This window comes from Schistocerca cancellata, chromosome 8 (assembly GCF_023864275.1).
Source record: "Schistocerca cancellata isolate TAMUIC-IGC-003103 chromosome 8, iqSchCanc2.1, whole genome shotgun sequence".
NCBI lineage: Eukaryota > Metazoa > Arthropoda > Insecta > Orthoptera > Acrididae > Schistocerca > Schistocerca cancellata.
Window position 1 is genome coordinate 155,038,720 of NC_064633.1, and position 975,175 is coordinate 156,013,894.

Consider the following 975,175-nt stretch of genomic DNA (forward strand, 5'->3'; position numbering starts at 1 on the left):
AGGAAGGAATTTGTTCTTCAAAATATTTTCGTAGGATGCACGTGTTACCGTAGTGCCCTTTGGAACGCAATGGGTAAGGATTACGCCCTCGCTGTCCCAGAACATGGACACCATCATTTTTTCAGCACTGGCGGTTACCCGAAATTTTTTTGGTGGCGGTGAATCTGTGTGCATCCATTGAGCTGACTGGCGCTTGGTTTCTGGATTGAAAAATGACATCCACGTCTCATCCATTACCACAAACGACGAAAAGAAAGTCCCTTCATGCTGTCGTTGCGCGTCAACATTGCTTGGCAACATGCCACACGGGCAGCCATGTGGTCGTCCGTCAGCATTCGTGGCACCCACCTGGATGACACTTTTCGCATTTTCAGGTCGTCATGCAGGACTGTGTGCACAGAACCCACAGAAATACCAACTCTGGAGGCGATCTGTTCAACAGTCATTCGGCGATCCCTCAAAACAATTCGCTCCACTTTCTCGATCATGTCGTCAGACCAGCTTGTGCAAGCCCGAGGTTGTTTCGCTTTGTTGTCACACAATGTTCTGCCTTCATTAAACTGTCGCACCCACGAATGCACTTTCGACACATCCATAACTCCATCACCTCATGTCTCTTTCAACTGTCGATGAATTTCAATTGGTTTCACACCACGCAAATTCAGAAAACGAATGATTGCTCGCTGCTCAAGTAAGGAAAACGTCGCCATTTTAAGTATTTAAAACAGTTCTCATTCTCGCCACTGGCGGTAAAATTCCATCTGCCGTACGGCGCTGCCATCTCTGGGACGTATTGACAATGAACGCGGCCTCATTTTAAAATAATGCACATGTTTCTATCTCTTTCCAGTCCGGAGAAAAACCTTCGGGGGCCTTAGAACTTGAATGCACCTCGTACAATAACAGCGACGAATCAAGAGTCGGCAAACACAAGCGATCGCCGGCCAAATACACATCGTCCGGCAAGACGAGCGACAGACGACCAACCAAAGTCGTCCCCACTCCAATCGTGTGTGTCGGCAACCGTAGGACCAGTCGTGACGGTAAGGACCTCACTGCTGCCGCGTCCCAGCTGAACTTGTGCCGCGAGCCAACTCAAACACTACCAGGTCCCAACTAACTGCTGGCACATTAAAACTGGTTCCTTGACACAAGACGACCGGGAAGTAATAGCAGTCCAGTAAAGATAATAGTGCAGGGCCTATATCGATAACCGCTGCTGCTGCCGCTCATGGCCAGGCAAGGCAGCAACTCTGTGGCAGCAGTAAGTGACAATTAAGAAAACGAGGTGGCAGTACGGTAAAAACAAGATGTAAAATAAGAAATGGGACGAACATGAACCGCGCATGGCTCAGCTACTACACACCACAAAGCGCTGTAGAGGTACACTTTCATTACATGAAACCACCTTGTGGAACAGTTTCACAAGACCTAGTAGATAGTGTAGGAAGTTCCATGCGGCTTTTCGCGGATTATGCTGTAGTATACAGAGAAGTTGCAGCATTAGAAAACTGTAGCGAAATGCAGGAAGATCTGCAGCGGATAGACACTTGGTGCAGGGATTGGCAACTGTCCCTTAACATAGACAAATGTAATGTATTGCGAATACATAGAAAAAAGGATCCTTTACTGTATGATTATATGATAGCGGAACAAACATTGGTAGCAGTTACTTCTGTACAATATCTGGGAGTATGCGTGCGGAACGATTTGAAGTGGAATGATCATATAAAATTGGTAAGGCGGGTACCAGGTTGAGATTCATTGGGAGAGTGCTTAGAAAATGTAGTCCATCAGCAAAGGAGGTGGCTTACAAAACACTCGTTCGACCTATACTTGAGTATTGCTCATCAGTGTGGGATCCGTACCAGATAGGGTTGACGGAGGAGATAGAGAAGATCCAAAGAAGAGCGACGCGTTTCGTCACAGGGTTATTTGGTGACCGTGACAGCGTTACGGAGATGTTTAGCAAACTGAAGTGGCAGACTCTGCAAGAGAGGCGCTCTGCATCGCGGTGTAGCTTGCTCGCCAGGTTTCAAGAGAGTGCGTTTCTGGATGAGATATCGAATATATTGCTTCCCGCTTCTTATACCTCCCGAGGAGATCACGAATGTAAAATTAGAGAGATTAGAGCGCGCACGGTGGCTTTCCGGCAATCGTTCTTCCCGCGAACCATACGCGACTGGAACAGAAAAGGGAGGTAATGACAGTGGCACGTAAAGTGCCCTCCGCCACACACCGTTGGGTGGCTTGCGGAGTATAAATGTAGATGTAGATGTAGACAAGGCCCTTGTCGTGTGTGATTTCGACCATTAATCTTCACGTCACGTTAGCAGTCGGGAAGACGAATTCTCTGCTTCGTTTTATTAAGATAATTTTGAGAAAATGTAACTCGTCTATAAAGGAGACGGTGAACAGCAGGTTTGTGCGACCCATTCTTGAACAGTGCTCGAGTGTTTGGGAACCCCACCAGATCGGGTTAAAGGAAGACATCGAAGAATTTCACGGGCGTGCTGTCACCGGCACCTTCAATCAGCACACAGGTGTTAGGGAAATACTTGTGAAGTCAAATGGATATTCCTTGAGGGAAGACGACGTTCTTTTCGCAAGGTATGAGTGCGGAAATTTAGAGAATCGACATTTCGGGCTGACTGCAAATCTATTCTACTGCCGCCAACTTCAATTTCGCCTAAGGACCATCAAAATTAGAGCTGATACGAAGGATGTAGATGAAGATGAAATGGGAGATACGATACTGCGTGAAGAGTCTGACAGAGCACTGAAAGACCTGAATCGAAACAAGGCCCCGGGAGTAGACTACATTCCATTGGAACTACTGACGGCCTTGGGATAGCCAGTCCTGACAAAACTCTACCATCTGGTGAGCAAGATGTATGAGACAGGCGAAATACCCTCAGACTTCAAGAAGAATATAATAATTCCAATCCCAAAGAAAGCAGGTGTTGACAGATGTGAAAATTACCGAACTATCAGTGTAATAAGTCACGGCTAAAAAATACTAACACGAATTCTTTACAGACGAATGGAAAAACTGGTAGAAGCCGACCTCGGCGAAAATCAGTTCGGATTCCGCAGAAATGTTGCAACACGTGAGGCAATACTAACCCTACGACTTATCTTAGAAAATAGATTAAGGAAAGGCAAACCTAAGTTTCTAGCATTTGTGGTCTCAGAGATAGCTTTTGCCAATGTTGACTGGAATACTCTCTTTCAAATTCTGAATGTGGCAGTGGTAAAATACAGGGGGCGAAAGGCTATTTACAAATTCTACAGAAAACAGATGGCAGTTATAAGAGTCGAGGGGCGTGAAAGGGAAGCAGTGGTTGGGAAGGGAGTGAGACAGGGTTGTAGCCTATCCCCGATGTTATTCAATCTGTACATTGAGCAAGTAGTACAGGAAACAAAAGAAAAATTCGGAGTAGGTATTAAAATCCAGGGAGAAGAAATAAAAACTTTGAGGTTCGTCGATGACATCGTAATTCTGTCAGAGACAGCAAAGGACTTGGAAGAGCAGTTGAACGGAATGGACAGTGCCTTGAAAGGAGGATATAAGATGAACAGCCACAAAAGCAAAACGAGGATAATGGAATGTAGTCGAATTAAGTCGGGTGATGGTGATGGAATTAGATTAGGAAATGAGACACTTAAAGTAGTAAAGGAGTTTTGCTATTTGTGGAGCAAAATAACTGATGATGGTCGAAGTAGAGAGGATATAAAATGCAGACTGGCAATGGCAAGGAGAGCGTTTCTGAAGAAGAGAAATTTGTTAACATCGAGTATAGATTTAAGTGTCAGGAAGTCGTTTCTGAAAGTATTTGTATGGAGTGCAGCCATGTATGGAAGTGAAACATGGACGATAAATAGTTTGGACAAGAAGAGAATAGAAGCTTTCGAAATCTGCTGCTACAGAAGAATGCTGAAGATTAAATGTGTAGATCACGTAACTAATGAGGAGATATTGAATTGGATTGGGGAGAAGAGGAGTTTGTGGCACAACTTGACAAGGACAAGGGACCGGTTGATAGGACATGTTCTGAGGCATCAAGGGATCACAAATTTAGCATTGGAGGGCAGCGTGGAGAGAAAAAATAGTAGAGGGAGAAAAGGGGTGAATACACGAAGCAGATTCAGAAGGATGTAGGTTGCAGTAAGTACTGGGAGATGAAGAAGCTTGCACAGGATAGAGTAGCATGGAGACCTGCATCAAACCAGTCTCAGGACTGATAACAACAACAACAACAACAACTGAGACTTATAGACAATCGATTTTGTCTTGCTATATTTGCGAATGGAACTTGAAAGGAAATGACTAGTAGTCGTACATGGTACCCTCAGCCATGCATCGTATGGTGGCACGCGGAGTATGTGTGTAGTTATAGATGTAGATGTAGAAACAGCCCATTACAATCGGCGGAAGGGATGCTAGGAAGGAAATCAGCGTGATACTTCTAAACTTTGAGATCAATAATGATAACTGCACAGGGGTCATATGGATGTGAATGGCTGAAGGAGAAAGAAAAAACCGCAGTCACTATTTCGCGAATTCTACATATATGAAGAGTTATACTATTTCCAGAATGAATCTGTCCTTTTTTGTAGTCGATTAAAACTATGAATCGTAAGTGAAACGTTGGTTTGCACGGGGAAAGTTCGAACATGAACCTCCGATAATATTTTGTAATACTTCACAAAACAGAATTATTTTTCATTATTATCACAGTTTTGCCATTCGTGCACCCAGGGTTCGTCGTTGAGTACACCATCGCAGGCGCTCCTGTCTGTGATGCAGCGTCATGGGTAACCGCAGCCATGGTCTCCAAGCTGATAGTCCATGCTGATACAAACGTCGTCGAACTGTTCATGCAGATGTTTGTTGTCTTGCAAACGTCCCCATCTGTTGACTCAGGGATCGAGACGTGGATGCACGATCCGTTCGTTACAGCCATGCGGATAAGATGACTGTCATCTCGACTGCTAGTGATACGAGACCGTTGGGATCCAGCACGGCGTTCCGTATTACCCTCCTGAATCCACTGATTCCCTATTCTGCTAACAGTCATTGGATCTCGACCAACGCGAGCAACAATGTCGCGATACGATAAACCGCAATCGCGATAAGCTACCATCCGACCTTTATTATAGTCGAAAATGTGGTGGTACGCATTTCTCTTACACGAGGCATCAGAGCAACGTTTCACCAAGCAACGCCGGTCAACTGCTGTTTGCGTATGAGAAATCGGTTGGAAACTTTCCTCATGTCAGCACGTTGTAGGTGTCGCCACCGTCGCCAACCTTGTGTGAATGCTCTGAAAAACCAATCATTTTCATATCACAGCATCATCCTCCTGTTAGTTAAATTTGGCGTCTGTAGCACGTCATCTTCGCGGTGTAGCAATTTTAATACCAGTAGTGTAGTAAAAAAAAAAAATTGTGTGAGGTTCTCCGAGACTCGCCTATGAACTGACGGTGCTTTCATAAGCCCCTTAAGGCCTGTCGTAGACCACATCAAATCCAAAAGAACCAACCGCATTTCTCCATTTGCCTTAACAGGAGGAAGTTTGTGACATTCATACTTTGGCCCTGTACTGTAGGATAGTCACACTAAGACTATCCTTCTGTTGAGTACACAAATGCTCCCTGGTCGTAGGGCTGTCCAAAACACTTGACTCTACCATTTTATCACCAGTAGAACCTGAGGAACGAGCACCGGAAAATCCCTTTTTTATACCTTGAATTTTGGAACGTATGAGGTACGTGTGCTGTCGCATGCACACCACTGCGCCATGGCGGGTTTGTTCTGTAGCAGCCACCACGAACGAGACATACGTTGCGTGATGTATTGCCCGTGGCTACGGTAACAATGGTCACTGACCGGGCAGGCGGCTACGAGACCTAGCCAGGTGGTGGTGCGACATATTGCTTGCACAAACATATTACTCCAAGTAGATTTCTTTCGGTACGGCTTCCACCGTTACATTACACACAGCATACGACTCTCTTCCCTCAACATTGTCATTAAAACTGTCAAAGTGGATCTCATCAAAAGAGCGCCATTTGCATTGTTGCACGTAATTTGGCAGCATGGAAGTTGTGAAATAAGACCGGTAAAGAATTAAAGTGTCATTCAAATAATCTTTTCGTACACGACAGAATAATTTTTTCTTTCTGAATAATATTTAATCGTTCGCTAGCTCAAAGATACCACACGTGTTGCCAGTAGCATATGCTGCCAAATTTGTATTATCTTTCCAGAAAATCATGGTCGATCAACTCACGTGAAACAGTGTTTGAAAATAAAACATGAATGCTACGATTTCCGTTCATAATCATAACTTTTATTCGAAAGTATTTCGTCTCGTGCAAGAAAACTGTTCTACTGCGCCACTGAGTGTGAATGCGTGAAGTATTATGTATTTAACAAATAATATTTTTTACTGCGCCACTGCGTGTGAATGCGTGAAATATTATGTATTTAACAAATAATATTTTTTACTGCGCCACTGAGTGTGAATGCGTGAAATATTATGTATTTAACACATAATATTTTTAATTCCACTCTTTCTTTCTCCATTTTCAATACGGCAGATTACTATTTGGTGTTACATGTAGAACGTAACTCAAATCTGGACGTATTTACCACATAAGAACAGTATCTCTCATTTCTGCTGCTAGGATTTACGGTATCCTCGTACCTACAATTGTTATGTAAGAAAAAAAAATTCTACATGTAGCTGCATCTATACTCTGCAAACCATTGTCGAAGCTTGGCAGGAGAATATTTCTCATATCTGCCTTACACTAACTTAACGTCCGCTGCTTCACTGGTGTTGATCGTAGGATCTACACATTTCTTTTGTTTTTATTTTATCGCATATTTATGTTATTACGCCTATTCATCACGTAAAACCACATTATGCAAAACAGTATACAACGAAATTCTAATTTTCGTACTTCTAGCTTCAAAATTCCCTTCATAGCGACACATTTTTAAAAGACCGTTTATTTCAATCTGTTAGGGGTGGAATTTCGAAGAATCCCTTCTCAGGCGATGCCTACGGTACAGGATCAACACTCTCTACAAATTTTGTATCCTTATCGGTTTGGGCTCGACGCTGATGAGTCAGTGAATCAGTGAAGCCATATTTCACTCCATTATTGGTTGAATTTCCGAAACACCGAAACACGTATTTTTTTTTATTTCTAATCCAGATACCAAATGCAAATTTTCATACATTTTACTTTAAAAACACTTTCAGTGAGGAAATATTTTCGTAAGACTTTTCAGCCCCTATTTCACGCCCATATGGGTGGTATTTCAAACAATCGCTTCTTAAACGGTTACGGTATAAGATCAACACTCTGTCAAAGTGTCAAGTTTTATCCTTAGTGGTTGGGCTGGGAGGTGATAAATTAGTCAGGACACTGCCTTTTATATACATTGATTACAAACGTCAAGAAAGTGGGTCAGCATTGTAATGTTTAACTGTTACTGTTAACCCTTTCTGGTAAATTTTTACTTCATTTTATTCGTTGGTGTATTGGTACAAAACATTTGAAGTTTCCGTTCCCGCTTTGGCGATTAGGATACATTTTGTTGCTCCTATGGCACGAGTTAATGTGAGAAACTGAAAATCCTTTGCTGGAAAAGGACGAGGTGCAAGAAGTACTCCAGAACTCTGGTGGGAGGTCTGGAAATGAGTCTGGAAATTATTCGCACGCCATAGATGAGAAAAGTTTCCGCATTTTACATCACAGCTCGGCAGCTATTCTTCTCCGCGGGCGTCACCGACAAGCAAAAACTTCTCGTTCAAATAAAGTCTGAGCTGAGTTCTTGAAACAAGGATATTTATTTTACGCACACTGTTTAATTATTGCTGTGTGTAACAGTGCAGCTCTTCATTATTCGACTGGGACATAACTGATTTTGTATAAAAAAAAAAATAAAGCAGTTACCGTTGCAGGGTTATTACTACTCGCTACTAGCGCTCTGTTATGCTTCCTTTGTGTTAGCGCGGTTATGTGCGGCCATCCGCCGATTAGTAATTCAGGTGTCGCTGCCGGTTAGACTGCTCAGCCGTTTGGCGTCTAGGTATAAATGTTGTCGTAGTTCTACGCTATGCTCTGCTTGCTGCTGTAACAGTTCAATGGTTCCCACAGTTCCGTTCAGTTATTCTGACGAACAGATTTTCATCTAGTCGGTCTTACGTGTACGTGGCTGACGTAGAGCTTATGTAGCCGGCACAGTGAACTTCATTCGACAGTTTTACGTAATCTGATGATGCCTAACTAAGGTGGAACGCGTTATTTTTAAATAAAAATGACTTTGCAATCGTGACTGTTCTATTTCTGATGTAACCACGAAAACCGGTTGCTGTATCAATCAGCCATCGATGTAATGGAATGAATACTATAACAGGTATTAGGCTACTGCAGTAACGTAAGTTCCTGTGTCTGGTGAAATCTCCGAATTAAGTCCACACTATGTTTCAACATTTCGTCGTCAACTAACTTTTGTATGTGAAATTAATAAACAAAGCCTGGGTGGAATACTTAAATTAAGAAGAGATACGTTCTTATGATCAGTAGTGTTACATCATTTGCCGACAGCGTAATGAATTAGACCAATCTTAAGCTTGCCATAAGTAGAAGCGCAAAAGGAATGAACAGTAGAGTGTTTCCAACATTACGAAATTTTCAAAAATGGAATAATTAAGCATAAATACATAGAAACAAAATATTATTTGTTTTATTTTTATCTAAAAACACTGATGAGCCAGAATACTTATTATGACCACCTGCTGTCCGCCCATGGGAACTGAGTGGTCAGCGCGACGCAATGTCATATCTAACGGCCCGGGTTCGATTCCCGGCTGGGTCGGAGATTTTCTCCGCTCAGGGACTGGGTGTTGTGTTGTCCTTATCATCATCATTTCATCCCTATCGACACGCAAGTCGCCGAAGTGGCGTCAACTCGAAAGATTACCATTAGGCGAACGGTCTACCCGACGAGGGGCCCTAGCCACACGGAATTTTCATTTTTACCACCTTCTTAACAGCTTGTCTGGGCGTCTTTGTAACGAAATACATCACTGACACTGCGTATCACGGATCCGAAAATTTATTGGTAAACTTGTGAAGGTATTATATATATATGGTAGTGTAGCACCGTTACTCGCAAGCGACTTCTGATCAACTGGCGTGCTTATAGAGTATCGCCGCTGGATTCGTTATTTCCTGTCAGAAAAGTCACAGTTCTTAGTAACTGACGGAAAGTCATCAAGTAAAAGCAATACTGACGTTCACCAAGAAAGTGTTATAGGCCCTCTGCTGTTGCTGATCTACATAAACGATTTAGGATACAATCTGAGCCCTCTTAGATTGCGTGGAGACGATGTTGTCATTTACTGTCTAGTAAAGTCTTCAGATGATCAACACCGATTACAAAATAATTTAGACAAACTATCCGTATGAACTCATCTACCATCTCCCCACTGTGCACGCCCCCCCCCCCTCCTAGTGAAAATACTCTGAACAAACGTCGCACCGTAACCCACTACTCCATAAACCCACGACAAAGCCCACATTTCTCACTCTTGGTAAAATATTAACAGTTACTGTAAAAACTAAAAGTCCATGTTACCTAAGATCAATTACAAAAGTAGAACTGTTTGAAGACCTAACAATAACGATCTCGAATTTCGCTCTCCACTAGGAAAACAACTACTTTTATTAGTACTACTAAATCGGAACTAACATCAATATCACAAAAACTTCACTCAATTTCTTATCTAAAACCAAAATGTAAAGCGACCACTGGAAAACTCAACGAAATTAAACACAGTGAACGAAAGTTTTACTGAAATATTACACTACAAATAATAAGAAACGTTAGCTTAAAGATACCGTACTAAACTTAATAAATGACTTCAATGCACAAACAGCTCTATAAGACCCAGTGGGTGAAAGTTTATTAGCCATCCGGAGTGGCTGTGCGGTTCTAGGCGCTACAGTCTGGAGCCGGGCGACCGCTACGGTCGCAGGTTCGAATCCTGCCTCGGGCATGGATGTGTGTGATGTCCTTAGGTTAGTTAGGTTTAATTAGTTCTGAGTTCTAGGCGACTGATGACCTCAGAAGTTAAGTCGCATAGTGCTCAGAGCCAAAGTTTATTAAACCGTTATTTCACCAGGAACAGCACGAGACACAGTAGAAAACTATTAAATTTAATAACCGAATAACAGTACACAAACAACTTTATCAGGACGTAGCTCTAGAACCGCTACAGATGTAACTGCACGCCGCGGAATGTACTCGTAAACACACCGTTGAGACTTCGTTGAACGACGTAAGCACAATCAGGAATAAGACCACTCAATCAATTACACGAAAGAAACATTGAGATGAATGAAAATTTTCTGCACTTGAACAGGAATGTACACTGATGAGCCGAAACATTGTGACCACTTCTCACCGCGACGTTTGATGCCCAGTGAGGCTACGGGCTCGTGAAGCGGTGAGAAAAGTATGGAAAAGTGTGTAAGCGGAGCAGACATGGACGAGGGATTCCCGAGCGAAGATATGGGTTACATATGGGCAAATCCATTGAGATAAGCGGCTTGACAGAGGGCACATTAATATTTCGCACAGCCTGTGGACGACTGTCTCGTAAACGGTGCAGCAGGTCGAATGTTCACGTGCCAGTGTCGTGAGTATGTACGGAAACAGGTAGGACAATGAATCTACCATTAGGCGATAAATGGTTGGACATCAGTGACTCTTCACAGAACGTGGAGTTCGAAGGCGTGCCTGCTCTTTAAAGTAGCATAGATGATCTGTGGCATCTCTACCGGAAGAGCACAATGCTGTGGACGAGTGTCTCGTAAACGGTGCAGCTGGTCGAATGTTCACGTGCTAGTGTCGTGAGTATGTACGGAAAGAGGTAGGACAATGAATGTACCATTAGGCGATAAATGGTTGGACATCAGTGACTCTTCACAGAACGTGGAGTTCGGAGGCGTGCCTGCTCTTTAAAGTAGGACAGATGATCTGTGGCATCTCTACCGGAAGACCACAATGCTGGTGTATGCACAAGTGTTTCGGAGCACACAGTTCATCGTACACTGTTGAACATGGAGCTCCGCCGAAGACGACCTGTACGTGTTCACATGTTGACCCAACGACATCGTCAGTAACATTTTCAGTGGCCACTGGACCATCGGGATTCGACAGTCGATCACTGGAAACGTCGGCTCTTCGGATGATGATGATCTTAACACAGTCCAATTTTTTACACAATCCAATATAGCCACTGTCACGAATGATGATGATGAAGATGGAATGATGGGGACAACACCAATACCCAGTCCCCAGGCAGAGAAAACCCCCAACCCTGCAGGGAATCGAACCCAGGACCCCGCGATCCAGAGGCAGCAACTAACCACTAGACCACGAGCTGCGGACAGCTCTTCGGATGAATCACATTTTTGCTACACGATCTAGTGTCGAAATTAGAATTATAGATTAATGCCTTCAGCTGCTGACGGGCGTTAATACATATCAACGGGGACCGGTGAAAATGTGTGCCCCGACCGGGACTCGAACCCAGAATCTCCGGGTTCGAGTTTCGGTCGGGGCACACATTTTCACCTGTCCCCGTTGATATATATCAACGCCCGTCAGCAGCTGAAGGTATTAATAAATAATTCTAATTTCATTCTATACGGCTGCAGGTCAACAATAGTGTCTGTTCTTTCGGAAATGTCCGAAAGAACAGACACCATATCCGTAAAGTATGTAGATCGATGGTCGTCTCCACAGACACCGTCATCGAGGTCAACGGCGACTCTAAACGTGCAGCGCGCCACGGACGCAGGGTGGTGGGAGCAGTTTTAAGATATGGGAGAAGTTCTCCTGCCCTTGCATTGGACCTGTGTAAGTAATCGAAGACCAGCTTACAGCTGCGAACCATTTGCATTCTTTCATGCTTGATGTCTTCCCCGAAGACGATGTCTTCTTTCAGCAGTATAATTGTGCGTGCCTCTGAGCCAGAACAGTGCTACAGTGGTTTGAGAAGCATTATACAGAAGTCATGTTGAGTCTTGGTGACCAAATTCTACTCCTGTGAATCCTATGGAACCCACTATCGGGTGCCATCACCGTGTATGCAAATCAGCGACCCTTCATTTAAGAGAATTATGTGACTTCTCCGTAGACATATAGCAATGACCGACTATATGTGGTTTTACACTTCTCAACAAACTGTGTTTCATGACATTGTCAGACAGGGACTCAGAAATCAGAAACTGTATTGTGGGGCGTACCCAAAAGGAGATACGGATTCAGATCACAAGTTAGTAATGATCAAGAGTAGACTGAAGTTTAAGATAATCGTCCGGAGATATCATTGTCGAAGGAAGTGGGATAATGCAGTACCGAGGAATGATGAACGCGTTTGACGTTCGCTAAAGATGTGGGTACTGCGCTAATGATTATCGCAGCAGGCAGTTCAGTTCAAGGGAATGTGGTCATCTCTAAAAAGATAACTCACAGATGTTGGACGGATAAACGTAGTTACAAGGAAGGTAACAGAGATAAAATATTGGCTAACAGGAGAAATACCTCAACCAATCGACAAAACATGGAAGTACAAAAATGTTGAGGGAAAGTCTGGAATACAGCAATATGATTATAAATGAAAAAACTAGGACATGCAGGGAAGCCAAGGCGAAGAGACTGCAGGAAAAGTGCGAAGAAATCTAAAAATAAACGATCGTCGAAAAGACTGACTCAACATGAATAAAAGTCAAAATAGTCTTCGATGAAATGAAAAGCAAGGGTGGAAACATCAATAATGCAATGGGGGAATTTCACTGTTAAACGCAGAGAAGAAAGCGGAGAGGTGGAAAGAGTTCACTGAAGGCGAGGGGGATGACTTTTCTGATGACATAGAAGATGAAATTGGAGTCGCTATGAAAAATATAGGGGATCCAGTTCTAGAATCAGAGTTTAAAAGTGCTTTGGAAGATCTGAGATTAAACAAGAAAGAAGGAATAGATAACATCCCATCTCTGTTTCTAAACCCAAACGGCTATTCAAGCTGGCGTGTGGAACCTATGAGACTGACGATATACCATAAGACTTCCACACAATTAGGAAGGTAGCAAGAGCGGAGAAGTGCAAGGAGTAGCGGACAATCAGCTTATCCGCTCATGCACCCAATTTGCTGACAAGAATAAGATACAGGAGAATGGAAAAGAAAATTGAGTGTCTGTTATATGTCGATCAGCTTGGCTTTAGGACAGGTAAGGGCACGAGAGAGGCAGCTCTGACGTGACGGTTAGTAGGGTGAGCGAGACTGAAGGAAAATCGAGACACCCTTATAGGACCTGTCGACCTAAAAAAGCGGTGGAAATAGTTAAAAACTTCAAGATTTTCGAAATTCTGAGAAAAACAGCTTACGCTGTAGGGAAAGACGAAAAATGTACAGTATGCACAAGAATCAATAGTGAACAATCAGTCTGGAAGACCAAGCACGAAGTGCTCAGATTAAAAAGGTTTTTTTTTTACAGTGATGCAGTTTTTACCCCTACTGTTCGATTTCTGCATCGAAGAATTAATGACGAAAATGAAATGAAGTTTTCAAGATTGGGTTTAAAATTCAGGGTGAAAGGATATAAATTGTAATACTGGCTGATATCAGTGCTACGCTCAGTGAAGGTGAAGGAGATTTACAGTATCTGTTGAACGAAAAGATCAGTCGAATGATTAAAGAGTATGGACTGAGGATAAACCGAAGAAAGACGAAAGTAGTGAGAAATGGGAATAGTGAGAAGTTTAACATCAGCTTTTTCAATAACAAAGCAGCCGAAGTTAAGAAATTCTTCCATCTTGGAAGCAAAATAACTCATGGTTGACGAAGGAAGGAGGACATAAAAATCAGACTATCAGAGTCAAAGAAGGCGTGCCTGCGCAAAAGAGGTATACTACTAACAAAGAAGAAGAAGTTTTTGAGAACGTTCGTTTGGTGCACAGCAGTTTATGGTAGTGAATCATGGACGGTCGGTCCGCCCCGATAGCTGAGTGGTCAGTGTGACGGATTGCCGTCGTACGGGCCCGGGTTCGATTCCCGGCTGGGTCGGCGATTTTCTCCGCTCAGGGACTGGGTGTTGTGTTGTCTTTATCAGCATTTCGTGCCCATCCGGTGCGCAGGTCGCTCAATGTGGTGGCGTCGAATGTAATAAGACCTGCACCAAGGCGGTCGGACCTGCCCCGTAAGGAGCCTACCGGCCAATGACGCCAAACGCTCATTTCGATGGACTGTCGAAAAATTTGAACAGAACTGAAGCGTTTGAGATGTGCGGCTACAGAACAATGTTGAAAATCTGGTAGTAAGCACTGAGGAAGTTCTCAACAGAATCGGCGTAGAAAGGAACATACGGAAACCACTGACGAGAAGAAAGGAGTGTATGACAGGGCTGAGCCGTTCGTGCATTGGTATGAACACCTGCCATTCATTAGACTACACTGTATTTCGTCCCATAGTGACGGGATCGCCGGTATCACAATAGGTAGTGTCGTCATTCCTGAAAGGAATGGATGATAGGACCGCTGGGTTGGTCACCATGGACGAAGGCTCGTCATGTTACGGATGGTGATTTGTAATTCGAAGAATTAACGCTTCCCGTTGCCTCGATTTCGTGGGAGCTTAATAGCCAGAATTTAGTATACAGCCTACTGCCGGGGCAGAAAGAAAACGGTGGGCACCTTCTGGCACGTGTGACTAAAGTACTGGTTGTGAATCGTGAAACCCCCTTTTCCATGAACGAGGCCTTGCTAGAGAAATTTAATTCGGGTTCCTGCGTTTAAAGTTGTCTAGCTTTGCATTGTAACTGTTATGTTTGTCTTTGTCCTCATTGTGAAACTGCATTCCGAGTTACCACGCACGAGTTATCTCTAAAGCCACTAGTAGAAAAAAAATACCTTGCCAAACGAAAACAGTTTTGCTATTTGGTGCAACCATGGTTGTTTACAAAAGCAATTAATCGTTTTTAAACTGTATATTGGCTTTCTAGAGGTCCACGTGCAGACTGTCACGAAAGATTAATCTTTTTTAGTTGTTTGTTTCCTTTTAAACGCTCATATGTTAAACTGCCTCACTGATTTTAAAAATAATTCAAGATTACGGACCCGAAACATCAAAACTTATATCGTTCACAATTAAGGCCTTAATGGGCCATGTGGAATTATTCAGCCTACGATTCGTAAATTATTTCAGTTGTTGTGACGTTGTGACTGTGTTGTTTTAATTTTTAACCTGTGTGTGTGTTTTAGAGTATCTAATGTGGGCTGTATAAAGGAACAGAGCAATGGCTGCGCCAAGCTGAAACTGGTCACTTTATGTCAACGCCTAGTTATTAACCAGACGCATTTGTTTTCAGCTGTCTGAATTGATTTTTTTATACTGTTAATGCTTTTATTGTTTATATATGAATTGAGCATTTTAATAACTCAACTACTGAATGATGGGAAATAACTGTGAAACTGGTAAATTGTGGGGATACTGATTCTGCCAATATTTATGGAATTTAAAGCTCATACATGCTAAATTTTAAAATTTTCCTCAAATATTAAGAAGAATAATTTGGAGTATTTGAATTACGTGAACCAGTAACAGCTTTATGGTGGCTCTTATAAAACCTGCATTCGAAGAATGCCTCAAGATTCAGTTGTTGATTATTGCCAATATACTTTGAATACCGCTGTGGCGAATAAATGTTTTAAAAAATCTTTCTTTGGATTTTTTTTTAAGTTAAGCACCTTCCCACTCCCACTTCCGTGTACCTCCCCCGTCGAGAACGTGTGTTGAGACATCAGAGGAATAGTTTGGATTCCTTGTTATTGGAGGAAGTTGGAGAGGATAAAGACTGCAAAGGAAGACAGGAATTGGTATAAATCCAACAAGCAGTGGAAGACATGGTGTGAAAGTGCTAGTCTGAGAACAAGGGGTTAGCACAAAACAATTCGTCGCGTGGCGTATCAAACCATACATGAAAGACAGCCACCTACGTTCCCATCAGAATATTCTGAGATATGCCTGCCACAGATTTGCTTATAGAATGCCTCAGAAATGAGCTACTATTTAGTAGGCATTTTAAAATGTCGTCACATGCCTTCTACGAATCTTCTCTAGCACATACTGTGATAACGCAACACAACCACTGTCTCCCCAACTACGAACTTGTGCTCCCTCTTTAAGGACTCGTCTGCGGCTGGACATAAACTCTAATTTTCGGTCCTTCCTTTGAATGCCGAATCGTTACTCACAAGTAAACTGTGACACCAGGTCGGAATGCTTGTCGTATTGAGAATTTTTGCCGAACACGTAACTCTTTAACCTTTGAGTGTAGCAGGTCTCCCATTCTCAGGTCTCGTCATGTACTTTTTATTCATTTATTTTATTGTGGCTGCTTTGATATGGCTATCCTCTATCCCTTCTTGCCGCAACCCGTAGATATATTCCAGTCTTTGTCTTCCCCTGTAAATTTTACTCTCTGCAGATCCGTCTAGTACCACGTAACTTATTATCTTATGTCTTAACAAATGTCCTATCGCCCTGTCCATTCTTCTTGTCAGTGGTTTCCATATATTTCATTCTTCCCGTGAATCTCTCCCATCTTCTTGTCGGTGTTTTCCACATATTACTTTCTTCTGCGATATCTGCGTCGAAGCTCCTCATTCTTAACTTATCAGTCAACCTATTTTTCAGCATTCTTCACTAGCGACACATCTGATTTGTTTCGATTCTACATTTTTTTCTGTTCCCCCCTAGGCCATGATTCGCTTACTTACTGTGATATGGCCCAAAAGTGTTTTCTCAGAAATTTCTTTCTCAAATCCAGGCCATTATTTGATATTATTAGAGTTGTTTTGATCTGTAATGTCCTGTTTGCCTGGGATAATTTGCTTTTTTATGTCGTCCTTGTATCGTCCCCCATTTGTTATTTTGCTTCCATTGTGAGGAGGAGGCCGTTAGAGACGGTTTTGGGTAGAATGGAGAACGAAATCAGCCGTACCCTTTCGAAGGAACCATCCCGGCACATGCCTTAAGCTATTTAGGGAAATCACAGTAAAACTACATCAGAATGGCCGGACGCGGGCTTCGACAGTCGTCCTCCCGAATGCGAGCCCTGTCTGCTACCCAATGTGCGACCCCGCCTTGCTTGCAAAGTAGCATCATTCCTTAACTTCTTCTGCTTTGTGGTCACGATTTTTGATTTTACGTTTATCCCTGATCTCACTTCTGCTAACTCTCGCTACTAACATGTTTCTTCGGTTCATTCTCAGACAGTATTTTGTGCCCGTTAGACTGCTATTTCCATTCAACAGGTCTTGCAAGTTTTCCTCAGTTTCGCCGCAGTTAGTAATGTCATCAGCAAATGTTATCATTGATGTTCTTTCACTTTGAATTTTAATCGTACTTCCGAACTTGGCTTTTATTTTCTTTATTACTTTTTGTATATACTGATTAAACAGTTTATCCGTGTCCTACACCAATTTTAATCTGAACAATTCCTTCTTGGTGCTTCTAAAATAACTAAAGATGTAAAATTCGAGGATTTCGGCAACCAAGCGTATGATCCGGTCTTTGTAGGAATTTTTTTTTTTCCTCAATGTTTCGCCCAGATGGTCCCGCTTGGGAACTATCATGCCAAAGTGTTGAAACAACACTTATTCAAGAATTATGGCATACTAAATGCCGCATTAGCTTCGTTTATGACTGAATGCCAAGTAGAGATCGAATTCGAGTGGCAGCTGGTAAATGAGACCAGTTGATCATACAGGTTTTTAAAAAAGTTTCACTAGATTTTACAATACCAGATTTAATACATTAATGCAGTTGCAAATTTAGGACGAATTTTAATTTACGCATCGAATCTTCCGCCAGCTGGTAGTTCTGGTCACGTGGTTGCCGAGTGTTGCCTTCGTGATGCAGCCAGGTCGCACACTCGATCGTCCATCTGGCTTTTTCCACAACTGCCAAAACATACCGAAAATTTCGTTTTTTGACGTGTCGAACCATTTAAACCTAAAAGCATTTCTTAACAATGAGCTGCATCAACGATGTGTCGGCACAAGGGACGTACGGATCTCGTATTGCACTTTCAGCCTTATAAGTCGCCTAAACCAATATTATGTGATTTTTATTTGAAGGTTAAAAAATAACTACTTCTGTGTGCTTGGGATAGCTAAGGGTGAATCACTCGTACATCGTCGAATGGCAATAGCAATGAATTCAGTAACTGCAGACATGCTGTATGGGACGAGTTTGACTATCGTCTTGACGACTGTCGTAGCTAAGTGAACAATTGTGAAAGACAAACGAAAGCTTTGTATTGAACGTAATTGTGAAAATACTCTCATGTTATATACGCTTGTATGTACAAGAAGTACTGATTCTGAAATCGGACGATCCCTTTAAAAATAAAAACTTTTCAATCGTGTATATAATTTAAAATCGACTCCAAGTTTTATCATCATTCTTTTGAAAGATATAGTTTTCTGAAATTAAATAAAAATGTTGAAATACCGAGTATTATGTAATAATGTGTCCATTATATTTATGGTAGCATAAACAAAAATAACCCCTAGAAGTAATTGAAGCGCGTTCATCAAGGCTGAGTCTGATTCGTCCTTGCTGCTAAGCTTAATCACGTTCCCTTACATGTTGGATCATATTTTCATGATACGGCGCTGCTTGGGAAAGCGGTACCTCATTAGAAACTTCTGATCAATTTACCGAGACGCTGCTATTACTCTCATCACAATTGCTTACTATCGCCAAGTCGCAAGAATAAAAATTCACTGAGCCAGAGAATAACCCAGGTGCTCAGCTGCGAGCATGTTAGGGAACCGATAAATTGATAATCGAAAGAACTGTAACAGATACATATCCATGGTACAAATGAAACACCACGCGATAGCCATGTAATTACGTGCTTATGTACGGACAGAACCTGACTGACAGCTTTTATTATGTGAAGGAGAGAAAGTGAACATGGCTCGTCCGCCATATGTACGCCATTACATTACTGCAGAGATTGCTACTGGCGTACCGCTGCTGTGAGCAATCGATCTTTGACTTCTAAAATGAGCGGAGAATTCAACAGAGTCCAACATGTTAGTACGGTTTATCGTACAACACGTTAGCTTGCGAGAAAGGAAAATGAGCCCGAAGTAGCAATAGTGTCGGCATGTGGAATGCACACCAGACGAAAGGATGAACTTGATAACGTCAGTTTTACGAATATTAATTCTTGAAATATATTGGTAGTTGCTAATAGGAAGGCCGCGAGGTGTAGCCCTATGGTCTGCGGCGCCTTGGCACGGTTCGCACGGCCCCCCCCCCCCCCCCCCCCCGTCGGAGGTTCGAGTCCTCCCTTGCGCATGTGTGTATGTTGTCCTTAGCGTAAGTTAGTTTAAGTTAGATTAGGTAATGTGTAAGCCTAGAAATCGATTACCTCAGCAGTCTGGTCCCATAGGAGGCTAGCGCCGCTAGTACGAACTATCAGCTGTATGAAGGAATGGCAACGCCAACCAGAATTTCCTGCTTTATGGAAGAAGTCGCCTTAACCGCTTTGGCTATACGTCATCCCACAGCCAAATATTAACTTCCATATGTTGTCGTTCCTGCGTCGCAGCCTGTACTCCTGCACACATTATGTAATTCTCGCACACGGGCCGCGTGGGCTAGCCGTGCGGTCTCGGGCGCCTTGGCACGGTTCTTACGGTCCCCCCGTCGGAGGTTCGAGTCTTCCTTTGGGCATGTGTGTGTGTGTGTTGTCCTTAGCGTAAGTTACTTTAAGTTAGATGGATTGGTGTGTAGGCCTAGGGACCGATGACCTCAGAAGTTTGGTCCCATAGAACTTACCACAGATTTCCATATTTTTTTTCGGACAGGGGAGAACATTTTAATTGGAAGTCGCAGTCCCAGCATAAATACGATAGTACAGTGCCTATGTTGTTAAGAACAAGAATACAGTGTTCCTTCGGAAAGGCATTGAAATTGGACGAAGCATTGCTTCGCTCTTTTTAACAACGCTGGCTCTGCAATACCACATATGAAAGCATACTTATACACCGCGTGGCCGTCATTTGATCCAGATATTTGCTTCAGGAGTCTATGATTCAAGACACACACCACTTTTCTGGTTTAAAAATCAGATGCCCTCAGTCGACTGCTTGATTGGTTCAAATAGTTAAAATGTCTCTGAGCACTATGGGACTTAACTTCTGAGGTCATCAGTCGCCTAGAACTTAGAACTAATTAAACCTAACTAACCTAAGGACATCACACACATCCATGCCCGAGGCAGGATTCGAATCTGCGACAGTAGCGGTCGCCTGGTTCCAGACTGTAGCACCTAGAACCGCTCGCCACTCCGGCCGGCGACTGCTTGATATTTTTATGGTTAGGACGTAATTGCATGTCCCAAGAACCAGGCACTGCAGTGTCGTATTTATCCGCCGATACCAAGCAGCAGCTTTCAGTTAAAATGTCCTACCGTATAAGAGAATTACATTACGAGTGTACGAGTACAGGTTGCGTCATAGGAACGACGTGCCTGGTCGTGGTCCTGCACGGAGAACAAAGCGGTTTAGGCAACCGCTCACGTAAAGTGGGAAATCTGAATTCGATCCCCAATTGGACACAAATTTTCATCCTCGTCGTTCCCTTACACAGCTAATGATTGTTCGTATTCGCAGCTGCGAATATATGTCATGTGTTTCATAACGGCTGTTCCTTGGAACCCGCGTGCATGCCGGAAGGAACGTTGCATAGTGCTTCTGTCGCTATATTTTAGTACAGACTGTACCCGTATTTTACTACTGAGTGACAAGACGGTTTTTGTCTCGTTTGAAGAAGCAGTAAAAATATTCTCATGAAATCTGGTATCTGAAGACGATCATATTTTCTAAATCTGAAGGTAACAAACAATTACTTTTCAGTAACTCCTGGCGTTATCGAAAGATATCTCGTTTCAAATACTTACGAGCTGTGGTGTGGTACATCGGCCAGCCTCTGGATTTTAGGCTGTATTCCAAAGTGGTCTACGCGTCTATAATAATAATTCTCAGACTCCATCTCAGGAACAGAATTTAAACACGAAAATATAGAGAAAATTTACGTTTCAGATGCAGGCTGGAGATACGACTTCAGCTTCTGGCAGGGCTTAGGGGTACAGGGTTAAATAAACACGAATGGCAAATTGTGGATGGACGAATGGCTTCGATAGATGGTAGCAAGACCGAAGGGAGAGAAGATGTACGTTCTTCATGTAATTTAATGTCCGCAGCCCGTGGCCGTGCGGTAGCGTTCTCGCTTCCCGCGCCCGGGTTCCCGGGTTCGATTCCCGGCGGGGTCAGGGATTTTCTCTGCCTCGTGATGACTGGGTGTTGTGTGATGTCCTTAGGTTAGTTAGGTTTAAGTAGTTCTAAGTTCTAGGGGACTGATGACCAAAGATGTTAAGTCCCATAGTGCTCAGAGCCATTTTTGTAATTTAATATTTTCAAAATATAAGGAGGGTTCAAATGAAAAAGTGCGAAACATCGTAACAACTAAAAAGAAACGAACACCACCCAAACAGTCCTTGAAGACCGAATAGTACCGACCTACCGCCGTGTCATCCCTCAGCCCCTACGAGTCACCGAATGTGAACACGGTGGGGAATGTCGTCAGCACGTGCCTCTTCCAGCTGTTGTCAGTTTTCGCGACCGGTGTCGCTAATTCTCGATCAAGCAGCTCATCGGTTGACCTCACAAGGGCTGTGTGCTCCCCGCTAGTCACCAGCTCTCTGCAGACGTGGGCGGTGACCCATCCAAGTGCTAGCCGAGCCCGACAGCGCTTAAATTCTGTGACCTGACGAGAACCGGTCTTACTACTGCATAACAACTAAACCTATTTCAATTTGAAACCTTCCTCGCAGATTGAAACTGTGTGCCGGACCGACACTCGAACTCGGGAACTTTGCCTTTGGCGGACAAGTGCTCTACCAACTTAGCTACCCAAACACGACTCACGACCCGTCCTCACAGCTTCAATTCTGCCAGTACCTCGTCTCCTACCTGGGGGATGTTTCCAGATTTAAATTTGCTTATGCCGCTATAGGATGACATAGTGAGAGATATAGAGACGACAATTTAGTGTCCGGCATGGCTGAGCACTCACAACCTCCTCCAAAAAAATTCAAAGATGTGGCCGTAGCAGAAAAGGTAATTCTCGCCGCCCCTTTCGGCGTCCGAGGTCCGACACACTTCAAATCGAATTCCTAGAGCACGAAAAATTTGTTAACAGTGACGTGTACAGCGAAACACTCCGTAGCCTACGCAACTGCAGGAGCAAAAGGCCTGGGCTGCTCACAGAGTGAGGAGTTTCATCGACGATAACGCGTGTCCAGACATCTCCAATGTTACACGAAATGAAATGGCTAAGTTGAGGTGGGAGCAGCCGGAGCATCCGTTCTACAGCACGGACATATCGCCCTTCAGTGTGTTTGGTTCGCTAAAAAAAGACATCTCAAAGGGAAGCTCAACTCGGACGGCGTACGGGAGAAGTGGAGGACTGGTCCCTGTCACAGCTAAGACAATTCCGGGGACAATTAAACCTTCGGCTTGTGAAACAGTGGCAGCTTTGTTTTCAGGTCTCTGACGATTACTTTTAAATAAAGACTGCTCTTTCGTTCTTTCGTACCTTTTCTTTTCAATATACGACATACAGGGTGTTACAAAAAGGTATGGCCAAACTTTTTCAGGAAACAATCCTCACACACAAAAGAAAGAAAATATGTTATGTGGACATGTGTCCGGAAATGCTTACTTTCCATGTTAGAGCTCATTTTATTACTTCTCTTCAAATCACATTAATCATGGAATGGAAACACACAGCAACAGAACGTACCAGCGTGACTTCAAACACTTTGTTACAGGAAATGATCAAAATGTCCTCCGTTAGCGAGGATACATGCATCCACCCTCCGTCGCATGGAATCCCTGATGCGCTGATGCAGCCCTGCAGAATGGCGTATCGTATCACAGCCGTCCACAATACGAGCACGAAGAGTCTTTACATTTGTTACCGGGGTTGCGTAGAAAAGAGCTTTCAAATGCCCCCATAAATGAAAGTCAAGACGGTTGAGGTCAGGAGAGCGTGAAGGCCATGGAATTGGTCTGCCTCTACCAATCCATCGGTCGCAGAATCTATTGTTGAGAAGCGTACGAACACTTCGACTGAAATGTGCAGGAGCTCTATCGTGCATGAACCACATGTTGTGTCGTACTTGTAAAGGCACGTGTTCTAGCAGCACAGGTAGAGTATCCCGTATGAAATCATGGCGGTGAATCGAGAAACTACAGCACATACTGACGAAACTAAAATGAGTACTAATATGGAAATTAAGCGTTTCCGGACACATGTCCACATAACATCTTTTCTTTATTTGTGTGTGAGGAATGTATCCTGAAAGTTTGGCCGTACCTTTTTGTAACACCCTGTATAAAACATGAGGTGAGAATATGTTAAGTTACGGCAAACAGCAACAACATAGCGTGTGGCAAGCCGTATTGAGATTACAGTAGATCGTGACCTAGATGTTCGGATATTGGACTAGAGTGGGCGTCAACAAAGCGCTTATGGCCGCGGCAGTTGCTGCCAGTCCAATTTATCGCTGCGTTCAATGGTCCATTAAACAGTCAATACTAGTGTAGATGAGTAGAATGCCTCCCCGTAAGCAAACACACATCGCGTACCACTCGACATTCCGTTCACATTTCAGTTAATACTGCGATATCAACTGATACGTGCGCCGTGCATTCATTAGAGCTGTGTGTGGAATTCACGGCGCATCCCATTATTAGTTTTCGGTATGCAGTAGCGCCCATCGGGAAGTCAATATTCAGTTGTTACCCTCCTGAAAAATGAACCATCATTCCAGAATCAATGTTCTTAACGAATATTGCAGTGAAAAGTACCCCGGCATGGAGGAAAAAAATCCAAACTTAGCAAAATTGATATATTATTATGTAAGTCGAGCAAAAGATTAAAATAATAGCGTTGGTATCATTGAAATTTTTGCTGTGGTGTATGTTGTACGTAACATAAATCAAGTGTCATCGTGATATGCGGAATAATTCTTATGGCACAGTTTTATAAGTAGTTGCGCTGTGTGTATTTAGTTCTACACTGCCCGAAAAAAATTAGTACACTCATCTAGAGGTTTTTCATTTCACTCAAGATTTATTGTAGCAACATTGCATGTTTGTTTGATGTTGTGGTCTTCAGTCCTGAGACTGGTTTGATGCAAGTCTCCATGCTACTCTATCCTGTGCAAGCTTCTTCATCTCCCAGTACTTACTGCAACCTAAATCCTTCTGAATCTGCTTAGTGTATTAATCTCTTGGTCTCCCTCTACGATTTTTACCCTCCACGCTGCTATCCAATGCTAAATTTGTGATCCCCTGATGCCTCAGAACATCTTCTACCAACCTGTTCCTTCTTCTTGTCAAGTTGTGCCACAAACTCCTCTTCTCCCCAATCCTATTCAATACCTCCTCATTAGTTATGTGATCTACCCAACTAATCTTCAGCATTCTTTTGTAGCACCATATTTCAAAAGCTTCTATTCTCTTCTTGTCCAAACTATTTATCGTCCATGTTTCACTTCCATACATGGCTACACTCCATACAAATACTTTCAGAAACGACTTCCTGACACTTAAATCTATACTCGATGTTAACAAAATTCTCTTCTTCAGAAACGCTTTCCTTGTCATTGCCAGTCTGCATTTTATATCCCCTCTACTTGGACCATTATCAGTTATTTTGCTCCACAAATAGCAAAACTCCTTTACTACTTTAAGTGTCTCATTTCCTATTCTAATTCCCTCAGCATCACCCACCTTAATTCGACTACATTCCATTATCCTCGTTTTGCTTTTGTTGATGTTCATCTTATATCCTCCTTTCAAGACACTGTCCATTCCGTTCAACAGCTCTTCCAAGTCCTTTGCTGTCTCTGACAGAATTACGATGTCATCGACGAACCTCAAAGTTTTTATTTCTACTCCCTGGATTTTAATACCTACTCCGAATTTTTCTTTTGTTTCCTTTACTGCTTGCGCAATATACAGATTGATTAACATCGGGGAGAGGCTACATCCCTGTCTCACTCCCTTCCCAACCACTGCTTACCTTTCATACCCCTCGACTCGTGTGACTGCCATCTGTTTTCTGTACAAATTGTAAATAGCCTTTCGCTCCCTGTATTTTACCACTGCCACCTTTAGAATTTGAAAGAGAGTATTCCAGTCAACATTTTCAAAAGCTTTCTCTGAGTCTACAAATGCTAGAAACGTAGGTTTGCCTTTCCTTAATCTTTCTTCTATGATAAGTCGTAAGGTCAGTATTGCCTCAAGTGTTGCAACATTTCTGCGGAATCCAAACTGATCTTTTTCGAGGTCAGCTTCCACCAGTTTTTCCATTCGTCTGTAAAGAATTCGCGTTAGTATTTTGCAGCTGTGACTTATTGAATTGATAGTTCGGTAATTTTCACTTCTGTCAACACCTGTTTTCTTTGGGATTGGAATTATTATATTATTGTTGAAGTCTGAGGGTATTTCGCCTGTCTCATACATCTTGCTCACGGGATGGTAGAATTTTGTCAGGACTGCCTCTCCCAAGGCCGTCAGTAGTTCTAATGGAATGTTGTCTACTCCCAGGGCCTTGTTTGTGCATATGGAGTACATAAAATGATTACATTTACTGATCAATAGCACAAGCGGCTCTGATGTAACCATGCTGAAAGAACGATGCTGGTACTTAGTGTAGCCGCCACGGGCAGCAATGCAGGCATTGACTCTGGCATGAAGTTGTTGTTACAAATGGTGGACACTGTCCTGAGATACGTTCTTCCATGCCTTTTCGACCTGTTCACGTAGTTCTGCAACAGCTGTTGGTTGACTAGTCTCGCAAATAACTTCCCGTCTCGTTATCTCCCTCACGTGCTCGATTGCAGACAAGTCCGTAGACTCTGCTGCACGCCTTGCAGAGCACGTTGAGTTTCACCGGCAGTGTGTGGGCGAGCATTATATACACTCCTGGAAATTGAAATAAGAACACCGTGAATTCATTGTCCCAGGAAGGGGAAACTTTATTGACACATTCCTGGGGTCAGATACATCACATGATCACACTGACAGAACCACAGGCACATAGACACAGGCAACAGAGCATGCACAATGTCGGCACTAGTACAGTGTATATCCACCTTTCGCAGCAATGCAGGCTGCTATTCTCCCATGGAGACGATCGTAGAGATGCTGGATGTAGTCCTGTGGAACGGCTTGCCATGCCATTTCCACCTGGCGCCTCAGTTGGACCAGCGTTCGTGCTGGACGTGCAGACCGCGTGAGACGACGCTTCATCCAGTCCCAAACATGCTCAATGGGGGACAGATCCGGAGATCTTGCTGGCCAGGGTAGTTGACTTACACCTTCTAGAGCACGTTGGGTGGCACGGGATACATGCGGACGTGCATTGTTCTGTTGGAACAGCAAGTTCCCTTGCCGGTCTCGGAATGGTAGAACGATGGGTTCGATGACGGTTTGGATGTACCGTGCACTATTCAGTGTCCCCTCGACGATCACCAGTGGTGTACGGCCAGTGTAGGAGATCGCTCCCCACACCATGATGCCAGGTGTTGGCCCTGTGTGCCTCGGTCGTATGCAGTCCTGATTGTGGCGCTCACCTGCACGGCGCCAAACACGCATACGACCATCATTGACACCAAGGTAGAAGCGACTCTCATCGCTGAAGACGACACGTCTCCATTCGTCCCTCCATTCACGCCTGTCGCGACACCACTGGAGGCGGGCTGCACGATGTTGGGGCGTGAGCGGAAGACGGCCTAACGGTGTGTGGGACCGTAACCCAGCTTCATGGAGACGGTTGCGAATGGTCCTCGCCGATACCCCAGGAGCAACAGTGTCCCTAATTTGCTGGGAAGTGGCGGTGCGGTCCCCTACGGCACTGCGTAGGATCCTACGGTCTTGGCGTGCATCCGTGCGTCGCTGCGGTCCGGTCCCAGGTCGACGGGCACGTGCACCTTCCGCCGACCACTGGCGACAACATCGATGTACTGTGGAGACCTCACGTCCCTCGTGTTGAGCAATTCGGCGGTACGTCCACCCGGCCTCCCGCATGCCCACTATACGCCCTCGCTCAAAGTCCGTCAACTGCACATACGGTTCACGTCCACGCTGTCGCGGCATGCTACCAGTGTTAAAGACTGCGATGGAGCTCCGTATGCCACGGCAAACTGGCTGACACTGACGGCGGCGGTGCACAAATGCTGCGCAGCTAGCGCCATTCGACGGCCAACACCGCGGTTCCTGGTGTGTCCGCTGTGCCGTGCGTGTGATCATAGCTTGTACAGCCCTCTCGCAGTGTCCGGAGCAAGTATGGTGTGTCTGACACACCGGTGTCAATGTGTACTTTTTTCCATTTCCAGGAGTGTATTTGGAACAGATTAGATTAGATTAGTACTTGTTACACAGATCATGAATACGACACTTCGTAATGATGTGGAACGTGTCAGGTTAATAAAAGGTGTCTATACAAGATATTACATTAGACAAAATATTATATGACACTCAACATTTTTTTGGGGTGTGTGTGGGGGGGGGGGAGGGAGGGGGAGCTTGGGAAATTACCCACTTACTATATACAAAATTTCATCTAATGAGTAGAAGGAGTTGCCATTAAGAAATTCTTTTAATTTCCTTTTAAATGCTATATGGCTTTCTGTCAGACTTTTGATGCTATTAGGTAAGTGACCAAAGACTTTTGTGGCAGCATAATTTACCCACTTCTGAGCCTAAGTTAGATTTAACCTTGAGTAGTGATGATCATCCTTTCTCCTAGTGTTGTAGCCATGTACACTGCTATTACTTTTGAATTCGTTTGGATTGTTAATAACAGATTTCATAAGTGAATATATATATTGTGAGAATAGAGTAAAGATTTGTAGCTCTTTAAATAAGTGTCTGCAGGATGATTTTGGATGAGCTCCAGCAATTATTCTGATTACACGCTTTTGTGCAATGAACACTCTTTTACTCAATGATGAGTTACCCCAGAATATGATGCCATACGAAAGCAGAGAATGAAATTAGGCGTGGTAAGCTAATTTACTCAGATGTATATCGCCAAAATTTGCAATGACTCTAATAGCATAAGTAGCTGAACTCAAACGTTTCAGCAGACCCTAAGTGTGTATTTTCCAGTTCAACCCCTTATCAATGCACATCACCATCCTGCAACAAGAACGACAGAAGAACGGATCTAACAACATTTTGCACGTACCGAATGCGGATTAGCGTCCCCTCCTGAAACAACAAAGGTGAACGAGATTTGTAGCTTGCCATACCACAGACCATAACGCCTTGGGTGGGGCCAGTGTGTGTTGGTTGGATTGTTTGGGGGAAGAGACCAAACGGGGGGGGGGGGGGGCAGTGATTCTTGGGCGGATGCACGTACAAAGGACCATCACTCACGTGCGGGCATAATCTACTTTCGTTGCTGAAGTCCATGCCGCGCCATTCCACATTGCAAGTGGTCCTCGACGGCATCAGTCGAGCTATGCAAATCTTGCTGCAGCGCTAGAGGAAGTCGGGCTATTGCCTATAATCCCATTGCTAATAACCCAACACTTCTGGGAACACAAGCCCTTTTATCGGTGCTGTGGTAGCTGCACTATCTGCCACTGCTGCCCTTACAGCACGACAATCCTGGCGGTCGTCTGTGCTATGTGGACTTCCAGGACATCGTCTATGGGTGTGAGAATGTTCACATGACGCAGCACCTCCAACTTGTGTGTTAATTCTCCGAAAGGACCATCCCGACACACGCAAGACCTGAATTTGACCCCTTTGACTTCTGCTTTCGTAACATGTCTGCACCACACTGAGCTTTTTGGCTGTGAGCATTCCCTGTTAAAGGGTAGACACAGATGGAACTTTGGTGGCTACGCCAGTACTCTCTCTGTTGCCGGACGATGTTGCAACACTTATGAGAACAAATGATAACTAACTGAAACCCTCAGCTGCCGATAGGTTTGGTTAATATACAGGGTGATTCAAAAAGAATACCACAACTTTAAAAATGTGTATTTAATGAAAGAAACATAATATAACCTTCTGTTATACATCATTACAAAGAGTATTTAAAAAGGTTTTTTTTCACTCGAAAACAAGTTCAGAGATATGGCCCCCTCCAGACACTCGAGCAATATCAACCCGATACTCCAACTCGTTCCACACTCTCTGTAGCATATCAGGCATAACAGTTTGGATAGCTGCTGTTATTTCTCGTTTCAAATCATCAATGGTGGCTGGGAGAGGTGGCCGAAACACCATATCCTTAACATACCCCCATAAGAAAAAATCGCAGGGGGTAAGATCAGGGCATCTTGGAGGCCAGTGATGAAGTGCTCTGTCACGGGCTGCCTGGCGGCCGATCCATCGCCTCGGGTAGTTGACGTTCAGGTAGTTACGGACAGATAAGTGCCAATGTGGTGGCGCCCCATACTGCTGAAATATGAATTGTTGTGCTTCTTGTTCGAGCTGAGGGAACAGCCAATTCTCTAACATCTCCAGATACTGTCGGCCGTCCAGAACTTTTCCCTTTGCACAAACACCCATTCTCTGTAAACTGTTTATACCAACGTTTAATACACCACCTATCAGGAGGTTTAACACCATACTTCGTTCGAAATACACGCTGAACAACTGTCGTCGATTCACTTCTGCCGTACTCAATAACACAAAAAGCTTTCTGTTGAGCGGTCGCCATCTTAGTATCAACTGATGCTGACGCCTAGTCAGCAGCGCCTCAAGCGAACAAATGTACAACTAAATGAAACTTTATAGCTCCCTTAATTCGCCGACAGATAGTGCTTAGCTCTGCCTTTTGTCGTTGCGGAGTTTTAAATTCCTAAAGTTGTGGTATTCTTTTTGAATCACCCTGTACTTCGATGGGGACAGCTGAAAATGTGTGCCCCGGCCGGGACTCGAACCCGGGATCTCCCGCTTACATGGGAAACGCTCTATCCATCTGAGCCACAGAGGACACAGATGAATAGCACGGCTGCAGGGACTTATCCCTTGCACGCTCCCCGTGAAACCAACATTCTCAATTGTCCACAATCTACGTACGTAATGTATCTAATAGATATTTGCCCATCCACTCATTACTCGTGCCCACTAAGGTGACGATTCCCGTAAGAGTAGGGCCAGCCTGTGCGCATTCGCACAGACGAAGGTCAATGGCCGGGTAGCCTTTAACTATATATGTAAATAGAACAGATACCATTGATGACCGCGCACCTTCTCTAGAATAAATGATAACTAACTGAAGCCCTCAGCTGCCGACAGGTGTTGTTGATATACCTCGATGGGGACAGCTGACATGGGGACATTTTCAGCTGTCCCCATCGAGGTATATCAACAACACCTGTCGGCAGCTGAGGGTTTCAATTAGTTATCATTTATTCTAGAGAACCTGCACGGTCATCAATGGTATCTTTTCTTTCGAGAACAGTTACTATTTCCATACATTATGAGAACACCTGCCACCCCTTGGCGGCAAATGCTGTCATCAGGCCTAAGTCGACGTCATCTTTCCTGGTGTACAATTTTCTTTTTCTTTTCCCGACAGTGTAGACCTAAGTTGAATACCACGACGTCTGCAATTTTCCTGCTTTGTTCGATTCATCCCCATGAAAAATGATCGCGAACTGGAGAAAAATTATAGGGAAGGAAGATTAGCATTTCTGTGCCACCGACGAGAAGGTCACTAGAAACGGAGTACAAGTTCAGGCTCGAGAAGTGACTGACCGTGGCCTTTCAAGGAAACCGCCACGGAATTTAGTGAAACCTTGGAAGATGTACATTTGGATGGCGGGTGGAGGATTTCTGCAGCCACCCTCCTGGAAACGACGATAAGAGTATTTCATCACTACACCACCACAGCCGGTAAGTTTTGTAAGAACCGTGTTCCTTCATTTTCCGCAGTAAACTATGTGACGCTGAATTCAACGTGGTGGTACTTTTATTGAAGATGACCAGCTTGAAGGACGTTCAAAGAGCCACAGACGATTGCATTGAGAAGAAAACTGTATGTTAATGTATTACAGGGAAGTTAGAGCCTGTAGGGGCCGTGGGACATATAACGAGTAAAATGGGTAGTTGAGAATATGCGAGTGTACATCGCTCTTGAATTCTCATGACCCTTACGTTCGAGCGTGTTGGTATTCACAGTGGGCCTTCTTGCTGACACATACGAGGTGCATTCCAGTTCTAAGGCCTCCGGTTTTTTTTTTTTCTAATTAACTACTCACCCGAAATCGATGAAACTGGCATTACTTCTGGACGTAATCGCCCTGCAGACGTACACATTTTTCACAACGCTGACGCCATGATTCCATGGCAGCGGCGAAGGCTTCTTTAGGAGTCTGTTTTGACCACTGGAAAATTGCTGAGGCAATAGCAGCATGGCTGGTGAATGTGCGGCCACGGAGAGTGTTTTCATTGTTGGAAAAAGCCAACAGTCACTAGGAGCCAGGTCAGGTGAGTAGGGAGCATGATGAATCACTTCAAAGTTGTTATCACGAAGAAACTGTTGCGTAACGTTAGCTCGATGTGCGGGTGCGTTGTCTTGGTGAAACAGCACACGCGCAGCTCTTCCCGGACGTATTTGTTGCAGTGCAGGAAGGAATTGGTTCTTCAAAATATTTTCGTAGGATGCACCTGTTAGCGTAGTGCCATTTGGAACGCAATGGGTAAGGATTACGCCCTCGCTGTCCCAGAACATGGACACCATCATTTTTTCAGCACTGGCGGTTACCCGAAATTTTTTTGGTGGCGGTGAATCTGTGTGCTTCCATTGAGCTGACTGGCGCTTTGTTTCTGGATTGAAAAATGGCATCCACGTCTCATTCATTGTCACAACCGACGAAAAAAAGTCCCATTCATGCTGTCGTTGCGCGTCAACATTGCTTGGCAACATGCCACACGGGCAGCCATGTGGTCGTCCGTCAGCATTCGTGGCACCCACCTGGATGACACTTTTCGCATTTTCAGGACGTCATGCAGGATTGTGTGCACGGAACCCACAGAAATGCCACCTCTGGAGGCGATCTGTTCGACAGTCATTCGACGATCCCCCAAAACAATTCTCTCCACTTTCTCGATCATGTCGTCAGACCGGCTTGTGCGAGCCCAAGGTTGTTTCAGTTTGTTGTCACACGATGTTCTGCCTTCATTAAACTGTCTCACCCACGAACACACTTTCGACACATCCATAACTCCATCACCACATGTCTCCTTCAAGTGTCGATGAATTTCAATTGGTTTCACACCACGCAAATTCAGAAAACGAATGATTGCACGCTGTTCAAGTAAGGAAAACGTCGCCATTTTAAGTATTTAAAACAGTTCTCATTCTCGCCGCTGGCGGTAAAATTCCATCTGCCATACGGTGCTACCATCTCTGGGACGTGTTGACAATGAACGCGGCCTCATTTTAAAACAATGCGCATGTTTCTATCTCTTTCCAGTCCGGAGAAAAAAAATTGGAGGCCTTAGAATTTGAATGCACCTTGTAGACCTACAAACAGCCTTATCAACATTCGTAGTGATGGGAGCTGTAATATACAGTATTTGCAAGCGGACCATCTCATTTTGTAATATTTGTGTAGAGAGTTCCTTTTTTGGCTACATTACAATCCCATAGAGGAAGTAACGTAATAGTCTTTATATATTTATTTGCTAGCTTAGCGCCCGCTGCTTCCATCGCGTAGGCTGTATGGCGTGCACAGACTTTTTTGTTTTTATTTCATCGAATTTTTATGTTCTACGTAAACTGCAACACCTTCTAAGCTTTTCAGGCAATTTAAGACCTTATAAGCTTGGCCTTTTCCGAATTTACTTGTTACCACAAAGTGATTCTTCTAACTGGACTCCAAAGTTTCCGTTAATCATGCTTTTTCGCTCTTGTGGAGATATTTGCATAGCAACTTCCATCTCCTAACAAATATTCCCTTATATCTAACAGTGAATTTAAACACCACTTTTCATAAATTTAGCTTCAAAGTGTTTTTAATGTAACGAAATATTTTCTTAAAAATCTTTATCCCGTGTTGCACCCCTTAGGGGTTGAATCTTCAGAAACACTAAAACATGTATTTTTTTATTCCTAGTACCAGTTGTCATAGATGTAGCCTTAAAAATTCTTAAGTAGTTCTTTAGTGACTATTTATTTTCAATAAAACTTTCACCCACTATTTTATCCCCTTATTGGTTGAATTTCCAGAAATGCTGAAACACGAATTTTTTATTTTCTGGGTGAGAACCCAACTACTTGTTTTCGTAGTTCTAGCTTCAAAATTTCCTTAATAGCGACCTACTTTCTAAACACCTTTCATCCCCTATTTAACCACCTTAGGAATGGAATTTCGGACAATGTCTTCTTACACGATGTCTACAGTATAAGATCCACAACCCCTCCAAACTTTAAGTTCCTATCCTAAGAAATTTGAGCTGGGCAATGATGAGTCATTGAATCAATCTGAGCGTACTTCATCTCCTTGGGGGTTGAATTTCCAGAAACGTTTAAAGACCTATTTTTTTTATCTCTGAACGAGATGCCGAACACCTAGTTTCCAAGATTTAACTGTAAAAATGCTTTCGCAATGAAATATTTTCATAAAACTTTTCACCCCCATATTTTTTTTATTTCTGAGAAACTAAATTTATATTTCCATAGATTTAGCTTTCAGAATAAAATATTTTCATAAAAATATTATCTCCTTTTTCACCCTCTTAGGGTTTCAGTTTCCAAAAGTACTTAAACAGGTATTTTTTGTTTGAACCAGAGAAGTCAGGTACTAATGTTCTCAGATATGGGTTTAAAAATGCATTGGTAGTTATTAAATACCGATATATTTTCAGAAACTATTTCACCCTCATAGGATTAAAGCTGCAAAATTGCTGAAACGCGTATTTCTTTATTTCTGGCCGAGATACCAAATATCAGTTTTCGTAAGTATAGTTTCAAAATTGCCTTATCAGCGACATTTTAAAAAAATACCTTCATCCCCTCTTCCACTCCTTTAGGGCTGGAATTTCGAAAAACCTCTTAACAAACGACGCCTGCAGTACAAGATGCACACCTCCTCCAAATTTCAAGTTTCTATCCTTAGTGGTTCGGGCTGGGTGATTGTGAGTCAGTCAGTCAGTTAGGACATTGCCATTTATATACAGAGATTCCATTCTGGAAATCTAGCCTCTAGAGCACACGAAAAGGAGGTTGTACAATACATTCAGAAGACAGAAAATTCCCTACAAAATACCATTATTTTTAATTCAGAAATTTAATTATGCAATAATAAAAATATTAACTCAGAGAGTATATCTTAACCCTAAGTATGGGCTATGTTTTAAAATCAAAATTATTTAGAAAAAATATGAAATGAAAAGGGATAAAACAAAAATAAAAAAGTGAATTATGACGTTGCTTACAACGTTAATATCTCTTGCTGCCTTCAGGTTAGTGGCTACGTCAGTATATCTTAGAGTTTCGCCTGGCCTAAGTGGGAAAATAATCAACCATTTGTGAATTTCCTGCAAATACCATCCGCATACAGGCTATAGGGCCTATGTTTTCCATGATGTGAGGTACTTTTTAAGCAAGCATTACGCCATATAGGCTTAAAATCATTTAATTCCATTTTCAAACTAAGTATTTAATATCGTTATGATCCCGGATTGTAGAGTTATTGAGCGGCAAGACAGAACATCGAAAATGGCTCTGAGAACTATGGGACTTAACATCTGAGGTCATCAGTCCCCTAGAACTTAGAACTACTTAAACCTAACTAACCTAAGGACATCACACACATCCATGTCCGAGGCAGGATTCGAACCAGCGACCGTAGCGGTTGCGCGGTTCCAGAGTGTAGCGCCTATAACCGCTCGGCCACCACGGCCGGCCAGAACATCGAGTCTTACAATTCCTTGTAGTATAACGTATTATCCAGCTGCTTGTAAGGGGGAGTCAAATGAAAATTAGACCGATGGAAAAAAGTAAGTAAGCTATTTATTATTTCAAAAGTAATCACCATAACTGTTAATACATTTATCTCACTGTGAGACAAGACGGTCAGTGCCTTCATAGAAAAATGTTTGCTGTTGCCTACGCAAACAATATTGTATGCAGAAGTGAAACTCTTCATCCAAAACAAATCGATCGACACGAATGTCTTTCTTCAAGGCTCCATAAACATGATAATCGTATGGGGAGAGATCGGGACTGTGTGCAGGATGTCTGAGGAACTCCCAGCGAAACGTCTGCTGCGTACTGGAAACAACTTTGGTAACATGTAGCCGGGCATTATCCTGTAACAGAACAAGGCTGCCCGTCAACATCCCTGGGCGCTTGAAGCTGACGGCGAGCTTCAGTTTTTGTGAAGTTTGATGGACCGTTGTTCGTTAGTTGTGGCGCCGTGTCCCAGGAAGTGAACAGTTGATTCTTGCAGTCAGGGACAAAGATACATTACTTTCCCGAAGCTGGCGTCCATGACTTCGGATTTTTAAGATAGGGGGTGAATTCATGTGCTTTCATAGTTGGATCTGACTCTTGCTCTTCGGCTCAACATAATGACACCATGTTTCATCTCCCGACACGCTACGGAAGAGGAAACGAGAATCTTCATACTTCGTAAAAACTGACGCCACCAGGTCCAGACACCCAGGAATCAGGAATGTTGACGAACAGCATCATTCTGTTGCAAGATGTTGCCAAGGTTGTTTCGACTACGCAGCATAATATTCGCTGGGAAGCCCTTACATATCCTCCGTACAATTTCCATCTCTCCCCATGCGATTTCCATATTTTTGGAACCCTGAAGAAAGACATTCTCGCCCATCAATTTGCATTGGACGACGAGGTTCGCGCCTGGATACATCTCTCATATCTATGTTTCAGTCCATAATCTATAAACGGAACTATTTAATTTCAGGCCTGAATACAAAGGCGTGATGAAATTAATGCCTCCGAATTTCTGATGTGAAAACTATTAAAGCTTTTTAAATAAACATGATGTGAAGGACACTCAAACAATTTAAAATCAGATATGGTAAAATAGACCATATTAAAACTGAGTGAAAGTCCACATGCACAATACCTGTTTATCATGTTTTCACTGTATGACAACCGGCATCATACCTTGGAGACGTATCTTCAGATCATTTAAAACTAGTTCATATCCCACGAATTCCAAGGTACAAGTGCTCGTAAAATACATTTCACTTCTCGGTAAAACCTAGGATGCAAAGGCAGACGGGCATCCGATCCGAACTATTCATGAACACTCATACATCTCCAAACACAGTCAAAAGAGGAGCTCGGGAAGACCATGACAATCCGCGTATCATAGGATAAAACGTTCGTCAAAATCCACAGGAGAAACAAGAATTAAAAGACACGCAATCCTTGGGAGTCGCCAGTCTACTAAAATATGATGGAATGAGCGAAACAGAGCTAAACGTTACAGCACTAGCTACACCCCGGATATAAGGTTATTTTTAAACAAAACAAAGGTTATTAACACTCTACGTCTTTATTACTCAGGACTACGTAATTGTAGCTCTCTGCCGCTAGAGAGCTTAGAATTGTAGCGCGTTACATGGTATGTTACATAAATACACTACTGGCCATTAAAATTGCTACACCACGAAGATGCCGTGCTACAGACGCGAAATTTAACCACCAGAAAGAAGATGCAGTGATATGCAAATGATTAGCTTTTCAGAACATTCACACAAGGTTGGCGCCGGTGGCGACACCTACAACGTGCTGACACGAAAGTTTCCAACCGATTTCTCATACACAAACAGCAGTTGACCGGCGTTGCCTGGTGAAACGTTGTTGTGATACCTCGTGTAAGGAGGAGCAATGCGTACCATCACGTTTCCGACTTTGAAAAAAGGTCGGATTGTAGCCTATCGCGATAGCGGTTTATCGTATCGCGACATTGCTGCTCGCGTTGGTCGATATCCAGTGACTGTTAGCAGAATACGGAATCGGTGGGTTCAGGAAGGTAATTCGGAACGCCGGGCTGGATCCCAACGGCCTCGTATTACTAGCAGTCGAGATGACAGGCATCTTATCCGCATGGCTGTAAACGGATCGTGCAGACACATCTCGATCCCTGAGTCAACAGATGGGGACGTTTGCAAGACAACAACCATCTGCACGAACAGTTCGACGACGTTTGCAGCAGCATGGACTATCAACTCGGAGACCGTGGCTGCGGTTACCCTTGACGCTGCAGACAGGTGTACTCAACGACGAACCTGGGTGCACGAATAGCAAAACGTCATTCTTTCAGATTAATCCAGATTCTGTTTACAGCATCATGATGTTCGCATCCGTGTTTGGCGACATCGCGGTGAATGCATATTGGAAGCGTGTATTCGTCATCGCCATACTGGCGTATTATCCGGCGTGATGGTATGGGATGCCATTTGTTACACGTCTAGGTCACCTCTTGTTCGCATTGACGGCACTTTGAACAGTGTGCGTTACATTTCAGATGTTTTACGACCCGTGGCTCTACCCTTCATTCGATCTCTGTGAAACCCTGCATTTCAGCAGGATAATGCACGACCGCATGTTGCTGGTCCTGTACGGGCCTTTCTGGATACAGAAAATGTTCGACTGCTGCCCTGGACAGCACATTCTCCAGATCTCTTACCAACTGAAAACGTCTGGTCAATTGTGGCCGAGCAACTGGCTCGTCATAATACGCCAGTCACTGCTCTTGATGAACTGTTGTATGGTGTTGAAACTGCATGGACCGCTGTGTCTGTACACGCCATCCAAGCTCTGTTTGACTCAATGCCCAGGCATATCAAGGCCGTTGTTACGGCCAGATGTGTTTGTACTGGGTACTGATTTATCAGGATCTATCTACCCAATTGCGTGAAAACGCAATCACATGTCAGTTCTAGTTAATATATTTGTCCAATGAATACCCGTTTATCATCTGCATTTCTTCTTGGTGTAGCAATTGCAATGGCCAGTAGTGTATGTTGGCACGTGAGAAATAGCGCGCTCTATCGAGTTTAGAATTCGAAGACTTCGCCCATACATGGAGCACCCTCTCCTACAGCATGACAATTCCGGATCACAAACGACGGATACGACATCCACCTTGGGCTCACTTTGATATTGATGAAGCGGTGCAAGCGGAGCTGAAGATGTGGCTCCGTCAACAAAGTCAAACATTCTACAATGACGTTATCATCAAGCTGGTCTCTCATTGGTAGAAATGTGTTAGTCATCATGGTGACTATGTTGAGGAATAAATATGTAGACATGAGGAATAAAGATGTATAATCTTAATAACGTTTGTTTCATTTGAGCGGCTTTAAGAGTTTTCACATAAGTAATTCCGTAGCAATACTTTTCAGCACTCCCTCGTACGTTGTTTGCTAGAAGGTTCATTGACGTAAATGTATCCGTATCCGTAATTAACAGCTGCGTTTGGCCTGAGGGGTAATCTATGCTTCCACTTGGAGGGGGCATGCGAACACCATATACTGAAAAGATTCGAAGCTGCTACAGTCACACGATTTTTATGGTCTCTTTCCTATTCTGCGTTAAGTATTGCAGGCATAGGCAGTGTCCTTATTGGAGTTAAGTACCGTATCTTTATCACTGCATGGTTGCGGATGGTTTGGTTCCACAATAAACAGCTGCCACTACGCCGCCTTCCTCCAGATATCTGCAGCGTCAGTTTCAGTCACTTAGCGATCTCTGAACCCTCTGACATTCACCCACGGTAATGGTAGGCAAGTCTTTCAGCAGTTTTTGATAGTTACGAAGATACAGAACAGTTTTGTAACGTTACATTCTCCAGAAAGATTATGCTGACGAAGTTGAGATTTATAGGTATACACGATGTTGCCTTGATGGACACGTAATTTTGCACCCCATGCTTGTTCGATGTTATCGAAGAAGCAATGAAGGAAATACAAAAAAAATTTCAAATGTGGGACTGAAATTCAGGGTGAAACGACACTCATGATACGATTTCCTGACGACATTTCAAAGGTCAGTGAAAATGAGAAAGAATTGAAGGACCTGTTAAATGGAATGAACAATATAATAAACATGCAACGGATGCAGATGTAATCTAAGTAAGAGGAAATTTATGAGAAGTAGCAGACATGAGAGTAGGGATAAAACTAACATAAAAATTGTGGATCTTGAAGTAAAATTGTAAGTAGGCTGTTTAGGTTTTCTTATTGGTAACGCCACGCAGTGCTCTGTATGAAAATCACTGGCTGCGCTGTGCGCAGTCTGTGGCTAGTTTGCATTGTTGTCTGCCATTGTAGTGTTGGGCAGTTGGCTGTTAACAGTGCGTAGCGTTGCGCAGTTGGAGTTGAGCCGCCAGCTGTGGTGGATGTGGGGAGAGAAATGGCGGAGATTTGAAATTTGTAAGACTGGATGGCATATATATTATGATTATTAAGGTAAATACACTGTTTGTTCTCTATTAAAATCTTTCATTTGCTAACTATGCCTATCAGTAGTGAGTGCCTTCAGTAGTTTGAATCTTTTATTTAGCTGGCAGTAGTGGCGCTCGCTGTATTGCAGTAGTTCGAGTAACGAAGATTTTTGGTGAGGTAAATGATTTGTGAAACGTATAGGTTAATGTTAATCAGGGCCATTCCTTTGTAGGGATTTTTGAAAGTTGAAAGTCAGATTGCGTTGCGCTAAAAATATTGTGTGTCAGTTTAAGCACAGCAGCAGAGTAGGTGATGCAAAAAGGACATTACTTGGTAAAAGAAGTCTACTCGTATCAAACATCGGTCCTAACGTGAGGAATACATTACTGAGAATGTGCTTTTGGAGCACACCATTGTATGGAAGTTAATGTTGGGCTGTGGGTAAAACAGAAAAGAGGAGGCTCGTAGTTTCTGAGATATCTAGCTATAGAATGCTGCTGAAAATTAAATGGATTGATCAGAAATGAGAAAATTCTCTGCAGAATCAGCGAGGAGATGAACATTTGGCAAACACTGACATGGAAGAGGAGAGGAAGACAGGAAATGCGTTAAGAAATCAGAGCATAAGCTCCGCGTGGTACTAGGGGGGGGGGGGGGGGGGGCAAACTGTACAGAGAAGAAACCGCAGAGGAAGACAGACATTGGAACACATGCAACAAATCACTGAGGACGCTGAGTGTAATTGCTACTCAGATGAAGAGGTTGGCACAGGAGAGTAATTCGTGGCGGAAGATATTTCGGTAAAAACAGATTCTCGGAGCATCCTCCAATTATAACAGCAGTCTAGGAACTAGGAAAGAAATTGTAATTTTTTGGTGATCAGTAACAATTTTCCTAGCGTGTCGAACAACAAAAAATAGTGTAATTTCTGTGGATGAAAGGGCATTCCGAAATGACAGACGAGGAAAAATTTGATAAAGTGACAAATCACTATCATATAAATCATGTCTTTTTATGCATGAAAACCTGATATTGACTTCGTAGCTACTGTGACGAAACGGGCATTTGATGAACGGTAGTAATTCCTTCTCTGATGACGAAAGGAAAAAACTTTGCCAGAATTCAAACATTAATTTCTAAAGGAACGTAGTATTCAGAGTTCAAAGATAGAAATTAATTAAACGAAACGAAGGTGTGTGTTACGTTGCACACCTCAACTGCTTACGCTGTAAGCTGATAAACAGGTGTGGCTAATGAGCGCGGATTAACAGACATGCGGTGCGGCGTGAGTATGGATATAGGTGGGCGTAGTTCGCTAGCAGGTAGCGCCTTGGAGCTTGGAGTTTACAGCAGACGACATCTGAGCCTCTTACACAGGCGGGATGTACCGAGTAAACAGCCGTTATCCGAGAAGCAGCAGGTAAACTGGAACTTCGTAGACAAGGGAAGCGGGTTACGTCGAATGCTCAGGAACCGAGGACAATGTGCTTATCAATATACACCAGTCGCCCCATGAACAGTGATATGTGCCATTCGCACACGAAACTGCACTTTTCATGGAGAAAGACAGTTGAATGAGCGCTTATTCTAGGTGTACAACAGGAACTATAGTATCACGAAGAAATAAAATATCGATATAAAAGGACCAGAAACACGTCGAACACAACATAATATTACCAGTCTCCTGATTTGTGTAGATATTGTGAGTTGTACATGAGAAGGGTAGTCGATTTTGTAAGATTGGTTTGTTGGTTGTTTTGGGGAAGCAGACCAGACAGCGTGGTCATCGGTCTCATCGGATTAGGAAAGGATGGGGAAGGAAGTCGGCCGTGCCCTTTCAGAGGAACCATCCCAGCATTTGCCTGGAGTGATTTAGGGAAATCACGGAAAACCTAAATCAGGATGGCCGGACGCGGGATTGAACCGTCGTCCTCCCGAATGCGAGTCCAGTGTCGATTTTGTAAGACTACACTGTCAAAATCCACAAGTAAAGTTACACGTTTACCCTTACATGTTCAGACTTCACTATGTGATGTATATTTAAATGGTATATTCGAACTGAAGAGCCAAGTTTTTTAATCAGTTTGTGCTGAAAAGGTCCAGTTTTTAGGGCTTTTTGATTTTGATCTGTCTGCATGTTTGCAGCCAGGAAATACGATCTTTGGTCTGCGTATTTGTTCAAGCACATTAGAGATGAATGTCCCTTGCGTTCATGTTCAAATGTTCGAATGTGTGTGTATTCCTAAAGGACCAAACTGCTTAGGTCATCGGTCCCTAGAATTACACACTACTTAAACTAACTTATACTAACTTATTCTAAGAACAACACACACACACACACACACACACACACACACACACACACACACACACACATGCCCGAGGGAGGACTCGAACCTCCGGCGGGAGAGGTCGCGCAATCCGTGACATGGCGCCTCAAACCGCGTGGCCACTTCAGCTCTTATATGGATTAGGAACTTATATATTGACATTTAGTTATTTTTTTGCGTAGTTTTATATTTTCGTATTATTGTTATATACACATAATGATGTTATATACCTGTATTCTCAAACTGCATGTGAGACATACGAATAAATAAATAAACTCTGTGATACTGAGTATATTTTCTGCATCGACCTCCAAGCCTATTTACAATATGCTTGGCAGAAAGCAGGTGGTGACAATGACATAACAATATCTTCGTCTGAAAATGTAACAGTGTCCTATGATATCTGATTCCCTAAGTGCAGAATTGATACTGAACGTAAAAAAGTGCCTTAGAAGCGCATATTGATCTGTTACACTTCGCTTTAACCACAGCACTGAAATTCCACACCTACACATCGAAGATTGAATAGTTGTACAACACGAACAGGTCAGAAGCAAAGGTTTGCTGTTCAAATAGCGTAATTATCTTAAGTAGAGAGAAACACGTTTGTTGTCAATCCTATTATATTGGTATGTTTCTTCGGGTTTCCAAAGCTCGTCTCTTAGGCCATGAATAGGTGATCATTCATATGTCACTTACGGTAAGGCGCACAGTCCAGCATGTGAATGGTTCATACCACTGCTTCTGGGATAAGGTTTAATATTTTAAGCACATTTTAGTGCTGTTCTTAACGTTCGAGGTCACGCAGTTTGTTTGTGAGTGTGGTTTTGTCTGGGCGATTGGGTGTTGTAAGGCTGTGTAAATTTAAAGGGCGCATATTATTTCACAGCCGCTGTATGAGTAAGCTAAAAAATGGTTCAAATGGCTCTGAGCACTATGGGACTCAACTGCTGAGGTCATTAGTCCCCTAGAACTTAGAACTAGCCAAACCTAACTAACGCAAGGACATCACAAACATCCATGCCCGAGGCAGGATTCGAACCTGCGACCGTAGCGGTCTTGCGGTTCCAGACTGCAGCGCCTTTAACCGCACGGCCACTTCGGCCGGCTATGAGTAAGCCCTGTAGTAACAAAGTTACGCAATAGGCAGTGGAACACGATGGAAAAGAAAAACGAGGCGAGTAAGCACGTTTACAAACTCGCTCTGTCTGCGGAATAGTACCTTGGGAAGAGACAATGAATGATAAATATGTATCTTTTATTAATGAGAATTAATAACTCCAGAAAATGTTAGCCAAATATAGCGCCAGTGCACGCGTTTGAAGAGCACTGTCGGAAATCTGTATCAGAATATTTTTATTTAAGTAACAATTTGAATAATGTGCCATAACGTTGATTCTGATGATTATTAAACGTATTTAAATGTAAAATAATTTGGGAAACTATAAATATATCGGTAATATGGACTGATAAATCGAAATAACTGTATGTAGAAGTACAATTCTATTCAGTTTTAAATTGTTAGTGGTGAATAATGCTAATTTTGGGAAATTCGTCCCAATAAGATGCAAATAGGTAGAAAGTCTAAGTGCTACAGCAAAAAACCAACGTCAGCACGTAAAGGCTGTTGAAAGTAGGCCCCATTGTGCAACTTGTGGTAGTAATAAACATAATGTACTTTGTACTCGTTTAAAAGTCTGCGCTGAGAAACACGATGCAAAATATACACTCCTGGAAATGGAAAAAAGAACACATTGACACCGGTGTGTCAGACCCACCATACTTGCTCCGGACATTGCGAGAGGGCTGTACAAGCAATGATCACACGCACGGCACAACGGACACACCAGGAACCGCGGTGTTGGCCGTCGAATGGCGCTAGCTGCGCAGCATTTGTGCACCGCCGCCGTCAGTGTCAGCCAGTTTGCCGTGGCATACGGAGCTCCATCGCAGTCTTTAACACTGGTAGCATGCCGCGACAGCGTGGACGTGAACCGTATGTGCAGTTGACGGACTTTGAGCGAGGGCGTATAGTGGGCATGCGGGAGGCCGGGTGGACGTACCGCCGAATTGCTCAACACGTGGGGCGTGAGGTCTCCACAGTACATCGATGTTGTCGCCAGTGGTCGGCGGAAGGTGCACGTGCCCGTCGACCTGGGACCGGACCGCAGCGACGCACGGATGCACGCCAAGACCGTAGGATCCTACGCAGTGCCGTACGGGACCGCACCGCCACTTCCCAGCAAATTAGGGACACTGTTGCTCCTGGGGTATCGGCGAGGACCATTCGCAACCGTCTCCATGAAGCTGGGCTACGGTCCCGCACACCGTTAGGCCGTCTTCCGCTCACGCCCCAACATCGTGCAGCCCGCCTCCAGTGGTGTCGCGACAGGCGTGAATGGAGGGACGAATGGAGACGTGTCGTCTTCAGCGATGAGAGCCGCTTCTGCCTTGGTGCCAATGATGGTCGTATGCGTGTTTGGCGCCGTGCAGGTGAGCGCCACAATCAGGACTGCATACGACCGAGGCACACAGGGCCAACACCCGGCATCATGGTGTGGGGAGCGATCTCCTACACTGGCCGTACACCACTGGTGATCGTCGAGGGGACACCGAATAGTGCACGGTACATCCAAACCGTCATCGAACCCATCGTTCTACCATTCCTAGACTGGCAAGGGAACTTGCTGTTCCAACAGGACAATGCACGTCCGCATGTATCCCGTGCCACCCAACGTGCTCTAGAAGGTGTAAGTCAACTACCCTGGCCAGCAAGATCTCCGGATCTGTCCCCCATTGAGCATGTTTGGGACTGGATGAAGCGTCGTCTTACGCGGCCTGCACGTCCAGCACGAACGCTGGTCCAACTGAGGCGCCAGGTGGAAATGGCATGGCAAGCCGTTCCACAGGACTACATCCAGCATCTCTACGATCGTCTCCATGGGAGAATAGCAGCCTGCATTGCTGCGAAAGGTGGATATACACTGTACTAGTGCCGACATTGTGCATGCTCTGTTGCCTGTGTCTATGTGCCTGTGGTTCTGTCAGTGTGATCATGTGATGTATCTGACCCCAGGAATGTGTCAATAAAGTTTCCCCTTCCTGGGACAATGAATTCACGGTGTTCTTATTTCAATTTCCAGGAGTGTATGTATAGAAACCAGACAAGTGCGAATAGGACCCGCGATCTAAGGGTCCTATACAAATTTGGTTGCGTGTATTACACCCGCAAACTAAGTTGACACTGTGGCCGATGGGTGCCACTGTGAAGGGGAAATGCCATTAAGTTCGCTTCCATCAGCCATCACGCCGAGTGTCAACTTAGTTTGCACGTGTAGTACGCACTGCGAAACAGAGTAAACAGTCACATTTTTGACACCCCGAATTTGTTTCCCGTTGCGAGAAGAAAGTTTCAGATTGGGCTCAAAGGTGCCTAGAACGTTCGTCTATAATCGTGCAAAAGCGTGGCGTCCTGTAGTATCACCTCGCCGATACTTGAAACAGAAGGATGTCGCCACAGGAAAAGGGCTACAGCTCAGAAATCCATCTCATGTTGGTTAATGGCGTCACACTGGTCCAAATTTAGCCACAAATCTGCTTAATGCCACCGTGCACGTGTCGCAATGAGAAGGTCGTCACCTCCCCCTTACCCCCTCCCCCAAAGTCGCCGCTATCCACATCTCATCCACTCTTTTCATGCCGCAACGACGATGAGAACTGCAACACTCTCAGCTGAGATCACGTGGTTTTCTTATGGGTGGCCGAGGCAAACATTTCGGATACATTGTCGCCAGCATCGACACGAAAAGGCCGTAGGGGGTTGCATAAAGTGCGTTGCGGTCGAAAACGACACTTGGCCATGCGATGAGCAACAGGACTAGTTCTAGATGACGTTCGACATTGCTGACACCCTATGGACGATTCATACCTTCTCCAAGGACGTCGTATGGCTGCAGCACCATTGTACGTGGCGTGACCCCTTTGGAGTGCAGCAAAACCGCAGTTTTTATTCTCGAGTACTGTATGGACCACTAGGGAGCCATCTTGTTTCATGCCCTCCTGTGGGGTGATGACAGGGGTGGAACATTGACACGTGTGTGAATAAAACGATAGACAGTCCCTCTAAGAACCGCCACCTTCACTCCCACTTTCACCCAGTCCGGCAGCACACTTGGTGCCACTAACACACCTCTGACGAGCGCCCTGAAAATGTACCTGTGCAGAGACTTCGACACCCATTCACTTGTGTCGCACTGCAACTGCGCTAGCGCCTGAGGGCAGGCAACACTTTTGATTCCACATGCCCGGCCACATGCCCTCACAATTCCCCATACAGTCCCAATCTCTAACCATTCAATTTCCATATTTTTGGAGCCTTGCGAAAGACATTCGTGGCCATCAATTTGCTTCAGATGAAGGGATGCACGTCTGGGTGCTATCAAAGTTCTGTAGGCAGCTGAAAACAGTGAAGGCAATGATCGTCTTGTCTGACAGTGAGACAGATGTACTAGCAGTTATAGCGACTACTTTTGAAATAATACCTACATTTCTTCCATTTGTCTCTATTTCATTTCACTGTCCCTTATACATCTAAATAAATGAAGGCTTATTAATACAGGGTTATTACAAATGATTGAAGCGATTTCACAGCTCTACAATAACTTAATTATTTGAGATATTTTTCACAATGCCTTGCACACACATACAAAAACTCAAAAAGTTTTTTTTAGGCATTCACAAATGTTCGATATGTGCCCCTTTAGTGATTCGGCAGACATCAAGCCGATAATCAATTCCCCCCACACTCGGCGCAGCATGTCCCCATCAATGAGTTCGAAAGCATCGTTGATGCGAGCTCGCAGTTCTGGCACGTTTCTTGGTAGAGGAGGTTTAAACACTGAATCTTTCACATGTTGTTGTTGTTGTGGTCTTCAGTCCTGAGACTGGTTTGATGCAGCTCTCCATGCTACTCTATCCTGTGCAAGCTTCTTCATCTCCCAGTACCTACTGCAACCTACATCCTTCTGAATCTGCTTAGTGTATTCATCTCTTGGTCTCCCCCTACGATTTTTACCCTCCACGCTGCCTTCCAATACTAAATTGGTGATCCCTTGATGCCTCAGAACATGTCCTACCAACCGATCCCTTCTTCTGGTCAAATTGTGCCACAAACTTCTCTTCTCCCCAATCCTATTCAATACTTCCTCATTAGTTATGTGCTCTATCCATCTAATCTTCAGCATTCTTCTGTAGCACCACGTTTCGAAAGCTTCTATTCTCTTCTTGTCCAAACTATTCACCGTCCATGTTTCACTTCCATACATGGCTCCACTCCATACAAATACTTTCAGAAATGACTTCCTAACACTTAAATCTATACTCGATGTTAACAAATTTCTCTTCTTCAGAAACGCTTTCCTTGCCATTGCCAGTCTACATTTTATATCCTCTCTACTTCGACCGTCATCAGTTATTTTGCTCCCCAAATAGCTAAACTCCTTTACTACTTTAAGTGTCTCATTTCCTAATCTAATACCCTCAACATCACCCGACTTAATTCGACTACATTCCATTATCCTCGTTTTGCCTTTGTTGATGTTCATCTTATATCCTCCCTTCAAGACACTGTCCATTCCGTTCAACTGCTCTTCCAAGTCCTCTGCTGTCTCTGACAGAATTACAATGTCATCGGCGAACCTCAAAGTTTTTATTTCTTCTCCATGGATTTTAAGACCTACTCCGAATTTTTCTTTTGTTTCCTTTACTGCTTGCTCAATATACAGATTGAATAACATCGGGGAGAGGCTACAACCCTGTCTTACTCCCTTCCCAACCACTGCTTCCCTTTCATGTCCCTCGACTCTTATAACTGCCATCTGGTTTCTGTACAAATTGTAAATAGCCTTTCGCTCCCTGTATTTTACCCCTGACACCTTCAGAATTTGAAAGAGAGTATTCCAGTCAACATTGTCAAAAGCTTTCTCTAAGTCTACAAATGCTAGAAACGTAGGTTTGCCTTTCCTTAATCTTTCTTCTAAGATAAGTCGTAAGGTCAGTATTGCCTCACGTGTTCCAGTATTTCTACGGAATCCAAACTGATCTTCCCCGAGGTCGGCTTCTACTAGTTTTTCCATTCGTCTGTAAAGAATTCGTGTTAGTATTTTGCAGCTGTGGCTTATTAAACTGATTGTTCGGTAATTTTCACATTTGTCAACACCTGCTTTCTTTGGGATTGGAATTATTATATTCTTCTTGAAGTCTGAGGGTATTTCGCCTGTCTCATACATCTTGCTCACCAGATGGTAGAGTTTTGTCAGGACTGGCTCTCCCAAGGCCGTCAGTAGTTCCAATGGAATGTTGTCTACTCCGGGGGCCTTGTTTCGACTCAGGTCTTTCAGTGCTCTGTCAAACTCTTCACGCAGTATCGTATCTCTCATTTCATCTTCATCTACATCCTCTTCCATTTCCATAATATTGTCTTCAAGTGCATCGCCCTTGTATAGACCCTCTATATACTCCTTCCACCTTTCTGCTTTCCCTTCTTTGCTTAGAACTGGGTTTCCATCTGAGCTCTTTATGTCCATACAAGTGGTTCTCTTATCTCCAAAGGTCTCTTTAATTTCCTGTAGGCAGTATCTATCTTACCCCTCATGAGATAAGCCTCTACATCCTTACATTTGTCCTCTAGCCATCCCTGCTTAGCCATTTTGCACTTCCTGTCGATCTCATTTTTGAGACGTTTGTATTCCTTTTTGGCTGCTTCATTTACTGCATTTTTATATTTTCTCCTTTCATCAATTAAATTCAATATTTCTTCTGTTACCCAAGGATTTCTACTAGCCCTCGTCTTTTTACCTACTTGATCCTCTGCTGCCTTCACTACTTCATCCCTCAAAGCTACCCATTCTTCTTCTACTGTATTTCTTTCCCCCATTCCTGTCAATTGTTCCCTTATGCTCTCCCTGAAACTCTGTACAACCTCTGGTTCTTTCAGTTTATCCAGGTCCCATCTCCGTAAATTCCCACCTTTTTGCAGTTTCTTCAGTTTTAATCTACAGGTCATAACCAATAGATTGTGGTCAGAGTCCACATCTGCCCCTGGAAATGTCTTACAATTTAAAACCTGGTTCCTAAATCTCTGTCTTACCATTATATAATCTATCTGATACCTTTTAGTATCTCCAGGGTTCTTCCATGTATACAACCTTCTATCATGATTCTTAAACCAAGTGTTAGCTATGATTAAGTTATGCTCTGTGCAAAATTCTACCAGGCGACTTCCTCTTTCATTTCTTAGCCCCAATCCATATTCACCTACTATGTTTCCTTCTCTCCCTTTTCCTACACTCGAATTCTAGTCACCCATGATTATTAAATTTTCGTCTCCCTTCACAATCTGAATAATTTCTTTTATTTCATCATACGTTTCTTCAATTTCTTCGTCATCTGCAAAGCTAGTTGGCATATAAACTTGTACTACTGTAGTAGATGTGGGCTTCGTATCTATCTTGGCCACAATAATGCGTTCACTATTCTGTTTGTAGTAGCTTACCCGCATTCCTATTTTCCTATTCATTATTAAACCTACTCCTGCATTACCGCTATTTGACTTTGTGTTTATAACCCTGTAGTCACCTGACCAGAAGTCTTGTTCCTTCTGCCACCGAACTTCACTAATTCCCACTATATCTAACTTTAACCTATCCATTTCCCTTTTTAAATTTTCTAACCTACCTGCCCGATTAAGGGATCTGACATTCCACGCTCCGATCCGTAGAACGCCAGTTTTCTTTCTCCTGATAACGACCTCCTCTTGAGTAGTCCCCGCCCGGAGATCCGAATGGGGGACTATTTTACCTCCGGAATATTTTACCCAAGAGGACGCCATCATCATTTAATCATACAGTAAAGCTGCATGACCTCGGGAAAAAAATTACTGCCGTAGTTTCCCCTTGCTTTCAGCCGTTCGCAGTGCCAGCACAGCAAGGCCGTTTTGGTTATTGTTACAAGGCCAGATCAGTCAATCATCCAGACTGTTGCCCTTGCAACTACTGAAAAGGCTGCTGCCCCTCTTCAGGAACCACACGTTTGTCTGGCCTCTCAACAGATACCCCTCCGTTGTGGTTGTACCTACGGTGCGGCTATCTGTATCGCTGAGGCAAGCAAGCCTCCCCACCAACGGCAAGGTCCATGGTTCATGGGGGGGGGGGGGGGAGAAAGAAATCGCGTGGGGTTAAGTCGGGAGAGCGTGGAGGCCATGACATGAATTGCTGATCATGATCTCCACCACGACCGATCCATCGGTTTTCCAATCTCCTGTTTAAGAAATGCCGAACATCATGATGGAAGTGCGGTGGAGCACCATCCTGTTGAAAGATTAAGTCAGTGCTGTCGGTCTCCAGTTGTGGCATGAGCCAATTTTCCAGCATGTCCAGATACACGTGTCCTGTAACGTTTTTTTCGCAGAAGAAAAAAGGGCCGTAAACTTTAAACCGTGAGATTGCACAAAACACGTTAACTTTTGGTGAATTGCGAATTTGCTGCACGAATGCGTGAGGATTCTCTACCGCCCAGATTCGCACATTGTGTCTGTTCACTTCACCATTAAGAAAAAATGTTGCTTCATCACTGAAAACAAGTTTCGCACTGAACGCATCCTCTTCCATGAGCTGTTGCAACCGCGCCGAAAATTCAAAGTGTTTGACTTTGTCATCGGGTGTCAGGGCTTGTAGCAATTGTAAACGGTAAGGCTTCTGCTTTAGCCTTTTCCGTAAGATTTTCCAAACCGTCGGCTGTGGTACGTTTAGCTCCCTGCTTGCTTTATTCGTCGACTTCTGCGGGCTACGCGTGAAACTTGCCCGCACGCGTTCAACCGTTTCTTCGCTCACTGCAAGCCGACCCGTTGATTTCCCCTTACAGTGGCATCCAGAAGCTTTAAACTGCGCATACCATCGCCGAATGGAGTTAGCAGTTGGTGGATCTTTGTTGAACTTCGTCCTGAAGTGTCGTTGCACTGTTATGACTGACTGATGTGAATGCATTTCAAGCACGACATACGCTTTCTCGGCTCCTGTCGCCAGTTTATCTCACTGCGCTCTCGAGCGCTCTGGCGGCAGAAACCTGAAGTGCGGCTTCAGCCGATCAAAACTTTATGAGTTTTTCTACGAATCTGTAGTGTGTCGTGACCATATGTCAATGAATGGAGCTACAGTGAATTTATGAAATCGCTTCAATCATTTGTAATAGCCCTGTACATGTTTGGCATCGTAACAGCACAACAGTGGAACTAAATATTCAAATATATTATGAAGTGCCGGGAGCTGGCGTCATGGAATTAATGAAAACACAGCTGGAAGCTGCGTTGGATATCGACGAAAAGCTTCTAGGTAATGCTAAAAGTTGCTGTGACGCCGGGGCGTCAATGACGAGACCTGAGACCCCTTTGGTGCCACTGGAAACCCCTGGTGACCCGGACGTCGCTGCGACTTCTGATTTGTAACGTCTGACCGGTCCGTCCTCGTTCCATAGTGGATGGCAGTCTGTGGTGGCTTCCCGTGTCAATGGGTGGAAGGCGAAAAAGGAAGCAGGCCATGCAGCTGGCTCCCTACGTCTTAGCAACGGGTACGAGATGTTACCCAATGTTGATGATAACTCTGAGTCAGCACGGGATGCCTCTCCTGTTCGGCCAGCGGTTGATTTTTCTGCCCAGTCCGGACATGAACAGAGGGTGGGTGTGGTTGTCATTTGGATCTCAATGTTAGGCAGATGATGGAGCCCCTCAGGGAGATAGTAGGCAAAGCTGCGTCATGTTTGCTGGAAGGTCTCATCCATGATGTCGAGGAGGCCCAGCCGGCGGCTATCGAGAGCACTGGATGCAACCGGCTGCATATAGTGGCACATGTCGGCACGAATGACGCCTGCCGCTTGAGTTCTGAAGCCATCCTCGGCTCCTTTCGGCGGCTGGCTGATTTGGTGAAGGCAGCTGCACGTGGGTGCAGTCTAAGCTGTAGCATCCTACCTGGGGTTGATCGCGGTCCTCTGGTTTGGTGCAGAGTAGGAGGTCTATACCACACGCTCCGACGACCTTGAGACGCTATCAGATGTGAATTTCTCATCCTCCACTGTCGGGTGCAGAATTGTAGGGATCCACTTAGTATGTCAGGCTTCCAATACATGCAGGAAGCGGCTACTAGGGTAGCGGAGTACGTGAGGCTTTTTGAACTTAGAGGACCCCTCCCTTGCGATCAAAGACGATTTGCCTGTTTAACCAGCCACAGTGACCTCAGAGAATCTTGGTCCTCGCAGATCAGAGACAGAAAAGGTTAACATGATTTTAGTTAACTGTAGGAACATTGACACGTCCAAGGGAAGGTCCCAGAATTAGTATCGCTTACTGAAGGTTGTAATGCACGGATAGTATTGGGAACAGAAAGCTGGTTCAAACCAGACGTCAACGACAACGAAATCCTAATTTCAGATTGGAATGTTCATTGTAGGTATAGGTTAGTCGCAAATGATGGCGGCGTGTTTATTACAGTAACAAATTCGATAAAATGTAACGAGTTTATCACGGATTCCGAATGTGAACTAATATGGGTGAAAATGAGTATCAAAGAACGATCAAAAATGGTGATCGGATGCTTTTATAGATCACCCGGGTCAGGACATGTATTTTAGAGCGCTTCAGACAGAACTTGCAGAATAACATTAGTAGTATTCCGTTGCAATAAGGGGTGACTTCCAGGTAGATATTGGGAGTGTTAAGCCATCAAAACAGGTGCCAGAGACAGGGATTCATGTGTCATTGTTCTGGAAGTCTTGTCCGAAAATTACCTTCAGCAGGTAGTTAGAGAACCAACACTTGAAGGTAACGTCTTAGACCTTCTGGCTACAAACAGACCAAACTTACGGAATCAGTTAACGCAGAGGAGGGTATTAGCGATCATGTAGCTGTGACAGCATCCCTGACGACGGGTATTACAAGAAATATTAAGAAAGAAGTATGAAATATTTGCTCAGCAAGGGAGATAGGATACAAATGTCAGAATATCTCGGCAGTCAGCATCAAATATTTAGTGATGAGGACGAAAATGTAGAGAACAAACAGAATAAATTCAAAGGCATCATTCAATATGCCATAGACAAGTATGTGGCGAATAAGGTTTTAAGGGATGGGAAAGATCCACCGTGCCTTAATAGTCATGTTAGAAAAGCGCTACGTGAACAAAGAGTACTTCATCTCAGATTCAAGAGAAGTTAAAACCTGGCTGACAAAAGCTGAAAGAATCGAAAATGAGCGTAGGGAGAGCAATTAGAGAAGCATTCGGTGATTTTGAAAATAAGTCTTTGTCAACCGACCTGATTCAAAACCGTAAGATATTTTGGTCGTATGTAAAATCAGTAAGTGAGTCAAAATCATCTATTCATTCTCTTAGCGACCACACCGGCAACGAAACGGAACAGAGAGAAGGCCAAAATATTAGAATTGTTTCACCGCGGAAGATCGTAACACTGCCCTCCTATCAATTGTCGTACGAACGTCGAAATACCAGATATTGGTATAACCGAAAGCAGAATTGAAAAGCTGCTACAATCGCTTAGTAGTAGAAAGGCGTCAGGACCAGATGAGATACCTATAAAATTCTGTGAAGGTTATGCGATAGAACTTGCACCCCTTCTAGCAGTAATTTATCGTAGATCGGTTGAGCAACGAAGGTACCTAACGATTGGAAAAAAACACAAGTCATTCCCATCTTCTCTATAAAAGACAACATGACTTTCGCATTGATCCTGCGAAACTTAGCTCTCTCTGTTCCTCCATGAAATCCACAGCGCAGCTGACAACGGCAATCAGGTTGATGCCGTGTTCTTTCGTGTCAGTGAAGCATTTGCCACCGTCACGCATTAGCGTTTAATGAAAAAAATGCGAGCTTAGGAGTATAGGAGCAGAGCTGCGATTGGATTCAAGACTTTCTTCCAGATAGAGCTCAACACGTCGCCCTTAACGGAACTAAATCTACAGATGTAAAGGTAATATCCGGAGTACCACAGGGAAGTGTGAAAAGACTGTTGCTGTTTACAATATATACAGGGTAGTCCATTGATCGTGACCGGGCCAAATATCTCACGAAATAAGCATCAAACGAAAAAACTACAAAGAACGAAACTTGTCTAGCTTGAAGGGGGAAACCAGATGGCGCTATGGTTGGCCCGCTAGATGGCGCTTCCATAGGTCAAACGGATATCAACTGCGTTTTTGAAATAGGAACCCCCATTTTTTTTTACATATTCGTGTAGCACGTAAAGAAATATGAATGTTTTAATTGGACCACGTTTTTCGCTTTTTGATAGAAGGCGCTGTAATAGTCACAAACATATGGCTCACAATTTTAGACGAACAGTTGGTAACAAGAAGGTTTCTTAAATTAAAATACAGAACGTAGGTATGTTAGAACATTTTATTTCGGTTGTTCCAATGTGATACATGTACCTTTGTGAACTTATCATATCTGAGAACGCATGCTGTTACAGCGTGATTACCTGTAAATTCCACAGTAATGCAATAAATGCCCAAAATGATGTCAGTCAATCTCAGTGCATTTGGCAATACGTGTAACGACATTCCTCTCAACAGCGAGTAGTTCGCCTTCCGTAGTGTTCGCACGTGCATATACAATGCGCTGACGCAGTCTTGTCAGGCGTTGTCGGTGGATCACGATAGCAAATATCCTTCAACTTTCTCCACTGAAAGATATCCGGGGACGTCAGATCCGGTGAACGTGTTCAATACCGCTACAACCGCACACGAGCTATGAGCCGGATATCCATCATGTTGGAAGTACATCGCCATTCTGTTACGCAGTGAAACATCTTGTAGTAACATTAGTAGAACATTACGTAGGAAATCAGCATACATTGCACCATTTAGATTGCCATCGATAAAATGGGGGCCAATTAACCGTTCTCCCATAATGCCGCACCATACATTAAACCGCCAAGGTCGCTGATGTTCCACTTGTGGCAGCCATCGTGGATTTTCCGTTGCCCAATAGTGCATATTATGCCGGTTTCACGTTACCGCTGTTGGTAAGTGACGCTTCGTCACTAAATAGAACGCGTGCAAAAAATCTGTCATCGTCCCGTAATTTATCATGTGCCCAGTGGCAGGACTGTACACGACGTCCAAAGTCGTCGCCATACAATTTCTGATGCATAGAAATATGGTACGGGTTTAGTCGATATTGATGTACTATTCTCAATACCGACGTTTTTGAGATCCCCGATTCTCGCGCAATTTGTCTGCTACTGAATTGCGGATTAGCCGCGCCTGCAGCTAAAACACCTACTTGGGCATCATCATTTGTTGCAGGTCGTGGTTGACTTTCCACATGTGGCTGAACACTTCATTTTTCTTTAAATAACGTAACTATCCGGCAAACGGTCAGGACACTTGGATGATGTCGTCCAGGATGCGGAACACCAAACATAGTACACGGCCGTCGGGCATTTTGATCACAATAGCCATACATCAACACGTTATCGACGTTTTCCGCAATTGATAAACGGTCCATTTTAACACGGGTAATGTATCACGAAGCAAATGCCGTCCGCACTGGCGGAATGTTACGTGATACCACGTACTTATACGTTTGTGACTATTACAGCGCCATCTGTCAGAAAGCGAAAAAAGTGGTCCAACTAAAACATTCATATTTCTTTACGTACTACACGAATATGTAATAAAAATGGGGGTTCCTACTCTAAAAAACTCAGTTGATATCCGTTTGACCTATGGCAGCGCCAACTAGCTGGCCAACCATAGTGCCATCTGGTTTCCCCCTTCAAGCTAGACGAGTTTCGTTCTTTGTAGTTTTTTCGTTTGATGCTTATTTCTATCACTATCAATGGACCACCCTGTATAACTGATCTAGTAGGTTGCATCGGATGCTCTTTAAGGCTATTCGCAGATGATGCAGTTGTCTATAACAAAGTAGCAACCACAGAAGATAGTTATAATTTGCAGAACGACCTGTAGAGAATTGATGAGTGGTGCAGGCTCTGGCAGTTGAGTCTGAACGTAAATAAATGTAGCATATTACGCATACATAGGAAAAGAAATCCACTACTTTACAGCTACACTCTTGATGACAAACAGCTGGAGACAGCGTCTGACGTAAAGTATCTAGGCGTAACTATCCAGAGCGACATTAAGTGGAATGACCACATCAAACACTTAGTAGAAAAAACAGATACCAGACTCAGATTTATCGGAACAATCTTAAGGAAATGTAACTCATCCACGAAATAAATGGCTCTTAAGGCCCTTGTTCTCCCGTTTCCTGAGTATTGTTCATCTATCTGGCTGCATATCAGGCAGGACAGATAGAGGAGATACAGCAGCTCCAACGAAGAGCGGCGCCTTTCGTCACAGGATCGTTTAGCTGGCGAGAGAGTGTTACGGAGATGCTAAATAAACTCCACTGGCAGACGTAACAAGAGAGGCGTTATGCTTCATAGAGAGATTTACTGTTGTAATTTCGGACATCACTTTTCAGGAGGAGTCGGACAACACATATGACTACCCCGTCCCCCCCTCTCCCTCCCCCTCCCCACATACATCTCACCTATTGACCACGAGGTGAAAATTCGAGAAATTAGAGCCAAAATAGAGGCTTGCCCACAATCGTTCTTCCCTCTCACTATTCGCGAGTGGAACAGGGCTGGAGGGGTCGGATAGTGACGCTGAAAGTTCTCTTCGCCACACACCATTAGGTGGCTTGCGGCGTATGATGTAGATGTAGATGTTATGTAAGTGGGAACGTTAGTCATCTGATTTTGAAAATCCATGCCTGAAACCGGTTATGGCTCTGAAACAAAACATTTTAAAAGTTTTTATGTGTGGTTCTTATTCATCTACAGTATATGACATTACTTGTACTTTAAGCATATCATCATTTTCAAACGTGCTGCGTCGATGCTCTGAAAATGATCACAAATGGAAACTGGCCAGTACTGTCATGTATATACATGGTGCAGTAAAGTAATCGTCTATAATAGAACGGACGCCGCTCGGGTTTAGCCGAGCGGCCTATGGCGCTGCAGTCATGGACTGTGCGGCTGATCCCGGCGGAGGTTAGAGTCCTCCGTCGGGGAAGGGTGTGTGTGTTTGTCCTTAGGATTATTTAGGTTAAGTAGTGTGTAAGTTTAGGGACTGATGACCTTAGCAGTTAAGTCCCATAAGATTTCACACACATTTGAAGAATAGAACTGACAACCAACGGTGTCTTCTCATATATTTATTTATTGTTTCATCATTCAGAAGTTACACTGAAACTGTGGACCCACACATTCGGAAATTAATATACAAGAATTACGAAGGTCTACTTTACCAACTTCACAGCTAGGCACGTGATCTATCTCATCTGAGAACAGGTCTCGTCACCGTCCAGTCAGTAGCCATTAGCAGCGAAGATAATACCTGCAGTTATCCCCAGCGGCGACTGACGTCGCATTCCCTTACCAGTTTTACCTAAAAAAAAAAAAAGGCAGCCCACTCCTGTCATGAATCCAAAGACTTTCCTGTTTAAGGTATATTTACAGTGTTAGAGTACCTTTGGTTCAGTAAACGTCTGCTGAAGGTCGATGCAGTATTGGCAGCGTGATGAAAGTTAATGTTATAAGTTTTTATGCCCGTGTACAAGCTGTTTAAAACAAGTGTTACATACTCCTACAGGAGATATTATTGATCAAAATAGAACAAAAGATCAGGTAATGACATGTCTGGAGACGAATACTTGTTGAAATATGGGCAGTTTCACTTGTCACACGTAACGTGTAGCATTTTCAGATGAAGCAGGATTCTCAGGAGACGTCGCAGTAAATTAGTACAAAATACGCACGTGTGAAAAGATGTAAATCGTCGAGAAATTACGTAGATGAGACATAAAGACTACTTCAGTATCACTGTTCGGCCAGGAGGTCTGGATGACAGCCTCCTATGGTACACTTTACCAAACAAATTAACAGTTGCCTTGTAACACTGATGAATTAACAGCACCAATAAAGATCCTTTCCCTTGCAGAGAAGGAACGGCCTGTGAAGCAGTATCTCATAGCAACGTTTCATGGCCAATGGATTGTTCGCGCAGGTCTGGGAGCGTAGCGTTCCTGCTCACCGGATCTGACCCCGAAGGTTTTCTGGCTGTAGAGACGATTAAAGAGAATAGTGTACGCCCAACCCATCGACATTATGCATAATTTATGAGATCGCGTGACCATTAAATGTGACGCTATCCGAATGGAGGCAGGCGTATTTGAAAGGCTGAGTGATTCAATGCGAAGAACGAATGAAAGATGTGTAAGGATGCGTGTTAACTACATACAGCACTACCTATGGTGTCTACTTGTACGTAACAGACAGATCGGAATGAGAGACATACTCCTATCGGAAAAGGTACTGATTTCCAGACATAACACTACAGTTGCTTTCTTCTAGTTTTGACCAATAGTACCTTCTGTGCGAATATATAAAACTTTTCTTCAAACTCCCTATGTATGGCAACTCTCGAAGTTGGTTATGAATAGAAAGTGCAGATCTATATTATATTCGTAGAACTTTTCCATCACTTGTCCTATCACAAATATTTGATCAGTTGTTCCTCTGTCTGGTCGAAAGCCACACTGATATTCCCCTAGTATGCCTTCTGCACACATCTGTATTTTCGATTAGTATAAATATGAATTATTATTCCAGTTTCCAATTATGTGGCAGAGTTTCTGTTTTCCATATATCTGATATTAATGTGTCCAATTCCTTTATCTCAGACTCCACCAGTTTATATTAATTCAGCGATTACGCTGTCTTCCCCAGGGGCTCGAATTTTCTTTTTTGACTTGTGCTCAGCCTGGGAGCTCTTGTAGTGTAGAATTTCTTGTCTTATTGGTATTATTGTCTAATTCCAGCTCCACTCTTTTCTCCTGTGGAGCTGTCTCTTCATCTTCTAGACTGGTGTTTAGCGTATCTTTGAAATACTCTGCCCATCTTCCCACTATCTGTTCTTCCTCCCTGACCATTTTCGCATCTTTATTGAAATAGGCCATTGTTTTTGGCACGAATGTATTCTTCATTTTGCATACAGCATGATAGAACTTTCTTATTTCACCCTGTTCCTTTAACTCTTCTAGTTCTTGAAATTTCTTCTTAGTCCACTCTCTTTTCTCTCTCTTGCGCAGTCTGTTAGCTCTTCTCCTTAATTCTCTATATTGTTCCACATTATTTCTGGATTCTCTGTGTAGCACTTTTGTTCTTGCCCTGTTCTTTTCCTCTGCTGCTGACCTGGAATGTTCATCAAACCATTCCTGGGTTCTTCTGTTCCTTCTTATGCCTATTATTTCCTCTGTAGCATCTTTAATCGTTTTTTCAGTCCTGTTCCACCTTTCATCTACTCATACTGCTGTCTCTTCATTGCTCAACTTTCTGCTTACTGTTACTTCGTATTTTTTACTTCATCACGTGATAAAGAAGTATAATATGAGGAAATTTTATAGCTTAGCGTCGTTTGAAGTTAGAATAAGACACTCAGTAAACAAAGTGAATGAGATATTTCTTATGCACAACTGGATGAACCGAGTTGTGGTTTCTTGAATCACTCGTACATAAAACCAAGAGCTCTGGTGAACTCCCGGTATGTGAGCAGAGTTTGACCTGAGGATGCGCACCAGAATCGAAACGCTGCGCCTCGCAGCACGTGATGAGGCGGCGGCAGCTTCGACGTTATCTCGGCTTGCAGGGTGACGCCGCCGGCGTCGTAAGTAATGGGGCAGGCGCTCAGCAGAGTTGAGCTCACGCGTCCTGATCACGCTCGCCAATCGACCCCGAACGTGGAGACGCTTCCAGAGACCTAGGGCTGGAAATATGTTTCACGTATACCGGCTCTCCGCTTCAGATCTCCAAACTCTAGCACTACTCCTAATCTCTTACAGCTTACTAAACTCACGTTGAACTCATTCGGTAATCTCACTTAATTTCTAATTTACTACAGAGTTAATGGCTTAGTATGAACACACTTAAAATATACACAAGGTTGTACCAAAATTAATAATAAAAACGTCCAAACAAAAACGCGTCAGCAGCACCTATCTATTTCTGAATAACACGAATAAATAAAAAAGTTATTTCAAGATAATTGTGAATGCAAGTTTACTACCCCCCCCCCCCCCCCCCACTGAGGTCTGTATGATGTCCGTTGTTATAAATGAATTTTAATTGTGAACTCTGCGATTAAGTCTCCATATAATTGGGTAGGAATACGCGAGGCAATACTGACCCTACGATTTATCTTAGAACAGGGCTTAAAACTGGCCGGTTTTGAGCGCGAGTACTTGCTCGCGAGCAGGTGCAAGGTCGCGGAATATGGAGGGAGGGGAGGGAGGGGAAATGCGCACGCACGTTTGAATGTGATCTCGCGTTCGTAGCAGATTTAACTAGCTATATGAATGCTTTGAACATTTTACTACAAGGTAAAGATCTGCTAATTACTCATTTCATAGATCGAATACGAGCTTTTAAAATGAAATTGACACTTTGGGTGAGTCAGCTGGAAACAGGAAACCTAGCTCATTTTCCTAAATTATCATCCATGCAAGATGTTCACAAAGACTGTGAACGTTATTCACATAGTTTAGTTGATCAGCGCTTTCAAGATCTGACAGCACTAGACAGTGATTTTGATCTGTTCTCTCCGTATTCAGCGAATATTTAAGAGATTCGTCCTGAGCTGCAGCAAGAAATTATTGACCTGCAGTGTGACAGAGAATACAGAGACAACTTTCAGAACAAGAAAAACATTTTGGAATTCTACAGACACTTCCCTCAGGATAGATTTCCTCGTTTGTGACAGCCTCGTTTGGCGGCTACAATAATATCAGTGTTCGGTTCCACGTATGTTTGTGAATAACTGTTCTCTGCAATGAAATGTAACAAGACGCGCCTGAGAAACGCACTGTCTGATCGAAATTTAAACTGCACGCTGCGCCTAAAATGCACAAGAACAATTACTCCGAACATAGACGCAATTGTAAAGGGCAAAAAGTACAAGATAACCGAGAATCCCACACTTCAGTGACACCTTTTATTGTGTAACAGTTCACATATTAATGCGAATGTAGAGGCATACACTAAGCTAATAAAATTATGTGGCATGTGTACATTCTCCTTTATTTGTTTCATTTGTCGCAGTAATAATTCGTGAGTGATATCCCTGCAGGTGGCCGCGGATTTACATTGACTGGCGGCAGCTGTTGTGTGCCCCACGGGACTCTCCCCACTCTCCGCTCTGGTCCGGTAGTGGGGGTAGCCAGCTTGCTCCGCGAGCACGTATGTTGTGAAGCCCTGTCTTAGAAGACAGGTTAAGGAAAGGAAAGCCTACATTTATAGCATTTGTGAACTTAGAGAAAGCTTTTGACAATGTTGACTGGAATACTCTCCTTGAAACTCTGAATGTAGCAGGGTAAAATACAGGGAGCGAAACACTGTTTACAACTTCTTAGGAAACCACACAAAGTTTCAACAGTCTAGGGGCAAGAAAGAAATGCAGTGGTTGAGATGCGAGTGGGACAGCTTTGTAGCGTATCCTTGATACTTCTCAGTTTGTTCCTTGAACAAGCAGTAAAGCAAACCAAGAAAAATTTTTACAAATAGTTATAGTTCAGGGAGAAGAAATAAAAACTTTGAGGTTTGCCAACGACATTGTAATTCTGTCAGGTACAGCTAAGGACTTGGAAGAGCAATTGAACGGAATGGACAATGTATCGACATGAGGATATAAGATGAACATCAACAAAAGCAAAACAAGGATAGTGGAATGTAGTCTAATTAAATCAGGTGATGCTAAGGGAATAAGATTAAGAAATGAGACATCTAATGTTATAAATGAGTTCTTCTATTTGGGCAGCGAAGTAACTGATGACGGCCGAGGTAGAGAGGATATAAAATGTAGACTGGCAATAGCAAGAAAAGCATTTCTGAAGAAGAGAAATCTGTTAACATTGAATATAGGTTTAAGTGTTAGGAAGCCTTTTCTGAAGGCATTTGTATGGTGTGTGCCCTCGTATGAAAATGAAACATGAGCAGTAGACAGTTTAGATAAAGAGAGAATAGAAGGTTTCGAAATGTGGTGCTACAGAAGAGTGCTGAAGATTAAAAGGGTCGATCACGTAACGATTGAGGATGTACTGAACAGAATTGGGAATACAAGGAATTTGTGGCCAAACTTGACCAAACGAAGGGATCGGTTGATAGGACACATTCTGAGTCATCAAGGGATCACGAATTTAGTATTGGAGGAACGTGTGGGTGGTAGAAATCATAGAGGGACACCAAGAGGTGAATACAGTAAGCAGATTCAGGAAGATGTATGTTGCAGTAGTTACTCGGAGACGAAAAGGCTGACAGAAGATAGAGTAGCATGGAGAGCTGCATCAAACCAGCTGTCGCACTGAAGACCACAAAAACAGCAACATAACTGGGTTCATGTTTTGCCTATGGCATAACATAAAAGAAATATATTGTTACCTTTCTAGTGGGTCCGCAGTATGTTCGAGGTCTAAAAAAATCTTTTACTTATTGCACAGGTTTCTAATGCATTATTGCTTTATTTACTCGTAATAGTTACAAAATTACACGACGAGCTTGTCTCCTACCAGTGCAAATGTTGTAATAGGTAAAATGGTATATTAGTTGCTATGTCTACGTATGGCACAATATTCTTTAGTCTTACATGGTATGACGTGGTTCGTATTGCATCTTGGTGCATAGGTTACCGCTGTCTTCCTCTTATGTTATGGACACGTTATTTCTATGTATTTTTACTGTCTGATCAAGGTAAACTTATTTTCGACAGTTTCGGATCCAGCGATGCTGTAGGTTTACAACGGAAATTATATTTTGCGGGAAGTCAGTGGTTCCGTTCCATGTTCAGAGATAGCATTTTGTGGTTTTACGTAAATAACAAAAAGTTCTATAGTATTTGCTTGTTGCGATAATTTACAAACCTTTTCTATCCTTTTTTTTGTACAACGTCAATAAAATTTTCTTCGTATTTTTTATGTTTAAAATCTATTTGTTCATAAGGATTCCCTCTCGGTATTTATCTGAATGAGTGTAAATTTCATTTTCTCCGAAATGTTCATTGCATTACTTTCAGGTATATTGTGTAGAATTTTTATGGCCTTTTCAGTATTTGACGTCTTACATTTTTGGCTTCTTAAATTCAAGCAAAGCGAAAATCTATCCACTTTGCCACTTACACGTGTCTGAGCCACTTGAGTGATTTTCTTTTAACTCACTGCACAATTCTCTGTGCTCTGCAAGCCATAGAACGGTGCGTGTAGAAGAAACATAGTGTTGCGCTATCACATCTCCGTCATCTTACATTCGCATAGGAAAAAATAAAAATGTAAACAGTGCATACTCGGAGATTACGGCTATGTCCGACATGTTAAGGGCAGCGTTCGGTTATGAACTCTTTATGTACTTTTTTCAAAAGTAATTTGTTAATAATAAATGCATTTATACCCTCATAAATCTTCCAGCTCATCCATGTGTTTCGAGACTAGTATGACACCGGTAAGAACATAATTCACTTATCAGAGTAGGAAATATTCTAGTAGCCATTTATTGTAGGTACGTTACAAATGCGATGAAAGTGGTCGAAGCATTAAGACATAAAAAGAATGCTGTTGGTGTTATTGTGATCTTCAGTCCGAAGATTAGTTTCAGACAGCTATCCACGCTCCTCTGTGCTATCCAGGCCTCTTCATTTCTACATAACGTTTGAATCTGCTTGCTGTTTCCATCCCTTGCTCTGCTTCAACAATTCCTCCCTCCCCCACCCCCCCCCAGCCCCCAAACACACACACACACACACACACACACACACACACACACACACACACCCTTCTCACTTTTACCAACTTGGCAATTCCTTCATACCTCAGGATGTATCCTATGGATCGACCCCTTCTTTCAAACAAGTTTTAGTGCCACAAACATCTCTTTTCACAATTTAGAGTCTATACCTCTTCGTAAGATACTTCATCTGTCAGTCTAATGATCTGAATTCTTCTGTATCACAATTTTCAAAAGTTTCACTCTCCTAGTGTTTATCATTAACATTTCGTTACGAGACAAACACCATCGAAAAAGGCTTCCTAACACATAAATTTGTATCACACGTTAACAAATTTCTCATTTTCAGAATTCTTTTTCTCGCTGTAGCTAGTCTAGATTTTATATCTCTTCTACTTCAGCCATTAACTGGTATTTTTCCGCCCAAATACAGAGGTTTACCTAATACTTCTTGTGTATCATTTCCTAATCTAATTCCCTGAGCATCAAATATTTTAATTCGCGTTCCATCCGTTACCTTTGCTTTATTTTTGTTGATGTTTGTCTTGTACCTGTTCTCAAGACACTATTAATTCCGTTCAACTTCCAAGTTCTTTGCTGTATCTGACAGAATTATGTCGCCGGCAAACCATTAGTGTTTCTATTTATTTTGGCTGAAGTTGAGTTCCCTTTGTAGACTTCTCCTTCACTTTCTCTACTGCTCTCTGAGTGAAAGGATTAATATCAGGGACACTCTACAAACTTGTCTCATTCTCTTTTCGACCTCTACTTCTCTCTCACGCCCTTCGACTAATAATTGCAGACAGGTTATTGCACAAGTTGTAAATGACCTTCGGCATCATGGTCGACTTGTAAACGTTTTTCCATTCTTCTCCTAACAATCTGTGCCAGTATTTTTCAACATCCTCACAGGGGATACCGTCTTATAGTAGGCACCTTCAGTGCCGGGCGGGAGGGTTTGCGTACATCGTTGAAGTCGAGACCTGTGCCGGCGGTAGCATATCTACTGGCAGGGTCGCCCAAACAGGATTGGTCTCGACTGATTAGCCAGACGAAGTGCGTCCCAGAAAAAGAGGCGTAGTGAAGCCAGCTACTCTAGAGGAGTAAACCTAATACATATTCTAGTCCTCCAGGTTGGGTGTTGGTCACGGGTTAGTAACCAAATACAGTAAAAAAAATACCGAAATTCAACAGAAGCCCTAGAAACTGTATGGAAACCTGTATCACGATCCCAGCAAAGAAAACTGACAAAGTATCTGACAGTAGCATCATGGACTGTGTGAACAATGCTTCATTCTGCAAAAGTTGAAAAAAGTAGCCAATGAAATTTTAAAATTTAAATATGTTGTCGTTGGGCTACAGGAAATAAGATTGCAAAGGACTGGGCAGATAGATACACCTCAGTACTCTGTGGCACATAGTGGATCACAAAAAGGACAGGCCAACTTGGAACAGGGTTTTTAATAACTAGGGAAGTATGGGAACGCCTACCAGAATTTCAAACCATTAATGAAAGGATGTGCAGACTAAGACTAAGAGGGAATTTAGGAATATATCCGTAGTGAATGCACATGCACCAACAGAGTGAGAATAGTATATAATTACAGAACAGTTCTACGAAGACTCGGGAAAACTACGCTGCGCAGTACCTAAATATGAGCTGATGCTAGTAATAGGAGATTTTAATTCAAAAATAGGGAGGAATGAACATCCACATGGAGTTTCTGGAAAATATTTACTACGTGAAGAAAACAACGACAATGGGAACTTACGATGCCAAATCGCAGCAAGGAATGATATGATTATTAAAATTATCTGCTTCCCACACAAAAGGATCCATCTGGGTACTTGGAGGTTTGCATTCAATGGAGTAGTCAATCAGATTTACCGTCTTTTTGTGATTGCACGACAATCCACGTGTGCACCATATACGTAGCTGCAGAGGACCAAACTGTGATTTAGACCACTTTGTGATAAAATCAGTCTTGAGAGAGAAACGGTCACTAACAAGTGGCAGCAGAATAGGGAAGATGGTGAAACGGAATACAGACAAACTGAAAATCCCTGATGAAGTAAAAAATACGAAGTAACACTAAGCAGAAAGTTGAGCAATGAAGAGACAGCAGTATGAGTAGATGAAAGGTGGAACAGGACTGAAAAAGCGATTAAAGATGCTGCGAAGGAAATAATAGGCATAAGAAAGAACAGAAGAAGCCAGGAATGGTTTGATAAACATTCCAGGTCAGCAGCAGAGGAAAACAACAGGGCAAGAACAAAAGTGCTACACAGAGAATCCAGAAATAATGTGGAACAATATAGAGAATTAAGGAGAAGAGCTAACAGACTGCGCAAGAGAGAGAAAAGAGAGTGGACTAAGAATAAATTTCAAGAACTAGAAGAGTTAAAGGAACAGGGTGAAATAAGAAAGTTCTATCATGCTGTATGCAAAATGAAGAATACATTCGTGCCAAAAACAATAGCCTATTTCAATAAAGATGCGAAAGTGGTCAGGGAGGAAGAACAGATAGTGGGAAGATGGGCAGAGTATTTCAAAGATACGCTAAACACCAGTCTAGAAGATGAAGAGAGAGTTCCACAGGAGAAAAGAGTGGAGCTGGAATTAGACAATAATACCAATAAGACAAGAAAGCCAACACTACAAGAGATCTCCCAGGCTGAGCACAAGTCAAAAAAAAAAAAAATAAATAAATAAAATTGAGGCCCTGGGGAAGACAGCGTAATCGCTGAATTAATATAAACTGATGGAGTCTGAGATAAAGGAATTGCACACATGAATATCAGATATATGGGAAACAGAAACTCTGCCAGATAATTGGAAAACTGGAATAATAATTCATATTTATACTAAGCGAAGAATACAGATGTGTGCAGAAGGCATACTAGGGGAATATCAGTGTGGCTTTCGACCAGACAGAGGAACAACTGATCAAATATTTGTGATAAGACAATTGATGAGTTCTATGAATATAATATAGATCTGCACTTTCTATTCATCGACTTCTAACAAGCCTTTGATAGCACAAACCGGCGAGAACTATACAGAGTACTGGAAGAAGCTGGTGTATGTGCTAAACTAATAAGACTAATCAGAATGACAGTGACAGAGACAAGAGCAAAAGTAAAGATCCTTAGGAGAACAAATGAAACCTTTGACTTTAATATAGGCATGAATCAAGGTCATAGTGTCTCCAATGTCTTATTCAACATAGCCCTGAATAGTGTAGTAAATAAAATCAACAAAAGAAGCACCATATTTATGAAAACTAACCAAGTATGTGCATACGCAGATGACATTGCTATAGTAGGAAGAAATAGCAATACACACCAAGAAACATACCGAGCAATGCAAATAGAAGTCTTAAAAATTAGCCTCTTAGTAAATTAAAAGAAAACAAAATATATTGTCAGAATCAGAGGCCAGAAGAGCCCCAAAAATCCTAAACATCAATCGGAAATGCTTCAAAGGAGCGTCCTCTTTTAATTACTTGGAAGCCCTAATAATAAAACAGTATTGGAAAGGCTGTAAGGGAAAGAATACAAACAGGAAACAGAGCGTACTTTGCAAATATGCAACTTTTCAGAAATAGCCTTATTACAAGAAAAGCGCCGGCCGGTGTGGTCGAGCGGTTCTAGGCGCTACGGTCTGGAACCGCGCGACCGCTACAATCGCAGGTTCGAATCCTGCCTCGGGCATGGATGTGTGTGATGTCCTTAGGTTAGTTAGGTTTAAGTAGTTCTAAGTTGTAGGGGACTGATGACCTCAGCAGTTAAGTCCCACAGTGTTCAGACCCATTTTATTACAAGAAAAACAAAACTACAAGTATATAATTTCCCTATTCCGCACAGGCACCACATACGGGTCACAGGTATGGACGTTAACAGAACGTGATGAAAATGCACTAAGAACCTTTGAACGCAAAATACTACGCAAAATATATGGGCCAGTAAGGTAGGAAGAAGACTAGAGAATACGCTACAATGCCAAATTACAAGAGTTAATACAATGTAGGGACATAGTAAAATTTGTGAAATCACAGGGAATACGATGGCTAGGACACTTGGAGAGAATGGTAGAGGATAGAATTCCAAAGAAAATGATGAAAGGTGTGATCTATTCAGCTAGGCGAAAAGGGAGACCTAGAAGAAAATGGAGGAAGATCGTTGAAGAAGCGAAGGCTTACCATGGGCTGTAGCGCTAGTAAAGAAGAAGAACAACAAGAAGAATAAGAAGTATTTTTCAACAGTGGCTTATTAAATTTATAGTTCGGTAATATGACACCTGTCGCACATACCTTCTTTGGAATTGGGATTATTACATACTTCTTCAAGTCTGAGGGGCGTTTCGTCCGTGAGATACGTCTTGCACGTGAGGAAGGCTAGTTTTATCTTGGCTGCCTCTCCCAAATGCTTCAAATGGCTCTGAGCACTATTGGACTTAACATCTGAGGTCATCAGTCCCATAGAACTTAGAACTACTTAAACCTAACTAACCTAAGGGCATCATACACATCCATGCCCGAGGCAGGATTCGAAGCTGCGACCGTAGCCATCATGCGGTTCCAGATTGAAGCGCCTAGAACAATTCGACCACAGCTGCCGTCCCTCTCCCAAAGACCACAGTAATTATGACGAATGTTGTCTACTCCGTGGGTACTGTTTCAGTTTATGCCATTCAATAGGCTGGCCAATTCTTCTTGTAGTATCATATCTCCCATACCATCGTCATCTATTTCCTCTTGCCTTTTCATATTGTTGTCTTCATTTCCATTGTGTAGCGCTTCTACATTTTCCTTCCACATTTCAGGTCTCCCCTCTTTAAACAGTACCAGATTGACGACTGAGCTCTTGATGTTCAGCTTATCGTTTCTGCCAAAGTTTTCTGTAGGTGGCACCCTTCTATAGCCTTATATTCGTCTTGTAGCGAATCCTCTTATTCATTTCGCACATTCTGTCAATCGCATCTTCTATACGTGCGTATTGGCGTTTACATGCTTCGTTTGCTGCTATTTTACATTTTATCCTTTCATCGACTAAATTTACTATCTACATTTACATCTACATCGTTACTACGCAAGCCATCTTACGGTGCGTGGCAGAGGGTACCTTGTATCACTATTAATTTCCTTTATTGGTGTACTAGCAGACAGAGCGAGGGAAAGTGATTGTCTGTATGTCTTCGTATGCGCCCTAATTTCTCGTACCGTATCTTCGTGGTCCTTACCCCATATCCATATTTAATTGTTAGAAATGCGTCATTACGATTCTTAAAACCAAAAAGATTGTTCCAGAACTAACATCAGTTGGAAAACTCATCCGCCAGAAGAAATGAGTAGTGACACAAAGAGGGGTATCGTATGGAGAAACAAAATGGCGCGAGGGGTCCGCATTGACTTACACAAAATATTCAAACCAGAGTTGGAATATCTTCAAACGCGGTAGGTTTGGATGTTAACGGATATCTTCTTCGCGCTATGTAGCCCCAGTCATCCCCAAGTTAGACATTCATGTTGTGTCTCGTTGTTCGCTGAAGCAGCTTCATGAAAAACACGACCGCATAAACATTAGTGACTCTGATTAAATGTTGAAAAGAACGCAACGAGGGAAGTAAATTACCTTTGCGAACAATGCTTACGACTCCACACCACTTTTTGGTCTATCGTATTAAGCTATTCGTAACAAACAAGACGTCAGAAGACGAATGATAAAAACCAGCAATATGTTTTATACAGAGTTTAACAATGAATACATTCATTCTGTAATGATAAGTATTTCAACAGAGCTGCAGAAAATACACAGAATAAATGCTTTCTACATTCTGGATATAAGGAAAGATAACACAGCGGTATTCTCGCCCATTTGAAAGTTACATGTTTGTGGGAAGACAGTATTATGCTCCGTATAGGAAGAACAAACGTATACCAGCACATGTTGAATTTGACGCCAGCAGGGTCATGGCCTATCCAGACTGCGCTCTATCATTTTGCAAATCTGCTGTTCGCGGCGCTCGGTATCACACGGCTGTCAAGTGAATTTGAAATCGATGGTTTCATGAGGGTCATACTTTCCATCATACAAGACATGGTCGACCATATGCGACTAGTGCCTGAGAGTGAATGCATAGCCTGAGGTGACAAAAGACATGGGATAGTGATAAGCACTATACAAAAGGCATAAAAGGGCAGTGCATTGGCGAAGCTGTCATTTGTTTTCAGGTGATTCGTGTGAAAAGGTTTCCGACGTGATTATGGCCGCATGACGCGAATTAACGGACATCGTATGGTAGCTGGAGCTAAACGCATGGGGCAATCCGTTTCAGATGTCGTTAGGAAATTCAATATTCTCGGATCCAGAGTGGACAAAGTGTACCGATAATACGAAATGTCAGTCATTACGTCTCAGCACGGACAACACAGCGGCGGACGGGTTTCACTTAACGACCAAGAGCAGCGGCGTTTGTGTAGAGTTGTCCGTGCTCACAGACAACCAACACTGCGTGAAATAACCGCTGCAATTAATGTGGTACGTAAGACGAACTTATCCGTTAGCACAGTGCGCCAAAATTGCTAACAGCACGACATCGCCTGCAGCGTTCTCCTATGCTCATGATCATACCGATTGGACCCTAGCCGACTGTGAAATCGTGGCCTGGTCAGATGAGTCCCGATTTCAGTTGGTAAGAGCTGACCCACGAAGCCATGGACCCAGACTGTCAACAAGGCACTGTGCAAGCCGTTGGTGCCAAACACTGGTATGGGCTGGGTGTGAACTTCATCTTCCCAAACAATGATATCATGTCATCGGGTCACAATTGTTAGCGACTCGTCTGAAGAACAACCCGGACAGTTTGAGCGAATGATGTGTCCACCCATATCGCCCGACACGAGGACAGCTCGTGCACAAAATCCTGCACCGGCAGCACTTTCGCAATTATGGACGGCTGTAGATGCGTTACGGCTCAATGTTTCCGTACGGGCCTTCCAACGAGGTTTTGAGTCCATGCCATGTCGAGCTACTGCACTCCACTGGCAAGGTACCCCATGACAGTTTTTACCTCAGTGTAAATATCACTAGGTCGTGTAGGATGGCACCTCCAAGTCAAATACCTTGATTCAGGTAACGGGCTTGTTTGCAGCAAAAATAAGTATCCAAACTGACAATGAGAAGACATCTAAATACACTGGTCTGTCACCACCTTTCCTTGACGAATAAGCAGTGAGAGGTGCTCCGACAGTGATACGCCCAAGGACAAGAATGAACACTGTAATCCCATGACGTCTTTTTACACATACAGCATCATTATGCCGCGTATCGAGGCTCCGAGGCGAACGAATGTTGACAGAGTTCGCAAGCGAAAATCGTAGGGGCCACCAAGTGCCATAGTGGTACGTGATGTCATTGATCCCACAATAGGAATACCTCTGATACCAGCAGACTGTGACTTCGGCAACAGTCGTTGCATTTCTGGCACCATGAGGTCTGTGGTCGTGCCCTGTCTTTGATGTCCTCACGGTGTTATCTACCAAAAACTATGGCAAGATCAGGTGTTTTCCGTGCAGTCCTGATCTACCTCGATACAGAAGTTGTTGGACTGTTGTCCTGCGCATTCTCCAGATCTCTCATCCACTGAAAATATCAGGTGAGACTGCCACGACACAACTCGCCAGCCACTACGGTTAGTGAACCCTGTCATAGAGTTGTAGCATCTGCATCTGTCATTCAGGCTCAGGGTGACTAAATACCCAGACAAGTAGGAGCCATTGCTGCAGTGAGAGGGGTAGAAGCTCTGTGTACTGATTTTCGGGCTCTGCATAGTCTCAAATAATTTACAAATACACTGCCAAATATAAAAAATTAGCATCCGAAAGGAGGGGAGGTAACGAAATGAATTGGGTTAGAAGAATGCTTGTTATTGTAAACTAAACCAAGTTTACAATGTACTTGGATGTAAGAACCCACCTATCAGTATGAAGTAGCAGTCCTTCTGGGCTGGATGAATGCACTGATTCGGTTGGAAAGAGTGTCACAAAGCCTACCAACACCTACACATACTCAGATGAACTGAAAGCCACAGTACGGTGCTCGGCGGAGGGTACACTGTACCACCACTAGTCATTTCCTTTTCTGCCCCACTCGCAAATAGAGTAAGGCAAAAAGGGCTGTCTATAAGCTTCCGCATAAGCCTTAATTTCTCGTAAATCTTCGTGGTCCTTACGCGCAATGTATGTTGGCGGTAGTAAAATCGTTCTGTAGTCAGATTCAAATGCCGTTCTCTAAATTTTCTCAACAGTGTTCCTCGAAAAGAATGACGCCATCCCTTCAGGGATTCTCTTTTGAGTTCCCAAACCACGTCGGTAACACTTATGTGCTGTTCGAACCTACCGGTAACAATTCTAGCAGCCGGCCTCTGAATTGTTTCGATGTCTTCCTTCAATCCAACGAACCCCAAACAGTCGAGTCGTACTCAAGAACAGGGCGCACTAGCTTCCATACTGCGATGTCTTTTACGGATGAACCATACTTTTCTAAAATTCTCTCAATAAACCGGACCCATTCGCCTTCCCTACCACAGTCCTCACATGCTCCTTCCATTTCATATGGCCTTGGAACGTTACGCCCAGGTATTTAAACGACACGACCATGTCAAGCAGGACACTGTATCCGAAAATTACGGATTTTTTTCCTGCTCATCCGCATTAAATTACATTTTGCGCATTTGGATGTAGCTGCCATTCATCACTCCAACTATAAATTTTGTGCATCTCATCTTGTATCCTCCTACAGCCACTCAGCTTTGACACCTTTCCGTACACCAGAGCATCATCAGCAAACAACCACAGATTATACAATGTAAGCTTTCACGGCCGGTATTGTCTTCACTTAAAACTTCCGGGCTGATAGTATAAAACTCTCCCCTGACGTTTCGTCTCCGACTGCGGGAGACATCCTCGGAGGTAAAGCCGCTTTACCTCCGAGGATGTCTCCCGCAGTCGGAGACGAAACGTCAGGGGAGAGTTTTATACTATCAGCCCGGAAGTTTTAAGTGAAAACCACAGATTGCTGCCTATCCCGTCCGCCAAATCATTTATGTATATAGAAAATAACGGCGGTCCAATCACTTTTCCCTGCGGCACCCCTGACGAAACCCTTGCCTCTGATGAACACTCGCCGTCGAGGACAACATACTGGATTCCACAACTAAAAAAATCTCCGAATCACTCACATATATATGAACCTCTTCCATATGCTCGTCAGCAGCCTGTACCGTGTCAAACGCTTTCCGGAAAACTAGAAATATTGAATCTGACTGTTGCCCTTCATCCATAGTTCGCAGTACGTGTATCATATGAGAAAATGGCAAGCTGAGTTCCGCACGTACAATACTTTCTAAAATCGTACTGATTCGTGGCCATAAGCTTCTAGGTCTGAAGAAAATTTATTTTATACTATAACCTCCCAGCAAAAATTTAGTAAATAATAATAATAAATGTAAATGGTAATGGAGCCAAGTGTAACCTCCCCTCAGAAATAAAAGAAATGTCTATGATAATGAAAACGTGCCAAATGTTAGCTCCCCACAAAATATCGTTAAGGAATGAAGATTGATCATTAACCCACAATAATATTAATTAAATAATGAATCATGAATCGTATGTAACATCTGAACAGAAATAATTAAACCTGATAAATCTTATAAGGGCAGCAGCGCTGACCTTCGGTCCTGTATTCAGAATAAAAAAAGCAAAAGAATTGTTACCTCAATAAAAAAACTGCATCTATATCTGCTCTCAATTGTAGATACTTCTACACAGCTTCGTGCAATGCTGGCTTATATTTAATTTTGATTCTTGGAGGAAATGCATAGGAAATATTCTTTAAATTGAAATGAATGTTTTCTTTAAAAAAGTTACTTTATAAAAAAATTATTATTGGGGCATTTTTTTGAAAAAATTAATTACAATTAACATACATTATTAGATTTGCGCAATGCTGCTTCATTACCTTCTATAACAATATACATCGTCCCGAACCGTGACCAGAGTCGCGAGAAGAGCACGCCGCCGACGCATGCCGACGCCCGCTCAGTACAATCGTCCACTCGCTACTACTGTCGACTGACTACTACCTCTCCCGACTCGCTACATACAACAACTGTTCCTGCCGACTCGCTACGTGCTACTGTTCCAGCCGACTCACTACACGCTACTACTGTCGTCTCGCACGGTCAAGCGCAGACTAGCAACGATAAATAACTCTCTGGTCAGAGATTCTGTCATGCCTCGCCATCGCTGGTAATGAATACATACGCGTTTCAATAGGAACTGTCCGCAGCTCGTGGTCGTGCGGTAGCGCTCTCGCTTCCCGCGCCCGGGTTCCCGAGTTCGATTCCCGGAGGGGTCAGGTATTTTCTCTGCCTCGTGATGACTGGGTGTTGTGTGATGTCCTTAGGTTAGTTAGGTTTAAGTAGTTCTAAGTTCTAGGGGACTGATGACCATAGATGTTAAGTCCCATAGTGCTCAGAGCCATTTGAACCATTTTATACGAACTGATAATACATTCAAGGATTCTGCAACCAATCGGAATTAGGGATATTGGTCTGTAATTTTGCTGGTTCCTTATTTTACCCTTCTTGTATACAGGGGTGACTTGCGCTTTTACCGAGCGAGGTGGCGCAGTGGTTAGCACGCTGGACTCGCATTCGGGACGACGACGGTTCAATCCCACGTCCGGCCATCCTGATTTAGATTTTGTGTGATTTCCCTAAATCGCTTCAGGCAAATGCTGGGATGGTTCCTTTGAAAGGGCACGGCCGACTTCCTTCCCCATCCTTCCCTAATCCAATGAGATCGATGATCTCGTTGTTTGGTCCCTTCCACGAAATCTACCCAACCCAACCCTGCGCTTTTTCCAGTCGCTTGGGAATATTCGCTGGGCGAGAGATTCGCGATAAATGCTAGTTAGGTATGGGGCCGATGCCGTAGAGTACTCTTTGACAAACCGAACTGGGATTCTATATGGACCTGGTGACTTATTTGCTTTCAAATCTTTCATTTGTCTCTCTACGCCAGGGATGATTATTATTACGTCGTCCTCTCGTGCGACGAAATGGCCAACAACTGAGGTAACTGATGTCTGATGTCCTTTTTTTTTTGTGTGTGTGTGTGTGTGTGTGTGTAGTGTGGACTGAAGACATCATCCTTGATGACTTATTCTTCTAGGATGGGATGTAAGGATAAAAGGAAAACACTTTATTTATTACGCATTCAGTTAGGCTTGGGCACGCAATGGGTCCTTTAGCCTGCTGTCTTTGGTGGTGTCTATCTCCTGTGGAGGGTAAATGTGTCAAGGCTGTTATGTGTGAATGCTTCCTCGTGTTATGACAGATTGCCTATGGGGGGTGAAACGTTATTGACTTCGGTACGCGATACTTGTGCCATCTTGCAGGGTTTACCGTTCCTACCGACTGTAATTGTCGAACTTCGTCCCTAAGGGCATCGATCTTGTCAAAAACTCGTAGAGCCTTGTCACGGACCTTCTCTTGTATGGTGGTCTCGTGGAGTGCGGTGCGGATGTCGACGTTTCTTGTCCACCATGGAGCTCCTGTGATCCATCGATAGCAAATGTTTTGCAGCGCTTGGAGTTTGTTGTAGTTGGAGACGCACGTAGTTCCCCACGAGGTGGAGCCATACAACATTGTGGGTTCCACCATTGCCTTATACAATTGGAGTTTTGTCTTAGGGTTGAGATCCTTACTCTTCAGGAACGGAATCAACGACCTGGCCATCTTCTGGGCTGCCGTCTTCTTGTCGTCAATATGCTGCGTAAAGAGTAATTTTTTGTCGAGGTAGACACCGAGATACTTCACTCCCGGCGACCATGGGATAAAATGGTGAGCTATTTGGAGTCTGTCGTTGAGAACTGGTTTCCTCCGTGTGAACAGAACGGCTGCCGTCTTCGTCGGGTTGATCGTTATCTTATTGTGCAGCGCCCAGCGTTCCATTACAGCAAGTTGCTGTTGCATCCTAGCGATGAGCTGGTCCAAGTGTCGTCCAGTTGTCAGAAAGGCCGTATCGTCCGCATAAAAACTCGCCGTAACAAGGGGGACTGTTGGGATGTCATTTATATACAAGTTGAAAAGTAGAGGCGAAATGACGGAGCCCTGCGGAATTCCTGCGGAGATCAGTTTCATTTCGGAGTTTTTATCGTCGACTCGGACATACAGTTTCCTGTCCTGCAGAAAGCTGTCTATGAGTCTAATGTAACAATCCGCAATAGGGGTAGTGCGATGCAGTTCGACGATAAGGTTGGGCCGCCACACCTTATCGTAAGCTTTTTCGATGTCAAGGAAGACACCAATCGTGAAGTGCTGCTTGTTGTATCCTTCTTGTATCCGTTCGGTGATCCGTAGAAGTTGAAGTTCGGCAGATAACTTGTCCTTGAAACCGAATTGTTCGGGTCGTATAACATCATGAGCTGTAAGCGTGTCATGGAGCCTCTTCAACAGCACTCTCTCGAGCACCTTGCCAAGGGTCGGCAAGAGGCTAATTGGCCGGTAACTGTTGGGTTCTGCTGGGTCTTTACCTGGCTTGGGTATTGGAACTACTCGAGCCGTCTTCCATGCCGTAGGAAAATATCCCTGCAGAAGGCAGCTGTTGAGAATCCGGGTAAGGAGCACAGTTGGCTTCCTGGGCAACTGTTTCAAATCGCTGTTGCTTATGGAGTCGTTGCCCGGCGCATTATTCCGAGTCTTCCGAATAATTTTACGGATCTCTGCTGGTGTGGTGAGTTGTGGGCGGCTCTGCACAGGCGCAGCACGAAGAGCAGTCCATTCTGCTGTAACGACGGCTTCCTGTTCCTGCAGGCGGACGTCGTTCACGGGGGTCGCTGGTGTAGACATCTGGTCTTGGTAAGTCGTAGCATACAGCTCCGCCTGGGCGAGTTCGCCATAGAGGAGGCCATCTGGTCCTCTGATGGCTCGTTTAGGTGGCCGCTGGTGTCGTATGTGCTTGACTACCTGCCATTCGTTCTTGGTTCGAAGTAAGAATTCATCCATCTTATCTTCCCAAACCTGCTGTCGCCACTCGGCCACTCTCCTGTGCAGTTCTCGTGTTAAGACGTGTGTTTCTCGTCGATCGATCGGGTTTCTATAGCGGAGCCAACGTCGCCTGCTCCTGTTTCTCTGTGTCTTCAGTTCTTGGAGTAGAGGCGGGAACTCGTCGAAAGCTACTACAGGGTAGACCGTGTGAGTAGTTGCCCTCCGTTTGGCTGCCTTTATCTTCTGCGTCAAAGTTTGTACCGCGATGTCGATGGCTTCCGTTGTTGAAACGTCCTGCGTCGGGCAGATATTGCTGTCAAGATATGTCCGAAATTGACCCCAGTTCAGAGTTTGTGAGGTTGGGGGCGGAAGGTGGGCCGTTGCGTTTTCCACTATACTGATAACAAGTCGGTGGTCAGACGAAAGATCGTCGACGGTGCGGAGCTGGAGGTTCGTCTCAATATTTTTGATGACAGCAATATCTAGGACGTCTGCTTCTTGCCGATCGACGTAAGGAATCCGTGTGGGCTCTCGTGGGTCATGGACTGTGATGCCCAGTTCTTCTTCCATGGCAATCAAAGTTCGTCCACGAGGGTTCGTACGCCGGGAATTCCACGCGACGTGCTTGCTGTTAAGGTCTGATGTCCTGTGGGTGCACTGGGACACAGACGGCTCATACTGTCGCAAGATGTCGTTGATGTTCTGTTACGTCGTCACAGTTCCGTCAGTCACTACCAGCCGTGATGTGAAGTCGTATCTCGAGGCTTCCCACACCGTGGCGCGAGCAGTAACACAGCTGTGCCGTTCCAAAACAGTACCCATCGATGGTCGCCCGTCCGCCAAATCATCCTTCCCTACCACAGTCCTCACACGCTCCTTCCATTTCATATCGCCTTGGAACGATACGCCCAGGTATTTAAACGACACGACTATGTCAAGCAGGACACTATGTATGCTGTATCCGAAAATTGTGGATATTTTTCCTGCTCATCCGCATTAAGTTCCATTTTGCGCATTTAGATGTACCTGCCATTCATCACTCCAACTATAAATTTTGTCCATCTCATCTTGTATCCTCCTACAGTCACTCAACTTTGACACGTTTCTGTACACCAGAGCATCATCAGCAAACAACCACAGAATGCTGCCTATCCCGTCCGCCAAATCATTTATGTATATCACTGTCTCAGCAGAATGCCCTACAATTCTGGATACTGTACGATTCGACCATTCGGCTACATGGAGATCCACAATGAAAGCCCTTTCAAACCCTGCCTTGTGCTGACAACTCTGCCTCATACGAGTACGCAGTGTGTGCGTGTCCTTCACGGTGGTCACTCACCATCTGAACGCTGTTAGATTTCTTTATACAACGTGAACCAAAACTCCACCGACAAAATTTTGGAGCTTGTTCAGAGATATATTCTGATTATTTTGGTATAAGGAACCAATAATCTCAGTCGGCTCCTTACAGAATAATAATCTAATTATGATTTCACCGTTTATCTTCAATTACCGTTGTGAAAGTACCTTTACAAGACAGAAGAAGGCTGTTATATACAATCACCGAAGCATACAATATTAAACACACAGTAATGTACAGATGTACATGGGGTGCGATGGGGTTGCCATAGCTGAGGAATCACCTCAGCGTAGCGACATTCTGTTCGTCTTCCGCTGCAATGTGTGAATAGTAAACTACGTGTAAACTGCCAGCTTTTCGTCAGCGAGCCCACCTATCGTACAATGCCTCACTGTTAACGTACAGCTGATATTGCAGCAAATACAAATCCGAGAGAGAACCGAGCCGTACTGAATACCAGCTTCAGGGAGAAGAGTAAAATGTTGTCAACAGGAAGTACCTTGAGTGAATGGCACAAGTTTGTTTCTAAACAAGATGCACATCGCATACCGTCGATATATTTTCAGAGCAGTAGATATACAAAGAAAAACGGAAATGAGAAATCAGACAATATGCAGTTACGCTTCAGTGGCCCACTGGACTCCACCAGTCCCTTATACCGAATTGCTCAGAATATATCTCTGAACAACCTCCGAGAAACCGTACTGCTCACAATATATCCCCGAAAAAGCTCCCAAAGTTTGTCGTTGGAGTTGTGGTTCGCTCTGTATATCCTATCAGGCTTGATAAGAAGCTAACCACGGACAACGCTAACGCAATTTGGTGCACGTTCTGCCTGTCACAGGGAATTACGACGCGAGACATTTACATACACGCTCAAGTGTACGTCCATGAAGTTACAATGTCATCCGACCACGCCTTCTAGGCGTTTCACTTTTTTGGAGGGCAGTATATGTATTCGTGGTATTGTTCTGTTTATGTGGAGCATTTTCAAAAGGTACCAACTCCAAAAAATTAAAAAAAAAGCTTATAGATGGCAGCCTTTAGCTAGTAGCATGCTGGATCTAACAAATTAATATTTTCTTGCAAAGATATCAAATTTCTTACACAGAGATAATCAAATCCAGGAGCTTACGCCAAAACATACCAAATCCTTTTTAACTTTTATGGCAAGAATACCAAATCTTCTTGCACTAACCTGACAGAATGCTGTGACGTTACGAACGCATCCAGCCACCTCCAGTTTGTTATTGTGTCATTTCAATATTGTTGTGTTTACCGTAATGTTTGTTCATGGTGAAAACTTAAAATGAATTCTGATATGTCCGATTAACATGCCGATGTGCCTGAAATCACAGAAAAGCCGGGCCAACTATAAAATTAGGCAGTGATTGTCGGGTAGCCCCACATCCAAAATTGCTGTATACGCAGTCACAGACGGTGCAGTATGGCACAGAGAAGATGCCTACTAGACTCTCTGCAGTGAAGGGCCGTGGAAAGAAAGGAAGCAGTGTAGTGGAAAGCTGATGAGACCCAATGGCTTAGTTTGAATCGTTGTGTTGTTTTTCGGATGTGGCGACAGTTTAATGAGACCGAAACTGAATCCCAAAGACCAGGACAGGGCCGCCCACGAGTAACTTCCGAAGAGAGGACCGTTATTTGACCGCAAGGGCACGACGATACCACCTTCGTATTGCATAGCATTTGATATGTGAGCTCGGAGCATCCACTTGTAAGTAGGCTGTTTATGTTTTCTTATTGGCAACGTTACGTAGCGCTCTGTATGAAAATCACTGGCTGTGCTGTGTGCAGTCTGTGGCTAGTTTGCATTGTTGTCTGCCATTGTAGTGTTGGGCAGCTGGATGTTAACAGCGCGTAGCGTTGCGCAGTTGGAGGTGAGCCGCCATCAGTGGTGGATGTGGGGAGAGAGATGGCGGAGTTTTGAAATTTGTAAGACTGGATGTCATGAACTCCATATGAAACGTCCCCTTAGAAAAATTATACATGACTGTATTTAAATTGACACACAATATTTTTAGCGCAACGCAATCTTACTTTCAAAAGTCCCTACAAAAGAATGGCCCTGACTAACATTAACTTATACCTTTCACAAATCACTTACCTCACCAAAACTCTTCGTTACTCGAACTACTGCAATACAGCGAGTGCCACTACTGCCAGCTAAATAAAAGATTCAAACTGCTGAAGGCACTAACTACTAATAGGCATAGTTAGCAAATGAAAGATTTTGATACAGAACAAACAATGTATTTGCCTTACTAGTGTTCAAAAGTCATAATATATATAGCAGTTCATGACATCCAGTCTTACAAATTTCAAAACTCCGCCATCTCTCTCCCCACATCCACCACTGCTGGCGGCTCACCTCCAACTGCGCAACGCTACGCGCTGTTAACATCCAGCTGCCGCTGCCCAACACTACAACGGCAGACAACAATGCAAACTAGCCACAGACTGCACACAGCACAGCCAGTGATTTTCATACAGAGCGCTACGTAACGTTGCCAATAAGAAAACATAAACAGCCTACTTACACACTGTACGTGTTTATCGAGGCAAACGGTGTACAGAAGACTTCAGCATAGAGGCTTTTATTGTTGAAGACATGCTGTATGTCTACCTCTGACGGGTCTTCACAGAAGGGAACGACTACAGTGGAGTCATCAACGAGCCACCTGGACGGTCGAACTGTGGGCCAATGTTGGTTTCACAGATGGGTTGTGATTTAGTCCGGAGAGTGATTCTCGAAGGATTTGCATCTGGAGGGAACGTGGAAAACGATTTCGGCACCCAAACAGTGTGGAAAGAGACTGAGATCGAGGAGGATCCCTGATGGTGTGGGCAGGAAATATAATTCACGGGAGATAAGCAATGGAGATAAGGAAAGGACAAACTTTATTGTCCATAATGCAACATACAGTCACCGTTGATCTTTATTTTACAATTGCCATTACCGACTTTAGCACATATAAAAAGGTACTCATCGGCATTAAACTTCTTCTTCTTTCTCATACTCAAAACAAATGGCATACTTGGAACAAGAGTACCATAAGGCTGTTTAGCCAAGAGTCCTGTAGTCTCAGCTATGCCGGCCGGTGTGGCCGTGCGGTTCTAGGCGCTTCAGTCTGGAACCGCGTGACCGATACGGTCGCAGGTTCGAATCCTGCCTCGGGCATGGATATGTGTGTGAAGTCCTTAGGTTAGTTAGATTCTAGGGGACTGATGACCATAGATGTTAAGTCCCATAGTGCTCAGAGCCATTTGAACCAAGTCTCAGCTATACTCCACGTCTTCCAAGCCAATATGTTAGCATCTGGAAATGCTTCAAGGCCACCATAATCTGCATGATTGTCCCTTACAACAGCCAGTGTCAGCCAGATACTACCTCCAAACACTGCTTCCACATCACAGGTGAAGTTCAAATGCAGTCCACGAAAAACATTTGGACCGCCAATCAATTGCTGCTTATTAAACTGGTCAGCCAGGTCAATATCAATAGCCTTCAAACTGCGATACACAGAAACGCTGCGCTGCCAGCGACGACGCCATGCACACCCGACCCCCTCCTCATGAAATTTTACGGGTGAATCGGCAAGGTTTAACTTCTGTTTGGTATCGTGACGAGATCTTGGGACCTCATTTTCGTACTGATGGACAATAACGCTTGACCTCATAGAGCACGGGTAGTTGGTGTTTGCTGGATACCGAATATATTGCACGCGTCGCGTCACCTGCTCGCTGTCCCGGTTTGAATCCGATAGAGCATGTCTGGGGTGCACTAGGGAGACGGCCTGCATTACGTCAGCATCCACCGACCACTCTCCAAGGCTGTGAGCAGCTCTGCAGGAAGAATGGGCGCTATTACCTCAGCGTGAGACCGATGACATAGTTCACAGCACGCCCGTCGTTGTCAAGCCTGTATTGCTGCCAGAGGTGGTCACACCCCAAACTGAGCACATTAAACAATTGTCGGAATGTGTGTGGCAATCCGTTAACTTGAAAAGAAACGAAGAATATTTTTGTCTACCGTTAAGCATCTCGCAGTTATTTTCGTCCTGTATTCTTTACACTGTTTATACACTCCTGGAAATGGAAAAAAGAACACATTGACACCGGTGTGTCAGACCCACCATACTTTCTCCGGACACTGCGAGAGGGCTGTACAAGCAATGATCACACGCACGGCACAGCGGACACACCAGGAACCGCGGTGTTGGCCGTCGAATGGCGCTAGCTGCGCAGCATTTGTGCACCGCCGCCGTCAGTGTCAGCCAGTTTGCCGTGGCTTACGGAGCTCCATCGCAGTCTTTAACACTGGTAGCATGCCGCGACAGCGTGGACGTGAACCGTATGTGCAGTTGACGGACTTTGAGCGAGGGCGTATAGTGGGCATGCGGGAGGCCGGGTGGACGTACCGCCGAATTGCTCAACACGTGGGGCGTGAGGTCTCCACAGTACATCGATGTTGTCGCCAGTGGTCGGCGGAAGGTGCACGTGCCCGTCGACCTGGGACCGGACCGCAGCGACGCACGGATGCACGCCAAGACCGTAGGATCCTACGTAGTGCCGTAGGGGACCGCACCGCCACTTCCCAGCAAATTAGGGACACTGTTGCTCCTGGGGTATCGGCGAGGACCATTCGCAACCGTCTCCATGAAGCTGGGCTACGGTCCCGCACACCGTTAGGCCGTCTTCTGCTCACGCCCCAACATCGTGCAGCCCGCCTCCAGTGGTGTCGCGACAGGCGTGAATGGAGGGACGAATGGAGACGTGTCGTCTTCAGCGATGAGAGTCGCTTCTGCCTTGGTGCCAGTGATGGTCGTATGCGTGTTTGGCGCCGTGCAGGTGAGCGCCACAATCAGGACTGCATACGACCGAGGCACACAGGGCCAACACCCGGCATCATGGTGTGGGGAGCGATCTCCTACACTGGCCGTACACCACTGGTGATCGTCGAGGGGACACTGAATAGTGCACGGTACATCCAAACCGTCATCGAACCCATCGTTCTACCATTCCTAGACCGGCAAGGGAACTTGCTGTTCCAACAGGACAATGCACGTCCGCATGTATCCCGTGCCACCCAACGTGCTCTAGAAGGTGTAAGTCAACTACCCTGGCCAGCAAGAGCTCCGGATCTGTCCCCCATTGAGCATGTGTGGGACTGGATGAAGCGTCGTCTCACGCGGTCTGCACGTCCAGCACGAACGCTGGTCCAACTGAGGCGCCAGGTGGAAATGGCATGGCAAGCCGTTCCACAGGACTACATCCAGCATCTCTACGATCGTCTCCATGGGAGAATAGCAGCCTGCATTGCTGCGAAAGGTGGATATACACTGTACTAGTGCCGACATTGTGCATGCTCTGTTGCCTGTGTCTATGTGCCTGTGGTTCTGTCAGTGTGATCATGTGATGTATCTGACCCCAGGAATGTGTCAATAAAGTTTCCCCTTCCTGGGACAATGAATTCACGGTGTTCTTATTTCAATTTCCAGGAGTGTACTTTAATATCGCATGTTTATTCTGTTTTGTCGCAAAATGAACTCAACGCTGCAAAATTTCCTGTGGTTGCTTTAATTTTGGACAGGAATGTCCGTGGAAAAGGAGTGTTCTGAAACACGAGACACACAGGTTTCGTGCCAGTCCAAAACATCATCACGTGGATACATAATGACAATTCTTTCAAAGGATTGTGTGTATCATAAGATGACATGATACGTGAAAATAACATAGTGGAGCGCTACAGAAAAACTTATTATTGATTTGAACTGTCCTAAAAGAAGTAGGCCTGATCAAGCTAGGAAAGAAATCTATGAGCTGCAGGACACTAACTGCTCTTCAGGTGAACTTCCCTTTTGTAGCATGCAGCTGATGAAAACACGAATAGTGGGTTCAAAAATGGTTCAAATGGCTCTAAGCACTATGGGACTTAACATCTAAGGTCATCAGTCCCCCATACTTAGAAACTACTCAAACGTAACTAACCTAAAGAAAGCACACACATCCATGACCAAGGTTGGATTCGAACCTGCGACCGTAGCAGCAGCGCGGTTCCGGACTGAAGCGCCTAAACCGCTCGGCCACGGCGGCCGGTCAGGAATAGTGGTGCAGCGGTTCTGTAACAAGAGTCGGTGGAGGACTTGGCGATAATATCCAGAAACTGAAATTATGGCTCACATAACAAGTTTTAAGTGCAGAGTACAGAAATGGGGAAAAAACCACAGTTAATGAAGTACTTGCTTCAGAATTAACTGTATGTAGGACGTGGAATTTATTTTTGGAGGAGGGTGTTATTTGTCCATGAAGTATAATCTGCACACCTTTAAAGGAATTTTTGACAACAGAAAGTATCAAATCGACAATTAAATTCCTAAGAACTGTACTATAACAATGAGGGATACTTTAATTTTTTTCTAAAAGGCGTATCAGTCAGTCCCATTTGTTGTTGTGGTCTTCAGTCCCGAGACTGGTTTGATGCAGCTCTCCATGCTACTCTATCCTGTGCAAGCTTCTTCATCTCCCAGTACCTACTCAACCTACATCCTGCTGAATCTGCTTAGTGTATTCATCTCTTGGTCTCCCCCTACGATTTTTACCCTCCATGCTGCCCTCCAATACTAAATTGGTGATCCCTCAGAACATCTCCTACCAACCGATCCCTTCTTCTGGTCAAGTTGTGCCACAAACTTCTCTTCTCCCTAATCCTATTCAATACTTCCTCATTAGTTATGTGATCTACATAATTTTATATCCTCTCTACTTCAGTCCCACGCAAATAGTATATCAACTATGGTTCGCGTACGAGAACTATTGTGGCTACAGGGTATTTTCCTGCTCTGCTCAAGAATATGGATTTGGTACGTTTTGGAACCAAGATCCACATATGGGCAATAAGTAAATTGTCGTTGTTTGCTGTCCTTACTCACGCTGTAATGTTAATATTCAGCACTGTAATTTGTTACGATAATATTTCAGCGGCGTAAAGTTACTTCACTGATTGTGTGCGTAAGACGTGGCTGCCGGAGCCGCTGCCCTGACACGTCTCGCCGAGTAGCTCGGCCGTCAGTGCTTGACCGCTTAGCTCGTTGACCAGTCCAGAGGCGGTAGAGAGCGACCGGACCGTCTGTAGCGAACAGCGGCATCCGGCAGCAGACGAGTGCAGAGTAATGATAGCGCCCGCCGGCGTAATGAGGTCCAGAGGGCGGCTGCGGCGAGAATGGCCCACGGATAGCTGCGGCGAGCGGCCGGCTCCGAGGCGTAATCTGGAGGAGCCCCGCGTCGCAGCCCACAATTAACTCAATCTGCTAAGTTTCGCGGCAAGTCGGGCCGGAGGGAGGGCCGCGAAGGAGGAGGAGGGAAGCAGGGGCGGGGGAGGTGGCTGACCCGGCAATCTGCATTGCAGAGGGCGGCGGCGCGCCTCGCCCTTTGATACCTGCCAGCAATTACGTGCGCAGATGCGATGCTCCGGCCAGAGCGCTGCTCGCGAGGTAATACCTGCCTAGCCACGCCGGCCGCCGATGCCCGGCTAATAGCGTTTACGGGACAGCGTGGACGCGCACTCGCCCGCATGCAGCGGCGGCCCGACTCACCGGCGGCTGCTGTTGCGGAGCTTCCGTCAAATAACTGCTGTGCGCCGAGCGGCCTGGCCTGACTACAAAGCTGTCACGTGCTGCCGGTGAACGGGCGGTGCCTGCCCCCTCTGTGTGTATTACGTTGCTCATACTTCCAGCTCATCGCGTGCCTCTGCACCGAACCGAATTTAACTTCCCCGTCGACAGGATGGTCATCCGGAGTAGTTTCGTTCCTATCTGGTAAAGGCGTCGCCTACATCTACATCTATCCAGTAAAGGCATCCCCTACATCTACAACTTCGTATACACTCTAACATAACACAACAACTAACCACGAGGGAACTATCCGAATGGGACGGAAAACGATACATGCGGTGTACATGTACAGACAAACAAATGAGTGCCGTTTCAGAAGACCTGGATGATTTAGTCAAGAGAAAGAACTTCCCAAATTTAACAAGTCAATAACTCGTTGGTGCACCTGTGGCCCTTATACAGGCAATTATTCGCCTTGGAACTGATTGAGAGAATTACTGGATGTCCTCTAGAGGAACATTGCGCTAAATTCTGGTAACTCGTGCATTAAATCGTCAAGATCCGGAGATGGTTGGACGGCTCCGCCCAGAATGCTCCAAACGTTCTCAATTGGGTTGAGATCCGAAGACATTGCTGGCCAAGTTCGGGTTTGCCAAGCATGAAGACAAGCAAGGCAGGCATTATCTTGGTGAAATGTAAGCCCAGGCTTGCTTGCCACGAAGCACACCACAAAAGGGGCGTAGAATAGTGTCGACGTACAGCTGTGCTGTCAGGGTGCCACGGAAGCAACCAAAGGAATCCTGCTACGAAAAGAAATGGCGACCCAGGCCATCACATTTCGTTGCCGGCCCGCATGGTGGGCAAGTCAGGCTGGTATCCAACCTCTATTCGGCTCGTCTCAAGATACGTCAGTTGTCATCTGCGGCACCCTTATAGTACAGCAATAGGTCGGGGACATTATACGTTCCATTTTATTGAAGCTCATAGCAAGCCATCCTGGGATTATATTTCAGCAAGATAATGGCCGACCGCCACGGCAAGAGACTCTATTGCTGGCCAGCAAGGTCAACGGATCTCTCCCCAAAGGAGAACATTTCGAGCATTATGAGCAGCATCCTCCAACCATCTCCGGATTTTGACCATCTAACACGCCAGTTGGACAGAATTTGGTCCAATATTCCTAAGGAGCACATCAAACAACTGAATCAGTCAGTGTCAAGACGAATAACTGCTTGCGCAAGTGCCAGAGGTGGACCAATAAGTTACGGACTTGCTCAATTTACGACTCTCGTTTCCTTGAAGGTATGATCAAATAGAACCCAGTAAGTTGTCCTCGATGGTGACTGTTCATCGGAGGTGACGGTATCATCTGGAGTGCCCCACGGAAGTGTGGTAGGTCCGCTGTTGTTTTCTGTCTACATAAATGATCTTTTGGATAGGGTGGATAGCAATGTGCGGCTGTTTGCTGATGATGCTGTGGTGTACGGGAAGGTGTCATCGTTGAGTGACTGTAGGAGGATACAAGATGACTTGGACAAGATTTGTGATTGGTGTAAAGAATGGCACCTAACTCTAAATACAGATAAATCTAAATTAATGCAGATGAATAAGAAAAAGAATCCTGTAATGTTTGAATACTCCATTAGTAGCCTAGCGCTTGACACAGTCACGTCGATTAAATATTTGGGCGTAACATTGCAGAGCGATATGAAGTGGGACAAGCATGTAATGCTAGTTGTGGGGAAGGCGGATAGTCGTCTTCGGTTCATTGGTGGAATTTTGGGAAGATGTGGTTCATCTGTAAAGGAGACCATTTATAAAACACTAATACGACCTATTCTTGAGAACTGCTCGAGCGTTTGGGATCCCTATCAGGTCGGATTGAGGGAGGACATAGAAGCAATTCAGAGGTGGGCTGCTAGATCTGTTACTGGTAGGTATGATCATCACGCGAGTGTTACGGAAATGCTTCAGGAACTCGGGTGGGAGTCTGTAGAGGAAAGGAGGCGTTCTTTTCGTGAATCGCTACTGAGGAAATTTAGAGAACCATCATTTGAGGCTGGCTGCAGTACAATTTTACTGCCGCCAACTTACATTTCGCGGAAAGACCATAAAGATAAGATAAGAGACATTAGGGCTCGTACAGAGGCATAGAGGCAGTCATTTTTCCCTCGTTCTGTTTGGGAGTGGAACAGGAAGAGAAGATGCTAGTTGTGGTACGAGGTACCATCCGCCACGCACCGTTTGGTGGATTGCGGAGTATGTATGTAGATGTAGATATTTCTGTCATTGTAATCATTTGTTTGTCTTTACATGTGCATTATATTTACCAATTTCCGTCCCATTCGGATAATTCCTTCGTGGTTCGTCGTTTTCTTTCTTTCTCTCTTTCTTTTCCTTTCTTTTTATTTTATCATACAGTGTGTACACCACGTAGCGGAAGGCGTGTTGCACCATTATTATTTCCTTTCCTGTACCATTCGCTTATTGATGAGGCTTTTGGAAAGGTAAGGGCACCAGGGAGCCGGACGTGTCGTAGCTATTGATAACGGAAGAAAGGCTTAATAAAAAATCAGAACATGATCATAGAATTCGTCGAGCTGAAAAAGCGTTCGACAAAGTAAAATATGCAAGATGTTCGAAATTCTGAGAAAAATAAGAGTACTCTGTAGGGAGAAACGAGTAGTACAACTATGTACAAGAACCAACAGGTAACAATAATAGTGAATGATAATGAACGATTTGCTCCTATTAAATAGGGTGTAGCACACTGTTGGAGTCTTTCGCATTTGCTGTTAAATCTCTACATTGAAGAAGGAATGACAGAAACAAAAGGGAGGTTAAAGATTGTGCTTAAAATTCAGGATGGGAGGATATCAATGATGAAATTCGCTGGTAACATTGCTATCCTCAGCAAAAGTGAAGAAGAATTGCTGGACGTGTTGAATGGAACGAACAGTCTTTGAGTGCAGAATGTGGATTGAGAATAAACCGAATGGAGACGAAAATAAAGAGGAGTAGTGTAATGGAGAATAGCGGTAAACTTAACATCAGTATTGAGGACCTCGAAGTCGAAAAAGTTAAGAAGTTCTGCAACCATGGAGTCAAAGTAACACATGACATATGAAGCAAGAAGGACACGAAAAGCAGGCTGCCTGAGGAAAAGAAGGCCTTCCTGGTCAGTAAAAGCATCGAACATCTTTCTTAGAATGTACGTTTGGAGTACGAGGGGCTTCAATAAGTAATGCAAAATTTTTTTTGAATAAACGCGTTGGATTCACTCAGGATTCCAATACACCATATTATTCCCCATTCTTTTGGCCATAAATCCATATTTTTCAAAATCATCTCCGTTCAATGCGGCCGTCTTCCGCCACCTTCCATAAAGGGTCTGTATGCCTGCATGGTACCACTCTACTGGTCGATGTCGGAGCCAACGTCTTGCTTCCTCAGTAACCTCCTCACCATCCATGTACTGCTTGCCGAGGAGTCCATATGGGCCACACAAATGGAAGGTGCAAGATCCGTGCTGTAGAGCGCATGAGGAAGAACAGCCCAATGAAATTTTGTGATGATGACAGATGCCTCGCTCAAGACTCACCCTGCTTTTGGTCGATGCCAAGTATCTGTAGAAACGCCTATCTGTGACGCTCTTGCTTTTACCAGTTTGTGTCGAACCTCCGCCGCAGACGACATTTTGAAGGTTACGTATAGTGCCACCACCTACTTCATGAGACTGTAGGGGCTGAAGCAGGATATTCCACGATGACCCATTTTTTTTCTTTATGGTTATTTTAATACCTTTACAATAAAGGGAGGCCGGCAGCGGCCTATCTACGCTGCTCTTCGGCCACAGTGAACACATACAGGAATCAAGAAGACAGAAAAACAAACAAACATGGTGGATAAAAGCGGGAGACAGACATAGTAAAATAAATGAAGCTGTTCACGGGCGCACTGTTTTGATAAAAACGTTCATCACTGTACAGAAACGGGTCAGACAGAGTTTACACACGGAAACGGAGGAGCAAGAATGGAGAGACACTGAAGCACTGACGCGAAGACACACACGATCACTGGCGACGATCTCTGGCGCACGAAGATGCACTGTTCACACACAAAGCCAGGTACCTGCCAGAGGGACGAGGTGCGGGTATGAGAGAGAGGGGGAGGGTGTTGATGCCAGTGGGAGAGGAGAAGGGAGGGGGAGGGGAGAGAGTAGGGGTGTGTGTGGAAGCCCGGGGCAGGGGGAAGGGCAGGGAGGGAGGAAGAGAGGAGCGACAGATGGGAAAGACGGTGCCCTGGAGGAAAAAACACAGGGGGAGGAAGGGTAGGGTCAGAGTTGGTAGGAGGGGTAGATGGAGGGGATGAGGGCATCATCAGGGAGGGGAGTTGGTGGAAGCCACGTAGAGCAAGGGTACAGAGTGTGGGGAGATGGAGAGTGGGGGGGGGGGGGATTGTGGGAGTACACGCACAGCAGCGGACAGGGGAGGAAAAGGATGGGAGAGACAAGTGGGTGAGGGGGATCAAGTCTACAGGAGGTGTAAAGGATCTGTTTCCGTTCGAGGAATAGGAGGAGGTGTGGGAACGGAATTAAGTCAGAGAGGATCAGCGTGGGGGAGGGGAAGCAGATGCGATAGGCGAGGCAGAGCACATGGTGTTCCAGAATTTGAAGGGATTTGTAGAAGGTTGGATGATGATGATGATGATGATGTTTGGTTTGTGGGGCGCTCAACTGCGTGGTTATCAGCGCCCGTACAATTACCCAATCTTTGCTCAGTCCAATTTCGCCACTTTCCTGGATGATGATGAAATGATGAGGACAACACAAACACCCAGTCATCTCGAGGCAGGTGAAAATCCCTGACCCCGCCGGGAATCGAACCCGGGACCCCGTGCTCGGGAAGCGAGAACGCTACCGCGAGACCACGAGCGGCGGACTAGAAGGTTGGAGGGGCGCCGATCCAGGCGGGATGGGCATAACAGACGATAGGGCAGATGAGGGATTTATTGGTGCAGAGGACGGTGGGGGTGTCCAGACCCCATGTGCGGCCAGATGACCGAAAAAAAAACTTCGAGTTTATTCAGCTGAAAATGGCCGAGAAAAGAAATGTGTTGCATTACTCATTGAATGCTCCCCATATGTAGTGAATGATGGACTGTAGCGAAACCACAAAAGAAGAGTATCGAAGCGTTTGAGATGTAATGTTATAAGGGATGTTGAACACTAAGCATGTGCCGTTTGGTGATTCATTAGGTTTGTCATGTGGATCTCTGGCTCCATGCGGTGGGGCCACCTGTAAGCGTTAGCTGTGAAGAGTGTCAGGAGCGGCCGAGGTGGGGTCTTTTGTGAGTCCAGCACAAGGGAGATAGCGCCCGTGTTTGTGAACTGTCGGCTGACGTTGGTGGGTGTATCTACGGGAAGCGGCAGTGTTGTGACCCTCGGCCACGTTTTCGGGAGCACGTTGTTGGCTTGCGTTTGTATTAGAATCCGGATTTGCAGCCTGCACTGTATGAATTGACATTATCTGCGATAGTCTGGAATATTACATGAGTACAGCTGAACTTCCAGGTCGAAAAAACATTTTTTGAATACATACGTGACATTCGAAGGAATAGTAAATAGAAGCGGTAGTGTCTTCTGTTACCTATAACAGCTTTCTTAACTTAGCCTGTGTCTGAGTGCATTCTCTCTCCGAAGTTGTGGATTTCGTACTGTCTGTTTTGAGCTTTCGCTTCCGACCTCGCGCGGTGCGGCTTAAACATGGAAGTTTGATCAAAGCTCGCAGGCGGCGCCTCTGTCTAGTAGAGGTTCTTAAAGGCATAAATAACTACGCAATGGGGCATGTGTATATGAACTTGTTACTTCTGTGGGTGATGGACGTTAATTTTGTACGGCTCAATATAAGAATCGGTATCTTGGTTTAGGCTCAACCTGGTGCTTGTTGTATTAAGCTGATTCAGTACTCTGGACTATAGTAGAGCCACGGAGTGTGATGTAAAAACCTTTGTATTATATTTTAAGAAGATGAAAGACGTCCGTTTATTTGACTACATCTTTTATTTGGTGTAGCCTTTAAATTATATACAGTATTTTACCATTTTCATATCCCATCTTTAGCATTTTCTACTCGGACTAACGCCTATCAGAAGTGATCTGTGGGGTATGACTTTTACGTTAATCCTGTGTTTCCCTTTACGATCAGCAGCTTTTATTTTAAAAACACTGCCTGTCTAGAATTAGATCCATTCTGTTAGTACGGCTATGGGCTAAAGCGAATTTTCTGCTCTCTCCAAGCTTAGAAACTGAGGTCTGAATAGTTGGAATAAACTGGACAATAACGGGGGAGGGGGATGGGGGGTTTAAATCGAAAAACAGGGAGAGAGGTGGTGCCAGAGGACGTCTTGGCGCACGTGACGTGGGACACACATGTGGAACGACTAGTCCCGCCGATTTCATGCGCGTGCGTTTCCATTGGTTGCTGGAAGTTAGCGATGGAAAGTTCGAGATCATTCGACAGAGTCTCTCCGTTAAAACAAGCGAACAACGAATCCGTAGGCGCGCGTTTGTCGCAGGTTGATTGACCCATCGTGTTGCTCCTGGAATCTGGAGCTTTAACGGGTCAGAAGGTGGATGTACTCGAGTGAATGAGGCAGTTGAAGATAGGAGGAACTTTAAGCTGGATGCGTTGGCTATGCTGTTGGTTTTTGGTGACACATTGTGCAACTGTACCACGAGGCGTATGGTGAGACGTAATGCAAGTGCTCGCTGGCGCTGCGTTAGGCAGTATGCGATCAGAGGTGACTAGTAGTACCAGTTATATGAACCAAATTCCTTTAGAATTCCTGAAGGCTTTGGCACATGCATTGTAAGGTAAATTCTTTACACCGCCCTGTTTTAGGTTGAGCAATGTGATCAAAGGTTCAAATGGCTCTGAGCACTGTGGGACTTAACATCTTAGGTCATCAGTCCACTAGAACTTAGAACCACTTAAACCTAACTAACCTAAGGACGTCACACACATCCATGCCCGAGGCAGGATTCGAACCTGCGACTGTAGCAGTCGCGCGGTTCCGGACTGAAGCGCCTAGAACCGCTTGGCCACCACGTCCGGCAGCAATGTGTTTGTTCTCTTGTTTCAATGACTGTATTAGTATCCGTTTCTCCTCTCGCCCTGCGCTTGTTACGCGCAAATCAGTTAGTGAAGTTTTGAGTTTATCAGCACCAAGAATTTCTGTGATGCATAATAACAACTTTCTCTCATGTTCTTTGCGCTCATAAATGCTTATCTCGGTTGCATCATGTTGGATCACACATAAGCTGATAAAATCCGTCCCTTGTTCCCATAGAGGCTCCCTCCCCACCCCCCCTCCCTCCCACATTGTGTCTGCTAAGTTGTTGTCAAGTTGCAGCAATTAAGAACATTCTTTGTTAAGCGGTTAAACTTTCTGCATGTATAAGGTAACTGTGATAAATCCAAAGGTTTAAATTCAGTTTCAGATGCATCAGGCAATGGGAGATACCGCTACACTTCGATTCATGTCATTGAGACCATACTGTGCTGCTTTTTTCCGTTGCGGCAGAGTAGAGAACCGGTTTTACTTGTTTTCACAGCTGAAATTGCTCCCACCTTAATTTACCATAATATGGCCATGACACTTACGTGGTATGACACCTTCATCAGTGGATGTGATAAAAAGACAATAGGGATTAATAGTCAAACGTAATGAAGTCGCATTTTTGCCTAATTTTGGCCGAGCGGCTCTAGGCCCTTCAGCCCAGAACCGCGCTGCTGCTACGGTCGTATGTTCGAATACTGCTTCTGGCATGGATGTGTGTGATGTCCTTAGGTCAGTTAGGTTTAAGTAGTTCTAAGTCTAGGGGACTGATGACCTCAGATGTTAAGTCCAACAGTGCTTTGAGCCATTTGAACTTGGTCTGTCAGTACAGGGACAGTCAATGCTGTTTGTGGATGACGCTGGGATCCGACGAGGTCTCATGAGTGCTCGAGTTAAGACAGTCCCGGAAACCGAGCAGGGCATGGCAACATATCGACACTCTGTGGATCACCTTGTGTTACAACAGCGATGTGTGCGGACGTTATCCTCTTCACCCACTGGAACGCTGATGAAATGGTTCAAATGGCTCTGAGCACTATGGAACTTAACATCTGAGGTCATCAGTCCCGTAGAACTTAGAACTACTTAAACCCAACTAACCTAAGGACATCACACACATCCATGCCCGAGGCAGGATTCGAACCTGCGACTGTAGCGGTCGCGCGGTTCCAGACTGAAGCGCCTAGAACAGCTCGGCCACAGCGGCCGGCTGGAAAGCAGTTCATGACTGGCAGCACAGCAGGTTGAATCACTAGACTGACGTCCAATTTTGCAGTCCGGTTGTGTTGAGTGCTCCTGCTGTCATACGAAATCGCTCACCACACCATTAACTCCAGGTGTAGATCCTGTGCACGCAGACAGGTTGATTGCAGGCCCTCAACTGGCATCATTCTAACTAACACACGGCCATCACTGACACAGGCAGAATCAGCTTTCATTAGGAAACACAACAGACCTCCTCCCTGCCCTTCAATGACCTCTCGCTTGTCACCGCTGAAGTCGCAGATGACAGCTGAAGTCGCAGATGGCCGCGGTTTGGATGAGTGGAAAGAAGGCTACAGGGTGTCAGTCTTGGAGGTGTCCTTGAAGCAACCGATTTATAACACTTAGTTCTATCACTGTGGTACCAAACTCTGCTGAAATTGCTGCTGCAGATGCAGTAAGATGGGCCCGAGTCATACACCAAACATGATGGTCTTCGCTCTCAGTAGTGCCACGTTACCGTTTGGCGCCGGGTTTTCTTGCGATTACATTCTCGTGACTACCACTGCCAGCAGTCATGTAAAGTGGCAACATTCCTGCCGAGCCTTCCTCCAGTGTCGCAAAAGGAACATCCAACTTCCCATAGCACAATTACAGGACCTCGTTGCCGGCCGGAATGGCCGAGCGGTTCTAGGCGCTACAGTCTGGAACCGCGTGACCGCTACGGTCGCAGGTTCGAATCCTGCCTCGAACATGGATGTGTGTGATGTCCTTAGGTTAGTTAGGTTTAAGTAGCTCTAAGTTCTAGGGGACTGATGACCTCAGAAGTTAAGTCCCATAGCGCTCAGAGCCATTTGAACCATTTGAACGACCTCGTTCAAACTCAGCAAGGTGCTGTCAATGGCGTCTTTGTCGCCTTAAAGGCATTCTTGAGTAACATCAGCTCACAACACTCAATCTCAAAGCTATCTCTCTCATGACCTTTACAACGGGTATTTAGGGGAAACGTGATTTGCATTCTCTTAGTTTCGCCACTAGCGACACTCTTAACGTGACTGGTGTGAAATGGGAAGAGACATCATCTTTCAGATGAAGCAACATGCCTACCAACTTTCTTTTATGTCGCACAACTCCTTCTTGGGGCTGAGATTTTTGACTCGTAGTGTGCTATATCTTCACTACGTTCACACAAGCTTTCACAGTAACGTAGACGTAAACATTACTTACGGATTAGGCGGTTTGCCTATTACGACTAGCCGACTGCTGTCCACAAGGCAGTTCGAGGAGCAATCTGTGATCGTGGTACATGTGATCAGAAAGTCACCAACCCGTCCAGCCATTACTACAGTAGATGAATGCTAATGATGCCGTTTTAGCTCCTCATTTGGTCTCACAAGGGCTGAGTGGATCCCGTATTAAATCTCCGCACTCGAGAAAAAAATGTGACGAGAAACCGGGAATCGAACGCGGATCTTTCCGCACTGCCGACTGCGACGCTAACCTTGTTTTCACCACCCGGCTACGGAAGCGCTCGGGTTTCGAAGTAAAATGCGGAAAAATCACTCAGGAGTCACTCCACTGTACTTGCATAGCAGTCTGTTCAGAGCGCATAGCAATGCTGCTTTCCTCACAGAAAATTGTGAAGTCTCCGAGGAGACGCAAAATGGACCGTAAAAAATTTGAGTTAATGCAGGCACCAGTTCACAGGCTGCGGCAATTTCGATTAAACAATGGTATTAATCAGCTTTATATTGAATCACATATAATTGGCCCCGGCGTGGCCAGCCCACGCAATTGTTAAAATGTTCAGAATAAGCTTATTGAGCAAATCAGCAGTGCGGATTGAAACAATATATAAGCACTACCGGCTTTGTAAACAGAATTTTTAATATATAAGCATATTCGGGTAAACACACGTATGCACAAATTAGTGTGTTTGTGTGTGCGTGTGTGTGTGTGTGTGTGTGTGTGTGTGTGTGTGCACATGCGCGGCCAACAGAACATTCCTATATGAATCTCTGCTAAAACAGCACAAGCTGGCTGCGTCGTTTCGCGGACCACTGGTTTGTTAATACTAAACAGAGTGCTACTTTACGTTTCTTTCTTTACTAGTTTACAGTCAATTTGAGAAATAAGTTGACTACTTCTTTTCGACAGCTACTTTAAGAGCAGTCGCTCCACCCCGCAGAATGTACACGTATACTCATACTTACTGAGGAGGGAATGTTTAGGTATTCAGACGTTTGTGTTATGATAAGTTGTTCTATACAGATGAAGCAGAAATTACGAAAACGAACACGCCAGGGAAGAACTTTATGAAAACCTTTACCATAAGGAGGGATAGATGGTGATCCATCCCGAAGAAGCTAACTTTAAACAAGAAGGTGGATTTGATGAGCAATATTATTAGCAGTTGGAAATACTAGAATTTCTAAAACACATTATATAGAGTGTTACCTGTATCAACTATACAGAGTTGAGAAGATTGATACTAAATGGATGGCATAAACTTGTCGAATGATAGATAGTTAAAAGAAGGCACTACATTGAATTTGCAAAAAAATTTAACACAACTTATGAATTCAATTTTAAAAAGTACCCTAAGCATGTCCTTGCATGTGTTAAAAGATAAACCCTTATAAGATTTGATCATTATTTTGAAAATATAAAGTTTGTAGTCCTGTTGTAAGTAGGCTGTTTATGTTTTCTTATTGGCAACGTTACGTAGCGCTCTGTACGAAAATCACTGGCTGTGCTGTGTGCAGTCTGTGGCTAGTTTGCATTGTTGTCTGCCATTGTAGAGGGGCAGCTGGATGTTAACAGCACGTAGCGTTGCGCAGTTGGAGGTGAGCCGCCAGCAGTGGTGGATGTGGGGAGAGAGATGGCGGAGTTTTGTAATTTGTCATGAACTGCTATATATATTATGACTATTAAGGTAAATACATTGTTTGTTCTCTATTAATATCTTTCATTTGCTAACTATCCCTATCAGTAGTTAGTGCCTTCTGTAGTTTGAATCTTTTCTTTAGCTGGCAATAGTGGCGCTCGCTGTATTGCAGTAGTTCGAGTAAGGAAGATTTTTGGTGAGGTAAGTGATTTGTGAAACGTATAGTTTAATGTTTGTCTGGGCCATTCTTTTGTAGGGATTTTTGATAGTCAGATTGCGTTGCGCTAAAATTATTGTGTGTCAGTTTAAGCACAGTCTCGTATACAATTGTTTTAAGGTGACGTTTCATATGTCGACCCTTAGCCTAGGATACCTCACTGGAATCTTCTGATTTTTTCTTGTAGTTTGTGTAATTAGTGTAGATTTTGTTTATTGCTAGCGCGTAATTGTAGAGAGAATCTCCTTTGTAGTTGCAGCCTTTCATTGTTGTACAGTAAAACAGTTGTGGCATGCATGTAGGTTTGCACCAAGTATTTCGCAGCTACGCTTGCAATTAACTAGATATCATTTTCAGTGCTATGCTAATGTGTTCTCCTATTTTTGCTCTTCAAATTGTGTTTTTCTGTGTTGTCGTGTGAAATATAGTGACAATAATGGCGTGTGAAAAACGTAACACTAGGCTCCAAAGTAAACTGAGAAATAATAGTGACGACGAGCGTAGCTTATCAGCACCACTGGGTAGTGAATTAACAGACATTCGAAGTAGTAATTTGGTAATTGTGCATAGGGAAATGGAGCGGGCGGCAAATAATGGTGTAGACAGTCAAACAGGTAGTGAACAGGGAAGCATTATCGATCGATCGGTCGGCAACAGCTCGCCTCAGGAATCCGAAATGACAGAACACAATATTGCAAATACTGTAGACTTTGGTTTTGGGTCCTCACCGTTTTCTCAAATGAGTCAAGACACATTTTCTGCTTGTCAAAATGTGAATGTTGCCGGTGATAATGCACTGCCAAAAATCATAGAGAAACAGATTCCAGACACTAATACATTATTATTGCAATTAATGCAAAAAATGGAACAAAATCAAAAACAAACACAGCAACAGTTAGACACAACGGAACAAAATCTTCAAAAGTTAGACACAATGGAACAACATCAGAGACAAACACAGCAAAAGCTTCAAAAGTTAGACACAATGGAACAAAATCAGAGACAAACACAGCAAAAGCTTCAAAAGTTAGACACAATGGAACAACACCAGAGACAAACACAGCAACAGTTAGACGCAATGGAACAAAATCTTCACACCACACTTGAACAAACACGTGAGGATTTAACTAATGAGTTACATAACATTGAATCGAAATGTCAAAAAGTCTGTAATGACGTAAAAACACAAATTTGTGAGCATTTTCAACCTATTTTTTCGCGGCATGAAAATGCATTACAGAATCACGAAGTAGCCATAAAAGAACTGCAAACCATTGTTCATGAAAATCATGAGACCTTGCAAGCTAAAATGGACTCAGTTCCATCTACCGATTCGGTTACGCAACTTGCAAAAACTCACGAAAACTTAAAGGACACAGTAGAAAGACACACTGAGGAAATGTGTTCACTATCGGAGAAAGTAGCCGAACTTTCGGATCAGGGCACTAACTTATCTACAAAGGTAGATGATGATCTGAATGACACAAGACCTGTAGCCATCACTGACACAGAAGAGTGCGAACAAATTAGGAAATTCAAACAAAATCAGAATCAAATTAATACGCAACACCAAAGAGAAATCCGGGAAGTACAAGATCAGCGGACACAGGTAATACAAGAATTACGTATTTCAGAGACCACTCGTGCTCCAATACGGGAAGAGGGACATAGAAATACAGAACAGCCACAAAATAATAACACAGGGCATTTTGGAAGTTATGAAAGAAATTGGCAATGTGCACCGAATTTTGAGATGGAACCGCCGACACGACGTAACAATGACCGACATGCGACTCGCCGACATGATGATTTTGACTATAAGCTGTTCATTACTACAAGTAAATTCAAAACGTTTAAGAATTCTGCCAACGACATTCATCCGCAAGCGTGGCTCCATCAATTCTCTCATTGTTTCCCTCCCAACTGGTCATTGGAGCACAGGTTAGAATTTATGTGTGGCTACTTGGAGAATGAACCAGCTGTAAGAATGCGATCGGTCATTCACGATTGTCACAGTGAAGGAGAATTTTACCTTGCGTTCCTCTCAGCATATTGGTCTCAAGCCACACAAGACCGAGTAAAACATGGCATCATAATGATGAAACATTTCGAACAATCTGAATTTTCCAGTCTTGTGAAATATTTTGAAGACATGGTGCACAAGAATCAGTACCTGTCAAACCCATATAGCCCCTCAGAACTCATCCGCATTTGCTTAATCAAACTGCCTGAACATTTACGACATATAATTTTAGCAGGACGTTGCAAAGACGACACTGAAGCTTTTCAGGGACTCTTACAAGAATTAGAAATTGACACAGACAGTCGCGGGATGCGAAAACAGGAAAAAAATCACTACAGGTCACATCCGTCACAATTCCGTGACGACAGAAACAATAACTGGACATGACAAGCCTATTCTTACAACGTAAATCGTGACCAAAACAGACACCACCCGTATGACAACCACTGGCAGAGTAATAGTTACAGAGAAAGATCGCATTTCCGTAGTAATGAATATGACAGAGACACTCATAGAAACAGTCAATTTGGTAACCAGAACAATTATTATCACGGGAGACAGAATAACTTCAGACGCAACGGTCCAGCGCGCAGTTACGATTCAGGGAGAAATTCTCCACCACGTGACCGACAGGAATGAAACTATGGAATCTACAGACATGACGACAGACGATATGATCGTAACGACAGACCTGAACTGCATCAGAACTGGCGGGATTTAAACAGAGAAGAGCCCTCTCGGCAAGGCGAATTTGTAGAAGTTAGGTCTCCTAAACCCAATAACGACGCGCGCCAACAAAGAAACAGACAATGGCTTGTACCGCAGGCAGCCACTTGCGCCTGCTGGCTCAGGGAAAAATAACATTGACGCTAACCTTGAGCAAAATTCCAGTACTCTTTACGGACGAATACCGCATGATAATTGCATTCAAGTTGAAACTCTGCGTACTAAGAAGAGCTAAGGTTTACACCACATTTCACATGTGAAACCATTTATTGAAAGATAATCTGCTTTTTAACTTTGTCTTTGCCATAAAACGTTTCACTTCACATTTCTAGTATGCATTGTCACACTTAGAAACTGTTATCATGCAACTATGTTTTGAAGTTAAATATCCAGTCAAGAACCAGGAGAACTTATTTAAATAGAAATTACGAATGCATTGTTATTGTGAACAGACGTCACAGTGTTATTGTGTGTGTGCATTCATGCTTGTTAGTTGTACGATTACATAATGACTATAAGGCTCACATACTTAGAACATATACTAGTACTGCTAATGAGATTCTAATGCAACATTTTGGTTTACTTGAAAATACATTCTGGATTTAAAGTACTTTCTGTGAAATACCAGATGACACAGTGGTTAGTTTATGTGACAGCTACACGATTTTATCATGACGCTACTAATGAGTGACAATTTACAATGTTGCTTTTGCAGTGTTTCTGTTTTATATCTGCACAGTTTTTCTGTATTATTCTGGAAAGTAAAACATGTTTTAGTAGTAACTTTTGTGGTATAGCTACAAGGAGACAGTCTTTTCCGTAGCACAACAATACGTTACAGCACAGTACTTTCTTCATCACGGCAATAAGCGTAATAAGTATGATATCTATATGCAAAGCATTTCACTTTTGTTTATCATGAGGTAAGTACATTGGCTTCTGCAGAACTTAGCTTTCGGAGGACGATAACTACGACACTTCCACAGAGATTATCTTACAACAAGACGCACAGTTTAGCGCTACAGGACACGTATTTGAGTGATTAATTTTGTACTTAAATCATTTATTTTTAAAGATATTTGAAGTACAATGATACAAAGGTTTTCCGTAATACATTTCATTCCATTCTTGTAATCTGTAACACCTGAGGGTATAATTACAATAATCTTCAGGGGGGTGCACGCCTGCTTTGTGTACCATGTGTTTGGCAAGCACAAGGAGCCCTAGCTAATATGGTATTTGCTTATACAACTTTACACATCGGTACCATATTTCTCTAATACATAAATTACACACCTATCTGATCATTTAACTGAGAGATAAACATTTTTTTACTACATCAGTGACACATGTTTACGTTTACGTTTACGTTTTTGAGATTTGACTGAGGTGTTTTGATGTTATTATTACGACGACGATGTGTATTATGCTGTTGAGGTATGTTTATGATCAATAAGATGATGCTACCGTATATGAGAAATTTGATTAGGCTACGTATTTCTTATGATGAAATATTGAAGAAGTGTCGACGAATATGAATATGTATAAAAAGGTAAGGAATAAGGAGTAGTGGTTAGGGACTCTGATTTATGAAAAGGATGTTGGAAACCAAGAAACGTACTTTAAGAGTTATGAAATGTATGTAAATGCGTGAATGTATCACAATGCCGACTAACATTTTTTGGGCACTGTCATATCAATAGGATTTTGTTTCTACAGATTTGTAACCCAAATTCTTGACCTGTGAAATATTTTTATATGAGACTGTCACTGTAGCAAACTGGTGTCGTAAATATTTCGGTAAGAAAGCCAAGCGACCTTGACGTAATGCGTCTTGAGCGGCCAGCTGTGCGTCGCCTGGAAAAAAGCCATTAGTGCCTTTCGGAAGCACAGGTAGAAAAAAAAAAGGGAGGCTATTCTCCTCGCTATTGACATTTCCTTGTTGATAGCATACTGTGGAGCTCGTAATTTATGATATTTACTGAAATGCCTAATGAAACGATGAGAAACATTTCACGGCTATTGTCTTGCTAGTTGAGAAAATTGCCATATGGCTTGCTTTATGTATTTATTTACACATTTTGTTTAATATCAAGTTTCTAGCTGCACTGCAGCATTGGTTAAAATAAAATTTAATATATGTACTAATATAGTTATTTTATGCCTACAGATCCAGTCAATAAGGAATTTGTGATCTACTTCCAAGAAAATGAGGGCACATAAATAGATATTTCCCTTCACAGGAATTGCATAAATAATTTCTTTACGATTTGGTAACTTATCTGCTAGTGTAAGTTCTCGAGATGCATCACTCTAGTGTTAAGATGTCACATAGGTATTAGACATGGCCATTTTAGTGTAATATTTTTTCTGCTTGAGCTATGTCATGTTTAGGTATAAGTTGCTGCTGCTGTTTGCCAGGCATAGTGTTACTGAATTTGACTTAGTATTACGCTGTTAAGCAAGTTTACCACTGATTTATGTTTCTTGTTTGCTGCACAGTGCCGTATATTAGTTGTAGTACTGCAATTGCTTTGCCTATTTAAAATTTTTGTCCTTGATGTTGGTGTTATTTGTTTTATGCTGCTGCATTGCCTCGTCCGTTAGTTTAGCATCTGAGCTCAGTAGATTTAAGTTAGCTTAAGAGGGGGTAGACTATAAGAGAATGAGTTGCGATGAATTGGGAGAAATGCACTGAGAGGTTATACGAGAAAAATACAGAAGGCATGCTTGAATAGGATTTTTTTGGTGGAAGCAAAGGTTGAAATAAGATGAACGATCTATGGAATGAAGTTTTGGGTTGGACTGCAGTACCAAATGTTACACTGATAACGAACCCTGTCCTTTCCTTTTGTGTTATGCCACTATGTGTTTGTGTACCCTTGTGTATTTGTTTTCTTCCTGTCTCTGTGTAATTTCATAGAATTTTTTCTTCTTCTAATACTAAGCTACATTCACTATGATGAGGAATACTACTATCCTCAAATATACTTTGCATTAATAATGTGTTATTTACCTTGTAAATATGCTTAGACATTATTTATTCTGTTTTGTTTTAATGCTCATGTGTAAAGTTGATGTTTCAAAAGTTATTCAGATCGTTTATGTATCTACTTATCTCATAATTCCTGTAACTTTGATGTATATGTTTAGTTCTATTCTGTTGTAAAGCCTGTACTACAAATGTTATCTGCATTGTTATGTTCTTTAATGATGTATTTTGTACCCTTGTAATTGTATTCTCATGTCATAATATTGTAATTGACACCAGTTCATCAAATTAAGTAACTTGTAAGCATTCATTTCACTGCACACATTTCTGTTGGTCATAGTAATGCACAATATGTGAGAAGTTGGGACTGTTAGTGTTTGCACGTGTGTTGATAATTCAGCAAGGGACTGGATAACAGCATTGCTGGTTCTAAGGACAATTCCAAAAAATTTCATGAGTGGATGAGTGGTGGTTTATGGACTTGCTATATTGTCTGCAAGACTTCTCAGGACAATTCCAAAAACTTTGTGAGTGCATAAGTGGTGATTACGGTCTTGCTATATTAACTGCAAGACTCTTCAATGGTGATTGTGCACCCGCACAGTCACAACGGATGGCTGCTGGCCATCTCTACAAGGACTACAGTGGGTATACACCTTTGATGACCCACCAATACCATTATCTCTACAAGGACTACAGTGGGTCTACACCTTTGCTGACTCACCAATACCATTATTTCTACAAGGACTGCAGTGGGTCTGCACCTCTGGTGGCCCACCAATACCGTAATCTCTACCAGGACTACAGTGGGTCTACTCTCTGATGACCTACCTACCAATATTATTCAAAACTTCGACTGACTCTGCTGTGGGTTTCCTCTGTTGTGGCCCATTACCTGTCTGCATGTCAAGAGTCAGCACTGTCTTTCTGTTGGAAGGAGAACACTACTTCTTCAAGACTGCATGGAAATCCACTACTTCTGTGTGCAATTTCTTTTACTAATGAGACTTTGTGAAAAACAAAAACTGTAATTACTATTATGATGAATGATCAGGACTGTCTTTATGGACTGTGAGAAAATTTTAGCTTTTGACCAACATTGTATCAATAAGTGTGTGCATTGGATATCTTTGTTAGTGTAATTATGAAAAATTTTATCAAATCATTATTGGCCACTGGCCAAAACAATTTGTAAAATTTTTTGTGGGGAGCATGGGGGCTATGTAAGTAGGCTGTTTATGTTTTCTTATTGGAAACGTTACGTAGCGCTCTGTACGAAGATCACTGGCTGTGCTGTGTGCAGTCTGTGGCTAGTTTGCATTGTTGTCTGCCATTGTAGAGGGGCAGCTGGATGTTAACAGCGCGTAGCGTTGCGCAGTTGGAGGTGAGCCGCCAGCAGTGGTGGATGTGGGGAGAGAGATGGCGGAGTTTTGCAATTTGTCATGAACTGCTATATATATTATGACTATTAAGGTAAATACATTGTTTGTTCTCTATTAATATCTTTCATTTGCTAACTATCCCTATCAGTAGTTAGTGCCTTCTGTAGTTTGAATCTTTTATTTAGCTGGCAATAGTGGCGCTCGCTGTATTGCAGTAGTTCGAGTAAGGAAGATTTTTGGTGAGGTAAGTGATTTGTGAAACGTATAGTTTAATGTTTGTCTGGGCCATTCTTTTGTAGGGATTTTTGATAGTCAGATTGCGTTGCGCTAAAATTATTGTGTGTCAGTTTAAGCACAGTTTCGTATACAATTGTTCTAAGGGGACGTTTCACTGTGCATAATTTAAAATTGACCCCTAGTGTGATTCTAGCCTTCCTTTCCAGCTTTACAGGGGTAGCATTAGTGTCAACGACTGGACGACTTATCTGGAAAGGAGGTAATAAATCATACACACAAACATTGATGGTGAATCAGTCTGTCTTTCAGTGGAAACCATACCAAAATTCCTAGAGCAATTTCTGAGATTAGCCTCCACAAACAGACAGTAAAATTTGGCCGGAGGATTTTAATTTAGTGATACATGTATATAAACTTGGGAAACTGGATGAATTTTTTTGAAACACTCCGTCGACATTGTGTATCCTATCCTGGTGAAGTAAGTCCAACAAAAATATCCATTTTTTACCGGTTTCGGCCATCAACCAATTTCTTTTTCGTTTTTGAGCCAAGTTATTTTACAACGAAACTACCTTAGAGCTTGTTGCTTCGCTAGCGTAGACTATATGACTTGCAGAGATTTTTTGATTTTATTTAATCGAATTTTTATGTTGTTCACAAGTTGCAACACCTTCTAAGCTTTTGATGCTAATGAAGGCCACATATTCATGATCTTTTCCGAATTTACGTCTGACCGAAAAGCGATTCTAGTAACTGGTGTCCTAGGGTTGTGCTAAACATTCCTTTTGCGTTTTTGTGGAGATATTTCCACACCAACTTTCATCCCACAACAAATACTTCTTTATATCTAACTGAGAAGTCAAACTCCAATTCTCATAAACTTAGCTTGAAATTTTTTAATGTAACGAAATATTTTCTTAAAAATTTCCATTCCCTATTCCAAATTCTAAAGGTACAGGGGTAAAATACAGAGAGCGAAAGGCTATTTACAATTTCCGCAGAAACCAAATGGCATTTATAAGAGTCGATCGGCACGAAAGGAAAGCAGCGGTTGAGAAGTAGGTGAGACAGGATTGTAGCCTATCTCCGGTGTTATTCCAGCTGTATATTGAGCAAGCAGTAGAGGAATCAAAAGAAAAAATTGGAGTAGGAATTAAAGTAGAGGCAGAAGAAATAAAAAAATAGGTTTGCTGATGACATTGTAGTTCTGTCAGAGACAGTAAAGGACTTGCAAGAGCAGTTGAATGGAATGGACAGTGTCTTGAAAGGAGGATACAAGATGAACATAAACAACAGCAAAACGAGGCTAATGGAATATAGTAGAATTAAATCGGGTGATACTGAGGGAATTAGATCAGGAAATGAGACACTTAAAGCAGTAGATGAGTTATGCTATTTGGGAAACAAAATAACTTATGGTGATTGAAGTAGGAAGGATATAAAATGTAGAGTGGCAATTGTAAGGAAAACATTCCCGAAGAAGAGATTTTTGTTAACATAGCATATAGATTTAAGTGTCAGGAAGTCCTTTCTGAAAGTATTTGTATGGATTGTAGCCATGTAGGGAAGTTAGACGATACACAGTTTAGACAAGAAAGGAATAGAAGATTTAGAAATGTGGTGCTGCAAAAGAATGCTGAAGATAAGATTGGTAGATTGTATGAGGAGGTACTGAATAGAATTGGGGAGAAGAGAACTTTATGGTACAACCTGACTAAAAGAAGGAAATGGTTGGTAGGACACATTCTGATACATAAGCGATCACGAATTTATTACTGGGGAGAAGTGTGGATGGTAAAGATCGTAGGGGAAGGTCAAGAGATGAATACAGTAAGCAGATTCAGAAGGATGTACGTTGCAGTAATTACTCAGAGATGAAGAGGCTTGCACTGGGTAGAGTAGCATGGGGAGTTGAATGAAACCACTCTTTTGACTCAAGACCACAGCAACAACAACAGCAGTATTGCACTCCCTTAGGGGTTGAATTCCCAGAAACACTGAAATATTTTTAAAAAAATTGTAACTGAAAAGTCATACACCAATTGTCATAAACGCGGCCTTGAAAATCCTTTAGTAGTTCCTTAGAAATAATTTAATTTCCAAAAAACTATCATCCAATGTTTTACTTCCTTAGTGGTTGAAGTTCCAAAAATGATGAACAAATATTTTTTTAATTTCTGACTGAGAAACCAAATATCAGTTGCCATAGTTTTGGCTTCAAAAGTCCATTAATGGCGACATACTTTCAAAAAAATTTTCTTCCCCTATTTCAGCCTCTTTGGGGTGGTATTTCGGACAATTCCTTTTTAGACGATGGCTACAGTATAAGATCCACAGCCTCTCTATTGTTGGTGGTTTGAGCTGGGCGATGATGTGTCAGTGACCCTATGAGTCTGGCCCTATTTCATCCCCTTACGGGTTGAATTTCCAAAAACAGTGGAACACTTATTATTTCCTCCATTACCGAGAAACTAAACAACAATTTTCAAAGATGTAGCTTTTACAGTGGAATATTTCCATAAAAATATTTCATCCCCAGTTTCACCCCCATAGCGGTTGAATTTCCAAAAACAGTGAAACACGGAATTTTCCATCTTCAACCGAGAAGCAAAAGACACATTTTCATCGATTTAGCTTCAAAAATGCACGCACAGTTAAATATTTTGATAACAACTTTCATTCGCCGTTTCACCCCCATAGGCGTTGAATTTCAAAAAATATTGAAACACGTATATTTTTATTTCTAATTGTGAAGCCAAATTAAAATTTTCATAGATTTAGTTTTAAAAAGGCTTTCATAATAAAATAGTTTCGTAAAAAATCTCATCCTTGTTTCATCGCCTTAGGGACTCAGTTTCCATAAACACTGCAACACGTATTTTTTACTTTTAACCGAGAAGTCAAATACCAGTGTTCATAGATGTAACTTTAGAAATACTTTAGTAGTTCTTTCACCCACTATTTCACTCCCTTAGGAATAAATTTGAAAAAAAAAATGTTGAAACACGTGTTTCTTCATTTCTGACCAAGAAATCAAATACCAATTGTCGTTGTCCTAGCTTCAAAACTGCCTTAATAGCGACTTCATCCACTATCTCATCTCCTTAGGGTTAGAATTTCAAAAAAAAATATTTTTAAACGACGGCTACCGTATAAGATCCACACCTCCTCCAAATTTCAAGTTTCTGTCCTTAGCGGTTTGGGCTGGACGATGATAAACTCAGTCAGTATATTGCCATTTATTATTATTGGTGTTTTGCCCTTAAAGAGCGCATTTGGACTAAACTACATGGCCTGTTCCTTTTGCTGCCTTCCTTGCTGCCCAAACTTCCCTCTTTCGCTCGCTGTGTTTCTGTTTCCGATCCTCTGTCCATGCTTCTTGTCGGCTCTGTGTCTTCGGCTTCATCTTGATTGCCTTTTTGGTTGCCCATATTTCTTTCATCTTCTGGCTGTGATCTTGCTTGCGTTCTCCGGTCCATTTTATGCCTGTTCGTTTGTCACATTGTATCTCATGTAGTTTACTTTTCTTAATGATGTTTATGAACTTTATTCTGTCGTTTATTTTGTCTGCTGTTATGTTGAGTTGGTTCAGGTCGTTTTCTACCTCTGCCACCCATTTGTTGTTTCTAGTGGTTACCCAGTCAAAGATCTGTTTGGTCAGCCTGTGTGATGGCATTCTGTATAGGTGTCCATAGAATTGTAGTCTGCGTTTTCTAATCTTTTCTGTGATTGTCTCCGTATGTTTGTACAGTTCCTCTGTAGGTTTCTTGATCCATATTCCATTGTTGTTAGTTGCGCCAAATATTTTCCTAAGTATTTTCCGTTCTACTCTTTCTAATTGTCTGATACGTTTATGCCCTAGGATTAGTGTGGTCTCTGCTGCTTATAGTGCCTCAGGGAGCACCACCGTGTCGTAATGGCGTAATTTGGCTTTTTGTGAGATAGACTTCTTGTTGTAATGATTCCACACTACTTTGTATGCCTTGTCCAGTTTATTCTTTCTTTCTTCGTTTGAGTCTCTGTTATGTCCACTCATTTGTAGTGTTCCACCGAGGTATTTGAAGTTTGCCGTTTTGTAAATCGTGCCATACTTTGTGTTCAGAGATGAGAGTTTCTTTATGCTCATAAACTGTGTCTTTTCGTAAGAGATCTGTAGTCCAGTTTTGGAAGCGATTTCGTGCAGTTTTTCAATAGCGTCTTTTGTTTCCTTTATACCTTTCGTGACAATCGCCAAATCGTCTGCAAAAGCCAGGCATTTAATCTGTAGGTTTTCTAAGGTTATCCCCTGTTGTGATGTTTCCCATTCTTTTATGACCTTATCTAACACCAGATTGAACAGGAGAGGTGAGAGGCCATCGCCTTGTCGGACACCTGTGCGAATTTCAAAGGGCTCTGATACTTCCCCACAGAACTTTACTTTGGAAGTCGTGTTGGTTAAAGTTTGCTCTATGATAGCCCGTGTTTTGTTGTCTACTTTGTATTCTGCTAGAATTTTGAAGAGAGTTTTCCGGTCGATAGAGTCGTAAGCCTTTTTGAAGTCAACAAAGGTAATGATCAGGTTCTGTTTGTGTTGTAAAATCATTTTCAGGTTCCAAATTTGTTCCGCACAAGACCGTCCTTTACGGAAGCCTGCTTGGTATTCCCCAATCAAGTGGTCGGTCTGGCATTCTAGTTTGTTCAGTAAAGCTTTAGAGAGGATCTTGTATGTGACTGGTAGTAGGGATATTCCTCTGTAGTTGTTCGGGTCAGTCTTGTCACCTTTTTTGTGTAGTGGGTGTATCAGGGCAGTTTTCCAGTCGTCAGGAATTTTCATGGTCTTCCAGATGTCTTCCAAGATCCTGTGGATGTCTTTGGTGAGTTCTGGGTCTTGTAACTTCCACCTTTCCGCGATGATGCCATCTTCTCCTGGTTCTCTACGATTCTTGAGTGACTTTATTATTTCTTTAACTTCTTCTAGAGTTGGAGGTTCACTATCTGGATTGTATGTGCTCGTTTCTGTCATCATTTCTTCCATGGGGGGTCCATGTTGAGCAGTTTTTCAAAGTACTTTGCCAGAATGTCACAATTGTTTTGGTATTGGTTTCTAGGGTACCATCCGGTCTTCTGAAGCACAAGTTAGGTGGTTGATATCCAGTCATATTTTCTCTGAACGTTCTGTAGAAGTTTCTTGTATTGTTCTTCATGAAGTCCGATTCGATCTCTGTCAGTCGCCATTGCCATTTATATATATTGCCATTTATATATAGAGATTGGTCCGGCTTCGAGTTAAGATCCAACACGAAAATGATGTTCATCGAAATGAAAACTATTTAAAAAAATCACAATATTTATGAAGTTGAGTGAAATGGTTATTTGTCTGTCTTAAAGGATAGTGTTCTACCATGTGAAACTGTAAAGCGTCAAGACTAAACTTACTCCAGTAAGTCATGATAGCCTATTTGTTGTTGATGAATATAGGGGCCACCCCACTCTTCACATTCGAGCTCCCATTCAGCACCGTTTCGTTCTGTCGAGGGTTTGCTTTTCTGCATTGTTAGTTACACGTTAACAGGCTTATACAGCAGTGCGGATAGTCCCACTGATGGAATTGTCGCATGTCACTGTTAACGTATAATTAACACTGCCAGAAAAATAAATCCTAGACAGAACTGACCAGTACTGAATGAGTGCTTGAGAGCAGACGGTACAGGGGGCGTTACTACTATCTGCAGCAAACACCATGAGTGAAGGGAACAAATCTATTTCTAGGCGAGATAAACAGTCCATACAGCCAAAATCTGCATTGCTTAGTATGTGTTTCCAGTGCAGTAGAGACACAAAGATAAATAGGAGTGATAAACTATACGAAATATATCGAGACTTCGTGCACCGCGGGGCCCTCGTAGCGAAGTATTCAGAAAACATCCGTGAACGCATCCGAAATTTTGTCAGAGGAGTTCTGGTTCACCCCATATACTGGTGACAGTTACGCAGCGTGTAATGAACAATAGACCTAATAACCATCGATGGTAATCAGAACGAAAACATGATACAAGTGGGAAATAAACAAAATTTCCTTTCTGTATCAGTATTTGAGACAAGCTTGTATTCATTCTGAAGGTGCCCGTAAGAAGACTGAATTACTTGATATTTTTATTACCTTATCTTAACAGCTAGCGGACGCTCCGTCACGCTGGAAACAAACATACTTTCTGTGTGGTTCTGCCACGAGTGGGTGACAACTTCTCACTTGCACTTTTCCGTCTCGGTTGGTTACTCGTGGTAGTACACCCCCAAGATTTTCTGGTGTCCGCGTAAGACATAAAAATGAAGGATAATGGTGATTATGTGAAAATGAAGTAAGTCATATTATCGACACTGGGAAAAAAGAAACGTAAATATATAGTAACCCTTGCAACGTGACACGTCCTCGTGAGAGTACACGAGAGCATTGAAACGGCTGGTGAATTTCTTGAAACTATATTGTCAGTTATTTGCTATCGTTTACGAATTGTCGTAGATTAAGTTATAGACTGGTGACATGTACTGTGAATAATTTGTAAATTTTTTGTGAGCTGTTTAAACTGCAGTGTCAGCTGTTTTAAATTCATAATCTGAAAAACAAAATAGTAGTATGAAATTTAAAACACGCATTAAAAGCACTTGATAATGATTACAGATACGTACTATCATTTATTTCAAGAACATTTTCGAAATATGTCCATGAAAATGTCAGTAGGGAATGATATTTTACCATGGTACACTTAAAAGACGATCACTTTGAGCCAGCCCTGTAATTAAAGTTTAATATATTTTATTACTCAATTTTAAGTGGTGGTATTCACTTTTCATATGCTGCAGTCTTTTTCTGAAATTTCAAAATTTACTCATGAAAATCAAGGTTTTACCACATGTGAAAATCTGTTCTAAGGTATAACACTATCTTTTACCTAGGAATAAATATTATACTGTAAATTTAAAAACGTTACAATAGAGAAAATTGTAAGTGGGCTGTTTATGTTTTCTTTATGTAAGTAGGCTGTACTAACATTAACCTGTATCTTTCACAAATCACTTACCTCACCAAAAATCTTCGTTACTCGAACTACTGCAATACAGCGAGCGCCACTACTGCCAGCTAAATAACAGATTCAGACTACGGAAGGCACTAACTACTGATGGGCATAGTTAGCAAATGAAAGATTTTAATAGAGAACAAACAATGTATTTACCTCAATAGTGTTGAAAAACCATAATATACATGTTCATGACATCCATTTTTACAAATTTCCAAACTCCACCATCTCTCTCCCCACATCCACCACTGCTGGCGGTAGTGTTTATGTTTTCTTTATGTAAGTAGGCTGTTTATGTTTTCTTATTTGCAACGTTACGTAGCGCTCTGTATGAAAATCACTGGCTGTGCTGTGTGCAGTCTGTGTCCAGTTTGCATTGTTGGGCAGCTGGATGTGAACAGCGCGTAGCGTTGCGCAGTTGGAGGTGAGCCGCCAGCAGTGGTGGATGTGGGGAGAGAGATGGCGGAGTTTGGAAATTTGTAAAAATGGATGTCATGAACATGTATATTGTGTTTTTGCAACACTATTGAGGTAAATACATTGTTTGTTCTCTATTAAAATCTTTCATTTGCTAACTATGCCCATCAGTAGTTAGTGCCTTCCGTAGTTTGAATCTGTTATTTAGCTGGCAGTAGTGGCGCTCGCTGTATTGCAGTAGTTCGAGTAACGAAGATTTTTGTGAGGTAAGTGATTTGTGAAAGGTACAGGTTAATGTTAGTCAGGGCCATTCCTTTGTAGGGATATCTGAAAGTCAGATTGCGTTGCGCTAAAAAAATATTGTGTGTCAGTTTAAGCACAGTCATGAATAATTGTTGAAAGTGGAAGTTTCAAAATTTTGCCAATATTTTGTTTAATCATCTATTTGTTTCATTATTACTCTATTACATATCAATAATTAATCACCAATGAACTGAAATAAAGCACAAGTATTATCATAAACCTGTTACAATATGCAGCATCCTGCCCACTCGTCTACTGTAGGGTGCCTAGGAAGCTGTTTTCTCGGATCGCTAGACAACAATTCAAGCAAATCGTATTAATGGAGATTATCACAGTAAGTTAAATTGACAATAATTATCTTCGCGTATTCACAAAGATGTGTCGCAAGCAAATGGCAACTTGCAAAAAATTACTGTCCTTCGGCATATACAAATTCAATGCAAGCAAAACAATTCTATTCATAAGTCACTGCTGTAGCATTTTCAGGACGGCTTGTCTTCTACTCCGCGCGGCCTGTCGGAGCGGCGCTTTAATTCTCTTGGCCTGGATGCTGTCCCTGCCTTCGTGTCGTCTTAGCGTACTGTTGGCTGACGTAGTCTCACAGTCATCTCTGCTCTTCCGTTCTTCACCGTCGTGGCTGCGCTTGTCGTTACGCCGGAACAAAACACATTTTGAAAGTGAAGCCATTGGAAACTAACACAAATTTCCATTTTAGAGACAGGTTATTAAGAAACGATAGAATGTACGTATCACGTGTTCCATGGTAAAAGAACTTCTGTTACAAGCTGTCTCACGGACGACGAAGTATGGCTTCACTGTCCACAGGTGTTCGAAAATTCCTTTCACAAACTACAAGGACCTGTAGAAGAGCGTGAGTAAATAATATTTTGAAGAGGAGCACACGTCCGGAAACGCACCGTTTCTGTTCTAAGACGGTTTCAGTTCAGATGTGTAAAGCGTCCAATTCTTCTGAGGGAAAGAGAAACGATTCAGAGTTGCTTGCCTTGGTATGCAGTAGGGGAGACAGGATGACGTTTACTACTTCTTTTGCGGTCGTACGCAAAGTTTAATTTCGAGACTTCTGTAGACACAGGAGTAGATATTCTCTCACGCGTTCCGGTCGCTCTACTAGAACCTGAAGAGACACCAGATGGAATGGAGAGTATGTACCAGAACAAACTTCGTAGTTACAGAGTCTGTAATGACATTGGTAGCTGCCACAGCGAGCCGCTGTTGTAATGCATCAGATCTGTTCTGTATGTACAGTATACTGGGTTATTTTTTGTTTAGGAATAATATAAACATGTAATATTTAAGTATTAATACAAACGTCTGCAGCTCGTGGTCGTGCGGTAGCGTTTTCGCTTCCCACGCCCGGGTTCCCGCGTTTGAATCCCGGCGGGGTCAGGGATTTTCTCTGCCTCGTGATGACTGGGTGTTGTGTGCTGTCCTTAGGTTAGTTAGGTTTAAGTGGTTCTAAGTTCTAGGGGACTGATGACCATAGATGTTAAGTCCCATAGTGCTCAGAGCCATTTGAACCATTTTTTATTAATACAAACAAACCCGCTTAAGTGATAAATGTATGTTTCGTCATTTTTTTCCTTCCGAATTGTTGCCTAATAATGGTGTTGCGTCACGCCTACTCCTATTCCTGAACTGAAACTGTTGTCCTCTGCCAGTCCTAGAATCTTTTAACGGGAATTTCCGAACACCTTGTATAAACGGGTATAAAACATTTAGCATTTTACTCGCCACAGAATTCTGTACCTTAAGATTTAACAATACATATATTCCAAACAGCTTCAATATATTATACAGACCGCAATTGTATAGAACGCGAAGTATTTAAATATGCTGTTCAGAACAAAACCTTATGTGTAACAACAACAAAGACTGTAGAAAAAGAAATTGCTTACGGCAGTCTCTAATGTGCATATCTTCTTGTGACTCTTGAAGTCAGCCTCTGGACTGAAGTATCTACCAAAAAACGTCATGCGTTCCTTGGTATGTTATCCTTAAGGTAAAACACTCTCTCTTACACAAAACAAAAACCACTGCAGTGTTAAATCTGTCAAAGTTAGTTAGTGAATTAAAAAAAAAAAGAAAACTGTAAATGGGTGCACAAAAATACACTGATCAGCGAGAACATTGATATCACCGATCTACTATCGATATAAATCCGCCCAGGCTATAGCGGCGTCACCTGGCGAGGAATGACTGCTAGTCGCACAAACACACACGGTGCATGTAGAATCAGTGAGCGTGCTGTTCGTATGTAGAGTGGGAAAGCATGCGATCTGTCTGAGTTTGACCGTTGCATGGTCTGATGAATCCCGATACCTTCTTCACCATGCCGATAGGAGAGGGTGAATCCGTCGTCTTCCACCTTGACACCTGTACAGAGACAAACTGGCGGTGGTTCCATTATGCTCCAAGGAACATTCACGTGGGCATCCATGGGTTCAGCAGATCTCTTACGCTCCTACCAGACCACGTACACCCCTTCGTGACGATCCTGTTTCCCGACCGCAGTGGCATTTTTCAACAGGATAATGCGCAATGTCACAAGGTCAGGAGAATGATGGAGTGGTTCGAGGAACACAGCGGCGAGCTCCAGTTGATGTGCGGGTCCCCAGCTCACCAGATTTGCACAGGGTAGAACACATTTGGATATGATTGAACGTGTCGACAGAGTTCATCCCCTTCCCCCCCCCCCCCCCACCCAACTCTCCGGAATTTACGAGAATTACATGATTTCTGTGTGGAGACGTAGTGCCATCTCTGTCTAGCGACCTATGAAGTCTTCAGTGCTTCCATGCCACGACGCGTCGCCGCTGACATCGGTGCCAAAGGTGGACAACCGGCTGTTAGATCAGTCCGTGTTGGATGAAAACGAAGCTTCAAATAAGATTACATAATAAGGTATAAAAAGGTACCAAGTAATTTGGAAAGAGCAAGTCTTATCTTGATCTTGGGTAGAACTTCACTCACGGTTTGACAAAATAAGAAAAGTCGTAGAGGAAGAAGGAACAGATGGAACGTACGTCTACACAAATTTTTTGCTTGAAATAAGCACCCCTTTCACCACCAGGAACATTTATCTTTCCTTTTGAGGGACCGAGTATATGCGATAAAATCAAGTAGTTACAGTGAAATGAACCCCCTTAGCTGCTTACAGGCGTGGACATACGTCAACGGGGACAGATGAAAATGTGTGCGCCGACCAAGACTAGAACCCGGGATCTCCTGTTTATATGGCAGACGCTCTATCCATCTTTTGTTTTTGTTTTTAATCTCATTTTGTTCGCTTTTGTTCGTTGCATCTGCTCGAGGCGGACGTCGTAAGACATCTGTTTAAGATCGTTGTTGATCGATTAACTCAGTTTTTTTTTATTACAGAGGGCTGCTAACCCTCTGACCGAACACGCTGAGTTGCCGTGCCGGCGTCCATCTGAGCCACCGAGGACACAGAGGATAGCGCGACTGCAGGGATTTATCTCTGGCACGCCTCCCGCGAAACCCACATTCTCAACGTATTGTCCCGCATTACATTCGTAGTGTCCCCGACCATTATACTCATTACTAGCGGCGCGTTGCCGATTCCCGTAAGAGTTCGGGCACTGTTTGTGCATTCGCACAGAAGAAGAAGATAGTCAAGTGGCCGAAAGAACAGATACCATCTTAGTATATATATAAAATCAAGTAGTACATGAACAATTACGCCCCTTTGAGTGTAAAGGCTTTTTACTGTTTCTTATGTCCATTTTTTTTTTGTAACGGTGGTAATAAGTTTAATGTTTTTTGTGTGTCTATATCGTTGTATGTTGAAAGAACTTAAACACTTTTTCTGAAACGTAAAAGTTTTATTGTGTATTTTCATGCATGGATGCACAGCACTAATGAAGTTACTAATGTACTTCATCAGACGTTATAATGTTTTAACTGTATTCTGATGACTTTCTAGAACTCACTTAAGAATGTTTTCAACGTTTGATGAACTCTATGTACGATTAGATGAAATACCATGATTGACCGTAGACTCACATTGCACTTCGATAGCACTTCCTTAAAATAATTCCAAAGATTTCCTTAGGACTTCTTTCTCACTTCCTTTAGTATTGTACAAAAAGGTGTCCACTATTCAGTAGGTTTCATTTCCAACAGGCTTCCAACAGAACTGCCACTACTGAATACCACAAGGAAAACATCCAACTTCGATTGGTTTTCCTTGGGCATATAACTCATTATTTTCAATTCTGTTGAAATTTTATTGAAAATAAACATGATGAACAGCGCTCACGTTTCTGAAGGAAGTGCTGGCCAAGTGTAATACGCGTCTACGATTCAGTAAGTTGTTTTACATGATTGTACATAGAATGAGTCAAATGTTCAAAACTCGACATACCTGAGTTCCACAAAACTATCCAAATATTTACCCTTCCCCCTTTCCACAACGTGCTTATTCACTGTATGAGTATTTCCAAGGGTACATACCTGTAAATTGTTCCTGCAGCCAGTTTAATGTAACCTAAGTTGTACGATTGGCTTAACAATGTAATTACTACCTGGAACAATATCTCTTCCTCTTTCTTTTCTTCTCCTTCTTCTTCTTGTACACTTCACACATTAATTGTTGAGCTTGTTTAATCTTCATTGTCTGTCTCTTCTAAGATCCTCCAAGGTCATTTTTTGTATGTGTTTGTACCAGGAGTTGCGGTATTAGGTTATTCTGCTTCAGTTGCCTCTGCTTATGGTTCTTAGCGCACTGTTACGTTTTTTTATGTTGTCTGGTCTTGAGCATCCTTTTGTCCTTCTTAGGAACTTCATTTCTGCACTTTATATTTTACCAGTTGTTCTTCCTGTAGGTGCCCAGTTCTTATTCCCATCAAATCGTGGAAGGGGCATATTACTATAAAATTTTACTTTCGTTTATATAGATGTTGTTGTTGTTGTGGTCTTCAGTCCTGAGACTGGTTTGATGCATCTCTCCATGCTACTCTATCCTGTGCAAGCTGCTTCATCTCCCAGGGCCTACTGCAACCTACATCCTTCTGAATCTGCTTAGTGTACTCATCTCTTGATCTCCCTCTACGGTTTTTACCCTCCACGCTGCCCTCAAATACTAAATTGGTGATCCCTTGATGCCTCAGAACATGTCCTACCAACCGATCCATTCTTCTAGTTAAGTTGTGCCACAAACTCCTCTTCTCCCCTATTCTATTCAATACCACCTCATTAGTTATGTGATCTATCCATCTAATCTTCAGCATTCTTCTGTAGCACCACATTTCGAAAGCTTCTATTCTCTTCTTTTCCAAACTACTTATCGTCCATGTTTCACTTCCATACATGGCTACGCTCCATACAAATACTTTCTGAAACGACTTCCTGACGCTTAAATCTATACTCGATGTTAACAAATTTCCGAAAACCTTTTCTGCAGTATTCAACAATTATTCCGCAAACAACAACGGTGTGAAACCTAACCTGCTCTGTTTCTTCGCGAGACGCAGGTGGTATGTACTGGCACCTACGCTATTAACGTAGTCCTTGGCTTACGTACGGAATTCGATAAAGTTCTGCTGCTGTGTCACCAAATGAACAGATCCTTGCAAATTGAACACGGTGTTTCGTTCTTCACACAGAGAAATTTTCGGTTAAAAGACTTCGGGTGTACCCAAAAGAAGTATGTTACGGCCAGTACTGTTTACAATATCTATAAATGACTTAGTAGATAGAACCAGAATCTTGACAGGGCTGTTCGAGAATCATGGTGTTGTACGTAAAGAAATCAAGGGGGTAGAAAATTGTAGATAAATGTAGGAAAATATGATGAGGGTCGACACTTGTTGCATGGCCTTTGATTCTCAATACAATCAAGTCTACATCTATTTTTCGGAAGACATCTTGCGGTATGTGGTGGAGGGTACTTCTCGTCTCATAATCTTTGCCCATATTCCCTGATGCAACAATGAATGGTGCGTGGAAAAGGCTATCGTCCATGAAGCTCTGTAATTTCTCGACGTGATTACACCTTGAAATGTATATGATAAAAAAAAATATATTCAAAGACTCTTCTTGGACGCGAGCTCTAGAAATTTCAACAGTAGATCCCCCCTCCCCCCGTGATTCACATTTTCCTATTGTAACGTATTGCGCATAAAAAGGCGGACAGACTCATTATTAGAGAATTGTACGTTTGCCGAATAGCTACTGGAAGCGGCCACATTCATGAAACACGCGGTAACGTTCGTACGTAGCGATATCAAGTGGAATGACCAGATTCCATTTAAACTAATGGTAGCAAACAGGAGTTGCATGACAGTGATTGACTGTAAGCATCCTTAGTCCACCCACGAAGGATGATACAAAACCGTCGTTCGTCTGAATATAAGTATTTATAGCCCGAGAACCTTATCAGGCAGCAATGATAGAGGAAAGAATGGTCCAAAGAAGACAGTGCGTTTGTCATAGATTAGTTTACTAAGCACGAAAGCGGTATAGAGTTGTTCACTCAAAGCTTCAACAGAGGCGTAGTGAATCACGCTGTGCTTTACTGTTAAAATAATCCGCCACCGTAGCTGTGTCACGGGGTTAGCAGCTGCCTTCTGTAATAAAAAACTGAGTGAGTGAATCAACGACAAACTTGAAGAGGTGTCACGGGACGTCCGCCCTGGACAAATGCAACAAACGTTAACGAACAAAATGAGGTCAGAAAAAAACGTGGACAATTCTCCGGCTTGTCTATTCGCGGGTTGGTTGGAGATTTTCTCCGCTCAGGGACTGGGTGTTTGTGTCGTCTTCATCATCATCATTTCCTCCTCATCGACGCGCAACAATTCGCCGGAGTGGCGTCACTTCAAAAGACTTGCATCAGGCGGTCAGGTCTACCCGCCGGGAGGCCCTCGACAAACTGCATTTCATTTCAGTGTCAAAATTCCGAAAGCGTACTTTATAGAAAAGTCAGATAGGCTATTACTTTTTGTTACGTATATTTCCTAAAAAGACGATGAAGGTAAGCTTATAGAAATTCCAGTTATTAAGGAAGCTTACCAAGAATTGTTCTTTCTGGGCCTTACTCTCGATTGGAAAAGGAATTGATGTTGGGACGTAAAGTAAACTCCACCACACATCATAAAGTAGCTTGTGGAGTATAAATGAAGCATCAGGTTGTACGGTGAGTAGTTTTTGAAAAGTTTCTTTCACAACTGTCGTTGTTTGGAGTCATTTTCTTCTTGTAACTGTGTGGATCAAGAATGTGGGCGACATAGGACGCAAAATTACATGTACGAGTATAATGCGTGGGCGGTCGGGTAAATATGGTAAAAATACAAGAGCTAGGAGATTGTTTCGTAGACAACAGACCTTAATTCTCTTCAGTCTCCTTTGAGGGATACACACTTCGAACAGCGATCCTTCAGTTGTTTCATGCCATCAGAAAAATAGGTTCTGTCAAACTCTACTAAATACTCGTCGACTACAAGTTTCACCTTCTCATCTGATGAGAATTTTATCCCATTAAGGCAAAGTTTCAAGTTATGTCACAGGAAAAAGTCACGTGGGACTAAGCGTGGTGAGTAGAGTCAATGAGGAACTAAAAGTGCCGGCCGGGGTGGCCGAGCGGTTCTAGGCGCTACAGTCTGGAACCGCGAGACCGCTACGGTCGCAGGTTCGAATCCTGCCTCAGGCATGGATGTGTGTGATGTCCTTAAGTTAGTTAAGTTTAAGTTGTTCTAAGTTCTAGGGGACTGACGACCTCAGAAGTTAAGTCCCATAGTGCTCAGAGCCATTTGAAGAATTTTTTTAACCAAAAGTAATTCTTCTTCAATGATTGTACAGAGTCGGCATGAAGTTCATCAACAACTGTTTTGATTTGTGTGGCAGTTCAATTCTTCGAATGAAAGTGTGTAATAACAGCAGGAAACTCATTTTCTTCCATTTTCAATAGCAGTTGACACGCCAATCAATTCAGACGGCTGTCAAAAGGGTCGAAATTCTAGATATCATCCTTGGAATAATTAAGCTTAACAGCCATGAAGCCGTAACAGGAATGTTTCATTCTTTCAGTTATCAGCCTTATCAAGCAAGCCTAATGCATGCCCAAAAAAACAAAGATTAGGGAAGATCCTAACGCTTACTCCTGAGTCTAAGGAACAGAATATATAAAGGAGACGTTGGAAGTGTTTGATGTTTCAATATTATGCCAGCCATTCATGTTACCGTATTTAGAATTTAAAGAAAAGAGAAAAAATAGGCAGCTGAATATTGTGCCTCAGTAACTGGAGCGTAATATCGCGAATGACAGGTGTAATTCACTGGCATTTACGATCAAATGAGAACTGCGCAGCAGTCCCTAAATGGGACGGGCATTTCAGTTTTTCCATCGCTGTCCTTCGATCACTTTGGGCCCCGGGGGAGCTCTGCAGGGCCGGCGTCCCTTGGAGGAGGATAATCGGGGATTACTCAGGCTGAGCCTGCGTTGATCTGAATGAAATGGTTTTCTGTCACGAGATCAATGCGGGCCCGATGTGAGCCATCCGCGAAATCCCCCATCACAGGCCGCTCTCTGCCAGAAATTTGTAGGACGCCAAAATTCAGTAGCGGTGTACGCAACTACAGTTCGCTTTTCAGGATATATTACTCTGACAAATATGTCTCTGAATTTTTTTTTCGTAAATACCGCCCCGGTAAAACAGATGGTCGCAGCAACGAACACGGTTTGACTTAGGAAAAAGAGAACGAGGAGATCAGTAAATCTTAAGTTTTCTTTGGAAATGTACTCAACACTTTTCGCGTTTCATTAATTCTGTCGTTAAATTACTAATTTGGGAGAACATTAACTTAAAGAAAACTCTTAGTCTATAGCTAACAATTAAGTTATACATTTAAGCATTTTACTCGTTAACCACCCCAGAGATACCACCACTTGTTCTCTGTTCAATATCTAGTCCAAGTGAACCCCTCTCCGTAAAGTGTAATATAACAGTGTTCCTCGTTACATATGCTATTCCTTAGTGCACACGGTTTGCATGGCTATCCCTGCTGTTTCCATCCTTTCTTGGTGGGAGGACGACTCTCAGATAATAAAGGCATTAGTATGTGAGCAGTGCATAGGCTTATTTTATGCCTATATAGTGCACCCTATCATTTGGGGTGGCTAATGTGTTGCAAAAATACCATCAAGCACTCCGTCTTCAGGCCACAAGTGGCCCATCGGGACCATCCGACCGCTGTGTCATCCTCAGTTGAGGATGCGGATAGGACGGGCATGGGGTCAGCACACCGCTCTCCCGGTCGTGATGATGGTTTTCTTTGACCGGAGCCGCTACTATTCGGTCGAGTAGCTCCTCAATTGGCATCACGAGGCTGAGTGCACCGCGAAAAATGGCAACAGCGCATGGCGGCCTGGACGGTCACCCATCTAAGTGCCGGCCACGCCCGTCACCGCTTGACTTCGGTGATCTCACGGGAAACGGTGTATCCACTGCGGCAAGGCCGTTGACAAAAATGCCATACGTCAATAAGAAATCAGAATGCTATACCTGTATCTTGGTGATTAATGTAACGGAGAATAATGTTGTCTTTTATTTCATGAGACCTTGGTCACTATTCGTTCAGATGAAAACAGTTTTCAAATACTAGTTAATAGCAGATAGTTATTTGAGGGGAAATAATTATCACCTCATTCTCTGTGTTCAAATAACATGATTTGGTGCTGAACATATATCCTTCTAATTACAAATGTCTATTAGCTACAGACACCCACCATTCACATCCATGGAGACCATCATATCATTGGTTATGAAGGGATGCAACTCGTATCATCATTCAGCAAGATCAAGGGGAATGAACGCAAATAAATTTAACCAACTCTGGTTTTCTTCTGATTAGACACCAGTAAGGTCGTATGGCGATACATACTGCCGCGTGATGCGCTGAAATGGCTCTGAGCACTATGGGACTCAACATTTGAGGTCATCAGTCCCCTAGAACTTAGAACTACTTAAACCTAACTAACCTAAGGACATCACACACATCCATGCGCGAGGCAGGATTCTAAACTGCGACCGTAGCAGTCGCGCGATTCCGGACAGAAGCGCCTAGAACTGCTCGGCCACCGAGATCGGCCGATCAAATTCCATCTTAGTTATATTTGTTGGGGTATCTGAAAGATCTTGTCTATCAGGGATGTATCTGGACTCTTCTTGATCATAAGGATAGCATCTGACAACATTTCGCTCTGATTACAGCAGATATGGTGCGAGCAACTGTCGGTGGTGCGGTCTTATGTATGCAGCATGATACTGAGTATGGAAACACTACTGAACACTTGCTGTAACTCGTGAAGATAGCCTCATAACCGTGCCAGAATCACAATAATCATATGTCTGATCTTTCCTCCCCTTTCCTTGCAGGCATATTATATTCTGACTGCTTACAGAACCATATTTTCACTTGATACCAGAAAGTGGAACTATATTTTTTTCAGCATATACCGCTAGTGCATCGATTAATGGCCATACCTTCGACGTTTCTGCACCATGTGAGGTACACAGACCACTCTGTAACCCTCAGAACATTGTCAGTTTAATTATAACCATCTGGTATATGACTGTGGACTGTCAATGCAACTACAGAAAATGTGCTACTCACACACGTGTGATGCGACTTATAAAGAGAGGTCTTAAATGGAGAGAGGCCGACACGTACCTGAGATGAGTGTTACGTCTTGTTCACGACAATCCGTTTCGACTTAGAGAGCGCAGCACCTTCATTACCAGCTCCGAACGCGGATGGATCTGCACTGAATGGACACCAGGAATCGGATACCTCAGAAATTGGAATTGTACCCGGCGCCACATGAAACTGCATGCATGCAATGAGACAAAAACAGAAATTGCGCAGTAGCAGACTAGAGGCCTGTGGTCCTACAAGTAGCAGTATTCTGTCTTTTCAAATTAATCGAGGGACAGAGAATATCGACGGCCCAATGATGCCAGCAGTACTCCAAGACTTCAGACCATCTATTCAGATTACCGTTAAAATAACTCAAGAAGGTTTTTTCAGTATATTCGGTGATTAAGCGTTGGCCTTTCTCTTGCACTTTCTTAATGAGTACTCTCTGTACACGCCAAAAATAACGACTTACACATACACAGCACTGCACACATACAATACTCGCCATTAAAATTGCCACACCACGAAGATGACTTGCTTTTGACGCGAAATTTAACCGACACGAAGAAGATGCTGTGATATGCAAATTATTAGCTTTTCAGATCATTCACACAAGGTTGGCGCCGGTGGCGGCACCTACAATGTGCTGACATGTGGAAAGATTCCAACCGATTTCTCATACACAAACAGCAGCTGACCGGTCTTGCCTGGTGAAACGTTGTTGTGATGCCTCGTGTAAGGAGGAGGAATGCGTACCATCACGTTTCCGACTTCGATAAAGGTCGGCTTTGTAGCCTATCGCAATTGCGGTTTACCGTATCGCGATATTCCTGCTCGCGTTGGTCGAGATACAATGACTGTTAGCAGAATATGGAATCAGTGGATTCAGGAGGTTAATACGGAATGCCGTGCTGGATCCCAACGGCCTCGTATCACTAGCTGTCGAGATGACAGACATCTTATCTGCATGGCTGTAACGTACGGATCGTGCAGCCACGTCTCGATCCCTGAGTCAACAGATGGGGACGTTTGCAAGACAACAAACATCTGCACGAACAGTTCGGCGACGTTTGCAGCAGCATGGACTATCAGCTCGGAGACCTTGGCTGCGGTTTCCCTTGACGTTGCATCACAGAGCGCCTGCAATGGTGTAGTCAACGACGAACTTGGGTGCACGAATGGCAAAACGTCATTTTTCGGTTGAATCCAGGGTCTGTTTACAGCATCATGATGCTCACATCCGTGTTTTTCGACATCGCGGTGAACGCACATTGGAAGCGTGTATTAGTCATCGCCATACTGGCGTATGACCCTGCGTGATGGTATTGAGTGCCATTGGTTACACGTCTCGGTCACCTCTTGTTAGCATTAACGGCACTTTGAACAGTGGACGTTCCATTTCAGATGTGTTACGACCCGTGGCTCTACCCTTCATTCGATCCCTGCGAAACCCTACATTTCAGCAGGATAATTCACGACCGCATGTTGCAGGTCGTGTACGGGTCTTTCTGGATACAGAAAATGTTCGACTGCTGACCTGGCTAGCACATTCTCCAGATCTCTCACCAATTGAAAACATCTGGTCAATGGTGGCCGACCAACTGGCTCGTCACAGGAAGCCAGTCACCACTCCTCATGAACAGTGGTATGGTGTTCAAGCTGCATGGGCAACTGTACCTGTACATGCCATCCAAGCTCTGTTTGACTCAATGCACAGGCGTATCAAGGCCGTTATTACGGTTTGAGGTGGTTGTTCTCGCTTCCCACGCCCGGGTTCCCGGGTTCGATTCCCGGCGGGGTCAGGGATTTTCTCTGCCTCGTGACTGCTGGGTGTTGTGTGCTGTCCTTAGGTTAGTTAGGTTTAAGTAGTTCTAAGTTCTATGGGGATGATTACCATAGATGTTAAGTCCCTTAGTGCTCAGTGCTATTTGAACCATTTTGTGGTTGTTCTGGGTACTGATTTCTCTGTATCTATGCGCGAGCCGCGATTCGCCGTCGAGGCCCGCGGCCCGTCGGGTAGCCGGCTCAGCCCTGGCGTCAACAGACATCGGTGCAACCGGGAAACAGGCAGCGCTCTGAAGTCGGGATTGACTGGCCACATTCGTATGGAATTGCTTCCTGAATCGTTTGCACACCTTCGAGAATCGTGAAGGTTTGATATGCTTGGAACAGGGCGTTCTTGATCCTTTACAAATAAAAATAACGCGTAATGCAAAATGATGGATGTAACAGAAAAGTACTTTCTGTAACATGGAAGTAATTTAATTCAAAGCAAATGGTTTAAGAGCCCTAATGCTTCTATAATCCTTTATTACAGCAGAGCTAAATTACTTTCTTCTCTCTCATTCCTAGTACCAAGCCCATATTCCCCTACCATCGCGTTCCAGTCCAACGTGACTATTTTTATCTCCCTTTACGTACTGAATTACCTGTTCAATATTCTCTTATACTATCTCTCTCTCTCTGTTCATCGTCAGCTTGCGACTTCGACCTGTATACCTGAGCTATTTTTGTCGGTGTTGGTTTGCTGTCGATTCTAATGAGAACAACGCTGACCTGTTCACAGTAACATTCGTTACGACTCCTACTCCAGTTACACCGCTTTTTTCTGCTGTTTATATTACCTCATACTCATCTGACCAGACATCTTTGTTTTCTTTCCATTTCACTTCACTGACCACCACTGTATCTAGATTGAGCCTCTTCAGAACTTTTAGTTTCACTACCACGTTGAAGCTTCTTACATTCCACGGCCCAACTTGTAGAACGCTATCCCCTCCCAGAAATCCGAATGGGGGACTTTTATGGAATCTTTTGCCAGTGGAGACATCATCATGACACGTTTTCAGTTACTGGCCACATGTCCTGTGGGTAGACGGTAGGTGTATTTAATGCAGTGGTTACCATTGGCTTCTGCATCCTCATGTCGTAGGTCACTGCTGATTTTTCCACCTTTAGGGCAGTTTCCCGCCCCAAGGGTAAGAGAGTGTGCTTAACCTCTGTCTGCTTGGCACCCTCTTTGACAAGGCCGTTCGCATAATTAGGGTGACTGCTTATGCCAGATGACTTTGGCCACCAAAGCAGACTATTATTCAAACTTTGAGCAGTGGCTAGTTTCGCACTTGGGACCCCTGACATTTTTGATTACTAATCAAAGATACTAGACCATTGGAGCATTGGTTATAAGGGACAGGAATTAGAAGGACACAATTTAAAGTTGCATAATTTACAGGGACACATTTCCAGTGATAAACAGTAGTTATTCAATGCAGGATTCAAGCCAAGAAGACGATCTTAACACTTCCAGTGTCAGGTTATATGTCCAGTGTCAGGATACACAATTGGTGGACTTGTGTTCAGGCAGCAACACCACTTGAATGAAACACCACAGCTGATACCAGCAAATTCCATTCTCAACTTAAGACATTGCTCTAGGTTTGTGTAGTGCAGAAGATATAGCTGCTTATTTGCCAGAGTTGTCAACAACTCCACTAGGCACTCTAGACAAAGTGGAACGTTGCTGTGCTTGTCATGCTAATAGGTGGGATATGCCAATTCTACCACCAGGACACATCCCTCGCCGATATTTACAACCACATCAATGAAAATTTTCCTTGAATCTGGCTACTTCACATTTTGAAATTCATCGGAAGGCCCCAAATTGGAGACTTCATTGCATAACTGTAGAGGCTGTTTATATGCAGTTAAAGGATGTAACTTAAATCCTCTTTAGTGGGTTATTCACCTTGGCCTACCTGTGCATGCACTGGCAAAGTCTCTCGCAAAAGCCGCCTTCAGCGAAGAGCAGCACGTCACTATCGATCAACATTTCAATGCTGAAATGTATTCGTCTCAACATTGCACACAGCAATAGTACTCGTGTGCTGAAATATAGGGGAGGATCCAGGTAGTGTATCCCTATCTACAGACTACGGCATTTCTCGAAAGTATCCACGAGTTGGTGCACATCTCTGTTTAATATAGAACCTAGCACATTCTCCTAAGCCACATATGCCGAGCTCCTGCCAAACATTCACGACATGCTCACAGTCTGGAACTATTATGGCACAGTATGTTAGTCTGCTGGAAATTTGGTTGTTGGGCAATGTGGCTTCGAGGTTTCTCTCCAATGAATCCAGGTATTCATGTGGCAAGACTTACCAATTTGTCACACGCTGAAACTTTGCATCATTAGGGTATGTGGCTCTTCTCACATGTATATCCTTCTGAAGCATTGTATCAGCAATTTTGTAAAGAGAGCCAGCCGCGGCGGCCGTGCGGTTCTAGGCGCTGCAGTCCGGAACCGCGGGACTGCTACGGTCACAGGTTCGAATCCTGCCTCGGGCATGGATGTGTGTGATGTCCTTAGGTTAGTTAGGTTTAAGTAGTTCTAAGTTCTAGGGGACTGATGACCTAAGATGTTAAGTCCCATAGTGCTCAGAGCCATTTGAACCATTTTTTTTTGTAATGAGAAGCATATAGAAAACAAAACAAATCGAGGAATTAGGACTACATTTTAGGCGTGATTCTTTTGAGATAAGAGACATACTTGTCAACAATATCAGGAAAGATACTGACCTTATAACTTTACCGACCGAAATTAGTCAACTGCTGAACAGGAAAGTGAGCATCATACCCTCTCAAACTCCGAAACAAGAAAAATATATGCCACAGAAGTTAGTACTTCAAGTCGCATGTTTTGCGAGCTATGCCATGCAACTTCCCCATAAGATGACAGCAGTCTTGACATAAAATTTGCCTTCTCTGTGCAATGGCAGCCAACAAATATGACAATCAACAACCTGCTCATACAAGGCATCTTTCTTCTATGAGTTGATAATTGAGATGTTTTTCTGATAAATCCCATGAACTTCCCACATATGTATTTAGAGCTCAGTGAGCAATGATCTTACAGGATTATCTCCAATGTGTGTTTCAAAATTGTTGTGGCTGGAGTTATATGAACAAACCACATGATATGCTGCTGCATACAATACATGCGTTCTGTAAAGGTAGTGCGAGAGGCACTGGGGTAATCTTCTCACTGTGCCACAGGAACTAGGGGACACTTAAAGTTGCCATATGTCATGAAGATATGTCACTCCTAGCCGTAGGCATTCTTTAACTTTAAGAAACCCTCGCTAGGTACAACCACATGTACTGGTTCATTGCTCAAGCGGTCAATGTTGTACCTTTCTAGAACCCCTCTCTTAGTAAAAGTGTAGAAAAATCTACATAAAAAATTTCTTGTACAGTACCTTCTACTCAGCTGGGAGGACATGTTTCTGATCTCACTCACATTGTTGCTTCTTGCACATGGAGAATGGTAACAAACCTATGTGTTTGGGGAACTGACCAGCTAATTTTGAAAAGAGATGGGTCCAACAAATTTGTGACTGACTTCTTTGTTCTGAACAATGTGCTCATGGTAATCTTCTGACTTGCTATTGTCAACATCCTGGGCGCATACATGAAATGAATAATCTGGGCGCTGCCTGTCGAATTTTTGTAGGCCTTGGAGTTTTATGGGGAATGAGATGCCTCGGAAATTTTGACGGCCATGGACATTAGATGTAAGTACTCGGAAGTATTGCATTTGTAGTGTAATTTCTAGATAGAAGTGACCATGCAAATCAATAACTCTCTGTATTATTCTGGAGATTAATGCATGTTATTTTAGCAAGAATATCTTTCGTAAGAGGGATAAAACTGGAACCTCCCCATCTCTTCATCTCATAGGAAATAAAAGAGAAAAATTGATAAGTATCGTGTATAAATAAAAAGTGATATATACAATTGTCTATAGCAGCTCTACTCATGTTCTAAATTAGCAGCTTCTGAATATGTCCATGAGACCCTACCCACATCATTATTGCAGCGATGGTTTTTGTAGCATGGTGGCCTGTCTATCCATCACAATATTATCATCAAGTGCCTCTATAAATGAAAGCCCTTTATGATTGTGAGATATTCCAGGTCATGGCTCCATTGGTAAACGAGCTGGCAATAAGGGATGAACCATAATTCCCGTTATAGCGTTTCACCTCTGCTGACTCCGTCGGTGGTGTTGATGTTGCCAATAGGTAATCTGCAACTGGAATGGCTCCTCACACTGAAAAGACACACTTATAGCTGAAAACCACATTGCTTTGCATATTTCAACCAAAAGGAAAGCAATATTCTTATCTCTAGACATGTAGTTCTAGGCAAGATGGTGCCAGCTCGTGGCTTTGCGTAGGCGACACAATCTTACACTGCTTCTGGTATAAGATTTTATTCCAGTGCAGTTGTGGGTGTTGGTCTATCATATGGATGGAGCATTCGTTGTTGACAGAAAAGAATAATTTACTGATACTACAAGACTTGCAGTGTTCTGTGGATGGTATCTGCAGGTTACTACCCAAACATGAGACGTCCCTGTCGACTTTGTTCAAAGAACAGTTAAATAAAGCGTGTTTTGCAGGTGTTCGCTAGCACAGAAACCATCGATGTAACCATCAGGTGTTGCTCGGAGTCCAGTCGCTATCGCGCTACAGACCACAGCCATTATAATAGTAATACTACTACTAATAATAATAATAATAGTAACTAAAGGTACTGAGAATAACTTGTACCACGCCAGCAAGAGCTCACATGTGTCTTGAAGATTCGTAGGGTCAATATTTTCTCTCGTGTTCCTACATTACTCCGGAATCGAAACTGTGTTTCCCCGAGGTCTGCTTCTACGAGTTTTTCCATTTGCTGTGAGGAATTCGAGTTAGTATTCTGCAACAATGAATTATTAAACTGATTGTTTGGTAATTTTTACACCTGTCAGCAACTGCTTTCTTTGGAACTGGATTACGACATTCTTCTTAATGTCCTAGTGTATTTCACCTGTCTCATACATCTTGCATCAGATGGAAGAGTGTTGCCATGGTTTGCTCTCCCAAGGCTACCAATAGTTCTGACGGAATATCGTCTACTCCCAGGATTTTGTTTCGACTAGGATCTTTCAAAGCTTTGTCAAATGTTTCTCGCAAAATCATATCCCCCATCTCATCTTCATATACGTCCACATTCCTTTCTATAATTTTGCTTTTAAGCTCATCTCCCTTGTGTAGACCATCTATGAACTCCTTCCATCTTGCAGTTTTTCTTTCTTTGCTTATGACTGGTTTTGCATCTGAGATGTTCATATTCATACAGCTGCGTCTCTTTTCCCTAAAGGCCTCTTTAATTTTCCTGTTGGAGGTATCTGTCTTTCTCCTAGTGGAATATGCTTCTAAATCCTTACATTAGTCCTCTAGCCATTCCTGCTTAGCAGTTTCGCACTTCCTGTCAATCCTATTTTTTTAAACGTTTGTACTGCATTTCGTCTGCTTCGTTTGCTGCATTTCTAAATTTTCACCTTTTATTAATTATATCAATATCTCTTGTGCTATCCTAGGATTCCTACTAGGTTTTGTCTTTTTACCTGTTTGATACTCTGCTGCCTTCACTATTTCTTCTCTTAAAGCTACCCATTCGTCTTGTACTCTATTTCTTTCCTTTTTTCTAGGTAACCGTTGTATAATTCTCCCTCCGAAGTTCTCACAAACCTCTAGTTCTTTCAACTTATCCAGGTCCTATCTCCTTAATTTCCTACCTTTCTCCTATTTCTTCAATTTTAATCCATAGTTCATAAACAATAAATTGTACTCAGAGTCCACATATGCCCCTGGTAATGTCCCACAATTTAAAATCTGATATCTAAATCACTATTTAAACATTATATAATCAATCAGAATTTTAGTGTCTCCAGGTCTCTTCCACGAATACTACATTGTTTTATGTTTCTTAAACCAAGTGTTAGCGATGATTAAATTATATTCTGCTCAAAATTCTACCAGACAGCTTCCTCTTTCATTCCTTTCCACCTGTGCGTATTCACATACTATTTTGCTTTCTCTTCCTTTTCGTACTGTCGAATTCCACTCTCCAAGCACGATTAAATTTTAGTCCTCTTTCACTAACTGAATAATTTCTTTTAGATTATCATACATTTCTTCAATCTCCTCATCATCTGCGGAGCTAACTGGCATGTAAATTTGTACTACTGTGTTAGGCACGTGCTTGCGGTCTATCTTGGCTACGATAATGCGTCACTAAGCTGCTCACAATAGATTAACTACATTCCTATTTTCTTATTCATTACCCCTATTTGATTTTGTATTTATAACGTCCTTTTCGCCTGACGAGAAGTCCTGTTCCTTCTACCACCGGATTTCACTAATTCCCACTATATCTAACTTCAGTCTATCAATTTTCCTTTTCAGATTATGTAAACTATCTGCCCAATGAAAGAGAGCTAACATTCCACGCTCCGTACCGTAGAATGCCAGTTTTGTTTCTTCTGATGACGACATCCTCCTCAGTAGTCCCAACCTGGAGATCCGAGTAGGGGACTATTTTATCTCTGGAATATTTTACCCAAGAGGACGTCATTATCATTTAACCATACAGTAGAGCTGCAAGTTCTGGGGAAAAATTACGGCTGTAGTTTCCACTTGCTTTCAGCCGTTCGCACTACCAGCGCAGCAAACACGAAAGCCACCCCACCGATCTCTAGGTCCATGTTTAATGGGACGGAGAGTGGACTCATATTCTTTCAAATGTAGTCGCAAGAAGACCCGTGGTCTTTGATTACTAATCGTAATGTCCTTGGTCCACGGTTGGAAACCCGCCACCTCTTAAATTTTGATTAATAATTAGCATTAGCGACCGAGGACTCACGGCATAAAAAGTCACGCTCATTCTGCCAACGGACTTGTCAAAGAGGGCGGGGAAGAGGACAGTGGTTCAGGGTAGTTTTTTGTACTTGAGTTGGAAAACTGCCCCTAAAGGTGGGAGAATATGCAGTGAATAACCGCATGAGGATGCAGGAGGCAACAGAAACCACTGAATGAAAGAAACATGACGAGTATCTACAGGAAATGTGACCTGTAACTGAAACAGTGTCGTGATGATCTCTCCCTTAGCAACAGATTCCGGAATAGTCCAACATTCGGGTCTCCAGGAGGGGACGGCCAAGGGCGAAGTGACCACGAGAAAAAGTTGAATAGGCAAAGAAATGATAACGTTCTACGAGTAGGGTTGTGCAATGTCAGTAGCTTGAATGTGATAGAGAAGCTAGAAAATCTGAGAAGGGAAATGCGAAAGCTCAATCAGTATATAGTAAGGGTCAGAGAAGTGAAATGGAAAGAATAAAGAATTTCTGGTCAGATGAGTATAACGTAATATCAACAGCGGCAGAAAATGATGTCACGGGAGAAGAATTTGTTATGAATAGGAAGGGAGGGCAGAGAGTTAGTTACCTAAACAGTTCATTGATAGGGCTACTGCTATCAGATTCGACAGAAAACCAACACCGACAACGATCTGGTGTATATGCCGACGTTACGTGCTAAAGATGAGGAAATAGAGAAAATATATGAGCTTATTGAAAGGGTAATACAGAACGTAAAGGGAGATAAAAATCTCATGAGGGACTGGAATGCAGTTGTAGGGGAAGGAGAAGAAGAAATGGTTAGAGGAGAATATGGTCTTCGGACAAAGAATGAGAGAGGAGAAACACTAATTGAGTTATGTAACACATTTGAGCTAGTTATAGCGAACTGTCTTCAAGAATCACAAGAGAAGGAGGTAACTTGGAAAAGGCCGGGTAATACGGGAAGATTCCAGTTCGATTATGGCATGGTCAGACAGCGATTCCGAAATGAGATACTGGATTGTAAGGTGTACCCACGAATAGAAATAAACTCAGATCACAATTCAGTAGTGATGGAGAGTAGGCTGAAGTTTAACAGATTAGTCAGGAAGTGTCACGACGCAAAGAAGTGGAACACAGACGATCTAAGGAATGAAGAAATATGCTTGAAGTTTTCTAAGGCTATATACACAGGAGCTAGGAACAGCTCAGTAGTCATTACAGTTCAAGAGGTATGGACATGTCTAAAAAGAGCCATCACAGAAATTGGAAAGGGAAACATAGGTACGAAGAAGGCAACTGTGAAGAGACCATGCATAACAGAAGAAATACTTCAGTTGACCGATGAAAGGAGTAAGCATAAAAATGTTCAGGGAAATTCATAAATACAGATATACAAGCCGCTGAGAAATGAAGTAAATAGGAATTGCAGGGACGATAAGAAGAAATGACTGCGTGAAAAATGTGAAGAAATCGAAATGTAATGATTTTCGAACGACTGACTCAGCATACAGAAATGCAAAACAACCTTCGGTGAAATTAAAAGCAAGGGTGATAAAATTAAGAGTGCAACGGGAATTTCACTGTTCAATGCAGACGGGAGAGCTGATAGGTGGAAAGAGTACACGAAAGCCCTTTATGGGGGGGGGGGGGGGGATCCATTTTTAGAATCTGAATTTAAGACAGTTTTGGAGGACTTTAGACTAAATAAGGCACAAGGGATATATAACATAACATCATAATTTCTAAAATCATTAGGAGAAGTGGCAACAAAACGACATTCACGTTGGTGTGTAGAATGTATGAATCTGTCTCTATACCTCTTGACTTCTAGACAAATCTCATCCACACAATTCCGAAGACTGCATGAGCTGAAAAGTGTGAGAATTATGGCACAATCAGCTTAACAGCTAATGCGTCCAAGTTGCTAACAAGAATAATATACAGAAGATTAGAAAATAAAATTTAGGGTGTATTAGATGACGATAAACTTGGCTTCAGGGATTGTAAAGGGCAATTATGACGTTGCAGTTGAAAATGGAAGCAAGTCTAAAGAAAAAACAAGATACGTTCGAAATTCTGAGGAAAATAGGCGTAAGCTATAGTGAGAGGCGGGTAATATAAAACAAGTACAAGAGCCAAGACTGAAAAATAACGCTGGACGACAAAGGACGATGTGCTCGAATTAACATGGGTGGAAGACAGAAATGTATTCTTTCGCTCATACTGTTCAATCTGTACATCCAGTAAGCAATGATAGAAATAAAACAAAAGTTGAGGAGTGGAACTAAAATTCGAGGTGAAAGGATATCAATATCAGGATTCGCCGATATTGCTATCTTGAATGAAAGTGAAGAAGAATTACATGATCTATTGAACAGAGTGAACAGTCTAATGAGTAAAAAATAATAACTGAGAGTAATCAAAGAAAGACGGAAGTATTGAGAAGTGGCAGAAAAGAGACAGTGAGAAACTTAACATCAGGATTGATGGTAATGAAGTGGATGAAGTTAAGGAATTCTACTACCTAGGCAGCAAAGTAACCAATGACAGGCAGAGCAAGGTGCACATCAAATGCAGACTAGCACTGGAAAAAGGGAATTCTTGGCCAACAGAAATCTACTAGTATCAAACATAGGCCTTGATTTGAGGAAGAAATTTCTGACAATGTACGTTTGGAGCACAGCATTGTCTGGCTGTGAAACATAGACTTAGTGGTAACTTGAACAGAACAGAATAGAAGCATATGAGATGCGGTGCTACAGACGAATGTTGAAAATTTTGTGGACTGATAAAGTAAGGAATGAGGAGGCTCTGCGTAGAATCGGAGAGGAAAGAAATATTTGAAAAACACTGACAAGGAGAAGGGCCACGATAATAATATATCTGCTGAGTCATCAGGGAATGTCTTCCATGGCACCAGAGAGAACTGTAGAGAGCAAAATCCGTGGAGGAAGACTGCGATTGGAATGCGTTCAGCAAATAATTGAAGATGTAGGTTGCAGGTGTTACTGTAAGATGAAGAGGTTGATACAGGAGAGGATTTCGTGGTGGGCTGCATCAAACAAGTCAGAAAAGGACTAAAAAATGATAATAATTTGCACAGGAATATCAGTTGCAACTTCAATCAGTAAACACTGTTGGTTGTTGACTTGAAAGCCCCAGTGGCTATACAAATGTTCTGCACTGTCTAGTGTCAAGACTTTGGAACGTGCTGTCAGATGTTGATATGTAGCACAGGTGTCTGCAGTTGACTTGTATCCTTCGTAGTGACTGGTGAAATGTCATAGCCGTCCGCCGATCAGAACCTCACCATACTCCAGTCTTGGCTCTGATAAGCAGGCTTATTCACATTTAGTAATGATATGTCTGATCAGAGGAGCACATCTTACTTTCTCATCGATAATCGTCCTAAGATACTGAGCTGTTTACCCAACTGGAGAAGTATGTTGTCCGAGTTGCATTGTTTGTGAAAGTAGAATCCTATGAAGAGTAAAGATCATGAGAGTAGTCCTGGTATGAGAGATTGGGAAGCCACCTTCCGTTCACCTTTCATGTAGACGTTTGAGGTCATGTGCATTTTCCGACGACAGGACTGAAGACTACTGTCTCTGAAAATGTGCATACACCGTCCTTGTATTGTAATATGTGGATGTCACTGGCAAAGTGGTCATGAAAGTCTATAGTATAGAGACTGAATAATAAGGCAGCCAAGACTGATTTCTGCGAGAATTCTCTGTTATTTTCTCTGCGTGTCTGTGTTGTACTGTGTTGCAAAATATTGTCTTCCTGTTGCTCATAAAGCTTACAGTGTTACACATGAGTGCTTATGGAATCTGTTTCTCCAATTTTTCCCCTAAGGTTAACAAGACAACATGATCGTATGCTTTACTCAATGCACTATTATCAAGTAATTATTCCGAGAGAAATTTTGCTATATGTCAGTAACTAACGGTAAAATGATTTCAGTCGTCCCTTTTCCTTTTCGAAACCCAAGTTGTTTTCCAGTACTTTGTTTTTATACCACAATTCAATTCCCCATCTAACAATCGTTTCCACTACTTTCGCCGAACACTGGAGTAAGGCGATAAGTCGATACGACTCGACTTTATCACATCGTTTCCCCAATTTGTCGATGGGAACAGCACAATATGTATGATTTTTATCTTTTGTGTACATGTACTATGTAAATCTTGAGAAACACAGTTTCTCTTTGTGTGAGATGTGTCGTAGCATTGGGTAGTCAGTATAATCTGGGCCAGGTGCAGTACTCTTCCCTTGGGTGATCCCAGTCTGGAGTCCCTCCAGAGAAAAGGGCTGTGTTATTACAGTGTCGTCCCCCGCATATTCCGCCTCGTCTTCCTTGTCCATTACGTCAGGTGGAGCTATCACATCACTCAAAAACGAATCTAAAAGTCCTTTGGATGGTGGAGGTGTATGATTGTCCATTGTCAGGCCATTTTCTAAGTTCCTTATCACGTTCAAAATCCCAGTTATTTATGTTTCTTTGCAGAATCCACTGCAAAAATTTTGCCACGACTTTCGTAATTGAATATTTCCTTGCTGTAACTTGTGCTTTCTTAAGAGCAAGATCATGTCAGTAGAGGAACTCTTGTATTTTCTGAATGCCTACCATCGTTCCTAGACCACTGTGTCACATTATGAATCCCATCAACAGGTCGGTGGCTGATGAGTAATCCCATTATGACTTTTTTTGAAGTTGAGTTTCTCGCTGCTTCACTGCAGTAGCGCGTTCAGCAATAAAGAAGATAATTTACTGAGCAAGCCCACCCAGCCACGTAAATAATTTATAATAAATATATCAAACATTTTTTCAAACAATGAACTCCAGATTGTAAAATTCGTTATCATCATTTTTAATTCTCCTCATTCCTTTATACTTTAGCTTAATATTACTATTTGCAAAAAACTGGAACTCCCAGTTAGTTGTTATTTTATTAAACCTGTCTAGCAAAATAATTTTAAGTTTATTATCAAGCTCCATAAAAATTTTCTCTCCATATCTAGTTTTTAAATATTCATATCCCATACTGTAATACAATTCATTTACTTCTAGCCAACTATTCTGTTTAAACAAATTAGAATTGATACCATTATTAAGCTTTTCAGTAGAGTATCAATTTATATAGAATAACATTTAATAATTTTAAAAATTTTCACTCAATATAATATGACTAAAGTGTGGGATAAATTTAAATTTGACATTTTTGTTGACAGAAATAAGAAACCAAGAGAGAACCAAGTTCATTGTAATATCTGAAAGAATATTCTAAACCATCCATAATTATAGAACATCTGAGAAATGAGGACCATACTGAAAGTATTAGTGTACTAAAGCAAATTTATGAAGAAGAATACAAAATGAAATTTAATAGTTATGATGAAACTGTATGATGGGAAATAGCAAACTCAGATTCTTTCTTTTTTATAACTGTAAAAAAGCAGTGAATTATAATTTACCAATAAATAATTCATCAAAAATACACAAATATATTAAATCCTATTCATTATTCTTAGTAGTGTCTCACTCAATATTTAGAGATTTGGAAGGTAGAGAATACAATAAAATTCAACTAATATATTTATATCATCGATACAACAAATGTAGTACAAATTTTATTCTAACATTAGAAGATATGGAAGTATTATTTTAAAATTTATTAAATAATAAATAATCTAATATCCATAAAGCTCTGCATCATAATTTTCTAGAACTACTCTTTTATCCTACTTAAATGAGAATTCTTTTTTAGTCTGTTTATTAGCTAGTTTTTTAGTGTCAACATCTCTAGTTATCTGACTATATTCTAATTGTATCTTTTCCTTCACTTCAGTCTCAATTAATCTGATCATAGATTTGCCATGCTGCTTTTGAACTTTCAGTTCTGTTTTTTATTATTTTTTGCAAAATAGTAACTTTCTGGGCCAGTTGAACCCCAATCTGTAATCCAGTTATTTCGTAATTCATCAGTCCATTTTTCTTACACACAACTTCTTTTCACAGTATTTACACCATTATCAATATAAACTATACTATCTGTTATTCTCCTAGTTTATCTAACATATCATACAATCTAAGTCTTGCATAGTGAATGCAACTATAAAAATATTTGTACCTGTATTATTTTCCACATAATAATCCTTGGAATTGAACTTCATCTGAACCATGTTGTCATTAAGAAACTTTTATATGAATATTATCTAATTGATCATCCCATAGAATCTTTTAAATTCACTGTAAATTTGTTACATATTCTATTTGACTCATATTTTGCTGTTCCAAAATTTTACCTATGATGAATTAAGACATATCTTACCAATAGCTCGGTTTCCCAGATTTCGCTTCAGTCTATAAGGATCTAAAACAATACCTAACTTTTATTTAACTATTTAGATAGACTCTTTATCGGTTACAAAACTATGTGGACTGGTTTACAATTTTATTTTCAGGAAATATTTCACAAACTTTTCACACAACATGTTGCTTTTGTTTCTAAAATCCCATTATTTGTAGGTATCTAAAATTTATGTCTTTTTTCTACAGCTTTCTTCACTACATCAGTCGTACAAGTTCCAATAAAATTTCTTTTGCCATAATTGTGATTGCATTATCTATTTTTTCTTGAGTACATGTGACACACAAAGGAAACAAAAGGTTTTCATTTATTCTTACTGGTAAAACAGGATGGTACAATACTTCACCTGGCACTGCCTAACATTTTATTAAACCATACCAATTTTTAGGATAATATCTTGGTCTATATATTTTTCTCTGATGTTGTTCAGGATAAAAGTCATAAAATTGCACAGTAGAATAAAGAATACATACATCAATATATTTAAGTTTTGTGTGTCAACACAATAATGTCGATTATCTGGAATTGGTCGTGTGCAATTTTCATTTTCTCGTGTATTGAACAAATGTGGCAAATATACCTTCCTCAACTCTTTGAAATCAAAGGTTTTTGGAAAACTCCTAAGACACCCTTCTGCAAAATTACTGTTATCAACAATTTTTAGATCTATATGCTTTATCCAATAACATCAGTTTAGTTCCTGTGTAGATGGTATTTGGCTTCATTGTATTTTCAGCACAGTACTTCGAAATGAATTGTAAATCATAACTTTTAGCATAACGAGCTATGGATGTATAATTCCTGTTTTTATCAGATATCAACCAACCACAGTATTCTTCACTTGTCTTAAATTTATAAATAGTTCTCCTCTAAAATTGTGAACTATTATGAGATTCAGAAGTTTATACCAGTTTATTGTTGAGCTTCATAATCAAACTCCATAGATCTTTCTGTATAGGTACCATACACACTCTTAGGGAACCCATCTTCACAACACTCAATACTGTTCACCAGCAGCTATTTTATGGAATATGAAGCATTGCTAAATATAAAAATTTTGAGTTCTCCATTAATACTCATATAACAACCATCTTTTTACAACTTGGCCAACCCTGGACTATATAAGCCTTCACAAATTTTCTTTCACAGGTACCACATTTTTATAATTTGTATTGTATGTAAAATATATGTTTTCAAGTTTTCAGTACTTGTTTAAAATTGCTGGAAAATTCAAAGCCCGATTTATGTTCTTTAGATCTCACATAAATCTTTTTACATCCTTTACATTTATAAGCTGTATTAAAAACTTCTTGGTGATTTTTCAAGCATTCTTCATTATAACAGTATCTACTGAAATTGTCACAGTATGTCTTGTTTTCCACAGTTAAGAGTTCTGGACCTTCGCATAGTGTACAGATTTTTCTCTGTATTTTGCAGTTATGTTTATATTTGTTGTTATATGGTTTGTTACATTTATCACAGGAAGATGATAATCCTAAAAAAAGCTGTCATATTGTTAATTACATCAAAATGGTCATGATCTTTATACAGAAATACTTTTATTTCTTCCTCAGGGTCTAAAGTAAAGCTGTCCTCTTTGGATTCACCCAACTGATTGCATAATGTTAGTTAACTCTTTTTCTAATTTTTGTTTATCTTCTACAATTTTCTTAATCCAATTTGTGTAGTACATTAATGCAACTGTTATTGCTCTAGGAGAACACAGGTTATCATTATTATTAATTCTTGTGATACATTTTTTAGTCTTTTGTCTTCAGCTAAATTTAGTATTTTTTACCTCCACCTGTAACTCAAAGAATTGCTATAATTTGAATATTAAGTGCAATATCTGCTATATCAATAGGCTCATCAGGTGTTAATATCTATTCCATTTTACTGCTCAAAACGTGAACAGATTCTTGAGCATTATCTGATGCTTTATATCCTGCAAGAAATTGGAAAAATATTCTTGGATTCTTGGATGTTGTTTTTAGCTTATCTCCTCTTCTAAAATTAGTTATTTTCTTTGCTACTTCAGCCATAGAATTGTGTGCTTTCGTGATATGATCTGTTTTCTCAATAATGTTATCGAGTTTAGCAATATTAGCATCAGATAATAAATTTTTATAGTCAACAGACCAAGCTCGAAATTTTCCAGTAAATCTCAGTTTCATTTCTTTATTCTGAAATAAATGCTTTTTACATGGCTCAGCATCTTTTTCTTGCTCAAGTTGTGTGCTACTAATGGATAAATTTCATCCAGTCTCACTCCTTTTCCTTGTCTTAGTGGTCGAGTTTTTCAATAATATCATCATCAAACCCGTAAAAATAATTTATATTAGATACACGATTTGGTCTTTTGAAATAATTCTAGATGAAATTGAAACTCCTGTAACCCAATAGTATTATCTAACTCTTATTTCTTTAATTTACAGTATCCTCTAATACAGAGATTTTTAGCTCTATCTTTGAGTTGCTTTACTTTCAATTTGTTGAAAGTTCTTTTAGGAGGAGGTGAATTAATTATATCGCCTTTTGTAAACCTGTTACATACTCTTAAACTATTCCTTTTGCAATAATCATGGAGTTGAGCAACTGTAAACTCTCTCAGTGAAGCTTCCATTTATGTAGAATAAAGAAGATTAGGTTTGCAAAAAATTAGATGAAAAAGTTAAGAAGTTGTTTTTTATGTTTGTTTGACTGTAAATGTCTTTTGAGATCACTTATAATTAATTCTTTCCAACATTTTCCCACCATTTATCTGTCTAGCTTAATTTATAGTTGGCAAATATATTATTTACTTGAGAGATTCTTCCTAGATGAACTGTTAAAGTAAAAACAACTAAAATCTTTAATTTCTTCACAGCCTACACAGTTTTTGTTGAATTATTGCAACCATCGTTTTTCATGGATAACAATATTTTCAAATGCTCCTCTATGAAATTTGTTATAGATATTCCTGATGGCACTCAAAAGAAATATATTTTCCACACACACAAATAACTTAAAAACACTTATCTTTGTGATACTTTTTATCACATTGTTTACAGGTGTATGAATGCTTATCCTTCGTGTACATGTGTGAATAAAAATAATCAACTGGCTTTTCTTCTTCACATTTTTTACACTTCTTCAGACAATTTTTCATTAGGTAAATTAACATTATTCCTTAATAGGTGAACCTCGTTCATGTTGTCATGACATATAGTTGTATATAGGAAGTATTTACACTCTTAATTTTTTTTCCTGTCACTAGCATTTTTACTCTGTATTTTTTATCAGTTATGAGTTTGAGTACACATTTCATAAAAAAGGAATTAGGATCTATAATGAAACCGGGCTAAAATTTTTATCTAATATATTTTTAGTCTATATAAATGTAGTCAATTACGAGCACATCTAGTGCAGTTCTCACTAGTTCAGAAACACATCTGATGAATTTATTTGAATTTGTTAATCAAAAAATATATCAACTGAATATAGGTACTTGGTTTAAGGATATTTGTGTTCCATTATTTGGAGAGAAGAATGTGTTGGTTACAAAAGATACTTTAACTTTGCTATATGGAATACCAGATGGGAAAAATTTCCTACCTGCGAAAGACAATATTAAACACATTATGTTCAGTTTCTTAATGATAACGAAATGCTACACAAGGAATTACAACACATAAATCCACTTGCTTTAGAGTACAAATATATTCGAAATGAAATGAAAACATTAAAACTGAATAGTCTTGTTTGGAATAAATACGCTTTATTAACTGTTGATAATTTTAAAAATTCAGTAATAATCAATACAAAAGAATGTAAACAAGAAGAAAATATTACATTATTTTATAAAAAATACTACTTGGTTATCTGAAGTACATGGCAATTGTCGAAAAGATAAATATCAAGAAAACATTGAACAAAAAGTGAAAGAACTACAAGCAAAAGACCAAGAATGTCTACAACTAAGAAATATAATTTGTAATGTGGAGGAGATGAAGAAAGAACAAATTACTTACATTGCCACAGCTAAACAATACGCAAAGAAAAATTATTTCAAAGTTGGTGGTACATTGTACAAAACTAATGTTTCAGGAAGATCATGCAGTTACAATAGTGGAAGGCCTAAACAAGACAAAACACTTTGTCAGACAATATGAATTATATTTTGTAGAACATATGCCTTCACACACAGTAGATAAAAGTAAAGAAATGTACAATTCTCACTTTAACATACTTCTTCCATTGAGTAATTATATGACCTGTCTAATGATATTGTCGATGAAATAAATGAGAAGAGAAAGTATTTAAATGTGCTAATTATAAAATTTTAATTTATCGAATAGATTTTTATTATATATAATCAGAGTCGATCACAGACTTTGTTAATAACACACTTGCATCTGTGATTAGAATGAAATTTTCACTCTACAGCAGAGTGTGCACTGATATGAAACTTCCTGGCAGTTTAAAACTGTGTGCCAGGCTGAGGCTCGAACTCGGGACCTTTGCGTTTCGCGGGCAAGTGTTCTACCACTGAGCTACCCAAGCACGACTCACGCCCCATCCTCACAGCTTTACTTCTGCCAGCAAAAGGCAAAGGTCCTGAGTTTGAGTCTCAGTCTGGCACACAGTTTTAATCTTCCAGGAAGTTTCTAACATCTGTGATTATTGATGCAAATAGTAATTCGTAGTTTCAACCAAAAGATGTTTCTGAAATATTAGAAAATAAGGACACTTACCATGCAGTAAGACAATATGTTGAAAATAACATAAAATTATATTTGAAAATTTAAACCTTGAGGTCACCTTGGGGTTAATAGGCGATGAAAATAATCAATATTTATCGATGAATCAGGCTTATGTTCTTTAATTTTTAAATGAGAAAGCAAGAAGCAAAATCATTCGGAATATGAGTTACACGTGAAGTATTACTAGCAAATTGTGAGCATGGAGAATATAAGATATGAAAAGAAATGATAGATTACTATAGAAATGAAACAGAATACAGAAATTATTGTGCAGAACTACTGGAGAATATAAATACATTGGATGAAAAACCAGTGGAACATTTGTGAGAAAATTTTGATGTGGCTTTTGATTTCTTCCGACGCTATCCGAATCAATGGTTACTCTCTCCTAAGGGCAGATCGTGAAACACGACGCGGAGGTGGTGTGGGTGCCTATGTTCGCTCTGATCTCAGACCTACTGTACTATGCACATCGGATGCAAAGGGCGAAGGAGAAGCAGAGTTCTTGTTTTTCGAAATAAACACATCAAATCAGAAACTGCTAATTGGAGTAATCTATAAACCTCCAAACGTCGGTGCTATGTCCTCCTTTCAGTCTGCCCTGTCCTCGCTCGTGACACTGTATGAACACATAATCATTATGGGCGACACAAACATCGACTTACAGTTAAAATCTCCCTCTGCAGAAAAACTAAGGAGACTGTTCCACTCCAATGATATGAGTTTAACACCGCTGGACCCAACTCATCACACGCCACACAGCCATACACTCATAGATATAATAGCAACAAAGCGACCAGATAAAATAATTCGCGCCAATCAGACATCCGCTCCAGGACTCTCTGCTCACGACGTGATATTCTTAAATTACTCAGTGCATACTACCAAAGAAAAATCTCTCCTGGTAACCTACAGAAACCTAAAAAATGTTAACCATGACGCTCTTCAAAAGGATTGCTCAGACATCCCTTGGCATGATATAAGCAATGAACCGACTTTAGACGGAAAAATTTGGGAATTATGTCGCAAAATTATTACACTGTATGATAAACATGCTCCTCAACGCACTGTCAAGGTAAAGAGAGCTCCCGCTCCGTGGCTCACCACTGCATTACGCCAGTTAATGAATAAACGTGATGCTGCACATAGGGCCTTCAAGCGTAACCCAACTCCCGAGGCATACGAAGCTTATAGGAAACTCCGAAATAGAACCAAGCAAAGCGTGAGGAATGCCAAAATCAGACATGCCCGCTCTGTCGTATGCGGTATAACAAAACCTGCTGCACTGTGGAAAAAGCTGCGCAGTTTCGGTATAGGGAAGCGAAGATCTGACGCTGTTTATCAAGCGTCTGCAGAAGAATTCAATGATTTCTTCTCAACAGCTATAAACTGCCACGCAGCGACAAATCACCAGCCCCAAGATATCAATCTCTCGAGAGACAAGTTTTTCCGAAAACATGTAACTACTGGCACAGTACACAAGGCAATTATGAGGATCTCTTCCGAGGCAGTAGGAAATGATGGAGTGAGCATTGGCATGATTAAGAACGTCGTAGACACTATTACTCCAGTTATCACAGACATCTTCAACCTGTCTCTTGTCAGTAGTACATATCCTACTGAGTGGAAGCAAAGTTTAATTCAACCTATACCCAAGACTGACAACCCTAAGTCGCCAGGTGACTACAGGCCGATCAGCATACTACCTGCAATATCTAAAGCCTTAGAATACATCGTCCATGAACAGCTGACGGATTACCTCAAAACTCATAACATCCACAACAAATATCATTCAGGCTTTCGAAAGCACCATAGTACAGCAACTGCATTAATCAAAGTAACTGATGACATTAAACATGCTATGGACAGACGTGAAGCTACCATCCTAACACTGCAACACTGCTTGACTTTAGCAAGGCTTTTGATACAGTTGACTTTGATATATTACTAATTAAAATGAAACAGCTGAATTTCTCAAACAGCGCTATACACTGGTTCGACAGCTACCTCAAAAACAGAAGTCAACAAGTCATTTGCGGGTCGGAAAAGTCATCATGGAAAAACGTGCGCTCTGGAGTTCCCCAAGGCTCCGTCCTTGGTCCATTACTCTTCTCACTGTACATTAATGATATTTCTTCAGTGATTCACTCCTGCAACTACCATCTATATGCCGACGACATCCAACTGTACATAAGTGCAAGCCCCAAGAACATTGCTGACGCAGTAGCGAGTATGAACGCAGATCTTTGCTCTGTTTCTCGATGGGCACAGAACCTAGGTCTGAAACTAAACCCTAAGAAATCCCAGGTCATACTTACATCTCATCCAAAGTTAATCAGTCGGTACTTTCGCGAAACAGTCCCTCAAATACTCCTCAATGGTACCCAACTACCATACCAAAAAACAGTAAAAGACCTTGGAATAATCTTGGATGAACACCTAAACTGGGAAGAACAAACAGTCACAGCTTGCCGGAAATCGCTCTCCTCCCTACACGCAATTCAAAAATTTAGAAAAATATTTCCAACCCATGTTAAACAAAAATTAGTCCAAACACTAGTCTTGCCTAATCTTTACTACTGTGATGTAGTTCAACACGGCACAAATAGTGAAAATTCGAGATGCCTCGAGCTAGTGATGAATGCTTGCGTTAGATACGTATGCAATATACGGTTGTATGATCATATCAGTCCTTCATACTCCCAGCTAGGTTGGATACGCCCACATAAGGCACGCGATCTCCATACGATGTGCTTACTTCAACGATTTCGTAGCCACTGGTGCCCCCAATACTTATCTTCTCACATTAAACACCTATCATCATTCCACAACCGCAATACCAGATCGGATACATCTAGCATCTTGGCTGTACCTTTACATAACACAAAATCTTTCTCTGTGTCATTGTCCATCTCAGCCATACGACTATGGAACGCGCTCCCCTGTGATCTGCGTCTTATCCAGAACCACTTAACATTCAAGAGGGAACTCAAGACTTACATATTAGGGAAGGTATAGCCACCATTGTCGAGCCCCTCTCATCTTTTTCTTTCTCCTCTCCATCATAGCTTCGAATTTTACCATTCTATTTCTCCTCCTCTAACTTATCTACCTTTTCTATATCTCTTTCACCCCATTCTATCGTCTTATGTCTCTGCTTGATGAGAATAACTCACAAGCTGCAAGAATATAACGAGAAAATTCCCAACTAGCGATAGGACTGACATTCATAAAAGAAAAAATGTGTTCACTTTCCTATACATAGTCATTACTATTATTATTATTCTTGATTATTATAATTATTTTTTGATTGTTATAATTATCATTGTAGTACTTTTATAATCTCTAATTTTTTCTGTAACATTAATACTGTATAACATGTTATATGTCCTTAATGTTCTGTAGAAACTGAAATTTGTTGAATCTGAGTATGCCTGGTTAGGTGTAAGAGAGGGCCTGAAGGCCCTAATCTTGCCAGGTAAAATAAATGCATAAATAAATAAATAAATAAATAAATAAATAATAAACTAAAGAAATGAAGAAATGAATACATTATTACGACATGTTTTTCCTCAATTAAATGATGACAATTTATGAATAACATCTGTTATTTTAAGATCATATGAATTTAATTATGAGTATTATGTTATTCATGCACAGTTTATAATTGTGCAAAATCAAATAGATATAATCAGAAATAGGGATATAAATTGTTAAGTATCAGTTATTTGCCAAAATCGGTAAATTTATATCACTGAATGAAAGTAAAATTTGAGAATTACTTGTCATCGAAATTATTTCAATAAACCTGGCTATTCATGGACCTTCATGAAAATTCAACACAAAGAATGTCAGTGGTCAGAAAAATCAGTCACTGAGAAGAACCATAATAAAATAAAAATTAATGAAAATTACTTGCAAAAAATGGTGACAGGTGACACAGTCTCAAACACATCTATGATGAACTTATTTGAATTTATTCAGAATAACGACAGGAAATATTTATAATAATAAAGACACTACATGATAATTGATAAAGAGAATAATAAAGGGTATAAAGGAATTAAAAATTCAAAATTGCTATCTCCAAATATACATAGAAACACTACTTTTTTTAATGAATCAGGAATTTATTCTCTTATTGTAACACAAAAACTTCCAGCTGCAAAAGAATTAAAAAAAGGAAGTAATACATGAAGTTTTAGCATTGCTTAGAAAAAGTGGTGAATATAAAGTACCATCAACAATTGACAATTTACAAGAACAAATTGAAGAGTTACAAATTAATAAAAAAATAAATTTGCACAAACAGTTATAGGAAATTATAGATAGACATCCAAAATAATAAGAAATGTTGAGACTTGATAACTACCTTAACTCAATAAATTTTTACCCTAGATAGAAAGAAAATTTGAGGATTGTTTGTGGAGACATTTATTTTAAAATTTTGGAATTGATTAATGATATAATGGACCTTCATCAGACATAATTAATGTAATTTTAGGAAGTAGTAATCTGTTTTTTAAAGTATTTGTAAACAACACAAATTTCGTCTCATTTGAGATTGAACAAGTAGTTCACCCTTTCACCAGTTAATTGATTTATGAATGTAGGGGTCTCTTCATTTGGATATGATACAGCTAGAAAAAAGGAAAGTGCAAATTTTTCATTCTTAATGTAGCCATTTATATAGAAAGATTTTTATTAAAATTTTTATAAAATTTGATTAATTTTATTGACTAACTGTTACATTAATTATCAAAGACAACCACTTAACATAATCTTTATTAACTTACTTACTTAAAATAATCTGAACAAAATATACATCTTTAGTTTAGAAAATTTCTGTCGACCAGTTGACACTATATCCTCTTTCAAAAAATCGTTTAAGTTTACTAATTCTAGCTTTTCACTTTTTTCAAATTTCACTTTCTCGACACAATAGTAGTGGGTTTCTAATTTTTTGTTTAAATTCTGATGGTTTCATTTATATAGATGAATATTTTGAGTTATTATATTTGACAAATAATTTCGAAACTAGTTCAACCCATTTATAGCTCCTTTGGAGAGAAAGTTTTTTCCACATATTTTCTTTAAGTGTTCTGTTAAATCATTCAACAACAGATGATTTTATTTTACTAAAAGTTGAATAATGGTTAATGTCACTTTTGTTCAGTCAGTCTAGAAATTCGTTATTATTATTGCCACTATCTGCTAGTAATTTTTGCATTGCGGCCTTCTCTAGATATTATTTCGTGCCCTGCTTTTCCATTGCTTCCTTATATCTTTTCTGTTCATCCAATTATGCATCAGCTTTTTTCTTGTTTATTAGTGCACATGCGATTACTGCAGAACCACCAGCAAGTGAACCAATTGTTTCTATAAATGGTAATGCAGCTAACGATAATGGAAAAAATCTGCCTTCATGTTGTGTTAGTTCATTTCCTTTTTTCTTTTTGTAAGATATTCAATAATCTTTTTCAGAACAGGAATACCTGGTGTAATAAGTAAATTTCTATGGGTTTGTTTATCGCTCGTTCTTTATTGTGCAGTTCAAAATAAGTCAATACTATGTGACTGTTCATTGTTTAATTTAATTTTAATTGATTTTGCTTTTCCCACTTGGTAACAAAGAATAAGCAATCGAAAAGTTATTCATATATACAGATTCCAAATTTATGAGAATTAATATTTTGTACACTTCAACACCATTGTCATCCACACCTAGTCCCATACCTAATTTTCTCTTTCCATACATTACTCAACTAACTGCAGCTGCTGTTAATTTTTCTCTTAATGAAGCTACATTTGGAAGCATTCTTTCTTTTGCAGCTAATTGAAGTTTTTTTATCTGTTTCATGTCTTTTTTCTAAATATTTCTTATCTCTATAGGATAAATCGTGTTTCTTACAGTCGTAATCTAACTTATTTATTCCTGGATCGCCACATGCTATACATTTTTCAAGCTTAGTAAATGGCCCAAAGTAATTAAATCCTGGTAGATCCCTCTCTGGCATTAGCAAAATATTTAAAACCCAAATTAGCTATGCTGCAGATCGCATTGGTACTGTCTGTTGGAGGCCAGAAGGTATCGTTTAGTTGGCATGGTTGTGGTTGTTTGTTTTCTTCTCGTGTTGACTGGCGCCACTCCGTTTTGCAAGTGTTGCCTGTCCGCTAGTGGCAGCAGTGGTGGTTATCGATATATAGTAATTGTTACCCTATCTTTGGCGCGACGTCGTTGTTTTTCCAGGTCGTGTGAGTGGGCAAGTTCGGTTGGGGGCTCAGGAGGAGCCAGGTCCGTTCAGTGCCAGAACACGCCAGGACCGCTGAATGGAAGGACTGTGGTCAGGAGGGTGTATGACATCGTCGAAAACCGGATCCAGCAAGCTTTAAGATGGGTGCATTTCAATCCATGTAGAGAAGCCTCCACCATTGTGATATCTCGCGATTCTCCAGTGACATGGGTTCGTGTTGCTGCTTGTAGTGTCGCCCAGGCGAAGAGCAGAGAGTGGAGTGCCTGCGAACGGTGGTTCGGATTAGCTTTCCTCGCCTTACTGTTACTATTCACTGCGTTCAACTCGTTACAATTTGTTAAGTTCAACCAGCGGTAGTTTTTCTTGCCTGGTGGCCGCTAATGCCCCAGTTACTTGCCCTGGGGGTTAGTGTATGTAATGGCAGTGTACGCTTCCTCGCCTTTCCGCTGCTGTTCGGTAAGGCGTGTGGTTTTGACAACTTTCTTGATTGTAGGCCAGTTGGGGAGTCTTCTACTCTGGTGGTAGTGATTCTTTTCTCATTCTGTACAGAATGCTGGATCCAGCTTTGGCGTATTGTTCCATCGTTGCATTTGATTTATCGGACGTCAGGTAGCTTCAGCAAGATTATCATCAGTCATTCGTTAGACTGCCACTAGTCTGAGTTACCATCTTGTGAAGTGAATGCAACTCTTGGCTGCCTATCTCATCATTCATGAAAGAATTTGTTGCCAGATCTTCTCAGAGGTCGATTCCTGGGGCACCATCTGTGGCCCCTTGGTCCTTGTATGATGTGTGTTCTAAAAGGAGGTCTGTTGGTCATTACTTCAGTGTAATGCTCCTTCAGTCCATGCCTTCTGTGGGTATAGTCTGCTTCAGTACCCTTAAGGAACTTATGTACTGGTCCTTGTGTTTTCCTATTGTGTTATTAATTACAATAAATTGTAATGCCTACATTAAAGGTTATATATGTATAGTTAGTAATTCTGGTCGCCTTCTGGAATAAATCTAGCAGTCTAGTGTTCACTGGATGTGGATGTGTTACAAATTTTACCATGAGCTTATTTCACCATTAGTTGCTTGTTGTTTAATTAACCATTGCTATTGTATTTGCTGTTTTACAGCAAGTTTCTAAATATTTTATATTAGTGCTGTTCCTGGCCTGTAATAAGGCTATCGGCAGTAATTGTGGTCATGTGCCTTAAAATTCTAATTTGGTATTTGTATTTTACCGGTAAGCCTTAAAACCCTACTTTCTGCCATTCCTGACATCTGATGTCTTCTGCTGTGTTTGTGGTCACTTACCTTTAATATTGCAATACCTGTAATTTTTAAGTTGAAGCGAGTTTTAAACAGTTCTTAATTTGTTGCCATTCTTGGCGTGTAAGGCCTTCTGTTCAGATCACAGTGGCTTGCATTTAAAACATTACCTGCTGTATCTGTATTTAATGGTGATTTGCTAAATTGTAACTCACTGAAAATACTATTATTTACTCAGTTGTTTATTCTTTCATTAATAACATAAGGTATTTTCATTTACTGTTGAGTCTGGAATTACTGGTTTAAAATAAATTGTGTGTAACTGTAAAAGGCAACCAATAGTAACTGATTAGAGTCCCATCCACAACTGTAACCGAACCCTGCCTTCACTTGACTACAAGGTTTCACCAATTGACTAATCTTTTACTATGTATCACACTTTACCAAAATGTGTGATGAAGATTACTCAAAATTCTTATCAAATTCGGAATTCCTTTTTGACTGATGATGAAATCGTTAAATTTATTTGTCAACATTTGCATTATTCTCACTATTTCACTGTGATAATTTTCATTTCCTGCTAATTCTTCACCATGAATTACAGCTAATGTATCAACTAACAGATAGATGGCATCCATCCAGAAATATTCTATTGTTTTTCCTATAAATTAGTTTACTAAACCTTCACCAACATTTTCTTCATCACTTTGCAATGAATCACCTAATTTTTTGTCTAATACTGGGAAAAAGTCATCAGTAATTTCTTTTATCAAATTTATTATTTATTTCCTCTACACAATTTTATTTTATTTGGATTATAATCAGAATATAATGCTCGCAACTGGTATAATACACCTGCATAATTTGATAAATCAGATCTTATAGTTATTTGTTTTTTAGTTAAAATATTCATTAATCCATCTGTACCTTCATATGTCATATCACCAACAGTAAATAGATCTCCATCAAAATTTTACTGGTAATTTACCAACAAATGTAAATGAGCCAGCAGGTCATAATCCAAAAACTTTATCTTCCCTGTGATTAATATATTTTAACATTATTTCACTTACATTTAATTTTTAACATTTATGTCCTTCTTTCTCTCTTCTCCTTAGTTACTTAATATATCTTGTAATTCTGATTCAACTCAAGTGTAGTCACACAGTGGAGTTTCATGTTGTTTAATTAATGGTATATCATTAAATTCTTCTAGCTTATAATGAGCACAAGGAGCCACTTGTTTCTCAACTTCTCTATTTTCTTTAATTACTTTTAATACATTATCACCTGATCCTTCGATCACTTGTTTAGCTTTTTCATTAGCATTAATAGCTCGTTGATCTTTGTATTTTTCATTTTCTATTCAATGTTGATTTTTCATTTTTTAAATTCTTCTTTTAACTGTTGTTTTACTCTTCTATTTCACCTAGCTTTTTTTACAACTTCTGGATAATTTTTTGCTAACATTTATTAGATATGACGAATGTAACCTAAACATTTTTTAACATTTATGTTTTTATGAAATTCTGTATTTTATTGCTGAACTTACCTTCATTCGGTTTTCTAGTCATGTCTACATAAAAAAATCCAATTTGATCATTCCAGCTTTTACTGTACATTTCCTTAAAATCATCAAACTTTAAATCACCACCAACAAACTCATACAAATGTGATTTAAATTTGTATCAGCTTATCTAAAAAATATTTTAAAAGTTAAGATTATCTCTGACTAATTATTTTGGGATTTTTGAATAAGTTTCACTTAAATAAATAAACCCTCTAGTAAAATATTCTCCAATTATATCTTGATTTTCAAGAATACAGTCATCAAATACTGCTACAGAAGTATCTAGATATTGATCTAATGGAACAATTCATTCATTATTTTCAGTGAAAGTAGTAATTTTTTGGTACACTTATCTTCAATTATTTCACACTTTTATAAATTCTCGCTACATGGGGTAGCAGTGTGGTCTTTGGCGTCTTGTTGTTAGAGTTCACATGGCTCCCCCCCCCCTCCCCCCATCGGTGTGACCTTACTGTAAGTTAGTTTCAGTTAGATTAAGTAGTGCATAAGCCTAGGGACTGATGACCTCAGCAGTAGTTTGGCCCCATATTACTTCCCATAAGTTTCCAAGTTTTATAAATTCGTGCACGATATTTCGGTTAAATCCATACATACATAACCCCCCGATGAACCATGGACCTTGCTGTTGGTGGGGAGGCTTGCATGACTCAATGACGTAGATAGCCATACCGTAGGTGCAACCACAACGGAGGGGTATCTGATGTATGGGCAGACCAAAATGTGGTTCCTGAAGAGGGGCAGCAGGTTTTCTGTAGTTGCAGGGGTAACAGTCTCAATGACTGGTTGATCTGGCCTTGTAACACTAACCAAAACAGCCTTGCTGTGCCTGTACTGTGAATGGCTGAAGGCAAGAGGAATCTACAGCCGTAATTTTTGCCGAGGGCATGCAGCTTTACTGTATGGTTAAATGGTGATGCCGTCCTCTTGGGTAAAATATTCCAGACGTAAAATAGTCGCTCATTCGGATCTCCGGGCAGGATCTACTCAGGAGGACGACGTTATCAGGAGAAAGAAAACTGGTGTTCTATGGGTCGAAGTGTGGAATGTCAGATCCCTTAATCTGGCAGGTAGGTTAGAAAATTTAAAAAGGGAAATGGATAGATTAAAGTTAGATGTAGTGGGAATTAGTGAAGTTCAGTGGCAGGAGGAACAAAACTTCTGGTCAGGTGAAATGGCTCTGAGCACTATGGGACTTAACATCTATGGTCATCAGTCCCCTAGAACTTAGAACTACTTAAACCTAACTAACGTAAGAACATCACACAACACCCAGTCATCACGAGGCAGAGAAAATCCATGACCCCGCCGGGAATCGAACCCGGGAACCCGGGCGTGGGAAGCGAGAACGCTACCGCACTGGTCAGGTGAATACAGGGTTATAAATACAAAGTCAAATAGAGGTAATGCAGGAGTAGGTTTAATAATGAATAAGAAAAAGGAATGTGGGTACGCTACTACAAACAGCATAGTGAACCCACTATTGTGGCCAAGATAGATACGAAGCCCATGCCTACCACAGTACTACAAGTTTATATGCCAACAAGCTCCGCAGATGACGAAGAGATTGAGGAAATGTATGATGAGATAAAAGAAGTTATTCAGATAAGGGAGACGAAAATTTAATAGTAATGGGCGACTGGATTTCGATAGTAGGAAAAGGAAGAGAGGGAAACGTAGTAGGTGAATATGGAATGGGGGTAAGGAATGAAAGAGGAAGCCACCTGGTAGAATTTTGCACAGAGCATAACTTAATCATAGCTAACACTTGGTTCAAGAATCATGAAAGAAGGTTGAATACATGGAAGAAGGCTGAAAGTACTGGAAGGTTTCAGATAGATTATATAATGGTAAGATAGAGATTTAGGAACCAGGTTTTAAATTGTAAGAGATTTCCAGTCGCAGATGTGGACTCTGACCACAATCTATTGGTTATGAACGGTAGATTAAAACTGAAGAAACTGCAAAAAGGTGAGAATTTAAGGAGGTGGGACCTGGATAAACTGACAGAACAATAGGCTGTAGAGAGTTTCAGTGAGAGCATTAGGGAACGATTGACAATAATGGGGAAAGAAATACAGTAGAAGGAGAATGGGTAGCTTTGAGAGATGAAATAGTGAAAGCAGCAGAGGATCAAGTAAGTAAAAAGACGAGGGTTAACAGAAATCCTTGGGTAACAGAAGAGGTATTGAATTTAATTTATGAAAAGAGAAAATACAAATATGCAGTAAATGAAACAGGCAAAAAGTAATACAAACGTCTCAAAAATGAGATCGACAGGAAGTGCAAAATAGCTAAGCAGGGATGGCTATAGAAAAAATGTAAGGATGCAAAGGCGCATATCACTGGGGGTAAGATAGATACTGTCTACATGAAAATTAAAGAGGCTTTTGGAGAACAAGGAACCACTTACATGAATGTCAAGAGTTCAGATGGAAACCCAGTTCTAAGCAAAGAAGGGAAAGCAGAAATGTGAAAGGAGTATATAGAGGGTCTATACAAGGGCGATGTTCTTAAGGACATTATTATGACAATAGAAGAGGATATAGATGAAGATGAAATGGGTGATATGATACTGCGTGAAGAGTTTGACAGAGCACTGAAAGACATAATTTCTCACAAGGCCCCAGGAGTAGACAACATTTCATTAGAACTTGGGAGAGTCTGCCCTGACAAAACTCTACCGTCTGCTGAGGAAGATGCATGATACAGGCGAAACACCCTCAGACTTCAAGAAGAATATAATAATTGCAATCCCAAAGAAAGCAGGTGCTGACAGATGTGAAAATTACCCAACTATCAGTTTAATAAGCCACAGGTGCAAAATACTAAGACGAATTCTTTACAGACGAATGGAAAAACTGGTAGAAGCCGAAATCGAGAAAGATCAGTTAGGATTCCGTAGAAATGTTAGAACAAGTGAGGCAATACTGACACTGTGACTTATCTTAGAAAATAGATTACGGAAAGGTAAACCTACGTTTTTAGCATTTGTAGACTTAGAGAAACCTTTTGACAATGTTGACTGGAATACTCTCTTTCAAATTCTGGCAGGGGTCAAATACAGGGAGAGAAAGGTTACTTACAATTTGTACAGAAACCAGATGGCAATTATAAGAGTCGAGTGGCATGAATGGAAAGCTGTGGTTGGTAAGGGAGTGAGCCTATCACCCATTTTATTCAATCTGTATATTGCCGATCACCACCTAGTGCAGCGCGTTATATTACCAAGCTCATAGAGAGGGAACTCTACAGAACATCACAAGTAGTACGATCGTCTGATAAAAATATTAACAATGGCTCTTAGCATGTTAATCTGACATAAGTTCCTTGTTTCAGGAACATCTGGATTTTACTGAATTCTTAGTATTCGTTCAACCCCAGCAGGTCAAATTTGTCAAGAACTCGTTCGATATAAACCCATGTAAAAAGTAGATGTACAGCTCTATACAAAACATGATTTATTCAAAAGAAGCTTCAGAAATTGAGCAAGTCAACAACGCTGTGGTCCATGCAAGCAGTTATTCGGCTTGGCATTGATTGACTGCGCTGTTGGATGTCTTCCTGACGGATATCGTGCCAAATTCTGTCCAATTGGCGCCTTAGGTCGTCAAAATCCCAAGGTGGTTGGGCGGCCCTGCTCGTAATGCTCCAAAAATTCTCAGTTGGGGAGATATCCGGCACCTTGCTGGTCAATTTGGCAAGCACGAAGGAAAGCAGTAGGAACTGTCGAAGTGTGCAGGGGGCATTATGATGCTGAAATGTAAGCTCAGGATGGCTTCTCATGAATGTCGTCGACCAACCGCAGTGCAGTAAGGGTGCCGCGGATGACAACCAAAGGAGTCCTGCTACGAAAAAAGTGTCACTCCAGACAGTGGCTCATAGTTGTCGGGCCTTATGGCCAGCGACAGACAGGTTGGTATGTCACCAGCGTCCACGGAGTCTCCAGAAAAGCCAGCGGCCTGGAAGGTCACTGAATTGTAGAGATATGTTTCACAAGCAGTGCGAGGTCGAAAGTTCAATATTTTGTAGCGGTCACTTGAAACTGTTAACAGTTATGACAGGAGGAATAGTAGCTGCTAATGACTCACCATGTGGATCAGGAGGGTGACGAAAATTGAGTGTACGGGATATGCAGATATCGGATTTCTTTGGGATGTATGTATTTCACTTCGCAAAATGGATATTGTCGACATTTAAGAAATGTTCAAAGCAAACCATTAATTTGCACTATGAACACTGAATGAAAAACGGCTCTCTAGATTCATCATGAAGGTTCGCATCATCAAGATCGAATGACAACTTCTTGGGAGTTGCAAACCGTGCAGGACCTTCAGATATGTATGCACTCTTGAAGAATGCATATAGAATCATACAGGTGTAACAGGATAGTGAAAACTAATGGAATCTGTCGGCATGGAATCGAATGCCAAACAGTCTGTCGTAGAGCTTATTGTGGTACTGGCTATCCTTTAAGGCGTAGCTGCAGGTAGTGCGATAGAATGTTTTATAGGCGTGGATAAATCAAACATCCAGATGTAGAATTTGTCGAGTAACTCCACGTGGAATGAACTGCACTGTGACACACTTTGCAGGAGGGCTAGTTTGCTCTAAAGTAGTAGGATTATTATTCGTAGACCAGGAATCAAACAAAAGCAAGTTATTCTGACCAGCTATCGGCCAAAAGCAGTGCTCATACCATACTTGCAGTGCTCTTACGCCCATTTTCCCTCTCTTGCTCACTGTGACGTAAGTTTTCCCTGGTGGCCTTGCAAGATCACGCACACGGGTAAGAACGTAGGGGAAGAACAGCTATAACTTCTCGCAGCATAATAAATAGCTTTGCAGCCAATTTACCACCCAGATTGAAAAAACAAATGGTTCAAATGGCCTTGAGCACTATGGGACTCAACATCTTAGGTCATAAGTCCCCTAGAACTTAGAACTACTTAAACATAACTAACCTAAGGATATCACACACACCCATGCCCGAGGCAGGATTCGAAACTGCGACCGTAGCCCCAGATTGACAGTTGACATAATTGTATGCGAATGAGTCAGGTCACTGATGTTAGTTGATCTTGATACAGCTGTTTTGGTACCACTAATATCCAGGGTTCGTTTCATATGCGATTCCTCTTCAAGTCCCGATTGGTCGGAGTTGAAAACAAATTCCATACTGAACTATGGGGTTACTTTGTTTATCTTATCTACAAATTGTCACATCGATTCCGCAGATTCCTGTGCATAGTCGAGTTGACACTTTCTTTGAAATTTCTTTATCTTACGTCTTCCAATCTTGTAGCAGTGTTTGATGTTATGCAGACATCCACTGCGTCCCTTGAAATCGCTGTAATGTCACGCGCAATTTGATGTGTATAACGTATTAGGTGACTATCGTGCACATCCTGTAAATTGTAGCGATCATACTTGAAAGCACAAAAACTACTTTTTGTAAGAGGAGCCTTGTTCTCCCTTGAATATCCGTAGTTTTCTTACGCACTAGATTTTCACATTGCTGCGAAATTATTGGAAACCTGTTCATAATTGTTTTTCTACTATACTGCGGATGATCTTCCATGTACATAATTATGTGTAGTATCTGCACCTTGGACAACGATTGATATTTACTAGGATTCACTGGACGTGGATTTGTGACAACCTGTCCGATAAGGATAATGAGCTGCATGGTTCGTCACCTGTTTCAGTATCACTTTCAGCTGTCAAGAACTTGTCGCCCTCATTGTTCTCCACATGTGCATTGTGCGCACAATCGAGCCTATACGACACCACACATTCCACTGAAATATCTCGCAGAAACGCTAATATTTCATCTGCACTTCTTTCTTCCTCTGCGAAATTCCTTGGGTTCCTTTCTGACGAAATGTCGGATTTAGCAACTGGTGTCGCAGGTATAATGCAATGGCTGCTTTGTGTGTGCTTGCCATTGCTAGTAGTGTAGCACTGTTATGAGTTACTCGTCGACTAAGCATTTCAATTACGCTCTGTAGCTTCATACTGTGCTCACCATTGGAGACCTCCCCCCCCCCCCCCCTTAGCAGCCAATGTGGAGAGTCGAATGCCATAAACACCTTGGCCCTTTTGCGTTATCACACTCAAGCGGTTGCTTGTTACCGATGACTCCCGATTCTAACTGAGCCGCGGTGACTTCGTAAATGAGGCTAGCTTAAACATGTGTAGCTGTGGTCTTACATTCGCTTTAAACACGCCATCGAGTCTTGTAGCATCATCTCCGAACTCGCCATCTCAGTGTGCCCGTAGACTCGGTGAGTCTTCGCCGCTGCCCACCCGTCACCTGAGTCTGTTGTCGGTTACAGGTGGACTCGACACACTCAGAAAGCAGAGTGATTACTAAAGTCGGTAAGTACAGCCGTAGACTCGCGCCATTACCGTTACTTCTGTAATCATCTTGAAAGAAATTTTCACCTCTGTAAATTACTGTACATTTATCTCAAGCAGTCGTGATTTCGGTTTATAGCCATTCTCGAGTTCAAGTAGAAATGTCACAAAATGTCCGACCTTCCTAAAGGACAAAATCAATCATCAAACATGCCGGTTGTCATAAATAAAAGAAAGATATATGATATTATTTTGTTTATATATACATCTGTAGAGGTAATACATTTCAGGAGACTTCTGTAAATTTATTTTAATATTTAATACCTATTCAGAGAATGTCTAGCAATTACGTTGACCTCTGCACACTGGTCGAGGCGTTGTCTAGTCTCTAACGGCAGTACTAGAGAACATGTCACGAGGATGAAGTGGAATTTCTAAGAGGTCGCTAATTATTAAAATAAATTACAGAATTGAATGATAAGTCGAACGATAAGCTACCCAACTTGCTTTTAGCCATAAAAGGAAGTTGCCAAAGGTAAATGACTCCAGAAATAACGCCCTTTGTCGTCACAGAATTGTGATTTTGCCCTGTGCCCAGTTTTCGTTTCATGCAGCTCTTACGTTATTGTGGAGATGGATGAATCGCGAATAGAAGCATTTTCTTTGCATTTTTTTGTTAATCTCTGAAATGTGGACTATAGCATGAAACTTATTCCAGGTATAAGTCCTCCTCTAATGGAAAACGTTTGAAAATGAGTCTTACACCCTCCACAGTCTCACAAATCACTGCTCCGTTAAAGGCCTTCTGATTCCGTCAACCGATCATTTCGCCTTGTCAGTTTTACTTTACAGCAGCAAGATCGTGCACTCATCTTTTGTACAAGCAGTAAATCAAGAGTAGCCCTACAGTCGAGCACGGTTCAGTAAGAGAGAACTAGCCGACGAGTATGAAGCAAAAGCTGCGCCATAGTTCTCACGCTCGTCATACTCGCGGAACTACAGTGGGAACGAAGAAAGCCTGTTAGCATCGATGTAACAGAAGCACCTTGATTTTTGGAGTGTGCAGCCCACAGCACTAGACTCATACTCCCCTTTTTCTTGAACTCTATGAGGTACCCACTGTTGATGTAGACTTATCTGTTATCCAAGCTGAATCTTGGAATTGGCCTTTCTGCTCATTTTAGGGCAAAGGAAGGTGAAACGGTTCACTTTCTAGTACCGATTGGGAAATTTGTTTTATTAACTGGCATCTCAAGTCCTACCTTAACTAGTCAAATATGTTGGGGAAAGAGAAATTAATTGAAAATGGAGTTTTGTTTTACAAATCACGTTCCGTTGTATTTTAGACATGAGTAATACAAAGAAAATACTCTTACAAAATTCGAAGGCGAATACTTGACACTAAAACAGAAATCTCTGTAATAATAAATGAACGAGAAATCTAAATTTTTATTAACAAAGTTAAGCACGCAGCAGATAACCACACCTAGAATCACACCTAGTTTTGCTCCTAAACCTAAGGATAGAGGAGAGTACTGGAAGTGTCGACTGTAATAAACAGTAGAGTCTAAAGTAAATTATTAAAGTTGGGCATCGATCTCAGAAAGCATTTCAGGAATACCAAACACTACTTAACTGTGGTTAGTAAAACGCTTTTGAAGTGTACGTTGGGAGTGGAATATATGTTCAGTGACCTTAAGCAACGATGTAGCAGACATTCGACGAACGCTTGTCTATCATCCGGGAGGAACACGAACAAATTCCATGTCTGGCCACCCAGATACAGATTTTCTGCTTTTTCTCAAATCTGCAAAAGATGAATGGCAGAATGGTTGCTTTAGAAAGAATATAGCGGATGTTGATGATCTAGTCATTGGCGGGAGGCCAAACCATTACTTTTCTTCAAGATTTCCGGCAAATCATTTTGACGTCACAGTTTTGGACTTCGGCGGGAATAGTGAAATGTTTGCTTCAGCGAGATTAATGTAGGGTATGTTTTGGTCCCAACGATGTCTTTGTCACAATAAATGAGTCTCGGCGAAAAGAGTTCATCCCAATATGAAATTGTTGCCTCACCTCTCTGTCATTTTTTCGGTGGTCAGCACATTTTGTGAAGATTCCTCTTGGTGACTCTGTGCCACATTTCTCAGCACATTCTGGTGTGTTATGTCGTGCTCCAATGATTTTCTTTGGGAAACCCAATATTTTGTCCCAGTTGTGGGTACATCTACAAAGTGTATTGTAGGTTCTATGAAGGTTCGAAGTACACTGCTCATCACTAGCGAGCTAGAGTTTGTATGGGTGGGGACGAAACAATCTTCCAGGAAATTCATTCCAGGACGGCATAATAGCTCGTAATATTTTAATAAATGTGTCAGTTAAGTCGTGAAAATTTATGTTGTAGAATATTCTTTGTGCCTAATGACGTCATGACGCTAAGCCAGATAAAAAGTATGAGACTTTTTGTTGTGGCCCTCATCAGGTTAAAAGAACGTTCTAAGCTCTCTTTTTTAATGTCGTCACAGAAAAAAATTCTCGCAGTTATTATTCAGAAAAGTTCTCATTCAACATATTTTTATTTTCTTCAGTAGGCTGCTACTGTAATCTCATTTGGGATCAGATCAACATATTAAAATACACAGATCAGCATTTTTAAACTTGTGACAAAGCGAGATACATAATTTCAGAAGTAAGACATAAAGTTACTTTATACATAAGCTAAAAGTACAATGACCACGTTTTAGCGTTAAATAAGGCACATTTCCACTGCACTCTCATGAGTTCTCTCGAAATCCGATAAATATCTCAAATGCGCCGGAGTCTCTATCACAGCGTACTCAAAGGCTTCCGGAAAAACCAATAATTCATTATCGCTGTGAAATTAGTACCATTCGGCTTAATGAAATTCATTTCCCTTTTGTTGTTGGCATATATGTGTTCTGAACTGCTCGTTTCTCTGCGTACCTTGTTTCATTTAGCAGTCGGAATAAGCAGTTAATCAAACTACATTGTTCTTTATTTTCCGAGCCCGCAGATACTGTGAGCAAAGAGAGAGTTTGCTCTTCCTTTTCGCTTATTGTGCTACGTAATACACCGACACACAAACGTAACAAATTTGAAACCGATATAGAGATATAAAAGATATACTCCAGAGATTTTTGCAGTACTTCCAGATTTTAGTTATGCAAAAGTAATTAAACCACTTTCCGAACTTAGAAAGAAGACAAAGGACAAATCATCGGATGGGAAAATTTGGCGGGCTGTTTTCTAATAGAATGTACATAACGGCTGAAATTTAACATTCGATTGCTAGCAAGAAATAATTCTCTGTATCTTACACAAGTAAATCCAACATGAACAAACGGTTACATATCACTTGAAGTCCACGAAAAACTCCAAAAGCCACCAAATATGCAATAAATTATTTTATTCCGTTGTCGTGAATGCACACTTATTCTTACAGTATATTCGAACAATTATTTTCTTTTGTACACAGACGAAATCCCTGTGTCTAAATAGTAATTGCGTCAATAAATATTTAGTATACTGCGTGAATAAATTTAAACTAGTGAACTGAACATCCAAGAGTTAAAGGACATGAAGAGGACGGAGAAATTGTAGGGGTGGTAGGGTTCTCTCCCAAGGCATTTAATTTCTCCACAGAGCAAGCAGAAAGTTGGAAACTGAACTACAGTTCTGAGAGAAGAAACAAATGCATTGGAGCTCGCCGGTGGCATTGTCATTGTGTCAGAGGCGGGACAACAAACTTCAAGGTCGCTTAAAAGGAGTGCATGTTATCTCGAAAATGATTTTAAGATGGGAATAAAAGTACAGAATAAATTATAAGTCAGGTAATGCTGACGGAATATTATTACGAGATAACATTTTGTAAGTAGCAGACGAGATTTACCACGCATGGTAACTTACGTAAGACCTAACACCCCTTTTATTTCATGAACGGTTACACGTATTCAAACGCTCTTTCCGCCAAATGTTAGAGCGTCGAGGGGCACATGTGTTTCTTTGGTTAATGTTTTTAGCGCTGGAATCAAGTAGGTATTTTTAAATGGAACCGTACACATTTTATAACTGCATTCGATAGCTCTTAACAAGACATTACAGTGATATAGCGTTTGTTAATGTTGACGTTGAAACTCTCGTAAAAAAATCAAGTAATGTCCTAGAATGTGAGAGGACGGTGGCCGGAAATAAAGTACTCGCCAAGTAGGCATCTCGTACGAGGATGCTAAGTTTTATACTATAGGGTAGGCCTGAGATACGAGAACAAACCTTTATTACCCGTTGAACGAACTTACGACCAAGATGCAAGCTCACCCACGAATGTTGTATGTTGAAATACGACGTAGGATAGAGTCTAGCGCATCACAAAGGGCTTAGGAAAACTATTTCACATCTGTGGGTCCTCACAGAGAGACGTGAACTGAAATAGAGATATCAACGGTTCATTCTTCAAAAATAAAGAGGTCTTATACGCTCCAGAAACTAACTACGTAAATATCTAAACGGTAGAAGGAAGATTTGACCTATCTTTTCCTGTACTTGATTGTGTGCTTCTTACAGTTGAAATACATACTACCGGACAACTGTCTCCACCCGCACTGCTCTAAGTCACGTCATATGGGATACATTCGTTGAACTGAACATTTTGTAAAAAATACTTTGATGACAGCCCGTACACCGCAAAATAAATGTTCGTCTTAACGAATGGTCGTTACATGCTGAACATAATCGCATAACAACAGTGTTATCAGCTACGTGCACAACACGCTGTCGACATACACTCCTGGAAATGGAAAAAAGAACAAATTGACACCGGTGTGTCAGACCCACCATACTTGCTCCGGACACTGCGAGAGGGCTGTACAAGCAATGATCACACGCACGGCACAGCGGACACACCAGGAACCGCGGTGTTGGCCGTCGAATGGCGCTAGCTGCGCAGCATTTGTGCACCGGCGCCGTCAGTGTCAGCCCGTTTGCCGTGGCATACGGAGCTCCATCGCAGTCTTTAACACTGGTAGCATGCCGCGACAGCGTGGACGTGAACCGTATGTGCAGTTGACGGACTTTGAGCGAGGGCGTATAGTGGGCATGCGGGAGGCCGGGTGGACGTACCGCCGAATTGCTCAACACGTGGGGCGTGAGGTCTCCACAGTACATCGATGTTGTCGCCAGTGATCGGCGGAAGGTGCACGTGCCCGTCGACCTGGGACCGGACCGCAGCGACGCACGGATGCACGCCAAGACCGTAGGATCCTACGCAGTGCCGTAGGGGACCGCACCGCCACTTCCCAGCAAATTAGGGACACTGTTGCTCCTGGGGTATCGGCGAGGACCATTCGCAACCGTCTCCATGAAGCTGGGCTACGGTCCCCACACCGTTAGGCCGTCTTCCGCTCACGCCCCAACATCGTGCAGCCCGCCTCCAGTGGTGTCGCGACAGGCGTGAATGGAGGGACGAATGGAGACGTGTCACTTCAGCGATGAGAGTCGCTTCTGCCTTGGTGCCAATGATGGTCGTATGCGAGTTTGGCGCCGTGCAGGTGAGCGCCACAATCAGGACTGCATACGACCGAGGCACACAGGGCCAACACCCGGCATCATGGTGTGGGGAGCGATCTCCTACACTGGCCGTACACCACTGGTGATCGTCGAGGGGACACTGAATAGTGCACGGTACATCCAAACCGTCATCGAACCCATCGTTCTACCATTCCTAGACCGGCAAGGGAACTTGCTGTTCCAACAGGACAATGCACGTCCGCATGTATCCTGTGCCACCCAACGTGCTCTAGAAGGTGTAAGTCAACTACCCTGGCCAGCAAGATCTCCGGATCTGTCCCCCATTGAGCATGTTTGGGACTGGATGAAGCGTCGTCTCACGCGGTCTGCACGTCCAGCACGAACGCTGGTCCAACTGAGGCGCCAGGTGGAAATGGCATGGCAAGCCGTTCCACAGGACTACATCCAACATCTCTACGATCGTCTCCATGGGAGAATAGCAGCCTGCATTGCTGCGAAAGGTGGATATACACTGTACTAGTGCCGACATTGTGCATGGTCTGTTGCCTGTGTCTATGTGCCTGTGGTTCTGTCAGTGTGATCATGTGATGTATCTGACCCCAGGAATGTGTCAATAAAGTTTCCCCTTCCTTGGACAATGAATTCACGGTGTTCTTATTTCAATTTCCAGGAGTGTATTTGACACTGAAGTGCAATTTCGTACACAAGTAAATGAAATAAACAATTTGCCAACAATGATTTGGTAAACATCCAAATCACATAAAATAAATTTTGTCTTACAAAAAAATAACTTTACCCTTTACTTGAGCATGTTTTCAAATTGTTGATCATGGACTCAAAGGCACATTTGCAATTGCCGTTGGAAAGGACGATGAAACAATATAATTACAGTAGATGATATGGTAGAGAATGCACTGACGATTCGACAAAATACATCGCCTGGCGTAGTTGGTGCTTCGTCATAGACTGCATCTCTGAGTGCCTCCCAAAGAAATAAATCATGAGGAGTCAAATCAGGGGATCTCGCAGGACATTTGACAACAGAATTTCGTCCTACCCAGCGTCCAGGAAAGTTCTCATTCAATATTTGCACTGCAACATGGGGCGTGTACAATTTTACAAATGTACATTTAGAACATATCCCTTTAGAGATACTAATTTTTACAGTTGCTGTCACGGCGATTCTTAAGCCTAGTTTGATACAGCTCTCCACGTTAGTCAGTCTTGTGCGGGTATTTCCGTATCTGCATAATTCACCCATATAAACCTCAGTACTGTATATAAACCTACTTATCTTATGACAGTTTCTATCCCAGACACCTGCATTTGTTGTCAAATTAAATGTGTTGTGTTGTCCTCATCATCTCATCACCATTCATGAAAGTGGCACGATTGGACTGAGCAAAGGTTTGGAATTTCTACGGCCGCTGATAACCGCGCAGCTGAGCGCCCCACAAACCAAACATCATCATCATCATCATCATCATCATCATCATCACCATCACCATCGTTGTCTAAGTCATATCATATGGGATACATTCGTTGAACTAAATATTTTGGTGAGCACCCGAACACATAAATATTCTTCTTAACGAAAGATCGTTTCATGCTGAACGTAATGACGTAATGACAGTCTTATCAGCTAAGTGCAATACTCATGTACAAATACAAATGTTCATTTAGAACGCCTGAGATGCAGTTAGGTCCCACAATGTAATTTTCTATAATGCCGGACCATATATTTCGCTCCCCTGTCATTGGTGATGCACCAAACCAACATAGTGTGGATTTGCGGCTGCATAGTAGTGCATGTTATGCAAATTTACATTAGCGTCGTTACTAAACGCTGCTTTTTGGTAAAGCTCGTCTCTCAGTTGGTGAAGGGAAAACAGCAAAATTCTGTACGACGTTCAGAATCACGGTCGTCGTGTACCTGATATAACGACACATGATAGGGATGGAAATTCTGTCTATGCAGGGTGTGAAAGATACTCGTCTGGCTGATTCCACATTCCTGAAGAGCTTCTCCGAGTACTCTGTCGGTTGCAGTATTCTTTCTTGTCCTCTTTTTGCCGCTCAAGCAGTCTGTCAGCACTAGCGTCTTAATAATTCGTGCAACTGCCTGGCGTGTCGAACATTGAAGGTCCGGATAGATAGCCCTGTACAGCCGTACACTTTTTGCTGCACTTTGCGTACATTCACCACGTACTCGTAAAAGCGGTATATCCAACTTCTCCTCAGTGGTGTACATATTTACACACGATGAATCTTGACGCAGATTATGAGCGGCCCGCAATGCAGACAGGTAAACAGGCAAATGTGCTGACATTCTGACACGCGAAGCAGGAGAGCTTTACAGACCGGTGTTTGTACCGCTTTTGCCGATTCCGACCACAGTGATCTAACATTCTAGGACATTTCTCGAAATATTTTACGACAGGTTTCAACGTCAGCATTAACAAACTCTATATCACTGTAATTGTCATCTTAAGAGCTATCGGATGCAGTTATAAAAAAGTATACGGTTCCATTAAAAAACGTACTTGTCTTAATATCTCCGTTGATACCAGTGTTAAAACACCAGCCCACCAAAAAAATACATGCCCCTCGACGTTCTCACATTTGCCGACAACTGCGCGACGATACGTGTAACCGATTACGAAATAAAAGTTGTCTTACGTATTTTACTGAGTGAAACCTTGAATGGCGGTGTAATATGGACGATAAACAGTGGTGACGCGTGGTGGTAAAAAATAAGGCAGAACATAGCATGGGTCGTAGTACATCAAGGAGTAGTTAATTTGACAACAAATGGACGTGTCTGGATAGAAATTGTCGTGATGTAAGTAGGTTTGTGTATAGCATGGAGGTTGATATGGGCGTAGCGTGAATTAATTGTGCCGGCCGCGGTGGTCTAGCGGTTCTGGCGCTGCAGTCCGGAACCGCGGGACTGCTACGGTCGCAGGTTCGAATCCTGCCTCGGGCATGGGTGTGTGTGATGTCCTTAGGTTAGTTAGGTTTAAGTAGTTCTAAGTTCTAGGGGACTTCTAAGATGTTGAGTCCCATAGTGCTCAGAGCCATTTGAACCATTTTTTTGAATTAATTATGCAGATCGAAAATACCTGCACAAGACTGACTAAGGTGGAGAGCTGTATCAAACCAGGCTTAAGAATCGCCGTGACAACAACAGTAAAGATAAAAAATAGGTATCTCTAAAGTGATATCAGAAGCTATCGAGACAGAAAAGTGGCCAGGTAATTCTAAAATCTGCGACTGTTACGAACTCTTTCCATCTTTGTTCCAAGTGATTGCAAGTTAAACATCCGTAGTAATAAATTAGTGCTCCCTCACTGTTGATGATTTTGTCATTCACACTTACGTGAAAAGGAGTGACTACTGGAAGGATAGGTGCCAGTAGCACACACATAGCTACAATGACATGTAACAAAGAGTCACCCAGATGGAGGCTGCCGTTTTTTGGTAGTTTTCCTATATGATGCCATCTGATAATCCGAAGAATTTTGTTCTAATTTATGTCCTTGTTGGTAAGTAATATACTTTAAATAGTACATACTCTTAATATTAACCAATGTTCTGCAATTTACTCAGGCTAATACGAAAAAGGAAATATTCTTACAATTTATAAATCATCTTCAGCCTTACGACAGAAATAAAATATTTGTAAGCCCCAGATACCAGTTATAAGCACTCATCCAAACATGTACGTCTAATTTCTTCCTATGAAAGACATAGGGAAGTTGTACAAAAGTGCTTACCTTCTCATAGATACTCTATAATGCAACAATCTGGGTAGATCTATCCCCGTACTGCACTTCTTAATTGTGGGGCCACTTGCGAATTAAATGTTGTTAACGACACAAATACTTGATTTAACAGGAAGGGTAGGATAATTTACGTATATCAGACTGATTAGCTATAAGGTAGAGCAGTGACATGAAGTACTGACACGAATCTCTACTCGAACTGAAAATGAAAATGAAGGACGTAAATGTGGGCATAACGGTATATTTTTTTTTTTTTTGTTTCCTTTCCTTCCTTATGAGAACATGCAAAGTCTCTTGATATGTGATGGCCATCTACTTACTACTTCATAGACTTTTCTCAAGACACGTCAGTTTTCATGCTGTCTTGTAATGAATACCGTAAGGTGTCAGGCAAATAACACACCTTACATTGAATTCCTGAAACAATTCCGGTGAAATCAATATGTCACATGACATACTTACGTGAAAATGTACGAATTTTACTGATGTGCAAAACAAGCCGACATTTCATGAATATAAATCATTAACACTCACACTAGTAATTGCACACATGTAATTTCCCAGACCTGGACTACGAGAAGCAATTCTGAGGAAAGGAGACTTTTATGACGGCAAAGGCTGTCCCATGTTCGGCCGAAACCTTCACAGTGCTACATTCAGTGGACACAATGTGATACCAGAGCCACAGTACAGGCAGTCGGCAAAAGATGCTCTTATCCCTGCTTTTAACGACGACACTTTGGAAAGCTTTTCTGCAGGAACATGGTTGGAGATGGCAGATAAACGCGCAGAGAAACTCAACTCAAAACATTGGTGACTCACTGTATCCACCTGTGTTAAAACCCACGTTGAAAAACGCAGTTTGTCTCAATATTGCGTAGCAGAAGTTAAACTTTGCCCTGCGAAATAAACGAATCCTGCAATAGGCTGCAGAAACTCTAGTGGGTGGAGTTATAACAAGTACAAATACCCTAATTGGCCAGAAAGAAAAACCTTCGCCACCAGCTTTGATATAGGCAAATGCAAACAGAAAAATTTTCTTTTCTCTTGCAGAAAATCATCAAGTGTTTGGGCAAGGCGACTCGCGCCGCAACACTTGTTACTGGCTCTTCATAACTGTGAAGGAGCTAAACTGCAAAGTCTCCTTGTACAGAGAATTGCACTGAGCACGGACAGTTAACGCATGTGAGCGAATTGAGGAGTACCGGCTTCGTGGAAGACGTAGCAAGTGTATCAGACTGGTGTTTCACAGTCAAGAGAGACTTAGAATAGATTCTCCCGTTCACAGCTCGCGCTGACAGCAGCCACTGCCACCGCAGACGAAAGTTAAACACGCGCGATCGCGCTACACTAGCAAGTGATATTCAATTAACTTTCAGAACTGCCGTCGTCTACATCTCTCCAAAGTTTTTTGTACATTCAGCCATGGATTGTACGTAAACATATTCACGATTGTTGGGCTTAGTTGAAACAGAAACGTGAGATATCCGATCTGAAGAAAAGAATTGACCAGCCACTGCAGAGTACTTTATACTTTGAAGTTACTGAACTGCTTTAATTGTGTAGTTATATTTACAGTGATATTTAAGTTCCCTATAAAGACCTCATTCAATTTTGGGTATTTTCAGTGTGCATTTTTACCCTAATTGTTACCTTTGGCCCCAATTGTATTTAATTTGCTTGTATTTTATCGACCATCAGACATGGTCATCAACCATCTTACTATTAAAAAGCCTTAGAATAGATAGGAATTTCGCTTCACAGTTATGAACACCAAATATGAATATTCTACAACCCTGTATGTATGATAATTATGATCTCTGAGTAAAAATAAACATTAATAACGGAAATCTAATATTTTCATTTTTTGCTAAATATTATTATGCCATGCACTTGTATACTAATTTCTCTTAGCAATAACGTTTCCATTACAGGGAGTGTAGTGAAACTGACATTGAGATCATTGTGTGATTAAATCACTGTCCATACTGCTGCACTCTTCTGAACTCTCCATGATGAGCTCGTACCTTCCTACGTTGCAGGATCCAGGTTCAACACAAATTCCTAAAACACTCATACAGTAAGGATATGTCAAGTGAGACGAGTTTCCAATTTTAACACAAATTTAGCTTAAATTTCTTGCGGTCGAAAGTAAGTGTTAAGAAAAATAGCTATACTTTCTAAACTATTTACAGAAGACTTATGTATTAACTTTATAAATAATGTTCTTTTTTGGCAATATTTGTATTTCCTGGGGTACATTTCTGTATGTTTCACACAAATTTAATGACTGTTAATGAAAGTGAGCATTATGATCGAGAATGAATTGTAAGAATTTATATATTATCAGTGTGTGTGTGTGTGTGTGTGTGTGTGTGTGTGTGTGTGTGTGTGTGAAAACCACTAACGTTATTTAGTTGATAATATCTGGCATTTATACAAATCAGTGTTCTTTTTGTTAGGTTCATTCGCAACTTTCATTTGAAAAATAGGACCATCATCAAAATTTAATTGAAGTCATAAGATTGTAATTTGGTTTTATGAGAAATTTTGTAAGTTAATCTGGTCATAAAGTATTAGCCACACCCACTTACGTGGTCTAATATGTTAAGCAAAACAGAATGTGAATCACAGTTCCATATTTTGATACAGTGCATGTTTATTCACTTCACTTTACGCCCAATGGACAGTTAGATTGAAACAGTGTTTGAAACGACTCTCGGTGAAATGTTCAACATTGCTAATAGTACTGGAAACGACTAAGCATACAAGAACAGCCAGTATTTCGGAACTGATTGAAACTTGATACAGAGGACCAGGACGTTCGCTTACAGAATGAAATTTCTATGCGTCCTGTCAACCATCTCTGTGAAGCAACACACTCATTCGGCCTCTCCATCTTACAGCTACCCACAGTTCCTCATGACCATTATCACTACTGTTAGAACAGTGTATTTTATTACAATTTTACTCCAAAATGTTTCTTTGGCAGCCACCAGCATACCTAGATGGTAGTTTCATAATTCATTACTTTTTCATGGCTGTCTTTAGCGTAAAAATACTTTTCAAATATTCATTTTGCGAACCCACTCCCTTCCAAATCACAGTTCACGCGGCAGTAGGGGCATGTGTCTTAAACAGACATTGTTATGAACGTCCTCCATACTAGTTAGTGTACCTAGCAATCCTCATATTTCCACCTTCACTGAATACACAGCTTCGCACTCCTTTTTCTTAACTCAGTGGCTGCAATGGTCTTCTGAATATCGATTCAATTATTATCATTATTACACTTGTGTCAGTAACACCTTATACAAAGTAAAGTGACATTAACTGGGACACACAAGTTTTTGATCAAATGTTTGTCACTCTCACAATGCGGGATTTCTTCCAAAGCGTTTGTCTTCAATAAAAAAAATAACTGGGTATAGGGTATTCATTTTCTTTCTTTCTACCAAAGCGTTTGTCTTCAATAAAAAAAATAACTGGGTATAGGGTAAAGATTAACAAGTGCTTCACCATCTGTCTTATCCGAATTATAATTCTGATTTCTCTTCAGAGATATACACTCCTGGAAATTGAAATAAGAACACCGTGAATTCATTGTCCCAGGAAGGGGAAACTTTATTGACACATTCCTGGGGTCAGATACATCACATGATCACACTGACAGAACCACAGGCACATAGACACAGGCAACAGAGCATGCACAATGTCGGCACTAGTACAGTGTATATCCACCTTTCGCAGCAATGCAGGCTGCTATTCTCCCATGGAGACGATCGTAGGGATGCTGGATGTAGTCCTGTGGAACGGCTTGCCATGCCATTTCCACCTGGCGCCTCAGTTGGACCAGCGTTCGTGCTGGACGTGCAGACCGCGTGAGACGACGCTTCATCCAGTCCCAAACATGCTCAATGGGGGACAGATCCGGAGATCTTGCTGGCCAGGGTAGTTGACTTACACCTTCTAGAGCACGTTGGGTGGCACGGGATACATGCGGACGTGCATTGTCCTGTTGGAACAGCAAGTTCCCTTGCCGGTCTAGGAATGGTAGAACGATGGGTTCGATGACGGTTTGGATGTACCGTGCACTATTCAGTGTCCCCTCGACGATCACCAGTGGTGTACGGCCAGTGTAGGAGATCGCTCCCCACACCATGATGCCGGGTGTTGGCCCTGTGTGCCTCGGTCGTATGCAGTCCTGATTGTGGCGCTCACCTGCACGGCGCCAAACACGCATACGACCATCATTGGCACCAAGGCAGAAGCGACTCTCATCACTGAAGACGACACGTCACCATTCGTCCCTCCATTCACGCCTGTCGCGACACCACTGGAGGCGGGCTGCACGATGTTGGGGCGTGAGCGGAAGACGGCCTAACGGTGTGCGGGACCGTAGCCCAGCTTCATGGAGACGGTTGCGAATGGTCGTCGCCGATACCCCAGGAGCAACAGTGTCCCTAATTTGCTGGGAAGTGGCGGTGCGGTCCCCTACGGCACTGCGTAGGATCCTACGGTCTTGGCGTGCATCCGTGCGTCGCTGCGGTCCGGTCCCAGGTCGACGGGCACGTGCACCTTCCGCCGACCACTGGCGACAACATCGATGTACTGTGGAGACCTCACGCCCCACGTGTTGAGCAATTCGGCGGTACGTCCACCCGGCCGCCCGCATGCCCACTATACGCCCTCGCTCAAAGTCCGTCAACTGCACATACGGTTCACGTCCACGCTGTCGCGGCATGCTACCAGTGCTAAAGACTGCGATGGAGCTCCGTATGCCACGGCAAACTGGCTGACACTGACGGCGGCGGTGCACAAATGCTGCGCAGCTAGCGCCATTCGACGGCCAACACCGCGGTTCCTGGTGTGTCCGCTGTGCCGTGCGTGTGATCATTGCTTGTACAGCCCTCTCGCAGTGTCCGGAGCAAGTATGGTGGGTCTGACACACCGGTGTCAATGTGTTCTTTTTTTCCATTTCCAGGAGTGTATTTCAAATTGACTATCGGCTATATTCAGTATGTTCATGAATTTTCATACCACCTGGTCTACGTTATATCTAGGTAGAAAACATTTGGATACAGTCACCTGTTCAAGAACGGATTCAGTTTGTGTGTTTAGTTTTGTATTTTCGTCCTGCCCAGTTAATATCTGTGTTGTTACTTCGCACTCTTTCTTCTGTCTAGATGCATTTATGAAAGCTATACTTATAGCTTTAAGCTAATTATGAAAAATATTCTTACTACTGAGTTAGAATTACTTACTTTTTAGTGACCACGTACCTTCAGTATCACTGTCTGTACAAATCTGTTACATATTTCAGTAGTTTAATCCCGCTAGAAAGTCCAATCATTTTCACTCGCGCCGCAACCTTTGTTGCTTATCCTACCTCAGAATAATAACTATTCTGAGCAGCTGGCTTTTAATTTGTTGCGTCATTGACAAGCGTATCCTAAAATGATATTTTTTGCTTATAAAACATGACTGTACTTACTAGTCCTTGTGAAATATTAGAACAATCATCACTTACGCGACATGAAGTGTGGAAACTGCAATCTCAATTATTAGACCGATCTCTTAACACAGAACAACATGTAGGACTTCGCACGAGCATCCATCGCCGATGTGCAATGACAGCACACATTTATCAATCCACATGAAACGCCTACCATTTCACTAGTATCACAAATCTTACGGCATCAGTATTCCAACACAATATCATGAATTTTAGAGGCAGTGTTTTTCAGAACAAATCTCCATGCGGAATGTGTAAACGGTAAAAATTACAGTTCTCACACCAATACTCCAAAGTCATTTATGTACTAATCGGCATTATTAACTGGTGAAGAAGTCCACACGAGCTTGGTACTCAGTTTGCCTCTGCAACGCAGTCAAGTCTACTTTAATAACTCGATTGCAATTCTATCAAAATTTTAGGCAACGGGTGGAGCGCGAGAAACTGCTCCAAGTTGTCCCACTTTTTAAATCATGTGTTAAACGGTTTCACGAATCACACATTCTTACTTAAAGTATTCCGATTAAAATATTTTTTGTCGTTTCACGGAAATTTAACAGAGTTCGCAATTCACATTAGTGCGTTGGGTGGACACTTAGAAACGTCCCCTTTGAAAAATTATGAATGACTGTGCTGGTAAATTTCTACGTTATTTGATTTTCAAACAGCTGAACAAAACTCAACGTACTCAAACAGTTTTCTCTTTACTTATTCTGATCATCACTAAACTGACACACAATATTTTTAGCGCAACGCAATCTGACTTTCAGTGGTCCCTACAAAAGAATGGCCCTTACTAACAATAACCTATATCTTTCATGAATCACTTACTTCACAAAAATCATTTTTTTCGAACTACTGCAATACAGCGAGCGTCAATATTGTCAGCTAAATAAAAGATTCTAACTACTGAAGGCACTAACTACTGATAGTCATAGTTAGCAAACGAAAGATTGTGATAGAGAACAAACAATGCATTTACCTTAATAGCATTCGAAAGTCATTATATATATATACAATTTTGTGACATCCAATTAAACAAATTTCCTTTATCTGACGGGCACGTCCAGATCGTCCGCTCAAAACACTGGCCTCTCTCTCCCCACATCCACCACTGCTGACTTCTCACCTCCAACTGCCCAACGCTACCCGCTGTTCATATCCAACTGCCCAACACTACAATTGCGAATATTCCAACAATGCCAACCAGCCACAGACTGCACACAGCACAGTCAGTGATTTTCATACAGAGCGCTACGGGGCGATACCAACATAAAAATCTACACAGCCTACTTGCAACTTTATCATTAAGTATATCGCTACACTTGTTTGCAACCAGTTTCCTTCTGAATCTGGACTTACTAATGACATGGTTAGTGCTTGATTTTTCGTGGTCCATTTCCTAGACCAAGTTAGTATCCTCAACCTCTCTCCTCGATACCAACAATTTTTATTAAAGGATTTGCTTTTTCGTGTAGCAATTTTTAATACTGTTGGCACACAAGGAGAATTTGTTTTGTTCGAAGTTACTGCACACAGCGGGCAGAGATTCTGAAGAAGCACTACACGAGTGACGAGTAACAAGCAATGTAACCCTTGGTAAGGAACTACGCTCTTTGGCTTTTATAAGTCCGTTAATTATACTCGTAACTGAATGCAGAGGTGCATTCGTCGATATTCAGCGCTATGAAGGTATTTTTCTAACAGAGCGGGGCTAAAAAGTGCAAAACTGGTTCAAACGGCTCTGAGCACTATGAGACTTAACATCTGAGGTCAACAGTCCCCTAAAACTCAGAACTGCTTAAACCAAACTAACCTAAGGACATCACACACATCCATGCCCAAGGCAGGATTCGAACCTACGACCGTAGCGGTCGCGCTGTTCCAGACTGAAGCGCCTAGAACCGCTCGCCCACATCGGCCGACGGTTAAAGCTACTCTGGTATTTGTTAACATATTTCGAAAATGTTCTCCGTTCACTTACACACGGTGAGATATGTGTTGTGGTATGTAAGAGACAGTATACTAGGAGCTAGGTATTTTTCTGTACAGTTAATAGACTGTTCAACAATAGTTTGGATTACTGTCTACGATACTGGAGGTTTCATTGACTTAGGCACTTCATGCAGTATCCAGTTAAGAGCCCTTACTGCTGGTATGCATTGTGGGCGTTCCCCAGTCAAGTAAACGGCTCTGAGTACTATGAGACTTAACATCTGAGGTCATCAGTCCCCTAAAACTCAGCGGCACACCGCGAGCAGTCCAATATCAACAACAGCCTCATTCGATTAGCGTTCAGCGCTGCAGTAACATGCAACGTAGGAGCATAAAACACTTTGATACAATCGGGAAAGTTGCTTTAGTTTCAACAGGTGTTACACAGCGATAGACCTCATAGTGGTCATACTCGTATGACAACACCAATGCAGGATCGTTTCCTCCAACTGGTGGCTCGCTGACGCCCAACATCAACTGCCAGAAATATAGGAAATGGCTTCTCCCGGCCAAAAAGGATTTGTATCTCAGGCCAAACAGTACTCACAAGATTGCATCAGGGTGTTCTTCATACTAGAAGACCAATGAGAATCTTTACAGTGAACCAATTGAACCGACGCACCCGAAGGATCTGGGCTCTTGCACATCAACATTGGATCATTGCAAAATGGAGTAACGTAAAGTTTGCTGACGAGTCCAGGATTGGTTTGCGACCGGATACTAGACATGTTAGGGTTTGGAGGAGCGCTAGACGACACCAGGAACGCCGGTAGTTTCAGGAAGTATATCCGTTTGCAGGTGAAAGCGTCATACTTTCGCATCTACGGTCATTTGACTGGTCCCCGATACCTCCAAGAGGTCCTATAAACGATTGTAAGGTCAGTTGTCAAGTCGGTGACAATGCAAGACCGCACCGTACTCCAGCAGTGTCTCGGTATCTTCACAGATGCAACATCAACCAAATGCATTGGCCAGCACAGTCCCCAGATGTGAATGCAACTAAGCATGCATGAGCCCTATTGAAGGTGGCCATTGCACAGCGTTCAAATCGCCATGGAAATCTTCAGGACCTCACTGAAGCTACCATTGACGTGTGGGACCTCATACCCCAAGGTAAACTTGATGGTCTCGTCCAGAGCATGTCACACAGAGGGGAAGACATAGTCACTACAAAAGACCGATAATCATTACCGTGAGATAAAGATTTTCACTGTTTTTGTTCTCAAGATGTACACTTAGAAGAGAGCCTGCTTTGTTTTGTAATGATTTTTTTGTAACTAACCATACTCGTTCTGTATTCAGAACGACTTATTTTTTGTTTTGTTAATAAGGTACTGTACAAATCACTGTCGGTGTTCTATAAGAAACCATTGCAGTAAACTCTGTGACAATCCAAGCTTTTTTGAGATGTGCTCTTGTAGTTGATTTTATTTACATAGATACTGAAGTCAGTGTAGGTACTGTTGGAACTTTAATGTCCAATTCACTATTATTAATGATATACATATTAATCACATCCCGATACATAGCTACTTTTCATTATACATATTAATCACATCCCGATACATAGCTACTTTTCATGTTAGAACTAAGAACACACATATTTTACCAGCTCGATCTATTTATAAAGTATTATGGGGTTCAATTTACTAAAATTGCAGTTTAGTAAAATCTTTGTCGTCACGGTATCTCAGAGACACGTACTAATGTTCTGTACTTTTCTTTACGAAAGAGAGAATCAACGGAATGGAACCGATCGGAAAAAGACCGTTGCTAACTGAAAAGAGAGAACGTTGTGTCGATAAGCAATTTGCAGCCAATGTGAGGCACGTAAACATCTGCATAGCAGCGCTATCCCCTTCAATTCGCCATCGCAGTTAAAGTGAACACAGATCGGAATATGGCCGTGCAGAATCGTAAGGGGCTTCTTCACAGAACATTTGGTGATCGAGTTTAATGCGCCACATCAAAGCTGCACGGCCGGCCCTGGGAGTTAACTGCCAGTAAAGGGTCAGAACAAAGCGCGGCCGGGCGCACTTGCTAGCACCCGTAAACCCGTTTGAGGGCCGTGTAAAAACGGTACGGAAACACGTCCCGCGAGCCATCACCGTAAATCGGAAAGTGTTGACATTTTATTCATTCTTAACTTACATAAAAGCGCCCTTATTGGAAAGTAACGACGACGCAACTTTGCCCTCATGCTGGCTAATTCAGTCTATCAGCAATTGTCTCCTTCGGAAATGGAAAAGAACGTTAAGCTCTAAGGGCTTGCAAAAAGGTCAGAAAGTGATTTTGTTTAGTAGAAAGATAAATTACAAAAACAAATAAAAAGAGAGAAGGCTGTCAACAACCGTAGCTTCATATCTGCGTATAAAGTAGGTCGATCGCCGCCTTGTAATGATGATTTTTATTTATACACAGTTTTATTGCGGTTATACCAAACTGAGATAGGAATGCTTGACCATCCATAACTTGTTTCATAGCTTCCTCTCTGATCCAGAAAAAGCGGTTCATGAAATAATTTCGGATGTCAGTACAACTGTTATTCACATCTTTAACTGACACTTTGAAGACCTATACAGAGTAAAAAAACATGCATGAAAGCAAATACTTTCGTAGCTGGAAATTAAGAAACTTACAGTCCTTCCTCTCTGGAGGTTCTCACCACACTGAATCTACAATGGAATATGCAACGTCATAAGGTTCACTGTGATGATACTTGTACTCAGTGGTGATAACGGCGGAAGAAATACGCTTACGTCCTATGCCAACAAGCTCTAGACTCTTCTGCCTTACGAAATTTATATGGTTCAAATGGCTCTGAGCACTATGGGACTTAACATCTCAGGTCATCAGTCCCATAGAACTTAGAACTACTTACACCTAACTAACCTAAGGACATCACACACATCCATGCTCGAGACAGGATTCAAACCTGCGGCCTTAACAGTCGCGCGGTTCCGGACTGAAGAGCCTAGAACCTCTCGGCCACCGCGGCCGGCTATGAAATTTAAAGATTAACTGTAGTTTGATATAAAAACGAAAATGTAACCAAACAAAACGCAGTCTGTTCAAAAGCACACATTTCTCTCTCTCTCTCTCTCCCTCTCTCTGTCTCTTATTCAGGATTTGCACCTCTTCCCTTCTGTGGTGGTGATTAAGCATAACTGCCGTTTTTCCAGGATATTCCTTAGGTCGCATTTCTTATGACATTTCGTGCAAAACTCAGTTTGCCCTTTTCTCAAATGACATGCTACAAACCTTGGATAGAGAGCAACAAGAGATTCAACTGCAGGCTGTTCACGATGGTCCGAGCATACGGATTAGGTTTGTATATGTGTGAATGGCTCGAAGACTTCTTAAGTAATATAACTCAATATTTGGTCTTCACCGGCGATTGTTCATCAGAAACAAGGGTATCGTTAGGAGTGGTCAGAGAAGTGTGGTAGGAACGCCCTTATTCTCTATATAGGTAAATGATCAGACTGGCAGAGCGAGCAGCAATCTATGGGGGTTTACTGATGACACTATGGTGTACTGGAAGATATCGTTGAGTGACTGTAGGGAGACACAGGATAACTTAGGCAGAATTTCTAGGTGGTATGATGAATGGCAGCTTGTTCTACATGTAGAAAAATGTGAGTTAATGCCGATGAGCTAAGAAAACCATACCTCTGACTTTCGAACACAGCATCTACATCTACTTCTGCATCTACGTGATTACTCTGCTGTTCACAATAAAGTGCCTGGCAGAGGGTTCAATGAACCACCTTCATGTTGTCTCTCTAGCGTCCCACTCTCGAGCGGCACGCGGGAAATCAAGCACTTACATTTTTCTGTGCGAGCCCTGATTTCTCTTATTTCATCGTGACGATCATTTCTCCCTATGTAGGTGGGTGCCAACAGAAGGTTTTCACTATCGGAGGAGGAAACAGGTGATTGAAATTTCGTGATAAGATCCCGTCGCAACGAAAAACGCCTTTGTTTTAATGATTGTCACTCCAATTCACGTATCATGTCTGTGACACTATCTCCCCTATTTCGCGATAATATCATGTCTGTGACACTATCTCCCCTATTTCGCGATAATACAAAACGCGTTATCCTTCTTTGTACTGTTTCGATGTCATCCGTCAGTCACACCTGACGCGGAACTCACACCGCACAGCAATACTCAAGAATAGGGTAGACAAGCGTAGTGTAAGCAGTCTCTTTGGTAGACCTGTTGCACCATCTAAGTGTTCTGCCAATGAATCGCAGTCTCTGGTTTGCTCTACCCACAATATAATCCATGTGAGCGTTCCAGTTTATGTTATTTGTAATTGTAATCCCTGAGTATTTAGTTGAATTTACAGCCTTCAGATGTATGTGACTTATCGCCTAATCGAAATTTAGCTGATTTCTTTTAGTACTCATGTGAATAACTTCAGACTTTTCTTTATTCAGGGTCAACTGCCACTTTTCGCTGCATATAGATATCTTATCTAAATCATTTTGCAAGTTGTTTTGATCATCTGATGACTTTACAAGACGGTAAATAACAGCATCATGTGCAAACAATCTAAGACGGCTACTCAGATTGTCTCCTATCTCGTTAGTACACATCAGGAACAATAGAGGGCCTATAACACTTCCCTGGGGAACGCCGGGTATTACTTCTGTTTTACTTGATGACTTCCGCGTATTACTACGAACTGTGACCTTTCTGAGAGGAAATCACGAATCCAGTCGCACAACTGAGGCGATACTCCGTAGGCACGCAGTTTGGTTAGAAGACGCTTGTGAGGAACGGTGTCGAAAGCCTTCTGGAAATCTAAAAATATGGAATCAATTTGAGATCCCCTGTCGATAGTTCTTATTACTTCATGCGTATAAAGAGCTAGTTACCTTATTATAGTACCTTATTACAGCTGGTTTGGAGCATTCATTTCCATAGTGCCTCAGATTTTTGCAATTTCTTCAGTTTTAAACTCACCAGTAATTTGTAGTCAGAGACCACATGTGCCCCTGCAAATATCTTACAGTTTAAAATTTCGTACCTGCATCTCTGTCTTTGCAGGAAGAATCTGAAACCTTCCGGTGTCACCAGGTCTCTTCAGATTACACAACGTTCTTTCATGATTGTTATATCAAGTCTTAGCGATAATTAAATTAAATTCTACCGGGCGGCTTCCTCTTTCATTCCTTTCCCCCAAGTCCATATGGAATTTCATCAATCTCTTTATCATCTGCAGAACGGGTTGGTGTATGTGCTTGTACTAATGTGGTACGTGTTTGCTTCCTGCCTATCTTGTCTCTGACAATGCGTTCATTATGCTCTTCACAGTATATTATCTGCATTCCTATTTTCTTATTCATTTTTATACCCACTCCTGCTCTACCCCATGTGACTCTGTACTTATAGCCCTGTATTCACCTGACCAGAAGTCCTGTTCCTTCTGCCACCGATGTTTGCTAATCTTCACTACATCTAATTTCACCCTGTTCATTCCGCTTTTTTTAAATTTTCTAATCTATCTGCCCGACTGTGGGATCTAACATTCCACGCTCCGATACATATATAACCTAAAAGAACTGAAAGTAAAACAAAATCGATATATTATGACTCATGGCACTCACTGTTCATTAGCTTCTGCCCGGTTTACAATAAAGAACAGATATTATTTGGTCATTATAAATTATTAGTTCTGCATAAAGTATTAATTAGAAACAAAAGAGTCTATAATTAGGTGTTTATCAGCAGTGACGCAGTCGACAAGCTGGCTAAATTTGACGGTCTGCTTTCACCGATACTTGATCTAGGATAGCTTCTTAATTGGCTAAAAGGTGTGTTTACAAGACGCTGCACTTACAGCAACCAAAACTTGGTAGGAGGAAAAGTACTGGCCGGAGGGCCAAGCCAATTACATATTACACAGGATTCGAACCTGTCACCATAGCAGCAGCGCGGTTCCGGACTGAAGCGCCTAGAACCACTCGGCTTCATCGGCCGGCTTTTTTAGGGATACAGGAACGAGGAACAGACGCTGTTCATGAACAAAGAATCAGATATTTATTTTACATCTAATATCAAATAGTAAATATAATGCATAATTTTGTCGTTGCAGTAGCAGTGTCAGTTTCTAACTGCAGTTTTGAATGTTGAAACAAATACTCATACAAAAGATTTGTAAATGTGTCACTCTTCAATACAATGTGTCTTCAGAAGATGTCGAGCCATGGTCACTATGGAAGTCTGTCAGTCGTATACAACTGGCAAACGCACAAAATGGGACCAGTGTATGAATGTTCCAACTTAAGTTCACCCACCGCTGGAGTTCCGCAGAGGGGATGCTTGCATCTCATTGGCAGCGGCGTAATTGTTCGTGGTAGTGCTGTCGTGCCGCAGTAGCAGCTGTAGAAAGCGCAGCATCGTAACTGGCGGCGCGTGTATTTGATAGCGCGGCCGACCGGATAACGGCTGATATCGTACACGTCACCTTAATTAATTAATGTAGTTTAAAGCATTAAAATATTTAACGAGAAAAGGAGCTAGGCAAACTCATCTGACACACTTAAAAACTAATAAACTGCATCCTAATTTCTTGATGCACAATACTCTTTAAATTTAAGATCTTTCTCTCGGGTCAGTGGAACTACTCGTAAATCTATGTCTGGTAAGGAGTATAGCTAATTTCACACAGGTTTGCTTTAGTAAAACGTTTTACAGCATGACAAGTGCTTACCAATGTGAAACTTACACTGCGTTCTTCGTCGTCAGTGCTGGAATATCTTTTCATGTACATTAGCCATACTATAACACCAATGTAAAGATGAGCGCACTGCTGCACACAACGGGACCAACAACTCGTTACACAAGCTATCACCGGGACAGAGTCTTCAACAGGAACTGAGGCAAGTTAACACAAGCCGCTTGCAGACACTGCGACACTATCTACTCCATTGAGCTTCGTATGACCCATCCGGTGCATACAACCGCCCGTCTACGCAGGAAAATGCAGGAAATGCGAAATGCAGGAAGATCTGCAGCGGATAGGCACTTGGTGCAGGGAGTGGCAACTGACCCTTAACATAGACAAATGTAATGTATTGCGAATACATAGAAAGAAGGATCCTTTATTGTATGAATATATGATAGCGGAACAAACACTGGAAACAGTTACTTCTGTAAAATATCTGGGAGTATGCGTGCGGAACGATTTGAAGTGGAATGATCATATAAAATTAATTGTTGGTAAGGCGGGTACCAGGTTGAGATTCATTGGGAGAGTCCTTAGAAAATGTAGTCCATCAACAAAGGAGGTGGCTTACAAAACACTCGTTCAACCTATACTTGAGTATTGCTCATCAGTGTGGGATCCGTACCAGACGGAGGAGATAGAGAAGATCCAAAGAAGAGCGGCGCGTATCGTCACAGGGTTATTTGGTATCCGTGATAGCGTTACAGAGATGTTTAACAAACTCAAGTGGCAGACTCTGCAAGAGAGGCGCTCTGCATCGCGGTGTAGCTTGCTCGCCAGGTTTCGAGAGGGTGCGTTTCTGGATGAGGTATCGAATATATTACTTCCCCCTACTTATACCTCCCGAGGAGATCACGAATGTAAAATTAGAGAGATTAGTGCGCGCACGGAGGCTTTCAGACAGTCGTTTTTCCCGCGAACCATACGCGACTGGAACAGGAAAGGGAGGTAATGACAGTGGCACGGAAAGTTCCCACCGCCACACACCGTTGGGTGGCTTGCGGAGTATAAATGTAGATGTAGATGTAGATGTAGAAAACACACACAGCGGCCCTGGGTACGACTAGTTGCACTGTGGTTCCACCTCTCATCTACGCGTGGCAGCACTCACTCCGCGATCGCTCTGTCTGTCTGTCTCTGTCTCTCTCTCTCTGTCTCTCTCTCACTCTCTGTCTGTCTTCTTCCTTTGTCTGAATGTCAGTCTGTATGTCTGCTCACCAGCGCCACCGTGTGTGCCTTTTTAAGACTACCCGCACCAGAGTTCATCTAATACCCGATCTCCGATTTAACACGATATATCGAATCATATAATGCTGCAGTAAAGGATACAAAAGAAAAATTCGGAGTAGGTATTAAAATCCATGGAGAAGAAATAAAAACGCTGAGGTTCGCCGATGACATTGTAATTCTGTCAGAGACAGCAAAGGACTTGGAAGAGCAGTTGAATGGAACGGACAGTGTCTTGGAAGGAGGATATAAGATGAACATCAACAAAAGCAAAACGAGGATAATGGAATGTAGTCGAATTAAGTCGGGTGATGCTGAGGGAATTAGATTAGGAAATGAGACACTTAAAGTAGTAAAGGAGTTTTTCTATTTGGGGAGCAAAATAACTGATGATGGTCGAAGTAGAGAGGATATAAAATGTAGACTGGCAATGGCAAGGAAAGCGTTTCTGAAGAAGAGAAACTTGTTAACATCGAGTATAGATTTAAGTGTCAGGAAGTCGTTTCTGAAAGTATTTGTATGGAGTGTAGCCATGTATGGAAGTGAAACATGGACGATAAATAGTTTGGACAAGAAGAGAATAGAAGCTTTCGAAATGTGGTGCTACAGAAGAATGCTGAAGATTAGATGGGTAGATCACATAACTAATGAGGAAGTATTGAATAGGATTGGGGAGAAGAGAAGTTTGCGGCACAACTTGAGCAGAAGAAGGGATCGTTTGGTAGGACATGTTCTGAGGCATCAAGGGATCACCAATTTAGTATTGGAGGGCAGCGTGGAGGATAAAAATCGTAGAGGGAGACCAAGAGATGAATACACGAAGCAGATTCAGAAGGATGTAGGTTGCAGTTGGTACTGGGAGATGAAGCAGCTTGCACAGGATAGAGTAGCATGGAGAGCTGCATCAAATTAGTCTCAGGACTGAAGACCACAACAACGACAACAGCATAATGCTGGGGCAAGTTCGACCGCACCACGGCTCAGTTCACGGCACCGACTTAACATATGAATGATCCACACTGGTATTGAACTAGTGGAACTGCACTTTACAAACGTGCACTGCTACGTAGCCGCCACCACGTTTTTTTTTTTTTTTTTTACAATGATCGTCAAGCGTGAGGAAAACCCTCAGTCATCGGTGAAACGAACCCAACTCCATTGATGCTGGGTTGAGGTTCTGTGGAGAAGGAGACCAGACAGTGAGGTCATCGGTCTCATCACATTAGGGAAGGACGGGGAATGAAGTCGGCCGTGCCCTTTCAAAGGAACCATCCCGGCATTTGCCTGGAGCGATTTATGGAAATCACGGCAAACCTAAATCAGGATGGCCGAACGCGGGATTCAACCGTCATCCTCCCAAATGCTAGCCCAGTGTCTAACCACTGCGCCACCTCACTCGGTATTGATGCTGGTTTCACCTAGGGTGTTCTCTAGTCTACCATCTTACCGCCACATGGCGTCGGGCACTTTTTGTACATTTTTTACAGCAGACTTTATAATCCTGCTTCCCTCTCTACTCATATGCTGGATGTATCCAAATACGTCTTTAGAAACATGTCCTGGAGAAAATTCCTTTTCTACATAAAATTTAGGTACAAGAAATGTTTTGTAAAGCAATCTGTATTCCAGGAAGTAAAGAAAGAAATATTGAATGTTTATACTGAAAAAAGAAAATTTCAATGAATTTTATGATCATCTTCACCTGTAAAAAGTTCATAAACTGATTTGAAGAGCGTGTATAAAACCCACTTTACGGACGAGTTATTTCAGTGAGCATACGTGGCTCAGTCTATTAACCTAATAGTTATCGGTAAGGACCTGAAATCCAAAGACTCATATCAGTCACACTGAACGTAATAGGATATGTGGCCTCTGGAGTCACCACGCTGTTATTTTGCTTGTGAATTATTATGTATGCAAAGACATACAAAAGTGTTGTGCTGACTGCAGCTCTTAAAATGTGTATACTGATTGTACTAGTATCTCACTTTCATCTCCCTCTATATCACTACTGTGCAATTTACACTAAACTGCTTCGCAGAGGGTACATCTACATCTACATCCATACTCCGCATACTCGAAGCCTATTCCTCCGTCATTCCGTTCTCGAATGAGGCGCGGGAAAACAAACGCTTCAGTTCTTCCTTGCAAGCTCTGACTTCTCTTCTTTTATTACAGTTATCGTTTCTGCATATTCTCGCGGACGCCAAAAGAATATTTTTGTATTCAGAGAGGAAAGTCGGTGACTGAAATTTCGTGAAAAGATCTCGCCGCAACGAGAAACGCCTCTGCTTTGACGGCTGCCACCCCATCTCGCTTATCATATCCGTGACACTCTCTCGCCCTATTTCGCGTTAATATAAAACGACCTGCCCTTCTCTGAATTTTTTCGATGTCCACTATCAGTGATATCTGGTAAGGATCCCACACCGCACGAAGGTACTCCAGAAGAGGGCATGTAATCATAGTGTGGCCATCCTCTATACTAGAATTGTTGCATCTACTACGACCTTTGTCTTCTGCCAAGAAAACGCAGTCTTTGACGAGCCTTTGCTTTGTAACCTCCCCGCAAAATTTAATTGAATTGAAATTAAAAATAATTATTATGTATAGCGATTCTAATTTTTGTGTGACCTCAGAACAAAACTGGTTCCCATTTAATGTACCCACAAAATTCTTTTCTCATTTAATGTAAGCACGAAACAGAAAAATTCCTAAGCCTCATAATAAAAAAATAAATTCACTAAAATTTGGACGACAGCAGTGCTGCGTCGTGGCCCTGTAAGATCATTCTGAATAAAAAGCAAAAATTCTTACCTCAATAAAAACGGCGAATATATCTGCTCTTACTTAACATTTTTCCGGCACAGCTCCGTGCAATGCTGGCGTATACATTTGTGATTTGTGAAAGGAAGCAACTGATATTTTTTTAAATGTATGCTTTTTTAAAAAAAATTACTTTATATTACTAAAATTATTATTAGGACATTTTTAAAACATTTGGATGATAGTTCAGATACATTACTAGATATGCGCGACGCTGCTTCTTTACCTTATACAATAATACTCCATCTCCAGATTCCCGACCAGAGCAGACTGCAGACAAGCGCAGACAACCTCAGACAAGCGACTAGCAACAACTAACTGCTACAGTTACACAGTTCGTACTGCAGTCAACACTGCTCTCTGGTCAGCGATTCTCATATCGCAGACAGCGCATACCTCTTACAGCTTCAACATTTTCTTCCTGATAGTTCCTGTTTAAGTTGTTCGTAACTGTAATCGCAAAGTATTCAGCTGAATTTACACTGTTTAGGTTTGTGTAATTTGCCATGTAATCTAAATTTGACGGATTCCTTTTGGTACTCTCGTGGATGAGCACACACTTGTTTTTGTTCAGAGTCAATTGCTTGTTTTCGCACCGAACGTATAACGTCTCTAAATCATTTAGAAATTGGATTTCATCTACTAATGACTTTACTAGACGGCAGACGACAGCAACAAAAAGTCAAAGAGGGCCGCCCATATTGTCATCTAAATCGTTTATGTAGATTTGGAACACCAGAGGAGCTGTAGCTTTGACTGGTATTCCTGTGACAGCAAGTAGCATCTGAAGGTCCGTGCTGTAGTTACATACTGGTTGCAACGTGCACACAATACAACGAACGTACAAGGACTCCTAAACATGACTTTATCAGTGCACAGGAATATGAATGAATCTCATAAGCTTCAGAATTACGAAAAAGTAAAGTTGGTACTCACCATATAGCGAAGATGCTGAGTCGCAGATAGCCTCAACAAAAAGACTGTCACAAATAAAGCTTTCGGCCAGTAAGGCCTTCGTCAAAACATAGACCACACACACTCACAGACACACACGCACACACACACACACACACACGCGCGCGCGCACTCACACCCACATGTTTGCAGTCTCAGGCAACTGCAGCCATATTGTTCTGTTGCCTGAGATCTCAGTCATGTGTGTTTGTGTGTGTGTGTGTGTGTGTGTGTGTGTGTGTGTCTGTGTGTGTGTGTCACCTTAATTTTTTAGCGAAGACCTTACTGGCCGAAAGCTTTATCTCCACTATACGGTAAGTAGTTCTGCCCTTTTCATAATATTGTCCCATTAATTACGGTTCATTTGACAATTATTTGATCTAAAGAGGAAATACAATCGTCTGCGAGCGAAAAGCGTAGCATATTAAAACACCGCAAAAGAAGGTTCAACAACAGGAATTAAGTACCCATGGGAAAATACGGGAAATATTTAATTGTCGCTGGGTGTGATGAGTTTAGTAAGCCTATTATTTGGATGGACTAATGAAATCTTGCCCCTCTTCCAGGTGCTTCAGAAACTAACTACCTCATTGATGCAAACAATTTCTCTACACATTTGTAGTCCGTGGCCTCTGAATGACTAACAGAAAGCAACTTCAAACCAAGTTGGTGCATTATCCTTCCATTGCACAGACGCAGCACCAGGAACAGCAGACAGGAAAACTCAGCCAGGACTAGACGCTCTGTGGATTCAAAAGGCCTGTACGCAGAGAAACGAGCAGCTCCCATTGGCTACAACTACCACTCGCCAAAGAGTCTCACTTCAGAAAACACTCCTAAGCTCGTCAATGAGTGTGGTAGCATCGGTAACTCATTGCTTAACAAAGAAAAGTATTTGCAGTATGCTTCCGGTTCTGAACAAGTGGAAGGCAGTGTAGCTCTCAAAGGTGTCATCGTGACAACCAACTTTCATCTTCTAGGTGGCTTGCTGATTGACGGGGATACATCTGACTAGTGTCTGTATCGAGACAGTCGACTCGCCATTACGGGGACGACGGTTGAAACCCGCTTCTGGTAACTTGAATTGGATTTTCTCTGATTTACCCAAATCACTCCATGCAAATGGCTGGATGTTTTCTTTGAAAGGGCATGGCCGATTTCCTTCCCCATCCTTGACACAATCCAAGCTTGTGCTCCGTCTCTAACGACTTTGATGTCGACTGGATGTTAAACCCCCTGCAAGACACCAATGCGACACAAATCTTCAGTGTTCTGTGTTTCACAATAATGACTGGATGTTGAATGAAATGTTGAATGACATCAACAAATTGGAGGGTAATGCCGTACACATGCCCTGTAATCTGCTTTACGACTGGAGGCACAACTATCTCCTCTGAACTGCGCTGAGAATGCCCATTTGCGTCTCTCTCCATTACACGGGTGAATGTACATAGCTATTTTCTCTGCTCAAAATAGAAATCCACATCCATACATAGATTCCACAACCCACTGTACGATACATGGTGGAGTGTACCACTAATAAAGATTTCTTTTGCTCCTCCATTCACAAACAGAGCGAGGGAAAGGTTATCTTTTGTAATCTTCAGCACAAGCCTTAATTTCTCTCATCTTCGTGGTCCATACGAAAAACGTACGTTGGTGGCAATAGAATCGTTCTGCCGTCAGCCTTAAACGCCAGTTCTTTAAATTGCCTCAACAGTGCCTCATGAAAGGAACGTCCCAAATTAGTCCACGAAGCAACTCAATAATACTCCCCTGCTGATAGGACCTAGCAGTAACAAACGTTGGAGCGTGTCACTGGATTTCTTCGGCGTTTCCCCCAAATCTGATTTTGCGTGGATCCCAGATACTCGAGCAGTACTCAAGAATGGATGACACCAGTGTTCTATATGCCATCATCTTTAGAAATGATCTACATTCCCTAAAATTCTCGCAACAAAACGAAGTCGACCATTCGGCTTTCCTACTAGCAACATGAAATGCTTGTTCCATTCCATATCGTTTTGCAACGTTACGCCTACAAAGTTAATACAGGGTTATTACAAATGACTGAAGCGATTTCACAGCTCTACAATAACTTTATTATTTGAGATATTTTCACAATGCTTTGCACACACATACAAAAACTCAAAAAGTTTTTTTAGGCATTCATAAATGTTCGATATGTGCCCCTTTAGTGATTCGGCAGACATCAAGCCGATAATCAAGTTCCTCCCACACTCGGCGCAGCATGTCCCCATCAATGAGTTCGAAAGCATCGTTGATGCGAGCTCGCAGTTCTGGCACGTTTCTTGGTAGTGGATGTTTAAACACTGAATCTTTCACATAACCCCACAGAAAGAAATCGCATGGGGTTAAGTCGGGAGAACGAGGAGGCCATGACATGAATTGCTGATCATGATCTCCACCACGACCGATCCATCGGTTTTCCAATCTCCTGTTTAAGAAATGCCGAATATCATGATGGAAGTGCGGTGGAGCACCATCCTGTGTTGAAAGATGAAGTCGGCGCTGTCGGTCTCCAGTTGTGGCATGAGCCAATTTTCCAGAATGTCCAGATACACGTGTCCTGTAACGTTTTTTTCGCCGAAGAGAAAGGGGCCGTAAACTTTAAACCGCGAGATTGCACAAAACACGTTAACTTTTGGTGAATTGCGAATTTGCTGCACGAATGCGTGAGGATTCTCTACCGCCCAGATTCGCACATTGTGTCTGTTCACTTCATCATTAAGAAAAAATGTTGCTTCATCACTGAAAATAAGTTTCGCACTGAACGCATCCTCTTCCATGAGCTGTTGCAACCGCGCCGAAAATTCAAAGCGTTTGACTTTGTCATCGGGTGTCAGGACTTGTAGCAATTGTAAACGGTAAGGCTTCTGCTTTAGCCTTTTCCGTAAGATTTTCCAAACCGTCGGCTGTGGTACGTTTAGCTCCCTGCTTGCTTTATTCGTCGACTTCTGCGGGTTACGCGTGAAACTTGCCCGCACGCGTTCAACCGTTTCTTCGCTCACTGCAGGCCGACCCGTTGATTTCCCCTTACAGAGGCATCCAGAAGCTTTAAACTGCGCATACCATCGCCGAATGGAGTTAGCAGTTGGTGGATCTTTGTTGAACTTCGTCCTGAAGTGTCGTTGCTCTGTTATGACTGACTGATGTGAGTGCATTTCAAGCACGACATACGCTTTCTCGGCTCCTGTCGCCATTTTGTCTCACTGCGCTCTCGAGCGCTCTGGCGGTAGAAACCTGAAGTGCGGCTTCAGCCGAACCAAACTTTATGAGTTTTTCTACGTATCTGTAATGTGTCGTGACCATATGTCAATGAATGGAGCTACAGTGAATTTATGAAATCGCTTCAATCATTTGTAATAGCCCTGAACATGTGATTGTGTCAAGCAGCACACTGCTAATGTTGTATTCGAACCTTACATGTTTTGTTATCTCACTCTCCGCATTAACTAACATTTTTTCTACTTTTAGAGTGAGCTGCCATACGTCACAAGAATTATAAATCCTGTGTAATTCACCCTGCGTCCTCCCAAAGTCACTCAACGACGACGCCACTGCATCATCAGCAAACAGCTAGTCACCCAATCCGTTAAGTCGTTTATGTACACGGAGAATAAGAGCTGTCTTATCACATTTTACTGGGTAACTGCTGACGGTACCCTTGTTACCGACGAACACTCGCCGGCGTGGACAACATACGGGTTCTATTACTTAAGAAGTCTTCGAACCACACGCAAAGCAGGGAATCTAATCCTTATGCTCAGACCTCCGTCAACAATCTGTAGTGGAGCACCGTGTCAAATGCTTTCCGGAAAGCATAACTACAGTTTTTTAAATACTGAGAATTTTTGTTTCTTCATTGCATTTTATATACGGATGTCACTATAGTTAACTGGTATTAGGGTTTGTTTAACCACATTGAAGTATTCACCATTACAAGACAACATTAAATTGTGACATACATACATGTTAGCTATTGCACCATTGCCTTGTACATGAAGCATGTTCACAATGCACAGATAGGATTATTCAGAAGTTTCACTAGTCACAAAAAACGTGTTCTGGAACTGTATCTTTCTGTAAATTTATGACACCATGCTTCTTGCCAAACTGTTTGTACAAAATCTCAATATGTATCGCGGATTAACCAAATAAACTAATCGTCAAATTGGGTAGACACATTTGTACACTGTTGTTAAGTTTATTAGCTAACTTTTAATTTAAAAACATTACTCTCTATATTCTGAAATGAAGTTATAGATAAATTTTATGCGTAAGACCTTCTGTAGAATTATGTATAAGCAAAAAGATTTACATGGACAAATAAATAAACAGATGTCTTTCTGAATGAAATTTTTACTCTGCAACGGAATGTATATTAATATGAAACGTTCTGACAGATTTACAGTGTGTGCTGGACCGAGACTCGAACTCGGGGCCTTTGCTTTTCGCGGGCAAGTGAAATATCCAAGCACGACTCACGCCCACTTCCCACAGCTTTACTTCTGCAGTACCTCGTCTCCTACCTTCGCAACTTCAAAGCAGCTCTCCTGCCAACCTTGAGCACTTGCCCGCAAAAGTCAAAGGTCCCGAGTTCGGCACACAAGTTTTAATCTGCTAGGAAGTTTTAGATGTCGTCCTCTCTCACGCTAAATGAAATTAAAATTTGCAGAAGAGGAAACAGAAAGAGAGAGGGCAAAAGAACACAGCAAGAAAGTGTATGCAACTTCTGTTGAGAAAAGGATTCCGACAGAAAATGAAACACAAGCCATTCACCTAATACAGATAAGGTACAACTATTTTGAACTGTTCATCTCTAAGATATTGTATCAATATTTTCCAGATAATTAAGTAATAATACGTTAAGTAACTTTGAACTACTGCTTCCCACACATCTTTAATCGGTAATTGAAACAAGCTTCATCTACATCTACGCTCAGACTCCGCAAACCATCATACGGTGGAGGGTACCTTCGGTAACTTGTATCATTACTGGTCATACCCTTTCCTGCTCCTCCTGCACACGGACCAAGGGAAATCGACTCTCTATATATCTCCTTACGACCCTAATATCTCTTATATTCTCTTCGCGATTCTTTCGCGAGATGTGCGTTTGTTGCAGTAGAACCGCTCTGCTGTCAGCTGAAATGTCGGTCTTCTAAATTTTGTAAATAGCATACGTTGATTTTTGCAGAGGAGATAATACCAGCTAACCACTTTTTGTAACGCTATTTGTGAATACAAATAGCGCCGTTACCGTTTCCGAACTGACAGGTTCACCGTCAGACGGCTTGTTCATTTTATGATACATTTTTCTTGTAGTTTACGTTAGTCTGGGCGTCCTAAAACCAAAACTTGATGTGAGAAAATTTCTGTTTAACTGTAACTGTGTCACGCAACGATTTTAAACGATGTAAACAAATTATTAAAGTGAATACGTTTTGGTTCCTTACGTCCAAAATTCCGCGCCATTAAGTTCCAATGCTGACTGCTTGTGTTCACGCAGCAGCGAAGACCATGTGAAGCACTTTCTTCATACATATGTACACACATGCTCAAAAGCATCAATCACCCACCAAGAAATTTCGCCACATGAAAATATGTATACAAATATGGTGATATCACAACCATAACAATGTCGAACCTTTTTTTTTCTCTCAAGGCTGTTTCAATGTATACAATAATGTGACAGTAGAAATTTACAAACTAAAAACGTTCTATTACTTACAATATATTCTAAATGAGAACTGATTAAAATCAACACAAACAAATAAAGCTTCGAATTTGTCATAAAGATTTACTGTAATGGTATTATATAAACATTTTCTCATACATCGTCGAGATGCGATGGTTTAAAGTCGAGCTACATTTGGAATTTACGTAAAAAAACGTTTTGTTAGCTTTTATTTCGCGCGCCACTTCTACGTTTAATGTTTCAGACTTATGCAAATCAGATCAAGTTTGTAAGAGGGTAAAAAAAAATTCGTGTAATTAATGGTCGTCCTGTTGTTTTGTGAAAGCTTTATTCGTTGCCACAATATACAGGTCCTAAGTAGCTCATAAAATGCACGCAAAATCCGGTTTTACGCATATAGCACACGCTAGAACGGTTGTAAGTGATACAGACGATACTAAAAAATATATTTTTATGGCATGTAGAAACGCTGGTAAAAATCTTTCATCTTTCAGGTTTTATGTGCGAAAATTCACGCCCTTGCACATGAAACTGCGTTACGTAGAAATGCGCTGTATTTTAAGCGCTACGTTTGGATATAATTAAAAAGAACTGGTTATTACAGTGGACTATCGTTTCGACTTTATCATTTAAACATTTTATATCAGTGGCTTAATAAAATCATCAAAAAATCATTGGCCGTGCAAAACAATGCATGTATCGTATGAAATTCACACCTAGCCCTGCACAAAATGATATACAGACTGATCGTTCAATTAAAGTTCTATCAGTAACCTTGCAGAAAAGGAAAGTAAGCCGAAAATTGCGATACAAATAACTGTCAGAAAAATTTCACCTTATTTCTAACCAGTAGAACATGTTCCGCTACGTTTTCTTCAAAAATAACGACGCTGCTTTGTAGAAAATTTATTTTCGGGCGAAACAAGCTTATGTTCGGCAGTTATCGTACAGAATTGAAAATTTGATAGTAAGTTGTCTTGCGCACATTATTTCCAGTTGTTCTGCTTGTTTCAGCGAATCATAGTCATACTTACTTCGTATTGGTTGTTGCATAATTTTACACCAAAATTATTCACGTGTGAATTTTTCTAGCAGCGGTTTCTTAATTTTTCAATTTTTATTATTGCGTACTTTAAATAAGCAACTAAATGCCTTTTAAGACAAGAGAAGAAAAAAAGGTGATGGCTTTTCAGTAGTTTGTTTGATTCGTGAAATGTGCAGCTAGCAACATAGTAAGCTGGGAAATAAGTTTATCTATCTAATACGGTAACCAATCGCATATTTATCTGCATAATATTAACTATTTACATACATTATTATCATAAACTTCACACAGTATTTAATATTTTGTTCGCTATCGTATTTATAATACATATTATGTTTCGCATTGCAATAAATATTTAGGGTTTTTTTCATACCTTTGCCTATAAAGTCTCATGGATATATGAATAAAATGTGTGAAACACTAAAACAAAAAACTAAAAAACAATAAGAAAATTTAGACATTAAACAATATATTCTAAAACAAAGTAACAGACTAATAAAAATAATTAAAAAATGTGAAAAATAAATAGAAAATAAAACAAAAACTTGCCGCAGACGCTGTGCTGAGGGCGGCTACACTGAATAGGTTCAACCATCCTAGGCGGGTAAATGCAGAGGAGCCAGATTAACGATCCCAACATAAGCAACATGATTCTAAAGAGAATAAAAAACCTTATACAATTTCAGTCATCGCCCGAGTCAACAGAAATCTACATCGGTGTTATGGTATGGCGGTTTTATGTCAAAATAATGCAAGATTAAAAGTTAGGAACCAGAATGAAAACCGCTCTTATGATAGCACAGAAATGACGAACTTCTTAAGTAATAGAACCCAGTACGTTGTCCCCGATCGTGAGTGCTCATCGGTGGTGAGGGTATAATCTGGAGTGCCCCAGGGAAGTGTGGTAGGTCCGCTGTTGTTTTCTATCTGTATGAGTGATCATTTCGATAGGGTGGATAGCAATGTGCGGCTGATGATACTGTGGTGTACGGGAAGGTGTCGTCGTTGAGTGACTGTAGGAGGATACAAGATGACTTGGACAGGATTTGTGATTGGTGTAAGGATTGGCAGCTAACTCTAAATATAGATAAATGTAAATTAATGCAGATGAATAGGAAGAAGAATCCCGTAATGTTTGAATACTCCATTAGTGGTGTACCGCTTGACACGGTCATGTCGATTAAATATTTCGGCGTAACATTGCAGAGCGATATGGAGTGGGACAAGCATGTAATGGCAGTTGTGAGGAAGGCGGATAGTCGTCATCAGTTCATTGGTAGAATTTTGGGAAGATGTGGATCATCTGTAAAGGAGACCGCTTATAAAACACTAATACGACCTATTCTTGAGTACTGCTCGAACATTTGGGACTCCTATCAGGTCGGATTGAGGGAGGACATAGAAGCAATTCAGAGGCGGGCTGCTAGATTTGTTGCTGGTAGGTTTGATTATCACGCGAGTGTTACGGATATGCTTCAGGAACTCGGGTGGGAGTCTCTAGAGGAAAGGAGGCGTTCTTTTCGTGAATCGCTACTGAGGAAATTTAGAGAACCAACATTTGAGGCTGACTGCAGTACACTTTTACTGCCGCCAACTTACATCTTTCGGAAGGACCACAAAAATAAGATAACTGAGATTAGGGCTCGTACAGAGGCATAGAGGCAGTCATTTTTCCCTCGTTCTGTTTGTGAGTGGAACAGGGAGAGAAGATGCTAGTTGTGGTACGAGGTACCCTCCGCCACGCATCGTATGGTGGAATGCAGAGTATGTATGTAGATGGAGAACATGTCTTATGTGCTGCTAGGGATGTAAAATAAGGTAAATAGCATTTTAACGTATCTGTCAGCTTCGGAAATATTGAAATCAAAAAATCAAAACGTTTTGCTATATTTGCGCATTTTTACGAATTAACTATACTTTCTCAGCGCTGTGGGCTCTATTACCTGTAAGGTGTTGACAGCCGTGCATTTTGCAAACTATAGGCTAAAGTCCCTAATCCTGTGTCCAATATTCAGAAACTTTGCCACCCATAGTAAACCTTATATAATATCGTGTGGCAGAAGGCCATACTTGTAAGAGCTAAAAACGTTTTTCTGGGAGTATGAAATTTCTGATCTTGGATTTGTTCATGTAGGGACTCTAAATCAGTTTTTTCGTTTCTAGGTGAGGTGGGTTGATTTTTTTCCCCGAAGGGACCGTTCTCTCACAAACCCATCCCCTTTTGTATGAGTGGTGAGCGGTGGAAGAAAAAACAGGCAAAAATTTATTTGGTTCTAGATAGTGGGATGCATCTACAACAGGAAGTATCCGATGGAGGGGGTGCATGTATAATTTTAAGTAAGGGAAAGTGGGGATGTATGAATCCTAAACTTCAATGACACTTGTGTTTTACTACACGAGATATCAAATGCCATGCTGGACGACACGATGGCATGTGTCACGTTATGCGTCATGACATCATGTACCATATTACATTATTGACACGGTGCATTACATCACTTAAGGTGAGTACTAATACTGACAAACAGAAAGGCGCAAATAAGCCAACGTATTTTGATTTAAATATCTTTATATCAGTCGAAAAACTAGTTCTCACCTTTTACATCATATTCGCCTTTTTTGTGCCATGATAGGTAAGTGTGAACTTAATAACAAACATGGGAACTTGTAATATTATTGGGCGTATGAAAGCTTTGAGTACCCTTGGAAAGGGTATCAAATGATCAACTTACGAGATGAGACCTATTCTTTGAAAGACATTTGTTTTATATAATTTACGTAACTGTAAAGATGCGCATCTAGCGCCAACGCTAATGCATCGACTGCACAGTCAAAGAAACACTTTAACAGAAACTGAACTGAGCGTTCCGCTTCGATCTAAATAAAAAATATGACGGTAAAAACCTTTGTAGATCTTCAGATTTTATCGTACTTCTTCTAATGTGAAAGTGTAACGAAGGTTGTCTTTTAGCCATAAAAGTGAGCGGTCTTGCCAGCGTGCAGACAACAGTTATTAATTAATAAAATTCAAGCAATTTATGTTCGATACTGTAAATCGGCAAGTTATTGTTATGAAGGTGTTGAACGGTGCAAGAATTGTCTCGAAGGAAGGACAAAAGTAATGGCTGTAATTTGTGACAAAAATGTGAACACAGGACGGGCTGATCTGATCGCACCATACAGTCAGAAAATTACTTATGTAAGTTAAACTGTTTATTGAGAATCCCTAATTGCTTGTGAGAATTATTAGAATATATTTAGTGTTTACCAGATGTCTTATTCTAACCTTTTTCTTTATTTTTTTACCTCCATGTCATACTATTTTTATAAATGTCAAACAGCCTTTACTGCAGCAGAGAACACTGCGGCATCCTGTTCGTAGACAGAAGGCCTCTCCTTGTTTTCTATATGACCCATAGCCGCCTCATTTATTAATGATTTTATTTGTAAATTCACCTTTTTTATTGTTCATTGTTAAAGGCCCCTTAGCTAATTGCAAAATTTATACTGATTACGTAAAGGAATCCGGGTTGTTGTTTTCCAAATAATAGAAGCCTTTGCGTAATCAGTGAAACGTCCCCTTAGGAAAATTATACATGACTGTGCTTAAACTGACACACAATATTTTTTAGCCATAAAAGTGAGCGGTCTTGCCTGACTTTCAAAAATCCCTACAAAAGAATGGCCCTGACTAACATTAACCTGTACCTTTCACAAATCACTTACCTCACCAAAAATCTTCGTTACTCGAACTACTGCAATACAGCGAGCGCCACTACTGCCAGCTAAATAAAAGATTCAAACTACTGAAGGCACTAACTAATGATAGGGATAGTTAGCAAATGAAAGATTTTAATAGAGAACAAACAATGTATTTACCTTAATAGTCAAAATATATGATATCCAGTATTACAAACTTCGAAACTCCGCCATCTCTCTCCCCACATCCACCACTGCTGGCGGCTCACCTCCAACTGCGCAACGCTACGCGCTGTTCACATCCAGCTGCCGCTGCCCAACACTACAATGGCAGACAACAATGCAAACTAGCCACAGACTGCACACAGCACAGCCAGTGATTTTCATACAGAGAGCGCTACGTGGTGGCGGCGTTACCAATATAAGAACCTAAACAGCCTACTTACATCAGAAACTAGCCTCCTTCTGACAACGATCAGGAGCCGACCAGAAGACGGACGTCTTTGACCGCTTTCGTATTTCCTGTGGCAAAGCTATGCCAAACTGGGAACACGACATTCTAGTACGAAACACAACACATATATAATTATCAGATTAAAACTGAAAAAATTGAAATACATTTAACTTCATTTTTTTTTTCTTTTACAGTACTAGAAACTCCCGATTAGAATAACAAGAAATAAAGCGCACTTACGCGAAGAAACCAAAACCAGTGGGTATGGGCAGATCGCTGAAAATGGGTAGAATAATAAACCAGTGGAAACAGAATCTAAAGATCTGTTCATAGATCAAATTTCATATGAACAAAAGGCAGAAGTGATAAAAGTATCAGTCAAGCGTCATAACGTGTTTTCAAAACGGCCAGCTATGGTAAGAGATTATTATTACTTCCACTTATACGCAAAACCTGGCAATTTTTTCTTTTTTTCAAAAACCGTGTCCAGCACCTTTCACTTGACAAGAAACTGTTAAGAAAGTAATTCAATGAATTTTAGGTAGGATAGGCAATAAGTATATTTAAAAACCCCATGGTGGTAGTATTAAATGTGATGGAAGCATAAAGTTGGCTATGAATACACGCAGGTAAAAAGAAAGTGAAACGTGGGAATGGGACCGTTCGCAATATATAGACGAGCTATTGCAGAAGGAGCTACTTTTCTCACATCAATGGACATTTCTTCTTGGTAGTGGAGTTTGCCATTGGCAAAAGAGTCAAGAAAGTAAACGGCCTTTTTATATAAGAGAGTCTGTTATCAGTAGAGAGTGGTTTCCTTTAGCTTGAATGCCACTGTAAGAGCTAAAACTCACATGCTAGAGAAGGAACTATTAGAGAATGACAGACTATGTAAACAATATCCTGTTGGCAACCCCACATGGCAAGAATATATTAGACTATTGGAGAAAGTATTACACGCATTAGAAAAAGAGGTATGAAACAGAAATTAGGAAAAAACTGAAACGCGTTGGGAACCAACTGAGTTTTTCAGCCATGTTCTTTGCGGGAAAGGTATATTATCAAAACCATCCAAGATCTTAATTACTGTGCAGTTTGAATCTACAGATAATAAGAAACAACCTAATGCCATGTTTGGTCTACCCAGACATCAGCAGCGAGTTCTTGGGGATCAATCATTCACTATTCGTTACGTGCATCATTTGCTAAAGAGATACCTTTTATGATATGGACTGTAGAATGTCAGGCCGCATTTTAAAAACTGAAAAACTTCTACTTAAACAGATCACAACTATTGCATCGCCCAGACCTCCAGAAAACTTTTTGTTAATTTGAGGACTCGAGAGGATTAGGAATCATAGCGATGCTGTTTCAGATAGAAAAGAAGGGATTACGGATGTTCATAAGTCTATCGCGTTTCCTAGCCAATCATTGAAAAATTCGCGGCTTAAGTATGAGATTTTAAAGCTAGAGGCACTGGACATCGTACCGCAAACTGATGGGCTGGGAAGTAAGCTTATCTATATAATATTTATACCCCGCCTTGTATAAAATGATTTACAGATTGATCGCTCAATTAAAGTTTTATCAGTGACCATGCAGCAAATTAAAGTAAGCCAAAAACAGCTATACAAATAACTGCCAGAAAAAGGTCACCTTATTTCTAATCAATAGAACGTGATTTGCTGAATTTCTGTGTACTTTGGTGTACCTCTTGTTATGGCAATGTATGAGCCATTTCCAAATCCCACCATAACAAATTCATCTCTAGTTTAATCAGCCAAGTTTTCTTTTAGGCAGAAAGACAAGCAGTCTCTCGTCTGATGTGCAGACGTTGACCCTGCACTGTTCAATCATGAGATTAAAGATGTACAAGGGAAGCATAATTTAGTATCTAACGTAAGTGCTGAGTAATGTAAGAAATCTGGAATTCCTTTAACATAAAAGTGTGAGTCGTATAGTATTGCCATAAATGAAATGGAGGTAAATTTATTGAACAAAATGTGTAAGAATTTGCAAAGAATTTCCTTTTATGGCTGACTCGTTTAGTTAAATATTAAGTTTGTCATCTTTTAATATTAATGTCGCCAGTTGATTCAGTCTGAGAACAAAAATATATCAGAGGTAACAGAAACAATTATGATCTTATCAGCCCATTTCTGTGTACTTTGGTGTACCTCTTGTTATGGCAGTGTATGAGCCATTTCTAAACCCGCCAACTAGCGAGTGGAGGAACATAAATTAATCTGTGGTTCAATCAGCCAAGTTTCCTTTAGACAAAAAGACAGGCAGTCTCTTCTCTGATGTGCAGACGTTGACACTGTTCTGCTCTAATACCCTACATGACCGTTAGGACCTTCGCCTGCTGGCGTAGGAGCTGAACTCCGGCGGAGAAAGAAATCTCTTGATTTTTGCTCGGTACGGTCCAGACCAATATTTCCTGCTTCGCTTCAGATAATAGCTTGTGTTAAGACGAGTAGGATGTCCGTGCACTTATGTATCGGGAGATTTCTCTTCGGTTTTATTTCACTATTTAGTATTTTGGGCTTTTATTTTGGTAATTCGTAAACTCATTTTTCATCTCATGCTCGATGTGCCTCTGTGTGCTTACATCCACATGATTGGGTGGACTTGGGAATCTGTTGGTTTCAGGAAAGTGATTGGAGTGTTTCACATTCTAAGTTTTTTCTTGTTGAGGTGATGATTGCTTCATACTTTCGTTTAATGCGCAGTCAAAATTTTTGCTCGAGCTCTAGTTTTTCATTGTGTTTTGTGTGCCATCGTGTGAGATACGGTCTGACAAAGTTACACGCTAGCTCAACTATCCGAAGTCGGTTTTCTCTTGCTTAAATTCTTTGCCGCAGTGTGCCGAACTCCCTCACGTAATTTGTTTGATGAAGTTTTTAAATCAATACTGTTTTTCTTTGTGAGACGTGGTGAACATGTCACTGAAAACGGTTTGCTGTCACTCGCGATGCTACATAACCTTCCCCACCGATTATTAGTATTAAAGTAATTACTGTTCTAAAACAATTCCTTTCTTGACACTTTTGGCCATTTATTTTATGTATTTCTATGAATTTCCTTTGAACTTCCGATACTCGTCGGGCAAGACACACAATGAATCGAATAGCATTAAGGTACTGAGGCGGTTATACGCAAGTTCTTTTCTGAATTCTTTCTGCGATTTGAAGGACTACTCACGCGTGTTCAAAGGAGATTCCAACGTGTCATTGCATGCTAGTATCCTGTTGTGTGACCACTGACGTCGACAGGACGGAGGTTTTTTCTCGTGATCCTGCCATTAACCCCATTTACATGTGTTTTCGAAATGCACATGGCCAGCGCAGTTATTTCTATAATTTAAGAACGCGACAATAAGATAATTAATCAACCTTCCTATTCGTTCCATTGTGTCCTCTGGTCCACCTACGGTCGCTCTGCATTTTTATTCTTTGTAAGCTAAATATTCTAGGCCCTATACTCTTTACTTCATGGAAATGTTAGTGTTCATCTTTGTCAGGAAAAGGGGAATCAGTAGGGCTCCTTTTGTTATTCAACTTCGTAATTCGTAAACCTTTCCTCCTGATCACTGACTGATTATTTACTTGTCCGCACCTGTTACTTACATGAAATGGCAAATAAAAGAAAATGCATTGGAAATTGAATTTTAATTGCATATTTATCTCCGTTGCCGACCGGTGATCGCTGCAGGTTGCCTTGGGGAGGACCCATGTTCGGTTCCCGGTACTGCCACAGATTTATCGTTGGTGGGAGGACTGGAACGGGGTGTACTCCGGTTGTGATACCAACTGAGGAGCTACTTGACCCGGTAGTAGCGCCTCCAGCTTTTGAAACTTGACAGCAGCCGGTAGAGCGGTGAGCTGGCCACACGCCACTCCGTACTGCAGCCAGTGCCGACATTGTCGGAGGATGACACGGTGGTCGGTCGGTAGCTATGGGCCCGCCACGACCTGTGAACCTAAGTTCCCTCTACATGAATAACAGGGAACGCTCTGGATACCAACGGATCAATCAGCAACAGTCTTACTACTACGAGTCTTGCAACATGTTTAGGAAAATGTGTTCACAAGTACTTCACGAGAATACATTTCACATAAATTTTCTCAGCATGTTTTAGTCTTAGGTGGAGATTTCAATTTACCAGATATAGACTGGGACACTCAGATGTTTAGGACGGGTGGTAGGGACAGAGCATCGAGTGACATTATACTGAGTGCACTATCCGAAAATTACCTCGAGCAATTAAACAGAGAACCGACTCGTGGAGATAACATCTTGGACCTACTGATAACAGACCCGAACTTTTCGACTCTGTATGTGCAGAACAGTGAATCAGTGATCATAAGGCCGTTGCAGCATCCCTGAATATGGAAGTTAATAGGAATATAAAAAAAGGGAGGAAGGTTTATCTGCTTAGCAAGAGTAATAGAAGGCAGATTTCAGACTACCTAACAGATCAAAACGAAAATTTCTGTTCCGACACTGACAATGTTGAGTGTTTATGGAAAAAGTTCAAGGCAATCCTAAAATGCGTTTTAGACAGGTACGTGCCGAGTAAAACTGTGAGGGACGGGAAAACCCACCGTGGTACAACAACAAAGTTAGGAAACTACTGCGAAAGCAAAGAGAGCTTCACTCCAAGTTTAAACGCAGCCAAAACCTCTCAGACAAACAGAAGCTAAACGATGTCAAAGTTAGCGTAAGGAGGGCTATGCGTGAAGCGTTCAGTGAATTCGAAGGTAAAATTCTATGTACCGACTTGACAGAAAATCCTAGGAAGTTCTGGTCTTACGTTAAATCAGTAAGTGGCTCGAAACAGCATATCCAGCCACTCCGGGATAATGAAGGCATTGAAACAGAGGATGACACGCGTAAAGCTGAAATACTAAACACCTTTTTCCAAAGATGTTTCACAGAGGAAGACCGCACTGCAATTCCTTCTCTAAATCCTCGCACAAACGAAAAAATGGCTGACATCGAAATAAGTGTCCAAGGAATAGAAAAGCAACTGGAATCACTCAACAGAGGAAAGTCCACTGGACCTGACGGGATACCAATTCGATTCTACACAGAGTACGCGAATGAACTTGCCCCCCTTCTAACAGCCGTGTACCGCAAGTCTCTAGAGGAACGGAAGGCCAAATGATTGGAAAAGAGCACAGGTAGTCCCAGGCTTCAAGAAGGGTCGTCGAGCAGATGCGCAAAACTATAGACCTATATCTCTGACGTCGATCTGTTGTAGAATTTTAGAACATGTTTTTTGCTCCAGTATCATGTCGTTTTCGGAAACCCAAAATCTACTATGTAGGAATCAACATGGATTCCGGAAACAGCGGTCCTGTGCGACCCAACTCGCTTTATTTGTTCATGAGACCCAGAAAACATTAGATACGGGCTCCCAGGTAGATGCTATTTTTCTTGACTTCCGGAAGGCGTTCGATACAGTTCCGCACTGTCGCCTGATAAACAGAGTAAGAGCCTACGGAATATCAGACCAGCTATGTGGCTGGATTGAAGAGTTTTTAGCAAACAGAACAAAGCATGTTGATATCAATGGAGAGACGTCTAGAGACGTTAAAGTAACCTCTGGCGTGCCACAGGGGAGTGTTATGGGACCATTGCTTTTCACAATATGTATAAATGACCTAGTAGATAGTGTCGGAAGTTCCATGCGGCTTTTCGCGGATGATGCTGTAGTATACAGAGAAGTTGCAGCATTAGAAAATTGTAGCGAAGTGCAGGAAGATCTGCAGCGAATAGGCAGTTGGTGCAGGGAGTGGAAACTGACCCTTAACATAGACAAATGTAATGGACTGCGAATACATAGAAAGAAGGATCCTTTATTGTATGATTATATGATAGCGGAACAAACACTGGTAGCAGTTACTTCTGTAAAGTATCTGGGAGTATGCGTGCGGAACGATTTGAAGTGGAATGATCATATAAAATTAATTGTTGGTAAGGCGGGTACCAGGTTGAGATTCATTGGGAGAGTCCTTAGAAAATGTAGTCCATCAACGAAGGAGGAGGCTTACAAAACACTCGTTCGACCTATACTTGAGTATTGCTCATCAGTGTGGGATCCGTACCAGATCGGGTTGACGGAGGAGATAGAGAAGATCCAAAGAAGAGCGGCGCGTTTCGTCACAGGGTTATTTGGTAACCGTGATAGTGTTACGGAGATGTTTAACAAACTCATGTGGCAGACTCTGCAAGAGAGGCGCTCTGCATCGCGGTGTAGCTGGCTCGCCAGATTTCGAGAGGGTGCGTTTCTGGATGAGGTATCGAATATATTGCTTCCCCTACTTATACCTCCCGAGGAGATCACGAATGTAAAATTAGAGAGATTAGAGGGCGCACGGAGGCTTTCTGACAGTCGTTCTTCCCGCGAACCATACGCGACTGCAACAGGAAAGGGAGGTAATGACAGTGGCACGTAAAGTGCCCTCCGCCACACACCGTTGGGTGGCTTGCGGAGTATAAATGTAGATGTAGATGTAGACTGTCTGTCCATACCACCCGCAATTAAACCATAGACGTCGCAGTGTATACTAAGTGTGTTAAAGTTGGCTCCTACTAATATTGCATGATTGGAGTGCCTCTCCGCTACTAAGGTTACACTTTCTTTGAATGATTCTACTGTTAGGGCACAATCGGATGGCTGGTACAAATATTCGATGATTGAGTTCACTTTGGCCACTTACTTGCGCCCAGACTGTATTTTGACCTCGATATATTAATATTTTCTTCCACTGCAACAAGCTCTTACTCTCCTAGGGCATCTAACCTTTCTTTTTAGATACATCTTCCGTGCCTTGTTAAGTATTTCTGAGCTTTGTGCTTTGGGTATAATTCAGCTCCACAGTGAGGTGAAAAAAGTCGCGGGATATCTCCTAATATCGTGTTGGTCCTTCTTTCCCCGGTGTACTGCAGCAGCTCTACGTGACATGGACTCAATAGGTCGTTGGAAGTCCGCTGAAGAAATATTGAGCCATGCAGCCTCTATAGCCTCCCATTATTGCGAAAGTGTTGGCACTGCAGGATTTTATGCACGAACTAAACTGTCGATTTTGTCGCATAAATGTTCTATGAGTTTCATGGTGGGCGGTCTGGACGGCCAAATCATTTGTTCGAAATACCCAGAATGTTCTTCAAACCAATGGCAAATTATTGTGGCCTGGTGACATGCCACACTGTCATCCAAAAAAATTCCGTGGTGGTTTGGAACATGAAATCCATGAATGGCTGCAAATGGTCTCCAAGTATCTGAACGTAAACATTTCCAGTCAATGATAGCCGAACGGTTCTAGGCACTACAGTCTGGAACCGCGCGATCGCTACGGCCGCAGATTCGAATCCTGCCTCGGGCATGGCTGTGTGTGTTGTCCCTAGGTTAGTTAGGTTTAAGTAGTTCTAAGTTCTAGGGGACTGATGACCTCAGAAGTTTAGTCCCATAGTGCTCAGAGCCATTTGAACCAGTCAGTGATCGGTATCATTGGACCAAAGGACCCAGTACATTCCACGTGAAAGCCCGCACCATTATGAAGCCACCATCAACTTGCACAGTACCTTGTTGACAACTTGGGTCCATGAGTTCGTGGGATCTGCACCAGACTCGAAACCTGCCGTCAGCTCTTACCGTCTGAAATTGGGGCTGATCTGACGACACCATGGTTTTCCAGTCGTCTAGGGTACAACCGATATGGGCACGATCCCAGGAGAGGCGCTGCAGGCGATTTCGTGCCGTTTGCAAACACACTCACGTCGCTCGTCTGCAGCTATAGCCATGAATTCCAGATTTCACCGCACTATCCTAACGGATACGTTCGTCGTATTTGTCTCACGCAGTGTTGCTTGTCTGTGGGCCTTTAAATGAAGGCTGTCGGCCATTGTGTTGTCCGTGGTGAGAGGTGATCGATGAAGTTTGATATTCTCGGCACTGTCGTGACACTGTGGATCTCGGAATATTGAATTCCCTTACGAATGCCGAAATGGTGTAGTCCATGCGCCTAGCTCCAAATACCATTCCGCAATCAAAGTCTATTAAATCAACATCTACATCCATACTCCGCAAGCCACTTGACGGTGTGTGGCGGAGGGTACCTTGAGTATCTCTATCGGTTCTCCCTTCTATTCCAGTCTCGTATTGTTCGTGGGAAGGAAGATTTTCGGTAGGCCTCTGTGTGGGGTCTAATCTCTCTGATTTTATCCTCATGGTCTCTTCGCGAGGAGGCAGCAATATACTGCTTGACTCCTCGGTGAAGGTATGTTCTGGAAACTTCAACAAAAGCCCGTACCGAACTACTGAGCGTCTCTCTTGCAGAGTCTTCCACTGGAGTTTATCTGTCATCTCCGTAACGCTTTCGCGATTACTAAATGATCCTGTTTTGCAGCAATAATCATGTGGAACACCTTTTCACATGAATCACCAGAGTAAAAGTGACAGCCTCGCCAATGCACTGCTCTTTAAAACGTCGTGTACGCGATACTACCATCGTCTGTATATGTACATATCGCTATCCCATGACTTTCATCCCCTAGTGTAGGTTCCTAGCATAATTTGAGGGCAACAGCTTTCCTGGACCGCGATCGAACTCAAGGACTTTATTTGAATGCCTCGACAGTTGGCCGTTAAAAATTTGATATTCAAGGTACGGTTACTTTGTACGCGATCTGATTTCGCTCTCTGCGTGTCAACTGATCAGAATCTCAAAGCATTACCTAGCCTTTATAATGTATTAATGTAAGAAGAATAGATGCTGAATGAATGCATGCATGCAGCTTGCCGCTAACTTTGTGTAATGTCTTGTCTGTATAGACGTGTATCTGTTGCCTTTTAAGATCCCTTCACTTTCACACACAAATCTATACAGTAAAGTAAGGGCCTCCCGTTTTGTCTTTAGGCTGATCCGTGGTAAGACAGGCGAAAAATTAGACTAATGGAGGATTATTAGTATTTTCTCTAATTTTCATTCGCTCTCTCTCTCTCTCTCTCTCTCTCTCTCCTTTATCTATGTACAGTTTTTGATATAATATTTCATTACGTGAAATCAGCCAAATAGAATCTCTGGTGGAGCCCTTCATCTTAGTATTCAGCGGCTGGCTTGCTGTAAGAGATCTTTACATTTATTATTATTGTTAAGCGCTGCATTCAGTTGGGAAAATCAATCGTTTGAACAATTCGTTCCTTTTACGAAAGATTTCGAATTCCAGATGTGTACGAAGCCTTTTTGGACGATTTAACAAAGACTCGGTGATTGCAGGCTCTCTTCGACACAGCTGAAACTTCCCCACTAATTACAGGGCCAACGCGATCATCAATGATTCAGACAAAGAACTCATTCGTTCATTCACTCCAGAAAAAAAGGGGTCACAAACCTTATTTATGAAGGAAATTGTATATTCAATCCATCTCCATTACATGTCCAGATTTCTGTTGGTTCCAAGTCTTAATTATTTTACGTTACAATTTCTTTCTCTTCAAATAACCCGCTAGTGGCACAAATGTTAATAGCTCACCTTAACGAGAAGAAAAGCAAATATGTCTCTTTTAGAAACTCGTCAATCTTTCAACAGATACTTCCCAAGCTGTCCTGGATACCAGTCTCACAACCATGGAGAATACATACATGTATCTCTGTTATTCCAAAGAATAAACGTACTAGAGAATACTTTGGCATCGACGAGCTGTCGGCGCATATATTACTAGAAAATCAGATCAGATACTTTTCCAAAAGTGAATAAATGTTGATGGTTTGATTGGCAATGATTAACTAGTGCGTGGTAGAGGGTATTTTCTGTGGGGACATTACACCTTACAAAAAAGTAGTGCACTCCACAAGTACTCTGTTACCCATAAAGAAACATAATGTATTAACTACTCGGTGGAAATGGATGAAAGTGGACCATGTTGCCTGAGGTCTTCCAGTTGTGCACTCAAAGCAAGATGTCACATGGTGTGAGATCAGTGTGACAGTAGTGCCAAATTGCCTCGTAATACAAGGAGTTGAAGGCACTAGAAAAGATAGTATGTGCCAATCAGCGAGCAGTTAGGGTGCACTGTGGTGATGTTCTTCATGGCCTGGAGACAACATGTGGATGACTTCACACGTGGAAGAATGTTCGCGTAACTGGAAAAAGGATGAAGTCTGACGAGAGTAGCCCAGGAGTGTAGTCGTGCTCAGAGCACTGTTTCACTTGCGTGCTCCATGCTTCCTACCTCGGGCGCTGCTGCCTGAAGGAGAGCCGCAGGTCGACCACGGTCAGCACAGCAGCAGGTGTCGCCACGCTGTGCAACAGACGAGAAGGAACTCACATCAGACGGCGGGTGCAGCTACACCCACATTTTACCAGAACTGCAAGACACGCAATCTGACGCTCCACAGTGGCACGGGGACTACGTCGGGGTGGTATATTTGTCCGAAGACCAGTATGTTGCGCTCCGTTGACACCTGCTCAACGGTGACGACTTTTACGATGTTGCCAAGAGCTTAGCAACTACAGCTACGAAAAGTCGGGTCGTGAGTTCGTTTCAGATAAGAGTAGATTCAGCCTGAGAGGTGATTCTCGATGCACTCTCATATGGTGAGAGGTGGGAACACGTAATACACTACGGAACATTATCGAACGTGATCGTTTTGGTCATACAGGTGTCATAGTGTGGAAAGGAAAAATGTTGCATGCGCGTGCTAAGCTCCAAATCTTTGAACAAGGCACACTTACTGGTCATCATTAATGTGACACTGTACTCCGTCCCGACGGTCGTATTCTCAGGGGCGAACTCGGCCCTGACTTTGCTCTTATGGATGACAAAGCGCGACTGCGTCGAACTGTGCAGATGAAGGACGTCTTGGGACGAGAAACTATTCAGCGAATTGATAGTCCCGCACGTTTCTATGACTGGGGACATGTATTTCAGCTAATTTACATGCGTCTCCCACCATTGAGCAGTCGTCAACCGTGATGATGAAGGAATGGAACGCCGTACCTTAACAACTCCTTACCAACGAGGTGGTCCGCAAGCGAGCGTGTTGCAGACCAGAAAGTGTTGTCTGCGGTGATCACACTCCCCACTAAGAAGCGTATCCCACCTTTTCTAACGTCTACGGAACATCGTAAATCGATGACTTCAGTGTAATCCTAATGTCTTAGAATAGAAGTGTCGTTTCTGTTCCTCTCATTCTGTGTTTCGTTCAGTTACCTTCTGGACTATATTGCAGCAGTTTCTTCTACGTATGTTATTTGTTAGTGACACAAGACGCCAAAGCTACCTGCGCAGTTACATTTTCCACACCTGTGTATATTATTGTACTTCGTGTTATTATAAAGCAATTCAAATGAAATTAAAGTGAAAGTTCGGTGGATTTAAAAGCTATATGTGCTACTATATCTTGAGGTAAATAAGCGTTTCATGCTTATAAAATCTGTAGATTACGGTAGATTAAAATCATTGGCATGCTTATGGTTTAAAGGAAATTAATTCTGGCATTTTCGAAATGTCGTATTTTAAGTTTTACCAGTAAGAAGCTAATAATAGTTTTTAGATTTAATAGACATACAGTGCAAAGTAATTACCACTGACGTGAGTACCAGAAAGTCAAAACACTGGGGCGCTAGATGTAACGTGGACTGAAAACAAGAGCATGTTTACTAACATCTAGAAGTAGATACAAATACGCAGCGAATCTTTAAAGGAAGCTGTCAATAACGGACGATATATGTCAAAGAAACTGGTGTTTTTTTTAGTGACTACTGCTCATCGACATTTAATTTCCAAGATTTTTTGCATTAATAATTACAGTTTCCTATCCACTTAAAAGTGGTTTGAATGTGAAAGCCAAAACCGATCGTGGACTTCAGTACAGTATATATCAGAATCTAAAAAGGACTTTCACTAACTAAGTTCTGGGTACCCCTCTGCAGATTGTAAGCTCTGCTTCCATTGGTGTTTTTTTTTTTTTTAGTGACTACTGCTCATTGAGTTTCTCTTTCCTACATTTTCACATTAATAATTCCAGTTTCAAATCCACTTGAAAGCAGCCCTCACCAATTCCAGCAGCCTCCTGTAAGAACTGACAACGGCCTCAGAACCCAGGAGACAGGCGTCATCAGCGCCGACATGTTCCACAACTTGCAGATGTCTTCACACTGAATAGCCGTTGATAGCCGCAGGCGGGGCCTCCTCCCCATCTATGATTCAGATCAGGCCCCCTGGATAACACACGCTCATTGAAGTTTAAGAGCCCTGGATGCTATTTTCCTAAGGGGCTATATAACACGTCTAAGCATCCTCTTATTAATTGTTCGTCCATCTCGTACAGTCTTGTCATTTCTTACAGCCTCCTGCGTTCATTACCAACACTTATTATAGTAACATTTTAGGTCGGCCATTTACCACAATCACTGTACTAACAGCCTTTCAGAAATAAGACATTGGTTTATGTGTTTTACTGTAGAATTTATATTTTAGTGCTAAAGCTTTTAATAAAGATCATAATTATAATTACTGTCGAAACTTCAGGAATGAAAGACGACAGACAAGGTGATTCCATACCTCCTAAGTTTTTTTTGTTTTTTTGTCATTTGGGAAAGACAAGGTGATTCCATACTTCCTAAGTTTTTTTTGTTTTTTCGTCATATGGGAAGTTTTCAATTTCTTAAAATGGGAAAAAGAAGAAATAATAAGCCGTAATGAAAGCCTTCTGAATAATCTTTGGCTGTCGATTATATTGCACTGTTTACCATTAGTACAGTCGAATTTCAACTGTGAGTGAATAACTTAATAGTAAAAGGAGGCCTGGAAATCACATGTGATACTCCCAGAATAATATCCCATCTGAAATAAAATAGTGCAATTTGTCAAAGAAGTCATGAAATCACTTTGTAACACTTTGTATTTAGTGTAACTGAATACTGTTAATTGGTGGATAAGAAAATTAATAAACAGTACAGAGGATGAGACGGTACCTCCCGAATGCCTACGAAGCACTAACAACAGACGCAGCAGTGCGCACACGTTCTGTCGTAACACCGGCAGATGTATTGAAATTTTTATTTATTTTGAAGCATGTGTGGAGATCAAGAGTCGAACTTAAGTCGAAGCAGCAACTAATAACTTCACAATTAGCCATTTACTCTTTCCTTAAGCAAGAAGAACAGAACAGTTTGAAACAAATATTTTCTCTCCCACGAATATTACCACAAATAATGTCCCATAATGTTGAGCATCTCCGAGATCATACAAAAATATTTCACCACTAATATAACCCCTTCAACGTCGCAATGTGCTTGTAGGAAACTATACAGGTTTCTCAGATCCAAGCTACTGATGTCCATGAAAAGGAAAATTCACAATCGCTGAGTACCATTATTTTAATTACTTCTGTAAAATATTGTCACTTGTACTGCAATCATGAAGCAGCTGAGACACTGAGGCATTTTGGCAATTAATGGGTCGGATAGGAAGTGAAAACACTTGATAGAGGGACACACCGGAGTGCAACTCCCATTCACGGCTATGATAACAATTAATGCAGAAACGCGGTACAGGTAGATGTGCAATTGGTTGGCTCGTGTGCCAAAGGAGAAGTAAGACCGACACGAAGACTTAATGGAAAGTGGGAAGACGGCTTTAGAAGACATGTAGGAGCTACGAGGACTCTTAACTGAGAATGCAATGCACGGAAAGGAGTAGGTGGATAAAAATTGGTTGTTGGCTCTCCATGGTAGAGTCAACTGTAAGTTTTGCACTAACAGGCTATATTACGTTGAAGCTGTGAGGACAAGTTCCCGAACCCTCCAGTCGACTGTAATCACACAAACATACACACACACGCGCGCGCGCGCGCGCGCGCGATCATAAAGAATGCATGCATCTCCCACCCTCCCAGTTCTTCACACGGTCGTACTGAATCGGAAATTATCCGTAAACATGATGTTGGGAAGCGTGACTGTGTGAAAAGGGAACTCAAACCGATCTCGGGTTATGTCCGTCGCGGGGACGGCTGCAAGCTGCACGGTACGAAATCCAATAACAGTTCTGCCAAACAGGTTATGACAGTCGTAATGGAATTTGCTTCGTGGAGGCCAGCACCCTTCTGCGGTTGGCGCGGTGGCAGGTGGGGGAAGCCACGTCTGGACGGGGGCGTAGTTGTCCGTCTCGCTCCCACCAACAGTCCCGCCGTCAACTGATTCTTCTCTCTCTCTCTCTTTGTGTGTGTGTGTGTGTGTGTGTGTGTGTGTGTGTGTGTGTGTCTGTGTTTCCACACAGCGCAGTTGTGTCACTACTGACATCTGACATCGAAAAACTCGAAAATGGACCAAGGGATTATACAATCATGCACACCCGTCCAGACACACGCTATTATCTCTACATCCCTGCCTCTCCGATCTACACACACACACACACACACACACACACACACACACACATAAAGACACACAGATACACGTCTGGCGACAATATACAGCCTTCGAGCAACGAAGCGGCACAACCAGAAGCTGAATGTAGGCCTTGCCAACGACACATTTCGGTTCTCTTTACACTGAAGTTACAGACTAAAAGTGATTGTTAATGGCGACGTCAGAATCTCATCGTAGTTTAGCACTCGCTTTTATCGCCGCACTCTTTTGTTATTCATTTGGGCAATCAGACACCTTGGAGTAGGACTGCGAGTTTGAGTGACGTGGAGGAAGGTAATAATACTGCTTTGCTATTGAGGCGAATAGCCGCCGATTCTTAAAAACAGTGCATTTGTCTCTGAAATAGGTGTCCTCACCGTAACAGGAAAGAGCTGTAGTTGCTTTCAAATGTTAAATTTCCAGAAAAAAATGGCTCTGAGCACTATGGGACTTAACAGCTGTGGTCATCAGTCCCCTAGAACTTAGAACTACTTAAACCTAACTTACCTAAGGACATCACACACATCCATGCGCGAGGCAGGATTCGAACCTGCGACCGTAGCAGTCGCGAAATTTCCAGAAAAACTACTGAAACTGGTAGTACATATCCTTCAGAAAAATTAATAAATAATGTCTTGCCACAGAAACGACCACAGGGTGCAATTTAAGATTAATTTTTTTTGACCATATTCTGGAGAGTCGAACTATCCACCGTGTCGTGAAAGCAGATTCCTGATAGCTAACCGCACTACGTCACTGCTCCAGGCTAATTGAAAGATATGGCTGCCCGATACTGCAAGTACGCTGAGACATCCGCATGGAAACGGAAAAATGTATCTCGTTAGATGGTTGTTAGTGGCAGGTGAGAAAACCTGCTACACTTTGACCATCAAGGATCTTCTCTTGTTAAACATAGTCCATAAATAAAAGTCTATACTCAAATGGGTACATTGGAATTTTTTTGGCAACAAGGTATTTGTCTATTGTTTACTTGCTCTTCGTTACATTTCTGGCAAGCTTTTGCTATTTTAGTCATCAGGCTTCTAGATTCATTTCATTCTTCTAATTAATAATGAGGGACTAATTTGCTACAGCGACCGGTCCCGTGTTTTACCTAACTGCTCTAACAGTTTAATATTTATACAGAACTGAGATGTCATTTGACGCATCTTATCCGAGAGTAGTGCTGTTCACTCTGTTCTCGTATTTGGGAGGAGCGCAGTTCCAAACGCTGTCCACTTATTGAGATTTAAATTTCCTGTGCTTCCTTTAACCAATTCAGGTAAATGTCGAAATGGTACCATTGAAAAATACGTGTCACAATTTTTGTCTGTCCTTGTCCCAACCGACTTGACCTCTGTCCCTAATGACCTAACCGTCGACGGCCGTTAAAGCCTAATGCCCCTTCCTCTCCCTGATGTCTGGCTGTAACTTCTTGTGCAGTCATTTGCATACATTTGCACAATTGTTAATTCAGTTGCTCACGAAAACGTAGAAAAGTATCTCGTTACATGGATGGCCATGTTAGGTGCGGACATCTGTTGGTGGACATTAATATGAGAAGTGTCCACCCTTCGCCTTTATGACGGCTTTCATTCTGCTGGGAACACTTTCAATGAGGTGTCTGTATGTCGGTGCAAGAACGGCCTCAAGAACCGAAACCAGACAAGCTAGTGATATTGGACTCTTGGTCTAGAGAGAAGTCGACGTTCTAACAGATCCCAAAGGTGAGCAACTGCGTTCAGGTCGTGGCTCCAGGCAGGCCAGTCCATTTCATGAAACTATTGTCCAGCATCCACTGTTCCACAGATGCTGCCTCATAACAGGGTTGCACTGTCACGCTGACGTAATCATCGTCTCCATGCTGTTCCTCTGCTATATGGAGTAAACGATAAAATGTGTTCACCACAGTACTTCACTGTCGGCGCCGGCCGGAGTGGCCGTGCGGTTCTAGGCGCTACAGTCTGGAGCCGAGAGACCGCTACGGTCGCAGGTTCGAATCCTGCCTCGGGCATGGATGTGTGTGATGTCCTTAGGATAGTTAGGTTTAATTAGTTCTAAGTTCTAGGTGACTGTTGACCTCAGAAGTTAAGTCGCATAGTGCTCAGAGCCATTCACTGTCGGCACTGCAACTGATGGTACTTAACGTCCTCCAGGCATTCGCCAAACCTAAATCCTTCCATCGGATTGCCACACGGTATAGCGGGATTCGTCACTGCAAATCACTCGTTTCCTGCCATTCACAGAACAGTGGTCCCGCTGTTTACACGCCCCTCCCAGTGTTGCTCAGCAGTAACTACTGAAATGTGTGGCTTGTGAGGAACTGCTCGTCTACTCTGAGACGCCCTGCTAAACCCGCAGGACAGGACAGGTGGAAATGTACTTTAAGTTGTCGAAAGGGGTCAGAAAAAGCGGCTGTCAGTTACACTCGAACATACAACGTATTATTTGATCAAACATTACAAGAGCCAAGAAAAATATAAAAAAACACAGCTTTAGTTTTGGAACTTAATTAGCGGCTGAATGCGCCGTACAATCTGATGCCTTAAGGGCAAGACCACTTTAATTTAAAAACGGCTGAAAACCAATAATTTGAATCTCAACCAAAATCAGAAATGGAAAAGGCAAAATCTGATGTTGAAACAATTACTTAATTAGTTTCAAGGCCCAAAGAATCTGACACTTTAAGTGCAAATAGCTTAAATTCAAAATCGGCTGATGTTCCAACACTTAAGACTCAATAGCATTAATTTTAAAAATGCCAAAGGCTTTACATAAAACAGTTCTTAAATTAGGCTGAAGGACCAAGCCATCTGACGTCTTAAGAGCAAAACAACATTAATCTAAAAATCGGCTGGAAGCCATACAAGTACAAACAACAAGAAAAGGCAGTACACCCAAGGGCGACAAATGTTCCGAGGGTGGATCTAGAATTCAAACACTAACTCTCGTTTAGGTGAGATGGGCAGTCGGCCCAACCATTGTCGATCTGACGACAACCCAACCAACAGACAGTCCACGGAGCCACCGACAAGACAACCTCCGCTTCACTCGACCAGCCCACAACAGGGAGTTCGACGGAACAACGTAGAAGGTATTGGCGCCCACAACTAGTTATACATTGAGCTGTCAAACTGCACACCGTGCCTGACAGCGACAACACAATGAGGAAAATGCGCTGCCTGAATTTACATCAATGGCCATGGCAGGTAACTGGAACGTTAGCGGTCAGAAGGCAGAAGATTCCGCTGGTACACTTCAATTCAAATAACCAAGTACAGTTAAACTCCACTGGAGGGTGGCTAAAATTTGCCAACTTGAAAACACACGTTGTTGCTCGTGGGAATATCCCAACAGCCGACAACGAACTCCAAAGGACACAATGTGAACAGTCGTGACTTGCTAGTAGATTAAGTCAAAACTCAATTTTCATGTTCAGGACCGGTGAGCCACGAACCTCGTAGCACTGCGAACAGCACCACACACTCCGACACTGCACAGAGGCCGCCTGTGGGCCCAACCACACCACGCGCCACGGAGATTTCCTCGCTGCTCCATGCCAACCGACCAACTGCCCGCACACAGCCCTGCCGGAAACTATAAGTGCCAAGCCAAAGATAGTCCAAGGTGCGAATATCGATACACACTGCAGCTGCCACCTGCGGAAAGAGAGGATAACAGCTTAATGCTGATAACTGCAGGAGACTAAACACAGAATAGCAACCAAGGCTTAATCCAACGCATAGCATGAGCCAGCCACGACTCACACGCAACCCCGTTCTGTGTAACTCCATACACAGACTCATTGTGATAGCTGGACAGCTTGTACCACTTTGTAACTCAGAAGTAATTCCTTCCTCTGATTTCATGCCATTTTTTGCAACCGCCCTTCCTAATGCTCCAGGGTTCCTCCAATCTGCCAGTACATGAGGTCTGCCTGGCCTTGGTTTAGGTGTTCTGACGCGTTTCCACTTCACAGCCCTATGACCTGCCGTCGACTTAGGCAGCTTCAAATGGATTCTCACACAGATGACTAGTCCATAGCGAAAGTGTGAGTTCCCCTGAGTCGCTTTTTCTGCTGCCACCGCTTCTCTACTTACAACACAACACTCCCAGCCTCCTTTTATACTGGCTTGTCTCCGTCTCGTGACACCCAATGCTCAGTCCCGCTTTACACAGGGGTGTCTGGATCCTCTCCATCAGTTACTGTACACAAACAACAGGCATCACGTTCCGAAATGTTTCTGCCGTCCCAGGGTTAAGGAAGTAATGAAGTAGATCAAGACAAGAAAGCGAAGCACTGGTGTCGACGCGCTATTTTTGCACTTGTTACACCTTTTGATGGATGGACAAATACTTAAGTACTATAGAAACCATGGGCATTGCAGCTTTAGTCGGTCCACCACAAGATGCGGAAACTGCGGCACTTGACAAATAAGAAAAGGGCAGTGTAACCGGCAGCATAGCAGACGGAAGTCTGCTATCTTTGAGCAGCTTGCTCAAGTGGATCATCACCAGCTTCACTAGTCCACCATCCTCTCAACGACACTGCTGCTGGATTCTGGATACAACACCCCTCTGTACTACTCGTCGTCTCGCTGTGTTGTACCGCCATGTGACTCCATGTGACGTAGCCTGTGTCAGCAGTGCTCAGCTACAGGCGACTGATATGGGAACAATTCCTCTGGATATGTGCTAACGTGGCCTACGTCGTGGGGAGCAATCTGAACTTTCTCACGTTATTGGCTGATATAATGACATATCCTGCAACAGACAGGTACTACCGTCAGGAAAATTGAATAGACCTTTGGAGAGAAGTGAACCACTTGTATGAATATCGAGAGCTCAGATGGAAATCCATTTCTAAGCATAGAAGGGAAAGCAGAAAGGTTGAAGGAGTATATATAGATGGTCTGAACAATGGCGATGTACTTGAGGACAATATTATGGAATGGAAGAAGATGTAGATGTAGATGAAATGGGAGATATAATACTGCGTGAAGAGTTTGACAGAGCACCTGAGTCGAAACAAGGCCCCCGGAGTATCCAACATTCCATTAGAGCTACTGACAGCCTTGGAAGAGCCAGTCCTCACAAACCTCTAGCATCTGGTGTGCAAGATATATGAGAAAGGCGAAATACCCTCAGACTTCTAGAAGAATATAATAATTCCTATCCCAAAGAAAGCAGCTGTTGACAGATGTGAAAATTACCGAACTATCAGTTTAATAAGTCACATCTGCAAAATACTAACGCGAATTCTTTACAGACGAATGGAAAAACTGGTAGAAGCGGACCTCGAGGAAGATCAGTTTGGATTCCGTAGAAATGTTGGAACACTTGAGGCAATACTGACCCTACGACTTATCTTAGAAGAAAGATTAAGGAAAGGGCAACCTACCTTTCTAGCATTTGTAGACTTAGAGAAAGCTTTTGACAATGTTGACTGGAATACTCTCTTTCAAATTCTAAAGGTGGCAGGGGTAAAATACATGGAGTGAAAGGCTATTTACAATTTGTACAGGAACCGGATGATAGTTATAAAAGTCGAGGGGCACGAAAGGGAAGCAGTGGTTGGGAAGGGAGTGAGACAGGGTTGTAGCCTCTTCCCGATGTTATTCAATCTGTATATTGAGCAACAGTAAAGGAAACAAAAGAAAAACTCGGAGTAGGTATTAAAATCCGTGGAGAAGAAATAAAGAACTTTGAGGTTCGCCGATGACATCATAATTCTGTCAGAGACAGCAAAGGACTTGGAAGAGCAGTTGAACCGAATGGATAGTGTCTTGAAAGGAGGATATAAGATGAAAATCAACAAAAGCAAAATGAGGATAATGGAATGTAGTCGAATTAAGTCGGGTGATGCTGAGGGAGTTAGATTAGGAAATGAGAGACTTAAAGTAGTAAAGGAGTTATGCTATTTGTGGAGCAAAATAACTGATGATGGTCGAAGTAGAGAGGATATAAAATGTAGACTGGCAATGGCAGGGAAAGCGTTTCTGAAGAAGAGAAATTTGTTAACATCGAGTATTGATTAAAGTGTCAGGAAGTCGTTTCTGAAAGTATTTGTATGGATTGTAGCCATGTATGGTAGTGAAACATGGACGATAAATAGTTTGGACAAGAAGATAATAGAAACTTTTGAAATGTGGTGTTACAGAAGAGTGCTGAAGACTAGATGGGTAGATCACATAACTAATGAGGAGGTATTGAATATAATTGGGGAGAATATGAGTTTGTGGCTCAACTTGACTAGAGGAAGAAATCGGTTGGTAGGACATATTCTGAGGCATCAAGGGATCACCAATTTAGTATTGGAGGGCAGTGTGGAGGGTAAAAATCGTAGAGGGAGACCAAGAGATAAATACGCTAACCAGATTCAGAGGGATGTAGGTTGCAGTAGGTACTGTGAGATGAATAAGCTCTCACAGGATAGAGTAGCATGGAGTGCTCCATCAAACCAGTCTGTGGACTGAAGACCACAACAACAACAACAACAACATCCTGCAACGGATGCTAAACCTCTGGGAGGGTCGGTTCTTTCTAACTCATTTATTTTCCTTGTGTACTGTAATTTTCCGAAGATATAGCAATCCGGCAATTTTAGTTGAATTGATTGTTAGTGACCAGTAGGTACTGAAAATGTAAAAGTGGTTATTTATTTATTACAGCAGCGCTGTGAATGATTTAGTTAACTCGTGGTTTTAACCAAAGCAAAAATAAGCTAGCTCGAAACTCTCATCCATATGGTTCCTCAATCAGGAATTCAGACTTCTGCTGAATTTTACTATAAAGAAACTAAACTAAACTCCGTCCGATCAGGTCTCGGAGACCCTAACAGTACTGGCCGACCGCCGTGTCATCCTCAGAATATAGGCGTCACTGGATGCGGATATGGAGGGGCATTTGGTCAGCACACCGCTCTCCCGGCCTTAGTCAGTTTTCGTGACCGGAGCCGCTACTTCTCACTTCTCAATTGGCCTCACAAGGTCTGAGTGCATCCCGCTTGCCAACAGCGCTTGGCAGAACGAACGGTCACCCATCCAAGTGCTAGCCAATCCCGACAGCGCTTAACTTCTCTGATCCCACTGGGGCAAAGCCGTTGGCCGAGCTTTACCATACCAACTCGAATTTCATCTTTCCACGTTGTCTGGAGCCGCCCCTGTCTTTAGCAATCAGCATTTCATCTTGCCAGTGATACAAAAGATAACACGTCGTAAGGAGAAAATTGTAAACGCACATGACTTTTCCTGTTTCGATGTTAGCCATTCTATGCAGTGCAGCTGTGTGTTGTGCATCAGATGCGACTGTCACTGGTGGCGTCGTTGATTTATTCACTGGTCGCCGAAGTGAAAGATCAGCTGGTCGTCACGAAGACTCTAGTGCCGTGTACTCCACTGAGACAGAGGTGTGGTTGCATTACGAAGGGAGAAATGGCGATGATAAACTTTGGTGTGTGCTGCAGGCATGACCTGCGAGAGTCATTGCCAGTATATAACTTGATGTCACATTAAGTTCATCTGTTTCCACAGTGGAGGTCAAAGATGTAGACCATTGTCCAGAAGTGTACTATCTGGAGTTACAGAGCCAGGGAAAATGTATTCTTCCAGTTTCACAGGACATCCAGTACCATCATTAGCCACGTGCAAGTAACTTTCGAACTGTGTAATGACCCATTCAGATCAACTGCGATTATTTCACTGTTATTTCATCAGTGACTATTTTGAAGAAATTGGCGTTCTTACTTCTTTAGTAGCAAACTCAGGAAGAGGGCACTCAAGTAGTGGGAATTTCAATGAAAAGTCTTCTGGCTGTATGAAACATTTATAATGCACCCTCATAAAGAGAAAAACCTGTAGCAATTTTTAGATATGAATTCAGTTCACCTTGATATTCTGTAATATTTATGCCAAATAATAGGTACCTACTATTTCGTAATGTTGTGCAATATGGTGCCAGAGTACTGTAAGAGAGAGAGGGATGATGGCGTTGGGTGATGTGGCACCTCTAGTGTGGCATCTGGGTGACCTGTCTTGTTGTCAGCCACATAAAGGTATACTATTGGCTGAGATAGGCAGCAATATATACATAAGTGGAATGACTAAAAATAGTTGTTACTCATGACAACACTTTCATTCACATCTCTGATTCGAGGTTTACCTTTAACAGTTCCCGTATTCATCCATTAGTCTTTATAACTACGATTTATCAGCAGAAAACAAACTAACTTTCTGTCAAACCATGGTCATTCAATAATGAACAGAACTTTGAAAATTATCTCAAAATAGCCCTAACATTTGTAGACTACTGAGTGTTATATATAGGCATCAACCCATCCACAGTTCTTGCAGTTACGGAATAGTTTCATTGACTCTGCTTTCCATGCTCGTTCACACACATTTCCTCCTTCTTGATCTGTATAAAAATAAATGCACAGCAACATCCAAATACCTATCGTTTTAAATATCCTGGACGACACCACTACATTATTACAACCGTCCCCTCTATTACTGTAGAAAATCATTATCAAGTGCACTTTTGGAGCTATACCAACGATAGTATAGTGCCAGCACCTTAAGTGAGAAAGAAGTTTGAATAATATATATCAATTTACTCACCTGTTACTAATAGCTCATTGTCGATAATGTGGCTCGCTGTCAAACACGGCTCGATGTAAGACTAAATTTCGTATAACAAGCACTACTATGTTTGTTACTTTAGATAATGATACTGCATGTCTCGGTTTCGACCATCCGATGTTTTATTATTTCTTTCACTTTTTATATTTTTATATTTCCTCATAATAACACAAAACAATCTCCATTCCGTTACAGACAACTCACTCCAACAGATAACAATCACAAATTCCGTACTAGTACTGACACATGCCGCGAGTTGTTAACTCAAGAAGAACAAAGATTATAAACAGCTCACAACACAGTTTTCTCACCAAATACCGATTTTACATCCAGGTGATACACATACTGTTAATTATTTCTTTTACAGATTATGGCTGAGATGAAATTACGGAAACAACAATAATGTCAATAATTATCATTAATTTCAAACGTCTCTTAAAATTTAGAAAGGAGTTTTTTAGTATAATTGGTATTTTAGTTAAGAATAAGTAAGTACAATTTTTTATCACTGAATAACGCTAACATATTACTTTACCATTGGTTCATTTAAAGTAAAGTTTGTGTGATCTATGAATTTTTTTTGTTTTTCGAGTATTCTAATTCTTTGATGGTATCGAATACTACAGCGTATTATAATACCGGTCCACTGACCAGTTCCACTACAGTCGGCAACACTATGGATGACTGACTGATCTGGCCTTGGAATCAGCAGCCAACGTAGCCTCACTGTTCTGTTACAGTGAACAGCTGAAAGCAAGGGGAAACTGCAGCAATTACATATATTGAGGACGTGCAGCTCTATTGTGTGGTTAAATCAATATGACATCCTCTTGGGTAAAATGTTCAGGTAAAATAGTATCCCAGTTCCGATCACTGTGTGGGAAATACTTAGGGGGATGTAGTCATGAGAAAAAACAAATCTGGCGCTCTACGGATTGGAGTGTGGATTGTTAGTCCCTCTGTCAGGTAGGTTAACTAGAAAATTTAAAACAGGAAATGAACAGGTTGAATTAGGTATAGTGAAGATTAGTGAAGTTCAGCGGCAAGCTGTGCAGCATTTCTGGTCTGATGAGTACAGGGTTATAGTTATAAAACAAATCGTGTTAACGCAGGAGTAGGTCTAATAATGAATAGGTGCATAGGAATGTCGGTAAGATAGTATGAACAGCATTCTGAACGAAATATCATACGTAAGTGGGAAAAAATCCACAGTATTTCAGTTTCGTATCCCAACTAGCTCTGCAGCTAATGAAGGGCACACATGATGAGATATATAACATATCATTCAGATAGTTTAGGGAGAGGAAAATTTAATTGTGATGTATGGCTGGAATTCAGTGGTAGGAGGAACAAGAGAAAGAAAACTGGTACGAGCATATGGAACTGGAGCAGATAAATGCAGCATGATTTAATCATCACCAATAATTGGCTTATGAATAATGAAAGAAGGTTGTTTATTTGGAAGAGACATGTAGGCACTGGAAGTTTTCAGACATTATATAAGCGCAAGACAGATTTTTAACTATAAGACTTTTCCAGAGGATTATGTGGACTATGAAGATTATTTATTGGTTATGAACTGTAAATAACAACTGAATGATTTGGAAACCAGTAGGAAATAAAGATGATGGAACATGGGTAAGTCGCCGGCCGGGTGGCCGTGCAGTTCTAGGCGCTACAGTCTGGAACCGCGTGACCGCTACGGTTGCAGGTTCGAATCCTGCTTCGGGCATGGATGTGTGTGATGTCCTTAGGTTAGTTAGGTTTAAGTAGTTCTAAGTTCTAGGGGACGGATGGCCTCAGAAGTGCTCAGAGCCATTTCAACCATTTTGAACCTGGGTAAGTCGGAGGAATCAGAGGTTGTTGAGAGATTCAAAGGGAGCATTAGCAACTATTGACTTAAAAATGAGAAAGGAATGCAGTAGAAGGAGAATGGGTAGCTTCGTGATTTTAAATAGTGGAGGCAGTAGAGTGCCAAACAGGTAAAAAGACAAGGCCTAGTAACACTATTTTGATACCGCAGGCGACATTGAATGTAGCTAATAAATGGGGAAAATATAAAAATACAGAAATTAAAGCAGGCAAAAGAGAATATAAAGGTCTAAGAAATGAGATCTACAGGAAGCACAAAATAGGTAAGCAGGTATGGCTAGAGGACAACTGTAAGTCCATACAAGCGTCTGTAACTGGGCGAAACACAGTTACAACCTAAGTGAAAATTAAAGGCGCCTTCAAACAAAACAGAAGCAGCTGTATCGTTATCAAGAGCTCACATAGAGAAACGGTACTAAGCATAGGAACGAAATCTGAAGGTGGAGGGAATATACAGAGCTGCTGGACGAGGTAAATGAATTGAGGGAAATATTATAGAAACGTAAGAGGAAGTACGAGAAGATGAGACAGTGTGGTGTCACCGCCAGACACCACACTTGCTAGGTGGTAGCCTTTAAATCGGCCGCGGTCCGTTAGTATACGTCGGACCCACGTGTTGCCACTATCAGTGACAGCAGACCGAGCGCCGCCACACGGCAGGTCTAGAGAGACTTCCTAGCATTCGCCCCAGTTGTACAACCGACTTTGCTAGCGATGGTTCACTGACAAAATACGCTCTCATTTGCCGAGACGATAGTTAGCATAGCCTTCAGCTACGTCATTTGCTACGACCTAGCAAGGCGCCATTACCAGTTACTATTGATACTGATTCATGTACCGTCAAGAGCGACGTTCACCACTAATGGATTAAAGTTAAGTATTGTACCAGCTACGTCCGTTTTTTCTATATTCTAATTTCCTTGTCCTGTTCCAGACTTCACGCCAGCCTGCGCGAGCTAAAACGCGTGCCTTTCGGCTTCCTCTAGTAACACGGTGTTGGCTCTCCTGCCAACCACAACAGATAGTATATAAAATACTGCGAGAAGAATTTTACCGAGCACAGCAAGACCTAATATGAAATAAGGCGCTGGTGTGGACGACATTTTCTCAGAACCTATTCTACTTGGTGTGCAAGTTATATAAGACAACAGCAGTACTTTTAGACTGCAAGAGGAGTGTGATAATTCTAATGCCAGGCGATCTTATTACAGAACTACAAGTTTAATACGTCATATTGACACGAATTATTCACAAAGAATGGACTTACTGGGATAATCTGACCTCGGGGAAGATCAGTTTGGGTTCCAAAGAAACGTTGGGAGATGTGAGGCATTACTGACCCCACTACACACCTTGGATGAAAGGTTAAAGAAAGGCAAACCTAAGTTCATCGCTTTTGCAAACTTACAGAAACAGTTTGACAGTGTTGACGGGAATACTCTCTTTTAAATTCTGAAGATGTTGTTGTTGTTGTTGTTGTTGTGGTCTTCAGGCCTGAGATGGTTTGATGCAGCTCTCCATGCTACTCTATCCTGTGCAAGCTTCTTCATCTCCCAGTACCTACTGCAACATACATCCTTCTGAATCTGCTTAGTGTATTCATCTCTTGGTCTCCCCCTACGATTTTTACCCTCCACGCTGCTCTCTAATATTAAATTGGTGATCCCTTGATGCCTCAGAACATGTCCTACCAACCGATCCCTTCTTCTGGTCAAGTTGTGCCACAAACTTCTCTTCTCCCCAATCCTATTCAATACTTCCTCATTAGTTATGTGATCTACCCATCTAATCTTCAGCATTCTTCTGTAGCACCACATTTCGAAAGCTTCTATTCTCTTCTTGTCCAAACTATTTACCGTCCATGTTTCACTTCCATACATGGCTACACTCCATACAAATACTTTCAGAAATGACTTCCTGACACTTAAATCTATACTCGATGTTAACAAATATCTCTTCTTCAGAAACGCTTTCCTTGCCATTGCTAGTCTACATTTTATATCCTCTCTACTTCGACCATCATCAGTTATTTTGCTCCCCAAATAGCAAAACTCCTTTACTACTTGAAGTGTCTCATTTCCTAATCTAATTCCCTCAGCATCACCCGACTTAATTCGACTACATTCCATTATCCTCGTTTTGCTTTTGTTGATGTTCATCTTATATCCTCCTTTCAAGACACTGTCCATTCCGTTCAACTGCTCTTCCAGGTCCTTTGCTGTCTCTGACAGAATTACAATGTCATCGGCAAACCTCAAGGTTTTTATTTCTTCTCCATGGATTTTAATACCTACTCCGAATTTTTCTTTTGTTTCCTTTACTGCTTGCTCAATATACAGATTGAATAACATCGGGGAGAGGCTACAACCCTGTCTCACTCCCTTCCCAACCACTGCTTCCCTTTCATGTCCCTCGACTCTTATAACTGCCATCTGGTTTCTATACAAATTGTAAATAGCCTTTCGCTCCCTGAATTTGAAAGAGAGTATTCCAGTCAACATTGTCAAAAGCTTTCTCTAAGTCTACAAATGCTAGAAACGTAGGTTTGCCTTTCCTTAATCTTTCTTCTAAGATAAGTCGTAAAGTCAGTATTGCCTCACGTGTTCCAGTATTTCTACGGAATCCAAACTGATCTTCCAGGAGGTCGGCTTCTACTAGTTTTTCCATTCGTCTGTAAAGAATTCGTGTTTGTATTTTGCAGCTGTGGCTTATTAAACTGATAGTTCGGTAATTTTCACATCTGTCAACACCTGCTTTCTTTGGGAGTGGAATTATTATATTCTTCTTGAAGTCTGAGGGTATTTCGCCTGTTTCATACATCTTGCTCACCAGATGGTAGAGTTTTGTCAGGACTGGCTCTCCCAAGGCCGTCAGTAGTTCCAATGGAATGTTGTCTACTCCGGGGGCCTTGTTTCGACTCAGGTCTTTCAGTGCTCTGTCAAACTCTTCACGCAGTATCGTATCTCCCATTTCATCTTCATCTACATCCTCTTCCATTTCCATAATATTGTCCTCAAGTACATCGCCCTCTGTATACTCCTTCCACCTTTCTGCTTTCCCTTCTTTGCTTAGAACTGGGTTTCCACCTGAGCTCTTGATGTTCATACAAGTGGTTCTCTTATCTCCAAAGGTATCTTTAATTTTCCTGTAGGCAGTATCTATCTTACCCCTAGTGAGATAAGCCTCTACATCCTTACATTTGTCCTCTAGCCATCCCTGCTTAGCCATTTTGCACTTCCTGTCGATCTCATTTTTGAGACGTTTGTATTCCTTCTTGCCTGCTTCATTAACTGCATTTTTATTTTTTCTTCTTTCATCAATTAAATTCAATATTTCTTCTGTTACCCAAGGATTTCTAAGAGCCCTGGTCTTTTTACCTACTTGATCCTCTGCTGCCTTCACTACTTCATCCCTCAAAGCTACCCATTCTTCTTTTACTGTATTTCTTTCCCCCATTCCTGTCAATTGTTCCCTTATGCTCTCCCTAAAACACTGTACAACCTCTGGTTCTTTCAGTTTATCCAGGTCCCATCTCCTTAAATTCCCATCTTTTTGCAGTTTCTTCAGTTTTAATCTACAGCTCATAACCAATAGATTGTGGTCAGAGTCCGCATCTGCCCCTGGAAATGTCTTACAATTTAAAACCTGGTTCCTAAACCTCTGTCTTACAATTATATAATCTATGATACCTTTTAGTATCTCCAGGGTTCTTCCATGTATACAACCTTCTATCATGATTCTTAAACCAAGTATTAGCTATAATTAAGTTGTGCTCTGTGCAAAATTCTACCAGGCAGCTTCCTCTTTCATTTCTTAGTCCCAATCCATATTCACCTAATACGTTTCCTTCTCTCCCTTTTCCTACTCTCGAATTCCAGTCACCCATGACTATTAAATTTTCGTCTCCCTTCACTATCTGAATAATTTCTTTTATATTATCATACATTTTTTCAATTTCTTCGTCATCTGCAGAGCTAGTTGGCATATAAACTTGTACTACTGTAGTAGGCGTGGGCTTCGTGTCTATCTTGGCTACAATAATGCGTTCACTATGCTGTTTGTAGTAGCTTACCAGCATTCCTATTTTCCTATTCATTGTTAAACCTACTCCTGCAATACCCCTATTTGACTTTGTGTTTATAACCCTGTAATCACCTGACCAGAAGTATTGTTCCTCCTGGCACCGAACTTCACTAATTCCCACTATATCTATCTTTAATCTATCCATTTCCCTTTTTAAATTTTCTAACCTACCTGCCCGATTAAGGGAGCTGACATTCCACGCTCCGATCCGTAGGACGCCAGTTTTTTTTCTTCTGATAACGACATCCTCTTGAGTAGTCCCCGCCCGGAGATCCGAATGGGGGACAACTTTACCTCCGGAATATTTTACCCAAGAGGACGCCATCATCATTTAATCATACTGTAAAGCTGCATGCCCCCGGGAAAAATTACGGCCGTAGTTTCCCCTTGCTTTCAGCCGTTCGCAGTACCAGCACAGCAATGCCGTTTTGGTTATCGTTACAAGGCCAGATCAGTCAATCATCCAGACTGTTGCCCTTGCAACTACTGAAAAGGCTGCTGCCCCTCTTCAGGAACCACACGTTTGTCTGGCCTCTCAACAGATACCCCTCCGTTGTGGTTGTACCTACGGTACAGCCATCTGTATCGCTGAGGCACGCAAGCCTCCCCACCAACGGCAAGGTCCATGGTTCATGGGAGGGGGGGGGGGGGGGAAGCTCTATAGTACGATATATTCCACATATCCACCATGCGTAGCAATAATATGGCGTAGTCTCTGAATGAAATTACCCGAAACCTTTGACAACGTGTCTGGCGGAATGGCTTCACATGCAGATGAGATGTACTGCTTCAGCTGTTCAATTGTTTCTGGATTCTGGCGGTACACCTGGTCTTTCACGTGTCATGTCTGGCGAATAGGGAGGCCAATCCACGCCGCCTCCTGTATGTTTCGGATAGCCCAAAGCAATCACACGATCATCGAAATATTCATTCAGGAAATTAAAGACGTCGGCCTTGCGATGTGGCCGGGCACCATCTTGCATAAACCACGAGGTGTTCGCAGTGTCGTCTAAGGCAGTTTGTACCACCACAAATTCACGAAGAATGTCCAGATAGCGTGATGCAGTAATCGTTTCGGATCTGAAAAATGGGCCAATGATTCCTTTGGAAGAAATGGCGGCCCAGACCAGTACTTTTTGAGGATGCAGGGCGATGGGACTGCAACATGGGGCTTTTCGGTTCCCCATATGCGCCAGTTCTGTTTATTGACGAAGTCGTCCAGGTAAAAATAAGCTTCGTCAGTAAACCAAATGCTGCCCACATGCATATCGCCGTCATCAATCCTGTGCACTATATCGTTAGCGAATGTCTCTCGTGCAGCAATGGTAGCGGCGCTGAGGGGTTGCTGCGTTTGAATTTTGTATGGATAGAGGTGTAAACTCTGGCGCATGAGACGATACGTGGACGTTGGCGTCATTTGGACCGCAGCTGCAACACGGCGAACGGAAACCCGAGGCCGCTGTCGGATCACCTGCTGCACTAGCTGCGCGTTGCCCTCTGTGGTTGCCGTACGCGGTCGCCCTACCTTTCCAGCTCGTTCATCCGTCATGTTCCCAGCCCGTTGAAATTTTTCATACAGATCCTTTATTGTATCGCTTTTCGGTCCCTTGGTTACATTAAACCTCCGTTGAAAACTTCGTCTTGTTGCAACAACACTGTGTTCTAGGCGGTGGAATTCCAACACCAGAAAAATCCTTTGTTCTAAGGAACAAACCATGTTGTCTACAGCACACTTGCACGTTGTGAACAGCACACGCTTACAGCAGAAAGATGACGTACAGAATGGCGCACCCACAGACTGCGTTGTCTTCTATATCTTTCACATCACTTGCAGCGCCATCTGTTGTTGAAAATTGTAACTACTGTAATTTCGAAAGTTTGTCCGCCTGAAAATGTACTGTTGTCCCAAGCATATTGCAACAAACGGTGTATTTCTATCGCTGCTCGTTTAGTTTTTATTGCCGTTTCAAATATACCGGTCATTTTTGAAACACCCTGTATGTTCCGTGTTATTATATTTGCTTACAATGTGCTTGTGTGACCCTTGACTGCACTGTGATTTGCTAGTCAGTTAGTGTGTGACAGTTGAAGCAGCAGGATGTGAGTGGACGATGGGATTTACCATTGCAGAAGACGCCGTCATGCTGATGGAGTATGGAGAGTGTAGAAAGAATACAGTTCGTTCTTGCACAATAAATGAGGCAAGATATCCCAATGGACTTCAACCATCTATTCAATTATTTATCCACTTCTCCAATCAGTTACTAGAATAAGGAAGTGTAAAACGTACACAACGTAACAGAAGGAAACAAGTGACGACAGAGGAGGGAGTAACTAAGGTTCTTGCTGCTGTTGCAGTTGATCCGCACGTTAGCTCCCTTGCAATAGCTCGTGACCGTGGCGTGAGGCAGGCAAATGTCCTACGCATTCGCCATCGACATGATTCCATCCCTATCACATCTCTCTCCATCAAGAGCTGCATGGAAACGATTATGAGAATAGTGTGAAATTGTACACAGGCTTTACGAAAGGATACTTCAGATGTATCATGTATCTTTCTTATCCATGAAGCCACATTTACCAATCATGGCCACGTAAATCGCTGAAACACGCACAATTAGTCTGTTAGCAATTCCCGTTAGTTTTCATAGTCGGAATGTCTGCGTCCATGGAATATGAAACTTTCCGTTTGTATGTAAAGAATGGCAGTGCTGGAAAAACTCTTACGTTATTTGATTTTCAAACAGATGAGCAAAACTGAACGTATTCAGACAGTTCTCTCTTTACTTATTCTGATCATCACTAAAGTGACACACAATATTTTTAGCGCAACGCAGTCTGACTTTCAATAATTCCTACTAAAGAATGGCCCTGACTAACAATAACCTATACCTTTCATGAATCTCTTACCTCACAAAAAATTCGTTACTCGAACTACTGCAATACAGCGAGCGCCAATACTGCCAGCTAAATAAAAGCCTCTAACTACTAAAGGCACTAACTACTGATAGGCTTAGTCAGCAAATGAAAGATTTTGATAGAGAACAAACAATGTATTTACCTTAATAGTGTTCACAAGTCCAGATCGTCCGCCCATAGTAACCTCTCAAAACTCTGCCATCTCTCTCCCAACATCCACTACTGCTGGCGGCTCACCTCCAACTGCAGCCCTGGCTCTGAGCACTATGGGACTCAACTGCTGAGGTCATTAGTCCCCTAGAACTTAGAACTAGTTAAACCTAACTAACCTAAGGACATCACAAACATCCATGCCCGAGGCAGGATTCGAACCTGCGACCGTAGCGGTCTCGCGGTTCCAGACTGTAGCGCCAGAACCGCGCGGCCACTTCGGCCGGCTGCAGCCCTGGAGAATGGCGTATTGTATCACAGCCGTCCACAATACGAGCACGAAGAGTCTCTACATTTGGTACCGGGGTTGCGTAGACAAGAGCTTTCAAATGCCCTCATAAATGAAAGTCAAGAGGGTTGAGGTCAGGAGACCGTGGAGGCCATGGAATTGGTCCACCTCTACCAATCCATCGGTCACCGAATTTGTTGTTGAGAAGCGTACGAACACTTCGAGTGAAATGTGCAGGAGCTCCATCGTGCATGAATCACATGTTGTGTCGTACTTGTAAAGGCACATGTTCTAGCAGCACAGGTAGAGTATCCCGTATGAAATCATAATAACGTGCTCCATTGAGCGTAGGTGGAAGAACATGGGGCCCAATCAAGACATCACCAACAATGTCTGCCCAAACTTTCATCTGTGTTGATGACGTGATTGCACAATTGCGTGCGGATTCTCGTCAGCCCACACATGTTGATTGTGAGAATTTACAATTTGATCACGTTGGAATGATGCCTCATCCGTAAAGAGACCATTTGCACTGAAATGAGGATTGACACATTGTTGGATGAACCATTCGCAGAAGTGTACCCGTGGAGGCCAATCAGCTGATGATAGTGCTTGCACACGCTGTACATGGTACGGAATCAACTGGTTCTCCTGTAGCACTCTCCATACAGTGACGTGGTCAACGTTACCTTGTACAGCAGCAACTTCTCTGACGCTGACATTAGGGTTATCGTCAACTGCACGAAGAATTGCCTCGTCCATTGCAGGTGTCCTCGTCGTTCTAGGTCTTCCCCAGTCGCGAGTCATAGGATGGAATGTTCCGTGCTCCCTAAGACGCCGATCAATTGCTTCGAACGTCTTCCTGTCGGGACACCTTCGTTCTGGAAATCTGTCTCGATACAAACGTACCGCGCCACGGCTATTGCCCCGTGCTAATCCATGCATCAAATGGGCATCTGCCAACTCCGCATTTGTAAACATTGCACTGACTGCAAAACCACGTTCGTGATGAACACTAACCTGTTGATGCTACTGTACATACTGATGTGCTTGATGCTAGTACTGTACAGCAATGAGTCGCATGTCAACACAAGCACCGAAGACAACATTACCTCCCTTCAATTGGGCCAACTGGCGGTGAATCGAGGAAGTACAACACATACTGACGAAACTAAAATGATCTCTAACATGGAAATTAACTGTTTCCGGACACATGTCCACATAACATCGTTTCTTTATTTGTGTGTGAGGAATGTTTCCTGGAAGTTGGCAGTACCTTTTTGTAATACCCTGTATAGGTATCATGTATGAACTTTGTTCTTGCTGCTGATGACAAGTTATGTTTCTTTTTATTAAATATTGGTACTACTAACTAACAAATCTCTGTCAAAGATGATTTGCTATAGAAGAACGTAACAGTGAAACTTCCTGGCAGATTAAAACTGTGTGCCCGACCGAGACTCGAACTCGGGACCTTTGCCTTTCGCGGGCAAGTGCTCTACCATCTGAGCTACCGAAGCACGACTCACGCCCGGTACTCACAGCTGTACTTCTGCCAGTATCTCGTCCCCTACCTTCCAAACTTTACAGAAGCTCTCCTGCGAACCTTGCAGAACTAGCACTCCTGAAAGAAAGGATATAGCGGAGACATGGCTTAGCCACAGCCTGGGGGATGTTTCCAGAATGAGATTTTCACTCTGCAGCGGAGTGTGTGCTGATATGAAACTTCCTGGCAGATTAAAACTGTGTGCCCGACCGAGACTCGAACTCGGGACCTTTGCCTTTCGCGGGCAAGTGCTCTACCATCTGAGCTACCGAAAGCTGTGCGTACCGGGCGTGAGTCGTGCTTCGGTAGCTCAGATGGTAGAGCACTTGCCCGCGAAAGGCAAAGGTCCCGAGTTCGAGTCTCGGTGGGGCACACAGTTTTAATCTGCCAGGAAGTTTCATATCAGCGCACACTCCACTGCAGAGTGAAAATCTCATTCTGGAAACGTAACAGTGGTGGTTTTTTCAGCACATACATTCTGGTTTTTCGTAATGCCTGACACTGTCGAAATGTGAAAAGCGCTCTTTATGTAATTTATTAAAGTTTAAAATTTTTTTAAAATGTTTTAATGCCTATACTGTGTTTATGTAAAACTAAAAGGCTTTTGTAGATAATATTAATAAATGTTGTCTTTTATGGATGGGAATATTTTTTCCTTAAGTGTTTAGCCTAATGAAGAAAATATACAGCAGATTATGAAGCTTTCTTGTTGTACACTAAAATCGAAAATATAGTATGTACACTGTTAAACACATTTTACTGTTAATTTTATATGAACCATTAACTGAAAAACTGTCTGTGTGGAAATAGGTATTTGTAATTAAACTCTTTGTTTTTGTCCTTTCTTTTTATATCTGTCCACTTGCACGTTCTTGCAACCGTGCTCTGAATTTATCTTCTAAGGAATTGCAGTCTGAAGGATTTCAAGCAGACTTAAGCTCATAATTCATTATCTTGAACTTCATAATCAGCAATTCATTATCTTGAACTTCATAATCAGCAATGATCGAAAACTGAGTTAACTTGCTGCCGTCATCCACTCTGCCTATAGTAATCCATAATGCACGTAGACTGATCAAAAATACCGCAGCACTAAAAAATAAGCTATGAAAAGTAATGACGTTTCGGGAATACGTATGCCTAGGTAACATATTAAAGCGATTAACATTGCAAGACAACAGGTTACGCCATTGCATATGTAAAATACTGGCAACCACCAGAATATTGAATATGAGTAAGCAGATCTTCCTGCTTCGCGTTGTACAGGTCCCGGATGTCAGTTTGTGTCAGTGTGTGTTGCACTTGATCCGTCAATAAAGGGACGGTTAATGCTGTTTGGGAGTGACACTGGAGTTGTCGTCCGATACGTGCTCGATTGGAGACAGATCTGGTGATCGAGCAGGACAAGGCAACATGTTGACACTCCATAGAGCACGTTAGATTACAACAGCGCTATGTCGGCGAGCGTTATCCAGTTGGAAAACGACCCTGGAATGCTGCTCGCGAATAGCAGCACATCTGGACGAAACACCAGATAGACGTAGCAATTGGTGACCACCGTGAATGGGATTACCACGAGAGCACTCCTGCTGTCATACGAAATTGCGCCCCAGACCGAAACTTCTGGTGTAGGGCCAATGTGTATAGCACGCAAACAGGCCGGATGCAGGACCTCAACTGGCCTCCTTCTAACCAGTGCATGGTCACCACTAACACCGAGACAAAACCAGCTTATCAGAGGACACAACAGATCTCCACTCTGCCGTCCAATGACCTCTCGCTTGATACTATTGAAGTCGCACATGGCACTGGTTTGAGGTCAGTGGAATGCACACTGAAGGGCATCTGACTCAGAGCTCTCCCTCAAGCGAACGATTCGTAACAGTTCTTTGTTTCACTCTAGTGCCAACCGACGCCCAAATTGCTACTGCAAATGCTGTGCGATGCACCACAGCCATAGGCCGAACACAATGGTCTTCCTTCTCTTCCTTCTCTTGCGACCGTACATTCAAGTGACCACCAGTGTCAGCAAATATGCGCAGTGTTGCAAAATTCCTGCCAAGTCATTCAGGAATATCGCAAAAGCAATATCCAGGTTCTCATTGCGCTCTCACACGAATTCGTTCAAACAGGCGTTGAGGCGTTGACAATTGTGTCTTTGTCGCTTTAAAGACATTCTTGACTAACATCAGTTCACTAAGTCCTATCTCAAAGGTAACTAGCGCTCACGGCCGTTGCATAGTGTATTTATAGCAAATCTTATTTGCATCCTCACATTGGCGCTACTGACGCCACTCTTAAGCGACTGGTGTGAAATATGAATATACATCATCTTTCAGATGTCGAAACATGCATACCAAGTTTCGTTAATGTTGCACAACTCCTTCTTGGTGTCGCGATTTTTTCCCGTCAGTATTTGATTTTGCACCTAGAGTGGCTTGGTGTCGGCAGCAACTCTGTATCACAGATGCACATAGGTGCAGCAAAAGAAGACACCTCATGGATAGCAGAAGTCTTCACTACCATCCATCTATATATGTTGATCTTTGATGTTACTAATATTGATTCCTGGCGAGTGTGGTTAATACACTGACGTGTAATCTAGTGTGTTGAACTCCCAACCGTGATCTGTGGGTGGTAGGATAGGCAATTCTCCATTGCTGGTACTACTGTGTCTCACAAGGGTAGTCTTACATTATCGTCCCATAACTGAATGGCCAGGCATTAGCTGCTGTCATGGAGAATATGGCGGGCTGCGTCCCATACAAGTGCTGTAGCACGAAGGCAGCAGCGTCATTAGAACGGCATTGAGCGGCACAGGCTGGAAATCATAATTCCGCTCAGTCATTCGACGACGACAACAGGCTGGTCCCAGGGGGTTTCAGTACAGCTGTCCAGGGCTGACAATATGAAACACGTACCGTTTCTATGTCATGCAGAAGGGATTCCGACAGCAGCCAGTAACATCAGCCTAATTGCGGTTGCACAGTAGTGTCCCAAATCCGGATATTGCGTCGTGGAAGTTTGGCGCGGAAATTTCTCGTTACTGCTGTGGTTTCTGAGGCAGGCAAGTTGTTAACTGTAACTGCTGGTCAAGAATGTGCACTGGTTACGCCTCTGGACTACGGCTGTGTTCTATGCTGGTACACTTCTTTCTCTTTAACAAAATCCAGCTTTCTGTATTCCTGTTGTAAGCTAGCTGTAGCATGAGCACTCATACATTTCAGTTATGCAAAGTTATTTCCCTTACTTCGAACTCAGTCTAAATTGGCCCTATACACTTCCTTTACAGTTTCAATAGCACTTGGGACCCACACTGACCTTTTAATTCATGGTTGGATTTGTCCTGCGTCAGTCAATTTTTAGCTGGTAACGATATTACTGATGTGGAGCAATATGTAGTACATTGCTAGGAATCGAATTTCGGGAACACTAGCCTTGAAATGACAGTAAGCTAAATCCATTATGGATAAAATTATGCAGGCAGAATATGTTGTGGTTTTATGGCTACAAATAGGCAATGATGTTTTGTATTATACTTTTACACGGGATCTACTTGATGCTCCATTAATATGCAGCCTTTCTGCGCAGCTAACATTTCATCTAGGGAGGTGAGCAGAGTCGAGTCTTAAGTATTGTTTAAGTATATCAAGTTCTGTGCATGTAGGATCAGAGGGTAGGATGGTTAGACAAATAAATGTCTGGATTATACTTAGTGTGGTATGCCCATTGATGATGGTGGATAGCTGGATGACTGATCCAGTAAAATCACAATAAAAATGCCAGTCATCAATAATCATTGTCTCTGTATTTTTATATGTACCGTGCTCTACTATAATATCACTGCTTGTAGTAAGTAAAAATAATGAACATTGTGTTTGCCATAGATTTCAACCAATGTGATCCTATTCTTTGGAAGGACCCTATTTTATCTGAAATTACTTCTTCAGGACATTCCATAGTGGATTTCTGACAGTAGAACAGGGACAACTTCTATAACCTGAACGGAGTGTGTACCTCTTGTGTAGAGTAGATGGAGCCTGGCCTGATCCGGAAGCACAATAATTCATGCAAAGAGAGTAAATACCTAAAATTTGTATACACAATGTGCCCTCTCTTATTCTGCAATTCTCTTCATGACATTGAGACATATGGGTGGGTCGGAAAAACCGGTGGAGATCACTATTTGTTTTTCCTGGTCTTACCATTCTCTTCCTTTTTCCCATGCATCCCACTCCACCCTTATGAAGTTGTTGCTCGAAATGGGTCCCCGGATCTAGAGCACAGCCTTTGTACACTACTGCTGTGATGTGTGTTAATTTAATATTACCAGCTGACATCATGTCAGCTACTTGATAGGTTCGTTGTCAATGTGTAACAGACTTTTTAGTGTTTCCCTTCGTCACATAAGGGCTGATCAGAAATCGCTCATTCTCTAGCATAACATCTTGGTAATGCTGCTTTTTAATTATTTGTATCTTCTTGTTGTCCCAAGCTCTTAGTGTTCATTTCTGTAACTAGTCACCAAGCGTTTCTTATCCTTAAAAAATATTGAAGCTGATGATATATCTTTACCTGACGGCACTTTCATAACTCAAAAGGAGTCTGCAGCTTCTGATTGAAAACGACCACATGCAATATATACTCAAGATTTTTGTGTTATATACGACTACTGCATAAGGGAGCAGGGCATCTTAAGGTCTGTGATGGCTGTTAAAACGGTAACTCCACATTTCTCGTATTGCCAATAGACTTTCTCATTTCGTCTGTTTGCCTGCTGGTGTAAAGCAATATTCTTGAGTTTCTTAGTGCGTAATAATCGATGCAACTGTTTTAACCAATCTGAAATGAAATGTATTCCTAGGTTCACATTGTCTCAGATGTTTCAAACTTTAATATCTACTGATTAATCATCGCTTGCGCCACTGTTTCTGCCAACTGATTAAATATGGCTATAATGTACAATAAACATGAAGATTGATGAATTATCATTAGCGCGTGATGGTTCCCTGCTAGTGTAGGATCAAATTAGTCCAAGTTTGTCTATGACATTTACTGGAAGTGTTTTATCGGCTTCTGGTAATCTCTGTAATGTAATTTCTTGACGACAAAGCTCCACCATTGCGTGCATGGAACATAATTTTTTCAAATAACACTCGACATCTTGTTTGTGTGACTTCCACCAGTCGCTGTGTGCAACTGTGCAATACGTGACTCGATAGCGACTGTTTTCTGCTAGAACTGTGTCATGAGCCTGCCTCATTATCTCATTTCATAGATCTATAGGCCAACTACGTCATGTTTTTGTATGCATCTGCCGGTCTTCTGCTCTGAACTGTGGTTCCTTCGTGAACTGCTAACATTATGGATCAGCACCCTGATTGTCCTGCCATTAATTCTGCATTCTCTGGTACATATTTTGCAAGTGTTTCAGCATTCTCATGTGATTCACTTGCTCAATTTATTACCTCACATTCGAATTCACTTAGTCCTAATTCTTCTTGGGTCTCAGTAGACATATCAATGCTGTGTGATCAGGTATTATCGTGAAGCATCAACTGTACAAATAACAGCAGAAATGTTACTGCTAGCATTTCCTTTTTAGTAAACAAATAACTTTCCTCTGTCTTCTGTCTTTTTGAGTTCCCCTACCTCATTTGCTATTGGATGTTCTCGTCCGTCTACAACCTGGCGTAAAATGCAACCCAAGGCCAATCGTTTGCTGGAATCACATGGCAGTTGTCCTTGGTAATCTGGAATAGCAAGAACTGGATTAGTGTTCAATACGTCTTTGAAGTTTACAATCCAGAGACCATTTAAAGTTTGTTCTATTTTTTAATAAGTGTGTAAAGGTTCTCACAATTTCAGCGAATTTTGTAATAACTTTTCTATATAAATTAACCAATCCCAGATATGACTACAATTAACTTTCTGTAGGAGGTGTCAGGCAGTTTATCAGGGTATCAACAAGTCAAAGGTCAGTGCATAAACCATCCATACCGCCAATATGACCCAAGCAACGGTTCCAGTTATGCAAAATTGCTCTTTTCCAGGCTGAGTGTTAGTCATACCGCACCCAACTATCATATTTTTCATGTAAATACACTATATGCCCTTGGATATCGTTGGAGAACACAATGATGTCAAGTAATTAGACCACACATTACTTTGTTTAAATTACTATGACACCCATCTAAAACATGTACGAAAGTTGTTATCATGTTTATCAGTCCTAGTGACATAAAACAATGCTGATAATTATCACATTGAACTGAATATGGTTTTCGGTCCAGTGCTATTTCTAATTGATGAGCGACCAAGTGCACATGCATGGAACTCCATCCCACAAACTGGTATTCAGCACTTCTACTACGAAATACACACAAGTTTGCATGCTTGCATTCAACATTCTGGTGGTTACACCAGCTACTAATGTAGCAATATTTCACATTCGCAGTGGCTTATCTCGTACTTACTGAGCCGTGGTAAAAAAATTGCTGTTTTGAAGAGCGCAGCGCAGCGCGTTGTGTGAAGCAGTCGCCCTCCGTTTCTGGCGGTGGCGCCGCTGTGGCAATCGCAGCTTTGGTGTCTCCCTCTGGTGGGAAAGCGGAAAGGTTGCCTGTTCACGTCCATTTAAGGGGCGCTATCAGCTCGGCAGTTGAACCGCCTCCGACTCCTCAAACTCCTCTCTGACCGGACGTGGGGGTTGCACCCCTCTACCATCCTCCACACCTACAAATCCTTAATCCGTCCCATCCTCTGTTATGCCAGTCCTGCCTGGATATTCCCCCCCCCCCAAATTCTATAAGTCCCTCCAAATCCTTGAACGTCATGCACTCAACCTCGCCTTCCGTATACGCCTCCCGTCCCCCACGCGGATCCTCTATGATCTCATTCCTTTCCCCCATCTGCTCCTATTCCTCGAACATATCCGCATCCTCTACACCTCCCGCCGTCTTGAACCCCCTCACCCCCTGGTTGCTCCTCTCCTCTCCCATCCCCGCCCCCTGCCACGTCTTCACCGTTGTGTCCCCCCTACCCTCCATCTCTACACCCTACATCTCCTTTCCCAAGGTGGCTTCCATCAGCTCCCCCTCCCGGATGATGCCCTCTCTCCCTCAATTTATCCTTCCTATCAACTCTGATCCTCAACCCCCCCTCCTTTCCTCCGTCCTTTCCCTGGGCTCCCTCTTCCTCCCCCCTTCCATCCTGTGTTTTCTCCCCGTCTATCATCTCCTTTCTCTCCCCACCCCACCCCCTGAGTCCTTTTGTACTCCCCTCCTCTGCCTTCCCCAATCCCTGGCCCATCTGCTCAGCACCCCCCACCCCTCTTATGGATCCTCCTCTTCTATTGGCTCCTTTCCCCCCTCCCCCTTCACTTTTCCTCTCCTTCCCCCCCCCCTTTTTCCCGTCATCTGACCAGTTTCCCCCCACCTGCTCTTGGGTGTGGTATGTCGTATTTGTGTCAACTTTTAGCGCAGTGTTTAAGTGAGTGTTCGGTGTTGTGCGTCCTTCCACAGTGTTGCGAACAGAAATCATGCTGTCGCTGGGTGTGCTTTTTATTTCTCTTGCGAACAGAACCCAGACTGTCGCCATGTTTTTTTTTTAATTGTCTGTCTATTGCTTTTCTGCTTCCTGTGTGTTTTCTTAGCTTCATCGACCCAGTGTTTTATGTTTTACGCTCCAGAATTTTGTGCCATTTTTACCTTTAAGTCACCGATTTTATCGCCAACTGTTATTATTTTTTATTATCTTCATCTTTTTAAAACAAATTCTGTAGGCTGAAGAGCGGCGTAATAAGCTGCTGCCAGCCCGCCCCCTTTAGGGGGAATCGAAACCCAATAAAGGAAAAAAAAAAACTCGGCAGTTGGTTAGTCGAGGTGAGGCTAGGTCAGTCTCGCGTCACCAGTTGCTGGTCTGTCTCTCGTTCGCATTTGCGCGGCAATTAGTGTCTGTCTGTCGTCGGAGTGCGAGTATGTCTGTCGTTTGGATCAAACTTTAAGCCAGAAAATGAGAGTCATGCCACTCCGCCAGTAACAGAACTCAGCTAGTGGTCGCCCGGTCGGGGCTGAGTCTTGCATATGAGTCTGCGCGTTAGGCCGACAGTCTGCTCGAGTTGCACGGATAACGGTCGTTGGCGGTTGGATCGGTCGGTTGGTCGGTCGCGCACTGAGACACAAGATGACTTGTCCGCCTTGAGCGTCGGCGCATGTGAGATCCCCACGTGAGTCCAGTGGGGCGCGCCGTATAGAAAGGGGAGTGGCTTCGCTGTTGACACGAGAGCAACAGGAGTGAAACCACGACATCGGGCTGGCCGGGGCGACCTGCGGCGCTGTGAGACGGGAGATCGGTGCGCCTTCTTGCGTCCGTTGAAGCGGCTGGCAGCGGACGGATCGGGAGAGCGTTGGGGGTGCTGCGCCAGGTCTTCGCCAGAAATCGCAGTTTATTAGAAGTTAAGTGATTGGAGATACGTTGTTTCATTTACTTGTTAAATTCTACTTGTTTTCCTGGTGAGGTCACCAGCCGCTTTGTTTTGGGTTCATCCGTTTGCCAACCCGCGGGAAGGTGGTTATTTGTGAATTGGGTGGTCCGTTTTTCCCTTGTGGAGTTGGGGAGGGTTAGGGCAATCTGCGGTTCGGGTTGTTCAGTAATCCCCCTGTCAATCTGCCATACGTTAATAGCTGCCTCTGCCATGTTTGTCGGATTTGGTGTTAACGAATTTATAGAATTAAGGTATGAAGGCCGAATTCCTGATATATGTTTTCATCTTGCCTATCATCTTGCGAGGCGGTATATGTATAATGTAGAGCATGTTGTACATTTTATGTATGTCTGAATTTCATGGGTTTTATTTAAATAGCCATTTTTATAAAGTTGCCACCCTTCCAGCGTAAGAGCCCTTATAAAAACAAATTGCACTTTCGGTGGCAAATAATTACTTAGTGCGAGTGTTTGTACCATTTCCAACCCTCTTACGGGGTGCATAGTTAATGTATTTCGTGTGTTATTAAAATTTTTGGTTTAAAGTAATCTGGTGTGTTGCAGATTTGCACCGTGTAATCTTTCAGAGGTTGTTGTGAGCGGTCGTGACTGCGGCCGTGTTGAAAGCGAGGGGAAAGCTTCTCAGACCGAAGGCCCATACTGTCAATATTGTTCTTTCCGTCTCTAAATTGTAACTTGATATTTCGAGGGTGCTTTTCTGCTTATAAATTTTAAATCTGTTTTTGAAAAAGCTTTTATGAATAAAATTCCCATTTGTTAAAAGTAATTTCATTTTCATCAGTCACTACTTCCACGCTCACCTAGTGTGATTAAATGTGTTAATGTTCTTGATGAATCGCTAGTGAATAAAGTAAATTCTTTAAGAAAAGATTTTGAAAGTAAATTCACGGTCCACTTAAATTAACTTCTTAGCTTGTAACGTTAATCTCTTACATATATTACCTCAACAAGTCTATTCCTGAGATTTCTTTTCTCTACATTAATTTTTTTTTGTGTTGAATTTTTTTTCATCTGTGTAATGGCTAGAATGACCCCAATGCAGAACAACGGAACAGGCTGCTTCCCTCCATTCGTTGTTCATTTTCATCTTCATTAATTCTTCTGACACAGTGTGCCTAGAATGATTTGGTGTGGGTGGTGACTCTCTATCAGAGACGGATGGAGTTGCAGCACAAGAACACAGCTCATGGATGCAAAAAAGTATTACTGTTTATTTACAATCACCAGTATATGATGCTGCTGGTGTTGATCTTTGGCCAGCTAACACACTGACAAAGTGTCTGCCATCGTGCTGACGCCCCAGCCTGTCCCTGTCGGTGGTACCCCAGGCTGTGCCCTTTTGCTCCTGCTGCTGTTGCTGTGTCAAGTTAAGGGTGGTGGCCCATAGCTGTCTGTACTGCCTGACATTGACTTCTTCCACTGACAATATGACGGTTATCCCGTCCCAGCCTGATTTACCTCCTGTATCATGTGGGTAAGACATGTTGCAGTGTAACTGTTTGGATAAATAAATAACAAAATCGTAGCCATCCCTTCTACAGCATCATTGTTTTAAAAAAATACCTACTTCTTGAAACCCAGGTGGAAAAGATTAAGTGGACATGATGTCATGCTATCCATACTCCCACCACAACCAAAACCTCATTCATTATTGCAATAACCCAAGTTCACTATTTTAACAAAGTAAATATGATTACAAGGATAGTCCTGCATGCTGAAGTGCAGTTGCAGCATAAATGGGCTAGGCCTGCCTTCTTCGATTGAGGGAGTGAGAGGCTAGGGCGGAGGTGTAAGGAACATTGATGACCTTGGCATTGACCTTGACTTTGGAGGGGGATGGATGATCTTAATTTGCGCCAGTAATCTTATTCATTCACTACTAGCATACCCCCTGGAACAACAATTTGTTATTTTCTATTATTCCTAGTGTTCCATTTTTAATTATCAATAATGTGCACTTGGAAATCAGCAGTTTCTTAGAGAAAGCTTCAAAGATCAGATTTTCATATTTCAAAAGCATGTGATTTCATCATCATTTCATTTCCAAAAAGTGACACCTGACCATGAAACTTCTATCAAAAGTTTTTTTCCAGTTCCGTTGTCCTTTAGTATTTTAACATCTTAATGATGATGTGATTTCATCACGGTACTCTTATTTTAGTGATGGCTTTAGCAATCTGACAACAAAATAGTATGCAATGAGTTATTTTATTATTTTCCTTCATGTAAAGTGCTGTTTAGTCATTAGTTCCGCTCACCTCTTGCATTATTACCATTATCATAGCACTCGCCTCCCTTTGGAGACAGTTTCATTATTTATCTAAGTATCGATTGGAATTTGTCTGGCACCAACTACAGAGATAGTGTGCGACACACGCCACTGTTGACAAATGTCAGAGCTGTTAATTTTTCTCCACTCGAACATTTCTTACATAATCCATCTAGACTAGAATATCCTGTCCTCCCTAATGCCTTAAAAAGATGAAAACAGCCATAAATAAGATTATTCAAGGGAACAACAGAAGACAAGTATAAATCGACGCAGCATTTCGCTTCGATTGTACTTATTTGGTAAACGCATTACTAAACAGGAAATAACGATTTGCATTCATCCTCTTACAGGTCTGTTCCGAAGTAACACTTTTATCAGAGCGCAGTTGTGCTTCTTACCGCCATGCAGACGGAAGAATATAATGTACCAGAACATATTCCTATGTGCAGAAGTGCGTGGAGAAAGGAAAAACCAGACAGATTACGAGAGTTTCATCAACGTTTCAGCCTGCTACTGTGGCGAGCATTTGGCCTTATCCCCCTACGCTGCAGACATCGCCAGAAAAGAGCTTCTAGGTTTTTTCTGTCTTTCGTGTGGCTCATAGCCTTCTGTTGTGGAAATATTTTCTCCATGAATGACATTCTTAACTGTTATTCAACATCTCCTCTTCATAAACTAATTGCCTGTTTGGATATGGGAATGACGCAACTGACGTCAGTATTCTTACTATGTAAGAGCATACGCACAGGATGCGGAATTACAAAAAATGCTTGCTCATTTTCCAAAATGAGAGCCGGACCCAGATCTGGCACTTCGTGCACGAAACATGGCGCTAGCTGTTTTGCATTGGCCGTTTTGCTATTTACTGTTTGGACCTTAGCTGTCAGCGTACCCTGGGCCCTCACGCAAGCAGCATGCATACAGGGATACAGCATTTTGGAAGTGTTTCTTGAAGTCCACACAGTAGTCTGGTTGTACCAGTTCGTGTCCTTGGTCGACGACGTGAAGCGGGGCAGCGACACACTGAAGAATCAGATACCGAATCGGTTACGTCCACAGAGATTTTCTACAGTGTTGTTTCTTCAGAAAGGTAAGTAGCAATCGTTTTTAAGTCGTATAACTGGTTACGGGTCATCTTCATCGCCTTTTGTATAATGCTAGTCCTTTTACGGTTACACTGCAGCTACATGCAGCATCCACAACAATAATAAAGAACATTACAGTACACATAGCTAGAAATATTTACAAGACATAACCAAAATTATAGAATTGAGCCACGAGTACTGTCAGCCACCTTGTCTACAATTAATAACTTTGAGAAAACTTCTGACACAGTTTCAAAAAATCAGTACGACAGTCTTTCAGAAACACATTCTTCCTATATAATAATAATGATGAATGTCACGTAATTTTTTTTGCAGCAACTTCTGTTATAAAACATCAGGATAGTGAGAATTTCAGAATTAAAACAGAACTTAGACAACGAGGGCCGTTGTACGTACAACTGTTTTCAACAGATCTAATTGATGTTTTCAGGTCCAAGGAAGGAAGAAATATATTTACCTGAACTGTCCTCGATTTGTTGCTATTAATGCAATAAAAACGATTTCCATTAATGTAGATGAACTCCAAAAACTTCAAAATAAAAAATATTATACAAAAATGCTTCTAAAAAGGAAATGCTATAAATAAAAAAGCTTTCATAGATCCTGATAATGAATTTTTGTGTTGATTGCTGTACAAGACAGTAATTAGACAGAGAGAAAAAAAAGAGACTGCAAAAATAATAATAGTATGAAGTGCTTTTTGTATACTAATTGCATTTTCAAAGGTGAAAATGCTTCAAATGGCTCTGAGCACTATGCGACTTAACTTCTGAGGTCATCAGTCGCCTAGAACTTAGAACTAATTAAACCTAACTAACCTAAGAACATCACACACATCCATGCCCGAGGCAGGATTCGAACCTGCGAAAGTAGCGGTCACTCGGTTAAAGACTGTAGCGCCTAGAACCGCACGGCAACTCCGGCCGGCTTTCAAAGGTGAACCTCATTAGTTTGTGTAACGAAAAGCATTTTCACTTACGGCACTGATCAAGTACGAAAAGCATTCAAAAACTGAGAGCTTCAATCATGCCTCGATCATGGATGTGTGTGATGTCCTTAGGTTAGTTAAGTTTAAGTAGTTCTACGTTCTAGGGGACTGATGACCTATAATGTTAAGTCCCATAGTGCTCAGAGCCATTTGACTCAAATGACTGGTGTGGGTACATAATTATGACTATAATAAAATTGAATGAGCAAAATACCTGCGAAGGCAAAAGCTCCGTAGGTGGATGAAAACTATGGACCTCCCTTTACACATTGAGTAGGAGCGTAAGTTCGTAACGTTCTTCCGTAAGTTTAATAAACACAACACATACACATAACGGAGAGTGTAGTCATCAATAATATATTCTCTTCCACTATTTGGATGTCTGCTGATGCTGGGATAACTTTTCAATACTGCGACTATAGAAATCACATGGATGCGAGCCATGTTCTGAGGGCATACTCACCGAGGAAGGAAATTCCTTGGTTTGTTCGATAGACAGCGAAAAAAGGTGAAAATCTGATGCCGCAGATTGTGCTTTTTGTCAATCTAGCAGAATGGGGGCGGGCGCAGTTATGTAGCATCATCACTTCACGTAATCTTCCTGGTCGTTGTTCTTGGACTTCGTCTACAAGACGTCTCACTTGCTGACAGTATACGTCAGCAGTGATAGCTGCATCTCGGGGAAGCAATTCGTAGTAAACCGTACCGCGCTGCTCCACCAGATGAATAACATTACATTTCGTGGACGCGCCCAGGTACGGGCAGTTGCTGATTTGTTTGTGCTCAACGATTCCTTTCTTTTCCTTCTGTTAGCACAACGACACCGTTTCTCGTCACAAGTAACAATACAAATAGGAATAGTTGGTGTTCCCAGAATGAAATTTTCACTCTGCAGCGGAGTGTGCGCTGATATGAAACTTCCTGGCAGATTAAAACTGTGTGCCGGACCGAGACTCGAACTCGGGACCTTTGCCTTTCGTGGTGAAGTGCTCTACCAACTGAGCTACCCAAGCACGACTCCCGGCCCGTCCTCACAGCTTTACTTCTGCCAGTACATCGCCTCCTACCTTCCAAACTTTACAGAAGCTCTCCTGCTTCTGGAAAGTTCGCAGGAGAGCTTCTGTAAAGTTTGGAAGGTAGAAGGCGAGGTACTGGCAGAAGTAAAGCTGTGAGAACGGGGCGTGAGTCGTGCTAGGGTAGCTCAGTTGGTAGAGCTCTTGACTGCGAAAGGCAAAGGTCCCGAGTTCGAGTCTCGGTCCGGAACACAGTTTTAATCTGCCAGGAAGTTTCAATAGTTGGTGCTGCTCATGAGCCCGTTGATGACGGCAAGCAGAAATGCAAATGTGGCTTCCTGTTGATTTTTGTGATTTTGGCCTAGAACAAGCCGTACCATTACATCTGATTTTCGAACCTACCCCACTGCAAGCAAACATCGCTCGACAGTGGGATGATCGCAGTTCACTGGAGCGAATCATTTTGGAATGATGCGTTTAAACGATCTTCATAAAACCCTGAAGGTCTTTGATGTCACCTTTGCACCCAGGGCGAAAAGACGGAAGTACTATAGAGCTGGTAACCTAGGATAAAAGGTCTTGGACTGAAAGTCATTGGAATCTGAGAACAACCATTTATTATCAAACGAAGTTACAAACAATTTGTCACTGAGCACCAGTTAGTTTAAAAAGTTTCCCAAAATTGTAATTTATGTTGACTACTCCCCTGCAGCAATTACTTTGTTAAAATTAAAATATACTGAATAATAATAAACTTATGGGCTCTAGCCCACCAACTATAGAACTACGGTGACTACCCCACTGTAGCAAATACTCTTTGTTAAACAACAAACACTGAATACTAAACACTTAAAAATATTAACTCTTTCCTGAAGATGCAATTTACGGGTACTGGCTCACACCATTAATTACTCTTTCTTGAAAAGAATGTATTGAACTTCCAATGATTTTACAGGCAGCAAGTCACTGGAACAGTTGCCTTCAAAAAATGAACTGCTGTACACATCCCGTGGAAACTGTTCGACCATTAACGAAGTATAACATACTTCGACAAGAAGCAAAATTCAACACCATTTACGGGAGCAAAGTAGAACGGATAGTAGCACGTATTCTCTAACTAGAGATACATATTCAGATGCGATTACCGGTGATAACACCCAGCGACAACTACTGCCAAATAGAAACGGCTTATGCTAGCCGTTCTAATAAACGTTTCCGCCATTAACACACTGTGACAGTTATGCTTTAACTCGAAACAAATGTTCAGATGCATTGACTTGCGCTAACGCACTATGGCAATTAGTCTCAGAACAGACCCAGTTTTATACTGTGCTAATCAGATGACATTTTCGGCCACTAGTACATTGCAACATCTAATCTTTAACTTGGAAGAAATGTTTAAATATATTTACCTACGCTAACACACTATGGCAGTTACTCTAAAAACACATTCAGTCTTATTCTGGCCATTCAGATGAAATATTCTGCCAGTAACACACTGTGACATCTATTCTTTAATTCGCCAAAATGTTCAAATATACAGGGTCCATCAAAAAGAATCATCCGATTCTTTTTTTACCTTTTCAGAGGTGTTCAGTATGCCCCCCTTGAGATGCACGGCAACTGTCAACGCGGTATTGAAATTGTGCCCACAATGCAGTGAGCATGTCTTGAATTACAGTTTCCACAGCTGCTGTTATGCAATGTCTCAGTTCATTCATTCTAATTGGTAATGGAGGCACATAAACATTTTATAAAACCCCACAAGAAATAATCACATACAGTCAGGTCCAGCGACCTTGAAGTAAGTAAGGTAAGGCTGAATCATCTGGTCCATTGCGACCGATCTGTCGTTCAGTAATCCTTTGATTTAAAAATTCCTGTACTTCCAGATGCCAGTGTGGTGGTGCTCCCCAGTTGGTAAATAAAGTCGTTCGAATCAGTCACCAACTGTGGAAAAAGAAAGTTCTCAAACGTATCGAGATGATGTGCTTACTGTAACAGTATTCTAGGCAAAGAAAAATCGATCATACCCCTTATTCCGTGAAACTGCACAAAATACATTAAAGCTTGGAGAATTCCTAACATATTATACAACCTCATGTGGTTTTTCGGTCTCAATTTACGACAGTTCATCTTTCCATTTAAATGGAATGTTGCCTCGTCACTAATCACTAAGTGTGGAAGAAAAGTGTCATCCTCCATGTTGCCTAGAACGAAATTACGTAAGTCCACAAGTTGTTGTTTTTCACCTTCACGAAGAGCTTGCAGTAGCTGAATTTTGTATGGTTTCATGTGTAAACGTCGACGCAACACAACCCAGACGGACGTCGGGGGCATGTTGAGCTGTCGAGCTGCACGGCGAACGGATTTCTGCGGATACGTCCGACATCCGTGTCAGACACTCAGGGACGGCCCAGCGATTTCTCTTTACACAAACAACCTGTTCCTCGAAACTTCTCATGCCATCGTGTAATGCTCTGTGCTGAAGGAGGATCCACACCGTACTTAGTACGAAACTCACTCTGAACAGCTATTACTGACCAGCAATGCGCGTAACGCTTTCTGTTGTCCCGAGACCACTTTTAGTAGAACTGAAGTGGGTACACACTGCTGCTACCTAGCGGGAACCATGTAAAACTCGAGAGTCTGCTCTTTCCAACAGTACGTTGTTCACGCACATGTCTCAAATAACATATTAGTTTTTTTTTTTTTTCAATCGGATGACTCTTCTTGACGCCACCTGTATTTAAATGCTATTTACAAGCGCTAATACAATATTGTAGTTACTTTCAAACCGATACCGTTTTGTACTGCCTGTTGAAATAGCATGTTTGGACACTCAACACTAAAACAGTTACTAAACCGTAATGAAGGAGTTAAATAAACGAAGAACCATGGAAAGCCTCTGAACCTTGTAACCAGCTTTCAACTGGACAGTGAAAGATACGTAATTTAGTATATCATCCTCTGTCCTCGGCTCGTAGGAGGTTGTGCCACGGTTCTGCCGCATCAGCCAAACTGCACTTCGTGACTGCCACCGAGGCTACCTCTTCACACGCCAGACCACAAACGACATCGTGTTCAGATCGGCGGGTCCATGAGATCGTCACCCACAGAAGCGACTGCTTCCACTGCCCATCGCCAGCTGACTAACGTCCGCACCTCTCACAGGTGTTATCATCAATGCCAGGCGTGGGCAAAACCTCTCTGATGCGCATCAATACCAACGACTTATCGCCAGTCTTCCTGAATGTGGGGATTCACTAAGGTCAAAATGATTCTCCTTAAAACGAGAAAACCGTATTCTTGCCTTACCTTATCCAGTGGTACGAGGGCAGTTCAATAAGTAATGCAACACATTTTTTTTCTCGGCCAATTTTGGTTGAAAAACCGGAAATTTCTTGTGGAATACTTCCAAACATTCCCGCTTCGTCTCGTATAGTTTCATTGACTTCCGACAGGTGGCAGCGCTGTACGGAGCTGTTAAAATGGCGTCTGTAACGGATGTGCGTTGCAAACAACGGGCAGTGATCGAGTTTCTTTTGGCGGAAAACCAGGGCATCTCAGATATTCATAGGCGCTTGCAGAATGTCTACGGTGATCTGGCAGTGGACAAAAGCATGGTGAGTGGTTGGGCAAAGCGTGTGTCATCATCGCCGCAAGGTCAAGCAAGACTGTCTGATCTCCCGCGTGCGGGCCGGCCGTGCACAGCTGTGACTCCTGCAATGGCGGAGCGTGCGAACACACTCGTTCGAGATGATCGACGGATCACCATCCAACAACTCAGTGCTCAACTTGACATCTCTGTTGGTAGTGCTGTCACAATTGTTCACAAAAATCTGAAAGAACTTCTCCTTCTTCATGACAACGCAAGACCTCACACATGTCTTCGCACCCGAGAGGAGCTCAGAAAACTTCAGTGGACTGTTCTTCCTCATGCACCCTACAGCCCCGATCTCACACCGTCGGATTTCCATATGTTTGGCCCAATGAAGGACGCAATCCGTGGGAGGCACTACGCGGATGATGAAGAAGTTATTGATGCAGTACGACGTTGGCTCCGACATCTCCCAGTGGAATGGTACCGTGCAGGCATACAGGCCCTCATTTCAAGGTGGTGTAAGGCCGTAGCATTGAATGGAGATTACGAGGAAAAATAGTGTTGTGTAGCTAAAAGATAGGGGAATAACCTGGTGTATTTCAATGCTGAATAAAACAACCCCTGTTTCAGAAAAAAAATGTGTTGCATTACTTATTGAACTGCCCTCGTATTATCCTCATACAAGGTGCAAATGTTTCTGGCTTGCCTCCGCTGCTGTCGCCACTATGCTGAACTCAAACATAAGAAAACCTCGGAAATGTTCCCATATCTCTGTTTGACACTCCATTTTCTAGTGCCACAGCTCCACTCACATCTATAAATGACAAAATAACAATACCTATACTCAAATAGGAACTGTGAAACGAAAAAATGACAGTCGATAAATAAACCAATAGCAATCGCAATACCAACATGCAAAACAAGAACGCTACTAACTGAAGCACCAATCTATAAGGGGTGTTGCCGGGCGCTGTGGCCGAGAGGTTCTAGATGCTTCAGTCCGGAACCGCGCTGCTGCTACGGTCGCAGGTTCGAATCCTGCTTCAGGCATCGATGTGTGTCCTTAGGTTAGTTATGTTTAAGTAGTTCTAAGTCTACGGGACTGATGACCTCAGATGTAAGGTCCCATAGTATTTAGAGCCATTTTATAAGGGGCGTTCAAAAAGAAACGAGTCGGAGTCTGGAATGCGCACACTGGTGACAGGATGGTAATATCGTGGCGTGTGTAACGTGCTAAGGTTCCTACCACAGCGTGGAAGTTCACAGCTCGTCGCTAGAGGGCACGCGTGCACGTCATGTGACTATACATAGCTAGCAGCAGCATGCATCAATCGTCCAACGCTGCCAGTCGCATTGCTATCGGTGACATGGAGGTGTCAAAAGAAGAGCAGAGAGGTGTTGTTCGTTTTCTGACAGCGGAAGGTCACAAGTTTACGGCGATCACTGCATGTCCCTAGCATGGGGTCAAGGCGTGGCACAGGCGCTTCAGATAATGACGGGTGTCGTTAGCCGATGATGCACTGTCTGGAGAACCACACTGCATTACCGATGACATCGTCCAGCTGGTGGATGCACTCCTTACCCAGGACCTCCGAGTGACAGTGATAGTGATAGTTATGGTCGGAATGAGCGTCAGAAGTGTTCACACTATCATGAAGGAACGACTCCACATGCGCAAAGTGTGTGCACAATGGGTGCCCCACAGACTCAACCACACCAGGAAGCATGTGGAATGGCCCACTGTCTTGCTCACCTGCAGCGCTATGCCTGGGAAGGGAACGCGTTCCTGGCAGGAGTGGTGGCTGGATATGAGTCTTAGTGTCATCATTTCTAACCAGAATCAAAACGACAAAGTCTCCCGTGGAAGCATCCTGGGACACCACCATCAAAAAAGCCAAGGTCATCTACACGAGTGCAGGGAATGTTATGCTTTGACCAAGATGGCCCCCTTCTGATTCACTTCCGGCAGCACGAGAAAACAGTGATTGCGCAACGTTACTGGCAAACCTTGGCCACCCGTCGCCAAGCCATCAAATCAAAGCGACCAGGCAAACTTACCTCTGAAGTAATTCTGCTCGACAAGAATGCAAAGTCTGATACAGCTAACACAGTCACGGCACTCCTGCAGAAATTCAAATTGGGGGTTCAAGGCCACCTCCATGCAGTCCGGATCTCTCTCCCTGTGATTAGGTCATTTTTGGTCCCCTTAAAAAGGCTCTCAGGGGCAGATGATTCACCGCGGACGTCGACGTCCAGCTGTACGTGCGGAAATGGTTAACATAGCAGCCCCGGGAATTTTATGAGACAGTCATTCACCGGCTTGTCTCACAGTGGGACAAGTGTCTCAGCAGCTAGGGTCAATACTTCTAACATACAGGTACTGATTTCTGTAATTATGCCTCCGGCTCATTACTTTTTGAACACCACTTATAATACAATACTGTTAAGCATCACGAATGGGTCGACGCCCTCCATTTCTTGCCCGATGATTTTGTGTTTTTGCAGGCCTCAAAACAAACCATTAACTTTCTTACAGACATGGAAGCTGCGCGGGAGACTTTAACGCCCACCTCGAACCTGCGCACGCAGTATATGGCGATGGTGAGGGAAGTGCGGCAACTGCAGGAACACTTTGGGCTCTCCATCGCCTGCGATGTGGCTGCCAACATCACCACCCTGTTGTACAGCATCGACCTTTCCCTTAGCTTTGCTCCAGTGGGGTACCAGATGCGCGTCTTCACAATAAGTACGATTTTCACATGTTACTCCCTGTTGCGCCTCTTGGTGGTCGCGGAGGCCTGCGCCGCAGCATCCAGCGGCGCTGATGAGGTCCGCAGTCTGTTCGCCGAGTGTTCGCTGGAGGTTTCGCCATTGCGCTTCTCCGCTGCCGGGTTCTTCTATGTTGACAGGTCGCTGCTCGTCTCAGTCATCAGCATTACCGTCACGTACGTCATAGTGCTGTACCAGTTCCATTCCGTATAGCGCATGTAGCCTGTGTACCATCACCGAAGACATGAATACAAATCTATAAGCCATCGCACCGTCGATTACTAACTTTAATAGAATATATAGCTAAGACACTGTAACTATCATATGATGAGAACTACTGCACGACTCAACCCTAATCTGTAGTTCAGGTAATTTGAATGAAATCTGGTTTCTACTGTGTTTGTAAAAACGATTGTAATTAACCCCATTAGCAGGCCTGTCTGCACAACGCTCGACTATCACTGTGGTACATTTGTAACTTGTATCATGTACACAGCTATGACTCACAAATTAATGGGGCTTTTCTCACTGTCTGTTAACAGTCTCGAATTATTAATCGCACTTTTGCTACTGGTTCTTCAAAATACAAGGGATGGAACTTTAATAGTGGCAACTACTTATTTGCAGCTCGTACAAAATAGATACGTATTTCAAAGTTTTACTGACCTTGAAAGTAGTCACCAGCACTATGTATAACTCGTTGACAACGATGAGGAAGTCCTAGGGTACTCCTAGCAGTGCCAGTTGTGTTGACAGTTCGAGCGGTGCGGTCTATTTCCCGACGAATTTGTAGCAGTTCTGAAACGAATGCCGTGAGGTGTTTCCTTCAGTTTAGAAATTGAGTTGAACTCACGAGGGTTTAAGTCAGAGGAGTGCAGTAGGTGGTATAGCACTTATCAGCCCCATCAGTCAAACAAATCAGTAACAGGTTGCACTGTACGTGCCTAAGCTGGTCGTAGTTTGTGTTTCAAAAATGAACAGCATAGAGACAGAAGTGATGACACTTTCTGCAGGACCTGACCATCATTTTGCCTGACAGTGCATTACTCAGTGTACTGTACGATCTACATGCACACAGAGATAACCGGACAGAAACTGTAATATGCATTGGATATTGTAAGGATACTGTTACTGTGTACGTTTTTGTGTATGTCAAGCCCTATTTTTGTAGATATTGGCACAATGTCGCACTCTCATTAATCACCAACACGAGGTTGAATTATAAAGTGATACTGGAAATAACGAAACTGTATTTATGTCTCTTTTTCAAAATGAATTATAAACTGATACTGGACATAATGAAACTGAATTTTTCTTTCTCTTCCAGGACAACTGAATTCCTTTACTGGAGTTAAAGGATAATGCGAAATACTCGACTGCAAGTGAATGTCTGTGTTTGATTGTGGAATTGAATCCGAAGAGTTTTGTTATTTTCTACGAATAACTGACGCTAATTCAACATCTTCTGCTGATATCTACATAAATGCTACTGTGAATTGTTCAGTTGCTTTGTAAACATTCACAGACTTGTTGATAAGATGACTACCCAAAGATGTATTAATGCTACTCTCACGTGAGTTGTAACTGCTGCGGCAGGCGACAGTCACGGGTCATGTAATGTGGTCGGTGTTCCTTTACGTCGCAGAAAACTGTAAAGATAGCAATGAATCCTCAACTCCAACGTTGCAAATTATAAGAAAATTTTCTTCTTCCAAATAACTACTACAAAAATTGATCTGAGAACATAAAAGCATGAAACATTTTGAGTGAGGTATGGCGACGTGACTTCTATGGGTTGATTAACATATAGACACAGTTCTAAGAACAACAGCGGACGACCATATAAAAACTGAATTACGTACCGTAGCGTCTGTTTATCAACATTTGATTTCTGACTAATAACTGCTTCGGTCCTCTCATTCACGATTTTGCAACAGTTAATTCTTTCACTGTGCGCTTTCTCAAACATAGAAAATTAATAAACTGTCAGCTTCATAATAATTTTCACACTTCAGCTCCACGGTCTCCCCATTTCTTAATTAAGATAATGTCTCCATCTCCTTCACACTCAGTCTCTCTTCATGCGTAGTATACTCGTGTTTTGTGAGGGAATTTCCCACGATTCTCTTCTTTTCGATGTTTGATAACCTTTGACTTCGGGTCTTCTGTTTAGATCTGCTAGCTGAATCTTCATTTTTCGAGTTTTGTCTCTTGCGTGGATGTATCTTCTCTTTTGTGTTGAATAATATGAAAATCTCTTGGTATCCTTTTAAAATTTGATAATTCTTTGCAACAGTGATGCGTGATAAGTTTATGCCAACTTCTTTGTTTTACTCATATGTGGACGTGAAAAGCTGCTTCCACTGTTTCAATATTTTATCTCCCCTCTGCACATTGCTTTATCCACCAATTACCATAACGAAAATTACTTCTTTTTCTAAAAAACCAGTGGCATTGCCAATAATAGACTCCATAAACTACTCAGTTTCAACTGTCCTTAAATCTCAATGACATTTACAAAGATTAAATTTCCCCTACTGGACCAAAATACTCTTTACCTTTATGACGATAATACTAACACATAAAAATAATCTGTGTGTATTGTTGTGGTCTCCAGCCCGAGATCTCCATACTGTTCTATCCTGTGGTAGCCTCTTCATCTCTGAATATCTATTGATAGCTATTGCAAAGTAATTTCATTTGTACCTTCTTACTCTATTCATTTCTTGGCCTCCCTACCATCCATACTTCCATCTAGTACTGAGCTGACCAAGCCTTGATCTCTCAGAACGTGTCCCATCCAGTGATACCATCCCCTAGTCAAACTACGCCACAAATTTCTTGTCTCCTCAGTTCTGTTCAGTAGTTGCTCCTTAGTTACGCTAACTATCCAACTTATCTTCAGAATTCTTTTGTTACACTACATTTAAATGGCTTCAGTTCTCTTCTTGTCTAAACTGTTTATTATCTACGTTTCACTTCTGTAAAAGACTGCACTCCAGACAAAACCTTCAAAAAAGACTTTCTAACACAAAAATTTATATTCGATATTAATAAATTTCTCTTATTCAAAAACACTTTTCTTTCTATCGCCAGTCTACATTTTATATCCTCTATACTTCTGCCTCATCAGTTATTTACTGCCCAAATAGAAAAACTCATCTGCTACTTTTATTGTTTGGTATCCCAATCTATTTATTCAATTGCATTCTATTACCCCCGTAATGTTGTTTTTGACGATGATCATCTGATGTTTTCCTTTTATCACACTGTCCATTCCGTTCATTGGCTCTTTCAAGTCCTTTGCATATAATTTACACTGCAAACCGTTGCACCAATTAATCATAAATATATGTCTGAGTGGAGCTATTAATGAAACACTACAATAAAATAAAAACAGTGAATAGTACAGGGTGTATGAGAGTGAACAGTGGCTTACTTCAGTTAACAAAATAATTACCAGTTTTATTAAACCTTTAGTAACTACAATGAGCTGATAAATTTTCCACAGAAGTGACAAAACAAATCAGATAAGGAATGTTGTTTGATAAGTGAAGCAAACATTTAGGTGGAAACTACACTAATGGCCATTAAAAATGCTACTCCACGAACATGACGTGCTACAGACGCGAAATTTAACCGACAGGGAGACGATGCTGTGATATGCAAATGATCAGCTTTTCAGAGCATTCACACAAGGTTTGCGCCGGTGGCGACACCTACAACGTGCTGACATGAGGAAAGTTTCCAACCGATTTCTCACCCACAAACAGCAGTTGACCGGCGTTGCCTGGTGAAACGTTGTTTTGATGCCTCGTGTAAGGAGGAGGAATGCGTACCATCACGTTTCCGACTTTGATAAAGGTCGGATTGTAGCCTATCGCGATTGTGGTTTATCGTATGGCGACATTGCTGCTCACGTTGGTCGAGATCCAATGACTGTTAGCAGAATATGGAATCGGTGGGTTCATGAGGGCAATACGGAACGCCGTGCTGGATCCCAACGGCCTCGTATCACTAGCAGTCGAGAAGACAGGCATCTTATCCGTGTGGCTATAACAGACCATGCAGCCACGTCTCGATCCCTGAGTCAACAGATGGGGATGTTTACAAGACAACAATCATCTGCACGAACAGTTCGACGACGTTTGGAGAAGCATGGACTATCAGCTCGGAGACCGTGGTTGAGGTTATCCTTGACACTGCATCACAGACAGGAGCGCCTGCGATGGTGTACTCGACGATGAACCTGGGTGCACGAATGGCAAAAAGTCATTTTTTTGGATGAATCCAGGTTCTGTTTACATCATCACGATGGTCACATACGTGTTTAGCGACATCGTGGTGAATGCACATTGGAAGCGTGTATTCGTCATCGCCATACTGGCGTATCACCCGAAGTGATGGTATGGAGTGTCATCGGTTACACGTCTCGGTCACTTCTTGTTCGCATTGACGGCACTTTGAACAGTGGACATTACATTTCAGATGTGTTACGACACGTGGCTCTACCTTGCATTCGATCCCCGCGAAACCCTACATTTCAACAGGATCATGCACGAGCGCATGTTGCAGGTCCTGTATGGCCTTTCTGGATACAGAAAATGTTCGACTACTGCTCTGTCTAGCACATTCTCCAGATCTCTCACTAATTGAAAACGTCTGGTCAATGGTGGCCGAGCAACTGGCTCGTCACAATACCCCAGTCACTGCTCCTGATGAACTGTGGTATCGTGTTGATGCTGCATGGGCAGCTGTACCTGTACACGCTATCCAAGCTTTGTTTGACTCAATGCCCAGGCGTATCAAGGCCGTTATTAAAGCCGGAGGTGGTTGTTCTGGGTACTGATTTCTCAGGATCAGTTACCCAAATTGCGTGAAAATTCCATCACATGTCAGTTCTAGTATAATATATTTGTCCAATGAATACCCGTTTCTCATCTGCATATCTTCTTGGTGTAGCAATTTTAATGGCCAGAAGTGTACACAAATTTTCCCCTAACTAAATCCTTGTACAACGCAACCAGATTTTGTTTATATGAATCCACTGGAATGTCTCATTCTATTCAAACAGAATTAAACGTACCACAAACTAAGGTTCACCTGAGAACAGGGAGCTGTGAATATCATGTAACAACCCTACGACGGTGAAGCAATACTTCACAATTTCACCTTGATTGAGGCAGAAGCAGAAAACGCCGCGCTGTAGGCGAGGAGCAATCGCTGGGGCAGCTGTAATGTTCTGCCACGTCCCTAGAAAATATGTACCCTACGCGGTATGGATTTCCGAATATCACAAAACGCGGAGAACTTCCCCATGAGAGTTCTGAAATCCTGGCAGACTTCAGTGTGAGGTGTACCTGTTTGCTGGTCTGCCCAAATCAATTTGACTCACAGGGACGACGGTGTGTGTTGGAATTATAAACCCAGATGGCCGAGTCAGTACGAATAAGTTTACCTTCATGACACTGATATGTCCGAGACGATATGCAGTTCCATTGTCGGTAGAGCTGGAAACTGCCACAGGCTCTTAGTCAACCACAAGATACGGAGCACAAGGCTCACCCACTACTGGAAGATTTGAAATTCTCCACCTGCGACCTGGGGAGGACCAGGAGACGAAAATCCCTAAATAGTTGCAACCACTCTCCACGAAGCGTCGGTGAGGAAGCCGAATTAGCTAAACTAAACCGCCCCCACATTGCACAAACTAATCGATCTATCCGTTACTCATTGAAGGTACCATCTTGATTGTTCTGTTGGTGTGGTAGCTAATCCAGACACAGCGCTACCGTTTTCACGTTGAGGGAGCAAGCCTCGACATTGTATATCCTGAGAGGAGCCAATCAGCGACTCCAAATCTCTCTTGTCCGAAAGAATACGATTTTAGACCAGCGAAGCATCATTCGGTCATTTGCAAGGTAAGTATGGCCATGTTCAGGAAAAAATATCTATGTAGACAGGACCACTCTCCCTCATATATGGAGTGATCTAATCTTTCTGGGCAGACCATTTGCAATTTTTGTAAAGGCTGTTACGCTTCACAGACAGTCATTTCCATGAAGAATATGTTTTTGCCGCTCACTAAGAGAACCAGGCGACTTCCTGGCGTCAGCGAAAGTTCAAGTCCTACCCCCACTAGGCTCATATCACAGCTGCCGTCTGTGTCGTCCCAGCTTCTAACATAAGAATTCATAGAGTTTTATGACCTTCCCACCGTTTGGAAGAACCTCAGTTTACAGCATTGTCTCTTAAATGCTTGCTACTCCCACTTGCACCCATCTGGCCGTGCTCCGTGACCGACAGGCGCCTGGCCCAGGTAAAATGTTTTGTGAACCAGCACCCTTCTATCCGAACCCACAGTGAAAGGAGATCTTCAGCCAGAAGTCCCTCTGCAGGTAATAATACTGAACACTGTGTCCCAGAATCACTACCATGACCAGGTTATTGCACTGAGCATTTATTGCACCCAGCTCATCTCATTTCCAGTTATCGATCGCCTCCGCTATGGTCCCTGGGCACAAGCTCTCTGCAGGTTACACTTGCAGTTACAAGAACATTCTGCCCACAAAATCCTCATGTTTAAAAAGTCATTAACCACACATAACAAATGTAGTACTGGGCAACACTAACATCGTGTACTAAAATGTGGATGTTAATATGACTGACAATGGTGTTAAAATGAAAGAGTGTTGTGCCACCTGTCAACATTAACTCTGCGCAACATTCTCAACTACTACTAAAAGACACTGTGTTCATTATCCATGAAGAAAATCTCCATCACATGCCCCTCTGGATATTCTAATCAGTAAACATCACTCTTGTTAGCATTTCTGACAGTTTCTGACATTTAGATTTTGCTGTATGCGTTTTACTGTTGACATTCGTAAGTAATGCGATAGGTGTAACCATCTGAAGGAGGGCATAAATTTCTTTTATGCAACTGGTTGCTTATTATTTCGTCATATACAATTATAGTTGCTGAGGATGGATAAAATACTGTAGTTAAATGAACCTATCACTAATCAGATTTACATATCTGAAAGAGTTAATAGGCTGGATTATGTCCATAACGTCCATTCTCGCTCCCCCCCCCCCCCACCCCCGTCACTCACACTCTCTCTCTCTCTCTCTCTCTCTCTCTCTCTCACACACACACACACACACACACACACATACACACACACACACACACACACAATCATACTCTCTCACATATGCACACAAACACGTGAGGCTAGCACCGCATATACATTCAGTTCATTGAGCACTTCAGTGCTTATTAATAGTTCGTGAAAAAATCCCACTTCATAATTCGTACCTGTGTTTGCTAGCATGTGACTCAGAAACAGCTCACTGCTGCAGTTAGCATTCTGTCCGAGCAGATAAATCACACCTTCCATTCCCAACACTGTCGTATGGCGCTCTCAACAAACGTCAGCATGCTGTGTCACACCGAGTGTTGTAATTACTGTGCAGTCATCAATCTTAAAAGATTCCTCTCACTTTTTACACTTAAACATTGCTACAAAGAAACATTGGAAGCACATACTGACAAAACTAATAAGACAATACTGCAAACATGCCTTAACGCCTAGTATTTTCTTCAATGATATTTCTGTAGTTCGGTATTGTTTTTTGTCCCATGTCTCTCGTCTATCTCCAGATCAGCTGATTCGTACAGATTTTCCACCTATCTGTTTCAGTTTCTAAATGGTCTCCATACCAACCACAAAAACATTTAGATTTCGCTACATAATTTCCTATGACCTGTCGCTAGAACGAAGTCTCTAATTCTCTACACTTTCCGCTTTATTTTTCCGTGATGTCTCCATTTCCTCAATGATGCCTCGCTTTTAAATTTTCCTATGATTCTCACTCTTAGATTCTCAAATAAAACTGCTGTGAGAATTTCATGGTTCCTCCTTATCAAATCGGATGTTAGATCTCCTTTCGTCAGTATATATGGTGTCTGGCATATACTTTTGTGTACAGTTGATGAAATTTTCAAATAGGTTAACATATTTTCCCCGAGCAGTGTGTCTGTCTGGACAGTAGGTCTTGTCCAGTCACAATATTTCCTTCACACAATGTTCTGATTCGTTACTCACTGGATGGTAAGGTGTCAGTAAGATTTTTATGCCCAGGGACACTCATTTTTAATTCCACTCCCTGGTACAAACTGTGAACCATAGTTTCGTACTATGGGTTTCAGTACAGCCATTATATAAACGCTTTCACATTACAGGAAGACCATGACTCAGATGGGTGTAGTCAGTTAATTTGTCTAGCAGTTTTTCTGATCAATAGATGTGCTCAGTTAATTTGTCTATCGGCTTCTCAGGTCAAAAATTTTCCATTCAGAGTTTTCATATTTTCTTTATGCAAATAGTATTTGTTTTTGAATATGGTAATATTTTTGCGGTGTATTACCATCTTAATAAACTGAATCTCGTATTAGTTTCAAATGTAGGCTTGCCTCTTGTCGCTGGTGTAGCTTTTCACTTATTTTCTTAATCTCAACTTCCCATGGAATATCTTTGTTATGTATAATTTTGTACAATGCAGCTTCTCTACTTTTACTTTCCTGTCTGTGTGACTATGCAGTGTAACACTGAGCTCATCAGTAGATGTTTGTAACATTAGTTGCATTTCAAATGCCACTTCTGATTTAGAGTACCTGTACCTATATGCATAATTATGTAGATTACATGTCATTTTTATGAACATTATGCATCTGATCTGATACTTGTGATTGTTATGTTACTGTAAAAACCTTATGTGTAATTTCGGTATTTCAGTTCTTAAAATAAGATACTCACACAACCATTAAACCATGTGGAAAACCAGTTATCTCAGTACTAAATATAATCTGAATGCACAATCACTGTTCCCTATGTGCACTTAATAATGTTTAATTCTAACCTTAATAATTAGATGGCCTGCATGCACAAGAAACGATAGCTGAGCAATGATATGCAATTGCATTTATCTGCAACATGCTGAAATAAATCATAATTATTTTACCATAAGTTAAATTGAACCAGCAATGTAGAATCCCAAGTGTATTAAGTGTCAGCAGATCGTAAGTAAATAGTCAGGCCTTGTGAGCTGTAATATTAGTTTAAAATCCTATGCTTTAAAACTTTTAAATTGCAAGTGAGATGTGGATGTTCAAAGTCAAGTAATTTGAGACGTGAATGAACTTTACTCTTGTATTCATTATCCAGATTGGAGAATGTGAATAAGCATACATTACTTATCTTTGTTGTAAACAATCATAACTTTGAATACTGAAGAACAATTTTATGATGTTAAAATTTGTAAGTAAAACCTTTTTTACAGTGACTACTTCAAAGGAATGAGAGGAGAAGAGTGATGCGTTTCTTTCCTGAGTTTGTGCATTTATGAGATATGTGAAACAACAGTACTGTAATACTCAAACAATGGTAGTTATAAAATTCACAAAGCAAAACCGAAAATACTACCTACCTCTGACATACATCTTTCTGCAATGCTGTTGCTTGCCAGATATTACGTGCTTTAATAAATACCAAGCTACAGCAGCTATGCTCCAAAAGCATGCCTGCACCATCAAACAACTGCTTCAGCCAATGCTTAACGTAGAAGAGCCTGCCCACACACGCAGATTAGTTCGCAGTGATATAAAATTTGGAATCCAGAGAGCCTCCTTTATACATGTACTCTGAAAATACGTCTACTGAGATAAATAACTCAAACAAAACAGCAACTTCTAATAATTTAACAACCTTTCATCACCCCTCACACTGCCAAACAAATCGTTTGCAGTATTTTATTCCTAAGATAAGTAGCAATTAGCATTTAAGAAATTCTTTCACAGTCTTACACAAAAGTAATAGGCGTATTGACAAGTAACTATGAGAAAAAGAAGACAAAATGAATAAAGCTATACATCCAACAATTACAAAACAGAGCAAACAACAATGTGTATTGAAGGAGTAAACAGAAGAAAATAATGAACATTTGATGTAGTAATGTAATGTGAAAGCTAGAATTTTACACTTTCACTAATACTTGTTAAAAGCTAAGAATATTATATTTGTCATCAGTTCGACAGAACAGAATAATATTACACAAATTGTGTAGTGTGTACATTATCATAAGTGCAAAATAACAACATAATATGTGAAATAATTGTAAGAGACTGTAAATGTTGAACGAGGAAATAGGTTGAGTATCTGGTGAATACGGACACTAAAGGTAAATGTAAAAATCTGTAATGTTTCAAATGTCTACAAATTTTTAATTGTCTTTCTGAAATGAAGGAGTAAATACACATGGGAAAATGTCGTGCTTGGAGAGGATGGAAAAGGTCATACACAGCACTTATTTTTTGTAGAAGATACACTCTATTAGTTGTTTCATGTAGACACACTTGAATGGAAAGGAGCACACCTGCGGATTAGGGGACAGTCTCGGGGAGCACAGAAAAGTTCGATCAGTTTCCCACTGACAAGCCAAACAAGCCAAAGATCTGGGTGACGTAAAAGTAGTTTTGATAAGGACAAACTCAGAGAGGACAAAAGAGTTAAGTTAGTTCCTCCACCGACAAGCCAACGAGTCATTGCCGACAGAATAACAGCACTGTTGTCTCTTTCATCATCTGTCATCACTTCTACTTTATCTTTTCAATGTCAGTAACTTCACCAACAGCCATATATTTTATTTTATTCTGAAAGCAACCAATTTCAGCAATTCATTTGGCCATCTTCCAGCCTCATACGCTTTTATCCAAATTATCGAACTTATCGTATAGCGCCACAAAACCAATGGATATCGTGAATTCCAGTATTTATGCAAATGCTGCATACGAAGACGTGACAGCAACTGAGTTCACCTACCTGCCCCAGCAAAGTGTCTGTGAACTTCCATAGGTAGAGCAGAAATAGACATGAAGCTTAAGTATTAATACTGACCAAATAACAGTCTGTCTCAAGGGAATGTGAGTGTGCACACCTTTATGGCACTGAGTACCCCACATTTTTGTCCAGAATACATGAAACAAAAACCAAAGGAAACCAGACACTACGTTTAACACACATGTTTCCCAAGCTGGAATATAATACTGATTGAACAGGAATATACTATCTGATATGTAAATACTGCAGAACATAGAACATGTAAGCTTAAGATACATCTAAATATCTTATAAGTGAGATCCCAAGATTTGTACATATTGCGTTATGAAGGTATGCAGTGACATGAACATTGTATCTATGGATAATAAAATACGTGCTATTTAGTTGTTCGTGTCCATTTAACATATTTCGTTTCATTTTCAGCTGTTATGATTAACCACAAAGACAATTATTGTATTATATTTCATTTTAGGGCATCCTTCTACTACCCACATTTAACTACTCAGATATACTGAACTACGACAGATACAAACCGTTCAAGCTTATGGAAAAGGGAATAGGAAGAAAGATCGAACAAGTAACGGAGTTTGTAATGTCAGAAGTTTGAACGTGACAGGGAAGCTAGAAAGACATCAAAAGGAGAACTATAAGGCTCAATCTCGATATTGTGAGATGAAATGGAAGGAAGATTTCTGGTTAGATGAATATAGGGCAACATCAACAACAGAAAATGGTATAATGTGGGTCGGATTCGTTTTGAAGAGGATGTTAGGGAAGAGAGTGAGTTACTGTTAGCAGTTCGTTGATAGAGTTCTCATCAGAATCGACAACAAACTAATACCGACAACTATAGTTCAGTTATACGTGTCGACGTCACAAGCAATTGACGAAGAGGTAGAGAAAGAAATTCAGTGTACAAAGAGACATGGAAGTCCAATGGAGGACTGGACTTGGTATTAGGAATGAAAGAGTAGAAAGACTAACTGACTTCTGCAATAAATTTCAGATATTAATAGCGAATACTCTGTTGAAGTAGAGGAGGTATATTGGAAAAAGGCCGGGAGGGAACGGGAAGATTTCAGTTTGATTACATTATGGTCCGGCAGAGAGCCCGCAACCAGATACTGTATCGTAAGGCATACACACAAGCAGATGTAGACTCAGACCACAATTTACTAGTGGTGAAAGGGGAGGCTGTAGGTTAAGGTACTAGTCAGGAAGAATCAATGTGGGACGAAGTGTGATATGGAAGTAGTAAGAAATGGAGAGATAAGCTTCAAGTTATCCAAGGCTGTAAATACTGTCATAGGAAATAGTTCAGTAGGCAGTTCGGTTGAAGAAGAATAGATAAGTCTAAAATGGGAAATCATGGAAGCTGGAGAGAAAGACATAGGTTTCAGAATGATAACTGCGAAGAAATCATTGGTAACAAGAGAAATACTGCAGTTGTTCGATAAAAGAAGAAAGTACAAAAATGTTGAGGGGAATTCAGGAAGACAGACATACAAGTCACTTAGGAATGAACTAAATAGCAAGAGCAGCGAAGCTAAGGCGAAATGGCTGCATAAAATATGTTAACAAATCAGAAAAGTGATCACTATCGGAGGGACTGACCCAGCCTGTAGAGATGCCAAAACAACTTCCAGTGAAATGAGAAGCAAGAGTGCAATGGGAATTCCACCGCTAAATGTAGAGGAGAGAGCTGATAGGTGGAAAGATACACTGAAGGCCTGTTTGAGGTGAAGGCTTGTTCGATAACGTAATAGAAGAAGGGACAGCGATCGATGTAGAAGAGATAGGGGATCGAGTTTTAGAATCAGAGTTTAAAAGAACTTTGGACAAGTGAAAATCAAATAAGGCAGAAGAGATAGATAACATTGCATCATAATCTCTAAAATCATTAGGAGAAGTAGCAAGAAAACAACTCTTCGCCTTGGTGTGTAGAATATAAGTCTGGCGATATACCATTCGGGACAACATCTTCCACACAATGTCAAAAATTCCAAGAGCTGAGCCATGAAGTGCGAAAATTATCGCACAACCAGCTTAACATTCATACATCAAAGTTACTGCCAAGGTTAATATGCATCCCAGTTACTGACAGGAATAATATCCAGAAGAATGGAAGAAAGATTGAAGATATGTTAGATGACGATCAGTTTGGCTTTAGGTAACGTAAATGCACTAGAGACAGTTTTGACGTTGCGGCTGGTAATGGAAGCAGGAATAAAAAATGTCAAGTCATATTCTTTGGAACTGTCGATCTGGGAAACGTTGTCCAAGAGCCAAGAGCCAAGATCAAGAACGAAGTGCTCTGATTAAAAAGAGTCTATGAAAGGGATATGGTCTGTCGCCTCTTGTGTCAAATCCATACTTCGAAGAAACAATGACGGAACTAAAAGAAAGGTTCAAGTGTGGGATTAAAATTTCAAGGTGAAAGGACTTCAGTGATAACATTACTATCCCAGTGAAATTGAAGAAGAGTTAGTGGATCTGCTGAATGGAAAGGAAAACAGTGTCACGAGTACAGAATATAGATCGTTAGTAAATCGTACAAAAAGAAATGAGAAGTAACAGAAATGAGAACAGCGAGAAAGTTAAAGTCATGGTTTGTGATCACGAAGTAGATGAAGATAAGTAGTTCTGCTACCTTGGGAGCAAAATAACCCATTATAGGTGAAGGAGAACACAAAAAGCAGAACAGCGTTGGCACACAGGGCATTCCTGGCCAAGAGAAGTTTACTAGTATCAAACACAGACCTTAATTTGAGAAAGATAATTCTGAGAATGTACGTTTGGAGCACAGCATTGTATGGTAGTGGAACATGGACTATGGGAAAATCAGAAAAGAAGAGAATCGAAGGCTGTGAAAAGTGGTGCTACAGAAGAGCGTCGAAAATTGGATGGACTGATAAGGTAAGAAACCAGAAGGTCTTCGAAGAATCGGCAAGAAAAGGAATATGTGGAAAACATGGACTCGAAGAAGGTATAGGATGGCTGGCAATATGTTAAGGCACCAGGGAATAACTTAACATGGTATTAGAGGGAGCTGAAATGGTAAAAATTGTACAGGGAGATAGAGATTGAAATACATCCAGCGAATAATTGGGAACATACGTTGCATTCGCTAATTTGAGACGAGGAGATTGGATTAGGGGATTGCTAAAAAAAATTAAATAATGTCATCAATGCAGAGAAACGTCAGTCACATATATGTTCTTGATCCTAACCTAATACTGTCTTAGTGCTTAAATTTAATACCTGTATTAACAGTAAAAGAAAATCAATTTAAACCAGGTATACCTTAATGACAGAACTATTGATAGAAATCGTGTGACAACTAGTGTGACCTTAGACTGTTCTTCCCAATAAAATCAATGGCAGACTATATTTTATCGTCTCTGAAGGTTGATGCTAAATACTTCCTACGAGAACATTAATAACAACAATTTCATTTTTAAATAGTTTCTCAAATTGTCTGTGAACATCCAGTGTCAAGTCTCTATTTTTTCATGTGTCTATAGCTTCACAGGAGTATAGAGAAGAAATTAACATATGGTTCAAATGGCTCTGAGCGCTATGGGACTTATCATCTGAGGTCAACAGTCCCCTAGAACTTAGAACTACTTAAACGTAACTAACCTAAGGACATCACACACATCCATGCCCGAGGCTGGATTCGAACCTGCGACCGTAGCAGTCGCGCGGTTCAGGCTGAAGATCCTAGAACCGCTCGGCCACCGAGGCCGTCAAAAACTAACTCCTCAAGATTATAAACAAAGGATATCTTCATTAAAGCTCATTCATATGTCTACCAAATATTTCACAACAGATACCAAAACAAATTACTCTCACTGTACCTGAAGTAAACACTCCACATCAATTTCTCACCTAAGGTTCCACAGCGGTATCTTATCAATGAGCAACACCTCTCTCCAAGTTTTATTAACTCTTACTCTGCACTCCCCGTCTTTATCACTATACTGCCGCACAAAATAACAAAAATCGACTGTTATCTTACAAGTCATCGACATATACTTTCATTTGTCTTCCTCAAGTAGAATATACGCTTGATAAAATTCTTATTTTTATCCCTGTGGTAAAAAAATTATGTATGATTGTCTTCGACAGATACTTCCTTCTTTCCCTTCATAAATGTAGATACACAATATAATACTTACCGTTTTACACCTCTGCTGAAAAACTCTTTTGACATCCAACTATCTTTAGCATAATTCATCTCTTGTGAAGCTCTCATATTTCCTCACAAATCCTTCACACTTAATCGTAGCAGCATTCCTTCACTGCTTCTCAGAGACAACCAAACATAGCAAAGTTCGCAACAACATGACGATAGGCTGGAAGATCTAAAACTTCAGCATACGATCATAGACACGTAGATTGTTCCTCGTTTCAGAGTATACGTAATGTATATAGACACCTCCTCTTCTGATATAGTATTTAACGATTTAATACAAATGCCTAATTCAAATTTCATCTGTTACAGGTCAGAAAATTTAAACAAATTCATGCTGTCACACGGAATTAATACAGCATGTAGCAATTAAAGATGTTCTACATGTATAGGAAATAATCTGACGAAAAAGACTATTACAGCAAGAACACAATTCAGCAACATTGACAAAAGAATATGCGGAAAATAATCATCAGTCGAAATACTTATCATCATCACACCTCTCTGTACTAAATGTATTTTATTTCTACACTGAATGACATTAATAGCTGTCAATCTGTACACCAAATATGTTCTTTAACTCAGTACAACCTTCTTTAAGAAGTCCTAATCACTTTTGTATTCATGAACTATTAAACATTTTGTAGAAGCTCATTATATATTTTATTGTCACTATAGAAGTTTCTCAGTGAACAGTTCTATGGGATACCACTACAGTCTCCTTTCCTGCAAAAGAAGAAGAGGCAAGGAGTGCAATCAGAAATGGGAAGTAAAATTCTACTCAGCTGGTATCGTCCCAGTCGTTAGTTGGTGTTCCTTGAAAAGAGCTGACGGATCACTATGCCAGCACTATGCTGTCATTATGTACATAGATTTATCAAGACGTCCATGACGTATGATATTTTTATTCTTTTTTTAACCCATTCTTTTCCAGTAGTCTCCACGTTTTCATACAAACTGTTCACACAAGCAGTTTATACAGTTGAACACAATTATCTACCATCATTACCGTATGCCAAAGTCTACTCTCAAACTTACTGTAAAACAGTGACAGAGATTTTCAACATTTCGAAAAAAATTTAAATATGCTGTATATGAATTTTCTCTACCACCATAGCTAGTATCCCAACTCCCTGTCTTTGTGAAGCATTATGTTGGAGAGTCAGTTCGCCCACATGCCGCGAGTTTCCTTGTTCATCAGAATTTCCTGTGTGAGAACTATTAAGCTCACTATCTTCCGCTCCCCCCCCCCCCCCCCAACCCAACTGAATTTCTTTTTGATACGAGAAATATAGTCCTATCATTCCTTAACCTCTCGTTTATGCTGTTCGTTAACAATAATTGCTATTTCTTCAGACATTGGAAGGATTGACTTTTGCTGGATCTGCAAACGGGAGTAATTGAAAGTCATCAGAATTTTTATCACAATTAGTGAATAATTCTGCCGTATTTGTAGCCTGTTTCCCATCCTGCTTTTTAATTGTGTTCAAATGTTCACTAGTTTTTAGTGACTGAACTTCCTTCTAATTATAGTATGAACTCTTCTAATCTTGTAGCCACAAGATGTGATGATTCCCTTGTTCTTTTAGCTGCAAAATTGCAACACTTCTTGTATACTAAAGCCTGGAATCTGTTTTATTTATCCCAGACTTGATATCTTCATACACGTTATTACTAATCTGCTTTGACATCCTGTTGAAATTGGCTCAAATGGCTCTGAGCACTATGGGACTTAACAACTGTGGTCATCAGTCCCCTAGAACTTAGAACTACTTAAACCTAACTAACCTAAGGGCATCACACACATCCATGCCCGAGATAGGATTCGAACCTGCGACCGTAGCGGTCGCGCGGTAGCGGACTGAGCGCCTAGAACCGCTAGACCACCGCGGCCGGCCCTGTTGAAATTAACCAAAAGTTCATCCCTAGTCGTTTTGTTTTCCTATACCTGACTCCTAGGCTTACTCACTTCTTTTTTTAATATATTATTTTTGTCTATTATTATTTAGGTAAATTTCTATGAACGTTGCTTGTTAAACTCCAAAAGGATTCTTGCCCATCAGGTTCGGCACTACTACTGAAAGAAGGAGAGACTGTGTCAGTTTTCATTGAAGTTATAGATGCATGTCCTGGATCTTCAAACATTTAACTGGAGTATTACTACACATCATATCCCGCACAATTATTTTAAAATACTGACTCTCCTATTGTGGGAAAGCAAGCTGGCTCTAGTGAAGCACGTAATGTATTGATTTCTCCCAGCTGCTCAAGGAAGGTCAGTCCAGCAGAGCTCCCGATGTACGCTTCGAGCCGCTAACGAAGATATTTTACCATATAGCTACATAAAATTATATGTTTAAATTATGTTTCAAACTTTGCTCACATAAGGTAAGACTTTGAAAGGAACAGATGGTGTAAATCTCTATATGGTTCACCGATTGGTTACTTCGAAAACCCACTTTTTGTAAAATTGTAAGACATGCAGTATTAAAGCTAGAAAGTTCTACTTTTGGAATTAAATACAGTTTGTATGGAAAGACATGGTAAAATTTTTGATTTTTGAATTATTCCATTAGTAGAAATGTTTGAGGTTAATAATATTACGGTTACGAAGTTCTGCTTTCGGAATTAGATTCAGCTTATCATAAAAATCTGCGTTAGAAGTTTCTATAAAAATGGCTCATCTGCTTTTAGAATTATTAAGGGAAAAGCATTTTCCGTACCTATATTTTGTAAAAGGAGTTAGATTCACTAATATTTGTTATTAAGCTAACGAGTCAACAAGACAGCACTACATTATATGTAGTAATGAAGCTGTACCAAGTTTCGAGGTAATACTGTAGATTTTTAAAGGTACGGAATTAACACTGAAACAGTTCAGAGGCCACAATCTACCTTCGGTTTCGTTTGGAAAATTGTGCTTTCAATATTTAGGAGTTATCGGGCTAAGGATTTTGTATAACATAAATAAAGTACATAGACGCTTACAGAGAAATTGGGATCAATGTTAAGCTTCACTTAACAACCATATAAATAATTTTGGAACCAAACATGGTGCTGGATTGGCATTCTCGCCTCAGCTGGAAGCAGTTTTGGAATATGTTTTCCTTTCGCCAAGCACGTAAGTAACGAGATGTATGCAATTGAGAGGTTATTCGATCGATGTCGGTGATACGAATGTGCTACGTTCTGATGTTCGCGTCCGCTTAAGCCTCATATGGCGTTAATAATTGTTGGTGAACTATGCATCACGTATAACTAGTGAAGCTGTGTAAAAGTGAACTTACTTGGATTAAAATTTTATCAGCAAAGCCCGTATTTCCTTCTCAGCGTTTTGCTTTGTGTGCCGCCTGCTACATCATGCAAAACACTGTGGCCAGTGTTCTGAACTGTATACACTTTAAAGGTGAGCAATTACCTCTTCGTAAATGGGAATAAAGAATAGAAGTCGTCTCTGTACAGAGTGACTCATATCTTCCGAATATTCTTGACATCGTCTTTCTAATTTAAAAAGCCAATAATTTTTGCAATCTCTTGCACTGAGGTGTGCTGGATCGTCTGTTATCCCACTTATTCTTAAAACATTTTAGCAGTTTCTGTGGGTAGGGAAGAAAGACTACAAAGTTTTAGCAGTCCTGTTGGCATTGATGTGGTGTGTTGTCATTTGCGTGAACTCTACTGTTACGTTTACAAGGAAATGCACCTTTTGTTCCAACATAAAAATAACCTTTCCTAGAAGAAAAAAAGGTTACTTAAGAAGTTTAATATAAAATTTGCATTGCCAGGTACTATTCGATTGCACAGGGTGGGAACTTTGATATCGTGGAGGCTGCAGCACAATAAATGAGACAAACGAAAGTTCGTTTCTTCTTCTTTTTTCGCCAAAAATGTATCTAAGTAAATAAATAAATAAAATTTTTAATTTATTGGAAGTGTATTTCACACACTATTAGATATTCTGCTTATGTTCTTTTCATATGAACATGTGTTTAAAAATTTCCCAATATAAACATGTTTTTTCAAATGGTTCAAATGACTCTGAGCACTATGGGACTCAACTGCTGAGGTCATTAGTCCCCTAGAACTTAGAACTAGTTAAACCTAACTAACCTAAGGACATTACAAACATCCACGCCCGAGGCAGGATGCGAACCTGCGATCGTAGCGGTCTTGCGGCTCCAGACTGCAGCGCCTTTAACCGCACGGCCACTTTGGCCGGCAAACATGTTTTGTCAAATGAGTGTCATTAAAGCAAAGCTCAGATATGAAAGACCACAGAGCTTTCACATTAATTACGTTAAAGGAGGGTTCACTTGATACATACCCCTAATTTCAACAATAAATTTAAGTAGAGCTGGGTTTCACATACTGAGGCCCACACATGTTACAGTACTTAAGAAATTGCTGATTAGTTTATCACCTCTTTCCAGGGGTCCCAGTATTTTCATGGCGAAAGTATGGTAGGATTAAGGAGAATCGACAACGTTCTCAGAGTAATAACGTTTCAAACATTGTGTTGTAGATTTCTGTCCTGGCAACTTCATTCAGAATATTTTGAACAATCATGAAGATGATACCACTCAGAAACCCAATGTAAAATTTCCATTCAGTCACCAATTAAACTACATATTTCCAATCTTGTATTGCCATATTTCGTTCTTAAAGCTTATTTAAACCAGCAAGTTGTTTAACAATATTTGAAATTTTTACCGTGTTTAATCGCAGTTATTTTAAAACGTAAAAGGTTAAAATGAGTACAGAGCAAAACATGCCGCACCCCTTAAGGTGCTACTCCTAGGCCTGTGCCTTGTGGGCTATGTAAATCCGCCACTGACTGTGGTGTCCAAAAATCGCACAAGATTACTAATTAGGAAACTGCCAATATTAATTTTACCTGCAGCCACACACTTTTACAACATCTCCTGTTTGTCTCTAAGTACAAAATGGCGACTGGTCTTGTCCTCTCTGTCATCATTCCCAACCCACTTGAACCTCCAATCCGAAAAATCCTCTCTTCATTCTTCTTTTATATGTCTAACAATTCTTTAGAAGCAGCTTAACCTATGGCAGCCAACAAATGAAAATCACAAACATTTAACTCTGTCGGTTAATAATAAACATACCAAAAAAGATATTGAAAACATACCTAACTCCACAACAAGTCTGAGAATCGACAAAGCACAGAAATATGCTAGCAACGCTTCTGTCTCAATACATTCCTTTTCAAGAAAAAAAAAACAAATGAATTTTCCTGTATGTACACCAGAAGAGAGAAATACCTGCACTGCAGTAACACAAGAGCGAATATTCATCATCAACATCCACCATAAATTAGTGCCTAACTATACAACAGCAGAAGCCAAAACTGGTATTCAATGAAAGGAAGATCTTCTCCCAAAAGTAAAAAAAAAATTGCGTTAGGAAGAAAAAACATTAACTACTAAAATCAGTTACTTACTCTACATAAGTACAGAATGTAAGGTAATTCATCAAGTGAAGAAAAACTTTTCCCCAGCAGATGCCGATCCTACACACTGCATGTCACTTTGGAATATTACACAATAGAGACGCCTCTATCTCAGAAACAGTCACATAAAAATAACCATTTCACTATAGCAGTGTTGCCTACTATGTGTCTAGAAGAAGCACAAAAATGCTTTCAAATTTTGTTGACATGTGCTAGAGTATTACTCTTCATAAACACTGTATTATATATCCCAACCAACAATGGAGACACAATATGTTATGCGGCTTACATGCCCAACAGTGGATAGTTGGACAATGTTATGCAATTGCATTTACCAGCAACACACTGAAATAAATCATGCTTCTTTTAGCATTACTTAAAATTAAACATACAGTGTGCAGCTCAGCTGTGCTAAGCACCAGTAGATCATAAGCAAAAAGTCAGGCCTTGTGAGCTGCAGTGAGAGTCTGAATTACTGTGCTTTAAAAAATTCTAATTAGCCACCGGAATGTGGAGCTCAAGGTTGAATAATGTGAAAATTAATTGAAATTTACTCTTGTATACATTAATTGGGTCAGAGAATGTGAGCAAGAATCTATTGTTTATCTTTGTTGCAAACCATCTTAATAACTTTGAAAACTGAAGATAAATTTTATGACGTCTACATTTTTAAGTAATACTTTTTTACAATAAATTGGAACTATATGGTTCCAGATACTTTTTCAAGTCTCAAACAACTATGTTTACTTTAAAAGAAACAGAAGATAAGAGCGATGTGATTCTCCCCTGAGGGCATGCATAATGAGATATTTCAAACAACAATATCGTAATAATGAAACAACGCAAATTACGGAATTTACAGAGAAAAACTGAAAATGATCTTTAGATGTGACATATCACTTTCTGCAAAATCAGTGCTCACAGATGCTTAGCCACATATTACATTATTTAATGTACATCAACTCCACGAGCCCCATTCCAGCACACATCTACTTCAACCAACACTCGACACAGAAGAGCTTGCCCACAGATAAAGATTAGTTGACAACAATATAAACTATGAAATTCAGAGAGTCTTCTATATTCATGAGCACAGGAAAAGTGTTTACTGTGGCAAATAGAAAACTGGTACTTCTCGTAATGGAACATTCTTTTACTTTTTTTTTTAGTCTCATTAGTTGTCACCCTAATTGGTGTCACTGATCATTCAATAATGAGTGTCTGGTATCAATTCTGATCTCCTTTCACATATTTTATCTCGGTATCAAACAGTTGTGACAACAACGACTGCCACATCACTGCGCCACGTAGTAGTATGCAGTCCTTCTGATATATTGAACTTTTGTGGTCTGTAGTGATTACTGTCAGATGCTGTCAGTTCTGGAGCCGGTCTTCGGTTACAGGACCCCATGTTCGAGCCGATCGGCAGCTGTAATAATCATTGATCCTAACTTGATTCTTTTACTGGGTGTTGGATAGGACGGACTGGCTCACACAGTTACCGCCACTGTCTTTTGAATCTACATGCATTAAATCTGTCAGAGTCCTGTATACACATAAAATGTTACAAATTTATATCAGATGCGTGTGCCAAATTACCTCTGAAATTTATCAGTCACTTAATTTAAATATTCTCAGTACATCCATAACCGAAATGGCCTCATCCCAGTATCGCATCTTGTTCAGGTATTGCTGAAAGTATTTTTATAACTGCCTTGCTTGCTGTTGTACTGCTCAGGCTAAAAGGCCTCTTTAAAAAGTGACTAGAATTTCGCCATGAAAGCTCTTTCGAATTACTCATATGTTTTGCAGTACTCGGTGGGTTCCACCACCCAAACTGCTATGTCTCATTGGATGTATGCTGTAGTAAACTGAATCTTTTGTCGTTCTGTCCATGTTTTCGGAAATACATCTTCAAAGCTTTTTATAAATACAACGATGTACGGTGACTTCTTTTACGGGGAACAGATCAGTAATTTACAGTGTTTAACAAGTATTACTCAAAACTATTGCTAATAGAGTGGGTTTCACCTTCATATTAGAAGTTGAGTGATTAGTTGGCGGGAGAAACTAACCTCTATTGTCTACACGTCATGAAAACTAGGGTGATAATGCACAATTTATTTTAGGCTCATCATTTCACTGTGTCTTCAGATCTCTTCACTACATAAAAGTCTATTGTGTTTCCGTCTAATCAGTATCCTTACCTTCCTACCTTACCGGGTAGAGAAGCGAATTTTACAGAGTGATTGCATGGTTGATACATACAGACTATACGTATGGATAGTCGTGATACATTGGTTGTCGACATCGTGATACATTGGTTGTCGACAGACTATGCTTACTCTCCGCGAACCGCAAATTCAGTTAAGGTTTTTTATGTGTAATTGCACGACAGAGAACACCAAGCTTCCCAATTTCCTTTATGGAAACTTGAACATGAACTGTTCATCACGTAAACGAAGCCACAACGGCTACGTCTTCAAACTAACGCCGTAAATAACAGAGAGAAAATAAAAGAGCTGAACTTGAGAAAAGAGCAATTATTCTAAAAAGAAAAGAATAACAAAATTTCGAACAAGGTGTAAACCTAAAGTGCCTTGGAAGCACAAACTATGAATAAGAGACACGTTTTTTCCTCAGGCCTTGTAGTCACAGAGATCATTTTTCCTTCGTAAATAACTTTTAGACATAATATGTATACCGAATGTTAACAGTACTTTGTAATAATAATGTAGTCATCAATTAATGGACACGTATCTGCTGCTACGTGTGAACCGACTATAGACAAGCAATTAACCGACACGTATAAAAGTGCAGCGTGTGAACTTTAACATGACGACCAAATACATGTGGACACGAAATAATAATAACTGGTGAACTGAAAGGGTGATACCTTTATGGACACGTGTGAAATTCCGCGTGTGAAGTAATGTTATAAGTACATGTACCATGAAACGACGATGTAGAAAACCGAATTGTGCAAGTGAATAAGTGTTGTACATACCTCAGTCGGTACTGTACGCCTTTCCTCGGACAGCTAGTAGACACCAAACGTTCTGCCTCTCGCTGAACACTGCTGCTAGCATTGTGAAGCCGTCAAGTTACTATCACGTGACTTAACCCAGAGTACGCTACGCGCTCAACAATCCAGTTTATTTTGCCCAGCGAGCGCGGGCTCCAAATGTGTTTGAAATACTTCCAATATAAAATCTGATTAAAATCATGAGGTAAGCACTTATGTACCTTATAAAATTACCAAGACACTAATCTGAAAAGTCTTAAACTCGACTTTGACAATTGCTACCTAATTTATAGACCAAGCCAAGTAATGACGAAAACGTGTCGACCCAAATAAAACCAGAAAGATAAATAAATACGATAACTGAGCATTCCTAAGAGAATGAGACCTTATGTACATAAACAATTGTTATCCTTGCCAATTTTCTTTTAGACTAAGTTATTAGTAAGTAAGCACATTCTAATAGAGATTTTCTCTGTATTTTTCATGTACGAGAACATGAATGGAAGCTCGAACATGTGTCAAGTGAAATAGGGACCGCCACCAAACGGCTCAACACGTTTCAGAACCAGTCTTCCAATTCCTGATCCATGACGCATTTCCAACGCACCATCACATCCAGACAACCACTTCAACCTCCACAGTGAAAGTGATGCCCTACTTTTCCTCCACTGTGAAAGTGCAGTCAGTTTCCCTCACTCAAGTGCAGTGCTACCATTTATACCCGAAGTTCTACCACTCGCAGTGCTAGCCGTACCTACCCAAGTGTAGCGAAACTTTTTTTTTCTTTCTTTTTCAGCTCATGAAAGCCACAAATCAGTAAAGTGCTACGTGTTTAATACAAGAAATCCTCGTCACCACAACGAAATATTCCTGGTAATGTCACTGTAGCACAACAATGTCAGTTCTTTGTAATATATTTTTCCAAGAGTGCACACTGCACCAAGACTTCCTGTGAAGTCAAATAATTTATTTCTTTGTTACTTTTAATATTTATTATGCCATGTATAATGTATCTATGTATGTGTATCTTTACAATAATTTCATTGTCTCTTACATTGAAATGAAAATTAGTTATCGTTGTATAATACATTAGAACGAGTACGGCTCAGTTGTCATGCAATCACCCCATGAACAAGTTACCATCAATCTCAGTCGTACGAATATACTTACCTGTTATTCTTTATGACAACCACTTTGTCTAAAGCCATATATGAAATCTATTGTAATGTAATATTATTGGATTTCACATACTTTGCTTATGAGACATTTGTCATAAAAGAAAAGGACAGCCAACGAGCTGTATTTCGTAAAGATGCTAAGCATCACAGCACGAGAGTAATGAGACGAAATATTTTTATAATGTGCGCCTGTACCAAGACGCGCGTCCAGTGTTTAAATACTCTAAATAAACACTATGACCCGCTGGGCGCAGATATTTAAAATCATTGCCGCAGCGCTTGACAGAAAGAAGCTGCGAAACAGAAGAAAGAACGATATATGTTTTGTTAAGAAATATTCTAGAGACTTTATTATCCTTCTACTTTTGGTCGCCGACATGTTATGACGTACTACATAGCATTGCTACAAGTTGTATTTCATATTTTGCGTTAAACTATGTGAAACGACGAACAAACGTTTCGTTAACTTGGGTGCAGATATATATGTACTTACACGCACGCAAGGACATTTAATTTTAAGTAGGAACGGACTGATAAAACAGCCATGTACAAAAGAAATATCAGATGTAAGTCATGTATTTATTGTGTATTTGTCAATGTCTAGAAGTTTAAAGCCAATTTGTTCAAAATATTTTAATACTTCATAATGCAGTTATTTTCTTATTATTATTTTCTTTCACTAATCAAAAATGATGTTCAAATTGTATATGAACTTTGTTACAGGTTCGCTCTTTATCGCGATGTCTCGATTGTGTTTGGGAGACCACTAATGTGTTCGACTTCCGATCTGTTAATCTTTCCCTTACGAAATTCCAATAATTTGCTTTCATTTACATTTTTATCTTCAAATAGGTTCCTTGGGCATTTTCATCGAAGATTCTGGTTGCGTGAAGGCAATCCGGGTCAAAAGGTCAATTAAGAAAACCCCTTACCGTAATAAATCCGTACGTCTCCTGAACACAATCGAGAACCAACGCATCGGGGATCAATTAATAATCTCTCTATGTAGTACTAAAAAACGGCCACACAGGATAGCCGTAAGTACGCAATCTAGTGTTAGGTTGAATTTTGCTAGTAAATATTACCAACCAACAGAGACAGCATGACTGTTATTATTTACTACTATATCTCATACAGAATAAGCACGTTCCTAACGCCAGAAAGTGAAGACACAGCGAGCGAGAGATAGCGAAAGTAAAAGCACATGGAGACTTCCCATACATTGCCTACTTAATCCGCTGATTTTGAACCTGATCCTTACTCCCATCCTAACGTTCATCGTCGCACTGAGATTCCTCTCCTGTTCCACGTTAAATAGACGAATACTTATGGGCTAGTGCTTGGGAATGAAGCTCTCGACTGGGCATCATAATTCCCTGCCTAGCATCTGCCTCCTGACGCCATGATATCACTGCTACGGCTACAATACCACATGGTCAACAGTCAACGTGGAGACCATTCCTGAGCCTCGCCCTAAATCCATGGACCACTATAGATGACCAACTCGCCCCCGTATAGCTCTGAGGTGGCACATCGTCTGAACCCAGCATCTGCAGCTCACGTCATCACATGACAGATGACTCTGAAGAATGGTTGTATGATTTATTCCTCCCTCTTTCCCCTTAATAACTGAGTTGTGTCCAGTCCAGTCAAACTGACCTGAGATTTGTGATTTTATGTAGAAAAGGTACAGAAATAAAACCAAAAACTCATTTTTTACCGCTCTAATTAATCTATTCCATCAGCTTATTAGTCCCTTAATATCATAACCTTTTTCTCTTTGATTTCACAGTGTGCGGTGATCTCATTAGTAATCTGCTTATTTCGCGCCAGACATAAGATGTTTGAGTTTAGCACAGTGTATTATATATGCAATAAACTTCAACACAGTCCATTCTGCACCTGTATTTCACTATGTGCGTAATCAGATGAACTACTTGTTGAAAAGTATGAAATTCTGCAGAACTGTCCACACATTATACTTTCAATGGGTATTAACAGCAGCTGTTGAACAGCATTTTATATAGATATTAGGAATCATATATGAATTTTTTTCTTACTGGTGATCTCAAGATATGTTTGTTTTTCTTTTCACTAAAATGTAGGTACTACTAAGTGAAATGTCTCTCTCAAACATGATTTTCTATGGAATAATGTGACAGTGGTGGTTTTTTCATCACATACATTCTGGTTTTTCGCAATGTCTGACATTGTCACAAATGGAGAAAGCGGTCTTCGTGTAATTTATGAATATTTAAATTTTTTCAAAAATCTTTTAATGCCTATACTGTGTTTGTGTAAAGCTAAAAGGCTTTTGTATAAAATATTAATAGATTCTGAAACTTCCTGGTGGATTAAAACTGTGTGCCGGATCGAGACTCGAACTGGGGACCTCTGCCTCCCGCTGAAGTAAAGCTGTGAGGACGGGACGTGAGTCGTGCTTGGGTAGCTCAGTTGGTAGAGCACTTGTCCGCGAAAGGCAAAGGTCCGGAGTTCGAGTCTCGGTCCGGCACACAGTTTAATCTGCCAGGAAGTTTCATATCAGTGGACACTCCTCTGCAGAGTGAAAGTCTCATTCTGGATTAATAAATTCTTGTCTTCTTTTATGAGTGGGAATATTTTTCCTTAAGTGTTCAGCGTAATGAAGAAAACATGCAGCAAATACAAGGCTTTCTTTATGTCTACCGAAATCGAAAATATAGTGTGTGTACTGTTAAACACTTTTTACTGTTACTTTTGTCGAAATATATGAATCCTTAAGTGAAAAATCGCATCTATTGTTAGTTGAAGCTTAACACAAGTTATTAAACTCTTTATCTATGTTCTTTATTTTTACACCCACCCATTTGCACCTTCTTGCAACTGTGCTCTGAATTCATCTTGTAAGGAATTTCAGTGTGAAAGATTTCAAGGAGACTTAGATTCATGATTCATCATCCTGAACTTCATAATACACTATAATCGAAAGCTGAGTTAACTTGCTGCCATCATCCACTTTCTCTGTAATAATCCATAATGTATGTAGACTGATGGAAAAAATCACAGCACCAAAAAAAATTATGTAGTGACATTTCGGGATTAGGTAAAATATTTACGCGATTAACATTGCAAGATAACACGTTGATGTAGGTGTGAGATAAGCCACTGGAAGTGTGAAATGCTGGTACATTAAAAACCTGGGTAACCGCCAGAATATCGAATATAAGCATGCAAATCTGCCTGCTTCGTGCTCTACAGGTGCCGAATGTCAGTTTGTGCTGTGGAGTTCCATACCTGTTGAACTTGGTCCGTCAGCACAGTGACGATTAATGCAGTTTGAGAGTGACACTGGAGTTATTGTCAGATCATGTCCGATACGTGATCCATTGGAGACAGATCTGGTGATCGAGCAAGAGAAGACGCCATATCGACACTCCAGGGAGCACGTTAGGTTACAACAGCGCTATGATGGCGAGCGTTATCCAGTTGGAAAACGACTCCTGGAATGTTGTTCATGAATAGCAGCACAGCTGGACGAATCACCAGATAGTCGTAGAAATTTGCGATTCGGAAGCATGGGATAAATGCGAGAGTATTCCTGCTGTCATACGAAATTGCGCCCCAGACCATAACTTCAGGCGTAGGTTCAGTGTGTCTAGCACGCACATAGGCTCGATGCCAGGCGCTATACTGGCGTCCTAACCAACGCATGGTCATGACTAACACCGAGGCGGAACCAGGTTTCCTCAGAGAACACAACACATCTCCACTCTGCCGTCCAATGACCTCTTGCTTGACACCACTGAAGTCGCACATGGCACTGGTTTGTGGTCAGTGGAATGCACACTGAAGAGCATCTGACTCGGACCTCTCCCTCAAGTAAACGAACACGATGGTCTTCCTCCTCTTGCCAGCAGTCATGCATAGTGTTGCTAAACTCCTGTCAAGTATTTCAAGAATACCGCAGAAGGAATATCCAGCTTCTCGTAGTGCTCTTACACGTATTCGTTCAAACTGAGTGAGGTGACGATAGTTGTGTCTTTGCCGCTTTAAAGAGATCCTTGACTAACATCAGCTCACTAAGTCCAATCTGAAAGGTAACTAGCGTTCACGGCCGTTGCAGATTTGCTGCCTCAAAGTGGTGGTACTGGAGCCACTTTTAAGCGACTAGCGTGAAATATGAATAGACGTCATCTTTCAGATAACGGAACATGCCTACCAAGTTTCGTATATGGTGCACAACTCGTTCTTGGTGTTACGATTTTTTCCCGTCACTTTTTAATTTTCCACTTAGCGTGGCTTATTGTCGGCAACATTTCTCTACCACAGATGGAAATGGGTGCAGCAGAAGATGACATGGATAGCAGTAGTCTTTACTACCGTCTATCTACATATGTTGATCTCCGATGTTGCTAATATTGATTCCTGGCGAGTGTGGTAATTATACTGACATGGAGTCTAGTGTGTTCAACACCCAACCGAGACCTGTCATTGGCAGGACAGGTATATCTCTATTGTATCAAGGGAAGTCTCTCATAAATATACATTAATTACCTTTTGGTGTTGCGATTTTTTCTCATCAGTGTAACTGGCTAGAATGACTCCAATGCAGAATAATGGTACACACTGATGTCTTCCATTCATAGCGCGTTTTCACCTTGATTAGTTCTTCTGACACCACATGCAACAGTGTGTCTAGAATGGCTCTGTGTGTGTGGTGATTCTCTATTAGAGAAGAATATAGATGCAGCAGAAGGACACAGCTCATGGATGCAAGAAACTATTACTTTTTATTTACATTCATCAGTCTCGAGCACAGATAATACACTGACATAGTGTCTCCCAGCCTGGCCCTGTCAGTTGTAGCCCAGGCTGTACACTTTTGCTCCGGCAGCTGGTGCTGTGTCAAACTAGGTATGGTGACCTGTAGCAGTATTGCCTTATTGACTTCTTTCACTGAGAATATGTCAGAGTTTATCTCGTCCCAGTCTGTTTTAGCTCTTGTGTCATGTGGGTAATACATGATGCAGTGTAACTGTTTATATAAATAAATAGTAAAATTGTTGCCATCCCTGCTAAAACATAAGAAAATACCTCATTCTTGAAGCGGAGGTGGAAGAGAATGAATGGAAATGATACCATGCTACCACTACTCCCACCACTACCAAACCACAGTTCATTGTTGCAATAACCAAACTGCACTATTTTAACGAAATAAATATGCTTAAAAGGATGGTGCTACATGCTCCGTGCAATTGTAGCATAACTGGGCTATGCCTACCTTCTTTGATTGAGGGAGTGAGAAGGAAGGACAGAGGTGGAAGGAGGATGAATGACCTTGGCATCGAACTTGACCTTAGAGGGGGAGGGGAGTGGGTGATTTTAATTTGCGCCAATACTCTTATTCATTCGCTACTAGCATACCCACTGGAGGAACAATTTGTTGTTCTTCCTAGTGTTCCAGTGTTAATGACCAACAGTCTTCACTTAGAAATCAGCAATTCCGTTAAGAATACTTCATAGATCAGATGTTCTAATTTCATAATCCTGCAGTTTTACCATTGTTTCATTCCAGCAAGTGACATCTGACCATGAGCCTTCTATCAAAACAGTTTTTTCCAGTTGTTTTATCCTTTAGTATTTTAACATCTTAATGATGAGCTAGATCTTCACCTACATTTTCAACATCACAGCGCTGTCTTTTCATCGTGGTATTCACATTTTAGTGGTGGCATTAGCAATTTATTTATTAAAGTATCGATTGGAACTTCTCTGATACCAGCTACAGAAGTAGTGTCCGATACAATCCACTGTTGATAAATGTCGAAGCTGTTCACTTTTCTTAACTGCAAACACTATTTCTTACATAATGGATCTCGACCAGAATACTCTGTCCTCCCTCGTGCCGTAAAAAGATGGAAACTGCAATAAATATGATCGTTCAAGGGAAAAACAACGGACAAGTATAAATTGACCTATTTCGCTTCGATTGTGCTTATTGCGTAAACGTATTACGGAACATGAAATATCGACTTGTATTCATCCTTTTACAGGTCTACTCCGAAGTTGTTCTTTCATCAGAGCGCAGTTGTGTTTCTTACCGACATGCAGACGGAGGCGTATAAGTTGCCAGAAGATATACCTGTATGCAGACGTGCGTGGAGAAAGAAAACATCAGACAGATTACGAGAGTTTCATCAACGTTGGAGCCTGCTACTGTGGAGAGCATTTTGCCTTATCCCTCAGCGCTGCAGACATCGCCAGAAAAGAGCTTCTAGGTTTTTTCTATCTTTCGTGTGGCTCATAGCCTTTTGTTGTGGAAATATGTCCTCCGTGAATGACATTGTCACCTGTTATTCAACATCTCCTCTTTATAAACTAATTGCCTGTTTGGATATGGAAATGATGCAATTGACGTCAGTATTCTTACTATGTAAGAGCATCCGCACAGGATGCGGAAGAACAAAAAATGCTGGCTCATTTCCCAAAATGAGAGCCACACCCATATCTGCCACTTTGTGCACGAAACATGGCGCTAGCTGTTTTGCATTGGCAGTTTTGCTATTTACTGTTTGGACCGTAGCTGTCAGCGTGCCTTGGGCCGTCACGCAGACAGCATACATCATTTTGGACGTGTTTCCTGTTGTTCACACAGTAGCCTGTCTCCTGCAGGGAGAGACCGCAGTTCTGGGTGTCGTTGCTTAGGCAGATGATCTCGTAATTCTAGTGGAAGGGGGCACTCGCAATGTGATAGAAGAGCGATCACGACTGGCTATTGGACTGTTAACAACCTGGTATGAGAAGACTAAAATGTCTATTGCACCACAAAAATCGCTATATATGCTCTTAAAAGGCAAGTTCAGTAGGGACCCAACAGTTAGAATTAATGGCCAGGCAGTGTCGCGACAGAGATATGCCCGTTACCTAGGGGTATATCTAGATGAGAATAGGAGTTTCATTCTGCATATTGAGCAAGTAACGACAAAGTCCTTAGATCTGTTCAATAAGATAATATCAATTGGACAAAGAAGATTTCATCTGCCGTCAAAGGCAATAAATATCTACCACAACAGTATATTGGCACCAATAGTAGGGCACGCATCCAGTGTGTGGGCCAACAGGCTAGCTCTCGTGCGGCCTGCCGCTGCTGTCAGGCGAATACAGAGGAACGTTCTGTTGAGATGCATTGGAGCATTCAACACAAGTCCAACAGATGCACTGTTGGTAATTATTGGTCTATGTCCACTAGACCTGATAATAAGGCAGCACGCAGCCTTCTTCTGGCTGCGCAAACAGAACATCGACATGTTGCAAAATATAATGGGCACTCCTCTGGTAAGCGTCAAATCCATCCGAGAAAAAATGCTCGACATTTGGCAGGACGAATGGGATGGGTCCAGTACAGGCCGTAGAGTCCATGGGATTCTACCCACAGTAAGGGAAAGACTAAAGAACAAGGTAATGAAGCCCTCACAGGGCCTAGTTCACTTCGTTACAGGCCACGGTCACTATCCCACGTACCTGCATAAAATAGGGAAAAGGCCAACACCGGAGTGTGACTGTGGTGCCCACGCAGGACCACCAGAACACACAGTGTTTGAGTGTCCCATATACGAACAGGCTGTCTCAGTTGAGAGACAGCTTCTGCAGACAAGGGATATAAATGATATATTAACAAATGGTGAATTGTTTAGCAATTTCGCAAAATTAGTGAATAAAATCTCAAGGGAGGCCCAGAGAGCCTACCTTGGGAGAGGGTAAATGCGCTTCTGATCTAATGCGCAATTGTAAATATGTAAATACCACGTTTGTTTAAGTCTTTGAATTGTAGTAGCTAGTAGTTGCAGTTAGATCAGTATGGTGGTGGGGGGAATAAAAGAGAAGTATAAATGGAGTGGTTTCTTCTAGTAGTAGCAGCCCGCCTCCACGTGGCTAGGTACGAGCAATTCTCTGGCAAGATTCCAGAGAGCCTAAGAGGCCGATCATTCGTATATAGCACAACGTTGTGTAATAAATAGATAGTGTGCATGCATTAATAAACCACTTCTGTAGTACTAATAGCAGAGATAGTTAGTCTTAATACACCCACTCAAAAGTGTCAGAAAGTGGGTTATGAATGTTTCACAAATTGGGAAAAAAAATTGTAGCAGTTCGTGTCCTTGACGACGTGAAGCGGATCATCGACACACTGAAGAATCAGATACTGAATCGGTTACGTCCTCAGAGATTTTCCTCAGTATTGTTTCCGCAGAAGGGTAGGTATCAATCGTTTTTAAGTCATATAACTGGTTACAGGTCATCTTCATCACCTTTTGTATAATGATAATCCTTTTACGGTTACACGACAGATACATGCATCATCCAAAAAAAATAATAGGGAATATTACAGTACACATAGCTAGAAATATTTACAAGACATAAACAAAATCATAGAATAGAGCAATGTGCACTAACAGCCACCTTGTCTACGATCAGTAACTCTGAGAAAACGTCTGACACAGTTTCAACAGATCTGTACGACAGTCTTTCAGATCGAAGCATGATTATTCTCCCTATGTAAGAATAATGGTGAATGTCATATAATTTTTTTTTGCAGTAACTTCTGTTATAAAACATTACGATAGTGAGAAATTCAGAATTAAAAGAGAACTTAGACAACGAGGGTCCTTGTACGCGAAAGTGTTTTCAGCGGATCTAATTGATATTTTCAGATAGTCAGAAGGGAGAAATATATTTACTGGAACCATCCTCGATTCGCTGCTGTTTATATACGATTGGTCATTAATGTAGATGAACGCCTACAATCTTCAATGTAAGACTAAAATATTTTACCAACAACGCTTCTAAAAAATACTAAAAATCAAAAAAGCTTTCCTGATGATGAATTTTGTATTGATTGCAGTTCAAGACAGTAATGAGACAGAGAGGAAAAACTAGACTACAAAAGTAAAAACAATTTGAAGTGCTTTATGTATACTAATTATATTTTCGAAGGTAAACGTCAGTTGTTTGTATAACGAAAAGTATTTTCACTTATGGCACAGATCAAGTACAAAAAGCATTCAGGAACTGCGAGCTTCTCATCTAGCAGTGTACGCAATACATAATGAGAATCATTATGGAAGACAGAAAAATAAATGGTTCAGCGATCTAACGGGAGTTGGATACATAATTATGACTATAACGAAATTGAGTTTCATGTGAGCGAGATACATACGAAGGCATAAGCTTGGTAGACGGCTGAAAGCTATGGACCTCCCTGTAGACACTGAGTTGGAGGATAAGTTCGTAGCGTTCTTCCATAAGTTTAATAAAAACAACACCTACACATAACGCCAGATGCTTAGCATTACCTTTTGTGGACGCGCGCAGATACGGACAGTTGCTGCTTTTTCTGGGCTCAACCAATCCTTTCTTTTCCTTGTGTTTGCACAAGGACACTATTTGTCGTCACCAGTATCCATACAGGGTAGGAATGGTTTGTGTTGCTCACGAACCAATTGATGACGAGCAAGCAAATATGCACATACGGCCCCCTGCTGAGTTTTGTGATTTTGGCTTAGAGCATGCAGTACCTTTACACCTCATTTTAGAACCTGCACCACTGCATGCAAACACCGCTCGAAAGTGGAATGATCATAGTTCACGGACGTGAATCATTTTGGACGAGTGCGCTGAAACGAACTTCATGAAATTCTGAAGGTATTTTATACCACCTTTGCACTCAGGGTGAAAACACGGAAGTACCTTAGAGCTGGTAAGCTAGGATAAAAGGTCGTTGAGTGAAAGCCATTGGACTTTTAGAACAAAAATTTATTAACAAACGAAGTTACAAACAATTTGTCACTTAGTAACAGTTATTTTAAAAAGTTTCCCAAAAGTGAAATGTATGTGGACTAATCCACTGCAGCAGTTACTTTGATAAAATTAATACACACTGAATAATGATAAACTTACTGTCACTAGCCCACCAACTATATAACTACGGGGACTACATGACTGCAGCAAATACACTTTTTTAAACAACATACGCTGACCATTAAACACTTTAAAATTTAACAATTTTCTCAAGAAGCAATTTACAGGTAGTAGCCCACAGCAGTAACGTATTGAACTTCCAATGATCTTACAGGCAGCAGGTCACTAGAACAGTTGCTCGGCGATTTGCCTTTACACAAACAACCTGTTTCTCGGAATTATTCATGCCATCGTGTGCTGTAGGAGGATCCACACCATACTTAATACGAAAATCACGCTGAACATTTATTACTGAACCGCAATGCGCAAAACATGGAACACAAAAAGCTTTCTGTCGTCCCGACACCATTTTTAGTAGAACTGAAGTGGATACACACTGCTGCTAGCTATTGGGAAACATGTAAGAGTCGAGAGTTAGCTCTTTCCAACAGTACGTTGTTCTTGCACATATCTAAAATATCACATTAGTTATGATTTTTTTCAGTCGGACGATTCTTCTTGATGTACCCTGCAATTAGACGCGGTAACATAATGTCGTAGTTAATCTCAAACCGATACTGATTTGTAAGGCTTGTTGAAATAAAATTTTTGGACACTCAATGCTGTGACAGTTACTAAACCGTATTGAAGTAGATAAGCCAACGAGGAACCACGGGAAGCCTCTGAACCTCGTAACCAGCTTTCAACTGGACAGTGAAAGATACATAACTTAGTATATCATCCGCTGTCCTCGGCTCGTAGGAGGTTGTGCCAAGGGTTCTGCCGCATCAACCAAATTGCACTTCGTGACTGCCACCGAGGCTTCCTCTTCACACGGCAGACCACATTCGACATCGTGTTGAACTTCAGATCGGTGGGTCCATGAGGTTGTCACCCACAGAAGCGACTGCTTCCACTGCCCGTCGCCACTCACAGGTGTTATCATCATTGACAGACGCGGGCAAGCCTCTCTGATGCGCATCGATACTAACGACTGATCGCCAGTCTTCCTCAATGTGGAGAGTCACTAAGGTCAAAATGATCTTCCTTAAAACGAGACAACCGTATTATTGCCTTGCCTTGTCTAGTGGCATTATCCCCATACGATGCGAAAATGTTTCTGGCTGCCTCCGGTGCTGTCGCCACTATGCTGAACTCAAACAGAAGAATATCTCGGAAATGTTCCCATATTTCTGTTTGACACTCCATTTTCTACCGTCCACAGCTCCACTCACCATCTCTAAATGACAAAATAACAGTATATACACTCTAATAGGAACTGTGAACTAAAACTAAAAAATAACAGTTCATAAATAAACCAATAGCAACCGGAATACCAACATGCAAAACAAAAACGTTATAAGCATCCATCTAATACAATACTGTTAACCATCACGAACGGGTCGACGCCCACCATTTCTTGCTCGATGATTTTGTATTTTTGCTGGCCTCAAAACAAACCATTAACTTTCTTACATACATGGAAGCTGCACGTGAGACTTTAACGCCCACCTCGAACCTGCGCACGCAGTACATGGCGGTGCTGAGGGAAGTGCGGCAACTGCAGGACCACTTTGGGCTCTCCGTCGCCTGCGATGTGGCTGCCAACATCATCACCCTGCTGTACAGCATCGACATTTTCCTTAGCTTTGCTACAGTGGGCTACCAGATGTGCATCGTCACAATAAGTACGATTTTCATGTGCTATTCCCTGTTGCGTCTCTTGATGGTCGCGGAGACCTGCGCCGCAGCATCCAGCGGCGCTGATGAGGTCCGCAGTCTGTTCGCCGAGTGTTCGCTGGAGGTTCCGCCACTACACTTCTCCGCTGCCGGGTTCTTCTATGTTGACAGGTCGCTGCTCGTCTCAGTCATCAGTATTACCGTCACGTACGTCATCGTGCTGTACCAGTTCCACTCCGTATAGCCTGTGTAGCATCACCAAACGCTAGAATACATATCTATAAGCCATCGTATCGTCAATTACTAACTTTAAAAGAATATAGCAGAGACATTCTTACTATCACATAATGAGAACTAATGCATGACTCCACCTTAACCTGTAGTTTAAGTAATCTGAATGAACTCTGGTTTCTAGTGTGTGTGCTAAAACGGTTGTAATTAACCCCATCAGCATGCCAGTATGAACAACGCTCGACTATCAGTGTGGTACATTTGTAACTTGTATCGCCTACAGAGCCATGACTGACAGGCTAATGGGCTGCTTTCACACACCAACACATGAGACTAGCACCCCATATCCCTTCAGTTCAATTAGCACTTCAGTGCTTATTAAGACTTCGTGAAGTAGTCCCACTTCAAACATTCGCATCTGTGCTTGCTAGCATGTTGCTCAGAAGCAAATTTTTTTTTTTTTTTTATACTGCTCACTGCTGCAGTTAGCATTCTCTCCGAGCAGACAAATCACACCCCAAGTGTTGCAATTGCAGTGCAGGCACCAAACTTAAAGGACTCCTCTCACTTTTCACACATAAGCATTTCTACAATCAAACATTGGCAACACATACGGAAAAACTAACAAAATAATGCTGCAAACAAGGCTTACGCCTACTACCTCCTTCAATATTATTTTTGTAGTCCGGTATTATTTTTTGTCCCATGTCTCTCGTTTATCTCCAGATCAGCTAATTCGTACACATTTTCAGCCTGTCTGTTTCAGTTTATAAATAGTCTCCGTACCAATCACAAAAACATTATATATCTCTACATCATTTTCTATGACTTGTCGCTAGAACTAAGTCTCCAATTCTGTACTCTTTACGCTTTATTTTTGCATAACGTCTGCTTTTCCTTAATGCTGCCTCGCTTTCAAATTTTCCTCTGATTCATACTCTTGGATTCTGAATTAAAATTGCTTTTTGCTTTGACACTTTCATGGTTCCTCTTAATCAAATCGGATGTTAGATCTTTCGTCAGTATATATGGTGTTTGACATATACTTTTATGTACAGTTGATGACATTTTCAAATAGGCGAACACATTTTCCTCGAGCAGTGAGTTGGTCTGTACAGTAGGTCTTGTCCAGTCACAGTATTTCCCTCCCGCAGTGTTCTGATTGGTTACATACTCGATGGTAAGGTTTCATGTAAGATTTTTATGTCACTTGTAATTCCACTCCCTGGTACAAACTGTGAACCATAGTCTCATAGGGTCGGTTTCAGTACAGCCATTTTATAAACACTTTCACATTCCAGAAAGACCCTGACTCAAACGTGTGTAGTGAGTTAATTTGTCAATCAGCTTCACAGATCAATAGATTTGTCTATCACCTTCTCAGGTGTACGATTTTTTATTCGGAGTTTTCATATTTTCTTTACGCAAATAGTATTTGTTTTTGAATATTGCAATATTTTTGCGGTGTATTACCACATTAATAAATTGAATTTGTATTAGTTTCAAATGTAGGCTTACTTCTTGACACTTCTGTAGTTTTTCACTTATTTTCTTAATCTCATCTTCCTATGGAATATCATTGTTATATATAATTTTCTACAATGCAGCTTTTATACTTTTACTTTCCTATCTGTGTGACTATGCAGTGTAACACGGCGCTCATCAGTAACTGTTTGTAACAATAGTTGCATTTCAAATGACATTTCTGTTTTAGAGTACTTATAAACATAGTTATGTAGATTACATGTAATTCTTATGAACATTATGCATCTGGTCTGATACTTGTGATTATTGTGTTACTGTAGAAAGTTCATACGTAATTTCGGTACTTCAGTTCTTAAAATAAAATACTCACACAACCATTACAGCACATAATAATAGAATATTTGGAAAACCAGTTATCTCACTACTAAATAAAATCTGAATGGACAATCACTATTCCGTGTGTGCACTTAACAATGCTTAATTCTAACCTTAATAATTACATGGTTTACATGCACAACAAACGATAGCTGAACAGTGATATGCAATTGCATTTATCTGCAACATGCTGAAATAAATCCTGATTCTTTTACCATCATTTAAATTGAACTTGCAATCTGCAATCCCAAGTGTATTACGTGCCAGCATATCATAAGTAAATAGTCAGCCATCGTTAGCTGCAATGTTTGTCTGAAATCCTATACTTTAAAAACTTTTAAACAGCAAGTGAGATGTGGAGGTTCAAAGTCAAATAATTGGAAACGTGACTGAAATTTGCTCTTGTATGCATTATTAAGACTGGAGAATGTGAATAAGCATACATTGCTTATATTTTTGGAAACAATCATAACTTTGAATACTGAAGAAAAATTTTATGATGTTAAAACTTTTAAGTAAGACCTTTTTACACTGACTACTTCAAGAGAATGAGAGGAGAAGAGTGATGTGATTCTGTTCTGAGTTTGTGCATTTATGAGATATGTGAAACAACAGTATTGTAATACTCAAACAATGTGAGTCACAAAATTCACAAAGCAAAAGCGAAAATATTACCTACCTGTGACATATGACTTTCTGCAATGCTGTTGCTTGCTAATCTATAGACAGATATTATGTTATTTAATACATACCAAGCTGCAGCAGCTGTATTCCAAAAGCATGCCCCACACCAGCAAACACATGCTTCAGCCAATGCTTAACATACAACAGCTTGCCCACACACACAGATTAGTTGGCCACAATATAAAATTTAGAATCCAGAGAGTCTCCTTTATACAAGTACCCAGAAAATATATATACTATGATAAATATCACAAACAAAACAGCAACTTCTAATAATTTTACAACCTTTTATCACTCCTCACACTACCAAACAAACATTTGCATCCTTAGATAAATACGAATTAATATTTAAGAAGTAATAGGAGTATTGTTATGTAAATGTGCGAAAAAGAAGACGAAATGAATAAAATTATATGTCCAACAAGTACAAAGCAAAGCAAAAAACAAACAGTACTGAAGCAGTTAACACAGGAAAATAATAAACAAAAAATGTGATAATTTAATGTGAAAGCTTGATATCTACACTAACACTAATACTCGGCAAAGATTAAGAATATTATATTTGACATCAGTTCGACAGAAAACACACCAAAACATAATAATATAAATTTTTGCAGTGTGTACATTATCATAAGAGCAAAATAACAACATAATAAATGGAATAATTGTAAGAGTGGGTAAATGCTGAATGAGGAATTATGCTGAGTAAATGGTGAATACTGACAATATGTTAACAGTAAAAATCTCAAATGTTTCAAATGTCTGAATAATTGTAATTGTCTTTCTGAAATGAAGGAGTAAATACATATGGGACAATGTCATGCTACGATAGGTAAAGAATTGTTTAACTAAGGGGCAAAATGTCATACACAGCACATTTTTTAGAGGATACACTCTATTAGTTGTTACATGTAGTCACACTTCAATAGAAAGGAGCATACCTGCGGATTAATGTTGGACGAAGTGGGATATGGATGCGTAAATAAATGAAGAGACACGCTTGAAGCTCCCCAAGGCTGTAAATACTGTCATAGGAAATAGCTCAGTAGACAGTTCAGTTAAAGAAAAATAGGTATGTCTAAAATGGGCAATAACAGAAGCTGGAGAGAGAGACATAGGTTTAAAGATGGTAACTGGGAAGAAATCTTAGGTACAAAAACGTTCAGGGGAATTCAGGAATAAAGACATACAAGTCACTTAGGAATGAAATAAATAGCAAGAGCAGGGAAGCTAAGGCGAAATGGGTGCATAAAAATACATTAAGAAATCGGAAAAGTGAAGATTGTTGGAAGGACTGACTCAGCCTGTATAGATGGCAGAACAACCTCTGGTGAAATCAGAAGCAAGGTTGGCAACATCAGAGCACAGAATATAGATGATGAGTAAATAGCAGAAAAATGAAAGTAATGAGAAGTAACAGAAATGAGAACAGTGAGAAAGTTAAAATTATGGTTGGTGATCACGAAGATAAGACTTTCTGCTACGTTTTGAGCAAAATAACCCATGACAGCGAAGGAGGACACAAAAAGTGGAATAGCATTGGAACACATGGCATTCCTGGCCAAGAGAAGTTTACTAGTATCAAACATAGACCTTAATTTGAGAAAGAAAATTCTAAGAATGTACGTTTGGAGCACAGCATTGTATGGTAGTGGAACATGGACTATGGGAAAATCAGAAAAGAAGAGAATCGAAGGCTGTAAAACGTGGTGCTACAGAAGAATGTCGAAAATTGGATGGACTGATAAGATAAGAAACCAGAAGGTCTTCGAAGAATCGTCAAGGAAAGGAATATGTGGAAAACATGGACTCGAAGAAGGTATATGATGGCAGGAAATATGTTAAGGCACCAGGAAATAACTTACATGGTGTTAGAGGGAGCTGAAAAGGTAAACATTGTAGAGGGAGATAGAGACTGCATACATCCACGGAATAATTGAGACATAGGCAGCATTTGCTACTCTGAGACGAAGAAGTAGGGGACTGCTCAAAAAAAAAAAAAAAACTTTGGTAGCGTCTGAATGGATATACCATTAGTAAAAATGTCAAATGTCATCATTGCAGAGGAAAGTCAGTCACATGTCAGTCACATATATGTTCTTTATCCTAAGCTAATACTATCTTACTGCTTAAATGTAATACCTGTTGTAACAGCAAAAGAAAATACATTTAAACCACCTATGCCCTTAATGACAGAACTATTGGTAGAAATCGTGTGACAACTAGAGTGACCTTCTACTATTCTTCCCAATAAAATCAATGGCAGAATAGATTTTACCTTCTCTGAAGTTTAATGTTAAATACAGCCCACGAGAATATTAATAACATTTTCATTTTCAATAGTTTGTCAAATTGTCTATGGGCATCCAGTATCAAGTCTCTATATTATCCTGTGTCAATAACTTCGCAGGAGTATAGAAAAGAACTGAACAGTTCAAAATTATGAACAAAGGATATCTGTCGTCAAAACTGATTCATAAATCTACCAAATGTTTGACAATAGATTCCATTACAATTGTCAGAACAACCCTTCTAGTAATTACACTCACTGTACCTGAAATAAACACTCCACATAAATTTCTCACGTAAGTTTCCACAGAGGTTTCTTTACCAATGGGCAACTCTTACTCTATGCTGCCACACAAAATAACAACAATTTTACAAGTCATCAACATATACTTTCATTTGTCTTTCCCAATTACAAAATACGCCTGATAAAATTCTAATGTTTATACCTGTGCTCAAAAAAGTATGTATCATTGTCTTCAACAGATACTTCCATATTTCCTTTCATAAATGTCAGTAGATACATAATATGATACTTACCGTTTTACATCTCTGCTTAAAAACTCCTTTGGCATCCAATTATACTTAGCATCACACATCTCACATTAAGTTCGCGTATTTTCTCACAAAGTCGTCACACTTAATCGTAGCAGCACTCCTTCACTATTTCTCAGGGACAACCAAAACCAGCAATGTTCTCAACAACATGACAATAGGCTAGAAGATCAAAAACTTCAGCATATGACCACAGACACGCAGATTATTCCTCATTTCACAGTGTATGTAATGTATATAGACAGCTTCCTCTTCTGAGACAGTATATAACGATTTAGCCTATTGTCTACTCAAATTCCGTCCATAACAGGTCAGAAAATTTTAATCTTGTACATGCTGCCACACAGAATTAATGCAGCCTGTAGCAATTAAAGATGTTCTACTTGTACAGCAAATAATCCTATGAAAAATAGTATTACAGCAAGAACACACTGTAGCAACATTGACAAAAGAAGAAGTAGAAATTAATCAACAGCTACAATACTCACCATCATCACACTTCTCTGAATCAAACATATTTTATTTGTACACTGACTGACATTTGTAGCTGTCAGTCTGTACACCATATATATTCTTAAACATAGTGTAACCTTCTTTAAGAAGTCCTAATCACTTGTGTACTCATGAACTATCATACTTTTTGTAGAACCTAATTATGAATTTTATTATCACTCTTCAAGTTTCTCTGTGAACAGTTTTATAGGATACCACTACAATCTCCTTTCCTGCAAAAGAAGAAGAGACAAAGAATGCAATCTGAAATAATAAGTAAAATAACACTCAGCTGAATCATCCTAGTCATCAGTTGGTGTTTCTGCAAAACAGCTGTCAGATCCCTATGCTAGTAGTGTGTTGTCATTATTTACTTATGCTTATCAAGACTTCCATGTCCCAAGAAATTTTTATTCTTTTTTTTAACCCACACTTTCCCAGTAGTCTCTAATTTGTTCATACAAGCTGTTCATACAAGCAGTTGAACACAATTATCTACCATCATTTCCCTACACCAGAGTCTACTCTTAAACTTACTGTAAGTAAGTAACAGAGTTTTTCCACACTTAGAAAGAAATTTAAATATGCTATATGTGAATTCTATCACCATGGGTAGCATCCCAAATCTCTGTCTTTCAAAAGCATTATGTTTGAGAGTCAGTTCCCCGACATGCCCCGAGTCTACTAGTTTATCAGAATTTCCAGTGTGAGAACTATTACGCACATCATCTTCCCTACCACCCTCCTCTCCAACCTGACTGAATTTCTTTTTGATACGAGAAATGTGGTCCTATCAATCCTTAACCTCTCGTTTATGCTGTTTATTAATAGGCATTGCCCTTCCTTCAAACACTAGAAGGACTTTATTTTTCAGAATCGGCAAACGGCAGTAACTGAGCCATCTGAATTTTTATCGCAATTAGTGAATAATAGTTCTATATTTGTAACTTGTTTCTCCACCTGCTTTTTAATTGTGTTCAAATATTCACTAATTTTTAGTGACTGAACGTCCTTCTAATTATAGTCTGAACTCTTCTAATCTTGTAGCCACAAGATGTGTTGATTCTCTTGTTTTTTTAGCTTAAAAATTTCAACAGTTCCTGTATACTAAAGCCTGGACTCTGTTTCATTTATCCCAGACATGATATCTTCATGCACATTATTACTAATCTGCTTTGACAACCCGCTGACCAAAAGTTCATCCCTAAACGCTTTGCTTTTCTATACTTGACTTCTAGCATTACTCACGCCTTTTTTCTAAATATATTTTTTATCTATTATCATTTAACTTAATCTATATGAACGCTGCTTGTTAAACTTGAAAAGGATTCTTGCCCCCATATTCGGCACTAATACTGGAAGAGGGAGAGACTGTGTCAGTTTTCATTGAAGTTATAGATGCAAGGCCTGGATCATTAAACAGTAAACTAGAGTATTGCTACACATCATATCCTGCACAATTATTTTCAAATACTGAATCCACTACAATGGGGAAGCAAGCTGGCTCTAGTGAGGCACATAATGTATTGATTTTTCCCAGCTGCTCAGTGAAGGTCAGTCCAGCAGAGCTCTCGATGTACGCTCCGAGCCGCCAATGACGATATTGTAAATTATTGTTACACAAAATTAGATGTTTAAATACTGTTTCAAGCTTTGGTCACATAACACAAGACTTTGAAAGGGTGAAATACTGTGAATTTCTATGTAGTTCACTAATTGGTTGCTTCAAAAACCCACTTTTAGTAAAACTGTAAGAGCATGCTGTACTAAAGCTAGAAAGTTCTACTTCCGGAATGAAATGCAGTTTGTATGGAAACACATAGTAGAAATTTTGCTTTTTGAATAATTCGACTATTTTTCGGAATGTTTGAGGTGCATTATCTTATAGTTACAAAGTTCTGCTTTCGTAATTAGGTTCAGCTTATCATAAAAACCTACATTAGAAGTTTCTAAGAAGATAGCTCATCTACTTTTCGTATTATTATGGGATAACCAATTACTGTACCTAAATTTTGTGAAAGGTGTTAGATTTACTAATCCGTGTTATTAAGCCACAAAGTCAAGAAGACAGCACTATATTCATTAAATGCAATAATGAAGCTGTGAGATGTTTCAAGATAATATTGTAAATTTTAAAAGGTACTGAATTAAAACTGAAACAATTCAGAGGCCACCGTCTACCTTCGGTTCCGTTTGGAAAATTCTGGAGTTCAAAATTTAGGAGTTATTGGGCTAAGGATTTTGTAGAACATAAATAAAGTATATAGATACTTCCAGAGAAATTGGGATTGTTGTTAAGCTTCACCTAACAACCACATAAATAATTTTGTAACCAAACATGGTTATGCCCTGAGCTACAGGCAGTTTTGGATTAAGTTTTCCTTTCGCCGAGCACGTAAGTAATGAGGTGTCTGCAACTTGGAGGTTATTCGATCGAGAATGTGCTACGCTCTAATGTCTGCATCCGCTTAAGCCTCGTATGGCGTTAATAGTGGCTATCGTAATATATATCACGTATAACTAATGAAACTGCGCAAAAGTGAACTTACTTGAATTAAAATTTTACCTGGAGAGCCCGTGTTTCCTTCTAAGTGTTTTGATTTAGTGTTTCCTGCTACATCATAGAAAACACCGTGGCAAGTATTCTAAATTATCTCCACTTTCAAAGCGAGCAATTACCTTTTCCTTAATGGGAATAGAGAATAGAAGGCGTCTCTGAACTGTTTAGATTGACGCGAAATATGTTCTGAAAATTCTTGACACTGTCTTTCTAATTTAAAAATCAAATAATTTTTGCAGTTTCTTGCAGTGAGGTGTGCTGGATCGACTCTTATCCCACTTACTCTTTAGCGGTTTCTATGAGCAGAGAAGACAGACTTCAAAGTTTAAGTAGTCTTGTTGGCAGTTGATGGGGTGTGTTGACTTTTGTGTGAACACTGCTGTTATGTCTACACACAAATGTACCTTCTGTTCGAACATAAAAATTACCTTTCATCGAAGAAGAAAAGCTTAGTTAAGAAGTTCAATATGAAATTTGCAATGCTACGTACTATTAGATTGGACAGAGTGGGAAATTCGATATTGCGCAGGCTGCAGCACAATAAATGAGACAAACGAAAGTTGGTTTCTTCTTCTTTTTACTCCAAGAAACTAAGTAAATAAATAAATAAAAATTTTAAATTGTTGCGAAGTGTATTTTACACATTATTAGAGATTCTACTTCCGTTCTTTACATATAAATATGTGTTTAAAAATGTAAAACATTCCCAATATAAACATGTTTTGTTAAGTGTGTGACATTAAATCAAGCTCATATATCAAAGACCACAGAGATTTTACATTAATTACATTTTATGTATTGAGGCCCACGCATGTTACACTGTTTAAAAAACTGCAGATTAGTTTATCACAGCTTTTCAGGGGTCCCTGTATTTTCACGGGGAAAGTACGGTTGGGTTAAGTAGAAGCCGACAACGTTCTCAGAATAATAACGTTTCGAACATTGTATTGTAGACTGCCGTCCTGACAGCTTAGTTCAAAATATTTTGAACAATCATGAAGATGATACCAGACATAAACCCAATGTAAAATTTCTGTTCAGTCAACAAGTTAACTATGCATATTTCCAAACTTGTGTTGCTGAATTTAGTTCTTAAGGCTTATTTAAGCTAGCAGGTTGTTTAACAATATGTAAAAATTTTTTCGTTTGTAAGCGGAGTTATTTTAAAACGTAAAAGGTTAAAATGAGTAAAGAGCAAAAAATGCCGCACCCACCCTAAGATGCCGCCCCTAGGCTCGTGCCTAGTGGTCCTATATGTAAATCCGCCCATGGGTGTGGTGTCTAAAAATCGCGCAAGACTACTAAACATTTCAACCTAAAAAATAAGGAAACACAATATTAATCTTACTAATTTAGAGCCAGAGTTTTTGACTAGTTAACCCAAATACGGAATCGAACAAACGAAAATCACCAATATCTAAGTTGGTAAGTTGATAATTAATATACAGAACGTTGTATAAAACATACCCTACTTCGCAACAAGTCCGAGAATCGACAAGGCACAGAAATATGGTAGCAACACTTATGTCTCAAAACATTCATTTTCAAGAAACAACCAAATGAATTTTCCTGTATGTATACCAAAAGAGAAAAATAGCTGCACTGCAGTAACACAAGAGCGTATATTCATCACGAACAGCCACCATAAATCTGTGCTTAACTATACAACAGCACAAGCCAAAAGTGGTGTTCAATGAAAAGAAAGTCTTATTACAAAAGTAAAGAAAAAAATGGCAGTAGGAAGGAAAAACGTTATCCAATAATATCAGTTACTCACTCTGGATAAGTACAGAAGGAAAGGTATTGCATCAAGTGAAGAAAAACTTTTTCCAATCAGATGCCGATCCTACACACTGCTTGTCACTTTGGAATATTACACAATATAAATGCCTCTATCTTACAAACAATCAAATAAAAATAACTATTACACTAGCAGTGTTGCTTACTATGTGTCTAGAAGAAGCATAAAAATGCTTCCAAATCTTGCTAATGTGTGCTACAGTATCATTCTTCATAAACAATATATTATATATCCCAACCAACAATGGAGACACAATGCGTCATATGGTCTACATGCACAACAATGGATAGTTGGGCAGTGTTATGCAATTGGACTTACCAGCAATGTGCTGAAATAAATCATGCTTCTTTTACCATTACTTTAATTTAAACTTACAATGTGCAGCCCAGCTGTGCTAGGCACCAGTAGATCATAAGCAAATAGTCAGGCCTTGCGAGCTGCTATGGGAGTCTGAATTACTATGCTTTAAAAATTCTACTTAGCAACTGGGATGTGGAGCTCAAGGTTGTATAGTTCGAAAATTAATTGAAATTTACTCTTGTATACATTTATTGGGTCAGAGAATGTGAGCAAGAATCCATTATTTATCTTTGTTGCAAACCATCGTAATAACTTTGAAAGTTGACGATGAATTTTATGATGTCAACATTTTTAAGTAAAACTTTTTTATAATAATGTGGAACTATGTGATTCCAGATACTTTTTCAAGTCTCAAACAACTATGATTACTTTAAAAGAAATAGGAGATTACAATGATGTGATTCTCTCCTAAGGGAATGCCTAATGAGATATTTCAAACAACAATATCGTAATAATCAAACAATGCAAATTACGAAAATTTTCAGAGCAAAACTGAAAATGATCTCTAAACGTGACATATCACTTTCTGCAGAACTAGTGCTCACAGATGCTTAGGCAGATATTACCTTATTTAATGTACATCAACTCCAGCATCAGCATTCCGAAAACGAGCCTCCACTCCAGCACATATCTACTTTAGCCAACACTTGACACACATGAGCTTGCCCACAGATAAAGATTAGTTGACAACAACATAAACTATCAAATCCGGAGAGTCTCCTATAAAGATGTGCACAGGAAAAGTGTTTACTGTGGGAAATAGAAAACTGCTACTTCTCAAAATGAAACAATCTTATTTTATTGAGTCTGATAAGTTGTCACCCTGATTGATGTCACTGATATTTCAGTAACGTGTGTCTGGTATCACATGCTGTTCTCCTTTCACATATTTTATCCCTATATCAAACAGATGAGTGAGCAATGACTGCAACATCACTGCGCCACGTAGCAGTATGCAGTCTTTCAGATATATTGAACCTTTATGATCTGTAGTGATTTTTGTGGGATGTGCTCAGTTCTGGGGCCGACTTTCTGTTGCAGGACCGCATGGCAAAGCCGATTTGCAGCTGTAATAATCATTGATCCTGGCTTGATTGTTTTACTGGGTGCTGGACAGATCGGATTGTCTCACACAGTTACCGCCACTGCTTTCGAATCCTCATGTATTAAATCTGTCGAGTCCAGTATACACATAAAATGCTTCAAATTTGTATCGGATGCATGTACCAATCTCTCTCTAAAATTTATCGGTCACTTAATTTGCAATATTCTCATTACCACCATAGGCGAAATGGGCTCATCCCAATATTGCATCTTGTTCAGGTGACGCTCAAAGTCTTTATACAAACTGCCTTGCTTGCTCTTACATTGCTTAGGGTAAGAAACCTCTTTACAAAGTGGACTAAAATTTCGGAAGGAAAGCTCTTTCGAACTGCTCATACGTTTTGAATTTCTCCGTGGGTTCCATCACCCAGAGTGCTATGTCTCATTGGATGCATACTGTAATAAACTGAATCTTTTGCTGCTCTGTACAAGTTTTCGGAAACACACCTTATAGCTTTTTATAAATACAGCCGTGTATGGTGGCTTCTTTTCGGAAGAAAAGACCAGAAATCTCTTGTGTTTCAGCAAGTGTTGCTCAAAATTATTGCTGATAGGATGGGTACCACTCTCATATCATAAATTGAGAGATTAGTCGGCGGGCGAAACTAACCTGCATTGTCTCAGTATGGTCTGTCGTATTGACCTTGCCAAGTAATAAGTGGTGGTCCGCTCTGAACTTTATTTTCAACCATGACAAGCCTCTGTGTGAGTTGTTCATCTGAGAGCTACATTTTATGGCCACTCAGGGATGTCCTGCGTTAAAACTGTCCTTCACCTTGTACCTCAAAATGCTTTTGTAACATTACTTCTAGCTCAGGGGTGATACTACCAACGTTTACTGAAAATTGTTGAACGGTCTTTCCTGTTATATTCTGTCATCTGCAGAGATTGCACATCAGCTGAAAATCTTGTAACAGCTCCTGCTATACCTTTATAGACTTCTTTCGATCCCGATATCTCGGTTGAAATATTCGTCAAACTATTGCTTATTCGAGTAGCATATTCCGTATTATCAGCCTCAATTTGTGTAACTAAATCCTTATCACACTCGTTCATTTTCGCGGATAATATTTTATTCTGTTCATTCATTCTCGTATCCGAGTCTTTACTGCGTGCATTTAGTAAAACTGCAAATTTTGGATATAGTCCCATAAAAGCATCAGATTGTTTCAGTTGTTTGCGAAATTTTTTCTTTGGTCACCAAGCGTCTTTCTGCTTGATTTTCTACTGAGGTGAAACATTTATTATTCTCAATTGCCAGATCTCCTATATGACTGCTGTCGACATATGATTCCACCTCACTCTTATCTACAGGATACATTTTTATGTGCTTTCCAAATTTTATCATAACACAGGCAATAAATAAAATTTATTTTAAAACAAAACTTCACTTTTCTTATACTTGTGCAACAACAATATAGCCCACAATAATAATAATTCAAGAAATGAAATTAAAAAATGGAAACTGTGACATCACAAAAGAAACTAAAAACAGTTCATGATGTTATTGTTGTGCTGTGCAAGGTCAGCCATATTGTGAATTTACTCCTAGTAACAAGTTCACCATTTTAAAGCGTACTTACTCCTTATATTTTACTGTGATCTTAGAATTGAACTCTAAAGTACGTGACATCAAAGAATAAAAAGTTATCCTATCTATAAGTCGTCACTTCGAGTAATCACATTGCAAAAGCCATTGAATTGAAAATTGATGCCAGTGTGTAAAAGTTACTTTAAAATGACCTCTTTAAAAAAGGTCCCATAGCAGGCCATTATTTGAATCAGGTCAATGTGCTATGTTTGCCCCGTCATTATTCAGTGGCATTTGACTACATATGTTACTGAAACTCTCAAGCAATGAAATTATATTTGAAACATAATTGGACTTCGCTTTGTATGAAAGCAGTTTCTTTGTGAAAAATAATAAAATGTTTTACGATATTTTGCGACTGGCGCATGATCATACTAACCACTAATGAACATGGTCTAAAATGTTTGTAAGATAGATAAATTATAAATACATCGATTGAATATCTTTAATGTATTAAGGAATATGAGTTTTTAAATGAATTCCTTTAAACAAATTTGAATGAAAATCCTATTATTATTAACATATAATTCGTTACACGACACTTACATCTGAACAGCCAAGCTCCTAGGGAAAGACGGAGACAGATACATTATTGAAACAAAAGTTGTATGCTCAACAAAAGTCAAATGGTTTGATCTAAGATGACATACTGAGTAGTTTCTTCGTTTGTAATTTTATGGCACAAAGTCTTTGCCATACACAGGCTTGTTTGTACATGTTTTTTGATTATACACTATATTATATGTATTATTTGTGTTTGATGGAGACAATAAAAAAAATGAACCACTATATCTTCTTCCTTATCCTCCTTCTCCTCTTCATCCTCCTTATTAAAACCTAGTCCTTCACTGTCTTCACCCTCTTTCTTCTATCTTCACCCTTCTTTCTTCTTCTGATGGATATGTCTCGGTTTCTTGTTCTTCTTCCTCCTACAAAATGTTACCGCCTTCTTCTCACTTATTCAACTGCCTCGGTATCATTATCTTCACTCTTTTTTGACATGATTCATTCTTTCCCCTTTCTGTTTCCTCATCACCAAATCATACTCTCACATTTCCTTTGTGACTTGCCAACAATCGTATTAATTCCCTCCGTCTCTCTTTCTTCATTATATCTTTCGGTACTGTATGCTTCTTGTTATGATTACTTTTTTATGTCTTATATCATCCTCTACTTCTGATTTTTCCAAAGCTTCGGTTTCCTGCCTCCCATTGGTCACAGCTTTTGTTGTCATATCCACCGAATTCCAAATGCTCCACTTTCAGCACTTAGTTGTCGTCACTGACGTCACATAGTCAGTGCTAGATCCAGTTCTGGCTGTTTCACTTGTCTTGTGATGGCACATGATGTCACATCCGTTGGTGTCGCTGTCCTCCCTGCATGCTGTACTCCACCCTCTCTCTGACTACTAATGACGTTCCCCAAGGGGCCGATGGTGAGCTTCGACTTGGTTAGTCTATTTATTGCCTGACCCCATCTGGACTCTCTGGAAATCAAAGTTCTCCCCATGGGTTCAGATACGCAATGACAAATTGTACTCAATGGATAATGCACAAATGATCCTTATGGCCGAACCATATGTGCCGGTTCTGCAGACTTATTACATGATAATGACAGGGATTTTTTAACTACTGAAAAGATTATAAAAGCCCAGATTTTGTCTGAGTTTATATTTGTAATGATAACAAAAGTGGGGTAAGAAATCCACACAGTACTTACATATCGGAAAGGAAACCACAACATTGACAAACATCCTTAAAAAAATCACTTCGCTTATGTATTGTACACTTGTGGGTGGACCCCAGGGAAAACTATCTGAACAAAATGAAAGACTTCATCCTTAAAACCTACGTGGCCCGATCAAACGAAAACAATTGCCTTCATCATATTACACAAGGTGGAGGTTAATTAGACATGCAAAAGGTCAACTGCAGCCTCTCGATATTGGATGAGCATTATTTCGGAAATGTGTGGAGACGATTCAATTTCCTGTGGTCTACTCGAGAATTAAATAAGACCACTTGATGAAATTATTGGGATAGTGCTCAATAAAACACACGTCTCCGTGAAGTTCCATCAGGATTCGCAATTCCTGTTTGTACACGACACTCTATGCAGTACTACCAAGGGAAAAGCCCTTATCAAGGGTGACGGCATCGTCTCCGTTCGTCGGAATCTGCTCTCAGTCTCGAAGTCTGTACCCAGTGTAGTGGGAAACCAGTGATAAAAACCACTGAATCTTTCCCCAGTCGGCCATAGAGTAGATGTGTACTCCTCAGGACCTAAAATCAGAGTGTCTTCCACTGTTCGCCTTTATACCGTTCTTCACAGTCGTAGGGGAAAACGCAACTAATCATGCCTCAGCCAGTCAAACTCGTGTAACTGTTAGTCCACCAAACGGACGAGAAGATATCGACGTCTCGAATCCTCTCTTGGTGAACTTTTTAGAGTACCGATTCTGTGTTGCAACACATAAAATTGATAGTTGATTTTGACTGTGACTGTGTGACATCAGTTTGTCGTGACAATTTCTATATTTATAAAACTTTGGAATTCGATCCCCCCAGACACAACGGCAACATTAGCTGCGATGCTGCAGACGGTGAGGTGTCAGGAGGACGAAATGTGATATGGCTTGGCAAAGGACAGCTGCCTTTGGCCAGAATGATGCCTGTGTTTCTCACTCAATGCAGAAGCCTGTTTAGGGAACTAGGGATACTAACTACTGCTTCCCAATATATTTACTCCTTAATGAAATTTGTCATTTAAAATATATCACTTTTTCAAACCAACAGCTCAATTAATGGAATCAATACTAGAAATAAGAATAATCTTCACAAGGATTTAAAGTCACTTAGTCTTGTACAAAAAGGTGTGCATTATTCAGGAACACACATTTTAAATAACTTGCCAGCAGCCATAAAAAGCTTAACAACCAATGAAATTCAGTTTAAGAGAAGCCTAAAGGATTTATTGGTGGACAACTCCTTCTACTCCATTGATGAATTTCTCAGTAAAACCAACTGATTTGTGTATATACATATAAGTACAATATAACTTCTGCACAATTTCAGTGAGGTAATGTGTTCATTTTAAATGTGTGTGTGTGTGTGTGTGTGTGTGTGTGTGTGTGTGTGTGTGTGTAAGTAATATCTAACTTCTGAACCATTTCAGTGCAGTTATGTGTTCATTGTAAATAAATATTATAGTAGTCGTATTACATGTTTATTACCTTATAATTTAAAAAAACTTTTTTATTTTAAATTCAATGCATTAGTATTTGTAAAATGACTTTGATACAGTGTCCATTAAAAAATGATGATCATTCCACTTGGGACCTGTGGAATGGTATATTAGCTTATTTGTTTTAGTTGTGAATATTTGTCATGTATTGTTGTTTTTCTGACATGTTCCACATACTGGAGTACCTCCTCACTATGGATCAATTGGAATGAAAGTAAATCTAATCTAATCTAATCTAACTCCCCATTATTCAGTGCGTGACCAAACGGCTGTCTCCACAAAAGTGGATAAATCTCGTTAGTTATCACCACTGCGGCTCTGGCGATTTTCAACGTGGTATTACGCAAACAACTCTTAAATCTGTATTAGACACGTCCCCAAGGACATAGAAATGGCAAGCTCTGACAAGATTCCATCACGCCACCCAAGATGCTAGGGAGCGCTCGGTTTCTAAAGGACCTCAACTCCTAAAGCCTTGAAGGTGTAATTGATCTTTTGTGAAAGGATAACAAAAGGGCCCCCCAATGTTTCCAAGTGTGATGCGACATGCCGCAAAAAGTCTCCACATACCTGGGTTACGCTCATCCTAAAAATTTAAGTACAGTGCGAAAACTAATTTATTTCAGTAAATATTGTGATAGTTCGTCTACTGCCTCACATGGTGATGGATCTCTACCTGCAATAACTCCTTTTGTTTAGGAGCTCCATGCTTATTCTTTTTCTGACGGAATGCCAGAAACTAGCGAGACTTGAAACTAGAAAGCTAGGCTATTGACAGACGCATTTCAAAGTCACCCCATGCGTCTATATTCTCACTGAATTTCAATCTCCTCTTGTTGTTCTGTGTTGCAGTGACTGTTTCTAAACAGATTCCTGTTTGGTTTCAATAGTTGTTGTGCCCACATCAGTCTCTTGAGCTGCAATACTGGCAATGATGTCCTTGCTGCCTACGCCAAAGTGTTGGTCCCGGCTGCACTCTAACATGTGTGCAGACTTTCACATACTCACTATTTACTTTTCCTGACGATTTATGTTTCGATTTATTGCCCCATCTTTCTCTACTTCTACTCGTCATTTGCCCCTGAGTTGTTAGTCCTTCCTCAGTTGCCTCTGTCACATAATCCACGTCCGCTGCGTTATTGTTTCACAATGAGCAATTGATATAGTTCATGCATGGTTCAGATGACATATTTGCTATAAAAACTTGCAACCACTAACTGCAACCTCCTAAGACAAATGTCTGCATCCTTACATAGCTCTCCACCAACCACTCCTTGTATCGCTCTTGGCAGTTTCCATCATAATGCTGTAATCTTTAATTCTCCAATAGCCCACTTATCAGTGTTGAAAAACTTATTAAGTAGGCTGAAAAACTTACACTGCTGTATCCTGGACGCTGCAAAAGTAGAATATCTGCAACAGCTCTGCATCAAGGTATTTGCATTTATGACACGTGACCCAAGTCTGTGACCAATGTATGATGTCACAACAGCCAACCCTCCTTATCTATCACATGAGTAGGCACGTCATCCTGATCTGTCACATGACACACCATAATAGGCCCCTCCCTCTTTCCCATTCCCCTCCCTCCATAACTCCATACTCTCATTTCCAGCAGATATCAGTGTAGTATCAAAACGAAACAGTCAGTCACAGCGAAACATCATTAAAGCCCCTTAAAACCCATATTGACCATGCTCAAAATGTCTCCAAGGTCTGAATTTTTGCACTATTTACCAATGTAATTTTACAAACAATAACATGAAGGAAGTGTCTTGTACATTCAAGTGTGATCTATGTCGGCACACACGTCATGAACTTACTGGCAGGCAGCACTCATGAAAGTGCAAAATTTTATCTATGTACCGTATGTGCTGCAAGACACGTCGTGCTGCAAGGCACGTCAGGTCATCGAAGAAAATTTTTTACAAAATGTGAATTGTTATATCATGCAACAGTTTACATTTTGAAAAACGTTTCTTATCAAGTACTAAAAGTACACATCCGAAATATTTAAAGTGTGCTATTTCCTTTCAATGTGTCGGCTGGGGTGGCCGAGCAGTTCTAGGCGCTACAGTCTGGAACTGCGCGACCACTAGAGTCACAGGTTCGAATCCTGCATCGGGCATGGATGTGTGTGATGTCCTTAGGTTAGTTAAGTTTAAGTATTTCTAAGTTCTAGGGGACTGATGACCTCAGAAGTTAAGTCTCATAGTGCTCAGAGCCATTTGAACCATTTGAACCTTTCAATGTGAGAATATGTTATTGCTGATTCATCGAACAAACTGACATTACAAATCATTTTACAAGTTTTTCAGTAATGCTTCACCTTAACAAGTACTGTTGAAGGGGGATAAATATAATATATCATGTTATATACTAGAAAATGTAACCATTTGGGAACTACATCTTTTTATTACTGATGACTGGTCCCAGTCAAGGTTACGTGCAATAACATTTTTAAAGGAAAGCTGCAATATTTACGAATCAGAACTATGGTGTCAAGGCTCTCTAAAACTGCACCATAATCAGTTACTAAAAAACACCACCATCTAATAAAATATGTAGTGTGTGAACACACACTCTCACATAGCGTAGCCAAATGACAAAAAATGGAGGAAACTCTGTTTTAGGTAGGAAGGAAGACGGAAGATTTTTTTAAGAAATTGTATTATTACAATATAGCATCTGCTATATTGTAATAAATATTTTCGTAATACATAACAAGAACTTTTGCAGTACTTACATGCAGATCATAATGAGCAAAGATTGTGATCAAGCAACCCAGAGATGAATTATTAGTCTTTTATCGAGTAAAAAATGTGCAGGTTATTTATTGTACTATGTAAATGTAATAAAAAAATCTCTGATTAAGAATCAAATTCTGCATCAAAATGAAATCTATTATTTCTCAAATTATGTAAGGCCATAACGCACTTTGCATCTACAGTGGACATTAAAATTAAATATTTTCACTTCTAAATTGGCTGTAGTACTATTTAAAACATACATGGCTTTCTTAATGGCGCTACTGAAATAAATTATATGTTAGTAGAGTAGCACAGTTCGATCTTTGATCCATGCGTCAATACCACATGTTAAGTTCATCAAAATGCATAAAAATTGGTTCTATAACATCACTAAAACTACATGAGCACTACTGCAGATCTAAGTTACTACTTAAAGTGCACTTGATGGTGGTTAAAGAGGTAAACAATTTTGTTCCCATGACGTTGGCACTGACAACATCTTATGCGTGACAAAAGCTGTAAAGCTGCTTCATCTAGTTCACCATTCAACCATGCAACATACCATGCTTGAATACATCTAAGAGATGAATTATTAGTCTTTTATCGAGTAAAAAATGTGCAGGTTATTTATTGTACTATGTAAATGTAATAAAAAAATCTCTGATTAAGAATCAAATTCTGCATCAAAATGAAATCTATTATTTCTCAAATTATGTAAGGCCATAACGCACTTTGCATCTACAGTGGACATTAAAATTAAATATTTTCACTTCTAAATTGGCTGTAGTACTATTTAAAACATACATGGCTTTCTTAATGGCGCTACTGAAATAAATTATATGTTAGTAGAGTAGCACAGTTCGATCTTTGATCCATGCGTCAATACCACATGTTAAGTTCATCAAAATGCATAAAAATTGGTTCTATAACATCACTAAAACTACATGAGCACTACTGCAGATCTAAGTTACTACTTAAAGTGCACTTGATGGTGGTTAAAGAGGTAAACAATTTTGTTCCCATGACGTTGGCACTGACAACATCTTATGCGTGACAAAAGCTGTAAAGCTGCTTCATCTAGTTCACCATTCAACCATGCAACATACCATGCTTGAATACATCTAACTTAGAGGTATCATAAGAGTGCCAAAAATCTGAAATGCTTGTTGTTGGTGATATGTCAAACTACGATCGCCCAACAGAAATCTTTGGGAAAGTGGAGCTATTGAAACCTGTTTCTCTTTAGTGTCATCATACATTACCTAGTCTTCATTCATTCAACAACTCAGGAAGCATCCAGATCAATGAAGTAACTTTCTCAATATTTGTCTGAGAACCTCATTTCTGTAAGTATGAGTTAATATTCTCGTATGCTGCTCACCATTCCACTTTATTTTCCAGAGCCATTGTAAATCTCTAGCAGTTATCGAAGGTTCTCGCAAGTTCTCATTTAATTATCATGTGATAATGCCTGCCCTGCCAGTTCTGAAGCTAGCAAGGGAACCAATTGGTGTGTCAGTCGATTCAAGTTATTTGGTCAATATATACTACAGATTTGTTGGAGACTGTCAGCCAATCATGGACATTGTCTTCCTCATCATATTCATTCCCTCTTTATTCGTCATCGTGATTAAGTTCCTAAATGTAATCATCCTCTTCTTCTTCTCCAAAATCTCCACCTTCAGCTTCCATAAATAGTTAGTTTTCTTTGTCTTTAACATCTTTGTTTTTCCTCCTTGTTCTTCATCTTTTTCTTCTTCCTCCTGATATTTCTTCTTCCTTTTCATCTCCTTCTCCTCCTCCTCCTCCTTTTGGAATAGCTGTCCCAATCATTGTGATGTCTGAGACGTGGACTTAACTGTCTTTCCAGCAGAGATTCTGTTTGAGCTTACCTTTTCTGCAGCAATGGCAGTGTCTTGTGGATAGTCGATCTATATTTCATCAGAACCTGGCGAGATATTTTGTATCCGATATTACGCACTGCTGGATTAAGATCTGAAATAGAGATTAACGTTACATCTCCAATATTAGGATATTACATTAATTCTGTTTTCAATGATTCTTCACATGTTGATGGATGGTGTCTGCTGCGGATCACAACAACAGATTTTAAAATTAATTAACATTAAAATGTTGACTGAATTATTATTAAAAATATTTCCTCATTGTATTAGGCTGTAGAACGACGCGTGAACTTAAATATTATTACCAGTATAATCAGTTTTAATTTTACAGCTGAATCACTGCACCTTCATGAGATCTGTTCTATTATTTGTTAGACTTGTACCTCAGTAAAGAGACAGCTATTACGTCTTTTGTCACTTCACGATACGTTTCTTTCGATTTTTCCGCTCTCTTTATTTTGTTTCTCTAACTTCTCTTGTTGCCTTCAGAAGGAACATAAGGTTATTGCACCACAAGAAATGACATCAAATAGTAACGAACTACCTTCACCATTTTTGTGTTCAGTTATAGACAATAATTGTTCAATTCATTTCCATCGTTGCACTGTTTCGGTATAACTGCAACAAACTGCCCTCCATGTGAGAATGTGGGTTTCGCAGGAGGCGTGCCAGAGATAAATCCCTGCAGTCGCGCTCTCCTCTGTGTCCTCGATGGCTCAGATGGATACAGCGTCTGCCATGTAAGCAGGAGATCCCGGTTTCGAGTCGGAGCACACATTTTCATCTGTCCCCGTTGACGTATGTCAATGCCTGTAAGCAGCTAAGGGTGTTCATTTCATCGTAATTTCATTCTAACGAGCTGCATGGTCACCGATGGTATCTGTTGGACATGTTCGAAAGAATAGATACCATTTAGTATACATATGTATAAATATATTCATGTTGGTTTGCAGAATGTTTAAGTCTGGTGACATACCATCTGAATTTCGTAACAATATCATCCACACAATTCCGAAAACTGTAAAAGCTAACAAGTGCGAGAATTATCAGACAATCAGCTTAACAGCTCACGCATCCAAGTTGCTGACAAGAATAATATATAGAAGAATGGAATACAAAATTAAGGGTGTGTTCGATGACGATCAGTTAGGCTTTATGAAAGGTAAAGGCAACAGAGGGATTATTCGGACATTGTGATTGATAATGGAAGCAAGGCTAGTATTTGTCGACCTGGAAAAAGCGTTCGACATTGTAAAATGGTGAAAGATGTTCGAAATTCTGAGAACAATAGGGGTAAGCTATGTGGAGATACGTGTAATGTACAATGTATACAAGGGCCAAGAGAGAATAATAAGAGTGGACCGCCAAGAACGAAATGCTCGGATTAAAAAGAGTGTAAGACAGGGATGTAGTCTTTCGCCCTTACTGTTCAATCTGTGCATCGAAGAAGCAATGATGGAAATAAAAGGAAGGCTCAAGAGTGGGATTAAAATTCAAGGATGATAGCATTCGCTAGTAAGATTGCTATCCTGAGTGAAAGTGAAGAAGATTTACGTAATCTGCTGAATGGAATGAAGAGTCTAGTGAATACAGAATATGGATTGAGAGAAATTGAAGAAATGCGAAATTAACGAGAGTAGTAGAAATAAGAACAGCGAGAAACTTAACATGAAGATTGATGGTCACGAAGTAGATGAAGTTAAGCAACTCTGCCACATAGGCAGCAAAGTAAAAAAATGACGGACGGAGCAAGGAGGATATCAAAATCAGACAGGCAGTGGCACTCCTGACAAAGAGAAGTCTACTACTATCAAACATAGGTCTTAATCTGAGGAAGATTTTCCTGAGAATGTGCGTTTGGAGCACAGCATTGTGTTGTAGTAAAACATGAGCTGTGTGGAAACCGGAACAGAAGAGAATCGAAATATGTGAGACGTGGAACTACGTATGAATGTTGAAAATCAGATGAACCGTTAAGGTAAGGAATGAGGAGGTTCCGTCCAGAATCGGAAAGGAATATGTGGATAACACTGACAAGGAGAAGGTTTAGGATGATAAGATATCTGTTGAAACATCACCGATGATTTCCATGGTACTAGAGGGAGCTTTAGAGGGCAAAAATTGTAGAGGAAAACAGAGATTGGACTACATCCAGCAAATAACTGAGAATGTAGGTTGCAAGTGCTACTCTGAGACGAAGAGGTTGGCACAGGCAGGCCGCATAAAAAAAAAATCTACTCATCACATTTATGTTGACTTCAACTATGTTGCGTAGACTTTCAATGACGCATCTGAACGTCTACTGAAAGACGGCAGCTCAGTTCTTCAACAGCCGAAGCCAGGCAAGATAACGATATTGGACGCTGGGGGTTGGAGCTAAGTCGACGATCTGACTCGTCCTGACTGTGTTCCACCAATTTCAGGTCCAGGCCCTTCCGAACCCAGTCTGTTTCAGGACGTTATTGGCCACGAAACATTGCTGAATGCACATGTATAGACGCCAGAAAGTCTCATCGTTACCTCAACCAAGCAAGGTCATACTTGTTCTAGCAAGCTGCGAATTCTTCCAACATTAGCACCATGTTACAAAGATACTGTAACAGCTTCCCGTCAAAACTGTACTACATGTCGCTTTGAAAGCGTAACAACTTGCCCCACAACTGTAACAAGCAGTACTGCAACTGTAGCAAGTTGCTCAGCAACTGTATGTTGCCCCACAGGTCTGTAACAACATTCCCCACTACTATAAAAACTTGTAACTGTGGCGCCTCTTATTGCTGCCTACTGGCACTTCCATGATCGGTGAAAGTGCTACGTCCTTTTTCTATGCCCAGCCACTATTCATCCCGTTCTCGAGATACGTGGAAGCGGGGCAACACAACGCTGTCTGTTGCTGCAGTCAATATTTGTTGATTATGTCCGCTCTTTTCAATACTTTGAATCAGACTGTTTCATCAATAAGTTTAGATTCAAATTATTACTATCGGCTAGCTGCATTGTTTAGCAGTTGCCGCCAAAGATACTCAGTTAACAGTCACACTCAAGCGCCAAAGAAGCTGGTACAAGCACGCATATTCAAAAACAGGGATATGAAAACAGGCAGAAGACGGCGCTGCGGTAGGCAACGCCTATATAAGACAACAAGTGTCTGGCGCAGTTGTTGGATCGGTTACTGGTGCTACAATGGCATGTTACCAAGATTTAAGTGGGTTTGAACGTGCTACTGTAGTCGGTGCACGAGTGGTAGGATACAGCGCCTCCGAGCTAGCGATGAAGTGTTGATTTTCCGTGACTACCATTTCACGAGTGTACCGTGAATATGAGGAATACGGTAAAACATCAAATGTCCGACATCGCTGCGGCCGGAAGAAGATCCTGCGAGAACGGGACCGACGATGACTGAAGAGAACCGTTCAGCGTGACAAAAGTGCAAATTGATGAAGATTTCAGTGCTGTGTCATCGACAAGTGTCAGCGTGCAAAACATTCAACGAAACATCATCGAAATGGGCTTTTGGAGCCGAAGCCCCTCTCGTGTACTGCACTACACAAAGCTTTACCCCTCGCCTGCGCCCGTCAACACCGATATTGAACTGTTGATGATTGGAAAAATGTTGCCTGGTCGACCGAGTCTCGTTTCAGATTTTACAGAGCGGCTGGGCGTGTACGGGTATGGACACAACCTCATGAATCCATGGACCCTGCATGTAAGCAGAAGACTGTTCAAGCTTGTGGAGACTCTGTAATGGTGTGGGACGTGTGCAGTTGTAGTGATATGCGACCCCTGAAACGCCTAGATACAAGTCTAACAGGTGACATGTACGTAAGAATCCTGTCTGATCACTTGCATTAATTCATATCCATTTTGCATTCCGTCTGACTTGGGCAATTTCAGCTGGACAATGCGACACCCCACACGTCCAGAATTGCTACAGAGTGGCTCAACAACACTCTTCTGAGTTTAAACACTTCCGCCGGCCACCAAACTCTCCAGATATATACATTATTGAGCGTATCTGGGATGCCTTGCAACGTGCAGTTCAGAATAGATCTCCACGCCTCTTACTCTTACGTATTCATGGAGAGCCCTGCAGGATTCATGGTGCCAGTTTCCTCCAACACTACTTCAGACATTAGTCGAGTCCTACCCGGGACCCTACACGATTTTAGACGGGTGTATCAGTTTTTCGGCTTTTCAGTGTACTAGGCTGTCGATGCGCTTTTCAAAATGAATTGATATCTTTGATATATATAGCACATGTACACCGAATTATTCTTTCAACAAAACACGATGTTTTGTGCGTGGAAAATTATTCCCTTTAATATTATTGTGGAATAAATTATTATTCTTATTATTGTCCACAGATAATCCAACAGACAGTTCACTTCTCATGATACTCTGTTCGAAATCGTAGGACACTATAGTTTACCCTTAACTCGGTTTTTTAGTAACACTGTTTCTTTGATTTGATTCCCTGCTCACTTTATCCCGACAATAAATCTCCAAACGGGGTCTGTGATCGAAAGTCAAGTTGCGACGCAATTCTGAATACTAGCTTCGGCAACAACTCATTTTCTTAAATTGGAATTAATTATCCCGATCTTTTATCGACTAAGACGTTCGCAGGCTCTTAGTATCTCTGTTCTGTTAGTTTTCTTACTTTCGATAGTAAATTAAACGAACAAAAATTTACTTTTAATTAGTCCAGCTCCCAATTAAGTTAACTATTTTACTCAGTGGCGCCTGAACATAAGAGACGGTAACACTCAGGACTCAAACGCTGAAAGCTCGGACACTGAAATCTCGAACACAAAGACTCCCAGATACTGGAAAATCCCAAACGCTAAAGACTCCCAGACGCTAAAGACGTTAGCAATACGTGCCTTGGGTTTATATAGTAGTTGTGAAACGTAAGAGACGTTCATTAGACGCTCTTTCAATAGAGCCCCTTGCTACTTTGCAGACACTACTCTATCCCATTGGCTCTTATTATTCTTTTATTTAATTTTCTGTACCTTAAAACGTGAATTCGTGATTTTATATGAAATGCGGGAATTGTTCATAGCCAGTTCGAGTAAATTTTAGTTTCAAAAAAGAACAGATATGTAACGAGTGTTAACATGCTGTAACAACATAAGATATTATCAACGCCAATGTTATTGGTATAGAATTCTTTATTTCGTTAATTCTCATCGGCAAGTCCACTGTAAACCGTAAGTTAGATGAACGGCATTGCTCACATGCGTTTTGCAATGTTACACAACCAATATTTATGTAACTTGATGAATTTAAGATCGAACAATGTTCATCTACTAAACCACAATTTATTGGGTAGTGTCAATAAGGAAGCCATATGTACAGTCGTGGACAAAACGAGCGAGACCCCTCGCCTTTTAGTTATGCTGTTCCGCACAGCTTTAAAGTTTGCTACACAGCACAACAGGCAAGGAAGGCGACGAAGTGCTACAAACATACTATGCACAGGCGGAAAATTGACAAACTATCCGAACTTTGTTAGACTGTTTTCAATCATGTGTATGACTATATTAATGCTGATTAGTGTGTTAAACACAGCACGTAAATATAAGATGTAAATGAAAGAAGAAACGCTGATTAGTATGAACTGTACTAATAAAAAGTAAGTTCCGTTTGTATTTCTATCCGTAGCAGCGCTGCGATCGCAGTTTCGAGCATGTGCAGCAGTTACTCTGACTCTAGGAGAAGACATGTACGCCATTTTGAGATCGCTGCTGCCGACGTGTGCTTGGTTGGTTTGTAGGGGGTTAAAGGGACCAGACTACAAAGACGTGTGCTTTATATAGTGCTCCTTTATAATGTCAGCCGTAATTGAAAATGCCGCCGCGTGTAAAATCAGATCTGTGATTCGCTATCTAATGGCAAAGAAAGTTAAACCAAAGGAAATTCATCGGCAAATCTGAGAGGTTTACGGACAAAATGCTATGAGTGATTCAGTGGTTAGAAGATGGGTTAGACTGTTCAATGAAGGACGTGATCAAGTGCACGATGAAGAAGGAAGTCGACGCCCGTCCGAGGTTAATGATAAACTGGTTCACACAGCTGAAGAGAAGATTAAGTACAACCGTAAGTTTACACTATGTGCCCTTGCTGTGGAAGTTCCGCAACTCTCACGATCACTAATTCATGAAATTGTTACTGAAATTTCGAAAAATTTGCTCACATTGGGTACTCAAAATTCTTACTAAACAACACAAAAAACAACGGATGGGCAGTGCACTACAGATTTTGACACGCTACAGTGAAGAAGGCGATGGTTTTCTTTCTCGGATAGTCGCGGGGATGAAACTTGTGTATCGTACGACATCCCTGAAACAAAACGGCAATCAATGGAACGGAACGAAGGTTAAGCCTAAGCAAATCTTGACTCCTCGAAAGGTCATGTGCACCGTTTTTTGAGACAGAAAAGGCCTTTTGCTGATTTTGTGCCTTGCAATACAGAACAAGCGCCGAAGATTAATGTCAAAAGGTGTTGCTTTTTTCCACGATAATACCCGACCTTACACGGCGAATGTGGCCAAACAACTCTCACGGGAATTTCACTCGGACGCGTTTGACCATCCTCCGTACAGCCCAGAGCTCGCTCCTAGCGACTTTCATCTCTTCTTATACCTAAAATCTGTCCTTGGTGGTGAACTTTAACAGCTTCCCGTCAAAACAGTACTACCTGTCCCTTTGAAAGCGTATCAATTTGTCCCACAACTGTAACAAGCAGTATTGCAACTGTAGCAACATGCTCAGTAGCTGTATGTTGCCCCGCAGGTCTATAACAACCTGCCCCACTACTATAAAAACTTGTATCTGTGGCGCCTCTTATTGCTGCCTACTGGCGCTTCCATGATCGGTGAAAGTGCTACGTCCTTTTTCTATGTCCAGCCAGTATTCTTCCTGTTGTCGGAGTACGTGGAAGCGGGGCAACACAACGCTGTCTGTTATTGCAGTCAATATTAGTTGATTATGTCCGCTCTTTGCAATAGTTTGAGTCAGACTATTTCCTCAATAAGTTTAGATTCAAATTATTACTATCGGCTAGCTGCATTGTTTAGCGGTTGCCCCCAATGATGCTCAGTTAACAGTTACACTCAAGCGACAAAGAAACTGGTACAGGCATGCATATTTAAAAACAGAGGTGTGTAAACAGACAAAAGACGGCGCTGCGGTAGGCAACGCTTATATAAGACAAGTGTCTGGCGCAGTTGTTGGATCGGTTACTGGCGCTACAATGGCATGTTATCAAGATTTAAGTGGGTTTGAACGTGCTATTGTGGTCGGCGCTCGAGTGGTAGGATACAGCGCCTCCGAGCTAGCGATGAAGTGGAGATTTTCCGGGACTACCATTTCACGAGTGTACAGTGAATATGAGGAATACGGTAAAACATCAAATGTCCGACATCGCTGCGGCCGGAAGAAGATCCTGCGAGAACGGGACCGACGATGACTGAAGAGAACCGTTCAGCGTGACAAAAGTGCAATCCCTCCGCTGTGCCATCGACAAGTGTCAGCGTGCAAAACATTCAACGAAACATCATCGAAATGGGCGTTTGGAGCCGAAGCACCTCTCGTGTACGATGATAACGAGCTGAAAGAACATGTTACCACATAGCTGAATACACAGGCGGTAACATTCTATGAAGAAGGCATACAAAAACTTGTGCCACGCTATGACAAGTGCCTACAAAATTTCGGAAACTATGTAGAAAAGTAGTTTCAAACGGAACTTACTTCGTGGACATACCTCGTTTGTCGGTGTTGTTAGTAGCTGATTATGGTGACTGCAGTTTTAGATAGCCTGAGGCGACAAAAGTCATAGCATACCTATTCACAACGTGTCGCACGTTCTTTTGCGAGTACAGAAACTCGACACTGCGTGGACTCAAAAGCTCGTTGGAAGTCCCCTACAGCAATACTGAGCCTTGATGGCCCTATAGCCGTCCATAATTGCGAAAGGTGTTACCGGTGCAGTACTGTGTGCACGAATGATCTCTCGATTATGGCCCACAAATGTTCGATGGGATTAGTGTCGGGCGGTCTGGGTGGCCAAATCATTCGCTCTAATTGTTCTGAATGTTCTTCAAACCAGTAGTGAACAATTGTGGCCCGGTGACATGGCGCACTGTCATCCATAAAAATTCCATCGAAGTTTGGAAAAATGAAGTCTATCAATAGTTGAAAATTATCTCCAAGCAGCCTAAAATAACCATTTCCAGGCAATGGATCGGTTCATTTGGACCTGTGGTCCCAGTCCATTCCACGAAAACACAGCCCACACCGTTATGGAGCCGCCACCAGACCGTACAGTGCCTTGTTCACAACTTGGGTCCATGCCTTCGTGTCGTCTACGCCACACTCGAACCCTACTATCACTTCTTACCAACTGGAAACTGCGACTCATTTCATCAGCCCACAGTTTTCCAGTTCTCAAGGATCCAACCGAAGTGGCTGCGAGCCCAAGAGAAGAACTGTAGACGATATCGTGCTGTTAGCAAACGCACTAGCGTCGTTCGTCTGCCGCCATAGCCCATTAACACCAAATTTCACAGCACTGTCCTAATGAATACGTTAGTCGTGCGTCCCACTTGGATTTCATAGGTTGTTGGACGCAATGTTGCTTCTCCGTTGCCGGCCGGTGTGGCCGTGCGGTTAAAGGCGCTTCAGTCTGGAACCGCGTGACCGCTACGGTCGCAGGTTCGAGTTCTGCCTCGGGCATGGATGTGTGTGATGTCCTTAGGTTAGTTAGGTTTAAGTAGTTCTAAGTTCTAGGGGACTGATGGCCACAGATGTTAAGTCCCATAGTGCTCAGAGCCAGAGAGCTTCTCCGTTAGCTACGCAAACGTCACAGCTCTTCATAGTATGAAGGCTTTCACGACCGGATGACATATCTTCTGGTAAACCTTCCGGGATGTAAGGTCGTGGTCCATGAAACTCTTCAGCTCCTAACGTTACCATCTCACTGGTATCGGTATGTAGACGATACATTTGTGGTCTGGCCACATGGTAGAGAAGCTTTAGACGAATTTTTTGATTACCTTAATAATATAAATCCAAGAATCCATTTTACCATGGAGAGAGAAAATGACAACAAAATACAGTTTTTGGATGTTTTAGTTATGAGACAGACAGATGGAAGATTGAAACAACAGATTTTTAGAAAAATAACGCACACAGACAGATACTTACATAAAAACTCTAACCACCATCCACAACAAAAGAGAGGTGTGATTAAAAGTCTCGTTGACAGAGCCAGACGGATTTGCACACCGGAGTATCTAGACGCCGAATTAAAACATCTGAAGCACGCTTTTGGGAAAAATGGCTACTCAAAGAAAGAAGTAAGCAGAATTCTGCACCCAAACAACAAAAAGCCTAAGGACAAGCCCGAAAAGCGATGGAAGAATACAGTCTCTCTCCCTTTTATAAAGAAAGTAACGGATCAGATTGGAAAGATTTTAAGTAAATATGATATTAGACCTGTTTTTAGACCAACGAAGAAAATTTGTCATGTTCTCCGGTCTGTAAAAGATAAACGCGCTCCTCTATCAGCCAGTGGCGTATATAAAATTCCGTATACATGTGGTAAAGTTTATATTGGAACAACAAAAAGAAGCATAAATACACGGTTAAAAGAACACAGAAGTCTTTGCCGATTAGGGAAAACAGATAAATCGGCTGTAGCAGAACACGCTTTTCAGTCAGGAAATCATCGTGTGAAGTTTTCCAAAACAAAAATTTTATCTACGACGACGAACTATTACCCACGGCTTTGTAGAGAAGCAATCGAAATATATAAACATAGGGATAATTTTAATCGGAAAAAAGAGACTATGAAACTTAGTGATATTTGGACAGTAGCATTACAGAATTGCTAGACAGTTTTTATCCATGACGAGATTACGATCGATAGTTAAGTTTTATCTCTGACAAAGATTATCTCTGCATATCACGTGTAACTCTGGCCACGCCCACTTTCTACGATATATAAGTCGCTCTCAGACGTCCGACCCATCAGTCGGCAAGACTCATCGGTGGAGAAACACCCCTCTGAAGATGCCCAGCGCAGCTCTGGACGAAACGTTAGGAGCTGAAGAGTTTCATGGACCACGACCTTACATCCCGGAAGGTTTACCAGAAGATACGTCACAGCTCTTGATCGTCCGTGGTGAAAGGTAATGCCTGAAGTTTGGTATTCGCGGCGATCTGATGGCGCTGTGGATATCGAAACAATGAATTCTCTAACGATTTCCGAAATGGAACGTCCCATGCATCTGATTCTAGCTCCCACTCCACATTCAAAGTCTGTTAGTTCCCGTTGTACGGCCATAATGACGTCGGACAACTTTTCACATGATACACCTGGGTACACAGCTCCGCCAGTGCACTGTACCTTTATGCCTGGTGTACCCGACAGTATCACATTTTGTATATTTGCATATCGCTATCCCAAGACCTTTGTCCACTCATTGTTGTTCTTATTGGAGCTACTGCAGCACTTCTCAAAATTTGTTATTGTACATGACGTTGAATAGGTCTTATCATTTAATAAAAGCAATGTGTGCCGATCAATATCAGTAATCCTCATTTATAGTGTACAACATGACAAATTATCTTCAGCCTCTTTAAAACTGTACTTACTAAGGTGAAGCAATACCGAAAAACTTAGAAAAATGATGCATGGTGTTAGTTGGATAAATCACTAACAAGATGTCCTGAGTTTCAAACACTCTACACGTAGTTTAGTTGTAGAATTACCATTGTAACACTTGACAGATATGAAAAATGAAATGTCGTGTGACGAGGGCCTCCCGTCGGATAGACCGTTCGCCTGGTGCAAGTCTTTCGATTTGACGCCACTTCGGCGACTTGCGCGTCGATGGGGATGAAATGATGATGATTAGGACAACACAACACCCAGTCCCTGAGCAGAGAAAAATCTCCGACCCAGCCGGGAATCGAACCCGGGCCCTTAGGATTGACAGTCTGTCGCGCTGACCACACAGCTACCGGGGGCGGACTTAACAGATGTTAAAGAACAACTTAGATCTGGAAATAATTTGAGTGTGGCGATAAAAATGGAAATAATTTCATTCTTCTAGTAGCTGGAAGACTACCTATTTGTTTGTGAGCTTGTAGTACGTTAGACAACATGGGTTTTTGGGAATTATAGGCTCGGTCAGTTTAGGCTCCTCTTGAAATATCTGTTGTCGGTTAACACATTCTTTTTAGCTAGATATGGTATGAATATAGCGTTGAGGCACTTGCTTTGAGGGTACATACTGATGTTTTAGAAATGAGTTTGATGGATACGTATTTGGGTGGAGGGTAAGAGTCTTCTACTTCACAAAAACATTACATTTTTTGTAATGCTGACGTACTGCCGCAGATATTTCAGACGTGAAGAACACATTGTGACACTGGACAAACATCATATAACAATTTACACTTGCAAAATATTATATTTGATAATACGTTGTGCCTTGCAGCGAGAGATCAATCTTAGCTCTTTCATTAGTGCTTCCTACCCGTAAGTTCAAGGTATAAACATAGAATGTGTGTGTTGTAGTTGTTGATGTATTTTACATGCGTAAATCCTACAAGATACACGATTTACGTAAATTTCTGGCTACATAGTTTGGAAAATAGCGAAAAAATTCAGACTGCTTAGATACTTTTGAGCATAGTCAAACTGACTGCTCTGGAACTATATTGTTATTATATTTTTAATGCCCGCTAGAAAGCTGTGCTGTGACTGTTTCTTTCTACTATTATGCTGAAATTGTCTGGAGGTGGGATGTGGGAGGATGGAGGAATGGGAGAAGAGATACGTGGCATTTCCAGTTGATAACGAGGAGGGTGCATCTTGCCATGTGATACGTAAGGTTAAAAGGTTAAAATGGCTCTGAGCACTAAGGCACTTTGAAACACGTATATTGTGTGGCGGGGATGGTGAGGCATTGTACAATCTCTGACCAGAGAGCATGTAGTCAGCTCTGTTGCGAGAGAGTAATAGCGCGCGAGAGTTTCAGTTTGTTGCGAGATGCAGTAGTAGTGAGTAGCGAGCCGCGAGAGGAGGCAGTCGGTTGCGAGTTAATTGTTGTGTGTGACGAGTCGACGGACGCGGACATGGCTCTGGTCTTGATTCAGGACGAGGTATATTTTTTAATAAGGTAATGAGCTAATAATGTATTCTAATGGATCTTAAGTGTAATTAATTTGTTCAAGAATCGCCCCAATAATAATTTTGTTTTCAAACTAAGCATTTTTTAACAAACAATCCTCTTTTGCAATAATATTTCCCTTGCATTTCCTTAAAGAAAAGTTTTTACTTAAGTTCAAAGAATTTTTACGAAGCATTTCCTCCAAGCTATGGAAAAAACATAAGAGCAGATCCAGTTTTACTGAGGTAAGAATTTGAGTTTAATCAGGGCCTAAAGATCGACAATTCGGTCTATTTGCGTTTTCATTGTCATTGAGATTTCATTCATTTCTTATTAAATTGACTTTCATTTTTTTGAAGAGGTTACACTTAGCACGATTATAATTATCATTTCAAATTATTGTCATTTTTAAGAAAATTTCTCTGGGAGGTTACACTATTGTCTTTCTTCTCTTACATTATTGTGGGAGGTTACATTTGGCTCCATTTATATTAAATAATTGTCATACGAAATTTTGTGGGAAGGTTACAACTTAACATCTGAGGTCGTCAGTCCCCTTGAACTTAGAACGACTTAAATCCAACTAACCTAAGGACATCACACAAGTCCATGCCCTAGGCAGGATTGGAACCTGCGACCGTAGTGGTCGCGCGGTTATAGACTGAAGCGCTTAGAACCGTACGGCCACACCGGCCGGCGATAGGTAAAGGGGTGTGGCTTGTGCCACGTAAGACTGTGACATCATAGGCAGGGTGATGACATTGGTCACATGAAAAAAATGGTTCTGAGCACTATGGGACTCAACATCTTAGGTCATAAGTCCCCTAGAACTTAGAACTACTTAAACCTAACTAACCTAAGGACATCACACACACCCATGCCCGAGGCAGGATTCGAACCTGCGACCGTAGCAGTCCCGCGGTTCCGGACTGCAGCGCCTGAACCGCTAGACCACCGCGGCCGGCCCTGGTCACATGACTTCACAAATGCGAACAAATGAGACTGAGTCGCTATTGATATACGACACACACAAAATGTCTAACTACTTAGTCTTGTTAGTCAGGTGGCAAAAATTTCAGTAAATTTGTGAATTAATCTCACAGACTTTTGGCATTGGCTATATATTTCAGACGCCCAATATAGGGTACTTTCTTCCATCGAACTGCAGGCTGCATCTTTTTTTCTTCTCCTCGATTCAGTATGCTGATATATTTCGCCTTAGCAACGCCATTCACATACGGAAAATCGCGGACGTGCAAAACCCAAAGCGCCGTGTGTGTTTGCACGGTGCATCGGTCAATTCGGCTTAATTCGCCCCAACTCGGCTTGCGTGATGATGCCACCTGGTATCCTTCCGAGTACGTCGATATACACCTTATTCAACACTGAAATACATAAACGGATAAGTGCAAGTCATTTACTAAAGTAAACGAATAACTTGCTCCCAAAAAAACAAAGATTTCCGAAAGTCTGGCCGGCCGGGGTGGCCGAGCGTTTCTAGGCGCTTCGGTCTGGAACCGCGCGCCGGTACGGTTGCAGGTTCGAATCCTGCCTCGGGCATGGATGTGTGTGATGTCCTTAGGTTAGTTAGGTTTAGGTAGTTCTAAGTTCTAGGGGACTGATGACCACAGTAGTTAAGTCCCATTGTGCTCAGAGCCATTTGAACCATTTTTGAACCGAAAGTCTGTTTAAACCGGGGAGGGAACTTTCTCATCTTTTGTTAACTCTGACGATAGAGCCAAATGAGTGTAATTACGAGTGTAACAAAGTCGTGTGTTGGAAGACACTACAGCAATCGGCAGTCAGAAAACTACAGATAAATCGTAGGGGAGGCCAGAGAGGAAGGGTTAAAGAAGTTGCAACCTCTTTCAGAAAAGAAATCCGTATCCACAAATGATGTTTGTACTAGTACTTAAGCAAGTTTATTTCTGTTAAAGCTCCAGCGAAACGAACTGAAGTTTGTTTACATTCCTGTCAAATGTGTATTCATTTTCGCTTGTATTATTTGTAACACCATCTTTTTAGTTTGATTTAGGGCGATGAAGGAGAAAGGTGCTTCTGAAGACTTTCGGAGCTACTTATAAAGTTACTTTACGTTTAGAACAAGCTGGGAAGCCGTTTATGGAAGGTCCATTAATAAATAATATTTTACTGGCTGTAGTAGAGAGAATGATTCCCACATTAGCTCTCGTATATAGCAGAATAGCACTTTTAAGTAAGAAAATCTCTTGGCGAATCAGTGAAATTGGCAGGAATTTGCATGAAACATTAACACCTAAACTTGAAAATTTCCAACAGCACTCCAAAGCACTTGGTGAGTCCACAGACATCAGCGACGCCTCTCAGTTCTCCATTTTTTGCGTGGCATAGACGACGAACTGAATGTAACGGGAGAGCTCCAAGATCTCATTTCTATGAATGGCACTGCTACAAGGGCGTGTATTTCAGAAGCGGTCGAAATGGCATCGGAAGGAATAGGACTCACCTGATAAAAGATGTTTTCTGTAACAACAAACGGGACTCCAGCAACGTGCGGTTAAGTAAAAGGGTTTATTGGCCTATTGCGAAAAAATCTTAACATGCCGAATTCTCCTTCCGTTCACTGTTTTGCACGCCAAGACTCTCTTTGTGCAAAAGTAATCGGTCTTCAAGACGTGATGAAAGTAGGTTGCGTATTGTGATGTAATGAGTTGATATACGTCCATACGCATCAGTTTTCGTTCTTAATTGTTATACTCCCTGTATACAGAAATATTAATTTTCTGATCAAAAAGAATAAAACGTTTCTTCCTATAATTTTACCAAACTTATGAACCAGTTACGTACAATCCCGCATTCTTTGACAAACATATTTCGTAACACCCAAAAAAGTTTATTCGTCTAGCTACAAAAAGACATATATGATAAGCAACAGCACTTTATTCCGCAATATTTTCGTTCATTCACCTTTCTGTTGTAGTTCTGATGGGCTCAGATTTTACGAGCCATTGTCTTCTACCGTACAGCATGTCGGTCCGCCAAAGCCATTCCCACAAAGTAAATTAGATTTTTTTCCCATTTTACGACGAGAGAAAGAAGTAAATTGCATTTTACATTTAACAAAAGTGCACGGTGCAGCCATATATGCCGCTATTAATGTATTTGCTCGGACGTCATGAAACACGGTTTACGATCCTGATTTATTTTCCATTTCTGGACGCAGAGATGAGGCGGACCTACCGTCAAGGAGATTTAATTAAGATGCAGCACAGACTATGGAAGAGCTCCGGCGCGCACGGATCCGTCGCGTTGCAGGTTCCGCGGCTGGCCGCCAGTTGGCGCGAGCGTCGCGCACCCTCCCTCACAGAAAGCGGTGGCCGGGCGATCTTCCGCAAATGAAACCCGTTAGTCGGTAACAAGGTTCCCTAAACGAGTTCTATCTGCCCTCGTCCACGTCCGATCCCTTACCCTTCGGGTCTAAATAAAAATAAATAACAATAGCCACACGTAGGTAATTGAATTGGGATTTCCAATAGCGGTCCAGCGCCTGACGGGAATTCGAGGGGGTCACTTACGGAGACGCACATCCTCCGGGTCCCAGTGTCCACCGCGCGGCAGTAGTGGGGGTCCGCTGTAGTGCGTTCAGGTCTTCAATACATTCCCAGGAATTGTCACAGCAGGTAATGGCTACTGTATATTATACTAGAGAACGGCAGAGCCAGCAGCATTGAAGCAGGTGTAGTGAGTGATTTATGAGCGTAAAAGAAACTTAAATTATGGAAAGGGGAAGGGAGGCGCTCGGTACTTATTGTTAAAAACGGAAGCAAGTCTCACAATAATTTATCGTTCGACTTAATGGGCACAAACTGTTGTGCTAGAAAGACGGTCGAAACAAGAAGATTAAAAAGCAATAAAGTAAAAAAAAAATCTATGTAATTGTCGTAATTCGAGTGGCATTCTATAACGGAAACTGTCAAAAGCCTCGAGTTGCTGTACTGTTTTACGTGGCTGGAGAGAAATGTAAGGAATATTAATTGTCTGAAGACACCGACCTAGTGGCTGCATTTTGAAAGAGAGGGGGGAGGGGGGGGGGGGGGAGAAAATTTGGCTGTGTGCCATGACTGGCGCATTAAGGGTTCCATACAAATTAAATTAGTTCATCCATTCTGCCAGTCGAGAATCTCGACCATTTTAGTTGTTATCGACATTGATACTGGCAAGGCGAGTTTCGAGCTTGTTTTGATTTCTATAATCCAAATGTGAGGACGGCGGCCATTATTATAATGACCAGAAGTTCTGCATTGAGGCTGTCTGGGTCACAATGGTAAAAGTCAAACATCAGGAAACGAATGACTTTATTGCTCATATGACATGTTTCGGAATCTATCTATGATCAGGTATCCAGGAGCAATTTCTGCACGTAGATATGGCGTTTCAAGTTTTACGTGAAAGAAACATCCGTGGACAGGCCATATCTACGTGTAGCAATCGTTCCTTGATATACCGATAATATAGTCATTCCCCGCCTGATGTTTGACTTTTACAGTTGTGACCCACAAACACCGAATGCAGAACTACTGATTGTTTTAATTTCAAGTTTCACGTCGGATAAAAACGTCAAAAGAAATCATTCCTCATGTAATATAATTACAAACTTACAAATTTAAGAATTTTTCCTTTACTTGCTGTCAAAGCTCACTTCTTGCCAAATTTCACGATTCTAGATAAACTGAAAGTACCCTCGTAGACTTTGATGAGTGGTTTTGCGAGTATCAAAATACGTGACATAAATGGTCGTATCCTTTGGTTTCATTTACTTATAAGCATACATGTATTACGCCGCCAAGGGCTTATAGGCCTTAGTATGTGACATAACTGTCCGCCTGATACGTTCACCCGTTACTAAGAAAAAGGTGTCTTTACCAGACGAACGAACACACAGAGAATCAGATCACAAAAGGTAAAAAAAAATTTTTTTTTCGTGTGACATAGTTGAAAACTTACAGTTTTCGGATTGTTTCCCTTTGTTGTACCGTGAAACCTTGCTTCTTGCGAAATTTCATATTTCTAGGCCAAAGGAAAGTTCCCTCTAGGTTTTGATGAGTGAGTTTGCGAGTATCAAATATGTAACGTAAATGGCTGTACCTTTCGGCAGCACTGACTTTGAGGCTTCAATTTTTTACTCCGACAAGGGACATGGGCCTTATTATATGAAATAAATTTCAACTTGGTACGCCTACCCGTTCCGTAGAAAAACAGTTTTTAACAGCCGAACGGACAGATGCAGAAAAAAAGTGATCCTTTAAGGATTCAGTTTTTACCGATTGAGATACGGAACCATAAAAACAGTTATCTTATAACGTGTATAGCGTAGTGCTCATAGTAGGTGAGACGAATGACTGGTATTGTGAGTTCACGCGGCCAGGTGAAAATGTCAACTCACGTTGCTTACGTCATCCCCTGCCCTGCCGCCATCATTAGCGTATTTTAGGGTCAAGAAGAAAGTAATGCGACAACATTTATGTTGTCTTCGTATCTCTCAATTTATTTACAGTTACTAGTTATAATCTGAGAACACAAAAAACTGAAGTATGTCTTCAGTATTTGGTAGGCTGAAATACACTTATTTCTTATACTTCACAATACAAAAGAAAACTAGTTCTACAGATAACTTTGATGTTACCAATGTTTCGTCATCTTCTTTCATCATTTTTGTTGCAGTTAATCAGAATCAGTATCTCTCTAGTTGACCAGGGGAAATATAATTTTTCTTCGATTTTTTATTGCTCTTCATACTACGAGCTCGGGCTGTAACCCTCAGCTTCTTCTGTATCTAAAAGAAACTCTTTCTTCAGTCGAATTGCATATTTACTCATTGAGTTTCTTGCTCACGGCACATGTATTATCATGTCATTGGCGTGAGAATATTATCCACTAAATGCAGCTTAATATTTAGTTAGTGGTTAGTTCTTGAAAACGGGAGACATCGCTGGTGAATTTGATTTAACTGCGCTCAAGATTTAACTTGTCACATGTTGCTCACTTTCCACACCAAACACTAACATTAAGAATGTTAAAACTGTCAAGATGGTTTATGTACCAGTATTTTTTCGCTCTAATGTCACCTATAGCGTAATATTACTTGTAAATACAATTTCTATAAATTGAAACTCTTATCTGGAGTTGTATGAGGGGGCGATCAAAATGTTTCCGTTTGAGGGCGTTGCTGCAGCTATACGAAAAGTAACGCGACCACGAAGCGAGTATATATAAGCACCGACATTCAGACAAAGGATTGGTGGGGCATTTGTACCTTTCCGACGTGCATGCGGTAAATGCGAAAACGGACCAACGTGCTGTTATTCTTTTCTTGGATGCCAAAGGACAAACACCTATAGATATCCATCAGAGAATGCGTATGGGGCAGCATGTCTGTAGAAAAGTCCCTGCTGCTGTCCCATGATAACGCACATCCCCATATCGCAAATGTAACAAAGAAGCTAGGCCAACTCTTGTGGGAGACACCCACCCTAGAGTTATGATGTCTCTCACGGAATTATCACGCCTTCTCTCGTTTAAAACAGTTCTTGAAGCGTCGACGATTCCTGTCGGACGAGGATGGGCAGCAGGCGGTTACGGATTCTTCACGCAGCAGGACGCAGTATTTTACCAAATGGGTATCTTCAACCTGGGGCGTCGGTTGGATGATATGTTTAATGTTCACGGCAATTTTGATTGATTGGCATACCGATTCTGGATTGTATGAGCTTCTAAAGGAAACTTTTTGATCGCCCTGTATAGATTTATAATTGATTTCCAAACACAGTTCAAGCTCACAATAACCTCAAAACAGTGTAATTATTCTGTTACAATAACCCAAGAAATCTCTTTATCTAACATCCACTTTGTATATATCGCGGAAAAAGTAAAAACTTCGGTTCACTGCAAATTACACTGGTAAATCGTCACCTACAAATTACCACATCTGAGGCTCAACTGGCGTAAAGCATGCACGCAAAACTTCAGTTATTATTGTTTTTGTTTTTTTCGTGAGGGATGTGTAGCGTGCCCAGGATCTTGGCCGATCTAATGGAGTTAGTGTGTGTGTGTTTTGGTTTAGCAATCTCTTCATTAAACATTTTCCCTACAGGGTTGGAATGGGCCCACTAGAGTAGCTACCAGCCTTCTGGTCCTCCGTCCTGCGGATGAAACAAAGGAAAATAAAAGATAGGATAGTTTTCAAATGGACGTAAAAACAGTTTGGCCTTTGATTGTTTCCACTATCAGACTTAATGTAGCTTACATCTACATCTACATCTACAGCCATTCTGCGCAAGCCACCTGACGGTGTGTGCCGGTAGGTACCTTGAGCATCTCTGTCGGTTCTCGCTTCTATTCCAGTCTCGTATTGTTCGTGGAAAGAAGGACTGTCGGTATGCCTCTGTGTGGGCTCTAATCTCTCTGATTTTATCCTCATGGTCTCTTCGCGAAATATACGTAGGAGGGAGCAATATACTCCTTGACTCTTCGGTGAATGTATGTTCTCGAAACTTCAACAAAAGCCCTTACCGAGCTGCTGAGCGTCTCTCCTGCAGAGTCTTCCACTGGAGTTTATCTATCATCTCCGTAACGCTTTCGTGATTACTAAATGATCCCGTAACAAAGCGCGCTGCTCTCCGTTGGATCTTCTCTATCCCTTCTATGAACCCTATCTGGTACGGATCCCACACTGCTGAGCAGTGTTCAAGCAGTGGGCGAACAAGCGTACTGTAACCTACTTCCTTTGTTTTCGGATTGCATTTCCTTAGTATTCTTCCAATGAATCTCAGTCTGCCATCTGCTTTACCAACGATCAACTTTATATGATCATTCCATTTTAAATCACTCCTAATGCGTGCTCCCAGATAATTTATGGTATTAACTGCTTCCAGTTGCTGACCTGCTATATTGTAGCTAAATGAAAAGGGATCTTTCTTTCTATGTATTCGCAGCACATTACACTTGTCTACATTGCGATTCAATTGCAATTCCCTGCACCAAGCGTCAATTCGCTGCAGATCCTCCTGCATTGCAGTACAATTTCCCATTGTTACAACCTCTCGATGTACCACAGAATCATCCGCAAAAAGCCTCAGTGAACTTCCGATGTTATCCACAAGGTCATTTATGTATATTGTGAATAGCAACGGTCCTACGACACTTCCCTGCGGCACACCTGAAATCACTCTTACTTAGGAAGACTTCTCTCAATTGAGAATGACATGCTGCGTTCTGTTATCTAGGAACTCTTCAATCCAATCACACAATTGGTCTGATAGTCCATATGATCTTACTTTGTTCATTAAACGACTGTGGGGAACTGTATCGAACGCCTTGCGGAAGTCAAGAAACACGGCATCTACCTGTGAACCCGTGTCTATGGCCCTCTGAGTCTCATGGACGAATAGCGCGAACTGGGTTTCACACGACCGTCTTTTTCGAAACCCATGCTGATTCCTACAGAGTACATTTCTAGCCTCCAGAAAATTCATTACACTCCAACATAATATGTGTTCCAAAATTCTACAACTAATAGACGTTTGAGATATAGGTCTATAGTTCTGCACATCTGTTCAACGTCCCTTATATTTTTGTTCTTATGTTGATCACTGTATTTACTTAGCTGTGAAAGTTGATTGTACAGGGTAATTCCGTGATGATGTTACAAACTTCCGTGGATGACAGAGATGCTCTGAAACGACCGTGTCGAAAGTTATAAGCGAAAGTCGTTCAGTGGAAGACATGTACCAGTACTGTTGTTGCTACGTTTTAAAGAGGGCAGCCTTCAGAAAGGGTGCTAAATATGTTCTCTAAAACGTATCTTAAGAGCTACTCATCTTCGCTACTATTAAACACATCGCTCCCACTGAAAAAATTCCTATAGCTCTTAAGGTATAGTTTTTAGAGCCCATATTAAGTGGAAACTGTTTGCTGTTTTGGTCCATACTGCCTAATCCAAAAATATGCAGACCAAAGAGTTTGATAGAAGAGATGTGTTTCACAGTATCTAAGACGAACAAGTAGTCGCAGCTATTAACGTAAGAATTTTAGCGCCCTTGTTTATTGGATTTTTTTTTTTGTTTTGGACGAGTCTATCTCCTCTACACGTTGTCTGCCTTATATATCTTTGCAGAAACAGTATCGATAGATCAGAGGTACAGAAAAATTTTCACTGATTACTTTCAGCTAGGTCGTTTCCGATTCAGTGTCCCTTATTCAGATTGAAACATGTACCCTTCTGTCATCCGACACTCGCAGAAGACGCTTCAGTCCAGAGAGGGACTTTTGTTCTGGTCCCTGAGGAAGTGCTTTCTTCTGTGCAAGCCGGATGATATAGAATTTTGAGATACCATAGATACAACACGCAGGCGCCGGTAATGTTAAGTTTCGTGACCCACTGCAGCGTTCCCAAACAAAGTGACAGAATGTACACGAAGTTTTCAGATTGACATTAGGGCTTTTACGTTTCTAATTCAAGTCCAATCTTGCACTCATCATGTGCTCAGTCAAGATAGTGGGTGCAAGCATGAGTCTTTTCTGTAACTCTTTCTTTCCATCTCTAATTCACGTTTGGGAATCACTGTGCAACTTCCACAAGTTTAATCGTCCCCTCACATATTATACTGACTTTCAAACTTTCACCTCAGCCTTATTACCTGACCGGTACTAATGTGCAGTTATTTTAATAATGCTGTAACTTCTAGTGATACTCAATTGAAGCTAATGATTTCATGTCGTTGTGTACTTGTGTTTAACCTGAATTCAATTGCAAATTGTTATAAATTGGATTTTATAGTGAACATTGTTTCATGTAGCAATTTGATGAGCCTGTTTTATAACCTTATGAGCTACAGCACCCATGTTTCATGTATGCTAGGACACACTGTTTAATAAATTAAATTCATTAAGTTATTCACTATGAGACACTTGTAATTTACTAAATTCACGTGATTCTTTGGGGAGAGAGGTGATTACCAGTAAAGTCCCATGGTACAATACTGATATCCACAGGGGTATTTCGATGGCTCAGCAGTAGCCTCATGTAGAAAACTGACGGCACCTTCCATGATTTCTGTTACTTCTGATCTCTTGGTTTAGCAGTCAGAACCCTTACTTTCAGAACAAATTTCGCCTTTTTCTTAACAGTCAGCGCTGTGCAGAAAGAACCATAATTGAAAAATTAATAATCACTGAACTTACGAAGTTAAAGTATCATTAAGTTGCTGGCGCTTAGCTAGCTCACGTACCTTCTTTCAGCAAGCAGAGGTGGTTCGTGTCAGCCAATCGTTGTCCAATTGACGATCGTCGGTAAACCTTTGAAGACGTGTATTTTTGGAGAGTTTTGTTGTGTTGTGTACGTAGGTTACTCGAGTTTGGTCGAATCTTGTAGATTGTGTTGAAGTGTTACTGATATTTAGGGTTAATTTCATGAGAGTATGCTGAGAGGAAAACTAGCGAAAAGTTAAGGAAGGCTTAGCGACGTTTGAGCGGAACTGTCTAGTAATTTAGAAACAGAGATAGTAGGCATAAAGGGAGATTCAAAAGGAAAATATTCAGCTGGTTCATTTTAACGAACCTCAGAGAGAACACTCACAGTGAAGAACAGGTGTAGAAGAACGTTAACATGCAGAATAGCGGGAGTATTTTAGGAACAGAATCCATGGGAGAGGATAATGTGAGAGTATCGCAGTGGATGGAAGCATCCCAAACCAAATCATAAATCGTGTATCGAGTCCGCAGGTCCAGCAGCATTTGATTTAAAAACATTTGTAATGTATCAGTTCACAAAAGAGTGAAGAACAGTTCCAAGAACAATCAAAGAAAGCAGATTAGCGTGCAGAACGAACGAGCGACAGTTAAAAAGAACAGAACAAAGAGAATATATAACTATTGAAATATTCAGATGCAATATCGCAGAAGAATCAGAGTAATGATGAACGAAATAAGAATATCGAAGTGGAAGTCAAACTGCTGTGGGATACGTAGATGCAGAAGATTGACGAACATTCACGTGGTTTTGACAACATATTAGAGTCGCTGGTAGAAAACACTAATGAAACTACTGATGAGTTAAGGAATGATGTTGATATTAACGTGAAGAGTATTAAATCAATCAGCTCATGGAATGGAGAAATCACAGAAGAGATAAAGGTTGTTAAGGAAATTATCAAGTCGCAGAAAGACATAATAAAGATAATAAATGAGTGAATCGAAGTTTTGACCACAGTCATTAGAGGGTTGTGTCTGCATAATGATTCGTCGTGTGACTGGACCATTTCGACAAATTTTCTCTATCACGAGGTGACCAAAGGCTTATTGCAGTTAAGCGAAAAGCGGATCCACATCAATCGGTGAAAAAATCGGAGGAGCAACTCTGAAAGCAGCGGAAAAGATAACGATACGAGCATATGCAAAGCATAAAAGAGGGGAGAAGAAGGCCGAGCGGTTCTAGGCGCTACAGTCTGGAACTGCGCGACCACTACGGTCGCAGGTTCGAATCCTGCCTCGGGCTTGGATGTGTGTGATGTCCTTAGGTTAGTTAGGTTTAAGTAGTTCTAAGTTCTAGGGGACTGATGACCTGAGCAGTTAAGTCCCATAGTGCTCAGAGCCATTTTTTGGGGAGAAGAAAAGGAATTGCGAATCCTAACAGACAGACTTTGCTTTATTACAGGCATACCCGCCCATTCATTTTCAGCCGAAGATTCAGCTACTACGTTATGTGCAGTAGGTCAAAATGATGACTAACATGAAATTGAAAATACGTAGTTTCTGTGCAAAAATATTCTTAGTGTCAGGATCTTTCCCATAGTTAACACCCCAGAACTGTTTCAGTAGACATTGGTGACGTCACATCCAAACACTTTAAAAATTAATTTATTTTGAGCAATTTTCGCACAGAAACACCTGCACGAATACGAGTAATCGCAGGAGATCATAAAACGACCGATGATCTTAAGTACGCATTCTTGAACGATTACTGGTAAAAGGCTAAACAAGAGCAAGTGAAGTTAGGAATTCTCATGATGGAAACATACGCAGATTTCAATGGCCATATCCATGTTGGGTTAGCCACATCCAGTTTCTAGACGCACCTTATGAAGTCACAATGTTTGTTAGGATTTGTTTGTCGAAGTTGCCTTATCACCTACAAAGGAAGATTATGATAGCAGGCAGAGATATACACGACGTGAGAGCATTCCAGCACTTACTTCAGGAACTTGGATATGACCATGGTGCAGGAGCGAAGGAGTCGGTAGGCTTTGTACAGACTCGCTTACAACCAGAAAGAACAAGACAGTCAGAATTGGAGAATTATACATCCAACTCTTAAAAAATGGGAGCCTGTCGAATCGTCAGAACCAGCATCAACAACAGGAACCACAATATAGCACTAGATGAACGAAGGAATGACGGTGGCAGAGACGACCAACACAATCAGGAAGCCTAAATAGTAGACATTCGCAGTCCAGACTCATGTAGAAATCAGCAGAATGTGGACCAAAGAGGTGTCATGGAATCTGACTAGCGGCTGAAGTTAGGACTTCATTTTTAGAAAGCATAAGTCTACTATAAGCCTCGTTTGTGAATTGTTACTAGATAAAAAGAAACTTAGTCACAAGGAGTAAACAAGAAAGAGGATAATATTTGCGGCAGTATCTACTCTAAGACAAAAGGTACGACGCACCACAAAGGAATTATCCGAATGGGATATATTTTTTCCACGTGGAATAAAGTTTCATTGTCTTACAATCACTCATTTGTCATGAGGTCTCTCTCAAATAGTGAAAGTTTAATTATCAACACCCTGTACATCATAGACTACAAAATAATATGGGAAGGGGCTATTATTCTCATTGTACATTACTATCCATGGTAATTTATGTGTTATTCAGTGTTTGGTTACTATAGCATGGAATATTCCTCGTGACAGCATCATCATGTGCCATTAACAAAATGGAGTGGTATGATTTGTAAATGAAGTATGTTAAACCACTGTTTATGTATTTTTCAATTCAGACATGTTTACCACTCATTGCACCAATATTGTTCAGAAGATACCATAACTGTTTTTGTGTTATTCACAGTGATGCATTCAGTTATTTGTTTACATTATAATTATTTTTTTCTTGTTAGTTTGTAGGCATGAGTTCATATTTTTGCCTGGACCTAAGGAAAAGTGGAAACACTTGTGAACTGTCTTTGTGTGGAACAGTAAAGTTGTATTTATTTACTGTACGCATAAATTAAATCAGCATTTCCTTACCTCAGAGTGACTCTCAGTTCCTCTGCTGTAATGTGTACTCTGTATTACACTGGGTTATAAGTGGATACATAAACTGTACTAAATCACTGCAACTGTTTAGATATTTATAGAAAGTTATGCATTTTGAAACTCTGTTGCAGCTCTTTATCTGCCTGCAGCTTACTTTTTCCTGGACATATGGGTGAACCCAAAGTTTTATTAGTGTTTTTTATGTGCTTTTAATAATAATACAGTATCACATCTTCTTTTGATGTTAAATTTTTACTCAAACAAGTAGAGTGTAACAAAAAGATAGTAAAGTGTAGTAACACTTTATTGTATGATTATGTGATAGCGGAACAAACTCTGGTAGAATTTACTTCTGTAAAATATCTGGGAGTATGCGTGCGGAACGATTTGAAGTGGAATGATCATATAAAATTAATTGTTGGTAAGGCGGGTACCAGGTTGAGATTCATTGGGAGAGTCCGTAGAAAATGTAGTTCATCAACAAAGGAGGTGGCTTACAAAACACTCGTTCGACCTATACTTGAGTATTGCTCATCATTGTGGGATCCGTACCAGATCGGGTTGACGGAGGAGATAGAGAAGATCCAAAGAAGAGCGGCGCGTTTCGTCACAGGGTTATTTGGTAACCGTGATAGCGTTACGGAGATGTTTAAAGAACTCAAGTGGCAGACTCTGCAAGAGAGGCGCTCTGCATCGCGGTGTAGCTTGCTCGCCAGGTTTCGAGAGGGTGCGTTTCTGGATGAGGTATAGAATATATTGCTTCCCCCTACTTATACCTCCCGAGGAGATCACGAATGTAAAATTAGAGAGATTAGAGCGCGCACGGAGGCTTTCAGACAATCATTCTTCCTGCGAACCATACGCGACTGGAACAGGAAAGGGAGGTAATGACAGTGGCACGTAAAGTGCCCTCCGCCACACACCGTTGGGTGGCTTGCGGAGTGTAAATGTAAATGTAAATGTAAATGAAATCATTAGATGTGATGCATATGTACAAAAAAAATATTGTAATTTCAGAAAAAAATGGATGACTTAATCCAGAGCAAGAGCTTCACAAATTTAGCAAGTTAATAACCTCTTTGTCCACCTATTGCCCTTATGCAAGCAGCTATTCCGCTTGTCACTGACTGACGGAATTGATGGATATCCTCCTGAGGAATATCGTCCCAAGTTCTGTCCTACTGGTGGATTAGATAGTCAAAACCAGATCTTATTGCGGGCTCACCATAATGCTTCCAATGTTCTCAATTGAGGAGACATCCAGCATCTTTCTGGCCAAGGTAGCAAGAGGACAAGCAGTATATACGTATATGCTGCAAGTTAGCGCTAAGTATAACGTCCTCACAACTAACGTTACTCTTTGGGAGGAATTCTGAAATTTGGTAGTGTGTTTACGTAATGGACAGAGAGTATCGAACATGAATTTCGTGACTATGGTAGTTAATAGAAAGCTGAAAGACCTTAATTTTGTAAGTAATGAAAGTAGCAAAGTTCACGTAAATGAAATACTAACGGTCGCCAGCCTAATTAGGCGTAATATTTGAAACATTAAATTTAAAGAAAAATGAACAGGGATTGCTGAAGGGACTTCCATTAATTCACCTTTTAAACAGTGCAATGGATACACACAACAACGAACGAACTACATAGTGGTTTGCCGTAGACAGCTTTTTACACAAACCAGCCAACATAGAGAACTGAATAATACTTCACTCCTAGTAGTAAAAGTTACTATTGCAGTCATTAATTAATGCAATGCTAATTTAACATCAAGATGTTACTGAAGACACACTGGACTGAAATTGGGCATGGAAAGAGTTCTGATTTCAGCTAACACATACATATCTCAAATTAAAATAAATAATCCTTCATTATTAGCAATGTCACAGATGTCCTTTAATAGCAAAAAAAAAAATCTTTAGTTTCTCACAGTGAAAAGAATAAAGTGGGGGTCCATTAATGTCATATACTCTATAGGTAAATTCTGTAACTATTTCAGAGACAATTGCATTACAATAATGTGGATTTCTAAACCCCTTGAATTTGTTTATAAATTTACACTATATAGCAGTTTACTCAATTAATATTTTCAAATAAAACTACAGAATTTAGTTCCTGGTAATAATCACAACAAAGTTAAGTTTCATGAAAGTTCAAATTATGTGCCTCTTTCATTACCCGTGAAGCAGGTCGTTTAACTAGCATCATTTATACACTTTAGCACTGAAACTTTGGCACATTCAAAGTAGAAACAAATCACTGATTACTCGGAAACAGGATACTCGATCTTTAACACGTTTAGGATAGGACTGTGCATAGGTTTCATGATCAGGGTAATTTCAATGTTCAAACATATTTTTATCACTGAAATTATTATTGAAAAAACGCACACAAATGTGTTTGTCCTTACTAAAATACATATCTGTCTTCCTTTAGTTAGCGGAGCAGTGGCGCAGTAGTGGTGGCAAGCACGTGGCAGCTATCTGGTCTCACCTCTTGCAGTTTAAGGCTCTTTTCGAATTTCTTCTTGGCGACGTAGTCATCATTTCAGAGCCATTCCATAATACAAGAGCACCATATTACAGACGAAACCACATCCGAGGCAATTTCAACATAAATCGGCTTCCGAATGCGTCACTTGGCACTTACGGGGTTCACTGTACAACTGTTGGCCACTGACTGATTAATGTGTTCTCTCTCTTGCCGCCCAGATTGACCGCCAAACCCACATTTTATCGTGCGCCAAGCACATGCCGTAATTGAGGGGGTTCCCTATACCTTTTCCTTTATATAAGTCAACTTCCCTAAGTATGAACCAGTACTCAAAGTACTATTTCTCTTTTACGAGCATACTTATTTATAAAGTTACATTATTTTTAAACATTGCTAAGTTTTTATACTATATACTTCACAAATTTCCACTTCCCTCAGACAACTGAAAGATCTTAATCAGTACAGAACAATCACTTCAAAGTTACGTACACATAATTACATAGCATGACCTACTTACTACTGATAATGGTGTTACACATGCCTCATGTTTCACTGAGTTTTCCAAACAGGGATACCTCAGCGAAACATCAATAATACCTAAGCGGTGTCGAGCAGTAAAAAAAAAAAGAAAAAAAAATGGTTTCAAAGAAAAAGAGAAAGAATATACTGAAGCACACTTAATTTTCTATACATCAGCATCAAACAAGACATGAGCATCCGTATTCAATTCCATATACATATGACAATCCATTCTCATTTTATGAAACAAAACGTTAAACAGTACACAAGATTGCCTACACCAATAAGAAAATTCTGTAAGCATTCGAGGAAAATGTAGGTATACATATATAAGTATATACATAACAATGGCACAAGACAATTTACACTGTACACTTCATATATCCTATAGTATAGTTATGAAGTTATTTATCAAGAAAATTTTCAATGCTGCTCTTAATAATAGCAGTCCAAATTTACACTTCCCTCTGACAATTCAAATATCTTAACTAGTAGAGAACAATCAAAGTTACATACACATAATTACATAGCATGACCTACTTACTATCGATAATGCTGTTACAAGTAGAACATCTCGCCGTGGGTGGGAGAACATTATCTTGCTGAAATGTAAACCCAGAACGGCTTGTCATGAAGGTCAACAAATTGGGGCGTAGAATATCGTCGACGTATGGCAGATCCATAAAGATGCCGCTGATGACCACGAAAAGAGTCCTGCTATGAAAAAAAGTGTACACCAGAAAATCAGTCCTGGTTATCAGGCTGTATGATGGGCGTCAGGGAGGTTGGTATCCACCACTGCCCGGGGCGTCTCGAGACACATCTTCGGCCTGGAGTCTCAGTGACTGGAGTAGAACTGTCTTCGGAGATGAGTTCCACTTGAAATAGAGTCCTGATGACCATCGAAGACGTGTCTGGAGACACCGTGGTCGGTGGTGCGATATCAAACTGACCCCGACATGCCATATAGCCCTACAACGAGAAGCTACGGTCTTTGGTGCCATTTCTTTTCAACCGTGGCACGCTTCACAGCACAGCAGTACATCGACGATAATTTACACCCCGTTTTGTTGCCCTTCATGGCAAGCCATCCCGGGCTTACATTTCGGCAGGATAAGGCCCGCCTACTCATGTCGAGTGGCACTACTGCTTGTCTTCGTGGTTGCCAAGCCCTACCTTGGCCAGAAAGATCGCCAGGTCTGTCTCCAGTTGAGAACCTCTGAGCATTAAGGGCTGGGCAATAGAGTCAGCTCAGGATTTTGATGATATAATGTGCGAATTGGAGAGAATTTGGCACGATATCCCTCAAGAGAACATCCAACAACTCTGTCAATGAATGCTAAGCCGAACAACTGCTTGCATAAGTGTCAAAGGTGGACCTTAGCGTTATTGACTTGCACAGTTGCGAAGTACTTTCTCTTGAAAAAAAATTATCCTATTTTTTCTGAAATTGTAATCATTTGTTTGACTCTACACGTACATCACATCTGCCAATTTCTGTTCCGCTTGGATAATTCCTTCCTAATGGGTCGTTTGTTTTTCTAAGAAATGGTTCAAATGGCTCTGAGCACTATGGGACTTAACTGCTGAGGTCATCAGTCCCCTAGAACTTAGAACTACTTAAACCTAACTAACCTAAGGACATCACACACATCCATGCCCGAGGCAGGATTCGAACCTGCGACCGTAGCGGTCGCGCAGTTCCAGACTGTAGCGCCTAGAACCGCTCGGCCACTCAGGCCGGCCGTTTTTCTCTGTGTGTAGATTTAAATTTGAATGGTAACACAGCACTATGTCTGTTAGACTTGGGGAAACATGTGTTGGTGACAGATAATGACGACATGGATACTCTGCAATTCACATTTAAGTGCCTGGCAGAGGGTTCATCGAACCACCTTCACAATTCTCTATTATTCCAATCTCGTATAGCGCGCAGAGAGAATGAGCACCTATATCTTTCCGTCCGAGCTCTGAATTCCCTTATTTTATCGTGGTGATCGTTCCTCCCTATGTAGGTCGGTGTCAACAAATTTTTTCGCATTCGGAGTAGAAAGTTGCTGGTTGGAATTTCTTGAGAAGATTCCGTAGCAACGAAAAACGCCTTTCTTTTAATGATTTCCTCTCCCATATTTCGTGATAATACAAAACGTGCTGCCCTTCTTTGAACACTTTCGATGTACTCCGTCAGTCCTATCTGGTAAGGATCCCACACCGTGCAGCAGCATTCTAAAAGAGGACGGACAAGCGTCTACTTCGTAGGTATGTTACATTTTCTAAGTCTCCTACCAATAAAACGCATTCTTTGGTTAGCCTTCCCAACAACGTTTTCTGTGTGTTCCTACGAATTTAAGTTGTTCGTAATTGTAATATCTACGTATTTAGTTGAATTTACGGCTTTTAGATTAGACTTATTTATCATGTCCTACCAACCGATCCCTTCTTATAGTCAAGTTGTGCCACAAACTCCTCTTCTCCTCAATTCTATTCAATACCTCCTCATTAGTTATGTGATCTACCCATCTAATCTTCAGCATTCTTCTGTAGCACCACATTTCGAAAGCTTCTATTTTCTTCCTGTCTAAACTATTTATCGTCCACGTTTCACTTCCTGACACTTAAATCTATACTCGATGTTAACAAATTTCTGTTGTTCAGAAACGCTTTCCTTGCCATTGCTAGCCTGCGTTTTATATCGTCTCTACTTCGAACATCATCAGTTATTTTGCTCACCAAACAGCAAAACTCCTTTACCACTTTTAGTGTCTCATTTCCTAATCTAATTCCCACAGCATCGCCCAACTTAATTCGACTACATTCCTTTATCCTCGTTATGCTTTTGTTGATGTTCATCTTATACCTTCCTTTCAAGACAGTTTCCATTCCGTTCAACTGCTCTTCCAAGTCCTTTGCTGTCTCTGACAGAATTACAATGTCATCGGCGAACCTCAATGTTTTTATTTCTTCTCTATGTATTTTAATACCTACTCCGAGCTTTTCTTTTGTTTCCTTTAATGCTTGCTCAATGTACAGATTGAATTGCGTCAGGGAGAGGCTACAACCCTGTCTCACTCCCTTCCCAACCACTGCTTCCCTTTCATGCCCCTCGACTTTTATAACTGCCGTCTGCTTTCTGTACAAATTGTAAATAGCCTTTCGCTCCCTGTATTTTACCCCTGCCACCTTCAGAATTTGAAAAAGCGTGTTCCAGTCAACATTTTCAAAAGCTTTCTCTAAGTCTACAAATGCTAGAAACGTAGGTTTGCCTTTCATTAATCTTTCTTCTAAGATAAGTCGTACGTTCAGTACTGCCTCACGTGTTCCAACATTTCTGCGGAATCCAAACTGATCTTCCCCGAGGTCGGCTTCTACCAGTTTTTCCATTCGTCTGTAATAAATTCGCGTTAGTATTTTGCAGCTGTGACTTATTAAACTGATAGTTCGGTAATTTTCACATCTGTCAACAACTGCTTTCTTTGGGATTGGAATTATTATATTCTTCTTGAAGTATGATGGTATTTCGCCTGTCACATACATCTTGCTCACCAGATGGTAGAGTTTTGTCAGGACTGGCTCTCCCAAGGCTGCCAGTAGTTCTAATGGAATGTTGTCTACTCCCGGGGCCTTGTTTCGACTCAGGTCTTTCAGTGCTCTGTCAAACTCTACAAGCAGTATCATATCTCCCATTTCATCTTCATCTTCATCCTATTCCATTTCCATAAAATTGTCCGCAAGTACATCGCCCTTTGATAGACCCTCTATATACTCCTTCCACCTTTCTGCTTTCCCTTCTTTGCTTAGAACTGGGTTTCCATCTGAGCTATTGATATTCATAGAAGTGGTTCTCTTTTCTCCAAAGGTCTCTTTAATTTTCCTGTAGGCAGTATCTATCTTACCCCTAGTGAGATAAGCCTCTACATCCTTACATTTGTCCTCTAGTCATCCCTGCTTAGCCATTATGAACTTCCTGTCGTTCTCATTTTTGAGACGTTTGTATTCCTTTTTGCTTGCTTCATTTACTGCATTTTTGTATTTCCTCTTTTCATCAATTAAATGCAATATTTCTTCTGTTACCCCAGGATTTCTACTAGCTGTCATCTTTTTACCTACTTGATCCTCTGCTGCCTTCACTATTGCATCCATCAAAGTTACTCATTCTTTTTCTACTGTATTTATTTCCCCCATTCCTGTCAATTGTTCCCTTATGCTCTCTCCGAAATTCTGTACAACCTCTGGTTCTTTCAGTTTATCCAGGTCCCATCTCCTTAAATTCCCACCTTTTTGCAGTTTCTTCAGTTTTAATCTACAATTCATAAACAATAGATTGTGGTCAGAGTCCACATCTGCTCCTGCAAATGTCTTACAATTTAAAACCTGGTTCCTAAATCTCTGTCTTATCATCATATAATCTATCTGAAACCTTCTAGTATCTCCAGGGTTCTTCCATGTACACAACTGAAACGTCCCCTTAAAACAATTATACATGACTGTGCTTAAACTGACACACAATATTTTTGGCGCAACGCAATCTGACTTTCAAAAATCCCTACAAAAGAATGGCCCTGACTAACATTAACCTATACGTTTCACAAATCACTTACCTCACAAAAATCTTCGTTCCTCGAACAACTGCAATACAGCGAGCGCCACTACTGCCAGCTAAGTAAAAGATTCAGACTACTAAATGCACTAACTACTGATAGGCATAGTTAGCAAATGAAAGATTTTGATAGAGAACAAACAATGTATTTACCTTAATAGTGTTCAGAGGTCATAATATATATAGCAGTTCATGACATCCAGTCTTACAATTTTCAAAACTCCGCCATTTCTCTCGCCACATCCACCACTGCTGGCGGCTCACCTCCAACTGCGCAACGCTACGCGCTGTTAACATCCAGCTGCCCAACACTACAATGGCAGACAACAATGCAAACTAGCCACAGACTGCACACAGCACAGCCAGTGATTTTCATACAGAGCGCTACGAGGCGTTACCAATAAGAAAACCTAAACAGCCTACTTACACAAACTTCTTTCATGATTTTTGGACCAATTGTTAGCTATGATTAAGTTATGCTCTGTGCAAAATTCTACCAGGCAGCTTCCTCTTTCATTTCTTAGCCCCAATGCATATTCACCTACTATGTTTCATTCTCCCCCTTTCCCCACTATCGAATTCCAGTCATCCATGACTATCAAATTTTCGTCTCCCTGCACTACCTGAATAATTTCTTTTATCTCACCATACATTTCATCAATTTCTTCATTACCTGCAAAGCTAGTTGGCATATAAACTTGTAGGCGTGGGCTTCGTGTCTTTCTTGGCCTCAATAATGCGTTCACTATGCTGTTTGTAGTAGCTTACCCCCACTCCTTTTTTTATTCATTATTAAACCTACTCCTACATTACTCCTATTTGATTTTGTATTTGTAACCCTGTATTCACCTGACCAATAATCTTGTACCTCCTGCCACCAAACTTCCCTAATTCCTACAATATATCTAACTTTAACCTAGCCATTTCCCTTTTTAGATTTTCTAACCTACCTGCCCGATTAAGGGATCTGACATTCCACGCTCCGATCCGTAGAACGCCAGTTTTCTTTCTCCTGATAACGACGTCCTCTAGAGTAGTCCCCGCCCGTAGATCCGAATGGGGGACTATTTTACCTCCGGAATATTTTACCCAAGAGGACGCCATCATCATTTAACCATACAGTAAAGCTGCATGCCCTCGGGAAAAAAATACGGCTGTAGTTTCCCCTTGCTTTCAGCCAATCACAGCACCAGAACAGCCAGGCCGTTTTGGTTAGTGTTACAAGGCTAAATCAGTCAATAATCCAGACTGTGGCCCCTGCAACTACTGAAAAGGCTGCTGCCCCTCTTCAGGAACCACACGTTTGTCTGGCCTCTCAACAGATACCCCTCCATTGTGGTTGCACCTACGGTACGGCTATCTGTATCGTTGAGGCACGCAAGCCTCCCCATCAACGGCAATATCATTCAGATATTTTTTCTAAATCGTTTTGCAGTTTATTTTGATCTTCTGATGACTTTATTAGTCGATAAACGACAGCGTCATCTGCATACAACTGAAGACGAGTGATCAGATTGTCTCCCAAATCGTTTATACAGATAAGGAACATCAAAGAGCCTTGTGTAACACTACCTTGTGGAACGCCCGAAATCGGTTCTGTTTTAATCGATAACTTTCCGTCAATTACTACGAACTGTGACCTCTCTGACAGTAAATCACAAATCTAGTCACATAACTGAGACAATACGAGATGTGAAAAAATGTAGCTTTCCGTTTCAGTCAAGTTTAGAGTTCTCTCATACAAAGTAGTTCCCTTCCCATTGTACACCCTTTTTCCAGCGCTTCTGCCACTGATGGAACATTTCTGGAACTCATCTACTGTAATATTCTCCAAGACCCTCCTCACAGCTATTTGGACATCCTGTGTTGTTTGAAAATGGTGTCCCTTGACCGCCGTTTTGACTCTTGAAAATTGACAAGTCGCACAGAGAGATATCTAGTGAATAAGGTGGCTGTGATAGTACTGAAATTTGTTTTAGGTTAAAATGTCTTGCTAAATAAGACTCCAAGTCAGATTTTTTATTTTTTTTATTTTTAGACCTGGAAAACTTAGCACTTGGTTCTTTTACAATAGTGCTGCATGATCACTTCCATTTCCATCAGTCCCTTTGCTAATACACCATATTTCGAGTATACACTTACTGTACCTTGATTTTGTCTCGTTTATTCGTTTATAGTTTAGGCTTAGAGTGTTTGTGAGAAATCTGGGAAAGTGCGGTAGTCGCGCGGGATTAGCCGAGCGGTCTCAGGCGCTGCAGTCATGGACTGTACGGCTGATCCCGGCGGAGGTTCGAGTCCTCCTTCGGGCATGGGTGTGTGTGTTTGTCCTTAGTATAACTTAGGTTAAGTAGTGTGTAAGCTTAGGGACTGATAACCTTAGCAGTTAAGTCCCATAAGATTTTACACACATTTGAACAAAGTGCAAAGAAACCGCGTACTCGACAAAGCACTGTTTCTCCGTTTGGAGTCCTTACCAGTACGTATGACAGCAGACGTCGAACGAATACAGATACGAACTGTAAAGATCACAGTGCATCAGTATAGCCCAAACAAAACTGTAAAAGTGAAACTCACAGAATGTATGTTGGTAAGTTAAATTCTGGTAAGCTTTGTTGAGAGGTAGTAGATACAGCTGCCTAAGAATGGAGACACGAAATTCCTCACGCGAGCGAACAGACCAACTGTTGCTCAAAGTAGTCTGGGAGACTTAGGGTAGTGAGAAGATGGGTTCATTTTCCTGCATTCCTGCATTCTCGCTGTTCGCCGTGATTGCTTACCCTACAGTTGTTCACGTCCCTGTTTTCGCGAGTAGCTAAGGGATAAACGCTGCTAACTGTCATGCTGAGGACCGCTTGTTCGACTCCTGGTATTGGAGGCATTTTTCCGTGGTGGGAGGACTGAAACGGGCAATTAGGCCTCGTGAAGCCGACTGAGGAGCTGCTTGACCGCGTAGAAGAAGAACTGTTCCATCGTTTGGAACCCTTACCAGTACGTATGACAGCAAATGTCAAACGAATGCAGACACGAACTGTAAAGAACATATTGTATAATATAGCCGGGGAGAACAGTGTTCTGACCCCCCACGTCCCTCCATACTGCATCCCATGACGCCATGAGACACAGAACGACTCTGTTGCTCTGTACCTAAAGGCCCGCGAGGGTCTGTGGACGGAGTTGACGGTTATGCGTTCACTAGTTTTGTGGATTACTTGCAGTAATGTGAAGCGAACACCATAATGCCAATACTGGCAAGGAGAAGGAAGAAAAGCTACAGACGGAACACTTTTTGTGCAGTACTTTCGAACTATGGATACTTCCTCGAGCCACCAGCTCAAACATCGTCCAGTGCGGTTTTTCAGACAACTGCGAATGCCACGACAAACATTCCTTGAATTTTATAATTTTGCGAGAGCTGAAGCGCGACCTGTTTAATTGATAAAAATCATTCAGAAACCAAGTTGGCACAAGATATTTTTTTAAAATTTAAGACAACCGGTTTCAATAGACTATGCTATCATCTACAGTTCTTCAAATCTTTAATTGTGAAACATGTTCGTTTTGCGCTGACCTCACGCACAAGATGTCAAGTGGCTAAAAATAGCACATTATAAAATGTTAGTCATTGCTAAAATATTTAAAAACATAAATCACTTCGTGCAACAGGACATATCACCTTACAAGTCGCTTTCGTTCACGTTTCGCTAATCTACCCGAAATAAGTATATGCCCAGCACTAATCGCCACAACCTCCTCGGGCGACATTTCTACAAGCACTGTCTAGTGTGGCCTGCAAGATGTTCCGTGACATTGTACTAGGAACATTTTATACCCTAACACCCAGACTTGTATAACTGGAGTCCCATGTACACGTAGGATCAACCTTCGTTTCCAAGTGGCTACACTTTCCTGCTGAATTTCCTGCTGTACACAATAAACTCTGCTTTCCGAGCCTAAACTCTCTTTTAAGTTACCAAAATTTCTCGGAATATTTTCTTTATCCGTTTCCCAAATTCCTTATTAAATTATAAGCATTCAGTAGTTAGTTCAAATGGCTATGAGCACCATGGGACTTAACATCTGAGGTCATCACTCCCCCAGAACTTAGAACTATTTAAGCCTAACTAACCGAAGGACATCACACACATCCATGCCCGAGGCAGGATTCCAACCTGCGACCGTATCTGTCGCGCGGTTCCAGGCTGAAGCGCCTAGAACCGCTCGGCCACTCCGGCCGGCACACAAAAATTTAGTATTTCTCGGTAGTTGTGCCGTAGTTTGGCTTGGCAGGAGACGTATCTGTAGTCATATAAGTCTGTAATCAACAGATACACACTACTAAAAAATTATCTCGGTTTTCTGTTTGCGCTAGTGTTGCACGATATTGTTCGAAAATATTTCTATTTGTTTCTGAGAAAGAAGTGGCTGCTAATCCATAATCTCTGTTCTGGATAACGGTGTTGTTGCACAATCAATCCCAACGGCTTTCTCGATGTCAGAACCCAGGTAGTTAGATATGTGGGATACGAGGTTTGTCTCGTTAAACGTAAGTTACTCTTTCTGGCGAGGCTGTGCTCCGGAAAGGCTGATTTGTCGTAATCTGGCTATTTAACGTGACATCGATGTTCTGCACAGTTTTCTGAGACTTTACTAACCAGTGTAACAGCCTCTGCACGCGCAAGTGATGTAGAAAGACTCAAACCTCTAAGTCAAAAACTGTAAAGTTCATTGGCCTGAATTAACGTACGTCTTTACCAGCTCCGTTTTTATATGTTAGCTATGTAAGATATACAATATTACTGACATATTTAAAATTTTGAGAACTTATTCAAGAAACTTGAATTATCTTTAATATTTACCATAATCTTTTCAAAGATGTAGGAAACCATATTATTTTTTGCATTACTTTTGGTAAGATCGTCTTTCCTTGTAGCCATCGCAAATTCTACAGACAATGACAAACAATTACAGTTTCCTTACAGATTTGTCGGATTAAGAGTTTTATTTCCCTTTTCTTAAGTACTTCGCATATACACACACAGTTAAAACGATAGGAGAGACTCGCTTTGGACTCTTATCACTTTTATGTAGTTTATTTTGTTTTATAGCCCTTATATATACCAATTATTGTGTTGTACAGCCTTTTTCAAAGTTTACATCACATGCTTAGGTATTTCACTGTCTACCATTATCTTCGACAGTCAATTTCTGACTAATCTATATGAACTGCTTTTCAGTATCTGTTCGAAACGAAATACTCTTTTGTGGCGGACATAAAATGAAAGTTATTTAATACAATATCTCGTGTATCTAATGAGTGCGAAAAATGTTACACAGCAAGTCAAATCGTTCTCGCACTGTTTCACTTTACGAAATGGGTTTCTTGATATCTTGACCCACTGCTTTCTAAGAACACGTGGTAAATAATTTCTACAGACAAATGTTGGACTGATCGCAGTGAATGTGTACCCGTTACTGCTACAAATATTTCCTCCTTTGAATTTTTGCCTCCTCCATGAGGTACTCCTCGGATGGTGCCGTCCCAGCTACGTGCAGAAGAGCGTACAGATTTCCACGCACTCATTCTCTGCTACCACCTTAACAGCTTACACCGTACTCTCTTCGGCCTTAACTCTCTTCTCTGAGTAACACAGCAGAAACACTTGTTCCCATAAGAGGAAAAATGCTTTCCGATCTACGCCAACACTAAGCCACATTCTCGAAACCAATTTTTAGTAACAGGAATTCCACTTTGTAATGTTCTCCCCAGTTATATCAGAGAACTGAAAACGTCTCTAGCTTCAAAAGACACTTAACGACATATCTTCTAATGCTACAAAATGTCTAGTTTTGTTCTTTTGGGCGCTCGCTACACTATTACAACCAAGGTTCCTTCTTTTTAACCGCAGCTTCCTCATTTAGCAAAGCTGTCAGCTGGTGCATTCTACCTTAATTTTCCTCCCTTTAAACCTACAAGGCGCATTTAATAAGTAATGCAACTCTTTTTTTTCTAAAGATAGGTTGGTTTTACTCGGTATTTCAATACGCCGTGTCGTTTCTTACTCTTTTTGCTATAAAATCCCATTTTTTAATATAATGTCCGTTCAATGCGACGGCCTTACTCCATCTTACTGGGAGAGTCTGCACGTCCGCGTGGTACCACTCTATTGGCCGATGTCGGAGCCAATGTCTTCCTGCATCAGTGACCTACCCATCATTCAGGTACTGCTTCCAGCGTAGTAAATCCTTCACTGGGCCAACCAGATGCGAAAGGTGCGACAACCGGGCTGTGGATGAGGAGGAACAATGAAGTTTTGTGAGCTCCTATTGGGTGCCCACACTTGTATGAGGTTTTGCGTTGTCATGAAGGAGAAGTTGCCCGCGAAAGGCAAAGGTCATAAGTTCGTGTCTCGGTCCGGCACACAGGAAGTTTCATATCGGTGTACACGCCGCTGCAGAGTGTAAGACGTCGTGGTCTCCTGACTTTCATTGCTTACATATTCCGCCCTCACAGTCATATTCCGCACATCAAGACGCTTCATTCGAACCCAAACTCTATAAGATAAAGTCAATGTTGTATGAATTCATGTAAACGATATGCAAATAACTAATAATTCGGAATTGCGCACGGTGGTTGAAATACTCGAGGCTGGCGTACACACACACATTCAAGACACGACGGCCACAAAATCTTTTACTTCGGGAGAGCAACCGCATGCCAGGAGGCGGGTCCGAAGCTATCTATGTCAGCCAGTGACCGCCGTAGAGCAGACAGCGTTTGCCCGAGTGAAAGGACGACCTCGTGTTCGGCTTAAAAGCAAATTCCGCTACAATGTGTTGGAGTGGCCAGCCTACGTATTCTTTACAATCATAGCACACAGTTTCAGAGGTTTTCACAGGGACACAGCAAACGCCAAACGCCGATACTACAGATTTCCGGATTGGTCGCCTTAAACGAAACGTCATTCTCCCGTTTTAGAGGAGCAATGCTGATTGGCAGACGATATTTCTGATGCCTTGAGCTGAAGGAGTAATGGAAGACACAGAAAGATATACCTCTTCATGCTGGCGTGGAGAGGGGCCGTTCCGTTGTCTTGGAGCTAGAACATGTAACGAGAGCGTGCGCGCTCGTACGTGTACTCAAAGAGCGAGGGACAAGTCTCTCCTCAGTACTTCACTGGGAGAGCACCTCTGCCGAGAGCGAATCCAAGTGCGACTCTATATTGAGTCCTTGCGATTAAGAGTTGTTCACTGTGTAGGCCGCCACACTTACTGTGTGGTGTGAACGGACATAGTTATAGTTGAACGCCTGCGAGCGAATTTTTGAGTGGCATCCTGGTGGACAGTTTATCTGACTGGTGTTTCACGCCAATAGTTAGACTAGGGGCGAATAGGAGTCCTTGACTTCATCAAGACATAGGGAGAGTTTGATTGGCGAAGGTCAATCCAGATAGAATGAGAGTTATCTTCCCAGAATGAGATTTTCACTCTGCAGCGGAGTGTGTGCTCATATGAAACTTCCTGGCAGATTAAAACTGTGTGCCCGACCGAGACTCGAACTCGGGACCTTTCCCTTTCGCGGGCAAGTGCTCTACCAAGAGTGAAAATCTCATTCTGGAAACATCTCCCAGGCTGTGGCTAAGCCATGTCTCCACAGTATCCTTTCTTTCAGGAGTGCTAGTTCTGCAAGGTTCGCAGGAGAGCCTCTGTAAAGTTTGGAAGGTAGGAGACGAGGTACTGGGAGAAGTGAAGCTGTGAGGACCGGGTGTGAGTCGTGCTTCAGTAGATGAGATGGTAGAGCACTTGCCCACAAAAGGCAAAGGTCCCGAGTTCGAGTCTCGGTCGGGCACACAGTTTTAATCTGCCAGGAAGTTTCGAGAGTTATCTTATTTGTCAGCAGTGAGCGGCGCAGACAGCAGTCATCGCAGCTTAGTGTATTGTGCGCTACAGCTCTTGCGAGCCCCATATTTCCTCCACAACCGTACACTTCACTGCATTTCACACACGACAGCCTCGACCGTACCTAGCAACATTCTAACGGATAATTATTCAAGTTGACTAGGCGTGGCTCTCAGCCATTCTGCAAAGTCAATAACAACCTTAAACTTTGTACAGAAATTTCATTAGCGAATCCTATCCTTAAGAAGTAACTTCACATTCCGAGAAGAACCCGGAAATAACGTGTTTAGTTCAAAACTAAAAGTGCCATTGTGATTTCTCAGAATTTTTGCAAAATAAATAATAATTTTCGTTAGTTTCATTTTTTTCTTACACTAACTAGCACTACTGCAGTACCCAAGTATCCCACTAGTTCCGTAAGAAATTTTGTAAATTTTTGTGTCATTTCCTTACATCAGACGTCTCCAGAAGATACACTCCTGGAAATGGAAAAAAGAACACATTGACACCGGTGTGTCAGACCAACCATACTTGCTCCGGACACTGCGAGAGGGCTGTACAAGCAATGATCACACGCACGGCACAGCGGACACACCAGGAACCGCGGTGTTGGCCGTCGAATGGCGCTAGCTGCGCAGCATTTGTGCACCGCCGCCGTCAGTGTCAGCCAGTTTGCCATGGCATACGGAGCTCCATCGCAGTCTTTAACACTGGTAGCATGCCGCGACAGCGTGGACGTGAACCGTATGTGCAGTTGACGGACTGAGCGAGGGCGTATAGTGGGCATGCGGGAGGCCGGGTGGACGTACCGCCGAATTGCTCAACACGTGGGGCGTGAGGTCTCCACAGTATATCGATGTTGTCGCCAGTGGTCGGCGGAAGGTGCACGTGCCCGTCGACCTGGGACCAGACCGCAGCGATGCACGGATGCACGCCAAGACCGTAGGATCCTACGCAGTGCCGTAGGGGACCGCACCGCCACTTCCCAGCAAATTAGGGACACTGTTGCTCCTGGGGTATCGGCGAGGACCATTCGCAACCGTCTCCATGAAGCTGGGCTACGGTCCCGCACACCGTTAGGCCGTCTTCCGCTCACGCCCCAACATCGTGCAGCCCGCCTCCAGTGGTGTCGCGACAGGCGTGAATGGAGGGACGAATGGAGACGTGTCGTCTTCAGCGATGAGAGTCGCTTCTGCCTTGGTGCCAATGATGGTCGTATGCGTGTTTGGCGCCGTGCAGGTGAGCGCCACAATCAGGACTGCATACGACCGAGGCACACAGGGCCAACACCCGGCATCATGGTGTGGGGAGCGATCTCCTACACTGGCCGTACACCACTGGTGATCGTCGAGGGGACACTGAATAGTGCACGGTACATCCAAACCGTCATCGAACCCATCGTTCTACCATTCCTAGACCGGCAAGGGAACTTGCTGTTCCAACAGGACAATGCACGTCCGCATGTATCCCGTGCCACCCAACGTGCTCTAGAAGGTGTAAGTCAACTACCCTGGCCAGCAAGATCTCCGGATATGTCCCCCATTGAGCATGTTTGGGACTGGATGAAGCGTCGTCTCACGCGGTCTGCACGTCCAGCACGAACGCTGGTCCAACTGAGGCGCCAGGTGGAAATGGCATGGCAAGCCGTTCCACAGGACTACATCCAGCATCTCTACGATCGTCTCCATGGGAGAATAGCAGCCTGCATTGCTGCGAAAGGTGGATATACACTGTACTAGTGCCGACATTGTGCATGCTCTGTTGCCTGTGTCTATGTGCCTGTGGTTCTGTCAGTGTGATCATGTGATGTATCTGACCCCAGGAATGTGTCAATAAAGTTTCCCCTTCCTGGGACAATGAATTCACGGTGTTCTTATTTCAATTTCCGGGAGTGTATTTATTGCTTAAAGATTTCAGGCATTTCTCTTTAGAACGTTAGGAGCGTCCGTCTCACTTCTGTAGTAGTGTGGGGGTGGAAATTGCATCTTGCAGGAGTCACAGGGTAAAGGGTACATCTGAGATTAATCCGTTGCGCAGAATAACGGAATAGCAGCACCCACACGCTTACAAGAGTGAAAATTTCATTCTGGCAGGAGAAATTCGTTTGTATATTTGTAGCGGCGGACACACTGAACGCGTTTCCTTCAGCTTCCTGAGAGTAGCATAGTACACTCCATAGTGGATCGTTGCACCATGAGGGAACACACCAAACAGAACAACCCCTTTCCGTGGGCCGGAAGGTCGTCGTCATGAGTTTACTGCGATAGGATGAGACTTCCAATTCTTCTTCGGAGAACTGTGTGGCGCTTTCTTTCCAGCTCGAAGTCACAATTAGCCTCCTAACCCAAGCATTTCAGCACAGGTAGTCCTTCGTTGGTCTTTATGGTCTTTTGTCAGGTTGCGAGGAACCCAACTTCCACACACCTTTGAGTACCCCAACTCGTGAACTAGTGTGTCAGCACTAACAACAGACACGTACAGTTGAGCACTGAGGTGTTTGATTGTGATCCGTCTGTCCCATAGTACGGAAGTATCCGCACCTTCTAGCACTGCAGGAGTCACAGCTGCGCGCGACCGGCCGGCACGCGGGAAACCGGACAGTTCTGTGTTACCTTGCGATGATCACAGACGCCTCGCCCAACGACTCGCTGTGTTTTCGTTCACAGCCAGGTCTCCGTAGACAATACGCGGAGTTGGAAAGCCGGTAGTATCGATAGACCTCTGTTTGAAGTAAGTGATAAAGGAAGACATATGTACAAATGTAAACATGCTAGCGAGAGAGCAAAAATTATGTAGAAATATTTTACACGGTACGAAATCTTAAAACTGTTATAGAAGACACCACAAGTAGACGAAAAATTTGAGAAGTTCGGTAAATAATGTTTGAAACAATTTGCGATATGTGTGTTTGAGTAAACACAGAATACATACCTACAGACTGGAAAATCACAATTATGCGCCCCATATTTAGGAAAAATTTTATCCATGTGTACGATAATTACAAAGGAATTGCTTGACTGGTGCCACATTTCAAATCGTTTCGGTTTATCCAACAAACAGTTTGCTACACATAATTGAAGAATTAATTGGCGACTTCCTGTAAGCAGATCCACAGTAGATTATTTACTCACTCTAAGACAGATAATTGAGAAGGCGTGGGAATTTATTATATATGGCCAGATACTGCTTCCAGATTTCAAGGAAGCGTATGAGCGCATACACCAACAGAAAATCCTAAGTATAATGAAGGAATCTGAAATACCATCAAAGTAAAGGAGATTAGTTAAAATGTGTATGGACGAAATTTTCTGTCGTACAAAGGTTTACATTGGAATAACACAAGGGGAGGTGATTTCACCTACTTTATGTAACCTCATTTGGAGAAGGTTAATAGGCAATTTACTAAAAACTTATCCACAAGATACACAAGGGGGTGTACATTAATAGACTTCCTTAATGCTGATGATGTAGCATTAATAAGCGGTTCAAAAACATAATTAGTCCTAATGACGCAAGGTTATTACAAAAACGCTGAGAAAACACCATTATATTGGAAGCAAGGAAATCCGAAGCAGTGCATCTCATTTTAGTTGGACAAACTTCATGTGCTTGGTGAGTCTTTTGAGTAAAGACAACAGAATCTGTATAGAAGTAGACGTCACAACTGCGAATAAAACGCTATTTAGTTGCATCAGTATCTTAAGGAAAAGATCACTTTCACTAACTTCAAAACTCGCTTGTATCAATCAGCTGTTGTACTGGTAACATTATACGGATGTGAAGCAATAATATTTAGCTGTAAAGATAAGGATAAACTTCATATTCGAAGGAAAAATATCAAGGAATATTTTTGGACTTTTAACTGATTACAACAGAATGGAATTAAGGGAAAAAATAAAGTACTGGGGACTTGTACAAATACCGTAACAACGAAGAGCTAAAGAAAAAGAGATGAGGTTTTACAAATCGCTTACTTAAAGGACAACTCCGAGCCGAACGCTATGTAGTGTGAATTCTACTGACCCTAAACCACAGCCGTTTCCGACTTCAGAGGTGTCAAGAGTGAACTCATTGGAGGGTGGGATGGAGGTCAGTTGTGTCTTCTGATGAAAGATGGTGCTGCCTCGGTGCCACAGATGGTCATGTGTTGGTTAGGAGCAGGCCAGCTGAGGGCCTAAAACCAACCTGTCTGTATGCTACACACGTTAGACTTACAATTGGAGTTATCATGTGGGATGCGATCTCGTACGACAGCGACAACACCCACTGCAAGTCTGTACGTCAACTGGTGATTCGATCTGTTGTGCTGCCACTAATGAACAACATTCCAGGCGATGTTTTCCAACAGGATAACGCTCGCCAACATACCGCTGTTGTAACCCATCATGGTCTACAGAATGTCGACATGTTGTCTTGGTCTGCTCGATCACGGGTCGCGCACATATTGGACATCGCCGGTCGACAACCAACATTAACCGTTCCTGTAATGACCGACCACGTGCAACAGATATGAAACTCCATATCACAAATTAACTCCACCACCAGTACAACACAATGCATTCACGTGTGGATGCTTGCATTCAACATCATTGAGGTCACATCGGTTATTAATGTACCACCATTTCACATTTGCAATGGCTTATCTCGCGCTTACATTAACCTGTAATCTTGCAGTGTTAATCACTTGCATATGTTATCTAGAGAAACGTGTTCCTGAAATTTCATTACTCTAAATTAATAAATCTTTTGGTGCTGCGATTTTTTCTCCCAGTGTGTCTAGGAAGGGTAAAAGGACGGACATTACAGTCCAGTATCCTTAGCATCAGTTTGCTGAAGAAATCTCGAACATTTTCCCAGTGCTAATAGAAAATTAATTTAAGACGGAAACTATCTTGTCCACAAATGTACACAGATCTAGAAGCGCCGCTAGACCGAAACTCAGCTTGCCCTTTTCCCACATGATATCCTACTAACTGTGGGTGAAGGGTAACAAGCAGAGTCCACACTCCTAGATCTCCGGAAAAAGTGTAGCGCAGTGTCCCACAGGTGACTGTTAGCTACGGAACGTGATTACTGTATTGGTTCCCCGATATGTCAGTGGTTCCAATACTTCTTAAATAACACAACCCAGTACGTGAGTGTAGCACGCTAGACTCGAATTCGGGAGGACGACGGTTTAAACCCACGTCCGGCCATCTCGTCTGTAATTTCCGTGATTCGCCTAAATCGCTCCATGCATATGCGGGTATGGTTCCTCTGAAACAGCACGGCCGATTACCTTCCCCAGAAGAGTTTGTGCTCAGTCTCAGTCTCTGATGACCTCGATGTCGACGGAATGTTAAAGCCAATCTTCCTTCCTTCCTTTCTTCCTGTCTGCGGCTCTTAACTGATGACGCTGTGGTGTACGTGAAAGAGTCGTCGTTGATTGACTGTAGGTGAATATGAGATGATTTCGACACAATTTCTAATTAGTGTGATGAATGACAGCTTGCTCACAACGTAGAGAAATGTAAGTTAATGCAAATGATTACGGAAAACGAACCCGTAACTTCTGAATACAGTATTAGAAGTGTGCTGCTTCACACAACCACATCGGTTAAATGATTAGGCGGAACGTTATAAAACATTATGAAATGGAACGAGCATGTAACGACGGCAAGTCCTTGGGAGAACATTGGGACAATATATAAGGAACGCTGGTGCGACCCATTCTTGACTATCACTCGGGTTTTGGGATCGCCAACAGGTCGAGTTAAAGGAAGACATCGAAGCAGTCTTAACCGCTCTTTTAATTGTGAACTATATTATCAGGCTTACTTTCTTTTAGGGGAGAGGTGATCGATAATAATTAACAGCACTGGAAAAATTTTCATTAAAACTATCGATATATAATCTCTCATCAGAATAACCGGGCAGCAAAGTAGTGCTTCAGAGATATCAAAGAGGGTTTAACGCGCCTACTTTTGTTCCTCAATTCTACTACACTACTGGCCATTAAAATTGCTACACCACGAAGATGACGTGCTACAGACGCGAAATTTAACCGACAGGAAGAAGATGCTGTGATATGCAAATGATTAGCTTTTCAGAGCATTCACATAAGGTTGGTGCCGGTGGCGACACCTACAACGTGCTGACATGAGGAAAGTTCTCATACACAAACAGCAGTTGAGCGGCGTTGTCTGGTGAAATATTGTTGTGATGCCTCGTGTAAGGAGGAGAAATGCGTACCATCACGTTTCCGACTTTGATAATGGACGGATTGTAGCCTAACGCAATTGCGGTTTGTCGTATCGCGACATTGCTGCTCGCCATGGTCGGGATCCAATGAATGTTAGCAGACTAGGTGGGTTCAGGAGAGTAATACGGAACGCCGTGCTGGATCCCAACGGCCTCGTATCACTAGCAGTCGAGATGACAGGCATCTTATCCGCATGGCTGTAACGGATCGTGCAGCCTCGTCTCGATCCCTGAGTCAACAGATGGGGACGTTTGCAAGACAACAACCATCTGGAGGAACAGTTCGACGACGTTTGCAGCCGCTCGGAGACCCTTGACGCTGCATCACAGACAGGAGTGCCTGCTATGGTGTACTCAACGACGAACCTGGGTGCACGAATGGCAAAACGTAATTTTTTCCGATGAATCCATGTTCTCTTTACAGCATAATGATAGTCGCATCCGCGTTTGGAGACATCGCGGTGAACGCACATTGGAAGTGTGTATTCGTCATCGCTATACTGGCGGATCACCCGGCGTAATGGTATGGGGTGCCATTAGTTACACGTCTCGGTCACCTCTTGTTCGCATTGACGGCACTTCGAAGCGCTGCAGTCATGGGCTGTGCGGATGGTCCCGGCGGAGGTTCGAATCCTCCCTCGGGCATGGGTGTGTCTGTTTGTCCTTAGTATAATTTAGGTTAAGTAGTGTGTAAGCTTAGGGATTGATGACCTTAGCAGTTAAGTCCCATAAAATTTCACACACATTTGAACATTTTGGCACTTCGAACAGTGGATGTTACGTTTGAGATGTGTTACGACCCGTGGCTCTACTCTTCATTCGATCCCTGCGAAATCCTACATTTCAGCAGGATAATGCACGACCGCATGTTGCAGGTCCTGTACGGGCCTTTCTGGATACAGCAAATGTTCGACTGCTGCTCTGGCCAGCACATCACAATACGCCCGTCAGTACTCTTGATGAACTGTGGTATCGTGTTGAAGCTTCATGGGCAGCTGTACCTGTACACGCCATCCGAGCTCTGTTTGACTCAATGCCCAGGCGTATCAAGGCCGCTATTACAGCCAGAGGTGGTTGTTCTGGGTACTGATTTCTCATGATCTATGCACCCACGTCGCATGAAAATGGAATCACATGTCAGTTCTAGTATAATATATTTGTCTAATGAATACCCGTTTATCATCTGCATTTCTTCTAGGTGTAGCAATTTTAATAGCGAGTAATGTATATAAACCACGCGCAGGTATTGTTGGTTCTCTTGTCTTCTGTGCTCTGAAAAAGTCTACGTAGCTGCAGCGTGCGATATAGCGGGCATTTCCGTGTGATAGGCTAAGGAAGGGATCAGGGAACTTTCGTTAAACTGCAAAAAAATTGACTATGGTTAATCTATACGGGAAAGACTTTTGCCATCAAGTCACGGACTAAGAATTTCTGAGGAGTTGTGTGCGCGAGAAGAAGTAGCGCTCAGTATTAATTTCTAGTACATGCCGAATATGTGATAACTGGGTCTGTGGACTATACGAAGGGACGGTAAATTGAATATAAGAACGGGGCTGGACACTTATCTTCCTGAAAATAAAAGCGTACGCAGTTTGAATGACTGTAACGAAGTATCTTAATGGACCATAGTCCTTGCTCTAATGTCTTTGAGTGACGAACTATAAAAATCACAGACATTTTAGTTGTCGTAATTGCTGAAAGTGTAGGATCAACCCTCCTTTTCCCTCTATATAAAACGCAATCATTCATGATCATTTAATTATTATTGAATGTTGTTAATAAAAAACTCAAGTTATTTCCTTAATTACGTGTTATTAAAGTGCACGTCATTTACGACGGCGGCCGAGTTTAGGTTCGTTCTGCGCATCTGACGTAACAAAACACAGTTAGCTAATGAACAGAGAACGACGTTGCCAGAGCTCTTCAATCATAAATAAAGTAATTTAACAAAAGCAATGTCTTGATAGCAGACTTTCTTTTATAGAAAATTTGGAAAAAGCATTCTTTATACCAGTTGCTTCATATTATATTAATTAATTAAACCAAACAAGCAATAAGCCTCCTAATTCAGGCGATGGCAAGGAAAGGTGTTTGTATCTATCTCATTAACCGCTTTTTCACATATGAAGAACAGCGGTAATAGTTTATTTGCTATTGTACTTCGACGAAACGTGAGTAATTCATAGTCATACCAACAGTGTTTGTCGGTATTTTGTGTGATATGTTGAAGACCTCCACGAGTTCCGTTGAACGACGAGCTGTGTTAGTGTAATGGTTTAGGTGTATGCCGGCACGGTAGCACGGTAGCGTATTCAAAAATGGTTGAAATGGCTCTGAGCACTATGGGACTCAACTTCTGAGGTCATTAGTCCCCTAGAACTTAGAAGTAGTTAAACCTAACTAACCTAAGGACATCACACACATCCATGCCCGAGGCAGGATTCGAACCTGCGACCGTAGCGGTCTCGCGGTTCCAGACTGCAGTGCCCACAACCGCAGGGCCACTTCGGCTGGCCTCAGCGTCTTCGGTCAGAGGTTTAGCTGCCCTATGTAATAAAAAAAACTGAGTGACTGGATCAATAATGAACTTCAACGGGCGTCAGGGGATGTCCACCACGAACAATTACAGCGAATTATAAAGCACAAAATGAGATTAAAAAAAGATAGTGTATGGTTGCTAAGCAAATGATTCTGAGTTAAAACCTTATTCGGTGCTTAATATTTTCTTTATTTAAAAACAACATCGAAGTGTCTTACTTCACGAATTTTATTCGTTTGAATGTCATTTTTTGAAATTTCTAGTGGCAACTAAAATCGACCGTACGGAAAGTTTACGCAAACTCTGCAAACTCTTCAAAATTTCGTGCAATGGTTTACTACATTTAATGCTGCACAATAACTGCGTTGAACATCGAAACAAAATTGTCATTTATGGGGGGAAGGTACCAGTCAGGAAGATGTGTAAGAATGAAATTCTTGGGCCAAATAGTTTTTGTGAAATCGTATGATAAGTGTGTCAAAGCAGTCGGAACACCATGTATCTGCACAGGCGACCAGTGCAGTGATGACAAAATGGCGCACAGCGCGGAATGCGGGGAGCACGTCTCTGTAGCAGCGAAAGGGTTAATGCGGCCGTGGTGGCTTTGCTTCATAAACTGCGCGCTCCCCCCTAAACGTAAGTTTGCTAACTATACTATACTACGGCGGTGCTTCTATTGGCGCGTGCAACTGGCAACGCAGCAATTTCCCGCGTCTGGGCGGGCATGCGCGAGCCGCCAATATAAAAGAATTGAACTATAATAACTAATAAGTAAGATCCAAAGTCGTTCTTAACCATCGTGTCTTCAATAACGCAGCAGCAAATGAAGGATGATCGACTGAACAAAAAGATAAAATTAATTACCACGAAAATCCGAAATTTAGTCGCCGTTACAGTAAAGATGTTTGTGGCTGCTCCAGATATAACGAACAGTGAGACATATACAGTAGACAAAACATAAATGTTGTACGTCAGAAAAGTCGACGACAGCAGATCGACGGAGGGCGACTGCAAGGTTCGGAGGGGCGCTGCTTGATGTCACAGGTGGAATCGTCCGACATGCAAATAGTACGGGCACGCTTCTTAAACTAAAATGGGGATTGCTGGAGGAAAGATTACGTTCTTTTCGCGAAACACTATTGAGAATATCTAGAGAACCGGCACTTGAAGCTGACTGTAGGACAATGCTACTTAAGGAACACGAGGATAAGGGAAATTAGTGTTCGTATGGAGGCATCTAGACAGTCGCTTACCCTCGCTCTATTTCTGAGTGGAAGAGGAAAATAAACGACTTGTAGTGGTGGAAGGGACCCTCCGCAACGCACCATGTCGTGGCTTGCGCAGTACGTATTTACATGTAGATACTGAACATCGCTTCCATACGAGAAACAATCCAGCCAACAGGAGGAAATGGAAGAGGTTCGTACAGCACATTGTGGTATCGATAGCAACGATGCCACGGCTTAGGTGCAAGTTATTAAGTTGGCACTATGACAGGCACCGACGACAGCGCCCTCTAGCCGGTGCTGTGGGGGGGTCTACGAGCTCCGCTACAGATTCTGCCCATTTCATCAAGAGCAGACGGCCGAGACACTTCGCACCTCATTGCAAAGTTATGTAACCATTTATTAACTTGTTTTTGCCTATAGTAAACATCTACAAGTTTATACGCAGTACCGACGTGTTTTACCGTTTCCTGCTCCTACTCACTTCCTGCATTCGGCCAGCCTTTCAGTTTCCAGGAGCAGACGCACGCGCCGCCTTACAGGCGGGATACAAAACAGATAGTCTTTGTAAGGTACAGTGAAGTAAGTGGCTGAGAAGACGCTAACCTTTTCAGGTTAAATAACTGAGTTAACGTAAATTAAGTAGAAAGAATAGTTGTTAGAACTGATTGAAAGAGAATGTCTGGAACAAACCCTCAGAGTGCTGTAAGGCTTCACAAAACATCGGGGGCCAGAGGTTCCAGCTACGAGATCTCGCAGGCATGGATAGACGGCTCAGTAAATGACATGGGACCAATTTCCAAAAGATTACGCCCCAGCTGTCGCCGTCACGTACGAAACACGTGGTGCATATAAAACTCACTTTTCGAATTAGAATTCCTGTCGGATACTTGCCCTATAAGGGAGTGAGAAGTACTCTAGTACATAAACGAATTCCCACAAGGTGCAGAAACAATTCGCAACTTAAAGAAGGTGACAAGTTACCTTGAAAAGTCCCCATAGAAACATTATACATGACTGTGTTTAAACTGACACAATATTTTTAGCGCAACGCAATCTGACTTTCAAAAATACCTACAAAAGAATGGCCCTGACTAACATTAATCTATACCTTTCACAAATCACTTACCTCACAAAAATCTTGCTTACTCGAACTACTGCAATACAGCGAGCTCCACTACTGCCAGCTAAATAAAAGATTCAAACTACGGAAGGCACTAACTACTGATAGGCATAGTTAGCAAATGAAAGATTTAAATAGAGAACAAACAATGTATTTACCTTAATAGTGTTGAAAAATCATAATAAACATAGCAGTTCATGACATCCAGTCTTACAAATTTCAAAACTCCGCCATATCTCTCCCCACATCGACCACTGCTGGCGGCTCACGCGCTGTTAACATCCAGCTGCCCAACACTACAATGGCCGCCAACAATGCAAACTAGCCACAGACTGCACACAGCACAGCCACTGATTTACATACAGAGCGCTACGTGGCGTTACCTATATAAAAACCTGAACTGCCTACTTACGTAGCCCCCATGCTCACCACAAAAAATTTTACAAATTGTTTTGGGCAGTGGCCAATACAGATTTGAAAAAAATTTTCATAATAACAATAACAAAGAAATCAAATGCACACTTATTGATACAATGTTGGTCAAAAGCTAAAATTTTCTCACAGTCCATAAAGACAGTCCTGATCGTTCATCACAGGAAAATTGCATTGTTTTTCTCAAAGTCTGAGCAGTAAAAGAAAATGCACACGGAAGTAGTGGATTTCCATGCCATCTTGAAGAAGTAGTGTTGTCCTTCCAACAGAAAGACAATGCTGACTCTTGACATGCAGACAGGTAATGGGCCACAACAGAGCAAACCCACAGCAGTGTCAGTCGAAGTTTTGAAGAATATTGGTATGTAGGTCATCACAGAGGAAGTGATGTAGTCCTGGTAGAGAGTATGGTATGGTATTGGTGGGCCACCAGAGGTGCAGACCCACTGCAGTTCTTGTAGAGATAATGGTATTGGTGGGCCATCAAACATGCAGATCCACTGTACTCCTTGTAGAAATAATGGAATTGGTGGGGCATCAAAGATGCAGACCCACTGTAGTCCTTGTAGAGATGGCCAGCAGCCATCTATTTGACTGTCCAGGTGCACAATCACCATTGAAGAGTCTTGCAGATAATATAGCAAGTCCATGAACCACCACTTGTGCACTCACAAAATTATTTTTGAAATGTCCTTCGAACCAGCAATGCTGTTATCCAGTCCCTTGCTGAATTATTAACACACGTGCAAACACTATCAGTCCCTACTTCTCACATATTGTCCATATACTATGACCAACAGAAACGTGTGCAGTGAAATGCAACTTACAAGTTACTTAATTTGATGAACTGGTGTCAATTACAATTTTATAACATAAGAAAACGATAACAAAGGTACAAAATACATCATTAAAGAACATAACAATACAGATAACATTTGTAGTAATACAGGCTTTACAAAAGAATAGAAATATACATATACATCAGTGTTACACGGATTATGACATGAGTACATACATAAACGATCAGAATAACTTTTGAAACATCAAGTTTACACATGAGCATTAAAACAGAACAGAATAAATCATGTCAAAACATCTTTACAAAGAAAATAACATATTATCAGAAAAATTCTACAATGTAACTCTCATCAGATAAACACATAAAGACAGGAAGAACACAAATACCCAAGGGTGCACAAACACATAGTGGGATAACACAAGGAAAGGACAGGGTTTGTTTTACTGCAGTATTTTGGAAACAAGATTTTCTTTACTTCTCGGAGATCTCCCTTCATTCTTCATTATTTTCAAAAAGTCCTATCTATACCTGCTTTCTGTACTTTCTTTGTATAACTTCTCAATGCATTTCTTCCAATTCATCGCAACTCATTCTCTTGTATAGTCTACCCCCTCTTAAGCTAACTTAAATCTACTGAGCTCAGATGCTAAACTAAAGGACGAGGCAATGCAGCAGCACATAACAAATTAACACAAACAGCAAGGACAAAAAAATGCAAATTGGCAAAGCAAGCAGCAGTATTACAACTAATATAAGGCAATGAGCAGCAAACAAGAAAAACAAATCAGTAGTAAAACTGGCTTAACTGAGTAATGCAAAGTGAAATTTAGTAGCACTATGCCTGGCAAACAGCAGCAGCAAATGCAATAACTTATATCTAAACATGACAAAGCTCAAGCAGAAAAAATAATACAGTAAAAATGGCCATGTTTAATACCTATTTCAGATCTTAACACTAGGGTGATGCATCACCTTAACTTACACTACTAAATAAGTTACACAGTCATTGACAAAATTTATGTATGCAATTCCTGTGAAGGGAAATGTCTTTTTGTGCTCCCTCGTTTTTTTGAAGTGCAGCTAGAAACTAGGTATCAAACAAAATGAGCAATCTCTCAACTAGAAAGACAATATATGTAAGATGTTTCTCATAATTTCATTAGGCATTTTAGTAAATATCATAAATTAAGAGCTCCACAGTGTAATCATATATTTTCAAGTTTGAGCGTGTCGTATCTAGGATGCTTTCTACAAAGAAATCTCAATAGCGAGGATAATGGCCTCCTTTTTTCTCCACCTGTGCCTCTGAAAGGCACACACTAATGGCTTTTTTCCAGGCGACTGTCGCACAGCTGCCCACGTAATGCGTCGTGCCCACAACGCATTACGTGAAGGTCACTTAACTTTCTTACCGAAATATTTACAGCACCAGTTTGCACTACCGTGGCAGTCTCATACACAGAATTTCACGGGTCGAGAATTTGCGTTGCAAATATGTAGAAACAAAATCTTATGAATATAACAGTGTCCAAAAAATTTTCACCGGCATTGTGATACATTCACGCATTTGCACACATTTCATAACTCTTAAAGTACGATTCTTGGTTTCCAACATCCTTTTCCACAAGTCAGGGTCCCTAACCACTATTCATTACTCCTTACCTTATTACACATATACATATTCGTCGACACGTCAATCTTGCGACGACACTTCAATATTTCATCATAATAAATACATAGCATAATCAAATTCCTCATATAGCATCAGCTTATTGATCATAAACATACCTCAACAGCATAATACACATTGTCATCGTAATAATAACAACATAACACCTCAGTCAAATCTCAAAATCGTCATAGCTTTCTGCAATAATTTCAAAACCTAAAAAAATTCTCTGCTCATTTCAATAGTGTCATCTACCTCAAACGTACTTTAAATATCATGATCTCATACCAAATACATCATTCAAAGCTCTCATAGTATCACAATGGTTCTGAAAAAATATGAACAGTTCACAAAGTACAGACAAAATAAAGTTTCATAAGTGTGAAGTTATCCAACTGTGTAATTATGTAAACATCTGTCACTGATGTAGTAAAAAAAATGTTTGTCTCTCAGTTAAATGATCAGATAGCTGTGTAATTTGTATGTTAGAGAAATATGGTACCGATGTGTAAAGTTGTATAAGCAAATAGCATATTAGCTAGGCCTCCTTGTGCTTGCCAAACACATGGTACACAAAGTAAGCGTATACCCCCCTGAGGATTAATGTAATTATACCCTCCGGTGTTACAGATTACAGCAATCGAATGAAATGTATCACCAAAAACTTTCATTGTATCTTTGTGATTCAAAAATCTCTAAAAATAAAAGTTTTAAGTATAAAATTAATCACTCTAATACTTGTACTGTAGCGCTAAACTGTGCGTCTTCTTGTAAGATAATCTCTGTGGAAGTGTCGTAGTTATCGTCCTCCGAAAGTTAAGTTCTGCAGAAGTCAAAGTACTTACCTCATGATAAACAAAAGTGAAATGCTTTGCGTAAAGATATCGTAGTTACTACGTACCTCACCGTGATCAAGAATGTACTATAATGTAACGTATTGTTGTGCTACAGAAAAGGCTGTCTCCTTGTAGCTAAACCACAAAAGTTACTACTAAAACATGTTTTACTTTCCAGAAGAATTCAGAAAAACTGTGCAGATATAAAACAGAAACACTGCAAAAGCAACATTGTAAATTGTCACTCATTAGTAGCGTCGTGATAAAATCGTGTAGCTGTCACATAAACTAACCACTGTGTCATCTGGTATCTCACTGAAAGTACTTTAAATCCTGAATGTATTTTCAAGTAAACCAAAATGTTGCATTAAAATCTCATTAGCAGTACCAGTATATGTTCTAAGTATGTAAGCCTCATAGTCGTTAGGTAATCATGCAACTAACAAGCAAGAATGTACACACACAACAACACTGTGATGTCTGTTCACAATAACAATGCATTCGTAATTTCTGTTTAAATAAGTTCTCTTGGTTCTTGATTGGATATTTAACTTCAAACATTGTTGCACGTTAACAGTTTCTAAGTCTGACAAAGCATACTAGTATTGTAAAGTGAAAAATTTTGTAGCAAAAATTAAGTTAAAAAACAGATTATCTCTCAATAAACAGTTTTACATTTACATATACATACACATCAGTGTTACAGGAATTATGACATGAGTACATACATAAAAGATCAGAATAACTTTTGAAACATCAACTTTACACATGAACATTAAAACAGAACAGAATAAATAATGTCTAAACAATCCTTTACCCTTCCTAGTACGCAGAGTTTCAACTTGAACGCAATTATCATGCGGTATACGTCGGTAAGGAATACTAAAATGTTTCTCAAGGTTAGCGTCTATGTTATTTTTCACTGAGCCAGCCGGCGCACGTGGCTGCTTGCGGTGCGGGTCCTTGTCTGTCTCTTTGTTGGCGCGCATCGTTAGGATTAGGAGACCTAGTTTCTACAAATTCACCTTGTTGAGAGTGCCCTGCTCTGTTTGAATCCCGCCAGTTCTGTCAGCATGTCGGTAGATTCCATAATTTCTTTCTTGTCAGTCACGTGGTGGAGAATTTCTCCCTGAATCGTAACTGCACGATGAACTGTTGCGTCTGATGTTATTCTGTCTCCCTTGATAATAATTGTTTTGGTTCCCATATTGTCTGTTTCTATGTTTATCTCTGTCATATTCGTTACTACGGAAATGCGATCTTTCTCTGTAACTACTATTCCGCCAACGATTGGCATAGGGGTGGTGTCTGTTTTGGTCACGATTTGCGTTGTAAGAATAGCCTTGTCGTGTCCAGTTATTATTTCTTTCTTCGCGGAATTGCGATGGATGTTACCTATAATTGTTGTGTTCCTGTTTTCGCGTTCCGCGATTGTCAGTGTCAATTTCTGATTCTTGCAAGAGTCCCTGAAAAGCTTCAATGTCGTCTTTGCAACGTCCTGCCAAAATAATATGTCGTAAATGTTCAGGTAATTTGATTAAGCAAATGCGGATGAGTTCTGAGGGGCTGTATGGGTTTGACAAGTACTGATTCTTGTGCAACATGTCTTCAAAATATTTCACAAGACTTGAAAATTCAGATTGTTCGAAATGTTTCATCATTATGATGCTATGTTTTACTCGGTCTTGTGTAGCTTGAGACCAATATGCTGAGAGGAAGGCATGGTAAAATTCTCCTTCAGTGTGACAATCGTGAATGATCGATTGCATTCTTACAGCTGGTTCATTCTCTAAATAGCCACACATAAATTCTAATCTGTGCTCTAATGACCAGTTGGGAGGAAAACAATGAGAGAATTGATGGGGCCATGCTTGTGGATGAATGTCGTTGCCAGAATTCTTAAATGTTTTAAATTTACGTGTAGTAATGAACAGCTTATAGTCAAAATCATCATGTCGGCGAGTCGCATATCGGTCATTGTTACGTCGTTTCGGCGGTTCCATTTCAAAATTCAATGCGCCTTGCCAATTTCTTTCACAATTTCCGAAATGTCCTGTGTTATTACTTTGTGGTTCTTCCGTATTTCTATGTCCCTCTTCCCGTACTGGAGCGCGAGTGTCCTCTGAAATATGTAATTCTTGTATTACTTGTGCCAACTGATCTTGTACTTCACGGATTTCTCTTTTGTACTGTGTATTGATTTGATTTTTATTTTGTTTGAATTTTCTAATTTGTTCATACTCTTCAGTGTCCGTGAAGGCTACAGGTCTTGTGTCACTCAGATCATCATCTACCTTTGTAGATAAGTTAGTGAACTGATCTGAAAGTTCGGCTACTTTATACGATAGTGAAATTACTTCCTCTGTGTGGTTTTCTGAACCAAGTTTGAGTGTCCATTTGTGTTGAAATCGTATCTACTGTGTCCTTTAAGTTTTCCTGAGTTTTTGCAAGTTGCGTAACTGAATCAGTAGAAGCAACAGTCAATTTTAGCTTGCAAGATGTCGTGATTTTCATGAACAATAGTTTGGAGTTCTTTTATGGCTGCTTCGTGATTCTGTAATGCATTTTCATGACGCGAAAAAATAGATTGGAAATGCTCACAAATTTGTGTTTTTACGTCATTACAAACTTTTTGACATTTCGATTCAATGTTATGTAACTCAGTAGTTAAATCTTCACGTGTTTGTTCAAGTGTGGTGTCTAACTTCCGACGATTTTGTTCCATTGTGTCTAACTGTTGCTGTGTTTGTCTCTGGTGTTGTTCCATTGTGTCTAACTTTTGAAGATTTTGTTCCATTGTGTCTAACTTTTGAAGCTTTTGCTGTGTTTCTCCCATTTGTTGTATTAATTGTAATAACAATGCACTGGTGTCTGAAACATGTTCCTCTGTGCTTTTAGGCAGTGAATTTGCACCGGCAACATTCACATTTTGACAAGCAGAAAATGTGTCTTGACTTATTTGAGAAAACGGTGAGGACCCAAAACCTGAATCTACAGTATTTGCAAGATTGTGTCCTGTCATTTCGGAATCCTGAGGCGAGCTGTTTCCTACCGATCGATCGATAATGCTTCCCTGTTCACTAATTGTTTCACTAATCAAAATATCCACGGGTATGCTGCCGGTCTATAGTGTCCAACGGGCACAATATTTCGGCGATCAAACATGTCGCCATCATCAGGTGAACTGACGGACTGAGCTCCTGTGAACGTGCCGGCCCGGAGATCCGTACGCTATGGCTTCTCAGAGGGAACTGGGTTTGGTCGCGGCGGCGGCCGAATTAAATACCCTCCGCCCGCGGCGCGCTCCCTCCGCCGTCCGCGCCCAGCGCCACGGTCGCGCGGTGGAACAGATTGCGACGGCTCTGAGGTGACGTCGGTGTGATGGCTCTGTCCGCCGTGGTCGTCACAACTATACGTCTGCTCGATTTACTCTTGATTAACCCGATCGCTGGTTCCCAAGCCTTGCTAAGATTATAGCCACAGTCCCGGTTTATGAGGTCGTCATTGGTGCGAATTTCGATGGCCTCTCTAACAACGCTGTCCCAGTATCTCGACGTCTGTACCAGAATCCTCGTGCGGTCATACTCCATGGCGTGATTTTCCGACAAACAATGTTCAGCGACCGCCGACTTGCTCGGATACATCAGTCGAGTGTGCCTCTGGTGTTCACGGCATCGATCCTCGACGGTACGCATCGTCTGACCAATATACGACTTGCCACATTGACACGGAATCTGGTACACGCCGGCCTTCCTCAAACCGAGGTCATCTTTGGCGCTCCCCACCAGTGCACGAGTTTTATTTGGAGGACAAAACACAGTTCCGACCCGGTGTTTCTTCAGAATGCGGGCGATTTTCCCCGAGAGTGCGCCTGTGTATGGAATAAATGCAATGCCTACCTCCTCCCTCGTGACTTCATCCATCTCAACAGGTTGTGCTGCAGTGGGTGGGCGGAGAGCACGTTGAATCTGCCACTCTGAGTACCCATTTTTTCGAAATACAGTTCTCAGATGTTCCAATTCCTGGGGTAGACTCTCTGCGTCAGAGATAGTGCGCGCCCTGTGTACTAGAGTTTTAAGTACCCCATTCCTCTGTGAAGGGTGGTGGCAGCTGTCTGCATGCAAATACATATCAGTGTGCGTAGCCTTCCGATACACCCCATGACCTAGGGTGCCGTCAGCCCTTCTCTTGACCACGGCGGACAGAGCCATCACACCGACGTCATCTCAGACGCCGTCGCAATCTGTTCCACCGCGCGACCGTGGCGCTGGGCTTGGACGGCGGAGGGAGCGCGCCGCGGGCGGAGGGTATTTAAATCGGCCGCCGCCGCGACCAAACCCAGTTCCCTCTGAGCAGCCATAGCGTACGGATCTCCGTGCCGGCACGTTCACAGGAGCTCAGTCCGTCAGTTCACCTGATGATGGCGACATGTTTGATCGCCGAAATATTGTGCCCGTTGGACACTATAGACCGGCAGCATACCCGTGGATATTTTGATTATCAAATACGCCGGGAGAAACTCAAGAATCACAATTGTTTCACTGTCTACGCCATTATTTGCCGCCCGCTCCATTTCCCTATGCACAATTACCAAATCACTAGTTTGAACATTAGTTAATTCATTGCACGGTGGCGCTAACACACTGCTTTCATCTTCACTGTTATTTCTCAGTTTACTTTATAGCCTAGTATTACGTTTTTCACACGCCATTCTTGTCACAATATTTCACACGACAACACAGAAAAGCACAATTTGAAGAGCAAAATAAGAAAACACATTAACATAGAACTGAAAATAATATCTAGTTAATTGCAAGCGCAGCTGCGAAATACTTGGTGCAAATCTACATGCATGCCACAACAACAATGAAAGACTGAAACTACAAAGGAGATTCTCTCTACAATTACACGCTAGCAATAAACAATAGCTACACTAATTACACAAACTACAAGAAAAAAACAGAAGATTCCAGTGAGGTATCCTTGGCTAAGGGTCAACATATGAAAATTCCCCTTAGAAAAATTATACATGACTGTGTTTAAACTGACACAATATTTTTAGCGCAACGCAATCTGACTTTCAAAAATCCCTACAAAAGAATGGCCCTGACTAACATTAACCTATACCTTTCACAAATCACTTACGTCACAAAAATCTTGGTTACTCGAATTACTGCAAGCTAAATAAAAGATTCAAACTACGGAAGGCACTAACTACTGATAGGCATAGTTAGCAAATGAAAGATTTTAATAGAGAACAAACAATGTATTTACCTTAATAGTGTTGAAAAATCATAATAAACATAGCAGTTCATGACATCCAGTCTTACAAATTTCAAAACTCCGCCATATCTCTCTCCAGATCGACCACTGCTGGCGGCTCATGCGCTGTTAACATCAAGCTGCCCAACACTACAATGGCCGCCAACAATGCAAACTATCCACAGACTGCACACAGCACAGCCAGTGATTTACATACAGAGCGCTACGTGGCGTTACCTATATAAAAACCTAAACAGCCTACTTACAACCTATGGGACTGACGTGGCTACTGTGGGTAGTGAACTGGGAGAAACATGCAATGGAAACCATTTGTGGAGTTGAGATTGTTAGCCATCTGTGTAACTCAGCAGCGGCTGGGGCTTAAACGCACGGCACAACGAACTCTAGCGTCCAGCGCAGTAACTGCTGCCTCCTTATGACTCACCTCCGCATGCTCACAGGTATGCAGTAAAGTCGCCGACGGGCTTCGGTTTGCTACTGGGCATCTCGGTTGTCTTGTCCGATGATGTCGTTAAAACTTTGCAACATTTGAAATTAGACCCCGAATGAAGTAACATGGACAGTGACCACGACAGAGCGCTATATCGTCATCTAGTGAGCAGCAGGCCATGAAGTCGCGCAGTCGATCTACCGACAGTTGCTCGAAAACTGAAATGAATCGAAACGCGTAGCTTCACATTGTTCTGATGACCGATCTATTTTTAGTCCCATTCGTTTCTATTTTTTCGCTGTTTCCTTATTGCAATTTTTTAAAAGTCTAAATTAATTAAAAAAGCGAATTTCATAACATGAGTCCAATGGAAACTTCTCGTTACAAGAACTACATTACACTGGCGTGACAAAATTCATGGGATTCTTCCTCATATCGGGTCCCACCTCCTTTTGCCATGCGTTGTGCCTCAATTCGACGCGATACGGACTCAAAAAATCTTTGGAAGTTCCCTGTAGGAACATCGAGCCATGCTTTCTCAATAGACGTGCATAACTGCGAAGCTGTTGTCGGTGCAGGATATTTTACACGAACTCACTTCCTGATTATGTAGCACAAATGTTCAGTGGACATGTCCGGCGACGCTCGAACTGTCCTGAGTGTTCTTCAAAACAGTCGCGAACAACTGTGACCCAGTGACATGGCTCATTGTCATCGATAAAAATTCCATCGTTGTTTGGGAACCTGCAAGCCCATGTATGGCTGAAGATGGTCTCCAAGAGATTCGGGTTTACCAAAGGAACCAATTCATTCCATGTAAATAGTCCATACCGTTATGGAGCCATCACCAGGTTGCACACTGCCTTGTTAACAACTTGGACCCATGGCTTCGTGGGATCTGCGCCCCACTCGAACGCTACCACAGCTCTTAGCAACGGAAATCGGGACTCATCTCAGAAGGCCACTGTTTTCCTGTCATCTATGGTCCAACAGATATGATCACGAGTCCTGGAGAGGGGGTGTAAGCGATATCGTGCTGTTAGTGCAGGTGTTTGCGTCGGTCGTCTGCTGCTATAGACCATCAACGCCAAATTTCGCGGCGCTGTCCTGACAGACGTGTTCGACGCACATTCCACATTGATTTCTGCGGTTTTTTCACGCAGTATTGCTTGTCTGTTATGCACAGGCAACAGTACACTAACGCCACTGCTCTCGGTCGTTAAGTGAAGGCCGTCATCCGCTGCATTGTCGGTGGTGAGAAGTAGGCGAAGGGTGGGCAAAGTCGCCGTCACAAGGAATATAAATAAGAAATAAACTGTATATTAACATACGATATCCTACATATTTAGCTACCATACCAAATGGCCACTTTGCCCTTCAGGGTGGGGCAAAATATATATAAAATGAAACTGAATTTGTATACAAAATGACAGTGTATTTTCAAAATAAAAACATTACCATCGTAGAAAAAGAATGTTTCACACTGAGTTTATTTATAAACGTCACAAATAAAGTCATTGTCTCCTTCTACACACCCGGCACTAGCCTCATGTGCCCATCATAAACAGACAGAACACCTTATTCGTCCTTCATCTTCCCTTGAGTTGGAAAATGTCCCCGCAGAAAAAGCAATCAGTATCACTCAAGTCACTATCCAAGTCATTAAACAAAGCACGCTTCGCTGATTTTGATTTCGTTTTCTGCTTTCCTTTAACTTTTTCTTTGCTTCCTTCATTCCTCTTCTTACTCTGTTTTTCTTATTTCAGTTCCAGCTTTATTTTCTTATGTCTTTCCTTTTCTTCTTTTTCTGCTTTTGCGGCTACTGGTTCCATATTGAAAGGGCTTGAGGTTAAAACTGCAGCTGTTCCTTTTTTTCGTTTATTTTCTCGTTTGATAATATTTGCTTTAGGGATTGGAACAATATCCCGTGGGCTTACAGCAAACGTATAGGGCCTATCGGGCCTGGAGATGCTGATTAAATCATGAAGTACTGCAATGAGGCAGTGGGCTGGGTTGGCGGTCTGAAACCCCCAATAGTTTTGTAAACAACATACAATACTATTATTTTTTCAATGAAAACATATTTGACCTTATGTCGGGCAAAGTGGCCACAGTCGGGCATAGTGGCCACAGACTTTGCCTTTTTTTTTCCTTTATTGATTTTCAATTCCCCCCGAAGGGGGCGGGCTGGCAGCAGCTTAGTACGCTGCTCTACAGCTTACAGACTTTTATTTTAAAAAACGGAAGAAGAAAAGAAACAAGAAAGACAGGCGATGAAACGGTGACGTCAAGTGAAAAATGGCGGAAAAATGCGGAAAGTTAAAACAGAAAGCAAAAGGGGTTGGCAACGTTAATAAAAGACACAGGAATCAGACAAGTAACATAGAATACACACAATTAAAAAAACACGGCGACAGTCTGGTTTCTGTTCGCAAGAGATAAAAGGCACACCCAGAGACAGTATGATGGCCGTTCGCAACACTTCCCAAAAAACACAACACGGAACACTCACTGTAAAACACTCACTGTAGAACACTCACTGTAGAACACTGCACGAAAGTGGCGGCACAAAGGACTTTGCCGTCTTCGCTGTCATTACATAAATGCCACACTACCGCCTAAAGGAATCGAGCAACGTTTTACACACACACATCATTTTTAGCCCAAATACAACTCTTCTAAAATGTTACTATCAGTTGCCTGTATTATGAATGAAAGTTTGGTTATAATAGTTAATTAAATACACTTAACTTACATCAGGACATAGAAAAACACGAAAATATAAAAGTGACAGGACAGCTTCCACCTTTAGCACATTTGAGATGGCGTACCAGTGGAATAGCTGACACGCCCGCCGCTGTGTTGCAGCACCGTACAGTGCAGTGCAGTAACAGCCAGTGGCCACTACGCCCGCACTGGCCGCTATGCTCACCATTCCCCTAATGCCTGAAATTTGGTATCTCGACACATTCCTGACACTGTGGATCTCGGAATACTGAATTCGCTAATCATTTCCGAAATGGAATGTCCCACGCGTCTAGCTACAACTACCATTCCGCATTCACAGTCTGTTATTTCCCATTGCGCGGCCCTGCCCACGTCGCGAACCTTTTCAAAAAAATGGTTCAAATGGCTCTGAGCACTATGGGACTTAACTTCTAAGGTCATCAGTCCCCTAGAACTTAGAACTACTTAAACCTAACTAACCTAATGACATCACACACATCCATGCCCGAGGCAGGATTCGAACCTGCGACCGTAGCGGCCGCGCGGTTCCAGACTGTAGCGCCTTTAACCGCTTGGCCACCACGGCCGGCGAACCTTTTCACATGACTCACCTGAGTAAAAATGACAGCTCCACCAATACTCTTTCCTTTTATACCTCGTGTACTCGATAATACCACCATCTGTATATGAACGTATCGCTATTCCATGATTTTTCACCTCAGTGTGCAATAAAGAACTAGTATACAGAGGTAATGAAATAGTATTTTACAAATTCAATTATTTAGGTAAATATCAGACATGCTCTCAGTTCAGTGCAAGAGTTTTCACACAAATTAAAATATATTATCGTGAGAAATAATTAAGAGCACTTTAAAGGGAAGTTGGTAAAACAAGTTCATCACCCTTCCGTCGTTCTGACTGTGTACCCTTATCCACGATTCAATCATACAACTGCACATATATCATTTTGCTTATTTTGAACCTGTTTTCTTGTTTAAACGTGGATCAAGCGATGTTACGTTCTCAGCAGTATAAGTCATATTAATTACTCCTCGCCAGCTTCTATCGTCTTGTCGGGCACTGCAACTACCACCAGGGGCAACACTTTCGTGTTTTTAAATGTACGTTCGGTAAAGTGAGAATTTGCTCAACTCTTATCTCTATAGTTATTTCATAACAAATGGGTTTAAATGGCTCTAAGCACTATGGGACTTAACATTTCAGGCCACCAGTCGCGTAGAATTAGAACTACTTAAACCTAACTAACCTAAGGACATCGCACACATCCATGCCCGAGGCAGGATTCGAACCTGCGACACTAGCAGCAGCACGGTTCGGGACTGAAGCGCCTAGAACCACTCAGGCACAGTTGACCACTCACCTGGCGTCAATTTATTTTCGTCGCTTCTGAGAACGGCTCAAGTGGAAAATATGAGTTCTTCGTACCAAAAACGTGGGCGAATTCCAACAAGTCGTGAATTCTTGATTTAATTTTAATATTGGCCAACTTATTCGGGTCTGCGTTTCTTTCATTTTATTCAGTGCAAAAGAATTCCGAACGAGAGATTTAATATTTTTCTCGACTACATATTCAACTGAGTTTATACCTGATTGGCAGATGGATCGGGCAGAGCAAAGTATGTGCGTCTGCTTACAAGTTTCGTTAACATTAACAATGTTCGCAGCATTGTCAGGTTGTTGTTGTGGTCTTCAATCCTGAGACTGGTGTGATGCAGCTCTCCATGCTACTCTATACTGTGCAAGCTTCTTCATATCCCAGTACCTACAGCATGCTACACCCTTCTGAATCTGCTTAGTGTATTCATCTCTTGGTCACCCTCTACGATTTTTACCCTCCACGCTGCCCTCCAGTACTAAATTGGTGATCACTTGATGCCTCAGAACATGTCCCACCAACCGATCCCTCTTTCCAGTCAAGTTGTGCCACAAACTCCTCTTCTCCCCAATTCTATTCAATACCTCATCATTAATTATATGATATACCCATCTAATCTTCAGCATTCTTCTGTAGCACCACATTTCGAAAGCTTCTATTTTCTTCTTGTCCAAACTATTTATCGTCCTTGTTTCACTTCCATACATGGCTACACTCCATACAAATACTTTCAGAAATGACTTCCTGACACTTAAATCTATACTCGATGTTAACAAATTTCTCTTCTTCAGAAACGCTTTCCTTGCCATTGCCAGTCTACATTTTATATCGTCTCTACTTCGACCATCATCAGTTATTTTGCTCCCCAAAGAGCAAAACTCCTTTACTACTTTAAGTGTCTCATTTCCTAATCTAATTCCCTCAGTATCACCCGACTTAATTCGACTACAGTCCATTATCCTCGTTTTGCTTTTGTTGATGTTCATCTTATACCCTCCTTTCAAGACAGTGTCCATTCCGTTCAACTGCTCTTCCAAGTCCTTTGCTGTCTCTGACAGAATTACAATGTCATCGGAGAACCTCAAAGTTTTTATTTCTTCTCCATGGATTTTAATACCTACTCCGAATTTTTCTTTTGTTTTCTTCACTGCTTGCTCAATATACAGATTGAATAACATCGGGGAAAGGCTACAACCCTGTCTCACTCCCTTCCCAACCACTGCTACCCTTTCGTGCCCCTCGACTCGTATAACGGCCATCTGGTTTCTGTACAAATTGTAAAGGTACAACTAGTTAAAAGTACCACTATTTAGTCACGTGTTACCTAACTATAACGTTTTAGCGAGTCAGCTACATAGTCGGCAGCTACGTTCCGTGTGGAAAATTCCGGACAGCAGGCAATCAAATACACTCGAATGAAGCTTCATGTTCCGATCAAGACAGTGCGAATTAACAGGAACAAAATTAGAGAAGTGCGCCCATCAGCCGTTGAAGCGACCGTTGTCGTAGAGTTCAGTTAGGTTGCAAATTGTTGCAGAACTGATTGGATAGTTGCAATAACAACCTGGTTGAAAGCGTTTATCCAGTTGTAGCAGAGCCAGAAAACAAAATATCTGAATTCCATACCTTCCGCAATGCTATGGGGATGGCATGTTACACGAATGATTTTCAATGACTGAAAATCGATTCCTTTGTTTTTAGAAATTGGAAAGAGCTTAATAATCAAAATTTTTCAGTGAGGACTGTACTACTCCTATAGAAGCGGGTCTAAAGGAGTCAGTTGCAGGTGAGCTACCCATCGAATTCCTCATCATTTATTTATTTAGCGTGTGGGTAGTACATACGTATCAGTGATTACATATACATATATACATACATATATTTACATACGAGAAACTTGTGCTTCACAAGTGGATATCCAGTCCTTCAATACAGCACACAGCGCATGGAGTTTCCAACGGGATGGCCTCTTTATCACCGTGACAGGATCGAATGGTTCAAAAATGACTCTGAGCACTATGGGACTTAACATCTGCGGTTATCAGTCCCCTAGAACGTAGAACTACTTAAACCTAACTAACCTAAGGACATCATACACATCCATGCCCGAGGCAGGATTCGAACCTGCGACCGTAACGGTCTCGCGGTTCCAGACTGAAGCGCCTACAATCGCACGACCACACCGGCCAGCCAGGATCGAATCTTGTAGTCACTGACAATGTGATGGAAAGTTTGGTGTGGAGCTACATAGTAACAGTCTGGATTAGGCAGCTTTTTTCATTTGTTCAGAGCGTCTCTGCACCAGCCATGACCCATTCCAGATCTTCCGTGCTAGGTGGGACCTACTTGGAAGTCTAGCACCTGTAAAGATATAATGCAGGAGCACTTCTGTTGCTGCTTCCCAGCAACCTTTCCATTCATCAAGAAGTTTACAATCCTTTGCATCAATGTCAGCAGTATCACCCAGGGCTGGGTCGCGTGATTTTTCTTTTAAGAATCAAATTCCTCAGTGATTCCACGAAAGATTCGGTATTTTCGCTTCCGTTAGCTGAGGCAAATGAGACGACCGTAGAAGCAGCAAGGGTGGATCGCTGAGAAGTTTGATTTCGAGTACTGAGCTCGTTCCTGCATATCTCGATTATTGAAGAGGAGGCCAAAGTCGAGAACGCGTCCTCTCCAGCGGCTCTGTGATATCTCTCTTTATGAGATTCCTTTTTAAGTTACCCACGGAGCCTCCAGTTTTGCTGATGATTACTTTACAGTATTGGCATTAACCATGGACCTGCCCCTTTTTGTTGTAACGGTACCACAATGTAGGCTACTGATGATACTCTTGGAATTCATTGAAACATTAGATTGTATTACAAATGTCTTTGTAAGTCCCCTATAACAGTTTTAAAGGATGTTTAGTACACATTTTGTACTATTACAAATAAACATGGACACTGACAACAGCAAATTATCAAAAAGGATTTGAATTATGTAGGATGGTGATGACCAGCTAAGTATCAAATTTATCCTTGTAAAAATGCGACAATAGTGCCGTATTTGTAGAGGTATCGACATATAACTAAGATATGCTTAAAAATTATTAGTTAAATATGAAGCGTAAGTGATCTGTGAACAGAAGAAAACTACTTGATTAGTCCTAAGTCTTAGTTTTACAGCTGATTTAAAACGACTACAAGAGAAGCACATTTCTCTTTTCTTTGCCTGAAAAGGTGAATATATTACGTATAAGCTACCTTTTAAGTAAGTTGTGTAGAGGGTACCTCCAGAACGTACGAGTTGTCAATTGTTTAAAATCTGGAAAGGCGATATATGTACGAAAAATTTAGAAACTCACAGATTTACATCGTTTGGGGCGGCGGGTTAATAATAATAATATTTCATAAGTCATAGGAAATAACCGAATATTGTTCGCCGTCTTTTACGAGAGACTGGAAACTATTTCTGTGGTCAGCCAGAAAGCGATGGAGAACATACTGACCATAGTTCCCGGTCTGCAAGTCCACATTCTTGTCCGGTCCACTGAAAGAAATGTTTCTTTTCTCTGTTTACTCAGGGATCAGGAACTGTGATTATAAATGAAGATTTTGAGTTCTAATTAATAGATATATCTGACAAATTTTCACAAGCACAACATCATAATATTCGTGATGTTAATGCTAACAGTAATTCTCTCTATCCTAAACAGCACTATGTGCAATTCAGAGGCGACCTCTATGGAAAGTTACCATTAAATGGTCTTTCGCCCTGTCCTCTGATAATCAAAATAAAATCACTACTTGCCACACGAATTTGTTAACATTACGGGCGGCACACTAACTGTTACTTTCGCGAAATCCAAGCGATCCAGGACGGTGTACATTCCTCGCAATATATGTTTTGTTGCGGTCGGGCTGTGCCGTCATACGAGGCAGCGCGTACTCCGGCGTTTGACTGACGCGGACCGTACGGTAGCTGGCGGTGAAGTGAAGTCAAGCCTTGCCTCTCGGGCCGTATTTATATACAGGGGAATACCTGCTGCCATCCACTCTATGGTCCCGGTAGTAACCTCTAAACGGCCGCTTTCTCAGACATATAATATTTTATAACAATGCCATGAATAAATTTAGAACCTCCGTAATTTTTCTACGAGGGTAGTTCAGTTGGTTAAAATCACAGAAAAAAATTAGGTCACCTAAATATAAATTTTTCTGTCTAGAAATTTTAGAACGGAACTGAATGTAGAACATGACCTCTGAACTACAACTTTCAGAGTCCTTTTATTTGTTATTGTTTACATCCAGGCCTTGTAACCTGTTATAACTCTATTATTTAAAAGGTTTCGCCTCGAGCTGTGATCAAAACTGTCTAGTATTAATTTAACAGATACTTAATCTACTAGAAATAAGGATGTTTCTGTTCCAAATTTAGTCTTCAGTAAATTACTCGAAAACTACTAGAGGTAGCTCATTGAGGTCACGTAGTCACTATTTTTATGTTGAACTGAAGTTTCATAAAAATTTTAATATTTGTAATATTTAGCGCCTTCAATTTTTCTTAAAAACGTGGATTCTGACCAAAATATCGCTTTAATCGCATTGAGACCGGTTAATTTTGACATACATCTGCGCATTATGACCAATTTTTCGTTTCCTAGCTTTATTATTTAGCGTCATTTATTTTTTTCTTAAAACCATGCATGTAGGAAAAGACATTCATCCGATCAATCTGAGATTTGACAAGTTGAATCTTAATATTCTAGAGCACAAGCTGACAAAGTTTAGAAAAGGAACTAACTTTCAATTTCATTCTTAAACTGTGGTGCAATCAGTACTTGTGTACTACGCACAGACGCGTTATGGTGACGCGGCGCTACCAACAGTGAGCTGGGGTAAGTCCCTGCACACTCGCTCACCTCTGTATCTCTCAAATGGTACGGCGCTCGTTTCGCCACAATCGGACGATATTTTTTTGACGTAGTCGTGTAAGGTCTCAATGCACTTTGTGAACCGGGTGATGAGCTTTATGATACCTTTTCCCAGTGCTTGATTTATGACACCATACCCTACACCCCTCGGTCTCTTTTAAAGCCCCCATTTCTCTAAGGGCAGTGGACAGTCAACGCCTGCACGTGATCGTTCTATCGTTTCATCGGTGTGTGCCCATTCCCTCTAGCTGTGAGTCTTGGCCCTCTTGCATGGAGCACATCTTATTCTGAAGAAAGTGGCACATACAATCCCTACAGCGGTTTTAATTTTAGAGGCTCCGGCTCGTTTAGTTTTGAATGAATCTGGTACCTTAAGCATTTCTTTACATTTTGTTCATTCCTTATGAGGTACATGTACAGCTCGATAGGCCGTTTCTCACATCGTTTTTTGCTGTAGGACACCACCACCCCAATGAACTTCCACCACAAGGAGGAATAAAGAGCCTAAACTAGTGTAAACAACAGCAAAAATTGTATCTATACGTGAACAGCAATCTGAAAATGAACCTGTCCGTTAGAAACTATAAGAGCACTACACATGTAAATAAATACAATTAATAGCAGTGACTGAATGCTGTTTTCTTCTTTACAAGAATCGTCTTGCAGTAAGAGTTTCGGTTTGATGGTAGCGGCCGTGCCTTTACTGTTGTTCGGACAAGAGCGTAAAAATCGAGATGGGTTTCGAGGCACTCTATATGTTGAGAAAATGGTAAAGGAAACAGAGTGTATGGAACACGCGAGATTGTATGCACGTAGCTAGGATAACTGTCCTTATGACGGTGACATCTGATCAAAATGTCAAATGTCACAGTTGTTCATACGCAGGAGTTGGTCGTCACCTCCAAGCTCCATGAACTTGCCAGAGAACCATATTGTATGATAATATCTCTGTAATATGCAAGTGAAAGCACAAATTTCCTTTTTAGACCAAAAGAAAGGAGCTGCTCACATTTTTGTAGAGAGTGGGAAGATTCTGGTGCCTTGACGTTAATTGCATCTCTCCGTTCAGTCCAGTTTAGGTTTCCAACTGTATCTTAGGAGTAAACAGAAAAGATGTTGATTTATTCATCTAGAGGAGTATTGTGCCAGCGTGCACACATCGTATCGGTATTAATGCTTCTCTAGTAGTATTTCGTTTATATTTAATGCAGCGGATTAGTGTCCTTGTGGCACCACATCTGTCCTGATCTCTCTTAGCTACGTTACACATCCAATAAAGGGGAGGAGAATTGATAAACATGCTACCTATGCTAAAGGATCTCTAAATTAATCACCAAAGATCCACAAAAATAACAATAAACGCTTAAATTCCTTAGCTCATCTGATACACATTCGTTGCGCTATAAAGGCCTGTTAAGATGCTTATGGCGTTTCTGTGTATTCCTGCAACGTGTCCAGTGAGACTGACTTGATAATAAACAGTGAATCACTTTCTTCGTAACTAAATGTTAGGCTATATTCGATTTCCTTCCTGAGTCTCTAAACGCTTCCATGATTCTTGCAAGCCGGCCGAGGTGGCCGATTGGTTCAAGGCGCTGCAGTCTGGAACCGCACGACCGCTACGATCGCAGGTTCGAATCCTGCCTCGGGCATGGATGTTTGTGTTGTCATTAGGTTAGTTAGGTTTAAGTAGTTCTAAGTTCTAGGGGACTGATGACCTTAGAAGTTAAGTCCCATAGTGCTCAGAGCCATTTGAACAATTTGATTCTTGCAATAAATCTCTTTTCAATTATTTTACTCTTTACTGAGTTCACGCGACAGGGATTCTAAATATTACAATTATGACTTTAATTGGCGGGACACACTATAGAAATACGTTCACTCACCTTTCATATCGCTTCCCAGTGTCACCAATCTCTGTTTCATGCGTCGCTGTCTTGCATTTATCCAGATTTAAAGACGTTTGCCACACGTCTACATTTATGAGCCCCACACCAGAGGTGAATGGCATTGGTGTGGTACATCCCGCCCCGTCATATGTTAGTATTTCTTTCCGTTCCATTCGCTGCAACAAAGCCCTGTGGAAGGTGTACTTAGTCCAGTCTTGTCCTCGCGGTCCGTACCCGAGTGATAATTTTGGATTTGTTGTATATTCCCAAACAGGCTTCAGCAGTATTACTTGTGTATACCTTCAAGAGTGTACCAATAAAGTTTTTACATCATTTTCGTGCCGCTCTTCCAAGTAACAACAAAACTGTGAATATTGGTGCTGCCGTCGTTGTGTACGTTGAATATCCCTTGTTAGTCATATTTTGTAAGATTCGCACACACTTGAGTCGCACTGTAGGACTAGCTATGGACCCGTGGGTCACGACGGAATTTAAAAGATAACCTTTGTATACGGCTATACCGCTGCTTTTTGTGGTTTTGTAGTTCAGTCAGTAAAAACGGTACCCTCATGGGATCACTTTCTCAATAAATTCGCTTTTACTTGCCGAGAATTCAAATACACTCCTGGAAATTGAAATAAGAACACCGTGAATTCACTGTCCCAGGAAGGGGAAACTTTATTGACACATTCCTGGGGTCAGATACATCACATGATCACACTGACAGAACCACAGGCACATAGACACAGGCAACAGAGCATGCACAATGTCGGCACTAGTACAGTGTATATCCACCTTTCGCAGCAATGCAGGCTGCTATTCTCCCATGGAGACGATCGTACAGATGCTGGATGTAGTCCTGTGGAACGGCTTGCCATGCCATTTCCACCTGGCGCCTTAGTTGGACCAGCGTTCGTGCTGGACGTGCAGACTGCGTGAGACGACGCTTCATCCAGTCCCAAACATGCTCAATGGGGGACAGATCCGGAGATCTTGCTGGCCAGGGTAGTTGACTTACACCTTCTAGAGCACGTTGGGTGGCACGGGATACATGCGGACGTGCATTGTCCTGTTGGAACAGCAAGTTCCCTTGCCGGTCTAGGAATGGTAGAACGATGGGTTCGATGACGGTTTGGATGTACCGTGCACTATTCAGTGTCCCCTCGACGATCACCAGTGGTGTACGGCCAGTGTAGGAGATCGCTCCCCACACCATGATGCCGGGTGTTGGCCCTGTGTGCCTCGGTCGTATGCAGTCCTGATTATGGCGCTCACCTGCGCGGCGCCAAACACGCATACGACCATCATTGGCACCAAGGCAGAAGCGACTCTCATCGCTGAAGACGACACGTCTCCATTCGTCCCTCCATTCACGCCTGTCGCGACACCACTGGAGGCGGGCTGCACGATGTTGGGGCGTGAGCGGAAGACGGCCTAACGGTGTGCGGGACCGTAGCCCAGCTTCATGGAGACGGTTGCGAATGGTCCTCGCCGATACCCCAGGAGCAACAGTGTCCCTAATTTGCTGGGAAGTGGAGGTGCGGTCCCCTACGGCACTGCGTAGGATCCTACGGTCTTGACGTGCATCCGTGCGTCGCCGCGGTCCGGTCCCAGGTCGACGGGCACGTGCACCTTCCGCCGACCACTGGCGACAACATCGATGTACTGTGGAGACCTCACGCCCCACGTGTTGAGCAATTCGGCGGTACGTCCACCCGGCCTCCCGCATGCCCACTATACGCCCTCGCTCAAAGTCCGTCAACTGCACATACGGTTCACGTCCACGCTGTCGCGGCATGCTACCAGTGTTAAAGACTGCGATGGAGCTCCGTATGCCACGGCAAACTGGCTGACACTGACGGCGGCGGTGCACAAATGCTGCGCAGCTAGCACCATTCGACGGCCAACACCGCGGTTCCTGGTGTGTCCGCTGTGCCGTGCGTGTGATCATTGCTTGTACAGCCCTCTCGCAGTGTCCGGAGCAAGTATGGTGGGTCTGACACACCGGTGTCAATGTGTTCTTTTTTCCATTTCCAGGAGTGTATATATGAAATCTGTCGCGAAAGCAAAGCAGTTTCGTTAAAGTTTTAATACAGAGAGCGAAATCAATAAATCCGTATCTCACAGACAAGTAAATTCACGGTAAGTTTTTATTGGTGAAGATAAAATTGCGGTATTAGTTCCGCAACAGCCATAAATTTCCGAAAACGCTCGTCACAGAGGTAAAACAACGAATAAAGCCCTTTTTCGATTCTTCGGTGTTGAGCCGTGCGTGGCTCATGTTCGTGCCATCTATTATGTAACATCTTGTTTTTACCGTGTCGCCGCCTCGTCATTTTAATTTCAATAACTGGTGCACTAAATGGCTGCCTTGCATGCCCGTGAGCGGCAGCAGCGGTGCGTATCGATAAGTGCACTGTCGTACTATCTCTGCGCAACCGACAGTATTTCCGGGTCGTCGTGTGTCTGGGAGTCAGTTGGAGTGGAACGCGGCAAAACTGCAGTCGGGGACGGAGCCCCAGTGAGGTCGGCACTGCTAGTACCAGCGGGGACGACCGTTGGTAGGTCATTCGGTCGGTCGTCTCATCAACGACGTGTATTTGGGCCGGTTCCTTCCTGTGCAGAGACGTCGGTTGTGTTACCTCTGCATTGTTGGGTCGGAGCCAGTGTCTCTGGGACTTCGTCCGTCCGAAGGAAGTCAGTCAGTTGGAGTTCGGACTTGGAACGTGGCAGAAGTCAGTTGGAGACGCAACAGCAATGCAGTCGCGACGGAGAAGCAGTCGCGGAAGGACCAGCAGTCCAGTCGGTTGGTTGGCTTGGAGCAGCAAGCAAGCCCCCGTCGCGCAGTGTCGGGCTTGAGCCGCTGGCGGCGTGCACACGCGGTTGTAGTGTGAGGTACTGCTTGCGAGTGCTATGAAGTTCGACGGCTGTGGGTACCAATGTTCTGTCTGACGTTGTATTGAAATCTTGTGGCCGTTTTACTGGTTGCGTCGAGCAGAACTGATTTGGTTGATTGGACAGTCAGGTGTCTGCCGGTTGAGTTGCCTTCCGATTAAGACATTGTTGGTCAGGCTGCCTGTCTCGTCTAAACGGCCGACCCTTGGAACCTCTGATCGCCATTCCGTGTTTCTTACATAGTAGCTTCCCTGTTTGCGTTTGAGTTATTTGGTTGATGTGTGGCCGTCAGCCGAGTTTTTATATACCCTCAATTAATGTTCTTGTCTTGCCCTTAAGGCATACGATTGTGATGTTCTGTATGGGGCCTTCAGCCGAATTTGCTTCAATTGTTTTAAGATACGGCCTTCTACCGTTGGATTGAAACGCTTCTTATTACTTAATATGCGGCTTCTAGCCGGGTTCCATTAAAATTAAAGTGCTAAGGCCGTCAGCCTGTTTGGATTGAAAATTTAGAAAATATCCTTGGGTGTAACCTCCAGAAGAATTTTGTATTTCATTTATGCTTAGGCCTGGTGTCTTGGATTTTCAGTGTGGCCTTTAGCCGATCTAAAGTTAATCAAACGAGGTCGATTAAAGTTTTTGTAATATTGTGGGTTCATAAATAAAGTTTGTATGTGAGTGCAACTGACAGGAACTCATTTTTGCCGGCCCGCATCTCGTGGTCGTGCGGTAGCGTTCTCGCTTCCCACGCCCGGGTTCCCGGGTTCGATTCCCGGCGGGGTCAGGGATTTTCTCTGCCTCGTGATGGCTGGGTGTTGTGTGCTGTCCTTAGGTTAGTTAGGTTTAAGTAGTTCTAAGTTCTAGGGGACTGATGACCATAGATGTTAAGTCCCATAGTGCTCAGAGCCATTTGAACCAACTCATTTTTGCCCCTTTCCACAACCTAATCCGCTCTGTCCTGATAGCCCAGGCATTTCAGGCACACTACACCATCACTCAGCTGAAAACCTGAGGTAAAAAGCTGCAGACTCCTAAAAATAAAGATACATTTTTCTTTGTTATTTAAATTTTGCTGAAATAAAGCCTGAACTTTGCCCATGCTACGCTCAAGTTACCTGGGACAACCCCATGAAAATTTGTCTATTAGACTTCGATATTAGGGTGTACAAATAGACAGACAGACACGACGGTCTTACAGTTTTATCATTATTCTTGGGTAAGTCGTACGAATGTTTTGTAAGCAAACTCATTTAGTAGCCTGTTTGCATTTGGCTGAACCATTATGATCATTTCATTTCATAGCCCCAGAAATTGGTACGTTCTGTATTCGTAAGAGCTGACTCCTTCACATTGTAAGTCACTGATATTGTATTCATAAGACATACTATTCCTTCTTTTTTTGAAGTGCAGCGTTTTACATTTCTGAATATTTCAGTCATGTTGCCAGTCTCTGTACCACTGTGAAATCTTATCAGGATCTGCATATCTGGATAGCTCTTTACAAAGAGAAGAGTAAAGGTAAATGAATCAACTGAAAAAGTTTCTGGTTACTATTATTATTGACTACCAAGACATTAATATACAACACGTACACCGGCCGCGGTGGTCTAGCGGTTCTAGGCGCTCAGTCCGGAGCGGCGCGACTGCTACGGTCGCAGGTTCGAATTCTGCCTCGGGCATGAATGTGTGTGCCGTCCTTAGGTTAGTTAGGTTTAAGTAGTTCTAAGTTCTAGGGGACTGATGACCATAGATGTTAAGCCCCATAGTGCTCAGAGCCATTTGAACCATTTTTGAACAACACGTACAATAACAGCCCCAAAACACGTCTCTGCATAAAAAGCATAGGACACTTCTACGTATGTGGACGACTCTGCATTCAAGATGACACGGTACGTCAATCCAATAACAATTTTTTTATATTCCAAATGAACCTGCTTTTGTTAATAAGCGTTGGGTGATAAAGCGGTGATGAGTCAAATATTTTTTGGGAGTCAAGAAATATTCTCCACCTAACTGCCTTTATCCACGACTTTCATGTTAAGAGTAAATATTGTATCATTCTTTCAGCATTTCCTTACCATTATATAGGAATATTACATTACTTGAAACAGAAGCTTCACCAGGAAACAATATGAGAGAGGTGCAAACATAACCCAGTGATAATGTATTCGATTAGACGGTCAGTGAGAGAGCACCTACAGTTCCTGCTGCTAATAAGGTGAGTACACCGTTCGTTTGTTATTTATTTTTAGGATCTTCAAACAGGAGTGACTTATTTTCAGTGTTCTGTATAGTTACCAGTTTATTTTTGTAATTTATTGCGTGTTTGATTGCTTACTAGGCACAACATTTTATTTTAATAACAGGGTCGCGTACAGTACCTCCGTTATTATCGACTTTACTATCGACCCTCTTGTCGCACGAGCTTTTGGTTGTTTTGTTATTGTAGCTCAGTATCAGTTAGACCATCAGTGAGGTAGCACCTCGAGTTCCTGTTGCTAATAAGACGAGTATACCGTTCGTTTGTTACATATCTTTACGAGCTTCAAAAAGGAGCGAATACAGTAATGGATAGTAACTGTGATAACTGTGTACAGATGCGAGCTGAGTTCGTGAACCTTCACTCTCATCTCCAGGCAGTGTTGTCTTACGTCAAACAGCTTGAGGCTGCTGCCATGGGGCATGACTGTGAGGGGTCGCACGTGGGGATGCGAGGGACGTCGATCACGTCCCACGTGCCCATCGCTCGGTCCACTGCTGTGGCCGCACCGAGTACTGCATGCACTGAGGTTGACCCCTCACCTGTGGTCGAATGGGAGATCATTCCAAAGTCAGGCAGGCAGCATAAGACTTTCCTAGGGGCCAGTCCTAGAACCTCCACAGTTCGTTTGACATACAGGTTTCGGGCGTTATCTGTGGCTGACGAAGTCTCTAAGCCGGATGCAGTCGTTCACCCTCTTGCAGTGGACCGAGTGGAGTGACCGCATGGTTAGAGGCGCCATGTCACAGATTCCGCAGTCCCTCCCGCCAGAGGTTCGAGTCCTTCCTCGGGCATGGGTGTTTGTGTTGTTCTTAGCATAAGTTAGTTTAAGTAGTGTGTAAGTCCAGGGACCGATGAACTCAGCAATTTGGTCCCATAGGAATTGTATCTACCCGTGGTCTAGGGCTAGCGTCCCGGGTTCGATCCCCGCCACTGCCTAAATTTTGATAATCAGCATTGGTGGCCGAAGACTTCCGGCACAAGAAGTAAGCCTCATTCTGCCAACGGCCTTGTCAAAGAGGGCGGAGGAGCGGATAGAGGTTCAGGGCACTCTCTTGTCCTAGGGGTGGGAAATTGCCCATAAAGGCGGAAGAATCAGCAATTATCAACGACATGAGGATGCAGAAGACAATGGAAACCACTGAATTAAAGACACGTAACGTGTATCCACAGGACATGTGGCCTGTAATTGAAGAAGTGTCATGATCTCTCCATTGGCAAAAGATTCCGGAATAGTCCCACATTCGGATCTCCGGGAGGGGACTGCCAAGGGGGAGGTTACCATGAGAAAAAGATTGAATAATCAACGAAAGGATAACGTTCTACGAGTCGGGGTGTGGAATGTCAGAAGCTTGAACGAGGTAGGGAAACTAGAAAATCTGAAAAGGGAAATGCAAAGGTTCAATCTAGATATAGTAGGGGTCAGTGAAGTGAAGTGGAAGGAAGGCAAAGATTTCTGGTCAGATGAGAATCGGGTAATATCAACAGCAGCAGAAAATGGTATAACAGGTGTAGAATTCGTTATGAATAGGAAGGTAGGGCAGAGGGTGTGTTACTGCGAACAGTTCAGTGACCGGGTTGTTCTAATCAGAATCGACAGCAGACCAACACCGACAACGATAGTTCAGGTATACATGCCGACGTCGCAAGCTGAAGATGAACAGATAGAGAAAGTGTATGAGGATATTGAAAGGGTAATGCAGTATGTAAAGGGGGACGAAAATCTAATAGTCATGGGCGACTGGAATGCAGTTGTAGGGGAAGGAGTAGAAGAAAAGGTTACAGGAGAATATGGGCTTGGGACAAGGAATGAAAGAGGAGAAAGACTAATTGAGTTCTGTAACAAGTTTCAGCTAGTAATAGCGAATACCCTGTTCAAGAATCACAAGAGGAGGAGGTATACTTGGAAAAGGCCGGGAGATACGGGAAGATTTCAATTAGATTACATCATGGTCAGACAGGGATTCCGAAATCAGATACTGGTTTGTAAGGCGTACCCAGGAGCAGATATAGACTCAGATCACAATATAGTAGTGATGAAGAGTAGGCTGAAGTTCAAGACATTAGTCAGGAAGAATCAATACGCAAAGAAGTGGGATACGGAAGTACTAAGGAATGACGAGATACGTTTGAAGTTCTCTAACGCTATAGATACAGCAATAAGGAATAGCACAGTAGGCAGTACAGTTGAAGAGGAATGGACATCTCTAAAAAGGGCCATCACAGAAGTTGGAAAGGAAAACATAGGTACAAAGAAGGTAGCTGCGAAGAAACCATGGGTAACAGACGAAATACTTCAGTTGATTGATGAAAGGAGGAAGTACAAACATGTACCGGGAAAATCAGGAATACAGAAATACAAGTCGATGAGGAATGAAATAAATAGGAAGTGCAGGGAAATAAGTCGAAATGGCTGTAGGAAAAATGTCAAGACATCGAAAAACATATGATTGTCGGAAGGACAGACTCAGCATACAGGAAAGTCAAAACAACCTTTGGTGACATTAAAAGCAACGGTGGTAACATTAAGAGTGCAACGGGAAATCCACTGTTAAATGCAGAGGAGAGAGCAGATAGGTGGAAAGAATACATTGAAAGCCTCTGTGAGGGTGAAGATTTGTCTGATGTGATAGAAGATGAAACAGGAGTCGATTTAGAAGAGATAGGGAATCCAGTATTAGAATCGGAATTTAAAAGAGCTTTGGAGGACTTACGGTCAAATAAGGCAGAAGGGATAGATAACATTCCATCAGAATTTCTAAAATCATTGGGGGAAGTGGCAACAAAACGACTATTCACGTTGGTGTGTAGAATATATGAGTCTGGCGATATACCATCTGACTTTCGGAAACGCATCATCCACACAATTCCGAAGACGGCAAGAGCTGACAAGTGCGAGAATTATCGTACAATCAGCTTAACAGCTCATGCATCGAAGCTGCTTACAAGAATAATATACAGAAGAATGGAAAAGAAAATTGAGAATGCGCTAGGTGACGATCAGTTTGGCTTTAGGAAAAGTAAAGGGACGAGAGAGGCAATTCTGACGTTACGGCTAATAATGGAAGCAAGGCTAAAGAAAAATCAAGACACTTTCACAGGATTTGTCGACCTGGAAAAAGCGTTCGACAATATAAAATGGTGCAAGCTGTTCGAGATTCTGAAAAAAGTAGGGGTAAGCTATAGGGAGAGACGGGTCATATACAATATGTACAACAACCAAGAGGGAATAATAAGAAAGGACGATCAAGAACGAAGTGCTCGTATTAAGAAGGGTGTAAGACAAGGCTGTAGCCTTTCGCCCCTACTCTTCAATCTGTACATCGAGGAAGCAGTGATGGAAATAAAAGAAAGGTTCAGGAGTGGAATTAAAATACAAGGTGAAAGGATATCAATGATACGATTCGCTGATGACATTGCTATCCTGAGTGAAAGTGAAGAAGAATTAAATGATTTGCTGAACGGAATGAACAGTATAATGAGTACACAGTATGGCTTGAGAGTAAATCGGAGAAAGACGAAGGTAATGAGAAGTAGTAGAAATGAGAACAGCGAGAAACTTAACATCAGGAATGTGTGGTCACGAAGTCAAAGAAGTTAAAGAATTCTGCTACCTAGGCAGTAAAATAACAAATGACGGACGGAGCAAGGAGGACATCAAAAGCAGACTCGCTATGGCAAAAAAGGCATTTCTGGCCAAGAGAAGTCTACTAATATCAAATACCGGCCTTAATTTGAGGAAGAAATTTCTGAGGATGTACGTCTGGAGTACAGCATTGTACGGTAGTGAAAACCGGAACAGAAGAGAATCGAAGCATTTGAGATGTGGTGCTATAGACGAATGTTGAAAATTAGGTGGATTGATAAGGTAAGGAATGAGGAGGTTCTACGCAGAATCGGAGAGGAAAGGAATGTGTGGAAAACACTGATAAGGAGAAGGGACAGGATGATAGGACATCTGCTAAGACATGAGGGAATGACTTCCATGGTACTGGAGAGAGCTGTAGAGGGCAAAAACTGTAGGGGAAGACAGAGATTGGAATACGTTAAGCAAATAATTGAGGACGTAGGTTGCAAGTGCTACTCTGAGATGAAGAGGTTAGCACAGGAAAGGAATTCGTGACGGGCTGGATGAAACCAGTCAGTAGAGTGATGACCAAAAAAAAAAAAAAAAAAAAAAAACGAATGCACACACATTTTTTTCTCGCAGAAGAAGCTTCTCGGCCTGCAAGATCCAGCTGGTAGTTGGGAGCTCCAAAGTTAGGCGCGTAATGGGGCCCCTTAGGTACATGACTACCAAGGAAGGGAAAGAAGCCAGTGTGCCTCAGTATGCATAACGGGAGGAGTCATTCCGGACGTGGAAAGGGTGCTTCCGGATGCCATGAAGAGTACAGGGTGCAGGCAACTGCATGTCGGTACCAATGACGTGTGTCGCTTTGGATCGAAGAAGATTCTCTCTGTTTTCGGGCAACTAGCGGAAATGGTTAAGACTGCCAGTCTTGCTTTCGAGATTAAGGCGGAGCTCACCATATGCAGCATCGTCGATAGATAGGTGCAGACCCTAGTGGAGGGTCTGAATCAGAGGCTCAGACGGTTCTGTGACCATGTAGGCTGCTGATTCCTTGACTTGCGGCATCGGGTGGTGGGTTTCCGGGTTCTAGTTAACAGGTCAGCAGCCCACTACACACAGGTATTGTAGTTGTAAATTATCGTAGCAGTGTTGGAAAAGAACCAGACCTCCAAGCCCTAATAGAAAGCACTGAAGCTCAAATAATTATAGGCACGGAAAGCTGGCTTTAGCCGGAAGTAAGTTCAGCCGAAATTGTTTGGAACGACCTTCAGTGGTCAGAAAGGATAGATTAAATATAGTTGGTTGTGTATTTATTGCTGAAGAAGTAATTTACCTTGTAGTGAAACTGAAGTAGACAGTCATTGCGAAGTAGAATGGATAGAGATTGTCCTTGAAAATAGGATGGTTTTACCGACCCCCCGACTCAGAAGATATAGTTGCTGAACAGTTCAATGGAAATTTGAGTCTCATTTCAAATAGGTACCCACACATACAATTATAATTGGTGGTGACTTCAATCTACCCTCGATATTCTGGAAAAATTATACATTTAAAGCCGGTAGCAAGCACAAAACGTCATCCGAAATTGTACTGAACACTTCCTCAGAAAATTATTATGAACAATTAGTTCATGAGCCCACCCGAAGCGGAAATGTTTGCCAAAGCATACTTGACCTATTAGCAACAAATAATCCTGGAAAAATACGGAGTATCATGACGGTTGAAGGGATTAGCGACCACATGGCAGTTTCTGCTAGGCTGTATACCGTAACAACCACAACCATCAAAAAGAAACGCAAAGTATATCTAATTTAAAAAGCTGTTAAAATGCTGTTAACGCCTTTTTAAGAGACAGTCTTCAGTTCTTCCGATCTGATCATGTAAGCGCAGAAAAGATGTGGAATGATTTCAGAGAGATAGTGTCGACGGCAATTGAGAGAAATATGCCACATAAATTAATAAGTGATGGTACTGATCCCCCATGGTACACAAAACGAGTCAGATTGCTGTTGCAGAAGCAACGAAAAGTGCATGCCAAATTTAGAAAAACGCAAAATCCCTAAGATGGGAAAGTTTTCCAGAAGTTCGAAATATAACGCGTGCTTCAATGCGAGATGCTTTTAATAATTTCCACAACGAATCTCTGTCTCGGAGTCTGGCAGAAAACCCAAAGAGATTCTCGTCATATGTAAAGCACACCAGTGGCAAAACGCAGTCAATACCTTCACTGCACGATAACAACAGTGAAGTCACTGATGACAATGCCACTAAAGCAGAGTCACCAAAGAAGACGAAGTAAATATTCATGAATTCCAATCAAGAACAATTGCCAAGATGGGAAACAGAGGAAGGTTTCCTCGGTGTAGCAAAGCAGCTTAAATCACTTAATAAAGGCAAGGCCTAACGTCGATTTGCTGTAGGGTTTGGAGCATACGCTTTGTTGGAACATTATCAACTACCTCGAATAAGACGATTTATTGACATATAGTCAGCACGGGTTCAGAAAATACCGTTCTTGTGAAACGCAACTAGCTCTTTATACTAATGAAGTAATGAGTGCTATCGACAGGGGATGTCAAATTGATTCCATATTTTTACCTTTCGAGAAGGCTTTCGACACCGTTCCTCACAAGCGTCAAATGGTTCAAATGGCTCTGAGCACTATGGGACTTAACATCTATGGTCATCAGTCCCCTAGAACTTAGAACTACTTAAACCTAACTAACCTAAGGACAGCACACAACACCCAGCCATCACGAGGCAGAGAAAATCCCTGACCCCGCCGGGAATCGAACCCGGGAACCCGGGCGTGGGAAGCGAGAACGCTACCGCACGACCACGAGATGCGGGCTCACAAGCGTCTTCTAACTAAACTGCGTGCCTACGGAGTATCGCCTCAGTTGCGCGACTGGATTCGTGATCTACTGTCGGAAAGGTCTCATTTCGTAGTAATAGGCAGAAAGTCATCGAGCGAAACAGAAGTAATATCCGGAGTTCCCGAAGGAAGTTTTATAGGCCCTCTATTGTTCCTGATCTATATTATCGACATAGGAGACCAGTAGCTCTCTTAGATTTATTGCAGATGATGATGTCATTTTCCGTCTTTTAAAGTATTCAGATGACCAAAATGAATTGCAAATTTATTTAGATGAAATATCTGCATGGCATTAAAAGTGGCAATTTACCTTGAATAAAGAAAATTGTGAAGTTATTCACAAGAGTATTAAAAGAAATCACCTAAATTTCGATTACGCGATAAGTCACACAAATCTGAAGTCTGTAAATGCAACTAAATACTTAGGGATAGCAATCACAAATAACTTAAAATGGTACGATCACATAGAGAATGTTGTGGGTAGAGTAAACCAAAGACTGCAATTCACTGGCAGAACACTTACAAGGTGCAACAGGTTTGCTAAAGAGACTGCTTTCGCCACGCTTGTCCGCCATATTCTTGTGTATCACTGTGCGGTGTGGGGTACACATCAAGTGGGACTGAAGGATAACATCGAAAAAGTTCAAAGAAGGGCAGCTTGTTTTGTATTATCGCGGAATAGGGGAGATAGTGAAGCATACATTATACATGAATTGAAGTGGAAATCATTAAAACAAAGGCGTTTTTCGATGTAACGGGATCTTCTCATGAAATTTCAATCACTAGTTTTCTCTTCAGATTGCGAAAACATTCTGTTGGAACGCACCTACATAGGGAGAAATGATCATCATGTTAAAATAAGAGTAATCATCGATTGCACAGAAAAATTTAAGTGCTCGTTTTTTCTGCGCGCCATTTGAGTGGAATGGTAGACAGACAGCTTGAAGGTGGTTCATTGAAATCTCCGTCAGGCAATTTATTGTGAATAGCAGAGTAATAACGCAGATTTAGATGTAGATGATTATTAGTCTACTTCGTGCCACAAAGAGGAATATCTTCAAAAATCTAGATGCAGTCTACAATTTGCGAAATATGGTGTGTAAAATAACAAAATAAATACCGTTTCATATGAGTGGAGTAGCCTAAATCTGTAGTGTTACTTTGAGAGAAAATGCGTTTTTTCCCAGATGATAGTATATTTGAGGCAAGAAAGTAGTTCGGGTATGCCCTCGTGTTATTAAGATTTTAAGAGTCTATGACCGATCTGTCTGTTCACATTCAGAAACATCCTGCAAGTCGAGACGTTGTGTTCAAAATACTGCCAACTCTTAGAGCAATTTCCTTACGTTTTTGGCTTATAGATTCCCTCGAAAATTTTCTTGAATCTTTCGGATATATATTGTTTTAAGTAATCGCCCATCTCCCTTTGGAGGTCTTACTGCCTCATCAATTCTGTGGGTGTATATGAGACTACGAATATCTCTGCACGACTATTTCAGTAGGATAGCGCAAGAGATCAACTGTGTGATCCAGACTCGTCCAACGAAGGCTTGGGAGGATAGGTGGAGGGCAACTGCGGACGTGGGATGGCAAGAACTGGCTGCGTCTAGTCAAGGAATTGTCCAATATCGGGTTGAATTTGTTAAGGGAAGTATGATGACGCTTTGTCAAAATATGCAGATAGCAAAAGTGTTGCTCTACATCAGTTTTCTTTGTTTGCGTTTGAAAGTCTCCCAGGGAAGTTTCTAAACTATTAAATTTTCCTGAGTTTATTGTTTACGATTTCATGTCCTCTGTGAAGTACTTACGGACCTTAGAATTGCAAGTACATGCCAGTTTATACACTCCTGGAAATGGAAAAAAGAACACATTGACACCGGTGTGTCAGACCCACCATACTTGCTCCGGACACTGCGAGAGGCCTGTACAAGCAATGATCACACGCACGGCACAGCGGACACACCAGGAACCGCGGTGTTGGCCGTCGAATGGCGCTAGCTGCGCAGCATTTGTGCACCGCCGCCGTCAGTGTCAGCCAGTTTGCCGTGGCATACGGAGCTCCATCGCAGTCTTTAACACTGGTAGCATGCCGCGACAGCGTGGACGTGAACCGTATGTGCAGTTGACGGACTTTGAGCGAGGGCGTATAGTGGGCATGCGGGAGGCTGGGTGGACGTACCGCCGAATTGCTCAACACGTGGGGCGTGAGGTCTCCACAGTACATCGATGTTGTCGCCAGTGGTCGGCGGAAGGTGCACGTGCCCGTCGACCTGGGACCGGACCGCAGCGACGCACGGATCCACGCCAAGACCGTAGGATCCTACGCAGTGCCGTAGGGGACCGCGCCGCCACTTCCCAGCAAATTAGGGACACTGTTGCTCCTGGGGTATCGGCGAGGACCATTCGCAACCGTCTCCATGAAGCTGGGCTACGGTCCCGCACACCGTTAGGCCGTCTTCCGCTCACGCCCCAACATCGTGCAGCCCGCCTCCAGTGGTGTCGCGACAGGCGTGAATGGAGGGACGAATGGAGACGTGTCGTCTTCAGCGATGAGAGTCGCTTCTGCCTTGGTGCCAATGATGGTCGTATGCGTGTTTGGCGCCGTGCAGGTGAGCGCCACAATCGGGACTGCATACGACCGAGGCACACAGGGCCAACACCCGGCATCATGGTGTGGGGAGCGATCTCCTACACTGGCCGTACACCACTGGTGATCGTCGAGGGGACGCTGAATAGTGCACGGTACATCCAAACCGTCATCGAACCCATCGTTCTACCATTCCTAGACCGGCAAGGGAACTTGCTGTTCCAACAGGACAATGCACGTCCGCATGTATCCCGTGCCACCCAACGTGCTCTAGAAGGTGTAAGTCAACTACCCTGCCCAGCAAGATCTCCGGATCTGTCCCCCATTGAGCATGTTTGGGACTGGATGAAGCGTCGTCTCACGCGGTCTGCACGTCCAGCACGAACGCTGGTCCAACTGAGGCGCCAGGTGGAAATGGCATGGCAAGCCGTTCCACAGGACTACATCCAGCATCTCTACGATCGTCTCCATGGGAGAATAGCAGCCTGCATTGCTGCGAAAGGTGGATATACACTGTACTAGTGCCGACATTGTGCATGCTCTGTTGCCTGTGTCTATGTGCCTGTGGTTCTGTCAGTGTGATCATGTGATGTATCTGACCCCAGGAATGTGTCAATAAAGTTTCCCCTTCCTGGGACAATGAATTCACGGTGTTCTTATTTCAATTTCCAGGAGTGTAGTTGCTCAAATAAAAATAAAACTGTTTCGATAAACAAAAAGCAAAATCCCGGTTTGAGCAGCGGATTTTTAAAGTCTCAGAAACGTACATTACCATACAATATTTATACGCTAGTAATTGATATCAGCTGGGTGAGGTAGCAGCTTTAATGCTATTCGTAGTTAAGTTGTACATATTATTCCGACATGTAACCCTGACCTGTATCATTGTGTACAGATATACTCTGCAAAGCACTGGCAGGTGCTTGTCAGACGGTATTTAACATTTTCGCAGGTGTTACGGTTGCTTCCCTTTCAAATCACGTATGGAGCGGGAAAGAATGACGGCATAATCTGTCTGAGAGTGCGGTAATTAGCCTACACTTGTATTTGCGTTCCTTGCAACAACGTTAATTACGGGACTGAAGAACATTACTAGGTTTCTACTTAATAGGCATTTAGCTTCTTGTTATCTACGAAGCATCCTCGGAGCTGCTTTTTTTTAGGTCTTACTATTACACACGTATCTTCCTGTAATTGCAAAAATGGTTCAAATGGCTGCAAGCACTAGGGGACTTAACATCTGAGGTCATCAGACCCCTAGATTTAGAACTACTTAAACCTAACTAATCTAAGGACATCACATACAGCCATGACCGAGGCAGGATTCGAACCTGCGACCGTAGGAGTAGCGTGGTTTCGGACTGAAGCGCCGAGAACCGCTCGGTCACAGCGGCCGACTCGTGGAATTGCACCTTGTTGTCGTACATAGACCAGGATGCCCGACTTTCGAAGTGTGCGAAATCATTTTACTTAATTACTTAACTGTCACTTTTTTCTCACCAAATAACGTGTGTTAGTGGTGTCAGTAGCAAAAGCTGTCGATGATGTACATTTTCTTATGACAATACACGTGTGCAAGGTATGGAGCCAAATTTGCTGGTCGACTGTAAACTGCTCAACATTCAGAGCAGAATACAGGGGCTGGACAAAAGTAGGGAAATACCAAAAGCACATTACTGAGCCAAATATGACGTACGAAAACTGTTGGCACTCAGACAGCTTCCAATTTTCTCTCTCTCTCTCTATTCGTTTAGTAGGTTCCGACTCTTCGTGACCCCATGAACCAAGTCACGCCACTTTTTCCTGTCTTGCACTTTCTCCCGTAGACCTTCCAGGTTGGAACACATTGCTTCTGTGATGCCATCGATCCATCTCATCCTCTGACGTCCTCTTCTTCTAGTTCCTTCAATCTTCCCCAGCATTAATGTTTTTTTCCAGCGAGGCATGCCTTCGCATTGTGTGTCCAACGAAGGTCAGCTTTCGTTTTAACATTAGACCTTCCAGGGAGAATTGTTCCAATACCTGTTGGTTCTCTTTGCAGTCCATGTAACTCTAATAAGTTTCCTCCAACACCACAATTCAAAGGAGTCAATTCTTCGCCGTTCAGCCTTTCTAATGGTCCAGGTCTCACATCCATACATCACAACTGGAAAGACCGTAGCCCTCACAATACAGGTCTTTGTTGCTAGTGTTATATCTCTGGACCTTATAACCTTGTCAAGGTTTGACATCGCCTGTCTACCGAGCAACCGGCGTCTCCGGATTTCATGGCTGCATTCGCCATCAGCAGAGATCTGGAAACCGAGATAACTGAATGTGGTCACTACCTCCATGGTTTCTCCTGCTATATCCCACGAATTGGTAGGTGTAGTTGCCATAATTTTCGTTTTCTTCAGGTGTATAAATGTAGGTCCTGAACAGTTCCCAATAGAATCTTTTACCATCCCTCGTGCTAAACAGTGTCAAGTTCCGGCGACCTAATGGAGGTGGACAGCTATCACGCGTCTTGTCTCCAAAGTAGACCATATAGGATCCATAATATTGAGATCGAAGGACTGTGGTGGCTACCCTAGCGGTAATTCATCCACGTGCTCACAAAACCAGTCCTGGACGATGCAACCTTTGTGGACAGAGACCCCGTCGTCTTGGAGGACTGCATCAACATTGGGGAAACTAACATCGTACTATGGGATGGACCTGATCAGCCAAAATACTCACATAATCCTTGGCAGTAATGTGACTGATCATAGTATCCAGGGGTGAAGGAATACCTCGGTATGGCCGCCCAAGTAGTCACCGAATCGCCGCCGTGTTTCTTGGGACGTAAACTCGACCAGTAGTTGGACACAGTGTGAAACAAGACTCGTACGGCAAAATGACTTCCTTCCGTTGCTCCAGGTTTTATGACTTCGGCACCACATTTTCCTCTTACAGGCATTTGCAACACGCTTGAGTAGTTTTATAATTTCAGCCCTCCCTGCAATTCCGTGCATCTGGAGCTCCCTTTGTGTTGTCTTGGTGCTGACATGGTCAGCGAGTGTGACATGCAGTTCTGCAGTGACTTTTGCAGCTGTCGTCTTCTTAACTTTTGTCACAATACTCTTCAAAGACGATCTGTCACGACCACTCGACACACATGTTCGTCCGACTTGTAACATAGGGGATTACGTTTTCACCACTTCCAAGTATGCGGTAAAAATCTTTGATACGGTACTTCTCGTGTCACCGGACATTTCGGTTCCAGTGGTTACGGAAGCGCCCACCATACGACCAACAACAGTTTGCCCACTTTCCACTTCACTTAGCTCCGACATAATGTACTCAGTACTACACAGAACACTGTCTGACCACGACTGGCACGAGTGATTTATTGAGTACAAAAAAAAAAAGTGTGTGAAATCTTATGGGACTTAACTGCTAAGGTCGTCAGTCCCTAAGCTTACACACTACTTAACCTAAATTATCCTAAGTGCAAACACACACACCCATGCCCGAGGGAGGACTCGAACCTCCGCCGGGACCAGCCGTGCACTCCACGACTGCAGCGCCTTAGACCTGTATTGAGTACATTGCACAGCTGCCGCACGTTGTCAAATATAACAGCCACAACCTAGATGCTTGACTAGCATCTGCATTTATGTTCCAGCATGCATCTCTCGCTGTGTTTGTGCGTCACCCTGGCCGGCCGGAGTGGCCGAGCGGTTCTAGGCGCTACAGTCTGGAACCGCGCGACCGCTACGGTCGCAGGTTCGAATCCTGCCTCGGGCATGGATGTGTGTGATGTCCTTAGGTTAGTTAGGTTTAATTAGTTCTAAGTTCTAGGGGACTGATGACCTCAGAAGTTAAGTACCATAGTGCTCAGAACCATTTGAACCATTTTTCGTCACCCTGAATGGAAAGACACTGTCAGATACCACCGAAATTTCGGGCGCGTCTCAGGGTATCTAATAGCACCATTAGATGTTGATGATCCAGCTACATATTAGTGAGTGTTAGTTGACAAACAAATGTATTTACCTTCTTTCAGTCTGGAGGAAGGATCAGTGTAGTTGAAAAACTGCTAAGAAGGGGTCTTGATATACACAGACCACATCATTACCCGCTGTCCCCCAGATACTGATGATCGTTTTCTATGCTTGGTTGATACTGCTTGTGGTGTTCCAGAGTTATCCTTAACCTTATCCCTTTTCCCGTTGGACCAGATACCGTGATTGAATTCCGCTTACAGTGTAATGGAAATGAGTAAATAAAAAAGAAGACAGCCAGTTCACTGTCAGGTGCTGTGGTTGCATTGAAAATCGGCATGAGCGCAGATTACAATGGAATGTGCGCCGTCGCTTTCGGCGGGAGTTTGAGAGACAGAATAGCCCTTTGTGAAACGGTGGGTTGGAGTGCGACACGGCTGATCCCAGACTAAAAAGCCGTTGACCACCAGCGATGCATAAAGCAACGGTTCATTCAGCACTGTAAGCCTTAAAAATAAAAAGAGGAGTCCGAAAAGTAGTCAGTGAATCTCAGCCCTGTATTTAAACTATGTATGTCCTATTTACTATAAAAATAAACTGATATATTCGAAACGTATAGGCAAAGGGGGTCTGCCTCCCATAAGCCGTTTGGGAAGCTTACTTACATTTTCTGAGCTGCAGTTACTACAAAACGATACTAAAGTAACGCAGAGGAAAGTACAGGCTGATAACTGACTGGCGCAATCACTCGTTGTTCGAGCGTCTTCCTGGGCTCTCGCGAGCGATGGTCGCACAAACCTAATTCATTGACACTCGTGAGCTGATGGATGGTTAAGTATAGTATTTCTGACGTGCCAAAATTTATGTGGCTGGTGTCATGAGGAATATCGTCGTCCAGTTTCACTTGCATGACAACTGTAAATGGCTAACCGTGTACGTAATTCAGTACTATTTCTCGTGTGACGCATTTTTGGTTTCTTTAACGTAAAAATTTGTACCATACGTGCTTTACATGAATGAAAATAAATTTACAAACACAAAGCAGAGAGTTGTGCACTTCTCCGACACTCTTCTGCCACAATATACTAACTGTTTAAGGATACTATTAGCACTTTCCGTTTGTCGATTTTTAATTGTTCCTGAGATTTGGTATGACCATAAGGGCATTTGCGTAATAGAAGTGTACAAAGTAAGAGTTGTAGCGAAATTGGTCCAGTGTTGACCATATGATTGGCTACGAGATGTGTAAGTCGGCTTTAGGGTGAGGCTTAAAGTCGACGGTAAAAGTTATGCTGTTTAGTTGGTAGTATGTACTTTTGTTACGTTCACAAAGGGCTAGATAAAGTGAATTTGACGTTTGTGACTGTTTAATGTGCCTATACAGGCAAGAAAAATTAGGTTGAGAAAACCGCGAATGGTCATACATTGATAATTTTATCCGGATCAAGTCAGCTTTAATTAACAATGCCACCTGTAATATGTTCGGGGTCGGAGAGAGCTCCGTTTGCTTCCCAATGAGAAGTAGTTCAAAATGGTTCAAATGGCTCTAAGCACAATGGGACTTGACATCTGAGTTCATCAGTCCCCTAGACTTAGAACTACTTAAACCTAACGAACCTAAGTACATCACACATACATGCCCGAGGCAGGATTCGGACCAGCGACAGTAGTAGCAGCGGACTGAAGCGCCTAGAACCGCTCGTCCACAGCGGCCGGCTGAGAGTCTGTTCATAACTACATCTATTCAGAATGACTTATGTTATTTGTTGGGGTAAGGATAAAGTAACTCCAGCGGCCTTCTTCTGGGTCTCCAGAAGAAGTCCGCTTCAACCGTGGGCGAAACGTTGATTTTCTCCAGCAGTGGTTTTATACAATATCACGCGGTACCACGCCCAGAAAACTTTTTTGTCGAAATATCGGTTGGTTTCAAAATGCGTATCCGCTTACGATGCCCAAAACCAAAAGAATCACATTCTACAATCATCACAATCACTACCGTCACGGCAGAACAGCAGTACCATGGGAGAAAAATTGATTTGACTCTTCTATCGATAAGAGATGAAAATACACAGTAAAGTTCGTTGAGATGGCGATTTTGGTTCCGTTGTTTCTATTGTTTAGCGATTATTTTGCCATCAGCAAATTTACGCCACTCCCTACAGATACGAGTGTCTTCACGGCAGGTGATGTGTGATGTTTACGTCACTCTCGACGAAGAGTAAATTATACTTCCAGTAGCGCTACATTCAACGACCACAAGAACACCACAGATATTCGCTTTGCTTTGTAGTTTCTTTAGATCTACAAAGAAGCTATATCATTAAATTTTTCTCGTGCAGCCCCCGGGAAGAGCCGAGCGTTCTCAGGCGCTGCAGTCATGGACTATGCGGCTGGTCCCGGCGGAGGTTCGAGTCCTCCCTCGGGCATGGGTCTGTGTGTGTGTTTGTGCTTAGGATAATTTAGGTTAAGTAGTGTGTAAGCTTAGGGACTGATGACCTTATCAGTTAAGTTCCATAATATTTCACACACATTTCTTTTTCTTCTTGTGCAAATCCGCTGTACTGACGCAAAAAACCGTAATCTCATTAAAAAAAATTTTGTCCGATGTGTCATTTAGGATATATCATTGCGCTTCGGAAGAGTAAGCAAAAAGGGTTTTTGTAAGGAAATAATCTCTGTCTAGGTGATTACGCCTGAACACTTGTTCATCAAATGCCGTCCAAAGCATCTAAAGCCGGCCGGTGTGGCCAAGCGGTTAAAGGCGCTACAGTCTGGAACCGCGTGACCGCTACGGTCGCAGGTTCGAATCCTACCTCGGGCATGGATGTGTGTGATGTCCTTAGATTAGTTAGGTTTAAGTAGTTCTAAGTTCTAGGGGACTGATGACCTTAGAAGTTAAGTCCCATAGTGCTCAGAGCCATTTGAACCAAAGCATCTAAAGATGGACCTTGAACGCCGAAATAGGTTATGATTCTATCACAGAAAAGTGATTGTGTCAAAAACAAACAAAAAATACCTTATAATATGTCAATCAACGTCTCCGCAAACGGAATGTCGTTTTCCGTTTTCTGATGATATCAAACATAATTAACGCAGATGCGATTTTAAGTGAGAAACCCTACAATACACGAACAAAAATGTAAATGTAGTAGCCATAGTCTAGATGGTTAATGAAGACTGCAGCCAGTCATATTACACAAATATTAAGGTGTAGCTCTGTGTGGAAAGTGAGAAGTGATGCAATCAATTATTTTTAGCTGTAGTCGAAGAAAATGGGAAGCTTCGATTCTTAGGTAAAATACTGCTAAAAAGAAGTTTGCCTATGGGAGGGATTACTTACAAAACGCTTGTTCGATTTATACGAGAACAGTCCTCTAATAAGTAGGTTCTAAATCCAATCGATTAACATGGTACGTCGAGCATATATACATTTGTCTCGAGAGTATGCCTAATGCAGGTCACCTGCTAAATAGAAAAACTGACAAGAAAATGCGGCGAGGTTTACGGAGATTGCTAGAGACCTAATATGGCCTGAAAATGCCAAGGCTTGTCTGTTCTTAGCATAGTTACTTGTCAGTTTGCCTTGAGTCGCCTATCTATTAGCAGTGAGCAGTCACACCGCATGATAAGCACAGTTCCTTATTCACTGAGCGACGAATTGTTTGTTTCGCTGTGAGTGTTACAATGTATTAACAAAAGAGCAAGAAACAACAATTCTGTTGACATCTCTACAAATACGTCTATATTCAGCGAGTCATTGTGAAATGCGTGGTAAAGAACGCTAATTGCTTATACGTTTGAGTATTACAGGTACAAAGGAAAGGGGGGAGTAGAGGACAATGAAATAAGCGAATGATCCTGACAAACACGGGTCTGGAAACCAGTGGTTTTCCCGATGTGACGTATGCACAAGTGCAATAATCCCAGTGTTAGAACACTGTTAATGGCTAAGGCAGCGTTTATTTCGAAACGACATAAGTAAAACGTAAACTAGAATGTGATAAACTGCCGTCGTTTGATTTTATCATCTTACAGTATACCTAAGTACTGGTAAATATGGTTTCGACAACAAATGGATCGCCGTGGCTAGCCAGCACCATAGCCTCCCACGTTTCCCGACATGAACCCGGTCATTTTTTGTATCTAGATATTTAAATGCTGTGGTGTATTCCAGCCCTGTTGATAGCATAGAACTCCGGGAACGCATAGTGGATGGTCGTCAATGCATCCGGAGCACGCCTCAAATTTTTGAACGTGTAGGCCTACGGGCACCGACGAGAAGCCGTGCTGAAGCCTTCCTCTGTATGAAAGGTCGCCTTGTGGACCACTTGCTGTAATGAGTTTGTCCTCAAGTGCGTCTGTGCAGTTTGTATTAAATGGTTCAAATGGCTCTCAGCACTATGCGACTTAACTTCTGAGATCATCAGTCGCCTAGAGCTTAGAACTAATTAAACCCAGCTAACCTAAGGACATTACACACATCCATGCCCGAGGCAGGATTCGAACCTGCGACCGTAGCGGCCGCTCGGCTCTAGACTGTAGCGCCTCCGGCCGGCGCAGTTTGTATCCTCGAGAACTCTGCTATAAGGTGTTTACGCACTCAGTCCTAATCCGTCGTTTCAGGGTACATGCTGGTTTACGACCGTCTGTTTATTAGGATTATTTGCTCGTGTAATTGTCCTTCAGTCGCCTCTTTCGTTTCTACCTATAATAGTCAAACGACCTGTGTTAAGAGACCTCTCTGTTCTACATGTCTAGGAGTAGGACGACGGATACGTAGTTTATGTCCTGAAAGACGCCTCTTCAAGTTTTCTAATTAAGTTCGAGTTTTCGCCAGTTAAGGCTTTGCAACATCCCTGTTTCTCTCCAATCATTCGAGAAAGCTTGTGATCAATCATCCTCCTTTGCATACATTTAATGTTCCCCATTAGTTCGACAGTAATTTCCGAGTACCTATCAAATCGTAAGTTTCTGTACGTAAAGCTATGTCTACGTTGGTATTCGACTTATAGCTCTACACGCTGTTACCTCCTAATATTTACATAACACGACTGGTTTTAGCTGTATCTTATTAATTCTGTAATCAAACGAAAGCAGTCTTCCACCTGCCGTGACTGTAAAATTACAAGATAATTAATAAAAACCTCTCAGTCAGTATCTTCTTTGTATACATTATAGGCTGACATGCCAATCTTTGCTCCACGCTAGGGCTATTGCAGCTCATTTTAAGATTTAAAGACTGTTAGAAAGCTATTACGACGAGATGCAGATTCCTTATTCCTATATTTCAGAAATGGATTTGAGACACTGCCGCACTACACTCAATTAGCAAATGTAGGAGCGTACGGAATAGGTTCCCAAATATGTAAATGGCTCGAAGACTTCTTACGCTGCGGAGCCAGCCCGTTCTTCTCGATGTCGGTTGTTCATCACAAACAAGTATATCGTCAGGAGTATCTGGGGAAGTATGATGTTCTCTTTATACGTGAATGACCTGATAGACAGCGAAAGCAGTGATCTGCGGCTCTTTGCAGATGACGCTGTGTGCACGTGAAAATGTCGTCGTTCAGTGAATGTAAGAGCATACAACATGTCAAACAAAATTTCCAGCTGATGTGATAAATGTCATCTAGCTGTAAACGTAGAGAAAAGTAAGTTAATGGAGATGAGTAGGAAAAACAATTTCATAATATTCGAATGTAGTATTAGTGGTGTGCTGTTTGACATAGTCACAATCACTTATGAAATGGAAGGAACATGGAAGTACTGCGTAAGGATGGCGAATGCTCGGCTTTGTTTTATTGGGAGAATTTTGGAAAAGTACAGCTCATCTACAAAGGAGATTACAACGAGCGGTTCTAGGCGCTTCACTCTCGAACCGCGCTGCTGCTACGGTCGCAGGTTCGAATCCTGCCTCGGGCATGGATGTGTGTGATGTTCTTAGGTTGGTTAGGTTTAAGTAGTTCTAAGTTCTAGGGGACTGATGACCTCAGTTGTTAAGTCCCATAGTGCTCAGAGCCATTTGAACCAACTCGGATTAAGGGAAGACATTGGAGCAACTCAGAGGCGTGCCTCTAGATTTATTACCGGCACGTTCGATGAGCACTCGAATGTTACGGAGACGATTCATGAACTCAAATGGGAATTCTTAGAAGGAAGACTATCTTCTGTTCACGAAACGCTATTGAGAAAATTTAAAGAATAGGCTTTTTCAACTGACTGTAGAACGATTGCTTGTCCTTCTCCCAACGCACATTTAGTATTCGGATAGTGGAGACAAGGCTAGTGAAATTAGGACCACTATTACCTAACTGTATTTGCGAATGGAACAGAAAAGGAAATAAATGTAGCTCCAGCCTATGACCGGAGTGCGGGACTTCGGCTGGTCGATTTCCAAAAATAAAATACCAACAGCCGTAATTTTTCTTTTATTTGTTAGGCAACTCAGCTGTCCAAGGAGCTCACGTGCCGGTGGGACAAAATCTTCACTATACCAGTTGACAGTGCTGCATTGGTTTCTAACACGAGGGTCACTCGATATATGCAGGCCTGAAGATAGCATAATGTAATGCCGAAACTGGTTGCCTAACAAATAAAACCAAAACAACTGCTGTTGGTATCTTATTATTAGAAATGATAATGGCTAGTAGTAGTATAAGGTACCTTCCGCCAGGCACCACACTGTGGGTTCCGAAGTATGTATGTAGACGTAGAGGCAGGTGTACGTGCAGACCCTCTGGTTTTATTCAAACCATTTATCATACGTCGCAAAAACAGTAGCGAACTGAATTTATACTGTTCTGATTCAGTCTCTAGTAGCTGAGTGCTGTGTGAACTTCTTTGTTATTGATAGCTGCGTGGATTTCAGCCCCCCCCCCCCCCCCCATGAACCATGGACGTTGCCGTTGGTGGGAGGCATGCGTGCCTCAGCGATACAGATGGCCGTACCGTAGGTGCAACCACAACGGAGGGGTATCTGTTGAGAGGCCAGACAAACGTGTGGTTCCTGAAAAGGAGCAGCAGCCTTTTCAGTAGTTGCAGGAGCAACAGTCTGGTTGATTGACTGATCTGGCCTTGTAGCACTAACCAAAACGGCCTTGCTGTGCTGGTACTGCGAACGGCTGAAACCAAGGGGAAACTAAAGCCGCAACTTTTCCCGAGGGCATGCAGCTTTACTGTATGGTTAAATGATGATGGCGTCCTCTTGGGTAAAATATTCTGGAGGTAATTCGGATCTCCGGGCGGGGACTACTCAAGAGGACGTCATTATCAGGAGAACGAAAACTGGCGTTCTGCTGATCGAGGCGTGGAATGTCAGATCCCTTAATCGGGCAAGTAGGTTAGAAAATTTAAAAAGGGAAATGGATAGGTTAAAGTTAGATATAGTGGGAATTAGTCAAGTTCGGTGGCAGGAGGAACAAGACTTTTGGTCAGGTGAGTACAGGGTTGGAAATACAAAATCAAATAGGGGTAATGCATGAGTAGGTTTAATAATGAATAAAAAAAATAGGAGTGCGGGTAAGCTACTACAAACTGCATAGTGAACGCATTATTGTAGCCAAGATAGACACGAAGCCCACACCTACTATAGTAGTACAAGTTTATATGCCAACTAGCTCTGCAGATGATGAAGAAATTGAAGAAATGTATGATGAGATAAAAGATATTATTCAGGTAGTGAAGGGAGACGAAAATTTAATAGTCATGGGTGACTGGACTCCGAGTGTAGGGAAAGGGAGAGAAGGAAACATAGTAGGTGAATATGGATTGGGGAAAAGAAATGAAAGAGGAAGCCGTCTGGTAGAAGTTTGCACAGAGCATAACTTAATCATAACTAACACTTGGTTCAAGAATCATAAAAGAAGGCTGTACACATGGAAGAACCCTGGAGATACTAGAAGGTTTCAGATACATTATATAATGGTAAGACAGAGATTTAGGAACCAGGTATGAAATTGTAAGGCATTTCCAGGGACAGATGTGGACTCTGACCACTGTCTATTGGATATGAACTGTAGATTAAAACTGAAGAAACTGCAAAAAGGTAGGAATTTAAGGAGGTGGGACCTGGATAAACTGACTAAGCCAGAGGATGTACAGAGTTTCAGGATGAGCATAAGGGAACAATTGTCACAAGTGGGGGAAAGAAATACAGTAGAAGAAGAATGGGTAGGTCTGAGGGATGAAGTAGTGAAGGCAGCAGAGGATCAAATAGCTAAAAAGACGAGGGCTAATAGAAATCCCTGGGTGGCAGAAGAAATATTGAATTTGACGAAAGGAGAAAAAATAAAAATGCAGTAAATGAAGCAGGCAAAAAGGAATACAAACTTCTCAAAAATGAGATCGACAAAGTGCAAAATGGCTAAGCAGGGATGGCTAGAGGATAAATGTAAGGATGTAGAGGCTTATCTCACTAGGGGTAAGATAGATACTGTCTACATGAAAATTAAAGAGACCTTTGGAGAGAAGAGAACCACTTATATGAATATCAAGAGCTCAGATGGAAACCCAGTTCTAAGCAAAGAAGGGAAAGCAGAAAGGTGGAAGTAGTATATAGAGGGTCTATACAAGGGCGATGTACTTGAGGTCAATATTCTGGAAATGGAAGAGAATGTAGATGAAGACGAAATGGAAGATACGATACTGCTTGAAGAGTTTGACAGAACACTGAAAGACCTAAGTCGAAAAAAGGCCCCGGGAGTAGACAACATTCCATTAGAACTACTGACGGCCTTGGGAGAGCCAGTGCTGACAAAACTCTACCATCTGGTGAGCAAGATGTATGAGACAGGCGAAATACCCTCAGACTTCAAGAAGAATATAATAATTCCAATCCCAAAGAAAGCAAGTGTTGAGAGATGTGAAAATTACCGAACGCTAATTTTAATAAGTCACAGCAGCAAAATACTAACACAAAATCTTTACAGAAGAATGGAGAAACTGGTAGAGGCCGACCTCGGGGAAGATCAGTTTGGATTCCGCAGAAATATTGGAACACGTGAGGCAATACTGACCTTACGACTTAACTTAGAAGAAAGATTAAGGAAAGGCAAACCTACGATTCTAACAGTTGTAGACTTAGAGAAAGCTTTTGACAATGTTGACTGGAATGCTCTCTTTTAAATTCTAAAGGTGGCAGGGGTAAAATACAGGGAGCGAAAGGCTATTTACAATTTGTACAGAAACAAGATGGCAGATATGAGTCGAGGGACATGAAAGGGAAGCAGTGGTTGGGAAGGGAGTGAGACAGGTTGGGAGTGGTTGGGAAGGGAGTGGTTGGGAAGGGAGTGAGACAGGGTTGTATCCTCTCCCCGATGTTATTCAATGTGTATATTGAGCAAGCAGTAAAGGAAACAAAAGAAAAGTTCGGAGTAGGTATTGAAATCCATAGAGAAGAAATAAAAACTTTGAGGTTCGCCGTTGACATTGTAATTCTGTCAGAGACAGCAAAGGACTTGGAAGAGCAGTTCAACGGAATGGACAGTGTCTTGAAAGGAAGATATAAGATGAACACCAACAAAAGCAAAACGAGGATAATGGAGTGTAGTGGAATTAAGTCGGGTGATGCTGAGGGAATTAGATTAGGAAATGAGACACTTAAAGTAGTAAAGGAGTTTTGCTATTTGGGGAGCAAAATAACTGATGATGGTCGAAGTAGAGAGGATATAAAATGTAGACTGGCAATGGCAAGGAAAGCGTTTCTGAAGAAGAGAAATTTGTTAACATCGAGTATAGATTTAAGTGTCAAGAAGTCGTTTCTGAAAGTATTTGTATGGAGTGTAGCCGTGTATGGAAGTGAAACATGGACGATAAATAGTTTGGACAATAAGAGAATAGAAGTTTTCGAAATGTGGTGCTACAGAAGAGTGCTGAAGATTAGATGGGTAGATCACATAACTAATGAGGAGATATTGAACAGAATTGGGGAGAAGAGGAGTTTGTGGCACAACTTGACAAGAAGAAGGGACCGGTTGGTTGGACATGTTCTGAGGCATCAAGGGATCACAAATTTAGCATTGGAGGGCAGCGTGGAGGGTAAAAATCGTAGAGGGAGACCAAGAGATGAACACACTACGCAGATTCAGAATGATGTAGGCTGCAGTAAGTATTGGGAGATGAAAAAGCTTGCACAGGATAGAGTAGCATGGAGAGCTGCATCAAACCAGTCTAAGGACTGAAGACCACAACATCAACAACGTGGATTTCAGACAGTTGAAAATTATTTTCTTTGCCATTTAGTATTCTTTGGAGGTTACCGACGCCCAGAGTGCCGGAACATTATTAACGGCAATCAGATGCGTTTTCCAGGACACCAGTCATGATTTGTATACTGTTAAACTAATATTTCCATGTGATTTTTATTTTACGCTCCTTATAACGGTGGCTCACCCAAAACAAGACAACAAAAACGTGAACAATAGAGCTCAGGATTCAGTTTGTTTATTTTTTCTATAATAATGTGATACCATAGCAGATAGCGACCAATCTGTGCAACCTGACTGATATTTTTTCTCGATACTAACTCAGTTATCCGGCATTGCCCGCGTATTATTTATTCCAGTCTTCTATTGATACATCTCTCTGTCCCTCCCCTCTTTGTCCCTCTCCTCCCTCCATCTCTAATCCCTCCTCTCCTCCCTCTCTCTCTCCATCACCTCCTCTTCATTCTCTCTGCCCATCTTTTCTTTCCCGCTCTCTCTGCCCATGTCTATCCAGGTCCTCCTTGTCTCTTTATCCATCATCTCCTTCCCCCTCTCTATATCCACACCTGTTGTGTCCAAAAATATCCTCCACGAGTCCCTCTCCCTGGCCACCTCCTCCTCCTCCACTATCTCTTCATCATCCCATTATCACCCTCTCCTCTAACGAGAGGTTTGGTGATTTTTACCCACACAGTATTTATTTACAGAGACAAAATAATTTGTGTACCAACTTCGGAAGCTTAGAAAGAGAAGTTGGACATATATATGCCTATGTTGCGCGCGCACACACACACACACACACACACACACACACACACACATATATATATATATATATATACGAGAATGCAAGCGACACAAGATGAACAAGCCAGGCTTCACTCTCGCCCTGCACCCTGTAACAGGCTTTTTCTTTTCTTTCTGTGGTCGATACCTTGTTTCTAGGATAAACGTTTCGTGTCTGTATGACGGATACTTGCATGTGCTTTAAGCTTGGGGAAGGGGTGTCGCTCTTTATACCCTATGTTATCAAAAGTATCCGGACACCTGGATGAAGATGACTAACAAGTTCGTGGCGCACTCCATCGGTAATGCTGGAAGTCAGTATGGTGTAGGCCCACCATTAGCCTTGATGACAGCTTCCACTCTCGCAAGCATACGTTCAATCAGTTACTGGAAGGTTTTTTGGGGAACGGCAGTCCATTCTTCACGGAGTGCTGCACTGGGGACAGGTATCGATATCGTTCGGTGGGGCCTGGCACGATGTCGGCGTTTCGAAACATCTCAGATGTGTTCTATGGGATTCAGACTAGGACTCTGTGCAGGCCAGTCCATTACAGGGTTGTTATTGTCTTGTAACCACTCCACCATAGGTCGTGCATTATGAACAGGCGCTCTATCGTATTGAAAGATGCAATCACCATCCCCGATCTGTTCTTCAACAGTGGGAAGCAAGAATGTGCTTCAAACGTCAACGTAGGGCTGTGCTATGATAGTGCCACGAAAAACAACAAAGGGTGTAAGCCCCCTCCATGAAAAACACGACCACACCATAACACCACCGCCTCCGAATTTTACTGTTGGTGTAAGTGGGCTGTTTGTGTTTTCTTTATGTAAGTAGGCTGTTTAGGTTCTTATATTGGTAACGCCGTCGCCACGTAGCGCTCTGTATGAAAATCACTGACTGTGCTGTGTGCAGTCTGTGGCTGGTTTGCATTGTTGTCTCCCATTGTAGTGTTGGGCAGCTGGATGTGAACAGCGCGTGGCGTTGCGCAGTTGGAGGTGAGCCGCCAGCAGTGGTGGATGTGAGGAGAGAAATGGCGGAGTTTTGATATTTGTAAGAATGGATGTTATGAACTGCTATATATATTATGACTATTAAGGTAAATACATTGTTTGTTCTCTATTAAAATCTTTCATTTGCTAACTATGCCTATCAGTAGTTAGTGCCTTCAGTAGTTTGAATCTTTTATTTAGCTGGCAGTAGTTTAGACTGGCTGAATCGCGCTACGTTTTAAGTAGACATAGCTTTTCACGTGTGTCTATGATTATCACATCAATCTTTTGAGCTATGAGTAGTACATTTGTATGATTTGTAGGGACATTCAGAGGTATATACAGGGCTACTACAAATGATTGAAGCGATTTCACAGCTCAACAATAACTTTATTATTTGAGATATTTTCACAACGTTTTGCACACACATACAAAAACTCAAAAAGTTTTTTTAGGCATTAAAAAATGTTCGATATGTGCCCCTTTAGTGATTTGGCAGACATCAAGCCGATAATCAAGTTCCTCCCACACTCGGCGCAGCATGTCCCCATCTCTGAGTTCGAAAGCATCGTTGATGCGAGCTCGCAGCTGTGGCACGTTTCTTGATAGAGGAGGTTTAAACACTGAATCTTTCACATAACCCCACAGAAAGTTAAGTCGGGAGAGCGTGGATGCCATGACATGAATTGTTGATCATGATCTCCACCACGACCGATCCATCGGTTTTCCAACCTCCTGTTTAAGAAATGCTTCTGCTTTAGCCTTTTCCGTAAGATTTTCCAAACCGTCGGCTGTGGTACGTTTAGCTCCCTGCTTGCTTTATTCGTCGACTTCCGCGGGCTACGCGTGAAACTTGCCCGCACGCGTTCAACTGTTTCTTCGCTCACTGCAGGCCGACCCGTTGATTTCCCCTTACAGAGGCATCCAGAAGCTTTAAACTGCGCATACCATCGCCGAATGGAGTTAGCAGTTGGTGGATCTTTGTTGAACTTCGTCCTGAAGTGTCGTAGTACTGTTATGACTGACTGATGTGAGTGCATTTCAAGCACGACATACGCTTTCTCGGCTCCTGTCGCCATTTTGTCTCACTGTGCTCTCGAGCGCTCTGGCGGCAGAAACCTGAAGTGCGGCTTCAGCCGAACAAAACTTCATGAGTTTTTCTACGTATCTGTAGTGTGTCGTGACCATATGTCAATGATTGGAGCTACAGTGAATTTATGAAATCGCTTCAATCATTTGTAATAGCCCTGTATAGATATTGTATAAGAAATTTGTTGCAAATACAGTTAGTAGTAAAGAGGTAATACACAGTAAATATTTTTGTGTCAGGCTGTGTCGCTAGGTTTGCCCAAAGAAGACAAACAGATTTCAAACTTTCTGGCAGATTAAAACTGTGTGCCCGAACGAGACTCGAACTCGGGACCTTTGCTTTTCGCGGGCAAGTGCTCTACCGTCTGAGCTACCGCAGCACGTCTCACGCCCGGTACTCACAGCTTTACTTCTGCCAGTATCTCGTCTCCTACCTTCCAAACTTAACAGAAGCTCTCCTACGAACCTAGCAGAGCTAGCACTCCTGAAAGAAAGGATACTGCGGAGACATGGCTTAGCCACAGCCTGGGGGATGTTTCCAAGATGAGATTTTCACTCTGCAGCGGAGTGTGCGCTGATATGAAACTTCCTGGCAGATTAACACTGTGAGTAACGGACGTGAGTCGTGCTTCGGTAGCTCAGATGGTAAGAGCACTTGCCCGCGAAAGGCAAAGGTCCCAAGTTCGAGTCTCGGTCGGGCACACAGTTTTAATCTGCCAGAAAGTTTCATATCAGCGCACACTCCGCTGCAGAGTGAACATCTCATTCTGGAAACTGATTTCAATTCTGCTGATCGCTGTCCAAAAACCGTATGCCCGCGTGTCCAGCTCTGTTGCGTGGAGATCGCGAACGTACTGGCGTACTAATTTAAAAAGATACGTCGGCCGTCTTCGGCCTATGTCGGTCGTTGGCGGAGTCCTCCGATGTCGATGCCATTGCCACTGTGACCACAGCCTTTTAGTCGTGTGTGGTCTGCTCATACCGGTACGGGTCGAATGAAAAACCACTCACCACAAAGGAATTGTCCGAACGGTACGTCAGTGGGTAGATGTGTTGACAAGTACAGACAAACAAATGATTAATGTTTCAGAAAAACTAAATGATTTATTCAAGAGACAGGGCTTCACAAACTAAGCAAGTCAATAACGCGTTGGTCCATCTCTGGCCCTTACGGAAGCCGTTACTCGGCTTAGCATTGACTGATAGAGTTGGTGGATGATTTGCTGAGGGACATCGCGACAATTTCTGTCCTGTTCGTTGGATAGATCAAAATCCAGAGCTGACTGGAGAACCCTGGCGATAATGTTCCAAACGTTCTCAGCTGAGAAGGGATGGGGCGACCTTGGTGTCTCAAATAGGATTTGGCAAGCAAGAAGACAAGCAGCGGATACTCTCGCCGTTTGTTGATATGTAAGTCCAGGATGCTTTGGTATAAAGGGCTACAGAACGGGGCGTAAAATATCACGGACTACCACTGCTGTAACGATCCCCGCATGAAAACCAAAAGACTCTTACTATGAAATGAAATGGCACGCAGACTCCTGCTTGTCAGGGCCACATGTTGCGCGACAGTCAGATTGGCATACCACCGGTGCCCAGGGCGTCTCCAGACATGTCTTCAGCCTGGAATATCATTGACCAGATTAAAATTGTTTTCAGTGATTAGTCCCGCTTCAAACGGAGCAGCGATGACCAGTTTCTTGAGGCGCCTTGGGCAGCCGTGCAATACCGAACAGTCTGTCGCCAGACATACGACCCGACCGCCGGGACTGATGGTGTCGGGAGCCTTTTCTTTTCATAGTGGGACCCCTTTAGTTCTCATCGGCGGAATTCTTACAGCACAGCGGTTCCTCGATGATATTCTACGCCCGTTTTGTCACCCTTCATGACAAGCCATCGTGGGACTACATTTCAGCAAGATAGTGCCCGTCCGCACACGTGATGCTTTCTACTCATTGTCTTCGTGCTTGCCGAGCCCCACCAGTCCTACAGAATTTGGCACGATATCCGTCAGGAGGACATCCAACAATTCCAACAATCAAGGCTTAACGGAATAACTGCTTGCATACGTGCAAGAGGTGGACCAACACGCTATCGACTTGCCCAATTTGTGAAGCTCTTTCTTTTGAATAAATCATCCAGTTTTTCTGAAATTTTAATCTTTGTTCGTCTGCACATGTACATCACATCTACCAATTTTCGTTCCATTAGTATAATTACTTCGTGGTAACCCGCCAGGTTTGCCAAGAGCACTAATGCGCTGCTTCCTGGACTCGTGTAGGTGCGCCGGCCCCATATCGAATCGGCCCGGCGGCTTAACGACGGAGGCCGGTGTGCCGGCCAGCCAGGATGTGGTTTTTAGGCTGTTTTCCATATCCCACTAGGCGAATACCGAGCTGGTTCCCACGTCCCGCCTCAGTTACATGGCTCACACACATCTGCACACATTTGCAATATTCCACAGATTACTCTAGACACAGACAGTTGGGGTACACTCATTCCATCCCAGGGGGTATGGGGTGGCGGCAGGAAGGGCATCCAGTGATCCCTTAACTTAACATTGCCAAATCCGATTAACCATGCAGACCCTGCGTCATTGTGAGAAAAAGGCACAAGCTAAAGAAAGAAAGAAAGAAAGAAAGTACAATTACTTTGTGGTATATCTTTTTCTTTTTTGTCTTGAGTGTAAATTAAAACGTCAAACGTGATTCGTCAGTTTTATTGCATGAATAGCCCAAATGTAGTAACCAATAAACTTTTTGGTTTCATCATTTTCGTGTTAGGGAGAAAAAGTTTCATAAATGTTTTAAGACACGTTTAACGTTTGTCGCAAGTCGCTAACAACTCTCATTCTCAAACACTGGATGTATTCAATCTTGGATTGGCGCACGATGGGTTACGCTTCTTTTTCACCGCCACCCCCACCCCTTTGAGAGTTAAGCGATTCTTAGTTCCACCGTGCTTGTTTTTGGATAGGAACTGGTATGTGTACCAAATTTTGCTGAAATCGACCTGATTGTCTAGGAGGAGTTGATGAACATTCGTGCGAACATCCGTTTATATGATATGTAGAAATTACTAGACAATACCGCAGTTTTTACTGGGTAGAACTTCCTTGTACACTCCTGGAAATGGAAAAAAGAACACATTGACACCGCTGTGTCAGACCCACCATACTTTCTCCGGACACTGCGAGAGGGCTGTGCAAGCAATGATCACACGCACGGCACAGCAGACACACCAGGAACCGCGGTGTTGGCCGTCGAATGGCGCTAGCTGCGCAGCATTTGTGCACCGCCGCCGTCAGTGTCAGCCAGTTTGCCGTGGCATACGGAGCTCCATCGCAGTCTTTAACACTGGTAGCATGCCGCGACAGCGTGGACGTGAACCGTATGTGCAGTTGACGGACTTTGAGCGAAGGCGTATAGTGGGCATGCGGGAGGCCGGGTGGACGTACCGCCGAATTGCTCAACACGTGGGGCGTGGGGTCTCCACAGTACATCGATGTTGTCGCCAGTGGTCGGCGGAAGGTGCACGTGCCCGTCGACCTGGGACCGGACCGCAGCGATGCACGGATGCACGCCAAGACCGTAGGATCCTACGCAGTGCCGTAGGGGACCGCACCGCCACTTCCCAGCAAATTAGGGACACTGTTGCTCCTGGGGTATCGGCGAGGACCATTCGCAACCGTCTCCATGAAGCTGGGCTACGGTCCCGCACACCGTTAGGCCGTCTTCCGCTCACGCCCCAACATCGTGCAGCCCGCCTCCAGTGGTGTCGCGACAGGCGTGAATGGAGGGACGAATGGAGACGTGTCGTCTTCAGCGATGAGAGTCGCTTCTGCCTTGGTGCCAATGATGGTCGTATGCGTGTTTGGCGCCGTGCAGGTGAGCGCCACAATCAGGACTGCATACGACCGATGCACACAGGGCCAACACCCGGCATCATGGTGTGGGGAGCGATCTCCTACACTGGCCGTACACCACTGGTGATCGTCGAGGGGACACTGAATAGTGCACGGTACATCCAAACCGTCATCGAACCCATCGTTCTACCATTCCTAGACCGGCAAGGGAACTTGCTGTTCCAACAGGACAATGCACGTCCGCATGTATCCCGTGCCACCCAGCGTGCTCTAGAAGGTGTAAGTCAACTACCCTGGCCAGCAAGATCTCCGGATCTGTCCCCCATTGAGCATGTTTGGGACTGGATGAAGCGTCGTCTCACGCGGTCTGCAAGTCCAGCACGAACGCTGGTCCAACTGAGGCGCCAGGTGGAAATGGCATGGCAAGCCGTTCCACAGGACTACATCCAGCATCTCTACGATCGTCTCCATGGGAGAATAGCAGCCTGCATTGCTGCGAAAGGTGGATATACACTGTACTAGTGCCGACATTGTGCATGCTCTGTTGCCTGTGTCTATGTGCCTGTGGTTCTGTCAGTGTGATCATGTGATGTATCTGACCCCAGGAATGTGTCAATAAATTTTCCCTTCCTGGGACAATGAATTCACGGTGTTCTTATTTCAATTTCCAGGAGTGTAATTAGCTGCTTCATCTACGAAAAGTATGAGATATTAGTGAATAGTATCCAATGTCATTAATATTCAGTATGGACAGCATTGGTTTAATTGTGCCTTGTTGCGGCATACCACATAGCAATTTTGTGCGTGTAGATGACAGTTTATCTAAGACAACGTACAGCGTCCTGTCGGTGAGGGTATATTCGATCCATAAGCAAACCGAGTTACATATTTCATAAGAACACATTTTCTTCAGCAGTCATTGATGTACTAGTCAATTAAAATGTTTTTCAGGGACTAGAAACTCTGATTCAACCCACTTTCCTTTTCCCACGGTACTGGGGATGTCACGTGTGAAGAGCACCATCTGTGTGAGCATTACGAGATCGATGCATTTCGAACGAATGCTGATTTACATGGAGACCATTATTTTATTCCAGGTAGTTCATAATGTTTAATTCTATATAAGTTAACGATAGTTTACTGCAAGGAAAAGTGACCGAGATATAGGACGGTAGTTCCGTGTCTCTGGTATTTACAAGGGAAGTTCTAAAGTCACGGACGCGTATTCAATGAACAACTTCCAGTGATAGAAACGGCTTCCAAACTTACCTGCGCATAGACAGAGGTAGCTACATGCAGCTATAGGCAAAAGTTCTGGTTTCTGCACAGGAAAAAAATACGAAGTTCTTTTCAGTCCTATGATTAGCTGCAAGAGACTTCAAATATTGACTTCTCATTTCAAATCCAGTTTTCAATTGGATAATACGTGCTGCAGGAACACTGACCGCAAGGGTAGGAATTTGCTAACTTGTCAAACTGACAGGCAGCCAGTAATAACTTATTGTAAGACAAACTGGGAACAATTAGTTGAAAACCGAAATCAGTTACACGTAGAAATATTCTGATCAGACCCAAAATCATCACAAACCGTAGTCTAAATAGATGTGTATACAATAAAGTAAAAAAAAAGACATTATCATAAAACGTTATCGTAATTTGTTGCGTCGTCTGAAGGCTTTGTAACCGTTACTGAATATGCTTTGACATCCATACTGTCGAGAATTTCTCACTAATTGCCGTGGTACAGAAGGTATAAAACTGAAACATAATGTTTATTTCGAATGTAACCACAACTTTGCTCTACGAAAATTTTAAAATAAGGAAAAGGAAAATAGACAATTGCAGTTTGTAGACGTAAGCAAGGAACGATGTGCACTGAAATATTCCTAAGGTATTTATAATTTTATTTTTTCAGCAACAGAGAGTGAGCTAAAGAAACATAAAAACCCACTTTTGTATGTAGCATTCAGCACGTCTGTGAGAGAGAATTGTGTTTTGTGCATAGCAAAAATTCGGCATTCCCACTTGCAGGTTCTGCATTCCTTTCGCCACCAGTTGGTTCCGATATCTGCCGCTGAGCGCTAGCATGCAGGAGTAGCCGCCGACGCGATGTTCATTTCGTCTCACAGATGGCTCTGCGTATTGGACGAGCGCCTTCACCACTGCCACTGTAGTATCACTTCCCATCTTTCTCTCTCTCTCTCTCTCTCTCTCTCTCTTCTGTAGATACGCACCACTTTCTCTCACCAACCTGTCAGTTTCTCGTAATCTTACTTACTAATGTATTTTCTCTGTGTTCCGGAAACCGTTGTATTGATGTTTGACAGTTGTTTCTCAAGATTGCGTAATTAAAATTTAATAAATGAATAAAGACAGCTGTTAAGTAATAAATCAATACTACACTATAGAAATTGAAGTGAAACGTCATATAGAAAGGTCAGGTGGATGGAAATTAACCTACAGCTTATCTATTTTCCATAGCAAGTACATTATATAATATATACGCCATAACAATGAAACCGACTATTTTCTCTAGCAATATTCGGTCGTCTGATCTATCACATACTTGCGACATCTGCTAGATCAGACTGACTTTTTAAAAGAAAAATATAAGGATGTGGTATTTAGATTTTGATAGCACGTTCTTTCGAAATATCTCAAAACGCAATACGTGAAAAATTTGCGTGTTGGGTCACCAACAGTGTAAAAATATCCCACAGAAAAATAGAGGAGAAACAGGAAACCAGTCAAGTAAGGGTGACGTACATATGAGAAATTACTCGAGTTACCTTTAAACGTTGAATATAAACAATACTAAGTTTGAACGGCAACTCTCATGAACAGGACAGAGATGTATTCTGAAACAAGGTGGCTAACACAAGGATTATAAGCACACATTACAAAGACCTTGTAGCAGTTACTTATAGTTCCACTTTATAAAATACACAGAAAAATTGGTCCTGATATATATAGAGACCGTTTCTTTATATCGTCGTCGACGGGTATAAAAACAAATACTGAAACATCATACCGAAAAAAACAATGACATATAAAAGTGATACCGAAAAGATTTTAATGCAGCTTATAGTAGAGGTACTTGACAACGTAAAACAACATCTTTTATTTTGTTCTTTAAGAGATTACGAAATACCAAACGTGCCTAGTAGATACACATTTGTGGGGAGACATGTTTTCCATTTTAGCCCAAGTAGTCACATTTGAGGATCGGCTTACGTTCGACCTTACAGCTAATAGTTACAACCTATATAAATATAATATTTGTAGGACAGAAATTTGTTCACAACTAATAATGTAATCCATTATCGTTTACTCTGTACTAGTATCCATTAGAATGACAGAACAAGAAACAGTCTTGTAACAGTAACAAATATAGTTCTCTTTAAGTGAGCTGCCAAATTTGTGCCTGTCACGTTTAATTACGTAAGCTGATACTACCCACGATTTCTCATAATGTTTGGCTAATAGAACCTAGCACGAGGTACCTGACGGAAAAGGTTAAACAGAAACGACGGTAATATCATGTAATGGACAAGAAATGTAATTGGGCCATTGCTGTCCCTAGTACAAATAAATGAATTACAAGGTACAATCAACGGCACTCCTTACTGTTAGCTGATGATGGTGTTGTTTAGAGGAGAGTGCCACCGCTGAATGGCCGTTTGGATCGACAGTACTCCACTCAGAAGAATAGTGCTAAAATTTTACGGATGTTTCCTCGTTTAAATGTGTAGGATTATACTACAAACACCTATGAAATGGAGCGATCATGACATATCAGTATGTAACGACCCCTGATTTGATGAAAAATGTGCGCTGGAGAACCATTCAAACTTTCTTAGCCACTGGAACCGTACAATTTTTTTTTTTAAATTTAGTAGCTCTATTGTTACTTACACGGTTGTCTAGTAATATTTTTAGAACTAATTCTCCTTAGTATGTAGTGATTACTTGGAATCTATGCCTGCTTTATCACAATAGCCAACAAGCTACCTACTGAAATATTTGCATTGTGTCTGAACTGTGACCTATTTTCATCTCGTAAATTATCAATAAAGCAATCAGTATCATAAGATACAATGACAGGCTGAACTATAGTTGTTAATTTATTGTATCACTTCCTACCTGCTTAGCATCCTGCACAAAAACGAACAGTTTGCAGCAGTTTAGTACATACAGACTAACAAGGGAAACTTCCCATCACTCACATTTAGTGGTAACAGGGCTCAGTGGACAGACCGTCAAAAACTGAACACAGATCAAGCATCAAAACATCATGAGGTGCACTAGATTGTGGAAAAAAAAACATAGTAGCAACATAAACGATTCAAAGATAGGAAATACATTCTAGAGCAACCGAGAAGGGAAATGGTATCGTGGTTAAGTTGTTATTGGTTTGGACTGCAAGGCAGGCGAGCCCTATTCCACGTCCCATAAGCAATTTTTTTTCTGTTCACTTTATACAAATTTGTGTATGTGTCGTGGAGTAACGTCCGTCTGCAACAACGAGGTGTGAGGTAGAGACCTACAATGACAGTTATTCTGCACAACTACTCAATTAGCACCCAAAAGTGGCTTTCGAATGGGAATCGCAGACGTTTGATGACAAGGCGACAAGTCAACCGAATCCTGCACCGGAAAACACGTCTGGTATGTCATACACGGCAGCACGTGTGTCATATGCTAGGAATCTCTTATCGATGCACCTAATTTGCACGACTGGTGAGTGAGACATGCCACCTTGACTATGAATGTGATCACTCCCGAAAAAATGATGGGAACATAACAGTTTGTCATACAAGCCGCTACAAATGAACGCAAATGCAGTTTCTCTGAGCTCTGTCAAAACATACGTTTTTAACGTTTTTGAAGTCGCGTTCCGTCCTGGAAGTCCTGACGCTTGATTTCCTTTGTTGTAACATAGTTCACACCCGTCTATTTGTTCTTTTCATTTATGTGAGACGTCTATGTGGTACCTCGCCTGCACCCACTATTGATCATATTTGCTTGTGACGATAACGTATTCTTACCACATGACTGATATTCTTTCTTTCTTTTGCTTGTGCCTTGTCCCGCAATGATGCAGGGTCGGCATGGTTAATCGGATTTGGCAAGGTTAATTGAAGGGGTGGCCGGATGGCCTTCCTACCGCCACCCTGTACTCCCCCTGGATGGAATTAGTGTACCCGAAATGTCTGTGTCTATTGTAAACCATGGAATAGTGCGAATGTGTTCAGATGTCTGCGAGCCGTCAAACTGAGGTGGGACGTGAGGGCCAGCCCGGTATTCACCTAGTGGGATGTGAAAAACCACCTAAAAACCACATCCACGCTATCGTTCGTTACATACAGTAAGCCAGAAACCAGTGCAGATATAGGGAAAGTAAAGTCTTGGACTGATTTGGAGACGCTATGTAAGGTTAAGAACAAAATTTTTCAGGGCGTTAATCCATTTTATATTGGTGTACGAATTGCTGGAGATGAACCTGCTAAGGATGATGTTGTACAGAGCGAAGTGAAATATGTAACTTATGTTGTAAGGAATAGAGCATACATGACACTTTGTAAAAGAAAGGGTCCGTCGTTAAGCCGCCGGGCGGATTCGATCCGGGACCGGCGCGCCTAACCGAGTCCAGGCAGCAGCGCATTAGCGCTTTTTTTTTTATTTTTTTTTTAATCTCATTTTGTTCGCTTTCGTTCGTTGTATCTGCTCGGGGCGGACGTCGTAAGACATCCGATGAAGTTCGTTGATGATCGATTAACTCAGTTTTTTTATTACAGAGGGTACATAACCCTCTGCCCGAACACGCTGAGCTACCGTGCCGGCATTACATACAGTAAGCCAGAAACCAGTGCAGATATAGGGAAAGTAAAGTCTTGGACTGATTTGGAGACGCTATGTAAGGTTAAGAACAAAATTTTTCAGGGCGTTAATCCATTTTATATTGGTGTACGAATTGCTGGAGATGAACCTGCTAAGGATGATGTTGTACAGAGCGAAGTGAAATATGTAACTTATGTTGTAAGGAATAGAGCATACATGACACTTTGTAAAAGAAAGGGTCCGTCGTTAAGCCGCCGGGCGGATTCGATCCGGGACCGGCGCGCCTAACCGAGTCCAGGCAGCAGCGCATTAGCGCTCTTTTTTTTATTTTTTTTTAATCTCATTTTGTTCGCTTTCGTTCGTTGTATCTGCTCGGGGCGGACGTCGTAAGACATCCGATGAAGTTCGTTGATGATCGATTAACTCAGTTTTTTTATTACAGAGGGTACATAACCCTCTGCCCGAACACGCTGAGCTACCGTGCCGGCATTACATACAGTAAGCCAGAAACCAGTGCAGATATAGGGAAAGTAAAGTCTTGGACTGATTTGGAGACGCTATGTAAGGTTAAGAACAAAATTTTTCAGGGCGTTAATCCATTTTATATTGGTGTACAAATTGCTGGAGATGAACCTGGTAAGGATGATGTTGTAGAGAGCGAAGTGAAATATGTAACTTATGTTGTAAGGTATAGAGTATACATGACATTTTGTAAAAGAAAGGGTCCGTCGTTAAGCCGCCGGGCGGATTCGATCCGGGACCGGCGCGCCTAGCAGCGCATTAGCGCTCTCGGCTAACCTGGCCGGTATGACTGATATTCTATAATCAGTGTATAGCATAACAACTGCCAAGACTACAGAAAGAGAACAAACATTTCAAACATTTCAGTGACCATACGGACAGTTCATAATATTGTAAAAAAAAAAAGCACGACGGAGTTCTCACCTGTGTTGGCAGTCCAATACCATGACCACTCACCCACGACTACGCTGCTAGTTCCAGTAGCTCGTTATTACACTTCTTGTTATTGGGCCGTTCACTGTTTCTGTTTTGCTTTTTCTTTCACGGTTCAGTACACCTTCTAGTTTTCACACTTGATCTGTGTTCAATTTTTGACAGACTATCCAGTGCGCCATCTTACCACTAAATATGTGGGGGATGCGATGGGCAGCTTGCCTTGCAAGGCAGAAGCTAGTACTTACCATTAGACATTCCACCAAAAGTTTTATATTTTTGAAAATTTTCTAAAACTCTGCACTGGAAAGTTAGATTTTCTTCGACCTGAATACCGTCTATTTCATTAGATTTCAGAAAGCAGAAACACTAAATTTATTTGAAAAGTTAAAACAGTTTTATAAAGAATAATGTCTCTATGAATAAACGTTAAAAATAAACAGAAACAATTCATTTACTTGAAGAGTTGTAATGCTCTTTTCAGTGAACTAGGTGAAAGCAAGAATTAACTAGCAATTGGACGTTTCTGCTTACGGGGGGGAGGGGGAGGGGTGGAGAATTACTTTCTACCAATGCTCTGGAGGACGGAATTACTTATTTCAGTATCCCTTACTTTAAGCTTTAACTTTCCTCTCCCTTTAAATATCCTTTAATCTTAACCTTTTAGATCCTAATCATTACTTGCATCTGATACTCATCTAAAGAAGCGAGCAATGGATAACTATCTTCCATACTTAGCATATTAATTAAAGGAAGAGAATAGGAGACCTAATTTCATCAGTGAATTCTTCAACTTAGTCTTCTCACAGATACACTAGGGAATGGGAATGTAACTGCAGTCTTGAAACAAAGGAATATTTTGGCATATTCAACAATTTGATTGTTTGTGGATCAAGTCCAGACAAGACAATAGTATTCAAATATCAGTAAGCTGTTGGATCCTCAATATTAAACAAACGTTTAAAGAATAATTTTAATGCATTAATCTAAACACTGTTGTTGGGTGTTTAGGATGGTCAGAGAACATAGGAAACCGGGAAACGAATGTAACATTGTTACACCCGCCCATTACAGAACAATACGAATAAATACCGGACTACTACTTATAGAACTACGACAAAATCCAACGACATACTACAGAGAGTATCTTCGATAATTGTTAGAGATAAAACTTTAACAGAGCGCCAAGTGGTCACGTAAGGCACAATGCGTCCAAGGAAAGCTCCAGTTGTAGCGTCGACAAAATTTGCAGAAATATATTAAGCACAGATCCACAAATGCCGAAGGCGAGGGAATTTATCGAAAAAACATTCATGAGAGGACCGTCTAAAATTTAGACTCTAAATGGAACTGCGATATCGGCCGTCATCCGGTCGGCCACATTTTCGAATATTCGCGCCGCCAGTTTCGCCGCTGCGTTTCCTGCAACCGCCACTGGGGCACGAGGGCGCTGGCTGCCACGAACGTTTACCCGGCAGCCAATGAGATGCAAGCATAGCCTCTCCAGAGCTGCAGCGGTGTGTGTAAGCTGCAACACTAAGCAATGAGCTCATTTTGTGTATTTGCAGTTGGATGACATTTAGAGACTTTGATAGTGGCCAGTGACCTACTAAATGATTACTTTATTGAAGACCGACTGCTTTGTGAACTTGCGGCATCCGTGTATGTTTCAACATTCAAAGCTAGTGTTAGCAACTGACGCTGAAACTACAGCAACAATGTATTACTTTTACAATTTCATATTAGGATGGGAAACAATTAATATCGGAATTCTTCGTTCACGAATAGCATCTGTTCCTCGATCCAGTATCATTTAAAGGACAATGAGGCGTGCAAGGAAGTTCCAACATGAACCAGTACCACAAACAGCGAAAATATCTTAAAGCAGTGTATTGCCTAAGCATCCAATAATTTAACTAAGCAAATATATGGGGTGAACATTAGTAAAACCTCAAACCGCAGGGACGGATTTCTGACTGGAAATGAAGAAAAAAAGGTCCTATGAACATATACCCGGAAAAGCACCGTTGCCACAGTGGACGGCACTCACGAATGAAAAAAGTTCCTCTGACTGCGTGCATGTCGCATGTGTGTTGCAGACTGAGTGATTCAGGAAACAGAATGGTCCGGTATTCATGTAGGGGACAAGCCGAGATGGAAGCGAATGGAAATGGTCGAGAGGACAGTCGGCTAGCCGGCCGCCGTGGCAGAGCGGTTCTAGGCGCTTTAGTCCGGAACCGCGCGACTGCTACGGTCGCAGGTTCGAATCCTGCTTCGGGCATGGATATGTGTGATGTCCTTAGGTTAGTTAGGTTTAAGTAGTTCTACGTTCTCCGGGACTGATGACCTCTGATGTTAAGTTCAATAGTGCTCACAGCCATTTCAACCGTTTTGAAAGTTGGCTACACCAAAACAAGTGTCGTAACTAACACCAACCACATCACACAACATCTCAAGCCCTTTTTGGGTGTTTGTGTATCATGGGTCCTTTCAGACAGACGAATGCGGAGGGAGGTGGCGGACTGTACGTATACCACATTTGGATGACCATCTTTTACAGGATACTGAGACGGACTCTAGTACAAGCTCTAGCTGTTTGAAAATAAAGTAACGTAAGCGGTTTACCAGCATTGTCATTCAATAGTTTTTCTAAGGGGAGATTTCAACATGTTTATAGGACCTTTTTACTCCATTCCCAGTCAGGAATCCGGCCCTGCAGTCCTGCAGTTTATTGGTTCTATTAATGTTTACCCTGTATATTCCATGTTAAAAATTGATTTAATAATGCAGTACACTTTACATTGTTCACAAATGGTTGAGAAACTTTGAGTCTTACACTGAGAAGGTGTTTATTTACAGCGGGAAGCTCAATATCGTTAAAAAAATGTTTTTCATAAATTCTCGTGCACTGAAGATGTACTCATTTACTATGCGTTACCAAGGAATGGAGGTTCGATTCCACCATCAACCACGTGGCAGCTGGGCTGTACAAATTCACTAACTTTCAAGTTCCCAAACTCCCAAATGAATTAAAATTCGAATTCGCGAATCTCGCAATATCGCCTAATCAGTATTTTATATAATTTTAGAAGGAATCTACTACCACACCAGTCTGGCAAAGCAAGCCTCTTTTGTTTTATTTCACACGTGGAGCCCAGTTCAGTAATACACAAAATATTCTTATCAAAACTCACGCTTTCGCTATTCCGTTTAATAAAATTACTCTGTATATTTATATTTATTCACTATATATGAAGGTAGTATCTGTTACCGAAAGAACCGATACCATTGATGACCGTGCAGCTCCTCTAGAATGAAATGATAACTAAATCATCGCCCTAACTGCAAACAGGCGTTAATATACATCATTGGGGACACGTTGGAAATGTGTGCCCCGACCGGGAATCGAAACCAGGATCTTGTGTTTACATGGCAGGCGCTTCTATCCATCTGAGCCACCGAGGGTACAAAGGATATTGCGCCTGCAGGGACTTATCCATTGCACGCTCACCGTGAGATCCACATTCCCAACATGTCCACACCACTCCATTTGTAGTGCGTCTAATAGATGTTTGCCCATCACACGGTCATCAGTGGTATCTGTTCTTTCGGGAACAGATACTACCTTCATGTATAGTTAAAATGTGGCTACCCGGCCATTGACCTCCTTCAGAGAACGCACACGCTATGCTCCAACTCGTATGGGACTTGGTAGATTAATCTGCCACGAGTAACGATTACGATGGGCAAACATCTGTTAGGCGCACTACGAATGTACTGACGTGGACAGGTGTGGAATGTGGGTCTCACGTGGAGCGTGGAAGGCATAAATTCCTGCAGGCGCACTATCCCCTGTGCCCTCGGTGGCTCAGATGGATAGAGCATCTGCCATGTAAGCAGCAGATCCTGGGGTCGAGTCGCAGTCGGGGCACACATTTTCGACCTGTCCCCCAACGATGCAGCTAGGGTGTCGATTTAATTATCGTTTCATTATATTGAATGCGCTACGTTTCTGGTCTTTGAAACCAATTCTCGTTTGTTCTCACAACTGAGCCCAGCTCACTCTTACCATAAATTCGAGAATGATATTAAAACTACACTCGAAATTATTACCGTGCTAACTAATATGTTCATCAATGCCTACTTGGAGAAACTCCAATGAAATAATTGGAAATTCACACCTTAAATTTTTCAAATTCCACTTTCAATGGGCTACCCGCAGATCAGTCCCTAATATTAAGCCCCGGCTCGATGGAGCCCCCTTTTTTGAATCCAGTCTAACCGCTTCAGCCACCACTGTACTGAAAATAAAGGAGGGGGGGGGGGGGCAAACATGGAAAAGAAGGAAAAAGCGGTCGAGCACAGTGGCTTCCAAAATATGTAAAGAAGAGGCAGCACCAATTTTCTTTGCAAGCGGGGAATGAAGTTGAAAGAAACTTTTTTGTACATATACACTTCGCAGTTCTCTGTCATTTTGCACTTTCTTACCCTGCAGTAGCGTCATTTGCACTTCACTTTATTTTTGGAAACAGAAATTCAGTTGTATATGTTCGCACTGAGCTTAGTATTACATTGTTTATGTTATTTCATTCGTTTTTCGTGTAGGTTGTGAGCGTTGCCAACCTGAGAACTTTTTTAAATAATATAATTCATGTGCGCGCGAGTGTGTGGTATGTGCGTGTGCGTGTGTGTGTGTGTGTGTGTGTGTGTGTGTGTGTGTCTAGGCGGAGGGGGGAGAGAAAGGAAGATTAGACTGTGGCGATGGGAGGGACCACAGGAGAAGTGTGTGTGTGTGTTTCAGTGAGTGTAGATGGATGGGTGGGGGTGAGCTTTGTTGTATGTTTAGGAGAAATGCGAGTGGTTGGTGTTGGGGGGGGGGGGGGGGTTGAGCTATTGTACGAATTTTGGGGCTATAGTGATTATAGGAATGAAACTTTGAGGATATGGCAGTGGTGAACGGGGTCTGGTAATGTGTATATATTTAATAATAACTGGTCAGTTAGTTCAAAGAGTGCGTAGTTTGTCAGATTAGTCTGATCATTTAAGTGTTGTTTCTTTTCTTTTAGGTTTTCTGGATATGGTAGTATTTTTGTAAAGGGAGGAGGTATTTTTTCTTTTAATTGTTGTTATGATTTTAATGTCCGTGTCCATGGTAGTAATTTTATGTTGGTGTTGGTGTAAGCGATGTGAAAAGTTGAATGATTTGTCCTTTATTTCCATGTTCTTCCTATCTTGACGTACTTATCTTCCACCATGTTTCAAAGAAACAAGGCGTAAAAGTAGACCACCAAACAAACAATTCAATTCAAGAGTACTTTCCAAAACCAATAGGAAAATCCGACCTATATCAGAAATCGGAAATATGCCATCTGAGATACAATATATGTGATGGAGCCATGGATCCTCAACCGATAAACCTAGCGCAGATAACCACGTCACTGGAGTCGACATGGATCCACATCCCTGTTGGTACCTTCCAGAACCTAACTGAATCTCTTCCTGCTCAACTCCGTACCAAAGATTGTTATTCACATTTGTGAAAAGTCTTCACAGTAATTTGACTGGACAGTGTAATACTCCTATATTTTTGTCAAGGAATTTTCACACAAGGCAACATGTTGTACAAAACATTAGTACAAATGAACAGTATCCTATGTACAGTTCTATCAGCCAAGCAAAAAGCATTCATAGTTTCCTTGTTAACAGCTCACACACGTATATCTCGAATACAGTGTGATTGATACAAAAATGATATACTGATCACTGTGTTATGTTCTCACGTAATCTCAAAATTATACAACTAACATTAGTAGATTCCACAATTGAATCTAGTATTTTCGTTTGAAAATTCTTGGCCAGCACAGAGTCAGATGTAAAAATCGAATATTTAAAAAGTTGACTGTCCTGTTCCAGGTACATTTGCATGTCTTTTAAACTTTTCTTATCTTCTTTTATTTCTTTTTTTTTTTGTCTAATTGTGATTTAAACCCAAATGAACAAATAAAGAAGCATGCAGTTGTCGTCAAGAACATTACGTATGAAACAAAATAACACAGCTAGTTTTACTTAATCTCTGCTTTCGTGTTTCAGTTATCTGCAGGTACATAAGGCTCATGAATACGTCAAGAGTTTAGCGCTCACCAATCTACAGCAACTTTAATTTAAAATTCTTCAGCTCTTTCTTACGTGATATGATCGTTGGCGAATCTTAAATCATAAGATGATTTATATTACAGTATGAAAATTTCTTATTGCAACATCTTTCCGTTAATCAGGAATCCTAAAAGTTTCCCTCATTGGTCGACTGGAAAGCGGCTGGCGAAAGTAAGCCATTGTAGCATTAATTCACTCGAAACTCCCGAAACCAAAGAACACAATCTATGTGCGTGGCGACAGAAAAATGTAGGGAGAGATATCTGAATTGCGACTTCCATGGATAAGTAATAAACTTAAAACGTTAAAGTCGATTTGTATCATTACATATGTTACTCACGTAACAATATGGTCGAAGGTGCCGCAAGATGCGATTTTAGCCAATTAAGAAGTGTACAGTCGTGGAAAAAACGAGCGAGACCCCTCGCCTTTTCGTTATGCTGATCCGCACAGCTTTAAAGTCTGCTACAGAGTATAACAGGCAAGGCGACGAAGTGCTATCAACATACTATGCACACGCGTAAAATTGACAAAGTATCCAAACTTTGTCAGACTGTTTTCAATCATATGTAAGACTATACGGGGGTTGGAACTTAAATAGTGGCAAATATTTATTCACAACCAATACAAAAGAGTTACATGTTTGCACCTGTTACTGTCCTTCAAAGTAGTCACCAGCGTTGTGTAGAACCCGTTGCCGTTACTCGCTAATAGCAGTATTTTGTTACTTCGATAAACATCTCGAATGATTGTCCCATAAGCGGTGACGTAAAGGTAGAAAATTCATGTTTTAGAGTCTAGAAAGCTGTATGCAACAGAAACTGCAGATCATTTTTCCATTTTCATTGCGAAATTGCTGGCTTATTCATGTCTGTGGTAATAACAGAGGGCTTTTTGCCTGGGTTGTCTTCTTGCGTAGTCAAAGGTGTCTGCTACTGCAAGGGAGGTCTGGTTTGTTTTCGGTTCTAATATCGATGGAGGCAGATAGACTATCAGTAAAGCAATTTTAAGAAATTGTCACGCCCCCAATACGTTTTATTTTTACCTTTATTCTGTACTGGCGCCCTTTGGATGTTAATATGAAACTCTTGTAGAATTTCATACTTGTTACTGTCTTCCTTTTTCCGCTTCTGTCCATAAATGAAGTGACTTACGTGTGACACTGAATGATTTTTAACTGAATTTCGTTATGAATGTTCACGCATTGCTAAAATTGCACACTTTCATGGTAGGTCAGCAACGGTAATCCACAATGACTAGTCTGAAAGTTGACATAAACCGTTTCGCTTCCGAATGCGCATAATATTTTGCTAATTCGTAACGATCTGGGGCACTTTGTCTTACTAGAACAGTTGTGTTATCTCGATAAGCTGAAATTCATTTTTAATAGTACAGTTCATACTAATTAGCGTTTCTTCTTTCATTTATATCTTATATTTACGTGTTGTGTTTAACACACTAATCAGTATTAATATGGTCTTACACATGATTGAAAACAGTCTGACAAAGTTCGGATAGTTTGTCAGTTTCACGCCTGTGCATAGTATGTTCGTAGCAATTCGTCACCTTGCCTGTTATGCTGTGTAGCAGACTTTAAAGCGGTGCGAATCAGCGTAACGAAAAGGCGAGGGGTCTCTCTCGTTTTGTCCACTGCTGCACAGGGCGACAAGCGAAAGGATTATGATGATGATGATGATGATGATGATGATGATGATGATGATGATGGTGATGGTGATGATGTTTGGTTTGTGGGGCGCTCAACTACACAGTTATCAGAGCCCGTACCAGTTCCCAAGTTTTACACAGTCCAGTCTCATTACTTTCACAAATGACGATGAAATTATGCGGACAACGCAAACGCCAAGTCCCCGGGCGGAGAAAATCCCCAACCCGGCCGGGAATCGAACCCTGGACCCAGTGATCCAGACTCAGCAACGCAAGTGGAAGGGAAAGATAGCTATCCATTCCCTATGCAGAGCTCTAACGGCACCTGTAGAGTGGTCAGTCCTCTTGTACGTCTTTACGAGAATGCTCGTATGTACAATTAGGCAGTGTTGCTAAGAAAAATATAGTCACCTGGCGTATGTTACAAAACATGGATTATGTAAGTGGCATCAAACCAGTACTTCTAGTTTTCTACTTGAAAATAGAGTAAAGTGGTTGGTTGGTTGATTTGGGGTAGACGACCAAACAGAGAGGTGAAAAGTCCCATCGGATAAGGGAAGGATGGGGAAGGAAGTTGGCCGTGCCCTTTCAAACGTGATTTAGGGAAATCACAGGAAACCTAAATCAGGATGGCCAGACGCAGGTTTGAACCGTTGTCCTCCCGAATGCGAGTCCAGTGTGATAGTCACTGCGCCACCTCTCTCGGTAAAGTGAACATCAGTCTTATAGGGCTCCACAGTTGAGTGTGGGAGGAAATTAAACAGTCCGCCTTGCTGAACGTATGTAAACAACGAACAGAAGAAACATGGAAAGACTAACCACATATTATGATGCCCTGCAAATAACAAGGACCGAACAGAGAGTTTGTAGTTTCACACAGCTGATTGGAAAAAAATGGGACCCTGACCGTTCGGTCAATAGTCGACTGTATTATCATTGACCACTCTCTATCTGTAATAGGCTATCTAAACGCGCCTATTCATTGCACTATTATACTGGGACAATTTCTCTATGCGCGCTGTACGGAATGAATGTAGCTTTTTTATCTTAAAAAAGTCACCGTTGCACTACAGAGTGCAATGTAAGTTAAACACGATTCTTTCTCTCTCTCTCTCTCTCTCTCTCTCTCGCTTGCTATTGCTGTTAGAGGTGAAAGAGTATTGCGTTGTACATTAGCAATGTACTAATTAATTGCCCTGCAAATATCGAGCGTTTTCGTCATATATATCCTGTTGTCACCAAAAATTAATAGTACGGTGTTAATTAAATACAGAGTTGAGATTTGCAGTCGTATAAATTATTTAATGAAGTGATGCTTATAATTATTTATGTAATTTGATGGAAAAGAATTTTTTAATGAGTCTGAGATAAAACTTTGATTCGGTGGTGGTTAAGACTACATAATTTCTACAGATGGTCATCAATTTGATTATTTAATGATTTCGGTCACTTACGTTTTTGTTTAAGTAGATAGTAAATCATTTATTTCCATATCAACTAGATCTTATGTCCTCACTCTTTGTACTCGAAAACTGTAAACTGCAGATCAGCTAATGTTATGACTGAATTTTAGTTTTAAGGCGAGCATTCTGTTTAAGAAGGTTGTATCTGTAGAGTTACGATTTTAAACAGGATAATTGTGGTACTAATTCGTGAGTTAGGAACAGTATTATTCGTTTCTTAATCACTCTGGACATTCTCGGCCAATTAATGGATTTTAGTTCATAGTAGTATGCTGGGGCTGCTATTCGGTAATTATCGTAATGAGAAAGATAACGTTAATTTTTTTATATTGACGTGAGTGAACAGTCTGGCAGTTTGAGACCTCGTTTGCTTTTCAGTGCCACTGAAAATTTGTGTTGTTGATTCTGAATGGGTATTGCTCACACTGCTACTAATTAAGTAGTTGATTTACGCATAAACACAGAGGATATTTAGAGGAGAAAGATTAAGTAGCCGCAGATACTGTGAAATTTGTTTCAAGAGTTTTGTTTCTTGCTTTCAGAACGGTTAATAATGCGGTATCTCATTATTTACTGCACAAATTGATACGAACTTGCGGAACTTACACCATATATGTCATATCTTGGGACATTAGTTATAATTTCTAGTATCGTTGCGGCTGTCATCATGTTCTGGAATATTTACTGTTCAATTTGCATAGACCACGCAATTGGAGAAGTTTGGAAAACATGATAATATTAATATTAAGTGTTCACTGGTAACTGTTACAGTCATGTTTCATTTTGATGTGTACATGAGTTGTATAGACATATCTATTAATGAAGCTCTGCAGGCTACCAAGGTGAATGATTGAGGTCATCGGAGGATCTGAATAGGACAACAAAGAATCAATGAGGAACTACATATTTTGCTAGTGAACCTCCATCAACGTGATTCATATCTGCAAAGGGTCAATAGTGAATGCCAGGGAAGTGTGAAGAACAAGTTGGCAGTTAAACTTGTTGCTGACACCTTCAGTGTACGTCGTGCAATCACCAGATTCATAAATAACTTACATACTCCTTGCTAAATGTGACGCGATAGCATTTTGTGTCAAATGGCGCCCTGATCTATCACTGGTCACTACAGAATCGCCTGACAGGTATGCAGCCATTATTGTAAAATGGCTTGAAGCAGGATCCATCTAGAAACGGTGCTGCTACAGCTAGGGTAGTCATTGTAAGAAGCCACCACATAACATTTAAAATACTGAATCTTTCTTTCTTTCTTTCGCGTACGCCATAGTCTCGCAGCGATCGTAGGGTCGGCGTGGTTATAACGGATTTGGCAATGTATTTTAAATACTGAATAGCAGGCTTAAATTAAGTGGCTTTGAGTAGATGTCCCATTTTACATTGGAATTATGATCTAGTATTGAAGCAATTGGTGGGTCAGCATTTTCCGCGTGTAGCATTTTCTGCGTGCAGAAGAACTGAACACATCGATTCTGAAAACATTCTCTTAATGCTACATGTACTTTAGATAACGTATTCAGTTCCTAAGAAAAACTGACCGTTGGTTGGCCCTGTGTTGTACATGGGAACAGAGTCGTGAAATAAAAGTTTAAATTTAATGAAATGCAAAATTTGAAATAAAGAGAGTTAATCTAATTAAATGCGCAAAACAAACTAATTGTGTGCTAAATGAAAACTGTATAATTAAAACTCAGTACTGAAGCACATTATGAACATTGCGTAATATGTACTAGAACGTTAGAGTTGGGAAATCCACAAAAATAAATTACTTCTGTACGTTGAAGAAAATAACTGAAATTACTGATTCTGTTCACACAAAATTAATGTACTAGCTAATACGATACCTGACAATCCTGACTACACACAAGAATGCAAGGTGAGATCTTTTCTGAAATAAAAGATACTTAGGGCTTGCTAAGCATGTTGCTCTTGTGCGTAGAGTGTTGATGTTGTCGAAAGCAAATAAAAATAAGCAGTTGCCACAGCTAAAGATAAGTAATCTACTCCACATTCTTTTTGTCAGAAACAATCTGTTGCTGTGAATGGTGTAAGGTGCAATGTTTTACTTTAAAGAAAACCGTTTTTGGGAAATAAAACTGTTATTATAAAGACTGCATAAGTATAAGAAGACTCTAACAATTACAAAATTCTCTCAATACAAAGAAACCACAAAGTCTTTAACAATCCTCCAAAATCTTCCCTGTCAATAATAAGAGCAACAAAGCATTACATGTCACTTTTAAACTCCATAATAGTATTCTACATGGATGGTCCCGGATTCACAGAAAACAAATCTCTTTCTCTGAGAAACTCAGCTGCTTGCTACTATACCTCTAATAAGAATGTCTCAGCGCTACACAACTGACTGACTAAGAAGTCAACATCAGATAAAACTTAACACAGAGTCAAGGGTCTTATTCACTACTACTGCAGTGCACTCATTCATCTTTGTCCCAGTAAGTAAAGGTGAAACTGTTTGCAATAGCAGAAAACAGATGAAAACCTTACATTATCGTCTGCCCTCCGGAAAAAAATTCATACGGGGTGTGTTAGCTGTGTTACGGCAAGGAAATTATTTTTTTTTTTTTTGAAAAAATGTTTCAAGGAACTGTGTACAATAAGTTAGAAGCATAAATAACATTATAAGTGTGAGGAATCCAGTTACAAAATGTACAAAAAATGCTCTGATTGTTGTTGGCATATGAAGATTGTCTTTGCATAGGGATAAAACATACAAACTATTTGCTGGGTTCTATATATTGTAGGTAACTGTTGTATAACTCACAACAATAGAAGTTTTTCTTTAAAGTCTCATATCACTAATCTTTAGGCTAGTATATGAATACAATTTAAGATAAAATGTTACGTTACTCGGCACCAGTAAAGATACTTTTACTGTTCTTTGAGATTGGTCTGGTGGCCAAGAAAAGGAAGGCAACTAGCACAATATTGTCACATTTCTTGATTTATGGCCACTGATCAGGACGTTGACCCTTTAGCGCTGATCCTACAGATCCAACAGGTCAACAAAGCAGAAGAATTTGAAAATTTTTTCAGGCTTAGGAGCATCATGTATAATTTTGTCATCTGATTCGATTGTGAGCAAGCAGCGATGTTGTAAAGCTGTATCGTAGAAATTGTCTCTGATGTGTGCGAGGGCGCAGTGCAGCAGACTGTGTTTAGCTGTATTAGAGCGAGGAAGCAGACAATGTTAAGCAGTGTTACTGTGAGGAAGCAATGGCAATACTGCGTTTCACATTTAAAGACTCAACTCATCAATTTGTTCAAACAACATCATTATAAAATTGTAACAGAAACTGATTTGTGAAGGAAGAAGATTAACACAGTATCAGAGGTAAAATTTATAATGATGTTACATTTTTTCACTATTGTTGCGTCATCGAACTAACGTACTGAGAGTTACTAGATTTGAGAGATAGGAAAGTGTATTGTTTGGATGTTAAGAAGTTTACTAAATTTAAAATATGCCTTGAGCACTTTTTCACAGTTTACAAAAAAACTTAGTGTTGCCATTTATGCACATATTTCATTTTTTTACCAACCTTTCTCACAATTTTTAATAGATCATAGAACCAAGTGTGTTCGAGAAACAGTTCGATTTGCAATTAACAGAGAACTCATTGCACCTCTCGAGTGTGATTTGCAGCTTTAGCATAACGGCGTGCAAAACATAGCAGTACTGTAACACGTTATCCAGATTTGCGCAGAATAGAGGTAAAGACTAAATATTTTGATTTTTTTCTTAATTATTCAGGACCGAATTAAGTCATTCAGAGACCGTGTTTGTGATAAGGTTTGCAAAACCAATTAATGTGAGTTTTATTTCAAAGTTCATTATTCAGTCAGTTTATACTGATCAAAATTCTTGCCGATAGCTAACTTTTACAGTTTTAAGGAATTCCATTTTCGTTACGAGAATTAATTATTATTACAGTGCAGCTTTACTTTCACATTACGACAGTAGAAGTTTAATTGTGACGGTTCATTTATTATTACAGAACAGAACATACGAACTGAAAAAGTACTTAAGCTATATTTGTAATTACTTTAAAGAGAACTTTCACTATGTATTATTCTTTATTTTATTTAAAACATAACTTTCTCTTGGAGATGCCCTTGTATAGTACAGGCGACGTAGAAATATTTTGAGGAACAGAAATTGTGTACTGCTCTGTCTTATTTATTATTACAATTTTGGCGCAACGCGAATTCCTAAACTAACATTGTACATCTCTTTTCAAATTAGACATTTATTGTTTTCGACGTTGTTTACTACGTCTGTAATTTGTTTATATATTTTTCTATTATCATGCTGCCTTGTACGTTTATCAGCAAATCAGGCAATACGATGAAATCTCAAAAATATGATTCGCAAAATGCAACTGACAGGAATAATACCTTTGCTGATTATTCTGTTGCTACTTACATTAACCATATTTCTGACGTAATAATGGAAGAAGCTGTGTCTTTACAATTGGGTAGTCAATGCACGTACATTGTACACACTCTTGATTCTGACGTAACTCAACATTCCGATATTAATATTTGTCGTAATACTGATCTTTTATTTTCTGAGCATAGTAATATGGATGATTCACTCCCTTTGACAAAATCCGACCTCCAGCCTCGACAAAACGTTTTTCTGACAACCAACAATTTACGTTCTTTTTCTCAATCAGATTTTGTATGCCTGTTGCAAGCTATTAAGATATTATGTGACGAAAATAATAAACGTTTTAAGAAACAATCCATTTGTTTTTTCTGATAATTTTGAAGAAAAGGCACTTACGAAACGTTTTGATAAACAGTCCACTCGTTTTGACGAACTTAAAAACAGTATCGAGTCCCTTACAAAGCAATTTCTAGAACTTAATGATAAATGTACTAAAAATTATGAATCTCTTACAGAATGTTTTTATGCACAGGCTACTCATTTGGAAGAGTTTAATGAGAAATTCGAACAGCATATAAATCTTTAGATGCTCTCCGTCGGAAGCAGAAAGCACTCTCTGCCGAACTAAAAGACAGCCACAAAACTTTAACAGACCGTATAAACGATGTTTTAACTGAGGTTATCAATGTCACATCTCGTTTGAGCGAACTAACTACAGCTCATGACAGCCTTAGTCAACGTGTGTCAGACAGAGAAGTAGCCATTGATGAACAACTTAATACCGTTTCTGAAGATCAGCGGCAAGACAAAGCCCTACTTATTGCTAAAATTGGACAGTCGGTACCATGTGAAATTGTTGCTACGCTGCAAAAGGAAACGTGTAGCCATGCTGTACAGTTACAGTCACTTAAGGATGATACTACCAACATTCTCGATCAATACGACAATCGGAAAGCCGAATATTATGAACTCGCCGACACAGGAGCACAATTAAAATTGAATCATGACAATCACTCTCAAGGTACACAACTGGTATGCTTCACTGACACTGAAGAATTTCAACCACTTGAAAACTTTGGACAGGGACAGCTGCAAATTAATTGTCAAATCAAACAGGAACTTAATAAACTTAATGCTCGCTTGTCTGACAATAGGAACTATACCATTTCTCAGGACGGCTCACATAACATTGCCACGCATTGTATTGATCTGAATATAGAACATTCTCCGCAACCTCAGCTTGTTAAACCGGTTAGAGAAAGAAACTTTTTGCAATCCCTCCACAACTCTGTCTCCTTTTTCAGCCTACAGCATTCTTTTGATAATTTTGGAATCGATGTATTTGACTACAAGCATTTTTTATCTGTCAGGAAATTCAAAGTATTTCGTAATGGTCCTAATTGTCTACATCCCTTGGACTAGATTCAGTAATTTACTTTTTCTTTGCCGCCAAGCTGGCCTGTCTCTCATAAATTAGACTTTATTTGTAGCTGTTTTGGAAGGGGTACCGTAGACGAGAATGCGATCCATTGCACGTCAATGATTTTCATTTGAAGAATTCCCAAAGTGCTTTCATCGCAGCGTACTGGTCTGAGACGACACAATGTGCTGTAAGAGACAAATTGGTAAATTTACAGAATTTCAACAACTCGGATTTTGAAACGTTAACACAATACTTCGAGTATATGGTACAACAAAACCACCATTTACTTGAGCCATGCAGCTCGTCAGGTTTGAACCACCTCTGTATTTCAAAACTTCCAGGAAATTTGATATGTGCGTTAAGAGTAGGTCAACAAACATCTAACGTACATGCTTTTCCTGACGTTATACTATTAATTGAAATGGACCGCTCGTTTTCTCAGCAGAATAATAATAATAACAGTCGCAATTTTCACTACAAACACAACCGTGGTTGTTCTGGTACGTTTTTCGATCACAATAAGAGCGACAATTTTGGGAATGAAAGACGTAACAGAAATTTTGACAACAACAACCAGAATTTTAATGGTAATCAGCAACGGCATTTTCACCAGAACCAAAGTCTTCGTAATAACTACCAACAGCAGAATCACAATTTTCAGTAGTCTAGTCAGCAATATGTTAATTCCGGACAACACAGAAATCAGTATTGGCCGCAACAGCTGTCACAGCAGCAATCATTCTCGCAAAATGATTCTGGTAAAATTCTGTACACAGGAACGTTTTCCGTAAATGCAGATATCAACCGTACCAGCAAAACTCTGTTTGGCATTATCCAACATTTTGAAGGTCACAATGGGAATAAGTCGGGGAAATTTTGATTATATTAAAACAAATAAGCCCTCGGTCACAAATATTAAGTCAACCCTTGTTCACTTAAGTACGAGCAGCCCTTAGTGGCTCGCCATCTTACTTACAACTATTCATGACGTCGCCTTTCCGGCTTAGATCTTTTTTAATATGTGACTTGTAAGTACTGCACCTTTTTCCAGTCAGTACAAATTTTATTAATGTATTATATGCCTAATGTGTTTTAGAACAGTTAGTCTAATTCTGAAGACAGCGCTCATAGTAGCGTCGAAACCTGGTCAATTTTGACTTAATATTTGTGACCGAAGGCTTATTTGTTCTAATATAATTCTGACACGGTCACTGAACCTTAGCAGCTATGTTCAAAGAAATTTTGATCATAATTGCAAGAATAAAGGGCATTTTAATAACAACCGGTCTTTATGCTTAAATTAACCAGACTTACACTTTCACCAGCGACAAGGTAATCAAAATCATTCAAAACCCCAGCGCACTGTTCGAATCATTAAAGTCGCATCTGCCAGCGCACTTAATGGTACAGACCCCACGCAACTATGATTAGCGGACCAGGCGTCAGATAAGGCCGACGCCGCGCCAACATAGGGTACATCGCATTCTGCGGATGTACAGAATTTTTCCTATTTGTGATTCGAATGCTTTGGAAGTGGAAAGTTTGAGAACCAGACGTAGTATGGGTGTACACCATGTTACGAGTGCCAAAGAATTTCACGAATAGGAAACACTCACACAGCTTTACAGACGAAGTGCTTACACTGAGAAGTTGTTGACTATCGGACTGGTATGACCACAACCTACATTGTCGTATCTTGTTTTATAATTTTCGGTTTTCCCAGATTTTGTGACTTATCAAGGAGTTCTGTGAGTAGGACACACACACACAGCTTTACAGGCAACACACTTACACTGTGATCTGGATTACAACCGGACTGATATCACTGTAGTCTATTTGTCTTATAACTTTGGTCTTGCACTTATATTTGGAATTACTTTTCTGTTTCTCAGGAGAGTTTTCTACCATTTGTCTGATGCTTTCTACAGCCTGTTGGCTTCATACATTTTTGTCTACTGTCAGAAGGAATATTTGCTCAGAGCTACACTTTCTTCTTCTCATGATCTCTTGTCATTGCAAGTGTTGTGTGCACAGTATTGGGTGTTTCATACTTATGGCTATTAGGTGTTTTTCGTGTGGGAGACTATGGATATAGACAGATCAGGGAATTTTATTTTGGTGTATTTCACATGAGTTGTAGTACGAAGTTCAAAAATGGTTCAAATGGCTCTAAGCACTATGGGACTTGACATCTGAGGTCATCAGTCCCTTAGAACTGAGAACTACTTAAAACTAACTAACCTAAGGATATCACACACATTCATGCCCGAGGTAGGATTCGAACCTCCGACCATAGCGGTCGCGCGGTTCCATAATGAAGCGAATAGAGCCGCTCGGCCACAACGGCCAACTATTATGAAGTTTATTGCATATTTGTGTATTTGATGATAATGATTTCTGATGATATTTAATGACGCATATGATTATGATTGATGTGGCTTATGTATATGATGTGTTATGTGAATTTACTAATGAGATGATGATAATGAATAATATTGAGGTAATGGTTCGGGTTTAATGACGCTGTTTTCGTTGTCGATTTTATTTCACATGATGATATTTCTCTTTTATAAACATAAAAGATGAGTTTGTATCAGTCATGGCAGGTTGACAATGGTAACTGTTTTACAGCTGTTTTCTGCTACACTTAGTTTCTTTTGTGTGATATGCAGTTGTCACTTTCTTAAAATTTTCATGCAACCCTCGATATACTTAGTAATTTTTTTTCTCTATGAGAGTAACGCAACAGGCTACAGCCATGCTACATCTTACAGCAGTTTACATTTCTGGTCTAATTACTAATATATACAATGACTTTTTGCCCTTGCCTAATAATAACCTACTGCTTTATCTTGACTTTTTTTCTTGTGGAAGCTATGATTTTTCTCATATGTACTTAATAAATTAGGAAGCACATACACAGCTTGACAGACAACATACTCACACAACTGGAACTATTACACCTAATTTGTGTCTTATCATTTTCCATACTCATGCTCTGTCTTTTCAAGAATATCGTATGCAGGTCATACTATGCTTTATTTGTCTTATACTTTATACACCTTGTAGATTGGTTTGCTTTATTACCTATAGGCAGCTACATTATATACTATGACATATATTTTTTTGATGTTTACAGTGAACCTTAGACTTGCAATTTTTTTGCCACTGTAATTTTTTAATCCTATGTACTTAACTATTACAGACCCACCTTACGCTTGAAAGTGTTTCCTTTTTCCATCTTCTTACCCTAATTCTGTTAACGAGTAAGAGATTTATATTATTCAGCAGCGTAGTACAGTCAGCTTGGTACATACAGAAGTAAATCGTCAGCAATCAGGTAATGGTCATGTGGCTGACGCCTTGGCAGACCATGAATCATTGTCTTGCGCCTGATCAGTTTTCAAAATTTGTACCAATCCATTTTTAATGGGTCTAACTGGATTAAGAATAGGTCATGCTCTGCCTTTGTTGGCAAATGGTAAGGCGTTCATGAAACTCTGCACGTATTTCTAGTATTACAATGAACCTTTATGATGTATTTCTTTTGAAGCTATTATATTAAGAAGAGACTTTGTGTGAATGATGATATTTTCTTGGGATTTCATGATGATATTTTTTCCTGGTATCGATGGTGTGAGATTAGGGTTACTTTATAAGTGATTTGCTGCTTTGCTAGACTTGACTTCTTTTTCTCTATGGTGATTTGTGGTTGGATACATAAATTCTTGTTGCCTGGTGATTCCTCTTTTTCTGCTATGTTATGGTAATTATCTTCTCAAGTCTGAAATATATTCATTATTTTGGACAAATTGTTCTTGTTGCTATATTGACTGTTGCATGCCGAATGACTTTAAATTACTTCTTTCCACAGGTACAATAGGCCTAGTGCCCTATGCAAACCTTCCTTTTTCTCCTCGTGTCCTGTTTGTTCCCATAATTAGTGGAGCACCTATTTTTCTCTTGTGTGTGTTTACTCTGCACAGATATTCTAAATATTAATATAAATATTTTTTCATGTTAACGTGGAGACGTTCGTGCGATCATATGGGAATTATATTGTCATAAGGCAACTATGTTTGCACAATTCTCTGAATATATACAACAACTGTTTCAAGGAACTGTGTTACTCGTATTACCAAATGTGACATACTTTTCTCTTGATAACTATTTTTCACATGTCACCCCTATAACTTTGTATGTGTGTATCAGGTCATACTGCAACTAAGTTTGCACATTACACTGAATGTAACGGGGTGTTCCCATGCCATTCGTATGTACTATGACATATTGGACTTTAAGCATACTCTGTTCTTGCTGATATTGCTACCTTGATTATTAGCATAGTTTTAAGCCACTTTTTTAGTGTTAAGATGTTCTGTATTCTGATATTTTTCCTCTTTAAAGTCAAAAATTCTTTTCACACCTCACCTAAGCTTGCGCGTTACTCTGAAATGTGGCCTTTGTTAATACTTTTCAAAAACTGATTATTTGCTTACTTTTAGCCATTTCATCAGTGTTAAAACGTACTGTATTCTGTTTTTCTATCTTTAAGATAATACCTTTCTCATCTTGTTACTCGATTTAATAAGTATACTAGTTCACCATTGTATTTCATTGCCTGGACATACCCCCTTGTTTTATGTGTAGCATTTGTACTTTATTTGCACTCTGCACAGATAATGAAATATTTTCACTGGGAGCCACTGTTAGGTCTCATATTTTATTTGATCAGAGGCTGTAGACTCTTATACCCTGGCTTGTGATTGGCTAGTACTGCACTTGAAATTGTACATACTGTCGATGTCAAGTGGAGACATGTTTGTAATGAGTGGTTAGGTTCTTGCTACAGTGTGGATGGACTATTTTTTTAACACATTCATATCTTGCAACATCCTCATTACTGCTAACGTCCAATGTTGGAGCCAGCAGGACTGCAAGATTGTTCTGCACTGATCAGTTCTACCAAATACTTATAATGACAGTGCCAGTGGGTCTGCAAGCTTGTCTCACTGTGCTTTTCAAATAATATTCTTACTGTCATTGTCTGTGGGAGTACAAGATTTTCCCTCAGTGTGTCATATAGTTTGCCTACACGCTTATGATTGGCAGTTATTTACAACTTTTATTGTTCTGAGGACACTTTTCATGCCACATCCAGGGTGGTCAGAAACAATTTCTTTGTACTTAGAACGTTAGTATGTGCAGTGCATGTATGTATTCCATCAGCTCTCTGTACTAACAGTCTACACATGTAATACAGTCTGAACAACTGTGAGTCTACCCTAATATTTAGCAAATACTATACTGGTAACCATATATTTATGTTCAGCAATGATTTGTACCTATTTCGAATTATGCAATTGTTTATGTCCAGCAATGATTTGGAGCTATTTTCAGTTATACAACTGTTTAAGTCCAGCACTTATTTGTACTTACTTTCGGTCATGCAACTGTTCATGTGGTTCAATACTTTGTATTTATTTTCTGTCATGTATAGTTTTATTATTACCTGTGTACTCGTATTGTATCTTCAAACTTCTGTACTCACCTTTCTACATCTTCCCATCAGAATATTGTTTTCAGAAAGTGAAATTTCCCAGTCTCAGCAATCACACTGACATCAGCTTGCCTGTGAAATTTTGGCCTACCGGACTAAAGGGTAATAACAGGTGTCATGTATAATTTTGGTTGCTGAATCTATTATGAGCGAGCAGCGATGTTGTAAAGCTATATCGCAGAAATTAAGTTATTATCTCTGATGTGGGGGAAGGTGCAGTGCAACAGACTATGTTTAGCTGTATTTGAGTGAGCAAGCAGACAATGTTAAGCTGTGTTAGTGTGAGGAAGCAGTTGCAATATTACGTTTAAAATTTAACATCTCAATTTATCAATTTGTTCAAACAACATTATTATATCAAGATTGTAACAGAAACTGCTTTGTATAGGAAGAAGTGTAATGGAGTATCAGAGCTAAATATTGTAGTGATGTTACATTTTTTCACTATTGCTGTGTCACCAGACTAACTTTGATATTGTACTGAGAGTTGCTAGATTTGAGAGATCGAAAAGTTTATTGTCTGGATGTTAAGAAGTTCACTAAATTTAAAATTTGCCTTGAGCACTTTTTCACGGTATACAAAAAAACTTTGTGTTGACATTTATGTGCATATTTCATTTTTTTACCAACCGTCCCCTTACAATTTAAAATGGATCATGGAACCAAGTGTGTTCGAAAAACAGTTCGATTTTCAATTAACAGAGAGCTCATTGCACTTCTCGAGTGTCTTTGTGTAGATACAGTAAATTGCAGCTTTAGCACAGTGGCGTACAAGACAGAGCAGTACTGCAACACATTATTCAGGTTTGTGCAGAATTGATGTAAGGACTAAGTATTTTGATTTTTTTTCTTTATTCATTCAGGAACAACTTAAATCATGCAGGGACAGTTTTTTTGATCAGTTTTGCAAAACCAATTACTGTAGGTTGTATGTCAAAGTTCATTATTCAGGCAGTATATACTGTTCAAAATTCTTACAGTCAGATTGCTAACTTTTACAGTACAAAAGACTTCTGTTTCCATTACGACAATTAATTATTATTATAGTGCAGCTTTACTTTCACATTATGACAGTACAAGTTTCATTATGACAGTTCATTTATTATTACAGCTCAATCAGAAACATTACTTCAGTCATATTTTAATTACATAAAAAGAACGTTCACTATATATTATTTTTAATTATTTAAAAGAGAGCTTTCATCATAAGGTAATTAAATGTCGATTGCTGACAACACTCGGAAGATGTGCTGTAAACGTACAGACAGATATGATCAGACTCAGAGAGGCAGTGTTACATTGACAATAGAAAAATTGATAACCCATATGTCCACCATATGTCTGGAAGATAAACTAAGTTCTGCTATTTCATTTAAGTATGTGCAAGACTTATTCAAATCCCTGGAAACTTGACTGAACTTGTGATTAGCGTTACAAATAAGCTACGTGAACTGCACATAGAGTATGGTCTCTCTAGCAAATTATCTTATTCCTAGCAAATATCTGAAATAGTACAATAGCATTGCCTGGAAATGTAAGATGAAAGTTACATAGAAAACATGAATATTTGCAGATTACAATAGTCTGTGCGATCAGAAAACTTCTAGATACAGAAAGAATTATGCAATAGTGTGTACCTGATAGAAAGTAAAGTTAACAATAGGAGGAACTGAAAAAACATGATTACCTTCTAATAGTTAGAAATGGCCATGAAAATGTACAAGAAAACGTAGTGTGCACTCAGTAACAGATCTAATGTTAGATAAGACATATAATTACTCAGAACTAACAACTAACATGCAAAACGCAGTAACAATGCTAATAAAAACACTTACATAAAAAACATACACACACACACACACAGTATAACATGAAGGCAGTTAATAGACAGGAAATAAAGGACAAACAAACAAATGAATCATGGTCCATGCAAAGGATAAGTGGACAGAATTAAGTGCTCTTAAAAGTCTCAGTGTGGTACTTTATCCTAGTGTCATGTACTTTTCTGATGTACTGATCATCTTTCTGACTTCTGTACTGTATGCATGCTTTCTCTGAATCGTTATACTTTTCTCATAATACCATTAACTCAGTTTATCTGCTAAAAACATTATGCTCATATAATAATACATTTCATGCCAGTTTATTCATTTCGTTGTCACTTCATCACAGCCTTATAATATAATAATCATTCAACCTACCTAAATTCATTTATTTTTCCTTATATCAATTAACATTATCTTCCTTCCACCACAGCATGTATAAAATTTTATTTGACCTTCCTACTCACACATCTTACTAGATTTTGTTTTTTGTCACATCTCTCTCATCCTAAGTGCAGCTGCTATATTTTCAACTTTCCCTCTTCCTATACCCATTTTTCGAAATTATATCGTATCATAACATTTACCTTATTTATAGCCTCTAACAGAAAATGCTTATCCTAAGTAAGCTCTCATAAAATTGTAGGCGTCATGTTATACACATACGCACATTAATAGTTCATCAGGAAACCAATACACCCAAATTCATTAAGCCAAATTCATTATCATACATATATAAAAATGACAAATAGTTTATCACAAAGAAAAATATCTGATCCGACACATATGCAACAAAATATCACTATGGTAAGCCACTAAACAAAATGAAGAACACATTCTTAGACTAAGACAAATCATACACAAAAGTTTCATCATAAAAGTAATGCAACAGTTAAAGACAAGTATGTCATAACAAAATTGCAAGCTGTCTGTGTCATCACAAAATACAAATAAGACAACAGTGTCAAAAGTTTGTTTGTGCAGCAATGATTGTGTAATGGATAAATACAAAAGAGGCAAAGCTATGTTAAGGAATAGTAATATTATGCAGCCCACCTGGTTAGCCGTGCGGTGTAACAGATAGCTTTCCAGAGTGGGAGGATGTACCTGGTCCCCGGTACGAATCCACATTGCAGACTCGTGTTGAGGTCCAGTGAACTGGCCAGTCAGTCTGTGGATGGTTTTTTGGTGGTTTTCCATCTGCCTTGGCGCATTCAGGCTGGTTCCCCTTATTCTGCCTCAGGTACAGTATGTCGACGATTGCTGCACAAACATCTCCACGTACACATATATCACCATTACTCTACCATGCAAACATAGGGGCTATACCCGTCTGGTGTGAGATCTTCCCTGTTGGGGTTCACTGGAGGCAAAACTGCACAATAACCCTGGAAGAGTGATTCGGTGTGGGATGGTGGAGGGGTGAAGTGGACTGCAGTGGTCGTCATGGGATTGTGGACCACTGCAACTGCAGCGGGGACGGAGCCTCTCCATCGTTTCTAGGCCCCCGGTTAACATACAGTAAAATACAATATTATGCAACAAGATTATAAACATTTGCTAACGTTGGCCAGGGCAATAAAATTAATTAATAAACGCAACAATGGAAAAAGGAAGAAAATATGGATTAGCAGCAAATAGTTCTTGGAAACAACTATTTTACCAGAAAATACGTCTCTGCCTGGTACCTTAATAAAAACTAGTTTCAACAACACATCCTATCTGAAATTGTATCTCATAAACCTGGAATATATGAATAGTTAGCCAAATTCATTTTCATATATATCTATGAGACCAAGTCTGTTGACTAATGACCTCAGCAGTTGAGTCCCATAGTGCTCAGAGCCAACCAAGTCTGTCAAAATCTGACCTGAAAACATAAGAGGTGTGTAGATAGTTACAAAAAGGAAGTAGACACTTCAATGGGATGATGTTCTGATACGCTATAAGCAGCCAATCAAAAAAAGTCACAAGACATAATATATACCTAAGACAGAAATGTATGACATACCAGTTCTACCTGCTTACACAAATAAGTTCACATAAAAACAACTGTATCGCCATTTATCATATTGGTGTTACTTACAATTTCAGACCTTCTTTTTTGCTACATGCAAGTTAGTGAAACATATATGTGCAAAGGAAAAGCAGTATCAACAAAAACAGGGTTTCTAACTCGCACCCTAACCCTAAGCTACTCATTCCTCATCATACATCATGATTCCTAACGACTGGGTTTTCCTGACATATTATCGTCACTATCCTGTTATCCATCATCATCAATAGTCACTAATATCTTCAACATTTTTGTCTCTACTTTATCATCATCATCATCATGTCAGATCACATAATGTCCTCATATCTCGTAACTAATCAATAGTAAATACTGCTAGCTCTGTTTTATTATATCAGTCCATACATGAGAAGTATTCCACAGTCACAACTGATAAATAACCCTACTGAGATAACATACCTTCATTAGTGCACATCTGAACATGAAAAGACAATCTTCACAAAAATCCATATCCCCTCATATACTGATAATTTCGTCCAGACAACAAAATCTTATCTTTAACGAGCTAAAATTATTCCCTGAACTGGTAGAAAATCCTTCATATACTACTAATTCACCAATCCCATTACTTTTTAAAAAACGTATTGTCACTTTGCATAGCACAACTATATTCTCAATAATCTGTATTGTTATCAGAACTGGTACTAAATCTTCATTTTATAACTCATGACTGCAACTGCCGTAATTTTTTTTTTTCATTTTTTGCAGTTTAAGGGGAGCTAGAACGATGAAAATGACAAAATTAAGGTTTTGTGATTTTTCGTTATAAAATTATTTGGAGTTTTCTGAATAAAACAAATCAAGTTTAACCCTTCTAAGTGAATTCTAAGTGTACTTTTTATCGCTGCAAAGTTGACACGCCGCGTAAACGGTTGTAGTGACTTGGTGTGTCCCCTCTGACAGAGCCGCTTTGCGGAATTAGACAGTGTTTCGTTTTCCAACGTTGTATGGCTTTATCTCTGTGACAAGTGACTGTTCATATCGGTAAACATAAACGCTATGCCATGTGTGTTGACTTGCATATTTGACGAATTTTGCTCGTACCTGTTTTACGTATTTGGTTTGTGGATATCAATATGACCCGTTTCAGTAATCGAGTGCTTAATGAAAGGCGCAACGAGTGGAAGAAGAAATCTTTTGTTGTTTCGAAGGGAGATGCTGCTCAGATTTCTTCACCGACTACTCCAAATGAACGTGATAGAGCTTCTTCCAGCAAGAAACTTTGTGACAGCAAAGAAAAATTAGAAAACTATGAAAGTGACAGTAATGATCTAAATGAAATAATTAACATGTCCGTGCTCTCTAATAATTTGAACCATAACGTATTATGCCAAGTTTGCAAAGAAAGAGGACTGGGATTGAAAATACCTTCACACATTGGTTTGGCATGTGAAATGTTATTGAAGTGTAACAGATGTGCTGCAGAAGCTTCGTTCTGTAATTCTAACAGTATTCCTCGTAGTGGTAATAGTGGAAAGAAGGAGTGTGATATAACTGTTAGGCTAGTGTATGGCTTGCGTTGCACTCGCAAGGGCAGTGCTGCAGAGACAATGTTATGTGGAATTATGATCTTGCCAAAACCACCAACCACGTTTGGATTTGTTAATGAATTGGTGGATCTTCTGCTGAAGATATTGCTCAAGCAACATTGAAGTAAGCAGTTGAAGAAGCTGTGACAGATAATGGGAATTGTAGAGATTTAACTGTTGCTTTAGATGGATCATGGCAACGTAGAGGTCATAAATCTCTAAAGGGCAATACCAAGGACGAACATAGTGAAAGAGGTGAAGCAAATTTACACGGCACGAGTGAAATGATGGAAGTAGAGGGACTGAAAGAATTTTTTTCCAGACCACAGGAGAAGTATAATGTATGATACACTAACCATCTAGGAGACGGTGATTCTAAGGGATATAAAGCTGTAGAGGAGCTCAAACCTTATGGCAATGAAATTGACATTAAAAAACAGGAGTGCATTGGACATGTGCAGAAGTGCATGGGGTCTCTTTTGTGCAAACTAAAGCAAAATACAAGAAGCATTGAGCATATGAGGAGAGCAGTATGGGCTCTATGTTTTCATACTGCATCAACAAATGAGCACCCACAACATGCACTTTGTTCCACAGGTGGTGACGCATGGTGTAAGTACCAATCAGGAAAGCAATATGCCCATAAAACAGTTTGCCAAGTGCTGTAATTGATGTAATTATGCCCATATTCAGAGATTTATCACAGGCACGTTTATTGGAAAGGTGTTTACATGGGAAACAAAATCCAAATGAAAGTGTAAATAATATAATTTGGATCAGGATTCCCAAAAGAGTGTTTGTACAGATAAAAACATTGCATTTTGGAGTGTATGATACAGTGGCAACATATAATGAAGGAAAATATTATCAAATGTGATTTGCTGAAACGTTTAGGTTTCCAACCAGTACACAACACCATTTCCACAATGCGCCTAATTGATGTAGAAAGACTGAGAGGTGCAGGAAAAAGAGACAAAAGCCCACAACATGCAGCAAAAGGGAACAAAAGGCCAGTGAAAAGGAATCTAACACTGGAAATAGAAGAGGATGCTGATAATCCATCATATGGGGCAGGTATGTGTTAAAAAACTTTGGAAGCCATTTCCCGTAACTTTAAAAGCTTCATTTTTAAGGGACATTTTCTCAAAAACTGCTAACAATATATCAATGAAATTTATGCAAAATATTGTTTCCCTCTTGTCCTTCATTTTTATAACAAATTGTAAAGAAAATTGTATAATTCAAGAGTTATAGAAGAAAAAGTGCAAAATTCTAGAGAAAAAATAAGCATCTGGTTAAACAATTGTAAAACAAAACCCAATAAATATTTCTTAACATAGCATTATACATTTGTAGAGAAATATTCACTGAACATGTAGTCCAAATTTCAGAGCAAAATGTTTAATGGTTTTAGAAAAAATGTTCCTTCTATTTGCTAAAATTAACTTGGAGCTGATGGATCGTTCCGGCTCACCTTGACGTCGTGCCTGGGACGACCATAAAGAAATTTTTAACCGAAAAAAATCCTTTCAGAGTCACTAAATGTGTGTAATTGGAATTTTCAGTGTTGTCAGAATCAGAATCTACTTTGTGGGCAATATGACAGATTTGTAATCATACCTTACAAATCACTAAAATTACTATCAACATGTTTATATAACGGTAGAGAAAAAATTCGTCGTACTTATCGACTATAACAGGTATTGAGAGAAAAAGAGTTACCAAGAAACCGAAAAACAATAACACTCACCTTGGGGAGGCAATGCCGCCACTCGATGTATACAAAAAATGTATAATGAATGCCCTACCTACATTATTTTTAATGTAGGGAAATAAATGGGATTCAGATTGTTTCTTCATCTCGTAATTATTTTGCTGAAGTGAGTAGAACAGCTTGCTGTTCACTGCCTTATGTGTAAGTGTATTTTTCTATACGAGAATAATCACCTAAGTTCACTGTATGAATATATTTGCGATCTTTCGTGGCAAAAAAACTTCTTTGATATGCCGCCGAGACTGTTCACTGTTGCGACTGCGAATGAAACTGTTCTCGCAAAAGGTCACACATGTGCCATGAATATACAGGATGTTACAAAAAAGTACGGCCAAACCTTCAAGAAACATTCCTCACACAAAAAGAAAGAAACTATGTTATGTGGACATGTGTCCGGAAACGCTTACTTTCCATGTTAGAGCTCATTTTATTACTTCTCTTCAAATCACATAAATCATGGAATATGAAACACACAGCAACGCAACGTACCAGCGTGACTTTAAACACTTTGTTACAGGAAATGTTCAAAATGTCCTCAGTTAGCGAGGATACATGCATCCACCCTCCCTCGCATGGATTCCCTGATGCGCTGATGCAGCCCTGGAGAATGGTGTATTGTATCACAGCCGTCCACAATACAAGCACGAAGAGTCTCTACATTTGGTACCGTGGTTGCGTAGACAAGAGCTTCCAAATGCCCCCATAAATGAAAGTCAAGAGGGTTGAGGTCAGGAGAGCGTAGAGGCCATGGAATTGGCCCTCCTCTACCAATCCATCGGTCACCGGATCTGTTGTTGAGAAGCGTACGAACACTTCGACTGAAATGTGCAGGAGCTCCATCGTGCATGAACCACATGTTGTGTCGTACTTGTAAAGGCACATATTCTAGCGAGGTCAGGAGAGCGTGGAGGCCATGGAATCGGTCCGCCTCTACCAATCCATCGGTCACCGAATCAGTTGTTGAGAAGCGTACGAACACTTCGACTGAAATGTGCAGGAGCTCCATCGTGCATGAACCACATGTTGTGTCGTACTTGTAAAGGCACATGTTCTAGCAGCACAGGTAGAGTATCCCGTATGAAATCATGATAGTGCTCCATTGAGCGTAGGCGGAAGAACATGGGGCCCAATCAAGACATCACCAACAATGCCTGCCCAAACGTTCACAGAAAATCTGTGTTGATGACGTGATTGCACAATTGCATGCGGATTCTCGTCAGCCCACACATGTTGATTGTGAAAATTTACAATTTGATCACGTTGGAATGAAGCCTCATCTGTAAAGAGAACATTTGCACTGAAATGAGGATTGACACATTTTTGGATGAACCATTCGCCGAAGTGTACCCGTGGAGGCCAATTAGCTGCTGATAGTGCCTGCACACGCTGTACATGGTACGGAAACAACTGGTTCTCCCGTAGCACTCTCCATACAGTGACGTGGTCAACGTTACCTTGTACAGCTGCAACTTCTCTGATGCTGACATTAGGGTTATCGCCAACTGCACGAAGAATTGCCTCGTCCTTTGCAGGTGTCCTCGTCGTTCTAGGTCTTCCCCAGTTGCGAGTCATAGGCTAGAATGTTCCGTGCTCCCTAAGACGCCGATCAATTGCTTCGAACGTCTTCCTGTCGGGTCACCTTCGTTCTGGAAATCTGTCTCGATACAAACGTACCGCGCCACGGCTATTGCCCCGTGATAATCCATGCATCAAATGGGCATCTTCCAACTCCGCATTTGTAAACATTGCACTGACTGTAAAACCACGTTCGTGATGAACACTAACCTGTTGATGCTACGTACTGATGTGCTTGATGCAAGTACTGTAGAGCAATGAGTCGCATGTCAACACAAGCACCGAAGTCAACATTACCTTCCTTCAATTGGGCCAACTGGCGGTGAATCGAGGAAGTACACCACATACTGACGAAACTAAAATGAGCTCTAACATGGAAATGAAGCGTGTCCGGACACACGTCCACATAACATATTGTCTTTATTTGGGTGTGAGGAATGTTTCCTGAAAGTTTGACCGTACCTTTTTGTATCACCGTGTATACAAAGACGGAAAACGCCAAAATGTAGAGCCGGCCGAAGTGGCCGTGCGTTTCTAGGCGCTGCAGTCTGGAACCGCGAGAGCGCTACGGTCGCAGGTTCGAATCCTGCCTCGGGCATGGATGCGTGTGATGTCCTTAGGTTAGTTAGGTTTAACTAGTTCTAAGTTCTAGGGGGCTAATGACCTCAGAAGTTGAGTCCCATAGTGCTCAGAGCCATTTGAACCAAAATGTAGATAAGAATAAGCGAAATCATCGCATTAACATCTATGTGCAAGCTATTGTTTAGTCATTCTTAGATGTTCGTCTAGGTGATGTTTCAGAGTTTGACTTTCTCAGTTCGTGAAAAACAAGCTAGAAAAACGTTATTCGAGTTTCTGCTTATCTAGACCGTACTGATCGCCGTTTTTTCGTGTTCTTCATGGGCAGGGATAGCACGAGGTCCGAATTGTTGCTCTCCATGAGCTGTAAAGCTACAGGGCATTACTTGTGTATTGATTTCTTTAGATGGTTGTTCTACTTTGCCCTTGCGCGGATTTGTTTCACTGTTTAGACTCCTGTCAGTTAATTACGAGTTAGCATTTGGACCCCGCGCTGGATACGGTGGCCAACGTGTAGTGACCAGTTTTCGTCCAAAGCTCTGGACGAGTTCATTCGTCTGTTCGGAAGGGGTGGCGGACAAGTGTTTTCTATATTTCGACGATGACAGATTCAAGGCGCACGCGCAGCAATATTTCTCAAATGATTTACAGAAAGTATTCGGTAAAACGATTTCAGTTTTGCTTTACTTTTAGCTTTATGCGTCAGACTCATGATGACATGCCCGTCATTTCATCAATGGTCATAGTTATTGTGGTATTTATGTGCAAGTAAACCGTGCGCGAAATTCGAAAAATTTTGCCTTCAGAAGTATGGGTGTTTATGATTTTGAGTATTAAGTGTAAATAGTGTATTGCTGCATATGAAATTTACTTTACATATTGAATTTTTCTTTAGACTTAGGTACAGGTGTGTATCTGTCACCAGTCTGGAGAAAATTGATCTAACGTAACATATTCATTTGCGAGCGCCCTATTCCAGCGGTAAGGCCAGTGTGAAATAGCCATAACATCCTTTATATTTCACAAACGGTTACAGATATCGAAATGAGATTTTCGCAAATGATAACACACATAGAGGAAAGTATTTTGCCATGTCATTATTATGCAAAACTTCAATATTTAGCATTTATTCCACTAACTATAGACCTTGACGATGAAAGAATTCAACTTTTAAGGGCCATTGACAGCTGGTGAAACGAAAAATGTTATGGGTTTTGGAAAAACATAACTCAAGACATTCGTACTGAGGATTTGCTTTTCTGTAAGCTACTGAACTTGCTATTCCTCAGTTCCTCCCTTAATATACTTAATAAACGATTGTTCCAAAATTCTCTCGCAGTTGTGTTTGTACATCATATTATTGAAGTTAGGCTGTGTAAACGAGAAAAGACACTTCCCCTCTAGCGCTTTGCATTTCAATCTGGAACCACTTCAGCAGGCGAAAATTAAGCGCTTCTTTTTCGGAGAAACTCGTTTAAGATACTAACCAAAGCAGCGGTGATAGTCGTTTCGAATGGTCACCATGTACGTGTGATCGTGGAGGAGCGCTACTTAATATTTAGTTAAAATGTGATAGTAGTCTTCAGTATAAGAAGACACTTCCCCTCTAGCGCTTTGCATTTGCTCTACAACGGCTGCCCATAACACATGCTTTCCATCTGTGCATCCATGACCATCGTTTTCTGTGTCAACTCTACTTCGCGTTTCTGTTGAGTAGTTTTTAAATTGTTTTGTTCAGTTCCAAGGCTGCATAGCGAGGCCTTAAGCCTCGTAAGTGATTTTGGTTAATGTTATATATAGTGTTTTGTGTAATTGCTGAGACTGTTTTGTATTTGTTCAAGTGCTTTACTTGCGTCTTCCCAGGTTTAACTCATGGTTCGCAGCAACACTAACAAAGTGGAATTATTAATTTCCGCATTCACGTTTACTGGATTTGCAACGATTGAGTGTAAATTGTCGGTAATACATGATGGCTCATGTACCGTTTGATTAAAAAAAACTGGAAGTAAAACCAGAATCGGCTGTCTCAGTAAATGGTTGTAGCGAAATTTCGCATAGCTGAGGCGAATTGTTACATGCGTATTGGTCCTCTGAAATTTCTTGTTCACTTGTTTAGCCTTTGTTGGGTACCACTTTTACATTACCTCTGAACAAAGTGCTAAGAAGACGATTTGTGCCCGACTCGTTAAAGTTGGCATAATTGTGTTGATTCCTAGAATTTTTGGTTAGGCACCATCCGATAATTTCACACAGTTAACTTACTAAATTTTGATACTGTCGGGGACGATTAATAGCCTGCTGTTTGTGTTGCTGGAAAAAGTTGTTGGTGACCATCAAATTTGTATTTCTGGTCGTACTTTTGAGACCCTGGTTTACAGAATGTCATGACGTCATATCGATGGCTGCTTTTTCTTCTGTTCCTGGTGCTTTGGATTTTTATGGATTTTGACAGGGCATTCGGCGGTGCCAGCCTAGGCTTCATGTTGCATGGTCTGGAAGCCATTGTGTTCAACACTGACGTGCGCTGAGTATTTTCTAATTTGTTTACGGGTATTTAAGCTTCGGTGGCTGTCAATGGCCAACTGACAACACGATCAGTATCCGTAGGAATTTTCCTCAATGAAGTCCGCTTTGTTATTTATTCTGTCACTTGAGCCCCTGCTTCGAAGGATCGTCGCTAAGTTACAAGCATGAACACTCAGGCGAGACGATATCGATGTGCGCATACACAGACAGTGTGATGGTGTTAGTCTATTCTCCTGCTGAGATTCCGTTGCTGAAGCCTTCGTTGGATTCCCACATAAATGAAGGTAAATCTTGGTTGAAGAATTTCGATGTTTTGATAGTGCTGCCATTTCGTGAGCGGTGGTGGTCGATTTACATAAATCTTTAACAGTCGTAATTGATCGTTATACACTCCAAATGGCTACACTTAATTAGAATACGGTTACAGAAAAGAGACGAGGTGCAATCCCGGGAAGTGAACAGCATTCCCTTAACCTGCTTCAAAAAGTTCTGATCCTGAATTCCTATGCCTTGCGCAAGTTATATTACGTCGCACTTATGTTGTCCCTTCCCATCTACATCTACGTGATTACTCTGCTATTCACTGCAAAGTGCCTAGCAGACGGTCCAATGAACCACCTTCAAACTGTCTCTCTAGCGTTCCACTCTCGAACAGCGCGCGGGAAAAACGCGCACTTAAAGTTTTCTGTGCGACCCTCGATTTCTCTTATTTTATCTTATGATCATTTGTCACTATGTAGTTGGGTGCCAACAGAATGTTTTCACAATCGGAGGAAAAAACTAGTGATTGAAATTTCATGAGAAGATTTCGTCGCAACGAAACAGGCCTTTGGTTTAATGATTGCCAGTCCAATTCACGTATCATGTCTGAGGCACTATCTCCCCTATTTCGCGATAATACAAAACATGCTGCCCTTCTTGGAACTTAGTGTCATTCGTCAGTCTACCTGATGTGGATCCCACACCGCACAACAATACTCCAAAATAAGGTGGACAAGGGTAATTTAAGCAGTCCCTTTAGTAGACCTGTTGCACCTTCTAAGTGTTCTGCCAATGAATAGCACTCATAGCACTCTTTGGTTTGACAGAACAATTTCTACGTGATCATTCCCTTTTAGTTTATTAGTAGTTGTAATCCAGAACTCTTTAGTTGAATCTACAGCCTTCAGATTTGTGTGCCCTATCGCGTAATCGAAATTTAGCGGATTTCCTTAGAAACATCTCCTTAGAAAAATTACAAATTACTGTGCTGGTAAACCTCTACGTTATTTGATTTTCAAACAGCTGAGAAAACCTGAACGTACTCAGACATTTCTCTCTTTACTTATCTGATCAACACTAAACTGACACACAATTCCTTTTTTTTTTTTTTTTTTTTTTTTTTTTTTTGCGCAATGCAGTCTGTCGTTCAGTAATCCCTACAAAAGAATGGCCCTGACTAACAATAACCTATACCTTTCATGAATCACTTACCTCACAAATATCTTCGTTACTCAAACTACTGCAGTACAGTGAGCGCCAATACTGCCAGCTAAATAAAAGATTGTAACTACGGTAGGCATTAACTACTGATAGGCGTAGTTAGCAAATTGGAAGATTTTGATGGAGAACAAACAATGTATTTACCTATAGTGTTCAAAAGTCATTATATATATATATATATATATATATATATATATATATATATATATATATATATATATATATAATCAGTTCATGACATCCAGTCTTACAAATTTCCTTTTTCTGACGGACACACTTCCAGGTCGTCTGCTCTCAAAACTCTACCATCTCCCTCCCCATCTCCACCACTGCTGGCGACTCACCTCCAACTGCGCGAAGCTACGCACTGTTCACATCCAGCTGCCCAACACTACAATAGTGAATATTCCAACAATGCCAACCAGCCACAGACTGCACACAGCACAGTCTGTGATTTTCATACAGAGTGCTACGTGGCGTTACCAACATAAAAACCTAAACAGCCTACATACACTTTTAGTTCCAAAAGATGGTTCAGATGGCTCTAAGCACTATGGGATTTAACATCTGAGGTCATCAGTCCCCTAGACTTAGAACTACTTAAAGCGTTACGGAGATGATAGATAAACTCCAGTGGAAGACTCTGCAGGAGAGACGCTCAGTAGCTCGGTACGGGCTTTTGTCAAAGTTTCGAGAACATACCTTCACCGAAGAGTCAAGCAGTATATTGCTCCCTCCTACGTATATCTCGCGAAGAGACCATGAGGATAAAATCAGAGAGATTAGAGCCCACACAGAGGCCAACCGACAATTCTTCTTTCCACGAACAATACGAGACTGGAATAGAAGAGAGAACCGATAGAGGTACTCAAGGTACCCTCCGCCACACACCGTCAGGTGGCTTGCGGAGTATGGATGTAGATGTAGAACCTAACTAACCTAAGGACATCACAAACTTCCATGTCCGAGGCAGGATTCGAACCTGCGACCGTAACAGCAGCGCGGTTCCGGACTGAAGCGCCTAGAACCACTCCGCCATAGCGGCCGGTTTTCATTTAGTACTCATGAGAATAACTTCACATTTTTATTTCTTCAGGGCTACTTGGATTGTCTCCTATGTCGTTAATATAGATCAGGAACAATAGAGGGCCTGTAACACTCCATTCGGGAACGACGGATATTACTTCCGTTTTTCTCGATGACTTTCCGCCTATTACTACGAATTGTGATCTTTCTGACAGGAAATCACGAATCCAGTCGTACAACTGAGGCGATATTCCATAGACACGTTGTTAGATAAGAAGTCACTTGTGAGGAACCGTGTCAAAAGCCTTCTGGAATCTGAAAATGGGTATTAAATATGACATCCTGTCAACAGCACTCATTACTTCATTTGTATAAAGATCTAGTTGTGTGAACGATATTTTCTGAATCCCTGCTGACTATGTGTCAATAAATTGTTTTCTTCGAGGTAATTCATAATTTTCGTACACGGAATATGCTCCAAAACCCTACCGCAAATTCTCCGTTAGTGATATGAGCCTGTAATTCAGCGGATTACTCTCACTTCCCTTTTTGGTTATTGCTGTGACTTAAGCAATTTTGCAGTTTTTAGGTACGGATCTGTTTGTGAGCGAGTGGTTGTATATCATTGCTAAACATGGACCTATTGTACCAACATACTCAGAAAGGAACGTGACTGGTATACAGTCTGTCTCGGAGGCCTTGCTTTTATTAAGTGATTTAAGCTTCTTTGCTACACCAAGGAATCTAATTCTATGTTTCTCATATTGGCAGTTGTTTTTGGTTGGAACTCAGGAATATTTACTTCGTCTACTTTAGTGGCACTGTCATCAGTGACTTCATCGTTGCTCTCGCGCAGTGAAGATATTGATTGCGTCTTGCCACTGGTGTGATTTATGAATGACCAGAATCTCTTTGGGTTTTCCGCCAGATTCCGAGACAGAGTTTTGTTGTGGAAGTTATTAAAAGCATCTCTCATTGAAGTACGTTCTATACTTCGAATAGCTATAAAACTTTGCCAATCTTGGGGATTTTGCGTTCTTTTAAATTTTGAATGCTTTTTTCGTTGCTTCTGCAACAGCGATCTGACCCGTTTTGTGTACTATGGGGGATCAGCACCATCACTTATTAATTTATGTGATATATATCTCTCAATTGACGTCGATACTAATTCTCTGAAATCATTCCACATCTTTTCTATTTTTACAAGATCAGATCGGAAGGAGTGAAGACTGTCTCATAAAAAGGCGTTAAGAGCATTTTTATCGGCTTTTTAAATAGATATACTTTGCGTTTCTTTTTGATGGTTGTAGGTATTACGGTATTCAGTTTAGCAGCAACTTGTGGTCGCTAATCCCTGTATTCATCACGATATTCCCTATTTGTCCAGGATTATTTGTTTCTAAGAGGTCAAGTATGCTTTCGCAGGCATTTACCCTTCGAGTTTTCTCATGAACTAATTGTTCGAAATAATTTTCTGAGAAAACATTCAGTACAATTTTGGATGTCGTTTTATGCCTGCCGCTGCCTTTGAACGTATAATTTTTCCAGCGTTTCTAGAGTAGATTGAAGTCACCACCGACTATAATACTTATCTGAAATGAGACTTAAGTTTTCTTTGAACTGTTCAGCAACTATATCTTCGGTAAAATGATCCAATTAACAAATGGTTCAAATGGCTCTGAGCACTATGGGACTTAAATACTGAGGTCATCAGTCCCCTAGAACTTAGAACTACTTTTAAATCTAACTAACCTAAGGACATCACACACATCCATGCCCGAGACAGGATTCGAACCTGCGACCGTAGCGGTCACGAAGTTCCAAACTGAAGCGCTTAGAACCGCACGGCCACACCGGCCGGCTTCCAATTAACAGATTAGTCCGATTGTCATGAATAACCTCTACCCATAGTATTTCGCAGCAACTATCTACTTCAATTTCGCTACTAGGCAAACTACTTCTGACAGCAATAGACACTTCGCCACCAACTGTATTTAATCTATTCTTTATGAACACTTTAAGATAGTTGGAAAAAATTTCTGCTGAACTTATTTCCGGCTTTAGCCAGCTTTCTGTACCTATAACTATTTGAGCATAAGTGCTTTCTATTAGATCTTGAAGTTCTGGTTTTTTCCCAACACAGCTACTACAATTTACAACTACAATACCGATAGTTTCTACAACTACCTTAGTATGTTTTACCTACCCTCTTTTCTGTGGTTTCCTGAGACCCTCTAACCTAAAAAAACCGCACAGTCGCTTCCAAACAGCCCCCGCTACCCATGTAGCCGCTTCCTGCGTGTAGCGGGCTCCTGACCTATTAATCGGAACCCGGAAAGCCACCACCCGATGGCGCAAGTCAAGGAATCTGCAGCCTACACAGTCACAGAACCGCCTGAGCCTCTCAAACCCTCCACTCGGCTCTGCACCAGAGGACCACAGTCGGTTCTATCGACGATGCTGCAGATGGTGAGCTCCGCCTTAATCTCACTAGCAAGACTGGCAGTCTTCACCATTTCCACTAGCCGTCCGAAACCAGAGAGAATCTCCTCCGATCCAAAGCGACACACGTCATTGGTACCGACATGAGCCACCACCAGCAGTTGCCTGCATCTGTACTCTTCATAGCATCCGGAAGCATCCTTTCCATATACGGAATTACTCCCTCCGGTATGCACGCGAAGTGCACACTGGTTTCATTCCCCTCTTTGGCAGCCATGTTCCTAAGAGGCCCCATTAAGCACTCAACGCTGGAGCTCCCAACTACCAGCAAACCCACCCTCTGTGAATGCTCAGACCTTTTGGGCCGAGAAGCTTCCTCTGGAGCCCCTGCATCCGGCTCAGAGACATCGTCAGCCACAGATAACGCCCGAAACCTGTTCGTCAAACGATCCGGGGAGGCCCTACGATCGGTCCCTCGAAAAGTTGTTAGATCGGTTACTGCTGCTACAATGGCAGGTTATCAAGATGAGATTGAACGTGGTGTTACAGTCGGGGCACTAGTGATGGGGCACAGCATCTCCGAGGTAGCGATGAAGTGAGGATTTTCCCCTACGACTGTTTCACGAGTGTACCGTGAACATCAGGAGTCCGGTAAAACATCGCTGGGGCCGGAAAAAGGTGATGATGATGTTGGTTTGTGGGGCTCTCAACATCGAGGTCATCAGCGCCCGTACAAGTTCCGAATCTTTCCAGTTCCAATTCACCACTTCTCGAATGATGATGAGATGGTGAGGAATACACAAACACCCTTGTCTCCGGGCCGGAAAGAGATCCTGCAAAAAATGAGCCAAGACGACTGAAGAGAACCGGTGAGAATAACAGAAGTGCAACCATTCTGAAAACTGCTGCAGATTTCAATGCAGGTCCATTAACAACTGTCAGCGTTCGAACCATTCAACGAGACATCTTTGATATGGGCTTTCGGACGGGAAGTCCTACTCGTGTACCCCAGTACGACACAAAGCTTTCCGCCTCACCGCAGCCCGTCAACACCGACATTGGACTGTTGATGACTGGAACCATGTTACCTGGTCGGACGTGTCTCGTTTCAGATTGTATCGGGCGGATGGACATGTACGGGTTGGAGACACCTTCATGAATGCATGGTCGCAGAGGACATTTCAAGCTGGTGGAGGCTCTGCAATGGTGCGGGGCGTACGCATTTGGAGTGATATGGGATCCCTGATACGTCTAGATAGGGCTCTGACACGTAACACGTACGTAAGCTTCTATTCTGATCACGTGCATCCATTCATATCCATTGTGCATTCAGACGGACTTCGGCAATTACAGCAGGTCAATGCGACATCCCACACGTCCAGAATTGCTAAAGAGTTGCTTCAGGAGCACTCTTCTGAGTTTAAACACGTCTGCTGACACCTCAGACATGAACATTATTGAGCATATCTGTGATGCCTTGCAACGTGCTTTGGCAAGTGTTCTCCACCCCGTCGTACTCCTACGGATTTATGGACAGCCCTGCACGACTCATGGTGTCAGTTCCCTCCAGTACTACTTCAGACATTAGTAGAGCCCATGCCACGTCGTGTTGGTACCTCCACGAGCACTTCTGCGAGCTCGCGAGGGCCCTACAGGAGATTATGCAGGTGTACCGTTTTTCGCTCTTCAGTGTAATATGGTTACTCCATGTATTAATTCTATTTAGGGAAAAACATCGGCAGTAGAGCAAGGTAACTGGCAGATAACGTCTAACCAGCGTTATACATCACTATGCTCAAACCTGACCGCCTACAAACGAGTGTCGTTGCAGAAGTCTTACGCGTCTGCCCTCACGAAGCTCCAAGAGTATGTGAAATTAACATGTGGTGTCGTCTCCAGGTGCTCGCACGAGTGTTCGTGCCAGCCAATCAAGTGCCAATACCTCCCTCAACGCTCTTTTAGGTTTTAATATCAATTTAGAATAACTGTGGCTGGTAAAATTACTTGTCGTCCAACATGACTTTGTGGAAGCCAGAGCCTCTATGCCTATATGTCTTTTATCGTTCCTTATATGAAACAGGACGTAAACAATTTAAATACAGGGCTATGATTCATTACCTATTAGGCACAGATTTCAGGACAAACCATTACTGTTTGTGGCACCACAGGAGTCCTGGCACTCCAGTTACGTAGATCAGAATGTTTACGCTGTTGACAAACTGAGACTGTGTTTTATATGTTGCTATATCGCTGGATGCTAACAAGGTTTGGAAGATGCTTGGCAGCTGGTGACCAAGAGCTCAAAGATTACTTTCAAATGAGATTTAGATCTTCTTCCTCTCCGCAAAGACATCCAGGGGTGGCGCTTTAGGTGAGCAAATATAATTTTTAATTGAACTTACAGTGATTAAATTTCATTCATGCTGTAACCGTCGTGAAGATCCTCGATGTTTGTGTCTTATTGTGCAATGGTTCTCCTGGAGTCGTGGGATAAATCACTGGGGAGTGACTGCTTTTGATTTCAGATGTCCTCAACCAATCTTCTCGCCAGTCTGATGACAATTGATTTCTGAGTACGGATATCATATCTGTGAGAGAGCGTTAATCAGATCTAATACCTCCATGTAGGGATGTTTGCATTGCTTGTTCATTTCCAGTTATTCCGGAATGGCCTTTCATCCATAAGATCACGATGTTGCAATAATGTCTCTGCACCTGAAACACAACGTCGACATTTGCTGCAACTGTGGGGTTGGTACAACGATTATGGTGGTTTCTAATCAGTTGTAGGGCTGACGAACTGTCACATATTATGACTTATGACTATTGTGTCTGCTGTGGTCGTCTGTACGAATAACAGGGCTTCCAAAATGGCAATCATCTCGGCTGTTATAATAGTGGAGTGTGGATACAGCTTGTATACACTTTGTCGTTTGCTTCCGGTACCTAATTGGCACAACCTGCCATATCAGTAGATTTGATCCCATCAGTATACAGCATGCACGCATTACGATAGTCACACAGCAATTGCATTGCCATTGCGTTACTTGGGTCCTTGGTGTGATATGTTAAACTGGTCCTAGCATCAAACTGCAGAGTCGATCTTTCGTATGGTCTCCTGTAGTGCGATGGAACAGGACTTTTCACACGTTGTGCCTTAATGCCTCTGTCTCCATTCCTTCAGCCGCGACGGTTGAAAGTTTGTTATTTAGCCAGTATCTTTCGCACACATTGTAGGACGTTAATTCTCGGATTTTTGTCATCAGAGGGCCAATATATGTCGAAACAGATCCGCAGGAGGAACTTTTTACAGAAGAATAGTAATGAAGGCATTGGTTGACGTTGACATGAGCTATAAACAAGGATATCCCATGCTTAATGGCGGGTCTTGGAATGTGCTGGTTGATACTGATGTACAGCACGTGTCCTTAGGAAGGGGTATAAAGTTATTGCTGCTCCAGTCAGAGCCCCACCATACTCCGCTTGTACAGTCGTAGTTCTGATGAGATTCCGTGCTTTTTCACATCCAGTAATTATTTGATGGATATGATGAGCCCATCTTAGTTTAACATCAATAATCGTTCCAAGATTCTATTTTTTATTTTAATTTTTTATTTATTTATTTTTGTGGCCCGAAAATTAAGTTGTCGCAGTTGCATTGTTTGGAGAAATGGAATCCTATGGGAGTAAAACTCATTGGAGTGGATTTGCTGTCAGTGATTTCGAAGCCACTTTCTGTACACCACTTAAGCGGACGTATAAGGACAGGAATACACAATACTGTCTCGGGAATATATGCATACCCCGTCTGCGTATTGCAGTATTTGGATGTCACTGGAAAACTCAAACTTTCTCGTAGACTTGAGCAATATTCTAGTACGGGTGGCACTATTGTTTTCATAAGCACTTGTTGTAGATTGAGTACGTTTTCCCAGATGCCCATGAGCGACTGAGCATATGCCGTCAATCTATTTCATATCCATAAGGATTATTACAAGTCATGACTCAATGATAATGAAGTCGTATGCGACTACAGTTTTGCGGTTTTATGAAGTGCACAGTTTTATACGTCTTCAACATGAGAATATCATTGCCAGTCTTTGCATCACTTTGAACTATTATAAAGATATGTCTGGATATTTGTGCAGTTGTGGTGTGGCGAGAGCCTCCCGGCAGGTCGACCTGATCGCCTGGTGCAATTCTTTTGAGGTGACTCCACTTTGGCGACTTTTGCGTCGATAAGGATGAAATGATGGTGATGAAGACTGTTGTGGGTTGGCAAGAGAGCCAACCAGGTACTGGTACATGTTCTACAGTATCAATAGTAATTGGTAATGGCGCCTTGCTAGGTCGTAGCAAATGACGTAGCTGAAGGCTATGCTAACTATCGTCTCGGCAAATGAGAGCGTATTTTGTCAGTGAACCATCGCTAGCAAAGTCAGTTGAACAACTGGGGCGAGTGCTAGGAAGTCTCTCTAGACCTGCCGTGTGGCGGCGCTCGGTTTGCAATCACTGATAGTGGCGACACGCGGGTCCGACGTATACTAACGGACCGCGGCCGATTTAAAGGCTGCCACCTAGCAAGTGTGGTGTCTGGCGGTGACACCACAAAGACGACACGAACAGTCCCTGAGCAGAGAAAAATCTCCAACCCAGCCGTGAATCGAACCGGGGCTCCCCAGCATGACAAGCCGGTGCGCTCTTCACTCAGTTAAGATTTCAATATAGAACGACGCATTACCATCAAATAATCTGAGGTTGTTATTGTTAGTTTCTGTGAGGTCATTATCGTACAACATGAACAACAATAGTCCAAACTTCCCTGGAGCACTCCTGAAGTCGATGCATCGCCATGCAAATTAACGTATCTCATCCTACCTACCAACAAATGCTCAATTGAGTTACAAATTTTGTCGAATATCAAGTACAATAGTTATTTTATTAATATATGCTCATGTGGTAATGAGTTAAATGCATTTTATTGATTGCCTTGATCAATTGCTTTCAGGATGTTTGGTGAGAAACGTGCGTATTGAGTTAAATGGCGAACTTTTTAGTAATCCATGCTGGTTTGCGTGGAGAATATTGTTCTTTCTGAAATACTTCACAGTTTTCGAGTTCAGAATACGGACTAAGGTTCTAAAACAGATGAGCGTCGATTATAGTGGAGGGTAGTTTTGTGGATCCCTTTTGTTACCCATATTGTAGACTGTAAGAGTTCGTTGTTCGAGGGATCTGCAGAATGTTATAATGAAAGTGGAAACTTAACGCAGCTGCAGATTTCATATCCAGTCCGACAAAGATTTCATCGGCCCTGTAGCCTTGTTTAATTACAACGATGTCAGCTGTTTCTTAAACGCTGCAGACATTATTTTTACAGACTGTAAAATAGCAAGTATACATAATTGTAGAATTATTAGACGAGATAGAAGAAAAATAATTTTGTTATACGACACAAATACCACTAACATCGTTTCCTCACTACGGTTCTTCAAGACTTTATGCCAGGTTTTCCACAGACTAACAATCACAGTTGTTTGGGCTTCTTAATGTTCATGACGTCGATATTGGAATTTGATTTGCTGCACAATTACATCTCATTTAGTTACTGCTAGCAGTGTCCAAGCACCTGGATAAACATTTATGTTTCCAGAATGAGATTTACACTCTGCAGCGTAACATCCCCCAGGCTGTGGCTAAGCCATGTCTCCGCAATATCCTTTCTTTCAGGAGTGCTATTTCTGCAAGGTTTGCAGGAGAGCTTCTGTAAAGTTTGGAAGGTAGGAGACGAGATACTGGCAGAAGTGAAGCTGTGAGACCGGGCGTGAGTCGTGCTTCGGTAGCTCAGATGGTAGAGCACTTGCCCGCGAAAGGCAAAGGTCCCGAGTTCGAGTCTCGGTCGGGCACACAGTTTTAATCTGCCAGGAAGTTTCAACATTTATGTTATTTGCGACAATGAAAGAGCTAAAGAAATGAATTAAAATTTGTATCAGAGCCAGGTCTGATTGCTTGTTAAACAGGAATGCTAATCATTACACCAAATCAGGATTGTCGATTAATTCCGCAAGCTCAAGATATGAATTGATGTTTGTGTTGGGGAGGGCATCCAACTTGGGTAGCCTGTGCAGCCGTGCCGGCATAGTGTTGCGGTGGTGTAATGGTTAGCATCCGTGCCTCATAAGCAAGAAGCTTTGCGTAGAGTCGTGACCATTGCACAAATTTTAAATCACACCGGTAATTCATTAGCATATACTTGTATAAAAATGAGTCTCAAATGTCTCAAGGAAAATTATACTTAATTATAACATTTATGTTACTGTTGTTCATGTTATGTACACATAATTATTTCTACTTATGTGTACAGTCTCTCGAGGGCTAATACACTCTGACAGAGTTAGCTGACAGTGCATCATTTATGCGGAGGCATGATGCAACTGTCTAGAAGCAGCGTGCCTGTACGTAGTACGATTTCCAGGGAAGAGGTCAACAAGTCACGTCATCTTTCTAAGAGACGAGGGCCGTCTTTGTGAACCGGATGTCTTAGAACAGACCGACGGTAGACTGGTAGATCTCGCATTGTCGAACTGTTCAATTTAAGTCAGATGTTTTACAGTGATACATGTGGTGTCCGGCCTTCCGAACATGTCTGAAAGAAAAGACACCACATACATAATTAGGGTGATGACGGCCAATGATTCTTTCAGTGCAGATGCACACCACTCTCGAATTCTACAACAGTAGTGTGTCGCAAAAGTTGAGAATTTTGATCTGACGGGAGGCATGCTAGAGAAGTGCATGCGGCTGTGCTGATCACTGTGTCCTGATGGCTTAGTGGTCAGAGCACCTGCCTAGTAAGTAGGAGACACGGTTCCGAATCCCGGTCTTATCAAATTTACAAGTTACCCCGCTGGTAAAAATTAATCCCCACTGACAGTTAGTATCTTTACTTCCCTCGTGTTTTTGTTACGGTGGACTGAAGATAACCCAACACCAGGACACGATACATAGCCAAAGACAAATACCTGCAAAGCCTAAATGTAGAGCGTTCCGCACAAGACAGGCATGCATCCATCCTGGTATCAGAAGGTACAAGGCCTTTCAGCTGATAATTTCCCCCAGCAGTTCGAATTCTGCCAATGGCATCTACACCAAACGGTAAAAATCTCTGGCACTCTTACTTGCTTTTAGCTTACTACAGACTGCATCACATTGGAAGGAATATTCAGCGTTCACTAAGCCACATCTGGGAGTTGGAAAATTTAAAGGTAGCACATGTGTTGCCCCCTCGGCAGAGATTTACAATAAATAGGCTCGTACTGTCCACAACCATCTGATTGGGCTGTAACTTCTGCCTAACAGGCTCGATGGAAGACATTACCGAATCTTTCTGTGTGAAGTAATACCGTAAAAGCTGGAAAATGACACACACGCAGTAAGGCAACGATTATGGTTCCATCATGACTGAGCCCGACCTGACTTTAGTGTTCCTGCGAGAGAACATTAAAGACTGTTTTCTCCACTTATTGGATCGGGAGCGGTCTGCCAGTACCGTGGCCACAACGTTCTTCCGAAATCTACGTTTTACATTTACATATTCCACAAGCCACCGTATGGTGAATGGCAGAGAGTATCTAGCATCACTACTAGTCATTTCCTTTCCTGTTCCACTGTCTTAAATTCGTGGTCTTTACGCTAAATTTACGTTGGCGGCAGTAGACTCGTTCGGCAGTCAACTTGAAACGCCAGTTCTGTAAATCTTCCCGATACTGCTTCCCGGAAAGATCGTCTGTTTCCCTCCAAGGTTTCCCATTACACTTCATGAAGCATCTCCATAATAGTCGCGTCCTGATTAAACCAAGCAGTAACAAAGATAGGAGGCCTCCACCGGATTGCTTCGATGTCGTCCCGTAATCCGATTTGGTGGGGATCCCAAACACTCGAACAGAACACTACTATTTTACATGTGCTCTCATTTACAGGAGAATCACACGTTCGTCTTCCCCGCCACCGTCCAAACGCGTCCGTTCCTGTGGATATCGCTATACGTCGTTACCCCCAAAATATTTAACAGACGTGACTGTATCAAGCAGCACACAGTTAATGCTATATTCGAACATTACGGAATTCTTTTTCCTACTCAACTGCAGCAACTTACATTTTTTTTCCATATTTAGAGCAATCTGCAACTTATCATAAATACTAGAAATTCTGCGTATGTCAATCTCCTTCCCGTACACCACAGTGTCATCAGCTAACACATGCGGATTGCTGCCCACCCTGTGCGTCACATCAAACATGTATATAGAAAACAATAGCGGTCCTATTACACGTCTCTGTGGCACTACTGACGATACCCTTGTCTGTAAAGAACACTCGCCGTTGAGGGTAAGGTACTGGATTCTATTACTTAAGCAGATTTCGACCATCCATATAATTATCTGAGAAGGTGTTCCGTGTTCTTGTATTTTCATTAACAGTCTGCTGTGGGGCATTGACTCAAGTTCTCCGGAAATGTATGAGTATATAATCTGCCTGTTGGCCTCCATCCATGTTTCGCAGGATCATCATCAGTTTTCTGCTATATTATCAAGTCTTTTGCCTCTCCATTTTCTGCGATTCATTGCTTCCTTCTTAAGGCTACTGTATGTTGTACCGTCCATAACGTCATCCAGTGTCTGAAACCTCTTCCTTCTTCGCTTCCTTTTCTCCTCTACATAACTTTCTAAAACTCTTTTTATCAGTCCGTCATTCTTTCTTAATACACTCCTGGAAATTGAAATAAGAACACCGTGAATTCATTGTCCCAGGAAGGGGAAACTTTATTGACACATTCCTGGGGTCAGATACATCACATGATCACACTGACAGAACCACAGGCACATAGACACAGGCAACAGAGCATGCACAATGTCGGCACTAGTACGGTGTATATCCACCTTTCGCAGCAATGCAGGCTGCTATTCTCCCATGGAGACGATCGTAGAGATGCTGGATGTAGTCCTGTGGAACGGCTTCCCATGCCATTTCCACCTGGCGCCTCAGTTGGACCAGCGTTCGTGCTGGACGTGCAGACCGCGTGAGACGACGCTTCATCCAGTCCCAAACATGCTCAATGAGGGACAGATCCGGAGATCTTGCTGGCCAGGGTAGTTGACTTACACCTTCTAGAGCACGTTGGGTGGCACGGAATACATGCGGACGTGCATTGTCCTGTTGGAACAGCAAGTTCCCTTGCCGGTCTAGGAATGGTAGAACGATGGGTTCGATGACGGTTTGGATGTACCGTGCACTATTCAGTGTCCCCTCGACGATCACCAGTGGTGTACGGCCAGTGTAGGAGATCGCTCCCCACACCATGATGCCGGGTGTTGGCCCTGTGTGCCTCGGTCGTATGCAGTCCTGATTGTGGCGCTCACCTGCACGGCGCCAAACACGCATACGACCATCATTGGCACCAAGGCAGAAACGACTCTCATCGCTGAAGACGACACGTCTCCATTCGTCCCTCCATTCACGCCTGTCGCGACACCACTGGAGGCGGGCTGCACGATGTTGGGGCGTGAGCGGAAGACGGCCTAACGGTGTGCGGGACCGTAGCCCAGCTTCATGGAGACGGTTGCGAATGGTCCTCGCCGATACCCCAGGAGCAACAGTGTCCCTAATTTGCTGGGAAGTGGCGGTGCGGTCCCCTACGGCACTGCGTAGGATCCTACGGTCTTGGCGTGCATCCGTGCGTCGCTGCGGTCCGGTCCCAGGTCGACGGGCACGTGCACCTTCCGCCGACCACTGGCGACAACATCGATGTACTGTGGAGACCTCACGCCCCACGTGTTGAGCTATTCGGCGGTACGTCCACCCGGCCTCCCGCATGCCCACTATACGCCCTCCCTCAAAGTCCGTCAACTGCACATACGGTTCACGTCCACGCTGTCGCGGCATGCTACCAGTGTTAAAGACTGCGATGGAGCTCCGTATGCCACGGCAAACTGGCTGACACTGACGGCGGCGGTGCACAAATGCTGCGCAGCTAGCGCCATTCGACGGCCAACACCGCGGTTCCTGGTGTGTCCGCTGTGCCGTGCGTGTGATCATTGCTTGTACAGCCCTCTCGCAGTGTCCGGAGCAAGTATGGTGGGTCTGACACACCGGTGTCAATGTGTTCTTTTTTCCATTTCCAGGAGTGTATATGCCCAATTCAATTTTTTTTTCTTATTTTTATTACATCTAGTAAATGTCTTTCCCATTCTTCTCAGTACCTCTTCATTTTTTACTCTGTTCATCCAACTTATTCTTTCCACCCTCCGCCATGTCCACATCTCAAAAGCCTCCAGCCTTTCTCTGTCTTTCTTCCTCAAAGTCCATGTTTCAGCGCCATACAGAAGAACACTCCATACAAGACATTTTATGAGTCTCTTCCTGAGTTCTCTGTCCTGACCGCTGCAGAAAAATTCTCCTTTTCTTATAAAATGACTGTTTCGCCATTGCTATCCTTGTTTTAATTTCTGTGGTGCACTTCCAGTAGGTGTCTATCCTGCTTCCAAGATACTTAAAATTTTGCACCTGTTCTAATATTTCTCGATTCAGCATAATTTTTATTTCTTTATTTCCTTCTAGGTGCCCATACTTGTGTTTTCTTTGTAATAATTTACATTCCATATTTTTTTCCGTTAGCTTCAATGGCGTCCACCAAATCCTGTAATTCTTTTTCCCCTGTGAGTAGAAGGACAACGTCATCAACAAACCTCAAACAACACCTACTCTTCTTCCTCCAATTTCACCTCTGTCATCTAATGAGCATTGGTCAATCATATTTTCCAAGTAGAGGTTGATCCAGTTTATACTTTCTCCTGTCTCTTTAACTGATGCTTTTTGATTAAGATAAAATGAGTTTACAAGTCTTTTGGTTTTCCAGTCTACTCTTTTTTCCGTCATCATAGTCGCCACCTTGTCGCAAACCACACTGTAAAATGCCTTTTCTAGATCGATGAAGCACATACATAGATCTTTTCCTTTTTCAATAAACATTTCTCCCAAGATTCGTAGGAGCCCTCTTGCATCTCTGGTGCCCGTATTCCGTCTAAAACCAAACTACTCCTCGCCAAGATTAGCAGGATATTGTGCGATAAAAGAGCAAGTTGAGTTTCACAAGAGTGTTGCATCCTAATTCCAAGCGGACTTGTGGACAGAAGCTTTTCCGTCTCAAGCACATTTATTGTACCAATCCTACAGATTTTCTCTTTTGTGGGGAAGGAAAATGAAGCGTTCGGCATACGAGGAACAACGGACAGAAAGGAAGTGCTGGTTGCAGACCTGGCAGAGGCTGCAGTCGTAGTGAAACGTGTGGTTCTTTAGGGGGTATTAAACAATCATTAACACGTAGATGCCGTTTATGCGTATCATAAGCAGACGACATTTTAACAACATCCGTGAAAGAATACTCTTAAGATAGTAGTGGGGTTACTTTCTCTGAAAAGCCCTCGTGCCAAGACCTTCATGGATCCTGTGGTATCGTCCGCCGTCTGGCCGGCCGCACTTTGAAATACCCGCACCGCCAGCTAACGCCTCGCGTTTCCCGCAGCCGCCACCGCGGCACGACGGCGCTGCCACCAACGGTTAAGTCACTGCGAATGAGACGCGAGCATCCCCTCTCCGGAGCTCCGGCGGCGGGTGTACTTAAGTTCGAACATCCATGCATTGATCATCCGGCTTAATAACAGTTACAGGCTTTCATGCAGGGATCGACTTCTTCTGAATAGAGATTACATCGAAGAGTGACAGATTTATAACTCTTTTGTACCCCTCTCAAGAGGGGTAAGATAGATACTGCCTACAGGAAAATTAAAGAGACCTCTGGAGAAAAGATAACCACTTGCATGAATATCAAGAGCTCAGATGGAAACCCAGTTCTAAGCAAAGAAGGGAAAGCAGAAAGGTGGAAGGAGTATATAGAGGGTCTATACAGGGGCGATGTTCTTGAGGACAATATTATGGAAATGGAAGAGGAGGTAGATGAAGATGAAATGGGAGATATGATACTGCGTGAAGAGTTTGACAGAGCACTGAAGGACCCAAGTCGAACAAGGCCCCGGGAGTAGACAAATTCCATTAGAACTACTGACAGCCTTGGGAGAGCCAGGCCTAACAAAACTCTACCATCGGGCAAGTAAGATGTATGAGACAGGCGAAATTCTCTCAGACTTCAAGAAGAATGTAGTAATTCCAATCCCAAAGAAAGCAGGTGTTGAGAGACGTGAAAATTACTGAACTATCAGTTTAATAAGTCGCAGCTGCAAAATAATAACCCGAATTCTTTACAGACGAATGGAAAAACTGGTAGAAGGTGGCCTCGGGGAAGATCAGTTTGGATTCCGTAGAAATGATGGAACACGTGAGGCAATACTGACCCTACGACTTATCTTAGAAGAAAGATTAAGGAAAGGCAAACCTACGTTTCTAGCATTTGTAGACTTAGAGAAAGCTTTTGACAATGTTGACTGGAATACTCTCTTTCAAATTCTGAAAGCGGCAGGGATAAAATACAGGGAGCGAAAGGCTATTTACAATTTGTACAGAAACCAGATGGCAGTTATGAATCGAGGGACATGAAAGGGAAGCAGTGGTTGAGAAGGGAGTGAGCCAGGGTTGTAGCCTCTCCCCGATGGTATTCAATCTGTATATTGAGGAAGCAGTAAAGGAAACAAAAGAAAAGTTCGGAGTAGATATTAAAATCCATGGAGAAGAAATAAAAACTTTGAGGTTCGCCGATGTCATTGTAATTCTGTCAGAGACAGCAAAGGACTTGGAAGAGCAGTTGAACGGAATGGACAGTATCTTGAAAGGAGGGTATAAGATGAACATCAACAAAAGCAAAATGAGGATAATGGAATGTAGTCGAATTAAATCGGGTGATGCTGAGGGAATTAGATTAGGAAATGAGACACTTAAAGTAGTACAGGAGTTTTGCTATTTGGGGGGCAAAATAACTGATGATGGTCGAAGTAGAGAGGATATAAAATGTAGACTGGCAATGGCAAGGAAAGCGTTTCTGAAGAAGAGAAATTTGTTAACGTCGAGTATTGATTTAAGTGTCAGGAAGTCGTTTCTGAAAGTATTTTTATGGAGTGTAGCCATGTATCGAAGTGAAGCATGGACGATAAATAGTTTGGACAAGAAGAGAAATGAAGCTTTCGAAATGTGGTGCTATAGAATAATGCTGAAGATTAGATGGGTAGATCACATAACTAATGAGGAGGTATTGAATAGAATTGGGGAGAAGAGGAGCTTGTGGCACAACTTGACTAGAAGAAGGGATCGGTTGGTAGGACATGTTCTGAGGCATCAAGGGATCACCAATTTAGTACTGGAGGGCTGCGTGGAGGGTAAAAATCGTAGAGGGAGACCAAGAGATGAATACACTAAGCAGATTCAGAAAGATGTAGGCTGCAGTAGGTACTGGGAGATGAAGAAACTTGCACAGTATAGAATAGCATGGAGAGCTGCATCAAACCAGTCTCAGGACTGAAGACCACAACAACAACAACCTCTATGTATTTCTACATCTAAAGTGTACTATTACGAACTGCGCTTGTTAATACGGCAACAAAGTTAAGCACTATTTTTTTCTGTTAGATATTATACGTAGAGTAAATAAATATCTCAATTCTCTGTTCGTGAGCAGCATCTGTTTCCTCTAAAGAACCACACAGCTTACAAAGGAACACACAAGAGATACCTAACGCAGATACAGTGCACCAGTAACAATTTTATCACATACAAAAAGTATTTCTTTTTATTTCCTTTAGACACAATACAATTTTAATTTTGAATATCTAGGTGTCTTACACTCTGTATAATTCATCTTTGTAGTAGCGTGAGAATAAAACTGGGACAGTACCTCTTTATCTTCGTATATAAATGAATATTTGGAAATGGACTATAGCATATCTTCTTTTGCGTTACTATTTTCAATTTAGTTTCCTGTGTCACCCATTAGCGTTATCATACTAACTTTGCAGATGACCAGAATTTCTTTTGGGTTTTGTGAGACACCTTTCAATAACAGTCTACTACAGAAGTCACTGAAGACTTCACACATCGTTATTTTGACTGCTAAACAAATTTTAGTGAACGTATCTCTGTCGAGCTTTAGTCTCTGTTTTATACTCATCATGCAGTAGTTACAGTTTCTATGGAACTTTCTTTACAAAAGTGGAATCCTCACTTCATGAACTCTTTATAATATCCACAAAATGCTTTCTATTAAAATTACTGACTATCTCGAGAGAAAAGAAAATGGCGCACGAGCAGGGTCACATAATGCCGCTAACATAGTAATACAGGTATACTCAGAGCTAAGATGCATTAGAAGGTATCGCGTTGTTTGAAAAAGCCAGATACTTGGAGATGAGTTTCAAACCCTTACACTGTTTTAATCTATTCATATTTTACTTCGCGTCCGTTTATTAAGTTAATAACTGAACCTCCTTTATTCTATATTTATTCCTTAACTAGTTTCATACGGCAGAAAGCAATAGTTGCATCGAAACTGGTTGTGTAGCACATAGGACGCCGTGTCAGGATCAGCCACCAGTCTCTGATGCAACAATTGTGCGAGCTGGCAGTCTTACATTCGCAGTCCGGGTAAATCAACGGGACGTGCCAGCTTAGAACAGAATATTTCTAAAGTTACAGTGTGGGAGGCACTACGGAAACGGTTGCCACTGAAGCCGTAGAAATTGGAACTGTTGAGAGCTTAAAAAGAAAGTGATAAGGAAAAATGTGTGTATTAATGTTTAACAATATGCAGACTGAATAAGATTTTCTTAATGAAACTGTGTTCAGTGGCAAAGCCACTTTCCATTCTGAAGTGGATTGGCATAATGTTCTAATATGTGGTGAGTAGAAACCACGTCACAAAACCGAACACGTACGAGACTCGCCTAAGGTAAATATTCTTTCTCCTGTAAGCAATAACACGAATCATTCTCACTTTTTTTATCGAGTCAGCTGTCACAGGCATATCGTAACTGGACATCACTTAGTATTATCTAATGCCTCAATTACATCAGGATTTGGGCACAGAATTTATTTTCCAACAACGTGGCGCTCCAGCACGTTATCATCGAAAAGTTGTCTCTCATCTCCGTAGCAGTGTGCCGCCTTGGATTGACGTGGTGGAACAATATCTCGGCCTCCACAATCATCTGATTCAACTTCAAAGGACTTTCATATGTGGGGTCACATTAAATACACAGTGTTTGTTCCTCCGTTCCCGGGAAACACTGACGAGCTACGACAGCGGATAACAGAAGCACTTGCCGTCACACATCAAATTTGATTCACAGGGTTTGATAGGAAACAGATTACTCAGGGAACATTTGTAGTGTTTGGAAAGGTAGTCAGACTGAACATCTGTAACTGAAACTTAAATATACAGTGCATTCAGTGCTGTATCAAACATTTCTATAAGTTCTTTACCTTTTTCACAATAAACGTTACTTTTGTGTAACTAACTTATGAACACTCTGTATACTCCCCACTGCACTAACATAGGTAGAAAAAGTGGATCATCTGCAGTATTCCCTATGGTGGCAACGAAAGATGTACTACACCAGTTGAAAAACGAATCCAACGAAGATAGCTTCGCGTTTCATTAGGCTAGATTTTTTTAGTTCCTTGGGAGAGCCAGTTATGAAAAAAATATTCCATCCAGTGTACAACATATACGACATATGTAAAATACCCCCAGACTTCAACAAAAGCTTTAATTACAAACAAGTCACGTTCTGATAGATGAGAATACTACCGAATAATAAGTTTATTAAATCAAGGATGCAAAATACTGACACGAACTATTTACAGAAGAAAGGAAAAACAGATAGAAACCGGCCTAGGAGGTCTGTTTAGCTTCCGGAGAAATGCAGGACCACACGAGACGGTACTGACCGTACGAATTACCTGAGAACATAAGCTGAAAAAAGACGAATTACGTTTCTAGCGTTTGGGAATTTAGAGAAAACTTTTGACGCTATGGATTGGGCTACACTCTTTGAAATTGTGAAGGTGGCAGGCATAAAATACAGCGAGCAAAAAGTTATTTACAACTTGTACAGAAACGGGACAGATGTTACAAGACTAGGCGCACGTGAAAGGGAAGCCATAATTGAGAAGGGGGTGGGACACGGTTGTAGCCTATCTCCAACATTACTCTATCCTCAGACACTGAGCAAGCTGTAAATAAAACCAAGATGAAATTTATAAAGGGTAGTAACGTTCAGGGAGAAGAAATAAATGCTTTGTGGTTTGCCTGTGACTTTGTAATTCAGACAGGGACAGATACGGACCTAGAAGAGCAGTTATAAAAAATAGACAGTGGCTTAAAAGAGATAGTGAGATGATCATTAGTAAAACTAAAGCAAGGGCAATAGAATGTAGTCGAATTAAATTCGGCGATGCTGAGAAAATTAGATTAAGGAATAAGGCACTAAAAGCAGGAACTAAGTTTTTTTGTTTGGGTTGCAATAGAAGTAATGAAGACCGAAGTAAGGAAGCTACAAAATTAAGACTAGCAATAGCAAAAAAAGCATTTCTGAAAAAGAGGACTTTGTTAACATCTAATATCAATTTAAGTGTTAAGAAGTCTTGTCGGAAGGTAATTGTCTGGAGTGCAGAATTGTGTGGCAGTGAAACTTGTAAGATACGTAGTTCAGACAAGGGTGGTATAGAGGAACGCTGAAAATTAGATGGGTTGACCAAATGACGTATGATGAGGTTGTATGTTGTATGTTAACCGGAAACCGAGAAACTATGGAGAGGCTCCGTCCCCGCCGCAGCCGCAGTGGTTCACAACCCCACGACGACTACCGCAGTCCACTTCACCCCTCCGCCGCCGCACACCGAACCCAGGGCTATTGTACGGTTCGCCCCCCCCCCCCCCCCCCCCCCACCTCCACAGAGAACGTCTCACACTGGACGAGTGTAACCCCTATGTTTGCGTGGTAGAGAAATGGTGGTGTACGCGTACGTGAAGAACTTGTTTGCGCAGCCCCAAATGGGGTATCTGGGGCGGAATAAGGGGAAACAGCCTGCATTCGCCGAGGCAGATGGAAAACCGCCTAAAAACCAGCCACAGACCGGCCGGCTCACCGGACCTCGACACAAGTCCGCCGGGCGGATTCGTACCGCGGACCAGGCCCTCCTTCCCGCTCCGGAAATTCGTGCTTTAGAGCGCTCGGCGAACTGGGCGGGCTGTGATGAGGTACTTAACCTGATTTGGAAAAAAAGAAATTTATGGCACAATTAGACGAAAAGATGGTATCGAATGATACGCCGTATCCTGAAACATGTAGGAATTTTAAAAGATGATAAGAATTATGGGGACTAAAGTTATAGCGGTAGACAAAGGCCTGAATACAGAAAGTTGTTTTAAATGGACGTTGTCTGCGAAAGTGATGTAGGCATGAAGAGTGTTGCTCAGTATAGGCTTGCATGGAGAAACAAATTTTCGGGCTGAACAGCACAAAAAAGATATTCTTAGTATCTGGCGCTTCCAAATGGTTCAAATGGCTCTGAGCACTATGGAACTTAACTGCTGTGGTCATCAGTCCCCTAGAACTTAGAACTACTTAAACCTAACTAACCTAAGGACATCACACACATCCATGCCCGAGGCGGGATTCGAACCTGCGACCGTAGCGGTCACGCGGCTCCAGACTGTAGCAACTAGAACCGCAAGGCCACTCCGGCCGGCTGGTGCTTCCAGGAGGAACGGTCAATATCTAGGGACATGCCGGGAATGATCATTGGAAAAAAATTAAAGTAAACACGGGCTCTAAAGCGGACACCTTTAAAACTTTGAGCGATTCTTGATCTTCGACAGTGTGAAACAAATCTCTTGTACTGCAAGCTCTTTCCTCTCACATTTTTTGGGAAGTGGCAGTAAGGACCAAAACAAGAAAAGCTCTAAAATGCATACCTTAAGAGCTATGAACACTTGCTCACTGCGCTACTTTGAAACACAACTCTTGTAATGAACAAATGCTCATAACTTTTAAGGTATGCATTTTAGGCTACATGTTTACCGGATTTTTTTTCCTTTTTTGGTTCATACTACAGTTTCCCAAAGTATGGAAAACAAATGGCAGGCAGTATAAGAGATTAATTTCACAGTATTGGATATGAAGAACAGGTCATAGATCTAAAGGTATGCGTTTTAGAGCCCATGTTTACTTGACGTTTCTGTTTCGAACGATCGTTCCTGTTGTATCCCTGGATACTGACTATTCCTCCTGGAATATGTTGTATACTTTGAAAGCACGGCACTTCTTCAGTCAGAAGGCCCATAGACTGAACATTAGTTAAGGTGCGATACAGGAAGCTTCAAATACGACACAAGCGCTGAACTCGGAAGCAGTAGCCCGAGGCAGGCCCTGTTTTCCGCATACACCATGGCTCTGTGATGGGACAGCGGAGAGTATCAGTTTCTGCAAGGCAAATAAGCCCAAGAAGATCACTGGAACCATCCTATCACCAAAAATATGTGGCCAAACCTTCATAGAGCGGAGCTGTGTGCTCTTAACATTGTTCTGCGTGAAATAGCAAAATGTCTTTTCGTTAGAAGTCGTAGATGTCGAACCTCTGAAAAAAGATTACACTATACAGAGGTCTGACAAAATAAGGAAATACTGCGAGAAATTCATGCTGAACATACATGCAAATGCTACCCAAGCTTAGCCGGCCGGTGTCGCCGAGCGGTTCTAGGCGCTTCAGTCTGGAACCGCGCGACCGCTACGGTCGCAGGTTCGAATCCTGCCTCGGGCATGGATGTGTGTGATATCCTTAGGTTAGTTAGGTTTAAGTAGTTCTAAGTTCTAGGGGACTAATGACCTCAGATGTTAAGTCCCTTAGTGCTCAGAACCATTTGAACCATTTAGCCAAGCATATAGGTTGCGCTGCTGTGTTTGGCCACGAACGGAACCTGTTCAATGACCTTAATAGGTTGGAAGTGTCAGTTGTGGTCAGAAGATTGTTGTGTGTAGCTGTGAGTGAATTATCTCGGAGTTCAGTGTCTTCCAAAGTGGAAAAAGTGTTGCTTCCACAAGGAAATCTTGTGCAAAACATATCCCGTGCACGGTAGCCGAAGTGTTTGGATTTTGAAGAAGCACTGTGTTGAAGCTTTGTAATGCTCACAGAGAAAGCGGGAAAACATCATCTGGTATGCAACAAAGCAGACGAAAGGGTTGTTTGAGGGATCGTGGACTGTGACGAAACATAAGAGGACAAAAAGTGGAAAAGTCACTGCAGAACTGAATGTTGCGCTCGCGAACACCGTCAGCACCAAAACGACACGAAGGGAGCTCGATAAACTTGGAATTGCAGGGTAGGTGGAATTCAAAAGCCATGAGTGCTGCCACGAGGAACATGGCGGTGGTTCGGTAATGGTTTGGGTGGCCATATCGTGATACTCCATGGGTCCCGTTACTGCCAAGTATTATGCGACCATTTTGGGTGATGAGGTCCATCCGATGGTACAATGTTTCTTCCCCAATGTTGTCGCTGTGTTTCAAGACGACAGTGCCCCTGTTCACACAGCTCACGTCGTGCTGGGTTTGTGAATGCGAGGATGAACTACCAGATCTCACGTGGCCGCCATAGTCACCAGGTCTCAATATTATTAACTCTTTGTGGTCTGCTTTGGAGAGGGGTGCATGATCACTGTCCACCTCCATCATCGTTACCTGAAGTTGCCACTATTCTGCAGGAAGAAGACCCTCTAAAACCGTTCAGGCCCTATATTTATCCATTCCAAGGCGACTGGAAGCTGTTTTGAATGACAACGGTTTTTCTACCACGTATTAGACGTGCTAATGTGTTACGATTTTGGTGATTCCATATTTTTGTGCACCCCGTGTATTCTTCACATACTTACCAGTAGTTATAGTTACACGAAAAAATGGCTACAATAAGTCGCGTTGCACTATTTGCACGCCGCACTCCGTTTGTCACATCGTGCAGTGGCTCTCCATTAAATGATAAGGACTTTTAATATTAGAATATCGAGTGTTCTGTTATTACACCATAATTAAAGAAAAAGAAATTTTTCAGCACCACCTTTTCCATCGTACAGAGTCTACAACAGCCAGTTCCCAACCTGACGTCGAGCTATAATATCCGAACAGATCAGCTGTTGTATTACCACTGAATACTTCACCTACAAAGTAGAGCCTCTGTAGATAAAAAATAACATTTTACAGCATCAGTCACTCGTTTATTTTCTACTACGTGCTTCGATTGTATACAGCAACATCTCTCAGATGGAGAATCGTCTTGTTACATTCCTGGTATAATGTAGAGCACACAATCAGTACATACGTTGATTTGTTTTAATTCATCACTATATCAAAAGGAACAGCTTAAGAAATATAAGCAAGTAACGTATAAGTTACCATGGACCTTGCCGTTGGTGGGGAGGCTTGCGTTCCTCAACGATAGATAGCCGTACCGTAGGTGCAACCACAACGGAGGGGTACCTGTTGAGAGGCCAGACAAACGTGTGATTCCTGAAGAGGTGCAGCAGCCTTTTCAGTCTGGATGATTTACTAATCTGGCCTTGTAACACCAACCAAAATGGCCTTGCCGTTCTGGTACTGCGAACGGCTGAAAGCAAGGGGAAACTACAGCTATAATTTTTCCCGAGGGCATGCAGCTTTACTGTATGGTTAAATGATGATGGCGTCCTCTTGGGTAAAATATTCCGGAGGTAAAATAGTCCCCCATTCGGATCCACGGGCGGGGCAGGAGAAAGAAAACTGGCGTTCTACGGACCGGAGCGTGGAATGTCAGATACCTTAATCGGGCAGCTAGGTTAGAAAATTTAAAAAGGGAAACGGATAGGTTAAAGTTAGAGATAGTGGGAATTAGTGAAGTTTGGTGGCAGAAAGAGCAAGACTTTTGGTTAGGTGAATATAGGGTTATAAATACAGAATCAAATAGAGGTAATGCAGGAGTAGGTTTAACAATGAATAAAAAAATAGGATTACTGGTAAGCTACTACAAACAGCATAGTGAACTCATTATTGTGGCCAAGATAGACACGAAGCCCATGCCTACCACAGTAGTACAAGTTTATATGCCAACTAGCTCTGCAGATGACAAAGAAATTGATTAAATGTATGATGAGATAAAAGAAATTATTCAGGTAGTGAAGGGAGACGAAAATATAATAGTCATGGGTGACTGGAATTCGAGAGTAGGAAAAGGGAGAGAAGGAAACATAGTAGATGAATATGAATTGGGGTTAAAAAATGAAAGAGGAAGTCGCCTGGTAGAATTTTGCGCAGAGCATAACTTAATCACAGCTAACACTTGGTTCAAGAATCATGAAAGAAGGTTGTATACATGAAAGAACCCTGTAGATACTAAAAGGTATCAGATAGATTATATAAGACCATGTATTAGAGATTTAGGAGCCAGGTTTTAAATTTAAGACATTTCCAGGGGCAGATGTGGACTCTGACCGCAATCTATTGTTTATGAACTGTAGATTAAAACTGAAGAAACTGCAAAAAGGTGGGAATTTAAGGAGATGGGACCTGGATAAACTGACTAAACCAGAGGTTGTACAGAGTTTCAAGGAGAGCATACGGGAACAATTGACAAGAATGGGGGAAAGAAATACAGAAGAAGATGAATGGGTAGCTTTGAGGGATGAAATAGTGAAGGCAGCAGAGGATCAAATAGGTAAAAAGACGAGGGCTAGTAGAAATCCTTGAGTAGCAGAAGAAATATTGAATTTAATTGATGAAAGAAGAAAATATAAAAATGCAGTAAATGAAGCAGGTAAAAAGGAATACAAACGTCTCAAAAATGATATCGACAGGAAGTAAGATAGATACTCGCTACAGGAAAATTAAAGAGACCTTTGGAGAAAGGAGAACCACTTGCATGAACATGAAGAGCTTTGATGGAAATCCAGTTCTAAGCAAAGAAGGGAAGGCAGAAAGGTGGAAGGAGTATATAGAGGGTCTATACAAGGGCGATGTTCTTGAGGACAATATTATGGAAATGAAAGAGGATGTATGAAGATGAAATGGGAGATATGATACTGCGTGAAGAGTTTGACAGAGCGCTGAAAGACCTGAGTCGAGACAAGGCTCCGGAAGTAGACAACATTCGATTAGAACTACTGACAGCCTTGGGAGAGCCAGTCCTGACAAAACTCTTCCATCTGGTGAGCAAGATGTATGAGACAGGCGAAATACCCTCAGACTTCAAGAAGAATATAATAATTCGAATCCCAAAGAAAGCAGTTTAATAAGTAACAGCTGCAAAATACTAACGCGAATTCTTTACAGACGAATGGAAAAACTGATAGAAGCCGACCTCGGGGAAGATCTGATTCGATTCCGTCTAAATGTTGGAACACGTGAGGCAATACTGACCCTATCTTAGAAGAAAGATTAAGTAAAGGCAAACTTACGTTTCTAGCATTTGTACACTTAGAGAAAGCTTTTGACAATATTGATTGGAATACTCTCTTTCAAATTCTGAAGGTGGCAGGGGTAAAATACAGGGAGCGAAAGGCTGTTTCTCTCCGATGTTATTCAATCTATATATTGAGCAAGCAGTAAAGGAAACAAAAGGAAAATTCGGAGTAGGTATTAAAATCTATGGAGAAGAAATGAAAACTTCGAGGTTCGCCGATGACATAGTAATTCTGTCAGAGACAGCAAAGGACTTGGAAGAGCAGTTGAACGGAATTGACAGTATCTTGAAAGGAGAAGATAAGAAGAACATTAACAAAAGCAAAACGAGGATAATGGAATGTAGTCGAATTAAGTCTGGTGATGCTGAGGGAATTAGATTAGGAGTTTTGCTATTTGGGGAGTAAAATAACTGATGGTGGTCGAAGTAGAGAGGATATAAAATGTAGACTGGTAATGGCAAGGAAAGCGTTTCTGAAGAAGAAAAATTTGTTAACATCGAGTATAGATTTAAATGTCAGGAAGTCGTTTCCGAAAGTAGTTGTGTGGAGTGTAGCCGTGTACGGGAGTGAAACGTGGACAATAAATAGTTTAGACAAGAAGAGAGTAGAAGCTTTCGGAATGTGGTGCTACAGAAGAATGCTGAATATTAGATGGGTAGATCACATAACTAATGGGGAGGTATTGAATAGAATTGGGGAGAAGAGGAGTTTGTGGCACAACTTGGCTAGAAGAAGGGATCGGTTGGTAGGACATGTTCTGAGACATCGTGAGATCACCAGTTTAGTATTGGAGGGCAGCGTGGAGGGTAAAAATCGTAGAGGGAGACCAATAGATGAATACATTAAGCAGATTCAGAGGGATGTAGGCTGCAGTAGGCACTGGGAGATGAAGAAGCTTGCACAGGATAGAGTAGCATGGAGAGCTGCATCAAACAAGTCTCAGGACTGAAGACCACAACAACAACAACAACAACAACGTATGAGTAAAAACTTTTGTTAATATAAGATAGGTGGGGAAAAATGGCCTTTCTAATGGAAAATGAATTTTCACCAAACACCTTGCCCACTGATACAAGCTTGGTGCTCACATATTGCGAATCTACATGTTATAAAGTATGACAATTCTTTTTTTTTATTTTTTGAAAATACCTATGGCACCAAACTGCTGAGGTCATCGGTCCATAGGTTTATACACTACTTAACCTAACTTACACTAGGGGCAACACACACTCCCATGCCCGAGATAGGACTCGAACCTCGGACTGGGGAAGTCGAGCGAACCGTAGCAAGTCATCCTGACCGCGTGGCTACCTCGCGCGGCCAAATCTTTTTAAGTGAAAATAACATCAAGAACTACATGAATTTTCTAAAGATGTACAAGCTGACCACTTTTCTCTGCCTAAGGAGGTAATCTCACAAATTCCACGGTAACAGGAATCAATATTTTTTGTTCTACTTTCCGGGCACATTTTGTAGGCATCTTGATATCGTAGTATCTGAAACAACGCCAAACGGCTGCAGCAGACCGTTTACAATCATATTTTTTTATCAGGCCAAATACAAAAACACTGAGATAGTTTTAAATAATATAAATTAATTACCCCTGTGTCAAAGGTATATAGAGTGACGGATGACAGCTTTGAATACGTAAGGGTTCAGAAACCAGTTTGATCTGTAGTGTTATGAGTGATACATGGAAGTAAAAACTGTCATTGGGGTAAAAATGGAAATGTCGTGTGGCTAGGGCCTCCCGTCGGGTAGACCGTTCGCCTGGTGCAGGTCTTTCAATTTGACGCCACTTCGGCGACCTGCGCGTCGATGGGGATGAAATGATGATGATTAGGACAACACAACACCCAGTCCCTGAGCGGAGAAAATTTCCGACCCAGCCGGGAATCGAACCCGGGCCCTTAGGATGGACAGTCTGTCACGCTGACCACTCAGCTACCAGGGCAGACGTCATTGTGGTAAATACCATGGACACTTTTCCCGACGAGTATTGTGGTTGCTTTTGCGGCAGAACGCCATGTTTTCACTACTGGTTACAGATCAGATCGAAAGAAACAGCAAGAAGCTACGTTTATAGGCCAAAAGATGTTGTTTAAACGTTGATGTTGTAAACAGGTGTTACTCTATTTACAAGTGAGGAAGGAAGAGTAATGTAAATGACTTATCTTGCACCGCACGAATGAAGATAAAAAAACCTTTTAACTAGATAAGAGATCTGTAGACTGGTGTGGATTCCCTCAGGGCGCGTGGATGTTCGTTATGATGCTTCGGAATAACGTTCAGTTTGTACTTTCAAAATACAGCGTTCTGCAGAATGAGATCTTCTATCAGATTAAAACTGTGTGCCGGATCGAGACTCGAACTCGGGACCTTCGAGTCTCGGTCTGGCACACAGTTTTAAACTATTAGGAAGTTTCATATCAGCTCACACTCCGCTGCAGAGTGAAAATCTCATTTTGGAAACATCCCCAGGTTGTGGCTAAGCCATGTCTCCGCAATATCTTTTCTTTTAGGAGTGCTAGCTCTGCAAGGTTCGCAGGAGAGCTTCTGTAAATTTTGGAAGGTAGGAGACGAGGAACTGGCAGAAGTAAAGCTATGAGGACGGGCCTTTAGTCGTGCTTGGGTAGCTCAGTTGGTAGAGCACTTTCCCGCGAAAGGCAAAGAAAGGTCCGAAGTTCGAGTCTCGGTCCCGGACACAGTTTTAATCTGCCACGAACTTTCATACAGCCTTCTGATTGGACAAGACTGTCATTTTCTGGACAGCGCGCACTTTCCCCCTGTGCCTATGGGCAGAGTATTCCATTCGTCAGTTTCAGAATCATGTCAAGGAGTGGGAAAATTCTCCTGGCTCTGGCCTCTGAACAATTGGCCGTGGTATGATACGACAGAAAAGAGGAGGTGATGGTTGAACACTGTTATATATTTTTCAATTATAGGAACTCGGAATCTCTGCGCTCAGTGGGCAACGCTCTTGGAGAACACTCTTCTCTTTCGGCTTTGTAGAGTACAGATTTCAGTTTAGGACAGGAAAGATGACTGATAAGGCGAGTTCATCTTCTGCTGGAAGGATGTCCGTATTTAACCACAGAGTAAAAAGAGAGGGCAGAAGTCGTATTCTCCAACCACTATTGCGCCTTCCACTTTATTCACGTTCCACGTGCTGTGGTAAGACAACCCAGCATTACACTCGTCAACGTCGTTCAGATTGAAGTTAATGTGCTCTGTTCAGGAGATGAGTGCGTGTTCAATGGTGTATCTAGCTTGTAGCTATCGACGTGCATTTTGGCAGTTCTGTGGTGTTCACTCCTATCTTTCTTTGTACTTTCCACATCTAAGTAATAACTTACGCAGTCACTCACTGAGACCACGAATTATTAACATAACTGTATTTTATTCTCCCTGCCCACCTGTGCTAAGGCTATACTTCACTCTTATAATCCCTTTTCCGCGTGTCAGTGGTTGTTTATAAATGTCAGTGGGTAAATCTCAAGTCTAAAGATAATAATTCGTTTCCATTTATAGCTAGAAGCTCCCTCCTCCCATCGATACGTCTTTGTGAAGGATTTGGTACCCATTTGTTTCACACTTAATTGGTCCAACCCTCAATACTCATTTAAATAACATGTTTACGTTGCGCGACAGTATCCTTACTTTACAAATAATTGTCATGATCATTTTGGATGGTTCGGTGTTGTGTTGGTCACCAAAGTTTAATCCTGTACATTCCAGGGGTATGCTCCCTAACGCAACCGAAACGCCTAGTGTAAAATAAACAAGTGACTGACACAGTAAACGGTGCTGTATACGTATGTGCACCACCGTTACTTCCATTCTGATTTCGTGCGAAGCTCTGTGAGCATAAGTCAGTCACACATGAGGGTGAAGTGCTAAATTCAGCAAAGACTTTGTCGTAGTCCTTTCCAAGACCGGTCGTAGCTCATATGGTTCACCCTCAGCTAAGACCGAAACGCCACCTGCCAAGTGTCCGAGGAACGAGCAGCCGCCTTCTTACGGCAGTTTCGGTTCCCGTGTGTCGACATATAAAGCGCTTACATCGCAATTTTTGCCTGACGAGCTTACTGTTTTGCGTTACGCTAACGCCCCACCATTGCTGTTAATATTTACCAATTGTTCGTCGCAGCGGCACCCCGCATGTCGTGAATTATTGACACAGATCTGGATTTGGGGAGGCGGAGCTCTCCGTGCCGTTCCGGCTGGGATTATGTGAGCCCGGCCCGCGTCCTTGCTGTTGCCACAGACACCTGTTCATTAGTGCCGCAGACGCCCACCGCAGCCGTTGTCTTCTGCTGCTACTGCCGCCGCTGCTCTGCCGCCACGGGAGACGAGAACACAGGTGAGCGCCAAACTCTCCACTGTTACGCCGAACATTGGCATTCGAAGCAAAAATGTCTAATAAACATGAGTTCCAAAATGCATACCTTAAGAGATATGAGCACTTGTTCATCTACGCTACTGTGAAGCACATCTATTCTACTGAACAACTGCTCGGAGCTCTAAAAGCGTGAATTTTATAGTCGATGTTTACAAGACTTTTCTGCAACGAATGATCGTTCCTGTCATATCCCTGAATATTGACGGTTCCTCCTGGGATACCCTGTATAGGGTGGAGAAAAAGCACGGCATTAGCATCAGCGGAACGGAGGGGTGTCAGTCGAATCGAACAAATTGTTTCAAATAACCAGTGACCGTGTGATGTCTGTCTATCTGAGGTTACTGCCATAAAACGACAGTCAGTCAGCGACGAGCACACAGAAGTTTGTTCGATAAGCAAACGTGTCTGGGTGTATGTAACCGTACATTTTTGTCCGTCAAACATTTGTTCTACGTCAAGTTTTCCGTAAAAGAAGGGTCATTGACGAAAGAAAAGTACTTAAAATTTAATTTCTGATTTCTGTTCCAACATCGCCTCAGTGAGCAATTACTACTGTATTTGTTAGAATAAATCTTCATTCGTTGCCTCTGTACATTACCAAAAAATTAAACATGTGACCTTTAGATGCCAGCGATAATAACGCTGCACCTTACAGTACCACATGTCAACTATTTGCTACAGTGGTGTTCTGCAAAATAATTCGTTGTCTCAAAAAATTTATGGCATTGGAGTATTTTTTGAATAGTTGATTTAATAGCGAAGCCTTACACAGTAAACACAACATAAAAACCACACCTAATGTAACCAGCCGTAGATAGAAATTTTAAGTTCGCCTGGCTTTGAGCGTTCAGCTGAAACCATTATCCTCAGTTAATTTGATTAGTGATAGCACTATTTAAACATAAAAGAGTTTCAGTTGGAAAAATTAATTAAACGCGCACCCTCCGCGCCCTCGTAGCTAATTCATTGTCATTTTACGGCCGTTGTTCCATATTTCTGACCTGTGATAATTCAGAAAATTTTGACACCCCCTACCCATTCCTGACTTATTATCATGTGATTTTTCTCCGCGCTGCACTGCAGGTTACCTGAAGTAGTTAAAAGTAGACCTGTTTCTTCCCAAACGGAATCCATACCTGAAAACTATGTAATGAATTTCTGTTCTTGACGCCAAAGGGAGGAATGAAGAGAGGTTGTAGAGAATTTAAAATTCAGATGGAAAATCAAAGCAATTATTAAAGAGAATGTTTTGCGAGATACGATATAACAGTCGATTTCGAGAGGCTTTGATCGAAGCATTACTCTTTCTCCTTTTTCTCATATCTGATCGATATCACTGTTTCATTTAGAGATGAACAATTCATGTATGAGCGACAGCATTGTCCAGTGCGGCGTTGCGACATTAGCGTATGAGAACGCCTGCAACTTTGTGTTTTGCGGATTCGTATGCCACAAAACTAATCAGCAGATGGCCGAAGTTCATTAATGAAACCCGCCATTATAAATATAAAAAAAATACTTGCCCTTAGTAGTAATAGAAAAGGACAGGCTACGAACTCAATTAGAGGCTTGAGAAGCTTATATTTTTAGTCACTTTGCGGAGGCACGAACACATTCCTTACGCTAAGCACAATAAACGAACATGCTTTATTACCTTTTCAGTTGCTTGAAATTAGTATGTCGATATAGAAAGAGGACAATGCGTCTTCTTTGGCTGTTTTTGCTCTTTCGATAAAAACTGCTGAAAAAAATGAATACGTACTATTTAGTTTTAAGGATATCTAATAAACCAAAAACATATTAGCAAGGCAGTACACTTAGGTAGTCAAATATACATCCAAAGATTGACGTGGTTACGTCAGTATGGACGAAAACGTGTACTTTACATTGCTCTCTCCGCCATTTGTACAAATTTAAATTAAAAAAAGATATAATCGAGATCGAAACTACAACTTTATGTAATTAACTTACATAAACATGGTGACTTCGCCCAGTCTGAAATACTTAACGTTAGTAATACCACAAGTACTAAATTTCGTACTTTCTAAAAAATATTTATCTTATACAACTCAGCTGCACCAGCTCTTCGTTAGTAAGTACCTACGGTAGTTTGTATTCAAGCAAGACTCATCACGAAGGAATTATCCTAATGCGCCGGAAATCGCTGCATGTGATGCACATGTATAGACGAACAAGCGATCATAATTTCAGAAAGAATTGGTGATACAAATGCATAAATTGAACAAGTTAGTAAAGCGTTGGTCCACATCTGGTGCTCAGTCAAGCAGTTATTCGTCCATGCACAAATTTTCAGAATTGTTGGATGATTCCTCGGGGGATACCGTGCCAGATCTGTCCAGTTGGTGCGACACATCGACCAAACCCCGAGCTGGCTCGACGGCTCTACCCAAATGCTCCAGACTTAGCTGGCCAAGGTAGGGTTTGGCAAGGACCAAAACAAGTAGTAGAAAACCACGCCGCGTGCCGGCTGGCATTGTCTTGCTGAAATATAAGCCCAGGATGGCTTGCCTCGAAGGGCAACAAAATGGAACGTTGAACATCGTCTACTTACCGCCCTTCCTACTTTACGAGCTGCATGGCGGATGATAGTCACGTTATTATTCCACCGCAGTCCGAGGCGTCTCAAGACATATCTTCGGCCTGGGATCTCATACTGACTGGAGTAGAATTGTCATCAATGATGAGTCCCTCTTCGAACTGAGCCCCGACGACCAGCAAAGGGGAGCATTATGAGCTGGTCGCTCCTACCAGCTCGTGGTTTTGACGACCTACCACACCAACTGGACAGCTATTGGAGGACATCCAAAAACTCTGTTAGTGAGGGGACAAGCCGAATAAGTGCTTGCATAAGGGGCAGAGATGGACAAACAAGTTATTGACTTGCTCATGTTGTGAATATCGTTCTCTTGAATAAATCACCAAAGTTTTATGAAATTATAAGCATTTACCTCTCTTTAGTTGTTCATCGCACCTACACTCCTGGAAATGGAAAAAAGAACACATTGACACCGGTGTGTCAGACCCACCATACTTGCTCCGGACACTGCGAGAGGGCTGTACAAGCAATGATCACACGCACGGCACAGCGGACACACCAGGAACCGCGGTGTTGGCCGTCGAATGGCGCTAGCTGCGCAGCATTTGTGCACCGCCGCCGTCAGTGTCAACCAGTTTGCCGTGGCATACGGAGCTCCATCGCAGTCTTTAACACTGGTAGCATGCCGCGACAGCGTGGTCGTCAACCGTATGTGCAGTTGACGGACTTTGAGCGAGGGCGTATAGTGGGCATGCGGGAGGCCGGGTGGACGTACTGCCGAATTGCTCAACACGTGGGGCGTGAGGTCTCCACAGTACATCGATGTTGTCGCCAGTGGTCGGCGGAAGGTGCACGTGCCCGTCGACCTGGGACCGGACCGCAGCGACGCACGGATGCACGCCAAGACCGTAGGATCCTACGCAGTGCCGTAGGGGACCGCACCGCCACTTCCCAGCAAATTAGGAACACTGTTGCTCCTGGGGTATCGGCGAGGACCATTCGCAACCGTCTCCATGAAGCTGGGCTACGGTCCCGCACACCGTTAGGCCGTCTTCCGCTCACGCCCCAACATCGTGCAGCCCGCCTCCAGTGGTGTCGCGACAGGCGTGAATGGAGGGACGAATGGAGACGTGTCGTCTTCAGCGATGAGAGTCGCTTCTGCCTTGGTGCCAATGATGGTCGTATGCGTGTTTGGCGCCGTGCAGGTGAGCGCCACAATCAGGACTGCGTACGACCGAGGCACACAGGGCCAACACCCGGCATCATGGTGTGGGGAGCGATCTCCTACACTGGCCGTACACCACTGGTGATCGTCGAGGGGACACTGAATAGTGCACGGTACATCCAAACCGTCATCGAACCCATCGTTCTACCATTCCTAGACCGGCAAGGGAACTTGCTGTTCCAACAGGACAATGCACGTCCGCATGTATCCCGTGCCACCCAACGTGCTCTAGAAGGTGTAAGTCAACTACCCTGGCCAGCAAGATCTCCGGATCTGTCCCCCATTGAGCATGTTTGGGACTGGATGAAGCGTCGTCTCACGCGGTCTGCACGTCCAGCACGAACGCTGGTCCAACTGAGGCGCCAGGTGGAAATGGCATGGCAAGCCGTTCCACAGGACTACATCCAGCATCTCTACGATCGTCTCCATGGGAGAATAGCAGCCTGCATTGCTGCGAAAGGTGGATATACACTGTACTAGTGCCGACATTGTGCATGCTCTGTTGCCTGTGTCTATGTGCCTGTGGTTCTGTCAGTGTGATCATGTGATGTATCTGACCCCAGGAATGTGTCAATAAAGTTTCCCCTTCCTGGGACAATGAATTCACGGTGTTCTTATTTCAATTTCCAGGAGTGTATTTATTTACATTCCATTCAGATTATTCGTTCGTCGTTTGCCTGCGTTTTCTTCCTCAGGGCTTATCTTGAGTAATAACATTGTACTTTTCCGCGACGAGCCGCGTAGTTTGCACGCGTGGTTTGATGCGCCATGCACGGATTTCGAGGCCCCTCCCGCCCGAGGTTCGAGTCCTCCCTCGGGCATGAGTGTGTGTGTGTGTGTGTGTGTGTGTGTGTGTGTGTGAAGTATGCTCTAGCCCTGTTTGCCTTATCGCGATTTTCATTCGATTTGACTCTTCATCCGTAAGATTAGCCCTCAATCACTATGCTTTCTGTGGCTGATTTGTTATGGATCGGTCGACAAGGTGCCGCTAAAAAATGGTTCAAATGGCTCTGAGCACTATGGGACTTAACATCTGAGGTCACCAGTATCCTAGAACTTAGAACTACTTAAACCTAACTAACCTAAGGACATCACACACATCCACGCCCGAGGCAGGATTCGAACCTGCGACCGTAGCGGTCGCGCGGTTCCAGACTGTAACGCCTAGAACCGCACGGCCACTCCGGCCGGCGTTCGCACATGCATTGACAATCCACTGACGCATGTTGTCAGGCGTTGTCGGTGAATGACGATTGCAAATATCCTACAACTTTCCCCACAGAAAGAAATCCGGGGACGTCAGATCCGGTGAAAGTGCGGGCCATAGTATGGTGCTTGGACGACCAATCCACCTGTCATGAAATATGCTATTCAGTACCGCTTCAACCGCACGCGAGCTATGTGCCGGACATCCATAGTGTTGGAAGTACTTCGCCATTGTGTCACGCAGTGAAACATCTTGTAGTAACATCGGTAGAACATTACGTAGTAAATCAGCAAACATTGGACCATTTAGATTGCCATCGATAAAATGGGGGCCACTTATCCTTCCTCCCATAATGCCGCGCCATACATTAACCCGCCAAGGTCGTTGATGTTCCACTTGTCGCAGCCACAGTGGATTTTCCGTTGCCCAACACTGCATATTATGCCGGTTTACGTTACCGCTGTTGGCGAATGACGCTTCGTCGCTAAATAGAACGCGTGCAAAAATCTGTCATCGTCCCGTAATTTCTCTTGTGGCCAATGGCAGAACTGTACACGACGTTCAAAGTCGTCGCCATGCAATTCCTGGTGCATAGAAATATGGTACGGGTGCAATCGATGTTGATGTAGCATGTTCAACACCGACGTTTTTGAAATTCCCGATTTTCGCGCAATTTGTCTGCTACTGATGTGTGGCTTAGCCGCGACAGAAGCTAAAACACCTACTTGGGCATCATCATTTGTTGCAGGTCGTGGTTAACGTTTCACATGTGGCTGAACACTTGCTGTTTCCTTAAATAACGTAACTATCCGGCGAACGGTTCGGACACTTGGATGATGTCGTCCAGGATAACGGTCGGTCGCAGGTTCGAATCCTGCCTCGGGCATGGATGTTTGTGATGTCCTTAGGTTAGTTAGGTTTAACTAGTTCTAAGTTCTAGGGGACTAATGACCTCAGCAGTTGAGTCCCATAGTGCTCAGAGCCAACCAACCAGGATAACGAGCAGCTTACATAGCACACGCCCCGGTGGGCATTTTATCACAATAGCCAAACATCAACACGATATTGACTTTTTCCGCAATTGGTAAACGATCCATTTTAACACGGGTAATGTATCACGAAGCAAATACCGTCCGCACTGGCGGAATGTAAGTGATACCACGTACTTATACGTTTGTGACTATTACAGCGCCATCTATCACAAAGCGAAAAAAGTGGGCCAACTAAAACATTCATATTTTTTTTAAATACTACACGAATATGTAATAAAAATGGAGGTCCCTATTTAAAAAAAAAGCGCAGTTGATATCCGTTTGACCTATGACAGCGCCATCTAGAGGGTCAACCATAGCGCCATCTCGTTTCCCCCTTCTAGCTAGACAAGTTTCGTTCTTTGTAGTTTTTTCGTTTAACGCTTATTTCGTGAGATATTCGTCCCGGTCACTATCAATGGACCAACCTGTATAAATAATTAGATACATGTTTCACATTAGCTTCATCATTTCACCTCTCCGTCTCTCTTGTCATTTTATATTTATTATCGTCCCACTAAGAAGGATGAACATCTTTCTGCATTAAAGAAAACGACCCCCCGCCTCCCCCAGCCGGTCATTCTAGGCAAAACCACCCCTTCCTTCCGCCTCCTTGATTTCTATCTCACCATGTATGGGCGTCCTATCGCCCTCACTCCCACCCTTAAGTACCTTGGCGTCACCCTAGACCGTCGCCTCTCCTGGACTCCCCATCTCCAGACAATCCAAGCCAAGGCACGCTCCCGACACCGTCTCCTCAAGCTCCTTTCCGGCTATACATGGGGTCTGGACCCCTCCACCATCCTCCACACCTATAAATCCCTCATCCGCCCTATCCTTTGTTACGCCCATCCAGCCTGGATCTCCGCCTCACCTACATTTTATAAATCCCTACAAATCCTTGAACGCCATGCTCTCCGCCTCGCCTATCGCATCCGTCTCCCCTCCCCCACGCGGATCCTGTATGATCTCATCCCCTTTCCCCACCTCCTCCTTTTCCTTGAAAGGATACGGATCCTGTACACCTAACGCAAACTTGATCCTCCTCATCCGCTTGTCTCACCCATCCTCTCCCGCCCCCGCCCACTGCCGCACCTGTATTCCCACGTCCCACCCAGTCTCAATCTCTCCACCCTCCTTACCCTCTCCCACGGTGGCTTCCATCAGCTCCCCCTCCCGGATGATGTCCTCCTCCCCTCCATCTACCCCTCCTATCAACTTTGATCCTGCCCCCCCCCCACTTCCGGTGTCCTTTAGGCACCCTCCCTCCCTTCTCTTCCCTTCCCTTCTCTTTCCTTTTCCCCCGTCCCCTCCCTCCACCCCTCTTCCCCCGGGCTTCCCCTCCCCCTTCCTCCCTCGCCCTATCTCCCCTACCCGTGGCATCTCTGCTCTCCCCTCTCGCTCTCCCACTCCCCTTCCTCCTCCTCCTCTCTTGGTAGGTCCCCGGACTCGCACACGCTCAGTGAACATTCGCGCGCCGGAGATCATCGCCATCAGTGTCTCGTGTGTGTGCCTTTGTTTGTGTTTAGTGTTTGTTCGCCGTCACGCCACCACTGTTCACGTGTACCGTCGCCATCATCCATGCTATGTGCGCCGTGTCAACTAGTGTTAGTGATGTTTCTCGTCCAGCGTGAACGGCTCCATGTTTTTTGTTTTTTAGTGTCTACATTTTTTTGCCCGCCGTTTTGATTGTATTCTCTGTGCCACCTATATGTATTACTTATTGTAAAACTCAAGGCTGAAGAGCGGCGTACTCTGCTGCTGACAGCCCGCCTTGTGTAAGGTGATCAAAATCACAATAAAGAAAAAAAAAAAAAAACTCCCCTGAGACTCTGCACCCCATACTTGCCTCTTTCCTTCCCACATCCCTCTCTACCTGGCCCTCTTCAGCACGCCCCCCGCTCATCTCCCCCATCTCTTCCCCTCCCTCCCTTCTTCCGGTCTCCCTCATCTCCTTGTGCCTGGCATGTCCTCTGTTTTGACCATCGTCAGTGTGCCACATCAGTGTTGTGTTTAGTGCTGTTTCTCCTGTGCGTCAAGAGGTGTAATTTTAATTGTGTGCTGCCTTGAGGTTCGCCGTCAGTGTTTATTATGTGCTACACCATCCGTCGATACCTTTTATGCTCCAGTCATACTGTACCTTGTGTTCTTTTAAATGTCGCAGTGTGTGGCTTTTTGTGTGTGCCACTTTTAAACAGTTTTTTATCTACATTTTACAGTCACCCCGTTTTTTGTCTATTGCCTTCCATGATTTTATATCTATGTTCACCATATTCCTCCCTTGTTATTTTTAAATGTCTTCTATTGTTTGTTCTATGTTTTTCGGCTGAAGAGCAGCGCATATGCTGCTGCCAGCCCGCCCCGATGGGGAATTGAAATACAATAAAGAAAAGAAAGAAAACGATCTCCTGTCTACCACACAATATTGATGTTCATCTCTGAACATCCACTCGGAATTAATGTCTCCATCAAGAGCCATCGGTTCATCCTCCTGCGTAGAAACAAACCCATAAATTCCTTTCTTCTAAATATCTGTGTCAGTAGGCTTAACATTTAGACACACAACTTCGTCACCTATAACGTCCACTTAAGCTCCTCTGAAAAATAAATCACTTGCTTCTGCAGATACAGCATTGATTCATCTCCTGTTGACGAGACCAGTGCTCGTGCCTTGGCAGGTATTTTAACCTATTTCCAGGAATACAAAAGAAAAATTATCTCTACCAGCTGACGAAACCACTACTGTGCTGCCTTCACTGACATATTCCCGTGAAATACTTTCCCTTATGTCGCTATAACTGAGTAGCACTTCATCGGAATTCCCCATACATTCAGCCTCCGCCCAGTTCGTATTCACTTCTGTCTCACTTCTGTACGCAGAATATTCCACCAGACGTATATCCATTCTATCTTTCTCTTCTCCAGTATAAAATAAAATGTCTAGACCCATGTCCTCATTACCTAATTCAAAACTGTGTGCTTCTAACTTCAGTGCGTTCTTTTTTTTTACTGATCCACTTCCCGCCGCCCCATAATTCTTTTAGATTATTAACTTTACCCACCTCCGACATTTTAGCCCCGTCTAATACATCATTATACACAGCCAAATCACATCCGTCACATGTCCGTGTACTTTCCAATAGCCGGCCGCTGTAGTCGAGCGGTTCTAGGCGCTTCAGTCTGGAACCGCGCGACCGCTACGTTCGCAGGTTCGAATCCTGCCTCGGGCATGGATGTGTGTGATGTCCTTAGGTTAGTTAAATTGAAGTAGTTCTAAGTTCTAGGGGACTGATGACCTCAAATGTTAAGCCCCATGTTCAGAGCCATATCAACCATTTGAAATTGCCAATATAGTTCTCCACCTCCTGACCTGAGATGTGGCACAGATCAATTTTCGACCTCTCACAATTCTTTAGCTGCCCAGTCAGCACTGGTCCCTCAAAGATGTGCTAACGATACTTATATCAAAATGTACAATCTCAAAGATATTGCAAAACCTTATTATTAATACAAACCCATTCCTCAGTGAAAAACATAATTTCAGTTTGCTTTTCTCGCTGCACTGTTTCGTCAGTGGCTTCGCCCTCAACAGTATTTCTACATTCTACATCTTTCACCTATCAATCAGTTACTTCTTCCGCTAATTCACCGCTTGCTTGTCTACTTGTCTACTCAAGAGTACTTTGCTCTGGCTCGCAGCACTACCACACATTTCATCTTGTGACGCATCGTTATCAATTCCTTGTGGTTCCCCATACCGGATCGACTTTGCCATCAACCTTTTTCCGATGTCTTCATTACTTGGACTTTCAAATCTCCCCCTCTGTCTATATCGCATAGGGCCTATTCCAAGTGCTTTCATATAGAGTAACTGCTAAGCAGGATGTGTTTTTAAAGTTTGTAGACAAAAATAAGAAGGCAAGTGTGAAAAAGTTTCATCTTTCTTCGTTTTAAAGGGTTTAGACTGTATTGTGATTATTTTAAAATCTGACAATAAATTGGGGAATGGACACTGTTGTTGAAACTTCTAGTTCCAAAAACAAGCATCGAACTCCAGAAATCTAAATGCTTCAGGGAATATGCAATCGAAACAGAGTTACACAACACCTTGAACTACAGCAAGGGTATTGTACCGTGCAGGGATATCATTGACATCCTCAAGGAGGAACTCAATTTGAAGGACTCTACAAGGTTTTATGGATGTGCGAAATATAATGAAATGGGTAGATGGCCTGGTGGTCAAATCAGGTTCCTTTATTCTTTCCTACAGTAGCCCGACACCTCGAGAGCGAACCAAGGCAGGTTTTCCTTGCTTAAATGTGCGGCAATGGCTTTTGTTCATCTTCTCTGAAATGTACAAACAGCTTATTCCAAAAACCGTTGCCTCTACACAAACAGAGGTTGCTAATGTCGGTAATACTAACTGCGTTTGTCAGTGCCATTGTAAAGGTGCTATTTTTCTGGAACAAATGCTGTACCCAGGACATGAGATGACGCCACAGTTCTCGACATTGAAGAGCTTCCAGTACCTTAGAGGAAACACTTTAGTAAACAGGCCGCCACTGCCACTACCAGTGCCACGGAAGTTCCTACGAAGCATCTTACGGCAAAAAAACCAAATGGAAATCATCAACCACAGAAGAAGCCAGCTCGTAGACTGGCGCACCATGTAGACTTCGCTGTCCCTGACGGTTCTAATGATTCGACTTTGGAGCAAAGTGCCATATGAATTCTACTTGGACAACTATCTAACACCCAGGCTAAGCCTCCATCCCATGCAGGATCCCTAGCACAGAAGTGAGACAGGGCGGAAGAAAATCTTCACCGGTAAAGGGTTCCCGTAGTTTAGTGGAACATCACTGGGTTAAGGACCCATGTGGACGAACTGAAACGCCTAGTGCAGTTATGTCCCATGTGCCTGTGTTTACAGGACACACATTTAAGTTCTATTGATGCCCCTTTGCTGCGAGAGTATGCCTTTCACTGAACTTACGACATTCAGACTGCTCATCGGTAGTGGAGCACAGGTTTCTTGGTGGCAGATTGCATAACCATGTTGCCCTTTCACATGCGTGCACCTCCCGACGTAGTACGCGCCACCAGACTGCAAATATCAGAATCATCGAACAGTCCAGCTTCGAGTTGAGCCTCGATGACTAGCGAAGACGTGTGTGGAGACGTCCCGGACAGTGGTGGGATATAAACGGGACTGTCGCCTGCTATTCCAAGTGACAAGTGCGAGACATGTTGAAAGGTGCCACTTCATTTTATTGGTATAAAGACCCCTTAGGTTGTTATCCACGGCACCCTTAAGGCACAGTAATACGTGACGATATGCTGCACCCCGCTTTGTTGGACGTCATGTCAAACCATTGTAGGCTTACACTTCAGCAAAATAATGACTGCTCACACACGGCGAAAGTTTCTACCGCTTGTTTCGTGCTTGTCATACCCTACCTTGGTCAGCAAGATCATCGGATCTCTCCCCTGGTGAGAAACGTTTGGCGTATAATGGGCAGAGCCCTCCAACCACCTCGAGATTTTGAAGATCTAACACGGCAATTGGACAGAACCTGACCTGATATCCCTTAGGAGTACATCCCACAACTCTGTGTATCAATGTCAAGCCGAATAATTGCTTGCGTAAGGGCCAGACGTCGGCCAGCGCATTATTGACTTGTTGAGTTTGTGAATCCAATCATCCAATTTTTCTGAAATTGTAATTATTCATTTGTCTGTACATGTGCATCAAACCTCCCGATTTCCATCGCATTAGAATAATTTCTTCATGATGCATCGTTTCAGTGTGTTAGAGTCTTTACAAAAAAAACTATGCGAACAAGATTGGTAATGCAAGGCGTTAAAAAAGTCCATCTCACCACACGTGGTAGCAATCACACAGACCAGTTTTTGTAAGTCAATAAATTAAAAACTGCAAAAAGATAAAAAATAATGTAATAACACTGTCTGAACCAACTCCACACGGAAAAATCTAGGAAACCGTTAACTGCAGCTGCCTAGCCTCACCTTCTAGTACTCTAATTTTGCAGCACTGCTGTAACTTACCAATGTCCCTCTGACCTAGACCGGACATCGATTGAGACTGTAGTGTCTTTTCGTAACAGCCGCGCCCACACCCTCGCAGCGCGCCAAAACTTCTAGCTGTCGCCTAACTACTCTGCTATTGCACTGACAACGTTTAACTACTCTTGCCAATGATCTGTCTGTCTACCAACAGAACCTAAGATCTCCCGCTTTTCTTAAGGTGAGTGAAAAGTCGCAGAATTTTTAAGGCTGTTTACTGATTCCTATACTACTGCTACCACTTAAGGCCTTGAGAGGGCGGAATAAGAATGCCATCTACTTGCAGGTACCAGTCAGTTCTTTTATTCATACAAACTCCTGTTCCTTCGGAAGCATTGAGTGGATAATTCTTTCATCTAATGGAAAGAGTCTTCCCAAATATAGCAAACGCGTGTGAATAGTTAGTTATTTGTTGCCCAAATAGCAAAACTCATCAACTACGTGTAATGTCTCAACATCATCTGATTTACTTCGACTACATTCCATAACCTTTGTTTTGTTTTTGCTGGTGTTCATTTTATGACCACTTTTCATGTCATACTCCACTACGTGTTGCATTCACGTAAATCCTTTGCCGTCTACAGCAGATTGAGAATGTTATCACCAAATCACAATAGTTTCTGAACACTAATTCCCTTTCTAAATTTCTCCATGGTTTCCTCTACTGCTTGCTGAATGTACATATTGAATAAAACGGAGGATTGGCTACGGTCATGTCTCATTTCATTCCCTACTACCGCCTTCATTTCATGTCCTTTAACTTGAATAACCGCCATCAGGTTGATGTACAAGTTATAGATCAACTTTCTGTCCCTAGTTCCTATTCCTGATAAGTTCAGAAATATAAGGAATGTATTTCATTCGAAATTGTGAAAAGCTTTCTCTAAATCTACAAATACAATAAACTATAGTCGCTGTTCAGCAGTTTATCTTCTGCAATAATCTTGGGGTCAGCATGACCTCACATAGGCGTACATGCTCCGGAACCAAATTTGATTTGCCCCGAGGTCGGCTTCTACAACGTTTCCCGTTCATACTTTAATAGTTTGAATCACTATTTTTCAGCTACGATTTACTAAATGATGTTTCGGCTATAACGCACATGGAAGCACCTGCCCTGTTTGTAAACGGAATTATCACATCCTTCGTATTTGAGGGTATTTCGCCTTCGCCTGAGTCATATATTTTGCATGCAAAAGGAACAATTGTTTCATCCAGCGTTCTCCCAAGTATCTCACTAGTTCTGAGGAAATGTGGTGGACACAAGGGGTCCTGATGCATCTTCAGAGCTTTTTCAAATTCTTCTCGCAATAACGTATCTTCCATCTCATTGTTGTTGTTGTTGTGGTCTTCAGTCCTGAGACTGGTTTGATGCAGCTCTCCATGCTACTCTATCCTGTGCAAGCTTCTTCATCTCCCAGTATCTACTGCAACCTACATCCTTCTGAATCTGCTTAGTGTATTCATCTCTTGGTCTCCCTCTACGATTTTTACCCTCCACACTGCCCTCCAAAGCTAAATTTGTGATCCCTTGATGCCTCAAAACATGTCCTACCAACCGATCCCTTCTTCTAGTCAAGTTGTGCCACAAACTTCTCTTCTCCCCAATCCTATTCAATACCTCCTCATCAGTTACGTGATCTACCCACCTTATCTTCAGCATTCTTCTGTAGCACCACATTTCGAAAGCTTCTATTCTCTTCTTGTCCAAACTAGTTATCGTCCATGTTTCACTTCCATACATGGCTACACTCCATACAAATACTTTCAGAAGCGACTTCCTGACACTTAAATCTATACTCGATGTTAACAAAGTCCTCTTCTTGAGAAACGCTTTCCTTGCCATTGCCAGTCTACATTTTATATCCTCTCTACTTCGACCATCATCGGTTATTTTACTCCCTAAATAGCAAAACTCCTTTACTACTTTAAGTGTCTCATTTCCTAATCTAATTCCCTCAGCATCACCCGACTTAATTTGACTACATTCCATTATCCTCGTTTTGCTTTTGTTGATGTTCATCTTATATCCTCCTTTCAAGACACTGTCCATTCCGTTCAACTGCTCTTCCAAATCCTTTGCTGTCTCTGACAGAATTACAATGTCATCGGCGAACCTCAAAGTTTTTACTTCTTCTCCATGAATTTTAATACCTATTCCGAATTTTTCTTTTGTTTCCTTTACTGCTTGCTCAATATACAGATTGAATAACATCGGGGAGAGGTTACAACCCTGTCTTACTCCTTTCCCAACCACTGCTTCCCTTTCATGCCCCTCGACTCTTATAACTGCCATCTGGTTTCTGTACAAACTGTAAATAGCCTTTCGCTCCCTGTATTTTACCCCTGCCACCTTCAGAATTTGAAAGAGAGTATTCCAGTTAACATTGTCAAAAGCTTTCTCTAAGTCTACAAATGCTAGAAATGTAGGTTTGCCTTTTCTTAATCTTTCTTCTAAGATAAGTCGTAAGGTCAGTATTGCCTCACGCGTTCCAACATTTCTACGGAATCCAAACTGATCTTCCCCGAGGTCGGCTTCTACCACTTTTTCCATTCGTCTGTAAAGAATTCGCGTTAGTATTTTGCAGCTGTGACTTATTAAACTGATAGTTCGGTAATTTTCACATCTGTCTTTCTTTGGGATTGGAATTATTATATTCTTCTTGAAGTCTGAGGGTATTTCGCCTGTCTCATACATCGTGCTCACCAGATGGTAGAGTTTTGTCATGACTGGCTCTCCCGAGGCCATCAGTAGTTCAAATGGAATGTTGTCTACTCCCGGGGCCTTGTTTCGACTCAGGTCTTTCAGTGCTCTGTCAAACTCTTCACGCAGTATCTTATCTCCCATTTCGTCTTCATCTACATCCTCTTCCATTTCCATAATATTGTCCTCAAGTACATCGCCCTTGTATAAACCCTCTATATACTCCTTCCACCTTTCTGCCTTCCCTTCTTTGCTTAGAACTGGGTTGCCATCTGAGCTCTTGATATTCATACATGTGGTTCTCTTCTCTCCAAAGGTCTCTTTAATTTTCCTGTAGGCAGTATCTATCTTACCCCTAGTGAGACAAGCCTCTACATCCTTACATTTGTCCTCTAGCCATCCCTGCTTAGCCATCTTGCACTTCCTGTCGATATCATTTTTGAGACGTTTGTATTCCTTTTTGCCTGCTTCATTTACTGCATTTTTATATTTTCTCCTTTCATCAATTAAATTCAATATTTCTTCTGTTACCCAAGGATTTCTATTAGCCCTCGTCTTTTTACCTACTTAATCCTCTGCTGCCTTCACTACGTCATCCCTCAAAGCTACCCATTCTTCTTCTACTGTATTTCTTTCCCCCATTCCTGTCAATTGTTCCCTTATGCTCTCCCTGAAACTCTCTATAACCTCTGGTTCTTTCAGTTTATCCAGGTCCCATCTCCTTATATTCCCACCTTTTTGCAGTTTCTTCAGTTTCAATCTGCAGTTCATAACCAATAGATTGTGGTCAGAATCCACATCTGCCCCAGGAAATGTCTTACAATTTAAAACCTGGTTCCTAAATCTCTGTCTTACCATTATATAATCTATCTGATACCTTTTAGTATCTCCAGGATTCTTCCAGGTATACAACCTTCTTTTATGATTCTTGAACCAAGTGTTGGCTATGATTAAGTTATGCTCTGCGCAAAATTCTACCAGGCGGCTTCCTCTTTCATTCCTTCCCCCCAATCCATATTCACCTACTATGTTTCCTTCTCTCCCTTTTCCTACTGACGAATTCCAGTCACCCATGACTATTAAATTTTCGTCTCCCTTCACTACCTGAATAATTTCTTTTATCTCGTCATACATTTCATGTATTTCTTCGTCATCTGCAGAGGTAGTTGGCATATAAACTTGTACTACTGTAGTAGGCATGGGCTTTGTGTCTATCTTGGCCACAATAATGCGTTCGCTATGCTGTTTGTAGTAGCTAACCCGCACTCCTATTTTTTTATTCATTATTAAACCTACTCCTGCATTACCCCTATTTGATTTTGTATTTATAACCCTGTAATCACCTGACCAAAAGTCTTGTTCCTCCTGCCACCGAACTTCACTAATTCCCACTATATCTAACTTTAACCTATCCATTTCCCTTTTTAAATTTTCTAACCTACCTGCCCGATTAAGGGATCTGACATTCCACGCTCCGATCCGTAGAACGCCAGTTTTCTTTCTCCTGATAATGACGTCCTCCTGAGTAGTCCCCGGCCGGAGATCCGAATGGGGGACTATTTTACCTCCGGAATATTTTACCCAAGAGGACGCCATCATCACTTAATCATACAGTAGAGCTGCATGTCCTCGGGAAAAATTACGGCTGTAGTTTCCCCTTGCTTTCAGCCGTTCGCAGTACCAGCACAGCAAGGCCGTTTTGGTTAATGTTACAAGGCCAGATCAGTCAATCATCCAGACTGTTGCCCCTGCAACTACTGAAAAGGCTGCTGCCCCTCTTCAGGAACCACATGTTTGTCTGGCCTCTCAACAGATACCCCTCCGTTGTGGTTGCACCTACGGTACGACCATCTGTATCGCTGAGGCACGCAAGCCTCCCCACCAACGGCAAGGTCCATGGTTCATTCCATCTCATATTGACCAGTTACCTCCCTCGTCTCCATAATACTGCAATTAAATCATTTCCATTCCATATATTTTCCCTCTCTTCCATTTCCCACTCATTGCTTAGTACTTGTTTCCCATCTGAGTTGTTGTTATTCATACAGATGCTTCTCTTTTCTAAAAAAAGTCTTTAATTTTTCTATGAACGATATCTGTGATCCCCATAGCTAAGCATGTTTCCACAGCCGTGGATTTTTACTGAAGCCATTTTTCCAGTCTAATTTTTAGGTGTCTGTATTGCCTGCTTAATTTGCCATGTTTTTATGTTTTCTTCTTTCGTCAATGTTATTCAGTAGCACTTATGTGTCTAGAGGGATTTCTATTGGGCTTTCTTTTTTATCTATTTGATATTCTGCTACCTTCACTATTATTTTATCTCTCAAACCTACCTGCTAGTCTTCTATTCCATTACTTTCCCCTGCTTCAACCAATCGTTGCCTTTTTTTTTTTTTTTTTTTTTAAACCCGGGCAACCTTTCCGTAGTAGGTGGCCATGGTGTTCTAGCAGGTACAGTTAGAGAACCAGACTCCATGACTCCATACTCCATCCGTAGAAGTCTCGGGATCAATCCTGGACAGGGATGAGGAATTTTCCTCGTTCCAGTAGCTCCAGGAAGCATCCAGATCCACTCAGCCCTCTACGGAATTAGTATATGGGATCTTTCCCGGGGGTAAAATGGTCATAACACCTTCCCCCCCCCCCCCCATCCCCCTCCTAGAACCACGACGAAGAAGGGTTACTCTCTACCAGTAGCCAGACCAATAGCCTGCTCATCAAGTTGCGCCACAGACATTAGCTTTTTGTACCTACGTTTCTATGGTTTCTTCCGTCTTACTCTGCATTTCGTAACTAATAAATAACGATCAGAGGTTACATCATCTCCTGGAATATTCTACATTTTAAAATCCTGTTTCATAATTTCTGCCTTAGTGTTATATAATGTATCTAACACCGTCCCGAATCTACAGATCTCTCCACCGTGTTCACTCTTCTTTCATAATTCATAAAAGAATTGTTACCAATGATTAAATTATGTTCTATGCAAAATTCTGCCTTCTGGCCTCCCATTTTATTCCTTTCCCGGAGTTCACGTTCCTCTACAAATTTTATTTCTTTTCGTTTTCCCACTTTCAAATCCCAGCCCTCCACAACAACTAAATTTACGTCTTCCTAAGCTATCTGAATATTTTTTGTATCATATCTGTCTCTCTTCATCGGCGGAGCTAGTAGGTATATAAACTTGTATTCACAAAGATGCACTATACACTCTGATACAGCGGCGAACGTCGGTCTGAAAGAGGAGAAGGTAAGCTAAAGTAAGGCGTTCAGGTGCTGACCGGCCAGTCGGGCACGACCAGTGGCCTTTCATCCTCTGTCGATGGCGTCGTCGGATGCGGTACGGAAGGGAATGTGGTCAGCACGCTGCAGACCCAGTCTTCGTCGGGCTTCTAGATCGTCCTTCCAACCGCTGCTAATCGGTCAAGTAGCCCCTCAGATGCCCTCGCAAGGGTTTTTGCACCCAGCAACAGTCCTCCCACCAAGGAAAAATCCCAGGCCGTCCCGGAAATCGAACCCGGGTCCCCCGCATGGCAGTTAGACACAATAACCGCTCAGTTGGGGAGGGAGACTCCAAACGGGGATACCAAAGTAAAAAAAAAACTGAAAGTGTAATTACACAGATTTTGCACGTAGCTGATTTCGTTACATCTTCCATTTCAGTGTTCCACAGATGAACACAGTAACGTCAGCTTTTCCCACTAAAAAACCGAAATTCATGGATGCAGAAAAGTACGTCTTATGCATGAGGTGGCTAACAATGCAAGACGTTTGTACTTAACACATTATTTCGAGAGAAGGCAACTTCACAGGATCAGGACCTAAAATTGCATGTGACTGTAAGTTATCCAGTAAGAAGAAAATAATGCTGAATTTGATGGTCTTAAACCACATAATAATTAGAAGTGATACTAGACTAACGAGGTACACGGCAAATACAGACAAAAACCTAGAAAGAAACAAAGTAATAAAGTAGAAAATTAAATGGGAATCCCTGGAGGGAAGGAGATGTTGTTTTCGAGAAACAGTACTGAGTAAATTTAGAGAGCCGACATTTGAAGCTGACTGCCGAACGATTCTCCTGCCGCCAACAAACATTGCCCGTAAGGATGGCCTCGCGGGTTAGCCGCGTGGTCTAGGCGTCTTGTCACGGTGCGCACAGCTCCCCCCGTTGCAGGTTCGAGTACTCCCTCGGTCATGGGTGTGTGTTTTCATTAGTTTAAGATAGATTAAGTAGCATTAGCCAGTTTGGTCCCATTAGACCTTGCCACAATTTTTTCCGTAAGGACCACGAAAATAAAATACGAGAAATTATGCTTCATTCGGGAGTATATAGGTAGTCCTTTTTCCCTCGCTCTGTTTGCGAGTGGAACAGGAAAGGAAATGACCAGGGTACCCTCCGTCACACACCGTACTGTGGCTTGCAGAGTATCTATGAAGAAGTTAATGAAGAAAGTTCGATAAATAGGTTATGGAAAATAGATCACATTATTCAACATGTTTATTGCCTCAGAAAACGATGAAGATGCAAGGGAAATAATTAACCAAGGTAGTTAGGCAAGCAGTAAAATACAAAAATAGCGAAACAGAAGAAGGTGTGGAATGGCATGAACTAATATTTATTAGAGAATAAAAATAATATACATTACTAAGAACTAAAAAAGATATTTAGAAACGCTTCTGAGAGTAGATGAAAGGGTACAATAAAAATTACATAGAAGCAAAAAAATTAAAAAGAGTTTGAAGGGAAAATATAGAAACAAATACTGTGTAGATATTACGTGTTTAATTTAAACTGGCATGTGTCACAGTAAATAACAAGAGAGGCAAAACAGTATAGATATTCAAAGATTACTGTGAACCTCAAGAGATGAAAAATAATCGTAGATCAATGAAAACGATGACCTTCTGTCAGTATGTCCAGAAGAGGTGGATAAATCCATTCACTGTACGAAGAAAGGTAAATCGAAAAAAATTATAGTTTATAAACACGTACAATTCAAGTGTTGTGTTGATATAAAAAGAACTCGCAAAATTGTTGCAAGAATGTTTGGAGACAAATGCTGTTCCTCAAAACTGGAACAATACGTTAAATGTTCTACTTAACTCGACTGTAAACAGAAAGGAGATAAAAATTTATACAGCTCTGAGACTTGTCACAGAAATTTACATGTTATTCACTAAATTTGCCACAAATAGTGCAGACAATTTGACATTTGTAGCTTAATTTAATGACAGTGTTCAAAATTCAGTAGACATAACGAATAAGTTTATTTGAGGAATATACAGATACAGATAAATAGTAAGAACACTACATTCTTAGTAAATAGCAAAAAAATCAAACTTACATCCAAATGGTGTGAATGTGTAAGAAACAAGCACTAAGTACGCAGAATAACAGAATATCCTCGCCGGCCGGAGTGGCCGTGTGGTTCTAGGCGCTACAGTCTTGAGCCGGGCGACCGCTCCGGTCGCAGGTTCGAATCCTGCCTCGGGAATGGATGTGTGTGATGTCCTTAGGTTAGTTAGGTTTAATTAGTTCTAAGTTCGAGGCGACTGATGACGTCAGACGTTAAGTCGCATAGTGCTCAGAGCCATTTGAACAGAATATCCCCGGTATTCGTTTGATAGCAACCTGAGTGGTCCTGACGCTGTCCTGGAGGGACTAGAACGAGGAGAAAGTCCTCATCCCTGCCCGCGATTGAACCCGGGACGTCCAAGGCTCCTTTAGACGATAACGGCCCCTGCTAAATAAATAAGATAGTGAGAAACACTGATTGTGGAAGACCACTCACAGCGCAAAACAGAACAAATAAAAAAATAGCAAGCGCAACTATAACGCTCTAATTATTTATTTACTCTGAAACGCATGAAACCGATTATCTGAAAAATATTAATAGTAGTGTCTTGAAACTAAAATTATTTCAATGAAAACAGTATTAAGATATAGGCTTAAATAAATCATTCCCTGCAGACTTCGTGTGGTCAAAACACTATAAACTTAAACGAATGGCTTCAGTAATGCAAGAACGCTGTATCGTAAGACAGGTTCGAAAGACACTACTGAAGGGTAAATTGTAGAAAACTGTGTTACGTGCTGGCGACACATTCATCTCTGGAGACGGTGACAGATGTTTACGAATGCGGTGCCGTGTAGCGCTGGTGTACGTCGAAAGAAGAGACCAGCATACACGCAGAAAACCGTCACCCCCGGTTCTAAAAGCGAAATGTGACTTTCAAGTAGGCATTTTTCTCCCCTTTACAGTCAGCCGCTGGGGAATAAACACGTTACCAATGGCGCTGCGTGTTGAAAGAGAGTTTCCGTGAGCTGTGACAGAAGCACACACTGCGCCTGTGCGTCCCGCCTAGAGCTGGGCTGTTGTGCAACGGCGGCGAAGGCGGTGATGCGGTGCCTGGACAGGAACACGGAGCCCCCAGAGCGGCCATGGTCGAGGTCGTCTCTCTTTCCGCTGCTCGCTCTCGTTGTTCTGCGACGTTCGTGAGCTGGAAGCGGGCGTCGTCATTTCGTACGACTAATTATGCCGCAAAAAGGTTGCATTGTTTGCATTTATCCAGTTTATTCGACCACTCCTTCTAGAGAGTGTTGGTGCAATTATAGATCCTCTACGAGTCTTTGTCAGAATGACATCTAACGATTAGCACAATCTAGTAAGTAGTACTGCAGGAGAAATCAAACTGATACTATGTATACATCCCCAACTTGGTGGTTCAAATGGCTCTGAGCACTATGGGACTCAACTTCTGAGGTCATTAATCCCCTAGAACTTAGAACTAGTTAAACCTAACTAACCTAAGGACATCACACACATCCATGCCCAAGGCAGGATTCGAACCTGCGGCCGTAGAGCTCTCGCGGTTCCAGACTGCAGCGCCTAGAACCGCACGGCCAACTCGGCCGGCCCCCTACCTTGATAAAGGTCTCGTTACAGTGAGGAAGAGAGTATGTTAGTTATATGACAGGATACCACAGGGCAAAAAATAGCGACGATGTATGAATGCAGAGTCTCGCGGCGAGAACATTGAATAAAATGTTCTCGGGTTTCCAACCGCGTAGGTTGCTTAAAAAAAGAGCTACGCGAGCTTTGGACTTCATTTCCCAGTACTTTGTAAGCGACGTGGTCGAGCTATTTAGGCACACTCTTACGTCCTCCTATTTCGTGTACAACGGCCAGTATTACTATCAGACAGAGTAGCAATGGGTAGCCCGTTGGCTCCAGCTGTTACAAACCTCTTCATGGAGAATTTTTAGGATAATGCCATAGATACTGCGCCATTGAAGCCGAAGTGTATCTTTCGATACGTTGACGACACGTTCGTCATTTGGCCACACGGACGCGAGAAATTGGACGAGTTTTTGGAACACCTCAATGGCATCAACAGTAATATCCAGTTCACCATGGAGGTGGAAAAAGATAATGCATTGCACTTCCTCGACGTCCTTGCCCATCGTAAACGAAATGGGTGCCTTGGCCACAGCGTCTACAGAAAACCCACCCACACAGACCTGTACCTGCACGCCACCAGCCATCGTCATCCAGCACAGAAGCGCACAGTATTACAAACATTGGTGCATCGTGCAAGAGTAATATCAGACGACGATAACCTGCCCCATGAACTGAGCCACCTACCCAAGGTTTTCAGGAATAACGGCTACAGCACCCATCAAGTGAAAGAAGTGATTTCTGGGAAATATCAGAATAAGACTACCGACGAAGAACAGGAAAATAAACTTGCTTTGCTGCCATTCTGTGGCACTGTGTCGGGCAAGATAAGCCGCCTGTTGAAAAAAATGGCTCTGAGCACTATGGGACTTAACATCTATGGTCATCAGTCCCCTAGAACTTAGAACTACTTAAACCTAACTAACCTAAGATCATCACACACATCCATGCCCGAGGCAGGATTCGAACCTGCGACCGTAGCAGTCGCGCGGTTCCGGACTGAGCGCCTAGAACCGCTAGACCATCACGGCCGGCTCGCCTGTTGAAAAGACGCAAGATCAAATCAATCTTCAGGTCTCCAACGAAATTCCGTGATTACTGAGACCAGTTAAAGACGCAGTAGGTCTCAGAACACCTGGAGTCTACGAAATACCTTGTGAGTGTGGCCAGAAGTACATCGGACAAACAGTGCCCACTGTGGAACAACGCAGGAAAGAACATGAGAGGCATTATCTCCTACGCTATCCACAGAAATCTGCGTTAGCTGAGCATGCGTTAGAAAACGGTCACCACATAAAATTTGACGATACCTCTGTCGTGGGTCGCACTAACGGCGTCTGAGACAGTCTAATAAAGGAAGCTATTGAAATAAAAATTACCGCAAACACCCTGAATGGAGACGGTGGCTTGCAGCTCAGCGCTGCGTGGGATCCAGCGATCGCGCGGTTCAAGAGGGCACATCGAACGCCGACTATAAACACGCCCACATATGTCAATGTCACAGGCACCAGTGACGTCACAGCCGGCAGCTAGCGTATATAAGGGCGCACCAACAGCCCACTGGCAGTCATACCACTTGACAATGGCCAAGGAGTGCTTGGCCGAAAGCTCGTGTCATCGGGATTCGAGCGACGATCAATGGAAACGTGTCAATTCTTACGGTGAATCACATTTTTGCTACCCTACGTAGATGTTCGTCTCCACATGGCGGCTCGAAACGTGCAGCATGGCACGAACGCAGGGGAGATATTCTCCTGCGCTTTCATGGCCTGTGGTAGTAATCGAAGACACGCTGACAGCTGCGGAGCACCTGCATCCCTTTATGCTTGATGTCTTCACCGGTGGCGATGTCATATTTCACCAGTATAATTATCCGTATCTCGGAGCCAGAACTATGCTACAGTGGTTTGAGGAGCATTGCAATGAACTCACATTGATGTCTAGGCGACCAAATTCGACCGACCTAAATCGTAAGGAAACCAACTACCTAGATATCGGGCATTATCATTGAAAGGTCTCTGTTGGATTCCTTTCATGTTTAATTTCTTAAATCTATTGTCATTTACGGCATAAATTCCTCTTCTAAATTTACTGTGGCGTTTCTGACTATCTGGGAGGAGACTGAGTAGTGGAACGTGTTACTTTTACACATAAACAAGAACGATCTGTCACATTACTACACTTTAAAACACAGTTTATATGTAATTCATGTTACACAGTCTCATACGGAACCTACATCCGCTTTATTTTATACACTGTGTATGATAAGATACTGTCATCCCCCTTCCCTTCTGTGTGAGAGGATGAATGAGCAAATGTATTTGTAGTTGCATGCTTGAGGGTAGCAGATAAGCCTGTCTGCTAGAGAACAGTAGGACCAACGTCGGAACAGGTAGCTACGCTTTCTAAAAGCAAAGAGGTTTCTATCCTTAGTATGGTCCTGTCCGTCCGTTGTCATGTTGGTATAGGAAGCTGCCCCTCTGGTCACTTCCGTTTGTATTTGGGAAGCACGCTCGGTAGGAGCGCAGGTCAGTCGGTCCGTGGCGTGGTAAGATCTCCGGCTAAGCGCGTGTCTGCTATGTCCGTAGGACAATGGATTTCGTAAGTTCAGCCTAACTGAAAATTTTATCACCTTTATTTCAGGTTTAGCTCTAAAATATCTAATGTTATCTTAAATTGCAGCGCAGTGTAATTCTCGTGTGAAGTTCAGATTATTTTCCGGTAGTTGCTTTGTCACTACTTTGCGAGTAAAGTGGAACCACGTGTTGATCAGTAACTCTAACTAAGATCAATCTTAAATGCCAATGTTTGTGTGATTATAACGTCTCGTCTTGACAATATTTTTCAATATAGCAACTTTTCTTTATGTTCAACCCACGTGGGGTGTACTTTGCGAGACCAGTACCACGTGCTTATATAACTGTTTGACCCGTCAGGTTAACAGTAAGACGTTAGTAACCAGTTCGAGGTTTTTCTTTTGTAAATTGCTTTTCGATCTTATTTATTTTAATTATGAAAATTATTGTGGAGTTACACTCTTTGTGTAAACCAAGTTGACCACGTGAAGCAAGTGGTGTAATCATCAAAGTAGCCCTCAGCTATTCTTTTCGCGAAGATTTCACAGAGTTAATATGAATTTAGTATACCAGTGTGTGGTAATTACATGACGGACAGGATTGTGCTACGAACGTATCTTCTTTGGGTGAAAATTTGAATCTGTTGGTAGTGGTTAACTTTCTCTTGCATACGTTTCAACGTTCTTTGTGTGTTGTTTTACGAATGCAGTGTTGTATGCAGTCTCCCGATCTTGCCTCCATATTTGATGTGTTCCGTAAGATTGCAAACTCACATTTTCACAGTCCCAAATAAGGCACCAGATCAGTTATAACTCACGTTTAATATGCTGAAATTTCAATGATCAATGTTAAAATAAATTTCCAAATATAAACTGATTTATTTCTTTTTAAAAGATTATAATTAATGTTAGTCTCGTTGGGAATTTGGTAAGCTAGACTAGATACCTGGTGAAACAGTTGCGCAGTAATGCAAGGTTAACTTCCCCAGACAGCTCACAGCTTTTAAACCGCTTTCATTGTCCATCAGTACCGCTTTCATCATACCAAATTAAAGTAACAAACTTACATCACCACGTATGCAAATCAGCGGCTCGTTATTCATGCGAATTACATGACCTGTGCGTAGACATCTAAGGCCACATAACAGCACATACCTACCAACAAACTGTGGGATACCTGGCTTTCAAAATCAGTTTTGTATTTCGTTCCAAAATCGGACACACAAGCTATTAAGCAGGTGGTCATAACGTTTTGGCTCATCAGTGCACGTATGACCTACAGTCTCCAACATACCACAGACACAATGTTCTGTAACAATTATGTATTTACGCCGGTTGTTATCGTCGATGCAAACAGCAATATTGACAATGACATAAGCACACTGGAAAAACCTTTAGTTAGCCCATTAAAAAAGGTCACTGGTGCATCTGAAGGACTGTAGATGATACAAGGCTGGTACCACGTGGACATATAACGCTCAACCCCCGACGGAAGTTATAACAGTGACGTGCTGTGCTTGTTCCTGTCTGTCGCGTGCAATCAGCTCAGTAACAAGGGCCAACGTGGAGACGTCATAGAATGGCAGAAAGGATCAATGGTGTTTGGACGTACCCATGGCAGCACGGTGGATGAAGCTGTCAGTTTTGTTTTGATGAACAAACGCTCACTGTCAGAAGTGTCTACAAGAAATCGTGTACCTTTCACAACTATGGAACAAGGAATAAGACAGTGTTGGTAAAACATAGAAGACAGCGACCGGAGACGAATGTAACGGCATATCAATGGCAATCGGTGCAAACCCGTCAGGAATTACTGCTATAAGTGAATGTAGGTCCAACTCAAACAGTTTCCCAGTTAATAGCCGGCCGCTGTGGCCTAGCGGTTCTAGGCACTTCAGTCCGGAACAGCGCTGCTGCTACTGTCGCAGGTTCGAATCCTGCCTCGTGCATGGATGTGTGTGATGTCCTTAGGTTAGTTAGGTTTAAGTAGTTTTACGTCTAGGGGACTGATGACCTCAGATGTTAAGTCTCATACTGCTTAGAGCCATCGGAACCCAGTTACTACTGGCAAGGGAACTGCATAAAATGGACATTTCAGTTAGGTATCTGACAATGTCATTGCTCACAACGGCACAGTTTCAGCGGGCCGAACAACACATTGATTATACCGAAAACCCTAACGGGATATGTAAAATGGTCCGATCCATTGGGATTTAGTCTCTTTTCAAATGATGCAAGACGTCGAGCGAACCGAAGGCCAAATTTGGCGACTAGCCCACCGTGTATGGAGGGTGCAGTTGAGGCTGAAAGAGATTCTGTGAGGTTTCAAAGAAGTTTTTTTCTATTTTGAGATGAGTCCACTTATTCAGGTTACTGTGAACATGAACCGGAGTGTTTACTTCAACACACTCGGTGATCAGGTGTTGCCCTTTCTTCCGTATCTTCATGACGAGTTTGTTGTGGACGCTGCCGTCTTCCGTGCTCACATGGCTGCACACCTAAGTTCTTGGTTTTACGAAAAGTCAGCTGTCCTATCGCATCTCAACTGGCCTGCTAAATCACCCATTCTTCATATCATAGAAAATTTTTGGGTCTGTATGGAAAGGCATGAGCCAAACAAACGCTGTCATTGTAAGAGGTACAGAGGTGAGCGTGTGTGCTAGGGCTTGGCTCATTACACTACTACCAGCGCCCCGTCATCATAACGCATCTTTGCTTAACATCCAAAAGATTTCACCGTAACCTAAGAGTGAAATTAAAAATTAAAATAACTTTTGCAAACTTCATCAGGATGTGCTTCAGTATATTAATGTTAATATTGTAAGATCTCGGAATGATCAAATAAATATGCTAGGTAATATTTAAGAGAAAATAAACAAATAAGTGGCGCTAAATAATACGAAGGTAGTTCCAAAAGTAAAGTCTCCTATTTTTGTAAGTACATAGACCTTTTTATTTCTAAAATTGTTTACATCAGTTTACAGCTTGAACATTTACCTATTTTTCGACATAGTCAGCATTTCTGCCGATGCATTTTTGTAGACGCCGTGGCTGTTTCTGTATGCCCATGTCATACCAGCTCGTCAACATGCTGTTCAGAAAGTTAGGTAGCTCTTCCTTCACCTCGTCGTCGGAGCTCAATCGCTTTCTGGCCAAATGTTCTTTTAACCTAGGGAACAGGTGATAGTCACTGGGCGCCAAGTCAGAACTACAGGGTGGGTGCGTTGGGTTGTTATGTTCTACTGAAACTGTTGCAGGAGAGCAACGGTTTGCCGAGCGATGTGTAGGCGAGCGTTGTCATGGAGAATGTGAATTGCTCAACATTCCACTTCTCCGGTTCTGAATTGCCCGTTTCAGTTTTTTCAGAGTCTCACAGTACCTGTCAGCATTAATTGTGGTCCCAGCGATTCAGCTCTGACGACGAGGTGAAATAAGAGGGTCATAACTTTCTAAACAGCATGGCGGCGAGTCGGTATGACATGGGCATACAAAAACTGCCACAGCGTCTACAAAAATGCATCGACAGAAATGGTGATTATGTCGAAAAATAGCTAAATGATCAAGATGTAAACTGATGTAAACCATTGTAGAAATAAACAGGTCTATGTACTTATAAAAACATTGGAGACCTTACTTTTGGGATTACCCTCGTAATAGCACAAAAGCTAAAAACGGTCAGAATATGCAAGTATATGTCACAATTAAAAGTTGTAAATCTCAACTTGATCAGAGAAATAATTAGGTCAAAATCGGCTTTTTTACGAAAAATTTAAGGCCCTAAATATTAGTCCCACATAAATGGAAATGCGTATGTAACCTAAGTTAGATATAAAAACATTATACAGGGTGTTACAAAAAGGTACGGCCAAACTTTCAGGAAACATTCCTCACACACAAAGAAAGAAAGTATGTTATGTGGACATGTGTCCGGAAACGCTTACGTTCCATGTTAGACCTCATTTTATTATTTCTCTTCAAATTACATTAATCATGGAATGGAAACACACAGCAACAGAACGTACCAGCGTGACTATAAACACTTTGTTACAGGAAATGTTCAAAATGTCCTCCGTTAGCGAGGATACATGCATCCACCCTCCGTCGCATGGAATCCCTGATGCGCTGATGCAGCCCTGGAGAATGGCGTATTGTATCACAGCCGTCCACAATACGAGCACGAAGAGTCTCTGCATTTGGTACCGGGGTTGCGTGGACAAGAGCTTTCAAATGCCCCCATAAATGAAAGTCAAGAGGGTTAAGGTCAGGAGAGCGTGGAGGCCATGGAATTGGTCCGCCTCTACCAATCCATCGGTCACCGAATCTGTTGCTGAGAAGCGTACGAACACTTCGACTGAAATGTGCAGGAGCTCCATCGTGCATGAACCACATGTTGTGTCGTATTTGTAAAGGCACAAGTTCTAGCAGCACAGGTAGAGTATCCCGTATGAAATCATGATAACGTGCTCCATTGAGCGTAGGTGGAAGAACATGGGGCCCAATCAGGACATCACCAACAATGCCTGCCTAAACGTTCAAAGAAAATCTGTGTTGATGACGTGATTGCACAATTGCGTGCGGATTCTCGTCAGCCCACACATGTTGATTGTGAAAATTTACAATTTGATCACGTTGGAGTACATACTGACGAAACTAAAATGAGTTCTCACATGGAAATTAAGCGTTTCCGGACACATGTCCACATAACATGTTTGCTTTATTTGTGTGTGAGGAATGTTTCCTGAAAGTTTGGCCGTACCTTTTTGTAACACCCTGTACACATGATGCCAATAAGGTAAAAAGTACCTCTATTAGTTTCAGAATTGGGAAAACGGCCTTATCATAATAGATTAAGTATCATTTGTATTTGTGATAGAAAGTTCTACTTTCAGCACACCATTACATTCATGCAATTAGGTCTACAACTTTGCTTCCACCGTTTTGCAATAGAAGGCAGTAGTGGCAAGTGGGGTTCAGGTAGTTAGTCATAGGTGTAATATAATAAGCTTAGGCATCTGTAAGCATAATGCCATAAAAATATAAGTCGATTTGCGATTGTATCATAAGGTTATTCTCGATTAAGTACGTCAACTTACATACCCATTTCTCGCCATTTGCGGGAAGTTTTAATTTCCTGCTTTAACATGAAGAAACCTGTGCCTGTGGCTCTTAAAATGCTGGGTAAGACCAATGGCAAGGGAACTATTAGTGGAAGAACCTGCTGAGAATGTTTTCAACGCCGTAAGAACGGTGATTTTTAATGTCGAAGACCGGCATGGCGGTGGGAGACAGAACGTTTTCGTAGCTGCTGAAACAGACGATGACAGTCACAAGACATCATAATCGAAAGCAATTGATGCGTTCGAGTTCAGCACTGAAACACAAACGGCCACAATACAGCGATAGACACGTAAAGGTAATTTTGCAGCAGGTCAGTGCTCGACCCCATTTCGCAAAACCCGTCGAAATATACATGGAAACGTTGAAATAAGAAGTCCTATCCCTACCACCGTATTCTCCATTCGTTGCTCTCTTTGATTACTATCTTTTTCGATCAGTGACATACAGTCTGGCTGACCAGCACTTCCGATCGTATGAACAAGTGCAAAATTGAATCGATGGATCCCCACAAAAGACGCCCAGTTCTTTCGCCACGGGATTCGTATGCTATCCGAAAGATGGGAGAATGTAGTGGCCAGCGATGGGCAGTACCATGAACCATAATTTTTTTGTAAGTTTTTCAGAATAAAGCCACGAACTTCGAGAAAAAACGGCGGAAGCAAAACTGTAGACCTAATATAATACAGATGTACAAAGTTTCAAGACTGCATCGTAAATAGCTACGGTTACAAGGGATCTTAAAGCGACACTTCGGAGATTATGTTCTAATATTGGTTCAAATGGCTCTGAGCACTATGGGACTTAACTTCTAAGGTCATCAGTCCCCTAGAACTAAGAACTACCTAAACCTAACTAACATAAGGACATCACACACATCCATGCCCAAGGCAGGATTCTAACCTGCGACCGTAGCGGTCGCGCGGTTCCACACTGAAGCGCCTAGAACCGCTCGGCCTCATCGGCTGGCTATTGGTTCCGTTTTAAAAATTCTAGCTGGCAAAGTTCAAATGCAGTCTCGCCAAAACTTTTTCAGTAACAACAGCAAACATAAATCTGTTTATATAAAAATTAAGAAGACTGTAAATTGTTAAACGAAAGATATATTAATTAATATGTGATCGAGAAAGGGCCCATCTAGACACTGCTACTGTGCCTAGAGCGAATGATAGCGGATGTTCCTTTGACGGTCCACTGCGCCCCTATATAAATACAGCCAGAGACGCTGTTGAGAAGAGACACTTCGCAACGAGATATCAATGTGTTGACGTCAGTCAAACACGTGCGCGTGTTGTGCCTCGGATGACGTCAGAGCTGAGCACACTTGAAGGCGTTTTCGGTAAAAGTAGGAAATGAACTCACGAGGACTGCAAAACATCCTGGATCGCTTAAATTTCACGGAAGTAACTGTTTGTGTGCTACCCGTAATGTTGACGAAACTGCGTGGTAGATGGCGAGATTATTTTCTACTTTTAAGACGAACAATTTACTTTTGGTGATTATAACACAGAGCAACAGACCCTTTTACTTGGAACTTGCCGTAGAGGTCGCCCCTGAAATATTAGTAGTTCTGTTTCCAATGGGAACATTATTATATCCGGCCGCGGTGGTCTAGCGGTTCTGGCGCTGCAGTCCGGAACCGCGGGACTGCTACGGTCGCAGGTTCGAATCCTGCCTCGGACATGGGTGTGTGTGGTGTCCTTAGGTTAGTTAGGTTTAAGTAGTTCTAAGTTCTAGGGGACTTCTGACCTCAGATGTTGAGTCCCATGGTGCTCAGTGCCATTTGAACATTATTATAATTATTATTATTATTACGGATATTAATATATTTTGTGTGTGTTTTTTAACTTTTACAGAATACATCAATCAGTTAGAATTCAAACCTGTTATTTATGGTCATAGTTCCTGATCTTGCTCAATGACTAGCAAGTAGAAACATCTTCTTTAATGCGTACAATAGTAATGTGGACTTGCAGACTGGAAATTATGGTCAGTATGTTCTACATCGCTTTCTGGCTGAACGCAAAAATAGTTTTAAGGCTCTTGTAACCGGCGAAGGTAGATTTAAAGCAAGCACAGACAATTTAAGTGTCTCTTCATAACGACGTACCAAAAGTTTGACCATTTTGATTATTTACCGGCCGCCCCACAGGCAGGTGAAACGCAGCAGTGAACATCGTCGCTATTTGAATAAAATGTTATCGGGTTTCCAACCGCGTCAATTGCTTTAAAAAACGACACGAGCTTTCGGCCAAGCACTCCTTGGCCATTGTCAAGTGGTATGACTGCCAGTGGGCTGTTGGTGCGCCCATATATACGCTAGTTGCCGGCTGTGACGTCACTGGTGCCTGTGACATTGACATATGGGGGCGTTCGATGTGCCCTCTTGAACCGCGCGATCGCTGGATCCCACGCAGTGCTGAGCTGTAAGTCACCGTCTTTATTCAGGGTGTTTGCGGTAATTTTTATTTCAATAGCTTCCTTTATTAAACTGTCCCAGACGCCGTTAGTGCGATCCACGACAGAGGTATCGTCAAATTTTATGTGGTGACCGTTTTCTAACGCATGCTCAGCTAACGCAGATTTCTCTGGATAGCGTAGGTCACACCACCCAGACTACCCCCGTCCCCCACCCCTCCCTGAGAAGATCTCCATCTCATCCGAATAGCGTTGCAGGACAAATCTGCACCCTGCTCTGCTCTGGCGCAGCACTGGAACAATGTGACACGCCATACACTATCCGGGATGACAGTCCACCACCGTTTATTACGGCATGTGTTACGTGCGCGTCGTCCACTTCTCTGCCTACCTTTGACGAATGTGCAGAAACATGCTAGACGGCAGTGGTGTATAGGACGACGTCACTGGGGACAGGCATAGCATCAGGGTGCCTTTTCGGGCGAAGTCAGGTTCTGTTTGTGCAAAACTGATGGCGAAATTTTGGTTCGCCGGAGACAGGGGGAGCGTCATCACAGTGGTTGCATTCGAACACGACATATAGTGCCAACTCCAGGCCTTGTGGAGTGGGATGCTATTGGGTACAATCCTAATCACAGTGGTGCGTGTCCAGGGCACTGTGGCCAGTGTGACCCACGTAACGTAGCTATATTCTTACTGCACATTACCCCAGACGCCATTTATCAGGACGACAATGCATAACCACATGTTGCTAAACGAACACGTGCCTTCTTGGTGTCATAGGATGTCAGCATTTGGCACTGGCCCACCAGATCACCAGACTTGTGCCCAGTAGAAAATTTGTGGGATATGGTGAAACGACGGGTGCAGTGCTGTGATCGACTGCCAGCCACCACAGATGAACTTTGGAACCAGGTGAATGCGGCATGGATGGCTACACCACAGGACACCATTCACGCCTTATACGCGTTGGTGCCCTCGCGCGGGGAAAAAGTCACCAGGGCCCATGAGGGACCCTGTGCCTAACTGAACCGAGGTGACTGAAATGTTAATTATTTCTGCAGAAGATACTAATGTATCCTGTCAAATATGAAAGTGATATGTCTAGTCGCTCAAGGCGTTCTGTTTTTTTTTTTTTTTTTAACATGAGTGTAATTTGTTGATTGAGTCTGTGGTATATGTAAATGTTCTCTGCAAAATGTGTAGCGAATACAGTCAGTAGTAAAGAAGTTAGTAAAGAAGTAATGAATTAAAATGTCGTGTCTGATGCTAAGGTTTCGCTGCTGGAACAGCGAAAATATAGGAAGCGATAAACGTTTTTCCTTTCTCCATTTTGTGGAGGTTGTCAGCGAGATAGTGTTCCATAAAGGTTTGAAATCAGGTGTAAACTTTGTTGCTAGTCACTAACTGGTCTCATTCTCAAGTACTGGATCAATATATCGGGCTCTTTTAGAACTACTTATACCTATCTAACCTAAGGACATCACACACACCCATGCCCGAGGCAGGATTCGAACCTGCGACCGTAGCGGTCGCGCGGTTCCAGACTGTAGCGCCTAGAACCGCTCGGCCACCCCGGCCGGCTATGTTCTTTAGTAACGCAAGGTGGCTCAGTGCCTCCTTTCTCAAAGAAAGAAGTTTGTTTGTTCAGCATTGCCCAGGTACGTATTTATTGCAGTCTGTTAGTCCCCTTTCCCGCTATGTCTTCTCTCTCCTCTCTCTCTGTTAGTCTCTTCCACCTCCTCTCTCTGTTAACGTTCTCCAGCTCTCACTCCCTGTCCATCTGCTCTTGCCCTTTTCTCTGCCCTTCTCCTACCCATTTACTCCTTCCCCCTGTATGCACCTCCTCCTCCCCAATTCTCCAAGTCAACTTCCTCCTCCACTCACTCCCCATCCTCTCTGTCCATCTCCTGCTCCTCGACTCCATTTCCTTCACGCCGTTTCTCTGACCACCTCCCCCATCTCTATTCCCTATGCAGCTCCTCCTGCCACTCTCCTTGCCCACCTACTCCGCCCATCTTACCCTTCCATATTTCTGTCTGTCCTTCCCATGCTCCCCCTTCTGTCTCCGTATTATCACCCACACCATAAGAGACTGTTGCAGGTCCTTATCCTCACAGTGTTTCTTTCCAGACAGTAAGTAATACGTGTACCAGATTTGGTCTAATCGGTCCAGGTGTTTAGAAGAAGCTCTATGCTCGTGGCTTTGCCAATGTACAAACATTTCAAGCACATTTCACATATACTTACCATGTTCGACACATATTTGTAAAATGTTTCACCTGTATCTCTACTTAATTTCGCCCTGCACTTTAGTTTTTACACCACCCAATGTTTATGACGTCTTGTCCCCCGAACTACGTGTTTTACAACACTGACCCTCATGTTCAGAAAACAAAAAACCAGAACACCTTGAACGACTGTATATACGACGCCCATAGTCACAGGACATGTACATTAGAATTTTCTGCAGAAATGATTATCATTTGAACCATGTCGGCCCGCGGGTTCACGCTCAACATTGATATAGCTGGTCAGCACCACCTACCGGTAAAATGTGCGTGTGGCTCTCATTGGCGCTGTAAACCGAAGGCAACTGATCAGTGTGACTTGAACAGACGTATAGGATGCCTTACAGACGTATGTGCGAACCGTACGGTCAGAACAGTGAGTTGGACAGAGGGCGCATTATTGGCATGAAAGAATGTGATGCATCCAACCAGGAAATTGTTGCTCGTTGCGACAAAGTGTTTAGGTAGTACAACGGGTGTGAGCAGAATGGTTCACGGGAGGCCATAGAACACGAAGATATGGGGGACTGTTGACCTCAGAAACTAAGTCCCATAGTGCTCAGAGCCATTTGCACCATTTTCAAAGAACATATACGTCGAAAGTATTACACTGATATTGGGAATCAGGGGCGCTTCGAGAATTTTTCATTGTACTTCAAAGGGGAAGTTTGCAGTCAGTGTGTATCCCCACTTAGACATGGAAACGAAACTCTAAAGTCGTTCATAAACTGAGAATTTTCAACAAATAATGGAGTGAAGCCTCATTGTAACCGCTGGAGTAGACGGGAAAACAAGCTAATGGACAAAAGTGAACAAATGACAGAGATGAGAATTAAATGGAGGTAAGAGGTTCCAAGTGATAATAAAAGACGGAGACGACGATAGAATGGGAGGTCGGCAGTTGACAACAGGAACCGACATCTATGCTATCTACTGAAAACCGTAATGTGTGCGTAAGTCTTTAGGGGACCGTTCTCTAGCTATGGATATGAAGCTGTTGCTGCTGCTGCTATTGTCGATGATGATTATGGATGAAGTAAATGGGATATATTCGTATGCAGAAACAGACACCAATTTACGTTTGATTAAGATATTTGCTGGACGTACAGAAGATCTGATGGAATTCTGGAAGTAAAATGTTTTTTATTCCAATCTCTGATCACAATATCAATTCTTTACACGATGACCGGTTTCAGTCCGTAATGACCATCCTCAGATCTTTTTACACCAAGTCCTAAAGTGATACGGCCATAATGGCATAGTCAAAATATATAAATATAATCAGCACAGCATCGTCACATAGATGTAAAATAAGGTGTAGAATAGGCCACATCGTCCTCATAGTGATTATTGTAGTTGGTGAATTTTGGAAGTGGTATGGCTGGATGGAACTTATTTAACTAGAGAGCGACTTGTGTAGGAAAGGCTGGGCAAATACAGAAGGCATAGCGGAGAACGTGACGTTCTAGATTTTACGGTGAGTGATGGTATGTTTCGGGATTCAAAGTCCGAATCATATCGATTAAAATTATGGTAGCTTATAGGATTAGCAATTTCTTAGTCGTCCTTCGAACCTACTACAACTACGAACATTATGTGTTACACATAATGACCAGTGCACTGCGGACAGCCCGTCTATGGAGTGCACATAGGATCGTTATATAACATTGAAGCACCGTCAGTAACATACACAGTAACCTTCCCCGTACAGTAACTATATTCAGAATAATTTAGAGATGCGTATCACCTCTCCCCATGGAAATACAAAAGGTTAGACCCAAGACAGGGGAAGTCTATACTTTCAATTCAAGTAAATGAATGGTAGTTCTCGCGACCCACAGTTTTTGTGTTAAGCAACGCCGATGTTAATGCCCTTCGGGGCAAAACTCGTACAACTATCTGCGAAAACCATTTCCTATCAAGTCCTATTTCATTCAACTTTTGGAGATGACGAATAATACCATCTACAGCCCATCAAATACTTTTGCGCGTAACGTTAAATATATGAAGCATGAAAATATATACACTGCTTACAATCTAACAGGAGGAAGACTGCTTCCTCGAAACTAAACCATATAAATACACGTTAATATCGATCAGAAGCGTGAATATCACCCATAACCCTCTAACAATCAACAGCTTCAAATATTCTCCTATTTGGAAATTCGGTACGACTACAGATGCATTACGTCTTTTTGTATTTTCAGCACCAACAGAGGCCGACTGTACGTCTGCAAGTTCATTCCACGTATAACTGTACAAGTTACAAGATACAATTCTCTATCGTCTTTTAGCCATGTACGAAACGAACTGAAGGCATGTTGATGTCATATGGCGCCATTGTTATGCTTTAGAAAACCCATGTTCATTTAGTCAAAACAGTTATCTACATTCAGCCCATCATCTCTTAAGGCTTCTGTACTTCTTTCGAAAATACAACATACAAATGATCTAATGAACAGCTTCGGAAACTTCACGAGTCTGTTCGTGGACAATGCTGTTGCATATAAGAAGGTTATATCGCCTAATGACCGTACTGAAATGCAGAAAGGCCTTCAGAGCATCGACGGTTGAAGTAAGGACTGGCGGTTCACCCTAATCGTAAATAAATATATTGCGAACAAATAACTGAGGAGATCCTGTTTTTGAGAACACTATCGGCGATACACTGGAAACAGCAACAACCGTAATATTCCTAGGAACAACCATCCCTGGCCGCCTAGACTGGAATGATTGCATAAAAGGAACTGTAAAAAATGGAGATTCTAGGCTAAGATTCACTGGGGGAATTTTAACGAAATGAAATTCATCTAACAAGGGACAACAATCATCGTAATAAAACACCAACACAAAAACCTAAAGCTCGCACACGAAAGATTCGTTTTTCCCACTTTAAACGGTAGGAAATAATGGAAAGTGGTTATATGAACCCTCTACCAAGCATAAGTGTGATCTGCACAGTAGTCATGTAGTCATGTAGCTGTATGAGTAGATTTAGACCGGAGAGATTAAAACTGTTGCGGAAGTTTACCAATATTCATTCTTCCGACACTGATGGAACAGGAAAGGGGGAATAGATAGTGGTAAAAGAAGTAGCCTCCGTTACACGTCGTAAGGTGGCTTTCGGAGTGTAGACGTAGGTCTTCCTACTTCTGACAACAGACAGCACAAAGGAAGAACAAGCGCATATATTTATAGTAGCGCTCTTTAAACTGCGGTTCGGTAGTTTTGGTGCAGTATATAAATGACGTAATAAATGATAGGTTTACCTATAGTGTCTGTAGCATTGGTAGGGAAAGAAACATAAATGAATGTGAGAGAGAAATTATTTTTTGTTTGTTTATTTCTTTTACACATAATTAGGGCCGCACATTGTTCAGCGTTAGTCCACTGCGTAGTTTATAACTTTACAAAATATAAACTGCATTTTATAAGTGAAAACATTTAGCTGCGCGCTTCACATCTACGCTTTTATGTTACCAAAACAATTGCTCTCGATAAAAGCCCAGTTTACATGCGCAAACACAAAAAATGTAGACAATTGTTGTCGTTATTTTGTACTCAATAGAACGATCTTCATCATGATCAAAGCGAAGAGTTTCCCGTTGTAATTGATGAATGCGAAAGTTTTTAAGATTAACAGAAACACGTTGTATTTATGCTAGATGGCCGGCCGTGGTGGCCGAGTGGTTCTAGGCGCTGCAGTCTGGAACCGAGCAACCGCTACGGTCGCAGGTTCGAATCCTGCCTCGGGCATGGATGTGTGTGATGTCCTTAGGTTAATTAGGTTTAAGTAGTTCTCAGTTCTAGGGGACTGATGACGTCAGCAGTTAAGTCCCACGGTGCTCAGAGCCATTTGAACCACTTTTTATGCTGGATGCAATATCGAAGCGATGTTATATATGGTTTTGTTTTGCATTTTTTTAATCTTACCTTTTTTTGAGGAAATTGCGCTTTCAAGCGCTATACGATAAATCAGTATTGATTTATTTTTTCTTATTCTTACTACAACATACATCTCACATCTGTTTCACGTTATAAACCAATAGTTTTCGAATAAAACCTGAATTAACAATGTAAATTATCGAGCGAGTTGGCATAGTGCTTAGCACACTAGACTCATATTGGGTTCAAATCCGCGTCCGGCCATCCTGATTTAGGTTTTCCATGATTTCCCTAAATCCTTGCAGGCAATTTTGAAAGGGTCGGGCGGACTTCCTTCCCTATCCTTCCGTTATCCGCGTCCGGCCATCCTGATTTAAGTTTTCCATGATTTCCCTAAATCGTTGCAGGCAATTTTGAAAGGGTCGGGCGGACTTCCTTCCCTATCCTTCCGTTATCCGATGGGACCAATAACCTCTTTGTTTGGTCACCTCCCCCGAATCAACCAACCAACAATACAAATTTCAATTTTGCTGTAAGTACTGTTTACTTTTAAGTAACAAACAGGTCGATAACGACGTAGAACAACCAGATGTCATAGCTCACGTGGACCTTTATATACCCAAACGCAGTTTCTAGACGGTTCACCACTTCAGTTTTCTAGGCTAATACGGTAAGACACTGACCGCTTACGCAAACAAAACGATAGAAGTGAAGTAACGCCCGATAGATATGCAACACACCTAACATACAGGTAATACGGTTACGATCTTAACTGACCAAACCTAAAAGAAAAGTACCGAGGCCTGCGCTTTCTTACGATAGTCTACGGCAGGGTTTCCCAACGTATGGTCCGCAGACCCCTTAGGGGTCCGCCGGCTCTTTCTAGGGGGTCCGCAGCCACCCTTCATCAAATCGTCTAAAATAGTGAGTAAAATTATTGAATAAAAATGTGAAAATCAAATTCATCACTATTTTTTTTTCGTGTGAAAAAAATGTGTGCTTTCACTTCAGGTCGTATTCCTAAGCAGCCTTTGCGGTTCCTAAGTGAGAACTTATACACAGTTTAGTGCCGTAGAATGCGGTTTCTCTGATCGACTGTTTCGCAACAATACGGGGTTCGTTTGTGCGCCGGCTCACGGCGGTAGATGCGCTGAAATCTTTTACGCATGCGCGGAACGAGCTTTGTCGGCCAATCGCAGCACTCGCTGGCACGTATGAGGCCACAGGCATCATTAAATGTTAAACTTGCTTTGTCAGTGCACTACCTATCTGATAAGACGATATTTGACCTTCAAGTTGTTTTCATTCATCTCTAAACCAAAGAGTATTGATTCTTCGGTGGGGGGTGGGGGTGGGGTGGGGGGTCATTGGGAACAGACTAGGGGTCCGCCATGGATTTTCGACTAAAGAAGGGGTCCACCAGGTGAAAAGGTTGGGAAGCCCTGGTCTACGGTAGCTTATGGTAGTTTTTCAGCTCTACATGTACCTATTTGGCAAAAGTACCTCGCACTTCCGCGTCCAGATAAGATCTTGCCTGAACTTCTGCAAGATGTGACGTCGCGAAACAAACAAGGACGAGGGCTGCACCCCGTGGGCAGTAGCGTGGGATGACGGACTTACGTATGCGGGTGGGCATCGGCGGTAGGCAGCCAGCCGCCCACGCACGCATTAGCCGTCTCTGTGCGGTAGGCTTCCCCGCCAAGACCGGCGCGGTTCAATTAAAAAGCTTGATTGGCAGGCCGGCGTTGCGGTGGTGTTGGTGCCGCGGCGGTGGCGGGCGGTGTTGGTGGCGTGGTGGTGCCGCCTCTATCAGTCACGTCGCGTGCGCGGCGCGGCGCGGCCGCCGGCGGTGGCACCGCCTCTGACGCACGTTCGCTGGCCGGCCAATCGGAAAACGAGTCTTTTGGCTTGCACTGTGGCTCCCCCTCCCCACCACGGCCCCCTTCCTCAGCCGCTCACCGGACCTCTCCCCCTACTCTCCCTCTTCTTCAGGCTCGGGGTGTCCCAATTCCTCGCCACTCCCACCTACTGTTAAATAAACCAGCCTCGTCGCAGTGGTACGCCGGTCCTCTGCAACACGCCTCGCTTCCAGAGCTCCTGGTAAGTAGTTCGCTGCAGCGGTCGACCGCCTCCACGCATTCATGTGAAACCGCATTCGTAAAGGCTGCTCCCGCCGGTTTACGTTACTTCGTCAAAAGAGCAAAAACACGTAGATAACTACTCACTAAGCCCAACACTTGTTAATCGTTTCAGAGTCCTCACCCACCTTAACTTGACAATATCGGATTTTAATTCACCGGCGTACCTCACGCGAAAGCTGAAATTGCTGCCGCCTTATATGATTTTCTGAGTACATTTATACTGAAGAGCCCTGCGTTCGACATTTGTGCTATATTTGACCACACAGTTATTACTTACTGCAGTCTTTCCAGAAGAAACTGAAACACATCGTGGGCTAGAGGAGGTTGGTGGCTAGTTATGTGATACTTCTGCTACTTTTATGTTACTTTCAGCAACTTCACGCTATACCACCAAATAAAATCGTATCTACCCCTTGCATATTTGCTTACATAAGGTTCTGATTATTTTACGTGTGTGACTAATTACGTCGATATGACTCATACTGACTTACAGCGACAGGGCACCAATCAGTCTTTTCTGAGGTACAGTGAGCGGACGTTGAGTATGACATTAACGGTACTAACCATCAAAATACCTTTGCTTTCTTCTCCACATACATATTATGGAACAGTTTTTTTTCCAAGAACACAAACCGTAGTGAAAATATGTAATGTGGCGTTAGGTCAAGAACAAAACGTGCGGGCAGATTTTTGTAAACGATTAGAGTAGCTATAACGCTTAATTATATGATTACGATGCCTTGAAAGTCTAATAATTTAAATGGAATATTTTCCTGGTTCATCTGTGCATTTCTTGAATGTTACCATAGAAAACCAAAAGAAGAAGGGAACAAAAGGTCTCCGATTTTTACTACACAGTTAAGAGCATAAAATACGTTAAAAGTATAATGTGCATACAAAACGTGCGCTCAGATTTTTGTAAACGTTTATAGTAGTTATAACGTTTCATTATATGATGAAGATGCCTTGAAAGTCTAATAATTAAATGGAATATTTTCCTGGTTCATCTGTGCATTCCTTGAATGTTACTATAGAAAGCAAAAGAAGAAGGCAACAAAAGGTCTCTGATTTTTACTACACAATTAAGAGCATAAAATACGTTAAGAGTAATATTTACATACTATACCAATCTTGAGTGATACAAGACATTGTTATCTTTAAAAAGACATCATGGAAGGGTTAAAATAATCTCCCTTAAATTATTCCACGGTGGCATTAACCGTCTGTTCCGTTCGTTTTTGGCAGAATATTTTATGCATTATGAATGAAAAAACACACGACAGCGACGCAGTATTGTACAGTACTTGTTATTTTACAAATTATTTTTCGGTTGTTAAGCTGTCGTCAGATTCAGAGACACGTTTACAGCTACACATATTTATCTTTGTGCCCTACGATGGCGTAACAGCCGAAAACGGGCTTTTAAGGTAGTAAATATTGTGGAATATTAAATCAGTGTCGCGTGTTTTTTCATTCAAAATGTATTGTACTTTTCTGCACTGTTTTAATAGCTGTTACACAATAACACTGGCGAATATTACAGGCGTGCTACTTTACCTGTTCATGCTATTGACTTTTTGTTTGGTGGGGATTAGTTCATCGATTTCCGCGAAACTCACAAACAGAACTGGAAGTACTTTTGTTTCATCATCTCTATTAATCAGTTGATGTAATTACTATACGGTAAGGAAGAGAGAATGGCATAAAAAGTTAAGAACGTCATAATAAAAAAAGTAAAGAACGTCATAAGAAATCCGAGCAAGTTTATTTTCATAACTTTATTAATCTCTGTAGTCTCTTGCACATTTCAGCAACCTTTTTATTTTCCCAAGAATTTAAACAGGTGTCTGCCGAGCGTCGATCAAGAATTAGTGGACTGCTCTATAACGTAGTCGTCTACACATTACTTCTTTGGAAACATAAGAGCAATAAATCTCAATGCCATACTTTCAAAGACGTTAGGTTTATACCACGAGATATAGAACTTCTTTCTTTTTTCAGTAATTGATACGATTTTCAGATTCGCGTAGCCTTATATGCTTTTGTGAGTATCGACGACAAAGAAAAAGCGAAGAGTCAAACCACACTTCCATTATTTACATATATCGGAATCTGAGATGCCTTAGGTCTTCAATTCTAAATCGATTATAAAAATATTTTACTGCATTACCTCATGTTTGTGCTAAATTGAAATTAAGAAGTTTAAAACAATAACTATGAAAACTATAAACTATCAGGTTGCACTAATCAGTCATATGTATTAAATGTTAAGTTAGCTCCATCTCGTACTATAAAACTCGATAAAAGTAGAAAATTTTACATAAGCTACCTTAATAATCACAGTTCTGGTGCTACATACGTGACGTGTTCCATCTGTGAGGGCTCCATATTTGGAGATGTTTTTTCTCGTGTGGTTCAAGTATTTCTTGCGTCTCCAATGATGTTCTTTCCCGTATAATTGGTATTGATGGCTGTTTTCTATCGTGAAAATGAGAGATTATGAAGACGTAGTCCCATTCAGTCCTTATAAACCGTACATAGCATGTAAGTAATTTTGTACTTTTTTGGCTGCAGTCAAAGTTAAAAGGAACAAAAATAATGTAGGAAGACACGCCATAAAATCTAAAATTTATCCTTCACACTTTGCAACGCTCTCTAATTCACAACATACAACAAATTTCAGTGTTACTTGCTGCCTTCAGTACACTAGTGCTCCAATGATTCCTTTGGCTTGTCTTGATTACTTATGTGTATTATTCATTAGCCTTACTTTTTAGAATTGAATACTCCTTTACTGAAACCGGACGGATTTTAATGTAAATCAAAGTGTGAGTTAGGGAATATGTTTTTGACGTACCGTAGGCACTTAAATGGTTTCTATGCTTCTTATAGTGGCAAATAACCTCTACATACAAGGAGTTGTGTGTGGGAAAAAGACAGTTGCACAATAAGTGAAACTAAATAAACTTCTAATTGATGTGTATCTAAATTCATGACCCTAAATGAGCACAAAAACCGTATTTCTACTTTTTTCCCAACAGAATAAGGAACAGAGAGTTCATTTCTTCTTCTTTTCCCTATCAATTTCCCTTCTAGTACGGGGCTCTGCTTTTTTAGGATATTGCAAATTTTACTTAATTTAATTCTGTGGCCGGATGTCTTTCGTAAGTGGCGTGTGTCAGCAGTGAAAGATCTAAACTTTGTTCCGCATATTATCGCATCGTAAACGCCTGAGTATCATATTCTCTGAGACAGAATTTAGAGATCAGCACATCATTTGCCCAAGCGAGTGTGGGAAACCGCCTAACCACTCTCAGGCTAGCCACTGTACCAGCGCTTGGTCGGTAATACGCCGCGCAGGTTCGACCACGGTTTGGTGCAACCCCTGAGTCGTCAGCTAGCGTGGTGCGTGGTGCACTATAAGACCAGGTGAGTTCCTGTATTAGTCGGATAAAACAGAATACGTCACTGACGATTTCCTTCGAAAAGTAAAGGAATAAGAAAATCTGTTTTGCGTATTTCGTACTTAGAGATTAAGTTGCCTAAGTTTTCCCCTACTTGCTCAAGTACGCTGTCAAACACTTCTACAAACAGCTCTACTCAAAATTGTAAGCTCGCATTCGTATGCTTATTTACGTCTAACTGGGAGACCGCCACCAGAAACTGCATAAACTGAGCGCCACAGGTACCTTATATTTCTTGTTTCTTTCATTGTTCTCTAATATGTTAAGAGCAGTTCATCGCATAATCCATCTGTGGGCCCGAAAGTTTCTTTTCGTTACATCCACTCCTATATTTCTAACGTAATAATTATAATAAGCAATACACTGATTATCAAGTCTCAGTAAACAGTTTAAACAACTGAAGACAATCTGACAATAGAAGATAACGTCAACATCAACGTCTGCATGACGACTCGGGGATTTAACCGTTATTTCCTGAAAGAGAGTTCTTCAACATACCTCCATCTTTCGCAGGAGCTTTGATTTATCTTATCAGGATGATCATTTGTTTCTACGTCGGTTGAAGACGGTAAAATTCACGCTCAGAGGAAACAGTTTGTGATTGAAATTTCGTGAAAAGACCTCCTGACAGCGAAAAATTCCTTTGTGTTTATGATTGCCGCCCCATCAAGCTTATCACACCCGTGACACCCTCTCCCTTGTCTCGTGATAATACGAAACAAGCCACCCTTCTTTGGATTTTTTCTATGTCCACCGTCAACCCTGCTTGGTAAAGATCCCATACACCACAGCAGTAGTGCAACAGAGGACGGATAAGTGTAGTGTAGGGAGCCTTTTTGTAGATACGTTGCATCTATTAAGTATTATGTCAATAAAACGTATTCTTTTCTTTACCTTCCCCACAACATTATCCATGTCTTGGCTCCAATTTAAGTTGTTTATAATTGTAATTTTAAGTATTTAGCTGCATTGAAAGCCTTTGTGTTTGTGTGATTTGTCGTGTAACCTAAATTTAGCGGATTTATTTGAGTAGTCATTTGTATAACCTGACACTTTCGCTTATTCAGAGACAATTGCTACCATTCGCACCACACAGATGTCGTGTCTAGGTCATTTTCCAATTGGTTTTGATTCCCAAGTGACTTTAAGAGACGGTAAATGACACATCATCTGCTAACATTCTACGAGCACTGTTCAGATTGGCTGCTAAATCGTTTGTTTCGATTAAGAACAGCAAAGGGCGTATAACACGTCCTTGGGGAACAACATATACCACTGACGTTTAACTCGACGACACACAGTCGATTACCACGGACTGTGACTTTCCTGACACGAAATCACGAATGCAGCCATACAACCAAAGCGATATTCCGTAGGTACACAATCTGATTAGAAGTATCTTGTGAGGGACGATGTCAGAAACCTCCTGAAAAATCTACAAATACGGAATGAATTTGAGATCTCCCTGTCAGTAGCACTTACTAGTCAGTGCGAATAAAGAACTACACTCCTGGAAATTGAAATAAGAACACCGTGAATTCATTGTCCCAGGAAGGGGAAACTTTATTGACACATTCCTGGGGTCAGATACATCACATGATCACACTGACAGAACCACAGGCACATAGACACAGGCAACAGAGCATGCACAATGTCGGCACTAGTACAGTGTATATCCACCTTTCGCAGCAATGCAGGCTGCTATTCTCCCATGGAGACGATCGTAGAGATGCTGGATGTAGTCCTGTGGAACGGCTTGTCATGCCATTTCCACCTGGCGCCTCAGTTGGACCAGCGTTCGTGCTGGACGTGCAGACCGTGTGAGACGACGCTTCATCCAGTCCCAAACATGCTCAATGGGGGACAGATCCGGAGATCTTGCTGGCCAGGGTAGTTGACTTACACCTTCTAGAGCACGTTGGGTGGCACGGGATACATGCGGACGTGCATTGTCCTGTTGGAACAGCAAGTTCCCTTGCCGGTCTAGGAATGGTAGAACGATGGGTTCGATGACGGTTTGGATGTACCGTGCACTATTCAGTGCCCCTCAACGATCACCAGTGGTGTACGGCCAGTGTAGGAGATCGCTCCCCACACCATGATGCCGGGTGTTGGCCCTGTGTGCCTCGGTCGTATGCAGTCCTGATTGTGGCGCTCACCTGCACGGCGCCAAACACGCATACGACCATCATTGGCACCAAGGCAGAAGCGACTCTCATCGCTGAAGACGACACGTCTCCATTCGTCCCTCCATTCACGCCTGTCGCGACACCACCGGAGGCGGGCTGCACGATGTTGGGGCGTGAGCGGAAGACGGCCTAACGGTGTGCGGGACCGTAGCCCAGCTTCATGGAGACGGTTGCGAATGGTTCTCGCCGATACCCCAGGAGCAACAGTGTCCCTAATTTGCTGGGAAGTGGCGGTGCGTAGGATCCTACGGTCTTGGCGTGCATCCGTGCATCGCTGGGGTCCGGTCCCAGGTCGACGGGCACGTGCACCTTCCGCCGACCACTGGCGACAACATCGATGTACTGTGGAGACCTCATGCCCCACGTGTTGAGCAATTCGGCGGTACGTCCACCCGGCCTCCCGCATGCCCACTATACGCCCTGGCTCAAAGTCCGTCAACTGCACATACGGTTCACGTCCACGCTGTCGCGGCATGCTACCAGTGTTAAAGACTGCGATGGAGCTCCGTATGCCACGGCAAACTGGTTGACACTGACGGCGGCGGTGCACAAATGCTGCGCAGCTAGCGCCATTCGACGGCCAACACCGTGGTTCCTGGTGTGTCCGCTGTGCCGTGCGTGTGATCATTGCTTGTACAGCCCTCTCGCAGTGTCCGGAGCAAGTATGGTGGGTCTGACACACCGGTGTCAATGTGTTCTTTTTTCCATTTCCAGGAGTGTAGTTATGATTCACAATAGCGCTATTTCCTAAATCTGTGCCATGTGCCAATAGACCGTTAACATCGAGGCAGTTCATAATATTCGAACACAGTGTATGTTCCACAATCCTACTGCAGATCGATGTCAGTGCTATAGATCAATAATTAATTGGATTACTTCTATTTCATTTCCCGAGTACTGGCGTAACTTGGGCAACGCTATAGTCTTTTGGTAACAGTGTTTCGTCGTGCGAGAAGTTGCATATAATTTCTAAGTCTGGGGCTACTGCATCAGCATTCTCTGAAAGGAACCAACCTTGTATACACTGAGGACACGAGAGTCTTGGGAGACCCCTATTATCTGTCGGAATTCCTAGCGCAGTAAATTCTTGGAAGTCCCCTGCAGAAATGTTGTGCCATACCGACTCTATACTAACTTACTTGCTTATTCCTTGACCTCTCTGATGATCACAGTCCAATCCTGACTATTGTCTGCTCGTTTCCTCCATCTCCTGACCCCAATCTTTCTCATATCATATTCCACATCCTCCAGCCATCGTTTCCTTGTTCTCCCTTTGCTCCTTATGCCACCTTGATTTCCTGTGTAAACCTTTTTTACAGCTCGATCTTCCGACATTCGCTCTACATGGCCCAGCCATCTCAATCTGTTACACTTAATTTCAGTCACCAAGTCAGGATTTCTATATAGTTTTTCCAATTCCTTGTTTCTCCTTATCCTCGACTGTCCCGCCTCATTCACGGCTCCAAAAATCTTTCTTAATATTTTCCTCTCCCATCTTTTCAAGAGCTCTTACGTTTCTGATCCATAAATTACCACCGGTCTTATGACTCTTGTATGTCTATTTCATGCAGCAATCCTAGATTTTATTTCTTCTCTTATTCTATTATCCTCCGTAATCAGCATTCCCAGGTATTGGGATTTCTCACATCTCTCATAATTGCCTCTGTTCAACTTAATATATTCCTCTTTAACAGCATCATTTTTTCTGGAAGCAAAGAGATACTGTGTTTTTGTGTTGTTTACTCTAAGTCCTAACTGTTCTCCCTCCTTTTCCAGTCTGCCAAGTCCTTCTTCCATTTCTTTCAAACTTCTAGGCAGCACACACACATCACCGGTATGAGCTACACGATTAAACAGAGAGCCACCTCGGCTATCAATCTCCACCCTTCGCATCACTCTCTACAATACAATGTTGAAGAGTAGTGTTGATAATACAACACCCTGTCATAACCCTTGGTTGACCTCAAATTCTTTAGAAGTTTCCTTCTACTTTTACCTAACATTTTGTGCTGGTGAGGGTCATTTGTAGCAGTCTCATAAATTTACTTGGGAATTCCGTCTCCATTAAGGTGTCACGTAACTTTTTCCTTTTAATACTATCATAGGCCTGTTTAAAGCCTACAAAAAGCTGGTGTACATCCACATTATATGCATAACATAATTCCTTGATTTGTCTTATAATGAAGATCTGGTCAGTTGTTGATATGCCCCGTCTAAAATCTCGTTGGTAGTCTCCGAGTATTTCTTATGTAATTGGTGCAAGTCTCATAGCAATGACTTTGGCTAATACTTTGTACACCACGCGATAACTTTCACAGTTTGCTTTGTTCTTCTTCTTATGAATCGGGTATATAATGGCCGTGTTCCACTGGTCTGGCATCTCTTCCTTTTCCCATATTTCCACTATCAGCTGATGTACCAATCTTGTTAGATGTTCACCTCCACCCTTGATCATCATTGTTCAAATGTTGTCGTTACCTGGAGCCTTATTATTCCTTAGGCTTTTAATTGCCTTCCTAACTTCCTCTATTGTTGGTATAGGCACAGGTATTTCATCCTGACTAACATTCTGCCACGCTTGGTCACCCTGTTTCATTTTCTTCCAGAACTTCTCTTTCTATAGTGACATTCAGCAGCTCGCTGAAATATTCGGCCCATCGGTCAACAACCTGTTCTTCTCCTTCTATAAAATGCCCTTCTTTATCTCTGCACAATACCGTACGTGGTTGGAAGCCTTTCTTTAGTTCCTGAACTCTCCTGTAGAATTTTCTTACTTCTTGATCATTATACTCTTCTTCTAGCTTCGTAATCCATCTCCTCTCTAACTCTTGTTTCTTTCTTCTGCAAATCCTATCAGCCTCTTTCCTTTTCCTCATGAATTCTCCTGTATTAGATATTGTTGTCCTGTCTATAATTTTCTTCCTACACTTATTTCTCTCTTCCATTGCCTTTCTACAATCTTCATCGTACCATCCTGCCCTTTTCACCCTTTCTTCTAAACCTAAAACTTCCTCTGTAGTTTGTTGTAGAACCTCTCTTTAATCGTACTCCACTTGCCTTCAATGCTTTCCAAACCTTAGCTTTATTTAGCCTCACACTTATCTGCAGTTCTGCCTCTATAGGCTTCCATAATTCCAAAGGTATGCTGGTGCAGCACGCTGTGCAGGAACTGACTTCTCGATTATGTACCATTAATGTTCGACCGAATTGAAGACGGGCGATCTAGGCGGCAAAATCATTCGCTCTAAATGTCCAGTATTTTCTTCAAATCAGTCGCGAACAATTGTGGCCTGGCAACGGGGCGCATTGTCACCCACAAAAATTTCATCGTTGTTGATGAATATGAAGTCTATGAATGGCAGCATATGGTCTCCACGTATCAGTTATCGGTTCAGATTGACCACAGCGCCCAGTCCCTTCCACGTAAACACAACTCACACTATTACGGGGCCACCACTAGCTCGCGTAGTGCTTACTTTACAACTTGGGTCTATGGCTTCCACGAGACTGCACCACAGTCGAACCCCGCCATCAGCTCTTACCAACTGAAGTCGGGAGTCATCTGACCAGGCCACCGTTTCCCAGCCGGTATCGTCACGAGTCCAAGAGAGGCGCTGTGGGCGACGTCGTGCTGTTAGCAAAGGCACCTCGTCGGTCCTCTGCTTCCATAGCCCATTAACGCCACATTTCGCCGCATTGTCTTACCGGATACGTCCGTCGTACGTCACACATTGATTTCTGCGGTTTTTTCATGCAGTGTTGCTTGTTTCTTGTTGCTTGTTGCCTCACACAAACGCTGCTGTTCTCTTCAACTTTTATAGTCCTGTCTTCCTCAGTTGCGTGTAATATTACGGTATATTGATAATTTTTACTTATGGACCGTCTGACACCATGACCTACACACATAAACTAACACACAGAGTTGCAAACATCCTAAAGAGACAGGGCTTCAAAATAGCATATAAGCCTGGGTAAACCCTTCAATCACACCTAAGCCAGCCAGCTACCAAGAGGGACAAATTCCAACAATCAGGAATATATAAACTTTAATGTCAAAGTTGTGATGCAGTATACATAGGCATGACATGCAGGAATTTTGAAACAAGACACAAAGAACATATCAGATGTTGGAAGTATGAAACAAACCATTCCACATTTGCAGAGCATTTAAAACACTACAACCATCATCCTACAAACATGGAACAAGAAATGAAAATAATGAGAATAAGCAACCATGACAAACATATTACACAAATGCAAGAAAACTTCCACATCCAGAAAGCCATAGCAAAAAACAAACATGTGATAAATGAACAAACACACATCAGCACAGGCTCCCTACTACACTTAATAAAGGAAATGATAACATAAAACAAAAAAAAACAAAAAAACTCTTCCCCACACCATCTGAAGACACACACACACACACACACACACACACACACACACACACACACACACAGCACAAAAAATATATATCACACCAAAAAACACTCACACACACATACACAAACGCACACACAAATGCATACACGAACAGACCACAGATACTCCAATAGTTACACTCATAAGTTTGGCAATAACATTCGATCTTTGGCAAAAACATTTGACAGTCGGCAACAGAAACCAAAACATTGCATTAAAACAAGCGTTCAGTGCATAGTGCTGTGGAATGTGGAAAAAACCGCAAATTGGCATTCATAAGAAGAAGAACAACACCAAAAATGTAAAAGGAGCGTAATATATAAGAAATTGTCCATGCAACCTGTAAGTACAGTTCAAAACATTACTACTTAATAGGAAATACCAACCACCAGAACTGGTTATAACCTATAGGCACAATGACAAAAATGTAAATAAAATAGCTAACATATGTAAATATACCAGGCCACTGATGATGCCTTGCAGAAAATAAAGGCGAAACGCGTATGACACTAAAATGGTGTTTTATTCAGTTGCTGTCAGACGGTCCATAAGTAAAAATTATCAATATGCCGCTGCTCTCGTTTGTTAAGTGAAGGCCGTCAGCTACTGCTTTATCCGTGGTGAGAGGTAATGTCTGAAATTTGGTATTCTCGGCACACTCTTGACACCGTGGTTCTCGGAATATCGAATTCCCTAAGCATTTCCAAAATGGAACGTCCCGTGCGTCTAGTTTCAACTACCATTCTGCGTTCGAAAGCTGTTAATTCTCGTGGTGCGTCCACAATCACGTCGGAAACCTTTTCACATGAACCACCTGAGTACAAATAACAGTTCTGCCAATGCACTGCCCTTTTATACGTTGTGTACGCGATACTACCGCCATCTGTATATGTGCGTATCGCTATCCCACGGCTTTTAGCTCTCCATTGTATGTGTCACAAGCTAGAGCGCCTCGCATTACACTGTACGTATTGGTAGTTGATGGTAGTTGAGACATAACATCGTTGTTACAGGTACTCTGGGAAAACAAATGGGCATATTTTACTTCCATGGTATACAGGCTACTAAGATTGCCACTAAGCCAACAGGAAGTAGAGAAGGAGTTAAGTATTTTAAAACAAGTGGCCGTAGCGAACGGATATACGTGTAAGCAGGTGATGAATATTTATAGGAAGATAAAGAAGAGGCAAATGGAACAAATAGAAGGAAGTCCAGTAGCAGTTAAGAGGAACAACAAGAAAAAATATGTAGCTCTGACTTACAATGGAGGAATTACAGACAAAATTGAAAGATGCTTTCGTAAATCCGACGTTAAAAAAGGGGCAGACTGGTAGGTGATGTGTTGGCAGAAGAGCCAACACCGTGTTGCTAGAGGAGGCCGAAATGCACGCGTTAAAGCTCACGCAGGCTGGCGTGAGGTCTGGAACTGTTAAGGGAATTATAGTAGCAAATAAAGTACGTAGTTGATGTAATACTTAACTTTAATCCATTATTGGAGAACATCACTCTTGATGATACATTAATGATAATCTCAATATAAACTGGTAATGGCGCCTTGCTAGGTCGTAGCAAATGACGTAGCTGAAGGCTATGCTAACTATCGTCTCGGCAAATGAGAGCGTATTTGTCAGTGTAGCTTCGCTAGCAAAGTCGGCTGTACAACTGGGGCGAGTACTAGGACGTCTGTCTAGACCTGCCGTGTGGCGGCGCTCGGTCTGCAATCACTGACAGTGGCGACACGCGGGTCCGTCGTATACTAGCGGACCGCGGCCGATTTAAAGGCTACCACCTAGCAAGTGTGGTGTCTGGCGGTGACACCACAGTAGGAACTTTGAAACCAGACTCAGGGCCGGCCGCGGTGGTCTAGCGGTTCTGGCGCTGCAGTCCGGCACCGCGGGACTGCTACGGTTGCAGGTTCGAATCCTGCCTCGGGCATGGGTGTGTGTGATGTCCTTAGTTTAGTTAGGTTTAAGTAGTTCTAAGTTCTAGGGGACTGATGACCACAGATGTTTAGTCCCATAGTGCTCAGAGCCATTTGAACCAGATTCAGAGAGTACACCTACTCTCAAAACAAAACAGCTTTTGGGGCGCATATGGCTGCGACAAAGCACTCAGTCACGAACATTGAACACAATTTAGACATCCTGCATAGAGCTCATAAGGGACCGGTTTCTTAACATTTTGGAAGAGATTGAAATATACTCCCACAAAAATAAAGATCCGGATTTAATCCTCAACGAGCAAAGCGAATTCAATCATAACGCCTATTTTAGCATTTATGACGACCTACTAAGATGACAACTGTTGCGTGTGGAGATCCAGGCCGAGGGATGAGAGATGGTGCGCGGTGGAGAAGCCGGAAGACGCTACAGCGCCTGGCGTCGTTGACGGGGCCCTCCTGTGCGGCCCTCTTGCCCACGGCGATGGACATCAGCCGACTGAGCGGGCCGCGGCACAACACCAAAATGGCGGGAACCACGGAAGCAGACCGTAGAGGAAAACAAATTCACAACAGCACCATAGATATATATAAATCGCCCTATGCTTTTTAGATCGTATAAAAATGACAATTTTACTGTTTTTTAATTCTGACACGTACAGATTTTAACCTTGACATCTACATATTTTAATTAAGTATTTTTAATATAAACAAAGATCTACTGAATACAATATGTGCAATTGGAATGTAACAAATGTACCAGACACCACCTGTCGGTAATAGTGTTATAATTAATATTGGACTGACAAGACAGCCAGTCCACAGTGACGGGTAACCGAAATGCACGCGTACACACACGCCGGTTGGCGTGAGGTCTGAAACAGGATACGGAATGAATACTATAAAGAAAAGTACGTAGCTGCGGTTAAACTTAACTTTTAATCCATCATTGTGGTACATCGCTCTTTACTATACAAATGAGACTCTTTCAATACAAGCACTGTAAGGCTAATGGCGCCTTGCTAGGTCGTAGCCATGGACTTAGCTGAAGGCTATTCTAACTATCTCTCGGCAAATGAGAGAAAGGCTTCGTCAGTGTAGTCGCTAGCAAAGTCGTCGTACAAATGGGGCGAGTGCTAGTCCGCCTCTCTAGACCTGCCATGTGGTGGCGCTATGTCTGCAATGACTGACAGTGGCGACACGCGGGTCCCACATGTACTAATGGACCGCGGCCGATTTAAAGCTACCACCTAGCAAGTGTGGTGTCTGGCGGTGACACCACACACGTGAAGCACCTTAGTACTCCTCAAAAGTGTAGGCTCGCATTCGTTTGCAAATATTCTTCTAACAGGAAGAATGCCTCCAAAAACGTGAAACGTCCAAGTCTCCTTATAAACTGAGGCACGTTGTTACCTTAAGTTTCAAGTTTCTTTCTTTGTTCCCTAACATGTTACGTACACTTCAACGCATAGTCCATCTGTGGGCCCAAAAGTTTCTCGTCTTTGCTAGCGCTGCTGATTTGCTAATGTAATAATTATATAGTGTTGAGATAAACAGTCCACTCATTCTCAGATTTCAGTAAAAGCTTTAAACAACAGAAGGCAACATGGCAATAGAGGATAACACGTCGAAATAAAAAGTGTGAACGGGAATCGATAGACCATCAGTTCCCTTCCTTTGCATTGTCAACAACACTTCTGCACAGAAGTGCTTTACAGGAGCAGACTGTGCGCAAAGGCAGAAGGTGGGCAGTGGTCACTGTCTACATGTAACAAGAGCACTGCAGGGGTATGTGCAGGGTCGTACCGAGGGGATGGTGAGATTGGCCCAGAGGGGGCGCAAAAGCTCGACGAGAAAAAAGAATACGAGGTGCATTCAAGTTCTAAGGCCTCCGATTGTTTTTCTCCGGACTGGAAAGAGATAGAAACATGCGCATTGTTTTAAAATGAGGCCGCATTCATTGTCAATACGTCCCAGAGATGGCAGCACCGTACGGCAGATGGAATTTTACCGCCAGCGGCGAGAATGAGAACTGTTTTAAATACTTAAAATAGCGACGTTTTCCTTACTTGAACAGAGTGCACCCATTCGTTTTCTGAATTTGCGTGGTGTGAAACCAATTGAAATTCATCGACAGTTGAAGGAGACATGTGGTGATGGAGTTATGGATGTGTCGAAAGTGCGTTCGTGGGTGCGACAGTTTAATGAAGGCAGAACATCGTGTGACAACAAATCGAAACAACCTCAGGTTCGCACAAGCCAGTCTGACGACATGATCGAAAAAGTGGAGAGAATTGTTTTGGGGGATCGCCGAATGACTGTTCAACAGATCGCCTCCAGAGTTGGCATTTCTGTGGGTTCTGTGCACACAATCCTACATGACGACCTGATAATGCGAAAAGTGTCATCCAGGTGGGTGCCACGAATGCTGACAGACGACCACATGGCTGCCCGTGTGGCATGTTGTCGAGCAATGTTGACGTGCAACGACAGCATGAATGGGACTTTCTTTTCGTCGGTTGTGACAATGGATGAGACGTGGATGCCATTTTTCAATCCAGAAACAAAGCGCCAGTCAGCTCAATGGAAGCACACAGTTTCACCGCCACCAAAAAAATTTCGGTTAACCGCCAGTGCTGAAAAAATGATGGTGTCCATGTTCTGGGACAGCGAGGGCGTAATCCTTACCCATTGCGTTCCAAAGGGCACTACGGTAACAGGTGCATCCTACGAAAATGTTTTGAAGAACAAATTCCTTCCTGCACTGCAACAAAAACGTCCGGGAAGGGCTGCGCGTGTGCTGTTTCACCAAGACAACGCACCCTCACATCGAGCTAACGTTACGCAACAGTTTCTTCGTGATAACAACTTTGAAGTGATTCCTGACTTTTGGCTTTTTCCAACAATGAAAGACACTCTCCGTGGCCGCACATTCACCAGCCGTGCTGCTATTGCCTCAGCGATTTTCCAGCGGTCAAAACAGACTCCTAAAGAAGCCTTCGCCGCTGCCATGGAATCATGGCGTCAGCGTTGTGAAAAATGTGTACGTCTGCAGGGCGATTACGTCGAGAAGTAACGCCAGTTTCATCGATTTCGGGTGAGTAGTTAATTAGAAAAAAAATCGGCGGTCTTAGAACTTGAATGCACCTCGTACAAGGAAAAAAAATCTGTTTAAGAGCTTGCCGGGAGCGGTAGCTAAGTTCTCCTTACCCACGTGTTCCTACCTTCCTCTTACGGCAAGCAGCCTTTTCCTCGGTCTGAGACCATATTCGCATACTTTTATCACAATGCCATTTCTTATGGCACGATTTCGTCCAAGTCGCATCATAAGAAAAGGACTACAACTGGACGCACGTCTATTGCAAAGATTGTTTATGTGGCACAATAAGCTTGCTCTGCTACGGTCGCAGGTTCGAATCCTGCCTCGGGCATGGGTGTGTGTGATGTCCTTAGGTTAGTTAGGTTTAAGTAGTTCTAAGTTCTAGGGGACTTATGACCTAAGATGTTGAGTCCCATAGTGCTCAGAGCCATTTGAACCAATAAGCATGCTTCACAACACAGCTGTCGGCTCCACACCTCATTGAAGTTCAGGGACAGAGTTCGTAGGGTACCCCTTGTTCGCAGATAAGACGACATTTTACTTTATTTAATGTTTTGCTATTTCATATACGTGAAGTGAATGTGTCAGCGCTGCAGTAAGTACAGAGTTGGGAGCGAGCGGTAGGTTTCCACGCTGGCTAGCAGAGGCAGTTGGCCATTTGGCACTTTCAGAACCAGTGGGGTCAGGTGCCGATGTAGAAGTCGCTCATGACGTCAGCAAAGAGATATGTAGGCAAAGTACACTTATTCTGGAGCGAATCAAGTAATTTTGAAAGATATCTTTACGATTACTGGGTATCTTTACAATTAATCTGAATATGGATGGTAAAGTATGGCCTCAATACAACTGTCGTGCAAACGGAAAGCAGTAGGATGTGCCGTACATCAGAGCTGGATGAAGCATGGAGTGGAATTTTAGCAGTGAGAGCGTAAACAAAAATTGTGGCAAAGTAACATATACACTATGTGATCAAAAGCATTCCGGACACATTGCTGAAAACGACTTACAAGTTCTTGGCGCCTTCCATTGGTAATTCTGGAATTGATAATATGTTGGCCGAACCTTAGCCTTGATGACAGTTTCCAATCTCGCAGGCACACGTTCAGTCAGATGCTGGAAGGTTTCTTAGGGAATAGCAGCCCAGTCTTCACGGAGTGCTGCACTGTGCAGAGGTATCGATGTCGGTCGGTGAGCACTGGCACGAAGGTGGCGTTCCAAAACATCCCAAAGGTCTTCTGAAGGATTCAGGTCAGTACTCTGTGCAGCTCAGTCCATTACAGGTATGTTATTGTCGTGTAATCACTCCGCCATAGGACGCGCATAATGTACAGGTGCTCGATCGCGTTGAAAGATGAAATCGCCATCCCAGAATTGCTCTTCAACAGTGGGAAGCAAGAAGGTGCTTAAACATCAGTGTAGGCCTGTGCTGTGATAGTGCCACGCAAAAAAACAAGGGATACAAGCCCCATCCATGAAAAACACGACCACAGCATAACACCACCGCCTCCGAATTTTACTGTTGGCACTACACACACTGGCAGGTGAGGTTAACCGGCATTCGCCACACCCACATCCTGCCATCGGATCGCAACATTGTGTACCGTGATTCGTCACTCCATACAACGTTTGTGCACTGTTCAATTGTCCAATTTTCACGCTCCTTACTCCAAGCGTAGTATCGTTTGCCATTTACCGGCGTGATTTGTGCCTTATGAGCAGCCGCTCGATCGTAAAATCCAAGTTTTCTCACCTCCTGCCTAACTGTCATAGTACTTGCAGTAGATCCTGATGCAGTTTGGAATTCCTGTGTGATGGTCTGGATAGATGTCTGCCTATTATACATTACGACTCTCTTCTACTGTCGGCGGTCTCTGTCAGTCATCAGACGAGGTCGGCCTGTACGCTTTTGTGCTGTACGTGTCCCTTCGCGTTTTCACTTCACTATCACAAGGGAAATAGTGGACCTAGGGATGTTTAGGAGTGTGTAAATCTCGCATACAGACGTATGACACAAGTGACACCCAATCACCTGACCACGTTCGAAGTCCTTGAGTTGCGCGGAGCGTCCCATTCTGCTCTCTCACTATGTCTAATGACTACTGAGGTCGCTGATGTAGAGTACCTGGCAGCAGGGGGTAGCACAATGCACCTAATACGAAAAACCTATTTTTTTGGGGGTGTCAGGATACTTTTGATCACATACTATATTATACAGGTAAATTTAATTGCACACATGAATATGTATAATGAGTAATATGATGGTTGCTGTTGCCGGCAATCTATTACGCCGCATATTAATTACGCCGCATATTACTTTGTAGTCCCCTGCAAGGTCTATAATGTATGGAAGAGGAATGATGAAAGGATGGTTTAATCACGAACACTTACATTCAGACGCACTTGAGACACTAACAGGAAGGAAACGAACTAAAATCCTTCACCACAGCACACGTGGGTAGCAAGAGGGGCTGCTCTCTCGAGTTTAACATACGGAATACCCAGAGGAACTCCTACTGTGGTGCCAACCTATGCAAATTGTTTGTCCAAGTCAAACAGAAACCTCTTTGATATCTGGTACGTGTTTCCTACAGTTGGCTGTTCTGACACAGTGGCAGACTATTACACTCCCACGGATCTACACACTGAAAACCTTGCACACACTCATTCATAGATTCAACTGATCGGAAAAGAAGAGGAAAAAATAGGTACATTGAAATATGCGTGTGGGGCTCCGACAACTACCAATAACCTAATGAAATGTTTAAACGAAATACGGGTAGTATACAGTGTAAAAACGTTCATTTTCGGTGATTCTTAAATAAACGCACCATAATGGCATCCCATTCAGCTGCTCAGTCTTTTCCCTTTTCTTCTTTACATCTATGGTAATAGACCACTAGCACCAACAGTTGAGATGCCAGAGGCGAACAAATGAAGCTTTGTGGTATGGTAAAATCATGAAGAGCCTCGTGCAGAGACGGTTCATCACACACACACCCCAGAGAAATGACTGTGCTGGGAGTGGTTTTGCCATGCAAGGACACACCCAAGCAGGCTTTGACCCATGCCACCGATAGAGAATTGTTAACAGTTGCTCAAGACAAGCAGGAACAGTATGAAATACAACCAAGATTGAAAACAGGCAACCACCACTATTACTTAAACCTAACATTTTACAAATTCGCCATCAATTTCTGTGACACTGTTTTCAAAATTTGAATTAATTTTGTTGTGAAACTGAAAATTGTAAGTCACTAACAAATAATTAATAAATCAAAGTTGCCTTTTGTCACTTAGAGATTGGGATGAGCCTACAGGTCAAATATGGTATTTTTCAGTAATTTTACAATGCTATGAAATGTTAATACAAGTATTAATGAATAAATTAATAACTTTGGCATAACTGAAGATGTGCAGTCTTACACGAACTATACCCATTATACCATCAAGCTACAGGCTGTGCGCCATAGTCGGTAATCGTCGATAGCATGCCTTTCGATCCAGTCATGCGGTAGACAATGCTCTCGTATACTTAGTAGCTGGCTTACGGATCAGTGTGAACAAGTTCATTTTCGGTGATTCTTAAATAAACGCATCATAATGGCATCCATTTTAAAAATTATTTGCACAATAACGTTTCTTCCCGCTTCATTACGTTTATTTACTCGTGTCCATAACATAACATACATATATAGCCGATAGTCAGCAATTTACAAACAATATAAGTACATGATTAAATTCCATATGACATCAATTTATAAACAATATAAGTACATGATTAAATTCCATTTCACCTTTAAAATTCCTGCCGTCTGAACTGCTGTATCTTTGGCGATAACCTGGTCGTCCATCGGGCAAGGTGCTGGGAGGTTTCTACGGTTGAGCAGGTGTTGATGACCTTGCTGTTCGCCACATTAACATAGTTCATCTCCTGGAGAGAAACCCCATTTCTTCAAATTGATCTTGCATCGGGATACACCAGTTCTTAGCCCGTTGACGACCTTCCATGTTTTATATGTGAGGTGACGTCCTTTAGCAAGCTCTTCTTTAGGGTTGTTCCAGTACCTCTCTGATGATGAGTTACGGCAATGTTGTATTCGACGATTTGCTAGTGACGTTAAAAGTGGCTCTGCTGAACGGAGGAATCTATTTCTTGATCGTAATCTTGGATGATGGTATTCACATCCGAACAAGGGGTGTCTTGGGTCTGTCTCCTGTTTCCGCTTCTCTTTTTCTGCTGCTGTTCTTCTGATATGTGTAGGTGCTGTGCCCATGAGATCATACATTTTATTAATAGGAGTTGCCCGCAAGCAGCCAGTGACAATGCGTCTTGTTTCATTAAGGGCAATGTCCACTTGTTTGGCATGGTTGGAGTTCTGCCACACGGGTGCTGCACATTCAGCAGCGGAGAAGCATAAGGACAATGCAGATGTGCGAAGAACATCTGGCTGTGCGCGCCAATTGTTACCTGTCACTTTCCTAATGATGTTGTTCCTAGCAGACACTTTCATTTTTCTGTCCTTGCAGTGGACTTTGAAGGTGAAGGAACGGTCTAGCTTTACTCCCAGGCATTTTGGGGTATCGCAGTTGGTCAGTTGTTGTCCTCTCCGGGTTATGTTTAGGTTCCTTTTAGCCTCTCTGTTCCGTAAATAGAAAGCACACACTTCTGTTTTAGAGGGATTTGGTTTCGGGTAGACAGTGTTTTAAAACCTGTAGTTAGTTTTTCTTCCTCCTCCTCAAAGGTTCTTCCTTGGGAAGCTACTGCTGTATCATCTGCATGGATTAAAGATACTGTGAGAGGTTCAATTAGTTGGTCATTGGTATGGATATTATATAACAAGGGGGCTAACACACTTCCTTGTGGAATGCCATCATTCTATATCCTCCATCGACTTCTTCTGTTTTGTAGAATAACAAAGAAGCGTCTATTTTGTAATAGACATCTCATAAAGTGCTTTAGATGATAGTCTTTCGTAACAGCATAGGTCTTTTCTAATAATTTCTTATGGTTGATGGTGTAATCGGCGGCAGTGAGATCGATGAATGCAACACCAGTTATCTGTTTACGTTCGTAACCGTCTTCTAAATATTATGTCAAATTATGTAAAACATAGACAGTATTACTGAACTTTCAGAATCAGAAGGCGCGGCTACGACTTTGTAAAGGGACGTGAAACTACGAGAGCATTTCCACATAACACGTAGGAAGAATTCCTAAGCGGCGGCTCACTAAGTTAGTTCAAGGACTGAGAAGCTTAAGTATCGAAAAACTTCGGTGGGAAAGCGTGGCCAGTTATACTGTACGCGCCCTATACCACCAGCTACGGACTCACAGGCTAAACTGAGACATTTCTGGAGACTTAATACGAGTAGGAGGTTCTTGCAAGTTCTTAGTGCTGCTTCGTTACGGTACTGAGGGATTCTAAACGTCGGCGAATGCGTGCTGAAGCAAATACACTGGTTGATCGAAAGCTTATGATTTTTGCCTATTTCTATCGAATAAGGACCACTAATAATTTATGAAAGGCTGAACCATGATTTATTTTCAAAGAATATTATAAGAATTTATTTTACTTACTAGCGATTCATCAAGAACATTAACACATTTAATCACACTATGTAAGCATGGAAGTAGTTGCCAGGGAGTAACTGATGAAATCATAATTAAATTCCTTTTAACAAATGGGAATTTTATTGGCTTTAATATTGCCTAATGCATTTTTTTAAAAGAAACGGATTTAAAATTACAGTCAGAAAGCACTCTCTAAATATCAAAGTTACAATTTATTCAGAGGTAGAAAGAAACAATTTTTGACTGTATGAACTTCGGGCAGAGAACCTTGCCGTTCCCTTTTGACACGGCCGTAGTTACGACCGCTCACAACAGCTTCTGAAAGACTACACTGGTGCAAATCTGCAACACACCAGATAACTTCAAACTAATAGTTTTACCAATTTACACAAGCACACCAACTATGCACCACCCGTAGGAGGGATGGAAATGGTGCAAAACACTAACAATTAAAATATTAACCTTGCCACCGAAGGTGTAACTTGATTTTAACTTCTAAGAAAAGTCTTACGGTGAAAGGGTGGCAACTTTATATACTAAAATGATCATTTAAATAAAAGCCCATGAAATACAATCTTATATAAAATTCTACAAGGTTGGCGTAACAATAGTTAAGATGCTCTACAGCACACAGATACCGCCTCTCAAGATCATAGGCAATAATATCAAAGTTTCCAAAGATCAGAACATATTTCAGGTATTAGGCCGTTACACTCCAAGAAATAACTTCGTTAACACACCAATTCCGACAAACACGACACAGGCAGCTACTAACGTACGGTAGATTGATAGGGAGATTACCGAACAACCCGAACCGCAGGTTGCTCTAACCCGCCCCTACTCCACAAGGGAAAAGCGGACCACCCAATTTATAAACAACCATCTTCCCGCGGGTGGGCAAACGGAGAAGAATGGGGGGACGACCCCAAAGCAAAACGGCTGGTGACCTCATCAAGAAACCGAGTAGACTTTAACAAGAGTAAATCAAACAAGATATCACCAATCACTTAACTTCTAATAAACTTCAATTTCTGGAGAAGACCTGGCGCAGCACCCCCAAATCGCTCTCCCGAACCGTCCGCTGCCAGCCGCTTCAACGGACGCAGGAAGGCGCGCCGATCTCCCGTCTCACGGCGTCGCAGCTCGCACCGGCCAGACCGATGTCGTGAGTTGACTCCTGTTGCTCTCGTGTCGACCGCGAAGTCACTACCCCCCGCTATACGCCGCGGCCCACTGGACTCACGTGGCGACCTCACATGCGCCGACGCTCAAGACGGGCAAGTCATCATGTGCCTCAGTGCGCGACCGACCAACCGATCAATCCAACCGCCAATGACCATTGCTTGAGGAAACTCGAGCAGACTGGCGGCCTAACGCGCAGACTCAGATGCAGGAATTAACCCCCAACCGGGCGACCACTCACTGACTTCTCTTACTGGCGGAGTGGAAAGACTCTCATTTACCGGCTTTAAAGGTTGATCCGAACGACAGACGTATTAGCACTCCGAACGACAGACAGAAACTAACTGACTAATAAATGCGGACGAGAGACAGACCTACAAGGGACGAGAGACTGACCCAGACTGCTCGACTGGCGAGCTCATAGCGCCCCTAAAATGCACGTGAACAGGCAACCTTTCTCCTTTCCCACCAGAGGGAGATACCAAAGCTGCGATTGCCACAGCGGCGCCACCGCCAGAAACGGAGGGCTACTGCTTCACACTACGCGCTGCGGCGCGCTCTTCAAAACAGCAATTTTTAGCACGGCTTAGAGGTAAATAAATTCATCTCTTTATTATACATGATACTAAAACCAGTGTATAGGGTCGTTATAATTAAACTTTCTCATCTTGAGAGGGCCCCTAAGAAAAAACGAGTGATCGTAGGACAACGAAACTTTGTGGAACCATTTGTAAGGGCATGATGAAGAGAAATAACGAATAAACTATTGAACGAAACACATTTAACTTACACATGGGAGGGTAAAGTTTGTTAATCGTCATGAGCACATTGCATATCATAAACGTGGCTCCTTGTGCCGGCTACCTGCATCCTATACATCCTAGTTACAATATCACAATTGTTCACAACACTTTGCGAACGGCGGACCATGCAAAGTTCAGATGCCGTGCTGGTCGAAGACTGCATATTGCGTCCAGTATTTTCAGAAATGGCAACAGGAACATATTGAACAATATGTAGTGCAAAGGGCCGTCGGCCTTTCCCAGGAGCAGTTCCCAATTTACCATTTCATTCAAACTTTCGAATGATGTTCTTAAACGCCGGTGCAGGAAGAGGACCCCGCCGTGTTCTTTTATTGCGTCGATACTCGCGAAAAACAGCAGCGCTATTGCTGTTGTTTAGATAAAACAGTTTCGTGAATAAATCTCTGCTCAGCTTCCCCAGACGAATGTTGACTGTTTGGAACTGTAACGCACACTGATGCACGTGTTTATTCCCTACATCGCCGTACCAGCACCGGAGCCTAACGGCAAGTCATGACAACTAACAACGCAAATACTGCAGTGCATTGTCTGAACGTAATTCCGATGAAGTTGGGTATCCGTATGGAAAATAGTTTTAGGCCTACACAGCCTCAAGTAGCTGAAGTTTAATTAAAGCCACCCTGACCTGCAGCCTCCATAAGCAATAAGATATACCAGGCGCGACAGTAAAGTAATGAGACTAATGTGAAAAAAATGTTGCTTTCCGTTTTAGTCACGTTTAGTGTTGTCTCCTTCAGAGTTGTTCCCTTCTGATTGCACACACATTTTATGGAACTCATCTTCTGTAATATCCTCGAAGACTCTCGTCACAGCTTTTTGGACATCTTTTGTTGTTTTAAAATGGTGTCCCTTGACCGCCGTTTTGACTCTTGGAAATAAAAAAAAGTGGCGTGGAGCGATGTCTGGTGAATAAGGTAGCTGTGGTAGTACTGAAATATGTTTTGAGGTTAAAAATTGCTGTACTGACAGAGCAGTATGGGATGGCGCATTGTCGTGATGCAGAATCCAACTGTCAGCAATGTTGGCACGGAAACGAAGAACTCTTTTACGAAGTCCTTCTAAAATTTCTTTGCAGTAATATTGATTAACTGTTTGTCCAGGAGGAACTCACTCTTTATGAACAATTCCCTTGGAACCAAAGAAGCACACAAGCTTGATGGTCGTCCACTGCTGTCTTCATCTTCAACATTCGTTCTGCCATCACTAAACATTTTATGCCAACGAAAAACTTGAGCTCTTGACATAACCTCTTCTTCAAAAGCCTTCTGAAGCTTACCGTAAGTTGTCGTCGCGTTTTCATCTAATTTAACGCACAAAAAATGGAATACCATTGCGCAATATTACGCGGTTCCGTTTTCCGTGACGAGAGACACAAACACGTCTTAACTTATTACATCACAACTCACGACTGAGCAGTTGCATCGATATGCTGCTTGGACTAGAAACAGCTTATAGACCAAAGTCAAAGATATTGTGAATACGCAAGCCTGCAGAGTTGCCACATCTTGCAAAGAAACTCAGTCTCATAACTTTATTGTCGCACCTCGTATATTTTGGTTTACTTCCAGCTTTATTATAATGTTCATACAATCTGTTACTTATTTGCTACTGATGCATTTCATTTGTTGAGTATTTTTCCTTCAATATACACGGATGCACCAAAGAAACTGATATAGGCATGCGTATTCAAATATACAGATACGTAAACAGGCAGAATATGGATCTGCGATTGGCAACGCCTATATAAGACAAGAAGTATCTGGGGCAGTAGTTAGTTGGGTTACTGCTGCTGCAATGGCAGGTTATCAAGATTTAAGTGCGTATGAATGTGGTGTTGTAATCGGCAAACGAACGATGGGGCACTGGATCTCCGAGGTAGAGATGAAATGGAGATCTTACCGTACGACCATTTCACGAGTGTACCGTGAATATCAGGAATCCGGAAAAACATCAAATCTCCGACATCGCTGCGGCCGGGGAAAGATCCTGCAAGAACGGGACCAATGACTACTAAACAGAATCGTTCAACGTGACAGAAATGCAACCCTTCCTCAAATTGCTGTAGATTACAATGATGGGCCATCACCAAGTGTCAGCGTGCGAACCATTCAACCAAACATCATCGATATGGGCTTTGGGAGCCGAAGGCAGGTGTACCAGTTTCTTTGGCTCTTCAGTGTAGATCGTTTGGTAATATTTTTTAATTATCCTACATTTTTATCAAACCTACTCACAAAATTTGCTAAAAACTGCCGAAATGTAATTTCATGGAAAGAGGGTGACAGCGGTGGGGGCGAGGGGGGGGGGGCGTAGATTCGGCAGTTCTGCCAATGGCGCAAGATCATCTAGAGTCATACCTACGTGTCTTGACTGCACTCTTCTACTAGTTTGCATTATTGTTTCATAGATACGACCTTTTTGAAGCTTGTCGTACGGAAACAATGTTAAGTATATGTAAAAAAGTATATGTTTCGTAACTGCTGCAAGATGTATTGCACTAGGAAATACTGAAAAGAATTGAAGTCAATATTTCTAATCTTCATAATCGTAGAAAGCGCCATGCTGTCAACCTGGAAATAACGAAATTGCCAGTGGCATTATGTTTAGAGAAACAGTTAAACATTTTTCCTAGAAAACAGATAAATGTAACGAGCTAATGAAACGTCTTTTACTGCAGTCGACAACACTAGGAGGCGTCAGTTTGCAGTAAACGACGTTTTAATACCGAATTCATTGACTGAGGTCTACTTGGTCGAAATCGTTTCTTCTTTTCCCATTTCACGAATTGCACTCTTCAGCAGTCACGTCCGGCTTGGTGTGTACACTTCCTAATTAGGGCTTTGTTTGCTGTACTTTTAATAGCCGCTATGTGCCATGCGGGTAGACTGCAGTGTCCCGTATTTCGCACACGTTCAAACCGCAGTGTCTAAACCGTTGTACCGCTGGTGCAGGTCTATTCCATTCGTCAGTGTGGAATCTGCGAAAATTCTTGAGTTCAGACAAACGAATTTGTTTTGACAGCTAGTACTGAGACCGGGCTATTTTTTCTAGAGATACCCAAGAAAATAAAATAAATGTTCTCAGCAGGTTGACGGAAGCGTTGCTGAAATAAAGCTGCAGTATGCTACAGTGTACGCTGTAAATAGAATAGATCCGAAACTGACAGTACGTACACGTAAATGAAACTGGCAAACAAAACGGGAAAATCTCTACCGCAATGAACGGTTCTAAGAGTTTATGTTGCATTATATATTTGTAAAATGGTCTAATGAATTATCTGCATAACGATGGAAGTACCTGAAGAAAGATCAGACTGGGTTCCGGAAACATGCAACAACACCAAGGGCAATCTTGGAAAATAGATTTAACAATGACAAACCCATATTTATAACCACCCTAGATTTAAAAATACTTGCGGACAGTGTTCACACATTTTGTAATTCTGAAGTTATTAGGTACAAAATACAGAGAATGGTTATCTTTAACTTTCCAGAAGCCAGATTGCAGTACTAACTAGTGAAAGATATGGAAAGGATGCAATAATTAAGAAGGAAGTAAAACAGTACCGTAGCCTATCACTATGTTATTAAATCTGTAGATTGAGCCATCATTAAAGGAAAGTACGAAGATATTTGGAAGGGGCATTAAAGTTTAAGACTTTTGAAGACATAATAATTCTGACAGAGAGAACAAGGAACTTGAAGATCCAGTTCAGAGGAGTGGGTAGAGCAATAGAGTCATGAAAAGTGGTTATAAGATGAATACAATTAAAAGTCAGTCTAACTTTATCGGTTGTAGCGCTATTAAATTTGTTAATACTGTTGAAATTGGATTAGGAAATAGATCACTGAAGTAATAGACGAGTTTTGTTATTTGAGCAGCAAAATATGTGACGAGGGCAGAAGAAAAGAGGACCCAAAATGGAGACTAGCGATAGGAAGGAAAGCTTTTCTGAAGAAGAGAAATATGTTAACATCGAATATGAATTAAAGTGTCAGGGACGTAGCAGCTTTATAGAGAAGCGGAAGTGCAATGTGGACCATAAGCTGTCAAAACAAGAAGAAAATACACTCCTGGAAATTGAAATAAGAACACCATGAATTCATTGTCCCAGGAAGGGGAAACTTTATTGACACATTCCAAGGGTCAGATACATCACATGATCACACTGACAGAACCACAGGAACATAGACACAGGTAACAGAGCATGCACAATGTCGGCACTAGTACAGTGTATATCCACCTTTCGCAGCAATGCAGGCTGCTATTCTCCCATGGAGACGATCGTAGAGATGCTGGATGTAGTCCTGTGGAACGGCTTGCCATGCCATTTACACCTGGCGCCTCAGTTGGACCAGCGTTCGTGCTGGACGTGCAGGCCGCGTGAGACGACGCTTCATCCAGTCCCAAACATGCTCAATGGGGGACAGATCCGGAGTTCTTGCTGGCCAGGGTAGTTGACTTACACCTTCTAGAGCACGTTGGGTGGCATGGGATACATGCGGACGTGCATTGTCCTGTTGGAACAGCAAGTTCCCTTGCCGGTCTAGGAATGGTAGAACGATGGGTTCGATGACGGTTTGGATGTACCGTGCACTATTCAGTGTCCCCTCGACGATCACCAGTGGTGTACGCCCAGTGTAGGAGATCGCTTCCCACACCATGATGCCGGGTGTTGGCCCTGTGTGCCTCGGTCGTATGCAGTCCTGATTGTGGCGCTCACCTGCACGGCGCCAAACACGCATACGACCATCATTGGCACCAAGGCAGAAGCGACTCTCATCGCTGAAGACGACACGTCTCCATTCGTCCCTCCATTCACGCCTGTCGCGACACCACTGGAGGCGGGCTGCACGATGTTGGGGCGTGAGCGGAAGACGGCCTAACGGTGTGCGGGACCGTAGCCCAGCTTCATGGAGACGGTTGCGAATGGTCCTCGCCGATACCCCAGGAGCAACAGTGTCCCTAATTTGCTGGGAAGTGGCGGTGCGGTTCCCTACGGCACTGCGTAGGATCCTACGGTCTTGGCGTGCATCCGTGCGTCGCTGCGGTCCGGTCCCAGGTCGACGGGCACGTGCACCTTCCGCCGACCACTGGCGACAACATCGATGTACTGTGGAGACCTCACGCCCCACGTGTTGAGCATTTCGGCGGTACGTCCACCCGGCCTCCCGCATGCCCACTATACGCCCTCGCTCAAAGTCCGTCAACTGCACATACGGTTCACGTCCACGCTGTCGCGGCATGCTACCAGTGTTAAAGACTGCGATGGAGCTCCGTATGCCACGGCAAACTGGCTGACACTGACGGCGGCGGTGCACAAATGCTGCGCAGCTAGCGCCATTCGACGGCCAACACCGCGGTTCCTGGTGTGTCCGCTGTGCCGTGCGTGTGATCATTGCTTGTACAGCCCTCTCGCAGTGTCCGGAGCAAGTATGGTGGGTCTGACACACCGGTGTCAATGTGTTCTTTTTTCCATTTCCAGGAGTGTAGAAGCTTTAGAAAAGTGATGTCTCAGGAGAATTCTGTACATTACATGATTAGATGGAGAAACTAAGGAAGAGGTACTGAATCGAATTGGGGCTAAGAGGAACTTAATGGCGAAAGTTGCTAAAATAAAGAAAGGTTGATAGGAATAGTCCTTAGGTCTCGAGGAATAGTTAATTTGGCAATGAAGCGAAGTTTGTGGTATAAAAATTGTAGAAGACGCCACGACACCAAGAAAGTAAGCAGGATGAGGCAGTTATGCAGGTACGAAAAGGACTGCAGAAGACAGCCAAAGTGAAGAGCTGCATAAAGGCAGTTTTAAGGCTGATGACTATAACAACATATCCCTATCTCTGCACGCCAACTTGGCAGTCGTGTTGCATGCTCTGTGTGCTTGTCCAAGAGTTTTCTAAAGCAGCACTGCAAGGAGATCTGAAAGAGTGTTGTGGGCGACTGTAGAGATGCAACTGGTTTCCCCGTTGCATCCTGCACATACCCTACACTTTTGACCACTCCCTGCAATGGATATCTTCACCCGCATACCTCCTCAACGCAGGTCAAAGAGCGCACATCAGAAATGCTACCATCGATATCTCGATGTACACTAATGGCCACACCAAAACAGCTCATTTGTAGGAGGTCAACGATTTATAATCGACTGTCCGCATCTGGATGTAGACACGAGTGAGAGACAGCATTATCTGAGTACTGTTAATCATTGAGCGTAAATGGATGCTCAGGAAGGCGAAATGGACGTTTGTTACATCCTCCAGCTGCGCCTAAACATGGAGAGTGCGGCGTAGGACGGCCTCATCAGATCATGACGATGACTGGCCCACCAAGCATTTGACGTAGCCACGGTAAAATCCTCAGTGTTACCACGAATACCTCTCCGTTCCCCTGCTGTAACGAGGAAAGACGCATCATCATAGTGGACTTCGTCCAGTAACGAATGACTTCACACTCCAGTGGGAGTAGCCTCAATACAACATATTGAAAGAAAATGTATTTTCCATTTTGGTCAGACAGCGGAAGCAAATTTAGAAGGGAGACTAGCGGTCTTCTTTAGCTGACTATTCGAACACTTTGGTTTTGCTGCTACTGTCTTTAAACTGATGGCTGATTCGATGCAGCTTTTTAGCCGGCTGTTGCAGCCTACTGTAACTTGCAATCTGAACCTACTTACCCCATAGCTACTCAATGTTGCCTGACGATGTGCCCTCTCACCGTACCCCTATTTTACTTAGATGCGTCATAAAATTCCTTTTTCCCCCATTCATTTTGGCACCTCTTCATTAGCTGGTCGATGCACTCAAGAAAAACTCATGTTTATTTCCTGAAAAAGCTATTTACGAAGGGTTCTATTCTTATTTTATTTGTAAAATTCACTTTCACAGCAAAACAAGTAAGATTCCGCCCCGTAATTGCAATGATCTTGTGCTTTCCTTATGTACCTATGTGCAAAACTAGCAGTGAGGGGAAAGAGAGAAGTGTTGCTTGTCTTCCTAGACCCGTCCGCAGGATACGACACACTCTGCGGAAAGGGATTTTTTAATGAAACTGATCAAGGAAGTTTTCTGACTATAAATCATCTCCATATTGGACAATGAGCTAAATAAACGCTCGTTTCAAGTTTTCTCCGAACATTTCCAGAGTAGGTTGCGCAAACTGAAAAGTGAGCTGTCTCAAGTTTCGGTACTGTCCCGTGCTACAGCCTATATTTCCGCGACTTGCCAGAAACTTCGTCTCGTAAATACACTGTCTGGCAGGAACAGTGTATCATACAGAAAGAGAGGAGGAAACGAAATGAATCACGACAGATTGAGAGCATATGTTAGTGCAATGATTACAAAAATTGTGTGTTCATTTATAACCACTTTCAACTATTCACTCTTTTAAACTGGTCCTCAAAGTTCTTTGTCGTCTTTGTCAGAAAATGGCGCTATGAACCCAAAAATTAGTGTGGCGTTACACTCCACATGTCCTGGATATAGCGCTGCTTCGATTGGAATGGCTGCTAAACGTTGTTTCATCCCCTCCAGAGGCGAGCTGGCACACGATTGTTGTAACCGGTCCGTGGCAGCCTAGGTACAGACACTGGAACGGATTTGATGATCTAGCTGGTCTCCTACATATTTTATCGGAGACTGATCTGGGATCTTGATGGTCACTTGAATACCGCAACGTCACGCACACAGTTCGTTGCAACACGTGTAACGAGCGGACGGGCTTCGTCATTTTCAAAGTGGCACCATGACACTGCCCCATGAGAAGTAACACATAAGTTCGCATGATGTCCGTGATGTATCGTTGTGCCGACAGGGTGCCCACAATCACTACCACAAGTTAATTCCGTATTTCTAGATTTCCGGAAAGCTTTTGACACCGTTCCTCACAAGCGACTTCTAATCAAGCTGCGGGCTTATGGGGTATCGTCTCAGTTGTGCGACTGGATTCGTGATTTCCTGTCAGGAACGCCGCAGTTCGTAGTAATAGACGGCAAATCATCGAGTAAAACTAAAGTGATATCAGGTGTCCCCCAGGGAAGCGTCCTGGGACCTCTGCTGTTCCTGATCTATATCAATGACCTGGGTGACAATCTGAGCAGTTCTCTTAGGTTGTTCGCAGATGATGCTGTAATTTACCGTCTAGTAAGGTCATCCGAAGACCAGTATCAGTTGCAAAGCGATTTAGAAAAGATTTCTGTATGGTGTGGCAGGTGGCAGTTGACGCTAAATAACGAAAAGTGTGAGGTGATCCACATGAGTTCCAAAAGAAATCCGTTGGAATTCGATTACTCGATAAATTCTCAAGGCTGTCAGTTCAACTAAGTAAGTGGGTGTTAAAATTACGAACAACTTCAGTTGGAAAGACCACATAGATAATATTGTGGGAAAGGCGAGCCAAACGTTGCGTTTCATTGGCAGGACACTTAGAAGATGCAACAAGTCCACTAAAGAGACAGCTTACACTACACTCGTTCGTCCTCTGTTAGAATATTGCTGCGCGGTGTGGGATCCTTACCAGGTGGGATTGACGGAGGACATCGAAAGGGTGCAAAAAAGGGCAGCTCGTTTTGTATTATCACGTAGTAGGACAGAGAGTGTGGCAGATATGATACGCGAATTGGGATGGAAGTCATTACAGCAAAGACGTTTTTCGTCGCGGCGAGATCTATTTACGAAATTTCAGTCACCAACGTTCTCTTCCGAATGCGAAACTATTTTGTTGAGCCCAACCTACATAGGTAGGAATGATCATCAAAATGAAATAAGAGAAATCAGAGGTCGAACAGAAAGGTTTAGGTGTTCGTTTTTCCCGCACGCTGTTCGGGAGTGGAATGGTAGAGAGATAGTATGATTGTGGTTCGACGAACCCTCTGACAAGCACTTAAATGTGAATTGCAGAGTAGTCATGTAGATGTAGATGTAGATGTCACCTGAAATCTTGCTCGATGGCTTCCATCACCATGACACCTCGCCAAAACATTGGAAGTAAGAGACCACTACCCAGGTCATTGTCATACTCGGTGACGACAGTTGATTGGGGGGAGGGGTCAAATAGCAAGGTTATCGGTCCGATCGGATTAGGGAAGGATGGTGAAGGAAGTCGGCTGTGTCCTTTCACAGGAACCATCCTGGCATTTACCTGAAGCGATTTAGGGAAATCGTGGAAAATCTAAATTAGACTGGCCGGACGAGGGTTTGAGCTGTCGTCCTACCGAATGTGAGTCCACTGTGCTAACCACTGCACCACCTCTCTCTCTGACTCGTCCGGGCTTAGTGCAGAACCACGATTAATGGCTGCAAACAATATTATGCCATCATCATCAGTCCATGCTTTCCATTCACGGCATTACTCCAATGCAGACATTTTTCTTGTGGTGTCCATGGCAGCCTACGCGTGGGATGGTAATGTCATAGACTGGCTTCTGATAGTCTCTGACCACGGTATTCCACAATGCTGGACTTTTCTTACATGAGGGGACATGCCAAAATGCAATGCACCTAGGAATATTGCCGAACGTGATCGTTATGGTGGTCCTGTTGTTACGATGTGGTAGGGCATAAAGTACCATTGGTATACAGAACTCTAAATCTTTGAACATGGTATGTTTACAAGAATCTTTTTGTGGTACTGTACTCCTTTACCGTATGGGTCTTTCCAGAGTTTGTATTGAGCCATGACTTCATTTCTATGAATGACGATGTGCGACCACATCTAGGAGTGCAATTATAGGCTCTCTTGGAATGAGATATTCGGCGAAACGACTGGTCTGTTCGTTTCCCTGACCTAAGCCCCATGGAGCACGTGTGGGATGTGATGAGGAGATGTATTGCAGCATATGCACATACATCAACAACCATCCAGGAGTTGTCACGTGGACTGGTGGAGAAATGAATGCTTTGCCACAAGAACTGCTTACCAAATGTCTGGATAGCATAGGAGCATGTTGCAGAGCATATATTGACATCTGTGGTGATCACACATCCTATTAAGAACCATGGTCAGTGTGAGAGACTGTAGGGCATTCTCACTTTTAATACGGTGTCATGCTGCTTAATGTTCATAGGGAAGATGGTCTTTATTACTTTGTTGCTATATTTGATACGATCTGACTTCATTCATATGATGAAATAGTTGGTAGTAGTTAATGCCCTTGTTTGTGTGCTTTGGTGAAGGCATAGCGGTAGGCTTTACCTGCATTCCAGGGAAGAGGGTGCCGATTTAATTGACTGCAGTAAAAGCGTATGGCGGATGATGGCCAAGGGGAGCTTTCCTTCGTGGAACCTGGTGAAAACGTTTGATGGCAGCCAAGTCCCTCGGTCTCGCTGGGCAGACACATTGGGTGGCGCTGGTCAGTCAGCGGGCACGTAGGCTGACTAGTGTCGAGGAGTCGCTGCAGCTATGAGCGGGCATTGTAGTTCTGATGACTGGCAATAAAGCAGAGGATGGACCCTTGTTGGGTACAAAGTCAATGAGATGGCTGGGAGTTTCTGCGAATTTCCGTGAGACAGGGCAGTTGCACCCAGGCGATCAGTCTGTGCTACAAAACATACTTGTGAAGGCACAAAGCTTTTAGCGAGTGTATGGCTCTTCTTTGGAAAGTTCGAAATGGACGCAACAGCAGAGACAATGACCTTCTTATGGAGGGCTGTGGTTCCATCCAAGTCATGCTTTTAGCAAAGACACGATGTAAACAAATGGGAAACAGGGCGGGAAGCTGAATATTTTTTGCTTTTCTCCCAATTAATTTTTTAAGTCGCTGATTGGTCAAATCTGTGTATGCACAGCAGGGGGGCGGTCTCTCAGCTTCGAATGCGGAACTCCAGCTCGTGATTGGCTTGCACTAAAGTGGGCGTAGTCTACACATGTAAATGTGCTATGCTACCCAATTGCAGAGGAAAGTTGTAGAGAAAGGCAAGATCTCGCTCTTGTGCTGGCGCTTCGCTAGTAAAGAAAGGATTGTGTCCTTTGCTAGTGTGCCACTTAGAGCCTGTGCTAGTCACCACCTGAACTATCAGAGATACTGCTTCTTGCATCATGCACACAATGAGTTATGTGCGGGTGTACTTAATTGTTTTTTAGTCAGCTGTCTAAACATTTGACATATTCCGTCATGCGTAGCCGTGTTATAGAGTCAAATAGGTTTGGCAGACCAGCAAGCGGGTCCACCTTCACACTGGAATTCACCGGGGTTTCAGAGGCTCATAGGGAAGTATATGCGTTCCGAACCACCTGAACACAAGACCGCGTACTTGGATATTTCCGGGCACGTGCTGTTAATAACAGATTGTCCCAGTCAGGGACTGCAGTCGGCGAGTGCTGTGCTATGTCGCCCTGACCTGCGGAAGGCTGAAGTATTCAATGCTACGGCATAAAGCTCCAATATATGCTTCTCAGCATCCTGTACTTTAGAACCATAGTTTTCTTTATGGAATGGTAGAGTATACATTCTTGATAGTAGCGTAGTTTTTGGGCCATAGCACGGACTAACATTTATGAAGTCAGATAAAGTGATTAGTTCTGTTTAGTGTTTTTTTAGCGAGAGATGGGGCCCCTCCACGCCCGCACCAACGTGGTGACCAAACCAAAAGTTCTACTGTCACCTCGGTAAACATGTTAGTTATCTAGTAAGTGGATCACAGGATGCTGGGCTGTGATGTTGTCCGTGCGTCTCGGTAAGGCTACGCATTAACACGGTCCATCAGGTGATAGATAGTGGACGAAACGCGAGTGAGGGTAGCGATTTGAAGAGCAGAGGGAAAAAAGTGCCATGGCTCGTGCCGTGGGAAAAAAACCTCTGCGACAGTGGGATGAGTAGTAAGAGCAGTAGTGGCTTACTAGCTGCGATAGCTCATGCAAGGTTGGATTTGTTAGTATAGGTATCATGCATCATTACCGTGACAAGCGATGGCGATGTGTCCCAGTTGCTGCAGCTGCTACATTCCTGGAACAATCAAGATCGTTATACAGTAGTAGGAGATCGGCCATAGATCATCTCACTGTGTGGGGGATGTGTGGAGCTTGTTTGTATGCAGTGTACGGTACGGCTTCCCTGTGTGGTGCCAGTTATTCGGCAGTGTATTTCAGCTGGATATCCAGTAAATGCGTCTGATTAACAGGGGCTCGCCTGTGCCGTTATGTTTGCGTATGCTTGGCCATAGATGTTATATCCTTGCAAGTATGTCTTTTGGTCTTTTATGTTTCCATCTATGGTTGTGGTCGTAGTTCCCCAGATTCAGAATAAACGGGTTCTGCGAATGTCTGGAGTTTCTGTATAGTCTTGTGGTGAGTTTGTGGATTACCTCCGTGAGAGTCTCAAGTCGGTATTCCCGGTGTAGGTCCGCGATCCGTGTGTATCGTGGAGCATTGCTTATGATTTTGAGTACTTTGTTTTGTATGAGCTGCAGACGGCGCAGGCGTGTAGGCGCAGCGTATCCCCAGACGGGAGCTGCGTACGTCATCAGGGGTCGGATAAGTGTCATGTACATGGACCTCGACACCCTTCTGTTCAGTGTGCTACGCCTGTTGAGCATAGAATAGAGCTGTTTCAGCCTCGCGCTAGCTCGGTTGGTCATGTGTTGTATGTGGTCCCCCCAGAGTAATTTCCGGTCCAGCCAGACACCGAGGTATTTGACTTTCTCGCGAAAACGTATTGGATGTGCATGTAGAGTTATTGGTCTGCAGTAGCGGTGTTTGCGCAGTTGCTTCGGTCTTTTAGTGAACAGAACGGCTTCGCACTTGTCGACGTTTACTCTAACACGCCATTTCTCCAACCACGGCTCGGCCACTCTGAGTGCAGTCTGTAGGCGTGACGTAATGTTTGATGGTTTCCAATCTTGCGCAAGGATGGCTGTGTCATCCGCGTAGATTGCCATCATTGTGTTGTGTGTGGTTGGGAGTTCGTTTATGTAGAGGTTAAACAGTAGGGGCCCTAGGATGCTTCCCTGGGGTACTCCCGCGTGTATACCGTGTCGTGTTGATTGTTTTCCCTGCACGTCAGTGTTGAAACTCCTGTCTGTGAGGTATGAGTGTATTAGACGCAGCAGCCCGTCGGGGAATCCCGCGTCGCTGAGTTTGCGGATTAGTGTGGCGTGTTGATCCCCAGATGATCGCTTTGTTAACCATAAGCTGCATATTATTGAAAGCGTTTGTCAAAGAAAAATGTTTGTGTGGCGTTTCTTTAGCCAGCTTTTGTCATGTGATGTTAAGAATGAATAAATCTATAGTTATTTAGACCACAAATCCTCCCAGTGTTCTGATTAACATTACCTTTGCCATTTTATTAGAGTCTTGATTGAAAATGGAAGAGTCGGAAGCTTGCATACCTTTTGTAGTGTTCAGGGGACCATCACGAATCGTGGTGACCTCTGTGTCACTGATGAGTCTGAAAAAAATGTATTCTTTTTGTTCGTCTCAGTGAGTATTTATTTCAGTTATTTTCTATTCTGTAATGTAGGAGCTCTATCCATGTATGGTCCAATTTTCATCGAGCTACGTTACTTGGCAGTGACACATCATGCGAAAGTTATTTTCCGGCTTAAGATTTGCACGCCAGTGAACGAGGGCGTGCTGAAAAGTAATGCCCCTCAATTTCTATGTGAAAATTCTTATAAAAAATCAAAATAAAACAGTCGCTATTAACGTTCGTCATCTGTATTATTCGAGTCTACATAATTGCAGCCCTCTGCCGGTTGAAGGCCCTGAATTGTAGCTTGTGCGAAACAGCGTGTTGTTTCTAATTTAAAAGCCTTCGTCCGCACATGGAACACCCTCTCCTTCACCATGTGAAACGTCCCCTTAGAAAAATTGTACAGGACTGAGCTTAAAGTAACACACAATATTTTTAGCGCAACGCAATCTGACTTTCAAAAATCCCTAGAAAAGGATGGCCCTGACTAACATTAACCTATACCTTTCACAAATCAGTTACCTCACAAAAATCTTCATTACTCGAACTACTGCAATACAGCGAGCGCCACTACTGCCAGCTAAATAAAATATTCTAACTACTGAAGGCACTAACTACTGATTGGCATAGTTAGCAAATGAAGGATTTTGATAGAGAACAAACAATGTATTTACCTTAATAGTCATAATATATATAGCAGTTCATTATATCCAGTATTACGAATTTCAAAACTCCGCCATCTCTCTCCCCACATCCACCACTGCTGGCGGCTCACCTCCAACTGCGCAACGCTACGCGCTGTTCACATCCAGCTGCCCAACACTACAATGGCAGACAACAATGCAAACTAGCCACAGACTGCACACAGCACAGCCAGTCATTTTCATACAGAGAGCGCTACGTGGCGGCGGCGTTACCAATATAAGAACCTAAACAGCCTACTTACATAGCCCCCATGCTCCCCACAAAAAATTTTACAAATTGTTTTGGGCACTGGGCAATACATATTTGTTAAAATTTTTCATAATTACGATAACAAAGATATCAAATGCACACACTTATTGATACAATGTTGGTCAAAAGCTAAAATTTTCTCACAGTCCATAAAGACAGTCCTGATCATTCATCATAGTAAAACTGCCGTTTCTTTTCTCAAAGTCTAAGCAGTAAAAGACAATGCACACAGAAGTAGTGGATTTCCATGCAGTCTTGAAGAAGTAGTGTTGTCCTTCCAACGGAAAGACAGTGCTGACTCTTGACATGCTGACAGGTAATGGGCCACAACAGAGCAAACCCACAACAGAGTCATTCGATGTTTTGAAGAAGATTGGTAGGTAGGTCATCACAGAGTAGACCCACTGTAGTCCTGGTAGAGATTGTGGTATTGGTGGGCGACCAGAGATGGAGACCCACTGCAGTCCTTGTAGAAATAATGGTGCTGGTGGGTCATCAAAGATGCAGACCCACTGCAGTCCTTGTAGAAATAATGGTGCTGGTGGGTCATCAAAGATGCAGACCCACTGCAGTCCTTGTAGAGATGGCCAGCAGCCATCTGTTGTGACTGTGCAGGTGCACAATAACCATTAAAGAGTCTTGCGGATAATATAGCAAGTCCATGAACCACCACTTGTGCACTCACAAAATTTTTTTTGAAATGTCCTTCGAACCAGCAATGCTGTTATCCAGTCCCTTGCTAAATTATTAACACATGTGCAAACACTATCAGTCCCTACTTCTCGCATATTGTCCATATACTATGACCAACAGAAACGAGTGCAGTGAAATGTAACTTCAAGTTACTTAATTTGATGAATTAGTGTCAATTACAATTTTATAACATAAAAATACGATAACAAAGGTACAAAATACATCATTAAAGAACATAACAATACAGATACCATTTGTAGTACAGGCTTTACAAAAGAATCGAAATAACATATACATCAGTGTTACAGGAATTATGACATGAGTACATACATAAAAGATCAGAATAACTTTCGAAACATCAACTTCACACATGAGCATTAAAACAAAACAGAATAAATAATGTCTAAGCATATTAACAAGGTAAATAACATATTATTAATGCCAATTATATTTGAGGATAACAGTATTCCTCATCATAGTGAATGTAGCTGAGTATTAGAAGAAGAAAAAATTCTATGAAACTACACAGAGACAGGAAGAAAACAAATACATAAGGGTACACAAACACATAGTGGGATAACACAAAAGGAAAGGACGGGGTTTGTTGTCAGTGTAACATTTGGTACTGCAGTCCAACCTAAAACTTCATTCCATAGATCTTTCGTCTTATTTCAACCTTTGCTTCCACCAAAAAAATCCTATCCAAGCATGCTTTCTGTATTCTGTTCATATCCTCTTTCAAAAATAGTTTTTTTCCACTGTACACTACTTTTTTGGCCAAACCATTTTCTTATAGCATCTTAATGCATTTCTTCCAATTCATCATAGTTAGTTTCTTACATAGGCTACCCCCTCTTAAGCTAATTTAAATCTACTGAGCTCAGATATATATACCAAGGGACGAGGCAATGCAGCGGCACATAACAAATTAACACAAACAGCAAGGACAAAAAAAATACAAATTGGCAAAGTAAGCAACACTATTACAACTAATATAAGGCAATGAGCAGCAAACAAGAAAAATAAATCAGTAGTAAACTGGCTTAGCAGAGTAACACAAAGTCAAATTCAGTAACACTATGCCTGGCAAACAGCAGCAGCAAATGAAATAACTTATATCTGAACATGACATAGCTCAAGCAGAGAAAAACATTACAGTAAAGACAATAATGCAGACAAGGGAAATGTATATTCACATCTTAATGTCTATGTAAATTAAGTGGTGCACCACAAATTATTCTACCAAAAGAAATTACCAAGTACTTGAAAAGAAAATTCTGTATGCAATTCCTGTGAAATGTTTTTGTGCTCCTTCGTTTTCTTTTAAGTACATCATACAGTAATTTTTTTTGCTGGATCTGTAGGCATAAAATATTTATATTAGTACATCCATAAAATTTTATTTTAACCAATGCTGCAGTGCAGCTACAAACTAGATATTAAAGAAAATGAGCAAATATGTACAAAGGAAGGCATGAAACATCATTCATTAGCCATATGGCATTTCATAAGGTAGTAAAAAAATCTCTCAACTCTCGTAGAAAGATACTTCTCATAATCAGGTGTGCAGATGTAAGAATGTTTCCAAGTAATGAGCGTGTCGTATTTGGGGTGCTTTCTATAAAGGAATGTCAATAGCGAGGTTAATGGCCTCCCTTTTTTTCTACCTGTGCCTCTGAAAAGGCACACACTAATGGCTTTTTCTCCAGCCGTCAGACACAGCTGAGTGCCCACGACGCATTACGTGCAGGTGGTCACTTAACTTTCTTACGGAAATATTTACAACAGCAGTTTCCCCTAAAGTGACAGTCTCATATAAAAATATTTCACAGGTCAAGAATTTGCGTTACAAAGCTGTAGAAACAAAATCCTATTGATATAACAGTGTCCAAAAAATTTTCGTCGGCATTGTAATACATTCACGCATTTACATACATTTCATAACTCTTAAAGTACGATTCTTGGTTTCCAACAATCTTTTTCACAAACCAGAGTCCCTAACCACTACTCATTATTCCTTACCTTATTCGTCAACACTTCTTCAATATTTCATCATAACAGATATGTAGCATAATCAAATAACTCATATAGCATCAGCTTATTGATCATAAACATACTGCAACTGCATAATACACATAGTCATCGTAATAATAACATCATAACACCTCAGTCAACTCTCAAAATTGTCGTAGCTTCCTCCAATAATTAAAAAAAATTCTCTGCTCATGTCAAAAGTGTCATCTGCCTCAAACATACTTTAAAAATTGTCATCCCATACCAAATATATCATTCAAAGCTCTCATAATATCACAATAGGTCCGAAAAAATATGAACAGTTCACAAAGTACAGACAAAATACAATTTCACAAGTGTGAAGAAATCCAACTTTGTAATTGCGTAAACATGTGTCATTGACGTAATAAAAAAGTTTGTCCCTCTCAGTTAAATGATCAGATAGCTGTGTAATTATGTGTTAGAGAAATATGGTACCGATGTGTAAAGTTGTGTAAGCAAATACTATATTAGCTAGGTCTCCTTGTGCTTGCCAAACACATGATACACAAAGTAAGCGTGTACCCCCCTGAGGATTAATGTAATTATACCCTCAGGTGTTACAGATTACAACAATGGAATGAAATGTATTACGGAAAACCTTTGTATCATTGTACTTCAAATATCTTTAAAAATAAATGATTTAAGTACAAAATTAATCACTCAAATACGTGTCCTGTAGCGCTAAATGTGCGTCTTGCTGTAAGATAATCTCTGTGGAAGTGTCGTAGTTATTGTCCTCCGAAAGCTAAGTTCTGCAGAAGTCAATGTACTTACCTCATGATAAGCAAAAGTGAAATGCTTTGCATATAGATATCTTAGTTATTACGCTTATTGTTGTGATGAAGAAAGTACTGTGCTGTAACGTATTGTTGTGCTACGAAAGAGGCTGTCTCATTGTAGCTATACCACAAAAGTTACTACTAAAACATGTTTTACTTTCCAGAATAATTCAGAAAAACTGCGGAGATATAAAACAGAAACACTGCAAAAGCAACATCGTAAATTGTCACTCATTAGTAGCGTCGTGATAAAATCGTGTAGTTGTCACATAAACTAACCACTGTGTGGTCTGTTCACTATAACAATGCATTCGCAATTACTTTTGTAAGTTACCTATGTTCTTGACTGGATAGTTAGTTAGCTTAAAAACATAGTTGCATGTTAACAGTTTGTAAGTGTGACAAAGGGTACTGGTAACGTGAAGTGAAACATTTTATAGCAAAGACTAAGTTAAAAAGCAGATTATCTCTCAATAAATGGTTTTACATGTGAAATGTGGTGCAATCCTTTACTCTTCCTAGTACGCAGAGTTTCAACTTCAATGCAGTTATCATGTGGTATACGTCGGATTCTGTAAGGTCCATTGTAAACTAGAAAGAATTTGTGACTCAAGTGTTTCTTCTTATGTGACAATGAATGAGCTTTAATGAGAACTTTCTGACCAATATATAATTTCTTTGCATTTGCTTTACTGTGTAGTTTTCTCCTTTTGTTTGCTGCAGAGTTTATATTTTTAAGAGCCAAATCAATTATGTCTTTGTGTCGAAGTTTACGTGTATTCGGGAAAGGTACAAGCTCTCTGATTCTGTTCGGAGGTTCTACATTCTTCAGTACAAGAGTAGGTGGTAAAGCAGTGGAATCATGAGGCATTTCATTCAGCACGTTTTGAAATAAGTGTAAATATCTGTCCCAATGCTGATGCTTTGTGTGACAATAAAGTCTGCAATGCGTATTGATTTCTTTCATAATCCGTTCAGATGGGTTACAATGTGGTGAGTACAATGAAATAAAAACAGGTTTGATTTCATGATTCCGAAGCATGCGTGACCAAACAGCAGATCTGAATTGCGGTCCGTTATCTGAAATGACTTTAGCAACGTGGCCAACTTCACGTAAGAAATTTTTAACAAAGGCGTTGGATACAGACCATCCAGTGGCTTTACGCAACGGAGTGAAAGAAACAAATTTTGAAGTAAGTTCAACAGCGACTAGAACGTACGAAAATCCATTAGATGTTCTGACAATCGGTCCCAAGAGATCAACAGCAGCAAATTCTTTTAAATTAGAAGGAATGATAGGAAACAGCGGAGCACGATGGGAGATAGTAGATGGTTTCGCCTTTTGACAAAGTTTACAAATAGACAAGACTCTTCGAATTCTTTTTTCCATATTGTTAAAATAACAAGTCGTTCGAAGAATATGATAACATTTTCGTGGGCCAAAATGTGCATAGCTGAAATGAATATACCAAATGAGCTTATTAACAAAATCGTCAGGAATGCAAAGTACCCATAGCTTGTCATCAACAATGCAGCGTTTGAACAGTATGTTGTTTCTAACCAGATAATAATGCCGAATCTGTGTGTGTGTCTTGTCATGCCATTTGCTCTTGGTGTCTTTCCAAATCGGATCTTTATCTTGTTCATGAGCAATGTCCTTTAAAGATGTGGTGATGAAGTTTTCAAAGGCGACTTTCTGAATGTAAAGAGTACTGAAATTTTTCTCGACGTTGCCTTCTGTGTTACTTTTCTCAAGCCCAGCCGGTGCGCGTGACAGTGCGTCCGCAACAATGTTCTCCTTGCCGGGAATGTAGACTATCGTGAAGTGGAATTCTTGCAGAAACAATGCCCAACGTTTTAACCTGTCATGACTTAATTTTGAAGACATAAGAAATTGTAATGCACGATGATCACTGTATACTTTTACGTGCTTACCAGAAAGAAAGAAACGGAATTTGTTAAATGCCCAAACGATAGCTAAAGCTTCTAATTCAGTAACGGAATAATTTTTTTCAGATTTTGTTAGCACTCGGCTAGCAAAAGCAATGGTTTTCTGAATGGTAGTGTCATTTTCTATGGCTTCTTGAAATAAATGGGCACCAAGTCCGACTTTAGAAGAATCCGTGCTAAGGCAGAAATCTTGTGACAAATCTGGATGAGCTAGTATTGGCGCGTTAAGTAGCGATTCTTTCAAAGAATTGAATTCCAACTGTGCTTGTTCGTCCCAGTTCCAAATAGTATTTTTTCCAGTGAGAGAACAAAGTTTTGGTGTAACAAGAATTTGCATATTCAAAAAACGACGGTAAAAATTTACGAGACCTAGAAAACTGCGGACTTTTTTTTGTGGATGGAACTGGAATGGCTCTGATTGCTTCTAACTTTTCAGGATCCAGCTGAATGCCTTCAGAAGAAATAATATGTCCCAAAAACCTCACCTTTGACCTACCGAATTCAGACTTTTCCAAGTTAACTGTAATTCCAGATTCTGCAAAAATACGTAACAAACTGTTGAGGATGCGATTATGTTGTTCCCATGAAGCTTCTGCTATTAGAATATCGTCCACATATAAGGTGATGTGACGTTTTAAGAACTCAGTTAATATGGAATTTAGCCCGCGAATGAATGCTGCTGAAGAAATGTTCAAACCAAAAGGAAGTTTCCGAAACTGATAACAAACGCCGAAACAAAGGAAAGCTGTGTATTTTCTACATTCTGGATGAAGTTCGATCTGATAAAAGCTGGAGCTGAGATCAATGGAAGACAACACTTTTACACCATTAAAATTTTGAAGAAATTCTTCCAACATTTGCGGCCTGTCTGTTTCAGGAATAATGATAGTATTGATTTGTCTCGAATCTAAGACAAGCCTGATCGATCCATTTTTCTTCTCAACAACATGTAATGGATTGTTGTATGAGCTTACTGCAGGCTCAATAATGCCCTCGTCAAGCATAGATTGTATTTCTGTTCTAACACGGTCCCTATAATGTGCTGGAATCACGTATGGTCTAACGCAAAATTTAGTATGCTCACGAACACGAAATTGGTATTGAAATCCCTTGATTGTTCCTGTTTTGTGAGTAAAAACTGTGGAATGTGCTTGTAAAATCTCAAAAAGGTCCTGCCTATCAGTGTCATTACAATTCTCAATTGTTTGAATTTTATTTTTAATTAACTCATTAATTTCAAATATGCCAACGATATCATCCCTGTCAGTACTTGCAGAGTGATTGTTAGTGTCTAGTTCCGTAGAAAATTCCGAACTGTTGTCTAACAGAAGGTAAAGCCAATTAATTTCCTCGTCATGGTTTGAGAGTCAATCTTCAAATTTCAAAGCTATTGACTTACCTTCCTTCTCTAAACTTATTTCAGCATCGTGAAAGTATAAGATTGCTTTGTATTCATTCAAAAAGTCTACTCCCAATATAATTTCCGTCGACAATAATGGAACAATAAGAAAGTTCATAGAGAAGCTGTGGCTTTGACAAAAGAATTCTAAGTTGGTTTGTTGGCGTACATCTACACTTTTTCCAAAGATTGCACCTTGTAATTTAATCTCACGTAACGGAAGTGTGGGGCAATCGTTCGATTTGTTGCATTTGCTAAAGGCTGTTTCACTAATTACTGAAATGGAACTGCCAGAGTCAAGTACTGCCATAAATTTTACGTCATTTACTGTAATGTGAATCACAGGATATGCAATGTTGTTATGTTTTACGTCGTGTTCTTGGAGTAAGGTGTCCCTAATGTCTTCCATTTTTACGTAATTACTAGCTACGGCAGCTGCGTCGTTAGTGTCATACGTACGTTTTGTGGCTGCCAGCGGTATGAGTCATTGCCTATTGTCTCTCTGTTGGCACGTGTCATTATTGGGGTTTGGAGACCTAACTTCTACAAATTCACCTTGCCGCTAGGGTCCTGCCCTGTTTAAATCCCGCCAGTTCTGATGCAATTCAGGTCTGTCGTTACGATCATATCGTCTGTCGTTAAGTGGTGGAGAATTACTCCCTGAATCGTAACTGCGCACTGGACCGTTGCATCTAAAGTTATTCAGTCTCCCGTAATAATAATTGTTTTGGTTCCCATATTGTCTGTTTCTCTGATTGTCTCTGTGATAGTCATTACTGCGGAGAGGTGATCTTTCCCTGTAATTATTACTACTCTGCCAACGGTTGTCATACGGGTGGTGTCTGTTTTGGTCACGATTTGTGTTGTGAGAATAGCCTTGTCGCATCCAGTTATTATTTCTGTCATCGCGGAATTGTGACGGATGTGACCTGTAATTGTTGTGCTCCTGTTTTCGCGTTCCGCGATTGTCAGTGTCAATTTCCAGTTCTTGTAACAGCCCCTGAAAAGCTTCAATGTCGTCTTTGCAACGTCCTGCCAAAATAATATGCCGTAAATGTTCTGGCAGTTTGATTAAGCAAATGCGGATGAGTTCTGAGGGGCTGTATGGGTTTGACAGGTACTGATTCTTGTGCAACATGTATTCAAAATATTTCACAAGACTGGAAAATTCAGATTGTTCGAATTGTTTCATGATTATGATGCCATGTTTTACTCGGTCTTGTGTGGCTTGAGACCAATATGCTGAGAGGAAGGCATGGTAAAATTCTCCTTCACTGTGACAATCGTGAATGACAGATCGCATTCTTACAGCTGGTTCATTCTCTAAATAGCCACACATAAATTCTAATCTGTGTTCTAATGACCAGTTGGGAGGAAAACAATGAGAGAATTGATGGAGCCACGCTTGTGGATGAATGTCGTTGGCAGAATTCTTAAACGTTTTGAATTTACGTGTAGTAATGAACAGCTTATAGTCAAAATCATCGTGTCGGCGAGTAGCATATTGGTCATTGTTACGTCGTTTCGGCGGTTCCATCTCAAAATTCGGTGCACCTTGCCAATTTCTTTCATAATTTTCGAAATACCCTGTGTTATTATTTTGTGGCTTTTCAGTATTTCTAAGTTCCTCTTCCCATGTTGGAGCGCGAGTGTCCTCTGAAATATGAAATTTTTGTATTACTTGTGCCAACTAATCTTGTACTTCCCGGATTTCTCTTTTGTATTGCGTATTAATTTGATTCTGATTTTGTTTGCATTTCTTAATTTGTTCATACTCTTCTGTGTCAGTGATGGCAACAGGTCTTGTGTCATTCAGATCATCATCTACCTTTGCAGATAAGTTAGTGAACTGATCCGAAAGTTCGGCTACTTTCTCCGATAGTGTACTTATTTCCTCAGTGTGTTTTTCTGAACCAAGTTTCAGAGTGTCCATTTGTGTTGAAATCGTATCTACTGTGTCCTTTAAGTTTTCTTGAGTTCTTGCAAGTTGCGTAACCGAATCGGTAGATGCAACTGAGTCAATTTTAGCTTGCAAGGTGTCGTGATTTTCATGAACAATAGTTTTCAGTTCTTTTATGGCTGCTTCGTGATTCTGTAATGCATTTTCATGACGCGAAAAAATAGGTTGGAAATTATCACAAATTTGTGTTTTTACGTCATTACAGACTTTTTGACATTTCGATTCGATGTTATGTAACTCAGTAGTTAAATCTTCACGTGTTTGTTCAAGCGTGGTGTCTAACTTTTGAAGATTTTATTCCATTGTGTCTAACTTTTTAAGATTTTGTTCCAATGTGTCTAACTTTTGAAGATTTTGTTCCATTGTGTCTAACTGTTGCTGTGTTTGTCTCTGGTGTTGTTCCATTGTCTCTAACTTTTGAAGATTTTGTTCCATTGTGTCTAACTGTTGAAGCTTTTGCTGTGTTTGTCTCTGATTTTGTTCCATTGTGTCTAACTTTTGAAGCTTTTGTCCCATTTGTTGCATTAAATGTAATAACAATGCACTGGTGTCTGAAACATGTTCCTCAGTGCTATTCGGCAATGCATTTGAACCGGCAATATTCGCAGTTTGAAAAGCAGAAAATGTGTCTTGACTTATTTGAGAAAACGGTGAGAACGCAAAACCTGAATCTACAGTATATGCAAGATTGTGTCCTATCATTTCAGATTCCTGAGGCAAGCTGTTGCCGACCGATCAATCGATAATGCTTCCCTGTTCACTAATTGTTTGACTGTCTACACCATTGTTTGTAGCTCGCTCCATTTCCCTATGTACAATTACCAAATTACTACTTTGAACATTAGTTAATTCATTACTCGGTGGCGCTAACACACTGCTTTCGTCTTCACTGTCATTTCTCAGTTTACTTTGGAGCCTAGTATTACGTTTTTCACACGCCATTATTGCCACAATATTTCACACGATAACACAGAAAAACACAATTTGAAGAGCAAAAATAAGAGAACACATTAACATAGCACTGAAAATAATATCTCGTTAATTGCAAGCGCAACTGCGAAATACTTGGTGCAAATCTACATGCATGCCTTAACTGTTTTACTGTACAACAATGAAAGGCTGCAACTATAAAGGAGATTCTCTCTACAATTACGAGCTAGCAATAAACAAAATCTAGACTAATTACACAAACTACAAGAAAAAATCAGAAGATTCCAGTGAGGTATTCTCGGCTAAGGGTCGACATATAAAACGTCCCCTTAGAAAAATTGTACAGGACTGAGCTTAAACTAACACACAATATTTTTAGCGCAACGCAATCTGACTTTCAAAAATCCCTAGAAAAGAATGGCCCTGACTAACATTAACCTATACCTTTCACAAATCACTTACCTCACAAAAATCTTCATTACTCGAACTACTGCAATACAGCGAGCGCCACTATTGCCAGCTAAATAAAATATTCTAACTACTGAAGGCACTAACTACTGATAGGCATAGTTAGCAAATGAAAGATTTTGATAGAGAACAAACAATGTATTTACCTTAATAGTCATAATACACTCCTGGAAATTGAAATAAGAACACCGTGGATTCATTGTCCCAGGAAGGGGAAACTTTATTGACACATTCCTAGGGTCAGATACATCACATGATCACACTGACAGAACCACAGGCACATAGACACAGGCAACGGAGCATGCACAATGTCGGCACTAGTACAGTGTATATCCACCTTTCGCAGCAATGCAGGCTGCTATTCTCCCATGGAGACGATCGTAGAGATGCTGGATGTAGTCCTGTGGAACGGCTTGCCATGCCATTTCCACCTGGCGCCTCAGTTGGACCAGCGTTCGTGCTGGACGTGCAGACCGCGTGAGACGACGCTTCATCCAGTCCCAAACATGCTCAATGGGGGACAGATCCGGAGATCTTGCTGGCCAGGGTAGTTGACTTACACCTTCTAGAGCACGTTGGGTGGCACGGGATACATGCGGACGAGCATTGTCCTGTTGGAACAGCAAGTTCCCTTGCCGGTCTAGGAATGGTAGAACGATGGGTTCGATGACGGTTTGGATGTACCGTGCACTATTCAGTGTCCCCTCGACGATCACCAGTGGTGTACGGCCAGTGTAGGAGATCGCTCCCCACACCATGATGCCGGGTGTTGGCCCTGTGTGCCTCGGTCGTATGCATTCCTGATTGTGGCGCTCACCTGCTCGGCGCCAAACACGCATACGACCATGCACGATGTTGGGGCGTGAGCGGAAGACGGCCTAACGGTGTGCGGGACCGTAGCCCAGCTTCGTGGAGACGGTTGCGAATGGTCCTCGCCGATACCCCAGGAGCAACAGTGTCCCTAATTTGCTGGGAAGTGGCGGTGCGGTCCCCTACGGCACTGCGTAGGATCCTACGGTCTTGGCGTGCATCCATGCGTCGCTGCGGTCCGGTCCCAGGTCGACGGGCACGTGCACCTTCCGCCGACCACTGGCGACAACATCGATGTACTGTGGCGACCTCACGCCCCACGTGTTGAGCAATTCGGCGGTACGTCCACCCGGCCTCCCGCATGCCCACTATACGCCCTCGCTCAAAGTCCGTCAACTGCACATACGGTTCACGTCGACGCTGTCGCGGCATGCTACCAGTGTTAAAGACTGCGATGGAGCTCCGTATGCCACGGCAAACTGGCTGACACTGACGGCGGCGGTGCACAAATGCTGCGCAGCTAGCGCCATTCGACGGCCTACACCGCGGTTCCTGGTGTGTCCGCTGTGCCGTGCGTGTGATCATTGCATGTACTGCCCTCTCGCAGTGTCCGGAGCAAGTATGGTGGGCCTGACACACCGGTGTCAATGTGTTCTTTTTTCCATTTCCAGGAGTGTATATATAGCAGTTTATGATATCCAGTATTACAAATTTCAAAACTCCGCCATCTCTCTCCCCACATCCACCACTGCTGGCGGCTCACCTCCAACTGCGCAACGCTACGCGCTGTTCACATCCAGCTGCCCAACACTACGATGGCAGACAACAATGCAACCTAGCCACAGACTGCACACAGCACAGCCAGTCATTTTCATACAGAGAGCGCTACGTGGCGGCGGCGTTACCAATATAAGAACCTAAACAGCCTACTTACACATGTATATGCCAGAATACACGTGAGCGCTTCGACATTTGCAACAACCCAAGGCACAGGGATCACTGTCACCAATCTTCCTCCGTACAGTTGCGGCCTGGCTGACTTTTATCTGTTTCCAAAACTTAAAGAACACATTCGGGGACTTCACCCTGGCAGTGATGTAGCGGTGGTAGCAGAGGTGGGGTTGTGGCTCCGCCAACAAAGTCAAACAATCTACAGCGACTGTATCAACAAACTGGTCTCTCATTGGGAAAAACGAGTTCGTCGTTAGGATGACTGTACTGAGAGATAAATATGTAGGCATGAAGAATAAGGATGTAGAATGTTAATAACGTTTGTTTTATTTCAGAATCTTTAAGACTGATCACATGAAAAATTCGGAGACATTAACTTTAGGACGTCTTAATAGTTGAAAGAATCCTATGAAAGCCCAATTGATTTATGAACGAGGGTGTTTACGGATTTGTTACTGTGTGTCAGTATGGAACTCTCTCCAAGTTGGAATAACAGGAAGATACCGGAGACACTGACTATCCATTTCTCTGAGGTCTTATTTTTTTTAATACATGGACATATCAGAAATGCATAACAACCTCTGTTTGGGGACTCAACTAGAAAGACGATATGGATCACCCAAAGCCTTCGTACTCAAATTTTGATCCTGTACATAACAACACCGTAAAAAAAATCAAAAACTTCATCTTATATACTGTCTAAAGGAAAGTGTGAAGGACCCAGAAGATGTCAGTATAACACCGTACACGTACCGATCGTCGCCACACAAGCATAGAGTCGGAATTCTCTTTCACAACTAGAAAGACCGCCGCAGTGCATTAGTGTTCTTCACGTTTAGTGTTGTTAAATGGCCCGTCAGAAAATGAAAGAGACATGGTGGTGCCAGATGTCGAGCGTTCACTATGAAAGACACAGAGATACAGCCTTTCTGTCTCAGACTGCGTAATCAGCACCTGACAGGGTCTGAAAGTGGCGTCATTGTGCGTCCCAATTTGGCGTACAGTATGCAGATTTGTGGGGCATTCGAATACGTGAGGGCAGGCATAATAATTTCCGTGTAGGTGCCGGTCGACCACGTTTGACCACCCCAAAGGAATATTCGAGCAAAGAAATAGCTGAGTCCAACCAAAGCAACAAGCACATCGTAATGCCTTCAAAACTCCGCATCCCATTCGAGAATAAGTAATGGACCCCCTGAAACACTCTGTGTTATCTCGCATCATGATGCTGTAGTATACAGAGAAGTTGCAGCATTAGGAAATTGTAGCGAAATGCAGGAAGATCTGCAGCGGATAGGCACTTGGTGCAGGGAGTGGATACTGACCCTTAACATGGATAAATGTAATGTATTGCGAATACATAGAAAGAAGGATCCCTTATTATATGATTATATGATAGCGGAACAAACACTGGTAGCAGTTACTTCTGTAAAATATCTGGGAGTATGCGTGCGGAACGATTTGAAGTGGAATGATCACATAAAATTAATTGTTGGTAAGGCGGGTACCAGGTTGAGATTCATTGGGAGAGTCCTTAGAAAATGTAGTCCATCAGCAAAGGAGGTGGCTTACAAAACACTCGTTCGACCTATACTTGAGTATTGCTCTTCAATGTGAGATCCGTACCAGACCGGGTTGACGGAGGAGATAGAGAAGATCCAAAGAAGAGCGGCGCGTTTCGTCACAGGGTTATTTGGTAACCGTGATAGCGTTACGGAGATGTTTAGCAAAGTCAAGTGGCAGACTCTGCAAGAGAGGCGCTCTGCATCGCGGTGTAGCTTGCTCGCCAGGTTTCGAGAGGGTGCGTTTCTGGATGAGGTATCGAATATATTGCTTCCCCCTACTTATACCTCCCGAGGAGATCACGAATGTAAAATTAGAGAGATTCGAGCACGCACGGAGGCTTTCAGACAGTCGTTATTCCCACGTTATTATTACCATACGCGACTGGTACAGAAAAGGGAGATAATGACAGTGGCACGTAAAGTGCCCTCCGCCACACACCCACACACCGTTGGGTGGCTTGTGGAGTATAAATGTAGATGTAGATGTAGATCATAGGTCGGAGACTATCAGTAGCCCTACTAGAGACTTACTGTCCCATGCGTACGCTGCCGTTACCACAGCGTAAAAGACTGTTTTTGTGGTGGTGCCATAACCAGGAAGCATTCGCTACTAACGTATGGCGTGACAATGAGTTCAAAGATGAACTGCAGTTCTTCATAACCCAGGCAGGACATTGCCAACGAGAGTGGCAGCTACCTGGGGAGAGGTCCCGGTCCCAGTCTTCCAATGATTCGGAGATGCACAATGATGTTACACCTGGTGCCATTGTTCGGTGGTGCATCGTGTATGACTTCAGCTGACGGTTGGTTAAGAGTGAGGGAATTCTGACACTACAACGGTATGTCGTGGTCATCATGCAACGCCTCATGTGACAGTAACGTTGTGGTATGATGTATCGATATCATCACACGAGTGTCACAGTTGGAAAGGAGTTTCAAGTTTCCGTCTGACGCCGACAGTTGTCCCACGGGACCTGGTGGACCCAATGGTTTGTGCCCACTGAGCCATGCATCCAGCAGTCCTGGACTACAAGCGCCCTCTACTGTCGCAATATGGGACGGCCGGCGGCATCCAATCTACCCACTTGAACTTGGAGGCTCTCCACTCAGACACCGTAGTTCGTGTTTTGTACAGCGAGCCTACTCCTTGTTAACACTGTGCAATATTTCTAATGAATCTATGTATAGTTAGAGAAATACAAGTGAAGTAAATCTTTTGCTTACTGTGTTATCTTGTCCGCTAATCATTCCCGCTCCTGTCTAGCTGTTCCTCGACGACAGCTGACGCACCACTGTGTAGTCCACCCCACCGTACCGTTGTGTAAGAGGTCGCACTTCCTCTCCCTCCAGATCTGTCCTCATAGAATAAGTGTGCGAACAGCTTGGACGTCAACTCTGTCCTAATACCAATGGGCAGCACGTTTTTTATGCTACCGTTTTTCCCAGACTGTCCCATAAGTTACGTAAGACCAGTAAGAAAGAGTCAAATGTAATCTGAATAAGTTAATCCCCATAGGATAATGAAATATGAATCAGTACCAGAGACTGCCAATAATCAGCTACAAAGCTTACAACTTCCTGTACTAAATTACATCCAGAGGTAAGTGAGAAGCCACTATGTAAGCAATCTGGACCCCATGGAGAACTAGGGAAGTGTGATAAGTTTCTAAACTTCAGGGAGTCATCCCCCACCCTTATTCGCAGAGTAGCCAGTCTCCCCCGTGCGAGGGCTCGCCAAGCAGGTATTAGGGTCGCGTCAGGTTGCATTTTGAAAAGAGACCATCCTGGCGCCGCCCTCCACAGTCATATAATGCAGATTACATCTTCAGGATGTGTGGGGACAACAGATGTTATTAGTAGCGAGCTTTGTTGTCACAGGATGTGTCCCACGTCATGGCAGACTTCCGGAAGTACTACCACTGTGGGGAGAATCAGTAGGTACTCAAAATCATCCGAAAAACGTGGGTTATTACGGTAACATCTTAGAGAGCAGAATTGGAACACAAAGCTAGGCACCCCTTTGAAGATCGTGGGATGCCAACACCTCACTCAGGTGCTGGAAAACCAATCAGAGAAATGTGAAAACTGCTATCTGTGTTTCATGAAAATTATTCAGAAGTGGTAGCAAGGAGTATGACTATGCTTACAGAGGACCATCCAGATTGGGCAGTGCGTAAAAGTAGATAGAGGGAGGAGCTAATTCGTACACGTTTTTGACTGCCAAGTCAAACAAATTCCATAACTGGTTATCCACCCAAAACTTGACTAAGTGAGGGAGACCAGCTTCTTGTAAGATAATGTCTTACTGGTCGGCACTCACGAGACTTCTTATCCATTGAATCACAAATTATGCGACGCCGAAAATGCACATCATAACGTTGTCACTGACAGAAGGTCCGTCCCCGGTAGTTGAGTGGTCAGTGCGACATAGTGCCAATCCTACGGGTCCAGGTTCGATTTTCGGCTGGGTCGTAGGTTTTCTCCGCTCAGGGACTGGTTGTTGTGTTGTCCTAATCATCATCATTTCATCCCCATCGACGCGCAAGTCGCCGAAGTGGCGTCAAATCGAAAGACCTGCACCAGGCGAACGGTCTACCCGACGGGAGGCCCTAGTCACACGACATTTACATTTTATTGTCAGAAGCCCTATGCAAAAAGTTGTTTTTTAGGCTGGAGACGTTAGGGGCAGACTTCATCTGTTAAGTTCATCCAAGAACTGGCTTTACTTCTGCACCACTTCTCCAGGCTCATGTGGGACGAGAGGCTCTTATGTAGCTGAGATGAACTTAGATGGAGACACAGAGAAGTCCTCGGTACAGACAAAATAACTGATTTCGGAACAATTTCAGCCATCATTTGCATTTTTTGAGTAGGGCGAAATTCAGTCGCAACAGTGAAGCGAACAGTGGGGAAAGTCGAATCTTTTATAATTCAGTAATTTCGAGCTACACTTTGAAAACTTGTTTGCAGTTAGAGGTTCTGGCGAGAGATGCAAATGCATATCCTTCTGTACTCTTTTCCATGTCAGTGCAGGAACCTTCGGCAGTCCTGGTACAACTCGCGCAAATGTAAATTTTTTGTCCAAATAAACATTCACTTCGAAATTTGTTCTGGATCTCTTATACAGATTTTCCAAGGCGTTAGCTTGTTACTTTCAATTATTATTAACCCAACTGTTTGTTGTGAATTTAATCACATACATTTGTAATAAACTGAGTTCATACAGATTTTCCAAGGCGTTAGCTTGTTACTTTCAATTATTATTAACCCAACTGTTTGTTGTGAATTTAATCACATACATTTGTAATAAACTGAGTTCATTGAGACCCTTATCTCACTTAATAGTCAGCAGCAATCCTCTAACATTGTTCTGATGGGTGCTGATTTTCTTATGTCAGATACACAGATCCAAATATTCCAACTGAAGTACTCCTACCACAAGTGAGATAATAGGGCGTAAGCTTACAATATCAAGGGTCATACTGATAAGTGAGATCATGCTTCAAAATTCTTTATTAATTTAACTCGATTTCATAATCAGTAAAAACCTCACATCCTCATTCGAGCTGTGAAATATGATTTTTTGTGTTATACTTTCCTTCCGAGTACTGTATTGTTTTTGTCAGGCAATAAGCTTACCAAGTAATTATGTCACGATGACCCTGCGTATTAGAGCAGCACTTCCGGGATGGGGAGGTACGCCGGGCCCAGCTGATTAACGACAACGCCCGATTTGCCAGCCAGCCTGAATGTTGTTTTTAGGGGGTTTTTCCCTATCTCCTTCGGTGAATACTGGGCTCGTTTCGCAGTCCGTCTCAGGGACATTTAGGAAACTATCGCTGATTTTCAAACGAATAACACTACACGCAGACAGTTAGATTGCATGAAATCCGCCTTGGGTGGCAACTGGGAGGCGACAAGGGCACCTGGAAATCCTTTAAATTAACCGTGCCAGATGCGCTCCTAACCATGTCGATCGTGAACGACACGAAACAAAGGCAGAAGAAGAAGAAGAAGAATGTACTTACCATCTAATGATCGTGGCCGTAAAATAGGAAATTTTCGCTATTATCCAGCGAAATCCTAGGACTACTTTTACGCCACTTGCCGCGAATGAGACGTGCTCCTCGCTATGGGCAGTGCGATGGCCTAAGAAACACAGAAGTGATGGTAAAGAAATTCAGCTACGGCATATTTCTCGGACATTGACTGAAAGAACATCTAAAGGAATTGTGTAGTAACATAATTATCTACCGAATGAATCATTCACCCTGTAGTGGAATGTGTGCTAATTCGAAACTTGCTGGCAGATGTGCCGGACAATGACTCGAACATGGAACCTTTCCATTCGTGGGAAATGCTCTTTCAGAATGAACTTTCCAGTCGACTCATGCCCATCACCTTTGTCAGCAGTTATCTCCCCCAATTTACAAACTTTGTACAACCTCTCGTTCATACCTTGCCAGAACTAGTACGTCTAGAAGAAAGGATACTGTGCGGAAATAAGTAAGACACAGCCTAGCAGATTACTTATTGGAGTAATCTTTCACTCTCGAGAGGAGCATGCATTGATTTGAAAATTCCTGGCAGATTAAAACTTTGCGTCCAGCCGCGACATGAACCGAAAACCTTGAGTATGGCACCACGTCGCGAATTAAAAGACTTCGAACGCGGAATGGTAGTTGGAGCTAGGCGCATAGAACATTACATTTCGGAAATCGTTAGAGAATTCAATTCATGCTCCCAAACAGCAATGGATTTTTTAAAAATGACAATGCTCCATCTCACCGTGCCGCAAATGTCCGCGATTTATTTTAAGAACCACTCTGGAAAATTCGAGCGAATGGTTTTACCATCCAGATCGCTCACTACGAATCCAACAGGAAACTTATGGGACACAATCGAGAGATCATTTCGAGCAAAAAATCCTGTGCCGGCAACAGTTTCTCAGTTGTGGATGTCTACTGAGACAGCACGGTTCAATATTTCTGCAGGGGACTTCCAAGGATCTTTTGAGTTCACGCCACGTCCAGTTGCTGCACCGCACCGGTGGTTCGACACGACAGTAGGAGGTATTCTAAGGCTTTTCTCACCTCAGTAAATCTTTTGGATAGATGCATGCTTGTGTGTGTGTGTGTGTGTGTGTGTGTGTGTGTGTGTGTGTGTGTGTTTGTGTGCACGCGCAACGGTTCAACAAGAAAAAAATTCAAAAAAGTTGAAACGTCCCCTTTGAGCAATTTATACACGACTTTGCTTAACCTGACACACAATATTATTTAGCGCAACGCAATCTGACTATCAAAGATCCCTGGAAAAGAATGGCCCTGAGTAACATTAAACTATACCTTTCATAAATCACTTACCTCACAAAAATCTTCATTACTCGAACTACTGCAATACAGCGAGCGCCACTACTGCCAGCTAAATAAAAGATTCAAACTACTGAAGGCACTAACTACTAATAGGAATGGTTAACAAATGAAAGATTTTGATAGAGAACAAACACTGTATTTACCTTAATAATCATAATATATATAGCACTTCAATTTCAAAACTTCCGCCATTTCTCTCCCCACATCCACCACTGCTGGCGGCTCACCTCCAACTGCGCAACGCTACGCGCTGTTCACATCCAGCTGCCGCTGCCCAACACTACAATGGCAGACAACAATGCAAACTAGCCACAGACTGCACACAGCACAGCCAGTGATTTTCGTACAGAGCGCTACGTAACGTTGCCAATAAGAAAACATAAACAGCCTACTTACAAAGTATGTGCAGTTTGTTGAATGTCTTTCATTGCTCTAATTGTCAAATACTAGTTGAGTATAATCTGTGTAATTTGGGGTCCTTTAGTTGCGATGCCTCAAGATATATATACTTATTCTGATTTAAATACTTGAATTAATGCGTTAAATCTTTAACATAAAACATTATACCTCTTAATGAGTAGATTAAGAGAGCATTTTAAGTTTTTAAGTCGGCCAATAATTACACGAAAAACTAAAAATCAAATTTTTATGCTCCTCGGTGTCATTACATAGGCAATCACCGACTGCGACTTGTCACTGTTTTAAGCGTTTAGTAATACAGATGAACTCAGCCTGGGCCATAGTACGTGGGTCATGTACATACCACCAGAAGGCTCTAGCCTTTCTCCTGATCCATTTTCATTCCGCGAAATTTCCAGAGTCTTCCACAGTGGAACACGTTACTGCTGCGCGAGAGTGCGCAGTCACGTGAAGTTACAGCAACCGCTGCGCTTCTGTTTCAGGGACGCGCAAGCGTGTGTGCAAATTTATGGGGCTTATTATTTGAGCAAAACTGAGTACTACCGTGCCTGCTGCGAAACTGTAAGCTGACTAAAGGAGTAGAGCGGCTCGGAAACTTGCCAGAAACTTGCACCGCCGCCGTTTCCGCGCCCACCAACCCTGTTTATGTACGTAGCGAGGCGCCTCAGTTTGCACGCGCCACACACAGCTAAGGAATGATAGCCAAAGTTACCGGCAGAAGTGCGCACAGCCGAGCATGGCGGTGACTTGACTGTAACTGCATTCCGTCACGCCTTTCGTTTCATATGGAAGTCATCAGAACTATATACTGTATAATCTACATTTGCATCTATACGTCACTGAGTGTTCAAAAAATATTGAGGAAAAACTGTGCAGACCGCAAAGGATCCCTTAGAACTAATTAAAGATGACGAAGTGATGGTCTTGTGGTAGGAGCCCTTCAAGGAGCAACATGTGAGGAGCTCGTGTTCGTCAATTGATTACTTTTCATAACAAATAACTGCCGCGCGGGATTAGCCGAGTGGTCAAAGGCGCTGCAGTCATGGACTGTGCGACTGGTCCCGGCGGAGGTTCATGTCCTCCCTCGGTCCCTCGGTCATAGGTGTGTGCGTTTGTCCTTAGGATAATTTAGGTTAAGTAGTGTGTAAGCTTAGGGACTGATGATCTTAGCTGTTAAGTCCCATAGGATTTCACACACACACACACACACACACACACACACACACACACACACAACAAATAACTGAGTTTGGCTTCGATAAGACACTGGGTGATCAAAAAGTCAGTATAAATTTGAAAACTGAATAAATCACGGAATAATGTAGATAGAGAGGTACAAATTGACACACATGCTTGGAATAACATGGGGGTTTTATTAGAACCAAAAAAATACGAACGTTCAGAAAATGTCCGACAGATGGCGCTTCATCTGATCAGAATAGCAATAATTAGCATAACAAAGTAAGACAAACCAAAGATGATGTTCTTTACAGGAAATGCTCAATATGTCCACCATCATTCCTCAACAATAGCTGTAGTCGAGGAATAATGTTGTGAACAGCACTGTAAAGCATGTCCGGAGTTATGGTGAGGCATTGGCGTCGGATGTTGTCTTTCAGCATCCTTAGCGATGTCGGTCGATCACGATACACTTGCGACTTCAGGTAACCCCAAAGCCAATAATCGCACGGACAGAGGTCTGGGGACCTGGGAGGCCAAGAATGACGAAAGTGGCAGCTGAGCACACGATCATCACCAAACGACGCGCCAAGAGATCTTGCACGCGTCTAGCAATATGGGGTGTTTTTTTTTTTTTGTTCTAATAAAACCCCATGATCATTCCAAGCATGTGTGTCAATTTTTACCTCTCTATCTACATTATTCCGTGGTTTATTAAGTTTTCAAATTTATAATGACTTTTTTAACACCCGGTACATCACTCGGTAAAACACCAACACTTATTGATGAAAGTGCTGTCCTACGGGTTCCAACACGTTACCTTGAATAAATGGTCGTCGATAGATACAGGAGTAACGTACCACCAGGTAGGTGTGTTCGGACCCCTGTTCTTGATTAATGACTTGATAAACAATATCAATAGTAACCTCAGAATTTTCACAGATGATGCAGCTATCAATAAAGAACGAATATGTAGTAAATATATTGGAGATGACGGTCATCACTTTGAACAGATTCCGCAAGGCGTTCGATAGAGTTCCCCACAGTCGTTTGATGAACAAAGTAAGAGCATATGGACTATCAGACCAATTGTGTGATTGGATTGAGGAGATCCTAGATAACAGGACGCAGCATGTCATTCTCAATGGAGAGAAGTCTTCCGAAGTAAGAGTGATTTCAGGTGTGCCGCAGGGAAGTGTCATAGGACCGTTGCTATTCACAATATACATAAATGACCTGGTGGATGACATCGGAAGTTCACTGAGGCTTTTTGCAGATGATGCTGTGGTGTATCGAGAGGTTGTAACAATGGAAAATTGTGCTCAAATGCAGGAGGATCTGCAGCGAATTGACGCATGGTGCAGGGAATGGCAATTGAATCTCAATATAGACAAGTGTAATGTGCTGCGAATACACAGAAAGATAGATCCTTTATCATTTAGCTACAAAATAGCAGGTCAGCAACTGGAAGCAGTTAATACCATAAATTATCTGGGAGTACGCATTGGGAGTGATTTAAAATGGAATGATCATATAATGTTGATCGTCGGTAAAGCAGATGCCAGACTGAGATTCAATTGGAAGAATCCTAAGGAAATGCAATCCGAAAACAAAGAAAGTAGGTTACAGTACGCTTGTTCGCCTACTGCTTGAATACTGCTCAGCAGTGTGGGATCCGTACCAGATGGGATTGATAGAAGATATAGAGAAGATCCAACGGAGAGCAGCGCGCTTCATTACATGATCATTTAGTAATCGCGAAAGCGTTACGGAGATGATAGATAAACTCCAGTGGAAGACTCTGCAGGAGAGACGCTCAGTAGCTCGGTACAGGCTTTTGTCAAAGTTTCGAGAACATACCTTCACCGAAGAGTCAAGCAGTATATTGCTCCCTCCTACGTATATCTCGCGAAGAACCATGAGGATAAAATCAGAGAGATTAGAGCCCACACAGAGGCATACCGACAATCCTTCTTTCCACGAACAATACGAGACTGGAATAGAAGGGAGAACCGATAGAGGTACTCAAGGTACCCTCCGCCACACACCGTCAGGTCGCTTGCGGAGTATGGATGTAGATGTAGATGTACATGAACAATTGCAGTGAGGGCAAGATGTTGTTATAAGTAATTTTTCCACATAAAATCTGCAATTTTCAATGTAGATCATTTGTTCCTCATCTCGAAGTACCTACCCAGTTTGGGATAATCTAAAATTTTGGCCTAAGTGATTTTGGACAATAGGATAGGGTGCACAGAAACAGTATGACAGTAAGGGCAGAGCAGAGTAAACGCCGTCCAATCGAGTAAAATTTTCCCACAACGGATTTTGGAGATAACGACTGTGGAACTCTGGCTGTGAAGTGACGGCTAATCAGTGTCAAGCATGCAAAATTTCGTGCATCTGAACTCACTTACCCGAAGTAGTGCCTTTTATGCTACACAGTGCAGCTACTAATGAAATTAGTTAACAATCAGAGCTAGAGGATCTTGAAATTACTATGCATAGTTCGATAGGTTGTACGAGAAATTTATGTTACGTTTATGGGATAAATCTTTACTGTTTAATCATTTACATGAAAAGTACCTTAATGGTATTAATACTTTAAAATAATAAGCTGTAAAGAGGAAGTAGCAACGCAGTTAGGTAATCAACAAGCGGTAGCATAAGGCACAATGTTGTTAATAGTGAAATATAAAGTGAACTTCTGTCTTTTAGTTCAACTGGTCAAGGAAAACTGTCACTTGCTGAGCCTTGGTGGAGCCACAGTGGTGTTCAGGTTGGTTCCTGGCCACGTCGGTCTGACGGGAAACCAGGCCGCAGAAGCTGCTGCCAAGGCTGAAGTCGTCATACCTCGGCCCTCTAGTTCTTCCATTGCCACCGATGATCTCTGTGTTGTTGTCTGACAGCAGGTGATGTCACTTAGGCATCACCACTGGTCCTCCCTTAATGGGAACAAGCTCTCACCATGAGGAGATCGTTTTAGTTAGCTTGCATAATAGGCACTGTCTTTTTAGCCATCGTCATTTTTTAAGTGGTGCTCCCCCACCGCTTTGAGTTCATTGCCTTCAGTCTTTGACAGTTCACCATTTCCTGACGGAATGTCCTTTTTTTTTAACCACTTATGTTCTCATTTAAGTTTGCCATCTGAGTCATCAGCCGTTTTAGCAAACGACGCGCGGGCTGTCCACCGCGTTCTGCTTTTTATCCGTCGTAGCGGTATGGTGAAGGACATTTAATCTTTAGTTCAGAACCTTCGTTTCTCTATGGCGTATTTTATCGACCTTTCTCCAAGTTCCTGTTTTCAGCTGTCTTTCCTTCCGTCGATTGGGCTTAATATGTCGTTTTTAACTCCTTTTTCGTCTTCGTGCTCTACGGTTCTGACGTGAGCGCGTATGAGGCCAGCTGTTTTTGTGCCCTAAGAGCCGGCCGTGGTGGCCGAGCGGTTCTAGGCGCTTCAGTCTGGAACAGCGCGATCACTACGGTCGCAGGTTCGAATCCTGCCTTGGGCATGGATGTGTGTGATGTCTTCAGGTTAGTTAGGTTTAAGTAGTTCTAAGTTCTAGGGGACTGATGACCTCAGCTGTTAAGTCCCATAGTGCTCAGAGCCATTTCAACCATTTTTTTGCGCCATAAGTCAAAAGCGAGAAAGGGCCCTTGTTTTAGTTTTGCGCTAGTACACAAAGAGCATGAACGAACTTTTATTCTAATAAGTACTGTACATCGGAAAATATGACCTTTGACAATGGTTAAAAAGAAAATAGAAACAGAAGTTTTTCAGACAATGGCCTTTTGCACTACATATCCTGCCTGTAACACAGCCACAAAGCACAACAAACGCATTATAATACAGGAGCAAATCATCCGGGCAAATTCGCAGTGATAGACGCACACAAACACGTTCGCTCACCAGACCAAATTATTGCTAATTGGCTGTTGTTTAACCTTCATTGGTTCTCAACTGTGGATGTCGACGTATGTGTACCCGGGAAATAATGTTCGATTCGACGTTTCCTCCTCATTCCTTACTGCAGGGACGGTTCCTTCGAAAGGACACGGTCGATTTCCTTTCGCTTCCTTAACCAGTCCGAGTGTGCGCTCCTTCTCGAATAACCTTGCTGTCAACGGGTCGTTAAACTAAGGTCCTCATACTGTCGTTCCTTTCCTGACCTTACTACTAGATAGTTTTCGCCATCCTACACAGTGTTCAAGGGCGAATGGTGATGGTTTCGTTTCCATTCCTGTATAAATAATTCATTACCATTTACCTCTTAACAAATGTTTACAACAAATTATTCCTTTCTTCTTTCTAATTCATTCAGCTGATGTTACTTTGTGATGTTCATGTCTGTTGGGACGCTTCACAATGAATAGAAATCCCAGAAAGTCCACTTTGCTATTGATGGGATGCGGTGTAGAATCATCCAAGTAACTGTATGCCACGTAGTTTCACGCTTTTAACATTCAAAAACTGCTGGTTTTATGACTGCTTTGTACCATAGCCGGAGAATTCCCTGTTTGCAGAGAACTGATAACGAGACGCATTGACGTAGGTCGTTCGTGAAGAGATCACTGTATTCTCCACACCTGTACCTCTCGACGTGCGTCATAAAGTAGCTTGGGTAGCAAAGCCGACAAAACCAGTATAAGATAAATCACTTAATGCTGTTGCTGTTACTTGTCGAATGACAGTACAGCTTGTGCTATCCAGCTTTCCACACCGAGCCTTTCTGATAGTTATATCACCGTAGACTTACTCAGGTAACACACTCTACACCTTACAGGTCGAATTTCTCTTTGACGACACAAGCTTAAAGTGAGTAATTAGCATAAACACACATCTTAAATAAATAAATTTCTTAGATTAAGCTTCGAATAAAGTTAATTGTTAGGATCTGTCCAAACTTTTAACATATCACTTTATTGCCTATCCTTTGAGACCGAGACGAGAACGAAATACCAAATTGTTCCCCGAAATAAATTACTTCATATCAGTAATTTCAATTTACAATTTCCTTAAACTGGCGTACATAGCTACATTCTGATAAAATATTATTGATCTTTAAGAAATACATTGGCTGTAAACCTCAACTTCAGTTCCATTCAAAAAAGCTTTTTCCATCGCCGGATCTATGCTCTTGAGACGCTCTCAGCTATGTTGTCACGAACAATAGACCCTTTCCCTACAGTTTGCAGTTTTCTTTCAGATCCAAAGATTTCATAGAGCTACGAGGAATTCTGATAAATTCTGTGTCCCATATCAAAGGATTATCTTGTGAAATATACGTCTTCTTTTTGTAAATCAGTAGGTGTTCCGGCAGCATAGATAGCAGCTGAAGACGAGTTCTTTATACATACCATCCATAATGTCGGTAATTTACCGACATTTGGTCCCTAATGCATCTAGTAGAGTGTAAACGTTCAAATGAAGTGTATAGCTGTAAATAAGTTGATGAATAAATTTTTCAGCGGAAGATGTGATCTTGTTCTCCATAACGCTGAGTCGTAGACAATCTTAGGTATGCTTTCGGTTAGTGCTTTGAGTTTAACGAAAATACTGATGCTGAATACCAGTGAACTGGCAATTTTAATGCCGGACATCGAAATTTGTAAAAATCACGTTGTTGTCTATGAAAAAGTAGTATCTGTTGGAAACTGGTATATGTACAGGCAGACGTTGACAAGATATCAAACCGAAGCACATTTCTACGGGAAGTAAAACAGTGGTATATTGAGAGAATTATAAAGACGACATTTCTTTTGAATATGAAATTAAGGAATCAGGCACTTCCGGAAAATATATTGACTCCGGAACTGGAGGAGACATGAAACGTGCAGTATGCTTCGAGTGATTATCTTTTTCCGTGCACAAGTCGGTGGAATGCCTTTAGCTGTGAAATGATGACGCATTTCAGCAACTGAAATCCTATGAAAGATGTCTAGCACCGGTTGCAATCTGCGCCATTGTACAAAACAAATCGCACAACGTGAAGAATGGCGTATTACGTTTGTTTTTTTGTAAGTAGGTGAGTATGACATACTCATAAAATTGGCCGAAATTAGTTGTTCTACCACATGAAATCCCAATCAAACACTTGCGAAGGTGCTGTTTGTAAATGAAGTCACAGAAAGAGAGATACACATGTCTACGTGGAAAAAATACAGTATATCCTTGAATGAGATCGTTTACAACTTAAACAAGTAACTAGGTGAAGAAAAAAAGCACCTCTTCGTTTTTCTACACGCTAACTTTAGTGAGAATGCCATAATAGTTTGGTGTAAACGAAGGTGTACAAAAAGTGTCTGGCTGTTGCACTTCTTCAAGTAATGTAACCCACAGCCACGGAACTCAGCAACCACTACCATGGATAAATTAATGCTGCAGAATTACAGTACGATGCTGCTAGATATGCAGATCTGTAGGTGACGGTGGAGTATTCGAAAGACATTAAAGATTATGCAGATCGACATATTCAGCTATATTTGTAGGAAAACACCTTTATAATAATGATTTTCAGAGCAAAATGCCAGAGGCAACAACTTTTTATTTTTACACACTGAAAATACCTATCATACTGCAGGACTCTACCCGCACAGGAAAAAAAAACTAAATTCAACCTTTAAGAAAACTTAAATTATTCTTATGCTTTTAATAATATTTCGTTATCAGTTGGTGCAGAAATGGGCAGTTGACCCTCAAGGTAAATAAATCTATCCTACTGCGCATAAATAGACAGAAAGATGCATTATTTTGTGAGCACACGCCTGCAGGACACTTACTGAAAACAGTAACATCCATAAAGTGTGTAGGAGTATGTGTTCGGAACTATTCAAAGTGCAACGACCACATAAAACTAATCGCAGGTAATGCGAATACCAGACTGAGATCCACTGGACGAAACCGCAGGAAGTGTAGTTCTACCAGAAAAGAGGTAGCATACAATTCCCTCATCCAGTACTTGAATACTGTTCGTCACTCAGCGATCATACCAGATAGGAGCGCTAGAGAAAACAGAGAAGATCCAAAGAAGAGCAGCACCTATTCTGACAGATTAGTTTAAAAAGCGTGAAAACGTCACGGAGATTCTCAGTTAGCTCCAGTGGCAGACACTGCAAGAGAGGCGTTCAGAATAGCGCTGTGGTTTACTGTTAAGGTTCCGAGAATGTACATTGCCAGAAGGGTCAACCATTACATTGCTTCGTCCTACGTATATCTCACAGAAAGATCAAGAAAGAAAAACTAGAGGTTTATTGGCAATCATTGTTTTCACGGATCTACATCTACATCTACGTGATTACTCTGCTATTCACAATAAAGTGTCTGGCAGAGGGTTCAATGAACCATCTTCAAGCTGCGTCTCTACCGTTCTACCATCGAACGGCACGCAGGAAAAACGAGCACTTAAATTTTTCTGTATGAGACTTGATTTCTCTTATTTTATCGTGATGATCATTTCTGCCAATGTAGGTGCGTGCCAACAGAATGTTTTCGCAACTGGAGGAGAAAAGTGGTGAATGAAATTTCATGAGAAGATCCCGTACCAACGGAAAACGCCTTTGTTTTAGTGATTGCCACTCCAATTCACGTATCATGTCTGTGACACTACCTCCCTATTTCGCGATAATACAAAACGAGCTTCCCTTCTTTGTACATTTCGATGTCATCCGTCAGTCCCACCTGATGCGGATCCCACACCGCACAGCAATACTCCAGAACAGGGCGGACAAGCGTGGTGTAAGCAGTCTCTTTATTAGACCTGTTGCACCTTCTAAGTGTTCTGCCAATGAATCGCAGTCTTTGGTTTGCTCTACCCACAATATTATCTATGTGATCGTTCCAATAAAGGTTATTTGTAATTGTAATCCGTAAGTATTTAGTTGAATTTACAGCCTTCAGATTTGTGTGACTTATCGCGTAATCGAATTTTAGCTGATTTCTTTTAGTATTCATGTGAATAACTTCGCACTTTTCTTTATTCAGGGTCAGTTGCCACTTTTCGCGCCATACAGATATCTTATCTAAGTCATTTTGGAAGGCGTTCTGATCATCTGATAACTTTACAAGACGGTAAATGACAGCATCATCTGCAAACAATCTAAGACGGCTACTCAGATTGTCTACTATGTTGTTAATATAGATCAGGAACAACAGAGGGCCTATAACGCTTCCTCGGGGAACGCCGGATATTACTTCTGTTTTGCTCGATGACTTTCCGTCTATTACAACGAACTGTGTGACCTTTCTGACAGGAAATCAAGAATCCAGTCGCACAACTGAGGCGGTACTCCTTAGGCGCGCAGTTAGGTTAGAAGACGCATTCGCAACTGGTACAGAAAAGGGGAAAGTGACAGTGGCAAAGAGGGCAAATAACTTGTCGCATCCCGGCACAGGTTCCCTACCCATGCGTGGCGCAGTCAATACGTTAAAAACATTGTGCGTTTAGTTTGCTTTGTTATCGGATTTTGTAGCGGAGATGAGAGGTATAAAATCTCGTTGGTTGGAAGAGGTTACGTTGCAGAGCATCGGTAACTCTCGTAGAGTTGGCAGGAATGGTTTCTTGACTAATATGTTGTTACTCTTTCCTTAATCAATGTATTGTTCTAACGAACAAATTCACTTAATGAGGCGTCGAAACAAAACTTCTTATCAGAATGTCATATGCGTTGAATAATCACTAGGAAAGATCCCTATTAAACACAAGTGCTTGACTATCACTCACTGTGCTAACTGCTGGCCACTTGGCCTTACTAAACAATCGTCAACACTGTGAACTACTCACAGGCCACTTCGCCTACCGTACAAGAGCGGTAACCTATTCCTGCTATTCCCTGATATCCCACTATTCTAACCCTTTGAGACAATGATAGACCGTCTCTGTTCAGTACAATGTATATTATAAAACATTACCTAATTTTCTAATTTGCAGTTTTTGAGTGTCCACCAGTGCCTGTCATCGTCTTCTCATACTTGATGTGTTTACTGATCGATCAGGTACAGCTGCGAAGCGTTACTGCCCTCTGTGTTCTCAGTACTGAAATGTCCCTCGACATGTGATAGCTTTATGTTTGATTGTCTCTCTAAATCGTACGAGCTGTTCTTTCATTAAGCGCATTGGAAGATTTCTTGTTATTCCGTTGACCTCGACACTCGGCACGTATGGCTACGTGTCGAGTGTACTACTTCCTGGCGTGTTTTACAAGCCTCGAAGAAGCACGAGATCTGTTCAAAAAATTCCGAAACATTCGTCGAAATGCAATTGGCCATCCTGTACGCGCCTGTGTTTAATGTGTAACTGTGGGAAGTTATATTGTTGTATGTCTGTTAGTTACCGTTCAGTGCTATAGTGAGTATAACGTTGAGTCGCACAGTTTGCGAATTTCGAGATGGCAGCGTTAGAGGAGCAAAGCGTCTGCATTAACTTCTGCGTGAAACTCAAGAAAACGTTAACAGAGATGCATCAAACGATGCAGGAACGCAACGGCGATGAGTGCTTGAACCATACTCGATATTACGAATGGTTAGAAGGGTTTAAAAATTACGGGACGGAAGTTAAAAGATGACCCTCGTTCACGACGCTCTTTGACGTTTACCGACGACACTCATGTCAGGAACGCCAACGAAATTACCTTTCGTTGACGTCTTGGTCAAGAGAAGGGCTGACGGCACCCTAGGTCATGGGGTGTATCGGAAGACAACGCACACTGATCTGTATTTGCACGCAGACAGCTGCCACCACCCTTCACAGAGGTACGGGGTACTTAAAACTCTAGTACATAGGGCGCGCACTACCTCTGACGCAGAGAGTCTACCCCAGGAATTGGAACACCTGAGAACTGTATTTCGAAAAAATGGGTACTCAGAGTGGCAGATTCAACGTGCTCCCCGCCCAACCACTGCAGCACAACCTGTTGAGATGGATGAAGTCACGAGGGAGGAGGTAGGCACTGCATTTATTCCATACACAGGCGCACTCTCGGGGAAAACCGCCCGCATTCTGAAGAAACACCAGGTCGGAACTGTGTTTTGTCCTCCAAATAAAACTCGTGCACTGGTGGGGAGCGCCAAAGATGACCTCGGTTTGAGGAAGGCCGGCGTGTACCAGATTCCGTGTCAATGTGGCAAGTCGTATATTGGTCAGACGATGCGTACCGTCGAGGATCGATGCCGTGAACACCAGAGGCACACTCGACTGATGTATCCGAGCAAGTCGGCGGTCGCTGAACATTGTTTGTCGGAAAATCACGCCATGGAGTATGACCGCACGAGGATTCTGGTACAGACGTCGAGATACTGGGACAGCGTTGTTAGAGAGGCCATCGAAATTCGCACCAATGACGACCTCATGAACCGTGACTGTGGCTATAATCTTAGCAAGGCTTGGGAACCAGCGATTGGGTTAATCAAGAGTAAATCGAGCAAACGTATAGTTGTAACGACCACGGCGGACAGAGCCATCACACCGACGTCATCTCAGACGCCGTCGCAATCTGTTCCACCGCGCGACCGTGGCGCGGGGCGCGGACGGCGGAGGGAGCGCGCCGCGGGCGGAGGGTATTTAAATCGGCCGCCGCCGCAACCGAACCCAGTTCTCTCTGAGCAGCCATAGCGTACGGATCTCCGTGCCGACACGTTAACAGGAGCTCAGTCCGTCAGTTCACCTGATGATGGCGACATGTATGATCGCCGAAATATTGTGCCCGTTGGACACTATAGACCGGCAGCACACCCGTGGATATTTTGAAATTGAGCGTGTTAATCGAAAACTAACTGTGCGAGTGATTGCAGACGAATGTAACATTTCAGTTGGATAATGTCACGAAATCCTGACGCAGCATCTTGGAATGAGTCGTGTTGCTGCTAAGTTCGTCCCACTGCTCGTGAGTCAAGACCAGAAAGACCTTCAACTGGTCAGTCACTGTGGTGCCACATCCTCCGTATTCGCCAGACCTTGTCCCTTACGACTTTTTTTGTTTCCAAAGCTGAAAACCCCGTTGAATGGACGAAGATTTGCAACGACACCGGAGATAAAAGAAAATATGCAGACGGCGCTTTGCGCGATCCAGCAAGAGGCGTACAAACACTGCTTCCTGTAAACGGCGTTGGGAGCTGTGTATCCATTGGGCAGGAGAGTATTTCGAAGGAGAGCATGTACGATAAGTAAAAGGTAGGCGCAGAAAAATTTTGTGGACCAAGTTCGGGAATTTTTTGAACAGACCTCGTATACGAGATGCATTCAAGTTCTAAGGCCTCCGAATTTTTTTTCTAATTAACTACTCACCCGAAATTGATGAAACTGGCGTTACTTCTCGACGTAATCGCCCTGCAGGCGTAGTCATTTTTCACAACGCTGACGTCATGATTCCATGGCAGCGGCGAAGGCTTCTTTAGGAGTCTGTTTTGACCACTGGAAAATCGCTGAGACAATAGCAGCACGGCTGATGAATGTGCGGCCACGGAGAGTGCCTTTCATTGTTGGAAAAAGCCAAAAGTCACTAGGAGCCAGGTCAGGTGAGTAGGGAGCATGAGGAATCACTTCAAAGTTGTTATCACGAAGAAACTGTTGCGTAACGTTAGCTCGATGTGCGGGGGGTTGTCTTGGTGAAACAGCACAGGCGCAGCCCTTCCCGGACGTTTTTGTTGCAGTGCAGGAACGAATTTGTTCTTCAAAATATTTCCGTAGGATGCACCTGTTACTGTAGTGCCCTTTGGAACGCAATGGGTAAGGATTACGCCCTCGCTGTCCCAGAACATGGACACCATCATTTTTTCAGCACTGGCGGTTACCCGAATTTTTTTTGGTGGCGGTGAATCTGTGTGCTTCCATTGAGCTGACTGGCGCTTTGTTTCTGGATTGAAAAATGGCATCCACGTCTCATCCATTGTCACAACCGACGAAAAGAAAGTCCCATTCGTGGTGTCGTTGCGCGTCAACATTGCTTGGCAACTTGCCACACGGGCAGCCATGTGGTCGTCCGTCAGCATTCGTGACACCCACCTGGATGACACTTTTCGCATTATCAGGTCGTCATGCAGGATTGTGTGCACAGAACCCACGGAAATGCCAACTCTGGAGGCGATCTGTTCAACAGTCATTCGGCGATCCCCCAAAACAATTCTCTCCACTTTCTCGATCATGTCATCAGACCGGCTTGTGCGAGCCCGAGGTTGTTTCGGTTTGTTGTCACACGATGTTCTGCCTTCATTAAACTGTCGCACCCACGAACGCACTTTTGACACATCCATAACTCCATCACCACATGTCTCCTTCAACTGTCGATGAATTTCAATTGGTTTCACACCACGCAAATCCAGAAAACGAATGATTACACGCTGTTCAAGTAAGAAATACGTCGCCATTTTAAGTATTTAAAACAGTTCTCATTCTCGCCGCTGGCGGTAAAATTCCATCTGCCGTACGGTGCTGCCATTTCTGAGACGTATTGACAATGAATGCGGCCTCATTTTCAAACAATGTGCATGTTTCTATCTCTTTCCAGTCCGGAGAAAAAAATCGGAGGCCTTAGAACTTGAATGCACATCGTATATTATCAAGCTGCTTTCGGAAGGGTTTCCTGCACCCTATACCCTGTTTGGCTTCTGTATGTCACACACCCGGGCCGGCTTGCATACAGAACCGTTTCTCTCCTTACGATCTGACATTTAATAATATTTGTTAAGCTTTTCTAAGGCGGCGCCATTTGTTTCTTCAACCACCATAATCAGGTGTAGGCAGGCAGTCGTTCTGTTTGACGCTTCTCAGGAGAAAGCAGTTTGTAAAACATAGATAGCTTTAGTATGTAAAGGAGATATAACATATATTTGCTATTTTGTAAAAGAAATTTAAAGGAAGTTTGCCCATTTATGGTATTAAAACTGTTTATTTGTTAAGAACAAATTCCGAAGCATGTGCAGACGATCGGTGCGGAACAGTGCGCCACACTAAAAGTACACAGTGGATGCGAAAACAGAAGTAAGCTCGAGTGGATACATGGAGGTGGAGCCTGTAAGGTAGCAATGGAGTTGGTTGATTGACAGCTGAACACTTGTGTAGAGTGGACAGTGGAGGTAGGATTCGTGGGTTTCTGCATGGAGGTAAACAAGATCGAAACAGGACTATGGTGTTGGAAGGGATGGAAATCAAGGAAAAGTCCTGATGTAGGAATAATAAGATGGACTGTGTTACACTTGACAGAAAGTGAATGGTAATCTGTTGAAAAAGAGACAAGAAAAGGAGTTGTGGGATTCGTAAGATGTGTCGGCAAAGATTGGCCTGCATACTTTTTCTTTATTTACCTGTAACTTATGTTCCTTCCTAGGTTGTGAAGCGGGAAATTGCAATAAAAATTCTTTACAACGACCTCATAAATACAGGAACAGAGAGTATTATCTCAATATCGACAAAATAATGATGTGTGTAATCTTAAGATCTGTAAGAATAATGGTTCTGTGGCCTCCTGATACAATTTCCTAGGTGTAGGATTTGGACGCAGATGGAATAGACGATTTACAAGAAAGGATATGGAATGAGTGTCGGTAACTGCTAGGAGGGAGGATGTCGGTGGCAGGAGAGGGGCTGGATTTCAGATATCCACGGACAGGATAGTTTGACACCTTTACTTGGATAGGAAAAAGGTAGGGTAACAAATAGTTCATAAAATACATGATTGACTGACAAATTGTACAGCACAGTAGGTGTTGAAAAACAAGTGTTAAGGGGAGCCGGAGGTGGTCAAATCCAAAAAATTACGATTTTGTTTTGCTACCGAAAATTAATTGGAACATTCCTCTTTAATGTAAACTTTGAATTATTGTCCTACTCGCCCTATAAGTGGAGTTATTACCATTTTCCCCCACGCCTGAAGAGGAAATGCCCGGCCGCTGAATGCATCTAACACCCTCTCGTGACTTCCTGGCGAACTGCTTGGGATTTACTCGGCTTGTTACGCATACAGCGTCTTATGTTACGCCTACAGCGAGTGTGAAAGGGTTGGCTACATTGTTTTCTGTGACAAATATTACCCGTATTCCCATACAGCTTACTCCTGTTTTCCCCAGAATTTCGAACATCTTGCTCCATTTAATATTGTCGTACACTTTTGTTCTGTTTACGATGCCACGTTTTAGTAACCGTGTATATAAGAAGAGGAAGAACGTAGGGAAAAGAAAATTAACACTAATACCAAGTTGCGATACTACAATGAATAAGAGCGCGGAACATGGTCTCTTTGGTGTTTACCGTTTCGAATTAGTTCAATGTTGCGCCTGTTGTTGGTAGTATTATACTTCTTGTGCAAAGCGGGTAATATGCAGTATGTACAAGAATCAGGAGGGAACAATAAAACCAATTTTTCATGACTTAGCACAGCCAGAATTGTTACACGAATGTCTACACCGAAAGACGCAGCATCCTAATGAGAGCGTAAACAATTTGATTTGGAAAGTGATTCCTAAAAGGGTGTTTGTAAGCATAAAAACACTGCACTTTGGCATTTATGATGCAATAGCAACCTACAACCAAGGGAACAGTGTGAAGTGTGAAGTTCTGAAGGCATTAGGATTTACAGCTGGGGTGAACACTGTACGAGCACTAAGAAATATTGACAGAGAAAGGATAAGAGGAGCAGAAAGAAGAGAAAGGCATATGAAGTATGATGGAACAACAGGCCAGAAAAGAAGACAGAAGAGGAAGCTTTTGGAGGATGAAGAAGAAGACCCTGATAATCCATCCTATAGTGCAGGAATGTATTGAGAAACTTTGATAGCCATTTCCCGTAAATTAGAATTTTTCGAATAAAAGGAACATTTTCTCAAAATCCACTCAAGCTAGAGAGATGAAATTTTTATACAGCACTCCTAGTGGTCAAACTTACATTGTAACACAGCCATTTAGCAATATGTTCAGTAGTTTCATTTCAGTTTAATTATAAAGCAATTATTTGTAAAAAATTTGGGTCATTAATAAAAAAAATAATTGGAAGGAAACTAGGAAAGATACTCCAAAATCCCTCTGTCATAACTGCAATACTAAACCACTCTATATGTAAAAAAAATTCAAATTTTTCTATTTGGTAGTTTATTCATAAATGTTCCTCAAACTTAGTGATTTTAATATGGGCAGCATAGGCACCTCCGGCTCCCCTTAAAACAATTAAAATATGAAACTAAATGAAAAGTCCAATAGTCCGCTGTAGCTGTATTTATTTAAGTCGATTAGAGACCCACACAGCCGTTTTCGCATCATTTAAGTTGCATATTGCCGGCCGGTGTGGCCGAGCGGTTCTAGGCGCTTCAGTCTGGAACCGCACGACCGCTACGTCGCAGGTTCGAATCCTGCCTCGGGCATGAGGCCATTTGAACCATTTTTTAAAGTTGGATCTTAAAGTATTGAATGAACAGACTTAAACAGAGAAGAAAATATTACGTAGTTAGTTAGGAAATTAGTTGTGGATCACATACGCCGCACAAAGATCGTGCCACACCGTCCGGCCGTGCCATACATGTATTTAATAATAAGATTTGCAATTTCATACCAAAAGAAGGCCACTTACAAATGCTATGTCATATAGTATAGAGAGTTGATAAAGAATGTCACAAGGTGTGGAGTACAAAAAACTGGTGGAGTTAAGGGTGTGTGAAGAGATGTGGGGAAATAATAAACTGGTACAGGATATTGGTAAGGTGGCGTATTGGAATGCATAAAGTTCAAGAACTGGAGGCAATGGAGAAACTTGGGAAGGCCAAGAGCGCGCAGGTTGGAGGTAATAGTATGGGGTTTTGGACTCCAATCATCCACCATCGAGTACGATGTTTGAATATGTCCACTGTGGACGAGAGTAGAGAAGAGCTGGTGTAGATACTTGAGGTGGTGAGGATAAAAATGCCATGAAAGTAGTGCAGGAGTGTAGGGCCTCAACGATATGGGTCGAGCTGTAGAACTTGGGTTGGTTGTTTACGCGGGTGCTGCAATGTTTCCAGATGGCGATGTGGGTGCAGCTGCTGTTGGCGGTTCTGGCGGGCGCCGGTCTGGCGCACGACGGCGTGCAGAACGCTCTGCACTTCAGCAACGAGTGGGTGGTGAGGCTGGAGGGCGGGCCGCGGGCGGCCGGCGCGCTGGCCCACGAGCTGGGATACGTCTTCCTGGGGGCGGTGAGTCCTAACGCCTGAAGCCTATCCAAAAAGTTCTTTACGATTGATAGCGAGGACAGAAGCTACCTGCAGCTGCAGAAAGCTCCCGAACTTTCCAAAGCTACACTCCACCACCACAACACTTCCTGCTTGCAGTGAGATTCAGTTGCAGTCAGCTTGCTGATAAGTGCGATCGTTGCGCCCTACGACTTTCTGTGTGTGGGGGTTATTATTATTTTATTTCTTCTTACTGTTAATCGTTGTTACTATTATTCGTTATTGCTCCTCAAAACTCACTTTCCTCAATATGCTCCGCTGGATAATAGAGACCAGTATCTGCCCCAGAGAGACAATGGTTCTCAGGCACTCGAAGAGATGACTGCGTATCGGCCAAGGAATGTGTGTGAACTTCAACAAAATCCAGTGGGTGTTGGGAACATTCCAACCGTTCAAGGCGCCTGGCTCAGATGGAATTTTTCCAGCTCTCTTGCAACAGGCAGGAGGAAAGCTTATAAGAGTCCCATGCAGGCTATTCAGGATTAGCTTAGAAGTAGGAATAATTCCCAATGCTTGGAGGGCAGTGAAGGTTATTTACATCCCAAAGCCAGGGAGAACTGACCATACCAAGGCCAAGGATATGAGAATAATCAGTCTCTTCTCCTTCATTCTCAAGTAATTGGAAAAACTGGTTAATGTATACGTTGGGGAGAGGAGACTAAGTAGGGTCCTTCTACACCTGAACCAACACGCATACCAAACAGGTAAATCATGTGACACAGCTTTCCACCAACTTGTTGGGAAGGTGTAAAAAGCACTTCCAGAAGAAGCCCTCTGCATCTTCCTGGATATCGAGGGGGCCTTCAGTAACACGGCTTTCGATTCCATGGTAAGGGCAGCAGAGGTGCGTGACCTGGGGACCAATATACGTAGGTGGACCAGGGCCATGCTTAGTGGAAGGAAGGTAGAGGCTAACATGATGGTAATTAAGACCACTAGAGGCTGCCCACAAGGAGGAGTTTTAATTCCTCTGTTGTGGATTATAGTGGTGAACGAACTCATTGAGGAACTAAATTCCAGACAATACTTCTGCCAATGATATGCAGATGACCTTGTCATAGTAATACTTGGCAAATTCACTGATACAGTCAGGAATAAGGCACAAGGAGGGTTGGACATTGTGCAGAAATGGTGCATTAAACAGGATCAGAGAGTTAATCCTAAGAAGACTGTTGTGGTGCCATTTACGAAGAGACATATTCAGCATGCAAGTTGGAATGTAAAGGTCTTCAATGAAACTCTACCTGTGAAGGGAATAGTGCAATATCCAGGGGTAACCTCGGATGAGAAGCTAACTTCGACCCCTCAAATTAAGAGTATCTGCTCCATGGCTAAAAGTACTTTAGTGAGTATTAGGAGAGCTTGTGGCAAAAACTGGGGCCTAAGCCCCAGCGATATGCACTGGATATACACCACAGTGGTTACACCTAGGATTTCCTATCGGGCCATAGTAGGGTGGAAGAAGGTAGAACAATGTGTTGCTGCTAAGGAGCTTGCTAAGGTGCAGAGATTGGCCTGCTTAGCCATAACGTGCGGAATTAGCAGCACACCAACAGCTGGAATGGAAGCCATGCTGGATATGCCTCCTCTTACCTTTGGGTTAAGATGGAGGCAGCAGCTGGGGCACACAGACTTAAAACTGGGTCTCATTCGGATATCCAGAATCACACACTAACATAGTGAGTGAGGTAAATATAGGTATGGCTGGGGAAATGCCTGCCAACTATATAAAAACTCCAAACTGCTTCGACAAGCTTTACAACATAATAATTGGAAGAAGGGAGCAGTGGGAGAAAACAGTTCGACACTGTACGGAGTACATCGTTTGGTTCACTGATGGGTCGAAAACAGACCAAGGCGTTGGGGCAGGGTTGTACGGGGTTCAGCCAAGACTGGAGAGCATCATCTCTCTAGGGAAACTGGCCTCTGTATTCCAAGCCGAAAATACTGCAATCAGGGCATGCGTGGAGGAGAATATGAGTAGGTGCTACAATGGCCGTAGCATCTACATCTATTCAGACAGCCAGGCAGCCCTGAAATCGTTGGCAGCTCCTGCAACAAAACCTAAGATTGTCGCAGATTGCCACAGGGCTCTGGTGGAACTAGGGGGAAGCAATAGGGTGAACCTAGTGTGGGTCCCTGGCCACTCAGGGATCTGTGGCAACGAACAAGCCGATAGATTGGCTAGGATTAGGGCAACAACTTCATTTATTGGACCGGAACCTGTCTTGACAATCACCAAGGCTATGACCAAATTAGAACTAAGGAACTGGCTTAAGAAACAGCACGTAGTATATTGGACCAGGGTCCATACACAAAAGCATGGTAAGGTAATGACGCCCAAGCCATGTTTTAAAAGAAGCTCTGTAATCCTGGGATTTAACAGGAAAGAGATGAAACTCATGACTGGACTTATGATCAGCCATGAGAACTTCAATAAACACCTACACACTATCGATATAACGGAAGAGGACCGTAAATGTAGGATCTGTGATGAGGGTGAAGAAACTGCAACACACCTAATCTTCGAATGTATGGCATTGGAGAGTAAAAGATACAGAATCTTCGGGACAACTAGACGTGAAGAAATTGTGTCTAACAAAAAACTGGTAGAGGGACTCCTTGCACTATTTAAGAGCACTGGTTGGCTTTACTAGATATACAGGGAGCGATACTGCACAATACACCTAGTTTCTGTGAGGGCAGTAACGGTTCAGACCCAAGCAGTTTTAGCTCTCCTGTTAAAATCGATCAATCAATCAATTATTCGTTATTACTTTTGTTCGTTGTGTGGTACTCAACGATGTCAGCGGGCAGTTTGGCGAAATTTGTAAGTGGAAAATTTCGACGTTGTTCTCTTAGCTAGAGGATTGCCATAAGAGAACAGTCAAAAGAAATGGTTTGCGCTTTACGTGCCTACTTCGAGATGTGGGAAAACAATAAACTGGTACAAGGTATTGGTGCTGTCCGTTAACAAAGTAATCGGCAGAAATGCTGCAGCTTTGAATACAAACAAAAACACTGTTGTGAATATTGAGAAGAAAATGTTCGACAAACGAAACGAATCTGAAGAACCATCGAACCTAAACACCCCTACGGAATAACATCGAATGGATAAGCGAATTACTAACAGTGATTCGTTTCCAGAGGATGTGATTCGTCCTCAAGCTTATGATTATTATCGTAGGGGTGGAACATCCGACACTCAGGAAGTTACCGGTCACACTTAAAGAATCAGGACTTCTTCAGAAGAGACGCATATCCTTCTCCACAGTTTTACAAAACCTAGGCTTTCACTATGGCCATTTCTGTAGCTGTACGCTTTTTATGGAGAGGAAGTTGCATGGCGATGCCGATTTTTGAGGGACATCCGTAGCATAAATATCGACGTAGTGGTGTGGCTTGAGGAAACGTGGGTCAAGTGTGACCATGTTGTCAAACAGGGCGACGCAGGCGACGCAGCTAAAGGAACAATGCTGCTTCTGGCAGCGGTACACCGAAGAGCTGTCAGGAAAGAACCGTTTTGTTACAATTTCTTCGTATAAAGAGACGGAAAATGGCATTGTTGACATAAACTGAGCATAAAGTACTCCACCTCTCAGCAAATGTTGCGGTGAAGTTCTGTAATTGGATTCCACGTTATGTGGTACTTCTGTAAAACCTGAAACTTCTGCAGCAGAAAAATGGTAGAGTGTTTGGCTGTAAGTTTTATGTAAGTTTTAGACAAAATATTTTTGCGTACCATATTCTCTGGAGATGATTGGTTGCCCTGTTTTGTTCCTACTTCGGCATTGAGACTACAATAGACGGACTGCTATCACTTCCAGTGTAGAAACCTGTTGTAGGTGTCGCAGCTCTGATGGAAATAAATTATCACAGGTAGATCGAAGTCCCGATTGCAGTTCTTTCCGAAATACGTTGTGCATTCCCCTCTGACTGATGATGATTGCCGATATAAGTTAAATTTTTATGTCTCATGGCTCTTCTCCGAAAGAGCCCAAAGTTTGTTTTTTCTGCTGCACGAGGATTGCACTACCCAACGAGAAGTGTACTAAACTAAATGTCAACTCAGTGAAGTGGTATGAGTAATATAAGGGATCGTTCTAAAATAAAACTAATCTCTCCATTCACTTCCGATCACATTTTAATTTTACAGCTGAATTGAGCGTTTTGTTAAAAAGTAATCTAGGTGTAAATAGCTACTTATGCTTCCACAGGCCAGTGTCAAGACGATTATAATCAAAATGTTTTATACTATGACGCGGTACAATACCTAGAAGAATTATAATCACCATAACCCTGATAGGTCTGTAAGAGACATACAGCTTCTGAACAATCCACTCATCCCGTCTATTGCTCGCACGAAACGTTTATGGGGGTAAGGAACCGAAAGATTACGAATAGTGTTGAATCTGACCGGGTCGGAGGAATGTGGGACTACCAAGTCGTCATGAAGCGTACGGGGAAGCCCCTTAAAATAACTAACTGGAGAATTACGGAAACTGACGATTCGGCCCGAACCGGACGCGAACTGAGCGCGCATAAGTAAACATTCGAGTAACGAAATGGTGCTTCCAGTTCCGTGGCAAATTTTTCACACAGTAACGAATACATACGGTATGCGGTAGTCCTATAATTCGCCGTGACGGCCAGTTGCCCTTTGCTGCGGAGCGCTTTGTGTCTCTCTGCAATATCATAAAACATACGTACAAGGAACATGTCATCGACACTGCGCACTACAAGATATTTACTATGAGTCAATGCACTCTTAAATTATGATTATCGGAGATTGCACAATACAAAAATTCAATACCTTAAATTCAGGGGATGCCATTTACCGTTTATGCATCAAAAAGTTTTTATTCTGCAACTGCAGTTCCGGTGTTACACTATTTTCAAGCATAAATATTCGTTGTTGTACTCTTGTACGGTTGTGTCTCACTTAATAGCCGTGGAGATAACAGATGTATCACTGATCCAAGAAACGTAACATCCTAACTTGTGCAGCTCACATATCTATATAATATACAGTGATTCATGCAAGCCATTTACTTCAGAAATTTCCTGAACATCCTAAGGGGAGTCAGAACGGATAAATTTTTTTTCGCATTTTCGGATTTTTGTCTCATTATAAAATTTACAATTTTCCGAATAAAATATATAATTGTATCTCACATATAAACAATAATCACTTATAAACTAACATGGGAAGTATTTTATTTTATTTTTTTAAATATAAACTACACCAGTTGAAAATGTTAACATTTTTACGTGCATTACTTCAAGATATAATTAAATCGATAATTTTTTATATAGAGGGCTGTGCATTGCTGTGTTACAAAGGTCATGTCCAGAACAGGATGGGCACCAGATTGAGGAAGTTGAAACAAAGTTAGAGAGAGAAGAAACTTTCTGATGGTAAACCATAAGAGGAAGGCAGAGAGACAAAATGATTGATGAACTACAGCGGTATTATGGGATGGTCATTAGAAATATGTAATACTGAGGATTTGTTGAAAATGAAACAGGCAGTATGGGCTACCTTCTTCCACAGACCGTCAACTGATGAATAACCAGTACACCACCTTTGTCCTCGTGGACCTGATTCACGGAGCAATCCACGCAATGTGCAGTACTAAAACAGTTCATACAGTCATAAACATTCAGTCTCAGCAGCACTCAAGGATATCATAAATCCTATTTACAAAGACCTGGCAAATCTTGAATTACTGAAGAAATGTCTGCATGGTCAGACTCAAAATCCCAATGAGTCGTTCAATAATCTTATATGGACTCTCTTACCAAAAAATGTTTTTGTTGGAATGAAGAGACTAACGTAATTAATCCTGGAGCATACTGCATCAGAAAACTTGAACGGATGGACAAGATCCGCATTAATAAGGCAGAGGATGCAGGACAGTTGGCCACCATGGAGTCCAGAAAGAAGAAAAAACTTGGAAAAAGATCAAGAGGATGATATGCAGTATGGTGCAGGGTGCTTCTGAGTGACTAAAAATTAAAAAAAATAAGCATATATGAAGTGTGTTACAGTCTTTTGTAACTTTAGAAGCCGTTCCTGAAAATTTTTATTTCCTGTTGCATTTTTCCCTAAATCTCAGAAACCACTTCGATTAGATTAGTCAAATTTTCAGTATGTAATAAGATAGATATCCTGATTCTGCTGAACTAAAAGAAGAACATAATGTTATATATAATTGCAATTATTAAGATAACGTACAAAAAAGTACACAAGTTTTAACCGCGTAGTTAAAAACTTGTATTTCCGAAAGCAGTGACTGAAATGCAATTATTGTAGTCCATTAAACTCAGAACCTACAGTTTAATGTCCTGTAAAAGTTTCATGTCAATGGCCCAGTGATCCCTGAAATACAGGGAATCAAAGTCACTAAATTTAACATTGTCGGGATAAGGCACACCAACTCCCCTTAGGACACTGTAATCATGCTTTCATCTAAATGAATTGGAAAAAGTCCTTATAAACGGCTTAAATTCGCTTTTCTTAGCGCTATTAGTTAGAGAGATTTTCGTATCATCTTCGATTTTTTTAAATGCAATTACAATAATTTGTGCTGCTAGTATCCATATCTACATCTACTAAATCGACATCTACTTCGGAAGTCACCTATACCTATGTCACTTGCCCCTTTCCTGTTCCAGACACCTGTGGTTCGAGAGAAGAACGATAGCTGGTCTTCGTGTGGGCTCGAATCTTTCCAATTTAATAATTTAATCTTAATGGTCTTTTCACAAAGTATATGTAGAGGGAAGCAACGTGTGGCTGATTCTTCTGGGAACGTACGCTCAACAGTGAAACTCAACGTTGAGCACAACGCCTCTCTTGCTGCGTCTTTGGCTGAGCATTTCTTCTTCCGAGTTAACTAAATGATCTTGCGCTTCTTTGTATCTTCCCTACAGCCTCTATCAGTCGTACACTATGTGATCAAAAGTATCCAGACACCTGGCTGAAAATGATTTACAAGTTCGTGGGGCCTCCATGCCGGCCGGAGTGCCCATGCGGTTCTAGGCGCTACAGTTTGGAACCGCGAGACCGCTACGGTCGCAGGTTCGAATCCTGCCTCGGGCATGGATGTGTGTGATGTCCTTAGGTTAGTTAGGTTTAAGTAGTTCTAAGTTCTAGGGGACTGATGACCTGAAAAGTGAAGTCCCATAGTGCTCAGAGCCATGTGAACCATTTGGGGCCTCCATCGGTAATGCTGGAATTCAGTATGATATTGGCCCAACCTTAGCCTTGATGACAGCTTCCACTCTCGAAGGCGTACGCTCACTCAGGTGCTGGAAAGTTTCTTGGGGACAGCTTCCACTCTCGAAGGCGTACGTTCACTCAGGTGCTGGAAAGTTTGTTGGGGAATGGCAGCACATTCTTCATGCAGTGCTGCACTGAGGAGAAAAATGTTCAAATGTATGTGAAATCCTATGGGACTTAACTACTAATGTTATCAGTCCCTAAGCTTACACACTACCTAACCTAAATTATCCTAAGGACGAACACACACACCCATGCCCTAGGGAGGATTGGAACCTCCGCCGGGACCAGCCGCACGGTCCATGACGCACTGAGGAGAGGTATCGATGTCGCTCGGAGGGCCTGGGCCGAAGTCGGCGCTCCAAGACATCCCAGAGGAGTTCTATAGGATTCAGGTGAAGACTCTGTGCAGACCAGTCCATTACAGGGATGTTACTGTCGTGTAACCACTCCGCCACAGGCGATGCATTATGAACAGGTACTCGATCGTGTTGAACGATGCAATCGCCATCCCCGAATTGCTCTTCAACAGTGGGAACCGAGAAGGTGCTTAAAACGCCAGTGTAGGCGTGTACTGTGATAGTGCCAAGCAAAACAGCAAGGGGCGCAAGCCTCCTCCATGAAAAACACGTCCACACCATAACACCACCGCCTAAGAATTTTACTGTTGGCTCTACACACGCTGGCAGATGACGTTCGCCGGGCATTCGCCATACCCACACCCTGCCATCTGATCGCCACATTGTGTACCGTGATTCGTGAGTCCAGGTAACGTTTTTCCACTGTTAAGTCGTCCAATGTTTATTCTCCTTACATCAAGCGAGGCATCGTTTTGCGTGATGTGTAGCTCATGAGCAGCCGCTCGACCATGAAATCCATGTTTTCTCACCTCCCGCCTAACTGTCGTAGTACTTGCAGTGGATCCTGATTAAATTTGGAACTACTGTGTGTGATGATCTGGATAGAAGTCTGCCTGTTACACATTACGACCCTCTTCAACTGTCGGCAGTGTGTCCCTTCACGTTTCCACGTCACTATCACATCAGAAACAGTGAACCTACACATGTTTAGGAATGTGGAAATCTCGCGTACAGAGGTATAACATTAGTGACATCAAATCACCTAATCACGTTCGAGGTCCGGGAGTTCCGCGGAGCGCCCCAATATGCTCTCTCACGATTTCTAATTACTATTGAGGTCGCTGGTAGTAAGTGGCAGCACAATGCACTTAATAAGAAAAACTTACGTTTGTGGGGATGTCCGGATACTTTTGATCACATAGTGTAAGTAGTACGGATCATATATCTGTCGTATGTGGTACGGATCCCAGACTGAAGAGCAGTATTAAAGTATTGGTCGAGCGACTGGTTTATAAGCTACTCCTTCTGTTAACGGGCGGCAATTCCTGAAGATTCTAGCAATGAATGTCAGTCTGGCATGTGACACACCTACCATTGGTTCTATATGGTCGCTGCACTTCAAACCGCTTCTACGCATACTCTTTAAAATATTATGGAAGTAACTAATTCTGGTTATTGTAATGTAACCGTGAAATCATCCAGTAAAAGGTCTTTCTGTTTATATATTCGTAATGCATTACATCTGTTTATGTTGAGGATCAATTGACAGCTGACTGCTGTGGCCGGGCAGTTCTAGCCGCTTCAGTCCGGAACCGCGCTGCTGCTACGGTCGCAGGTTCGAATCCTGCTTCAGGCATGGATGTGTGTGATGTCCTTAGGTTAGTTAGGTTTAAATAGTTCTAAGTCTAGGGGACTGATGACCTCAGGTGTTAAGTCCCATAGTGCTTGGAGCCATTTCAACCATTTTCGTCGATTGACAATCTCTGCTCGAAACGTCAATCTTCTGCAGTAGTTTTACAGCGTTCCTATTTCTCTGTATAAAACAGTGTCATCCGACAAAAGTCTCACGGAAATTCTGTCGTTATCTAATACATAATTTGTATTGCAACATATTTTTTTCTCGGCGAGTTCGGTTGAAGAAATGCGGCATCTGCTGCGGGACATCGCTCAATACTCTCACCTGACACAGGTGGTGGCACACTGGACTCTCACACGGGAGGACGGCGGTTCAAACCCAAGTCCGCCCACACTCATTTAGACTTCTCGTGATTTCCCTTAATCGCTTCAGGCAAATGCCGGGATGGCTCCTTTGAAAGGGCTCGACCGACTTCCTTCCCCATGCTTCCCTATCCACTCCCAAAATCATCCAACTAATAAAACAATCAGCCTCTATAGTTTCATGAAGTTCCGACAGGCGGTAGCGCTATACGTAACCTTTAGAATGGCGTCTGTAACGGACGAGCGCTCCAGGTAGAGAGCTAAATGTTGGTACACACATTCACAGGCGCTTGGAGGATATCTACAGAAAAGTGGCAGTGAAAAGAAGCACGGTGAGCCATTAAACTAGGTGAATACTGGGCTGGTCCCCATGTTCCGCCCCAGTTACATGGCTCGCAGACATCTGAACACATTCGCTCTATTCCATGGATCACACTCGATTAACACGCCAAATCCGATTAACGATGGCTGACCCTGTGTAACTGCGGAGCAAGGCTCAAGCGATAGATAGATAGGTAGATAGATTGAACATAGATTATGTTGAAAAAGAGTTTTTTGCAGCCAAAGGGTTGGGGAATTATATGGCGTAATGTAATCCTAAATGAAACCAAACTGCTTTCAGAAAAAAAATGAGTTGCATTAATTATTGTACGTCCCTCGAACATTTCCATACGCCTTTCGACTTTATCTGTTGAAGGTATCATCTATGACAAATTTAGTAGATGCTGTTCTACATATGTGATGGCTTCACTGGTTTTAAAGCTGCTCTTCAGCTTTCATTCTGTCGAACTTAAATTGGACAACACTGAGTATATGAACACACATACTTTCTTAATGAACTGTTTGTAGTTCGTAACGTATGTTCCCATACACAGTACTGTTGCTAGAAAAATTCGATTGACTGAAAGCAGAACATCATCTTTAAAACCAGCAAAGTAACACACTGTAGAGCAGCATCTATCAATTGTACCACTGGCGATGCCTTCCAAAACAAAAAGAGACGAAACAACTATGGCCATGTAAAACTGGTTTTATTCACTTCACGTTCCCGGACCTAAACTGAAAATTATCAACGTAACTGATGCTATAAATTTCAACCGCCCTCCCAGGAATCGAACCATCCATATACGGGTTGTATGTCACCACAATCGTGTCTCGATACGACAGAAGAGGAAGAGTCTCATTCATTAAAGCACTGAAGAGGAAGCTTTATATCTCGTTTATGCTTTGTTAAAGCTGTATCTTCACAAGCTTTTGGGACATTTTATTGATCACGATCAGCGAACGACTTTTCACACTTCGTTCCTCAGGACAAGCACCCATTTGTGTTTGGAGGCTATTAGCCGGCAGTGTCGGTGTTCGATGGTTGCGTTACCCCACAGGCGATAGTGCGGACGCAGCAATAAGCGTGTTCAAGGGCGAGCAGCTCCTCGGAGTGATTGACGCGCACAGCCAGACTGCTCAAATATTGACGGTGTCCGCGTACAGAGAGCGACAGCTGACGAGCCACGCCGCTACACCTTGCAGCGCGTAAACGCACGTGGAGGGGAGCGCTGCTCACGCAAATTCCGATGTTTGCACAGATGGGACGTGGAGATGCGTCCTCGGTCACCGATAACACTCTTATAAGGCGATAAGCCAGAGCGGATCCACCACCGTACTCGCAGCTCACTCGCGAGAATGCCTGGAAAGATTCCACGATCTTTGTCGTAACTCGGATTGTACCATATTTCCGTGCCGCTCGACGAAGAATGTAAAGACGGCTATACAGGGTGGCTCATTGATAGTGACCGGGCCAAATATCGCACGAAATAAGCATCAAACGAAAAAACTACAAAGAACGAAACTTGTCTAGCTTGAAGGGAGAAACCAGATGCCGCTATGTTTGGCCTGCCAGATGGCGCTGCCACATGTCAAACGGATATCAAGTGCGTTTTTTTTAAAATACGAACCCCCATTTTTTTATTACATATTCGTGTAGTACGTAAAGAAATATGAATGTTTTAGTTGGACCACTTTTTTCGCTTTGTGGTAGATGGCGCTGTAATAGTCACAAACGTATAAGTATGTGGTATCACGTAACATTCCGCCAGTGCGGACGGTATTTGCTTCGTGATACATTACCCGTGTTAAAATGGTCCGTTTACCAATTGCGGAAAAGGTCGATATCGTGTTGATGTATGGCTATTGTGATCAAAATGCCCAACGCGCGTGCGTTATGTATGCTGCTCGGTATCCTGGACGACATCATCCAAATGTCCGGACCGTTCGCCGGATAATTACGTTATTTAAAGAAACAGGAAGTGTCCAGCCACATGTCAAACGTCAACCACGACCTGCAACAAATGATGATGCCCAAGTATGTGTTTTAGCTGCTGTCTCGGCTAATCCGCACATCAGTAGCAGACAAATTGCGCGAGAATCGGGAATCTCTAAAACGTCGGTGTTAAGAATGCTATATCAACATCGATTGCACCCGTACCATATTTCTATGCACCATGAATTGCATGGCGACGACTTTGAACGTTGTGTACATTTCTGCCACTGGGCACAAGAGAAATTACGGGACGATGACAGATTTTTTGCGCGTGTTCTATTTAGCGACGAAGCGTCATTCACCAACAGCGGTAACCTAAACCGGCATAATATGCAATATTGGGCAACGGAAAATCCACGACGGCTGCCACAAGTGGAACATCAGCGACCTTGGCGGGTTCATGTATGGTGCGGCATTATGGGAGGAAGGATAATTGGCCCCCACTTTATCGATGGCAATCTAAATGGTGCAATGTATGCTGATTTCCTACGTAATGTTTTACCGATGTTACTACAAGATGTTTTACTGCATGACAGAATGACGATGTACTTCCAACATGATGGATGTCCGGCACATAGCTCGCGTGCAGTTGAAGCGGTATTGAATAGCATATTTCATGACAGATGAATTGGTCATAGAAACGCTATACCATGGCACGTTCACCGGATCTGACGTCCCCGGAATTCTTTCTGTGGGGAAAGTTGAAGGATATTTACTTTCGTGATCCACCGACAACGCCTGACAACATGCGTCAGCGCATTGTCAATGCATGTGCGAACATTACGGGAGGCAAACTACTCTCTGTTGAGAGTAATGTCGTCCACGTATTGCTAAATGCATTGAGGTGAGCATTTATTGCATTAATGTGGTATTTACAGGTAATCACGCTGTAACAGCATGCGTTCTCAGAAATGATAAGTTCACAAAGGTACATGTATCACGTTGGAACAACAGAAATAAAATATTCAAACGTACCTACGTTCTGTAGTTTAATTTAAGAAACCTACCTGTTACCAACTGTTCGCCTAAAATTGTTAGCCATATGTTTGTGACTATTACAGCGCCATCTATCACAAAGCGAAAAAAGTGGTCCAACTAAAACATTCGTATTTCTTTACGTACTACTCGAACATGTAATTAAAATTGGGGGTTCCTATTTTAAAAAACGCAGTTGATATCCGTTTGACCTATGGCAGCACCATCTAGCGGGCCAACTATAGCGCCATCTGGTTTCCCCCTTCAAGCTAGACAAGTTTCGTTCTTTGTTGTTTTTTTCGTTTGGTGCTTATTTCTTGAGATATTTGGCCCGGTCAAGGTCAGTGGACCACCCTGTATAACAGTGCGATATCTTACCAGACACTAGCCCAGTAATAACACTGACTTCAGTAGCTAACGGTTACACTGTCGATGATCCATTAAAACCGAACAAAAAAAAACACAAACTGTTTTCCTTCTAAATCTCTTCAAGAATGGTCTATAGTATATACTCACTACATAGAAACTTCTTATGAAACAGTCGTTAGTGTGAAATAGGTGTAAGGCAAGGAAAAGGCCTATACATAGAGAACTACTGAATAAAACATGTTTGGCACCAGAAGGAAGCTTTCAACGACTACCGTGGTAGAATCTTATCGAAAGACCACTTACAAAACCACCCCAAAAATTCCCATCGAATGTAAAAATAGGTTACCGCTGCGAATATGCAGTTACTACCGACAACGTAGCTTTCATTAATTTTCGTAATTGTGGGAGTCACAGTCGTGTAGAATTGTCTAAATGATAACATTTTCGTCATAAATTTCGGCTCTATGAGCGTTTTCAGGCAATTCATTACTATTGTAATTAAAAGAAGATGATAATAAATAAATTCAAAATGGCTATAGAGCCGAAACTGTGGCAGTGTCCACAGCTAGACAGAAGAAGTGGCAAACGAATAACGTGTTATCATTGTATGTAGATCTCATTGTTGAATGACGATGACAGTTGTGAAGAAGTGATGCTCGGGGAAATTGCGTGGTTTAAGTTGCTGAACGTACGATTAATGCGTGCATTATTACGGTCTTAGAACGTAATTAAATTATATAATATATGTTCATTGGATTAATTTATATTCCAAAGAGTGCGCAAATAATGCTTTAGATTTATAGCGAAAAGAATATTATAGCTGATGATGCCAAGTGTTGAAACCAGTTGTATAGTTTAAATAATTTTTTGCACTACATCTACGTTGTAATGCAGTCAATAATAAATGAATTGTTCATCATCATTAATCATAGGATTTACAGAGTAATACCGTAACTGTAATTTATTTGGTTGCTTAGCCCAGTTACCTTTGCTTTTGCGAAGATACCTTCACGAATATAAGTAGGCCTGTAATATGCTTAAAACGTACAACACAAAATACGGAATAACGCAAAAGCTCGTAGACGAAACTAGTGGGGTATAATACTCGAACAGCGCCCCAAAAGCGACACATGTACAGGGCTATTACAAATGATTGAAGCGATTTCATAAATTCACTGTAGCTCCATTCATTGACATATGGTCACGACATACTACAGATACGTAGAAAAACTCATAAAGTTTTGTTCGGCTGAAGCCGCACTTCAGGTTTCTGCCGTCAGAGCGCTCGAGAGCGCAGTGAGACAAAATGGCGACAGGAGCCGAGAAAGCGTATGTCGTGCTTGAAATGCACTCACATGAGTCACTCATAACAGTGCAACGACACTTCAGGACGAAGTTCAACAAAGATCCACCAACTGCTAACTCCATTCGGCGATGGTATGCGTAGTTTAAAGCTTCTGGATGCCTCTGTAAGGGGAAATCAAAGGGTCGGCCTGCAGTGAGCGAAGAAACGGTTGAACGCGTGCGGGCAAGTTTCACGCGTAGCCCGCGGAAAATTGGCTCATGGCACAACTGGAGACCGACAGCGCCGACTTCATCTTTCAACAGGATGGTGCTCCACCGCACTTCCATCATGATGTTCGGCATTTCTTAAACAGGAGATTGGAAAACCTATGGATCGGTCGTGGTGGAGATCATGATTAGCAGTTCATGTCATGGCCTCCACGCTCTCCCGACTTAACCCCATGCGATTTCTTTCTGTGGGGTTATGTGAAAGATTCAGTGTTTAAACCTCCTCTACCAAGAAACGTGCCAGAACCGCGAGCACGCATCAACGATGCTTTCGAACTCATTGATGGGGACATGCTGCGCCGAGTGTGGGAGGAACTTGATTATCGGCTTGATGTCTGCCGAATGACTAAAGGGGCACATATCGAACATTTGTGAATGCCTAAAAAAACTTTTTGAGTTTTTGTATGTGTGTGCAAAGTATTTTGAAAATATCTCAAATAATAAAGTTATTGTAGAGCTGTGAAATCGCTTCAATCATTTGTAATAACCCTGCATACAGTCAGTGGTGAGCGACGGTTGAAGTGGTGCAAAGAACAGTGTCACTGATAATGGATTACTGGAAGCGAGTGAGTTCGAGGGATGACTCACGCTATGCGCTGTGGCAATACGATTTAAGCTGGTTTTTTATTTTATTTTATTTATTTTTTTTTAATTTGGCGACAACATGGAGAACTTAAACAGCCATCTTGTGTAGCGCCAATAATGAATTACGGAGGAGATGGTGTTATGGTGTTTTTCACGGTTAGTTTGCGACCCTTGTCTTGCATTTAAGGGAACGCTAAATACGGAAGGATATGTAGATATTTTTCAGCACTGCGTGCTACATACTACAGGGGAAGAGTTCGGAGGCGGTGATACTTGTATTACCATGACAGTGTACCCTGTCAAAAGCAGCACTAGTGAGACGATTGACTGTGGACAATAACATTTCTGAAATGGACTGACCTGTCCACAGTCCCGACGTGAGACCAGTAGAGCGCCTGCGAAGTATATTAGAGCGTCGATTTCGCTCCAGTCCTGGCGCCCATCATCACCAGTTTCTCTGGTTTCGGCTCCTGAAGAAGAAGAGGCTACCGTTCCTCCACAGACATTGGCATTTCTTTGTAAGTGTCCCAAGCAGAGTTAAGCTGTCGTAAAGGCGAAGGGTGGACATGTCCACATTAAATCAAATAACAGGCGTCTCGATTCTTTTCATCAGGTAATGTAGTAGCGCATTCTTGAACATTGCCTTGTAGTCTCTGCGTCTATAGATATATTCCTTTTATTATACATACAGTCATTGTCTCATTCTTTGATATCATACAACTTGACTTAATTCTTGGCACCTACCCAGATCTCATTAAACGATCTGGTACACATACATCTACATATATACTTCCAAGCCAACGAACGGTGTGTGGCGGAGGGTACCCTGTACTACTATTAGTTATTTCAGTTCCCGTTCCACATGCAAATAGATCGAGGGAAAAACGACTATCTATATGCCTCTGTATGAGACCCAATTTCTCTTATCTTCGCGGTCCTTACTCTAAATGTTTGTGGCGGCAGTAAAATCGTTCTGCAGTCAGCTCCAAATGCCGGTTCTCTAAATTTTCTCAATAGTATTTCTCGGAAAGATCGTTGACTTCCCTCCGGGGATTCCCATTTGCATTGCATCTCCATAGCACTCACGTGTTGTTCGAACCTACGGGTGACAAATCTAGCAGTCCGTCTCGGAACGGCTTCAATGTCTTCCTTCAATCCTACTTGTTACGGACCCCAAACACTCTAGCAGTATTCAACAATAGTTCACACCAGCGTCCTACATGCGGCCTCTTTTACGTGTGAACCACTCTTTGCTAAAATTCTCCCAATAAACCGAAATCAACCATTCGCCTTCCATACCACAGTTCTTACGTGCTCGTTCCATTTCATAGCGCTTTCCAACGTTATTCCTTTCATGAAATTAACTAGAAATTTTATCTCAATCGTCTTCTATCTTCCTACAGTCATTCACCTTCGACACCTCACCGTACGCCACAAAATCACTAGCAAACAACCGCAGACTGCTTCCCACCCTGTCCGCCAAATCATTTAGGTTTATAGAGAACAACAGCGGACCTATCACACTACCCTGGGGCACTTGTGATTATACCTTTCTTTCATTAACAGTCGTCGTCGAGGACAACATAATGGGTTCTATTGCTTAAGAAATCTTGGAGCTTAAGAAATCATCTCTGAAATGTATATACTCCTACCTTCGTCAACAGCCTGTAATGGGACAACGCCTTCCAGAAGTCTAGAAACGTGGTATCTGCTTGTTGCCCTTGATACATAGTATATCACGAGAGAAAAGAGTAATCTGAGTTTCATATGAGCGATGCTTTCCAAAACAATGCTGATTCGTGGACATAAGATTATCAGTCTCAAGAAAGTTTATTATAATCTAACCGAAAATACGTTCAAAGAATCTGCAGAAAACTCAAGTTAGTGATATTGGCCCGTAATTTTGTGGGTCCGTTCTTTTACAATTCTTGTATAATTACACTACTGGCCATTAAAATTGCTACACCAAGAAGAAATGCATATGATGAAACGGGAATTCATTGGACAAATATATTATACTAGACTGACATGTGATTACATTTTCACGCAATTCGGGTGCATAGATCCTGAGAAATCAGTACCCAGAACAATCACCTCTGGCCGTAATAACGGCCTTGATACGCCAGGGCATTTAGTCAAACGGAGCTTGGATGGCGTGTACAGGTACAGCAGCCCATGCAGCTACAACACGATACCACAGTTAATCAAGAGCAGTGACTGGCGTATTTTGACGAGCCAGTTGCTCGGCCACCATTGACCAGACGTTTTAAATAGGTGAGAGATCTGGAGAATGTGCTGGCGAGGGCAGCTGTCGAACATTTTCTGTATCTAAAAAGGCCCGTACAGGACCTGCATCATGCGTACGTGCATTGTCCTGCTGAAATGTAGGCTTTTGCAGGGATCAAATGAAGGGTAGAGCCATGGGTCGTAACACATCAGAAATGTAACGTCCACTGTTCAAAGTGCCGTCAATGCGAACAAAAGGTGACCAAGACGTGTAACCAATGGCACCCCATACCATCACCCCTGGTGATACGCCAGTATGGCGATGACGAATATTTGCTTCCAACGTACGTTCACAGCGCTGGCGCCAAACACGGATGCGACCATCATGATGCTGTTAACAGAACCTGGATTCATCCGAAAAAATGAAGTTTTGCCATTCGTGCACCCAAGTTCGCCGTTGAGTACACCATGGCAGGTGCTTCTGTCTGTGATGCAGCGTCAAGGGTAACCGCAGCCATTGTCTCCGAGCTGATAGCACATGCTGCTGCAAACGTCATCGAACTGTTCGTGCAGATGGTTGTTGTCTTGCAAACGTCCCCATCTGTTGACTCAGGGATCGAGACTCGGCTGCACGTTCCGTTACAGCAATGCGGATAAAATGCCTGTCATCTCGACTGCTAGTGATACGAGGCCTTTGGGATCCAGCACGGCGTTCCGTAGGACCCTCCTGAACCCACCGATTCCATATTCTGCCAATAGTCATTGGATCTCGACCAACGCGAGCAGCAATGTAGTGATACAATAAACCACAGTCGCGATAGGTTACAATCCGAACTTTAGTAAAGTCGGAAACGTGATGGTACACATTTCTCCTCCTTACACGAGGCATCACAACAACGTTTCACCAGGCAACGACGGTCAACTGCTGTTTGTTTACAAGAAATCGGTTGGAAACTTTTCTCATGTCAGCACGTTGTAGGTGTCGCCACTGGCGCCAAGCTTGTGTGAATGCTCTGAAAAGCTAATCATTTGCATGTCACAGCGTCTTCTTCCTGTTGGTTAAATTTCGCGTCTGTAGCACGTCATCTTCGTGGTGTAGCAATTTTAATGGCCAGCTGTGTAGTATATAAAGAGAGTAATCTGAGTTTCGCATGAGCGATGCTTTCCAAAACAATGCTGATTCGTGGACATAAGATTATCAGTCTCAAGAAAGTATATTATATTCTAACTGAAGATACGTTCAAAGTATCTGCAGGTAACTCAAGTTAGGGATATTGGTCCGTAATTTTGCGGGTCCGTTCTTCTACCCTTCTTGTATAATTAAGTCTGAAAGTTAACCGTCTAACCTCCTCGTTGCCTATGGACGCCAGATGAAAGTTGATGTCGTCAAGCCCTGAATGAAAATTGCGCAACGGATTACTGGGGAGGGGAGCTTGAGAGCGCTACCTAGAGAGCGTGCCCTTTCTGTACGATAGGCAAGAGGCTGTAGGGCTCACACGCTGATGTGTGGGTCCCTGCATTCAATAGCTTTTATTTTAAATAAATTCCTTTAACTTGACTTATTTGTGATTTTTAACGTATGTTAAAGATTGATGACAGTTGATTACCTATTTCTTTTGAACATTATCGCTCGACTTTACAGCGATTCCAGCAATTGTTTCAGTTTACAGATATTACAATTTTACAACTTATAGCTCGGGTATATTATATACTAATCTGCACGCACATTTCTACGGGTAAGACGGAATTGCATTGGCCAAATGTATACCATCAAAGCCTCCCAATATTTTACATAGGACATTCACTATGTGAGGAGGATAACGGGCAAACTGGGGACCAGATACATTAACACAGGGTGTCAAATTTCGTAAATTAATGAGATCATTCATTTCCTTACACAGTCCGAAGCCGTAAATAAAAGAATAAATACAAATATTCAAATACCACTCTTCCATGCGTGAACATTGAGACAGATGCACTGAGGGCACCTCTGCTCACTTACCCGTCCCCGGTGGTCTCGCGGTTCTAGGCGCGCAGTCCGGAACCGCGCGACTGCTACGGTCGCAGGTTCGAATCCTGCCTCGGGCATGGATGTGCGTGATGTCGTTAGGTTAGTTAGGTTTAAGTAGTTCTAAGTTCTAGGGGCCTGATGACCACAGCTGTTAAGTCCCATAGTGCTCAGAGCCATTTGAACCATTTGAACTTACCCGTCATCTGTAACACTCTCAGACTATGGCGGGCACCCGGAGGTCTTCCTGGGCCCCGGTGGAGGGGGTGGTCGAACCACTTGGCCGTGACCAACCTCTACACCGCAAATCTTGTGGCACTGGAAAGTCTTTGACTTTTACCTGCCTGTGCTGCCTCTCTGATCCCCTACACAGGAGTAAGGTTGGCACTACTATACTACAGAACTACTTCCCAACAAAGATTTGGCCACGCTTTACGGAAAGGTGTGAGGAGGATTAGGAAAGTTCATGTGCAGATTCACATTCACGTACAGGAAATGCAGAAAACACGACACATATAAATACGTATTATGAAGCCTGACACATTTCTTTCCACCCGTCCACATGGGTTCTGTTGCACCCGCGGCCAACCGCGTCGTGTAATAAAATTGGCTGCGGAGCCGCCTCTGTTTCTATTTCCCGGTGCGAGCGAGCAGCGAAACCTGCTGCTAATAGAGCGGAAACTACTGTACCGTTTCAAGTCACCTGCGATTTTTCCAGTCGTTTGGGACTTTGTGCTGGGCGAGAGGTTCACGACACATGCAGGCGATGCAACGGGCTAACGCCGTAGATTACTCTTCGTAAAACCGAATTGGGTGATTCATTCGCTTTCAAGCCATTCAGTTGTTTCTCTACGCCAGGGTACCCCCGTGAATGCAGAACAGTAGGTCGTCTACGTGTTTCCATGAGAGAGACGTTACGGCGGACCGGGGAAGAGTCAGTCTAGCCTCTTGCCGCGAAGCACGCCGCCGCCCTAAGCCTACGCGAACCCAGCGACGCGGAAGTACGGGGGCGCTGAGCCGCCTTGACTGGCGACGCCCACGCGACGCCGGCGCCGGCGCCGCCTCTCTCGACGCCAGGCGGCGCCACGTCGACCCGCCGTTTCATTTGTCAGCGGCCGCGTCAGCCTCCTGGATCCCCCGCCAAATAATGCCGCCGCGTAATGAAAACATATGGCGCGCCATTGACAGATAACACGCGCGCGCCCACCAGCCAGCGCAGGGGGACTGCACAGAGGTGCGGCTCATACGCGGCCACTGGGGCTGCCCGCGAAGCGTCGCTGGCAAACCGAGTCGAGCGCCTGACTTTCTCCGCGGTATGGGATTTTTGATTACTGGTTGTAAAATATGGAGAGTCACATTAACAAATGATACCATAAACGTAAGACTAATCACAAAGTGGGGGAACATTAAATAGCAAAGTTAACCATGGTGTCCCACAAGGTTCTGCACTTGCCCCAATCCTACTCTTGACCTGGATAAACGATTTATCCGAGACACTGGTGAGTCCATCGGAATACTGACGTTTAGTGTACATTCACGTATACTGATAAAGGGGTTGACCTTTATACGAGGCAGAACCAAGGGAATAATGTAACCTGCATATAATTGGCTCACAGCAGACAGCTCAAGCATTAATATGATGAAACTCGTATCACCCAATTTGAAACGATATAAGTAGATATCAGTCTGTGCATTATCTATGATCCAACGTTTGTGAAGTTCATAGGCATCCAGATCGCTAATATACCGAGGTTGCATCACTATTGGTAATTTGGCGAAATCTCTCTGACTTTTATTTTGTCATCTTGGTTCCAACTGTTAGAACTTATTTTTTAACGATTGTAATTTCGGCATTTAGCCATTTTCAGTTATCTACAAAACATAATACTATGTAACGAGAACACAAGTTACAAGCAGTTTTGCAGATTGTTGACAGTACTAACAAGATTTTAACACATTGGCTTACGTTAGGCAGAGGTAACAACGTAATATGCTAATCAAAGAACAACTGTTCAGCAATACTAGTCAATATTCCATTTTACGTAATGTGATTTTAAGTGGATTGCATATATCAGACATCTAAAAGTGCGCACTTAACAATACATTAGAGTAAATCTCTAAAACAATGGAGAATTTTTTTTTATTTTGAGGTCTGTTTGTTCATGGATTACGCATTGTGGTTGTCCTTTCAAGGCGTTTTAAATTTCAATTTCTTCTAGAGCATCCATTAAACCGTCTTTCTCTACCGTATGCAGAACCTTTAAAGATTTCTCGTTGCTATCGATGTTACGATTGTAGTTTCGCAGATGTGCATTAAATGAAAAATTACAGTTCTCGTTTATGTTGGTGTGCTCTCTGAATCTGGTGTCGAAAGATCCACTATTTGCTCCACAAAACAATTTTCACTTTCACCACATTTGATGTTTTAGTTCCCTGATTGTGTAAATGGTTTTGTTTGGAGGTTGTGTCTCTGATTATTATCCCTAACTTTCTTGTTCGTGCGGTGCCCGGTTCGGCATTAGTTTTACGAAAATTATCGGCTGTTCTGTCTGATGTGGCACCAAAATAAGGTAAACCAATGTATTTCATTTTTTTCTGGTTCTTTTTCACTTGTTAATGTTATTTCTTTGATATGGTTTGTTATATAATTTGGTAGCATATATTTTGTCTACCTTATCAACATGGTAGCCGTTATTTGTTTCTATATATTTTAGTATACATAACTCTTTGGTAATTTCGTTCTGTCCTAATGGGACGTTAATGATTATATTTTTTTGCAGTGAAAAAAGGCTTTCTTTTGTATGTATGGATGGCACAAACAGTTGTCGACTAAGCTGTCATGCTTCCAGAATGAGATTTTCACTCTGCAGCGGAGTGTGCGCTGATATGAAACTTCCTGGCAGATGAAAACTGTGTGCCCGACCGAGACTCGAACTCGGGACCAGGCAAAGGTCCCGACTTCGAGTCTCGGTCGGGCACACAGTTTTAATCTGCCAGGAAGTTTCAAGCTGTCATGTATTGACCCATAGACGGAATGAGTAGCGTACTTTGCATTCGTACAAGTAATTCTATCCTATTTATCAATCTTCTGGGGGTATTTATTCTACACAAGCGTGCATTAAGAATATTACATAAGGTTAATAACGTAACATCTTGTAGAAGCCTCTTCGAAGAGCATTTTTACGCCTGTAGGTCAATACGTGTAACTAGTGGTATTTGTCAGTATTAATTTAGCATTAAATGCGAAATTCAAAACCACAGTAATAGAAGTAGAATTAAATTGCATATGGACTATGTACCTTTCTCTAGTGTTCACAATGCAAATGTTGCGCGTATGTATCAAGCAGAAGTTTGAAAATGGGTAGATATTAAAAACGCCATTAAAATATTACTTTACTACCCTTTCCTTGTGCCGTTAATCAGAATGTCTGGAGTCAGTGATATAACTGCTGCTAACTCCATTGTAGGATATTAAACATCGTCTGACTCTGAATACGGACAGTTGGAAGCGTTATTTATAAAATTACATTTATACGTACGTGTTACTAAATTAAAGACTGCTGCCGCGTTTCACTACCAGTATGCGAAGGCTGACCTTAGGAACCACTGGACGGATTTCGATTCGGTTTCCACTAATAGGTAGACTGATTTGCGATGAAGGTTTGCGTATATAACTTTTTACCTTTACACAATACAGGTCGTCGAGCCTGAGATTTACAAGGGGAAGGTCTCACATGTGGCCAACCTTTTCGGTCATATATGCCAGGTCGCTAGTGTCCAACATAAAATCAAAGACTCTAAGTTTTTTTGGCTCAACAGCCCCCCGTCATTTGGAAAACCAACCCTAAATTTCATGACGCGCAATCGAGTCAAAATTGTCGAGAAAAAAATATATGTTAGTCGCTCTTCATGGCAGGATGTAGTCGAATAGGAAAGCAACGTCCGAATTAAATTCAACGTATTAAAATAAGCGACGTTTCGGTTATCTTACAAAGGTCTTCCTCAGGGTATATACAGTTTTTGTTCGATAAGGTACACTACATTTCTTTGCAACAGCGGTAGAAGCTACAGAATGGGTTTCGTCGTATGGCAACCAAAAATTACAGCGACTTAGAAAGAACAAAATACAAGACGAAATACAGTGACAGAGAAAATTAAACGTTCCGCGCTTGCAGAACGTCTGTATTTGTCACTCCTAGCTAGCTGGATAATAAATGCAACTGGTTTGGCGAGTAGGTGTAACGTTATTGGGGGAATAACAGGTGTTACCAGTAACAGCTGGTGATGTTGTTAAGCTGGCATTAAGTACGAAGTGGTGGTGGCGGGATGAGATTACACAATTTGTACAACTTCCTACTGCAAAACCGGCCAGAAGCGGCCGGACCCGACCGCATCAGTTCCAGTGGCTGCTACCCCACCGTCCATCCGTCCAGCCGGGGTTTATTTCTGGGCCTGGCCGGTCAGGGGGGCCCCCCAGGGCTGACTTGATTTAATTACACGGCGGGGGTCCCCCCGGTGCCCGCTACGCCTGCTGAATGCGGCCGGCAGAGGCGCTGCGATCGTCCCTCCTTCCCTGACCCACTTCGTTGTTTGCCAAACCTTCGGCGGTGGTAGTCGTTGGGCAACAGTCAAGCCGAGAATAAACTGATATTGCTCTGTCTTCTTTCTCCTCCTCCTCCTCCTCCTCCTCCTCTAGCTTCTGCTTCATCTACTCCTCAGTTTTGATATTTCACATTTCCTCTTCTCATTCACTCACTCAGTTTCTCTCCCTCAGAGACCGCAAAACGTACCTTACTGAGTGTCCGCCTTACAACATATTTATTTTCTTTCTCACTTAGAAATGTCAACTAAAACCATATCATCTCTCTCACTACATCAGAATACATGTAGTTTCCAACTATAGCGACTTCGCGCATGTGGCGTGATATTCGTAGACTTGTCATTGTCGAGCTGCGCCATTATCTTTGTTTCCCACTCTAGAATGGAAGCACATACGGTTGCAAGTACCACCTAAAAAACGTGGAAGAATGCAGTAACCGCCTATTCTTCCTAACGTAGGCACCTTTTTGGTGTCTTGAATTAAAGCTGCAACTTTTCCGTCTCCAGTGCTCTGTAGTACAAGTTCGTACTGTGAGTTGGCTTCTGTCTCCGATCACAATAAAAATGGGGAAGCCGTTACTCAATGCACGATGTAATTGTCTCACAAGGGGAGGCCACGACTTTTGGAACGCGGATTTACTGCAAGCTTCGTACACTCGTAGTACTCCATGAGGACAACTAAACGTGTAAGCAGTAGCGCGTGCTTCTCAAGCGTTATTGAGAAACTCACAAGATAATTTCGGTCGTCGAATATGTATTTGTGCGTGGGCAGTTTAACCATGAAGCGGCTGCAGCCGAGTGGTGCCGGCACGGTATCTCAGCGTGTTCGGTCAAAACGTTAGCTACCTTTTATAATAAAAAAAAAACTGAGCGAACGGATCATCGAACAAACTGCACGGGTGGCATCGGACGTCCGCCCTGAACAAATTCAGCGAATAACATAGAACAATCTTTTTCTTAAAAAAAAAAAAAGAAGTGTTTGGTGTTCAAGCCGCTGGATCGCTGGATCGAGTCTACTAACTTTTATTATCATAAATAATGTAATATTCATAACTATCGAGTAGTAAACGACCAATCGCATAAAGTGATGCTGAAAATGTATGCTTGTCCGTGATTTGAAAAATCCCTTATACCTGGAAGGAGCCCGAAACGATTTATTACCGCCAAGTTTTGACCGGCACATACGGCTTTCGAAAGACGTACAATTAATCGTCGCTTCCGACATTACGAATACAAGTTGCCGGATGGTATTTTCGTAAAAACATGGAAAACATAAAATCAAACGGCAACAGTTGCATTGAATAAATGCTATGTTTCCGCATATGCAAGGTCTTTTGACGGTTTCCGTGGAAAAACAAACTTCGTTAACATTATGAGTATTACATTATTTGTGATAATAAAAATTAGCAGACTGCCCAATTACATTGTAAACTTAATAAAAGTTCATCCGATTACACGTATTTTTCCCCTTATATCAATTGTAATATAAATAGTAAAGAAAATGACTGTGTTGAAGATAAGAAAAACTGACGAACAGAACTCGATCCAGCGATGGCTTGAACGCCAAAAACTTTTTTTTTTTGAAAAAAAAATACATTTTTTTTGTATTGTTCGCTGAATTTGTTCAGGGCGGACGCCCGATGACACCCGTTACATTGGTTCGTTCATCCGTTCGCTCTTACCGAACTCGCCGAGCTACCGTGCCGGCACTGCTCGGCCGCCGCCGCTTCATGCTTAAAATTGCCACGCACAAATACATATTCGACGACCGAAATTATCTTACGATTTTCTCAATAACGCTTGAGAAGTACGCGCTACTGCTTACACGTTTTGTTGTCCTCAGGGAGTACTACGAGTGTACGAAGTTTGCAGTAAATCCGCGTTCCAAACGTCGTGGCCTCCCATTGTCAGATTTGTGTTGCGGGCAGCGCAACTAAAGATGTGGACCGATTGAATTTTGAAATGTAAATTGCTCTATGCTGTGTAATTAGTTGTAACTCTCTGACTTATTCTCCAGGTGACTGCAGGTTCAAGTCGTACAATGAGCGAATAATAAGCATTCAAAATTTGTAATAGAGTCACTCCAGTGTCGCATCGGCGCCACATCGATATGTTGCATATCTCCTACAAAGGCTGAAATATGAAACTGACAATACATTGGTAGTTAGCATAAATATGTGAACAGGTATCTGAAGAAAGTATTAGAAAAAATTTTGATTGAGATTTAGAAGAGAGAATTACAACACATTTTGAATCAGATTTAGCTTAATATACAGGATGTTCACAAATTACCGCCAGCCGGGGTGGCCGAGAGGTTCTAGGCGCTTCAGTTTGGAACCGCGCGACTATAGTGCTACAAAGATCTTAATCAACATATGGGTCGGAGTCTTTAATAATGGTGCCGCCGGTAGACATAATGATACCAAGAGCTGTTTTTGAGTCCAGCTACATATAAAAGAACCAAAACCAACAGCGTATCTTAATAAAGACTCGAATATACGACTTTTTGACGAAAAACAGCAAACAAAATCACCAAGAGGAATTCTACACTCAGATAAAGTTAAATATCTAGTGTTAAAGGCATCTAGTACATAAGTGTCAACGAAAAATAGCGACTTTTCAACAACGTTTTCAGAACGGCTTTCACTTGTGAAACATGTGAACTCGTCGAAACGTTACGTTAATTTACAAATGCCCCTGCGGAACCGCATCTGAGATCTGGTCTCAGACCCATAGGAGATCTGCGGTCGTATATTGCACATCCAAAAATTGGATCGACGTAATGGAAATTTAAGGCCGCAAAAGGAGCGATACACTCAATTCTAAGGCAGCACAGCAATCTGGATGATCGGACGCAGGGCTACCCTCATAATTCGAAATCGACCTGCCGTTTTCAACGATTATTACTCATACATTGAATCAGAACATAAACCAATGAAATTCCATAAGAACTACATAGAATCATTTGACAACATGCTGAACTTAATGATGACACACCTTAACTAGGGAAAAGATACGCCAGTGGAGTCACCTTCCCCATTTGCTGCCTATAATTAGTAACTGGAGATAAATATCTTACCCATCACGTTGTTATTATTATGTAGCACTCTATTATTTCGTTACAAATAAAGGAATGCTTGACGGTAGATAAAAAAGAAATCCTGCAGCAGTGTAGGTTAAGACTGAATTGCCGAGCTTTCGTTTGTAAGATGGAAGAAATCCCAGATACAGAACAACGCAAATTTTCTGTGTTCTACTTCCAAACGTAGATTTTTGATAGTAATATTACTATGTACAATAAGATGTAAAGCTATTAATAAATACCCGTCCTTTTTTAAAAAAATAAAAAATGGTAGGAACGAGACCATACGGTATTATATCAGAAAAAAATACGGAAGTTTAATGCATATTAGCAGAATACAAGCCTGGGTTCCCTAATGACTAGCAAGGAAATCGACCGAACTCTTGTTTATGTAACCAATGCAGCAATCGTTCGTCAGATGTAAATCAGGGGCGGCGGATAGGGATCTGAAAAGCTTCCAATTTCGATGAAGTTCCCGTGGTAGCTGCCCAATAAGCGGTGGTTTCGGTTTTGGTGGAATCCGTCTATGTACTAAGCTGGTCTTGCGCACTTTCAGACGCGCAGTTCACTTGATTGCTTTTTAAATGGGCTAACATTGTACCACCCCACTGTATTAGGCAATATTGGGTTTTCTTTTCTACGTCTGGACTCAAAACCTGTTGCTTCAAGATACTCGCTAGCAGCTGTCAGGGCCCTTTACCAAGGAGGAAAGAACGCCTAAGAAAGAACGGGATGGTAGTGTGTAATGCATCATCGCGGCGGAGTCTTTAGAGATGAAACCTGTTATTTTGCTTACTTTGTTTTAGACTCAGCATTCTCATTAACGCTGCTTCAAATACAGTATGATGGAAGCCAGCGAAGCGAGGGAACAGAGATTATCCTACTTTTTCTTCGTTATTAACTGTCACACTTTTGTTAAGCCATGAACTGTGCAATGAATGTACTTCCCGTCTGTGAATTACGAGGCTGAAACAGAAAGAAAAAGGAAAAGGTGACTATACTTCAGACATTACTAAAAAAAACTACATATCGTTGCGTACTAGTAGGTGATCGTTTTCCAACATTTAACATTTCCCACACTTCGTACAGTTTGTTGTAGAGATATCGTTAAGCTCCACCAGAAAATGCCATGTAGTAAGTCTGACACAACAGACTCGAGAGAGGAGCTGCAAATTCTTGTCCTTGCCGAATACAGTCAGCTAGTGGTGGTCGCTTTCAAGTGTTCTGACCTAAAAGCCTTTTTTTAATTATTTGCAATGTTTTCTACATTTTTAGTAGTAAAATAATATCTAACTTGTTCAAAGTGTATTCGCGTATTTGATAGTTTCCTTTTGACTGGAAAGGTGAATAAGTTTTGCAGTTGTCAACACACGTACACAATGCGTCTGTTGTCAGTTCTACAGGAAGGTTTCTTTAAAATGCATTCCGCAACATTGGAATGTTTGCCCTTGTGCTTTATTGATAGTGATATTTTATGTTAATCTTACTGGAAATTATATCTTTGCAGTCTTTTAAGTCCGAATCATTAGTTATTTGAAATGAAAGGCACTCATGGTATAAAGAGCGACTTGACTTCCTCACCCAAAAACACTTAAGTACTTTGTACCCCAAAAATACTCCTAAAAGAATTACAAAAGTACTCCTGAATGTACAAAAAGTAAGAGGGCTGTTCGGAAAGTAGGGAACGATCGGTCGCGAAATTGGAAAATACAGTGAAAATCTGATAAATCTTTGCACAGATGCATTGGGCACTGTGTGTAGTACGCCCGTCGATCGCATCGCGTCGCTCTTTTCAGTTCTGAGCTCACAGTGAGAACACAAAGACGGCTAGAAATAAGCGTCTCCTTCCAAGTATGAGAGCCTGGCGAAAGATTTCGCGAAATATTTCCACGTAACATAACCGTCATGCGGTTCGTTCTACACGACAATTCTCGGCCGCTCTCTGCAGCGGCAATGAAGATGCACCTGCAGCGTTTTCGGTGGGAAGTGTTCGATCACCCACAATACAGCCCGATATTGACTACCCCTGAGGTTCATCTCTGCTCACATGCACCACTGGTTATGGAGACTACATTTTGACACAGACAACGAGCTGCAGTCCAGAGTAGAAAATTGTTGAAAAGCATGGTGGCTGTTTTCTATAACGAGGGGATTGAAAAGTTGGTACAACGCTACAACAGGTGTCTAAGTCTGAGCGGCGACTGTGTAGAAAAGTAGCTGGAACGTGTAGCTAACTGTTGAAAATAAGACAGTTTTGATTTTCACTGTGGTTTCCATTTCACGACCTATCGTTCCTTACTTTCAGAATAGCCTTCGTATTCTGTCATTCACTTACTTATTTACAGCTTTACTGTTCTATTTCTTTACTTTTTTACCTCTTTACAATTTCCCCGTTCTCCGACCTGTTCTCATCTGTGTCTAAAAGTGTGCTGGCACATGCACGTCATATAATGTCGATAGCTGTCGCCATCACTCCCTGCTAACAGTTCTCAAACAAACCAGAACTATCCCGATAAATCATGTAATTTTCAATAATACTCGAGAACGTTTTAAAATATTCGACAACATTCCACAACAGTCGAGAACATTGCAAAAATGAATGTTCAATAAAATCTTAAAAATGTTGGTATTTCACCCTCAAAAATACTCATTAATAGTGAAATCGAGACAAAGTAACCTTGACGCCAAAGAAACAGAAGTTAACTCCATGATGTGATGCTAACTACTTCAAACACTCTTAAGAGGTATCTTCAACTTCGGCCGCAAATATACACTCCTGGAAATGGAAAAAAGAACACATTGACACCGGTGTGTCAGACCCACCATACTTGCTCCGGACACTGCGAGAGGGCTGTACAAGCAATGATCACACGCACGGCACAGCGGACACACCAGGAACCGCGGTGTTGGCCGTCGAATGGCGCTAGCTGCGCAGCATTTGTGCACCGCCGCCGTCAGTGTCAGCCAGTTTGCCGTGGCATACGGAGCTCCATCGCGGTCTTTAACAATGGTAGCATGCCGCGACAGCGTGGACGTGAACCGTATGTGCAGTTGACGGACTTTGAGCGAGGGCGTATAGTGGGCATGCGGGAGGCCGGGTGGACGTACCGCCGAATTGCTCAACACGTGGGGCGTGAGGTCTCCACAGTACATCGATGTTGTCGCCAGTGGTCGGCGGAAGGTGCACGTGCCCGTCGACCTGGGACCGGACCGCAGCGACGCACGGATGCACGCCAAGACCGTAGGATCCTACGCAGTGCCGTAGGGGACCGCACCGCCACTTCCCAGCAAATTAGGGACACTGTTGCTCCTGGGGTATCGGCGAGGACCATTCGCAACAGTCTCCATGAAGCTGGGCTACGGTCCCGCACACCGTTAGGCCGTCTTCCGCTCACGCCCCAACATCGTGCAGCCCGCCTCCAGTGGTGTCGCGACAGGCGTGAATGGAGGGACGAATGGAGACGTGTCGTCTTCAGCGATGAGAGTCGCTTCTGCCTTGGTGCCAATGATGGTCGTATGCGTGTTTGGCGCCGTGCAGGTGAGCGCCACAATCAGGACTGCATACGACCGAGGCACACAGGGCCAACACCCGGCATCATGGTGTGGGGAGCGATCTCCTACACTGGCCGTACACCACTGGTGATCGTCGAGGGAACACTGAATATTGCACGGTACATCCAAACCATCATCGAACCAATCGTTCTACCATTCCTAGACCGGCAAGGGAACTTGCTGTTCCAACAGGACAATGCACGTCCGCATGTATCCCGTGCCACCCAACGTGCTCTAGAAAGTGTAAGTCAACTACCCTGGCCAGCAAGATCTCCGGATCTGTCCCCCATTGAGCATGTTTGGGACTGGATGAAGCGTCGTCTCACGCGGTCTGCACGTCCAGCACGAACGCTGGTCCAACTGAGGCGCCAGTTGGAAATGGCATGGCAAGCCGTTCCACAGGACTACATCCAGCATCTCTACGATCGTCTCCATGGGAGAATAGCAGCCTGCATTGCTGCGAAAGGTGGATATCCACTGTACTAGTGCCGACATTGTGCATGCTCTGTTGCCTGTGTCTATGTGCCTGTGGTTCTGTCAGTGTGATCATGTGATGTATCTGACCCCAGGAATGTGTCAATAAAGTTTCTGATGTGTCGACAGAGGTGCCGACACAGGGTTATGAAACGTCCCCTTAGAACCATTTATACATGGAACGTCCCCTTTAGAACAATTTATACAAGCCTGTGCTTAACCTGACACACAATATTATTTAGCGCAACGCAATCTGACTTTCAGAAATCCCTACAAAGGAATGGCCCTGAGTAACATTAAACTACACCTTTCAGAAATCACTTACCTCACAAAAATCTTCGCTACTCAAGCTACTGCAAAACAGCGAGCGCCACTACTGCCAGCTAAATAAAAGATTCAAACTACTGAAGGTACTAACTACTGATAGGGATAGTTAGCAAATGAAAGATATTATTAGAGAACAAACAATGTATTTACCTTAATATTCATAATTGACATTCAGTCTTACAGATTATCAAAACTCCGCCATCTCTCTCCCCACGTCCACCACTGCTGGCGGCTCACCTCCAACTGCGCAACGCTACGCGCTGTTAACATCCAGCTATAGCAGTTCATGACAACAATGGCAGACAACAATGCAAACTAGCCACAGACTGCACACAGCACAGCCAGTGATTTTCATACAGAGCGCTATGTGGCATTACCCATATAAAAATCTAAACAGCCTACTTACATAGCCCCCATGCTCCCCACAAAAAATTTTACAAAATATTTTTGGGCAGTGGCCAATAAAGATTTGATAAAATTTTTCATAATTACAATAACAAAGATATCAAATGCACACACTTATTGATACAATGTTGGTCAACAGCTAAAATTTTTTCACAGTCAATAAAGACAGTCCTGATCATTCATCATAAGAGTAAACCTGCAGTTTGTTTGCTCAAAGTCTGAGCAGTAAAATACAATGCACACGGAAGTAGTGGATTTCCATGCAGTCTTGAAGAAGTAGTATTGTCCTTCCAACGGTAAGACAGTTCTGATTCTTGACATGCTGACAGGTAATGGGCCACAACAGAGCAAACCCACAGCAGAGTCAGTCGACGTTTCGAAGAATATTGGTAGGTAGGTCATCACAGAGCAGACCCACTGCAGTCCTGGTAGAGAGTATTGGTGGGCCACCAGAGGTGCAGACCCACTGTAGTTCTTGTAGAAATTGTGGTACTGGTGAGTCAGCAAAGGTGTAGACCCACTGTAGTCCTTGTAGAAATAATGGTATTGGTGGGTCATCAAAGGTGTAGACCCACTGTAGTCCTGGTAGAAATAATGGTATTGGTGGGTCATCAAAGGTGTAGACCCACTGTAGTCCTGGTAGAGATGGCCAGCAGCCATCTGCTGCGACGGTGCAGGTGCACATTCACCATCAAAGAGTCTTGCGGAGAATATAGCAAGTCCATAACCACCACTTGTGCACTCACAAAGTTTTTGGAATTGTCCTTAGAACCAGCAATGCTGTTATCCAGTCCCTTGCTGAATTAGTAACACACGTGCAAACACTATCAGTCCCTACTTCTCACATATTGTCCATATACTATGACCAACAGAAATGTGTGCAGTGAGATGGAACTTACAAGTTACTTAATTTGATGAACTGCTGTCAATTACAATTTTATAACATAAGAATACAATGACAAAGGTACAAAATACATAATTAAAAACATAACAATACAGATAACATTTGTAGTACAGGCTTTACAAAAGAATAGAAATAAACATATACATCAGTGTTACAGAAATTATGACATGAGTACAAAAATAAAAGATCAGAATCACTTTTAAAAATTCAACTTCACACATGAGCATTAAAACAACACAGAATAAATAATGTCTAAGCATCTTTACAAAGAAAATAACAGAGTATTAGAAAAATTCTACAACATAGCTCTCATCAGCACATAAACACATCAACACATAAAGACAGGAAAACCACAAATACACACGGGTACCCAAACACATAGTGGGATACACAAAGGGAAGGACAGGGATTGTTTCATTGCAGTATTTTGCAAACAGAACTTTCTTTGCTTCTTGGAGATCTCCCTTCGTTCATCATCATTCCCAAAAAGTCCTATCTAAGCCTGCTTTCTGTATTCTGTTCATATTTCTTTCAAAATAATTATGTCTGATTGTACAATACTCATTGGGGCCCAAATCTTTTTCATATAACTTCGCAATGCATTCTTTACCTATTCTCCATAGTCAGTTTCTTATAGTCTACCCCCTCTTAAGCTAACTTAAATCTACTGAGCTCAGATATATATACCAAGGGACGAGGCAATGCAGCATCACAACAAATCAACCCAAACAGAAATGACAAAAAATGCAAATTGGCAAAGCTAGCAGCATAAATTAGCAAAGCAAGTGCAATATTACAACTAATATAAGGCAATGCAGGAAACAAGAAAAACTAGCTTAGAAGAGTAACACAAAGTCAAATTCAGTAACACTATGCCTGACAAACAGCAGCAACTTATACCTAAACATGACATAGCTCAAGCAGAAAAAATATTACAGTAAAAACAACAATGCAGACAAGGGAAATGCATATTCACATCTTAATGTCTATGTAATTAAAGTGGTGCACCATAACAACTGATTGTAAAAAAAATATTACCATGTACCTGAAAAGAAAATTAAGTGTTACTGTTACTAGTTACTTCTTATTGTTCTTTCCTTTCCAAGTGCTCCTTTTTTAAAGAATGTGGATTACAAAATTATCATTTAATAGATCTGTTGACAGAAAGAGTTCACATTAGCAAATGCATCTCATTTTATAAAAGCAATGCTGCAACACAGCTGGAAACCAGATATCAAATGAAATAAGCAATTACACAAACCAAAGCATAAAAATATCATTCAGTAGTCATGTGACATTTCATTTCATAAGTTAATGGCTCTCAACTCTCGTAGAAAGACACTTGTCATAATCAGGTGTGCAGATGTAAAAATATTTCTTGTCATTTTGTTAGGCATTTCAGTAAATATCATAAATTTTTAAGTAACGAGGGTGTCGCATTAGCGATGAAAGGCACATCCTAATGGCTTATTCTCCTTTGGTTGGCGCTAGTAGGCTATTTATCTTATATACGTTGTGTGGATCTCAACATGGCATATCACACACAACGCTAGCTACAGGATATGCAAGAAGCTGCATTATGTCAAACAACAACCTATTCTTAAATTCTTTAAATCCGTCTGGTTTACCACCTCATCAATTACTTGTAAAGAAAAACGCTTATATAATGTTAGTTAGAGGTACTATCTCTAATCATGAATTAATTAATGGTGCAAGAGTAGTGGTAACTCACTTAGACGAGTACATCATCACTGCTAAATTCATTCGCTCCGAAAAAGCGGCTCTTACCCCGCATTAACCTCACACGTCCTGATCCAACCATGCCTTTCCAAATCATAAGAACACAATTCGCAATAAAAATAACCTTCACTACGAACATTAATAAAGCACAATGTCAGACGCTTCATTGAGGTGGATTGCATTTACAAGAACCTATTTTTTCGCACTGACAGTTATATGTAGCTTTTTCACGAGTTCGCACATTCAGTGATATTTATGTTTGTACTAAAAACACATACAGCCAAAAAGTAAATGATGATCACATTGTAACTACTAACATATTTTTCAAAGGAGTTCTGTGGAATAAAGGAGTTTTAAAAAGTAAAATTAATGTGACAAAGGCAATATCTGATTTTTATATGATTTACAATGAAACGTCCCCTTAGAACAATTTTACATGTGAAACGTCCACTTAGAACAATTATACATGGAACGTCCCCTTTAGAACAATTTATACAAGCCTGTGCTTAACCTGACACACAATATTATTTAGCGCAACGCAATCTGACTTTCAGAAATCCCTACAAAGGAATGGCCCTGAGTAACATTAAACTACACCTTTCAGAAATCACTTACCTCACAAAAATCTTCGCTACTCAAGCTACTGCAAAACAGCGAGCGCCACTACTGCCAGCTAAATAAAAGATTCAAACTACTGAAGGTACTAACTACTGATAGGGATAGTTAGCAAATGAAAGATATTATTAGAGAACAAACAATGTATTTACCTTAATATTCATAATTGACATTCAGTCTTACAGATTATCAAAACTCCGCCATCTCTCTCCCCACGTCCACCACTGCTGGCGGCTCACCTCCAACTGCGCAACGCTACGCGCTGTTAACATCCAGCTATAGCAGTTCATGACAACAATGGCAGACAACAATTCAAACTAGCCACAGACTGCACACAGCACAGCCAGTGATTTTCATACAGAGCGCTATGTGGCATTACCCATATAAAAATCTAAACAGCCTACTTACAGTTATTTTGAGGGGGCCGATATGCACGCTATAAGCTCAGCAAGAATATCGTGAAGTCTGAAACAGGACGCTCAATGAATGCTAATAAGAAAAGAACGTAATGTCTGTTTACTTAACTTTAATCCATCCTTTTGGTATACATCGTTCTTGTTGAGACATGCTTTAGACGATAATTATCAATTGCTATGTAAGGCTAATGGCGCCTTGCTAGGTCGTAGCCATGGACTTAGCTGAAGGCTATTCTAACTGTCTGCTCGGCTAATGAGCGATGCTTCGTCAGTGTAGTCGCTAGCAAAGTCGTCGTACAACTGGGGCGAGTGCTAGTCCGCCTCTCTAGACCTGCCATGTGGTGGCGCTAGGTCTGCAAGTACTGTCAGTGGCGACACGCGGGTCCGACATGTACTAATGGACCGCGGCCGATTTAAGCTACCACCTAGCAAGTGTGGTGTCTGGCGGTGACACCACAGTTTCCCCTTCCTGGGACAATGAATTCACGGTGTTCTTATTTCAATTTCCAGGAGTGTATGTACAGGGTGATAGGGGGTTTGGGTACACATACAGTGACCATTGGTACTTCATTATATGCCTACCTCAGTGCTTTGTATATTCTCTGCGTCTAACAGTATTCCCGCAATTACACCACTAATTTACTACCTGATGTTTTCTGCACGGTCGTAATTGCGCCACTACGTGGATCACGCCTGTCAGTAGAGACCAACCGTTTTGTGTCCACATGTTCACATTTCAATACCTAATCTGCTACCCAGAGGATAATAATCATTAATGGTTTGCTCTTGCCATGGATACTGGTAGATACTAACCGCCCTAAAACCATGCTACTCCTAACAGTTATACATAATAGCCTGAAAATGAAATAAATACTGGTGTAGTGTGGTTCAGTACGCTGTCTTCAGTCAACAATAAAAATATCTGCACTTACACCACTAGAATCCTCTGTATATACTTGAGTTCCACAAATGTATCGATCCAAATTAAATCGATGCAAAAAATGTGTCTACAGCACAGGCAAAAAATTGTACTTGAAGAGGGTTCAAGAACGATACAAAGTCGCCAGCATTATAATCAGGATAAGACGGGGCTGTTGTACTTAAAGTCCCACTCAGTGGGATGTATTTCAAACACATAGAAAAGTTGCACATAATTTTATTTATTATCAGTTCAGTTTTGTTAGCAAGTTAATGAATGACGTTTTGACGATTTATCCGGTGTTGAAGGGACGTGTACCACATAGAAGACAGAAAAGTATTTTATCCGAACACTGATTAACACAAAGGTTCCCCTTCCAACATTGGCAGCAGTGTTTCTGTCAACCGAATAGAGTGCCCCAGCATTAAATAAAATGTTAAACCACTCGCAAATGTGTGATGTAACTGTCAAGACGTATAGTGTGTACGTTATGTGTGAATATTATAGTGTTGTTGTGACTCAGTTATTTATTCATACCCTATTCTTTTCTAAATAACAGTTAAGGAAGTGTATTGTAAAATAATCGTAACAATTATACTATGTAAATGTGATGGATGGTTGTATGGCGATGGCAAACTCACAATGAAGAAAAAAAGTATAGTTTTCCTATAAACGTGCTAGACGTTTATACAACTCTTTAATCACAGCTATATTTATAAGCCAGCTGCAAATTGAGCATACACCGTGTTGTGGTTTGGAAGCAGGACGTTTATTTTTGTGTTCCCGTGTTTTATTTCCTCTATATAATGCGGGTGCCTGTTACCCACCAAAGGCAGGGATGGGGGTTGAGTTCAGTCCGACTGAGAGATTCTTCACACATAGATGAAGTTTTTTTAACTCATTCTAGTTGATACGCTGCGTCTTCACTTGGCCTTCATAATATCAAATAGCAACGGGGAATCTATATCTACAGATGTACTCTACGAACAACGGTGAAGTGCATGGCAAAGAGTACTTTTCGTATGGCGTACTATGGTCTCTTACTATTGCATTCGTGACTGGATCCTGGGAAGAACAGCTGTTTAACACTAAGAAGGGTAAATCATCTTAAAGTTTACTACTCCACAGTTTATTCAGGGGAAGTCATAATTTGTATGTTATGAATTAGTTAATTATAATTAGTAGATATCCAATGGTATGTTAAGTACCAAATTAAGTACAAAAGGCCTTCTATTACACCCTCCTGCAATCGTAAATTTTATGAAGGTTGACTAATCTAGAATTAAATGCCCCTGCGTGCTGTGATTAGTCCAGTCTCGTTATCGTGGTTCCTACGAGAGCGATGCACAAAGATTGCATTATATTCTTAGATTACACAATACTGGCTCTTGAAACTTCGTAAGTTAGCTTTCGTGGTGTAGTTGGTGTCTGTATCCAAACGTCTGCCAGTTCTTATGTTCTAGGACTTCTGTGACGCTCAGCCATGGATCAAACAAAAATGTGACGATTCCTCTTCTTTGAATACATTCAACAACTCTGTTAGGCCTATTTGATGTTTGTCCAACAAACATTAACGATATTCTACAGTGGGTCGAAAGAGTATTTTCTAAGCCATAGCTATTGTAGGCTGATTGCATTTTGGCAGTATCCTATAAATGAACCGAGGGGTACCACCTACTTTTCCACACAATTGGGTCTATGAGACAATTACATTTCAAATCCCTACGTATTTTTGGTTTATCATTGGGGTGATTGTAGAGAGGAAGCAAGTATAGCATCAGATGAAGCTCTCCCATGTAGCTGTAGATTATGTAGCCGAAACACTCTTGTAGGGTTTCTGAAGATTTTACTGCGCCATGATCAGTCCTGGGTTAACACGGTTGTTAGCCGCGTAAAGAAAGAGCTAAGTGGGTTGCTTTCGATTGTTAGTCTAGAATCCGTGCTGTAGCCGTTGCTGCAATTGGGAGATGTGGGTACAGAAATCATGGCCAGAATCTCAGTAGGGGGGAGAAGGACATATTAACTGAGCACCTTGCTGAAGGGTAGGGGGACGGAAGAATCACAAGCACACAAGACAAAATCTCTGTGGGCACTTTTTGAGGTTAGAGTCATGTCATAGACAGACAGTCTTCAAAAAAATTGTAATGGAACATTACTGTAGAATATGCAATGGTGTCTAGAAATCTAAAATTAATTTCTTTCAACAGAACATTAGTGAGCTGAAAAACAAGACGAGATTTTTGAATGATTAGAAGATGTGGAAAATTCTGAAGTGAAAGATGTTCTGTGCGTCTCTGATCACCATGTAATAACAATGATGCAGAAGTTAAATATCAGGGGTGATAGACTAGCGTCATTTTAATTTAGAGTTAACATGAGAAAGGAGGAGCTGCAGCACATGTAACAATTGGACACAAAGGCAGAAATATTAAAATACAGACTTTTCTTGTACCTCAGAACCTAGACGCCTGTGTTTGTTCTGCATAGTACTTCTCTGGGAACTGTAATGTCTACATTTCCGTTTGTTGACACTTTCAGTAATTTATATGAAATGTAATTGCATTATGGCGCTGCCTGTCAGAGAAAAAGAAACAGTTAGTGATTTTTTTGAAACATACAGACAGAAAAAGGAATTGGAATAGTTATTTGGGTATTTCAATCTAATTTCCGTAGTTAATTTTCCAACTCGTGTGCAGAATGATAGCAGGATCTTGACTGATTATTTATAAACTGTGCTCAGGCTAAAACGATTAATGTACATCTAATTGTTAATGGATTATTTGATCTTGATGCATACCTAATGTAAGTAATCAATACAGAACCTTACAGCCCTGAGGCGCGTTCATACAAATCAATGAGACTTAATGATAAGAAAAGGACACATTGTTTTAATATTAAGTTAAAAGAGATGGTGTCAGATGAGGTATTATGTAGAAAGAAATGCCAATGTCAGATTCAATGTGTCAATATTCGGAAGTATCTTTACTAAAACGTTATCCAGAAAATCCATTTAAAAAAACAAGTAAGCCATGCATAACTAAGAGAATTAAATAGGAAAAGGGAAGTTATATAAAGGCCGAAATCGACATTACTTACACACTACAAATAATACTGTTGTATTTTAAGGAAAGTCATTAAACAACCCAAAAGTATGCATGTCCTGAAAGAAATAAACAATGGAGAAAATAAGATTAAAACTAAGTGGGATACTGGCAATGGGAGACGCGACACCCATTCGACGAGAAAGGTACCATAGCAGTTAAACCAAACGACAATGGACAATGCTGTGACTGATAATTCACAAGTTGCAGGTGCTTTTAACAATCACTTTCTAAATATATCAGGAAAAATAGGATTAAATGATTCAGTTAAAGAAGCAAGACAATGTATTAAAACGTCATTACAGAAAAATTTAAGCAACTAGAAGTAACATAGAAAGTAATAGAATTACAAAAATTCTAAAAATCGAAAGCTCCCTTCAGACATAATTACGAAAAGTTGCTCTGACTTAACCCTAAGAATATCAGAGCATTTGCCATAACGTGAATTACCAAGGATGGGATGTTCTTTATGCCCACCATAAACAGCTGAAAAAAATTCTTTAATTGTTGTTGACTTATATTAAAAATACTTTTTAAAGTGATACTCATGTGTAAGTATAGTCCAGAACGGGAAAGTACCTTTTTACACATTCTTATCAAGATCAACGCACTTTCAGTGACGTGTACTACCGGCGGGGGTGGGGTGGGAGGGGAGTAGTTTATGGCCACCATAAAAAAGTACAATTCCTTAACTGTCGTTGACTTTTATTAGTAACATACTTGTTAAGGAGGTACTGATATGTAAGTAAGTTCCCGAATCTGAAAAGATTGACTATAACATCTACTACTAAGACAAATATTTCCATTACTTTGAGTGAAGAGTTTAAAACATTTATGGAATCTGGTAGAAGAATTAATTAAAAATAATAACTATTTTTTAATTTTAAAATATAAAGTAACTGACTGGATTATAATGTATTGAAAAGGTTGGCACGAAGTACCATCCCCTCACCTATTCCCAAAATCCTCGAAAATGTAATGTTCTCAAGAGAAGTTCCACATTTAAGTAGAAACAATTTACTTAGCATATTATACTTCGCATTCCACTACGGCTACTCGACTGAAAATGCTGTTTATGCAATCACCTTCTCAATATTACAAGTTTTAAGTAATAAAATATCGCCATATGGTATTTTTCGTAATCTCTCCAAGAAGTTTGAACGTGTGGATCATATCACACCCTTGGAAAACTTACGTTTTATGGAACTGATGACTTTACAAACAACCTGTTTGAAAAATACTCAACAAACAGAACGCAAAAAATTGTACTGGAAATCTCAAAAAACTTTGGAAAGGTAGAAAATTTTAGTGAATGGCGAGAAATCGTGATGGGAATGCCACAGGGCTCAATTTGGCACCCCTGGAAAGACGAACGTGGGGAATGAGTACACTGTCACAGTAACGTTAATCTGTGAGAATACTGCGTTCAAAGGTTCAGAGGACAGTGTACTTAGGTAACATTATTTCTCTCCACACTAAAAGACGCGGGCCATCGAAACGACCATATTCGACTACGCTCCTGGGTGCATCGCACACCATCACATTGTGAGAGGTGGGAACACATTATGCACCAAGGAACATTGTGGAACAAGATCGTTTTGGTGTTCCCTATGTTACAATGTGGAGAGGCATAATGTAGCATGTGCTTACTGACCTTCAGATCTCAGAATATGGTACACTCGCTGGTCATTGTTATTCTGACACTATACTCCTCTCATTTCATGGATCCATTCACCCCTGAATTCGTTTTTTGGATGATGTGGCCGCATCGAAATGAGCGGGTATAGCTCTTCGAACGAGAGGATAATCGGCGAACAGTCTGCTCTTGCCGTTCCCCCGACCTAAAGCTGATCGAGCACGTGTTGGATGCGTTAGAGAGATTATTGCAGCGCGTCCACAAGCACGAACAACTAACAACCAGGTGTGTACCAAGCTGGTGCAGGAATGGAATGCCCTATCACAAGAACTCCCTACCAACGTCGGGTCAGCACGTTCCAGAGCAAGCACTACCGTCAGTGATGGTCATAAATCCTATTAAGGAACACGCATTACCTTTTGTAATGTCCAGAGTACCAACATAAATCGCAGAGTCGTTTCTGCTCGTCTCACTGGGTATTTCTTTCAGTCACCTTCTTTTGTGTATGGTCCAAGTTTCATCGAGCTCTCTTGCTTGCCAGAGGCCTCTCATGTGAAAATTACTTTAGTTATTAAGTTTCTTACTCCACTGTGTTGATAGTTTACTTATAGCCTTGGATGCACTTTCAGCTTAGACTGGTATACCTGAGAAATGACTCGATGTTCGAAGTAAAAGGCCCCCTCTCTTCGCGGCACACGTGCCGAACACGCTGGTTACCAGCTTATGGGCACAGCTCGCAGCCCCGCGAGATGCGACGTGTGCCACGTATGTGACAGGAGCCGGGCGTGTGGCGGAAGTGATCCCTCGCATCTGCACGTAGTCAGGCCCCAGCGGAGCGAACACACAGCACGGCGCAGCGCCTCTCTGCGATCGCAGCAGGCGCCGATCGCTGTCAGCCGGCGATGCTCAACCAGGCGTACCTGTATGCCAAGCACCACTGCCGTTCTGCTTCTGAGAATTTTCACAACTTTTATGTTGCTAAGTTCCTGATTTTCACTGTATATCTGTTCCCTTAGAATTAGTGACCAGTAAAAATGGAGACAGTGGATGTCTTCACTTAAGTTAGGCTTTCATATTCCATTCATTCTTTAATTTATAACCCATTGAGAAATTTTTTCACTCTAGCGGTTTAAACTTAATAAGTTCGTAATACTATGCATTAGTATGCCTGGCAGTAATTTTTAACCAATTTCGAGACAGTCTCCATAAGTCGTTGTCCATAAAAGCAGGTCATACTGTCATACCTATTTGCTGGTAATTCGAGACGTGGTAAAAACTTGTACCACTGGTTACCATATACGACTTAGTGATACTAAGAGTAAGAGCACTCTGCTCACATGGACAGTCTGTCTATTCGTGGCTTAAGTGGGTTGTGATCTAAAATTTTTGTTTCAGTTTAATGCTTTTTTTCCTTGCTATGTGAATGTATGTGTTAAGAGTCAACTTTGACAGACGTTTTACAGTATTGGCTATAGTAATGAAATGATCGCTAAAAAAATCAAGGTCCATAGCATAATTTTCTTCAACAAGTACAGAAACAAAATTTTTGTACATGTTACCTTCATCCATTACAAGGGAATAAAAAAATAGGCTTAAAAAATTATATTGCCGAACATGGGCTCAACTGCTTATCAGGACAAGCTTAAACTGCACTAATAAAAACTTCTATGCTGTGCAGAGGGCGTTCTGTAGTTCATGGCTTGAGTGGAAACCAGTGTGCGAAGCCGTATCTTTCACGTGGTGGTCACGGGAAAACAACACGAGCCACTGTATCACGACTATAGAATTGAAAAGCAATTGTTATTCAGTATCATTCAAGCAATTACTGTGTTAATAAAAAACTAACTAATGAGGGTAACAATATCCCATGAAAGGGACTATTGTAATAGTGGAATGGGCCGACAGTGGAAGGAGAGTCACGGGCTGGGTGAGCTGCCATATAAACTGAGTACGGTACGTTAGATAACTCTTTCAAATGTAGAAATACGTACAAGACGCCCAAAAATGCTGGGGAAAGCAGCCATAGCAGTTCGCCGTTACTCCAACGGCGAACTGCTATGGCTACTTTCCCCAGCATTTTCGGGCGCGTTGTACGTATTTCTGTCCACGTTTCAAATTTTCTGTATTAAAACACCACGTAGCTCCAATGAAGTTATTACAAGAATTATTTCTTGTAGTAATGTGTGACAAGTGGCTATTAAATAATTGGAGTCTAGATAATTAAAGAAAACTGAGAATAAAATGGGAGTTTTTTAACATTGAAAAAAACGTAATTTTCGGAACATTAAGAATCTATTTCATCCGTAAGTACTGCAGACAAGTTTGAATTATGTTAGTTGCAGAAACAGTTGCATATATTACCTGACGAAAAGTATCCAGGAGTAATGATCGGATGCCAGTGCAGCATCGTACACGTACCCCCTTCGGCAGGTATGTGAATTATTAGAATTGGTGTTCTCTGTGACAGGTACAGTAGAACGTCCTTCGGAGTGTATTCGTGTTGATCCCGTGTTTAGTGTTATTATCAGGCATGGTAGGATAAGAAGGGGCGTGAACATAGTCAGATGCTGAATGATCACCGTGAAGGACACAGAGATGCCGTGTAGTCATGCGAGACAGCGTTATCAGCACCTGACAGAGTTTGAAAAGCGGCCTCTTTTGCAGGTCTCCGTTAGGCTGGCTGGTCAAATCGTTTAACATCAAGATTTTTCGGGCATTATAAGGTGACAGCGACTCGATGTACGACTGCAAGGGCACGTGAGGGTAGGCACACTCTTCATTGTTCTGGTCCACCACGTCTGACCAGCACCAGAGAGGTTCGCCGTATTGTGCACCAAGCACATTGTAGCCCATTCACCTTTGCGCCTGCCTTCTACCAACAACCAATGGATTCCCTGAAATATTTTGTGTCATCCTACACAATTGGCCGAAAGTAACAGCTGCCGGACGAGGGGATTACCGTCCCTTGCGTAGGCTGCCGTCAACACCACAAAAAGATCGACTGTTTTTGGAGAACTGCCGTGACTGGGAAGCATGGACTGATGATGAAGAGCGTCGCAATGTGAGCAAAGATGGACTGCTATTTTACACTGCTTGGATGATCATCGTCGGCAACTACAGTGGTAATGTGCGAAGAGGACCCATTCTTCCGAAGTTTTGGAGTGGCAGAGCTGTGTTGCTACTGTCGTTATAGTCTGGGGAGCCGTCAGGTATGACTTCAGTAGTGACTGAGGTGACACTGACAGCACAGTGGTTTGTTCTGGACAACCTTGGCCGCCATGTGTTTCATCTAATGCGAACGTACCGTAGTGCCATTTTTCAACAAAACAATGCTCGTCCGTGTATGGTACGTGTCTTTTATGAACTGTTGTGTAATGTTAAGGTACTTCGGTTGCCAGCACGATCCAAAGATCTCACCCCGATAGAACTTGTACAATCTCTGACATCAACTCTGTTCCGGTGTCAGCATCCAGTATATCAAGGACCAGTTACCACAGTTGTGGGCCGGGTTGCTACGGTTGAGGATACAACAGCTTTATGACACCCTTACCAGCCTATTCAGTGCACTTATCTACATCTACACTACATGGATACTCTGAAAATCACGTTTAAGTGCCTGGCAGAGGGTTCATAGAACCGCCTTCACAATTCTCTATTATTCCAATCTCGAATAGCGTGCGGAAAGAACGAACACCTATATCATTTCGTACGAGCTTTAATTTCCCTTATTTTATCATGGTGATCGTTTCTCCCTACGTAGGTCAGTGACCACAAAATATTTTTGCATTCGGAGGAGAAAGCTGGTGATTGGAATTTCGTGAGAACATACCTCCGCAGCGAAAAACAATTTTGTTTTAATGATGTCCATCCCAAATCTTGTATAATTTCAGTGAGACTCTATCCTCTATTTAACGGTAATACACGACGTGCTGCCCTTCTTTGAACTTTTTTCACGTGCTCCGTCAATCCTACCTGGGAAGGATCCCACACCGCGCAGCAGTATTCTAAAAGAGGACGGACAAGCATAGTGTAGGCTGTCTCCTTAGTAGATCTGTTACATTTTCTAAGTGTCCTGCCAATACAACGCACTCTTTGGTTAGGCTTCGCCACAACATTTTCTATGTGTTCCTTCCAATTTAAGTCGTTCGTAATGGTAATTCGTAGGTATTCAGTTGAATTTACGGTCTTTTGATTTGACTTATTTATCATGTAACTGAAGTTTAACGGATTTGTTTTAGTACTCATGTGGAAAACCTCATAGTTCTCTGTATTTAGGATCAATTGCCAATTTTCGCACCATACACATATCATATCTAAATCGTTTTCCAATTTGTTTCGATCTTCTGACGACTTTACCAGTCGATGAACGACAGCGTCATTTCCAAATTACCTAAGACGGCTGGCGAAAAAGCCCCTCAAATTATTTATATAATTGAGGAACAGCAAAAGCCTGTAACACTATCTTGGGGAACGTCAGAAATCGCTTGTTTTTTAATCGATGACTTCCCGTCAGTTACTACCTACTGTGACCTCACTGACAGGGAATCACGAATCCAGTCACATAACTGAGACGATATTCGATAAGCGCGCAATTTTGCTACAATCTGCTTTTGTGGTATAATATCAAAAGCCTTCTGGAAATACACAAATATTTAATCAATTTTATATTCCCTGTCAATAGCACTCAACACTTCATGCGAGTAAAGAGCTAATTGTGTGTCGCAGGAGCGATGTTTTCTAAATCCGTGTTGACTGTGTGTGACTGGAAAGAGGTTATTCACAATGTTCGAACACAGTATATGTTCCAAAATCCTGCTGCATATCGACGTTAATGATACGGGCCTGTAATTTAGTGGATTATTCCTATCACCTTTTTTGAGCATTGGTGTGACCTGTGCAACTTTCCAGTCTTTGGGTACGGACCTTTCGTCGAGCGAACGGTTGTGTATGATTATTAAGTATGGAGCTATTGCATCAGCATGCTCTGAAAGGAACCAAATTCGTATACAGTCTGGACCACGAGACTTGCTTTTATTAAGCGATTTAAGTTGCTTCGCTACTCTGAGGATATCTACTTCTGCGTTGCTCATGTTGATAGCTGTTCTTGACTCGAATTCTGAAATATTTACTTCGTCTTCTTTTGTGAAGGCATTTCGAAAGGTTGTGTTTAGTAACTCAGCTTTGACAGCACTGTCTTCGATAGTACATCCATTGCTATCGCGCAGGGAAGGCTTTGATTGTGTCTTCCCTCTAGCGTACTTCACATACGAGCAGAATGTCTTTGGATTTTGTGCCATGTTTCGAGAAAAAATTTCGTTATGGAAACAATTATAAGCATCTCGCATTGAAGTCCGCTATACATTTTGAGCTTCTGTAAAAGATCGCCAGTCTGGGAGATTTTGCGTCTGTTTGAATTTGGCATGTTTTTTTCGTTGTTTCTGCATCAATGTTCTAACCCGTTTTGTGTACCAAGGAGGATCAGATCAGTCGTTTGTTAATTTATTTGCTAAATTTCTCAGTTGCTGCCGACACTATTTCTTTGAATTCAAGCTATATCTGGCGAGAGAAGTTGCAGCGCCGTTCTGATAACCACTTATGTCGTACTGTCAAGTTATTTGTAAATTTAATGTGATTTTGTGATCACTGAAATAACATCACACAGTTTCTCAACCGGTGAAGTTACATTTCGTTTACTGCTCTCCTTCCTCGGGTAGTGTATGTATTCTATTATAAGAAGAGTTCAGCACATGCATGTTGCGGAGAAAAGAAATAAACCTCCATAAGTTAAGCCTTTATGAAATTTTGTTTCAGTGATTTAAGAAATTCAATGCAACGTACAAAAACGAGGAAAACGCTAGTGTGCAATCGATCTTTATGAAACAGTTATATAACGGGATATCTCTTGTATAGATTTGTTATAATTTCGCAAAGAAGGCTAAACTCTCGTGTAAAGAACTACTTTAAATGTCTGGTTTTCACAAATAAATGAAATTAGGGAATCGCGACAGTCCTTGTTGCGTAAGCCTCTGTTCAATGCCCGTCTAGTTCTTATCTTAATTCTTTTCATTCTCTACCTGTAAGGCTGGTAAAAGCTGCTCGAGTTCTGCCCATTTTTAGAGTCAGAGTCTCTCCACAAAAACCCAGGTGAACTTGTCGTGAGGCATAGGAAGTCCCAGTTGAGAATATTTTGTAGGGTAGTTTTAGTTCTAGTAACTGCCTTACAACCAAAGAAAACACCCCGAAAATGGTGGTCAGGTCGGGAGGATGGAAAATATTTTTGAGTTACTTCTGGGACAACAAGTGCCAGACAAATATATAAAAACCAAGTGGATGTCATCGTGTATTAACTTATGTGTATAAAGAAAAAGCTCGATGACTTTTGCAGGCCACGTGCAGCGCAAAACGGTCGCCGTCGATCGCTGGCAGACACTGCTGGTCGAGGTATTCGTCCTGGTGTAAGGATAACACCGTAACAGATCACACTGATCGCTGTGGTGCACTGTGAGTCATGGCAGAGAAGTATTGTGGGTATGCTAGTCGGTTGTACGGAAACAGCGCCGTAACCTGTGTCGACCTGGAGACGTGACAGAAATGGCCCATTGCGATAGGGCGTTGCCATAAGCTCACCGTTTATCCGGAGAATGTGCTGGCCAGGGCAGCAGTCCAACATTATATGTATCCAGGAAGGCCTGTGCATCATCCTGCTGAAATGTAGGGTTTCGCAGGGATCGAAGGAAGGGTAGAGCCACGGGTCGTAACGCATCTGAAATGTAACGTCCACTGTTCAAAGTGCCGTCAATACGAACAAGAGGTGCCCGAGACGTGTAACCAGTGGAACCCCATAACATCACGCCGGGTGATACGCCAGTATGGCGATGACGAATGCACGCTTCCAATGTGCGTTCACCGCGATGTAGCCAAACACGGATGCGACCATCATGATGCTGTAAACAGAAACTGGATTCATCCGAAAAAATGACGCTTTACCATTCGTGCACCCAGCTTCGTCGTTGAGTACACCATCGCAGGCGCTCCTGTTGTTATGCAGCGTCAAGGGTAACCGCAGCCATGGTCTCCGAGCTGATAGTCCATGCTGCTGCAAACGTCGTCTAACTGTTCGTGCAGATGGTTGTTGTCTTGCAAACGTCCCCATCTGTTGACTCAGGGATCGTGACGTGGCTGCACCATCCGTTACAGTCATGCGGATAAGATGCCTGTCATCTCGACTGCTAGTGATACGAGGCCGTTGGGATCCAGCATGGCGTTCCGTAGTACCCTCCTGAACCCACCGATTCCATAATCTGCTAACAGTCATTGGATATCGACCAACGCGAGCAGCAATGTCGCGCTACGATAAACCGCAATCGCGATAGGCTACAATCCGATCTTTATCAAAGTCGGAAACGTGATGGTACGCATTTCTCTTCCTTACACGAGGCATCACAACAACGTTTCACCAGGCAACGCTGGTCAACTGCTTTTTGTGTATGAGATATCGGTTGTAAACTTTCCTCATATCAGCACGTTGTAGGTGTCGCCACTGGCGCCAACATTGTGTGAATGCTCTGAAAAGCTAATCATTTGCATATCACAGCATCATCTGTCTGTTAAATTTCGCGTCTGTAGCACGTCATCTTCGTGCTGTAGTAATTTTAATGGCCAGTAGTGTATTTATTCAGTGGCCACAGGCCCTGTCAATCATGCACTGAGTCAATAATCAGTCTCCTGTGCATTCTGTCCGTTGCTGTTCCTCCCGGCTGACTACATTCAAAGCTTCCGCATCTTTCGTTGCGCAGCTTCCGCATCTTTCGTTCCGCTATATACCCATCTTTTTTCTTGGTCTATAAAACTCTTATTTTTGTTCTGTGGACAATGAAAGATTTCTTACGAAGTCGGCACTCTGTCATACGGTTTAGTTAAACCGCCCATGCTCTTCTGATATTGTAAAAAGTTGAGCTGGTTATTGTTTTCATAAATTTCATTATTCTTTTTTGTTCTCGAAGCATCGCCATCTCTTACTGCAGCCCATGTTTGCTTTATTGCCTTTCTTTGAGATGTTTGAAGATTCTGCAGGTCTCTTTCAGTTAATGTGCAGCCTTCTGAACCATGGATGACAATGGGGCATATAATGGCATTGTATATCATTTTCGCATAATATAGCTTCAGACTTGAACGTGTTTCTGAGGCCGTAGATACATCTGGAGGCAGCAGAAAGTTTTTCAGTTACATCAATGGGTATTTCACTAACAGTTGTATTAGCTTCCAGGCACGTGAATGATCAAGAGACTTGAACCAATGTTCGTTAAGTGTTAAGTGCACATGTGCACATTTAGCACTGCCTATTTGTATTGTTGTTTTAGTGGTCTTCAGTCCTGAGACTGGTTTGATGCAGCTCTCCATGCTACTCTATCCTGTGCAAGCTTCTTCATCTCCCAGTACTTACTGCAAACTACATCCTTTTGTATCTGCTTAGTGTATTTATCTCTTGGTCTCCCCCTACGATTTTTACCCTCGACGCTGCCCTCCAATGCTAAATTTGTGATCCCTTGATGCCTCAGAACATGTCCTGCCAACCGGTCCCTTCTTCTAGTCAAGTTGTGCCACAAACTCCTCTTCTCCCCAATTCTATTCAATACCTCCTCATTAGTTATGTAATCTACTCATCTAATCTTCAGCATTCGTCTGTAGCACCACATTTCGAAAGCTTCTATTCTCTTCTTGTCTAAACTATTTATCGCCCACGTTTCACTTCCATACATGGCTACACTCCATACAAATACGACTTTATGACATTTAAATCTATACTCGATGTTAACAAATTTTTCTTCTTTAGAAACGCTTTCCTTGCCATTGCCAGTCCACATTTTATATCCTCTCTACTTCGACCATCATCAGTTATTTTGCTCCCCAAATAGCAAAACTCCTTTACTGCTGTATGTGTCTCATTTCCTAATCTAATTCCGTCAGCATCACCCGACTTAATTCGACTACATTTCATTATCCTCGTTTTGCTTTTATTGATGTTCATCTTATACCCTCCTTTCAAGACCCTATTTACATACATCTTTTTTATGAGTAGTACTGTTACTATTCCGACCGTTCTGTACAAATCCCCAATAACTTGTTCGCTATGTTGCCTACTTAGGGAAACATGTCAAGCCTGCTACCTTCTATTCGTAGCCCGTTACTTTCTTCAGCTTTGCTCTCTGTTACTACTTTCTCCAGGGCGAGATTAAACAGTGCACATGACAGCGCATCTCGCTATCTTAATCCAGTTGTTATGTGTGAAAGCACGTACTACTACTCCTAATTCACTCATACATACTCTAATCATGAATAGTGATCAAGATGAGAAGCTGAATTCATGAAGTTCATAAAAATTTTCGCCAGTCGGGATATTAAATCACTTGCTGGAAAATGTTTAAAGTTCAATTAATTAGGCTTTATTTACTCCAAAACAAGTTTTAAATGGCTACCAAGTCCGCATTTACTCTTAGAACTGTTACTGGTGCAAGTTAGCTACTGATTTTACTACAACGTTTCACACGAAAGCAGCCATAAGATCACAAGTCCCACACGAATAATTTTCACATTCGCTACAGTCACTGACCCACTGCTATTCACAAGTTACTGGAGTTACTGCAGCAAGTCGATCAGCGCTCTTCTTAGAAATAAATACTTGCCTAAATGTTCTTAGATGTTCAGGAAACATACCAGCAGAGTATTAAGTACAAGAAGATAGTTCACACGACAATAACTTCAAAAAGGCAAGTCACTTAAAACTTCCGAAGTTTCTTCCGAAGTTTCACTAAAACATTCAAAACTATAGTCGTTTTGCAAACACGATAAAAGAACAGACAGGATGGAAGATGTTCTTCACCTTAACGAAAATATCTGTGGTGCAATTTCACACTGATCTGCACAATAAGACAGTTCTGAAGCGACTCCTAGAGACACTGACTTTTGTAGCACAAAGCACTACACAAAGCATGGAAGACGCTTAATTCCTATTGGATGATGATTTAGGCAGGCAATCAAAATAGCTCCAGTTCTCATATACTCGCTGTAATCCCTAACTCATCCAACAAAATTATAGTAAGCAATTCATAAAAGACACCAAAATTAATGTGGATGAATAAAGTTTGAATTGTCCCCAGAAATGAGATATTAATTGATTTAACGCCTAACATTTCTTTTGGTTGATTTATACAGAATGTGCATACTGGGCACACGTCATATACATCACAGGATTTATGGCTTTACAAGAATTTTCCCACGCTTACATTTTACGTAGCATTAAAAATATAAAAAATCTAGACTTAACGTACGTCCTCCGTACACTCTCTAATTCTCTCCACAACCTTCAGACAACAAATCATAAATAACATTTTGAAAGCGGTTATTATTACGTCAGCAAGCTATGGTAATGACAGCAAATACATTACTAGGAAAACAGTTTACATGAACTAATCTTTATGGCAATGATTCGAGATGAGACTGCAACTGTGTACACTAGAAGCTTTAGCTCTGCTTTCCGGTACTTGAAAAGGTGTTACTGGTTTTAGGTAAAATTGTGTGTGTCCAGACGTACTAAAAAATGAAATGATCGTCGTTCGGCCGCCGAAATTGCAAGTCTTTCTTAGTTGACGCCACTTCGGCGGCTTGCGCGTCAATGATGATAGACACACAGCACGCAGTCATCTCGAGGCAGAGAAAATTCCTGACACCGCTGGGAATCGAACCCGGGACGCCGTGCGGGGGGGAAGCGAGAACGCTACCGCAAGACCACGAGCCGTGGAGTGTCGGCCGCACTGAAAATAACAAACTAATATTTTTACAATGTAGTACAAAAATAAGTAGGTACATCGAGTGTAAAAAACATCATGTAAATTTTAATACCCTTTCTCTCCATTAATTGGGAATGTGCGTATTGAAATCGGTCGGGTGCGGGTCCAGCACGCTGCCCTAGTTCCCACAGCGTCAGTTGCGTGGATGTGAGGACAAGTAAAACTGTTCTCCTCCCGACTACGCGGCAGGTCACACAGTAAGGTCGCTTACTCCACTGCAAGATGTAAGGACCCAGAATAATTTGCTATGTTACAAGTAGTTGAAAGATTTGGACGGAATCCATGCTGAAATTCCTATCATTACTAGCCTGAAATTAGGCGCCTCATAGTGCGTATTCCCTGAGTAATACAAGATACACAGGTGTCTCCGACACAATCAAGGTGAAGCAGAGGTGTGGTGACTGTACTTGTGGGGCTCAACGAAATACATTCAGGTAACAAAAGTCATGGCATATTGTCTACTGTCGTGATGGAACGCCTAATGCGCGGCGTAGTGCAGCAGTTCGACGTGGCGAGGACTCAACAAGTCGTTGGAAGTCCCCTACAGAAATACTGAGCCATTCTGCCTCTATAGCCGTCCATAATTATGAAAGCGTTGTCTGCGCTGGATGTTGTGCACCAACTGACCTCTCGTTTATGGCCCAAATACGTTATATGGGATTCATGTTGGGAGACCTGTGTGGAAAAGGCATTTGGTCGAACTGTCCAGAATGTTCTACAAACCAATCACGAACAACTGTGTCCCAGTGACATGGCACATTGTCATCCATAGAATATAAAGTCCACTAATGGCTGCAAATGGTCCATTCAGTTATCGGGGTTGGGGCGGTTGTTTTGGGGAAGGAGACCAGACAGCGAGGTCATCGGTCTCATTGGATTAGGGAAGGACGGGGAAGGAAGTCGGCCGTGCCCTTTGAAAGGAACCATTCCGACATTTGCCTGGAGCGATTTAGGGAAATCACGGAAAACCTAAATCAGGATGGCCAGACGCGGGATTGAACCGTCGTCCTCCCGAATGCGAGTCCAGTGTCTAACCACTGCGCCACCTCGCTCGGTCAATTATCGGTTCATTGGACAAGAGGACCAAGTCCTTTCCACGTAAATACAGCATACACCATTATGGAGCCACCATCTACATCCACAGTGCCTTGTTGCTAACCTGGGTCCATCGCTTCGTGAGGTCTTTACCCCACTCGAGCCCTACCCTCAGATCTTATCAACTGTAATCTGGACTCGTCTGACCAGGCCACTGTTGTACAGTCGTCTAGGGTCGAACAGACATGGTCACGAGCACAGGAGAGGCGCTGAGGGCGATGTCGTGCTGTTGGCAAAGGCACTCGCGTCGGTCGTCTGCTGCCATAGCCCACTAACGCCAAATATCACCGCACCGTCTTACGTCCCACATTGCTTTTTGCCGTTATTTTACGCAGTGCTGGTCGTCTATTGGCACTGATACCTCTACGCGAGCCGGCCGGAGTGGCTGTGCGGTTCTGGGCGCTACAGTCTGGAGCCGAGCTACCGCTACGGTCGCAGGTTCGAATCTTGCCTCGGGAATGGGTGTGTGTGATGTCCTTAGGTTAGTTAGGTTTAAGTAGTTCTAAGTTCTAGGCGACTGATGACCTCAGAAGTTAAGTCGCATAGTGCTCAGAGCCATTTGAACGTCTACGCAAACGCTGCTGCTCTCGGTCGTTAAGTGAAAGCCATCGGTCACTGAGCGGACTGAAATTTGGTATTCTCGACACACTCTTTGCACTACGGATCTCGGAATATGGAATTCACTAACAATTTTCGAAACGGCATGTCCCATTCGTCTAACTTCAGCGCGTTCGAAGTCTGTTAATTCTTGTCGTACAACAATAATCCTGTTCAAACAAATTTCGGGCTTGCAGCCGGTCGTCGTTCAATACTTCGCACGATATTTCAACTGGGCACCTGCCAGTCATCTTCAGGTGAGCCGTCGCAGACTGGCGAAAACGTTTTTTTTTTTCCTTTTCTTTATTGTATTTCAGTTCCCCATCACGGCGTGCTGGCAGCAGCATATGCGCTGCTCTTCAGCCGAAAGACATAGAACAAACAATAGAAGACATTTAAAAATAACAAAGGAGAGAATATGGTGAACATAGATATAAAAAAGGGGGAACATCATGGAAGGCAATAGACAAAAAAACGGGGTGACCGTAAAATGGAGATAAAAACTGTGAAAACTGTTTAAAAGTAGCACACACAAAGGCCACACACTGCGACAATTAAAAGAACACAAGGCACACTATGACTGGGGCATAAAATGTGTAGCACAGAACAAACACTGACGGCGAACCTCAAGGCAGTACACAATTAAAATCACACCTCTTGATGCACTAAACACAACACTGATATGGCACACTGACGATGATCAAAACAGAGGATCTGCCAGGCGCAAGGAGATGAAGGAGACTGGAAGAAGGGAGGGAGGGGAAGAGATGGGGAAGATGAGTGGGGGGCGCGCGGAAGAGGGCCAGGTAGGGAGGGATGTGGGAAGGAAAGAGGCAAGCATGGGGTGCAGGGTCTCAGGGGAGGGGGGGCGGGGAAGGAGGAAAATCCGCTGTGGGAGAAGGAGGGAAGAGGAAAAAAAGGGAGCCCTGAGGAGGGGGGGGGGACAAGGCCAGGTTATAGTTGGACGGGCGAAAACGTCGTCCGTTCCGCAATATATAGCGTACTGTAACTATTCTGCGCATGCGTCGAAAACTTGATAGTTGAACCACACTGCCCGCCGGCAGCGCCCTCGCTGGTGGAATAGCGGAACTCAGTCGCCCTCTGCGTTGCTGTTTGCCACGGCGGTCGACGCAATCTGTCTGACTGAGTTCCGCTATTCCAGCAGCGAGGGCGCTGCTGGCGGGCAGTGTGGTTTAACTATCAGGTTTTCGAAGCATGCACAGAATAGTTACAGTACGCTATATATTGCGGAACGGATGACGTTTTCGCATCTGTCCCATCCTCTGTTATGCCAGTCCTGCCTGGATATCTGCCCCCCCCCCCAAATTCTATAAGTCCCTCCAGATCCTTGAGCGTCATGCACTCTGCCTCGCCTTCCGTATCCGCCTCCCGTCCCCCACGCGGATCCTCTATGATCTCATTCCTTTCCCCCATCTGCTCCTATTCCTCGAACATATCTGCATCCTCTACACCTCCCGCCGTCTTGAACCCCCTCACCCCCTGGTTGCTCCTCTCCTCTCCCATCCCCGCTCCCTGCCACGTCTTCACCGTTGTGTCCCCCCTACCCTCCATCTCTACGCCCTCCATCTCCTTTCCCAAGGTGGCTTCCGTCAACTCCCCCTCCCGGACGATGCCCTCTCTCCCTCCATTTATCCTTCCTATCAACTCTGATCCTCCCTCCCCCTCCTTTCCTCTGTCCTTTTCCTGGGCTCCCTCTTCCCCCCTCCCTTCCGTCCTGTTTCCTCCCCACTAAACCTCTCCCTACCTCCCTTCTCCCCCCCAGTCCTTTTGTATTCCCCTCCTCTGCCTACCCCCCTCCCTGTCGCGTCTGCCCCCCACCCCTCTTATGGGTCCTCATCATCCATCAGCTCCTTTCCCGGTTCCCCCCCTTCGCTTTTACTCTCCTTTCGCCCCTTTTTTCCCCATCTTCTGTCCAGTTTCCCCCCACCTGCTCTCGACTGTGGTGTCACATTTTTTAACTTTTTCGTGCAGTGTTCCAGTGACTATTCAGTGTTGTTTGTCTTTCTCGTGTTGCGAACAGAAACCATGCTGACGCTGGGTGTGAATTTTATGTCTTTTGCGAACAGAATCCAGACTGTCACCGTGTTTTTTAATTGTCTATTGTTTTCCCTGTCTGCTCCGTATGTATTTTTATTAGCATCATCATCCCTCTGTTGTTTGTTTTAAGTTCCACGATTTCTTTTCGCCTTGTTACTCTCTAAGTCCCCGATTTTATCGCCTGTTTTTTTATTATTATTTGTTCTCCTGATCTTTGTCACAAAATCTGTAGGCTGAAGAGCGGCATACTAAGCTGCTGCCAGCCCGCCCCCTCCGGGGGGAACTGAAATTCAATAAAGAAAAAAAAAAAAAAAAAAAATGTTTTCGCCAGTCTGCGACGGCTCACCTGAAGATGACTGGCAGGTGCCCAGTTGAAATATCGTGCGAAGTATTGAACGACGACCGGCTGCAAGCCCGAAATTTGTTTGAACAGTCAATTCGCCGGGAAAATTTTAAAATTCGCAATAATAATCCTTATCACATGAACCGTGTGATTACAAATCAGCTTCGCCAAAGCACTGCCCTTCTATACGTGCGTACGCGATGGTACCGCCATCTGTATACGTGCATGTCGTTGTCCCATGACTTTTGGAACCTCAGCGTACGTGACGGTCCGTAACGAAATTAGTATCACTTGCAGAAACGAATCGCTGGCCAGGAAACGGAGGCGGCGGCGCGTCTGAGTGTCGCGGCCGGTAAGTAGCTAACTCGTTAAATTGCTTCCGGCGCCGGCACTTAGACGGCGGCCGCCGGTGGCTGGCGGCTCTGTGGGGGCGGCCCGGCCGCCAACGACTCCCCGGTTAATTGTGTCCTGAGAGCAGAGCAAACACGGCGCTAATTGTGCATCTGGCGGCTGAGTGGCGCCGGAAGCCACCAGGCGGGCTGCCCTCCGCACACGGCTGCGGCGGCGGCGGAGTCAGCGTAGGACAGGCGCGTGGTTCTACTGTCGCAGCGCAGCGGTGTCGTGGTCAGGAGGTGACTACCGTGCGTCGCCCCAACTTCTGCTTTCCGTGGGACACTACTCTACTGAACTAGTGCCAAAAAGCGTGTATGAACGCAGTGCAATGGGAGTTTCGCGTTCTCGTCAATACGGTATCAGAACGTTTAAGTTCTCCACTGTAAAGACGGAAGACCCGAGATTCAGAATGTCAGAACTGTGTAGTAAGTAGCGGCAGCAACACCACCACAAAATTAAGTAGCACTAACACTCCAAACCATCGACTCTCGGAGAGAGGTTTTGACCGTGTTCAACCTAATGGTAAAGTATCGAACTACTTTTCTCCGAATCGTACAGTTTGTGGGAAAAGCAGTGAGAATAATTACTTTGGAAACCTTTTATCAGACAAAGCCTGTTATAACAATAAACTGCTTCGCTTAATAAAACGACCGCCAGCCCATATCGGGCACAGTGTCTACACAAAAAGATGAAGTCAGTTTTCGACACTGAATAAATAACCACTTTCACTTACTACGTAATTTAAACACAACCACTTAATTTCCATTTACTACAGTCACTTGGCAGTAAGTACTATTAATCCCACTTTCTGTTACTTGTGGAATTTATCACTATACTTCAGAGATTATTTAAAGAAGACACACATATGTTTCGACAAGAATACAAAAAATATATTAAACTTATAGCTATCATTCATATGACCAAAACTATTATTTAACACGACTACATTTCATTTCTTTAGGACTGTTATTTGTTAACGTTTTACTCACACCAATATTTGCCTGGCTTTCTTTGACATGGAGAAGCAACACGAACAATTACTGTTAAGACTGTTGCAGTTAAACAATTATGTTACTTTACTTTCAGAAATGCTTTTGAAAACGTATCCTCATGGTCATGCAAAGCGGTGGCCCTTAAACTGATACGTGCACACTTTAGTATTTAATAATGATTTTTCCGAATTTGCTACCGAAACAGTACTATTGCCAGTAATTTACTATTCTTCAAGTTTCAATAAACATCAGGATACTCGGAATAAATTCGTTTAGGTAAGGACCCTACTGAGGTAAATGTATTAGGAAAATTACGGTTAAACACAAAGGTACATTTAACACTTCTATTCCACTGACTGAAGATGGATGGTTCATACTGTAATACACTTCTAAATAAAGTACTTTGCCTGTTACTGATGTCGAAGGTGGCGTGAGGCGGTGCTGCGTAGTAACATTGCGCAGGTATGGCTCTTGATGTACATAGCTCTGTGTTCCTCTTGGTGCCGACGATAAAATTGCCAATTTTTGAGCTATTAATTTATTGCCGTACTGCGCCAATCCTGTAGAAGCAGTCTTGCAGGTAAATTCGGGGCCTCTAGTGCTTCACCAACGTAATGCGTGTTCACCCCTTGCAGGGCAGCTACCGACTGTCTGAGCCACTTGCGCACCAATTCTCACTCGCACGCACCACCACCTTTTCGGAGTTCCGTTCTACTTACGATCCCTACACCTCTTCAATTTAGACTTCTGCTTACAAAAATCGTAAGTATGAACCATCTACAATTGTATGACAGCATATACATACAAAATTGACATAATTAATTAAAGTTGTACTTGAAATATTACATAACTCTTTACAAAATATGTTTTAATACATTTATTCCACCTATGCCAAAGAGATTATTTTAAACAGATAAACTACACTTAACAATAGCTTACTCTCGTTATAGTATTTGCTTAATTTTTCAAAATTATTACGGAACAAAAGATTTTAAAATATACAGATGAATGGCAGTATTATATTTACAATAGCATTACAGCAGGCCAGCGATACAAGTTTTGTTTCAATGAAAGTCGCATTTAGACCTTTTTCTATGCACTTATAGTGTTGCGAATCCTAATATGGTGACAAAGAAGTCATATCGCAGATGACATTTTTGACATACTAACACTCAGTTTTTAACCTTTCAAGTAGGTGTGTGAAGTACCTAACCGTGACCACACGTTCTCAGGCGAGTCGACGGATAAGTTAGTGATCTGCTTATAGATGTTGACTCTGACATCATTGGTATATCACTGCACCACTCACATAATGAGGCAGTTCAGAGGCTTCCTTTACTCCTTTTTCAAGAAGTTCTTTGCGGATTGGGAAAGTGGCCATGTAAGCGAAAAACAGTATTTCATTTCAGTCCGCAGATGTGTCAAATCACTGGCACTGTACAGGTATTTGAATGTTGTGCTAGGACAGTTGAATTTAGTGAAACTTAACTCCCAATTGTTGTTATTCAAGAATGGTTCAAATGGCTCTGAGCACTATGGGACTTAACTTCTAAAGTCATCAGTGACCTAGAACTTAGAACTACTTAAACCTAACTAACCTACGGACATCACACACATCCATGCCCGAGGCAGGATTCGAACCTGCGACCGTAGCGGTCGCGCGGTTCCAGACTGTAGCGCCTAGAGCTGCCCGGCCACCCCGGCCGGCTGTTATTCATAGGTCCCCTAATTCTGACTTCAGACCGTTTTTTTTTTTTCTCTCAGGCGAGAGACGGTTATTGTTTCACTCCGTGTGTAGTACCAAAAGTGTGTTGAATGTGGTAAATTCAATGTTAATTTTGTGTGTGATTGTGCAAGAAAAGGATCAAATTCATATGATGTGATGCAGCCTGCATTTTCTTCCAACCAGGATGCAGGGGAACAGTACTACAACCAAAGACAATATTTTTATTCATTCTTCATTAGTAGACGGGCATTTTGATAGTAAAAGGTTGAATGGCCTTTCAGAGCACGATGCACAAATTTTAACACTAAATGGTTTTTGTACTCAAACAACTGTTATATGTAATGACAAACTATGTAAAAAAGCTATTCCAGTAGCATTAGAGAGTTTTTTAAACCTCGCTAAGTAACAAGAGTGGCAGGATGTTTATAGTGCTAATAACATAGATTAGAAATATAATACTTTCCTTGACACATGTCTGACGCTACTAGAAAGTTACTTTCCAACGGAACGTTCATAAAAGAGTTTTAGCAGTAAAAGACAGCCTGGATGGTTGAACAAAGTGGGAATTGTATTGAAAGTAGTCACAATAGAATTACAGTAGCCTATTACAAACATTACTGTAAGATGCTTAAATGTTATTAAGAAGGCAAGGAGTATGTGTTATGCAAATGGAATAGCTAATTCACAGGATAAAATTAAAACCATATGGTCAGTCGTGAAGGAAGTGTCCGTTAAGGAGCACGAAGTCGAGGATATAAAGTCAGTGTGTGGCAGAAATGTTTCTGTTACTGACGAATCGGATATATGTACAATATTTAACTATCACTTTCTGAACATAGCTGGTGGAATAACACTTAGTTTCTACAAGCAATTATATAACTCTCTTGGAAAATATATTTCTGAGACTGATATCTAAAATACTCCTCTGTGATACTAACAAGTGGGAGATTGAGTCAGTAATTAAATCATTGAAGACTAAGAACTGTCATAGATGTAATGGAGTTCTAGCAGAATACTGAAGTACTGTGCTGCACTGTACTTAACCATATTTGTAACTTTTCCTTTAGGAATGGTCAGTTTTCTTAACGATTAAAGTACTCAGTAGTAAAGCCGTTTTATAAAAAGGGAGAAAGGGATACTGTAGACAATTGGAGACCTGTTTATATGTCATCAGTGTTTGCTAAAGTTATCGAAAATGCTGTTTACAAAAGGATAATTGATCATTTCAATCATATAATTTGCTGTCAAATGTAGAATTTGGGTTTAGACGTCGCTTAACAACTGAAAAAGCTATATTCTCTTTTCTCTGTGAAGTACTGGATCGATTAAACAAAATTTTTCGAACACTAGGCATCTTTTTTGATTAAACTAAGGACCATTATGGGATATGGGTTATAGCTCATAATAGGCTTATCTCTTACTTTAAGAACAGGCAAAAAAAGGTAGTTATTCACAGTTCTGAGAAAGTTGGCTATGATCTGGGGTCCGAGTTGGCAGAGTTAAATGGGAGGCACCCCAGGGATCAGTGCTGGGGCTACTCCTGTCCCTTATTTATATAAATGATATATCTTCTTGTATTACAGGTGATTCTAAAACATCTCTGTTTGCTGACGACACTAGCTTGGTGGTAAAGGATGTTGTGTGCAACGTTGGCAGTTCAAGACCTGAATTCATGGCTTGTACAAAATAAACTAACTCTAAATCACAGTTTTTACGGTTTATAACACACAATTCAACAAAATCTGACGTTTTAACTACACAGAATGCACATATGTTTAGAGCGACTGAACAGTTCAAATTCCTAGGTGTTCAGATAGATAGCAAACTGTCGTGGAAAACCCATGTTCAGGATCTTGTTCGAAGACTTAATGCTGCCATTTTTAGTATTAGAACAATGACTGAAGTAAATTATTGCTCGACATGAATAGTATTCTACTTTGCTTATTTTTATTCGCTTATGATGTATGGTATTATATTTTGGGATAACTCTTCCCATTCTTCAGAAACGGATACCAATAGTAGCTTATTCCCAATAATTATCAGCTTTCACTTAGTTAATTACAGGCAGAAATCCAGTCTGCACTTGTATTGCACCTCCTTTAGTCTTGTGCAGTATTCTGCTACATCCGTTTACAGCAAGCTACCACAAGAATCATAACATCCTAGAAGTAATCAACGCGCTTTCAAATCTAAACTGTATAGTTTCCTCGTGGATCATTCCTTCTATTCTGTGAGGAGTTCCTAAGATAACTAACAACCAACCTTGGCTTCGCAAGAGTAATAGTAAGTATGTATACCTGGCGTAGCGATCAATTCGTTTACAGGCTGCTGCTTGGAGTCATCCATAAAATTCAGAGAACATTCTTAGGTAATGTAATATGATCAGTCTCATATAGGCCTAAGTGAAACCATCTAAGTAATTAGTATGTTTACAACCAATGTAAATATTCTATGCACCTTAACGGTATATGCGTGCGTGTGACTGCATATATCGATGAATTTGTAGCACTTAATGTAATGGGAGCTGGCTAAGTCGATCATGTCCGAAGGCAATAAATAAAATGAACCAGGGAAAACTTGCGTCATGTAGATATGTCACCTGTGACAGCACTCTTCTTGTAAATTTTGGTACGCTCTGATTCATTGTTCAGACTTCTTGCTGCAATTATTTGTCGCAGACTCTTTATGGCAGACTTATTCGCCCTGCCACGCAAAGAATAGTGTCCGCATATGAGTTTCACTCAAAGGAAAAAGAAACCTGAAAGTTGGCATGTGATGCGACGCTGAAAAAAATTTTTCCTCTAGTAAACCGAGAAAACAGCCTTTCATGCTAAAGGAGCTTTTCAGAAAATTTGTTACTTCTTGAGTAAAAAATTAAAAACCACTAATTTTGATTTCGCTTGTTTTTTGCTGCTCAGTTGTTCTCAAACGGTTGCTTATGTTACTTCTAAATGAAGTTACTCCCTGGCAGCTGTGCGAAAAATGCGCAGCGAATTGCGAGTGTAAATTACAATTGCAGATCTGAGGAAATCAGACATGGATAGTCTGATATTGTTGTGTTTTTCGAAATGAGTCCCCCAATCATCTGTAGAAGTTTTTCGAAATCTTCTGCAGTCATCCGCAAGGAATTTAGGAATGTCATCCATCCTCTATTTTCTCTATGTGAAGAAGATCCTACACATGTGTGTCTCTTTCTGTATGATGCTGACGAATCCATCAACGTTTATGAGCAATGCTGCTACTTTTCGTTTGTTGCACTTCAAGATATTAATTTCTGCGCACGAAATGTTGCCTATTTTCAAAGCGTGCAAACAGGTAATATGTGAGTACCTTAGATCGCGTCCACACTGGCCGCGCCGCGCAGAAAGCCGTTCCGCCTGTTCTTGGTTCATCAAACGAAGCCGAGCGTTTGCGAGCGCTGCCTGGACGTTGCTGCATCGCGCCGGGCACAACAGTGGCTTCAGAGAGTCCTGCCATCCACCGCTAGATGGCAGTGGTATCGTTTTCACAGGACGGTTTATAACCCTACCACTACTATTGTAATGTAGTATGCTTTTACCTAAATAACAGAAACCCTGTCTGTATGTTATCACGTATAACCCTCTTACTATAATTTTGTTTGGTTACCAAATGGGAGGATAGTCCTGTTTATTGGAAAAGGTAATCAACAGAGTTACCCTTTTTGCAGGATCAAACTTAAATACTAAAATATTTAGATATTAAAGCACACACTTTTTATACTGAACATTTCATGTCAAGGAAACCTCTTTCTTACTGGAATTTACTTTCAAAAGCTATTACTCTTTGAACTAGTTCTGTGTAGTCATTTAACAGACTTTTATATCTTGGCTTCACTGAGATTGAATTTTACGTAAGCAAACTTTTACTATAACAAGAAAAAAAGTCGTTCTAATGGCTCTGAGCACTATGGGACTTAGCATCTGAAGTCGTCAGTCCCCTAGAACTTAGAACTACTTAAACCTAACGAACCTAAGGACATCACACACATCCATGCCCGAGGCAGGATCCGAACCTGCGACGGTACCGGTCGCGCGGTTCCAGACTGAAGCGCCTAGAACCACTCGGCCACACCGGCCGGCCTTACTATAACACTTTGTAATAGTTAAGAAAACTTATTTATTATTTTCGCAAAAACAATTTAAATGTTGCTTCTTTATATTAACCTGGCACTTCACAAGTCTATAAAACAGTGTACTCAGATTAATCAAACACCAGGAAGGAACCATTTATAGGTGTATGATTAAGTTGGAATAGTAGGGTGGACCAGTTCAAGAATGATTACTAAAATACAATTTAAATTAATGCTTCACGATGTACAAAAGTAAAAATAAAAAAAATCTTATCTGGTGGTTGTAGACTTGGGTGTGGCGAAGAGTTATGGCTACTACACTACCCACAGTTTGGCCTCCAAGTACCTTGCTGTATGGGCTCAATTTCTCTTCGTGGCGTCGTTCAGTCTCAGATACAGTAGCCCCACAACTCGCAGTTGTGCCGTAAGCCGTTTGCTGTCTTCAGCCGGGGCATTTTTGTGCCAATTCGCAGGCAAAGCTCCTCCTACTCCACACAGGTGTTTCCTCTATCACTGCCGCCTACAGACTGTGTGACTTACTTCCCACGCGTGTTCTAGGAAGCGCGCCAATTCGCCCTTGTCACCTTTTCCACTCCCCAGAACCACTTTCCGACAAAAGCACATTGGCTTTTACATAACCCATATTTCTTACATTGTTCCTAAGCGTGACCATTTTTTAGATTGTCAAATTTACATCGACATGAACAATTTATACACACACATATTTTTAAATACAAAATATCATCAGAAAATTGTTTAACATAATAAACAATTTACATAGCATTTTATATACATTACTCACATACAATGCAAAGAACTTCAAACTCCAGTGTAGCACACTTTACTTTACTTCTACAGAAAAGGTAGAAACAATATGAGGAAATTTTAAAGCAAAAGAAAATTATAAAAATTTAAATGGACCATAAACTAATAATGTTATAAGTTGACTGATTCATCATAGTTCAGTCAGTTTACAAGAAATATTGGGAAACTTATAGACACATACCTTCCACGTAAATCAGTCTATCTACAAGCAGAAACTGTATCAAAATACCTAAAGTAATTCCTGAGATCAGCCCAGTCGTGCCGAAAGAAGAGTTTCATGCCATCAGATGTTAGAATTCTGTCCACTTGGAAGCTCTCGTCAGTCACGATGACATAAGTATCGGGACAAAGCGGTTTCTAGGGAAAAATACCGTTATCCAAGATGGCGCCGATGACGTCATCCAAGATGGCGGATTTTGGCAGGAAATTTGAATTTTGGCGGTAAAGTGCCACGCTCCCCTTACCCAGAAAAATGGCAGGAAGTAAAATTCCAACATGATAATGTGTCACACCAAGAAAATGGCGGCAAAAATGGACTTGTCTTTATTATTTAACCAGTTTCAAGCATGTGTGTTCGCCACTGGGTTTGGAATCCTGCTGACTTAGTTCATATCATCGCCACCTCAGAGCGCCACTGTGACATCACATCACGACACAAGTACCAGTATTCAAGATGACTGCACCCAGTGGGTTCACCGTGAGCTCCAGAGCCCAACTGACTTAATTCATATAGAGACCACCAGAGGGCGCTACCGTGAAGTCGCATGGTGACATAAGATCGTCTGCTATCTCCTGTGCGTGCGCGTTACAACCGGACACGTGCCCCACCACCGGCCCATAGGCGTCCGACTGCTTACGTCAAACACCCTCGGCCGCCACCTCCATACACACGCCGTACACAGTCTTCTGTAAATATGCTAACTAAAGTAACATCCACATCATGCATCTAACCTATCAATTACCTAAGTACTTAATTCCATTTCAATTTTAACCATATTCAATAAGTCAACTTACAATTTCAGAATTCAATGATCAAATCAGAAGTTCCGCATTTTCCCACTATCAGCGCAGTGTTAATTCATGACCTAGCACCGCCCACCCCTAGAATCCTGCACTCGTATTGGCTACTGCATTAGTCACGTGATTCGACTTCATATAGGTAAGAAAAGGGGTTCATTATACTTACAACTACCTAGTTTCAACTACTTTTCAAGGTTCAGAACGCATCCTCTTCCTAGGAACCGCCACCGAGTTTGAATTCTGGCAGTAAAGAAAGGTCACCTGCACTTTTGCCACCAACCTAAGGAAACTGTTGCAACAAATCACAGAACACACGCTCTGACATGCCCCACAGCATACAGACCTGCAAACTACTCCTACATAACTCATGTATAAGGCTCTACACACACTTGCTAATTGTAAACTGTCAAAAATAATGCACTGCATAGCCTATAGACATGCGAACCACTCGACAATAAAGCAATACATTTATGTCCAGATAGCCAAACATCTTCCAATTTGTCAAAATAATAATTCATCTAGAATACCCTGCTTCCTAATCATCAACCGTCTAAATCATACACCACTCTTTATTAAAACAATTAGAGGCAGTGGCACCACCACCAAGTGTATTCGCTACTAAGTCCATATCTCAACTGACTTAGTTCTTATCATCGATTCCACTAGAGGGCGCTGTAGTGACTCAGGTGATGACGCCAAGTACCATAATCTAAAATGGCGCCATCTAGTGGCTTCACCACAAGCTCCAGACCCCACCTGGCTTAGTGTATTTCGTCACCGCCAGAGGACGCCACCGTGACACCAGCTGATGATGCAAGTACAGTTATCTATGACGGCGACAAATTGTGTGTTCTCCACGAGGTCTAGTACTCAGTACCACCCGCAGAGGACAATGCCATCTGTTTCCTGACATAAACCAAGATGGTTGGCGAAAATGGTGGCAAGACGACTCAGCCTACTCTGGGCTGCTGTGGAGAGTAAGGACTGACTGCACTCTATTTATGTTGAAACATCTTATTAAAAGGTAGACTATATCTATCACACTTATACAAAAGACCCACCCTGATGTGCCCAGGGCCACGATACACAGCCCACAGACACGCAACCAACTCCTAATTTCAGTACACAATAGCAAACTGCTCCTAAATAACTCTTCACACTGATGTGTAGACACCTTCAGTACTCGTAAACTGTCCAAATAACGCGTGGCACGGCCTACAGAGCCGCTCGCGAAATAATGCAATCAACGCGCGCAAGCACAGTCCACTGCCCCTATCCAGTAGAGTACACAGGAGGTAGCGATAAGTGACACATCAGTCAGATGTCAAACCACGCACAGGCTCCTGCTCAGCTTCGCAAGCATGAGGCGGCGGCACCCCCCTTCATACGTAACACCTGAGAAATTCCTATCTGCTAGACACCGGTGATGACGCGATCGCACATAGGGTCGACACGACCGTCAGCTGTCAAAGCACTCACAGAGCTCCATTTAGGGCTGTGCATGCCACAACCACAGCAAAGTGAGGCAGCCGCAGCTCGGGTCCCATGCGCTCTGTCACAGTCCCCGAGCCGCTGTCATCAAACACCGGTGAAAGTTGCATGCCTCTATACAGTCACCAATATTACTGTCAAAGCTGTCCAAAACGCGTTCTTAAATGGTGGCAGCTAAACGTCGCAAAGTTGTCTACAGGTCATCAAATATATACAATACTAACAGAATATTGGAAGCGTCAAACCGATTTCCAGCCAGGGAATATATCACCGAGTACCGTTTCAATCTAGTAAACATGCAATTCACATCCTCCACCATACGAAATCATCCCCTTTACATCAGCGAACTGAAGTCAATCTCAGAACTGATGTGCAAAGACAGGCTCGTTTCCCCTTGGCACAAATGCGTTACTGTATCCGCTTTCTTGCTCACATTTCTACAGACATCTCCAGACTTGTCGATCACAAGAACACCCGTATTTTCGCCATAATAATATACAATTTTCGCTGTACTTCTTGATATCAAGCACACAGCAGTAGCCTCCCGATCACTAACACAACATAGTGTACAAGATATAGACTGTAAATTATTTCTCCACGAACACCAAACTTTAGCGAGGTGCAGCATGCTGTAAACCATTGACTAACTAGAAACATGTAGAGTAAACTGTACTACAATGTTCTGCACTTAAAAACTGACTATAATCTTAGATCGCATACTTTTCTGGACTATCAAACATCCTTCTTCCCGGTTTCTTTACACTGAACTATCTTATCGAATCGTAAAACATTTGTGTTGCACGATACGAGCACAATATTGCTTTGCAGAGACGTATAGTGTCCACTGTTCACATCTGATCATGGGTCAGAAATTATACCATGCCTGCATCAGGCCTATATATAAAATGATAGTTAGTAGGAGGGGGGATACATCCTACAAGGAATCATATAAACGCATAGCAGCAGGGTCAGACGTGAGAAAATAACAATTCATTCCGTCACTAACACTGCAAACAGCACATCAGTCAGGCAAATGTGTACACTGGGATTGCAGCACATCACAAGCTCTTACCGCTAAGTTAGTTGTGACTCTGAAGTCTCGATTTTACACCCAAGATGCGACAGACAGATCGCATAAAAGGAAAGCACTTCCTTAGTTTCCCTCCATTTAGGTGTATAATCGATCGATTTGTACGGTAATATAGCGCTGTACTCAACTGTATACTCACTCTATACACAGACCGTAATATAGCACTGTACTCGACTGTATACACACTCTACACACAGACATGCAGAAAGCAGAGCAAACGCTCCCCCAATGTGGAGGTGGCTGGATACAGTCGAGTACAGTGCTATATTATGTCTCCCGATTATTACATTTGGACTAGGTTTTGGAAGTTGTGTTAAATTTACAGGCAATTTTAGAGCCCAGAACGAGCGGTTAAATCATGATCGCATGAACAGATCTGACTTAAAATCGATATAATTGAGAAAAATGTCTAGGGAATAGGTATAAATTGATCGAATATACACCTAAATGCGGGGAAATTGAGGAAGTACTTGTGCATGTTCTGGTTCGCGCCGGATACTTTGTACATGGGATCAAGTATGCGCGAACGAGAGGAATGCAAGACAACATTGGGCTATGGACTCAGTTGGAATACACTTGGTGGTGGTGCTCTAATTGTTTAAATAAAGAGTGGTGTATGATTTAGATAGTTGATGATTAGGAAGCAGAGTGTCTTAGATGGATTATTATTTTGACAATTTAGGAGTTGTTTGGCTATCTGGACATAAAAGTATTGCATTATTTAGGAGTGGTTCGCATGTCTGTAGGCTATGCAGTGCATTATTTTTTATGGTTTACAGTTAGAAAGTGTGTGTGTAGAGCCTTATACATGAGTTATGTAGGAGTAGTTTGCAGGTCTGTATGCAGTGGGGGGCATGTCAGAATGTGTGTTCTGTGATATATATACACCATCCTTAAATAAATTGCTCCCAAATACATAAAGTACATTCCTTCCTTTTTCCATCAGCCTAGTGTGGGCTGAGGCCTTTTACTAGCAACCCCGAGGAAGAGGTGGCTGCGTGGAGGCTAATGTGGTGAGCTTTGTTTGCAACAATTTTCTTAGGTTGGTGGCGAAAGCACAAGTGACCTTCTTTACTGCCAGAATTCAAACTTGGCGGCGGTTCCTCGAAAGAGGAGGCGGTCTGGACCTTGAAAAGTAGTTGAAACTAGGTAGTTGAAAGTACAGTGAACCTCTTATCGTACCTGCATGAAGTCGAATCACGTGACTAATGCAGTAGCCAATAGGAGTGCAGCATTCTAGGGGGGGGGGGGGCTAGGACATGAATTAACACTGCGCTGTTAGTGGGAAAATGTGGAACTTCTCACTTGATCATTGAATATTGAAATAATAATTTGACTTATTCAATATGATTAAAATTGAAATGGGATTAAGTACTTAGGTAATTGATAGGTTAGGTGCATGATGTGGGTGCTAGTTAGGTAGCATATTAACAGAAGACTATGTACGGCGTGTGTACGAAGGTATCGGCCGAGGGTGTTTGATGTAAGCAGTCCGGCACCCGCGGGCCGTTGGCAGGGCGCGTGTCTGGTTATAACGCGTGTGCGAGACAGAGAGCAGACGATCTTGTGTCATCGCGTGACTTCACGGTAGCGCCCTCTGGTCGGCACGATATGAAGTAAGTCAGTTAGGCTCTGGAGCTCGCGATGAACACAGTGGGTGCCGTGATCTTGAATATCGGTTCTTGCGTCATGATCTGATGTCAGGAGAGCGCCCTGTGGTGGCACCGATATGAACTAAGCCAGTTGGGCTCTGGAGCTCACCGTGAACACACTGGGTGCATCACCTTGAATATCGGTACTTGCGTCATGATCTGACATCACGGTGGTGCTCTCTGGTGGCTATGATATGGAGTAAGTCAGTTGGAGTCCAGACCCAGTGGCACATGCTTGAATCTGATTAAATAATAAAGACAAGTCCATTTTTGCCGCCATTTTCCTAGGTGTGACCCGTTATCAAGTTGGAATTTGAACTTCTCACGATTTGTCTGGAGGAGGGAGGTATGGCACTTTCCCACAAAAATTCAAATTCCGCCAAAATCACCATCTTGATTGACGCCATCGCCGCCATCTTTGATGACGTCTTCGCCGCCCTCTTGGACAACGGTACTTGGCTCTCGAATCCGCCTTGTCCCAATACTGACATACATTATCGACTGTGTGAAAGTTGTTTCAAAATAAGGGTTGGTAAGAACGCATGTATTACACATTTAAGTGCCAGGCAGAGAGTTCATGGAACCACCTTCTGACTACGTCTTTACCTTTCCACTGTCGAAAAGTGCGTGGGAGATCTTTTCAAAAGAGCTCTGATTTCTCTTATTTTGTTACGATGTTGATTTTTCCCAGATTAGGTGGGCATTAATATTGTTTTCGACTGGGAGGAGAAATTGGTGATTGAAATTTCTTGAAAAGGTCTTGCCGCAATGAGAAACGCCTTTATTTAAATGATTGCCACCACAACTCGTGAGTAATATCCGTGGCAATCTTTCCTCTTTTTCGTGATAACACAAAACGAGCTCCTTCTCTTTGAACGTTTTCTATGGCCTCTATCAATCCTATCCGGTAAACATCCCATACCATGCAGAAATATTCTAAAGGAGGACGGGCAAGCATAGTGTAGGCAGTCTACCAAATCTCTAGCGGCTTCTGAGTGTCCTGCCAATAAAACGTAGTCTTTAGTTTGCCCTCTCCACAACGTTTTCTACGTGACTGTTTCATTTTAAGTTGTTCATAACTATAATCCCTACAGTCGAGTTGGTGTATTTTGATATCTGACGGTTGGCAGTGCTGTTGCCAGCTTTCAATTACTGAGTACAAGCTGCTGCAGGTGAAAATAGTAGTCATTTATAGAGCTCCGGCAACACTTACGCGTTGCCTCAGAGACGTAACGTGATTGGTTACAGCACCAATTTGCTGCGCCCAGGCCACTGCAACTGTCAAGGAGTTTTTTGCAGTTCGATGGACAGACTTTAGATTTGTGTGATTTATCACGTAACTGAAATTAATTGATTCCTATTACTATAGGACGGCGACGTACCTTGGTACAATTCTCAGGCTTCCTCTTCTAGCCAGCCCTGTTACCTAAGTCTAGTATACTGAAGGTCCCTTTTTAAATGATGGCATTCGCTTTTTAGGTGCAGCTATCTTTACCTGAAATTACAAAAATTGCTGCTGGAAATAAAAAGTTTTTCCAAATGCAAAGACATGTTCAAAGGTGTAGCATACGCATGTAGCTCCGAACAAATATTCAACTGAAATTTAGACGCACTGGAATCGAAACAATCTTGTCAGTACTGCATTTAATAGTCTATGTGTTACATCATTAATGTGCTACACACCTATAAACAGTAAGTGAAATCAAATAAAGCAGAAGTATTATCAAAAACCAGTTACAAATTAAACGCATTTTGAAACAGAAACTATTGTGAAGTAACACAGAGATCGATTTTCAAGACAGGTAAAATTGTTTAAGACATTAAAGAAACTTAGTGCATTTGCAGTTATCACATGTCCCATGTGTCTCAAGGTATAAGACGGTGCACACTAGACAAAGTGCTGCTTCACTGTCCGCTAGTTATGTAAACAGTTCTAAAAATATTTACTGTTTACTCAGTATAAAATACTGTACATGAAGTGTAAACGATGTATTAGAAATAGCTTAAATATATTATATTATACAGCACTTAAATGTATAGGATGCGAAACATTATAAATGATGCACAGAGCACAACCTTACATCTAGCAACCACAGGCACTGCAGAAAATGGCGGAAGTTGCTTGTGGCGGTCTGTAGTGAGCATTCCTTCATGTGATTCTAAAATCAGTCACTAGACTGAAGTGCACTATTGTACTACCGAGCGAGGTGGCGCAGTGGCTAGCACACTGGACTCGCTTTCTGGAGGACGACGGTTCAATCCCGCGTCCGGCCATTCTGATTTAGGTTTTCCGTTATTTCCCTAAATCACTCCAGTCAAATGCCGGGATGGTTCCTCTGAAAGGGCACGGCCGACTTCCTTCCCCATCCTTCCCTAATCCGATGAGACCGATGACCACGCTGTCTGGTCTCCTTCCCCAAACCAACCAACCAACCGACCATCTCTAGATACAATACGCTCCCCTACTCATGTGGATGACCTCACACTTTTTGTTGTTTAGAGTCAGTTGTCACTTTTCGCACCCTACAGATATATTGTTTAAATCATTTTGCAGTTGATTTTGATCTTATGATGACTTTACTTGACGGTAAATAACAGTATCTTCTGCGAACAATCTATAAGGGCTCTTGAGATTGTCTCCTAAACCGTTCATATAGATTAGGAACAGCAGAGGGTAACACATCCTTGGCAAACGCCAGATAGCACTTGTATCTTACTCGACGACTTTCCGACAGTTTCTACGAGCTGTGACCTTTCTGATAGGATATCAGTCGCACAACTGAGCAGGTAATCTGATCAGAAGCGTCCTATAAGGGAAGATGTCAAAAGTCTTATGGAAATCTAGCAATATGGGATCACTTTTATATCTTATGTCGACAGCTCTCTTTACTTCGTCTAAATTAAGAGTTAACTGTGTTTCACAAGAGCAATATTTTCTGAATCCATGCTGAGTATGTGCCAATAAATCATTTTACTGCAGGTAATTTATAATGTTCGAACTCAGTATATTTTCTAAAATTCTATTGCAACTAGTCCTCAGTGACATGGATCTGTAATTCAGCGTATTACTCTCATTTCTTTTCTGGTGTATTGGTGTTAATGCGCAGGATTTAAGTCATTGAGTACAGATTTTTTGGTCGAGAGAGCGGTTCTATAAAATTGCTAAGTATGGAGTTATTATATTAGCATATTCTGAAAGGAACCTTACTGGTATACCATGTGCACCGGAAGACTTGCCTTCATCGAGTGACTTACATGATTATCTTGAGGACAAAAATAATTTCTAGAACTGTTTTGGAACTTGCCCATGAATAGCCCTGAAAAAGTTTTTGCGTTTGCCTCGATGACCAGTACATTGGTCCTAAATTGCTTGACAAAGTGAAGAGTAACAACACCTATGCTGTCAGCGCAAAGCGGTAAAATTAAAAACTGAAGAAGGGCTAATACGTAACAGTGTACAGACATGTACAGATGTTGATGAAGTGCCAGGACAAGAGAGAAGTCACGATGGTCAGCACGTTCCATAACGATAGATTTCAAGGAGTAAAGTCCAAGAGTGGTGGCACCGTGCAAAAACCGACTGTTGTCATGGATTACAAGAAGAATTTGGAAGGCGTGGATAGAAGCCATCTCCAGTTGCAGATCTATCAAATGACGAGCAGTAGAATAAAAAGTTACTGTCAGAGGGTTTGATTTTTCGCCATTTAGTGGACGTTGCACGTTTCAGTGCATACGTTGTGCAGAAAAAACATGGCAGCAAAAAAAAAAAGTATTGGAAGTGAAGAATAGCTCGGAGAATAGTTGGCTGTATCCTCTCCACAACGATGAACATCACCTGGATGCACACCTACAACTCCAAAAGCGGCTCGTCTTACAGACAGGCTTTTTTCAGAAATGTGTGTCAACAAGTAGATGTGAAGTATACACGAAAAGAGGCCTTCGAGAAGAAACATCTTGTTTGTGTGCAGAATATGAACTTCCTGCCTGAACAACATCATGTCTTGAAATATTTCAAAGGATGCAACATGTCATTACGTCAAAATAAAATTTCATTGTCCTCTTTAATACGTTCTGATTGACCACTCACGTTTGCTCCACAAAAAAAGGGGGCAACGCATGTAGCTTGATTGCACCAACCAGTGGTATGGGAAACGACCCAATGAGCGCAGAGCAGTGCGCACGAAAAACGCCGACGTAAGTAATTAAAAAATAATTTTAGAGCTTTTAATTATGAATATTGCCCATACTGCACTAATGACCTTTAAAACTGCAACACCATGACACCAGCATGCATCAAAGTTCTAATTTACGTAAAGTATACGACCTGTTTGGATATGCAAATGATTGTCGCATTTCGGAGCAATGGCGAAAATTAGTTAACACGATCTACTTTCCCTGTATAAAGAAAGATTACACAGCGAATTTCTCGTTCAGTAATCGCATTTCAGGGTACATTGCTTGTAGGAAGATGGGATTATGACTTGTGTACGAAGGGGAAAAGTTTAGCAGCATTTGTCTGATTTCGGCACCGAAAGGATCTTGGCCTACAGAGAGAGTGGTTGATCATTTCACGATATTGCTTCTCGTATTGATCTGGGTCCTATAACAGTTATCCGAATAAGGAGTGGATGAGTGCAGTAGGGTTGCACTCAACGCTATGCAGAAAATCCAACCGCCTGACTGACTAGCGCCCGAGAAGACAGACATATTGTGCATTAAACCACGCCCTGTCGTTCGGCCACATCACGTACATCTAGTCAAGAATTAAATTTATAAAACATTAAGTGAAAAGGAAAAGCATCCAAAACTCGAGTCATGATACTACATTTGTTAATCATCTCTACTACCATCGCAGCAAATGGTCTACTGGAAAACCTCATCTTAACCACTGAGAAACATCAGAGTTGAGGATGATATATCCTACATCAATGGCCCCCAAGCCACCACTAGTTACTTCTGAGCGAGACAGTCCCTGATCGCTGGGAGCAACATGCTAAATCTCTAGAACTGGGATTCTAGGGAACTCAAACCATCCCCACACAATCCCGAACCTACTGTGCGTCAGCCCTGAAATTTTCCAGATGAGCTAGCGCCGTCATCCACAGTCCCAGTGGAGTCAACCAACGGAATTTAATGGAATCACTATACCAAGCTCCCTGCAGCCCGCACTTGCTGGGAGACACACCTAAGTTACCTACACGTTCCCATTTATTGTACCTGTGTTGCCACAGCTGCCACAATGTTGGCCACATATCTACTGTTTCTATTCGTCCTTTGTCTAGAAATAAATTGCGGCGCTGGCGAATCGCCAGTGGTATTCATTCACTCCATTACAATATTCACTTCAACACTATCACATCCAACTGGGTTTCTCTTGCACACTAAATACTTTCTGCACCTCCCAGATATTTTATTGGCTACCTCGTTCAGCAGGTATCATTTCTTCTTGTTTATAATAAACATGCACAAATATTAGACGGATATTTATTTTTACATTGTACATATACAGAGCATGATTAATGGCGTGGTAGGCAGTGAATCACGCCTCTACATGGGTTTAAATGGCTCACAAGCATCCTCTCCTTGATGTTTGGAAACATGCTATATACCCAGCGACCTGTTCTGATTGCATCTTAGTCTCTTTGCCACTCGCGCACTCTCTACAAATGTAATTCTTGTTTGGTTGTTATAACCTGACCTGTACCTTGATGAGATAGCCTTTGCGAAGACAGCAAAGATCCTCCGTATCTGATAGGAACACTTACTGGGCACACGTCTGGTATGACTGATACTGTCTCCACTGGTGTTGTCCGATAGGCTCTTGCGAGGTTCAGCACCACACTCCTCTGTGCACGCCCTGAGCTTGACTTGTATCGACTGTGTCGCTGTTTGTGTACCCAGACACTGGCGACAAATCCTACGATAGCAGTAATGATTGAACCGTGACAGAGTGTAAGCATCTGCAAAAGGATCTCAGAGTCAACAGTGCTTTGTCTTGTCAATTTGTACATAATTCTAACAGCTTTCTGACATATCTAACAGGTACCTGTTAATGAAAATTACGTTTCTCGTTCAAGTGTATGCCGAAGTTCTGATGTAGCTCACTGCCATGCACTGTAGCGCCCCCTCAATCCTCAGAGTAGGATTCCTCAAACCGGAGAGGCTGCCTTTGTGGAGCAGTATGTAGTCTTATTTGGAGCGATTTCCAATTTATTATCTGGGTACCACTTTTTCATGTGAGCAAACACACCACGCACTTTTCTCTCCAGCCTTGAGATCACAACCACTATGTCATCGGCGTAGGGTAGTATTCCTGACAGGGACAGTGCGACTACGACTGGTTCATCTCGGATTGTTACCATGGCGACCATTTTTGGGACAACATAGATACGCGCGAGGACAATTAAGGGCCCAACGAGAAGATTAAGCCCCACGTCGCTTTTTCAGACGAGTCTAAGTTCTGACAACAGCATCACGATGGGTGTATCCATGAGTGGAGGCCCCATGTGGAGAACGAACTTGCCCAGATTGCATTCGTGAACTCCTTATGAGCGTGTAAGAGGTCCGAGCAGATGTAATTTCGATGTATTGCTCATGCGCTGCCTGCGATATGCAAGGTATACGAGAATCTCTGACCTGAGAGCAGTGTTGACTGCTGTACGAACTGTGTAGCTGTAGCAGTAAGTTGTTGCTAGTCTGCAGTCTGCTCTGGTCTGGTCTGGTGTATCGTGTTGGGTGGGCCGGTCGCGGTGCAGCGATGCCGGACCCTGAGTATTATTGTATAAGGTAAAAAGTAGCCTCGCGCATATGTAGTAATGTCATCTCAAGTCCCATGTAAATGTTTTAAAAATCCTTTAATAATAATCTTCCTCATAAAAAGTAACTTTTAACAACCATTCATTTCAATTTAAAGAATTTACTAATTTCTCCCATCCATGATCATCCCGATTGTTGCAAAAGAAAAATCAGTTGCTTCCTTTCATAAATGACAAATCTATCGGCCAGCATTGCACAGGGCTATGCCAGAGAACATTATTTTAAGAGCAGATGTATATGCGTTATCCGGCGACTTCATTGAGGTAACAATTTTTCTCTTTTTTATTCAGAATGATCTTTCAGGGCCATGATGCAGCACTGCTGACGTCCAAAATTTACACGGTAAATTCACAGTCAATCATTGAAAAGTTATAAGTGAGTGACAATTTAATTGAGAGGTTAGTTACATTGTATTATCACCAGGTTACTGAATTTATTTTTTTTGTTGGGACGCTACACTGAATGTGAACGTCATAATTATAATTTTTTACTGTTGAGAGGTTTAGGAATTTTTCTGTTTTGAGGTTACACTAAACATGAATATTATTTATGTTAATATTTTCTGTTGAGAGGAAATATTCAGTGCTGAGTCGCACGGCGCATGCGCGGCAGTGACAGGGCATCACTATCTCGACATGTTGGCGTGCTATGCAGTTCCACAGATACGTCCCGATATCATTTTCCAGCAGGCATTGGATCGGAAGGGGCGATCCCATTGCCTGGCCCCTCGGTCTCCCGCTCTGACTCCGCTGCCTTTCAGCTCATGGGGGCGTTTATCCAGGAGATCGTTTCGACAACAAGCATTCGAGATCTGGCAGATTTGAGACAACGGATCTAGTAGAGGCCATAAGACCTGTCATGCTTATGAACATGTGGCGAGAAACTGAGTACCGTTTGGATATCTGTCGACCTGCTGTGCCCACATCGAACTGAACCATCATGCACAAACATGTTTGAGGTCCCGTGTACAATGTTATACGTACTGAAATATAAGCAAATGTTTCTGTATACCTCTAGCCCGTACATCTTGTATTTCTTACGTCCTATGCCCAATAGCTGTGCGCTACTTCGAGTCCTCCATGACGTTATTTATCAAAAAGATTATAGCTGCATGGAATGACGTATTCCTTTCTGTCACAGACGCTTAGTTCACTCGATGTCCAGCGGAGCAGGACCTACTATTGGAGCTAAACTTAGCTCATTGATGTGATAGCTAAATATTTAATCGTATACTCTGCCCGATATTCTGCGTAAGTACAATAAGTAATATTTAGTCGTTGCGGTCCTTCTTGGTATCGCAGTTTTAATTGGCAGCAGGGATTTCAGCTAATACACTGAAGAAAAGGAAAGAAATACGCGGTAGAGCACTAGTGCTATATTATCAAACCTTGTTGGGATGTTCATCACATAACGGCTAACAAATGATTAGGCTATCATTGGATTCTGAATGGATGCCTATTATCAAACTTAGTATAAGGTAGCAACTTGACAATTCTGTAACTGATGATGTATCAGTCGGTACGAAACTGCAAGTCTTCTCATCGTATCCCAGACATACTACGTGGAAGACAAATCAGTGGGCCTACCAGACCAGTCAGGAATTCGTATATTCCTCAAGGACCTTTTAGTGTCACCCGCAGTCGAAGTTCTTGCGTTATCTTGCTGGAATATGGCATTTGGTATGCTGATCATGAATGAAATGCCAACAGGTATTATCATTATTGCCACAGTTGGCAAGCAGTCCGTCTCACTCGATCAATTATCAAATCAGTCCTGTTGTCAAATCCATTAACTTTCGACACCAGGATTCCAGAAATTGGAGAAATTTGGATCTCAAGAGTCGCTGCTTCCTATGGCCTTACACCAGATCACCTACAAGCAAGTATGCGTCGATCTAACCTCCAAATAAAAGTAGTGACAAACATCATTGAACACAACTCAATGCCACCACTTCTCCCAGCTGACACTGGTTCTACACTATGTAGTTCTCCGTTGTCTTTCGGATGTTATCAGCAGTAAATCACACTTGGGAACTCGAGATCATAAACTTCCGTCCAGTAATCTGTTAATAGTGACATTCTGCCTGTAACCCCCGCGTGGATTACAGCTGCTGTTATCCGTGTGTTCGTCAGACACAGTATAAGTACTCTACGACGATCTCGTGGACAGTGTGTGGAAGGAATGGTGTCTAATGTTCTGCCAAAACTGTTGTCCTGTACCTCTATCGTCACCAATCGTTCTGCAGTCACCACACAACAGCGAACTGTCTGTGCAATCTGTCGGTACGGTAGTCGCATATCTATCACGTCCATGATTCGATCTTCGTCAAAGTCAGAAGAATGGCGATAACCCTCATCTTTAAACCCTCTTGAGAAGCTGTGTTATGATCTCCACTTTAAAAACCGAGCGAGGTGGTGCAGTGGTTAGCACACTGGATTCGCATTCGGGCGGACGACTGTTCAAACATGCGTCCGGCCATCTAGATTTAGGCTTTCTGCAATTTCCCTAAATTGCTGCAGTCAAATTCCGGGGTGGTTCCTCCCTTGACAAGGTCTGAGCTTGTGCTCCATCTCTAATGCCCTCGAGGTCGACGGATTGGTGAACCCAGTCCTCCTTCCTTCTTTCTCCATCTTAAAAGTATCGGTAACGCTCGACATACCCAATAGTTATCACATACTCACAGCATTCTTTATCTGGACGGGTCGAGGTTTCCTGTACGGAAAATAAGTTCTCATACGGATGACATTTGAAATGGACATATCCCACTGTATGGAAATGCAAGAATTTCAGTTTGATAAAATCTGGCCGAGGTTTTCGCGGTGTAACGCATTATGTTTCCGTCGGCGTTATTTCTTATGTGAGTGGAATAGCACGGTATTTGATTCGGTACCACACCAACGCTTACACGATCCATTCACATTAATGTGACTACTGTCTATGTTCGACGTCTACGTGCAATAATCACTCACAGATGACAGGTGGCAGCACTGGCAGTGGAGAGTATATAAAGCGTGTCGATGGAACACCGAAAACATTACAGTCGTTGTCGTAATGCGCAAACACAGCGGTTTATCTAACCTCCAAAAGGGGCGTGACCATTGGCTTATGGGTCAAGGGCGGAAGCATTTCCGAAACCGCTAAATTTGAAGATTGTTGACAGTATGAAATTTTCACTCAGCAGCAGAGTGTGAGCTGATATGAAATTTCCTGGCAGATTAAAACTGTTTCAAATGGTTCAAATGGCTCTGAGCACAATGGGACTCAACTTCTGAGGTCATTAGTCCCCTAGAACTTAGAACTAGTTAAACCTAACTAACCTAAGGACATCACACACATCCATGCCCGAGGCAGGATTCGAACCTGCGACCGTAGCGGTCTCGCGGTTCCAGACTGCAGCGCCTAGAACCGCACGGCCACTTCGGCCGGCTAAAACTGTTTGCCGGACCGATACTCGAGCTCGGGACCTTTGCCTTTCTCGGGCAAGTGCTCTATCGAATAAGCAACCCAAGCACGATTCACGACCCTTCCTCACAGCTTTAATTTCACCAGTACCTTGGCTCCTAACTTCCAAACTTCACAGAAGCTCTCCTATGAAACTTGCAGTACTAGTACTCCTGGAAGATAGGAGTCGAGGTACTGGCGGAATTAAAGCTGTGAGGACGGGGCATAAGTCGTGCTTGGGTAGCTCAGTCGGTAGAGCACTTGCCCGCGAAAGGCATAGGTCCCGAGTTCGAGTCTCGGTCCGGCACATAGTTTCGATTTCAGAGGAAGTGCATGACGAAATATGTACAGGCGAATAGACGTGCAGTTGTTGAGCAACTGACCTCCCAAATGCACAAAGAGGCTACCAACGGTGTCTCCTCAACGAGACTTCAGCGAACGTTGCTGCGTATGGGTATTCGCACCCGGCGACTGGTTCTTGTAACCATGCTGAATGCTGCTCATTGGCGACGAAGGCTGGAATTCGAACGCCAGCGTCACAACAGGACGTCAACAGAGTGCCGATAGGTGACCTTTTCAAATGAAACACGTTTTATGTTCCATCGAACAGATGGCTGCTGGCATGTACAGCGTGAAACGTCTGAAACTAAACACCCCGCAACCAGCATAGAGCGTTGTGGTCTGGGGAATATTTTCATGGCATTTCCTGTGTGATCCTGTCATCCTGGAAGGAAGAACTGATCAACGCAAGTCTGCATCTATCCTTGGGGGGCCATGTCCACCACGACAAGCAGTTTGTTTTGCCTTGGCACGATGTTGTCTACCAGCAGGACAATGGAACGTGTCTCACAGCTCGCGGTGTGCGTGGGTGTTTCGAAGAGGATGAGGTTACTATGCTCCCCTGATCACCAAACTTCCTGGATTTAAACCCAGTCGAAAATCTGCGAGGCCATGTCGATGTGACTGTACGTGCCACGGATTCTCACTCATACCTACCGTAGCTGGCAACGGCACTGGATTCGGCATGGCTCCCCATGGAAATGCGGTTTTTCTGTCACATTAATGTGACTGGACATTCTATTAACAAAAGCACGATCACGTGGAGTCTAAAACGAAATTATTTTTGGCAGGGAGCACACAGGGGGTCTACTGTGTAGAGCGTCGTCGACAGATGTAACTTTAAGTTTCCCCCAGGGATGTATTTTGTGACACTTTATGCCCATGTTATATGTTCATGACATGCCGTACAATAGTAACAGACACCCAAGACTTTTTACAGGTGAATCAGTTATCCATAATAAACTATTATGGCTCAAATACGCATGTGCATTCATATCTTCGTAATATTTCCAAGGGGTCCAAAGATTGATAACTTTAATTTTTAATAAATTTAAAATTGTAAACACCACAAAACGAAAAATGTTAGTATCTATGACTATGATACAGGGTGTCATAACTAGAATCAGCCAACCCACAGAAATACTTGTCTATCGTATTATTTAGGGATATAAAATGGAACAATGACGACATCTAGACGTCTTAGCTGAGGCAGGTGGCAGACTTCATTGGTGGAAATATAAAGTCACTCTACAAAAAAGACTTCTAATAAAATATTTGTGTGACTTATCCTAGAATATTGCTCCAGTGTGCGAAAACCATACCGCAGAGGACTAACAATGGTACCCCACTGAATATATACGGAGAATAGGTCTACATATGTTCGAAAGGCGAAATAGCCTCAGACTAAAAGAAGAATATAATAATTCCAATCCCGAAGAAAGCAGGTGTTTACAGATGTGAAAATTACCGAATTATCAGTTTAATAAGTCACGGCTGCAAAATACTAACGCGAATTCCTTGCAGACGAATGGAAATACTGGTAGAAGCCGACCTCGGGTAACATCAGTTTGGATTCCGTAGAAATGTTGGAACACGTGAAGCAATACTGACCCTACGACTTATCTTAGACAGATTAAGGAAAGGCAAACCTACGTATCTAGCATTTGTAGACATAGACAAAGCTTTTGACAATGTTGACTGGAATACTCTCGTTCAAATTCTGAAGGTGGCAGGGGTAAAATACAGGCAGCGAAAAGCTATTTACAATTTGTACAGAAACCAGATGGCAGTTATAAGAGTCGAGGGACATCAAACGGAAGCAGTGGTTGGGAAGGGAGTGAGACAGGGTTGTAGCCTATCCCCGATGTTATTCAATCTGTATATTGAGCAAGCAGTAAAGGAAACAAAAGAAAAATTCGGAGTAGAAATTAAAATCCATGGAGAAGACATTGTAATTCTGTCAGAGACAGAAAAGGACCTGGAAGAGCAGCTGATCGGAATGGACAGTGTCTTGAAAGGAGGATATAAGATGAACATCAACAAAAGCAAAACGAGGATAATGGAATGTAGTCGAATTAAATCGGGTGATTCTGCGGGAATTAGATTAGGAAAGGAGACACTTTAAGTAGTAAAAGAGTTTTGCTATTTGGGGAGCAAAGTAACTGATGATGGTCGAAGTAGAGAGGATATAAAATGTAGACTGGCAATGGCAAGGAAAGTGTATCTGAAGAAGAGAAATTTGTTGATATCGAGTATAGATTTAAGCGTCAGAGAGTCGTCTCTGAAAGTATTTGTATTGAGTGTAGCCGTGTATGGAAGTGAAACATGGACGATAAATAGTTTAGACAAGAAGAGAATACAAGCTTTCGAAATGTGGGTGCTACAGTAGAATGCTGAAGATAAGATTTTCAATTACTTCACCATAACTTGTAAGATACGTGCTGCAGTCACGGCATCAACACAACACAGCGCCCACGCTCCGCGAAAGCAACGCCACGGCTGCCCACCGTTGCTCTGCGCTCGGCAGAGAGGCGACTACCGATAGTCACCGATACAGTTCTATGCTTACATGTTGTTAATATGAAATGAAACGCCACCCCACACCATCACTCCTCGTTGTCATGCCGCTTGGTCTTTGAAAGTGGAGTTGGTATCCCATCGCTGTCTGGGATGTCTCCAGGCACGTTTTCGCTGGTCATCCAGGCTCATTTTGAAGCGGGACTCATCACTGAAGACGTTTCTACTCCTGTCAATGAGATTCCAGGCGAAGACGTGTCTGCAGACGCCCCGGATACCGGAGGAATAGCAACATTACTGTCATCCAACTTACGGTCCGACAACTGGGACAGGTCGTCTGGTGTGCCATTTCTTTTCATAGCAGGACACGTTTGGTCATGTGCGGTACCTTTGCAGCACAGCGGTAAGTTGACGATATTCTGCAACCGTGTTTTATGCGGTGGAATCCAAAATTTTCGGGACTGGAAAGTACGAATAGTAGATCTTTGCACCGCTAGGTGGCGAGAGCTGCATATCTGATGAGTCAGTGTGCGGAGTTGCATTCAGCTGGGAGGACGTGTTGCGTGTCCACAGTGATTACCGTAATACTCTGTGTTTGGCGTGCGGCGAGTTTACGATGGATCCGCGAACAGAACAGCGCATGTTTAAGTGCGCACAGACCTTCGTCAGACCGCATCTGATGATCCAACCTTCTTGTCACGGGTTATCACCGGCGACGAGAGCTGGACTTACGGTTATAACTCAGAGACAAAGCAACAAACGTCCCAGAGGAAGAGCCCGGGCTCTCCAAGACCCAAAAAAGCGAGACTGGTGAAGAGCAAAGCCAAAAACATGATCATCGTTTTCTTTGATACCAAGGGAATTATGCACAAAGAATTCGTCCCACCTAACCCAACAGTGAATTCCGCGTACTGTGACGTTTTGTGACGGCTCCGTGAAAACGTACGTCGACGACGGCCCGAACTTTGGCGCCTTGTCACATGTCCTTGTTCACCAGAACCTTTTCGGCAAAAAACAACATGACGGTTGTACCCCACCCACCGTACTCGCCAGATTTGGCACCTTGAGACTTTGCGCTATTCTCAAAACTGAAACTCAAGTTCAAAGGCCGTTGGTTCGACACTCTAGAGAGGATTCAAGATGCATCGCTGACGGTGATGAACACCCTCAAAGAACAGGACTTCCAGACAACGTTTGACCAGAGGCAGAAGCGTTGGGACCGGTGTGTATGTGCGGATGGGAACTACTTCGAGGGTGATGGTGACCATTAGTCCAAAGGTAAGGTTTTCAACAGATGGCAGCAATAGTCCCGAAAATTTTGGATAGCACCTCGTATTGCCCTTCATTAGAAGTCCTCCTGGGCTTACTTTCAGGAAATAATGTCCGCCTTCACACGGCGTGAATGTCTAATGCTTCTCAGCGCACTTGGAAAATCCAACCTTGATCAGCAAGATCGCCGGACTGTCCCCAATTGAGAACGGTTGGAGCACGTACTGATTCCTTTTTTGTGGGCCCGTTTATTTAAGTGTTGGCTGCAGGAATATACTACCACATCCTACGTCTCGGTCTAGTATTCAATGTGAAACCAAAATAAGACTGATTACAGTGGTCACAGACGAATTTAAGCAATCATTATTCCCACCCTGGACACGCGAAAGGAACTGATAGACGCTGTAACAAGTGGTACAGTGGGTGGTACCCTCTGCCATGCAGGTCGCAATAGGTGCAGAGATGTAGATAAGGAGATGTAGATAAGGTTACGGTGTCATGAACTAGAAGGTTGGATTCAGGGCCAAAACACCTTTCTAGGCCAAGTACTACTGGAAGTGGTTTGCCCTTGCTTTCCTCCGACCTTTGAATTCTTTCTTCCACCCAGTTACCGGAGACATACAATTTAGCATAGACTGCGAGCCACTAATAAATTTGTCATTGTTAATATGTAGAAACCATTGTAAGAGGTAAAAGAAGCGGTGAGTGATAGAAAATATCCTAGGCCAGACTGATGTTTGATCTCCGGGGCTTTCTATGTGTAATCCTGCATGCAACCAACATGCCACAGCTACAACGTGAATTCGAGTGATGTTTCATATGTTAAAGCATGGAGACTAAGCTACGCTAGTACGATAACCTATTATTTATTTACACAACAATGATATTCAAATGTATGGAATAACTTTCTAGTTGACCAGTTTGTACAGTTTACGTAACTTCCTTTATCACTCTGTATTATGAATGCGACTGGATGTTGTGTGTCTGTCAAGCTTTAGCAAATTAACTGCAGAAATACGAGTAGGGGCAATACATTGGAAAAAATCGAATATCATTTATACGGGCTTAATACTTTAATCATAAACGAAAACACAAACTGTAATAACATGTCCCACAATAGTGATTTGCTTATTAGAATTATACATCGAAGCGCCAATTCATCGAAAACTGCCCAGTAAGCAAACAAATATTGCGGACCATTTTGTAGGTCGTGTTTCCATCGATGACATGAATGCTATCAGATAAACACTACCGAAGCATTCCATTAATTTAATTTGATATTTAACACAGGCGAGCTGCACACAGCTTAATCCTTCGGCTAATCACGCTATTTTCGTTCGCTGGAAAACTGAGATTTGATGGCATCATTTCAGGCTGTTTCGCGATAGATCTCGCTATCAATCTTTGATTTGAAACAGAAAAAAATTTCTTTGGTGTGAGCTATGGCACTGACGCTAATATTCTCTAGGAAAACCCAGAAGGACGCCAGGTAGTGAGCAACATGAATTACATGTATGCATGCGAAAGTAACCAACCATCGACACACAGAGTGTGTGTGACATTGCATTAGAAGTGGGCTGAATAATTATAAAACAAAATCTCGGTTACATTTTTCTGTTACATTATTATTTTACTTTTCGAAATCTGGAACCTTCAGGTCTTCTCGTGTATCTAACTAAACATTATTCTCAAAATTCTCTTCTCAAGAATGAGACTACAAGAAAGATAAAATACTATTTAAAACACTGACGGACATAACAGTTACAACGGTTATCATAAAGGCAGATCGTTTACTATTGCCAAAATCGTGTTTGCAACGTCCAATGATTATTGTTAAGGAGTAAAATAACGACAATAAAACCATTAGCCAGTTAACATTTAGAATGAAATGAGGTAATTACATGTTTGGTCAAACAGAGAGCAAGGGAAGTTAAAAGTCAGGAAGAAAGAGGATTATTATTGCCAAATTGTTATAGAAAGGAAATATTAGGAATGATGGACATAATAGTCCAGAATGAAGTAACGAAAAAAATAACGTTTGTTTCTGTCACCTATTGAGTGCAGAATATTTCGAATTATATGCAAGTTCCTGGTAAATGTGTTTAAATATGCCTGGGTGACATTGAAATGGGCATGGGGAATTTTTTTGTGTTATGTACCCGTGCAGTTACGACAATGGATAGATTAAATTTTATTTTATAGTTTTGTAAGATAATGTGACTGCATACGCACATTGACTAACATGTGATGTTCTTGTGTCTGACTGTGATAGTGTCTCAGGCAGTTCAGCATGAAGTATGAGCAGCATCGCCATGCATGTTTCACCAAAGAGAAGAGGGTAACATGATCTTGCCCGCTGCGGATTTTAATGCGACTCTCACAGGTGACCCGTACGTAAGCGTCCTGTCTGATCACCTTCATCCAGTCATGTCCGTCGTGAATTCCGACGGACTTGGGCAGTTCCAGGAGGACAATGCGACACACCACACGTCCAGAATTACTATAGAGTGGCTCCAGGAACACTCTTCTCAGTGTAAACACTTCCGCTGGCCACCAAACTCTCCAGACATGAATATTATTGAGCATATGTGGGGTTTCGGGTTCCGCTGGATAGGTCAGGAGTCCACTACACGCAGCAAGCGGCTACACGGGTAGCAGGGGTTGTGTGGCGTGGACTGGGCGTTTTTTTTAGGTTAGATGGCCTCGGGCAAGTACAGAAGGGGCAACAGTCTCAAAGGGTGCGGGGCAAAGTCAGGACATGCGGGGACCAAGCAGCAATCGGTATTGTAATTGCAAACTGTCGAAGCTGCATTGGTAAAGTACCGGAACTTCAAGCGCTGATAGAAAGTACCGAAGCTGAAATCGTTATAGGTACAGAAAGCTGGCTGAAGCCAGAGATAAATTCTGCCGAAATTTTTACAAAGGAACAGGCGGTGTTTAGAAAGGATTGATTGCATGCGACCGGTGGTGGCGTGTTTGTCGCTGTTAGTAGTATTTTATCCTGTAGTGAAGTAGAAGTGGATAGTTCCTGTGAATTATTATGGGTGGAGCTTACACTCAACAACCGAGCTAGGTTAATAATTGGCTCCTTTTACCGACCTCCCGACTCAGCAGCATTAGTGGCAGAACAACTGAGAGAAAATTTGGAATACATTTCACATAAATTTTCTCAGCACGTTATAGTCTTAGGTGAAGATTTCAATTTACCAGATATAGACTGGGACACTCAGATGTTTAGGACAGGTGGTAGGGACAGAGCATCGAGTGACATTATACTGAGTGCACCATCCGAAAATTACCTCGAGCAATTAAACAGAGAACCGACTCGTGGAGATCACATCTTGGACCTACTGATAACAAACAGACCCGAACTTTTCGACTCTGTAAGTGCAGAACAGGGAATCAGTGAGCATAAGGCCGTTGCAGCATCTCTGAAGATGGAAGTAAATAGGAATATAAAAAAAGGGAGGAAGATTTATCTGTTTAGCAAGAGCAATAGAAGGCAGATTTCAGACTACCGAACAGATCAAAACGAAAACTCCTATTCCGACTCTGACAACGTTGAGTGTTTGTGGAAAAAGTTAAAGGCAATCGTAAAATGCGTTTTAGACAGGTACGTACCGAGTAAAACTGTGAGGGACGGGAAAAACCCACCGTGGTTCAACAACAAAGTTAGGAAACTACTGCAAAAGCAAAGAGAGCTTCACTGCAAGTTTAAACGCAGCCAAAACCTCTCAGACAAACAGAAGCTAAACGATGTCAAAGTTAGCGTAAGGAGGGCTATGCGTGAAGCGTTCAGTGAATTCGAAAGTAAAATCCTATGTACCGACTTGACATAAAATCCTAGGAAGTTCTGGTCTTACGTTAAATCAGTAAGTGGCTCGAAACAGCATATCCAGACACACCGGGAAGATGATGGCACTGAAACAGAGGATGACACGCGCGTAAAGCTGAAATACTAAACACCTTTTTCCAAAGCTGTTTCACAGAGGAAAACCGCACTGCAGTTCCTTCTCTAAATCCTCGCACAAACGAAAAAATGGCTGACATCAAAATAAGTGTCCAAGGAATAGAAAAGCAACTGGAATCACTCAACAGAGGAAAGTCCACTGGACCTGACGGGATACCAATTCGATTCTACACAGAGTACGCGAAAGAACTTGCCCCCCTTCTAACAGCCGAGTATCCGCAAGTCTCTAGAGGAGCGGAAGGTTCCAAATGATTGGAAAAGAGCACAGGTAGTCCCAGTCTTCAAGAAGGGTCGTCGAGCAGGTGCGCAAAACTATAGACCTATATCTCTGACTTCGATCTTTTGTAGAATTTTAGAACATGTTTTTTGCTCGGGTATCATGTCATTTTTGGAAACCCAGAATCTACTCTGTAGGAATCAACATGGATTCCGGAAACAGCGCTTTATTTGTTCATGAGACCCAGAAAATATTAGATACAGGCTCCCAGGTAAATGCTATTTTCCTTGACTTCCGGAATGCGTTCGATACAGTTCCGCACTGTCGCCTGATAAACAAAGTAAGAGCCTACGGAATATCAGACCAGCTGTGTGGCTGGGTTGAAGAATTTTTAGCAAACAGAACACAGCATGTTGTTATCAATGGAGAGACGTCTACAGACGTTAAAGTAACGTCTGGCGTGCCACAGGGGAGTATTATGGGACCATTACTTTTCACAATATACATCAACGACCTAGTAGATAGTGTCGGAAGTTCCATGCGGCTTTTCGCGGATGATGCTGTAGTATACAGAGAAGTTGCAGCATTAGAAAATTGTAGCGAAATGCAGGAAGATCGGCAGCGGATAGGCACTTGGTGCAGGGAGTGGCAACTGACCCTTAACATAGACAAATGTAATGTATTACGAATACATAGAAAGAAGGATCCTTTATTGTATGATTATATGATAGCGGAACAAACACTGGTAGCAGTTACTTCTGTAAAATATCTGGGAGTATGCGTGCGGAACGATTTGAGTGGAGTGATCATACAAAATTAATTGTTGTTAAGGCGGGTACCAGGTTGAGATTCATTGGGAGAGCCTTTGAAAATGTAGTCCATCAACAAAGGAGTTGGCTTACAAAACACTCGTTCGACATGTACTTGAGTATTGCTCATCAGTGTGGGATCCGTACCAGATCGGGTTGACGGAAGAAATAGAGAAGATACAAAGAAGAGCGGCGCGTTTCGTCACAGGGCTATTTGGTAACCGTGATAGCGTTACGGAGATGTTTAGCAAACTCAAGTGGCAGACTCTGCAAGAGAGGCGCTCTGCATCGCGGTGTAGCTTGCTCGTCAGGTTTCGAGAGGGTGCGTTTCTGGATGAGGTATCGAATATATTGCTTCCCCCTACTTATACCTCCCGAGGAGATCACGAATGTAAAATCAGAGAGATTAGAGCGCGCACAGAGGCTTTCAGACAGTCGTTCTTCCCGCGAACCGTACGCGACTGGAACAGAAAAGGGAGGTAATGACAGTGGCACGTAAAGTGCCCATCGCCACACACCGTTTGGTGGCTTGTGGAGTATAAATGTAGATGTAGATGTAGATGCTTTGCAACGTGCTGTTCAGAAGACACCTCAACCCCCTCATACTCTTACGGGTGCATGGACAGCCCTGCGGTATCCATGGTGTCAATTCCCTCCAGCACTACTTCAGACAATAGTCCAGTGCATGCCACGTAGTGCTGCGCTACTTCTATGTGTTTGCAATGGACTTCACGATATTAGTCGGGTGTACCAGTTCCCTTGGCTCTTCAGTGTATATACATCATTGATATTTGAGGCTTGAAAAGGTCTCTGGAACTATACAGTTACATTTGATTGAACTTTTGAGTCAGTTTTGATTAGTATTTAAGAAAATGTGCTTCATTTCTTATTACACACATTCCGCTTCCATGAAGCTAATATCAGTTGCCTCCCTTCACATACTGGCAAAATAGTTTTGATCCTGATCGACTCTCTTAAGACTTTAGAATTATGGAATTTAATTGGATTTTGCCTGAATCTCATGAAGCGTATCAAAGAAAGTCGCTGGCTCAATGCACTGACGGCGAAAGGTAGATATCCTGATCACGACTTCGTCTAAAGCATCACATTCAGGAGGATCGATACCAGCCGATGCTATAGTGACATCCAAAAATTTCTGTCTTAAAATGGAATGAAATTATTCTAATAAAATAATAGGTCCGCCATGTACAGTCATGCTCAGAAGCATCCGAACGACCTGAATTGCATTTCGCTTGATTCGCATGCAACCAGCCTTTCGCAGCTGTCTAGCAGGTCCTCTAATCGCTCCTTGGTATAGTCGTTTGACTATTGAAAATAGTTCCAACAAAACACCACTAGAAAATACTGCTCTGTATCACAATAACTCAAGATGTAAAGTAATACCACAATACTACAAATATCAGGGAACGCCTAATCACAGATAAGACTGTCCTTAAGGCTTGTAAGCTCACATTTATCGCAATAAATGTTGTACCTGTAATGTTACCACCCTCATTATTACGTCAGATAGGTAATGCACGTAGTAAGTTCGTCGTATTCATGATTTCCTCTTCAAAGTAACATACCGTACTTGTTATTTAACACAAAATGACATTAAAAATTCAAGTTATTCACGAGTAGCCAGTTGAGAATATCTATGAACTTCAAAGGACATGACGAACCGTCTCGTTTTGCATATGGATTCAAACCCAGGTCATGCAGACTAAGATTTCGTGACTAACGAAAACTAACAGTCATTCCCGACTAGGCATACACAGAGTGATATACCTCGATTTTAGGTAGTATCAGTTAGCAAATATCAACTTTAAATTACATAAAGTTATCATTTTTAACGGACGCGAATTCCTACCCAGCATCTATTGCCCTGTAAACGAACTACGGGAGATGTTAAACATTGCTTCTTCACAAGTAACTTACTTGAAATGCCGTGAGGTAAAGCTTTGTGTTGGACAGGGATTCGAACCCAGAACCTAATCGGATTGTTATCGAAGCACAATCAACTGTGACATATCGGATTTCCTCGGCAGTAGCTAGATGTCTTAACTGTAATGACGAGACGAAAAATTAATTTTTTCCTTCCCAGGACTTCAACCAGGCACCTATCGCTGTTATATTCTAGAGAAAACTAACGTTAAATGTGGGTTTGTTACACCGGCAGCGACACGTAAGCATGTTTGAACTAGAAATAATATGACGAAGAGTTCAGTTCTGACTGGGAATCGAACCCCAGACACAAACAGACGTCAGCTACAGAATTTTTCTCCACCAGCAGCTCCGAATAACATCCTTGAACTTAGAGTGATCTCACAAATAGTTTTATGAGTCACTGGGAGTCATAAACGTCAGATATCGTTAGTGTTGACAACGAATGAAAATGCATTAAAAATCAAAATAATTATCCACCAGCAGATAGGTGTTCTCATGCTAGAGCTTGATAATTCATAATGAAAACCTTAGTGCCGGGACAGGATTCGAACCCATTCACGCGCAATATGTGGAGATGTTGAGGAATCTGCAGTTTTGAACAAACAACAAATTACGGTCGAGATGTATTGTCACGAAGGGATCAAATTCGACGTTAAGGGCGGTCTGAGTTGCATTCCCAGTTCAGAACCTATTTTATCGGCACACAGAAGCTCAAATAAAAGATGGAATAAGTGTCTTCTGACCCTACATAGCGTTTGTTTCGTCACTAGAAATAAATAACTAGTATAAGAAAGGACACTGGTGATAGAGTTTCTACATGTCGCCACTCCTGACTTCATTGTGGTTCAACCTAACGTCTACTTGCTGGAGAAGGAATATCATGTTTAATGTGGATTTCAGACCACAATGCTACTGTACCTTCTTCACTTGGCGTAGCCAGAAGAGAATAGAATCTGTCACTCCCTATCAAAAAACGTGGGCGGAAGATGGAATCGAACCCATACCACAAGAACACGAAGCTGTCATTAAACCAACAGACCACCAAACCCTCTTCTCTGTCATCCATTTTCCTTTCATAACACCGATGCGCCACACTGGATGAGACTTTTGATACTCAGGCTCCCTGTAGGGGTTTGCTGCATGTTGAGTACATTCATTTACTTGGTTGACCGAATCGCCGTGAACTAGCTGCCTCGGCTATCCACCCAATGCATAAATGCGACTGTTTTTTTTGTAAACACCGAAATAAAATCACGTAACTGCCAACTACACAGAACTGCCGACAGTGTAGGATGCAGAAATTTAAATAGGAAGTGTTCCTTTGCTTCTGAGCTATTCTATTGCCCTATCTGTTTGTTTAAAACGTCGTGGATTGCAAAGAAAAGCTGTAACTGTCTGTCTCTCACAAGTCTAGATCCGGCCGTATACATTATCTCACAGCACTGTAGAAAGCGTAGCTTCTAGAGTAATTGTTGTTGACTTCTGTAACTATGTGTTAGCTGGTAGCGTGATGGGAAGCGTTGTGCACTGTAGATAAGATGTCGTGAGTTCGTGTACCTTCGCCGCTACATTTCTTAAAACGCAATTCTGCTGTCTGCTGAAGTTATCAATCTAATGGAACTTTGAACAAAATTCCCTTCTCCTCTCAACACAAAATAGTCGCATGTGGAAAAAGGGCTAACTTCTGCGTTATTTAACATCTCCCGTAGTTCGTTTACAGGGACAATAGATGCTGGGTAGGAATTCGCGCCCGTTAAAAATGATAACTTAATGTAATTTAAAGTTGAAATTTGCTAACTCATACTGCCTAAAATAGAGGTATATCACTCTGTGTATGCCTAGTCGGGAATGACTGTTAGTTTTCGTTAGTTACGAAATCTTAGTCTGCATGAACTGGGTTTGAGTTCATATGCAGAACGAGACGGTTCGTCGTGTCATTTGAAGTTTATAGATATTCTCAACTGGCTGCCCGTGAATAACTTGAATTTTTAATGTCATTTTGTGTTAAATAACAAGTACGGTATGTTACTTTGAAGAGGAAATCATGAATACGACGAACTTACTACGTGCATTACCTATTTGACTTAATAATGAGGGTGGTAACATTACAGGTATGTCATTTATTGCGATAGATGTGAGCTTACAAGCCTTATGGACAGTATTATCTGTGATAAGTTGTTCCCTGATATTTGTAGTATCGTGGTATTACATTACATCTTGAGTTATTGCGATACAGAGCAGTATTTTCTAGTGGTGTTTTGTTGGAACTATTTTCAATAGTCAAACGACTGTACCAATGAGCGATTAGAGGACCTGCTAGACAGCTGCGGTAGGCTGGTTGCATGCGAATCAGGCGAAATGCAATTCAGGTCGTTGGGATACTATTGACCATGACTGTTCATCGGGTCGAACATGCTATCCAGTTGCTGCCACGGAAAATATTATTATCCCTGCGTAATATTTTATCTTTGGTGAATGGTTTATATATTCTGCTATATAATTTAATCTAGGTGATATGTTCTTTCGCGAATAAGATGGTGCAATCGAATTTCAGGCAGAATACTCTACAACTACTATTTACATTCTTTCGCAGGCATTAAGAAATATAAAGTCAACGCTAGCCCTATACTACGATATTTCTGTATCGTTGAGGCATTAAAAGCCTGATACATAAGTAACTTCCAGGCATGTACAAATACGTGTTATTTTAATTTTGTTTCTGTTACCATTGTTTGCTGGCTGTTCGATTCGTCTAAGAAGCGCGTTAACGGTAAGAGATACAATTTCCGTGCAAATTTCATGAGTAAATAACTGTAAGGCTACGTTCTCTTTCCATCACTGAAAACGGTGCTTTTTTTTCTACGAAGAGGATGAGTATTTAAACAAAGGAGCAGATCAAGGACAGTAATTGTTGTAACGCCTAGAACATGATATATGATTTGGACATGTAGATAAAAATACGAGTGTCAAGAAGTACAACACGCCTTGGTAGAAATACAATGAATTACATCACTAGAAGTATACGTCAGCGAATATTATTTACTGTTAATTACGCATAACGTTCTGCTTTCGTACTTAAAGTATGATGGAGCAAGTAGTTTCACCATTCACCGGTAATTATACAGGGAAAATAAGAACTAGTTCAAGTCACCTTCGTCCTTCACAACAAGAGAAAAACATTCTAGCTAAGGCAATTCCGAGATATTGCAACTGCAAAGAAACTGCGGTAAGTGTTTATTTTGGATTAAAGCCTAAAAGATAAATTACAAGAAAGCCAATGAGATGATAACTTGACTCGATGCCCTTTTTTTTCGGTCATTCCTGTCTCAGCGGTTTTTTCGGACCCGAGTTGGTCACACACTGTCGGATCAATCTGAGAAGTGTTTTAAGTGTTAACCTCTTTGCAACAGCCATAAACAGTATAACATCTACGGTAAGGAGTCCAGTACAGCGCTCCTTATTTGTGGACGACTTGGCTGTTTTCTGTTCTTCCTCCAGTGTTGCAACGGTGAGCCGGCAGTTCCAACTTACAGTGCGGCGGTTAGAGGAGTGCGCTGCAAAGACGAGTTTTCAGTTTTCTGCCGATAAGGGTACGTGTTCATTTTAATCGTTCTCGTCGTCCTTTCAATTTGCCTGCCTTGTATACAGGGTGAGTCACCTAACATTACCGCTGGATATATTTCGTAAACGACATCAAATACTGACGAATCGATTCCACAGACCGAACGTGAGGAGAGGGGTTAGTGTAATTGGTTAATACAAACCATAAAAAAATGCATGGAAGTATGTTTTTTAACACAAACCTACGTTTTTTAAATGAAACCCCGTTAGTTTTGTTAGCACATCTGAACATACAGGGTGTTTCAAAAATGACCGGTATATTTGAAACGGTAATAAAAACTAAACGAGCAGCGATAGAAATACACCGTTTGTTGCAATTTGCTTGGGACAACAGTACATTTTCAGGCGGACAAACTTTCGAAATTACAGTAGTTACAATTTTCAACAACAGATGGCGCTGCAAGTGATGTGAAAGATATAGAAGACAACGCAGTCTGTGGGTGCGCCATTCTGAACGTCGTCTTTCTGCTGTAAGCGTGTGCTGTTCACAACGTGCAAGTGTGCTGTAGACAACATGGTTTATTCCTTAGAACAGAGGATTTTTCTGGTGTTGGAATTCCACCGCCTAGAACACAGTGTTGTTGCAACAAGACGAAGTTTTCAATGGAGGTTTAATGTAACCAAAGGACCGAAAAGCGATACAATAAAGGATCTGTTTGAAAAATTTCAACGGACTGGGAACGTGACGGATGAACGTGCTGGAAAGGTAGGGCGACCGCATACGGCAACCACAGAGGGCAACGCGCAGCTAGTGCAGCAGGTGATCCAACAGCGGCCTCGGGTTTCCGTTCGCCGTGTTGCAGCTGCGGTCCAAATGACGCCAACGTCCACGTATCGTCTCATGCGCCAGAGTTTACACCTCTATCCATACAAAATTCAAACGCGGCAACCTCTCAGCGGCGCTACCATTGCTGCACGAGAGACACTCGCTAACGATATAGTGCACAGGATTGATGACGGCGATATGCATGTGGCCAGCATTTGGTTTACTGATGAAGCTTATTTTTACCTGGACGGCTTCGTCAATAAACAGAACTGGCGCATATGGGGAACCGAAAAGCCCCATGTTGCAGTCCCATCGTCCCTGCATCCTCAAAAAGTACTGGTCTGCGCCGCCATTTCTTCCAAAGGAATCATTGGCCCACTTTTCAGATCCGAAACGATTACTGCATCACGCTATCTGGACATTCTTCGTGAATTTGTGGCGGTACAAACTGCCTTAGACGACACTGCGAACACCTCGTGGTTTATGCAAGATGGTGCCCAGCCACATCGCACGGCCGACGTCTTTAATTTCCTGAATGAATATTTCGATGATCGTGTGATTGCTTTGGGCTATCCGAAACATACAGGAGGCGGCGTGGATTGGCCTCCCTATTCGCCAGACATGAACCCCTGTGACATCTTTCTGTGAGCTTGAAAAAAGAGACAGCATTGGTCGTATATTTTGTTTCTATTGCAAAATCGATTTTCTGTCACTGAGTGACCATCTTCAGTGCTATATTGTATAACAAATTGGGATGCACTGTTGTCACTAAGCTTACGGCAATCACATGATTGATTGCCGTAAGCTTAGTGACAACAGTGCATCCCAATTTGTTATACAATATAGCACTGAAGATGGTCACTCAGTGACAGAAAATCGATTTTGCAATAGAAAAAAAATATACGACCAATGCTGTCTCTTTCTTCAAGTATACCTGTTACCTGGTCGTAGTGCACAAGACAACATGGAGTCGCCAATCAATAAAATCTTTCTGTGAGGACACTTGAAAGACCAGGTGTACCGCCAGAATCCATAAACAATTGAACAGCTGAAGCAGTACATCTCATCTGCATGTGAAGCCATTCCGCCAGACACGTTGTCAAAGATTTCGGGTAATTTCATTCAGAGACTACGCCATATTATTGCTACGCATGGTGGATATGTGGAAAATATCGTACTATAGAGTTTCCCAGACCGCAGCGCCATCTGTTGTTGAAAATTGTAACTACTGTAATTTCGAAAGTTTGTCTGCCTGAAAATGTACTGTTGTCCCAAGCATATTGCAACAAACGGTGTATTTCTATCGCTGCTAGTTTAGTTTTTATTGCCGTTTCAAATATACCGGTCATTTTTGAAACACCCTGCATAAACAAATACGTAATCAGTGCCGTTTGTTGCATTGTAAAATGTTAATTACATACGCAGATATTGTAACCTAAAGTTGACGCTTGAGTACTACTCCTCCGCTGTTCGATCGTGTGTATCGGAGAGCACTGCAACATACATCGCGTTTCTACAGAATGTTTGCCAATGTTGCTCGAAAACGTCCCACTGGAAACGTGTCGACGTATGTGGTATCAGCATGATGGTGCACCTGCACATTCCGCAATTAACACTAGGCTGACCCTTGACAGGATATTCGACGGGCGTTTCATAGGGCGTGGAGGACGCATAAATTGGCCAGCTCGTTCTCCTGATCTTACACCTCTGGACTTCTTTCTGTGGGGTACGTTAAAGGAGAATGTGTACCGTGATGTGCCTACATTCCCAGAGGATATGAAACAACGTATTGTGGCAGCCTGCGGCGACGTTACACCAGATGTACTGCGGCGTGTACGACATTCATTACGCCAGAGAATGCAGTTGTGTGCAGCAAATGATAGCCACCACATTGAACATCTATTGGCCTGACATGTCGGGACACACTCTATTCCACTCCGTAATTGAAAACGGAAACCACGTGTGTACATGTACCTCACCCATCATGGTAATGTACATGTGCGTCAGTGAAAAAGACCAATAAAAAGGTGTTAGCATGTGAACGTAATGTGCTGTTCCAGTCTCTTCTGTACCTAAGATCCATCACCGTTCCCTTTGGATCCCTACGTAATTCGGTGCTCTCCGATACACACGATCGAACAGCGGAGGAGTGGTACTCAAGCGTCAACTTTAGGTTACAACATCTCCGAATGTAATTAACATTTTACAATGCAACAAACGGCACTGATTACGTATTTGTTTATACGTTCAGATGTGCTAACAAAACTAACGGGGTTCCATTTAAAAAAACATAGGTATGTATTAAAACACATACTTCCGTGCGTTTTTTATGGTTTGTATTAACCAATTACACTAACCCCTCTCCTCACGTTCGGCCTGTGGAATCGATTCGTCAGTATTTGATGTGTTTTACGAAATATATCCAGCGGTAACGTTAGGTGACTCACCCTGTATAGGGGACAATATCCTACATTTTAGAGACACAGTGCGGTTTCTAGGCCTCATTCTTGCCTCCGGATTGTCATGGTTGCCACACCTGCGAGACTCGAAACTCAGAACCCTGAAGGCGCTGAACATCCTCAGCTGCCTTAGCCACAGGTCTCGGGGAGCAGACAGGGCGCGTCTTCTCCAGTTTTATCGAGATTTTGTGCGTTCGCGACTGTACTATGGGTGCATGGCGTATGGGTCAGTAGGCCCTCTTATTTGCGGATCCTTGATGCTGTCCAACCTACGGGGATTCGACTAACCACGGGTGCTTATTGGACTACTCCCATACCCAGCCTCTGTGCTGAGGCGAGAGAACCGCCACTTACCATCCGGCGCCAGGCTTGTAAGTTTCTTGCAGCCCCAACCTCACCCGCTAATCATATTGTTGCTCGTCAGCCCCTGGAGCACCTTTTTGCCAACGGTCCACGAGCCACGATTCCATTAGGTCTCCGGGTGTAGCGTGTGATTGAGTCCCTCGGTGTGGAGCCCGTACAGCCGAAAATCCAGGATTTTAACAGCCTGACACCCTGTTTACTGGAGAGGGCCAGAATGATTTTAGATTTGGTGCGGTACAAGAGAGATTGCACTCCTGCCACCGTTTTTAATGCAACATTTTCTGCCATTTTATCTGACCACCACGACTATGTAGCTGTCTTTACGGATGGGTCGAGACAGGGGGATTCTGTTGACTACTCTGATGTTTTTCCTGATCGTGTCCTCAAGGTCCGACTACCTCAAGCATTTACTGTCTTTGATGCAGAATTGCCTGCTTTCTTGCGAGCACTGGAGCAGATGAATGCTCTTACCGTCCTAAATTTCTTGTCTGTTCCGATTCACTAAGTGCCCTTCACTCATTGCAACGTTTGTATCCAGCAGATAAAATAGTCCAGAACATCAAAGATGCCCTCCTCCAACTACTACGACTGGGGGAGGAGGTGGTTTTCTGGTGGGTTACGGGGCACGTCGGCATTGCTTGGAACGAAAGGGCAGATCTCGCAGCCAAGGGGGCGTGTCTCGATCGGCAAGTATTTCAATGTGCCATCCCCCTGCACGCACTCACCTCGCTGTTGAGCTCACGAATCATGCGTCGGTGGGAAGTTGAATGGCTGGAAATGACTGTCGATAGCTCCGTTTGGTCAAGCCCACAACGCGTATGCGGTGTATTTGTTTCCAGCCACGTGGACGGGACGAGGTTCTCCTCACTCGGCTTCGGATAGGCCACAGTCCTATGACGCATGGCTTCCTGCTCCGGCGAGAGGACCCTCCAATGTGTGGTGCTTGTGGCGTCCAGCTCACTGTGCGCCACGTTTTATTGGATTGCATTATACAAGGTGATTCAAAAATAATACCACAACTTTAAAAATGTGTGTTTAATGAAAGAAACATAATATAGCCTTCTGTTATACATCATTACAAAGAGTATTTAAAAAGGTTTTTTTTCACTCAAAAACAAGTTCAGAGATGTTCAATATGGCCCCCTCCAGACACTCGAGCAATATCAACCCGATACTCTAACTCGTTCCACACTCTCTGTAGCATATCAGGCGTAACAATTTGGATAGCTGCTGTTATTTCTCGTTTCACATCATCAATGGTGGCTGGGAGAGGTAGCCGAAACACCATATCCTTAACATACCCCCATAAGAAAAAATCGCAGGGGGTAAGATCAGGGCTTCTTGGAGGCCAGTGATGAAGTGCTCTGTCACGGGCTGCCTGGCGGCCGATCCATCGCCTCGGGTAGTTGACGATACAGTTGATTGTGGAATTTGCAGCTCTCTGCTAGCTCTGCGAGTCGATTTTCCTGGGCTGCGAACAAATGCTTGCTGGATGCGTGCTACATTTTCATCACTCGTTCTCGGCTGTCCAGAACTTTTCCCTTTGCACAACACCCATTCTCTGTAAACTGTTTATACCAACGTTTAATACACCACCTATCAGGAGGTTTAACACCATACTTCGTTCGAAATGCACGCTGAACAACTGTCGTCGATTCACTTCTGCCGTACTCAACAACACAAAAAGCTTTCTGTTGAGCGGTCGCCATCTTAGCATCAACTGACGCTGACGCCTAGTCAACAGCGCCTCAAGCGAACAAATGTACAACTAAATGAAACTTTATAGCTCCCTTAATTCTCCGACAGATAGTGCTTAGCTCTGCTTTTGTCGTTGCAGAGTTTTAAATTCCTAAAGTTGTGGTATTCTTTTTGAATCACCCTGTATTTTCTGACCAGCGGCTGCGGCTGACTTGAAGGTGGATCTGCCATCTCTTTTAGGAAATACTCAAATGAATGTGGCTAAAGTTTTAAAGTTCTGTGACTTGTCCAAAGTTTTAACCAAGATTATAGGAAGAGAGTCTTAATTTGTTTACAGGATGACTGGCTCGCCCTTATTTTCCGTAAATGGCCAGCCAGTGACAATTTTCTGTGGCATCCTTGACACACCTTCCCCGTTTTCCTTACTTTTTTTTCTACAGAATTTTACATCTTTTTCCGCTTTCTTTGCATGTATGCTTCCGTTTTACTAAATTTGTCCACATACGTTTCTTTTAATGTGTGTCAGAGCACTGATGACCTTAACGTTGAGCGCCTGTAAACACCAACACACACACACACACACACACACACACACATACACACACACGCTCGTTGCTCTTATGTTTTAGGAACAATTTATTAATTTAGTTTAGATGTTAGGTGATAAGTAAATAAAGTCGTACTGAGTTGATTACACAAAAAATTTGAAACAATCGGTTGTTGTGGCAGTGGCCGAGCGGTTCTAGGTGCTTCAGTCTGGAACCGCGCGACCGCTACGGTCGCAGGTTCGAACCCTGCCTCGGGCATGGATGTGTGTGATGTCCTTAGGTTAGTTAGGTTTAAGTAGTTCTAAGTTCTAGGGGACTGATGACCTCAGATGTCAAGTCCCATAGTGCTCAGAGCCATTTGTAGCATTTTTTGTTGTGGCAGTGAATCATTTATCGAAGAAGGCCATTTCTGTAATTTTCTCTGCTGGAAACTAACTAACCAACATACCTACTGAATCTATCAGAAATTCCATGGGGGCTCGAAGGACAAGTACTAGCAAAAATGAAACAAATGTGTTTTACATTCCGAAGAAACAGGGATAACTAAATCTGATCCCTCTCGACAATTTGCAACAATATGTAATCAATGACGCAAAGAATACGCCACCAGGATAACATCTGCCTATTTGTGCTGATTATTCAGTGCCTGACAAAAAAAGGAAAGCACCAACAAAACATTGTCACAAGTGAATATAGCTTCGCCCACATAGTCACCGTCGGCCGGTCGGTAAATCATTAGAGTTGCAATGTTCTGTGACATTTGGACTACCACCAGAGCACATCAGTGCTGTTCGTGTTGTGTTGATACGAGAACTGGTAGAGTACCCAAGGGGTGTGAGCCACGCCAGTGTCTGAGTGATCACTGTGACGGACGCCAAGATGCCACGTACTCGTATGAGACAGCATTATCAACACCCAACTGAGTTAGGGAAGGGCTTCTTTGTGGGTCTCCATTTGGCCGCCTGGTCGAACCGCGCAATATCGAGATGTGTGTGGCATCAGGATGTAACAGTGGCTCGATGCTGGACTGCATGGGAAAGTGGGGGCAGGCAGATTCGTAATCAAGATTCGGGTCAACCACGTCTGGCCACTGCAAGGGAGAATCGTCGTAATGTGCACAAAGCGAATCGTAATCCCTTTACACCTGCATTTGCCATCCGTGACCGGGTAATGGACTGCGTGCAGCATTCTTTGCCATTCCAGTCCACTGGCCGGAGTCTAGCAGCATCTGGACTAGGGACCCTCTGTTCCATGCTTAGACTCCCGTTAACACCACAACACCAACTGCTGCGTTTGGATTGGTGCAGCATGGACTGCTGATGAACGAGATCACATTGCGTTCAGCGATGAATGTTCTACACTATCCCGGATGACCATCATCAGTGACTAGGGAGGCCATCTGGGGATAGGTCCCATTATTCCGATATCTTGGAGTGGCACAACGGTGTTACTCCTGCGTCATGGTGTGGGGAGCCGACAGGTATGACTTCCGGTCGCGGCTGGTTGTAATTGAGGGAACTCTAATGGCAAAATTTACATCGTGTGTTACCTCTCATGAGATAGTATAGTGAATGTCATTTTTGAACAGGACAACGCTCGACCATACGTGGCATGCATCTCATTGAACTGTCTGCCTGATGTTGAGGTGCTTCCGTGACCAGCTAGATCACCATATCTCTGTCCAATGGAACATGTGTCAGATCAGCTCGGACATCAGCTCTGTTCTAGCGCAAGGAATAAGGATATCGAGACCAGTTTCAACAATTGTGAGTAGACTTGCCTCAGGAAAGGATATGAGAGCTTCCCAACCGAATCTGTTGATGCATCCAGGCCAGAGGAGGTGCAACATCATACTGCTAAGTGGGCTCATACGACCAAGCTATTAGTAAATCTGACTCGCTTGCTAAACGCTGAAGTAACACCACATATCCTCTCAACCCGAAAAGTTTCGTTTAGTTTCCTCCTCCCCATCTGGGTGTTTAACTCTTTCTGTCAGGCAGTGGTTCAAATGGTTCAAATGGCTCTGAGCACTATGGCACTTAACATCTGTGGTCATCAGTCCCCTAGAACTTAGAACTACTTAAACCTAACTAACCTAAGGACATCACACATATCCATGCCCGAGGCAGGATTCGAACCTGCAACCGTAGCGGTCGCGCGGTTCCGGACTGAGCGCCTGAACCACTAGACCACCGCGGCCGTCGTCAGGCAGTGTAGCTACTTCCATACACAAGAGCAAACATCAAGAGGAATCATTAGCTTCCCATGTAAACCTCCACTGTCACTGACATATTAGCTTTGATACTGATTGACTCTCTGAAGACTTTAGAATTATGGCAGTCAAGGCACTGTCATGAAGATTTCACGGATCTGCAGGCCTGTCTTGCTATAAATTGAGCTTTCTAATAACAACACGTCACTTCTCCCACAAATACGTCGCAAAATGATCACGATGCATAGATCAGAGATATTAATGATTGTCGACAGTCGTTCCACCATGCACCAATTGCGAATAGAAAAAGGAGCAGTGGTACCTCAACTCATCATATACAGGGTCTTTCAGGAGGATAGTTAGTAACGTGATGCTACAGAATAATTCCAATAAAACATCCCATGTAACGTGTGCCTAATTTTTATTTGTTACAGAGGTACAACTATGAGACCAAATACTCGCAGGAGGTGTTCATCAAAGGAAGATTGTTAAGCTCAAAATAAATTTTCACGAATTCCACATACGACTTCAATTATCCTTCGAATTCTCTTGACAATACCACTTGTGGCTCTTCTCAGGTCGTGTTGCTGTTCTTCTAAATAGCCAGCACTATTCTCAATCGTAACGATCAGTTAGCCTCTTGTGTTTACTTTATCTTTGTAAACATCGCCTTCAGCCAATCACACAGGCAATAATATAAAATAGTAAGGTCTGGGTGCCTTGGTTACCAAGAAACGCAACAATTTCTACCGATCCATCCCCTGGAGAATGGTAAGTTTATATGACGTGTCATTTGGTGACTAGCTGGGACAGCTGGTGACAGCTGGGAAAATATACCCGTCCTTGTAGCAAAACGAACATCATTAAAGGTTGTAGGAGGCTCTTTTTCGAGAAAATATAGAGACGATGCCGTAACAGACTCAGTCAACTGAATATGTACAGTCATGCTCAAAAGTATCCGAACGAACTGAATTGCATTTCGCCTGATTCGCATGCAACCCACATAACGCAGCTGTGTAGCAGGTCCGCTAATCTCTCCTGGGTACAGTCGTTTGACTATTGAAAATGGTTCCAACAAGTCACCACTAGAAAACACTGCTCTGTATCGCAATAACTCAAGATGTAAAGTAATACCACGATACTACACATATCAGGGAACACCTTGTCACACATAAGACTGTCCTTAAGGCTTGTAAGCTCACATTTATTACAATAAATGACATACCTGAAATGTTACCACTCCCATTATTACGTCAGATAGGTAATGCACATAGTAAGTTCGTCGTATTCATGATATCCACTTCAAAGTCACATACCGTACTTATTATTTAACACAATATGAGATTAAAGATTTAAGTTATTCACGAGCAGCTAGTTGAGGATGTGTATGACCTTCAAATGACACGACGAACCGTCTCGTTCTGCATATGAATTCAAACCCAGGTCATGCAAATTAAGCAAAGATTTCGTGACTGAAGGAAACTAACAGTCATGCCTGATTAGGCATACAGAGAGTGATATACCTCGATTTTAGACAGTATCAGTTAGCAAATACCAACTTTAAATTACATAACGCAAGCATTTTTAACGGACGCGAATTCCTACCCAGCACCTATTGTCCCTGTTAACGAACTAGGAGAGATGTTAAATATTGCTTCTTAACAAGTAACTTACTTGAATTGCCGTGAGGTAAAGCTTTGTGTTGGACAGGGATTCGAACCCAGAACCTAATCGGTTAGATGTTGACGCACAATCAACTGTGACATATCGGATTTTTTCGGCCTTAGCTAGATGTTTTAACTGAAATGACGAGACGACACATTAATTTTTTTCCTTGCTAGGACTCCAACCCGGTACCTATCGCTGTTATATTCTAGAGAAAACGAATGTTAAATATGGGTTTGTTGCACCAGCAGCGACATGTCTGAACTAGTCTGGAAGGGATCAAATTCCGCGTTAAGGACGGTCTGATTTGCATTCCCGGTTCAGAACCAATTTAAACGACATGCAGAAGCTCAGATAAAAGATGGAATAAGAGTCCTGTAAGCGTACATAGCGTTTGTTCTGTCACTAGAAATAAATAACTAGTATAAGAAAGGTTACTGGTGATAAAGTTTCTATATGTCGCCACTCCAGACTTCATTGTGGTTCAACCTAACGTCTACTTGGTAGAGAAGGAATTTTTAATGTTAATTTCAGACCACAGTGCCATTATATCTTCTTCACTTGGTGTATGCAGATGAGAATGTAATCTGTCTCTCCCTATTCATTTACTTGGTTGACCGAATCACCATGAACTTTTGGTTTGGCAGTACTCGATAGCCATTTCTAAGCGCAAGTAACTGAAAAACTACTTTTATAGTGACCAAAAGGCATCAACTGATCTTCAAGTACAGTGTTCCAGCAGCGGTATGAAGAAAATGATAGTAACAATGACGGTAATAATCGAATTATCCGGTAACTTCACACTTCCCAGTGGATTTTCTCGAACTAAGAAAATTGCTGAATTTGTGAAAATTTCAAAAAGCTTCACATCGAGCCTATGATGCCTAGAAGAGCCTTTACATCCTGCTGACACGAGAATAGCATAATCCCCGCGTCAGAAGCTTGCTTCTACTTTACCATTTAATAGACTCGCGTTTTTTCCACAGTGACTAATTTTGTAAGCTAAGCACATCATCCGTTACAGCACACTCCTGGGGCTGGGAAATGTGGCCGCAATGGTCTGGTGGAACGAACTATCACAGGTGCAACGCGTGGGTTCACGCATTTACTTTTAAGAGGCACAAACAGATTTACTGTACCTCTGGTAACCTCAAGACAAAGACTTTATAATCCAGTATCCGCAATAAACATCACGTTCCTTCATTACCAACTGGGCAGAGCCGGTTTACGTTGGGAAATGACATAGCGGAAGTCATGGTAAACAGTAATACAGTCGCCAGTAAACTTACTTACATTAGAAAATTTTATTTTATTTGATGAAGCGATAGCCATTTAAAGGAACAGGGCTCTTATTTTACTTGTACTTGATTGAACTAGAGACGTTGAAAAATTTGGTGCTGGACTGTGGTTCGAATTCGTATCTCCTCTTTCGGGGATCTGAATCTCTTGGAACAATATAGTTCAATCATTTCGTTCCTTTTCCCAAGACTGCAATCTTCTCTAGGTCTCCTCCAAAGGTAAGTGTGTGGGTCCGAATCCTGATCCAATACAAAAATATTCGTAATTTCATTTCAAGCCCTATCACGTGCACACTGTCCTGCTAGTGAAAATTAACGTGCATTTTCAATGTCTCTTCATGTGTTGCCAACAATCGCAATAGGTGTCGTTATTTCTGGTCAGACACGCACACATCTTACCGTTGGTGAGTAAGCAACTTATATGTAAGCTATATTCGTGGATGCACGGTAGGTGTGCAGTTCGATTGTCGCTTAGGCACAAAAGTTTGTATCCTTATTTTATATTCAAACATCTATCAGCTGGTAAGAAAAACCGATACGTAACATTTGATTTTATTTAGTTAACAATCTGATAACGTGTTGGGTTCGTATCTCCGTCACAGAAATTCACATCATGCACTTCATCTTTAAATGCATGCACACTTTGTTACTTCAGAATGGAGGTATATCAGACATCTTTCGTGGTTGGTTAACAGGGACGAAAGGGTCTTAATAGGAGTCCCGGTTTAATACAAAAATTATCGTCTTTTATTTTCAAGTTTAGATTTGGTTACTGGTATTGGCAAAAGTTTCGGTAATTCATGACTCTTCATGGCTAGTCATCAATATGATATGATTAGATTACATTACATTACATTAGATCAATTCTTGTTGCATAGATCATGAATACAATATTTCGTAATGATGTGGAACGTGTCATTTTAATGAAAGATTTCTTTACATACCATGATTCATTTCCTTTACAACAATTTTTTGCTGTCTCTCTCATTCTTTTTGATTTTTATCTCTCTCTCTCTGTCTCTCTCTCTCTCTCTCTCTCTCTCTCTCTCTCTATCACACCCACACACACACGTTCTTTTTTTTTTATTTTTATATATTTGCTGTGCTCCACTATCGGCGAGGGACGAAAACGTCTGTGAATGAGTTTCTTAGTTCTGAGTACACTTACGAAAGTAATTTAAAAACAACTACGAGAGTTACTGATTTATCATGCTTAGTTTGCAGTCAGTTCTGAGTATTATTAGTAACTACGCTCCAGTCCCTAAACCGAGTTACACAAATGCGATTCAAACGCATTACGTATTCCAGGCCGTAGCAACCGCGACTTGGAGACACCAGCTGTGGTAACTTCCCAGTCCGCTGTAGGATCGGTTCGTCTGCTTTCTGCTGGTACTGTAACTGAGATTTGGCAACAAGGCAGGGTATGTTTGGCAACTCTGTGATCGACGAGTTACTTCCTGGTGTGCACGGAATTAAACCTCAAACTTCACTTGCGAAGAAGATATAATGGCATTGTGGTCTGAAATTAACATTAAAAATTCCTTCTCTACCAAGTAGACGCTAGGTTGAACCACAATGAAGTCTGGAGTGGCGACATGTAGAAACTCTATCACCAGTAACCTTTCTTATACTAGTTATTTATTTCCGTTGACGAAACAAACGCTATGTAGGCTCACAGGACTCTTGTTCCATCTTTTATCTGAGCTTCTGAAAATCGTTAAAATTGGTTCTGAACTGGGAATGCAAATCAGACCGTCCTTAACGCGGAATTTGATCCCTTCGTGACAATACAGCTCGGCTACAATTTGCTGTTTGTTCAAAACTGCAGATTCCTCAACATCTCCACATATTGCGCTTGAATGTGTTCGAATCTTGGCCTGGCACTAAAGATTTCATTATGTATTATCAAGCTCTAGCATGAGAACACCTATCTGCTGGTAGATAATAATTTTGATTCTTAATGCATTTTCATCCGTAGTCAACACTGACGATATGTGACGTTTTTGACTTCCAGTGAGACACAGAACTATTTACGAGATCACTGTAAGTTCAAGATGTTAGTCCGAGCTGTAGAAAAATTCGGTAGCTGACGTCTCTTTGTGTGTAGTCAAAACGATATGTGTGGAGCTCTATTCCTAGTCAGCACTGATCTCTTCGTCATATTATTTCGAGTTCAGACATGCTCACATGTCGCTGCAGGTGCAACAAACCCATTTTTAACGTTCGTTTTCTCTAGAATATAACAGCGATAGGTGCCGGGTTGGAGTCTTGGCAAGGAAAAAAATTAATGTTTCGTCTCGTCATTTCAGTTAAAACATCTAGCTAAGGCCGAAAAAATCCGATATGTCACAGTTGATTGTGCGTCAACATCTAACCGATTAGGTTCTGGGTTCGAATCCCTGTCCAACACAAAGCTTTACCTCACGGCAATTCAAGTAAGTTACTTGTTAAGAAGCAATATTTAACATCTCTCCTAGTTCGTTAACAGGGACAATAGGTGCTGGGTAGGAATTCGCGTCCGTTAAAAATGCTTGCGTTATGTAATTTAAGGTTGGTGTTTGCTAACTGATACTGTCTAAAATCGAGGTATATCACTCTCTGTATGCCTAATCAGGCATGACTGGTAGTTTCCGTCAGTCACGAAATCTTTGCTTAATTTGCATAACCTGGGTTTGAATTCATATGCAGAACGAGACGTTTCGTCGTGTCATTTGAAGTTCATACACATCCTCAACTAGCTGCTCGTGAATAACTTAAATTTTTAATCTCATATTGTGTTAAATAATAAGTACGGTATGTGACTTTGAAGTGGATATCATGAATACGACGAACTTACTACGTGCATTACCTATCTGACGTAATAATGAGAGTGGTAACATTTCAGGTATGTCATTTATTGTAATCAATGTTAGCTTACAAGCCTTAAGGACAGTCTTATGTGTGACAAGGTGTTCCCTGATATTTGTAGTGTCGTGGTATTGCTTTACATCTTGAGTTATTGCGATACAGAGCAGTGTTTTCTAGTGGTGACTTGTTGGGGCCATTTTCAATAATCAAACGACTGTACCCAGGAGCGATCAGAGGACCTGCTAGACAGCTGCGTTATGTGGGTTGCATGCGAATCAGGCGAAATGCAATTTAGGTCGTTCGGATACTTTTGAGCACGACTGTACAATATCACATCAAACATTTTCAGAGAAGTGTTTTTGTAAATGTGTCTCCACAATGACATGTGGGTTTTCGGTGGCCCACTGATATGTGTTACGACTGGTACTGATACCGTTACGAATGAAAGTTGCTTCATCGGTGAAGAGTATTATGCAATTATTCAGCGATTTCCAGTTAGCCAACGAAATATTCCAGTCGTCTACCATCATCTCCTTTGCGAAGGCGTTCACTCCACAGTAAATGTTAAGGACACAGACAGTGCATACGTAATGTCCGCCATATTCTTCACTATGGGCCACCAACTTGTGTACAACTTCTGCGTGTGCTTGCTAAAAGACTACCTTGTAGCAACTGAATAACGTTTGCTGTTTCATGCACTCTTTGTTCATTTAGGTAGATCTGTAGATGAAACATTACAACTGCCCCAGCCTCACACAGCTTGTTAAAAATACGAGTAAATAATCTTGAATCCCGTACTCTGCAGCTAGGAAATCATCGACCGTATTCTTGACAAGCAGGACCAGTTTTTTCATTACAAATCCCATACAGAAATACCATATCTGCACATTTAGGATTTGTACATCCATGCATCATGATTAAAAAAATACAACAGAATTTAGAACCGTACCACAGTCATAATCACAATTAAAATATTCAGCTAATTGAAATTCAGCGCAAATTCAGAACAAATGTAACAACAGATAAATAAATTTACAGTAACTGGCGTATCAACACACGACATGAGCCGGCCGCGGTGGCCGTGCGGTTCTGGCGCTGCAGTCCGGAACCGCGGGACTGGTACGGTCGCAGGTTCGAATCCTGCCTCGGGCATGGGTGCGTGTGATGTCCTTAGGTTAGTCAGGTTTAAGTAGTTCTAAGTTCTAGGGGACTTATGACCTAAGATGTTGAGTCCCATAGTGCTCAGAGCCATTTGAACCATTTTTGAACACGACATGAAAACTTACCCCTATAACCATCTGTACCTCTATAGCAGAAGGAAACTGGACACACGCTATATGAAGTGTTTTATTCAAATTAGTCTATATTTAGAAGCAAGATTCCATTTGGAGTGTCGCTGTTAATTTAATATGAGAATTACACTCAGCTAAGAGGATAATGATGTGGCAGAATATTACAATAATGGCTTGTAAGCTTTGAATTCGACTGCAGCGTTTGTATGTACTGACCTCTAAATACATATCTTAATGTCATTTAGCATGGTGCTCATCTCCATTTTCTGTGCTTTCTGTGAGTGCATTGGAACCGATTTTGCACGGGCAAGGCACTGTCCCTCATAACGAAAATGCAGGCTTGAGCAGTCAGCAGTAACTCTGACATTCGCAAAGGGCAGGTAATGTAAGGTGTTGCATCCAAAAGTTGAGTCGCCATACGAGTGACAAGGGAAAGTACTATTCTGTGTTTACGACACGTTTCCAACCTAGCAGCTGAGCAGTGTCAAGGGGCGGGACTTTATCAGTGGGAGCCCGGCAATCTTGCCATATTCTGAAGAGTGTCTTCAGCAGACGACAATCTTGCTCCCTCCTAAGCAAATACGACATGCTGCAAAATAAGAGCCTTGCTTCGAGTGCAGTTTTTATTTTATGAGGACTTCTGTTGGGAGGCTATCTGCTGGACGTGAAAACGCGCGACACTTGTGATGTGAGGAAGGCAGATGATAGGGAAAAGGTTTTTAGAACAGAAGAGTAGATCGAAAAATCATTCGAGGTTTAACATAATCCATTTTTCTTGACGCGATTTGTGTGAAAGAAGCAGTCACACAATGGGTAGCTGGAGTGTTCTTATATAGCGATTGACAGTCATGTCTTATTGGCTGCAAGGAAAGAGCAGGCTGTATGATTTAGCTAGAAAATTAGGGTTCGTTCTGGGATGTAGGCGAAATGTGGATATGAGTGGTCATTCAGAGATAGAGAAGAGGGTAGATCTAAGAATTTATACGAGGCCAAGAGTTTGTATCGGTGGAAGCAGAACACTCACATCGTACTTCAGAGAGAGTTGCTATGGCTACGCTCTGCACACTTCATGCTGCTAATTTATGCTGAGCATTATCAGCAGCACTGTTTGTGAAGGGGCTTTAGGTCTTTTTATTTTGGTTTCAATAATTGCTTAGGACGACCCTTGGTCAGTCTGATGCGCATTTTCTCAAGACTTTCATCTAACTCTGACAAACAACAGGTTCGCTCGCTGTAATCCATGCAGTGTGTTTTGTAATATCAAGTGACGTTAGACAGTCAGAGGGATTTATGTTTGCGTTTTCAATTGAATAAATTAACGTGTTCATTTAAAACTTTTTCCGGCCAACAACTTGAGTTATTCTGTCTTTAGTTGTGGTGGTAGGTTCCTATGGGACCAAACTGCTGAGGTCATCGGTCTTTAAGCTTACGCACTACTTATTCTAACTTAAACTAACTTACGCTAGGGACAACACACACACCCATGCCCGAGGGAGGACTCGAACCTCCAACGGGGGGAGCCGCGCGAACCGTGGCAAGGGGCCTCTATTTTTAGTATTATGGAGTTCTCCACCACAGGATCCATAGCTATGGTCATACAATCTTCACGTTAGTTAATCCATTTGTGCGAAATAATTAAGTTTGTGTGTGATTCTTATTTAATTTCCAGGGTGAGAGTAACCACTTCAAACACACAAGAGTTTTAGCAATGTTACCACCGGTCTGACCCGAAGCGAACGCACGCAGTGGATTAATGACTGTAGGTTGGTGTAGTGGCCAGCCTGTGTGGGGTATATATGCGGTTCGCCTGCTCGTTTAGGTAAACGCTGGGCACCTCAATGTGAACCCAAGGGAAGACGATACACAAACAGTTGAAATACGATGTCACACGGAACAATGGATCCCGACGGAAGTTCGAGTCCTTCCTCGGGCATGGGTGTGTGTGTTTGTCCTTAGGATAATTTAGGTTAAGTAGTGTGTAGGCTTAGTCACTGATGACCATAGCAGTTAAGTCTCATAAGATTTCACACAAACACACACACACGGAACAATATTTACAAGATTCACAGTCAGAGGGCTGGAGAGACTTCAATGGCTTTGGTTGACTCAACGACTGCGGTGTCAGGACGGACATCCGGCGGCAAATTTAAATAATGAAATAACATTTTCCAAATGCTGAAAAGCCGGATCCCGTACTAAACAGGTTAAAAACTAGGGAAGCGAAAGAAGAGCTTATACTACCACCTCCTAAAATATTACCTGTAAAAAAATACACTATTCCTCTCGAAACACCTTGCATGTGTGGTGTTTTGGTGCTCACGTAGCCTCATGAGCAATCTAAAAGGTGGGTTTGAAAGTTATATGTCCGGCTACAGAAAACAAAGGAAAAAAAAGAGTTGCAAACAAAATACGTTTATTGGCGGTCAGTGCAATCACCATTAGCTACAGCACACTTCTGACGTCGATTGTAAAGCTGTTGGAAACTATCAATAAAAGCTTCTTGTGGAATCACACGAAGTACCGTGTTCACGCGTTGTTGGGTATCCTCAGCGTCTGCGAATCTCCGTGAACAATACTAGTTACACTGTCATCGCTTATTTTCAGCTCTTCTGCTCTCATTCTGAAAGACAGCCGCCAATCATCATCAAGCACATGTCGCTCTCGTCTCATTGCAAACTGGAACGCAAGATTGAGCAACGTGTTAACGTGAAGGTTTCTTCAAATTAGGGAAAACGACTACGGATACTCATGAATTATTAGTATAAGTGCTCGGTCTTGAAGTGAAGCGTGTGTTTGAGTGGTTTAAACGCCTTAGAGATGGAAAGGGAAGTGTCGAGGAAGAGCTGCATTCAAGTTCCAAACAGTTACAGGAGAGCAGGTGTCAATACAATGCCAGACAATGTCGCATGCGTGCGACGAATGCTTGCGGATGATCGGAGACGGTCTTTGAGAATGAGAGCAGACGAGTTGAGTGCAAGCAGAGACGACCATTCGCAGATATTGTGGATATCCAACAACGTGTAACCACAGTACTTCGAGCTATTCCACGAGAGGCCTTTGACGACACATGCCAACAATATAACCGACCTCAGAAGTGTGTTGTAACTAATGGTTGACAACTTTGAAAGCCAATAAAGATACAGTGGTCAAAATAAATGTTACATGTTGCCGAAACTTTAATTTGAAGTTTGTGATCCAGAGATACGTCGTGATATCAATACATTGTTTTGTTTATAACGGTCCATGATTCTACTGCGAGTGGGCAGTATGTGCAGTCTGTGGCAACCATGTGACCTGTAAGCATTGGAGTACTTCTGCTGTGTTGTGTTCCTTCAGTATGGTTCGGCCTACAGTAACGTATAATCAGAGGTTCCGTATAGTCACTATAATGGAGCAAGGAATTAGACAGGTGGACATCGTAGTGAATGTCTCTGTAGAATCGAAGTGATGTCTCTAGAATATGTAACAAGTTTCTAGCGACAATATCGATTGAGGATCGCAGAAGAGGCCGCAGAAGAAAAGCAATAGGTGTGTAGGAATGATGTCTGCGTATATCAGGAAGCAGGGACCTCATCATAATGCTACGCGTCTACGGTCGCAGTTCCAAGCAGTTGCAGGAGTGCAGCTGTCAACAAAAACCGTACGAAACAGGTTCGATGAGCAGGGTTTACGTGCCAGAAGGCCTTGCAGAGCTCTTCTTCTAAATCGGGTTCACAGAGCAGCTCGTGTCGCATGCGCATGAAACCGCTCTTTGTGCACTAGGCAGCAGTGGAATACAAGGCTCTATGGACGCAACGAGGACAACGTTACTCCCTAACTGTGTCGTTGACCGCCACTTTTATCAAACGGTCATGTTTTGAGGTGGGACCATGTACGCCTGAATGGCACCAACATGTTGCTGTGGGATTTACTCTCACGGATGAAAATGCACGCCACCATCGTAACTGTCTTGTGAACACTATCCTAGTGGAGCTCTGAACCAGTCAGATGGTATTGAGAATGCATGGTCCATGCTAAAACGAACGCTTAACAATTTCCTGTCTCACCAGAAACCTTACAGGGCCTCTTAGAGACCGCTGAGGAGCAATGGCTCAGGCTTCTGTAAAAGTAAAGAGTATGTCTAACAGCATTCAGAAATGTTTCCAGTTACGAGGATGGCCAATCAATGTAAATGAAATAAATGTCGATTTGTTCAAAATCGTTGATCTCCGAAAGTTCTTAGCCGGTTGCTTTGAAATTTCGACACAGCGCCGGATTCTAATATGGGCTTGTTTTTGTTATCTAGTTGTGTGTGTGTGTGTGTGTGTGTGTGTGATGTATAAATGGAAACCATTATTACCTAAAATCTTAAAAGATACCTTCCCAATTTACATAAAATTTTTTCACATTACTTTTGTAGACGTTTACACACGCACGCACCAAATATATATGTAGAACATTGTTAGCAAACAGGGAAGTTGTATTTATGGCTTAATGGATTAAGTTTAGAATACTACTACAAAATCTGAATTTCCAATAACGATAAAAAAAGGCTCAAGGTCAGAGAGAGGGAGGAGAAGAAGTGGACAGATGGGTGGAGGGAAATGGATACACAAAACGGGAAGGAGGTGATGGACAAACAAAGGGGGAGGGGCAGAAGGACAGACACAGGAGAGAGAAGTAGATTAGGGTGTAGATCCAATTACCATACGTTGCCAGCTACAGCTAGTTGGTTCATAAACATTGCCTTATACAAGATGACAGTGAGAAGAACTGTAGTGTTAGCAGTGGACGTTTTGAAAGGTTCTGGTTTTGTATTTTTTTCTTTTTTTTTTTGTTAATCAAGTGGAAATGTGTTTATCGTTTATATTTTTTTTCTTATGACTGTACCTGGCAGAAAAAAAATCGGTTTTGTTTCCCATTATGTCCGATATTGACAAACAAAGCAATATGCAACTTTTTTAAATATTGCCTTTTGTTTGTAACTCTTCTTCTCTTTATTTTCTGAGACCACTCACCGAACTTCTCAGACGCAACTTGTATATCACTAACGGACTAACATTGTCACTTAATCAGCCGGCTGGGGTGGCTGAGCGGTTCTAGGCGCTTCAGTCTGGAACTGCGCGACCGCTACGGTCGCAGGTTTGAATCCTGCCTCGGGCATGGACGTGTGTGGTGTCCTTTGGTTAGTTAGGTTTAAGTAGTTCTAAGTTCTAGGGTACTGATGACCTACGATGTTAAGTCCCATAGTGTTCAGAACCATTTGAACCACTTAATCATCCGGTGCCAGTTGCAGAATGCCTCTATAATAATTGCTTCCAAGCTGCAACAAAAATTATTCGATTTTCAGTATTTCATATACTAAAAGAGGTCGGTGGAAGAAAGTGCCAAGCCTCAATTTATTAGAGATCATTCTGCTCACTTTACTTGTTGTGTTTTCGTAAGCGCAACATGCATGTAACAAATAGTTCCACATGTACAGCTAGAAGATACTATCTAAAATATAAACTGCTTTTCTCATTATATTTCTGATGTTGTATTTGAATTTAACCAAACTTATAACGTGCAGAATGAAAAACTCGCTCTTGTGGGTTAGCACCTCCTTTTGCCGGCCACTACAATTACTGACCGAATTTAAAAGTTTCACTTGCTTTCACAATCTAGTCAGTAAGGAGTACGTTAAAGTTTTAACACAGTAAGTCAAATATTTAAGTTAGAAACTGTGTATCAGTCTTGATATAGCGTAATGGGTTGGGGGGGGGGGGGGGGGCGCAAATTATCTAGAATTCGGAAAGTAAGGAATGATCGGTAGTGAAGTGGAAACCACAGTGAAAATCAAAAGTATAACAGTTAGCTACACCTTCCAGCCACGTCTCTACAAAATCGCCGCCCGGACTTTCTCATTTGCCGTAGCGCTGTACCAACTTTCCAGTACCTTCGTCATAAGAGGGAAGCCGCCTGCGCTTTCCTCCAGTTCTCTGCGTTGGTCAATGAGCTCGTTGTCTGTGGCGAAACGTTGTCTCCATGGCCAGCGGTTCGTGTGATAAGAGATGAAAGTCAGGAGAAGCCAGTTACGGCCTGTAGTGTGGCTGATCAAACACTTCCCATCGGAAACGCTGGAGGAGCATATTCATTGCCCCTGCAGAGTGAGGCAGAGAAACGTTATGAAGAAGGAAACACATAACATGTATGCAATGTCGGCTGCATGACATCAGTCGAAATCTCTCTGCCGGCCGCGGTGGTCTAGCGGTTCTGGCGCTCCAGTCCGGAACCGCGGGACTGCTACGGTCGCAGGTTCGAATCCTGCCTCGGGCATGGGTGTGTGTGATGTCCTTAGGTTAGTTAGGTTTAAGTAGTTCTAAGTTCTAGGGGACTTATGACCTAAGATGTTGAGTCCCATAGTGCTCAGAGCCATTTGAACCATTTTTTGAAATCTCTCTCCAGGCCTCATATTTGGTGGAAAACATTATTTTCTAGGCTTCTTTAGGCTCTCACTGTGCTCTCAGAAAAGAATGACATGTGCAATGGACAGGCAAACTAGAGACACTGCCCAACACATCTGTGCAAATATTGCATGGGGGCTTAATTATATAAAAATGCAAATAATTGTTTTTAATTTTTTGGTAGCTGACTATCCGGTTACGCAGTCTCGTAACCGGTTGGCCCTGACTGGTATTAGTACGCAATCTGACTGCATAGAATAACAACAAAGAATGAAAGAAAAATTCCGTTAACACAATTAATTAATTAAGTCCCCAGCAACTATAAAAGCTACGAAAAAAAAAACTACGGAACAACAAAGCACAAGTGTAACTGTTCTGTGTGTGGTAGTGTGATTCAACGTACACATCTGGCACGGTTCTTCCTCAATACGACAAGATGCTTTAAACGCCATCTACAATTAAGTAATTAAAAAAACCAAAAATACTATGATTGCACATAAAAACCAGAATTACACTCTAATACATGAACACAAGCCAGATGCTTTGTTGACTGAACCTGTGACCAAGAGACATTGTTAGTTAGGACATTTGAAAAAAAAAAATTTCTTTACCTTCATATATATTGACGAAACATACACTCTGATCATTACAACATCCGCAATCAAACAGCATCGGCTGTCTAACCCATCAGAACAACTGCATACAACATGCTCACAACTAGTCACGGCTACATCAGAACTCCTACTGCCCACTTCTCAAAAAGCACTCTCCACCATGACTTCTCAACAAGCACTCACCACTGCCACTTCTCAACAAGCACTGCCAGTGGAGGCGGCTGAATAATACTCTTTGGCGCAATCTCTGGCGCTGTGGCTCAGTGTAGCCACCTTTCAATATTCATAAAGTTTTCGGTGTGGATTCCATTTCGTGACCGATCGGACCTTATTTCCGGACAGCCCTCGTATATTCATCTGTTCTTGAGAATGAGAGTGCTTAGCGGGTTGCAGCAAAGTTTACATAAAAGTTTCAGAAATTTCTCTCGTTGACGCCCTATCCCCCTCGCTGCCATACACAAAATAATGGTTAGACAAAAGATTATTGCTTACTACTTTATCGCCGTATATACACTACAACTTCAACATTACGCATGAGATCTCAGTTTCTTACTTTTTTGATACTAGTTCTGTTAGCAACACATTTTGCAGACAGTGTTACGTACATCAGTAGATGTACTTGCGAAATTATGTCATTGTTCGACACATCATTCAGGCGATACGTCGTCATAAGTATTGAGATGCGTGAAAAGAATAATTTATACAGGGAAGTTTGATTCCTTGTGGAATGGGGAAGGGGCGAGGATACTGGTGCTTTTATACACTACTGGCCATTAAAATTGCTACACCACGAAGATGACGTGCTACTGACGCGAAATTTAACAGACAGGAGGAAGATGCTGTGATATGCAAATGATTAGCTTTGCAGTGCACTCGCACAAGAGTGGCACCGGTGGCGACACCTACAACGTTCTGACATGAGGAAAGTTTCCAACCGATTTCTCATACACAAACAGCAGTTGACCGGCGTTGCCTGGTGAAACGTTGTTGTGATGCCTCGTGTAAGGAGGAGAAATGTGTACCATCACGTTTCCGACTTTGATAAAGGTCGCATTGTAGCCTATCGCGATTGCGGTTTATCGTATCGCGACATTGCTGCTCGCGTTGGTCGAGATCCAATGACTGTTTGCAGAATATGGAATCGGTGGGTTCAGGAGAAAAATATGGAACGCTGTGCTGCATCCAAACGGCCTCGTATCATTAGCAGTCGAGATGAGAGGCATTTAATCCTCATGGCTGTAACGGATCGTGCAGCCACGTCTCGATCCCTGAGTCAACAGATGGGGACGTTTGCAAGACAACAACCATCTGCACGAACAGTTCGACGACGTTTCAACAGCATGGACAATCAGCTCGGAGACCAAGGCTGCGGTTACCCTTGACGCCGCATCACAGATTGGAGCGCCTGCGATGGTCTACTCAACGGCGAACCTGGGTGCACGAATGGTAAAACGTCATTTTTTCTGATGAATCCAGGTTCTGTTTACAGCATCATGATGGTCGCATCCGTGTTTGGCGACTTGGCGGTGAACGCACATTGGAAGCGTGTATGCGTCATCGCCATACTGGCGTATCACCCAGCTTGATGGTATGGGCTGCCATTGGTTACACGTCTCAGTCACCTCTTGTTCGCATTGACGGCACTTTCAACAGTGGACGTTACATTTCAGATGTGCTACGACCCGTGGCTAAACCCTTTATTCGATCCTTGCGAAACCCTACATTTCAGCAGGATAATGCACGACCGCATGTTGCAGGTCCTGTACGGGCCTATCTGGATACAGAAAATGTTCGACTACTGCCCTGACCAGCACATTCTCCAGATCTCTCACCAATTGAAAACGTCTGGTGAATGGTGGCCGAGCAACTGGCTCGTCACAATACGTCAGTAACTACTCTTGATGAACTGTGGTATCGTGTGCAAGCTGCATGGGCAGCTGTACCTGTACACGCCATCCAAGCTCTGTTTGACTCAATGCCCAGGTCGATATTGCGGCCAGAGGTGGTTGTGCAGGGTACTGATTTCTCAGGATCTATGCGCTCAAATTGCTTGAAAATGTAAGCACATATCAGTCCTAGTATAATATATTTGTCTAATGAATACCCGTTTATCATCTGCATTTCTTCTTGGTGTAGCAATTTTAATGGCCAGAAATGTATTACCGTTATTGAAATGCAAAACCACCAACAACACAAAGGAGTGCACAGCCCAGTTTGTTGAAACATGCTGTACTTCTGCCCAACACTTGGCACACTCTATATTTCTGCGCCCTTGATGGACCCACATTCCTGCTCTGTATGGTAGAGTCGGACTCGCCGCTGGCGATGTGCTGCATGTGGGGGCGAGGTCAGCGCGTTCGCATCTGGCGCGCCGCAGTCTGAAGCCCCTCCAGCGCACGCGCCCTGTACTCCTCACCGGTGGGCCACGCTATCGATTTTGGCAGCTCCGCTCACCCGCACCCCTCCCCGCTGTGTGACGCGTCCGCCAGTCGAACCCTCCGCGCCCAACACCGCGCGAAACAGCTGCTCGATACCTCCTGCCATCTGCTGTCGCCCTGCTCTTGGCGTCCTCGGTGGCGCCAACGTGGGCGTCGCTCGAGGACGCCGCCTATCGATCCGCGCTAATCGATAGCGTCGTGCCACCTCCCGCCGCGGCATGGGTCCCTGGTATGGCGGCGCTCTTCCGCCTTCCCTGCCGGCACATGGACTCGTCCGCCGTGCGCGCGCACCCGCGTCATCGTCCACTGTGGCTGGCTGGCGCGGTACGATGGCTGCAGTGCTGCCATCTCTTGAGTAGGTGCCAAACTGAACTTAGCGTCCACAGCCCGGCATCCAGCTTCGCTTACAATTACCGAAGGTTTCAGTACTATCACCAGTCATTTTTAACATTTAAATTCAAGCTACGCTGAATGCCACTAGAAAAAAATGGGCAGTGAGGTCTTGTAAGCTCTTGTATGTTTCTGAAAAAATAACATTCATTATCACGTATATCTAAGTCGGGGCGGCGACTTCTGAGCAATAGTGACTGTTGGTTGGCCCTGTGTTGCGTATGTGGACAATGTCGTGAAGCAAAGCTTTAATTTTAGTGAAAAGCTGAATTTGAAAAAAATGAAAGCGAATTTAATTAATGTAGGTTGATTCTTACAAAGAGGTCAGTTATTTATTTAAGTAAATAGCGCCGTAACCGGTTTCGAACTGACACATTCATCATCAGACTGGTGTTCACAAGACTTTACAGATGTCCTTTACATAATCGTCAGTTTTCGATTTTTATTCTTCCACCGTGGCGAAATATTCTTGGTGCCTTACGGTAGAAAACAATGTCAGAAGCGCCCTATGTGAACATAACTAACCTCCAAACGGTGAAATACAGAGTAAACAAATATGTGACGTTAATTGAATATGGTACTTTCATCGAAAATTCGGCGCAATTTTGTTGTGAAGTTGCAGGATTGTATTTTTCAAATATTCCAAAATATATGCAGCACTTACATGATTTGCACATCACCATATTGTGCAAAGCACCACACACACACACACACACACACACTTACACATACACCAAAAAGTATTAGAACCGCTCGGCCACTACGGCCGCGTTACTTGTCGAAAGCCTGGCGTTGGTGCCTCCAGTCGGAGTGTGACAAGACTCACCTTCTGTGGTTATGAGCTTCACTTCGCCAATCGACTATGCTAGTTAGATTTTTGGACGTTTCGCTAAATAATTTCAGGCGAATAATTCATTACACAAGGCTATGGCGAATTTCCTTCCCTGTGTTCCTTCCACCACTATCGTACGATCTGTCTCCAACTTCCTACGTTTTGAGGGGACGATAGACGTTAACTTCTCCCTTTCTGTGGGTTCAGAGTTTATCGGGAAATTTTGAGTTAACGTAATAGGTGGCGCATCTTCTACAAACAAACGATTCTCAATCAAATAAATGCCAATCTAAGATTTCGACTTACACTGGGAGAATATTTAAAAATATTACATAGTAATTACATAATACCTAAATAACATAAAAGTGTTTCTCACCAACTTAACGGCTAATTGACAGAATTTCGAAATTGTTTGCAGCGAGGTTTTCCCACAAAGGTGGGGCTGTTCCCACACTGACAGCGGTGAGTTTCATGACCATCAGTAGTGCTGCTAAAAGCAATGTACCAGCGGGAGAATCTTACGACAGAAAGAGAGCTTCTGGAGATAAATTTCTTCCCTGATGGAGTTTACAATGAGATGAAAGTACGGCATAAGTATTAAGATTTTTAATCATAAGGGAAACGTCGAGATCAAATGTTTCTGTAGAAGAAATGACTGTACATAAACAGTGACAAAACATTTCATTAATATTAAGTGAAGAGAAATGCTATAAGATATTAAGAAAGCATGTGTGCTTAATGCGACAGATTCAACAATTTTAGAATAGATAATCTGAAATATGATGTAGTTAAATTTACATTTCTGAGATGAGCAACTCAAATAAGAATTGAGAACCTGTATTCGGTAGTGCGAAATCGATATATAAAATGTTTGTATTTGCAGTACATCTAAAGCAGTGTGCGATTAGTGGTTTTACCAGTGGGGGGGATGTCTTAGGGGGTTAGTATAATTATATATGTTACTAGCGTGGACCGTGGCGTTGCATCTGTAACCAATTTTGCACCGCAGCAATGACGTCTTCATCACTTTCAAATCTTCTTCCCTGTAGTGCTTCCGTTAACGGCCGAAACATGGGAAAATCGCTTGGAGCCAGGTCTGGACTGTATGGTGGATGCTCCAGCACCTCGAATCTCAACTCATTTATTGCGTCGGCTGTCCATTTGGCAGAATGTGGGCGAGCGTTATCTTGCTGCAGGATGACACCTCTTCACAGTTTTCCACGACGTTTGGATCTGATAGCAGGTTCTAGTTTCGTACGCAACACATCACATCCACCATACAATACAGACGTTGCTCTGAAGCCTCGTTTACGCTGGGGCGACGTCTCGCAACATTGTGGCATGCTACGGAAATGTGGCGTGCGTCGTCTTGTCATTTAGTTCTAAATGTTTTGAAATGCTTAACTACTACATAACACTTTTTCAAAATTAATAAGCAAACATATTAATAGTATTAATAGTAAACTTTCAGTGTTCGGCTCCACAAACTTAAATTATAGGTAAAGTTTTACTCCAGTGCGTGGGAAATAAACATCCCAGGTTGGGATGCATAAACTAAAACCAGAGGAGGGGATGGTCTGATGCAGAGGGGGTGAAATCCCCCCCCCCAATCCCCCCCTCCAAATCCCACACTGATCTAAAGATACATGAATTATTCACGAACCATTTATACAAGCTGAAATGTGGCTGGAGGCGGATGAATAACAGAACTATCTTCCGAACACAGTGCTGAATTCGAAATGGGCTATGTGCAAAGGAAGAAATTCGTTGTGCAACGAGTCGTTTCGTAGAACATCAAGTTTAAAACAGGTTTTCGAAGACAAAGCGAGATGTATGTACAGGGTTATTACAAATGATTGAAGCGATTTCACAGCTCTACAATAACTTTATTATTTGAGATATTTTCACAATGCTTTGCACACACATACAAAAACTCAAAAAGTTTTTTTAGGCATTCACAAATGTTCGATATGTGCCCCTTTAGTGATTCGGCAGACATCAAGCCGATAATCAAGTTCCTCCCACATTCGGCGCAGCATGTCCCCATCAATGAGTTCGAAAGCATCGTTGATGCGACCTCGCAGTTCTGGCACGTTTCTTGGTAGAGGAGGTTTAAACACTGAATCTTTCACATAACCCCACAGAAAGATATCGCATGGGGTTAAGTCGGGAGAGCATGGAGGCCATGACATGAATTGCTGATCATGATCTCCACCAGGACCGATCCATCGGTTTTCCAGTCTCCTGTTTAAGAAATGCCGAACATCATGATGGAAGTGCGGTGGAGCACCATCCTTTTGAAAGATGAAGTCGGCGCTGTCGGTCTCCAGTTGTTGCATGAGCCAATTTTCCAGCATGTCCAGATACACGTCTCCTGTAACGTTTTTTTCGCAGAAGAAAAAGGGGCCGTAAACTTTAAACCGTGAGATTGCGCAAAACACGTTAACTTCTGGTGAATTGCGAATTTGCTGCACGAATGCGTGAGGATTCTCTACCGCCGAGATTCGCACATTGTGTCTGTTCAGTTCACCATTAAGAAAAAATGTTGCTTCATCACTGAAAACAAGTTCTGCACTGAACGCATGCTCTTCCATGAGCTGTTGCAACTGCGCCGAAAATTCAAAGCATTTGACTTTGTCATCGGGTGTCAGGGCTTGTAGCAATTGTAAACGGTAAGGCTTCTGCTTTAGCCTTTTCTGTAAGATTTTCCAAACCGTCGGCTGTGGTACGTTTAGCTCCCTGCTTGCTTTATTCGTCGACTTCCGCGGGCTACGCGTGAAACTTGCCCGCACGCGTTCAACCGTTTCTCCGCTCACTTCAGGCCGACCCGTTGATTTCCCCTTACAGAGGCATCCAGAAGCTTTAAACTGCGCATACCATCGCCGAATGGAGTTAGCAGTTGGTGGATCTTTGTTCAACTTCCTCCTGAAGTGTCGTTGCACTGTTATGTCTGACTGATGTGAGTGCATTTCAAGCACGACATACGCTTGCTCGGCTCCTGTCGCCATTTTGTCTCACTGCGCTCTCGAGCGCTCTGGCGGCAGAAACCTGAAGTGCGGCTTCAGCCAAACCAAAGACCTTGTAAAAAATAACTAGACTCACTGATGGCGCTGCAGTCGCGGGATAACTTAAACCTTCGGCTGGACGCCATTATAGTGGTTGTAGTCTGATGTGTTGTGTAGTATTGTTGTTTATGAAAACCCTGATTCAACGTTGTATATTTGTTGGGGCGTACATACAGTATTTGTTACTCGTAATTCTACTGTCTGTACATTCCGATCAAAAGAAGTACAATGGTGAAGAGTTGTGCAGCGATTAATTGTACAAATAAATTCGAGAAAGGAACGAATATTACATTTCACAGGTATGTGAATATTTTAAGTTGTTTTGTATGTCAGTGCGCTTGCTTAATAAATGTTTTTGTAACACGGTATTAGGATCATGTCTGTGCATCTATTTGCAGGTTTCCTTTCTCAAAACCACAGCTGTTACAAAAATGGTTACAGGCTGTCAGGAAGCAAGATTTCCGACCGACAGAATACCATTTTACATGTTCTGATCATTTTGAAGAAAGTTGGCTTATCGGTAGTGTTTTCATGGTCTAGGTTAGGTTGAAACTTCATAATTTGGTCGTGAGTTGTCAAAGCACTACGCCATATATAACGCACTTCTCGTCATAAAATCTAAAGCAAGGTAGAGTCAGAAAATATCTATTAATATAGTGGGCAAATCTTCGAGTATTTTGATGCATTTTGCGTACATCTATCGTAAATGAACTACGAAAAGTGCTAGGGGCCCAGTACATAACTTTTAGCTACGGCAGATTCCATGTAGTACGTAAGATAAATTCATAAACAGTGACTAGTTGCTGTTTGTTCATAAATTAAAAAGTATATTGTAGTACCGTATTTAAATGAGGCATTATGTTTGCGACCCAACTCAAGGGAAGGCATTTTATAACCAAAACGATGTATAAACATTCGAACTCCGCGCGTCAGTTTACCACTCTAATGGCCGCCGCCCAGCTATTCAATTTGTCCGCTCTTCACAGTCGACCACTCGTGCGGTTGTGGGGGCTTGGGCCGAACAAAACTTTATGAGTTTTTCTACGTATCTGTAGTGTGTCGTGACCATATGTCAATGAATGGAGCTACAGTGAATTTATGAAATCGCTTCAATCATTTGTAATAGCCCTGTATAGTAACGAAACAGCCCACAACGAGAAAGGAAGACCTACCTAGGCCATAGAGTACGTCTTTCAAATGACGCTGAAATTGCATTCACTTAATTGTACATCTACTATCGATATAGTCCTGGCGATAGCAGCGTGACCTGGCGAGGAATAACCTATCAGTCAGACACACGCACGGTGCATGTAGTGTCAGTGAGCGTTTCGTCACTGTGTAGAATGTGGAAGGCGCGGGACCTGCCAGAGTTTGACCGAGGGCAGATCGTTATAGACCAGAGAGTCGGTGCGAGCGTTTCGGAAACTGCACGACTTGTCGGCTGTTCGAGGAGTACTGTGGTGTCTTCAACAGATCGCAAAACTAAGGTGAAAGCACGTCCAGACTTCGTGGGGTTGGGCGGACACCCCTTACTAAAGATGATGGACGTAGTAGGCTGGGCAGATTTGCAAAACAGGTCAGGCGGAGAACTTTGGCGGAACTATCATTAGACTTAAGGGGCACCGGAACGCCCTATACTTGCAATGTTAAAATAACGCTTATAAATTACATCTTTCCTCACAAAGTATTTGAGGTAGGAAGTTGAACTTTTTACAGATTATTTATTGGAATATGGGCTACAACTTAACACAGGGATTTTACAGAATTGTAGTTCAGTTATTAAAGATGATTTTTTTTCTATTGTAATGAAAATTCACAACATTTTTTTGCAATTTTTTATTTATATATTCAAAACTATACAATTTTTTGGAAAAAGGATGTGTTAAATTATGCAGAAGGTACTGTGTAACATTTACTGAAAGTTTGAAACAAATATGTTTGGAAGATCCTTAGAAAACATGTAATTAGTATGAGAAAATAAAAGTTTTGGGAATCGAGCGACAAAGATTGGATTAACTTTTTAGTGCATTCCAGGTCCATAGGATGGATTATCTTCATCCTCTGCAAACTCCTCCTCCAGCTTCCTCTTGTTCCTCCTCCTGTTTACTCTTGCTCGTATTTCTAGACTCTTTACAGCCCTGTCTGCAGCCCGAAGGCGTTCCTTGTCTAAAGCAAGCATCGCTCGTACCATGTTAGAACCTATCTTCATTCCCATATTTCTAAATACCTTGCACCTTACAGTGTTGCCATCACTGAAAGTCGCAACAGCAACTTTACTTTTACTCATTATTATACTTCAACAAAACAGAGACTCAAGAAACAGAATTAATTACGAATATTTTCGAGATAACGACAGAGTAAATAAACATGAAACAATCGACAATCACACCAGCGATATATATTGAACCATCACAGGTTAGCCACAACACATACTTTATCTCACATCACTGAAATGTACCTGATGAACACGGACGTTAATAATAACACCATTTGACAGCAGTTTGACAGCACCACAGTGGGTCACGCCCATGTAGAACACATTTCAAAAAAATTTAAAAATAGTTGTAGTCTTCGGAATTGAATAAATTATATATCTATTAAAAGGTAATAGTCTGCAGATTCAGAAAACGCAAAAAAGTAAAAATTGAACTTTTCATGATTTTGAGCCTTTCCGGAGCCCCTTAAATGCTGGGCAGAGTAAAAGTGTGTCTGTACAGACAGTGCACCGAACACTGTTAACGATGGGCCTTCGCAGCCGACGACCAATGCATGTGCCAATGTTAACACAACTACATCGGCAACTACGGATGAAATGGGCACATTGACTTTCGGCACTGGACGCTGGTGCAGTGACAGAGTGTTGCACGGTCTAATAATCCCGATAAGTTTTTTTCATCATGCCGTTGGAAAGGGGAGGGGGCGCTAATGCGTCTTCTTCTAGGGGAACAGCTCCTTGACACCTGTACTGTGGGACGGAGACAAGCTAGCGGCGGCTTCATTATGCTCTGGGGACGGCAGTGGCATTTCTCAGCGCCATTTCAGAAGGCTAGGGTGAAAAGTGTCAAAACTTTTCATGCTTATAATTAAAGGAGATAACTGCTTTTAAAATCAGTCATTAGTTTATTGCAATATATGAAGTGTGATGGAGGTGAATTATTGTGTCATTAAGCATCGGCAAAGGGCTATGATTCTTCTCTTTGCAAATTTGGTACACTTTGTACATGAAAGGAATTATTCTTTGCGTTCCTAACTGGAAAGCCCGGTGACCAGGTGGACACAGGTAGTGCGCCCATGGGCGAGCGGCGGTCGCGCGCCTATGTCGGCACGCTTCACAGAGGGCAGGCTCCCAGAGCATTAGCGACAGGCGAAGACGCTGCATACATCAACACGCTGCCAAGGGTAGCCGTGGACATTCGCACGTGTGCTCGAGGCAGCGGAAACTACAAACGTAGAGCGAAAAACCGTAGGTGACGCGGACAGAGCGGCGAGTTGAATAGCAACAGCACGACTTGGGTGTCCAAGAATCTCAAGTGGCCCGGGGAATTTTGGCCGTTTCCCGCGAGCAGGACACCTGGGAACGTAGCGGCAATACTCAAAGGGAGAAGTCTTGGTTTATTTGTATACTCTGTCTCACACAGAGTATGCCTCACTTTTCCTCGCAGAAGGCGACGTCAAGGAGGGAGGAAATTTTGAAAGGGGCTTCTTCATTGGCAAGAATCTAATGTTATCTTTGAAAAATAGTACGAGCTACGTAATTTGCAGAATGGTGGAGACAAGACGCTCTAGAGGAGTGGCTCTCTCTCCCTCCAGGTGCGAGGAGCGCACTAGAATTGGACATTCGGAATATTGCTTCTGAGGAGGGAGGAGTTTACTCATGACTGCTTCCGATAAGCCGCAAGGATTCTCTTATCGCTTCTCATGAGACAATGCAGTTTGCATTCGTCGCAAACAGCGTAGAGTCAAAGTTTGTTAGATCCATGTAGGCGAGATTCACTCACTGTACGTGTTATCAAGAGCTTAACTCAGCATCACAGTTTGATTTATTACATGTCCGATGACGGTAGTACTGTTAGAACAGTTTTGAGCTTTGTTTCATGCAGTTTCACGTAGGTTTGCACTTGCACATGGACGCTTACCGTCGTCCAGTAATGATAACTTCCAGTAGCAGGTTTCGGTCACTATTTTCAGCGTACGGCATGTTAGACGCTACCAACTACGTTTCCGGCAGAGTCTTGATGCAGCCGCACGCAATCAGCCGACTCCACCGCCACGCCGACCACGCTATGAACATGGTAATGCAGAAAACGCCCGCTTTCCTAGCTGCGCATTCTTCTTTCGCTTTCTTCAATTTCTTTGCAATGTGTTAGAAGCTCATAAAAACGCAAGGCACAGTATTCATCGTTGGCCCGCTAAGAGAGTCTTATGTTCAGCTGTTTTTTTTTTTATATTCCTTCCTCATTTATTACACCAGGTGTCAATTCAATTCCACTTGTTTTTTTGTTGATTTTTTATACTTTCTACAGTATCTGGCGACCCAAATTTTTTTGTTTATCATTATTTGAATAATTTGTGAGTGAATGTTCAATGAATTTGATAATTTCAATAATTATTGCATATGCAGTTTAATGCAGTTTCACGGAATAAACCACTTATATGTTGAACAGCACTCCTTGTATTTCATTTACAGAATCTAAATAAAATTCACACCTCTTTCTCTCTCCCATACGAGGTATCATGCAAGTGGTGATGGGGGTAATGGAGGTGATGCAGTCGTTCGAGGAACACAGTGGGGAGTTACAGTTGATGTGCTGCGTCCCATGTCGCCAGATCTGAACACGACCGAACACATGTGGGATTTAGTTACACGTGGCGTCAGAGCTCATTCCCTCCCTCCCGGAATTTACCGGAATTAGGTGAGCTGGCTAGTGTGGCCGAGCGGGTCTAAGCGCTTCAGTGTGGAACCGCGCGACCGCTACGGTAGCAGGTTCGAATCGTGCCTCGGGCATGGACGTATGTGATGTCCTTAGATTAGTTAGGTGTAAGTAGTTCTAAGTTCTAGGGGACTGATGACGTCATATGTTAAGTCCCATAGTGCTCAGAGCCATTTGAACCATTTGAATTAGGTGACTTGTGTGTGGAGATATGGTGCCAGCTCCCTCCAACGACCTACCAAAGCTTCATTGTTTCCATGCCTCGACGCGTCGCCGCTGTTATCCGTGCCAAAGGAGGATATAATGCTCTTCTGGCTGATCAGTACATAGTACTAATTTGGGCTCTAGTTCTCTGAGGTACCGGTCATCCAAGTCAGACTGTTTAGAAATTTTAAACGTGATATTATTGTACCTAGCGGAGCAAGAAACAAGATCGTTTTCGAATCATAATGACAGATTAAAGCTGTATGCTAGGCGAGGAATCGAACACGGATCCTCTAGTGTACAACGCTGTTTCCAACTAAGCTATCACAATTACCGTCATGCTTTGAATGTGCTTTCAAAGAGGCAGCTAGTTCTAATCCTGTATGTGGAACAAATTTTCACCACCAGCATTTGACCAGCACAGGGTCGAGAGGAGGTAACTTAACGCCAGATTTTGTTCCAGGTTCTGGATTAAACTACCAAACCTCTCAGTTTCTCATGAAGTGAGGACATGTAACACTTTGATGGTGATCCGTCCGTCGTATGGGAACTGTGGCTGCCTTGGTGCTGTTCTGGAGGAGTAGGTTTCACCACCATACGACGGACGGATCACCATCAACAGTGTTACATCATATTAGCCGCGCGGCATTAGCCGAGCGGTCTAAGGCGCTGCAGTCATGGACTATGCGGCTGGTCCCGGCGGAGGTTCGAGTCCTCCCTTGGGCATGGCTGTGTGTGTTTGTCCTTAGGATAATTTAAGTTAAGTAGTGTGTAAGCTTAGGGACTGATGATCTTAGCTATTGAGTCCCATAAGATTTCACACACATCTGAACTTTTTTTGACTCGAATAGAACACACTGATTTTTTGCAGTATTTACCTTTTCACCTCAAAAAATATCAAACGAACCATTTTCTCTAGTACCCATAATTAAATTTTCACTTGTATAACATAGCTCACATTTTTCCAAGGGAGGCCTCTGCTTGAATTGTTCTATGTGACGACGTACGGCATTGGAGTCCCTCTCCTGCATCTGTGTGAACGTCAGAACATCTGTTGCTGCATTCACAACACCACCGGAACAGGACGAATTCGTGAAAGAGAAATTACGAAATACAAGCAGAACCTTAATATAATACATGAAATTACCTAAAACGAATTGTTAATTACATACTGTAATCCTCGTTAATTACAGTCTCAACAGCGCTATCAATGTATGGATAAGGTTTTACTGTTGCTACTCCTCATAGCAGACTATATGGCTTCTTACACGGAGCAATAATTACATCTTTTAAGCCCTGTAAAACAACGATTCCATCCCTCGAACCACGCTAAGTTATCGCTGCTTGTATCGTCTACTGGGGTAACTTTGTACCACTTTTTACCATTTTTTGTAGATATTGAACACGAAATAAATTACAAATCACGGATGACATTGTACCATTTTTCCTCTATAGTTGCTGAGTGGTCGGAAAAAGGAAAATGAGTAGTAATTATGCCCTATAAGAGTAAAATTTCAGTTTTAATAGTGGTACTAAGTTATTATGTCCTTCAGCTTAACTTTAGACCAGTCTTTTTAAAAAAGCCACAGTATTTTTTGCATATCTAATTCTTTAACTAATAATGAGAAAAACTTAGAGAGTTGGAACGAACATTTATCTGCGCTTCTAAATCGTGCGTCTAACGCTGCTAACGACCTTCTTTTTAAAGTCCCTCAGCGACCCCAACAACCATGGATGGAAGTTCCACCCAGATACAAAGACTTCACCAAAGCACAAAATGAACTAAGACAAAGAACCGCTCCCGGTTCTGATATCATCCCTTGGGAAAAGGGAGGAATACTCTTCCAGTTTAGACTTTTCACACTCATCCCCTTAATTTGGAAAGCTCAGTTCATCATTATCTACAATAAAGACGATCGCAGTGCATATTGGAACTACCGAGGTCTATCGCCATTGTGAGCTGCAGGTAAAATTCTCGCTTAATTTTTTTACAATTGACTCCAAATTATTGTAGAGTCGGTTTTTCCTACATCTCAGTGTGGTTACTGAGCCTCCAGAGGTGCAACAGGTATGATTTTCTGTATTGGATGGCACAAGGAAAACTGCACAGAGCAACAGAAGGCGATATATTTTAGTTTTCTACGACCTGGAAAAAGTATTTGATTCAGTAGCTAGATCTGTCATGCGGAAAGTACTGAGACACTTTAGATGTCGTGAACGGTATATGGAAATGGTTCAAGCTCTCCGTGATGGCATGTGAGGTAGGATCTTCAAGGCGTCCTTGCATCGAATTTGTTCCCATTCACTCAGAGCTGAAGCAAGACAGTGTGATCACTCCAATAGTCTGTTCACTGCACATGGCTGCCATGCTGTACGAATCATCTGCAAACAACCAAGGCACGGAGATTAAGTTTCGTTTTGGTGGACTTTTCTTCAGAGTGGCAAAAATTCGTTCACAAAGACATACCCAAGTTACCGAGGTGACACAGTGGCCGTACGGTGTTGACACAGTATTTTCTGCTTAATATCTGCGGAATTACTGCAGTCGGCCTACTGTTCTGAAACTGCGTATGATCGCTTTCATCTTACCGTCAATGCATAAGAAAAAAGAAGCCACTACTACAATCTGACAAGGATTAACTCTCTCAATTTGGACGCAACACTGGAGCATGCTGTTCACTGTTCATATCTTGGAAACATCTCGTGTGATCGGTGCACCAGCGAACAGGATGTTGGTAAAAGAACTGGGGCTCCTCACGCAGCATTCGGGTGGTTGATGGACGGAATCTTCACGAATAAAGACCTAAAGCTGCATATCAAACTCGTGGTGTACAGGGCTGTTGTCATTTCCACGCTTCTGCATGGCTGTGAAACTTGGACGCACTAATGCTGCGATATCAAAAACCTTGCCCGCTTCCATCAAAACGTTGAGGTATGTCTTGAACATTAAGTAGGAGGAATTTGCAGTTCTCGAGGAAGTGCATCTACATATCATGGAGACAACCATCATCTCTCAATAACTGATGAGGTTAGGCCCTACTCACCGTGTGAGTAATACCAGGCTTTCCTGCTAACTCTGCTCTGGCAGTAAAACTCATGAAGCCTCTCTTATGAGCTGTAAAGACCAGATAAAAAACATCATGAAGACCACCGGTGTAAATATACGAACATGCCGTGGACTGTTTGCATCCACCGCTCGTAAGGTACCCCTTAGGTTCAAGGCACATTTTATTTATTTTCCAGTTTTACAATTTTGGATCGCTTCTGCAGGTATAATGCAGCAATCAGTGGGTAAAGCGGTACTGTAAAATATACCAAGCCTGGCGTAAGAGTTTAGTTCCCAAGCTGGCTGAAGGAGCTTCTGGGCCATACGGCGGCAGCAGTGGACGATGGTCCAAGACGCTGTAGCTAGATACGAGGATGCCCGTTGCGTCAGCAGCGAGGTACGTAGGGAAAGCACAGTCATTCTAGAGCGAAGCAGGTGATCTTGCTTAACATCCTACTAAAAGCAACAACATTATAAATCCATAAATCGATCATTATAATAAATATATTTATAATGTTTACGGTAACGAAAATGTATGAGCGGGTACGAAATATCACGACTGTAGTCCTCAGTCGCGGTCAGGATGCCTTCCTATATACTTCTGCCGTAAGACCGTGCTCTCAGGAAACAGTTTTCAGTTAAATCATTATCAGTTGTGTTAATATTATCGTTCTACAGTGTTTAATAAATAAATGCATCATAATAGCATCATTTGAACGTTACTCCGAATAATATAGCTTCCAGCTTCATAGCTTAGAATCACGGTAAGTGTAATCTCACTTTACGGAGGACCCGACGGCGCTGATATTGCTACTGTGAGGGCATCAACTTAAGAGAGGTTCTCGGCAAAACAGGCAGAAAAAATCATACACGACGACTCACTAAGAAAATTCAAGGGCGGATTGTCTTAATCTCCGCGAAACTCATATGGAAAAGGACGGCCGGTCATACTGCAAGCCTCTTATACCATCCTCTGAGGACTCATTGGCTAAACGGAGACATTTCTGGGGGTTAGTACAAGTGGGGAGTTCCTGCACGCTGTCAAATTATTTGAAGGAGAACGCCTCAACTTCTTATCTGGGTATGAATTAAACTGATGTGTACGTCGAATCGTCAAAAACAAACTAACACACCGTTTCCCGTGTTGAGATGGTTGTGTGGGCGTTTCGAAAGCCAATTGAAGTATATATGGAGAACGTCGTGGACATGAAGAGGGCAAGCTCCAAGCAAGAAAGCTCAGTCATCCTTCAGTTACAGCCACACACTCCTCCAACCATTCAGTGTGATTTGCTTGGGCGCAAGCTTTAAGCCACGACTGATCTGTTAAGTCATCACAAATACATGCATAAGCGGAGTTGGAATGCTCTTTCTAGATAGGAATAAGTTATGTGCACCCGGATCGAGTTACAGCCGATGACGAGAGTAGAATAGACCATGCCAAAAGGAAATCACGTGTTCATAAGAAGTAAAAAGAAATAGTGTTAATTAACCGTTGTAGGATTACTTTGAAATAACGAGATACTTGAATCATCTCCCGCAGTTCAATTTAAATCTCTGTTGTCAGCAGCTGTACAACTAAATCTATGTCTATATACATAACCCGCAAGCTACCGTAAAGTGAGAGGCGAAGGCAACCTGTACCGCTACTAGAAAATTCCTGTCCTGTTCAAATCACAAATACAGCCAGGAAAATGCGACTGTCGATTATGCCTCTATAAGAGCCCTAAACTCACCTATCTTATCGTCGTAGTCCTTACGCGAAATGTATGTTGGCAGTAGTGGAATCATTCTGCAGTCAGCTTAAAATGCCGATTTTCTAAATTTTTCTAAACAGTCTTCCTCAAAAAGAACTTCCCCTTCCCTCCAGGGATTTTCATTTGAGTTCCCGAAGCATCTCTGTAATACTTGTGTGTTGTTCGAACCTACCGGTGGCGAATCTACAAGCCCCACTCTGAACTCATTAGATGTTTTCTTTGAATCCTACCTGGTACGGATTCAAAACGCTTGAACAGCACTCAAGACTATGTCGCAGTAACGTCCTATATGCGGGCTCATTTTGAGATGAACCACACTCTCCCAAAATTCTTCCAAGTTGACCATTCACCTTCCCTACCACAACGCTCACATGCTTATTCCATTTAATATCGCTTTGTAACGTTGCGTCCACATATTTAAACGACGTGACTGTGTCAAGAATGCTGTATGGGATCATTACGGGTTTGTTTACCCTACTCATCAGCATTACCTTACATTTTTCTGCATTTATGTCTAGCTGCCATTCATCACCTCAACTAGAAGTTTTGTCTAAGTGGTCTTGTGTCCTATAGTCACTCAACTTCTACACATTCCCGTATATCACAGCGTCATCAGCAAATAACACCAGATTTATTCCCACCCTAAGCGCCACATCATTTATGTATATAGCAAATAACAGCGGTCCTAACACACTTCCCTGGGCACTACTGACGATACTCTTATCTCTGATAAACACTCGCCGTCAAGGATAACATACTGAGTTCTACTACTTAAGAAGTCTCCGAGCCACTCAGATACCTGTTAACCTATTCCATATGCCCGTATCTTCATTAACAGTTAGGAGCGGGGCACCGTGAGAAATGCTTTCTGGAAATCTAGACGTATGAAATCTGTCTCTTACTCTTCATCCACAGTTTGCAGTATATCATGTGACAAAATAGCAAGCTGAGTTTCGCACGAGCGATGCTTCCTAAAACCATGTTAATTCGTGGACATAAGTTGTTCGGTCTCATGAAAATCTGCAATATTCGAACTGAGAATATTTTCAATGACTCTGCAGCAAATCGATGTTAGGGATAATGGTTTGTAATTTTACGGGTCGTTATTTTACACTTCTTACATACAGAAGTCATCTCCGCTTTTTTTCCCCATGGTTGGGACCTTACGCTGGGCGAGAGATTCGCAATAGAGGCAAGCTAGATAAGGGGTCAATGTCCTACAGTACTCTTCGTAAAACCGATTTGGAATTCCATACGGACCTGTCGGTTCATTTATTTCCAAATGTTTCAGTTGGTTCTCTTCGTCATGAATGCCTATAGCCACGTCGTCCACACCGGAGTCTGTTCGTTGCTCTCTTCAGAACAGACACAACTAAATAATAAGGACGTATCTGAGAGCTGTAGGCTAATATACTTTTTATTAAGAAATGCACGTCTTACAGTTTTAAGGTAATGAGTATCAATGAAGCAGATAATGCCATGGAAATTTTATTGTCTCTCCGTCCGTTCTAACTTTTTCAAACGTAATCGAATAATATTTTATGTATCTTGCAGCGAATTGTTATGACAAATCTTATTTATATTTACTCAGCATTCTTATATCAATCTACACAACAGAAGTAATGTTGCCCCGTGCTGCCATCTCCCGCAGTTAGAGCGTAACGTGTTAGTTCCGTGTACAGACCTGACATCTTCCGTGAGAATCGCGAACCAAACGGCGGCCAGCGCGTGTGGACGTTCAGTACTTGAGACGGAGAACAATAGCAGTCCGCGTATTTCTTTTTTCGAAATAAATAGTAACTTCAGTTATTTGAAGGGGTTTATAATAATTACTAGTCCAGTAGCCATTAACCTTCAAAAATGATCATTTATTTTGCAAAATGTTTGCGGTCGTGAGTGACGTACGTGGCGGTGCTGTAGAACGATGGTACTCTTAGTTACTATTTCTTACACAGTAGGACGCGAATTTGTCGAACGATTAGTAATAGTGACATTATGTGGCAGAGACGTATTACTCACAACACTTAAAAATATGAGGCTGGGGAAATCGCAGTTACAAACATCAGCACTTAATTTGAATACACAGTCTCGATGAATGTTACAAATCCACTAGAAACGTTTAAGAATAGTGAGTATTACTGATAGATTGCTGAAAAATTCTAAATAATCTCCTGTATTTGACGCCATGCTAGAAACTTCTTGGATATGTATGTGACGATGTACAGTATCTGATTTGAATAAAAATCCGTAACCGAAGGCGTGGCAGAGATAGCATTTACAGTTTTGGTTCATCTTCAGACACGGGTTTCTACAAGACTTAAAGATTCTTAGGGAGAATGAAAAACGCTTTGTATAATCGTGAATGAACATTTCTTTCTTTTTCCGCAATGAGCATTTGGATTTACTTGATGTTATCTTTGACGTTTCTGTGGGATGTCAATATTGCCATTTCTCATGGTCTGTACACACTTTATCGCTCTTCATTGTTTTCTCAGTACCCTTCCCTCTACTGCCCACTGGACTATCTTTCGATATGACGTCAGTCACTTTCTCCGTCGGTGGAGATTTATTCTCTCGACTGCTCCAAGTTAAATGTTTCAATTTCTTTTCTTCTTTTTATTTGTGTATTTATCTGTTCCGTTTCGACAGTCCTCACGTTTGAGTTAATTCTTGTTTATTGTTTTCCGATTTAATGTCTCTGCATTTTTCATTTCCGCCATCTCCTGTTCTCCAAAAGCATTTCCTGAGAATCCCTGAGCTCCAGGCTAATGACACATGCAGGTCGCTTATATTGTTCAAGAGCGCTCCCTATTTCTGCATCTTGTTGCTTCCTTACACCACCGATATTAGTTATCCTGAATTTTAGGTAATAACCATCTGTTCTATATCCTCTTATGTTGATACATAAGTTTATTTCAGCAGTAGACATTATATCACCGCTATGTTCTAGTGGTAGTCACTCCAAAGTATACACTACACTCTCCACGAATGATAATTATTATTCTATTGAAGTTTTCCTTCCAACCAGTATATTATATTACCTGCAGATTTTTCTACTGTAGTTGGAATTTTATTCCTACGGCTGAGGTTAAAGGGATGGGGATATTATTACTTTCTCTTCAATTTCACTCGCCGTAGCCCGTGCCTATCAAGTTATGGAATTACATTTGGCAGGTAATTATTAGTTTAAGAGTAAACAGACTCTGAGACTGAAATCTAAAATGATGCCAAGTATATAACGTAAAACATGTTGTTGTAGTTGTTCACGCAAATTTTTACTTGAAGCGCTAAAAGAGAGAGTGTATTAATTGAATGTATATGTTGACTTTGTACACCCAGTAGTGTGCCCTTTTTTGTTTATTTGCTGTTGAACTAACATTAGACGCACGCGCCCATCTTCAGCGGCCTGCATTGCAGAAGATAATATAGCTTTCAAAAGACTTTTTATCTCCAGTGTCTCCTGTTTCATGTAAGTTAATGTGACTGATATTTTTCATGTATGGTAGTTTAACTCGCCTTACGTGTACTGGATTCCTAGCCAAAGACTTATTTTTATAACATAAACATAATTATCTAATTATGTGAAACTGATATATGTGTATAGTGTTCTGCGCCCAGTCAGTTAACATAAACGTACGGTGGTGCGTCAGGTTGTAAAGCAATCATCACTGGATAAAACCAATATTTCAGGCACTCCCATAGAGGCCTAATTCTGAGTCTACTATGACAATGACAATCTTCATAAAAATATAGATGTTGTGAAACTGTCAACTGCAATGTGTTTTACATACGAATATTATGATTAAGTTGTTTATTTGATAGATTACATCATTTCATTTCCAGTTTGTATTAGCTATGTTAATGGAACCAAACCAGTGGTATTTAACCTTTTTTTCTCAGCATACCAAAGAAGACAATTTTCCATTCCAGCCTGTATCCCTAAGCATAGTCCTAGAGTTATTTTTAATTTAAATTGTACAAAAGCTTATCTAAAATACGTTATAAAATTTATGGATTATTAAATACTACAAAATGGAGGTTAGTGTTATAAATGCATACAATAAATACAGGAACTAAGAAACCGATAGTACATACACATACAACAATTACACGAAGTTTTACATGTCTCTGACCAATTAATAAGCTGCCCGAGCTTGTTTTGGGACACCAGCTTCTCTATTCGTGGCTGAATCTACGTTGTATGAATGGTGATTCCGGATCCAAGCAATTCCTTTGTTATCTTTCTATTACTGTCAGTGCAGAGAAACCCTGCTCACACTTGTAAATAGAGGGGAATGATAGAATGTGTGGAGAAATACACCTCCTCGCACTTTTCACTTATGCTGGTTCCACACTATCACCACTGTCAATTGCTTGAGCGATTTTATGTTTTCCTCTTATTACGAATTAATCTGTCTTACAGCAAAAGTTAAACTATGTTGTCCACTACCGCAATAACAAACAGAAATTCAACGGTGATACTCTGAAAATAAGTTCACAAATATCAAGAATGAGATGTGAGACTATGAGTAAAGGAAACGATCTTACACATAATAGACGCGAAATTATACTAAATACCAAAAGATTATAAATAAGTCGGTAACATACATTCGCAGACGCTGCTACTGTTGTCGGCATTTGAAACAAACAGTACAATAATTAACGATCTCATCTGTAAGATGTCATTGTTGGGTAGACAGGAAGAGTAACCAAAATGGATTCTTGGATAGAGGACCATTCTGATGTCTCGGGCTGAAATATTTTTCGTTATTTGTGATCATTAAGGAAATATAGTGTCTGTACGCGTATTTTAAATTTTACTGTTTTTCGTTATTTGTCATAATTCAGGAAAACGTTATATTGACTGTATGCGTATCTTAAATTTTACGTACCGTAAAAAGGGCTAACTTTGGCCGCTTTTTAAGGTCTTTTTTTAATTTTAATGGGACGATGAAAACGAAACATTGTGACTAAATTATAGACCATTCTCCTTGGTATATTACATACAATCATGTGGAAAGATAACTGTCAGGATGCATTTTGTTTGCTCTATAAAATTTTTGGTCGTGGCCGAAGTTTGCCAGAGAATGGGTAATTTACACTTCAGTAAGTTATTTCGAAATATGTCCAATTTGTCTTTTACGTTCTTGAAAAAATATATCATGAAATTTAAGCATTCCATATTACAAATTTCCAAATAAGAGTAGTAACGTAAAAATTAATAAATCTCTGCAGTAAGGAAACAAGGATTCCCGATTTTTCCTGTACGAATTTCTTTCATTTTGTCCCACATCGATGTTCAAGGTAAAGCGTATATTTCGGAGGCGTGGCATAACGATTATTTCCCTTTCCGAGTCTCTTCAATGCATTTTGTAAATCACCTTTGTTTTAGTCATAATAGTCGCTCCCTCCTACTTTCCTACGTACTTTCGGCTTCACAGTTATTGGTCGTTCCCCTTTGACGCATGCGTACTTAGTATGTGGCAGCATCAGTCCCGTTTTTTTATAGCCACATCTTGTACACTATCCCTAGCACGTCAGCGCCCGCACCTTTTGTGCTCAGCATCCACTCTCGCGCTGAAAAGTGATCTTAATAATTTGGCCCACCATGCGTACCAGGTATAACAGCTCTGTCTTGTTTGGTTCTCCCAATGATTTCAAAGAGTAGGAGGGAATGTTCTCTACTCGAGGTGCCTTGTTTCAACTTGAAGCATGTCACTGCTCTACCACATCGTTCTCGCAACATCACTTCTTTCATAAAAAATAAAACGCTGTCTTGCATGAATAGACATTCTGATCACGTTAAAGCAGTCGTGTCACCGAAACTTGCTGACAGATTAAAACTGTGTATCGGACCGAGACTCAAACTCAGGACCGTTGCCTTTCGCGGCAAGTGGTCTACCAGCTGAGTTACCCAAGCACGACTCAGCACCCGTCCTCAAAGCTTCAATACTGCCAATACCTCGTCTCCTATCTTACAAACTTCAGAGAAGCTCTCCTGCGAACGTAGGAGACGAGGTACTGGCAATATTGAAGTTGTGAGGGCGGGTCCTGAGTAGTGATTGGGTAGCTCAGATGGCAGAACACTCTTCCGCAAAAGGTAAAGGTCCCGAGTTCGAGTCTCGGTCCGGCACACAGTTTTAATCTGCCTGGAAGTTTCATATCAGCGCACTCTCCGGTGCAGAGAGAAAATTTCATTCTGGTTCAAATGGTTAAAATGGCTCTGAGCACTATGGCACTTAACATCTGAGGTCATCAGTCCCCTAGAACTTAGAACTACTTAAACCTAACTATCCTAAGGACATCACAAACATCCATGCCTGAGGCAGGATTCGAACCTGCGACCGTAGCGGTCGCGCGCTTCCAGGCTGAAGTGCCTATAGCCGCTCGGCCACAGCTGCCGGCTACATTCTGGAGTCGTGTTATTCTCTCCGTGCCTGTGCCTCCTAACATGAATGAGATTGTGGAAATGCAGCGGCTCCTTCCATTCCCAGTAATGTTCCAGCACGAGACCGTGTCCCACAGTGGTACCTCACTCAGTCTGTGGTCCTGTGTATTGCAGGTGCCGGGATTCCCAGACACGTACCGCATGCTGCGCCACGACCACCCACCGACGCAGAAGAGGGCGTCGCATACCATGACTCAGAGGCTGGCAGCTGACGCAAGGGTGAGTGTCACGCCCACCTACACATTTATCTCTTGTCCTGCATTTGAACCTTAGAGCGTCCACGGTCCTTTTCTAAGATAGAAAATGCTTCATATTTGTTCAGATTACATCAATTCATCAGCGTCTTTAGAGGATTAACTCGGAGGCCTAGAGCCATAAGTATCTATAAAATGTATGTTTTCAAAGGCAAAACAAATTTTACAAGAGTAGAAACACTATCATTGTCACCACCTAAGTTCACGACGCTGGTAATCATGATACCTCATGGTTGTTAGAATATGTTTACACTCACTAAATTTTTAACTTTAGCGTTAAGTACTACGTAACAAAAAGATAGGCACTGCAGTAGATACTTTGTTTTGAATTTAAACATTTTGGGTCTTTCAAAAAGCACATCCATGTACTACAAATAATAAAATGGAGTGCATTCGTAAACAAAATACATTTTGCTCGATTCTGTTAAAAATTCTTAACAGTGAGTTTCAGAGATTTATAAGCGTTTTACAGTGCTTCAGAAATTACATAGATCATAATTCTATCATCACTTGACTTTAAAACAACACAACGAATTAGCACTATAAGAAAATAACAATACATATGAGAAACACAATGTAATTGTTCAGTTTATTTCTGAGGCTATCAATGAAACAGAAAAAAAGACTTACTGAAAGCTGAATATACTTTAGTCGTTATTATCATCAAGAGTAATTTCTGTTTCTTTACCAGCTGTTGTATCTACCATTAATGACTTATAGAAATTATGGTACTGCTTCGGTATTATTCCCAAGTTGCAAAAATTGGGAAGATCCTTAAGCTTTTCCATCTTATGAGTGAGAACTGAAGAAGAATACAAAGGCTGAAGTGTGAAAGATTGTTCCAACTCCAGTTACAGCTTTGCAGGAGATTTACATTCTTTTAAATTTTTCCCAAGTATTGTTGCTATATTTAAAACAAATGTGATCTGAGTTTTCTTTTCTTTACAGGAGCCAAAATATGTCGAAACAGTTGACTTTATTTATATCAGTGTCAACGTTTCTGTTCTTTATTTTGTAGTGTCTGATTACATCTTTGTACTGAACTTTAATAACATGATCTTTCCTGTTTGCCATTCAAACGACCTTGAACCATTCTGATATTACAGATACATCAAGCACTTTTATCTTTCTTCCTACTGTGGCATGAACTGAGTCAGACTCCATTTACGAGTGACCTAGCTCAAAGAACATATGTTTTACTATAGAGACATCAAGATGTTCCACAACATACAGCAATATAGCAGAGGTATTTGCATTTTTATTTTGCCCTGTACACCTATTGGAAAAGAAATTCCAGGATTTGTTATCTTCAATTGTTTCTGAAAAGTTAAAAAAGCATCAGCCAATTTCTGCATATGCACGTTTGACTGTCCTTTCACTCCGTATGTATCACGCGGCTTCTCTTGGAGTTATATTGTATAGGGTTAAGTTGAACACAGTAAGCCTTCGGCGCTAGGACAATGCTTTGCAGTTGTCTTTTCACAGTAGCAGACAGTCTCCAGATCAAATTCGTCTAAATTGGTTTCTTCTGATGCAGCTTCCAAGTTTATGCCGTCCATCCTGGCGCTCGCCAAACGCTTCCAAACAATGTGAGCATTCTGCTCTGAACGGTCAATTTTTTTCTCTGTGCATTCATATGAGAGAAACGATAGCACGTATGACACACGTCATTTTTAGGTATGTAGAAGGGTATGTTAAATTCAGTATTAAATATGTTTCGACAAAAAGATTTGTTTTCAGGGGTGATCAATTTCGCAAGTTTCAACTACGTTTGGTACATTTTTCGAAGAATGAACTCGTGAAACATGTTCTCTTTCTCCGAATCCTTCTTAGCGTAATGTGAGGAAAATTTTGGAAAGCAATTGATGTGAGCTCTAATTCTTTCTTTCAAAATACCTGATTGATCTACAATTGGCTGTGCCATTCTCTTGGAACACTAGAAAATATGATGTGCTCATTACTTTTTAATACAACCGTATGCACGTTTACGTCAGAGTGCACAATTTCGTCAGCTCCTATTTATCTTGTTGTTAGTGCATCCTGGATGCGGGGTTCATTGTGTTATTTCTGTTGTTTATTTGTAAACTCGACATGTGAAAATGAGGAACTCTGATTTGTTCTCCTTTCATTCTACCTAACGGCGTCAATCAAAGTACCACATTATTAGCTACAGTTTTTACGTTGATTTTCACGTATTTTGATTTCGAAAATTAACATTGGAGTAATATCCCATGTGGTTTTTCAATCAAAGTATAGTAATTTGTGAAACAGACTTCTTGATGTGGGGGTCATCAAAGTGGCAAAGAAATTCAGGCATCAACAAAAATGTAGCACATTAGTAAGTTTATTTACAAAATGTACTCTAATAACTCTTCTTGGTGTTGAGTTATATACAACGAGAGAAATTTTCTTGATAGAAACAAATAGTCTTGGATGTTGGTATAATATAGTAAGTCATTAACAAGTAGAAGAGCTCAGTATCGTCACGTTGCGTTGATGTATTGTCTCTTTGTAGCCTTCTGTGCTAAGGTTGGTACAAGTCTGAAGCTCCACAGAGTCTGGGGTGAAGCTTTGAGCCTAGCCGTTTAACAAGACACATCGGCCAGTCAGAGTCGCAGGCAGTGAGGACGTGTCAATTCAGCATCCTCTGATTACCATTTTGTAGTTGTATGACTGTCTTTGTTAGCCACTTCAATGACCGCAACATCAGGAAATCGAATTTACGTATTATTAAAATCTGATTTAAAAACCCACATCGAATCCTACAACAATGTTATCTTGGGAAATAAAAACACAAAACGTATTGCACTGAGCTGTGGACTGTGTTGCTTTCGCCCTCAGTTCCTGTGTTGATTAGCAGGAGAATTGCGTACAGATTGAAAATGAGGGTCGTATTTCTTCCCAGACTTGTGTGGAGCAGAATTTACTTTGAAATTAGAATTATATTAATACCCGAAAGAACAGACACCATATCCATATAAGTATATAGTTCTGGCAACACAGGTCATGACCTTCTTCTTCTGTGCGGGTGCACACATAGTCCCCGAACTCTTACGGGACATGGTAAGAATGTCATCCACGGTAATGAGTGTGTTGGGGTGGGACTCTACGAATGTAGTGTGTGGAAATATAAGGTGAGAGTGTAGGTCTCGCGGGAGGCTTGCGCGAGATAGTTCCTGCCATGTAAGAAAGGAAGATCCCTGGTTCGAGTCCCGGTCGCGGCACACATTTTCACCTGTTCCTGTTGATATATATCAACGCCAGTTAGCAGCTGAAGGTATTAATATAATTCTAATATCGTTATACACGGCTGCAGATCATCAATGGTGTCTGTTCTTTCGGGTATGTCCAAAATAACAGACACTATATCCATATAAGAATTTACTTTGCGTTTCTTTTGCGTGAATGCTTGTTGTGTGTTCCGGATTTGTGGCAGTGTCGGTATTCTCCATACCGGACTGTTTTCCTGATCATGCATTACAAACCGTGTCACACAACACTTCACACAGTTGAAATTAGCTGAGGAAGCAGCGGTGTTCCTTTCGCCTTGATTATGCTGTTGCCTATGGTTGCGGTGTACTGTGCGATGCGAAACTGAGGCCGTTGCGAGCTATCCGCGGTCAGCGTTGCAAGAACAGGCACAGTAACGTAAAGTTCTACAAAGTTTTGCACATTCTGAGCTTCGATTATTATAAGCGCGTCATTGCGACCAGGGTTGTTATGCTGTAGAATCTCAGTCATTATTCTGTTATCAGCAAGGTTTTGGGTAATGGTATCGTGAAGCATTTCGTCTTGAAATCAGGCTCCAATAGAGCAGTTAATTTTACAGTTCCTAATCATGTCTTGCAATTCCAAGATCCATGGCTCGTAAGACTGATAATTATGAAGAAGATTGGAACGAGCAGCAGCAACATGAAAGTGAGCTTCGAAGCACACATCAAGTTTGCTAGCAGTGTTTTCATGCGGTAGAGTTTAGGGCTCTAGCTGATGGGACAACTTCCTACATCAACCCAATAATGTACACTGCTACTCCCTCCCCCCCCCCCCCCAGAAAAGAAAAGAGAGAATCGTAATTAACGGCAGTATTCTGTTCATTTCTCTCCTTTTGTATCAAAATAGGGGAAGGGAGTAGGCGGCACCAGGCCACTGGCATTCTGTTCTTTAGTTGTTGTTGTTTGATGGCTTGTTGTTTGTTTGCTTGTTTGGTCATACGCGCCCAAGTCAAGACTATAGAACACGAAGATAGAGAGGAGTTAAAAAACGACTACACTTCAATCCCAATCGACGCAAGGAAGACAGCTAAAAACAGGGACGTAGAGAAAGGGCCATACAACGCACCATAGAGAAACGGAGGTCCAGGACTAAGAATTAAATGGCCTTCGTCATATCGCTACGACGGATATAAAGTAAAACGCGGTTGACAGCCGGCGCCTTCTTTGCTAAAACATAAGATAACCCAGACGGCAAACCCAAATGGGAACGTAAACGGTTAAAAAATGGGCATTCCGTCAGGAAATGGCGGACAGTTAAAACTTGGGCGCAGCGTGCACAGTGTGGCGGGGGAGCGCCACTTAGCAAATGGCGATGGCTAAAAAGGTAGTGCCCTATACGCAACTTAGTTAAAATGGCCTCCTCCTGGCGGGAGGGCCGAGAGAGGTCGTCCAAGCTGCTGGGAGAAGCTTAGTAATCTGGAGCTTATTCCCATGATGGGAAGACCAATGGCGATGCCAAAGTGGCGCCACCTCCTCATAGACGGCACCACAGAGATCCACGGAGGGAACATAGTAACTAGTGGGCTGAGGTACGAGGACTACAGCCGTGGCAGCAGCGTCAGCAGCCTCGTATCCTGGCAGACCGACATAACCAGGAACCCACATAAACTGCACAGTGGCTCCATCAAGAGTTAGCAATTGACAGTTTTCCTGGACCTATTGCAGTAAAGGATGAGCGATGTACTGCGTTCAGACACTTTGAAGGGCTCTGAGAGAGTCTGAACAGAGGACTGGATGCGAATATGGAGGGGCATGCGCTCAGCATACCGTTGTCCTGGCCGTTGTCAGTTTTCGTGACCGGTGCTGCTCCTTCTCATTCAAGAAGCTCTTCAACTGCCTTCACAAGTGCTGAGTGCAAGCGTCTTGTCAATAGCGCTCGGCAGACCCGCATGGTCACCCATCCAAGTGGTAGCTGTGCTCGGCAGCTCTTACTTTGGTGATGTGACTGGAACCAGTGATACCACTGTAGCAAGACCGTCGGCGCCAAGTATGTGCCGCACAGAAATCATGAAAAATTTACGAATTTACGGTAGCTGTCCCATTTAAGCACAAGAGTCATCGTGAATGGGTGTCTAAGGTGTCAGTAATTGAGGTGGCGAAGAAAGTCAGTCAGACATCTAAAACTAGGTAACACCTTAATGAGTTCAGTTACTAATAGCCTTCTCCTCTCTGCTTCACCTGCATATGCCTTTGACACATATATTGAACACATCTCCTCCCCCCTAGCCGGCCGAAGTGGCCGTGCGGTTAAAGGCGCTGCAGTCTGGAACCGCAAGACCGCTACGGTCGCAGGTTCGAATCCTGCCTCGGGCATGGATGTTTGTGATGTCCTTAGATTAGTTAGGTTTAACTAGTTCTAAGTTCTAGGGGACTAATGACCTCAGCAGTTGAGTCCCATAGTGCTCAGAGCCATTTGAACCATTTTAACCATCTCCTCCCCCCCCCCATATCCACTCCTTCCTCTCTCCGTCTGTCCACCTCATTCTCCCATCTTCATCAGTCCATCTCCTCCTTCCTACTCTCTCTGTCTCTTCATCTCCTCCTCTTCTCTTTGTTTGTTTCCTATGCCCCATCTCTCTGACCATATCTTACTTCTTCCCTCTCTGACCATATCCACCTCTACCTCCCTCTTTCCATCTCTGCTTCCCCCTCTTCCTTTCCCACCTGCTTCATGAATCTACACCTCCTCCTCTGTCTTTGTCCATTACCCCTCCCACTCACTCTGTGCATCCCCTCCTCTAGCTATCTCAACCTGTTCTCAGCCACGTTCATCATCATGTGCAACCCATCAGTACAGTTCATTAAAGCATTCCGATACTACTCCCACAACACTCGTGCTATACAGGGCAGGCTTCACATCAAGGGCTTGAAAATCATTCATTTCCACATAATGTACAGGCTACCATCAAAAACAAGTCGATAAATCAGCCTGAAACTACTCCAACACAATGCAACTATCATGCAACGTAGACTACATGTTGGGACCCAGAAAACAATTTCTTGCCCATGACATGTAGGCACTGCCTTTAGAAACAGGTTGATTTCACATGCCGATTACCTTCCCACGCAACATTCTTGTCATGCAGGTCGGCCTATACGCCAGGCGCTGGGAAAGAAACGTTTTGGCCCTATCTCCACTCCTTTAGAAGGTGGGAGGTTATTAACCCTACAGGGCTGGTACTCATGAGGCTTACTGTTCCTGTACCAAATCTAGTTGAAATGATCAGGTGGTTTGGGAGGAGATCCCAGACTTACACACATACACTCTGCTTTATATATGTGATGGATATGTACATTTAAATGTGAGGAAATGGGTTCCATAGTCCAGAACATCTCCTTGAAAGACTAAGAAAATTTTTATTCCATGTTTTATTATTAATGTTTCTATTGTTTCCATTGTTATTTTAATTCTATAGTTCACTGTTTTATTATTCAGATTCCTTCTGTTACACATTTAGAGTATCTAGATTGAATCTTTCACAGTGTAATGGCATGTACGCTGTTATGAAGTATGATAGATTAAAACTGTGTGCTGGATCTGGAATCAAAAATAGAACTTTGTCTTTCGTGACCAGTTATTCCATCGTCTTATCTGTCCATGTGCAGCTGCAGATCTTCTTTCAGAGTTTGCTATGAAGGGGAGAACTTGCGAATAGTTGAGAACATAGGAAGCTAGTGGTTATCATGTGTCTTATGAGATTAGCAGGTTGGTTTTAGAACTAATACTAGTTTCAGGAAGCGTACAACAGCTACTGTGTATATAATGGTAATGATTGTAGAAGAAAAATCTGAAACTTCAGTGTGATGTTATAATTGGAATAGCCAGATATTGCATCTTTTGTCAATAAAATTAATAGTATTTGACATGATCGGGAGTATTGGTGCATGCCATTACGCAGTACTCGTTTGGTTCTTTCAGGAGCACATCAGTACGTAATGAGATCTGTTTGGATAATTTCCGGATGAACATGGCCGCGAAAGATTTCCGTCTTCGCACTGCATCTTCCATTCACCTCGTGTGTCACATAAACTGTCGTAGTGTTAGTAGCCTCTTCCACATATTTTTGTGACTATGACACAGCTTTCTTCTTACTACTTGTTTCCATTTTCTTTCGCTGTGTTTGGATGATTTCCGGATGAACATGGCCGCGAAAGAATTCCGTCTTCGCACTGCATCTTCCATTCACCTCGTGTGTCACATAAACTGTCGTAGTGATAGTAGACTCTTCCACATATTTTTGTGACTATGACACAGCTTTCTTATTACTACTTGTTTCCATTTTCTTTCCCTCTCACTTTTTGTTATTATTAGCTATATTTTATTACCGGTGTTAGACTATTCTTTTGCAATGTTAGGTGGAGGGTCGTATTAATGGGTAAATTGGTGATCATTGTATACCATATTTTTCTTTAAAAAAATTCCATTCTGGCCCGCACGATCGTGCGGATTAGGTTTTACATTTGTTGTTTTCCGTGTAACTTCGGTCTGCAACGATTCTGTGACCCCAGCCTTCCGTTTCACAGTTGTTTTGTTCAGCATTGTGACAACCATAGCGCAACAGATCATTTCAAACTTCAACGAGAAGACGAAGCCACGTGTCACCGAGATAAATACGTTTTCCTATATTTCGTTATTTTATGGCAATTCGTGCATTATTTTAGACTCAGAATATTTCATTTAACGTATGTAAGGTGTCCAAACACACGTATGAAGTGCCACTTGGGTATTGTGCTACTTGGATATTATACTCGTACACGTCTGTATTTTGAGTACCACGGTCATACTAGCGACTTCTTTAACAAACTATCAACATGAGTTTTTTGAGTATTTTTGTTTAATTCCAGAGGTCATAAAGTACAGAAACTGATACCTATCAGATAAATTTTCAGGAAATTTTCTATCAGGATGGAAAGGGCTATACTGCAGATGCACTATAATTCATAGTAGGCCTACATAATACAATGGATGCAGGTGCACTATAGTACATGATTACAGATACACTATAGTACAATGATGAATGAGCTCTCTTATCAGTAGGTCTAAGTGACTGGGTAACGTCTCTAGGTGAGCAGAACTCCATTTTTCTTCTTTTTCTAACTGTCCTAACGTTTTCCTATGATGCGTCACGATATTTGAATGACCTCGTTCGCAAGGTGGAAGTAATTTCTGGATGATAATTATGGAACATCGTCGACGGTTTATGTATGCTCCTTCTGCATAGACTTCTGTTGCGATGTCCCTATATTAGAACCATAAAATCTCCAAAAGAGAGACATTGTATAGGGCGTCTAAGTAGATACTCTTTTCCGCCCTGGTCAGAAGCGAATGCTTCACGCGTACTTGTAGTTCTTACGCAACTGGCTAACTCCACTACTCATCAATGAATGTGTGCTATGTTACAGGTGCTGTGGGCTGAGCAACAATTCTCCAAGAGCCGAGTGAAGAGGGAGGACCTACCAGTGCCGAAACAGTCGGAGATGCTCTTCAACGACGAACTCTGGGACCAAGAGTGGTACCTGGTACGAAACCAATAACTCCATATGCTAATTTTGTTGTCATTACATCATGATGTTAAGCAATAAAGAGTCCTGCTTGGGTGAAAGACTTAGGAGTGTACGCTTTCTAAACGTGACAATGCATCCTTTCTATCTAACGATGTAACGACGACCTCCCCTTCTCCACAATCGAACATGTAAACCTGACCAAAAAAAAAAAAAAAATTAAAACACTCAGAAGACATGGCTGGATGTCAATGTAACTTCATACATGTTCACACCATCGGCTGGTGTGCAAATAGGGTTGCAATTTTCTGTAACAGTTTGTAACCTCCCAACAGAAAAATTCCGTAACCTCCCAACAGTAAAAAATATAATTATAACATTGATATTTAGCGTAACCTCCCAATAAATAAATTCCATAAACTACCAATAATAAAATGTGACTAATCTCTCAGTAAAAATTGTCGCTCACTTATAACCTTTCAATAATGACTGTGAATTTAAACTGCTGAACTTTGGACGTCAGCAGTGCTGCGTCATGGCCCTGAAAGATCATTCTGAATAAATAGAAAATTCTTACCTCAGCAAGGTCGCCGGATAACGCGTATATATCTGCTCCTATAAGAAATTTTTCTGGCACAGCTCAGTGCAATACTGGCCGATAGATCTGTCATGTATAAAAAGAAAGAACTGATTTTTCTTTACAATAATCAGAATGACCAAGGATTGGAGAAATTAGTAAAATCTTTAAATTGAGTTGAATGATTGTCGAAAGTTAATTTTTATAAGAAAGATTATTATTAAGAGATTTCTTTTTAAAGGTATTTACATGGGACTTGATATAACAATACTACATATGCGCGAGGCTGCTTTTATCTTATACTACAACGCTCAGGCAACGCCATCGCTCCCACGACCGGCCCAGCCAACTCCACACACACGACTGCTCGCTACTACTACACAGTTCCTACAGCATACAACACTGCTCTCTGGTCTGAGATTCTCTTACAGCCTACATATCGCAGGCAGCGCGTGAGCAATCCATCGAAATTACATCTGCTCGAGTGCGCTAGCAACAAATTCCTTAATCGTGGACCTCTTACAAGTTATAACGGCCACCATAGTGCACTAGTGACGTTCGTCTTTCACGTTGTTATCAGGCCGGTAGGGCACTGAAGGGGCCTGAACAGAGACAACTATTGCGTAATCACTGTGAAAGACACGGAGATGCCATTTACTCACGTCAGAGAGCATTATCAGCAACTGACAGAGTGTGAAGCGGTCTCATTGTGAGTGTCCATTTAGCTGGCTGGTCGAGTGGTGAAATAGCGAGATTTGTGGGACATTCCGATGTGACAGTGGGCCAGTGTTTGGCTCAATGGGAACTCCAAGATAGGCATAAACGTCGTCGAAGTTGTGTTCGATCACGTCTATCCTCTGACAGGTAGAAAGGTGAGATTTCTTTTCTGTGCACCAACCACACAGTAAGCGCTTCACATCTGCGCCTGCCGCCCGAGAACAAGTAACAGGCTCCCTGCAACGTCCTGTGTCATCTCTCACAGTTTGTCGGAGACAGGCAGAAGCCAGACTAGGGAATTGCTGTCGCATGCATAGTTTGCAGTTAACACCACAACACAAACGGTGGCATTTGAAGTTGTGCCATACTGGGAAGCACGGACGCCGCATTGTGTTCAGCCACGAATGACTGTCCTGCACCATCCCGGACTACTACAATTAGTGAGTATGGCGGCAACATCGATGGGCGTCCCATTGTTGAAATATTTTGGAGAGGCTTGCCTCATAGTGTGGGGAGCCATCGGGTATGAACAGGTCACAGCTGGTAGTGACTGGGGAAACATGATGGCACAGGATCCTGCATTCTCATGAACTGAGTCTCATGCGACACTATCATGGTGCAATTTTTCAACAGGACAGTGTTCTTCCACACATGGCACGTGTCTCAATGAACTCTTTCATGATGCTGAGGTACTCCCAGGGCACCAAGATCTCCACGTCTATCCCCAATGGAACATACGAGGGTTGGAACTTTAATAGTGGCAACTATTTATTCACAGCTCGGACAATAGAGATACGTGTTTCAAAGTTTTACTGACCTTCAAAGTAGTCACCAGCATTCTGTATAAACCGTTGCCAGTGATGTGGAAGTCGTAGGATACTCTTAGCAGTGCCAGTTGTGTTGACAGTTCGAGCGGCGCGGTCAATTGCCCGACATATTTGCAGCAGTTCTCAACCGAATGCCGTGAAATGTTTCCTTCAGTTTAGAAATCGAGCTCAGCTCACGAGGGCTTAAGTCAGGGGAGTGCAGTAGGTAGTATAGCACTTAGCAGCCTCACTAGTCAAACAAATCAGTAACAGTTTGCACTGCACGTGCTTGAGCATTGTCTTGCAAAATGATGGTCAGGTCCTGCAGAAAGTGTAAGCACTTCTGTCTCTAAGCTGGTCGTAGGTTGTGTTCCAAAAATGAACAGCATAGAGACAGAAGTGAAGACACTTTCTGCAGGACCTGACCATCATTTTGCTGGACAATGCTGAAGCACGTACAGTGCAAGCTGTTCCTGATTTGTTTGACTGATGGGGCTGCTAATTGCTATACCACCTACTACACTTCCCTGACTTAAGCCCTCGTAAGTTCAACTCGATTTCTAAACTGACGGCAACCCTGCACGGCATTCGCTTCAGAACTGCTACAAATTTGTCAGGCAATAGACCGCGCCGCTCGCACTGTCAACACAACTGGCACTGCTAAGAGTGTCCTAAGACTTCCACAGCGCTGGCAGCGGGTTATACACAACGCTGGTGACTACTTTCAAGATCAGTAAAACTTTGAAACATGTATCTATTTTGTACGAGCAGTAAATAAATAGTTACCACTGTTAAAGTTCCAGCCCTCATACATAGGACCAGCTCGGCTGTCATTTGCGTTGAATGCCACTACCCAAGATATTGAAGACCTGTTGCTACATATGTAGGCCACTTAGACTCAGGAGAGGGTACATCTTTACGGCAACCATCGGAACCGAGTAAGTGCATGGATCCAGGCGAGCGGAGGTGCAAGTACATTTTGTTAAAAATGTTTGGAAAATTCTGTAATCACCTTAATAACATCACTTACCCCCTCTTTTCGTCCACCCCTACTGTGTGCCTCACTTTTTTATAGCCATTGCATTGAATACCGGAAATTAATCTATACTGCCATACAACGAAATCATTACTTTGTGAAACTCTCCATTTGTGTACAATCGATGTTAACAACGCGGTCGCTGATGGAGCAATACCGTCTAACAGACAATTGCGACCAGCAGATTCACGAGAGCCATTAATGAAATATTGTTTGGCAGAGAGCTAAACATTTGCTTAAAACAATATTTGCTAATACATGCAGTATTCAAACACGGCGGAATGGAACAGTATGCGCACTTGACATGACCAACATGTAGATAAGTTACATAATTTTAGGCGCATAAGCACCACAGTAACCCAGTATCAAAACAATATTAACATTATGCAGATCTTCGTCATAAGCTCCCCTGAAACATCACATTTTTATTTTCTTTCTTGAAGCTGCAAATAAAGGGAAACATGAACAAAATAGCTTCTCGTATGCAGCAAAATGTGCAACAACCATTTCTGCAAAAATGTTGGAAACAGTCTACGTGTGCTTAGAAGAAAGAACTGACTCTTTTGAACCGAGGATTCAAAAACCGATGCACATTATTCCATGAAAATCTGGGAAACTTACAACACCCTTATACAAAAAGTTTCTGACCGATATATATGTGCAGAAGAACATATTCGCCTGTTAATTGACTTGTTGGGAGGATAAAGAAATGCACACTTATACAACAAGATATTTCGAGATGTACTTGCAGAAGCATTGCCATCGGGCAATGCTCAAGTGATTCCTCCCGTACGCTTTCCGCTAGTGTAACCCTGTGAGATCTCTTATCATTGTCATGTAGCTAATGTGTTCCAAAAGAAATAAAATTGCTTTTATTTCATCTAGATCAGAAAAGAAATCATATCAAGAGAAGACAACATTAAAATACATTCCCCTGAACATCACCAGCTATCCCCGTCAATATCTGGCATGATTTGCTACCAAACTCTGCGATGAGGGAGAACATTTTATGAATCGAAACCATGGTCGTTTACAGGAACCTTAAAACATCCGCATAGTAGTAAAAATGTGTCGCTTATAAAGTATGCAATACGGCGATAAAATTGCTGCTTCCCTGTATCTACTATAAATACTGCCGCAGCACGTGTAAATCATCAAGTAAAATAATGAATGTAATTTTATGTACGAAGTTCTCGTGAACGCCTTGCAATCTCTTCCCGGAATTTGATTTCCAATGCCACATTTTGCTGTGCCTTCCCTTTTTATGCCTGTTATGAAAATATTAGTAAAAGCAATATCGTATTGAGCATTATTTCGGTTTATTTGCAGTATAAGTTATGTAAAAATGAAAATAAAAAAATAAAAATTTGGTTCTCCAGAAAAACTCGAACCTGTGCCCCTAGAATCACCACAGCGAACTCTTACCGTTGCGCCAGCCACTCCCTTGAATCTCCGCTAGCATACATAGTTTATTGCTCTCCCGACCCACGCCAAAAGTGCTTTTTTTTCTAAACGGTCAGCCACATGTAGCTCCTAGTAATATCACTTTATTTCTGGCCGAGCCCTGCTTGCATCACAAATTTGTACGAAATAGGTGATGACCAGTAGGCGTGGTCCACGTGTAAGACTGCAACATCAGTAGTACAATTATTTCGATATTGCAGTACATTTGTTACTCCGAATTACGAACTAAGGAAATGCATGCATGTCCAGAGTAGAGTGGTCAGTTACGAATAGGTGGAGACAAAGCGGGCAAGTGTCGGAACCCGAGGCCTCGCCTCGATGCCTCCGGAGTCGCACGTTGACAAGGCCGAGGCCTCCTGCTCGCGGGAGAAGGGTGAGTGTGTCGTAGCGGACCTTGAAGAGCGTACCGGCCGTAAGAAAGTATCCGAAAGCAGCCTGGAGACTGCGTCCAATAGTTGATGGCAGCGGGAGAACCTGTGTAATGTGGACCATTCTGGACGCAACATGTTGATTGAGGTATTGGACACGTTGTAAAGAATCGAGTCGGCGGAGAAGATTTTGTCGCACCATCGTGCGGATAGTTTGGAGTGCACGCCGAAAATTGACGGCAGCGGAGCGGCGCACGGTGGAGGTGAAAATGATACCAAGGTATCGTAGTTTTTGCACACACGGGAAAGGTGCTAAGTCGTCGTGTGAGAGGCCGCGTCCAATGGACATTGCCGTAGACTTTGCCACATTCATGTTACTGCCCGCTGCAGTTCCGTACGTTGATATTAAATCAAGTACCGTTTGTGTTTCACTGCGTGAGCGGACCATGAGGAGGAGGTCGTCGGCATACGCACGACATCGAAACTGTGCTGTCGCAAAGTGAGGCTAGAAAAGTGGCTCGTCAGACTCCCGATGAGTGGCTCCAGGCTTATGGCATAGAGTAGGGTCGAAAGTGGGCAACCTTGCCTTACGGAACGCCGGATCGTCACTGGTCCCGCCACACGGCCATTAACCTGAATCAACGATTCGGCGGAGCCGTACAGGTGCCGGAAGACATCGATAAAGGCTGGTGGAAAACCCATGCGGTTCATCACTGAGAACAGAAAACGATGCCGCACCTTGTCGAATGCGCTGTCAAAATCGACTGCAACCACCGCGGCGCGGAGTCTGCACGCCGCTGCCAGTGCAATTAAATGGCGACATTCTCCTGTGGCTGTTTGTATATTAACTTAACCACCCGGAGTTGTCAGTTCCGGGGATAGAATGCTAGGCAGGACCTTATGGCATCGTGTCGCCAGTAAGCGTGCAAAAATTTTGTAGTCTGCATTAAGCAGAGTCAGGGGACGGTAATGTGCTGTCGACACACCCGGTGTCGGTTTTTGGATGGGTATAATAATTCCCGTGACAAAGGACGGCGGTACGGCGTTCTCCATCGTCATCAGTTCATGAAACATCGTCGTCCACCGTGACGCCATTAGTGTGAGGAAAGCGTGATAAAATTCTATCGGCAATCCGTCGACACCAGGTGACTTATTCAGAGCACCTTTGTTGATTGCATCGTGGACTTCATCACGCGTAATTGGCTCCATCAGCTCGTCCGCTTCGTCGCTGGCGAGGGTGCGAGTTACGTATGGTAACACAGACTCCTCGACGTGGTTGTCGGTAGTCTCCTCCTGGTACATTGTGCGGTAGTGGTCGACAAAGGCACTGACGATTTCGGCCTGGCAAGTGACGTGCTGGCCGTGACAGGTGTTGATCTCGGTGATGAGTCGTTGTCGTCGATGTATCCTATCGGAGGCGATATGATGCATGTTGGGATGTTCTTGTTCCGCCGGATCTTGACATCGGGTTCGCACCATAGCCCCCTGCAGTCTACTGCGTGCCAACTTTACAATTTGCGCCTTAATCCTGCTGCGTTCCCTCTGGGTGTCGGGGATTGGCGGCTGGGCGTCCAGGTCGCGGAGAACGGAGTAGAAATAGTCGGTAGTGTGCCGGCGCCACCTAGCAACTTCCTTGCCATATTGAATCAAAGTACGTCGAATGGCAAGTTTTGCACATTCCAGCCACCAGGTCAAGGTCGTGCGGTACTTAGGTAAGCGACGTTCACAGGTGGCCCATGTCTCGGTAACACGTTGAAGACATTCGGGATCATGAAGATGGGAGGTGTTTACCTTCCACGGTGCACGACTACGCCAGACCATTTGCTGGGGGAGGAGAATATTGCAGATGTAGGCACAGTCGTCCGAAAAAGCCAAGGGCTAGAGTTCTGCACCTTGGACTGGAGGGGTGAGATCTCGAGAGACGTAAATCCTATCAAGGCGGCTCGCGGAGTGACTCGTCTGGTAAGTATGTCCAGGCGCGTCGCCGTGCCGAGCTTCCCAAGTGTCGCGGAGCGACAGATCTCGGACGACAAGACGCAGTTCTTGACAGGTGTTGTAGTGGGGCACTTGATCCTTAGGGTGCAAGACAGAATTACACTACGAATGTAGTGCGGGACAATACGTTGATAATGTGGGTTTCGCAGGAGGCGTGCCAGAGATAAATCCCTTCAGTCGCACTTTCCTCTGTGTCCTCGGTGGCTCAGATGGATAGAGCGTCTGCCATGTAAGCAGGAGATCCGGGGTTCGAGTCCCGGTCTGGGCACCCATTTTCATCTGTCCCCGTTGACGTATGTCAACGCCTGTAAGCAGCTAAGGGTGTTCATTTCATTGTAATTTCACAATTAAAATCACCCCCAAGCAAGTTATGGTCGCAGCGTCCAGGAAACAAAGTGGCGATTTCTTCTGAATAGAAGAGTGCCCTGTCGCGTTTGCGGGTGGAGCCTGACGGAGCGTAAATGTCGACAATACGCGTCCCCATGACGGTGACGGCCATGCCTCTGGCGGATGGAAGGTATGTGATATCGGCCACTGGAATGCCTTCTCGGGCGTAGATGGCTACGTCGCGTCTCAAGTGGTCACCAGGAGAAGGATAAGTGTTATATCCCGCGACGTCTGGAAGTGTGGCCAAGTGAACTTCCTGTAGTAGTGCGATGTCGACGGCCGACGCCCATATAATCTCTCGCAGCAGTTGAAGTTTCACGCGTGAGCTAATGGTGTTATTGTTTATCGTCGCTACTCGGTAGGTTTGGAGCCGTACCCCGCCGCGGAGGGGAACACCACCAGCGGAGGATGGAGAGGGGCGAGGCAACGGCGAGTCGTGCCGTACGCCACCTGACGGCGTTATCAGCGGCGTAACGAGGCTTCGGTATGGGGTAACTCTGTCCCCAGTGTGTGGTCTGGGTCTTCATCGACGTCCTCACTCCACACCATGGAAGGTGCTGTCGTTGTGATGGTCGTACGTTCCACTTCGGTCGTAGGGGGGAAGACGTCTCGGCGGTAGTCGCAACGGTGGAGTCCATTGGTTCAGGAGCACCTGGGCGAGCCAGTAGAGTAGGCATCGACACAGCCACAGTCGGTGTCATGTTGTCGTCGTGTGTATCATCGTGCAGGTTCCCCGAGACCTCGTCGGGTCGGACGGCCTCTGACGCATCAGGAGGAGGTTATCCGTCCCGAGACTCTACGGCGCCTCCTCTTGCGCCTCTTAGGTGAACGTTGTTTGCGAGTTCGTCCCTCTGTGTGGGAAGACGGAAGGGAGTCGCGGCGCTCTGGCAGGAAGGCCGTCACGGGAACGCCAAGTGAAGGGGCGTCCATATGATCGGGCGGATGGGGATCGGAAGTCGTCGCTGTTGCCAGAGGCGCCGGAGTAGCGTCTGGCTGTTAGCGCGACGCGTCGACCCCGGCGGTATCCGTAACAGAAGGAAGGGTCACCGGTACGTGGTCCGACGGGCGGCGGCCGGTGGGAGGAGAAGAGAGCGCCGATGCGTAGGTGATCGGTAAAACCGTCGTCGGAGCCGGAGGTGCCACGGTAGCGGCTGGCAATTGGGTGAGTCGTCGCTGAAGACACTCAGATCTGAGGTGGCCTTCTTTGCCGCACCCGGAACAGGTCTTGGGTTGCCCACCGTATATGACAACCGCGCGGCACCCGTTAATTTGCAGGTAAGATGACACGTCGCGATGGAGATCGATGGTGATATGTCGTACACCGTTAAGAAAGGGGTACGTTTGGAATTGCGCCCAGCGTTCGGCAGTGTGGCCATGTACAGTGCCATAGGGGCGGCAAAACTCGTATGGTGCGCATTCCTAAGCCTGCATGGTCGACAGTGACCGCACCGACACTGCCGTCGGCAAAAGCGTAACCCATGTTTGGTGTCACAAAGTATCCTTTCACGTGTCGCGTCATTGACGACTTCGACGTACACCGTACTGCTTAATATGGACAAATGGATGCCCAAGATGTCAGAAGCTGGGATCTTAGCAACGTCACGTAGGAAGCGTTTCACTTCCAAGGCCTTTGGTCGTGCGTAGTCGTTGCGGAAGTTGAATCGTAGTGTTGATTTTCTAAAGCGGTTGGCCATGGTTCTAGTGCACGTAAGCGACGGCCGCTGAAATGTAAACTACAGCGAGCGCGCACGCTACGCAGGCGGAAACAACAACACTCCGTACTGCGCGGCGGCGAAAGCCGGACTGTCCTTTTGGCTATGCATGAACGACTCAAGGTCAGACCCAAATTTCCATATGTCGTCAAGTATGTGCTACAAACTGTATTCTAACATTCATTATTTGTATTACACGAACAGGCGACACATTTTCTTTGAAAGCTGCTTCCCATATGTTGGCGGATAAATACGGTATTGCAGTACTTGTGTTATTCCGAATTACGAGGCAATGGAATTAACATGGCAGCTACAGCGGTTATGAAATACCGGGTCATCAAAAACTCAGTATACATTTTTAAACTGAATAAATCACGGAATAATGTAGAAAGAGAGGTACAAATTGACACACATGCTTGGAATGACGTGGGGTTTTAATAGAACCAAAAAATAAAAATAAAAAAGTTCAAAAAATGTCCGACAAATGGCGCTTCATGTGATCGGAATAGCAATAATTAGCATAACAAAGTAAGACAAACCAAAGATGATGTTCTTTACAGGAAATGCTCAACATGTCCACCATCATTCCTCAACAATAGCTGTAGTCGAAGAATAATGTTGTGAACAGCATTGTAAAGCGTGTCCGGAGTTATGGTGAGGCATTGGCGTCGGATGTTGTCTTTGAGCATCCCTAGAGATGTCGGTCGACCAGGATACACTTGCGACTTCAGGTAACCCCAAAGCCAATAGTCGCACCGACTGAGGTCTGGGGACCTGGGAGGCCAAGCATGACGAAAGTGGCGGCTGAGCACACGATCATCACCAAACGACGCGCCAAGAGATCTTTCACGTGTCTAGCAATATGGGGTGGAGCGCCATTCTGCATAAACGTCGTACCTCTCACCCGTCACGGTAGTAGTTACAAAACCAGAATCACGCATTTCCTTGAAGAAAAAAGGCCCGATAACGGTAGATGTGGTAAATCCAACCCATACCGTGACTTTCTCGTCGTGCAGTGGAGTTTCCACGACAGTTTTAGAATTTTCGGTAGCCCAAATTCAGCAGTTGTGGGCGTTGACAGACCCTCGGAGCGTGAAATGAGCTTCGTCGGTCCACAACACGTTACTCAACCAATCGTCATCTTCCGCCATCTTTTGAAACGCCCACACCGCAAATGCCCTCCGCTTCACTAAATTGCCAGGTAACAGTTCATGATGCCTATGAATTTTGTACGGATAGCATCGGAGGGTACACCTAAGTGCCAACCAAACAGTAGTGTATGGAATGCGGGTGCGACGTGCGACTGCACGAGCGCTGACTTCCCCGTACATAGACGAACCCGCTACAGTCTCCATTTCTTCCTGAACTGTCTCAGCAGCGTTACGCCTTGTGCTCGGTCAGCCACTACGGGGTCTATCGTCTATACAACCCGTCACTTCGAACTTAGAAATCATTCTCGCCACAGCTGCATTTGTCAACGGACCTTTACCGGTTCGAATCCCCTTCCTATGGCGATAGAATCGTAACGCTGAACTAGCACGTTCCCCATTCTGGTAATACATCTTCACTAAAAGCGCCTTTTCAGGTAACGTGCCGGCCTGTGTGGCCGTGCGGTTCTAGGCGCTCAGTCTGGAACCGCGTGACCGCTACGGTCGCAGGTTCGAATCCTGCCTCGGGCATGGATGTGTGTGATGTCCTTAGGTTTAAGTAGTTCTAGGGGACTGATGACCAAAGAAGTTAAGTCCCATAGTGATCAGAGCCTTCAGGTAACGTCAACACGCTGCGACTGCTGGCGCATCTGATTCTCTCTCTCTCGTTACAGCTCCTTTTATACACGATTGTCATACGCAGTCACTGATGTTTTGCTGCCCAGCGCCATCTGTCTGACATTTTATGAACTTTGTATTTTTTTTTATTCTAATAAAACCCCATGTCATTCCAAGTATGTGTGTCAATTTTTACCTCTGTATCTACATTATTCCGTCGTTTATTAAGTTTTCAAATTTATACTGACTTTTTGATCACCCGGTACATTAAATGTATTCGCAGCTGCGAACATGGACAACAAATCTCACTTTATGGCAGGTTCGAGTATAAGCTGGGGCTACTTAAAATCAAAATATCTAATGAACGTTATTGTTTTAGCAGTTCAGTTCAACGGACATTTCACTGCTGGGTGAAGATTATCCTCCAGTGTGTATAATGTTCGCTGGCAACCATCTTCTAAGAGGTGTCACTCGCAGTCGAGATGTATAATTCCGTTATCTGCAGTAGTTTCAGCCTCAAATACCGAAACTGTTGACAGTTGTGTCACTTTTTTACCCTGCCACAAGGAGACCGCGGGCTATATTATTCTATGCTATCTATTAGTTCCCCCTTTTTAGTGCGGAAGATCTTATCGAATTTATTTCGAGTCTTGAAGTGCCCTGTTCCAGAAACAAAAAGTCTGTTCTCGACGACATAGATTTCTTTTAAATTTTAAATTAATGCATCGATTTTGTGAACTGATCATACATTGACGTATTTCCTGATCTATGAAATTAATACTGTGGCCGTATGGTGGGAGAGTGGCTTTGTTTTCAGTTAGTACCATAGTGTAATTAGGAATATAATACACGTTCCAAATTTCACCCTTCCTCTTCTTTGCATTATGAGGAAAGGCTGGCCGGCCGCGGTAGTCTAGCGGTTCTAGGCGCACAGTCCGGAACCGCGCGGCTGCTACGGTCGCAGGTTCGAATCCTGCCTCGGGCATGGATGTGTGTGATGTCCTTAGGTTAGTTAGGTTTAAGTAGTTCTAAGTTCTAGGGGACTGATGACCTCAGATGTTAAGTCCCATAGTGCTCAGAGTCATTTGAACCATTTTTTGAGGAAAGGCTCTAGCAACTTGCAGTCTTACTCTTGTCTTTATTTACATTAGCGACTCAAACCAAACGAATTTAATTACTCGCAACTAATTACTGTTTCCGGCAAGTCCTAGTAAAACCGCAGCTCACTATGATTTATGTGGAAACGACAGCTAACCTTCGTAATTGTAGCGGAATACAGACATATGAGGCTCAAGAGGATATAATTAGTTAGCACTACATGAGGTATAAATGAAACTAAAGGCGTCCAAGGATTATGAACTCTTAGTATAATGGAAATCGTCTTATAGGGGATCATGTATGCAGTGCTCACATTTATGTTGTTTGTATAAACTGAAGCGACTCTGAACCTTACTTAATTACAAAAACAGTAATCTATAAACACTAACAAAATAGTGGTGCCAGGAAATTGGGAGTGTGAGCCACCTCTTAGTATGATGCTTCACCCTCTCTGGCCTGCAGACAGATATGGGGATCCCGCTACCCAAGCGAGTGCATTTGCATCAGGCAGACAGTTCATAGAGACAAGTGTCGTGTGTGGAAAAGCTATGTCCTGTAGTGAAGTTAAAATAGATACTTCTTACGAATTACTGTGGGTAGAGGTTATACTCAACAGCCGTACCAAAATAATAATAGGCTCCTTCTACCGACCACCCGACACAGATGATATAATAGCTGAACGCTTCAAAGAAAACTTGAATGTCATTACAAATAAGTACCCAACGCATACAGTTATAATTGGTTGGCGAAAATACATGTTCAAATCCGGTGGTAGACAGAAAACATCTTCCGAAATTGTGCTAAATGCTTTCTCTGAGAATTACTTTGGACAATTAGTTCATGAGGCTTCCTAAGAGAGTCTCCATTCCTTCCAAGATAATTATGTAAGTGTACACCAGATACGGCTCAAATTCAAAGATACAGTATCGACAGCAATAAATAGATTCATACCGCATAAGTTAATAAGAGACGGGACAGAACACCGCTGCAGAAGCAACGAAAACAGTATGCCAAATTCAGAAGAACGCAAAATCACCAAGACTGGCTAACTTTCACGGTAGCTCGAAATTTAGTGCGGACGTCAGTGCACGAAATATTGCCTCAAAGTACGGTAGAAAACTCAAAGAGATTCTGGTCGTATGTGAAGTACACCAGTGGCAAAAAACACTCAATACCGCCACTGCGCGATAGCAATGGAAATGTTGCCGTTGATGGTGCCACTAAAGCGGCGTTACTAAATAAAGTTTTCCGTAATTCCTTCACGAAAGAAGACGAAGTAAATATTCCAGAATTCGAAACCAGAACGGCTGTTCGCATGAGTGAAATAAATGTAGATATCTTAGGGGTTGCGAAACAACTCAAATCACTTAAGAAAGGCACGTCTTCCGGTCTAGACGGTATACCAATCAGGTTCCTCTCAGAGTATGCAGACACAATAGTGCCTTTCTTAGCAATCATATACAACCGCTCACTTGACGAAAGGTCTACCGGCCGCGGTGGTCTAGCGGTTCTGGCACTGCAGTCCGGAACCGCGGGACTGCTACGGTCGCAGGTTCGAATCCTGCCTCCGGCATGGGTGTGTGTGATGTCCTTAGGTTAGTTAGGTTTAAGAAGTTCTAAGTTCTAGGGTACTTATGACCTAAGATGTTGAGTCCCATAGTGCTCAGAGCCATTTGAACCATATTTTGACGAAAGGTCTGTTCCTAAAGACTGGAAAGTAGCACAGGTCACACCAATATTCGAGAAAGGAAATAGGAGTAACCCATTAAATTACAGACCCATATCACTGGCCTCAAATTGCAGTAGGATTTTGGAGCATATACAGTACTCGAACATTATGAATCACCTTGAAGAAAATGACTTTTTGATACATGACCAACACGGATTCAGAAAATATCGTTCTTGTGCAATACAGCTAGCTCTTTATTCACATGAAGTAATGAGTGCTGTCCACAAGGGATCTCAGATCGATTCCATATTCCTAGATTTCCAGAAGGCTTTTGATACCATTCCTTACAAGCGACTATTAATCAAATTGCGTGCATATGGAGTATCGTCTCAGTTGTGTGACTGGATTCATGATTTCCTCTCAGAGAGGTCATAGTTCGTAGTGATAGACGATGAGCCTTGGTAACAATTGCTATTTTGAAGAGCGCGCCGCAGCGCGTAGTGTGAAGCAGTCGCCCTCCGTTTCTGGAGGTGGCGCCGCTGTGGCAGTCGCAGCTTTGGTGTCTCCCTCTGGTGGGAAAGGGGAAAGGTTGCCTGTTCACGTGCATTTAAAGGGCGCTATGATCTCGCCAGTCAGTTAGTCTGGGTCTGTCTCTCGTCCGCATTTGTTAGGCAGTTAGTGTCTATGTGTCGTTCGGATCAAACTTCAAAGCCAGCAAAATGAGAGTATTTCCACTCCGCCAGCATGAGAACTCAGCGAGTGGTCGCCCGGTCGGGGCTTAGTTCCTGCATCTGAGTCCGCGCGTTAGGCCGCCAGTCTGCTCGAGTTTGCTCAGGCAATGGTCATTAGCTATTGGATCGATCGGTTGGTCAGTCGCGCAGTGAGACACAGGATGAATTGACCGTCTTGAGCGTCGGCGCATGTGAGGTCGCCACGTGAGTCCAGTGGGCCGCGGCGTATTGCGAGGGGTAGTGACTTCGCGGTCGACACGAGAGCAACGGGAGTCAACCCACGACATCGGTCTGGCCGGTGCGAGCTGCGACACCGTGGGAGATCTGCGCGCCTTCCTGTGCCCGTTGAAGCGGCTGACAGCGGACGGTTCGGGAGAGCGATTTGGGGGTGCTGCGCCAGATCTTCTCGAGAAATCTCAGTTTATTAGAAGTGATTGGTGATATCTTGTTTGATTTACTCTTGTTAAATTCTACTTGTTTTCTTGGTGAGGTCATCAGCCGTTTTGCTTTGGGGTCGTCTTACCATTCTTCTCCGTTTGCCCACCGGCGCGAAGGTGGTTGTTTATAAATTGGGTGGTCCGTTTTTCCCTTGTGGAGAACGGGCGGGTTAGAGCAACCTGCGGTTCGGGTTGTTCGGTAATCTCCATATCACTCTACAGTACGTTAGGAGCTGCCTCTGTCATGTTTGTCGGATTTGGTGTGTTAACGATTTTATTGCTTGGAGTGTAACGGCCTAATACCTGAAATATGTTTTGATCATTGGAAACTTTGATATTATTGCCTATGATCTTGAGAGGCGGTATCTGTGTACAGTAGAGCATCTTAACTATTGTTTATCCAACCTTGTAGAATTTTATATAAGATTGCATTTCATGGGCTTTTATTTAAATGATTATTTTAGTATATAAAGTTGCCACCCTTTCACCGTAACAGTTTCCTTAAAAGTTAAAATTAAGGTTAGTATTTTAATTGTTAGTGTTTTGTACCATTTCGATCTCTCCTACGGGGGGGTTGCACAATTTGTGAGCTTGTGTAAATTGTTAAAACTCTTAGTTTAAAGTTATCTGGTGTGTTGCAGATTTGCACGAGTGTAGTCTTTCAGAGGCTGTTGTGAGTGGTCGTAACTACGGCTGTGTCAAAAGGGAGCGGCAAGTTTCTCTGCCTGAAAGCTCATACAGTCAAAACTTGTTTCTTTCTGCCTCTGAATAAATTGTAACTTTGATATTTAGAGGGAGGATTCTGATTATTATTTTAAATCTGTTTCTTAAAAAAATGCTTTTAGGCACTATTAAACTGAACAAAATTCCCATTTGCTAAAAGGAATTTGATTATGATTTCATCAGTAACTCCCTGGCAACTACTTCCATGCTTACATAGCGTGATTAAATGTGTTAATGTTCTTGATGAAACGCTAGTAAATAAAATAAATTCTTAAGAATATTCTTTGAAAATAAATCACGGTACAGACGGTAAATCATTGAGTAGAACAGAAATGATATCTGGCGTTCCGCAAGGTAGTTTCATAGGCCCTCTGCTGTTCCTGATTTATATAAATAATCTATGTCATAATCTAAGCAGCCCGCTTAGATGGTTTGCAGACGATGCTGTAATTTACTGTCTATTAAAATCATCAGACGATCAATTCCAATTACAAAATGATCTAGAGAGAATTTCTGTGTGGTGCGAAAAGTGGCAATTAGCACTAAACAAAGAAAAGTGCGAGGTCATCACATAGGTACTAAAAGAAATCCGATAAATTTAGGGTATACGATAAATTGCACACATCTAAGGGTTGTCAATTCGACTAAATACCTAGGAATTACAATTAAGAGCAACTTAAATTCGAAAGACCACATAGATAATATTGCTAGGAAGGGGAAACAAATACTGCGCTTTGTTGGCAGAACACTTAGAAGATGCGACAGACCCACTAAAGGGACAGCCTACATCACACTTGTCCGTCCTATGCTGGAATACTACTGCGCGGTATGGGATCCTTAGCAGGTAGGATTGACGGAGGACATCGTAAAAGTGCAAAGAAGGGCAGCTCGTTTCGTGTTATCGCGCAATAGGAGTGAGAGTGTCACTGATTTAACACGTGAGTTTGGGTGGCAGTCACTGAAACAAAGTCGGTTATTTTATTTGCGGTGAGATCTATTTACGAAATTTCAATCACCAACTTTCTGTTCCGAATGCGTAAATATTTTGTTGACACCCACGTACGTAGGGAGAAATGGTCATCATAATAAAATAAATCAGAGCTCAAACGGAAAGGTTTAGGTGTTCCTTTTTCCCACGCGCCATTCGAGATTGGAATGGTAGAGAAGTAGTATGAAAATGGTTCGATGAACCATCTGCCAGTCTCTTAAGTGTGAATTGCATAGTAACCATGTAGATGTAGATGTAGGTGTAGATGAAAAATGGCACCACAATACTGTTGTATGAGACGTAACGCAGGATGTCCTTGACGTACTGCTGTGCTGCCACAGTTACCTCAATCATTACCAACTGTGACCTGAAGCCATGCCCGATGGCTCCCCACATCAGAACGGAGTAACACACTGGAAGAACGTAACCTCTCCCCAGGCCGCCGCCATATCGTCGACAACGGGGTCCTAGTGATCCATAGTACTCTGAAAGTGCGATTCATCGCTGCCATCGTCAGCAGCTCACACTTCCTGGCACCACTGCTGATCCAACGTTTGTGTTGTAGTGCTACTGGCAGCCTATACATGGGACGGTAATTCTCTTGTCCAACTGATGCTAGTCTCCCACCAATGGTGCAGGATACACACAATGTTGCGGGGAGTCCATTACCCTTTCCCAGACGGCAGCAGTAAATGTGAATTGTAAGCATTGAGCTTCACGATATTTTCTTGTGGTTGTCAGAATCGCTTGATGCAAACTTTACGAGGAGTGTACCTGCCCTCATGTTTCCATGCAGATCAGCAAAAGGTCACTGTCACATGCGAATGTCTCACAAATCTGGATATTACACGATTCGATCAGCTGGCCAAATGTAGACTCACAATGATGCCACTCTCAAATTCTGCCAGGTGCAGATCAACCTGCCTTATATAAGTACCCATCGTCTCTGTGTCCTTCACATTGATTGCTCAACACTTGATGTTGTTCATCCACTTTATATAACGTATGGGGCATGCTAACAAAACTAAACACTAACAACAGTAATGGACTATTGAGGCCATTTCCGCATCACAGGGAACTGCAGCTCCAATCATTTACATACCCACTGATGCCGTGAACGTTTATGTAGTTACATTGACATCCCACCATGTTTTTTGGGTATTTCATTGTTTCATCAGGCTATGGACTTAAATAGACGTTATGCACTATGTGATGAAAAGTATCCGGACACCTGGCAGAAAATGACTTACATGATCGTGGCGCCCTCCATAGGAAATGCTGGAATTCAATATGGTGCTAGCCCGCCCTTAGCCTTGATGACATCTTCCACTCTCGCAGGCATACCGGTAACTTCAATCATGTGCTGGAACGTTTCTTTGGGAGTGGCAGGCCATTCTTCACTGAGTGCTTCACTGAGGAGTGTTATCGATGTAAGTCAGTGAGGCCTGACACCAAGTCGGCGTTCCAAAACATCCCAAAGGTGTTCTATAAGATTCAGATCCGGACTCTGTACAGGGCAGTCCATTACAGGGATGTTATTGTCGTGTAACCTCTCCGCCACAGGCTGTGCACTATGAACAGGCGCTCGATCGTGTTGAAAGATGCAATCGCCATCCCCGAACTGCTCTTCAACAGTGGGAAGAAAGAAGGTGCTCAAAACATCAATGTAGGCCTGTGCTGTGATAGTGTCACGCAAAACAAGGGGTTAAAGCCCCTCCAAGAAAAACACGGCCACACTGTAACACCACTGCCTCAGAATTTTACTGTTGGCACTACACACGCTGGCAGATGCCGTTCACCCGGCATTCGCCATACCCACTCCCTGCCATCGGATCGCCACATTGTGTGCCGTGATTCGTCGCTCCACACAACGTTTTTCCACTTCTCAGTCGTCCAATATTTACGCTTCTTACACCGAGCGAGGCGTCGTTTGGCATTTACCGGCGTGAGGTGTGGCTTATGAGCAGCCGCTTGAACATTATATCCAAGTTTCCTCACCTCCCGTCTAACTGTCATAGTACTTACAGTGGATCCTGATGCTGTTCGGAATTCCTGTGGGATGGTCTGGATAGATGTCTGCCTATTACACATTACGATCCTCTTCAACTGTCGGCGGTCTCAGCCTGTCAACAGACGAAATCGGCCTGTACGTTTTTGTACTGTACGCGTCCCTTTCCGTTTCCACTTCACTGTCAAATCGGAAACAGTGGTCCTAGGGATGTTTAGGAGCGTGGAAATCTCGTGTACAGACGTGTGATACAAGTGACACCCAATAACCTGAGCACGTTCCATGTCCGAGTTACGCGGAGCGTCCCATTCTGCTCTCACGATGTCTAATGACTACTGAGGTGGCTGTTATGGAGTACCTGGCAGTAGGTTGCAGCTCAGTACACCTAATACGAAAAACGTATGTTTTTGGGGGTTTCAGGATACTTTTGATCACATAGTATATGTTCAGAAGTAACCAGACACTTATTAGTGGACATTAATGCGGGTTGTGTCCACTTATCGCCTTTTCGACAGCTTGAACTTTACTGGGGGTACTTTCAACGACGTGTATGAATGTGTGTGGCAGAATGACAGCTCATTCTTACTCGAGAGACGAAACCAGAGAAGGCAATGACGTTGGAGTCTGGAGTTTGGACCAAACTCCACATTATAACTCATTCCAAAAGCGTTACATTGGGCTGAGGTCAGGACTCGAGGCATGACAAACTACTTTAGGTTTGCCATTGTGCATAAACAACTGCGTCAGAGATCGTTCCTTATGACAGGGTGCTTTTTTCGTGCTAAAACTGAACTAAATTCCATCCGAACAGGCCTCGAAGGCCGAACGGTACCGACCGACCACCATGTCATTCGCAGCTCGCAGGCGTTACTGGGTGCGGATATGAAGGGCATGTGAACAGCACACCACCATGTCATTCGCAGCTCGCAGGCGTTACTGGGTGCGGATATGAAGGGCATGTGAACAGCACACCACTCTCCCGGCCTTTGTCGGTTTCCGTAACTGGAGCTGCTAATTCCACATCAAGTCATTCCTCAATTGGCACCCCGCTTGCCAACAGCGTTCGGTGGACCGGACCGTCACCCATCCAAGTACCTGCCAAGTACGACAGTGGTTAACTTCTGTGTTCTGACGGGAACCAGTCTTATCACTGCGGCAAGGCCAATTGCGTTTTCTTCGTGCTGATGTAAATAACTGTCGTCTGCGCACTACTCCCCCACTGTACTCAGTGCTGTAAAATGTATTAATATCTTTCAGCAATTTGCGTTTTCTGAAGCTAAATAAGGTGACCACGCCCCTGCGACGAAAAAAACTTCCATATCGTACCACAACCTCCTCTCTACCACTCTGTTGGCACTACACATGAGGGCACATAACGTTCACCAGGCATTCGCCAAACACAAACACAAACCCTTCCATCGGATTGTCGCATTGTATAGTGTCATTCATCACTCTAAATCAATTCTCAGTCCAGGCTACGTCTCTCCACCAACTTGAGTGTCACTTAGCTTGGATTATGAGGAGCTGCTCGAACGTTGTACCACATCCTTTTCAACTTCTTCCAGATTGGACTGTCGGTACCACACTGGAACTCTGGACTGATTTCTTCTGCTGATTTTTTGCGGCTTCGTTTCTTACAACTACACTCCGCAATGGTTTATGGTGTCCATGCGTCTTTACGTAGGTCTTCTGATCCTGGTTTAGCTATGTTGTTCCTTCGCCTTTCCACTTCACAATCATATCATTAATAGTCGACTTGGATAGCTTTTAGTGGGTTGAAATAGCATTGATAGACTTGGTACTCACGTGAGAGCCAATGATTAGTCCACATTCGTAGTCTGTTAGCTCTCCTGGCAGAACCATTCTGCTGTTACTGCCTCTATACTGATAACATAATACTACAGCCTCATTTTATACTGGCTGGTAGACCTTTCGTGACAGCTAGTCGTCAATTCCCCATTACATTGGAGTGGCGGATACTTTTGATCATACAGTGTAGCTGTCTGTGGGCCTTTGCATTCTACGCTACTTCCTGTTACAGCAATGGAAACGAAATTGACCTCTTTCCGTCCGTTCTCCTAGTCTGAAAGAAATTCCAGTAGTTCAAGAACGTATTTATCAGAAGATTATTTGTGGTTTTACTCTCGAGATAAACGGTCCAAAGATAACGGATGATCACATGAGAAGTGTTAGCAACTTTTACTGAATTATTGACACCTAGTCGAAGAAACTAATCCGTCATTCATCAGAAGGGAAGTATTCAAAAGAAAATGACCGAGCCTAGTTTTGAACTACTATTACACAATACCAAAATCGTGTTCCAGCACTGCATCAGTTCGCTTGGCACAAATACGGTGTTAACAAATATACTAGGTAATCTGTGTCAGAGTAAAAATTTAAGTAATTTTCTCATGAAATGCAGCTGTGTCCTGTAATGTAAATGACACTTTACGAGCATCAAAACTTCGCATTTAATCTACAGTATCGACTATATTCTCGATAATTACGTGCGCGATTAATGGGTCCAAACAATGCGGTCGGACGGAATGATGCACTGGAATAACGGTGCAATTGTAACTGTGTGGAAGACAAATGAGAAGTCATTAAAGAATACGTCCCACTGTATTAGCCTGTAACCACATTACTGTCAGTGTTTCGGCAGACTAGTGCAGTTAAAGATAGAACATCGAAACAATTACCGTAAAATAATTACGCCTATTATAACGTAATGGGTTGTTTTAGCTCTAGATAAACGACAACCACTTCGTATCGATTGCCACGCCATATGACCTAGATTGCCATCATATGTGGGAATATGCAGTTAACAATGACATTTTAGCACACGTGTATGTCCGAAATGTATGTATGCGCTCTTTTTACATGTAATGTTTCTTATATATTTTTATACGTATTTAGGAGACTTGAAGATGTCCGTTCGTCTGAAACTGATTGTCTGTATATGAATATACAATTATTTATGATTCCATGATGTCGTTCTCTAAATATAATTTTTATATACACACAACTGGTTTTATAAGTGTGCAGTTTTAAATTGTACATCTTTTCCACTGTCGTGATGGTCGCTCGACTGATAGATACTGTAGGCTATTGTCCCATATCATACCTACAGGATATTCCTGTTAATATCATATGGTCATCATTCTAATATGTTTTGCAGCTTTCTTTAGATTATCATAAATTGCATCCTTTCAGAAGACAGAAATATCTCAGTACACTCTCTTTTATTCTGTATGTGTATTGATTATTTACGCAGCTGATTCGTTGTTGCTCGCACATACTGACAATACCCATAGAAAAGACAGTTCACCAATAAAATCGCTCTAACGTCAAGTGCTTGTACTTCCACAAACTTCCAGCCATTTTCAGTTGCTGATTCACTGACATGTGGTCACTGGCTTCGTCCTTATATTAGTGTCGTACTGGGTCACTGGCTGGGACTCGTGCTAGTGAATACTGGACGTGCTTTAAAATTAGCTATGGCTGGCTTCCATGCTATACTCAGCTGCAAGCTGTCATATTTATTGAGGACGCAATTAGGCACACACTTCTGGTCCTTAAAACTGCGACACCTTCAAGACAGCATGCAAAAAACGTCAAATCGCGTGGAGTGCATTACATGTTTGGATATGGAAATGATTAGCGTTTCAGCTCAGCAACACAGGTTAGGTAAGGATAACACCAACTACACTTCGTTTGTAAGTCAAGTTTACACAGCCAGCTAGGCTTTCACAAATTGCATTCGAAGTTGTTAGTCAGTGTATCGTTCGACGAAATTGCTTCTCTCGTTGGTCGGGATCCAACGACTTCCATGCGAATACGTGTCAGTGGACTCAAGAGGCCATACTCGACACTATGCACTATCTGCACAGCTCCAAGCAACTAGCGCCCGAGAGCACTGACGTATTGTTAACATGGCCGTGTAGGCTTGTACAGCAACGTCCTTACAATGGGGCAGATAAAGGGCTTGTTTTTAGCAAGCGAATTATACACATGGACAATGCGACGGCGTCTACGTCGCCATTTTCAGCACGGCAACCTAGGTCGTGTCTTTCCTTGTGACGGCAGCGTCGAGAGACCTGGAAACAGTGGCGCGTCCAATGATAATATTGGACACAACTGTGGCACCATCTCGTTTCCACAGACGAGTCCTGGGTCTGCGTAGAAGATCCGCATGGACTACAGACAACGTAAGTTGTTGTAATTTTGAAGCCTGGAAAATTCCTGTATGAATTGTCGTAACACAAAGCAACTGCACGACATTCATGTTCGCTGGAGATGTTAGAGACAGTAATAAAAGGCAGGATAGAACGTCAGTACGAATATAACGGCCTGTTGCAGAATGGACAGGTGGGCTTCTGCAAAGAAAGCGGAACCTATGAAACACTAGCACAGCTTATTACAGATATCCAGCTTCGCCTCGGAAACAAGAAGTCCCTAATAGCGGTTTACAGGGATATTGAGAATTCTTATAATGCAGCTGACCTTTGGTTACTATTTAAGAAGACAGAACTACACAACATACCTCTTAACTACATTGCCAATCTCCTTCGTCTACTTAAAAACAGAGAACTTTGTATGAAAATTTGTAACAACAGCGTAGGACGAAGGAGTATGAGTAAGGGCATCCCTCAGCTCTCTCACCGATACTGTTTAATATCTACACCGTAAATATGCACACCATTTTCGACATCAAAATACTACAATACGTTGATAATTTATGTACGAGGGTAATCCCAAAACTAAGGTCTGCTATTTTTTATAAATACATAGACCTGTTTATTTCTACAATGGTTTACATCAGTTCACAGCTTGAACATTTAGCTATTTTCCGACATAATCATCATTTCCGTCTATGCATTTTTGGAGACGCTGTGGCAGTTTTTGTATGCCCATATCATAACAGCTCGCCGCCATTCTGTTCAGAAAGTTATGAACCTCCAGAATGAGATTTTCACTCTGCAGCGGAGTGTGCGCTGATATGAAACTTCCTGGCAGATTAAAACTGTGTGCCCGACCGAGACTCGAACTCGGGACCTTTGCCTTTCGCGGGCAAGTGCTCTACCAGTTATGAACCTCTTCTTTCACCTCGTCATCGGAGCTTAATTGCTTTCGAGCCAAATGTTCCTTTAACCTAGGGAACAAGTGATAGTTACTGGGCGCCAAGACAGGACAATAGGGTGAGTGGATGATTATGTTCCACTGAAACTGTTGCAGGAGAGCAACGGTTTGCCGAGCGGTGTGTGGGCGAGCGTTGTCATGGAGAATGTGTACGCCCTTGCTTAGCATTCCTCTTCTCCCTTTCTGAATTGCCCGTTTGAATTTTTTCAGAGTCTCACAGTACCTGTCAACGTTAATTGTGGTTCCAGCGTTTCAGCTCCGACAACGAGATGAAAGAAGAGGTTCATAACTTCGTGAACAGAATGGCGGCAAGCTAGTATGACATGGGCATACAAAAACTGCCACAGCGTCTACAAAAATGCATCGACAGAAATGGTGATTATGTCAAAAAATAGCTAAATGTTCAAGCTGTAAACTGATGTAAACCATTGTAGAAATAAACAGGTCTATGTACTTACAAAAAAATAGGAGACCTTGCTTTTGGGATTACGCTCGTGTATACAAGCGACAGTTTAGGAGATAGACCGCGTGAAATGGACGCAGGGACGACAGCCATCGGCTAAAGGCTGGAGGAAATCGGACTGACCATTTCGCAGACCAAGTCTGCCGTGAACATTTACACCAGACATCAGGTACAAAACATCCCGTCTATGAGGCTAGGATCATGTATTCTGCCGGTGAAACCAGTGGTGAAGAACTTTGGCCTGTACATCGACTGTAAACTTCGATGGACAGCACTTACATAAAAAATTTAATGCGGTAAGAGCAGTGGTAGGTGTAACATGAGGTGCGGACTACTACATATGCATGAACGGGTATCGTGTGGTACTATGGTCGTGTCTACATTATCGAAGTGTATTCTACAGATTGGCGATGGACATCTTACTACAAAAACGTAATACGATACAATAAAAAGCACTTAGAGTACAGGGTGTCCCATAAATGTTGCTTCAAACTTCGATAGTATGCAGAGGGTGTCTTGAGAAACAAACCGAGGATAGGAACCTGTTTCCGGAAACGCCACCCAACGACTCTACAGAGCGTCGAAGTTAATAGGCGCCAGCAGCTGCCACAGTGCCAGCCTGTGAGCAGAAAACGTGATTTTGTACGCTGACGGCCTGTAAGCGGGAACATCTCGCGACACTGTTCGTTATTCAGTGATCTCTGATTGCCACAATCAGTGGAGAAGATGGAACTAACAGCTGCTTAGACAGGTCTTCCCTCCTATGAATATGATGCTCTGTAGCCTTGATGGATTACAGATTCGGGTTTCCATCTGTAGTTTAGTTTTCTCCTGTGCGCCAAAAAACAATAGAGGTTTCAGGAGGGTCCAGGAGGAATACACACTGTAGACTTCAACCCGTGTCTGAAACCATCGTCTATTGAGGCAACAGACGATCGCATCCATAGCAGGCAAGGCGTTTGACTAACAGATAACATTGAAACACGTTCCGACTATGGCCTGTCAGTACATAAACTCGCGTTTGCTACCGAAGATGCGGCTGCTGCTGCCGAGCGATTCTCGGCGCTTCAGTCCGGAACCGCGCTGCTGCCTCGGGCATGGATGTGTGAAATGTCCTTAGGTTAGTTAGGTTTAAGTAGTTCTAAGTCTAGGGGACTGATGAGCTCACATGTTAAGTCCCATAGTGTTTAGAGCCATATGAACCATTTTTAGCTACCGAAGAAGTGACCAAGTGGCAGGCGCTGGGCCTGCAACTTGGACGCTCTGTAACGTCGTTGGATGACGTCGTTGTTCCTGAAGCCACCCTCTGCAATCCCTCGAAGTTCGTCGCCACATTTCTGGGGCACAGTTGTATGTCTTGGTGTCATGAAGTTAACCGAACAAATGTATCAGTTTTAGCAGTTTTAGAAAGTAACGCACCACCCCTACACTTGCTGCGCACATATTAAGGCATAATTTTCCTAATGAAGAGGGTTCAATTTTCAGAGAACATCGTATTATCTTGCAATTTGAAATTTTCCGTAATATGCTACACGTCTACATGTTTCAAAAAAGTTACATCTGTACTACCGTTGGACTGATGTGAGATCTGAGGCCCCAGTTTCAAAACATGCCAGCTCTAGCTCCGAGCCATACATTCACAGACGAGGATACTCTGCGTACACGGCCTAAAGAACCAGAAACGAACAGAATGCGCTTTCGGATACTTACGCGTAAGCAGGATTTAACCGCAAGTTGCCAAACGAAATGACAAAGATGAGGTCCGGGATTACGGACATCGTGGAAACCCTTAAATACAATTATACGGTACCAGAGGAAAAAGTGGCCATTTTCTTGGACTCTGCGCACACTCTCTTTAAATATATTCATCGAGGATATGAAAACCACCCCTAAGCCAACGAGATAATAGCACTAGATAGGAATGGATGCAGGATCTCCAGGTACCGGATTAAGGGCAGCAGGTACCTTGAAAATTCGTATGTCTAGGGACATTTTTTCCGTTGATTTGAGCTTTCAGCTATTACGTACACAGACTCTTGTGTTACACTCAGAAGTTTCCTGTAGTAATACAGCAAAACATGATTTTTTTCTGGGCACAGAAATACCGAGATCGAATTCCAGAAGTGTCAAGAAAAGGTATGGAAGATATAAAGCAGTGAATATCATGAAAAAAGTGTTAGGTTAGTGTATGACAGTTTTACTATTGGAAAGGGGTTAACGGTACGGAAAATCGTCTGTACCATTATCAAATTAGCAAGTTTTCCTCCAAAATTCAGAAATAATTTTTTTTGCTGCATACAATGAAAGAAGCTGTGAATGTAAATGATTAGTGCGTAGCAAGAATGGTATGAGAGCTTTGTATGTAAAATAAACCTGCGGATAAGACGGAGACACAAACCATATATTTTTTGGACGAACCAACCGGTGGAATTTCACATCAAAGTTGCTATGGAAAGTTGTGAGCAAGATATACCACTGACCAACGTCTAAGCCAACTTTATTGACAACCACAGCCTTTGTAATTTATAAAGAAACTTACACCTTCCTAATGGAAGCTAAAAGGGAATTACGGGATAACTCAGGTAAATTAAATAACTTTGTGTAATGTCAGTATGTTGTTTCAACTTGATTTTGCTTTTGCTTTGTATCATCATCGTTAAAGTTTGTTAATATCAATTTTCTTTTGAATCGATACACGTTGTTTGTCACTATGATTTATTTACATGGATGACTGTAAGGAGAATACTCAAAGGCCGATAAAATAATAACAAAAAATCAGGATATATGTCCCCATGTGTGAGGACTCCAATGAGAATGAGCACTACCATACTGCATTCCTCACTGTCGCATGGGCCAAGATCTTTGGTGATGGTATGAGGTGCCAGACGGTACACGATATAAACGCATCTGGTTTTCACAAGACTGTAATGTAACAACATGCATTTTATTTCTGATATATTGAGACTGTACTTTATGTTTGGTGTTCTGACATTCAGTTCGCTTTATATTTTGACAGAATAATAAAACACAATGACACGGAGCGCAGACATTTCATGATTTTTTATTGTATCTACGTTAAGGTGAGGAAAGTCATGGGACTGCTGTATGTATGTATACAGATGACTGTAGAATCGTGTACACAAGATGTAAAAGGTCAGCGCACTGTTGGAGCTGTTATTTGTACTCAGGTGATTCATGTCAAAAGATTTCCGACGTGATTATGGCCCCACAACGGAAACTGACCGACTTTGAACGCGTAGTGGTAGTTGGAGCTAGACGCATGTGACATTCCATTTCGGAAGTCATTTGTAAATTCAATATTCCGAGATCCATGATATCAAGAGTATGCCGAAATACCAAATTTCAGGCATTACTTCCAATCACGGAAGCTCAGTAGCTGACGGCGTTCACTTAACGACCGAGAGCAGTGGCGTACGCATAGAGTTGTCAATACTAACAAACAAACAACATTGTTTGAAGTGGTCTATCATTCTGGTTCCCTCTGAAGTCTAATGTTGGTAAAAATGATCTACTACTTCTCTAAATAATATTCGTACAAAATGACAGATAATAGGGGCAAAAAGAACTGTAAAGCAACAAATTAAATAACAAAATTTGTAGCCAATTAATTTTCAGAAATGGGATTGTAATATTATTTCTTCATCAGTTTCCTGTAAACGAAATAACTATTTAATTAGCTAACAGGAATTAGTATCAATATAAATTAAAACTTTTAAACTGCCAAGACACTCTCAAACATGCGAGGGTTGTAAATGAACAGGAAGCGGCCACAGTGAGTTTCCATCGGATCAGCGGAGAGGTCAGATTGAGAAACTGTGAGGAAATGCCGTTAACCGACGTACATGCAAATAGCATTGGCGTTCTACAACTTTTTGTTTCACTGTATAGGCTCGCAGCTAGTTTTCCTGCAACTGTATGTACGAATCGCGGCACACTAAATCCTGATAATACACACATTGGTTCCAAGTGTTAATTACACCACTTTTTCCATGCCTCACAGCAGAAAATGGGCATTCTTCATTACAAGGGTTGATTTTAATCCATTGAGACAAGCGTATTTTATTTATTTTCAATGTAAGACTTACAAGAAGTAGAATATTAATACGAGATCTCCTCTGATAATTAAACATGATTATTGACAGGAAAAACTTTCACAGGAAACACTGTCGGTAATAAGGTACGTAATTAGGAAAATACTGTGTTAAGGAATTCAAAGTCCAGGTTGTATTTATTTTCCTTCAAAAACTTTACGTTTCTCACAACGAAACACTGATGTCATAAAAAGACAAATTAGGACAACAGAATTAATCATAAATTACCCAGTTTCGTAATTTTAGGGGACATTTATAGTTCGACATAATTTGCGCTGACATTTTTAAGTAGATGTTAATTTGTTACTGTGAACTGGAAAACGAGACCATGAACCACTTTAAGCAGTATCATGATTTTATACCGTTGCCTCTCCAATTTCGCAGGTAAAAAGCATTTGTAGGTTAATATCAGATTAATTAACACATAAAAATTTGCGTATTCAGAGCGACAACAAACAAAAATTTGCCTAGTGGCTTCAGTCTCAGGAAAACAGTGAGAGAAAATGCCCTACTTTCACGAGAAACGTTCTCAACGCACAAGACAGACACCAGTTGACGAGCTACATTTTGTTATCATTTATCCACGAAACTATTAAATTCGGTGGACAGATTGGACATTACAGCTTTTTTAAAGTGAAGAATGTTAGTCCCATAAAAATTTGAAGCTAAGATCAGTTCACCAGGGCACACAAAGATGCAGTTGTAATACCGATTACTTCAGCTTCGTTATTCCATAGGTAACTGTCATGTTCCTTCATAGTCAACAACAGTTACCATCTGAATATGAACGCAATGACGCAGTACACCATGATAGAAAAAAAAGTTGTTATTTTCTACAACGTAGTAACAATAAATAATTTATCCCAGGACAAGAGAGAACAGCATCGTAAGGATAGAAAAAAAATGGGAGCAGAGATCTTAAGATAAGCACCTCCAGCATATGAGTTCATTGTTTATAGATTACTAATGTTGCGCATTTTTAACCGCTGATTTTCAGAACACCTACAATCGTGCTATCAGTACAAAAACTGCTATTAGACTAACATTGCTCTCAAAGACTGCACAATTACAGGTAATAGCATACATTTATGTAACATTATGGACCAACTTCATGTCAAGTAACACTTTCAAATGGTCTTACAATTGTATAACAATTAACGTTCGTCTCATGATATTCAAAAGATTTGGTGGTTATCGTCATAAGCAAAGGGATGTCATTTCACATCCGAAACTAGGGGAGTCATGACCACGCATAATCAACTACCTTATTGCTTCTTAGTGGTGGTGTTAGAAAACCAAAATTCCACGAAAAAGTAAAGGACGTATGTCTATTCGTCTGAAACCGTACTAAAAACGTATGGTTGACTTTTTGTAGCCATGGCTATCGTATTTTTGAATGTCCTATGACAGGCATTTCTTTGAGGTCAAGAGCGCTCTACAATCCGATTGTCATGTGACACACGTTTATGTTTTTGCACACTTGAAACTAGCTCTATACGTGGAATTCTCCAACAGATTCATATAAATAAGCATTATTCTCATTAAATATACAGTCTTGGAGGAACAAAGTTGTCATCTAAAAAAAAGTAGTTGAAGACTGTAGCATGAAATCTGAAAAAATAAATCGAATCTTAATTTGTTGGTACAGTACCTAATCTACTTACAAGTCATAAATACACAGCCGATATCGCTCATCGGAAAACTACTTGCCACCAGTTTTGGCATGGAAGTAAGTTTCCCAAGAACATTATTTTTTATTTAATTGGCTTCTGATTACTCAATCATACGAGCGAAGTATCTTCGAATATGCATGCCACAAACTTTGTATTTACTTTATTACTTGTCTTCTTTGAACACTCATTATTTAATACGTCCATTGAGCACTTATGTTACATTTCCACATAAGCTATTCAAATGGTTTATATTGCATTCTGTTTCACATATTGGACACACACGCGTGCGAGCGCGCGCAAACAAACCTTACATGCAGTGGCGTTCATATTTGTGGATGCCGTTAGCTGCTCAAAGGTTACAACTACGACATATTTGTGGATGCCGTGGGCGATAACAGTTAGCTGCTCAAAGGCAACAACTACCGTGTATTAAACGAAGTTTCACACATCAAGAAATATTTTGACGTATAACATACGTAAACCAGTTGTACAGAATCTGGCACAATTTAGATATTGTAGTTCAGCTGTCATCCCAAATGTTTTTTTTTCTTTTCGAACCTTGATCTCTTAAAAACATACAGATAGAGAGAGAGAGAGAGAGAGAGAGAGAGAGAGAGAAATGGAAGAAATATCAATAAGTTTCTTTGCGGAGCGTATAGTGTCTCATAAATGTGCTCTGCCGTCTGCATGCAACGTGAGTAATGTGGTAATAATGCCTCACAACCGTTTCGGACATTCGGTTGACTACGGGGCACATAACGCGTTCATTGTACTAAATCTGATTTAGTAAACATAGCTGCAACGTAATGATAAAGCTTTCTGGGCAGTAGACGTACCTGAGGCGGTGTAATAATCCAGCGAACGACGACCAGCATCACGGAAGGACTCTGCGCTGTCGAACTAAGGGATCGTTACCTAGCAACTGCACACTGCTTGTTGTAAAAAAGAATATCGATATTCTCGCTAGCCGCCGGATGGACAATTGCGCCACGTCCTTCGAAAGATATGACTGAGCAATTCGCCAATTTCTGTCGTGGGTATACCATTTCACAACAATATTACATAAGATTTACAAAATGTGACTATTATTACGGTATCGTTAACTCTAACTTTAAAATGCTATGCAAGAAAATTCCTAAAAAACTTTATTTCCAAACCAGTAGATCGAACCTGACCCAACTAATTTCTTGGCATACGTTGCCATAACGAGGAGAAATCTAGGTGCACTGCAAAGAGGAATTCATCATAGGAGAAAGAGCTTCTTATCATACCGCTTACACTAAAATGAAAATATTTCGAATTCATCTTCACTTAAAACTTCCAGGCTGATAGGCCGTGGTCGAAGTATAAAACACTCTCCTGACGTTTCGTCTCCGACTGCGGGAGACATCCTCGGAGGTAAAGCGCTTTACCTCCGAGGATGTCTCCCGCAGTCGGAGACGAAACGTCAGGAGAGTGTTTTATACTTCGACCACAGCCTATCAGCCCGGAAGTTTTAAGTGAAGACAATACCGGCCGTGAAAGCTTACATTGTATTTCGAATTCACTCACTACCAAAAGGTTTCTCTATTTAAACTGGGAAATTATGATATCGTCGTGTACTGATAACACCGTTAAACGTATGTAAAGCGGAGCAGGGTGTCCGCAAGGTACTGGTCTTTACTTGTGTGGAGACTGCAAACCAGAGGTGATTTAAATAATTGTGCTCCAAGCCAGTATTACACGCCTTCTTCAAGTGTGGCGTTCTGCAACAACTAATGTGTTACTCCTTTGGTCAAGACGCCCATTCACTTGATATCGTTGGACATCCAGATGCGGCGGCGAAAATCATCTGCAAATATCTGCTCGAGATCTTCAGAGGTACGGCCCGCCCCCTGTCGAAGTAGGGCCTATGATCTTCCTCAGCTGAGAAACGCTATAAAAACATTAGCTGCATACACGTTCCAATAGGATTTACAGTTATTTAACTGTCTTAATACTGTATCATAAAGCGAATTAATTTCATTAGCTCTTACTGAAACTGCTAAATGAAGAATAGTCTTTGCGTAAAATGTCGCTTCTGAATTATCACTTTGAGTACACAAATAGACTACGCAGTTCATCATTCTACGTAATTTTTCGTTTTTCAAATGTTCCTTTACATAATTAGCTGAAATTCATACTGTCGTTAACAATAATGTTCATATCTGGGGAGTTTCGTGGTCAGTGGAAGTGTTTAATCTCAGAAGAGTGTCGCATTATCCTGCTGGAATTGCCTAAGTCCGTCGTAATGCACAATGGACATGAATGGATGCAGGTGATCAGACAGGATGCTTACGTACGTGTCACCGGTCAGAGTCGTTTCTAGACGTATCAGGGGTTCCACATCACTCCAACTCCACACGCCCCACACCATTACATAGACTCTACTATCTTGGACAGTGCTCTGATGACATGCAGGGTCCATGATTCACGAGGTTGTCTCCATATATGTACACGTCCATCCGCTTGGTGCAATTTGAAACAATACTCGTCCAACTGGGCGACATGTTTCCAGTCACCAACAGTCCAATGTTGGTGTTGAGGGAGCCTGGCGAGGTGTAAAGCTTTGTGTCATGCAGTCTTCAAGGGTACACGAGTGGACCTTCGGCTCCGAAAGCCCATATAGATGATGTTTCGTTGACACTTGTGGATGGCCTACATTGAAATCTGCAGCAATTTGCGGAAGGGTTGTACTTCTATCACGCTGAACGCTTCTCTTCAGTCGTCGTTGGTCCAGTTCTTGCAGCAACTTTTTCCATAGCAATGATATCGGAGATGTGATATTATTCAGGCCTCCTGATATACACGGAACACTCGTGAAATGGTCTTACGGGAAAATCCCCACTTCATCGCTACCTCGGTGACGCTGTGTCACATTGCTCGTGCGCCGGCTATGACACCATGTTCGAACTCACTTAAATCTTGACAACTGCCATTGTAGGAGCAGTAACCGATCTAACAACTGCACCAGACACTTACTTGTTGTCTTATATAGGCGTTGCCGACTGCAGCGCCGTATACTGCCTGTTTACATATCACTTATTTGAATACCCATGACTATACCAATTTCTTTGGCGTTTCTTCCATCTGTGGCGCTTCGTTTCATCTGTGTTAAGTGCAGGTGAGAAGGCTCGCCGGAAGAGCCAGTTGGTTCGCACTAACAGATGTTACTCTCAGAATTCAAAGCGATCTCTAGACCGCCAGACATTGTGTGTGGCAAGAAAGCTTCTTTCACATTCCCGACCAGCGATGTATATTGCTACTAGCGTTGCCACTATTACTTTATAATAAAGTATTGTACGTTATTTCCGACGTATGTTCTCTATACCCTATGAGAGCAATAAAAAACGTGAAAATACTTTATTTGATGTAGCTTGGGCCTTTCCTGTCATTCATTTTACGTACGTCATTAAAAAATCACAAACGTTGATTGTAGTTTTGCCTACCATGAAGCGAGTACTTGTTTTTGAATGCAAAGTTACCTCATATTGCCAGTGTCAAAGATTCTAATGAAAAGGGTGAGAACCCGTTAATTTCATACTGTTTGCAACTAGAAAGCACTGCATATGAGCCTGCTAGACTGTGTGCAATAAATAAACATCTCTCTGTAGACTACTTATTTTCGAAAAGTTGGCCGACGACTTCCAAAGTACTTCTTAGTTTTACATATCGGTGCTAATCGTAATATTTCGTTTCCTTCTGATACGAGTGCTACTCACCTCAGGGATCTAAATGTTGTGGCACTATTGCAGCTCAGCAAAGCCTTGTGTTGTGTGTTTTAATTTGTTTTGTGTGTGACAGACCGCGTGCAATAAGGTATAAATACAGACAATTTATTTTCCTGTTTGAAAACTGATTCTTCTAACATGATAAACATACACCTGTTTCCATTAATGCCGCAATATTTTACAGCAAAAAATGGCATTCAAAATACGTTAAACGACTTTTATGAAAATAATGGTGAGCCTGCTGATCCACTGCACATTAATTTAATACGACAAAGGATGATTTGACAAATTTGTGTAAATTAATTTAATTTCGACTGTCAAGCTCCGCCTCTTCAACATTCACAGAGATATTATTTTCTGTAATCAGTATCAGTTAGTGAGAAGAAAGAAACAAAGCGGGTTGAAAAGATGCAGCAACTCTGCTTTTCAGTGACAATTGTTTGTTAAATATTGCTAAAAGCGTAAAAATATTTTCTGAAAGAAAAGAACGAATCAAAAAAATAATAGTTTCGTCCTACCTTAAATAACCAGCGCCCCCTATTTGCTCAAACAAATAGGTGCCAAACCTAACTGATACGCACCATTGTTTAAAATCTAGATAGAAACAAGGCGCATTGCTCAGTATCACACGTTGTTATTTTGCGTTTGCCTATTAATGTCTAACACAATGCTGGTTAATAAATATGTACTCTTCGTCCTCCACACCCGGGATCTTGAGTGTGAGATTTAGATCCTGCAAGTTTTGTTGAAGAATGATTCATCATGTTAAACTGCAGACAAGTAAGCTGGGCTGGAGGATTTTTGTTGTAGTTGCCTTCATTGGCTTCTTCATGCTGCACTGTTAATCACCATCCTTTAACTTCAAATTCCTCCACAAAGGAGGAAAGGGGTTGTGCCCAAATGCAAACAGGTTTTTCATTCTAGAACGTATTTGGTTCCTCTGATCATCGGTCACCACTAGACCACATTCAAATGATCCCCACTCACTACACACGACGTCAGTTTCAAAATTTCTCTCTTCATCACATCCCAAAAATTGTTGTTTGCCGAATCGTCCGGCACTGTGCACGCTCCCTCTCCTTTTTTTTATTGAATTGATGCGACCTGCCGCAAACTCCTCTCCTACGTCACCCTCTTCATCCCAGAGTAGTACTTGCACCCTACAGTCTCAATTGTTCGCTAAATGTACTCCAGTCTCTACAGTCTTTACCCTGTGCACTTCCTTGTAGTGCCGTAGAGGCTGTTCTGCGATGCCTGTTGCATGGGGGCTTAATTATTTTTTAAATATTATGCAAATAATTTTTACTGGCTGTCTGGTTACGCAGTCTCGTAACCGGTTGGCCCTGACTAGTTTTAGTACGCAATCTGACTGCATAGAATAACAACAAGAAATGAAAGAAAATTTCCGTTAACACAATTACTTAATTAAGTCCCCAGCAACTATAAAACGTACGAAACCAAAGCACAAGTGTAACTGTTCTGTGTGTGGAAGTGTGATTCAACGTACACATCTGGCACGGTTCTTCTTCAATAAGACAAGAAATTTTAAGTACCATTTATATTGAAGTAATTTAAAAAAAATAGAAATACTATAATTGCGAAAGAAAACCAGAATTACACTCTACTACAAGAACACAAGCCAGATGCTTGTTGACTGAACCTGTAATGACGCATTATTTAAGACATTGAAATAATAAAAAGAAAAAGGAATTTTTTTACCTTCATATATATTGACGAAAAGCACTCTGATCATTACAATATCTCCATTCGAACAACATCTGCTGTCTAGCCCATCAAAACTGCATAAAACATGGAACAAGCACTCCCTACTACAACATCTCAACACCGACTCACTACTACCACATCTCGATAAGCACTTTCCACTACGACTTCTCGACAAGCACACTCCACTACATCTGAACAAGAACTGTCCACTACGACATCTCGACAAGCACTCTCCACTACATCTGAACAAGAACTCTCCACTACGACTTCTCGACAAGCACTGTCTACCACCGCATCTGAACGACTACTGCCTGTGGAGGCGGCTAAAACATACTCTCTGGCGCAATCTCTGGCGCTGTGGCTCAGTGTAGCCACCTTTCACTGTCTCTTCTTCTTGTCTTCTTGTCTCTTCTGTAGCGTAACCTACTGTAATGAAAAAAAATACTTTTAGTGTCACAATATTTACTAGCCGTCGTATAAACGGTCCAGTCACATTAATGGGAGTAGTGGCGTATTGGCTGGGAGTAGTGGCGTACTCCTGTAATCCAAGTTTCCGGGAGGCCGTTGTGTGGGAGAGAACTTGAAACAACTACAGATTCGACCGTTTCATGAGCTCGGGAACGACCGCGATGCCTTCATTGAGCTCTGCAGATTGACAGATTGCAGTGCGGAATTTTCGGATAGTGGTGGCTCAGGGTTAAGAGAAGTCGAAAGCAGTGAGCAAAATTATATCGGGAAACCGAAACAGACGACTCATAACGACTCATCGACTAAGTTCGATGTCAACTTGCAATAGCCACTCACGGATGGCAGGTGGCTGCACTAGCAATCGAGGGTATATGAAGAGCGTCGAAATACGCTGCAAACAGTGCAGTCGTTGTCGTAATACATAAAAGGGGCGATTTATCTGACGTCCAAAAGGTCATGATCATTGGCCAAGGATGGAAGCATTTCAGAAATGGCTAAGTTTGTAAAATGTTGGCGCGTCGTAGTGCTTGAAGTACAGAGCGAATGGCACAATTGCGCTACCCAAAACGGGTGCCGAGGCAACTGTGGTACACAATGAACCACAGATGACACGTGTCAACTGCGGCTGCAGATATGGTCACGGCACTGGAGTCTGAATAGCTCCACATCGTTGTCGATACCTTCCTGAAATTCATTAACTCCCTTCCTGCTAGCCTCTCAGAAAAAAAAAAAAAAATTGTTCAAATGGCTCTGAGCGCTATGGGATTTAACTTCTGAGGTCATCAGTCCCCTAGAACTTCAAACTACTTAAACCTAACCACATCACACACATCGATGCCCGAGGCAAGATTCAGACCTGCGACCGTAGCGGTCGCGAAGTTCCAGACTGTAGCGCCTAGAACCGCTCGTTCACCCTTGCCGGCGCCTCTCAGCAGCCCGCGCTGCAAAAGTTGGTTATTCCGCCTTTGACAGGAGGTTTCATTAATGTGATTGCCCAGTGTATTAAATTTTTCCCGGTTACAAGGATCTCGCGATTTTAGTTGTATTAATTGCACCGCAAATAAAACAAGTGCAAGAGCCGGCCGGGGTGGCCGAGTGGTTCCAGGAGCTACAATCTGAAACCGCACGACCGCTCCGGTCGCAGGTTCGAATCCTGCCGCGGGCATGGATGTGTGTGATGTCCTTAGGTTTAAGAAGTTCGAAGTTATAGAGGACTGATGACTTCAGAAGTTAAGTCCCATCGTGCTCAGAGCCATTTGAACCCATTGCAAGGGAATAACACTTGAATTTATAGAAGTCCAGTGTCTAGATCAGGACATGATCAGAGACACTGGAGAGTAAAGTAAGCAAATTCTTATTATTTCTTATGTCGAAGTCTAAGGTAGGATAGTTATCCAGAGGTAACGTTTCAGATTCTGTCACCTGTAGTAGAGCACTGCTGAAAGAGCAAACGTCCCGTACTACAGGGCAACAGGACGGATTCGGCAGAGTCCAGTTGAGCGGCGCGATGTGGTACTCACAACTGCAGTGGCAGTGACAGCGGGAAGGCGGTTGCTTAGCGTAGCTGGCGATGATCTGCCTGAGGTGGTTGCTGGAAGAGAACCTACTTTCGCCTGCCCTGCGACCATTTACTAGTATATCGCCAGTTTTAAATTCTACAGGTGGCCCGTTGGCATGCGTCGTTAGTTACAGCCGCTTCTGGCAGAATCGCTACACCTGTTATCTCCAGCTTCGTCCATCGATGCAAAAAATAATCACGAGGGGGCGTTCAATAAGTAGTGCAACACGGCTTTTTCCTGGAAGCAGGTTGGTTCAAAAATGGTTCAAATGGCTCTGAGCACTATGGGACTTAACATCTGTGGTCATCAGTCCCCTAGAACTTAGAACTACTTAAACCTAACTAACCTAAGGTAATCACACACATCCATGCCCGAGGCAGGATTCGAACCTGCGACCGTAGCAGTCACGCGGCTCCGGACTGAGCGCCTTAACCGCGAGACCACCGCGGCCGGCAAAGCAGGTTGGTTTTATTCAGTATTCCTATACATCATATTGTTCTCCACTGCTGATGTGACGTAGCATGTGAAAGTTGCTGGATTTGGACGGGTTACTCCTGTAACTGAAATATCAGATCTGAAGATGGTTCTGAATGAACCGAAACCGGTCATATGAATAATAAAAAAAAAATTGCAATCAAGAGGTATTTTAAGTAAAACTGCTACAAAAGCCTATTTTTCAACATAATCTCAATTCACTGCTGCGGTCTTCACCACCTCAATGGGACGGCATGCCTGCCAGCTGGGTATCACTCTACTGGTCGCTGTCGGGGCCAACGTCTAATTGCATCGATAAGCTCCCTATCATCCACGCACTGCTTCCCACAGAGTGCATTGGGCCTAACAGATGAAAGTCGGAACGTGTGGAATCCGGGCTGTAGGCTGGAAGAGACGGAACAGTTCATTGAAGTTCTGTGAGCTCCTCCCGGCTGCGCAGACGTGTGTGAGACCTTGCGTTGTCAAGCCGAAGGAGACGATCAACTGGATTTTTGTAGCGACAAACACACTGGTTTCATTTCTTAAATTTCCGGAGGGTTACACAGTACACTTCAGACTTGACAGAGTCACAGAGGACCGTCGCCATGACTTTACCGGCTAAGGGTGCGGCTGTGAGCTTTTTCTTCGGAGGAGAAGTGGTGTAATGCCAACCCATGGATCGCCGTTTTGTTTCCGATTCGAAGTGATGAACCCATGTTTCATTGCCTGTGACAATTCTCGTCAAAAATTTGTCACGATCAGCCACGCACAGCTAAAGCAATTCCGCACAGACGGTCCTTCTTGCCGGCCGCGCTGGTCTAGCGGTTCTAGGCGCTCAGTCTGGAACCGCGCGACTGTTCGGTCGCAGGTTCGAACCCTGCCTCGGGCATGGATGTGTGTGATGTCCTTAGGTTAGTTCGGTTTAAGTAGTTCTAAGTTCTAGGGGACTGATGACCACAGATTTTAAGTCCCATAGTGCTCAGAGACATTTAAACCATTTGAACGGTCCTTCTTTCCTCTTTATGACAAGGAACCCAGTGGGCACACACCTCTGAGTGCCCCAACTGGTGGTCGAGTGTGTCAGCACTACCAACAGAGACGTCCAGGTGTACAGGGTACAGCGAAGTGTTTGATTAGATTAGATTAGTTTTTCGTTCCATAGACCCGTGCTGAGGAGATCCTCATGGATGTGGGACATGTCAATTTTTTTAAGCTGAACTAACAATACTAATAATATGAATATATACAATACATCATTTGTTTCTATTAAAAAATTCGTCAGTGGAGTAGAAGGTGTCGGCCACTAGTAAGTCTTTCAGGCTCCTTTTAAACTGATTTTTATTTGTAACTAAATTTTTTATGTTTGCTGGCAAATTATTGAAGATGAGTGTTCCTGAGTAGTGGACCCCTTTTTGAACAAAAGTACGTGCTTTTAAGTCCTTGTGCAGATCATTTTTGTTCCTGGGATTGTATGTATCAACTGAGCTGTTTGTTGGAAAACGAGATACATTATTTACAACAAATTTCATTAAGGAGTAAATATATTGAGAGGCAGTAGTTAGTATACCCAGTTCTTTGAAGAGGTTTCTACAGGACGTCCGTGAATTTGCTCCACAAATAATACGTATTACACGCTTCCAGACTCGGAAAACTTTTGTTGGACTTGAAGAGTTACCTCAAAATATTATACCATATGACATTATGGAATGAAAGTAGGCAAAGTATGCAAGCTTTTTCATTTTTATGTCGCCTATGTCTGCTAACACTCGAATTGCAAATACAGGTTTGTTAAGGCGTTTCTGCACTTCTGTGGTGTGCTCCTCCCAACTGAATTTATTATCAAGTTTTAATCCCAGGAATTTAAGACTGTCAACCTCTTCTATCTGCTCTTCTTCATGCATATGCTGGGTGGAAACCTCTTACAGGTTCTGAATTGCATATAGTGAGTCTTTTCGAAGTTTAATGACAGTGAGTTGGCTTTAAACCATTTATTAATATCCATGAAAATATCATTTGCAGATCTTTTTAGAACTACACTCGACATACTATTTATTGCAATACTTGTGTCATCTGCAAACAAAAGGAACTCTGCTTCTGGCAGTGTAACTGATCAGAGGTCATTAATGTACACAAGAAAAAGCAATGGCCCTAAGATGTATCCTTGTGGGACACCACATGTAATTTCTTCCCATTCTGATGATGACTCATGACTTAATTCACTAGTCCCTTGCACTGACACCCTTTGTTTCCTGGTAGCAAAGTATGACTTGAACCATTTTGCAGCACTGCCCATGACACCATAGAGTTCTAATTTATTTAAAAGTATGTTGTGGTTCACACACTCGAATGCCTTTGACAAATCACAGAAAATTTCCTGCTGGTTGTAACTTGTTATTTAATGAATTAAGTATATTTTCACTGTAGGTGTAAATACCCTTCTCGATACCAGAACCCTTCAGAAATCCAAACTGTGTTCTTGACAATATGTTATTCGTGGTCAGATGGTTGAGAAGCTGCCTGTACATTACTTTTTTAAAATTTTTGAGAATTCTGGCAAAAGTGAAATCGGTCTGTAGTTTAATGGTATCTCTTTATCCCCTTTCTTGAATAGAGGCTTAACATCTGCATATTTTAGCCAGTCAGGAAATGTCCCAGTTATAATTGACTGGTTACACAAGTAACTTTGAATTATACTAAACTCACAAGAACATGCCTTAATTAACTTTGTTGATATTTCATCATAACCACTAGAATGCTTTGTTGTTAAAGATTTTATTATGGGAGTTATTTCTTTTGGTGAAGTGAGTGACATATTCATGTACTTGAAGCTATTTGTAAAGGCTAGTTTCAGATATTCAAGTGCATTATTTACTGATCCTGACAATCCCATTCTATCAGTAACAGATATAAAGTAATTGTAAAATAGATTTGCCACACTATGCCCATCAGTTACTAATGTTTCATCTACCCTTTGTGCTATTTGCTCCTGTTCCTTTCTGGTTCTACCAGTCTCCTCCTTCACTATATCCCATATTGTTTTTATTTTGTTCCCTGACATTGCTATCTTCTCCTCGTAGTGCATTTGTTTAGATGTCTGAATTATTTTTTTTAATATTTTATAGTATTCCATGTATTTAGCTAAATCTTCAGCATTGGAGCTATTCTTGGTCGACAGATACATTTTCCTTTTTGTTTTACAGGAAATCTTTATTCCTTGTGTAATCCATGGTTTTATTATAGACATCTGTTTTATTTGAGTACCTTTTAGAGGAAAACAGTTTTCAAACATGCCACTGACGCTGTTAATGAATGTGTTATATATTTCATTCATATCATGAGCACTATAAACATCTTTCCAGTTCATATCTTTGAGCAGTTTTCTAAAACACTAAATTTTTGATTGATTGACTACTCTCCTGTACTCAGATTTGGCAGTCCTGATAATCTGCTTAGAATTTACATCTAAAAGAAGAAGCTGCATGTCATGATCTGATAGTCCATTTATAACAGGTTTTATGATATGATTTTGTTCCTTTGATTTGTCTATAAAAATGTTATCAAGGGCTGTCCTTGAGGATTTAGTGATCCTAGTTGGAAAGTTTACAGTGTAAGTTGGATTGAAAGACAACATTACTAACTGCAGTAAATGTTTACTGGAAGATTGCATTATAAAATCTGTATTAAAGTCACCAGTAATCAAAATTTCTTTGTTTCTTCCTGTTAAATAACCCAAAAGATCTTCTAGATGATTTATGAATAGATTATACTTTCATGCAGGTGCTCGGAAAATAGTTACTATGATATAGGATCTGTTATGGAACTCTACTTTTGTTGCACATGCTTCTAGATGCTGCTCTAAACAGAATTTATTAATGTCAATGTTCTTGAATTTATGTCAGTTTTTAATAAATGTGGCAACTCCTCCTCCATCCATATCTACTCTGCAGAAGTAGGAAACTAGCTTAAATCCTGAAATGTCTAACATATCTATACCAATGGTCACTTGATGTTCAGAGAGGCAAATTCTGTCAATTTGGTTAGATGAATTCGTTTCATCGATACAAATGAATAGTTCATCAACTTTATTTCTGAGTCCCGGAATGTTCTGATGTAATAAAGATAATTGATACTGCATACTAATAGGATTATAACTGCTTTGGCGAAGATAAACTGATAGTTTATGATTACTTTCTGTTAAACACTGTTTAAATGGAAGCTGTATGCTAAAATCTGACTGCTGTTTATCTGTTTTCTCAAACTGAGTGTGTCTGCCAATTTCTCTTAAAACTCGTTTCCCCCTTCCCTATCCTAAAAAAGGCATCCCTCTGACACCTGTGACCACTGGTATTTTACCACTTGTGACAGTGTCCCCCCTAAGTTTTCTGCAATCAACCCAGACAGTTTTCCCTTCCCTTTCCTACTGAGGTGAAGGCCATGCCTAGTGTAGTCCCACCTATCGATAGCATCCACAGGAATCAAGCCAATTTGGGACCCTATATCCGTCCTAAGCAGCCACTCCATCTCCGAGTTCACCCTCCCTACGGAAGAGTTCAAATGAGGCCGATGATGGCGTCTCAACACAGACACAAATCGCACACTTGTATGCTTCGTTGCTGATGCTATCTTCACCAGGTCACTCTCGATGGAATATTCATAGTCTCTGTCAATGCTGTTTCCCGGACCACCCACTATAACCACGGCATCCTCCTTTGTGAAATCCTTGCATAAAGAACCTACATCCTCTGTTACCTGACCCAGATCTGCACTGGGCTTAAAAAAGTTTGTCGCCTGGTAGTCTGGACCTAGATTTTCCTGCAGTATTTGGCCAACATCTCTAACATGGGAACTACCTACCAACGGAACTTTCTTTCTCTTTACGAATTTCCCTACCATTTTCTAGTCTACATCTATACTCCGCAAGCCACCCAACGGTCTGTGGCGGAGGGCACTTTATGTGCCACTGCTATTACCTCCCTTTTCTCTTCCAGTCGCGTATGGTTCGCGGGAAGAACAACTGTCTGAAAGCTTCCGTGCGCGCTCGAATCTCCCTAATTTTACATTCGTGATCTCCTCGGGGGGTATATGTAGGGGAAGCAATATATTCGATACCTCATCCAAAAACGCACCCTCTCGAAACCTGGCGAGCAAGCTACACCGCGATGCAGAGCGCCTCTCTTGCAGAGTCTGCCACTTGAGTTTGCTAAACATCTCCGTAACGCTATCACGGTTACCATATAACCCTGTGACGAAACGCGCCGCTCTTGTTTGGATCTTCTCTATCTCCTCCGTCAACCCGGTCTGGTACGGATCCCACACTGATGAGCAATACTCAAGTATAGGTCGAACGAGTGTTTTGTAAGCCACCTCCTTTGTTGATGGACTACATTTTCTAAGGACTCTCCCAATGAATCTCAACCTGGTACCCACCTTACCAACAATTAATTTTATTATATGATCATTCCACTTCAAATCATTCCGCACGCATACTCCCAGATATTTTACAGAAGTAACTGCTACCAGTGTTTGTTCCGCTATCATATAATCATACAATAAAGGATCCTTCTTTCTATGTATTCTCAATACATTAAATTTGTCTATGTTAAGGGTCAGTTGCCACTCCCTGCACCAAGTGCCTATCCGCTGCAGATCTTCCTGCATTTCGCTACAATTTTCTAATGCTGCAACTTCTCTGTATACTACAGCATCATCCGCGAAAAGCCGCATGGATCTTCCGACACTATCTACAAGGTCATTTATATATATTGTGAAAGTAATGGTCCCATAACACTCCCCTGTGGCACGCCAGACGTGGTTAGCATGAGCAGCTGCGGAGCGAGAGGTCCTTGGTTCAAGTCTTCCCTCGAGCGAGAAGTTCACTTACTTTATTTTTGCAAAGTTATGATCTGTCAGTTCGTTCACTGACGTCTCTGTTCACTGTAATAAGTTTGGTGTCTGTGTTCTGCGACCGCACCGGAAAACCGTGCGATTAGTAGACGAAAGGACGTGCCTCTCCAATGGGAACCGAAAACATTTGATCCAGGAAAACATGTCTGATATATATTTTATACGACACTGGTGACGGCAATTGCGTCACATGACAGGAATATGTTGTCGATCCACCTAACTTGCACACTTGGCGAATGGGTAAAAAGATTCTTCTGCCTTGCCCGATTTGGGTTTTCTTGTGGATGTCATAATCACTCCCAAAAAAAGTGATGAAAACATAAGAGTGTGTCACATAAACTGCAACAAATGAATGCAACAGTTTCACAGTCGCACAGTTTTCTCTGTGCTCTGTCAAAACATATGTTTTTAACGTTTTCAAATTTTTCCATGTGTAGATCGTCAAATCCTGCATATGTCCAAGCAAATGTGAACATGTCCTGGAATTTTGGAGAGCGAAGTTCATTATGTGTGAGTGCCTGAACTCTGATAATTGTCTGAAAATAAAAATTTAAAATTCTGACTCGAGGGAAGACTTGAACCAAGAACCTCTCCTTCTACAGCTGCTCACGCTAACCACGGGACCACGGCACGCTTGAGCTCGCAGAACCCTTGATGTGGCCTATGTTGCCCATGGACTACTCAGTTTGTATATTTTGCTTATTTTTCCATAGTTCCACAAACTTTCTTCCTGTTTTCTCGATTGATCTGTATTCAGTTTTTCAACGCCTATCCACTGTGCCCACTTATAACTAAATCTGAGGGGGGTGCGATTGGTAGGTTCCCTTGTTAGAGCCATTTGAACCATTGGAACCATTGTGCAAGCGGTTATTAATATGAGGGATGCTCTGGTTTTCCGCCAAAAGAAACTCAACGACAGCTCTCTGTTTGGAAAGCACCTCCGTTAGAGACTCCATTTTGAAGGTTACTTTTAACGCTGCGAACTATCGGAATTTCATGGCACTGTAGGGGCTGCAGATGGAATATTTCGCAACGTCCCACAACAAATTCCGAAAATTTTCAACCGTAACTGACCCTGAAAAATATGTGTTACATTACTTATTGAATGGTAAGCCACAGTCCCAGTTGGAAGTTGCTTAACCAACGGCCTCCAGGGACAACAAAAACTTGATTTTGAAAATTTCGGATACTGGTCGAATTTAAAAATGGGAAATGCAGTCATAATTTAGTTATTAAGAGCTATTATATTATGTTATGATAAAAGTTTAACACAATAAGGCAAATATAGTTAAAAGTGTGTATGTGTCTTGAGGCAGTATAACGGAGCACAAAGTACGTATGCTACAATCATCCTATATTTGAGAAAAAGAGCACTTAGCGACTTTCAACAAATTTTTACACGTAGCTTACCTTTACTGAACTTTTTCTCGATTACAGACCCTCCACAAAATGGAGAATGGAAAGAATGGTATCCCTTAGAACCATTTCGCTGTTCAGGCGATAACATTACATCCTCGGGCACGACGTTTTTATTACTTCTTTACTACCAACTCTACTTGCAACACATCATTTTGCAGCCACTATCCACATATAGCAGTCAATGTCAGCTTCAAAATTGTATTACTGCATGGCTCGTAGGTCGGAAGCTATGAGATTTTGTACATGGGGATTCGTTTCTTCGAAGGATCTATACTGGAGTTTAATGGTATCTGTTAAATCATTGCCTTCAGTAGCTATTTGTGACACTTCGGCAAAAGCTACACGAGTAGTTTTTGTACTACCGCTTCAAGCACAGCAGCACCCAACACAATTTACAGCTGTGTTCACGTAACGCAGCCACGCGTTTCAAGGTTCTAGACTCTCATCATCTGTGATGAGATCATCTTAAAACTATCATAACAGGCACAGAATCAGCCTTAATACAAAATACTTTGGTCAAAATGTCAGTGCCTTTACAATTGTACACTTGTGTCCACTTTGCTATTCCCATCACAATTCGCACTGATGCTTTAATCTTAAACCTCTACACAATTACTGTTAGTTGGAGCAGTATCAAATTAATGGAGGGTGTTGGGGGGGGCGGTGAGAGGAAGAATGGAGGGCTACTTTAAATGCGAATGGAATGGTGTCAAAGTGCGAAGTGTAATTTGGCTGGCAGTGGGGACGCAAGTGGACGGCTGTAAAACAGATGAAGACTTTTTTCCCAACGTGGTTTGTTCTACCGGTTGTTTAAGCCAGTATCGGAGTTGTAAGGCTTTCTGGCATTTATCACACTCTACCACAATTGTAAATAATACAATAAAGGAAAGGGACTCTCAAACAGTGTTTCTTACAAGTGGTCAATGTGAGCGTCTTCGTCAGACGTCACACATCGAGTCGATATTTGAGTTCTTCCGAAACCCTGATCAGTGTGTCTCGAGTTGTTCCAATAACTGCTTCAGTTGCGTTTCGTAAGCCGGGTAGATCGGTTGGTAATGGAGGCACCCTTTGTGAACCCCCAAAGTTAAAAGTCGCATGGCATCAGATCGGGTGAAGGTGAAGGTCATGTGAAACAAGCTCTTGTTGCTAATCAGGCGGTCGGTTACAATCTCGTTTAACCAACTGCGTACTGATTTATGCCTGTGAGGTGGCGCACCATCTTGCTGTCAAAGCAAGTTATGTGTTTCAGTTTCTTCCAGTTGCCGACTGCTGTGGCCGAGCGGTTCTAGGCGCTTCAGTCCGGAACCGCGCTACTGCTACGGTCACAGGTTCGAATCCTGCCTAGGGCGTGGATGTGTGTGAAGTCCTTAGGTTAGTTAGGTTTAAGTAGTTGTAAGTCTATGGGACTGATGGCCTCAGGTGTTACGTCCCATAGTACTTTGAGCCATTTGAACCATTTGAACCTTCTTCCATTTGAGGAAAGAGCCATGGTACTAGCTCATCACTATAAAAAACTTTCCGTTGGGATATGTCACAAATATAATTAACTTTACGGGAGTCTCGCTGCAACTGTATCATCTCGTTGGACTTTGCTAAGCCCCATATGAGCACATTACGTGTGTTGACATTTCCACTTAGGTGAAATGTCGATTCATCAATGAAGAGGATACCTTCGAGAAAACCTTCATCGTCCTGCAGCAACATTTCGTTTGCAAAGTCGTCACGTACTCTGTGGTCTGTAGATTTTAGAGCTTGTAACAACTGTGAACGGAAAGGACTTAGTTGTAAGCCTCTCCTTAAAAGTGTCCACATAGACGTTACTGGAGTTGCTGTTTGATTCCAAACTGATTTCTTAGGGCTAGGCATGGGACACTCTCTCATTTGTTCAACACGTTCTGCAGTCACTCACAGGTGTCCCATACTCTTCCCTTTACAAAGATAGTCGGTGGCTGCAAACCCATAATGCCATATGCGAATGTTATTATTTCTTGGAGGATTACGATAAAACTTAATGCAGACGCACATTACATTGTAACAACAGATTCAGTCACTGAAAAATGTGAAAGACAAGGCGCTTTTTGCTCACTGGTCGCCACCTTTGCTACTAGCGCTTTCTAACTTCAGACACAGGAAACAGTCTAACTGCAAATGGCTCTGAGCACTATCGGACTTAACTGCTGTGGTCATCAGTGCCCTAGAACTTAGAACTACTTAAACCTAACTAACCTAAGGACATTACATACATCCATGCCCGAGGCAGGATTCGAACCTGCGACCGTAGCGGTCACGCGTTTCCTGACTGTAGCGCCTAGAAACGCACGGCCACTCCGGCCGGCGTCTAACTGCATGCTCACAGGTATATATACAAAGCTGCTCTTTCATTTGATGCATTATTTATAATTCTAAGTTGAACGTAATAAATGCTACAAAGCCTTTGAACCCCGGTATTCATTTTGAAACACACAGTAATTTACGAATGCTGTTACGTGTGTTTTAATAGTTTTTGTGAGATCTTTTGAACATTGACAACCCAATGATTTGCTTCGTTGCGTGGACGCAGCTATAAAGTGTGTTTAATGCTACTAAGCTGTAATTAGCGATAAGTTGTCACAATAACAGTACGTTGCTTACATGTCGACTCCACCATATAGATGAGAGATTAGTTACATACCGTTTATGAAGTGGTGTCCGGAACCTCCAACTCTGCTACCTCGTTCCTCGGTCCGACATACAAACTACCGGATTACAAGTATCTGGACATCTCTGTGCAATGCAGAACTTACCTCTAAATGTCACGGGAGGCGTACTAGCCAGTATAAACGGGGGCGAGCGTTGTTGTGTTGTCAGTGGCGAAGTGGTAAACAGATTGTATCTGTCAGAAGACCGCAGTGACTGATTAACAAATCTATCAGAGACATTTCAAATCTTCTAAAGGTGCAAAATGCGACTGCTGGTAATGTGATTGTGAAGCGGAAATCGGGACAGATAAACAAAGACCTGGCAGACATCATGCGATAATGGTCAGGGACTGTCCATCATTGCGTAGTGTGGATATTTTTTTGGAAATTTGTGGTAAGGTCTTATGGGACGAAACTGCTGAGGTCATCGGTCCTTAAGCTTACACACTACTTAATCTAACCTAAACTAACTTATTCTAAGAACGACACACACACACCCATGCCCGAGAGAGTGGTGGTAAAAAAGCGCATGGAATCAGCGTAAGGAATCATATGCGAGTACCGAAGTGCTACCAGACGTACAGCTAGCAAAATGTTTGTGCATAGGGAGTTAAAAAAAGAATGTTGTATAATGACAAAGCCGCTCCACGTAAGTTACACATTTGTGTAGCAATCCAAAGGACAATGGATGACTGGAAACAAGTGATATAAGTACCCTGTCACAGTTCGATGAAGAAGTTTTAGTTTGGAAAATTCCTAGAGAATGTTATCTGTCATCACTTCAGGCACCAAGAGTTAAGTGCGGAGGAGGTAGTGTCACAGTAAAGGGATGTCTTCCATCGTTATGGTGTGGTTCCCTTTTTTGGCTGCAGAAAACGCTAAATTCGAAAGGACACGCTAACTGTTTACAACATTGTGTACTGCATACAGCAACAGAACAGTGCAGAGTCGGTGACTGTTTGATTCAGCATGACAATGCCCCGTCATAAAGCGGTAACTTTGAGGCAATAATTTGTGGAGATTAATATTCCTAAATGGGACTAGCCTGCCCAGAGTCCTGGTCTAAACCTTTACGATCAGTTACAACGTGGACATCGCGTCCTGTATCAGTACCGTCTCTGATTTCGTATCTTGAGAAAGACTGAGCTGGCGTATCTCCACACACTTTCCACGCTGAAAGTGTTCTCAGCTGAGTTAGACCCGGCACAAACGCAAAGGGTGGATACACCCCACACTGTTGTCCAATAACAGGTGTCTAGACACTTCTGAAGAGGCAGTGTATTTAGTCGCTTTACATCAGCAGTGACGATCATTATTCTTCCCCAGAGGGACACCCGCACGCGGCCAGACCTGCCCAAGCTGGACCTGCACGTGCTGCCTGTCTATGCGGCGGGCGTCACCGGTAGGGGTGTCCGCGTTGTCGTGCTGGACGACGGCGTGGAGAGGACGCACGACGACCTGCGCGACAACTACGTGAGTACCCCTATCCCACCTGCTGCCTGCACGCCTGCTGCTGGTGTTACGCTGCAAAGTACACATCGCGTTATGTGAGTAAAGTAGCTCAGTAATCTGTCTTACAGTGGATGTACTAGTATAACAGACGAAGCCATCGATCACAAATATTCAAACTTAATTCTGTTTAAGCTTTCATTTTGATCCCTTCGGGTCCCGCATTACGTCTAATACCTTACCTCTATGTTGAGCGAGATGACATAGCGAAATTATTGTCTTCCTTTTACAAGAATGTTGCGTACTCGGAATGAGATTTTCACTCAGCAGCGGAGTGTGCACTGATATGAAACTTCCTGGCAGATTAAAACTGTATGCCGGACCGAGACTTGAACTCGGGACCTTTGCCTTTCGCGGGCAAGTGCTTTACCATCTGAGCTACCCAAGCACGACTCAAGCCCCCTCCCCTCTTCCTCACAGCTTTCCTTCTGGCCAGTGTCTCGTCTCCTACCTTCCAAACTTTACAGAAGCTCTCCTGCGAACCTTGCAGAACTAGCACTCCTGAAGGAAAGGATATTGCGGAGACATGGTTTAGCCACAGCCTCGGGGATGTTTCCAGAATGAGATTTTTTCACTCTGCAGCGGAGTGTACGCTGATATGAAACTTCCTCGCAGATCAAAACTGTGTGCCGGACCGAGACTCGAACTACGGACCTTTGCGTTTCGCGGGCAAGTGCTCTAGGCTCTCCAAGGTTCGCAGGAGACGAGGTACTGGCAGAAGTAAAGCTGTGAGGAGGGAGCGTGCGTCGTGCTTGGGTATCTCACATGGTGGAGCACTTGCCCGCGAAAGGCAAAGGTCCCGAGTTCGAATCTCGGTCCGGCACACAGTTTTAATCTGCCAGGAAGTTTCATGTTGCGTGTTAATTACTCGAAACCTGGAAAGCAAGAAAACGAAATAAAATCAAACTGCATTCAGGAAGTTACCAGAGACGCTGATTTTGTGCTGATAAGAAATTTCGAGAACCGCACTTCGCAATGATACATCACTTGGTACAACTCACTCATTTTGAAGTATTTTCTAAAATTATAGGGGAACTTTATTGTTAACAACAGTAAGCAAAATATATACAATAGTCATGTGTAGGAAATTTCGGAACATTGTAGAGCGGATGCTTGGAGAAGAGCAACGTAGCTTTACGAACTAATATCAACATATAGATGCCATATTTATAGACGGATAGTCAATAGAGAAAAGAAAACATGTTAACTTTCCCTTGTATTTGATACTCCCATCTTGAAAAAGTTTATGACTGAATCAAAAGCCATTTACGGTGGCCAGTATTAGAAAATTACCATGTTCCAGGCGATTTACTTAATGAAGTAATGTGCTAATTCCAACCCTCACTCATCAAAACTGAATTGGTTCAGTAACTATATTAACTACGAATTCTGTGAAGGACATCTTCTACCGCCACTGTTATTTGTCACCTATAACGGCTAAAAAATCCAGGAAATGAAAGAAACTAATCCATGAGATACAAAAATTGAAGAAGCTCGTTGTTGCGATTATTATTATTTGTAGACGGCTGAAAGTGAAAATAATTTATAAAGATCTATATTCAACACAGAAAAAAATTTTTGGATAAAATCTTTCAAGACAAACTAACGATCGATTACAGTATAAGTAACATACTTTGTGTTTCGGGAGCCGTAGTTCCCAATTTAAAAACCAAACGGACAGAAAATAATTTGACGAAGCACTATTAATTAATTGTAATATTAAAAATTAGCCCGTTAAACAAATGACAAAATAAATACAAACAGGTTTCAAAAAAATCTTCAAATGTGTGTAAAATCTTATGGGACTTAGCTGCTAAGGTCATCAGTCCCTAAGCTTACACACTACTTAACCTAAATTATCCTAAGGACAAACACACACACCAATACCCGAGGGAGGACTCGAACCTCCGCCGGGACCAGCCGTACAGTCTTATAACTGCAGCGCCTTAGACCAGGTAACATTATGTAATATCTAAACTGACTCTTCTACAGTGACTTTATGATGGACCCTTTATGAATGTGATAAAACTAGAACAAACCGTGCACAGCTCAGGTTTTTACGTTCCCTAAGTGGCATAATACTGAGAACGCCAGAGAGGAAAGAAAGCATAAGACAATAGTGGCATGCAGAAGAATGGTACGTGTTGTACAAACGCACCAACCTAAATCGCATGAACATGTTACTAGGATGCCGGGGGTAGGTTGCCAAGTGAACTTCTTAATTAATCAATCTCAAGGAACGAGAAATTATAAAACCTTGTCATCGATAGACTGAAATGTATGTGTAGGTCCAGTCGTAGAACAGGAGATGGTGATGGTCGCCAGTTACCTTATTTAACTTGTTAAGTTACAGCTCTGACCACAATCTATTGGTTATGAACTGCAGATTGAAACTGAAGAAATTGCAAAAAGGTGGGAATTTAAGGAGATAGGACCTGAGTAAACTGACTAAACCAGAGGTTGTACAGAGTTTCAGGGACAGCATAAGGGAACAATTGACAGGAATGGAGGAAATAAATACAGTAGAAGACGAATGGGCAGCTCTGAGAGATGAAGTAGTGAAGGCAGCAGAGGATCAAGTAGGTAAAAAGACGAGGGCTAGTAGAAATCCTTGGGTAACACAACAAATATTGAAATTAATTCATGAAAGGAGAAAATATAAAAATGCAGTAAATGAAGCAGGCTAAAAGGAATACAAACGTCTCAAAAATGAGATCGACAGGCAGCGCAAAATGGCTAAGCAGGCATGGCTAGAGGACAATTGTAAGGATGTAGAGGCTTATCTCACTAGGGGTAAGATAGATACAGCCCAAAGGAAGATTAAAGAGACCTTTGAAGAAAAGAGAACCACTTGTATGAATATCAAGAGCTCAGACGGAAACCCAGTTCTAAGCAAAGAGGGGAAAGCAGAATGGTGGAAGGCGTATATAGAGGGTCTATACAAGGGCGATATACTTGAGGACAATATTATGGAAATGGAAGAGGATGTAGATGAAGATGAAATGGGAGATACGATACTGCGTGAAGAGTTTGACAGAGCACTGAAAGACCTGAGTCGAAACAAGGCCTCGGGAGTAGACAACATTCCATTAGAACTACTGACGGCCTTGGGAGAGCCAGTCCTGACAAAACTCTACCATCTGGTGAGCAAGATGTACGAGACAGGCCAAATACCCTCAGACTTCAAGAAGAATATAATAATTCCAATGTTAAAGAAAGCAGGTGTTGACACATGTGAAAATTAAATAAGCCACAGCTGGAAAATACTAACGCGAATTATTTAAAGACGAATGGAAAAACTGGTAGAAGCCGACCTCGGGGAAGATCAGTTTGGATTCCGTAGAAATGTTGGAACACGTGAGGCAATACTGACCTTACGACTGGTCTTAGAAGAAAGATTAATCAAAGGCAAACCTACGTTTCTAGCATTTGTAGACTTAGAGAAAGCTTTTGACAATGTTGACTGGAATACTCTCTTTCTAATTCTAGAGGTGGCAGGGGTAAAATACAGGGAGCGAAAGGCTATTTACAATTTGTACAGAAACCAGATGGCAGTTATAAGAGTCGAGGGACATCAAAGGGAAGCAGTGGTTGGGAAGGGAGTGAGACAGGGTTGTAGCCTATCCCCGATGCTATTCAATCTGTATATTGAGCAAGCAGTAAAGGAAACAAAAGAAGAATTCGGGGTAGGTATTAAAATCCAGGGAGAAGAAATAAAAACTTTGAGGTTCGCCGATGACATTGTAATTCTGTCAGAGACAGCAAAGGACTTGGAAGAGCAGTTGAAGGGAATGGACAGTGTCTTGAAAGGAGGATATAAGATGAACATCAACAGAAGCAAAACGAAGATAATGGAATGTGGTCGAATTAACTCGAGTGATGCTGAGGGAATTAGATTAGGATATGAGACACTTAAAGTAGTAAAGGAGTTTTGCTATTTGGGGAGCAAAATAACTGATGATGGTCGAAGTAGAGAGGATATAAAATGTAGACTGGCAATGGCAAGGAAAGCGTTACTGAAGAAGAGAAATTCGTTAACATCGATTATAGATTTAAGGGTCAGGAAGTCGTTTCTGAAAGTATTAGTATGGAGTGTAGCCATGTATGGAAGTGAACATGGACAATTAATAGTTTGGACAAGAAGAGAATAGAAACTTTCGAAATATGGTGAAATGTTGAAGATTAGGTGGGTAGATCACGTAACTAATGAGGAGGTATTGAATAGGATTGGGGAGAAGAGAAGTTTGTGGCACCACTTGACTAGAAGAAGGGATCGGTTGGTAGGACATGTCCTGAGGCATCAAGGGATCACAAATTTAGCATTGGAGGGCAGCGTGGAGGGTAAAAGTCGTAGAAGGAGACCAAGAGATGAATACACTAAGCAGATTCACAAGGATGTAGGTTGCAGTAGGTACTGGGAGATGAAGGAGCTTGCACAGGGTAGATTAGCATGGAGAGCTGCATCAAACCAGTCTCAGGACTGAACACCACAACAACAACAACAACAAGTTACAGCTCATTTACTTCATTATTAATTGCACAAAGTTTCTCACACAACGCTATCCCCTTGTCTCAACTTTAGAAATGATAACGAAGGAACGTAATCACCATGCATCGTTACCATTGAACTACAGAGTCTTCTGCAGATGCTATCTTGGAAAAATTTCTAAGCACTGACAATAAGAGGAATTTGGCAGTCGGGCTCCACAACTTATTCAAACCGAACTTCATAGGTTAAAAAAAAGTGTTGGACTCAGCAGAGACAGACAATGTCTTCTTTTGCGTTTAACTGACACCGATTGACTCATTGTGCCACCATTTATTCTGCATTTGACCTCTCTCCACCGGCATCGTAAATGTCATTTATGAATCCAGGATATTAACTACTTTTTATACAACAGTCTCACAAAAGGTCTCCTTACACAGCTAAATGCATGCATCGGTTCTGTGTAATAATGTTTTCAATGTACAGTATACTGTTGAATTTAATTATTAAAAAAGCAAATGGACTTGAAGCAATATTTAATAAATGAAGAACTAGGGTTGTGAGTTGTGTTACGAAATCAGGGAACGAGTTTCGTGATATTGGGGGGTGCCACAGAGGACCAAAGCTGTAGGGGAACACAAGGATTGCAATATATACAACGTATAAATATGTTGTGTGTAGGTTCTGATGAGGTGAAGCGATTAGTATCACAATGAAATTGTGACTGGTCGCCTCAAAACAGACGACTTGTGCCATTCCTCCATCCCATCAAAGAAAGCGAAGCAAACAAGATGTAATGACGAATTAGAAACAGAAGTTACTAATTGCATTATCTACCGGTCATTACATGCACCACACAGGTGCACGATGATCACGATACGCTTCTTGTAGTGTGATACCAATGAAACCAATGCAGTGTGTATGCAATAGATGGTGTAATAAATGGCTATCTAGCTTACACACTGGTAGCCAAAATTGAAGTAACAAACGGAAATTTGGCAAGGTTGCGTTTATTTTGCCACAAAACAGTATAAACAGTTGATAGTAGTAGAAACAAAGAAAAGAGAACGTAAACAACTCAACATGCCAACAGGTAGACAAAATCGTTCTTCGATTCTTCCAACTTAAAGGATTTGCACACACATTCCGACAACTGGTTAATGTGCTCGGTATGGGGTGTGACCACATCTGGCAGCAATACAGGCTGACCAGGCTGACAGCTTTGGCTCATGCTGTGAATAATGTCGTCAGCATCACGTTGAGCCCATAACGCCCATTCTTGCTGCAGGGCTGCTCGCAAGTCTTGGAGAGTGGTTGGTGGATGCTGACGTGATGAAACCCGTCTCCCTAGTGCATGCCAGGCATGCACCATGGTATATCTTCCGTTTCCAAAAAAACATCAACAGCCTGTGGTCCATGAGTCGAGCATTATCGTCCATCAGTACGAAGTCGGGGCCCACAGCGTCTCCCAACAATCTCACATGAGATCCTAAGATCTTGTCACGATACCTGACACCAGTTAAACCTTTCCGATTCACATGTACAATTTCACGAAGAGCTGTTCGAGTTGTCAATGTATTCCTTGCCCAAACTATTAGGGATCCTTTTCGATATCGGCCTTTTTCCACAATGTTTGGATCCCGAAATCGTGTTGCACGTTACTCCCACATGCGAATCCCTTGAGAACAACTCTCCAGACCAAATTGGGACTCATCTGTGAAAAGAAAATTAGCCCCCTGTTCGACCACTCAGGTGGCATGTTGGCGGCTCCACTCTAAGCGTTCCCTCCTTTAAAGACACGCCAGAGACAGCAGGTCTCCAACAACAAAGGCCACTCTGCTGGCCTTCCGCACACCGTTTGTCTCGATACAACCCGTCCAGAGGATGCCAGTTGCAGTGCAGTACCAAAGCGGTACCGTCGTGCCCTTAGAGTCAAATAATGGTCCACTCTTTCTGTCACACGTGGTCGGCCTGTCCCGGTCTCCGGGATACAGTTTCGGTCTCTATAAATTGTCACCTCATCCGAGAATCAACAGAATGATCCACATTAAGCCATTGGCCCATATCAGTTTGCGACTGTCCTGCTTCCATTCTTCCTATGACCCTCCACCACAGAGAGTCTGGTAGGCGTCTTTTGTGTACCATACTGCACCGTCTTTGGCTGTGTATACAGCGATTGTGGATGTGGGACTTCCCGACAAACATTACCCCGGTTTATGGGTGCCCTGACGTCATCGCTGGCTTGGTTGTCCGTTGACCGGAATGCCTTCATCCGTCTGGAACACGATCGTACTGACATCTGTTTAATTTTGGACACCAGTGTCTATTTTACGTTATACATCTGCACGTTCTGGGGCCCCAGTGTTTCCACAACGGCAGGTTCCTAGCCGTCTGAGTTTGATTCTTTCGCACTGTGTCTGATCCGGACGAGTCCAGAAATGCGGAACTGGCCACTAGATGTCACGGGAGTCGAACTCGACAGTATAAAAGAAGGCGGGGAGTGCTGCCAGAAGAGAAGCAGTAATAGCAGAGTGGTTCGATCAGGTGAGCTCAGTGACTTCGAACGTGACTGGTTACTGTACGTCACTTGAGTAACTAATCCATCAAGGACATTTCAACACTTCTAAAGCTGCCCAAGGCAACTGTTTGTGATCTCATTTTTTTTTTGTTTTGTGGTTTTAGGGCGCACAACTTCAATGGTCATTAGCGCCCTGACTACTCTAAAAATGCACCGCGAGGCACAAGTTGACAACAACAACTAAAAGGGAAAACACAATAAAAGACAGACGGACAGGCAGAGGATTAAAAAACATCATCAAATGTCCTTAGCGAGGTTGGTCAAATTGATAAAACAAAGAACACGAGCAACTGCTCGTGGGTCATCCGCTAAAATGGCATCGAAAGTATTAGGCAGGTTAAGATCGAGGCGCAGTGTGGTAAGATCTGGACAGGACATTAAAATGTGCCTAACCGTCAGCAAGTGCCCACATGGGCAGAACGGCGCCGGCGCAGCCGTTAGCAGATGGCGATGGCTGAACCGGCAGTGTCCAATTCTTAACCTTGCTAAAACGACCTCCTCCCGCCGAGAATGGCGTGAGGAGGACGTCCAAGCCACGGGAAGAGGTTTTAAGGCCCGAAGCTTGTTGTCGGTAAGTGCAGCCCAATCGGCATGCCACAGCGACACGACGCGCCGACAAATGACCCTGCTAAAATCGGACGAAGGGACGCAACAAGAAGCTGTCCGAGGCTGGAGGACCGCAGCCTTGGCCGCGGCATCTGCAGCTTCGTTCCCAGGGATACCGACATGGCCAGGAACCCACATAAAGCTAACCGGCGTACCGACGTCCACCAGCTGCTGGAGAGAGCGTTGGATCCGGTGTACGAAAGGGTGAACCGGGTACGGATCACTGAGGCTCTGGATGGCGCTCAGGGAATCTGAGCATATGACATAAGCAGAATGTCGGTGGCGGCAGATGTAAAGAACAGCCTGGTAGAGGGCAAAGAGCTCAGCTGTGAAGACCGAACAATGGCCATGGAGCCAGTATTGGAAACTTTGTGCCCCGACAATAAAGGAACACCCGACCCCGTCATTGGTCTTAGAGCCATCTGTATAAATGAAAGTCATGTTGATGAACTTCGAACGAAGTTCCACAAAACGGGAGTGGTAGACCGAACCGGGGGTGACCTCTTTTGGGAGCGAGCTGAGGTCAAGGTGAACGCGGACCTGAGCCTGGAGCCAAGGTGGCGTGCGGCTCTCGCCCACTCGAAAGGTTGCAGGGAGTGAAAAATTAAGGTGTTGAAGGAGGCGACGAAAGCGAACTCCAGGGGGTAGCAAGGCAGAGACATACAACCCGTATTGAAGGTCAAGAGAGTCGTCAAAAAAGGAACGATAAGACGGATGGTCGGGCATTGACAGTAGCCGACAGGCATACCGACAAAGCAGTATATCGCGCCGGTAGGTGAGTGGCAATTCGCCAGCGTCAGCATGAAGACTCTCTACGGGACTGGTATAAAATGCTCCGATCGCAAGTCGTAAACCCCGATGTTGTATGGAGTTGAGGCGGCGTAAGATGGATGGCCGTGCAGAGGAGTATACGAAGCTCCCATAATCCAGCTTGGAGCGGACGATCGACCGATATAGACGAAGTAGGACGGTTCGATCCGCTCCCCACGACATACCACTGAGAACACGGAGGACATTTAAAGAACGGGTACAACGGGCGGCCAAATATGACACATGTGGAGACCAGCTAAGTTTCCTGTCAAAGGTAAGACCTAAAAATTTGGTTGTCTCCACGATTGGGAGAGCAACGGGACCGAGTCGTAAGGACGGTGGGAGAAACTCTTTGTAGCGCCAGAAGTTAATACAGACCGTCTTCTCGGCAGAAAAACGGAAGCCATTGGCGACACTCCAGGAGTAAAGACGGTCAAGAGAACGCTGAAGACAGCGCTCCAGGACACGTGTACACTGCGCGCTGCAATAGATGGTAAAATCGTCCACGAAAAGGGAGCCTGATACATCAGCTGGGAGGCAATCCATTATTGGATTGATCGCGATGGCGAAGAGAGCGACGCTCAAAACTGAGCCCTGTGGCACCCCATTCTCCTGGCGAAAGGTGTCGGACAGGACAGAACCCACACGTACCCTGAACTGTCGATCCAATAAAAAGGAACAAATAAAAAGAGGGAGGCGACCGCGAAAGCCCCATGTATGCATGGTGCGGAGAATGCCCGCCCTCCAACAGGTGTCGTAAGCCTTCTCCAAATCAAAGAACACAGCCGCGGTCGGGCGCTTCCGCAAGAAGTTATTCATAATGAAGGTCGACAAGGTAACCAGATGGTCAACAGCAGAGCGGGGCCTTCGAAATCCACATTGTACATTGGTAAGTAGGCGTCGAGACACTAGCAGCCAAACCAATCGAGAGTTAACCATTCGCTCCATCACTTTACAGACACAGCTGGTAAGCGAGATAGGTCGATAACTGGAAGGCAAGTGCTTGTCCTTCCCCGGCTTAGGAATCGGGACAACAATAGACTCGCGCCAGCATGCGGGAACATGTCCCTCAATCCAGATGCGATTGTATGTACGAAGAAGAAAACCTTTACCCGCAGGAGAAAGGTTCTTCAACATCTGAATATGAATAGAATCAGGCCCTGGAGCGGAGGACCGTGATCGGCCAAGTGCGGTTTCGAGTTCCCGCATGGTGAATGGTGCATTATAACTTTCACAATTCGAGGAGCGGAAGTCAGGTGGCCTAGCCTCCTCTGCCTGTTTGCGGGGGAGGAAGGCAGGGTGGTAATGAGCGGAGCTCGAAACCTCGGCGAAAAAGCGGCCGAAGGCACTGGAGACAGCCTCAGAGGCCACAAGGACTTCATTCGCGACCTTCAAGCCAGAAACTGGGGAGTGGACCTTAGTGCCAGATAGCCGGCGCAGGCTACCCCAGACAACAGAAGAAGGAGTAAAACTGTTGAAGGTGCTTGTGAAAGCAGCCCAGCTGGCTTTCTTGCTTTCTTTAATAATACGACGACACTGAGCACGTAATCGTTTATAATTAATACAATTCGCCACTGTAGGGTGGCGTTTAAAGGTGCGTAAAGCACGTCGACGAGCATGTAAAGCGTCTCTACATGCTGCGGTCCACCAGGGGACCGGTACGCGACGTGGAGAAGAAGTAGGGTGAGGGATGGAATATTCAGCAGCAGCGAGAATGACTTCCGTGATGTGTGCGACCTGACGATCGCAGCTTGTGAAGGTTTGATCCTGAAAGGTCGCCCTGGAAGAGAAGAGCCCCCAGTCTGCCTTGGAGATGGTCCAACTAGAGGAGCACGGAGAGGGAGTATGCTGCAGGAGATGGATAACACACGGGAAGTGGTCGCTCGAATATGTATCAGCAAGTGCATACCACTCAAACCGGCGTGCAAGTTGGGGAGTACAGATAGAGAGGTCTAAATGGGAATAGGTATGAGATGTGTCCGAAAGAAAAGTAGGGGCGCCAGTATTGAGGCAGACAAGATTGAGCTGGTTGAAAAGGTCTGCTAACAAGGAGCCCCTCGGGCAGGATGCTGGAGAGCCCCAAAGGGGATGGTGGGCATTGAAGTCTCCAGTTAACAAAAATGGTGCAGGTAGCTGAGCAATAAGTTGCATCATGTCTGCCCTGGTAACGGCAGATGACGATGGAGTTTAAACGGTACAAAAGGAAAACGTAAAGGTGGGGAGAGTAATGCGGATGGCAACTGCCTGCAGGCCGGTGTGCAACGTGATGGGATCGCAGTAAATATCATCCCGGACCAGCAACATAACCCTCCATGAGCTGCGATACCTACCACAGGGGGTAGGTCAAAACGCACAGAGGTGTAGTGTGCCAAGGCAATTTGATCGCATGGGCGTAGCTTCGTTTCCTGGAGGGCTACGACGAGCGGACGATGCAAGCGGAGCAGCAACTTCAAGTCCTCTCGGTTGGAGCGAATGCTGCGAATATTCCAGTTAATAAGTGCCATCGTAAGAAAAGGAAGATGAGAGAAGGGGTCACCTCGAAGGCCGCTTAGGGCCTGGCTTCGAGCGAGCACTGCCGCCGCTATCAGTAGGCGGACAGTCATCGTCCATGGGGTCTATAGGGTCATCGGCCATCTCGGGAGGATGGCCGGGAGGGGGAGCTTCCTCCGCCGGTGAACGGCCAGATGTTCGGCTACCAGCGGTGCGGCCAGGCGAAACGGATGACGGCCTGGGGCGGCAACCGCTGGGTGGCGCAGGAGAAGAAAGGCGCCGTGGCGGAGAAGGAGAACTGTGCTTCCTATGCGCCTTTTTAGAAGGACGTTTGGTGGAAGTACCGGTCGAAGGCTGGGAGGTCGAGGGACGGAGGAAGTCTGCACGGGATGGTTCCTTCTTGAAGGCCCGTGCATCTGACTTCGGGGTCTTCGACTTAGCAGAAGCTGAGGAAGTGGCTGGTGTCTGTGGGGTGATGGGAGGAAGAGGAGACGTCGACCGCGCGATCTTAGCACTGGCCGAACGGACGACCGTGGTGCTGAAGGTCAGATCGCATGTCTGGGTTGCTACCTCCCGGGTAGTCCGAGGAGAGGCGAGGACAGTGCTGTATTTCCCCGCTGGGAGCAGCGTGGGCTTCCTACTAGCCAATAGCTTGCGAGCGGCCGAGGTGGACACTTTCTCTTTGACCCGAATTTCTTGGATACAGCGTTCTTCCTTATAGACAGGACAGTCGCGGGAGGATGCGGCATGGTCACCCTGACAGTTCACACAATGAGGAGACGGAGGTGGACAGTCACCCTCATGGGCATCCCTGCCACAAGTGACACATTTAGCCGCATTGGAGCAAGACTGTCGAGTGTGATTGAAACGCTGACACTGGTAGCAGCGCGTAGGTGTCGGGACATAGGGGCGAACAGAAATAACCTCGTAGCCCGCCTTGATGCGCGATGGCAGCTTAACACTATCGAAGGTCAAGAAAAGTGTCCGGGTCGGTACAAGGTTATTGTTGACCTTTTTCATGACCCTATGGACAGCCGTCACGCCCTGCTCAGCGAGGAAAGATTGAAGCTCCTCGTCAGTCACTCCGTCGAAGGAGCTACTATAGACTACACCACGAGACGAATTCAAAGTTCGGTGGGCCTCCACCCGGACAGGGAACGTGTACAAGAGTGTGGCCCGAAGCAGTTTTTGTGCCTGAAAGGCATTCTCAGTTTCTAGTAATAAGGTACCGTTACGCAACCTGGTACAAGATTTGACAGATCCGGCTATGGCATCTACGCCCTTCTGAATAACGAAAGGATTGACAGAGGAAAAATCATTTCCGTCCTCAGATCGAGAAACTACGAGGAACTGTGGGGCAGGCGGTAGTACTTTTGTCACTGTTGGCTGGTCACGTTTCCGTTTTTGGGTCGAAGTCGAAAGCGATGGAGTAGAATCCATTGCGGAGGAATCCCCCATGATTGCCAGCGTCTCCGATGGCGCGCTCCTTCCTTGTGGGGACCCTCTCAGAGGGCACTCCCGCCTTAGGTGAATGTTTACACCTCAGGTCACACCTCCCGAGAAACAGACGGAGGGACCAATCGGCATGGTCAGAAGGTATCAGCTCAGGCAATCACCCCTCCCCGGGCCTGGCCTTTACCAGGGGGTACGCGCGTGCCTTACATGTCTACCCAGGGCGGGGACTTACGCGTTACCCCGTCACCGGCTACGCGTGCGAACGCGTGGGTCGGCCTTCAGACACGCACAGGGAGGAAGAAGAGGAAAAAGAAGAGAGAGAGGGAGAAAGAGGACAGACTGTCTCAAACGCCGAGGCGGAGACCAGAGAAGGCAAGGAGAAGAAGGCAATGAGGAAGCAAGGAGAAGAAGGCAATGAGGAAGCAAGGAGAAGAAGGCAATGAGAAGGCAAGGAGAAAAAGGCAATGAGAAGGCAAGGAGAAAAAGGCAATGAGAAGGCAAGGAGAAAAAGGCAATGAGAAGGCAAGGAGAAAAAGGCAATGAGAAGGCAAGGAGAAAAAGGCAATGAGAAGGCAAGGAGAAGTCAAGGGAAAGAGTAAGGAAGACAGTGAGGTGGAGAAGAGCAAAGAAAGGAACCAACAAAAGGAAGGAAGAAACGAGAAGTGAAAAACCAAAAAGACCACGATTATAGGTCGTGAAACCGTCCGTCTCCGGACGCAGGCGCTAACTACCCTCGTGAGGGGGATGGACTCCTTTTAGTCGCCTCTTACGACAGGCAGGAATACCTCGGGCCTATTCTAATCCCCGGACCCGCAGGGGGATGTGATCTCATTGTGAAGTGTAAACGCGAAGGGATAACTACAGCTCCACCAAGACCATGTAGAACTCATACACTGATGGACGGGTACCGTCGAGCATAGTGAAGGGTGGTCGTGAAAAATCGCATGAAATCAGATGAAAGAATCACTCATGAGATTCAATGTGACAGTACAGCTACCACAATGACTGTGCATAGGTAGTTAAAAAGAATGGGGTACAGTGGTCAAGGTAACTCCTCAAACGTCACACATTCCCTTAGTCAATGCTAAGCATTGCTAGAGGTGGTGGAAAGAGTGACATCAACGGAAAGTGGATTACTGAAAATGAGTGATTTTGAGTGATGAATCACACTACAGCCAGTGGGAGCCAGACTAAAGGGTTTGGCGAATATTTGGAGAACATTGTCGACCGTCATTTGTAGTGTCAACAGTCAATTCAGAGGAGGTTGTGTTAGGGTGTGGTTCTTTTATGCACTTAAAGGAAACGTTAATTGCTGAAGGATATACCACATTTTTCAGTATTATGTACTGCGGAGAAAATCATAAATCGGTATGCTACGACACCAAGCGTACTCCATGTCTTCAAAAACGCCGCGCATAAAAACGGGATTTTACGGTGTTCATACCACGAGGTCTTTTCGTTGTAGAGAAGTAGCGTAATGTGTTTTGGATAGTTCTTGTGCTAGACACCATTTGTATACCCAACAAAAGGATCGTCTTAGTGCCACTATCTTATAGTATGCACAAAACACTATTACTATACTATACTATTACTATACTATACTATTACTATTACTATAGTATGCACATTACACTATCCTGCTTATGCAAATGGGGCAAATCGGTTAGTTCTTTTTACATTTGATGTGGCCTGCGATGGTCCTGACGGGACTTATGGAGGCAGCATTGGTTCATGGGCGGTCCCTCGGAAAACCGCAGAAAGGGTTCCCTCACTGTATTTTCGGCGTCGTCAGAGGACCAAAACCTATCTGAGGGTTTCAAGATGGCTGAATATTTTCGAATATGTTCCTAAGATCCCGATGTCGAGCAAACGCGAAAATTTTCTTGATAATTTTATCCCTTTCCAAGGTACACAGGTTCAAAGTGACGGCTACACTTAAAATCTGACATGAGGCGAAATCTAAACAACAAATAACCTCAGCAAATTGCTCAAACTTTAACTGTATATTCTCTAGGCATTTCTCTAAGAGAGCTATCTCTCTGTTTTCAAAAATCTTTATCCGTAGTCGAGGAACACCCCAAAATTTTGTTCTTTGGGTACCGATACTCAGCCGGGGTCTACAAGACGGCTATGCACATCAGACGACAGTAATTTTTACGGTGTATTCCAAAGGTCCCGATATCGAATAACCTTGAACATTTTCTTCGTATCTGTATCCGTTTCCGTGACACGGAGCTTCACTGTTATTCTACTTGTAGAAATAAAATAAGCACGTAGTATCCGGTGTAAGGCGAAAACGTAGTTTATAAAGAAACATAGTACTGACAAATGTGCTGTAAAGTGTCTCCGTTATCATCTACCATGTTGTAGTACTGAAGGACATGCAAATTTTTTTTAGCGTAAAATTCGATATGTCAGCGTTATTTCAAGATCACATAAGTAAACTAACTACATTTTACTGAGCAATACCAGTCTTTTCATGTGAATTGAGCTCTGCTGCAATATGGAAAAGAAGGAACCAGAGGAATTATGCTTCTATCGGAACACGAAAAATAGGAATATGTTCCTGTTTATTTAAAAAACTCTAATCGAAAAGTGGGGTTCCAGCTGCCTCATTCTACTTTCCTCAGCACCTTCAAAAATTTTCCCACAAATTTTTGCACGCCAACATATTTCCGCTAAAAGAAAATAAGGCAACAGCAGTGGAAAAGGGACGGAAAAATAATAAACACTGGAAGGTAGTAGACAGTGGTGGTCTTACAGAACGAGCGAAAGAGACAATGGCAGAGTGAGAAAAAAAGAGGGACACAGTGACAACGGGACATAATTGACAGCAACAGATCATTGGTTCGATAAGAGTGAATGAGGCAGTGCCAGGGAGAGAGGAATAAGAAAGAAAAAGCGGAAGTGGGTGAGAGCCAGTGATAATGAGAGACAGATTACAAGACAAAGACAACGCGGAAGAGAGAGGCAGATACAGCGAGAAGAGACAGCGGCAGTGGGAAGAAAGGAATTATTTAGTAGCAGTAATTTTCTTGATACTTTTATCCCTTTCCAAGGTACACAAGTTCAAAGTGACAGCTACACTGAAAATCTGACATGCAGTAAGCAGTAAGAGGCTGTGGTTACGACACAGGAAATGATGACCGAGAGACACAAAGAGGTAGTGACAATCAGTTGCGCTGAATGACTGAGTTAGAAAAGACAACCTGGAGTGGCTGGGTGTCAGCGACCTACAGCGATTGACTAATGGGTGTGAGTTACACTTAGGGGAGCTTGTAGTGAGCTGCATGTTAACAAAAGCGCGAATATGTTCGCACGCCAAAATTTGGGAGAATTTTTAAAGCTGGTGAGGAAGGTGGAATGGGACAGCTGGTATCCCACTTTTCAGTCAGAGCCTTTTATATAGACAGGAACAATTTTCTGCTGGTAATTATATCGTAATGTCCTGGTGATTCACGTCTTCGCTGTGATCGAGTAGGGAGATGGCTACTGGTCACTGAAATTGTCGGTGTAACGTTGCAGGATCCGAACATAAGTTTCGATGCCAACGATGACGACCCCGACCCGACGCCACGTTACGACCCGTCGGGCTCCAACGCGCACGGTACGCGCTGCGCCGGCGAGATCGCCATGGCTGCCAACAACGGCAAGTGCGGTGTCGGCGTCGCCTTCAACGCCCGCATCGGAGGTGAGTGGCTTCCACTTCCCTAAAAATTCAAAATTCAAATACAGAACCGCGTCTCAGGTCAACAAGTCCCCTTCATCCACATGCAATTCCTTTCAGCCTAACCATACCATACCGCACTAGCCAGGCACAAGGTACCGGTGTAAACAGCTGATCCCTGGCACTTAGAAACTTTGCTGTCTTCTTCATAGGCACAACAGAAACATTCCCCCGAGAAAGCTGCCTCACTAAAATGAAATTAAAAGGAGTTCAAAATAAAACCGTAATACATAATGGTACGACATGTCTAAATTAAGCTTTCCAGCATTGTCATGTAGTTTGCTTTATTGTGACTATGAAACACCGATTGAAATACTGTTACTCAAATAAAATGATTCATTCGTCACTGTTGATGCACATTATCTGACCACAGGAATATTATCAGATCTAATGTACAAATGGAACATTTTTTTCTGGTATTTCGTCACATACTTGCCATTTCGTTTTTGTAATGTGTAACTAGAGCCAGTCCAAACAACTATTGCTCACCACGTAATTCTTTCGACGCTCAGTGTGAACAGTAAGCGTCGATTTGTTTCCCAGACAAATAACAGACTTTTAATCGGAAATTTACGTGCCCATTCGATAGAGCTGTCCGAAATTAGTCAGGCGGAGCTCTGACGGCAAAGGAGTATCGTACACTGGTTGCAGACCACGTACCTCCTTTCGTGACAATAATGTTTCCCGAGAGCAGTGGCATTTTTCATGAGGATAATGCGCCACGTTACAAGGCTAGGAATGTAATGGAGTGGTTCGAGGAACAGAGTGGCGAGTTACAATTGATGTGCTGGCACACCAACTTGCCAGACCTGAACCCTATCGAACACATCTGGGATATGACTGGACGTGGCGTCAGAGCTCATCGCCAGTTTCCCCGGAATTTACGGGAATTAGGTCACTTTGTAGGCAACGGCCTTGCCGCAGTGGATACAAAGGTTCCCGTGAGATCACCGAAGCTAAGCGCTGTCGGGCGTGGCCGTCACTTGGATGGGTGACCATCCAGCCGCCATGTCCTGTTGCCATTTTTCGGGGTGCACTCAGCCTCGTGATGCCAATTGAGGAGCTACTCGACCGAATAGTAGCGGCTCCGGTCAAAGAAAACCATCATAACGACCGGGAGAGCGGTGTGCTGACCACACGCCCCTCCTATCCGCATCCTCATTGAGGATGACACGGCGGTCGGATGGTCCCGGTGGGCCACTTGTGGCCTGAAGACGGAGTGAGGTCACTTTGTGCAGACATAATAACAGGACGTACCCTCTGCCATACATTTCACACTGGTGTGCGGAAATTCCCGTTACAGATTTCTTGTACTTGTAGAAGGAATAAGTGCAGAATATTTTGAATAGGAACCTATGTCCAGAAACGTCATCCAACGATGCAACGGAACGCGCTGGAGTCTGTAATGTGAGTATACGCAGAGTGATTCCTCGATGATGTTACAAACTTTCTAGGATTATGGAGACGAGTAAATGAAGCAATTTGAAGTGTGGGTCTCTGGTTCGGAAACGAACGAGTCGAAAGTTACACGCAAAAAACGTTCTGAAACCTTTGGCACTGGAGTACATGTACCGCTACTGTTGTTGCTAAGTGTATAGAGGTGGTAGTATGGACCAAAACACGGAAAAAAGGTATAGTAAACGTGATGTGTAAAATACGTACCAGATGAGCTGGGCGTGAAACACGTAGCTCTTAAGATATGCATTTTAGTACCCATATTTGCTAGACTTTGTTTCTTGTTTTGGCCCACGCTACCACTTCTGGAAGTTGCAAACCCTACGTCCTTTAGGAGCAACAGTTGCCGTACGTGTGATCCAGCGTCAGAGGTATCAGAACGATTTCCGGTTATAATTTTCGACTAGTTCGTTTCCGGACCAGTGACCTTGTACTAAAACCGATACAGTTATCCATCTAAATTGTTCCAGAAAGTTGGTAACATCATCACGGAACCATCCTGTGTATACACAAATTTACAAGCCACAGGTCCCATACGTTCGCGGCTCTGTGCCATCGTTCGGTGACGTTTCCGGATATGGGTTGCTATTCAAAATGTTATGAACTCACACTATGCTACAATTCCGAGAAATTTGTAACGGGAATTTCCGAAAACACCCCACATGCTTCCCGTCCAGTACTAAATTGGTGATCCCTTGTCCGCAGCTCGTGGTCGTGCGGTAGCGTTCTCGCTTCCCACTCCCGGGTTCCCGGGTTCGATTCCCGGCGGGGTCGGGAATTTTCTGTGCCTCGTGATGACTGGATGTTGTGTGATGTCCGTAGGTTAGTTAGGTTTAAGTAGTTCTAAGTTCTAGGGGACTGATGACCATAGATGTTAAGACCCATTGTGCTCAGAGCCATTTGGACCATTTGGTGATCCCTTGATGTCTCAGAATGTGTCCTACCGACCGATACCTTCTTTTGATTAGGTTATACCACAAACTTCTCTTCTGCCCAATTCTATTCAGTACCTCCTCATTAGTTAGGTGATCTACCCATCTAATCCTCAGCACTCATCTATAACACCAAATTCTGAAAAGCTTCTTTTCTAAACTATTTATCATCCATGTTTCACTTGCATACATGGCTATACTCCATACAAATACTTTCAGAAAGGACTTCCTGACACTTGAATCTATACTCGACGTGAACAAATTTCTCTTCTTCAGAAACGCTTATCATGCCATTGCCAGTCTGCATTTTATATCCTCCCTGCTTCCCAAGTAGAAAAACTCATCTACTACTTTAAATGTCTCATTTCCTAATCTAATTCCCTGATTTACTTCCACTACATTTCATTATCTTCGTTTTGCATTTTTAGACGTTCATCTTATATCCTCCTTTCAAATTACTGTCCATTCCGTTCAGCTGCTTTTCCAGGTCATTTGCTGTCTCTGCCAAAATTGCAATGTCATCGGCAAACCTCAAACTCTTTATTTGTTCTCCCTGGACTTTAATTCCTACTCCAAATTTTTCTTTTGTTTTCTTTACTGCTTGCTGTGTATACAGACTGAATAACATCGGGGATAGGCTATAACCCTGTCTCACTACCTTCGCAACCACTCCTTCCTTTTCGTGACTGTCGACTCTTACAACTGCCGTCTGGTTTCTGTACAAATTGTAAAGAGCCTTTCGCTCCCTATATTTTACCCCTGCCGTCTTCAGAATTTGAAAAAGAGTATTCCAGTCAATGTAGATGTAGAAGCAGAAGATTTTTTCTGTGTGATATTTTTTGTTGTATTTGAAATAAATTATTGTGTGCATGGGTCCACTTCTGCTACCAACAGCCTCTCGCAGGTAAATATATTAAATCTTGAAATTTATACCAGATGGGAGGCTATATTTCGCCACACCTCCAAAGCGAATTGCAGTGACGCAGTCACTGCACAGTGGAAATTTACTGGCTCACCAACACAGTTAGACCGCAATAGACCGGTGATGCTGTATTGTAACCTATCACCCCGGACTACAAGTCCATTAAAAAAAAATATATTTCTTCGTCCTTCATCATACCCACGGGACTACAAGTCCCACCGCCACACCTGCACCTGCCCATGTTAGGCAAAATTTTCTGCCTGACTCATGTAGTACTATCACCGTCAGAGGGTGGTACGGGACTACAAGTCCCACCGCCACACCTCCAAAGTGAATTGCAGTGACGCAGTCACCCGCCTCACCAACACAGTTAGACCGCAATAGACCGGTGATGCTGTATTGTAACATATCACCCCGGACTACAAGTCCATTTCAAAAAAAAAATATATTTCTTGTCGAACATAAGTCTGTACTCTTGCTCCTCACCAATGCTCCATTTTCATTTGATGTTGTTGCACTGCGACCTTCATCAATTGGGACAAGCTTGCCAGGGTAGAAACACTACCGGTGGAAGTGGAAGCAGTTTCGTGACCCTCAGAACCAACGCCAAATGTGACACCTGCAAGCGCGAATTCAGCCACCGTCTCGCCGAATGGAGGTCTGGGAGGACAGGATGTCCACCCTCCCACTCCACCAAAAATCTAACTGGGCTGCCATTCGCACCCTGCGGCGCCCTATGCCAGCGACTGCCCATCCCATTCGCACAGCATCGGGCTTGTCGTATGATACACTCCAAGTTGTGGAAACGCTGGCAAATGCGTTCGAGGCCCAAAACCGCCCTCTGGGCCAGGACCTTTCTCCGAACGAACTACAGGAAGAACATGAAGTCCTGACAGCTGCTGCTGCTTTCCGCAACCGCCCACCCCAGTCTGCTCCCCTTCTTACGCCCATGGCAGAAATTCAGCGCATCCTTCGACGGAAACGTGGCCGGTCGGCCCCTGAATTGGACGGAATTTTAAATGAACATATTTGCCACCATCCCCGCACACCGCTCATCTTGTTCACGAAGATTTTAAACTGTTGTCTCACGTCTGGCCTTTTCCCCCCTCAGTGGAAACAAGCCAAGCTGATTGCGATCCCCAAGAGGTTCAAGGACCCTACAGTCCCCACCAACAACAGGCCCATCAGCCTAGTAAATACTATGGCGAAGGTCCTTGAATCTGTGATCCTTCACCGACTTTCCCAACCTCTTGCGGCAGCTGGGACGATCCGTCCTGAACAGTTTGGATTCACTTCGCACCTCTCTGCTGAACTTCAGGTCCTACGGATCACTGAACACATCAGCAAAGGCTTCAACACTGCCAAGTCGACAGCTGCCGTTTTTCTGGACTTGCAAAACGCCTACGACAAAATCTGGCAAGACAACCTCGTACACAAGATGCTGACACATACCCCTATACCGGAAATTTATGTCAAGATCGTGGATGACTTCCTCCGTGGTAGGACTTTCCTAGTTTCTCAACGGGGAATGTGTTCTGGCATTCGCCAATTGTCGGCAGGCACTCTGCAAAGATCGGTGCTATATCCCATCCTTTTTAATATCTATGTAAATGATATGCCTGTCATCCCCGAGTGCCACCTTGCACAATATGCTGACGACACAGCACTATACACCACTGGCCGCATTACTGACGCCGTCGTCGCCCGCCTCCAGCGACAGGTGGACGCCACCATCACCTGGTGCCGGACAAACAAAATAGCTCTCAATGCCGCCAAAACTACGGCAGTTTACTTCACGAAACGGCGCCCAGCCCTCCGTCGCAATATTTCGATTGCAGGTGTGCAGGTGCCCTGGTCCCCGACAACCACCTATCTTGGGGTCCAGATGGACCACAAGTTGCTCTTCCACTGTCATGCGGAGTATGTCACCAACAAGGAGCAAAAGCTAACCGGGGCTTTGTACCCGCTCTTTCGCAGTAGGGAGCTTAACCTGCATACCAAGCTCCGCATGTACCGAACAGTTATCCTGCCTGCCCTCACGTATGGATCTGCTGCATGGGCCACGATTAGTGTCACCAGGATGCGGACATTGCAGCGCCTGCAGAACAAGGTGCTCAGGTGGAGCCTGCACGCCCCGCCACTCACGAGAATTGTCCCTCTCCTCGAGGAAGCGGATATCGTCCCCCTAAAGACGACCATACGCAACAACACGCGGCGGCTCTATGGGAAAGTGGATGCCTTGCGGGACACTGTCCATGGGTTACGCCACGTTGGAACCACACTTCCACGCCGCTGGCATCGACATCCGGTTCCCCTAACCATCCTAGAGGAATCGGATTCCGACCATGGCTAACGACAGGGCTGGCACGCCCACCTCCGACGCATCCTTTGCCGGGACTAGCCCCCATTCTACGTCCAATACTTTCCAACCATACCTGCCCACGTTAGGCTGCCAGACTCATGTAGTACTGACACCGTCAGAGGGTGGTACGGGACTACAAGTCCCACCGCCACACCTCCAAAGTGAATTGCAGTGACGCAATCACTGCCCTGTGGATAAATTTACTGCCTCACCAACACAGTTAGACCGCAATAGACCGGTGATGATGTATTGTAACATATCACAAAAAAATGTATTTGTTGTAGTTTATCATTGTACTTAAAGATATGATAGTGTTGTGTGCATACGCTCATGCAATACAGTGCTAGATATGTTCGTTTGTTACTTTATGTGTATGTAATTTTTGATGAGTGGGTTTGGCCAGGCGCGCGGTGTCGTTGCTATGAGCCTGCCTCGAAATGTACTACGAGCAGCAATGACCAAAGGCGTCTCTTAAATTACAAGTAATATAGGGCGATAACAAGAGCCTGCCTCGAAAACTGTTAAGAGTAGCAATGATGGATAGCGACTCCTAAATCATGAGTAGTACAGGACAATAGCGTTAATAAATACAAATTCATTATGAGAGAGGTTCAGTTTTATGAAGAATGTAAAATCCAGTATAGGTGTTTTTGTTTTAATAGTCTGTTCCGCGCTAATTAAGCCGCCAGGAAACTGCCTAATTAGTTCGCGATTGGTTTGAAGAACATTCTGGATACTTGGAGCGATTGCTTTGGTCAGCCAGATCACCCGGAATGGATCCCATCGAACATTTGTGGCACATAATCGAGAGGTCAGTTCGTGCACAAAATCCTGCACCCGCAACACTTTCGCAATAGACTCCATGGCACGTCGAGCTCCTGCATTACGCCTGGCAAAAGAATGTCAAACACGATGTTAGGAGGGATCTTAAGACTTGTCACCTCAGTGTGCAGTAACAGAAGAATGAAGGGGCATCAACTTACTGCTTGTAGTGCTGGTGCCTCCAGATTTTCTATGTATATATTAGAGCTGACACGTGCTCCATTACATTTAGCACGTAATGCAATTCTAGTTTACTTCCGCCTGCCACTGCTGTATCATTCATTAATCATATAGAGCTAATTATCTGTCCCTGATAAACAATAACAGTCATTCACGTATCCGGAATCAAATTGAAGCTGTTACAGTTTATAGCGCCACAGTAAATTCCGAAATACGTCCTCATCTGCATTTTGAATGTATTTCTCTCCATATACATTATAAACAGTAGTTCCGCAGTGTGTTTATACACGCGAGCGGCCTGACGATGCTACAGAAGCGACGTAGCAGGAAAACTGTCCGAGATTAGTGATTCATTATAACTCTGTTATAACTTCATTGTTAACATGCGCTTGGTTGTTTTTTATATGTTTACTATACATTATTTTAATCTTATTATTAATAACGGTCATTTTATACTTATACTTCTTTTCCACTGTAAACGACAATTTCTACTGTTCCATTTACAAATATTTAGTATATTATCCATTCTCAGCCACTGTAGTCGCATATAACGAAATAGTAAGCAAACACATGCATTAAAAGGAATTTAATTTATTTACCGTTTTCGGAGACTTAGTGCCCTTTTTCGGAAGGTTACCTATCGCATTAATTGCGACTGTCAGCAATATGATGCACACAATAAAATGACATGGTATGTGGTTCATAATGTCCGTACAAAATCGGTATAAAGAAGCGAAACAATAAATGCAGACATCATGCCAGAACGGGAACCAATGCTGATTGGCTACTTTTGTCGCATTATGTCTGCATGTGTAGTTTCGGTTCTTTATACTAATTTTACACATACGCTATGAACCACCAGGATAATGCTCGGGCATACACTGCCCGTGAAACTCAATGTGCTCTACAAGAAGTCCAGCAACTCCACTGACCACGGCCATCTCCGGACTTGTCTCCAGTCTCCCGTGTGACTCAACCAACAACTCTTGCAGAAATACGTGAACAGGTCGAGCTGGCGTGGCATAACGTATTCCCCTATTCGCCATCTGTACGACCGACCGGATTCCACCAGAGCACCCGCGTTGCCGCTCTTGTACTAATACGAGTGTCTCAGCATGGGTCGATATCTAGTACCCCAGAACCGCTTGTGCTATTGATCTGTAGATGTAATTGTTTTACGTAGTCCATATGAACTGCTGCAACAATAGACCTTGGTAACCTATAAAAGGATGTACTAGTATTTTCTCCGACTGTGTATATTGTGTTGACCCATAAGTCTTGGCGATTTTTTTTTTAAGTAAAAAATTTTGCGTGACATATAAAATGTTCTGGCGCTGCGTTTCATATTATTCGATAGACGATTATCCGCTCTACAAAACATTTTTAGTTTTTTTTTTGCCGATAGACATCTGGTCCTTTCAGATCATTAAAATGAATGGTCAAGTCGACAAGCGAAAGCGTCTCCTACATCTTCGGCGTCTTATTGATAATCGATGTGCCAAAGGCGCATAAGCTGCTCGAGAGATTTGCGAACTGTATAATGAAGAATCGGTGCATCTTAGGACGGCTTAAGATTGGTTTAAGTGATTCAAATATGGCAGTTTCGACCACAAATGCATGATTCACTACAAACTGTTTGATTGCAACCGAACTGTGTATCAGATGGAACTTTAAGTTCAAGAAATGGAATAAGCTAGCCAGAAAAAAAAATTGTCAGCTGCGAGTAGGAGTCGTGATCATTTTTGCCTGTTATCGACATTGATACAGGCAAGATATCGGTTCCAGAGATTCCAAGACTTTCAAGAATGTTTTAATTTCAATAACATAAATTTAGCATAAAGTCGTCCAGGAGGCAGGCGACCATTACAAAAGTAATCAGTAGTTCTCCAGCCACAAAAAAAGGAAAAAAATGGTTCAAGTGGCTCTGAGCACTATGGGACTTAACTTCTGAGGGCATCAGTCCCCTAGAACTTAGAACTACTTAAACCTAACTAACCTAAGGACATCACACACATCCATGCCCGAAGCAGGATTCAAACCTGCGACCGTAGCGGTCGCGCGGTTCCATACTGTAGCGCCTAGAACCGCTCGGCCACTCAGGCCGGCTCTCCATTCACGAACTGGTTCGCAACGGTTAAAGTCAAACATCAGGCACGGAATGACTATTACCCATATGAGGCGTTTCGGAATTTATCCACCATCAGATATCCAAGAGCGACTGCTGCACGATATCTACGGTGGCGTTTCACATAAAACTTGAAACGTCATATCTAATTGCAAATATCGCTCCTGGATATCTGATGATGGATAAATTCCTGAACGCGGCAGTAATTACTTGCCTGGTATTTCACTTTTACCGTTGCGACCTAATTAGCCTGAATACAGAACTGTTGACTCTTAATTTCAAGTCTGACGATGGATAACAAAGGACAAAAGAAATGTTTTTTCGTGTGGTAAAATTACAATTTAACAAGTTTCGTATTTTTTTTCATTTACTTGCACTGTGAATCCTTCCTTCTTGCCAAATTTCATAATTCCAGGTCTACGGGAACTACCCTAAGGGTTTGTATGAGTGAATTTGTATCAAAATATGACATTAATAGCCGTATCTTTTGACACAATGATTGTAAGACTTGAACGTCTACCCTTTGCTGATAAAAAGGGGTCTTAACCGATGGACGGAGAGACAGACAGTCATATCTACATCTAAATCCACATGATTACTCTGCAATTCACATTTAAGTGCTTGGCAGACATTTCATCGAACCACAATCATACTATCTCCCAACCATTCCACTTCCGAACAGCGCGCGGGAAAAACGAACACCTAAACCTTTCTGTTCGAGCTCTGATTTCTCTTATTTTATTTTGATGATCATTCCTACCTATGTAGGTTGGGCTCAACAAAATATTTTCGCATTCGGAAGAGAAAGTTGGTGACTGAAATTTCGTAAATAGATCTCACCGCGACGAAAAACGTCTTTGCTTTAATGACTTCCATCCCAACTCGCGTATCATATCTGCCACACTCTCTCCCCTATTACGCGATAATACAAAACGAGCTGCCCTTTTTTGCACCCTCTCGATGTCCTCCGTCAATCCCACCTGGTAAGGATCCCACACCGCGCAGCAATATTCTAACAGAGGACGAACGAGTGTAGTGTAAGCTGTCTCTTTAGTGGACTTGTTGCATCTTCTAAGTGTCCTGCCAATGAAACGCCACCTTTGGCTCGCCTTCCCCACAATATTATCTATGTGGTCTTTCCAACTGAAGTTGTTTGTAATTTTTACATCCAGGTACTTAGTTGAATTGACAGCCTTGAGAATTTTACTATTTATCGAGTAATCGAATGCCAACGGATTTCTTTTGGAACTCATGTGCATCACCTCACACTTATCGTTATTTATTGATTTGTTCTTCATTTCCTGTTTATTTTTGTGGAAACCGACACTAAAAAAAAGACCACCAGAACTTATGGGCCAGCCCATATAACGAATGAAAATTTTTTTTTCGTGTTATTTAATTAAAAATTTACGGGTTTCGGATTTTTTTTCCTTTGGTTGTACTGAGAGACCTTGTTTCTTGTAGGAATTTCATATTTCTAGGACTGCGGAAAGAACGCTATAGGTTTTGATGAATGACTGTGCGAGTGTCCAAATATGACGTAAATAAACCGTTTCTTTGGATTGGATTGACTTAGAAGTTTCAATTATTTACACCACCAAGGGACCATAGACATCTGTATGTGGCATAAATTTCAATGTGTTACATCGACTCGTTCGTGGGAAAAATGGTTTTTAATAGGCAGACAGACACAGACAGATGGTTGGACTACGAAGCGATCCTATAAAGGTTCCGCTTTTACCTACTGAAGTACGGAACTCAATAAACCACCCGATCGGCGATATGGCGTTCTTCTGTGACACGACAACGACCTCACATCACCAAATAAGCAATTCAAACTCTTAGCTGCCTTCAGATTTCTACCTGTTGCGATTCCTGTAGAATGCATTGCCTAGCGTACCGCTCAGTATTCACGTGGAGTTGAAGGTCTGTGTGGACATTAAAACCAGGCGATTTCTGCTATCTGGGCACTAAGCAGCTTACTGAACGTTGGGAAGAGGTTGTTAACGACAACAGAGAATACATCGTTTATTGATTTGTTGTTCATTTCCTGTTTATTTTTGTGGAAAGCGACACTAAAAAAGAAAAAGACCACCAGAACTTATGGGCCAGCCCAACAGCACAGACAGGTTTTTTTTGCGTTGGGGACGGGACGGGGGTGGGGGTGGGAAGGGAGTTGGTATACGGGCAGCACAGGCAGGAAGAAATCAAGGAGGTCATTTCAGGCTTGAGGTATACGAAGTGCAATGAAACAGCAAGATTTTGAGATGAAAAAGAATATGAAGCTTGGGTTCATTCTATACAGCGTCATAAAAATTGTTTGACTACGACAGACCTACTTACGGAGACGAATCTTTCTAAAAGATACTGAAGGTTTTCGTAGAACGGAATGTTAATGTCTCTAAAGTTCATTTCCTCGTGCCTCTTGTTTACTTACTCGGAACTGATACAGTAAATAAAAATAAAAGGGTCGATACGGAAAGGGACGCATAATTTCAGTCTATTGATGTAGTTGTCGTAACTGGATGATACGTCACACGAGAACCAACTCTTATTATTACACAGAGTTTTAGGTAGGTTATAATTTACAAAGATGTTTTTTTTCTGAAGTAATTGATTTGTAAAAGACAGAGTGGTCGCATTCAGTGTCAACTTTATGAAAAGAGCGGCGACTTCAGTAGCATTATACCACAAGTGCATACGGTTAACCCACAGGGGTGCGCTTGCTGGATGGTGACGTCAACGACAGGGTGGAGGGCGTGTCGCTGGGCTGGGCGCACCAGCTGGTCGACATCTACAGCGCCTCCTGGGGGCCCAACGACGACGGCCGGACCGTGGAGGGCCCGGGCCGGCTCGCCACTGAAGCCATCGAGAGGGGCATCCGAGAGGTGAGCTCCGCCGCTGACCGGTATTATCGCAGACCCACTGAGCGCATCCGAGATGCCACCGAGACATATTCAGGGTAAACAATGATGACACCGACAGACTTCAAATGGCTCTGAGCACTATGGGACTCAAAAAAAAAAAAAAAAAGTTTCAAATGGCTCTGAGCACTATGGGACTCAACTGCTGTCCCCTAGAACTTAGAACTACTTAAACCTAACTAACCTAAGGACAGCACACAACACCCAGCCATAACGAGGCAGAGAAAATCCCTGACCCCGCCGGGAATCGAACCCGGGAACCCGGGCGTGGGAAGCGAGAACGCTACCGCACGACCACGAGATGCGGGCTTATGGGACTCAACTGCTGTGGTCATCAGTCCCCTAGAACTTAGAACTACTTAAACCTAACTGACCTAAGGACATCAGACACACCCATGCCCGAGGCAGGATTCGAACCTGCGACCGTAGCAGCAGCGCGGCTCCGGACTGGAGCGCCTACAACCGCACGGCCACCGCGGCTGGTACCGACAGACTGCTGGGACCGATTCCTGATTGGAAATAGAGGAAAAAAAGGCCTATGCGCATCGTTGCCGTGGTAGATGGCGCTGACGAATGGAAGTTCCTCTGTCTACGTGCCGTGTGTTCCTTTTGCGTTGCAGGCTGTGTGATCGACGCAGCGTACTGTAAGCAGCAGGGTGATCAGATATTCGTGTTGGGAACAAGCCGAAATGGTGTTTGTGCACGGCTAAGCAGATGGAAACTGCCGAGAGACAGAAACCGGTCCTCCAGATCTGGTGTACATACAGTCCGCTGCTTTCCTACTCATTAGTCTGTCTGAAAGGACCCGTGACGACACAAAAGCTTGGAATGTCGTGTGATCTGGTTGGTGTCTGTGAGAGTACTGGTTTTGGTACAGCCGTCCTGCCTCTCGACAGTTTCATCTGCTTGGCCGTACACAGACACCATCGCTGCTTGCTCCAGACGTGAATACCGGACCATTCTGCTGCTTACAGTAAACGCATCAATCACACAGTCTGCAACACACACAGCATATGGTAGGAGGAACTTTTATTCGTCAGCGCCATCTACCGTGCCAATGATGTATTTCCGCTCATATGCTCATAGGGTCTTTTTTCCCCTACGTCGAGCCAGGATTCTGTCCCCATAGTTTGTCGTTTTTATTAGTGTTTATCCTGTATAAGTACCGACCACATCCGAGTCTCTGTGAAATGTGGACGTTGGCTGAGCGGTCATGGAGCATAACGCCCGCCACTACCCACTTTCCTCTCCCCCTCTCTCACCCTCCCCAACCCCCCCCCCCCCCCCCCCACCAACGCACCACCAACACATTTTGACTCATGTAGTCCATTTCTGCGACATGTGGCCAACACTGTCATGTGATAAAGTACACTTTTCGCTGTCCCTGTTCCAACACATATCTCACTCAACGAAAAATTATGTGTCCTGACATCGAATGCCTGCGAAAACTTTCAAGTCCTAATTATCTCAAATCACTTGGAGGAATATACTATATCCAAATATGGACTGAACACCACGAAACTATCACACTACGTGCGAGAGATCTAGGTTGTACATCATTCATCATCATCGTCAGTTTCCTGATATGTTTGTAGTTCCTTTGCGTCACTATTTCTGGTGGTCCATCACTTCCTTCTTAACTATACCTACACTCTAAGATTGCTCTTAAAACCACTCTTTTGATCGTAATTTAAGTCCGATCCAGTTTCTTCTCCTTTTTCTTACGTTAAGTATTTTTCTCTGCTCTCCAACTCCTCTCATAGCCTCCTCATTATTTACTCTATCAAACTTATTCTGTCCACATTCCGCCAAGTAAACATCTCAAAAGACTTCAGCCTTATTCTATCATTATTCTCCCGTTCCAACATCCTAGAGAACAACCCTCAAATGTTTGTCCATACTGCTGCAGAAAACTTTCCTTTTCTTACAAAATTACAAAATGTCTCTTTCGCCACTGCTATCTTGGTATGAATTTCTGTGCCGTTCCAGTCGCTTTCTTTCCTGCTTCCTAGATATTTAAAGGTTTGCGCATCTAGTGTCACGCCATTCATAGTGCCATTACTTCTGTTTTCTTTGTATTGATTATCAATCCATTGATCTTTCCGATTAATTCCCGCAATTATTTTTCATCCGTTCCTACAACGGCCGTGTTGTCTCAGTGCTCAAACTCCATGTTATTCTCTTGACTTCCTGGGGTCACTGCTGCCATATCCTTAAATTAAGGACAGAAAATGTATGAGATATATTTTTATTTTACTCCCTCTCCTAGCTTTGAGAGACGAAATAGTGAAGGTACCAGAGCATCAAGTAGGTAAAATGACTTGGGCTAATAGATATCCTTGGGTAACAGAAGAGACATTGAATTTAATTGATGAAAGGACAAAAATATAAAAATGCAGTAAATGAAGCAGACAAAAAGGAATACAAACGTCTCAAAAATGAGATCGACAGGAAGTGCAAAATGGCTAAGCAGGGATGGCTAGAGGACAAATGTAAGGATGTAGAGGCACATATCACTACGGGTAAGATAGATACTGCCTACAGGAAAATTAAAGAGACCATTGGAGAAAAAAGATCCACTTGTATGATTGTTAAGAGCTCAGATGGAAACCAAGTTCTAAGCAAAGAAGGGAAAGCAGAAAGGTGGAAGGAGTATATTGAGGGTCTATACAAGGGCGATGTTCTTGAGGGCAATATTATAGAAATGGAAGAGATTGTAGATGAAGATGAAATAGGAGATATGATACTGCGTGATGAGTTTGACAGAGCACTAAAAGACCTGAGTCGAAACAAGGTCACAGGAGTAGACAACATTCCATTAGAACTACTGACAGCCTTCGGAGAGCCAGCCCTGACAAAACTCTACCATCTAGTGAATAAGATGTATGAGACAGGCGAAATACTCTCAGACTTCAAGAAGAGTATAATAATTCTAATCCCAAAGAAAGCAGGTGTTGACAGATGTGAAAATTACCGTACTATCAGTTTAATAAGCCATGGCTGCAAGATACTAACGTGAATTCTTTACAGATGACTGGAAAAATTGGTAGAAGCCGACCTCGGGGAAGATCAGTTTGGATTCCGTAGAAATGGTGGAACACGTGAGGCAATACTGACCCTACGACCTATCTTAGAAAATAGATTCAGGAAAGGCAAACCTACGTTTCTAGCATTTGTAGACTTCGAGAAAGCTTTTGACAGTGTTAACTGGAATACTCTCTTTCAAATTCTGAAGGTGGCAGGGGTAAAATACAGGGAGCGAAAGGCTTTTTACAATTTGTACAGAAACAAGATGTCAGTTATAAGACTCGAGTGGCATGAAAGGGAAGCAGTGTTTGGGAAGGGAGTGAGACAGGGTTGTAGCCTATCCCCGATGTTATTCAATCTGTATATTGAGCAAGCAGTAAAGGAAACAAAAGAAAAAATCGGAGTTGGAATTAAAATCCATGGAGAAGAAATAAAAACTTTGATTTTCGCCGATGACATTGTAATTCTGTCAGATACAGCAAAGACTTGGAAGAGCAGTTGAACGGAATGGACAGTGTCTTGAAAGGAGGATATAAGATGAATATCAACCTAAGCAAAACGAGAATAAAGGAATGTAGTCGAACTAAATCGGGTGACGCTGCGGGAATTAGATTAGGAAATGAGATGCTTAAAGTAGTAGATGAGCTTTGCTATTTGCGGAGCAAAATAACGGCTGATCGTCGAAGTAGAGAGGATATAAAATGTAGACTGGCAATGGCAAGGAGAGCGTTTCTGAAGAAGAGAAATTTGTTTACATCGAGTGTAGATTTGAGTGTCAGGAATTCTTTTCTGAAAGTATTTGTATGGAGTGAAACGTGGGCGATAAATAGTTTAGACAAGAAGAGAATAGAAGCTTTCGAAATGTGGTGCTACAGAAGAATGCTGAAGATTAGATGGGTAGATCACATAACTAATGAGGAGGTATTGAATAGAATTGGGGAGAAAAGGAGTTTGTGGCACAACTTGACTAGAAGAGGGGATCGGTTGGTAGGGCATATTCTGAGGCATCAAGGGATCACTAATTTAGTATTGGAGGGCAGCGTGGGGGGTAAAAATTGTAGACTAAGAGAGGAATACACTAAACAGATTCAGAAGGATGTAGGTTGCAGTAGGTAATGGGAGATGAAGAAGCTTGCACAGGATAGAGTAGCATGGAGAGCTGCAGCAAACCAGTCTGTGGACTAAAGACCACAACAACAACTACAACAACTCCTAATTCAGTCGTGCTGGTAATTCTTCCTTTCATTTTCACTGATACTTCACCACATCAGTAACAGACAGAAACGCAAGTTCACATACTTGCTCTGAAGTTCACCTTTGACACACACACACACACACACACACACACACACACACACACACACAGTGGTTACGGTTACTACAAGCCACACAATTTGGGAAACGGGGCCAAATTTCAAGTAGTTTACTGTCGAGTTGACATTTTCACACACAAATGTTTTATTCACATCTTATAGAAACTAGCAGTACGGCAATCAACAACCTTTCAAAACACGCTAACGGCAATCAAGTAATTTATAGCAATACAACAGTTTAAAAAATTTAAAGAACATTAGTAAACAGGCTACTAAAGTAAATACAGAACTATGTTAATAAAGTACGGTGAGGTAGTGAAGCTACCAACACAGCCATTAAAAAAAAATGAGATGACTCAGCAAACACACGATTAATGGCAATAAAGGAATGGAGGAATTTAAAAAAGTTTTTAAACAAAAGAGTCTTGGAATATCATTAGAACGTAACAGAGATGACGGATCCGTGTAATGCGGCCACAAATCACCCACTCAGGGATGCTCAGGCTAGGCAGAATACTGGCCAATTTAAATACGCCCGTAAACACAATTACCACTCTCAGGCTGGTCACTGCACCGACTTTTAGCCAGCGAAAACTTGTAATAAAATGTTTTCACTTGCTGGCAGAATTACAGCTAACCTCGTGCAAGGAAACATTACACCACACAGTCCTGAATGAGCGACCACATGATCAACCAACAAGAGGCATGAATTTACTTATAACACACGACAGAATAGCGAAACAATTAAACTGCCAAAACTACACCTCCCATCGGGCAGTAACGAAAGGAGGAGGAAAGATCGCTGTCTTCAATTACACCGGTGCCGTGGACTGGAAACACGATCGCCGGAGGCCACAAGGCAGAAGAGACACTGGTTACGCAAACTTATTACTTAATGACTAAAGCCTCCACTAACTTAACTTGCAATTATGCTCGAGCAGGCAGTACACGACCTCCGATGGCAAGGATCTACACATCCGACCGCGCACGCGTCGCCAGTGTACCCAACACGCCCCGGTCACGTGACAACACGCTCTGACACCGGAGTTCACGTCTTCTCAGCAACGTTGACGGGTAGTGACCGCTCCTTCATGTTAGGTGTCTCCTTTTAAACTCCAGTGTTGAAACGGAGGATTTAAAGAAGCTTGTTAACTCCCACCAAGGTGAAAAGAACAGCAACTACTCGTGGGGCGATTCTGTATACAACCAACCCGCGGGGAGGTCTTCCGTCAACTCGACCCGCTCGTTACACACAACCGACATACAGCACGTGGCGACTCGGTACAACCGACCACGCCTGGTCCGCGCTGGCGAGCCACACTGCCCTCCCGTGTCCACCAGACTCTCTGAGCGCACCCCCTACTTCCGCGCCATCACACGAAGTTACCACCGGTCAAAGATCTCACTTCCTCCATAGCAGTTTCCCGGAAGCAAAAACGCAGATATCGATATCCGAGGGAAAAGACAACCAAGCAGCCACTTAATGACAGACAACATATCAAACAAACATCTCAGGGGAACAAAAAGGAAAACCAATGCAACTTAAGCACAAGGTGTAGCACGAGTCGATACAAGGCTCAACCTTCTATTATACAACAAACTCATACGAAACAAAGAATAATAATTTTATATTCTGCAGACTTTCTGGTCAGGGGCTGATCTGCATGTTGTAATATTTGAAGAAGTATTTGAAAGTCAAGATCACATTTAAGTATTTATTTTGAACTGATGCCCGGTTTCAATAATACTTTGCTGTTACCTTCGGATCCAAAGGAAGGCAGACAGGAAAAACACAGCGAACAGAAGCACATCGTGTGAGTTTCCTGTATTTTCCTTGTGGTACCTTGCTTTAGGTCCGAATATGACAGAAAAGTACTGCTGAATAAAGTCTTCACTTCAAAATAAATACGTTTTTACATGTGACCATGGCTCTGAAGTATTTCTTCAAATATTACAAAGAATAATAAACTTTTGCACACAGTTTGCAAATACTAACAACGTAACAACATTATTCTATCTGTGAAGGTTTTCGCCGCCTGTGAATGCAAAAAAAGAAATATTTATGTGCTTCTGGCTACACTTTGTCGCTTAGGTCGCTGTGCGACCACACGGTTCGGTAAGACTACTGTCCCTTCCCATCTTCTGGCGAACTGACGTATCACAGTTCAGCTCCTTATATACGTATTAGTGTCAGAGATGAACACATTCCGCCTTTAACCTCCCCATGCTTGCCTTTTAGGCAGACACGCAAGCTGCCGCTACGCCGAACCCAAAAAGGCTAAAGGAGTATTATTTGCCCGCTCGGATTCTCGCTCTGCTACACGAGATATGCTGTATGTTTTTATTGCAGTGTTATAAGCATGGTTCGGAAGTTGATGAAAAGTTCTCTTTTACCCCAGCAAAACAAGACGAGGCTCAATGAAATATATATTCATTTCGGGTCGTTGCCGACCAGAAAGTTGTGGATGTTATTTGCCCCTTTTTTTTACTTTTCGGCGAATTTTGAACTTATATATTTATTTAGATGTTAGCAGATTTCTGTAACTTCACGTCCTTTTTACTAGTAATGGCTGTTTTCAACTCGAATCATCATCAGGTCACCTCCAATGCATGTTAACTGATGCGCGCAGAATCATCTCTGGATGTAGAGTTCCCTTACATGCACGAACCTGAGGATGTCTGTCTTACTGAACGCCAACTAAAGTAAAGTTTTGGAAGTCTAGTTTCTGAACTGAGCCAAATAAGACCCCAATTATACCAGTTTTAATTACTTTTTGTAGGATGTGTTTTACAGGTTCGCCGAATTCATTCTAAGTGGCCAAAATAGTTCATTCTAAATTCCTCAGGTGCATCTTAGCAAACACGAACCTCTTTTTCCGTATAACGCCAGCCTAAACAGTACATGTCTGAAAGAGGAAGCTTTTCTTTAATATTAAGCTTTCTTCGCACTACGCTACATACCAAAAATGTGATTTTTTATGTACAGTGATCCATAATATTTCCTGCTTCATTCAACGTTTGCCCTAATTTTAGAAAGCCTGTATACTGGTAAATGGTCTCAAGTCATTGGCAAACATTTCCACACACTTATCAGCCACAAAATCTTCGTCCTCTCTCAACATATTTTGAAATGAATTAACTGATGGACAAAAACCCGAGGTTGCCGAATGAGAGTTTAGTAACTTTTTACACAATTTGCATTGCGAGATACCTATTGACTAATTTGATGCTGCCTCATAAACACACGAAGATTTTTCTCCAGCTGGACTTTGTTTCGTGAGGGCTATATATTCCCCATTTGTTAATTTCTCCTTGGCCTCGTGTAAATTTGAATTGTTCATTTGCTGCTCCCACCGTTAAGATAGCTGAGCTGCAGTGAAGCTACCAATGCAAACATATACCTAGTTACTCACTTTGTGTTGAAAGCGCAAACTGTTGGTAGTTGCAGCAGGCTGACCGGGTCCCATGAAGCTTGCCAGACTTGCAAAAACCCAAACTGGTCTGCTTAGACCACTGTGCATAAGTTCACATGTTGAGCTGCTTAAATGATTGTGGCAGTGATAGGGGCTGGAAAGTGGAAGTAAATTTGCACGCCTCTGATTAGTGTCGAGCACTTAAATCTCACAAACGCAGCTCCACAACGGTTGAACATTGGCCTGGTCGATTGTTTACGTATCTGGCAACAGGTGTCGGCCAATCGCTTCAGCCCTACGCGATGCACGTCGCAGTTACCTTTCCCGTCGTATTCCTCCAAAGGCTGGCTGCAAAGTTGGGCTGAGGGCGAAACAGTTATCTCAATTAACAAAATTCATCGACACTCGTAAGTACATTGTCTCCTTAATAAAGCTGTCCCAGAAGCCATTAGTTGAGCAGATGGCAGACATCTTTTCAATTTCCAACATGTAGTTTTCCAGTAAGCTGCTCACGGCTAGAGCAAATATATTTTCCTGCTATAGTCGTAGTTTGCGTATGTGTTCCGTCCGTAGCAAGGAGATACATCCCTGCGTTTGTCCAATGTAAACATTCCCACGGCAACTGATACACCCAGGCATACGATGTCCAAGGTCATATTTCATGCTACCCTGAAAGTTCCTTATTTTTGCAGCCGGACGAAATATTGGTATTGGTACCTTTCTTAGAGAGCGCTTGCCGAAATTGCCGCAATCTATGGCCAGGAACGCAATCCTCCAGTATTTTTCATTGTTTTCTTCTGTATCTTATACTATATGACAGGTGCTTTAATTTTATATTTTAGTTATTGAGAAACTGTGTTAAATTTTCTTTCTTCCAGCATACATTTAATTCATGAGGGGTGAATATGCGACCCTTTAACACAATGCAGCGCTTCAGCAACCGTGAATTGTTTATGTTGTTGTTGTTGTGGTCTTCAGTCCCGAGACTGGTTTGATGCAGCTCTCTATGCTACTCTATCCTGTGAAAGTTTCTTCATCTCCCAGTATCTACTGCAACCTACATCCTTCTGAATCTGCTAAGTGTATTCATCTCTTGGTCTCCCTCTACGATTTTTACCCTCCACACTGCCCTCCAATGCTAAATTTGTGATCCCTTGATGCCTCAAAACATGTCCTATCAACCGATCCCTTCTTCTAGTCAAGTTGTGCCACAAACTTCTCTTCTCCCCAATCCTATTCAATACCTCCTCATTAGTTACGTGCTCTACCCACCTTATCTTCAGCATTCTTCTGTAGCACCACATTTCGAAAGCTTCTATTCTCTTCTTGTCCAAACTAGTTATCGTCCATGTTTCACTTCCATACATGGCTACACTCCATTCAAATACTTTCAGAAACGACTTCCTGACACTTAAATCTATACTCGATGTTAACAAATTCCTCTTCTTGAGAAACGCTTTCCTTGCCATTGCCAGTCTACATTTTATATCCTCTCTACTTCGACCATCATCGGTTATTCTACTCCCTAAATAGCAAAACTCCTTTACTACTTTAAGTGTCTCATTTCCTAATCTAATTCCCTCAGCATCACCCGACTTAATTTGACTACATTCCATTATCCTCGTTTTGCTTTTGTTGATGTTCATCTTATATCCTCCTCTCACGACACTGTCCATTCCATTCAACCGCTCTTCCAAGTCCTTTGCTGTCTCTGACAGAATTACAATGTCATCGGCGAAACTCAAAGTTTTTACTTCTTCTCCATGAATTTTAATACCTACTCCGAATTTTTCTTTTGTTTCCTTTACTGCTTGCTCAATATACAGATTGAATAACATCGGGGAGAGGCTACAACCCTGTCTTACTCCTTTCCCAACCACTGCTTCCCTTTCATGCCCCTCGACTCTTATAATTGCCATCTGGTTTCTGTACAAACTGTAAATAGCCTTTCGCTCCCTGTATTTTACCCCTGCCACCTTCAGAATTTGAAAGAGAGTATTCCAGTTAACATTGTCAAAAGCTTTCTCTAAGTCTACAAATGCTAGAAACGTAGGTTTGCCTTTTCTTAATCTTTCTTCTAAGATAAGTCGTAAGGTCAGTATTGCCTCACGTGTTCCAACATTTCTACGGAATCCAAACTGATCTTCTCCGAAGTCGGCTTCTACCAGTTTTTCCATTCGTCTGTAAAGAATTCGCGTTAGTATTTTGCAGCTGTGACTTATTAAACTGATAGTTCGGTAATTTTCACATCTGTCAACACCTGCTTTCTTTTGGGTTGGAATTATTATATTCTTCTTGAAGTCTGAGGGTATTTCGCCTGTCTCATACATCGTACTCACCAGATGGTAGAGTTTTGTCATGACTGGCTCTCCCGAGGCCATCAGTAGTTCAAATGGAATGTTGTCTACTCCCGGGGCCTTGTTTCGACTCAGGTCTTTCAGTGCTCTGTCAAACTCTTCACGCAGTATCTTATCTCCCATTTCGTCTTCATCTACATCCTCTTCCATTTCCATAATATTGTCCTCAAGTACATCGCCCTTGTATAAACCCTCTATATACTCCTTCCACATTTCTGCCTTCCCTTCTTTGCTTAGAACTGGGTTGCCATCTGAGCTCTTGATATTCATACAAGTGGTTCTCTTCTCTCCAAAGGTCTCTTTAATTTTCCTGTAGGCAGTATCTATCTTACCCCTAGTAAGACAAGCCTCTACATCCTTACATTTGTCCTCTAGCCATCCCTGTTTAGCCATTTTGCACTTCCTGACGATATCATTTTTGAGACGTTTGTATTCCTTTTTGCCTGCTTCATTTACTGCATTTTTATATTTTCTCCTTTCATCAATTAAATTCAATATTTCTTCTGTTACCCAAGGATTTCTATTAGCCCTCGTCTTTTTACCTACTTGATCCTCTGCTGCCTTCACTACTTCATCCCTCAGAGCTACCCATTCTTCTTCTACTGTATTTCTTTCCCCCATTCCTGTCAATTGTTCCCTTATGCTCTCCCTGAAACTCTCTACAACCTCTGGTTCTTTCAGTTTATCCAGGTCCCATCTCCTTAAATTCCCACCTTTTTGCAGTTTCTTCAGTTTCAATCTGCAGTTCATAACCAATAGATTGTGGTCAGAATCCACATCTGCCCCTGGAAATGTCTTACAATTTAAAACCTGGTTCCTAAATCTCTGTCTTACCATTATATAATCTATCTGATACCTTTTAGTATCTCCAGGATTCTTCCAGGTATACAACCTTCTTTTATGATTCTTGAACCAAGTGTTGGCTAAGATTAAGTTATGCTCTGTGCAAAATTCTACAAGGCGGCTTCCTCTTTCATTCCTTCCCCCAAATCCATATTCACCTACTATGTTTCCTTCTCTCCCTTTTCCTACTGACGAATTCCAGTCACCCATGACTATTAAATTTTCGTCTCCCTTCACTTCCTGAATAATTTCTTTTATCACGTCATACATTTCATCTATTTCTTCATCATCTGTAGAGGTAGTTGGCATATAAACTTGTACTACTGTAGTAGGCATGGGCTTTGTGTCTATCTTGGCCACAATAATGCGTTCACTATGCTGTTTGTAGTAGCTAACCCGCACTCCTATTTTTTTATTCATTATTAAACCTACTCCTGCATTACCCCTATTTGATTTTGTATTTATAACCCTGTAATCACCTGACCAAAAGTCTTGTTCCTCCTGCCACCGAACTTCACTAATTCCCACAATATCTAACTTTAACCTATCCATTTCCCTTTTTAAATTTTCTAACCTACCTGCCCGATTAAGGGATCTGACATTCCACGCTCCGATCCGTAGAACGCCAGTTTTCTTTCTCCTGATAACGACGTCCTCCTGAGTAGTCCCCGCCCGGAGATCCGAATGGGGGACTATTTTACCTCCGGAATATTTTACCCAAGAGGACGCCATCATCATTTAATCGTACAGTAGAGCTGCATGTCCTCGGGAAAAATTACGGCTGTAGTTTCCCCTTGCTTTCAGCCGTTCGCAGTACCAGCACAGCAAGGCCGTTTTGGTTAATGTTACAAGGCCAGATCAGTCAATCATCCAGACTGTTGCCCCTGCAACTACTAAAAAGGCTGCTGCCCCTCTTCAGGAACCACATGTTTGTCTGGCCTCTCAACAGATACCCCTCCGTTGTGGTTGCACCTACGGTACGGCCATCTGTATCGCTGAGGCACGCAAGCCTCCCCACCAACGGCAAGGTCCATGGTTCATGGGGGGTGAATTGTTTAGACAATAAGAAATTCTGCCTTCAGTTGCAAGGTAATATTTTTTAGTTTACCTAGGTTTCGATGCCAATAATAGTATCTTCTTCAGAACCTATAAATTAACCCATACGGACAAATATTAAACATTGAAATATATCATCAATCTAATGATTTCATAATAAGGAAAATCATGATACTTACAAAAATTAAAGTATTTTGATGCCCAAACTTTGGCCATGTCACAGAATAAAACTAATGCAGAATAAAGACGCATAATCATAAGACTATGTCTGTCAGTGTTAAAAACAATAAGAAAAACGTAGACGCAGCTACGCCGGGCCAGTAATAAGGGTCACACGTAAGCAACAAGAAAACTAGGCGTCGCGAGCAGTTCTACGGCGAGGCTCGGCCAGCAGACAAGCGCGTTCGTGAGCGCATGCGGCAAGCGCTACAGACAAGCTGTATCAAAAATACTTATCGCAACGTTAACTGTAGACAAAATGTGAGCCCGCCCGGTTGGCCGTGCGGTCTAACGCACGGTTTTCCGGGCGCGAATGAGCGCCTGGTCCCTGGCACGAATCCGCCCGGCGGAGCCGGCCTGTGTAGCCGAGCGGTTCTAGGCGTTACAGTCTGGAACCGCGCGACCGCTACGATCGCAGGTTCGAATCCTGCCTCGGGCATGGATGTGTGTGATGTCCTTAGGTTAGTTAGGTTTAAGTAGTTCTAAGTTCTACGGGACTAATGACCTCAGAAGTTGAGTCCCGCAGTGCTCAGAGCCAGCCGCCCGGCGGATTTGTGTCGATGTCCGGTGAACAGGCCAGTCTGTGGATGGTTTTTAGGCTGTTTTCCATCTGGCTCGGCGAATGCGGGCTGGTTTCCCTTATTCCGCCTCAGTTACACTACGTCGGCGATTGCTGCGCAAACAAGTTCTCCACGTACGCGTACACCACCATTATTCTACCACGCAAACATAGGGGTTATACTCGTCTGGTGTGAGACGTTCCCTGGAGGGTCCACCTGGGGCCGAACCGCACTGTAACCCTGGGTTCGGTGTGGGGCGGCGGAGGGGTGAAGTGGACTGCAGTAGTCGTTGTGGGGTTGTGGTCCACTGCGGATGCGGCGGGGACGGAGCCTCTCCGTGGTTTCTAGGTCCCCGTTTAACATACAATACAATACATACATACAAACAAAATGTGACAGGAAACAGTCCTGCAAATGGAGAAATGCCTACCTATGGTACAGCACATTAATCAGTTTTCCTAAGAAGTAGCAAATATTCTTTCTTATTGTCTGAATATACGACATTGCATTTCATTATTGAAACACTACAATAGGTGAGAGCGCTGTACATTGCAACACTTTAACATTTTCTGCTGTTTATAAGTGCTGCAGTCTTTTCCTGACACTGCAATAACTACTCCGGAAAGCAAGGTTTTTGTAAATGTGAAAAACTGTTCCAAGCCACAACGTGGCCATGTACCTGAGGTACAGCCAAATGAAAACAAAACAGATGGAAGAAAGGTAAGAAAACTGCTTATAATTCCAAGAGTAATCATCATCACTGTTAATAAATTTCTCCAACTGTGAGACAAGATGGTTAGTACCTTCATGGAGAATTGTTAGCGGTTGCCTGCGGAAACGTGGTAGCACCCAAGTGTGCACTTCTTGGTCCGAATCAAATCGATGGCACGATTGTCTATCTTCACGGCTCTAAAAGCATGAAAATCACATGGGGAGAAATCGGGACTGTATGGAAGATGTGTAAGGACTTCCCAGCCAAACGTGTGCAGCGTAGTCATAAGCGCAGGCACGCCAGCACCGGGAAAGTCATAGTGACATTTTTCTTTGCTTGCAAGGGCCCACTACTTACTGAATTTCTCGAAAATAGCACCACAATTAACGCACAGCAGTACGAGTACACTTTGCAAACATTTAAGCACGCCATCAGGTTCAAATTCACAGGAATGTTGATGGACGGCATCTTTTTGTTGCAGCCAGCCGTTGCCCAGGTTGTTTCGATGACGATGCAGAAGTATCGCTCCGAAGCTGTTCCACATCTCCATACAATCTCGACCTCTTCAAATACACCTCAAATAAAAGTTTTGCATCTCCCCGGTTCCCAGAACTCCTGACGATAGACGTTGACTGAGGACATTGTATCACAGACACACTCCTTTGACTGTTCAGAGATGTCACTAACCCCCCCCCCCCAAATGATATATGCAACCATGCGCGAGCAGCGCCTGTTAGACGGAGGGTGTCCGACAGCAGATCAGTAGCAGTCATTCAACCAGGGAGGAGATACACGTCTCGTGTTGCCTGTACTTCAACCATGCCTATACGGTCAATACTGCGGTTCGATCGCGCCCGCATTGTTACGTTGTGCCAGGAAGGGCTCTCAACAAGGGAAGTGTCCAGGCGTCTCGCAGTGAACCGAAGCGATGTTGTTCGGACATGGAGGAGATACAAAGAGACTGGAACTGTCGATGATATACTCTCTCAGGCCGCCCAAGGGCTACTACTGCAGTGGATGACCAGTATCTACTGATTATGGCTCGAAGGGAACCCTGACAGTAACACCACCATGTTCAATAATCCAGAATGAAATTTTCACTTTGCAGCGGAGTGTGCGCTGATATGAAATTTCCTGGCAGATTAAAACTGTGTGCCCGACCGAGACTCGAACTCGGGAACTTTGCCTTTCGCGGGCAAGTGCTCTACCATCTGAGCTACCGAGGCACGACTCACGCCCGGTACTCACAGCTTTACTTCTGCCAGTACCTCGTCTCCTACCTTCCCAACTTTACAGAAGCTCTCCTGCGAACCTTGCAGAACTAGCACTCCTGAAAGAAAGGATATTGCGGAGACATGGCTTAGCCACAGCCTGGGGGATGTTTCCAGAATGAGATTTTCACTCTGCAGCGGAGTGTGCGCTGATATGAAACTTCCTGGCAGATTAAAACTGTGTGCCCGACTGAGACTCGAACTCGGGAAGGTAGGAGACGAGGTACTGGCAGAAGTAAAGCTGTGAGTACCGGGCGTTAGTCGTGCTTCGGTAGCTCAGATGGTAGAGCACTTGCCCGCGAAAGGCAAAGGTCGCGAGTTCGAGTCTCGGTCGGGCACACAGTTTTAATCTGCCAGGAAGTTTCATGTTGAATAATATTTTTCGTGCAGCCACAAGACGTCGTGTTACGACTCAAACTGTGCGCAGTAGGCTGCATGATGCGCAACTTCACTCCCGACGTCCATGGCGAGGTCCATCTTTGCAACCACGACAGATTGGCCCAACAAATGGTTCAAATGGCTCTGAGCACTATGGGACTCAACATCTGAGGTCATCAGTCCCTTAGAAGTTAGAACTACTTAAACATAGCTAACCTAAGGACATCACACACATCCATGCCCGAGGCAGGATTGGAACTTGCTACCGTAGCGGTCGCGTGGTTCCAGAATTGGCTCAACAACATGCCGAATGGACCGCTCAGGACAGGCATCATGTTCTCTTCACCGATGAGTGTCGCATGTGCCTTCAACCAGATAATCGTCCGAGGCATGTTTGGAGGCAACCCGGTCAGGCTGAACGCCTGAGACACACTGTCCAGCGGGTACAGCAAGGTGGACGTTCCCTGATGTTTTAGAGTGGCATTATGTGGGGCGACGTACGCCGCTGGTTCAAATTGGTTCAAATGGCTCTGAGCACTATGGGACTTAACATCTGTGGTCATCAGTCCCCTAGAACTTAGAACTAATTAAACCTAACTAACCTAAGGACATCACACACATTCATGCCCGAAGCAGGATTCGAACCTGCGACCGAAGCAGTCGCGCGGTTCCGGACTGAGCGCCTAGAATCGCGAGACCACCGCGGCCGGCAACGCCGCTGGTGGTCACGGAAAGCGTCGTAATGGCTGCCATCCTCCGATCGATAGTGCAACCATATCGGCAGCATATTGACGCGGCATTCGTCTTCATGGACGACAATTCGCGCTCCAATCGTGCACATCTTGTGAATGACTACCTTCAGGATGACATCGCTCGACTAGATTGGCAGGCATGTTCTGCAGACATGAACCCTATCGAACATGCCTGGGATGACTGAAAAGGGCTGTTTATGGACGACGTGACCCACCTACTACTCTTAGGGATCTACACTGAATATTCGTTGAGGAGCGGGACAATCTGGACCAGCAGTGCTTGATGAACTTGTGGATAGTATGCCAAGACGAATACGGGCATGCTTCAACGTAAGAGGACGTGCTGTAGGGTATTAGAGGTACCTGTGTGTACAGAAATCTGGACCACCACCTCTGAAGGTCTCTCTCTGTATGGTGGTACAACATGCAATGTGTGGTTTTCATGAGCAATAAAAACGGCAGAAATGATGTTTATGTTGATCCCTTTTCCAATCATCTGTACAGGTTCCGGAACTCTCGAAACCGAGGTGATGCAAAATTTTTTTTGGTGGTGTATTTTTGGAGCCTTGGAGAAACACATTCGTGGAGCTGATTTTCCTCGGATGAAGAGATGCACACGTTTGTGCAGTCATGGTTCCGTAGGCAACCGCTAAAATTTTCTCTTGAAGACATTGACCATCTTGTTTCACACTGTGATAAATGTGTTAACAGATGTGACGCTTACTTTTGAAATAACTTACCCTTTTTTCCACCTGTCTCGTTTCCGTTTGACTGCCCCTTATACGTATGACAATTTCTTTAAGAAATGCAGTGACTGCTTCAATATTAGTATTGCAGAATAGGTAGAGTCATATCGTAATATCCCATAGGTGTGCGATTTGAATGGAGTTCCTGGATATTTAATAGCATTAGCAGCTCATCAAACGTCAAGTCTTCAATTTCATTTAATTTATATATTGCTAATTCAGTTATATTCGAGCCATGCAAACATACCTAAGAGTCATGTGACTTGCATTATCCTTATTTGTTGGTTCCTTTGCTCCTCGAGGTTGAAGGTTGTCTGGCAGCGATAGAACGTGCTACTCTGTAGACGAAGCGTTTGTGGAAATATAACCAGTTCTAAGTCGATAAACAGATTAAAGATACGCATGGTTTTTTAATATAAATGATGGGTACAAATTGAAGTTTTTTACAAAATACATTGTTAAATGTGAGAAAGCACTTCGCTTTATTAAACGCGAAGGTCTTGCACTGGGACAAGCTGAGTAGCTGTTGTTCTTGTTGTCTTCAGTCCTGAGACTGGTTTGATGCAGCTCTCCATGCTACTCTATCCTGTGCAAGCTTCTTCATCTCCCAGTACCTACTGCAACCTACATCCTTCTGAATCTGCTTAGTGTATTCATCTCTTGGTCTCCCCCTATGATTTTTACCCTCCACGCTGCCTTCCAATACTAAATTGGTGATCCCTTGATGCCTCAGAACATGTCCTACCAACCGATCCCTTCTTCTGGTCAAGTTGTGCCACAAACTTCTCTTCTCCCCAATCCTATTCAATACTTCCTCATTAGTTATGTGATCTACCCATCTAATCTTCAGCATTCTTCTGTAGCACCACATTTCGAAAGCTTCTATTCTCTTCTTGTCCAAACTATTTACCGTCCATGTTTCACTTCCATACATGGCTACACTCCATACAAATACTTTCAGAAATGACTTCCTGACATTTAAATCTATACATGTTAACAAATTTCTCTTCTTCAGAAACGCTTTCCTTGCCATTGCCAGTCTACATTTTATATCCTCTCTACTTCGACCATCATCAGTTATTTTGCTCCCCAAATAGCAAAACTCCTTTACTACTTTAAGTGTCTCATTTCCTAATCTAATACCCCCAGCATCACCCGATTTGATTCGACTACATTCCATTATCCTCGTTTTGCTTTTGTTGATGTTCATCTTATATCCTCCCTTCAAGAGACCATCCATTCCGTTCAAGTGCTCTTCCAAGTCCTTTTCTGTCTCTGACAGAATTACAATGTCATCGGCGAACCTCAAAGTTTTTATTTCTTCTCCATGGATTTTAATACCTACTCCAAATTTTTCTTTTGTTTCCTTTACTGCTTGCTCAATATACAGATTGAATAACATTGGGGAGAGGCTACAACCCTGTCTCACTCCCTTCCCAACCGCTGCTTCCCTCTCATGCCCCTCGACTCTTATAACAGCCATCTGGTTTCTGTACAAATTGTAAATAGCCTTTCGCTCCCTGTATTTTACCCCTGGCACCTTTAGAATTCGAAAGAGAGTATTCCAGTCAACATTGTCAAAAGCTTTCTCTAAGTCTACAAATGCTAGAAACGTAGGTTTGCCTTTCCTTAATCTTTCTTCTAAGGTAAGTCGTAAGGTCAGTATTGCCTCACGTGTTGCAGTATTTCTACGGAATCCAAACTGATCTTCCCCGAGGTCGGCTTCTACTAGTTTTTCCATTCGTCTGTAAAGAATTCGTGTTAGTATTTTGCAGCTGTGGCTTATTAAACTGATTGTTCGGTAATTTTCACATCTGTCAACACCTGCTTTCTTTGGGATTGGAATGATTATATTCTTCTTGAAGTCTGAGGGTATTTCGCCTGTTTCATACATCTTGCTCAGCAGATGGTAGAGTTTTGTCAGGACTGGCTCTCCCAAGGCCGTCAGTAGTTCTACTGGAATGTTGTCTACTCCGGGGGCCTTGTTTCGACTCAGGTCTTTCAGTGCTCTGTCAAACTCTTCACGCAGTATCGTATCTCCCATTTCATCTTCATCTACATCCTCTTCCATTTCCAAAATATTGTCCTCAAGTACATCGCCCTTGTATAGACCCTCTATATACTCCTTCCACCTTTCTGGTTTCCCTTCTTTGCTTAGAACTGGGTTTCCATCTGAGCTCTTGATGTTCATACAAATGGTTCTCTTATCTCCAAAGGTAGCTGAGTAGCTATGTTATTGTAATGGGTGGGGTATCAGTGGAGCGGAAGGTTTGGTGTTGCGGAATCTGTAAAATATGGGGCAGTTAGTGGTAGCTTACATGAGATTTGAAAAAAAACTGCAACTGGGTTAGAGGCCTGGCCATGGTTATGAGGAAGAAGGAGTGGGAGGATGGAGCTCTGATGTGAGAGAGGATAGGAAATGCGTTAGATGTGGTAAGGAGGGAGGCAGAGGGGATGTCAGGGTGGACTTCATTGTCTGAGAGATGGATCTGCTAAAATTGCTTAGAGGGAAGATGTGGAGACTGTGTATATGTAGCGTTGCTGTTGTTATTGGTACAGGTACAACAACGTACCATGGATAGCAGTTGGAGAGGAAAATAAATGTAGCAGTGGTTTTTCCGGTATGTATTAGATACGTGGATGTATTTAATGTATGTTAAGGATAAACATGGAGTGATGAATTGTAAAGGGTTTTGTGTAGGGCAGGGTAAATGGACTGGTGGAACGGATATTCATACTGCAGGCTACGTGTGACATGGCTCGAGACATTGTAGGTGTGGAAGTTGTGGAAGGATGCAATTCCCCCATTCACCCAGTTAGTAGTTGCAGTCCACTGTACACCTTCTGGTCGATCGTTAGTAGGTGAGTTTATACGTTACTTTATATTCGAGGTTTGGTCCCAGATAGTTATATGTATTAGTTAATTGAATTGGTCGGTGGTAAATCGTTACAAAATAGTCACGGAGACAAAAGGTTCGGATGGTTCTTTCCGAAATTATTGACTGGGCTTAAAACGGGGTTATCTTGAGAAGCAAATGACTTCACTAGGAGGTGAACTGCTGGAGATGGAGGCACCCTTGGAAGTGCGTTAATTATTTCTATGGTTGTATGGTTGTTTACTGATGTCTCTGTCATACATGATGTGTAAAAACTTCACCGGGAATACTCCGACGCATAATATCCCCGTAGCTGAATTTGTCCTCCCATCCTGTTCCAGCCAACCTGTCCTCCGTGATACCTTCGCACTCACTGTGTTCTTCCTGTTGTTGGGAGCAGGGCCGTGGCGGCAAGGGCGCCATCTACGTGTGGGCGTCTGGCAACGGCGGCAGCCGCGGCGACAACTGCAACTGCGACGGCTACATCAACAGCGTGTACACGCTGTCCATCGGGTCGGCGTCGCAGCACGGCCAGTTCCCCTGGTACGGCGAGCGCTGCGCCGCCACGTTCGCCACTGCCTACTCCAGCGGCGCCTACTCGGACCAGATGATCGTGAGTACCGCCAATGGCTTCTGCTTGACGTGACTGCCTACGTGTCCCACAGTCCTCAAGGTAGCAGTAAGTACCATGCACACTTTGACGGGAGGTATTTAGGCCTTGGTTAATTTTGTTTTATGATCACCAGGCCGTATTCGAAGTCACATTTCATGAAGCATATATTAACATATTTATCACAGTAGAAGTAACCTATGATTGGCGACTCATTTCGATCCAACTGGTTCATTCTCAAGCCAGGCCTACAAAAAAAAAGTTGTCAGTGAACAATGAGAACGAAGTTGGAATTACGATGTGAACAGTTCAAATACAACACAAATTAATTGTGCCTGATCTTAAAAAGAAACATCAAAACCGCAAAACATGTTGTAACCTCCCAACAGTTAAAAATATTTACATCTATTCCTAAGGAAAAGTTTTCAATTTCAGTAAAAAATATAGTTATACTGTATATTCGTTTCAGTTTTTATGTAATAGTTAGATATCGCTACGTGGGGAAAGGTGCATAGTGTAACCTCCCAACAGTAAAAATATTTACATCATTCACATTCAGTGTAACCTCCAAATAGTTTATTATTCTGTAACCTCGCAATAATAACATGACTAACCTCTGAATGAAAATTGTGGCTCACATATAACCTTTCAATAATTAACTGACTGTGAATTTAAACTGGTAAATTTTGGACGTCAGCAGTGCTGCGTCATGCCCCTGAAAGATTATTCTGAACAAATTGAAAATTCTTACCTCAATGAAGCCGCCGGATAACGCGTATATATCTGCTCCTACACGATTTTTTTCTGGCACAGCCCAGTGCAATGCTGGCCGCGAGATTTGTCATGTATAAAAAGAAACAACTGATTTTTCTTTACGATAATCGGGATGACCGTGGATTGCAGAAATTAGTAAATTCTTTAAATTCAGTTGAATGATTGTCAAAAAGTTAATTTGATAAAAAAAAGATTATTATTAAAAGATTTTTTGAAACATTTACATGGGACCTGATATAGCAATAGTATAAATTTAGTTGTAAGAAATTAGATATGCGCGCTTCTGTTTTTACCTTATACTACATCGCTCAGGCACGACCGACCAAACCGCCCGACTGCGAGCTACCACCACTACTGCCCACACAGCTCCTACTGCAGCCAACACTGCTTTCTTGTCTGCGATTCTATTATAGCTTACATATCGCAGGCAGCGCGTGAGCAATCCATAGAAATTACATCTGCTCGAGTGCGCTAGCTCAAATAAATGGCTCTGAGCACTATGCGACTTAACTACTGAGGTCATCAGTCGTCTAGAACTTAGAACTACTTAAACCTAACTAACCTAAGGATATTACACACATCCATGCCCGAGGCAGGATTCGAACCTGCGACCGTAGCGGTCGCTCGGTTCCTGAATGTAGCGCCAAGAACCGCGCGGACACTCCGGCCGGCAGTGCGCTAGCAATACATTCCTTAGCCATGTACCTCTTAAAATGTTTTGTAAAATGTTCGCTGAGTGACCGTCACGATCAATACGTGCCTCTAACAAAAGTCAGCATCAAACTGGAGAACAACACTGCCAGTACCATCAGGAAACATTCGATGGCGATACTGTCACGCTTGACGTAAAAGCGCAAGTCCTCAGTGAGTAGTAGTGTCGCGTTTTGAATGTGATGCGTCGAAGCACCTTTACTCATATTTTCATCAATATAGTGAATGATAATGGCAAACATACAAGTATTATACAATCGCAAATAATAGTGTCGTGCGTATACGTTACAAATTTGCACGTAAGACAGTCGTTTCATATTCAAGTATGCGTCCAGACACATCTAATTAAATAATAGATACCGCAGTTCAATTATTAATCAGTCACAGCCAATATAAAGTACAATACAAATAAATAAATAAAATTAGTTTTGTTGCTTTGCCTCTTACAAATTTTAATTATTCCATTTAGCACCCTCGATACTGTATGATGACCTCACAATGAATAAATAAATATTACTGCGGACTATGTGACGTGTAGCACAATGTTTCGTAGGAGAGCGCTTTGTAGTGGATCTCAAAGCACTTAAGTGTATTGGATTAGCATGTCTAGGTAATACATTTGTCAGATTACGACGCTTGAATCTTATAGGTGCCGTAATTCATGGAGGTAATAATGAAAAACGTTGTTCATACAGCGTGTATAATGAGTGATGCAAAGTTGCTGAAAATTATGAAAATTGTTTGAGTATTTGTACTTCTGTACTCGTCCTGTATAATTTACAACAACAGGATTCACACGAACAGATACGCACTATCATTACAGGGCAAGGCGATCTCACTGTGGTCGCGCATACGAGATGACATAATGATTCTGTGCCATCAGATGATCTTTTATTAGGACTATGTAGCTGCTTTTTTACAAAACTTATTGGCTAAATAAACAATGTGTATTTTTTAAATGTTTTATATAAGTGAGCTATTTTAATCTTAGATGACAACGATGTGTATGTATGACGCAAAATTTGTAACGTAGCAACAAATATAATTTTATTTATTTATCTTTATTGTATTTTGTATTGACTGTGACTGATTAACAAAAGTGTTACCATGCCTCTTATAAAATTCGATGCACCCATTGGCCATGGGTGCGCACTTGAACATGAAACACCAGTTTTACGTTTAAATATGTAACGCGTATACATGAATCTATTATTTGTGTTTTTGTAATACTTGTAAGTTTGTCATTATCATTCACTAAATTGATGAATAGTTTAATAAACCTGCTTCGTCGCATCCACATTTACAAAGCGGCGTGCCCAACGGTTGCGGACGTGCGCTTGTACATTAGACATGTAACTAACGGCATCGAAAGTTTCCTGGTACTGTTGACTGTGTTGGCCTCGATTTTGATTCTGTCTTGCTAAATAGACACGTGTTGATTGAGATAGTTATCTGCGGGCATTTTATTAGTTACGTGAATGCGTAGTATCTGTTCTTTCAGGCGTGTTCGAAAGAACAGGCAACACGCATTCAGCTAACTGATTCGCTTCGATGAGCGACGAATCCAGAATCTTCAGTGTGGATGCACATTTCTGTCGACCTCCAGTGGGAAAACAAAATTAGCGAGCTTAGAGGACGGGGACTGGGACTGTGGAATGATGGCTCTACGAGGGAATGTGAGGCGGCAGGGGAGCGTGCTAAGATTGTCCGCGCATTTCCGGCAAACAGTGTCCGGATGGTGCAGTGGCTATCGCAACTGCCTTGCGGCAGGTACCCGGTTCGAATCCCTGGCAGCCACGCATTTTCACGCATTTCGTATAAAGTCCCGACGCAGCTCATATCATAGCTCCTTCCATTTCCTTTCCTTTCTGCCCCCACCACCTTCAGTTGCACTGCCAAGTTGATGCTTGTTATTAAGATCACGCACATTCAGTGCAGACATGTATGAATTCAGATAATTAATTTCTGTCACATTTGAACTGTTTTTATTGTATTGCCACATTTGTGCGTTTGTATTCACTATCCACTGACAACTATGTACTGTTGTTTCTGTAGCCTCAGTACGCCAGGCTTGAGAATGAATCGGTTGGTTCAAAACTAGTCGCCAGATGTACATTACTGCAACTGTGACAGTTGTGACAATAAACGCTTAACGAAATATAAAAAAACATTGCTGCTGCTGTGTCGACACAATGTTGAAACTGGAAAACAAGGCATTTTTATCTGCCCAATGTTTCCTCTTCCAGTGCAGTGGACATCGTCAAAGGCTACAACAACTTAGAGAGCAGATATAATCACAAACTAGCTCAGATATCAGAACTATTTTTACGTATGCATGCAACGGTCGGCTCGTGTCATCATCAGACAAGTGTGGAAACCGGAATTGTGTGGAGGATGTGTGACGACTTATCAGCGGAACTTCTGCAGCGTAATCGAACCAAACTTGCCAACATGTGGGCCATTTCCCAATGAAAGCATTGTTCGTCTTGTCTCAGAGTGGAGAAAATTTATTAACAGCTGAGGATGCACGTTTGGCTCATGTCAGGGGCGCACTGGTTCCATGAGTACAGTGTCTTTCTTTCCTGCCATTGTTTACATGTCGTGGCGGGAGGTAGTGTGGTGATGTTGGGTGCCCCCTATGTAGGATATGTGTGGGTGTAGGTGGCTGATTTCAGCAATGCTGCATGTCGGGAGAGTGTTTAATGAAATTTCATTAAAAAAATAAAAAATCAACAGTTACCTTTTCTTTAAATATTTGTTTTTAGTTAATTTGCCTTTCTTTCCTTCTGTACGTTCGAACTTTGTTGTAGAACCTCTTATTTACGTGTGGTAATAAAAATTCATTTACACAGAATTAAGTACATTTAAAATTACGTGAATTCATATTAACTGATTAAGAATATTTAGTTGAGAATTAAATCCTTTATATAATTCGGCCTTGGCACACATTTTCTAAATGCAGTGGTTTTTTTTAAATATTTACTGAATTCTTTCCCGGCGTTAGCTATGGAACACAAGACTGTCTCTATTAGCAGAAAATGGTTAAATATTGCCAAGCCGACGTTTAATTGTCACTGATAAAACACACTTCACTATACATTTAAGTTATTTGAAAGAACCAAAATTGTTAAATTTCAACGTTAACTATCCGCCTATGAATGCACAAATGTGAAACTAGTAATAAATTCCATCAGTCTCAGGATCGCTGTAAAAGAAAAACATTTTCTTAATTCACTGATAATTTTTATCTGCTCCCGATTTACGGGTTTGGTTAATTTTTCCTAGCGGAACAATTTTTTAAATGTGCCGCCGCTGCAAATCGTTCGGTCGCGGCACAGCCCAGCAACACCGCTAAAAATGCTGAAAATTCTTTAAAGAAATATTATAGATGACATGGGCAAGCTAATTTGCATTAGTAATACACACTTTTGATAAATTATAATGTATTTAGACCACAACAATAATTCAACTTACATTAGTTTGTAATTTCTCCTCTAATGGCGGCTAAATCTAGATATAGACAAAAGAAGTCTACCCATTCATAAAATGCTACGTCACAGGTTCCTCTCACTTTCAGCTCTACAGGGAGACGACAAAGAACGCACACCATGCAGTGTTATTTATATTATTGCTGACTATTAACATCTCTTTGTAATCTTACAACATTATTTTCCTCTGTGGCTGAATTTTAAATTTTTGTTATCGCAGATATTGACACATTTCGCAATTACATTATGAGTATAGAAATATTACAATCATAAATACATCGAGAATATTACTACAGAAAATATTACAATAATAACGAATGTCCTTTACACAAAATTAAATAATATTTTTTGTTAAATAATTACAGTATATACAAATTGCTTCAGAGCGGCGTATACAGTACAATTAAATTTTAGTTTATTAATAGTGTGAATGTTGCCAGGGAACGTTACAAGTGGGAAATTCTGTTTTATGGGAAGACCTCACGTTCTGGTTGTGGTAGTGTCGATGGTGTAATGTGAAACTTTTGACATAATGAATAGTTTAATTACTTTTGTCGGTGTGTCTCATTTTCATTTGACTATCCCTTATAGATTTGTGTTTACATTTGATTTTAAGGTTTCTGTACATCGGAAGATTGGAGCTATTGTGTTACATTTCATTGCGCTACTTTGAAGCGCCAATGAATATTTAACGATCTCTGCATATCTTAGACGCAAAGTATTCCGCTTCCTGATTTAAGTACGTGGTATGTCACCTATTCTAGCGTTACTTGCTCCACGATCCCTCCACTTTTGAATTCAGTGCTCTACACAGTGACACTCTGCCCTGTTTACTACTCAGTTGATTCCCATGGCTTTTCAGTGAAGCTCGCTTGTCATTCATTGCATTTGAAAACTGTGGTATCATCAACATACCATGTTTAATAGATAATGCCTTTGCTTAATTTTCCAAGCCTCTTCTTCTTTATCGCGTTGCGCAGCAATGTGAGTGTTGCACAGTACGAATTAGCAATGGTAGTTGTGCAGTTTCCCATACACTCTGCGTCCACAGCTCCTTCACATTCGAAGAAAACGTTAGCCATGACCTCCCTTGCTGATGGCGCAACTTCGCATTTCTATCGTGTAGGCGGAGAGGTGAATCTCCACTGTATAGACGCTCTCCTCGTTGCACGTGTTGTACGATGGACCCATGTCTCGTCGGCCATGATGATGCGGCGTCGAAAATCATTGTCGTCCACGGAGTAACGCACAGGGAACTCTAGAGACGCGTTCGCGTGCAGGTGACAGTGATCGCGAAATCCGGCGTGAGCGTAATTTCCGATACTGCAGACCGTCTGGAAGGATGGAGTGAGTACTGCCTATTGAAATGCGCATCTGCAGGGCAGTGTCTGCCATAGTCACTTTGCGACTGCTGCGAATCTCTTCCTCGACTGCCTGACACTGTCGTCTGTGGTCGGTGACGATGTCCGTCGCTCCCGATCAGCATCACCCAGTCTGTGCAGCCTCTGTCAACCTGTGACACCACCTCATTACGGCTAGGTGTGACATACCAACTGGTCTACATACCGTGAGAATTTCACGGTAAATCTGTGTACAATTGAGGCGTATTTCCCGCAGGTATCTTACTTTCCCGCTTTAGAATACGTTTCCAGTTGCCTATCCATTTCACTCGCGCACTGTAATGCACATGTTATCCTCGTCGCAGCAGGATTATGTCTGCAGGAAACCTAGAGTATGTGCTGTCTTCTGACAATGCGCTATTCTTGTGGGGTAACGGCCTCAACGTGGGACGACACACGTGTAAATTTACCTTATGATGTCCCTACGCATATTATGAGATTATCGCCGCACATTGTTTGTTTACGCACTTTGTAGGTACACCTGGGTGATAATCAGGCTGGCTGGAGCCCTTCCGTCTAATTCAATGTGCAAAATCAGACGACGGCCCTGCCAAACAGAACGGTCAACGTCAGCGCCGTTCCGTTGGTTAATTCACGCTATGCATTCATTGGCCTCCTTGAATGTTTCGCTATAACCCACATACTTTTCTGTGTGCAGGCCACGACGGACCTGCGCAACTCGTGCACCATCCGGCACACGGGAACCTCTGCCGCGGCGCCCCTCGCTGCAGGCATCATTGCGCTCGCTCTGGAGGTCAAGTGAGTAGCCTAACCTATCCTACACTAGCAGTTAAGTCCATTGTACGTTTATTGCCACGAATTTTTGACCTGTTATCTGGAAACTCTAAACAAGTCGTACATACACAATAATCATGGTGATAGACAATGATTTATATCTTGTATATAGCTATAAATTATGTTAACAGCTATTATTGGTACTACTGGCGCAGAAATGAAACATAAAATTGAAAATAAGAATCAACTTAAAAAATTAAAAGGGATTAACTCATGTACCAACTGTATAACTTCCAGCTTATGTTACTAAATATGTTACTGGCAGGCTCGGAATTACTCGAGGTTTGACGACTAACAACTATACCTACTTCGAAACCAATTGTTGCTACACTATGCTGGCCTCTGTGGCCGAGCGGTTCTAAGCGCTTCAGTCCGGAACCGCACTGCTGCTACGGTCGCAGGTTCGAATCCTGCCTCGGGTATGGATGTGTGTCATGTCCTTAGGTTAGTTAGGTTTAAGTAATTCTAAGTCTAGGAGACTGATGACCTCAGACGTTAAGTCCCATAGCGCTTAGAGCCATTTGAGCTTTTTTGTTTTTTGGTACAGTATTCTACATTGCCCACTCTGGTCCGTGCGCGCCCTGGAAATCCTCGACTTTGCGCATACCTGTGTGGGTGACCATAGCATACTTTCTTTCTTCCCTTTCTTTAAATGTTTCTTTAAGTTTCCTACGAAAGCAAAGCCGTTAGCTTTCAGATAGTCTATGTGCAGTCATATTAACTGTCGTCCATAAGTTTTCGTCCCTTACGATTGTTTGCAGGCAAACTGTTTACAGTCTCTCTTTACCTGAAAAAAGGAGGCAACTAGACATGATCAGCGAAACATTCCTCTCCATATTCACGAGTTAGTGTGTCATTAAATCCTTTCTTTTTCAGTCATGAGTCTTCTGACTGGTTAGATGCAACCCGCCACGAATCCCTCTCCTGTGTCAGTCTCTTCATCTCCGAGTAGCACTTGCAATTACGTCCTCAAGTACCAGCTCGATGTATTCCGATCTCTATCTTCTTTTACAGAGTTTGCCCTCTACAGCTCTCTCTAGTACAACGGAAATCATTCGCCAATCTCTTAACAGATGTACTATCATCCTGTCCCTTGTCCTCCTCAATGTTTTTCTCATATTCCTTTCCTCTCCGATTCTGCGCAGAACCTCCTCATTCCTTACCTTATTGATCCACCTCATTTTCTGTAACACCACATCTTAAATGCTTCGATTCTCTTCTGTTCCGGTTTTCCCACAGTCCATGTTTCACTACCACACAACCACACCATGGCGTGTACAAATGTACATTCTCAAGAATTTCTTCCTCATATTAAGGCCTGTGTTTGACACTATTAGACGCTTCCTGGCCAGGAATGCCATTTTTGCTAGTCTGATTTTGATGTCCTCCTTGTTCCGTTCGTCATTTGTTATTTTGCGGCCTAAGTAGTAAAATTCGTTCACTTCATGTACTTCGTGGCTATCGATACTGATGTTAAGTTTCTCTCTGTTCTCCTTTCTGCTACTTCTCATTACTTTCATCTTTCTTCGATTTACTCTCAGTCCACATTCTGTACTCATTACTCTGTTCATTCCATTCAGCAGATCATGTAATTCTTTTTCATTTTCACTCAGGATAGCAATGCCATCAGAGAATCGTATCATTTATATCTTTTCACCTTCAATTTCCAACTCCTGAACCTATCTTTTATTTCCACCATTGCTTCTTCGATGTACAGATCGAAAAGTGGGGACGAAAGGCTACATTTCTGTCTTACACCCTTTTTAATTCAAGAACTTTGTTCTCGGTCGTCTATTCTTATTATGCCTTCTTGACTCTTGTACAAATTATATATTACCCGACCCTACCTATAGCTTACCCCTATTTTAATCACAATTTTGAACATCTTGCGCCATTTTGTGTTGTCGAACGCTTTATCCAGGTCGACAAATCCTATGAACGTGTCTTGATTTTTCTTTATTCCTCCCTCCATTATCAACCGCAATGTCCGAAATGCCTCTCTGGTATCTTTACCTTTCCTAAAGCTCAAATGATCGTCACCTAAAACATCCTCATTCTATTCGATGCAACTGTTTGGGATATGGATCATGATCTGGTGAAGATACAACATATCTCGAGTAGGGGCAATGCCGCCTTGTTTGAACCTGTTCCTGATGATTGGGAATATATGGCAAGCCCGCTTGCACTTCTTCTAACGTCCCAGTCATACTCCCATTCATCTCACTTCCACGCTCGTAAATATTTTTGATCAGTAATACGGTTCAAATGGCTCTGAGCACTATGGGACTTAACATCTGAAGTCATCAGTCCCCTAGACTTAGAAGTACTTAAACCTAACTAACCTAAGGACATCACACACATCCATGTCCGAGTCAGGATTCGAACCTGCGACCGTAGCAGCAGTGCGGTTCCGGACATAAGCCCCTAGAACCGCTCGGTCATGACGGCCGGCATCAGTAATATGAATTCCTGAGATCCCGTAACACGCTATCATATTGTCCACGCCCCCAACCAATACAGCGCTACCCTGTAAAGTACCATAAGACGCATCGGACATACCCCGAGAATCATCAGTAATCCTTCGACAAGTTTAGTGCGGAAGGCAGCGGTGAGCCTGAAAAGTACACTCCACGGAATTCGTCGCAGTATTGTTTTGTAACTGCCTAGGCAAAGACGCTAGCAGCGAAGCCCACAATGACATTGAAGATATATTCGTGATATGACCGCCTCACACTCTACAGTAGTTTATAATCAGCAGCGTCAGTAGGGGTGATCTTACGGACGATTTTAGCCACTTTCTGAGTAACAGATTTACAAGTTTCTTTTTCGCGTAAAAGAGTACCTAAACAGCTGAAAACGGTACTGCGTTTTAAAGGAAGTTCCGTCAACCTCAGGGAGGGATTTCTGGGAAGTAGTATCTATATTGTTTTATGAACAGCTACAGTGAGTTTGTTGCCCTTGCACCAATGCTGCATCTGAGCAAGCAGATCATCTGTCTTTTCTTCAGATCTCATTCTGGAGTCTGCACACATAGCTACTAGGATGTCATCTGCGTATGCAATAACACCTTTAGTAACATATACCCTATCAAACAGATGTAACAGGCATTCAGAACTAAGATCCCAGAACAGTGGACCACTTATGGAGCCTTGAGGACATCCCTTGGTAAACTTCTTGATTACCTTCCTCTGTACCGCAAGCCAGTGGATGCTACGTCCACTACAATTACCTACAAGGCTTTTATACAGACATTTGGGGAGACCGAGACTTCGGATGGGTGCAAACATCGCAGGCCACCAAAGATTATCGAATGTGCCTGCGATGTCAATCATGAGCGCAAGTTGATACATTTCTGTCGTATTTTCTTCAGTCTGAAGAGGTCTGTTAATCACAACATCTACACAAATCCCTTCTATGGACCCATACTGACACTGATTTAGATCCAAGGGCTCCACGTGCGTCTGCAACCGGTCACAGGGCAGACGATCCTGAATTTTGGCCAGGACGTTTAATAAGCAAATATGTCTACAGCTTGACGGTGATGCCAGGTCTTTATCCTTTCCCTTTTTAATCACTGCTGCTCTAGCTGTTTTCCGTATCTCCAGGATCCTACTTATTCGCAACGTCTCCATTAATAATGCTGTCAAATATGGTACTATCATTGGACCTCACACCCGCGTGACCTCAGAGTTAACTCCTTCCGGACCAGGTGTTTTTCCAGTTTTGAGCTTGGAAACTGTGAAAGCAACTTGTTCTTGAGCGAAAGGCATCACCAACATCTGATTGTCGTATTCGTTATCCAAATCACTTCCAAGTTTTGTGTGTATTTCAGTATTTAAGTGTGTCGTCATCAGGAACTAGGGCGGATAGCGGCGTCGTCATCGGAAAGTAGGGCGGATAGCAGGTATTCTACTGACTCCTCCCATCTAGCCGTCATTGAGGCGTCCTCTTTACGAATTTTGGACGTGACAGTAGAGGTTCTTAACCTTTTCATTCAGTTGTGTATATCGTCTTCCTCATATATCAAACTGCAGTTGCCTTCGAACAAACTTCTTCCATTGTATTCTTTTAGTTTCCTGAAGCAATGATTTGTAGCGCATCTTAATAGTGCTGTATTCCTATGCCGGCAACTTGACCCAGCTGCTAACACGTAGATAATATCACTGTAATTATGTTACCTGACTAGTTCTATTTAAATTCATCACCCAAGTAGCAGCAAAACGGAAGAAATACGGATTCTATGTCACCATCTCAGCAGAGATATCTAAATGTTATTTGGTTTAAGAACTTCTAAAGGCTGTAAACGAGACTCATTTGCAGCCAGTGTTGACTGTTTTCCCACTGTGGTACATCTTATTTCACGGATAACGTGTTCCACAAATTCAGTATATGAGGGTTGTCCAATAAAGGATGATGCTTAATTCAAATAACTTACGGCTATGCGGTCGGGTGACGCCGTCGGCATCCGCCGACATTTCGAAAGGTGAACAGCCTGTCATCTATCTTGATTGCCTTTTTGGTTGCCCATATTTCTTTCATCTTCCGGCTGTGATCTTGCTTGCGTTTTTCGGTCCATTTTACGCCTGTTCGTTTGTCACAGTGCATCTACCGAGCACGGGGTTCCGGGTTCGATTCCCGGCGGGGTCAGGGATTTTCACCTGCCTCGAGATGACTGGGTGTTTGTGTTGTCCTCATCATTTCATCATCATCCAGGAAAGTAGCGAAATTGGACTGAGCAAAGATTGGGTAATTGTACGGGCGCTGATAACCACGCAGTTGAGCGCCCCACAAACCAAACATCATCATCATCATCACAGTGCATCTCATGTAGTTAGCTTTTCATAATGATGTTTCTGAATTTTATTCTGTCGTATATTGTGTCTGCTGTTATGTTGAGTTGGTTCAGGTCGTTTTTTACCTCTGCCACCCATTTGTTGTTTCTAGTGGTTACCCAGTCAAAGATCTGTTTGGTCAGTCTGTGTGATGGCATTCTGTATAGGTGTCCATAGAATTGTAGTCTGCGTTTTCTAATCTGTTATGTGATTGTCTCCGTATGTTTGTATAGTTCCTCTGTAGGTTTCTTGATCCATTTTCCATTGTTGTTAGTTGCGCCAAATATTTTCATAAGTATTTTCCGTTCTACTTTTTCTAGTTGTCTGATACGTGTATGCCCTAGGATTAGTGTGTCCTGTGCTGCATATAGCGCCTCGGGGAGCACCACCGTGTCGTACTAGCGTAATTTGTTTTTTTGTGATATAGGTTTCTTGTTGTAATGATTCCACACTACTTTGTATGCCTTGTCGAGTTTAGTTTTTCTTTCTTCGTTTGAGTCTCTGTTATGTCCGCTCATTTTTAGTGTTTCATTAAGGTATTTGAAGTTTGCCGTGTTGCAAATCGTGCCGTATTTTGTGTTCAGAGATGAGAGTTTCTTTGTGCTCATAAACTGTGTCTTTTCGTAATAGATCTGTAGTCCAGTTTCAGAAGCGATTTCGTGTAGTTTTTCAATAGCGTCTTTTGTTACGTTTATACCTTTCGTGACAATCGCCAAATCATCTGCAAAAACCAGACATTTAATCTGTAGGTTTCCCAGGGTTATCCCCTGTTGTGATGTTTCCCATTCTTTTATTACCTACATTGAAAAGGAGAGGTGAGAGGCCATCGCCTTGTCGGACACCTGTGCGAATTTCAAAGGGCTCTGATAGTTCCCCACAGAACTCGACTTTGGAGGTCGTGTTGGTCAAGGTTTGCTCTATGATAGTCTGTGTTTTGTTGTCTACTTTGTATTCTGCTAGAATTTTGAAGAGAGTTTTCCGGTCGATAGAGTCGTACGCCTTTTTGAAATCGACAAAGGTAATGATCAGGTTCTGTTTGTGTTGTAAAATCACTTTCAGGTTCCAAATTTGTTCCGCAAAAGACCGCCCTTTACGGAAGCCTGCTTGGTATTCCCCAATGAAGTGGTCGGTCTGGCATTCTAGTCTGTTTAGTAAAGCTTCAGAGAAGATCTTGTATGTGACCGGTAATAGGGATATTCCTCTGTAGTTGTTCGGGTCAGTCTTGTCACCTTTTTTATGTAGTGGGTGTATCAGGGCAGTTTTCCAGTCGTCAGGAATTTTCATGGTCCACCAGATACCTTCCAAGATCCTGTGGATGTCTTTGGTGAGTTCTGGGTCTTGTAACTTCCAGATTTCCGCAATGATACCATATTCTCCTGGTGCTCTACGATTCTTGAGTGACTTGATTATTTTTTTAACTTCTTGTAGAGTAGGAGGCTCACTATCTGGAATGTACGTGCTCGTTTCTGTCATCATTTCTTCGACAGGGTTGGGGGGCAGTGTTGAGGAGTTTTTCAAAGTACTTTGCCATAATGTCACCATTGTTTTTGGTATTGGTTTCTAGGGTTCCATCTGGCCTTCTGAAGCACAAGTTGGGTAGTTGATATCCAGTCTAATTTTCTCTGAACGTTGTGTAGAAGTTTCTTGTATTGTTCTTCGTGAAGTCCGATTCGATCTCCGTCAGTCGCCGTTTATCATATTTGCTTGATTGTTTCTGTGTTTTCAGGAAGTTCATCCAATTCTCTTGGGATTTATGGCTACTAAATTTTTTCCATGCACTGATTCGTTGGTCAATAGCTTGGTCACATGTGTGGTTCCACCAACGGTGTTTCCTTTTGCGTGGCGCTTGTGCTAGTTTCATGGCCTCTCGGATTCTTCCAGAAATTTGTGTCCAATCTGTCGTTTTCTCCATTTTAATTTTGTCTAATATTTTTGTCTGGTTTAAAGTAAGGTATTCTGCATCTGCCCTAACAATTTTATTCTTCTGGAGATTTTTCTTGGGAAAAGACGAATCCTGATCTGTAGGAGGTGGTGATCTGAGTCGAAGTAGCCTTTACGTGTGTCTATGTTCTAAATTTCTTTTTGTGAGTCTTTCTGGACTATTACGTGGTCGATTTGTAGTTCTTGCTTTCCGCTGGGGAATTTCCATGTCGTAACTTTCCGTGTTGGTTTCTTGAATTTTGTTGACATAATTGCGAGGTCGTGACTTTTGCAAAAGTCTATCAGGTGTTTTCCATTTTTGTTTATGTCCTTGTGTGCAGTATGTTTTCCTGTAGTATGTCTGTATATCTTTTCCTTTCCGAGTTTAGCGTTGAAGTCTCCCAGTATTATTTTGACCCTATGTGCAGGAATTTTCCTGATAGTTTCTTCCATTGTCGCCCAGAAGTCATCAATTTCGTCCGAGTTTTTCCTGTTATAGTCATTAGTCGGTGCATGTGCGTTGATTATTGTGTAGAATTTGTTGGCTGATTTCACTATGATGGTGGTAATTCTTTCGTTTGGTGACGAAAAGTCGATTATGCACTCCGTGATGGACCTGTGTACTGCAAATCCTGTGCCAAAAAGACGTAGGGTTTTCAGTTGTCTCGATGGCAGTGCACATATTTTGATTTTAAATTTTTCGAGAGTGTCTGTGAGTTGCTTCATCTTTCCTGTCTTCATCAGTGTGTTCACGTAGAGTGTGCCGATGCAGTGTTCACCTTTGGTCTTGAGGGAGTTTGAGAAGCTCCGATTCTTCTCATGATGTCCGTGAGCCCCCGGAATCCGATATATATATATATATATATATATATATATATATATATATATATATATATATATATATATATATATTCACAATCGATAATGTCTGACGTCGGTCATATTTGGTCATGTGTATTTCCAATATATATAAGACAGGCATCAGACATTGTTGATAGTGAAAATTAATAACCAACTGAGGAGGTAGCGATAGTGAAAATAACACTTTCATATCTGTTTAGAGTGTTACCTGCTAATTTAATTTCAACTCCTTCCGTTAGAACACTATCCCAGTTACCGTTAAGAGAATGCCAGAATCTGTGTGACGCTTATGCTCAGTACACTGGTCCTCCCCAGCGCTGACACTCTGACGAGTATATAACATGCCACAACTGCAAGGAGTACAGCACTTTGCACAAAACAAGATAATCCTTTACGGAAGCTAAAATGATCCTTCTCTTAGATGGTGGTCGAGAAATACGTTTCACATCATATTTCCTCAAAATACTGTAGGCGCCCCAGCGGTCCTGGTCGCCTACAGTGGACTGGAGGCCGAGTGGTGACCTCTCCAGTTGTCAGGATGCTAGGAAATGACTGTGGACGCGTCAGAAGCGCCAAAGAAACGTTATTAATTCATAACACCTTTATGCCTGCATATTACAATGTGGCTTGGTGATATCAACGACCTTCCCGAGTCCTCGCTGACTCGTAGCGATGACACCAGCTCTGGGCCGCACAGTCTTGCTAGCGCAGCGTCGCGTGCTGTGACATAGCGAAGGAATGTCCTTACTTCGTACTTCGGCCGCGCGTGGCTGGTGGCGCCCAGCTGACTGGCCGGCTCGGCTGCAGACAGCAAGCTGCTGTGCGTAGGAGGCTCCGGGTTGGAGTTCCGGCGCTGTCGGCACGAGAGGCGTTCTCGTAGTGCGGAGTGTACTCTATCCCACCCTTTCCTCTTCCCTGCTCCTCCTGGTGGCTCGTCCGCTGTGGACGGGCAGAACGGGCTGCAGTCCCCCAGCGCCGTCGGCTCACCCGGTTGTGACGGCGGATGCACAAGGCCTAGGCCACGCAGGATCTCGGAAACGGCTCACTGATGTGGTCAGCATTGGCGACGAGCGGGTCTGCCGCGTTGTCTGCTAATCCTGGCTTGATCACTGACAGCGGCAGAAGAGAGGACCAGAGCTGGTACTGTCCCCTCACGTGTGCTGCTGGATGGGCCACCTTTACTGCAACATCTCCTTAATAAAGATTAACATGTCGATCATCGGGCTGAACGCTACGCAGCGTCCCAGTACACATGTAACTGCAAGTCTAACTGCGAGTGTGAGTGCCTTGTTGCTATCAAAGCTGGTGTATTTAAAGGAAGCACGAGCGACATCCTGACGTCATGCTCGTTTGTAATGACCGCATTCGTTCCACTTACACTGCTGATTCATCTGTCGTACTCCCCCCTTAGGTGTTCTTGCGACAGAGTTACGTGTTGTTACGGCAGACTCACACGAAGTGGTGAAATCCAATACAGCTGACGCCATACCTCTGTCTTGCACTCTACGAAAGTCTCCGTCTAACACAAACCCGCGTGCTAAGCAAGTCTCTCTCGCCTGTTGTGTGTAACCAGGCCATTGCCCCTGCATGACGACACATTCCGGTAAAATGGTTCAAATGGCTCTGAGCACTATGGGACTTAACATCTGACGTCATCAGTCCCATAGAACTTAGAACTACTTAAACCTATCTAACCTAAGGACATCACACACATCCATTCCCGAGGCAGGATTCAAACCTGCGACTGTTCCGGACTGCAGCGCCTAGAACCGCATGGCCACCGCGGCCGGCACACACATTCCGACACATCTTGGCTAACCTACTGCCTCTGGCTCTCGGCATAGGCAAAGAAACTTTGACAATATTCCACGTTTCCAACTCTTTTCTATTCTGCGACACTACAATACGACCAGCCCTGTGGGAAATTGTCCGTGCCTAAGGCAAAAAGGCCGTAGACTTTGATGCTACCTCGGTATTATTATGGCTCACACGCTGCACGGTTAGTCGACAGCAAAACGCACGTCTGGTGCGTCTGATCTTTCACTGTAACCATTGTGACGAAAGGTAGCCTCATAATGGCTTAAGTGAGCTGATAAACTCTCAGGGTCCCAGACGACATGGGATCTGTGAACCATGGTACGAAGTATCCCTGCATTTTGAACAGAACGGTAACAAGTATCAGCCTCTAGACACAATTCAGTGGTCAGTGTGAGGCGGCTTCCTATAAATGGCATATTTTAAATCCCCTGACAGAACGCTTACTTGATGCAGTTTTGCCTTGAAAATGGTAGGGTATGCACCTCTCGAAATATCGTCCGTTCTCGACGACGTCACTGGGTTGCGTTCCCGTAAGTTATTTGAAGTTATTTGAACACTATACACGTTGGAAAAAACACAGATCTGCTTTACGGTCAAAATTTCTCGCGGTAGAATTTAATCTTACGGTATGTTTTAACTTAATATCTGACAAAAACATGCCGTACTAGTTTCATTGTTGGCGCTCTGGTTCCCATCTGTGAGTGACACACAAACTCAAACGTGTTAACGATCGCCTACTCTACTGCAACAATAGGGGTGAGGCGCAACGAACTTTATTCGGCTTTGAATCTCTGACGACAAACCTTCAGCTGAGTCCTCTGCAACGTTACAGGAGGCCTACGGAGAGTCTGTTTTTCCCTACAGCACAGCCGGAAGATGGGTTAAACTAAATAGGGGAGACACTCAATTTGAAAGGAAGGTGGACCCCCTACTCCAATAACTGCTCTTACGGAATCAAGCATCAATAGCATTGCTGTTATTGTGAGAAAGCATCAACGAATAAACTTATGAACATTTTCTGAAGTACTAAAATTTCCTTAGGTGCCACTTACAGGTGTGTAACAGTAAATTTACACATGAGTCGTATTTGTGCGCGGTGGGTTTCAAGACTGCACAGTCAAGGACAGAAGTACATGCACATGCAGGTCTCCATGCAGTTGAACTTCATGTAAGAGAAAGATTCGGAATTTCTTCCAAAAATAATGCCGGCTGATGAATCTTGGCTACATCAGTTTGATCCTTAGGATAAACAGCAAAGCCCAGTGCGGAAATCGCCTTCATCACCAACACCCCATGAAGCAAAAGTGGTTGTTTCTGCTGAGAATGTTACAGTGATAAATTTTTTTAATATATATTCATGCAATGGTTTATCGGCATGCTGTATCTACACACACATCTCTACGTGAACGATACTATCAGGGATATCCTGACAACTTTTCAAGTCCTTATCACGGGCAAAACTTATTACTACATTTATACAATAAATTACTAAAATATTGTAAGTAATAAATTACTAAAGATAATATCTTGCAAAACTTACGAAGTTCATCCCTCGCCCTTCCTAGAGCCCGCGTGTGCTCCTGCTTGACGATTTTCTGTTACTCCGCAAACTGAAGAAACACCTTCACTGGAGTCATTTCCCATCATCGGAAGCAGTAGTTAAGGCTGCGGTGGCGATATTGTTTTTTTTTTTTTTTTTTTTGGGTCATCAGTCTACTGACTGGTTTGATGCGGCCCGCCACGAATTCTTGCAACCTACGTCCTCAATTATTTGCTTGACATATTCCAATCTCTGTCTTCCTCTACAGTTTTTGCCCTCTACAGCTCCCTCTAGTACCATGGAAGTCATTCCCTTATGTCTTAGGAGATGTACCATCATCCTGTCCTTTCTCCTTATCAGTGTTTTCCACATATTCCTTTCCTCTCCGATTCTTCGTAGAACCTCCGCATTCCTTACCTTATCAGTCCACCTAATTTTCAACATTCGTCTATAACACCACATCTCAAATGATTGTGTGGATGATGCTTATCCGAAAGTCAGATGGTATATCGCCAGACTCATATATTCTACACGCCAACGTGAATAGTAGTTTTGTTGCCACTTTCCCCAATGATTTTAGAAATTCTGATGGAATGTTTCTATCCCTTCTGCCTTATTTGACCGTAAATCCTCCAAAGCTCTTTTAAATGCCTATTCTAATATTGGATCCCCTATCTCTTCTAAATCGACTCCTGTTTCTTCTTCTATCACATCAGACAAATCTTCACCCTCATAGAGGCTTTCAATGTATTCTTTCCACGTATCTGCTCTCTCCTGTGCATTTAACAGTGGAATTCCCGTTGCACTCTTAATGTTACCACCGTTGCTTTTAATGTCACCAAAGGTTGTTTTGACTTTCCTGTATGCTGAGTCTGTCCTTCCGACAATCATATCTTTTTCGATGTCTTCACATTTTTCCTGCAGCCATTTCGTCTTAGCTTCCCTGCACTTCTTATTTATTTCATTCCTCAGAGACTTGTATTTTTGTATTCCTGATTTTCCCGGAACATGTTTGTACTTCCTCCTTTCATCAATCAACTGAAGTATTTCTTCTGTTTCCTATGGTTTCTTCGCAGCTACCTTCTTTGTACCTATGTTTACCTTCCCAACTTCTGTGATGGCCCTTTTTAGAGATTTCTACTCCTCTTCAACTGTACTGCCTACTGCGCTATTCCTTGTTGCTGTATCTATAGCGTTAGAGAACTTCAAACGTATTTCGTCATTCCTTAGTACTTCCGTACCCCATTTCTTTGCGTATTGATTCTTCCTGACTAATGTCTTGAACTTCAGCCTACTCTTCATCACTACTATATTGTGATCTGAATCTATATCTGCTCCTGGGTACGCCTTACAATCCAGTATCTGATTTCGGAATCTCTGTCTGACCATGATGTAATCTAACTGAAATCTTCCCGTATCTCTCGGCCTTTTCCAAGTATACCTCCTCCTCTTGTGATTCTTGAACAGGGTATTCGTTATTACTAGCTGAAACTTGTTACAGAACTCAATTAGTCTTTCTCCTCTTTCATTGCTTGTCCCAAGCCCATATTCTCCTGTAACCTTTTCTTCTACTCCTTCCCCTACAACTGCATTCCATTCGACCATGACTATTAGATTTTCGTCCCCCTTTCCATACTGCATTACCCTTTCAATATCCTCATACACTTTCTCTATCTGTTCATCTTCAGCTTGCGACGTCGGCATGTATACCTGAATTATCGTTGTCGGTGTTGGTCTGCTGTCGATTCTGATTAGAACAACCCGGTCACTGAACTGTTCACAGTAACACACCCTCTGCCCTACCTTCCTATTCATAACGAATCCTACACCTGTTATACCATTTTCTGCTGCTGTTGATATTACCCGATACTCATCTGACCAGAAATCCTTGTCTTCCTTCCACTTCACTTCACTGACCCCTACTATATCTAGATTGAGCCTTTGCATTTCCCTTTTCAGATTTTCTAGTTTCCCTACCACGTTCAAGCTTCTGACATTCCACGCCCCGACTCGTAGAACGTTATCCTTTCGTTGATTATTCAATCTTTTTCTCATGGTAACCTCCCCCTTGGCAGTCCCCTCCCGGAGATCCGAATGGGGGACTATTCCGGAATCTTTTGCCACTGGAGACATCATCATGACACTTCTTCAATTACAGGCCACATGTCCTGTGGATACACGTTACGTGTCTCTAATGCAGTGGTTTCCATTGCTTTCTGCATCCTCATGTCGTTGATCATTGCTGTTTCTTCCGCCTTTAGGGGCAGTTCCGCACCCCTAGGATATTGTAGGACCTTCCAAAAATAGTTTCCAGCCCCTTTTTACGTACTCTCAGAATCGCTGGGGCGAGTGCACCGGATCGATAGAAAACTATTTGGAGAAGCACCATCAAAATTATGAAGATGAGTACCAGATATGTTGCCAAAATATTATGATCATTCTTTAATGAACAGCCCTCGCAAGTTACAACCAACGACTTCAATGAGCAGCATTAATAAAACCCTGTACGTTGACCCAGAGGGTGTGTGTCCGTCAGAGACAAAGGTATCACCAGGAGTGACCAAGGGTAGTGTGATGGGACCGTTCTTCTTCCCTATACAAACTGTTACACTACAGGCTTTTAGAGGATGTAGAGGGTCTCACTATTTGAAGTTTTGACCAGGAATCCATGTCCGGAAACGTACTGTTTGGATATAAAATACTTTTCAAGATCGGATCACCAAAATTTCTCACTTCACGGTATGCGGGCAAACTGTGAAGAGAGCACTGTCGTTAATCCCTTTTGTAATTGTGATAGCATATGTAATTTTCGTTCAACTACAACAATGTCTGCGATAAACTGCTGTGTTCGCAACTAGGAGGGTTGACTGTGGTGCTCCACGGCCGCGCTGCACTCCCTACGTCTAAGAGGACCTGCTTCGTCAGGTAGAAGATAATCCGAGGACGAGTACTCGAGGCATTGCCCTTGCCATGGGCTGCTGTAGAGCAAAAAAGTCAGGGCTCATTGTCTCCGCTGTGTGCGTACCGTGCAGCGGGAGATTTGAAAGTGATCTGATCTTCAAACTTACTTTATATCCAAACTGCACGTTAATGGACATGTGTCCCTTATCAAAACTTCGTTAAGTGAGTACTCTCTACAACCACTAGGCACCTGTGATAGAAATCATCATTCAGCATACACAGGAGTACTGCCCAGAAAGTAACGCACCGCTTTTTTTTCTTCAACAGTTCTTTATAGAACGTAATGAGAATTACACAAGCGAAACAGTGGTGTTTTATGTAGACACACTACTTTTCCACGTAATATCCATCCCGTTCTATGGCCTTCCTCCAGTGCGAAACAAGGGTGTGTATGCCCTATCAGTACCAGTCCTTGTCCTGTGGCGAAGCCCGTGCTTCACTGTGTGAATCATTTCCTCATCGTCCTCAAAATTTCTTTCACGATTGGCATCCGTTAATGGCCCAAACAAGTGGAAGTCCGAGGGGGCTAGATCAGGTGCGTCAGATGTGACAGCCGAGGATGGTCTCCCCGGCCGTGGCAAATCGTGGAGCGCCACCGAATCGCCTTCTGATGACCACACTCTCTGTCCCAGTGACTAACTGAAGTTCTGTCGACAGTAGATGCTCCGTAGACTTTGCACAAGCGTACGTCACCAACAGAAGCCATTTTTAAACTATTGATGAAGGTTTCTCGGGTCTCCAGCCGGGTGGTAGCGTTGATATCTCGCGACGTTTCGGGAAGTGTCATACTACCCAAACGTCGCGAGTTATCAACGCTACCACCCTGCTGGAGACCCGAGAAACCTTCATCAATAGTTTACGCCGGGAAAGCCTACAGTCACACATTTTTAAACTGTCTTGCAGCTACGCCATCCGTCGTAAGTGACGGAAAATTGGCGCGCTCAGTCAGGAGACTTCAAATAATATATACGTACCGTTTCGCATTCGTAGCATTGTTTTTTACTCAAAAAAAAAATGCGGTGCATTACTTTCTGGGTAACCCTCGTAAATTATCTGATAGATAGCGTGAGCAGCAGTCTGCGACTGCCTGCTGAAGACGCTGTGGCGTACGGGAAAGTGTCGTCACTGAGGACTGCAGTAGGGATCAGGACAACTCTGACACAATTTTTACTCTGTATATCTCTCTGCATCTTTCTATATATTTCAGAGATGGTTCTGGCCGTCGGCTGTCCAGTACAGAATGTCAAATAAAACACCTTTCAGCTGTTTAAATTTCCAAAGTGTTATTTTATTGGGCTGCCAGTTTTGGCCGTATATTAGGCCGTCTTCAGGGCCCCTGACCGACGTGTAGGAAGATCCAAGCCTCGATTCCTGTCGAAATATGGGCCAGCGTCCAAAGACTGCTATGTGCAGATCTTTGAGACAGCGATCACTTTAAACATCACCTGCCAGCAGCTGGAAATTTAGACGTCTGAAAGGTTTTTGATCTGATATTCTCTACAAATTTTACTTGTTGTGATAAAGGGCAGCTTGCTCTAAATATTAAAAGCGTAATTAGAGTAGAAAAAAGATCCCTGTAATATTCGGATAGAGTATTATTAGTGTGCTGTTTGACACAGTCAAATCGATTAAACATCTAGGCGTAACTATGCAAAGTGATATGAAATGGAACGAGCATGTAAGGTCGGTTGTGGATAAGGCGAATGTTTGAAATCGGTCGACTGGGAGAATTTTAGGAAAGCACAGCTTTACTGTGAAGGAGATTGCTGTACGGAAAACGTGAGTGACCAATTGTTGATACTGCTCGAGTAGTTGGTATCACTACCATTTTGGATTAAACGAAGATCTCGAAACAATTCAATGACGTGTTGATTGAATCGTTATCGATATGTCTTAGCAGCACGCGAGTGTTACAGAAAGTCTTCGTAAACTGAAATGGGAATCCCTGGAGGAAAGAAGTTCTTTTTGTGAAACACAGTTGAGAAAGATTAGAGAACCGACATTTTTGACAGATTGCAGAACGCTTCTGCTGCCAATAACGTACATCTTGTGTGACGATAACGAAGACAAGATGAGAAGATAAGTGAAATCGGAGCTTATACGGAAGTATAGAGACAATCATTTGCGAGTGGAGTAGGAAAGAGAAGAGCTTGCGTCGTACAATGTAACCTCCGCCAAACACATGACGGCTTGCGGAGTATGTATGTAGATGTCCATGAAGAATCATTAACAAAGAAATCGTCACATTATTTACCACTTTGATGTGCTTCCGTTATGTGTTCTGTCACTTTATTAAATATACCTTCAGAAAATCGTACTTCTTGATGTTAGTACTAGCGACGTATCCTGACTTCGCGTTGGTAGTACTACGTATCTACGGCCGCATGATTTGTCTGTTGTAGTGGCATTAATTACTCAAACAAACCTTCCGCGGGTATCTGTCTACTTGTTTAGTGGAAACCGTATCAGAATCCCTTCAGTAGTTTCCACCTTCAGATCAGACATAAAAATGCACAGATAAGAGAAGAAAATATTGAGTTTGCTAATGATAACCCTACAACGTATTTTCTCAGTATTTTACATTTTATGGCCCTAATTGAGACTGAGGTTTCTGAAATAGTTTTTGTATTTATTCAGCATGCAAAACACGATAAATGAGGGTTAATACCTAGGTGCTCGAATCGAAGGTCATGCCCCCGTCGCCTGACTGTTAGTCTCATCAAAAGTACTTGAACTTCTCAAAGTAGCGATCATAAAGTAATGTATAAAATGTCCTCGTCTCACTTCAGAATTTCTAACTTATGTTCCACTCTTCCTCGCATTGCTTTTACGCTTGTTCACCGTTACTTTTCCTTTTCCTTAACTGTGTCTCTGTTCGCGTTCAGTTGGCACATCATCTAACTTGTAGCACAGTTGCTAATTGTACACATTCAGCTTTTGGAGATCGCGGTAAACATGACGGCTTCTGATTACTGCTGCCTTCTTCCGATTCCTATAAGTATGAAACATTCTAGCTGGGGAGTACGTGAGTGTGAATAAAAAAAAAAACCAGTTTGGTTTCCCTCTATGGTCAGCGGCCAGAAAATAAGAATTTCGTGCGATTAGTCTTGTTGCACACTGTTCCCAACTTTTGGCCGAGTTTAGGTATCAAGACTGAAACGTGGCGGGGTTTGGTGATGAGTTAGATAACCATATCTTCGCATTCTATGGGATCCGCGGTTACTCTTCAGCCGGCCGCTTTGGTCGAGCGGTTCTAGGCGCTTCAGTCCTGAACCTCCGCTGCTGCTACGGTCACAGGTTCGAATCCTCCCTCCGGCATGGATGTGTGTGATGTCCTTAGGTTAGTTAGGTTTAAGTAGTTCTAAGTTCTAGGGGGCTGATGACCTCATAAGTTAAGTCCCATAGTGCTCAGAGCCAGTTGAACCATTTTTTTGGTACTCTTCAAGGTCGCATTTCTCCTAAGGATTATGTGACCATTAAGGCTGATCCTGTCCATCCATGGTACAGTGTTTGTTCTCCAGTGGTCACGCAGTGTTCCAAGACGACAACGACAGGGTCTCTGTTACATGACTCACATCGCAAAAGACAGGTTTTAAGAGCTCGAAGATGAACGGTTGCATCTTCCCCGGCCACCACTCTCACCAGATCTCTATTTTATTGAGTCTTTGTTGTGTACATTGGAGAGAATGGTGCGTTATCGCTATTCACACCCATCATTGTTACCTGAAGGTGCGACTCTATTGTAGGAAGAATGGTATAAGATTCCCCTGAAAACCAAACAGGGCTTTACTTATCCATTCCGAGACGTCCGGAAGCTGTTTTGAATGCCAACGGCTTTCCTACACTGCATCAGAAAGGGTATGTGTTGCGTTTGCGGCGTCTTTACAATTTTTTGCAGCATCTGCACTCTGAGGTGAGAAAAATCATGGGACAGCGATATACAATATACAAAAAGCGGTATTATCCCATACACAACACATTTGAGGAGCTGTCGTTTGTCCTTAGATGATTCTTGTGGAAAGATTCCCGGCGTTATTATTGCCACACGACGGGAATTAAGAATCCAGTTTTGGAAAGCGTTAGTGAACTCAATGTTCCGAAATCCACAGTGTCAAGAGTGTTCCAAGAATACCAAATATCAGGCATTACTTGTCACCACGCCGAGTTACTGCACTACGCACTGTCCAACGGCCTTCACTTACCGACAGAGAGCAGCGGCGTTTGCGTATGATATCAGTGGTTACATACAAGCAACGCTGTGTGAAATAACCGCATAAATCAATGTGAGAAGTACGACGAATGTATCCCTTGGACCAGTGCGGCGATATTTGGCGTTAATGGCTGCGGCAGCAGAAGACCGACGCGAATTCCCTTGCTAGCTCTACGATCTCGCCCTCAGAGCGTCTCCTTGGCTCTGACTATATCGGTTGAACTCAAAACGACTGGAAAACCGTTGCCTCGTCAGATAAGTCCCGATTTCTGTTACTAAGAACTAGAGCTTACGATAGGGCTAGGGTGTGGCGCTGATCCCGCGACGGCATGGTCCCAAGTGTCAACAAGGCACAGTGCTAATTGATGGTAGCTCCATAATGATGTGGGCTGTATGAACACGGTATCGACTGGGTCCTATGGACCAAATGAATTGATCACTGACTTGAAATTGTTATGCTCGGTTACTTGGTGTCCGTTTGCAACCATTCATCGACTTCATGTCGCAGACAAAAATGGAATTTTTTCGAATGATAATGGGCCATATGACCGGGCCTCAATTATTGGCGGTTGGTTTGAAGAACATTCTGGACAATTCTAGTGAATATTTGGCCACGCAGATCGCCCTACATGAATCCCATCGAATATTTATGGGACAATGCTTTCGCAGTTACGGACAGCTATAGATGGAGCATGGCTCAATATTTCTGCAGGGGACTTCCAATGACTTGTTAAGTCCATGGCACGCCGTGTTGCTGCACTAAGCTGGGCAAAAGGAGGTCCGAAACTATATTAGGAGGAATCCCATGACTTGTGCGACCTCAGAGTGTATCACAAAAATAGACTAGGCATCAGTGGCGTAGGTGTGTTTTTTTGCCGCACAGAACACGGTAACACCTATTTAGTTACAATGAAATGAATCCCCTTAGCTGCTTACAGGCGTTGACACACGTCAACGGGGAGAGATGAAAATGTGTGCCCCGACCGGGACTCGAACCCAGGATCTGCTGCTTACATGGTAGACGCTCTATCCATCTGTGCCACCGAGGACACAGAAGTTATCGCGACTGCAGGGGTTTATCTCTGGCACGCCTCACGCGAAACCCACATTCTCAACGTATTGTCCCGCACTACATTCGTAGTGCCCCTGCCCATTATACACACTGCGCATTGCCGATTCCCGTAAGATTTTGGGCACTGTTTGTGCATTCGCACAGAAGAAGAACATGGTCAAGTGGCCGGTGAGCCTTATCTATATATGTATACTAAGATGGTATCTGTTCTTTCGGACAAGTCCGAAAGGACAGATACCATCTTAGTATATAAATACCTATTGAGATTAGTACAGAATCCAAATCCGAAATCATTCAGATGAAGGTAAGTGTTAAAGGTGTGTTAGGCAGTCATTAATGTAGAGCTGGGTTCAGTGATCGCAGTACCGTTGTAGCAGCAATAACTACAGTTGTAAGTAGAAATATAAAGAGAAGAAACAGGTTTCAGATTACCCGAGCATTCAACACAAAACATCAAGCTCTGAGACTGAAAATGGTGAGAAAAAATTGAGAAAGCTAAACAGTATTGCGGAGTACACCTTAGACGAATGTGTGCCGAGCAAAATATTGACGGGTGGGAAAGAACCGCCGTGATTCGACAGGCGCACGAGAAAGGTACTGCGAAAAAAAAAGAGGGCTTAGCCGCAGGTTTAAACGTAGCCAAACCCTCACAGTCAAATATGAACCTAAATAATCTAAAATTTGTGTACTGAGAGTCGTGGAGCAGTCTGCGGATTGGAAAATAAAATTCTGTCTACGGATCTGATACAGATCTGAAGCAGATTTGCTCTTAAATTAGACCAGTAAATTGATGGAACCCAGCTCACCGTACTCCCAGTCATCGTAACAGCATCGAAATCTAAATCTACACCTACTTAACATAATCCGCAAACCACTGTAGAGCGCGTGGGAGAGGTACCCTGTACCACTCGCAAATAGAGCGAGGGAAAAACGACGGTCTACATGTCTCAGAATGAGCCCTAATTTCTCTTATCTCTCATAATGTGACATTGGTGCGGAAAGAACCATCCGCTACACATTTTAAAGTTGTTTGTGAGGTATTAGTGTACAGGTAAATGTTTCCTAGCTTTTTCTATTCGATTCAACATTACTTGTACCTGGACTTCAACGTTCACTGTGGTTGGATTGTGTACGTGGCGGGCAGACGTTTCCTGCTTCGTTTTATGGTAGAAGTTCCTCTCGCATTGTTATTTCTAGCACACACACACCCATCTACCCTTCTATGTCCTCACTGTCTGTTTTTCCATGTTTTATGCTCATAACGAACTGTTCTCCGCTTTAGATATCCTAAAAACCGACATTAAAAGTAACAGTCCCATTTTCTACACGTTCACACACACACACACACACACAAGTCGTTTTATGTTGCTGCACGTATGTCTATTACCATTACCAAAAATAAATTTAACCGCCTTAATAGTACACTGTCGCTATCTCGTAATAAGTCTTTAATTAAATGATATTTTCACTGCTTATAGCAAACTATTTCTTATCTGCTAAGTGAGCATATAATCTACACGCACTTAGATTAACTACATTGTAACTACTAATTTGCTCTCAGTAGTAGCATGTTAAGAACAAATGAAAGACGTCACCCTTCGTGGAAAACGAACATAAGAAGACTGCTCCTAAAGGAGTCCGTTACATGCAAAAAGATGCACAGAAATTCAAAAATTTATGATAATTAACGTAACGTGAAAACTTAATGTATGAAGTTTGTGCGTTCTGCGGGAGGGCACTCCAGAATTAATTTGGTTGCTCCCCTTTTAGCTTGTTCCCTTATCTGATTAATTGCCCCCCAAGAGCAACGAGTCTTGCTAATGAAATTTTCTTTTATGCGCTTTGGGTGTTTATTTTCTCAAGCTTAACTTGCATGATGTAAGAGGTCACTTACAGTTATTTCGGGCACGTCTTTAGCCATCTGTGCTAGACTGACGACAGGCATCGCTTTTCCATAGCTGACAAAAAAAGTAAGAACAACGCAGACTGTATTCTGCCTCCAGAAAGTGAGAATAATTTATCTTAAAAAAATACTACCGTCATTCACTGATGTGTTACGCTCTATATTTGAATTTTTGCTCGGTATGCACGCATAAAATATTTTCTTGGATTAAATGCAATTTTAATGATATTCTTTAGCTTTACAGTTACCTCCGCAGCAGCTTTATGATGACAGGGAAAGTAGTGAATGTTTTCTGACCATGCAAACTAGAAATTAGAAAAAATAAGCAAAATAGTTAGGATTACAAATGAAAAAAACATGTTATGTATGTTACACAGTATTTATTTATTTTAGTAGCGGTTTACGGCTTACAAGGCCTTCATCAGACATTAACTGTTGCCATCAGGGAAGGTACAATATTCGTGAACAACATAAAAAAATTTCGTAATCGACCCCACCTCTTAGAAACCATAATCTCTGTTACTGTAATAAATGAAGAAATACTTTATGGATCACAACTACTTTTATTTAGACTGCCTGATTAGATCTGCCTTGCACATCACCTTGGGGTCTAAGTAGGAAAAGGAAAAAGCGGTGACAAAAGAAAAACTGTGAGAGTGTTACATTACAAGCAGCACCATCAAAGATAGCGAAAACAACAACACAACATCATAAAACCGACACATACCTGGCGCCGCAAGGAGCACTTTGTCAACATTGGTATGAACGACATAAAAGTAATGTGGAAGAAGAAACAAAGTCTCAGGTCGCACCTGATGAACGTCTCGAGCTACGTGACCGAAATATCGTGCAAGTACGACGCTGATATCCGGCAGAACACCCGACAACCCAAGATGTCAAGAAAGAAAGTGGTTGGGAAAAACTATACAGTCTGATATGTGACATGTGCGCACGTCATTGACCAGCACATTAATTCAGCATATGTAACATTCTTCCATCATTAAAATAAAAATAAATAGTAGGGTTCATAATTCAAAAACACATTAAACTAATATATTTCGGTATTTATAATGTGTTATAAAGTCAAAGCTAATATACCAACGCAGGAAACAGCTCCATTGTAAATAGTAACCTAAATCGTACATTTTAAAGTCAGGCATGTCCATACGTTAAAGGACGAGAGACTTTGGCCAGTTATCCTACTGGAAGAGTTGCGTCGTCTTGGTGTAGGCAAAATCAAAGACGCTGCTGATGCCCTTGACCCAACTGAAGAACTAACCCCGGTACTGCATATTACTTACATCCACAATTGAACCGTAAATGAAGCAGTGACTTATGGGCTACTACTATATGGGGACCAACGACGGCAGTGACGAAAAATCCCGTGTAAAAATAACGTAAAAAATCAGTCATGCTTATCGGATCATCATCTACTCGATACGGTGGAATTACAGTTCAAATGATGAAGCTTAATATTGACGCACTACTGCCCACTATAACAGACATCTTAAACCACTCATTAACGACAATGTTTTTCCTAAGCCTTGGAAGCAGGGACTAGTTAAGCCACTACCTAAAAACGACATCGCCACAGTATCCTCTGATTACCGAACTATTTCCATTCTTTCACCACTGTGCAAGGCCTTAGATTTTACGCTGTTTTCCAAAACTGAAGCAACAAACTTTTGTTTCCCCGTCCTGTGTCTAAGTCACGATATAATCATACCAACTGTCAACAGATGTCCATATGATCGTGTTCTGCACGGAAGATGACATCCCGGTCAACGGCAACCACGCCAGCAGTGACGTCAAGGCAGCCATCAAACGGGGTATTATTTGTCGGGAAATCTCACATCCACAATCGCCGTGTAGATGCAGTATGGCACAGGGAAGGATGCAGTATGGCAACGGGAAGACGCCTACCAGACTCACTGCAGTGTAGAGCCATAGGAAGAATGGGAGGAGGACAGTCGCAAGCTGATGTGGCCCGGTGGCTTATTGTGAATCGTTCTGTTGTTTCTCGAATGCGGCGACAGTGACAGAGACCGAAACTGTATCCCAAAGAGGAGGGCACGGCCGACCATGCGTGACATCAGAGAGAGAGGACCGTTATTCGGCTGTAAGAGCAAAACCGTACCGCATTAGTACTGCACAGTACTGGCATATGACCTCGCAGCATCCACTGGGCGTCTTGTATCGAGGCAAACGATGTACAAAAGTCTTCGGCAGAGTGTCATTTACTGTCGGAGACTTGCTGTAATACTGTTTTTCAGACAAATCCATTTTATGTAAGTGTTTTTGTAAGTGGTAGTGAACCTAAAGCTGATGATAATGTTCAACCTGAAGTGAAATATGTATCTATGATGGTGAAGAATATTGTAACACTAACCTTTTGTAAGAGGAAAGGCAATATAACATTTTGAATAAAAGCATATTCTTTCAGCTCATGTCGGCGTTATTATTTTTTTATGAAAATTGGGAACACATCCGACATTATCCTGATAGTCTGCGGCTTGCTTTCCTGGTTCCTGATTCCGACGCTCGAATTGAAAAACTCGGACGCGTCTTCACAGAAGGGAACGTCTAGAGCGGAGTCGTCAACATTCCACCTGGTCGCATTAGCAGTGGAACAATGTCCTTCTCACACATGAGTCCCGATTTGCTCTCAAGAGTGATTCTAGACGGATTCGCGTCTGGGTGGAAAGTGGAAGAGGATTTCGGGACCCAAATATTGTAGGAAGAGACCGTTATCGAGGAGGATACCTATTGTTGTAGGCAGGATTATGCTGCGCACTTAGACAGCTCTTCAAGAAATTGTACGGGTGAATCGGTAAAGTTTAAGTGTTGTCAGGTATCACGACGAGATCTTGGTACCTCACGTGCGTTTGTTGCGAGGTGATGTAGGCCTAGAGTTTGTAATGATGGACTCGACCTCACAGAGCACGGGTGTTTGATGTTTTCTTGGAAACAGAAGATGCTGCACGCATGGTGTTGCCTGCTCTCTCTTCCGGTCTGAATCCCCTAGAGCGTGTCTGGGAGGCACTGCGGAGACAGGCTGCATCAGAGCATCCATCAACCACCTCCAAGACTTGAAAGCAGATGGGGAAACATAGGTGCTGTTGCCTCAATATGAGATTGATGCCATTGTTCACTGCATGGCGCGTCGTTGTCAGGCCGCTGTTGCTGCCAGAGGTGGTTACACCGCATACTGAGCACATTAATCAGTCTTCGTAATCTGTGTACAAATCCATTAAGTTGGAAAATACGAAGAATATTTTTGTCTATCTTTACGCATGTTGCAGTTGTTTACGTTCTTTATTCTTTACATTGTTTTTACTTTACTGCTACCTGTTTATACAGTTTTATGCCAAAGTAAATGCAACCTTGCAAAATTTACGTTTGTTGCTTTAATTTTGGACACCAATGTACAATCCACCACCGTGCGGTAGCGTTCTCGCTTCCCACGCCCGGGTTCCCGGGTTCGATTCCCGGCGGGGTCAGGGATTTTCTCTGCCTCGTGATGACTTGGTGTTGTGTGATGTCCTTAGGTTAGTTAGGTTTAAGTAGTTCTAAGTTCTAGGGGACTGATGACCATAGATGACGTCTTCCTGCAAAGCGTCAAGTCCGGCACCATGACGCCACAATGTAGGCAGGTAGGATCAGACGTCCCCAGGATTCGATATTATGTCGTATACTCATTGCACTGTATGTCAATGATTTGTCATCAGTTTTGTGTTACCGTAAAAACTACGTGTGTGCTGTTGACCTCGAGTTGTATCCAACTGCAAAACCATAAACTTGAAGACGTATCTCCAGAATTTCAGTACTGAACTGCACTATCAATATGGGCGCAGTATATGGCTTTATGGCTCCACAATTCCAAAACCAAAGCGGTCCCAGTTGCTAATTATAAGCTCGTCAGCATGAAATATGGGGAACCCCTTTCATAACTAACTTCAAATCCGACAAATATCAACTTCCCTCCCTCAGCACATAGTCTAGCAGGAATAATAGATGCAAATCTAAAATGTATTGTGCACATAACTGCAGTGTGCAAGATGGTAACAGTATCCCTCCGTGCCAAAGAAAAATATAAATAGTCCTTCCCTTTTGACCTGAACTAGAAACTTGTGTAATTGCTGATACTTTCAGGTGTTGATTACAGTATGGTTTCCCAGTGATGTCTTTTGCAGGAAAGGCCACGGCGAGTGGAGCAGATTATGAACGCCTACGTTCGGTATGTCTATGATGTTCGACCCTTTGATCATACTTCCTCCATCGTGTACACAGCTATGCTGGCTGCATGCAGCCAAGTGCACAGATTCCTCTACAATCTGTCTTCCCTACTGTCTTATCAACGTACACTGTCCCTCGTATCTGTCCTCAGCCTTAACGCTCCTGCCTGAACAGCGGGACAGAAAAACTCATTCCCATCAGAGCAAAATCATTCCCGTCCCACCCCGTAACTCAGCCTCTTCTTTGAAGTTCTGATCAGTAGCAAGAATCCAACTCAGGAATAACCTTCCTCATTCGAGCAGGAAAATGAATAACATCTCCAGTTTGAAAACAATATTAATTACGTATCAACTGAAACAACAATAATGTCTACCTTTCTCCCCTGTACGCCCTCGTTACTTTCTTTCCACTGTAATGGTTCTTTATTTACGTGACCATTATGGCACTCCAATCCCAGTTCTAGATACCAGTAATATCGTACTACTTTTCTGCGAAGTTGAAAATGGATCAAATGGCTCTGAGCACTATGGGACTTAACACCTGAGGTCATCAGTCCCCTAGAAATTAGAACTACTTAAACCTAACTAACCTAAGGACATTACACGCATTCATGCCCGAGGCACAATTTTAACCTGCGACCGTAGAAGTCGCGCGGTTTCGGACTGAAGTGCCTAGAACCATTCGGCCACCGCGGCCGGCCTTCTGCGAAGTAACAGATATATTTTTGTGACAATATTCACATTTGGTTTTAGTAATGTATAGGTACTCCGATGTATCGATATATTACAGTGATATGGTTCTTGTGTGTATTCATTTCTGTGAGACTGTCATAATCTTTGACTTACTTGTAAGCGTTCTGGCGCGAATGCGCACAGAGCAGTCTTTGATTCACTTAGCAGAAGTTAAGTTGTTATTTCGCTTTGTAAAAGAACAGTCAAGTCTTGTGTTTGGTTAAAGTGGAAATTAAGTATATGAAGATTGATACAAAACTGTTTTCTTGTTGATGTTACAATTAAGAAGAAGTATATGTGAATTTACAAGAAGTTTAATAAAAATGTGGATCGTGAACACCAAATCAAAAATTATTTCTACCATACCACTGTTCTGATCTGGGATTGTTTGATCATTAAGAATTTCCTGAAAAACGCATTTGTTAGGTCTTCAAATATTGCTAAAATACAGATCTGGACCTTCTAGCAGTCAAAGTGGAATCACCCTAGAATCAACAAGATGAGCCATAACAACTTCGACGAAATCTACGTGGCAACCCATTCAAGATAAGTGCCAAAATTAATGACTTTTTTTACAGTGAGTTCATTAGTTCCATTCTGACGATACCATCCACAGTCAATAACTTTGTTGTTGCCCGATAAAGCGATCATATGCTGCGTGAGCAACATTATTAATCTGATTTCTACTTGCAAGCGGTGGTATTGTTAGACCACCTGCAAATTCGTCATTTCCCAGGGCTCCTATTTCGTGTATTGTGCATAAATGTCGCTCTCGCTATATGAAAACACATCTTTTTATACACCTACAAGCACTTCTTTGCAATGATACTATCACTGATTATTATTATTATTATTATCATTATTATTATTATTATTATTAGTTGCAGCAGCAGCATTTGTGGGACCACTCCCAGCATTAATTTCATTAGTTATTAGTCAGTTCTGTATGTTCACATTATCTCTCACACTCTGACAGCAATTTTAATTGTATTAATGGCCTTTTATTTGTATTAGTCCTATTAAAGTTATTGTTGAAGGCAGTAGTATAATCGGCTTGCATTGATACAGTGACGGAAAAAAATTGCAACACTAAGAAATGATGAATGTAGAGCAACGAAATTTCTGGAATATGTCTGTCTTGATAACATGTTTCGGTGATTAACATTGCAAGATCACAGATTATTGTAAAAGCGAGAGAAGTAATGGTAAATATGAAATTATGGTACATTAATAACCGGTGTAACTTCCTGAATGTTGAATGCAAGCATGCAACCGTGTATGCATGGTGTTGTATAGGTGCCGGATATTAGTTTGTGGGATGGGATTCCATGTCAGTTCGATTCGGTCGGTCAATTCAGGGACGGTTAACGCTGGGTATAGACGACACTGGAGTTATCGTCCAACGATGTCCCGTAAGTGCTCGATTGGAGACAGAACCGGTGATCTGGCTGGCCAAGGCAACACTTCGGCAGTCTGTAATGCATGTTGGGTTACGACAGCGATATATGGGTGAGCGTTATCCTATTGAAAAACACCTCTTGGAATGCTGTTCATGAGTGGCAGTACCACAGGTTCAAAAAATGGTTCAAATGGCTCTAAGCACTAAGGGACTTAACATCTGAGGTCATCAGTCCCCTAGACTTAGAACTACTTAAACCTAACTAACCTAAGTACATCACACACGTACATCCCCGAGGCAGGATTCGAATCTGCGACCGTAGCAGCCGCGTGGTTCCGGACTGCAGCGCCTAGAACCGCTCGGCTACAGCGGCCGGCAGCACAACAGGTCGAATCACCGGACTGACGTAGGAATTAGCACTGAAGGTACGTGAGATAACCACGAGAGTGTTCCTGCTATCATACGAAATCACACCCCCGGCCGTAACTCCACGTGTAGGCCCAGTGTGTCTACCACTGAAACGCGTACGTTTCATAGGCAGCGATGGCGAGCCGCAGAATCTCTGACCAGAGAGCATGTAGTCGGTTGCGAGTTAGCAGTGCAGTTGCATGTAGCGTGTCGGTAGAGGCAGTCAGTCCTAGTAGTGCGCGAGAGACAGTCGGAGTTGTGTGTGAGGAGTCGGCGAGCGTCGACATGGCTTTATGGTCGAGATTCAGGACATAGTATATTGTTAAATAAGGTAATGAAGCAGCTTTGCGCACAGCTAATAATGTATTGTAATGGATCTTAAGTGTAATTAATTGGTTCAAGAATCGCCCCAATAATAATTTCGTTTTTAAAGCAACCATTTTTAACAAAGGATCCTTTTTTTAAATAATATTTCCCTTGCATTTCCTTAAAGAAAAGTTTCCCTTAAATTAAAAAAAATATATTTGCGATGCATTTCTTCCAAGCTATGGCGAAAAATAAGAGCAGATGCAGTTTTATTGAGGTAAGAATTACAGTCTAATCAGGGCCTAAAGATCGACATTTCGGTCTATTTGTGTTTTCATTGTCACTGAGATTTCATATTTTTTATTGATTTGAATTACATTTTTTGTGGTGAGCTTACACATGGCTCAGATTGATAGTTCTAACATTTAATTATTGTCAATTTAAATTTTTCCGGGGAGGTTACACTTGGCACCATTTATATTAAATAATTGTCTTTTCGAATTTCTCCGAGGAGGTTACACCACACAACAGGATGTTTGCAGGTTCTCAACTGGTCACCTTCTAACCAACACACGGCCATCATTGCCACCTTGGCAGAACCAGCTTTCATCAGAAAATACAACAGACCTCCACCCTGCCCTCCGATCAACTCTCGCCTGACACCACCGACGTCGCAACTGCAGTGGTTTGGGATCGGTGCAATGCACGCTACAGGCCGTCTGGCTCTGAGCTGTCCCGGAAGTAACCGATTTGCAATCGTTCGTTGCGTCACTGTGGCGCCAACTGCTGCTCAGATTGCTGCTGCAGAAGCAGTACGGTACACCAGAGCCATATGCTGAACACGATGTTCTTCCCTCTCGGTGGCACCACGTGGCCGTCCGGAGTCCGGTCTTCTTGCGACGGTACATTCTCGTTACCACCGCTAGCAGCAATCACGTACGTTGGCTACATTTGTTTCAAGTCTTCCTGCATTACCGCAGTACGGATATCCAGGTCCTCGTAGCACTATTACACGACTGCATTCAAATTCAGTGCGGTATTGGTAATGGCGTCTTTGATGCCTTCAAGGCATTCGTGACCAACATCAACTCACAACATCAACTCGCCACGTCCAGTCCTAAACGTAACTCACGCTCTCGCCTGTTACAACGTCTATTTAAAGCAAATCTACGAGGGTTGGAACTTTAATATTGGACACCATTTATTTACTGCTCGTACAAAATAGATACTTGTTTCAAAGTTTTACTGACCTTCAAAGTAGTCACCAGCATTGTATATAACCCGTTGTCAGTGATGTGGAAGTCGTAGGATACTCTTAGCAGTGCCAGTTGTGTTGACAGTTCGAGCGGCGCGGTCTGTTGCCCTACGAATTTGTAGCAGTTCTGAAGCGAATGCCGTGAAGTGTTGAGTTTTGATATCGAGTTGAACTCACAAGGGCTTAAGTCAGGGGAGTGCAGTAGGTGGCACAGCACTTAGCAGCACCATTAGAAAAAACAAATCAGTAACAGCTTGCACTATATGTGCTTGAGCATTGTCCTGCAAAACGATGATCAGGTCCGGCAGAAAGTGTCATCTCTTCTGTCTCTAAGCTGGTCGTAGATTGTGTTCCAGAAATGAACAGCATAGAGACAGAACTGATGACACTTTCTGCAGGACCTGACCATCACTTTGCAGGACAAAGCTCAAGCACGTACAGTGCAAGCTGTTACTGATTTGTTTGACTGCTGGGGCTGCTAAATGCTATACAACCTACTGCATTCCCCTGACTTAAGCCCTCGTGAGTTCAACTCGATTTCTAATGTGAAGGAAACACTTCACGGCATTCGCTTCAGAACTGCTACAAATTCGTCGGGCAACAGACCGCGCCGCTCGAACTGTCAACACAACTGGCAATGCTAAGAGTATCCTACGACTCTCACATCGCTGGCAACGGGCTATACACAATGATGGTGACTACTTTGAAGGTCAGTAAAATTTTTAAAGACGTATCTATTTTGTACGAACTGTAAATAAATAGTTGCCACTATCTAACATTCTGCGTGGTGTCTGTTTGTTCTAAGTCGTGTCTCCTTGCCAATTTCGCGCAACGACGCTCTGAGCGTGTTTTCTCCTTTTTTTTTTTTTTTTTGAGGAATTGACTAGTTTAAACCTGGAACTTGTTGCTGGTAAGGAGACGCCAGACCACACATGACATGTAGAGTTCAGAAGAGCTCAGTGAGACTAGCGATGATATAATCAAATACTTAATGATTCCAGTGTCAGCTCCACTGCACTCCCTGTAAAAAAATCTTAATACTAACTAAATTTAGTGGAAGGGGTTCAAGGCTTTCCTATTTTTAGTTAGCTGGTAAAATAACGTCGAAAAAGCAGTTAAGTTTACCATTGGAAATTTTATTCTACGCACAAAACATTGTTTATAAATTGCACTATTGATAAAAGGAAGTATTTTAATACAGGATGATAAAAACCAACTGCGTTCAACAAAAATGTGAACGAATATTCCCTGAATGGATTTCCAAGTTCTATAATGGATCGAAGGATGACCTATGCCATATCACATCTATAATCTAGGTTTAAGTTAAGTTTCATAAAATAGAAAACTATCAAAATGGTCTAAAGTGACCCTCAATTACCTTTAATTACTTATTTAACTTCTCCTAAATTACATTGGCTGATGTGGCTTCTCAATAATTATATAACAGAAAAATCATCACGTTTCAGATTTTAACTTCCAGTAGCAAATGTGAATACCACGAAGTTTAATTGACGATCCACACTAGTATTACATAAAAATGGGATGTAACAGATGAGACTTCTGCAGTTGTGAGTGAAGCCTTATGCGCTCTTATGCGGCATCGCGTGCGTTCATTACCTTGTCGGTGGTTAGACAGCGTCAGGGATCGGCGGGCAGCGCAGCTCCACACACCTCGCCGTCTCGGAAGCAACTCTTACGAATTTCTCTTTACTACAATTTACCAAAGTTGGTTTAAGAAAAAGGTATCTGGCTGTGTTTTCAACTGACCAATTAGGGTCTCAGTGTTAACCGTAAGCTCCGCCTACAAAAATTCTGTCAATCCAGTGAGAAACGTTATACTTTTCATGGTAGGGCAATGTTTTTAATGTTTGCTACGTAACAGAGACGCGTATAGTCTCACGCTAAAACTTGCAGCTGGTGTGGCCCTTTTAGCGTTATCGTAAGATCTATACTGTTCTTCTGGAGGGCTCTATCTTTTAACATGGGCTGGGGAGGGGGGGTGATTTTGGCGGTCAGCCGGCGATGTGGGTGTCCGTCCCTTATCGTAGGGCCTTCTAGCTTAACACCGTTCTGCTCTCGACTTCTGTTCTCGTTTCTCCCCTCGGAACTGCGTCTGTTTCACGGTGGGAAGGTATGACATGCATTTAGGCGTTCTTTGTAAGTGTGCTCACTCGTTGATCGTATTACTTTTGTTAATTTAATGTCAGGATTTATTCGGAGCTATGTGACATACTGCCGGATTTGCTATCATGTCAGGGTTTTCATGGAAGGTGTTGGAATTGCCTGACACCTTACAACTATTAAAGCTCCAACCCTCGTAATTTGCATCCTTCTTAGTGGCACTACTAGTGCCACACTTATTCACCTGGCTTCAAATGTGAATAGACATCATCTTTCAGACGTAGAAACACGCCTACCAACTTCCGGTCGTGTCGCACAATACCGTCTTGGTGTTGTGTTGTTCTTCCGTCAGTGCGTATTTTCATTTTCATTTTTGTTTCTACATGCATTGGTCGCACGCTTCTACAACGTCTGCACGTTGTTGATTGGTCTGGTATGCACCAATGTCTTTCAGTCTCCCCACTGTGAGAAGTGGAACGCATGCAGGTCCGATGCGCAGGGCGGGACCTATAGAGAGTCGGTTGGTGTCCAGTAATGCATAAACCACCGTCGGTGTATTTCTGCAAGAGAATGTCCTCCAATAGAGCGGGTAACTAATCGCATAGATCCCTGATACAGCATCTGCTAAGCCGTTTGGTAAAGTGTGGGGCCTGTGAGTATTGTCACCAACATTTCCTGTCCGTCTGTTGTTCCTTATGCTTCATATCTGCGAGTGCTCGAGGATTTGCTTCTTCCCACATATGCGTATTACGGTAATTTACTCTTGTGAGTCCTCCCTCATATTCAAATAATTCGCAGGCTGTGAGCTACGGTATTCAGTAGTCTGTTGTAGCAGCCACTGGCGGAACTTTAACCCGGCATGGTGGTCTACCTGTCATAGGTTTTGTACACGTTGCATATGACAGAGGTAAAGCAATTACTCGTGCAGAATTGACCACGTCAGAGTGTGACTAATACCTACAGCGACTCCAGTTCTTCGCACACTTGTTTTAGCATCATGTTCTACATGTTGCAAAACTTCCTCGTCAGTTTCCGGCGTGCGAACGGGGCGAGACCAACCGCCGTCCGTTATCCTTGCTGCCGATGGTCCAGTGTCAGCATGTCGCTGGAATAGCCTACAGAACACTCTTGCAGATCGAACGGCGCCTTGTCGTTCGGCGTACACTTCACAGGCTTGGAAATTACCGCCACCGGCCGACCCTGGGGTTGTCAAAGTGTGCCGTCACGGTTCCCTGGGAAGTTCTGGCATTACAGTAGGTGCGTCGCCGTGCTATCACAAAAATAATAATGTGGTTTGACGACGGTTATTTGAATATCAGTTTTACGTGTGCTACTGTTAGACGACGGTTATTTGAATATCAGTTTTACGTGTGCTACTGTTCGAAATAAAGAATTACGACAGTATTTCATTTGATTCAAAGTTCTAGCTACTGAAGCAAAGCTTCCTAACAAAGTGAAATGACATTAGGAATCAAATGACGCTAGTTCGGTAAATAAACCACGAGAGAGCATTTTCCACACGTTAAAAGAAGTGACCAAAAACAAGCTTTCACCAAACAAGCTTTGATTCGCATTCTTATTTCATCTCAATAAGTTGCCTATCATGTAGCAATGAGGAAGAGACCTCACGTAATAGCAGGAGATCTCATTTTGCCAGCTTCTCTGGACATGATACCTATTACGATAGGTGAGTCAGCTGCCAAGCAGCTGGTAAGTATGCCTTTGTTAGACAACACTATCTGTCGTCGAATACCTGATATGGCTGACGACATTGGTGATCAATCGGTTCAAAACCTCAAAGATAATGATTTCGCTATTCAGTCGGATGAAGCTACTGAAAGAGACAATGATGCACATATTATTTGTTACGTGCGCTTTTTACCTGACCTGAAATTTAATGAAGTTCTTCTTTTCTACAGAAAAAAATATCTTGAGGAACAGAAGCAACAGACCTCTTTGAAACGTTACACTCTTACTACATTAATTTCGCTAATCGTGTAGACGTGTGTACAAATGTTGTTCGTAGTATGGCTTGCTGTTACGCCGGAACTGAAAGCTATGATCCGTAAACAAGCTCCTCATGTTACCTGGGCTCACTGTTTTATTCACCGGGAAGCACTTGCCTCAAAAGTCATGAACCACGTGCTTCCTGAGGTTGTTCAATCAGTGACCGTAGTGGTAAAATTCATTAAAAGTCGGCCACGTAAGTCGAGAAATTTTCAATACATGTGCGTTGATGCGGGAGATGGGCACATTTCGCCAGTTTATTACAGTAGCTCTTGCTGGCTTTCACGTGGGAATGTCTGAAAAAAAAATGTGTACCAACTCTGAAATGATCTTCACTCTCACCTTGACCAAGAGAAATATTTCAGTTCTGAAAAGTTCTTAGACAGTGACTTGATTCTGAAGCGGGTGTACCCTTGTGATACTCTGCAGCTGTCTCACAAATTTCAGAAGGGAACTACTATTCTGGACAAAAAAGTTGGACTACGAAGATATGCATTAAGTTTTCCCTGCAGGTTACACAGTTTTATAAGACAATGACTTTCAGTTAAGTAAAGAACTGAAGCCACGCCTGCCGAGGATCTGATTGAACTCACTAATTGCTTTCTGGAGTACTTTCTTGAGGAAAATTTCTGTCGAAAATAGGTAAAAGAGTCGTTCTGTCGACACTTACCACCACAGAATGAGAGCAATTTATTGATATTTAGATTCCAAACTGAAAACGAAGTTCGTTTCCTCATCAGTGCTGGTGTTTTGGATCGTAGTGGAACAGGTGTATCCCGAAATGATTAACAAGACTCTAAGATTGTTGATGCTTTTTAAAAGTCCTATTAATGTGGCGAAGGTATCTCAGCATTAGCGGCCATCAACATGAGATGCAAACTGTGAATGAATGTAGAGAAATAGATGCCAGTCGCCATTTCCAGTCTTGTGTTGAGATTTGAACAACTGATGATGAAGAAACAACTTCATGCTTCCCATAGATTTCGTTGCAAGAATAAGTTGTAAAGACATTAAACGTTGATTTAAAAGTGTTATTTCAACAGTTAACAGAGAGATAACTAATGTTATTTTTTATTTAATTTTTTTATTTATTCTTTAATTATTTTGAAACTTAAGTTTACTTACCCTATTCTTCGAGTCCGATCTCATCTGCTAAAGGTACTGCAGGTGTTTACGTTGACGTCAAGGGAGCCGTGGACCCAAAAAGTCAGAAACCAACTGGGATAACCCGTAACAGAATACCATGTCTGCTACTTTCGCCGTGAAGTAGCATGTCTCCTTAGCACCTTTTATGCTACAGTTCGTCCACGATGCAAGGAATCACTCCTGTTTTGGTAAGTTAATGCACGAACAGAAAACAGCCTCAACTGACTGATGTAGTAAGTGAATGCACTGTGTGACTGGTGAAGCGTCAGCATTAGCGTCGGCGAGCTACAACCATTCAGACATGCGCAGTGAACTGCGACAGTAAGACGGCTTACACTGCCGAGTATTACACATTACTTGTCACAGGCAAACCAGCCCATTGAGCCAGCTGGTCGATCATCAGCGATCGGCTTGTTATCTTTGGCGCGTCCCCGAGCATGTGCATCTTTGCGTTTTCGGCTGGGGCGCGCGGAACGGCGAGAGACATTCGGTTTGGGGCGGCCGGTGAAATTGGCGGAGTTGTGACTAGGGCGTAAGCACATGTGTAACGTCTGTTACCCTGGGGCTGTTTGCTAATCGTGAAACTCCTGCGGCGGTTACTGGTTGCCTGGAAGGCATTTCATATCAACTGTGCCAAGCCTCGCAGTGAGAGGGGAGCCCGGAGTTGGTGTTGGCCTAGATATTTGTATAAATTGAGGTGCCTGTCTGAGAAGCACGGCGTGGGCCTGTTGGTTGCTTCGTCCTTCTGGCAGCCACCGCGAGTGGATGTTCGGCCGTAATGTCTACAGTTTGTGGTGAGCATAGTGTGAACAAGTTCTCGTAGGATATGCTCCCAGCCTGACTCTTACCCTGTGTTATTTGTGGGTGCCGACTCCTTGTCTGTGACTGCTTCCGGGTGTCCCGTAAGATTTCACAGCAAAACTGTGTTTTTGTGGCATTCTGTGTTTCTGGCTCGGCCTCCGCCTAGAAAGGGGACATCTTTTGGAATTCCTTAATGCTGTAATTTAAACATATAAGAAAATTGTTCGTTGAGAATAAGCGCCTGTTTCTTATGGACACTGCAGTTTAAACAGGAGTGGCGTAATGTTAATGAGTATTTGTTATTCGTCAAACGAAGTGTATTTAATGTCTTGCAGTTTTCTGGGGCACGCAGCTGTGTTAATGAACTCATTTTGGAGTGTTCTGTCGGGTGAATGACTGCTCCCCACCTCAGTGTATTCTTTTGAGTAGCAGTGTAAGGTTTTTGGATATTTGTCAGTGGGGTGTATTGATTCAATTTTGTTCTTCTCTTTCTTTAGAATTACGGACAATTGTTAGTTTATCTGGTTATTGGCTTAACTCGCGCTTCACGCACTAAATCAACCGATATTGAAATTGTTTTTCTTTATTCCTCTTTAATGCCAGACAGATTCAAATGTAACTTCATTTATGTTATTTGAAATAAATGTGTTGGATTGACCTTAATGAATTATGTGCAATCAAAGTAAGGGACCCAGTCCTTCATTACAGCTTAACAGTGGCGTGTAGTTCGGGTTGTGAGACCGTGCTCGGACCACCATATACCAACAGGTGTTGGTTTTGGGACATATCATTGTAGGATCTCTCCTTGTGCTTTTGATCGATGCTACTTCCTGTATGATTATCGGACACTTTTGATAAAGATAGTGCATTTACGTGTGAAGCCGTAGTATTACAGTACGCGACACGTGCTCTGTGGTGACGAGGTCTGTGTGTGTGTGTGTCTGTTGCTGCTGCAGCCCGGAGCTGACGTGGCGCGACGTGCAGCACCTGGTGGCCTGGACGGCCGAGTGGGCTCCGCTGAGCGACAACCGCGGCTGGTCGCGCAACGCGGCCGGCTTCCGCGTCAACACCCGCTTCGGCTTTGGCCTGATGAACGCCTACGCCCTCGTCTCGGCCGCCGCCAACTGGACTAACGTGCCGCCCAAGGCCATCTGCTCCACCCCCATGACGCCCACGTGAGTATCCGTCACGTCGCAACGCGGGCTAACAAAAGGAGGGCACAATATTAGGAACAGTTGCTATGGTTTCCAGTCGGTCCGGACTGCTTTCTTGCAGTTCTGCAAGCTGTTCCTTCCTGCGCAAGTCTCTCCATCACTGCAAAACCACTGCAACCAACCTTGCCGACTATTAAATAGGCAGCACCGGCAAGGACTGCATGCAAAGAATTTTACTTGTTCCTGTGCACTATAGAGGGAACAACACGTTATTAAAATATGGATCATTTTGGTGTGTATAGGGGGTCGCGTCATGGTTCAAATGGCTCTGACCACTATAGGACTTAACATCTTAGGTCATCAGTCCCCTACAACTTAGAACTACTTAAATCTAACTAACGTAGGAACATCACACACATCCATGCCCGAGGCAGGATTCGAACCTGTGACCGTAGCGGTCGCGCGGGACCAGACGGTAGAGCCTAGAACCGTTCGGCCATCCCGGCCGACGATCGCGTCATGGCTAGGGCTGTTGCTAAAAATATCGATGTACCTCTGAGATACTTGTCTAGCGATATATCGATATATCACAGTCGAAGTGGCAATATCGAGAGCCGATATTTTCATTTTATATTATATTTTATTCGCAATTACGGAAAATATTTGAAATTGTTCTTTTGAAATTGTAGTAGAACGTAATTTTACTTTCACTGTCTGAAGTAGTCTAACTACTTCTTGAGCTTTAATCACGTTCAGTCTTTCTCTTTGACATGAAGAAGAAGTCTGATTGCATTGGGGGGGGGGGGGGGGATGGCGAGGGGGAGGAGTGGGGGTAGCAGTGTGAATGGAATAACAAAATTTTCGATGTGAAGACATAGCACCACCAGTTGCGTTGAGAAACAATTATTAACGCAGCTAGTGCGCTATCTCTTCACATCGACATTCTCCAAAAACATTTGCTGAAAATGAAGAACAAAAATCTAAATGACAAGACTGGATTTTGCGGTTAGCGGAGACGTGTGAAGGAAAATGGTTACGTAATCGGCGCTCGCTGCTACTAAAAAGAAACTGGAAAGTTTAACTTCACCCTGCAACTTTGGCACTACAACTGCTAGTTCACTGGCGTTTATAGAAATGGAAAAACAGAGAAGTCGACATAAAGTGTTCCAGACAAATGAAGCGCGGTATAGCCGCGCGCTCTAGGGCATCTTGTCACGCTCGGCGAGGCTCCCATCCCCCCCCCCCCCCCCCCCCCGTCGGAGGTTCGAGTTCTCCCTCGGGCATGGATGTGTGTGTCCTCCTTAAGCTTTTTTTTTGTCATCAGTCTACTGACTGGTTTGATGCGGCCCGCCACGAATTCCTTTCCTGTGCTAACCTCTTCATCTCAGAGTAGCACTTGCAACCTACGTCCTCATTTATTTGCTTGACGTATTCCAATCTCTGTCTTCCTCTACAGTTTTTGCCCTCTACAGCTCCCTCTAGTACCATGGAAGTCATTCCCGCATGTCTTAGCAGATGTCCTATCATCCTGCCCCTTCTCCTTATCAGTGTTTTCCACATATTCCTTTCCCCTCCGATTCTGCGTGGAACCTCCTCATTCCTTACCTTAGCAGTCCACCTAATTTTCAACATTCGTCTATAGCACCACATCTCAAATGCTTCGATTCTCTTCTGTTCCAGTTTTCCCACAGTCCATGTTTCACTACCATACAATGCTGTACTCCAGACGTACATCCTCAGAAATTTCTTCCTCAAATTAAGGCCGGTATTTGACATTAGTAGACTTCTCTTGGCCAGAAATGCCTTTTTTGCCATAGCGAGTCTGCTTTTGATGTCCTCCTTGCTCCGTCCGTCATTGGTTATTTTACTGCCTAGGTAGCAGAATTCCTTAACTTCATTGACTTCGTGACCATCAATCCTGATGTTAAGTTTCTCGCTGTTCTCATTTCTACTATTTCTCATTGCCTTCGTCTTTCTCCGATTTACTCTCAAACCATACTGTGTACTCATTAGACTGTTCATTCCGTTCAGCAGTTCATTTAATTCTTCTTCACTTTCACTCAGGATAGCAATGTCATCAGCGAATCGTATCATTGATATCCTTTCATCTTCTATTTTAATTCCTCTCCTGAACCTTTCTTTTATTTCCATCATTGCTTCCTCGATGTACAGATTGAAGAGTAGGGGCGAAAGGCTACAGCCTTGTCTTACACCCTTCTTAATACGAGCACTTCGTTCTTGATCGTCCACTCTTATTATTCCCTCTTGGTTGTTGTACATATTGTATATGACCCATCTCTCCCTATAGCTTACCCCTACTTTTTTCAGAATCTCGAACAGCTTGCACCATTTTATATTGTCGAACGCTTTTTCCAGGTCGACAAATCCTATGAAAGTGTCTTGATTTTTCTTTAGCCTTGCTTCCATTATTAGCCGTAACGTCAGAATTGCCTCTCTCGTCCCTTTACTTTTCCTAAAGCCAAATTGATCGTCACCTAGCGCAGTCTCAGTTTTCTTTTCCAATCTTCTGTATATTATTCTTGTAAGCAGCTTCGATGCATGAGCTGTTAAGCTGATTGTGCGATAATTCTCGCACGTGTCAGCTCTTGCCGTCTTCGGAATTGTGTGGATGATGCTTTTCCGAAAGTCAGATGGTATATCGCCATACTCATATATTCTACACACCAAGGTGAATAGTCGTTTTGTTGCCACTTCCCCCAATGATTTTAGAAATTCTGATGGAATGTTATCTATCCCTTCTGCCTTATTTGACCGTAAGTCCTCCAAAGCTCTTTTAGATTCCTATTCTAATACTGGATCCCCTATCTCTTCTAAATCGACTCCTTTTTCTTCTTCTATCACATCAGACAAATCTTCACCCTCATAGAGGCTTTCAATGTATTCTTTCCACCTATCTGCTCTCTCCTCTGCATTTAACAGTGGAATTCCCGTTGCAATCTTAATGTTACCACCGTTGCTTTTAATGTCTCCAAAGGTTGTTTTTACTTTCCTGTATGCTGAGTCTGTCGTTCTGACAATCATATCTTTTTCGATGTCTTCACATTTTTCCTGCAGCCATTTCGCCTTAGCTTCCCTGCACTTCCTATTTATTTCGTTTCTCAGCGACTTGTATTTCTGTATTCCTGATTTTCCCGGAACATGTTTGTACTGAAACGTCCCCTTTGAACAATTTATACATGACTGTGCTTAAACTGACACACAATATTTTTAGCGCAACGCAATCTGACTTTCAGAAATCCGTACAAAGGAATGGCCCTGATTAACATTAACCTATACCTTTCACAAATCACTTACCTCACAAAAATCTTCGTTACTCGAACTACTGCAATACAGCGAGCGCCACTACTGCCAGCTAAATAAAAGATTCAAATTACGGAAGGATTTTAATAGAGAACAAACAATGTATTTACCTTAATATTCATAATTGACATCCAGTCTTACAAATTTCAAAACTCCGCCATCTCTCTCCCCACATCCACCACTGCTGGCGGCTCACCTCCAACTGCGCAACGCTACACGCTGTTCACATCCAGCTGCCGCTGCCCAACACTGCAATGGCAGACAACAATGCAAACTAGCCACAGACTGCACACAGCACAGCCAGTGATTTTCATACAGAGCGCTATGTAACGTTGCCAATAAGAAAACATAAACAGCCTACTTACATAGCCCCCATGCTCCCCACAAAAAATGTTACAAATTGTTTTGGGCAGTGGCCAATAATGATTTGATAAAATTTTTCATAATTACAATAACAAAGATATCAAAAGCACTCACTTATTGATACAATGTTGGTCATAAGCTAAAATTTTCTCACAGTCCATAAAGACAGTCCTGATCATTCATCATAATAGTAATTACAGTTTTTTTTTCACAAAGTCTCATTAGTAAAAGAAATTGCACACAGAAGTAGTGGATTTCCATGCAGTCTTGAAGAAGTAGTGTTGTCCTTCCAACTGAAAGACAGTGCTGACTCTTGACATGCAGACAGGTAATGGGCCACAACAGAGCAAACCCACAGCAGAGTCATTCGACGTTTTGAAGAAGATTGGTAGGTAGGTCATCACAGAGCAGACCCACTGTAGTCCTTGTAGAAAATATGGTATTGGTGGGCCACCAGAGCTGCAGACCCACTGCAGTCCTTGTAGAAATAATGGTATTGGTACGTCATCAAAGAGGCAGACCCACTGTAGTCCTGGTAGAGATGGCCAGCAGCCATCTGTTGTGACTGTGCAGGTGCACAATCACCATTGAAGAGTTTTGCGGATAATATAGCAAGTCCATAACCACCACTTGTGCACTCACAAAGTTTTTGGAATTGTCCTTAGAACCAGCAATGCTGTTATCCAGTCCCTTGCTGAATTAGTAACACACGTGCAAACACAAACAGTCCCTACTTCTCACATATTGTGCATTACTATGACCAACAGAAATGTGTGCAGTGAAATGAATGCTTACAACTTACTTAATTTGATGAACTGGTGTCAATTACAATATTGTAACATGAGAATACAATTACAAAGGTACAAAATACATCATTAAAGAACATAACAATACAGATAACATTTGTAGTACAAGCTTTACAAAAGAATAGAAATAGACATATACATCAGTGTTACAGGAATTATGACATAAGTAAATATATAATAGATCAGATTAATTATTGAAACATCAACTTCACAAATGAGCATTAAAACAAAACAGAATAAATAATGTCTAAACATCTTTACAAAGAAAATAACATATTATCAGAAAAATTCTACAACATAGCTCTCATCAGCTAAACACATAAAGACAGGGAAAACACAAATATACAAGAGTACACAAACACATAGCGGAATAATACAAAAGGAAAGGACAGAGTTTGTTGTACTGCAGTATTTTGCAAACAAAACTTTCTTTACTTCTCGAAGATCTCCCTTCGTTCTTCATTATTTCCAAAAAGTCCTATCTATACCTGCTTTCTGTACTTTTCTCGTATAACCTCTCAGTGCATTTCTTCAAATTCATCGTAACTCATTCTCTTATAGGCTACCCCCTCTTAAGCTAACTTAAATCTACTGGGCTCAGATGCTAAACTAAGGGACGAGGCAATGCAGCAGCACAAAACAATTAACACAGAAACAGCAATGACAAACACAAAAAAATGGAAAATTGCAAAGCAAGCTACAGTAAATCTAAATTACCAAGCAATGCAACATTACAACTAATATGAGCCAATGTGGAGCATCAAGAAAAATAAATCAGTAGTAAACCGGCTTAGAAGAGTCAAATTCAGTCAAATTCAGTAACACTATGCATGGCAAACAGCTGTAGCAAATGGAATAACTTATATCTAAACATGACATAGCTCAAGCAGAAAAAAACATTACACTAAAGACAATAATGCAGACAATGGAAATGTATATTCACATCTTAATGTCTATGTAATTAAAGTGGTGCACCACAAAAACTAATTCTACAAAAAATTACCAAGTACTCGAAAAGAAAATTATATATGCAGTTACTGTTATTAGTCCCATCTTATTGTTCTTTCCATTCCAAGAGCTTCTTTTTCGAAGAATGTGGATCATTAAATAATTATTTAATAGATCTGTTGACAGAAAGTGTTCACATTAGCAAATGCATTTAATTTTATTTTATGAAACCAATGTTGCAAGACAGCTGGAAACCAGATATCAAATGAAGTAAGCAACTATGGACAAAGTAAAGCATAAGAACATCATTCAGTAGTCATGAGGCATTTCATAAGTTAGTAGAAATTCTCTCAACTCTCGTAGAAAGATCAACGCAATCTGACTTTCAGAAATCCGTACAAAGGAATGGCCCTGATTAACATTAACCTATACCTTTCACAAATCACCTCACAAAAATCTTCGTTACTCGAACTACTGCAATACAGCGAGCGCCACTACTGCCAGCTAAATAAAAGATTCAAACTACAGAAGGCACTAACTACTAGTAGGCATAGTTAGCAAATGAAAGATTTTAATAGAGAACAAACAATGTATTTACCTTAATATTCATAATTGACATCCAGTCTTACAAATTTCAAAACGCCGCCATCTCTCTCCCCACATCCACCACTGCTGGCGGCTCACCTCCAACTGCGCAACGCTACGCGCTGTTCACATCCAGCTGCCGCTGCCCAACACTACAATGGCAGACAACAATGCAAACTAGCCACAGACTGCACACAGCACAGCCAATGATTTTCATACAGAGCGCTATGTAACGTTGCCAATAAGAAAACATAAACAGCCTACTTACAGTACTTCCCTCCTTTCATCAATCAACTGAAGTATTTCTTCTGTTACCCATGATTTCTTCGCAGCTACCTTCTTTGTACCTATGTTTTCCTTCCCAACTTCTGTGATGGACCTTTATAGAGATGTCCATTCCTCTTCAACTGTACTTAGCGTAGGGACCGATGACCTCAGTAGTTTGGTCCCATAAGACCTTACCACAAATTTCCAATTTTTCCGGACAAATCCGATATGTGACGAAACCGGACGACGGAACCATCGGACACCTTTTATTGTGTCACTTATATGCAGTTACCATTCTTCGCGAAGTGCTTATCGCTAAGTTTCACGGTGTATCGTTTACCTTTCAATTCTTCCTGTAAGGGGGATAGGCAGGCTGCTAGGTTATTGATGTACAGAATATCTGGTAATAAATCAGCACTTACATATACAGCTCTAAGGCCGACAGTGCATTTAGAATTTGCAGACGATATATTTATAGTCCGGCACGTCATGTTTTTTATGTCGGTATACTGATGTATCGAACTTTTTCGATATTTCGAGAGCTGACAATGGCATTTTTTTAAATATCCATTTATCGGAATTCCGATATTCTTAAAAATATCAACAGTGCTAGTTCTGGCAGACATTCAAACAAGAGCTTTGGATGAAGAAGTTGTCTACTTGGCGCAATTAGGACATTGATGACACTGTGGAATGAGATTTGCTAATTTGACGGAGAAAGAGAGTCGGCAAGCCTCCTCGGATACTTAGCAGAGGCGAATTGGAACGGAGAGGAGATGTTTTTCGGCTTCATAGGAAGTGAATAAGGATACAAACGCTTCCAGGTACGATTTACAAACATTTTACTTCCCAATAATGCAGCTCTACTCAGAGAAGTGTCTTACAGTAGCTTTTGGCATATCAATGATTACATTCTACCGTTCACTATGTTAACACTTTCCAGCAACTCATAGATACTGAGTTCTACATTTGACTATCGGAGACAATACTCTGCTCGTGACTTGCTCTGATGATACACTATTGAATACCTAAAGAGATGAGTGGGGGACAACAGTCGAACACCATACACCAAAAATAATAACTGTTGCGCCTCATACCACTAGAAACGTTATTCATACCAGCAGACAAGTGTAAGACGGTGCAAGCCGTCACTTGCTTTAATCGTAAATATATGTCTGAGGGACGGTAAATGTTATTGTCTTTCCGTATCAATATTCTTCAAATCGTGAGCTGCAGCCATAATTTTTATATACAAAATGAGTGAATTTTCTCATGGCGCTTTTGTTGCCTATGTCAGCAGTCACTTTCAGACTCAAATTAATAAACAAATTAACTAATTTGATAAGACTAAAGCTTGAATTGCTGGTGTACCCCTGCATCACCACAATAAAATAAAAACAGTGAATAGTTTAGCGAGTATGAATGAGAACAATGGTATATTGAAGTTTACATAATAATAATTTATTACTACTTCTGTAGCTACAACGAGTTGGTAAATTTCACAAAAAAAATGACGACCACAAATCAGAAAAGGGATGGTGCTTGACTGACGAAGCGTTCATTGGGGTGTAAGCTATACAAATTCTCCCATGACTTAATCCTTTTCACAAAGTTATCTGACTTCGTTACATGAATCCACTGTGACGTCCAGTTCTTTTAAAACTGAATCAACTATGGTAAAGTACACCACTGACTGTGGTTCACCGGAGAACAGGGAGCTGTAAATATCATTCAGCAACCCTACGCCGGTGCAGCAATACTTCACCCTTTCACTTTGATTTAAGCAGCAGCAGAAAACGGCACACTGTAGGCGAGGAGCGGCACTCTGCATCAGCTGTAATGCTCTAATGCGTGCACGAAAATTTTCAGATTACGTGGACTGGCCTTCTGATTATTAGAACGCGGGAAACTTCCCTATCAGAGATCTGAAATCCCAGCAGATTTCAGTGTGAGGTGCACCCGTTCGCTGGTCTGGCCAAACCAATTTGACTCACAGGCACGATTGTGCATGCTGGAATTAAATGTCAAACTTCCGACATGACGTATAAGTTCTCCCTCGTGGCACGCTGAAGTGTCCTGCTGTCGGCAGGAAAAACTAACAGTCAATTTGAACACACTTTACTATAATCAAAGAAAAAGGCTTCTTGGCCTACACTAAGAGTGAAACACAAGAACAAACAGAAAAAAAACCTCATATCTCTTGTGGTGGCAAATCAGATAAGGAAACAAGAGAATGGAAGAAAATACTGACCAAAATCTACAGTAAAAATTACAAAATACAACGTGTTACTACAGTGCTACGGCGAGTGAATACAATGCTATGGCGGGCATAAGTACTGGCTGGAGTTATTCCTAGCGGTTGGTAAACACTGCCTGTCTGACTTTTTTTTCGTTTATTGTTATTTTGACACCTTACACAAAGGTAAGCCGGCAACGGCAATACTACGCCACTCTTCGGCGACAGATAATACATTGATTACAAGTGGAGACTTCGAAAAACGAAACACGGAGGTTAGACAACAGTGGACACACAAATTGAAAAATACATGAAGTCGTTCACAAGTGCAGCGCCCAAAGAACAACGTTCAGCACTCGGGCACTAACAGAGATGACAGAAACGGCACACGTGAACGAAGAAGCACAAATGACGAAACACTTAAACACTAACACGATGGCACACTCTAAAACACTGGCGATGATCTCAGGCGCGCGAAAGTTCACTTGACGTGTACGAGTCCGGGGGACCTGCCTAAAGGGGAAAAGGGGGGGGGAGGAGGGAGAGGGGAGGATGTAGATGCCAGTGGCAGAGGAGATGGGTGGGAGGAAAGAAGGTAGGGGGGGTAGGGGACGCCCGGGGGAGAGGAGGGAGGGAGAGAGGACGGAGAGAAGGGAGAGAGGGTGCCCTTGGGACAAAAGCACAGGGGTTGGATGGGGATTTTCAAAATTGGTAGAAGCGGTAGATGGAGGGGAGGAGGGCATCATCATGGAGGGGGAGTTGGTGGAAGCCACCTTGGGCGAGGGTATGGAGAGTGGAGAGATGGAGAGCAGGTGGGATGTGGGAATACAGGCGCGGCAGTGGACGGGGGGGTGGAGAGAATGGAGAGACAAGTGGGTGATGGGAATCAAGTTTGCGGGAGGTGTAGAGGATCCGTATCCATTCGAGGGAAAGGATTGGGTGCGGGAACGGGATGAGGTCATCTCCATGGGGGATGGGAGGTGGATGCGATAGGCGAGGCCGAGCGCATTTGAAGGGATTTGTAAAAGGTAGGAGGGGCAGAGATCCAGGCGGGATGAGCGTAGCAGAGGATAGGGCGGATAAGGGATTTATAGGTGTGGAGGATGGTAGAGGGGTTCAGACCCTATGTGGGCCAGAAAGGAGCTTGAGGAGACGGATCGGGAGCGTGCAGCGTGCCTTTGCTTGGATAGTCCGGCGATGGGGGGTGGGAGCAGGAGAGCCGACGGTGAAGGGTGACGCCAAGATACTTGAGGGTGGGTGTGAGGGCGATAGGACGGCCATAAATGGTGAGATAGTATTCGAGGAGACGGAAGGAAGGTGTGGTTTTGCCTACAATGATCACCTGCCCTGTCTGACGGTCTAGGCGTGCTTATAAAGCCAGGTCGGCGGAGTGCTACGTGAGTCATATGAGTTCCGATTGGTGGAACTCTGCCACATGTTGTCTGGGGAAGTAATTCCATGTTTAATAGGAAGGTCTGTTATTATTAATGTGCGCTGGCGGTGTTTCTCTCCGCGCTCCTGAAATGGTGTCAGCAACCCATCTTGCTTGTCGGTTGAGCGGGCCCTCTAAGTGTGAGGGGCCGCTACGACACACGCGGTATGTCCGAGATGCTGTTCTATTGTCGGTACAGTTGGAAACTGCCACTGTATCTTAGTCCACCACAAGTTACAGACCACAAATATCAACCGCTAGAGAAAGACCTTAAGTTATCCACCAGATGATGGCCAGAAGACGAAGAAAGCAACGAATCACAACCACTTTTCACAAAGCTTCGGTTCGGGAACCGAATTAGCAAAAGCGACACTGCCTCCACATTCTACAAACTAATCGAACTACCCTCTACTTATTGAATCCCCTCTCGACTGTTCCGTTGGCGTGGTAGCCAGTCGAGACACAGCACCAGGTTTACTATGCTAGGAGAGCAAACCTCTGCTTTTCATCTTCTGAGAGGAGCCAATCAGCGACTGAAAATCTCGCTTGTCAGAAAGAAGAAGATTTTAGAATAGGGAGGCGTCGTTCTCACTGTAAGCATAGACATGTTTCGGCGAAAAACGTCTACTTGGACAGGACTACAGTCCCTCATTTACGAACAGATCGAATCTTTCTAGGCTGGCCATTTCCAGTTTCTGAAAGAAGGCTGTTAAGCTTCCCAGACAGTTGTGCCCGTGAAATATATGTTTTTGCCGCTCGCTAAAAGAACCTGGGGACTTCCAGGCGTCAGGGGAGTTACAGTCTTGCCTACACTAAACACGTGCACACTGTCTGTATCCTCCCAGCTTCTAAAATGAGAATGCTCACACTTTTATGACCTTCGCACCATCTGCACAAAAGTTCAGATTACAGCAGTCTCTCTTAAATGGCTTCCTCCATCTACTTTCCTCCAACTGGCAACCTTCACGAAGGACTGTCGCCTGGCCCAGGTAAAATGTTTTGTGAGCTGGCCCCCTCCTGCTCTGACCCTAGGTGGAGAATGGGAGTGCCAAGGCCTGAGCCCCTCTGCAGGTACAATCCACAGAGCGTTGCTTCCCAGAATCATTCGCACAGCCAGGTCACTGGATTCAGCATTTATGGCCGTCAATCGATCTCTGTACCTGTTGTCCATCGCCTCCACTACAGCCCCTCAGTACCTAATGAAAAAAGTCATAAACGTCACATGTGAAATATCGTAATAGGTAACACCTAGATAATGACCTAAAATATGAATATTAATCTGACAGTTTTGTTAAAATGTGAGAGTGGCATTCCACTTATCAACAACACTTGTTCCTTTACATATTATGAAACACAGAAATACTAATATTCGTTCCTACTTCTAGAGTCAAACTCTACAGAGCTTGTGCTTTACTGAGAAGTAGAAAATACTGTGGCTGGATATTTACCAGAAAATCAGTTGCTCCCTCGAATTTTTAATCTTCTCGTAGTTTACTGCAGCATCATCGAACTGTCACTCTATAGTGTCACCTTCCGACAACTAGCCTGTTTGTTGCTGATAGCTGTGACTTCAACTCCGACTAGAAAACTGGCTACGCTGCACAGCCTGCCTCTGACTGCCAGCTGATAACCACGCAGTTGAGCGCCCCACAAACCAACCATCTGACTGCCATTTATATAAAGTTTTGTCAGTGTCTTGGGGGAGTCTCTTTGGCAGTACTGCTTTCCACTGCTGTTACATAAAGTCCTTTTAATAAATGAAATGTTTTCAAAATTTACTTGAACCTATTTGAATAGGGCACTGATGACCAATGTCCCAGTAAAAAAGTACGATGTGATGGAGAAAAAAGAATAAAGATGCCATTAATTAATGTACAGTAAGGAAATTTCGGTAACACATATGTCTAGGTAACATATTTAAGTGATTAACATTGCGACATCATAGGTTAATGTAAGCCCGACATAAAATATTACAAATGGGTTGGCTCTGAGCACTATGGCACTTAACATCTATGGTCATCAGTCATTACAAATGGGAAATGCTGGTACATTAATAAGCGATATAGCCGCCAGAAAGTTAAATGTAGCGTGCAGACGAGCATACTTTTTGTTGTACAGGTGCTGGATGTCAATTTGTTGGCTGGAGGTCAATGCTTGTTGCACTTGGTCGATCATTACAGGGGCGGTTAATACTGTTTGTGAATGACGCTGGAGTTGTCGGCCTATTATGTCCCACATCTGCTCTATTGGAGACAGATATGGTGATTGAGCAGGCCAAGGCGATATTTCGACACTCTGTAGAGCATGTGGTATTTTGGCGAACGTTGTCCTGTCGGAAAACATCTCGTGGAACGCTGTTCGTCAGTGGCGGCATCACAGGTCGAAATCATTGGACTGACATAGAAATTTGCAATGAGGGTACGAGGGATAACCACGAGAATGCTCCTGCTGGTGTCATACGAAATTGCAACTCAGACTGTAACTTTACGTGAAGGACCAATGTGTCCAGTACGCAGACAGGTTGGTGGAAGACCCTCAATTCGCCTCTTTCCATCACTGGTACCGAGGCAGAACCAGCTTTCGTCAGGAAACACCACAGGCCTTCACCCTGCCATCCAATGAGCTCTCGCTTGACATCACTGAAGTGGCAGTTGGTAGTGATTTTGGGGTAAATGAATTGCACGCCACAGACAGTAACGCCCATTCTTCCTGCAGAGCTGCTCACAGTCTTGGAGAGGGGTCGGTGGTTGCTGACGTGATGCAGCCCGTCTCCCTAGTGCGCCCCAGACATGCTCTATCGGATTCAAATCGGGACAGCGAGCAGGCCACGCCATGTGTACAATATGTTCCGTTTTTTTTTTAAAAAAAAAGGCATCATTCACCTGTTCTCTGTGGGGTCGAGCATTATTGTCCATCAATATGAAGTCTGGGCCCACAGCACCTCGCAACAACTGTGCTTGAGATCCGAAGATGTCCTCACGGTCCTGACAGCATTTACGTTTTTCTGATTCTCCCGTACAATTACACGAAAAGGTGTTCGAGCGGCCAACATAATCCCTGCCCATATCATTCCGGATTCTCCTCGATATCGCTCTCTTTCCACAGTGTTTAGGTCCCAAAATCGTTTTTCACGTGCGCTCTAGATGTGAATCGGTCGAGAATCTCTCTCCAGACCAAATATGGACTCATCTGTGAAAAGAATATTGGCCCACCATTCGACTGTCCAAGTGGCATGTTGAAGATCACTCTAGACGTCAGAGGTAGACAGACAGCAGGTTTTCAATAATAAAGGCCAGTCTTCTGAAGCCCTCTGTATACAGTTTGCCTCGATACAACACGTCCAGGGGATGCTTTGAGGTCTGGTATCAGTTCCAGTGCAGTAGTCAGGCCTTACAGCGAAAAAACGGTCCATTCTTACTGATGTCACATGTGATCGATCTCCAGGATACAGTTTCGGTCTCTATAAACTGTCGCCTCATCCGAGAAGAACGATTCGCATTAAGCCATAGGGCCACATCAGTTTGTGACTCTCCCGCTTCCGTTCTTCCTATGGCATTCCACAGCAGAGAGTCTGTAGGTGTATTATCTGTGCCATACTGCACCGTCCGTGACTGTATGTACGGAGATTGTGGATGTGGGACTACCTTGCAAACACTACACCGCTTGATAAGTGCCATGACATCATTGCTGGTAGGTCGTCCCCTGGTAGAAACGCCGTCTTCCGTGCAGAACGCGATCGTAACAACAACGTGGGCACAATTTGTATGGTTATATCGTGAATAACACACCGGAGCGCCAAATAGCAGTCTATTGCTTCAGGTTTGGACACCAGTATATACAGGGTGGTCCATTGATCGTGACTGGGCCAAATATCTCACGAAATAGGCATCAAACGAAAAAACTACAAAGAACGAAACTTGTCTAGCTTGAAGGAGGAAACCAGATGGCGCTATGGTTGGCCCGTTAGACGGCGCTGCCATAGGTCAAACGGATATCAACTGCGTTTTTTTTAAATCGGAACCCCCATTTTTTATTACATATTCGCGTAGTACATAAATAAATATGAATGTTTTAGTTGGACCACTTTTTCGCTTTGTGATAGATGGCGCTGTAATAGTCACAAGCATATGGCTCACAATTTTAGACGAACAGTTGGTTACAGGTAGGTTTTTTAAATTAAAATACAGAACTTAGGTACGTTTGAACATATTATTTTGGTTGTTTTAATGTGATACATGTACCTTTGCGAACTTATCATTTCTGAGAACGCATGCTGTTACAGCGTGATTACCTGCAAATACCACATTAATGCAATAAATGCTCAAAATTATGTCCGTCAACCTCAATGCATTTCGCAATACGTGTAACGAGATTCCTCTCAACAGCGAGTAGTTCGCCTTCCGTAATGTTCGCACAAGCATTGACATGCACTGACGCATATGGTGGATCACGATAGCAAATATCCTTCAATTTTCCCCACAGACAGAAATACGGGGACGTCAGATCCGCTGAACGTGCGGGCCATGGTATGGTGCTTCGACGACCAAGCCACCTGTCATGAAACACGCTATTCAATACCGCTTCAACCGCACGCGAGCTATGTGCCGCACATACATCACGTTGGAAGTACATCGCCATTCTGTCATGCAGTGAAACATCTTGTAGTAACATCGGTAAAACATTACGTAGGAAATCAGCATACGTTGCACCACTTAGATGGCCATCGATAAAATTGGGGCCAATTATAATTCCTCCCATAATGCCGCACCATACATTAACCCGTCAAGATCGCTGGTGTTCCACTTGTCGCATCCATCGTGGATTTTCCGTTGCCCAATAGTGTGTATTATGCCGGTTTACGTAACCGCTGTTGGTGAATGTCGGTTCGTCGCTAAACAGAACGCGTGCAAAAAATCTGTCATTGTCCCGTAATTTCTCTTGTTCCCAGTTGCAGAACTGTACACGACGTTCAGAGTCGTCGCCATGCAATGCCGGGTGCATAGAAATATGGTACGGGTGCAATCGATGTTGATGTAGCATTCTCAACACCGACGTTTTTGAGATTCCCGATTCTCGCGCAATTTGTCTGCTACTGATGTGCGGATTAGCCGCGACAACAGCTAAAACACCTACCTGGGCATCATCATTTGTTGCAGGTTGTGCTTTGCGCTTCACATGTGGCTGAACACTTCCTGTTTCCTTAAATAACGTAACTATCCGCCGAACGGTCCGGACACTTGGATGATGTCGCACAGGATACCGAGCAGCGTACATAGCACACGCCCGTTGGGCAGTTTGATTACAATAGCCATACATCAACACGATATCGACCTTTTCTGCAATTGGTAAACGGTCTATTTTAACACGGTTAATGTATCACGAAGCAAATACCGTCCGCACTGACGGAATGTTACGTAATACCACATACTTATACGTTTGTGACTATTACAGCGCCATCTATCACAAAGCGATAAAAGTGGTCCAACTAAAACATTCATATTTCTTTACGTAGTACACGAATATGTGATAAAAAATGAGGGTTCCCATTTAAAAAAAACGATGTTGATATCCGTTTGACCTATGGCAATGCCATCTAGCGGGCCAACCATAGCGCCATCTGGTCTCCCTCTTCAAGCTAGACAAGTTTCGTTCTTTGTAGTTTTTTCGTTTGATGCTTATTGCATATATATATATATATATATATATATATATATATATATATATAGAGAGAGAGAGAGAGAGAGAGAGAGAGAGAGAGACTGCGAGTGTTGCGTGTTCGTTCATTTTAGTATCTGAGTAATGTTATCGTGTTAACTGAATTTATTATTCGGGGATCAGCAGTCTACTGCAAGGATCGTGTTTCAACTATTCACTGTTCTTTTTGTGGTGCAAGCAGCAGAAACCAGGAGAGTAAGTTTTCTGAAAAGCTGAGTTTAATCAACACAATTCAGAGTTAGCTGAATGATACGACCGGACCGAACGCAAGTTTGCCTGCACCCCTGTTAACTGCTTTGGATCTCCTGCGTCGAGAGCGCCGCTACCTGTGAGGGCTAATGTGTAATTAAACCAGAGAGCTGCCAGTGGTCCGTGTTTCAACCTCTAGATATTACGTGTCACAGGGAGTCACGACTTAACAGCCGCTGCTACTGTCATTGTGAGCTGTTCCACTAATGAATTCCTCTGAACTCGGAAATGGCTATGTTAAGGTCATGGAAACCTCTAGCGCTTCGGTAACGTGGTGTAATACATGACACGATCTCTCCCTCTTACACAGGCACACACACACACACACACACACACACACACACACACTGTGCATTTCACAATTTCTATAATGACGTAACAACCTCTCATTGTTAATCCTAAAAGCTTACACCAGGGTCACTCTCTTACTGTTACTGTTTGCTACTGTGCATGCTGCTCTGCAAATAAACAGCCCTCTGCCATCAATGTAACTTCAGCACTGAGTGAGACCTAATAGAGGATTGACGTTCGAAGCTGCGGAACAAAGTGGTTTCATTAATTTGACAGATATGTTCTTCGAAGGGACACTGTGACCCTGGTGTAGATACCAGTAAGCATTCTGTTGTTGCCGACTAAATGGCACATACAATGACATGTTGTTGCCGAGTAAATGGCACGTACAATGACATTTTTACAGACGGTAGATTTTATACGGGAAGCACTGTCAGAAGAACTCAACCGTTAACGTGACGTAGGTGACTTCCGTGATGAAACCGATCCTGAATCCGATGCTCCTGGAGCACTTATGGACAATGTTGCAACTGATCAGTATGCCAGATTTCAGACAACAATCAAGAAAATACAGTGGTCCATGGTTGGAATTTTCATTGGTGGAACACAGCTGTCTATAATAGATGAGCTTCCCAGTTGCTTATAACAATATAGTACATATTTCAAGAGTATGGAAATAATGAATAGATCGATTTATGAATAATTGAGAACACCTCAAAATATTTGTGTAATATATGCAATTTATTAAGTGAATAACATCTTCATCTAATAAAATGCAAATAAAGTCTTTCCATTCAGATAAATTTCAAGTTTCAGCATTGAACAACTTCCTGCGCAGTTTTTACTTAGTCTCGAATTTGGAATGTGTATATACTAATATTGTTTGAAAAAGAACATGACAGATGTGAAATAAAATGTGCTACATGACTGACCAATTTCATTATAAGTCTACATTCGAGAAATGTCTCCAGCAAATAATTGAGGGTCACTGCGACCCTGGTATATAATTTATGTGAAAATTTCAGAAGTTTACGATGTAACAATCTCACAATGGAGTCCTAGGAAGAGGCAATTTTCGACGCTGGTAGCGGCGTTAAGTCTTGTAATGAGAAAGTCAATGGTACGACTCTCACTGGTAGTACTGTTTTATTTCTATTTTACATTTACCTTGAAATGAAATACTAACTAACAAATACCGTATCATATTTTGGGGCGTTTTTAACTCAGCCTTGTGCAAAACAGTGGGTATTTTTTTTTTTAACAAACCTACTTCGATACGTATGTGCCATCTTCTGTCGACCGCGGTTTATTCTGTGAAACATGATGTTTTTTCATTTTTTGTCTGCAAAGTAGTAGCAAGAAGTTGTAGGACGGGTTTGTTTCTCAGTTGTTAACTTTTAAAAATACACTACTGGCCATTAAAATTGCTACACCACGAAGAACACAAGATGACGTGCTACAGACGCGAAATTTAACCGACTGGAAGAAGATGCTGTGATATGCAAATGATTAGCTTTCCAGAACATTCACACAAGGTTGGCGCCGGTGGCGACACCTACAACGTGCTGACATGAGGAAAGTTTCCAACAGATTTCTCATAAACAATCAGCAGTTGACCGGCGTTTCCTGGTGAAAAGTTGTTGTGATGCCTCGTGAAGGAGGAAAAATGAGTACCGTCACGTTTCCGACTTTGATAAAGGTAGGACTGCAGCCTATCGCGATTGCGGTTTACGTATCGCGACATTGCTGCTCGCGTTGGTCGAGATCCAATGACTGTCAGCAGAATATGAAACCGGTTGGTTCAGGAGGGTAATACGGAACGCCGTGCTGGATCCCAACGGCCTCGTGTCACTAGCAGTCGAGATAACAGACATCTTATACGCATGGCTGTAACGGATCGTGCAGCCCCGTCTCGATCCCTGAGTCAACAGATGGGGACGTTTGCAAGACAACAACCATCTACACCAACAGTTCGACGATGTTTTCAGCAGCATGGACTATCAGCATGGAGACCATGGTTGCGGTTACCCTTGACGCTGCATCACAGGCAGGAGCGCCTGCGATGGTGTCCTCAACGACGAACCTGGGTGCACGAATGGTATAACGTCATTTTTTCGGATGAATGCAGCTTCTGTTAACAGCATCATGATGGTCGCATCCGTGTTTGGTGACATCGCGGTGAATGCACATTGGAGGCGTGTATTCGTCATCGCCATACTGGCGTATCACCCGTCGTGATAGTATTGGGTGCCACTGGTTACACGTCTCGGTCACCTCTTGTTCGCATTGACAGCACTTTCAACAGTGGACGTTATATTTCAGAAGTGTTACGACCCGTGGCTCTACCCTTCATTCCTTCCATGCGAAACTCTACATTTCTGCAGGATAATGCACGACCACATGTTGCAGGTCCTGTACGAGCCTTTCTGGATACAGAAAATGTTAGAGTGCTGCCCTGGCCAGCACATTCTCCAGATCTCTCACCAACTGAAAACGTCTGGTCAATGGTGGCCGAGCAACTGGCTCGTCACAATACGCCAGTCACTACTCTTGATGAACTGTGGTATGGTGTTGAAGCTGCATGGGCAGCTGTACCTGTACACGCCATCCAAGCTCTGTTTGACAGAACGCCCAGGCGTATCAAGGCTGTTATTACGGCCAGAGGTGGTTGTTCTGGTTACTGATTTCTCAGAATCTATGCGCCCAGATTGCGTGAAAATGTAATCACATGTCAGTTCTAGTATAATATATTTGTCCAATGAATACCCGTTTATCATCTGCATTTCTTCTTGGTGTAGCAATTTTAATGGCCAGTAGTGTACTTTTCCGAGATTACACCTATTTATACTTCACTCCCACCTGGTTTTAGACGATTTTTACATGAAAAAGTGAATTATAGAAATAAGAAAAAATCTCGAATATAGGTATTTCTGTTTTGACGCCTACAACTAATAGTCTGATACGCCCTCATGCTGATACTATTCTCATGGTGCAAACTGCGCATACGGGGGAGTTGTAGACGTTTGATAATTATCGGCCCAGTGCTCTTTGAAGAGGAGTCACGACGCAAGGCTTTGTTAGAAACGGAAGCTATTTTCTGTAACACTTTCCTTAAATTTTTTGTGAATGATTGAATCACACAGTCCTAACAGTACTACTAACTCTAACAAATATTATGTACGACCGCCCTCGCTGTGCAAGTGATGGGAATCCTGCGAATGTTTTTCTGTTTACGGTCGAGATGTACTACAGATTCCAACTGAAGCCATCAACAGAGAACTCGTGAAGGTTATGTCATTGCGAGGTGCTGATTAGACTTTTAGAGGAACTTTTAAATAGCGTAGGTGTATGCATAGGAACGGCTGAAGAACTCAATGCTGGCGACAGCAAATTTACAGGCTGCGAAGAAACTCATGGGCAATTTCTGAGTGATGCTGCCACATTTTATTAACGATTATCTCCGGAAGAAAAGTTAGAAACTGATATTGCCGTGCTAGACAAAGTTGCGGTTGGTAGTGCCTTGGATGAACTTAGAGGGCTGTTAAAAACGCAGTCTCTAAGACAGCAGGTTCAGTGAAGCTTGCGTGCAAATGCAGCGAGCCTCATTATGAAAATCAAAAGCAGAGTAAAATAACGCTTCATTCAAATGCGAAAAACATACGAACACGACAGCGGAGTCAACATCTGTACACACACAAATTCATACATAATTATAGCCATGATCGGTCTGGATGGTCCGCAGTTACGTACGTTATTTATTTAACTTTAAGAATCAACCGGAAAATTTGGAGTATGTGGCCTTTCAGATCATGATGCACAGATTTTAACACTAAAAGGTTTCGTGTGTGTGTGTGTGTGTGTGTGTGTGTGTGTGTGTGTGTGTGTTGAGGTCTGCTGAGGTCACCGGTCCCTAGACTTACACACTACTTAAACTAACTTATGCTAAGAACAACAGAGACATCCATGCCCGAGGGAGGACTCGAACTTCCGGCGGGAGGGGCCGAGCAATCCGTTAGATGGTGCCTTAAACAGTGTGGCTACTCCGTAAAGCAAAAGGTTTTTGTACTCAGACAAATGTTATATATAATTACAAACTATGTAAAAAAGTTAATCCAGCGGCAATAGAAAACTTTATAAACTTCGTTATGGTGCAAGAGTGGCAGAATGCTTATAATACCGATAACATAAATGACAAATATGTTTTCCTTAACACATTTATTATGCGTTTTGAAAGTTGCTTTCCATTAGAACGGTCTAAACGGAGTACTAGCAGTAAAAGGTGGCCCGGTGGCTGACTATTGAGGTAAGGATATCACGTAGAAGAGAGTGGGAATTACTTCACAATGTTAGAAGTTGCTGGCCGCAGTGGCCGAGTGGTTCTCAGCCCTTCAGTCCGAACCGCGCGACTACTACGGTCGCAGGTTCGAATCCTGCCTCGGGCATGGATGTTTGTGATGTTCTTAGGTTAGTTAGGTTTAAGTAGTTCTAAGTCTAGGGAACTGATGACCTCAGATGTTAAGTCCCGCCGGCCGCGGTGGTCTCGCGGTTCTAGGCGCGCAGTCCGGAATCGTGTGACTGCTACGGTCGCAGGTTCGAATCCTGCCTCGGGCATGGATGTGTGTGATGTCCTTAGGTTAGTTAGGTTTAAGTAGTTCTAAGTTCTAGGGGACTGATGACCACAGCTGTTAAGTCCCATAGTGCTCAGAGCCATTTGAACCATTTTTTTGTTAAGTCCCATAGTGCTCAGAGCTATTTGAACCATTTGTTACAAGTTGTCTCAAGTTGTTTATCTACGTTTCTGCAGAGGACTCAGCGGAATGTCGCTTTTAACTTTACTCTTGGTGGGGGCGCAGAGCGGAACATTACTCTTGGTTGGGATGCAAAGAAGTAAAATGCTCTTGGCCTGGACTCGAAGGTGAAAGAACTCTTGAGGTAGGACACGAGGCGGAACAAATGTCTCGGTAGGTACCGATCGATAGCATGGCTGAGGTAAAAGATTCATACAATGTGAGGGCTGTGGCAGCTTTTTCAGGACGTATGCCGTCCGCAGTTGCTGAGGTCTAGAGCATGTTCTTAGTATGTTGACGAGACTGATGTGTAATTATATTTCTGGGAGCTCAGAGAATCTGAGGATCACAGCTAGTTACTGTCGAAACTGGTCGTGAAACAAACTATTTCACGTCAAGTGATCTTGGCCTCTAAGATTATAAATTATAACATTAGATCAGCCAAACAGCATACGTTAATTTGCTTGAGTGATCTCGTAAGTAAGTTACCAGACTATGATATTCTTTTCCCCGTTGACTTTGCTGCTCACTTTCTGGCAACTGTTTAATTATACAGATTTATAGTTACGATTTGTACTCCTCCCGAGTGTGTGGTTAAGTGAACTACTACATTTTTTTGTCACGTCCCGTGGCAACTGTGGAATATTTTGTAATAGATAATGGTTTCAGCAACCGCTCTTTCACTTCAATATTTATATACGTATGATCATCTGTTAGCACCGTTCACTTCAACAAGAACCACACCCTCGACTTACTTTTTTGGGTCAACACTTCTTCTTCTGTATACTTTGCACACGGTTTAGTACATGCAGTTTATTTAATTCTCCACCATATCCTGCCCAAAGCCTGGTTGAGAAAGGAGGGTGGTGGGCAGCAACACATCGTTAATGAAAACCTTGGTTCACCTGACCTGGGTGGTAGTATCTTGTGAGAGCCCCGTGCTAGGGTACGATGAAGATTTCAACGACAGTGAAGGCGGAGACGAACACCATCGGAATGGCTGAGCTGGCGGATGAAACAACCTTGTATTTTTGGAGCAACGGCGAGATGGACGGAGGAGGAACCCACTCACCGGTCGTGCGGGTGGATAAGGCCAAGCCAGAGAGAATGCTGTGGAGGAGCAGCTTTATGGCATTTCGAGTCTGTGTCATTTCATTGCAGTCGCAAGACTGGAACTTGCACTTCTCATTTCATTTGAAGCGCAGACCATAGTCCCGAGACCATAATGTGTGGGTTACTTCTCTGCGAGCTGATTTCTACCTTAGACAAAATCTCGCTTGTCGCACTTTTCCCTACTGTCTCACCTTCAAAATGGTTCAAATGGTTCAAATGGCTCTGAGCACTATGCGACTTAACTTATGAGGTCATCAGTCGCCTAGAACTAATTAAACCTAACTAGCCTAAGGACATCACACACATCCATGCCCGAGGCAGGATTCGAACCTGCGACCGCAGCGGTCGCTCGGCTCCAGACTGTAGCGCCTAGAACCGCACGGCCACTCCGGCCGGCTGTCTCACCTTCAGATGAAATCCAACTGTGATGGGATAATGGTAGTGGAGGCATGCTTTTGGGTGAAACTGGAAGCATCTAGTTCGTACATGCACGTTCGCAGCAGATGTGAGGCTCGTCCTTATTAGACCTCGTGACTACTTAGGAATTTGGATTTGGACCCGCCACTGCCCACCCTGGACGAGGAAGGCCTCAGAAAATGTGGGCTAAGCATCAGTAGTCACACTCTCAGCCTGCTGAGAGGGCGCACACAGCGGGTCAGCTCTCGTGCGGTCGACAAACGAAGCTTACAAAAAATGTAGTGATAGGATCCTGGAATATTTGTACGCAGGCTGTTTAGGTTTTTATGTTGGAAACGCCACGTAGCGGTCTGTATGAAAATCATTGACTGTGCTGTGTGCAAGTGAATTTTGTCGTCTTAATCATCGTACATTCACCCCGAACGTCATTTTCTTCTCACACACGTGATTGTGCGGTGATGGAGACAGAGATAAGCACCACAAGAATTACACTTGTATCTATTCATTCGACATTTCGTATCCTTCTGACCTAGTGTACATACCTCCTACACCTTGGTCCCACTTATTTTTGGTTTCACTAGTGTCTGTTTTCCGCCTCCCACGTAAATTCGTAGAGTTTCACAATGTCAAGATGATATAGTAGATAAGGGAAACCGTTGATCTGACATTCTCTTTTGCAAGTGCTTCTGAAACAGTTCTCTTGGAGTTCGAGAAGAACTGCGACGTCTCATTGTATTATGGCGACCACACTCATCAAGGTTTTCACCGAGATGAACATCTGACCATGATTTTAGGTGTGATTTTACGAAGATTTAGTCGCAATACTTCTCGACTGCACAACTACATAGCATTTTTTTGGGGATCTTCCTCACTAAAAAAAGTTCGTTAATATCTTAGAACAGTTATTTACGCTTTTAAAATAACTTCTAATGGTGTGTGTTGTGAGAAGCAACTGAGAAATCAAAAATGTATCAAGTGTTTTGCAAGACGGTGCTGGGATACGGCTAAATTTAAACAGTGCCTTTGATCTGAATCGAACGAACCCATTCGACATGCACATCGCCACCCTCTGATTCACATGTCGTCGTCGTCGGCTACTGCTCGATTCTGAGTATGCAAATCTTCTTCCTGCATGGAGTGAGCGTCTCATCAACTCATGGATGTGTTTTAGATGGCTGAACAGGCAAATTCTGGCATTAAACATGCGTTCACACAAAGCTGGTAGGACTCATTGTTGGAATATTCGCTTGTGTAGTGTTAGGCAGTTGGATGTGAGCCGCCAGGAGTGGTGGATGTGGAGAGAGAGATGCCAGAGTTTTGAGAGGATACTACAAACGGACGATCTGGACGTGTGTCCGCCAGAAAAAGGAAATTAGTAAAGATGTATGTCATGAATTGATGACTTTTGAACACTATTAAGGTAAATACATTGTTTGTTCTCTATCAAAATCTTTCATTTGCTAACTGTGCCTATCAGTAGTTAGTGCCTTCAGTAGTTAGAATCTTTTACTTAGCTGGCAGTATTGGCGCTCGCTGTATTGCAGTAGTTCGAGTAACGAAGATTTTTGTGTGGTACGCGATTAATGAAAGGTATAGGTTACTGTTAGTCGGGGCCGTTATTTTGTAGGAATTATTGAAAGTAAGATTGCGTTGCACTAAAAATATATTGTATGCCAGTTTAATGATGATCAGAATAAGGAAAGAGAGAAATGTCTGATTGCGTTCAGTTTTTCTCAGCTGTTTGAAAATCTAATAACGTAGAAGTTTACCAGCACAGTCGTTCATAATTTTCTAATGGACGTTACATGTTCAAACATTACTTAATCTGGAAGACAATAACAGGCGTGAGAGATGAACAGCACGTGTCACCGATAAGCCTGTTCGAATAAACATTGGTACTGCCACCTTAAGTGAAACTAGATTTCCCAGCGAAGATAAAATTGCAGAATTCCGTTCAGATCATACGATTTTCTGGAAGAGAAAAGATGAGAGAGAACGCCAGATTCACGGTGTTGGATCCGCTGTGAAGACCACATTCGTGAATGGTCATCAGCTAACCCCATCTGCTGTCAGCGAAAGAATTACATAACTTCCAATCCAATTGTCTGACGTAAATTTATGACTCTAATCTATGCATATGCTTTCACCTTGGAGGCTGATGCAGACACTAAATATCATTTCTACAACCAGTTAAGCACAACCATCAACAAAGTGCCAGATACATCCTCGGTCGTAGCGCTGGCATAACCTATACTATATCACGAGGCACTATGATAAAGAGGATATCCTTGTCACCAGGACAGCAAAAAACGCCGATGACTGCTGGACAGATCAGAAGTCCTTTTCTGCCGGTTGAGGAGCTCAGTCTGTCGCAAACCAAAAAGATCCATCCACATCCTTCTCAGACGAAAGTTCCACACTTCTAAACTTAAAAAAAAAATGCATTGCTACAGATTAAAGAAACGCAATCTCAAATAAGCTGGTTACTCACTCATTCTGCACTAATAATGAACATCAGAAGTGAGCCATACTGCAGGTGGTCAGTAGTGACTCAGATAAAGAAACAGTTGGTTTTGTGAAAAAAAACCATGGTTGGATTGATGAAAATAATCACGAAATTATGCCAATTGAGAAATCCACCTATCCTTTTTCAGTGGTCCATCTTCCAGTGTGAATAAGTCACATTTCATGGAACTCCATCTGATGTCAGTGAAAGAATTATGTCCCTCTGAATCTCACTTAAAGGAAAATTTCAGGTAGAAACCAGGGAAATTTACCAGAAGGGATGGAAAAAAAAGCTGATGAACAGCGGAGACTATCTGATGCCCGTGACCTTCGAATACACAGGCATAAAGGAGATATGATGCAATTGAAGGTATACCGTTGGAGACAAGATTTCTTACTGTCATCCTCTTAATCTGGGAAACTCGAGAAGTACCAGATGACTGAATAGTAGAATAAATTTCTTAATGATCACAAAATATTGACTATAGTAGAATAAATTTCTTTATGATCACATAATATTGGCTCCATAGAATACCGGTTTCGGTCAATAATGACCTTCTTCAGATCTGTTTTTTAAAAAAAATGTACTAATGTAATGGACCCAAAGTGGCATCACCAAAAGATAAACATAGAATCACGGCTGCTACAATCATCACTATCTTGAAGACTGCTAATATGCTCACTACATTCAATGAAAGAGACTGTAGTGCAATTTGGAACTAACGTGGTACATCACTATTGTCAAATGCAAGGTGAAATACTCGCTTGATATCTATTAAATCGGCTCCAAATTTGTTTCAGAGAGGTTACTACTTGAATCTCAATGTTTTTGTGCTAGACAATTCCAGGCAAAATTTAAAGAACAACGGGAGCCTCTACAAGTAGTTTTCTATGGCCTGGAAAAAGCCTTTGATTCAGTACTTAGATCTGCCATGTGAAGGTACTAAGACACGCTGGATGTCCTGTAACTCTGCATCTGATTCGTTCCTAATCAAATGGTTCAAATGGCTTTGAGCACTATGGGACTTAACTTCTGGGGTCATCAGTGCCCTAGAACTTAGAACTACTTAAACGTAACTAACCTAAAGACATCACACACATCCATGCCCGAGGCAGGATTCGAACCTGCGACCCTAGTGGTCGCGCGGTTCCCGACTGTAGCGCCTAGAACCGCTCGGCCACCAAAGGCGGCCGTTCTTGATCACTCAGGGTTTCAAACATGGCTGTGTGCTTACTCCAACGTTCTTTGCACTGTAAGTGATTGTCATGCAGTGTAAATCATCTGCAAATGACCAAGCACAGAGATTAAGTTTCTTTTTGATGGAGATCTTTTCAGTTTCGCAAGACTTCGACCACAAAGACTTACTCGGATTACACGGGTGAAGCCACTACTGTATGCCAATGACACTGCATCTCCCACTCGTACATAGGAAGAGTTACAACATGCAGCTGCCTTAAACTGCTTGAGATCTAGGTCTTGTTCTCGCCATCAATGGGGAAAAAAACAAAGGTATCTGTTCCAGGATTAATTCTCCTCTCCGTCTTAGACACGGCACTGGAGCAGGTTGATTACTTTCCATATCTTTGAAGCGTCTCGTCTAAACGGTGTACCTGCGAACAGAATGTTGATAAAAGGATTGGAGGTGTTCCTGCAGCCTTAGGACGGATAATGCGCAGAGTCATTATGAATAAAAACCTAAAGCTGCATATCAAACTAATGGTGTACAGAGCTGTTGTCATTTCCACGCCCCTGCATGACTGTGAAGCTTTGATACTCTGTCGCGACAATATCAGAATTCTAGAGCGCTTCCACCAACAAAAAGTGAGATACATCTTTAACATTAAATGACAGGACCATGTGAACAACACTCCAGTATTTGAGAAAGTGTATTTGAACATCACTGAGGCAAGTGAGATGCTTAGGACGTGTTCATCGCATGAGTGATACAGGGATTTCCTTTATGGTGAACTCTTCTCTAGCAGTAGTCCTCATAGAGACCCTCTTAAGTTTTAAGGAGCAACTAAAACACGTTATAAAGAAGACTGGTATAAATATATATGCATAAGAAGAATGTGCTGTGGACCGCTCACTGTGGAGAAAACGACATCCACCGCTGTCAATGTGTTTGAAGGAAAGAGTCACAGACACGAAGAGGCCAAGCGACAAGCGAGAAAGCTCCATCAATTACGACCTCACCGTCCTCCAGTCATTCACAGGGCTTTGTGTGAACGCATGTTTAATGCCAGAATTTGCCTGTTCAGCCATCTAAAACACATCCATGAGTTGATGACACGCTCATTCCATCAGGAAGAAGGTATGCAAACTCAGAATCGAGCAGCAGCCGACGACGACGACATGTGAATCAGAGGGTGGCGATGTGCATATCGAATGGGTTCGTTCGGTTCAGATCAAAGGCACTGTTTAAATTTAGCCGTATCCCTGCACCGTCTTACAAAACACTTGATACATTTTTGATTTCTCAATTGCTTCTCACAACACACACCATTAGAAGTTATTTTAAAAGCGTAAATAACTGTTCTAAGTTATTAACAAACTTTTTTTAGTGAGGAAGATCCCCAAAAAATGCTATGTAGTTGTGCAGTCGAAAAGTATTGCGACTAAGTCTTCGTAAAATCACACATAAAATCATGGTCAGATGTTCATCTCGGTGAAAACCTTGATGAGTGTGGTCGCCATAATACAATGAGACGTCGCAGTTCTTCTCAAACTCCAAGAGAACTGTTTCAGAAGCATTTGCAAAAGAGAATGTCAAATCAACGGTTTCCCTTATCTATATCATCTTGACATTGTGAAACTCTACGAATATACGTGGGAGGCGGGAAACAGACACTAGTGAAAAGAAAAATAAGTGGGACCAAGGCGTAGGAGGTATGTACACTATGTCAGAAGGATACGAAACGTCGAATGAATAGATACAAGTGTAATTCTTGTGGTGCTTATCTCTGTCTCCATCACCGCACTTCAATACACAAACACGTGTGTGAGAAGAAAATGACATTCGGGGTGAATGTACTATCATTAAGACGACGAAATTCACTTGTTTTTATGAAGGTGATTCGTCAAAACTTATTGTGGATTCAGCCGCGTCGTATAATTACTTGCTTTTGCCAACTGATGTTCGCTGCATACTGAACTACGTTGTTAATTTACGATACAAAGAATAATGAAATTTGATACTCTTAACCATACGGTTTTATTCCAACAGAACCTTCGATTAAGGTTTAGTTCTTATTGTAGCAGAAACAACAAATGCACCTCAGAGATGCCCCGTGACCATTCATGTTTTGCAAAATCTGACTCTAGCGGAATATTAAAATATTTTATTTCTTCCCTATAAACTTTAGTTTCTTCTTAGTTTACTGCTCGCAGAATGCACAGCAGGACTACAATGGTGAGTATCTCACTCCTTTCTAGCTTACTGTCTCCCTTTCACTTCTTTCAACTCTCAGAACTGTAGTCTGATTTGTGAACGAGCTGTAGATAACCTTGTGCTCTTTGCACTTCATCCATGACAGAGAGGTTTGTTGTCATATTCCCTTTAATAGGGCCGGTTCACCTACTGACTGCTGTACGTCTGTTTAAAGGGACAACACGTCGATAAGGCAAGGCGTTCTGACAGTGGCGCACTTCCACACGGACGGGTGTGTGGGCACGGAGCGCGAAGTCAATTTCCTGGAGCACGTGGAGTTGCAAGTGAATCTGCGCTACTCCCTGCGGGGCGCCCTCGAGATATACCTCACGTCCGCTGCAGGTATGTGACAGCTGCATGGCCGTGGAGATCGAAATCATATTAATGCAGAACGTGGTGCTGCAAGTAAATCTGTGTTTCTAGCTGTGTGGTGCCTTCCAGATATTATCTCGTGTCCACAACAGGGAGGCGGTGGCTGAGTACCCACAGGGCGCGAGCTCACATTTATGAAACATATTGAGCCATAAGTAAACCTACATTACTAGCTGCATAGTGCCTTCGAGATATTATCTCCCATCCGTAACAGGGACATGGTGGGTGCATGGCCATGGAGTGTGAGATTATATTCATGGAACACATGGAGCTGCAAGTAAGCCTGTGCTGCCAACTATCCGGAGTCTTTTAGATATTACCTCACGTCCGCAACAGATACGTGGTGACTGTGTGGCCATGGAGACTGACATCATTTTCGTGGAGTACATAGAGTTGCACATAAACCTGCGTTACTAGCTATGTGGTGCCTTCCAGATATCTTATTATCACAATAGATACATGGTGGCTGAAGCGCCAAAGAAACTGGTATAGGCATGCGTATTCAAATACAGGGTTATGCAAATAGGTAGAATATGGCGCTGTGGTCGGCAACGCCTATATAAGACAACAAGTATCTGGCGTAGATGTTAGATCGGTTACTGCTGCTACAATGGCAGGTTATCTAGATTGAAATATGTTTGAACGTAGTGTTATAGACGGCGCACGAGTGATGCGACACAGCATCGCCGAGGTACCGATGAGGTGGGGATTTTCCCGGGCGATCATTTCATGGGTGTACCGAATATCAGCAGTCCGGTAAAACATCAGATCTCCGACATGGCTGCGCCCGGGAAAAAGATCCTGCAAGAACGGGATCAACGATGACTGAGGAGAATGGTTCAACTTGACAGAGGTGAACCCTTCCGCAAATTGCTGGAGATTTAAATGGCGGGCCATCAACAAGTGTCAGCTTTGGAACCATTCAACGAAACGTCGTCGTTATGGGCTTTCGGAGCCTAAGGCCAACTCGTATACCCTTGATGACTGCATGACACAACGGTTTATGCCTCGCTTGGGCCCGTCAACAGCGACATTGGACTGTTGATGGCTGTAAACACGTTGCCTGGTCGGACGAGTCTCATTTGAAGTTGTATCGGGCAGATGGACGTGTATGGGTATGGAGACAACCTCATGAATCCATGGGCGCTGAATGTCAGTAGAGGACTGTTCTGGTGGAGGCTGTGTAATGCTCTGGGGCGTGTGCTGTTGGAGTGATATAGAGCCCGTGATACGTCTAGATACGACTCTGATGGGTGACACGTGCGTAATCATACTGTCTGATCACCTGCGTCCATTTATGTCATTGTGCATCCGACGAACTTGACCAATTCCAGCAGAACAATGCGACACCACACCCGTCCACAATTGTTACAGAGTGGCTCCAGGAACACTCTTGTGAGTATAAACACGCACTGTCCACCAAACGCCCCAGACATGAACATTATTGAGCATATCTGGGATGCCTTGGAACGTGCTGTTCAGAAGAGGTTTCCACCCCCTCGTACTCTTACGGATTTATGGATAACCCTGCAGGATTCATGGCGTCCATTCCTTCCAGCACTAATTCGGACATTAGTCAATGCCACGTCATGTTGCGGCACTTTTGCGTGCCGGCGGGGGCACTTGTACCAGTTTTTTTGGCTCTTCGGTGTATATGAAGTACGTGGTGTTGTAAGTAATCTTGCACTACTACCTGTGTGGTGCTTTCGAGATATTTCTCATCCATGACAGGTGCATGGCAGATGCATGGACATGTAATGCGAGATCGTATTGATGGAGCATGTGGTGCCGCAAGCAAACCTGCGCTACTAGCTGTGCAGTGCCTTCGAGGTATTGTATCACATCCGAAACATTTGCATGGAGGATTCGTAGCTATGGAGCGCGATATCGTACTCATGGAGAACATGGAGCAGCAAGTTAACCTGCTCTACTAACTGTGCGATGCGTTAAAGGCGCTCTCTCTTGTCCGCAACTGATGGTGGCTACATTACTGGGGACTGCGATAGTCAACCACCAGCCTTCATTGATGAAGCGCCAGGAGAACAGCTAGTAGCATATTTAGCTTTTCTATTTGTGTTCTCTGTCTAGTTCTTAAAATCTTTGTGTATTTATGTGCGCTTGCAGAGCTTAACTCTTAAATTCATTGTGTGTTTTTGTATTTGAGAGGTATAGTAACAGAGATGTGAACATTCGTGCGTTCTGTAGGGTAGCAGTCATTTATTTCATTTTATACGAAGATGGTATCTGTTCTTTCGGACATGTCCGAAAGAACTGATACCATCTTCATAGATATATAGTTAAGGCTCACCGGCCATTGACCATCTTCTTCTGTGCGGATACACAAACAGTGCCCGAACTCTTACGGGGATCGGCAGTAACGCCGCGAGTAATTCGTATAATCGGCAGGGGCACTATGAATATAGAGCGGTACAACAAGTTGAGAATGTAGGACTCACGGGAGGCGTGCCAGAGATATGTCTCTGCAGTCGCACTATCCACTGTGTACTGGGTGACTCAGATGGACAGAGCGTCTGCCATGTAAGCAGGAGATCCCGGATTCGAGTCCCGACATTTTCAGCTGTCCCCTTGACTTATGTCAACGCCTGTATGCAGCTAAGGGTATTCATTTCGTTTTAACATTTTAATTTATTTGTTTGTTTTGGAGGGGCAGCCACCGATGAATACAGCCAGTAAGTCAAGTCGTTGACCACTATTCAGTCACCAGCCAGCGTCCGTTGGTTAAGCACAGGGAGAGTAACGAGTCTCATATTTAACTTCTCTGTTTGTTTTCCAAGTTTAATTCTCAAGTTAGTAGTAGTATGATGGACAGAGTGTGTGTGTCCTGTGTGTGGACGAAGGAGGAGCTGGCTTAAGACGCTTATGACCACGTTGAGGCGTGGTACACTCTGCAGCAACGTTTCAAACATGTGATTTAGTCATTATTTTATTCCTCAATCATATCAAGTGAGGAAGTCATGCTAAACGCTAGTAAATTAGCTTATTACACAAATATTTCCGCATGTATTTTTGACAAAACTGGTTACGTAACCGAATGTACATATTATTACGATGACTTGTTTTCTACTCAAGTCTAATGATTTTTAATATATAAGTAAGAAAACAACTCATGCAGCTCATACCTTAATTCAACAGTTTACTTTGCTGTTTTGTTGATACTTTTGATTTTATTGTAGTTTAGTGTGTTGCAGTTATAATACTTAATAATGTCCTGAGGCCGAAATCTAGATTGTGGAACACAAGCTTTTGTACAGTCAAATGGGAGTTGTTCGTATTTATGAAACTCGCCATATTACTTGAGAACTAGAGCAATTTTGTATACCAGTGACAATAATTTTCTTACGAAGAAACTCTTCGTTTTCTTTCCTTTTCAAGTGCCAGGCTTATACGATTCTGTGACCTGTGTTATTCGGCAACATGTTTCCATTTGTTATTGTATCTGGTGCGTTTGTCATTTGCAGCATGACCTTCCAAATCCTTTCTTTCAAGCTTTCCTTCACATTGTTTTCCACAGCCTTCGATATTTCTTAAAATGTCATTAATGCTGTTTTTTGCTTTTCTTTCTTTCCTAATCCTACAGTTCACTTCAACAAAATTCGCCTGATACTGCAATTTTTTAATAGAACTTCAAAAAATTTATGTTTGAACTCATTTTCAAAGGATCTTTGTACTGTTTTTACAAATAGTTGATATTTAAATCTAGCTTATTTTTACAATATTATGAAAAGGACAGTGGCCACTCACCATATAGCGGAGATGCTGAGTCGCAGAAAAGCACAACAAAAAGACTGTCAGAAAGTTAGCTTTCGACCAACAAGGCCTTTGTCTAAAACCGACAACATACACACACACTCACGTTTGCGTGTGTATGTTATTTTTTACAAAGGCCATGTTGGCCGAAAGCTAACTTAACTGTATATGATTCCTATGTTCAATTACATATGGCTAGAACGAAATGATTTTGATGCAGAGACAGTATTTATTTAGGTCACCAGATCACACCATACACTCCTGGAAATGGAAAAAAGAACACATTGACACCGGTGTGTCAGACCCACCATACTTGCTCCGGACACTGCGAGAGGACTGTACAAGCAATGATCACACGCACGGCACAGCGGACACACCAGGAACCGCGGTGTTGGCCGTCGAATGGCGCTAGCTGCGCAGCATTTGTGCACCGCCGCCGTCAGTGTCAGCCAGTTTGCCGTGGCATACGGAGCTCCATCGCAGTCTTTAACACTGGTAGCATGCCGCGACAGCGTGGACGTGAACCGTATGTGCAGTTGACGGACTTTGAGCGAGGGCGTATAGTGGGCATGCGGGAGGCCGGGTGGACGTACCGCCGAATTGCTCAACACGTGGGGCGTGAGGTCTCCACAGTACATCGATGTTGTCGCCAGTGGTCGGCGGAAGGTGCACGTGCCCGTCGACCTGGGACCGGACCGCAGCGACGCACGGATGCACGCCAAGACCGTAGGATCCTACGCAGTGCCGTAGGGGACCGCACCGCCACTTCCCAGCAAATTAGGGACACTGTTGCTCCTGGGGTATCGGCGAGGACCATTCGCAACCGTCTCCATGAAGCTGGGCTACGGTCCCGCACACCGTTAGGCCGTCTTCCGCTCACGCCCCAACATCGTGCAGCCCGCCTCCAGTGGTGTCGCGACAGGCGTGAATGGAGGGACGAATGGAGACGTGTCGTCTTCAGCGATGAGAGTCGCTTCTGCCTTGGTGCCAATGATGGTCGTATGCGTGTTTGGCGCCGTGCAGGTGAGCGCCACAATCAGGACTGCATACGACCGAGGCACACAGGGCCAACAGCCGGCTTCATGGTGTGGGGAGCGATCTCCTACACTGGCCGTACACCACTGGTGATCGTCGAGGGGACACTGAATAGTGCACGGTACATCCAAACCGTCATCGAACCCATCGTTCTACCATTCCTAGACCGGCAAGGGAACTTGCTGTTCCAACAGGACAATGCACGTCCGCATGTATCCCGTGCCACCCAACGTGCTCTAGAAGGTGTAAGTCAACTACCCTGGCCAGCAAGATCTCCGGATCTGTCCCCCATTGAGCATGTTTGGGACTGGATGAAGCGTCGTCTCACGCGGTCTGCACGTCCAGCACGAACGCTGGTCCAACTGAGGCGCCAGGTGGAAATGGCATGGCAAGCCGTTCCACAGGACTACATCCAGCATCTCTACGATCGTCTCCATGGGAGAATAGCAGCCTGCATTGCTGCGAAAGGTGGATATACACTGTACTAGTGCCGACATTGTGCATGCTCTGTTGCCTGTGTCGATGTGCCTGTGGTTCTGTCAGTGTGATCATGTGATGTAGTGCCGACATTGTGCATGCTCTGTTGCCTGTGTCGATGTGCCTGTGGTTCTGTCAGTGTGATCATGTGATGTATCTGACCCCAGGAATGTGTCAATAAAGTTTCCCCTTCCTGGGACAAGGAATTCACGGTGTTGTTATTTCAATTTCCAGGAGTGTATTTTTATAATGCAGTTAAGATAATTCTCAAATAAAGAAACTCCACCTGCTTTCTTTTCAAAGACCATGTTCATTCTTATTGCCAAATTCAGATTTCCTTTTCCTGCAAGAACGGGATCAACGATATTTATTTCGTTCTTCTTTTGTCAAAATCAACTACTTTTTACAATGAAAGTATCTTTGTTGAATCCCGGAAATCTATCACTGATTTGAAGCACAGTAAACATTTTTTATAGTGAGTGTACAAACCTCACTGAGCCATAAGAACTACACGTTATTAGGATTCGAAATACATTTAGCACTCATGTGAATCACATAACAACAAAGACCACCATAAATCGATACGCAATATCATACTTCGGCTATTGTGGCAGACGTTTATATTCAATTACGTCTAGAAACCAACTGCGAGAAGTTTCCGTTAATTAGATTTAGGCATAGTTCCTCCAATTTTAGGCAACATAACGGGCAACGATTTTTCTTCAGCCAACTCTATCAGTTGTCAAGTTTCCAGCTTTCTCCCAGTTCATGTTCTTGCATTGAAGGTCTTTACCAAAAGTTAATTTCCAGGTATTACGAGGTCTTCCTCTACACCGTGCAGTCACAATAATGCGATCAGCTGTCAAAAGAATGCAGCGTGGGTCACTACGAGTCGTGCTGGAAAAGTTTTACTTAGGCTCTGGAAGGTATGGAAAGGAAAGCGGAGTCATGCCCGCTCCAGCGCCGTGGCCAGCTAAGGTTGGTTTATCGGCTGTGGGTCTAAATGTTCAAAATGTTCAAGTGTGTGTGAAATCTTATGGGACTTAACTGCTAAGGCAGCGCCGGCTTTAGGGTGGGGCGACCCGGGCAGTCGCCCAGGGTGCCGGGGCCCAAGGGGCGCCACGTACTAAACGCATGTAAAAAAAAAAAAATTATAATTTACATTCACCCATTTCGCGAAACTAAAATATTATTCAGTCTCATTCAACATACGTCACTAATCTCACGAATGCGCGATGAATTCGGGGTAGCAGAAGAGAAATCATGCTGAATGCAGTCTTCGTATTGTCTGCAACCATCCATGTTTGACGCGGGCTAGCACGGGCTCTACCAAAGCGCCTCTCTTATTTGTTTCAAGAACTGCAACAAGGAAGAGCCCATACAGCCGCACCATCTCTCGTTCACAACAGAAACTACCGGTCGCTCCAAATAAAAGAAAATACAGACTGTGAAATATACATTACATTATGATTTAATTAATACGAATGTATTTATATCGAATATTGTGACTTAATGACTCATGTACATTAATTAATAGATCATGCAATGCGTGCACTTCATTCATAGAGAATTCTCCCCTAACGTACTGAAATAATACAGCGCCACACAATGTTTGTTAGACTGCATATGTTAGCAGCGCTACGATTTGCACCCGCATGTCAGTAATTGTCAGTAAGAGTCGGAGGCAGCGGTCATGTTTTCGTGGCTGAATAATTGTGAGTGAAACGAGTGTCGTGACTGTGTCAACATTTTAATTTTCTGGTAAGTGCGAAAAACATTTTTATCTTTCAGTTCAGGTTTTTTTCTAGTTACGTCTACTGATAGGTGAATTTCTTTATTTGTTATAGATCGAATATTGTGGTCGCGACATAGAGCAGTGTCCAAGCAATAATTTGTCAAATTATTAAATCATGCCAGAAGAGAAGGAAATGATTAAAAAAAAGCTTTCTGGTTCAGAAAATCGGAAAAGAAAAGCTGAAAAAGAAAAAGTTCTTGAAGAAACTAAAAAGCACATGAATATTTATAAGTACCTTAAAGGAAATTCTAAGGCAAATACTTCAGATATTGAATCAAAAGTCCATGTATCAGCAAATATTTCTTCAGACTGTGAACAATTATACACAAAAAATATACAATCACCTATTGAAGGTGATCAAATTGACCAGCGCAGTACATCTTTGCATGAATCCTCTGATATTTCTCCAAGTCAAAATCAACACATGACATCTGTGGTCGATGAAAGTATCAACGTTCTTGCAATAAAAGAATACAATGTTTCTGATGTAGGTACGTGGCCAAAAGTACTTAATGCTAGAGATATAGATCGCATTACAATATGTGGACCCTCACAAGTATGTCTAAATAACTTTCCAAAAAATGAAAATGGGCGTCATTTCTCTTCAACTCATTACACAAGAAAACTATCAAACGAATAAACTATCCGACGACGGTGGCTAGTTTATTCTGTATCAAACGACAGTGTCTTTTGCTTTTGTTGTCGACTGTTTGATTTAAAATCAACTACTAATTTGACTACCACTGCGGGTTTCAGAAATTGGAAACATTTAAGTGAAGCTCTGAAACTGCATGAAAATAGTCCTAACCACAAAAAAGCATTTACTCAATGGACTGAAGCTGAAATCAGGTTTAAAGCTGGATTAACTATTGACAAGGAAGAACAAAAGCTAATTTCTAAAGAAAGTTTACGATGGAGCAATGTGCTTCAAAGATTGATGCACATTACTTTGTATATGGCTGAAAATAATACGGCATTCAGAGGGTTATCAGATAAATTATTTACCCCAAATAATGGAAAATTCTTAGGTCTTGTACAGTTATTGGCAAAGTTTGATCTAATCATGGAAGAGCACGTCAGACTGGCATTGAGTGGTGATTTGGCTGACCATTATTGCGGCAAAAATATACAAAATGAATTAATAGAACTCATGGCATCACACGTTATGTCTACAACCGTATCCCGCATAAAGGGTTCAAAGTATTATGCAATCATAGCTGACTGTACTCCAGATATAAGCCACAAAGAACAACTTTCGATAACTTTAAGATGCGCCGACATAACAGAGGATGGCGCAAGTGTAAAAGAACATTTCATCTCATTTCTGCAAATAGATGATACAACCGGTGAAGGTCTCACAGAAAGCATTTTAAAAACATTGAGTGATCTTGATCTTAACATTAATGACTGCTGAGGACAGGGCTACGATAACGGCGTGAACATGAAGGGGAAAAATAAAGGCGTCCAGAACAGAATTAAGAAGTTAAATCCACTAGCTTTTTTTGTGCCATGTGGATGCCATAGTTATAATTTGGTATTGTGTGATGCGGCAAAATCATCAGTAAAATCCGTGACACTGTTCGGAATGTTACAAAAAATGTTTAATCTATTTGCTGGATCGGTAAATAGATGGAAAATTTTGACCGACCATTTGAAGATATACACCCTGAAAAATGTAAGTGACACACGCTGGGAAGCTCGAATTGATAGCGTCAAAGCGGTCCGTTATCAATTATGCAAAATGCATGACGCTTTGGTTTCCTTGGCCGATGCTACTGAACAAAGCGATGCTGCGGTGTCACACGAAGCGACAACACTAGGAGGACAATTAAAAGACTTCAGCTTCATTGTTTCTCTCGTGACATGTTATGATGTTCTGTTTCAAATTACCGTTGTGAGTAAAGCAAGTCAGTCACCCACAATCAACTTTGTCGAGTTTATGGGAATCCTTGACAAATATTGCTCTTATTTGGAAACATATAGACAAACAGGTTTCGAACAAGCTATTGTAACAGCAACTAAACTGGCTTCGGATCTTGATACGCAGCCATCATTTAAACCACAAATGCGATTAAGACGTATTAAACGCAGGCCGGGTGAAGAGGCTGTTGATGATCAAATAACTGACCCAAAAAAGAAGTTTAAAGTAGAGTTTTTCAATGCACTGTTGGACACCGTGCACATATCCATGAAAGAAAGATTTGAACAGATGCAAGAATTTTCTGCGACGTGGAGTTTTTTGTTTGACATTAAAAAAATTCAAAATAAAGAAGAACTAATACAATGCTGTTCTAAATTACAAGAAAAGTTAACTGCAACATGAAGTCAGATATTGATGGAAATTTGCTGTGCGACGAAATTTTAGGCCTGCAACACTATCTCGAAGACAGCCAGGCAACGCCTATTGAAGCCTTAAACTTCATAAAAAAGCATAATCTTCAAGAGTTATATTCCAACATTTGGATAACGTTACGTATTTTGCTAACAATACCAGTGACTGTCGCAAGCGGCGAACGCAGTTTTTGCAAACTGAAGTTGATAAAAACGTACTTGCGGTCTACAATGTCTCAAACAAGTCTAACCAGTTTGGCCTCACTGTCCATTGAAAATAAAGTTGCAGAAAACCTGGACTTTGCTAATCTGATCAGAGACTTTGCCGACAGAAAAGCGAGAAAAGTAAAATTTTAGTTGTTTATAATTGTTTTTCATTAGGCGTAATATGTTTTGTGTTCAGATGACTGGCAGAAAATATAGGTTTATGGCTTACAGTTATATTAAATTCAATAAAAATATGGTACCCAATTCAAAATTAGTGTTTTTTCGTTATACATATTACCTCCTATATATAAAAATCAATTGTTGTGTGTTAGTCTCACCAAAACAAAGAAATGGCTTGAGCAATTTGAATAATTTTTGTTTTGTTTTGTTCGCTTTAGTACAGGGGTGCTTCAGAAAAGAAAAGATATACGAGCCTGTTTCAACCACATTTTACGCATCTTTTCTTTGTTTGGAACACGCAAAAACAATTTTCTGGAGTTTTTGTAGATGTACAGTGCAGTACTACGCAATATGTTTAGACAATTTCCCAAAACGTGAATGCCCAAACAATATATCACTGCTATACTGACTGTTACGGCAGCGACAGCAGCATGCTGGACTGACGTCACAGGCTACACAAGACTCACATGGAGCGTCTTAGCGGGCTTTCAGATTATTTGGATTTCATTTCCATTTGAAAAAATAAAATACTCAAATTTACGATGGAAAAAACCATGTTATGATCATAAGATGACGCCATTAACCACTTAAGACGATTTCTAGAAAACAGTCAAATACCGTGTTGCAAAGCACTGCCAGGTTCGCTATTTATACAATAAAGGGCGCCAACTGGACGACTCGCCCGGGGCTCCTGGATGGCTAAGGCCGGCCCTGTGCTAAGGTCATCAGTCCCTAAGCTTACACACTACTTAACCGAAATTATCCTAAAGACAAACACACACCCATACCCGAGGGAGGACTCGAACCTCCGCCGGGACCAGCCGCACAGTCCATGACTGCAGCGCCTAAGACCACTCGGCTAATCCTGCGCGGCGGCTGTGGGTCCGCGGAGCGAAAATACCAGTCGAGGATTCCCATAGATTTTCGATGAGGTTTAAATAAAAGGAGTTCGATGGCCAGGGGAGTACACAAAATTCATTCTGGTGCCCCTCCAACTACGCACGTACACTATGAGCTGTGTGGTACGTTGCATTACGTTGCAGCTACTGCTGATGGAAAACAAACTGCATGTACGGGTGGATATGGTCACCAAGGAGAGATGCACAGTTACGTTGATCTATTGTGCCTTCCCCAGAATCACGAGATCTCACAGGAAATGCCAGTAAAACATTCCCCAGACCTTAACACTCGCTCCCCCGGCTTGGACACTTTGCTTTCAGACGATACACGCCGTACAAAGTGATTAGTAAACTGGACTCGCATTCGGGAGGACGACGGTTCAAACCCGTGTCCGGCAATCCAGATTTAAGTTTTCCGTGAATTCCCTAAAGCGCTTCAGGAAATGCTGGTTCCTTTGGCAGAGCACGGCCAATTTCCTTCACCATCCTACCGTAATCAGAGCTTGTTTTTCGCCTCTAGTGAACTCGTTGTGGATTAGACGTTAATTAGTAATTAGGAGGAAGCTCCTTCCTATGTCGTACAAGCCCAACAGCCATCTGTCTGATGAAGCATGAAACGTGGTTCATCTGAAAACGCCATCTGCAGCTTCTCAGTGGGAGGCCAGTTGCCATACTGACGTCCCAAGTCCAGGCCCCGTCGCCGATGTACAGCAGTCAGCATGTACGATATAATTTAATCACGGCGGCACGCTAACAGTTTATAAACTCGGCCGTTTCCAGAAAGCTTCCACCTTTGACCCGAAAACAATGATCATGCCCTTTTCTAGGTCAGATAAATCGCTCCATTTCGAAATTACGACAAAGGCTGCGCTGTTTTCCGCATACCCCTGGTAAGTCTTATGTAATTTACACTGGTGCTGGAACCTGCCATATATGAGTGGTTAACGCTCGTAGGCGTCGAACATAGGCGGTGTTCACATTAGTATGATTGGATCGTATGTTTCTGATACATGCGTTGGTTTCCACGACAGTGCTGATTTGGATATGTTTTCATATTTCATGCATAGAAGAAACCCCAGAACTTTTAGTCTTTTTTCGGCAACGACCTGTGCAGGCTGTGTAGACCACTACTTTTCAGCACTTCCTCATATGACATGTAGCTGTGATAGTTGACCTTCATAATTCATCATAAGCAATGCTGATAAAAAACATTGAGTTTGTATGTAGATTTTGATCTCATTTTCCAGTTCGCACACGCTTATATGACCATCGGTATGATGCATCTATGGTCTAGGAGTAGAGATTTTAATTAGTAAATAAAACATCCTTTGCCCCGGGATCTAACCACACCATTGCTTAAATTCGGAATAAAAGCAAATCCAGCATAAGAAGTCACCTTCTTTATGCCAGCAGTACCGTGAATGAGGACGGACGAGCGACAAATGTTCAGGGTACTCTCCTGCCCTTGGGATGGGAAACTACCCTTCTTGGCCGAAGAATCAGCAATAATCAACAGCGTGAGGATGCAGATGGTAATGGAAAACACTGCATTAAAGACACATAATGTGTATTCACAGGAGATGTGGCCTGTAACTGAAAAAATTTCAGGACGATCTCTCCAGTGACAAGAGATTCCAGACTACTCCCCCACTCGGATCTCTGCGAGGGCACTGCCAAGAGCGAGGTGACCATAAGAAAAAGATGCAATAACGGACGAAAGGGTCATGTTCTACGAGTCGGGGCGTGGAGTGTCAGAAGTTCGAATGTGGTAGGAAAACAAGAAAATCTGAAAAGAGAAATGCTAAGCCTCAGTCTACATATAGTGGGCGTCAGTCAAGTGAAATCGAAAGAAGACAATGTGTTCTGGTGAGATGAGGATAGGATAATACCTGCAGCAGCAGAAAATGATATAACAGGATAAGGATTCGTTATGAATAAGAACATAGGGCACGGAGTGAGATGCTGCAAACTGTACAGCGATGGCGTTGTTCTCATTACAATCGACAGCATACCAACAGTGACAATAATTGATCAGGTATACATGCCGACGTCGTAAGCAGAAGATGAAGTCGTAGAGAAAGTACAATACTGGCCATTAAAATTGCTACACCACGAAGATGACGTGCTACAGACGCGAAATTTAACCGACAGGAAGAAGATGCTGTGATATGAAAATGATTAGCTTTTCAGAGCATTCACACAAGGTTCGAGCCGGTGGCGACACCTACAACGTGCTGACATGAGGAAAGTTTCCAACCGATTTCTCATACACAAACAGCAGTTGACCGGCGTTGCCTCGTGAAACGTTGTTGTGATGCCTCGTGTAAGGAGGAGAAATGCGTACCATGACGTTTCCGACTTCGATAAAGGTCGGATTGTAGTTTATCGCGATTGTGGTTTATCGTATCGCGGCATTTCTGCTTTCGTTGGTCGAGATCCAATGACTGTTAGCAGCATATGACGATAGTGAAAGGCTAATTCAGTACGTAAAGACAGACAAAATCTAATAGTCATGAGGGAATGGAATGCTCTTATAATGGAAGGATTAGAAGAAAGGGATATTGCAGAATATGGGTCTGGTAGTAGGAATGACAGAAGAGCAAGTCTAACTGACTTCTCCAATAAAGTTCAACTAGTAATAGCTAATACACTGTTCTAGAATCACAAGAGGAGAAAAGGCAGAGAGATACGGGAAGATTTCAGTTACATTACATCGTGATCGGGCAGAGATTCCGAAATCGGATACTGAATTGTAAGGCGTACCTTGGAGCAGATACAGACTCAGATTACAATTCAATAAGGATGAAGAGGTGGTTGAGATTTAAGAAAATAAAACGGGAAGAAACACTGCGCCAAGAAATGGGGTATGGAAGCACTAGGAAGTGAAGTGATTCGCTTGAAGATCTCTGAGGCTATAGATACTGCGATAATGAATAGCTCAGTAGGCACATCAGACGAAGAGAAATGGACACCGCTAGAAAGAGTAATCACAGAAGTTGGAAAGAAAAACATAGGTACCAGGACGGGAAATGCGAAGAAACTATGGTTTCAGAAGAAATACTTCAGCTGATCGACTAAACAGAGAAGTATAACAATATTCAAGGACATTCAGGAATGTAGAAATACAAGACACTTAGAATTGAAATAAATTCTCCCTAAGGCGAAACGGCTAAGTGAAAAATGTGAAGCAGTCGACAAAAATTATTGTCGGATAGAATGACTCAACATAGAAAAGTGAAAACAACCTTCTGTGAAATTAAAAGCAGGGGTGGTAACATTAAGAGTGGAATGGGAATTCCACAGTTAAATGCAGAGGAGAAAGCGAATAGGCGGAAGGTGAACAGCGATGGCCGCTAAGGGGGGGAGGGGTGGGGGGAGGACCGCTGCTGACGAGGTAGAAGAAGAAACAGTAGTCGATGGAAAAGATAAGGGATCCAATATTAGAATCAGAATTTGAAAGAGCTTTAGAAGACTTATGATCAAATTAGAAAGAAGGAATAAATAATATTGCATAGGAATTTCTGCAATCATTGGGAAAAGTGGCATATGGTGTGTAAAATATATGAGATGACGATATACCGTCAGACTTTCGGAAAAAAGATCCACACAGTTCCTAAGAGTACAAGAGCCGACGAGCGCAAGAACTATCGCACAGTCAGCTTGGTAACACATGTACCCAAGTTGCTGAGAAGAATACATGCAGAAGAATGGAACATAAAACGATCTGTTAGATGACGATCAGTTTGGCTATAGGAAAGGTAAAGGCAGCAGAGAGGCAGCTCTGACTTTGCCATTGATAATGGAAACAAGACTGAATAAAAATGAAGGATGTGTAGACCTAGAAATGCGGTTGTAAAATGCTGCAAGATATTCGAAATTCTGAGAAAAATAGGGATACCCTGTATGGAAGGTCGGGTTATATACAATGTTTACAAGAACCAGGAGGGAACAATAAGAATGAAAGAGCAAGAACGAAGTGCTCGGATTTGAAAGGGGATAAGACCTATTTATAAATCGAAGAACCAATGACGGAAATAAAAAGAGGATTCAAGAATGGAATTGAAATTCAAGGTGAAAGGATGTCAGTGATAAGATTCGCTGATGATATTGCTATTCTCAGTGAAAGTGAAGAAGTATTACAGGATTTGTTGAGTGGAATGAACAGTTCAATGAGTACAGAACATTGATTGAGAGTAAATCGAAGGAAGACGAACGTAATGAGAAGTAGTATAAATGAGAACAGCGAGAAATTTAACATCGAAATAGGAGATCACGAAGTAGATGAAGTCAATGAATTCTGCTATCTAGCAGCAAAATAACACAAGACTGGCGGAGCAAGGAGGGTATAAGAAGCATACTAGCACAGGCAAAGAGGACATCCTAGCCAAGAGAAGTCCACTGGAATGAAACATAGGACTTAATTTGAAAAAGAAATTTCTGAGAATGTACGTTTGGAGCAGAGCATTGTATGGTAGTGAAACATGGACTGTACGGAAACCAGAAATAAGAGATCAAGATATTTGACATGTGGTGCTACAGAAGAATGTTGAAAGTTAGGTAGAGTGATAAGACAAGTAATGAGAAGGTTATCCGCACAATCAACGAGGAAAGGAATATATGTGGAAAACGCTAACAAGAAGGGGCAGGATGTAGGACGTGTTAGGAAATCAGAGACTGACTTCCACGGTACTACAGAGGGCTGTAGAGGCTCTGTAGAGGAAGACAGAGCCTCTAATACATCCAGAAAGTGCTACTCTGAGATGTAAAGGTTGGCACAGGACAGGAATTCGGGGCGGGTCACAGCCAACTAATTAGAAGACTGTGTAAATGTCACAGAGCAGTACAGACGAAGTTTTGTGGACATACTTAGAAAGTCATATTGTCATATAGATCGCATACGTGGCAAGACTGTAGAAGCTTCCCCAGTCATGGGGAATCTACGTCCCTGTTATTACAGATGAGGTGTCCCACGCCCGGGTTCCCGGGTTCGATTCCCGGCGGGGTCATGGATTTTCTCTGCCTCGTGATGACTGGGTGTTGTGTGATGTCCTTAGGTTTAGTTAGGTTTAAGTAGTTCTAAGTTCTAGGGGACTGATGACCATAGATGTTAAGTCCCATAGTGCTCAGAGCCATTTGAACCATTTTTTTGAGGTGTCCGTGAGATGGAAGTCGCTGAACTTCTCGTAGTGGTTGCTGTTGCACTATAAGTTAGAGAGATGTATTTGCAGTTTTTATGGATATTGTTTTTGTTTTATCACTGTTCATTCTTAGCACTACAGAACTAGTCAATTCATCCAAATTAGTAGCTGTCGGTTGTAAACTTAATGATTTATCTGCCAGAGGACGATATCACCAGCAAAATCCCGATCCGTATGCCTAGATTGCCCATTTAAACGAATGCCCGCGCTATCGTTGTCCATCGAAACTCTTTATGAATTCCACGACAGATATAATGGAAACGAATGGTACAAATTCTATTGTCGTCTGATACATTTCAGAATAGTAAAGAGGGGAGTGTTTCCTTCTTCTGTTGTTATATAGCAACTCGAATCTACACACATCAAGAAAGGTTTTGCATCACCGCAGTTCCCAGAACTCCTGAAGAAGACGTTGACTGTGGATATTGCATTACAGACGAAGTCCCTTTGACTGTTCAGAGATGTCACTAAATCCGCCCAAAGATGTAAACAAACATGCATGAGCAGTGCCTATTAGACGGAGAGGGTCCAACAACCGATGAGTTCCAGTCAATCCACCAAGAAGGCGGTAAACGGCTTGTGTTGTCTGTAGTTCAACCATGCCCAGACTGTCAACACCGTGGTTCCATCGCGTCCGTATTGTTACAAGAGCTCTCATCAAGGCAAGTGTCGAGGCGTCTCGTAGTGAACCAAAGCGATGTTGTTCGGACATGGTGGAGATACAGAGAGACAGGAACTGCCGATGACGTGCCTCACTCAGGCCGCCCAAGAGCTGCTACTGCAGTAGATGACCGGATTGGGGCTCGGAGGAACCCTGACAGCAACGCCAACATGTAGAGTCCTGCTTTTCGTGTAGCCACAGGACGTAATTTTACGACACAAACTGTGCGCAATAGGCTGCATGATGTGCAACTTCACTCCCGACGTCCATGGCGAGGTCCATCTATGCAACCCCGACACTATGCAGCGCGCTACAGATAAGCCCAACAACATGCCGAATGGACCGCTCAGGATTGGCGTCATGTTCTCTTCACCGATGAGTGTCGCATATGCTTTCAACCAGACAATCGTCGGAGACGTGTTTGGAGGCAACCCGGTCAGGCTGAACGCCTTAGACACACTGTCCAGCGAGTGCAGCAAGGTGGAGGTTCCCTGCTGTTTTGTGGTGGCATTATGTGGGGCCGACGTAGGCCGCTGGTGGTTATGGAAGGCGCCGTAACGGCTGTACGATGCGTGAATACCATCCTCCGACCGATAGTGCAACCATATCGGTAGCATATAGGCGAGGCATTCATCTTCATGGACAACAACTCGCGTCCCCATTGTGCACATACTGTGAATGACTTCTTCAGAATAACGACATCACTAGAGTGGCCAGCATGTTCTTCACATATGAACCCTATCGAACAAGCCTGGGATAGATTGGAAAGGTCTCTTCATGGACGACGTGACCCACCAACGACTCTGAGGGATCTACGTCGAATCACCGTTGAGGAATGGGACAATCTGCACCAACAGTGCCTTGATAAACTTGTGGACAGTATGCGAGGACGAATACCGGCATGCATCAGTGTAAGAGGACGTGCTACTGGGTATTAGAGGTACCGGTGCGTCGAACAATATGGACCACCATCTCTGGAGGTCTCGCTGTATGGTGGTTCAACATGTAATGTATGCTTTCCCTGAGCCATAAAAAGGGTTGAAATGATGTTTATGTTGATCTCTATTCCAATTTTCTCTACAGGTTCCGGAACTCTCGGAACTGAGGTGATGCAAAACTCTTTTTGATGTGTGTACATACAGGTTCCTGAAAACACCAGTGTGATAGTTCTGAATTCAATATAGCTTTACAATATTCCTGAATGATTTTCGGTGAACACTGCTAAATGCCTTTTTAAAATTTATAATGTTTAGATACAATAGACATTGGAGTTCCAAGTATTGTTCTGTTACATTTCACAGAACAAATATTTGTTCGGAGCAGGATCTCCTAGCTCGAAGGCCAGCCTGTTCTTCTGTAGTAGACAGTCTGCTGCTTCTTGTATTCTTTACAGAGAAAGCAGGCACAAGGCTAACAGATATTTGCTAACAGATATTGCACTGATTGGTAAGATGATGAATTATGCGCGGAGCTCCATATTTCAGAATTTCGGGACAGATTTAATTCAGATTAGCTGCTTTAGTATTTTCAAATGTTGTTATTGTTGCGCTCATCTCTGCTTCTGTGATATCATCTGTTTTTGACATTAGCTCTTACTTTTCTGGCTCATTTTCTAATTTGTTAGCAGTACGTGAGGTGGGCTGGTTTAAGGTTTTTTAAAGTTTTAAACCAATGGGCAGCTTCTTTATCTTTTGTGATCAGAAGATTGCCGTTTCTGTACTTTATGGCATTGCTTCAAAAGCTGTGGGCTCCAGCAAGTTTTCTAACGGTACGGTGTAATGTCCTGATGTCATTTCGAGAGGCAACATTTTGCGCCTCTCTACCTTTCCGTTCAAACCACTCCTTTTTGTCGGCTCTTTTGACTCTGTGGTCTAAATGAGCATGTTTTCGTCCAGCTTTCTGAAGCTCTTCTTGATTTTTAGCTGGATCACGTTGTCAGATGCCAAGTACGACCTTGCAGCCATCGCTCTTTCTGTGTTTCCCTCCGACGTCCAGTTGTCTCTTCAACACATTTACTCAAAGAATCTGTGAATTTAATCATTGCGTTTCGACGTCATCAGATAGATCTTGAAGTGTTGGAAGGATGGCAATACACAGGTTTGTCTTTGTGTATTTTACAGGAACGAGAGTGGAGTTGCTGAGCCCAAGGAAACTGGATACGTCCAACGAAGGTTTCAAAGACTGGAAATTTATGTCGGTGTTGACGTGGGGCGAGAGACCATCTGGCATTTGGACAGTAGAAATCATCGACAGGGTACGTAACTCTATTCAGTTGTACCAAAAAATCATTAGAAAACCTAAGGGATGGTAGAGACATGCTTTATAATGTCACTCATTATACAGGGTGTGTATAAATTAGTTATACAAAATGTTTGATACAGCACAGAATGCAGTGTATCTTCAAGTTTCATTCGCGCGTAACAGTGTTAGTTCCCGATATCCCCTCTAGATGGCATGCGCGAATGCGTTATTCCAACAGTCGTCATGGAGTCTTATTATGGCGCAGGGTGTGTGCAGTGTTATCTATGCTTGCATGAATCCAAATCCGCTAATACAGTTCAGAGAAAGATCAGCACTAAATATAGGAAGCTCACCACTTCAAAGACAACTGTTTCACCGACATTGGCTGTATGGCACTTAGGACGCCGGGTCACGATCGTCCAGCAGTCTCTGACGTAGCGGTTGAAGATGTTCGTCAGTCTTATGTTCGTAGTCCAGATAAATCAATGAGACATGACAGCTTATAATTGAATATGCCTAATGTTAGAGTGCGAATGGTATTATAGAAACACCTGTCATTCAGACACTACAAGTTGGAACTGTAACAAGCTTTAAGAGTTGCTTCATAGGATTTGGCAGGAAATTGATTGCAGTTGGGACATTTTTTGTGTTACACAAGGCAGCAATATTGAACATTTCTAAATAAATCACGAAGACATCCTACGTTCAGTGCTGTATCAAAGATTTCTGTACGTTATTTACCTTTTTCACAATTAAACGTTACTTTTGTATAACTAATTTGTAAACACCTGGCATATTCGTCGATGTAGTTTAGACACCTGTTGCAGTGCGGTGGCGATAGCTGTGGTCCTTGACGCACTCGCCGACTTGCTACACTTAGTGGAACATCAGTGTGATGTAATGGAAGTCTTCAGAGAGCACAGAGTCACTGTTGCCTCCAGTTACTTTTTTCGGCCACTTTTCGTAAATATTGTTTTGAAATATTATTTTTAGTCTCTCGGTTCCCACTGAGTAGCCATTTTCAAAACTGATTACTCGACGTGATGGCATATTGTAGTATATGCACATACTGTGCATTGCAGACGTTGAAGGCAATTAAAAATTTCTTTCTTCTAACTCTGCTCTCATTCGTATTTCACAAAGACAGTGTAACCAGTTTTGCTTTCTGTAGTGCGCTGCGTTACATTCCATCACCCGCTAGTAAGACTGCTGCCGTCCTCTGGAATAGTAAGATCTATGTGGTATGTTTCATTTGCTATAAGACGGCAGAGGCATTTGCCGAAATATCCCTTAAAAAGCGTAAATATTCTCAACTGTGAGTAATCGAAGACTGTTTTGACATATTAAACTGAAGCGATAACCATCGAATGGAGAGGTTTGTCTTCCTCAAGCCGTTGCGTCGTGTAAAACATGGTGTGGAAGACGTAAAGAGGGCTCCGCAATGTCAGCGAGCTAGAATACCTTCATTTAACAACCGCTAAGTGCAGCCTTTTGAATTCACACCCTCGCCAGTTGTGGGTGGTCCTAAGCCAACCGGTTGTCTAGGTGTAGTTTCTCCAACAAGAAATCAAAACGTCCTGAATACCGCGTCTGAACCTAGCCACTGCTTTCATTCTCAATATAGGTCATCAGAAATGGTGACTGAGAACTCTGGGCATAAGAAGTCACCATCGTTCTGCGAACGGCCTTGTCAGAGAAAGTGGAAGAACGGACGGAGTTTTGGGGCACTCTCCTGCCCTCGAGATAAGAAACTGCCGCTCAAAGACGAAAGAATCAGCAATGATCAATGGCTTGAGGATGCAGAAGGCAATCGAAACTACTGCATTATGGAAACATAAGATGTATCCACAGGACCATGTGGACTGTGACTGAAAAAGTGTCAAGATAATCTATCCACTGGCAAAAGATTCCGGATTTGTGTCCCATTAGCATCTCCGGGAACGGACTGCCGAAGGGGCAGTGAGGATGAGAAAAAGATACTATAACAAACGAAAGGGTAAGATTCCAAGAGTCAGGACGTGGAATGTCAAAAGGTAGAACGTGGTAGGGCCGCTAGAAAATCTGAATAGCAAAATGCTAAGGCTCAATCTATATATAATGGGAATCTGTGGGTAATAAAAGGGCGAAGATACTTGGCTCGACGAATGAAGGGTAATATCAACGGCAGCTCAGCAGAAAATGGTATAACTCAGTGGTCGTGAAACTCCGTCCCGCCTGCCGTATGCGGTCCGAATAAAACGTTCGTGCGGCTCGCGGTTCTCAGCTGTATTTTATAGCAACATGCATCAGCCAACTAACACCTGACTCCCAAACATCAACTAACGCTAAGAGCTTCATAAGGGTGTATTTTTTGTGCTCAGAAACAAACAAATACACTTACAGAGACAGAATATTTTAAGATGTGCTTAATTTTAATTCACGTTGGTGAATTAGACTGTGAGCTAAGTAAATTTTGTCGGTTAAGGGACTGAGTGGTATGTAGCGCAGCCATTACAGGGACAGCAGAAGTGAAAAGGGGAATGTTTTATTGTTTGTCTTTCAGTGCCGACAACTGATAAGCGGGCGCTTCTAGCACCTATCAGCTGCTATGATATAAATGTCAAATGGAAGTAATATGGATTCGAGAATGCGCTTAATAGAGAAGGTCATCATCAAATGTGGTACATGCTTGTAGCAATATGCAGTCAAATTAAGGCAATGTAATGAGTATATACATGTGATCGTGTTTCATATCACAATTGCTATTGTTAATATAATGTAAAAATTTATGCAGGTTATCAGTTAATAGTAATATTGGTAGGAGAAGGCATGGTAAAGTGATCAGCACGGGAAAAGTGGCTATTGAATGCTGCAAACACGTGCTCACAGTAATTCTAACATATATCACCATTGTTGTGAGTTAGACTGACAGAGGATGCTTGTTTGGTTATTTTCGAGTAAAAACAGTTTTCTTTTTCAGTCGTCTTATGTAAGATTCTTATTACCTGACTTGCATGCGGAGTAATAATTTTTTTACCATATCATTGTTTAAACAATGTCTTTTGGCCTACAGATGTAGTTCCCTGTTATTTACTTCTGATTCATAGTTTCTTCTGTGGACCACTAATCTCGAAAATGCGTCCAGTGGGGAAAAATGGGCCTAATAATCGTCGGGAAAAGTGGCTAAAGTGTTCACCCCAATATGAATTAATTCCCAAAAACACGCGTAGTTAAAAATATAAAACTGATTTCTAAACCCTTTTACAAGCAAAGCTGTCATCTGCATTTCTGTCCCTCTGAGACAATTGTGAATTAATTGAGTTATATTATTTAAAACTGTGTATGTCCTATTTGGCCTAATACTAAAGGTGTGTGCTGCAGCCGCTTAGGATTCTTTCAGATACTGGAACTTGAAGAAGCTCAGAAAACGAGTCTGGAGATTAGAAAAACCAACATGGTATCTTGTTGCGATGGCACTGGCCACAGTACCCGCTTAGGTAAGGAAAACTGTGGACTACGCAAGCCGTCAGAAAAATGCATGAAGTTGCACTATACTAGTTTTCACTAAAAAATATTTGGTGTCTGTAGGCGTCTGTCAGTAACCATGGTTTGGAGGAAATCGAATTTCTCTTTGAGTTGCTACTTTACCCCTTTCCCCTGTGGCCCGAGATCCGGCCCTACAGTGTCAATATTGGCTCATTGATATAATGGGAGTAGGTTCGTTATAAATAGTAACATAGAACAGTTACTGTGAACAGTTTACTGATAGGGTTGTTGTCATCAGAATCGATAGCAAGCTAACGACGAAAAAAAAAAGTTCAGGTAAACGTACTGACATTGCAAGCGGAAGGCGAAGAAATAAGGCTTTGAAAGACTTACGATGAAACAGGGCAGAAGGGACAGATAACTTTCCACCGGAATTTTTAAAATCGTAGGGGAAGTGACAACGAAACGCCTATTCACCTTGTGTGAACTGTATAGATTCGCGACATACCATCAGACTTTCGGAGAGATACCATCCACACAATTCCGGAGACAACAAGAGCCGACAAACGTGAGAATTATCGGCACAATCAGCTTAACTGCTCAGGCACCCAAAGTGCAGACAACAATAATGTACACAAGAATGGAAAAGAAAATTTAGGGCCTGTTAGATGAAGATTAGTTTGGTTTTAGGATGGGTAAAGCACCAGAGAGGCAGTCCTGACTTCGGAAAAATAAAGGTACGGTCATGGGATCTGTCGATTTGGAAAAAGCGTTCGACAGTGTAAAATAGTGCAAGATGTGCAAAATTCTGAAGAAAAATAGCAATAAGCTATAGGGAAAACCGGGTAGAACAAAGAGGAAACAATTAGACTGGAAGACCACGAACGAAGTCCTCGGATTAAAAGGTGTGTAAGAGAGGGATGTAGTCTTTCGCCCCTACTGTTCAATCTGTGCATCGAAGAAGCAATGACGAAAATAAAATAAAACTTCAAGAGTGAGATTAAAATTCGGGATGAAAGAATGCCAATAATAAAATTCGCTGATAACATCGTTATTTTCAGTGAACATGTAGCAGAATTTCAGGACCTGTTGAATGGAATGGACAGTATAATGAGCACTGAATATGCATTGAGAATAAACCGAAGAAAGACTAAAGTAATGTCAAGTAGCAGAAACGAGAGTAGCAAGAAACTGAACGTCAGCACTGTTCATAGTAAGCAGACAAAGTTACTGAATTCCGTTACCTTGGAAAGAAAATAAACCAAGACGAACGAAGCAAGGAGGGTACAGAAAGCAGATTAACACAGAAAAGAAGGGTATTCCTGGCCGAGAGAAGTCTACTAGCATCAAACATAGGCCTTAATTTGAGGAAGAAATTTCTGAGAATATACGTTTGGAGCACAGCATTGTGTGGTTGTGAAACATGGACTGTGGGAAAACCGGAACAGAAGAGAGCAGGAGCATTTGAGATGTGGTGCTACGGAATAATGTTGAATATTAGGTGAACTGGTACAGTAAGGAATGAGGAGGTTTTCCGCAGAATCAGCGAAGAAAGGAACATATAGAAAACTTTGACAAGAAGATGAGACTGCAGGGTAGAACATCTATTAAGACATCAGGGAATAACCTCCATGCTACCATAGGGATCTGAAAACGGTACAAATTGTAGAGGAAGACAGAAACTGGTATACCATAAATAGTTGAGGATTTACAGTACAAGTTTTGCCGTGAGATGAAGAGGTTGACACATTACAGGAATTTGTCGCTGCATCAAACCAGGTAGGAAGCACTGCTGACTCGAAAGAAAAAGAAAAGGCTTATGAGCTTCACTGGACGCAGGACCTCCTCTCTCGGCGGTCGTAAACGATGGAGAAATATCCGTTATTGTGGCATGTAAGTCCCCTTTAACAAAACTCGAAGATAAATTTCTAACAATAACTACGTTACCCAAACTCTTAATTCGATTAGTTTTTCCGTTTTCCACGAAAATTTTACACTCCGTTACATGACTTCCACAGACAAGTAACTAATCCTACGGCATAAGAATGTGTTTATTTTTTATGGAGTCCGAAAAAGAATATGTCGTACAAACTACACTCTAAAAGAGTAAGCCCGTTAGCGACGGATCGCAGCGATAGCGCTGCAACCGGTCGCTCGCTTCGACCTTGTCAGACTGAGCTATTCGCCGAGCAATGTCATCCGGTACTACGAAAGTCACTGTGCCGAGAACCTCTGATACGGAAAACCAACTGCTACATTTGGCAGTGGCGGCAGTTGATCTCCATATCTACAAGAATACTCGCAAAAGAAAAATGAAGAAAAGGTAGTTGTAGTTTATTAAACTAATTTCGATTCGCTTTTATTGGGAATCGTAGGTTACTTTACAGAATGCATTAGATCTTCCACTGACGGCAAGTGTGTTGCGTATATCTTCCCAGTACACTGAGACAATTCCTGTTTTTAGTTGTTATTCATCAATTATTTTTTCATTCATCAGTCTTATAGTTCAACTGCAAGTATATACACAATTTGTTATGCAATCTTGATGGTTCTATAGAAATGCTGCCAATCGCAGCACTCCTGATTACTCTTAACTCCTGTTATAACCTGTTTGAGGGAGAGCTAGATTATGTGAAACGACAAGCGATCTGAGTATACCTGCATAATAGATTTGTGCTAAACATTTGAATTAAAATGTACACTTAATGTTATGATACCGCATTCTGTCTAGAGCATAAAAACGTTAATAGTTCGTGTAATTGTTTAATAAATAACTCAAAATCATCAGATGGAGACCAGCGTATGGTGACCACTACTAGGAAGTGCCCATAAGTCCTTTTTCTGCAACACAAGCTTCAAAACGATAATCACAGCAAAAACGGGGCGTGTCAATATTTTATATTTGTATCATTTCTTAATGTAAATGGCAACTCCAGCCTCAGCATCACTTCTTAGAGCGGTTCGTGATCTCTGAATAACTAAAAATTCCAAAGTAAAGTTCTTTCTTGAGATGGACAAAGCGAAATAAAACTTGGCAAAACACTTAATATCTAGACAAAAAAGACTCTGCCAGGATGCCGTATTGCCGAAGCTCGCTTGCCGTTGATCACGTTGCCTAGAATTTCCATGCAGTCCGCTCTTGCGCCCGGCCCTTAATGTACAGGGATTGAACAAAACATTTGGGAACTCCGCGAGAAATGCTTGATTGAACATAAATGCAGAGGCTAGCTAAACCTGCCGGCTGCAATGTTGTATTGACCTCGAACGGCACCTGTTCTGTGTCATCAATACGTTGCAAGTGTTAACTGTGACGACAACTGTTTTCTGTACAGTGAGTGCTTCATGTCGGAGCCAAGTAAATTTGAACGTGGGCGTACTATTGGTGCTCGTATGTTGTGCGCTTCCGTAACAAAGGTAGCCCGAGTGTCTGGTGTTTCAAGAGGCACGACGCTGAAGATTTCTACCGTAAGCAGGGAAAGTGGGAACATGATCCACAAGTCACAACGCGGACCAAAGTGTATGTTGAGTGATCTCGGCGATGGTCATAGAACAGGATTGCAACGAAAAGTAAGAGGACGACAGAGGCTTGAGTCACTGCAGAACTGAAGGGAGAACTCCATAAGCAGGCAGTTACAAGACGAGCTGGAATTTCATAACCACCCATCAATGATGCAAATGCCCATAACAGCAAAATGTTACGCCGAAACCATAAAAACTGGACTACGGAGCAATGGAATAAAGCTATATGGTCTAATTTGGGTTGTTTCACACTGGCTGAGTTTACGTCCCAAGACTTAAACATGGCAGGACTGCCACATAGTGCTATTTTATGGGCCCCAAAGCTACTACACAAGGCCGCCGTACTGCCAAGGATAATGTGTCAATTTTGGCTGATCAGGTGCATCGGGTGACACAATGATTGTTCTTAAGTGATGATTCCGTGTTCCATGACTACAGGGCCTCTGCTCATAACACTCGCATCGTTCCAGAACTGGTTTTGTGAGCACGAATATGAAATATCGCATCTCCCACCATTAGCACCAGATTTCAACATTAAGCAGCTTTTGTGGTGTACTTTCGAGAGAAGCAGTCGCTATCCACCTCCATCATTGTTATCTAAACTTGCCACTGTCAGGTAGGAACGATGTTGTAAGATTTCCTTGAAAAGCCTGAAAACCGGAATCTATTCAGATACAGTTGGTAGCTGTTTTGAATGACAACTGTTATCCTACATTCTATAAGACATACTAATGTGCTGTTTCTGTGGTGTTCCTTTACTTTCATCCCCCTCTATAAGTAACTCTCTCTCTCCCACACACACACACACACACACACATACACACTTTAATCAAAGCCCAGGTCGTCCTAATAGTACGTTGCACACCACACCGCCTCTGTGTTAGGCGAAAGACTTAGGAACGTCCAACGTAATCTTCACATTTTCTTTATTTCTTTGTTATGTGCGAATCCTTGGGAGTTACGTCTGATGTAGCTAATAGTCGAGATCATCACCTGAACACAGAAGGCAACTAGTCCGTCTAAATATCGCGAGAATTCTGGGCTTGTGCTTGATGGAAGTACTGAGAGCCACAGTAGTTTAATATTACCACTGGTGTTGTTAACAGTACTTTGCCTGCCCGTTTAACTACAAACCTTGCGCCTTTACACATCAGCGTGCTTATGTTAACAACTAGAACAGGAATGTACACTTGTGTGTACTCATACAGGAAGCGAAAATGTTGAAAATGGAAAAATCACTATGAACTGAATACCTCTTCAGTTAAGTTCTTCACGTTTGCACTCATCTGTCTCTTATTCGTATCAGCTCTTATTTTTGTGTTTCTACGTTTTTTTTGTATTCATTGCTAAATTGATCTTTTTCGTCCTAGAACACATACTGCAGTCTACATTGACGATTAGTTCTCCGTGGCGCGAGTTGTGGAACGGAATATTTAATACGCTTTCGTACCAAATCCATACAGTGAATTATTGACATTAGGAAGGAGATATGTAACAATTTACGCCTGCGCCATATGAATAATATTTTCTCCAAATTTCTTATTTCTAACACCGATGGTTTAGGCTGGGTGTCGAGTTACGAAATCGGAAAAAATACCGCACCCAAGTGCAAAACAACTAATATTTTATTCATGCACTTAGCATTTCTTAGCAAAGCCTTTTTGACAGAGCACCTACGTTACATAATGAATGTTTCCTCAAAATTCCCCGTTTTTAGAACAAATAATTTCGACTGGGCGTCGAGACATCGATAAAATTAACCTTTTCAGTACCTTTAGGACTTCAGTTTTGAAAAATTCTTTGTCCATGTAGAAAAAAATAGCTTAAAAAAGTCATATTGTTAAAGTTAATCAATATTTGTAACGATAACATTTAGAAAGAGATACAAAACAAAAAATATAAGCGTAGTCTGGTGAACATAATCTGTTGTCTACAAAACAATTCGAGTATTGAAGCCATTAACTGATGATTCCATATGACTACGCTAAGCTCCTAATTTACTCTACGGGTGTCTAATGCAGATACTGACCCCTCTGTCTTTGCCTGCAGCAAGGCGGCTCAGCGAACAACAGCGGAGAGCTTATCTCGGCGTCGCTGATTCTGCACGGCACCAAGGATGCGCCTCAACATCTGAAGAGCGGACCCAGGGCTTACGATGATGACTACAACCACGTGCACAGAAAGGTAGGCACACATTCTCCAGCTATGCTCTAGAGAGAGCCGAAAAGTAAACGAGGTCATTTCCTGACGCAGTTCGTCCCTTATCCCTTTCTCGACGGAAACACGTCATTTACAAATGAACAAGACTCATTCTGATACCAGCGTCTCTGTCAGGTTTTTGTTGTTGTGGTCTCCAGTAGGAAGTCTGGTTTGATGCAGCTCTCCGCCATAGCATCTATCCATTTCAGTGTGCTTACCATGTACGAGCCTTGGTCTCCCTCCACAATTTTTAACCTTACACTTTCCTCCATTAGGAACTGACTATTCCTAGACGTCTCAAGATATGTCCTATCAGTCAGTCCCTTCTTTTAATCAGGTTGTGTTAAAACTTTGCGGTTTTCCGATGACTTAATTCCTTTAGAGATGCCAAAAAGACTAGCTGAACGGAATGGACAGTGTGTTGAAGAGATGAATATAAACAAAAATAAAACAAGAGTAATGGAATGTAGTGGAATTAAATCAGATGATGCTCATAAAATTAGATTAACATATGAGACACTAAAAGTAGCCGATGAGTTTTACTATTTGGACACCAAGATAACTGATGGCCGAAGAACACAGAATATAAAATGCTGGCTGGCAGTAGCTACAAAGGCGTTTCTGGAAAGGAGAGAAGCGTTAAGATTGAATATAAATTTCTGGAAGTCTTTTCTGAAGGAATTTGTCTTCAGTGTAGCCTTCTACGGAAATGAAACGTGAATGACAAAAAAGTTAAGACTAGAAGAGAATAAAATATTTTGAAATATTGTGCTACAGAATAATGCTAAAGATTACATGGGTATATGGCGTAACTACGAAGGATTCAGTATCTCAGTATTAGTTACGCTACATTCTCGTCACGACATACGTCAAGTAGCTCTCTCTCTCGTGGCCGCGACATGGGAATAAGAGCGTCCCCAAACACATGGATGACTCTCCGCCGCTTTGAATATAAATTTCTGGAAGTCTTTTCTGAAGGAATTTGTCTTCAGTGTAGCCTTCTACGGAAATGAAACGTGAATGACAAAAAAGTTAAGACTAGAAGAGAATAAAATATTTTGAAATATTGTGCTACAGAATAATGCTAAAGATTACATGGGTATATGGCGTAACTACGAAGGATTCAGTATCTCAGTATTAGTTACGCTACATTCTCGTCACGACATACGTCAAGTAGCTCTCTCTCTCGTGGCCGCGACATGGGAATAAGAGCGTCCCCAAACACATGGATGACTCTCCGCCGCTTTGCTGAAACTGATTGTTTGGTATACTTGCCATAGGGTTGTTGGCTTACACGAAGAAGATTTTTGGCGTGTTTATAATGTAGTTACTTTACATCTGAAGTCGCCTGACTTCTCGTTTGGGAGATAAAGAGAAGTAGCGATAGCATGGTACACAACTTTTTTGTTCCTTTTATAGTCATTTGATTTTCTGTACAAGTCAGGAAGACAGTCTAGACAGGCGGACGAAAGTGGGCCTAGATACATCGAATTGTTACGTCTGTAAATGACCGTCTTTTGTTAGACACACAAGCAGCAATCCTTCGCAATAAATGGATATAACACTAAAAAAATAAATATAAAATAAAAAATAGTTTAGATTCTCCATAACGTGCGTTCAAAAATGAAATGTCCCCACGCAACTGCATATTTTCAAGCAGATTTTTGAGCTTGTAGATGCAATTCCTCAAAGTCACAACTTGCGCGACAAAGCAATGAGTGGCGAGGCTAGCCAAACCCAGTAGGGTAAGTACATGGTAGTTAGCTAGAAGGCCCAACATAGCGTTCGTTCTCAGTTACTGATCTGTCATACTGATTCTGAAGACAGACCAGCGCTAACAGACAAATACAGTGTAAGCGCTCACACACTAAATTACAGCACAAAAATAGACTGTTTCCAACAGTTATTGTTCCCGTTCAACAAAATGAATAGACAATTCATAGCTTCCGCGACAGTGATGAAATACACATTCAGCTGAGTGAATTCTTTAAACCATGTATAGCTGATGAACTCGAGCTCCGTCCATAAAATTTCAGTTACGTCAGGGTTATTTTCTTATTATTTTTCTGTAGGGGACACATGATCTTCGATTATTCGTTACAGACTAAACCGTATCGTTTGATTTATTGTCCCAATTTACCTTTTTATCTGTATTACACTGGAAATATCTGCACAAAAGTGAAAATGCTGACTAAATGCACTCCTATTATGCACTCCCATCATATACTGGTGCTGCTGCTCGCAGTGTGATTTCAGTTGCCTCAGACTGCAGTTGTCTGTGTTGCGTTTGTGTGTGTGTGTGTGTGTGTGTGTGTCTGTCGTTTATTGTTGACGAAGGCCTTAACGGCCGAAAGCTTTAATTGTGAGAGTCTTCTTGTTGTGCCCATCTGCGACTCAGCGTCCCCGCCATATGGTGAGTAGCAACTTTCCTTTTCATAATATTGTTAGATTCAGTCCTGGATTTTCCACTGTTTGACTATATGCACTGTATGTATTGTTTGGAAACAAACTTACTCTCTTCACTCGGAGTACTTGCTGTTGACAACATCAACGCCCACTTTACTCTTTTTTTTCTCTCAACACTGCATCTGCTACTGATACGTTATTGAGGAAGAAATTTCTGAGGATGTACGTCTGGAGTACAGCATTGTATGGTAGTGAAACATGGACTGTGGGAAAACCGGAACAGAAGAGAATCGAAGCATTTGAGATGTGGTGCTATAGACGAATGTTGAAAATTAGATGGACTGATAAGGTAAGGAATGAGGAGGTTCTACGCAGAATCGGAGAGGAAAGGAATATGTGGAAAACACTGATAAGGAGAAGGGACAGGATGATAGGACATCTGCTAAGACATGAGGGAATGACTTCCATGGTACTAGAGGGAGCTGAAGAGGGCAAAAACTGTAGAGGAAGACAGAGATTGGAATACGCCAAGCAAATAATTGAGGACGTAGGTTGCAAGTGCTACTCTGAGATGAAGAGGTTAGCACAGGAAAGGAATTCGTGGCGGGCCGCATCAAACCAGTCAGTAGACTGATGACCAAAAAAACAAAAAAAGGTTATGCCTCGGGTTTGTTTCGCAGGTACCGTTACTTGTAGGTTAGCAGTGATACACAAAGGTTATCGATACAGAGCTGGCTGATCCGCAACTCATGTATGGGTTCACTGAATTCAGTGTAAGATCGGCACAACGATACAGTGCTGAGCTCTTCCTGAAGGGTCAGCATAATACTTTGATATCTGAGGTTTGTTGCATTACTCCTTCTTTTCCGGTGTACGTTTTAGTACTTGCATGATACACGAGTTTTCACTGTTCTGATAGCTGCGGCTTTGTACAGTAAATTAAACTCTGTCCGCACAGGCTTCGGAATACACAACGGTGCTGACCTGCCGTCGTGTAATTCCCAGCCAAAGATGTTGCTGGGTGCAGATATGGAGGGGCATATGTTCAGCACATCGTTCTCCGGGCGTTTGTCAGTTTTCGTGACCGGAGCCGCTACTTCTCAATGAAGCAGCTCCTCAATTTGCCTCACAAGGGTTGAGTGGACCCGTCTTGCCAACAGTGCTCTGTAGCTCACACGGTCACTCATCCAAGTGACAACCAAGCCCGACCGCACTTCACTTCAGTGATCCGACGGGAACCAATGAGGGAAAGCCGTTGGCGGACTTGTAGAGTAAAATGCTTGTAACATAGACCTATGGAATATGGTTACGTACTGTATAAAACGAGAAATCTGACTGACTGGTCGTCGTATTCGCCGCTTATAAAATGGTTCAAATGGCTCTGAGCACTATGGGACTTAACATCTGTGGTCATCAGTCCCCTACTTAAACCTAACTAACCTAAGGACATCACACACATCCATTCCCGAGGCAGGATTCGAACCTGCGACCGCAGCAGTCGCGCGGTTCCGGACTGAGCGCCTAGAACCGCTCGGCCACCGTGGCCGGCTCGCCGCTTATACGGATTGTCTGAGGAATATGAATTTAGGAGGTATCACTACTTGTCTAACATAGGCATCGACAAAGAGAGGATTTTTTAAAATTCATCGCACAAAGGGTTACATAGATGCGCAAAATTTTATTGTGTACTGACGACTATGTGAGGTCAAACAGTGAAGATAGCACAGCAGGCAAGACCTACTAGAAATCCTTCTTTAACAGAGGAAATGCTGAATTTAGTTGACGATAGAGGAAAATATGAAAATGCAGCAAATGAAGTGAGCGAAAGGGAGTACAGGCGTTTAAAAAATTATATTGGCAGAAATCATAGAACGACTAAGAAGGAACGGTTACAGGTTGTAGAAGCTTGCGTATCTACGGGGAAGATAGATGCCACCTACATGATAATTAAAGAGACCTTTGGGGAAATGAGAAGCAACAGTACAAATATCAATAGCTCCGGCGGCAAGCCAGTGCTAAACAAAGTGCCGAAAGGTCTGAGCAATGCGTGGAGAGGCTCTACGAGTGAAACAAAGTTGAGGACAACATTGTAGAAAGAGAAAGTACGTGAAGATGAGATGGGAGATATGATAACCGGGAAGAATTTGGCAGGACACTGAGACACCTAAGTGGTAAGAAGTCCCCTCAATAGACCATATTCCATCAGAATTATTGAAGGCTTTGTGAGAGCTAACCACAACAAAATAATTCCACCTGATGTGGCACACGATCATGTGATGACATGTCTTAATACTGTTGGGCTTTCGCTTTAATAAACCATGGTCGCAAAATATTGACACGAATTATTTACGGAAGAATTGAAAAACTGGTAGAAACCCGACCTCACAGAAGATCTTTGTGGGTTCCGGAGAAATTAGGAACACGCGAGGAAATAGTGACCTTACGACTTACCATAGAGGCGCAGAGGCGACAGAGGCGTTAATCGGTGGCAAAGACGTATGGCATATGCATAGAAATATGCAGACTTATACATATGCCATACGTCTTTGCCGCCGATTAACGTCTCTGGCGCCTTGTGCACCTGTGGCCGTATGTGCAGTGGTGCGGAACACGGCTTTAAAAGGACGGAGCAAGTGCTGAAGCGTCAGTCACCTCGGCTACCTCTAAAGATGACTGGACTGTATTCAGCAGAAATATTAGAAGAAGAAGTCAAATTTATGCGGCTGCACGCCCGAAATTTTATCGATCAGTATTTGCGACGAGAAAATATGAAGATATCTATAGCGTCTAGAAAAGGGATTAGAAGACAAATATCAACCAAAGTAAAAATTGGGTAATGGACTGTAATTGGATTAAATCAGGGGAAGCTGAGGAAATTAGATTAGGAGATGGAAAAAAGAAAAACGTACAAGAATTGTGTTATTTGTGCAGAAAAAAAAGAAAAAGAAAACTGATGGTAGCCTAGTAAGAAAAGCATTCCCGAAAAGAAGAATTTGTTAACATATAATATCAATTTCAGAGTTAGAAAATCTTTTTTTCAAGGTATTTGTGTGAACTGTAGGTTTGTAGGGAAATGAAACATAGACGGTAAGCATCCCAGGCAAGGAGAGCATAGAAGCTCTTAATGTGGAATGTTGCAGAGAAAATGCTGAAGATTTAACGGCTAAATCGAATAACGAATAAGGAGGTACTGAACTTTACTTGGTGGAGAAACTGATTAAAAGAATGGATTAGATAACAGGACAGCACCTGACGCATAAAGGAGTTGTCAGTGTTGCTGTGGTGGGAAGTGTGTGTGTGTGTGTGTGTGTGTGTGTGTGTGTGTGTGTATGTATGTGTGTGTTGGGGGGGGGGGGGGGGAGGTTAAAGCTGTAGACGGAACATTATCTAAGTCGGCGCCCTCTAATAAATATTTTTGCTAAGCTCAACCACTATGTGAGTGAAGTCACTATGCAGTTTTTTTGCACATGAAATATCTCCGATTCCGCAACTCGGCCCAAAAATCACTGGTCCTAGAAACACGAAATTTAGAGGAAATATTCTTTATGTAGCGTAGTCACACACCAAGAAAGTATCCGGTCAAATCTCAATAATTCAGTGGGCAAATGTTGTATGAAGCGTTTTAAATACTTCCTTTCAAACCTCTCGACTTAGAGAGCTAATCATCAGTGTGATTTAGAATGTATCCGTTAGATAAACATGATTTACTTATTAGCGAATGTAAACAACGAGTAGAAAGAGGACAGGAAAATCTGATACTGAATAAGAGACAGGTTGGTTGAAACGTGAAATACTTAACTGATGGGGTTTTCAGTAGATGACCAGTTTTCTCTTTTTAGCAGCTGTGCTTCTTGTATATATTCCTGTCCTTGACATATGCACAAGCCGACTTCATCCCAGTGCCCATTCTCATAAAAAAAGGCGATTCGCGAATCATCTTGAACTGTGAAGCAATGACAGCTGGTAATAAATATTTACGTTACTGGTGCAATCTGCACGACAAACACTTCTGTTCTGAAACGTTTAGCGCGGACCGCGGTGTCATCACGTTGAATAATCGCGTTTCATTTTTTTAGGGATGAAAGTGGTCACACAGCCGGAGTGAACGCCGACCGTTACGTTAACGAATTGGCAATTTTTTTCCTGCCAGGATCTGACATGTATTACCCTGACTAAAATCTCCTGGGACCACGTCTTTTTCAGAATGTGTCTGCGTTATGTCCGCTCTGATTTAAAACCGGAGACGCTACGTACATCGGATTCAAATGGTGAAAGCGAAGTAGAGTACTTATTTCCCGGAGTAATATGTATCTGATCATAAATTTTTAACTGGATTAATCTGTAAACCACTCACAGTTTGTGCTTTATCGTCCTTCCAATCAACCTTGCGTCGTTAGTGTCATAGTACCGGCATGTACTGAATACAGAAATACAGAAGTGCAGTTAAATTCGCTCTGTAGAGAGTTTAATGAGAACGTTCCACATTAAAAAATGAGTATTACATCTCAGGGGTCAACCCATTAAAAGCCATACGGTTAGACCATTGAACATATGATAGCAAGAAAGAGAACCGATGAAGTAATTCGCGTCACTCAGTCTTCTGCTTCAGGAGTTTCTGTTTATGATGTGATATTCTTAATATGCTCAAAGCAGACCATCAGCTAGAGAAACTCAAAACAAGTAAATAGTGAGTCTTTTCAAAAGGAGGGTTCAGATACGCAATGGCAGGACATAAGTAGTGAGCCAAAATTAGACCGTGAAGTCTGCAGACTTACTGCATTGTCCCAGACATGCCCGTAAACGTTGCATCAGAGTAAAGGGAGCTCTTGCTACATGTCTTACTACAGAATTACGATAGATAACGAATATATGTGATTGCGCACATACAAGATTCAAGTGAAATCCAACCCCGGAACTATATGAGGTACATAGGAAGTGCGAAACAAATCAAAGCAAAACGTACGTTGAGCTAAAATGACGCATGCTCGCTCAGCTGCCAAATCTTCTAGCACTCTGCAAAATACTGCACAGCATCGGCTTAGGAAAAGCGAAATCCAATATTGTTTTCCAAGCCGCTGCAGGCGAATTAAGTGAATTTTTCTCAACAGCAGTCAGTTTTCAGATTTCAATAAATTATCAGCTACAAGACAGCTCCTCCTCGACAGACGCGATTTTCTTAAAGCGTATTTCTACAAACATAATACGGAATGCAATCATGAGAAGCTCTGAGGAATTAGTTAATGATGGAATGAGCCCAGGTATAATTGAAAAGATTAACATAGTACTATCTAAGTTCTCTCTTTTGATAGTATTAGACATCCTACTGAGTAGAGGCATAAGTTAATTCAACCAGTATCCAAAATCACCATGCGTCTATAGACCAGCACATTACCCGCAGTATCTAAAGTCTTACAGTACATTATTCACGAACAGCTGACAGGTCACCTAAAATCTTATAACGCCGACAATTAAGATCAATCATATTTCAGGAAAAACCATAGCGGAGCACCTGTCTTAAAGAGACTAACTACATCAAACACGGTCTGAAAAGTCGTAAAGTGACCATTTTAACACTGATGTCACCAAGGCTTCCGCTTATTTCGATATATTACTTATTTAAATGAAGCAGCTGAACTTCTCAAACAGTGCAATACAGCTACCTCCAAACCAGACATCGAGTCCTCTGTGGGTCAAAGAAGTCATCGTGAAAAAAAAAAAGAAATAAAAAAAATAAAAAATAAAAAAATAAAAAAAACCAGTGCTCTTTGGAGTCGTCAGGATTTCGTCCTTGGTCCGTTGTTTTCCTTGTTGTATTATCAACGGTATTTCGCTTACACTTCAGGCTTGCGGCTATCACGTACATGTGACGGTATCCAGTTCTGTGTATGTGAAAGCCCTAAGAACATTGTTGGATCCAAATCATCTATGAATAGCGATCTTTCTTCAGCAGCGTGTCGAATCCTGGGTTTTAAACTAAACCGTAAGAAGTCACAGGTCATTCTCTTATCTCACCGAAAGGAAATCTGCGGATATTTTCTCAGCCGTATCCAGGTACTGCTTCATCAAAAAGATCATGGGCAAATTTTGGAAGAGCATCTTAATTGGAGTGAGCAGACAAACAGTTGCAGCTCTCAGGGTTTTTATAACCTGCCTACATGCAGTCCAAAAATTTAGAAATTTCAGATTCAACAAAAATAAGTCCTGTCTTTAGTCCCAACGAAGTATTACTATTGTGATGTACTTGAAAGCGGCGGACAAATGGTGACAACTGTAGACGACTCGAGCTAGCGATAACGCATGCGTAACATACGCGTAACATTCGGTTGTTTGATCACATCAATACTTTCTTTACTCAGAGAGGTATGGTGTGACCGGATACGCGGCAAGATTTTCACATGAACTCTTTACTTCATCGGTTCATTCGTCGTGTTCACAATACCTTTCCTCATATATCTGTCACCATTCTGCAACTGTAATACCCAATTGGATATGTACAAGATCTTTGCACGATACTAAATTATTCTCCATCTCTTTCTCCATTCTACCCAAACGCCTATAGAACAAATTATCCAGCAACTTGCATCTTATCCAAACCCACTCAGCATTCTAGATCAGGAAGAGGCTTTATCTCTTCTAATCGGCGTAGCTCTGTTCTCTACGCTTTTGTTGTCGCACTCTATTTCCATTTTCTTCCTTCCATCTCACCCGCTAAACTTGTCCAACTACTTACATCTCCTCCTATGAGTGGTCAACTTATTTCTTCACGCATTCCTTCTGTACTTCTCCCAAATGTTTCTCTTACATCTGACCACACACATTCTACAAGATCATGGTTAGGAAACTGCTCAGTGTTAATAAGTTTGAAATTTCTTAAATTCTACCTATTTATTACTAACATTTTTTATTATTTACAGAAAATATGCAAAGTGAATAAATGTATAAGTATAGTATCCAAATTAAGAAACATGGTGTGCGAAATATAATTTCTCTGTAATGTTTATTTAACTCAGTATCTGTTAATAAACAATGTCTCTAGTTACACGTCCATGAGCTATGGTAAATAAATTCTTGGGTGAGTCTACTGTTGAGCAAACAACATAAAGCTAAACATGAGAAAAACATGGAGGTGTCAAATCTACCCACTTGGATACAGTATGCGAAATTTATTTAGTTAGTAGTACAAAAACAATAAATTCATAAGTCATGCATGCACAAGGTGGCAGTTTTCACACATATCATTGTTTGTGGCGTCATATCTCCTGAATACGATAGGTGATTGTTATCTCAACAGCGATTATTGTTTGACACTAAGAGATATGTGTACCAAGTTTGACTGAAATCGATCCAGTATATATATGTTAAATGTATGGATTAAAAAAGTATTCATTATTCTGAAAAGTGGTAGTACAGACCAAAACAAGACAAAAATATCGATCAAACATGGTCTCAGAACTGCATCCCTGCAGACCTATAAGCACCTGTTAATCTTCGCTACTGTGAAACACATCTTTCTACTGCAAGCTCTTTGCTATTACGAACGCTCTATAGAATGCATTAAAAAATGTGGACACATTCTTCTGTTGCGATACACGGATACAGCATGCAGTAAACACGTGGTAGTGCTGTTTCTGGAAACGATGGGTAGGTGTTCTGCATACATGAATTCTAATGAAACGTAGGTGCTTTGATAAGTTTCTAAAAATCTTTTACACTGTAGTTTTATCATTGTAGACGCTAGCATAATAGGAGCTTATTATTATACAGGAGAAATGGCAGAAGTGATTTTCTGGCAAGAAGAAGTAAAGTCGAGCCATTTCCCATGTAACATAATAGACTTCCATTACTTTGGTATGTACAGTGATAAAACTACAATGTAAAAGCATTTTACACACTTATCAAAAGACAGACGTTCCACTAGAATTAATGTATGCGCTACACTTATCCAGAACAGTGGATACGGTGTACAGTAACAACGTTATCAAATATTGACTGCATGCTATATCCACAGACAATAATAGAGGAATGTGTTCTGATTTATTTACTCAATTCTGTGCTTGCATTAGAAGAAATGTGTTTCACAGTAACGAAGATGAACAAGAACTCATAGCTCTTGATGTGTGCATTTTGGAGCCCATATGAACTCGAGATTTTTGTCTTTATTTGGCCCATACTACCACATCTCAAAACATGGAATACTTCTTTTAACAGCCTATATGTTTCTCATGTAACATACAAATTATAATATTATTTATAAGAGAGTACCTGAATTCACTAACCTTGGTAGTTGAAATAAATGCAAATAACTAAATAAATAAATAACAAATGTCTCGTAGACATTATTTTCTCATCACTTCATAGCAAAGAACTGCCGTCGCCTGTAGCCAACCCAGGTAGTAGACTTGGCAGCTTCATAAATCGTTGTTTGGATCGTTTATTTATCTTACATCGATGACAAGTGAAAATGTGGGCCGTATCTTGGTCAGTTGAATACCTCATCAGTAGCAGTAGATACGAAACTACTGTACTGCTTTAATACACCGAACTAATGGACTGCTGAAATTGGTGTGGCATATGATAACTCCTGGTATGAAATTATTATCTTGGCAGGTTTAATGACCCAGTTACCATATACGGTCCCTGCACACATAAACGTAAACATAGGGGTGACACATGTAATCTTCTCGTTTAGGGTATCAACCAAGCTTGACTAGACTTACTACTCCGTGATAATCTAACACGAAGCGTTCCTCGACTTAAAGGTTAAAGGTCAACCGAGCAAACACAAAAGAGAGTAAGAACAGTAGCACATAAGGAAAAGTTTTAAGGAATGAGTACTGCAACACTCGCGTAATTATATGTAACAGCGGATCACTAGTTTGTTTACAGAATGTGTGAAGAATATTGATACTGATTATAATGATACAGTATACATCCACAAACCCTGCACCGTCTTATACACTTTGTATTTTTGTCTACTGAGCTGTACCAGAACAGTGTGACTGTATTTTAGTTAATTGGTTATATGTTCAATACATAATTTGAACGGTACTTTTACTGAAATGATGTGAATAGAGTTTAAAATACTGGTTTATCTGGGTAATTTCTGTTAGATTTGAAGCATTTTATGTTTCCGGGAAAAACGATCAAAAATATTTGTATCTGCATATTGAATTCCTTTCTGAGTCACCGACAGCTTTGATAATGAATAATAAAAGTAATTTTATTCTTGTAGTGTTGTATACATGGACATTAGTATTCTTCTCACAGTGTAACGTATTTTTTATGACAAATTTCGCTAGCGAATATAATGGTATGTATTGTGATAATGTATTTAAAATGGCGAACTCCATGGAGGGGTACCAACATGACTATGGCAGATGAATAGCAAACGTTATTCTTACTGCTCGCTGTTGTTCAATGGGTACTTTCTTTCTAAAGGACGAGTTCCCCAAGAAAATTATTCTATAAGATATTGTTAAGTGGAAATACTGCAAAACATTTCAGGAGGGTGATTCGTCTGTTTCCAAGAGCAAAAGTGGCTCAACTTAATTCTTTGAGCAGCAGAGTGAGATGTTCCTTCCAGTTGAAGTTTTCATAGATATATACACCCAAAAATTACGAACGTTCTAGTCTGTATACTAACTCCTGCTCATCTACTACGTCAAGTATTGGTATTACTCTTGTACAGAACTGAACACTGATTGTCTTTCAAATGGAGTGTCTGTTGTAGGAGAACATCTTAATAATTCTTTGAAAAACATCATAATAATTTCCCGCGTAGATTCCTCTGAAATGCGATTTATCATAAAGTTTGTATCGCCTTCAAAAGTTACCAATTCTGGTTTATGAAAGTAGACACTGAAATTTTCTCACCTGTCACTGTCCGACACTGAATTACCAGCACAACATCTTGCCTTCTGTTTGTTAGGAGTGATTCAAACCAGTAGTGTGTAAAGCAATCAGTTACATAAAACATAAATTTCTCTAACTGAGTAACGGTATCTATGCAGCCCGACGGCTTGGAAACATTACAAAAATACCATTTGGCGATATTATACTTACAATATTTGGTGAGTGAGTATGTAAATATCATTCTCAGCTCTTGCACAAAAACTGTGATGTTCTAAGCAAATTGTTCCTACTTAAATGTGAGACTACTCTTGAGTACATGACTATTTCGGACATTTTAAAACGGCGTTACTAAGAGAATTGGACATTACTTATTTAAGCTTTCTTGTCACCTTTCTTGTAATGAGATTTAGCATTTGCAAATTTTAATTGATATGGAAAATTTCCTTATGTCAACAGTTCATTAGTAACGTCAGGAAGGACATCAGCTATTAAGAAGGAACAACGCATCAAATTACACACATCAAAAAAAGCTTTGCACCACCTCGGTTCCGACAGTTACGGCACCTGTACAGAAAACTGGAATAGAGATCAACATAAAGATCATTTCTGCCCTTTTTATTGCACATGAAAACGACAAATTGCAGGTTTTACCACCATACAGCCCGACCTTCAGAGGTGGTAATCCAGAATGTTTTACACACCGGTACCTAAACACCCAGTAGCACGTCCTCTTGCATTGATGCGTGCCTGTATTCGTCGTGTCCCATGCCATCCACAAGTTTATCAAGGCACTGATGGTCCTTATTGTTCCACTCCTCAACGTCGATTCGACATAGATCGCTCAGAGTGGTTGGTTGGTCACGTCGTCCATAAACAGCCCTTTTCAATCTATCCCAGGCACGTTCGATAGGGTTCATGTCTGGAGAACATGCTGGCCGCTCTGGTCGATCGATGTCGTTAGCCTGAAGGAAGTCATGGCGGAGGGGGAGGGGGTAAATTTCGTCCATAAAAACGAATGCCTCGCCAATATGCTGCCGATATGGTTGCCCTATCGGTCGGAGGATGGGTTTCACGCATCGTACAGCCGTTACGGCGCCTTCCATAACCACCAACGGCCTACGTCGGCCCCAGATAATGCCACCACAAAACAGCAGGGAACCTCCACCTTGCTGCACTCGCTGGACAGTGTGTCTAAGGCCTTCAGCCGGACCCGGTTGCCTCCAAACACGTCTCTGACGATTGTCTGGTTAAAGGCATATGCGGCATTCATCGGTGAAGAGAGCGTGATGCCAATCCTGGGCATGTTGTTGGGCCCATCTGTACCGCACCGCACTGCAGGGTGTCGTGGTTGCAAAGATGGACGTCACCATGGTCGTCGGGACTGAAGTTGCGCATCATGCAGCCTTTTGCGCACGGTTTGAGTGGTAACACGTCGTCCTGTGGCTACACGAAAAGCATTATTGAACATGGTGGCATTGCTGTCACGGTTCCTTCGAGCAATAATCAGTAGGTAGCGGTCATCCGCTGCGGTAGTAGCCCTTGGGCGGCCTGAGCGAGGCATGTCATCGACAGTTTCTGTCTCTCTGTACCTCCTCCATGTACGAACAACATCGCCTTGGTTCACTCCGAGACGCCAGGACACCTCCCTTGTTGAGAGCCCTTTCTGGCGCAAAGTAACAATGCGGACGCTATCGAATCGTGGTATTGACCGTCTAGGCATGGTTGAACTACAGACAACACGAGCCGTGAACCTCTTTCCTGGTGGAGTGACTGGAACTGATCGGTTGTCGGACCCCCTCCGTCTAATAGGCGTTGCTTGTGCATGAATGGTTACATCTTTGGGCGGGTTTAATAACATCTCTGAACAGTCAAAGGGACTGTGTCTGTGATATAATATCCACAGTCAGCGTCTATCTTCAGGAGTTCTGGGAAGCAGGGTGATGCAAAACTTTTTTACTTTTTTTGATGTGTGTATATTTGAAATTCCATCAACACTATGCGCGCTTCCTTTTTTTTGGAATTATTATAATTCTTTTACCTTTAGTAAGTTTTCTGTTAATGTACGAATATCATTCCATATCTATTTGCGAGTGCAGAGGAAAGTGTAATTTTTCCTGTGTTATCAATTGTGAGCGTCGTGATGCAACGATAAACTTCGTTCACAAACACGTTTCGCGCTGTATGTATTTTGTTCGATATAGCAGAGCCACAGAGGTACCTCATGTAACTTCGTTACAACTTGTTCCAAAACGTGTGTCCACTATTCGCTTAAACATAAAACGTGCCTAATGTTTAGTCTGGAGACTTTTTTAAATTTCATACGTTTTATATTGTTTAAATCAGTAGCCTACGCTACTCAAAATTTTCTTTTCGCTAACCCCGCACACGACACTTCTCTTGCAGATGGCGTTCATCGAGCCTGTGGAAAAGCGGCTGCCGCTAGACGTTTTGCAAGAGACGGACGCTGCCTTGGACTGGGCCGACATCGTCGGCGTACCACTGGCTCTAAGGAGCCAGCCAGATTTCAGGTTCGGCTCACAGCACGTCATTTTGTCCAGATGATGATGATGATGATGATGATGATGATGAACCTAACCTATGGAATATAACAGTTAATAGGACCGCATGATATTAATAATAACCTGTTCATAGTAAGGGTGGTAACATTAAGAATGAAATGGTAAATCCACTATTAATTGCAGATGAGAGACGGGTAGGTAGAGAGATTGCCCCTCCACGAAGGGGAGAATTTGCGTGTTGACGCGATGGAAGAAGAAACAGTAGTCGACAGAGAAGACATAGGGGACCCAGTACTATATAATCAGAATTTAAAAAAAAAAGCTTTGAAGGACTAAAGATCAAATAAGGCAGAAGGAATGGGTAACATTACATCGGAATTTCGAAATTCACTGGGAGAAGTGTCAACAAAACGACTATTCACTTTGGTTTGTAGGATCTATGACACGGCTGACGTACCGACAGACTTTCGGGTAAAAATAGTCCTCACAATTTCGAAGATAGCAAGAGATGACAAGTGCGAGAATTAAAGCACAATCACCATAACAGGTTATGCATCCAAATTGCTGACAGCAATAACATACAAAAGAATGGAAAAAAATATAGGATCTGTTAGACGATGATCATTTTGCTTTTAGGAAAGGTAAAGGCACCGGAGGGTTAGTTCTGACGTCGCTGTTTATAATGAAAGCAAGACTGGCGATCTGGAAAAAGCGTTCGGCAGTATCAAATAGTACAAGATATTCAAAATTCTGAGCCGGCCGTTGTGGCCGAGCGGTTCTAGGCGCTTCAGTCTGGAACCGCGCGACAGCTATGGTCGCAGGTTCGTATCCTGCATTAGGCTTAGATGTGTGTGATGTCCTTAGGATAGTTAGTTTTAAGCAGTTCTGAGTTCTAGGGGACTGATGACATCAGATGTTAAGTCCCATAGTGCTCAGAGCCATATGAACCATTTTTCAAAATTCTGAGAAAAATAGAATTAGCGTATAGAGAAAGCTGGGTAGCCAAGAGGGAAAAATATGGCTGGAAATCCAAGAGTGATGCGCTCTAATTTAAAAGGGTGTAAGACTGAAAAGTAGGCTTTCGACCCTACTGTTCAATATGCAAGTCGAGGAAGCAATGAGAGATATAAAAGAAAGGTTCGAGAGTGGGATTAAAGTTCAAGGCGATAAGACGTCAAGGATGGGACTCACTGATGACATTGCTATTCTCAGAAAAAGTGAAGAAGAATCACAGTATCTCTGAATGGAAAGAACAATGTAATGAGTACACAATATGGATTGAAAGTAGACGAACGAAAGACGAAATTAATGAGAATTAGCAAAAATGAGAACAGCGAGAACATTAACATCAGAACTGGGAAACAAAATACCCATGATGAGCTGAGCAAGGTGGACATAAAAACAGATCAGCACCGGAAAAAAGGACCCAGTATGAAACACAGGACTTCATTTGATAAAGATTTCTGAGACTGTGACTTTGGAGCACAGCATTTTATGGTAGTGAGTAATAGCCTGTGAGGAAACTTGAATGGAAGAGAATAGAAACATCTGAGATGTTGTGCCACAGAAGAATGCTAAAAATTAGGTGGACTGATAAGGTAATGAATGATGAGGTTCTCCACAGAATAGTCAAGCAAAGCAATATCTGGAAAACACTGTAGGAAGAAGGAACAGGAAGACAGGACATCTGGCTCTAGCTTCTATGGTACTAGAGGCAACTGTAGCTGTTTGGGGACTACTCTGAGATGAAACGTTTGGCACAGAAGAGTAATTCATGGTGCGACACATCAACCAGTCGTAAGACTGGTGACTAAAAAAATGGTTAAGTAGGAGCAACAACTATAAATGCAAATGAAGACTTTGTAGAACTGCGTAATGACTGTTCAACAACTGTTTGAGTGGAACGAAAACAAGACTCCCTAGAAATTATACAACAACTTTTCCGAATTTTCATAACCTAACAAGGAGTGGGAAAAGTCAAATAGGGTATCAAATTGACCAGCATTAGGTCTTATTTTACAAAAACAGATTTAATTGGTTGAAAGTAATCAGGGAACGTAAGAGCTATTTTAGCAGCCATTTGAGGGAAAACTTTTGTTCAAATTTTCGTAGCCAAACGAAGAGTGGGAAAGAGACAAATGGGGTATCCAGTCCACCAGTGTGAGGTTTAACTTTACAAATGAAGATTTAATTGCTTGAAAACTGTCAGCATAATTAAGAAAAACTTAGTTAAAGATTTGAGGGAAAACTGAAACCTGCTGCTAGCTATGGATAAGTAATGTCAAAACGTTCATCTCTTCAAGGCTTAGCTATGTTGAACATAAAAAGCTAAATTGGTGTAGGAATTGGGAAGTCCTTTCTCGATGTTGAAAAAATAATGAATTATCAAATTATTGCTAAAATTTAAATCTCTCCACTTTTTCTTGTTCTGTATTCATACATACATACATACATACATACATACATACATTAATGCTTGTTACATAGATCGTGAATCCGACATTTCGTAATGATGTGGATTGTGTTACTTTAACATAGGATTTCTTTACACAAAATAATTAATTTTTTACATATTTAAGAATTGATCTATTGAGTAGAAGGAGTTGTATTTCAGAAATTCTTTTGATTTGCTTTTAAATGTTGGTTGGCTATCTGTCAGACTTTTAATACTATTTGGCAAATGACCAAAGATCTTTGTGGCAGCATAATTCACCACTTTCTGTTCCAATGTGAGATTTAATCCAGAATAGTGAATATCATCCTTTCTTCTAGTGTAGTAGCTATGCACTTTCCTGTTATTTTTGAATTGGGATGGGTTATTAATGACAAATTTCATAAGTGAATAAAAGTATTGGGAAGGTACTGTGAATATCCCGAGTTCCTTAAACAAATGTCTGAAGGTGAACTTGGGTTGGCTCCAGCTATTATTCTGATTACACACGTTTGTGCTATGAATACTTTCTCTCTTAATGACGAATTGCCCCAAAAGATGATGCCATATGAAAGAAGTGAATGAAAATAGGCATAGTAGGCTAATTTACTGATATGTTTATCGCCAAAGTTTGCAATAACCCCAATAACATAAGTAGCTGAACCTAACTGTTTCAGCAGATCATGTATGTGTTTCTTCCAATTCAATTTCTCATCAACACACACAACCTGAAATTTTGAGTATTCTGCCTTAGTAACAGACTTCCAGCCACAGTCAATATTTATCAATGGTGTTATGCCATTTACTGTACAAAGTTGTATAAACTGTGTTTTCTCACAATTTTGTGATAGTCCATTTGCAGAGACAAACTTAATAATTTTCTGAAACACATTATTTGCAATTTCCTCAGCTGATTCTTGCTTCTTGGGTGTCATTACTATACTTGTATCATCAGCAAAAGGAACTAACTTTACATCTTCATGAATACAGAGAGACAGGTCTTTAATATATATTAAGAAAAATAAGGGACCCAAGACTGAACCCTGTGGGACAACATTCTTGATAGCCCCCCAGTTAGAGGACTCTGCTGCTTTTTGCAGACTATCTGTACTGTTAATTTCAAGTTTCTGCATTCATCCAGTTAACTATGAATTAAACCATTTGTGCACTGTCCCACTCATACCCCAATACTTAAGCTTATCTAGAAGAATTTAATGATTCACACAATCAAAACCCTTTGAGAGAACACAAAATATCCCAGTAGGTGATCTTCGGTTATTCAATGCATTTCATATCTGATCAGTGATAGCACATATAGAATTTTCTGTTGAAAAGCCTTTCTAAAAACCAAATTTACACTTTGTCACTACTTCATTTTTACAAATACGTGATGCTACTCTTGAATACATTAATTTTTCAAGAATTTTGCATAAAGCTGTCAGAAGTGACATATTTTCTCAGTCGAGATTTAATTATACTATATTTCATGCTTTCTTAACCTATTTGAAAATAAAGAGGAATTTTGAAAAAGTGACCAATTTTTGAAAAGTGACCAAATTTGTAGTGAAGAGATATGTCTGAAAGTGAGAATTAAAATAGATTAAGAGAATCGTTTGACATGCCTCATTTGCTGTACATGATTTTGAGTGACTATCAAAGGCGCATCAAATGTTTCTCTAATCTACTTTATTTTTCACTTTTAGACAAATCACTTCACTAAACATTTGAGCTCTTTTTAAAATTCCTTTTTTATTTTTAGAGCTGTGATTTAACGATACTAGGCGAGGATGACAAATGAGTGCTCATATTCCTAGATTGGTATCATTATTAACGCATGTTTGTGTTAACATCATATACAACCATCGATTATGTGGTACTAAAAAGATAACAACATAGATTCATTAACTGGTTTTGACTGGATTTGGCAAACACTATAGCGAATTGTGTTAAGTCGTTTCAGCTGAGGTAAAAATATGCGTTCTCATCTAGTGATACAGGTTTTGCATTTGGATAGAAACACATGAGGCGAGAATGATTTAAAAATGAAGTTGGCCTATGGTGATCCACCGCTATCAGTGACAGCAGATACTTGCTGCATCAATCAATTTGAAGGTGCCTAAACATCCGCTCATGATAGGGTGCACGGATGACGTAGTTACTTAGAAAATAAATATAGAAATCTCAGACTTCGCTCTTCTCGTCAAACGAATTTGCACGAAGCTGTACAGTCCATGAGGGTGTAGACAGGTACTTCAGTTTATATTTTTCATGATAAAACGGCATTTTATAAATGTCTGTGTGCACAAGATTGGGAAATGTAATTGAGGATGTGTTATATGTCGATCAGTTTGGCTTTAGGAAAGGTAAAGGCACAAGAGAGGCAGTCCTGACGTTGCGCATGATAATGGAAGCAAGACTTAAGAAAAACCAAGATATTTTCATAGGATCTGTCGACCTTGAAAATGCGTTCAGTGATGTGAAATGGTACAAGAAGAGCGAAATTCTAAGGAAAATAGGGATAAGCTATACGGAAACACATGTAAAATACTACAATATGTACAAGAGGAAAGAATAGGTCTGGAAAACCAATAAGTAAGTGCTCCAATTAAAAAACTGTAAGACAGGGATTGAGTCCTTCAGCCACACTGTTCATTTTCTACAAAAGGGAGTCAATGTCCGAAATAAAAGAAAGGTTAAGGAGTGGGATTAAAATGCAGCCTGAAAAGATCTCAATCATATGATTTACTGATGACGTTGCTATCTTCGGTGAAGGTGAAGAAGACTTACAGAATATATTGTATGGGATGAATAGTCTAATTAGTAAAGAATATGGACTGAGAGTAAGCGACAATTTGTTTGGAATGCGCAAGATGCTATATGCGTGGACCGCTAGAGAATGGAAAAACGATCGTCTGATAACGAATCACTTCAGCAAGAAAGGAAAGTGCTGTTTGACCATGCCGTGCATCACATTGGCTCTACTTGGGTCCCTGCGATTTCGTTTTTCTCGGAAAGATGACTTCAGCTTGCATTAGGTCATAAATTACACAAGAACGTATTTTAGAAACTCTGACGCTTCTTAACTTTGGGAACGACTGAAAAACTTAGACTTTGAGAAAAGTATAAATCGTTAAAAGAGGGCTACGCTGGAAAGATGTGATAATTATTTTTAGAAAAACAAATCATCCTTACTCTTACTGAAAATTCCTTCTAAGAACAAGTTGAACAAGATGGTTGTAACTGATTGTATTTTTTGTGCCCATGGAAGACGGTCTATGCCCGAATAAGCGAAACAATGGCAACTTCAAGATTCTATTATCAACTGGTTAAAAGCGCATAATCGTACAAGACAGGATGACTATGATAAGTGGGCTTAGACAATTTTTTGTTTGTGTTAGCTTCAGGAAGTTGGCATGATAGAGTAACCATTACATTAATAAAACATGGGTGTATAATGTATAACAACGTGATTGTCATTATCAGCCATTCAGCATTCAGTGTTGGACAAAATACTGCTTCAGCCTTCATCAGTCAATACGGTCTGGAGTTATAAGCATACTGATTCTGCTCGTTTTCTAACCTTTTACACCCACGATCCATAAGGGTGCTGCCTTCTTCCTTTCTTGTCTTACGCAGTTTAATTACAGAACTTCGATGGTATACCTACCATCAATTTATCTGCCCTTTCCATCTGCCCACCTCACTTATAATTCCTATACAGTCGTTATTGCGTCTCCCATTCTAATCTCTCCTCATTGGCCTTCGTGTTCCTGTCTTCCTATTACTCATCTATCTCTCGCTGAGGATCCTTACAAATTTGAGTAGTTTTCGTATTAAATGCCCATGTTTCGTAGCTGTAAGTGATGACCACTTATCGAATTCATTTTAATTTACTCTCTTCGACAGACTGGACATTTAGGTGCGAAAAATTAGTTTATATTACCTAAAGCCTACAGTCAACGTTCACTTCAAGCTATTTCTTTTTCTGTCCATTCAGTCGTAGGCTTCCTTTGATACAGAAACTCGTCAACTTATCTGTGAATTCATAGTCGTTTTGTACAAATTTCTGTACTTCGTCATTATGACCAATGTGCATTTTCAAATATTATTTTTTTTTCCCATGTAATTTCATGTTCTCCAAAGTAAAAAGTAGAATTACGTTCACATAGTGAAAGCTGTTCAGATATCAGTAATTAACATTGTTTTTGCATTTTAAGGTTCCTAAAAATTTCCTCTGAAACTAATGAGATTCCTTTTGGTGGTGTGAATCACCCCCCCCCCCCCCCCATGAGGCATATCTATGAACTCTGCATTGTCAGCTATCCTGATGATACCTAATGAACACTCTAGCATCGATGTATGGAGTCTTCAGAATATTTAAATATGTTGAATCACTGCTATGTTTATCAACGCTTTCAAGTACAGATTTTTGTTGAAATTGTGTCGAAGGCTGAATCATAATTTCAAAATTCCAGACAAAGTGAAAATTGATACATATTGCTTTATTGTATAATTTTTTTACAGATTGTAAATACTCATTCTGCTACATCCATTTCATGTTATTCAGCTTTATTGGAAATTTTTTGTCGGTATAGTTAATGTTAATATAATTGACTATGACAGGGTACTGATAGGTATAAAGTTATTTGGTTTCCTTCCCATGTCTTGAAGTAGCACAGTTTTAGTATTCTTCCAGTTTTGCTTCTAGAGATTATCTGTCGACAATTTTCAGTTTCATTCTGGGTTATTTCTCTGTAGGCATCAATGATTTCTGTTGGGAAATAGACATATTAAGGTATCTATAGTTGCTCCTTAGGTGGCAGTACTTCCAGAATGTCATTAATTCCGATATTAATTACCATTGTTTCAGATATATTTGAGGAACTTCACCTATATTGAAAGAAATCTTTGAATTCTTTTAGTGCTTTGCCTGAACTGTTAGTTTCTTTCTTAGAGATAGCAGATATACATTTCCTTATCATATATTATGATGCAATCACTGCCCAAGGAAAAGCTTAAACCACAAAATCATGAAATTCAGTTTCTTATCAATGTAGTTTTTAGTATACTAGTTGGTATACTAATATACTCACACTGGTAATGTGAGATATAGGTACAATGATACAATTAAATATTAATTTGATTTCTTCTAATTGAGACCTCTTGTTTTTGTGGAAGGAATACAAATTCGATAAAGGGAAGAAGTTGACTGTAATACATGTGTGAAAATTAATAATCACAATTTTTATTCATCTTTTCATCATCTTCAATTGCGACTTAAATAGGTAAATTCCAGACAGACAAAAGTACACAGAAAGTAGATCATATTTTATGTAAACAAGTTTGTTTATCAATTATGTAGAAAGCAGTGAAATCTGGTGTTATAACTCTTGCACATACATTCACTTCTGTTATCACTCCACTCACATCACTGCATGTACTCATCTTTTACAGTCATTATATCTCATCACAGAGACTCACTTCAAAATATTTTGGGCTACCCAAAACACTGAAACAATCAAAACAAAGAAAAATCAGAAGTGTCACAGTATTCTTGAATAAAGAGAGAGCCACAGAGCATTGTGAAGAATTTATATATTCATAAATACTATTGAAACTCTTAGGTATTAATAACTTTTCATCTATTTCTTAAGTAAAATTGGAGTTTTTTTGTCTTCTTTTTAATCTGTGCATTGTATCACAGATTATATAGGTTAAACAGCATGCTTTATCAATATATAGGTCAGATATGTACCTCTATATTAAAATCATTCTTGCTTCTAGTAAACAGACTACAACTATAATTAACATCATGATTGCCGCTATGTGGAATCTCTAGTATATGTTATAGATATGAAAAATTGACAAATTGTCATAAATATAAATTTATGTACAAAATACATTGTTTGTGAAAGAAGTAGAATTCATGTAACATACTAATATACTGCATCAAATATTTCTTTCATAATGTGAGTCTTCTGTGGTGAGATAATATAGTTATAATGGCATTATTGTAAATAATTATCCATTGTCTACTACTGTTAGAACTACAGCACTATACATGAAAATGACCTTTATTACTTCACTTAAAAAGTCAATTTTGGTTCTACTAATTCTGCAGGTAGTGGAGCATCTGGAAATTAGCAAAGCTGACTAAAAAACTAAGAATATTTCTTGTAGATAACTTTTTCGATTCCATTGATTGATATATGTTACAGAGCTTTTAGAATATAGTAGGACAAATTAGAATTGCTTTCTGTTACTAAGCTAAATTAATTTCCAAAATTCTGTAGACTATGAGCATTGTGAAATGTTGTTTAATAATGTATACCCTACCTTCTCGCTCATTTCACACAATTATGACATGTAACGAGTGACTTTCAACATACAATATGAGGAGTTCTAACAATTAAATTACCAACAGTTTTCTGCTCATATCATTGTGCCAAACTGTCACTGAGTGATGTATGAATATTTTGACATTGACATGTAGCGAAGTATAGTTTCCTTGTGCTTCAGTAATAAATTAGATCACTTGTACTTCCAGAGAGGAAAAAGGACATGCATGTATTAGTGAAAGTTATATCAGTTTAGTACACCTTCTTATTTTACAAGAAGAAAAAGAACATGTGGTTCCAGTATTTAAACTTGGCGACAGGGTTTGTGTAATCTGCTTTTGATTCAGTTTAACGAACTTCAGGTAAAACTAATTTTTTGTGTCCTCTCTGTGCAGGGAAATGCTGTTGAGGCTGTGGCTCAGTCGCATCAAGGACCAGGAGACAGCGTAACGTAATGAAGACTGCCCTACACTGGAAGAGTAGACTGTACTGTACAATAAAGACAATTTTTTTGCCAGTTGGTTGTATTATTGAAAACACGAAATAAACATTAGGCAATAAAGTGCTATTTTAATACTCTGACTTGTTATTTGATAGCAACTGGTAATATGAGTAAATACTTCCAGCTAAGTTAGGTGTTATATAAGAGAAATATCCAACAACTGAGAAGAGCAATTTAGGAAATGCCTTTCGACATTTTATTGGATGGTCACTTTGACTCTTACGTTTCTTATAAACATGTTACATGAAAAGCTTAATAACAATATAATTATGGTGAAAATCATGGACTGCAGAGATCTGTATACAATCGTCAAGGTTGATCCTAATTTGAAACCTCATTCTCCTGGCAATGTGTGCTGTACACAACCAGTTCAGCTGCACTGAGTTGAAGAAGTGTATGATGAAAGTATGGAAGTCACTGAACAGTGAATTGTTACTTATCTATGTCCAAGATTGAATCTCAAGTAATGTTATTTATTGCGCTTTCATTTGTAATTATCTTTTATATATGCTGCAAATTTTATTAATTTATTGATTAGTAGAAACCTTTGTGGAATATTTTAGGTAAGACATGTCATCTCCATTACATACAAGTAAGTCTAGAAGATAAATGAGGAAGGTAAAGAAGTTAGAAGAAGCAAGTTAATCAAGTTGCTTATCACATGTGACAGGAAGCAAATTGCAGAGTGTCTGAGTTGTCAACACCAAATATTCAGAACGAATATGTTGAGTGCAAGTGGATGTGAAACCTGTAATTATGGATAAAGGGATGTAAGGTGAAAGGTTTGGGTCCAAGTGCCTTCATGTTTCATTTCCTGTTAGTACTTTGTTCATACAAATACCTCTGAACCAGATAGGTCACTGGCAATCACAATTTCAGTTAATTACAACACAGAGTGAGTAAGATATCAGATCTCAATAATAGGGCAATAATAACAGGTAGGTCTTGATTAATAAGCATTCCAGATAACCCAAATTATAGAATAGACCTTAATTTAATTAAAAGGGAACAGGCAGGCCTTCAATAATAATGGTTTCAGTTAAGCGAAATTAACAAATAGGAAACAGGCAGGTGTTCAATGCTACCAGCATCAGTTAAGTATAATTGCTAAATAGAAACCAGGCAGGGCTTCAATAATTACAGCTTCAGTTAAGTAAACTTTCCTAACAGAAAACATGCAGGCCTTCAGTGATAAAAGTTTTAGTTAAATAAGATTACCAAATAGAGAACAGGCAGGCCTTCAGTGATAACAGCTCCACTTAAATCACCAAATAGGAAACAGCAGGACTTCAATGATAACAGCTTCAGTTAAGTAGAAATGCCAAATAGAAAACACACAGGCCTTCACAGCATCAGTTAAGTAAAATTACCTAGCAGAAAACAGAGAGGCCCTCTTTAATAACAGCTTCAATTAAGTAAAATTACCATATGGAAATCTGGCAGGCCTTCAGAATAACAGCTTCAGTTAAGTGTAATTACCAAATACAAAAGAGGCAGGCCTTCAACAATAACAGGTTCAGTTAAGCTTAATTACACAGGCAAAAGAATTTTTTTTTGAAAACGTTTTTATACGTTGATAGCTGATCTTTATAAATTTTTATTATCTAAATCCAAATGAAACCTTTGTTTTTTTGTATCACCCAAAGTTTTCGAGTAAAATGCTTTTTATTATATAGAATAAAAATCCTGTGCTATATAGTAAATGGAGAAATTAACGAAACACTCTGTTACAACATAGGCAC

At 42.3% G+C, this 975,175-nt stretch overlaps 2 protein-coding genes across 3 annotated transcripts; both read left to right on the forward strand.

Annotated features, from left to right (window-relative positions):
• Positions 1 to 288,332: 288,332 nt before the first annotated feature.
• Positions 288,333 to 288,776, forward strand: LOC126095434 (uncharacterized). Its single transcript, XM_049910228.1, has one exon. It carries the CDS (start codon positions 288,333 to 288,335, stop codon positions 288,774 to 288,776), a length of 444 nt encoding a protein of 147 aa, XP_049766185.1.
• Positions 288,777 to 488,587: 199,811 nt separating this feature from the next.
• LOC126094600 (neuroendocrine convertase 1-like) lies at positions 488,588 to 973,507 on the forward strand. Of its 2 annotated transcripts, none has more exons than XM_049909072.1 (15): positions 488,588 to 488,693; positions 602,486 to 602,656; positions 742,449 to 742,553; positions 751,264 to 751,380; positions 800,534 to 800,680; positions 816,667 to 816,832; positions 828,382 to 828,554; positions 848,514 to 848,726; positions 855,755 to 855,855; positions 892,375 to 892,593; positions 921,214 to 921,380; positions 940,082 to 940,215; positions 949,236 to 949,370; positions 964,047 to 964,171; positions 973,327 to 973,507. In XM_049909072.1, the coding sequence occupies exons 2-15, from the start codon at positions 602,486 to 602,488 to the stop codon at positions 973,379 to 973,381; spliced, it is 2,028 nt and encodes a 675-aa protein (XP_049765029.1). In that variant the 5' UTR covers positions 488,588 to 488,693; the 3' UTR covers positions 973,382 to 973,507. The 2 variants fall into 2 exon arrangements, with proteins under 2 accessions (XP_049765029.1, XP_049765030.1); XM_049909073.1 differs by lacking the exon at positions 488,588 to 488,693 and adding an exon at positions 528,628 to 528,886.
• The last annotated feature ends 1,668 nt before the right edge of the window (positions 973,508 to 975,175 follow it).

Bases quoted from the DNA above. Each gene is read 5' to 3' on its own strand.
- LOC126095434 (XM_049910228.1), top strand. From the start codon at position 288,333: ATGGAAGCTGCACGTGAGACTTTAACGCCCACCTCGAACCTGCGCACG.
- LOC126094600 (XM_049909072.1), top strand. From the start codon at position 602,486: ATGGCGATGTGGGTGCAGCTGCTGTTGGCGGTTCTGGCGGGCGCCGGT. The intron at 800,681-816,666 runs GTGAGTACCCCT...GTAACGTTGCAG, and splicing joins ACGACCTGCGCGACAACTAC to GATCCGAACATAAGTTTCGA. The intron at 921,381-940,081 runs GTATGTGACAGC...TGTATTTTACAG, and splicing joins ATACCTCACGTCCGCTGCAG to GAACGAGAGTGGAGTTGCTG.